This window comes from Megachile rotundata, chromosome 3 (assembly GCF_050947335.1).
Source record: "Megachile rotundata isolate GNS110a chromosome 3, iyMegRotu1, whole genome shotgun sequence".
Lineage (NCBI taxonomy): Eukaryota > Metazoa > Arthropoda > Insecta > Hymenoptera > Megachilidae > Megachile > Megachile rotundata.
Window position 1 is genome coordinate 7,639,575 of NC_134985.1, and position 1,044,366 is coordinate 8,683,940.

Here is a 1,044,366-nt window from a genome sequence, read left to right on the forward strand (position 1 = left end):
AATAAAATTTTGTTATTTATTCCATGATCACGCTCATTTTTAAGTAGACTAACAGCCACACATATTTTTCAATTCATCATAAAGATTAATGTAATAGAATTGAAAGATTATTTTTACAGGAAGTATGAAAAAAACTTCGTTTTCTTATAGTTTAACGGGATATGGGAAGCAAAATTACCATAGTTTCAAATATACTAACATATACAATTACACATATATGGGCAGCTTATATGTAATTTCAGATTTATTATAAAAATACTATTGCGACAAAATTCGGTGACTAGTATAGTTTTTCATTACTGACCATATATAAGAAGCTTTCAATTTCGTAAGAACGGGTTATTTATTGGTAAATTTTTTAAAAAATATCTTGAGCAGCAGTGGTATAAAATTGTAAACAGTTTTAACAAGCATATTGAATATCTACGTATCCTTCCATAATTAATTTATTAAGATATTTCTCACACTCTGTACCTAAATATATATCGTTTAAAAATTTATGATTGATCGTGTTTTAAAAAATTTAAATTAATATTTATACTTTAAAAAAAATAAAATTTTAAACAATGTTTGCACATTTGAGTTAATAACTCTGCTGATTTTTGCTGCAATCTTTACAGCTTGAAAGAATATAATAAATGCGTTAAAGAAATTTAAAATATGTTTTCAAAATAATAAATAAACTTTTATATCAAGTTTTTACATCACAGATAGCAAACGTTCGCTAAAAATTGTTTTGCAGTAACAACTATCTCTCATGAGAAAATTTCGATAATATCCCAATATTGAAGAAATCTTTTAATCCAAAAGTGCCGTAAAAGTCATTATGTGTCAGGTAAAACAAGTTTGGAACTTTACGGCTTGTTTCCTGAAAATGTTCATAAAATTATTAAAATTACTTTGCTACTTTTTTTTAATTTCTTGCAATAGCCTAGTCTCCTTTTACACGTCGCGTATGAAATTAATGCTGCTAGATTGTACGGACAAGAAAACATTCAAAGATGTGTCTCGGAAATGTGTCTGTTCTTTTTCGTTACTGTTCCGCAATCGCGAGACATCGACACGGTTTCTCACTTATTGCGTGCCTCTACCACTGATAGCACTATGTTCCTAGCAGCAAAAAATGGTACTATTGGTTCCAGATGCCTTCCTGTCCAAACTATATTCTGTTTACCAAAGAGCAGGTACAAAAAGAGACGACACTGCGGGCAATATCTTTGATGTCCAGCAAAGATGAATGGGCGGGAAATTCAAATCGAGTGAATTTAATTTCATGTGCGCACCTCTAATAATTAGAAATCTATTTGTCATCAATTTTCTGTATATTACTAATATTGGCTTTCGAATTATTCACACAATTTTAAAACACTGAAAAATTAAAAAAAAAACATACTGATATGATTACTTCACATGTTTTAAGAATATATATTATAGTAGACTTGAAGCTTTCATTCCCGGCGTCAGACAGATATTAATGTTGAGGCTTTCGGGTGTAAGCCGTATCCTAAAGGAAGCGAGTTCCCAACGTTTCGCCAGAATTGCAGCTAGCTTCATAGGGGGATACAGTGATAAAGTATCAGTAATATATTATACTAATATTTATTACAAATAATTTATAAAGAAATGACAAACTATTTATTAGAAATAAATCTCGCGTTTGGACCAGTTTTTGACCGATCTACACAGCACTCTATTACTATTACTAATTAGACGCATATGATTATTCTTAAAGCTGTCCATATTGATCTTTGAAGATAGGATGATTGAAAGTCATGGTGTCACTCATGACAACGTAAAGTGTGTCGCGCGTGAAACAATGACAGAAAATATAGCAACTGATAAAACAGAAAGACCATTTCTTATTAAATGAGAAACCTTTAACATCCCAGCTTCTGAGTGAAACGAGGTTACCCTGCGGTGAACAGAGAGTAAATTGAATCAATCACTCTCAAGGATTCACTCTCAGCTGATTCAGAATCGAATCTGCTCATTCCAGTATCTGATACACGGACATTTATACCCTGCTGAACCAAGATCTTTGCAAGTACGCAAGTGCGCACGCGCATAATCACAGCACTTCACTTTATTGAAAACCCCACGAAATATCCTTACACTCGCAACATGAATTTTATTAACAAATATTTATTTCTTTATTAGTCGCTAATTAATGGAAAGAATTTTTTAATACTATTGCTAATTATACATTTCAATTATTGATTAAATAGTTTAGATTCTCTTTATTACATAATAATTCATCATTTCTTTCCGTCCAGTAAATAATTTTTTGCTCTTGTCTATCGTAACTAACGACATCTCACGTCAGAGACTTGAAACCACATGTCAAATAACGCAAAATCCGTTTGTTTGATATTTAAATAAATAGACTTCAAATTTTAGCGCGATTTGATCTTTCAGATCATTACAGCAAACTGCTCATCAAAAACAAATTCATTACAATCACAACCTAAGACAACTGTAAACCTTTCTTGCAGTTTGAATGTCTTCTCCAATGGTTATAACTATGATATGTCCAACTAGGCTAAAATATAGCGTACCATGTTAGGGGAATCATGAAATTTAGTTGTAAGAACCGTTAAAAGATGGCGTATGTCAAGTGTGCCTGTAGCGACCAGAGTCGTCCAGAAATGTATAGTCGCGCCATCTAGTTTTAATTAGGTTAAGTTTTCCTTATTGTCACTAGTTTGTAAGTTTTGTATATAGTAGTTGGTAAGCTTGGTAAAAGACGATGCGCCCCCAACCTTCTCGAAAGTCGGGAAAAAACAAGAGAATCAAACGAACACGCGTCGTGTACAGAGGTGTCGAATAAAAAGTCTCCGGATAATCGTAAAACAGTCTAATTTATTCTCTCCCACTGAGCAAGTACGCCACATGCCATATCGATAAATTTGACGAGTTTTTCTGATTAAAAACCGTTAGCGGCCAACTAACCTCTTGAAGGAATACTTGCTAATAGCGTTTCTTCAAATCAACTATCAACAAGTATCTTACTTTGTCTCGTTTGTCTATATCAGCGCAAACAATAGAAGTAAAATTTGAAATGCAGATTCCAGCGCGGGAATCGATTGTAATTGGTTTATTTACATTTTCAGCACATCTGTCAGTTAAAGGTTGATGCGACGACTGAAATCCCTTTTTTCTATTTGCAAAAGAAGGTTGTGAAACGGAGAACACTGATTTAAACAATTTTTTATGAATTAAAAGGACATGGTATAAAGTCAAAATAGGACATTTGCCGAAATAAACAACGGCTTTCAAAAAATAACGATTTAAGAATTATTATCGATTCGGTCATTGCTGTCATCACAGGCCAATTGAATAGGCATGGATCTATGGTTATACAGTAAAGTCTCGATATAAGTGACAAAGTTACCCACGACTGAGAAGATCCTCCGATTGTTTACAACTGCGTTGCTAACTTTTTTATTTTCAATCCTTTCTCATAAGATTTTTAGCAACATATTGGTAACATTTTCCTAAATAAAATGAAACCAAACACGACACAATTCGGGACGTGTATACTTATCATAATTTATTATAATACAATTCTCGATATAAGCGAAATGTTTGGAATTACAAATAAGTATGTTTTAAATTGCGTCATATTTGGTCTTGTTTTAATCAGCAAAATGTCAAATATAGAGGAACAAGTTGTATAAAAAATGACTGAAGATAAAAAAAAATGACGACACATTAGTATTGTAAATTATGCAATAGACTTTTGATCTTTGCCGAGTTCGCTAACATCACAATTCGCAATTTTTTTTTCACTTACTACATTTTTTCGAGATCAAAATTTATTGCCGTTAATTAAATCAGTAAGAAAAATGTAAAAAATCTGTTGATAAAAGTTTGATAACAAAAAATCAAAAATAAGAAAGTTTTATATTTGCATTGTTATAGTCTTATAGATATACTAGAATTCGGATCATACATTTGTCGCAGTCTCGCGGGGTCTTTTCAATATTGAAAATAATTTTCTCAATAATATCGAGTATATCATTTCTACTTATATCTAAACTTTTCTGCATATAACAAAATTCATTTAAATATTAAATATTTAAATTATTTAACATTTACATATCAAATATTTCATAGGTATTTCTTATTTCGAATATACTAGTAATAATTGAAATTATTCGTTTACGATAAAGTATTGATATTACAAATTTATATTAACTTATTTATCAGTTACACCAAAAGAATACGCATAAAAATCAATTACAAATTTTTGTACTAAATTCAGCGTGAAAATGAATGATCATATATTACGTATACCGTGCTATATGTACATATTGACGTTTAGTTCCAATATTGGTGAAAGAGGGCGTTGAATTAGATCATTTCTACTCGCTGACACTGTAGGGAGTTACGTAGTTTTTGGCCCATGGTACCGTTCTTCATTCCTTAAATCAATTAAAATAAGATATTTCGTTCTTGTTTTACGATGTCTCAGCCACAAAAATCAGGGGCCGAAGAATCATTTCTTTTTCCGTTAACAAAACATGTTAGGTTCGGTGATTACCCTGCTGAATACAATCCAGATCAACATGGACCATACAACCCTGCCCGATACTACGGAAAACGTAAGTAATATTGTCTGATTTTTGTATTAATGAAACTAGAAATTAATTCATTATAGCAAGTATATGTTTGTAGCTGATACACCATTTGGAGATGTTAAGCTTCGTGAATTACCAGCATGGATTGGACGACGTCAAAAGGGTCCCAGGGAAATAGCAGGATTATTTTCTCGAGGTAAGTACATACGGTATATTATAAAAGACAAGTTATCTAATTATTTTCTGTAATCGCAACAATTTCGCACATGTGGTTTTATGAAATGAATAGCAAAAGATAAATCTTAGAAATTTTTTTCCGTTTCTACTTTTCCATCATTAGTATCTTTTTATATGAATGTATCTTCTTTTAATTATATATTACGACTAATATAAATGATCATTTAAATATGAATAGTACACTTTTAAACTGACTGAACTATAGAATTGTAGACTTTAAACCTTTTATTAAGATTCCAAACTTTTATGCCAGACTTCTTTTTGTAGAAAATGTTAAAAAAAAGAAAATTAAAAATTGTCTTAATATAACATTTTTTTTATATCACAATTACAGAAAATAATTAGATTGCGTGTTTTCTGTAGTATACTTTTTATATTATTTTAAAATGATTATACTATGGCTTAGAAATTATGTAACAGGCTAGATATAACCTTGTTTTTATTAGTGTCATTACACAAGTTAAATATTTGTATATGTTAGTAACGTTTAAGTTATTATTGTCATTAATCATTATAATAAGCATTAAAAAATAATTAAAATTACTCAATGTTACAGCTTTCTGGCGTTGGCAAATGGCATGGGTACAGCCAAAAAGAGCAACGGCAGCTCCATACTACCAAGTGTTAGTTGCCGGTTCCTTATTCTTTTATGCTATTAATTATCTACGTATAAGTAAGTTCATAATTTTTAAATTTATGTTTGGTCAGAATAATTGCGTGTTACAATACTATGTATTTCAATTTTCAGGGGGCCACAGGAGCTACAAATATCATTAATATATATATTATTGGAAATATATTCAGTCAAAATAGAACACCGCTATATTGTATTAGTTCATTAAACTTTGCTGAATAATTTTGAAAGTTAGTAAAATAAATACCTAATATACAAAAAATGCAATTTATTATTGTTAAATAAAATGATTTATTTGCAGGCAAAATTTATTATATTAAAAAAATTTTATTAAGTTGTACAAAGTTTGAGGAAATAATTATATGATTCTGAACAAGAATTTTGTTTTGTTATTCAAAAGAATTATAATTAAAATATTGAACTACATATTTAACAATTAAAACAATACTTTGCAACTTTTAATAAGTAAATATACATTACATTTTTCAACTTAAGAAATAAAACAAATTTGCATAAAACATTGGAAAAAATATAAACGGCAAAATAACATCACAGACATATAAAAGAGCATCAAACTGGAAATTGTGTTATGGAAATTCGTACTTAATACTAAATCATTGAATGATTATATATGCAAATACTTTTCTAGCAATTTAATGTAAGCTATTGTATGTAAATTTATGATCAAGTTTCAAGTAATTTGATTTATCTAATTATATCTAAAACGCTTTAAATATTTTTAACTAATTATTTTTTATATTATTGCAATATATAAAAACTTATAGTCATAAATGAAATACATAAATTGTGTTATATACTTAAAACACAGTGTTAATTGGGAACATAGTCGAATGATAAAATATCAATGAAACACAAATGCATTATAAATATGAAATCTTTTAAACATTGCGCAAAAAATTATAATGGAAGTTATCAAAATTTAATTATATGTACAAATTATTCAAGTGTAAAGTATTTATAAAATAATAGCGAACAAGTAGTAACAAATTATATGTATACATATATATGTTAATGCATTTAAATAATAAAATTCAAATGTATAATACTCAAATAATTAATGCATTTAATAAATATGTGTACGCGGCATAAATGCGTCCTATGTACGAAATATGTGCAACTTGATGCGAGCAATGCACGAAGACAGCGTTGATTGGTCAATCGATTCATAAGCATCACATAACCCGCCAATAAGAATAAAATTGGGGGACAAAACTCAGGTTCCCCTGCAATATGGCTGTCAGTATAAATTTGATGCTTGTAACATGCGTTGCTCTCCGAAAAATTTGACAAATAGTCTGTCTATCTGTCGACTTTTTCAAAATGTACATCGTAATGTGATTTTTAAGGAATCAATACAGTGGGAAACTGCTATGCGGGTTAGCTGAAGTGTAGCAGTTAAATAAATTGTGTATTGCAATCAGGTATGTTTAACTGTTCGCCAATTATTATTTATTTATGTACCCATATTGTGTTTTTTTTAATAATATCTCTGGAAGTATTATATTGTATTCAGTTTTTTTAATTAAAGTTTACACCATTATGCTAAAATTCTACATTACCCAGATACTTGAATTTAAATACCAATGAAAAAAACGCGTCCTCGCAGATGTCAAGTATTATCTCCACCTCATCAATATTACTACAACAAATTTTCATCTTTAGACTTCTTATTTGGCTTTTTCTATTCAAGTCATTTGCATTAATCAAATAATAAATAATAACTTATTTTAGTATTTTTTGTACTCCATCTTATTTTGTACAATTAGATCACTCAAAGCACTTCCTTTCAAACTTTTATGATATTTAAAAATTTATTGAAAATACATTTCCAGTTAATTTATTAGTATTTGAAGAACTTTTGATTGCATTTTTAAAATTTCTATGCCTATTCTTTGCAAATGTAACTATAAATGTATTCTTGTTTATCAACAGTCATTAATCCTTCATATGTGTATATAAAATTAGAGAGATATATGTGTACTTTTATTTTGATTTTAGACATTTACTGTTATTCTACGATCAACGATACTTGCAAATATGACATCCAGGTAAAACATTAATTATTATTTTATGATAATGTAATACTAGTGCATAAAATGTGTAACATTTTAATACTTATGAAATATTGAAACACAAGGTATATGAATTAATAATATATACTTAAAAGTTATTATGTTTTATATGTGTACATGTCAAACTGTTACATTCTATTTAGATATGCTTGAAATGTAAAATTATATAAGGAAAGTTCTTCGAAAAAAAAAATGTAAGAACCAATTCTATAGTATATAGAATTCATATTTTGTGTTTCAAATATTTGCATGTATTCAAATCTGTATCTTATTATAATATTTATATTTATGTAAACATTAAATATTTATTTGTACTGTGATTAAATAGTAATATAACATTAACAAAATAATGTCCTTAAATTCTATTGTAAAAGGTATATAATATGCAATATAAATTAATATCTTCTACAGCCTCAATATTTTTTTATTACTTGTGTGTAATACTGTTATTGTTTAACTTTTTGTAGTTAACAATATCAAATGTTTAAATACACAAAATCTTCCCTTTAATTCCTAATTATTCTCACTTCATTTTTCAAACAATTGTGATTAATAATACACATATATTTGGTTAGTATTAGCAACATAAATTCATAATATAGTAAAAATGCTATTTGAAAGTAAGAAATATTAAGTATTTTGTCAAATATTTCATTATTTGACAAATTGCATACTTCTGTAATATTAAACGTCTAATTTAAACTAGTAGATATAGCGTAGTTAAGAACTGAAAGTTGTAATTACCACTAATTTGTGCTACATAAGTATAAGTATGTATAATGTAATATATGAATTACCACAGGTTGGACAGACTATTTATATTATTGGAAACAGGAACAAATGCTGTCACTAAAAGAGCTGCAGCACAGCAATTAGGAGAAGCGCAAAGATTACATCCTCATGATCTACATCATTTGTTGGCAAGAGTTTCTACTCTGTTAAAGTCTCCGCAATGGGATACCAGAGTATCAGCTGCACAAGCTGTACAGGCTATACTTTCTCAGGTTCCTGCTTGGGATCCACAACCAATTAAAAAAGAAATATGTACAAGTAATTATTTCATACCTTGTATTATTTAAAAATGTAAAACTTTATGCTCAGTTGTTCATGCATAAACTATATTAATTAATAGATGATGGTGAAACGAAAAAACCAAATAATAGATTAAATTTGGGAGACTTTAATATGGAAAAAGTCTTAGCTCGCAGTTCACATCTTACTGGATCAGAAGGTAGTGAATACGATCTGATTGCTGCTGATGGAGAACAAGTATCACTTCCAAATCAGGAAGAAAAACTTATTGCTGCTAAATTGGGTCTCCATCCACGATTAATGGGAGTTGATACATCAGAGCTATTTACTGCTGAAGACTTAACACCAGTAGTATCGCCGCCTACCTCGAATACACAGAATAAAGTATCTGTGAGTGAAACGCTAAAACAACCGAGTGGACTTAGTAGACGTGAAATGAATAGAGCCAGACGTAAAGTAATATATCACTTTTTAATTTGAATATTGTTATTACGTTGATTTATAAATTAAAGAAGTTTTAATATAAAAACACGTACCTAAATAGGCACGACAGTCAGTTTCAAAACAACGTTCACGAGAACCAGATGAACATCGTAGTAATGAAGATTATTATAACAATTCAAATGCTCAATCTCCTATTAACACAGGAGAACCATTCAGTAAAAAAATAAAATTAGAGGAAGTGATCTCATCAGAAATCGGTGTTAATTGCAATGCACAGACTGAATCAACCAGTAGTGTACCAGATAGTACTGGTTGTTGGCCAGATTCTGTAATCGACTGGCCTTTAGAGTCATTTGCAGAAAACCTTTGTCAAGATTTATTTAGTCAAAAATGGGAAGTGCGACATGGAGCTGCAACAGCTTTAAGAGAATTGGTAAAACTTCATGGAAAAGGTATACAAAACTTTAAACAAAATTATTAACAATAAGCAATTAAAAATTTGTATATCAATAAAAATTTGGTGCAGGTGCTGGTAAATCAAGAGATCAGACTATGAATGAAATGGAAGAAAGCCATTATCAATGGGTTATTGATGCTGCTTTACGATTATTATGTGTCTTAGGACTTGATAGATTTGGAGATTTTGTTTCTGATCAAGTAGTTGCACCTGTACGAGAAACATGTGCTCAAGCACTAGGTTCTCTTCTATTACTAGTGCCAAATCAAAAAGATAATGAAAATGAAAATAAGGGTATTTTAGGGATACTTTCAGTTATGCTAAAGCTTTTAGAACACGATGAATGGGAAGCAAGACATGGCGCATTGCTTGCATTGAAATATTTACTTGCTGTACGAGATGATCTACTGGATGACATTTTACCAAGAGTATTTCCAGCTATCATACAAGGTCTTTCTGATCCGGTTGACGATGTAGGTGCTGCTGCAGCTAGTGCACTTATACCCGTGGCATTCGCCCTTCCACGTTTACTGAAACCGGCAGAATTAGAGGCTATTGTAATTCGTCTTTGGGAACTTCTACGTGAACAAGATGATCTAGCAGCAGCATGTAATAGTTTTATGGGATTACTCGCTGCTATACTTTCATTACCTACAGCACACACTTACATTACCCCTCAGCCATTGTCACAGGTAACAATTATATGAATCTAACTTATGATAGTATAAATTGTTCTTTTTTTATTTAAAATGTATACAATTACAGGTTTTACCGCGATTGTGGCCATTTCTTAGTCATTCTAGTTCTAGTGTACGAAAAGCCACTTTGCAAACATTACAGACATTAACTGGAGATGACGGTGCTCATAATAAAAATAGAAAGGAACGATGGGGTGAAGGAGGTGGATTGGTATTACAGGAAGCTCTTCGTCATGTGTTTCAACGTGTATTGATCGAACATGTGACTGCCATACAAGACGTAGCCGAACGTGTTTGGGAAAATCTAGTCGTACAGAGCGATCTCGAACTACTATTGCATGCAGCGTGTCCTCTCGTTAGCACATGGCTTTGTCTTGCTATGCAACCCGAACACGTGCCATTTAATCCGAACTTATTAATGACAATAAGTACTCTTAATAAAGGAATAAAAAGTAATCAAATTATTGGTATTTGCGATGGACAATCAGATACTAGTAACAACGGAGGGAACAATACTATAAGCGGAAATGGAAAATCAATGTCTGAACTGAAAGTTTACATAGGTGGAATCGAGACTGTAGCTCAAAATATAAGAAAATCAAATGTAGTACAGGCTCGTTGTAGAGCTTCACGAATGTTAGGATTGTTATCACATTATGTAGTACAACCGGCACCGGGTGTTACTTATACACCAGACATACCTAGTCCTGCAATTTGCTATGCTAAAGTATTATTGGCACATCTTAATTCACGCTCAGCATTACAACGCACCGTTGTAGGTTTAACTATGTCTCATTGGGCGACCGTAAACAATATGAAACCACCTGCAATACCAGACATTTTAAGGTACAAAGATGAATTGTTTTTTATCTGCTTTTGTGAAACTTAATCTAATAATCGTGTATTTTCTTAAAAGGGACAGACTGTTGGGGTGTTTAAATGAATGCGTATATTATGACGAAATCGCCGCATCTTTCACTCGTCTTTTACATGATAGTCGTGATTACATTGCCACTCTCAAACACTATAAACTACCTGTTCCTATTGAGATAGATGCATCGGGAGTAATGACGCTTGATCAAATTGCAAGCCTTGCTGGAAAACCGATTTCAGAGCTTTGTGCCATGAGCAATGCCACAGGTTCCGGAGGACCGGGTGGAAATATTGGCGGGAATTCTAGTACAATTAAACTAAAACCGAAACTAATAGAAAGTTTGGAAGAAAGACGGAAAGCTTTAGAAACAGGTGCTGCTGACACAGCAGCACAACAACTTTCGTATAATGTCATGTCAATGGCAGCATTAGCTGGTGCTGCCACGATGTTACATTGCCTTCCACCGACCCCACAACCTCTTAATCCATTAGTAAAACCGTTAATGGAAGCTATAAAGCGCGAGGAAAATGAAGAATTACAAAAGTTAGCTGCAAAACATTTGTCATACTTAGTTGATCTTTGTGTAGATAGAAAACCTTCTCCCAATGCAAAGGTATGCATGAAATAATTATAGTTCGTACAGTTAGTTGTTATGTTCTTTTCAAATAATTTGATATACACTTTAAATCATAGATATCGACCAATTTATGTACATTCCTATGCTCGGATATTGAATTTACACCTCGTGTAAATTGCAATACAGACTCAGATCTATTTGATGGAATTCTTACTTTAAGCAATAGACAAAAACATGCTGAAAGAGTAGCTTACAATCGAGGAGCAAGTAGTGGACTTGGTGGAGGAAGAGGACCTGGTCGACCGCCGACAACTGAAATTCCTTTGGAAGAATTACTTGCTTGTGAAGAACCTGAAGCTAAAGCTGCTCGAACACGTCGTCGTGGCGCCACTTTTGCACTTACTGCTATAGGTTTGCGTCAAATATAGTTTTAATATAATAGAATTACATCATATAAACTTTTTATATTTCCATTTGTAGCTACTCTTTTCGGTGCACAATTACCTACACGGTTACCACACCTTTGGGAGCTGATATTACCAAGTATATTACGAGAAGAAGATAAAATCATTGGCCGTGAAAATACTCAAGAAGGAGTAAATCAACTCATTTTCGGTTTACAAGTTTTAGAAATCATGGCTCCAAGTCTTGATAAAGCTTTACTACCTCCTGCTTTGGAATGTCTTTCCTGTTTATGTAAATTATTGGCCCACCCTTATAAGGCTGTTAGACATATGGCATCACGATGTATCGCTGTATTAGCTACATTAGATACAGAAAAGGTGATAATTTATTAAACATGAAATCAATGAATTTCTCTTAACAACTATCCATTTTATTTCATAACGTATAAATATTACAAAAAATCTTTTTACAGACCATAGTACATGTTACACGCAGTGTAATACCACTCTTAGAAGCTACTGGTGGTGAAAAATTATATTCTACAACTGTGACTGCACCAAGTGAAGTGGATTCGATAAGGCAAGGCGCAGCTGAAGCATTAGCATGTCTTGTCGAAAGTTTAGGTGTTAATATAGTTCCATATGCTGTATTGTTCATGGTACCTTTGTTGGGGCGTATGAGTGATCAGAATCAGGCAGTAAGATTAGCTTGCAGTGCAACATTTGCAACACTCGTGCAACTTTTACCTCTGGATCCTGGTGCAATTGCTGACCCGCCAGATCTAGTGTAAGTATCAAAGATTTAAGTAACTCTAGAAGTAAATATATTTAATGTACATCGGTTTCGTCATGTGGCGAATTTTGCTATTACTTTGTACACGGTATGTTCAAAAAGTTTCCAGACCAACTTTTCTTTTTAAATGTACCAATGAGTACCAGAGAGTACTTTTAAGGTAGTTCTATCTACGTTTACAGCAAGTAGTATTAACCTTACACAATTTTATATGATTTATTTGTTGCTATGGATACAGTGGTGTCTGTACAGTACACATTGGAAGATTACTTGCTTTTTGCATAGTTACAATTTCAAGGATGAAGTAGCACAATTTAATTTTATTTTAGAAGTAGAAGAAGTGCCACAAGAATATAAAAATCAATATAAAAGAGTAAACAACATCAAATATTTGAAAAAGTATTAAAGACCGTATGGACGTTGTTATGTTAGTAGTATTTCTTTAATACATATAAACAATTTAAAGGTTATCAGTTGTTTGAAAATGAACAGAGAAAAGGAATCGGCGCATATAAATCGTTAAAACGACTATTGAACGTGTATATTTTCTACTGAAAATCCATTGTTTCAATGAGTTTTATTAAAATGCCGTAAATAGACTTTTTAAATAATTTTAGCGAATTAGCTTGAGCTTCACTGTTCAATGAATGATTTCCTCTTTGTGATAACGCGCACTCGTACTCGTCAGTCGTGGCCTTTAATTTCTGGTGAACAAAAATAGTGACCATTATCTACTCACAGTAACCTTCAGATTTACTGTCTGAGCATATTTTTTTTTTTTTCTCAAAATAAAATTGGTAACGGATATGGCTCGCTATGACGACGCGGAGACAATTTAATGCACCGTGACAAAAAATTTTAATGCGATTTCCCCAAAGAGCTTTCTAAAGACTTCCAATAATTCTATAAGTATTACACTGAGTATATAGCAAGACAAAAAATGCATATTGCAAATTTAATAAGGAAATTCATTTATCTGCAGAATTCGTTTTTTCTTTGTATCAATCTGGACATTTTTTTAACATATTGTGTATGTATATATGTGTTTTCAATGTTTACAGGTACTTAGTAGTATGATGTATATAGTAATGCCTTGAAAATTGCTTACTGCTCCTGGCCACATTCGCTCAAGCGATAAGAAAAATAGCTATTCCAAAAAATCATGAGTATATGCTTTTTCTCTGATGTATATGAATCACAAACAGTTCTCAAGAAGCGGCAGTATAAACAATCACCCATTTGTTTCTTTTAAATACAAAATGCTAGATTTTGACAAAGTGAATTACAACGATCAGTGAGGAATAGTGGCAAGCAATTATCAAGGCATTGCTATGTTTAATGAAAATATATCTTAAGGTGTGAAAATGTCAAAAATTTTATAATTTTCTTCAATTATTTAATTCTTATATAATCAGCATTCTATATATTGTATCGTTGGCACTATTCTTTAAATAGTTATAACATAGTTAGGACACAATCAATTAATGTAATAAAAATTTTAATCATATTTTAGAGAGAAAAAAGCTCAAGAGCGGCGGTTTCTAGAACAACTTTTGAATCCACGCAGTATTCCAGATACTGAATTACCAATTCCTGTAGCTGCAGAACTGCGTTCTTATCAGCGTCAAGGCTTAAATTGGTTAAATTTTTTAAATTGCTATCGACTCCATGGTGTTCTGTGTGATGATATGGGTCTTGGAAAAACGTTGCAAACTCTTTGTATATTAGCGTTAGATCATCATCGTAATCCTCATGCTCCACCAAGTTTGGTAGTGTGTCCACCGACTTTAACTGGTCACTGGGTATACGAAGCTGACAAATTCTTTAAAACCAAAGATCTTTCGGTGTTACAATATGCCGGCACCCCGCCTGAACGAGAAAAATTACGACCAAAAGTCGCTCATCATAGACTCATCGTTGCGAGTTATGATATAGTACGTAAAGATATCGATTATTTTGAAACTCGTCAATGGAATTATTGTGTACTTGATGAAGGTCATGTCATAAAAAATGGAAAAACGAAAAGTGCGAAAGCGACAAAACGATTGCATGCCAATCACAGACTTATACTCTCAGGCACGCCTGTGCAGAATGACGTGCTCGAATTGTGGTCGTTATTTGACTTTTTAATGCCAGGTTTCCTGGGCACTGAAAAGCAATTTGCGGCAAAGTATTCACGTCCTATTTTAGCTTGTAGAGAACCAAAAGCTGGACCAAAAGAACAAGAAGCAGGGGCGTTAGCTATGGAGGCACTTCATAGACAGGTAATCTTTTTTTCTATATGTTTTTCTCTTTTGTTTTTTAACTTTATTAGCAAAAAACAGCCGCTGTTTCAGTTATAAATAAATTCTTACAAATTTAATAATACAGTATATCTTACACTATAATTTATTCTGTCAGGTTTTGCCATTTTTACTTAGGCGAAATAAAGAGGATGTTCTTCAAGACTTACCGCCTAAAATCACACAAGACTACTATTGTGATTTATCACCGTTACAACGAACGTTGTACGAAGATTTTCGTACTCGTCATTCTGCTACTCTATTGTCGACTGTATCGTGTACTTCGGCTTCGAATGATCCGCATGGTGGTCACGTGTTCGAAGCATTGCGTTATCTACGTAATGTTTGTAATCATCCTAAATTAGTACTAAATCCACGACATCCATTGTATCAAAATGTTAGTATCCATAATACAGACACGTATATTATAATTATATACTTGTGATATTAATTTAATGATATTTATTTTTAGATATGCAATACATTAAAACAGCAAAAGAGTACTTTAGCGGACATAGAACATGGAGCTAAATTACCTGCATTGAAACAATTGTTATTAGATTGTGGTATCGGTCAGCCGCAGCAACAACAAAGTCGTAATTCCGTGGCTGCTGGCACTACTCAAGATAATCAACCACCACAACAGCAACAATTAGTGAGCCAACATAGAGCGTTGATCTTTTGTCAATTGAAAGCAATGTTAGATATCGTAGAAAAAGATTTGTTGCGTACACATCTACCAACAGTCACATATCTTCGACTTGATGGAAGTATACCCGCGACACAAAGGCATTCCGTAGTGGCACGTTTCAACGCTGATCCGTCGATAGATGTGTTATTGTTAACAACTCAAGTTGGTGGTCTTGGTTTAAATCTGACTGGTGCAGATACAGTTATATTTGTAGAACATGATTGGAATCCTATGAAAGATCTGCAAGCGATGGACCGAGCACATCGCATTGGACAGAAGAAAGTAGTTAACGTATATCGGTTAATCACAAGATCAACAGTGGAAGAGAAAATTATGGGACTTCAAAAGTTCAAGCTTCTTACTGCAAATACTGTTATTTCGACCGAGAACGCATCTTTGGAAACAATGGCAACTGATCAGGTACGATATCTGAAGAATTGTACAGCGAATAAATGTAAAAAACTGACAGCGTATTTGAGACATAAAATCTCACATGTAAATATAAATAATAATGAAACAACATAATACAAAAGTATTGAAGTTATCGATAAAGTTATTGAAAAAGAATGATATAATCATAACATTCTTTTTCACTAAATTCATTTGTGATATAACGTTTGTACTTATATTTTTTTCTTAATTCTATACGTAATTATGTTAAAATTAAAATTAATGTTTTATGTCTGATGAGACCTTTAAAATAGTCTGCCAATTTTTTACTCGTTCCAAAAATGTACTTAAATTATCAGTAAAATTTATAATAACATTCTGTTCACAATAATTTTTTACAGTTACTAGATTTGTTTTCGTTGGACAACAGTAAAGGAAAAAGGCCAGAATCACAAGAAGATGCCGTATCTAAAATTACCGGTGTTCCAGGTGTTAGTCGTTCTGTTCTAGAAATTCTTCCTGAATTATGGGAACAACAACAATACGACGACGAATATGATTTTGATTCATTTCTGTCCTCTCTAAAGTCTGAAAACCAGTGAGCTTATCATTTTACTCATCAGTATAATCAAATACATAATGATTTAGCAGAATTAATACGTATGTAAAAACTGATTACGTTATTAAATGAACGTACGAAGATCAGAACTGATAAAGGAAATGATTAATTCTTTTAATTTCATGAACTGAAAGTAACGAACATTCTTTTCATTAAAGAAGAACAAAAGATATACGAATTACTTACAAAGAAGAAACTCGGATAAATAAGTTATGGATAATATTAATTAAGTACTATAAGTAAGCGAGTCTTGTTTATTTATAATAACTTATAAAAATGCTGATACAATTACAATTCCGTATTTGTACCAAACGACACCATGGTTCATATTTATTTATACATATTATACTAGTCTCTTCCTTTACCGCTATTTTTATATCATCACAACAAATTAGTAAAATGACAATGTCTATCATTACTGTTATTTACTAACAGTGTTCCCTCAATAGAAGTAATTTTTTCAACTTAAAAGATTCCCGGTGAAATAAGTTCTAAATTATTACAATATTTTGTTGGCATTAAATTTATAATTTTGATACACATTGAGGATCCAAGTTTCCGGCTGCAAATATATTATGTGGATCCAAGTGTGCTTTGGCTGCTCGATAAAGGGACACTCCTATTTCCCCTACGACATCCGGATAAAAACAGGAACGTAACTTGCCTACACCATGATGATGAGACAAAGAACCACCATTAGCAAGAATTTCTTCACGCGCCTTGTGTTCAATACGCTCGTACACTTCAACAGGATCCGACAGGTCCTTATAATTGAACGCCATATAAAAGTACACACAACAACCAGAGTCGTAAGTTTGCGTGATACGACAAGAAATCAAGTACCGTTTCACACCATGCGCGTAACACTCTCTAGCTACGCGTGATTTCACATTTCTACACAATGAAACTGCACGATTCCAAGTGACGGAGGTCTCAAACGATTCAGCCAAAACAGAATAATTTAAACCCAAGTCTCGAATATAGGCTATAACAAATGTTAAAACGTATCCTCGTTCACCGTTTGTTTCTCCTGCTGGAACACCATTGTACTGTTTGGCAATATTATAAACGTTTTTTTCTTGTATCGCTACATCTGCAGTTGTGCTACCTTCGAAAAGAAGTGTAGCAACACATATTTGGTCCCATTTAAAACGTTTTATCCTTGTAATGTAAGCTTGTTTCAATCCTTGTAAAATTAAACCGCCCCAGCCAGGTTCTGGTCGTAACGCTTGGCCAAACTGGAATTGCTCATTGTCCATCAGACGTATGCTAGCAGGCTGACGTCGTTCCTTGGCTATCTATTTGCAATAAAATAAAAATGATACAATTTTTAATAAAAAATATCTGCAATGATTTTTCTCATTTGATTAAAACTCGTGTTTAAAAAATGAAGCAAAAATGAGAAACAGTATTATATAGGATGTCTATAAATTTTTGCTGTAAAACAACTGTTAAATGATAGTTGATAGCAAAAAAATGTAACAGTTCTTTATGATTCAGTGTAGAATATTATTTGTAGTTGCAAATTTTCTGTAAGTAGATGTGTTTCCAAGATTTCAGGAGACACCCTGTATTCTTAAGTAGATTTAAATATAAGTACAAATAAATGAGTTATTTTAATAAAGTTATAAGGTATAAGTTATTTTAGCAAATCACATTTAAAAAATTAGCAAAGTTAATTAAGGAAACTAAGTTTCATCTGTAATAATTCTGTGTACATATAAAATATATTTGATGTTATAACATTTCAATAAGATTTACCTGACGTAACGCCGACACTCCAGTTAGAAAATTTGGGAAAACTATGCTACCGTATTTGACTACTTTTGGTATTGGCCTGATCTTCAACACAACTTCTGTGACGACACCCAATGTACCTTCACTACCGAGTATCATATGATCGAAGTCAGGTCCGCAAGAAGCTCGCGGAACCAGTAAACTTCTCTCCAACGTGATTTCCGGGTCATCTATCCTACCGGTGACCATTCTGACTCGCACAACTAAATCTTCGATGTTTCCATATCGATTTTTTTTCATCCCACTCGCCCTTGTTGCAACCCATCCACCTAAACTGTTCTTTCAACAAATACAAACAATTATGTCACTGGCAATGGATTAACTTGTAACATGAAATATAAAGTAAACTCTGTTTAGTCCGTGATATGTACTATGCGGTGAGAAGTCCCTGCAATGTAGGATGATAATGTAGAGAGAACATACGTATTTTTGGGTTGTAGTGTATTAGAAGCATCACGAAGAAATGCAAAGCACCATATTTGTTAATAAAGTTCGTATGGAATTAAAGAGTGGGGCTGTGTATATTTCTCTAGCTCCCATATCGAGAGACATCTTGTATGGTATACGCAATATTAGTTATTCTGTGACATCTTGCCATAGTGAGTGTCCACGCCTAACTGTGACAAATCGCGATACTTCAAGAATTATTATATGACATGAAAAAGAATATACGAGAGGATACCTAAAAGAATCCGAATTTATTTATTCAAATTTTAAGCACAAACTTTCCATTCCCTTCGAAGTACTTTTCATTTGCATTAATACATTTGTCCAATCTTTTATTCCATTTTTTAAAACATTGTTTAAATTCACCTTTTGTGATGCTTGCCAGCGTCCTCGACGTTTTTTCTTTGCTTCAGCAACATCAGCAAAACGCTTCCCTTTTGTGTCTCTTTTCATTCGAGGAAACAAGAAAAACTTGCACGGGGTAAGGTCGGATAAGAATAGGCGACGTATAGGGGTCATACCATTTTTGGTTAAGAATTGTCAGAGACATGAAAGGAAAGCATTTTACTAATGTTGTTGAGGTGAAGAAAAAACGACGGATTCGCTGTCAAACATGACAAAAGAATAATTTAAACAATGTTTTAAAAAATGGAATAGAAGATTAGACAAGTAAGGTATTTTCAATCTGCTATGTAAATACTTAACGCTGTCGATATCGAACGCTTTGCACAATTACTACTATTTAATTAATATTAACTAGGACCTTAATTTTCCTTGTACATTTTGATTTTGATAGGAAATTGTTTAAAATGTCAACTACTCTGCACTTTCCCCGAAAATGGGGTAAGAGCATAACTTGAAGTTAAATACTTTGAAATTTTGTTTCATGTGCAATGGGCCAAGAGCAGAATTATTAACAAATCTGCTATAAAATGCTTTTTACTGTATTATGCAAGTACTCTATACTGCAAACAAGTACTCTTAGCTGAAACATAAGAGGGAATATAGTGAAACAAAACAAGGAAACAAACATACTAAATGGAGACATTTCGCTCATATTGTAATAAAAGTAGCCTGTATATGCACTTGCCCCGTTTACGAAATTACCTCACTTTACCTTATGTAAAAACTATGCCTTAGAACAATATGTGTATGACTTAGAATAGTCTTATGATTTCGAAAATACTTTGTTACATTTTCTTTACAGCATTTTTATATCGTGAATACTTCTGATTATATTGCTGATTTACTTCACATGCCTCACTTTGTATGCATAAATAAAATTATTCAGGAAACTGACCTTCGTAACATCAAGACCACTGAAATCAGCGAGGACAATTATTTACTTGAGAGATTTCTCACTGATTTCGATTACATTGCAAAATGTTGTCAAGGTTGCTATTCTGAACAACTTTCCTCTCACTGTCGCTCAGCCTTCGTTTTTGAGATGTAACAAATTTTAATTAAGTTTCAAGTTGCAGTTATACTTCATCTATCTAACCTAACTTAATTCAATAATAATTACATTATTCATTTATCGATTAAGTTAGGTCAGATTAGATTAATATTTTATTAAACTAACTTTTCACAGAGTAATGTCTTGTTTGTACAAAATTAAACTAATATAAATACTATGATCCAAGCATTACAGGATACTTTGTAAGCAACTACAGGTAAAGTATTTCACGCATCCTTTAAAGGTACATAAAATGAAGTTATATAAATTTTTGAATACATGTAATGATTATAAAGAATTAATCGATTTCTAATTGCACGAAAAGTGATCTACTGTGACAAATTGTATTAAGTGCGGAAAAGAAATGAAATTGAACCTAGAGAACTTAATATTTCCACGTTGTTCAAAATTATAGTGCATTCGAAAATTCTTAATTTGATCTTAATTTGAATTGCACCGTCGTGTTCAAAGTAGTTGTCGTTTTGTTGAATATCAATGAATTTTTTGAAGAAAATGAATTTAGCCTATCATAAAAGACATTTGGTTACAGAAGTTTTCACCGAGTGTCGTGTTTTATAAATAGAAAAAATCTCACAATCCAAGTTGGAGGAGAAAATATAATAGCTGAAATTGATTACATAAAAATTGAAGAATGTAAATATAATAAAAGATGTCGTGTTAGTGGAGAACGGATTTTTTAGCAAATTCAATTCAGTCAATTGAGCTAAATGAACAAGCAAACGTTTCTTCAGTGAACCAATTTCCAATAGATCCAAGACTTCACTTTGTGTAATTAAAAAACGGATTAAACCAGGTTCTTCAGATATTGGATCAATGGAAGTCTTACGATTGCATCAGAGAAGAAGGATGTAAATATTGAACTGAATCATAGGATGAACTTCATCGATTTAAATAGTGGCACACATACTCGAAGCGTTAAACGTTGTGGCGTAAAACAAGAGTCAATATTCGGTAATAGAAAAAATAATAATATCAAAAATAATGCTTTCTCATGGCTCAGAATCTACAATGAAATTATTAATTACACATAAATCTATTTTTTATCTTCGAGTAATAATATGTTTTCTGGTGTATTAGCATCATGTCGCAAATGTCGTAATGTAATACGATTAGATTACTGTATATTATCATAATATAAATATGATATAAAGTGATGGCTTAACAATAATGTAAACAATACTAAACAAGTCACTGATAACTGTCTCACGAACTAAAAGGAACTACCACGGACTAACCAAATCGTTTCATAAAAACTCGATTTTCATTCGTATTTTTAAAATCAAATATAAAAAAAATATCCTATACTATTAAGATATACTATTAAGTAAAAAAAAATATCCTATTGATTTTATATGTATGGTTCTTAATTTATCTTTACATACTTGACTCACTTTTAAAACATGTAAATATCAAGTCACCCCATAAATAATGCGAATTTTCTAAAAAATAAATTTAAGATAATAATACTTTTAGGTTCACGTTCATACTTATTTGTTTAGTACTCAATGTTACTAAAAATAAAAATGTTCAAATAATATCATATCAAGAGTTGACTAGTGTAGATTGGATGTTGCAGTTACTAGGAATGTCTAACACTAATATAATAAAAAATAATTGTTCAAGGTTAACAAACAAAATTATTTCCTTGTAGCACTTAAAAGGATATTTCAGTTTACATAAAAATTATTAATGTAACGCAGTCTTAAAAATGGTTAATGTGTAAAAAAACTGTAGTCTTAAAAATGAATCTAGTGCAAGCCAGTGTAGAAACGTTTTACACGCTAACATTTAAAAAAATCTTGTGTCAATTGTTTAAGAATCAGCCCAAAAATTGGACTGCATAGTTTAACAGGTTATCTAAAATGCACTAGAAACTAATTGTATTTAATATATGTACATACGAATAAAATTATTTATAGGACTCAATATTAGTATTCCATCGAAAAATTATGAAATTATCACAGACTTACCAGAGTTTACCCTATATAGTTATTATCATTTCTTTATAATGTGTAGAATATGAGTTCTAAAAAGATTAATGTAATTATTTTTAATTTAAAAATTAACGTAATTATTTTGAAAAGATAAATAAATATTACTTGCAAGAAATATAACTAATAATACAACAAATTAATAAATACAAAATGATTTTAAAAACTGCAACGAGAAATCCATTGACAATGATAAAAGCTACTAAATATTGATTCATGAAGTACTTAAAGATTATATTAAAAAAAAGTGTATCATTTACGAAATATCATTTGTTATGTTCCAAAAGAATACTTTTGTATGTCGTGTTTACTGTATTTTGTAGCGTTAATTATCTGTATAGCATCAAAAATGGATTGATGTTCTTTTATATAATGGTTTTTAAAAAGTGTAGTTAATAAATATGTTGATTTGAAATTTGAGTGTTGCACTAACGAGAATAAATTAAGTGGTCACTCTTGATTACAATGAATTTGATATGACGTAGTACTCGAAAAACCATGTGTGTAATATATTTTATTGTCAATCGACATTAATTTTGATAAAATAAAAGTAGCTATTAAAGCAGAGACATTGACTACTACATTAATGCTATTGATAGTTTTTTTTATTATCAATCGAGATTAATATGGATTATACGAAAGTAACTATTGAAGTTAACATGTACAGGGTGCGGCGCCAAAATCCGGACAAATGAAGAACTACTTTCAAACATAATTTTTATTGAGAAAACGGAAATATTTGTAACTTCTTTTTTTACTACATTGTTAATAAGGGTATAAAGAACCATTTTATTCGATATATCCTCCCTCCGCTTGAATGACTGCTTCCAATTTTGGTTTGAAGCGCTTGTAGGCCCGTTTTAGTGCCTCACGATCCATATTGGCGAATGTTGCCTTGATAACGGCTTTCAATGATTCTATGTTTGGATGTCTGGATTTGTTGGTGACCCCTTCAACAACGCTCCATACATAATAATCTAAAGGATTTAAATCTGGGCTATTAGAAGGTCAGAATTCCTGAGCACGTTGAACGATGTCGGGTGTTCTGACAATACGCTCCTTTGAGTAAGTCTTCCTGGATGGTGTTGCAACACCTTCGTTTCATTTTTCCGACTCATATTTCTTGATCACATCGTATACAGTCAATTTCGGGTACCCGAAGTAATGAATGATTACTGTTGCTGTCCGGTCAGCGCGAATGCTTTCGATAACTGCGGCCCTTCGGTTATATCCTGCGCTTGGTTTGGACATTGCGACTATTATGAGGGTTAGACTGTTTAATACATATTTCAAGTTATTTGGATGCCAATCGCGAACTTTGGAATAAGTATATGACGGCGAGAAATTTAAATTAAATTTTGTCCGGATTTTGGCTCCGCACCCTGTATATTGACCGTCATATTAAAGTTATTAATGTGAAAGACGTGATACTAGTTTCTTTGTTAATAGTTTCATTAAACAGTATTTTTAAGTATAGCAAATGCTATCTATTACTTTCACAATGTTTTATTTCTGTCATCCGTAATTTCAAGAACTTAATACGAGTATTACAAAGCAAGTGAAAGAACTTCTAATAATAGATGATGGATTCATATGGAATTTCAAATGATACTTATGCACGAATGAGGTGGCAATCAACGTGTTACAGTAGAAAATGATATTGAATGCTGCAAATATTCGATATCTGCAAATCTCTCAGGTTTGAACTGTTGCACATACCGTACAGGTCCTACATTTATTGATGTTTTGCCGAACGTAAAAAAGGACAGCGAGTGAAGTATACCAAACGTAAAGAAACAATAACATATCGATTGGGCAATCCTAATGTAAGAATAAAATTTGTTTATTTTTCATTTTTCTTAAATAAAACTTTCACCAACATATTTGTGATATTTTTCTGATTAAAATGAGACCAAACACGGCGTAATTCGGGACATATTTATTTGTAATTTCAAATGTCGGGCGTGCATCGATGACTTTACTACAATAAGCTACTGCAAGAAAATATAACTCAAATTACGTCGTGTTTGGTCTCATTTTAATCAGAAAAATGTCACGAATATGATGGAGGAAGTTATATAAAAATGGATGAAAAATAAAAAAGTTGGAAACGCATTAGCATTGTAAATAATTGAACAGACTTTTGATCTTTGCCAACTGCCACGATCGCAGCGTCTCTCTTTTTCATTTGCTATCCTCCTCGGCGTTAGAAACTTTTAGAATCAATTAAACCAGTAAATATAGTTCAAGTTATATCGTGTTTGGTATCATTTTTATCAGGAAAGTGTTACAAATATGTTGGTGAAAGTTTTATGTAAAAAGAAGCAATAATAGGAAAGTTTTACATTTTCATTGGTATTGTCTCATGGATATACACAACCAGACTCACGTTATACTCCTCGACGCTAAAGCTTCGTGGCATCTAGAGGGATCCCCCAGTAGCGGGGATAAATATTTTGCACATATCGTGTAGGTGATTTTTGCAGATATTGAATGTTCACTCTACTGCAAAAATTATTTTTTCTTTCAAAAATAGTTAACAGTTAAATTCATTGATTTTGATGAAGCTTTATACAACTGAACCATAATTTGAAATGAATATTACGAGAAGAAAATTCCTGATTTTATCTAAAGATTAATTTTCTCCTTGGATACTCACATACTTCAGAAACCTATAAACTTTTACGATATTGTACGTAATTACCACTCTGCGTTGCTGAATCGTTTAATATTGCGGTGATAAACTGGAAATTTTCACTTATACACATGAAATGTATTAAATGTACCTTAAATTGTGTCAAACCGTTCACAAGTTGGGTTATTAAGTTTAGAACAGATTTCATTCGTTCGCAAACTAAACATTTAGGCTGTTACGTATTTATGCCGTTGGATTCTCAAATCGCATCATACATATGTATCAATACTATTAAAGATGTTAATTCTGAAACGGTAAAAATTAACATACCTAGTAAAATCGTGCAACAGTAATCCGCTTAAGTAACGTAACTTTTACTCAAGTCATTTACGCTTAAATAATGTTTAACAGATTGGTTCAAAATTTGCTTTAAAGTATCAATAAGCAGAAGTAAATTTTGCATAGTGCTTTCACTATTTTTTATTCAGGATAATTTTGGAAAGTGGGACACGTCACTGCTCTTTTTTGAATAAAAATAGAGAAACAATCCTGTGGTATATGTCTTAACTTTTTATGGATGTACCGGGAGTAATTACACTTTACTCTTTAATGCGATACAATTTATTTATTAAATCAATAATGCATTAAAATTATTGAATTCAATTTCTACGTCTAGGTAGAGTGTAATAAAACACGCTTGCAACTGATAATTGGACGTGTTGCTTCAATTATTTTCTTTCAATTTCTCCAATTATTGACAATATTCTAGTAAAAATTTGAGGATTTACATAAACTACATTACTACACTACAGTAGTCTCTTGAAGCAGGTTTTAATAGTTTTTCATAGTATTTGTAAAATTTGGTTTTTCAACCAAATTGTTTTTTGGAACTTACGTATTATCACCTGCTAGTATCTGTCTGTCAATATTCATTTTCAGCTTTTAACACAAAACAGTTTATTGATTTTAGTCAATAACAACCGACTACCTACCTTTTAAACGACATATAATATTTCAGCAAGATCGTTTACCATTTTCACGGAATAGTTAATCATATTACGAACTCATAAAAACTTTTGTGCTCACTCGCTATGCAGGAATCTGCGAAAAATAGATTCGAGAATTCGTGTCTCCGTATTTATAGTTAGTTACCCTATTACTTCACCGCAATCCACTACAACTCCTCTTTATTATGTCTGGGAATACGGATTTCGCGGGTATATGCTTCATATTGCAGTTACTGTGCTAAGGATTATTTCCACTCTATCACAAACATCCGATAAGAAAAATTTGTCAAGTACTATGTCATATCAATGTTTCATAAATATCAATATAGACCACTTATTTCTCAAAAATGTAAATATACAAAATTATACGTGTAAAATCATTTTTATATAAAATGTATGAAAAATATTTGCATTCTAGGATTAAGGAAACAACTAATATTTTTCTCTCTTAATGCAATATCGTGTACCTAGAAAATTCGTAAGAATCAGGTTCGTGACCAGAAGTCAGACCTTGCAGTCGGAGTTGCCTTTCAAGATCCTGACCGATAATACCACTCTCACAGCAGGCGACTAGATTTTCTCTGTCTATCCATAATATTCTGTTCATCTGTAACGTGTCCAGTAATATTATCGTTCGCCGTTCGTTGGATGGGCAAGAAGCTGCACCGCTGACGCTTGTTCCGCCTCCAAATGGAATACAAACTGCTCCGTAGCGTGCACATAATTTGATTATTTTGACGACGTCGTCGTGGCACTCTAGAAATTAATGAACATATATATTGTTATTAATGTTTCATCAAATATGTCGTATATAAAATATATATTATAGATTCTATATAAAATATAATAATTAAATATACAATATCTTATTGTAATAAATATACAATAAAATAAATTATGATTAGTTCTTATATTTCAGATATAAGTCCTTATAATTATCATTAGAAAATAACACTAGGTATTTAAGTTTAAATTAGAACAAAATTGAAAACACGCTTAAAATAAAAGCTTTTTTGTATTGCAGAAAATATTGTCACGTTTTTAAAAGTTTTTTTTTACTTTTACAAATTGTATAATAATTATTAAGAATACAGGATAAGTGTACAGAGTAGGAAATATCGTAATATTTCAAAAGTCTCCATAGAAATTTTCAGAACAGGCTATAGCAGAAAAATCTCACAGATTTTTATTAGACATCATTTAGACTCTAGTAAAGTGGAAAAGGTCAGGACTCTTTTGACAGCCTATGATTTACCGTTTGCACTGTATTATCAAAAACTGAACAAGTATACACGATACACTTATTATTCAGGAATTTATAAAAGTATTATAAATTAACTCTAGTTAATTTGAGATTATGATCTAGAATTATGGAATTATGGTTCAGATCTATGATTAAGATATACACAGCTATTTTTCTCTATTTATGTTACGTCCGATGCAAACGTTACTGATTCGAATTAGAACATAGTGACCCAAAAATAATTTTAAGAAAAAAAATACGCCGACTTCGAAATGCACTAAAAAGTATAAAATAATTTCTATTTCCTAATGAAGAAATTTCTATTTCATTCAATCATACAATTACGCAACAGATATGAATGAAACCTATTTACTCGTTAGGTAGTATATTAAATACATTTCAACCTTTTCGGAGGCGGCGCAAAATTAAAAGATTTTCTTGAACATGTCAACCTTTGGACAGTCGAACATAGGCAAACCTTGCATAGCTATTTTTTTTTACATATAACTCGACAGCAGTTTGACTAGCTTAAAAAGAGGATCTTCATAATTTAGTAGAAATATTGATTGTTCTTTACGTTTCATTAGTTTTAAATTTAATTCAGATCTCTTGGTATATGAAACCGAAAATAAATATCTTCTATCTTGATATTTATTCCAATATGCAATTTTTTTTGGAATTTTATACTTAATTCTGAAATTCTTACTTGAAAGTAGCTAATTTTAGAGTTTTACTATTCTTTAATTTATCGATTCATTTGCAATCAGAATAAAAAGCCAGAGTTTCTTTTATTTATACGGAAAAAATCTCATGTCACAGTTGTTATTCATATACTCTAAAAAATAATTAATTTTTAAACTTTACATTGTTTTTGCAGTAGGTAAAAATGAGGTATTAAGTAATTACTGATTTAAAATATAAAATGTTCGAATTCCGAATACGTGACACCAATTATTAAAGAAATGAAATACTAATTTTCGACGAATCTTCTTATACAAGTTCCTGAAAAAGTAATGTGTATACCTCAAATAATATATGTTTAAATTATTATTAAATTATAAGTTTCTGTATCATCTACATACTTTCTTAACTTATTGCAAAAATTAATCCCTGCCATACGATTTTTCAGGTGCGTCAGTTAAAACTAGCTTTCACATTTGCAACATTGAAACGAGTAAAGATAGTGAAAATGTTATGCCTATTTTACATTCAGCAGACTATGATTGGACCTAAACTTGAAATTGAAGTGTGAGTACGTCACGAATTAGACTCGCATAGCAAGAAGTTAAAACAAGACTACGATTGTTTGATATTTATATTTAATTTTATGTCAAGGCTGATTTAAATTCGATTTTTTAATACTTCGAAGCTTTTCCTTCAATATAAAATATTCTACGCTGAAACAAGCTGAATCATTCAAATGGCTGATTATGGAAAATATATCGAATAGAATTAAATAACATTTGACGAGGCTTAATGTAGTAGCAATTTTACGGACTTTTTAAGTGGCACTCCATTCCGTAGCACTTGTCGACACAGCCTTTTAAGATTCATACAAGATAGTATGAATGTATAATTACTATTCTACACTTATCAATAATTACGGGAGAAGTTAGAACAAAAGTGTTATATAACGTGAAAAAGTAAGATGGAAAAATGTTTAGAGAGCATTCCAGTGTATTACAACATTTAAGGAAATATACTATTTCAAAGTCAAATCAATAATGTGATCTTGAAAGTCATATTAAAATATTTTAATGCGATGGTACAACTTCTTTTATTAGATTAATGCTTTAGAACGTTTTGCGTAAAAATATGTAATGAAAAAATACATTTGCTGAGTCTTGAATTTAATAAACTTCACACCTTCTCATAAAACTAGATAAATTTTTTTTTTTAATTGAATGTTTAAGTCACATGCACCTCTTTAGGTTATCAGTGATCACATTTGATTTGGAACTGCTTTTTGTATTAATATATAAACAGAAATATTTAAACAGAAATTTCTAAACCTTCAAAAGTAAATTTTTCTCTGATTTAGGAGATATTTGCAATGTATTTAGTTTTGAAATTACTCTTCATTTTGATTACTTTTGATTATTTTTTTTAAGTTTAAAAGTTTTTTTTCTGTAAAATTTGAACGAAATCAAGACCATGTGATCTTATCGTTAATTATTAATTAATAGTAATTAAAATTTCAATAGAACATAATTCTAGGACCTTCAAATAACTGACAATATAATAATTAATTATTTATTATAAATATTACAACAAAATTACAACAAAAAAAGTAAATAAACTATAAAACAAACAGACCTAAAAATAACTGACAACTTCAAATAATTGTGCTCAAAACAAAATCACAGTAACAGAAATTTTAATGCTATCTTATAGATAGCTTTTAGTACTAAAAACTATCTTTAGTATTCAATTTGTTGCTAGACATTGTACTTCATCAGACACATACTAACCATTTTTTATAATTGTGAAAAGAAAACTAGTAAAAGATATCCAATTTTAAATACCAGTAAATGAGGAAAAGGAAATAAAAATTATAATAATAAAATTCGTCTTTATTCATAAACAAAACAAAATGAAAAAACAAATACACTTTCTTTGCTAAAATAATTTACTATCTAAATGTTCACGCGCTATAAATAGAGAAATTCTGCTGTCTCTCTCTACGCTTAACAAGTGAAGATTAGTGTGGGCGTTCGTAGAATCACAACAGATGTTTGCGAGATGTAGTAACGTGCGTACTCACCATAGATGGTATCTAAACCACTAACTACAATACTTATACATATGCTGGTCGTATCGAGACAGTGGTAGAACCCAAAAATGGGTGAATCAACTTGAAAAATTAAGTAAAAAATGTGGAATAAAATTTGTTCGTATATAGCATTATTTTCAAGAAAATTGAATTTGGACATTTTGTAAGTATTTGTAAAAATGTTTGTTCACGGAGTAGAAAATGATAAAATCAATAAATTGTTTCTTAAGCCTATAGTAAACAAATATTTTAGATCGATAGACATACTATTAATATCGCTAAAATAGATTTATTACTTTATATTATTTTATTAGGTTTGTTACTTATGTGCTCTTATCATCGACTAAATTCATCGTACTAAACATCAGCGTTTACGTCAATAATCTTACGAAAAATCACTGATAACGAATTTTAATAGTATTAATAATTAGATTTATTTGTTTAATAACATTCATTAATTCTCAAAGTAATGAAAAGTTGTTGTACCTATCATTTTATGTGCCGTGAACAAATCTTTTTTATTAATGCTTCGAAACTGTTCAATCTCAATTTTGTCGAAAATGAAGTGACATATGAGAAAATTGTATTCTACACTTTGGCCTCATTTTTTCATGTGAATTCACCTTCCTTTCGATTGTACCACCATTTCGAAAACACACTGTACACAATGTATGTGATACATCTAGAATTCCATAAGTGCCTTGAAAATTATAGACGACAAGCAAAAATATGTAAGGTATCAGAGAACACATATGATACCTATACGGATTTGTTTCATTTTTTGTTGACCTTGAAAAATGTATGAAGGTCAAATTAAAATTTTTAAATTGGATATTATATCTTTTTTATACGAACCGATTTTTCAAAATATTTTGCATATAAAAGTATTAAATTATAATACCCAAGAAATCAATAGTACGTAAGATATTTCAAAGTTGAAAATGAGACATTTCTTACAAAAATAAAAAATTTGAAATTGTTGACACAATAATTAATGATGCTTAATATAACGATAATTGTACTGAAATATATTTTTACTAAAAATATTTCAAAGAACCTATGTATAAAAAACAGTGCATAGTTTCGTAAAAATATGCATACTTGGTAAATAAATGTACTTTTTTGATAAGTGAAGTAACATACATGTATTATTTCTTACACTGATCTATTCTTTGAATTATTCCGCGTGAAAAAATATTAAGTCATGTCAAAAAAGATAAAAAATTTGTGAAATACTTCAAACTTTTTTTTATGACATCCATAGCACGTGAGATATTCCAAGAAATCAATAATTCGTAAAATAGTTCAAACTTGTACGAATTATCTTTTTCAATTTAAAATGTTTCACGAACTGTTGACTTTTTAATATTGCGTTAACTTTTTTTTACGTAAAACATTGCGAAGAATCAATATAGACGACGCAAAATATGCTATTTTATTTAAAAATTTAAATATGACATTGACAAGGGGTGTGAAGGTCATCGTAAAGTTAAACAGGCATATGTAAATGTTATATATGATCCTTCACACTCTTCAAATTCTGTCTCAGTAATTTTTTGCTGACATCAGTGATTTTTAATGTATTTAGATAAGCTTAGGTAAGTCGCGTACAGTACATGTACAGTATGCAGTAGCCGATTACCTCGCTCAATGAAAATTGGAATTAAATGAACCAGTTAACTTTTTAATGTATTTAGATAAGCTTAGGTAAATCGCATACAGTATATGTACAGTATGCAGTAGCCGATTACCTCGCTCAATGAAAATTGGAATTAAATTAACCAGTTAACTGTGGCGATCTTTTTGCAAAGCGCGCACCAGTGTGTATCGCGATAATCAAGCGATGGCGAGTTAGCTCTCAAGAATTTATGAATCCATCTCAAATCATTTACACTTTTTATTTGTTTATTTCATTTCGTGTTGGTCTCTAAACATTTTAAACATATTACAATTTACGAATATAATTTAGTTTTCGCCAAAATTACAATTTAAATATCAAATTGTAACAAAATTTTACGCATGACGGATATAGTTGTCATGCTACAAAATTCTGCCACATCTCCATAACGGGTATAGTCGTCAAACACACTTAATTGGTTAAAAAGCTGGTTCGAATCTTTGATGATCAACGAAAGAAAATATAGACTGATAATTGCAGTCTCTTATAATCCATAGTAATTAAATGTTAATATATACGTGTCTCATTTCTTTTGGGTCACACCTCGTATTGGCCTCTTCAATAGAATTGACTTGCTTACTATTAAAGTACCATTACGTGAAAACGCTTTTAGAGCGGCACTAAAAAAATGATGAGGAAAGGTTGATGTCTTTGTTTAATTCTTACTTCTGTAATGAAAACTCATTATTAGTGCATTTATTTGTCTAAACAATAAATGCACTTTTCAGCAGATTTAAAAAAACAATTTTTAAAAATGTTCAATATAATAGATGGATTGAACTGAAAATAATTTTTGTATTACGTATCTCAGTCAGAAATCCTATTTGTTTATGTTACAAGAGTCAAAGTTCGAGTCTCGCTAGAATCATATTTTTCTGGATGTTTAAGATTGTTTGTTATGTATTTAAATACTTATTCATTAAATTTCAGTTATAGTTTCTTAAAGTGAAACAAATAAATAAATATTTTGTGACAATTTGCAATGATCGACTTTTCCGGTTGTATTTTACTAAAATTATTTATTTTAAAATAGTGTTTATATTAAAAAAAATCTAGTAATGTGATACTTCAAATAGAAAAATGAGCTATAAAGAAAGACCTCTTGTAATAGTAGGTATAATAATTTAATTTTACAAAATCTTGTTGAGCTACAATCTACGATCATTAATAATAACGAGATGTTAGAAACAATGTCAATAAAATTCTATTAACCTAATTCATTAATCGAACTTCAATAATTTTATTAATTTATACAATTTCAATAAGTTGTAAACGGAAAGTTAGTAAATATGAATTTACATACATAAAGAAATAATTTTTAAAAAATTCGAAAAGGAGTATAACAAGATGTGAATCCATAATCTTTTATTTGCAACCGCAGAACATTTCTTGCTGTGCTATATTGTAATATAAAAAAATTATTTTACTTTTTGAACAAACAAATTTCGTAATAATGTCCTTTCATTAGAAAAAGCAAGAAACAGAACAAAAATATCAATATATAAATTGCAGTACACATACAATGTTACAGAACTATAATAAGTGTTCGTATGATCACACTCATTGTCAGATTTTATTTTGGTTTAAATTCTGATATATTTGGCTCTACATTTTTGTCGAGTGCCATATTTCTTTCCCACACATTTTGTGTCCATAATGTATTTGAATACAGATAATTTTTGCTTTATCTTGTATCAGTTTTAAGAAGTCGTACGCAGAATTCTGCAAACGTTGCCTGTATATCTTTGCTGATCTTTGCTGTCAGATATGATCTCTATTCTAATTGTTTTTTCAAATTTGTTCAAACGCAGATGTCGATATTGTTGGTATAAAAGATCGAATCAGAGACATATCTTTGATGCATTATGTACTCACAATTATAAGTAGACATGAAAATGTTAATAAAATATGTATCGTGTATGTGTCAAAAATACGCATAGTATTTTTAATAGTGTAATACATATTTTAATATACAGTGTATTTCTAATGCACTAGTGTATTTTTTATACTGTGACTTTTCAGTCTTAAAATAGATATAAAATTAAACAAATTTTGCACAACAGAAATTTTATAAAAGTAAAAAGAAATAGAATTATTACCACCATGGTGGACTCGACATCTTGAAACCCGTGGAATTATAGACAACTACATTCTACACCGATTTACCAGTGATTTCTTCGTATTAATATATTTTATATAATTAAATTTTTAAACATATATATTTTCGCAAACAAATTGTTGCGGCAATGAAGATTCTATGCAAACCTATTAGGATTTTGTGACACTATACGATTTTTCTTTAAGTATCAGAGTACATCATTTGATACGGTATCATTTGGATTATGTTTTGGATTAATTTGTGATGGTCCTAAAATGGGTTAAAAAGACCCTCTTTTTACGGCGATTCTTTCTTTCTTACACAATATTTCTACAGATTATTTAGATCCATAAAGTATACAATTTGACTGTCATTTTATTCTGTAACAATTCTGCAATTACACGAAAGAACATATACATAGTAATGTACTAATTTCACAATAGTTTGACTGCCTTACTCTACCTATTTCACATATATTTTCGAAGCGACAAAAGTATTATTGTTGCTGTTGAATTACACGTATTATATTTCGAATGAGAATTCAGATTATGTAATGTAATAACATTATACGGAATACGAATAAATAGACATTTAGAGAATCCATGTAATAAAATTTGCACATAAAGTGTTTTGTGTAAAACGTACTATCTTCTCCTTTTGTGACATCACAAAAAGTATTTCTAATCTACTTTCATTAATTTCAGAGAACAAATCAGTCGGAAGAAACATTTTTTGAATGATGTTTTATCATTCTTCTATAAATAATAAATATATCTGAGATATAACCTGTTCCATTTTGTGCATATTTTACCCAATTTCAGTAAAATATCCATTTAAATATATTTTGAAATTTTTCACTGCAATGTAAAATAATTATGTGTATATTAGAGTTATTATATGTATATAGACGTATTGGTATCATATTTTGGTCCTTTATATGTTAACTTCATTTCGTAATTATGAGTATATGTTATGGCTTAAAACTGTAACAATACACAAAGAACGTTAATACATTTTGCCGTTATTATTTTATTTCCTGTCTATTATAGTTTCATTATTTTTCACTATTTTATGACAATATTATACACATATATTACTTATTACAACAGCAACTAGTAGACCATGAAAAAATTTCTTAATTAAGTTTACCTAGACCTAATTTAGCAATTTCGCACTGAATTACATAAAAGATGATACTTAAACTGCGGATGTTCATACAACTGTCTACTTTGATAAAAAATAAATAAACAGTAAGATTAAAATCAAAATATTTCACTGTATATTCGAGAATGTAATCATTATTTTGCATATTTTGTACATTTTACATATTACGTATGGATTACCTAACTTCAATTAAAAAAACATGGACGCAATTGTTAAAACCAGTATCCAATCTAAATTAATCATTATAATCACGTTACAACAAAAAATATATTACTGAGAATCATATTGGTGGACATACTGCATCCTAAGTAAAAAATTATGAGGATGCATAAATATTTTATGTAATATAATATTAAAATCTATAAATAATAATTAACTTGTCTTATAATACGATCTTCCACACGTGACGCATTCACGCTTCAACTGTGAGAAATCTTATTTGAATATTTAATACGCTTCAATCTGACGTTTAAGTACAATTATAATTTGCATAGTCAAGAATTTCTGAATGCAAAATTGACATAAGGTTTCAACTTTTGTTCTCTGTTTTAATACTGTATCTATGATTAATTAGTTCCGACTGATGAACCTGATAAATAAATCCATAAGACAAGGGGTTAGTGAAATGCACTGGTAAATTAATAGTTTATTACTTGTTTATTTAAATCAGAGGCACGAAATAAGGATACTAATCAAATTTAATTGGTGTCGTCATTTTTCAACAAAATCTATATTGCAAAATAAGGTGAAGTGGGGTAAGTCCGTAAACGGGGCAAGTGCGTATACAGGCTATTTTTATTAGAATATGAGCGAAATTTCTCCATTTATGTTTGTTTCCTTGTTTTGTTTCACTATATTCCCTTTTATATTTCAGCTAAGAGTACTTGTTTGCAGTATAGAGTATTTGCATAATGCAGTAAAAAGCATTTTATAGCAGATTTGTTAACAATTCTGCTCTTACCCCATTGCACATGAAATAAAGTTTCAAAGTATTTAACTTCAAGTTATGCTCTTACCCCATTTTCGGGAAACGTGCAGAGTAGTTGACATTTTAAACAATCTCCTATCAAAATCAAAATGTACAAGGAAAATTAAGGTCCTAGCTAATATTAATTAAATAGTAGTAATTGTGCCAAGCGTTCGACATCGACAGGGTTAAGTATTTACATAGCAGAGTGAAAATACTTACGTTTAAATACCAACTTTAAAAAAACCAATCTGCTTACTCACCCCACTTCACCTTATATAAGGAATGGCATATTTTAATTAAAAGATACAAAGTATATGAGTAATCGTAATAATGAGATATTATTTTATGTAAACGAAGTAAATATATGATGAATTCTTATGAATGGGACACATACATATTCCGTCAATATAAAAACCAAATATTACCTACAAGTAATACGTCTGTAAATATTAATTAAAAAAACTTTTAATTATTTATATTAAGTGCTTCTTATACATACAATATTTTATACTAATTTGTAATAATTTAAAAATAATAATTTTTATTTTACTGTTTCTAGACGTAAGATTACACTTAACGGTAAAAAGTAAACAGAAATTTATTATTTAAAATACACCATTCTTTGCAAATAAAATTCTGCATCATGTATTATGTTGAAAATTGACGTTATTACGCCAATATTGCTGACTATTTCAAGGCTATGGTTAGAAGATCTCCACATGTAAGTAACATGTGTAAACATACAGCGTTTCTAACAAGAAATAATGTGACGGAGAATAACACATATTGTGGTTACTGTACTTTGTTATTACGATATAATGTGATACTACAATTAATGCAGCATATTAATATATTGCTATATGAAAAATGCAATATATCATGCAAGATATCATTTAATTTGAACCTTCAAAATTCAGAAACAATACCATGCAATTCGATATTTACACTAACTTGACGCGAATACTTGTTACTGTGCTGTGGTTTTAATATTATTGAGAAGTTCTAATGTAAAGTACATAAATGGCACTGTCTTGAATAAAGAAATGGTTGGAGGAACTTACTTCGCTATAGGTAAATAATTCATTCGAACAGAATTGATAAGTCCTTTCTTATTCTAATGTTAATAAGCATAAGTGTGCTAAACCGAGGATAAATACCTTACGCATAAAACATTTCTGATGCATCCAATGTGCAATACACGTGGAAGCCTGTGGATATCTTGAAAAACATAGATGACAAAGAAAATATTTCAGGGAAACTTCAAGCGATATCACGGGACATTTGTGATGCATATATTTATTTAACCTTGCGAGACGCCTTGTGAAGATCATGTCTAAATTTTTAAATAAAATGACATACTATCTGAATTGATACTTTGCAATATGCTTCATAAAGAAGTATTAAAGCATAATACCAGTAAAATCAGCAATTTGGTTTCTTTTATTCGTATAAAAGAAGAGGTACTATTTAAAAATTTCAATTTGATCTTCAAGGTCATTTTAAGGTAAAACAAATATATGTATTACATGTGTCCTTTGATACCCTACATATTTTTTCTTGTCATCTATACTTTATAAGGTATTTACACATGTCTAGATTAACTAGACACACTATATGGATATTTTTCGCCGGTGTAGCCATATTGCATATTTTGCACGTATGAATATTGACAGTAATGGTAACCACTAGCAACATTTCAAGACGTGAATACAAGAACACGCCACTACCTGTACATCAATTAATCTATGAATATTCTTAAATTGTTGAAAGCAACATTACTAAAAGAAACATTAAATAGTGGAAGAACATTTAAGAAAATTAGCAATTAATATAAAACATTAAAAGTTTAATTCAATGCATTTGTTATACTAATATTATAATAATATTATTATACTATATTATTGAGCGAGCGAGCCGAAGGCGAGCGAAGCTCTTATACTTGACTTTGCAACTTCTTTGTCCGCGTTTTTCTTTTGCACCACTCAACCAATTCTCATCAAATTTTGCACGCACATGCGTATATACATCCAGATGGACATAGAAAAAAAAATTTTAAATCGGACGTACCACGGAGGAATAATTACCGAAAAACCAGATCCTCGTAGATTTCAATGCAAAATTGAATTTGCTCGCGCTTATGTACTTGACTTTTCAACTTTTTTGTCCACGTTTTTCTCTTGCACCACTCAACCAATTCAACCGGATGACACGGTTGACTATGTTTGCTTTACAAGTGTGAAATTTACTCGCTCGCTCAACATTGTTAGGTTAGCGGAGCGCCTCAATCAAACAGACCTACTAATATTGATATATAATATTATTAGTAATATGAATATTAATTAATATAAACTTTAATATTATACATGTTAATGTAATAATATTATTATTACAGTACTACTTTGAGCACTTTCTAAAGTTTTATGTCTTTTTGAAACAAAATAATACTAGTCAGCTTAAATTGTAAATGCAGTAAAATATCCAAAAAGCTTGGAAAGAGTGAAATACATAAAAATATTTTTTCACATGAATTATTTATACGCTATAAAAAATGAAGCAATTACAGTACACATGATCAAGTAACTAATATTATTTAAGAGAGAAAACAGAGAAACTATTAAAATCGAATAAACTGAGTAGACTAACGGCAGTTGCTAGTTTTTCATTTAAAAATTAACATTTATCAACGCAAGTACGGAAGTAAATTTACCTTCTGCCACATTACGTCTCATTCAAAAACAACGAAGATGGACACATAATCACAGTGAATAAGCACGGAAGAGAGGTCACGCGTGAACATCAGGTTTCACAATCAGTTAGAAACAACATGGCAATCAAACGTAACTTTATGACTTATTGAAATAAAAAAAATATATTAAACACTTGTCGTATCATCTTCCAACGCATAACAAGTGAGCAAAGCGTAATGAATCAATTTTTTAAGATTTCATGTCTTTTATTTCGAGAGGTCGTATTCCTTCGGGCACATAATTTCATGCTTCTATTTGCGATGTTCATAACAAACTACATTATTCAAACTTACATCCATATTTCGCACATTGATGTCTGAACTATGGTATAAAAAGCAGCAATAAAACTAGAAAGTATGAAAAGTTGTGTAGAAGTTCCTAATAGAAAAAAATAAATGCTTTTAAACAGAAAAAGATTATCAGTTATGCGTAAGGTAAATATGTAATCAGGAAGAAGTATAACTTAATTACACTTATAATTGCAGCATTTAACAATGAGTTGGAACCACTGAATTATCTAATTTAAGTGTTGAATTTTCATTTCAATGAAATTAGCAAAAATAAATGTATGTATTGAGAAGTCGATAATCAAGTTCGTGCGTTGATCGATTACTTGTAAGATACCGCTTGATTTTGATCGGACCTTTGTGTGTTAAAAAAAAAATCTATATATTTTATCGTTGTTGTGTTTCCTGATAATAATTTTTCACACGTATAAAAATATAGTAGGTTATTTAGAATTGCTTTTACAATATTTATAAATCAAGTTTAATTAACAAATTTATAAGAGGTCCTTCCAAGTCGTTTTTCTTAAATAATAAATTCATTTAGTCTTTTTAAAGTTACTGTGTTTTTGTTTTATTAAATATAATAACCTCCCCATATTCCATCATTAAGTTAGCAAATAAATGAATTATTATATAGTTGAAATGCGATGTAATTAACCGCAATGTAATGTAATGTAATGTAGTGTAATGCAACGGACAACTATGAGTCAAATATGGCTCATAAACTATCGCTTATAGTCATACTTGTATCGCACAGTATGAAACAATTATTAGTTTATCGATTTAAAAAATGTCGTGATATGAAAGGTCACTACATTATACCTCTCCCTTAAATAAGACCGATATTTTAGCAAGAGAATCATGGTTTAATAGAAATATTTAAATTGAAATATCATCTAAACTAATCATTTTTCAATATAGGTGGATTAACACTTTTGATAATTATGTTCTACCAAGAAGTTATTTGCAATAACCTTGATCTTGTCATGTTAAGAACATAACTCTGAGTAAGTTTTCCTAATCAGATTATAGGACTCCTACACCTTTGTAAATATTCATGAAAAAAATTGGTTGTGTTTTATAGTTACTATTTTTTGGGTGACTCCCACAATGCGGACACCTATGAACCCGATTGCAATTATTTCTTTATTTCTTATAAATGACATTCCCCTTCAAATTGCTAAATTAGACAAACTATTTCAAGATTGTTAAATTTTATTTGTATATTTATTTTTGTAAGCGACAGTTGATGGAGAAACCAGAATAATGACCATTGATAACGCCTTGCACTATTTTCACGAATCTGACTAGCACGCACTCGTATTTCAGATATAAACAATTTTACTCAAATTTTTAATATGCTTCAATTTGGAGTTACAGTCCAATTACAATTTTCATAGACAACGATTGCATAATACCAAATTGACATGACATTTCAACTTTCTTTGTCTGTTTTAATATTGTAGCAGTGATGAATTAGACCTAACTGACGCATATAAGAAATAAATCATAGTGCAAAAGAATAACGATCGCCCAAATAGATTACCTCCGTATTGCAAACAATGTTTCTTTCTAAATATTTTAAAATTATGGTATTATTTTGATACTTTAATTATATACTTTTTGTGTTCATTAGATTAATCATGTTAAATATACATATATACTATATCCTTTTAGAAATTAAGTATTTGCTTAATTTTCAAATTCAACTCATTTCTATAAATATTACAAAAATTAATAAAATATCAAAATAACGTCTGATTTTCATGTGTCGGTATTTTGAACCGTCGGGATTTTACGTGATTTTAGCTGTCGGAATCATAGACGTCGGTATTTTGGGGTAGATCTTTATTTTTGATATATCGTAACGCTTTCAAATTACTATTTTTGATATACTGAAAGATTACGCCTATAAAATGATAATTTTTACAAAGAAATCAAGTTGCTATTAATGTCTATTAATGTTTATTAATGTGTATTATTTTTTTGTAAAAAAAATAAAGAATCAATGGAATAGAAGCAAGTGGGAAAGTCATACTCGCTCCAAAGATATTTGATCCAATCTTATACCTATCCTACACGAGAACAAAGTGAATAAATAAACTCGGGTCTCCATCGTTCGCTACTCTCATTTACTTGTCAGATTGTTATTGGTTGGGTTTAGATTTTTGCGAGCGAGTAACGTAAATAAAAATTTGTTCACAAATACCTCAAAAATATTAGAGATCGTCAACAAATTTTTTACAAGAATCATATCCTCAGCATCATATATCAAAACCAAGGTCATCAGCGCTGATTCCCATGTAGCTCACGATTACCATACTCTTCTTTAAAGAGAATGTTCAGCTACAGCGTATGATGCATTAACCCTTCGTTGCATCATGTTGCAATTATATTTCACAAAATAATATTCTATGAAATTCTTGTATTTTGTCAAATATAAATGAATAGCAAATTTCATAATGAGCAAATGTTTGGGAAACATTCATTGCGTTTTGTAAATACAATTTGTTGTGTTTAATACAATGTTGCAAATTCACAATTCACAACATATGTTTTTAAATAAATTATTTTAATAGGAAACATTTGTTTGTATTTTTTCAGTAGTATCACTTGTGAGAGTTTAAAAGTACATTTTTTTCAAAATTGGAAATGCAAGGAAGGATTAAAAGACACGATCCCGTTTAAAAAGCACAACTGACCTTCACATAACCTTTAACACTAGATTTACGGAACCCGTCAAAATGACGGATAATAGGTCTATTTTAAATGACAGAATTTGTTAAGAAATTTTTGTAAAAATGTCAACTTTCATCAACTTTCAGCAAAAGAATCAATGTTTTAGGCAGTTCACATATCATCTGCAATTTACTTATTTTTTTACTTTAGGTATTATTTAAATAAATAAACAAAGCTAATAACACTGAGACATGCTGCTGTCTAAACAATTATATTTTTATCCAAAACATATTTTCTTATGGATAATATTGACGCAAATCTAAGTGTCCGTATAAATTAGAATACCTTTCATATCGTTTACATTGTATATGAATATATTTGTTTCATTCAAAATTCAGATATAAGGTGAAGTGGGGCAAGTGCAGACTGGTTTTTGTAAAGTTGTTATTTAAACGTAAGTAATTTCAGTCTGCTACGTACATACTTAGCGCTGTCTATATCGAACGCTTTGCACAATGACTACTATTTAATTAATATTAACTAGAACCTTAATTTTCCTTGTACATTTTGCTTTTGATAGGAAACTGTTTAAAATGTCAACTACTCTGCACTTTCCCCGAAAATGGGGTAACAGCGTAACTTGAAGTTAAATACTTTGAAACTTTATTTCATGTGCAATGGGACAAGAGCAGAATTATTAACAAATCTGCTATGAAATGCTTTTTACTGCATTATGCAAGTACTCTATACTGCAAACAAGTACTCTTAGCTGAAATATAAAAGGGGATATAGTGAAACAAAACAAGGAAACAAACATACTAAATGGAGAAATTTCGCTCATGTTACTTACCCCACTTACCCCACTTCACCTTATTTAGAATTGTTTTTTAAACATTACCGTTGCAAAACAATAATAGTACTAATATCTATATTATTCTATATTCTCCCAAAAAGATAATATTAACTACCTTGATTTTCATCTAAATGATATTTTATAACAATATAAATGATTTACATAATAATACGTATTTTACATAATAACGTAAATTTATGTAAAATATAATATAATAGTGAAAGTACATGAAACACATGTGTACCTATTGAATTTCACACGTGTACATATACTTCGCAACTAAGGTGTAGTGCAAAAGCGCATTCCGAAAATTGCAGTGTATAACTAAGCCAAGGTTTGAGAACTCTCGCTTGACCCACCGTTATGCTAGCTAGCTAGCATCGATTGTGTAAAACTGTGTAAAGAGTTTAAGTGAAAGAGTATGTAAACGAAACCCAACGATAACTAGAAATAACGTTTGTCAAAAAGAGTCATTGTGCAAAATAGGGTAATATGTACATAAAACTAGAATCAAGTTTAGTAAATGAAACTAATCAAAGTATATGCTCCTACCGTTTCAATAATAAATCATTAATGTATATGTTCCAAAATTAAATTGTACATAACACAAAAATAAATATACGTTGTCCGACATTTCCCAATTTAATTAAGAAACAGCAAAATAGAAAATTTATAGAATTAATTTATGTAGTATAATTACAAGAGTATTCCACTGATAAAGTGAAATATAAAATAGTAACATTCTTCAAGAAGACTTGATTTGCTATATTTTTTAGACATATGAAAATATAGGTAATCAAATTTTTAACAAATTTGATCGATTCAAATTTTTAGAAAATATAGTCGCCCCACTTTTATTATGAGTGTCACAAATAATGGACAGTAGATTTTTATAATTGTAATATGAAATACTAAATGGTTGCATGCTTGTTGGTTGAAAATTAGGTGAATGAAGAATGGAATAATACTTACAACAAATAAATTAAAAAATAAAAACCAAATATTATACAAGTTGGCAAATTGTATACCTCTATAGTTTAATTCATACTAATTATAAAATATATACTTTCAGAAATAAAAAACTATGTAAATTAAATATTTATTAATAAACAGTGTAATTTTTAAACTAAGATACTGACTAAATAAAAAAAGCAATGTGTTTTAAATTAAGTAAAAAAAATTATTAGTAATTTATGAACAATTTTAACTTACTCACTTGGCCATACAACAATATCTGGTATTCGCTTGTACGATCCGTGCCTCAAAAGATAAATATCACGAAGTGTATGTCCGTGTGATCTAACCAATCGATCGATACCTTTCGTGGAATATTCGATTTTTAGATCTCGAATTCCCTCCAACAATTCCGGCGAAACAATTGGTTCCGGTAAATTCGTTGGAGGCGGTTGAGCTGGTGCATAGGTGCTCAGATTTACATCAAATACGTCTTTGACCCACTGCGTGAAGTACGGAAGTTCCTTGTTTCCGATAGGATACCTATAAACATTCTCTATTATTATTAGATTTATTACATGATAACGAAAACACATAATAAATATTGTTTCTACAATCTGTATTAAAATTTATACAAAAAATGATATATTTTCTTGAATATATAAAAATAAATATTTTTTAAACGTTTGTTTACGTTGAACAAAAGAAAATTAAATAATTTAACCTTTGAGTGACTCGATTGCGTAATTATGAAATTATTAAATTAATAAATAATTAATATAAATACTAGTCTCAATATTAATATACCGATGATAGATTTAAATGCTTCATACAATCGTTTCCTGCAAATACTTCAACATGAACTACGTATTTTCATAAGACTATGTGCTTTTATAAATGTTCATTTCATTTTGCATTTCAAAATGTACCTGATAATGTTAGAATAAATGTTTTTTAATTTTGTATTTTAGAGATAAACAAACATAAGTAAAGTTTATTTACAATTCTATGGCTAATTTCTTTACGTAACTTTATGAGTACGGTAAAATACGCAAAACCTTCATCATTTTTCGCTGCATAAATATTATAGTACAATGTGAAGAAGCTAACTGCTAAAATCCAACGTCAACTATTAGAAGTAAAAATCTAACTGCTGTTAGATGTGTTTAATTAATATATCTTATTAGTGTCTTCTTGTGAATCTAGCCACGTGTGTTTATAGATCGAATGTCATTACATATTAGAATTTTAAATTCTCTTAGACAATCCTAACATAAGGTTTAAAAAATATCAGATAATATTTTAAAGATATTGTTTCAAGTTCTAATTTTTACACAATTAACTTTTTTACGTATTATTTATTGTTAGTCACACTGGATGAAGATAATGAATAAAAATTTATTATTTATTTTTTGCACTTTTGAGTGAAATTTTATATTAGAAAATGAATATTGTTGATTAGAAAAGTTATATTGTTTATCAGATATTTGATAGCATATGTTGCTAATTATTTGACACATTTAAGTAAAAAGATAGAAATTAAGAGTTATTGAATCTACTTGTATTTATTGAAAGTAAACAAATTTTATATTTAAAAAAAACTATGCTGTATTTTATAATATTTTACTATTATTTTCAGTGTTAATAATATTTTCAACAGTAAAATAATGCTAGCAGTAAGTACCATTTATAAAATTTTAATAATATAAATAAATAAATAATATTGCAAAATGAAAATCATGAGTTAATTTGATTAATCTTACTATAACCTTAATTTGTTCAAGTCAAATTATATTTAAAATAAGATCAAATAATCATGGAGACCAGTATACAGAAAATTAGTCATAGAATCAGTCAATCGTGACTGTAAGTTCAGCTCAAATGTCGATTATATACATGACTATTCGAGAAACACAAGAAATTTATCACAGAGCCAACGTGTATGATTATGCACCTATCATGTATTCGTTTACGTTCATTAGAGTCCATTTGTTGAACAGAAGCAAGTGTACTTAACCGAATTCTTACGACTGACAGAGCAAACATGAAGAAGATGGAATTTCTTGCATGTGGCTTACGACACACGAACGAAACGAGTTTCAAACGAGACATTCACTGCAAAGGTACATAGTAGATAGCAAGACACAGATAAACGAAACAGTCGATTACGAAAACTTGATGAAAAATTATGTGAAATATTGAAACGAAATTTTCTTAATCAGCAAGTAATTTACTGCAATATTTATTACTTACTGTTTCTTATTATTTTTTCGTTTAAATTTTGTACTGATTATTTAAAACAGTGAAAAATTGAAAAATATATATATAAATAATAGTCATATGGTATTATTACTTTAAAAATTAACATGTTCACAAACAATTGGATTGGAACATACGAATCTGTGAAATGTCCAATGAGATGTCCAGATTTATCTCTGCTGGATTTTTTTATGGGTTTCTACCAAAAATGTCGTTTCATATACACTCCAATGTAAATAATTTAAAACGAGAAATAACAGACACCTGTACATCGTTATTGCAAACAATAATGGCAGAAGTCACGAAAAATATATTACATAAAGAACAAAAGTGTATTCTGGCTAATGTACGTCACATTGAGCACGAATTGTAAACATATCAATAAGAAATATCAATAAGTACAGGTAACACGAAATGTTCAAAGTATTATTTTTGTTCTTTACCTTGGTTTGACTTGAAAAAATATGCAGCACTCAATTGAAGATCGCCTACATTTCTCGAGAAATAATGCAAATAAAATTAATATATATGCTATTGCCACTAATATATACAAAAACACTTTCCTCTTCCATTTTTTTAAAACCCTCACTTAAACTCTTAATTAAATTTCGATTAAAGTTAGTATTTACGACTATCAATTTTTCTAAATCGAAAATTACTGTACCATTTTTCAATCAACGACTTCATTTTCAAGATATAATCAAAAATTGAAATGTTTTCTCATGCAGATATGATCGGCAGATAAATGAACAGATAGCCAATGCCATATTTTCCTGGGTCGGTATGTATTGAAAGATACGTGAAAAGACCAAGGATGCACGCATACCTCGTCCTTTAAAAACTTGATGTGAACATCACGACGTGATTTTAATTCGTACTACTCTCACGTAAAACCACATACATCTCGCCAAACGATTATGACCCGGATTGTAAAGTGGACAAAAAATTATAAAATAAACTATATGTAAATGATACTCTTTTTATGCGTCGACTAATTATAAAAACCTTTAGCAGAATTTCATTGTAATAGCACATGATTTCACTTGACACGACATTACTGTGTTTTTTAACAGATCCGTCACATATACGCGTTATGTAAGTGAATTACTGGGTGCATACATGAATTAAAAGTAAACATACCTCAAAAGCAAAGGACAGTTACTGGAAAACGTATTCAAGCTTTGTAATACTACATGAGCAATGTAAGTTAAATTTAATGCTGTTTCAATATTGGTTTCCATACATTGGACATCATTTGTTACTTTAAACAATTGATTTTTAACCTTTCTGAAGATACAAAACACTTTTAGTTATGTACACTATTGATCTTCAATTGTTTATCCGTTCATTTTACAAATTTCCAATCAAGAATTGCTAATTGAAATGAAAAATTTCAAACTTAGAAACTTTGGATTCAATCGATTTATTACTAATGATGCTGGTAACAAAATGTTCGACAGGTTAAAATCACTAAGGTCATGTATAAATGATATACATGATAATAATAATCATGTAAAGTGAAGTGAGGTAATTTCGTAAACGGGGCAAGTGCGTATACAGACTATTTTTATTACAATAACACGTCACTCAATAAGTCTCTGGTCTAACTAAGAAAAACAAATTTTTTTTAGAAATTCCACTTTAATCATCAATATACATTCCTTCCAGTGTGATACATTGATTCCAACGCACCTCTAACTTTTCAATTCCCTTTATATTAATCGATTTGTCTTTGCCCCCAAAATAAGCTTCAGTTTCCGCAATCACTTCTTTATTTGAGCCAAATTTCTTTCCCTGGAGCATTTTTTTCATATCTGCAAAGAGCCAGTAGTCGCTGGGGTCCAAATCTGGGGAGGACGGTGTGTGGGGAAACAATTCAAAATGTAATTCATTCAATTGAACCATCGTGTTCATCGACTTGTGACACGGCGCATTGCCTTCGTGAAACAGCAAACGCGGCACCCATTTTGAAAACAATTTGCACATGCCCAAATTTTCATGCAAAATTGTGAAGACACTACCTTCTGATATCTTCAAGGCATCAGCTATCTCACACAACTTAAGTTTACGGCCCTTTAAAACTATTTTGTGGGCATTTTTTATGTTTTCCGGAACGACTGCTGATTTTGGGCAACCAGAGCGTTCAGCATCATCGGCGCTTGTATGACCGCGTTTAAATTGAGCATACCAGTCAACGAAAGTTGATTTCCCTGGTGCAGAGTCCCTATAATGCTTATGAAGTCACTTTTTGGCTTCAACAGTATTTTTTCCGATTAAAAAACAGTGTTTAATCAACACACGAAATTCCTTTCTATCCATTGTCTTCAAAATTACGAAACTGGGGGTACTAAAATGACTGTAACTTCTAAACTATTGGTCAGAATACCCTGAAATTTTGACACGTACTGTTTGAAGGTTAGTATTAATCGAAAATAACGTGGGTCCGTCACCAGTATTGCCATATATGTGTCAGACCGGAGACTTATTGAGTGACGTGTTATGAGCGAAATTCTCCATTTAGTATGTTTGTTTCCTTGTTTTGTTTCACGATATCCCCTTTTATATTTCAGCTAAGAGTACTTGTTTGCAGTATAGAGTACTTGCATAATGCAGTAAAAAGCATTTCATAGCAGATTTGTTAATAATTCTGCTCTCGCCCCATTGCACATGAAATAAAGTTTCAAAGTATTTAACTTCAAGTTACGCTCTTACATTTTCGGGGAAAGTGCAGAGTAGTTGATATTTTAAACAATTTCCTGTCAAAATCAAAATGTACAAGGAAAATTAAGATCCTAGTTAATATTAATTGAATAGTAGTAATTGTGCAAAGCATTCGATATCGACACTTACCCCACTTCATCTCATATATAAAATAATGAAAATTCACATAAACATTATTGCCTGAAAATTATTACAGATTGTATAACAGTAAAAAGAAATAAAAAGATTGTATTCCCAACAAAATTAAGCACGATAACTATTTAAAAAAGTTGTGAAACTATTTTAACATGTAAACATTGAAGCAATTGAAAATTTTATTGAGTAGTATTTTTATTTTTAACGAAACTTACAAAATATGTTCACCATACTTTAAAATAAAATATTAAGTGAAAGTATGGTGAACATATTTTATTATATTTATTATTCACTGTTCCAGTTGATACGAGTATTATCAAGTAAGTGAACAAATTCTGAATATAGAAGGAAAGTGAAACGAATTTTAATGCAATTCATATATGGAAATTTAAGCAATACCCATATATGGGTGTGACGTGGTAATCACAAGTGTTGAACCAATTTTAATACGATACATGAACAGGCGTCTAATAATTTCGTGGAACACCGGTCAAGAACGACGGGTCTAAACACACCATTTGGTGAACATGATCTAGGTAAAACTGGTCACCTATCAAGGGGGTAAAAGATCTATTTCTATGAAATTCCGAGTGTGCTTTATCCTCGATGTTCGTTTATTTTAGATACGTAACACGGAAGTCTGATTCTATGAGGACAGTTCCAACAACTGATAGGGATAGCGATGATTATTTAGCAAACTAATACTGTGTACAGGGTGTTTTTGAAATAGCGGTATAAAGAGGATGAATTTACATGATAAAAGAAGGCAAAATGTAGAATACAATTTTTTTATATGTCACTTCATTTTCGAAAAAATTGAGATTGAACAGTTTCGAAGTATTAATAAAAAAAATTTGGTCACGGCACATAAAATAATAGATGTAACAACTTTTCATTATTTTAAGAATTAATGAATGTTATTAAACAAATAAATCTAATCATTAATACTATTAAAATTCGTTATCAGTGATTTTTCGTAAGATTATTGACGTAGACACTAATGTTTAGTACGATGAATTTAGTCGATGATAAGAACACATAAGTAACAAACCTAATAAAATAATATAAAGTAATAAATCTATTTTAGCGATATTAATAGTATATTTATCGATCTAAAATGTTTGTTTAATATAGGCTTAAGAAACAATTTATTGATTTTATCATTTTCTACACCGTGAGCAAACATTTTTACAAATACTTAGAAAATGTCCAAATTCAATTTTCTTGATAATAACGCTATATATGAAAAAATATTATTCTATATTTTTTACTTATTTTTCAATATTGATTCATCCATTTTTTGATTATTCCATTTCGAAAATATTATGTATATAAGTTACTCAAAACCGATAAATATTTTAACTAGAAAAGGTATACGTGCAAAACTATTGATTTAGTTGTATCAATAATATAAAATATAATATAAACAATAGCCATGTATACTGTTTTAATCATCAGTAGGGCAATATTAAGATAGTCACCTAATATGGGTCGCATTTCTTTAAGGAATCATAAATCCCAATTAAGAACACTTTTATTAAAATTCGATGCACCTTTCAAAAGTACTATATTGTTATTATAAAATATAATGTTAAATTCGTTTGCACCCCACTGAAAAGCATAACAAAAAAAGATTCGCTTCTTTCATAATCAAATAAAAATGAAAATTATGCAACTACATAGGGAAAAGTATAGATTTTTATTACAAAATTATTACTTCTAAAATTAATTTTTTTAATGTTTCTTTCATGAATTGTATACGCGGGATTTATTTCTTCATCGCTGTAGTTTTTGTGGGCTTACGGATAAGTATAAGAAAATGTTATTGATGACTCCACAAAGATTGCGTTGCTAAGGAAACAGATTTCGTGCAGTCAATTTGTAATAGAATACAAGAAAAATGAGTTTCCGGATTAATTCATTGTTCGGCAAGACCTTATAACAACAATTAACAGAAATCCCATATTCAGAACCAATAATTATTAGCTTCAAGGTTCTATTTACGTTATTTAATGATATGCAACTAGTGAACCATAAACGCCATTACATACACTATAAACGGTATCTATGAAAACGATTCTAAAATTAGCAGTATTAGCATTTTTAAGATATTTTTAATTTATTCGAATCACTCTAAAACTTTCAACATGTTTCACGAGTATGTGATTATTAAGTGTTGTTACTATTAATTTGTGATTATTACTAGAGTGATTATTAAAATGTTAAAATGAGCTAAAAATCAATGTGCGAATAAAATACACAAACATGGTTAATTGCAAAATAAAACAGCTTATTTACGACTTTTAAAGACTTTGTAACGGAGATAAGCTAGGGTTTCATATTAGAAGAGGTATCTTCGTATTAAACACCATATGAACAAATATTCTTTGTATTAGGGGTACCGAAAAGTAATCAAAATTTTGTTTGTTGCCGGAAAACATTTATTTACTAAAGAAATTTTAAATGCTAACCAACAAAATAATTTCCATCATTTTCTAACGCTTGTTGCCAGCGTAAAGGCAATAGTTCAATTCCCTTCTTAACCAGTTAACTGTGGTGATCTTTTTGCAAAGAGCGCACCAGTATGTGTCGCGATAATCAAGCGATGACGAGTTAACTCTCAAGAATTTATGAATCCATCTCAAATCATTTACACTTTTTATTTGTTTATTTCATTTCGTGTTGACCTCTAAACATTTTAAACATATTACAATTTACGAATATAATTTAGTCTTCGCCAAAATTACAATTTAAATATCAAATTGTAACAAAATTTTACGCATGACGGATATAGTCGTCATGACATAAAATTCTGCCACATCTCCATGACAGATATAGTCGTCAAACACACTTAACTGGTTAAAAAAAGTCCTTCGCTTTTTAATTGAAAACCTTTAAAGTCAATGAAGAAATTTTGAATACTTTCTGGTACCCCTAATATATACAAAAAATTATTTTCTGACTTAACAAAATGATTATTTATCTTGATGTGAATAAAAAATATCTGGAAAGAAACCTATACCTAAAAGATACGCAAACAGCCTGAATCAGAACAATAGACGCTACTTGCATGTTATTGGCTTTAATATTTTGCCATGAAAAGGACGAAGGAAATATTTGTAATTTACTTCCACGGCCATTTAATACTATAAATGGATATGTTACTCATGAATATGTTAACTGACCTACACACTCACAGCTGATAATGGTTCATATACTTTTGAAGAAGTCGATATTATGAAAATGACAACTATTTGCATAGTATCCTCGTTCCAAAATAATAGATAAAACGTTAGAGTTTCTATTTTCTCACTTCACATTGTTCGTTGTTGAACTTGTAAGCATGAATATAGGTTCTGAGTATTATTACAATGAATTTGTTTCATGCTAGGGGAAAAATAGAGAAAAGTAAAGAACAGCATAAAAATTATTATTCTTCAAATTATGGTTACATTATAACTGTAATTCTATAATTATAAAATTATAATTACATGTATAATTACATATCTTATTATTATAACATTAAAATAATATATAAATTATATGTAATTATAATTTAGAGTATGTGAATTTTTTACGCAGTTATATATGAAACTTACATGGTATTAATATCTGAAGTTAAAGACATGGTTTTTTCAAAATTACATAATATTTTGGTAAAAGCCTACTACGCAAATCATCCAAAATGATATTTCTACGGAAATATTCAAATATCTGATAAACCAGCATATTTTCTAATTAATACATTGCACTACTTTAAAAAATTTATATATCATGTTTAATATTCTTAAAAATATAATAAAAAATTAAATATTTGTACCAAACAATAAATACAATTAATTCAATAATAGTCATTGTATGCTGTTTGATAGTGATTCTCTGAATTTAAGACTTGTAATCGATTATCAGCGGAAATGGATAAAGTTTCAAATCGAGATTAAAACGATAAAAATTGCCGTTCTTGAAGCAAAATCGTGCAAACCATTTTCTAATTATATTACTTCAATAAAATCTTCTCTATGAACAATTAAACTTGTTACAACGTAAAATACTATAATTGTTTATTTTCATCAACGTAGATCCAATAATTTTTAATTTATAACAAAAAACAATATATATTTCTAGGTTGTCAAATAGAAGAAGTTATACACTAGTGTAAATGTAAATTAATATTCAACTGTTTCTAGCTTCAAATATTCATAGATTAAAAACGATGTGGATTTAATAGATGACATAACATTAAACCAAACGGGTTATTTATTTTCTTTTTAACCCTTAACAGTCACACTTTTCAGAATAACACTCAGACGTTTAAGACTTCAGACGCTAAAAATGTTTTTTACAAAGAAACCACCCCATAATTTAACTTGAAAAAAATTATAAATAACTATTGAAAGTTGTTTTAACATATTTCACAGTTGATTTCAGTAACTGTAAATGTTGAATATGAAAAAAAAATTGAAAGACATAAAATTGAATAAATAGCAGTTTTTACAAAAAATTCAAAATCCGATTTTAATGTAAAGAGTTTTTTAGCTGAACACTCTTGAGATGTAATAGTTTGAGGAACAAAATAGTAAAAATACCGGGGTTTCAAAAGAGTATTTATTCAGATTTTAAAGATATAAAATGATTAAAATTGAAGCTACATTAGCTGGAATTGTTTCATACCCCAGCGATACCGTAAAGTATTAAGTTACAAAATTTATTAAAATTCTTTTCTTGAAATATGCATTGATTTTTATCGAGATAACGAACTAATCTGTACATTAATTTATGTTTCATCGTATTTTTTATTAGTTCTCTATTTTATTTCTAATTTCAAATCATACGCCGATAGGTTTAGTATTGATATTTATAGGTGAATGCATTCTCACGTTTTAGTTCTTACACAAACCATCTACTGATAAAAGAATAAAGTTTGTGATTTTTAATTGTTATTTGATCATGCTAAATACGCGACATTCACCGGTGAATGTCGACATATACCGAATACGTCGGTAAAAGACCGAATAATTTATTACATTCTTGTACATTCGGACCCTCACCGGTGTATGTCGACAATCACGGATAGGCTCTGGTGGAGGTCCAAAAGAGAGGAGCCGACAAAGAAGCGACTGGCTCTCTCCCGCCAAATCCTGTGTTCTGCTGGGAGTCAGTCAGCTTTGTCAATCTTATGCAAGCTTTGATAATGCGAGCAACGTTTTCTTAATTTTTTTTTCCAATACCGTAATTTATACTGAATGGATACTGCAGTAAATCGTGATCTTTTTCTTGAAAAGTTACATGCATTAATTGCGGGTAAACGAGAAGACAACTGTTTTTATTTTTCTCAAGAAAAGTACTCTAAAATACTTTCTGAAGTGGTTTCTACTAAAACTAAGTGCAACACACCTTTGGATTACAGACGATTAAAACGTTTTGACGTTTTAAAAATTAATGATGAAAGGAAATTAATTGTACAATTAAAATCAGGGGAAACGAATATACAGTATTATGTTACCAATGAAAAATTGTTCAGTATACTATATGAAACTCACGCCAGAATAGGCCACGGAGGAAGAACACGTATGCTTAGAATATACTATGTGTTTTAAATTCTTGGTCTCTCCTCTCAGAAAGAAAGGCGAAAAAGTTACGTCACCCTTGTGACGTTTTATAGCGACTGAATTACAGAGAAGAAAATATAAATCTCCGACATATTCAACATTCACCATTAGTGCATGGTGAATGTCGACATTTACCGGTGTAAGTCAGAAATAAGGGTATTTAGCAAATATTTCGGACATACACCAAGCGACTATGTGAATGCCGACATTCACCGGTGAACTAACACCTACTTCGCGGCGTGCTGTCGAGTTATATGTATAGACAAAAAAATAGCTATACAAGCTTTGCCTATGTTCGGCTGTCCAAAGGTTGATATGTTCAAGAAAATCTTTTAATTTTGCGCCGCCTCCGAAAAGGTTGAAATGTATTTAATACATATACTACCTAACGAGTAAATAGGTTTCATTCATATCTATTACGTAATTGTATGATTGAATGAAATAGAAATTACTTCATTAGGAAATAGAAATTATTTTATACTTTTTAGTGCATTTCGAAGTCGGCGTATTTTTTTTCTTAAAATTATTTTATCATTACAATTATTTTCCCCTACATTTTTACTTTTACAAAAGACAACTACAAATACCATTTCAAGTATTATTTATAATATTGTTGTGATATAATTTTTTAACTTTAGCACGTTGAAAGTTAAACAAAAACTAGCTTTCAACTGCTTTACAAAAAACTATTACCATGTAATAGTACTGAGAAAGTAGGAAGAAAAGAGCGATATTTCAGTTCTCGTTACAGTGACGGAGAAAAAGAGCAAATGTAAAAAACATTAAAAAATTATATATCCATTCTCCTGTTAATATTTTATAAACGAAGTGTAAATTCTGTTTTCATTAGATGTCAATATGACAGGTAATGTTTTAACCAGTTAAGTATGTTTGACGACTATATCCGCCATGGAGATGTGGCAGAATTTTGTGTTATGACGACTATATCCGTCATGCGTAAAATTTTGTTACAATTTGATATTTAAATTGTAATTTTGGCGAAAACTAAATTACATTCGTAAATTGTAATATGTTTAAAATGTTTAAAGGTCAACACGAAATGAAATAAACAAATAAAAAGTGTAAATGATTTGAAATGGATTCATAAATTCTTGAGAGCTAACTCGTCATCGCTTGATTATCGCGACACACACTGGTGCGCGCTTTGCAAGAAGATCGCCACAGTTAACTGGTTAAGAAGAAAAGATATCTCATAATGAGAAGAAACTTTAAAAATAGTTGCCTCAAAAAACGTAATAAGTGAAACAATTATTTTATTGCATATTTATTAAACATTTATACTTAAGGAGATACTTAATTTTTGGTCCAAAAAATCTAGACAGCAAAATGAAATTAGAAAACTGTTTAAATTACCATACAATCATCAGACAACTTCATAGTAAATGTAAAATTAAAAATTTAAATATAGTCCGTGCTAAATGACATGTTTAGTTTATATGGTTGCCCCTCTAAATCTTCTGCTATTTTGTCCTTTTCAAGTAGAAAAATAATAGCCGAAGTTTTATTTAATATATCACTAGTTAATATAATATTATGTTTCTTAAATGATATGTATATGTCATATATGATAGAACCGTGCAAAAGTAAATTTTCTTATGAGAAAATAGGACAGAATTGTACTATAATTGTTTGTGGCTTCATTTTCAAAAAAATTGATTTTAAAAATTGTTGTACATATTTGTTTCGGCACATAAGAAATTTTATTTATTCCGAAATTTAATAATACTAATCTATAATCATTTCTTTGTTAATTTAATAGACATTTAGTGTAACAAATTACTAAACATAATTATTGTTATTCCTAAAATGTATTGTCACTAAATAATCTTCATGATATTTTGATTTACGCGTGTATATATTTCTTATCACATCTTCGGCTGAATCTATCATCTACGACATTATATTAGTATTTCAGTAGTGTCATGATCTAGACTGATAATATAATTTCAGTATAATTTATTATCTAGTTCACATTGTCCATTAATGAGTTAACAAAATTTCTGCTGTAAATATTTTTGCTTACAGATGGAACCAAAAACTATAATATTAGAATGTAAAATTAGAATATAGAATTACATTATAATATTAAAATATAAAAAAAGATTCTATATTTTCATCTTATTTCTTATGAAGAATCCATCCATATACGTGGGCTTCCTGTATAGCAAAACTCTGTATAATTTTCATATCTTTTACATCTTTCAAGAAACTGATATCTCTTTTCGAATAATACACAATGTAATGCAATTTATGGATAAATTTATTTACTTTCAACTACAATTTGTAAACTAACATCCAAATGTTTAACATTTCGACTATTTTATCTGCTTTAACATTATAGTAATAAATAAAATTAGTTCTGACAAACGTAAGTGCTGAAGTCTTTTAAGACAAGGAATTAATGTTATCAAATAATACCTTAATGGTACATTACTTAACAAATACCGTGATAAGCAACTTAAAAGAAACTATAATCAAAGAATAAGGTGATATAATTTCGATGAAACAAAATTGATCAATAACGTTGCTCCATGAGTACTCGGGTCGCCTATACAGAAAATAATAAACTCGACAAATTGTTTCTAAATTCTATAATAAACTATAGTAATTGGATATTAAAAATAGTTTCTGGTAAAATTAATGACTGAATTAATAGTTTTTGTAGAAGTGAACTTATATTTTTGTCCAGTCTGCAAATAACATTTTCCATAAAAAATAGTGACAATTTATTGTACACACAAACATTGCAAAACATTTTCTTATAGCACTATCTTCTTTATACTTGTGTAATAGTGTAAAAGGAAATAGCAATTGTGTTATTCGTAATTTTATTTTCTTGTCCTTCGACACCGAAAGGAAAGTTGGCGCACGTGCCAATTAAATGTGTACTTCCATTATTTACGAGGACATATATTACCATTATATTTATCATTACGAACCCTTAAATAATTATTCTATTCTGATTGACAGTTAAAGAATTATTGACAGACTCGATAATTCTTATTAATGCACGCGCATTATAAAAAGCTCCTACCTTACAAAAATTCAATTACTTCATAATTTGCAAAATTGAAAAAATAAAGAGAGTGCCAATTGTATTTTGCGAATATTGTTAATAATAATATTGTTATTCAATTCTTAGACTTAAATACTGCAATTCACAAAAACCACAAATACATTTTTCAATAAAACTAATTTTATAAAATACATAATCTCATTCAGATTTTTATTGTCAATAAGAAATAGAAAAAGTTGTTCATCCAAAAACATTCGATATTAAAAGGATTAATATAATATAATATTCACAAGATAACGTTTATTATCTAAAATTGTCCTACGAAATTTAAAGTGTTAAGAAAAAAGTTCATATGTTTCACCTTAAATACTGGACAAAATGAACTTCATGCCTAGCTACTTTATTTTAATAATACTACTGCTTTTATTGTAGTATTATATAAAAATATAAGAAAATATACTAAAGGAACGATCTTGCAATTTTTACCTACACAGTAAATTACTGCTTTTTCCATGGAAAATTCTATTTTCCGATAGGTTTGACAAAAGTATAAGTTCGCTTTAAAAATCAGTTTATTTAGTAACTAATCAAAACTAAAATAGTTTCGAGTAATTACTGGTTCCTTTAATATGAACAATTAACTATGAAATTCGAATTTTCATGCTCCTAATAACGCCTTCAATTCAATTTTATTCAATTTCCTCTGGCGCTCTAATAATGGTGGCTTTTAATTCTTGAACCATCAAGTACAGAGTGTCCTAAAAAAATATACTCATATAATATTTGCGAACACGTACGCGTGTGTAAACAATTTACGGAAAATGCTAACCTATTCAGTAACTCATTAGCTTCTGCTCGTTTATTCTATTAGATCTATAAATACATTTCGATCAAAGTTAAATGTACAGAGTGTTAGATAAGTCGATAGAAAATTTGCAAGGAATGATAAAAAAAGGTCATTTAGAACATATTTAGCTATACCTTTATGTACAGTATCATGGTTTTTGAGATATTGCCCACTTTGTTAATTTCGCTTATTACCGGACATCTTCGAAGTAAACGATTGTAGAAAGTTTATTATGATTATTATAAACGCCAAATTTATATCAGGACAAAACAAAGTTTTTAAAAACATTTTAATTTGATAGGAACTAGCTGTTTCTAAGAAAAGAGCTATTGAAAATTTACTTTAATTACAAGGCACAGTATGCAAGCAGCTTCATTCGCTTACCAAATATCTAGAATCACATTCAGAAATATTTTCTTGGATGATTTAAATAAAACACATTCTAAAGATCAGAAAATATACAAAGGAGTTTATAATAATCATAATAAACTTTCTGCAATCGTTTACTTCAGAAATATCCGGTAATAAGCAAAATGAACAAAGTAGTCTATATCTCAAAAACCATGATACTTTGCATAAAGGGATAGCTAAGTAACAAATGACCTCTTTCCTCATCCCTTACAAACTTTCTATCGACACATCTAAGATACTGCATAATAAAATTAATTAAAGTTAAATTAATAGTCAGTTAAAGTATGAGTACATTTTATTGAGGCACCTTGCATTTTACGTTTCTATTTATACATATATTTGGGTGACAAAATTTCCCATACATTTTCAATAGTACTTATATTTAGAATTATATTTCAGTCATATTTTTAGATTTCAGCAATGTCATCTGACTTTTTTCCTAATGGAAAAAAAATTCTTTTTACTATCTTTAAGGTTTCCTGTCGAAATTCAAATTATACATTTCATCATGTTGTTGAAAAAAAGGGAGCAAACATAATTCTAAAACTACTTAACCAGTTAAGTGTGTTTGACGACTATATCCGTCATGGAAATGTGGCAGAATTTTGTGTCATGACGACTATATCCGTCATGCGTAAAATTTTTGTTACAATTTGATATTTAAATTGTAATTTTGGCGAAAACTAAATTATATTCATAAATTGTAATATGTTTAAAATGTTTAGAGGTCAATACGAAATGAAATAAACAAATAAAATGTGTAAATGATTTGACATGGATTCATAAATTCTTGAGAGCTAACTCGCCGTCGCTTGATTATCGCGACACACACTGGTGCGCGCTTTGCAAAAAGATCGCCACAGTTAACTGGTTAATTCTTTTAGTGCTGAATGACGATATATCGCTGTGAATGCAATGGCATTTTCCTTTGCATTTTGATAGTAGTAATTTTGTTATAAATAATTGAAAATGTAGTGCTTATGTTTTATATTAAGGTGAAGTCGGGTAAGTTCGTAAACGGGGCAAGTGCGTATACAGGCTATTTTTATTACAATATGAGCGAAATTTCTCCATTTAGTATGATTGTTTCCATGTTTTGTTTCACTATATTCCCTCTTATATTTCAGCTAAGAGTACTTGTTTGCAGTATAGAGTACTTGCATAATGCAGTAAAAAGCATTTTATAGCAGATTTGTTAATAATTCTGCTCTTGCTCCATTGCACATGAAACAAAGTTTCAAAGTATTTAACTTCAAGTTACGCTCTTACATTTTCGGGGAAAGTGCAGAGTAGTTAACATTTTAAACAATTTCCTATCAAAAGCAAAATGTACAAGGAAAACTGAGGTCCTAGTTAATATTAACACTTTGCATGCGGGCATGGTTTTCTAAGTATTTGGATGTGTAGCGGGCAAATCCAGGTTTTTCGCGTGCCACTCAATTTGATAATTTACGAATGTTATTGATATGAAGGAACTTAATTTTATAAATAAAAGATTGACTAATTCATTACATATAATTTTATTCGTGACTTTCGTAAAAATAAAAAATGTACATTTTACTGATAATTAGTATTTAATTATTGTATGGTAGCGTTCAAAGCAAAAATAGGATAAAGTAAAGCGCGTTCCTTCAAAGGAGTTGTAGAAAACAATAAATTGCTAGACATAATACAATTAGTTTTGGAGCCACAGAAAGTATATAGTTTATTGCAGTTTATTGCGCAACTGAGATTACAGTCTCCCGCTTTCAACGTTCGTTCTTTTTCGGACTGTGATCACAGTCTCCCGCTTGCAATGTGTTAATTAAATAATAGTAATTATGCAAAGCATTCAATATCGACAGCATTAAGTATTTACATAGCAGATTGAAAATACTTACGTTTAAATACCAACTTTACAAAAATCAGTCTGCACTTACCCCACTTCACCTTACGTATAAATGGCATCTTCTTTTGCATTTTGATATTAGTAATTTTGTCATAAACAATTTAAAATGTAGTGCTTATGCTTTATATTACGTATAAATGTCATCTTCTTTTGCATTTTGATATTAGTAATTTTGTTATAAGTAATTGAAAATATAGTGCTTGTACGTTATACTTCATATTCTACATCGAAACTATGAAGAGATGATTCTTATTTGCAAATATAAAAGAAAACTGATTTTTTCATTTTTCCTGCTTTCGATCGACACTAAATGGACTAATATTCTTCACTATTCAACTTCGCACTCAAGAGTGTTTCGAATTCACTGAAACAAGTTGCATATATCACAGCATTAACACCACGTAATTCGACGCTACACCGATTAATTGTGGACATCGATAACAAGGATTTTATTCAAACTAAAATATCTTGTAATGCATATGTGCAATTAAGAATATTTTCAATTTAGTAAAAAAATACTACCATATAAAATATGCAATTTTTTACTACTTACATGAAAATGCACTTTAGAATTTTTATCTCCAATTAGATTGCATTTTCTTTTACTTTATGTAACAACAGTTGTTTATTATAATAAAACTATTGTTTTGACTAAAATTAATTTTACAACATTAAAAATTATGAACAAATTGTAGTAATAAGGTAGAGATAATTTTGAAGGTATTTCAAAGTATCACCACATTTTATCTTTAAATTGAATCCTTTATCTAAATGGGGACTAAAAATGATGTTTCGAGATGTTAAAGAAACTGTACTTAACTTTCGCGCGCAACGTTGCCTCACGCTGTTCGATATAATGTTTATAATCTTTACTTCCACTGATAGAACAAAAAATTTTGCAGAAATTCAATAAACTGCAAAAATAAAAATTGTGGGAATATCTATTTTGCTATAAAAAAAGGTCAAGATCACTTCTTCTTGATTAAATACCACCACATAATCTTTCTTACGTAGAGTTGCAAATTAAATTAAGGAAAATTCAATAATGTAGGTACTTTTGTTTAATAATGTATCAACGCGTAAGTCACTCGTTACAGTAAAACTAATTGTTCCGATAAGTTAATGACATTGACGTCAAAAAGTTTTTGATCGATTTCGCTTTTCCTCGAAAGTTATGTGTCGGAAAAAGCACCTTCAATTTGAATTAATGATTTTCTGAAGCTTCCGAAGCGACGAAATATTTTTCAACGTTATGGTAACGTAGTATGAGAAAGTTTCAGTGCGTCCGAAATACTCCCACTTGCAAGGATGAGTAGCAAAGAATATCAAACACTTTATGAATTGCAGTTACTCCCTTATCTTCAAGAACATGGTAATATATCATTCATATCTTGTCTTAACAGAACCATGCCCCTATTCATTGCAATGTAACTGCACGACATGGCTTTGGGGTCATAACATTCAAATTTTAAAATGACTGGCACGTTCCGCGAATATAAATATCATTGAAAATGGACGGGGAATGCTAATGAACCGATCTTATAAAAAGAACAAAAATATTTTGCGGTTCAAGAATTAAAAGCTGTGGAGTGCAGAAATGAATTGATTGAACATCAATTGAATTCATTATTAAGATTATGAAGACGAATTTTTTAATTAATTGATAGCAATGGAGCTGCAATTTTTTCAGTAGTTCATAATGCATATTTACAGAACAGAAAATAATTAATAAGAATAAAATGGTAAAAACAAAACAATAAAAATTAGATAACTGTAAAATAGTATTGTAAATTTTTTTAAAGTTAAGTTATACATATTTAATGTAACCAAAAGCATATTAAAACATTTATTTAACCTTCCGTTATATTATTTTTTAATTTCATAAAACAATACATTTTTAAACTCTCTGCAACGGCAATAATAATAAAATAATAATATATATTGCTTTTTATTACAAAAATTATCTTTAAAAAAAGTTATACAATACTGTCAATTTGCAGAATTATATAAATATAAAAAAAATAATTGGGTAAAAAATATTTTCGATAATTTTAATAACAGTGAAATATGATATTTATTTGCAACCGACAAAACTAAAAAATTGCATAATATATTATTTTAAATAATATATTTGTAATATAATGAAACGGAGAATTAAGAATTATACTACAAAATTGCACTCAAATAATAATAATAATAATAATAATAATAAATAATAAAAATTACATTTAAAAACGAAATTATACATTTTATATTTAATTCGGACAACTGTCACTTTTTACTGAAACTGCCACTAGTATACCAATAACAAGAACCATTATATACTTAAGAAATAGCTAACAATTAAGAATAAAATCAAATATTTTTTCAAAACCTAATATAAACAATTTTGCTACTCAAGTTTAAATTAATAATAATTAATAACTATTATTAATTTGTAATAATTTATTTAATAAAGAACCAGTATTTTATTTCTAAAATATGAATTATAAATAGATAACGATGGTACATAACTTACCTGTTGCCAGTAAATTCGATGATTTCTTTCTCATTTACGCGAAATTCTGAATCCTTGTATCCCCAGCCATCCCACTTTAATAGTTCTTGCCTTTAAAGATTTAGAAAGATACATATGATTATTTATCGCATAGCATCACCACTTTAAAAAATTAGCAATATTAATTGAGAATATCGAAAACGAAAATGTGTACATCTAGATATTTGTAATACATCCCGCGCGCATTTTTCGCGCCACGTGACTGACCAAGTAACCAATCAGTAAAGGCAGCATTTCTTCCTAGATAACAAGTACCCGGTGAATGAATCAATTTCGTGTACGAAATATAAATTGACAGGAAAAAGTATTAAGAGAAATTAATCGTCTCGATGTTCTCATAATTTATTACACAAACAAGTAATACTATTCGTATGAAAAATCATAATTGTCATTCAGAGAAAAAATATTATATCGATCGATTTCTCTTTCTCTTTCACGCTTGAACAACACAAGGGATGCTTTAGATTCGTAACATCTGCCGATGAGTCAGCTAGCACTCGCCTCAAGGCGTGGCTACAAATAATTTAACAAAGGTTCTTGCTCTCGTGGACACTTTTCGCGATATTGTTACTGACATATTAAAGATTCCATAGAAACTGACGTAAACCAGAAATCGCCGGCACAAAACTGACCTTTCTTTTGGTATAACACTCTGGACACAGATGGGTCCATTTAAATTCTCCGCATCCTCATTTGTTCCATTTTTCGGATTAGTCGACATATCCTATTAAGTGCACCGCAAAGGGCCTAACCTTTCGATCCGCACAAAACACGTCCAGTAAAGCGTATATAGATGCTTGAGCGCGCGCTCTTCGCGGCACTGTGTTGACTATTGACACGCGCACCGGCAAACCAAATTTAAATCAATAGAGCCCCCGCTCTACGACTACCCGCCTACCGACGGATTTCCTCGTGAAAGGAACCAATCGCTTATAGCCGATACATTCTCGTTGTAAATAGCGACCCGTTCTTCATCTACTAGCAACTAGCCGGCACACTACGTTTACCGTTCTTCACACATGTTCTATGATATTGTTACTCTGCTTGCCCAAATTGAGGGATTCTTTCCATGAAAGATTTCTTACGCATGCGCAATCAAACATTTCATACGAGGAATCGTAAAATTTATCATATGTTTACTTAAGTATCATTGGATCGATGTGATTATGAAAAGTATAGGTTATTTATTCAAACGTTAACAGAACGTATTTGTAATATTTCAGACTAATTAAATAATAGGTTACGTATCGCATACATTACATATGAATTCCATTTCTCCATGATTAGTAGCATATTATGGTCAGATGCAAAATATGGAAATTAAATACTGAACATATCAGTATCATGTAGTATTCAATGAGAAAATATGACGGTATGTTAGAAATCATTGAAGCACTATTTCAACACAAAAAGTTACAAATGCTAAATTTCATGTATTTTATATATATAATGTATTATTATTCAAATTGTCAATTTATAATGAAAATATCTACAAAATATATACATATGTGAATAGCTTGAAAAAATTTCTTTTTGTAGTATTAATATAAACATAATGTTAGAAAACCTGAATGACTCCTTTGTTACAAATTAACTGCAAGTGAACGATAACAACTGTAAATATCTTTCATATCTAAAATTTTAAATAACTACTTTGGCTGTTATCTAATAACGACCTTTTTGAATTAGTGAAATAACAAACTTTAATTAGCAATAAAGCCAAAAGCAATCAATGTTTCTAAATTTTTATGCACATTAACTACATTATGTTTATTTCCACAGAAAATTTGAACTATTGAAAATTTGGTATAACATAACCTGAATACACATTTGGTGTAACATAACCTGAACGTATACACATGATGTATCAAGTAAAAGCACAACCGAAATTACTCAATGTAAATAGAGTGCCTAGTCAACCAAAAAAACGGAGGAAGATTACACTTGTATTTGATGAAAAAAAAAGAAGGTAATTATATTAAAACTAACAAAACTATGAACATTATAAACAATACATCATTTTGAATATAGAGATTTTCTGAAAGGATTTCGCAAAAGAAAATTAGAACGAAAGCAAAAAGCTCAAGAAAAATTGAAGCAACAATTAAAGGAAGAACGAAAAAAAATTAAACAGGGAGTAAGTGTGCAAAACATTTTCATATTTGCAGTAATAATAGAATATATTGTTTTCGTAGGTACAAGAATATTATAAAAACTTGGTATCGAGTCGTGACATTCCTGAAATTCAACAATTATTATCTCAACATGAGTATGAAACAGAGGGACATACTATTAGTATTCTGGAATTAAATGTTGAAGATTTAACAGAAAATAGTACATTAATTGGTGAAAATAAAGGTAATGTTGTAGAAGAAGATAATGAGAAAGAAGAAAGTGATAATAATTCTGAATACAATGAAGAGATTGTGGGAATGTCTTTAAATGAAAAGAAAAAAGCCACAAAATCAGAGGAACCTATTGAAAATAAGTTAATTACAAGTGGAAAAGACTTAAAAAAAGCAATCAAAAAAGCTACACTGCAACAGGTAAAAAAGAGTAAAGCTTTCAAACGAAAACAACAAGTAGAACGACGGAAAAATAAAAAAGAAAGTATGAGGAAACAGAAACAAAAGGAAAAAGTTCGAAAACATAGTGGGAAACTTAAAAACAAACTAAAGCAATAAACATTTTTTAATTGTGTTTTTCAAATATTGTAAATATAAATAAATACAGTTTGTAATAAACAATTTGCATAAATTACGTGTCTTTTATTTTATTTTTTGTACTAAATGGACATATATTTCTATTCAGACACTCATTACATTTAGGAAATCTTGGTAAGCAAATTTCTTGGCCAAATCCTACAAGTAGATGATTTACCTCGCTCCAAAGATTTTTTGGTAGCCATTCTTCTACTGCAGTTCTTGTTTGTTCTGGTGTCTTTGTTGGTTTTTTAACCCAACCCATTCTATTACAAATACGATGTACGTGTGTATCCACGCCAATGCCAGAAACTTCACCCCATGCTATTTGCATACAAATATGACTCATTTTTGGTCCAACCCCAGGTAACTCACACAATTCCTTTAATGTTCTAGGAATATCACTATCGTATTTATCAATTAAAATACCTGCTGTTTTTTTAATATATATTACTTTTCTCTGAAAAATATAATTTTTTAAATTCAATAATATTCTTTTAACATTGGCCTAATAGAATAGACTATTGTTATTGGTACTTTATTAATAGTTTAAAATATGGTATATACCATGTACAACAATTATATAATAATAATTATTTCTATGATAATTAAATTATACCTTCCAAAATCCAACTGGATATATCAATTTCCCAAGAACATCATCAGGAGTATCTCTTAGCATTTCTGGAGTACAGCCATAAGCATTCAATCTCTGCATGGCTGCATGAGTAACTTGATCTTTGGTTTGGCTACTAAGCATCAGTGCTACTAACGATTGAAATCTAATAACTTTAGCAGAAGCTTTAGGATCAGCGCACTTATGACAACCCATTTCATCTACAGGTGCAGTTCTGTGTTTTCGCATTTCTTTGACATTATTCAAAACAATTTCCCAATTTTGTGGCATCCAAATATTTTCTTCCTGTGTACTTTCCTTTTTAATAATTTCATGTTTTACATCTTCCAGTTTGATGTCATTACTTTGTACGTCAACTTCCTGTGTATTTTCCTTTTTAATAATTTCATGTTTTACATCTTCCAGTTTGATGTCATTACTTTGTATGTCAACATTTTCTGTGTCTTCATATTCTATTTTTATAGGAGACCGCTTTTTCTTCTCTATTTTCTTTGGCAATGTATTTTCATTATCAAAATACTTTGATGATGTAGATGACGAATCTGTAATAGTAGCTTTATTTCCAGATCGTAAAGATCTTGGCGTTTTCAAAAGATCAAGCTTTAATTTTTTACTCATTATTATTATTATTAATTTATTATTATTACGATATATTAACAAAATTCTCTGCAATGAAAAAATTCATATAATTTACACAATCAATAATATGATTTGAAAAAAACGTAACCTCTCCCGCTTTTTCAAAGCAACAATTTAAAAGTTCAGGTTTTGAACGATTCGCGCATGTGCGTATTCGTATATTCATAACTTCATGTCAAAGAGTGTTATACCTATCCTGTCTTCATATTTTGTAGTTTACGAGGGAATACCATAGACTATGGATCACCAAACGAGCTGAATTGAAATTTTTGAAAACATGAGTCCGGACGGAGAATATTTTTATTTGCGGATATTTTCATCATAAAACAATGAAATTATAAAAGTAAAATTATATATTATTAAGTAAAGCTACATATTATCAGCACTTGTAATAATACTGTTAAATATTTTCGATTGTGGTTATTTGGACTTACATTTTACATACACAATTTCCTTAGAATTGCAATAAATGAATAACCTACGACTAAACAAACTTCTGGCTGCCTAAAACAACACATTGAAATTTCTTTCGTTACAAGTCTATAATCTGGAAATCTTATACTAAATCGCAATAGGACAATAAAAAAATCGTTATCGTGAACTCATAACCAAATCATAAAAATTTTATCTTTCTCCGTGTGTAAGTTGAAATGGATGAAGAGTATTAAAAAAAAATACTACAAAACCGTCCATTCACCTTTAATAAACGTTTAAATATATGTGAAAATTCATAATATATTAAAAACTGATATCAGTATTTTTAGAAAAGCATACAAAAGCATTTACTGAGAATAAGAATGTTCAATCTCTTATAGTTAAAATTTGTTCAAAATAATTTTTTTCGAAGTAAAATTTTTTAAACTACTCAGGTAGGAAAAAGCGTACATGTATCTATATATGTAGATAATTAGTCGTGTTCTTAATCGAAAAAGTACAATTTTCATGCGTTTTACTTGTTCATAGCTCTTAAGTGCATTAACCAATTTCGATAAAATCTTTAGCATATATATACCTTATTTAAATCTGTAAAAAGTATATTTCAACATTTCGTTATATGCTTGGGTAAAAAAAAGGTTTGAAATAGACGTTCGCTATTTTTTTAGCGATTTTTAACAATTGCAATTTTTTCAAAATTACTAAAATAACTAAAATACTAAAAAGGTTCGAGTAGTTTGGTCTACTTCTAAAAAAGGTTTTAATTTTAAGTATTTTGAAGCTAGTTAACATATTTTCCGCGGCGAATGCGTATGTATAATTCTATGATCTAATATAGCAATAACATTATTTTTTAAAATAATGCGTTATATCATATCTTACTATACTGTACTATTATTAAGTTGAAGAACACATGTCAGGCTATTTTTAAACGATAAGAAGGTTACTGATAAAGCTTGCATTGACGCCTGCGATACTGTAACATCGTAATACTTTTCATGCAATCTTTTTTCACCACACCTTCAACTGGTTAATTATCTCGAGTGGTCCAAAATTTATGATACAAACGAGACCACAAAGATTCTGTGACTCAAAATATGATAAGAATCAACAATAACAAAATTGTGTAGGAATTGAAAAAAAATGCATTTGAAAATTAGTTGGAGACGTTTGCACGTATAAAATTTCACTATAAACTATATTGATTAAAATCGGTAAAAAAAGGGATAAAAATGATTATTTCTATTTTGATCCTACTGACTTAAAATTTTATACTAGCTGTTTTTCAGAAGTGCTGATATAAAATAAAATTAAATCGATATATAACGATTATTTAACAAGGAAACGGGAAAAGGATATTTGTTACAATGGAATAGGACTAATGCTGCGTGAATGTAAGGTTTTACAAATAAAAGATTTACGTTCTTATAATAGAACCAAGTAGAGCGCAAAATGAATACGAATTAAATTACCCGTTTTTCTTTATTTAACAAAAAGTTCAGAGAAAACATGTAAAATATAACGGTTTAAATATATTATATATTTTATAAATAATGCGAATAATACAGATAGAATATTTATTTATACCTCACTATCATCTATAATTTCACAAAATACTGAGAATGAAAAATACATGCGTTATCTGAAAGCTATAGCGAGGTCTTTATCTACATAGGGAACTGTAATACTGTACTCCATTATGTACTGTGCTCGATAAGAAGTTCTCTGAAAGGTATATGAAGCTGATCGGTTAAGTGGAAGTGGCATACCCTAATTGACACCTACTTTGGAGTTATAGCGTATTATTGATTGAGGTAGTCACATCTACTAATAAGGCTCAAGTAAAAGTAGTGGGCAGGGTTGTATGTGCAGTATGTCTATAACCCTCGTGTTGTCTCGTGAGACTTGTTATAGGGCACGCGCACTGATTGTCAAATCGCAATAGATTGAACATTTTACTTAATAAAATGTCCTACAAATGAAAAAAAAAAAATAAAATTTGCAGATATATAGTGCGAAATCACATAATATGCACATTGACCATGATTTATAGCAGTTTTTATATTCCAGTACGAACTTTTACTGGCGTTTTCCCCACATTTATTTACAACATTTCGATCTGTAAACGGTAGCCAATAACTTTATTTTAGCTTTGATTGTGTTATTTTATAGGAAAAGTGTTCTTTAATTTGATACACAGATTATTAAAATACGGTCAAATCCTATTTGGATTATAACTATGGACATTTGAAAATAAGGAAATCATTTTACTAAGAAAAGTGAACTTTCAAAAAATCAATTTTTGTAATTTTATACCTCTTTACGATGCTTTGGTCGTTTTTGTGGACGAAAAAATATCAGCGCTTATTTACTTCTAAATAAGTTCGTAAGATATACAAGGGATATATTAAATGTAATAAATAAAGTAATAAAGCAGCCATTGTATTCTTAATTAATTTATTATTCATTAGCATGTTAATTTTTAAATAATATATTGTTCAAAATGTTGACTGCTCTTCTTGTATATTATATTATTCCTTATAGAATGTACTTTCTTTAAATGAAACCTTCTTGTTGCTTATGACATTTTTTAAATAAATTAAAACTCAATTAAGAATATAACAACTGCTTTATTATTATTATTTATTACTTCCAGTGTGTTCTTTGGATATTTTAAGAATGCACTAATTGTAAGAGATATTAATAGTAAATATTGCTTACACCACCAGGAGTATTACCTTGACGCTAATAACACTATGTATATTGGTCAGGTTCTCAGAACACCATGAGACCTTCGAAAATACTTGTCAGAATAGAAAAAATCATTAAATGATTGTCAAAATTGTATACAACACATTTGTTAAGCAAATTGAACAAAGCGATTTTAGTAATGAAATCTCCATTTTATATAATTATAAAAATTCCGAAATGAGTACATATATTAATATGAACTTGTTACTACACGTTATATCTTTTATATAAATGGTTTAAAACTTTGAACTATTTTTTATCACAAATGTCGTTCGAGAATTATCAATCTTTGAATTCCATCGATATGTGATAACATAGCGATAATCAAAATGTTGAAATTAACCGTGGGGTTTTCATATATTTCTTGTATAAAATAAAACAATTGGATAAAAAAATTTGTTAAGATTATGCTTTTTTACTTAAAAATGAACGAAATCTATTTTATGTCCTATAGTCTTAAAAAATGTCTAGGATTTTTAAAAATATATTACACTTTAACGAATTATAGTTACCAAATGATTTACCGTTTGGAGTTATTCATAAATCGCAAAGAACGACAATTGACATAGGAGACAAACGAATTTTTTTTTCCGAATTCGGGGTATGTTCTCAATGACTAAAATATTTCAGTATTTTCCTTCTCTCGTTCGAGGTAGGAAATTGAATGTCTTCACCAGCTTATGTTAAAAATTTTAATAATATCATGTATATAAAATTAACAAATAAACTACTATAAACAATTTTCTAAAATCTTATGTGGTTAATTTATGTGATTGATAATCAAATACGCTATAATTATATCAATACTATATTTTATTGAGGCATTAAATCAATAGATAACTCAAATAATTTTCTTAAGATATTTTATACAGTATTTACATTACATAAATCATTGTAAGGAATAAAATTAAATTAGGAAAAGTATTTGCATCCTTTTACAATTGTTTATTTTGCTTACATAATAAGGATACTTACATAAATAAATGAATAAATCATTAATTATTATAGTACGAATTTCATACAAATTATTAAAAAAAATATTAATGTTATGTATACTCATTCTATGATAGCATTGAATCCAGACAAAAATTGTATATTTTTTTATTAAATTCAGTTTGCGTTAAATATTCACATTGTTGCAATTTTATTAAAAAATAAAATAGTTCAGTTCTGTTTACAAAAGTTATAATAAATCTAATAAAAGCTTAAGCTCAAATAACATTATTTATAAATAAACGCATCTTTAACATTAAATAAAATTAAGTCTATATATAAATTAAAATTGCCACTTAAAAATACTCCTATAACATTTGAAATTTGCAGCCAATTATTAAAATATCTTGATCACTCATTATCTTATACATATATATATGTATATATATAATTATCCAGTCTCAATAGATATGCAAAAAGTTAATAAAACAGTCCAAAATTCGCTGATGTGTTTAAATACTTATAAAAATGTATTTGTAATAGACATATATACTAATTAAACTTTGTATAATTAAGAGTAGTAACTATAAATAATGCAAGTATAAAAAACAATAAAACAATGTAACAAAAATTGTATAGTATATTCTCTTCATTGTTTTATATCATATCTATTTCAATGAAATTTGAAAAAAGAAATTGTTTTATGTTATAATTTATGTACGTTATCTTAATATATACATAATCATTTACTTTACTAATATAACTACGTGTTATAGCTCATTTTTCCCATGTACATATAGTTGAGCGAATATTTTATCATAGATATTGTCAGTCACAATGAATGTTGCCATCATATTTAATTTAGATAGAATAATCGTTTATTTATATACGTATTCGTAATTGATCCAATTTCTGACCAATAATATACTTATGTAAAGAAAAAATTACCATTATACTAATAAGAAAAAGATTGGTGTTAGTATTACTACAAAAGATATAATTGATCCACATAATATTGAAAAGTAGAAAAAAAATATTTCAATCCAGTGTTTTAAAAGGCTTCTATTAATAATATCTGGATCCAATGCTTATCTAAAATATTACCAATTATAATGGACGGAGTGGAGGAATGCACAGGTAAAAGCCAGGGATAAAATTTAAAACTCAGACAAGTATAATACATGAAACCTTATGCTAAAACTTGTGCCAATAATCTACAGAAATGAAACTTTTTACATTTTAAAATTACTTAGGTAAAGAATGGAATTGAATTTACAGAACTAATATTGATTAAAATTGCTACTGGAGAAAGCTAAAGAGCGTAATTATCTTGTTTGTAAATAAATCAGGTAAATGATAAATGGCAGAGATTGTGATTCGTATTAATTCACATAAAATTAAAAGAATGTCCATATCATGTGTTTCAACTACACATTGACAGATTTAGCTTTTGTACTCAACCTGGAATCTGATTAGCAATGGTATTAGGGCCAGAAGATACAGCTGAAGGAATTGTGGAATCCTGCATTAAAGTACGTGTTTCCTCCTCTTGATCAGAAAGTGGTATTGCTGAAGCATCATGAGGACTTGTTTGTTTCAGCTTCAGTTGACTCGGCAGCTCTGTGAGTACTGGCCCGTACTGCGAAGTGGAACCCACCAGCAAGTCAGTTGATGGATTCAAACCGCCCAACATCTTTCCTCATAGCAACGCGTATATAAGATAAAGAAACAAACGTACGAACCAGAGCACGGATGGCTTCCAGTAAATAAAACCAAACTCAAAATATACGTTTACTAAAACCATTTTGCCTACCTGACCGCCGCTTCCAACCATTCCACTTCTTGCAGATTTGCCATGATGGAAGAAACGAAGCCATGCCCAGGCAAAGCCCAATATGAGTCCTATTAGCATCATACCAGCACCTAATGCTATAGAACTTTTTGCAGCATCTTCAACATGTTCTTCGATATTTGTTGCAGATGTTGTTGAATGTTCATTCACCTTTATCTATAATCATTTGTTAACTTACTTTTATATATTACATAATAATATTATATAATAGAAAATTAATATCACTAAATATTTCATTTTATATTTCTAAACTGTATTAGACCATAGGCCTGACACATACAAATTCTAAATATAAAATATAAAATAAACAAGATCATAAAATTTGTATTAATCCTTAACTTAAATTTCTAGTTAAACATGGTGAGCAAATTACATTAATAATAAATTAACAAAACATGGATACAGCAATACCTTGCTTAGCACTCAAAATATGTTCTTAGAAATCAAAACACTAAATAAAAAATTGTTAAATAAGGTCATCGTAGTACATAGTAAATAGGAATAGAAAAACATTTAACTGAGAATATAGAAGTTTTACTATAATTTAATTTAAATTTATAAACATATGTAACACATATGTATACAAGAAAATGAAATGTAAATTAAAAATTTATTTGTAGAAAACCATATTACATAAAGTCAGGATTAATTGAGATACCGTTAAACATGGTCTTACTGCATTTATTCAGCATATCCTAATGTTCATTGATAAGACTTCATCAGCATAAATATGATCATAAACATAATTTACAAAAAATTTATAAAAATACTATAACAAAAATATGAAATTCAAAGATAGGTTTGTTGTTGGTATATATAACAATATGTACATATAAATTAACAATGTTTATTGTCTTTTTCTTGTAGCTATCTTTGCTATTTAAATCATAAAACTAAAAGTAATATATCAGAAGAGTTAATTTACATAAAAATTAGTTCACTGTATTATAATACATTCAGTGAACTGAAGCAAAATACTCATTTACTGATACAATGTCATAACTCAAAATTTATAGTACTTGAGCTATTAGTATAAAAAGAATAATTTTCTATTAAAACAAATGGAATAAGTTCTGCTTATAATATTTTGATAGAGTCCTGAAAGTAAGTGGGAAATATTATTCCTGTATATCTGTTCAATGTTATTAAACATGCAAAATATTTTTGAATGTTTTCAAGGTTTTTTCTTTATATAATTATTCCAATGAATGAGCAATATGAAACTCATAGAATGTTAAATTAAGTTTCTTTATAATATTAAGCTTGCATTATAAATGGGAAATAACATTTTGCAATAAAAAATGAACTTTCTCCAATGTAATGAAATGTTTGTAATTATCTTTTTATAATGTTTTGTTTTCATTTCCATGTACAAAACATACTAGAAAAGTTTAATTGTTTAACTGTAGCATGTCTTTAAATTTTCCAAAATTTAGTCCAGAAGTTGTATGAAGACAATGTATAAAACAACTATTTTTCACAGGTCTTAATTATCAAAACATATTGAAAAATAATCTCAAAACACAGGTAAAGTATAGTCTTCTGATTCATGTATAATAAATACAATTAACATAAATAAAAAAGAAATTAAAATATTTTTTGTCTACATTTAAATGAACAGCAAAAGAGTTACTTTCATTCATTCTTTAATATTAATGAAACCACACAAATAAATTTATAAATAAATACACATAAATATAAGTTGATGAAATAGCTATGTATAATAGAAGTATCTTGTAGTTGAGTCTACCAATATAACAAACTTAACTTAATAGTTATTAACAAACTCAAATTTACCAACATTACAAATATAAAAATTTTATAAGTAATATTTTATTTACATTTTAAATATCTCTATATATACAGCAGCAAGAATCATTAATTTATATATTAAAATAATTTAAATTAATTATATATATATATGTATAGAATTAGAAGAATTCATTAATGTTACTGATTTGTTTCTATATAAATACAAAAACTATTTTAATCATTTTCACAACACATGTCAGTTTCAAAAATAAATTAAAATCACACTTGTTGATGTAGTCTCAATGAGTAACCATTATGCAAATTTTATAAAAAAAGGATCAATCAATTTTATTTGAATATACGTCATAATCAATTTTTAAGAATTGAAATATTTATGAACCAGATATACATGTATTAACTACATTGCAAAAGATTATTAAACAGTTTTCAAATTACCTCTACTTTTTTTTCCTGTGATGTGTCATCAGATACAAAACTGACCAACATTGTTGTTAGGCCAGCAATAAAAAACGACAAAGCGACCGAAAGTAATACCCATTCGAACCATTTTCTAGAACTAAGTTTATGTCTGGATATGATTCTCCAGAAACCACTTCTTAAACCTCCACCACCTCCAGTACCATCACCTCCGCTATCATATGTATAACCCACTGTCGTGGGTTGATAAACAGCACCACTATCTGGCATATCTTCTCGCGAAATGTATGCAATTTTTGCGATTTTTTTCCCAACAATGGGCACTTTAATCACTTAAAAATCTTTGCTAAATTTACTAATCAATAAAACAAAAAAATATGTAAAATGTAATACGCAAAATAATAAAGTTTCGATAACGTATCAACGTGTTAGTTTTTGAGCAACGTTTGTAATTGTTTTCAAGTTTATATTTTATTTAGTGCAATATTAATTATCCACAACTTTATTACTATTATTCATTCGCAATGCAGATACAATGTGCACATACGACGTATAGATATGCTCGAAGACGTCACGGACCAAAAACCTACTACGGATTCCATAGATACCATGAGTTAAAGTTATACATACATATTAGTGATATCAAAATAGGATCATATATAACTTTTCTTAGATGGCGGGCACGAAAGACCTGTTAGGTATGTGATTTGACCATTATTATTCGTTCCACAAAAGATCATACTCGTTTTGCACATCTCGACTAAGTTCAGAAGGCTCTCGTCATCAGTATGATGTCTCTCTCCACTTTGCTTCTTGCTTCGTGGTTATATACGGGGTGAACAAAAATATATGAATATCGGAAAAAGTGATGATGTAGGAAAATATGCCAAATGAAAGATCACTGGATATGCATACTCAGCGTTTTGATAGTCGCAAGAGTGTTTGCGCATAATTTTTGGTTGCGGAGTGTACTGAACTAGTTACATTCAATATAAACAACAGGAATGAAAACCTACTGTCCGCGAAATATAATCTTCTGTAGAGTAAATCATATAAATCTGGTTATATATAATATAGAATATAAATATTTTCATTTAATTACGTGTTTTTCATTAAGTCATACGTTCGTGAAATTTTACTAAATTTTCGCCTTTGAAGAATCGCGGATGGGAACGTGAAAGAAGTAGCGCAAATCCAGGAATCGAGATGCAGCTAGCCGAGGCCATTTAAGACGAGGATCAAGAGAGAATTCGGATCCTGCGAGAAGACCAAGAAGAAGAAAACTCAACAGCCAGCTAGACTCTGTTTGCGATCAAGGAACTTACTTTTGTATATGCTTTCTGGATTATTCTTTGTAAATCGAAATCGTAGTATGAATATCACGGAAAATATACACGCTATAACGACAAAATACTTCATCGTTTTGTCATTCCCGCACATTTCGAGCAAAGTACTCGGTGCTCCATTGGCGTCAACTCGTGTTTTCGGAAATCCCTAAAAGTCACACGGGCATGCGCAATACACCAAGCTTTACCTGAAAATCTAGTCTACACTATTTCTCACCAATGCATATGTGTATAATGCATTTGTCATAGATAATAGTGTATGCATGTTCTACAGGTCAATAAGGAACCGCTATATTTACGCTTATCAGCTGTGGAATGACAGATGGAATAAAAAATGGCTGAAAATGGGTCGGGGTCCGATGCTGGATCTCAAGAATATCTTGCAACAGAGATTATTAACTTAGATATTGAAGAGGTAATCAAATTAACTTATTACATAAATGTTTAAACGTATGAACTTTATGCAATTTCTTTAGGTTATGTTCTCCTACTTCATTTAAACAATTATGACTTTTATGTTTATAATGATTATAGTAATAATAAATTATTGAAATGATTATTATAGTCCTTCTCTTATTTCGTATGCCTTTTACAGTCTTTTATTTTTTAAAGTTTTAAACATATTTGTTGCTCAAATACATTTATTCTTTTGTTCCAATTCATAATTACTACTGTTTAAAAACATTGAATTTTATAGTTCAGTGACTTAGTGAATATAGTTTATAAACTTAAATTGTATTTTGCAATTTTAGTTGGACAATACAGAATATGCTATACCTGCTGTGGAGGAATTACCATCATTAGAAAGTATATTAACAGAACCTGATTGTACTTCATTATCTGGAACAGACAATGATTTTGGTTTCACATCAGGTGAAAAACTAGGTAGTAGTGAAACAACAAGTGTTGGAAGTCATTTATCATTAAATTCTTTAAATAAGTCAAACAAAACTTCACAACCAACATCTTCTGGTTCTATTTTGAGACATGTTATATTAAAAGGAATATCATCACAAATTGTGTCAGCTAGTGTAAGAACTAATATCCTACACCTTTAAAAACTAATAATTAAAATTATTAAGCAAATATATTTTATACAGGAAAAAGTAAATGCTGGTTTAGCAAGTGCAGTTGCAGCTGGGGGGAATATGTTGGTAGTTGGCACTAGTCATGGATTGGTGTTAGGTTTTGATTCTTCACAAACATTACGATGGTGTGATCAAGAAGCAAGACATCAAGGATCAGTTTCTGCACTGTGTTTTAATTATGATGGAAGTAGAGTACTAGCTGGGTTTGCTAGAGGCCATATATTAATGATAGATAGTTCTAATGGAAAAGTATTGAGAACACTTACAGATGTTCATCCTCTTGATACAGCTGTGTTACATGTCAAAGTAAGATGGGTTTATAGTATTTTTCTGTTTAGTTTATAATGTTATCTACTTTACTTATTAATAGTAAATAATATTTTTCTTCATAGTTCACAGATTCACCTAAAGTAGCATTATGTAGTGACAGTGGTGGATCCGTTTTTGAATTGAACTTTACAAGAGTTATGGGAGTACGAGGTTGTGATAGTAGGTGCTTATTTAGTGGGTCCAGAGGTGAAGTGTGTACATTAGAACCTTTATTATTAAATCATCTGCCATCACATCCTTTGAAAAATTATACATTAGTAGCAATGGCAACATTATCAAAGGTTTCTTTATATTTTTACAAGAAAAAACTTAAATATATATTACATATACATTATTGTGTAATACTTAAACTGTTTAGGTAATAGTAGTTTGCATAAGGCCACGAATGCGCGTTGTGTTAACTCACCCATTATCTGGTGCTCCTATAGCACCACCACAATTATCTTGGCAGCTTGTTGTTATACAAGCAGCAGATGCTTCTCGTGTAATTGATCCAGTTTTAGCTCTTGCAAGAGATGATGTGGTCCATTTTTACCAAGTATTAACCATACATAATTCTGATTTTTACATAAATACATTAGTAAAAAGTTTACATTGATTGTGAACTGTTTTATTAGGTATGTACTGAAGCTGGATCAAGAGTGAAATTATTTGCCTTAAGAAGAATGACTTTCCCATATACAATAAGTAATTTACGATGGTTAAACCCAAGATCTTTAGCAGTTTTGGATACTCAAGAAAGATTACATTTAGTAGATGTGAGAGCACAGGATAATTTGGAAACTTTAGATATGAGTCGTGTTGGAATTTCGTATGCATCCAGCCATTTTAAAGGTTTATCTACTGGTGGAAATGTTTCAAAGGTATTTGAAAATTGATCATAAAAATAATTAATAAATATTTAATTACTATTTGTTCACGTTATATTCTCTTTATTTTTAAAATTAGGCAATGGCATTGGCCGGTGAACGAGCATGTTATAATACTGTAGTAACATTTGGTACTCAACTTTTATTATTGGGTACCAAAAGTTTACACGTAGTTTGCATTCGAACATGGACAGAGCGATTGAGACATTTGACGATGCAGGTTAGTTTTTTTGTAGTAAATTAAATTTTGTATACTGTATAAATTGTCAAATTTTTTTATTTTCAGAAAAGATTTCCAGAAGCATTAGCATTAGGACTCACTTTTTATCAAGACAAAGGAAAAGCAGTTGTTGGCCTTCGTGGTTCGAAGCAGCGTCGTAAACAAATAGCTCGTGATAAACTATGTCAAGTTTTAATGCAGTACATGGAAGAATTGAATCATTGCTGTTCAGATGAAAATTCAGAGTTTGAAATAGTCACTACTTGTGTAGATTATTGCATACAACTGGAAAATACAGATTTATTGTTTGGGAAATTATGGGACTTAGTCTCGGAATCTGAAGGATTAAAAGCAAGTTACTTGCATGCTCTTGAAAGTCCATTACTAGATGGGAGTTTGCCTCCTCGATTACCACCATTAATTGCTCAACAATTAGTTACTCTTTATGACCAAGAAGAAAAGATAGACTCGCTTCAAGCAATTATAGTATTATTAGATGTTGATTGTTTGGATATTCATCAAGTAAGTAAAATATATAATACTGTAAAAGAAAGATGACTTGAATTACATATAATAAGATGAATTTAAGAAATATTTATTTGATGATATCATAGGTAACAACAGTTTGTCGTCAACGAGGTCTTTGGGAAGCTTTAATACATCTTCAAACTACAGCGTTAGGCGATTTCACCGCTCCAATTCACCAATTAGTACCAATTTTACATCATTCATTAACAAATTCGAAAGATACACTAACTCGAGATAGCATACAGCTTGGTAATGCACTTCTAGTATATGCTAGTTGCTGTCTTGCCGGTCGTGGCTTTCCCAGAGACGAACTTCCCGAGGGCATGTCTCAGAGAGCAAAAACGGATGTTTTAAGAGCATTACTTTCTCAACATTCTAGTTTAGCTAATGATTCTGAGAGGCAATATCCATATCTAAGAACTTTACTTCAATTTGACGCAAAAGGATTTCTTGACGTAATAGCCATTGCCTTTCAAGAACCCGAATTTACGTCTGAAATGGGTCTCAGGCAACGACAAAGACTTATAGATATACTATTAAATATTGTTATGCCTAGCACACCATTAAGTCCAAGGAATCCTGACTATATCAGTGATGAACATAGAAATCTAGTTCTTATATTCATAGCCAACGAAGTCGCGGAGAATACTGTTAATTTAGAACCTACTATGTTAAATAAAATGATAGAAATATTATGTACTGATTCAAGCATACGATCATCGAAAGAACTTAAGGCTGATAAAGAAAATGCAATATTGGGATTAGTACGTTCAAAAAAATTGCGTAATATATCAGATAATACCTTACTTAATCTGGCAGAAAGAGCTAACTTGTAAGTATATATAAAAATATATTATAAAAATGATAGAATATTAAAAATTTATTTGATTTAACTATATATATATATTTAATTCTAATTGTGTATTACTTATATTACAAGAATATATTTATAATAAAAGTGTGCAGTCGTCCTTTTAATAACAAATATTGATAAATTGCGTATTTTTAATAATAATAGCATCATACATAGTAACTTGTATCGCAGTATATAATGTTGCAGTACACGAGTTGCGGAGTTATTATATAGTGCTAGAGAAGATTGGATTGCAGTTTGCAAATGTATGATATTACATCCATCCAGACATCAAGACATTTGGCTCTGGTTAAAACATCTTTCCTTAAACTCGTTGCAACCAGTTATAATGGCCAATGCGGAAGCTCTTGTCGGAATTAATGCAAGTCAATTTGCTATTCTTGTAGCAACACATATGCAAAATAGAATTAATGAAATATTAGAAAAATTGGAAAATATTCCAAACTTACAATATGCTTTATTGGAAGCTTTATATCAAATAGTACAATATAAAGAAGAAGATATCACGTTAGAACTTAAAACTGAACTATTTGAAAAATATTTAGAACTTATGTGCGAATTACAACCAGACCGGGTAAGTAAAAGTTTGGGTTAAATGAAGATTTGAAAATGTACTTTCTTTCTATACATACTTTTTAACATAGGTAATTGAGCATATTCAAGGGTTCCATGGTTGTAGATTGAATGAAGCACTGAAGATAGTTCAGAAAGCAAATCATAAAGATGCTGAAGCAGTAATGTTAGAGAAGCTAGGAAATTATCAAGATGCATTTGATATTCTTTTAAAAGAATTTCAAAACAATCTTGAATTGGTAAATATATTTTATAAAAATAATATGAAAATATAACTATGCTAATAATTTTTAATAAATTTGATATAATTTTGTTTCAGTATTGTCAAAATAAGATATCAGAAAACGCGTCGATTCATACTGTAATACAGCTTGCAGGAATGTGTAGACGATCTGCAGGAAATTTAGATTGGATGCCACTTGTAGAAATTATTCTTCAAACACATTCGAATAGTAATGACGAAAAAGGTATGCTGTATTTTTAATATAAATATTTTTCATCCATTTCTTAATTACATAGTAATCAGTTATTTACGTTATGGTAACTTTCTAATTTTTAATAAAATTCATATTATCATTGTTTACGTAAAAGTATACTTTTTGTAGTATTTATAATTTATAGAATAAATACTAACTATCAGTAAATTGCAGTCGAAAAATTAAGTGGAAAATTGTTGAGAATTACATTAGAATTTCTTAGTGGTACAACAGCATTGTCAACTGTATTAGAACAAATATTAAAACACCCATTAGCAACAAGTGGTACAATAGGTGATATAAGACAATTGTTGTCTGGAGTACTTACACATTCTCGATATGAGCAAACTTTAGTTGAAACTACTGCACGTTTGGTTAGTTTGGAACTTCATAAAGCTTTAAAAAAATCATTGAGGTACTAAACAATTATAGTAATTCATTTTAAGAAATATATTAATGTAAGCTTGTTTATCGGTTTTATAATATTAATATTTTTATCTTTTAGAGATGCGGGTAAAGCGTGTACCAGTACATCAATAATTTGTGCAATATGTAGACATTTGTTATCACAATGTACAGACTATATAATAGTTTTTAGTTGTGGCCATGGATTTCATTCACAATGTTTAGAAGAACCTAAATCTTGTTATAAATGTTTAAATTCAAAAGGATGGTCAACACTTGTTACAAATACTGTATATACTACTAAATCATTCCATGTAAGTGAATATTCTTGATAAAAATTTAATTGATACATATATCGAGATATTTTAATTATTGATGTCTTTAAATTTATGTTATATTTTGCAGGAACATAAACAAATTCTACCCCCAGAATTTATGCGCAATAAAGATCTTTCTTTAAGACTTGCACCACCTACTTCTTTACCAGATCTTGAGGGTATTTTTTAATCTAGTCTTTAAATATCAAAGTACGACACCTCCTTTCTTAATAGTGTGTGACATTTTAGTAGTAAAAATGATATAATGTCATACATATGTACATTACATTAGATCTCGTTTTCATTCCATGAACATTTGACTATTTTCTTATCATATTTCACGCAAAACAGTCTGTATTATTTTTAACCAAGTTCCCTTACTCAGTTTTGTTATTATGTATGTATATATTATATGCACCCATTATTTTATATATTTCCAAATAATTCATGCTCAATCTTTACATCATTTTTCTGCTTAGCAGGATTTAATTTATCAAATGTTTGTACATTAAAAATTAATATCTCTATATTGTGTATAATATCAATAAGGATTTAAATACTTCTATCAATCTAAATTTTATTTGCCCAATGTGCAGTACGTTGCCAAATATCATTTATTAAGTCAATAAAGATATTCATTAATTCAATAAATTAATTTTTATTTGCTGTTAATAATAATGTGTTGTTCTAAATATAATGGTTTATTGTAAAAATTTAAAATGAACAGTATTATAAAATTAGTAACCTGCATATCTGTAGGATAAATACTTTTCATGTTGGAAAATGAGAATAAATTGTTTTACGTTTAATATTTTTGATAATAAAAACTGGTTTTTTCGGAACATTTTCCATTAGAACATAATTAGGATCAACATATTCATGACCTAGCAATTCACCAGTTAATAATTTTGTAACAAATGAAAAAATATTTAAATCAGATATGAACGATTTTTTTGTAGGCAACAATTCAACATTAGTGACATATTTATCTATTGTAGATTCTAATTTAATAAGATATGGAGTAATATTTGTTATCGACAAATATTGTTGTAACTGTAAATTCAAAAACTGAACATTAAACTATTATTTTATTGCACATAACTTATATTCAATATTAGTATTTATGTTAATATGAGGCTTAGTAATTTCTTTACCTTACTATCACACTTTTCTAAACTACATATAAGTTCTTCACTTTCAGCAATTAATTTATATCCTTTTAGAATATATTCTTGACTATGAATAGATTCATTAATGTTTAATGATAGCTTTAATAAAATAATTTCTTTCTTTACTTTATCCAAAATCAGTGATAACGGTACACCATGCAACATTCGACTGGCCATTCGAATTTTAGAATATTTTTCGCAAATCTACGCAAATATTTAATTCAGTTATTTAAAAAATTTTATATTATATTTATTCAATAAAGTATTTAATCTCTTTTCCAATATCATTAAATCTAAGTGTAAATAAAAATTATATTTTGAAAATATATATTGTACCTGTCGATTCATAGAAGTCCATGAATATGAAATTTGATCTGCAAATTGCTTTATTTCATTTCCTGCTGGATGGTGTGCTTCGGATAATTTCCATAAGGAATCAAGTTTATCCGCAAGGCCACGTGATATATTATTGAACCACGTGAGTTTAGTTTCCAATTCATAACTGATTTTTAAATTATACTGATTTTCTATTTTTAAAATTGCTACCTGTATAAATATTAAAGTCATATATTGTGTTATTTGTTTTTAGTTACAATTTCATTAGTATTTTTACAAGTACATGTTTTTAATATCTTTGTCAGTAGGTGTCATATTTTAATTTTATACATTTTTAACTCTTTCACGCTACATAATTACCGAAATATTTTCTAACTCATAGTTTCAATATATGTGCTTTTAAACGTTCTTACGATAATATTTTGAATGCAACTGATAATTAAAAAATATTAATTATGTTTCAAACATGAAAGAGTCGATTTATTTACTCACATTTCTTTCGAGCGTTTTCATCAGTTCATTGCAGGGAAATTCTTCTGTTTTCACTGGAAAATCCATTCGAAGATGATGGAGTATTTCAAAAATGTATAATATTTGTTTTTTTACGAATTATAATGATATTTTAATTATAAGACATAATATAATATTAATGAAGTATCAAGATGGATTACGCTCATCTACTATCCTGTTTACTCAAAACAGCGTTTGTCTTTTGTTTTACAGCATACTAAATTGATTTCTATGGATTTATTATCTGCTTTACTCTGTCCACAAAGATGTTTCAAATATTTGTACAAACGACATTTTCATTTTATTTAAGGTAATTAGTACATAAATTAAATCTGGCATTTATCGCTATTTGTCGCTGTACAGTCGATATCACATACGTTTACAATGCAGACCTTCTGATTTTAAAGTTTCAAATTCTGTTCTTTTACACGGTACTGGATTTAAGTGTCTCAGTATACAGTAAGAACATCGTGCTTAATGTAAGGCTATATTACGGTAATTATATGGTTACCGTAATATTAAGCTAATATGATTATTTATTGATACTAACATTTGCGACTAATATTTAAAATGGAGATACAGGTCTAACGTGCATCTTTCAAATTCATGTATTTTTCAAAATAAGAAACTTAGAAATTATAAAATCAGTATCAATTGTCAGATTGCAACGTATGCTTGTTATTTTTGTTTGGCTGTTATTTAATTTTTAGAATGATATAACGAGATACTATACATATATAACGAGCGGGTAAACAACCAGCTTCTTTTATACTTGGCCTAATATTATCTATAGCTTTGCAACCCTTAATGCTCTATGAAAAATCCGTAATATTAAAATTTTACATTTATCTATATAATTTACAATTTTTTATTTTAATTACTATTTTAATAACTCGGTATTATTAGTCATTATCATTAAACACTCTTCATTCCACATTCGCTCTGGAATTATTTTTATACATATATGTTATATAATAAAAAAAAAATCATAATCACGTATATTCAGGAAATATATCTTCATGTTTAAGAGAAAACCTTCGTTCACTGATTAATAATTGCAATCATAAATTTATTTTTACAGTAAGGAATCATGAATATATTTCTTGATACCCATTGTTTTGATTAATTAGATTCGTTTTACTATAATTTGAAGACAGAGTGTCTTTGCTGATTAAAACAAAGGACGGATTATTATATTACAAAAATGAAAAATGTATTTCAACACATTTTTTTATCTAATTTTAGCTCTGCAATATTAAAAATTAATTTGCTTTTATTTTCAATTTAATCTGATAATGACTGCAGAGTTTTTCTAATTAAAGGTATATGGACACTCATATTAATTTTTATAAATCTATTAAAGAAATTTAAATATATACACGTACAAAGTAAAGACAAATGATAAATATTTAATTTGTAATTTTGATTTAATAAGAATATTAATAACTAATATCAATATCAAGTCATTAAAAATTTCTGTATTATCGTACAATATGAATATTAAATTATTTGATAACTATTTAATGTAAATTAAATAACAAGAACATAATTTTACGACTATAACTAAACGATAAAAAATTTATCTAAAGAGCTGGTAAACTCTAAGTGATATATTGTTTAAAGTTTAAAAGTTATTTACGTAACGTTTAAACATTGCATCCATACATACACTATACGTAGTCTAAATTAATAATACACATATTATAGCACAATTTTATAACAAATTTTGCTTGCTTCACTTTGAACACAAAATTGGCAGAGCCGCTGATACTCTTCTCACGTGCACTGTGTAGTATAATGTCCATAGACATAATGTAAGCTACAAGACAACGATAGAGTACATCAAGACTCTGTCAGGAACATGCAAAGTTGCCGCGATGCAGTTTAGCGATTTATTTATAATGAATGTTGAATAACTTTCAAAATTAATCTAAATCAGTACTACCACATTCGTACTTCAATTTAAATATATTGAAAAATTATAATCTGCTTTAGCAATTCAAAACTAACGATGTCTTTCGACAACAAATTGCTTTCAATATTTCTTTCAATAATTTAGATTGTTTTATTTTATCCTCTTTGCCAATGTCCGCGAGAATGATTATGATATCTATAATGTTGAGGCCTATAATTTCTACCATGCCGTGGTCGAGCATGAGTAGAAGTATCGTAATAATGTTTCCGGTAATAACCACCGGAAGATCGGTTCCATGTTTTGCTATTTTGATACTCTTGAAAAGGATTATACCCAGTATTGATTCTGTCTTCATATATTCGATGATCTTTTACTTTTTTTACTCTACCTCGATCTATTTCTTCGTCATCTGCATTGAAGTGACGTTTACGTTCTTCTCGTCTATCATTGTCAACTTCTCTATCTAAATGTGTCCTGTTACCGTTCCAATTTACAACTGTAAAAGAAATAAGCGTGCGTTTTATATTATATTGTATTCTATAGCAAAATAAAGTTATTGTGAAAATAATCTTCTAAAATAAAAAGGTTTATGCTTGGTTTACAATCAAGACATTACCATTTAATCGGGTTATTTTAATACTTCATATAATTTCCTGACAATTATAAAATATATTTTGTAATAATAGATTTGACAGATGTATAGTAAAATGAAATACTTTCAATTTAATAGACAAATTACAATATTAAAAAGCCACGTTTTGATTTATCTACAATTTGGTATTCAAAAGCACTTAAAATATTATCAAATTATTTATGTTTTTCTAGGACTTTGATTGACGTTTTGGGTTTTAAGATAGTTGAAGGATTAGAAGTTCTCGTTGTTTGTACATCTGTCTTTTTGTTCAGCGTAGAATACTTTGATTTAGAATACATGGATGCACAATGAGCTGCTGAAGATTTTGAAGGAAAAGGAGCTGGACTCAGGTTCTTCGATAGAATTCTTTTGTTGTACTGACCCGAAGAACTGCCGTAACCACGATGGGACATCTTTAATAAATGTGAAAGTGTTTCGGAACGATTTGTTCCATTAAAATCTCTTAACGCTGCAACGCTAGGTGTGGTATTGTTTTGATTAGCCTTGTTTACATCTTCTCTACAAAAATGAAAGAAATTGTTTGTGTATTATGATATTAATTAAATGTAAACAATAATATTTGGTAAGGAAAACATGTCAAAAAAGAAATTAAATAAAAAATTTGTATCTATGACTTACTTATCAGTCACGGACCATCCGTTGGGTACTGCAGTAGACGTAGGAGAAAATGTATCTTTTGAAACTTGCCAACCTTTCATACTACTATTTGTAGCTTTTGTAACTACCTTCTCCTCTTGTGTTACTTTCGTTCTAACAGATTGATGCAATTTACTTTTATTGGTACTACTACTCTCTGTCTTACCATTTGCTTCTGTTTTACCGTTTTGATACGTTATTGGATTGATACTAACACTTGAACCATTTTGAGTTTTCATACATTGTGTTATGGTATTTTGGTTCTGAGTTATATTATTGCCACCATTTGTTTTCGATGTAGATTTCTGTGTTTCTTTTGAACTAAGAATTGTTTTTGGTAAATTATTTTTTATTGCAGAATTTTTGGAAGTACCATTAGTAGTACCAGTAGATGTGTTCGTTTTTGGTGTAGTGCTTGAATTAGTATGATTCTTTAATGGTACAATGGAATTAATATCCTCTTCTTCACTAGATCCATCATAAGGAACTAAACTATTTCCATTTAAAATTTTTCCATTTTTAATATGCATAATTAATCTTGGTTGAGATTTATCTTGCAATTTTTGTGGTAACTGTGGCCCAATAAAATTTGGGCTTTTTTGTGAGGTAAATTGAAGCATAGTACTCTTGTTTAATGATACTTGCGAAGTTGTTTCTGAATGCCCCGTATTGTCCTTATTAAGTAATGTACCATTGATTGACCCATTTAGTGAAATTATTCCAGACGTTGACGGTTTAGGGGTTACAGTTTTATTCTTTGGACTTCCGGGCGAAGATATTGTATTGTTTACAGTCACTGTACCATTTAATTTTACAGTTTGCTGAGTTTGAACCTGAGATGGTGTTTGTTGTTCCATTTCAAAGATCATTATATATGCATTTGTACTCAACATATTACTTAAACTAATTGGACGAACCTGTACAAACATATTAAACACAATCTTTATTGATCTGCAGAAGAAAATAATTTAATAAAATTAGACCATAAATATAAAAGAATAACAATATTATTGATACATACACAAGAATCATCAAATGAATAATATTGGCCTGTTGAAACTTTAGCAACTGCTGTGTAATGCCCGCAATTTACAGATGGACCCATATGTGTAACTATTGACATAAGTTTATATGTAAGTGGTTGTATGGGTTCTCCAGGTTCTCTCCAAAGATAAGGGCCCATATCTATAGACTGCTTAAATCCTATATGTTTTGATATTTTTCCTCCTAGAACGCTGAATCTCTTTAATTGTACACAAAGCACTTTGGGAGGTCGTTCTAAGCTAAACTGTTTTGTAGCAGGAACTCTTTTTTTACAAGCTTCACATTTATAGTCATTGTTATCTAGTTGTTCACGACTAAAGTAACTAGTTAGTGCTTCATCTAAAGTACTTGCTTTACGAATGTCTACTAATAAGTCCTAAAAAAATTTAGAAACATATATAAATTATTGAATATCTAATACAATACTTAAAAATTAATTTTTATATGTACTTGAAAATGTTGAAATGTAGTGGAAACATGCCGACACTGTAGGCATTTTACTTCAGTTCGGATATAGCCACCAAAAATTTGATTAATAGGTGTAGTTTCTTTAGAATAACTGTCTAATTTGCTCGCTTTATGTCTTGTTAAATAAGCTTTTTCCATGCCTTCCAATAAATAACGTAAAAACTCATGTGCATCCTCCTGCTGTCCTGGCACCATGGTTCGACAAATAACTAATAAATAAATTTAAATTACATATGCAATATTTATTAATTCAGTAACAACTCGACAATATTTTGTAACTCTTGATACTCACGCTTTAACTTGTTGTATATGTAAAATGGTTTAATAGCACATCCTGATTTTTGATGACTAAATTGTAAAGTTTTTGCCACTGCGCATGTAAGACACTCTCCACCTCCATCTAAAACTATCCTATTATCAAAATACGATACAAAACTGTGGAATTATAATTTCAATTCGTTTTAATTGATAGAGTATGAATATTAAATTATACATTTTGGAAACTTACCATTTTGTTCACACTTTGATGTATGATGTGAATCTGATAATAACCAGTTAACGAGTGCTGGTATATGAAACAGAGCTTGAAGAGTGCTGTTTAAATAACAAGTATTTCCAACGTTGTACATGCCAGCTCCAACTGGAAATGTGCCTTTCCAACCTAGACTAACTTTCTTGGAAGGATATAAAACAACACTTGGTTCTGGCAAACTGGGTCCCTTACTTGCTTTTTCATTTCTTTTTATACAATTTATTCCATCCTTTGTTTTATCGTCAGAATTGTCAGAATTTGGTAAGCTCAATACAATATATTTAGCTTTAAGTTGATCCAAAATTGTTGTTTGATAATCATCTACTTCTTTGTATTGAATTTCTGACTGAAGAATTCTAGATGCACTGTTGACCAAACATGAAGATAAATCTTCGGATGTTTTGGGCTGACTAGTCTCCAAAGAACGACACAGTGTAGCCGCAACAGGGTCACATATGCTTACAGCAGGCATCTTTGCTTGATTTAATTAGATTTCAAATTATTATTTATTTCGCCTATGACACAAAATATAAAATGTTAATAAATAAGAATAATTTTAAAAATTACTTAGTTTTTATAATAAGTATCCATTTTTTAGAAACATGATTTTTAATAAATTGGTAAACATTTGAACATAAATTACTAGGTAAATGATGACTTTAATATCAACAATTTTTTATACTAATAAAATTAATTTCATTAACAATATTCTGTAATATGTTTAAAATATGCATTATGAAAAGTAAATAAATATTTTGCTACATTTTATTATTAAAAATGCAAAAAATTATATTAATCCTTCTTATAATACAATACAGTTGCTGTACATAATACTGGAGCAATTAAGATAAATAGAATATATTGCAATGGAATCATTTCAGATTTTACTTTTTATTTATGATATATACATACTAAAAATGCACAAATTCCAAAAATGTTGAAATGCAAGGGTTAATTTCACTTCTAATTCATTAATGATCGCATTCCTGATGATGAATTTGATTACTAAATTACGGACTATTTATAATAAGAAACAAAAACATTGAATCGCGTACAATTTTTTCAATAATTACAAGGCATCACTCCGATATGTAACGAAGTACGTTAAAAGCACGCGGCGTGCAATTGATACCGCGCGAACAGATTCATTGTTTACGTTCTTCTTGTGAATATATACGTTATAACTTAGGCAAATAATTCCTATTATAAGTATTATAACACATTTTACATTATAAACGATATTTTCCCACCACAAACACGTAGAATCACAACGCTATCGATTAATTCGAAATTCCACGCGCTTACGGCTCTCGAAACGGTTACCGGATGAGTTTAACTGAGGGCGCGTGTCTCCGGTCACGAGTCATTTTTTCCCGCGTACTTTATTACACTTACCCCACTTGCGTTTATTCACATGAAATACTAACGTTAATTTCAATAAGAAACACTGTTAAAATCAATACATGTCGATACTATCCGACATGTTTTGAAATGTTAGTTTCGAGCATGCGAAATCAAAGGCCATCCTCTATCGTGATGTCAGCCATTTGCAATTATATGGGTGGCCATTAAACTTTTTCCATTGGGTTCTATGATCTGATCGCGGACACCCGAAAAATTAGATCCAGTTTTCATGTTCATAAATGAATTTCTAAAACAGATTAAAAAATAAGTAGAAAAAATATAGAAATAAAAAACAATGTACTGAAAGAAAGCATAAGATAAGGAAATAGAAAGAATTTATATTTTACTCCACTATATTCTAAGGAACTAACTAGGTGATCAGGTTTCGTTTTTTTATGAACTGAGTTTGATTCTACACACATTGTTATCTATGATATCGCGTAAGCGCAATTGAGACGATCATAATACCGAAAGTAGATATACCCAGCAGTCAGAAAGTTTCATGATTTTGAACATGCATCGATCCTAGTATATTTTGCTCATAATGTGAAAAAGTTTCTTCAATAATAACAACTTTTTAAACAAAAATAAAAAACAGTTATGAGTTTAACGAATAATAATTGTCCAAGTGTACGTTGCCCACTGAGCAGACGATAGCAATTTCGGTCAACAAAATACATACACTTGAACTCTTACAACCGGAAAGAGTTACATAATTTTAGTTAAAAGTTCTGATTTAATATAAATTGTTATATAATTAATGTACTATTATATTCTATAAATATATCAACAAAATTTAATAAACATTGCTTTGATCTTGTACGTTCAAGTGCAAATCTGGCTTTCTTGAGGAAAATGAAAATCAAAGGGAACAGGTATCTACCACCTGCAATAACATCGCGCATTAGCACGCACTATACTAAATTAGCAAAAAACATTTTCAAAATCGATAAATAACCAAATTATCACAAGTACATTTTTATTTTTAAAAATAACTTTGTATTACACACTTTACACTCCAGAAAGGTGATTCTAAAAATGACATCACAATCGAACATAACGTTTTTTTATAATTAAATTTTATATTGAAATTTATATTAATAACGGAAATATCGCAGTTACTGAATACATGAAAACGGTGTAAAAGGTAATAGTTTATTGTAAAATAATTAATTTGTAAGGTTGAAGCATTTTAGAAGTCTCATTCTTACATGAATTTAAAAACTTGTATTTTCGCGCGCGTTGTCTGGAAACAACGTAGAAGATATAATGTTGATAAAGTCCAGGAAAAGTAAAGAAGAGGAAGAGAAGTGAGCATTTCATGTGAGATTTGCCTAGTGGACTCGTTTTCAAACATTTTAACAAGCCTGTACCTTAGACACGAGGACATTTAAAATAGGAACTATTATACGAGAAACTACAGATTCGCCGAGCGCTTGTAAGGAAGCCAAAATTGTAGATTGTTGTACGTCGCTAGCGGCGACGAGCTATAGTAAGAACAAATCGCCACAAAAACAATACTGCTAGCACCATCTGATGAGCAAGTGAGAGATTATCGAACCAATTGTACTTTTTCGGAAAATAGTTATTTTTTCGTTTTGTTAACACCTGTACTATAAGTGACTACGTTTCCATCGAGAGTCCAAATCGGGTCAGAGTCGGGTTAGAGTCGGGTTGGGGTCAGCGCTTGTACGGTGGAAACGCCAAAGGTTTAGTTGAACTCTACCCTACAAAATTTTAGGGTAGCGTTCAGTTGAGGTTCGATGGAAACGACAAGAGTCGAGTTCATATTGCCAACATAACAAATCCAAATTGCATTGTGTATCACATGCTGTATTAATCGGTGTAGAAGAGGTTATTATTATTTTTTGTCGGTGATCTTGTAATCTGAGAAATAATTTTTGTATGCTATTTTAATATTGTAAAATTAATATTGCTCAGCTTTACATGTCAGAATATGGTAGTTGATTTTGTGCAGTTGGTAATGTTCAACCCAACTCCAACCCCAACGTAACTCTGATCCGATGGAAACAGGCAAGGCAACTTAACTCTAACCCGACTCTAACCCGACTCTGACCCGATTTGAACCCTCGATGGAAACGTAGTCAGTGTAATGAAATTAGAAAAATGTTTTTACAGTGACATCGAAGCATTGTAGTCAAAACTTTCTTAAATTGCATTTTATAGATCTTGAGTTATTCAGCCATTTACCGATAAAAGGTGAAAACTAATAGAACTTATAAAACTTATAAATGTTATTTAAAAAATTTGGAAGAAAGTTTTTCATGTAATGAGTAGAACGTACTTCGATTAACGTGTATTAAACATTATGGAACTTCATGTTCATTGAGTGTGTATACTTTCGTATACTTTTTATGTTATCAGTATGAAGTAGTTGCGTCATGAAATTAGCTTCATGAACTGAATTACTATGGTGTGAAGATAGCTTAGGTGTAATTATATCGAATGATATTTATAGTATGAGCGGAAATTCAAATAGACTAATATGTACGTCATTAACTAATGCCATTATTGAAAATGTTTAACGTGTGTTATGAACCAGAATGAAAGTCGAAACTCGAATAGGCCATCTAGACTTGAAAATTTTTAGAGTTACTCCTGCAATGACATCAAAGTTTCGTAGTCTTTTCATTTGTTCTAGGAAAGTCATAAATTTGATTGAAAATGAACTTGACTCTTCAAAGCACTTTCTCCCTAGCCCTAAAAACAAATTTTCCCTTTGCACATCTGTGTCACGCACTTAGAATATAATAGAATTTTTTACTTTAATCCCCTTACCCTCCCGACTGCAAAAATGGATCGAGAGCAAGAGAGAGTGACATCGAAACGCGGTCAAAACTTTATACCCCATTGATTAGGGATGATCTGGAAGAAAGATCCTGGCTCAAATAGAGATGGATTGTAAACGAAGGAATCGATTTTTTCCACAGGCAGGAACAACCGATCTTTCGACAAGAATACTTCGAATAATGGTCGAATAAACGATTGATAAAGAAATACAAAGTGTTTCGATTCCCGTGCGTAGTCGACACACAGAGCGGTTTAATGCTTCACGAGCACCAATCCGCGCCAAACGAAAATATCGCAAACTTACATAACAATACATCTACAATTTTTTATTTCTTTTTTCTTTCGCAAGAGGAGGGAAACGCATTACGCACTCCTGAAAGTGCTATCATGAAAATAGAACCCTGCCCGGTCGAAATATTACAACGTATTACAGGTATGTATAGGCATACTTTTTCAGGCGCGCACGGGAATAATTTATTTTATTTTACTTTATTGAGTCTCTTATAAGAGGGGGCATGGGTGCAAACATGGGTACAATTTTTCAGTAGTGAATACTGGAAACGCGCCATTATAACATTGTGTTGACGGATCTACATGATATTATATTCTATGATTACAATCCGTTACTCTGAGAAATTTGAATTCTTCTTATACAGTGGCTCTTCAACTAAATAGAATAACAATTGATTTTTAAACTGTGACATAGGAAATAATTGATATTATATAAAGCTCATTGATTAATTAAGAACAAAAAATAATGATTGTTAGATCTAGTTCTACGGTACGTGTATGTTAAAGAGGTAATGGTGTAAAAAATTAACATTTTTATTATATTATTATATATTTTTATTAGGGCAAAACTAAAGTTAAACGTCCGCAATTAATAACAATAATGGAAGCTTCAAAATCAGCGCAAAAAGATGTCCACACGGATAGAAGAGGTAACTGATGAAATCTTTATTACTCAAATAACTAATAACATTAGATAATTATATATTTTTTCATTTGAATAGAGTATGAAAGGCCACAACCAATTAAAATTGCACAATTACTCGGACTGTCTGAAAATTTAAAAAGTATTCAAAAAGATAGTGGTTAGTATGTATTTACAATTGTTTTTATTACATATATTATTTGTATGTATTAACTTGTATATATTAAGGAATATATGTTTCAGTTCGCAAAAGAATAGAACCAGAAAGACTAGGTGCATACTCAAATACGAAGAGCACAAGAAAGAATGGTAAACAAAATGGTTAGTATAGAAAATTATATTTTCAATGAAATAAAATATTTAATAATTGATGCTAATGGACAAATATTTAATTCTTATTAGGAGCAGGTACGTATATCCAATCTGTGAACGTACAAAAATGTGTACGTAGAAATCTTGATTTTAATGAATATCCAACTAATTCTTTGAAAAACAGTCATGAAAATAACATACAATCAAATAAATTTACATCTAATAAATCAAGTGATAAAAAATGTTCTGATTCACTTAGAAAAAAAAGTTTATTATTGCCTCCAAATACTATAAAAGAGAAACATTTACAAAAATGTACTGATAAGATAAAACGACATTCAAAAATATCTGGAATACCAACCAAAATTGTGCATTCAGATAAAAAAGGCGCTAATCAAAAAGAACATAAAAAAGTTAAGGCTGTCAATAATTTATCACCAAATAATAAATCTTTCAATAATAATTCTACTGTATTGTTTGATGGTGTGAAACCATTTAATGGACAAACTGATTCTACTGAACCTCCCAAACATGTAAAAGCAAAATATACAGATACGAACCATGTACAATGCTTTGAAGCTTCCCCCAATGTATCAGAATGTGATATTTCTTTTCAATGTACATCTAATAAAAAAATTACAAATAATGAGAATCAATCACTTACACAATATAAGCTATCAGAGGAAAGATTTATTTTGAATGAAGCTAATTTAGAAAAAGAATGCTCTGTAAAAGAGAAAAAAGAAGAAGGTGAACGTATACAAAATATATGTGATAACTTACAAAATACAAAACTGGTAGATTCTGAAAATGCTTCGTCTGAAATGATTTACATTAATAAAAATAAGCTTATGAATCTGGAACATGATTTACAAAACTTGTTAAGTACAACTGAAGAAAATGTATTAAAATTAAAATCAATGTTAATGTATATTAAAAATTTGAATGAAAATATTACGCTACCTGATGCTGATGCAGAAAAAAAACATATTGAATTGGACAAAATTAATAATATAATGGTAGACAAAGAAGTTCAAGTAGAAAGTTGTTCGAATTTAATACAGTATTCAGGAGAAATTTTAAGAACACCTATTCTACATACTCCACAAATTACTGTAACAAATATATTGTCTATAAATAGAAATCAGTCAATTCGTAATGTTGAAAATGATAGAGAGAATTATGAATTTATTAATAGAAGAAGAACATCTGATGGAGATGGAAGTTTTCTAGAATTAGAAAACCAACTTAATATTCAACATACAAAATCCACTCAAGATCCTTTCTATTTGCAAAAAACTCCTGTCATTACAAGATATGAACAAAAACAGAAACGATCTCTCAGAGAATATATGGCTCTAAAATCAACTATGAAATTTTTAGAAACTCCAGATGGTAAAAAATTCAATCCTTTGCGTCAAATAGACAACATAGATAATTCTGTTCTTAATGCTACATATATATCTAATAAAATACTTAAAGACCTTCATAATTTGTACTCTGAATCACCAGATTCTTAACAAACAAATTTTTTTGTATATATCTTTACAAATGGAAGAAAATTATTAATATATTCATGTAATTTATAAACTATATGTATAAGTATAAATATTAATTTAATATATTAGTAGTAATAATTTTATAAATATATATATATAATTGTATATGGAAAATAAAATAAGTATTTTACAAAGTAATTACTTTCTAAGATTGAAGTTACAAATTAGTATTCAATTATACAAATTAATGTAAGCTATATTTAACTACGTATATACAGAATCGACCCAATATGAGTTCAGGACGTCCCCGTGAGCAGTTTATTGCACTTTACAGAATTGTAGGCGTATTATATCAATACGAACTGTGCGCTCAAAAATTTGATTTCCATACGAAAAACAATGACTGGGTGGAAGACGCTATATGCTGCTATAAATGAGTATTTGGCATATATTATACATAATTCGCAGCAGACATTTTTGAAACTGATAAATAATAAAATTTCCAAGTAAATGCTTACTTTCAAAAGTAAGCTAGTTCATTTAATAACAAAAAGATTAAGAATAATCTACGATAATATGTTGTAAAGTAAATAATTTAAAAAGTTGAACATTTTTCCAATATTTTACTTTTATGTATGTTTTAGAATTTATATTTACGCTCGTACTTTTTGAAAATATAGCGACTAATATCGCCAATCGAACTTCATAGACGCGTCATCTAGTTATAGTCACTAGTTTATAAGTTGTGTATTTAGTAATTGGTATGATTGTTTTTAAGCGGCCCATTTTTTGCAAGGGTCACTCAGAATAAAGGGATCACGTATCGAAGTCAGTCGCGGGAAACAAAGTATAATTTTTTAAAAATCTTTAATCCAGAATTCCCTGTCGCTTTTCCACTCCGTATAGGTACTTGACACCATAAATTCATGTATCCCATTTATATGAAGTTATCAGTTTATAGCACTCTGAAATCAAAAAGCAAGTAATATATTTGCACAATATATACATTCGCTTTACAAAGCACTATTTCAAAATCGTATCCCCATCCACTTTTATTTTGCAGAGGCATTTATTAAATTTGTTGTATTGTTCCGTTTCTATCGAAAAATAGCTTCTTTACAGAGTGCCGCCTTTTGTTATATTAGGGGTACCGAAAAGTAATCAAAATTTTATTTACTGGCAAAAAACATTTATTTACTAAAGAAATCTTAAATGCTAATTAACAAAATAATTTCCATCATTTTCTAACGCTTTTTGCCAGCATAAAGGCAATTGTTCGATTCCCTTCTTAAAAAAAATCCTTCGATTTTTCACTGAAAAACTTTGAAGTCATTGAAGAAATTTTGAATACTTTTCGGTACCCCTAATATTTACTCTTTAGTAATAATTTATGTATCTTTTTTTATTATTTTATAAACACGGCCACGCTTTATTACTCGATATACATATACCCTCACCGCTGACAGCGCCATAGTGTTAGCAGCCGAAAATTTTGTACCACTGTTTTGATTACTTCCCGCTCTAAAGTCTGCCGGTATCCGTTCTTGTTTTGAATTCTATTGCGTCGTTTGGTGTACTTCTACGCGTGGAGAATTTTTCATTAATCTTGTTTAGCAACTTTCTTCCTCAGTGCATTTAAGGGTTTGCTGTTTCCAAGGATTTTTGTGGTTGGATTTTTTTAGGACTTTCATAGAATCCGTAAGTATTACTGCAGCAACTAAATACTCTGAAATTCAAATAGGTATATTTTATTGTCTTTAACAATATAATCGCCTCTGTTTTAAACATTACTGTTTTGTTACAGATACTGTATGAACATCTTCCGTGAACAGGTTCCGATTTAACTTAAATATCTTAGCGGTTTTTAGTAATCATTTTTGTGGAAACATAGGTACGTATTTTGCGACATATTGTAAATACATTTATGACATATCGTAAATGTATACTTACATATGTACACTAATATCGTTTTTGTGAATATTTTGCGAATTTTCATTTATCATAAATATCAAATATGAAAATTCGATTTTATCAGAATCAATTAAGTGAATTAGCACTTAAAATAGTAACATTTTTTTAGAAGTAGAAAAAATATTTCTTTTACAGATATTAAAAATCTCTCTTTTATGTAATGCCAAAAATGTAATATTAAATGAAAATTGTAAACCATAATTTTCAGTGAACTGTGAGTAAATTTTATCGTTAATATTTGAAATTATTAGGTATACAAATGAATAATCCAATTTTTCTGCTTCATTCAAGGTTTATTTTAAAAGTTACTAAATTGAATTGTTCAATCAAAGTAGTCGCCATTTCTTTCTATAACTTTAAGCCATCTTTCTGGTAGCTGATGAATTCCATCTTGAAAGAATATTACGTCTTTACATGCGATGAAGTCGTCAAGGTATTTTCGGATCTCGTCCACTGATTGGAAGTGCATATCAGATAAGGCGTGCTGCATCGACCGGAATAGGTGATAATCTGACGGAGCAGTGTCCGGTGAATATGCCGGGTGCTGCAAAACATCCCATCCAAGACTCATTATGACATCTTTTGTATTGGAAGCAATGTGTGGCCTCGCATTGTCGTGCAACAGTTTCACTGGTCGTTCTCCTTTGCCGTATATGGTCGTTTTCTTTCCAATGCTTGACTCAAGCAGATTAATTGTCACTGGTAGCAATCTGCAGTAACTGTTTCACCTGGTTCTAACAACTCATAGTAAAGCACGCCCTTGTTATCCCACCAAATGCATTAATTTTATAACAGCTTAAAATAATTTGGATTATTCATTTGTACACCTAATACTTTAAACATTTGTTACTAAATGATTGAATTTTTTTTTCCAAAACTGTACAAAATATTGTGACAGAAATATGAATAATTTTTGCATCCATTAATTAATAATATTTCATCTTGTGGCTCATTTTTTTCATAAAATTAAACAGTTCATTAATATATTATGATTAAAGCCGTAGACCTACCTTATGAAATGGATTGTAGATCCGAATGATATAGATTCCTTATATCTATCCTTTAGGCTATGTGCATTAAATATAATTTATATTAGATGTTAAAGAAGCGTACCTGCTTTACATATTTCAAATAGGCAAGAAATGTGCCTAAGATGTCTGATTTTTTGACTTTATTATTTCATTATGTAGGATTTGTCATTTATTATACATAATGCTATACAAAGCAAAATTAATGCACAATTGTTTCTGACCATTAATAACTGGAAAAATAAATAGACAAATCTGCAAACGGACAAAAATATGAATTTCACTTATAGCTCTACTTGGCATTAAATACAGAATTATGTTAAGCATGCAATAGATCATGCAAACACATTTTGGATTCAGTGTGTTAAGCAAATAAATAGATTTATTTAAGTTGTAGTTTGTAAGTATTTATCTTCTCACATATATTTTACATCATTTTTTTTTATGACAATGGATGGTGATATTAAAGAAAGAATTTTCTTCTATGTAGTCCAAAGAACTACAACAATGCAACAATATGTTTAATAATTGTTGGGGTACTTAAATATAGGTAATTGTTAATATTAATTTAATAGATTTTATAATATTTCAGGTTTTGCTTTACATTTTATCACTTTCATTCTTAGAGGTACTTTTTAATATTACAATTACTTTTTATAATTTTTTAGGATTAATCTCTACCATATACTTATTCTGTAATTCATTCCGTACAAAATAATTACATATTTTATAAGATGTCCTCCTTAAGAGTACTACATGGTACAACGATAACAAAATTTGACCTTGAATTTGAAGGTATAGTTCAATTTTACAGCAATATTTTTTTACAAATCTTTGCCAATTCAGAGATCTAGAATAATATTATAGTAGTCGTGACATATAATTTTCAAATACTCTGTACAGTGAGTCATAACACTTCATACATCACAAGTTGTACTTCAAATTTGGCTAAAGAATACATTATAAACATGATACTTTCATAAAAAATGTAAAAATAACTCGTGTGCAGTATTAATTGCTTGCATATAAAAATGGAACTAAATTTCCTCAAATATCTGGAATAATATTATAGTAATACATATGAGCTCACCGCCAAAATCGTACATCTGTAAAAACCTTTTGATAAATTTGAACTTTCTTCTATTTTGTAATTTGGAATAAACTGTTGTGTGTTAAGTAGAAGGTGGGGAAATGCGCAAATGCGTTAATGCACCGGATATCGCAATACAGTTATACAATACACGATCTTTTTCTCCATATTCCGTGGTAACTGAGCGCGGAAAATGTAAATTTTACGCATTTGACAAGCTAGCAAGGTCAACCATATTTACTAAGAAGTTCCTTTTCTTTGCAATGTAACAATTAGAATGGTATGTATTACATTAAAAAATTCTAAGTAGTTTTCAAGAAATTAAAAATAGCACACATGTGCTATCTTTTTGTCCAAGGGTGTAAATACTACTAGGAACTGCATAAATCATAATCAGATATAAATATATATTTTGTACATTTGTTATTAACTAATACGTAATATTTATATTTCGAAACTGTTGTCTATTTTCGACAACAGTTTGTAAAATAAATTGTTCCTTTTCTCCATTCGTTGATTATAATTTTTAATAATTTTATTACCACGTCACTAATGACGTAAGTTTTAATTTATATTGAAAATCATCTATCCTTGAGTTATGATGCTTTTCTGAAAATTCAATAAATATTTCAAACATTTTCGACAACGATGTATAAATGTTCAATTTACGATTGTTAGGATTTCAAAGACAAAGGTTCGAATACAAATAGAAATAATTTGGAAAGTTCGTAAACTGTTTGTAGGACGAAGCGTTTTTTTTGCAAGTTTCTTCAGCCATTGTTGACGTCTTCGAAACCATCAACTCGGCATCACTTGGTAACCAAACGGGCCAATCGCGTTCGAACATAGATCGAACGCGAGATTGGGCGGGCGATTGTCTGCCAATCGATGCGTACTTCGATAAATAAATACCGCTTCGTCGCAGTTACGATCGAAATCGAACGCTTCGCACAGTTTGAAAGACTTTCGTACGCGCAGCAGACGTTGTTCATCGAAGAGCAAAATTTTGCACGATGAAATCACTGTATTTTTCGCGTGTAACGTTGAATAATTATCAAATTATGTGAAGTATAATTTGCAGAAGTAACACGATAATATCACGATCATTTAGTTTGCATCTAAGTGACGCGACCAATTTCGGCGTTAAGCACTGTTTTCCAGCACGTCGGTTTCTTGGATCCGGATCACTCAAACCAGGTAAATCTAAATTACAAATTTCAACACGAATCGTTATTTTTAAAAGTGTTTTAAGTCCATTTATTCATATATTGAAATATTTAAAGGTTTGCAGTTGAATTGACTTAAAAGTATTGACAGATATTAATCAATTTGAATAATGTTAAAACTATAATCTTGTTAAATTATATTATGCAATAAATTAACAAAAATTTAATTTTATTATATAAATTTGAGGAAATTTAATTTTATGTAAATTAAATAAATTTAATTTAATGAAATTAAATTTTCTTAAATTTAACAAAAATGTTAAAAAGATAAATGATTTTTTTAGATATAAATGGATTTATTCGACTTTCAATGATAACATATTATAAGAAGTATAAACTTTTAAATATTTTAGATCAAGTTCGAATCAACACCGCAAGGAGTATAGGCTTTTATGGTCAATACTGATTTTATACTTTTACAGCTGTAAAGTCTTCAATCTAAATAAAATATTTAGCACTTTTAGAAACATTGAGATTTTTAAGAAAGTAAGAAAATAGAATTAAAGTAAATTATTTTTTAACGATATTGGCCATAAAAGCCTATGTTCCTTGCGGCGTAGATTTGAACCGTGTCACGCTCATACCTGCGATGCTTACAATAATTTTTGAGAAATCAATTAACGACATATAAAGAGGTATAAAATGTTAAGAATATTGCAAAAAATTGTGAAAATTATGATATTTTTAATAAAAATGCTGATTGGCCCTCTTCACAGGAGGTGACTAAATTATATATCTAATAAACATTGCAAAAAACAGCAAATTCCAAAAACACGTATCCTCTATTTTTGTCCATAGTTTACGTACACGAAGTTGCAAAAAAATAGATCAACATTTAGTGCAAAAATTTAAACAAAAATGATAAATTTTTTAAATATTATTTAAACAAATAAAGTTTCTTGAAATTTTTTTTTTGCACAAAAATTTCCTATCTAAAGACGAACAATTTACAAAAAAAAGAATTCAATTATCTTATTTAGTTCCGGAGATATTCCCACAAATATGGTTTCAACCCCCAACTTCGAGGGCTATTTTCACCCTCTTAACATGAATGATAGCAGCTAAAAAAAAATACGTGTCGAATATTTTTTCGAGAACTACATTATATCCAAGTTCCATCAAAATCGGAGATTACCACTTCGGGATGGTCCCTTGTCAGTCTTCTTACCAAAGGCATCCTTGCCTCCCCACACCGTGGCCAGATCCTTAAGGAACAATGTTCCTATTCGTTTAGGCAATGAAATAACAAACTGCCTGCCCTTTTCTACAGTTTTACAAACTAACAAAACATCATCCTGTCCTGTGACATCCGATGATCATGTGACTTCAAGTCAATAGCTATCGTCTATCGCCTCACTTGGACACTCATAAACAACCTTTCGCTTAGACGCTAGCTTTGACGCTAACATACATATATCCCGTGCATCCACTATCAACGCAGCATACAGAACTGCTCCTTGAATAGTCATCGCCTCTTCGGTGCTGATTGTCGAAAAACATGATTTGTTTTGACCCTCTATTTTGTATCCTCGTCCCGATATTCGGCTTATCGCATTGTTTTGACTTCCTATACATCTTACTTTTGCATTCCCTCGCAAAATGGTCCAGTTTGCTGCAACGGTAACATTCCGGTTTATTATTACCCTTCTGAGTTTGATCTTCGTTTTTCTCTTGCATTACAAGGGAAATCCTAGTACATATTCACTGTCGTTTCAACGCTATTGACGGTACTTACTTTCAACACACTAGGTGGAATTTACACTGGCGCATCGCGGTGACGATAACGCACGATCCCGGGACGCGCCATGCCGCCGGGGCGGGAATCACCGAGAGGTTTTAGTGAGTACAAATCCCACACTACCCCCGCTCCTCCCCCGGGGAGTGGGGCTGTCTTTTCGAAGATTTCTCCTCGTTAAAAAAAAAAAAGGTGGAATTTACACACACACGTTTACGTTTGAAGTTAATAAGTAAAAACAGAAAAAACGATCTTGATTGTCAATTTATAGAAAAATGGGGCGTATACAGATGCATGTAGATGTCGTCGTGTGGGGTCGAGGCATTGTTCCTCCGACAAAAGTAAATAAGAATAAGTATTTTATACATCCATGCAATTCTATACTAATGTAAGGTAAATCAGGAAAGGTTATTGATGAGATATCAAATAATTTGTGGGCGATTTTAAAACAAGTAACTGCAATTCTTTACTGACGTTTCACGACGAAAGCCAATATAAGAGTGTCTTCATTGACACGATCCTGTCTTGAGGACACCCCCGTCAGCACGGCTGTTTAGGGCACTTGGGCCCAGCGAAGTTCCCTGAGGAAGGGGAAGTGCAATGACAAAAAGCGGATGGCCTGTGTCGACTGTTCGTTAATTTCTATTTTCTAACACTAATTTATATATATATATAATTATCACAATAATGAAAATTCTCAAAGAAATGTATGAAACATAAATGTCGTCGATATTACGAACATTTCAATACAACAAGTTCCGCACAATGTGAACAATTCATGGATTCGAGTTGATTGAAACAAAAATCTACTGGGTTTTCAATATGTTCTGGCCTGCTAATATCCACATCGAAACCAGGCATATTTAAACAATTCCCTATATTGAAGTGTAGATAACTGATTATGTATTCGTGACTGCATCTTTATAATTATATGAAGTGATAGAATATCTTTGTTGTCGATGAGTTGGTCTCACAACAATATTTCTTTGTGGTCTATATCATATTCAAAGCACATAAAAAGTTGCTTGTATCGATCGGATAATATGCCTTGTTGTATTGCTGGTAATTTTCGTAACTCCGTGATGTGGTACATACAGGTAATATGCCACCTGTTGATCAGCACGAACTACTTTCCAACGTATTCGTTTACTGTACAGATGTTGAATGTTGCACAACGAAACTTTTCCGGACCCGATAATTATCCCCATTAGTATTTGTTATTTGCACAATTTGATAAATTCAACATGAATAGCTAAAATATCGCATTATGACTTTTTATAAATTAAAAATTGCTGCATTATATGACTTAAATCATTGCATAATTAAAAACATGAACAACTATTTATGTATTATCGTATGTTTCAGAATCTGTAAATACTTCAAGCAGTTACTCCAGTAATGTGAAATCAACTACTTTATCTAGAATGCTAGAATTACTGACTGTAATATATTCTAAGTTCGGTGACCATATTAATAATTAGATTTGAGTACTGTGTCAACTGGTCATCATTTTGAACAAGATATGTGATATTGAAACATGTAAGTATTTTAAGATTAAATAAGCGAAATTGTACATGTTGCAAATGGTTGAATTTTTAAATTCATTTTCTGTAGGAATATAACAGAAAATTACCTTAAGGAGAAATCTTTTACATCAACGGATTAACCGAATAGTACAACTTTGTTCTCAGAAATAATTCCATACAATTAATATTTAAATGTTCTTATTCAAATACTTTATTCTGTATAATACATTAAATATACTATTAATTTGCCATCAAAGTTTCTTAATGAAACTAATAGTTAGCTACAAATCATATTAATCGTTTTAAACTCTAAATTAATGTACCACATTTTGTTTAACAATGGTCTGAACACTTTTCGTGTTGACTTGTCAATGTAAAAATAAAACTTGCAATTTTTAAACTGTTACGATTAGACATAATTTTTTAATTTAAATTTACGTTTATTTAGATTTACCCGTGCCCCGTCACTCAGCGATCCGAGTGAAGGCTTATTTCAATGGACAAGGAAAGACAACGATAAAATACGAGACAGATACCTTTCGAAGGGATGTCGTGAGTAAAAGAAATCACTATGCAATCATTTTATTAATTTTTAACTCATCATTATGAAGATAATACTAATCGTTTGTTAAGATACTTATAATTAATGAGTTCACGCATGACGTATGTTGAATTACTTTATTACTAATATATTTAATATAAGCAGTAAAATTAAGACGTACGTATAATTGACACAGTTAATTCTGATTTAAATATTCGGTCATTTAAATAACATGATGGACTGCCAGAAGCAAGTAACTCGAGTACTGCAATTTGAACAAAACATTTGTAACGACTCTGGAACCTAAGTTCAGATGTTATAAGCGCTCGTGAGGTAAAGAGCAGCTTTTACCTACCGAACGTCTCGTTTTTCGCAAATAACTAAATGTAAAGAATGTGGGATTCGTGTGGTGCGCGGTTAAGGAGTGAAATCCACAGGTCAATATCTTTCGATAACAAGATTTATTCAATAAAACGATAAGAAAAATGAAGTTAACAAATAACAATAATAACAAAAATAATGAAAAATATATAGATTATAAATGATTAATTAGAACAAAAGAAACTAAATAGATTTTGATCGATAATAATAGTAATTCAAAACGAATAGTGCATAATTAAAGAATATAAATTGAATTTAACGAAATGTAGTTCGCTAGTTAATACTTTATGTTAAATCGTATCTAAGTCTGATTTTTGGATAAAGTTAACTACGCTCTTACAAAATTAATAATATTAGCCCGTTATAGTCTACCGCAGCGAGGAATCCTACCTAAGTGTGATTCTCTAAATGTATCTAAATACGCTTTCGCAAAGTTGGACAGATTTTATCTATTATCTAACGCGGTGTAGTCGACTACGGAAAAATACGCTAATGGCAGAACAATATTCTTCTATTAATTCAACTTCTAAAATTTGTTTGAATCTAATAAATTTTCAGTATTTGTCAGCGTATATTTTGTAAAAGTGACATGGTTTTAATTTGATTGAAACTAAAGTAAACGGGATTATCAAAATGTTCCAGTCTGCTACTGATGCAATCATACCGTAACCATGCGTACTTAAACAATTTTTTATACCTTTTTATTTTGTCTTTGGACCTATAGTTTATGTATGTGAAATTTGATCAAAATAGTACAAAGTTTTATTAAAAAAAATTGCAAAATGTTAATTCTTAACATATTTTTTAAACAAATAAATTTTTCAAAAATCCACTTATGCCATATTATTGGCCTTCTAAAACAGACAAATTTTCACTTTTAATTTTTTGTCTAGGCCTAATAGTTCCTGAGATATTTGAGGAAATATGTTTTGCAACCCCAACTTTGGGGGCCATTTTCACCCCTTCAACATGGACGATGGTCGATAAAAAAAATACGTGTCAAATATTTTTTTGCATTCTATATCATACTCCAAGCGCATCAAAATCGGCGATTGTCGATTGGGTAATGTCCTTTATTAGTATGACCTTTTTCCCGGCTCTTCGTGGCATCTTAACTGTTATATGTGGAGTTGTCTATTACTACAGAATTTATTATGGCGTCGTTAATTATTATCTGATTTTATTACGGTGCGATTTAGATTTTATTATTTGACGGGGTCAGTAATAATTAATATTAATTGGAACTAAATAATTTTATTGAACTCCTTATAGAACATATACATATACAATATGTATATTATGAAGTGGAAAGTCACAACAGGTCGTAGTACTAGTATTAGGCTTTATTATAATGATAATATAACTTATAATAGAAGATACACAAAAACTATTCTCAACATTTTGATACAGATACGAACACTCGAATCGCACGAGGTAAGACGCGCTATATCGACGCTACGCTGTAGAAACAACGCCAGCGCCACCAGTGGTGGGCATCAGGGAAACGCAAACCCTTTCATATTATAATAAAAAAAAATTTTCTTTTTTTTTCATTTTAAATATATTGGACAGAGATACTTCGTAATTCAATTATTTGTTCCGCTATGGTGTCCATTAACATTCCTCCGTTGAAGGCTTCTTTTTCTTTGCCGTCCATGCAGCGTATGCAACGTATGATCCTCCATACTGCTTCATTGACAATGTAGTGATGGAATCTTATGTGTATGTATAAGTATACATATATGTATGTTAGATTACGCCATTATTTGGAAACAAAAATGCTCAATGAAATTTTCTTTTTCTTGCCTAAACTCCACCAGTCTTTTCTGGCCTCCTGGCAGACGCTCGTGGCGCAAGCTGTGCACAGTCTCCCTACTTCCATATTGAATTTGTAGAAGAAAACGTACTCCCAATCTTGGACGCAGATCCCATTTTGGATGGGTGCGGCCCGGCTGCTGTCCACTTTCTCTATTCACTTTTATTACACACATGTTGATCGTATGGCAATTGATGACTGACTAATGTTCAGTGATTGAGGATTGAATGAATATTGTAATTCGAAATTTTTCGATCACATTAGGGCTCATCTTATTGTCGGTCTCTGATTTATGTTTGGTAAATAGGCTCGCTTAATTCGATCCTTGTGAACGATCCTCCTTTTGTTCCTATTACCTATTTGTAGTTCTATATTATTGTCTCCTACGGTTCTCGTAATCTTGTAAGGGCCTGAGTATTCCTTCTCTAATATGTTCTTCCGTGGTGGATTTAGGAGAAATATGTCTTCGCCTGTTTCGTAATGGATCGGACGAATCGTCTTATCGTAGTAATGCTTTCGTCGGTGTTTTGCCTGTTTGAGATTATTTCGTGCTGTAATTCGAAAATTGTGTAATTTAGTAATAAGACTGTCAACATAATCTAGATATGTGCATATGGTTTCTTCTATTGGAAAGTTCGATGGCTGTCGCGCTTTTCTTCCGAATATCAATTCATGAAGAGTGAATTTAGTGCCTTCGTGTATGCTGGTATTGTAAGAAAACATTGCTTGTGGTAACCATTCATCCCATTGTTTCTCTTGTGTAAGGAAATATTTTAGGTATTCAATTAACCCTTTCACTACGAAAGACGTATATATACGTCCTGAGAAGTCTTTTGATATACACGAAAGACGTATATATACGTCCCTAGATGTTCATCGATATACAGAGACCTAAATATACACCCATTACGTCTTATTGAAAGGCATTTTTCCAGCACATATTTTAATCCGTCTTCTAAAAAAAAAATCCTGCTTGAAAATGTGCAGTATCCATTAAACACAAAATTCGTCGAGAAACTAGGTATGAATGCAAAGAATGTGATGTAGCTTTGCTACATTGTATAAAAGGCTACTTAAAATGAATCAATAATAGATATATTTAATTCATTTGTAATGGAAATGGGAGTACAGATTTATAAGATAATATTGAAAACTATTAAATATAAGACAACGCAATTAACACAATTTGAACACTAAATGAATTTATTTTAAAATGCGAAACAACAAGGAAGGAACTTTAAATGAAACACAAGATCTTTTAATATACGTGTACGATATCGTAATTGCAGAGAGAACAGTAAAGAATAATTATATAGATATTATTTTATTTTAACATTTGAGGATCTAATTGAAACGAGCGGTATCAGATAGTAGATAAATATACATACTGATTACCGACTTATTGGCAAAATACCGACATATTTCTGTATTTATTTTTGCTATTTTCAACAATTTGCAATGATTGTTTTTCAAGTCCTACGAATAGTATCAAACTTCCCGATACTGTTATGGTCACTGATCTGCACGGCGCAGCGACCGACATGCATCTAAAATCTAAGTCGTCGTCCCTCTTGATGGATTATTCCAAAATCGCACCGCAGTGAAAGGGTTAAGGACCGCTCTCCATGCGCCTGCAGCGACCCTTCCTCGACCATGTTGGATATTGCGAACCGGCCTTTTCGCTCTGCGCTTTCCCTCGCGCGGAGATGCCCATGTGTTCGTTCGATACATTGAAGTTTACTCGATCGATCTATGCACCGTCAAATCACAAAAAGAAAAATTCAAAGGCTAACTACCGCGTGCATGCAATATGTCTCATTCGCCCTTTCCCCGCACTCTAATTAACGCGGAGCGACCCCCAAACACGTGCGCTCGCCACGACAGCCTCTCTTAATTATATCATGTTTGGTGGCATTTTAATGAGAAAAATGCGACGAGGAATTGTTATTCAACTTACACGAGCAGGTGGTGCGGCGCGCGGGGGCGTGGGCGGGGGCGGAGGTGGTGGCAGTGCTAGTTGTGGCGGCCCCGGCGGCAGCAACGGCCTCGCCGGAGGCAGTGCTGCTCGCGTCGGTCGCTGCGGTCTCGCCGGCAGCGGTGGCGGCAGTCGCGACGGTCTCGCCGGCGGCGGCGGTGGCATCCACCATGAGCGCATGGGCCATCATGCCCCTTGGGGCCACCATACCGGCGGTGGCCGAATGATTTCTTCGATTTCATCATTGTCATGGAGAAGCTCCATTTCTTTTTTTTTGTTTCTGTTCTTTTTGCTTGCATGTTTTCCGACGTTTCAAGAAGAAAATCGACCTGTACGATATCTGCATCAGTTCAGATCCGAGAATGGTGCACATATCGAATATTTACTGTATTGTGGCTAACGCGGTATCATCCCCCGAGTCAGGTTCAGTAACTGCTAAGAGTTCGGCTTCTAGAAAAATCGAGAAGAGATCTTTCTCGGGTATGAAATACCACGTCACAAGGCTCATGCGATGAATACTCACATCTAAGTTCTGCCGCTGGTCCATTATAAATTATAGATTTCTCTTTTCCTGTGAATTGCTCTGTTTTTCCTTTGATCCATAGAAGAACCTGGACGTAAGTTTTCTCGCCCCGTTTATCCTGTGGAGCACGCTGAAGTTACGACTGTCCATTGGATCACGGATCACTGCAACCCCGGTCCGTGTTATCATCAACCGAACCTTTTTTTTGGGTCATCCGCTGCCCCGGTGTTGACCAGGGAATATCTCTTCCCCCAGTCTTTTCAGTGAACAAAAAGGGTGGCTCAACGTGAGATGACGACGAAACTTTTCGCCGTACAAACACCTTTTTTTTCAATCGGTCCCATCTTAGAGGCGGGACTACTTTTCCACTTGCTCGCTACTGTCGTTACCTCCCGCTGCACCGAAACATATCTCCTCGCGCTTGAGTCTGATAAACTTTACAATCTGAATGTCGAGCTTTTCCATTGTCTCAATTTTGATCTCCGTCTTCCTCTTCCCGATCCCTTGTAGTTCGCTTGAGCCAGGTGCCGTTTAGTATAGTGGTAGCTGCTGCTTACTGACGTGTAAAATACAACATAAATTATTCTAACAATATTCCTTGCTTCACTATAAATTTTTTGTCTATGCTTTTGGCACATACTTAAGTACTTTCCCCGTTTTAAAAATACTATTAATCGACCGGTTTGTTGAATCCTATTCTACTACCCCATTTTTACTACTCCTTTATCTTCCCCTATTTCACCGTGCTGATTACATAACAATAAGTACAACATATGTATCTCCGCGATATAGGATATCCCTACTCCGAGCACACGCCGTGATCATGGTCTCAAGGGGTTACCGGTAGAATATTTATCCCACTTTACACTAATTATGCGTGCGCATCGATTCCCACTCGATAGCGATCGAAGAAGGTCGATGCGAGGATCAATTTCGACTCTCTACGTCTAGAAGCGAATCGAGTTAGTTCTCTTAAAATCACTTCAGCGAAACACGGTACGCGATCGGGAGGTCAAACCGACCTGGTAAATTAGACAAGCCGACTATTTACCCTCGACGCTTACGCGCCTCAAACCGAGGAGTCAATCGTTCAACCCGAATGGCGGCACTGCTAGAATTTGATTTTGTAACGATTATTCAGTCGTGTACAGTGTAGTAGTCAAAACGAAAATAGTAAATTGTACTAAAGCGAATAATTGAAAATAGTAATTTTTAAATTCATTGGGTAAAGGGATGGTAAGTAATTGTTGATTGAAAGTCAATTCTCATTAGTAAATCTCGACGATATTCCCACAGTTACAGATAGCGACTGAGATCATCTAATTGTACATTTTGGCGTGGTACAGCTCCCAGGCTCATACAGGCAATTGAAGTGTCGCTCGGCCCACGTAAAGTGTCCCGCCGTATCTTCTAATTGTACCTGTGTGCCCTTGTGAGAGGTAGTCTCGCTGGTGTGGAATTAGGTGGTTTCTGCCATATTTGATCGGGGCACAGCTCACAGACTCGTTTGAGCAACCAGAGTATCGCCCAGCTCACGAAAGTGCTCTGCCGCTACTCCTTGGTTGTTCTCAAATGCCTTTGTGAAGAGGTGGATACGACCGTGTGGCACTGCTTTCTCACTGTTTGGAGGTGAATTTATTCAAATAGAGTTCATATTCGGATTGGGTAACCGAAGTGTCGCCCAGTTCACATATTGTGCCTGCCGTCATCTTCTGGTTGTTCTCAATAAGTTTATGAACTTCATAGTACAGGCACCGTTTGACTTTTCCCGAATTGCTTGACAAGGTCAATCTGAGTGTTCCTGTACTATTCGCGTACGGGGGGGGGGGGGGTAGGTAGGTAGGTAGGTAGGTAGGTAGAAAAAGCGAGACGGACAAATAAATACGAAAAAAAGAGAAAAAAACGCGCGCAATTTAAGAGAAAAAGAAAAACACTCTTCCTCGTAACGAGGCATAAAAAAAGGCTAGACAACTGGATAAAAATATGCCTCGTTACACATTGTAATACTTCAAGATAATCTTTCACTCTACATGAATTATATTCTAAATATAGTTGTGTCTCACAACTAGTGTAACTTTTGGAATGGTTGTAGTTGAGGTTATTTTGAACAACTTATTCCTTTGCGAAAATGGGATTGGAAGCTTTGTTTTTGAATTATTAACGAAAAACAATCAGTCAATGTGCATGAATAGTACTCGTATGCATTTGGATGTGATAGTGATGAGTTTGCATAAGTCAGCCGACAGTGGTAAAGCACGTTAGTACTGTGCCTTATGGCAATGTTAAATCAGAGTATGAATAAACAAATTAAGAATAATGATCATTTATTCATTCTTTCGCGTCCGCAGGAGCTACAGCTACCCCCTCCTATGCTTGTCGGTAGAAACGAAGGGAACGCAATTCCAATGCGTATTTCCTACGAGTCTCGTTAAATATGTAAACAAAATAAGTCAAATTTACCTAAACCCTCCACGTACTTCTACGTGCACAAATTCACGGACGATTTGTCTTCCGGGTGTCATACTTTCGCACGCGTCCGCGATAGTCGCTCTATAAAAGTTTTCATTCTTTCCTTGTTGGATATAAATCAAATCCCTGAGCAAGCGAACAGGAATTTGTCTGCAAGTCCAGGTTAATCCGTGAAATACGCTGCAAGTTGTGAGTGTATTTCAGCTTCTCTACTGTTTGATTTTCCGAAAAAAATATCCGTGGTTGACACTTCTCTGAACTTTTTGTCATTCTTTCAACTCTTCTATTTTCTTTATATTTTCAGGTTGAGCATACAATCTAACAACCAATGTTTTTGATGCATCTTGCATACCACTAGCCAAGATTTTTGCGCATACTCCCATTTGACTGATTCTCATTCTTACATTTCCCTTAGAAAACGCAAGAATGTTCTTGATCCGCCCTCGTTAGTTGCAAAACTCTCCAGTTCCTCTAAGCACGCAATTGTGAATTTTATTACAGTGCACGTTAATGTCCATGAAAGACACTGCAAGTTGTGAGTGTAGTTCAGTTTCCCTACTGTTTTATTTGACCGAAAGAAAATATTCGTATCTGACAAACCTTTCAGCTTTTCATTGTTATTTTTTTCACCCTTTACCTCTTGTTGGGGCAATATCGCTCTTGACGAAAATCGCGTAGAGTTGGATATTGTTCCCGAGGAAATAAAACGCTAGTTTTTTGCCGGACTTCCGACGGAACAGTAAACTTATATTTTAAACAAAAAGGAACTGTACATTGGTCAAAATATTAAATATAATCGCACGACACACACACAAATCAAATGTCTTTCAACGTAATTAACTAACTTATTAAATACCAAAAGAAAAGGCGCCGAAGCAGTACGTTTTACTGTTCGTGATCGTGAGAATATCTTAATAGAAAGAACGTTTCGTTGGCCGAAGTTGCTGGTAACAATTCGATACGATAAGTAAGTTAACATATATCGTTGGAGGCCCCCCCCCCGGTCACCCTCGCCACGAGGTTCAGCAGTCGCGCAAGTGAGACAGAACGCGCGTACGAAAACAGTTCAACCGTTGCTCGAACACCTCTATTGCAACGTAGTCTAGAATCCATGTTAATCTTACGATTGTTACCATTAATTGTTAATATTGTATACAATAATATCCATGAATGGCACTGGAAGTTGAGATAGTATTTCAGTCTCCGCGTTGTCCGATTTGACCGAAAAAGTTTTCTAAATGCTATAACGCGGTATCAGAGGCATCTCCGCCGATCTTGCCTCGATTGCGAGTATATTACAGGTTCCTTGGAAGTTCGTGTGCAATGTGCAAGCTTGTCCTAGTAATAATTTCGTTGCACTTCAGCGCGCCGTTCATTGCCCGCATCCGATACAGAAACACACGATCTAATACGGTGATGCCATTATTTGACTCATCATTTTTTAGTATCTCGTTGTTAGTGAAAATGGCTCGGTTAGAAACCGTTCGACAGCTTACTTCGCTATCGCAAGTTTGTGTACTGCAGCCGGTTCAATTCGTATTTAGTTTAGGGGAGTCTAGGAAGGCACTAGCGGGTTGTTGAGTCCCTCTCCAAGCCTTGCGTTCTTACAACCCTCCATTAAGGTGATTCGTAATCGATGCTCCGCATTAGGTAATTTCTTCTCTTTAAATATATAGGACATACTTTGGCATCCAGTGCTGAATGTTTGTTTTCAATGAAACCACGTCTATCACGATTTATACACTTATCTTCTGCTTACATTTTTATGAATCATGGTCACTACTGCAATGTCCACACGCGGAAGGTGCTGTGCAATTTTTCGCCAAATGATTGAATTTCATGCATTTAAAGCATTGCGATACGTTGATGTAATCTTCGCCCGGTTATTTTTACATAGCCACTTGTTTTTCGCGCGGCATTAAAATTATCGAAATGTGCCGTAATCATATAGTAAGATGGTATGACGAGGTGAAAAATATCAAAACTGGGCCAACACATGCGATTGCGGTTTCCTTGTTCGAATTTTGCGAATAGTTGAAATAACGAATAACGGATGTGGACATTATCGAAATATGCAAAATGAGGGCTTTCTTTCGGAGCGACCATTTCTAGTTATAATAGTTATATAATTTTAAGTTGTCTAATTTCAATTTTGTACGGTTACTGACCTGCCATTAAAATTTCTTCGGGGATTTAAATGTTTTATGAAGATAACGAAATCCAGAGGTCGAGATGCATATAATCATTGATAAGGCTTTGAAAACATTAGTTAACGAATGATAGGATCTGGTATTAGACGGAATCAGTACGTGAGAGGATTTTGCCAGAAATTTTTTTAACCTAATTTTAAAGCCTTTAGGCGTAAAGGAAAGCTCGACGCAACCTCGAGACGAGTTAATACTATGATAATTCCGAATGAATAAAAATTGCTTATTGCATGCGTTTGGTTGGAAATGTAGAAGATTTATCGACATGTCTGAACGATGAGGATATCGTATACATGACTACCAGATTGCTAGAACGGTGGAAGTATTACCAGTTACAAGCATTAATTACTCTGGCACGAAATTTCAACTATGAAGAATGAAGACATACTATCCTCACAAAATAATAACTGCAACACTCCGTTCAACGCATCGCCATCTACCAAGACTTCTTTATTATCAGTTCACAACAAATAAATCACTAGTGAAATCAAACTAATCATCAGGATTATTCTTTTCCATGTTGCCAAAGTGAAAATACAGAATGTTCCCATGAGAGAAGAAAATTAAAACCATGAGGAGTAATCATATGTCCTGTGGTTAACAAGAAACGAGTAACTAGTATTCGTACAAAAGGAATGAACTCTCCAGTTCCAGTTCACCGAGGAAATATACTTGCTTCTTCAACCCTGCAAAACGAACTGTCCACGAACAGTTTGAATTGTTCCAAAGCTGTATACATCAACAGCAGGAAATTTATATATCTATCAGATATTATCAACGTTTTGGAGTAACACAATAACCTCGATATGAAATTCTCATATCTTCAACATCTCAAACAATTCGAATTTTGTTGCCATTAGCTATTTTATAATTAGCTAAACAAGTTCAAAATTCGCTCAACGAATCGTTGATTACTATATCAAATCTCGTTCTTCCACGTACTGCGAATGTTAAAATCAGAAATTGTCGCAAAAATCTCGTATTTGTAAAGGAAGGACAAACCAGAAAATTTGAAGTTAAATTCCACTGGTGATATTTTCAGTAACAACCAAAGTCAGTTAGTAAATTGTACGAGAGAGGTGAACTCAAATAAGCTGATAAATTATTATATTTGTGAAAAGTTCAGAGCACATAACATAACTAATGAACAACATGAAATACTATCTACAATAATATTAGTAAATGAAGAATTATATTGGTAGATTTCAGTGCATCAAAGTAAGCTCCATGTCGACAAAGATTATTTGTTGAAAGTACATATCCAGTGCTTGCCAAAGGTTGGTGAAGAAATAGGAAACATTATTCAACCATCTGACTTGTATCAAGACGTTAGTTCCGGAAATGAAGAAGAATGTATCTCTGGATGCTAACATATTGCAATGTTTTCTACCCCATCGACGCTGCTTTCCAAACGGTTTTCATTGTAGTATTAATGTTAAGTCTCGATTTAGTTATCAGTTCCTGGTAGATTCTTCTCACGTTTAATTCTTGAAAATACTTACTATCTTCATACCAAGGTTACGAGCATGTCGTTATAATAATTGAATCAAGAGCGACCAGCATTCACTTGGTTCACATACGATTAATCGTAAACTGTATAAATTGTGTCAGTATAACATTATCAACGAATTACTATGTGTCTCTACCTCGTTTGCAGAACATTTTATGCACATTATGAAATTGTTTTGACATTTAATAAACTTCGATCTTACAACTAACATAAGTGTTAATTTATGATTATGGAAATCATGTTTCATCTCGCGAAGGAATTGGGCAGGCCTCGAAAAAGTTCTCGAGTATACATAATCTTTTACTTCAAAGGATATAGTATCGTTTATACTTTTGAGGATTAATTAACTTGTGCAGTAAATTTGCTAAATAAATTTATTGTACTAAGTTAGTAGTATTAACCAAATTAGTACCGTTTGTTAATAATTGTACCACTATTGGGTTTGTTAAAAAGAGAAAGATATTAGAAATGGTCATCCGAAATGGCGGCTGCTTTTAATCGTGATAAAGAACTCTTATGGCACAAATATTTTCATTTTTCCGCAATCGTATGTTATTTTCAACTTGCGCCTCTTTGTTGGTGCTCTTTACGCCATATTAGTTCAAAAATAAGGACAAGGATAATTTCAGCTTTCGGCAGCAAAATATTGAAGGGCCCAGAGTTGATCCATTTTATCATTCAAAAGTTCTTGGGAATTATGTGCACATTGAACGAGTTTTATATATATATATATAATTGTACGGTACTCGATTTATATTAATAACTATTGTGCTATCACATTTTAAATCCGCAGTTCTTGAATCAATGATTAACCAGATATTAACAGTATTGTTTACCTAGAGTTGTTTTATGAGAATCCAGCATTAACCATAGCAAAATAATATAGAACCGAAATTTGGATATCAGCAGTAGTTGTGCGCGAATTGTCCACAGTCTAGAAAAATTTATCAGTATCTCCTGTTTTGCACCTGCAGAGGTAAAATTAACTAAAATTATCCGCGCAATAAACGGAAATCTAGACGAAATCCACGGAAAGATATCGCTTGACTACCAACGCGATGTGTCATCAAAAACAAATATATTTATTTACAGTTTTAACCTAAAATATTTTGGAAGCTGGAAGAATAGTTAGGTTGGAAAATATATAGAAAGGGTAAGTAGAAAGCGTTTGGTTTGAACTTGTTAGCGGATTCGTCGCTTTTTGCTTTCTCATACTCCTCGTGTCGTTCTTTCCACTTAGTTTTCCAGTGTCATCAATATGGATCGTATGCCATGGTGATGCTACCTTAGGTATAGGATGCATCTCTGCTTGTATCTTACCCGAGTGTGATTTTGCAATCTTACATGCCATGTAATTTTCTACAAATCGTTTGACGTACCGCGACATACTCTCAAACCAGTAATAGTCGTACACTTTCTCCAATGTTTTCTCCCATCCAAGATGGACAATCGACTCGTGAACATTGTCGATGACTGACCATTTCAAAGCATAAGGCACCACTGGGAGGCACTTGGTCCTACCCCTCCGTTGGATTTTTCGATGAAGTATACCAGAACGCAGTACATATGTGTTCGCTATATCCTGGTTCATGGTTCTCCCCTTCACCGTGCGAATATACAAGATCAGGTCCTCGCTTATTATGGGCGTCAAGTAGAGATAAACTTTTTTTTTTTGGACCGAAACCACCGCCGAGTTGGGGTTCCTCAGTCCAGGGGGTGGAGCAATCGTCTTTCGGCATCTCTTCCACCCCTGGCGTAGGGTGGCCGGTAGGGGAAATGCAGGTTAGGTACGGTCACCCAAGATGATTGCCAATCGCGGCGAGCGAGGAGATCAATGGCACGGGGAACATCCAAGCTATCAACGAAGGGATCAACATGAAAATAAGCAGTACGAAGGTGAACGAGAAACTCCCAAGGGGTACAACCGGACAGGACGCACAAAACTGAGATAGATACGGTACGATAAGCGCGACAAATTCGAAGGAGGCCGACGCGCTGAGTTGAATGTAGACGAGACAGAATACGTGAAAAATCGACAGCCTCAAACCAAACTGGAGCAGCGTAGAGGACAATTGGCTCGACAAAACGATAGTACAATATACGATCACACCCGCGAAGGTTAGGGAGAAGACAAGACAAACGCTTTGCAACAGCCAAGGCTTTGGTACAAACCTTGTCGATGTGGTGATGATAAAGGCGACTGTTGCCAAAAAGGACGCCGAGATAACGCACGAAAGGTGAGGTACGAATGGCATTCGAGCCATGAACCAGGGATAATCCTTGAGGAACACGGCGACCGGTCAGAAGAATAGCCTCGGTCTTGTGGGTGGCTAAGACTAGGCCCTGAGAAGTATACCAGTTATCTAGGATACGGAGACACTCCTCAGCAAGGGAGCGAAGGCGTGACAAGGAACGAGCAACAAGCACGAGAGCCATGTCATCGGCAAAACCGACAGTAATAGCACCACCCGGGAGAACGAGATCCAACACGCCATCCTAAGCTAAAATCCATAAAAGTGGACCAAGAACAGAGCCCTGGGGAACACCGGCGAAAACTGGTACTTCAATCCAGCTGCCATCAAAAAGGAAGGTTCCAACCTGACGATTCGAAAGATAACTATCAAGAACACGAATGAGGGAAGGTGGGAAATTCCGTGACACTGCGGCGCGGAGTATATTTTCCCATTTCAAGGTGTTGAAGGCATTCTTTACGTCCAACGTCACAAGAAGGCAGTGACAGTTGGAGGAGCGAGCGCGATCCCATTCAGAAGTAACCACGCGCATCGCTTGCATGGTGGAGCGGCCAGATAAAAAACCGAACTGACGAGGGGAAAAACCACCGGAAACGCGAACCGCCTCCAAGAGACGCTCCCGGATACAATATTCGAAACCCTTACTTAAATGAGGCAACATGCAGAGAGGGCGCAAATCGCCAAGAGAAGTATAAGGCTTATTGGCCTTAGGAATCAACACCAAACGACCGCTCTTCCAAGCGGAAGGAAAATAGCCCTGCGAGTAACAAGAATTGAAAAGCTTGGTTAGCCAAGTGAGGGCTACTCTACCAATGACACGTATGACCTCACCCGTCATGCCATCAGGACCCGGGACCTTTTTGGGGCCGATGCGAGCTAGAGAGTAGGCGACGGTAAGAGGACAAATAGGAATATCGGAGCCATCGGGATTTATGAAAGAATTGTGAACCAAAGAAGGAGGTAAAGCAGGCAGAGAAGTTGAGAACCCTGGAAAAGGGACATGAGGGAAAGAAGAAGACGCAGAAGACACAGCAGGAAGAGTAGAGGATGCACCAGGATTGGGAACAAGAGAGGCAGGCTCCTCAGAAATGGGGAGAAAAGAGGAATTGGCAGGCGAGAAATTCCGAACCTGTGCGGGATCCGGCACACAGACGAAGAGAGCCTGCATCGCAAGACGAAATTCCTCGCGGTTGAGAGACACTGGAGGCTGGTCACCGCGCAGTTTTTTCATCATAGTTTTATATGGCCGGCCCCATACGTCAGAACGAACTTCGCCTACCATCTCCTGAAAGCATTCGTTCTTTCGGCGGCACAGGAGCGAGCGAAAGGTACGACGAGGCATAAGATAGGCGGGAAGAGCAAGCTCGGAAGCGAGTGCAGGATCGCGAGAAAGGGTATAACGATACAGATCACTCGTTTTCCGGGTCTCGCGACGCAAAAGGGCCAGCTCTTCACTCCACCAAGGAGCATCGCGACGTCTCTTACGGCGCAAGGGGAGTGAAGGGCGCGACGAGTCAAACAGAGATTGGAGACAAGACAATTCAGAGTCAATCTCAGCTCGCGAGAAGAATTGAGACGAATCGGAGAAATCGCGAGTGCAAAAAGCGGAGGACGAGAGAGACTCAAACCATACGTCAAGGTCGATAGGACCTGAACGAGGCAACCAGGGAAAACCAGATGAAGATGAGGAAGAACTAGGGGAAACAAGAGCAGGGGAGGAGAACGAAAAGTTATGCAACAAAGAGGAATGGTCAGAACCAGTAAAATCTGGAAACACAGTGGAGCGAGTTAAACGAGATAATAAGATGGGGGAACCAACAGCAAAATCTATCCTAGAGGAATAAGCACCGCGGTGAAATGAAGGGCCACCGTCACTGCAGACGGGATCAATACCTAGCTCGGAAAAAAGTAATTCGAGAAGACGACCGCGAGAATCTAGGGATTCGGACCCCCATGCAGGAGAGCGAGCATTAAAATCGCCACAGAGCATGAAAGGCTTGGAAGAGCGGAGAACACAAGAAGATAAAGCGGTCAAAATATGATCGAGAGCGGAGAATGAAAGATTTGGGGAAAGATAGCACGACCCTATACAAAAATCGCGAGTCTCCACGATTACAAACCCATCACCACGACCGGAGCAATGAACAACATCAAAGTCAGAGGAAGAATAAGGACGGAACCATATCGCGCACTTAGAATCCAAACTCACATGCCACTCGCTCCTGATCTCATACGGCTCACAGACACAAACAAAATCTGCACAGCGCTCGCCCGCTGTCTGCCACAGGAGGTCTTGAGCGAGACGGCAGTTGTTGAGATTTAATTGAAGGACAGAAACAGGAGAAGACATACTGCAAAAGCAATGAACACCTGAAAGAGCGGGGGTAGTGTGGGGTTCGTACCCACTAAGACCCCTCGGTGATGCCCACCCTCGGCGGCATGGCGGGCTATGGGGTTGTGCCATATTCGTCGCCACGGCCCGCCAAAATGCCGCCATGCGACAAACGCGTCGCCCTTCTCGTGGGGAGGGGAAGCCTCCCCACAACAGTGGAACGGAGGCCTAGGAAAAGGAAATGAGAGCGATAGATGACTAAACGCAACATAAGAGATAGACAGCGAAAGACTAGATTATTATTATCATTGTGAGAGTGATACTTAGGTGGGAAGTGGTGGAGAGAGGTCGCGGTTTTACCGTATGTTTTCGCCCACCGGCAAGCGGTGCTGAGGGGGCGTGCAAGTTCAGCTGGAGGTAAGTGCAATCTGCACGGGAGCCTCGCCTAGTTCTTGACGTTGCCTCTCGGGCCAAATCTCTTTGGTTGGAAGCATCCTTTACCCACACATGGAACACACACGCCGGGGGGGGATTAGTCTTTCTTCCACAACTGCGAGCGATGGGCTAGACCAGGTACACTATGCCCCATCCGGTAAGGAAGCCTGGCGGGTTGCCGCCAACCCCCGCGTGGCGGGGGCGGGAGACAGTTTTAGTGAGTAGGATGTGGAAACCGCCCCTCTTCTAACACTATCTGGACTACCTTCCCAGATGTCCGTTACTGGATTTCTGTCCTCCTAAAAAAAAAAAAAAAAAAAAAGAAAGAAAAAAAAAAAGGTTAGGTACGGTTAGGCCCCTCTACTTTTGGCAACCCGGCTTGGGACGGGCTATGGCAGTTGCCCCCAAGAAGAAGGGTACACTTACCTGTGGGTACGCAGGCAGCCCCACCTTCCAGAGGGAGTTAGGTCAAGTAAGTTATTAAAGCACCTACCAACAATCCTATAAGGTGCGTCAGATATATATATATATATTAGGTCCACACATACTCAGGTTCGTCTCATGCACACATACACAATTGCATTTCACACACATGGTCCCAATAGTCTTCTAATTTTGATAAACTACTTGTATTACCCCCTCTTGGCGGTATTTAAGTAGAGATAAACTAAGTCACCACTTATGTCTCGCACGATATCTAGTTTTTGCGTCAGGCTCCAGCTAATCATACGCTTGCCTGTCGCCAAATTCGCTCTAGGGTCAGCGTTCAAGGTTGCATGCACTTTCCTCCACCAATCACTGAGCCCAAGATTTTTGGGCAGTATCCATTCTAGCTCTGTCAGGGTGTTGACTAAAGCCCGGTTATGGTGTGATTCGATTGCGTCCCATCGCAACCGCTGGTTTGCCTCTAGATCCAACATTGCGACAGCCGCGATTCTCTCGTCAACCTCATAATCCCTGACAACTGGGACCCCTATTGGGGTCAGATAGTAGCCCCTGTTCGTCCTGCCAGTTCTGCCCTTACGTTGTTTGCTAGTCGCTTTCCCTATGATTCTACGAGTCAGGGAGTATGTGTAAAGCAAACTCTTGCCGACAAATTCCAGTCGAGACAACGGTTTAATCTCCTCCATGAAGTCAACCACTGCAACGCAGCCTGGTATAGTAACAGCTTGCCCCACAACGTCAGTGTAGAAGCACCAACAGTTGGCCGGCATGGAGTCGGTGTCAAGGGTAGTTCCGCCGTGTATTGGGATATAATCCCTAGCCCCTCCCACTTCACGCTTAAAGTAAGCGCACAGTTTCTCGCAATCGGCACGGGAGGCCAAGAAAAATATGACTCTCTCCTCTGAAATTGGTCCTAAAGGGATCTTATATCCTTTTCCAAATCCTTCTAAGTGAGTACCTATAGTCCTGGGCGGCACAATTACGTGATCTCCCGAATTCTTATCACCACTCTTAGCTGGCAATATGTTTAGTTCTGAAATAGGGAAACGTGTTCCTGATATCACCAAGCCATGGACCAAAGATAGGGCACCATCGCGTGTTAAAACAGTGGCGGTCAAGTGTATACATTTGTTTAACCGACTTCGAAAAAGGAGGTTTTGCGCCGCCTCCGAAAAGGTTGAAATGTATTTAATATACTACCTAACGAGTAAATAGGTTTCATTCATATCTGTTACGTAATTGTATGATCGAATGAAATAGAAATTGCTTCATTAGGAAATAGAAATTATTTTATACTTTTTAGTGCATTTCGAAGTCGGCGTATTTTTTTTCTTAAAATTATTTTATAACGGCTCCCTTTAACGGTGAACATGAGATCTCCCGCTACGACCGTTGGGTCGCCACGGCAATGAATCTATTGCATATATAATTTCATTGCATAGATAATTTGAGGGTACCTTGGCCCCTCGTCTCAGTGTGGTAAGTGTTTTGCATCCTGTCGAGTCAATTTCTAGCAGTCTACGTAAGTGGCCAAAAGCGCCCTTAACGGCTGCCTCGGTGGAAACATTTCAAACCAAATGTTATATTCTTCGGTCGTTTGAAATCAGGAACAGACCTAATGTCGTCTACACCAGAAAATTTTCGTTTCAGAAAAGTGAAAGCTTGCAATTCTTTTTGCAGCTGTTGACGTGTAGTAATTTCTGTTGTAAAAGCCAGTCGTTGCAGACGTAGATCAAATCGAGAGAGGTTCGCAAGAACTGTCGATACCGCAATCTGTTCCCTCGAAATATTCTTCCAACTTGACATTAGCGAGGGAATTATCCTGTATAAACCGGATTCAAGCTATAGACGTAGCTATCCGAAACGCACGTGTTCTCGATCAACGACACGTGTCTGTTTATGCGACGCAATATCGGGCTACGTGTTTCCCCCTTTTTTTTGGGATTCGACTCGACATACTCCCCCCGTTGCGAAAGGGTGAGCAAGCCGATATGAATGTGTCGTGATGTGTGATGTACAAATGGCAATATATATTACAGATTCACCAATTAATACATATAGGTACATGTTACATTATCGACAATCAGATATTGTCCAGCAGAGGACATAAAAGGGTGATATTCCGCTTGAATGATCCTTGCGCAGTGCGGACCGTTGCGACGCGTGCAACTCCATCATCACCTGGATGGACCTCAACGACCACTCCCAGCTGCTACCTCATGCATGGTTGGTTTTTGTCCATGATAAGCACGACATTGTCGGACTGCAGTTCGCCTCGTGACGTATGCCATTTTTGCCGTTTCTAGAGCTCGTTGAGATACTCCAAATGCCAGCGTTTCCAAAAGTCCTGGCGAGCCCTGGTGATAAATTGCCAGACCTTGAGACGGTTATCTGGAACGTCAGAAAGATCATTTTCAGGCAGCATGGTGAGCGGACGCCCTATTAAAAGATGAGCAGGCGTTAATGCTAGAGAATCGTTGGGATCACTAGATAATGAACAGAGGGGACGAGAATTGAGGATCGCTTCGATTTGTATCGCGAGCGTGTTCAATTTTTCAAACGTAAGAAGTTGATTTTTTACTACTCGCTTGAAGTGGTGCTTGAACGATTTTACAGCAACCTCCCAAATGCCCCCAAAGTGTGGCGACAGGGGAGGATTGAACTGCCACGTAATGTTTTTGCGCACGGCATATTCGTTAATTAGACCCTGATATTGCTCGGATTCGAGCAGAAGATAAAGTTCCCGCAATTCATTATTTGCGCCCACGAAGTTCGTTCCGTTGTCGGAATAAACATGAGAAGGAATTCCCCTACGGCTAATAAATCGCCCGAAAGCGCCCAGGAAACCATCGGTTGTCAAGTCGCTTACAATTTCGATATGTATAGCCTTGGTGGCCATGCAAATGAAGACGCACCCATATGCCTTGATTCGAGTTCGGTTTCGAAGTTTCTTTTCCTTGATATATAAAGTCCGAAGTAATCTACACCGACGTGAGAAAACGCAGCTGATTCGTTAACGCGTACGTTTGGTAAATCCGCCATTTTACCGTGGATCGTGATGGGACGATGTCGAATGCAATCGACACATCGCCTCGCCATTCGACGTATTTGATTTTTTCCGTCGAGTAACCAGAATCGATGCCGGATATTGTAAAGCGTACTTTGAATTCTAGAATGATAAGTGTTTTTGTGAATTTCGCGAATTATCAGGTCTGTTACGTGATGATTGGAAGGCAATAAGATAGGATGTTTTTTAGTGAATGAAATGGGCGCGTGTTTCAAACGATCACCAACTCGCAGTAGACCTTGTTGGTCAATGAACGGATTGAGACCCCGGAATCGGAGGTTCTTCGTCTCTCCGGTTTCCCTGATTTGCGCGATTTCATAGCTGTATTGCTCGTTTTGTATCAATAGCAAAATTTTGAGTTCCGCTTGCGCATTTTCTATTACGCTTAGACTCTTACCCTTAAAGGGGTTGGATTTGCGTATGCGTAAACAGTACGCAACGGAATGTACGAGTGTGGTATAGGATGAGAAACGTCGGAAAACATCGATGGAAGCCGTTACCAGGCAAATGTTTTTTCTAAGACCGGGAATTTCTGATGGAACCGTTTGAATGGGGATAGGCCAATCGCTATGATTTTATTTGAGCCAAGGAGGACCATTAAACCACAGTTGATTGTTGAGAAACTCCGAGGGGAGTTGTCCCCTAGATAAAGAGTCAGCTGGATTATCCTTGGTTCGGATGTGTCGCCACTCGACCTTGTCTCCTAGAGATTGTATTTCTGTGACCCGGTTGGCTTCAAAAACCTGAGCGATTGTGGCGATCGTTTTAGTTACTGAAGAACGATGGTCGAATCGGACCAAAACACAATGCGAGAAATCGCGAAATCGAATGCGAGAAGGGACTCGCTGTACAACAGTGAGAGCAATTGCGCACCGCAAAATTCTAGCCTCGGAATGGATACTTCCTTGAGGGGGGCTACTCTAGATTTCGCACAAGCTAATCGAACAACTACTCGTCCTTGTAGATCCGTCGATCGTACATACAAACACGCTCCGTAACCGACCTTACTCGCATCACAAAATCCGTGTAACTCGATGCTGATCGCGTCAGGCGTCAAAATGTTTCGTTCTATCGAGAAATCTTTAATGAGGTTTAATTGCTCAGCGAATTTAATCCAGCGCGAATACAATTCTTGCGATACCGACTCGTCCCAATGAACCCTTGACTTCCAGCATTCTTGTATAATAATTTTTGCAGCTAAGACCATGGGGCCTAGTAATCCCAAAGGATCAAAGATTTTTGCAATGTTGGATAAAATATTACTGTTGGGTAATGGGCTGGATTTTTATTCTAGATAGGTTTTTGGACTCGGGAATGGAGGACGGGAATTAACTGTTAACACTTTTACACTGGAAACAATCACTTTCACTTTATTTACGATTTCAGTTTAAAATTTTGAACAAAGAGTACGAAAGGTCACACATCGACCGGTAAACGAAACTACGACGGAAACGCACGGAAATTTTGCCCTTGATCTGGTCGCTGCTCGCGAACGCGACGGAAATCTTAGGCGGAACTCTGCGTTAGCTCCGATCGCGACGGAAATCTTGATGCGACGATATTACCGAATTTTCGCAACGATCAAGGTCCGACCGCGGAAGCACGAGATACCGGTCGAAATAAAGGCTGAGAGTCTTGCCACGTGTTATGGCGACGGCAACGGTGTTTTACACGAATTAACGGCACAATGCAGAAAATATCGCGGGCACGACGTTCCGTTAATTTTATCTATGTTCGGCGTATCTAACTAACAGTAATAGCTCGGCGGATTATCACAATTTCGCGGAAATCGAATTGGAAAATAAGTCGGGTGCGTATGACTTCTCCAAGAGCCGGAACAACAAGAACGATGGGGTGATCTATCGGCATCGATCAGCGAAAACGGGAATGCGCGAAAGATCCTAATCGATATAGAGCGCAGGTACGCAGGAGAACAAGGACCGCGAATAGTAACTACAATTACGCATGAAAATGATCGGTAATGCGCGTTGCCTCGTTCGCGATGAGATTTGTGATTCGCGAATTTTTCTTGATATGGCCGTTAGCGCGATATTTAATGTTTCCACGGAGACTCTTAGCTATATGCGGACATTACGGAACAATTACGTTTGGTTATTTTTACCGACGAGTCCTTTAATCTTACTATATATATGAAATTGTCTACACGCGAGTTTCAGACGATTCCGAGAGTTTTCGAGACCGGATTTTCATCAATGGCACAATCTAAATCTAATGTTTTTTCATCAAGGTTATCAAGCGCGTGCTGGTGATTAGAAGCCCATTGGCGAATGCTAAATCCTCCCTTTCTTAAGAGCGCGATTACTTCATCTCGTAATTGTAAAATTTCAGTTAAAGAATTAGCTCCGGACAAAAGATCGTCAACATAAAGATCTCGTTTCAAAATTCGAGATGCGATTGAAAACTCAAGGTGTTCATCGTCGGCGAGCTGTACTATAGAGCGTATTGCTAAGTACGAAGAAGGGGAAACTCTGAAGGTGACTCTACTGAGCTCGAAGGTACTGATGGTGTTATTGTAGTACCATAGCACTCGTTGGAATCGACGATCGTCAGGATGAACAACAACTTGTCGATACATTTGCGCGATATCCGCGGTCACGACATAAGTGTGAGTTCTAAATCGCAAAAGATGCGTGAAAAGATTGCTTTGAATCGTGGGGCCTGTTAATAAGGTATTGTTAAGAGACATGCCTTTGTCGGTTTTTGCGGAGGCGTCGAATACAACACGAACCTTAGTGGTATTGCTCGAGATCTTGATTACCGGATGATGAGGTAAATAATAGCCGTGTTTCTGTTCATCTGACACGTGAACCATATGTCCGAGATCAATATATTCCTGCATGACCCTCAAATATTCTGTTTTGAGGCGGGAATCTGCATTCAATCTCCTTTGCAGAGATAAGAATCGTTTATGAGCTTGAGTTTTTGAATCTCCGAGCTCGACATTTTTTATGCGAAAGGGTAATCGCACTACGTACCGTCCGCTCGAGTCGCGTGTCGTGTGAAATTGATAATGGTCTTCGCACAACGTTTCCTCGAAAGATCTCGAATCCTTGGGACCCGCGTCATCAATGCCCCAGGAACGTGTTAATTGACTCGATAAGTTAGTTCATCGACAGGATATAAACTTCCCATTGTTCTAAACTTCTTCGGGTTTCCCGCGCGATCGGCATAGTGTCATCTAGACGAATTATTCTTATCATGGGATTCAAACTGTTCCAGTGTGGTGACTCGAAACGCGGCGTCGCTCACGAATTTACAGAATTGATCGAGGGTCGGGAAGGTGTCGTTATCGAGAGTCTCCTCCCATTTTTTCCGAATTTCCGCTGGGAGTGTGTGTTCCAATAGCCCGCACTACGATGCCGTCGGTAGGCTTAGCGTTCAGTGTTTCCAAGATATTTACATGTTGGCGCGCGTCACCTACGATTTTATTCAAATTTTCGGCAGTCGCCCTTGAAACTGTAGGACTGTTGATAAGCGCGTCGTAATGTTTCGCGATAAGAACGCGTTTCTTCTCGTACGTCTGGACTAGAAGATTCCACACCCGGTCATAATCGTAGAAAAATGAATATAATCCGCAAGATCCGACAGATATTTTGGATGCGGTTTTGATGTAACACCAAAGAGTACGTGTACTTTATTGATATATTGGATTAATCGAATATATCGGGTGTCATCGTTTTTATTAAAAATGTAATAAATTTGTCCGACTTTATTTACTATTGCATCGGTGGGAGACATCGCTGTCTCCCGCCAAAATATGGGAATTCAGAATCAATGAATAATCCGCACTCATTGATTTTTTATTCCCAAAATCTCCTCCAATTCTTGTCGTGCTAAAATCTCTTTTTCTTTACCCCACTTAATTGCAAGACCCGTTAATTGAGGAGGGTAAAGAATATTTTTTATAAGATTTTTGCAGGACGTGGTATCTCTTCTGCAACAAACTTTGGAAAAATTTGATGCAGTCAACAGCGTTCGACGTGTATAATGCCACTGCGGATTTGCATGCTGACCCCGCGTTACATATTCTAACACGTCTCTATTACGTTGTTGATTTAATAGCGTTTCATACAAATTGGATTTCAACTGTTATCGGCTCTAAATACTTTGGCCGCATATTTTGATCTACGAACAGGTAGACCCAATTCTAACGCTTTCTTAACACGCTGCGCATATTTTGCGCGCTGTCTTATTTTTCTTTTTTCGAGCTCTATTGCTCGCACTTGGAGGCACTTTACCAATCGTGCAGCAAGCAGTACTCAGCGGTACTCTTTTAGCAAAATTAATACGCTTGCCACCGATCATTTCAAAAATAACAGAATTGCAACTTTCTACAGAATTGCTGGTATAATTGTATAACACGCTTTCTGCGTTATCAACGATGCGTTTCATCGCATATTCTATTTTTGCATAGAATCCTGCCATTTGTAATTGGGGAACAAGATTTTCCTCGCCTTCTTTTATTTTCTTTATGTTCCCCAAAAATGTGGCTAGGAATATTACTTAAATCTTTGATCAAACCAGCAATTTTACTTTCCCAAGTTGCATCGCTGTTGCGGCGAAGTGTTGCAGCTTTTGTAATATTTATACGAAAGGCTTTACTACTTTGCACAACAAGTTTTCTTAATTTTAAAAGACTTCGACCACCACTCTTACTAATTTTTTCTATTTTTTTACAAAGATTGCGTAGAAGATGATTGATGCATTCAATCTTCTCCACTACAACATTTTGGTAAGGTGAGAAATCTCTTAATTTTTTAAGTACATTGCTGTCGCCATCGCCAATATATTTGTAATATATTAACCCGTACATTTCTAAGCTGCAACGAAAGCCTTCGAGGATGATGTCACTTCCAATACTGGTGGAACTGAGTAGTGGTGGAATTGATTAGTCTGATTAGTTCCCCAGTTTTTGTAACATTCGTGTTCGCGGACCGTAACATTTAATTTACTAGCGCGTGCGCAAATACAACAATATTTGTTTCGCACGCTGACAAATAAAACTTTTCTCGTATGATAACCCATGATAATAGCCGCCCCGGATGGAGAATCGTAACCACCACTGCGGTACGATCTTTTCATCCAAGAACCATCTGTTATCACAGATACGTATGGAATACCGTCAGTAACATTACCCCTTGCAATTGCTAATTGTCTTTCCACTTTAGCAGCCTCCTGCATTTCTTTCTCTGCAGCGGCGGCTAAAGCTCCGGACATTTCATCTTGGCATTTGGCAAACGTATATTTATTCATGCATTTTACATCTATAGTAGCTAACGATTCTTCTAATTGCGTATATCTATTGACATCCAATATTTCGTTAGATGTCGGTTCATTCCAAAAGTCACCTTTGAAGTGACACATTCAACATTCAACGAAATATTTCATTTTGAGACCGGAACGCATCGTTTTTGTTATGACGAGATCAATGAACTGGCATGAATTCTGCTAATGGGCTGACAATCTTTGCAATTCCGAAAAAACGTGCCCAAAGTTTACGATGCTTCGTCCACTAATCCCGGCAGAACACAAACGACCTACATCAATGTTACTATCTACATGCAAAACGACATTTTCGACTTCTTCGTCAATATCGTTTTGTATTTTGCATGCATCTACATATTCTTCACTAGATGTATCAGGTGCTGATTGCTATGTCAATATATCGTTATTTCTAACGTCTGTTTCGTCCGGACAAATGTCTTTTGATGAATTTTCAATTTCGTTAATTTCTACTGAATGATTATTATTATTACTATTTATTAAATTAATATTACTAATACACTTGTCGTCGGAGAATTCAGACGACACGTTGCAATCATTATTTGATGCACCTGATACAATTTCTGATTGTGATGTACTTGCTTTGGATTCAGATGCGTTGTCCGCTCGATGCAGCGACCGATTTCTTTTTCGTAGCGATGCCCTTCGACTTAATCGTGCACTCTTCTTATTTCGGTATTTTGTACTGTCCATTGTCACTGTACACTATTTGCACCAATTTGCACTTATGTAATAAAATATTTAAAAATATATAAAATGAATGAAAAAAAAAAATAAATAAATAAAATAAGCGATACATGGTAAAATATCGCTCACAAAGTACAAAAGTGAAAAGTTTGTTAAAGGCTGCGCTCGAGATGTTTCCGATAGCTTCGCCTGTAACAAACTGACGTTGCCATGGAAAGGAACAGCTCATGATCGAAAGCAATGAGCGAAAGCAAACAATGCAAACAAACAAAAAATAGAAAAGTTTTATACTGTAAATACTCAATATCTACACATCTCTTGGATGTGAAGTGTTGCACACATCGTTGTTCGGATCCCGTTTAAAAGGCGACAAGTGTGATAGGTCCGGCGTTTCCTCCACCTCCCAGAATCGTCGGAGTAGCTGTTGAGTAGCATCTTCGCAGCGGCAATGGTACGTCTGAACAGCGGAGCCAATCCCAGCCTGGTGAGTGGAGATTGGACCCAGCAGAACCCAATCAGTGGGTGTTAGTTTTCCTACGGGTGTACCTGACTGGCCGCATCGAGTATTGTCCAGTGAGAGACCCTCACAGACATCAGTCCCGAGAATAAGGTCTACTCTGGAAGGAACCCCGAAGCCTGGATCAGCTAACGTGACGTTTTGTAGATGGGGCCAGATTTTGTGGACTGTCTGCTGGGGTGGTATTAACGGAGTCAGGCGCCCGAGCACCAGGGCTCACACCGACAGTTTGAAGTCCGATTGCAATTATGAGGGAACCGAAAATTGGACTTCGCTCGTAGCTGCTCCGGCTTCCTTGTCCTGCACCCCCGAGATGGATACTTTTTTTTTTGGGGGGGGGGGGGCGTAACCACCACCAAGTTGGGGTTTCTTGGCCCGGGTGCGGAGCAATCGCCTTCCGGCATCTCTTCCGCACCCGGCGTAGGATGGCCAGCAGGGGACAGAAGGTTAAGTTGGGTTAGGCCCATCTACCTTTCTCAACGCGGGCTTGGGACCGGCTATGGCGGTAGCCCCCTGGAAGGGTACGCCCTACATCTGTGGGGACGCAGAAGGGGCCGCCCCCCAGGGGGTGTTAGGCTCGGTTGTATCTGACCTAGGAGATACTAACTACTGGGTGCAACTCCCCTGAACCTCACTGAATCCTGTAAAAGGAGAAAACATCCTACCCTTATAGAAAAAACTATAAACCTGAGAACCGTCACAAAAGCCTAATCAACCATCCTCCTCCATGTGCCATATATCCGCACGAAGTTAGGATTATAATCTTATAACTTACATATTATAAGCATAAAACATATCATTAAAAAGAGAAATAAAAGAAAACTAGAAAAAGTAAGCTCATACATTGAAAACATGCACGTGAGTATACGCAAGCCCTTAATCCTAACCCTTTACTTAATTTAATCTAGATGATTAGCAAACTATTATTTGATTTCCCTCCTTACTAACTCACCCCTTCTCCCTCGTATTTTGAGGAGAGAAAGGGTCTGCTGTCCCGAGAAAGGGTCTGCTGTCCCGAAAGGGTCTGCTGTCCCGACCGAGATGGATACCTGGACTTGGTAACCGTAGGGTTTGCACGACCCATTGACTGACGAGCGACGTATGAGAGCCAGTGTCTAGCAACGCCCGAACTTCGATGGTGTCCCCCGATGGCGACTCCACCTTGACCCTCGCGGTGGCTAAGAGCGCAATCCCTCGGTTCGTTGCTGACGACGTGCATGAGGTGGCCGTGGTGAAATCTCCGTCCTCTGATGGTCGATACGAAGCCAACGCATGAGACACTGTCGAACCAGGGACAATCATCACCTCGTGCAGTAGCGTGTGATGACGCTTGCCGCATGCCAGACAACCTTGCTGCGACGCACTTTTTCTTTTTAACTTCGTTCTTGGGCCGGCACGTAAAGTACCCATCGGTTGGGGCGCCTTCCATCCATTTTCTAACAGTAGACATAGATCCTTCATATCAACTAGGGTTGAGCAACATATACTCACTAAGGTTGTGCTCCTCGTCCAATGCACCATACTCACTAGTCAAGTGGTGTGTAGCTCGTATGCAGCTGTTGCATTTTAAAACAAAAGATGTAGAAAGCTGACGAAACAGCCATGACCAGTTAAAACCTGAGTCAAATGGAAATCCAAAATACGGGGGCCTCCTGACTCGATCCAGAAATGCAGGTCAGGAATGAGACGACGGGTCCACTCGCCCGAAAGACAAGCATCCCACGAAGACTGCCAATCTCGTCTCACAAGAAGATCAACGGCGCGAGGAGCATCTACACCATCGGTTAAAGGGTCGATTTCGAAGCAAACAATATGGAAATGGATAAGGAATTCCCAAGAAATACGAAGGAGACAAACACGTTGGATTGAATGAAGTCGGGAAAGGATACAGGAGTAATTAACGGCTTCAAACCAGACAGGAGCACCGTATAGAATTATGGACTCCATGACGCGGTAATACACCGCGTAATACACCATATGGGTGAAACCACAACCATGTAAATTGGGAAGAAGGCAAGACAAACGCTTGGCAACAGCCAAGGCCTTAGTGCACACCCTGTCGATATGATGACGGTAGAGGCGACTTTTGCCAAAGAGGACACCGAGGTAACGGACAAAAGGAGACATGCGGAGAGAACTGGAACCGTGGATCAAGGATAAACCTTGAGGAATACGACGACCAGTGAGGAGTATTGCTTCGGTCTTATGGGTAGCCAACACTAAACCTTGAGAGGTGTACCAAGCGTCTAAAATGCGGAGGCATTCCTCAGCAAGGGAACGTAGACGAGAGAGAGATCGGGCGACTAGCACAAGGGCCATATCGTCGGCAAAACCGACGGTGATGGCGCCGCCGGGGAGAACAATGTCTAATACGCCATCCTAAGCGAGAATCCACAAAAGGGGACTAAAAACAGAACCTTGAGGAACGCCAGCAAATACTGGTACTTCGACCCAAGAGCCGTCAGAAAGGAATGTACCGACGCGGCGATCCGAAAGATAGCTAGAAAGAATGTGTATGAGAGACTGAGGAAAATCCCGCGACCCGACCACGCGAAGGATATTCTCCCATTTGAGGGTGTTGAAGGCGTTTTTTACGTCCAAGGTCACGAGAAGACAGTGACAATTGGAACTGCGGGCACGATCCCACTCCGAAGTGACAACACGCATCGCTTGCATGGTAGAACGACCCGAAAGAAAACCAAATTGGCGGGGAGAGAACCCACCGGAAACGCGCACCGCTTCAAGAAGACGTTCGCGAATGAAGTATTCGAAACCCTTGCTTAGGTGAGGCAACATGCAGAGGGGACGAAGGTCGCTGAACGAGGAATAGGGCTTACCGGCTTTAGGTATTAGAACCAAACGGCCACTCTTCCAAGCGGGTGGAAAGTAACCGTGGGAAAAACAAGAGTTGAAGAGCTTAGTAAGCCAGGCGAGGGCGGTTTTTCCAACTACACGCACAACCTCGCCTGTCATACCGTCAGGACCGGGAGCTTTCTTGGGACCAATACGGGCCAAGGAATAGGCTACAGTTAAGGGATCGAAAGGAACGTCGGAGCCATCTTTTTTTTTTTTGTGTTAGGAAGACAGAAATCCAGTAACGGACATCTGGGAAGATAGCCCAGATAGTGTGAGACTCTCGTTTCCGGCGCCCCTAGAAGAGGGACGGTTTCCACGACCTACTCACTAAAACTGTCTCCCGCCCCCACCACACGGATGGCGGCAACCTGCCAAAGTTCCCGTACCGGTTACGGCATAGTCCCCTTGATCTAGGCCATCGCTCGCTGTTGTGGAAGAAGACTATCCCCCCCACCCCTCGCATGCGTGTTCCATGCGTGGAGAATGGATGCTTCCAACCAAAGAGATTTGGCCCAAGAGGCAGCGTCGAGAACTAGGGGAGGCTCCCATGCGGATTGCACTGACCTCCAGCTGAACTCGCAAAACGCCCCCTCAGCACCGCCTCTCGGTGGGCGAAAACATACGGCAAGCCGCGACCTCTCCCCACCATTTCCCACCTAAATATCATTCTCATAATCTTATAATCTACTCGTTTCGTTTGCCTATCTCTTATGTTACTCGCCTATCACTCTCATTTCGTTTTCCGAAACCTCTCCCCCCCCGCCGCCGCACGCGTTGTTTCCTATTTGCTGTTTCCCTTCCCTACTTATTTATACTTATGTACTACGCTGTTTCCTGTATGCACCGAAATGTAAATACTGAGAAGTGTGAAATATGAAATATAAGTAGGTAAGTAAATAAATAAAATAAATAAATAACGTAAAGTATAAAACATAGAGGTGTTGTGGAGTTTTCATTTCATTTCTGCCCCTACGCATTTACCGCTGATATTCGCTCGCATCGCTTGTATTTCCGCTCCGCGCCTCGATTAATTCCATTCAACCTTCCCATAAAGTTTATCACTTCCCGCCCGTTCGCCATTGCTATTTGCTCCGCTCCGCGATCGCCTCGTATTTAAATTTCGTATGTCTCTTTTCTCCGCTTTGTTACCCACTTTTCCCCTTTTCCCGCGTTTCCTATTACGTCCCAGTCTTCTTCCACAACGCTACATGAGCCCATTGCTCTCGGTATTTATTTCTTTTCTCTCTTCAAGCACTTTCCCTTAGTTCCCGGTTCGTCCCCTTATGGTACTATGACCAGGCTGACGTCCGAATTCTTCGTTCCCGTACTTTCCGATTAAAAAGTCTGTCCGAACCTTCGGGTCGTTCAGTGTAGCGTTGCCCGCCATTGTTGCTGCTTTCATTTGTTGCCGCCGTTTAGGCGCCAACCGAAAGTTGCCAGCAACGTTCCATTTCCTTCCGGATCGGAACTTAAACCGCTCGCTACCAGAATTCCCTCCGTGCTCGTAATTCTCGCCTTGGTTTCGGATTTAACTCCTACACCTCTTCGAGCAATTTTCCTTGCTTTCTCTCGTCGACTCCGCTCAGTTCTCTAGTACCCCTGTAGTTATGCAACCGCCTTGGCACTCTAGATCCTCGCTTCGCCGTCGTTCGATCGCTCGGTAGTATTCTCCCTCTCGGATAAACGTCGGAGCCATCTGGGTTAATATAGACATTATGGGAAAGGGTAGGAAGTAAGACAATGACCGTAGAAGCGGGCGATTCGGATGAAACAACAGGAAGAGAGGAAGAAGCAAGGGTTAAGCAAGATGGGGAGAGAAGGGAAGGTAAAGGCAAAAGAGAAGTAGGAGCAGGACTAGGGGTACAAACGAATAGGGCCTGCATTGCTAAGCGAAACTCTTCGCGGTTCAGCGATACAGGAGGCTGTGCTCCGCGCAGCTTTCCCATCATAGTTTTGTAAGGACGACCCCATACATCGGTCTGAACTTCGCTTACCAGCTCCTGGAAACACTCGTTTTTACGACGACGCAGCAAGGATTTAAAGGTACGGCGGGCCAAAAGATAAACAGGAAGGGCAACCTCTGAAGCGAGGGCAGAGTCGGGAGAAAGAGTTTGACGATATAAATTGCGAGCATTACGCGTCTCGCGGTCTTGTTTTTTTTTTCCGAATTCTGGGATTCTGTGTATTTTATGATCGTTAGAAGCGATCACGCGGTCTTCCCGCAATTCCGCGGATGCTGCGATCTCGCGTTTTCGCGGTTTATCGCGATCTCGCGGATTCTCACGATCTGTGATTTCCACCAAATGAGGTTTTTCGAATTCTAGGATTTTGTGTATTTTGTGTTTCTACGATTAGATGCGATCACGCGGTCCCCGCAATCCTGCGGATGCCGCGATCTCGCGGTTTCTCGCGATCTCGCGGTTTCTCGCGATCTCGCGGTTTCTCGCGATCTCGCGGTTTCTCGCGATCTCGCGGTTTCTCGCGGTCTCTCGCATTCCCACGGTCTACCACGACCTCGCGGTTCTTTCGCAAATGAGGCTCTCTCGAAATTTGCGGACTTTGTGGATTCGGGATCTCATGGCTCGACGCGATCACGCGGTCTTCCTGCTACCTCGCGGATGCTACGACGTCGCGGTTTTCCGCGATCTTGCGGTTTTTTTTCCGCAATCTTGCGATCTTGCAGTTTTCTCGCGATCTGGCGACCCTTATGCGACTTGCACTTTCGAAGTCGTTCAAACTCCCGAGGGCGATTTCCATTCTGCAGCACCGAAAACGGTTATGAAAACGAAGCCTACAGCTTCCAGACCCCGTGAACCGGAATTAGAATCCGTACTAGACCTTACGGTTTGTGATTGAGGATTAGGACTGGAATCTGCGTTGACCGGATTTCGTGAGAGCGCGTCAGCGTTGACATTAACCCTTCCAAGTTTGTACATCACGGTATAATCATATTCATTTAATCTAATATGCCACCTCATTATTTTAGATGCAGGATTCTTAACACTGTGTAACCACACTAAAGATCTATGATCCGTAATCAACGTAAACTGCCGACCATACAAGTAAGGTCTAAAATGTTCGACACCAAACAGAATTGCCAATAATTCTTTCTCTATAGTTGAATAATTAACCTCTGCATCATTTAGAACCCTCGAAAATCTTTCCCAATTGGTCCTTGACTAAGAATGGCACCTACAGCAAAGTCAGAGGCGTCGGTAGTGACGAGGAACGGTTGCGGAAAGTTCGGAAATTGCAGCAAAGGCTCTGAGCAGATGATATCCCTCAGAGTTTCAAAGGAACTTTGTGCATCAGAAGACCAATGAAATGGAATGTCCTTTTTTAAAAGTCTTGTTAAAGGCTTGGCAATCTTTGCCATATTGGGAATAAATCGCCTATAGTACCCTACTAGTCCTAAAAATTGTTTAACGTTCTTCCTAGTCCTAGGTATAGGAAACTGTTTCACCGCTCGAACTTTCCCTGGATCCAGTTTTACACCCTCGCTAGAAATCTTATGCCCTAGATAAGCTATCTCCTTCTGTAGAAACCGACACTTTTCAGGTTGAAGAGTCAGCCCAGCGCTCTGTAATCGTGCTAAAAAGGTTTTCAACTTCCGCGCGTGCTCCTCGAGCGAGGCTGCATAAATTACGATATCGTCCATATACACTAAAAGCTCGATGCCTTGCAATCCGGATAACACAAGATCCATAACCGTTTGGAAGGTGGCTGGAGCATTTTTCAAGCCAAATGGCATCCTATTAAATTCATAATGGCCATAGGGAGTGGAAAAGGCCGTTTTCGATTTAGACGCGGGATCCATAGGGATCTGATGAAAGCTAGAAGCCAAATCCAACGTGCTAAAGTACCTAGCTCCTCCTAACTGATCTAGTATATCGGTGATATTCGGAAGGGGGTAGGCATCCGCTACAGTCTTTTCATTTAGTTTTCGATAATCAATGACCATCCTCCAGCGCGGTTTGCCGGAGGAATCGGGTTTTTTAGGGACGATCCACAAAGGTGAATTATAAGGGGATGCAGATGGCTGAATAATTCCATCCTTAAGAAGAGAATTTACCTGAGTATTTATTTCATCCTTATGAACCAGTGGGAATCTATATTGTTTTGTATTTATAGGATTGTCTGCTGTAATAATGGCGTGATGAGGGACATTGGCCATTTTCAGCTTATCCGACGGAAGATGAAATTGGTACGGGAACTTGTTAATAATTTCTAAAATACTGGTTTTTTCCTCCTCCTGGAGATGACTGAAATTTAAATATTTGAGTAATTTACTGGATCGTTGAGCCTCATCTGCCGATTTATCCGCCGTGGGATTTGCCGTTCTTGAAGAGCGAAGTGCGGGAGGTTTGGAAATAAATTCCTCTAACTCAATTAGGGGTACAGTAAGTGTAATAAAATCACTTGTAGTGTTAATAACGAACAATTTAACGAAACCATTTTGTTGACTTGCCAGGACTTCCCCCAAGAATACACCAGGACCAGCATCAATCTTCCTGACGTAACCTGACGTATTGCTACCCCTCGTTGGGACCGAAATTAACACCTTGTTTCGCGGAGGCAAATCAAACGAAGAAAAGACAGGAGCACACGGACTCTCCCCGCCTAACTCCACAAGACATGGAAAATTTTCCCTAAATCGGAGGGTAGCTCATTGTCCCTCCAGAAAAGATACTCCTAATATTCCAGCCTCACTAATCGGAAAGTCATCATTAACTACTTGGAAATGGACTGGAATGTTGTATAAAAGAACGAGGATTTCACCTGAAGTTTGAACCGTTCCCGAGCCAATACCGGTAAGATGATAAATCCTATCCACGTTAACGGGTAAGCCAAATTTCAATTCATTTTGTTTAATCAAATTTAATTGAGACCCTGTATCCACTAGGAACCTAGCTGATCCATCCCGAAAGTGTTCATGCACTAGCGAAATTACTGGAGACTGCGTTTTACGACCTAAATCGGTTTCGCGGTAGACGCGGTGGATCCGGCGCGGGAAATCAGGGGTTCCCTCGGTATCGTGCCCGTTACAGAGGCCCCTTCCGAGTTTAAAGAAATTTTCCGGTTTTCGAGAGTCGAAGAACCTGCAGACGGTGGATTTTCCTTTAATGTGCGATAAGTGTTCTTTCTATAACATGATTGCTCACTATGGCCCGTCTTAACACACTTCCTACATCTAAATATCGTATCGTGATTCGAATTTACAAAACGACGGCCCCCTCGCGACCAACAATCTGCCCTAATATGACTGGTCCTACCGCAATTGAAACATTTACATTCGCGCGTCTCCGTGGCGACTAAGACTTTTGAATTGTCTCCAAAAACATTAAGATTCCTGATGACTTAGAAAAATCTAACTGTTCTTCCACTTGCGAAGCTAACTGTGGGATGGTGTGGAAAATAATAATAGTTCTTTTATACATTTAATAACACACACATGTATATATATATATTTCACATTAGTTCGGAGATACAAAAGATACGCGTTACTCTGCTGCTTGAACGGAAGTGATCTATCGATCGCTAATGGTAGTCTATTAACAATAAAGTCAGAAGATGGTGCTTCCTTCTTCAAGCGGGAAGAGCAAACTCCTTCACTAACCTTATAGCTACTTTTAATTCCTTCACTCCATCCTTGGAGATGCTATTCGCGATAACATTATTCCTTAGTCCCCTCAAAAACCCGGTTACCGCGCTCTTCATCAGTAATTTCCTAACCCCTCCAAGCTCTTCCGAACTTAACTCTTCTTTCGCTGCCTGCTCCCCGCGATCTAAAATATCACTAACCCGGAATCCGAACTCCTCAATCGTTTCATGTTCGCGGCGATATACTGCTTTTAATTCGTTATGTATATTATTTACATCAAAGCTTTGAGCAAACGCGGATTTTATTAATGAAATTAATTCTTCGACGGTCCTTAAAATCTTGTCCCCCACTACACTCCTATAAACCCGGTGTTCCATACGATTGCGAATTATCTCTAATAAAAGGGACTTGTCCTCCGTTTTAACTAATGTATCAGCGCGCCTACATTGTGCAATAAAATCATTGACTCGGGATGGTTTCCCATCGAAATGAGGGATAAAACTTTTTACGATATTGTATTCCATCCGAGAAATGGGTCTTTGAAATTCAGGTGTAACCGAGTCCTTAACAACATTATTAGAGGAAGGTTGCAATAAACCTACATCTGAATTAACTACTTGATACCCGTCAGTTTGGGAAGAAATATTCGATAACCTAGAAGGAGGTGGCCCGGGTGGAGTCATGAAGACATTATTAACAGTACTATTTGCAGGGATCGTCGCACCGTCCGAGGCATCCCAACCCTGAATCGCAGGATGAACAGGAATTAAAGATGATTCGTGTACCCGCGTCTCAACGCTTCCGAACGAAGTAGAAGATTCAATACTAGGTGTCTCAGCTACAACGTCCTCCACTAGAACGACACTACTACCACGCAGTCTATTTCTACGACTTCTTTTGGTTCTTACTAATTTCTTTAGGAACGGCGGCAGTTTAAAGGTCTAGCAATTACAACTATGCCCAAAACTTTCGAATCTGATTGCTTACAATCTAAACTTACAGTTTGTTGTCTCAACTGAATAATATTCTGCCCAAAATCGCACGGAGTTCTTTAAGTAGTTCTTGTTTCCACAGATGTACTGCTCCGTCGGTGATTCGTTGAACAGGGATGACCTCAGTTTATGGGACGGTCCACAGGTACTCCGACTCGATGGTCCCCAGCGCAGCAACAGGTACTCCGGTCAGGTCCGACTGCAATCCGCTGCTTTCAGGTGGCCTTGGCTCCGTGGAAAGTCCTCTCAGTGGCCCAATAACGATGTGGACAATGTGCGTGTGATTCCGGTGGATGGCTTGCGCGGCAGCCGAAATCACCTATCTCTGGTATTCACCCTTCGCTCTTGGAAAACCGCGCCAAAACCCAAGAGAGAGAAGTTGCACTTCCTTGATTTATGTCCACTTATATTACACAAAGTTCAATAAAATAGTTTATAAAGTGTTTAGTCAATTTATTTAAAATACACCCGCGAGCCGGTTAAGTTATTTAAATATACGATGAATCTGACACAATCACTTTCTAACTAACACCCTTTAAAGTTTATTCCTTCTACTGAACTGTCCCTTTTAAACTATCCCTTTTTTTTTAAAACAATCCCACTTTTTTAGGATGTGGGTAAGTTAACCCGTGGAGCGCTGAGGCGCTCTGCTCGTGGTGTGTTGAAATAACTCGAACAGATTTGAGATGGAAAAAAAACTAATTGTTTCGGACGCTGGTTAAAGCGGAATTGGATTGGTGCACTTGGACGCAAATGATGCAATCCGATTGTAACGTTCACAAAAACTTAAGTTTATTGGACAAAGCAACAGACAACAAAAAAAGAACGATGAAATAACTTATACGCGGATTATTAAAAGAAACTTTAACGGCGAGATTAGCGGTTTTCGGGTGTTGATATAAATAGTTAATGCGACAGGTAATACGGTAATAAGGATAAGGACACGGTCGGCTGGGCCGTATTTATATTGTTAGAGGTTCGGCAAGGGGGGGGGAACGGGTACGGACGTTCGAATACGAGCAATTTTGAAAAGGTAACCGGCTATTTCTTAGATTCTAAACACTAATAAGTTCAACTATTTATTCGGATAATTGGCAAATTACTTTTTACAAGAGCGAACTAGAGCGTATGAAATACAAAATTAGTCTTTTCGTTCTGCGCTTGGCGGAGGAGATCTTCGGGTGATGCGGATCGATGCCCCTTCCTCGCTGGATCCTGGATCCTCCCTCAGGAACATCCCTCGTCCAATGGTGGAGGAGTCCACCCCCGTCCGATGTGGGCCCCTTCTCCCGGCTGTGGTCCTTCCTCAGCCGCGTAAAACTGAAACGGGTGAACTAAACCTAAAAAATGAGGGTCCGAACACGCATATACGGAAAATAAAAAAATGAATATTTCGGCACTTTGAGGACGTAGTATGATTCCTGAGGCATTTAGAAACAAATTTCTATTAGGGTTTGATGCGCTTTGATGCTTAATAAAGCCAGAAAATCAATTTTTGTCGAATTCGGTCCAAAACGGTACAGGTGGCGCCATCTAGCGGCGAGCGGCGGAACTACGAAAAACTAAAATTTCGATTTTCTCCGAAATAAGGCAATTTTACGTATTTCTGAGGGTCACAAATTGTTCTGTGACCTCTCTAGAACCTATGCATTACCACAAGAACCTCCTCAGAGCGCTAAAAAAGAAAATAAAAAAATAGGGCAAAACATGGACTAAAAAATTGGCGTCCATCTAGCGGTAAAAGTTGGAACTACAAAAATATAAAAGTGCGATTTTCTCGAAAATTAGCGAACGTGGAGTACTTCTGAGGCTCAGAAAGTATTATGTGATCGCATTAGAAGCAAAATAATGCAATAAAAGCTTCCTAAAGGCTTTATTAAAGAAAATAAAGAAAATGTCATTTTATGGGCAAAATTTGTGGTGCCATCTAGCGGCGAAACTGCGAACTAAATTGAAAAACCGTATGTCCGAACACGCGTTAAGGGGTCAAATAAAAAATGATTTTCTGGGCTTAATAGGCAAAAAAATGCATAACTTATTCAACAAAAATTGCTTTAAAAGGTCTAAAGAAGCATACTACGTCGTCAAAGTTGCGAAATATTACTTTTTATATTTTTCCTTAACGGGTATACGAGCATACGTATGTTCAGTTTAGTTCGCAGTTTCGCCGGTAGATGGCACCACAAATTTTGTCCATAAAATGACATTTTTTTAATTTTCTTTAATAAAGCCTTTAGGAAGCTTTTATTGCATTATTTTGCTTCTAATGCGGTCACATAATACTTTCTGAGCCTCAGAAGTACTCAACGTACGCTAATTTTCGAGAAAATCGCATTTTTATATTTTTGTAGTTCCAACTTTAACCGCTAGATGGACGCCAATTTTTTAGTCCATGTTTTGCCCTATTTTTTTATTTTCTTTTTTAGCGCTCTGAGGAGGTTCTTGTGGTAATGCATAGGTTCTAGAGAGGTCACAGAACAATTTGTGACCCTTAGAAATATGTAAAATTGCCTTATTTCGGAGAAAATCGAAATTTTAGTTTTTCGTAGTTCCGCCGCTCGCCGCTAGATGGCGCCACCTGTACCGTTTTGGACCGAATTCGACAAAAATTGATTTTCTGGCTTTATTAAGCATCAAAGCGCATCAAACCCTAATAGAAATTTGTTTCTAAATGCCTCAGGAATCATACTACGTCCTCAAAGTGCCGAAATATTGCGCTTTGCATGCGCAGTAGAATTGACATAGGCGGCTCAATGTACGTATCGCAATGCTGACACAAAATAATTAATTACTCATTACCCGAACATTATTTATTAACTTTTATGATCGAACCATGTAAATAATGCATTGCTGACCATTCTTTAATCATAAAAGTTCATTGAGTGTGCTCAGAAACTGAGTAATTAATGATTTTGCATACTCATTATCGTATATATTCCTCCTACGCGCCGCCCGCACATGCTACGGAGGAATAATTACCGAAAAACCATATCCCCGTAGACTTTAATGCAAAATTGAATTTGCTCGCACTTATGTACTTGACTTTTCAACTTTTTGTCCATGTTTTTCTCTTGCACCACTCAACCAATTCAACCGGATGACACGGTTGACTATATTTGCTTTAGCGTGAAATTTACTCGCTCGCTCAAGATTGTTAAGTTAGGTGCGGAGCGCCTCAATCAAACAGACCTAGTTTTAATAATTCATGTTTGTCTTAATTTCATTCCGACATTTCAGGCTTTTATTTTAATAATTCATGTTTGTCTTAATTTCATTCAGACATTTCAGGCTTTTATTTTAATAATTCATGTTTGTTTTAATTTCATTCAGATGTGTCAAATTTTTATTTTAATTAGGTAATGAAATGTTTCATATGTGTCTTAATTACATTTTTATGTTACAGGTTTTAATTTTAAGTAATTGAATATTTTCCAAGTATATTGTAATTTTATTTACGTATTTTTATAGAGTCAACTCGTGTTTTATTTCACTTTTATTTCGAAAATGTTAATATAAATTTATATGTTAGCATGAATTGTGCATGCCTAAACATTATAATGTTACTAATGTTGCATTTGCTTTTCTGTTTCCTCTTTTTATTATTACATCTAATTATTCTATAGGTAACGAAGAGGTCATCGTTGAAGACTTCCTTCGCGGGATTTCATAAACTAATGCGCTAATTTTAAGTAATTTTAAGTTGCATGTATTGTAATATATTGTAGTATGAATGAGTGAATGTGTGGGTGGGGAGTTAGGGTGGGTCATTCTCGTAGCCACCTCCACGTGGTGTGACCTGGTAATCGACATCGTTCTCTAAACTGAGATATTTAGAAAACGATGTCGGGCTAAGAGCTACGATAATTTAAGTTATAAATTTATTTATTTTCAAACATTTCCTTTTGCGATCTTTTTTATTAAAACAGAATTCATACTTCATTAAGAAGTTCAAGTTCATACTTTACGAACCAAAGCTTGTTTAAAGTATTTGAGAAAATTTTATTGCTTATCGATTTCGAATTAATGCATTTCATGGTCATTTTCACCAGGCTAATCAAATTGCATTCTTGTGTACAAGGAAAAAGAAATTATTTGAATACCATGTATGAAATGAAACGTCATCGACTTATCGATATAAGTCGAAATCGCAAAGTTGACGCAACGTACAGAACGGTGAGCGTATTACATGACGTGTTTGTTTCCAAACTGTCAACACAAAAATACGTACAGAATACGATTCTATACGATTAAAGTGAAATTTTTTAATTGAATAATTTATAAACTAATTGAGTGAATTCACGTACTTAGATACCAGTAAATATGGTTTACATATCAGAAGGTAAGTATCTTAACCTTCAATACGTTCATCATATTTGTATGATTTAACTTTAGTTAACTTTGTTTAAGTAATTGACTTTAATTGAATGATAAACTTGTTGCTCATGTAAAATAATGGTTAATTTATTACATTTTAGATGGAAAAGTTTTGGACACAACTCCGTTACATTTGAAAGTATTTAGATTCTTCAGTGGAATAGTTTTCATGGTTATTATGTTGTAAGTAATCAGAGTTTGTTTATTACTTTGTGAAGGATGCAAAAATGTTTTAACAAATTTAATAGTTTCAGAACATTGATTGATCCGGATATGAATAAACATGGAAGTGAATATACGAGAGATTATAGACCTGGCTCTGGGTAAGATTTACTAATCTAGTTTGATTAAAGTATATAGATTTAATAATAGATACAAACATGAATTAAATTTTTCATAATTTTATATAAATATTTTTAAATGTAGGCCACCACGTCCACCAACACGCAGAATAGGAAGGCCTAACACTGGAGATACTGTGAGCGTTCCATTCGGATGTAGAAGTTGTGCCAGATAAGATAAAATTCGAGTAACGTAAAAATGGGTTTAATATTATAATATTTTTATATATGTACTATGATATTATAGTTAGTAATATATCAAAATCATATTAATGAATAATTGCATTATAAAGAAACATGAAAATTACATAGTAAATAATCAGACATTTATGTTAAATAAATTTATTAAATGTATTGCACTAACTTAATGTTAAAAATGTTACAAATCATTATAAATATATTACACATTATATACTGACTGTGGGCAAAAGTGATTTTGCTATAAGAAATGAATCTGTATTTACATAATGAATTGACAAAAAATAATTAACTTGATGTAATAATTTTCATATATTTTCAGCATTGTAGGTATTATAGCTCCAATTTGATTATAGCACGAATGAATATCTAGCATTTTAACATTAAATATCGCAAATTTTTAATTATTTGATCTTTGTAATTAATCCAGCTGCAATAGTCGTTCCTTCTACGCGTAACGTTATTCTACCCAATTGTTTAATATCTTTGTATAATTCCATACAAACAGGATTTTGTGTTGTAATTTCAATAATAGCACTCGAATTTTTTGGTAAACAACGTGGTTTCTTTTTTATCGTCTCACCAGTAGTTCTATGAATTTGAGATATTAATTTCGTAATTACAGCAGGTTGTACTAAAGATTGCTGGTGCATTACTACGGGAAGACCTCTCAAAATTGGTATTTTAACTGCAAATACAACTACATGCGCTTCGAAACATGTAGTTACAGGAACTGGATTTTGTGGATTACAAATGATATCACCGACTCCAACATTTTGTTGTTCAATTCCAGATATCGTTAAAGAAACATAATCTCCGGCAAATGCGTTTGTTGTAGATATTTCATCCACGTGTAAACCTGAAGTTTAGTTATATAATTTACACTTGAATATTTAACTACGTTTAAGAGGCAAGTAAACTTTAATATGTTGACATACCTTTTACTACAGCAACCTCATTCCTTGGTAATACCAAGACTTTGTCACCCAAAGATACCATACCTGTCTCTACATGTCCAGAAACACAAAATCCAGATCCTGTACCTTTAAATATATCATTAACTGAAAAACGGAAAGGTTTATTTATTGGGCGCTCAGGACATTTAAAATTGTCGATAACATCGACTAGAGTAGGTCCCGTATACCTGCATGATAAAAAGAACACTAATTAATATATTATTCTACTTATTTAAACATTTTTTAATTTTTACACTATTGTTATACCAATTAGATAAAGGTTCTTTCGGTTTCGTTACTATATTTTCACCAGATAACCCACTGCAAGGAACAAAAGTGACATTATCTTTGAATCCAGCTTGTTTTAGGAATACACTCATTTTATCCACTATTTCATTAAATCTTTCTTTTGACCAATCCACAGTATCTAATTTATTTACTACCACTGCTAATTGTAAAACACCTAAAAGACAATACATTTAAGTATAAATAAATGTATTTAAGTATAAATGTATTACATGAACATGATGCATAACCACTTTTAATACCTAATGAACGTAATAACAGGGCATGTTCTCTAGTTTGACCTCCACTATCAAAACCAGTTTCAAATTCTCCTCTAGTTGCATCTACTACTAACAAAGCAACATCTGCTTGAGTAGCACCAGTAATCATATTAGGGATAAAGTCTTTGTGCCCAGGTGCATCTAATAAAGTGATAGATTTTGTTTCTGTTTCAAATTTCGAATGACCAATATCCATAGTTATTCCACGTTCCCTATGAAATAAGTTCAAAAATAGAAATTCATGAAAAAAGATTTTTTATATTAAAGCAATTAATTACCGTTCTTCTCCTGTTTCATCTAAAACCCATGCATAAGCAAATGACTGTTTTCCTATCTTTTTACTTTCTTGCTGATATTTGTGAATTAATCTTGATGGAACTTGTCCTAAATCACACAAAAGTCGACCTAACAAAGTACTTTTACCAGCATCCACATGGCCAACTACAACTAGATGTATCTGTTCTTTGCAATCTCCTCTTTTATCTTTATATATTTTTAAAACATCACGTTTTTCTTCATTGAGCTTTGTTTTAGAATCTAAATCAGGCGTTTCACGTCCTGGTGCTGGAGATTGGCATCGTGGACTGTTTGAACTTGAAGAAACAGTCTTTTTGTCCTTTGGCATAGTACGTTCTTTTCTCTTTACTTCTGGGCTACTATGGTCAGAATATGGACTTCGAGAACGTGGACTTTCGACACGACAATTCAGCATATCTGTATTTTCTATTCCGCTTAGATCAAAACCTTGTACAGCAGGTCGTTTTCCAGCAGGTATAATTTTCACATTGGTTGGTGTTGTAACTTGAAAGGTAGATTTGGACGACAATTTGCTACCTATTATAAAATTGTTTGTAAACTATTGTTATCATGGTGTTAAATACAAAAATAAAAAAAAATATATAAAAGCTTTGATATAAAAACATATTATTATTGGGTATATTAAAATTACATTTATAATCAAAAAGATTCATGATTTTGCTTAAAAATTTTAACAATAATATTCACATAAAAATAAATATTGTACATATTGAATGTATTTATATAATTACATTTAATATTAAGTCATTTTTTAGTAGACCAGTAACTATTAGCATTTTAATTATCTCTTTACACAATGATAATTTCTAGAACAATTTTAATTATCTGGATGTAATAGCACTTACATTGAAAGAAAGAAGAAGAAACACTTCTTCAATTTTGACAATATAAATTTTGGTGATGGATGAGAATTTACATTTGTATAAGGTAATCAAACTAATGAAAGCACTATCATTTTTTAAATACCGATTGACTAATCTGGTAAGTCATAACAAATACTATTTGTTAACTTCACAAGTTTAAATGAGAAGATAAACATGATAAGATTACTATCAGTATCATATATAAGATAAACATAATAAAATTCAACAAACTTCATTTACTTTGAGTGCTAACGGGGCACCCTATAGTCATAAAAAAATTAATAACTAACACATAAAATGATATTGTAACATCTGTGATAAAATATTATCATATTAGTTCACGGCACTTTAATAAAGGAAAAGTGTTAACAATTATTAATCAATAATTAGAAGGTACTTGCACTTTTCACTTTCATAGATATCATCCATATTGTATTACTGTTTCTGTGAAACATATTGTGTTTAACTGGAAAAATCAGATGTAAAAGAAGAATTTATTTGTTGATCTAATTAGTAAGTTTTTGAAATAATTGAATAGCAAATAATTACTAGTCTATTTTTTATATATTAAAATACCCAAAAGTTTAGGGCTTTAAACACAAATAATATTTGCGAAATGAAAAACAAATATCCTACTAAATATAATTTGAAATTAACTTTTCGATTTATATTTATTAGGACGTTTTTTCATTATATGTCCTGCATGTTTTAAATTTCTCTTCTCAAACACCAAATACTTTTTCAATCTTTCCATATATTCATAATTTTATATAAAATAATTCGAAGTTATATTTATAAAAATTATATTTAAGTATCATAACATTTTGTATCGCAAAAAATTTGTACCTAATTTAATCTATTACTTCAACAAGCTTCGTCAAGTACAATTATATGGAACTGAGAAATCAAATCTTTTTATAGTTTGACATTGTTGTGATTGAGATTTAAGAATTGGTCTTTTTACTTTCCATGCTCGACATAATGTTCTGCCAAATAAAGATACATTTTTTTTTGTGTATGGAAGTTGAACATATTTTAAACTACTCAAATTTAGTGTCGTGGGGAGCACTGCATACGGAATATCAATATTTTGGTTAAAAGTCTGGAAACTTGAATTAGGAATGACATTATTAACATTTTTTAATTCTTTTGGTTTTTTATCAGAACACTTATTTGTAACTAAAGATGAAGCTTCTTTCAAAGCAGAACTCAAATCTATTATCCATGGATCTGGTGATGGTGTTCGAGTACCACTCACATTTAATGTTGAACTTCCTTCTGATTCCATATTTTGTGACTTATTCTTAATGTTATGATCACTATAATCTCTTGAAAGAGCAAGTACACTAGATATACGTTTTTCAAGTGAATCCATAGAATCATCTTTTTCTTGATCATTCATTGATTCTATATTTACATCTTTTTTGTTGTCAAATAAATTTAAATGTACATTTCCTAAGTCATTAGACTTATCATTTTTAAATGACAATTTTGGTATCACAAAATTTGTACTACATGAAGATGTTTGTCCATTTAAATTTGTACTACCAAATAAACTAGTAGATTTTTGCAAATGATGAGCCGTTAAATCAGCTAAGGATTTAAATGATACAGTGTCCAAATTATTTTTACAGTGCTCTTTTGCAGAATTTGGTATTACCGAATCATTATGATTAAGCATAAGTCCAGGTAAAGAAGGAAATGTTATGGGAGGACTGCTAATAGTTAAAGTTTTTAAACTTTCTATGTTATGTGTAAAGCATGTATTCATATTGGAATTTTCAATGTTATTGTGTTTGTTAAATGAAAATTTGGGTATAACGAATGAACTAGGTTGTGATTTAATAGATGTAGCATCTTACCTTACCGATGGATTAAAGAACAGCACATGAAACAAAAAAAATCACAGGTCAAGAAATAATCATCAATAAAAAATATAAAATATAATGTAATATTAACTTATTTATTATTTAAAAGAACTGTTTATTATATCTATAAATTACATACCTGAATGAAGATCTAAATTATCCTTGCGGCTTGCAGATGATTCTGAAAATTCAATTACTGTTAATTTTATAAAATTAAATAATAAAAGCCTATTTCTATACATACCAGTAACATTTTTTGGGGGTGATTCCTTTAAAACTAAATCAAGTGCTACTTCTGCATTGAAATTTGATTGAATAATTTTCTTCTTTACTTCAGATTCAGGTACTGTATCTCCTATAATATTCTTAATTGATTCCATGCATGACATAAGTTTAGCCCTTTCCATTTCTGTAAGCACTGTTTCTTCCTCTTTACAAGTTGATAAAAGTTCTTTATTATCTTCATTATCTTCTAGTATGTCTGGCTCCGTAATAAAGGATGCAAAATTTTGTTGCTTACTCCGATCAAACAAAAACTGTTCCGCTATAATTGAAATTATTGAAACAATTATATAAAGGAACGAAAGTCAAATTATTTAAAATATCCAATAACTCTAGTTGTGTAGTAATATGAAAAAGTAGAAAGCCATAGAGGTGTAAGTTAAATTTTATAAGTATAGGTTAAAATCTTTAAGTATTGACTTGCATATACAGATTCAATTGACATATGACTGCTCATTGAAAAAAAAATATAACAGTGGCCATAGATCTACTTTTATGTCAATAGATAGCAGAAATAAAAGAACACACAAATAAAACAGATGTTTATTTAATTTAATCAAACTTGATTTTTCAAAACAAGGATCAAAAAACTTATACCACAATGACATTTACCCCTTCATATAAATCTATTGCATAAAACGTACCACTAGGAGATACACAGTAGTCATCTTCCACAGAATGTCCATAGACATCGTCGTAATTTTCATACTCTTTAAATAACAAATATGTTATCTTAAAAAATTGCAAGTACTAAGAAAAGCGCTAAAAATTTATTTATACCTTCTGAATAATTCATACACCGAACATCACGATGACGAGACATTTTTTAAACTCCTGTAAAATCTTGTAATACAAGTAAATAAGTAAAAAGATAGCCTCCTTTTCGAACTGTTATTTACAACGTTTACAACCTCCCATAATACGCACAAAATAGCTGAAACCAAGTTCTGATATATATTGGCAACTTCATCCAAGATCAGAGTTGTCCAAGTAACACATATTGTGTTATATATTCGAACTTCACTTTTGATTGGTTGATTTTTATTACTATCTCCCTATATCATGAAATAAATCAAATAAAATTTCAATTTTGTCATATTGAAAATATAAGTAAATATATTTATACACGTAATACGAAATATACATACATATTTTTTACTGTTAGTAATTATATATGTTGTATTTTGCAATATTTAGTAATTTTATTTCCAAATATATAACATTAAATTAATAAAACATTTTAACAGTATTCATTTTAGTTATTCAAGGTAAATTGATTTTACTGCTGCAAATATCTTGCTTATCAAACTGAAAAAATGTCTATATATTTACATGAATACATGTATATACTGATAAGATTGTCGTGTTATGACTAATAACCAGTTAGTGATAGGATTCTGCATTTATATAGCGCTTTTATTTCAGAAAGTGTCGTCGATCTGTCGCGGAACTCATTTTAGCATTGATCTAATTAACATTTAATAATAAACAGAAAAATGGCTTCAGAACTTCCATCTACACTAAAAAACTTATTCAGGTAATTTGAAGTTTGTATTTATGTACTTACATTTGTACATAAAAAATGTAAATACATTATATATATTTTTTATTAACATGTATAATATGCATATATATGTGTATATATGTCCATATAAGTATAAATGTATGCAGATATCTGTCATACCCATGATTTAACATTTTTAATTATTATATTTGAACTCAATTTTCAGTTACATTGATGATCATAAAAGAGAGTACATAAATAATTTAAGTGAAGCAGTTGCTATCAAATCGGTCTCAGCATGGCCAGATCATAGGAATGAAATAACTAAAATGGTAAAATGGGTAGAAATCAGATTGAAGAACCTTGGTGCTACTACAGAATTAGCAGATGCAGGAATGCAAACTCTTCCTGATGGAACTCAAATTCCTTTGCCACCTATTTTATTAGGAACACTTGGCTCTGATCCAAAGAAAAAAACTATCCTTATATATGGACATTTAGATGTTCAACCTGCATTAAAATCAGATGGGTGGGACACAGAACCATTTACTCTTGTAGAAAAAGATGGAAAATTATTTGGTCGTGGAAGTACAGACGATAAAGGTCCAGTATTATGTTGGATACATGCATTACAAGCTTATAAAGCTATTGGCGCTGATATTCCTGTTAACCTTAAGGTGATTTAAATTATAGTTATTTTAATAATCTTTTATCTTCTTTTGCTTTACTAAATTGCGTTTGCTTAAAGTTTGTTTTCGAGGGTATGGAAGAAAGTGGCAGTGAAGGTTTAGATGAACTTCTTTGGGCACGTAAAGATACATTTTTACAAGGAGTTGATTATGTGTGCATATCTGACAACTATTGGTTGGGCACCACAAAACCCTGTATTACATATGGTTTAAGAGGTATCTGTTACTTCAATGTGGAAGTAACTTGTGCTGTAAAAGATCTTCATAGTGGTACATTTGGTGGAACTGTACATGAAGCAATGGCAGACTTGGTTTACTTATTAAATACATTGGTTGATGTAAATGGAAAAATTTTAATAGATTCCATTTATGAAAATGTTGCTAAACTTACAGATCAAGAATTAGAAAGTTATAAAAAAATAGACTTTGATGTGACTGAATTTAAACAGTCTATTGGAACTAACAGATTGGCTCATAATGAAGACAAAGTATGCATTTATAAGTTGATTAACGTTATATTTTAACCATATAATAATTGGTATTTATAAATTTTATTATTCTGCTAGATTCAACTTTTAATGCATCGGTGGAGACAGCCTAGTTTATCCATCCATGGAATTGAAGGTGCTTTTAGTGATCCAGGTGCAAAGACTGTTATTCCAAAGAAAGTTATTGGTAAATTTTCAATTAGAATAGTACCAAATATGACGCCTGATGAAACTGTAGAAAAAGTAAAAACATACTTAAACAAGAAGTGGGCTGTTAGAGGAAGTCCAAATACAATGAACGTCATTATGGGTCACAGCGGTAAAAGCTGGACTGAAAACCCTGATCATCCCCATTATTTGGCTGGTCGTAAAGCTACTAAACATGTATATAAAGTAGAACCTGATTTATCACGCGAAGGTGGATCAATTCCAGTTACTTTAACATTTCAAGAAGTGACAGGTAAAAATGTACTGCTTTTACCAGTCGGTGCCGGTGATGACGGAGCACATTCTCAAAATGAGAAATTAAATGTTCGTAACTATATTGAGGGAGTAAGTATTCTTTTGTAAAAATATTATTCGTCATAGTTATGTTACATAGATTCATTGATACTTTTGTTTCAGACCAAATTGCTTGGAGCTTATTTGTACGAGGTAGCTCAACTTTGTTAACAAGTTCATGTGATAAATATCTGTGTAATCAAAATGCTATTGCAAAAAGTTATTTTGCTTCGTATAATATATAATGTTCAAGTATAATTGCAAGGTGTAGGGCCAGGTAATAAAAATGTTATTTTATATTGTAAATGTACTTTTTTTAAGTAAATATAAAACATATTTTTAATAAACGAGTCATTCGAAAATTATTACGTTTCCTGCTGTTAAATGTAGCATTTTATTTCTGCTTTATTTTCAACACCCATGCTGGTTGACCTTTGTTTAATTCTGCTGGTAAAAATACACTTAATTTTTCATTATCTTGTTCCCACTGAAAAGTAGTAATAAGTATGAGATGTATTAGTTATACTAACTTTTATATTTATAATCTACTATGTAATTTACAGTCAGGCTCTCATATCTACAGATGTTTCAAGACCTACGTGGTTATGTAATATTGCATATAATTATATTAGCTATAAGATATTCATATAACATGCAGAAACAAAGTATTACATATCACATTGTGCATTTAAAATGTACTTTATCTTTCTACTTTGTAGGCGTTTTTTAAGCTCAAGAATACATCAGATAAGTCTACAGATAAGGGTGCCTGGACTGTATTCTTAAGATAACATACATACTTTAATAGAATTTTTAGATCCAAGTAAGTAAATTTGCGAGTAAGTAGGTACCACCAGTGACCCTAAATGTAATATACCATCAGTTGGCCATTCAAGAATTAGTGCATAAACATATTCTTTATCTTTACTGGATGTATACCAAACGTTATTATTTAAGGTATCATTTTGTGTTTTCCAAGGTTTGGTATTATAAATGGCTTCTCCATTTATTTCTAGCCAATCACCTATTAACAAAATTATTTATTACAGTTTACAGAGTTACGTTTATCATACTTTTGGATACTAATTCCGAATTTGTAATTATAATATATAATATGATAATATGATAATCATACCCATTCCACGCAGTCTTTCTTCAAATATTGGAGAAATAATGCCATCTTTTGTTGGTCCAACATTCATCAATAAATTTCCTCCGCAGCTTACAGTAATTACTAATTCTTTTACTAATTCTGGTAGGGTAAAATATTCTGATAAGACAGCGTTTCTACGAAATCCCCAAGATTTTCTATCAATTGTCATACAGTTTTCCCACTTATGAGGCAACAGCACTCCTAAATATTTTAAGTAATAAAATTACATATAATTTTAGTTGTACAAGAAATCATAAACGCAATATAAACTTGTACATTTACCAGGATTGTAGCGATCGGAACATGTATAAAAATCGCCGTGATGGCATGGAATATTTGCACCCCATCTATCATTCGCAACAACCGTGTCTTTTACAGGACTTTCATTATACAACCATGCCAAAAATTCCTTTGATTTCCAGTATGTATCTGATGCTTCCCAGTCGCCATCAGACCATATAACTTCTGGCTTATATTTTTCTATTAACTCATGCAATTCAGGAATAATCTTTTGCTGAACAAAAATCTGTGTTGTAAAGTTATTTTCTTTATCAGACAAATAAAGAGGATTATACCACTCATACATAGAATGATAAAGACCAAATCTCAAATTGGTTGAACTTCTTATTGCACTTGACAATTCACCTAATTTTATAAATTTTTTATTAGAAGTATAAAATTATTCAAAAATATTTATGATACAGTTAAACTCAATTCTTACCTACAAGATCTTTTTGTGGTCCTACATCTACAGAATTCCAGCTAAAAGAGTACTTTGAAGGCCAAAGAGTATATCCCTCATGATGTTTGCTTGTTAATACTACGTATTTTGCACCTGAAGCTTGAAACATTTCACTCCACTGAGTAGCATTAAAAAATTCAGCAGTGAATTCATGAGCAAAATCCTGATATGTAAAATTTGGTGGATATCTTTGTTTCATAAAGTCACTATATTTAGTAGTGTCTTTTTCATCTACAAATAATTCAATTATTTTAGGATGAGAGTCATGAGTAACATGATACTTAATACTGTTACATAGAAATTAGTGTCATATAAAGTTCAAAAAATTAATTATTTTACAGGTACTACAGTCAAGTGAAAATGATACATTACCTTTCCAATTATTCCAAAACCATTCTGAACCAAAACTGGGAACACTAAAGACACCCCAATGAATAAAAATGCCTAATTTTGCATCATCGTACCATTGTGGAAGTGGACGGCTATCTAAACTGGCCCATGTTGGAGAATAATTAGTTACGTCTGTTTCTGTAGGCCAAATGCCTTCATCATCTGTGACTATCATATACTGGTTGTTTCCCCATGATGTACTTAATATTGAAGAGCACAATAAAATATAAATTGATAGATTCATTATCACGGCTGAAATAAATTGTACTTGCTGGAAATAAATTGTACCACATATTACACAGGTATTTATACTTCTGTCAAATACTGCATTAAAAACTGGAGCACTCTTGATTGCTTATTCACTTTGACTTATTACATCATTGGTGATTAGATTAATTAGATTAGATTGAACTGAACATCTTACTGTTTACCAATTTAATTAAAACATATCTTTTGTGTATTCGATAATAAACTCATGTGTATGAGAGAATAAATTAAAAAAAAATAACAATCAATTTTTAGATATTAAAATCTGAACTACTCTATGTAGGTATATATATTTAAATAAGATTTTACTTAGAACTAAAAACTATTTAAAATTTTGTAAATATATAAAAAAAATAAGAAAAATATGAATTAATTTTTTACTATTTTTTAAAAAACAAAATTATGTTTTTATAATAAGTGATATGTTAAACAAAATTATCAGAAATAATGATAAACCGTGTCTTACCTTGAAAAAAACTTGTATAATAAAATGTACTATAAAGTTATAGTTTTAAAAAATGAAATTGCAAAAACGGTCCTGTGTAACACTATCCATCATTATACAGAGAATGTTTTAAAAAAGAAAGCATGCTAAAATATTGTTTTTTTCACCCGCAGTTTTCGGAACAACGAAGCCGGATTTTTGAATACCAAAATGTCTACTATTCTTATCTTTCCTGTGCAAAATACCGCAAGATAAAGAAGGATCGACCTGAACTTCTCAGTTTTCGCCGCATGAGGCCTCCGAAGTCAATTCTGAGTTAGTTCGCTGATATACTTAACCCTTAGCTATTGATTACTTTGAAAAATTTTATCAGTAGCCAATAGCATGCTATTGGGTAGGAACAAAGTCGCAGAATTTGAGTAAATTTGCGAGTGCTTGACAGGGTTGATAACAGTGTAAGTATTAATACGGCTCATAATTATTTTTGAGAAATATATTGTACCGAATCTAAAATATTTATTAAACTCATTCTTTCATGTAAAAATTTCTGCTAAAATGTATTTGCAACAAATTTGAAATTACAGGGTTCGGAAGTTGCTGATAATTAATAAAACCTATAAAATTCGTCATGGCATCTTGGATACCATTGGAATCAAATCCAGACGTAAGTATTATGTAGATTTTTCTTAAAAATTTAAATATACGTTGATCTTCAAGAGTTATTTAATCATTTCTATCTTTTGTTTTAGGTTATGACAACGGTAAACCATCATGACTTTTAAATATTGATATTTATCTCTGATCTTATAATGTTGATATATTACATTTTAATATTAAACACTGATGTGTTAATGTTAGTAACATAATATATTTATATTTTTGAAGTAACTTTCTTTTATAATACAATAAATTTGTTACAATTTAATGTGTAATTAAATTTGATAATGTAACACGTATTTTGTAGTTTTTGCACAAATTAGGTGTACCAAAGGAATGGAGTATTGTTGACGTTTATGGATTAGAACCTGATTTACTGGCACTTGTTCCAAAACCAGTCCTTGCTGTCATTTTGCTGTATCCTTTACGTAAAGAGGTTTGCAACTTAAAATTATCCATTATATTTATTTAATAATATTTAACAAAATTTTTATATTTATAGGGTGGCAATGGTTTAGAAAGTGAGGATGACATTAAGGAAAGTGATACGAGTGCTACAAGTCCTAAAGATCCATCAGTTTACCATATGAAACAATATATTCATAACGCTTGTGGCACAATTGCAATAATACACAGTATTGCAAATAATTTAGATCGGTAAGTTTTTATTTAAGAATATAAAAAGTAAACTTGTATTATAAGAAATTTTGTTTCTCATCATTCAATGTTTCCATAGTATAAATCTTCAAGATGGTTTTTTAAAAACTTTTCTGACTGATTCAAAAAACCTTTCCTTTATGGAACGTGGAGAACTTTTAATGAAGTCACAGGAGATTAGTAATACACACGAAGAATTGGCACATGAAGGACAAACAGAGGTATGATTGTTATTGTGTATTATAATTATAAAAAATCTGATGAACAAAATTTTGTAGGTACCAAGTCAAGAAACACCAATTTATCACCATTTTGTAGCATTTATACAAAGAAATGGAGTTTTATATGAATTAGGTAAAAATTTCTATGCTGAGAAGATAGATATAGTATAAGTTAGTATAAGAATGTTTTTATTAACTTGGTAAGCATTAAAATTGTAGATGGACGTAAATCTGGTCCTATTGAGCATGGTGCAACTAGTCCAGAAACATTATTAGAAGATGCAGCACGTGTTTGTCAAGAATATATGGCACGTGATCCAGAAGAAGTATGTTTTACAGTCGTCGCTCTTGTCAATAGTGATTCAGAATCATTTTGACTTAATGTGTAAGGTGTAATGTATACATTTTGAAACAATTTTTTAAATAATTTATTTTCTATATATACATATCCATCTGCCTCTTTAATTTGCATTTATTAACATTTGCTTGTTACTATATTGTAATACGTGTATTCATAAAATAAGCACATGTTTATAAGAATTTGTCTTACTGCTTTGAATAAATATAATCTTCTTTAGATACGAGTTTGAATAACGAAAATATGAAAAGTATTTTAAAGCAAGCACAATGAAGCGATATTCAAATGTGTTTATTTACAAAAGAATTGAGTATGATTCAGGTCACAATTTTTATACATTTTTAAAAATTAAGATTTCGATAATTTAATAAAGAGTAAGGATATTGAGTAAATAAATTTAATCAATATTGTGATATCATATACAGGGCTGTATATTACTTGTTAGGAGTAATTCTTATTTTTTAAGTTTGAAAATCGATCATATGCGGATTGCGATCATACGATTGCTTATATTTTCAGTCTCAATTATGAGTACGTACAATTTTTCGTATTTTTATATGTTATAAATATGTATTAGATATTTTTCATGTGCTCAGAATAGTCGATATGTTTCAAATTAAATTTTGTATAAAATTAACAAAGAGATCTGTCTACGACAATAATCAATAAATGTATACAGACGATATATTTTTAAAATACATATTTTTTCACAGAAGTCCGATAATTCATAGAGGTAAAATACCTTTGTTTCCCCTATCATCGGAGGTTGCAAAACTTGTCGGTCACTGACCAGAAGCTAGCAAAAGCCTTAGTTATTTTAGATCCTCTTCCGAGAGAGAGCATCTTGGCACAACTCTCTAAATAGTCGCTTTAAAACACGAAATAAAATAGAAATGTAGGCCTCTGCAATTACTTGTTTGCTGTATTTCATTATTTCTTACGCAACATAATGCAACGATTATAAATAATATTTAAGCAAAAAATATTATTGCTTGTTGTAATAATTGAATTCAATTTCAAGACACGGTAAAAATTAGATTAAATGAAAATTTTATTCTAGTTAATTCTTTATACCAATCTAAAATAAATTAATATATAAAAATCACTCTTGCTTTTTTTAGATTGATATAAAAAATTATTCAAGACGTTTTTAATACACAAATTATAACTATTTCAATTTAAGACAAACTAGAATTGTGAACTGTCTACAGAAACAAGGAATTAGGTACGAGTTAGTCATTATTTGCTTTTGGTCCGTTTTAACAGAAAAATTTTCCATGGGAACCGTCAACTTATGTCACCACTATTATTTCGTGTTTGAAAATTTTCCACGTTCCCCGTTGCGTGTCTCTTAAATTCCTGCGCAAGAAATTGTAAGTTTCTTTTCATGTACGTAATTAAGATGATGCATTATTCTTTTTTATTGTACTGTATAACTGTTGCATCCTCTTATGTAAAAACTTACATATTTCTAGTTACCAACAAGATATGCAGTTATGCGATAAACTGTAAAGCGCAATTAATTATCTAATGATGTTAATATCTTCAGAGGTCTTTTACACTCTTCGTTATTTATGAAGATGGAAAATTGTTACATCCGTCTTAACGTGTGAAGCTAAAAATGGCTATTATAGTAATTTTAGATGGAAATAAGTATATGATTATTTATTCAATTTTTTATAATCTTTCGTTTATATTTTAATGTTCAAGATTGTATAAATTTTTCTTTTTTAGCAGGAATAGATCAAAATGTCATCTATTAGATAACACAAGTTGGATTGCATTTGGGCAAATACACGGTTCAATAGCCGAAGAATTCTGTTAGGACAACTCAAATTTTCCCGGCAATGCGTCATCGTAGTGGAAAATTTCGAAGCCCTTATACTCTGCGATACAACGCTTGGAGATTCAAAGATAATGTTGATTTTCAAGAAGACCACGCAATAGCGATCTCCTGATTCAACGTCATTTTTAAGTAACATGTCACGCGCTAGCATCGATCACTTATCCGTACGAAAAAATCAGTGACGTTTAGAAAACGGAAAGTTTTAACTCCAAAGAAAACAGATGGAATATTTTAATATCTAATGTTTTGATCATTGTTGATCTATAATGTAGAATGTCATATCTGATGTGATACACGATGGCACTTGTCATAATACAGGATCAATTTGTCAATTATTATGATCAATGTTAGATAATACAGATTGTTAGAGGTATTGCGCATTCATTTTTAAATTCGGTGGTTTGATTTATGATTTATTATTTTGAACATACACTATAAAGTTTTTGAGATGGGTATGCATTGAAGGTGGTAGTTTTTTGTAAAATTGTTGATAAAATATTGCTTTAATTTTAAATAGAAAAGAACAACTAGAGAATCGCTATATTTATGTACATAATTATGTAGATGTAATTTAAGCTTTTATGAATTAAGGATGTAAGATAGAATTATTATTAGAGATAATAGCCGTTTAACCGATATTATTACTAATATCTTAACAGTTATAACGATTATTATATAATCATTGTTCTTCATACGCGACTTTTAATTTTAAAAAATAGCGCGCTTTTACTTGGCGCGATAATCGACACTAATTTTGAAGTAAATTTTTCGCAATAATATTAACGTTGTTGATCAAATTTTCAGTGAGAGTAATTCGTTAATTTTTTACTAAAGTCATTTTTATTGAAATTTGAGTGTCAATCTTGTATTATTCTATTACTTTTATTTTCTGAGGAAAATGTATAAGATGACGCACCCCGTGTGTTATTTACAATTTACATAACAACTGACGCACCGTATGCGTCCTATTAAAAAAACCAGCAGATTCAAATCGCACAAACAAAAAATAAAAAGTACCATCTACATACGATAATAATTGAAAATCGTTGTATACTATTTTACGAGTTTTACACAAAGTAACGATACTCCATTGACCATTGAATACAAATACGTAATTTTATTGTAAGTTTTCAATAAAATAACAAGCTTATTAGATTTCGATAAAAGCACGAAGTAAACACATCGTAAACATTATATATTCATAAATGGCTGCTTTAGTTTAAGGTCGTACCGCACCTATAAAAATGTTACGTACACGTACGACCTCGATTCCATTTATGGCATACACTATACAGGATGTTTCACGATGTAAGTATAATTTTATGGCTGAACGTTTGGAGGATGAGAAATAAATATAAACACACGTGTACCATGTTTCTGCTATACTTCTAAATATTTGTGTTTCAGAAATATTATCACATTTATTACTGTTAATGCCCGTAGGCGTCTGAAGAAGCATTTTTATTAGTTCGCTAGGTATGATTCGGAGTGATTTTTGGAAATTTGGGAATTTGGTGATTTAGATATTGGGGAGTTTAGGAATTTGGGGATGTGAGTGTTTGGAAATTTGAAATGTTGGGGATTTAGGAAGGTGGGGATTTGGGAAATTGGGGATTTAGGAATTTGGGGATTTGGGAAATTGGGAATTTGAGAAATTGGGGGTTTGGCAAATTGGGGATTTGAGAAACTGGGGATTTGAGAAATTGGGGATTTGGGAAATTGGGAATTTGAGAAATTGGGGATTTGGGAAATTGGGGGTCTGAGTATTTGGAAATTTGAGAAATTCGGGATTTAGGAATTTGGGGATTTGGGAAATTGGGAATCTGAGTATTTGGAAAATTGTGAAATTGCATATTTGAGAATTTGGGAATTTGAGAGGATGGAAATTTGAGATGTTGGAAATTTGAAAGATTGGGAATTAGGGATTTTAGGAAATAGTAAACAGAGGTTTTGGAAATTTGCAAACTAGGAAAATAGGGATTTTTGAAAATTCAAACTTCTAGAAATATTTGATTAAGGAACTTGAAAAAGCACTTTGAAATCTTTGAAAACCTTGAAAGCTTGAATTTCAAATCTTCAAATATAAAATATCCAATTACATCCAACTTCCTCACATGCATAATCCAAAAGATCTCTCAGAATTGCAATTTTCCATAAATTGCAAAGCTACTCAGTGAATTTTATCCAGAAATATCCTTATCTCCAACGTCAAACGAACCAACTACTTTTGCACAATCCCATAGCAGGAAACCAGGATTAAATCCAACAGAAAAATGAAATAAAAAAACGAATAAAAGAAATAAATTTGATAAAAACATCGCGATAAAACAGACAGGACGATAATTTATTGCGGCGATTATATCGGTAGATTATAATTCTCCAAGATAGTTTGACGAATGTTTGTCAGCGACTTTGTGGAATTTTAATTGAAACACGTAACATTTCGTTGTCACTAGAATATGCGATAAAAAGGTGACGAAGTACGCAGATTATCAATTAGCAACACGCAATCTCCTGGTCACTTTGTACGATTATTTCGTACGCAATAATAAACGTCCAATCAATGAAAGGAATATTTATGGAGGCTCAAGAGTCATTGATTCTATTGCCTGACGTGTACACACACTTTTATCCTTATCGTTAAAACTATACCGGAAATAACTGCGCGATGTTGATGAAGGTATATATTGGTGTTTGTAGGATGTCTAATTTTAATCTCTTATTTACTGCAAAATATTGATTGTGGTCAAATTTGTTTAGTGTTTGCTTCAAATTTGTTTAATGTGGTTTTTGGTGAGTGGATTGGAAATTTTTGGGATTGGTGGAGTGATGAATTTGGGAATTTGGGGATTTGGGTTTTTAGAATTTTGGGGGATTTGGGATTTTTGGGGGTTTGGGAATTTTCAGGGATTTGGGAATTTAGGAAATGAGAATTTGGGGATTTGGGAATTTAAGAAATGAGAATTTGGGGATTTGAGAATTTTTGGAGATTTGGGAATTTTTGGGAATTTGGGAATTTTTGGGAATTTGAGAAGTTTTTGAGATTTGAGAATTTTGGGGGATTTGGAATTTTCGGGGATTTGAGAATTTTCGGGGATTTGGGAATTTAGGAAATGAGAATTTGGGGATTTGGGAATTTAAGAAATGAGAATTTGGGGATTTGGGAATTTCTGGGGGATTTGAGAATTTTGAGGGATTTGAGAATTTTTTGAAATTTGAGAATTTTGGGGGATTTGAGAATTTTTGGAAATTTGTGAATTTTGGAAATTTGAGAATTTTTGGGAATTTGAGAATTTAGGGATTTGGTAATTTGAGAATGTGGGAATTGGGGAATTTACAATTTGGGGACTTGAGAATGTAGGAAATTACAAATTTCGAAATTTTGAAAATAAAGGAATTGTGTGTTTCGACATTAGGAATTTTCAAATTAAAAATTTGGGGATTATGAAAATATAATGTAGAGACTTGGTAATTTGAGAATTTTATCTTGAGTACTTGAGTACTGAATATAATATTGAATACTTTGAATATGTAGATATTTATTTATTCAAAAATTTAGGTATTTAAGAATGTAGAAATATATGAATCGTTTAGTTTGTAAGTGGTGTAAGCCATTTGCATGAATATACATATTTTACTTAAATCATCTAAAACAAATTTGTATAATCAAATTACATATTGATGAATCAGTAAAAAAAATTACTGAATTGTCAGTCTTGATATAATTAACCCATATTTTTTCATTGACATATTAATCTTTAATTTTCTCAAAATAAATTGTAATGGACATCACTTTCAAAATGAACGATCCATATAAGCTACACAAATCTATGAATTCGAGAAAATAGAAACTTCAGTATCCACAAATCTATGACTTTGAAATTTGAGAAAATACAAACTTTAGAGTCCACAAATCTGTGACTTTAAAATTTGAAATTATGAAATTTTGCAGATATGAATATGAAAATTTGATGATATGAATATGAAAATTTGCTGATACGAATATGAAAATTTGCAGGTATCCTCGCACCATATATCTAAAGGAAATCCACAATAGAGCATAAACGAGAAGAAGTATGACCGTGACATTCTCCGGTAGTTCCGGAAGCCAATTCTCCAGTAGTTGAGAACGTGTTCACGACCCCGGGTAGTACAGTTGGTGGCATAGAGGACGGAAATTCATGTGCTGTTCGCGTTCCACGCCTCGTCAAGGAAGAGAGCCAAGAATGACACGGGTCGGGGCAAGCAGCGGCAAAGTAACAATAAGGAGCAAGAAACGGTCTTTGGTGCTGGGCTCGAGCGTTCTCAGTAGCGCGACTTGCTTTCAGTCGCGCGGAAGCAGCCGACCGGTGCACGTGCTCAATAAAAAGACTACAATCGTGACCATCCATGGGTTACCAGTACCCGCTTGTATATCTGGATACTTTGAATTAACAATAACAAAGTAAGTACTATTTATTATCATTCTTTTCCGTTTAAATGTATAGTGCGTTGAGGTGGTTGCGACAGTTGAGTTCAAAAGATACATTGATAAATACGGGAAATGAGATCGTTGGGTATAGTGTAATTTTGATTTGATATATGTGAACATTGTAGGATTTATTTTTTCTTTCGGTGCACTTAGATTTTAGAATCATGTGAACGATCGAAAATTTTGATTTTTTCTTTTAATAAGTGCACTTAGATTTTAGAAATATGTGAACGATGTAAAATTTGGATTTTTTCTTTTAATAAGTGCACTCAGGGTTTAGAAATTTGTGAACGATGTAAAATTTGTACTTTTTCTATGAGTAAGTGTACTTAGATTTTAGAAATATGTGAACGATTGAAAATTGTTTATTTTTGCTTTTAATAAGTGCATTTAAATTTTAGAAATATGTCATTGATGTTAAATTTGGATTTTTGCTTGTAATAAGTGCACTCAGGGTTTAGAAATTTGTGAACGATGTGAAATTTGTATTTTTTCTTTTAATAAGTGCACTTAGATTTTCGAAATATGTAAATGATGTAAAATTTGCATTTTTTCTATTAATAAGTGCACTCAGATTTTAGAAATTTGTGAACGATGTGAAATTTGAATTTTTTCTATTAATAAGTGCACTTTGATTTTCGAAATATGTAAATGATGTAAAATTTGCATTTTTTCTATTAATAAGTGCACTCAGATTTTAGAAATTTGTGAACGATGTGAAATTTGTATTTTTTCTTTTAATAAGTGCACTTAGATTTTCGAAATATGTAAACGATGTGAAATTCATATTTTTTCTTTCATTGACAAATGCACTATGACCTCGCCTCAGATTTCATTTTCGAAATTTATCTCAACTATTAAGTAATTCTAAATTACTATTATTAATGCCTGTAAATTTGTAAATAAAAACATTGAAACTGTTTCAAATGTTTTTACCAGTTATCTAACTTTTTCCAATACTGTCTTTAAATGTAGTTATCTATAACACATTTTTGTTATCGGTTTCAAAACTTTACTCTTTTTTAACCATCACCTCGTAAGTTATACAAGAATTTTAAAACAAAACGCTTTTATGCGTACACTTTAAATAAAATTATCGTCGAGAGATATAATTTTATGTTTTCTTGGTAAACATGGATTTGAAGCGAAGATTATCTTTGGAATAATCTTTAGGTTTCGTAACTCGTTAACTCATTAATCAATTAATAATATTTAATATATCTTTCTTAATTAAAGATGTGATATTTTGTTAATGAATTTAATTACTGTTATTCAACTTGAGTAATTGTTATCAATGCGTTAAAGAAGCGATCGAAGCGACGAGGTAGCTCATTATTATCAATATTTACAAGATTAATGTACTTAACAAAAGTGTCCTTTGATAATAATCTTCATTCATTTTTAATCAAAGATGTATTGTTACTGAACTTAATTATTGTTACTCAACTTAAGTAATTGTTTTCAATGCGTTGAAGAACCGATCGAAGCGACGAGGTAGTTCAATCATTATTATCAATATTTACTGACTAATGTACTTAACAAAAGTGTCCTTTCATAATCTTCATTCATTTCCTCGAAACTTTTTGAGATCGACAAAGTTTTGAAAGGCTATAACTTTTTGAAACACAAGATTTCTTCAATTTTCAGACCTAAGCTTTTAGACCAAATTAGAGCTGTAAGACTCGAATCTGTTAATTTCATCGAACATCAAATAACTTTACGTATTTCATTTCTTAAAACGTTGATTTAAGAAGCGTTGGTTTAAGAAGTTGGATGTTGATTTAAGAAATTCCAGAAAGATGCAAATCGATCTTGCACGATGCAATTTTACAATTATTTGAACGTGCAGCGTCGGTAATGAGATGTAAGCGAGCCGGACGGTTTGATTTAGAGAAGGTTTTAAATAAACTGTCTTGCAATTGGGACGCCGTGATTACACGGAATAAACCACTCGCTTTTTCGTTGTTTACGCAATACACGTGTTCCCTTGAGATTTATCTTCTTTTAATTCTGGATGTTGCAAGTGGAAGCTTTGTCTTGGTTAACCATGACATTAATGACAGTATATGATAGTAATGTTTAGACAGTAATTGGGAATGATGATGTGGTTGATGGAAATTTTGATGTATAGGAATTTGGGGAATTTGGGTATATAGGGATTTAGGGATTTAGGGATTTAGGGATTTAAGGATTTGGGGATTTGGGGATTTGGGCATTTGGGGATTACCAAGATGGGGATTTAAAAATTAGGAAATAGTGGGATTTAGGGATTTAGGGATATTTGATAGTTTGAGAAATTTGGGAATTTGAGGAGATTTGAATATTCAGAACGCTGAAATTCATAATATAGGGATTTGGAAATTTAAGAATTCTAAAATTTGGGAATTTGGTTATTTGGGTGTTGAGTACATGGGAAGTTGGAGATTTGAGTATTCAGAACGCTGAAATTAATAATATAGGGATTTGGAAATTTACGGATTCTAAAATTTGGGAATTTGGTTATTTGGGTGTTGAGAACATGGGAAGTTGGAGATTTGAGTATGCAGAACGCTGAAATTAATAATATAGGGATTTGGAAATTTAAGAATTCTAAAATTTGGGAATTTGGTTATTTGGGTGTTGAGAACATGGGAAGTCGGAGATTTGAGTATTCAGAACGCTGAAATTAATAATATAGGGATTTGGAAATTTAGGAATTCTAAAATTTGAGAATTTAGTGATATAAAGATTGAGTATGCAGAGATGTAAAGTTGATATTTGAAAATTTTAGAATTTGAATATTTCAAGATGTCAATTCAAGGAGATCCTTAAAACTTGAGAAATTCATTGATTTGGAAATATGAAAGTTTCAGTCTGGAAGTTTTCAAATTCACAATTTCACAAATTCATAAATTTACAAATCTACAAATCAATAAATTTAAAATTGCAGACACTTAAAAATGCATAAACACATGTACATATGTAAATATATACAAATGTACAAGTTTATAAATAAATTCACCAACATAGATCACTGCTATGAAATCATAAAAAATCCAGAAAAGAAACAATTAAAAAATGTATAACTTTCTACAATCAATCATTATAATACCCGTTTCCTACCAGATACAGCTGTTAGATAACAATACTACGATTTTCACGCTATTATTACAATTTCCCGGTTTTCACGACTGCACTCCGGTATATTTTTCTATGCTTCCGTTTCGATACACATTTATCGGGCAAGTGGCTTTTAATTCAATCAATCTCTCAATAGCTGTCACAATCGCGAATTTGAATGACGCCGATAAAGAGTAAATCGACAGTGAAAATCGCATTGTACATATGGATTCTTATCTTCGGCTTAAGAGTACTATGGGCGGATATACGCTTCACGTTATAACGAGCTGTGTTTCAAGCACGCAATATTCGATCAAGCTATTCACTCTCTACATTAAATACGGAATGAATCGAATTCAGCTCAAGTTCCCGAAAATTCTCAAATCTTCAAAAATTCTCAAATTTCCACAAATTTTCAAATTTTCACAAATTCTCAAATTTCAACCTTTCCAAATTTCCAACTTCTCAGATTTCCAACTTCTCAAATTTCCATCTTCTCAAATTCCTAAATTCTCATTCCTTAATTTCCCAAATCCTCAAATTCTCAAATTTTCCAAAATTCTCAAATTTCAACCTTTCCAAGTTTCCAACTTCTCAGATTTCCAACTTCTTAAATTTCCATCTTCTCAAATTCCCAAATTCTCATTCCTTAATTTCCCAAATTCTTAAATTCTCATTTCTTAAATTCCCAAATGCCCAAATTCTCAAATCCTCAAATTCTCATTCCCTAAATTCCCAAATCCTCAAATTCTCAAATTCCCTAAAATTCTCAAATATCCAAATTCCCAAATCCCCAAATTCTCATTCCCTAAATTCCCAAATCCTCAAATTCTCAAATTCCCTAAAATTCTCAAATATCCAAATTCCCAAATCCCCAAATTCTCATTCCCTAAATTCCCAAATCCCCAAATTCTCATTCCCTAAATCCCCAAATCCTCAAATTCTCAAATATCCAAATTTCCAAATCCCCAAATTCTCATTCCCTAAATTCCCAAACGTCTTCTAACACGCCAGTTGCTTATTTCGAGGCAATACTGTATCATTTTTGATAAACTATCTCGAAAATTGCTTAACAAAATTTCAAACCTTCCATGTATCATTTTAACTCAATTTTCATTTAGGCATAAAATGTGCATTTACATAAAACACACATTTGCTTTTACATTTAGAATATTCTTTTACATAAAATATTCTCGTAATAAAATTTGTATATATTTATATTTTGACGTTGGAGGAATGTTGTGAATGTATTTGAGAAGAGTTTTGGCTGCGTGTACGCGAATCAAATGTACGCAAACAGGAATTAAAGGTTAACGTTCTTGATGCTTGTTTTCGTAGTTGATTATCATTCTGGTTTTTGTTAAAGTTATTTAGCATTTCGAATGAGACGATGTTTCCGTTGATGTTTCATTGTGATCTGTGCATCGATGGATCATTCATGGACGCTCGTGTTTACGTTTGAGTTAGTGTGAGGTGTTGTTATGGAGATGAATTGTTATCTACAAATGAACAGTTGAAATTTGTAATAAGTAGAATTAAAGTTGTTTCTAATAAATTTATTGTAGTATTTATTACAGTATTTCTATTACAGTATTTATTATAGTATTTCTTGGATGTATTGTTTAGTGCTTGTTAGAGTATAATATGAACCACCATTTTGATTACTTCGATGGTTAATATTTGATAGTTTAACCATTGTGTTATTTAACTTCTGCTGCATTAAAATTTATTTTATTGCACTTTATTATAGTGGTATTTACTTTTATCTGTATTTGTCAAAGTTTTAAAGTATTACAAATTATAGATATGTATGTAAATGTGAGCTTTAATGGTAAAGTAAGGTGGCGAGTTAACGTGGTAAATTGGCGGGAAAGTAAATGCATTCAAATTAGGGTTATAAATAATTTCAAGGTAGTGAATTAGTTTCTGCAAACTATTATCTTTTTGTAATAAATTTTCAACAACTATCCTACAATCCCCAATCAATGCTAAATTCACAAATCCCTAAAATCTCAAAACCCTAAAATTCCAAATTCTTAAAATTCCTAAATTCCTAAGATTTCTAAAATTTCTAAAATTCCAAAATCTTTACAATCCAAATCCCTAAACTCCCAAATCCCTAAATTCCCAAGTTCCTGCAATCCCAAATCACGACATTCCCTAATTCCAAAATTGTGAAATACCTAAATTCCCAAATCCCTAAAGTCTCAAAACCCTAAAATTCCAAATTCTTAAAATTCTTAAAATTCCAAAATTTCTACAATCCAAATATCCAAATACTCAAATACCTAAACTTCCAAATTCCGGAAATCCCAAACCTTATATTCGGTTATAAATTTTACGTATCTTACATCTAGATTGCTTATCTTTAATTATAACCATAAATCAATATTGTTCATCATATCACCCGTTCCATCGTTAAGATTTCAATCTCATTGTGTCAATAGCTTTTTGATTACTGATATCAATTTTCTTATAAGGCCGATCAGGTTGCATATCAGGAAAAGTGTATTAACGATTGTATAAGGAGTTGACAAAATAGGAATTTTTATCACTTTTGATAATTGAAGAAAGTTTCCCACTTGTGATGGAATAGGAATGTTCACCACTTTTGATAAAATAAGAATGTTAACCTTATCTGATTAAATATGAATCTTCATCGTACTTGATAAAATAGGAATGTTAGCTGTATTTGACAAAATAAAAATGCTGACTGTTTTTGACGAAATAGATCTGTTGATCATTTTTGGCAAAATAGAATGGTTGACCATTTTTGGTAAAATAGGAAGGTTAATCTTTTTTGGTAAAATAGAATTGTTGACCATTTTTGATAAAATAGGAAGGTTGACTATATTTGATAAAATAGAACTGTTGACCATCTTTAATAAAATAAGAATGTGAATCATATTTGACAAAACAAGAATGTTGACTATTTTTGTTAAAATAGAATTGTTCACCATGGTTGACAAAATAAGAATTTTAACTATTTTTGATAAAATAAAATTGTTCATCATACTTGACAAAATAAAATTGTTCATCATATTTGACAAAATAAGAATGTTGACTATTTTTGATAAAATAAAATTGTTCATCATACTTGACAAAATAAAATTGTTCATCATATTTGACAAAGTAAGAATATTGACTATTTTTGATAAAATAAAATTGTTCATCATATTTGACAAAATAAGATTGTTGACTATTTTTGATAAAATAAAATTGTTCATCATATTTGACAAAATAAGATTGTTGACTATTTTTGATAAAATAAAATTGTTCATCATATTTGACAAAATAAGAATGTTTACTATTTTTGGTAAAACTGGAATGTTCAACATATTCAAGAAAATAGAAATAATTAACAAATATGGAATAGCAAATACATAAGCGAGTTACTTGCGCTAGTGAGTGTCTAAACTCCGCCATTTAGATTTAGAGTAAATTAATGTAAACTAGGCCGTAATGCTTTACTAACCACTTGCTCAATCGTTTACGTAAGTACAGTAAACGGATTTTTCTTACCAACTTTAGTTACTTTACCATTTGCTTCATTAATCAAACTAGGCCTTCTGTGTTATACATTCTGTATAGTTTTTGCTGATGTTGAATTTTTTAACACGCGTGATGTTTCAACCTAGCTTCGGCGTTTCTTAAAAAACTTGCGAATTTTTATTTTTGTGAATTTGCAGAATCATTAATTCCCTAGTGTTGGAATTTTTTAATTCCTGTACAAATTTCTCAATTTGTAAATTTTGAATGCGGCACATAATAATATTAAATTCATGAATATGGAATATTTAGCATCATAAGAGACAACACAATGGCAAAATTACTAACAGCTAAAAATTACTTAATAAATTAATTAATAAATGTTAGTAACTATCAATTAATCTACCAATTACTACAACTTAATAAATCAATTATTATACTAATTTACCCTATTCCATTGGTCTCAAAATTACCTTAAAACTGCATTAGTACTTCAAATTGCAATCGCATACAAAAATTACCACACAAAATCACATCCCATATAAAAAAGTACCGCATAAAGCGAGGGTCCAGCAATACGCCATTTATCGCAATGTAAACACAGTCCTACACTCGGTAGTTGCAAATTATAAAGAAACGAGAGAAAGTTTACCGGAAAGCGAGTAGAATTTTTCCGTAGCCATTTTCTACGTCATTTATTAAAATAAATGTACAGAATTCCACCAATGTTTTCATCGCCCCAAGAATTTCATGAATTAAGAAATATCTCTTTCAAATGTTGCAACGATCCATATTTTGTTACATCAAATTTTGTTTGTAAAATACATCTCTTTTAAATGTTGCAGCGATCCATATTTTGTTACATCAAATTTTGTTTGTAAAATTCAGCTCTTTTAAATGTTGCAGCGATCCATATTTTGTTACATCAAATTTTTTTAGAATATCTGTAGAATATCATTTTTACACGTAGCAGCGATATAAAGTTTGCAATATAATATGTATAAACATGCTGCATAACTATGTATATAAATATACTACATGTTACATCCACGTGTGCAATCGCCAAACCTCAGCTATTTTCGAAACACTAAAAATTCCATTTTTAACTACTAATTTATATTTGGGGTATCATAAAAGTTCAGATCGTGTCATATTCCTGAGTAGCTGTTTAGAATAAATATACGACCCTCTAAACGTCACAGTGGCACCTGCTTTACATATTTTCATTAAAAAGAATATATCGGAAACTGGTCCCCGTATACGATGTTACCAGTTGGACCCATTAAGATCATTAACACGTAGAGTATGCGCTTGTGTCGTGTTTATTACAACACTTGACGAGTCGACTGTACTCACAAACGATCGATGTGGTGCAATATATCCGTTGCTTGTCCGTCATCCATTTTTGGCGATCGTCCACATCGAATACCATCGCCATACATCGAACTTAAAAATAAAGCCAACAAAAATTGTATCTAATTTTCCATTCGGTAAGCAATAGGATTGAAGAGTAGGTTAGGAATTGTGAGAAACCTTGATATAGTGAAATGTTTGTTTCTTGTTTTGGGATGTCGTGACGCACTTGTGACGCACAACGTTTCAAATGTGACCAAGAGGTGTATTTTCATTACGAATGAATTTTGAGTATAATTTTAATTAACCCATGCAATCTATGATTGTTCAAATTCATATATATTTAGGTTTCTGAATATTCAAGTTTTCAAATGTTTATAATGTGAAATTATGAATATGAAATTAAACCTATAACTTTTTTTGACCAGTCAGACAATTGATATTGCTAAATATTCTTAATATTTAGACATCATTTGTTCTTTTTTAATATTAAGACAATTTATTCATTGTATCTGACTTGCCAAAGAAATTATAGGTTTAATTTCATATTCATAATTTCATATAATAAACATTTTAAAACTTGAATGTTCAGAAACTTAAAAATATAAGAGTTTGATGTTGATTTATATGAAAGATTATGCTATCATTACAAATGTATGTTATGATATTAATTAATGACATGAAAATAAAAATAAAATTTAAGAGGTCAGGTTAGGTTAATTTTCTTGTTGAGATGTTTGAGATATTTTTGATGGAGTTTATCTGAGAAAGAATAAGTTCTTTTATGCTGTTTTCGTTGTAGGGTTTCTTTTAAAATTCTCTTTGGTCATTCCGCTTGTATTTAATCTTATCGTGAGCAACACACCGTGCAAATATTGACGATCGATTTGGCGATGATCGGTTAACCTGCAAATCTTGGCTGATATATTGTGACATGCGCGAGAAACGTGATGTTACTGCGACGATTTTAGTAACTCTCCGTTTTGCCTGTCTTTGTTGTTTTACCTGTAATTATCATTTTTAAATAGACCTTCATTTTCAATTACCTTTCTGTATTTTTTAGTTCTAGAAGTTGTAGGTTTTTAAATCACTAAATTTTTTAATTTTATAGGAGAGTAAAGTTGGTCGATATTTTAGTCGAGTTATTAAAGAATCGCGTTGTTTACAATTTTCTGTCTGTCGTTTTATGTTCTTTTTAAAAGAAGAAATGAACCCCATTCTTTCTCGGGCCTGGTCAATGTCACCGACGAGAGGGTGGGAACGATTGGGTCTCGTTTGAATTCGACCCTTGGGGAGTCATGTGGACTCCGAATGGCGTTTTGATTTATGACGGCCATTAAACGGTTCTGGCGTCGTAGCTGAAGTATTGTCACATTGCTGCACTATTTCCCACTAGCTCTTAGAATTTCTAATTTTTCAAATCTCTATATACTTAAATTCTTTTCACTTCCAAATTCATAAATTTCGGAAGCTTTAAATTCCCAAATACTTACACTCCCAAATCCCTACTATCCCAAATCCTTACATTCCCAAATCCCTACATTCCCAAATTTCTATATTTCCAAATCTATATACCCCCAAATCCCTACATCCCCAAACTCCCACATCCCCAAATCCCCACGTCCCCAAATCCCCACATCCCCAAATCCCCACATCCCCAAATCTCTACATCCCCAAATCCCTATATTCCTAAATTCCAAAACCCCCAAATCCCCACAGTACAAAATCCCTAAATTTCCAAATACCTAAATTCCCAAATCTTCACAATCTAAAATCTCTAAATTTCCAAATATCTAAATTCCCAAATCCTCACAATCCAAAATTCCCAAATTACCAAATACCTAAACTCCCAAACCTCTAAACACCCAAATCTCAAACCCCCCAAATTCCCAAACCCCCAAAATATGAAATCCCAAAATTCTCAAAATCCAAAAATTCTCAAATTCTCAAATCCTCAAATTCAAAAACGTCCACATCTCCAAATCCATCACAAATATATTAACCACTGTATTTTCCTCGGAAACGTAAAACTATGTTTATATCTCTCGCCATCGCTAACACTTACAAGCGTTCAAGGTTTCCAATACTAAAAACTTCCTGTCACTTATTGTCAATTAAACATTTAATTTGCTTAGTCTATAGGTGAATCGATCGACGTGTAAAATGAACACGGTGCTAGGAATATTCATTGAAAGTATTATAATGAAACTGAGACAATGAGTTAGTTAGATAAAGAGTATCTCATAGTGATATCCTAATTCCTTATCGAGTTCGCAATAGTTTCTCGGAAGTTACGTTGACTGATGTCGATTAAACCATGACAGCAATAATTTCATGCTTTGTCGTTATTATTTTATTTCCGAGAATTTCTGGTATTATTTTACGGTCTTACTTCATGCTTTTTTATTTCCTTAAAGTGTTGACAGAACAATGACAGTTATTTTTTCTTACTTGATAGATATACTACAAATTTTTAGATAATAATATAAATTTTTCATGTACTTTGATAAAATTTATCTATAGATACATTTACATTAATGTATGTTAATTTAGGTTAATGTATGAATCATTTTGAACATTAATTTTATTTATTATAGTATGTAACCATTGTAGACCATGTATTTGCATAAAATTTTGTTATTACAAATTTCTTTCTATTATTTTATATATCTTTAAATATGACGCACCCTGTGCGTCAGTGGTTACATCGTAAAAGATACACTTGTGTCATGAATTGCATGGTATATGGCGTACCTGGTGCGTCATTAATTAAATAGCATAAGACACATCTGGTGCGTCATGTATTGTAATATTACAAAGTAACATAAGACGCACCAGGTGCGTCATTAGGTGCATCGTGACACACCCGGTGCGTCATAAATTACAATATAAACAAGTAACATAAGACGCACACGGTGTGTCATTAACTGCATCATATAAATCACACTTGGTGTGTCATCAATTAAGTACTCTACGACGCACCCGGTGCGTCATTAGTTGCATCCTATAAGACACACCTGGTGTGTCATCACTTAAGTAATGCAAACGCACCCGGTGCGTCAGTTGCATCCTATGACTCACCCGGTGCGTCATCGGTTTCGAACGATGTCTCACTTGAGCAAAGAGGTCGGTCAATGCTGAAATGCCGCAAACCAGTGTTTCTTGTTCTCCGCGTTTTTTTCTTCACCTGAAGCGAAGTTCAACCGCGACTACATTCGCTTTCCTATTACGACGGAAAGAAAGTGTGTCGTGTTTCCTCGAAGGGAAAAACTGTGCGTTGAAAATGAATATAAAGTCAGAATCTAATTCATACAATTCCTTCTCACAAATAACTTTCAAAGAATACTCTTTTGTGAAAATTTATAATTCAGAGGTTACATTACACTAGGTTAGGTTCGCGACAAGTTAAGTTAGGTTACGTAAATAGTTTTAAAGGAACACTCGCACCATGTCGAAATTGTATTTATTGGTTTATATTCAGAACTGAATGAGTTACATAAACACAGGGTATTTATATGTAATTAAAAAAAGAAGCAACAATAAATGCGTGAGTCCATTGGACTCACCTTGACCGACGGGTTAAATTTATCCGATTGTTTCAATAAATGTTGCATTACTTCATTGAATCAATGTGTTTTAATCTCGCCATCGATGTGCAACTTTATTAAGTACTGGCATTAGCCAACAGTTAATGTAAACATACGAGCAATGTGTATAGAGTGTTTCTTAAATGGCGTATTTCGTGCGAGTGGCGCGGATCATGCTCTCAAAATAACATGATTTTCTAAATCAGTAACACTCATTTATACTTCTTTTCGCTCTTATGTTGGTGCTTATTAAAGACACCTCATTTGTAATTTACAAATCGTCGTTCAACAATAGCATTGGTAATTTCGCTGTTATGTTGCTAGTATGGCGGAGTAGAACACAGCAAAGTAACATATGTAAATGTTCATTTTCATATTGTTATTTACTTATAATCATATTGTTATTTACATTTTAACTGCTCAACTTTGAAATTTATTATTTAATAATTCCATGTAGGAAAGCTTTTCTAATCTTATAAAAATTTCAAGATTATAAGGTACATACACATTATGTATACATACAAGTGTACATATAGGTACACATATAGGTATACATATAGGCACATGTCACGTAAATTTTATTGGTACTTAAATTATATTTATAATATAACATTATAGTACATTATGTCATTTCTGTTATATTCATAAGGTTGTACTATAATATATTAAATTATAAACATAATGTGAACTATACTTACATCATAATTATACTTTTATTATGTTACATTATAATGCATCATATTTATTATATTATACTACACTAGAAGTATGTTATAGTTATACTGCATTCATTAGATTAAATAATTCTAATTAAAGAAAAAAAAGAAATATTTTTGATCATTTTTTTATTATACCTGTTTGTAATTATTTTTTAAATATTATCACAATTAATATTTTTGCAATATTGATACAATTAATATTTTTGTAATATTGCTACAGTTAATATTTCTATAATATTGTTGCAATTAATATTTTTATAATACTGATGCAATTAATATTTTTGTAATATTGCTACAGTTAATATTTTTGTAATATTGTTGCAATTAATATTTTATAATATTGTTGCAATTAATATTCTTGTAATACCGATGCAATTAATATTTTTGTAATGATGATGCAATTAATATTTTTGTAATATTGCTACAGTTAATATTTTTGTAATATTGTTGCAATTAATATTTTTATAATATTGTTGCAATTAATATTTTTATAATATTGTTGCAATTAATATTCTTGTAATACTGATGCAATTAATATTTTTGTAATAATGATGCAATTAATATTTTTGAAATGTTGTTGCAAGTAATAATTTTGTAACAATGATGCAATTAATATTTTTGCAATATTGATACAATTAATATTTTTGTAATATTATTACAATTAATATTTTCATAACATTGTATCAATTAACATTTTCAATAATACTTGCAGCATCAAAAAATGACATCTCTTTAAACACATTAAATATAATGATTATAAAAAATGTTAGTCATAATTAAATTAGCAACTTCAAAAAAATTAAATTTTCAGCCAAATCCAGACAGTCGAAATCATCAAATAGATTCAAAATTCCAAATCAAATCGTGCGAACGCAAAATTTAAGCAACAATTCAAAGCAAATACAAGTCGCAAAAGATCCACCGAGCGCCCAGCGAAATGTTAATTAAAAACACGTATTTGGCTTGTATCAAGAGTGCGAATGGATCAAAGTCAGGCCAATAGGAAGGCTAATTCTAGACGAGACGATGTTCTGGCTCAGACCCGTGTGTTTCTTCCTGGTGCGATGCACGTGGTGCGAAAGCAAATTCCTGAAGTTCAACGGGGGCGCCGCGTTATCGAACGCTATCGTTGCAACGACGGAAGTTCGATGCAAAAAATATCTGGCATTGGTTATTTTCGATTGGGCGCCGTTTGTACACGTGCATGCCTCTGTAGAATACATACCGTTTAAAGAAAAGAAAAGAAAAGACGAAGCACGAGTTACTGTACATACTTAGCCGTCACGTCATGAATTATGTCGACAAAGACGTATTGCATCTGTTGAGTTCCTTCTCCGGTATGTTCTTTGTGCTTGTCACTCTCTGCGCCTTTTTTTATTCAAGGAGTCGCACTAGTGAAAATTAGTTAACACTACTATATCTCATTAATAACATTAAATGCAATAATTATTATTATGAAAGTTAATAATTAATAACTTTAAGAAAATTAAATCTTTAGGCAAATCACTAGTGGAAATTGTTTACGTTTTGCATCGAATTGTGCGTTTCATTTTTTGGGGGATTTTGTCATTTTAGGTGTTAGGGGTGAGGTTTTTCTGATTAGTGGAAGTATTTTTGTTATTCTGAGTTTAGATTTCTTATTAGTGTTTTAGTCATTAATTATTCATTTTCGAATTTCAAGTTTTGTTATTTCTGACGGGTAAATTTTTTTATTAATGTGATGCGAGGGTTTCGAAAAATTTTTAGGACAAAAATTTCAAAGTTGCAAAAATCTATAAGTCCCTATGTCCTAAATTCCCTAATTGCTGAAGAGGAAAAATTCCAAAGTTGCAAAAATCCATAAATCCCTAAGTACCAATTTCCCTAGCTTCCATAGTTAAAAAATTCCAAAGATGCAAAATTCCAAAATTGCAAAAATCCCTAGATCCCTAAGTCCCAAATTCCCCAGCTCCCAATGTTGAAAAAATTCCTAAATTCCAAAGTCCCAAATTCCTTAGCTCCCAATGTTGCAAAAATCCCTATATTCCAAAGTCCCAAATTCCCTAGCACCCAAAGTTGAAAAATTCCCAAATTCCCTAGCTTCCAAAGTTGAAAAATTCCAAAGCTGCAAAAATCCCTAGATCCCTAAATTCCCAATTCCCAACTCCCAAAATTGCCAAAATCCCTATATTCCAAAGTTCCAAATTCCCTAGCTCCCAAAGTTGAACAATTCTAAAGTTGCAAAAATCCCCAAATCCCTAAATTTCCAATTCTCCAAATCCCTAAATCTCCAATTCCAAAAATCCCTAAATCTCCAATTCCCCAACTCCCAAAATTGCAAAAATCCTTAAATCCCAAATTCCCTAATTCCCAAAATTCACAAAATTCTCCTCAAAACGTCAAAATCCCAAAATTAAAATATCCAAAGCTCCCAAAGTTATACAACTAAAAAATTGTCAAATGAAAGATTAAAAATAAAGATTAAAAATAAACTTATGATTTCTCTGACTTTTATCTTGTCTTAGTTTCAATAAGTTTAATTTCAACATATCTTTTCTCAGATACCGCTCTTATTCGTTCAATTCAATGCTATTTATATCGACCATAGGAATCATTGAGGGAATTAGATTGACATAAATTTGGGACGAATCGCAATAGCGGTTATCGTAATTGTACCGAGAACAATAATCGCGTCAAGAATCGCATTAAAGGGGTAATTGACTCAGTTAAAAGAATAATTCGTGCCCTTTGCCACCGTAATCATGCGAATGTGCCGTCATGAATCGATGAATGGACCACTAATTTATAATTGGAAACGCGTACTTCAGACTTGTTACGATAATGTGTCCCTTATATTTGCGACTGGTTCTAGGATCAATTCATGTTGAATTTCTTCTCTTGCCGCACATTCTTTCTGTGATATTAAATAATTCTGAGGAGATTTGGTGATTTACGATGTTATTTGTGTGTTTACACTTTTTATTGTAGTATTAGATCATTTGTTGTGGGTTTTATCAGAGTAGAGTATAAATTAGGTTAGGTTATACTACCAAACTTTATATTAGGTTTGGGGTTATGCTAGGTTATGTTCGTTTGAGATTAGGTTTGGTTAGGTTGAACGCTTTTGAGGTTAGGTTTGGTTGAGTTAAGGTTGTTTGAGATTACATTAGATTAAGTTAAACTTATTTGAGATTAGGTTTGGTTGAGTTAAACAAACTTAAGGTTAGGTTCAGTTAAGTTAAACTCATTGAAGATTAGGTTCAGTTAAATTAAATTCATTGTAGGCTAGGTCTAGTTAAGTTAAATTCATTTAAGGTTAGGTTCAATTAGGTTAAACTCATTTAAGGTTAGGTTTAGTTAAATTAAATTCATTGTAGGCTAGGTCTAGTTAAATTAAATTCATGTAAGGTTAGGTTCAGTTAAGTTAAATTCATTTAAGGTTAGGTTCAATTAAGTTAAACTCATTTAAGGTTAGGCTCAGTTAAATTAAATTCATTGTAGGCTAGGTCTAGTTAAGTTAAATTCATGTAAGGTTAGGTTTAGTTAAGTTAAATTCATTTAAGGTTAGGTTCAATTAAGTTAAACTCATTTAAGGTTAGACTCAGTTACATTAAATTCATTTAAGGTTAGGTTCAGTTATCTTAAACTCATGTAAGGTTAAGTTTAGTTAAGTTCAATTCATTCATGGTTATGTTTAGTTAAATTAATCTTGTTTATGAAACTTAAGATTAAGTGATGGTTGGATTAAGCTAATTTTAATGAGATAATATGAAGTCAGGTTAGTTTACGATTACGTTCAGATTCAACAAATCTACTTTATAGTTTGATCAGCGTTAGATTTAGTTGATACTTTAATTCCAGTTTCTTTACGCCTCTCCGTTCATCATGATATCAAATTAACGATTACTCAGTTAATATTTCCATCCAGATTTTCAATCTATTCGAAGGTCAAACATATAGTTTACAAAAGACTATTTTGTAACAGAAATTTAATGTCTACGGTACAGCTAGAACGCACTGGAAACTAGATTTAAAATATACAATCCGTTGTTAGATCAATTTTTATTACCATCGTGTTTTTCACAGCTTGCGTTCGTGTTTTATCTGCGTCGTTCCGCTTGTCTTCTCGCTGAGAGATAACCGCTAATTAGCCTTTGTGATGTAGCCTAATCGCGAATTGTCATCGAAATTCACTTACGAAACAATTTTTTTTTTATTCTTTTTAACAAAACGGAGCAAAATGCCGTTTGACTTTTTACGAGTCAGAACGCTTCTGGAACTCACAATTTTCCGATGTCGAGTGAGTAAAATTTATTTTGTGCATTACTGTAATTGTCTGAAATTGCATATATTTATTTATAGGTTAAATCATGTTATGAAACACAAGTACAATATATTATTTTGCAAATTGTACAATTGCTAAAATTTTACTTAATATTTGTTCAAATTTAACCTAAATTATTTTCAATTATTTAACTTATTTCATTTAAAATAAAATTTTGTTAATTTCAATTATTTTGAAGTAAAGTAGATTTTAAAATATATTATTTTGTAAATTGTATAATTGTTAAAATTTTACATTAATATGTGTTCTATTTAAACTAAAATTATTTTCAATTATTTAAGTTATTTTATTTAAAATAAAATTTTGTTAATTTCAATTATTTTGAAGCAAAGTAGATTTTCTCTCACACTCGCAATTTTTCATAGTTTTTAAAATTGATTAAATTACAAAATGCATTTGAAATGCAGAATAAAACCGTGATAATAGCGACGCATCATCTCGTTGGTACATATCTAAATCCCGGAGGTACTTTTTATTTAATTACCTGCTTCATGAATCTCGTTTATCCTTTAATCGTAAATGTAACTTTCTAATCGTTGATAACACTTATCACTGTTATCTGCGATTTATCCACGAAATACCGATTTCATGGAGATATAACAGGTCCCAATTAACATTAATTCGCAATAGTAGAGAATTTGAATACTTGAAAATATTCCACAATTATTTTACCGGATGTTTATAATATTTATTTCGATTAATATGTTCGATATATTGATAATATGCACAGTTTGTATTCAGTACGACTTTTCAGTCAATATTCAAATACTAAATTGCATTAAATCGATACGTTAATTAAATTGCATTATATTATATTACAACATCATATTACAGTACCAAAAAATGTTTTTATTAATAACAATATATTGAAATAAATCGTAAATAACAATTTTACTTAAATTTAATTTAATGTTTCGACCAATGATTTTGCAAAAAGTAATAAAAATTGTAATTTAGTTTAATTTAATTTAATGTTTCGACCAATGATTTTTCAAAACGTAATCAAAATTTTAATTAAATTTAACTTAATGTTTCGATCAATAATTTTCCAAAACGTATCTCCAATTGTTCATATATTAAATAGATTTAAGCAAAAATCTATATCTTACATTTTTATAGATAAAAGTCAGAAAATTACACAGTTACGTTTTTATTTCCAATTGTTTGCTTCCGTTCAATCATCATCACGCAACATATTATTTGAAACGTTAATCCTACCGATTAGAAAGATTATTTTTATTGAAAGCGTTTATTGTATTAAACTTTGAAGCGTAGGAAGTAATTACTCGTTAAATTAAACACCTAAACTTGCGCCGGCCCTTTTTTATCGCTCGATTCAATGATACCTGGACCATAATTGACTTCTTCCTTGTTACGAAATTTTCGACCTTGCATAAGGAAACGATTAGCGATTGTCAACCCTGTTACTCTTCCTGTCCTTTGTGTTGTTTGAGGTAATACTGCTCGATGGTTGTTCGACGATAGTTATCACGTAACATTTAATCGGGAGAATTTAATGGGGAATTTTGAAAGAGTACAAATTTGCATGGTTGTAAAATTTTAAAAGAATAAATTTTGGGACTTTGGGAAATTTGAGAGATGATGGATTTAGGAAGCGTGGAAGTTTGGGACTTTGGGAATTTTAGTGTTTGAGAGAGTGGTAATTTGGAAATTTGAGGGGTTGGAAATTTGAGAGGGTGGAAATTTGAGAGGATGGACATTTGAGGGGTTGGAAATTTGAGAAGTTGGAAATTTGAGGAGTTGGAAATTTGAGGAGTTGGGAATTTGAGAGGTTGGAAATTTGAGACGTTGAAAATTTGAGGAGTTGGAAATTTGAGAAGTTGAAAATTTGAGAAGTTGGAAATTAGAGAAGGTGGAAATTTGAGAAGATGGAAATTAGAGAAGGTGGAAATTTGAGAAGGTGGAAGTTTGAGAAGGTGGACATTTGAGAAGCTGGAAATTTGAGAAGGTGGAAATTTGAGAAGATGGAAATTTGAGAAGTTGGAAATTAGAGAAGACGGAAATTTGAGAAGTTGGAAATTAGAGAAGACGAAAATTTGAGAATATGGAAATTTGAGAAGTTGGAAATTAGAGAAGATGGAAATTTGAGGAGTTGGAATTTCGAGGAGGTGGAAATTTGAAAAGTTGGAAATTAGAGAAGATGGAAATTTGAGAAGGTGGACATTTGAGAAGCTGGAAATTTGAGAAGGTGGAAATTTGAGAAGATGGAAATTTGAGAAGTTGGAAATTAGAGAAGACGGAAATTTGAGAAGTTGGAAATTAGAGAAGACGAAAATTTGAGAATATGGAAATTTGAGAAGTTGGAAATTAGAGAAGATGGAAATTTGAGAAGATGGAAATTTGAGAAGTTGGAAATTCGAGGAGGTGGAAATTTGAGAAGTTGGAAATTAGAGAAGATGGAAATTTGAGGGATTTGATATTCAAAGGGTTGGATATTTGAGAATTTATAAATTTGAGGAGTAGAAAATTTGAGAATTTGGAAATCGATGAAATCAGTAGATTTGAGTCTTTCTGAATTGAACACTTGACTGACACTGACAATTTGATAATTTAGGAATTTGAGTATTGTGAGAGTTGGATTATTCCTATCAAAGTCAAGATATTTAATACTAATCAGCATTGTAACATATTCCACACGTGTCCACTCTCACGATAATACATACTCTCTCGTTACACATCAGCTATTATAAACACTCCGTGATTACAGTTACAATATCAACTGTTTGCAACCCCTGAACTCACAATCATTACAATAACCCATACTTAAAATATCTACAGATTAAACATAATTTATACATAAGTATTATATATTTCATCTCCATATCAATTGACTTCTCACATTTTTTTCTATGCAATTTTTTTATTTCTCCTAAAATATACAAGTCAACACGTGCTTTACATTTCAATATTTCCATAGTCGTGTCGCAAAAAGATTGTAGAACCGCCTGATAAATGATTCACGTTTTGGGTTCAACGAGTCTGTAGCGGAATTGTCGGATGTTCCTAATCGCGACAGACGTAGTACATGTTGTAATCGTCCGTTTAAAGAAACTCGTGTATTTTTCTGCCGTCTCAATGTGGAGATACCGATATTCGATTTATCGTTCGTCTGTCGTTAAAGTTAGGAATTAAGATTGCCTGTTTTAATGTGATAATATACGGCTATCTCGTCGAAAGTTTTCCTACGTAAAACCAGCGTAGAACCGGTTAAAAGGAGCGCTCGTGTTTGTTCGCTGATAACACGCGTTCACCCTTTCGATCGCTTCATTAGCGCGGAAAATGAGTGGGTGTTAATCAATCAGTCGTGCCACTTTAATTCTGCAGCATGAACATCAATTGACTTTTAATTCTTTCAGTATCGTTTTCAAGTATCAGTGATCGTTCATCAATTTTAAGATAATAAAACATTTGCCTTTTCAAAATTTGTTAAAAAATATATATTGTTAGATTTTAGGATATTCTGTGGACTTTCTAGGGATTTAGGATTAGCGATCTAGAATTTGAGACTTTAGGGGTTTATTGATCTGGGATTTTTCAATTTACAGATTTTTAGCACTAGGGATTTCACGAATTAGAGATTTCTCGATGTAGGGAGTTTTTGCAATGTGGGGATTTTCCGATCTAAAGATTTTCCGAGGTAGGGACTTCTGGAACTAGGGATTTTCCGAACTAGGGATTTCACGAATTAGAGATTTCTCGATCTAGGGAGTTTTTGCAATGTGGGGATTTTCCGATCTAAAGATTTTCCGAGGTAGGGACTTCTGGAACTAGGGATTTTCCGAACTAGGGATTTCCCGAACTAGGGATTTCCCGATCTAGGGATTTTCCGAACTAGGGATTTTCCGAACTAGAAATTTCCCCAACTAGAGATTTTCCGAACTAAGGATTTCTCTAACTAATGATTTTCCTAACTAGCGATTTTCTTATCTAGGGATTTCCCCAACTAAGGATTTTCCAATGTACTGATTTCCCGATCTAGGGATTTTCCCGTATGGAAATTTGCCGATCCACCGATTTACGGATTTACCTATCCATCAATCTAATAATTTACCGATTTGCGAACGTTCCAATCTACCGATTTATCAATTCTCTAATCTAGGGAATTACCGACTTAACAATCTACCGATTTGCCTATCTAGTAACATTGAAATCCATGTATTACGCTAAGCTCAACCAATTATACCCGATCTCGCATTTTATGGTCACGCATCGGGTTATTATTGTATTTCTGAAGGATTGCATTTGTATCGCCACGTGTCGTATTGCCAGTTTCAAGATTTCACCTCTTCGATGGCATTGTACCAACAAGGGACATTACCCAATCGCCAAACGCCGATTTTGATGCGCTTTGAGTATGATATAGAACGCAAAAAAATATTTGACACGTATTTTTTTTTATCGGCCATCGTTCATGCTGAAGGGGTGAAAATGGCCACCAAAGTTGGGGTTGCAAAACATATTTTCTCGAATATCTCAGGAACTATTAGGCCTAGACAAAAAATTAAAAGTGCAAATTTTTCTGTTTTAGAAGGCCAATAATATGGCCTAAGTGGATTTTTGAAAAATTTATTTGTTTAAAAAATATGTTAAAAATTAACATTATTTTGCAAATTTTTTAAATAAAACTTTGTACTATTTTAATCAAATTTTACATATGTAAACTATAGGTCAAAAGACAAAATACGGATAAATTGAAATTTTTAATTTCGCTTGTGGAAAAAATATTATTGTCGTTGAAGTTATACGTACATTTTATACCTTCCGTTCGGTGCACAATTGATTTTTATACGTAATATTCTGGAAATTGTATTATATTACATTTTTTACACTAACATATTTAAAAAAAAGAATTTGAAAAATATGCCGTTTGAGTCAGATATCGCATTTGATCCGCATTATGGGCGCGTACTGGTGGCAGTATTCGACGCACGGAGGATCTTAACGGGTAAATTGTACTTGTGCGAAGTATAATATCTTCATAATGATGTAGAATACGTGCAATTAAAGGAATTACATCTGTTGATCAAGAATTGCTTTATGATTGTAAGATATATAGTAACACTGAAATTATAGTCTTTTTATAATTTTCAAAATTATGTCTTTTATTTTGAAATGAATTTCTAATGTATTATAAACGATAGTAAACGTAAAAGATGTAATGATGTTATGCATTATGAAATCGAAACGGATATTAGTATTTGTTAGCGTATATTTTGTAAAAGTGACAGTTTTAATTTGATTGAAACTAAAGTCAACGGGATTATCAAAATGTTCCAATCTACTACTGATGCAACCATACTGTAACCATGCGTACTTAAACAGTTTTTTATACCTAGGTGCGGACAATTGATTATGAATTAAAGGACACATTTTGATAATTATGTCCCATGCCCGTACGTTAATTTGTAAATCTAACGCAGGCAAAAGATTTAATATTTAATGCGCGAAATTTTTCCATGTTCTATAACCACATACATCAGAAGGTTGTATTAATCCAGTATCGATTTTTTAATACTTAAAACTGTCAAAGTTTTATTTGGATATGATATTTCTTATAAAAATTTAAAAAAATTAAAAAATTATTAAAAAAGTGGTATTTTCAAAGTTACCCAACCTAATAATATATATTTTACAATCGTGAAAAAATTCTTAATCAACAGGTGTAATTCCTTTAATTGCACGTATTCTACATCATTATGAAGATATTATACTTCGCACAAGTACAATTTACGCGTTAAGATCCTCCGTGCGTCGAATACTGCCACCAGTACGCGCCCATAATGCGGATCAAATACGATATCTGACTCAAACGGCATATTTTTATACAGGCACCTTTGGACCTTCAAATTCTTTTTTTTAAATATGTTAGTGTAAAAAATGTAATATAATACAATTTCCAGAATATTACGTATAAAAATCAATTGTGCACCGAACGGAAGGTATAAAATGTACGTATAACTTCAACGACAATAATATTTTTTCCACAAGCGAAATTAAAAATTTCAATTTATCCGTATTTTGTCTTTTGACCTATAGTTTACATGTGTAAAATTTGATCAAAATAGTACAAAGTTTTATTTAAAAAATTTGCAAAATAATGTTAATTTTTAACATATTTTTTAAACAAATAAATTTTTCAAAAATCCACTTAGGCCATATTATTGGCCTTCTAAAACAGAAAAATTTGCACTTTTAATTTTTTGTCTAGGCCTAATAGTTCCTGAGATATTCGAGAAAATATGTTTTGCAACCCCAACTTTGGTGGCCATTTTCACCCCTTCAGCATGAACGATGGCCGATAAAAAAAAATACGTGTCAAATATTTTTTTGCGTTCTATATCATACTCAAAGCGCATCAAAATCGGCGATTGGCGATTGGGTAATGTCCCTTGCAAGACTATGTCCCTAGTTTTCCGAATTAGTTCAATTTTAACGATATCACGAATAAATACTTGTTGCAATTATTTCGGTAAATAGAAGTCATTCCATGAACTCATGATCTATGGACGCGTACTTGAACGGTTCGGAATTGCTGGTTAAATAAGTTTATTATTACTTGATCGAAGCACGCGTACACGTGCTCGTACGTCGAACATGTGCTCGCGATTTCTCGTGGTTCAGCAAGCTTCTTCTCGGTCTCGAAGTTCAATTCGCTCCGCAACCACGCACGGATTACTTAACAAGTCAATCAATGACACATAGCGTCGTCGATGATTACTCGAAACGACTTTGATCGCCGAGGAAAAAAATGATGACCGTTTGCACGTATTCTTGGAACAAAGTTTTGTCGGTAGATGCAAAAGTTTTGTTAAATCAATAACGTATAATTGCACTTACTTTATTTACACGGTTTTGAGAAATATTTATTTTTAGAATTGTTGAATTCTTATGAACTTTGATGCTATTTTTTCTGACGCGTATCAAATTTTCTTAAGAAACTCGTTTTAATTAATTGAAAACTGTTGTTTGGCAGATAGCATTTATTTACACGGTTCTGGAATACTTTAACTCAGAACAGATTATTTATTTACTGGTCGCGTTAATTAATGTGCTCGAGGATAAGATGGATTATTCTGTTGTTTTGTTTGTACTTTCTACTCTTAATTGGGAACAGTTTTATGATGAAAGATATTTTTATATTTTGTTCTGATTTTATCTGTTTTAGGTTATTAATTTTTTCACTTTCTCTAATTCTCAATTTCTCAGATTCCTAATTTTCAAATTTCAAATTGTCCCAATTTTCAACTCTCAAATTTCCACCTTCTCAATTTCTGTCTTCTCAAATTTCCAACTTCTCAAATTTCCACCTTCTCAAATTTCCTACTTCTCAAATTTCCATCTTCTCAAATTTCCAACTTCTCAAATTTCCATCTTCTCAAATGTCCACCTTCTCAAATTCCCAATTTCTCAAATTTCCACCTTCTCAATTTCTGTCTTCTCAAATTTCCACCTTCTCAAATTTGCAATCTCTCAAATTTCCAACTTCTCAAATTTCCACCTTTTCAAATTTCCACCTTTTTAAATTTCCACCTTTTCAAATTTCCAACTTCTCAAATTTCCACCTTCTCAAATTCCCACCTTCTCAAATTTCTACCTTCTCAAATTTCCAAGTTTCCAAACCTCCAATATTTCCAAAACTCCAAATCCCCAAATCTCCAAATCTCTAAATCTCTAAATCTCCAAATCTCCGAAATCCCCCAAATCTCCAAAATCTCCAAAATCCCCCAAATCTCCAAAATTCTCCAAATCTCTAAAATCTCCAACATTCCCCAAATCTCAAAAATGTCCGAACCCCTCAAAGTCTCAAAAACCCCCCAAATCTCAAGAATTTCAGAAATCTCAAAAATCCCCCAAATCTCCCCAAATCTCAAAACTATAAAATTTCTTTCACCTTAAAAATGTCTTCCACCTCACCCTAACAGATACCATCGTCCATCCAACCCATACAACAACTTTTCATTCCCAACTCCCGCATTCACAACATGGAAAATTTCTATTAACATCGGTCAATGTGTTAATAAGCTTTCCGCTAGACAAAGTGTTGAGAAACCGTTTGTTCTTTGAACCGAAAAGGTAGAAATCGTTCTCTGCACGCGACTTCTTTGTTCGATCGGTGGGTGCTCGTTCATGGAGCTGGTTAACAGCGGAATATTACCGGAGAAAATCGAAGGAAGCCGGTTAACAGATGTTCGGTCACGTTTCCGTGAGAAACTGTATCGTCTGATATATCTTCCATTAAACTCTGTACGACCTCGAGTCGATTGTTCGATGAAAAAGCGGTTACGTCGCGGTTCGACAGCTTAATTAGAAAACGCCATATTCCAGCTACTTTCAAACGGAGTTGAGAAGTATCTCCGACAATCTAACACGAATTTCCACTTAAATTAACGTATATTTGAAAATAAGTTCGTGAGTCATTTGTTCTTCGAATGATTTAATTGTTCTTGAAATAGAAATTACAGGTTTTTTAAGGTAATGAGACATTTATAGATGAATGTTTTATTTGGAGACATTTATAGATGAATTTTTTACGAGGAGACATTTTTATTGGGAATATTTTCCGAATAAAATTTCGTGTTTCAAATAAAACAACTTTCATTTGCTAAATTTATTTGATAATTTTATTTGACAAACTGGTTTAGTAAATTTGTTTGAAGAATTTATTTGACAAATTTGTTTGAAAAATTTATTTGACAAGTTTATTTTATAAATTTGTTCTAAAAATTTATTTGATAATTTTATTTGACAAAATTGTTTGGTAAATTTGTTTGGAAAATTTATTTGACAAGCTTATTATACAAATTTGTTCGAAAAATTTATTTAAGAATAAATCCTTATTTCAGATGAAATTTATGTTAAACTTGAAACATATAGTTTATGTATAATTCAAGATAAATAATTATTTGCGTGCTGACAAATGTAGTACTTCTACTAAAATGTTTGTTCATCAAGTTTGAAGAGCCAAGTTGAACAGTCAAGTTTGGTTCAAAAGTATTTGAACCAGTCTTTATTCTATGTTTGCCAAATGTGTTCAATTTTTATTTTGGTAAAGTATCCTTCATTATGATAATCAAACTTGAATTTCATGTTGCAGATGGAAATGCATAAAAGTACCAACGCCAAGAAGAGTTCTATACGTGGCGACGAGATGACGCTCAAAGAACCTCACAGGTAAATAAATATCCATTATTATATATCACAGATATAATACTGTACATATACTCAGGTATACTCAGGTATAATACTAAAAAATAATACAAAAATATCAAGTATAATAATCATACAAAACACGTGTTAAGTCAACAATTAAGTGGTCTATACAGTTGATGTACATGTATGTAGATACATGGATGTACATATATATACATATGTGGATGTACATATATGGATTTGAGGAGTTTTATACTTGAATAACAAAAAATCACGTGCTCGAATTTGAATAAAATGTATTTCTGAAATTTATCCAGTTCATCGATGCCCAAAATAGTCAGTGGAATGGACCAGTGAGATTAAACGAGCAAATTGCGAAATTGGCAAGCCTTATATATACGATGTTCCTGTTTCAATGGCAACATCGAAGCCAAGTGTGACGTAGCTCGTTGGCACCCAACGATATTTCTTCGATCTAGTATCGAACTGTGAAATCTGCGTGGTACTTTATTTCATCCTTGTTATTTTATTGAGAATGAGAATTTGGGCACTTGAGAATTTTTGGTCATTTAAGAATTTTTGGGGATTTGAGAGTTTAGACATATGGGATGCTGGGACTTTGGGCATTTAAGGGGCTGGAGATTTGAGAATTTGGGGATTTGCGAAATTGCACATTTGAGAATTTGGGAATTTGAAAGTTAGGAAATTTGAGAAGTTAGAAATTTGAGAAGTTGGAAATTTGAGGGGTTGGGAATTTGAGAAGATGAAAATTTGGGAAGGTGGAAATTATTTGAGAAGGTAGAAATTTGAGGGGTTGGAAATTTGAGAAAGTGGAAATTTAAGAGTTACAAAATTTGAGGAAGTGGAAATTTGAGAGTTACAAAATTTGAGAATTTGGAAATTTGAAAATTTGAGATTTTGAGAACATTTCAAGTTGGAAAGAAGGAACAAATTTCGGAAGTTGGAACAAATATTTAAAATATTAATTCAAATGTTAAATGAATTAAAAATTAAAAGGTAAATTTCTACCACTTTACATGAAACAAAAATGTGTATACAAAAGAAGAAAAAAGTGAAACTCTTCAAGACGTAAATTAACTTGCAAACACAACAGCGATAAATAAAACATAAAAATGAAATACTAATGAATCGTCGATTATTTATAATAGGGAAAAAAAAATCAATCTTCTCGGACGAACGTGCCGTTGCGCCATTAAGGATAAGCTTCTACAATGTGTGAGAAAAACGATCGCGTGCAATAATTACTAAATTTATTTATGGTCTATTGCGTGTTAATCCCCTGAGATAACACTATCGATTGCATAACGAGATCTCGGACGATTAACGGAAATGGAAAACCTCGAACAGTGCAATCACATTTCCATTTAATTGTAGGCCTGACCTTATCGCCGCGGTGAAAACGGACGTATTTCGCAAGATATATTGCAATTTTGACCCATTAATTTCTGGAGGTCGCAGATTTATAGCGTTTTTTATTGTTACTTAGATATTGTGAATAGAAATGCAAGTAAATGAATAGATAACAATGATTACAAGGATTATTGCACCTTAATGGGAAATGTTTTATGTTTTGGAACTTTTGGGGATGTTTTAGAGAATTTTGGAGGATTTTATTGTTGGGATTTTGGGGTTTTAGAATTTTGGGATTTCTCAAAGTTGTAACCCCTCATTCTAATTCCCCATATTCCCAAAATCTCAAATTTCCCTTTCTCCAATTTCCACCTTCTCAAATTTCTACCTTTTCAAATTTCCACCTTCTCAAATTTCCAACTTTTCAAATTTCTATCTTCTCAAACTTCCAACTTCTCAAATTTCCACCTTCTCAAATTTCCATCTTCTCAAATTTCCACCTTCTCACTCTTCCAACTTCTCAAATTTTCACCTTCTCACTCTTCCAACCTCTCAAATTTGCAATCTCTCAAATTTCCTACTTCTTTATTTTCCATCTTCTCAAATTTCCACCTTCTCAAATTTCCAACTTCTCAAACTTCCAACTTCTCAAATTTTCACCTTCTCACTCTTCCAACCTCTCAAATTTGCAATTTCTCAAATTTCCTACTTCTTTATTTTCCATCTTCTCAAATTTTCACCTTCTCAAATTTCCAACTTCTCAAATTTCCACCTTCTCACTCTTCCAACTTCTCAAATTTTCACCTTCTCACTCTTCCAACCTCTCAAATTTACAAACTCTCAAATTTCCTACTTCTTTAATTTCTACCTTCTCAAATGTTCACCTTCTCAAATCTCCCAACTTCTCAAATCCCTCAAAATTCTCAAATGCCCAAATTTTCATTCCCCAAATTCTTAAATCTTCAACTTCTCAAATCCTCAAAAATTCGCAAATGCCCAAATTCTCATTCCCTACACTTAATATATCCAAAAAATGTAGACATATAAACCTTCCTTGTAGTTCACAACTTCACATTAAATTTTTAACGAATTTTAACGTTTTGCTCATATTTGCTCATATTTTGTTTCTTAGTTTTTACTGAAATTTTGTTCCAATGTTAATATTAAACCATGTATTATTCAAAATTTGTATATTTTTCTTTGTATGAGATTCAGTATTTTTGAAACGGAAAGGAAGAGTAATTATAGGGTTTGTTTCATGAAATGCGAAATGTAGGATGCTGTGTGGGTTACGAAAAGAAAAATACCCGTTACTCGGAGAATTATAAATAAAGTATGATAAATTGAACGTGTTTTATTTCCCCGCTTATAGTCCCACAAGGAACGTTCGAAATATTTGTTCAGTTTAATAAAAAAAAGCGTTTCTGACTGGTCTTACGAGGCTCACCTTGAAATACAAATGTTTGATCAGACCGTGCATGTTGATACAGGGTTTCTCAAGTAAAGTGTCCTTTCGCGAGTCATTTAATTATTTGTTAGACAATTCTACTATTAATTTTGTAAATACTATTCGAAGTGTTATGCTGAAATTGTTTATCAGATAAGAAATCCTATATAAAACTATCATGAGAGTACAATAAATTGCATACAAAATGATTATGAAAGTGAAATGAATTCCACACAAAATCACCACGAAAGTGAAATAAATTTTACATAAAATCATCACGAAAGTGAAATAAGTTGTCTATAAAATGATCACGAAAGTAAAATAAATTGTAGCTGAAACGTGGAAGTATAAGCAACATACGCTTCGTTTTCTAATCTCAAATATTTCACGCCTCGTTAGCTCCTTAAACAGCGATTCAACATTTCGGAAGCTCGTCATACTTGTTCCAAATATGCATTAGAGTTATCGAATGGTTGTAAAACGAAAGTGTCGAACGAAGAAATATTTCGTTCGGTACTTTTTTACTTACTGCAATGGCTGGGTATCTCATTTGGATTACGTTAGTTTCACCGAAGTAATTCTTAAATTGCTCGTTAGCCAACTTGTTCGGGATTCCGAGTGAAAGTAGAACGCGATCGCGTGTTTCAGCGTCGATACCCGTTTACGTAGAACTATGGTAATTGTAAATCTTGCGAGCAACTGGTTTGACGTTCATGGGAAAAGGTTAGACGCAACTTTATACAGAGGTAGACAGACCGCTGCATTCTAACTGCACTTGTTGCCAGTGTTCTCGAGTTTCCTTCATAAACGAAGTCTCTCGATAATTACAAAGTTTGTCGGACTCTGTGCGACAGCCCAAATAGACAGCCGCCAATTATCATTAATCAAGATCCAGTGATTTATTAGATTCCCGCGTATCAAATGGTTTATGTCGAAAGGCCAAACTAGACTGACACTGGTTTATCGTATAAAACTACCTTGAAATACCACTTGTTCTACGTTAATTTACAATTTGAATATTGTGAAAAGTTACTATAAGCATTTTTCAGGAAAACGTCTACTCCCTTGACAGCAAAAATTCCCTAGACTCCTTACAGACTTTAAAGCTTATTACATTCTCAATTTTTCTGCAAAAATTCCCTATATTCTACAATTTCCAGTTACCTAATTCTTCAGATTCAACATTCCTTATATTTTGTTAAATTCCTTAGACACCTTGGACTCCTTAAATTCCCTAGACTTCCCACACTCCCAAGATTCCCCTCATTCCCTAAATTCTCTTGATTCCCTAGATTTCCCAAATTTCCTAAATCTTAGGTTTCAAATTCCCTAGATTCTAGATTGCCTAGGTCTGAAATTTCCTAGGTTATAAATTTCCTAGATTCCAAATTCCCTAGATTCCAGATTCCCCAGATTTAAAATTCCTTAAATTCCAAATTCCGTACATACACAATTCCTTAAATTGAAAATTCCCTAGTTTCAAAATTCTTTAGATACGAAATTCCCTAGATTCCAAATTCCATAAGTTGAAAATTCCTTTGATGCCAAATTTCTTAAATTCCAAATGCCCTACACTCAAAATTCCTTAAATACCAAATTCTCTAGATTCCAAATTCCTTAGATTCAAAATTCCTTAAATTCAAAATCCCTCAATTGCAAATTCCCTATATTGAAAATTCCCTAGATTCAAAATTCCTTAGATTTGAAATTCCCTAGATTAAAAATTCTCTGGATTCCGAATTCTCTAAATTCCCAATTCCCCAGATTCGCGATTCCCTAGATTCTAATTCTCTAGATTACCAATAACCTAGATTCCAAATTTCCTAGTCTTAAGATTTCCTAGATTCCAGAATTTTCAATTTCCTAGGATCCTAGTATCTTTGATTTCCTAAATTTTTTAGATTCAAAGTTTCCTGCATTCCCATGATTCTCCTTTTCCTTTTTCTGAATTCCCCAGTATTAACAATCTTTTTGGCAATCGCATTTATTGTCCAATGTCAAGCTTGTCAAGTACCAAACCTGTTCCATTTCAATAACAGAGTAATTCATCTGAAACGTCCAATCTCTTAATTATTTTTAGCCTAATATATTTTTGTTAATTTTTTTATTTATAGTCTCATCAACCAGCCTAAATATCTCTCTACCAGCCTAAAGAACTCTCTCAAAAGAAGAAATTCTTTCAAGAATATCAAATATTCTTGCCTACCAATTCAATGACCTACAATGTATCGTATTTCAATCTATGTTCTAAGCATATTACTTTATTCAACAGTGTTCTCGTGTCGTAATCATTTGAAATTCTCTATGTTTCAGAAATGGCAGCACGTACGGAGCTTTTCAATCGAAGGACCCGATTTTGGCGGTGGAAAAAGGATCCGACATGGAAAGCGTACACAACGAACATGGAATTTCCGTTCACCATCCGACCTCGTGAGTTCAATTACTTTGCAACACACGATTCTTATTCGCTCGGACTCGTTCTGCGTGTCCTTCTAACCATTTTTGCCGCGACTTTCGTGCGAACCTTCGGATAAAAGAAGTATACGACACTATGAGCTCATTGTCCATTGTGGGATTTTAAAGGAAGAACACGGTGCGCAGGCTTTATTTGTATGCGTCAGTTCGTGTGTACGTGTGAGCTCCGCAATGTTACTCTGCAAGATAAGTTCCGCTTTGCGGTTCTGCCTTACACACTACACTCACTTTCTGTTACCTACTTCATTTTTATCCTTGGATAGGATTCTTGATGAGGACACCGCGTTTAATGCGAGAAACACGATATACAGATTGGATTACAGTACTGTGATTCGGGAATTATAATTTCTCCCGATGGAATTTCGTGGGAATTTTATGATAGGATATTTGAGAAGTCGTGGAGTGGTTTTTTGTAATTGGACATGTTTTTGAATTTGTATGTTTCTTTATTAAATAACTTTTTAGGTAGGGTAAAAATTCATCAAAATACAAGTTTCAAATTTCTAAAGTTTCAAGTACTTGATAAAATTTATAGGTGCTCAAATAACAAGATGGATGGATTGCACAATTGTTAGAAGTTTATATTTCCTAATTTTTGAATTGCAAAGCTAGAGAATGCGAAAATTATCATTTTCCAAATTTGTGAATCAGTGCAAACCTCCAGTCATGAAACCTCCAAATCCCCAATTTCTCCCAAGTCAAATTTTCATCTTCCAAATCCGAAAATAATTAAAATAATGACCCTTAATTAAGGCCAATATCAATCGTAACGAATAAATAACAGTTTGCGTCCTCCTTCATCATCCTATCAGTACAAGTTTTCCACACAGAAGGAAGGAAGTAATTTCGCGTATTACGATGCCGGATAATTGTAGCTTTCCGTGACGCATCTAAACATCATTTTCCGAGAAGATCGACGTAGGTAAATTCGACACCATTCGACTTCCTCTTTTCCTTCAAGCAACGAGATAATTGTGTGATTCCCGCGAAGCAATTACAGAATACCGTAATGTCTACCTTTTTCAGATCCAGATTCCCTTCTTTCCATCGCTTAATTAACTTACGTAATTAGGGCGTTAAAGTCGAGGAGATGCATCGTAAATATTTCGAATAAGTTGGTAACCTTGCATTCATTCACTGATGAATATTTAAGAGGATGACAAATATTGATAAAATAAACGATGCTCCCAGGAATACTATCGTTCAGATAACAAGGGACACTGTACTTTATGAGTCATTTAATTCTGCGAATTTTTATTGTTTGATAACACAATTGACACAGTTGAAGAATATAACTTTTTACGTTCTATCTGTAAGAAATTTTTTGTGAGTCCAAAATAAATCTTTTCCTATAGAATTACCTTTATTTTTGGTCTACGGTTTGAAGATTAGAAAAATGTTTAATCAAACTTATAGAATTAATTAAAAATTTGAAAAGATATTTTTCTAATTTATTTTATATTTTATAATACAAGTGTCTCGCAATTAGTGTAGGTTCCTGAAATAGTAGCTGAAGCGATTTTGAATAGGATTCCCCTTTGCAAAAATGGGGTTTGAACTCAGAGCGCGAGGATTACGCGTGCGCAGACGCGAGAACGGCAGCTTCGGATAACGCGTAGTTTTCTAACGCGTAGTTATCTAACGCGTGGTAATCCAACGCATTGTAATGCAACGCGTGGTAATCCTACGCGTAGTAATCCAATGCGTAGTAATCCACCGCGTACTAATAGAGCGTGTGGATATCCAACGCGTAGTAATCTAGCGCGACCATATTCTACGCGTAGTAATCCAACGCGTAATAATGCAACGCGTGGTAATTCTAAGCGTAGGAATCTAATGCGTGGTAATCTAACACGTAGTAATCCAGCGTGTGGATATCCAACGCATAGTAATTCAGCGCGTGGATATTCGACGCGTAGTAGTCCAACGCGTAATAATCCTTGCGCTCTGATTGGTCCACGTTTTTCCTTAATAATTCAAAAACGAAGCTTCAAACACCATTTTTGCAAAGGGAAATCTTATTCAGAATCCCGTCAGCTACTCCCCATTTCAGGGACCTACACTAATTGCGAGACACCCTGTACTTCAATGCGTTTCTGTTAAGTTTGTCACTAAAAATTTTAAGTATTCTTTGTCTAATTAATTGAAATTATATTTTGAATTATATAAAAATTGTACTCAAAATAAAGTGCTGTAAATACAAAAATAAATTCAAAGTAGATCAAAATTTATAATATAAAATAATATGTAATACCAAATAATATGTAATATGTAATACCATATTACGAATGTTAAGTATGATACGATAAATAATCAGTAACGCGATACAAAGTAGCTCTACATGATCTTAAGAGGTGTTAATAATACAAAATACAGTCTTACAGTCGTAAGTACTTCCTTCATGAAATCATTTCCACCGATTCGAATATATTTAACCTCTGACTCGTCTTTCCTCGAGATCTCAAATTATGGGAACAACTAAATTGTCCACTTTTTTAATTGCAACGGTATTGTTGATATACCGAGACAGGTTCATTCTGACAAAATTATACAGAATCATGTATTATAGTCACGCACGAGGGTAATTTCCTTAATTTTCTAGCAGGCGCAACATTAATGCAAATCACGATATGAAATAATTGGCGTATGTGATTGTGTAAGTTACTTTCATCACAGTATTATATGATTATCGTTGTTATGGTCAACTGAGAAAGTTACTCTCGTTGGAACGTGATGTGATGTTCTACTTAGTCTTAACTCTTTTCATTTCTCTTCCCATGCAATCTTTGATCTCATAGATTATTTTTATTATCTTTCTTTGTAATAATTCATATGTAACACAATTCATATGTGTATAATTTTTAGTATATAGAGTTTTAAATCATATATGCTCAATTTTTGGTCATGTATGTACATATGTAGAATTTTTAATTACATATGAAATAGTTTTGGTTACATATGTATCTAGAATTTTTAATCATATATGAGATAGTTTTGGTCACATATGTATGTAAAGATTTTAAATTACATATGAACCATTGTGTACCAAATTTTAAATTACATATGAGCTATTTTTAGTTACATATGCATATCAAATTTTAAATTACATTTTCACTCACATATGTACATATGTACATATACATTAAATCACACACGAATAATTTTTTCTCACATATGTACCTAAAATATTAAATTACACATGTCTAAAAAATTTTTATACATATGCATATGACCCATTTGTTATCACATACAGGGTGCGGCACCAAAATCCGGACAAATGAAAGATTACTTTCAAACATAATTTTTTTTGTGAAAACGGAAATATTTACAACTTTTTTTTTTACTACATTGTTAATAAGGCTATAAAGAACCCTTTTATTCAATATATCCTTCCTCTGCTTGAATGACTGCTTCCAATCTTGGTCTGAAGCGCTTGTAGGCCCGTTTTAATGCCTCACGGTCCATATCGGCGAATATTGCCTTGATAACGGCTTTCAATGATTCTATGTATGGATGTCTGCATTTGTTGGTGACCCTTTCAACAACGCTCCATACATAATAATCCAAAGGATTTAAACTGGGCTATTAGGAGGTCAGAATTCTTGAGCACGTTGAATGATGTCGGGTGTTCTGACAATATGCTCCTTTGTGTGAGTCTTCCTGGATGGTGTTGCAAAACCTTCGTTTCATTTTTCCGACACATATTTCTTCATGACATCGTATACAGTCGATTTCGGGTACCCGAAGTAACGAATAATTTCTGTTGCTGTACGGCCTGCGCGAATGTTTTCGATAACCGCGGCTCTTCGGTTATATTCTGCGCTTGGTTTGGACATTGCGACTATTATGAAGGTTAGACTGTTTAATACATATTTCAAGTTATTTGGTTGCCAATCGCGAACTTTGCAATAAGTATATGACGGCGAGAAAATTAAATTAAATTTTGTCCGGATTTTGGCGCCGCACCCTGTATATGTATACATATTATAATTTTATGTCACATACGAACAATTATTGTTCACACATTTAAAGTAAAGAATTGCATATTTTGATAGATTTTTCTGAATGATATAAAACTTTGAATTTGGAGCAAGTACTAGTAATATAATAAATAACGTCAATGAGTATGATTAATTACGAACATCGAGGTTAGGCTTTTCTTACAACCGCAAAAGCCGAAGCCGAATCTCGAAATAAATATGTTGGCATAAGTTCTCATTGGTTCGCGTAATTTCTACATTTAACTTGTCATTTAGTGAATCGCTATTTGTCGTGACGTATTAATAGTGTTTTAATAGATTGCATAATTTACGTGATCCATAACATGAATGAGCAAGAATTCCAAAAAATTTGGGCTCCCAAATTTTGCATTTTACAATTCGTTACTTTTAATGTTGATAATGAAGTACAGGGTGGACCTTTTATGGTGTTACTAGCTTTTTGCCAAATTGGAAGTTTTTTAATTTAGGAATTTTGTAAATTTTCAGATTTGGGAAATTTGGAATTTTGGAAATTGGGAATTTGGAAAAATCATAAATTCTGAAATATGGAATTTGGAAAATTTGGTAATTTGGAAATTTGGAAAATTAGAAATTTAGAATTTTGGATTTTTGGAAATTTTGACATTTGGAAAATTAGAAATTTGGAATTTTGGAATATTGGATTTTTGGAAATTTGAAATTTGGAATTTTTGAATTTTGGATTTTTGGATTTTTGGAAATTTGGAAATTGAAAAATTAGAAATTTGGAAATTTGGTAAATTAGCAATTTTGAAATGTAACGAATATATTTTTTTTTAATATTTATCCTCGATACATCTCATCCAATTTAAGAGTGTCTTGTAGAAATATGAATGAAAGAATCATGGAGAATTTACAAAATACAACGGTTGTCTTTCATCGAGTAGTTTATCAACGAAAAGCTGGCCAGAGTTGACAGCAAATTTCCCAAGAATTCCCGTGCGAGCTAATTTAAAATCACCGGCGAATGAACCGACCGAGTTCGAAAACGTTGGCTTATGTCTGTCTCGTCGCAAAATTTACACCTTGCGTAAGCAGGAACGGGCCTAATTCATAAACATCATTAGTTGTATCATTGCTCGTCATTTGTTCGAGAAACAAGGAAAGGTGGAAGCGACGAAAATAAAGTCGGAAGATTCATTTCGATATTTGTGACTCGAAATTCTATAAATAGTCCCGACGAATTTTAAATCTCGTCCTGGACCGTGAAATAGTAAACAGATCTCGGGACAAGAAACAAGATTTTGTTTATACGATAAATATACCTACTGCATGATACAGCAATCAAGGTTTTAATACAGGCTTAGTCATTCGTGTTATAAGATGTTTTTTAAATTGTAAGAATGTTTTGTCATTTTTGAGTAAATTGTTAATCAATTGTGTTAAATTGATCGTGATAGGATGAATTAAATACATTGATTTTATATTTGTTTTAATTCGTTGATTAAGTTTATTGATTGAATTAGGGTGAATTTAATAAAATTGTCTTTTAGAATTAGTTCAATTTATTGATTAAGATTACTGATTGTATTGGGATGAATTCAATAAAACTAACTTTTAGAATTAATTGAATTTATTGATTAAGTTCATTGATCGAATTAGAGTGAAATTAATAAAAGCTACTTTTAAAATTACTTAAATTTATTGATTAAGGTTATTGATTTAATTAGGGTGAATTTAATAAAACCGTCTTTTAGAATTAATTGAATTTATTGATTAAGGTTATTGATTTAATTAGGTTGAATTTAATAAAACTGTCTTTTAAAATTAGTTCAATTTATTGATTAAGATTACTGATTGTATTGGGATGAATTTAATAAAACTAACTTTTAGAATTAATTGAATTTATTGATTAAGTTCATTGATCGAATTAGAGTAAAATTAATAAAAGTTACTTTTAAAATTACTTAAATTTATTGATTAAGGTTATTGATTTAATTAGAGTGAATTTAATAAAACTGTCTTTTAGAATTAATTGAATTTATTGATTAAGGTTATTGATTTAATTAGGGTGAATTTAATAAAACCGACTTTTAAAATTGATTGAATTTATTGATTAAGTTTGTTGATTGAAATAGAATGAATTTAATAAAACTGTCTTTTAAAATTAGTTGAATTTATTGCTTGAGTTTATTGATTGAATTAGGGTGAATTTAATAAAACTGTCTTTTAGAATTAATTGAAATTATACATTAAGTTTATTGATTAAATTAGTTCTATTTATTGCTTGATTGTATTGGTTGAATCACTGTATACACCTTGAAGTATATAACACAATTAATCATTGGATAAGTAAAACGAATAAATCGAGTAAAACGAGAATGAAATATAAATCGTGCGTCATCTAAATATGGCTGACACGCCGGCCAGTGAAATATGTTTGGAACTGCGTTATCTGATGCACTGTAACAGCTGTACAGCTTAATTTTCTCGAATATGTGTAACAGTATATTTATAATGGCTGAATTATTGCAGGTACCTAGAAACAATGATGCACCTGTTCAAAGGTAACGTCGGATCCGGCATATTTGCGTTAGGGGATGCTTTCAAGCATGCCGGACTAGCGCTGGCACCACCGCTTACGATCTTCCTTGGGATTATTTGTGTTCATGCGCAACACATTCTGGTACGTGGATTCAAATTAAAAATTTTTCTCTTTTACCAAAAAAGGAAGAAGGTACTTCAAGATATATACTCTTTCAGTACTTTCTAATCAGAGACCTTTGATAAAAGTTTTAGAAACAAATTTAAACATGAAATGTTTAAAACGATTTTAAGTTTGTAACACAAGGTTTATTTACTCTTTGGTGCATCGCGTTGCAAATATTCTGTTGTAACGAATTTTACAAACATAGTGTACAAACAGATAAATGTAATATATAAATGTTAAAAAAAGAAACAAATATAATTATACAAATGACAAAATTTTTTAAACTATCATATTTTGTCCAACAAAAATTAATTACAAATTTGTTGATTCAAATAATGAATATATTTTCTGTATTCTACAACTGCAATATTTTTGTATACACGTTTTTAAAATAATATATATACGTGACACATTATTTATTGTCATTTTTGTAAAATTATTGTTTGTCAAAATTTAAAAATACGTTTTTTGATAAATGAATGTACATTAATCGCACGACACTCATGGCTAGATAAAACAGTGCGACAGTTTCGAATAACTACACCGACAATTTGTAGCAGAAGATAAAAGACTTATATCACAAATTCGTTAACAGTATGTTGAACTAGATACGCTTGTTTCTAATGTAACGGTTAACCTAGTGTTAACTATTCTGATTTACATCAGATCGATTAGTTAACAACAGCATAGATAACGCTTTCCTTTAACACGCTTGTTAGAACCTCAGAATAAATTCAGGCCAAGGCGCTGATTTTACTTCTACCATTACAAGAAAAGCAAATTAATATAATATTTACTTCTCTATTATCGAGTGTTATGAGTTCACTCAAAATAATTGTGTAACCGCATGTCAAGCTGTCACACAGAAAATAAAACGGATAATGTGTACTTAATGATGGCGGGCTTCTCGTATTTATCATCAGGGGATTAGAAATATCAGCTTGCTGAAGTTATCGAACAAGATCGATTTCTTTGTACGAAATTTCAGCTGGTGTATATCTTCTAATCAGTATCACGTATCACGTACTGCTATGAAAATATCTGATGATTTTATTATAGTGTTATCAAACTAATTTTGCAATTTTTTAATTGCGCGACTTTGCGTATTTGGAAATTTTTGGATTTAGGGATCTAGGGATTTAGGAATCTAGGGATATAGGGAATTTTAGGATCTAAGGATTTTTTGAATCTAGGGAATTTTGAGATGGAGGGAATTTTGGGATCTAAGGATTTTTGGAATTTTGAAATGGAGGAAATTTTGGGATGTAAGGATTTTTGGAATCTAGGGAATTTTGAGATGGAGGGAATTTTGGGATCTAGGGAGTGTTAGGATATATGGAATCTTGGGATCTAGGGAGTATTAGGATATATGGAATTTTGGGATCTAGGGAGTATTGGGATATATGGAATTTTGGGATCTTGGGAATTGTGGAATCTAGGGAATTTTGAAATTGAGGGAATTTTGGGATCTAAGGAATTTTGAGATGGAGGGAATTTTTGGATGTAGGGAGTATTGGGATATATGAAATTTTGGGATCTTGGGAATTGTGGAATCTAGGGAATTTTGAAATTGAGGGAATTTTGGGATCTAAGGAATTTTGAGATGGAGGGAATTTTTGGATCTAGGGAGTATTGGGATATATGGAATTTTGGGATCTTGGGAATTGTGGAATCTAGGTAAAATTGGGATATAGGGGTTTTGGGGGTTTAGGGAATTTTGGGATCTATGGAAAATTGGGATATAGGGAATTTGAGATCTAAGGACTTTGGGGATCTAGGGATGTAGGGATCTAGGAATATAAGGATCTAGGCATATAGGGATCAAGGTACATAGGGAGTTCGGAATGTAGGGATTTTGAGAAATAGAGATTTCGAGATATGGGGACTTGGAAACAAGGCAATTTAGAGATGTAGGGATTTGGTACCAGGGGAATTTTAGGAGATTTGGTAACTGAGAATTTTGAAATATTTATGATTTGGGAACTTTGTAGAAATTTGCAAGTCTACCTATTTCATCTCCCAAACTTTAACCGTAACGACAGAGCATTTCTACTACACCAGTTTTACAAAAATTTACATTGTATCCACATACTCTTAGAATGTAATAAATAGAAGTATCAAAGTCAGAATAAATGTATAATAAATATGTGACCGTATATTTGCAGATAAAGTGTAACGATGAGGTGATGCGTCGTGTTAATGATGGCAGTGCCACCACTGGTTTCGCTGGTACCGTTGAATTGTGCTTTGCTACCGGACCTCTTGCACTCCGAAAATACTCCGTATTTATAAGGTTCGTATACGCGCAAGAAGAAAACAAAATAGGGACACCATCTACCATTTGCCTCCGTTATTTCGAAATTTGTCGGATCTCTTGTTACAAAGACGTAACTTGCTATGAAATAGAGCAGACGGCCACTTGTGATTGAAAGATCTTAACAATAATTTGTTTACAAGGTTTCAAACCTTTTGAAGATGTTGAATTGTTTTTAGGAATAATCATAATCAAAATTATACACAATTAATAATTGTAAAGAAATTGTACATAATTGATTTTCAAAATTTCAAATTTAATTATAATTTTGATTATAAGAAATTATATTTATTACAATTCTTTGTTTTCGATCAGGTTCAATCACAAAATACTTTGTTCAATTTCTAGTATAACCGACTCGCGATTTGTATTACCACCTATCGCTCTGTTACAGAAAAGTGGTTAATGTATTTTTATGTGTCACGCAACTCGGATTTTGCTGCGTTTATTTTGTTTTCATCGCCACCAATATGCAGCAGGTGAGTGGTGATATTTTATCTGATATTTTAGATTGAAATCCTTTTTTTGAATCATTTGGAAATTTGAGTCTTTAGAGATTAAGGAATGTAGATTATAATAATATTTCAATTTTTCAATTTATAAATTTATACATTTTTAAGTTTTTAACTTTGTAAATTTTCATATTTGCAAATTTAGAAATTTCAAATTACATAATTATAAAAATATTAAATTTTCAAATTTATAATTTTCCAAACTTTCATATTTGCAAATTTAGAAATTTCAAATTGCATAATTATAAAAATACTAAATCTTTAAATTTATAATTTTCCAAACTTTCATATTTGCAATTTTAGAAATTTCAAATTGCATAATTATAAAAATACTAAATCTTCAAATTTCCAACTTTAGACTTCCATATTTTAAAATATTAAAAACCTCAAGTTTCAGACTCACATGTACTGATGTTGCATACCTAAAATTAAAATAATAAAAATAATAAATATAATAATTAAAATTAATCCTAAAGTTAATTAACTAATAACAAGTAACCTACTTTCCAAGATTATCATAAAATTGTATAATTCTCTTTGTGTAACAGGTGTTGGACGTGTACGGGATCGAAATGGACGTTCATCAACACATGGCTGTGATCCTGATTCCCATAATGCTCAGCACGTGGATCAGGAACCTAAAGTACCTGGTGCCGATTTCCTCGTTGGCAAATTTTCTGGTCATAGCGGGCTACATCGCCACCATGTATATAATGTGCCACGATTTGCCACCCGTTCACGAAAGACGATACGTAGCGGATTGGCACGATATCCCCCTGTTCTTTGGCACTGTGATATATTCTTTCGAGGGTATTACTTTGGTAAGAGTCTACACGCGCGTCTTCTACGTTTATGTAACGCGTATAATTTTGGCGACCGCTACCTTCGTCGTGGTTCCCTTGTCTACCAAAGAGGAAATCCTTTGACGTCTTGTTTTCATTATGATGAGTTTTCTGGATTTCTAAAAATCCAATTAAAAATCTGTCAAATTGATAATTCATAATTATAAAATGATTTCATAAAGTCACTACATTAAAAGAATTAGTAAAAGAAGAAATAGAATCACTATAGTAAAGCAATCTCTTTTTCCCGCCTTCACTGTCAAAATTTATAACCTACCATAGTTATTTATAATTTATAACTTACCGACTAAAAATGTTATCGACAATCTTGTAATGTTCTAGGTTTTACCTTTGAAGAATGAGATGAAGAAACCGAGTAATTTCAATAAACCCTTTGGAGTCCTCAACGTGGGGATGGTTATTGTGGGTGGAATGTTCGTTGCGATGGGTTTTATATCATATTTAAAATATGGCGACGCTGTGGCGGGATCTGTAACGTTAAATCTTGAATCCTCTGAAGTGTAAGTATAAATATACTTTATTCGTACCACAACATCGTATATGCAATTACTTCTCGGTTGATAAAATCATTTTCTAGTCGGCACACTTCGGTGTACCTGTTAATCACTCGCTAAATTTGTACATGCTATTAGGTAGGAAATTTTTCGAATTGAATAGACTATCGATTGTAGTGATTAAAAAAAAAGAGAAATTATGCAAGTGGTTAACAAATTTATCTTTGCATAAGTTAAAAGTCCAATCTACAATAGACTATTATGCGTCCAGGTGATAAATCACGCTGCATTAAGAATAATCAAAATTCTATCACACAAAATGATAGCGAAAAGTAGCGAGATGCGAACATAGTTAAGAAAAACTGTTTGTAACATAATTTTCTGTTGCATACAAAGGGTGGATGGAAAAATCATCGTCGTGCATTCAAGGTTTCTATCACATATCGGTTTTCTAATCGTGTGTGTTTTTTTACAGTTTTTCGTCCTTATCATTAAAGTAACCATGACAGATTCCCGTTTTTATTGTTGGACTAATCATGCATGCTGTTTCTTTTATCGAATTCAGAGTTGTAGAGGAGTTTGCTGTTTGTTAAAATGAAAAAGGTAAACCTTGAAATATTTATAATGGTATTGTTTTATTTTACAGCTTACCACAGTGCATTAAAGTTGCCATCTCGTTGAGTATATTATTCACGTATGCACTGCAATTTTACGTTCCCGTTGCGATCATTTGGCCGAAGATCGTCAACCAATTTGGCCCTTTCAAGTGGCCAATTGTTGCTGAGACTGTCTTCCGTTCCGCAGTTTGTTTTGTTACATGTAAGTTGGATATTATTTCAGTTGGTCATTATAACTGTGTTGTCCTTTAAAATTGAATTGTCAAGTCAAGGTTAAAATTTTGTATAATCAAATATTATGTTTATGTGATGTTTACAAGATTTCTAAATGTAGATATAATAGATTTAGATGTAATGTAGGTGTTTCTTAGGTGAAAGTAGAGCATAGAACTTTTTATAATTTGATTTTAATCTGTGGGAAAATTTAGAGAAAATGTAGGAGAATTTAGAAATAGCCCAAAGTTAGTTTGTTAGTAAAGCTAAAGCCAGGGAAAGTCTAGAAAGAATTCAGGCAGAACTTAGGGACAACTGAAGGAGTACTAACAAGCGGAAGCTATGGACAACCCAGGAAAAGTGCAGAGAGAAACAAGAAGAAATTGAGGGAGTACGCAGACAACCTAGGGACAACTGAAAAACTATTCAGGCAGAATTTAGGGATAACTGAAGGAGTGCTCACGCTCAACCTGTGGACAGCACAGAGAAAGCGCAGATAAAAGCAAGGAGAAATTGAGGGAGAACTTGAGGTGGACCCAGGAGAGCCTAGAACTCAGGAAGTACCCAGAAAGATTCTAAGAAAATTCTAGATAAAATCTGCATAGAATTCAGAAGAAATCTTAAGAGAATATTGAGAGAATCCAGGAAAAGTTTGTAATAGATTTTCTCAAACATGAGTCAAGCAGCTTTAAAGTTTCAACGTCTGCAAATTTCATAATGCAAAGTTCTAAATGCCTGTAGTCTTGAAGTTTCAAAACTCTAAAGTTCCATAAGAGTAATTTAGTGATTTAGGTAGCCCTGTACAAGTCTTAGAGTATATATACAATATTTTCTACAATGTAGTTGTATGTAATGTAGTGTAATAGCTGTATAATTTTGTAATACTTTTTCAATACAAACTAACATAATAATTATTCTGTTGCAGTTGTCCTAGCAGAAGCAATACCAAAACTGGGTCTGTTCATATCGTTGGTGGGTGCAGTGAGCAGCACCGCCCTCGCGTTGATATTCCCACCGATCATTGAGATGGTTGTGTGCTGGCAGAACGCGTCTCTCAGTATATTCACCATATCAAAAGACATCTTGATAGTATTGATAGGTCTCTTAGGCTTCGTTACGGGAACGTACGAGAGCATCACCTCGATTATCGACGCGTTTAGCACGTAATTAAATTAGTTCGTTTGTATGAATCGTCGTTGTTGTAATTTTGCACACGTGCGCAATTAACGGATCATGACATGAACGCGAACGTATAGGCAATGATTGTTGGAAAAAGAGCCAGAATTTATCGAAATTTTGTACATTATTGTTTACTATTAATACTATTATTATTATCGATGATAATGTTATTTATTCGCCTGGCACCATTTTGAGTTCACGTAAAACGGATCTTGAATCTTGCTATGTAATATTGTGTGTATTATCTAGACGAGGTAACTTGACCATCTGTGATTTGTTTTACTATCGATTATGTGCTTAGGTTTTGTACATATGCAAACAGGGTAAACATATTTCAAGTTTTTTTTTTTAAAAACGAATCACGATTACCAATTCGTATATCCTTCCTATTGTTCACTATTAGCAGCTGGTTAATTAATATTACTGTTAAATTTAGTAACACTTTAACTACTGTATCTATTTACTGTATATATTTATAAATAATTGTACTGAGCATTTGAAAGAATTATCTATCAAAAATTCTGCACAATTATGAAAGACTTAAAAACTTTAATTTCAGGTCCTCAATTTTTAAATTCCTAATTAGCGATAACTGTCTTATTGAATTTGGTAATCGTTGTACGTGATGTATCATCGCCTATATTACAAATTATGCTAATTGTTTGTGTCCCGAATGCGACGTAAAGTTAGACTTCTATCATAGTTTTATAGGCTGTCCGATTAGTTGTATGGATTACATGTAAAAGTGAATATTGACTGTTATTGCAATTACCGTGATATAAGTAGTGATATGAATTAACAAAAGGTTTTAAGGAAAAGGAAACAACAAAAAATAGAAAACAAAAATCGACACGACGAATGAAATATACGTTGATATATACTATTATATTAAATCGTACTCAAATGATCATGTGATATAAAAGACATACGCGTAGATTATACCGGAAACGTACAAATGATTTTTCGTCGAGAACTGTTGATTTAAGACTACGAAATGTTGGTGAACTCTTCTAGAACGTGTCGATTGCAATTTTATGTATTATAGCTGCGAAGATACGATTTTATAGTTGTGCCAAAGGGTGACCATTTTAATCACATTTCTTAAAAATATTTCTTTTCTCAAAACAAATGTTTAAAGTCAATTCTGAATTAATACGTTCGCACATTAAAGATTCATCATTACTTTTTATAAAATTACAATGAACTAATGTATTTTAGAACAATGATGCATATTAGGTTATATTGTTTGTAATATATTATTTAAGCCGATGAACACGTACATATATCAACATACGCTTGTGGGCATTAATGGGTAGTCACTTTCTCAATTTAAAAACTTTAAACTTTCTGTACATATTTTTAAATTCCTCAGTTTGAAAATTTTACGATGTAAATTTTTAAGTTCCTTTGAAATCTTGATTTCACTACCCTTGACTGCCCATAGCTGTCCACGACTGTCCGGTTGGTCTGCCAATAATTTTATATTATATTAAAAACTTTGATACTGAATGTATTAAGCATATATATTGTAACAATAATCTTGGTCACCCAGAGTTGCAATTAATTGTTAGTCGCCACGCGTGTCACCATTTTGTTATATTCTCGAATTCGTTCTTTTTTAAAGCGACTGAAGAACCCTCGTGGGGATGAATTATATTTGTAGGTAACGGATTGTAATGTCGATTCGATGTACATACGTATGTAGTTTATTCACGTTCTTTCTTTCACAGTGACCGATATTTATGAACAAGGGGATGAAGCGACGAGAAATTGCATGAATTTTGTACGCCGTTATAGATGGACAAACTTACTTTAATACTGAACTTTTTATATGTGTACATAGATATAGTGTGAAAAGAAACGTGATAAAAACTTGTTGGAAAAAAGACAGAAAATTCAGTTCGATGTAAAAACTCGATATCCGTTTTCAAAGTTAGATTGGCGTGTGTGTTTAAAATTTATAAATATCAATAGAAAATTACTAACACGTTAGTTAATTCACGTTCACCGACAACGCGAAAATCTGTTCGTACGTTTAAATGTATCGAACGAAAAAAACCAGTATTTCAAAAAAAAAGATGAAAATTTGAAATACAAATGTTATGAAAAAAAAATACAAAATATCTCATTGTCATACGTAGAAATATGTAGTTAAGTGTTACACTTGTAAAATAGTACAAGAATTAGAAACATGGAGTACCGTTGTGGAGATGTAGCGATCATTTTGCGTTCGTCCAGTGGCCGCAACAGAATTATAATTGTGCCTAAAATGGTCTGACGATGGATTCCTAAGATTTCCTGTAGACGCATTGTACCGACATAGTATTAATTAAACGGCTGGATAAACCAGAAAAGAAAAATGGTGCAACTGATGCATCTGGAGTACAAATTCTCTCAGGGATACTTTATACAATGTAGATATTGTTAGGTATCTTTTTTTTATAGCCTTTTTTTTAAACGACGTTTAAGTGATGCCTTTCGTTCGTTGCAGGTTGATGAATGAGAGTCAATTTAAACGTGTGTGATCACGCGTGCTATCTGTTCATGTACCACTGTGCTCAGTGATTCTCGATTTTGATTGATCATTGGCAAAATAAATAATTCGAAATTTATTGACTTTAGTGAATACTCGACACGAGAGAGATTGTGCTTGTAGCCCTTCACTTTGGAAAATCTCTTTGGAAACTTTTTATCACTTTCTTGAGGAGCAATTGAAGAAGAGGGTGTACCTGTATTTTGTTATTCATTCTTATGGTATTTTCATTTATATTAAGTAGTAATTTTGAAAGAAGGTTATCGCAATACTAATGATACCTATAATTACTTTGACCTTGTGTATGTTTCAAGGTTTGAAAACTTTGATAATGTAAAAATTTCTCAACCTTAGTTTCAAACTTGTAAATTTGAACATTTCTAAATATTTATATCTGAAAACTGTTTACTGAATACTTCTGTTACCCACTGTACATGTCTCCTGAAGTTTGAAGCATTAATTTTAACAAGACACTCGAGGGCTAAAAGAAATTATAAACATGGACTGCAAAGAGGAAGAGGTATTTAATTTAAAATTCATAAAATACAACAAATAATTATTCTAATCTTCTTCAGCCGGAGAAGAAGAATGTCTTCCATTTGAACATTTTAATTCCCCTCATTAAAATTTTGGACATTTACATGCCCGTTAAGAAAGACTTAAGTCCAGATGAATTTTGCATCATGCTATTTTCGAAGAAGGTACAGAAAGAACGGTGCGAATTCGACTACGATTTTCTGAAAGAACGTTTTGATAATCTTGAAGATCTTAAGGTTACATTTTAAAGTTTAAAGAAAGTTTTATCGTTTTTGGAGAAATATAATGTAGTTGAATGTTTTAAAGGCGTTGTCAACTTCGGAGCAGGATTTAATCGTCGATTTGTTCATGAACATTGTTCGTTATGATTTGTTCTTGAAAGCTATAAGCAAAGACTTTTTGGATCATGTTCGTTGTCGCAATTGTGAGTTGCATGAATTTATGGGTAGGTTGTTAAATCTAAATTTCTATTCATTTGTTAAGCTTCAAATTATTTTTTTAAATATTACTTTTTCAATATATAAGTCTTGTTAAAAAATAGGAAGTAGTGGAAACATTCTTTATATTTTATAAATCTAAAAATTAACTTCACACTAATATTTCGACATTAATATTTGTTTAAGTATAATTTGATATCACGAAAATTTACCAACACCAAAATTAATTTCAGTGCTCGTGTACATTCTGTCATACAGAATCATCAATCTCTTCTTCGAAGAGTCAATCGACTGCTTCGTTCATTTCAAAGTGAAGAGAATATTGTCCCTAGTCGTTTATCTTCTTCGTTCAGAAACGTCAGATCAGTTCTATGAAAAAGGTTGCCTGTCGTTCGAGGAAGATTTCGTAGAACAAAAACTTGTGCTGCCATTTTTAGACGCCACATCATGCTTAGAGGTTGTTATTCGTATTTGCATTTTTTAAATTCTGTACTATTTCAAGTGAATTTCGTTAGAAACTTCGGGATCAGTTAAGAGAATATATACGAAAGATGAAGAGACCTAAACCGAAATTGACGATTCCGTTGTTTATGAACGTTTTGAATCGACCGAGACCGCCGACGAAGGCGCCTCCTCCCACACCTGAAGTGAGTATTTATTTCACTCACTTTTTGAGATTTTTGAGAATTATTTGTGAACGATTAGCTAACTTTTAAGGATGAAATAAATTGTAATAAAAATTGTTGCATTGACTATGATAATTGTAGGATATTAATTCTTATTGTTAGTGTTATTGTTAATTAATTTTCAGTTTTTAAAGATGACTTCAAAGTTAAATAATGTAATTGATTTTAATTCATGACGATACTTAATTTTTGCTGCATCTCAGACATTTGTATAGTTAGATTGATGCAAAGGTTATACAGAGGTTTTAAATAACAACACTATTTTTCGAGATTAAATATTTTTTATTTAAAATGTATAACTGTATAGAAATTCATAGAAAATCTTGTCACATAGATAATCATTTTTGCTTTCAAAAAATTGATATACAAAATAAAATTCTATTACTTTAATTCCCTTTAGTATATTGTAATCTTCTATAATCAATAAATGTGTAAGATTTTCCAGGTTCAGGAATCAAACAAAAACTTTTGTCTCTGATATTTAAAGGCCCTCAAATCTTTGATTATTTAAACTAACTACATTAAACTTATTTTACATAAAACAAGTTTAATATGTAGAACATGTAGTAAAAGATGATGAAATTGTTAAAATATACTCTAACTATTTAATCGATTTAAAGTCGTTGGATCAACGGAACCTTGAGATTTCCTTTTTTGAAGACTAGTCATATCCTGGATAGGACTTGACGACCGTGAAGTTTGCCCGCGATGTACCAAGATCAAACTACATCAAACCATCGACAGAGATCAAATTAGACGCGTTACGGGTTGCGAACAAATTGCAAGCTATGAGTTTATTGAAGGATGCAAACGAGAATGCGCCTAGTTGTTTGAAACGTCGTAAAGTATCGGTGAAATTGATGGAGAAGGAAAAACCGAAAGCACCTTTTGTGAGAAAAGCTGTTCCGACATTTAAGGTGACAGAGATGAACGCATATTTTTGTTAAATATTTTATTTATTTCTTTTTTCATACAGTAAATAAAACGTAGAGAAATTACATGACAATATATGTAAAAATGTGATTACATATGAAAAACAAAACATTGCATATTACTTGCTTAAATACATGTTATATATTTCATATTTAAATAAATATTAAAGATACATATTAATAATAATTTATATAAAATTAAATATGTTCATATAATTAAAACAGAAGTATGTACATTAATTATATTTAGGTACATCTTGTCTCTGTATAAATTAATAGAATTCTTTTCGATGTTGCAAAATAATCATTTGTTCAACAGCCCATCGAAGTGAAACACACAGCAGCATCGACTTTAAGAGAATGCGCTCGAATAATCAATGATGAAGAGAAGGAGATAAGAAAGTAATTATTGCAAATATGAACATTGCTTTGCTTTGCAAGCTTCTAAAATTAAAGCTTGAAAATTTGTGTCTACAAGTTTTAATTAGAAAGTTGCAATATAACGAGAGTCTATTATATCACCAATAAAATTGTTTCTCATATGAACATTTGCTTTATTTTGCAAGCTCCTTAAACTTATATTTGAAAATGTGTATCTACAAGTTTTAATTAGAAAGTTGCAATATAACGAGAGTCTATTGTATCATCAATAAAATTGTTTCCCATATTTAAAACGAATAATTCAAAATTACTATTTAAAAGATATTAAATTGCCTCTAATAATAAATGTTAGAAAATATATTCTAAATGTTTTCTAATATTAGAAAATCTTTTCTATGTTCTTTGGTAATATTTTAGATTGAAAGGTTTAGCGGAAGGAGGGCTAGATCCATCGGCGATATCGAAGTTCCAGGAAGAAGTACGACAACAAAAAAGAGAAGAAGAACTATTAAAGATACAAGAAAAACATCTATTAGGATTATTAAGCCGTGAAGGCGCTTTCATAGCGAAACAGTCATTACTGAATGATATTAAATTGCACGCTGAAGATGTACGGAAAGAGGTATCTTTTCTATCAATTTTATTGTTCACACTCAGAATTTCTTGCAAATGATACAATTAGATTACTGTTCGAATAATTAAAAATTGATCGAAAGACAAATACAGTGTTTTTATTCCTTTTCAAAGAAACAAGAGTTATATGAAAAATTAGAGAAATGGAGAGAAGACCATGGAAAGCAAATGGTGGAAATCGTCGAAAAGTGTCGTGAAATTGAACAGTCATCACGTGACGCCTTCAACGCTATGATCGATGAGAAACGCCAAAAAGGTGAATCAATTTTAATTTATTAAATTCCATTGATATTGAAACAATATCAATGACGTAGAAATTAGCTTGTGAACTTTACTCGTGACACGGTATAAATGCTTGAAGATTGATCGCGCTAATCTTGTATCAACAGCGTTGACAAACATGTGCCAGTATGGAGATGAACAAACACGATTACGTATTTTCAATTGAAGCCTTTTGTTCTAAATATAAAAAAACTTTTGCGACAAATATAGATTTTTATCAATGCCGGATTTCAGCATACGTGGTACATTTTTACATTATCTTGATTAATTACGGTTTGAAAATTAATACTTCCTTAAATTAACTTTAACAGTAGACTTTTATTATTTTACTATTATAACTATAACTTCAATATTATATATGAAACTATCCTGTATGAAAGAATGACACAATTAACATAGTTGAAGAATTTAACTTATTTATCAATTTTTACGTTCTATCTGTAAGAAATTTTTAGTGGGCCAAAATAAATCTTTTCCTGTAGAATTACCTTTATTTTTGATCTACCGTTTGAAGATTAGAAAAATGTTTAATCAAACTTATAGAATTAGTTAAAAATTTGAAAGGATATTCTTCTCATTTATTTTAAATTGTATTATAATACAGGGTGTCTCACAATTAGTGTAGGTCCCTGAAATGGGGAGTAGCTGACGTGATTCTGAATGAGATTTCCCTTTGCAAAAATGGGATTTAAAGGAATTATTAAGGAAAAATACGGACCAATCAGAGCGCGAGGATTATTACGCGCTGAACTACTACGCGTCGAATATCCACGCGTTGGATTACTACGTGTTGGATATTCCACATGCTGGATTACTACGCGTTAGATTACCACGCATTAGATTCTTACGCTTAGAATTACCACGCGCTGCATTATTACGCGTTGAATTACTACGCGTAGAATATGCACGCGCTAGATTACTACGCGTTAGATATCCACACGCTGTATTAGTACGCGTTGGATTACTACGCATTGGATTACTACGCGTAGGATTACCACGCGTTGCATTACCACACGTTGCATTACTACGCGTTGGATTACCACGCGTTAGATAACTACGCGTTATCCAAAGCTGCCGCTCTCGCGTCTGTGCATGCGTAATCCTCGCGCTCTAATTGATCCGCGTTTTTCCTTAATAATTCAAAAACGAAGCTTCAAATCCCATTTTTGCAAAGGAAAATCTTATTCAGAATCACGTTAGCAACCCTCCATTCCAGGGACCTACTAATTGTGAGACACCCTGCGTAAAATGAACGATTTTCTAAATTAATTTAGTACCTTAAAATACAAGATAAAATTTTTCTTTCCAGCGGCTGAAGTTTCAGAAGAATCACGACAATTAAAAGCTCAAATGATGAAGCAGAGAGAAGAGGAAACTCAGAGAAAGATAAAATTGATTCAAGAAATTAAAACACTTCAATCGTTGCGGGCTTTGCCTTTCAAAGACTTCGACCCCACCGAGTCCAGCGGCCTGGGTCTCCTTTGTGAAATGTCCCTAATGGAGGTCTGAATGGAATCTTTCAAAGTTTGAAATCACACGAAGTTATCGACAAATAGACGATACGCCATTAAGATTATAAAATCAGTAACAATAAGTAATTCCATATCGCATTTCAGCTGAAAGAAAGGTTATTTTGGGTGAAGATAAAGTTGAACGAGGAGATTCAGAACCGGAAGTGCTCTATTCGTCGTCAACGCGATAAACAGAAAAACTTGATCGAAGATACTCGTAGGGCACTTGAAGAATATAAAGCAAACAAGTCAGTAGTTGTAAACAAATATTTTGTAGGAAGATATACTTTCATATATTACATAATTTCGTAGACATTGCATACATATATTGAATTTTATATCATGTATTAAACTTTAAAAATCAAATTGCAAAAGTATAATTATCTGTGTATGCATATCTATATAATTATACACGGAATATTTTTAAAAGAAATCAATCGAAAATATTATCGCCATGGAGTTTTTAGATAAGTCCATCAAAATGGCTGCTATCGTTCTCCCCTACGAAGCAAAATTTAATCTTCATCCAAAATTTTTATCTTAAAAAGAAGAATTTTGGTACTTTAAATAATTTAAATAATAATCCAAAAAAAAACATTATCGTCTCAATATCTAGTTTTAATTTAGTCTATTATTTAGTTAATGTAGTTTGTACATCAAAATGGCTGCTATAGTTCTTCCTCACGAAGCAAAAGTTCAATCTTCATCCAAAAATTTGTATCCTAAAATGAAGATATTTGGTATCTTAAATAATTAATACTTCTGTTATTTTTTAGGCAAGCCTCCTCTATTAAATCGGAACAGCAACCGAAGCACGTGAGTTCACCGGAAATAGAAGCGTTGCGGAAGAAGCTCGAGGAACGAAGAGCTTTAAGATCCCAAAAGACTTACAAGTGTTATTCGAATGTTAACAAGTAAAATTACGACATCGTGCTTATGTGTTTCTTGAGATTAAATAATGACATAATTATGCTGAATCACTGTTATGCACTGATTATGTACGTCTTGTAAATTATCACTGTTTTCAAGCATGACAAATCAATAAATACGTCTATTAAACTATCATTATGAATTGTACAGTCATGATCTTAAAGAATAATTAACGCATTTTGTTACAACTTGTAAGTTTTGTAACAAATTTATTACAGCTTTATGAAGATTTTTACTGTCAAAACTTTTATTCTTCTAGATTTATCTCTTTGTTGTAATTTTTATTATTTTGTAGGGAACGTTAAGAACAATTATTATTTAGAGAATTATGTGGAGAAGAATTTTGTAGAGAATTATGTAGAGAACAGTTATGTAGAAAATGACTTAAATTTGTAATTTGTTGCTTTATGTACTTTAAAATATCAGAGTTAAATTCTCTTATATAATCTCAAACTAAAAGATGTACAACCTTGTTCAGAAATTACATTTTGTAGAAGTGATTTATGATGAGTGTTTAGATATTTAACTGTGTGTCACAAAAGTGACGTATTTCAAAAGTGATTACTTTCAAAATTGTCAACAAAGTTTCTAGTTTTTAAGAAAATTATTCAGTCACAACTTACGACTCTTTAAACTTGTAATACACGTGTCAACAACAAGATTTGATTCCGCATTGTAATTAACCCACAAGCTAATTGTAATGCGATAGTTTCATGTCACCGAGTCTCATGAAATTCGTTATACGAAATAATCCAATAGTACACAGCTAATGTGCTAGTCATCGTTGACGGACAAGCTAAGACTAACAAGAGAAGACTAGCAGCTACCGTAAATAGAGGGGAGAAATAACATCCCAGTGGGGGGTCTACGGAATGTCCTGAATAAAAGACCGTACATCAAACAATTCGTTGCAGTTCGAAAACTATTTTACATTGAAATCGCGTGGACCTCACAAGACTACTTTGCATTCAAACTCGAATGATATCGGTGTAACTCTCTCTCCTCATCATGGTATCCGATAAAGAGAAAAACAATGTAAGATACTTCGTTTGATCAACGTAACTCCAATCAATGGATTTCGCTCGATCGTGCACGATATTTTCGATCTTTCACTCTTTGCGTTGTTGTTGACAGGCCGTGCTGCCGTTTAGGATCGAGAACAACATTATGAAGGGGAAAGTGGTGCCGTTCAAGAGTCAGTATACTAGCGTTGGAAAGTTGATGTACGACTCCATGAAGAATAACTTTAATCTTGTGGGACAGGTATGGTGAATTTTTGTCAAAAATTATTTTTGATATTTTGTATTTCATTTAATATTTTAATTTTTTTGGTGACTTCTGTCGAATGTAATTCTTGGAAAATATTGTCTGATGTATTATAATTTTAGAAAGATGTTAAGGGGCTGGGTAATGATTTTTAGAAAATTAAATTTGAGAACAATTCAACCCTATTGGTTCTTTGTTTGCAAGTAGTATTAGTTAGGTTTATTTTTAACTCTATGCTGAATAATATAATGCAAAAAACAATATATAGTGTTAAACGATCGAGGGTGACATTGTAAAGCAATAGCATAGTAACATGATAAATTAGCGGATTAGAAATATAGTTGTACAATTGATCAAAATAGTAAAGTACAACAGTAGAGTAGTAGTACAACATATTATATAAAAGTATTGTATATAACCATATATTATATAAAAGTTTAAAAAATAATTTTATTAAGTGACCAGGTCATACAATTAAAGAAACTAGATAAATTGTTGATTATTAAAACTAAATTTAATAACTAATAACTATTATACTGTAACACTACTATGTCATTATTTGATCATTTTACCATTTCACTTTTAATATTTTATCATTGAGTCGAATTTTTTCTGTGATTATGTGTATATCTTCACCTAATAAAATCATTTTGTAGATTCTTACATAATATATTTGGCAAATTTCTAAAATGAAATTGAAAACACGCGATAAATGTAAATCAGGATGTCAACAAGATTACTCGTATATTCAAGGTTTAATGAAGATAAATTTTCTCAGGTTTGCACGATTACCGATGTCGAGGACACTTTCGGAGAGATTCTAGATCGCTCAATAAAATGTGCTCTATGGATGAAGAAACAGGGAGTGGGAAACAACGATATTGTTGTTATTTCCTCGCATAATCATCGTGATAGTTTTATTCCTGGTATCGCTGCGTTATTTATTGGTGCCGTTTGCAACCCATGGCCCTCAGATATGAACACACGTAAGTTGTTAAACCTTACTGCGTATCTTATATACATCTTGAAAAGTTTTTAAGTTAAATTTGTTCGTTTAAGTTTGCTACTAAATTTGTGTTGTGAAATTGTAATTAAACAAGTTTATTTTATATTACTGTATTTAGGATATTGGGGATTTTGATTGGGGAAGGAAATTGGGGAACTTTGTAAAGTTTGCAAAGTTCACAAAGTTCATAAGGTTCATAAGGTTCATAAGGTTCATAAAGTTCATAAAGTTCATAAAGTTTATAAAGTTCACAAAGTTCACAAAGTTCACGAAGTTTACAAAGTTTACAAAGTTCACAAAATTCATAAAATCCACAAAGTTTATAAAGTTGACAAAATTCATAAAGTTTCTGAAGTTCATAAAATTCACAAAGTTCACAAAATTCATAAAATCCACAAAGTTCACAAAGTTCATAAAGTTTAGAAAGTTCACAAAGTTCATAAAATTCATAAAGTTCATAAAGGTCATCAGATTCATCAAATTCATCAAATTCATCAAATTCATCAAATTCATCAAATTCTTAAAGCTCATAAAATTCGTACAATTCACAAACTTCATAACATTCATAAATCTCCTAAAATTCATAAAGTACGAAAAATTACAAAATTTATAAATTCGTAAACTCTTGATTCCATCCTTAAAATATAAAAATTAAGAAACCTGAAAATCCGATTCAAAGTCTAAAAATCTTTCACCTCCCCTGTTCCGAACTCCCCTAAATTACCAAAGTCCAACGATACGCATCAAAAATAAAATCCGACTTAATTCCGTGCATTTTACCGTCTTTAAGACACGCACCGAGCACGTATCATTCACTTTACATAATACTCCTCAATTATCTCTGTTACGAAACTGCAATTGTAAAGCGATTAACCTAGCATTACTGCAATGTTACAGAGGTAGCACGTCATTTCATGTCGATGATGCAGCCGAAACTCATCTTCGCCTGCGAGAAATCAGTTCCTGTCATATTAGACGCTGCCAAAATCGAAGGTCACAACCCAAAAGTGGTGACATTCGGTGATTACCTTGGGACGACACCGTTCAGTGAGACCTTGAAGGGTCATACTAAACTTGCGATATCGAATTTTAAATGCAGCGATATAGATGATACTGAACAGAGTGCTGTGATTCTGTTCTCTTCCGGAACGACGGGTTTACCGAAAGGTGTACAGTTACCTCATCGGGCGCTGTTGAACATCATGGAAGTGGACGAAGGTCTTGCTGTCGCTTCACACGTGTTGATGTGGCTGACCTCTTTGTATTGGCTCACTGGTACTTTGCTAAGCATTAAACACATCGTTGGTGGGGCGAAGAAGGTCATTTCGCCAGAATTTGATGAGGAGACGGTTTGCAGGCATTTTGAGAAGTACAAGGTGCTTGTTTGGAGAAATAGGAAGAGTGAATGCTTGTAGAAATACTAATAAGTAGGACAAATTAGGAAGTAGCAAAATTTAGCTGATGTCAGTTTGGATAGATTGAAAATTAAGTCTAGTTATGTAAGAATTGTATCAGTTTTTAAAATGATTATGTTATGAACACTTTTCTCTATGTACACTGCTAGAGTCAGCATTGGTTTTAGAAACACACATATTCAATATAATAATTATTTGCAAAAAGGCAATAGAGTTGTAAGAATAGAGAGATATATAAATTTAAGGATATAGAAATTGAAGAATACAGTAATCTAGGTATAAAGAAATTTGAAAATTCTAAAACCGAAGAATTATTCTATATATCATGTTCCATAGACACATGAAATCTAGAACTATACACAGAGACATATGAGAACTTAAAGAAATGAGAATCTATGTACTCACAAATACACATGCAGTCATATAAACATAATACACATGTTTGACTTTAACAACAATAATGTTACAATTTAACACTGATACAATTTAACACTGATGCAATTTAACACTGTTACAATTTAACAACAATAATGTTATAATTTAACACAGTCACAATTCAACACAAATGCAATTCAGTAAACAGTGTCAGAAACGTGACCTACTGACACAAAGCTAAAAGTCAAAGATGTCAGAGTTCACTGTGAAGAAATGTGTTGATAACTTATCAATTTGGGTCAGTGCAGTACTGACGTACTTATGTATCACTTAGAGAGAATGTTTTTATACTATTTTTATCTAATCGGATTGTAATCCGTTGATTATTATTTTGTAGGTATCATGGACAATGTTGAGTACCAGCATGGCGAATAGACTTGCCCGGTTTAGTCGTTTGCATGAGTATGACCTTTCGTCCTTGAAAATTTTGTGCACGGGTGGTTCCGCTATGGGGAAGGAAGCTGAAATTTTGTTGAGAAAGGCTTTTCCTACTACTAAGGTTATACAGGGATATGGTAAATAAATAGTGGAGATTCTTGCACTCTTTATGGTCTTCCTCTGAGTTCTGATTTCTTTCAGATTTTTTATTGGTTCGGGAAATTTGAGAATTTAAAAGTTTGATTTGGGGATTTGTGAAATGGAGATTTGGAAATTTGAGGAATTAGAAATTTAGGGATTTAGAAATTTGGGGATTTAAAGATTTAAGGCATTAGGAATTTGTAAACTTAGAAATTTGGAGAGTTCGGGATTTAGGAATTTAAAAATTTTGGAAATTATCAAGTTCGGATTTAGACATTTGGAAAATTAGGGATTTGGGAATTTAGAAATTTGGAGAATTAGAAATTTGGGGATTTAGAAATTTGAGTAATTAGAAATTTGGAGATAAAGAAATTTGAGTAGTTAGGAACTTGAGATTTCAGAAATTTGGGATGTAAGAATTTGAGAAATTTGAGAATTTGAGAAGTTTAAGAGTTTGAAAAGTTGAACTTTCAAAACTTGAAAATTCAAAAAGTTTATGTTACCTTTCAGGTATGACAGAACTTGGCAATTTAATTTCTGCACAAGACGTAGATTCTACACCAGGCTCCTGCGGCTTAGCAACCATAAACACCGAAATAAAAATCATCGATCCTGAAACCGGGAAAACGTTAGGTCCGAATCAGAGCGGTGAGGTCTGCATTAAAAATCTATCAATGACGTCGGGGTATTACAAGAATCCAGAAGCTACCAAAAATGCGATAGACGAAGATGGTGAGTGTGAAATGAAGAGATTCTGAGAAATTTTTCAAGAAAATGTGCTAATAAAATTACTACTTTAATTACATAGACTAATGAAAGTAGCAATCATCAACTCTTGTATATCTTTTATACCTTGTTAACAAATATGTAGTTCAAATATACAGGGTGTCCCGTAACTACTGTTACTCCCTGAAAGGGGTGGTAGAGAACGTCATTCTGAACAAGATTTTCCTTTGCGAAAATGGGGTTTGAAGCTTCGTTTTTGAATTGTTAAGGAAAAACACGGACCAATCAGAGCGCGAGGATTACGTATGCGCAGACGCGAGAACGGCAGCTTCGGATAACGCGTAGTTATCCAACGCGTGGTAATCCAACGCGTAGTAATGCAATGCGTAGTAATCCAACGCGTACTAATACAACGTGTGGATATCCAACGCGTAGTAATCTAGCGCGTGCATATTCTACGCGTAGTAATCCAACGCGTAATAATGCAACGCGTGGTAATTCTAAGCGTAGGAATCTAACGCGTGGTAATCCAACGCGTAGTAATGAACGTGTGGTAATGCAACGCGTGGTAATCCTACGCGTAGTAATCTAATGCGTAGTAATCCAACGCGTACTAATACAGCGTGTGGATATCCAACGCGTAGTAATCTAGCGCGTGCATATTCTACGCGTAGTAATCCAACGCGTAATAATGCAACGCGTGGTAATTCTAAGCGTAGGGACCTAATGCGTGGTAATCTAACGCGTAATAATCCAGCATGTGGATATCCAACGCGTAGTAATCCAACGGGTGGATATTCGACGCGTAGTAGTCCAACGTGTAATAATCCTCGCGCTCTGATTGGTCCGTGTTTTTCCTTAACAATTCAAAAACGAAGCTTCAAACCCCATTTTCGCAAAGGGAAATTTCATTCAGAATCACGTCCTCTACCACCCCTTTCAGGGAGTAACAGTAGTTACGAGACACCTTGTATCGGCTAATGAAACTACATGTTTGTTGACGAGATATAGAATGTTTTTGTATAACTTGATAAGTTGATAACTTGATGAGTTAATCATCTTTTTTTAGGATGGTTACACAGCGGAGATTTAGGCTGTTTCAACGAGAAAGGAGAGTTGTTTATCATTGACCGGTTAAAGGAATTGATTAAATTTCAAGGATATCACGTCATACCAACTGAAATTGAGAGTTTGTTGCAGTCACACCCTGCTGTTTTAGAAGTTGCAGTTGTTAGTATACCTCATCCTATTGATTGTGAACACCCTGTTGCTTTTGTCAGTAAAATACCAAACAAAGAGGTATGTTTATATATATTTTGATTAATATTAAAGATTGTTACAAGTTTTCCTGAAAATTATTAAAACTTTTATTATGTAAGCTGAAATTGTTACAATAAATTTCCTGAATAACTGCTAATATGATAATTAATTTGCAGGTGACAGAGGAAGAATTGAAAAAATTAGTAGCTAATAATTTAATGGATTACTGTAAACTACGCGGTGGAGTGAAATTTATGCCGTCTCTGCCGCACACTGCTTCAGGAAAAGTTGCGAGAAAAGAATTGAAAGCGATAGCAAAAACGATGGCAGTTAATTAATTAGATTGTACATTATGCATTATTTTTTATAGAAACGGTAATATTTTTATATGAATGAATATTACAGAATTAATTTCACTATTTACAAGCAATTTACATATTAATTTACATATTTACATATTATTTACAATCCTCACATTTTTCAGATGCCGAATTGCCTGAAGAAGAAGAACAGCATTATTGGCTCAAAAGTTACTTAAGTAGGATAAGAAGTTTATTTTTGTAATAAATTAAAGATAAGAAAAAAAGTATTAATCTGTATAACTTTTTTCGCGACTGCGGGCGAGTAGCGAATTTTATACACATGTAAAGTGTTTTCTGATAAGTATAAAAATATCAATTTCGGAGAGTACATATGTATTGGTTTATAAGAATAATATATTTATTTATTTTAAATTGAAAAACACGACTAGATAAGTTTTAATTCATATACATAAATGTATTTTTGATATTTAAAGGTGCTATATATGCTCTACTACCTGACAGAAATAGTTACTTTCGATGAAAGCATTAAATAATCAATTACTTGTAACAGGTTACACTTGGGAAATAATATAAAATTTTCAATTGTGTGATATTTGAAATAAAATCTATGGAAAATGTAATTGATTATTCAAACAACTCATCCACTTGCCCCATAAAATATGTGAAAATATGAACTTCGTCTTTGAACTGTAATGCGTCGCCAAGAAAGATATCAGAAAGAGGTGGATGAAGTAATTTTAAGAAAATTACCAAAATTGATTGGTAAATCAATTATTAAAATTACTAAAAATGGATTTCGTTACCCAAACAACTAATCCACTATAATATTTACTATAATATTTATATAAACATGTAAATATAAATATAAATGTAAATATTACAAACTTCATTTGTCTTAGAACTACAATGCATCACCAATACAAAGGGTATCAAGAAAAAGAAGATGAAATAGTTTTAATAAAATTACCAAAATTTATTGCAAATATGAGTATAATAATAAACCGGTGTACAATTTGGAAAACATTTGTATTTGAAAAATATTTTTGTTAGTTTATTCGTATCCACGTGCTTTGGATTCTTTGAACATGGCAACCAAAGAATCTAAAGTTTCTTCAGCAGTTGGTTTGATCTGGTTAGCAGGGAGAAGGAAACCGTAACGACCAGTGTCTCTCAGTTCATAAGTGTAGGTGATTGGTTTGTGGAAGGTTCCCTTTACCCAGTCAACTGTGCTTCCACTAGCAATGTCTGGAAAAAATTTAAGTATTACATAAAAATGTAGTAGATACTCTTTGTACTTAATATCAAAATTTTTGTGCAAATATTTAGTATTACTTTAAAGCTACTTTTGTGTAGAAATATGCTATATTATTCTATTATTAAGCAAATTGTACTATATGTTGAACATTTTTCAGGAATATCATGTCTATAGTTTGCAATTTGTATGTTCAATGCTAATATCTTTATAGTATGGCAATTAAACTTTCTTTCAATAAAATTTAATTATACTTTAAATGAGTTAAATATGTACTTACAGATAGTTTCAGCAATATTTCCAGTTTCGTATTTGGTTCCATAACGTTTGGCAAGAGCTTGAATTGTCTTTTGACCGATTGCAAGCTGGAATTGAGAAATAAAGAATTAATGTAGCAATCAGTTTGTTGCACTCCTGATAATAGAAGATATTTCCAATTATGATAAGATAGAACTGTATGCAGTTTATCGATAAGTAGTCTAAAAATCTGTATCTTTATTTAACTAAAAAAAATTGAAATCAGAACTGTTTGTTAATGTATTTCAAGTACTAGTAATACTGCTTTTCATTTATACCTCATCCTTGTAATTATCAAGATGATCTTTGGTGTGACCGTATGGGAACATCAAAAGCTGAGAGTAGCTGTGGAAAGCAACGTAGGCATAGAATTTGCCAGAAATTGATTTGATGTACTCTGACATGGTTTTGGTTTCAACATCGGAGAACGCAGCGCTTCCAGCGTAGGTCTCAGAGCATGGGTTGCTGCTGGAACCACCAGCTAAAAATTTAAAAAAAGATATTACATCAATTTTGAACATTTTAAAATTTAATAGTGGAATATTAAATTTGAGACTTACACATCCATTTGTATCCCCAGTTCCTGTTAGGGTCGGTTCCGTAGCACAGAACACCGTATGGTTTGCGGGTCTTTCTCCACAGGCGGTTCTGAAATTTAAGCAATTAAGATACATTACGTTTGCGCGCCAAGTTAAAGATCTGACGTAGAGGTTGCTGTTTTTAAACTGCTCCTGGTAGCCGGGTAACAGGGAAGTGGAAGAGGTATTCGGATATGTGATTTTTTTGTGCAGCGCCATCTAGCGTTTGGTGGTTTAGGCTACTCCTGGTAGCCGGGTAACAGGAAAGTAGAGGAGATAGCCGAATACTGTGCGACAAGGATAGCATGCTGTGCGACAAGGACAGACATAGTATCTCCATCCCCAAAATGGCGGCACTCCGCAAATTTCAAACAGTATTGAAAATAATTAATTTCTCATTAATTATGAATAATTTGTGAACTTTTATGATCGTTTCTTGTTACTACAGCAATCGATCGTTACTTTCACGTATAATTTTTCATTTTTAATATAGTTTGAAATTTACGTCATGACGTCATTTTGGAGAGGGCGTACCTATATCTGTCCTTGTCATACATCATCCTATCCTTGTCTCACAGTGTTCGAACACCTCCTCACTTTCCTGTTACCCAGCTATCAGGAGTAGTCCAAAAACACCAACCGTTAGATGGCGTTACATAAAAAATCCTATGCTCGTTCTTCAAATACCTCCTTTGATATTTTGTTATCCTGCTACTAGTGTCAGTCGAGAGCACTGTCCATTAGATGACATATTCGATTTTCTAACCTATTTAATTATTTACAATTGTATGAAAGATGAAGTTTCCCTTATTACAGTGCAATGTATGTATTTATATAAGCGCCTTTATGTATTTATGTTCATATGTATAAATACCATACAATTCTTTTTAAAAAATTGATTGAATAAATACATCAAAGACTACCAAAACATTTAGAGTGTAAGAAACTTTGTAGCCTTATATTTCAAAGAAATTAAATGGAAACCTTACATTTTAAATGAATTTACAATTAAAAGTTAGACAATGTCGACACATTTTAAGATCAATTACAGACTCACAGCAGAAATTTTTAATTTTCAAGCTGGCTAATACTGTTTAAATTTTTCATAGTACTTACAGTTGTGTGGGTGTACACGTATCCATCAGGGTTGAAGCTAGGGAAGATGTACCAGTCATGGGATTGAGCGAGTGCTTTGACATCAGCTGAGTTGCTGTGCAACAATTCGTTGATTATGTACAGAATGGTAGCTGGAGTGATCCATTCCCTAGCGTGAATACCACCTTCAATGAAGATACCAGGTTTGTTTGGACCAAAGGACAGTTTCACTCCCTTAATTTGACGACCCTCGTATGTCTTTCCACCAACAATTGTTTGGACCTTGCCAGGGTTGGCTTTAGCCAAGCTGTCTAAGTAAGCATAGATCTCATCAAGAGTGTGGTAGTTGTTCAAATCAAATGTAGCCAGAGGCTGTGCAGGTGGCACTTCACTGTCGATCAAGGTTTGAACATCCTCGATGTAGGTTTCATAGGGGATTTCGTGCTGGTTCATTAATTCTAAGAATTCTGGTTCCCTGTGGGGAGCAACCATTATGTCGGCATAGCTCTGAGCATCTTTGGGCTCTTTCCAGAAAGAGAACTGTAAAATTAAAAGTAATTTAAACAATTAACTCAAAGCTCAGGATATTTAATTTAAAGTTTTTGTTAATTTTAACTGTTTGTAAGCAAAATGTGTCTTCTAGTTAGAAACTCAAACATTACTATATTTAAAACAAGTATTCTGAAATGTTATTTATTTTTAATTTTGTGTTGCTTTTATATTTTAGAATATTTATATAATATTCAGTACATTGACTCATTGTGAATTACATTTATTACTACTGGCATTTTATTAAATATTATTAAGAAAGTACTGTCTATAATGAAATTATTATTATTCCAGAATTTTGCATGTAGTTCAACAGTGAGCAAAAGGTAAAATGAAGAAATTTTCTGAATGAAGAAGGCACAGTGATACAGAAATAACAGAGCAAAGAAGAATTTATTTTTATACACTGTATAACATTGCTATGAAAAAAACTTACAGAGTCAGAAACTTCGGCGAGGTTTCGCAAAAGTGCCAGGTGCTGTTCATCCTGAGGTAAAACACGGTATACCTTGTAGTTGTCGTATTTGACTTTTTCGGCTGTCGCCAAAGCGACCAAAGCGATGAGTACTAACTTCCACATGATGTCTGCCCTAAACAAAAAATAATAAAACTTGAAAACAGAACTTCTAAATAGTTTTTATTTCAGAAATCAGCACAATGAAACAATGTCTAATGAATGAAGAAATGAAGTCTAATAATAAAAGAAATGATTAATTAGAATGTTAAGTAAATTGAAAAATATTACAACACTGAGTCACGACAAATGGAACTAAATCACTGTAAAGTCTATGAATATTGATAAGATGAGCAGAGTACGCGAATGATCTTACCCTCTACGGTCACGAGAGAAGTTTGTAACCGGCCTCACTGTCTGGTTGTATTTAAACAGTTCACCTGCACACGACACCAACAATCAATCAATCAATTAGACTAATCGTTATTCAAAAATCATATCGTTGACCAATTAAGAATCGAACTTATTTGATTTATATCCATCTTATCAGATTTGTCTTAAGAATGTCTTTATCAAACCAATCTTACGCCAGACCACTCGATGTATCGTCGCAATTTCACAATCTTCTTGCACACGATTTGTACAAGAACGTAACTATGAAGCTAAAGTGTTTTTGTATAACTTAATTTTTGTTAATCTTGAAGAATTCGTCTTTGTGTTCTTTTCATCTATCTGCGTTCGATTTCATTACAGTGAAAGTTTTCCTATCTTGATCTATTCTTTAAATTATTTAGTCATGCATCACTGTGACATTGTATGCTAAATTAGAGTGACGCGGTATTTGTACAAAAGAAACTGTGGCTTCGTAGATCACGTAAATACCAATATTGTTATATACAATCGGGAAGATCGTCTTTAATTAATCATAATGGACACTTGATTTGGATAAATCAAACATGATTTATGAGTGATATTATCTATTTTTAGACAGAGTATCTAAAATCAGAAGTTTAAAACATACGTTTGTAATTAAATCTTTGTGGAATGAAGCAAAGTAAATTTTGCTGATTTTCCCATGCAATAACTGATTAAGGTTTTTTTAAATAAAACAAGTGCACTGATATCAAATAGTATGAGTGTTTAATCACTTTAATTAATTGCTTTAAAACACAGTGTAAAAAATACATATAACTTTATTTACTACTTTGTAGTTGATACATTATCTGTATATACAACTAATCAGTAATTACAACTGAATAATAGTTCAGTTGTTATTTAGTACAAATGCAACACACAATAGAGATACAAACAGACATTGATAGTGATTTATATTGTATATTATATAGAACTATGGAGTTTGTTAAAAAATCTGTTCAAAGAATTCTTTGTATGAAAAAATATAGAGCTCCAGTCGCAGGCATTTAGCGAACGGTTACTAGCAATGAAAGGTAAAATAGTCCAAATAGCTTCTATCGTTTTTGGCAAATTGTTTATGATATAAATTATTGTTGACTGCTTGTTGTAGATCCGTAACCACGTTTTGCAGCTTCCTGGAACATCGCGACCAAAGAACTCAGAGTTTCCTCTGCAGTGGGTATAATCTGATTGGCAGGCAAAATGAAACCGTATCTTCCTTTGTCGCGGAGCTCATAAGTGAATGTTACAGGAGTGTTGTAAGTTCCACGTACCCAATCCATGGAACCACCTGCTGCAATATCTACAAGAAGAAGAATTAATAAGAAGATAAATTCTTGAAGTGCTATAGTTGAAGATTATAAATAAGATGCTGTAGACTATCATTATATTGATATCACTGCCTTTTGTAGAAGCATCTTCTTGTAAGATATACAAGATGTACATTATTAGATAAGAACTTGCTCTTTCATCTCTGTTCTTCATGGCAATATATTAAAAGTCTATTATATTGTATTTATTTTTGACAAATAACTATGTAACTTGTATTTAAGTAGCATGTAAACTTATAATTTATTATGTTAATATTGAACATTAATTTTGATCAATATTTACATAATTTTGATAAAGCATCTTTCAATTCTGTAATTTCTGTCAGACACGTTTCAAATGAAAACTCATGTTTTCCAATATCAATGTTGAATAATGCAGCAGCTTTGTTCCTTGTCGCATATCGAATGACACACAGACCTTCGATTATGGTAATTCTTGTACAGACAGCGCGAGTAAACTACTCACATATAACATCCACGATATTTCCGACTTTGTATTTAGTGCCGTACTTCTTTGACAGAGCGTTTATGGAATAGTTGCCGATTTGCAGCAGATCATTATAGTTACTGATCCTCTTGTTTGAATGACCGTATGGAATCAGCAATAATTGACTGTAACTATGAAATGCTATGTAGGAGAATAATTTATCATGAATGCTGTCGATGTATTTTGACATGGTTCTTGTTTCTGTTTCAGAGAAGGGCTTCGGACCAGGGTATATCTCGCTGCAGGGATTCGGGCTGGTTCCACCCTCTGAAACATAACAACAGCGATATAAGAAGAGATAATGATTTAATCAGATTCTTCTTTCTTCAATAAATATTATAATTAACAAGAGTATGGTATTATGATAATTAAAAAAAATTAAATAATGAAATGCAAAGATTCACGGATAAAAGAAAGATATCATATCTTTAAATTATTTTATGTTTCAGGTGTAAGGCTTCATTAGCATCCATATGAATATTTTTAAATAAAGTTAGTAGAGTTATTAAAATTATATTCTGTAATGTACAGATTTGTATTACCGAAGCTGTGGAAAATATATTTTTATTAAATAAGCACCTGCCCAATGGAAGTTCCAGTTTCTATTCGGATCAGCACCATAGCATCCTCTTCCAGATGGTCTCCTAGTTTTTCGCCATAGACGGTTCTAGAAATAACCAAAGAAAAATGTACTTCGCACCTCAATCTTTTTTATCTATCAATTAGCACAGCTGTACAGTGATCAAGTTTGGGTGATATCAATCAAATCGACGTATAATCATTCATTATTTTGATAATAAAAAACTGAACCGCAATCAAAGCTAATTAATTATAGTTAGCAATAATAAGTGGAGTAAATAGAAAATATCTCAATGTAAATAAACTCAGTTAGCTTTGGTTAAAGTCTGGATTTATTACAGAACTATTAACGATAATGATAAGTATTGGTTTGGACAGATTGAATCAACTGAAATTTAAAGAAATATCTGCAATTGTGTTAAGTATTTATCTTTGGAATGTTTTCCTCTAGTATTTGTCTGAATCTTTGTTCTCTTTTCTTTGTTCTCTATTATTTGTCTCAGAAGTTAATTATGCGACTCTTTACACATTAAATTGTATTTCTTACCGTAGTATGTGTATATTCGTACCCATCCGGATTAAACACAGGAAAGATATACCAGTCGTAAGACTCAGCCATATATCTCACGCGGGTGTCATCGCTGACTATTAATTCATTCAGAATGTATGTCACTACTGCAGGTGATATCCATTCTCTGGCATGTATTCCTCCTTCGATAAATATACCAGGATTTCCCTCTTTGTAAGAGAGTTTAACACCTTTGATACTTCTACCTTCGTAGCTACTTCCACCTGTTATGGATGTCACGATTTTGGGGTGCTGGGTCGCTAGAGATTCCATCCACTGATAAATCTGAACGAAAGAGACATAATTGGTGCAATGCATATTTTCTTTAGAAGTAGTTTTGTTTTCTTGTGAATTGTTGTGGCAAAGAATAGAGTAATGTATGACATGTGTAATTGAATATGTATGTATGTATAGTTATGAATGTATAATATGTATTATGTATGTGTATGTATAGTTGTGATTGTTTAATATGTATTATGTATGTGTATGTATAGTTATGAATGTGTAATATGTATATGTATGTGTATGTATAATTATGAATGTATAGTTTTATTAGACTATTTAGATGAAATAGTAACACGTTCACATGTTGTACAATGACATAGTAATGTAATAGCACTGCATACTGTAATATGTACTGTCCTGTTACTATACTGTATTACATATACATTCATGTATGTGTGCTGTACAACATTATATTTTTTATCAAAAATTCTAAATATGTAAATGCAAAATAAACTTGCAACTGCAATTATAACTTATAATTCATAAATTTGAAAATTTGTATAAATCTCAATTAACGATTTACTCTCCACCAACATATAATTATGAAATATTAATTTTCTTACGACATCCAGTCGATGATATCCCAGCCAGTCAAAACCACCCCTCACATTACTGCGAGGATTCTCGTCGTCGATATACCTTTGCACGTCGTCCATCATCAACTCAGCTTCAAATTTAGTGGTATTCGCGATCTCCATGAACTCCTGAAGTTTCGCCGGCGATATCATAACGCTTACACTATCATTGATCTTCGGTGGAATCCAGAAGTTGAAACCATCGCTGCTTTGCATATTCTTCAGCAACTCAAGACCATCGTTATCCGGTGCGAAGACGTTGAACAACTTGTAGCCATCGTATCGTATTTTAGCAGAAGCATGAACGGTCAGAAAAATGCAAAGAAGATGCAGAAGAATCATCATCTTTCTTATGGAGTTTGCTATCGTTAGAACAAAAAAATGGGATCTTAGAAATTATCCATTTTCTTTTCTTAAGATCTTCACTGTTACTCAATGTTTCACTCACGTTTGTTAGAAAAAGTCTTAGAACTTAAGTCTTGTAAATTTGAATAAGTTGAGTGTTTTATTAAAAAGAATTTAGAAGGATTCAACGGTTGTGCCACGAAGACAATTTAGCACTGCGAAAGTCCAGCTTTCACGCGAGATCAAAGCGGGAAAATCGATCGACACCGGTTTTCTGGCTCGCTTAGATCGACTCAGTGTCTTCAAGGTGCAACGCAGGTGTGCACATCTATGGTGAATCTTCCTGCGTCTTTATATACCGTGGAAAGCGACCGCAGGAGGTAAAAATATCCTGGACGTGAGATAAGTGTAAACAAAAAAACATATGGGCAACGCATTTGCATGCAGAATGGGCAATGGGAATTCTCGCGAGGCTGCAGACGAGCTGAGGCCTCTTGATGGTCGAAGACCTCGCAAGTACCGTTTGAAATCATCGATAAACCGAGGTTGTCGACACCCACAAAAAAGAGATGCTTAATCTGGACGATAAACGATTCTGCAATCATTTCCGCCATTTTCTTTAAACGTAATCTCTGTTGACGCAATTTCCACTCGAACTTTTAAGTTTTTCGGGGAAATCTGATCGAACGAGAATATTAGATCGATACCAAACTGAGTATTATTATTATTGAGTATTATTTGGGTGGAATATTTGAAGTATTTATTATTTTATGTTGGTAAATTTTATTTTAGGTATTTGTTCATCAGGGACAAATTAAGGTTTTTGGAAGATCAAATATAATAGTAAATTTATAATATCAAATAATAGTACCTTTTTGTGTTGTACATGTAGTATAATTAGGATTGAATAAAGAATTATTTAGAAATGATGTACTATAATTTTAGTTACAGAAAATTATTTATTTTGAATTTTACAGTATTTGTTCTAGAGATTGAAACACTTACAAATTGATTATGACATTATTTAATAAACTGACACACAAAATTCATAACTCACTTAATACTTAAAATATGAATGACTTTAAAATAATACTACAAAATAATATTTAAAACAATAATATAAATAATAAAATAATCTTCATATCTGAATCTTCATATCTCAAAAGAATAAACTATAACAATTTTTCTGAATAACAAATTCCTCCACATACATACACCTTTTATTTAATATATTTTTCTATAAAAAAACCAAATTGATTGTTTGGATAATTATGGAATTGAACAGTTATTTCAGATGATAATTCTTATTGATTTTCTCCGTGTTTGAATCTGCAAGTCCAACGACCTATAATCGAAGACTTCCTGAACACAGGGTGATGAATCGATGGGATTAGATAAGGTAATTCTTAGCTATTAATTGCTGTAGTAATGAAAAAGCGCAGTGTGCTTGTTAGATCTCGCGTTATTTTGCATATTGCGAATGTATTAAATAGGACAATGAATACTATTGAGCATTGTCCTTCTGTTCCCTGGTGGCATTATCAAGTATGTGATTAAACCGACGTGGAATTAATACTAATTCAGTAGTGGAAAAGTAGTAGACCTTTTTACAAGACACTGTTGTTTTCACTTAGTTAAATCCTCTTATCAGTGTTCTGATACCAGTTTTACGTGCACGGATTTGTTAAAACTTGTTGAATAGACACAACTTGTTCAATTGTAATTTTACCTGAAACATAATTATAAATGTATAATATATTTTTTATTAATACCTCAATTTGTTATTTGTTATTAATTTGTTATTTTATCTCTCATACTTTACTGACATGTTTTTAAAATAATTGTGTTGTCTTTCTTTAAATACAATCTTTTAACCTTAAAATTTAATATTAAGAAGTTATAAGAAAGTTAAATAATTAAATAGAAAAATTTATACAAAATATTTGATAAAATAAAATAACATCACATGGTAATAAGTGTTTTACCATATCAGTTAGAAAAGCCTCTGCTGATAACACCGTTTCAGTAAACTGCCTTACCGTCAGTACATTACATAGATTTAATTGACAATTAGAATTGTTTAAACACAATATTTCAACAGTGACTAACTTTCATATTTCATGAATTCCTTTTCTAAAATGTTACTGAAAATGCATTGCTAACTAATAAATATTTACTTATAATCTTTATTATTCTTATAATAATAATCATATTTTCTATAAAAAAGAGTACCTAAAAAAATGTATCTAATTCTTCAACGCATTATTTTATTTACTCGGGGAAACCCACAACTTTATACTAATCGCTAATGACTGTCGAAATATTTTGCGTATTATGTTAGAATCAGAAAGAATTATCAGTTATTCACTTATTTATAGAAAAGATTTCATTCGTGGCTCGGGTTTTTATTTATCTTCTGCACGCACTCTCCGTAAATATCGTTCAAATATTATTTTGTATCAAATTTTTTATCATCGAAGTTTATCGCGAGGAATCCCAGACAGATTTTACCTAAATAGTTTTTTTTTACTGAGATATATTTTATTCGAAATTGTAGAAACCTTGGTAATAATTTAAAATATTCCATCGTTGTGGTCGCTTTGATTTCATACGCATGAAATTGTGGAACTTTTTTATGCTACGTTTGCGATTGATCCTTGGATCAAGTCCTTGGTGTACCATCGACTGCGAACCATTCACTAATGATCGAGTGCTTGCTAAATGCAAGATTTATATCGAGCATTGTTAAATGTTCACTTGAAAAGACATAAGGAAAATGGGGAAACTCTAGCTGCGTTTTTGTTTATGCAAATTTTAAATACTGTTAGATACAAGGGTCAGTTTCAATAAATATCTGTTTAAACATTACATTAAATATTTTTTTATATGCAGTAAAAATGCTATAAAAATACCATAAATATTTTGATATTTTTCTTTTGCAGTTCCACTAATATAGTAAGAATTACATAATAAATTAAATTAGTAAAATTTATTCTAATTATATATATAATATTTTGTATCATATTATATTATTAAATATAAAATATAGTTATTATACATATTGCTAAATTACAATAAGAATTATATAATAAATTAAATAAAGCAAATTGATTCTAATTACAATTTATAATAATATTTTGTATCATACTATATTACTAAATTTAAAATATAGTTATTATTTTATATTGCTAAATTAATATTACATTAAAAGTATTGTTAAATGCACTTTACAATTACCATATTGTTTCAAATGATTGTGTCCTTGGAATTTGAAATGAGCTTCTAGATCCGGTCTTTGCATTGTCAATAGTAGGAGGTCGTTAAAGGTAAAAGGTAATTGGTAACAAATTCAAAGAACCATTAAATATGTGTATTAGTCAACAGAAGATTTGTATCACAAGTGATTGTACGGGTGCAGCTGCAAAAGAAGGTTAATTGTTAATTATGGTATATAAATAATTACTTAATATTTAACATTTAAATGAATTAAGTTACCTTCGTAAACTCTCCTACGAATTTCAAATCCGTTTGGTTCTTCTTTGCCTAAAACATTTTGTCTTATTTATTTTTGAATATTTAAAATCAAACGATACCGAATAATCACGTGATACACGTGCGATTTCCGGAAGTGAAACCTTCTTAAATATCAAGGACTTCATCTATGTTAAATATAGCAACAGTTCTTTCAAACCCTGCGTGGAAAATTAATTACTGTATGAAAAACTTGTGTTTATATTCTAAATGTTGCAAAATGTTAATAAAAATTTTTTTATACCAATAATTTCGAATATGATCAGTAATTTTTTAAAATAGATTTTTCTATATGATAATATGTTTTGAACTCTTGCATTAAATATTTAATGCTTTTTGCTCTATTACGTTCTCTATTTACGTGTTTTTAAATTACAGTGACGTGATTAAACATGCCATTTACGCAGACACGCTAAAGGGGCAGCGGTCACTTATATTTGCAATACGGTATTCACAGCTTCGTAATAAACTTACCGAACTATAATACCAACAGTGAAATAAAGACCAGACATATTTATATTAATCGAAATTTAAATTTAAGATGGTTCGTAATTGTTTAGTCACTCCGATCACGTGACGAGTAACACAGGTGCATTTCAATCGAAATGCCGTCGATTGTTCGATACAATAGATGGAGTCTAACCTCGCTAGCATTTTATCGCACGAAGTCATTAATTTCGGTAATCTTGTTGCTCAACGACGCTCCTACAGTGATTTCATGAAATTTTACGGGTCTGATGATATTTTACAAAGATGATTGTGAAATTATTTCATGAGTCGACGAACTCGACCATACAACATCGAAATCACGTACATTGATAATTCGATACTGAAAATACTGAAATTTTGCATGATGTCATGTTCTAGTAATCAAAATTAGATTTTGTTTTTTTCATTTTGTTTACATTCTTCTGCTTTATTTATATAATTCACTCTAATAATTTCATTGACAAGGTTACGTTTATCGACGACGTCGATAAGTTGATAGTTTGACTTCTGCGCATCTGCGTCGCGCAGCATGCTGTCACTGCTCAAAACAATTGAGTAAACGCATTTCAAAACAGATTTGTTCTAAACAAATATCATTTACATACATTGCACAATTAATTCGATAATATTTCTAACTGTCAGGTAAAATATACGGCTCACATTTAACAAAAAAAAGAAATTAGTTTTAAAGTTATAGGGAGTTTTATCGGTCGAGCAATAATCAAGTGTAATTATTTTACGCAACGTAGTTAATCGTTGACATGGCACAAATCTATTCTATTTTTACGATGATTTCGTATGCATGAACTGAATTTTAATTTACAAACAAACAACAGGATATAATCTCGTTCGTAGTACGTCCCTGGTGGCGCCTTTCGACTCGACACTACCGACATCACCCATGTTGGTTAGCGCTTTCGCCAACTTGCTATTCAGTCGCGGTTTATCAGCCGTACCGTCACGAGAAAGATAGAACGGAGGTGTACAATTTTAAAAGAATTTTTTTTGACTCCTCCGTTCACGAATTTCCAAGTGTTCCGTCCTTATCCTTCGACAACGTAATCCTTTAAACGAGACACCAGGAAAAACACTACGTGTCAAAGTATCGTGATCGCATTTCGAGCCCGCTCTTTTATCGATTGACCGACCAACCACTCGACACTCTGTTTCAAGGGATTGCAGACTTGTAAAGGGTTAAAGCAAAACTTGTCAAACTGAAATTGCAAAGATGGCGGATAAAATATACTACCCCCATCCGGACATTGCAAAGAACGCGTACTGCAGCAGCATGGAGCAGTACAGAAAAATGCACGAAAAGTGAGTGGTTTTGTTTGAATGGAAAAAGTCTAGGTTTAATCGATTAACGAAAGGATGACAGTCGAGTTGCTGTTTCGCAAATGAAATCTTGTATCATTCTTCTGTCATCTTCTTTGTTTTTACTTTAATTTTACGATGTAAATTAGCCAATTTTTATCGAAGCGTAGAATGCAAAGTATCGTCTCGATATATGGCTCAATCAGTTCCCCTTCGCGTGGACTTCCACGCATACTTAATGCGCATCCTAATTCTGTACTGCGCGAGGGCTCACTTTTAAATTTACAAATGGAAAAAATATAAAATTTTTAAGTTGAGGAAGAATAACAATTATTCACAAATTTTTTAATTCATAAATTAAAGTTTTTTAATTTGGAAATTTTAAATTTGTGAAAGTGTAAATTTTCAAATTTTGGCGGCAAACTGACATATGAGATATATCGAGGCTTCATTGTACTGAAATATTCTAAACTAGACTTGACAAAAACAAAATTTACAATTCTAATCGAATATTGTGTTATTATTAACATTTTTCCGATTCAAGTAAAACTGTTTATGAAATCATTGAACCCACAGTTGATCTTTCGTCTATCTTGCAAATGACAAAATGGCTTCCTTTAAAAATATGAAATAGAACACCAGGGAAATTAATAGTGAATAATTGAAGGGTACGAACGCCGATTAATGGAAACATGACATTAATCATAGGTGAAGTGTCAAGCGTTTATTGAATGAATTCCTTTTGTAGGGGATAGAAATTTATCTAGATAATTTTCAAACGCGTTTCCCGCCAAATTTGCATGTACACTCAAAGTTCGAGTAAAATTTTTTTTCTATAATTTTTAACGAGTTGCTCAAATAATTTAGGCTCGAATGACAAAATAACAGACTAAAGATTTAGAGATAACGTTAAAGAGAAAGTTAAAGAGTTTCTACATAGTTTCAACGCGAAAAAGTTTTGAAAGCAACTCGCGCTAGAGAGTCATTATTTATTTCGGAAAGGAATCTCATAGATAATGTTATATTCGTTGCAGGAAGAAAAGCTACATCCTATCTGTCGTAGATATATGTACATGTACTATGGAAATAGAACGATGATATCGATTTCCCTAACTGTGTGCCATAAGAAACAATTACTATACATTTTGAGGACTTGTATCCAAAATAGCTTCGTAATAAAATTGTCTAATTAAATAAAATATTCTATTAGAGTATGTAGAGTCTGTAAGAAGTATTAAGTGTATTACAATTTTACGATTTTTTTGCAAGTATAATGAAAACCGTTTTACGTAATCGAGTTACGCATTCGAGTAACTTTTGAATTTAAAAATCAAATGAGAATGTTGGAATATTGGATAATTGTTTTTGACGAAAGTTTTAGAAATGGTTACAATTATTTTTTAGATAAAATATTTTGCAAAATTGATGAAATGAATTTTGTCTGAAAATGTCTAAGTAAATTTGGTTATCTAACAGTTTTATATTAACATGAACAAAATGTTGTGTAATCATTATAAGTACCAAACTTTTAATTAATGTTATGTAAGTATTTGGTATTTTTATATCATCAATTTATGTCATACTTTATTCTGAGAGCAATCACTGTTCTCGTAGGCTATCAGCCATTTTGTAGTCAAATATCAAAAATGTATTTATGAGGGAATTGAACTATGAAAATTACATAAGTTAATAACATAAATATTTTATGGTACTTTCATTTTAATAGTACGTGATTTTTTATTTGTCGAAATCCGACATTTTGTGTAGACTCAATATTGATCCACTAATTCTACCCTGCAGTTGCTAAAATGCAACTCAGTTATATCATTTTCCTGCACTATTACAGTTCCAGTACTTTGTTCTACTATTACACTTTAGAGCTTTACTTTATCTTACTATTCTACTATTCTCTTTTTCTACTATTTACAATCACTCATTTGCAATCATAGCAACATCAGTTACTGTCAAGCAATATCAATTAATCACCAAAATTCGTCAGGAATTATCATATCTAATCGTTGCTTTATCATTCTGGTCAAAAGGTGAATAAACTTCTAGGAAAAAAGAGTTTAGCAAAACCCGAATGTGTGTCATTTCTGATAAAAATTAATTATTTGTTAAATATTTAACATCATATTTATGTATATTGTGAAAGTTCAAACTTGTTTGATGTATATTATAAAACTTAAACATGTCTGATGTATATTATAAAAATTCAAACATCTTCGATGTATGTATATTATAAAACTTAAACATGTCTGATGTATATTATAAAAATTCAAACATCTTCGATGTATGTATATTATAAAACTTAAACATGTTTGATGTATATTATAAAATTTAAACATGTTTGATATACATTATAAAATTTCAAACATCCAGTACTCTAACACTCACACACTCTAACACTTACCCCAAACATTATTATATCACAAATATTATCTACAATTAAATATTAATTATATATAATGTTTTACAGGTCCATAAAGAACCCTGCACAGTTCTGGGGAGAAATCGCAAAGCAGTTCTACTGGGAAACACCAGCTTCGGAGAATAATTTCTTCTCTTACAACTTCGACATCACCAAAGGCGACGTTTTCATAAAATGGATGGAGGGTGCATCGACTAACATAAGTTTCAACCTGCTCGACAAAAATGTGAAGAGTGGAAACGGCGACAAGATTGCGTTTTACTGGTGAGAACGCTTGTATTATTTAAAAATTATTTAATTATGGACATTGAAAAATTATGAATATTGAAATTCTTATACAAGTACATTCAGCTGTTGATAACCCACACAGGAATATTGAGGCACTTAAATATTTGAAATGATAACGCTGCTTAGGTGAGAGGCACGTTGTAATTTATGCTTATTTTATGTTATCAATTTTGTGGATTTGAGCTGATGGAAATGCAAAGTTTTGCAGTTTTTAGTTATTTTAGGTAGAAATTTCAAGTCTTTACATTTGAAAATTCAGGAATTCAGAAATTAAAAATTGTTAAGGACAGAAATTTAGAAATTTTTATTTTTTGAGTTTGGGAATTTCTAAATTTTTATTTTTCAAGTTTGGGAATTTAGAAATTTTAATTTCTCAAGTTTGGAAATTTAGAAATTTCAATTCTCCAGTTTGGAAATTTTTAATTTTAATTTCCCAAGTTTGGGAATTTAGAAATTTCAATTTTCCAGTTTGGAAATTTTTAATTTTAATTTCTCAAGTTTGGGAATTTTTAAATTTTAATTTTTCAAGTTTGGAAGTTTTTAAATTTTAATTTTTCAAGTTTGGAAATTTAAAAACTTCAATCTTTCAAGTTTAGGATTTTTTAAATTTGTAAATTTAAGAATTTAGAAATTAAAAATTCTCAGGCACAGAAATTTTTAAATTTTAATTTGGCAAGCTTGGAAATTAAAAAACTTCAATTCTCCATATTTGGAAATTTGGATATTTAAATCTTTCAAGTTTAGAAATTTAAAATATCAAGTTTAGGATTTTCTAAATTTGCAAGTTTATGAATTTAGAAATTTCAAATTCTCAAGCACAAAAATAAAAATTCTCAAGTACAGAAATTTAAGAATTTCAATTTTAGAAATTTAAAAATTTTAATCTTTCAGTTTTACAAATTTAAAAATTCAAGTTTTCATATGTAAAATTTTAAATTGTAAATTTTGTAAGTTTTGTAAGTTTTGTAAATTTTGTTAATTTTGTACATTTTGTACATTTTGTACATTTTGTACATTTTGTTAATTTTGTTAATTTTGTAAACTTTGTAAATTTCGTAAATTTTGTGAAGGTTCAAAAGAAGCAGCGTTCCAAATGTACTAGTACCTCCACTAAAAACTTATATGTCGCCTAGATTTCCCGCAGAGTGCCTCAAAAAACACCCAAGAACAATTGCAAGAACCCCAAGTTTTGAACCATCACTAGAAGTGTAGCCTATCATTATAAAAGCAGCCAACACGTTTATTATTAAGTGATCGTAAAACGTGCAAGGAAGCCAGTTCATCGATTAGAGGTTTCTAAACAACGTGTACTCTCGTCAAACAACCTTTTGATCAAATAAAACGATTCATGGCACTGATTCGAGCGGCACTGTTTTCAGCGTCTCATTATTATGCAAAATACATCACACGTTTATACACGCAAGTCATTCGAGTGTCATATAAGTGATACAGTTTTGACTTTGCTTTCATTATAGTATAACCCATCGCATTTGGACGTGGTTTCGAAAGTTCGAAAGTGAAATTCGTGAATGAGAGAAACATCATTCTTTAAGGTGTATTTAATTCACTATCTCGTACATTATCTTTGCAAATTTTTGTTTTGATCGTGCGTTTTTATTTCTGTGCGTACGTAAGAGTTGTAATAGTGTCATTAAAAATGTATAGAAACGCAAGGACAATAATTTTAAATACATTGGAATATTTATGAAATTACATAATATTTGTATAACTTTGTAGGCGGAAGATAATACAAATTATATTTTTCAGATGAACTGCTCTCGAGTTACGCAAGGAAAAGTTTAAAATAAAAATGAAGAATGAAAAAGCTTTCGAAGAACGTTCTATAATTATCTCATTCCTAGAATTCTACTTTCGGAGTTATTTTTTTCATTAACGCCATATGTGTGCAAATTAAATTCTCTTCATACATCAAATTATATACATCACTACTTTTATTTGTAGTCACCGTGAGATTGTCATGAATTATTCACTGCATATGTAACCATGATGGATGTTCAAATTTTTGGAGCTTCAAATGTACTTTCAAATTTTTAAATTTAATAATTTAAACAAATTTTTACTTCACTTGAGGTTCTGTAAACTATTCTTAAATTTTATATATGTCAACTTATATTTGATAGTTTGATTTTAGTTTTAGAATCTTATAATAACATCGTTATTTTAATTTTAGAATAGTTAGGTTTTAATTTTATATGTCTTAAATGTTACACATATAACACGTGATCCTGCAGTTGTAGTTTTATAGTTTAAAGAGTTAGATACATTTTAATATAAATTTTTTAATATAAACATTTTAATATAACTCTGTATTATTGTATGTATTTGTTCTTTCTGTTAAAAGAATGTGAAACTTCGTAGAAAAATCTTAGCTTCCAACGATCAATGAGACGGACACGCGCTCTCAGACTCTATGCTTTGTTCGCATCGTACGATGTTCTCTGATTCGTCTAAAATTTGGTGTAGCGTCAGCTATCGCGTTTCGATTGGCTCTGTGCACGTGGTACGATCGCGTTGACTCACACAACATACCGTTTCTTTAAATCCCGTTTAGTCTGGCGAAAATCAAAGTTCGCGCGTGGACAATGTCAATGCTCGTGTACCAGATATGCTTATGTAACAAAATGATATTCGCTTCATACTTTATAGTAGTATATAATTTCGATTTTCATAAATCAATCAGAATCTCTTATAAAATTATTACTTAGAATAAAAATAATGAGGTACATTAATTGAAATTACAGAATGAAGACTGAAATGTAAAAAATTGAATAGAATAAGAAAGTCATTATATTATCAAATGAACTTTTGTATTGTAATTTTAATATAGAGATGCACACAGCTATGATAAATCACTAATCTCAAGATCATTGTTGATATGTAAAAAGTGTCATTAGTCAAAATTAAATGACGTTGATCATACGATGCACACGAATGGTTGGTAATGCATCTTTTTCTAAGAATTCAAGGTCCACCTTTTTTTATTCAGCAGCTTTTTATACTTCAACAATGCATCAACTTCAGAACATTCTATGAAGTTTCTAAAATATTAATTGTTTATCAAATTTTAGATCAATGTTAAAAAAAAAATTATTTTAAGAACATGCAGATGATCTTGAAATCTTTGAAATTTTTCTGCTTCGAAATCTTGAAGGTATATATATATATATCATGCGATCTCGAACGGCATTTAATTCAGGTTAATGAAATTTATCTTCCACGTCAGTAATTGTATTTTTGCGTATTCAGTTTATCAGGCAAGTTTGTAAACAGCGAGCATTATCAGCTTTATGTAATTTGCTGTTACGGCTTACTATCGTGACTAGATAATGCGAATGGATTTTCTGCACACGCAATTGTTGTGCATCAGTGCGTATGTTGACATGGTGATCTTGACTCTACAAATGTGTCATTGACCATGAAAATGATCTATGTCATACGTGATATTTCAATAACTTGAATTAAACTTGAATTAACGTGACGAAATTATATATGTATAATTTTGTTTTCAGGGAGGGTAACGATCCGGACGATTATTCGCGGTTGACTTACAGGAAGTTACTCGAGGAAGTATGCAGATTTGCAAACGTTCTGAAATCGAAAGGAGTGACGAAAGGAGACCGTGTTGCAATTTACATGCCGATGATTTTGGAACTTCCCATTGCTATGTTGGCGTGTACCAGAATCGGGGCCGTCCATAGTGTAGTGGTAAATTATTCTTTCAATTATAGAATTGTGTTGTAAAATCAGCTCCGTCAGAATTTAAAGAAAGATACTATTATAAATTATAATTGACGTTGTACATGTATGGGCAGTCCATTCATTCATGCAGTGCCGTTGCTACTCTGTGGCGCTTGGGACAAAGGTTGCTATAATGAGTGATTAATTCTCACATTGTCAAATTTTCTAATTATCAAATATCTAACTCTGTAACTTTCTAAATTTCCAAATTTGAAAATTACAAAATTTATTTTGGAATCCATAAGCCTTTAGTACAATCTCTAAACTTGAGATGTGGACCAAGTGCTCTGTCTAACTTGAACCTCAGTGTAACATATGCAAACATATATACATACATACATACATACATACCTACATACATACATACATACATACATACATACATACATACATACATACATACCTACATACATACATACATACATACATACATACATACATACATACATACATACATACATGCATACATGCATCATACATACATGTATACATACATACATCAGTATACACACATGCATACATACATACATACATCAGTATACACACACATATATATCCAATTAAATTAAATTCTGAGCTACTATTCAGAGTAATCATTAACATTATAAATTCAGTTTGCAGGATACTCATCGGACTCTCTAGCAGAGCGAATTTTGGGATCCAAAGCGAAAGTGCTTATCACGACCGATGGCGTATGGAGAGGCGAGAAACTTCTTCTACTAAAAGCCATCTGCGACGAAGCTTTGAACAAAGTGAAAAAAAACGGTCACGAGGTAGAGCATTGCGTGGTAGTAGCGCATTTGAGGAGGCTTACTAGTCCGCAAGGTGTTAAGTCCGACACGACAGGTAGAAAACCGATAGATTTATATTTTATTAAACAGAATTAAACGCGTGTTAGTTATCATTATGTTAATAAGTTTCGCTACTATCTTATAATATATTTTGAATGATCTGTTAACTGATCAAGACATGGAAATGTTGTAAATAATTCTGCAAATTAAAGGAAAGACGAATGGAGTGAACGGTACCAGTGACGGAAATGGTGTGGACTTTCCCGAAATACCGTGGGATGACGATCGTGATGTGTGGTGGCACGATGAAATGGAAGAGGCCGAAGATAAGTGTTATCCAGTGTGGATGGCTGCTGAAGATCCAGTATTTATTTTGTACACCAGGTAGTTCCCAAAAATTGTACTTAATTATACATAAATTATATCAATTATTCAGTTTGTACAAGGTATATAAATTCATTTGTTATATGTAGTATTTCTTTTTAAAATAGTGGTTCCACGGGAAAACCGAAAGGTGTACTTCATACCACGGCTGGTTACTTAATCTATGCAGCAACGACATTTAAATATGTATTTGATTATCATCCTGGTGATGTGTATTGGTGCACAGCCGATGTTGGCTGGATCACTGGTCATACTTATGTTGTTTATGGCCCATTGGCTAATGGAGCTACATCGGTTCTTGTAAGTTTCGTGATGTGGGTGTAGTACAGTCTCGCTATATGACTCACTAAATAGGTTACACTTTATAGGGCAGAGAGAATTTCCAAATTTAGTCTTTCAAAATTTCTATTCAGAAATTGAGAAATTTAGATATTTTCAAGTTATAAAATTTCAGATATTTAAATTCTAGAAATATAATTTCGATATTTGGAAATTTGAAGCAGTTGTATTGCTGCACATTGTCTCACATGATAATTGACGCGCTGCATTACCACATGTTGTATTACCACACGCTGCATTAGCAAATGTGACATTGCCAAATGTAGCATTACCAAGCGCATTATTTTCAATGATTGTGTAGTAATACTGTGGCTACACATTGTATTAGTTTTACCACGCACTGATATACCAAGCTGATTGAATTGAATCACTGTGTTGCGTTGCCATTTTATTCTAATGCGGTGTATCGCCACACGTTATATCTCAACGCATTATACCTTCGCAATACCGTGACGTGTTCAATCACTCTTATTAATTTGAATACGCGATTCACAGTCACGCGTATACATACACATACATAATATAAGTGCATATTTATTCAATTAGTAGATGGTCACTAATAGCACTTTGACAACCAAGCTTCTCTTCATGAAATTCCATCTATATGAAATTATCTTCTACTTCTTTATATTGATATAAAGATATTTATATTATAATATTATAAAATATTTATATCTTCTACTTCTACAACTTCAGAAGCATTTAACAAGACTGTACTATACCTTTCATTCAAAATTCATTCCTACAAATATTTAATAAATTCAACCATAAATACTAATATGTAAAATATTTTTTTTTTGCTGTGCAGTTTGAAGGAACACCGTTTTACCCAGGTAACGACCGATACTGGTCCGTCATCGACAAGTACAAAGTCAATCAATTTTATACTGCACCCACCGCGATCAGATCGCTGATGAAGTTCGGAGATGAACTAGTAAAGAAACATGATCTCTCTACTTTAAAAGTAAGTCAAACCTCAATAAAGTTAATGTCCATTTATTGGCGAAGATTTTATAATAAAAGAGTATATTATTGTAGGTATTGGGTTCGGTTGGTGAGCCGATAAATTCTGAAGCTTGGCTTTGGTTCTACAATCTCGTCGGTCACGGAAAGTGCAGCATATCGGACACATTTTGGCAAACGGAAACTGGAGGTCACGTGATTACACCTCTTCCTGGTGCCACGCCAATGAAACCGGGCTCTGCAGTAAGTTACAATCTTGTATTTCTTCCTATAATGTTGAAGAATTAGTCGGTTAAATTGTACGTTTCTTGCCAGACGTTCCCATTCTTTGGCGTTTTACCAGAATTGTTGGATGAAGATGGTCGATTGATCGAGGGAGAGGGAGAAGGATATCTTGTTTTCCGTCAACCTTGGCCAGGAATGATGAGATCGCTGTACGGAAACCATCAACGCTTCCAGAATACGTATTTCGATAGATTTCATGGATTTTATTGCACCGGCGATGGTAAGCTCTTATCGTTTATTGAAGTTACGCTCTTGGGAATAGACTCATAGTTTGCTTGTATTAATCTTTCTTGGAATATCGGATTTTTTTAATTTTTCATGTGAGCCTCTATCTTATTGTTAAATATGTTTTGCGTTTGCCTTTCTGATAAATGATAAACTCTACAAGATTATCAATAAAAATGTTAAGGAATTAAGTAAGTTATCTAGCAAAGGGATGTCTAAAGTGGATTCCAGCATATTTCGCGTCTTTCCCAAGTTCCTCCTCGATTCTCAACAACTGATTATACTTCGCGGTCCTCTCGGTTCTGCAGGGTGCTCCAGCCTTAAACTGCCCAGCGGACAAACCAACGGCTAAATCAGCCACGAAATTATCCTCCGTTTCACCTTGACACGCCGCCACGACGTATCCCCAGTTACTGATTCTCGCCAGTCTCGCGCAATTGATCGTCTCCGTTACAGTTCCAATCTGCGACATTTTCAGAGTAATAGCGTTGGCCATCTGCCTCTCAATCGCTTCCTCGATCCTGTCGATGTTCATCGCCGTCAGATCATCCGCAACAATCTGAACTTCTTCTTGATGATCGGCCATCGTGAGCCAACCTTCCCAATCATCTTGATCGAACGGATCCTCGATGGACACGACGGACGGGTACTCTGATAGGTACTCTAAGTACTGATCACGCAGCGCTTCTGCTTCCATGTAGTCGTCGGGGTCAGACTCTTCGGTTTTAAATTGTAAATCGTATCCTCCTGATGGGAAAGTTTGGGTTAATAATTTTGTATGAGTTAGGCATAGTTTCTTTTATAGTTAACCTTCTTTGTAAAAGGCACTGGCGGCCATGTCCAAAGCTATCTTAATTCTTCCCTCATAACCTGCTTCTCTGATGGATTCGTCTAGTAACAATAAGGCTTCTCTATCTTCTTCCAATTCCAAAGGAGTGAATGCGCCTTCGTCGCTAACGGGAAGTGGTAACTGTATTTCCTGTGCGGTTGCAATTTTTCTCTCCAATACTTTGTATACTTCTGTGCCCATCTTCATCGCATCCGCGAAACTTTCCGCTCCTGATTAAAATCGGACACAGATGAAAATCTATATTCTAAGAAAGTATATATCTAAACATACCTATGGGTAAGATCATAAATTTCTCGCATGGTAAAGTGTTGTTGGCGTGTCTGCCTCCGCTGATCATGGTGAAAGACGGAACAGGGAGATAAAGCTCCGAATTCTCAGCTAATTCAGCAATGTATCTAACAGAAGAATAGCAAATGTAATTACTGATACGTGATGGTACTAATGTGATTTTTGTAGATATCACCTGTAAACCGGAAGTCCTTTCTTGGCCGCTCCAGCCTTGCAAGATGCAATGGAAACACCAAGGATCGCATTCGCGCCTAATTTCGATTTATTCTCAGTACCGTCCAATCGGTTCAGCAAACTATCTATCTCCATTTGTTGGCAAGCCTCTAATCTCGATTTCAAAAGTTGCGGTGCAATAATGTTGTTAATTACATCAACGGCCCTGAACACGGAGCGTCCATGATACATAGCTTCATTTCCATCCCTTAGTTCCTGCGCTTGGTTAGCACTCGGCGTTAGAATCGACGGCACACAAGCTCTCAGTAATCCAACATCCGTGATCATATCCACTTCCAATGTCGGTTCACCTCTGGAGTCGAAAATTTGGCGAGCTTTAAGTTTTTGAATTGGCATCTTGTCCTGTTTATGTTTTCTGAATGACTATTTCAATGTTAGATGTGGTCTATTTATGAATGAGGATATGGTTTGTCTATTGTATGAGATACATTTTGTTTGTTATTGAGAATTTTGAAGGGAAAATGGTTTTGTGAACTACGCCATGTTTGTAGACATTTTCAACTGGAAATAGTTGAAGTACACTATACAGGGTGTGTAGTTGTAACTCCATCAATTTTATATTATTTTATTTTCTTGTAAAGTTAACAATTAGGGGTGTATCAGCTTAATGGAACACTTGGTACATATATTTATTTTATGAGTCTGGGGAGATGAATTGAAACAGCCCTGTTTATTAAATATACACTTATTATGTATATACTCTTTTACAGAATACTTGTTCTTATCTGACAACAAATTATTTTATAACATACATATGATTTTAGGCGCCAGACGTGACGCAGATGGCTATCTATGGATAACCGGCCGTGTAGACGACATGTTGAATGTCTCTGGTCACTTGATGTCCACCGCTGAAGTAGAAAGTGTGTTGACTGAACATTCCGCTGTGGCTGAAGCTGCTGTAGTTAGTAAACCACATCCTGTGAAAGGACAATGCCTGTATTGCTTCGTGACACCCAATCAGGAAGCATCATTTGACAAGAAGCTTCAAGATGAACTTAAAAAGAAAGGTATATACAGAAGAACGTATACATCCGTTTTCAAATTAAGATTTTTGCTAAAGAACAGTATTTTAATTTAATGAATTGTTAACAGTGCGTGACAGAATCGGACCTTTTGCTCAACCCGACGTCATTCAATACGCCCCAGGATTACCAAAGACGCGATCCGGCAAAATCATGAGACGTATACTCAGGAAAATAGCAGCGGGCGATAGAAATGTCGGAGACGTGTCGACGTTAGCCGACGAGACTATCGTTGATCTTCTGTTCCAGCTGAGGCCGCAAGTTTAAAAGCGCGTCGTCGACATAGCCTCTATCAAATGAAACGTAGTTAGCTTAGAAACGAAAGCAAAAGAAAGACACACTTCCGATGATCGATAAATATGCAAGGCTACGGAACTATAGTTATTAACAAGAGTAACGCTAAAAATTACTGCTAAATCTCTGAGGAAAGAACTATCGAGGTTGAAATAATCAATAGAATGATCGAGCTCTGAAGTAGTGTCCCTAACTTAAATGAAACTTCCGTTTTATACGTTAGAATTGTTACCTTTTTTTGTTAATAGTTTTTATTTATAGTACTATTTATCAATTATTTGTATAGACAATTACAGCGCGGTAATAGTTACTGCTTTTAGTCGATATATTTTAATTTCATCAATCACCTGTTTGTCAGCTTCAAGATTTATTTAAACCACCATTATAATTTCATTCGATTTGGAAAATGATTTCATGAACGCGCTAAAATTGTTGTGAGAATAATTAAGGATGCGATATGAAACTATATAAAGCTGAAACTAAATCTATTTGTGATTTCTGAAAGATCGATTACTTAGATATACTTCTTGTTGCGCACTGATCATCATCGTAGCAATATTTTGTGAACATATAAAGTTAATATCAAAATCGAAGTATATATAGTCATTGTTCGACATTGTTGAAGAAAACTTTTATAAGATATACGCCCATGACGCACGCGTTCAAACGATTTATGATAAATATGAAAGTATTCCAAAAGCTTTTGAAAAGTTTACAAAACCGTTTAATACGACTATATTTTCGATGATGCGATGTTATGTTGCGATAGCATTTTAAGAACGTTATCATAGAATTTCAGTTGGTTTCGTTCGTATGCGTAGCCAAGTTATAATTTATTTCTAGATCTCTTTTTAATCTTGTTTAACGCGTTTACTCGTTTATAACGACTTCCGGTAACGAAAGCGCTCGTACAGGTTCTAATTCGTTTGTAAAATCTTCGTCCAATGAGAACTAGAATGACAGAAAATTATATATAGATTAAGAACACTTTTCGTTGATAAATTTCCCTTAAGTCATTAAGAATAGTTTTCGAAAGGTTACTTAACTTTAATAAAAATATTTTTATTACAATTATTTTCTTGTTCCTTGAGGGACAAGAGACCTAATTATACGCACGATCGTTAACGCACTGTACAAGGAAGTCGCATTTTCCCATAAGTTTTTTAGAAGGCTGGTTTTACAATGTAACTGTTATACGTACTATGTGTAAGGTGAGCCAAATGAAATGTTGCCTCGTGTCTCTCTGTTCGGGACGTAACATACATATCATTCCTCGCGGAACAAATCAACTATAGGTGTGATAATGATATATACATATATTAAAAGAATTATATATATGTATATTACATGGAATAATGCAAAAGCATCTATATGTAAATATATATATGTTGAAGGACAATTAAAATTGGTCTGTTAAGTCAAATTATGTGATTCATTCATTCTTCCCTTATACAATAACATCTCATCTAATTTGGCTATTTTTAATTATTTTGCTATTTCATAAATACAAATAAATTCAAGTGGTATAAATTTTTGTAACATTTCACATTAAACAAAAATTTTTTAAAATATATTATATACTTCCGCTTTAAAAATGAAAGGTTACTATAAAAAATTACTATTTTATTTAAAATTACTACTTTAATTTAATTAAAAAAAAATAATTAATAATAAATTATTCGTCGTTAATAATAGAAAAAGAAAATTCATTTGAGGTATCGAAGTATCGATTTCATGATCAAGTGGCATAAAAGTGAATTACGATTTCCGCAGAGTGGGTCGCCACTGTCGCTTTCATTCGCGAGAATCAGTGACGGAAGAACCGCATTTTAAAACCAGCTGACGAGATGTTACGTCAGTTAGTCGGTAGCCGTTGCCATTGGACGCATGATGTGATTACCTAGCGCCTGTTACTACAGAATTCTAAACTCGTGTTTTTTCATTCTAAATTTCAAGCGTTTTACTAAAATATGTCTAACGTCAACGAATACTACAGAGCGGTCCTTCAGTTAGTGAAGGAAGCAGGCTCGGTAAGTGATGTTTTCTCTTATAAAAACGACAAGCGGCAACTCTTGTTTTGAGTATAAAGTTATTCTTGGCCGATAGCGGGTTTATCGATTTTGTACGTAGCTTCAGATTTCAATCGAGTTCTCACTATCGTTTTCGTTATATTCGCGCTATGCTGTCCTGTCGAACACGTTATTGTTATTTGTTCGATAATGAATATTGACAATAGTTTTGCAATAGTGTCGGCATGTCTGTTATGATGCAAATTATAATTATGATGCATTGATCGATATTATGTATTAACATTACTGTGTTATTTAATATAATCTATTATACACTTTTTTTGTGACATTTTCGTAGGTAGAAAGATAATTACATTACTTCATAGAGGGGGTTTGTACTTGTTCGGCTTCTTAGAAGCGCGGTTATCGTGCTGAGTGAAATAACACCTCACTGTTATTTTGCGATGATTCAGTTTAGAATTATGATTTATAACCTATCATTACCACTATAGTCATTATGAACAACAGTATATTTTTTATCTCGCGATAGCGCGAGAATTTTAATAACGGAAGATTTGACTACTATTCAAATACGATGACATAAATGTGAAATATCTTTTATCGGGAATAGATCAAATTAAATATTAACTACGAAATTTATAGATCGTAAGGGAAAAGATTAACCAACCTCAGGATCCGATGACGAAATCCTGCGATGTCGATCTTGTCACTGAATGGGATCAAAAGGTCGAAAAATTGTTAATCGACGGAATATCTTCCAAATTTCCTGATCACAAGTATGTTATGTTATTATAATTTATAGTTAATAATTTTGTGTTCACAGGGGCGGATCTACAAGTTGTCTTACTGAAAATATATTTTAAATCTTTTGTTTATATTTTATTTAATATTTTCATAAAAAAAGTTACAGTATATATGATGAAATAATTTATATTAGTAAAGCAAATATAAAAACTAAGATAGCAAATGTAATTTCATTTTTTAATGTAACTGAATTTTTTATGTTTTCATACTTCTTGGAGGAGCCCCCATTGCCCCCTTTCTGGATCCGCCACTGGTTGACATTTTCATTCGAACTTCATCGCCACAACCGAAGATTGCAATATCATAAATGACAATAAACGTTGGGAACAATTTATAAAAAATATTGAAAAGATAAATTATATCTTAAATTATAACATCATGCCAGCAAACTTTCTTGAAAGAAGTTATATTAATACGAAAAGTACTCATTAGGAATTTTTTAAGAATTTAATATTGAAGCACAAAGATCCTATTATACGTCGACTATGAAACGTAGCTTGAACGTCTGCAGCCATTGAAGAAGCGACTATAATCGATCAGCTTTCAATTATATTTTTTCCATCAGTTGCTTTCCTATTATGAAATTGCTTTCTCATGAATCGTTCTACTAAGGGTAATGAATTCAATGGAATACCATTTGACCTTGTCAAGTCGTACATTCGACGCGTTGTATGCTCTTTAAGCTCATTATGTTTGGAACAAACCACGGCTCATAATCTGCTGCTAAGGGCCTCGAGATATGGAGGACGGAATTTTCCATTGGCGAAACTGATCCTAGCCGAAAGAATGTCTCTTGAAATAAATATTTACCACATATGAGATCATACTTGGCTACGCAATTAAAACAGAACAAACATAATGATTTGCTCTATTATTTCACTATCATATCACACATCTCACTGATAAATCAGAAAACAATGTCTTACGCCATACTATGCAATATGGATATGGAATAGGAAAGATGAAATGTTCAATGATAGTAAAACTATATTTTTGCAGATTCATTGGCGAAGAAGGAAGCTCGCTTGGGAATAAAGTCGAATTAACTGACGCACCGACATGGATCATCGATCCCATCGATGGCACGATGAACTTCGTGCACGGTCTGCCGCTCACATGCATATCGATCGCATTGTTAATTAACAAGGTCCCCGAAATTGGAATTGTTTATAATCCTATCTTGGAACAACTCTTCACCGCCTGCAGGGGCCAGGGAGCGTTTCTCAATGGAGCCCCTATTCGTGTTTCTGGAGAGAAGGGTGATTATTTATACTTTTATATTTTTGGGACAATTGATGTGAATAGAGCTGTATATATACGGTGTCCCATCTGAACTTTCACATGCAATTATTGATTGAAACACTGAAACAGTGAAATACATTGAAACACTGAATAATATCATTGATATTAAATATTAATATTATTACCTTTCTTTTCTGTTTATAAATTCAATTCAATTTCTTTCAGAATTGCGGAAGGCTTTAGTAATGATGGAAATGGGCACAAGCAGAGATCCAGAGAAAATGAAGATTGTATTAGAGAACGCTAGTATCCTTACTCCACAAGTTCATGGGTAAAAGATTGTTTCCTTAAGTCCTATGAAAGTTTTGAGTATAAATCAAGTCATTGTACTGTTATATTCTGGCAAAGATAGCCAAGGCTAATTTCATAAGTATTTTAATATAAGTATGTCATATTTGCTTGACCTCTTCAAGGTCATATAGACCTCATTATAATAATTTTGTCTTCAAAGTTCTTACTTTTATTTCTAAAGTAAATATCTCCTGATGTAATTTTTTTAAAGCATATTTGTACATTATATGTTTGTAGAATACGAAGTTTGGGATCTGCAGCTTTGAACATGTGCATGGTAGCTCGTGGTGGAGCAGATATTTCTTTTGAATATGGTATTCATGCTTGGGATATTGCAGCTGGTGATATTATTGTGAGAGAAGCTGGTGGCGTGTGCATAGATCCAGCTGGTAATTCATAAACAACAGAACTTCAATAGAAATTGTGTTTTTCATACGGCACTTGATTTTTATAATCTTAATTTTATACTGTATTTCAGGTGGTCCATTTGATGTGATGAGCAGAAGAGTATTATGTGCGTCAACAATGGAGTTGGCTCAAGAATTAGCTAAAATTCTAGTTCAGTATTATCCTGAGCGCGATTGAAACTCTTGAGATATCAAGAAAATTAATTTCAAATATCTGCGTCAATTGTGTACGTGTTTAATGTACATAAGATTTGTAATTCCTTTTTCTCTCGACTGTACAACGCAGATTCGACATTTTCGTTGATCTTGCAAGCATTTAAGGTTTACAGATTAAAACAAAGGTTCAAAAAAATGTGTCTGTTTATTAGCTTCGTACATTTATGTCATATTTATTTAAATGTAAATTGAATATTACATCCACATTGACGATGAGTTAAATGTTTAACATTACTGTATATTGAAAGAGAGGCATACGAATGCAAATGTAATATGTCCTTTATTGAAATATAATGTGAAATAAATTGAATTATTTCATTATTAGAACACGCCTTTTATCCCAGTAATTATTTCTGATTTACAATTTCCGAATTACAAATTAAAACCATTTTTAATTATCTGAAAACTGAAAGCCATGAATATTAGTATCATGTCATTTTTTAGTGTTACCTATACTTACGTTATGTACATATATAAAAAAATATATCAGAATTGTTCAATACGTTTAATCCTTAGACAACCAATTACAATGATAAAGCCAACATTTTATTTTCAATTCATTAATTTTATACTACTTTTCCAAAATTATCTCTCAGTGTATTTTGTTTAAAAAATGATAAGTTTAATTTTAGTTAAAATACCATTCAATAATTTCGTAAGTTCGTGTAACGATTGACCCAGATCGGCCATCCAAGGATTACAGCCGAATAAAAATATAGATTTTATATACCTCACCTGTGCACATACTTACGGTTCTGTTAATCTTAACGAAAGCTTAAGACAAACCTCCCTGTTGATACAAATTTATATTAAACACTCGGTGATCCACTTTTTGTGACAGGCATCATAATTATGCAGTTGTCAAGCTCCGCTGCCGTGAAGATTTTACTCCATTTTCTTCATCATCATTGTTTTCCATCAACAGCTTTTTTCATCTCTTCCATTGTCTCCCCTCCTCACAGGGAGGGCTACAAGTGAAACATTACCAAATTGCCAATTAGAAAACTATATGCATAATCTGAGATTTTGTGTATTCATTTTATTTCCGTATTGAAATGTGCTCGAAACATTTATTTCCCCCATTTTATTATTTTAAAATTTGATATTCAATGTTTCAGAAAATTGAGAGTTGATATAATTTAAATAGTAATATTTATTTTTTTCTAAATTAGTTTATACTTTTTAATATTCTTAACTTACAAGAGGAATGCATGAACTTTGGAACACAGATTTGGTTCAAACTGAGTACAATCACAGGGAATTTAAAAAGTAATAATTTTGCAAAATGATGACTTTCCTAGAAGCAATTCACATCGAGATTTTTAATTTCTATTTAATAGTAAGATAAGAAAAAATACTCGAAATAAGAATAAAAAGAACTTATTCTAGAAAAGTACACACTGAAAATTATTACACCTTAAAATTGTAATCAGTTTGAACCAAGTGTTACAAAGATCTCGTATTCTAATTGTCAGCAATATATAAAAGAATATAACTATTAAGTACATATAAAAAGAAAATATCTTGTTTTAAGGAAAGCAAGGATGATCATTATAACGACTTGATTCTGTTTTACGATGTAATTGTGCAGCTTTCGATTTTTGCAATATTACGTCGTTTAACGTGAAACGGATATACTAAATATCCCATAAGGCAGTCCCCCATGAATACCTTGCAACGGGATCGCCGTTAAATGCCCATGATAGGTCCAACCGCGCTTAACGATGCTTTGAATCGAAGACTCATCTGAAACATAAGCATCCTCGTACAATATTGCCACACAAGAAATGTATACCATGAACCATTCAAACAGCATTGACGTTCTGTCGCATCTTACAAAAATAAATAACGTAATATTAAAATAAACAGATGAAAAAAAACTTAATTAAGCTACGATACGAAATCGTGAGCTACAGTGATGCGTCTGTTGAAAGCGATTGAATAATCTTTGGTCAATTAATGTAATATTCGTTGGTAATTATTTGAAACTCCTATTTCTCAGTGCAAATATATACATTATTATTTTCTTATATACTCCTGTCTTTACATTAATTGTCTAGATAAATGCAAGTTGCCAGATATGAAAACGATTATTAATACTATAACGATCGACAGAGTGTTAACATAATTATAATAACTTATTTTGCACCACTTCCTAAGATACACTTCGGCTACCTATCTCCTTGTCATTAGATTAAAAACAGATTACAATTCTTTTCTTTAAATAATTATTTGCGGCACGCGATACAGCGCGATTAAGACTGAAAGTATGAAATTACAGGGCTCGTTTCTCATTCTGTTAAGCATGTGTCGTTTTATTTCAATAACCTACTTACTATACAATTTGTTTCTTCTTTGCCGGTACAAGTTCCCTTGTTACCGGGCTTCGTGTCAGCGCGACGACACACAGAAGAACAAGAGAGGAAAAAAAAGAAGAAGAGAATCGTACGATCAAAATTCGTTCAAGTTTTACAATTTCCACGAGATCTCCTTCGTCGCGAACGTAACACACCATTTAATGGATTTATGATATAATAATAATAATAATTAATAATAATAATAATAATAATAATAATTTACACGAGATTTATTAGTCGTGAAAGAAGTCGCGCGTTTGAATTGAAAGATTTAGAGAAAAAGAAAAAATACTATGTACCACCATTCTTTATGCTAAGTATCGATGGCCAGTTCACGCTGAAAGAGGCGGTCACATTTATCCCCAAGTTCATTTTTCATCCACAGAAGTATTTTGATTTACCATTGTAATTGCGGCGAGCCTCCTCCTTCTAGTATTCACCGTTGGTTTATTACTTTATCGCTGCTGTGCACAAAGAAAGAGAAGAAATAAACGAAATCTTTTAAGCGGGTTCAATTTTCGAAAAAGAGATTTTTTACGCCCTGATACACTACATTGTTCCGAGCTGTGTACAAACACCTGTCGTTTTATGATCGTCGATAAATGCATCAGTGAACTCCAACATTATTATTACTTTTTTTTTTTATTATTCATCGCTCGTACTTGGTTATTTTACTTAATATAAAAATATTGCACTCTATTGACCTGCAATAGTTATCGTTCATTAAATAATACGGTTCAGATTGATAGAGTACAATGTGTGATTCAAATCATTTGTTTCCCTTGTACGTATGTATTTATTTATCTGGAGAATGTGTGTTTTTTCTGTTACTTATAGACGGAGCTAGTGACAACGTGAAACTTTTGCACCGCCTCTTTCTGCTAAAACGGATACAAGACATTCAATATAAGGAGACACCGCTTATGTTAGTATGTTTTTATAGTATACAACAAATCGTTAGCGGTGTCGTTTCTTTTTTTTTGCAAATTACGTCAATGAATTCTCCGATGTGGGACCCCGGACAGGGTTACCTAGATCTTTTCTTGTATAAAGGGATGTGCCAGAGCGTGGTTCACTGTGATCCTCTTTCCTGCGTCCAACATTAACGTTCGTTCCAAGAGATCCTTCAATTGTCCAACTTTACGGCTTTGTTCCGGTGGCAATGAGTTTCCGCCTAACTCTGCACCAAGATCACGAGTTGCGGGTATTGTTGACATTACTACAACTTTCGCCTAAAAAATGAAATTTGTGGTTTTACAATTCACAGTCTGTTCGGTAATAAGCATCAGAATGGCTCTTATTTATTTTTGATGACAATTTTCAAATTTTTAAATTGTCATAACCTTAAAGTTCCAAACTCCAATTCTTTAATCTCTTTGTTCTTTTATTTAATTCAACATAAACACACGGAATTCTTATTAGAAGTATATTATACAAATAAGAGCCATCCTAATAAGCATAATCGTTAAGTGACTTACCACACGGCAAAGGGCAAGGTTGGAAAAAAACAGTAGAAAGACAACTTACCCGCTCTGTGACCTTATCAATTTCATGATACAGGAAATTGCAGTTAGAGTCAAAATGCTGATCCTTGAATGTGCCTTTCCTAATCAGCTTATTAGGAATTTTGCCTTTTAGGTCCATGAAGAATTTCAACATTTGGTTGTTGGTTTTGCCGGAGAACATTATTTTTCCCGTGTACAATTCATATATGGTGCATCCCACGGACCACATGTCAATGCCGAAATCATATGGCGTGCCAAGAACTAGAAAATGCCTGTGTTATTTCTACGGTACATGAGAATGTTGATTAAATCACTATGACAGTTGGGGTTCACCCCAAGTTGGGTTTTGATCAATGTATCAAAGCCAGAGTTTCCGTTTACGTATTGAAAAATAATACGACTAACGCAATCAGCCGCTGAAAATTATTTGTTTCTATCGAGTGTGTATACTGTTTCGAATCGTTTTGTACCATGCTTTTCAAGAGACGCGCTCTTGCATGGCTATCAGAAGCTGGTTCAAAGTAGAAGAGTGGTGAGTAAACACAGATTAATCTCTTGAGTTTGTCAGTGATATACATTTTAGATGATTAAAATGTAATTAGAGGAATTAAAAAATAACCCAAGAAATTAGTATTGTTGGTTAGGCTATTGAAGATATATTTGAGCGGCGAGTAAGAATGATTGATACTTACTAATCTCAGGAGCCCGGTAAAATCTTGATACAAGATATGGCGCTATTTCATTCTCATGAGCATGAGAGGCTGAACCGAAATCGCATAATTTCAATACTAGCTTGCTCTCACTGACTAGAATGTTATCCGGTTTGATGTCAGCATGCAGAATATTTGCACGTTTTAATAACTTCAGAGCAAGGAAAAGTTGCTGCGTATACGATCTTACCGCTTTTACGTGTAAACCAACGTCTTTCCCGTACTTTTTTAAAACCTGAACACAATTTTTATATAATGAACTGTAATAAATGACTGACATAAAATAACAAACTTACCTCTCTTAAATTCATAGCTAAAGGTTCAAACACCATACATAAATGATTCTTATGATAGAAATGCCTAAAAAGTCGTAAACAATGAAATCTATCCTCTGGATCAGCGTCATTAAGTTTTCTAAGGATTTCTAACTCTTTAAGGCCAGTCTTATGCCTAAAATAAAAAAAGGAAAGAGTGAATATATTGATTAACTTTGACATTATATAAAAATGTATTATAATTACATTATTTCATTGTTCCTTATTATTTTTACAGCGACATCCAGATTGCCTCTAGCACTGTCTCTAGCTCTCACAACGTTACTAAATACACCTTGGCCTGTATATCCATAAACAACGTATCTAGAATCTAAAGTTTCACCTACACGTACTCTAAAAACAGAGTCAAATACATTCTTCAAATAATAGGATCAAAATACAAAGAACAAAAAGAAGAAAAGTCATACCTATAATATCCTTCTGCATCATCCCAGTTGTCTGTTAAACTAGGATTATCAGGGCCACCTTGTCGCTTCCCTTCGACAGTTGGACTCTGTGTAAAACAATAATATTCGGAATTAGATTAATTTTTTTTTAATATATCAGAAATTTAAAAAATATGTGCAATCTGCAAATATAATAAAAATTGTAGACGTACATTAAAATCACCAATATTATCTGCCTCAGCAAACATGTCCCATTCGTTTGCCTTCTTTGCATTTTGTTTATCATCTTGTTTAACTTTTTCTGTTGGCTTTGTATCCTCAATTTTCTCAGTCTCTTCTGACGGTGCATCTTCAAACCTAGATTTTCTAGCTTTGATTAACGGTGACTTTGGTTTCTCAGGCAGTGGTGGGGTATGACTCTCTGAAGTGGATTCGTTATTGTTTGATGGAATTTCTATGGATTTCTGAGATACGTTTGATTGACTTTCTGAAGGCGGTGTAGCAGGAACAGTGTTTATGTCGGCAGACATATTTGAATCTTCATTTGGTCCACCTAACCTCTGAATTAAGAACACAAATATTTACTCTTAACTCTTCAACATTATTGCACGAAGATAATACTAGTATTGGAATATAAATTAATATTAAACAGTATAATAAAATAAGCATACCTTAAGAAGCGCTTCTCTTTGCTTTCTCCTACGTTCTATAATCGCTTCTTCATCCTCTTCTTCCTCGATATCAATATCCTTGATATCCTCTTCGCTCGAACTTTCTGAATGATCTATTTTCAGTCCTTCAGATAAAGAGTCTTTGTATTTATCACCCCGTTCCCTTTTACCATTTTTCTCTCTGTCTCTGTCATGATCTCTGATGTGTTTGTCTCTATCTCTCCGACTTCGAGACAACGATCTCGAGTGTTTGTACCGATCATTTCGATCTCTGTCTAATCTACTTCTAAGAGGGCTACGTGACCTTCTCACGCTTCTTGACCGGTCCCTGATCCTGTCATGATTTCGGCTGTCCCGTCGATCCCGAACATCATTGCGGTCGCGACTTCCTCTACTATCTCTGTGTCGGTCTCGACTAGCATGGCGTTCCCTACTGTCTCTTTTATCACGGCTATGTTTGTCTCTGCTAGGAGGTCTGTCTCGGCTACGACGGTCTCTACTCGACGGCCGATCTCTGCTGGCGTGACGATCTCTACTAGCATGACGATCTCGACTGACGTGTCTGTCCCGACTAATGTGACGGTCCCGACTGATATGTCGATCCCTACTAACATGTCTGTCTCTGCTAACATGTCGGTCCCGACTGACGTGGCGATCCCGACTACCTTGTCGTTCTCTGCTTTCCAACCTGTCACGACTATCCCGCCTTGACTTGTCAGATTTGTCTAATGATTTGTATTCATTACGGGATCTGGAATTACTGTGATGATCTGAATCTCGTCGGCGATCTTCTTCCCTGTAATTAATGATTATTGAAATGTATTAGATTAGTAATGGGTAAAACAAGCACCTATCCATCAACTGTTGTATAAGAATGTCATATATTCAACGTACCGTCTATCTTGTTCTCTTTTACGCGACTCGTCTCTTTTAATAGAATCTTTACGTTTATCATCTTCCGGCCTTCTCTTATTATCCTCCTTTCGGGAATCGTCTCTGTGCCTATCGCTCGGTTTTCGTACTTGCCTATCATCTTTCCTATTGTCATCTCTCCTTACTTCCTCCTTGGTACGGATTTTATCCTCTCTTCTCCTGTCAGAATCTCTTCGTTTCTCTTTATGTTCTTCTCGACTCCTACGATCTCTGCTCATATCCACTACCACGCGTCTTTCAGGTTTCGCTACTTTTTTGCGTTCTCTACTACCAGATTTACTTCTAGCTCTTTTCTTGGGAGGTATATTGTCATTCTCGCTATCATCTTCAACAAGTATAACATCAGGTGTTTCTGTGACTTTTACTTCATCTTGATCTGGTTCTTTATCTTCTTTTTCAGATTCATCTGAGAGGTACTGTACTAAACATGCTTGTAACCTTTCCTGTAGAAACATTAGGGTACAATTAAAACTTTGTATATTTATATATAAACATTGTTTTGGAAGAAACTTTACCTTCTGTTTCATTAACTCTTCGAGATCAATATCATCCTCAATGATTGTACAATCTACTTCGTCTGAATCTAAATCTACTAATTTTTCATCTTCGCTTTCTTCCGTAGAAACCACTTCTAATAAAGAATTTTTTACTTTGCCATTTACGCCTATGTCTTTCTGAATCACACGGGTTGATTTCTCATCTAGTGATCCATTTTCGACTTCTCTTTCTTTTTTAGGTCGTTTATGTTTCTTGTGTCTCTTTCTACAAAGTATTCAATAACATTCAAAATGATGAATTAAATAATAGTCATTAAAAGACAAATCTTACACACCTTTCTTGTCTGTCTATCCTACCATCTTCTCTTTCAATTAATTTATCTTTTTTATGCTTATGATGCTTATGTTTTCTTTTCTTTTTCTTTCTTTGGTCGATCAACATGTCGGATTCAGAGTCTATACCGACAATGTCTCTCTTAGAGTCTAAACATTCTAAATCCGATGTACTGAAATACAATTTGACGATAAATTACTGTACAAGAAATAATATGCATTGTTAATGCGCTGAATAATATTATAAAAAGTAAATGTAACGTGGTGATTTATATATTAATCTTTAGAATATTTGTACAAATGCAGTTGAGTAGCATTAAACAGAGCAAATTGCGAAATGCTGATGTTACAGAAAAATTAGGTTATTTTTTTAACGTATCTAAATTGAAGATCATTGCAGGAATAAAAGCATTCAGCTGTGAATTCATTAAGCTTCCTTACATTATTCCAAAAATACAAAGGACCTGTTAAAAGTAAACGACATTTATTCCGAAAATAAACAGATGATCACGTAAGTATAAACGATGTAAACAGACAAACAATATACACCTTTTTCCTGTATCAAAATTAAAACCAATCGAATTTCTGTAATGATAAACGTTGAAATTAAAAACTTACCCCATGATTACTATGTGTAAATTATTGTTAAGAAAAAAACTATAGAATTACTGCACAAAACAACTACACGCATATATGAACTCTTTAATGGGCTGCCATCTTATATGTTCGATCGTGTTATTTCGAGATATCTCGTTCCCGTATCGAACTATCGATAAAGAAGGGTTTCTTCCGGTTTCCGTATTCTCAAGTCACACGAAACTTGCTACACTTCTGCTTTTTGTTAATTTATATTATTTCACACTCTCCGTAAGTATTTATTACAATCACATAAGTAATTCTATAATACTGATTTACCAATCTTAATAATTATGCAGCGAAACAGCATAAAAAATACAAGAAACGTATATAATTATCGCGGGTTGGTAGTCACAATGAAAAATAAGTCTTTAATAAGATTTAATACTATAGTCAGAATAATTGCTCAATAACGTTGAAATTTATATTTGCAGTATATTTATTATGGACTCTTTATTGTACAAAATGGTGGATTACGAGTCGTAATAAAAATTGCGCGATTCGAAAGCTCTTAGATACATTTTATAAAAAGACAGATCCAGTGTCGTTGCTCCGTAAAATGATACCGATTGAATGCTATATATAAAAAGTAAAATGACAACATGGCAAGAGAATACAACACCGAAGTGGAACTGTATGCATTGCGTTTATGTGTGAAATTGTATGTTGTGTGTATGGTATTCTTCTACATGTTGTATTATTTATTTGTTATTCATTTGTGCTATACTATGTAACAAAGTTACGTAAGAATTATTTTTATAAACTGTACCATATAAAATGAGTATGTATACTGCATGAGAATGCGTGATACTTTCTAGCACATTTTTGTTTGTCATTTGTTTATGTGAATAGTATACAAGTAGTAAACTATGTAAAAACTACTGCTGTAAATGGCAAATGTTTGCTGTAAATAGCAAAGCGTAGTATAATATCGAAAAATAAGTGTATTTACTGTGTACTGTAATGAAACGGTATAAACTTGAATATTTTATATTTTGAATGTGTAATTTTAGATTCAATAAGTTTAAGTTCAGGTAGATTATATCGTAGTCATAATTGCGAAAATAATATGCGATGCGTTTATAAATTAAATAATTAGTAGCGAAGACTAAATAGTACACAAACAGTGCGCATGCGCGAAGGCGCGCAAAGTACGCGCATGCGCACTAGGTTTAAATTTGATATAGAAACATATTTGAGTATTGTATTATTAATTAGTATTGAAAGTTATTAACTTTTAAATATTCAAGAACCATTAATTTCAAATTGTGATCTATGTAGAATACAATTATTAATTGATTGTAATTATAAAACAAATTGTGGCTTGTTATAATTATATGTAATAATTATAAAACAAATTACAGTTTGTTATAATTATATGTAATAATTATAAAACAAATTGTAGCTTATTATAATTATATGTAATAATTATAAAACAAATTGTGGCTTATTATAATTATATATAATTACAAAACAAAACTTTTCTTCGACCAGAAGGGAAGGGTAAAATTAAAAATACCATCACATAATTTGCAATAATTTAATTCGCAAAATGTCTTACAATATAACGCGAAGTATGCGACGCGTCGTTGGTGAATGTTGCTGTTGTTCTTGCACCTATATTTGTTACGTCTCGCGACACCAACCACGCGTGGCATTTCTTCGTTTCCATTTTTTTCTAATCATTGCTTAACAGTCGCATAAACAGCCGGCCATTACGCCGACGTCTATCATTAATAATTATCATTAATAACGGCAATGGTAACGAGTAACAATTAAATTAAATACATTATACATTACGAATAAATACTAAAAACAGTACTCACTCAACTCGCGTGAGTGACGCTTTCGCGGTATATAAATACAAAGGGATTAAGGTGGGTGTGGGGTGGGGGTAAGGGCGAGGAGTCACGTGCCCTTTCTAAATCATTTCTTTACGCAAATTCGATCATCAACGACCGATTATCACATTCTTCGACGATCCGAGTCTCGGGGTTTCTCTCGTCGAAAATTCAATAATAATTTTTCTTTAAACGTCACGTAGCTGAAAATTGGCGCGAAATACGAAACCCTTCGACAATTTAATTGAGCTTTCATTCGAACACGAAACGAAGAAACGTTACAAGAAATCTTTACAGAAGAAACAATACAGAATTAACAATCGTGAATAGTATGATGTTTAAAATTAAACAAAACGTAAAGATTACATGTAAGGTTTCTTAGCTTCTTTCACAAAGTCGAAGAATTTCTTTTCGAACCAAATTTTCAGTAAAACTATCGAAACACGTTGATACAGAGCAAAGCTCTTTCTATCGATTTCAAGAGTGCACGAGGAAGTCTTGGTCCGTTGTTGAAGAGAAAAAAAAAATATATTAACCTATATGCTGACTAGATTCTACACTCATCCGATCGACTCTTACCATCTAGCCACTACGCGTTGCTTCTAAAGGAACGATAAAACGATTGTTCTCGTTGTTTAACAGTATTCAAGTCAGAGATCAAATATTTGAAAGTTTCACCGTTCGTGGAAGAAGAGATTTGAATTTAAAAAAAAGAAATTCCAGATTATGGTCCTCGATGAGAACGAACTTGAACCTGTTCGTTACTGTTTCGTTAAATCGTACAAATGCTTATTCGAAGAGTTTCTTAGCATAGTGCCAAATGCGGAAGAAGTATTCGTCTTGTCTGAGAAGCCTTGCTCTCGCGTATGAGTGGATGTCTGCGTCCATGTTGTGCTCTCGAAGCCAAGAGCTCGTGTTTTCGGTGCTGAAGCTTATCGAGGCGGTTTCACCCTTCTCGGTGGCTTCTGCGATTGGTTCCACTACTGTCAATTCTGAAAAATAAGTCAATAATTACTTTTCTGTTTAAAATTTCTGGACTTTTACTTGAATATTCAAGGAGGACTTTTCACTTGAATTTTCAAATTATTTTATTTCTACTAAAAATAAAATAAAATATTCTAAATAAAAAATGTACTAAAATTATGTCAAAATGTTTCAGCAAAATTATACCTGAAGCCGGTACGATCTTCAAGGGTTCAGACTCCAAAGGATCGCTGAGTCCAATTTCGTTCCTGGCGAAGATCCTGATGACGTACATGTGGTTCTCCTGTAAATCCCTGATGTTCAGTTTCTGTATATCTGGGGTCACTCGGGCTACTTCCATCCACATCGTCCTCTTTGTGTCTCTGATAGCGATCTTGTAGCCCTCCAATGGTGCACCGCCATCCGAGTCTGGACTTCCCCATGAAATTACTACCGTGTTCGCTGCGATTTGTCTGATCTCCAAAGGTGCCGTTGGTGGGGACGGTACACCTGCAGAAAAGCATCAAAACTTTACTGATCTATCTTTAACTTGTTAATAGCTTGTAACTTGTTGTTAACAGCATAGTAGTAATAGAATTATGCGTTTCTTACTGGCATGAGTCTTTAGGGTAACTGGCTCTGAATTTGCAGGTAAACTGAGGCCCTGACTGTTCTCTGCGAAGATTCTGAAGAGGAATTCGCTTTCTTTCAAGTTCTCGACGCAGTATTGGAGAGTTGTGGCGTCTAGAGTGACTACTTTTGTCCATCTTGCTCCTTTTCCGATTAGTGGCCTCTTCTCGATCACGTATCCTACACGGAAGAACAAAATATGTAATTCAATACTGAAAGCTTACGAGTTCGTTTTGTAAACGTGGGTAATTGTTATGAAGTTCAGGGGTTTGTGTTTTTTAACTTGTTGTAAAATTGATAGGAATGAAGATCTGAACCTTATTGTATGATACTAGAGATACTCCTCTTTACAATTTTATATTTCATTTCTCTGGAAATGAACTTCATGACATTCAGTGTAGAAAGTGATTCCTTTTTAACCCACCAAATGTGAATGTTTTTAAAAGGACAAAGTATGACTGATTTTTTAAAATACGAACTCTGACTGATTTGTTACAATGCAAAATGTGATTGATTTTTTAAAATACAAAATATGACTGATTTGTTATATTGCAAAATGTGATCGATTTTTTAAAATGCAAAATGTGTTTGATTTGTAAAAAGACAAAGTATGAGTGACTTTTTAAAATACAAAGTGTGACTGATTTTTTAAAATGCAAAATGTGATTGATTTTTTAAAATACAAAGTATGACTGAATTATTGAAATACAAATTTTGACTGATTTGTTACAATGCAAAATGTGATTGATTTTTTAAAATACAAAATTTGTTTGATTTTTTAAAATGCAAAGTATGAATGATTTTTTTTAAAGACACAATGTGAGTGATCTTTAAAATATGAACAATAATTCTGGAGATATAAAATGCGATTTATTTAAAAAATTACCTGTAAGTTCTGCGCCTCCAGTGCTAGCAGGTGGTGACCAAGTAAGAGTAGCGCTCTTGCTGGTAACGCTTATAACTTGCACGTGTTGTGGACACGAGGGTGGTGCTAAAAATCAAGCGTGTCATATCATTTATATGGGAAAACGAAAGAACAGACGAACGATAAAAAGCCGGCTTACTTTGGCTGATGACTGTCTTTGTCGACGGGAATATACCCAGCAGAGCGTACATGCTGCTTTCGGTGAGCTTTGTTATTTCTAAGCGACGGCGAGAGCATTAAACAAGCGTAAAGCGCGTTAGTGTGCGAATGAATTAAAGTGTGAAAGCAGTTTTGTGTTTTATATCATTTTACCATTCACATTTGAAGATTTTTCATTTGTACAATTTCCTTTTTTGCATTGCTTTCTTGCATACTATTTTTATTTTGAAATAAAACATTTTTATTTGTTTCGGCAAAGACTTCCAAATTACATAAAATGAAATATGAATTTGTATGGATGTTTGGGGAAATGTAATATAGTATATCATAAGTTGATAACATGTAAAAGTTTTGTGGTTGGTAATTTTTAACGTTGGTAAAATACTGCACTTCAAAATTTAGTTTTTATAATAACAAGAAAGAATTTGAAACATTATATTATTGAAAAATAATTAATATAAGATTCTTTTTTATTATGAAAAGCCCACTATAGAATTGTAGAGTATTGTCATCTAGGAGAAAAGTGGTGAACTGTGACGACAATCGTGTCGGTAATATGGCTACAGCTGGTTGTGCTGTCGGTACTTTATCGACACAACGAAATAATATTGAAGTAAAATTTCGGAAAATTGTTATGTTACGATATTGACCAAATTTGGTAAATAAGCTTTTTTTTTTGCAAAAGAAGGTATCTGGGAGGATGGTTTTTGGTGACTTGAAAGAAAATTTGTTGATATTCTTATGTCATTTCCTATAACATCGACTAACAGTATAGTGTGCGAATTTTTTTGAACACATAATTTGCATATTTAGACCCATAAAATATATTTCAAAGAGCATAAAGTCAATACTAATAAATATATAATAAGTATATAGGATATTAATCAATAAAATGGATATTAATCGAATTTTTTTGGTGGCGCCATCTATCGATTGAACATGGGAACTAACGGAACTACGTGTTTCAAATGCGTGTAGTTCACCCTGTTTGCCGGAGAGATGGCGCCACCAGTTTATATAATTTTTTAATTTAATTAATATTGATTTTATTGATTTATTTACTATAATATGCATTGAATTATATTGGAATGCAAGGTTAATTAATTTTGGAATGTTTTGACTTTACCAAATTAATGTCAATTTGACTTTTTTTTCGAAAATCTGAAGGAGTAAAGAGAAAGAAGAAAAGAAGAAAATCAAGCTCTAAGTCACATCAGATGTTGCAAACTTCTATGTAAACTTCTATGTAGACTTGTATATAAATTTCTATATAAACTTGTCTATAAATTTGTCCATAAACTTGTCTATAAACTTGTCTACAAACTTGTCTATAAACTAGTCTACAAACTTGTCTACAAACTTGTCTATAAACTTGTCTATAAACTTGTCTATAAACTTGTCTGTAAACTAGTCTACAAACGTGTCTACAAACTTGTTTATAAACTTGTCTATAAACTTGTCTATAAACTTGTCTATAAACTAGTCTACAAACGTGTCTACAAACTTGTTTATAAACTTTTCTATAAACTTCTCTATAAACTAGTCTACAAACTTGTCTATAAACTAGTCTACAAACTTGTCTACAAACTTATCTATAAACTAGTCTACAAACGTGTCTACAAACTTGTTTATAAACTTTTCTATAAACTTGTCTATAAACTTGTCTATAAACTTGTCTATAAACTAGTCTACAAACTTGTCTACAAACTTGTCTACAAACTTATCTATAAACTAGTCTACAAACGTGTCTACAAACTTGTTTATAAACTTTTCTATAAACTTGTCTATAAACTTGTCTACAAACTTGTCTGTAAACTTCCAATTAAACTCGTATATAAACTTTTATGTCAACTTGTACCGAAACTCGAATATAAAATTTAATTCCAAAAATTCCTCCAGCAACTTCAAATAGAAATGGTAGATTGATATAGAGTAGTCCTCTATAGACTTGCATAAGAATAAACTTGTATAATATATTAGCTGTAATTATTTTGCCTGTAGCTACCAAAGCACTAAAAGATTAAATAGAGCGAATATTATCAGCCATTAATATCGCAATTATTGGCCGAAATCGTTTGATTGGCTTACTGATTCGTCTGCCTGGTGCAATTGCTTCCTCTGCTTCATATGGAGGTCCAGTTCCAACACTATTCTTAGCCGTTATCCTGAAGTTGTATGGTACATCTGTCTTCAAGTCTGACACGCTGAAGTGTGTCGTTTCTTGTTTGGTAATTCCAATCTGTAATTAACGCAATTTTCAAGGTATAATATTACATCATTTAATCAAAAAATTATGACTTCTTTGTATGTTATAAGATATGTTCTTCTTTTAAACAGGTAAGGTATAGACAGTTTTCTTCCTTTGAAAATTGTGAGTGATTATAATGTTTGATCATCTTTTGAAAGCTTATCAGTATAATACTATAATGCAATACAGCATACTAGACATTATACTAAAAGTTCTTTGTGAACATATAAGAAATTATTAGGGAAATTAAATTAAAAATCACTTGTACTTATGCTTGTGAATATATCAGAAGTTATTAATGAACTTATATGGAAGACTATCAGTTATAAAAGAAAAGAAGTATTTATTAACCTTCTGCCAAGTCTTCTTCGACTCTTCCTTCATTTCGATGATGTATTCCGTGATCGGAGTTCCACCATCGTTTTCCGGAGGCAGCCATTTTATTGTGAACGACGTCTTCGTCATTCCTGATACTTCCAGTGGTCCTCTTGGTGCTCCTGGTGGTTCTGTTAAACGAATTTATTCATTAAACGAATTATAACTATCTAACAAATTAAAACAGTGGCATAAAAAATAACATAACTCTTACATTTTTAAAAACCAAAATAAACTTGCAATTCAATTTGACGAAACCTAACATCTTTAAACTTGATGATCTTTCAATTTAATCTTTAGTAGTAACAAGTTAAGAATTGAGTTTTAACAAAATATTTATATAAAGATTAAGAAGAATAAAGAAGCATGAAGAATGAGGAAGAATGAGGAAGAATGAAGAAGAATAAAGAAGAATGAAGAAGAATGAAGAAGAATGAAGAAGAATGAAGAAGAATGAAGAAGAATGAAGAAGAATGAAGAAGAGTGAAGAAGAATGAAGAAGAATGAAGAAGAATGAAGAAGAATGAAGAAGAATGAAGAAGAATGAAGAGGAATGAAGAAGAATGAAGAAGAATGAAAAAGAATGAAGAAGAATGAAGAAGAATGAAGAAGAATAAAGAAGAATGAAGAGGAATGAAGAGGAATGAAGAAAAATGAAGAGGAAAGAAGAAGAATGAGGAAGAATGAGGAAGAATGAGGAAGAATGAGGAAGAATGAGGAAGAATGAGGAAGAATGAGGAAGAATGAGGAAGAATGAGGAAGAATGAGGAAGAATGAGGAAGAATGAAGAAGAACGAGGAAGAATGAAGAAGAATGAAGAAGAATGAAGAAGAATGAAGAAGAATGAAGAAGAATGAAGAAGAATGAGGAAGAATGAGGAAGAATGAAGAAGAATGAAGAAGAATGAAGAATGAAGAATGAAGAATGAAGAATGAAGAATGAAGAATGAAGAATGAAGAATGAAGAATGAAGAATGAAGAATGAAGAATAAAGAAGAACGAAGAATGAAGAAGAATGAAGAATAATAAAAATATTCATACCGAAAGAGGTTCTCATTCTAACAGTATCAGATTCCAGTGGTTCCGAAGCTCCAACAATATTCCTAGCGATGATTCTGAACTGGTATTCAGCATTTTGCTGTAGTTTATGTACACAGAAGCTTTCCACTTCTTTGTCGATGTCAACAACTTTCACCCAAGCCTTTCCAGGTTCACATTTCTCAATGGTATACTTTTCAAGCTCGATTCCGCCGTCGTCTAATGGTGGTCGCCATTCGATGGTCACACGATCTTGTCTGATTTCTTTAAAAACGACTGGTCCTTGTGGTTTGCTTGGTTTATCTACGCAATTTATATAATTGGTTCAATAATTGTCTTAGATAGAAGCTGTACTTTATATTTTACTTTTTACATGTTAATTTTTCGCAGTAATTTTGAATGTTTATTTCTGTAAAAATAGGAATTTGTATAGTTGTATAGGAATTTGGTACTTTTAGTTATTTAAATTTGCAAATTCGCATGTTATAAGTTATTATATTTGTGTATAATAGAGGGAAAATTGTAAACATTGAAATTTGCAAATTTTTGAGATAGGAAATTAAAAAATTTCCCAAATATTAAATTTTCAAATTGGTTGATTTCTAAATTGTTTAATTTGTACATCACAAATTGAATTTATAAATTTCCAAATCAATAAATTCCCAAATTCTATATTTCCAAATTTTGAAATTCCCCAATTTCCAAATTTCCAAATTCTCAAATCCACAAGTTCTCAAAATTCACCAATTCTCAAATCCCCAAATTCTTAAATTCCCAAATTCTCAAATTCACCAATTCTCAAATCCACCAATTCTCAAATTCCTAAATTCTCAAATTCCCAAATTCTTAAATTCACCAATTCTCAAATTCCCAAATTCTCAAATCCACCAATTCCCGAATTCTCAAATCCACCAATTCTCAAATCCCCAAATTCTCAAATTCCCAAATTCTTAAATTCTTCAATTCTCAAATTCCCAAATTCTCAAATTCCCAAATTCCCAAATTTCCAAATTCCCAAATTCTCAAATTCCCAAATTCTCAAATTCACCAATTCTCAAATTCCCAAATTCTCAAATCCCTAAATTTTCAAATCCCCAAATTTTCAAATTCCCAAATTCTCAAGTCCCCAAATTCTGAAACCCCGAATTACCAAATTCCCAAATTTAACAATTTCCAAGTTCCCAAATCCCCAAATTCTAAAACCCTCAAATTCCCAAAATCCTAATACTCTCAAGTTCCCAAATTTAAAAATTTCCATATTCTCGAATTCCCAAATTCTTAAATCCCCAAATTCTGAAACCTCGAATTACTAAATCCTCGAAATAAAAAATTTCTGAATTCCCAAATTTCCAAATTCTGAAACCCTCAAATTTTCAAAATTTCCAAAAGTTTCCAAAAGTTTCCAAAATTCCCAAAATTCCCAAAATTCCCAAAATTCTCAAAATTCCCAAAATTCCCAAAATTCTCAAAACCCCAAAAATTCTCAACATTCCTGAAATTCCCAAAATTCCTAAAATTCTCCTAATTTCCAAAATTCCCAGAATTCCCAAAATTCCCCAAATTCTCCCAATTCCCTAAATTCCAAAAATTCCTAAAATTCCAAAAATTCTCAAATTACTCACCAATAACTTTAAGATGTAAATCAACCGAGGAACTGCCAGCCTGATTCTCCGCCTTGACCGCATAAGTAGCAGTGTCTTCCCTAACGAGCGAAGAAATCGATATCGTCGAAGTCTTCTCTTCCCTCTGAATAGACACCCGTTTCTCTTCTATCTTCTTGCCGTTCTTCGTCCAAGTCACTTCTGGTCTCGGGAATCCGCTCGTCTCAACCTCGATCTTCCATTGACTATTAACTGGCAGTTTCTGATTCGCCAGGTTCTCGTCGTAGACGATCTTAGGCGCTTCTTGAACCTTCAATTCGCAAGTTGTTTCTGCGGTTCCTACTTTGTTCTTCGCTTTCACTGTGAATTTAGCTGATGAGGTCTCCGTTGTTCTTGTGATGGTGTACTTTGTCATGTGGTTCTCGTAGGTGATGCTGTTGTCTGCGAAAACTTCGCCATTCTTCAACCTAAAATGAAGAATGATTATTAAATGTATGTTTCTATTGTAAATATTGTTTTTGTATTTCATTTTTGAAGTTGTAGTTTGGTACTTAAAAAACATTGACGATTATGTGGTTATATAGTCAATTGTATACATGAAAATTTATAAATGATCAAAGAAAATTAATTAAGGTGTGTATATAGAAATAAAGAACACTTTTTTAAGAAAAATTTCTTTTGTAAATATTGTTACTGTATTTCGTTGTATATACTGTATTGTAAATATTGTTTTTGTGTTTTTTGAGAAAATTTCTTTTGTAAATATTGTTACTGTATTTCATTGTATATACTGTATTGTAAATATTGTTCTTGTGTTTTTTGAGAAAATCTTTATTGTAAATATTGTTACTGTATTTCGTTGTATATACTGTATTGTAAATATTGTTCTTGTGTTTTTTGAGAAAATTCCTATTGTAAATGTTGTTACTGTATTTCATTTCTGAAGTTGTAGTTTGTTATTTAAAAGACGTTGATGATTATGTAGTCAATTGCACATATGAGAATTTATAAATGATTCAACAAATTTTAATAATTTATGTAAATAAATGGAGACTATACATATTTATGAGAATGTGTATAACTGACTGAAGAAATGTAAATCAAATTTTAAGTTATGCATGTGAATAAACAGAGTATGTGAATATTTATGTGACTATGTACAATTGACAAAAGAAGTGTAGTTTGAAGAAATTTAAATAATGCATATAAATAAACTGATTATGTTTATATGAATATATGTACATATATGATTCACTGAAGAAATGTAAATAATTTATGTAGTAATACATTCATTTACATATTTCTATCTAGGTTTATTATTTATATTTCTTCAATCACCTACTGATGAAGATAATTGAAGAAGCTAAAGCTTGAATATAATCTAAATGTGTATGTACTAAGAATTAATATATTGAATTATATGAAAAATATACAATATATTAAGAATGTATATTAAGAATTAGTATATATACTAATTGCCATGTTTTTGAAAAGTGTACTAGTCAGTAAAGTAAACTAAAGTGAATGTGAAGTATAATGTAAAGTAAAATATACCAAGTAATTTCAGGAGTTGGTGTTCCGCCAATCACGCATGATAGCGTGACAGTTTCTCCAAGTCCAATTACAACGCTCTTCAAAGGTTCCAGGATGACTGGTGGTTCCGCAGCCGATGGTTTCGATATCTTCACGTATGGTGATGTTGGTGATGTTTCACCAGGTCCTGCTTCGTTCACAGCAGTCACTCGGAAGGTGTATTCTTTGTTGGTTGTTAATTTTGTTACTTTGTGAGTTGTTTCTGTTATTGTCTCTGTAACCTTGGTCCACCTTTGAAAAGAAGAAAAGCGATTTTTAAATTCGTTGGTTATAACACTTACTTTAGTATCTCTTCTCTAAAAAAATTCAACATGTATATTTTAAGACACTTTTATGTTTATATCTTAAGAAAATTTTGTAATGTATACATTAAAGGAAATATTCTATTATTTATATTTTAAGAAAACATTTTAACATATATGTTCTTGAAGAAATATTTTAACCTTCAAAAATAATAAATTGAATTAAAATATACTTTGAAGGAATAGTGTGAATTATACTCACGTAGTCTCAGTCTTCTCTTGATACTCCAAAATGTATTCAGTGATAGGCGAATTTCCATCTGAGTCTGGTTTCTTCCAGTGAAGAGTCACGCTGTCGTTTGTGATTTCTAATGGCTCTGGAGCTCCAGGTGCACTTGGTACCTCTGCAAGAATAAACAAATTATTAAATTTGTAATTAAAAATTATTAAAACATTGAAAGATTTGTACAAATCTTCTATATTCTCCATTTTGAATTTTCCAAACTATCTTTGATTTTATTTATATATTTTGCTTTATTTTGTTTTATTTTATTTATTTTATAAATCAACTGTATTAACCTTCATTGTAAATAAGATACTCACGGACGATGACGACGTTGATTTCAATACTAGTTTCCCCAGCATTGTTCACCAGTTTCAAAGTGTAGTCACCGACATCTTCTTCTTGCACCTTTCTGATAGTCAAAGTTGCAGATTCCTCATCGATCGTTGGAGTCACGCGTTTCGATTTTGTCACCACGCGACCATTTACGGTCCATTCGTCCTCTGGTTTTGGTGTTCCAGTAAACTTCACTACAATTTCTACATCCTCGTCTTTTCTTACTTTGTACTTCTTCGGCGTGTCTGGGCTGATCTTTGGTGGCGTTTCGACGACTGTAATTGATTGAACATCATTGTTAAATGCAATTTTATACAATGTTTCTAAACTTGCAATATTAAAGATAATTCTAAACTTGCATAACTAAAGACAATTACAAACTTGCAATATTAAAGACTAATTTTAAACTTGCATAACTAAAGATAATTCTAAACTTGCAATATTAAAAACAATTTTAAACTTGCAGTATTGAAGACAATTATAAACTTGCAATATTAAAGACAATTCTAAACTTGCAATATTAAAGATAATTCTAAACTTGCAATATTAAAGACAATTTTAAACTTGCAGTATTGAAGACAATTATAAACTTGCAATATTAAAGACAATTCTAAACTTGCAATATTAAAGATAATTCTAAACTTGCAATATTAAAGACAATTTTAAACTTGCAATATTAAAGACAATTATAAACTTGCAATATTAAAGAATAACTTTAAACTTGCATAACTAAAGACAATTACAAACTTGCAGTATTAAAGACTAATTTTAAACTTGCATAACTAAAGACAATTACAAACTTGCAATATTAAAGACTAATTTTAAACTTGCATAACTAAAGATAATTCTAAACTTGCAATATTAAAGACAATTTTAAATTTGCAGTATTGAAGACAATTATAAACTTCCAATATTAAAGAATAATTTTAAACTTGCATAACTAAAGACAATTACAAACTTGCAGTATTTAAACTTGCATAACTAAAGACAATTACAAACTTGCAATATTAAAGACTAATTTTAAACTTGCATAACTAAAGATAATTCTAAACTTGCAATATTAAAGACAATTTTAAACTTGCAGTATTGAAGACAATTATAAACTTGCAATATTAAAGACAATTCTAAACTTGCAATATTAAAGATAATTCTAAACTTGCAATATTAAAGATAATTTTAAACTTGCAATATTAAAGACAATTATAAACTTGCATAACTAAAGACAATTACAAACTTGCAATATTAAAGACTAATTTTAAACTTGCATAACTAAAGATAATTCTAAACTTGCAATATTAAAGACAATTATAAACTTGCAATATTAAAGACTAATTTTAAACTTGCAATATTAAAGACAATTTTAAACTTGCAATATTAACGATAATTATAGACTTGCAATATGTTATATTGTCTAAAACAATTTGTCATAAAAAAAACAAGAAGTGTTTTCAATAATTTCAACAGTTAGTAAAATGTGTTCATATAAGTCATCATACAATGAAGGATTAATATTAATGCGATTTAAAAATTTGTCATATTTATGTACAAAAAAATTGTTTCTTACTTTCTACTCTCAATCTTGAAGACGTCTTCACGTTGGTAACAGCTGCAGTGTATTCTGCAATGTCGTCAGTTGTACATTTCCTTATAATCATCTTCTTCACTTTGCCCTCGTCGATGATCGTATATTTCGACGACTCCTCGATAACATGAGTTTTTCTGCAACATCATTAAATAAAATTTTACTTCTCTCCAAACTGTTGTAACTTTTCAGGGAGATAATTGTATTTATGGACAGAAAAGTATAATGAAAAGAATGAAAAATTGAATATGTATTATTATAATGTTTTTCATAGACAAATGAAGTGAAGGTCATATAAAGATCAACAATTTTACATTAATAAATGTTTAAAAAAATAACTGTATTCATGGACACCATAGTATAATAAAAAGAATGATATATCTAATATGAATTATTAATCTACCTTTCGTAGACAGATAAGGTGAAAGTCATATGAAAACTAACAATTTTAGATTAATAAATATTTAAAAAGATAATTGTATTTATAGAAACCAAAGTATACTAAACGAATGAAATATCTAATACTTATTATTAGTCCACCTTTCATAGACACATAAAATGAATGTCATATGAAAATAAACAATTTTACATTAATAAATATTTAAAAAGATAATTGTATTTATAGACACCAAAGTATACTAAACGAATGAATAATCTAATATGTATTATTAGTCTACCTTCCATAGACCCATAAAATAAATGTCCCATAAAAATCAACAATATTAAAGTGCTTTAATATTTGCAGCTCACCAAAATAATTGCATTAATAAATACCAAAGTATAAAACAAAAATAATGTAATAACTTACCTATACCAAGTGACTGGAACATCCTGCGATAGTTCAATAACGAAAACAGCGTCAGAATTCATCGTCACCAGAGTAACATCCGGTAATTTGGTGATGAAGTCGACTCCAGGTTCTTCGACCGTAAGTCTAGCAGACGACTTCTGTTTGCCGACTTCGCAAGAGTAAACTCCTGCGTCTTCCGGTTCCGTGTCGTAGATCTTCAATTTCTGCCTCTTTCCGTCGATCGATAGTCGAATGTGCTCTGAGAATTGTAATTCTTGGCCGTCTTTGAACCAGCGCACCAAAGCGTCGCCTTTCGTTAATTCGATGTCGAACGTTGCTCTTTCGCCTCTTGCTATTGTCACGTCTTGCATCTTTGTGATGATCTCGGGTGGTAATTCTAAAAAAAGACATGTTTATTCATTTCTTATAACGTAGTTTCGTTTGTTAATAATTTACAAGGATATTTTAACAATCGTTTTGTAATTCCTAGTTGCAAAATATTTTATTTATTTTTGGACTTAACTTGAGAAACTTCACAAAAATTTTGCTTTTGATTTTAATATAATAATTATTAAACATATTGAACATTTTTGTGAATGTAAATTTCATATAATAATCGTGTTTCTATAAGATAATGTTGTAAGATTAAATATATTTTCTCTTCAAGCTCTGTGCACGTCTAATAAATCACCACGCGTTATATAGCATAGTAAATTATCAAACATAGTTTGGAAACAAGATTTGCATGCTATGCATTTATAAATTTCAACAAATCGAAAGAAATTATGGCAATATTAATTATATAAAACGAAAGGTACATCAATTTTAATCAAAGTTAAATTTAATACTAAACCAGTTAATATGAAGTATTTTGTAACAAGAGTTGTATTTAAAAAATGTCTTTTTTTGATTCAAGATTGGATACTCACCGACGACAGTGACTTCTGCTGTACATTCTTGATCCAACAGTGTACAAGTGTATTCTCCTTCATCATGAACAGACGTGCTCCTAATCAGCAATTTCCTTACTGTACCATCCTTCACAAACTCTAATTTTTCTTTTCCAGGTCCTAGTTGTTCGCCATCCTTGAACCATTTTACGTCCGCCGTCTGTGACGTGATTTCGACTTCCAAAATGGCGACGTCGCGCTCCTTCACCTCGCAATCTTGTAACTTCTTCACGAATTCTGGTTTGGTGGCTGTTGAAGTTGGAGAATTTGGTTAGAAAGATGAAGTTTGAATTTGAATTTGGAGAACATTTGTTTTTGAGTGGAAGTTTGAGAATTTGGGAATTTGAGGATTTAGGGATTGGGAGACTTGGGAGATTTGGGAGATTTGGGAGATTTGGGGATTGGGAGATTTGAGGATGGGGGGATTTGGGAATTAGGGGATTTGGGGATTTCGAGATTTGAGAATTTGGAGATTTGGGGATTTGGGTATTTGAGAAATCGGGGATTTGGGGATTTGGAGATTTGAGGATTTGGGGATTTGGGAATTTGGGAATTTGGGAATTTGGGAATTTGGAAATTTGGGAATATAGGAATATGGGAATTTGGGAATTTGGGAATTTGGGAACTTGGGAACTTGGGAACTTGGGAACTTGGGGAATTTGGTGAATTTGGGGAATTTGGGGAATTTGGGAATATGGGAATTTCGGAATATGGGAATTTGGGAATATGGGAATTTGGGAATATGAGAATTTGGGAATATGGGAATTTGGGAATATGAGAATTTGGGAATATGGGAATTTGGGAATATGGGAATTTGGGAATATGGGAATTTGGGAATATGGGAATTTGGGAATATGGAAATTTGGAAATTTGGAAATTTGGGAATATGGGAATTTGGAAATTTGGAAATTTGGAAATTTGGGAATTTGGGAATATGGGAATATGGAAATTTGGGAGCTTAGGGAATTTGTGAATTTGGGAACTTAGAGAATTTGGAAGTTTGGAAATTTGTAAATTTGAGAAATTTGGGGACTTAAGAATTACAGAATTAAAAAATTAATAAATTTGAAAATCCCAAAATCTAAAATTCCATTCTCTTCTCCCAAAATTCCAAAACCCTCTCCTTCCAAGCTTCCCTCAAACTTCTTACCTTTCACCGTGACTTTGCTGGATGTCATCTGGTTCTTAACAGTACACTTATACGTTCCTTCATCCGTAGGATTGGTCTTCTTGATCACCAACTTATGGACTCGTCCTTCTTCAATGATCTCACGATGATCCATACCACTGATCTCTTTATCATTATGCCACCATTTTGTGGACACCGTGTGCGATGTCTCGCACGTCAACTCGAGGGTCTTATACTCATCCACAACGACTTCCTTTTCAAGGGTCTTCGTGAAAGTCACTTTGTCAACGTCCACTGTGACTCTTGCACCGTGCGAGGCTTTTCCTACAGGATTACTGGCGACGCATTTATAATCTCCGGTGTCCACTTCAGAATTCGCGTTTCTGATCTCGAGTACGATGTTCTCGCCGTCATAGGTCTCTGTTATGTTCGGTGACTTCTCCAAAGGCTTGTTGTTCCTGTAAAAATAATAGTTTTATAGTAAAAATATCATGTAACAAAATATCTTCAAATGTCTTTTTAAAATAGTTCAAAAATTTAGGAAGATATAGGGAATAGGAAGATGAATTTTATAAAATGATTTTATCGAAAGATATAATTTGTTGTGGAGTATTAAGAATCATTGAGACGCCATTTTGTGTAGAGAAATATAAAATGGAGCAATTTTAATGAATCTTATAAACAAATTGTATGGAAACATATAATTTGTTGTGGAGTATTAAGAGTCATCGGGACACTATTTTATGGAACGAAATATAAAATGGACGAATTGTTATGAATCTTATAGAAAGATTTTATGGAAAGATATAATTTGTTGCGAAGTATTAAGAATTATAAAGACACCATTTTGTGAAGAGGAATACAAAATGGACGACTTTTAATGAATTTTATAAAAAGATTTTGTGGAAAGATATAGTTTGTTGTGGAGTATTAAGAATCATCGAGACGCCATTTTGTGTAGAAAAATATAAAATGGAGGAATTTTAATGAATCTTATAAACAAATTTTATGGAAAGATATAATTTGTTATGTAGTATTAAGAGTCATCGAGACACTATTTTGTGGAACGAAATATAAAATGGATGAATTGTTATGAATCTTATAGAAAGATTTTATGGAAAGATATAATTTGTTGCGTGAGACGCCATCTTGTGGAACGAAATGCAAAATGAACGAATTTGGTGATGTAGAAAGTCGAATAAGATTTGATGACATAAAATATTGTAATACGATACTTGTTATATGTAAATTTATAGTTTAAAGTTTATTGTAAAAATGGCAATGTAAATCATATTAATTTTTAATACAAAATGGCTTCCTTGAAAAACACCAACCAACAGTGAACCCATATATGGAGATTTTATTTGTTTTTAAGTATTTAAGTTTCATGTCAAAAGTAGAATTAATAATAATAAATATGCTTTTGAAACTGTTACACATTGTAATAATTAAAAGTAGAAAATCGTACCTTAACCACGTGACTTCCGGTACAGGATTTCCAGTGACTTTGGCGACCAATTTAAACGTGCCTTTCTCCGGAACAGTGAGTTCTTGGAACCGTTCGGTGAACAATGGCGGCTCCGGAGCTCCGCTTGGTATTTCTATAAAAAGTTCCACGTGAAATTAATATTTTGCAACGAAGATAAAAACAATTTAAATCGATCTTTAAAATATGAAATAAAAGAATGAAAGCAGAAGCAGACATATCGTACCCTTCGTTATGGTGAAGTGTTCGTACGTGTGATGTTGAATATTAATGGTCAATGAAGGCTTCAGGTTAACTGAAAAATATATTAGCAAAGCATTTTGAAGCATTAATAAGCAGCATTTTGTTGTAAAATCGCTTAGTATTTGTGCCTGAAATGAGCTTTTATTGAAGTGTAGAATGTAGTCAGAGAGGGTCAAATTTTAACTTAAATTTTATCGCAACTGTAATTGTGTTGTGTTGTAAGTTTCATCACAATACTTTAAGCGGTTTAGGTTTATTTAATAGAAATTCTGGCTTTCTTAATGGAAAATATCAGTAATTACTTAATAAAAATTGCAATGTTACTTGTTTTGAGGAAGCAAGCTTTGATTTCTTCTTTAGGAAGAAGCGATATTTTATTTTTTTATCGAATTGAAGAAAGATGGTATTTTCTTCTCGCAAGTGGTGCACCCTCTTTTCATCCCTCTTTAGCCACATTCATGTTGAAGCACATTAGAAAGAACTAATTTCTACTTATATCATATATTTATAATGTATAATGTTTCTTGTACTATTCGAAAAATATGAAAATAAAAATTAAATTTAAATATGCTTAAAATAGTTTGTACTACTATTAATATTAGTAATTGAAGACTGAGTTTAAATTATTTTAGAAAATCAGCTAAATATACAAAAAGCAAATATACATGAAATAATACAGCACTAATATATTATTATTATTACTTTCTCAGCCATTATAATTTCTCAACTATTATTATGCTCGAAGCTATTATACTCACCATCATAAACTAATTATGCATCATTATAAGCAGTCAAACGTTTAGAGCAATTAATAAAAAGTACTTCAAATCATCAAAATATTTAATGTTCTTACTTTCGACAGTCAACGTAGCCTTAGTTTCGGCTGTACCAAGATCATTGGTAGCCACCACAGAATATTCTCCTGTGTCTGACACTTGTGGCTGAATTAGTGTCAACGTATTCACGTGGCCATCTTGTTTCGGAGACACGCCTTTCAGTGGTTTTCCGTTCTTGTACCAAGTTACTTTTGGAGCTGGATTTCCGACGATCTGAGTAGACAGAACTACGGTTTCTCCTTCTCTTACCACGTAGGACTGCAATGGTTCTAGGATTTCTGGTGGCTCGGATTTGCCGGTCTTCACCTGAAAATGAATAATTATAAATTTATTATGTGGAGGGGAAGAGTAAAGTGGGTATTAGTTTTTGAGGATTTGAGGATGTCGGATTTGGTGATTTGAGGGTTTGGGAATTTGGAAAGTGAGGAATTAAGGGAATAAGGAATTGGAGGATGACTTGGAGGAATGGGAGAGTGGGAGAATGGGGAATTGAGGGAATGAGGAATTAGGGGAATGGGGAATTAAGGGATCGAGGAATTAGGGGAATGAGGAATTGGAGGATGACTTGGAGGAATGGGAGAGTGGGAGAATGGGGAATTGGGGGAATGAGGAATTAGGGGAATGGGGAATTAAGGGATCGAGGAATTAGGGGAATGAGGAATTGGAGAAGTGAGAGAGTGGGGGAATGGGGAATTGAGGGAATGAGGAATTAGGGGAATGGGGAATTAAGGGATCGAGGAATTAGGGGAATGAGGAATTGGAGAAGTGGGAGAGTGGGGGAATGGGGAATTAGAGGAATGAGGAATTGGGGGAATGTAGAATTGTGGCATTGTGGAATTGGAAATGTGAAGAATCGGTAACATAGGAAATTGGGGCTCAGGTAATTGGAAAATAGGGACTTGGTGACGTACAGATTTAGAGACGTAGGTATCTGTGGACGTAGGACATTAGGAACCTTGGTATTTAAGGACGTAAGGACTTGTGAACATAAAAATTTGAGAACTCAACAATTTTGAAATATTACAACTTGAGAATTTTATATTCCCAAGTCTCCAAAGAGACTTAATTTTTAAATTTAGGAAATTGTCTACTTGAGAATTAGTAAATTAGCAAATTTGTAATGTCAGTAATAATGCTAAATACAACAAAGCAATATACAAACCTTCATAGGAATTTCGATAGTAGCTTCACCTTCCCTGTTTCTAGCAACGATAGTATATTTTCCTTCCTGTTTCTTCTGCACCTTCGTGATCTTAATTACACTGCAGTACATATGCATGTCGCTTTCGGTGGCAACCGTGATATTTTCTTTAGTCGTGATCTGTGTGTTCTTGTAGTACCACGTTATTTCCGGTTCGGGTACAGCCACCAGTCGGCATTCAATGATTACGTCTTCACCCTCGTCCACGTATTTTGCTTTGGGTTTCCTGGAGAATGTTGGTGGTATTCCTTCCAAGATGTCGGCGAGGGATGATTCTCTGCAAAATTTTTATTTTGTACATTAAATAAATAAATGTAATTAATATACATACAAAAATAAATTTGTTAAGTCATAATAATTTACTACTGTTTTATTTTTTTTTATTATTCTTTATGTTTCACAGATGAGTACAGTAAAAAAATAATTGCAAGTATTAATTATTATGTTATTAGTATTACTAATTATTTTTTATTCTATACTGATTTTATTGAACAAACTAATTAAATCAATTATTACCTTCATATGTATTCATTATTATTTCCTGATGAATTATTAATCAATTCATTACATACTAAATGTCAACAATTTTAATCAAGTCACTCAATCAAATTAATTCAGTAATAATTGTCTCAATCCAATCATATAACTAAATCAATTGAACAAAAGTTGGGTAACTGTTTTCACAATTAATTAATAATTTTTATAATCATCATATAAATTTTATATTAATGTTCATTAATAATAACGACTGTATGGTTACAATTATTAAAAGTATATCATATGAGTATCAACACCCACATAATTGTACGTCATTGTCTATAAAAATTTATTAAAATATGTTCAAGTACTAATTCACTTTGAAGATATTAATACTTGACTATAGTTATTTAGTATGTTTTACTTTTTTACTTTTTTTAGTATGTCATAAGCTAACATTTTCTTCAGTATTTTATAAAGTAACATTCTTTTTAGTTTGTCATAAGCTAACATTTTTTTCAGTATGTTACAAACTAACATTTTTTTCAGTATGTCATAAGCTAACATTTTTTTTAGTATGTCATAAGCTAACATTTTCCTCAGTATTTTATAAAGTAACATTCTTTTTAGTTTGTCATAAGCTAACATTTTTTTCAGTATGTTACAAACTAACATTTTTTTCAGTATGTCATAAGCTAACATTTTTTTAGTACACCATAAGCTAACATTAAGTACTAAATTAAAATGCAGTAACAACTATATAATAATCTACAACAAAACTATACCTGGACAGACTCTTTCTGGATGGACCAGTCAAATCTGACCCATGATCAGAAAGAGGAGCTTCCACAACCAACTCCGTGGTGCTGGACGCGAATCCTGCTGCATTTTTAGCGACACACGTGAAGGTGCCAGCGTCTTCAGGGAACACTTCTCTGATGATCAGTGTTGCAACGTTGTCGTCATCGTAATACATTTGGAAGTCTGGGGATGGCTTGATAATGGCGGTCTGTCGGAACCACGTGATTTGTGGCCTTGGTACACCTTCCACTTGACACTCGAATTGAACCGTGTAACCATCGGGTGTGTGTATGGGTTGTAACTTTTCGATGAACTTTGGTGCTGATGACTTCTCTCCAGGTGCTGGTTCTGGAAAATTAGAAAGGATTAATTGTTTAATTATGGAGAGGTATATAAATGGTTGTAATTATGAATTACATCAGTGTGAATTGTTTTCAATTATAGTTAATGAGGTACAGATGTGAATATTAAGACGATTTATGAGTTATTTATGATAAAATATTTACTGTTTGTACGTCTTTTTTCAGAATGATTGATGTATATGTTTATGAGATACCAAATAACAATTTGATGATAATTATGTATGTATCTATATACAAATGAAGAATAGTATAAGTGGAGTTTCAGTGAACATTCTAAAAATATGACCACAAATTAAAATGTTAAATTTTCGAATATCAAAAATAAATAATTCTGTAAACTTTCTAGATTTGTGAATGTAAAAAATGAAATCTTTTGTTAAAAACAAATAATAGTGTATTAAATGAGATTGTTAATAAAATTGACACTATTTGTAATATTTAGCAATAATATTAAGGTTCTACATTTTACTCGAATGCTATGTTGCATATGATGATATGTGACTACATTTTTTGTATGTGACGATATGTTCATATGATGATATGTGACTGCATTTTATGTATATTTATTAATAATAACAATAAATGAAGAACGAGTATAAACATATGAATATTTCCTCGTAAAAAATGAATTACAAATAAACTTACTTTCAAACACAGGTAATTTATCAATTTTCTCGTGCAATTTGCGTTGCAGATAAAGAGTGTAGTGAGCTTCGTTCAATAAGTACTGCGCTGGAACCCAACCCTTTTCCTCCGTCAAGTGTTTCTTCACGAACCACCAGTCCTGATTCGTGTGATCTGAAAGGAGACACAACATATCATTCCTTTCTCATCCTTATTTTCTATTAACTTTATTAAAAGAAGAAACTTTAAATTTACCGATAATGTAAACTCTTTCTCCTTCGACGAGGTTGATAGCTTCGTCGGTTTCCGCCACGTATGAGCAGATTGAGAACATTGTGTCGCCATCGCGTACAACGTATTCAATTTCCACTGTAAAATTTATATAATGCATCAATGTATAAAATAATAAAGTACAATATAGAAATAGAAAAATGAGTGATTTTTTATAACTCTTTTTCGGATCGATGAACTTTTGCAGCCATTACATTGTTTAGGTGTTTATTATTTTATGAAAAGAGGTGGCAAATGACAATGAATGGAATTTACAAGTCGTAGAAATTACAATGCGTGGAAATTATAACTCATAGAAATTACAGCGCGTAGAAATTACAACGCGTAGAAATTACAATGCGTGGAATTATATCGCGTGGAATTAGAACGCGTGGGATTATAACGCGTGGAATTACAAAGCGTGGAATCAGAACGTCTAGAAATTACAACACGTAGAATTTAAAGCGCGTGGAATTGCAACGCATGGAATTACAACGCGTGGAATTACAATGCGTAGAAATTATAACGCGTGGAATTACAATGCGTGGAATTACAATACGTAGAAATTATAACGCGTGGAATTACGGCGCGTAGAAATTACAACGCGCAGAAATTCCAATGCGTGGAATTACAGTTCGCAGAATTACAATGCGTAGAAATTACACTGCGTGGAATTAAAACTCGTGGAATTAGAACGCGTGGGATTATAACGCGTGGAATTACAAAGCGTGGAATCAGAACGTCTAGAAATTACAACACGTAGAATTTAAAGCGCGTGGAATTACAACGCGTGGAATTACAATGCGTAGAAATTATAACGCGTGGAATTACAATACGTGGAATTACAATACGTAGAAATTATAACGCGTAGAATTACGGCGCGTAGAAATTACAACGCGTAGAAATTCCAATGCGTGGAATTACAGTTCGTGGAATTAGAATGCGTAGAAATTACAATGCGTGGAATTACAGCTCGTGGAATTAGAACGCGTGGGATTATAACGCGTGGAATTGCAACACGTGGAATTACAGTGCGTGGAATCACCACTCGTGGAATTATAAATCGTGGAATTACAACGCATGGCAATAAATCCGAAAAAGAGTTAATAAAACCCCATCCTAAAAACGCACCTTCCTCTGAAATATCCTCTTCCCTGGTAATGCTAAGCGTCGCCTCTTCTGCAAATCGTCGAACAAAACATTAAAACATTAATAAATCCTACTTAAACCATCACATAAATTAGCCGTTCATTGTCAGCAGATGCATCTCGAAGCAATTTCCTATTGTTAAAACCTCATTTTACCATATTACCTAAAGTACCGATATGCTTTTCATTCGCAGTGATTTAAGAAGCAGGATGGTAAGAGGTGGGTGTCCTTACGGACTAGGATATTAAGGGCAAGCATACTCACTAAACATCGACAGGCTGGCGAGCGCGTTAATTTCTATATTAGCTGAAAGCACGTTAAATTCGATTAGGTATCATCTGATGCAGTTGAGAAATTCTGTCGAACCTTCGTCGTATGTTGAAACGCGTCTCTTGCTCTTCAGCTTCAATGCCAGCGATTCGTCCGCTTCCTCGATCGAGTACTTCCTGTCGCGTTTCAGTTTTAACATCACGTCGCCTTCTTCGACATCTTCCACCTTGTATGGTTTGGGTTCCTTCTTCCTTCTTCTTCTCAACGGCAGCCTCATCTCGTCCGTCTCTAATTCCTCCACGCTGTACTCGTCCCTGCCTTCCTCGTCGGATTCTATGATCTCCTCGATGATAGGTCCAGATTCATCCTCCACTTCCTGCAGGATTCTGATCGTCTCTTCTCCGGTCTCCTCCGAGAAGGTCATCGGACGTTTCTTCGGTTTCAGACGCACCTTACCGGACATTGAGATGTCTTCTTCCTCGTAGGTGTTCAACGAGATCTTGAACTCCTGCTCGACATCCTCCTTGGTCTTCGTGCTGCGTGGACGGAATGTGACGTTCTCGGCTTCGGTCACCTCTTTGATGTCAGGCCTGGGCTTCTTCTTTGGCCGCAGTTTGCGGAGAGTGACGTCCTCGTAGATTTCTTCAATCGGTTTTGGAGGTAGCTTCGGTGGTTTGCGTTTGATCGTAAACTCTTGTATTTCTTCTGCTTCTGGCTCTACTTCTTCAATCTTCTTAATCGTTAACTCATCCGCAGCCGCCTCCTCGACCTTCTTCGGAGCTTTCTTCTTCTTAATTTGGACATCGGTCGTCACTTCTTCTTCTTCTTCCGTCGGCTTCTCAGGAGCGCGAGCTTTCTTTATTGTGACGGCAGTCTCCTCTTCCTCGGTGACATCCGGTTTCTTTTCTGGCTTCTTCTTCTTCTTGATTGTGAATTCTTCGGGCGCTTCGGCTTCGACTGGAACGGGCTTTTTGATAGTCACCTCCGCAGCTTCTTCCTCGACGACCGGTTTCTTCTTGGGCTTCTTCTTTAGAGTGACTTCGGCCTCTTCTGGCTTCTTTTCTTCTTCGACGGGTTTTGGTTTTGAGATTGTTACTTCGGCGACTTCTTCCTCTGTGACGGACTTCTTCTTCTTGGGTTTTGGTTTGATGGTAACCTCTTCTGGAGCTTCTTCTTTTTCGACCACTACGGGTTTCTTGATGGTTACCTCGTCGGCAGCTTCTTCTTCCACTGGCTTCTTCTTTTTGGGTTTCTTTACTTCTACCTTTTCGGTTACTTCTTCTGGAGCCTTCTCTTCTTCTTTGGGTACTGGTTTCTTTAATGTAACTTCTTCAGTAACCTCCTCTGGAATGGGTTTCTCTTCAGGCTTCTTCTTCTTCTTCAAAGTAACCTCCTCAGTGATTTCTTCTTCCTCCTTCTCAACCACAACAGGTTTCTTGATGGTAACCTCATCGGCAGCCTCCTCTTCCACTGGCTTCTTCTTCTTAGGTTTCTTCACTTCTACCTTCTCGGTCACTTCTTCCGGAGCTTTCTCTTCTTCTTTGGGTACCGGTTTCTTCAAAGTAACCTCCTCAGATACCTCTTCCGGAACAGGTTTCTCTTCAGGCTTCTTCTTCTTCTTCAAAGTCACCTCCTCTGTGATTTCTTCTTCCTCTTTCTCAACAACCACAGGTTTCTTTATGGTAACCTCATCAGCAGCTTCCTCTTCAACCGGTTTCTTCTTCTTCGGTTTCTTTACTGCTACTTCTTGAGTGACTTCTTCAGGAGCCTTCTCTTCTTCTTTCGGCACAGGCTTCTTCAGAGTAACCTCCTCAGAAACCTCTTCCGGAACAGGTTTCTCTTCAGGCTTCTTCCTCTTCTTCAAAGTCACCTCCTCTGTGATTTCTTCCTCCTCCTTCTCAACAACCACAGGCTTCTTAAGTGTGACTTCATCAGCAGCCTCCTCTTCAACCGGTTTCTTCTTCTTTGGTTTCTTTACTTCCACCTTTTCACTCACTTCTTCAGGAGCTTTTTCTTCTTCTTTGGGTACCGGCTTCTTCAAGGTGATCTCTTCAGCTACCTCTTCCGGAACAGGTTTCTTCTCCGGCTTCTTCTTCTTCAAAGTCACCTCCTCTGTGATCTCTTCTTCTTCTTTCTCAACCACCACAGGTTTCTTCAGAGTGACTTCATCAGCCGCCTCCTCTTGAACGGGTTTCTTCTTCTTAGGTTTCTTCACTTCTACCTTCTCGGTCACTTCTTCAGGAGTCTTCTCCTCTTCTTTGGGTACCGGTTTCAATGTAACCTCTTCAGTAACCTCTTCCGGAACAGGTTTCTCTTTTGGTTTCTTGGGTTTCAATGTCACCTCTTCTGGAGCCTCCTCTTTCTTTTCTTCCACAACAGGTTTCTTTATTGTAATCTCTTCGGCAGCTTCTTCCTTCACTGGCTTCTTCTTCTTCGGTTTCTTAATTGCTACTTCTTCGGTCACCTCTTCAGGAGCCTTCTCTTCTTCTTTTGGTACGGGCTTCAATGTAACCTCTTCAGTAACCTCTTCCGGAACAGGTTTCTCTTCAGGCTTCTTCTTTTTCTTCACAGTAACCTCCTTTGTGATTTCTTCCTCCTCCTCCTCAACCACAACAGGTTTCTTTATTGTAACTTCTTCGGCAGCTTCTTCCTTCACCGGCTTCTTCTTCTTCGGTTTCTTTATTTCTTCTGTCACCTCTTCCGGCGCTTTTTCCTCCGGTTTCTTCAGAGTAACCTCCTCTGTAACTTCTTCAGTTACCTCTGGAACGGGTTTCTTCTTCGGTTTCTTTATGACAACCTTCTCTTCTTCTTTCTCTTCTTCAGTGACAACCTTCTTGAGCGTTACTTCCTCTACTGTAACCTCTTCTTCTTTAACCGGTTTCTTCTTCGGTTTCTTTACGACCGCTTCTTCGACCTCTTCTTTCGGTTTCTCTGGTTTCTTTTTCAGCGTGACTGCAGTTACCGTCTCTTCCTCTTCCACTTTCTCTTCCTCCACAACGGGCTTCTTAATTGTAACTTCAGCCGGAGCTTCTTCAACCGGTTTTTCTGGTTCCTTCTTCAAGGGTACTTCTTCAGTCACTTCCTCCGGCTTTTCTTCCGGTTTCTTAAGCGTTACCTCTTCTTCCTTCTCTTCTTTAGGCTTCTCTTTAGGCTTCTTGACCTTTGTCTTACGTCTCACCGTCACATCTTCAGGTTCTTCTTTAGGTGCTTTTGGAACTTCCTCTTCCTCTTTCTTCGGTGCTTCTTTCACTTCTTCTTCCTCAGGTTTCTCCTTCTTCCACGGCTTCAGTGTTATCTGCTCAGGCTCCTCTTCCGGTTTCTCTTTCGTAGGTATCCTGAACTTGACTTCCGGTTCTTCTACGGGTTCCGGTGGTTTTGGTTTGCCCTTTATCAACGGAATTTGCTCTATCTCCTGATCTGGTTTCTTCTTTTCTTCCCTCTCGTATGGTTTTGGAACTGGCTCAGGAGCTGGTTCTTCTGGCTTCTCATACTCTTCAGGTTCGTATTTCTCAAGCTCTGGCCTGTCAAAGTCCAAAGGCTTGAGGTCATCATGTTCTAGTTTCACTTTCGGTTTCTTCTTCTTCTCTGGTTTCTCTTCTTCCTCTGGTTCTGGCTTAGGTGGTTTCTTCAGTGGTTCTTCGACTTCTTCCGGCTTCTTCTCTGGTATCTTCTTCAGTTTGACCTTCTCAGGCTCTACCTTCTCTTCTTCTGGCACCTTGCCTTTTCCCATAGGAACCTTCTGTGGTTCTTCTGGTTTCTCTGCCGGTTTCTTCGGTTGGCGTTCGTACACCGATTTGTCTTCCACTTTCTCCAGAGGCACCTTCTTCAGCTCCTCGAATTCGAGATCCAGTTTCTCCAACTGTGTTGTCTCTTTTTCGGATAGTTTCACCTTTTTAATCTTCCTCTTCAGAACTTTGAGAGCTTCTTCCGTGTTCCTGGACAGAATACCCGCTTGAACCGGGTTCTCTTCAAGTTCGGTGATCTTCGGAATCTGTAACTCGGGCGGATAGTCACCGACAAACGTTATCCTGCTACGCAACATGATCTTCGGGAACTTCTTCTCGTCGACCGATTTCTTCTTCGGTACCGTGACCTTCTTCAGCTTGATGGAAGCGAACTGAACGGTCTCCTGGGGCTCCGAAATCTTCAGTTTCGTGGGTTTGATCTCCTTCCTCTCGATCTTCTGTGGTACCAGTTTCTGAAGAGATTCCGGCAAGGGTTTCTTCTCCTTCTTCTTTTTCGGTTCCCATACTATCTTCTCTGGCATGGGTTCCAGTACAGGTCTCTCGTACTCTGGTTCCACCCATTCCTCAATTTCGTCTTTCTTAGCCGGCTTCTTCTTCTTCTTCTTCACAACCTTAGCCTCCTTCGGTTTTTCTGGAGCTTCGGTTGGCTTTTCTTCTGGTACCTCTTCTTTCTTCTCTGGAGCCTTCTCTGTGGGTACCTCAGTGATTTCAACCTTCTCTTCTTCTTCTTCAACTGGTACTGCTTTGCGTTCCTCCGGTTTCTTTGTCGGTATCTCTTCCGGCACAGCCTCTGGAATTACTTCGGTAGTTTCAACAGGTTCCTTTGGAACGACCTCTTTCTTAGCCTTGACTTTCTTCGGCTTCTCTTCAGGTATTTCTTCTGCTTTCTCCTCAGGTCGTTCTTCTTCAGAGATCTTTGGCTTCTTTTCTGCGGGTTTCTTCTTCTTAGGCTTCTCTTCCTTTGGTTTCTCCTCTTCTGGTTTTACTTCTTCCGGTTTCTCTTCAGGTTTCTCTTCCACTGGTTTTTCTTCCTCAGGTTTGGCTTCCTTCGGTTTCTCTTCCTTTGGCTTCTTCTCTTTGGGTTTCGCCTCTTTCGGTTTCTCTTCCTTTGGTTTTTCTTCCTTGGGCTTCACTTCTACCGGTTTCTCTTCTTCTGGTTTTTCCTCTTCAGGTTTCACTTCCTCTGGTTTTTCTTCCTTAGGTTTCTCCACTTTGGGTTTCACCTTCTTTGGCTTCTTCTCTTCTGGTTTTTCTTCTTTAGGTTTCTCTTCTTCCACTTTCTCTTCTTCAGGTTTCACTTCCTCTGGTTTTTCTTCCTTAGGTTTCTCCACTTTGGGTTTCACCTTCTTTGGCTTCTTTTCTTCCGGTTTTTCTTCTTTAGGTTTCTCTTCTTCCACTTTCTCTTCTTTCACTTCCTCAGGTTTCTCCTCTTTGGGCTTCACCTTCTTCGGTTTCTTTTCTTCCGGCTTCTCTTTAAGCACTTCTTCCTCCTTCGGCACCTCTGGAACCTCCTCTTTCGGTTTTTCTTCCGGAATTTCTTTCACCTTCGGTTTCTCTTCAATCACTTCACCATTCGTTACAACCTTTTCCTTCTTCTTCTTCTCCTTCTTCTTAATAGTTACCTCAGTTACCTTCGCCTCTTCTTCCACCTTTTCTTCCTCCTTAGGTTCAGCCTTCTCCTCTTTCGGTTTCTCTTCAGCTATTTCCTCTGTTCTAATTTCGGTAACTACCTCGGTTGTTTGGATTTCTTCCTTGGGAATAACAGCCTTCTTAGCTTTCCTCTTCTTTGGTTCTTCCGGTGTTATTTCTTCCACAACTTCCTCCACTTGTTCCTCTTCAGCTTCAGTTGGCTTTAATTTCTTCTTGGGTGCTTTCTTTACGGTAACCTTCTTCTCTTCCACAGTTGCCTTCTCCTCCTTCTCTTCGACAACTGTAACCTCTTCTTCTTCGGGTTTCTCAACCTCCAACTTCTCTTCCTTTGTTGTAGTAATGACTTCAGTTGTAATTATGCCTTCCTTTGTAGGAATTTCTTTCTTTGCCTTAGTTTTCTTCGGCTTCTCAGGAACAAGTTCCTCGACTTCTTCAACTGGCTGTTCTTCCTCCTCAGGTACCCCTTCTTTCGGTGCCTTCTTCACCTTCACCTTCTTTGTAATTACCTTCTCCTCCGTTTCTTTGACTTCGACCGCTTTCTTTTTCTTGGGTTTCTCCTCTTCAGGAAGTTCTTCCGCACCAACCTCAGAAATTACTTCAGTCACTTCTATACCTTCTTTCTCAGTGACTCCTGGTTTCGCCTTCACCTTCTTAGGTACTTCAGGCTTTATTTCTTCAACAACTTCTTCCTGTTCTTCCGCCTCGACAGCTTTAACTGGCTTCTTCTTCTTCGGCACTTTCTTCACTGATACTTCAGTTATTTCCACTTTTTCTTCTTCCACTTCCGAGGGCTTGGCTTCTTCGGGTTTGACTTTTTCTTCAGGTAACCATTCGACGGAGGTTTCCGTGGTAACTTCAGTGATTTCCACTCCTTCCTTTGGTGTGATTTTCTTTTTAGCCTTTTCTTTAACAGGCTTCTCGATCACAATCTCTTCAACTTCTTCTTCAGGTGCTTTGCCTTCTTTGATAGTTGCTTTCTTCTTCTTAATGACCTTCTTCGTCGGTGTTTCTATTATTTCTACGATTTCTTCTTCCTCCATCGCCTTAGCTTCTTCTATGGTCTTCTGAATGACTTCCTCGATTACTTTATCCTTCTTCTCTTTCGGTTTCTTGCGAATGATCTTCTTCGTCGGTGTTTCGATAGTTTCGATGATCTCTTCTTCTTCTTCTATTACCTCCTCCGGCTTCTCTGGTCCTTCCTTCAAATCTACCTTGGTCACCTTGACCTTCTTCTTCTCTTCTTCCACGATCGGTTTCGCCTTTTTCTTCTGTGGCTTCTCGATGATGATTTCCTCAACAAGCTCTTCAGGAACACCACCATCCTTCACTACCTCTTTCTTCTTCTTCACGATCTTCTTAGTGGGAGTCTCCACAACTTCCACTATCTGTTGTTCCTCCATTTCTATGGTTTCTTCCCTGGGTTTCTGGATGATCTCTTCAACCACGACTTCCTCTTCACCCTTCTTCATCGGGCGTATCTTCTTCCTGATGATCTTATGAGTGGGTGTTTCGATAGTTTCAAAAATCTCTTCCTCCTCCTTAATGACGACTTCCTTCTTCTTCTTCGGAGCTTTCCTGACATCGTGTTCGGTGATTATCACCGTCTCTTCTTCCTCCACGATCGGTTTAGCTTCCCGTTTCTCCGGTTCTTCTATTATTATTTCTTCCACAACTTCTTCGGTGACTTCGTCCTTAGCCTTCACAGGTTTCTCCTTCTTGATCACTTTCTTCTTCGGCTTTATTTCCGTGACTTCTTCGATGATCTCCTGCTGTACAAACAAAATCGATTAGATAACCCGCAATGATTTACTTTAAAATTTGCTTTTCATCCTAAAGCTTTCATCCTACCTGTTCGACCGTCTTCTCCGTGACATCTGCGAAAAGTAGAAAACTGCTTTAGTATCCATCACCGATATTTCTCATCATTAACACTAAGCTATCGTTCAGCAAATCACAAACCATTTACGGCTAAATCACGTACTGATATCAAGCGGATATGGGAGGTTGTTGTCAGCAAGTGCACTGACAACTGTATACGATACAACAAGTAAGTTATGTTTTTGTCGATTCATGTCTTTGTTTCCTGTTCTGTTAAATCGTTTACAGCGAATAAGATACATATATACAGGTAAACCGTGTATACGCGTCGATGATAGTAATAGGGAAGAAATGGGCTTACCTTCGGCCAATTTCTCGACTGCTTTTGGTTTTGTTGGTCTTTTGTGTTTAGCTTGTTCGTGTATTTCTGATATAGTGTCTTCGTGAAGTTCTATTGTTGCTGTTAATGGTTCTTTACCTTCCTCTTCGACAGTCACCTCTTCGGTGACACGTTCTTTACCTTCGCGTTTCCTGGTTACGCGTTTTTTGCGCACAGTTTTCTTTGTTCCTTCCTCGGTGATTATCTCGCTCGTTACGATCTCTTCTTTGATTTCTTCAACAGGCGCGGCTTTCTCGACGGACTCGACCGGTACGGCTTCAAGTTTCTCTAATTCGAATTCCTCGACCGTGACTACAGGTTCGACACCTTCTTCTTCGATTGTGGTTTCTTCAACCACTTTCGGTTTCTCGTCCTTCGGTTTAGTGATCGTTTTCTTCTTTCGAATCTTTCGCTGTTTCTTCTCCGGTGTCTCTTCCACGGTCGTGATTACTTCTACAGTCTCGACAATGTCGTCGTCTCTTGGAACGAACTTGATGATATCTTCAGGTATCTTTTCTTCTTCTTTTGGTTCTTCACCCTTTTTCCAGGGCTTCAGTTTAATTTTCTCCGGTTCTTCAGTTGGAGGTGGCCTCTCAGGAATTCTTCTCTTTATCTCTTCTTCTTCTTCAGGTTCCTTCGGTTTAGGAATACCGGGCACAATCGGAACCTCTTCAGACTCCTGAGCCGGTGTCTTACGTTCCTTCTTCGGTCTTTTGCCTGGAACCTTCTTCTCTTTCGGTTTCTCGGGTTCAGGATACTCCGGTTTCTCTCTCTCCTCCAATTCTACCTCCGGAGCTTCTATGTCGTAAGGTTCGAACGGTTTCAGCTCCGGATATTCTTTCTCTTCTTTCTCTTTCTTCGGTTTATCAACTTCATCTTTCTTCTTTGGCACCTTCTCCTTTTCTTCCGGAACACTTGGAACCTTCTCCGGTATTTTCTTCAGTTTGACAGTCTCCGGTTCTTCTTCCTCCGACGGTCGACGCTTTCCTTTGCCTATCACCAACTTCTTCGGCTCCTCCTCCTCGGGTTTCTTCGGTTTCGGTTTTCTTTCATATGGAGCGAGTTCTTCGGGTTTCTCCAGAGGAACCTTCTTCAGCTCCTCGAACTCCTGATCAAGCTTCTCGAGCTCTGTGATCTCCTTTTCGGGAAGCTTCATCTTTTTATGCTTTATCTTCTTCAGCTTCAGTGCCTCCTCCATCGTACGCGACAGTATTCCACTTTGCACATAATTTGGCTCCAGGGTGGTTATCACCGGGTACTTCATCGATGGTGGCCATTCGTGTGCGGTGATTCGACTGCGTAGCAAAATCTTCGGGAATTTGCCTTCCTCCTTCTCTGCCTTCTTCTTCGGCTTAGTCGGAGCTTTCTTCAACTTGATTTGTGCGAACAGTGGAGTGGCTGGTTCTTCAATCTTCGGTTTAATAGGCTTCTGCTCTTTAATACTAATCCTCATCAGTTGAGGCTTCAGTGCTTCTTTCACCTTGTCTTCGGGTTTCTTCTTCTTCTTCACTTTGCGTTCTGGTTTCTCCTCCGGTACTGGTTCCTCCAGCTTCTCAAGAGGCAATTCTTTCTTCAGTTCAGCGAATTCTTGATCTAATTTCTCCAGTTTCGCAATCTCCTTCTCCAAACGTTTGACCTTCTTCTTCTTCGGTTTCGGTAACGCGGCCGCTTCATCGACGTTGCGAGACAATATTCCATTTTGAATTTCATTTGGTTCGAGTTCCTCGAACTTCAAGTATTTCGGTGACGGTGGCCATTCGATGGAAATGATGCGGCTTCTCAGAAGAATACGAGGGAATTTCTCTTCCTTCTTGCTCGGACGTTTAGCGACTGGAGCTTTGCGTAATTTAATTTGTGCGAATTGAGGTTTGTCCAGAGACATCTCCTGTACGTCCAGTGTTTGGACTTTGATTTTGGACATCTTGAAACGCTGAAGTTTGATAGGCTTCTTGCCTTCCACAGGAGCCTCTTCAGGAGCTTCTTCAGGAGCTTCAGGAGCTTTTTCATCTTCGGTTTTTGGTTTAGGCTTCTTCTTAACGACCTTCTTCTTTTTACCTTCTTTAGTGACAACCTCGACCACTGTAACCTCTTCGGGTACTTCCTCGACTTCAGAAGGCTGGACACGTTCGGGAGCAGGTAGTGCTTTCAGAGTTTCTTGAACGACTTCTTCAACAGGTCCTTCAGTGACGGTGGTAACAGGAGCTTTACCTTGCTCTTCAACGGTAACAACTTCCGTCACCTGTTGTTCAGTGCCTTTGCGTTTCGTAACCTTCTTCTTGGTGATTTTCTTCGGTTTACCTTCCTTAGTGACTTCTTCAGTAACAGTGACTTGTTCACGAACCTCTTCAACCTCAGATGGTTTGGCACCCTTGGGTGCAGGCAGCTTCTTCACTGTCTCTTCAACAACTTCTTCAGTGGGACCTTCCGTGACAGTTGTAACTGGCGCTTTACCTTGTTCTTCGACAGTAACAATCTCTTGAACCTTCTGTTCTTTTCCCTTTCGTTTGATAACTTTCTTCTTGATCACCTTCTTAGGTTTACCTTCTTTGGTCACTTCTTCAGTAACGGTAACCTGTTCTCGGACTTCTTCGACTTCGGATGGTTTGACGAATTCTGGAGCAGGTAGAGGTTTCAGAGTTTCTTCAACAACTTCTTCAATGGGACCTTCAGTAACAGTTGTCACTGGAGCTTTACCTTGCTCCTCCACCGTGACCTCTTCAGTGACCTGCTGTTCTTTACCTTTGCGTTTGATAACCTTCTTCTTGGTGACCTTCTTAGGTCTGCCTTCCTTAGTGATTTCTTCAGTAACAGTGACTTGTTCGCGGACTTCTTCAACTTCTGATGGCTTAGCACCTTTGGGCGCAGGCAATGCCTTTACGGTTTCTTCAACGATTTCTTCAGTTGGACCTTCTGTGACCGTTGTAACCGGAGCTTTACCTTGCTCTTCAACAGTAACAACTTCTTGCACCTGTTGTTCTCTTCCTTTCCGTTTGACTACCTTCTTCTTAGTCACCTTTCTAGGTTTACCTTCCTTAGTTATTTCTTCCGTAACAGTGACTTGTTCTCTCACTTCCTCGACTTCGGATGGTTTGACGAACTCTGGAGCAGGCAATGGTTTCAGAGTTTCCTCAACAACTTCTTCAACGGGGCCCTCAGTGACAGTTGTCACTGGAGCTTTACCTTGCTCTTCAACGGTAACAACCTCTGTCACCTGCTGCTCTGCTCCTTTCCGTTTAGTAACCTTCTTCTTGGTAACCTTCTTCGGTTTTCCTTCTTTAGTTATTTCTTCAGTAACAGTGACCTGTTCACGGACTTCGACAACTTCTGATGGTTTGGCACCTTTGGGTGCAGGCAGTGCCTTCACGGTCTCTTCAACGATTTCTTCAGTAGGACCTTCTGTGACAGTTGTCACTGGAGCCTTTCCTTCCTCTTCAACAGTGACAACTTCCTGTACTTGCTGTTCTCTTCCTTTACGTTTAATAACCTTCTTCTTAATGACTTTCTTAGGCTTACCCTCCTTTGTCACTTCTTCAGTAATAGTTACCTGCTCTCTTACTTCTTCGACTTCAGATGGTTTGACGAATTCTGGAGCAGGCAATGGTTTCAGGGTTTCTTCCACAACTTCTTCAACAGGTCCTTCAGTCACAGTCGTGACAGGTGCTTTACCCTGTTCTTCCACTGTGACCTCTTCGGTGACCTGCTGTTCTTTACCCTTGCGCTTAATAACTTTCTTCTTGGTGATCTTCTTCGGTTTGCCTTCTTTAGTAACAACTTCAGTAACAGTGACTTGTTCTCGCACTTCTTCAACTTCAGACGGTTTGGCACCTTTGGGTGCAGGAAGTGCTTTGATTGTTTCTTCAACAATTTCTTCAGTTGGACCTTCAGTGACAGTTGTAACAGGAGCTTTACCTTCTTCTTCAACAGTAACAACCTCTTGAACCTGCTGTTCTCTTCCTTTACGTTTAATCACCTTCTTTTTGATGACATTCTTAGGTTTACCCTCTCTTGTCACTTCTTCAGTGACAGTTACCTGTTCTCGTACTTCTTCCACTTCAGAGGGTTTGACAACTTCAGGAGCAGGTAATGGTTTTAGTGCTTCTTCAACAACTTCTTCAACAGGTCCTTCAGTCACTGTTGTAACAGGTGCTTTACCTTGTTCTTCTACAGTGACTTCTTCAGTGACCTGCTGTTCTCTACCCTTGCGTTTGATAACCTTCTTTTTGGTGACCTTCTTTGGTTTGCCTTCCTTAGTGATTTCTTCAGTAACAGTGACTTGTTCGCGAACCTCCACCACTTCTGATGGTTTAGCACCTTTGGGTGCAGGCAGAGCTTTCACTGTCTCTTCAACTATTTCTTCAGTTGGACCTTCCGTGACAGTTGTGACAGGCGCTTTACCTTGCTCTTCAACAGTAACAACCTCTTTGACCTTTTGCTCTTTACCTTTTCGTGTTACAACCTTCTTCTTAATGACCTTTCTAGGTTTACCCTCTTTTGTTACTTCTTCAGTAACAGTCACCTGTTCCCGTACCTCTTCGACATCAGATGGTTTCACAAATTCAGGGGCAGGTAAGGGTTTCAGTACTTCTTCAATAACTTCTTCAACAGGTCCTTCAGTGACAGTGGTAACAGGCGCTTTACCTTGTTCTTCCACTGTGACCACTTCAGTGACCTGCTGATCTTTACCTTTGCGTTTAATAACTTTCTTCTTAGTAATCTTCTTCGGTTTACCTTCTTTGGTAACAACTTCAGTGACAGTGACTTGTTCGCGTACCTCCTCAACTTCGGATGGCTTGGCGCCTTTAGGTGCCGGCAGAGCTTTGACTATCTCTTCCACGATTTCTTCAGATGGACCTTCAGTAACTGTTGTAACTGGAGCTTTACCTTGTTCTTCGACAGTGACAACTTCTTGGACCTGCTGTTCTCTTCCTTTCCGTTTGACTACCTTCTTCTTAGTCACCTTTCTAGGTTTGCCTTCTTTGGTTATTTCTTCAGTAACGGTAACCTGTTCTCTCACTTCTTCGACTTCAGATGGTTTTATCGCTTCTGGGGCAGGAAGCGGTTTGATGACTTCTTCGAGGATCTCTTCAGTTGGACCCTCAGTGACGGTGGTAACAGGCGCTTTTCCTTGTTCTTCAACAGTAACGATTTCCGTCACCTGTTGATCTTTGCCCTTCTTCTTAATAATCTTCTTCTTAGTTGTCTTCTTAGGTTTGCCTTCCTTAGTCACTTCTTCGGTTACCGTTACCTGTTCACGTACCTCCTCCACTTCTGATGGTGTAACAAATTCTGATACAGGAAGAGTCTTTATTTCTTCTTCGACAACTTCCTCCACAGGTCCTTCCGTCACAGTTGTCTTGGGAGCCTTTCCTTCTTCCTCAACTGTGACAATCTCTTTAACTTGTTGTTCCTTTCCTTTACGTGTAATGATCTTCTTTTTGGTGGTCTTCTTAGGCTTTCCTAATTTGGTCACTTCTTCAGTCACCGTTACTTGTTCACGTACTTCCTCTACTTCCACCGGTTTGACTTTCTTCGGAGCTGCCAAGGGTTTAATCGTTTCATCAACTATTTCTTCAACAGGTCCTTCAGTCACAGTTGTCTTAGGCGCCTTTCCTTCCTCCTCAACTGTAACGACCTCAGTAACTTGCTGTTCTTTACCTTTACGTTTAATGATCTTCTTTCGGGTAGTCTTCTTTGGTTTGCCAAGTTTAGTTATTTCTTCAGTGACCGTCACTTGTTCTCGCACTTCCTCCACTTCGGATGGTGTGACAAACTCTGATACAGGAAGTGTCTTTATCTCTTCCTCGACAACTTCTTCCACTGGGCCCTCAGTTACAGTTGTTTTTGGCGTTTTACCTTCTTCTTCAACAGTGACAATCTCTTTAACCTGCTGTTCTTTTCCTTTGCGTGTAATAATTTTCCTCTTGGTTGTTTTCTTTGGTTTTCCTTGTTTAGTCACTTCTTGCGTCACTGTTACTTGTTCACGCACTTCTTCCACCTCTGATGGTTTGACAAATTCTGGCGCTGGAAGTGTTGTTACTTCTTCCTCGACAACTTCTTCAACTGGGCCCTCAGTTACGGTTGTCTTCGGAGCTTTACCTTCTTCCTCCACAGTGACAATCTCTTTAACTCGCTGTTCTTTTCCTTTGCGAGTAACAATTTTTCGCTTAGTTGTTTTCTTTGGCTTTCCTTGTTTAGTAACTTCTTGAGTCACTGTCACTTGTTCGCGTACTTCTTCAACTTCAGATGGCTTAGCATATTCTGGGGCAGGTAGTGCTTTCACTGTCTCATCAACAACCTCCTCAACTGGTCCTTCCGTCACAGTAGTGACTGGAGCCTTTCCTTGCTCCTCAACAGTCACAACTTCAGTCACCTGCTGCTCCTTGCCCTTCTTCTTTATAATCTTCTTCTTAATAGTCTTCTTCGGTTTACCTTCTTTGGTTACCTCTTGCGTGACAGTTACCTGTTCACGCACTTCTTCAACTTCAGGTTTGACAAACTCAGGAGCAGGAAGTGCTTTTATTTCTTCCTCAACAACTTCTTCTACAGGTCCTTCTGTCACAGTTGTCTCCGGAGCTTTTCCTTCTTCCTCAACTGTAACAATTTCTTTGACTTGCTGTTGTTTTCCTTTGCGTATTACAATCTTCTTCTTCGTTGTCTTCTTTGGTTTTCCTAATTTAGTTACTTCTTGAGTCACCGTTACTTGTTCACGTACTTCTTCAACTTCTGATGGTTTAGCATATTTGGGTGCAGGTAGTGTCTTCACCGTCTCATCAATAACTTCTTCAAGTGGTCCTTCAGTCACAGTTGTAACCGGAACCTTTCCTTGTTCCTCGACAGTCACAACTTCAGTTACCTGCTGATCTTTTCCTTTCTTCTTTATGATCTTCTTCCTGATTGTCTTCTTTGGTTTACCTTCTTTGGTTACCTCCTCTGTAACCGTCACTTGCTCACGTACTTCCTCAACCTCAGCTGGTCTCAAGAACTCCTCTACTGGAAGCGTTGTTGTTTCTTCCTCGACAACTTCTTCTACTGGTCCTTCAGTCACAGTAGTCTTCGGAGCTTTTCCTTCTTCCTCAACAGTGACAATCTCTTTAACCTGTTGCTGTTTTCCTTTGCGTGTTATTATCTTCTTCTTCGTTGTCTTCTTTGGTTTTCCTGTCTTAGTCACTTCTTGAGTCACTGTTACTTGTTCTCGGACTTCCTCTACTTCTGAAGGTTTGGCGTACTTAGGAGCAGGAAGCGCTTTCACAGTTTCATCAATAACCTCCTCAACTGGTCCTTCAGTCACGGTGACTACTGGTGCCTTTCCTTGTTCTTCAACTGTAACCACCTCAGTCTCTCTCTGTTCTTTACCTTTCTTCTTTATGATCTTCTTTCTGGTTACCTTCTTCGGTTTGCCTTCTTTCGTCACCTCCTCCGTGACAGTTACTTGTTCGCGCACTTCTTCAACTTCAGTTGGTTTAAGGAACTCCAGGACAGGAAGTGTTTTAATTTCTTCTTCTACAACCTCCTCCACAGGTCGTTCGGTTACAGTCGTTTCTGGTGCTTTACCTTCCTCTTCAACAGTGACGATCTCCTTAACTCTCTGTTCTTTGCCTTTGCGTGTTATAATCTTCCTCTTGGTTGTTTTCTTTGGCTTTCCTAATTTGGTCACTTCCTGAGTCACCGTTACTTGTTCTCGCACCTCCTCCACTTCTGATGGCTTTGCATATTTAGGTGCAGGCAATGCTTTTACAGTTTCATCAACAATTTCTTCAACTGGACCTTCTGTTACGGTGACAACAGGTGCCTTACCTTGCTCTTCGACTGTCACCACCTCTGTCTCCTGTTGCTCTTTACCTTTCTTCTTTATGATCTTCTTCCTGACTACCCTCTTTGGTTTTCCTTCCTTGGTCACCTCCTCTGTAACCGTCACTTGTTCACGTACCTCCTCAACTTCAGTGGGTTTCACAAACTCCGGTACTGGAAGTGTCTTTATTTCTTCTTCTACCACTTCTTCCACAGGTCGTTCAGTTACAGTTGTTACCGGAGCCTTTCCTTCCTCCTCAACAGTAACAATCTCTTTGACCCTCTGTTCTTTTCCTTTACGAGTGATAATCTTTCTCTTAGTTGTTTTCTTCGGCTTTCCTAACTTGGTCACTTCTTGTGTCACTGTTACTTGTTCGCGAACTTCTTCTACTTCTGACGGCTTAGCATATTTTGGTGCCGGCAGTTCCTTTATGGTCTCATCAACGATTTCTTCAACTGGTCCTTCGGTGACAGTGGTGACTGGTGCTTTTCCTTGTTCTTCAACTGTAACCACCTCTGTTTCCCTCTGTTCTTTACCTTTCTTCTTAATAATCTTCTTCCTGATTATCTTCTTCGGTTTGCCTTCTTTGGTTACCTCCTCTGTCACTGTCACCTGTTCGCGGACTTCTTCAACTTCAGTTGGTTTAACAAACTCCGGTGCAGGAAGTGATTTTATTTCTTCCTCAACAACTTCTTCAACTGGACCTTCAGTCACAGTTGTTTTCGGAGCCTTTCCTTCTTCTTCCACCGTGACAATCTCCTTAACCTTCTGTTCCTTTCCTTTGCGCGTGATGATCTTTCTCTTAGTTGTTTTCTTTGGTTTGCCCAATTTGGTCACTTCTTGAGTCACTGTTACTTGTTCATGCACTTCCTCTACTTCTGAAGGTTTAGCGTGTTTAGGTGCAGGTAATGTCTTTGTGATCTCATCAACAACTTCCTCAACAGGTCCTTCAGTCACTGTAGTGACAGGTACCTTACCTTGTTCTTCAACTGTCACAACTTCAGTCACCTGTTGTTCTTTACCTCTCTTCTTTACGATCTTCTTCTTAATTGTCTTCTTAGGTTTACCTTCTCTGGTTACTTCTTCTGTAACCGTCACCTGTTCACGCACTTCTTCGACTTCGGTAGGCTTAACAAGTTCTGGTACAGGAAGTGTTTTTACTTCTTCTTCCACAACTTCCTCTACAGGTCCTTCAGTCACTGTCGTCTCTGGAGCTTTTCCTTCCTCCTCGACCGTGACAATTTCTTTAACCGTCTGTTCTTTTCCTTTGCGAGTGATTATCTTCTTCTTGGTTGTCTTCTTTGGTTTTCCTAGTCTGGTCACTTCTTGCGTTACTGTTACCTGTTCGCGTACTTCTTCTATTTCTGAAGGTTTAGCATGTTTAGGTGCAGGTAGTGTCTTTACGATCTCATCGACAACTTCCTCAACAGGTCCTTCGGTCACAGTTGTAACTGGCACTTTACCTTTCTCTTCGACTGTCACAACTTCAGTTACCTGTTGTTCTTTGCCTCTCTTCTTTATGATCTTCTTCTTAGTTGTCTTCTTTGGTTTACCTTCTTTGGTGACTTCTTCTGTGACCGTCACCTGTTCACGCACCTCTTCAATTTCAGTTGGTTTAACAAACTCTGGTAGAGGAAGTTCTTTTATTTCTTCTTCCACAACTTCTTCTACCGGTCCCTCAGTGACAGTTGTTTCTGGAGCTTTTCCTTCTTCTTCAACCGTGACAATTTCTTTAACCTTCTGCTCTTTTCCTTTACGCGTGATAATTTTCCTCTTAATAGTCTTCTTTGGTTTTCCTAGTTTGGTCACTTCTTGCGTCACTGTTACCTGTTCGCGTACTTCTTCAACCTCTGAAGGTTTAGCATGTTTAGGTGCAGGTAGTGTCTTTATGATCTCATCGACAACTTCTTCAACAGGTCCTTCAGTCACAGTAGTAACAGGTACCTTTCCTTGTTCTTCAACCGTGACAACCTCAGTTTCCTGCTGTTCTTTGCCTCTCTTCTTTATGATCTTCTTCTTGATCACCTTCTTCGGTTTACCCTCTTTAGTTACCTCTTCCGTGACAGTCACCTGTTCACGCACCTCTTCAACTTCAGTTGGTTTAACAAACTCTGGTATCGGTAGTTCTTTTATTTCTTCTTCCACAACTTCTTCTACCGGTCCCTCAGTGACAGTTGTTTCCGGAGCTTTACCTTCCTCTTCAACCGTGACAATCTCCTTAACTTTTTGTTCTTTACCTTTACGTGTGATAATCTTTCTCTTAATGGTTTTCTTCGGTTTGCCTAATCTCGTCACTTCTTGTGTCACCGTTACCTGTTCACGTACTTCCTCTACTTCTGAAGGTTTAGCGTGTTTCGGTGCAGGCAATGTCTTTATGATTTCATCAACAACTTCTTCAACAGGTCCTTCAGTCACAGTAGTAACAGGTACCTTTCCTTGTTCTTCAACCGTCACAACTTCAGTTTCCTGTTGTTCTTTGCCTCTCTTCTTTATGATCTTCTTTTTAGTCACCTTCTTTGGCTTACCCTCTTTAGTTACCTCCTCTGTAACCGTCACCTGTTCACGCACCTCTTCAACTTCACTAGGTTTCACAAACTCCGGTACAGGAAGTGTCTTGATTTCTTCCTCTACCACCTCTTCCACAGGTCCCTCAGTCACAGTTGTTTTCGGCGCTTTTCCTTCTTCCTCAACAGTGACGATTTCTTTAACCTTCTGCTCTTTTCCTTTCCGTGTAATAATCTTCTTCCTAGTCGTTTTCTTTGGTTTTCCCAATTTAGTCACTTCTTGAGTCACCGTTACTTGTTCACGAACCTCCTCTTGCTCAGAAGGTTTAGCATACTCCGGTGCAGGCAAAGGTGTGATTGTTTCTTCAACCACTTCCTCTACCGGTCCCTCAGTGACCGTTGTAACTGGCGCCTTTCCTTGTTCTTCAACAGTGACTATTTCCGTCACACGCTGTTCTTTTCCTCTGCGCTTAATAATCTTCTTCTTGGTAGTCGTCTTTGGCTTACCTAGTTTCGTGACTTCTTCAGTGACTGTCACCTGTTCGCGCACTTCTTCAACTTCGGTTGGTTTCACTCGTTCTGGAGCTGGCAGTGGTTTGATTGTCTCTTCCACCACTTCTTCTATCGGTCCTTCGGTCACTGTGGTAACAGGTGCCTTACCCTGCTCTTCAACGGTGACAACCTCTGTTACCTGTTGCTCTTGACCTTTGCGTTTAATGATCTTCCTTCTAGTGGTCTTCTTCGGTTTACCCAGTTGTGTAACCTCTTGCGTTATGGTCACCTGTTCCCTAACTTCCTCAACTTCTGAAGGCTTGGCGTACTGTGGTGCAGGTAGTTTCTTCACTATCTCTTCAACCACTTCTTCAACTGGTCCTTCAGTGACACTGGTGACCGGAGCCTTTCCTTGCTCCTCAACAGTGACCACCTCCGTAACTTGTTGTTCTTTTCCTTTGCGCGTAATTTTCTTCTTTCTGGTTGTCTTCTTTGGTTTACCTTCTTCAGTTACTTCTTCTGTTACGGTCACTTGTTCCTCTACCTGTTGCACAGTAGGTGTCACATATTTCAGTGGTGTCATCGGTTCTGTTTCTTCTTCTGGCACTTCTTCTTCTTCCACCTGTTCGATGTGTTCGACAGGTTTCGTGACAACCGTGGTTACCGGTGCCTTTCCTTCTTCCTCTACCGTGATCTCTTCCGTCACTTGACGGGTCTTTCCTTTCTTTCTCACGATTCGTTTCTTCGTTACTTTCCTCTTGTCTTCCTGAACCTCTGTCACTTTCACTTCTACCTTTTCTTCTTCTTTCTGAGTGGTCTCTTCAACTTCGTCGATTCTCGTCGGAACTATCTCTTCGACGTCCGTCACCGTGGTGACTTCTTCAATCGGCATAAACTGTTTCTTCGGTATCGACGGTATTTTCGGTTTAACATCCTCAAGTTCTTCTTCGATGACGACGACAATGTCTTCTTCAGCCGTTGTTTTCGGCTTTTTCTTTCTTACAATCGTTTTCTTTGTTTTAACAGCCGCGGTCTCGTCCTCGGTGCTACCGCGCCTGAATTTCGTTGTGTACTCCTCAATTGTCTCTGTATCAGACTCAATCGATTGTTGCTGTGGCAAATCGTGTTTTGTTGTGTGTTGTGTGATTGTGATGTGATGTTGTTGCGCTGGTGCTTCTGTGGTTTCTGAAATGTATACAGAACAAAGTGTGATACGATTAACTTGTGTCCACTGGTGGCAAATTCTTGCTCGATTGCTTTCTTTACTTTTGGTTTGACTTCTCACACATTATCGCGACAAACCCCATTTTTCTCACCGGGCCATTGTATGTTGTTTCGTGTACTGGGTACCGTATCGTTATCATAATCATGTATAATGTGAATGTGTCCTGTGTGTCGTATCGTGTGGTGTCCACGATATATACCTACCTTCCATCATTCCTACCATACCTACGCGACCCTACGTTCCGTAAAACCTGCCAGCACGTATTCAACGTTCAGCTTCGACGTCCCCTATATCTCTCAAGAAACGTTAATCTATCGTCCATGCATCTTTGGGTGCCTAACCGTCGTCGTCGCAGTCCGTCCCGTCGAAAGTACTTTTATACCTTGATAGCAATAATACTCACCCACAACGTGTTCCAGGTGGTCAGCCTCGATAGAAACGCTCGCTAACTTAGCGAAAGGAATTACAGACTCGGGCAGTTCTGACTCAAGCTCACCCGCACTCAGGTGTTCGGTTACGATCACACCTTGTTGGATCTCGTCCACACCCTTGGCAGTCTTGCCTTCTGGCTTCTTCACTTTGAACTCCGAAGCCACGTCCTCGGGTTGGACCTCCGTTTTCAACGCGACCTTACGTTCGATCACGTCCGGTTGGGCGGAAGCTTCTTTAGCGACTCCCTTTATCACCTCTTTCGACTCTTTCTCGGTGGCCGTGACTTGAGTCACCTCGAGACTCTCGGAAACGCGGAATGAAACTTCGGCCGTCGCGGACGTTGTCTTCTTCTCGACAACGAACGTACTCTCTTTCTCTTGGGTCATCGTCTGCGACAGTTCTATGCTCTCGAACGGAATCTGTTCGGGTATTATCTGTTTGGTGTCCGGTTTGACGGTTTCTTGTAGCTCTCCGGTGATCGAGGAGAGTATCACTTGAGACTTCTCGGCGACCTGGATACCCAGGAGGCTAGGTTTGGCGGTCTCTTCAGTAGGTTTGTCAGGAGTTGGTAGTCCCTTCTCGGCCTCGCCTAGAGCTACCTCTGACACCGACAGCGACAACAGCTCCTCCAATTGAGGCTTTCCTTTCTGCTCTTCGGGTGCTTTCGGCTTCGCAAGCTCCTCCGTGCTGGTCATCGTCAGCACCATCGATGTCTCAGACACCTCTAAGCCAGTGAACTGTGCAAGAGCTTTGCGTTCCTTGGGAGCCTCAGGCGCAGGCAGCTCCTTCTCCGCTTCCGTGGAGACTACTTCAGAAACAGTAATGAAACTCATCTCCTCCACATCTGGTACACCTTTCTGACCTTCCGGTTTTTCCAGCTTTTGCATTTCTTCGACGTTCGTGACTGTCAGAACTTCTGTCTTCTCAGCGACTTCCCTGCCGATCATCTGCGGCTGAGCGACCTTCTCGCTAGGCTTCTCAGGTGATGGCAAAGTGTCCTCCAGTTCGTTGGACACGACCTGTGAGACTGTTAACGACGTCAGTTCATCCAAACGCGGTTTGCCTTTCTGTTCTTCGGGTAATACTGATTTTTCTAACTCTTCTACGTTCGATACGGTGAGCACCTGACTGGTTTCTGCTACTTCTCTTCCTGTTAGGGCAGCTTTGGCAGTCACCGTGCTGGGTGCTACAGGTTTCTCGAAGGTCTCTTCAGTTTCGTGGTACACTGCTTGCGAGACGGTGAGGGAAGTCAATTCTTCGACATTGGGTATTCCTTTCTGTTTCTCGGGTGCTTGGTCCGTTGTCAGCTCCTTGGCGCTTATCATGGTGAGCACTTGCATGGTTTCTGCCACATCGCGACCGGTTAAACTAGGCTGAGCCAGTTTCTCTGTAGGCACTTCAGGAGATGGCAACACGTCTTCTTTCTCAGTAGATACCGTTTGTGAGATGGAGAGAGATACGAATTCCTCCAGACCCGGCACTCCCTTCTGCTCTTCGGGTTTCTTGGCTTCCGCCATTTCGTCCACGTGCGCCATACTCAGTACGACCGTCGTCTGAGCCACGTCCCTGCCTATCATACTCGGCTGAGCCTCTCTCTCGACAGGTATCTCAGCCGACGGCAGTGTCTCTTCCGTTTCCTGGGAGACCACCTGTGACACCGTCAACGGCGCCAGCTCTTCAATTTGTGGTCTGCCCTTCTGTTCTTCTGGAGCCTTAGGTGACACCAGGTCTTCGGCTCTGGCTATGGTCAGCACCTGCAGGGTCTCAGCGACGTCTCTTCCGATCAGACTGGGTTGCGCTGTCTTCTCTTTCGGAATTTCTGCGGTGGGCATCGCTTCTTCGACCTCTCCGGATACCACGTGAGAAACCGTGAGTGGAGTCAGTTCGTCCAACTTCGGCTGCACCTTCTGTTCCTCAGGCGCTTTGGATTTTAGAAGCTCTTGAGCGCTGATCATCGTCAACACTTCCGTTGTCTCTGCTACTTCGATGCTAGACAATTGAGAAACTGCCGTGCGTTCTTTGGGAACCTCCGCACTTGGTAATTCCGTTTCTTTTTCCGTGGAAATGACTTCGGAGACTGTGATGAAGGTCATCTCCTCCACGTCCGGTTTTCCTGTTTGACCCTCCGGTTTCTCAAGCTTCTTCAGTTCTTCGACATTCGCGACTGTCAGGACCTCCGTCTTCTCGGCTACTTCTCTGCCGATCATTTGTGGCTGGGCGATCTTCTCGCTGGGCTTCTCAGGAGATGGCAGCGTCTCTTCGAGTTCACTGGACACAACCTGGGAGACTGTTATGGATGTCAGCTCGTCCAGACGAGGTTTTCCTTTCTGTTCTTCTGGCAGTACTGATTTCTCGAACTCCTGCACTGTGGATACCGTCAGAACTTGACTGGTTTCGGCTACTTCCCTTCCTGACAGCGCAGGCTTGGCAGTCACCGTGCTTGGTGCTGCAGGTTTCTCCAGTATCTCCTCAGTTTCGTGTGACACGGTTTGGGAAACGGTCAGAGAAGTCAGTTCTTCGACGTTAGGTACACCTTTCTGTCGGTCCGGTGCATGTTCCGCTGTCAGTTCCACGGCGCTGATCATGGTCAAAATCTGCGTGGTCTCCGCCACGTCGCGGCCAGTCAGGCTCGGTTGAGCCATCTTCTCGGTTGGCACTTCAGGACTAGGTAGAACGTCCTCTTTCTCCGTGGACACCATCTGGGAAACGGACAGCGGTATGAACTCCTCCAATCCTGGAGCACCCGTTTGTTCAGCAGGTTTCTTCTCCTCGACTAGAGTATCCAAACTGGCCATCGTCAACACCTCCATCGTTTGAGCCACGTCTCTACCTGTCAGATCGGGTTGAGCCTTTCGTTCTGTCGGCGCTTCTGGCATTGGCAGTGTTCCTTCCGCTTCTTGGGACACCACTTGTGAAACTGTTAGCGGTGCCAGTTCCTCTACCTGCGGTTTGCCCTTCTGTTCTTCAGGGGCTTTAGGTGCCACAAGTTCCTCAGCGCTGGCCATGGTTAGCACCTGGGTGGTCTCGGCAATGTCTCTTCCGAGCATGCTCGACTCGGCTGTCTTCTCCTTCGGGACTTCTGCCTCTGGCAGACGCTCTTCAACCTCTCCCGACACTATCTGAGAGACAGTTAACGGTGTCAGTTCGTCCAGATGTGGCTTGCCTTTCTGTTCTTCGGGTAACATGTCTTTCTGAAGCTCTCCAACGCTTGTGACAGTAAGAACTTGACTGGTCTCGGCCACTTCTCTTCCCAAGAAGGCGGGCTTAGCTGTTGCTTCGGTTGGAGCCACAGGCTTCTCCAGAACGTCTTCAGCTTCGTGCGACACCATTTGGGAAACCGTGAGGGACATTAGTTCTTCTACGTTTGGTTTTCCCTTCTGTTGTTCTGGAGCTAGGGTTGTTAGTTGTTCTTCACTGACCATGGCTAAAACTTGAGTGGTCTCCGCCACATCACGACCTGTGAGGCTCGGTTGCGCTACCTTGGTTGTAGGCACCTCAGGGCTGGGTAGAACGTCTTCCTTTTCTGTGGAGACCGTTTGTGACACGGATAGAGGTACAAATTCCTCCAGTCCAGGAACACCCTTCTGTTGATCCGGTTTCTTGTCTTCGGCCAAGGTGTCTACGCTGGCCATGGTCAAAACCTCCATCATTTCAGCCACGTCTCTTCCCGTCAGATCGGGTTGGGCCTTCCTTTCAGTAGGAGCTTCGGGTGTTGGTAATACTCCTTCTGCTTCTTGCGAGACAACCTGCGACACAGTTAATGGTGCCAGTTCTTCGACTTGTGGCTTTCCTTTCTGTTCTTCAGGGGCTTTGGGTGCTGCAAGCTCTTCGGCACTGGTCATAGTTAACACCTGTGTGGTCTCGGCTATGTCTCTTCCCAGCATGCTCGGTTGTGCAGTCTTTTCCTTCGGAACTTCAGCTGTTGGTAGACCTTCTTCAGCTTCTCCCGACACTATTTGTGAGACCGTAAGTGGAGTCAGTTCTTCCAACTGCGGCTTTCCTTTCTGTTGTTCAGGCAAAACGTGTTTCTCCAGTTCCCCAACATTTGACACAGCCAGAATTTCACTGGTTTGCGCTATTTCTCTTCCCGAAAGCGCTGGTTTAGCGGTTGCTTCGCTGGGAGCTGCAGGTTTTTCTAGAATCTCCTCCATTTCCTGTGTCACAGTTTGGGAAACTGTAAGGGATGTCAGTTCTTCTACATTGGGCCTTCCTTTGTGTGCTTCGGGTACGGGAGCCTTTGTGAACTCCTCCTCACTCGTCATCGTCACAACCTGCATGGTTTCTGCAATGTCGCGACCAGTCAAACTAGGTTGTGCCATCTTCGTGCTGGGTACTTCAGGGCTAGGTAACACGTCCTCCATTTCGGAGGACACAGTTTGCGTCACGGATAGAGGAACAAATTCCTCCAAACCAGGAACACCCTTCTGTGCTTCAGGTTTCTTGTCTTCGATTCTCATATCTGCGTCCGCCATGCTTATCACCACTGTGGTCTGAGCCACATCCATGCCTGTCAGCTCAGGTTGAGCCGTCCTCTCGGTCGGTGCTTCTGGTTTCGGTAATGTTCCTTCTGCCTCTTGTGAAATAACTTGGGAAACTGTGAGTGGTGCCAGTTCTTCGAACTGTGGTTTTCCTTTCTGTCCTTCTGGAGCCTTAGGCGCTGCCAGCTCTTCGGTGCTAGTCATCGTCAACACTTGACTTGTCTCTGCGATGTCTCTTCCCAGCATGCTCGGCTGAGCTGTCTTTTCCTTCGGCACTTCAGCCTCCGGTAAGCGTTCTTCAGCTTCTCCTGACACTATCTGTGATACCGTGAGAGGAGTCAGTTCATCCACTCGTGGCTTGCCTTTCTGTTCCTCAGGCAGTACATGCTTCTCTAACTCTCCAACGTTGGTCACAATCAGCGTCTCACTGGTTTGGGCGACTTCTCTTCCAGTGAACGCAGGCTTGGCAGTTGCTTCACTGGGTGCTGCAGGCTTTTCTAGGACTTCTTCAGTTTCTTGCGATATTGTCTGAGAAACTGTGAGCGATGTCAGCTCTTCAACGTTGGGTTTACCCTTGTGTGTTTCTGGCGCGGGAGCTTTCGTGAACTCCTCTTCAGTCGTCAACGTCACAACCTGCAAGGTCTCAGCTATGTCGCGACCAGTGAGACTCGGCTGTGCCGTCTTCGTGGTGGGTGCTTCAGGGCTGGGTAACACTTCTTCCTTCTCGGTCGACACTGTCTGTGACACGGACAGCGGTACAAACTCCTCTAGGCCTGGAACCCCTTTCTGTTCTGCAGGTTTCTTGTCCTCGGCCAAGGTGTCTAAGCTGGCCATCGCCACAACCTCCATCATTTCAGCTATGTCTCTTCCTGTTAGATCAGGTTGAGCCTTCCTTTCTGTAGGAGCTTCAGGTGCTGGTAATACTCCTTCCGCTTCTTGAGAAACAACCTGCGACACAGTCAACGGTGCCAGTTCTTCAACTTGTGGCTTTCCTTTCTGTTCTTCAGGTGCTCTGGGTGCTGCAAGCTCTTCGGCACTGGTCATGGTTAGCACCTGTGTGGTCTCTGCGATGTCTCTTCCCAGCATGCTCGGTTGAGCCGTCTTCTCTTTAGGAACCTCAGCCTCTGGTAGTCCTTCCTCAACTTCACCTGATACTGTCTGCGATATTATGAGCGGTGTTAGCTCATCCAATTGTGGCTGTCCTTTCTGTTCATCAGGTAGGACCTGTTTCTCTAACTCGCCCACGTTCGTTACGAGCAGTAACTCACTGGTTTGAGCAACCTCTCTTCCTGAGAATGCTGGATGTGCAGACACCTCGCTCGGCGCTGCAGGTTTCTCGAGAATGTCTTCTGCTTCGTGGGACACGGTTTGTGAAACCGTGAGTGGTGTCAGTTCTTCGACGTTCGGTATTCCTTTGTGTTGTTCGGGCGCAACAGCTGTCACCAGCTCTTGCTCGCTGGTCATCATCACCACCTGCATGGTTTCCGCTATGTCGCGACCGGTCAGACTTGGCTGAGCCATCTTGGTCGACGGTGCTTCAGGGCTAGGTAACACGTCCTCCATTTCGGTGGATATGGTTTGTGTCACAGACAGAGGAACGAACTCCTCCAATCCTGGAAGTCCCTTTTGTTCATCAGGTTTTATGTCTTCGGTGAGTTTATCAACGCTCGTCATTGTCAATATCTCCATCGTTTGAGCAATGTCTCTTCCTGTCATGTCAGGTTGGGCCTTCCTTTCAGTGGGTGCTTCAGGTGCAGGTAACACCCCTTCCGCTTCTTGAGAAACAACTTGGGAGACAGTCAACGGTGCTAGCTCTTCCACCTGTGGCTTGCCTTTCTGACCTTCTGGCGCTTTTGGCGCAGCAAGTTCTTCAGCACTGGTCACTGTCAGAACTTGCGAGGTCTCTGCTATCTCTCTTCCTAACATACTCGGCTGAGCCGTCTTCTCCTTAGGCACTTCAGCCTCTGGTAAGCCTTCCTCAACTTCTCCTGACACTGTCTGTGATACTATAAGCGGCGTCAATTCGTCCAATTGTGGCTGTCCTTTCTGTTCATCAGGTAGAACTTGTTTCTCCAACTCGCCCACGTTCGTCACGAGCAGCAGCTCACTGGTTTGAGCGACTTCTCTTCCCGAAAATGCCGGATGGGCTGATGCCTCGGTCGGCGCTGCAGGTTTCTCAAGAATGTCTTCTGCTTCGTGAGACACGGTTTGAGAAACTGTGAGTGGTGTCAATTCCTCAACGTTCGGTCTTCCTTTGTGTGTCTCAGGTGCTGGAGCTTTCGTGAACTCCTCTTCAGTCGACAGCGTCACAACCTGCATGGTCTCTGCTATGTCGCGACCAGTAAGACTCGGCTGTGCTGTCTTCGTGGTAGGTGCTTCAGGGCTGGGTAACACTTCTTCCTTCTCGGTGGACACTGTCTGCGACACAGATAACGGTACAAACTCTTCCAGACCTGGTACACCTTTCTGTTCAGCGGGTTTCTTGTCCTCGGCCAAGGTGTCTAAGCTGGCCATTGCCACCACCTCCATCATCTCAGCTATGTCTCTTCCCGTCATATCTGGCTGAGCTTTCCTCTCGGTTGGAGCTTCAGGTGCTGGTAATACTCCTTCAGCTTCTTGAGAAACAACCTGCGACACAGTTAATGGTGCCAGTTCTTCAACTTGTGGCTTTCCTTTCTGTTCTTCAGGGGCTTTCGGTGCTGCAAGCTCGGCCGCACTGGTCACAGTCAGTACCTGCATCGTCTCAGCCACGTCTCTTCCCAGCATGCTCGGTTGAGCCGTCTTCTCTTTCGGAACTTCAGCTTCCGGTAACTCCTTCTCAGCTTCTCCAGAAACCACAGTTGAAACCATGAGTGGCGTCAACTCGTCCACCTGTGGTTTGCCCTTGTGTTCTTCAGGGCGTTTCACAGTGAGGTCTTCTGTTTCTGTCATAGTTGTAACTTGAGAAGTTTCCGCAGCTTCTCTGCCAGAGACGTTGAAGTCCGCTTTCTGATCTTTAGGTGCAGCCTTGGTGATGAAGACATCTTCCGTTTCGTTGGAAATCACTTCTGAAATGATAGTCGATGACAGTTCCTCTACCTCCACTCTGCCCTTCTCTTCCTTCAAGGTTTCCTTCTTCAGGGTCTCCGTGCTGGTCGCAGTGACCACTTGCATCACTTCAGGAATACTAATTGATGTTAATTCAGTCAGCGCCATGCTGGCTGTCTTTTGATCTGGTCGCACGTCAGTTTTATACAAGTCTTCCTTTTCAGCTAGCTCCTGCATGGCCACAGTGATGCTTTCCAAAGGAACGTGTGATGGTTGCGCCACTCCGGAGGCTGGCTTCTGATCAGGTACGTACTCTTCGGTGGGTGAGTGTGATCTGACTTCCTCTAGCATCGGGGCTACCTGTGTGGTGAACTCCGTGCTAGCGTACGCTCCTTTCACGTCGGTGACCTGAGTGTACTCCGCCTCCTTCTCGCTGGCGATCACCATAGTTGTGTGCAAGCTTTCAATTTCATTCATGGTGACATCAGCAACTCTGGTATCAGGAGCTTTGTCTTTTTCAACAGGTGCCAAATTCTCGGCGACTACCGTCTCTCCAACGACGGTCTCCTGCAAGCTAATGGGTTCTATCTTCGCCACACCGGACGAAGGCACCTCCTTCTTCACTTCGCCCAAATTGTCCTCTGGCTGGGTCATCTCCACCTCCAGCGACACAACAGGGTGTGTGGGTACAGTTTTACCACGATGGGACTCCGGCATCTCGAAGATGCGTAGATCTGCTTCCTTCTCTACGGAGGTTGTCTGGAACACCTCGACGCTTCTGTTCACATCGTAAGTAGTGTCCACCAGACGTTCTTCGGGTTTCACCATTTCCTCCATCTTCGCCTCCCGGTCGTGCGTCAAGGTCTCCTGGATCATTTTAGCTTCCGTCAACTGTACGGACACCGTTCCGCTTTCTTGGACATACTTCAACTCCTCTCTGAAGTCCGACGGATAATCCGCTGTCTGTATTTCTGAGACCATCACGTGTTCCTCAGGTCTGATAGATGTCTCCGCCAGAGCCTTCGTTGGTTTCTGATCAGGTTGATAAACCCCTTCCGATTCTTGGACCACGGTGCTCTGTATGGATCCAATTTCCAACGAAGATATCGTCGTCTCCGCCGTTTTGGTCGCTGGCTTGTCACCCGGCTGATACTCCTTCTCCTTTTCAGATGTTATGGTCTCGACAGTCACGGCAGGGGTCATTTCGATGATGTTTAAATCGGCCACGGCTTTTTTGGTCTCCTCGATGGTCAAGCTGGATTCGGTGTCCTGAGTTTGAACCGTGGACACGGACACTCCTTCGAGCAGGGTGACGTTGGTGACAGCTTCGAAGGTCTCCGTCTTCTTCTCAGAAACGAACACTCCTTCGCTTTCCTGCACAACGTTCTGCTGAACCACAGCCGTCTCATTTCCGTATGATATTCCAACCTGCGCCGTCTGACTGGGAGGCAGTCTTCCAGGCACGTACTCGCCTTCTTTCTCAGGTGCGTGCATCTCTTCGGTAACTCTCTGTCGTTGAGAGATGACGGTCTGCGTGGCAGTCTCTGTTGGAACAATCAACTCGGGATAATACTTCCCTGGTTTATCCTCTGCACGCACCTCTTCGACAACCAGCGGTTCAACGGCTGTCACGTTGACTCTAGGCTTAGTCGGTACAGTCTTCATGGGTTCTAACTTGTCTTCCATCAAACCTTCATGCACTTCATACACAGACAACCCTACCTGAGGTAGTATGCTGTCTTCAGCCTTGACAGTCTGTGGCGACACGAAGTCCTCGGTCGGAACTTCCGTCTGGCTCACCATAGTCTCATACACGGTGGTAGCCTCCTGAACAGTCATGCTAACTTCCGCCGTCCTGCTAATCTCCTGCTTGCTCACGGACAGCGACACGTGGGTGTCGCTGACCAAGGTCTCGCTGACTTGAACACCTTCGGATGGTATAATTCCTGGCGTTGCCTCGTAGGATGTGGGTTTGAAGGTGTCCGCAAACTCGCCGGTGGATGCTTGGACCGTTGTCTCCGTGGTGGAATAAGGCTCCACTGGCGATATGGACAGGGATGCTTTGCGTTCGATGGGTTTGATTTGGCTGATGTCGCTGATCTCTTTTTCTTGAACGGGTACCAGGTGCTCCGTCAACGGGGTTATCGTGTCGACGGTTAATTTCGCTTTTTCTAAGTCGGGTTTACCAGGTGCCTGTTCGGTGGTGCGGTGTAGGGGCACCACTTGGTGACGTTGGCTGGGGACGTTCACCATGATGGACGGCATAGATTTATCTTCTGTCACATCGAACTCCTCGATCTCCTCGAGTTCGACCTCATCTCTGCCGATCTTCGGCCGTTTGGGTCTCAAGCCTTTTCTGATCTCCTCTATGATTATTTCTTCCTCTTCTTCCTCAATGTCTTTGCGTTTCTCTAAATCGTCGCGTTTCTTTTGCTTTTGAGTCAGTCTGCCCTTCGAGTCTGTTTCAACGATCACGGTTTCGATCTCTTCCTCGATTTCTTCGACGTCCTTTCGCTTCTTCTTCTTCCTCTCTTGTTCCGTTTCCTCGATCTCTTCGATCTTTACAACCTGAACCCCCTCGTCCCTATCTTCCTTTGTCTCTTCGATCTGTTCCCTCGGTTTTGTATCTTTTCGTGCGCGCAGTGTTGTGTGTGTCTGCCGTGTGTCCTCGTATTCTGTGGAAATTATGTGAGAATTTTCGTGTCAATCAAACGCGAGTGTCTCACGATGTACAATAAAACCTTTATCGCTCGCTCGCTCGCTCTAGCATTCGTTTCCTTTCTTTGTTAGACGTAAACCATTCTCTTGCAGATATCATGCGACGTACCATTGAGCGGATGCTTTGTTTGCTCAGACAACAGAACGTTCGTGCGTCAACGAAACAAGAGCGGCAAAGAAAAAAATAAAGAAGAAAGAAAATCTACGGTGCACGGCGGACCAGCTGCTGTGGAGTTGGTAAAGAAAGAAAAAGAAACAACGTGCTGGAAAAAAGAACAGTTTAACAACAGCGGACAGATCAGCGGTGTTTTTTTTATTTCGTTCTCAATTCTACGCGGCTTCCAAAGGTATCGTACACTTTTTCGTTTTATTGTGTCATTTAACCCTTTCAGGAGGAAATATTTTTGGCCTTTGCTGGGGAATTTATTTTAGATAGCATTTTGTGTCTGTAAAATACTATAAATTACAGTTTGATTACTATTTTGGAATTTTAAGTGGAGTTTTATTCGACGCGCGATGAGTCGTGCGTCTTCGGGCGTCCTCGTGAAACTCCGGGCGCTAAGATGGCGGCGCCGCCATTTCGTGACTCTAAGTTCGTGCAAACAGAAGATGACTCAAAATGCTGATAATATAATGAAAGTAGATTCCATAATAGTAATACAACGCTGTAGAATTTTGTATAACCTCACTCTTTAAAATTTTAACAATATAAACTATTAAAAAATGTCTCAAATATATTTTTTCGAATATTTTCAAACATAAATTAATGTTTAAAGTATAAATTTTTTAATGAATGCACTGCAAAGTTATGTAGAATTTTCTTAATAATTCTGGAAGTTTTATTGTATTGTATCTAATAATATTATTAATGCAATAGCAAAATTTACCAAAATTTCGTCCTGAAGGAGTGAACCACCGTTTCCAAAGTATGTATTCACTATAAAAAATAATCGTGTTCCTGTGTTCTCATCGTTGAATTACGATGTCTCTGGAATTATCTGTTTATTTTGTAGTAGTGGTGAATCGCAAGATGTGTTGCATGCGTCGTTTAAAGTGTTGAGTGTGTGTGAATATAGTGTAGTGGCAGTAGTAAAAGATAGAACAGGCCGGCTAGAAGTCAAACCAACATGAACACAAAAATAAAAAACAAAAAAAAAGAGAAGAAGAGGAAAAGGAGACGTTCATCTGTTACACATCGTGCTTTGCTACTACAATAAACAACAAAGAGGAACGTAACAATCTTCAATCTCTATATCATCTTGTATGTAGGACAACACTGTTATAATATAAAAGAGAATCATGTGAGTGTGTGGCTTGAATGTGTAACAGTAACAAGTCGCATTCAATAAATACATTTTATCCGAATCAATGTGCAAACTGATCAAATGGTAAACCATACTGTAAACAGAAATCGTGAAATGATGATATGAACGCACATTTTTATTTGAAAATTTCAATTATTGGAAACTTGTAAAATCAGTTTGTTTATACAAAATGAATGTTAGTTTTATTTATTGAAAGATGGCACATTTTTTTTAATCATTTAATATTAATATTTAATACTAGAACAATAAACAAAGTTAAGATGTACAATTTAATAAATTAGTATATAGAATTCTATCCCATTTATGAAATATTCACTATATACATTTTTGCAAATGCATACTCCCTAGATCCCTAAGTCTTAGAATGCCTTAGATCCCAAACTTCTCTAGATCCCAAAATTCCCTAAATCCCAATATTTCTAGATCTCAAAATTCCCAAATCCCAATATTTCTAGATCCCAAACTTCTCTAGATCCCAAAATTCCCTAGATCCTAATATCTCTAGATCTCACAATTCTCAAATCCCAATATCCCTAGATCCCAAAATTCTCTAGATCCCAAAATTCCCTAGATCCCAATATCTCTAGATCCCAAAATTCCCAAATCTCAATATCCCTAGGTCTCAAACTTCTCTAGATCCCAAAATTCCCAAATCCTAATATCCCTAAGTCTCAAACTTCTCTAGATCCCAAAATTCCCAAATCCCAATATCTCTAGATCCCAAAATTCCCTAGATCCCAATATCTCTAGATCTCACAATTCCCAAATCCCAATATCCCTAGATCCCAAACTTCTCTAGATCCAAAAATTCTCTAGATCCCAATATCTCTAGATCCCAAAATTCCCAAATCCCAATATCCCTAGGTCTCAAACTTCTCTAGATCCCAAAATTCCCAATATCCCAATATCCCTAAATCCCAAAATTCCCTAGATCCCAAACTTCTCTAGGTCCTAAAATTCCCTAGATCCCAAAATTCCCTGCATCCAAAAATTCCAAAGATTCCAACATTCCTTAAATCCCAAAATTTTCTAAATCCTAGATAGCTATGTCCCTAAATATCTCTCTAGATCACACAATTCTTCTTTTTTTCAATATCCCTAGATTCCCACATCCATAGATTCACAAATCCGAATATATTTAATTAAAGAAAACTTGTGCAAATTCAGTTACAGAAAACTAGTAATTATTTAGTTATACAAAACTAAAAATATAAATTTAGTTATAGAAAACTGGTGAACAGTGTCTTTCAATCAGCGTGTCCAGTGAAATAAAGAGGAAACTCGAAGTAGTTCTAGCGTTAAATATTATGAAGAACGCCATAAGTCATTTCACGATTCCGTGATAAATAAATCGCAACGCCAAGAACAATGAAACCAAATGGAAAAAGTGTGTCATTAGTGATCGGTGCTGAAATGTACGAATCGTTGCGTGCGAAAGCAAAAGTGATTATCGTACTTACATTTAATCCGCATTAGCAGCACGAAGCTCGGAACGCGAAGCGTTTAATGCCGGATTCGATTGACGTTGGAACAGTGATTAAAATTTGGTGGGTGTTGAATTAAACAATGAGATAGAGAGGATATTATCGTAATTTGAAAGGGCACGGCGCGTGGAAAGCATAGCGGCTTAAGCTGAACAATTTTTACTGCTATTTTTATTCGAGCTAGTTAAGCTTCATGCATCTGAAAGAATAATAAAATACAATCATTACGTAGACAACGTTATCGAGTGATCACGCACGTTACTTTCGATTTTCTCTTTCAATGACCGATTAGTCAGCTCTAGATGATTCTTCATTAGATTATTGATGATCTTCAAGCTTTAATGAAGTTGGTATCCGTTCAGAGTTTACCACATTCTGAAGTAGGGATGTTTAGAATTCTTCTGTCGATTAAAATTTGGGTGATTTTTATGATCATTTTAGTGGAGGTAGACTACCCTTGAGAAAAATATTTTTATTTTAATTTGTTTAGAGAGAATTATTTCGAAGAATCTTACATTGATGTTAAAAACAAATTGAATTTTGATATTTTTCAAAATGATCCTTGCTAATTATACTTCATCCATTACAAAAATATTTATTTGCGTTCCTCCCTTAACAAATAGTAGATTCAACCTTATCTTAGATATTAATACTAAATATTCTAAATTTTATTACAGAAAAATAAAAATATACAGGATGTTTCACAATCAGTGTAGGTCCCTGAAATGGGGGGTAGTTAACGCAATTCTGAATAAGATTTCCCTTTGCAAAAATGGGGTGTGAAGCTTCGTTTTTGAATTATTAAGGAAAAACACGGACCAATCAGAGCGCGAGGATTATTACGCGTTGTACTACTACGCGTCGAATATCCACGCGTTGGATATCTACATGCTGGATTACTACGCTTAGAATTACCACGCGTTGCATTATTACGTGTCAGATTACTACGCGTAGAATATGCACGCGCTAGATTACTACGCGTTGGATATCCACACGCTGCATTAGTACGCGTTGGATTACTACGCGTAGGATTACCACGCATTTGATTCCTACGCTTAGAATTACCACGCGTTGCATTATTACGCGTTGGATTACTACGCGTAGAATATGCACGCGCTAGATTACTACGCGTTGAATATCCACATGCTGGATTACTACGCGTAAGATTACCACGCATTTGATTCCTACGCTTAGAATTACCACGCGTTGCATTATTACGCGTTGGATTACTACGCGTAGAATATGCACGCGCTAGATTACTACGCGTTGGATATCCACATGCTGTATTAGTACGCGTTGGATTACTACGCGTAGGATTACCACGCGTTGCATTACCACACGTTGCATTACCACACGTTGCATTACTACGCGTCGAATATCCACGCGTTGGATATCTACATGCTGGATTACTACGCTTAGAATTACCACGCGTTGCATTATTATGTGTCGGATTACTACGCGTAGAATATGCACGCGCTAGATTACTACGCGTTGGATATCCACATGCTGTATTAGTACGCGTTGGATTACTACGCGTAGGATTACCACGCGTTGCATTACCACACGTTGCATTACTACGCGTCGAATATCCACGCGTTGGATTACTACGCGTTGAATATCCACATGCTGGATTACTACGCGTTAGATTACCACGCATTAGATTCCTACGCTTAGAATTACCGCGCGTTGCATTATTACGCGTTGGATTACTACGCGTAGAATATGCACGCGCTAGATTACTACGCGTTGAATATCCACACGCTGTATTAGTATGCGTTGGATTACTACGCATTGGATTACTGCGCGTAGGATTACCACGCGTTGCATTACTACGCGTTGGATAACCACGCGTTGGATAACTACGCGTTATCCGAAGCTGCCGTTCTCGCGTCTACGCATGCGTAATCCTCGCGCTCTGATTGGTCCGTGCTTTTCCTTAATAATTCAAAAACGAAGCTTCAAATCCCATTTTTGCAAAGGGAAATCTTATTCAGAATCACGTCAGCTACCCCCTATTTCAGGGACCTTAAAATTCTTTTAAGGTTTATTACATATCATTTACTAAAAAGAATTTATCATAAAAATCATCAACTTTTTAATCGAGTGGAAGTTTCCCTTAAATATCTTTTCCTCTTTCAGATATAATTCTGTTTCTTTTTTAAATGTATAAAAATATTAAAATAAATGGAATGTTCTATGCGCAGGGTGTTTTGAACTGTTGATATCACAAAGAAATATTCTATAAAAAAGTTAAAAATACTTTACAAACTACTATCCTATTATTATATCACATCGTAATAATACTGTATAAGAAATATATCTATCAAATAATATAAAAATATAAATAAAAAATTATACAAAAGTATAAATAAAAAATTGTATAAAAATATAATTATTAAGTACAAATATATAATAATATACGAAAAGAGAATATAAAATGCACTTTCAGTTCAGAAACACCCTGCAGAAAGCTTCTCTTCAGGTACTTGAAAAAATAAAATAAAAAACAAGATGTCGATGTGGCGTGAACTGTTCGGACACAATGATCAAGAGAACATGAGAAGAAATATTAATTGTGATCTCCATTCGAATCGAACGGTGAATTATTTGAATGTATATCCCATGCACTGAAACTCGTTGCTTCAAACCTTTAATGTCACGAATATCCTGCGTGCGGACGGCTTTTCTTTCGTCCCTCCTCTCTGCAATCAAAAAATCCAAACTCTTTTTTTCATCTCGAGAGGAAGATTCAGGGACAGGAAAATAAAAGCAAAAACACACAGCTTGTTGTTATGGCACCTTCTTAGAAAAAAAAAACAAACAAAAAATCACTTTTATTCGATACAATCAAAATGTACAATATACAAAATACAAAATGTCGGAAAGCGAAAACTTCGTCGCGATATTTATATACAGGAAAGAAAACTCATGCGTAGTTTAGGTCTAATTTGCGAAGCCTTGAAATTATTTACAAAATAAATGGGATTAAAAAAAAACTGTACAAAGTATTTTTTGCAGCCACGCAAGCACACACCAAAATAACACGATGTTTAGAGTCTAGAGAATCTGCAACGGTCCTGTTATGTTGCCTTGTCCGAGGATTCTGTTTTTTAGGAGCAAACCTCACGCATCAATCTTGACTTACCCAAGAAGTGCACTTCCGTCTTGTGAATGACATCTACTCGTTCTGTAACGCGCTCTTCCGTTTCGACCTGAAGAATATTAGTCTGTTTAGATGTTGTACAATTTTTAATAATAGCGAGTGGTATGATGAATTTTCCTGTTTATACATTATTAAGTTCTCAAATTTACAAGTCATTAAATTGGTAGATTTTAAAATTTACAACTTCTCAAATTTACAAATCATACAAGTTTCGTAGGTCTCCAAATATATAAATTTTGAAAACTACAAATCATCAAATCTTTAAATCCCCTAATTCCTAAATTTTTAAATTCTCAAGCTTTCAAACTTTTAACATCCCCAATTTATAACATTTTTAAATTCTCAAATTTCCAAATTCCCAAATTTGTAAACCTTCACATCTTACAAATCCCAAATTTCCAAATCTGCAAATTCCCAAATTTCTAAATTCTCAAATCCTCAAATCCCCACATTTTCATATTTCCAAACTCCTATATTTCTGTATTTCTATATTTCCAGATTTCCAGATTTCCCAAATTTCCCAAATTTCCCAAATTTCCCAAATTTCCCAAATTTCTCAAATTTCCTAAGTTCTCCTAATTTACCAAATTTCTCAAATTACCTAAATTTTCTAAATTCCTCTAATTTCCCAAATTTCCCAAATTTCCCAAACTTTTCAAGTTTCCCAAATTCCTCTAATTTCCCAAATTTCCTAAGTTCTTCTAATTTCACAAATTTCACAAATTTCCTAAATTCCTCTAATTTCCCAAATTTCCCAAACTTTTCAAGTTTCCCAAATTCCTCTAATTTCCCAAATTTCCTAAGTTCTCCTAATTTCACAAATTTCACAAATTTCCTAAATTCCTCTAATTTCCCAAATTTCCAAATCTTCAAATCTACGACTCTGAAATCCCAAAATCTCTAAGTTTCCAAATACCCAAATACACAAATCTTCAAGTCCCTCAAATTCCTGTAACTCCAAATCCCTATATCCCTAAATCCCTATAACCCCAAGTCCCTATATCCTTAAATTTCTATATCTTCAAATCTCAATATCCCCACATCTTCAGATCCCCAAATCCCTAAAACCCCAACTTCCCAAATATCCCAAATTTGCAAACCTTCAACTTTCCTAAATTCCTAAATTCCCAAGTTCCTAAATTTCTAAATTCCCAGATGCCTAAAACCCCAAATTCCCAAATTTGCAAATTTGCAAACCTTGAAATCTCCCAAATTTCTAAATCCCCAAATTCTTAAATTTCCAAATCCCTAAAACCCCAAATTCCGAAATCCCCAAATTTTCAAACCTACAAATCCTCCAAATCCTTAAATTCTCAAGTTCCCAAATTCTTAAACTTCCAAATCCCTAAAACCCCAAACCCCAAATCCCCAATCCTTCAAACTTTCAAATCCCCCAAATCTCCCAAATCCCAAATTTCCAAGTTCCCAAATTCTTAAATTTCCTATTTCCCAAATTTCCAAATCCCCAAATTCTCTACCTTCCAACTACCAATTGCAATAACCCTCCAAATAAATCACCTTGCCAACTAAACCCTCGAAATATTAAACCCCCAATTATCCCCAAACATTATCTACCAAAAATCGCATCCTTACTTCGGTGGCTTCAGTAACCTCCCAAGCACGTGGCCGGAAGTCCTCCGGAGCAAAGTGCGTGAGCACCTCCTCAACGGTAACATGTTGCAGTTCGATCATCCTCATGAACGCGCGGAAACCAACGGTCGCAGCGACGACGCTTTCATCGGTGGTCGTCTCTTCGGTTAGCACCTGAGTGATAAGAGGTCCATGACCCTCCCTCTCGACCAACTGAACGAGCGCATTCTGCGCCTCCGGCGTTTTCAACGCAGGGAAGTTTTCAGTTCTATAAAGACTCTCGTTGATTTCATTCACGGTGACACCTTGGCGAACCAGGTAACCGATCGTGGCCAGTTCCCGAAGAGGAGCCTCTCCAGGTCCGAATTCCTTGGCGTGCAACATCTCCATAATCTCCTCCACCTCTCTGGCGATGTTCTCTCTCTGTCTCTCCACGATCTCCTCGATGGTGATTTCTTCTCGGACCTTCTTCTCTGCCTTCTTCTTCTTTTTAGGTTTCTCTTCGGTGACCACTTCTCTTGGTCGCTCCTCGAATATTTCTTCTTCGGTCACCACCGTCTTCTTCGCCTTTCTTTGACGTGCTTCCGCTCGTCTTACTTCTTGCACGCTGGTCTCTGTGTGCACTTCGGACACGGAGATTGTTTGTAGGGTCTCTGATGTTACTTGCGCACGGTCTACTATGGATTGCACCGTGAAGTCGGGAGCCATGTCCTCGGTGGTCACTTCGGAGACGACCACTATTCCTTCGCGTTCCTCGATCACGCGCTTGGCACGCTCTTCGGGACGCGGCGCCATTTCGCGCGGTTTTTCGTCGTCGATCTTCTTGAGGGAGGCGGTTGCCTCCGTCATTACTGGTTCTTGGATGGGTACTACCTTCTTTGCCTGCGACACCTGCGTGCAATTTTTGGTTAATTTTTGTTAGAGTATAGTGCATGAGGTTGATAACTGGTAACAGTATGGTCTTGAATAATGGAAGACACGTATGTAGCGGTGTATAGATAGGGGAGGATGTACTATTTCTTCGTGTGTCATGAATGAAGTGGCACATGAATAGGTATTTTGTTTCTAATTCAATAGAAATTTGGTTAGAGCTGCAGATTTTTGTTACTGCATAGTGCATGAGGTTGACAAGTGATGAGCATTGTTTTGAAGAGTGGGAGACACATGTGCAGGGATGTATACATAGATAAGAGAGGAGGTTATGTATGATTTCTTCATAAGAGTCATAAATGAAGTGGCACATGAATAGGTATTTTGTTTCTAATTCAATAGAAATTTGGTTAGAGCTGCAGATTTTTGTTATTGCATAGTGCATGAGGTTGACAAGTGATGAGCATTGTTTTGAAGAGTGGGAGACACATGTGCAGGGATGTATACATAGATAAGAGAGGAGGTTATGTATGATTTCTTCATAAGAGTCATAAATGAAGTGGCGCATGAATAGGTATTTTGTTTCTAATTCAATAGAAATTTGATTAGAGCTGCAGATTTTTGTTACTGCATAGTGCATGAGGTTGACAAGTGATGAGCATTGTTTTGAAGAGTGGGAGACACATGTGCAGGGATGTATACATAGATAAGAGAGGAGGTTATGTATGATTTCTTCATAAGAGTCATAAATGAAGTGGCACATGAATAGGTATTTTGTTTCTAATTCAATAGAAATTTGATTAGAGCTGCAGATTTTTGTTACTGCATAGTGCATGAGGTTGACAAGTGATGAGCATTTTTTTGAAGAGTGGGAGACACATGTGCAGGGGTGAATACATAGGTAGGAGAGGAGGTTATGTATGATTTCTTCATAAGAATCATAAATGAAGTGGCACATGAATAGGTATTTTGTTTCTAATTCAATAGAAATTTGGTTAGAACTACAGATGTTAACTTGATGCATTACTTAATAAAAGTTGTATCGACTGATGTGTATTGTATAATAAGTAAATTTAATTTTGATAAATGAAGTGTTTTATTATAACTATTGAATTTGGATGCATACCTCAGTTGGTTTCTCTTCAATCACTTCCGTCGTTTCCAATATCTGTGTTTCTTCGATGTCAACAATTTTCCTAGATAATCATGATAAATAATTAATAACAATCTTGAGAAACAAAGAATAATCATGACAAATTGTGAAGAATGTGACAGAACAGTATCGTAATTGAATGATCATTAGAATGATGAAGTTAAATGTTATTTTGACTAACTTTTCATCTGGTTGTTCTTTAGGAACCAGCTTCTCTTTGCGCACTTCTTTCTTGTCCACTTTCACGCGTTCGGTTTTAACCTTCTCTTTCACTTCCTTGGCTTTCTTCAATTCGGTCTTCTTCTTCTTGGGTTTCTCTTTAGGCTTCACTTCTACTACCTGTTCTTCGACTTCTTCTTCCTCTATGAACATCTTCTCACCTGTTACGTCTAAATTAAACAAATTCGTGTTTGTTAACATTTTTGTAAACGTTGTTGCACTTTGTTAATTTCAAATTAACTTTTTCCATGTTAAGAGTTACTTAGCATATATTATAGATAACTAGGGTTTATCAGAAATTAATAGTTCAGAAACATTACCAGTCACATGTAATTTGGCTTTAGTTGTTGCTAAACCGATTTCACTGGTAATCTTGCACACGTAAGTGCCGTCATCTTCTCCAGTTGCGTGCTTGATCGTCAACACGGTTTTCTTCTCGTCCTCGAAGATTCGCACCTTCATGTGTTGTGTGTTCAGTATCATCTTGTCATTCTTGTACCATACTACGTCTGAAAATATTTACATATGTTTATTAATTTATATAATGAAAGTGAAGCAGTTCTGTTAAAAACTAGAACATAAAACAATACAAAATAGAATATACAATTGTGGAAATTTCTGTTGATAAAAATAAAAAAAGATCAAGAAGTATATTTCATTTGAGACATGCAATATATTTTTCTAATTGTGGAACAAAAATTTCTCCTTCGTAATAATATGAAGTTCATAAACCTCACTTGTATGATTTTTAAAAATGAAACAGTATCTCATTTAACAAAATAATATTGAATTAGAATAGTAATAGTACCTGGAGTAGGATTGCCTGAATAAGAGCACTCGAACACCGCGCCCTCACCTTCCTTCACATAAATATCTGTTATCTCTTGAATGAATCGTGGTACAGCTTGCGTGGCTGCAATAAAATACAAAAATAAATATTTCATAAAATATTCAATCTACACAAAAATACTTTACTTAGTAAATTTAAAGCAAACCACTTACCTGATTTCTTGGTTGGTGATTGTACGACTCGTGTGACCCCGATGTCAGTAGTCTGATTAGCCAGATAAAAAACGAAAAAATAAAAAGCACTCGTACAAAAACAGATCCATGCAAAATCAATAAAAACATCAAATTTTAGGCTGTTAGTAATAATTTAGATATTGTGGGACAATACTGCCGCTAGTGTCGAGCTACTGAGGCATCGAGGCACGTTTTCAATTTTTCAATTTTTCAAGATTTTAATTTTTCAATTTTTGGATTTTTCAACTTTTCTAGTGTTCAATTTTTCAATTTTTCAATTTTTCAATTTTTCAATTTTTCAATTTTTCAATTTTTCAATTTTTCAATTTTTCAATTTTTCAATTTTTCAATTTTTCAATTTTTCAATTTTTCAATTTTTCAATTTTTCAATTCTTCAATTTTTCAAGATTTTAATTTTTCAGTTTTTCAATTCTTCATTTTTTCAATTTTTCAGTTTTTAGATTTATCGACTTTTCAAATGTTAAATTCTTTAACTTTTCAAATATGAAATCCCTCAATTTTTCAAATATTAAATTCTTCAATTTTTCAAATGTTAAATTCTCAAATATTCAGCTTGCTAAATTAAACAATTGAGAAATTCTCAAATTCCACATATTAAAACTTTCAAATATCTAAATACACAAATTTTTAAACTTTCAACCTTTCCATTTACAAAATTGTTAAATAGTGATATAAATTCAAAACATATGTAAACAACAAAATTTAAGAATCCAAAACATTTGAAGCAGCGAAATTTAGAAAATTACAAATACTCGTATGTTTAAATTAGTCAACTTTCAAACGCTGCGACCAAAAACCTTTTGCTATATTGCCAATTATTTTCCTATAGAGCATCATAATAATGAAGTACCCTCGTCAGAGCCTATCACAGACCCAATTTTATACCTAACATCTCCTAAAATATCATAAATTACCCCTCAAGCTCCGAAGACCCTAACGACAGTGTTATCACCAAAAATACCTGACATGGTGCCTCTCTCGTCCTCGCTGTGATGTTCGCTGCACGACACCTCGGACGTCGACATATTCCCCGCCAATCCCAGATTCCCGCTGCACTGGCTTTCCAGCAACAAAAACTCCTGCAACTCTTCCTGACTATCCGCCGTATGCAGCTGCTGGAACGCCTCCAGATCAATTTCCCTCGGCTCCAAAGGATACATCTTGGGATCCATCATGAAGTTCCCAAACCTCCTCTCCTTCGACCACCGAGCAACCGGTATTCTCGATTTCGGATAAGTATGATACTTTCTACTGTGATCATATTCCAGTCCAGCCTCCATCGACTTCCCAGAGTAAGTCTCAGCAACCACCTTGCTCTGGCCACTTCCGGTGGACGCTTCGCTGTTTTCTTCAATAGGCGACAAGTGACATCCACCTTCCGGTACGTTGAGGCTCTCCGCGTGGCTTCTCTTCTCGGACCTCGGTGGCGGAAATTCGTTGAAATCCAAAATTATTTTCTTCTTCTTCTCAGACTCTTCTGCTGACACACTCTCAGTGTTCTTTATAGTTTCTTCCTTGATTTTGACGCTCCTCGATTTTGTAACTAATTTATCGGTTGACCTGTGCTTCGATTTCTCAGATCTTATTGGAGACTTAGGCTTATCAGCCATCTTCCTTTCACTTGACTCCTTCACACTTTTTTGAACGGGAGACGGAGACCTTTTGGGTGAACGAGAAACCCGCACGGGACTCTTCTGACACTTTACATCACGTTTCGACTTCGAGACATTCGTTGATTTAACTGAACTCTCTGATTTCTTTGTTTTCAATACCTTCTCAGACTTCACCCTCTTCCGGTCGTTTATCGGGGAGTGCTCCGTGATTTCGATCTTCAGGGTGTTTTTGAAGGTCTCTTCTTTGGTTGAGGTACTCATCTCCCAAGAGTACTTGTCCAGTTCGTGCTCCGTGTCCGAGTATCTCCTCGACAGGAAGAACCCTTTCGAAGCTTCCTCCTCTTCGCACCTCTTACCTTCGTCGTCGATGTTCATCAGGGTCCTCGTTGACGAGAACTCGCTAATCATTGTCGAGCTGTCTTTCTGCGAGTTCTCGTCTCGAATCGCACGATCGTCGAGACTGTCGGTGGAAAAGCTGCACTCGGCTTCACTCAGCATGCAATCGATCCCTTGAGAAGGTCTCGAACGACTCTTACCTCGCAGAGCTTCTTGCATCTCCTCCATGTGGGTCACCCATTCTGGCTTCCTGTACTCTTTCGTTCCGAGGATTCCTGATTAAGGGAATTATTATTATTAGAATCTGTTCGGGACTTCGACCCTTTCGGTACCATCTTGAGATTTTTTGGATCTTTCGACTCTTTGTGAGTATGTGAAATGGACTGTATACTTGTTTAAAAAGCGTTTGAAGATTGATGGAGTATCTCGGAAAATTGTACTGATGTGACATTGTTAGGTTGATGTTAACATGAACTGGTTATAACTTGGTTTATAGTAACATGAACTAGTTATAACCTGGTTAATGTTAACATAACCTAAAGATCATCTAATTAATGTGAACGTAATCTAGCTTTCACCTAGTTGATATAAACACTACCTAGTTAACATCTAATTAATGTAAACATAATCTAGCTATCAGTTAGTTAATGTAAACATAACTTAGCCATCATCTAGTTAATGTAAACATAATCTGGTTATCATCTAGTTAACGGGAACATAACCTAATTGTAGCCCAGTTATGTTTACATTCACCTAACCCAACGTTATATCAGATGTTACGAATGATACAATGTTAAAAGCTTAACAATGTTAGTCAATGTTGGCTGACAATTATCAGTACCTAAACATTAATCAAATAGAAATTGAACCATCGAGAGGAATTTTAAATAATGTTATAATTTTAGTACATGTTTGAAGAAGAAAATGATAGCATCAGACTACAAGCATTGAACTTATTCAAGGTTGATTTCAACTTATTATAAGTTGATTAATTTGTTGCAATTTCAAAGACTACTACTAAAATTATTGCCATTAAAATACAGATTAAAATTTCATGGATTATACTGTATAATTATAAGCTACTAAATTAATATCCTAACGCAGCGATGAAATATTATAATAATAAAATTACATATATTAGAAATCAAAAGAGACAGCTCACAATTACAAAAGGTTAGAAGTACAAATTTACAAGATACTCAGTTTCCAAGAAAATAAGCCTAACAAAACCATAAAAATCATATTCTATTATCTATGTATCCTAACTATATAAATCATGACTTCACATAATCTTCCAAGAGTCAACCGATGGAACTGAAAGGGTCCAATAACCCAGCGAAATGTGCAAAAAAATATAAAAAGAAAGTGTAGGTGAAGGATGTGAGTGTTCCGTGTGAGTATGATCGTAAAAAGGGGAGGTGCAAGGATTTATTAGGAAATATCCCGATGATGATTCCGATCGAAGAGCGCAGCTGAAAAGAACTCGTATCAAGCAGATTAGCGAAGCTTCCAATTTTAAGAGACGTTGCATCGTCCAGGAGGAATGGTTACCTTCTACCGACAGATATGTCGTCGTGGTCGATACTCCGAGTGGATTGTGCGCTTCGAACACAATCTCACCCGTGTCGTCGGGATACGTTTCGGCGATCGTCAATACCGATGTGCCATCTTCGAACTCTTCGATCTGGAACTCTTGCGATGGCACGATCTCTACGCCCTGCTTGTACCATTTTCCTTCTGGCTTCGGTTTTCCTTTGACCTTCACTTCCAGTCTGATGGTCAAACAAATTTAGTTACATAGCATAATATAATACAATTATAGTATAATATAGTGAATTGCAGTTTAGAAGATAATGGGGCAAAACTATTTTATAACATATTGATTTTGAGAGACTACCTTGTTCCACAAATACTAATATGCAATATATACCACAAATAATTACAGATGCAAGCAACAAGCAATTAAATACTAATTTTTTCAGTCGCGAAAGAACTGATGCTGTTAAGATTTAAGACGTCTCTATACCTGGTTAATTCTCCATCTTTGCTGGGAACTAACTGAGGAAGCTTCTTGATTATCTCCGGCGGGGATTCTTCTGTGTCCGTATCGAACAGTGGAGTTTCCTAAAAACAGTACAAATGTTTACAAAACCAGAAACATTGCAATCTAATATTTAATATTAACTGTTAACATTATTTAATATTAACAAAGCCTTACCTTGGGAGATAAGAGATCCTCTTCCGAACCACTTTGCCCTGTAGTCAAAGATGTCGCCACAATCGAGGACGCGATTTCCGAGTCCGGTACGTACTCGTATGCTGAAAGTCCCAAAATATTCAAATAAAAAGTTATACCCAACATAACTAACTATACATAACAAACCAATTAAAAGATTAAATAAATTAAACAGTTAAATTAATTAACCTACCTTCCACGATAAGCGACGTCGTGCAAACAGCCTCGCCAACAGGATTCACGGCACGACAAGTGTATTCACCGGCATCTTCGGGGAACACCTCGGTTATGGCTAAGCTGCAGACGCCTTCGGTGTCCTGTACAATAGTGATCTCTTTTCCCTCTTTGATAGGTTTCTTGTCGTGGTACCATTCTACTTTTGGAGTAGGTTTTCCTTGGACCACGCAAGTTAGGTTCGCGCTTTCGCCGTCCATCACTCTGACCGGTGACAAACGTTTGACGAACGTCGGGGAAACTAGCTCGACAGTCTCTTCCCATGGGGTTTCCAGCAGATTTATGGTGGCTGTGCAAGTGACCGATCCGGCGACGTTCTCGGCGCGACAGGTGTAGATGCCGGCGTATTCGGATTTGATTTCTTTGATCATTAGGATCGATCGGTTTTCTTGGGTGACGATCCTCACTTGTGGTGTGGACTGCGGGAGAAGATTGCAGATAAGTGTATTTGTGGAGTTAGTTTAGGTTGTGGAGTTACGATAAGATGTGGAGATAGCTTAGGTTGGGGAGTTAACTTAGGTTGTGGAATCAGGTGAAGCTGTCGAGTTACATTAGCTTGTGGAGTTAGTACAAGATGTGGAGGTAGCTTAGGTAGTGGAGTTAGCTTAGGTTGTGGAGTTGGCTGAGGTTGTGTAATCAGGTGAAGCTACGGAGTTATGTTAGCTTCTGGAGTTAGTACAAGATGTGGAGGTAGCTTAGGTAGTGGAGTTAGCTTAGGTTGTGGAGTTAGCTGAGGTTGTGTAATCAAGTGAAGCTGTGGAGTTATGTTAGCTTGTGGAGTTAGTACAAGATGTGGAGGTAGCTTAGGTAGTGGAGTTAGCTTAGGTTGTGGAGTTAGCTGAGGTTGTGTAATCAGGTGAAGCTACGGAGTTATGTTAGCTTGTGGATTTAGTGTAAGATGTGGAGGTAGCTTAGATACTGGAGTTAGCTTAGGTAGTGGAGTCAGTTGAGGTTGAGTAATCAGGTGAAGATGTGTAGTTAGTTAGTTTATAGAGTTAGATTAAATCATAACATCAGGTGAAGTTGTGCAGTTAGTTTAGGTAGTGAAGTTAAGTTATTTACAAGTTTGAAAATCTATTCTCTAGACCAAGATAAAACATCAAGTACCTCCAAAGGACGAGTCTCATGGAACCACTGGAACGACGCCGTCGGATAGGACTCAACCTTCGTCTCCATAATCACGACCTCTCCCTCTGCAACTATCTGCGGTTGCAAAGGCTCAATGAACCTGGGAGCCTTCACTTCGTCCGTCTTATCCGGCTTATCCTTCACAGTAACCGACCCAGAGCTCCTAGCCTCACCAACAGGATTCTGCACGCGGACCTCATACTTCCCTCCATCCTTCTTCGTCACTTCAGGAATGAACAATTCCGCAGTGTTCTCATAGATCTTGATGACGTTCTTATCAGAAGGAACCAACTCGACGCCATTGCGGAACCACTTCACTTCCGGAGTGGGTTTGCTCTCGAAGTCCGCGGACAGCGTCAGAGGCTTTCCGCGTTCAGCGACCAACGCTGGCAAGGGTCTTGTGATCTTCGGTGCTCTGAGTACTTCTGGTTTGGTGACTTTAACCGCGTCGCTTATCACCAGATTCGCTCTGCACTCGGCTCGACCGAATTTGTTCACTGCCCGCACTCGGTAAATCGTTTCGTCTTCGGGTGTTGGCTCCAGGATGTGTAGCTTCGCTTCTCCGGTTTCTGGGTTGAAGGTGATCTCTCTGCCTTTCTTGGGTTTGAGCTCTTGGTCTCCGCGGTACCACTTCACTTCCGGTACTGGCGTTCCCGTTACCACGCACTCTAGCAGTGCTGGTTTGTGCTCTTCGACCATCAGGGGCTTGATGGGTGTCGAGAAGTGTGGGGCTATGCCTTCTTCTTCTTTTTCTGTGAAGAGAAGAAGAAGATTAAATTCAAGGTATGGATCGTAGTGGTGCAGCTAAGGCTGTTATTGAGACTTGAACATTTGGTGAGACATACAATTCGTATAGTCGAATTACAGCCATAGTTGCAACAATTATAACACAAAACCACAAAGCTTCATGCAAGCATAATCTTGAAGCTTTCACAACACATTTGCACTTAATGCTCCTTCGTATAAATTTCTAGTTTGAACAAAATTTTTGTTCATGACATTATTCACGCCTGAAAATCTCAGTGCTATATGTTATGCAAGACAAACATTTAATCCAAAATCATTGTAACAGCATATAATATAAATATAAGCGTTATTTGCGAAAACATATGTATTTCATTAATATGAGTCTACTTTATCCTGGTACACCTGCAAACATTTTTAAAAAACCTTGATCACACAACAAATCAAACACAGCTGAAAACAAAAATACAAAAGCATTGATTTATTAAAACACGGCAAAAAGACAATCACAGGGACATCACGAGGTAAATTTCTAGTACCGAATATCACGAGATTGACGGTGGACGTAGCGACTCCTGCAGGGTTCGACGCTCTGCAAGAATACATTCCAGCGTCCTCCTCCTTCACTTTAGTGATCTCCAACGAAGCCGTAGTTTCGTACACTGTCATTATATACTTCTCGCTAGCGTGAAGTTCTTGCTCGTTTCTGTACCACGTAATTTCCGGAACCGGATTGCCAAACACGGTGCAAGTGAATTTGGCGGTGGTTTCTGGTTCAGCGATAACGGGCTGAAGTTTTTGGATGAACCTTGGTGCAATTTTCTTATCTTTGTCGATGATCGATATGTCGACCTGAGTACGCTGTTTGCGTTTTCTCTTTCGGTCTTCGATTTGGACTTCTTCTTTCTCGATTACTTCGACTTCCTTGGTTTCTACTTGGATTTCTTCTTTTTCGATTTCTTCTGGTTTCTTCTTTGGTCTTCTTCTTGTTATTTCGACTATTTCTTCTGTTTCTTCTTCTTCGACCTCTGGTTTTTCTAACCTGACGGGTTTCAGTTCTGGTTTTTCTTCTTTTGGTTTCTCTTCGGGTTTCTCTCTCTTCACTGGCTTCAGAGTTACCTTCTCAGGAACCTCTTCTTCTTTAGGTTTCTTTGGAACTGGTTTCAATTTCATTTCGTCCTTTTCAACCTCTTCAGGTACTTTCTCTTTCTTTACAGGCTTGAGGACAACTTCTTCAGATTTTTCAGGTTCTTTCTTCACTTTCTTTAAGGTTATTTCTTCTTCGACCTTTTTGACAACTTCCTCGCGTTTCTCGACCGGTTTCAGTTCGACCACTTCTTTTTCTTCTTCTGGCTTTTTCGGTTTGCGAGGCTTTCTCCACGACACTTCCGATACTTCAGTGACTTCTTCAACTTTCTCTTCTTCTGGCTGTACTTCGATCTTCTTTTCGACAACCTTCTTCGGCCTTCGCCAAGGAAGTTCTGGTTTTTCTTCCTTGACTTCTGTGATCTCTTCTATGACTTCCGTAACTTCTTCCTTTTCAGGCTTCTTGCGCTCTATCTTTGTTACTTCGATTACTGTTTCTTCTTTTTCTACCCTCTCCTCTGGTTTTTCTAACCTGACGGGTTTCAGTTCTGGTTTTTCTTCTTTTGGTTTCTCTTCGGGCTTCTCTCTCTTCACCGGCTTCAGAGTTACCTTCTCAGGAACCTCTTCTTCTTTAGGTTTCTTTGGAACTGGTTTCAATTTCACTTCATCCTTTTCAACCTCTTCGGGAACCTTTTCTTTCTTCACAGGCTTGAGGACTACTTCTTCAGGTTTCTCGGGTACTTTCTCCACTTTCTTCACTGTTATCTCTTCTTCGACTTTCTGTATAACTTCTTCGTGTTTCTCCTCAGCCTTCACTTCAATTACTTCTTCTACCGGTTTCTTCGGTTTTCGTGGCTTTCTCCAGGACACTTCAGACACCTCAGTGACCTCTTCAACCACTTCAGGTTTGATTTCTTCGATTTCAACCTTCTTTTCGACGACTTCCTTCGTTCTTCGCCATGGTACCTCCTTCTTCTCTTCCTTGATTTCTACTTCTTTCCTTTCTTCCCTAATTTCTTGCTGTACAACTTCCTTCGCTTCCACTTTCTGTTCCACGATCGTTTCTTCTTCGTGGACTTTGGTAATGACCTTCTCTTGATCGATGGGTACCACAGTTATTTCTTCTTGGAAGTCGACAACTTTCTTCGTCTTCTTGCCACGGCGCCATGGTAATATCGAGGTTTCTTCCGGCTTTTCTTCTTCAGGTTTCTCTTCAACCTTTTCAACGACCTTTGGAACAGGTTTCAGTGTCACTTCTTCAGGTTTAGCCTCTTCTGGTTTTTCTGGTCGTTTCACAGGCTTCAATTTGACCTCTTCAGGTTTCTGTTCTTCCGGTTTTTCTTTCACGACTGGTTTCAGTTTGATTTCTTCTTTCTCTTCTTCTTCTTTAGGAAGCCTCTTCACAGGTTTCAATGTCACTTCTTCTGGTTTAGCCTCTTCTGGTTTTTCTGGTCGTTTCACAGGCTTCAATTTGACTTCTTCAGGTTTCTGTTCCTCCGGTTTTTCTTTGACGACTGGTTTCAGTTTGATTTCTTCTTTTACTTCTTCCTCTTTAGGAAGCCTCTTCACAGGTTTTAATTTTACCTCTTCAGGTTTTTGTTCTTCCGGTTTTTCTTTGACGACAGGTTTCAGTTTGATTTCTTCTTTCTCTTCTTCTTCTTTGGGAAGTCTCTTCACAGGTTTTAATTGCACTTCCTCCGGTTTTTCTTCTTCCGGTTTCTCAAGCCGTTTGACAGGTTTCAATTTGACTTCCTCAGGTTTCTGTTCTTCTGGTTTTTCTTTCTTAACTGGTTTTAATTTCACTTCTTCTCTTTCTTCTTCCTCCTTAGGAAGCCTCTTCACAGGTTTTAGTGTTACTTCCTCCGGTTTTTCTTCTTCCGGTTTGTCAACTCGCTTAACAGGTTTCAATTTGACTTCCTCAGGTTTCTCTTCTTCAGGCTTTTCTTTCTTAATTGGTTTGAGTTTCACTTCTTCTTTTTCTTCTTCTTCCTTCGGAAGTCGTTTCACCGGTTTCAGTACCACTTCCTCCGGTTTCTCTTCTTCTGGCTTTTCAGGTCGTTTGACAGGTTTCAATTTAATCTCCGGCTTTTCTTCTTCTGGTTTCTCTTTCTTAATAGGTTTGAGTTTCACTTCTTCTTTCTCTTCTTCTTCTTTAGGAAGTCGTTTTACCGGTTTCAGTACCACTTCCTCCGGTTTCTCTTCTTCCGGCTTTTCAGGTCGTTTGAATGGTTTCAATTTAATCTCCGGCTTCTCTTCCTCTGGCTTTTCTTTTGTAATCGGTTTCAACTTTACCTCCTCCTTCTCTTCTTCTTCCTTGGGAAGCCGTTTAACCGGTTTCAACGTAACTTCCTCCGGTTTCTCTTCTTCAGGTTTTTCTAGCCGTTTAACAGGTTTCAACTTAACCTCTGGTTTTTCTTCTTCTGGTTTTTCTTTCGTAATTGGTTTTAATTTAACTTCCTCTTTCTCCTCTTCTTCCTTAGGAAGTCGTTTAACTGGTTTCAATTTTACTTCTTCCGGTTTCTCTTCTTCTGGTTTTTCCTTCTTAAATGGTTTTAATTTAACTTCTTCTTTTTCTTCCTCTTCCTTAGGAAGTCGTTTAACGGGTTTCAATTTTACTTCTTCCGGTTTTTCTTCTTCTGGCTTTTCCTTCCTTATTGGTTTTAGTTTCACTTCTTCTTTCTCTTCTTCTTCCTTAGGAAGTCGTTTAACGGGTTTTAATTTTACTTCTTCCGGTTTTTCTTCCTCTGGCTTTTCCTTCCTTATTGGTTTTAATTTAACTTCTTCTTTCTCTTCTTCTTCCTTAGGAAGTCGTTTAACCGGTTTGAGTGTTACTTCCTCCGGTTTCTCTTCTTCCGGTTTCTCCCATCGTCTAACAGGTTTGAGTTTGACCTCCGGCTTTTCTTCTTCGGGTTTTTCTTTCTTAAACGGCTTCAACTTCACTTCTTCTTTCTCTTCTTCTTCTTTAGGAAGTCGTTTAACCGGCTTCAACGTTACTTCCTCCGGTTTCTCTTCTTCCGGTTTCTCCCAACGTTTCACAGGTTTTAATTTAACCTCCGGCTTTTCTTCTTCTGGCTTTTCTTTTTTAAATGGTTTCAACTTCACTTCTTCTTTCTCTTCTTCTTCCTTTGGAAGTCGTTTAGCCGGTTTCAGTGTTATTTCTTCAGGTTTTGCTTCTTCAGGTTTTTCTCCTCGTTTGAAAGGCTTTAATTTAACCTCCGGTTTCTCTTCCTCCGGTTTCTTCCTGTCTATTGGTTTGAGTTTCACTTCTTCCTTCTCTTCCTCCTCTTTAGGAAGTCGTTTGACAGGTTTCAGGGTTACTTCTTCAGGTTTAGCTTCCTCAGGTTTTTCTCCCCGTTTGAAAGGCTTTAATTTAACCTCTGGTTTCTCTTCCTCCGGCTTTTTTCTGTCTATCGGCTTGAGTTTTATTTCTTCTTTTTCTTCTTCCTCCTTCGGAAGTCGTTTCACAGGTTTCAACGTAACTTCCTCAGGTTTGGCTTCCTCCGGTTTTTCCAGTCGTCTAACAGGCTTTAACTTAATTTCCGCTATTTGTTCTTCAGTCGTCTTCTCTACCTTTGGTTTCTTAGGTTTTTCTTCCTTCACTTCCTGTTCCTCAGGTTTGGGTACCTCCTCAGGTTTTTCTTCTTTAGGAACGATCTTCTTTGCCGGTTTCTTACCACGTCTCCATGGCAGTTCCGTCTTTTCTTCAGGAACTTCTTCCTCAGGTTTGGGTTGCACCTCTTCGGGTTTCAACTCTTCCGGCACAATTTTCTTCTCTTTCTTACCACGTCGCCATGGCAGTTCCGTCTTTTCTTCAGGAACCTCTCCGTTCTCTTCAGGTTTCTTCAGTGGTTTTAGAGTCACTTCTTCCGGTGTTTCCTTTTCTTTCGGTACCTTTTGAACCGGTTTTAGTGTCACTTCTTCTCTCTCTTCCTTCTCTTCCGGTTTCTTGCCTCTTCGCGTGGGTTTCAACACTACAGCAGAGAAGTCTTCAACCTCCTGTTCTTTCTTTACTTCTTGCACTTTTTCTTTTCGTGCCTTTCGCCAGCTTACTTCTTTCTCTTCTTCCTCTACCTTTTTCTCCTCTGTGACTTCTTCTTTCTTCTCTACTACCTTCTTCTGTCCACGTTTCCAAGGCAATTCGGACACTTCCGAAGGCTTCTCTTCTTCAGGAGCCACTTCCGGTTTCAAGGGTTTCTTCTCTTCAACTTTCTTCTCTACCGGTTTCAGCTTAATTTCTTCCTTAGTTTCTTCTTCTTTCGGAAGACGTTTCACGGGTTTTAACGTAATTTCTTCCTTGGTTTCTTCTTCTTTCGGAAGACGTTTCACCGGTTTGAGGGTAACTTCTTCCTTTTCTTCCTTCTCTTCAGGAACTTTTCCTCGTTTAACCGGTTTCAAAGTCATTGATTTGAAGTCCTCGATCGTTTCTTCTTTTTTCTGGATCACTTTATCCTCTACAACCTTAGTTTCTTCTTTTTTCTTGATCACTTTATCCTCTACAATCTTTGTTTCTTCTTGTACCTTTTCAACAACGGTCTCCTTTTGTTTAGGTTTCCTCAGCCAGGGTATCTCTTCGGTGGGCTTCTCTTCCGGTTTCTCAGGAATTTTGCGTTTAACCGGTTTGAAGATCGACTTGGTGTCCTCTATCGTTTCTTCTTCCTTCTTTAATATCGTTTTGTCTTCTACGATCTTTATCTTCTCCTCCACCTTTTCAACGACCTTTTCAGGAACGATGGTCTCTTTCTTCTTCGGTTTTCTTCGCCAGGACACCTCCTCGACTTCCGTTGGCTTCTCTTCTTCCGGTTTTTCAGGAACTCTGACTGGTCTACCCAACTTTCTAGTGTCCTCCACCGTTTCTTCTTTTTTCTTCAGTATTGTCGTGTCCTCAAGCATCTGTATTTCTTCCACTTCCTCACCAGGTTTTTCAGGAACCTTTCGTTTCGGTTTCCTGATCCAAGGTAATTCTTCAGTCTCCGTAGGTTTCTCTTCTTCCGGTTTTTCAGGAACCTTGCCTCGTTTGACCGGTTTCAATGTCAACGACTTGAAGTCCTCGATGGTTTCTTCTTTTCTCTTCAGCAAAGTCGTGTCCTCTACCATCTGTATTTCTTCTTCTACCTTTTCCACCGTCTTCTCAACGGTCTCTTTCTTCCCGGGTTTTCTTCGCCAAAACACCTCTTCAACTTCCGTTGGCTTCTCTTCTTCCGGTTTTTCAGGAACTCTGACTGGTCTACCCAACTTTCTAGTGTCCTCAACCATTTCTTCTTTCTTCTTCAATAACGTGGTGTCTTCCAGTATCTGTATTTCTTCCACTTCTTCACCTGGTTTTCCAGGAACCTTTCGTTTCGGTTTCCTGATCCAAGGTAGCTCTTCAGTCTCTGTAGGCTTCTCTTCTTCCGGTTTTTCAGGGACTTTGCCTCGTCTGACCGGTTTCAAGGCCAACGACTTGAAGTCCTCGATGGTCTCTTCCTTTTTCTTCAGCAAAGTCGTGTCCTCTAAAAACTGTATCTCCTCAACTCCTTCACCAGGCTTTTCAGGAACGATAGTTTCCTTTTTCTTCGGTTTTCTTCTCCAGGACACAGTTTCAACCTGCTGCTCCTCTTCCTCCACCTTTTCGGTAACTCTCTGTGGAACCAAGTCTTCCTTTTCTCGTTTGAACGGTTTCAATTGCACCTTTTCTTGCACCTTGTCTTCCGGTTTCGGTCTTTCGAACGGTTTCAATTCCGGTCTTTCACGCTTTTCTTCTTCGGGTTTCGGTTTCTGGAATGGTTTCAGTGTCACTTCTGTCTGCGGCTTCTCTTCAGGCTTGCGTCTCGGAATGGGTTTCAGTTGAATCTCCTCCTCTTTCTCTTCTTCTTCACGTGGAATGCGTTTGACAGGCTTCAAGGTCACTTCTTCCAGTTTTTCCTTCTCCTCGGGCGCGCGTTCGCGTTTTACGGGTTTCAACGTCACGGACTTAAAGTCCTCGATCGATTCCTCCTTTTTCTCCCATGTTCTTCTCGACACTTTCTTGCCCCCAACACCTAGAATTTTGTCAAAGTTTACCCTTTTATTTTTTGAACTTGTTTACCGAGGTGCCACTTTCTCGGAAAAGGAATGGTTGAAGGAAAGTGTTATTTCTCTGATTTCGTATTTTACTGTATGTGCTATATGACATATGTAAAATACTGTGCACGATTTCTTCTTCTTTGCAGCGTCCTTGAATTCTCTTCCTCTCATATTTAGGAATTTGTGAATTTTTTATTTTTATTTTCTATTATTGTATTTTCTTCTTGCTTCTCATTGATTGCTGTGAATATCTCCTAAATTCTAAAAATTAAAAATGTTAAACTGTGGAATTCAAAAATGAAGAAATTTAAACCCGAAATTCAGAAACGCAAAATATTTAATTCTGTATTGTTAAAATTTAAAATTTCACCTCCTGGATTCTAGGACTAAGAAATTTTTAAGTCCAGAATATAAAAATAGAAAATTTTAAGTCTTAGATCCTAAAGCTGAAAAATTTTAAATTTTGTAAACTTAATTTTGCAACATTCTGAAAATGAAAAATATTAAATTTTCTAACAAATGAGAGTTCAATTGCAAAAGATCTTTCAAAGTCATCGAAAAAGGTTAAGATCATACGCAACGATATCGTTGTTTAGATTTTACAGTGTGTTCCAAGTGATTAAGTGACGAGACCGAAGAAACAGTAGAAATAGTCACGAGTCATTTATTCAAAGAGTTTAATCGGTTGATTCTCGATGTCAAGAACAATGCTCTTTTGTTAGCAATATCTCGGTTCTATGCCAACTGCAACCACTTCCAAGTGAAGATATTTTTGAATGTTAGTCATACAGTAGTAAACAACCCGTTCAACAAATTTCTGCGATTTATCACAGCCCTCAGCTTCTTTCAACGATCATTTCGTTCATATTTAAAAATTACGTGCATACATTAGGAGTTGGTGTAAATCGTTTAGGAGGACGTGAATCTGTCTGCAGGGCTATTTCTTCACTGCGTTGGGTATAATTATTTGTGGGTGACAAGAAGAGCGTTGAATGTTTCAGGGTGTCAGGATTGACGAAATTAAGAGAGTAGGCGAAGAAGAATATTAGAACGTGGGAATACGTGGAGAAGAATAGTAGAACGTTTCAATGTGTGAAGAAGAAAAGAAGAATAGATGAATACTTGAAGAACAATGCAGCATAGAAATGCTTGAAGAAGAAAAGAACAATAGATAAATAATTGAAGAAGAATATAGCAAAAAAAGTTTGAAGAAGAATATAACAAATATTTTTCACTAGAATGCTTGAAGAAGAATGTAACAAATATTCTTCACTAGAATGCTTGCAGAAGAGTATAACAAATATTCTTCACTAAAATGCGTGAAGAAGAATATGAAAACTTAAGCATGTCTGAAGAAGAATATAGGAATATGAGGAAGAATACAAGAATATAGACTAAATCTGTGAGAAGAAGAATATAAGAATACAAAGGACGTAAGGAGAGGAATACAAGAAGACAATAATGCGAGAAGAAGAATATAAGAACAGAAGAATATATGAAGAAGAATACAGGAACCCAAGAAGGTTTGAAGGAGAATAAAAGATCAGTTGAGTGTGAGAAGAAGAAAACAAGAGTATCTGAATGTATGAAGAAGAAAAGAAGAATACCTGAATGCGTGAAGAAGAAAAGAGGAACTCCTCAATACGTAAAGAAGAACATAAGAGTAACTGAACGCGCGAAGAAGGAAACAAGAATACATGAATGCGTGAAGAAGAAAACGAGAACATCTGAATGCGAAAAGAAGAAAAGAGGAATCCATAAATGCTTGAAGAAGAAAAGAAGAATCCATAAATGCTTGAGGAAGAAAACTAGAATCCATAAATGCTAGAAGAAGAAAAGAAGAATCCGTAAATGCTTGAAGAAGAAAAGAAGAATCCATAAATGCTTGAAGAAGAATACAAGAGCACCAAAATACATAAAGAAGAATACAAGAATATTCGATAACAAACAATATAAATGTTGCAACAAGACAAGTTCTCTAGTCAAATCAATCATATTGTCAGGAAAAGAACAATATCCGGGTGTCCTATAAATTTTCTCGTCAGCTCCGTACGCGTGTAAACGCACTTGAAAATTTATGTTTCGTAATTTCGACGAGATAGACGGCCTGTGGATCGTGGCCAGATCAACTTTGCACAAGAGAAAATCAAGGCAAATCGCCAACGGATTGGCCTTCGGTAACCAGAGAGTCACTTGGATTGTTAATATTCTGACGGCGACTAATAATCGTAATGATATATGATTTATTTTAAAAATAAATTACACTTGAATCCTTTTCCTTGATCCAGTAAACAAACGCTTATTACGTGAATAGGTTGGCAACTGACATCACGACCTCCATATTTGTTTTCAGTAAAAATTATTTATTGAAATTCAACGGATATTGAATTTTTAATTTATATTGAAATTCAATAGCAATGTTTTACTATATTTTTTAGTAATTTTTCAATTTTTATAGAATTTACAGGCATTGTGATATATATGAATCTAATTGGCGATATATCATGATGGACTCTAGTTATATTGCCGTTAATGAGGATGCAAAAGTGTGAAGTTGAGGGAGATGGTAATGTACTAGATTGATTATAAAATTTCTGCTTTGAGATCGCCTTGATGATGATTACAAGGGAAATACAACGTGCGTCAAATGCAACGCACGGTAAGTACAGCGTGCAGTAAATTTAACGCGTCATAAGTGCAATACGTGATGAACACAATGCGTCCAAATTATAATGCAAAGAAAATATAACGCTCTGCAAGTGTAATGCGTAGTAATTTGAACGCATTGTAAATACAACGCACTGTAATTCCAACACGCTGAAATTCCAACGCATCGCAAGTATTACGCATTGCAATTCCTACGCGCCGCAAGTACAACGCATTGCAATTCCAACACGTCGCAAATACAACGCATTGCGATTGTAACGCGTCGCAAGTACAACGCGCTGTAATTCCAACACGCTGAAATTTCAACGCATCGCAAGTATAATGCATTGCAATTCCAACACACTGAAATTCCAACGCATCGCAAGTATAACGCATTGCAATTCCAATGCGTTGCAAGTACAACGCATTGCAATTCCAACGTGTCGCAAATACAATGCATTGCAATTCCAACGCGCCGCAAGTACAACGAGCTGTAATTCCAACACGCTGAAATTTCAACGCATCGCAAGTATAACGCATTGCAATTTCAATGCGTTGCAAGTACAACGCATTGCAATTCCAACGTGTCGCAAATACAATGCATTGCAATTCCAACGCGCCGCAAGTACAACGTATTGCAATTCCAACGCGCCGCAAGTACAACGCATTGCAATTCCAACGCGTCGCAAATACAACGCATTGCAATTCCAACGCGGCGCAAGTACAACGCACTGTAATTTCAACGCGCCGCAAATTCCAACGCGCTGAAATTCCAACGCGCCGTAATTTACAACGCACTGCAATTGAAACGCGCTGAAATTCCAACGCGCCGCAAATTACAATACACTGCACTTGTAACGCGCTGCAAATTACAACGCATTGCAAGTTGAACGCGTCGCAAATTATAATACACTGAAATTTCGATTGCGACAAATTCAACGCACCGCAAAATCGACGCGCAGCAAATTCAACGCGTGGCTATATAATATGTGGCAATATAACGCGTGACAATGCAATTTAACTTTGCAATCTAACATTTCAACGTACAATATACAATAACTACTAGTGCATTTTTAATAAAAGTTTTATATAAAAGTTGCAATATAACAAGAGTCAACCACAAAACCTCAAAAACCAATCAAAACAAATTTCATTTTTTAATTTACAATTCACAAGTTTGCAAGGCTCGCAAATTGTTGACTGAGGTTCAAATGAAAACGTCTGTTTATTTAAGTTCAGAATAGTAAGACCATAAGTTGTAAACTGCACGAGGGTAACGAAGAATCAAAGCAATTTCTTGCAGCAGACTCCGAGCTTTGTTTCTTTTTATTCTCGGCAGGAGATTTCAAGCGTAAGATCAACCAAAACGTGGAACACACGCCACGACTTTGCGGAGTTTTATTTTTAAACACGTCGAAAAACAGACGATTCGTCATCTGCAACGCAGAATCCAAACGAGATTTTTCAACATTCGTTTCTTTAGGATTGTATTTTTGAATCGTGGGCATTAATCATTTTTCTTAGTAAGAAAAATGGACGATTTGGCGAATGCAAATATATTTATCTTGTGTCGTGTGCAATGTTAACTCATTTATTATTTTGCTAGGAGCGTTGTTTGATGAAGATGATTCTAATATTTATGTGTTTTTTCATTTTTATGTACATGCTATTGTATTTTTTTATAGTGACAATGGTAATAAGGATGGATATAATAAACAAAATTTAAAATTGTTTTAACTGTTTGTACATCTTGGACCACACTGTATTATCATAATAATGTATGCTATATCTTGAAGTATTTATTAATTCATAATTTCTTAATAATATTTATAATTCATATTAATTCATGATTACTTGAAAATAATTATATATATATATTTTTTTATTAATTTCTATCTTTTCAAGAATAAATAAATTCATAATTCATATGAACTCATAACTTTTCAAGAATAATTTTATTCATCATTCATATGAACTCATAACTTCTCAAGAATAAATAAATTCATAATTTATATGAATTCATATCTTCTCAAAAATGAAGAAATTCATAATTCATATAAATTCATAATTTTTCAAAAATAAATAAATTCATAATTTATACTAATTCGTAACTTTTCAAGAATAAATAAATTCATAATTCATATGAACTCATAACTTCTCAAGAATAAATAAATTCACAATTTATGTGAATTCATATCTTCTCAAAAATGAAGAAATTCATAATTCATATAAATTTATAATTTTTAAAAAATAAATAAATTCATAATTCACATGAATTCACATCTTCTCAAAAATGAAGAAATTCATAATTCACATTAATTCATATTTTTTTAAAAATTAATAAATTCCTAATTCACATGAATTCACATCTTCTAAAAAATGAAGAAATTCCTAATTCACATGAATTCACATCTTCCCAAAAATGAAGAAATTCCTAATTCACATAAATTCATACCTTCCCAAAAATGAATAAATTCCATACCTCCCATTAATTCATAACTTCCAAAAAATAAATAACTTCATAATTCCCATCAATTCCCAATTTCCTAAAAACAAAAACTTCATAAAACTCTTCACTCTCAATCCCACCTATCCTAATTAATTACTACATTACCTGTATTACTACATAAATAATATACATAACACATCAATTTCCAAATAAAATGTCCTCCACCCAAAAATCCCCCCAAAAAAACAAAAAACATCCATAGCGATTAGTTCATCACAGTCTGGCTAGACACCGAGTCGCCTTAGTACAGACCCGGAAGCTCGTCTAGCATTCCAAGCTCGCTAATAACCGCGTCGGGTCATTATTCTAGCTTACGACGTGACGGAGGTGGCCGCACGCAGTTTCCCACTCAAAATGAAAAACCCGAACACGGTCCACCAAGAGGGGGTAGAGTGGTGATGCATGCATCGGGTACTTTCAGTTCGTCGAAAGCGTGGTGGGGAAACTGTGTGTCTGACGCCACTATGCACACCTCTACCCCGAAGAAGCTGGTCTAGCCTTAATAGTCATCCACTGGAAGCCGGAGACGAACGAACCCGTCTACCGTTTCTCAAGTTCAAAACGTATTTCTTCGACATTTTATCGCGAGTGGTGAACAAAAGTGGTGCTTTCAAGTGAAACGTGGTGCTTTGACAGCTGGGCTGCCTTCGATGGAGCCACACGGCTCGATCGAAGTGCAGCCGCTTTTGAACTGGACACGACTGATGCTGTATCGAAATCGAGTGTTAAGAATGGTGCCTCGGAGTGAAAAGTGACACGGTTATTCGAGAGACTCGCCGGTGAAAACGCGCTTAATATGGTTATAATTATAAGGAGATAGAATAGTACAGTACAGAATACAGAATAATCGGAGAGCCGCAGTTTTTTTAGCCGAATGAGTCATTCATTAAACGAGTTGTTCTCAGAGGAGAATTATTCGATGAATCATTGGAGTGGTCATGTACAGAAATAAAAATAAATTCGCCAAAGCTTATTCGTGGTTGTCCCTGACCTTCTTCCCTTAATTTAATAAAACCGTAACACAATTCACGGCTAGCAAATTTATTCCAGTCGAACTTGTACAGTGAGAAAGGTACATGTATTACAATAACAAACAGGATAAAAATAATCCGATGCCCGTGGACCATTCGTCAGGGACGCACCCCGATGGATAGAATCCTCTTCGGTACTCGAGCGTGGCAAAAAGAGGTGCCTGCGGATTTACCAGAAATAATTCCTTCCCGCCTTCCAGAGTGCGCTGACACACGCTCCCCCGTCTTTATTTCTGGCGTGGCTGAATCACCGGCAGCTGGGTCGGCCGAAATAGTCGGCTTCGCTCCCTCCTCGACGAAATCACGAAGGTGGGTGGCCGACGACGAAGAAGGCCTCCCTGCGTGATTCACCGCGTGTTTTTTCCACTACGCTTTGGCAGATGTCTTCTGTTCAGGTGGTCGTTTCTTCAAGGTCGCTGTCACCCCCGATTACACCCTCCGGACTTACAAATATTTTCGCATCTTTTTCTAGTATAGTCATCCCGAAAGTAATGCATGCGGTATTTTTTTTGGGGTATTTCTTTCGTTTGTGAGGTTCATACATGGTACATACATGTGGTACATACATAAATATGTTTTTATTTATTTTTTAAGTGCAGAGATGTCGGTTTTGGAAGTGCAGGAAACATTTTTGATGGAAGGATTTGAAGGATTTTCAGCTTAATTTTTTTTTTGACAAATATATTACTGATATACATTTTTATTGATGGGTTCTTTGGAATTTGGTGGGTTAATTGCTTTTTAAGGAAGAGTGTAGGAGAAGGACTTCTCTTCTAATTTTTTTCTTTTTATCATTACAATAGATTCTTTTTATATTTTACTAAAAACGAAAGAAAATACCCTTAACTTTACTCTGCATTCAAGAGTCTATGGATTGAAATTTATAAACCAAGACATTGAAGGTAAAGTATATTTCTAGCTGGAGAACGATTTAATTTCTGAAGAATTCAATGATTGAGGTACCAGAATATTTTTTTGCAGTGACCTTAAAATCTCAGAAATACAATTTACAATTCTGATGCGTCATAGACTTTTTGGTGTTTATTCATATTCTACTGTCTTGAAGCAGAAATGTTGAATCACCCTGGATACTGTATATGTTTTTCATATAGCTACTTTAATATACACATCTGTATGCCAAAGTGAACATTTTCTTTATTTTTGCATGGAGAGTTGTGTTGCATCGAAATGAAGGAAAAGTACGTTTAAATGTCTGGCTACGGTTGGTATAGTGAGTGATTACTCTACTTGAAGAATATTGGCGGACATTTATTATATGACTTCAACGTAAGAATATGAGTCTTGATTATTTCTAAATCTCAAGGTACCCATATGAGGTGAATTGTTATTTTAACTCGTTCTATATGTTCACTATAATTTTACTTCTTATAAAATAGTCTGTATCTCCAGAATTCTCCAGAATATAAGAGTTTCATGTTAGTAAAATTTAATTACGAATTTGAAAAAAGGAATACTACTTTGATATATGAAAAAATGCATAGTTTAAACTAGCCCTATTTACCATCTATTTAAACTAGTTTTTAATAAATAATTTTTGTTAGAAAACAATGTTAATAATTTTCTTTGTTGAATAAACGTTTTGAGATTGTTATAAATAAATTCTTTTTAATTCATACTTGTGCATTACTTTCAGGATGGTCCCTGTATTTACTTATTTATTGTATGTAGTTTTAAGATACATCATTTATTTCGGCATCTCGAATTCATGTCTAGATGAAAGTTTGTCTACTTTTCTAAATACAATAATAAGAGTTTCGGTCTATGCCTTTTATCTTGTAGAAGTATGTACTTATTTTATAATTTTATTTTCGACAATTCATGTATTAATAGTCTATTAAATGTTTCAGTAGTAATTGTATAAGTTGTAATTAATAATGTACTAATTTTATATTTGTACTGTATGAAACTACCAATGATGTACTATGTACGCTTATACCCATCATTACGATACATTTATAGCTACATATTAACTAAACACATTATTATATTTCACATATGAAGTAAACACGAAGACTTCACATATGAGATAGCATAAAGACAAAGACTTCACATGTGAGATAGTATAAAGACAATGACTTCACATATGAGATAGCATAAAGACAATGACTTCACATGTGAAATAGGCATGAAGATAATGACTTCACACATGAGATAACATAAAGACAAAGACTTCACATGTGAACGCAGACTTCAAACTTGACCAAAAATATATAAATAATTAAAAAAATTCAGCAAGTAGAAAAAATACAAAACAATGTCAAAAATAAAAAAGACCTAATTGCAAACAAAGCCCCACAAAGAACTTAACATAACCTAAAGTGTAAAGTTTCTAGGCAAAGATGGCGGTAAAAGGATAGAGTCTATAAAGATCCACGTTCGTGTAATAAATCGAGCCAAGGGATTATCCCCGTAAAAACCAATGTATAAATTAGTCTTTAGCAACGTCCCTAATCATCTGCCCGTTTAAAGCGACTTAATAGCTGCGATCCTGCTTTCGGATCGCACGCTTGAAATAAATCCGCGCACGGAACACTGATGAATCTTCTTGGTTCCTGCCCAGAGAGGCCGAATCTAACGTGTCTTATTTATGGGTGACGTTTACGTGCCAGGTGTTTCTTGTGCACCCTTTCTCCTCGGATTACGAAGACATTGTATTCTGCCAGAATCTAATTAAAATTTTCGTTAGACTCATTCTTAGATTCGTTACAATATTCGCCATTTTGGAGCACGCAATTATTCAGGTGTGATTACCACACCGCTAACAGTTATATGGGGTTGTGAACGACACTGTTGCCAATATAGATTCTGTAGAGTAATGTGGGGACGTTTTGTGTTTGGGGAATTTTGTAGGTTAGAGTTTAAGATGGTTTTTATCATTTTTAATAGCTTGATAAGCTTGATAGTTTTGTTGGTTTTTATAGTTTTTATAGTTTTTATAGTTTTGCTAGTTTGGTAGGTTTTATAGGTTTCATGGGTTTTGTAGTTTTGACAATTTTTATAGTTTTTATTGATTTTATAGTTTTTACAATTTTTATAATTTTGACTGTTTTTATAGTTTGCCAGATTTAATAGGTTCGATAGTTTCTACTGTTTTTATAGTTTTGACATTTTTTATAATTTTTATACTCTTCATAGTTTTCATAGATTTTGTACAATTTTTCTAGTTTTCCTAATTTTCCAAATTTTCCTAGTTTTTCTAATTTTCCTCATTTTTCTGGTTCTCATAATTTTAACAGATTTCATAACTTCTATGATTCTAACATTTTTAATCATTTTCCCAATTTCTATAGTTACATCAAAATGGCTACTCAGTCTCGACATAACCTCATTCAAAATGGCCGACCATAAGGTTGATACACCATGATATAAACACTCCACAAAATAACACTTATGGTGCACCAGCATACAGTTTAAATTTTGGTGAAAATGACTATGCAAGTTTGTTATTAACATTGTAGCTCATAATAAAATAATCAATTACAAATTATAATATACAATAACCACAGTAAAAATAATGTATATATTTCTTTCTGATATTAAATTATTTTTTAAGCTTACTGGTAGTTAACTATATTTGAAGAAACTTAAATCAAAAACTGTGAAAATATATAATCAGCAAATTTTAATCAGGACATATAGACCTTAGGTAGTTAGGTTAACTACTATCAATATTCATTGCCAAAGATTCCTAACTCTTTCGTTACGGTATAGTTTGCCAAACAGTGTTACTCTTGAATACCATTGTACAATGAGATACAAATCATCCAATCTGTTACAGACAATTTCCAGACATTTGTAATTTAATTTGAGATATTGCACCAAAATTTAATCCGTGATCAAATTACTTTGTGTATATTTTAATAAAAATATTGCAAAACTGTCTACATCTCCATTCCTTAATTTCTACTTAAAATTCTACTAATTCAGTGAATTCGCTAAAAAATAAAAAATTATAAATAATAAAAGCTTTGAGAAATACCAAAATATACAAAGACTCCACTAAAATTTAAAGAAGAAAAAAATAAAAATTCATAACAATGGAATTTAATAGCAAACCGATTACGTGAGGAATGTGTCCCAAAAATAGTTCTGCAAGCGACCGCTATAGCAATATTTCATAACAGAAGTGTTCAATATAAATATCAAGCATCTATATTTACGTAACTCTATAAAAAGAAACGTGAGAATAAAAATCTCTGTCTCGTGACTAACAAAACGTTAGAATTTACTTTTCTGTCAAGATTCTCGGAGGAGCAGATGTCTCAAAGGGTTAACGGTACACGGTAGAACGTAACAGTTTGATGATCTCGTTGAAGAAGAAACATGTCGAAGAATACAGAGTCGTTCCATACGTGGAGCATCCAGCACAGTGCAACGAAACGCGAGAACCCTTTGTTCTTTTGTTCTTTGTTACGGTGATAATTGTGGGAGCTACGTGTTTGTTCTACTTTCTATGACCGAAGTGGAATTCATGCTCTGTGCACCCTGAAGAAATCAGTTGAATAATTTTATTTCACATTTCGATGACTATGTGTGCAACGTGACTCTTGTAATCTTACTCTTCTTATTTTGTTATGGACAAATTAATTTTATTTTATTTTATTCAACTTGTAGTTATCGATTTTGTAAACACACTATTACATATAAAATTTTAGTAAATTTTAAAAACTTTAAAAATTTGAAAATTTAGAAATATTTGAAATTTATTCTTAGATGAAAATTTTAATGCACGTGAAAAATTTATTGGATGATAATTTTATCAAGTTATTATTAAATACCGTGTTCTATTTAGATTATGATTTATATATTATTTCTCATATTAATTTTTAATTTTAATTATAATAATTTTTTAATCCCTATAATCATTGATTACTAAATTTTATTTATCTCATCATTTTTGTGTTAATATTAACCTTCATGAGTGATATTAATTTTTGATGTGCCATTTGATATTAATTGTTAATCTTGATTATAATAATATTTTTAACCCCTGTAAATCTATAATTAATTACTAAATTTTATTTAGGTCCTCATTTTAGTATTAATATTAACCTTCAGTTGATGTAACAATTTTTTTTTTATGAAGGTTCTTATAGTTACATAATAATTTTATCATCAAACTATCATCAGTTATTAAATTCTATTTATATCATATTTCTCATGCGAGTATTCATTTCTGTCATGTAATACAACTGTCTTGTTATAAAAATATCTGTAGATACATAACAATTGTATCATCGACTATCATCAATTATTAAATTCTATTTTTATTGTGTTTGTCATATGAGTATTAATTTTTGTCATGTAGTACAACTGTCTTGTCATAAAACTATCTACAAAAATATAATAATTGTATCATCAAACTATCATGAATTATTAAATTCTATTTATATTATAATTTCCATGTGAGCAGTAATTTAATAATCATCTAATATAAGTCTTTCTATAAAAGTGTCTAGTTACATAAATATGCTATCAGTGACTAAATTTTATTAATACAAAAATTTGCAGAGAAATACTAAATTTTATTGAAACAAAAATTTGCACAAAAATATTAAATTTTATTAACATGAAAATTTGCATAGAAGTATTAAATTTTACTACTACAAAAATTTGCATAAAAATATTAAATTTTATTAATACAAAAATTTGTACAGAAATACTAAATTTTACTAGTACAAAAATTTGCATAGAAATACTAAATTTTACTAACATAAAAATTTGCATAGAAATATTAAATTTTATTAGCACAAAAACTTGCATAGAAATATTCAATTTCATTAACCTAAAATTTGCATAGAAATAATAAAATTTCATTAATACAAAAATTTGCATAAAAATATTAAATTTCATTAACCCAAAATTTGCATAAAAATATTAAATAACATCTAGTGTAACATCCCCACTAAAATTCCCAACAACAACAAAGTAACCTAAAGCCAGCGTCAATAACGAAAGACCAATAAAATGGCGGAATATCAATTTTCGTGTTCGGCAACGATCCCAACATGAAACGGTTATTCCAAGAAAATATTTCACTTCGTCGAAACGGTCGAATGTTACAAGCTGAAAAGCATAAACGTGTTCACACAGGGTCTCGTATTTATGCCTGGCGAACGAAATAAAACGTGAAAGTCCACGAGAGGCGAACAAGAGAGACCCCACGTGAATTTACCGAGTGTTCGTTGAGTTCTGAAACGTCGCCGACCAAATATAGCCGGGTAATGTAATACACGTCACGTGGTCAAAAATAGCCTAAGAAGAGGGCCTAGCCGAGTGTGCACACGGCACTGAGTTTCGTTCCTCGTTTTGAAACGAACTACCAGAAGCGATGGAGGAAAATACGTTTACCTCTTCACGCTCGTTAAACCAGTTACTGGGGAGAAAGGTGATACTTGGAAACAGAAGCGTGCATCGTAAATGACGATAACACGCTTGGCATATGCATAGGAACATCATCAACACTAGATGGAACTGACTGAATTATTCTGAGAAACTTGAGAGTTTTGGGTTGTGTGGTAGGGGTTGAAATCGATTTTGGATACTAGGATACTTTTGAATACTTTTGGATATTTTTGGATATTTGGCTACTTGGACACTTTTGCATTCTTTCAAGTATTTTGGAAATTTTGGTATTTTAAGGAGAAATGGGAGAAGTAAGGATCTTCCATTATTAGGAAACTAGAGTTTCTGTAATTTTTGATACCTGGCTACTTGGATACTTTTGGATACTTTCAAATATTTTTGAAATTTTAGTATTTTAGGGAGAAATGATGAGAGGTATTGCATCTTTCATAATTGGGTAATTAGTGCTTCTGTAATTTTTAGAGGAAATTTTATTTTACGGAAAGAATAGGGTAATTTTTGTAGTGTGAGAAATATTGGGAATTTTATGTAATTTGGGAGAGGTGTGAGATTTTGCAAATTTTAAAGAAAATTCTACTATTATAGACAGAGGAGAGATAGGTCATTTTTGTGTTGTGAGAATGATTGGGAATTTTATGTAATTTAGGAGAGGTGTGAGATTTTGCAAATTTTAGAGAAAATTCTACTATTATAGACAGAGGAGAGTTAGGTCATTTTTGTGTTGTGAGAAATATTGCGAATTTTACATAATTTAGGAGAGGGGTGAGTTTCTGTAATTTTTAGAGAAAATTCTACTATTTTATAGAGAGAACAGTAAAGTAGTTTTTGTTTTGTAAGAAATGTTGGAAATCTTGCATAATTTAGAAGTGGTGTTACTTTCGCAATTTTTAAACAAAACAATTCCACTATTTTTAAAGAGAAAATACATAATTGTTAAGTTGTAAGAAATGGATCTAACATAATTTACAGTTAGTATGTAGAAGTTACAGTTTCTAAAATTTTTAAAGAAAATAATTCCAGTATTTTAAACAGAGTTAGGTAACTTCTATGATATAAGAAATACTAGAGATCTTGCATAATGTAGCTCTGAAGTAATATAATAATTTTTGCAATTTTTAAAGAAAATAATTCCAGTGACTTAAGAAGAGAATAGTTAGGTAACTTTTGTGTTGTAAGAAATATCATAGATCTTGCACAATGGATCTTGTAAAAAATTATTGCTGAGGAATTGTTGAGGAAAATAATTTACATTCTCAAGGGATGTTACACTAGAAAAGTTATATATTTTAATAATAGTCACTGACAGAAAATTATATGCTTTACTCAGTACTCATGCAACCCTTCATTTATAAAAAAAATTCATGAAAAATTACAACACAAAATAATAATTTTGACTTTGCTAAAAATTCTATTGTCAAAAAATCTCAATAACAATAAAAAAATTTGCATATTCCACAAAAAATTCCGAACCTCTAATCAATGTGATTAGAACTAAAACCTCTAATCAACGAAATTTCTCTCTGCAATTTTCCACCCCATTTCTTGCAACAAGCCTTGCAAATTAATTTTAGCAAAATTCTATGTAACTACTAATGCACTCTAATAATCTCTAAATTTGTATAAATATAGTCGATTAAATCCCAGAATAGAATATATAATAATTTCCCAACGAAATATTCTATTTGCGTTTTAAGATTTGGCGCTTTTTAAAGATTGTCAAAGAACATGTCAGATTAGATAAAATGTTGGCACTGTGGACGGTGCATAAGGGAATAGTTATAACTAGCAAAGATTTTTCTCGGGATTTTACTATTTCTGAGCCGCGTTTTGCATTATTTTCGAGCTGGTGATTCGTTGAACGAGTAACCAACCGTGAATCACGACCCCAGCGTTCCGGCGTTCGTTCGTTCGTTTCGCAAGCAAAACGTAGACGAATTTATGGCGTCGAAAACGTGCTGGCAATTACGCTTGCGAATGCACATTTACATTCGCGGTCTATATTCGTTCTGTTAGATGAACGTTCGCAGGGTGAATTCGAGCACTTTCATCTTGAACTTATTTTTTAACTATTTCTCGATTTTTGGTAGACCGTGCATTTCGTGCTTGATATATATTTTTAAGGGATCTTAATATTTTTATAATTTGTATGAAATATTTAAAATTTATTCTCACATGAAATTTTGATTATTATAATTTTTTAACCCCTATTACTCTATCGTTAATTATTAAATTTTATTTGTAAATTTTACGTGTGTTAATATTTTTATACCTTGCATGAAATATTTAGAATTTATTCTGACATGAAATTTTAACCCGTGTGAAAAATTTATTGGGTATTAATTTTTATTAATAAATTCATCATCAAGGTTCTATTAAATACTGTCTTCTATTTACATCATGATTTATATATTATTTTTTATATTGATTTCAAATCTTGATTGTTATAATTTTTCAACCCTTATCAGTCTATCATTAATTATTAAATTTTATTTGTAAATTTTGCTTGTCTTAATATTTTGATAGTTTGCATGAAATTTTGTGGAATATGCATGGATATATAAATAAATTTTATAGTCCGTTAATTTTCATGGCGTGCGAAATGTATCGTGACTGGGTGATTCCTGGACTTAATTAACGGATGTTCTTATGCATATGTCTGCAATTATTTATTCAAATTATTATTCAAATCTTGAGTTAATTACCGGATATTTCTAGTAAAATTTATGTGTCTATTGAAATACTCAGACGCTCCAGATTTGCATTCTTCGGTTATTTTTGCATTTAGGTTATGTTCGTTTTGATAACGGAACCGGTTAAAATATTCATAATTTTTATTTAATGTCTAAGAAAATTTTGTTGAGGAAGTTTTATTCAAATTTGTTATAGAAATTTTATATAACAAAATATGTTAATTTAAACTTTAAATATTCACTACAAAATATGAAAATATTGAATAAATTTTTATTAATTTTATTTAAGTTATTTTTGTTTATATTGTATGCTTTTAATTACGTTTAAAAAATAAATTGTTCTGTGTATGATTTTACCCACCCTAAATTTCCAGATAAAAAAATTATTCATTCAAAATAGTAATCACTTCAATAATAAACAAATATGTATACAGTTTTGTGAATATTATAAAATATTATAGTCATATACTAATCATTGTAAAATTAATCATTGTAGCTACATTACAATTATTCATTATATATAATAAATTATTATAAATCATCATGAATTTCGAGATGCCAAAGATAAACTAATCGCTCAGTCCATTATTTTCAACATAAATGCTACTCCATCCAATTAATTTCTCATCAATTTCAAATTAATCCCTGAAACTCAGTTTCATAACGCATAGATCATCGAATCGGCAACAAACGAGGCTTGTACGTACTTAAAACATTCGTATTTATTGGTTTTTGCATTGTACAATAATAAATAATAGATTAGTAGAATGTTAAAGGGGGAAGAAAATCACTTACTGTGTAATGCATGTGTGGGTGTAACTAATAAAACTTCACGTCGTTATGACTAAATGAGAAATCCTTTCTGACGTGTACAGGTAACGTATACACTTACATGTATGTATATATATTATATATATATATTTTATGATATATATATTTCTTTTAATATTGAACATCGATACTAAATCGAACGAGTAAACGAGTCTCTCATTAAATTATTCCGGACCGAAAATCTTCGTGTGAGCATTCCTAACCTCAAAATCGAGCTTCTTATATACAACACGGAAACAGAGAACTGGAACTTTTCGTTTTTGATTTCTCTATCGAAGCACCATCTCGGAATTGTCCTTTTCCTTCGATTTTTATTGAGAGATACAGTGATGGGCGGGTTAAGGGCTTATTAAAAAGCTCACGGGCACTGGCCGGCAAAATGTACGCAATTGGAAAATCAATCCGTTTTAATTTCAAATTTTGTGACATAGTTTCACTCGTTTGACACGTTTTATTTCGATTTGTTCTAATTTAGTACGTTTCGATCTCAACGCATTTGAAATTGGCGCGCTTGAGCCTGGGGCGTTTGAAATTGGCGCATTTATATTTGAAATATTTCAATTCGACGCGTTTGAAATTGGCGCCCTTCAGTTCGACGCATTGTGGTTCCACAAGTTTTAATTTTCTACGATTTAGTTCGATATGTTCCAATTCGATGCGTTTCAATTCGATATGTTCCAAATCCACACGTGTCAATTTCAACGCATTTGAAATTGGCGCGTTCGAAGCTGTAACGTTTGAAATAGGCGCGCTCGAAGTTGCAACGTTTGAAATTCGCGCGTTTCAATCTCACGCACTCAAACTCGACACGTTTTAGTTTTACAAGTCTCACTTCCATATATTTCAAGTCTACAAATTCCAATTCGTCGCATTTTAATTTAATGTATACGAAATTGACGTATTTTAATTCAAGACATTTGAAATTGGCGCGTTTTGATTCGCAACGTTCGAAATTGGCGCGCTTTAATTCACGACGTTCGGAATTGGCGCATTTAAATCTGACAGCTTTGAAATTATATTTCGAATTGAAACATTTCCCCACAACTTTAATTCGAAACGATTTTGTTCCACAAACGTCCTCTTAATAAAAACCCCATATTTCAGAGCCCCAAGCGTAAGAATTTAGCGAACAGTTACTATATCACAGCGCCACTAAAGCTATTCTATATCGATGTCAACGAGTGTACAGCTTCTACGCCCGCACAAATGCCTTCATGAACACCACAGCCCATCACTGTTTCAATTAAAACAAATTTGCCGCCAAAAGACGTTCGTAGACGCGTCTCGCTCATAAATGCACCTGATGGAAAAATTACATCAACGATCGTCTTTAAGCTCAAATTTCAAATAATACCAGAAAATTATACACTTTTCAGCACCACCTTCGTTCTCGTCTGAATTTCTTACCATTTTACTTTTTTTGTCCTCAAAATACAGATGAATTAAGGATTTTATGTTCCTCGTTTCACTCGCTCGTCTACTTTGAAAACACGACGAGTTAGTACAAACTCCCCGAGCTCGCTTTTGATTCTTTCTTTTTATTAAAAGGGTGTCTGGGGGCTAGGGATTCGTGTGATGGGTTAGGATATCTTTTTTTTCTTTTTTCTTTTAAAGGGAAAACAACAAAAAAGCGGAGAAAAATAGAAATACGCATGGGAGTCCTCGATGGATTCGCTTTTGACAAGGCATCGCATCTTTTTCAGACAATTTCTTATTAATTTGAGATTCTTTTGTGTTTTATTGTTATTTCACCCTGTTTTAGTATAAAAATATATTGTGTTCATCAACCGGTGCTAGTATAGTCATTAACATATTTTTATATCACATATTCTTTTAACACTTTTTCACCCCTATCGATGAATATAAATAATTATATATGTCCATGTATAATTCATAATTGTATGTGTATATTATTTCATATATGCTAAATAATTATTTAGGTAATAATATAAATATACTTATTATGTATTTCGTTCAGTGATTTAAAAAAAAATTTTGTTTAATACAAAAAGGGGGTGCAGTGTCTAAGATGACATTTTAGTCTCATGAGTGCCATATTTGTCTCACACAATTTTTTTTTCATATAAAGAACTTAAGCATACATTATTTGATTTTCAAAATTCTATCAACAAAAACTAATTCATTAAATATCTAATCATTATTACTAGCACGGTTAATACAAACACTTCTCTAAACAAAATTTCAACCCCATCGATATAATTACACTAGATAAGTATCAAAGACCTTGTACATCCACAATTCATGTTTCCATGAACGATTATCAAGGGTTGAACGTTAAGGGTTGTTCATACATGATGATTTTTTCTTCACCAAGACAACATTTGTCTTATTGAGTTTCTCAAGAAGTTTCTTCTCATTTTCTGTACGATTTAAAAATGTGAGAAGATTTAATTCTCATAATTTGAGAATTTATCAGGGTGGTTGTTGTAATATAAATTGTCTTAAGGATGCGTTACCCCGTCACGTAATAGAGGTATATCCCATCGATTCAATCGCGTCTCGTGTTAGCAATTGAATTTGTATCTTTTAGATTCAGTTCTTACTTTTGACGATGAGTTTGGCAGAGGTTTCTACTGTGCCGGCTGATGTGGTAGCTCGGCAGGTGAAGGTGCCAGTGTCCTCTTCGTAAGTGGTCGCGATCAAGAGCACCGCGTTATTGCCTTCGTGAATCATCTATGATACAAAATATGACTTTTTGTTCGATATTTTATGAACAGGTTGATTAATTGATATTATAAAAATGTGTTGTTAAGGGGTATGTACCTTTGATATTGAATGTATGTCTTATTGAGAGAGTGGATTACGTTGAGAATTTATTAAAAAATAAAATTTGTCAAATTTGTTGAAAATTTAGTCAAACTGAATTTTATAGAAATTTAGTCGAATTGAATTTATTAAAAATTTAGTCGCATTGAATTTATTAAAAGTTGAGTCAAATTGAATTTATGAAAAATCCAGTCAAATTGAACTAATTAAAAATTGAGTCAAATTGAATTTATTAAAAGTTTAGTCAAGTTGAATTTATTAAAAGTTTAGTCAAATTGAGTTTATTAAAAATTTAGTCAAATTGAATTTATTAAAAGTTTAGTCAAGTTGAATTTATTAAAAGTTTAGTCAAGTTGAATTTATTAAAAATTTAGTCAAATTGAATTTATTAAAAGTTTAGTCAAGTTGAATTTATTAAAAATTTAGTCAAATTGAATTTATGAAAAGTTTAGTTAAATTGAATTTATTAAGAATTGCTAATTTAATTTGATTCTATTAGAGGATGGATACTGAAATCTACTATTCTGAAGTCAACTATTCTAACTTTTGTCGAATTTTTATATAAAACATTTAATGGTTATATAGACTGATGTAATTTCTTTTTATTGTGATGCTTTTGTATAATGCTTTTATTGATTTAGTTGATTGGTTTAAAAAAGGTAATTCATAGTCAAGTTCATTCATTTCACTCGTTGGAATATTGCAAAAGTGAATACCCCTTTACTCTCCAAAAACTGAGTTGCTGAGACAAGAACAAAATTAAATATTATTTCAAAATGTAACCTTAAAATTTCAAAAATAAACTTGCATTACTTTACTTAACAGGTATTAAGCTATTTGTCATTTTTTAAATAATAATTTTAATACATCAAATATTAAGCTGTATCAGGTATTTTCTGAATAATATAATCATTCTATCAAAGTGAAATTCTTCCATAGATTTAAGTCATTGCCTCAGTTTCTCCTTAGTGTTAAAAAGTAATAAAATGTAATAAAAAGTAGCTGAAGCAACAAAGAGTAATAAAGAGTAGGTCAAGTAATAAAGAATAATAAAGAGTAATAAAATATAATAAAGTAAAATAATAAAGTAATAACCTAAAAAAAGTCAATAACAGAGAAATCAATTTTATAAATTTAATAATAAAATCAATGAATGTACCTGGAAATCAGGTGATTGAGGGATCAAGGCGCCCTCGCGATACCACTGGATCGTAGGCTTCGGCTTCGATGGAGTAACTTGCGTCTTAAATTGAGCCGGTTGTCCTTCGCTCACAATTTGATCCTTCAAGGGAGTCAATTTTGGTAGAACATCAGCTGCGTCAGGAGCTGAACAGAATTAATTAATACATATATAATCTTGTATTATTTGATTAAAAAAAAAAAAAATTAAAAAAGGGTTGATTTTTACCGAGGACTCTGAGGTTCGCCGATGTTGTCACTTCACCTGCTGGATTTTTAGCAATGCATTTGTAGACGCCTTCGTCTTCGGGGAACGCTTCGGAGATCCTCAGGGTACAGTAGTCACCCTCTTTTGACATTTGGAAGTACTTCGATGGCTTGATCACCTGATTCCAAAAATATATACATAATATGTACAATATAAAAGGCAGACACTTGTCAACGAATGAAATTATTCGTGAAAAGATAATTTGACAGTGAGTTGAAAATTTATAAGATACATTTATAAAATACATTTATAAGATACATTTTTATATAAGTCAATATTTCTAACATGTTTGACTCAAGGATTCAAGTTTATATGAAATCAAAAATTGTCTGTAAATTGTCAATGTCCAACTGTGAAATTGCCTATGAACATTCAAAACAAGACTAACTTCTTGTTTATAAGAAACGAAATGAGTTTAAACCAAGTTTCTTCAAATAAAATAAAATAAACACACATAAACAATAAAATAATGCAATGTAAATAATGTGCAATAATATAATTCTTTTCAAAAGACTCCCTTATTTATAACAATTATATTGGCTCCAAAAAGTGCAATTATAATTTCAGTTTCTACAATGTATCATACTCCCTCTTCAATTCACTATTGAATCAAACTTCATTACCAATAAATATTCATATTTCTTAGTTTGCTCCAGAATTTCAATTTGTAACTTGAATTCACAAATCAATCCAAAATATTCATCCTATCACATCATATATTATAATTTAATCATTCATATGCATCTACATGAATTTAATAATTCATATGAATCTACATAAATTTTATAATTTGCCCGAATTCACCTAATTTTGAAGAACTCGTACCTTATCTCCTTTCTTCCACTGCACAGTAGGAACCGGTTTCCCGGTGATCCTACAAGAGAACGCGACAGAGGTTCCCTCCTTGATGGTCTGATCCCTCAAGGGTTCCAACACCGTGGGTGCCTTTTCAACCCCAGGTGTCGTCGGTTTCGCCGACTTAGCTGGTGATTGAGGTCCTCGTACCGTACATTCGGCATCGCAACGGGCTTCTCCGGCACTGTTTATGGCGACACATTCATATTTGCCCGAGTCTTCGGGCACTGTCTCCAGGAGCAACAAGGTGTAAGTGTTGTCCTCTTCGAGAGTCTTGTAACGAATGTCTGCTGTGATCTTCTTGCCGTTCTGTGAAAATTATAAGAACCAGGTATAGTATAGTATTCGAGAGCTATGATATTCTATAATAGAAGCTATAGTATTCAGAAGCTATAATATCATGACCAATAAGGTCATCTATAGAGATGTAGGGATATTCAAAGACATGTCATATGTATTTAATAATTCGGAGATCTTGAGGTACCTTGAGATACCTTGAATATAATGTAAATATACCTCCACATAATTAACCTTCATATCCACATCTCCTAGCACATATACATACGCTTATATACATATACATATATATGTATACATGTTAGCTATAGTATTCAAAGACCTATCATGTGCATTTAGTAATTCAAACACCTTGAGGTGCCTTGAGATACCTTGAATATAATGTAAATACGTCTCTACATAGTTAACCTACATCTCCACATCTCCTAGCACATATACATACACATACATACATACATACATATATATACATATGTATACATGTCACTCATATACATGACACTTGTACATATTCATGTTACTCATATACATGACACATGTGCATATACATGTTACTCATATACACGACACATGTGCATATACATGTCACTCATATACATGACACATGTACATACACATGTTACTCATTATGCATGACATATGTGCATATACATGTCACTCATATACATGACACATGTACATACACATGTTACTCATTATGCATGACACATGTGCATATACATGTTACTCATATATATAACACATGTACATATACATGACACATGTACATACACATGACACATGTACATACACATGACACATGTACATACACATGTTACTCATTATGCATGACACATGTGCATATACATGTTACTGATATACATGACACATATACACATACATGTTACTCATATACATGACACATATCCATCCTCAAAATTTCACCGCTAGATAGGGGATCCACTATTCCATCAAGGTTCCATCTCAACTAATACTACATTCCTAGTAATATTCCAACTATTACTCCATCTCAACTAGTACTACATTCAACTAATACTACATCCCCCTAATCTTCTACTTATAAAGATACATCTAATTTGTCCCCACAATATATATTAATTAAAATAACAATAATAGACATAATAAACATAAAAAATTGAAAGTACCTTCAGCCAGTACACGTCCAAAGGTTTAGTCCCAGTAACCTTAGCATCGAATCTCGCCAGCTGACCAGTGTTCACCGAAGTATTCTGAATAGTCGACAAGAAACTAGGAGGAACTACACCTCCTCTTCCCGGTTGTCTCCTCCGCTCCTCAACCACCAAATTAGCACTGCATTTCGCTTTTCCAGCCCTATTTTCAGCGATCACGGAAAAGACACCAGAGTCCTCCATGAACACCTGTCGAACGATCAGCACCGACTTCGTGCTGAATGTGTAGATCTGAAGATCCGGCGAGTTCTGAATCGGAAAATCTTCGCGATACCATTTGATAGTCGGCAGTGGATCACCGTCGAACTCGACCTCGAATCGAGCTTGTTCTTGCTCGAAAGCTCTGCAGGGTTGAATCTTCTTGGTGAACACCGGGGGTTTTGATGGTTTTACGGGTCCTTGAACCACGCGTTCTTGTGTCTTCGCTTTGTGCTCCACTTCGGTGGTTTCTGTTGCGGTTATCTTTCGGGTGATCTCCAGGTCACCTTTCACTTCTTTTTGGGTCTGTTTTTGTTTGGCGACGTGCACCTCCCGGCCGTGGACCGTGGACTCGGAGGGCTCTGGAGGATACTTGCCGGAAGTTTTCATGCGCTCGACGTCGATGTCCACTTCCGTTGTGAAGGGCTTTCGGACGGGTCTTGTCACTGTTTCCTGGGTCTTTTTATCTTCTTTGTCCTCTCTGTAAATATTAAGCAATTGGTTTATGTTAAGAATTGCATTTTATGTGATCTATTTAATATTTTATTATGGTGTTTTATTTAATACTGGGCATCAAACGAATCTGTTAATATCTATCTTTTAGCCTCTTAACTCACACTTGTTAAAAATTTTTAAAATATGACACTTGCTAATAATTCCTAAAAATGACTTAAACTTAAAAATCTTCAAAATGTGAAATAAAGAAATGTAATATATTAAAAATCTCATACATTAAGAATGTCACATTAAAATTTGACAAATTAAAATTTAAAATGAGAAATTACTACACAACAAATGTATTAAGAACCTAAATTTCAAAGTAATAATAATCTAAGTTTAAAAATTTGCAAAAACCTAAATTTAAAAATAATAATAATCTAAGTTTAAGAATAAGAAAAACCTAAATTTAGAAATACTAATACTCCCAGTTTAAAAATAACAAAAACCTGAATTTAAAAATACTAATAATAATCTGAGTTTAAAAATAACAAAAACCTGAATTTAAAAATCATAGTAATCTCATTGTCAGTTTAAAAATAACAAAAATCTAAATTTAAAAATAATAATAATCTTAGTTTAAAAATAACAAAAACATAAATTTAAAAATAATAATAATCTGATTTTAAGAATAACAAAAACCTAAATTTAAAAATACTAATAATCTAAGTTTTACAAATAATAAAAACCCAAATTTAAAAATAACAATAATCTAAGTCTTAAAAATAATAAAATCCTAAATTTAAAAATAATACCTAACCTAAATACAATAATTCTAATAACAAAATATATTTAAAATAATACTCACAAAGTTTCTTCATATTTCTGAGCCATCCCCTTCGCCACAGAGTGTGCAACAACCTTCTCACCAGGAATAGCAAATTGATGACTAGATTCCCTTAATCTCGATTCCTTTAAGATCTGTTCTTCTTCGAGAGTCATCAATTTATTATAATAGTCTTCGTTCTTTTTGCTCTTCACAGATTTCTGCCACTCCGTCTCAGGCTCCTTGAACACCTTCTGTCCAAGATGTTCCGTAGCGATTTCGATCCCTTGAGACACGTTGTGATGTCGCTCGTCGAAAACTTTCTCGAGTTCTGTATTCTGTCGCTCCGTTTGGTATTGTGTCAGCCCGTAATCATACCACGCTACAGAAAAATCGTGTTAGACTAATCTCTTCACGTTTTTTATTGATGTTTGACAATGCATGCCAGACGAACGTCGAAAACATTCAATTTAGGGGGATGTTTAATGCTGCTCGATGGTGACGACCATTTTAATATTTTTGTTTTACGTTGCGTTTAGGTTGAAGCCTTTCAGAGTGGAAATTCAGATTTTGGAAATGGTTACTCTTGGAAATTTTTTGAGGTTATTCGATTTTTTCGTTCTGGAGGTTTTAAGGTCTTGAGGTTTTGAAGTTCGAAATATTCGAAGATTTAATGTTTCAAGGTTTTAAAGTTTTAAAGTTTCAAAGTTTCAAGGTTTCAAAAATTCAAAGATTCAATATTTCAAAGTTTCAATATTTCAAAGTTTCAGTATTTCCAAGTTTCAATATTTCAAAGTTTCAATACTTCAAAGTTTCAATATTTCAAAGTTTCAATATTTCAATATTTCAATATTTCAATATTTGAAAATTTCAATATTTCAATATTTCAATATTTCAATATTTCAAAGTTTCAATATTTTCAAGTTTCAAAGTTTCAAAGTTTCAAAGTTTCAAAGATACAAAGATTCTAAATTTTAAACTTGAAGACTGTCAATTCTTCAAAGACTCTCAAATCCCCAAGTCCTCAAATTCTCCAATTTCCACATTTCTCAACACAAAAATTTCCAACTTTTCACATTTCCAAATTCTCAAATTTCGAATTTTAAAACTTGATCAAATTTTCTATTAACCAAACATAAACATCTGTAAATATTCCCAGTATAATATTCCCAAATTTTATACTCATCTCATCATCCTATTTTATAACACCTATTTTCTTAGGTGTTTTAATGTGGAATATTAATGAAATGATCAGCTCAGTATCGAGAAAGCATTAAATTTCCCTGAAAAGAGATTCGTCGAGAATCACGGGGAAATACGACACAGTACTTCATTGGCGATGCAACACATAGGCTCCATCTTGCGAGGAGCAGACCGGAAACCAGATTATCGGAGACACAGGTGGACATCCGGACAATCGAGGTTAGAGCACGTGGTTCACTCGATCTCGTGGGTCTTTTCTTTAGCATTCCATTGGATACGTTTCTTGGATTTTTACATTGATTTTAATTAACAATTTCACTCTTATCAATTGGGAGACTCTCTAAATTCAAACAGTTCGTGATTGTGTACACAGAAATTCAGTGCTTTTTATAAAATTTAGATAGAAACTTACATAAATTTAATTTGTCAAAGTTGGGTAGAAATTTGATAAAATTTGACAGAAAGTTAAATCAAGTATTTTGTCAAAATTTTTTACAGAAATTTAACAAAATTTAACTTCAGAAAATATAATAGAAAGTTAAATTAATTTAATAAAATTTGTCCAAAGATTGTATGAATCATTTTTACAAAATTTATTAGTTAGCTAAAAAGATGAATTTGACAAAAATTTAGCAGGGAATAAAATAAAAAAATTTGACAAAATTGGGCAAAGAGTGCAATAACTTACAAATTGACAATTAAATTAATTTTATAAATTAATTTTAACAATTATTCACTATATTGACTAACAAATTTTGGACACTGATTTTCTTTGTACGAAACACGACACAAAAGAGGGAACGGATATAAGGGAACATTATACACTTTTTTAAATTTTTGCTATGATAACGCGACGAGAAATTGGAGTAATTAACGTCGATACTAACATCGTGATAGGAAGCACTCTGAGAAACACGGACCTCTGCTCGACTGGATGATACAATATGGGATCAATCAAATAAAATAATATATTAAATAAAATCCAGTTGAACTCGAAGAAGGGAAGATGCTCTATGAGAAAATGGACATCGATGAGCAATAAACCCGTTTTCTCCAGTGCAACAGAAAATTATCGAACGTGCGAAACAAAATATTTATACAGAAACAATTATTAATTTTTGTTTCGATTTTTATCATTTTTTCAAGGAATGTGTAATGCTAGAAATATTATGAAAATTTTTATAAAATCATTTTTATAATTCTTTTTTTGAAATATGTATAAAATGTATAAAATGTATAAAATGTATAAAATGTATAAAATATACTATTAAAAAGAAATTATTTGTTTCAAGAGGTAATTGATCAAGTTTAGGTCAATTAATAAAACTAAAATTATTTATAATGCAAATTAAATATATCAAAATTGTCTATCATGAAAATTAATAAAATTAAAATTGTTTCTGTTGTGAATTAAATAAATTAATATTGTCTATGATGAAAATCAATTAATATAAAATTGTCTGTCATGAAAATTAATTAAATTAAAATTGTTTCTGATGTGAATTGAATAAATTAATATTGTCCATGATAAAACTAAATTAATATAAAATTGTCTCTGATAAAAATTAATTAGATTAAAATTGTCTCCAATGCACAATTATTTTAAATTTAAATCTTGACATTGTTAAATTATATTATACATTGTTTTTGTAAATTAGGGTATAGTATAAATTACTATATAATAATTGTAACAACTATGTATAATAATTTATATTAATTTATAACATAAACTATGTATTAAATTTTGAAGAGTATCTAATCTACACCCTGAAGAGCACCAAAATAAACCTAGTACCATTATAGTACCACAAAATACTATAAATTTTGTGTTAAATTAAACAATTTAATTTAACACAAAAATTCGATATACCAGAAAAATCTCACCTATCTAATTTAATCAATAAATAAAAAATAAATATAATACAATAAAAATCGTTTCTGTAAGCAATACTTTGCTTCGCGCGTCCAATCACATACGAACAAAAAAATTAATTACAGAAAATAGAAAACAATGATGAACATAATCGAAGAAACGTGTTGCTTCATTCTCGATAACTTGATTCCATACCTGAGTGCCGGTTTGCGAAACGAAGTAGCCGATACCTTTTGCTTTAGGCGACATTGCTCGAATATGCCTGCCGAAATCCCGAAGAGGAGGAAGAAGAAGAAGCTGCTCGAGGTGCTCGAGGATGATCTTTCGATTCCTTCTCGTAATATTTTTTTTTCAAGGGAATCGGGTAATAGTAATAGGGAAAGAGGGTATTTTTGGTGTTTCGAATTGGTTTCGAGTGTTATTTCTTTTTCTGTGCTCGAATGGAATGTACGTGTCGTATCGATATTCTTATGTACTGTGTTGCGGTTGTTTTACCTTACGCTTTATTATTCATCGCTTTTCTTCGTGACGGATTTGTTCTTTGTTACATCGTGCATTCTTTGCGAAAGACTGTTTCATTCCTTTTTAATTAGGGAAATTATTTGGGTGCATTGTTCTCTGTTAGTGAGACTCTCGTTATATGGCCGAAAATTGTGCGAATGGGAAATTGTAGCTGTTGATAATTTATTATTTTAGAAATATATTATGTATAGAAATGTAGACTGAATTAAAAAGATGCATCAAATTATAATTGAAGAAATGCAGTATTAAAGAATAATTGACGAAATGTCATAATAAATAATAATTGAGAGGCTAATAACAATTTAGACGACAGCAAATAACAATTTACTACTGTTGTATTTAAGAACACTATAAACAATAAAATCAATCAGTCTTATTTCTTTAAGAAACTTATTGCATGTTGTTGTGTATTAATTAAAAAAAAATCAATGTTAATTGAATTTGTTTGAAAATGCTGTACCTAGCGCTATCTGAGGCTATTTCAAGATTTACTAAAATAGAAAATTGTATTTTTCTTAAGAATTAGTCATTTGTATACAATTTTGGGATGAGTAAAATATTCTTCGACCTCAATGGAGTTAAAAAAATATCATCAAGATGTTATAAAAACATTAGAAAAGAAAATATATTTTGTGGACGCCAGAATGCTTAGCCATCTAGCGGTGGAAAGTGAGAACTAATTAAGGTACCCGCCAAAATAGCCCCACTGTACTGAGTAACTCTGTAACATACTGTAATTCATAGCAATATAACGCGTGACCATATAACTCGTCATTCACCATCATCAATCCAGTATTCATCAAAGTATATGTCCTCTCACTTATCAAAACAAAATGGCTTCCACTCCAACGAGAATATGGCGCTCTACATAACCTCAAGTGGCCCAAAAATAATAATAGCTTCACACAGTATAAAAATGGCAATATAACGAAAGTCTACTACAACCTGCAGAGATAAACGAACAAATATCTTCTTTCTTTCACAAGAAATGTTTGAAGCTAGTTTTTGGATTTTCAAGACGCAAAGAATGCAACGATACGTTTGTGTAAGGGATCTCTGTTTCAGTGTGGACTTACGTCTTGGTGAGTTCTTCAGCACTCCGCGATAATCGTCGCTTCTTGGTTTCACTGTCAAAGTGGTTTCAGTGCGAGCTTCGCCAACCGAGCTCCTAGCGATCACTTCGACCTTGCCGTGATCGTATTGTCTCGTCTTGGGGATATCCAGATGGTACATGCCGTCGTAGGTTAGCTTATAACGCGATCCCTGCAAAATTAAATACTTCTGTTAAAAACTGTTTAGGTGTTTTTAATCTTATGTTAACAATAGAGAACTGACGAGAAAAATGATAGTGACGAGGAAAATGAAGAGAACTTACGTTAACAACGGTGTGGCCGTTGATGATCCACATAACTCGAGGACGTGGATGGCCGGTGACGCGACAGCAGAATCTGGACCAGTCACCTTCCTCTACGGTGACGGGCTCTGGTTTGCTGACGAACGTTGGAGGTGCCCGCACCTTCTCCTCTTCGCCTTCTTCCTCAGGTACTCTGTTAATTCAATAACAATTCGATCAATGTCGATCGTTTGTAATCAACAGACAATCAAATAGCACAAACAATCAACTAGTACTTTAACAGATGAAGTACTTTACCAGACTATTTAACAGACGTAGACATTGAACTAATCTACCTAATAACATCAAGGTCAACTTCATTCAACACTGAAGAATGAAGTCACCTACCTAATCTCACTACTTATCTAACCTCACAATTTCCTCACAATATAAAACTCAGACAATTTCCAGTACACTCACATTTGCCATGCAGCTTCCATTTCCCTGATCTTCTCAATACTCTTCATGCCCTTAGGCAGTTGCGACTCATAAATAATTCCAGGTTTGCCAGCAGTTCTGATCACCGCCCGAGTTTCGTCCATTCCATAAAGATTCGTTGCTCTGCAAAGGTACTCTCCGCTGTCTTCAGGGTACACCCAGCCGAAGTTCATCGCGACGTAGCCGAAATCGTATATGGGCGTGAATCGGTTCTTCTGGGGCAGAGGTTTGCCGTTGAAAAACCACTCGACCTTCATGTTTGGATCACCGACAGGCGCCAGTTGGCACTCGAATTTCGTGCTGTTCATCTCGACGAGTTCCAGTTGGTCTTGGATCTGGGTGACGAAGCGAGGTGGCTGTTTCTTGTCAGCGTCGTAGAGATCGTCTTCGGTTAGATGCACTTCGGAGGTGTACTTCTTGATTGTGGCTTCCATCTGCATTAAGGCTTCGGATTTCTTCATACCCTTTGGCACTTGGTTCTGTAAGATGATGCTGGGCAACTCTGTTGAATAGATCATTCATAAGAATCATAATAGAGTCATAAGATATGATAGAATCATAAGAATCATAAGATATTTGATCACTTATCAAAGGTGGCCCCGTATGGGCCAGCTGTGACCTAACGTCTTTTATAATTTTTAAATTAAAAAATATTTGATCACATCTGAAGGACTTACTTTTACATGACACCGATGCCCTAGTGGTGTCCTCTCCAAGGTCATTGATGGCCTTGCACACGTACTCGCCCGAGTCTTCAGGGTACACGTACAGTATATCCATGGACACAAAGCCCATGTCGTATGTGGTCCTATATCTGTGCCCAGCAGGGATTAGTTTTCCGTTTCTGTACCACTCGATACGCAAATTTGGATCATCTTTGGGTTCCACGCGACACTCGAACCTGACTGGTTCTGATTCGTCCACGGTCGCTGATTGTATGTGTGTGATGAATCTTGGTGGTTGTCGTGGTGGTTCCTCGACTGGTGGCTCGCTTACTGGACCACGTTCCAGTTCCTTTAGCTTCTCACCGCTCATTCCGGATGGTAGCTGAGATTCGAAGTCTATCGTTTTCTTGGCTAGAGAGGTCATAAATATTAATTGTTAGTTGTTGAAATAAAATGTTGAAGTGTTAGGGAGGAATGCTATGAGTAGGTGGATCTACATCTCCACATTTATATATTCCTAAAACTCCACATCCTTAGATCCACATGTGGGTCCTAATATCTACATATTCAATACATCTACATCTACATATCTATGCCTACATATCTACACCTACATATCTACATCCAAATCCACATTCCCAGATCATTGCATTCTCAAATGCATATTAGACCCCACACAGGGATGTCCACATCCCCAAATTGCTATATCTGCAGACCTACACATTCCAGACCTCTATGTTCCCATATACCCAGCCCTCTAGACCTCCATTAAAACCCCTAACTTAAGTAAATGCAAAGAATCCTTGAAAGTCCCCAAATATCAACCTGTATACCTACATTTGCAAGTGATGGTGGCTTTAGTAGTAGCAGAGCCCCACTTGTTCGTAGCCCTGCAAACGTATTCGCCGCTGTCCCTGGCATAAGTGTACGACATGTCCAACGATATGAATCCAAAGTCATTGATTTGATGAACTCTCGACCCGGTAGCAAAGGATCGTCCATTATGGTACCAGTCGATGCGCATCGTCGGATCGCCCACAGGTTCGACCCTGCAGTCAAAGTGACTGGGTGCTCCCTCTTCCACTTCGATGTCCTTCAGTTCCACGGTGAATTTCGGAGGATTAGGTGTCTCCTCTTCGGTGAGTATCTCATCTCGCTTATACAAAGCCTCCTCAAGTTTCTGGATGCTCTCTGTTCCGGTCTTGAAGTTGGTTGGCAGTTGCGGTTCCAGGATGATACCTTGACGACCACGGACCTGCAGTTTGCAGGATACTGTAGCTTCACCGTGGCGATTCGTTGCCTTGCAGGTGTACAGTCCAGAATCACGTTGGTAACAGTTGGCTACTTCAAGTATGACGAATCCAAAGTCGTGGATCGTCTTGATTCTACTACCGGCGAGCAAAGGCTTTCCGTTGTGGAACCATTCGACTCGCATGCTGGAGTCGTTGATGGGAGTCAGTCTGCACTCGAAGTGCGCTAAGGCGTTCTCGGTTAGGGTCAAATCTGACGGGGTGGTAACGAATTCCGGTGGTTTTCCTGTGTCGTCGTCCGGCGTTACTTGACCTGGCTCGTTTCCAAGACCTTCAAGCTCAGCGATCTTGTCGATGGTGCTCTCCATTCCTTTCGGCAGTTGGGATTCCAAGATTATGCTACGTTTGCCCGTGCACTTCATGGTGCAGGTGGTTACTGCCTCGCCGTACTCGTTCGTTGCTCTACAGCTGTATTCGCCGGAGTCTTCAGGGTAGATCGGCGAGATCTCGAGGATCACGAAGCCGAAATCGCAGAAGGTGCGGAAACGAGAGCCGGTTCGCAATGGTTTTCCGTTCCAGAACCATTCGACCTGCAAAGAGAAACATATTTGTATTATTGTGGCATTCTTTAGGATCTAGTGATTCAACACATTTAACAGGCCAAGGATAAGGATTTAAGAGTGTAACTCTGATGGATTATGAGGATCCAGGATAAAGTATTCACAAAGTAATCATACCTTTAGTTTTGGATCGTCCGTGGGTGTAAGTCTAGCTTCAAAGTGCGCACTCTCGCCCTCTCGAAGTCCATCGATGTTGCTCAAGGGCACCGTGAACACGGGTGCCTTGCCACGTTCTTCGACAACCTTTTCATCTTTGGTACGTATCATTGAATCCTCCAAAGTCTGGATCTTCTCCAGACCACCTTCCATTCCCTTCGGAAGCTGACTCTCCAAAATGAGACTCGCTTTGGAGAAGCACTTCAAGGTTGCCTTGGTAGTATCCTCTCCGTATTTATTAAACGCCCTGCACTCGTACACTCCAGAGTTCTCTTCGTAGCAGTACAAGATGTCCAAGATGACGATACCAAAATCGTGGAAGGTTCTGTACCGGTGTCCATGAGGCAGTTTCTTGCCATTGTAGTACCATTCTACCTTTAGGTCTGGGTCATTCACAGGTGTGAGTCTGGCCTCGAAGTGGGCGGACTGTCCTTCGACCAGTCTGGTGATGTCAGCGATCTGGGTGATGAATTTAGGCGGTTCAGCGACCGGTGTGGTCGGTGTGGCGGGTTGTTCTCCGCCGTAGCTCTCCAACTCTCGGATCCTGGCCAGAGAGTCCGGTTGCAGGGAGTCCAAATAGACTCCGCTCTTTCCGAAGCATTTCAGGGTGGCCTTCGTGTAATCCTCGCCGTACTTGTTGCTGGCTTTGCACACGTACTCGCCAGTGTCGTGGGCCATCACTCCAGCGATGTCCATCACGACGAAGCCGAAGTCGGAGACCATCTTGAATCGAGACGAGTGTCTCAGAGGTTGTCCATTGTGGAACCATTCCACCTTCATGTGAGGATCTCCGACCGGAATCAGAGTACACTCGAAGTGCGCTGATTGGCCATCCTTGAGACCTTCCAGAGACTGAATGTGAGTGGTGAATTTGGGCTTCTGTCCTTTGGACTTATCCACACATTCCAGTTGCACGCTGATCTCAGCCTGGCCCCATTTGTTCGTGGCCCTGCAGGAATAAGTACCCGAATCCTCGATCTTCGTTCCGAGTACTTCAAGAACGACCATGCCGAAGGCGTATACCGTTCTGGTGCGATGACTGGCCTCCAGAGGCTTGCCGTTGTAGAACCATTCGACAACCATCGTCTGATCGCCGGTGGGGGTCAGAGAGGCCTCGAAGTGGGCGATCTCTCCCTCGGACAAGTTGGTTAGATTTTCGAATTGAGAGGTGAATACAGGTGGATGACCTTCCTCGCTCTCTGGAGGAGCACCTTCTTGTCTCTTCAGTGACTCTTCAAGATCCTGGATAGCCTCCAGACCTTCCTTACCCTTCGGATGCTGGGATCTCTCGATAATGTTCTCTTTGGTGGAGCAATAGATGGTTGTTGAAGTAAATGCTTCACCTGCCTTGTTGTAAGCCTTGCAGGTATAAATTCCAGAGTCGCGTTCGTACACGTCAGTCAAGTCCAAGGTGACGAATCCAAAGTCGCTAGTCATCTTGAAGCGAGATCCATGCTCCAAAGCTTTGCCGTTGAAGTACCATTCGATCTTCAGGTTTGGATCGTCCTTGGGCTCCACTTGGCCTTCCAGATGAAGAGGCTCGGACTCTCCCAGCTTGAACTCGGGCTGCAGGGGCACGGTCCATATCGGTTTTGGATACTCATGTTCTGGTCCTTCGTCTGGTCTCCTGTATTTGGACAGATAAGCGTCCTCAGCTTCTTTGACCTTCTCCAAACCGGCCTCTCCTTGCGGATGTTGGGTCTGCAGGTAGATGCTCTGTTTGCTAGTGCACTTCAGGGTGCCTGACGTCTGTGCGGATCCTTTGGAGTTGGTAGCCTTGACGATCACCAGTCCAGAGTCTTCTTCGTAGGCGTGGGTGATGTCCAGGGCGACGTAACCGAAGTCGTAGGTCGATTTAAACCTAGCTCCGGTAGGTAACGGTTTTCCGTTGATGAACCATTCGATCTTCATCGTAGGGTCTTTCGAGGGCTCCACGTTGCACTCGAAGTGCACATTGTCACCTTCCACGCACTCAACGTTGTTCAGATGAGTGATGAACACGGGTTCTTCATAAGTAGGCTCTGGTTGTTCCGTCGTTGTGACGCGAGGTTGTTCCAGGGCGTCAATCTTCGGGATAGCGTCTGGATGAAGGGTGTCGCCCAACAGCCAGTGACGGTCGACGATCTTCAAGCTGCATGTGGACACAGCTTCTCCGAGCAGGTTGGTAGCCTTGCAAGTATAAATGGCAGAATCATCTGCCCTAAGACCGTTGATGGACAACGTCACCAGACCAAAATCAAAGGTACTGCGGAGTCTGGTTCCAGTTTGGAGGGACACTCCGTTCTTGAACCACTCTACGCGAAGGTTCGGGTCAGCTCTGGGTTCCACCTGAGCTTCCAGGTACACATGCTGACCTTCCACGAGCTTGTCGAAACTTTCAAGGTGCTTAGTGAACACTGGAGCTTGCTGGGGCGTTGTGTCAACAAACATCTCGGGCACCTTGTTCATCTCGGCTTCCTTGAGCTGGATCTTCTGCCAGGCATCGGGTTGGATACTTTCAGCATCGATGGCTGAGCGGGCTTTAACCTTGAGGGAAATCGAGGAAACGGCTTCGCCGGCTTTGTTGATTGCTTTGCAAGTGTATACACCGGAATCTTCGGTTATCACTTTGAGGATGTCCAGGGTCACGTAGCCGAAATCGTGACTCACGTGGAAACGAGATCCTGGATAAATAAAAATTGTTGTTATAGTTATGTTAATAGGTGATGTTAACTTAATAGGTTCAAGGACTTCTTACCCATCTTCAGTTCGACTCCGTTGATGTACCATTCGAATCTCAAGCTTGCATCTCCGACAGGTACAACTCTGCACTCGTATCTTGCCATCTGACCTTCCCAGAGTTCCGTGGGCCCAGTCAACAGCTGCGTGAAAATGGGCTTGTCGAATACCTTCTCTGGCTCTTCGGGTCGGCTCGGTTTGTCGGCTTCTAGTTGGGCGATCTTGCGTTGCGCTTCAGGGTGCTGGGTGTCTAACTGGATACTTGCTTTACCTAGGAAAGATTTCAGGATTTTAAAGAGCTATTCTTTGGGAGTAATTTAGTTTAATTTAGCTATAATTACTTCTGATCTTCATGGAAGCGGTGGTGACAGCTTCACCGAGTGGGTTAGACGCACGACACATGTAAACACCCTCGTCTTCTTCACGCACATGGGTGATGTCCAGGGACACATAACCGAAGTCATGGACTTTGGTGATTCTTGAACCTAAACATAGCAAGAAAGAATATAATATGAATTGTTCATATTGCAACATCATCTCAAACAAATTCTACTCACTTGTCTCAAGCGGGATTTCATTTCTGAACCACTCAACCTTCAAAGTGGGATCTCCCACCGGAATCAACCTGCACTCAAAGTGCGCAGTTTGTCCTTCAGGAATAGCATCGATGTTCTGCAAAGGTTGAGTGAAGACGGGTCTCTGTCTCGTCTGCGGTTCGGGTATGTCAGGTCTCTTCCAAGGTTGTTGCGCCTCTAGTTCTCGGATTTTATCCAATCCTTCTGGGCGCTGAGAGTCGAGAATGATGTTGTCTCTCGGTATAACCTTGAGTTCGATGGAAGAGACACATTGACCGAGAGCGTTGATGGCACGGACGGAATATTCTCCGGCGTCTTCAGGAACTGCGTGGCCGATGTCCAGAGCCACGTATCCGAAATCGAATGTCACGTGGAACCTTGAAGCTGATGGTAACGGTTTACCGTTGTGGAAGAACTCGATTCTTAGGTTTGCGTCGTGAAGAGGCTCGACTTGGCACTCGAAGTGGGCTGTTTGTCCTTCGTACACCTCGGTGGTACCCTGAAAAATATTATTTGAAACGTTGTGAAACTTTGTGAGATGGATGTGATGGTGATGGCCTGTACTGTATGTGTGTGGATTGATGTATTTGAATATTTTATGGGGGTATGTGAGAGGAAGTTGGAAGAAGTTTGAAGCAGTGGTGGTATTTAGTGGCAGAAGTTAGAAGGTGTGGAAGGAGTAATTGGAAGAAGTGAGATGATTAGTTGGAAGAAGTTTGAAGGACGGTAATGATTGGTTGGAAGAAGTTTGAAGATGTAAAAGCATAAGTAGGAAAGTGTTTTAAAGAGGGTGATTGTTGTTTGAAATTATAGTTATCTTGAATAATGTTTGAGGAGCCTTATTTACATATGATGGTGTGCATTTATATAAACTAGTAAGTTGCAACATATTTGACTACGTTGATTAATTTACAAGGTCTACTTTATTGCTATTTGAAGTATACCTATACTAAAATTGCAAGACTACTATACAAATGTAAGTGAACACAAAATACTTGTTAATTTTATTGTCAAGTTTAAAGAAGTTTGAAGAAGTGGATTGAGTGAGGTGTGGTTGGACAGCATTCGAAGTAATGTTCTTGAATATTTGAAACTCTGATATAAATCTTGATGGATCCTTAAGGAATAATAATTTTCAAAACTGGTGTTCTAAAAGCAGTTTTCAGAAATTACCCTGAGCTCAGTGACGAATCTCGGTGGAGTCACAGGAGGTTCTTCAACTTCCAATCGAGCTGGGTGTCCTTGAGCCTCCAGTTCACGAATCTTTTCAAGGCCATCAGGATGTTGCGTATCTAACAAAATACTGCGACGAGCTGCAAAGCAAAATTTCACATCACAAATACTCCTCTTAACAAAATTAATTCTACACAGTCTAAATATAAATTACTATCTCATTCTTCTTCATCGCAAACATGAAGAACCTCTATTATTTTTATAACATTTTCGTTCCGTTTTGTAAGGATTTTCTTTTAGACCTTCAAACGTGACGCGTCGAAATTGTGGAGGTTCATAGACATGTTTTAATTCTCTCTTTTGAGTTAAACGTTTGTTATTGAAATTCGATTCAGATTTTCTTCTTGGTTCGAGGTAGAATTCGGGTTTAGGATATTGTGTGCGATACCGATTTTCATTGTAATTATTTTTGTGTGGTTTGGAAGCCATGATTTGTTTATTGCATCTGCAGGTTGTTAAGGAGAAGGAACCGAATCTGGGTTTCGAGATTGGGTTTTCTTGTGGGAAAGATGGCGCTGGTATTCTTCGTTCGCAATTGCAGTTTTTGGTCTTCTCAGGAAAATTCAGGGATCGGAAGTGAGGTGCAGGGTAACGTTTGTATTTTGCTAGTAATAATACGAATTAGGTTATGTTAGGTTAAGCTAAGATAGGTTAGGTTACGTTATGTTAAATTTGGAACAAATTTAAATATCATAGCTTTCATATAAGATAATTCAAAATGACCAAATTTTTAATTTACAAAATTTCTAAATACGATATCCACAAATTCCTAAACATTAAACCTTCCAAATTAAAATTAGAATCTTCTAAATAGAAGTTAAAATATATATCAAAAACAAATGAAAATCTATCGGTACGTAATCCAATATATTAACAAATAAGCTATCTTAACTAATATATTAACAAATAAAGTTACTTACAGCCAACTTTGATGGTACAAGTGTTAACAGCCTCGCCAGCTAAGTTAGTAGCCTTGCACATGTAAGTGCCAGAGTCTTCAGGGTACGTATACAAAATATCAAGAGCCACATATCCAAAATCGTGAGTCTTGCGGAAACGATGTCCCGTTTTTACAGCGACTCCATTGACGAACCTAATCAAACACCAAATACATCATTAACAATCAACATCAATCATTACAGACATTTCCAACAAGTGTCAAACTTACCATTCTATTTTCAAGTTTGGATCGTTGATGGGTTCGACACGACACTCCAAATGAGCATGTTCACCTTCTTTTAAGTGATCCAGGTTGTTTAACGGAGTCAAGAAAACGGGCTTCTGATGTACAACCTCTTTTTCAACCTCTTGTTTTATCTCCACGGTTTCTAGCTCGCGAATCTTCTGCAAGCGCTGAGCGTCCAAGGTGTCCAGGAATAATCCTTGTTTCGCTGTTTAGGAACGAACAAGATTTAATGCTTTCTTTGTATGAAGACATTTATCAACTTATAAATTTGGAGGTTCCGAAATGAACTTCGTTCGAGATTTAAGCTTGTCAGTTGTTTGATTTCGTGTAACTCGATTTGATTGGTTTTATGAATTTTATGGGAAGACATTTCAAATCTCGTTTAATATTTTGTTGATAAATTTGGTAAATTTAATAGAATGCAAAAATAAATAGCTGCCAGATATACAGGGTGGTATACAGCGACCATTAGTTGTGAGACACTCTGTATATTCAGAATTTTTAATTACATTATTGCATTAATATGACGCTAAAAGTTCAAAAGTCTCGTTTAACGTTTTATTATGAATTTGATAAATTTAATAGAATGCAAAAATAAATAGCTCTCAGATATACAGGGTGGTATACAGGGATACAGGGACCACTAGTCGTGAGACACCCTGTATATTTAGAATATTTAATTATATTATTGCATTCATAGGACGTTAAGTTCAAAAGTCTATCACTAAGTACTAAATAATTTTTAAATTTTGCACGTGTCACAAAATTATAAATTCTTGACAGTTATATCTATTATTATAATATATTAGTGTACAAGTTATTGAAGTAACTTACAGTCAACACTGATGACACAAGTAGTAACAGCTTCCCCAACAGCGTTCCTCGCCTTGCACATATAAGTTCCCGAGTCTTCAGGATAAGCATACAAAATATCCAGAGCAACATATCCAAAGTCATAGGTAGTCTTAAACTTGTGTCCCTGAGGAATAGGTCTACCATCCCTGAACCATTCGACCACCATAGTGGGATCGTTCACAGGTGTCAATGTAGCCTCAAGATGAGCGCTCTTGCCTTCAGGCAAGTGTTCTATGTTCTTCAATGGACGACCGAATTTCGGTTTCTCAGCGATGATCAGATCTTCCTGGTCCACGCGTTTGTATCGCGAGTCGTCTTCAAGGTACTGTATCTTCTTTAGGGCACTTTCGTGTTGCGTTTCACGAATTATCGAAGCGCGCGCTGTAATGTGTTTTTATTTTAACAAACGAATTACATTTTATTTTAATAAACGAATTACATATTCACGGTGGACTGTATGAAGATTATTTACACGATACAAATAACATGACAGTGGAGGAACAACGTGAAACAGACGGGAGTACAGAAGCGAAACTAAGTTTCTAAGCGGAAAGCCATTATTTGGGAGTTGGATGAAATAAAATGCTTTTGTCCACCTGATGTCCCCGTGAGTGATTTTTGAATGGTCATGGAAGTATAACTATTTAATAAAGATTTATTTTGTCAGTTTGGAAGAGAATGCAATTTGATAAAACTTGTGTTTGGTTTTATAGAACGAAGCTAATAATTGATTATAAATAGAGAAGTATAAAATGTTCAATTTAATTCTTGTTATTTTACATTTTGTACAACAAAATTTGCGTTGACTATTAAAAAAATGCAAGAAAGATGAACAGACTGTAATATAACATAGTTACACAATTATAAAAAAATGAGGATAATAAACCAAAAAATAGTGATGTTAAAAAATAAGAAACATAAATATATTCATATATAGATGTACAAAAAGCAAAGAAGAAAAAAAAATATGTAAACCAAAAAAAAAAATTAGTCATGTGTGGATTTGAACCTGCGGTGCATCGGTTCATAAACTTCTCCCTTTACCACCTACACTATTAGCACAATTATTGTACATAAGTCATATTCATCACATTTATATTTCTCTAATTGAAAGAATATTAAACATCTCTCCAAATAATAAACATTAAGAGAAAAGATCAAGTATATATTATTTAATATTTCTTCTATAACCAACCCAAAAAGTTTTATCAAAATCGACAAGTCAAGTACTGTAACCAAACAAGTACTTGCCAGTACCATGTCACAAGTAGACATAATGTGACATCTACATCTACATCTGTATGTGACCTACATGACTTGTATATCACAAGTAGATGTAATGTGACATTTACATCTACATCTGTATGTGATCTACATAACCTGTATATCACAAGTACATATATGACATCTACATGACCTGTAGGCAAGTACATCTCTCTACACTTCACACTTGATCCCCAACTGACCTAAACTATACTACACTTCCATATAACCATTCTTAACACCATCCAAACCTGCATCCAGGTAAACTCTACCCGACAGTAATCTACTTACATTTGACATCAAGTTTGATCGAACTCTGCGCCGACCCCAGTTTATTGGTAGCCTGGCAAGTGTACGTGCCCGAGTCCTCAGCGTATACCGTGAGGACATCCAACGAAGCGAATCCAAAGTCGCAGGTGGTTCTGTACCTGTGACCGGTGGACAATGGTTTGCCGTTATGGAACCATTCCACCTTCATGTTCGGGTCTGGGTAAGGTTCGATGCGGCACTCATAGTGTGCGCTTTGACCTTCCACGAGGCTGGTGGGTCCGTTCAGTTGGACCGTGAATGATGGTTTCTCCTTCACTACGATTTCCTCCTCCTCGTGGCGCTGGTACCTGCTGGTGTCCTCCAGGGCTTGGAGCTTCGATAGAGCGCTCTCGTGTTGCGACTCGAATTGCAGGGCCGCCTTGGCTGTGTTTGGGAACAGTTTTTGTCAGTGTATGTGTCGTGAACGGCGATGAGCTTGTCTGAATTTTAGTTTGAGCTTTGTCAGTAATTACTGAAGCAGTGTTAATTTTTGAATTGTTGTTTTATTAGGTTGATTTTGAAATATGAAGTTTGGTATGATTTTCGTGAGAAAAGTATTTAAGAATATTTATATGTTGGATGTGATGAAAGAAATTATGTGAAGGATTCATCAATACTTCTAATATACATGATGCTAGATGTAGTATATGATAATTAATTTTGAGATGGAGTCTAATGAGATTTCATGACAGAAAAGTGTTGCAAACTAGCACTTATGATATGTCAATTTAAAGCTTGAAATCTGCTGAAGAAAACTGTATGGATGCTTCATGGGTACTTTTAATACAAAATGGCTGACAGCTAATTTTACCAAACTGTAATCGATTTTGAAACATATATAGTCCGACGTGTTTTCATGACAGAAAAGTATAATAAAATGGCACTTGTGTTACATCAATTTAAAGCTTGAAATCTGCTGAAGAAAACTGTATGGATGCTTCATGGGTACTTTTAATACAAAATGGCTGACAGCTAATTTTACCAAACTGTAATCGATTTTGAAACATATATAGTCCGACGTGTTTTCATGACAGAAAAGTATAATAAAATGGCACTTGTGTTACATCAATTTAAAGCTTGAAATCTGCTGAAGAAAACTGTATGGATGCTTTATGGATACTTTTAATACTAAATGGCTGACAGCTAATTTTACCAAACTGTAATCGATTTTGAAACATATATAGTCCGACGTGTTTTCATGACAGAAAAGTATAATAAAATGGCACTTGTGTTACATCAATTTAAAGCTTGAAGCTTAATAAAAGTAGCTATGGCAATATTGTAAGAGTATCCTTAACACAAATGAACTGATTCTTTGTTGGAACAAAAGGTTCACCAAATCTTCAAAATTACAGAACTTGATAATAGTTAAAAATATAAAATTGAACTTTTGAGCAAGAAAAAAATTAAAAATACTAACTTTGTCAATTTCCTTCCATCACTAACATAAACCTAACAAAACGTAAAAATCCCAAAATCCTGAATAAAAATAATTATCAGTAATTATCAATAATTATAAGAAATATGTAAAACCTTCATTGTATCAAAAGTAAAACATAGATCATATAAAACACAGTTCATTATAAAAATAAATGCTCATCGCCGGTTGCAGATGTATAATGAAAAGTATAAAAAAAGTTTCTGTTATGCACCGTGTAAATGAAAAATTCTGTCTTCCTGTATTGCGGCCAAAAAAATACTAAAATCGCAAATCGTAAAAAAATAGAAAAAAGACTGTTCAGGTGAAAGCGTACAAAAAAAAATTTCTACGAACACTTCACCAAAAATGATGGAATAAAAAACGGGAGACTATCTGTGCACACAGAATACAAAATCTACGAGTAAGCATCTGCTTTACGCGTTCAAAAAGCTTGTCTGTGGCTTACAAGAAGCGTTGCTGAAAATCGAAGCTTCCCAGATAATTCTCCGGTGTTCTTTTTGGGGGGTTTATACTTACACTGAACGAAAAGCGTGGCTGATGTTACCGCTTCTCCGAGGTCGTTCACTGCACGGCAGGTGTAGGTACCGGAATCTTCAGGGTTCACGTATTTCATGTTCAGAGCGACGTATCCGAAATCGTGCATTGTTGTCACGCGATTCGCTGTTGGAAGATTTATTATTTTTTATGAGAACTTATGTCAAAATTGTTATTTTCAAAATTTGGTATTTTTAGAAAATACCAAAATTGTGATTTTTTATATGTGGTTATAATAATTTAGTTAATATGATTTTTTATAACTACATATAACAAAATTAACTTTAAATTTGTAACTACATATAAAAAATTAACTTTAAATATATAACTACATATAAAAAAATTAACTTTAAATTTATAACCACATATAAAAAAATTAACTTTAAATTTGTAACTACATATAAAAAATTAACTTTAAATATATAACTACATATAAAAAATGAACTTTAAATTTATAACTACATATACAAAATTAAAAATCATAATATATTTTAAACTCGAAATGCAACTCACAAGCTGCAATCGGAACTCCATTCCGTAGCCATTCAACTTTCAGTTTCGAATCGCCAACGGGAATCACACGAGCCTCGAAATGAGCTGCTTGGTTTTCAGCAACTTTCAGGTCTTTAATAGGCATCGTGAAAACTGGTGCTTGAGTGACAGTCTCTTCGGTTGTTGTCTTACGTTGATATCGAGAAGTATCCTCCAGGTAGTGAAGTCGTTGTAGGGTCTCTTCGTTCTGGGTCTCTGTGTAGATCGACTTTTTCGCTGTTTAAAAAAAGAAAAATATAAATAAATTTCAAGTTTATTATTCTGGTGCAGAAATATTTTTACTGTATTAACATATGTGTTCATTAAATTAATATATGAAGAGTATATGAATGAAAAAATGTATTAGATGTATTTAATGAATTAATGTATTCAATATATTCAATTATATATATTGAATGTAGTAGTATTAATATGTTGCTTCATTTGGTTATAAACAAATTATTTGTACTTTATAATATGTACAATTAGCAATATATTACGTGGAGTATCATTTTATCCACAGTTTAGTTTGTTCGCTCAAATTAACACAACCATCATCTTCATTTTTTAATTCAATAAAATTATTGTTATGTATAAAATTAACCACCTCACAAAAAACTTACAGTGAACAACAGCAGTGGCCGAAGTAATAGCTTCCCCAATAATATTCTTCGCTCTGCAAGTATACGTTCCAGAGTCCTCAGGATAAGCGTACATAATGTCCAGAGCGACGAAGCCAAAGCTGTTCGTCTCAACGAACCTAGACCCAGCCTTAACCGGCTTGTTATTATGGAACCATTCCACTTTCATCGTTGCGTCGGACACAGGGATCAGCCTGCACTCGAAATGAGCTCTCTGACCCTCTTTGATCTCCACGTTATTCAAGGACGTGGTGAAAATTGGTGCTTGAGTGGTCGTCTCTTCAACAACTTCCCGTCGTTGATACTTGCTCCTGTCCTCTAAATAGTGGATCTGTTCGAGACCCGATTCGTTCTGGGTGTCCGTTAAAATTTGGGCGGTGGATCGACAAGTTAGGTTGCATGACACTTCGTCGCTGCCGACGAGGTTCACAGCGCGGCAGGTGTAGGTGCCGGAGTCTTCGGCGATTAGGTCGATCACGTCCAGGGCGACGTAGCCGAAATCGTGTATTGGACGGAATCGGTGTCCTGGGTTCAAAAATTTTAGTTAATTGACGTATATTTATTACTGATTATGTCAAGGGTCAACTATTATACTTTTATTAACCTCTATTGTCAACTGTTAAGTTAGGTCAATATACAGCTATTCTAACTAGCCTTTTATTTACAGTAAAAATATTCTACCCACCTACAGTAACCGGACGACCATTTTTGTACCACTCGACCTTCAAGTTCGAGTCCGTCACGGGTTCCAACTTGCACTCAAAGTGAGCGTGTTGTCCTTCGCGAAGATTTTCCTGGTTCTTCGGAGCAGTGATAAATCGTGGTTTAACCTTGACCACCTCATCGACAAGCTCGTGTCTCTTGTACCTCGAGGCATCCTCCAGATACTGGATCCTCTCCAATCCTTCAGGATGCTGGGACTCTAGCAACAAGTCCTTCTTGGCGTGTACTCTAACGGAGCACGAGGTGATTGCTTCACCTAATTGATTTCTGGCTTGACAGGTATACACGCCGGAGTCTTCGGGATAGACACCGAGGATGTCGAGAGCTACGTAGTCGAATTCGTAGGAGGGTCGGAATCGGTGGCCGGTTTTCACTGGTCGGCCGTTTACAAACCACTCGACCTTCATGGTTGCGTCGCCTACTGGCTGCAGACGACATTCAAGATGAACGTTGGTTAGTTCGACTGTTTCGATGTTGTGCAGGGGTCGAGTGAACTGGGGTGCTTGCATCACTGTCACTTCTTCTTGTTGGGTCTTGCGGTATCTGTAATTATTATGAATTATGAGATTTTTTTAATTATGTATCAGGAAGTTGATTGTTGAAGGATTGCTGATGGATGAAGATTAATGTGAAGTTAAAAGTTGCAGAATAGTAACTGGCACATTTGCAGTTAGGTTAGGTTAGGTTTGACAAAAGAAATCACCTATGGATCCAAATGTGTACATTTGGACAAGAGTATCAGGATGAAGTCGTTGATTGTTGAAGGATTGTTGATGGATGAAGATTAATATGAAGTTAAATGTTGTAGAATAGTAACTGGTACATTTGCAGTTAGGTTAGGTTGGGTTTGACAGAATAAATCACCTATGGATCCACATGTGTATATATGGACAAGTTTAACAAACTTAAACAACTATCCTTCAGTCACTAATCTACCAAAAACAATTAAATATCACCAACCTCGCCGCATCTTCAAGCATCTGAATCTGCTCCAAAGACTGTTCATGCTGAGTGTCCGTGACAACATCAGACTTTCCAATAACGCGTACACAGGCTGAAGTATGAGCAGTGCCAAGATGATTAGTGGCTCTAACAGTGTATTCTCCAGAGTCAAGTACTGTCGAATGTACGATATCCAAAGCGACGAAACCGAAATCATAGTAAGTTCTGAATCTTGAGCCAACAGTAACGGGGCGGCCATTTTGGAACCACTCGACTCTCATTGTCGGATCTCCCATCGGTTCTAAACGACATTCAAGGTGAATATTTTTGCCCTCGCTCACGGGTTTCGGGTCGCTTAATGGCTGGACGAATATTGGCTTCGATTTTGATATTTCTTCGATGTGGTATTGAGGCTCGACGAATTTTGATTCTTCTAGGCGCTGAGTCTTCTCGTAGGACGTGCGGTGCATGCTGCTGGTATCCACACTCGAACGTGCTACAAACAATAATTATATAATTAATCAATGTGAACATACAAAATATCTCAAAGTTGAATTTAAAATATCTTCAAACATTTTTTCAAATTTTTTAAATATCTCTAAAATTGTATCATATAACCTATTATCCTCTCGAAGACCAGTACAATATTTTTCATTAAAGAAATTATTTTCCACAATTAAACTATAAAACAATAACATACTTTCTACAACCACATTAACAATTTCACATAACCTACTATCGTCCCGAAGATCACTATTATATTTCTCATTTAAAAAATAATTTTCTACAATTAAACTATAAAACAATCAAGAACGTACTTTCTACAACCATAGTAGCAGACAACTTCGCCTCTCCAAGTGCGTTTCTGGCGACGACAGTGTAGGTACCAGCGTCTTCAGGTCTGACTTGAAGAATATCGATAGCCACATATCCAAAGTCATGATAAGTTTGAATCCTGTTCGCAGCAGTGATGGGTTTCCCATTGTGGTACCATTCGATTTTCATGGTAAGGTCGCTTTGAGGTTCGACGCGAGCCTCGAAGTGGGCACGTTGACCTTCTACAATTTTATTGGTGCCCTTCAAGGTTCCCAGAAATCTTGGAGCCTGAGTGACTTGCGTCTCCTCTTGAACTTGTCGCGAGTATCTGCTGGAATCTTCCAAGGTTTGGATCTTCTGTAGTCCAGTTGGGTGCTGACTGTCGTAGATGACGTCGTTCTTGCTGATCACGCTCAGTTGAGCGGTCGTGTGAGCTTCTCCTGCGCGGTTGTAAGCTCGACAAGTGTATATTCCCACGTCGTGGATGGTCACGTACTTGATGGTCAGTGCGACGTAACCGAAGTTGAAGAATGTCGTGATACGGGAACCTGGTGGAATTTGGAAAAATTGATTTTTTGGAATTTTAGAAATTTTGGGGGTTGGGAGTTTGAGAGGGTGGAACTGTAGAAGTGTGGAGGTTTAGGATCTTGCGATTTTGGGATTTTGGGAATTTGGGGAGGTGGGAATTTTGAGGGATGGGAACTTGGGGAGATGGGAATTTGAAGGGATGGAAATTTGGAGAGATGGGAATTTGGGGAGATGGGAATTTGGGGAGATGGAAATTTGGGGAGATGGGAATTTGGAGAGATGGAAATTTGAGGAGATGGGAATTTTGGGAGATGGGAATTTGGAGGGATGGAAATTTGGCGAGATGGGAATTTGGAGGGTGAGAACTTGGGGAGATGGGAATTTGGGGAGATGGGAATTTGAGGAGATGAGAATTTGGCGGGATGGAAATTTGGGGAGATGGAAATTTGGAGGGCTGGGAATTTGAAGAGATGGGAATTTGGAGGGATGGAAATTTGGGGAGATGGGAATTTGGGGTGATGGAAATTTGAGGAGATGAGAATTTGGCGGGATGGAAATTTGGGGAGATGGAAATTTGGTGGGCTGGGAATTTGAAGAGATGGGAATTTGGAGGGATGGAAATTTGGGGAGATGGGAATTTGGGGTGATGGAAATTTGAGGAGATGGGAATTTGGGGAGATGGGAATTTGTAGAGATGGGAATTTGAAGGGATGGGAATTCGGGGAGATGGAAATTTGGGAATTTGGAACTTTGCAACCTTGGAACATTGGATCTTTAGACCATAGGACCTCTGAACTTTTCAGACTTCACAATTTCCAAAATTAAATACTACAAGCTCAGATCCATAGACCCAACCCATATTGCAATATTATATCTTTATGTCTCCAGAATTTTGCAATGTTTGGAATTCTAAGACTAGGAAACTTACTAGCTTCTACAGGGCGTCCATCTTTAAGCCATTCAACTTTCAAGTCAGGATCGCCGACAGGTTCTAGGCGTGCTTCAAAGTGAGCAAAACCGCCTTCTCGTATGCTGTTCTGATCCTTAATAGGAGATTTGAATTCCGGTGGGCTGGTCGGTTCAGGCTGTTCCTGCACGTATTTCTGGTGCATAGCCTGTTGATATGCTTCCAATTCCTCGGCAGCCTCGATGTACCTCTGTTGCTCGGGGATTCCCAAATCTGTAGTAACGCTTGTGCGTGCTGTACAAACCAAACGCTTATATACAATCTGTTCATTATTTGTGAACAAACTATAAACGACGTTTAAAATCTTATCCTTGTTACTCTTTCAAGGCGAATCAAGATGTCTATATTTATACAGACATTTAGATAGTATATGTATATTAAGATAGTATTCTGTGTGATCAAGTTTTAGTAGTAAATAAGTGATCAAGTTGCTATTTCAACGACATTTACCATAGACACGGAGAGACGCGGAGCTGACAGCCTCTCCCAAGCGGTTCACAGCTCTGACAGTATAAGAACCGGCATCTTCAGCTCGTAGGTGCAATATATTGAGCGAGACGTACCCGAAGTTGAAGATGGTTGTGATTCTTGAGCCTGGAAATCATCATTAGTCATTTAGATCAGAGTCTGATGTTATGAAGCTAACTACTTGTATTTAGGATGAGATGTGGACTAACTACTTCTACCTAGGTTACGGTGTAGGGTAACTACTCGTATTTAGGTTGATATGAAGACTAACTACTTGGATAAGGATTGGACTTAAGGAGCTAACTATTTGTACCTAGGTTTATAGCTAACTACTTATACCTAGGTTATTATGGAGCTAGGTACTTTCATCTAGTTTGTATAATAGGTACATGTACGTGAGTTGACATGTAACTAACTACTTGTACTCAGGTTGAGATGTAACTGGATACTTCTATCTAGTTTTTAAGATATCTAGGTACTTCTATCTAGGACATGTCACAAGCTATTTGTACCTAGATTGATATGTACCTAGCTACTTCTATCCAGATACAGCTACATACTTTTACTTATTGTTAGAATAAACATTATACTGTCTAACATTATACTCACAGTCAAACAACATACATAAGAAAAATTAATATGTGTTAAGTAATAAGTGAGATCATTGAATCCTTGATCAGTAACCTTGATCAAATTAAATTTGAGTAAAAAGTTTTCAAATAAGTGGGTCCACATTTAGGGAAGAATACTTACTAGCTGTGATTGGCCTGCCATCCTTGTACCACTCCACTTTCATCGTCGGATCGCTGACAGGAGTGAGTTGCGCCTCAAAATGGGCGTTTCGTCCTTCCTGCAGTTCTCCTAGATCCTGGAGTGGTCGGATGAAGGCCGGCCGCTGTGAAGAGATCTCCTCCACACTCTCCTGTCTTTGATATTTGCTGTAATCCTCGAGCTGTTGAATGTACTGAAGGCTGTCGGGGTGTTGGCTAGCCTGTTCGATTGTTGCGCGTGCTGAAATAACATTATCAAGTTTACAATGCTGGCAGTTAAACACTCCTTTACCTATCACTTATTACTACATTTCCTGGTCATATTATTTTCGGATCATTTTTTCAATAAGGTTCAATAGCAAATAGTTTCACGGTAGAATGTTCTAAAGTTGACACTGCAAGTAACTTACGTGTCACGCTGAGGGTAGCTCGAGATTCAGCGACTCCAGTCGAACTCACGACACGGCATACGTATTCACCGCTGTCTTGTACAACGATGCTGATCAGGTCGAGAGAGATAAAGCCAAATCGGAAAATGGAAGTCGCACGGGAGCCTGAAATATTCACATCAATCAGCACAGATCTTCATTTCACGGTTCGGTCGAAACCACTTCCCGCCGTAACTGATAGCTTGCGCGCGCAACGCCGCTCAGTTACCGCGACCCTAACTTCACAAGGTACTCACTCGCATCGAGAGCTCTTCCATTGACGTACCACTCTACCCTCATAGTGGGATCGCCCACCGGTTCGATTCTGGCCTCGAAGTGAATCCGTCCACCCTCGATCTGATGGACGTCCCTTAATGGTATGATGAAACGTGGCGGTGGATAAACTCGGTCCTCCTCGGGTGGAGGCAAATACGGCTTGGCGCGTTCCACGTGTCTCAAATAAATCACTTCGGGGCCAGGCGCAGGTCTGCAAAACAATCTCATAGTTATTTTCCTCCTCCACCATTTTTAAGATTAATTCAATTCAAGGTTCCTACCGTTATTTCCCTTCAAGATTGCGTAAAGACAAAATTATTGCGTTAGTATTTATCACTGAACTAATTGTAAAATCTTCAATAATTTTTAGATGACGTGCAGATTCTTGTAGATTATTATAACCTTCTTTTGTAGGGAGATTTAATATGTTTACTCACTCAGGTTCGATGACTTTCGTCGGTCGGGGTAAATTCAGGCGTCTTGGTTCGGGGGGGGCTACTCCTTTCGGTGTTTCTACGAAAAGCCGTGCTCTGGTAGCCGTTGAACCGGCTACATTCTGTGCTGTGCATTGGTACCAAGCTGCATCTGACAATTTTGCGCAGGGTATGTCCAAAGTTGAAGCTCCGCTACCGTCCGTCGATATACGAACTTCCGGTCCAGGTGTTATTGGCACTCCATCCTGCACAAATCAGAAAATGTCTCTAACCATACTTTTCTTCTTTATCATAATTTTACGAAATTATATATATATTTTACGGAAATTTTTAATGTAAAATATAATTTTTTTTAAAAATGTGTAAACTTAAAATTTGGATTATTTTGCGGATGGGACAGAAATTAAACCTTCAATATTCCCAAATTCTCTAAAATCTAAATAATGTCCACATATGAGAGTTTACCTTTTGGAGGTGGGACAAAAATTAAACCTTCAATATTCCGAAATTCTTTAAAATCTGAATAATGTTCACAGATGAGGGTTTACCTTTTGCCAGGTGATTCGAGGGACAGGAGTGCCAACCGCGCGTGCCATGAACACAACAGGTTCTCCTTCCTTCACATTCGTCGTTGTGAATCGTTCGACGAATTTAGGAGCAACGACTTGTTCCTTCTCGATGACGTTCAGGTTACATTGGAAGGAGGTTTCACCGGCTTTGTTTCTTGCGACGCACGTCACGACGCCGGCGTCCGCGCGGCTCACGTTTGTGATCATCAGAGAATTGTTTCCGGATTCGTTCACGAGGATCTTGTGGGTCAGATCGTTGGCCACTTGTTGGCCATTTATGTACCATGTCACTTCCGGATACGGACGGCCAGTTACACGACAGTCAAACCTAAAAATTTTGTAAATGCATCTTACATAAATACAATAAATAATAATGTTAAAAATTATTGTGCAGGGAAGAGATGATTGGCTGAGATGTTCTTACAAGAAAATTATAGATTTGATCAAATTGAATGAAAATTATAAAATTGATAAAAAACGATGTACACAAATTTCAATTAATTTGTACAAACAAAATTAACATCGACATAAAAGTAATATTAATATCAAATAATTAATAGAATAAAAATGAAAAGTGATGTCAAATTCATCGACTAAAATTAGTCCATCAAAATTGATAAACTGATAACAAAATAAAAGTTAAGATCAAAATAAAATTAATATAAAATTATTTGACATTAGAATTAAAATTGTTTAAACAAATTTGAAATATACGTAAAATTGAAATTACTACATTTTCTAAAATAAATGAAGCCATCTTCCAAGATAAATTAAATCTACAGTCCACAATTTTTTAAAATCCACAATTTTTTCTTGAATAAATTATTTTTTTTTTCATAATTTTTTCGACATTTAATTTTATTTATACATAAAATAATTTTAATAAAAATTGTACTGAATTTAGAGAATAGAATGTGTACCTAGTCATTTTTCCTTCGGTAGCATCACGATCGGTGCAGGTGCGAACAAAATTCGGTGGTAAAACCTTGCCAGAGTCGGTTTCGCCGGTAGATTCTACTTGTTGAGTCTTGACGGCTTCTCTCTGTGTCTGATATGCTTGATCTACTTGATCGCTCGACTCGATTGCCAAATATGCAGAGCTAACGGTGCAACCCTGAGGATTTTCCGAGAGCAAAGTGTAATGGCCACTGTCTTCCGGCAAAGCTACTCTGACCCTCAGTGTTGCCTGTTGATTCGAATAGCTCATCTCCACGCGTTGTGATTCGCGGATCCTTTGGCCGTTTTTGAACCAAGTTAACTGTAAAAATTATAAAAAACATTCTCCATAAATTATTTAGATACAAACTGAAATAATACGTGACAAAACTAATGAGTCAATATAAATAAATGTATTATATAAAGCATCAAATAAATTTTGCTCAAAAGATTTTGCATGTCGAACGGTTTCTGTTGAGTTACTTTTTATTGTAACAATTTTTTGAATTTTTATTTTTGTTGTAAAAAAAAAATATAGTGAAGATGAAATTGAGTAAACCTTGAAAATTATGGCAGGGTTGAATTTGATCTTGTTAAACTGAATTAATTATGTATGTATATTATACATGTGTAACATATGCAACGTACTGTACACATACACATATGTATATGTACATGTATAACATATAGAATATACTGTATAAATATACAAATGTATGTGTACATGTAGAACATATAGAACATACTGTATACATATGCATATGTATATGTACATGTATGGCATATAGAACATACTGTATACATATGCATATGTATATGTACATGTATAACATACATATAGAATATACTGTGTACACATATACATATATATATGAACATGTATGATGTAGAAAGTGATATGCACATGCATGTAAATATACAACATATACATAACATATTATAACATAATTTTCATCCATAATTATAATACATATGTTATAACAACTATACATACATTTTCATAATAAATAATAAAAATGAATAGCTTTTTACCAATTATGCACAAGTATATTAAATATATTATAAATTCAAACTACTTCACATTTTAATATGAAAAAAATTGATAAAGAAATTAAATAAGTTATGATGATTGATTGTTAGTCATTCATGATTGAAGGAATGATACTCACTCTTGGTTTCGGATTGCCAGATATCTTCGCAGTGAAAACAGCATCGGATCCTTCAATGAGCTTCGAATTTCTCGGCTTCTGGGTGATTTGCGGAGGTGCAACCGGTCCCAGGTTACGATCTACCACCGTCGAAATTTGTACGTCCGATTCGCCCACGAAACGGCGAGTAATCGATTCTCGAAATTCGGTTTCACGCAGCAGTCTGTATTCGAACGTGTCCACCTGAGAATCATTATATCTCATTAATTCATATGTAGATTTAGAAAAATGTACCTCATGTATCTCATGTAGATAAGAGTTGCGATTATTTTTTATTTCATACAAGAAGAATTATCATTATTATTTATTTAAAATTAATTTAAAAATAAGAAGTAGTTTATATAAAGTATTATTTTGTGATTAGAAGAATGTTTTATAGAGAAATAAACCTTGAAATCTTCAATGCTTGTGCTGGTGCCATTAACATAACGTTTGTCGATCGTTTGCTGATAGCTGCGTTGCTGGAAGGACTGACTTCCGGTTTGACTCTTTTGCTCGGTGGATTGGAAGCTCTGCGAGAACTCCTTCCGGTAACCGCCTAGTTGCTGCTGAGGTGGAGGTCCGAATCCTTCTGGTTGGATATAAACGGAACAGATCGCTTCTCCTGTAAAAGAGAATTATTTTTTTATTTATTAAATAGGTAAAATTACAATATTTACAAATTAAAGTTTCTTTGATGATTGACTCTTCAATGATTCTTAAGACGTTTGAGAAGACGATGAGAATATGGTACGTTGGGAAATTGGGGAATTCGGGAATTTGAGGATTTAAGGGTTTAAGGATTTGGAGAATTTGGGAATTGGGGAATTTGGGAATTGAGGGATTTGGGAATTGGGAGATTTGGGATTTGGGGGATTTGGAAATTGGGGGATTTGGGAATTGGGGGATTTGGAAATTGGGGGATTTGGGAATTTGGAGGATTTGGAAATTTAGGAAATTTAGGAAATTTGGGAATTTGTGAGATTTGGAAATTTGGGGAATTTGGGAATTTGGGAATTTGGAAATTTGGGGAATTTGGGAATTTGGGAATTTGGGAATTGAGGGATTTGGGAATTGGGAGATTTGGGAATTGGGGGATTTGGAAATTGGGGGATTTGGGAATTTGGGAGATTTGGAAATTTGGGAGATTTGAAAATTCGGGGTATTTGGGAATTTGGAGGCCTTGGAAATTTAGGAAATTTGGGAATTTGGAGGCCTTGGAAATTTAGGAAATTTGGGAATTTGTGAGATTTGGAAATTTGGGGGATTTGGGAATTTGGAGGACTTGGAAATTTGGGAGATTTGGAAATATGGGGATTTGGAAATTTGAGAGATTTGGGGATTTAAGTATTTGGAGATTTAGAAATTTGGGGATTTAGAGATTTGAAAATTGGAGAATTTGGGAACTTAACAATTTGGAAATAAGAGAGTTTGGGAATTTAGGGATTTGGAAATTTCAAGATTTGGGGATTAAAGGATTTGGAAATTCGAGAATTCGAGAATTTAAGAATCTACGATCTTAGATCTTTGAAAACAAGATAAATTACTAATATGACAATTTGAGAATGTAAAAAGCTTGAGAAAATCATAATTTTGAATCTAATGGTAGGTTAGGTTAGATTAGGTTAAGTTCCATTAAGGTTAGGTTAGATTAAGTTCAATGAATATTAGGTTAGGATATATTAAGTTCAATGAAGGTTAGGTTAGGTTCATTAAGAGTCAATGAATATTTAACAGTCTTAGAACAATGAATTTCTCCTATTTTAATAGTTAGGCGAATTTATACTATTTGACCAGTGTTATATCAATAAATTTACAAGATTAGATTAATCAGTTACAAATAAATATTTCGATCACCCACCATATTGATTTTTAGCACTGCACGTGTATTCGCCCTCATCACCAGGGCCGATCTGATTAATTTGAAGCGTGACTGCTCCTGTTTTATCATCGTACGACATTCGAATTTTCCATGACTCCAACAACGGTGCACCCTTGTGTGTCCATGACACGGTGGGCTTCGGGTTTCCTCTTACACGACCCTCAAAAATTGCGTTTCCACCCTGCGCGAATCTGGCGTTCTTGAAAATTTGCTCGAAAACCGGCGGTGATGGATCACCGGGTCTGCCGGTAAAACTGTACAAAACATCACATTAACATTATTTATAAAAATAACAATTTTTTATTTGCGATAATTTTCTTTACTGTACAACTTTTCTTCAAAATTTATGAATTCTGTAAAATGTTCATTTGTAAATCAATTTTTTATTATGAACAGATGAGAAATATTTCTTTTTTATGAGCACAAGTAAAACATTTTTTTGTTATGAATGGATATGAAACATTTTGTTGTATAGATAGACATAAAATATTTTTTTTTATATGTAACCATAAAAGATTTTTTTGTGTAAGTAAATATAAAATATAGTTATAAGTAACTGCTAAAGATTTTTTTGTACAAGTAAGTGTAAAAGATTTTTTTTTATAAGTAACTGACAAAGATTTTTTTTTGATAAGTAACTGTCAATGATATTTTTTTATAAGTTACTGTTAAAGATTTTTTCATAAAAGTAAATCTAGAATATTTTTTTTTCAAGTACCTATCAAAAATATTTTTGTATAAATAACTATACAAAATTTGTTTTATAAACAACCACAAAAGATATTTTTGTTTGAGTACATACAAAATATTATTTGAATATTATTTAGTTTATCATATAAACGTTCATTAATGTATAGTTAAAATGATATTCCTATAAGAAATTGTAAAACAAATAAATAACAAAAAATTAATTATTCTGATTTGCGACAAATTTCTATTTCTCTAAAAATAGTACTGCTGAATAAATTCATTTTTTTAGCAGTAAAGATGATGGCACGTGTACCGGTATCAAAGTGGAATCTCAGCTGAGAAGCTAATTACCGCTAATTCACGCCTAATTTACTTCAGAAACTAAATGAATAGCATTTTTTCAGAAATTATTAGTGCAATAATTCTGCATGCAACTGTACAATAATATGATTCAACTTTTTTTTCGTAATTAATCAATTTTTTTATCGAAACTACTTTAATTATCTAATGTAACATTGATTAATTATTAATTCAAGCTACAATTAAAAATTGACAAGGAAATATTTTCAGGCTTACTCCTCGATTTTTATAACGTTGGGACATTTCAAATGTTATTTAGAAGAATGTTCTTTTTTATATTTTTTTAGTGAGGAAATTTGTTTATTAACAAATTTGTTTATTATTTGTTTATTGTTTATTTGTTTATTATTTGGACGTCTTGAAGAAATTAAAGATTTGGGAAAAGAATTTTTTTTTCATATTTTATGATGAGATTAAATATATGAAAATTTGTATTGAGATTAGGATAAAATAATTCATATAAAGATTTATTTAAAAAATCGCCTTAAAATTTATTTGGAAATTGTATAAATTAAAATTGAGGTTCATTTAAAAATTCTAAAAACTCATTTTGTGATTCATTTAAAAATTCTAAAAATTCACATTGAGATCCATTTTGAAAATTCTAAGAGTTCATATTAAAATTTATTTAGAAATTCTAAAAATTCAAATTGTGATTCATTTAAAAATTCCAAAAATACACATTAACATTCCTCTAAAAATTCTAAAAATTTACATTGTGATTCATATAAAAATCCTAAAAATGTCCACTAAAATTTATTTGAAGATCAAAAATTGCCACTAAAATTTATTTAAAAATCCCACAAATCTTCACATTTAAAATGCTTCCAACAAAAACTAAAAAATACTTACGTTGGTACCGTGGGCGTCGTCTGCATCACAATCTCCCCTTGAACTGCAAGCAAAAAGAAAACCGCACATTAATCCACCAGTGTAATTAATATTCATTTTCATACAAGATGCATTTTAATTTCCGTTTCCTGTTCTCCGGTGAACAGGTTCCTTTCAAATGAAAAAGGAAAAGGTTTCTTTTCAATCATTTCCGACTTTGTTACTTTTGTTTCATTAGAAGGCTGTTTCCTTTTCTAAGTGTATTTCCTCTCGTTCTTCTGAACTGGACCAGAACGAATCAAGGAAACGAACCGTTTTCTTTCTGTATTGTCGTCACGCGCCATGGTGACGTTCATTTTTGTTCAGGCTCGTTGCAATTAAGTCAATTCGCTAATTACACACGGTACTATGTTGACGTGAAATGCTGATGACCCAACAGTTAACGCGTTGCCTGTTATGGGGGTCACCGGTACCATCAATTTTAATTAATTTAATTTCACTAATTAGGGAGAGTATTGTTATTACGTCACTGATTATCGGGCTATTAAGAGATAACGTAAACGGAGAGAAAACGTGAAATATGGGAAATTATTCTACTCACTTTAATTGTACATGCAATTTATTTATGTAATAACAATTTTAATTATTTTCTTTTAGTTATACAGGGTGGTTCACAATTAGTAGGTCCCTGAAATGGTAGCTCACGTGATTCTGAATAAGATTTTCCTTTGCAAAAATGGGGTACGAAGCTTCGTTTTTGAATTATTAAAGAAAAATGCGAACCAATCAGAGCGCGAGGATTATTACGCGTTGGACTTCTACGCGTCGGATATCCACGCGCTGGATTACTACGCGTTGGATATCCACATGCTGGATTACTACGCGTTAGATTACCACGCATTAGATTCCTACGCTTAGAATTACCACGCGTTGCATTATTACGCGTTGGATTTCTACACATAGAACATGCACGCGCTAGATTACTACGCGTTGGATATCCACACGCTGTATTAGTACGCTTTGGATTACTACGCATTGGATTACTACGCGTAGGATTACCACGCGTTGCATTACCACACGTTGCATTACTACGCGTTGGATTACCACGCGTTGGATTACTACGCGTTGGATATCCACATGCTGGATTACTACGCGTTAGATTACCACGCATTAGATTCCTACGCTTAGAATTACCACGCGTTGCATTATTACGCGTTGGATTACTACGCGTAGAATATGCACGCGCTAGATTACTACGCGTTGGATATCCACATGCTGTATTAGTATGCGTTGGATTACTACGCATTGGATTACTACGCGTAGGATTACCACGCGTTGCATTACCACACGTTGCATTACTACGCGTTGGATTACCACGCGTTGGATAACTACGCGTTGGATATCCACATGCTGGATTACTACGCGTTAGATCACCACGCATTACATTCCTACGCTTAGAATTACCACGCATTGCATTATTACGCGTTGGATTACTACGCGTAGAATATGCACGCGCTAGATTACTACGCGTTGGATATCCACACGCTGTATTAGTACGCGTTGGATTACTACGCATTGGGTTACTACGCGTAGGATTACCACGCGTTGCATTACCACACGTTGCATTACTACGCGTTGGATTACCACGCGTTGGATAACTACGCGTTATCCGATGCTGCCGTTCTCGCGTCTGCGCACGCGTAATCCTCGCGCTCTGATTGGTCCGTGTTTTTTCTTAATAATTCAAAAGCGATGCTTCGTATCCCATTTTTGCAAAGGGAAATCTTATTCAGAATCACGTCAGGTACCGTCCGTTTCAGGGACCTACGTTAATGAGATATTCTGTATATTGTAATTTTAGTTATTGATGTATAGAAGTTTTAATAGTTTCTGTGGTATATTATTTTTTCTAGCATATAATTACATTATTGCATTATTTTATATTATTTTTACTATAATAATTTACCTTGCTGTCGAAATTACTAAATTATTTTTAACTCGCTCATTTTTAAATTGTTTCTAATTATTTTTAAGAAGAATTGTCCAAATATTCTGTATGCTTTTATTATGTCTCTATTAGTAGCCTCATATGATAATAATTTCTAAACAAATTTTATATTAAATATTCAACAATTATATCAATGAACAGGTACCAATTTTTAGGTGAACCTAACCGTACTTAAGTAATTTTAACCAATTTTATAATTTGTCAAAATTGCTCAATTTTTTAAAATGTTAGTATGTATTCTCTAATGAGAACATAAGTAGTCCGAATTGCTATAATCCTCAATCAATAGATACCTAAAATATTAAACAATTATATCAGTAATCTGATACCAATTTTTAAGTCAATGATTACCGAAATAATTTCTACCAAATTTATTATCATCTTATTATAATAATTTGAAAATAACAAATGTTTCAAATAGTGAGATATTCTGATATGATCTTTTGTATTTCAATTAACGATCCTAACATTGAATAAATATTAGGAAATAAATCTGACAGTCTGGTCTGGTAAAAATTGATTAACAGTAGCAGCCTGAGATTCTCAACGAAAATAAACTTTCCATAGAATCTCGACGATCAGCACTTTCGTTATCACGGTTAAGCAGCTAAGTGGATTGTAGGGTCGGTGACGCGATCGTTCAGAAATTCGAGACACGTTCGCACGCGATGCAGCGTGCGTGCAATAAATTCGGTCCAAGAAAAAGAAACGAGCAAACATGTGAAAGTAATCATACCTGCATCATATGTACACGCACACTTTTTATGTTCCATTATTTTCATCAAATGTTTCGGTACTTTCTCAAAAGATTGTAATCAATCCACATACGCGGTGTAATAAATTGGTAAAAAAGATCTAGTGGTATTATTCAATTAATTGAAAGATAAGTGATATGATATTTGTTTCGAGTGCTTAATATTTATTTCTGCTATTTATCTTTTAGTTACATGGGTACACAATTTAATTATTGTAGTGTGTGTATCGTGATGAGTCATAATTATGAGGTGTAATTATGATTCGCTTTTACATGTTCTTTTATGCATTCGGTTTTCTTAATGATTCATTAGGTTTTTAATTATTTATACATGCACTTGAGTTTTTTTTATGATTTACATAGGTATATACTTAGACGATTGTTTATTATTTAGTAAAAGTTTAAGGTTAATTATTAGGGTGATGTTTTATTGTTTGCGTGGTTTATTTTTTTTTACAGCGAATTGTGTAATACTGTGCAACACATTGTGCGGATGTACAAAGTGAGACAAATATGATATGTGATAAGTACAATACGTGGAATATATCATGTAAGGTAATATAACACGTGACGATATAATGCGTGAAAAATACTACACGTAGCAAATACAACGCGTGACGATATAATGCGTGGCAATATAATGCGTGAGATACACTATGTAAGATATATCAGGAGTGGCGATACAACGCGTGAAAAGTATTACGAGTGGCGATACAACGCGTTGAAAATATTATGAGCGGCGATATAACGAGTGGGGTATATTATGGGTGATGATACAACGCGTGAGTTGTTGAGGTCAATATTATTATATAATACCGATTTCTCCTCAGAATTCATAAACCCCAACCTAATAAAAACCCCATGTCATAAATCACACATAAAAACTAAATATTCTAATTTTCTTTCCCTATAAAAGTCTTAAATCTTAGTACTTTAAATAACCAATAAATCTTAAATCTTGATAATTAAGATTAAATACTTTTTAAACCTTGATAATTAAGGCAATTAAAGTATCTTTCATCTTGATACTTAAGATAACACCCTACTAACAAATCCCCTAAACCTTAATAATTAACGCAATGAAAATACCTAAAATCTTGATAATTAAAATAATCACTACATCTTAAATCCAGATAATTAATCTAGTCAAACGCATCTTAAACCCTGATAGTTACAACGATTTACATATCTAAAATCTTCCTAATTACACCTTATTAATTTATCTCAAATCTCAACGATCAATCAGTATAAAGGTAGTCAAGATATAAATAATTATATTAAGATATAATATAACGCAACTTAACGCGTGGTGATACAGCGCCTGGCGATATAATGCGTGAGAAATACTGCACATAGCAAATATAATGTATGGTACTATAACGCGTGAGAAATACTACACATAGCAAATACAACGCACGGTACTATAACGCGTGGCGATATAACGCGTGAGAAATACTACACGTAGCAAATACAACGCATGGTACTATAACGCGTGGCGATATAACGCGTGAGAAATACTATACGTAGCAAATACAACACGTGGTACTATAACTCGTGGCGATATAACGCGTCAAAAATACTACACATAGCAAATACAACGCGTGGTGATATAGCGCGTGAGAAATACAACGCGTGGTATTATAACTCGTGGCGATATAACGCGTCAGAAATACTACACGTAGTAAATACAACGCATGGTACTATAACGCGTGGCGATATAACGCGTGAGATACATCACGAGTGGCGATATAACGTGTGAAAAATATTACGAGTGGTAATACAACGCGTGGAAAATATTATAAGCGACAATACAACGCCACTCATAATTGTATTAAGATATAATTATATCTTGATATCTATGTAATAATAACAGAGAAAGTGCATCGATAGTCCACCCTCAACGATCTCGCCTTGGAGAAGGTCACAGCGGGTTACACAGCCGGTGACTACCTGGCGCAATGAAAAGAGCGAAATATAGAGGTGTCGAGCGAAAAAGAGAGCGGTACCATTCTCGCTTGGTCAGAGAGTAGGATGTAGAGAGAGAGGAGAGCCGTAACGTGGTCGGATAACCGCGGGATCCTATTTTTGCATCCAGATGGGGATCGCGTTACCGTGGGCCATTTTAGGAGCAACTATCTTTGCGCGGCGCCCAGCGCCGCGACGCGTCTACGCGTTGCCGGACTACATGCACCTCGACCAATCGCCGTACACGTTACGCAAAGCCAGTCACTGACCAAAATAAAACAGCTCCAAACGATGCTTCTATACTCTCTTCTCAACGATTATCTCTCTCTCTTTAACGCACACTTTAGATAATTATACGTAACCCTTTATGACATGGATGCTCTTCGAAGGAATCAACTCGTATATCACAATACCACGAGTTTGGGAGAATGATTGTTTTTATTGGGTTTGCGAGACTCTGTGTTGATGATGGTTGTTTTGGTGAATACATTTTGATGGAGTTTGAGGTGGGTTGATGTTGAAGATTGGGAGTCATTGTGGAGAATGAGTCAGGAGGATGATTGTGGTGGATGATTATGTAGGATGATTATGGAGGATAATTATGGGGGATGATTATGGTGGATGATTGCAGACAATAATTGTAAAGAATAATTATGAAGAATAATAAATAGTAGGAGTGGGATCTTTGTTGTTGGGTTTGCAGTAATTTTGATGTGGTCTTGCATTGCTTGATGAAGAAGCTTAAGAGGATGATCGTGGAGGATGATTTTGATGGATGATTGTGGAGAACAATTATAAAGTACAATTGTGAAGAATAATAAAGAGTACAAGTAGGATTTTTGTTGTTGGGGTTGCAATAATTTTGATGTCGTCTTGGGTTGCTTGATGAAGAAGCTTAAGAGGATGATTTTGATGGATGATTGTAGAGAACAATTATAAAGTACAATTGTGAAGAATAATAAAGAGTACAAGTAGGATTTTTGTTGTTGGGGTTGCAATAATTTTGATGTCGTCTTGGGTTGCTTGATGAAGAAGCTTAAGAGGATGATTGTGGAGGATGATTGTGGAGAACAATTATAAAGTACAATTGTGAAGGATAATAAAGAGTACAAGTAGGATTTTTGTTGTTGGGTTTGCAATAATTTTGATGTCGTCTTGGGTTGCTTGATGAAGAAGCTTAGGAAGGTTGATTGTGGAGGATGATTTAGAAGGATGATTTTTGTGGATGATTTTGAAAATTGATGTAGGAGAATGATTTTGGAGGATGATTTTAGTGGATGATTTAGGAAGATGCTTATGGAGGATGATTGTAGAGAATCATAATGAAGACCAATAGTAAAAAAGATTTTTATAAAGAAAAAAAAGTTCTGAAGAACAAAAGTTAAATGAGCAGTACTCTTCTAATATTCCTGATGATAATAAACGTTCTCAATAATTGTAAACTAGTATAGTAAACAGCAATTAGGTCAAGTAATCGTATACCAAGACACTGACATGTGACTTCCGACACGATCAGCTGTTCCAACAGCTTCAACCATGACGTTTGAATCGAAGGAAATAGTTTGATGGATTCATGGGATGTAAAACGATTTGTATTACCCTAATTCTATCTATTTATTCTTGAGTAAGGTAGTTCGATATTCGAAGTGGATGGATTTAAGAGAGGAAACATGGCGGAATGCCAATTCTCTCGAAGGGCTAATTCTGCAAACGTGATTTACGGACTGACCTCTAGGTCATTTTACTTCTGAATTTTAGTTAAGAACGTACTGTAGTCAACAGTGGTTTAGCATTAGATTTACTACTAGTTAAATTCAGTGTGATTTATGGTTGAATTGATTCATTGATGTCATGTGTTTTGGATATGTATGCTCTATATTTAAATATTTAAGTATTTACATGTTTGAATAAATATATTAAGTACTCAATAAAATTTTGTTTTGCTAAAATTTGATTTTATCAGTAATTTACTATTGTAAAAATAATTAAAAATTATTATTATTCTATTTAGTTATTAATAAGAACAACTTTGTTTTACTGAAATTATTTTTATACAAAATGCAAACTAAAACTAGTAGATACAAGAAATTATGTTTTAATGTTGACAGAGTTGGAAGACATGTTTAAATATAAAAAAAGGTGAAAAATTAATAGTACAAATTTGAATAATTTTAAATCTTTCAACCAGAAAGAGCTAAAAGAATGTCATTCTTCACATTGACATCAATATGTACCAATGTTTGTTTAAATAATGTACCAAAATGAATTGAATTTACCAAAAATTGAATTACCAAAATAAATTAGCAAATAAATTAAATAAATTATATAGTTTAACACAAACAAAAAATCTGATAATAATTCAACTTAAAAATAACCATTGACATCATTTCAAAAGAACGAAAAACATTTGTACCATTTGTGTAAGCTCGAGAATGTTTGAAACAACAAAAGAAAAATACGATATATCAAAGAATCCGAATTTCGATAGTATTAATACTCTCTCATCCATTCATCGACAGATTACCATTCGAGATTAACGATTCGAGCGTGTGTGTATGGTAATCCGAGCCAGCCGGTAGCTTTATTAATAATGATGATTTAGTATCACGAAACAGCTGACTTTGTCTCCGCTTGAATAATCACGGTTTTGTTGCCGGCCGAAACATTTTCAATGCAATTTCGTGCATCCCACACGCGACCTGTATTCTTTTTAGATACGAGAACGATGCCGGTCTTCGAATTCGATCCGAAGCCAACTTTCTCGTTGGCAAACTGCGAGTCAATGTCGAGCAGATTCAAAGAATAAAAAATGCCGGATACTTCTTGATGTTACGTGTATATCTAATGAATTATTACAAAACTTCAATACAAATATTGCTCGAAAATTTTGTTTCAAGAAATTTAGTTTGAAGAATTTTTTTATTCGAACAAATCTGTAACACAAGTCTTGTCTGAATATGTATACATATGTACTATTACTTGTCTTAATATATATACATATGGTTAGGTTAGGTTTGGTTAAGTTATGTTAAGGCTAGGTAAAGTTACAAATATATATATAAAGTTTCAATGTAATTTCAAATTGATTTTCGTTCTCATTTTTTCATATTTTAACTGTCTTCCAAATGTCAATAGGGAAGTCTAATACTCATCAGAAAAGTAAGGTTAACCTAACCTAATTTGTACGAAAGCAAGTAGAACAAAAATTCATATTTATCCTTGAAACTCGAGTTAACACAATTCTTGCAAATTTTCGTGAATTTCATTTAGCATATGCGATAGTAAATGAAGAAGTAAAGTTTAAAAATTAGTTTCTCACACTCCTGATTATTATACTGACACACACTTTGTGTACTTTACAATTTTTTTTTTTTATTAAATTCTCTTCTCTAAAATTCTGAATTTCTTCACTTGAAAAAATTACAAATTTTAATCTAAATAAATACTCAAAAAAATTTCTTGTTAAAAATCTATTATTTGTTATAAACAATTTATTATTGATTGATTTAATAATAAGTAACTTATTAGTAATAATACGTATCTACTTACTGCAATAACGAGTTAAATATATAATAGACAGATAAACTATGAATATTCCAAATAAACATAAAATAAAACACTCCTCAAAATTCAAACCTAGTTTCTCCAAACAAAAAACTAACTGTATCGTAAAAAAAGAAATGAGTATAATGCGAATTCTTCAGGTTCTTATCAAACTTCTCGAAGCAAATATTTGAACGAGTTTTTAAGATCAAGATACTGACATTGTTCGCATTTTTATCATATGCGTCTGATTTGCAAAGCATCGTATTTCAAAACAACGAAAGATTTAGCAAAACTAAATTGCCATATTTAGGCAACGATATTCGAATAGATCGTTCAACGATCACGTAAATCGTGTACCGATTAATTAACCGTCTCGTAATTGCGCTTCAGGATTTGCCAACAAGTAATTGCATTCGAAATTCCTTTCGCAGATGCTCAACATCGTGTTATAATCGTGAATCAAGCGCTGAATACGTGTCTGATATTTTTGGTCCGAATCGAGGTGCTCCTTCGTCGGAGCTGTCGAGATTTTTCGACCTTCTGACAGAATTTAGATCCCCTAAAAATTGCTGGATATTCGAGACAAAGCGAATATGAAATTGATTTATGATATATAAATGAAAATTGACTTTCTGTGGAATTTATGAAGCGCACTTATGACTTCTGGTTGTTTAGTGTTTGGAGATAAATTGTTTTGTGTGGGAGTGAATGATTTAAGAGATTTTTATAGGATTAACTTTTTTGATTTTCGAATGAAGGTTTTTCAATTTAGGAATTTTGGATTTCAAGCTTTCACATTTTGGGTTTTAAGTCTACAGATCGAATTTTCAAGTTTCCAAGTTCTCGATTCATCAATTTTTCAATTTTTCAATTTTTCAATTTTTCAATTTTTCAATTTTTCAATTTTTCAATTTTTCAATTTTTCAATTTTTCAATTTTTCAATTTTTCAATTTTTCAATTTTTCAATTTTTCAATTTCTCAATTTTTCAATTTCTCAAGTTTCCAGATTCTCAATTCATCAATTTTTCAATTCTGTAATTTCTCAATTCTGCAATTTCTCAATTCTTCAATTTTTCAATTTTTCAATTTCTCAATTTCTCAATTTTTCAATTCTTCCATTTTTCAATTTCTCAATTTTTCAATCTCTCAATTCTTCAATTCTTTAATTCTTCAATTATTCCATTCTTCAATTCTTCAATTCTTCCATTTTCCAATTCTTCAGTTCTTCAATTCTTCAATTCTTCAATTCTTCAATTCTTCATTTCTTCCATTTTCCAATTCTTCAGTTCTTCAATTCTTAAGTTTTACATGAAGAAATTTTCAATTTTAAATTCTCAAGATTAATAACTTTCATCTTTCCAAGTTTCTAAATGGACCGAACCAATTTCAGATTCATTTTATACATCCATAAATAAGTTATACAAAACGTTGCATGACTGTCACGAAAAAATAGCTTAGCACTATGTTATGTTTCATATTGGGTACTTGCCAATCTATTTATAAATAAATAAACAAATACATACATAAATTTACATGTGTCTTGAGTTACTGGCGGTGGGTGTACTATTTACTTTCATATTAAGAGTACTTGAAATACGGATAATAAATAAGTATGTCAAATTGTTTTTTATTTTGTCAAATGTCAGAGACGATTCTACGAAAAGATTCTACGTCTTGTGTTTTTACAAAAATAGATTTCTGTTCATTGGGGTTTAAAATAAAAGATTTGTATTTATATTTAAGAGATTGTTTAAAATAAGAGTTATTTTATAATACAATGAAATTAATGTAATTTATAATTAAAATATTTTAAATTGTTGTATAATGATGTAGAATTATAATAAGGTATTTTTTACTTTATATAAAAATGTTTTTATTTTAAGTAAAATTACTGAACATAGAATTAATTGTATTATAAGTAATATTACTGATGAATGTAATTAATTTTGTTATAAGTAAAATTATTGAAAATAGAATTAATTATATTTTGAACAAAATTATTGAGAATTAAATTAACTGTATTTTAAGTAAAATTATTAAAAATGAAATTAATTGTATTTTAAATAAAATTACAGGAAATAAAATTAATTATACTATAAGTAAAGTAATTGAAAGTGAAATTAAGTGCATTCTAAGTAAAATTATTGAAAATGAAATTAATTGCGTTCTAAGCAAAATTACTGAAAATATAATTAATTGTATTTTAAGTAAAATTACTAAAAATATTATCAATTCTATTTTAAGCAAAATTACTGAAAATATAATAATTCTATTATAAGTAAAATTACTGAAAATATAATTAATTGTATTTTAGATAAAATTACTAAAAACAGAATTAATGCAAATTTTTTTAATTATAACTAAACTTCCTAAAAATGACATTAATCTTATTACAAACAAAATTATTTAAAACAAAACTAATTTTTCCCAAAATTCAAATACGAATCAAATTGTGCAACAGACGTTTACCATTGCAGCTGCAACAAAAGAATCGAACCCATCACTAACTGAATTTACAGAATAATATTTGGGTTAACGGAAAGAAACACTTAACAGGAGATTAATGAACACGTAATCAGATATCCGGCAACACGTGTTCGCTCTTACAGCTTTTCTCGTCTACGTAAAATAATTTCCTCCGAAATTTATGCTCGGCATATTGTACGTTAGTTACGCTTTTAGTAAACGCGCGTATATAATAATCTGGACGTTGTCGATAGCTATGGTTTCTATTAAACGACGAAGAACGCAGTTGGCAAAGGCATTGTAGCGGAAGAGCGTATTTAAATTTACAGTCATGACTATAACCGTGACCAGTGAAAAATTGCGATATTTTCTTCACGGTTGTTGCACCCCTGGTGACCGACGAGAAAAAATCTTCATCTCTTTGAAATTCTCGCGTGAAACCGATATGTTTCCTACATTTTGCTGTTCCGAGAAATCCTTGCGAAATACCATCGCAAAATAAGGAACAAGAATTTCAGCTACGTTATAATTATGTGCAATCATGTTAAGTCGATTATCTACATAAATTTTCTCCTCTAGAGTCGTGAGAAATAGAATCGTTGTTACGGGGAATTCTTGTTATACTATTACTTGAGGACTTTCGCTGGTGGCGATATAACGAGAGTTTCGTGTCGTGGGAAAATTTATGTACTTTTGGTTTCGTGTACCTTGTTAATTTCGGTAGAATTTTGTAGTCAAAATATTATTTGAATATTAGTAATATATGGTAATGAAATATTGTAACAAAAGCATACTAAACTGTGAAATAAAGATTTTATAGAAGTAGCAATTTTAGTAACTACAAAATGAAATATAAAACATTTTAAGCATGTCACAGTTGTGTATAAATCATTATTGTAAAACTTTTTATAATATTTGTAAAATAGTAATGAATAATAGAAAATATGTTATAACATTTGAATAGGTTTTGCAAATACTTTTTAACGTTTCAGAAGTTATTTTGAATTAACTACAATTACTAGTTACAATATTACTATATTTCTAGATTCCCAAATTCTAATATTTCTAAATACCTATGTTCTTTCATTTTAATGTCTCTAGGTTACTGTTACCCACGTCCCAGATTTCTATAAACAAAACTCCCTGGACTTCCATATCCATAGATATCCAGTTCTCAAAATCCCTAGATTCCTATATTACCAAATTATTGAATTCTCAAGTTAAAGGGTTCCTAAATTTCGAAATGTAAATTTCTATTTAGTAAATTTCCATTTAGTAATCAAATATTACTAAATTTCTAAATTGCTGAATTTGGATAGTCCTATATTTCAAAACTCCCCAATACCTAAATCCCCTAAATTTCTAAGTTTCTAAATTTCCAAAGATCCAAATTTTTAAACTTCCAACTCCTTAAGTGTCCAAATCACTAAATTCCCAAATTGTTAAATATTTTCTCAGCCCCCAAATTTCTCAATCCCCAAATTTCTAAGTTTCTATATTTCCAAATCCCTCAAAATTCTAAATCCCTCAAATTTCCAAATCCCTTAAATTTCCAAGTCCTCCAAATTCCCAAATCCCCTAAATTTTCAAATCTCCCAAATTCCCAAATTCCCAAATTTCCAAATCCCCTAAATTCCTAAGTCTTTCAAATTCCCAAATTCCCCCACATGTCCAAATCCCCCAAAATTTCCAAATCCCTCCAAATTCCAAATCCCTCAAATATCCAAATCCCCTAAATTTCCAAGTCCTCCAAATTCCCAAATCCCCTAAATTTCCAAGTCCTCCAAATTCCCAAATCCCCTAAATTTTCAAATCTCTCAAATTCCCAAATTCCCAAATTTCCAAATCCCCTAAATTCCTAAGTCCTTCAAATTCCCAAATCCCCCACATGTCCAAATCCCCCAAAATTTCCAAATCCCTCAAAATTCCAAATCCCTCAAATTTCCAAATCCCCTAAATTTCCAAGTCCTCCAAATTCCCAAATCCCCTACATGTCCAAATCCCCCAAATTTCCAAATCCCCCAAAATTTCCTAATCTCCCAAATTCCCAAATTTCCCAAATTCCCAAATTCCCCACACTTCCAAATCCCCCAAAATTTCCTAATCTCCCAAATTCCCAAATTTCCCAAATTCCCAAATCCCCCAATTTCCAAATCCCCCAATTTCAAAATCTCCCAATTCCCAAATCCTCCAATTCCCAAATCCTCCAAATTCCTAAATTCTCCAATTCCTAAATCCCCAAATTCTAAATCTCCAATATTCTAAGCGTCTAATCACTAAACCCCTAAACTCCTAAATCCTTAATTTCCCATCTCTCAAAATCCCTAAAATCCCAAATTCCCTAAGCATCCCTCTCCCCAATCTCCCACATCTCATATACACTCAGATCCAAATCCCCAAATTCTCAAGTCCCCAAATCCCCAAATCCCCAAATCCCCAAATCCCCAAATCCTGAAATCCTCAAACTTCAACCTCATCTTCCAAAATCCTCCAAAAATCAGCGAATACTCTTCCTATCACAACATCTTCTCTAGGGGTCAAACCCACTCTCCCCTCTCTACCAATGATTAAAGCGCCGAAAATATTCCAAGCGCGAGACGAAGCCTTATTTCGGTCAAATGATTCATGGGGAACGACGCGAGACCCTTTTCTGTCTCCTCTCGTTCATTTTGTCACGCGACCAAACAGAATAAAAATCCACCATCTCTCCTTTTACTCTTCCATCTCCATCTCTGCATGGGATCGCGCAATAAACGTAAACAGTCATATTTTCATCCCCATATTGGAACCACTCCAACCCTGTGAATGCCAAAATTCGCGTAAACCGTCGACAAAACGGTGAAATCGGTGACATCAATTTTCCTTGCTGAGAATAACGATTATGTTGTTCTAGTGTTCATCGTTTCGAGAAAGGTTTGAGCACGTCGTACTCTTTGAACGAGGTTCGATGTTTTGTGGCGACCATTTACGAGCTGTCAACTTGCAAAATGGTGCGTTCTTAACGATGAGAGAGGCTCGGGGTATTAAAGGTTTGGGGAGGTTTGAATCAAAGAGAAATACTGAAGTGGGGTGTTTTCGACGATGGGCGATGGAAAGTTAAAATACTTGAAAGGAGACTTGAGGGGAGTTATAAACGGATCGCAGATGGGGATGGCAGATGGGTTTATTAACTATGTTGAGTCAGATGAGGTTGGATGTAGGGGTAGGGTTGTGTTAGGTTAGGTTAAAAGTGAATAGGTGTATCATTTTGTTAGTGGAATGATGGGAGTACTGATGTCATGTTGAGTCAGAGCTGAAGTTGGGCTTTAGGTTAGGGTAGAGTCTTGCTGGGGTTAGGTTAGGTAGCTGATATTAAACAGAGGGTTTTGTTAGGTTATGTCACTGTTAGGTTATGTCAGGTTAGCTGAAATTGCTTAGGTTAAATTGTAAAATTGTTAAATGGTCAAATCTTCAAATTATTAAATTGTCAAATTGTCAAATTGTCAAATTGTCAAATTGTCAAATTGTCAAATTGTTAAATTATCAAACTGTCAAATTTTCAAACCTTCAAATTGTTAAATCTTGAAATTGTCAAATTGTCAAATTTTCAAACCTTCAAATTGTTAAATCTTGAAATTGTCAAATTGTCAAATTTTCAAACCTTTAAATTGTTAAATCTTGAAATTGTCAAATTGTCAAATCTTGAAATTGTCAAATCTTAAAATTGTCAAATCTTCCAATTGTCAAATCTTAAAATTATTAAATCCTCAAATTCCTAACCTCTCTGTGGAGGTTACCCTAACCTAAGGTCTCTCTCGTAACCACTTAGAATTTTCAATAAACATTCTCTAACATTTATCAAACTTTTTAATTCTTCCGATTATGTATATCCATGACAAAGAACGTTCTGTATTAAACGTCAGTGATTATTCTTAATCATAATCGATGCAATCGATCAATGATCAATGAACATTATTCTCAAGGTCGTAGTAATACATCTTATGCCATTTTATGTCTCATTCATTGATAATTGACCCTATTCATAAAAAATGTATTTTATGTATTTTTCATTCTAATCCACATATTTTAAGCTAGAAAAGTAGTGTTATTACTGTGTGAGAAATGATTTAGTTCTTGTTTAGTATCTTTCCAGCAATTTCATCTTATAACTTCGAAAATCTAAAATTACTATATTTCATCAATTTTAAATTCTAAAATTTCAATATTCATGATTTTCCAACTCCCATATCTACAAATTCTAAAACCCTCAAAACTCTTCATGCTTTTAAAAATCTTTCAACCCCTAAAAATGTCAATATTAAAAATATAAAAATTCAATATTAAAGATATTAAAATTGTTCATATTTCCACATTGTCAAAATCCCAAATATTAAACGAAAATTATGTTTCTAAGAGAAAGGAAATATGACACAGTGAAAGTATTAATCATCAATGAACTTCGGTTAATTACACAGCAATCATCAAGGAACATTATTCTCTAGTTAACGAGCGTTGTCCCGAAGGAAATTGTGTCTGTCCCGAATTAGAAGCCGCATTTTCTCTTTCGGTCCCTCCTCGTCTTTCTACAAGGGACGGGATGCAATGAGACACAGGCCAATGACAGATACGCCATTCGTGTTGGCTAGAGACGAAACAGGGGCTGTTGGCTACGATTTTGACAGCTCACTTTTAAATTCTAACTTTTCAGATCTTTCAAGATTCAAATATTTAGGAGTTCTCTATTTTTTAAATTCTTAGGTTTTGACGTTGAAGAGGGAGGCTTTAAGTTCGGAGGTTTCTAAATTTTTCTGGTTTTCAAGTTTTCGAGTTTTCGAGTTTTCAAGTTTTCAAGTTTTCAAGTCTTCAAGATTTCAAGATTTCGAGTTTTCGAGTTTTCAAGTTTTCAAGTTTTCAAGTTTTCAAGTTTTCAAGTTTTCAAGTTTTCAAGTTTTCAAGTTTTCAAGTTTTCAAGTTTTCAAGTTTTCAAGATTTCAAGATTTCGAGTTTTCGAGTTTTCAAGTTTTCAAGTTTTCAAGTTTTCAAGTTTTCAAGATTTCAAAATGTCAAGATGTCAAGATGTCAAGTTTTCAAGTTCTCCAGGTTTCAAGTTTTCAAGTTATCAAATTTTTCATTCTTCAAATTTCAAAATTCCTAGACTTCTAAATATGGAAATTCCTAGATTTCCTAATATTTTCCTAGTATTTCTATAGTTTTAAAATCTTAGATTACTATCTCTCTAAATTACAAATCCTATAGTCTTTAATTACCATGATCCCAAAATACTTAAAATTCCTAGATTCTTAGATTCCTAAATTTCTAGGATTTCTCCAAATCCCTAGATTCTCAAATTCCTTCCCTCCCAAGTACTCAACCCCCAAATCTCTGTACTCTCAAATCTCCAAATTTTCAAATTCCTGGACTCTCAAATTTCAAAATCCCCAAATTCCCAACATTCTATACTCCCAAATACTTAATTCTCTAAACTTCTGTATTCTAAAATTTTTAATTCATTCCAGACCCCCAAATTTCTAAATTAAACTCTGTTAAGTCTAACTCATGACACACCTACTGTTCAAATGACGCACTCAATGCAACTCATTACACTTTTTTAACCCATCCTAGGTCTCCAAATTTCTAAATTCCCAACCTCTTGTGTACCTAAATTCATAATTGCTTATCAAACTTTGTTAAGTCTCTCTCATGACGCACTAACAGTTCAAATGACGCACTTAATGCAACTCAATGTAAATTTTTAAACCATCCTAGATTCCCAAATTTGTAATTCCCCAGCCTCCTATGTCCCTAAATTCATAACTCTTTATCAAACTCTGTTGAGTCTAATTCATGACGCACTTAATACAATAATTATCCTCAAATTTTTAGTATACTTCAACTTGAATTTTAGTCCAACTATAATTACAATATAATAATCAACGACTACTGAATACAGAAAGTACATAATATTCTAAGTTTGTTTATTCTACTTTTTCAATATCATAATGACAAATATGCAGTTCTAACTGACTGACACGTACAAATAAATCATACGACAAGGGGTTAATTCGTCTCCAAATTACTCAAACCTTCACAAATCTCTAGAAATTAGAAGGTGGGTGGGTTTCAGTGACATTCAGTCGTCATATTTTACGCGGCGAAGACAAATTTGCTGTTGACCGTACGAACGCACCCTTCGTTCTTCGAGGAGGGCGACCCTTAACGTCATTCGTTTACGGCGCGTGCAAGAATTTTCGAAAGGCTGGCGACGAACAGCTTGGAGAACTATCTTTAGAGCTGTGCGTAGGGGCGGTGCTCTCGCTCGAAAATAGCATATTCGTCGAGGGGATATAGTCACTGCTGAGAAATCCCGATTTATTTTCTACGCTGTCGCTCCGGAAAAAGGAAACTGGCTGGATCGTCAATGCTCTTTCGAAATTTCTCTGGAAGAATTTTCACGAGGAACAAACTATCTAAACTATGTTCAATCATCCTTTTTTTTAAATGTTTTTCATATAGGAAATTCATCTAGGAATTTCAGTTAGGAAGTTTCATTTAGTAACTTCATGTAGGAATTTCATCGAGCAAGTTCATTTAGCAATTTCATTTAAGAATTTCATCTAGTAGTTTTATTTAAGCAATTTCATATAGGAATTTGATCTAGCAATTTCATCCAGCAATTTCATCTAGGAATTTTATTTAAGCAATTTTATATAGGAATTTGATCTAACAATTTCATCCAGCAAGTTCATTTAGCAATTTCATTTAAGAATTTCATCTAGGAATTTTATTTAAGCAATTTCATATAGGAATTTGATCTAGCAATTTCATCCAGCAAGTTCATTTAGCAATTTCATTTAAGAATTTCATCTAGGAGTTTTATTTAAGCAATTTCATATAGGAATTTCATCTAGCAATTTTATCTAGGAATTTCATCTAGTAATTTCATTCAGTAATTTTATCTAGGAATTTCATCTAGCAATTTCATCTAGCAATTTTATCCAAGATTTTCATCTAACAATTTCATCTAAGATTTCCATCTAACAATTTTATCTAGCAATTTTATCTAAGATCTTCATGTAGGAATTTTATCTAGCAATTTCATTTAACAATTTAATCTAAGAATTTCATCTAGCAATTTTATTTGAGATACTTCAACTAAAAATATCATTCTAGATACTTCATCTAAAAATTTAGGAAATGATCTAACACTTCATGTTTTAATTGCTATTCCTAATTATATATAATAGAATTTCGTTCTTGTTTAAAAGATTTTTTCTAAATGTTCTATGTCTGTTGGCAGTTGGATACAATACGAATTATACTAATTCACAGGCCAACTTGTCAGACGCGCACAATAATTTCTATCATGATCAAAATTTGTGAAAAATTAATAAAATTAAAAATGTTTTAGTTCGAGTGATTTTAGTTGAGTTTAAGAAACTGCATAAATACATACAATTTTAATAAATAAAATAATTTTTATTTTTACTTAAATTCCACTCCAGAAAATAATTCCAACCCTCTCAAATTTCAAGTTTGCCTCCAAATAACTTTCTAACCAAATTGGAACCTAGCCTGTCAGTTACTCAAATTTCCTCATAGAATCCTAACAACGACGATACTATTTTTTATGAAACTGATCAAACACCCCTTCTCGAAGGATCAAATCACAAGCTCTCAAACAGTTACAAAAGCTCTCTCGAAAAATACGTCGTCAAACTGACCTCTCTGCTGACTGGTGATCTGTTGCCGAGTGATCTGTCGTTCTGTTCTCTGCTGAATGTATTGCTGTTGCTGTTGTTGCTGCGTGGTCGTTTGCTGTTGCTGCTGCATCGCCTGCTGCTGCTGAGACGTCTGTCGCTTCATCTTGGATCCTCGTTAAATCCAAGTCGTGTTCGATTATTCGAATGATCGTCTGAACGATCCTCTTCGTAAAACGTCCTCCTTGTTCTCTTCAGCCGACGTACAAACTTCCGGTGTGGTGCTCACTCACTGGGCACTCAACAACAACAATATCTTGCGAAAGGGAACAGGTAGGGCTAAATACAGGAATCCTCGTGTCACTCGCGAATAAATCGATTCGAAAAATAATACGATTCTCTTCGTTTAGATCCTCTTCGCTTTCTATACAAAAAAAAAAAAGAAATATTTTCTGTTCGTATTCTTCTTCGTGGATGCTGCCTGAGGCCGCGGCTCACTCCAGTCGGCAGAAGTCAAGTCATCATCAAAAAGTCTTATCCCCGAGACTCTTTAAACCAAGACGTCGGTCGAATGCGAATTGCCGGCTGATGCCGCCGTGGAAAACGAACACGGCCTTCCACGAGGACGACGGACGTGGTGGGAGACGAGAGAGAAAATAAGGTGGGGAGAACAGCGTCCCGACGCCTGTGGACGCTTCACGAACAGAACGAGGACGGAACGAAATTTTTCACACCCTCGTCACACTGACGGCTGATTAATCACTCATGGAAATAGCCCCCTTTTCACTTTCTTCCTATTTTTTTAGCTTTCACGAAGGAAACTATTCGAGGGGAGAAAATAGATTTTCGTTCATTTTTGTGTTCTAGGTGGGACAATCGTGGTACGACACAGATTCTTGGTATTTGTAAAAATTATACAGAAACTTCTAGCACTCTTGTAACCTTGATATGTGAGTAATCACAATAGATGATCTTATAGATAGGTCCCCTTCTTTACTTTCATTCTACATTTTTATCTTTCACGAAGATTATCAAGGAGAAAACAGATTTCCGTGCATTTTAGGGATATTATACGTGAAACATCACACGACACAAGTTCTTGATAATTGTAGAAATTATATAGAAATTGTTACCATTCTTATAACCTTGATATGTGATTAATCACAATAGGTGGAAATAGCATCCCTTCTTTACTTTCATTGTATTTTTTGTAGCTTTCGCAGAAGAGAGAACTATGAAATTAAGGGGGAGAAAATAGATTTCCATTCATTTTAGAGATGTTCTAGACGAAACAATCATGACACGATACATCTTGGTATTTATAAAAATTATACATATAGAAATTTTTAGCACCCTCGTAACCTTGATATCTGATTAATCATAGTAAGTAGAAATAGCTCCCTCTTTTAACTTTCTCCTCATCTTTTAATATTTTCGTTGGAAAACAGTATGAAGCCAAGGGAGAGAAAATAGACATTCATTCTCATTCATTTTAGAGTTATTCTAGGTGGAACAATCATGGTGCATGACACAGTTTCTGAGAATTTTTTAAAATTTCATGTAAATTTTTAGGACCTCGTCATCTTGATAGCTGGTTAATAATAATAATAATTATTTCTCTCTTCACTTTCTGTTTCTTAGCTTTTTTAGCTTTCAGGAGGAGAAGACTATAAACTACCCCTCGTTCATGAGAGTTAGGATATCTTTAGAGCAGCTACAAAATGAGTACAGTTTATGATACGCTTTCTTGGATTTTAGAGAAACTTTATAGTGAAGTAGGAATTTGACATGGGGAAAATTTAAGGATCTGGTAATTTGGGAATTTGGGAATTTGGGAATTTGGGAATTTGGGAATTTGGGAATTTGGAACTTTAGGGGTTTGGGAATTTAGAGATTTGAGAATTTGGGAATTTGGGAATTTGGGAGTTTAGGAATTTAGAGATTTGAGAATTTGGGGATTTGAGAATTTAGAGATTTGAAAATCTAGGGATTTGGGAATTTAGGGATTTGGGAATTTAGGGATTTGGGAATTTAGGGATTTGGGAATTTAGGGATTTGGGAATTTAGGGATTTGGGAATTTAGGGATTTGGGAATTTAGGGATTTGGGAATTTAGGGATTTGGGAATTTAGGGATTTGGGAATTTAGGGATTTGGGAATTTAGGGATTTGGGAATTTAGGGATTTGGGAATTTAGGGATTTGGGAATTTAGGGATTTGGGAATTTAGGGATTTGGGAATTTAGGGATTTGGGAATTTAGGGATTTGGGAATTTGGAAATTTGGAAATTTGGAAATTTGGAAATTTGGAAATTTGGAAATTTGGAAATTTGGAAGCTTGGGAATTTAGGGATTTGGGAACTTGGGAATTTGGGAATTTGGGAATTTGGAAATTTAGGGGTTTGGGAATTTAGAGATTTGAGAATTTGAGGATTTGGGAATTTAGAGATTTGGAAATTTAGGGATTTGGAAATTTAGGGATTTGGGAATTTAGGGATTTGGAAATTTAGAGATTTGGGAATTTGGAAATTTGGAAATTTGGAAATTTGGAAATTTGGAAATTTAGAAATTTGGAAGCTTGGGAATTTAGGGATTTGGGAACTTGGGAATTTGGGAATTTAGGAATTTAGGAATTTAGGAATTTAGGAATTTAGAAATTTAGAAATTTAGAAATTTAGGAATTTAGAAATTTGAAAGATTGGGAACTTGGGAATTTGGAAATTTGGAAATTTAGACACTTAGAAATTTAGAAATTTGGAAGCTTGGGAATTTGAGAATTTGTGAATTTGGGAATTTGGGAATTTGGGAATTTGGAAATTTAGGGGTTTGGGAATTTGGAAATTTGGAAATTTGAAAATTTGGAAACTTGAAAACTTGAAAACTTGGAAATTTGGAAATCCACAAAATCAAAAACCCGAAAATTCAAGAATCCAAAAACCTAGAAAATTATAAGTTCCCTAACTTAAAAACAATAGATTTCACAAACTTCTAAATGTACCTTTCAATTACCTTTTAGCACTTTGAATTGTACTAGTAACTATATCACCCACAAAAATCATAATGAAAATATGTTACATTCGCTCTGCAAATAGACAATGAGTATCTCTTTATATAATGCATATATTATATAAAGATTCCATTTGAATTGTGATCTGAGGCTGGGTCTCAAATAACTCTGTTCGAAGGTTCTAGGAATGTAGCTGCAACTTTAAACTTATATGTACATACTTTCATTTGGAATGTCAACTATCATTGAAGTCGTAAAATTGTACTTAACATCAAATTGTCAGCAAAATTCTAATTTCAAAAGCTCAATAATTTTAAAAACATATAAATCTCTTTATACAATAAATATTTACATAAAATATAAAAACATCATATAAATCACATTTCAGAATCAAGAAAAATATCAAACATATTCGAGTAACATAAAAATCCCAAAAGATGAAGAGATCAATAATTTTGAAATTATGTCAAAAGATTTAAATAACATAAAAATCCCAAAAATGAAAAGATGAAGAGATCAATAATTTTGAGGTTATGTCAAAAGAAAGGAGGTGAAAAGAGCGTAGAAAAGAACGTAAAGAAAGATCTTTCCTAGAGAAGCTTCGAAACACGTCACAAACGAGAACGTTACTCATATAGTTCGAGATTACATTTCTCGGATTCTGTGTTGCTTTCTGCGTCTATTTCGGGCACCGAATGCTCTTCGTCGTCGATGATGCGTCGTATGTATATATTTTCATTTTTCATTTTCTCTTTTTTTTGGCACGGCCCACCCTTCATACGTTCGGTGTTAAGTGTGCCCACTCGGGGCGAAGTGATCGGAGATGCGAATTTATGATATTGGTTATACATACTGGAATTTTCGGGAATTTCAATGTTTACGGTAGAAAGTGGGCGTTTGAATTTGGCGCTACCAGCGGAAGTGTTGCCAGTACATTACACGCCGTTGAGTAACCTTTCTTCTTCTTTAAGTAAATTCGAGAAGTCTAATGACTCAGATGATTTATTATAAAATTTGATGCACAGTAATGTAGATGTAAGGTAGAGTAAGGTAGATGTACAATGAGGTTGCTGTTTCTAGATGATTTTAACACTGGGTCAGGACGCATTTTGAATTTTTTTAAGAAAACTCGCAAAAACTGTTCGCATTTTTATTTTACTGTACTGACTTTTATCTATTGAACAAGGTAAATATATATTGAAGTCTATTTTCTTCACAAGCTTTGAAATATTGAAATTTGTTATGTGGTATACCTATCTACGGATGCGCGTCAATTTCACGCGATCGTAATGTAAATAAAATTTTTAGTAAATTAGTTTTACCCAGGCAAAAAATACAACAATAATAAATATGAATGCACCGACAATACCTTATAAACGACGGACTTCGCTAGTCCGGAGTCGCACGCGGCCGGCTCAGCCGGTATGCTGGTTTCGGACCCGGCGTGGCAGTACAAATCGCGGTTCGCAGGGTAGAGGGAAGTAAAAATATGAATGTAGAATATTGAAGTAATGTACTAAAATATTATTGAATAATAAAAACTTTCTATAAATATCTCATATTTTCATTTCTTACTTTTAGTGTTTAATTATATTCTAAGGGGTTGTTTTTCTTTAATATGTATTCGTTCGTGTGTCAAATTGACGAGTGTTTGTAGAGATAGGTATAGAAACGCCCGTAAACCTAGTGACTTTTCTTCTTTTTGTTAAAGAGAGTTTGATGAGTCTAATGACACAGATGATTTATTGTAAAATTTTATGAAAAAGAGTAATATTAAGTATTCAATAAAGTTGTTACTGTTTTTAAATTTCTTTAATGTAGACGATGATAAGAATGGTTACAAGGATTATATTTTAGAAGTTGCTTTTTAAAAACCTTGTGGAAAATTATTAATCATTGTTGAATGAAAATGTAGAGAACTTTCAAGGTTGCTAAATTTTGAACTTAAATATTGAATTTTAGTAATTTTGTTATAGTATTGTTATAGTTATTATAATTATAAGATATGAATATTTAAAATTTTGAAAATTTGCAAAATCTTTTCAGAACATGGTTGTTTATAAATTTGAAAAAATACGTATTTTCATTTAATTTGAAAAGATTCGTATTTTGAAAAATTCTCACATTTAATACCTTGAGAACAAATTTATAAATTTGAAGATATAATTGAAAATTTATAAATTTAAAATTTTTCAAAATCAGTAACTTAAGAAATTTACAAGTATGCTTATTTACTAATTTTAGCACTTGAAAATTTGAAAAAATAAGAAAATTTCTAAATCTAAATATTAAAAAGATAAATAAAAACTTACAAATTCATAAATCAGTGAATTTAATAATTTGAAACGTTGTAAACTTGTGAATTAATAATTAGAAACAAAAAATTGAAGATTTCTTACAATCCCTTATAGAAGCATTAAATTTCCCTAACAATCGCATTTTCCTGGAGCTATAACGAATTGCATTACAATAATCGCTTCTTGTAGCAAGCACAACAAAGCGTCTCAATTCACGATCCAGTTCCTACTTATCAGATAACTTAACTCATTAACTCTTCATTCATTTCCCTAATTAACCAGAGTTATTCAGAACCGGAAAGAGACTCCCATAAAGAATTCTCTCACAACTCGGTTGACTGTATTTAAATATAACTTTACTTTCCTCACAACCTAATACATTACAAAATAAATCCAAAACAACAAAAAAAAAAAACAAAATCTAAACTTCAACTCTAAACTCCAAAATATATTAAAAACAAATAAGAACTGCATTACAGTCTCCAAATCTCCATTTTGAATAACACAATCCAAAACGAACAAAACAAGATCCTCCTCGTGAAAGGCCATAAGATCCTTTACAATTAACACTAACCGACCATACACACATAATTTACAATAATAATTTAAAAATAAACAACGAAAATATTTCTACAACTCGATAAAACTGAACACAGTCTCAGAGAATCTCAAGATCTCAAGAAATATTATTTAAAATAAGAAACGTGTATTTGAAACATGAAAAAGATTTCAGGTCTGGCAATTTTGATGTTAATCGGAACCGTTTATCGTGACACGATCAGATTGTTAATTATCGATCGATCAGTTGCTCACCGGTGTATCTGATCGATTATTCGAAGAATCGAAGTGCAAAGAGGAAACTCGTGTTTCGAGCGGAGCCGCAAAGCGACGCGCGGCTCACGCAGCGTTCTCGCGCTCACTGACAGACGCCCACGCATCTACGCACTTCTCTCACCCTCTCTTCCCTCTCTTCGGACCCCTCTACGGCAACCCATTTCTTCGACTCGTTCTACCGTACATTCTGTACACCCATGTGCAACGCGTGCTGCTCTCTAATAAGGGAGCGTTCACATTGTGCATGTGACTGGTGCTAGTAAAATGGTACTAGTAAAGAGAAGTGTATGTGGGTAGGTAGTCGAATTTTTGGGTTTCGTGTTTTTTATATTGGGTGCATTGTTGGAAGAAGGAGGAGGGAAAGGAGAAAAATGATTTTGGGGATTTTAAGGATTTCAGAATTTGGAGGTGTGGAGATTAAAGATTTGGGGATGTAGGTATTTGGGGGTGTAGGGATTTGGGGATATGGGGATTTGGGGATTTGGGGATATAGAGATTTGGAGATGTAGGAATTTGGGGACATGGGGATTGGGGACGGGGGGATTTGGGGACGTGGGGATTTGGGGACGTGGGGATTTGGGGACGTGGGGATTTGGGGACGTGGGGATTTGGGGACGTGGGGATTTGGGGACGTGGGGATTTGGGGACGTGGGGATTTGGGGACGTGGGGATTTGGGGACGTGGGGATTTGGGGACGTGGGGATTTGGGGACGTGGGGATTTGGGGACGTGGGGATTTGGGGACGTGGGGATTTGGGGACGTGGGGATTTGGGGACGTGGGGATTTGGGGACGTGGGGATTTGGGGACATGGGGATTTGGGGGTGTAGGAATTTGGAGATGTAGGGATTTTGGGGATGTGGGAATTTGGGGACGTGGGGATTTGGAAACGTGGAGATCTGGGGATATAGGGATTTGAAGATGTGGGGATTTGGGGACGTGGGGATGTGGGGACGTGGGGATTTGGGGATGTGGGAATTTGGGGAAGTATGGATTTGGGGACGTGGGGATTTGGGGACGTGGGAATTTGGAGAAGTATGGATTTGGGGATGTAGGAATTTGGAAATGTAGGGATTTGGGGATGTGTGGATTTGGGGACGTTGGGATCTGGGGATGTTGGGATTTGAGGGCGTGGGGATTTGGGGACGTGGGGATCTGGGGACGAGGGAATTCGGGGAAGTATGGATTTGACGATGTAGGGATTTGGAATATTGAGAATTTGGGATATTGAGAATTTAGAACATGACAAATTTGGAATATTGAGAATTTGAAATATTGGGAATTTGGTAATCTAAAGATTTAGAGATTTGAGATTTGAGAATGTCGGAATGTGGGGAAGTACAATAGTATACATTGCACGCTGCTATACCTAAACGCATATACTCGTGCGAGCCGTTGTACACAAGCAGCTGGCGCACACTTCGTTTCTCTCTTTTTTTGTTTAATTTTCCTTCCCACGACGATGCTTTATCGTTCTCTTTCCCTCCAACAGGAGAAAGAGTTTCATTGCGTTTTTACCGTGTAACAGGAGAACTAGTTATTCAAAACTGGCCTAATTGTGATTTCAATGACGATTCTTTTTCAGGGTTTTGTTTGCCTTCATTTATCTGCTTCATTGTGTTTTGTTTTGTTGGATGATGATTATCAAATGAAGGACGATAAATCTTTAACAACCACATGTGATAATTTTGTGATAATAAACAAATGTATGTAATCAGTTTATGATGATGAAGGTATAATAATAATGTTATAATAATCAGTTTATAACAATGAAGGTATAATAATAATTTTATCATAATCAATTTGTAATAATGAAGGTAAAATAATAATTTTATCATAATCAATTTGTGATGATGAAGATATAATAATAATTTTATCATAATCAGTTTGTGATGAAGGTATAATAATAATAATGTTATAACAATCAGTTTATAACAATGAAGGTATAATAATAATTTTATCATAATCAGTTTGTGATATTGAAAGTATAATAATAATGTCCTCATAATCAATTTGTGATGAAGGTATAATAATAATGTAATCATAATAAATAAATAAATATGATAATACCATACTAATGAACATGTATGATAAGTATGAGGTAACACATAATTATTTAGAATAATTGTAATTTTAATTTAAAAATCAATTATCTAAAGTTGATTATATTTTTTGTAGTCAGAGTTAGAATTTCAATACATACCTCTGGCTACGAGTATCTATTTTCACTGCAGTGGATGTGTTAATCCATTCAAGGTCAAAGAGACTGATATTTATAATAAAACAGTAGAAGTTTATAAATATTTCTATGTGAGAATAAAAACGTGGTTAAAATACAATGAAGCATAATCAAGTAGGAAGTGTAATTACATTTAAAATTGCAAATTTTTATTTTTGAAAGCAATATTGGATTAAATTATATGTTGCAAAGTTAAAATATCACTTCAAGCAGATTTGGAAAAAAATTTGCATATGAAGTGAATTGTGTAGTGAAACTAATTATCACTGATTTAACATGTTGATTGCTAGGGTGGAAATAAATGTGCGTATTACACATTGTTACAATTAGCAGTTAGGTTAGGCTTTTATCTTCATATTATATCTTGTATTTTCACATTATATCTGTTTATAAGAATTAAGGACTATCTTTAAATTCCTTCAGAAGAATTCATTAAATTATTTAACTACTCATTAAAACACCTACAGCATTTTAAAATAATTTTGAAATAATATTTGAAGAATTTTAATAATATTTTAAATAATTTTTAAATATTCGCTAGAATTTTTTCAACAGAATTTGGAAAAAAATTAGTGGAATTAATTTAATAAATGAAAATTAGTTTCCAAACCATTATTTAAATTCCTAGCTAATATTAAAAATCACTTCATAATCCAAATTCCTCATTTCGTACTTCGAAATATTGAAATTGGAAATTGTTTTTTATCTTTCCTCCAACATTCTCATCTGAATAATTTCTTACATTAGCTACTCGACATCGATCACCAAGTGAACGCATTAATTAATGATCTTACTCCAAAGATTTACAGCTTTCACCTGTATTCAATTACACCATAAACCAAGGTAGCAATTTTTCTGCCACCCACTTTCACCCTCAAGAAATTAACAATTAAATTCATCAACATCATTTCATTCATCTCCGCCATTTTGATATCATTTATCTACAAACGTTACATTAAGATAATATTAAAAGCTTGTTGTAAATCTTCAATTCAATTCTGTTTCCTTCCCAGAAATGAATTACACAAACGAGAAGAGAAATGAACAGACGAAACAAATTCATTGTGTAACCTCTTCAAGGAATTCGTCTGACATCCCCACCCTCTTTTATTCATCCCACGATTGTTCTATACTTGAATCTTCTGCACACCAACTTCTTCCTACGCTGTGAAATTGATACAGTTTCTATTCTTCCTCTGTGGCTACATTATAACACTACGATACGACTTTCTCATTATTCTCTTATTATTTCTTAATTGATTCACGTATATGCTTTAATGAAATTGCTGCGTTTATGAGTGTTTTTGAATGAGGGGTTCATTTTTTAGCAAGACAGTTTTTAGTTGGGTTTATTTATTTGGGATGTGCAAGGATGGGAATTTATTGTTTGGGATTTTTGAGGGTTTGTGGTTAAAGAGTTGGGGATTTGAGAATTTGGGGATTTTAGGAATTGGGGGATTTAGGAATTTGGAGGATTTGGGAATTGGGGGATTTGGGATTTGGGGGATTTGGGATTTGGGGGATTTGGGGGATTTGGGATTTTGGGAAATAGGAATTTTTGAGAATTTGAGAAATTTGGGAATTTGGGAGATTTGGGATTTTGGAAAATAGGAATTTTTTGAGAATTTTTGAAATTTGGGAATTTGGGAGATTTGGAAATTTGGAGGATTTAGGATTTTGGGAAATTGGCATTTTTTGGGAATTTGGGATATTTGGAAATTGGAATTTTTGAAATTTTGGGAGTTTGGGAAATTAGGAAATTTGGAGGATTTGGGATTTTGGGAAATTGGAATTTTTGAAATTTTGAAAATGTGGGAGATTCGGAAATTTGGAAGATTTGGGAATTTGGGGAATTTGGAAATGTGGGAAATTTGGAAATTTGGAGGATTTGGGGAATTTGGGGAATTTGGGAATTTGGAAAATTTGGGGGATTTGGGAATTGGGGAAATTTGGGAATTTGGAAGATTTGGAAATTTGGAGGATTTGGGAACTGGGGAAATTTGGGAACTTGGGAGATTTAGAAATTTGGAGGATTTGAGAATTTGGGGATCTGGAAATTTTTGAAATTTTGGGAATTTGGGGGGTTTTGGGATTTTGGAAATTTGGGAATTTGGGAGATTTGGAAATTTGGAGGATTTGGGAATTGAGAAAATTTGGGAATTTAGGAATTTGGGAATTTGGGGGATTTAGAAATTTGGAGGATTTGGGAATTAGGGAGATTTGGAAATTTGATGTATAAGAATTTGGTAATTTATGAATTTAGTTATTTTGGGGATTTGCCAATTTGGGAATTACAATATATAGGAATTTGGTAATTTAGGAATTTAGAAGTGTAGGAATTTGAAAACACAGAAATTTGAGATTTCAAGAATTTGACAACTTAAAAATTAAAAAATTGTTGAGTACTCAAATGTAGATATCTAAAAATATCTTCATCTATAACCTTAAAATTCGGTGATTTAACGCCTAATTGCTTGAAAATTTAAGAATCCCCAAAGTCCTCCCTTAAACATACATATGAATCTTAAGCATTGCATATGAATACAATATGATCATAAATGTATACAATTTAAAACATAAATCATAAATGTACAAAAGCAATAAAGCATCAAGAAACTCTTATATCCAACATCAACAATAAAAAATGACAAATAATTGAAGTTCACAAGAACAATTTTTCTCGTATCTCATTGTCAGTTACGAAACGACCCACTCGAGGCTCATTCTACGAGTGTTCCACGCTCTCATCGTTCGCTCCGCTCCAGCAAATCTCATGAACAGTGATCACTCTTTCTCTGTTAGTCGCATGGTACTCGGAAGTAATGGTACTCATTCTGGTGTACACAGTCGCCCTCCTTTTCTCGAGTTCTCCGATACAAATCACCTAACCGACTCCTACGTTATACGTGGGCTCGGCCAAGTTTAGCCGTGGACAACCCCACGGTTCTGAGTCTCTTGTGCACGCGTCGACTTCATCACGAATTCGAGCCTTTCAAAATTCTTTGATAGATGCTTTAATTTTTTGCATGGCGACAAGCAATTATTACATTGTACAAAAATTTTAAGTTATTTGAAAATGATGGGGTTTTTGAGAAGGACAAATTGTGATGAAGAAGATAAAATTGCATCATTGATAAATTATAAGATTTGCAATTTATATTTTTATGTAGAGATTTTTTAATTCTTTGTAAATTATGTTTTCTTCGTAAGAAGAAATAATAATTTTCATAAGAAGATAATATTGTAAATTCATAGTGTAATATATTTATTTAGATGATTTTTGTGTAACAAGCTTGTTCTTGTACTTTTCTAATAATTTAGTACTTTTACAAGAAGTAAAAATGATTCTGGGTGAGTTTGCCTGTTAGGTATAGAGAGTTGATTTGTCAATATTGATATAACTCTTTGTAACAAATCTACAGTAAAAATAATACAATTTATATTGGGTTATTTTTCTCAATGTTTATCATGTGAGGAGTTACTTCAACGTTTGGTTGTCTGAAGTCAAGAACTAATGAATTATTTAATTGTTATGTAAATTGTGTAGTAGCAGAGGTGACAGAGTCATGTGTTTTTAAATCTTACTGTTACGAGTTTAAATCTCCTATTGGTCCATTACATATTTTTTTTTTCATTGATATACTTGTATATTTGTATATATTTCTCTTAATATTATTCTATACTTTGTTTGTTAATATTGCTCGTATTTTACTATCTCTATATTTTAATTTTATTATATTGTTCATATGATATAACATTGAATGTACCACATGTACCATGCATACCATATATACCATATGTACCATTTTATATTTTGTAAATGTTATAACAAAATTAAAGTAAATTTCTAGCAGAAAAACAAGAAAGAAACAGCTATGTATTTACACATACAGAAATGAAATAAAAAAGAGAAACATAATAATTACACCTCCAGAAAAATAATTATTCCTGTACATTTCAATTCATATCCACCTCAAAACGTGCAGAAACTCGAAAGTAGAAACAAGCAGAAACTTCATAAAATTTACAAACAACATCTACGCGCCATTGCGAGAAGTCGCAACAAAGTTAGCGCCCTAAAATAATACAAAGCATGCATTCACACTTGAACTATAAATATAACCAAATACGAGTCTTTCCTCGAATTACAAAATTTCGGACAACATCACGAATGTCGAGCACCGAAGGTCAAAGTATCGTAGAAATAATTCGCTCATTGTGCCACATGGTAAATTAAAACGTGACAATGAAACGATTTATCGGCGATCGAGCAACGTGCGTGCCAGACACGCTATTAGACTGTTGAACGTTTACGTTCGCCATGCAAAATTGACGGCCATAAATTCATGCTCCATTAAAACGACCCAACCCCAGTCTTGACGTGTCCTAAGTCTCGAATAACCAATTTGTTTCTAATTGTTCGTTTCGCGCGATATACAGGATGGTACATTTAAGTAGACTTGTAGAGATCAAAATGGCGGTGGTAAAGAGGGATATAAGAGACGGCACTCTGGTAGTTCTGGTGGTTAGAAAATACGGTGCCTTTAAATTAGTTGTACAATGGCGGGAAATTTAAGTCAAGTGAATTTCAGGTCAACCACTAATAATTAGAAATTTGTTGTAAATTTTCTTTGTATCATTAATATTAGCTTTCGAAGTATCTACATACATTAATTTTACTGCATTGAAGAATTGAAAAAGAATGACATATGCTAACATGATTATACAATATATTTTAAGCATATATATTACAGAAATGATTATTTAATTTTAGTTACAGAAATGATTATATCAGTTATTTGTAGAATAACTTATCAAGAAATATCAAAGAATGTATCACAAAAAAATGCAGAGAAATAACAAAATATGTATTGTAAATTGCTAGCGAACGTGTAGGTGTAGACAGTTCTGCGCCGACCGCCATACTTGCTACAGTGCGTATGCGCGTTTCAAAATACCGCGTCGAAATTGTACTCCCACCACTCATTCATTTGGCTTGGGCATTTAAATTTGTTGTGTTCTATGTTTCTTTTTAAGGAGTAGCTTTCTTGTTGCCTCTTGTGTCTCTATTCTTTGACGGTGCTTGAAGAAGTGCAGCTTTGAAGCTTTGCGCGCGAAATTTGAACGCGAAAGAGGGTGTGAAAGACAAAAATGAGAGTTACGTTAGAGTGACTATAATATAATTGCTGTAGTATTTATACAGTATAGTGTAGTACAGTATACAATCTATATAGTACAATATAGTACAATTTTACTATAATTTTACTCTATGAGTGTAATATAGTATATTATCTATGTAATGTAATATGATGTACATGAAGTATAATATAATAACTATGTATAACACTAAGTTAGTGCAATCATAGTGCAGGCAAGATTATCTCCTTATTTAGCGTGTAAAGAATTAAAGATCATGTCCTAACAAATTATGTATTATATTTCCAATTTATGACATATTTTGCATTTAAATTTGACGCCTAAACGATCCAAAATAATTCTACTCCTGATTAAACCATTGTTACTACTAAAATTGCTGCCCCTAGTGCAACTTCCCGATTTAAGTGGATAACACTGTATAATGCAAAAGAGTCCTGTCCAACCGTTAGCGTTTCGTATCCAGGCGAATCGGAGCGAAACACGCGAGTACGCGAGCCTGCACGCACGAGATGCGCTCATTTTTGTGCATACGTAACGTAGATTATGCGATATACGCCGTTTGATGAGCCTGCTTCTGCGTTAACGATGATCATTATAGAATTGTGAATGAATCGAAGTCCCAAAAGTCTGAAATCGCAGTTCTTTTGGGAACTTAAAGTTTTGGAGTTTTGGATATAGGAAATTTTGATATTGAAATATTTTTGGGATAGTTTTGGGAATTTTGGGATTTTGGGAAATTGCAATTTTGGGACATTTTGGAGAAGTTTGGGAAATTGAGATTTTAGGACATTTTTGGCAATTTTGAGAAATTGAGAAATTGGGATTTTGGGAGATTTTTGACTATTTAGAAAAATTGGGATTTTGGGTAATTGGGGTTTTGGAAAATTAGGATTTTGGGAAATTGGAATTTTGCGACATTTTTGGGGATTTTGAGACAATTGGATTTTGGGAAATTGGGCCATTGACATCTTAAAATCTTAAGATGTCTGACTATTGACATCTTGGAATCTTATGATTTAGCAACTTTGGGAATTTGGGATTTTGGAATTCTATGATCTTAAAATTCACGAATCATGTAACTTTGCAATTTGTAGAATTTATTGCATTTTGAAATCTTAAAATTTTTAAATCTTCAAATCTTAAAGTCCTCAAGTCTTGAAATCTCAAAATGTCGAAATCTGCTTATCAAGACATTTCATCTACCCCAAAATTTCATAACCTTGAAACCCAAGTACTTCTGCACCTCCCCACAAAAATTATCCAACCCCACAAATTTAAACTTGAAATCTAAGTATAATTTTATCAACACATCCGCTAAATCCTCCTAAGGAATGGTTATGGGTCGGAGGTAGCCGCGCGACCGTGTAATTCAGACATTACGCCAAGCAAGAATCGTATACACTGTACAATGCGTTTGGTTTCACGTTACGAGGTGAGAGAGAGGCACACGTGTGGACGGGCGTGTGCGAAAACTTCGCCTTTTGCCGCTGATCTTTCGCAATCCCGACGACAGAAACTGCTCCCGTTCGTTTAATTGCACGCGCCTTGTGTCGGGACGCTTTCTCGCGCGTTCCATTCGATAAAATACTCTTAATACTCTTCAAGGTTTACTTCCATACGATATCTCATGTGAAATTTAACACAACTCTTCGGGATATCAGACCACTTACATTCTTGAAGAAATTAATTTGAAAAATGCGATATCGAATGTGAAATTTAATGCAACTTTTTCTGGATATAAGAACACACGTTCTTAGTGAAGTTTGAAAAATATCTGATGTGAAATTCAATGCAACTCTTTGGGATAACAGAACATTTACATTCTTGATGAAATTCGTTTGAAAAATGTCTAATGTGAAATTTAATGCAAGTTGCAATTCGACAGAAATTTAGGTTAAGTGCTTTATCGATGGAGATCGTGTAGATACATTTAGATTTGTTGATAAAACTGTTTTAGAGAAGAATGTTGTAAAGATCACTGTTAAAATATTTCATAAACTTGCACACTTCAAATTCTAATGAAAAAGTGAGTTAGGTTGAAGAATTTCATTTAGGTTCATTGATGGAGACATTTTGGAGAACAACATCCTAGAGCTAACTGTTATAGTATTTCAGAATGACTGCCACAAACTTGTACAATTCAAGTTTGAATTGAAAATCAGCTCACAAGGATGATTACATAAAAAATTTGAACTGAACAGACGTTTAGGGTGAAGGATTTCATTTAGGTTCATTGATGGTGACATTTTGGAGAACAACATCCTAGAGCTAACTGTTATAGTACTTCAGAATGACTGCCACAAACTTGTACACTTCAAGTTTAAATTGAAAATCAGCTCACAAGGATGATTACATAAAAAATTTGAACTGAACAGACGTTTAGGGTGAAGGATTTCATTTAGGTTCATTTTGGAGAACAACATCCTAAGGCTAACTATGAAACTACTTCAGAATGCCAATCAAAAGCTTGTACTCTTCAAATATAAATTTCGAATTAGCTTATAAGGATGGTGGTATTAAAGTTTGTTCTCAACAAAAGTCCAGGTTAAAAGATTTCGTTTAGGTTCATCAACGATGACGTCTCAGAGAACAGCCTCCTAAGGCTAACTGTGAAACTACTTCAGAATGCCTATCAAAAGCTTGTACTCTTCAAATATAAATTTCGAATCAGCTTACAAGGATGATGGTATGAAAAGTTTGATCTCAACAAAAGTCCAGGTTAAAAGATTTCGTTTAGGTTTATCAACGATGACGTTTCAGAGAACAGTCTCCTAAGGCTAACTATGAAACTACTTCAGAATGCCAATCAAATATAGATCACTCAGCTCACATCCTAAATTAGTAACAAAACAGAAGGCTGAAATTGTAATTTATCAATTCCGCAGAACAATGATAACCTTGACTCAACTCCGCTCCGAAACTCCCTTTCTCGAACAAATTCCCTAGATTCTGGCTAGAGCATCGACAACAGAGGTTCGAAAGATGGGTCACTAGTGAATCACCGTGTTTCGTCAAGGTAGCGCATAGCGACTCGTCTATTTCGAGTTTGGAGGGCTGCTGAGGGACTCGGTGACGTCGAGAGGTGACTCGTCTATGATTCAACTCGTCCACCTCGGTCTTACCAGAAACTGTACCATCCATACATATTTACGTGTGTGCGTAAATTGCCGACGTTAATCGAGAATACACACCTGGACTCGTCGAGAGTTATTTTCGCGAAGAACCGAGTAATGGCTCGAAGGACCCTGAATGTGGGTTACCAAACGAGACGAGAACTCTGAGGAGATCCCTTGTTTTTGTTTCGGTCGCGATTAATCGACGTGACAGCTCGATGTGGCTCTGATGTTAACGTTGCAGGATGAGAGTTTCGTGTGGGAGTTTGTTTGACCTCTGATTGTTGAAGCTGATTATCGTAGTTACATTATTTTTGGACTTGGTGGACTCGTTGCGCTATTTTTAGGTCGATGATGAAAAATTACGATGGAATTTGAAGGGGCTTCGATAGAATGAATTTGAAGGATCGGAGCATTTGAAGTAATAGTGTGCATGGTAGTGATGTATCAGGTTTCGTGGTATGTTGAGGTAATGCAATATTTCAATGGGAGTTTTAATTATAATATAAAGATAGTTAGTGATATTTATAGCAGATATTTCAAATTTAGAGCAAATGTATTTCGTTACAATATAAGAAAAAAATAAAGATTCTTCATGTCAAGAATTTTGGTGACTTATTGCAGACATAAGTTCTTCTACAATTTTTAATTGTATTTAATTGTAAATTAGCATTTGTAAATTAATTTAATTTAAATTTAGTAAATGTTAACTTTCCATTTCACTTGTCATAATATAACCTTCCTTTATAGCCGGTCGTAGGTATGCAGTGAAAGAAATGACCGGAAATGATCAGAACAAATTTTCTCATTTGTAACTAAAATTCTTCGTTACACTTTTTAACACATCACAATATCGCGATGTTATATAACACCTTATCAAATAAACTTTTCAACCAAAATTCACTTATCATTATTTCTGTATTATCAATTGGAGAAGTCCAACATAATCTTCTCTTTAGAAATAAAGTTTGAGTCATCACTGTCCAGGTGAAGACAAGAATTATTTAAAAAAATAAATATGTCAAAATTTAAATACAGAGTATAGTGACTTGGGAGAAATAAAAAATGTTGAATGATAAACAGATTGTACTAATTGCAAGACTAAAAAATTTTGCATCGAAAAAGATCTCCAAAAATGATCACATTTTTACTAAACTTGATATTTTTTACAAAGTAAAAAATGTTGGTACACAGTAAAAAAATAATAAAGAGTGGAAAAGACTTACCGTTTCGTGGCCTCGCTACGGACGGAGTGCAGGCGTAATATTCGCGATCGAAGCAAAAATCAGCGACATCGCGAAACGAATCGTTGGCTTCGAAATCGGAATACTCGAGTCGTCGTGCTATCGGATTTCGGTTCGTTATCTCGACGCATTCTTCTGTCGCATTTTGTTTCTCGCGATAACTGCCACCTGCGTAACTAAACGAAACGACAACTCGATCAGTCACGATCCTTATACGGGCTAATTACTTTCTATTTAACGCCACGGTGATCACATGTGACTGACGCTGGAGGTACTGGTAAATTAATTGTTTACGGATGGAGTAAACGAAAGAGCTAATATTGAGACAATGATATATGCTAACGGATCAAAAGATGAGATTGGAGGATTAAGTACTTTTGTTGTTATGTCATGTGTGACATATGTGAACGACGCTGCAAGTTTGGTTAAAGGAATTATTTATAGAAAAAAAAAGAAAAAAGCTTTTAAAAATTATTAGTGTTGAGATAATAATATATACTGATATATTAAAATATGAAATTTGAAAGATTAAGTACCTTCGTTCTTATGTCATGTGTGACATATGTGAACGATGCAGCAAATTTGGTTTATCTAATTATTTATAGGAAAAGAAAAACAAAAAGAACTTCTGAGAATTATTAGTACTGAGATAATGACGTATATTGATATATTGAAACGTAGAATTGAAGGATTCAGTACCCTTGTTCTTATGTCATATGTGACATATGTGAACGGTACTGCAAATTTACTTAAATTAATTATTTACAGACAAAGTTAACGAAAGGAACATTTGAGTACTTCTAATATTATGACAATGATGTTCTAACAAATTATAACATGAAATTGAAAGATTAATAACCCTTGTTATGTCATATGTGACATATGTGAACAGCGTTCTGAATTCAGTTAAATTAATTAATTATAAAAAACAATAAATGGAAGGAATATTTAGGAACTAATATTGAAACAATAATATATACTAACTGATTAAAACATGAAATATTCTTGTCTTTACTAATTTATACATATAGCTGCGTATCTAACCATACGTCAGTTTTCACCATGGCGGTTAATATATTAATTAATCAATGCCTACCTGCGATTCATGGACCAAGCGTACTCAAATGTCGACGAATCCTGTCGTTGTTGACGATTTGTTAAACTTTTAACGTCAGTTTCTTGGGGTAGAAAGAGGTCCCTCAGAGCTACGTATTTAGGAGGACTCTCTGCTGACCTCTCGCTTAGGCTCTGGTCACGATAGGTGCCGTAAAATGGCGACGGTACACCTGCAAGTTTCATTCGTTTAGTTATATTAGTTAGTTAGTTAGTTATATTATTTAGTATAGTGGTTTGTTAATGAATAGTTTGGGTCATTTAAATTATTAATTTTGTTCTTTGATTTGAAGTGGTAAGTTTATTTCTTAATTTGAAGCGTTCATTTTGTTAAATGACTTGTAGTATTCATTCTATTACTAGATTTGAAGTGTTTATTTTGTTATTCAATTTGAAGTCTTCATTTTGTTATTAGATTTGAACCGTCCATTTTCTTATTGAACTCGAAGCGGCTATTTTGTTATTGGACTCGAAGCGGTCATTTTGTTATAGGATTCGAAGCGGCCATTTTGTTGCCTGATTTACAGCGTTAACAATCATCTGTTCTGATAATAAATAAAATTTCAAGATACATTTCTAAAACTTATGTATTTATTCCAATAAAACTATGTAAAAATCGTAAACTGATTCTAAAAAATGAAACTTATTCACAATTATTATCTCTAAGAATATTTATTAAATCTTTCATGCCCCATCAATCTGATCAACCATAAATATAAACTTTTAATATTCCATTAATATTTAATTTCAATAAAATATCAGGCATAAATGTAAACAATTTCTTTTTACAGTTAAGTCTAAGAAAAGTAGTACAAAGTATAGACAGTACAAAACAGTATAAATGACTAAAAAGTAAATAATTTAACGATGGCGTAAAGGAAATGATTACGCAATGCTTCGTCGAAAGAGAAATGTAATAACGCGTAATGTATAAGTGCCAATGACGCGTTTCTCTAAAAAAAAAAGAAGAAGAAGAAGAAGAAAGAGAAATAGTTGCAAGATCTTTAACAATCGCAACTGCTTGTTTTTCTCTCCGTTTATTCTTGGATCGTCGACTCATATTTTCCATCGCATTCCGGGATTACCTTACCGTCTATTTTCATACCGCATCATCCAACAGCCGTTCATTCTGCATGGAACCGTTCGACTACTTGATCCCTCGGACATATTAATCTACTTCCTTCAATATTCAATAATTGCACTTCAAATCTTTTATACTTCAAATTTTATAACTTCAGAATTTGATTTGTGATCTTTGTGAAATTTTAAAATACTTTACTTCAAAATTTAATTAATTTAAATACTATTTAAATACTGTTTAAGTAGAGGGTAAAGTTTAACTTCAAGTAGGTTAGATTAGTGACCTTCGAGAAATTTTAAAATACCTCAATTTTTTATTTTACTAATTTTAATACTATTTCAATCGTAGGTAAATTCTATTGTCATAGAGATAGAGTTAGGTTAGGTTAATGACCTTCATGAGATTTCAAAATACTTCACGTCTTTATTTTAGTAATTTAAATACTCTTTAAACACCAGGTGTGTTTAAACCTCAAGTAGGTTAGGTTAGGTTAGGTATCGTGATGGCGCAACGATCGCTTGTTGATGTTTCGAACATGACAGAGTAACATAATCTCTTCTCCATTCACATACTAGTACTTCACAATTTTCGTGACAAGTTTCTTTAGCTATTTTCATTTTCATTTTTTAGCTGTTTCAATTCTTATTTGTATTATTGCTCTAGCAACTTAATATTTAATATTTTACTTCAAATTGTAAGAATACGTGGAGTTAATTGAAATTGTGTAATAACATTAGAGAACATATGTATACTTTGCATTTAATACTAGTTTTATTTATTGAATTACTTAATTTAGTTTGATAGTATTAATTATATTTATTGAATTATAAACTTCAATTATAAATTACTGATTGAATTTGTTCAATTCTATATTTCAATTATAAATTACTAATTTTATTCAATCAATTACATAAACTACATAATTTAAACAAATTTATTTATTCTTTAAATTATCTGAAAATTCTGTAACTGAAAAATATCGTAGAAATAGTATATTCTATGCAGAGATTAGTTTCGTAGATTTTAAAATTAGCAGATTGAATCACAAGTTTAGATAAATATTTAACTTATGACTAACAAATGAAGAATCTCAGAAGAGAACAACAATGTTCCAATTCTAATTTTAATTCACATATTGTTAACTTTTTAAAAACGACTCATTTCCTCAACTTTAAAATTAGATGATTAAATCAAATGTTTCCTTAAATATCCATTATATTTGTTGGCTAATTTTAGGTTGGTTAGTCATTCAATTAATTTAATGCTACTTCTAATTCTCTCTAATTTAATTTCTGAATTTCCAATTCTTACACATTTAATATTACTTTGCTAAAATAAAAAGATTATAAGTTTACTTTATTTTTATATTTACAGTTCAGTTTTCTCAAAATAACTTTATTAATGCAACTTCTAATTCTTTTAACCTTACAAATTTAATATTACTTTGCTAAAATAACAAAATTACGATTTTTTTTATTTTTACATTTGCACCTTTTCAGTTTTTTCAAAATAATTTTATTATCAATAACAAAATTTATAATTCAATTATAGTTCATGTATAATTCGTATATTCTAAAGAAATTTACTGTAGAAATATTTTATTATTAATTTTATTTCACTTTGAGAAAATAATTGCAAGATCATCAATTACCAAATAAAATTCTAAATACCATAGGAAATAATAATGTAAAATATCATAACAAATATCCAAAAACTAATAAAAAGAATGTACATAAAAATGTAGGATTCACAAAATGTTGCAACTGAATGAAAAAAAAAAGTGCAACAAAGTTTCAGCAAAGTGGATAGTTAAATTAATAATGACAAATATAAAAAATATAACAAATATAAAGAATGATAAAAATATGAAAAAAATTATAATAGAAAGAATCTATATAAAAATATAAAGCATTCATAAAATGTTGCAAGTGACGTAAAAAAAATGCAATAAAGTTACAATAAAGTGGGTCGTTAATTTCTTAAATTTCAACGTCGGATTCATAATACTTCAATTACGTAAAACATTTTCAAGAACCGTCCCGAAGAAACTGCATAAAACTTTCGCCACGGTGTTAAATTTCCTCGTTCCAAATATAAATGATCCATCCACCGACTCGAGTGATTAACGAAAAGCTCAATTAACATCCCCTCTCGATGTATGCAAACGCGTTTTCGTGTTAGTAACCCCGAATGTTAACAGCGATGTTTCGCTCTACATATTTCTTTTACTCTCCCGAAATAAGTGGCTGCCTGAAATACGTACATATGACTAATCTCTTGCAACAAGAGCAAGGTGAAACAATGCGTTTGATACACGTAATTGTGGCATTGAACATTTCGATCTTATTTTTCTGGCTTACCTCATTCTGTACGTTCAAATATTCTCGGATTTTTTTTAAAAGGTTTACGCATATGGAGGATACGGAGATTTTAATATGGAGGATGCAATAAGGCGTGCAATAAGGCGCGAATTTTGAAAATTATATTCGAATATTTTTATGTAATTTACTAAAAAATTAAGTGAGAGATATAAAAGTGAAGAAGTTTGAAAATTTTAATTTTTAATAATTTGATTAATTTAAGTTTTTAGGATTTGTCAAAATTTGCTATGTTTTATGTGTGTGATTTATAATAAAATTTAACTCTGTTACTTTGACTTAGATTAAATTTAGTTAGTGGTATCAGTTACTGGCAACTGAACTGTTAGCCAAAATGTCAATTTAAGTTTTTGGGATGTTATTTTGTATTAGGAGTAAGAAGTAATGTGTGATTATTTTAAATATTGATAGTTTATTGAATTTTCTTTGTGATTAGTTAGATTGAATTTTTAACTTTGATTAACTTTGATTTAAATGTCCTCAATTCTGTAGTCTGTAAATTCTCTAAATTCTGCCAATCCTGTACTTAATTCTATAAATTCTATAAATTTTTTAAAATCCATTAATTCTAGAAAATCTGAGGATTCTAAAAATTCTAAAAATTCTAAAAATTCTAAAAATGCAAAAAATTCTAAAAATTCTAAAAATTCTAAAAATTCTAAAAATTCTAAAAATTCTAAAAATTCTAAAAATTCTAGAAAATCTAAGGATTCTAATAATTCTAAAAATTCTAAAAATTCTAAAAATTCTAAAAATTTCAAATATTCAAAAATTCTCAAAACCCCAAAAATCCCAAAAGTCCTAAAAGTTCAAAAATTCAAAAATTCAAAAATTCTAAAACTTCTAAAAATTCCATAAACAATTAAAATCACATTCGAAATTTGAATATTTCATGTATCACAGCTATAATTCACTAAATAAAAATGCCTAATTTCGCAACTAAAAAATAAAAACAAAAATTTACATATAAATCTTAACTCATAGCGTTCATCTACGTGAAAAAGAAAGTCTACGAAAAATATAATATAACTTTTCCATGCATTCTTGATGCATAAAAGACAAATAAATTAACTGTTAGGATAAATTGCTGTCAGTTCATAATTCGTTATGGTTGGTAATAAATTAAGTATTATGAAAGATGATTTATGACGTTACATATACTGTTACTGTTACATTCATGATTATATGTATAACGAAAATAAGTTTGTAAGCGAATTTCACTTATTAATAGAACTAAATGAATTATTTGTGACATGAAAATAGGAACTTGTCTAGTATGATAGATTCATTGCTTCATTTTAGATTAATTCTCTCAACATTATACATTCATAGTTTATACGAAAGCTTCATAGTTTTATTACAATTTATTCCAACAGTATTAATTTACAAATTATGGATTAAATAATTTTAATAATTTGACGGTTCATTTTGGTACAATAATTTTGACTAAGAAAGTTGTAAATTAATTTTTTTAATTAATATTAATATTTGTAGTAATTTCTTTTAATATTTCTTTGAATCATAACTGCATCTTTTCATTGATTCATTAATTTATATTAGTCATTTTTCTGTGTATATTATTTTTAATTTGAAATCATATTTAATTTTATATTTCAGTAATTAATACTTGCAAATTATTAATTTTTGTTACTCTGATTTAGTTTCACACTCTGGTAATTTGAAAATTAGACATTTCTTTATGTATATTAATTTAGAACAGAAAATATTGTTACAATATATTTTACTAATTGAAATTTGAAGATTGATGATTTTCTAAAATTCTTTTGTGAGATATAAAAATTGCAAAATATTAAATTGACAACTAAACTTGTACTCTTAACATTTCTTTCTCTTTATAAAATTATTATTCAAAATACAATAACTAATGTGTCAATAAAAAGATGATTTTAAAAAATAAATTTACAAAATCAGAAATTTAGCTGCAAATTTTACAAAATTAAATCATACAAAACATCGAACCGTCAAAATATTAACTACAATTAACTATAAACATAACAAATAGTGTTAATTTCACATTTAAAATAACTACGTCATGCTGATACCCAATTACATTAGCACAGGGCGAATCCAGAAGTCTTCAAACCGAGCAAAATATATTTTAATACAATTCATAAAACTTGTTCACAATTAATTTACTAATATTTGCATCCCACAGTAATTGAATCAAACAATTTACATAAATATTCATAAAACAAAGTAAAATATATTAACAAACACAGTACGTACACTTAAATAATTTATTTTACTTAAACTAATATGAAAAATGTTACAAAAATTAATAATATTTATATCAACAAGCTATGATAATTGAAAGATGAAATTTAAGTTAAACTAGGATCTTCACAGCTAAACTAGTATATTTAAAATTAATATTAACAACTGATAAAACCATTAAAATTAACAAAAAATTATCATAAGTAATTTGAAAAAATTGCTATAATACTATAATAATTATAAAACTAAGTAATTTTTTCAGCAACATGAATTGTTTTAAAAATTGCATAAATTTTGAAAAGTTTAATTTTGCTGCCCCTTCTGCATCCGCCACTGCATTAGCAACGACCTACCATTCTGCACCATTACCAGCGATGCTCCAGCAACGTGAAAACCGGCAAAGAGCAATCAGAAGAGGGAAGAAAATAGATCAGGGACAAGGGTATGAAAAATAATTCGTTACACCATGATACCCAAGTTTTTTTTTTATATTGCAGAGGAAGCACACGTTTATTTACACAATTATACCAATCAATTGTTGCTGCAACGAGTGACAAGTATATTCAATAACAATTCGATTTATTCGCCATGTATTGCAATATTATTCAAACGTCCGTGAGGCAATAACATATATTATTTTCGAAAGTGTCAAAAAGGACACCGTTAATCGAATAAATAGCTCTGTGGTTCGCGTGTGACTAGCATTGGAAAGAATCACGGCTCTCGATTTGAAAATTGACGTTCAAGATGGCCGGCTAAAACGCGTTCAAGATGGCCGGACTAAAAACCGCGATTCTATGGCGGAAAAAGAAAGGAGAAAACGGAAAGGAGTTGCGTGCTCAACGAGAAAATGAAGAGGACCCGAGAAAGAAAGAGAAAAGAAAGAATGAAAAAAGATAGAAACGACCTACTAAAAAAAAGCGTTTTCGTTCCACGGCAACAACGACAGAAAAAAAAAAGAAAATGCATTCGAGGAAGCTCACTACGCGCTGATCAAAGGAACAAAAAAGCGTATCCACCAGCTTTCGTGAATTTTCTTCTCACTAATATTCGATCAGTTTTCGTGACTAGGTTCTCCTCGCCCCTTTCGCAAAATGCAGATCGTTAAAAATTTCACGAGTCCGAGTTTGATTGATTTTAGCAATAAAATTGCATTTACGTTTCTTTGGTCTCGGGAAGGATCGAGCGAGTCTCGAACGAAATTAGAGGCTCAGTATTCCACCACCTTCGTATTAGATTTTCACATTGATTGTTGCTCGTTAATTAAATAGGCGCGTATACTGATCGTCTGTTACCTGGCACTAGCAAAGTGGCAGAAGTTACTGTCGAACCTAAGCTATTCGTTGCGGTGCACGCGTATGTGCCAGCGTCCTCTGAAACGGAAAAAATATTCGTGTTTAATTATACACTTCGCTTGAAGAATAAATATTGAATTCGTCTTACTTTGAGAAAAAGTAAATTTCAAGTTTACGATATTAAGGTGTAATTGTTGAGGTAGAACTTCCTCTGTATTCTGACTGTTGCTACATGTAAATACACACATGTATATTATGAAGCAATATGTGCACATATTATATGTTGTTCATACTAAGAAACAATAAGTATATATTTTAAGGCAATTTTTATATATGAATATATATTATAAACAAACATATGTATATTTTAAAGCAATCTTTATACATAAATATACATCGTGAAACAAATATATAGTACACCTTATTAAAGTACAAAATTATACTATTTTTATATATGAATATATATTATAAAGAAATAAATGTATATTTTAAAGCAATCTTTGTACATAAATATACATCGTGAAACAAATATATAGTACACCTTATTAAAGTACAAAATTATACTATTTTTATATATGAATATATATTATAAAGAAATAAATGTATATTTTAAACCAATCTTTGTACATAAATGTACATCGTGAAGTAAATATATAGTACACCTTATTAAAGTAAAAATTTATGGAAAACATTGAAAATATTTAATTTGTTCTTAATTAGTGATGGATATAATAGATACACACCAGGAAAGGCTCGCACAATGGTAAGACGACAAACTCCGTTTCGATAATGGATCTCGTAGCTTATTGAGTTCTCGATTATCCTGCCATCTTTTGACCAAAGGATATTAGGCTGAGGTTCAGCCTGAACGATGCACTCGAATCTCGCTGTTTGTCCGCTGACGACTGCGATGTCTCTCAGAGGCTATAATTTAGAATAGTAATATTTCTGTAAATTAGCTAAATTATATCTTGGTGAAACTATTATGTAATATGTGCTTTGAATTCATCTTGATGTTTGAGTCTACTCTTGATATGTTGGTGAAAGTATCAATGTATAATATGAAGAATTGATACAATACATTGAAGAATGAAAGAATGAAGTGAAGAATAAAATGAAGAATAAAATATTAAAGAATGAAATTAAAAATGAAATTAAGAATACAATTCATTGAAGAATTAAATTAAGAATGAAATTAAGAATACAATTCATTGAAGAATGAAATTAAGAATGAAATGAAGAATACACTTCATTGAAGAATTAAATTAAGAATGAAATGAAGAATACAATTCATTGAAGAATGAAATTAAGAATGATATGAAGAATACAATTCATTGAAGAATGAAATTAAGAATACACTTCATTGAAGAATGAAATTAAGAATGAAATGAAGAACACAATTTATTGAAGAATAAAATTAAGAATGAAATGAAGAACACAATTCATTGAAGAATGAAATTAAGAATGAAATGAAAAATACAATTTATTGAAGAATAAAATTAAGAATGAAATGAAGAATACAATTCATTGAAGAATGAAATTAAGAATACACTTCATTGAAGAATGAAATTAAGAATGAAATGAAGAATACAATTTATTGAAGAATAAAATTAAGAATGAAATGAAGAACACAATTCATTAAAGAATGAAATTAAGAATGAAATGAAGAATACAATTCATTAAAGAATGAAATTAAGAATGAAATTAAGAATACAATTCATTGAAAAATGAAATTAAGAATGAAATGAAGAATGGAATGAAGAACACAATTTATTGAAGAATTAAATTAAGAATGAAATGCAAAATACAATTCATTGAAGAATGAAATTAAGAATAAAAGAATGAAATTAAGATATTTAAACGAAATTAATATATTACCGTGATGAAAAGAGGAGCCTTTTTCGGTAGAATTTCCAGATAAGGCTGAATCACTTCTTTGCTCGATGTAACTCCGTTAGTGGTTGGCCACGGTGATCCTAGAATAACCAGCTCGATTTAACTCACACAAATCTAGGAATACTTGAATAACAGCAGCGCATTCTTCGTTGAAAAATTGATTAAATGTGACAAGGAAATTCGATAGTGTCACAGTTGCAACGAAAAGGCAAAACCGGTGAGAATAAAGCACAAATAGGCAACACTTCAACAGTTACAGCATCTGACATGCTTCTAACTGAAGCAAGAAGGCAAAATTGAATAAGAAGCAAAATTGACCTCAAGGCAAAAAGTACATCAAGCAAGCTTTGAAATTCTCAACAATAAAGAAGCATTTAACACTTGGAGCACGCAGAAAATTCTTTGAAACCCCACTTTTTTTGGAATAAATGCAAGGCTGACAAATGAGCTTGAAAACAAGGCTGACAATGAAAATAAATTTTCTCTAGGAGAATTATTGGATAATTGGATCACAAAAAATTGTTTAATTCAAGTTGTAGAAGAACATAGTGGAGGTATGATGGATTTTGAGCAACTCTCGGAAATTCAAATTGTAAAAATTACCAAAAGACGAAGGCAAACGTGCAGAAGCGAAGATGAGTGCACGAAGCAACTTGCAAGTAGCAATGGAACTCTCAATTTTGTGGAAGACTGCAAAATTATTCTAAAATTTCTTGAGTTTCAAATTTCCCAATTTCCACATTTTCCAATTTCTACATTTCTCAATTTCTACATTTCTCAATTTCTACATTTCTCAATTTCTACATTTCTCAATTTCCACATTTTCCAATTTCCACATTTCCCTATTTCCACATTTCCCAATTTCTACATTTCTCAATTTCCACATTTCCAATTTCCACATTTTCCAATTTCCACATTTTCCAATTTCCATATTTTCCAATTTCCATATTTCCCTATTTCCACATTTCCCAATTTCTACATTTCTCAATTTCCACATTTCCCAATTTCTACATTTCCCAATTTCCACATTTCCCCATTTCCACATTTCCTAATTTCTACATTTCTCAATTTCCACATTTTCCAATTTCCACATTTTCCAATTTCCACATTTCCCAATTTCCACATTTCCCTATTTCCACATTTCCCAATTTCTACATTTCTCAATTTCCACATTTTCCAATTTCCACATTTTCCAATTTCCATATTTCCCTATTTCCACATTTCCCAATTTCTACATTTCTCAATTTCCACATTTCCCAATTTCTACATTTCCCAATTTCCACATTTCCCCATTTCCCCATTTCCCCATTTCCACATTTCCTAATTTCTACATTTCTCAATTTCCACATTTTCCAATTTCCACATTTCCCAATTTCCACATCTCCCAGTTTCCACATTTCCTAATTTCCACATTTCCTAATTTCCACATTTCCCAATTTCTACATTTCCTAATTTCCACATTTCTCAATTACCATATTTTTCAGTTTTCATATTTCCCAAATTCCACATTTTCCATCTTCTAAATTTCCCAACTTCCAAATTTCCCAAATTCCATATTTCCCAATTCCCAAGTTTCCCAAATTCCACAGATTTCCTAATTTCCAAATATCCCATCTTTCAAATCTCCCAAACTACCAAATGACCCAAACATCCAGATCTCCACTTCCAAATTCCCCAAACATCCAACTCTTCACTTCCAAATTTCCCAAACTCCAAATCTCCACTTCCAAATTTCCCACACGTCCACCTCTCCCCAAGCAAATGTCCAACCTTCCCAATACCCAAGATCTCAAATCCCCAAACTCCCACAAACAACCCTACCCCCAAATCCTCCACCTAACCCTACCCTCCACTCACCAATTTCTCCTAACCCCCATAAACCTCAACCTAACACCCCCATACCTAAAGCTCAAATCTGAACTGCAATTCCCACCACCACTTGCAAGTGACACCAAAACCCGTGCACAGGTGACAAACATTCGAAGCAGGTGAATACCTGCGGAATCGACGTTGCTGGGTGGTCCAGTGGCACTACTGTATCTGGGAGAGAGGCTCGGTAAGCTTGGGCTCAAGGAAAGCGGACTGGGCGTCGTGTGATCCCATCTGGACGGCGATGGTGAACAAGGTATAACAAGACTCGGTGGTGTCATCGCGTTCCCCTGCGAGTGCCTTTTTCTAGCGTTCCTGATGTCCTCGGATTCCGAGAACTCGCTCTCCGACGTCGGCTCCCATTTCACCGTTTTCGAGCTTCCAAATTTCCCGGTGGGTTTGCTCTGTCTGCCCGAAGAGGTGCTCCTCTTCGCGAAACCGTTCTCCTTTCTCGTCGTGAACTCGTGGACGATGGGCACCTCGATGTCGCTGGCTCGTCTCTGACCCTGGATCGTCCTGTTCGTGCTGCTCACCGTCTTCTTCCCTTCGCCGGGCAACACGATCCCGAATTCGTAGCCGAAGTCGTACTTGAAGTATATCAGTCCGGTGTCCGGGTCGATTTGCTTCGTTCCTGTGGTTTTAAAAGTTTTCTTGCTGGTCCTTCGCTAAGGCTCTTTTGGGGAATAGCTCTCGCAAGAGATTAAGCTATCGGCTATTTCTATAAAGCTTGCTTGCAGAATTTGCTCTTTAAAATTAGAAATTACCATGTTCCGAGAGGCGGGACTCTTCTCTGTACGTTCTTGGTTCGTCGTCTGCTCGAGTATCCACAGGTTGCTTCAGGATCGGTTTACCCTGCTTCAAGTCCGATTGGATGTCGGTCACGAACTTTTCGGTCTTCGACCTGAAGCTGCTGGTCATGTCGCTCATGTGACGCGACGCGACGTCTGCGGATGTTTCAGATTTGTTCGTGTTACGGGAGACAGCCAGCCGATATATTTTTCAAATTATTCGCTTCGTTTGAGCAAGAGCAAGAGAGGTTAGAATGAAGAGCGATGATGGCGCAGCGATTTTTGTCGAAATGAAACTGATAGATTAGAAGTTGATAAAAATTGTGAAAATTTATATGAGCTGTTTGAGTATGAGCTTTGAAATATTTTAGTGTTCAATTTGCATTTTACTTTTCTAATTTGTAATATTTGATAGAAGTTTGTTTTGAAGAGAAGCAGTGATATTTTAATTTGAAAAGAGAGAGAAATTTTTAGCTCTGAGTGAGTTCTAGGGTTTATATAGTTAAGAGTTATTCAGTTTTATGTAAAATGTTTGTATAAATGTTTATTCTGAATGAAAGAAGTACTTTTATTTACTGAAACTCGTACCTCCCTCCATAACTGATCGCGTGCAGTTAAGACAGTATTCTACTATACTTATCAACAAGCTTCTAATTTACCGAACTAAGATCTATTTACAGTCTCTGTTTTTCTTATATCCGTACAAGTAATTGTATCGACATTCTCGTCAAAATTTTCGTCCAAAAAAAAAAACAGACCGTAACACCATATTGTATAATTTACAGTGAATATGTTAAACATTACTGAACTTCTGTAAATATTTTTCAAAGAAGTATCATCAAGATTTTTCAAAGAAGTATCATCAAGATTTTACAAAGAAGTATCATTAAATTTCAGAGATTATCAGATTCATCGACGGCTCCCAAATCCTGCGCCTTCACGTAAGCAAAGAGACATCAACGTGATCTTACGATTGGCAGCCTTCTTGACGTCGCTCCTCGAGATGTATCCAAACTCAGGCGGCGACCCAGGCTTCAGTGTCTCATCCTGCCTGGAGACCTGCCTTTTGACCTGCGAGTCGAACCTGCTCTCGTCCCTGATCTGCGACATGGAAGTCTGTCTCCTCAGCACCGGTGGTCCCGTGTCGAACTCCATGGGTGACACGACGTGTTCCTGTCTCACCGGAGCGCTGGAGGACCTGACGCTCTTCGTGGTAGGTGGTTGGACCTTTCTGTATCTAGGCTCTTCGGTATCGCTCTCAGGAGGCGCCCATTTTGGTTTGATTCTGGTATCAATATCGCTTTCGTAGTCTGATTCCCTGAATTGACCTTGGACGAACTTCTTCGGTGTCGGCACTTTGTACTTCTGCTTCTCGTAGTCGGACTTCTGATCGCCGAATTTGATGACCCGGCTGGTTTGCTCGACGGTGACGATCCTTCTGCTGTTCTCCGTCGACTCGTCCATGCGGACCGTTTTCTTTGTCTCGGTGCCGATCGCGTTGTGGAACGGTATGCCCGATCGTGCCTCGTAGTACTGCGGCTGAGGAGGAGCGTAAGCGATCTCCGGCGGCGAACCAGGAAGAAGAACGGTCTTCGGCTTCACGGTCTCCTTCTTCTCGAAGGTCTTCGCTTTCTTCGACGCTTCCTCGATCAGCGAGCCTCGCGTCTCCTCCCGCACCTTCGGCTTTCCTATCGGGAGAAAATAGTTCCCGGCCTCGGTCAGAGACTGACATCGACGAAGAAAGCGGACAGAGGGCGTTTTTTTTCTGTTCTCGATTTTTTTGCTGAGCGTCGCCGTGGACTCTTTTCGGTTCGCGAGTTTTTAGAACGGAGGTGAAACAGTGAGCAGAAGATGAGAGGGTTAGACACGAGATACGAAAAGGGAAGATACAAGCGGGGAAACTCAACGTACGTACTTCGAGTGGCTGAGAAGAAAAGAGAGAAGCAAGCGAAGCGGGAAGAGAGGAGAACTTGTCTTGCGAGGTAAAGAACGAGAAGGGAAGAAAGCTTGCCAGTAGGACTACTTGTTGTAAGCTGAAAAAAGTAAACGTGTCAGATACACATCGGTATTGATGTGTCGGTTTTATCGATGCTGGAAAGCGTTTTTGTGTACGAGAAAAGATTTCCCATCACCATGTTTTGAAGAAATTATCAGTGGAATTTTTATTCTATTTTTATTGTAACATGTTGAAGGTTATTTGCTGTGATTTGGTAGAAATTATCATTTGAAAGGGATATTTTATAGGGACTGTCTGTTATGTTTTTTTCAAGATTTATATATGCATAGAATTATATTTTTACAAGTCGAATTTTTCTCTTCATTTAAAATATTTAGGTCGTGTTTTAAAACTATGTTTCCCTGGTACTTGAAATTTTTCTTGAGAATTTTTTCAAGTCTAGTTACTCTTTAGAATCTGTTCTTTAGAATCTTAAATTTGTAGAAATTTAAAAATTTCAATTAAATTTTAAAATTCATCTAAAAATATAAAATTTCAATTAAATTTTAAAATTCATTTAAAAATACAAAATTTGCTAAGTAATAATTTCTGACCAACCACCCCAAATAACTATGTATACACAGAAAATCAATCAATAACGAATTAAATTCTATTAACAATGTATCAGCGAATAAAAATAAAATTTGTATAACATTATCAACGATTATACTCGAAGTTGAGGAACTAGTCGCAAGATAGGGAATCATAAATACCTGGACCAGTGAGATTAGGTTTCACGGGTCTGAAAGTTTGATCGTCACTTTCGTAGCCCCGTGGTTTCCAAAGAGGTGGTATTCTGCCGTCATAGTCGCTCTCGTAGTCGCTTTCTCGAAATTCGCCTTTAACGAATCTGGAAGGACTCAAAGATGGCGGCACTATCTTCTTCGGTGCCTCGAATTTCTTTTGCGATTGATCCGTGGTGTAAACTGTGTCCTGAAAGAAAGAACGAAATTTTAGGAAAAACTCGATTTGAGTATTGACACACTGTAGTGACGAACACGAAAAGGCAAACTTCATGTTGAATTAGTATATGCACTCACAATATTCACATGGTTTAAAGCAATAAATCATACTTTTATCAAATATATTATGAACTTCCTAAGCGAAACCTGTTAAAAATAGAATAAAATATTAATAAACAAACGAAAATCAACACAGAAATCATCAGTGTGTTCCTAAAATGTTGCTCCTTCAAGCGAAGACAAATGAAACGCAACTGTTACAAATACCGTAGCCTCTCATTATATTGCCACCCTGTAGCACAATATTCTTAAAATGGCCTTCATAGCAAACTCAAATAATTTACACAAGTTGAAACTATAATTTACATACCAAAAACTAAGAATTGTTAACAAATCACAAAACACAAAGTCTCCGTCAAAATTTCTCATAATCTCTCTACATAGATTTGCAAATCCCAAAAGTGGCAATATAACGAGTACCAAAAAACGCTCTCACGCAATTAGTGTCACTGCAAGCAACCAAAGAGCACACGCGTCGAACCTTAGCGGACATGAATCTCGGCGAGGAGACGGCAGAGGAAGCGTAACTCTTCTCCACAATGGAGGTGCGTTGAGGAGGTTGTTTCACACTGGTGGGCGCAGAAACGATCGATTCCTTCTTCTGTTGCTGTTGTCGGCTCTCGTAACTTTTGCTCTCAAAGAACTCCGAGCGGCTCTCGGAGTACGAAGTGCGCGACTCCATGTGCGAGGACGTCGAAGACGAGGACTCCTGTTTACCGAAGCTCTTCGACAATGAGGCAACCGAGGACTTCTGCTGTAAGGGTTCGTCGGTGTCCGCCATGTATCCGCTCTCCTGCTGGAACGTCTTCACCTTGAACTTCGGAGACTCTGGTTTCTTGATAGGTGGACTCTTAGGCGTAGGACTCTTGGCGGGCTGCACGTAGATCGGAGGAGAGCCGGGTTTCAGTTCCACGGGTGGAGGCGCCACCTTCGGCGGTTGATACTTCTGCTGTAATTCCTTCACCTCCTTCTCTTGTCTCTTGTACGTGGTGGTCTTCTTGTACGTCTTCTCCTGCTCCTTAGTGAGCACCGGCCGCGGCGGACCCGTGGATGCTGGAGGAACCTCGAACTTGGATGGAGGAAGAGGCTCGGGCTCCGTGGACCTCGGTCTGGGTTGCTTGGGCACTGGTGGCTGCACCCTTCGATAACGGGGCTCCTCGTTGTCGCTCTCATACGGCCGCCATTTTGCTTTCAAATGACCGTCGATGTCAGACTCGTAGTCGCTCTCCGCAGCGAACGATCCCTTCACGAACTTGGAGGGGGTTGGAGGAGGAGCTACCTTGGGGGTTTTGGGTGGCGTAGGGGATGGTTTGAAGGGGAAGGGTTCCAGTGGTTCTATGGGGGTCTTCGCAGGTATCGGCGGTGGGGTCATTCGGACGTCCTTCGGTGGTAACGCAGGGGGTTCCTCCTTCTTAAGTACTGGGGGAATCGTTCTGATAGCTCCCGGCGGGATTTTAGCCGGTTTATGTTCCAGCGACACCTCGAGTGTCTTCTCTATCTGCTCGATCTTCTTCTCTCTGACCACCGGCACTGGTGGGATGTATCCTATTTCAGGTGGAGGACCCGGCTCCAGAATAATCTGATCAGTCACGAGTGGTTCAACAGGTGGAAACGGAGCCATCGGCTTCTTAGGTGTCTCCAAACTCCTAACCAGACCGGGTGCCTTCAAATCCTCGGCACCGGTCCACTTCCTCGAGTAGTCCTCTATCTTCTCGGACTTCTGCGACTTCTTCACGTCGCACTCGCTGGAGTACTTCTGGAACAGAGACTTCTCCTCGAACTTGTTCAACTTGTGGTCCACCTTGATGGTCTCTGCGTTGTAGATAATAGGTCCTTTTGGAGGAGACGGTGCTCGTCTGGATATCTTCTCAGTGGTGTCTTGCTTGCTGCTCCAGGAGCGTCTCTCGACCGTGCTGGCGGTCTCTATGCTGGTCTTCTTGATTCCTCCTTCGGTCTCCTCGACTTCGGTCTTGAATTCCTTGCTCGACGTCTTGTAATCCTCCGCAGGCACCTGCCACTCGGGTTTGAACCTGGTTTCCTCCTGAGGCGGCCACGACTTCCTGCTGGAGTCCGCGCACTTTTTAGCCCAGGACTTCTCCATGGCCAGCGCGTCGGCCGACGGTCTCGGCGAGGAAGCCCTCAGGATCTCCTGGTGACTGGACGCTGCCGAGTGACACCTGTACTCCGATAAGTCGGTGGACACGTGCGACCTCGTCTCCACGTCCGAGGACGAGGACCAAGGCCTGCTGGGGGACACCGGTCTCATAGGCAGGTCCTTCTTCTCGTGGACGTCCTTCTTCACGCAGACCTCTTCGACTACCTCTTTCTTCTCGAGTTCGAATGGCGGAGGTGGCATGGAAAACGATGGAGGTGCGACTTTAGGTGTTTCGGGGATCTTCGGCGAAGGTGTCGGAAAAATCTTCACTCCGCCGATCGGGGCATCGATGGGGGACAGGGTCTTGTCAAAGGACTCTTGCAGCTGTTTAGCTTTGATAGACACGTCAGGGCGTTTTTTTTTAACCTCCTCGGGCTTCGGCATGTAGCCGATTTCCGGAGGAGGCTCTGGGACCAGATTGAAGCCTCCCATCAGTATCTCGCTTTGGGACTTGCTCTCCATCTTGCTCTCCATTTTGGACATCGTCAGGGAACCCTGAAGCGAGGAACCGGAGGTGATGGTCTCCTCCATGACTGTCTTCTTGGTCTCCACGGTGGGCTTGTAAGGTTCGTACGGGAAGTCGAATAATTTATTGTCAACGCCTCGAGAGGGTGTTCCCTGCTCCAGTTTGGTGAAAATTTCATGAACGGCCTTCTTTGTTGTATGCATCTCTGGAGGCTTAGGCTCCGGTTTCTTCACCTCCTGGAACATGGTGGACTTCTCATAGTTCTTCGTGAGTTTTCCAACCTTCACTTCGTGGCCGTCCGCGTCGTCAACCAGTTTGATCATCTCTTTCGGTCCTTTGGGAACAGTTTCCGTTTCCCTCGTCATCGACTCGAAGAAGCTTAACGCGTCCTTCTTGGCTATTCTTGACGTCTCTACGTTCTCGTTCTCAATCTTCTCCTCGAACACCGTGCTTTTAGGCTCGCTTCTCACCTCTTCGCGTATTACTTCTTTGATCGTTGTCTTTGCTTCCGTTTTCGGTTCGACTACCGATGGGGTTTGGTGCTCGAGCTTCATGTGGAACTTTTGCTCAGACTTTGTTTCGGTTTTGTGCGATTCGAGGGTGGAGGAAATGGTCTCTGATCGAGACATTTCGGTCTCGGGCTCTTTGATCTTCTCTACGGTGCGGGTCGTTTGTGATACAGATGTCGATACGAGGGGGGTTGTTTTTATGGTTGCTGATGGTTGGATCTTTGTTGTTGATATCTGATCGCTGAAGAGTTTGCTGGAAGGAACTTCCGCCTTCTTTTCGTCGGACTAAATACGAATATGGTATTTAAAACTATTGTTGTACTTTTTTTGTATAGTGACATCAATTTTGATCATTTTAGTGGTGTCAATACAGGTTCTGTTAAATCCTAGCTTTTAGTAAATTATAATTTGATGTTATTATTTTTGAAGATGTTTAAAAGATGTTTTGAAAATGTTGAGTAGTTTAGAAATTTTATTGTACAGTAATTTTAAAATAAGTTAGGAGATGTAGATAAATAATTTATGTAGAAAAATTAGTTTCATAAAGTTCTAGTTCAAATGAGGATAATATTAGAAAAGGAATAAAAATTATTACCTGAAGTAATTTTTTGTCCTGCATGTTTTCGTAGATGACAGTTTTGTGAACTTCGACCATGGTATCAGGCGTTGGTTCGAAAACAGCGAAATCGGCTATGCTTTGCGCTTCTCCACCGGCGTTTGTTGCACGAACCATGTACTTTCCAGCATGTGATTTCTCAGCTAAATAAATACAGATTCAAAAATTATAGTAATCACATTTTTGTAAAATTATGAGAACTGTTATTTGGAATTATTATTAAGAAGTAACTCTAATTTGTTTAAGTAATAACAAATATACATATATGTTTATGTGTGTACATGACTTGAATTACATCAGAGTGTAAGATCTAACTTCGAATTATTTTGACTTTACCAAACTATTATTAATTTTCAACCCTTCTAGGTTTTCGACACTTAGGCTAATCTTAAATAGCCTAAGCTGCCTTATGCGCCATCTAGTAGAATGTGGGAACTAATGAAACTACAGTTTCAAAACTATATAGTTCATCCTATTCTCCAGAAAGATGGCGACACTTATTCTATTCTCATAGAAATTCAATTAACCCCCAAAGTTTTCCCAAAATTTGTTTCCACCACAGAATTAAATATCGACAAATATAAATTAAGAATGAGCTCAAAACAGAGAATATAAAAAACGGCAAAAAACCAAATACAAAAAGATAATTTTAGAAATACCTTTGTCGATAATTAGCATGTAACAATTTCCCTGTTGCTTGATTCGCAGCTCAGGTGGACGTTCTTTGATAGGAATATCGTCCTTGAACCAGGTAACTGTAGGTTCTGGGGTTCCTGTGATTTCTACCTCCATGTTAACACGTTCTCCTCGTTTCACCACTTGAGCTTGGAGTCTTCTGCCGAACACCGGTGGGAATATCGTTTCTGAAATTCATTAATAAATGTACAAATTAATAATATTTATAATCCTAAGTCTAGGTACCGGTGTACTAAGGTACGAGACTAAGTACCTAGTCTTAGTATTATAAATATTATTAATTTGTGCTGTAATTGTACTTAGTCTCGTACTATGTACCTAGGTGATTTAGAACCACCTAGATGACCCAACTCTCAACTAATTCAAGTTAAAAAACTATTATACATGATATATCATACTTTTGACAACGAGATCTGCAGTACTGCTCGCAGAACCAACTTCGTTACTTGCACTGCAAGTATACCGTCCTGCGTCCTTAACGTTCACGTTCTTCAGCTCCAAACGTACATGATTGTGCGCATATGTGATCGTCATTCCATCCTTCGTTTTTAATTCTTGTCCACTCTTTGACCAGGTGATTACAGGCTGGGGGAAACCTAGGAAAAATTAAAAAATTTGTGGAAGTTACATTTATTGAAGTGATACATACATAACACGTCACTCAATAAGTCCCCGGTCAGACACATATATGGCGATACTGGTGACAGACCCACGTTATTTTCGAATAATACTAACCTTCAAACAGTACGTGTCAAAATTTCAGGGTATTCTGACCAATAGTTTAGAAGTTACAGTCATTTTAGTACCCCCAGTTTCGTAATTTTGAAGACAATGGATAGAAAGGAATTTCGTGTGTTGATTAAACACTGTTTTTTAATCGGAAAAATTACTGTTGAAGCCAAAAAGTGACTTCATAAGCATTATAGGGACTCTGCACCAGGGAAATCAACTATCATTGACTGGTATGCTGAATTTAAACGCGGTCATACAAGCGCCGATGATGCTGAACGCTCTGGTTGCCCAAAATCAGCAGTCGTTCCGGAAAACATAATAAATGTCCACAAAATAGTTTTAAAGGGCCGTAAACTTAAGTTGTGTGAGATAGCTGATGCCTTGAAGATATCAGAAGGTAGTGTCTTCACAATTTTGCATGAAAATTTGGGCATGTGCAAATTGCTTTCAAAGTGGGTGCCGCATTTGCTGTTTCACGAAGGCAATGCGCCATGTCACAAGTCGATGAACACGATGGTTCAATTGAATGAATTACGTTTTGAATTGTTTCCTCACACACCGTACTCCCCAGATTTGGACTTCAGCGACTACTGGCTCTTTGCAGATTTGAAAAAAATGCTCCAGGGAAAGAAATTTGGCTCGAATGAAGAAGTGATTGCGGAAACTGAAGCTTATTTTGGGGGCAAAGACAAATCGTTTAATATAAAGGGAATTGAAAAGTTAGAGGTGCGTTGGAATCAATGTATCACACTGGAAGGAATGTATATTGATGATTAAAGTGGAATTTTTAAAAAAAAATTTGTTTTTCTTAGTTAGACCGGAGACTTATTGAGTGACGTGTTATAATTTGATAGCTTACCATCAATGATTCCTTCAAGAACGATGTCGCTACCCTGATCCACAATCATGCCGGTGATCGGTGAAACGAACCTTGGTGCTGTGGCTTTTCTAACAGGTTTTGGTATCTGTGTTGCTTTGATGTCACGTTTAATTCCTTCTTCATCTTGAGACACTACTACAGTCTTTTCTTGACGGATTTCACCTGGCTGGTCTTGGATTATCTTCTCGTGTTCTTCCACCTTGTATGACTGCATAATATTAATAAAAATTTTATGTTCAACAAATCTGCATTTTTTAGGATTCTTCAAAATCTGTCAAGATTTTTGAAATTTGAAGCTTTTATAAATTATTTACATTTTATTAATTTTATGAAGTTTGTGTATTCTGTAAGGATTTCGAATTTGGGTGATTTGAAAATTGTTTAAATTTTGTATATTGTCAATATATAATTTTTGGAAATTTGTTAAATTTAATAAATATGACAAACTGTAAATTTTACGAATACTATCAATTTCATATATTTGATAAATTTCACTAATTCCATAAATTCTATAAATTCTATAAATTGTAAAAATTGTAAAAATTGTAAAAATTGTAAAAATTGTAAAAATTGTAAAAATTGTAAAAATTGTAAAAATTGTAAAAATTGTAAAAATTGTAGAAATTCTAAAAATTCTAAAAATTCTAAAAATTCTAAAAATCCTAAAAATCCTAAAAATTCAAAAAGTTCTATAAATCCAATAAACTCACAAACACTATACAATCTCTAAACCCTACAAAACATTCAACATCTTTAATTTCCCTCACATTCCATAAATTTTCTAAACTCCACAAATTCTCCAAATAATCAAAATTTCCTTACTTTTCAAAAATTCTACAAATTCCCTAAACACATCAACCCACCACCTTAACATCATCCAACATCCCAACCTGTCGAACACTAAACCCCCAACTACAAACTCCAATCCCCAAAATCAACAATAAAACACAATTCACTAACAAAACACAAAATTCAACTTACCTGAACAACAGGAGGAGCTCCATCCTGCGACGACGACTGTTCCGTGCTCAAAACCGTGGTCTTCACGCAAACACTAGTCGGTTCTTCTCCAGGTTTCGACAAACTCGAAGACATAGACGACGATATATATTCCTTGGTCAACGTTTTATGTGTCGTAGAAGATTCCGTCACAGTCTCCGACATTTTCGTCAACACTTTATTCTCGCTTCCAACTTCGGTCTTCTCCGAGGAGAAGTGTTTATCGCTGCTGCTTGATGCATGCATCTCGTCGCCGGGTCGTTTTACTATCTCGTATAACTTTTCTTCTACTACCTCTTTTTTATCCCTCTGTTCCTCCCAGCCTAATGACATCGATTAATCATACGATTATCAATAGATCGATGACTACTGTTCTTAGTAAGTGGCTTTGGTTACTGAGCTTTGACTAAGTGGTTTTTAATCATAGAGTGTTTTTGGATTGCTATTTTTGGCGGAGTATTCTGGGAATGATAGGAAAAGAAATTTATGGGGCGAAGGTTGTCTCGAGGTTAGACTTTACAAAAATTGTGTAGTAAATTTTGTAAACTGCACTTTCTAATATTTTTGTTTTTAAGTGAATTCATTTTTTGGAATATTAAAATGTGGAAAGTTGTGGTATGATATTAAATATATATATAATTTGAGATAATGTTGTAATATAAGACGTTGCATTTTATATGGGATATTTCTTTTTCCTTTTAAGTATTACAATAATTGATATTTTGAAATAATATTTTGGTGTGGTTAAATTATATGAAATTTTATACACTGTGTAATTCATATAAATTTTAGAAATTCGGAATTTTGAAGTGTTGGATTTTGGAATTTGGAATTTTGAAATTTTGGAATATTGAATTTTGGAATTTTGGAATTTTGGAGTTTTGGAATTTTGGAAATCGAAATTTTGGAATTTGGAATTTTGGATTTTGGATTTTGGAATTTTGGAATTTGGAATTTTAGAAATCGAAATTTTGGAATTTACAATTTTGGAAATTGAAATTTTGGATTTTGGAATTTTTTAATTTTGGAATTTTGGAATTTTGGAATTTTGGAATTTTGGAATTTTGGAATTTTGGAATTTGGAATTTTAGAAATCGTAATTTTGGAATTTGAAATTTTGGAAATCGAAATCTTGGAATTTGGAATTTTAGAAATCGAAATTTTGGAATCTGGAGTTTTGGATTTTGGAATTTTGGAATTTTGGAGTTCGAAATTTTGGAATTTACAATTTTGGATTTTGGAATTTTTGAAATTGGAATTTTAGAAATCAAAATTTTGAAATTTGGAATTTTGGAAATCGAAATTTTAGAATTTGGAATTTTGGAGTTCGAAATTTAGAATTTTGTATTTTGGAATTCTGGAATTTGGAGTTTTGGAATTCTGGAATTTGGAGTTTTGGAATTCGTAATCTTGAAATTTGGAATTTTGGAAATCAAAATCTTGGAACTTGGAATTTTGGAATTTGGAATTTTGGAAATCGAAGTTTTGGAATTTGGAATTTTGGAATTCGAAATCTTGGAATTTTAAATTTTAGAAATCGAAATTTTGGAATCTGGAGTTCTGGATTTTGGAATTTTGGAATTTGGAATTTTGGAGTTCGAAATTTTAGAATTTGGAATTTTGGATTTTGGAATTTTGGAATTTGAAATTTTGGAATTCGAAATCTTGGAATTTGGAATTTTGGAAATCAAAATCTTGGAACTTGGAATTTTGGTAATCGAAATTTTGGAAATCGAAGATTTTGGAATTTGGAATTTTGGAATTCGAAATTGGATATAATATATAATATGAATATAATATATAATATAATAATTTGGAATATGATATGAATAACAAATATATACATATATGATAAATATAGAACAATAAACATGTAACAATTTTGAATATACATAAAAAATGTACATATAATATAATCCTAATTTTCTCATATTTCACAGTTAAATTCCTGTAAATTCTCCTTCACTTTCAATCGAAATAATTTTTACCAAAATAATTGAATCGCACTCTCTGGCCAGAAACCAAGAGGCACATTCGAATCAAGAATTTGTCTTCGAATATCTGGACCGCGAAATTCGTCGTGACTTGTCCTGAATTCGTGAAACGTCCGTCCAGATGCGTATCCAGTGAAATCATGCTTCAACGTTTACGCGAAAATCTGTGCCATCTGGTTTTTTTCTAGGAAACACTCGCGTTGAAAGATCGTAAAAAACTGTTAACCCCCTGCTTTAAAACATCGTGTAACTCTCATTATGGTTCACGTCTTACACATATTTTCATTAAAATCGAATTTCAAGCTTAACCTTCTGAGGGTGTGGTTTACGAAACACGTAGTAAAATTATAGGTACATGTTTCAAAATCACAGTCAGATGTGTTGCGTAAAAATAAGGTAAAAATGAAATAAATACAGAAAAGAGTTCTCTAAAATTGAATTCAGCGAGAGTAGATTGAAATTAGATTAAGGCTACTTCAATTATAGTAAGAGTAAGATACTAGTCTGCAAAAGGTACACGCAGCTAGAAGTTTGACCTAACCTTTTGACCTTAATTTCTGTTTTTTCTACAAACTTCTTAATTTATAAAATGAATCAAGTAGGGGGTTCTCAAAGAATGTATTGTAACTGTGTGGAGAATGTGACAAATAAATTTTTCATTTATTTATTTATATATATTTAGTAGTAATACTATTTAAGATTAGAGAGTAAAGACATAACTGAAATGTACAATTATTAACTAAAATTGAAATTCCATCAAAGGAAAGTATATTCATCTAATCTATTTAACTGATTTAATCAGATCCAAGAGAAATGTGATGTTAATCCACAGTCGAGTGCAAAAGGTCAATTTTAACACTAAAATTACCAAACCTGTTAAATGACCGCTCCACAAGTTTCTTATTATAAACTATCCATTTTGTTAAAATACATTCCTTGAAATCAGAATTGATTTTCATCAAGATGAAGAATAAACGTGTGTACTAATTTATGTTTCGTCGTTTGTTTATTTATTTTTCAATTTCATTTTTAATTTCAAATTAGGTACACATTATATGTCGGTAGGTTTAGTGTTAATTACAACTCGTCCATCACAATATTCAAAAAATCTTCAAAATTTGGATATAAAATTCTTTGACAGTCTTAACATTAGAGTTATAATTAAGTGGCTGTGACCGACGTATTTAGAAAAGCGTGGATTAAGGGTGTAAGAGTGATTGAGAAAGTTGGAGAGTGATTTTGAGATATCGATGAAGCGAAGCGAGACGAGCCCTTCCAACAAAACGGTTTGCCTACAATCGACGACAGAAATAGTATCGTTCACCTAGCACGACGGAAATCGACCACTGGGACGCAATTTATAAAGTCGAACACGAGAGAGATTTCGTCGGGTCCATTTGGATTACCACCACACGGTTTGCTAATATTAATATCGAGGAATTTGTGTCGAACTGTTCGATCATTGGTTTTTGAATGAGATGCAAACGTAATATTTATGGAGATCAAGGCTAGTGTTTAATGTTTGAGAGTTGATTGTGAGTCGATACCTTGATGTATTGATATGGAGAGTTATTGCACTTTTTCCAAAAGTGGCTTTTTTTGGAAAAGAAAATTTTGAATAGTGATTTGGTGGAAGATTTTATTACACACATAATTATATTTGAGTTAATTTAACAGTGTACCTAGATGAAAGACAGAGATTATTTAATTAATCGTCAAAATTGTTAAAATAGTTTATAAACTAAAATTAGATTCAATCAAAATTTAGTCTGGATTTAAATGTAATTTGAAATTAAAAAAGAATTATTCAAATTTATAACTGTTACAATTTGGATGATGACAAAACATTTTTTAATTTATTGTATTATTTTATTATGGAACAGAAGTTGTACTTTATAAAATATTGCAAGATGACACATCAATCAGAAATTGATAAATTTTAATCAAAATTGAAAAATTTTGAAAGAATGATGTACCAGAGGAATTTTATTTACCAATGAAATATTTTTACCCATAATTTTAACCCAATTTGGGAACCCCAAATTAACGCCATTTTTAACCCACAATTTTAATAAATATTTTAACCGTAAATCACTATAACTTTCAGTTACAAGTTATAGTAAAATTATTTAGTAAAATATAAAAGTTTAGTAAAATTATTTAGTAAAATATAAAAGCTTAGCAAAAGTATTTAGTAAAACCATTTAGTAAAAGTATTTAATAAAAGTATTTTGTAAAATTATATTAATTTGTAATTGACACCGATGAACTCGAACAAACTATAATGTATAACTGTTAAAAATGCAACTAAACTCCACCTAACATATAGATAAGAATAATAATGGTATTCCCATTTCTAATTTCCATTACCATTGAGTTCAAGAACTGTTCCACTTTAATTCTTATCAACGCAACAGTTAAACATATCTCGGATATTCAGTGAAACTGAAAACTCTACACGATGTATAAAGATGTACATGAATAATAGCAATATTTTTAGTTGATGTTCTCACTGACTTCATTTAAACAATGAGCTGTTTATGATGTCATAAATAAAGATTAACATAAACTTTAAATTCTGAACTAAACTTGTTAACATAATATTGAATTGTAATCATTGATTATTGATTAAGTTCTCCACTTGTATATACATATAATTTTCAATCAGATACAATACTGATAACAATTAAATTTCATTGAAATTAATAATTAAATTAATTACAAGTTGTAATTAATTACTGAAGATTAATAGTCAAGGAAGTATTAAAATATAAATAAAAATTCAATATTTTATTTGACAAGTTTGAGTCAGAAATTGAAACTCTACTTTTACTTAAAAAAATCATTCAAAAAACAACCCTTACTGTTGTTTGAAATTTACTTGTATAAATTCAAGAGAATGTTAGACAATAATATTAATAATAACAGCAATAGTAATATTAATAATAATATTAATAACAGTAATGAACCATTTCTTAACTTTCACCTGCACAAAGATTCATCACATAATCTCAAAAGTTAAAAAATTCCCAAATATCTCATCAAAATCACCAAATAATATTTACATCATTTAAAAAGACCTCAAAACACTCCATTTACCTCCCAAAACAAAAAATAGCAAACATACTTGTAACAAAAAACAGCAAACATACCTGTATATGCAAAACAGTGTTTACAACAATCCACAGATCAACAATATTCACATCGAAATAAACTTGCAAACTGCTCAATAAATATTTCACAGAACAATATATAAACTTGTAAGGTAAACTTGTTAAGGAACGTAAAGTTCATAGACGATCTTACCAGGAGGATCGATTGATCGAAAATGATTCGGTTCGTGATAAGTCGATTTCGAGTTTCGATTATCCAGTGTAAACTGGTCGCAGCACCCAAAGGAAGGTTTTATGTCACAGTCGATGGTGGCTCGCGTTCGATTCGAGATACGACCCGAACAAGACGCGCTCAAATTCCCTGGCTTAGCGACTCTGGACTAGGCTATTCGTGCCGACAAAAATAACGTGTCTTCTGTGTGTGAGACGGAAAGCGAGACGGAAAGAGGGGCACTCTCAGAACTCTCAGCACTCGATACACCCGCGAGGAATACGGAAACGAATGACACCGAACTCGAGGATCAACGCGATTACCGGCTTAATTTTTTAGGAATAATAATTTACTATCAAAGTAATACTTGAGGATCAACGCGACTACCGTCTTAATTTTAGTAGGAATAATAATTTACTATCAAAGTAATACTTGAGGATCAACGCGACTGGTGACTTCATTTTTGTAGGAATAATAATTTACTATCAAAATAATACTTGAGGATCAACGCGACTACCGTATTAATTTTAGTAGGAATAATAATTTACTATCAAAGTAATACTTGAGGTTCAATACGACTGGCGGCTTCATTTTTGTAGTAATAAAAATTTACTAGCAAAGTACTATAATATGTGGACCACACTCTAATGTAATTTTAATAGGAAAAGCGATTGAAGTACTGTAGAAACCATATACAACCACTCACTCACTTAATTTTCATAGGAATAGTAATTTAATATTGAAGTACTATAAGAACCATATCCAACCACACATTCAGTCAAATTTTAATAAGAATAATTTAATGTCGAAGTGCTACAAAAACCATATTCTAACCACTCACTCACTCAATTTTAATGGAAATAGCAATTTAATATCATAATACCATAAGACGCCATTTTGATTACTCACTGACCTAACCGTACAGGCTGAACCGTGTCAGATACGAATTTTTATAAGGGAATCAAACTTTCTTAAAATGGGACAAAATCCTTTTAAAAAATGGTAAAGAATGCAGAATAATGGTTAATGGGGGATTTGGGGTGCGGAGAGCCTTCTCCCCGGGGAATAAAACCATGTTACGTATGTAGAATTAATTCTTTCTACGTTACTCCTTTAATTGGAATAATTAATACTTGAAGTCACCCATATGTACATATGTGACGTATTAATTTTTAAATACATCAACTAGCAATTTTAGTGGAAATCATTTTATACCGCAAAATGCATATAAACCTTGTTGAATAAACAAGTGTTGAATATTATGAAAATATTATTAGAAAATAATTATATAATAATTGCCTATTATTGTAATTGCATTGAAGATCCCTCAATTGCATTGATAACCCTCTGTCATACATTGACTCGCGACTCAAAGTTAAAATCTGCCAAATCACATTTGAAATTAGAAAACTTGAATATTTGGAAAATACATACGTAAATTTGAAGATATTTGGTTTTATAAATAAACTAAATGGAAATCAAAATAAAAGAACGCTAAAGATAGTACTCGACTACATCACTGTGACGTTATACAATATTTACTTCGTTTCAGTATATTTGTCTTCTAAATATATGACATATATTTTTATATTTTATTTATTTATTTTCTGTCAGGTTTGCAGTTCTGTGTTTCCTAACTTCTTTTCCAAGCAGAACTATGTGTATGTCATTTAAAAAACAAGTATCATTTTATTTTATGTGGATGCATGAATGAAGTGAGTTACAAGTAGTGTGACTCTTATTGTTAGAAAGAGATTGTAGTTGAAATGAACCTAAACAATTTTTTCATTTTCAGAAATGTGGTTCGAAGCTTCATATGTTATCATGTATTCTGTATATGTTATCATACACATATATTAATCAACATGTACAAATTTCATATGTATGAATATTATATATAAACATTATTACATATTGTAAATGTTACATATGCATATAGTATATTACATACAGTGTGTATGAAAAAGGTCGAAACCCTTAAATATTTCGAAAAATATAAGTTTTATCAAAAAATGTTTTAGACAAAAGTTGTAGGGCTTAAAAAGTTCTATTTACTGGCAATATCATTTTGACCTTGAAGAGTCACTGGAAGGTCACGCGAAGGTCACTTCAATTTTTTTAAATGGAACACCCTATATATTTTTGCATATTCTTGTAGCTTACCTCGAGAGCTTTCTAAAACACTATGATAAAGTATTTTTTGATTAAAAACTTTTTGAGTTACTAAGGTTTGAAATTTCCAATAATTTTGACAAATTACAAAATATCTTACAAAATATTCATTTTTCAATAATCTTACCCTAATACTTTTATGCACAGAATAATGAGATAAATTGACTGGCGTAAAGAAAATACACAATTGTTTAAAAAAAAATAAGTAAATAAATTTTCAAACAATTTTTTTTAATAATATACTATACTATATTACTATATTACATATAGTATATTACACATACGTAATGCAACATACGCATATAGTATATGTACATATGTACATACATATATTGATCTCCAACATCCAACAAAAATTCAAAATTTGGAATTCTGATAGAATGACTCTTAACTGAAGTTTTACGAGAACAAGATATAAACATTAATTAACATATAGAAATTTATTGAGAAAGGTAAAGGTTTCATAAAATTTTGTCACAGCGAACATTTCCGACGCGAACATTTAGCTAAATGATATTTCGTGATACATTACGGTGGGGTCGAGTGTAATATAGGAAGGGAGGGTCTTATTTTTAACCAGGGCGACTAAACAAACTCTTTTCTCTTCTTTCACCGACGAAAAGTCACTTTGAGTCACGACTAATATTAGGTCGGTGCACATGCCGTGGCAATTAAATCTGACGTTTCTACGCCCACCTGTACCGTGCCTATGTACCATCAAAATTCGTCTGATCTTTCCTTTCAATCATTATTTCTTATTCAAATGTAATGTAAATTGTGCGATTAAATAACGATGGAGAATCGATTTCGACGAAAGCGATGTAAAAATATACCGCGGATATAGAATAGAAATCTTGGTAACCTTTCTTGAAATAGAATAGCAAATCCGGAGATGTTTGTTTGAGCTTCTATTCTCAGATTTGTCGAATGTTATGTGTATAGTTATTGATTGATAATTTGAGATACTTGGCCGATATGAGATATTTATTACTATTAAATTTTTGTCAAAAGAATTACACCGAAGATTATTAAATTTTTTCAAATTCTTTCAAATGAGGAATTTTAGGTTTGTACATTCTTCTACTTGACACTATGCTCCTATCTATCACTTTATCAAAAGTCCGTCTAAATTATACTGATATAAAATTATGTAATATATACATGCACATATAATACATGTAATATATACATTAATGTAAAAAGAAATATAATTTATTTCCTCAAGATCAACATTTCTTAACTAACTAAGTGAAAAATTCAAACTAAATTATATTAATTACTCCAACCATCAAAATACTTAATTTCATAAACTTCAGTAACTTCAATTAGCTTTCAAAATTTCATTAACCATTTATTAAGGAATTTCAAAAGCTTATCAGATACTTAGCCCCCTAACCTACAATTTCCTAGGCAGCTGCGTTATGCACAAACAACTAATTGCTACAATGTAGAGACCAGTAAAGAAAGCTGACAAGTTAGGCACGTTCCGTTTGCAACGCTCCTTGATTTTGAAGAGTATAATTAGAAATGGAGCTAAAATTCAATTCTGATGAAAATACGAGTGTGAACGAGTAGTTTGTGACGCGTGAACTTAGTGTGCGTCGCAAGTGTGTTACGACTGTGTCATGAGTGCGTTATGAGTGCGTCATAAGTACGTCATGAGTGCGTCATGAGTGTGTCATGAGTACGTCACATGTGCGACATAAATGCGTCACGAGTGCGTCATAAGTGTGTCATGAGTGCGTTAAAAGTGTGTCACGAGTGTGTCACGAGTGCGTCATAAGTACGTCATAAGTGCGTCACGAGTGCGTCATGAGTGCGTCACGAGTGCGTTATGAGTGCGTCACGAGTGCGTCATGAGTGCGTTAAAAGTGTGTCACGAGTGCGTCATAAGTACGTCACGAGTGCGTCATAAGTGCGTCATGAGTGCGGTAAGTGTGTCACGAGTGCGTCATGAGTACGTCACATGTGCGATATAAATGCGTCACGAGTGCATCATAAGTGCGTTAAGTGTGTCACGAGTGCGTCATGAGTGCGTTAAAAGTGTGTCACGAGTGCGTCATAAGTACGTCACGAGTGCGTCATAAGTGCGTCATGAGTGCGGTAAGAGTGTGTCGCGAGTGCGTCATGAGTACGTCATATGTGCGATATAAATGCGTCAGAAGTGCGTCATAAGTGCGTCATGAGTGTGTCATGAGTGCGTCACGTGCGTGTCACGTGTGCGTCAGGAATGCGTCACAGTATAATATTGAAATTTGACATCGATTTGTATAAATCTTGAACAAATTTAATTGGTTAAAAAGTGCGAAAGAGAAACAAATTCCTAAAATAATTGTAACAGATGTAACAGAGCAATCTTTCATAGTCGACATTAACAAATTCCAGAGATATTTGCAAACGGTGTCGATCGCTAGAATACCGAACAATTTTTATTGCATTCGGTGCCCACAGCAACAAATAATTTCGCGCGATGCCAAGATATCGAGGAAACTGGTAACCGTGCCACGAGTATTAATAACTCGTCGATTTAAACCGAATGGCAGCTTCATTCACCGGTGCCTCGATGCACACTTTCGACAGAGAACGAATACAAATCTGTCATTTAGAACGAATACAAATCTGCCTGAGAACGACAGAGGAGAATGTTTATTTTTGAGAACGTTTAAAGATTTTCAAATGAATTCAAACTTTTAAATTACAAAATCGGCAAATCTCTAAAATCTCAAGAATTTGGAAATATTAATATTTCCAGGATTGCAGTTTTCTAAGATAACAAATTATCAAAATTGCAAATTTCTATGGTACCAAATTTGTAAAACACCAAATTTCCAACACCCCAAATTTCCAAGATCCCAAATTTCCATCATTCCAAATTTGTAGAACCTCAAATTTTCTCACAGCCCAAATTTCCAGAACTTCAAATATTTACCCTACCAAATTTCCATCCCCCCAAATTTCTTAAAAACCAAATCTCTAAACCACTAAATTTCCTAAATCATCTCATTTCCTAAATCTCTAAATTGCCCAAATTTTCTGAATCATCAAATCCCTCAATCACCAACTTTTCTAAAGTATCACACTTGCAAAATTCTAGAACTCAAGAACGATTCTAGAATCAGAGAGGAGGAGACCGGAAAAGAGATCTCGATAACCGCACAGGAAGGTGTTGCGAAATCGTCGAGACTCTCGGAAATTCGATACCTCTGCTCCTCTTTGCTTTTCTGCGAGAAAAACTACTGCATTTCTCGACCACCCACTTACAAACCTTCTGAAGTTTTGCTCGTTTCATTGCATCGTACTTCATACGATCATTTTTAGCCGCGTTTAACGTGAAGTGGTCGTTTCTAGGTAGGGACACATATGTACAAGTGTGAAGAGTGTAATAAAAGCTCATATGTTTGAGTATCGTGTTTTGTTTGTTTTAGTGGTTGTTGAGAGAAGATTTGTAATTATGCTGTTTTTATTATCTAGATGTTAATAATATAATATTCTAAATTTACGGAGTGTTGTTTTATATTCAGGAAGCTTTATGGGGAAGTTGCTTGAGGATTTAAGAATTGTGCATTTAGAGAGGTGGAAAATGAAAACTGTTTTGAGGCTTGCAAATTTTTGTAAGTTAAGATTTGACAACTTTGAAATTTTAGAATTTTGGAACTTGAGAATTTGGGACATAGTACATTTGCAAATTTTTAAATTTAGTAATTTGGGGATTTGGGAGATTTAAAAATTTGAGAATTTTAGAATTGAAAAATTTAGGATTTGGGAATTTCGGAATTGAGAAATTTGAGGTCTTATGAGATTAATACAGGCAGTTAATGAAAATGAATTAAATTAAAAGTATGGAGTTACTTACCGATCTCTAGACGAGCACTGCAGATCGCTTTGCCAGCAGCGTTCTCCGCCACACAGGAAATCGTTCCAACATGCGTGTTTCCGGTCTCTGGGATCGTCAGAACCTGTCGATCTCCACTGACCGATACCAAGAAGTCCTTGCCATGAACGGGACGATCGTTAAATAGCCATTGAATCTGAAAATTGATCAACGAAGTTGCTGAATGGCTTTCAATTTCATTAAATCAAATAAATACTATTTTCCTTTATTCTATATTTTATGTTTATTTTGATTAAAATAACGTAAATTATATTTTAATATATTTACTATATACGATGTTGTAATAATGTTTTCAAGATATTAATAGTCACTCATCAATTACTAGATAGCAAGTTAATAATATACCCTTAATATAAATGAAGTTATAAAGTACTTGTTACGAAAATATTATAATGTACTTATAACAAAATCACGTGAAATAAATGAAAATATACGAAACAAGAATAATTTGCAGAAAATTTAAAAAATTTGAAGGTATAATTAATTTGAAGTTAGTATAAAAATATAACACTTAAGATAAATTTAATAGTAACAAAAACATGATACAATTTAAAGTTTATTTTATAATAACTCTTTAGGCTGAAGTGGATGAAGTAAATTTATTATGACGGAAGTGGGGCAGTGCCAATATTCTCCTAATCGATGTCTTCATAAATTTAGAACTGTATCTAAATGTTGAGTATTTAAATGTTGTGGACGTTCAACAATTATAATTTCAATTTACTATTAAAAGAATACAAATTGTCTTGCACTTCGAATTGTCAAAGCTTGATATTGAACTTTAATTATATCGTCCCGATAATAAAGCTGTCTATCTTTGTATTTTAGGAGGTAATATAATTCTGTCAAACATTCAGCACAATGTAAATATGTAGCACAGCTGTTTAATCCTCGAGTCATAAAAATTTCATGAAATACCTGGATTACTGGAACTACTGTTTTGAGATTTTAAAAATGATACAGATGACACAGAAGTGGGAACAGAAATTCACGTTTCAATGAAGAAGGAGAATCTTGTTTGAAGAAAAAGAAATAATTTGTTGTTTCACCCATGAAAAATCATAAAAATTTCACGATGTACCTGAATTACTTCAACTGTTGAATCAACATCTTAAATTCCTACAAACGCCATAAAACTGGAAGAAGAAACTTGTCTGTCATAAAAGAAGAAATAATAACTTACTGTTTCATCCACAAAAATTTCACGATGTACCTAAATTACTTCAACTATCAAATTTTAAATTTACATTAATGTCACAAAGCTAAAAGAAGAAATTTGCTATTTCACGTAGAAGAGGAACAGAAGACAAGAAACTTGCGTATCTTGAAAGAAGAAATAATAACTTACTGTTTCATCCATAAAAACCCACAAACATTTCACAAAGCATTTCAATTATTTCAACCATAATAATATTTTAAATTCCTATAAATGTCACAAAAATAAAAGAAGAAACTTGCTATTTAACGAACAAGAAGAAGAGTGGAGAATAACTTATCTATCTTGCAAGAAGAACTAAAACTTACTGTTTCATCCACAAAAACCCACAAACATTTCACAAAACATCTCAATTATTTCAACCATAATAATATTTTAAATTCCTATAAATGTCACAAAAATAAAAGAAGAAACTTGCTATTTAATGTAGAAGGAGAAGAGTGGAGAAGAAACTTGCCTATCTTGAAAGAAGAAATAATAACTTACTATTTCATCCACAAAAACCCACAAACATTTCACAAAGCATCTCAATTATTTTAACCATAATAATATTTTAAATTCCTATAAATGTCACAAAAATAAAAGAAGAAACTTGCTATTTAATGTAGAAGGAGAAGAGTGGAGAAGAAACTTGCCTATCTTGAAAGAAGAAATAATAACTTACTATTTCATCCACAAAAACCCACAAAAATTTCACAAACCATCAATTACTCCAACAATAAAAATTCTTCAAATTCCTACAATTGTCACAAAACTAAAAGAAGAAACTCGCTATTTAACGAAGAACAATATTGAAAAAGAAACTTGTCCTCCATACAAAAAGAAGAAATAACTTCTTCCTTTCCCACGACAACGTATACACACCTCACCAAATTCAATTAATAAAAATAAACTAAAAAAAAAAGTATTACGCAATGAAAACGTCGATACCTGATTCGCGGTAGTCGAAGAAAATTTCGCGGAGTACCTCGCGGTACGGCAGCATCCGCGAATTTCTACATCAGGTACATTGTTCTCGTTTAAATATAACCCAGAGGCACAAAATTACTCTTGGTCGGCCACCTCTTGACAGGCTGGCCAACTCTGCGTAACGTCTTCAACGTATTCCTTTACACCTTTGTGAGAAATCTCCCTCTGGCATCGAAATTCAAGGTTCATCGATTTTATTACTTATTATATGTACATTTTGTGAATGTACTTTACATTGCTTTTGTAAGTTGTTTAATTCTGTTGCGGTAGGAACTTTAACTGTGGCAGAATGAAGTTAGTGGGGAAGAAGAGAGTTTTGTGCATGTGGGGTATAGTTTGTATTGGAGGATTTTTGGAAGATTTGAAGATTTTTATATTAGTGGATTTTTAGATTTGAAGATTTAAAGATTTGTAGATTTGTAGATTTGAAGATTTTTATATTTGTGGATTTGTGGATTTTTAGATTTTTAGATTTGAAGATTTGTGGACTTGCAGATTCCTAGGTCTTCAGGTTCATGGATTTCAAGATTTCTTGATTTCTAGATTATTAGATTTCTCGACCGTCAAATCTATTGACAGTCTGAATTTTTAGGCTTCTTTTCTAAATACTCACATTTCCAAATTTCTAATATCCCAAATTCTCAGTGTCTTAAATTCCAAATATTCCAAATTCCCAACACCTCAAATTCTCAAGATCCCAAATTCCCAACATCCCAAATTTGTCATATCCCCAATTCCCAATATCCCAAATTTTCAACATCCCACATTTGTCATGCCCCAAATTCCCAATATCCCAAATTTGTCATATTCCAAATTCCCAATATCCCAAATTTGTCATATTCCAAATTTCCAATATCCCAAATTTGTTATGTCCCAAATTTTCAGTGTCTTAAATTCCAAATATTCCAAATTCCCAACACCCCAAATTCCCAATATCCCAAATTTGTCATATTCCAAATTTCCAATATCCCAAATTTGTCATATTCCAAAATTCCAATATCCCAAATTTGTCATGTCCCAAATTCTCCATATTCCAAATTTGTCATGTCCCAAATTTTCAGTGTCTTAAATTCCAAATATTCCAAATTCCCAACACCCCAAATTCTCAAGATCCCAAATTCCCAATATACCAAATTCCCAACATCTCAAATTTGTCATATCCCAAATTCCCAATATCCCAAATTTTCAACATCCCACATTTGTCATGCCCCAAATTCCCAATATCCCAAATTTGTCATATTCCAAATTTCCAATATCCTAAATTTGTCGTATTCCAAATTCCCAATATCTCAAATTTGTCATGTCCCAAATTTTCAGTGTCTTAAATTCCAAATATTCCAAATTCCCAACATTCCAAATTCCCAATATCCCAAATTTGTCATATTCCAAATTTCCAATATTCCAAATTTGTCATGTCCCAAAATTTTAGTATCTTAAATTCCAAATGTTCCAAATTCCCAACACTCCAAATTCTCAAGATCCCAAATTCCCAATATACCAAATTCCCAACATCCCAAATTTGTTATATCCCAAATTTTCAACATCCCACATTTGTCATGCCCCAAATTTCCAATATCCCAAATTTATCATATTCCAAATTTCCAATATCCCAAATTTGTCGTATTCCAAATTCCCAATATCCCAAATTTGTCATGTCCCAAATTCTCAATATTCCAAATTTGCCAAATCCCAAATTTCCAATATCCCAAATTCCTAAAGTCCTCAATTTCTACATATCTCAAATTCCTAAACTCTTCCTTTCCTAAATGTCCCAATTCCCAAAATCCTAAATTTCCAAATTCCAAAATTTCTAAATGACCAACTGACACATAATAACCATATAAAAAGTACATATACATATATCACTCACTTTGGGCGACGGTTTCCCAACCACGATGCACTCAAACTTGGTAGAAACCCCCTCAGAAACTTTCCTATCCTCGAATTTCTCTTTAAACGTCGGAGCAATTAATTTTTCTTCCATCTGCACGAATTCTTCTTTTCTTCTAAAATCACCCAATGATCTGATCACTAATCTTGCGAAGGCTTTAGCTTCTCCGTGTACATTGGATGCCTTGACCACGAAATTTCCTTTGTCTTCAGGAACCACCGATATGATTCTTAGAATACTAGTGCCATCTTCTTTCCGTTGGATCTGAAACAAATAATTCATATTTTATATATAACAGGAGTTATTATAATTTTATTTCATTAATTTTTAAGGTGAGGTATATGAAGGTGAAGGTGAAGGGGTAGTGAAGGTGTATTTGACAATTTTTGTATTTGGGGGAAGGAATCTTTGGAATTTTGAGAACTCGGGGAGCTAGAAATTTGGGGTGCTAGAAATTTGGGGAGCTAGAAATTTGGGGTGTTAGAAATTTGGGGAGCTAGAAATTTGGGGTGCTAGAATTTTGGGGAGCTAGAAATTTGGGGTGTTAGAAATTTGGGGAGCTAGAAATTTGGAGTGTTAGAAATTTAGGATGCTGAAAATTTAGAGGGGTTGGAAATTTGGGATGCGAGAAATTTGGGGTTTTACAAATTTGGAATGTTGAAAATTTGGGGTGTTGAAAATTTGGAGTTCTCAAAATTGAGACCTTGGAAATTTTGGGTGTTGGAAATTTGGAATGCGAGAAATTTGGGGTGTTGGAAATTTGGGGTTTTACAAATTTGGAATGTTGACAATTTGGGGTGTTGAAAATTTGGAGTTCTTAAAATTGAGACCTTGGAAATTTTGAGTGTTGGAAATTTGGGGTGTTGGAAATTTGGAATTCGAGAAATTTGGGGTGTTGAAAATTTGGGATTCCACAAATTTGGAATGTTGGAAATTTGGGGTATTGAAAATTTGGAGCTCTCAAAATTGAGACCTTGGAAATTTTGGGTGTTGGAAATTTGGAATTCGAGAAATTTGGGGTGTTGAAAATTTGGGATTCCACAAATTTGGAATGTTGGAAATTTGGGGTATTGAAAATTTGGAGCTTTCAAAATTGAGACCTTGGAAATTTTGGGTGTTGGAAATTTGGGGTGTTGGAAATTTGGAGTATTAGAAATTTGGGGTGTTGGGAATTTGGGATGTTGGAAATTTGGGGTGCTGGAACTTCGGAATTTAAAAAATTTGGGGTATTAGAAATTTGCTAGCTTAAAAATTTAGCGTTTGAAGTATTTTAGCATAAATTTTTTAATTTAGAAATTAGATAGATAGATTTGGGGATTTGAAAATTAAGGAACATAAAAAGATAACTTTTACATCTGAAAGTTAGTCAATTTGTAAATTCCTAAATTTCTAAATGTATAGTTTCATACATTCGTTAATTTGCAAATACAAAAATCCATAAACTAAAAAATATTACTCTTCTGAATTCCAAAATAATACACAATAAACTACTTCTCCACACAAAATCCGCTCCCTCAGATAATTCATCAACGAACATAAAAATAAATTGCAGCCACAGTTTACAATTCCAAATGTACATTTCACAACACGTGTGCATAGTTTCATATTTTCTCAGAAAATAACAAAAGTTCATAAATAAAGCACATATTTAACGTCGGAGATGAATTCTGCACTTAATAAAGAAAATGTTGATACAACGTTTATTTCAACACTCACTCGGATTCTTTCGCTTTCGTTAATCTCTCCGCTGTCGGAGAACCATTTTAGTTCTGGTTTCGGTTCACCAACTACTGCGCATTCGAAGATTGCGTTCTCTCCTTCGGCTATTAAGGAATCAGTTGGAAGCTTCACGAATTTCGGTGGAGAACCTGTGGCGGTTGTTTCCTTCTCTTCTGGTTTCGTTTTCTCCAAGTCGTGAGAGATAGACACCGCTATAACAGAAATATTTCGAGTTTGGAAGGTTAATTGTTTGATTTGTGGTGAAATATTTGTTCATTGTTTTTAATATTGACTGTATGGGGATGTACAGACACTTTGAAATTGAAGATCAAGTGAAAAGATCAATAAATAAATAATAAAACATGGATGAATATGCACATTCTTTAGTTTCATAGAAAATAATTTAGAGTTCAAGACAAGTATCTTAACAAACTTTGTAATTTAAAATAAAAAAGTGTGTTGAAGTAAGAAACACAGATTTCAAGAGGAACATCTTAAAAAATTTCATAATTTAAAATAAAAAAAATGTGTTGAAGTAAGATCCACAAATTTCAAAAGAAGCATCTTAAACAATTTCATAATTTTAAATAAAAACGTCAAAATTTGTAATAGTAGCAAGCATTAGTGATAGTAGCAAAGAAATTTTAATCTTTGACCAAGAATGTGAAGTTTAAACAAGTTCCACGAAGCTTCAAATATTAGTACCATAATACAAAGTATTCCTACATGTTTCACTGTGTTTTCAAATATATTGCATAATAATTTGTACTATTACATAATTTATTACATACGTGTTACTGTTAAAATGCACTGACTAGAAGCTTCGCCGCCCGAGTTAATGGCGACTACTTTGTAAACACCGGCGTCGTCCAAGAAAGCCTCATGAATGAGCAAAGAGCACTTGTCACCTTGAAACAGCAGCTGAAAATCGGCTGATTCTTTCACTGGTTGATCATCGTGGTACCAAATCACCTGTAAGAACATTGCACGTATTTAATAAAACAAGTAACAAAAATAAACTGAATAAAATAGCTCTATACGAAAACCAAGGTAGAGCATTTCAAGTTAGACGAGTTTGATCTCATTTAAGTGCATAAAGTACTTTTTCCATAGAAAAGGATATAATATTACAGTAAATTGAGTGTCTTTGCACCTTCATTTAATTTTGACTCTAATTGAACAAACGCTCAAACCCATCACTACTTTGCTTTAACTTACAGCTGTACCTGATATATCAGTACATAGTTATCTATATCTTGTGTAGATGTTATTTATATCTTTTGTAGAAGATGTAGACTCATTTTGTGAATCTAAAGGACTCATAAAGACCTGTATAACAATTTTACAATCGTCTCTATGAGTCTAAAAAGCTCACCTTACGAAGGTCCTTACAAGAGTCCTCACCTTACAGGAGACCTTGTGTGCAAGGTTATACCAGTATAAAGTTTATACTAATATCTATACCTAACATAATAATATACTAATACCTAACATAACACAATAATATACACTAATATCTAATATTATAATACAGTACAAAATTAAAAAGAAAATATAGAGAAATTAGAAATAACTTACCTCAGGTTCAGGTTGCCCCACAATAACGCAATCCAACCGCACAGATCGACCCTCCTGCACCTTCAAATCCTTCAAAGGCATCTGAATCTTCGGAACCACGGGCTCCATATCGCTGCCCGCGAATTCAGAATCGCTGGTTTCGTGCGGAAGTCGTCCTTTTACCGAAACGTTGCAAGACACCGTAGCCTCGCCAGCATCATTCTTCGCGACGACCATGTAACATCCCGCATCCTTCGCGAACGCCTCCGAGATGATCAAACTACTCCTTCCGCTGTCCGTTTGTATCTGAAACAATAACGGGTCCCGGCACCCTGAGCTCTATGTTTCAATTCTTCGTTTTCCTCGCCTCGTTGCTTTATTTCGAATTCGGCGCGTGCAAGGCACTAAAAATACACCGGCTGTCCCTTTGCGAGCGAGAGGAAACGTTTTCGTTAAAAGGCACTTTGTTACTTTGTTCGGATGGGCTCGAGTAGGTTTAATAAAGGATGCATGCTTTTTATGGGGATGCTTGTTTATGGGGCGCTTGGGGTTCTGAATTTTATGGGGATGATTTAAAAATGGTGTCGGAGGAAATATTTGATGGAGGCTGAAACTGATAGAAATGTAAATTGTTTTTTTTTGAGAAAGGGATTTTTGGATTTTATTAGTGAGTAGTTTTAGTAGGAAGATTTATGATATTTACAGAATTGGAAAGTTGTAAAATATGCTATGTTAAATTAATTATTAATGAATTTGGTTACTAATTATTTTTATTAAGTTCAGTGTATTGTGAGCAACCTATTGAGAGTTAGAATATGAGTTTCAATTTGAAATTTAATTATTTGTATTTCAACTAAGATTTGTATGAAATAGATATGAAGTGGATATCTTCTAAAAATTTTATAACAAGGTTCAGCACCATGAAATATGTAGATAAATTTTTATTTAATACTTTGACTGTTATTTTGCTACTGAAAGCATTTGAAGAACCAAATAAGTATTAAATATTATAATAAATTTATGACAAAAATCATTAGTCAAGGTTTACCATGAATAGTGACTTAAACTAGAATCTAGTGAGACTTGAATCTAAAGAAACTTATTAAACAACATAACTGCAATTGTAATAATTTTCAATTACTACAATTGAGAATTTTTAGAGTTTTTGAATATTGTACCTTCAAGTTCATGGTTTCTTCAACTGGTCGGCCATCATGGTACCATGTCAATGTGGGCATGGGTTTTCCCCTTACTTCGCATTCGAGTTTCACCCTTTGACCTGCTCTACCCATGGCGTTCGACAGAGGCGTAACGAAATATGGCTTCTCTGTGGAAACCTCTGAACCTGTAATTTTACAAAATCCTATTAACTCAATGCACAATTCAAAAAATTATTTTATTATATAATTAGTCATTTTAAAACTGCAATTTGACAAAGTTCAAATAAATTAAAGTTATCTCTAAATTTGCAATGTATAATAAATTTATTGACGCTATCACTAAAGTCAAGGACAAGTCATTAATCATTTTTCTTTTTAATAAAAATATGAATTCATTTTTAGACGTAAACCAAGTTACACTGAATTCTCAGCTTTTTCATGAAGCATCGATTTAAGTAGACTGCAAATATATCTGCACTTAACAATATTTAAATGTTAATAAATACTCTCATTAACAATATTTAACTACTAATAAATATTGTTAATATTTAAGCAACACCGCAAATATTAACAATATATAAATTAAACAATATATCAAAAATATTGTTAACCCCTAAACAATACCACAAATATTAACAATATTCAACGAACAAAATGTACTCACGTTGCACATTAAGAGAAGCAGAAGTCGAAGCCTGCCCCAGTCGATTAGTCGCCTTACACATGTAAATAGCCTTGTCTTCCGGGAACACTTCTTCGAATTTTAGAACAGCTTCACCATTATTGTACGTAATTATATAATCCGGTGAGTTATCGATGTTAATATCGTTTTTGAACCATTGAACCGTTGGCAAAGGATTACCCTCGACGACGCAATCCATTTGATGGGAGGAACCCTCCATCGCTGTCGATGGCACTAATTCTTTCACGAATACTGGAGGACTTGGTTGCTCTTCGGGTGCTGTTTCTAAACAATTCAATAGAAATATCCAATTAATACTTAGAATTTGTTACAAATGAAAAATATTTCATTTTTAGTGTTTAATATAACTTTCATAATTTACAAATTAGAAAGTTTGAAGAACTTTTGATTAATCAGATTCCTCAACTCATCAACTATATTTCCCACTACACACATTTTACTACAAATATTAAACCTCTAAAACAATAATTACATAACAAAATTGTAATACCTTTAACAGTCAACGTCGCCGACGTCTCAGCCGACCCAGCGATATTAAAAGCTCTGCAAGTGTATTTCGCAGAATCTTCCGCAAAAGTCTCCTCGATGGTCAGAGTGCAGACATTACGAACATAAGTCGTCAAATAATCAGGATTATTCAGAATTGAAATTCCATCCTTGTACCAAACCACTTCTGGCAATGGATGACCAACGAGATTACACTGGAACGAGAATTTCTCACCCTCTTGCACTGTCGCGTCGTTCAAAGGAACCGTAAATTCTGGCGCTAATGGCGGTACGTCTTTTTCTATCTTCTCGAACGTCTTCTCTTGAGATTCTTCCGTCACGATTTTCTTTATGGGACTTGGTTCGCGTTGGACCGATGGTACTGTCTTTTCGATCTCCGTCTGCAATCGATTTAGGAATATTCTTAGTTTATCATGAATGCCTTCTTTAACACTAGGTTTACGGACATTTCTTATATACCTATCTCTACCAACACGCGTCAATTTGACGCACGAACGGATACATATTAAAGAAAAACAACCACTTAGAATATAATTAAACACTACAAGTAAGAAATGAAAATATGAGATATTTATAGAAAGTTTTTATTATTCAATAATATTTTAGCACATTACTTCGATACTCTACATTCATATTTTTACTTCCCTCTACCCTGCGAACTGCGATTTGTACTGCGACGCCGGGTCCGAACCCGACATACCGGCTGAGCCGGCCGCGTGCGACTCCGGACTAGCGAAGTCCGTCGTTTATAAGGTATTGTCGGTGCATTCATATTTATTATTGTTGTAATTTTTGCCTGGGTAAAACTAATTTACTAGAAATTTTATTTACATTACGATCGCGTGAAATTGACGCACATCCGTAGAGATAGGTATATCACATAGCAAATTTCAATATTTCAAAGCTTGTGAAGAAAATAGACTTCAATATATATTTACCTTGTTCAATTGATAAAAGTCAGTACAGTAAAATAAAAATGCAAACGGTTTTTGTAATTTTCCTAAAAAAATTCGAAACGCCTTACCTTTTGCAAAATATGTATCTCCTTCGTAGTAACAGCAGAAGTAACAGTCTCCTGAATATAATTTTCGTCGATCTTCTCAATTTTCTCAGTCTGCGCCGACACAGAGAACGATGGAGGCGCCATAGTTTGAGCCTCCCTCTCTTCCCTCACTTTCTTCGCTTCGCTCGCTGCCTTTTCCATAGTCTCAGCCGCCAACTTCTCAGCAATTTTCCTGGCATTCTCCGCTTCCTGTCTTGCCGCCGCAGCAGCAGCCATCTCCACTTTGGCGGCTTGTAACTTCTCATCAGCCTCCTGTTTCTCGATTCTTAGTTTCTCTTGCAAGTCTTCGGCGTTCTTCAAGTTCTGAACTAACGTACGAAGCTCGGATGAAACGACCGCGAAAGAGTCCAACATTTGACGATTTTCTACTATCACCTCGTTGAACTGGGGCAATCTCTCGGTACCTGATGTAACATTCGAAATTTTCAGGCGATCTTTGAGTTATTGTCTCTACCGAAACTTTGTGTTCTACCAGAAACTATTTTAGTTTGAATACGAGGATGGAGTCGAAAGGTACAAGATTTTAAAATTGAATGGTAATTGATAAAATAGATAAATAAGAAGTGGATAATAATTGATAAAATAAGTTAATAATAAATGAGCAATAATTGACAAGATTCATTAAGGTAATTAACATAAATCAAGAATAAGTGGATAATAATTGATAACATGAATTAACAATAAATGAATGACAACTGATAACGTGAATTAATAATAAGTGAACAATAATTGATAACATATATTAAGGTAATTAACATAAATCAAGAGAAAGTGGATAATAACTGATAACACAAATCAGTAATAAACGAACGGACAAAATAAATGAATAATAAACGAATAATAATAGATAACAAACAACAATTGATAATATGAATCAATAATAAGCGAACTGACAAAATAAATGAATAATAAACGAATAATAACAGATAGAATAAATCAGTACAGAATAATAAATGATATAACAAACGAAAGCAATAATTTAAATTTACCAAAAACGATGGTTGAGAGTTCCTTCAACTTCTCAATTCTCCTTTCCTGCACTTCTTCCCCGGGTTTCAAATAATTCTCAATTTCATGAAGCAAATCGGTTGCATCTTGTGGAGCCTTCACCATAGTAGCTTTCCTCGCAATCACTATTAATAATTTACTACCCTCTTTATTCCATTCTTTAGCCTCCTCCAAAAGCACGAAATAATCGATGCACAGGTTCATTCGCTTCTTTGTGTCTTCCATTTTCTTCTTCAGACTCCGCCATCTTTCTTGCAGCGAGGAGATGTCCTCCGTTATTTGAGGCGTTAGAACCTTGATTGACTCTTCTGTTGTTTTTATGAACTTCTCGATTCTTTCTTCTAGTATCTGTGAACGATGAATATTTATTGTTTGAAAGGATGAGAATTATCTTTGTTGTGTTTTAGGTATAAGAGTAACTACAGTATAAGTTATCAAGCATTTTTAAATTAAATAATCGAATATTGAATATTAGTTATGAAGATTAGTTATACATGTCAAGTTATGCATTTAAGTATAACTAGTTACTATGATAAATATTTAAGTAATAACAATTAATACTTAAAAATTGAAAAGATAAGAAAAATTTGTTATTTCTTCTAAAATTTTTACACTGAAAACATCAATTGCTATTATTAAATTTAATATACTATAAAATGTGCAATACTTCATTGACAATATTTTGTAAATAAAAGTGCAATATTTCAACGAATTTATACAAATTCAAAAACAATTTTCTACAAATAAAAGTGCTTCAACATTCTCACTTACCAACTTGTCTGCACTTTCTACGTTCAGCACAAATATTCAACAAACACATTAAATATCTAACATTCTGCTAATAGTAGAACAAGGGTCTCAAAACAGTTTACTTCTAAAACTACCCTTACCGTGACAGTTTTCTCAAATTGCACAAAAGAAGCAGCAGTGCCCTTCGCAGTCTGAAGATTCTCTCCCATTCTAGCATCCACATTCTTCAAGTGTTCGTTCAAGTCCTTCAATTCAGCATCGATCCTCTCCAAATCCTCAGCAAAGTTACAAGTTCTTCGATACTCCTCAACCTTGGTAGTCGTTTGCGACCAGAATATCTCAAAGTCAGTCGTCAAGGAATCCAAAGCTCGTCTGAGCTTCTCGATATCTTTGACACCAGCCTCCGGTGGTTCCTGTTGTTTGATTCTAGCGATCGCGTCCTGCACTTTCAGTCTGATTTGACCTAATCGATCTGTGATGGACCATTTCATGGCGTCGATCTCGCTGAACGCTGCTTCCACCTCGAAAACTTTCTTCAGGGTCGTCACTCGTTCCACTTGCACTTTCAGTTGTTGGATTTTGTGCTCCACCTTTGGGGAAATTTTTGTTATTGAGTTTCATTTGGAGTTTGAGAGTTTTGAGATTGATTTGGAGTTTGAGAGTTTTGAGTTTGACTTGAAATTTGAGAGGGTTACCTCTTCGATGCTTTGGAAAATGGAGATTAGGGACTCGAGGAGGATCTCGTAATCTCGCGCTGTTTTGCGGAGGTCCTCGTGCATTTGGTGGAGCCTCTTCAGGATCTCTTCGTCGACGTGCACTTCACCTAATTTGAAATTTTATGTATTTTTACTATTTTTATATTAACAGCAAGTTTTGGTAACGTGAGTTCAAAATTAAAATTCAAATCTGATTTAGACAAAACTAATCAATAACTAATAAATTAGCTATTAAATTTAAAAATATATATGAATAATACAGTGAATAAAATGTAAATTAAAATTAACGTAGCCTACAAAAATGACAAAATAGTATAACTATACAAACTATATTTGTATATGAATAATAATGTATATTAACATATTTATGCTTTATCATTTTCAGTTAACATAACAAATTTATACTACATCAAAATTCATTTTCTCGTTTAATAAAAGAGCAAGTAAAATTACTCCAAGTCTAAAATAAATGTACCCCTAATTAAAAAATAATTTAGACATTCAAGTTTCTTCAAATTACAACAAATTACAAATAACAAGTTTTAATATTATTAAACTTGAGAGTTTCAAGCAATATTTTCTTTTGAAAGATATTTGTGTACCTTTTTGAGCAGATGTATTGATTCCTTTGATTCTACTATCCAACTCATTGACAGCTTTATTCAACTCAGGAAGTATGCGTTGTTTCGATCCATTCAAATCTCTCAGAATCATGACTGTTTCAATAGACTCTGACATTATGACAGGATACAGTTGTTCGCTGAATTTCGAAACCCATTCTAAAGTCTGGATAAATATAGTAATAGCAATTAATATAAGTTTGAGATCTCAGAATAATGAAGTTTCGAATAAATTAATGAGAGGAAGTACCCTAGTGCTTTCTTCAATTTTTCGTTCATGCTCGATGCGTCGTTCTCTTAAAATTTCAATCGTGGTCCGCCATTTTTCCCAGGACTCTGTCACGGTTAGTTGTCTGTTGGCGAATTTTTCTAGCAAAGTTTGAACGCAGAGGCAGGCTCTTGGCACGTCTAGATAGGGATCGTCGATCTAAAAAATTATTTACTTTCTTAAAAATTAGTAAGTAGTAGCAAAAAGACGAATATTTTTAATAACTTTTTTGATAATGAAATTTTTTAATAATTATAATTTTAAAAATGTAGAAAGACAATTCTGATGTTTATGTTCATATACAAAATATTCTACAAAATATATATGTAAAGCAATAATTTTTTAACAAATTATGTTAGATAACATGAAATAATAAAAAATATGAAACTTCAAGTTGAAGAAAATTCGAACTAACAGCAAATTATTGAACAAAATATTTAACATAATCAATAATGAAATGTGTTGTAAAAAGAACAATTTATAACTTCCTACCAAATTACGAACACTGTTTTCAAAAACAAAAAATAATAAAAAGTAAGAAGTTTCAAGTTGTAAAAAATGACTCGAACTAATAGCAAATTATTGAACAACAATAACAAGTAATGGTTGTAAAAATAACTATTTACAATTTTCTATCAAATTTCGCTGTTTTCAAAAACAAGAAATAATAAAAAAATAAAAAACTTCAAGTTTCAAAAAATAGCTCAAACAACCAACTTAAACAAACTTTACCAAATACACCTACAGGTAAATATCAATTTAAAAATAAAACAATACCTTCATAGCAGCATCCAAAAATGCTTTCCCACTTCCCGTCAGTTTCACATAAAGCGGCTGTAAGTCCTTCCACCGTCTCCCAAGTTCCTCAACCTTTCCCTCATCCAAAACATCAGCGTTCCTCTTCAACTCGCTCTCTATCGACTCAACCTCTTTCATCAATTCCTCAGCAACCACATGAAATTGCAAATAAATAGATCCAAGCTCGATTCTATTAGCCACAAGCTCCTTCGTCTTCGACCAAGAACGTTCAAGTTCCTCGACCTTTGATCGCAACTCCGCTTTCTGCGACTCCTCCAGTTTCTCTCTGATGGGGAGAATCTCGAATTCCAAATGTTCGACCTCCTCCGTTCTTCGTTCGAGATCGTTCAACAGTTGACGATGCAGTCGACAGAAGTCGTCCGCCATTGCTGCGTTGCTACCCATATCTTGGTGACCTTGAAGAAACGCTTCCGGTATGTTCATCAACCATTTTCTTAGCTCGTCGTGTTTGTCTAGGAACGTGTTTATTGTTCTGGATATTTCGAGGTTCTCTTTTTCGTGAGCGGTGCAGCGTTCCATTAAGCGGATTTTGCGGTTTTCGAGTTCTTCCACGGCGCGTTTGACTCCCTGATGAACAAAATGGCGGATTTCGAATATAGGGAGACTCAACAGCAAGTTTTAGTAGCGTGAGTTTCGAAATTGAAATTCAAATCTGATTTAGGTAAAATTAATCAATAACTGATAAATTAGCTAATAAATTTTAAAAAATATACAAATAATAAAACATTCATTTATAGATTAAATCTACAGGGTGTTTCACAACTAGTAGGTCCCTAAAATGTTGGGTAGCTGAAGCGATTCAGACATTACAAAATTGAGGCACAAAAATATTAACAACTGAGAGTCTCACAGAAATGAAATTTCTTTACGAAGAAAGTCTATGAGAAAGGAATTTAAACCGGCAATATAGCGAGAGCATATTAGAACCACGTCTCTCTTTATACTCTTCAGATCCAAATATTTGTCCAAAAATTTTTTAACACATTCACAATAATTTTTGAGCATCAAACATGTTTTTAGCAATTCATTTTAATTCCTTAACACAATTTTTGTTTTTAAAAATTGCTGTTTATACAGAAATATTATATTGTTTATATAAAATTGTTATTTGAATAAAATATTTTAACGAAGTTGTTTAATGAAGTTATTTTAGAGAATGGGAAGAAACAGGTAAAAATTCAGAGAGAATAAATTGAACTTCGTCGAGCGAACGTGTAGAAGTTCATTAAATATCAATGAGTGGGACGATTAAATGTCAAGAAAGATTTATCGATCGAACCTCAGCACCAGGCGCTCCTCTTCCTGTGATGTCCAAAAGGGCGTATCCTTCCGTCAAAGGTTTCGAAGTGACATCTTCGATGGTTTGAACCGTCTGAGCATGGAAACGAGCTAATCTTGTTGAATATGGTGGATGTTCGGTTGTCACCAACTGAATCTCCAATTGATCCAGTTTCGTGATTGCCTGTGGAACAGTTCTCGATCAATTGTTCGATCGATTGGTACTTTTGAATTATTGCTTTATTATTACTTTCTTCAGACAATTGTTCTATACTTCCACGTTTTCAAATTGTTACATTTATAAATTATTGAAGCTTTAAGTTTGAAGATTTGAAAATTTAAAAATATTAAACCTTGATAATTTTATAGTTTTAAAGCTTGAGAGCTGGAAAACTTGAAAATTTAACAATCTGATTATGGTCTGAATTTGAGAATCTGAGAATTTAAAAATCCAAAAGTCTAAAAATCAAAAGATCTAAAAATGCAAGAACCTTGGAATCTAAAGATCTAAAAATATAAAATCTCAAAAATGTGAAAATGTGAAAATCTGTAAAATCTGTAAAATCTGTAAAATCTGTAAAATCTGTAAAATCTGTAAAATCTGTAAAATCTGTAAAATCTGTAAAATCTGTAAAATCTGTAAAATCTGAAAAATCTGAAAAATCTAAAAAATCTGAAAAATCTAAAAATCTAAAAATGTAAAAGTCTAAAAATCTAAAAATCTGAAAAATCTAAAAATCTAAAAATCTAAAAGTCTAAAAATCTAAAAATCTAAAAGTCTAAAAGTCTAAAAATCTAAAAATCTAAACATCTGAAAATCTAAAAATCTAAAAATCTAAAAATCTAAAAATCTAAAAGTCTAAAAATCTAAAAATCTGAAAAATCTGAAAAATCTAAAAATCTAAAAAGGAGCTAATCACGAGCAATGTTCCTATCACACAAATAACCGATAAGATTAAAAAAAAGAAAGGCCAAGTGCATCGGGTCAACGCTCACCGATCGAGCCGAATCGAAGAAGGCTACGGCTCTGTTCAACAGCGACTCATACTGATCCAAATCGTTGACATAATCAGCAGCGGCGCCGAGAATCGCGTACGCTTGTTCCGTCGCTTGTTCGCCGGCAAAGTGTCCCGATGACACTAATCGTTCGGTTGACTTCGTTATTTTGATCGATCTGTCTTGAAATTCCTGTAAGTTTCAATAAAACCAGTTGATAAACGTTTTAATTATTAAGGTAAAGTAAATCTCTTCATAGAAGTCATGTAGTATATAAATAAAATACATCAATATAAGTCTTGTAAAAATACAAAAGAATATAGTGAATCGCACTGCAGCTGGCACCAGAAGAATGAAGAAAAGATGCAATATAGTATATAAATAAAATACATCGATACAAGTCTTGTAAAAATACAAAAGAATATAGTGAATCGTACTGGAGCTGGCACCAGAAGAATGAAGATATAATTAAAAGATATAATGATATAAAAGATATAAAAGATATAATTCTTGCAAAATCAGAAAAGAATACAGTGAACTGTATTGCAACTTGCATTACCATGAAGAATAAAGAAAGGATCATACATCAAAATAAAATTTTAAAGAAATTACACTTTCAATTAGATCTCTAATTGCACTTTCCATTAAATTTCTATTTGCATTTTCAATTAAATTTCTACCTGGATTACCAACTATACTTATAAGTGCATTATTAATTATATTTCTCATTACATTATAAGTAACATTTTCAAAAAAGAAAGTTCCGTTAAAAAACAGAATACACAGTGTTGAGCAGATGAGAAATCAGCAACACAGAGAAAGACAGAGGCAAGAAAATTAAGATTCCAAAAAGAAGAAGCTACAATGTGGAATACTAACGATTTCCAAGAAATCGATTAACCAAGAAGAAGCAAGAAGTGAAACAGTACTGCGAGAATCATAATTTATAGCGACATTTATCACACAGTATGCCTGTCATGATTCACAGCGACACAATTACAGCTTCGTTTCAAGGTGATTTAAGATTAAGGTTATTCAATTGGAATCAAACGCCATAACACAATTGTGGAATAATTACGGAATCGATTTGTCTAATAATACTGCTTCAGAAGAGAAAATATCCAAAAATATAAAGAGTTAAGATTGTTATATGACAACAATAATCTTTCAGTATTAACCCCTTTCCGTACTTTCACGAGTCTCGACGCACTTACTACTCAAATGTGACAAACGTTACTCAAATTTTGAATACTCTTTAACTTGAAATTTAGGTGCAGCTATAAATTGCATTATCAAAGATCCCTGAATATAAAATACGCACAACATTTTAATTTTCTTTGTTCGTTTTAACCCCTTGCACTATTTTGACGAGTCAGACTCGACGCACTCATACTTCGACCGTGATCAATTTTACTCGAATTTTTAGTACGCTTCAATTTGAAGTTCAAGTCCAATTATAATTTGCATAGTCAACGATTGCATAATAACATATTGACATAACATTTCACATCTTTTTGCCTGTATTAATATTGTAGCTCTAATTAGTCAGTTCTGACTGACGCACCTGACAAATAAGCCATAGCGCAAGAGGTTAATGTTATAGCCCTGATTAGTTAGTTTTGGTTGACACATCTAATAAATAAACGACACGGGAAGGGGTTAAAGAATAAAACATTAGAATACCTTGGCTTCGGCTTGTAATTTCTTCAGCTCGAAAAGGAGCAATTCCGCACTGGACGCGGAATCTCCAAGCTGATCGCAGCTGCTAGATAAAGCAGCGATTCTGTCGTTTAGGATCTCTTCAAGATCGCGTAGATCGGTCGCTAACAGAGCTAGAGCCAGGCATTGTTCCAACTGTGTCTTTCTGCTACGAAATGATGCCTCGATCAAACGTCGTCTGTCGTGCAGTTCTTCTAACCACTTTTCCACTTTCAATACGGCTGTAATTACATAATAAAAATATTTGCTGCAATACTGCTTTTTTTAAATTTAGTTGATGTTCAGAAATTTACAAGTTTAGATATTTTTGATTACTTTCAATGAACAGTTATCATATATATTTGAATTATTTTCAGTAAACAATTTTGTACGACATCTAACCCTGTATTTTATTACATTAGTCTTTTATTACATTACATATATGAAAAATCACATATGTTAAAATATAAATATATTAAAAATTGCATATACAATTCTTTAAAATATTATTGCAATGCTGCTTTTTTTAAATTTAGTTGATGTTCAGAAATTTACAAGTTTATATATTTTGGATTACTTTCAATGAACAGTTATTATACAGTGTTATATTACAATTATTACATATGGATCATTTTCAGTAAACAATTTTGTACGACATCTAATCCTGTATTTTATTATATTAGCCTTTTATTACATTACATATATGAAAAATCACATATGTTAAAATATAAGTATATTAAATATTGCATATACAATTCTTTAAAATATTGTTTCAATCCTGCTTTTTTTAAATTTAGTTGATGTTCAGAAATTTACAAGTTTATATATTTTGGATTACTTTCAATGAACAGTTATTATACATTGTTATATTACGATTATTATATATGGATTATTTTCAGTAAACAATTTTGTATGAGATCTAATCCTGTATTTTATTAGATAGGCCTTCATATATGAGAAATCACATATGTTAAAATATGAGTATATAAAATATTGCATACACAATTTTTTATCATCCCTTTTTTTAGAGAGTAACACAAGTCACGAGAAACCCTGTGTATTTCATAATTAATGGTGTAAAATTTTCAAACCTATAATTCCTCAAAATTGCATTCTCTCAAAAATTGAAATTAAAAAATGTCTATACTCAAAAAATTTGTAAACACAATATTTTCACATTTAACTCCCAATTACCGCCTCCATCTAAAATCTCATACACCCCCTCGCCCCTAAAAAAAATAGAAAAAAGAAGAAAACAGATCACCCATTAACTAAATTGCTAAAAATCACGAAATCTATAAATTCCTCCAACGAACACCAAAAATACCAAAAAGTCAAAGATATAACAAGAATAACCCGTCGCAACTGAAGTAACAAACGTTATTCAATTACTTGCTCTTATCCCCGTACTCGTAATCGCATACCAAACCGGAGCGAAAGGAACACATCAATTATGTCATCGATAAAAAGGAAAGGTAAAGCAACGTGGAAAGAAAACAGTGACATTGGATATAATCGAGCGTTTTTCAAAGGAAATCATTAATTACTGCCGCTCACCGTGATCAGCTTCGAGCTTAATCCTGTCGGGTCTGGAATCCAAAGTGCCTTCGTTCGCGATCTCCTTCAACCTGTCCAATAAATTCTTTCCTTCTTGCAAAGCGCCCATTAACGCCTCTAGCATGTTCTTCCGAAGATCGTGGATCTTTGACAGAAAGTTTTTCACCGCCTCGATTTCGATTGGGAGTAGGGTGTCGTTGCAGGCCATTTCGAGGGCTCTCATGCTTTCTCGACACTCCTCTGCTCGGCTAATTAAATAAATGTGAGGTGGATTATACAGGAATTTATTTAATTTGATATTTAATATGGGTAACTTGTTTTAGTATGATTGCGAGAAGAAGTTGGGAATTATGTTTAAGAGATGTGAGTTGAGGATATGAGTTAAGGATGTGAGTTAAATTTGTAGAATATGGGTGAAAGATATGAGCTGAGGATGTCAGGTAAACTTTAAAGATATAAGTTGAGGATGTGAGTTAAATTTCAAGGATATGGGTGAAGGATACGAGCTGAGGATGTCAGTTAAATTTTAAAAATATGAGTTGAGGATGTGAGGTAAATTTCAAGGATATGGGTGAAGGATATGAGCTGAGGATGTCAGTTAAATGTTAAAGATATGAATTGAGGATGTGAGTTAAATTTCAAGGATATGTGTTAAGAATATGAGCTGAGGATGTCAGTTAAATGTTAAAGATATGAATTGAGGATGTGAGTTAAATTTGAAGAATATGGGTGAAGGATATGAGCTGAGGATGTCAGTTAAATTTTAAAGATATGAGTTGAGGATGTGAGTTAAATTTCAAGGATATAGGTGAAGGATACGAGCTGAGGATGTCAGTTAAATTTTAAAGATATGAGTTGAGGATGTGAGTTAAATTTCAAGGATATGGGTGAAGGATACGAGCTGAGGATGTCAGTTAACTTTTAAAGATATGAATTGAGGGTGTGAGTTAAATTTGAAGAATATGGGTGAAGGATGTATATTCATTCATTTACTTTACTTTCATTATTAGTCCAACATTCTTATCCAATTAGTTCATTATTCTTATGAAAAGATGTTCTTAGAGAAAATTAAGAATTGGGACCCTTGAAATATTCTGTTGTACTCGGGCGCCTTTGACAAAATGGCCGACTCGAGAATCAAAATGGACGCCCACAGTGTGTGGACTCAACCAGTTACAGTTTGCAAACTTTACTCATTAATGTATTAACAAATTAATATTAAATATTAATGAATTAATGTTAAGTATTAATATACTAATACATCTTATCTTATTAATATATCATTAATGTTAAGAATTAATACATTAATACTTAACATTAATACTTAATACTTAATATTAATAAGTTTTAATTAATGTTAAGTATTAATGTATTAATTCTTAACATTAATTAAAACTTATTAATGTTAAGTCGAAATTTCATAAATATTTTAACTATTTAATTTTATCTATTTAATTTTGACTATTTTAACCATTTAACTATTAAATTGAACACAAAAGCAATTCATTTGTACGTTAGTTTGTAGACTATTTTAACGACACGATTCATTCCGGTCTGATGCCTTTACGAACCGCTGAAACAACACGACAATTCATCTCGTTCGCGGTCTGATGATCGTACGAACCATTGAAACAACACGTTACAGTCGAGAATTTGTTTTCGTCGCTCCAAAAGCTCGTTCACGTCCCTCCATGCTTGGCCCAACGTTTCCGCCATCGCGGCGTAGACTTCCGCTCTTGGCCTTTGGTTCGAAATCAACTGATCAGCCTGTCGGAGTAATTCTTCCACCGGGCTCTGTTTGCTCTTTTAATCACAAATTCATTTTTTTTTATTAACAGTTTGGGTAAAAAGTTAACAAATTTTTTGTTGGGTCATTTGAAGATGAATCATACATGTTTGAATAATTTATTTTTGATTGGATTTCATGAGACAAATTTAACAAAATTTCTTTGATGAACTTGAAATTTGATGAAATGACAACGAAGGTATAAAAAAATTGATACAATGACATTGTTGTCGAAGTGTTTTATAAAATACATAAAATATTTTTCAATTTTAGAAAGAAAAGGAAGGTAAGGATGTAGAAATGCAAGAATACAAAAATGCGGAGGTGTAGAAATGAGGAAATATAAAATGTAGAAATGTAGACATACAAAATGGTAGAGATATAAAAATATAGAAGCTTATTATAGATGAAGTATATGGATGAAGAATTGAAGATATGTAGAAATGTAGAACTGTAGAACTGTGGAAGTGTAAAGATGTAGTAACAAAGAAATTGTAGAAGTGCAGAAACAGAAGTAAAATACAAATGACAAAGTGAAGAAATATAGAAATGCATAAATGTAGGAATGTAGAAGTGTCCACATGGAAAAGTGAAAAAAGTGAAGAAATATTGAAACTAACAATATGGGAATATAGAAATGCGGCAATACCCAAATATAGAAATCTAAAAATGTAGAAATGAAGAAATGCAGCAAAATCCAAATATAGAAATCTAAAAATGTAGAAATATAATAATGCACCAATACCCAAATATAGAAATCCAAAAATGTAGAAATATGGAAATGTAGCAATACCCAAATATAGAAATCCAAAAATGTAGAAATATGGAAATGTAGCAATACCCAAATATAGAAATCCAAAACTGTAGAAAGATGGAAATGTAGCAATACCCAAATATAGAAATCCAAAAATGTAGAAATATAATAATGCACCAATACCCAAATATAGAAATCTAAAAATGTAGAAACATAATAATGCACCAATACCCAAATATAGAAATCCAAAAATGTAGAAACATAATAATCCCCCAATACCCAAATATAGAAATCCAAAAATGTAGAAATACAGAAATGCAGCAAAATCCAAATATAGAAATCTAAAAATGTAGAAATATAGAAATGTACCAATACCCAAATATAGAAATCCAAAAATGTAGAAATATGCAAATGTAGCAATACCCAAATATAGAAATCCAAAAATGTAGAAATAAAAGACTGAAAAAATGAAGAAAAGAAAAAATACAAAAAAGTAGAAAGAAAAAAGGAAAAAATGAAGAAATGAAAAAGTACAAAAATGTAAAAATAAAAGAGTGAAGAAATGAAGAAATATCAAAATAGAAATGTCAAGAATATACTAACTAGCTAAATTATCCTGCTACCCAAAACTAGAGTTAAATAAATAATTAAAGCATGTACCTGCAATCGAAGTAAAACTTCGTCGTGTGCAGTCGACAACTCGGTAGCTTCCTCCACAGAAGCCCCGAGCTTCGTTAATTCTGGTTGAACCTCCAGAACCTTCAGTCTCAGCCATTCCCCGCTCTAAATCAGGAACAAACAGAGAAAAATATATGCACGTTAATTATCTTTTCAACGATAAGAAGCACGTATGTCTCGTTCATCCAATAATATTTGCTAGCAATTTGCCGCCGTTTAAAAAAAAAACGTAAAAGGCAACGGTCATACACCATCGAGACCAGTAATGCTAAACTAGTCGTCGATTTCCATTTTAGGAATCGTACGAGACGATCTGAAAACGGACTAGCTGTTGGATCAAGTCGCAAAATGGGAACGAGAATTTTATTCGTCTGTACTAGGCTGACCTAATTCCAGCAAACTTTCCTTTTATGATCTGTTTGTGTCGTAAATATTGCATTCGTTCTGGGCACTTCCTTGATTCGCGATTTACTTGCTTGCAACATGATTAGATAATATGATGGATATATTATGCAAATTTTTTGGTTTTATAAAGTTTCAAGTTATTTAATATTCATCTTGATAAATTATTGATTTCTCAATTTATCTAAGTGTTGGATTGTTGAATTATCAAGTTGGAGAATTGGGGAACTGTGGAATTATGGAATTGTGGAATTGTACTATTGTGGAATTGTGGAATTGTGGAATTGGGGAATTGGGAAATTGGGCAATTGGGAAATTTGGAGAATTGGGAAATTGGGAAATTGGAGAATTGGGGAATGGAGAAATGAAGGAATTGAGGAAGTGGGGAATTGAGGAATTGGAGTATTAGGAAATTGGGGGATTGAGGAATTGGGGAATTGGGGAATTGAAGAATTGGGAAATTGGGAAATTGGGGAATTAGACAATTGTGCAATCGTGCAATCGTCAAATTATGGAATTGTGGAATTGGCGAATTCTGGAATTGCGCAATAGTGGAATTGTGGAATTGCGAAACAATGAAATTGTGAAATTGTAGAATTGCGAAACAGTATAATTGTGGAATTGACGATTGACAATTCTTCAAATTGTCAAATTGCCAAATTGTCATTTCTTCAAATTTCCAACTTGTTAATTCCTCAATTTTTCGATTCTTCAATTCTTCAATTCTTCAATTCTTCAATTCATCAATTCATCAATTCATCAATTCATCAATTCTTCAATTCATCAATTCATCAATTCATCAATTCATCAATTCTTCAATTCTTCAATTCTTCAATTCTTCAAATTTTCAATTCTTCCATTTGTCAATTTTTCAATTCTCTGAGTTTTCAATTCTTCAAATTTTCTACTCGTCACCGAGTCACTTTCTCAACTTGTTAATTTATGCACTTGTCATATTTCTAATTCTACAAATTTCAATTTTTCGAGTTGCCAACTTGTTACATTGTTGACTCGTCCACCACTCCAATTTTCAATTCTTCAGTCATTCATTACTCCATTTTTCCACCTTCTCAATTATTCAGCACTTCAAATACGCAAACTCTCAATTTCCTGAATCCGAGAGTTTATAAATCTTTAATTTACTTAAAATGTTCAAACCGACAGGCAGAAATTTACAAATTCACAAATTCACAGGTTCTATACATTGTCTCAAACATCAAACACTGAAAGCTCCCTATTGTTCTGGATCCATTTTAAATAGCTTTCAAATTGAATAGAGAACAAACCAGCATTGAACAACTATTTCGCCTATGTTTGTTTATCAAACAATCCAAAATACCATCGACCCAGTTTCTTTTTCTCCAACCCAATCCGAAAGCTAGCTCGTATATTTCTGACCGGTGAAAATAATTGCTGTTCGAAACAAATTAATGAGCTAATAAACAGATAACCACCGACGATTCCCATAATTAATTCTACTGAAAACCAGTATAGATTGGGAAATTGTGGAATTGTCAAATTGTGGAATTCTCGAATTGTGGAATTGTGGATTTGTGGAATTGTGGAATTGTCGAGTTGTCGATTTGTCGATTTGTCGAGTTGTCGAGTTGTGGAGTTGTGGAATTGTGGAATTGTGAATTTGTGGAATTGCGGATTTGGGAATTGGGGAACTGGGACATGCAAGAATTGGGGAATTGGGGAATGGATGAATGGAGGAATTGTGGAATCGTGGAAATGTAGAATCGTGGAATTGTGGAATTGTGGGATTGTCGAGTTGTGAAATTGTGAATTTGTGGAATTGTGGATTTGGGAATTGGGGAATTGGGAAATGCAAGAATTGGGGAATTGGGGAATGGGTGAATGGGGGAATTGTAAAATTGTGGAATCGTGGAAATGTGGAATCGTAGAAATGTAGAATCGTGGAATCGTGGAATTGTGGAATCGTGGAATCGTGGAATTGTGGAATTGTGGAATTGTGGAATTGTGGAATTGTGGAATCGTGGAATCGTGGAATCGTGGAATCGTGGAATCGTGGAATTGTGGAATTGTGGAATTGTGGAATTGTGGAATTGTGGAATTGTGGAATTGTGGAATTGTGAAATTGTAGAATTGTGGGAATGTGGAATTGGGGAAGTCCCCAAAATAGTCCCCAATTCCCAAATTCCTCCGATCAATGAGAGACGAACGAGTATAATGAAGTGAATAGCATTTTTGTAATGAAAAGATCTTCCGTTTCGTTTCTGGTTTATGAAACCGTAATGTCCGTTCCTCTTCAGCGTATATCTGTTTCTATGCAAATGAATTTATTTATGGAACTGATGTCGCGTTATGTTTTCTACCTCGGGAAAATGTTTGACGATGTAGCCCAAGTAGACTGTTCAGAACTGTTACTCCGTTTTAAATATTATCTTTATAGCTTCTAGGTGTTGCTATTAATATTATGATCTGGTTTATTGCCCTTGAGTTGCGAATTACTTGCTTTGGATTTTTGTTCAAAATTAAAGTAACGAAGGATGTGAGAAATGGTTATGTGAAGGATATAGTTTTAAGGACTTGTAATTTTTAAATTTTATTTTGTATGACACGTAGAGTTTATTTGTATTGGGATTTTATTATGAGTTACAGCTTCACTTTATTAGTTCTTTTTACTATTTGTATATCTACTGATATTATGAAGTGTTTAAATTTATTTTGTCCACCATTTTTTTATAGACAGTAACCACAGTAGTGAAAAATTTGTTAATATTCATAGTACAGTAAATTTATAATAAAAATCTTCTACTACTACCTTAGTAGTTTTCATTTAGATTTAATCGTTAAATATTTCTGTTCTCAACAAAAATTGCATTAGATGATCTAATAATTTGTTAAATAGGCAACTGACAATTTTCTACTCTTTCACTTGTGAAACTTATCTATTCTCAATAAAAATCAAAGAAAATGTGATGCAAAGTTTGAGTACAATAATTTATTTTTTTTTTACATACAAAATCTTGCAAATATTGAGATTAAGAATTACAAAACGTTTAGAGAGCCATTAACACGTTGACAGGAACAGTTATGCTTGGCACGACACACCATAATGCGTTTTACCAAGGACATTAAACATCGACATCTTAATATAAAGTTTAAATTTGCTATTTTAAGTTGCGAGAATAATATGTCATTCAAGATCTTCCTTCTTGAATATGATAATATGAGTTCCTTATAAGAATCTATTAAACTATCTTTAATCAAACAAGAAAATTTAAGTATGTTATAAGGAAGAGAAAGTTAGATAATATCAATTACTATCTCCACTTTCGATCCGCGTTATAAAGCAATTTTATGTATTTATTTATTTCGTTCATGTGCAAGGTTATAAATTTAATAATGTAATTGGAAGAATAAATTTAAACGTCATTAAACTTGCATTAGAATCACAAAGACATACAAACAATACGAATAATGTTTAATAACGTTAATATTACTCTAGTCTAAAATATCGAAAATTTAAATTGAAGAAATTACATCATGTCCTTGTTAAACATCTTTATTAAACATATCTATAAAAAAATTTTGGTATAATGTAATATTTAATTGCAGGGTGGTGTAGTATATTATTTATAATTATTATAAGAGGTTTTAATATAATGCAACTTAATTTACAAACTTTAGTATACATTTAAATTTGTAAATTCAAATGGTTCAATTTTGCAATGAATCATTAATAATTATTTATAAAGAATCATATTATGGAGATAACTTAATTTGTAAACTTGATTCATTGTATCAGTAATAATTGTTATGAAGAACGGTGTTGTAACATAACCTAAATTGCAAAATTGAATCATCTTGTCAGTAATAATTATTATCACAAAGAGTCATACTATGAGCTAATTTCAATTCCAAAATTGAGTAATTATATCAGTAATTAATATTATTACAAAGAATCGTATTCTAACATAATTTAAATTACAAAATGGAGTAATTGTATCAGTAGTAATTACCATCATAAAAATCCCTACTACAACATAACCTAAATTGCAAAATTGAATCATCTTGTCAGTAATAATTATTATCACAAAGAGTCATACTATAAGCTAATTTCAATTCCAAAATTGAGTAATTATATCAGTAATTAATATTATTACAAAGAGTCGTATTCTAGCATAATTTAAATGGTGTAATTGTATTAGTAGTAATTACCATAATAAAAATCCCTACTACAACATAACCTAAATTGTAAAATTCAATTATTTCATCAGTAATAATTATTATCACAAAGAGTCGTATTCTAACCTAATTTAAATTACAAAATGGAGTAATTGTATCCGTCGTAATTACCATCATAAAAATCCCTGCTACAACCTAACCTATATTGCAAAATTCAATTATGTCATCAGTACTAATTATTACCACAAAGAATCGTACTCTAAGCTAATTTAAATTACAAAATGGAGTAATTGTATCAGTCGCAATTACCATCATAAAAATCCCGGCTACAACCTAACCTATATTGCAAAATTCAATTATGTCATCAGTACTAATTATTACCACAAAGAATCGTACTCTAAGCTAATTTAAATAACAAGTTTGAGTCATTGTATCAGTAATAATTACTGCCATAAAAATCCCTACTACAACCTAACCTAACTTGCAAAATTCAATTATTTCCCCGATAATAACTATCACAAACATTCGTACTACAAAATAATTATCATCATAATCGCCCCATAATACAACTCGCAAAATTGAAACAGCCAATAATTATCCAGACTTCCACAATAATCCGACAACAACTCCGACATTCAATATACTAATAACTCATATTTCTACCCAAACTAAAAATGTCTCTACTACGTCGATCAGCTTCCTAACACAACCCGACGCTACGCCTCATTAGATTAATCATAGTCATTTGGCAAGGAACATGACACAGTATAACCATAGACCAGACACTCGAATGTCAATGATTTCCAATCAAATGGCTCGAACAAAACGGACGACAATTGCCATACTTTCTCGCAACGTGTCCAGCGTGGTTCACCGCGATTGAGATAGTTTCGATCCGATGACAGCACATTGACAACCGGTTCGAATCACCGCCGACATTTTATTGCTCCGACGCGTAACACCGATCGAATGCAAAAAGAAGACAAAATGGTTCCCGCGATATTGTGACGAACGGCGTAGTAAAAATAGACGGCGAAAAATGGACACGCGTGTTTCCGAGGGACCTCCGGTAAAAATACTACTAACATATCGTTTATTTCTGTCACTTTTTGTTCGTTGTTGTTGCGAATGTTTATGCGTTTCATGTTACGTTGTACATTTGTTATTATTTATGTGCGTTTTTATGTACAATGTGAGGTTGATGGAATAAATTCAGATACTTGAGAACGCATTTTAAAATTTTATTTATTAGTAGATAGTTTAAACATTATTTTAAGACCATCGTCTTCTTTTATAGCAAACTTATTAGTAATTTGTAAACTTTAAAAAGAAATTAACAATTTACCTACAAAAAGTAAATTATACTTAACATTAATTTAAATTACACTTCAACATTAAAACACAGTTTAAATATTGGTTTTAACAAAGAAGAGGACAATTTATGGTCTTCATAATTTTATTTCAAGCGTGTTAGTAACAAGTAAACTTTAGAAAAAATTTTTAAATTATACTTTAACATTAATAGACAGTTTAAATATTATTCTTAACAAAAGAAGACGATGGTCTTCTTAATTTTATAGCAAGCTTATTCGTAATTTATAAACTTTAAAAAGAAATTAACAATTTACCTACAAAAAGTAAATTATACTTAACATTAATTTAAATTACACTTCAACATTAAAACACAGTTTAAATATTGGTTTTAACAAACAAAAGGACAATTTATGGTCTTCATAATTTTATTTCAAACTTGTTGGTAATAAGTAAACTTTACAAAAATTTTTAAATTATACTTTAACATTAATAGACAGTTTAAATATTATTCTTAACAAAAGAAGAGGACAATGGTCTTCTTAATTTTATAGCAAGTTTATTAGTAATGAGTAAGCTTTAAAAAAAATGTAACAATCTACCTAAAAATCCTAAGATGAAAGAATTTTGCAAGAGTAATAATTATAATTAATCATTTGTTTTTCCTTGCAAATTCACCTTTTTAAACACTGACTGAATCACAGTTATTCAACGACTTTGATTCATGCTTCCAGTTATTTTAATTTGGAAGATCATTTTCTAAAATTAAACGTTGACTTCGATTGAAATTAGAATAAAATTAATAAACGATAAAACGTGGCGCCAAAAGACCCGAGATTGAAGATGCGATTGCACGAAATTGAATAACGACATAATGGAGGTAAATCTACATGAATCGTGTCTAGCAGTGAAATTTGATTACGCTGAAACGACATTGGTACTTGTTCGGTGGTGACATCACATCTTTGCGTGTGCGCGTGTATATAACGAATAGTGTCATTCTGAAATCCTACGTTTTACGTTTTAGAAGAATTCTAACCACCCACGTAGATATTTTTTTATTATATTTGTGCTTCGGAGTTAGAATTTGAAATAGGAAGGTTTGAGCGAAGGCCAAGACCTTTGTCGTGATGAAAGACAGCTTTGTTTTAACAGATGTTCATTGTAGACCTTTAATAAAGTTTGAATGGACACGTGTGGAGTATATTAAATTTTATTGAACTTGTTTAATGAATCCAGTTTGAGTTTGCACTTGATGAAAATAATAAAATGAAAAAGTAGGGGCAAGTAGTAGAATTGAAGTTCGTAATGAAACAGAATAATCAGACTGTATAATGAAACAGAATGATCAAACTGTATAATGAAACAAAATAATCAGACTGTATAATGAAACAGAATGATCAAACTGTATAATGAAACAAAATAATCAGACTGTATAATGAAACAGAATGATCAAACTGTATAATGAAACAAAATAATCAGACTGTATAATGAAACAGAATAATCAAACTGTATAATCAAGTAGTATCAAATAGTAGCATCAAACAATATAATCAAACAGCAGACTCAATTATTAGAATCAAACAGCAGGATCAATTACTAGGATCAAACAATAGATTGAAACAGTAGAATCAAATATTAGGATCAAACAATAGATTGAAACAGTAGAATCAAATATTAGGATCAAACAATAGATTGAAACAGTAGAATCAAATATTAGGATCAAACAGGATAGAAAAAGCAAAATGAAACAGTAGAATCAAAGAGTATCATCAAACAGTAGGATCAAACAGCAGGATCAATTACTAGGATCCAACAGTAGATTCAAACAGTAGAAGCAAAGACTAGGATCAAAGAGCAGGATCGAACAATAGAAAAGAAAAGGCAAAATCAAGGAGTATCATCAAACAGTAGGATCAAGCAATAGAATCAAAAGGTAAAATCTAACAGTAGAATCAAAGAGTATCATCAAATAATAGGATCGAACAATAGAATCGAAAGGTAAAATCAAACAGTAGAATCAAAGAGTATCATCAAACAGTAGGATCAAACAATAGAATCAAAAGGTTAAATCAAATAGTAGGCTCAAATAATCACACGTATAATCAGACAGTAGGGTCAAGAAATGTAGAACCAAATAGTAGACTTGAACAATAGAATCAAACAGTAGAATTAACCAGTAGAATTAAATATTAAAATTAAAACAGCAAAATTGAATAGTGGAATTAATCATTATAATTGAACAGGAGAATTGAAGATTAACCTCTTGCGTCCGAGAGGTGACTCAGTCGCCATTTTGTTTAACGCAACCATTTGAAGTAAACATTTTTTAACTGATTCTATAATGTGACACGTGTGATGTATAAACACAGTGTAACAAATAGAAGAAATTGTTAGTAAAAAAATTATTAACCTCAAAAGAATTCATCTAACTTTTTAACTAATAAATTTCAAAAGTTGCTACTTGAATTTTGTGCGAGCAGTAAAATTACCCCCGAATGCATAAAATTAAAATCGAAACAACAGAACCGAAAAGTAGATTTAAACTGAAAACTAGGATCAAACAGCAGAGTCAAACAGTATAATAAAATATTAAAATTTCATAAAATATAATTCCACTAAATTATAAAAGACCGACCACAATGAATTGTAGAATAGATTCGAGAGACGCTCGGAACACTCGCATCGACGGATTTCCGAATCGTCCGGGGATGTTTCTAAATCTAAACTCGAGCAAAATCAAGAAGGGAACGAGAAGAGAGGGTTAACCCCTTTTGGAAGAAGGAGAAACGTAGAAAGAGAGAAAGGGAGCGTAGAAACTAGAGAGATCGGTGGCTGGGTTCGTCGACCCGGTAGTTGGGCCACAGAAACACGAGATATGCTTCCATTTTCATCTTTGGCAGACTTCCAAACTTTCGTCTGGACCCGATCTTGTCTGTTCCACTGCCATTCGTCACTAACAATATTCATTTTTTCCCTGTAATCTTCTTCTTTTCCCTCGGCTGTCAACATTTACGAATAATCAAAAGGGAACCTCGGACAAAAATATAAACCTAACCTCTTCTCGAACATATGTTTCACTTCTCTTTGTTGAACACATATGTGCTTTGTTCTTTGGTCACATATGTGCAATCTTTATCTCTTGTATGTTACTGATTCTCTTCAAATTCATTTTACTTAATTGCTGTTAGACAATTTCTTTTTATATTTAGAAGAAAAAAGGACTCTGTATTTTTAAATTAAATATAATTATGAACAAATATATATTTTTTTTTTAAATTTCAAGTCAGCCTACAAGGTTATGAAACATCAAATAATATCAATTTTATTATTATTATTAAAAAGTACTTTCAATATTTTTTTAGCATTTGTGTTATATATTATGTTCATTATTGAGATACTATCTTCTTCTATATTGGTAATTGTAACTAGACATATATTAATAATTATGATTAGACATATATGTAAAATTGGACACATGTCTGTACAATTAGATACATGTATGCACAATTGTGATTCGATATACATATGTACAATTACAATTAGACACACATATGTAAAAATATAACTAGACACATATATGTAAAATTATAATTAGACACACGTATGTACAATTATAATTGAACACACATATGTACAATTATAATTGAACACACATATGTACAATTATAATTACACACACGTATGTACAATTATAACTAGACACACATATGTACAATTATAATTGAACACACATATGTACAATTATAATTAGACACACACATGTACAATTAAAAATGTACTCACACATGTACATTTAAAATTGAACACATATACATATGATAAACCATAATCTTCTTCATCCTTCAATATTCACCCTCATCTTATCCATTTACTTTTACAATAGCAAAATTCTACATACAAGATGACTGCACAAGAATACATGTCATATGTAGAAAGATATGTGACAAACATTTCAACGCTTACGGTACTAATTTTTATTTTCAGCCACATCGATGTGAGCTAGCAACGAGATTGTCCCAAATAGTTCAATTTCAATCAAGCCCGCGTTCTACTGGTATCATCCGCAGTACAAGAAGAGATTTCAACGACAGTCTCCTAGCACGAGCCAACTCTTCAACAAACCACGGCAATTTCTCTTAAAGGCGTTGGCATACCAGCGGACACGACGAGCCGCACGATCGAGATATCCTGCGCAGATACTATCTCGAAACGAGTTTTAATATAACTGCGTTCGAAAAACCGGCTGAAAAAATTCTACGGTGAACCCGCTGGGAAACGCTTAACCCTTTGACGGTCCACATTTAGAAATAAAAATGTGTGCCAGTTGACTATTTAAAACTTCCTCGGCCATTGTCTTGCGGTATTCAAAGCAATCACATGATGGGGAGAACTTGGAACATGACAGGGAAAACTTGGAACAGGATGGGAGAACAGAAATTTTCAGATGATGAAAATGAAACAGTGATGAAGATGAAAATTCCATTCGAGAAGATGAAAGGTATGAAGGCTCGAATCAAGCTCGTCCCAATTTCAGCATCCCCGTATATGGCCGTGCACCCAGTACCGGTTGTTTCATCGTCCTCTGGGGAGACACGCGTAACTTTGCGAGACCGCGTGCAATTCGACTTACACACCTCACTTTCACTTTGGTTAGCATGGAATTTATTTTCATTGTCATCGACACGTGGAAATGTTTGCTTAATTTTACTCGTAAAACGTCTGGGGTCAAGGTTGAATTTAGGGTCTCTGAAGCTTTGGATTACAGAGTTTAGGTATATGGTGAGGTTGTTACAGAAATGATCATTTACTCATTGAGATATTATATACTAAATACTAGATACTAGATACTAAATACTAGGTACTTGGTACTTGGAACTTGGTACTTGGTATTTGGTACTTGGTACTTGGTACTTGGTATTTGGTATTTGGTATTTGGTATTTGGTATTTGGTACTTGGTACTTGATACTTGATACTTGGTACTTGATACTCCACATTTGGTACTTAGTACTTAATACTTGGTATTCCACACTTGGTACTTGGTACTTGGTACTTGGTACTTGGTACTTGGTACTTGGTATTTGGTACTTGGTACTTGGTACTTGGTACTTGATACTTGGTACTTGGTACTCCACATTTGGTACTTAGTACTTAATACTTGGTATTCCACACTTGGTACTTTGTACTTGGTACTTGGTACTTGATACTCCACATTTGGTACTTAGTACTTAATACTTGGTATTCCACACTTGGTATTTGGTACTTGGTACTTGGTATTTGGTACATGGTACTTGGTACTTGGTACTTGATACTTGGTACTTGGTACTCCACATTTGGTACTTAGTACTTAATACTTGGTATTCCACACTTGGTACTTGGTACTTGATACTTGGTACTTGGTACTCCACACTTGGTAGTTAGTACTTAATACTTGGTATCCCACACTTGGTACTTGGTACTTAATACTTGGTATTCCACACTTGATACTTGGTACTTGATACTTGGTACTTGGTATTTAATACTTGGTACTTGGTACGTGATACTTGGTACGTGATACTTGGTACTTAATGATTAGTACTTGGTACTTGATAGTTGGTACTTGCTACTTGGTATCTAGTACTTGTTATTTGCTACTTGCTACTAGATACTAGATACTAGATACTAGATACTAGATAACAAGTATCCCAATTTAAAAATCTTTTAATTGCACACTAAACAAGTGCCGCTTCAAAAATTCAAAAATCAAATAACACCCTATTTAATAATGAACCAACATGTCTTTTCAATCAAAATAATTTTTCCTCAAAATACCCATCACTGAATTCGAACTTCCCTACCCATTTCTGAATATCTGATCAAGATTAATAACAAGGTTCAAGATGAATATCACGATACAAGATAAATACCACGATACAAGATCAACTAATCGAATAACAACCAAAAAAAATAAAAATAACCCATCAACATAAAATGGTACATTCAAACGTTATCAAAGGTTACTTAAAACCTACCCAAGCATAATATATCGTTTCCAAAGGCCATAAAACGTAATCAAATTACGCTTATCCATCCCATAAACCGTGGAGGCAAACAACCTAACCTATGCACGTACATAAGTGGGCGTCGGTATTAGAAGAATGGTATTAACATTGAAAAGAGATAACTAAACGAGAGTCTCGTAGCAACACGAAGTGGGAAGGGTTTTATAGATATCTTGGGACAGGATCGAAGGCGGTACTTGAAGATGACTGTACCACCACGAGGTACCATGGGGTCCCGTCTTTGGGCCGTCCACCTTATTTCCCTTCGTCTTTTTCTTTGGTCCCTTAGGAGGCAGCAGTTAGTGTCGTAAGGTCGTAGGTACGATATAGGCAGAGGCGCGGAGGAACGATCACGCCCGCCGTCTCGTATAATACCGGTTTGTTAGATTACGCGAGGTACACTCGGGTGCAACTTGGGATTCCTTTCGATCGATATAAATATGTATACTTGACAATTTCTTATTACTTTATTTCTGAAAGTTTGGACTAATTTTTTGAACTTTTGAGGTTTCAAGCTTTTGAATTTTTAAGCACGTGAAGTTTCAAATTTTTAGGTCTTCAAACTTCTAACAATAAGTGCCTAAACCACTCTTTGACATTTCTCGATGTTTGAATTCCAAGTTACTTGGACATTTTCCTATAGGGATTCCGCTATCATTAGATTGTCGTACTGGAGAACCAAAATTATGATATGTTCAAAAACCTGTGATCTCATCATCCTAGATGTCTAGATTTGTGTCTTTGAATCTCTCAATCTCCGAATTAGCAAGTCCCAGAATTTCTAAATCCCAGGTTTCCAAATTTCAAGGTTTCCAAATACCTACGTCTCCAAATCTCAAGTCTCCAAATCCCAGGTTTCCAAATTTCAAGGTTTCCAAATACCTACATCACCAAATCTCAAGTCTCCAAATCCCAGGTTTCCAAATTTTAAGCCCCCAAACTTCAAGGTTTCCAAATATCTACGTCCCCAAATCTCAAGTTTTCAAATTCCAAGTTTCCAAATTTCAAAGTTTCCAAATACCTACGTCTCCAAATCTCAAGTCTTCAAATTCCAAGTTTCCAAATTTCAAGCACCCAAATTTCAAGGTTTCCAAATACCCACATCCCCAAATCTCAAGTCTCCAAATCCCAAGTTTCCAAATTTCAAAGTTTCCAAATACCCACATCCCCAAATCTCAAGTCTCCAAATCCCAAGTTTCCAAATTTCAAGCCTCCAAATTTCAAGGTTTCCAAATACCTACGTCTCCAAATCTCAAGTCTCCAAATCCCAAGTTTCCAAATTTCAAGCCCCCAAATTTCAAGGTTTCCAAATACCCACATCCCCAAATCTCAAGTCTCCAAATCCCAAGTTTCCAAATTTCAAAGTTTCCAAATACCCACATCCCCAAATCTCAAGTCTCCAAATCCCAAGTTTCCAAATTTCAAGCCTCCAAATTTCAAGGTTTCCAAATACCTACGTCTCCAAATCTCAAGTCTCCAAATCCCAAGTTTCCAAATTTCAAAGTTTCCAAATACCCACATCCCCAAATCTCAAGTCTCCAAATCCCAAGTTTCCAAATTTCAAGCCCCCAAATTTCAAGGTTTCCAAATACCTACGTCCCCAAATCTCAAGTCTCCAAATCCCAAGTTTCCAAATTTCAAGGTTTCCAAATACCTACGTCCCCAAATCTCAAGTTTCCAAATTTCAAGGTTTCCAAATACCTATAACTCCAAATTTCCACTCTACCAAATTTCAAGGTTTCCAAATACCAATATCTCCAAATTTCCAGTCTACCAAATCTCTACAATATTCCTAAATTATCACACCAGAAATTCCTGCATCCCTAAATTTCTATCTGCTTAAAAGAATTGTATCTTTCCTATCTGCTTGAACCTTCACATTCTTAAATGTCCACATCCATAAATCCACTTCCTCAAATCTCTTAAATCTTCAAATTGCCATATTATCCCAAAGCTTCAAATTTCAAACAACCAACTAAGAATTAAGAAATGGTAAGTGATATCTTCTCTAAGGAAGCCGGATTTGCTTCTGACTGTACAGCAGATTCATACGAAGGTAGATCCTCTTGGATCGAGTACACCAAGCTTTGTGCGTTCGCTTACCTGTCTATCTACTCTATTGCTTGCTTGTGATAGTGGATTATTTGATTTATTTGGATTTTTGTCAGTGTTTTGTTAATATGTTAAATGTTTGCCATGGTGATTAGGGAGATTGAGACTATTGGTAAAAGTGAGATGTTTGGGTAAGGTGCACCTGGTAACAGACTTGGAGTCTGGAGGAGTGGAGTCAGAGATATGTGATAGTGAGTCTAGGTGGCTTTTGGATATTTTGCTATTTGGAAGTTTGGGGATTTAAGGTTAGGAAGATTTGTGGATTTGAGGATTTGAAAAGTTGTGGGTTCGAGAATTTGTGAATTTGGGTATTTGTAGTGTTGTGGCTTTGAAGATTTGAGGATTTGGGAATTGTAGGATTTGTGAGTTTGACGATTTGTGAATTTGAGGATTTGTGAATTTGAGGATTGTTTAACATCAAAATGTGCGAACATATGAATTTATAAACTTGAAGATTTATCTAGAATTTTTAACTTGAAAGTTATTTTGGAGTTTTGTCAAATCGAAGATCCATCATTTTGAGGATGTATGAACTTAAGAAATTAAGAATATGTGAATCTGTGAATTGTAAAATCTGAGGATATGGGAATCCTTGCAATTTCCTGCGTACTCTCATTACCGCAAAATTATTACATCTGAAATTAATTCCGATTCTAATCACCATCCTTCGCTTTTAACTAATTATACATCACGAGGCTACTAAAAATAAAATCCCACACTTACCGAAACAAACAAATCATTGTATCTCGCAGATAGCCGACAATTTGTAAATTAACCGGCGCGCTAATTAATTGGCTGTGAACTTCGCCGCGAGACAATGAATCATTATGTCGATCGCGTGGAAACGTTTTGCAGAGGATGCAAATGAATGTCCGTAGAAACACGGGACTTGTAACCGATAACAGTTTGTGATGTAACTGTAACCGGTAACTTCGTGATGTAATGGAACGAGCCAGTTGAATCGCTATTATCGCGCGTTTCCTCGATAAGATCGCGTGACGACCATAATGCGCGGAGGAGGACGCAATCTTTGCTGAATCGCTGTTACATCGCGTATCGGCGCACCGGGTGCGTCATATACGAAAACTATTATTCTCATTTTAGATATCGCGTGATAAGCGTAATGCTGGAAGAAGTACGCAATCTTTGATAAATCACTTTGTTACACCGCTAGGTCATGACGCACCAGATGCGTCACATCTGGAAACTGTTAGTCTCACATTAGATATCGCGTGATAGGCATAACGTCGGAAGAAGGACGCAATATTTGGTAAATCACAATGTTACACTGCTAGGTCATGACGCACCGGGTGCGTCACATACGAAAACTGTTATCCTTACTTTAGATATCGCGCGACAAGCATAACATTGGAAGAAGGACGCAATCTTTGATAAATCACTGTGTTACATCGCTAGGTGTTGACGCACCGGGTGCGTCATATATAAAAACTGACATTCTCACTTAAAATATCGCACAAATAGCACAATGTGCAAAGGAAGATCCAATTTTTACTGAATAGTGTCGCATCGGGCATTGACGCACCAGGTGCGTCACATATGAAAACCGACCAAGTAACTTTCGCTCGGTCGTTGTTACATTGTATACTGACGCACCGTGTGCGTCACATTCGAAAACTGATCAAGTGACTTTTGCTCGATTTCTGTTATGTCGTACATTGACGCACCAGTGCGTCACACATGAAAACCGACCAAGTAACTTTCGCTTGATCGTTGTTACATTGTATACTGACGCACCGTGTGCGTCACATTCGAAAACTGGTCAAGTAACTTTTGCTCGATTTCTGTTATGTCGTGCATTGACGCACCAGGTGCGTCACACATGAAAACCGACCAAATAACTTTCGCTCGATCGTTGTTACATTGTATACTGACGCACCGTGTGCGTCACATTCGAAAACTGGTCAAGTAACTTTTGTTCGATTTCTGTTATGTCGTACATTGACGCACGAGGTGCGTCACGTACGAAAATCAACATTTTCACTTTAACTACCACGCAACGAGTGTAATGCGTGGAAAAGTAGGTAATCTTTGCTCGATTGCTGTTACATTGCATTTGGACGCACCAGGTGCGTCATGTATGAAAATCATATTCAGGTTAATTATCGCGTGTTTCCTTGATAAGATCGCGTGACAAGCATAATGTGCGGAAGAGGACGCAATCGTTATTGAATTACTGTGTTGCATCGCACATCGACGCATTATGTGCGTCATACATATATGGAAACTGGCATTGTCACTTTAATTATCGTGTATTTTCTCTATAAAATCCCATGACGAGCAAAATGGAAAGTGAAAGAAGTAATAAATTCTGTTTAATTAAAATTTTATGAGGGGAAGCTTTGCTATATCGTACTTTGACGCATGGAGTGCGTCAAACATGAAAAATGGCATTTTCACGTTGATCATTGTATATTTTCTCGATAACATCTCATGATGTGTATAATGCAAAGAGAAGGAGGTAATAAATTTTGTTTAATTAAAATTTTATGAGGAGAAGCTTTGCTAAATGTTATACGACATAATGACGCACCAGATGCGTCACATATGAAAGATGGCATTTTCGGTTTACTTATTGCGGTTTACTTATTTGCTCGGTAAGATCGTGTGAAGAGTATAATTTGTGAAGATGAAGGTATTGCAATGTTATAGAGAACACTGACGCACCGGGTGCGTCACATTAGGGATCTAAAAATTTGCTGGAAAATCGAAAATTTAGAAATTTATTGAAGTTATTAATATGGTAACTTGATAATTTCACAATATGAAAATTTAATTTAGAAAATTAAAGAATTTTGTCATTATAGAATTTATTAAACTTGTGAATTTTGAAGCTGTGGAATTTAAAAAATTTATGAATTTGAAACCCTGAAAATTTATGAATTTGACACCTTGAAAATTTAAGAAATTTATGAATTTGAAACCTAGAAAATTTAAATAATGTACAACCTTCATCACTTTGTATCATTAAAAAATATATGAATAGACATTTGAAGAATTAGAACTCTGGAACAGACACAAATACTAAAATCTGAATAATTGTGCAAATTTGCGAATTTAAAGAACCCGAGTTCCCTGAAAACTCGTAAAGTTAAAAATCTGCAAATAACCCATACGCTCCCACTCTTTCCACAAAAGCTTTAACTCCACCATATCACAAATCATGCCAAGAGTCAACATTGGTACAACCACGTACAAAAAGAAAACACCTGTACCTATAAATAATTTATAAACATCGTACCTACGTCTACACGTGCGTACATGAAGAAGGAGAAGAAGAAGAACAAGAAGAAGAAGAAGTGGCGTGTACAAGATCTTAATCCCCAGGAGAGTTACATAATCATCGAGCAACAAGTGCGTTTTCACCGGAGCGTAACCTCGAATCGTTTCGATCCACGGTATCCGCGAACAACGGAATCACGTACACCCGGTTGCGGTGTACATTTCTTTTGGATGAAGATGATAGTAGAGTAGATCCGTGATACGAATCACGATGGTAATTCACCATTTGTTTCTCATTTTTAAATGACATATTTTCAAATTTCCAAATTGTAGAAGTTGTCACTTCTAAATGTTCAATTTTATAAATTGTGACATTTCTAAATATTCAATTTTATAAATTCCCAAATCTTCATATTTCAAATATACAAATCCAAATGCAATCCCTAAACCGCTAAATAGATATACAAATCCCCAAATCTTCAAATACATAAATCTCTGAATTCTTTAATCTGTTTCTGAATCTTTAAATTTCCAAATGTTGAAATTCTTCGAGTATCAAATTCTTACATTGGCAAATGTTCAAACCTTCATATTGGCAAATTCTCAAATTTTCAAGTCAAATTTCCAACTCATTCAATGTTTCAGACTTCCAAATCTCAAAATTCACAAATTCTCAAAATAGCAAATCCTACAATCCTATAAACACTACAATCACCAAATTCTACAAACAACAAATACTACAATCATCAAATCCTACATTCACCAAATCCTATTATATAATCACCAAATTCTACAATTACCAAGTCCTGCAATCTTCACATCTCTGAATCACACAAATCTATTAATCCAAGAATAACTAAATCCTCATGTCTCCACATTACCAAAACACTCAAGTTTCCAAGTTCCCGCATTTCTACACCTCCGTATCGCCAAATCTTTACATCTGCGAGTGCCCAAGACCCTTTTCCACCTTCTCAAAACTCGCAAACCCTTCACATCCCTAAATCCCCAAATCACTAAATCTCCAAATTCGCAAATCCCCAAATCTTTATATTTCCAAAACTCTAAAATCACCCAATCTCCACATCCCTAAATTCCCAAATCCTGAAATCTCTACATTCCCAAAACTCTCAAATTTCCAAATCTCCACATTCCTAAATTTCTATATCCCCAAATCCCTAATACTCCAAATACAATATTTCGACGTCCCTAAATTCCCAAATCCCCAAATTCCCAAGTCCCCAAATTCCCAAATCTCCAAATTCCCAAATCTCCAAATTCCCAAATCTCCAAATTCCCAAATCTCCAAATTCCTAAATCCCCAAATCTTGATATCCCTAAATCCCTAAATCTCCAAATCTCCAAATCTCCAAATTTCCAAATTACTAAATCTCCCAATCTCCAAATTTCCAAATTACCAAATCTCCCAATCCCCAAATCTCCAAATTTTCAAATCCCAAAGCTTGATACCCCTAAATCCCCAAATCTCCAAATTCCCAAATCCCTAAATCCCCAAATTTCCAAATTGCCAGATCCCCAAATCTTGATATCCCTAAATCCCCAAATCCCCAAATCTCCAAATTCCCAAATCCCTAAATCTTGATATCCCTAAATCCCCAAATTTCCAAACTGCCAGATCCCCAAATCTTGATATCCCTAAATCCCCAAATCCTCAAATCTCCAAATTCCCAAATCCCTAAATCTTGATATCCCTAAATCCCCAAATCTTTAAATTGCCAAATCCCCAAATCTTGATATCCCTAAATCTCCAAATCTTCAAATCTCCAAATTTCCAAATCTTCAAATTTCCAAATCTCCAAATTACCAAATCTCCCAATTCCCAAATCCCCAAATCCCCAAATCCCCAAAACTCTCCAATCGCCAACTCCCCACATCCCCAAAATTCCCAAAACCCCACACTTCCAAATACCCAAATTCCCCATAAATTCTCCAGTGAAATCCCCAACCTTCTCCACAGGAAACCCTGAAAACTTCTCCTATCTCCAGGAAAGTCAGATTTGCCGTTGAGTGTACATACAAGTACGGAATCCGAGCAGTAATTATTTTCGTGGCGTAACGAAGGCGAGACGGTTTCATGGTGGTGCGATCCCGACGGAAGGAACCGTAGCAGCGGTTAAATTTATCCTTCGTGGAGTTTCCGAGAGCTCGTTTTGCCGGACGGATACCTAAAACGCTCACACTTTCGAGAGGACTCTGAAATAGCTATGGACTCGAGCGACCAACGGCTCCCGAAATATCTAACACCATAGATTATGGGCGCGTGTACTCGCGAGTACGCTATTTTACTACCTGACGAATATACACGGTGTTCGCTGGCTACGAGATGAACTTTGGCAGTGTATCAAATACTGCGATTGAAAATTGAAGACATATGGCAAGTTTAATATATTTTTTGATAGGTTACAGTGAACGTTCGTGGTAGATTGAGAAATGGGGAAGTGGAGTTGGTACTTTCAATTTGTAGACTTCTTGTGATGTATAGTGATGGAGGATGAGATGATTTCGCATGATCATTAATTGTGTTTTTGAGAAAGTAAATAGACATTTTGGTCTAAAAATAGTTCTATTAGAACTGGAAATTTTATTAAAACTGAAACTATTTTGTCAGAAATTGAATGTTGTATCTGGACACTTCCTGACTTTCAGTTATAAAAATATTTTAAATTGAATTATTATGAAACTTAATATGAATTAGTAAATTCATTATAATGTGTCGATTTGAAGCTTAAAATTTTTTAGAAAGATTGTATAAATGTTTTAGCAAGATTTTTTATATAAAATGGCTGGTCAATTATAAGTACAGAGTGATCGATTTTGAAATATATGAAATTTGACATAATTTAATGACATAAAGTCACTTAAAAATGATATACATAATAAAACAAAAATAGTTATGAAATCTTACAATGATAAAAACAGTCTTCCACGAATATTGATATCGATCTAGGCAAAGTGGAGGTTCGAGTACGGACACTCGAAAGCAACATTAATCACGATAAGATATATGAAGAACTCTTAACGAGATTACTTAACTACAGCGATTAAATCCTTGAAAATTGATTAAATCAACTCTTGATATTTTATCATTTTAAGAAATCGAGATAAAATCAGTAAATTCACTCTCGATTCACATAACCTAAAAATGCGAGGTGTAACATATACACGTGTATGTTATATTCATTTTTAATTCATAAGTACAATTGTTTTATAATTATTTACATTCAAAATTAGATGTAATCTTTGTAGTGTTATTACACCTTGAAAGTTGTAAGTTGAAGGAAGGAAAATTTATAATTATTTGCATTTTCAATATTTGGGTCTTCACATCATCTATGTGTTATACAATTTCATATAATTTTGCACATAAAGGGTTTTATCAAACACCTCATGAATGTGTAACAAAATTGTCTATATAACATTAATACAATCGTATAAGTTTGTCAAAAATAAAATTACTATTAAATTACTCCTACTTGTTAAGATTGAAATCACTCCTTTCTGAGCTTAAATTCTCAATTACTACAATTTACACCTAGTTCAACATGGCTTCTCAAGGCATCAGAAGCATCTGCTTAAAGAAACAAACTATTCCCAAATTCGTTCCACTAATATTAAAATCTAATACTAAATTCAACAAATACTAAAATCTAATAAATTCCACAAATATAAAATCTAAAACTAAATTCCACTAATATTAAATATAAAAGTCCCAGTAAATAATTTCATGATGAATATCGAATATCTAAGACTACAATACAAGAAGCTACGCCGAATAGAATTAAATTAGTAGTGTAGTATAAGGTACGATGCCCTTACTTGAAGTAGAGCGATCACCAGACGCGTTTCACCGCTCTGCACGGCTATGGTGCTTATGGTGGTCGTCGGGCTGGTGGTTTGTTGCGGTGCATCCTCGTTGCTCTCCACCACCGTTCGTGATTCCTTCTCACGGGGTCCATCGCTATTCTCCGTCGTTTCCATCGAGTCGTGCCCGTCCACCATTCTCGTAATTCTTCTCTTTCGCGGCAAAACAGAACCGTTCTATTCGCGTGGATCGATTCAAGCAATTACCATCATTCTTCATTTACCCTAATCTTTCATCTTTTTTCTTATCGTGTATCTTTCAGATATGTTCTATAGGTGTATTCTTTAAATATATGTGCATTATGAAATACCGTCATATGTGCAATCGCCACGTTCATATAGATGCATTTTTTAAATACATACAGGGACCTACACTAATTGTAAGACACCCTGTAGATGCTACCAAAAAATTGATGAAGCATAGGTGCATTTTTTAAAATACATGTATAGATGCTTTCAATAAATTCATACACTATAGGTGCATTTTTTAAAATACATTGCTTTGAAAAAAATTCATGTCATATGTTCACTTCACAGGTATACATATAAGTATTTTGCAAATGCATATATTATAGGTGCATTTTTTAAATACTTATACTATAAGTAGACTTTTCAAGTACATGTACCACATGTGTACTCTGCAGATGCATATGTTATAGAAATATTTTTTAAAAACATGTACTACAGATACATGTTTTCAATACATGTACCACATGTGTATTCTGCAAATACATATGTTATAGGAGTAATTTTTAAAAACATACACTACAAGTACATTTTTACAATACATGTACCACATGTGTATTCTGCAAATACATATATTATAGGAGTATCTTTTAAAAACATATACTACAGGTACATTTGTATAGGTATATGTATAGCTGTATTTTTCAAATGCATGTATTACATACGTGTTTCTCAAATGCATGTATTACATATGTGTTTTTCAAATGCATGTATTATATATATATTTTTCAAATGCATGTACTATAACAGAATTTTTGAAATACATCTGCTATAGACATATCCTTCAGATACACACATAGAGACAGATCATATGTAGAAGTTTATATTGATCTCAAAAATGAAAGACATGACTAAACCACTAAAGTGATATACATTGACCATCTTGATTTTAGTAATTCATATCAGAAATCTATCAACAATAAACAGTGAGTCATAACATTTAATATTGTCCATTTCTCAAAATCAATTTTCATAAACATTTCTCAGGAGGTTAATATTCGACTCTCTCGAAGGAGGCGGATAGATCAAAGTTGGTTCGAAAAGCTCCGGAATCCGAGCTGGTTTTCGTTGAAATACGGAATTCGATTGGCCTGCCTCCAAAAGCGAAACGCGCGAAGGAAATAAACGAAGGTTTAATAGGTGGCCGTCTATCCACGGCGAATTAGTTTCGACGTTGATCAACGTTCCGCGTTCCTGACCGTTCGCTCGGTGAACGCCACATAACTGGCGGAAGCGTTTCGGTCCGCAGCGAAATTGATGCCCGGCGACGTTCCATCTTCCTTCGAGATACACGTTCGCGTTGTACAGTTACCATTCGCTCTTTGCCGATTAACTAACGTTATTTTTGGCGATTCGCCAAACACTCGGATTCTGACGCGATAAAAAATTCCAGCCGATCGAGCCCGGAAATATGACTGGGTTGCATTTATACTTTGCTGAAAAGTGATGGAGTCTTTCGTATATTTAGAACGGGGCGGAAATTAATGATGGAAGAATGGATTACGTTTACATTTTCAGAGTTGAGATATTTTGTGAATTTTTAGAGTTAGGATGTGATGAATAGATTTCAAGGAGAAATGTGGTTGTACTTTTTTGAGAACTGATTATTTAGTAAATTTAAAAACTAAATTGTAATAATAAACACGTTTTGATAGAATTAGGTTAGGTTAAAATTAAGAAGGTTGGGATCAGTTAGAGTTAGGTTAGACTAAGACTAAGGTTGATGCTGTGGTAAAGGTGGATTAAGATTAAGGTTAGGTTAGATTACAATTGTGGAAGATTAAGGTTAGGTTAGACTACAATTGTGGAAGATTAAAGTTAGGTTAAATTACAATTAATGAAAATTACGATTAAGGTTAGGGCAGATTACTGGATTTAGTTAGGGTTAGGTTAGACTAAGACTAAGATTGATGCTGTGGTAAAGGTAGATTAGGATTAGGACTAGATTAAATTACAATTAAGGGAGATTATACTGAAGTTAGGTTAGATTACAATTAAGGAAAATTATGGTTAAGGTTAGACTAAATTACTGGATTCAGTTAGGGTTAGGTTCGTATAAGACTAAGGTTGATGCTGTGATAAAGGTAGATTAAGATTAAGGTTAGGTTAAATTATAATTAAGGGAGATTAAACTAAATTTAGGTTAGATTACAATTAAGGAAAATTATGGTTAAGGTTAGACTAAATTACTGGATTCAGTTAGGGTTAGGTTAGACTAAGACTAAGATTGATGCTGTGGTAAAGGTAGATTAGGATTAGGACTCGATTAAATTACAATTAAGGGAAAATATACTCAAGTTAAGTTAGATCACAATTAAGGAAAATTATGGTTAAGATTAGACTAAATTAGTGGGTTCATTTAGGATTAGGTTAGACTAAGACTAAAGTGGATGCTGTGGTAAAGGTACATTAAGATTAAGGTTATGTTAGATTACAATTAAGGGAGATTAGGCTAAGGTTAGGTTAGATCAAAATTAAAGATAAATACGATTAAGGTTAAGCCAAATTACTGGATTCAGTTAAGGTTAGGTTAGACTAAGACTAAAGTTGATGCTGTGGTAAAGCTACATTAAGATTAAGGTTAGGTTAGATTATGATTGAGGTTGGTTATGGTTAGGTTAGGTTTTTCAACATGTTATCAGGATCATCTCTGGTGATGTCTATAGTAACCCATGTAAACACGGTCTAACAAACAACTATTAATGAAAAACAATTTCAAATCTTGCTCCAACCTTAAAAATTCTACAATTTCAACTTGCCAACGACCACAAATGATTACTATCAACCCCTTCAATTATCCTCGAAATCTCCTTTCATCAGAGGCCTCAGAAATCTCTCCTACAGAAATCTGCCCCATTCAAAGCTTGACCGGGGGTTCGATTAATCCGTGGAGGCACGGATTAAAAAGCGTCCCGGTGCACCTCTTGATCCGACGTCGGTGTGTTTATACTTTATAGGTATCTTTGTAAGGTGACGTCACCGACACGAACGAATGGGAGGATAAAACCGGACTGACTGGTGGCGTTCTCCGAACGAGAGGTTCACCATACCGCGACCCACGATCGGCGACGATCCCGTGGAAAAAGAACAAACGTGAAATTAAACGAGGCTGCGTGTACAGTCCGAAATCATCGGATTCCCGCCACCCTCCACGAACAATGCATAATATTATCGCGGGTATTATGACAAGCTAATTACGCGTTATCTGACCGAACCGTGTGCGCACGCACCGGCTTTCGATAATTCCACTCGTAATGTCGTATGTACGATTAAATTCGAACGACAGTGAAGTGCACACAGATATTTTGCTCGGTTCGCCTCTTTTTATTATCCTTTCCAAGGTAAGAGAAGAGAGCTCGTGACCGGCATAACCGGGAGAAAGAAATCGAGGTCGAGGGAAAACGTGACAAACGTTTGGTCAAAATTCTTAAATCCAAATTCTTGAATACGCATGATGCAGTACTCATTTGCGGGAAACACGGATAATTTTACCTTTGCGATTTGTGAATTATATTAGCCGTTTGTATTAGCTTGTTACGTTTCTAAATGAGAAATGGACCGTTTTCAAAGTCTTTGATAGAATAATTTTGAGTTAATTAGTATGGTTGAGTAATTATCGGGCAATCACCTAAATCGATCCACGTTCAAGGAGTGACAGCCACAACGTAAACCGCAGCAGCAACAGCACTCGCTTGACACATGTCACAATCGTGTCACATCACCCGACGCTCCGTCGCGAACGCCAGCCAATTCAAGACTGAGCGGCCGACGCGATTCGAATGCCGTCGAACCCGGCGGCTGACGATCGCGCCCGAACGCGACCGAGCGATCGCGAAGCTCCAGGCCGCGAAATTTGAAAGAGCGATAACAGCACACTCGTTCTAATTGACGTTAATTTTCTTTCGTTGAAACTTCGGGGACTTCAAGGTACTCCACAGGATTTTAAATGGTTGGGTAACTTCCGAATATCGTGTATTCGTTTTCGAACAGGAAAATGTAAATTTGTAGTTCAAACATGTAGGTGCTATCAATTGTTTCTTTTTTAATTAGCTTCATTTTTTAGAATTACAACGTTACTTTCAATCGAGAATTATTGTGGTAATATATAAATTCGAATAATTTTTATTTTGATTAAAATGAATGTCAAGTTACATATTATTTTATTCTTTGATGATTTTTATACTAGTTAATATAAATATAGTTCGTTACACTCAGGATATTTTATTATTTAATAGGTTGCGTTATTTATGTTCTCTTTAATTTATAGCTCTAAATTTATAACTCAAGGATAGAATTAAATACGCTCGATGATTCATGAGCAGACGTGATCCCTGACACAATACGCTATTCATAAACTATCACTAGGTATCAGTACATTCATTAACTTAGCAAGTAGTTCAAAAAATTACATGTAACTGGTTCATATACAAATTCGACAAACATGCAGTAATAAAAAGTTAAATATTCTTTAGAATTATTCCGCTTTATTTTACAAACCTAGAAAACTTCATAGAACCATCTTAACATTGAAATAACGTTACATTTTTTTTTTTAATTTAAATATTTAAAAATGTGAGTGAATTTGTTACAATATTTTAACTATTTTTAATTATCGAACAATTCATAATATATTTTTCACAACAAAAATTTGTGAAAAAATTCAACAAAAATTCTATCAAAAATGAGTGCAAGTAATTTACAATTATTTAATCATTTATAAAGTCTAAAATTATAAGTATAAAATTTTAAATATAAAATGTATCTAAAAATGTATCTAAAAATGTATTTAAAAATGTATCTAAAAATCTATATAACTAAGATGGTCCCATAATCTAACTAATTCTAATCCTAATACAAAAATCTAAACATGCAGAAAAGAGAATACATAAACACAGAATAAAAATCACACAGTTAGCTAGCGTTAAACAGCGACAAACGTCGATTTTCATTGGCACTATTAAGCTCGACATTTTGTTGCACGATCGAAAAACGATCGAAACATGCCTCATGGTTGCACTTGCAGCTGCAACAGCATTCGTTCTTTCTGTGGCCATTCATCGAAGAAACCTCGATCGAACTCACCTTCCTCGCTTTTTCGAGGAAATCTTGCCCCTCCAGAGTCTCTTCCTTCTTGGTCGGCGACATCTCGATACCGCTATCCTCGTGATGCCGCGTGTACTCCTTCAAGAATAACGTGATATCCCTCGAAGTATCGGGGACCATGCGTGGCTTCTCCTCCTGGCTCAACTCGCATATCTTCGTGAATTTTATCGAACGTTCTGTATCGTCCGTTTTCGTTGACAACTCGTCTCTGCGGGTGTACGACTCTGCTGTTGTGGAACGGAATTTCTCATTATTATTTGTCGAATTTGTTGTTGATAATGGATGAGTTTCTTGTTGGGAAATTTTTTTGGGATACAGGGTGTTCCAAATTTGAAACACTGTCGGGTTCATATTTGAGGGATAGTAAATTGAAAATTGGGATATAGGAGGTTTCGAATTTGGGATACGGGGAATTTCAAATTTGGGGCAAAGTGAGTTTAAAATTTGAGTTATAGTGAGTTTCAAATTTGCGGCACAGAAAGTTAGAAAATTTGAAAATAGTATGTTTCAAATTTGGGAGATAGTGAGTTCAAAAATTTGGATAGAGAAAATTTTAAATTTGATATGTAGGAATTTCCAAATTTGGGACATAATAAGTTTCAAATTTGAGAAATAGTAAATTTGAAATTTGGGATATAGGAAATTCCAAATTTGGGACACAATAAATTTCAAATTTGAGAGATAGTAAATTTGAAATTTAGGATATAGTAAGTGTCAAATTTGGAATATAGTAAGTTTAAAAATTGGGACAGAGAAAGTTCCAAATTTGAGATATAGTGGGTTTCAAATTTGGGATACAATAAGTTTCAACTTTGAGAGATAGTAAATTTGAAATTTGGGATATAGGAAGTTCCAAATTTGGGAGATAGTGAGTTCAAAAATTGGGATAGAGAAAGTTTCAAATTCGAGATATAGGGGGTTCCAAATTTGAGAGATAGTGAGTTCAGAAATTGGAATAGAGAAAGTTTCAAATTTTAGATACAGGAAGTTCCAAATTTGGGACACAATGAGTTTCAAATTTGAAAGATAGTAAATTTGAAATTTGGGATATAGTAAGTTTCAAATTTAGGATGTAGTAAGTTTAAAAATTGGGACAGAGAAAGTTCCAAATTTGAGATATAGTGGGTTTCAAATTTGGGATACAATAAGTTTCAACTTTGAGAGATAGTAAATTTGAAATTTGGGATATAAGAAGTTCCAAATTTGGGAGATAGTGAGTTCAAAAATTGGGATAGAGAAAGTTTCAAATTCGAGATATAGGGGGTTCCAAATTTGGGAGATAGTAAGTTCAGAAATTGGGATAGAGAAAGTTTCAAATTTGAGGTACAGGAAGTTCCAAATTTGGGACACAATGAGTTTCAAATTTGAAAGATAGTAAATTTGAAATTTGGGATATAGTAAGTTTCAAATTTAGGATGTAGTAGGTTCAAAAATTGGGATAGAAAAAGTTCCAAATTTGAGATATAGTGGAAGAAATTTGGGACACAATAAGTTTCAAACTTGGGATATAATAAATTTCAAATTTGGAACACAATGCTTACAAAAATATAATAACTTCAAAAATTGGGATTCAGTAAGTTCACATTCAGTCAATTGACATTTTGCTCATTTTACTCAGTAAAATGAATTTAATAAATTGAAATATATATAATTAATGAATGAATGAATGAAACTAATTGAAATTGTATATACTAAAATTCTAACTAAAATTCTTATCTCATAATCGCAATAATATTAAACTGATAGGCTGATTATACTCATTATTTCAATAAGACCACACTAGTAAAAAGAAATGCAACATTTATACAAAGAACATGATAATTCTCACTTTTCGAACCAGTTTCTATGTCATGATGTAATCCGTTCGTTTTCTTATGAACGTCCGGTGATATAATGCGCTCGATATCCTTGATTTCCTTGACATCCACGTTTTCATGATGATCTTGAGTGGTATTTGATATCACTTTATAGGACGCGATACCTAACCGAGTGTCGTGGGACACCCGCAGGGTCGTCGTTTCCGTTACTTCCTTCACAATTTTTCCAGACTTTTCCTGTAACAATAGATATACTTTTTAATTAATAAAAATTAAAACATCCAATGTTGCAAAATTTTATTTTATTTTAATGTTATAACAATATATGCAATATTATTACTGAATTCACTGTATGTCAATTTTACGTCAAATTTACTGTATGCGTAGAATTTCCCACAAGTAAAATTCTTCAGCGCTATATAACCACGTGCTAGATCCCCACTCGTTAGATAATTACGCGTGAGTTAACCGCGCGTTAGATAACTACGCGTTAATCGCCACGCATTAAATTCGTTATATGTTAACTTCACTGCGCGTTTAATTCGTCATGCGTTGAATTTTGTACGCGTTGAATTTGCCACGAATAAAATACTTCAGCGCTACATAATCACGTGCTAGACCGCCACTCGTTAGATAATCACGCGTTAGTTAACCGCGCGTTAGATAACCACGCGTTAATCGCCACGCATTAAATTCGTTATATGTTAACTTCACTGCGCGTTTAATTCGTCATGCGTTGAATTTCGTACACGTTGAATTTGCCAGGAATAAAATTCTTCAGCGCTACATAAGCACGTGCTAGATCCCCACTCGTTAGATAATTACGCGTGAGTTAACCGCGCGTTAGATAACTACGCGTTAATAGCCACGCATTAAATTCGTTATATGTTAACTTCACTGCGCGTTTAATTCGTCATGCGTTGAATTTTGTACGCGTTGAATTTGCGACGAATAAAATTCTTCAGCGCTACATAACCACGTGCTAGATCGCCACTCGTTAGATAATCACGCGTTAGTTAACCGTGCGTTAAATAACTACGCGTTAATCGCCATGCGTTAAATTCGTTACACGTTAAATTCACTGCGCGTTTAATTTGCTATACATTGAGTTTTCTACGCGTTATACCGCCACATTAAGAGCGAATCAAACTATTCTCTACCTTATTGCGCTAATTGTCATACAATGTAAATATCATTCACTATCATTATATTAATACTGTATTAATATTAATATGTCACTTTGGAGTAAGAAGAATATCAAGTATTTCAACGTACATCTATTCTCCTCTCCAATGCTACGAGTTTCTCAACCTGTTTCTCCCCATTCATTTCGTAAACTTCAGGTTTGAGAGTTTCCATCGGTACAATATGTTTTTCTACTTTCTGACCCTTGGAAGCTTCCTCTTGTTTAATCACACATGTGGACACCGCTGCGTTTGTGGCAGTAATCTTTGGCTCCTCCATGTTCCAGCTTGGAAAACAAAATGGTGGAACAAGCTTTAGTATTTTTATTACGATTACTATTACTATTACTATTACTATTACTATTACTACTACTACAATACATTTATGACTGTTTATACGAATATTTATTAAAATTATCTGTTCTCTCAGATCTACTTAAAAAGCTATAATCTTACATTTAATTATAACTAAACAAAATAAATAAAAAATTTGAAGTTTCTAAAGAAATATCACTATTGAGTATATTTAAATAATTTACAACTAATGAAGGCTTAACTAGGTATTACAACAATTATTTGTTCCTCACCAATTTTCACATGCAATCGCTACAGTAGTTGCTGCAGCAAAATCTTCACATTCTGGAGATGTCACAAATGACTCACTTCTGGAACGAGCTGTCGGTGTTATGGAACATTCAGTAGCTGTCACATACCCATCTATGTTTGAATCTTCTGCCAAACTCTCGTCACAAGATTTATCGATGGCTTCCTGAAATTAACATATGTATAATAATGTTAACCAATTATTAAGTTACTTTTGAATTATTAATTTTGCATTACTCGTTAAGGTACATGTTGAGGTACATGTTAAGGTACATGTTAAGGTACATGTTAAGGTAGATGTTAAGGTACATATTAAGGTACATGTTAAGATACATGTTAAGGTATATATTAAGGTACATGTTCTGGTACATATTATGGTACATGTTGAAGTACATGTTAAGGTACATGTTGAGGTACATGTTAAGTTACATGTTAAGGTACATGTTAAGATACATGTTAAGGTATATATTAAGGTACATGTTATGGTACATGTTATGGTACATATTATGGTACATGTTGAAGTACATGTTATGGTACATGCTAAGGTACATGTTATAGTATATGTTAAGATACATGTCAAGATACATGTTAAGGTACATGCTAAGGTACATGTTAAGGTACATCAATTTCAATTTTGATTACAAGACTAAAAAATATTCTGTAGTAAATAATCCACATTGGATTCCACTTGGCAATCTCACTATTGGTATCATTACTGTTACTACATATATTCTTGTTATAATTACTACTATTACTATTCAGTTATTATAATTATCAAGGGCAATTTTACAAATATCTTTCCTTCACAACAATTATCCCTCCACAATTCACAATTAATAATCAGACTTCTAAAACAGCCTCAACTAATTTTAAGCACTTTTATTTTTCACAACGATCATTTCTTCACAATTCACAATTAATAATCAGACTTTATAGCCTTATTTCCAGACTAAAATACCTTTATTTTCAAAAGTGAAAATAATGTACGAAAAGTATGAAGTAATATAACTGAAAACGAACCATTTTAAGACTTCAACATTCACTCACCTCAACATCATTTTTCTCTGGACATTCAGCTTCATCCCCAACATCTTGCACATCACCCTCCATCTTCTGATCTTCGCTCTTCTCCACCTTTTCCCCATCCCCACTTCCAACTCCCACGTTCGGTGACACAGGTCTCTCCACAGGTTTCGTGCTCTTCAAAACGGTGCAAACCCCTTTCGTTCCAAACGGCACCATACTCTCCGACGAGCTGATCAACGGCATCGAACTCGCAGCACCAATCGATGATATCGTACTCGAAATCGGTTGACTCTGTACAGTAGACGATGATACGACAGTAGTCGTTGGTTGATTCGAAAAAAGTGAAGAAGTGGAGGACATCGCGGAGGATGACATAGGAACTGGTCGAGTCCTGGCTCCAGCCTCGCAAAGTCTCGCGTCCAGTTTCTCGGCGAGTCGCGTTACTTCCGCCAACCTCGCCGAGATCGATTCCACCGCTGTCAGGTTACTGCCTTTGCCCGAGGCATCCTCGGCTTCAGACATTCTAGAAAAAATAAATTTCCGTCGTTTACGTCGGTCTATTTATAGGGATCCTGGAACGTGTGCGCCGGTGTCCACGTGCGATTTGTCAGTTTTACGCTTGTAGTCGAGGGGAACTGATTTCATTTACTCTGATCGGGAAAGGATTTATAGGGAGTTAGGATTAAGATTAGAAAGGATTTTTTTGTTCTTTTATGCTGTTAGGGGGAATGGTTAGAAGATTTATAGTGTTATGCTTGGATTTATAGGGAGGTTTTTTATGGATTGGATTTATAGGGAGTTGGAAGGTGGAAATCAATGTGGATTGATAATTTACATACAGGGTGAGAAGGTTAGGATATGTCATTTGCATATGTGAAAAATTATAAAATCCTAGATTATTAAATTTATTTTTGAGTAGACGATTAAATCATTACATTTAGTTTAATATAGAAATTAAATCAGCAAATATTTCATACAAAATTTCAATGAAAGTTTCATTAAAGACCTCATCCAGAATTTTATAAAATATTTCATCAAATGTTTCATAGAGAATTTAAAAAAAAAATTCACAATAATTGCATAAAAAATGTCTTCAAGTATTTCATCCGAAATTTCATGAAATATTTCATCAAATGTTTCACAGAAAATTTCATGAAAAAATTCATAAAAATTACATAAAAAATGTCTTCAAGTATTCCATCAAAAATTTGATTAAAAAAATATAAAGGATTTCGCAAAAAATTTAATAAAATATTTCACCAAATGTTTCATAAAAAACTTCATAAAAGAACCTCATCAAAAACGATCCAAAAATTGCATAAAAAATATTTCTTCAAAAATTCCATCAAAAACATAAAAAAAATTCATAAAAACATTTACCAAAAACCTTAAAAAATTCCATCAAAAATCTCATCAAACTCTTCACCAAAAATTTCATAAAAATAAATAAAAATGTCCTAATGAACAAATATGCATAAAACAGTTATTATAATATCCAAAGAATTATCAACATAAATATATAAAGAATTATCTGTATAATCTACATAAAAGAATTCTTTTTTGTTTCTCTTTTTAATCGAAAGTTATCGATCATAAGTATCAGTTTATAGTTGGATATCCTGTGGCAAATTGAGAAAACGTCAAATTTCAAAAGCAAATTACGTAATGAGTAGTGACAGCGTCGCGGACCAGATGGTGCTTGCAATGTGGGGCGAAGTTCTAATTTCGGTGAACTGAAAGCCATCGAATCTTGCGGAGTGTCAAGTTTTACCGGCAATTTTAATCTCTACTTCGAGTTTCAAAATTTCCTTGTGATTTACGTACTTAAATTTCTGTTATCAAAAATAACTTTGATTTCACAACATTATTTGCACAAAAGTGATATATTAGAATTATTGATAATATTGGTACAGAAAATTTAATAATAAATTTTAAACAATTTAAGAATTTTGTCACAATGTCATGTCATAAAATTGTGATTAAATATGTACTACTTATTTTGATATATATTGTACATTATAGACTATAATATTTATTATAGATTTTAATAATAAAGTCCATAACGTATTATATTTATGAAGTAATACAATTTCCTGAGTGTCTAAAAATTATTTCTAAAAATCGAAGATTTATTTTTAAAAAGTCCCACCTACAATCAATTTCATCTACAATCACACAGAATTTATAAATGATAAAACCCTCGAAATTAAAATTGAACAAAAGATGAATACCAGAAGTACCTAATTTTTGCACAAGCTATGGTTCAGACTGCATATTACAAATAATGATAAACTAATTTAATGTGCGTAAATAATGATTATAAATTCCGAAGGAAAAATGATCCTGACCGATCTATAGAACGTTAAGAATGAAGATCAGCTCCTAAAATAACGAGTGGAAATTTTCGAGCATGAATGATCGAAGGCGTTCTGTCGTCGATCAGATTTTGAAGTTTGCTCGAAAGTGGATCGCGGCCAACGGGTTCTCGTTGGAAGCAAAACGACCACGTGTCGACGTTTAAACACCGCGAACAATGGCGAGTCTGAACGATAAGAATTTCAAACAGCTGATGCAGAAACAAGAAGAAAACCGAATCGAAAATTTCGTGTGTTTCACTGGATGGTTGCCAAGAGAGCGCACACTCCAGCCTTTGAATTTTGAATCTCGTGTTGATCTTTGTTGCGGTTTTCAAAGGTGTACCAGAAGCGGATGATCCGTGCGTAACGATTTCGTGGCCCTGACCGTCCACTGCGGGTGAAAATAGGACTCTGAAACGGTGGCGGTCTACGAAGAGGAGACGCAGGTGACCCATATTTATCGCACGTGGGTGAACGATGATGTTGGATTGACTACATAGTTGTGGTTTGTTTTCGGGTGACATTGTAAGCTATTGCAAGATCAGAGACATTAAACATATTCAGAAATGTCAGAAATATTAAACATATTCAAAAACATCAGAAACATTAAAGATATTCCGAAATATCAGAAATATTAAAAATGTTCAAAAACATCAAAAAGATTAAACATATTCAAAAACATCAGAAATATTAAACATATTCAGAAATACCAGACATATTAAACATATTCAAAAACATCAGAAACATTAAACATATTCAGAAATACCAGACATTTTAAAAATATTCAAAAACATCAGAAACATTAAACATATTCAGAAACATCAGAAATATTAAAAATATTATGAATATGAAAATATTCACTGAAGGCAATTGGTCAACAAGTTTAGTATCATTTTATAGTTTGTCAAAGTTAATTGATGTTAATATTAAAATTCTCTGAAAGGTTTTAATAAATTGTTTGCCTTATGTGGTTGAAATATAACTTAATGTAATACATGTGACAAGTTATTAACATTATTCTAAATTGAAATAAACTTTAAAGTAATATAAGATTAATGTAATCATAATGTTCACCTAATATTTTCGCAGATATAACGAACCTTAATTTCAACCTAACCTAACAATAAAAACATTAACCTAACGTAACTGTCACGAAAAGAAGTTAATCTAACCTAACTGTCACCGGAAAAACCTTAATCTAACCTAACTGTAACTGTAAAGAACCTTAATCTAACCTAACTGTAACTGTAAAGAACCTTAATCTAACTCAACTGTAATTGTAAAAACCTTAATCTAACCTAACTGTAATTGTAAAGAACCTTAATCTAACCTAACTGTAATTGTAAAGAACCTTAATCTAACCTAACTGTAACTGTAAAAACCTTAATCTAACCTAACTGTAATTGCAAAGAACCTTAATCTAAAGTAACCATAATTGTAAAGAACCTTAACCTAATCTAACTAAAACCGTAAACAACCTTAACTTAACCTAACTATAATCATATACAACCTTAACCTAACCTAATTATAACTATATACAACCTTAACCTAACCAAACTATAACCATAAACAATCTTAATCTAACCTAACTATAACCGTTAAAATAACCCCACATTTCCGATTGAGAAACAAATTTTTTATTTTGTTGAAAATGTCACACTCAAGATGTACAAGTTGTTTCATAAATTGTAAAGTTATTTGAACAAGAATTTGAGAAAATATGTTAATGTAACGCATGATCTAGACCTACAGTTCTTGACCCTTAATTGGTGACATACTATTTGTGTCACATAACAGGTGATGTTGGATCAATCGTACTACACAACAATAAACACAAAGTCCAAAGTCAATATTAACTTTCAAAGTCCAAATACAATACTAACATAAGAATTCTTATAATGACATATTATTACAAAATATAAATAATCGTAACAATATAAATAATCTCATATTACTGTTAGGGAAGTGTTCACACATGATATAAATATACACACCCTAGATACCATAAACACCCTTCCATATTCCAGAAAACCCTCTTTTCTTATTCCTAAAAAATTTATTATTCCAAATATTCCAAAGAATTACATTTTCCAAAAAATAGAAATAGTTAAAAGAAAATTAATAACTTTTTTCCTAGTCCACAATTTCGAAGAATCTATCTGAACCTCCAATTTCAAGAATTTCCCAGAAACCTTAGCGATATTAACATTTGAAGCTAAAATAGAAACACAATCTAAATAAGTATATCCATAAATATTCCCAGTTGTAAGAGGAAGTTAAAATTGCAATAACAAACGGTAGCGAAACGTGCAGCCGTCAAAGTGTTCGAATAAATCTCATAATGGTGCCATCTTTCACATAAGCGCCTCTGAACATGTGGCCAACTTATCTTAAAATAAGTCTAATTCAGTAGGACCTATATACATCGTAAAAACTACTAAGAACATATGATTTGCGTACAAAAAGTTTGACTATGAGAAATATAGAATACAAGTTTGAATTAAAAATTTGGATTAAAATATGTGGAGTTTTGATAAGTTTGAATTGGAAGCGTTTAGATCGATTCTAGGAACAGCGATCGAGGGCAGAGGCCAATTATCGTATTTCGAAACGATTCGACTTACATGCAGCAATATCAAGGTGTGTATCTGGTCGACGTGCAGCCATGGACTGACACGCAGTGCCTCCGTTAAAAACGGAGGTGCCGTCGACGTACAGCTTGCCCTCCTCGCTTCATATTGCCAGCTCCACCCGCCGTATCTCTCTTTGTTACGTATCCTGCTCTTTTCGATCCGAGCACGTTTTATTGCTTTAACCCGAATGCAACGCGATATAAACGGGGAGAATTCAAGGGTTCAGGAAGCTTGGAAATTCGAGCGACTTGCCAGAAGCTTGATGACTGGATATGAGAGGTTTATGGGTTTTTGAAACTCTCGTTTTGCATAATTGGGATTTGCAAAAGGAATTGTTTGAGCAATTTTTTATTGGAGGTTTTTGGGAGGAAATATTTGGTCTGATTAGTTCTTTTTATAATTCAATATTTTTCTTGTATTTTTTTTTCACTTTTGAATTTTTGCACAGGTCTTTAAGTTAAAAATTAATGGAAGAAAAATTTTATTTTCATGTTTATGTGTGTTTTAATTATCCTGTAATGTTCTTGAAGTATATGAAGTATATGAAGTATATGTTCTTGAAGTGATTTGAACTATGATATAAATTATACAGAAACTGTATATGAAAACTATATAACTGTGTATAAGAGTTATACAACTATGAATAAAAATTATAAGCTAATTATAGCTATCTCATAAAGCTATGATCCCATAAAACGATGAAACTTCAGCACTATAAGACTATATCTTGTCTCATTTACTTCAAAGTTTATCTGCTGTACCATTCACAATTACTTTTCATATTTATACTTGTGCTATATCAAAGGAATAGTGCTATAAATAATTAATATCTGAAATAATGTTACAATTAGTAATTCTATTTAGTTGGAAGTATCAAACGAGTTTTAATTTTGTGCGTTTTTCGAATGTACAGTATGAAGCGTTTGAAAAACGCGCCACTGGCGCCAGGCGGTGGCGGGAAGTTTAAATAACAGAGAGCTGCTTTTATCGAATACCAAATGACTTTAACACTTCTGCGAAGTTTGGTACACTGTTTTACAAGTGAAATTTATTATAATTAATACTATTATACATCACTTAAAAGTATTGAAAATTAAATAATTAAATTAATAGAAAATTAAAAGTATTTACGAGATATGTGCTATTGACATCTACTGTTGACGCGATGGAACTAATTGAACTAAACCTTGTATTACCATCATTATATTACTTGTTTTTATCAGATGCCCATTAATTAGATAAAATATGCAGTTTTAAAGAATTTGTTTTATAGTTTCCATCACCAAAGTTTTTTTTCAAGATACATGTAATCGTACTTGCCGTTGATGGCACAATGGTTCCTTCAATCTGGTTCTCAAGAGGCGACCCAGCCTCACCATCCGTCCAACTTCCAGAAGAAGCTTCTCCCTGTTACCCAATATATCTCTGATTTCCGCTCTGGCTCTGCTTTCGGCAGCCAAATCCTCTATTCTCGAAGATCGGCGTAGCAAACCAACTGCTTCTATCAAATCGCGCAGCTTCGAGCAATGCTTCAGAAAATATATAAACAATTATACAAGAAAATTAATATATCTGGACAAATATTGAAATAGTTATTGTTCTTGAGAGGAAACGTTGAGTTATGATTTTAGAATGTTACTTTTAATGACCATTGTACGTACATCTTCAACGCTTCGATGAAAAACCGCACACACTCTCAGCCTAGTTAATTGTTCCTGACCAACGGAACGAAGCTGTTTCCAGGCTTGTCGCAACCTTGAGAACAGACTTGCGTTACTTTCCAGTGGCAACCTGCAGGACAACCTCAACACTCGCGCTCCGTTCACCAATTGACAACCGTAATCGTATGTTCCCTGGAAATTCGAACACTGAAATGTCATATGTCAGCTTTTGATGCTTCAACTTTATGAATTTGTCATTTTAAGAATATTTAGTGTGCAATCATTGTATGTAGGATTCGATAATATTAGTAATAGTGTTGGTAGACGAAAATTTATTTCATAAATTTATTTCGAGTTACTTTTGTTATTAATTATAAAAATAGAAAAGGTATTGCATTTGCAAGGTGTCTCACAACTGTAGGTCCCTGAAATGGTAGCTGACGTGATTATGAATAAGATTTCCCTTTGCAGAAATGGGGTTTGAAGCTTCGTTTTTGAATTATTAAAGAAAAACACGGACCAATCAGAGCGCGAGGATTACGCATGCGCGGACGCGAGAACGGCAGCTTCGGATAACGCGTAGTTATCTAACGCGTTGTAATCCAACGCGTAGTAATGCTACGTGTGGTAATGCAACGAGTGGTAATCCTATGCGTAGTAATCCAATGCGTAGTAATCCGACGCGTACTAATACAGCGTGTGGATATCCAACGCGTAGTAATCTAGCGCATGCATATTCTACACGTAGTAATTCAACGCGTAATGATGCAACGCGTGGTAATACTAATCGTAGGAATATAATACGTCGTAATAAAACGCGTAGTAATCCAGCATGGGGTATCCAACGCGTAGATATTCGACGCGTAGTAATGTAACGTGTGGTAATGCAACGCGTGGTAATCCTACGCGTAGTAATCCAACACGTACTAATACAGCGTGTGGATATCCAACGCGCAGTAATCTAGCGCGTGCATATTCTACGCGTAGTAATCCAACGCGTAATAATGCAACGCGTAGTAATCCAGCATATGGATATCCAATGCGTAGTAATTCAACGCGTAGATATTCGACGCGTAGTAATGCAACTTGTGGTAATGCAACGCGTGGTAATCCTACGCGTAGTAATCCAACGCGTACTAATACAGCGTGTGGATATACAACGCGTAGTAATCTAGCGCGTGCATATTCTACGCGTAGTAATCCGACGCGTAATAATGCAACGCGTGGTAATTCTAAGCGTAGGAACCTAATGCGTGGTAATCTAACGCGTAGTAATCCAGCATGTGGATATCCAACGCGTAGTAATCCAACGCGTGGATATTCCACGTGTAGTAATGCAACGTGTGGTAATGCAACGCGTGGTAATCCTACGCGTAGTAATCCAACGCGTACTAATACAGCGTGTGGATATCCAACGCGCAGTAATCTAGCGCGTGCATATTCTACGCGTAGTAATCCAACGCGTAATAATGCAACGCGTAGTAATCCAGCATATGGATATCCAATGCGTAGTAATTCAACGCGTAGATATTCGACGCGTAGTAATGCAACTTGTGGTAATGCAACGCGTGGTAATCCTACGCGTAGTAATCCAACGCGTACTAATACAGCGTGTGGATATCCAACGCGTAGTAATCTAGCGCATGCATATTCTACGCGTAGTAATCCGACGCGTAATAATGCAACGCGTGGTAATTCTAAGCGTAGGAACCTAATGCGTGGTAATCTAACGCGTAGTAATCCAGCATGTGGATATCCAACGCATAGTAATCCAACGCGTAGATATTCGACGCGTAGTACTGTAACGTGTGGTAATGCAACGCGTGGTAATCCTACGCGTAGTAATCCAACACGTACTAATACAGCGTGTGGATATCCAACGCGTAGTAATCTAGCGCGTGCATATTCTACGCGTAGTAATCCGACGCGTAATAGTGCAACGCGTGGTAATTCTAAGCGTAGGAACCTAATGCGTGGTAATCTAACGCGTAGTAATCCAGCATGTGGATATCCAACGCGTAGTAATCCAACGCGTGGATATTCGACGCGTAGTAGTTCAACGCGTAATAATCCTCGTGCTCTGATTGGTTCGTGTTTTTGCTTAATAATTCAGAAACGAAGCTTCACACCCCATTTTTGCAAAGAGAAATTTATTCAGAATCACGTCAGCTACGATTTCAGGGACCTACAGTAGTGAAACACGCTGTATAAGGAAAATACTTTCATTACTTTGTAATAGTTTTTTAGGAATTAATATCCTGTTAAAATCAGAGAATGCTATTTCCAAAAATTGCTATAAAATATCGGAAACAACAGTACCTAAATAAAAATTAAATTTGATGATACCTTGGCAGTTTCCTGAAAAGATTGATGCTCCTCTTTCTGCGACTGAATCTCAATCGCATTGCATCCAACCTCCATATGATTTTTCAGTAGAACCTCGTACAAATCGTTCAACCATTTAACCGCCTAAAATTGTCCTAATAAATAAACAAGAATAATAAATTATAAATATTGTGCAATAGTGTTATCACCTGTTCAGCATCGCTCTCGTAAGTGTATATCAAAGCAATCTGTTTCAGAGACAGTTTCTGCAGTTCGACACTGTCGTTAAAAATATTCTTCCTCGCATTTGTTGCGTCTAGAATATCTCTAACGTTCACTATATCTTCACCATAGTCGACTTGCACATCTCTGCCGAGCGCATCCTTCACCGGCATTGAGAGAATGTCCGATAATTTTTCACCTACCTTCACCAACTCACGTTCCAAGGTTTCTGTAATAAATACACCGTGGAGAGTACTTCTTCATTATTTTTAAAGATTTTCTTTGATTCTTTGGTAGAAATGTGAGGAGTGTAGATAAATGGATATCTGTCAGATACAGTAGACTCTCGTTATATTGCCATGGATGGAGAAAGAGGGTCACTTAAAGAGTACCCACTTATGGTTCTTTTTTAGGTCACTACTTTGTACTCAATAAAAATGTACAAGCAATGAAAAATCAATAAAAATATACAAGCAATAAACAATCAATAAAAATGTACAAGCAATAAAAAATTGATAAAAATGTACAAGCAATAAAAAATCAATAAAAATGTACAAGCAATAAACAATCAATAAAAATGTACAAGCAATAAACAATCAATAAAAATGTACAAGCAATTAAAAATTGATAAAAATGTACAAGCAATAAAAAATCAATAAAAATGTACAAGCAATAAAAAATCAATAAAAATGTCCAAGCAATAGTGAAATATTATATTGTAAAATTAAGATATAATAATTAAATTGGAGAAGTATATCGTTGTTGTTAAATTGTAAAATTAAATTGAAGAAGTATATTGTTGTTGTTAAATTGTAAAATTAAATTGTGGTTGATAAATTGTGAATATAAATTCTAGCAATTAAATTGTGATCTATGTTGAAGTAAATAAAACTGTAAAACTATGTTGAGGTAATTTAATTGTGAACTATGTTAAAATAATTAAATTGGAAAATTATAACATAGTAATCAAATTGTAAAACTATGTTACTTTACCTAAGTTACTAAAATTAAATTGTGAAACTATGTTACAGTAACTAAACTACAGAACTTTATTGCAGTATTAAATTGTAACACTAAATTATAGTAATTAAATTATTAAATTGTTGTAATGTGTTGGAGTTTTGAATTTACGCGCTTTTAAAACTCTTAAATGAAGAAATTCGCGGTCCTTCGTTTTCTGTTTTTGGTTGCCGTGCAGCGTTTGTGTGTTTGGAGAATCGTTAGTGACTTCACGTTTTACAATGCCCGGCGTCTTCTTGTAATAATTTATTTTGCGTATTTTTAATAAAAATAAACTGTGTTCACTATTAAAAATCCATCATAATGAAATTGTAAAACCCAGTTCTAGTAAATTATAAAACCATGCAATAATTAATTGCAAAACTATAAAATGAACTAACTTAAAAAATCTAATTATTAAATTTGTTATTAAAAACATTATTTACCAAGAATTGCCTGACTCTGTTCAAGCTTCATAAGATTCACAGCAGCCTGAGAGAAATCATGAGTCCTATTACCCATCACTAATTTGTCGAACACTTCGCTCGTTTTGTCAAAGTACTAAAAAGAGAAACAAAATAAAAAACCAGTATATGTACATACGTATGAAGGTTGTTCCATGTTCTTGAAGAACTACCTCGGAAACTAGTCTGAAGAATCTTTGCGAAGTGATTAACACGTTTCGTCTTCTTTCTAATCTATTTGCGAAACTTCTGCACACAAAGTCCATGAAGTCTCGTTGGGACTTTAAGTCTTCGGATAATCGAGTGCTTGGAAGACTATCTATTTTGTGTAACAGTTCTGCGTATCGTCCATAGGTCTCCTGAAATGAAGATAAAAAAATATTAATAAATTTTTATTCTTTACAAGTTAAATTTGTTGTGCACTATTTTTTAAATACTTCTTCCATTTGTATTATTTTAAAACATTAGCTAATATTTTTCATACAACTCTATCTCAGTTATTGTTAGAAGTTATAACTTCTAAAATTTTTATTTCTCTTCTAAGTCTAGTTTATTGGTTTCTGCTAATTTGCTACTAGTTTGTTTCAATTAATTTGCTAATGAATATGTATATATTAAGATATTCTATAATGTGAAATATAATAAGATATTATGAAGACATTTATAAGTAATGTGAAGACATAAGTAATATGAACACATTTGAATACGTTTTTGCGATATTTTTACCCTGCACTCCAGTTCTAATTCTTCATGTCGCCTCCGCAGTTCCTCCGAGGATGAAACATCGAACCCAACCTGGCAACAGGAATTCAACATTGCATCAGCAGGTCCAAGGATCCAATCAGTGACCCGGGACACACCCTTTTCAAGGTCACCGATCACTCTGGCGGTGTCCAGATTCCTCTCCATTTCAGACCATGAGTTCTCGATATCCACCTGTATAATGATCACCGATGATATCAAAATTTATCATTGATATCAAACTTTAAACGCTAACTATATCTCTTTACGTTTACAACATATCTTACATATGTTACATATAATGTTACATTATATGTAAGTATAATGTAATGTATATGTTACCGTGAAAGACCGAAATCTCGAGAATGTCGAAATTCACCGGTGAATGTCAACATTCACGTAGTCGCTTGGTGTATGTCCGAAATATTTGCTAAATACCCTTATTTCTGACTTACACCGGTAAATGTCGACATTCACCATGTACTAATGGTGAATGTTGAACATGTCGGAGATTTATATTTTCTTCTCCGTAATTCAGTCGCTATAAAACGTCACAAGGGTGACGTAACTTTTTCGCCTCTCTTTCTGAGAGGAGAGACCAAGAATTTAAAACACATAGTACATTCTAAGCATACGTGTTTTTCCTCCGTGGTCTATTCTGGCGTCAGTTTCATATAGTATACTGAACAATTTTTCATTGGTAACATAATACTGTATATTCGTTTCCCCTGATTTTAATGGTACAATTAATTTCCTTTCATCATTAATTTTTAAAACGTCAAAACGTTTTAATCGTCTGTAATCCAAAGGTGTGTTGCAGTTAGTTTTAGCAGAAACCACTTCAGAAAGTATTTTAGAGTACTTTTCTTGAGAAAAATAAAAACAATTGTCTTCTCGTTTACCCGCAATTAATGCATTTAATTTTTCAAGAAAAAGATCACGATTTACTGCAGTATCCATTCAGTATAAATTACGGTATTGGAAAAAAAATAAAGAAAACGTTGCTCGCATTATCAAAGCTTGCATAAGATTGACAAAGCTGACTGACTTCCAGCAGAACACAGGATTTGGCGGGAGAGAGCCAGTCGCTTCTTTGTTGGCTCCTCTCTTTTGGACCTCCACCAGAGCATATCTGTGATTGTCGACATACACCGGTAAAGATCCGAATGTACAAGAATGTAATAAAATATTTAGTCTTTCACCGACGTATTTGGTATATGTCGACATTCACCGGTGAAAGTCGACATTCTCCAATTTCGGTCTTTCACGATAACATATATACATAAGTATAAATATGTTTAAGTGTTTTTATTCAACATGTCTCATCACTGATGAAATTGTTGTCGAATATAAATATTCTGTTAATATATACCTGTTTCAATTCAATGGAATCGATGAGCTCGTGGATCCTCCTTATGGTGTCCAAAATGTCCTTCGCGGTTTCTCTGCTCATTGAACTCACTAGATTTCTACCTGAAACGGTAACAAGGATAATGAAACTTATAATTATTAATATAAAAATTATATTTAGTAGTATTCAATACTTTTAAATAATTGTTTTCATACTCTTACATAATTGCTTTTATACTTTCAAATAATTGTTAACAAATTTACTTTAAACTGTGTTAATAATACGAACGATACGAAAGAATTATATTATACAAGTTTGAATAAATATTCCTACCTTCATAGTTTTCTCCTATGGCGTCAGTTTTATACAAATATATGAAACCTAATTAGTTAACACTAAAACTACCAAACCGGTCAAATGACTGCTCTACAAGTTTCTTATTATAAGGTACACATTTTGTTAGAGTACATTCCCTAAAATCAGCATTGATTTTCATCAAGATAAAAAATAGATGTGTGTACTAATTTATGTTTCGTCGTTTGCTTATTTACTTTTTAACTTCATTTTTAATTTCAAATTAAGTACATATTATATGACGGTAGGTTTAGTGTTAACAAGGTATTTGTGAATTAAAGAAATGTTTATAAGAAACTCAGAAGTATACCTGATTGTAGAACATGTCGTGCGATGGATATCAATTCAGTGCTGATCCCCCAATACGATTCCAAATCGTCATCTGACTCGGACATTCGAAACCCATCTAGACTTGTTAATCTTTGGTGCAAGTCAGTCATTCTGGATACAAGATTAGTCGCTTCTTTGCAGTAATCTTCTATTTTCTACAAAAATAGAACAATCATAATCGCACATTGATTTTTACCCACGCACTATTCATTTATTCAGCTAGTTAACGAATTGCGTTACAAATGATCATAAATTACAGTAAAAGTAATTACAACTTTCTAAGAAAGCGTGCATAATAAAACTGCATTCAATTGCATACATTAATAATATTTCCTGTATATTCAATCAACTCTTCAAGAATACATTAAACTGAAGAAACCTAATAGTTATTCTCGAACAATATATTTATATTCATCAACTACCGTAACAACTACTATTACTATAACTACTACTACTGCCATTATAAATGCATTTATTCTAAATTACCGAGTCATGCAGACGCGTTCAAAAGAAATCTAAAATATTAGGTTTTATGTGGAAAATGATGGATTTCGAAAGTAGAAGACAAATGACATGACTTAGTGACATAAATTTCTTTGGCAATGCAATTTTAAAATGGCTCACAAAAATAGCTACCTATTTTATCTTTAAACCTAAAAATCTGAAAGCAGAAGTGAAGTCACTAGGTTAACAAAGATTTCTATGGCAGTGCAAATCTAAATTTATGATTTCACAAAAACCACCTAAATATTTTATTTTCAAACCTAAAGATCTGAAAGCAGAAGTGGAGTAATCAGGTTAACTAAGATTTCTATGGCAGTGCAATTCTAAAATGGTCTCACAAAAATGGCTACCTATTTTATCTTTAAACCTAAAAGACCTGAAAGTAGAAGTGAAGTAATCAGGTTAACAAAGATTTCTATGGCAGTGCAAATCTAAATTTATTTCACAAAAGCCACCTAAATATTTTATTTTCAAACCTAAAGATCTGAAAGCAGAAGTGAAGTCACTAGGTTAACAAAGATTTCTATGGCAGTGCAAATCTAAATTTATGATTTCACAAAAACTACCTAAATATTTTATCTTCAAACCTAAAGATCTGAAAGTAGGAGTGAAGTAATAACTAACTAAGATCAAGTATGACTATCTAATAATTATCTAAACCTTCATCTAAACCTTCGTGATTTGCCTTGTCATCGACTAAATATTTTATCTTCAAACCTATAGATCTGAAAGTAGAAGTGAAGTAATCGCTAACTAAGATCAAGTATGGCTCTTTAATGATTATCTGAACCTTCATAAACCTAAAGCCTTCATGATTTGCCTTGTCATCGACTTCAGCTTAAAACGATTGCATCGCGCATTGATTACAGATAATTTACCACACGTTTCTGGATCCATTCCGCATGATCGTAAGGTTTATTACCACCCAGCTCGTACGGCAGCTGAGCAAAATCAACATGAAGGTGAAGCCTCGTCAGAATGAGATACGTCGGCTGAAACAACAACGAGGTGAATTAATTCGCGTCACGAACGCTGCAAGAAACTCGCGATTAACTCGTCGTTTTCATGCTTTTTCGAAGAAGACCATTTAGGCGGCTATGTATGATAGTTCCATTAATATCATTCAGAACGGGTATTCTTGACGGGTTTTTAAATAGTATTATTAAACGAGTTTGACTGGTCGAAGGGAAATTAGAAATTATATTGTATCAAGTCTCTTGTATATTGTTTGAAAACAAAATTAAACGTTTGTGATCATTTTTGATGGATTTGGATCTTTGTATCTTGTACGTCTGATAAGTTGGCAGGTGGAAGTAACGAGAAGCGTATTAATTCGAGTGTCTTCTTGTCAGACACGTGAGATGAGCTCAAAGGTTTTTACTATTAATCCAAAAAATATTTCTTTGTGCCCTGTCGCATAAGTTGGCACTTGCAAGTAATGAAGAGCGTATTGATTCATGTGTCTTCTTTTCAGACACGTGAGATGTTTCTTTTTTAGGGTGTTTACTATTAATCTAAAAAATATTGTATCCAATCTAATATCAAGAATTTTACTATTGTGAGTGTTGTATTTTTATGAAAACGCTTGCAGTGTATAAACACCTGTGTCAACTGACTCAAGCGCCAACTAATGGGTTGGCAGCAGTATGTTGATTGTTAGATGTAGAATTATGAACTAACCTCGCCTTCTTTGTGGGATTTCGTACAACTGTCCACCCTTTTGTCCCAAAAACCATCAGGTCTCACCACGATGACCGAAGCTGCAGATGGTCCCAGAAGTACCATAGATAGTCGAATGCACGATCTTGCAACACGCCATGCACCTCTTCTTGCGTCGACGATTAGAACCAAACCAGCTTTTTTGGTTTCTTCACTAATAATAATCGCATGTTTCATAATGAATATTTCAATTTTATAATCAATTTTAATCACTGTTTATTCATAAACAATTTTATAAAAATCATTTTGTCATATCATCCATGAAACGAAATTTGATCATTGTTTATTCATAAACAATTTTATAAAAATCATTTTATCATATCATCCATGAAACAAAATTTGATCATTGTTTATTCATAACCAATTTTATAAAAATCATTTTATCATGTCATCCATGAAACAAAATTTGATAAAATCATTTTGTCACTTATTTTTACCCAGAATCACTTAATAAAATCATTCTATTACACTTTTTAATAAAAAAAAATTCTTAAAGTAAGAAATCTGTCACCCATCCAATAAATCAGAAAATTAAGAATCACATCACAAAGACCTAATTTATAACTATCCTTTGCACGATAAAAGTCTCTTATATAAAAATTGTAAGATATCAAAAAATTACCTAAAAGTCGACAAGAAGTAGGCGATAAGAGCTTCGAGCCATGGTTTAGTGTTCGGTTGCAGTTCCGAAGGAACATTGACCACGATCAAAGGCCTTCCCTCAGGATCTCTTCCTCCTGGAACGTATGCGAGCTTCGATTCGAGGGCTTCCAAAATTTCTACCGCCTCCAGGTTCTTCGTGGGCATGATTGAATATTTCGCTACTTCATCTCTTTGAATGCACAATAGTCTCTCGCAAAACAACTTCACTGAACAAATCTTGCGGCTGCATATTTAATTAATTTTTTCTTTGGGAAAAAATTTTAAGGCATCTGAAAATTGCAGAGTTGTACAAAAATTAGATATATATATTGTTACATCTTCAACCTGTTTCAGTTTGTTGATCAAATATTTGAAGTCGTTTAAAAATTTTAGAATTGAGCAACAAAGAGATACACTATGTATTTGATTTGAGATTACAACTTCAGAAATTTCTTCTTCTATCAAGTAGATGAAATCGTTTTAAAATTGCAAAGTTATGCAAGAAATAAGATACGCTGCATACTGTTACTTTTTCAACTAATTTCTTCTTATTAGATCAAATATTCAAATTCGTATAAAAATTGCAAAGTTCATAAATATAAGATATACTATTACACCTACAACTAATTTCTTCCTAAACCAAATATTCATGCAAAAATTCCAAATGCCCAACAAACATATTATTTAAAGTCACAGGATCATTAGATTATCAAACACCATCCAAAAACAGCAATCTGACCAAAAATTTAGAATTGAAGAATTGAAGAGTTGAAAAGTTGAAGAATTGAAGAGTTGAAGAATTGAAGAGTTGTAGAATTGAAGAATTGAAGAGTTGAAGAATTGAAGAGTTGAAGAATTGAAGAGTTGTAGAATTGAAGAGTTGAAGAGTTGAAGAGTTGAAGAATTGAAGAATTGAAGAATTGAAGAATTGAAGAATTGAAGAATTGAAGAATTGAATAATTGAAGAATTGAAGAATTGAAGAATTGAAGAGTTGAAGAATTGATGAGTTGAAGAGTTGATGAGTTGAAGAGTTGAAGAGTTGAAGAGTTGAAGAGTTGAAGAGTTGAAGAGTTGAAAAATTGAAGAATTGAAGAATGGAAGAATTGAAGAATTGAAGAATTGAAGAATTGAAGAATTGAAGAATTGAAGAATTGAAGAATTGAAGAATTGAAGAATTGAAGAATTGAAGAATTGAAGAATTGAAGAATTGAAGAATTGAAGAATTGAAGAATTGAAGAATTGATGAGTTGAAGAGTTGATGAGTTGAAGAGTTGAAGAGTTGAAGAGTTGAAGAATTGAAGAGTTGAAGAATTGAAGAGTTGAAGAATTGAAAAATTGAAGAATTAAAGAATTGAAGAGTTGAAGAATTGAAGAATTGAAAAAATAAAGAAACATCAGACAATAAATATATGATAACAAAACCAATGCTATAACCAATAATCCCTCGTGCACTGTTTTATGGTGTTTAACGGTTTAAATTATAGGTTCCAGGGAATTCTGGCGATTCATAGAAAGTGGAACGTCCTGGCAGGTAACAGTAGACAGCCAGGTAAACGATCGGTGTCACGAACGATCGACGGAATTGTGTTACACGCGATCAGGTTCGTTGACTGTGAAAAACAGCCTTGTGGTTTCGCATACCATGATAGGTTCGTCTGTGTAACTGATTTTTGTGAAGTGACCGAAAGAATGAATTGTATAGGGTTTCGTAATTTGCATTCGAAGAACGCGGTGAAAGTTAAATGCTCCTGAAGACAAACATCACACCTTTCCTGCTGAACCTTGACCAACTGATACTTCAATGACCTGAACTGTTGAAGGAAGTGTTCAATTAGCGAGCGGGAACTGTTTGAGAAATTAAATATCTAACTCTTGGTTGGAATTACGCTGCTTATTGTTTGAAATTTGATAAAGTTTATATGGACTTTTAAGCGAAGATAATAATTGATAAAAATTGATAAAATTTAGTCAAAAATTTATGTGTATTGATAAAATCATGTTCTGCAAATTTCAAAATGAATTTCATAATTTCTACTAAATGTACTTAATAGTGACTACAGCTTCAACGAAAATTCTTAGCAATTTTATCAGAGAAATATGCTAATCTGATATTTACTGACTCTAAAAATAAACCTATACCTAACGTTTACCATTTGCATATTGATCATTCATGGAATCGTAAAATGAGATTCATCGTGTAAAATTGTTTAAGCTGCAAAACAGAATTGTTCACTCAAATAAAACTAACGAGTCATTGCAATTTATTGGAATCATTAATAAATTTGCAAATTGTTTTAATTAGTTCTAAGTTCTTCCTGTTCAAGATAAACCTTTCGTCAATACACGAATTACTAAAAGAATCACCAAAAATTATAATATAATTAAACGAGTCAACCTTGTCAAACCTGAAGAGTTGGACAGCAAACGTACTCCAACCATTTATGAAGCGTCAATTTATTCACTGTGCAGATAATCCTGTTAAACTTGTCACCAACTCACGAATCACTAATGAGATCACTGAGAAACTGAATTAAATTCGTTGCGTCGGTTCAGTAAACGAGTCCCTGAACCGACTAAGCAAACCTGAAACGTTGAACTGTGAACACTCTCAAATAATTTATAGAACGACAATTCCTTGATCCAATTTCCTGATGTTGAACCTGTCAGCAGCACACGAGTCACTAATGAAATCACTAAAACTGAGGATAAAATTCAGCGCACATAGTTGCTTCAATAAATGAGTTCCCTGAATCAACTCATCAAACTCGAAGCATTCAGCTATGAACGCTCTCAAATAATTTATATAACGAATTTTCTGATCCAATTTCCTGATGAAGTAATTAAACTTGTCACCAGCACAGGAGTCACTAATGAAATCACTAGAACCGGGCATAAAATTCGTTGCGCATAGTCGGTTTAGTAAATGGGTCCCTTGAATCAACTCGTCAAACTTGAAGTATTCAACTATGAACGCTCTCAAATAATTTATAGAACGAATTTCCTGATCCAATTTCCTGATGAAGTAATTGAACCTGTCGCCAGCACACGAATCCCCAACAAAATCACTAAGGAACATAATAAAATTCGTCGCTCATAGTCGGTTCAGTAAACGAGTCCCCTGAATCAACTCGTCAAACCTGAAGCACTCAACTACTAGCGTTATCAAACCATTTGTGGAACGTCGATTGATTTCCTGTTCAACTGATCGTGTTAAACCTGTCACCACCGTACGAATCACCAACAAGATCACCAGAGAGCAGACTGAAATTTTTTTCTCTGCAATCAGTTCGTTAAACGAGTCTGAAACGACTCGTCAAACTGGAAGTGTTTAATTAGGGACTGTCTTAGACTGTTTGGGGAACGATTTCCTGTACATGTGATAGGTATTAAAGTTATCAGCATGTGGAACAACTAATAGAGGAATAATTAACAAAATTAGCAAACGGTACAAAATTGTGCATAGTTGGTTCAGTGAACAAAAATTGTCAAATGTGAAATATTTAACTTGAGATATAATGATCAATTTTTTGTGGAACGTCGATTGATTTCCAGTGGAGTGAACGAATCACCAGAGTAAACTTGTCACCAACACAGGAATAATTAACAAAATCACCGAAAAGAACAAAATTGCGCATAGTCGGTTCAGTGAACAAGTATTCTAAATCGACTCGAACCTGAAATATTTAACTACGAATTATGATAAACCTTTTGTGCAACATCGATTGATTTCCAGTAGAGTGAATGATCACCAAACTTGTCACTAACCCACGAACCACCAATAAAGTCACCAAAAATAACAAAATTGCGCAGAGTCGGTTCAGTGAACAAGTATTCTAAATCGACTCAAACCTGAAATATTTAACTACGAATTATGATGAACCTTTTATGAAACGTCGATTAATTTCCTGTAGAGTGAACGATCACCAGAGTAAGCCTGTCACCAACCCACGAATCACCAGTAAAATCACCAAAAAGAACAAAATTGCGCATAGTCGGTTCAGTGAACAACTATCCTCAAACCTGAAATATTGAGCTACGAATTATCACAAACCATTTGTGGCGCTGATTTCCTGTACATCCTGTACAATTTCCTGTACAAGTGAACGCGTTAAACTTATCACCAACACAACTTGCAAAATCCCGAAAGAAAAAAACAAAATTACGCACAGTCGGTTCACTAAACAAGTTTGAATCGACTCGTCAAACCTGAAGCGTTGAACGGCAAACGAACCGAGAGCACTTTTACGAGGTTGATCGAGTAGAAACGATCGGTTACATCGTGGCGATCGACGCGTTACCCGGGTAACTGCAGCAGCTGTTTAGTGGACGTTCACGGTTGCAGGTGCACGTGGCTCTGGAACGGTGGTCACCATGGCGGAAACGCACGCGGAAATGTTGTTGGCGCGCAAAAAAGGAACGGAACAAGAAAAATGAAAAGTGTCGCGACCGCTTTCACGTGCACACACGAGTGGGACCACGTGCTGTGTACGTGGAAAGACGTGGAGCTGCAGCTGCGACGGAGGCTGCAGGGAAACCGAAAGCCATCTCGTTGCTCCATTCAGGTACAACGGTACTCTGGCACCGATTAACCGTCTTCCCCTTCTCCTTGCCCCTCCATCTGATCTTCCTTCTCTCTTTTCCCGCCTTCTTTCTGCCGGCCGGCCTCTTTTGTATTCCTCGCGAAAACGTGGTACCCGGGGAAAATTGACGGTGACACTCCTCGCATAGGAATTAGAATTTGGTTAGAGAAAATTAGTTATTGCGTGTGCAGCTGTTTTAAGGTGGTTTGAATTTCAGGGTAATTGAATTTTGATACTATGGGGACTTGGAATCTTCAAATTTTCAAATCTTCAAAGTTCCAAATATCCCAAGTTCCAAATCTCTCAAATTCCAAATATCCCATGTTCCAAATCTCCCAAGTTCCAAATCTTTCAAATTCCAAATATTCCATGTTCCAAATCTCCCAAGTTCCTAATCTCTCAAATTCCAAATCTCCCAAGTTCCAAATCTCCCAAATTCTAAATCTCCCAAGTACCAAATCTCTCAAATTCCAAATATCCCATGTTCCAAATCTCCGAAATTCCAAATCTCCCAAGTTCCAAATCTCCAAAGTTCCAAATCTCCAAGGTTCCAAATCTCCCAAGTTCCAAGTCTCCTAAGTTCCAAATCTCCCAAGTTCCAAATCTCCCAAGTTCCAAATCTCCCAAGTTCCAAATCTCCCAAGTTCCAAATCTCCCAAGTTCCAGATCTTCCAAGTTCTAAATCTTCCAAGTTCCAAATCTCCAAATTCCAAATCTCCCAAGTTCCAAATCTCCCAAGTTCCAAATCTCTAAATTCCCAAATCTCCCAAGTTCCAAATCTCCAAAGTTCCAAATCTCCCAAGTTCCAAATCTCCCAAGTTCCAAATCTCCCAAGTTCCAAATCTCCCAAGTTCCAAATCTCCCAAGTTCCAAATCTCCCAAGTTCCAAATCTCCCAAGTTCCAAATCTCCCAAGTTCCAAATCTCCCAAGTTCCAAATCTCCCAAGTTCCAAATCTCCCAAGTTCCAGATCTTCCAAGTTCTAGATCTTCCAAGTTCCAAATCTCCAAATTCCAAATCTCCCAAGTTCCAAATCTCCCAAGTTCCAAATCTCTAAATTCCCAAATCTCCCAAGTTCCAAATCTCCAAAGTTCCAAATCTTCAAGGTTCCAAATCTCCCAAGTTCCAAATCTCCCAAGTTCTAAATCTTCCAAGTTCCAAATCTCCAAATTCCAAATCTCCCAAGTTCCAAATCTCCCAAGTTCCAGATCTTCCAAGTTCTAAATCTTCCAAGTTCCAAATCTCCAAATTCCAAATCTCCCAAGTTCCAAATCTCCCAAGTTCCAAATCTCTAAATTCCCAAATCTCCCAAGTTCCAAATCGCCCAAGTTCCAGATCTTCCAAGTTTCAAATTTCCCAAGTTCCAAATCTCCCAAGTTCCAAATCTCTAAATTCCCAAATCTCCCAAGTTCCAAATTCCCCAAGTTCCAAATCTCCCAAGTTCCAAATCTCTAAATTTCCAAATCTCCAAATTCCCAAATCTCCAAATTCTCAATTCATCAAGTCTCAAATCTCTGAATGCCTATAAGTCCTTATTATATCCCTACACACCCACATCTCCAAATATTCACATCCCTAAATTCTTCCATCTGTAAACGCCTATATCCCCAAATGTCTATATCCTCGCAACTGAATCTCAGAATGGTATGCAGTCAGCTTTAATCGTCATCGTTGACATTTAAAATGAAAAAAGGAACACATACGTGAAATATGTACAGACAGTCTTGGCACACAATGCCTGTAACGGAAGTACAAGAATTCAAAAGAGGACACCGTACCATAGACTTGCAAAAAGACCAGATCGTATGCGATGAAATCATCGTCTGAGGGACGAGATGTTTCTCATAGTCGCGACGTGGAATATTTTGCTTCTGGATGATTTATGAGTGCGATTGACCTCTTCTTCCGGTTATGTCATGTGCGTTTATGAGACATTTTAACTTCTTGAAATGCCTACACAGTGTTAATATGTATATTCATAGTACTATGAAGTACTATGAAGATATTCAGTATGATGTGTCGTTTGTGACAGAGAGCTTAGAAAGGAACATAGAAAGAAAGTACATTGATGTTTCTTAAATTATTAGAAATTACAGTGGCAAGTTTAGAAATAATTTTTGTTGTGGTTCTTTTAGAAATCAATTATTTTCAAACTACACATTCTGAGTAAATTTTAAATTTATTATTTCATGAAATATTTTTTAAAATTATTTTTCTTTGTGATAGTATTCAAGGTTCTCCATTTGCAATCGTCTGAAATCTACTCTTGACAAAACAACATAATATTATATTACAATTTTTCTGTGGATGCAGAAGTTAATTTTTATTTCATACAAGCTTGAAATTTATCATTTCATAAAGTATGTTTGTAATGATCTTCAAGGTTCTCCGTTTGAAATCAATGTGTTCTTGATTTCATAATAATAAATCAAAACAATAACTTTCACATTAACTCCTTTTCTATAATTCTACCAGAAGTTAATTATCAATTCCGACTAAACCCAAAATTATTTGTTCTTAAAACATCTCTATATTCTTCAGGTTAGTCACAGTCATAAACCGAACAAGATTATGTTATAACCCAACACCAGATATTAATCCCCAAGAGATATTCGCGTTTTTTATCGAACACCGTAAGAAACCAGTACCGTCTTTTTGTACCATCTTCGTTTACCGGTACAAGATACCGCATGATCCCACCCTGAGGTATGTGAGATGACCACGAAGGACGGTTCAACCATGTCCAGCACGAAACCTCAAATTCTTTCGTCACTCTTGTAAAACACTCGTGTATGTCTTCGGGTATCTGAATTTCAACACTCTTTGCATAAGTAAACCTTGATCTTGTGAACATTCCTTCGTTCTTTCGCTTTCGCAAGAAAAGCCGTTGAAGAACCTTGTACCAAACCTTCAACGGTTTTATGAAGAAAAAAAAACTCGTCCTGTACTTTGAATTTGCAAGTTGAAGTATATTATTGAAGTATACCATTGAAGTACATTATTCAAATATATTATTGAATTATACTATTGAAGCATATTATTCAAGTATAATATTCAAGTATATTATTCAAGTATATTATTGAAGTATACCATTGAAGTATATTATTCAAATATAAAATTCAAGTATATTATTGAAGTATATTATTGCAGTATATTATTGAAGCATATTATTCAAGTATATTATTGAAGTATACCATTGAAGTATATTATTCAAATATAAAGTTCAAGTATATTATTGCAGTATATTATTGAAGCATATTATTCAAGTATATTATTGAAGTATATTGTTGAAATATATTATTGAAGCCTATTATTCAAGTATAATATTCAATTATATTATTCAAGTATATTATTCAAGTACACCATTGAAGTATATTATTCAAATATAAAATTCAAGTATATTATTGAAGTATATTATTGCAGTATATTATTGAAGCATATTATTCAAGTATATTATTGAAGTATACCATTGAAGTATATTATTCAAATATAAAGTTCAAGTATATTATTGAAGCATATTATTCAAGTATATTATTGAAGTATACCATTGAAGTATATTATTCAAATATAAAGTTCAAGTATATTATTGAAGTATATTATTGAAGTATATTAATGAAGTATATTATTTAAGTATATAATTGAAGCATATCATGGAAGTATATTATTGAAGTATATTATTCAAGTACAATATTCAAGTATATTATTCAACTGTATTATTCAAGTATAATATTGAAGTATATAATTGAAGCATATCATTGAAGTATAACATTGAAGTTTAATATTGAAGTATATTATTGTTGTATATTATTGAAGTACATCATTGAAGTATGTTATTGAAGTATATTATTGAAGTATGTTATTTAAGTATATAATTGAAGCATATCATGGAAGTATATTATTGAAGTATATTATTCCAGTACAATATTCAAGTATATTATTCAACTGTATTATTCAAGTATACCATTCATATCATAAAATGAAAATAACCATTCTTTAATATAAAATAAACTAAAGCAAGCATGTGACCTGTTCACGCAACCATTAAACGTGTCACCCTAATCATCAAGCAATATTTCACCACAGCAATAACGAACGAGGATCTAGAATCGATTATGTTCGTTCTAGCATATCGTCCAGCACAGTTTCTCTCGATCGAAAGCTTTTTAACGATCAACACAATATGTTAAAGGAGTTTATTGGTTGCGTGGCACGCGCGAGCACAAGGTCGGTGACCGGCGTTGACCAAACGCCATGAAAAGTAAGGTGTGCCTCTGTAAATATAAGCATATGATACATTCCAGTGGGAGTATCGAAAGAAACGAGAAACGAGGGTGCAGAGCAGTAAACTGCGAGTTAAATCCGAGCGCAGGAATATCGGACACTGACGTCACGAACGCGTTCACCTCTTTACGTCAGCGGAAATTCAAGTTCGTGAACTGAACAGTCGTGATTCAAGCTGTATATATTTGTTTGAGGTACGGTTCTAAGATGCATTTAGATGGATTTCTGGGGAAAATGTGGGAGGAATGTTTAACAAGTTAAATAGTACGGGGTCTTGTGGTGACCGATATTCTAAATGTGGTACAATATGGAAGAGATGAATAGAGGAAATTATGGTAATTTGAAGGTAATAGTGATATGGAAATAGGAACATATGGAAATGTAGGGATATAGGGATATAGGATAGGGATGTATGGATCTAGGAATATAGGGAAATAGGAATTATATTGGAATATAGGTATCTAGGGATCTAAAGATCTAAAGATCTAGGGATTTATGGATTTAGAGATCTAGGAAAATAGGAATATATAGGGATGTAGGGATATAGGGATCTAGGGATCTAGGGATCTAGGGAAATAGGAATATATAGGGATCTAAGGATCTAGGGATCTAGGGATATAGTGATCCAGGAATCTAGGGATTTATGGATCTAGGGATCTAGGGAAATAGGAATATATAGGGATCTAGGGATCTAGGGACCTAGGGACGTAATAGGCTATAGTAAGCTAAATTATAAAATTTGTAAATTTCCAAATCTCCAAATTCCCAAATTTTCAAATTCCCAAATCTCCAAATCCTCAAATCTTCAAAATCCCAAATTCCCAAATTCCCAAATCTCCAAATCTACAAATCCCCAAATCTCCAAATCCCCAAATTTCCAAATCCCCTACTCTCCAAATCCCTGTATCCCTAAATCCCCAAATCTCCAAATCCCCAAATCTCCAAATCCCCTACTCTCCAAATCCCCTACTCTCCAAATCCCCTACTCTCCAAATCCCCTACTCTCCAAATCCCCTACTCTCCAAATCCCTGTATCCCTAAATCCCCAAATCTCCAAATCCCTGTATCCCTAAATTCCCAAATCTCCAAATTCCCAAATCCTCAAATCCCCAAATCCCCAAATCCCCAAATCTTCAAATCCTCAAATCCTCAAATCCTCAAATCCTCAAATCCTCAAATTTCCAAATTCCCTACTCTCCAAATGCCTATATCCCTAAATTCCCAAATCTCAATCTTCTCAAAAATCCCCGGAAAGAAACCAATTTCCATAAACCAACTAACCATTCCCTATCCAATCTCAAACTTGCAATCCCACAGACCCCTCACTCTCCCATCAATCATCGGTCCCGCCGAGTCACCAGGTGTCAGCAAAGTCCAATCCCGCGGCATCGAAGATTACGTAACTCAAGAAGATGATCGTCGCGTATCTCGGTGAGCTGTGATCAACAACGTACGAGGCACATGCTCGAGAAACGCGGATGATTTCAGAAAGACTGAGGGGCAAGAAAGAAACCACAGGGCGGGACGAAGATAGCCTGAAGAGGAAGCCCGAAGAGGCTGGCGTCGCTACGGTCGTCGGCCACGAAGAGATCCGCCAGTGCAGCACCGACGAGCCTCGTGCTATATCGAGCCGAATTCTCTTTCTCTCTTCATCGTCCTCGTCGCTCTTTGCCGAAGACAGTCCGAGGCGTAGCTTGTTCGCGGTCGATCGATCTCGCAGCGGCGATCGATGACGGTGTTTCGGCTGTTCGTGGTGCAGCAACGAGCGGAAAACTGGCCAGGGACGGTGTGATCGTCGAGCTAGGCTCGACGTGGAAGAGGAAGAGGAGGAACGGCCATGGGCAACGCCACCGCGAAGAGCCACTACTCGAAGAGCCTGCAAGTCGGTGGTACCAACAGGAGACCACGTTGGGAGGGATCAGGTACACCAATACCTTCACCTTAATTCGCATCGTCGTTCATCGCCCTCATCGGGGATGATCTTAGCCATCTTAACCGATCGCCATCTTGATCTACATATGTTTGCATCGATGGTTTTCTACCGTTTTCCCCGTTCTTCAGGATCCTCCGTTAGGTATATGTCCGGCGTGGGATTCGGTGGTTTCCGGTAACTGTTCGGCTCCTCTTTCGATTGGCTTGCTTCGATAGTGGGATGATGGCTAAAATTAGACCGCTTTACGGATCTGTCAAGCTCACGCAACGTTTGACTGATCGGTTATGCACGGGGGACAATTAGTAGAGGGAGGATTATGGTTTGTTGAACTTTTGCTTTGGTGAAAATTTGCAGGATCGTGGGGGTTTATCTGCGGACTTTATTTATTTATCATCGTATCAGTTGGCCAAAATTAACTGGCGGATCGAGGGTGTTTGTTTTAGTTGCTGATTGGGTCTGGCGATGGACGCGGAGTGTGAGGTGGAAACATGTTTATGGTCGAACTTTTCTTTAGACATTCTTTATTCTTTCGGGTAAAGTACATGTTCTCGTTAATTTATAGTTAGACATTTTGGTAATTATAAAAACTTCATAATTTTAATAGTAACAAATATTTAATTAACCAGATACTGAGATGTTGAGACATTCTTCATATTTTCTATCACATGGGACACTTTGCATATTCAATTTTATTAAAATTTTTAATTATGCAGATTGACTATTTTTTGGGGCAAGTTGTTTTCTTCCACATCATAAGCTACTAATGTAATTCTAAGTATGATGAGGAAAAATAAAAATTGGTAAGATTCACCAAATTCTGAAGCAAATTGCATCTCTCCTCACGTCGTAGGCTAGCAATGATTCACTACACTGAAGAAATGAAAAATTAATTTGTGATAACCCTGTATTGAACTCTTCATCACCCTTCATATAATCTATCAATAATGCAACTAATACTAAATATTATAAAAATAAAAAATTGAAGAGTTTCACCACATTTCAGAAAAAATCTCTTCTCATATCGTGAGTTACCATATTGAAGAAATGAAAAATTAATATGTGATAGTCCTATGTTAAATTCTCCATCTTCCTTCACATCATCTACCAATGATGTAGCTAATATTAAATGTCATAAAAATGAAAAATTGAAGAATTTCACCACATTTGAGAACCAATCTCTTCTCATATCGTGAGCTACCATATTGTAGAAATGAAAAATTAATTTGTGATAGTCCTGTATTAAACTCTTCATCTTCCTTCATATAACCTATCAATTATGCAGCTGATGCTAAATATCATAAAAGTGAAAAATTGAAGAGTTTCACCACATTTCAGAACAAATCTCTCCTCATGTGAGAAGAAATCTTCTCTTCTCATATTGAAGAAATGAAGAATTAATTTGCATGTTCACATCAAATCTTTCCTCACATGTAACAATTCTAATACTAAATTTTAACATAAATTTCAGGCATAAAAATTAAAGTTCACTGCATTCCAACTAACTTCTTCATTTCTTCTCAGTTTCCACTGTCTGTCCACTAATCTACCACTGACTCATACAACACGTGATAAAAATGAAAACTATAGAACCAATTTCAAAATGAATCTCTCCTCAAATAATCTCAATGAATCTCCTCATGAATTCATCCTCTCCTTTTTTCATAACAAAGCAACGTATGAAAAAGAAATCGATCTTGAAACGATAGGTATGCTGTACAAGAGTATCGAACCGGTATCCGATGTCGGTTCAGAGTCTCGCATAGTTTTCCTACCCTGAGGACAGCACAGCAATGGCCCCACCGGTTGCCAAACGTTTCAAATTTTATTTTGGGAGCGCCACCTGCGGACCTGTGTTAAACATCTTCGTGTCTTCCACACAAGTTTCTTTCTACACATGTGTGCGTGAGCAACGTTCTGGCACGTGCGAGCTTTCCGTGAACTTATTAACTAGCGTGCTCCTTTATATTCGCCGTCTGAGCGTCGTGACATCGTCGGGCTAAAATACATGTAATATACCGGCCATTGTTTCTCTTCGGAGGCGTTAAAATTGGACTTCGTCGTGCCTTCTTTAATGAAAATCGGGCGGTAGACTTTGACGCTTTTCTTAGGTTTCGTGCGTCTCGTGTGGAATAATTGATGCATTATGATATGTAGTAGTAGTACATTCATATGGATGTAATAATTCATTCAGTTATGTATGATAATAATTCATTCACTTATGTGTAATATTAGTCCACCCTCACATAATAATAATTGCAAGCACAATTGTAATTTGGGCACATATGTATTATGGGAGTGCCATTGGTGCTATTGGTAATGAAAATTAGGGGCGTTCAGATTGGAGGATGTAGGTATGGGTATTTAGGTATTTGGTGAGCTACGAAAATTCGTAGCTCAATCACCAAATGGTGATGTAGGTAGTGGAAGAACTTGAGATTTGGGGACTGTAAGGTTTTGGAATATACTAATAGGGTCATATAGGGATTTGGTGAGCTACGAATTTGGGGATGTAGGTATTGGAAGAACTTTAGATTTGGGGATCGTGAGATTTTGGGATGTATTGATAGGCTTATGTAGGGATTTGGTGAAGTAATAATTAGGGGACATGTGAATTTGAGGATGTGAGTATTTGGGGATCATGGAATTCAGGGACTGTGAGATTTTGGAATATACTGATAGGCTCATGTAGTGATTTGGTCAAGTAATAATTACGGGACATGCAAATTTGGGGACGTAGGTATTGGAAGAACTTCAGATTTGGGGACTGTGAGATTTTGGGATATACTGATAGGCTTATGTAGGAATTTGGTGAAGTAATAATTAGGGGATATGTGAATTTGGGGATGTAAATATTTGGTGATCATAGAATTTGGGGACTTCGAATTTAGAATATGTTGATATGGTCATCTGGCCATTTGATGAAGTAATAACTAAGGAACATATGAATTTGGGGATGTAAGTATTTAGTGATCATAGAATTTGGGGTTTGCTAATCTGGTTATCTAGCCATTTGAACTAATAATTGAGGACATATGAATTAGAGGATAGAAGTGTTTAGTAACCACAGAATTTAAGGCCTTCAATTTAGGACCTTATTTAGGGATTCACCGATATGGACATGTAGGGATTTGGTTGGTTAGTTAATTAGCTAATTAGCTTTTTTAGTTAGTTAGTTAGTTTAACAAAATAATTTGGGAAGAATTTAAGGACATAGACCATATCCTTATTCTATGAAACATCCATATATGAACTCATACATAAAGGTTAGTTAGTTAGTTAGTTAGTTAGTTAGTTAGTTAGCTAGTTAGTTAGTTAATTAGTTAGTTAGTTAGTTAGTTAGTTAATTAGTTAGTTAGTTAGCCAGTTAGCTAGTTAGTTAGTTAGTCAGTTACTTAGTTAGTTTAAACAAATAATTTTTGAAGAATTTAAGAACACAGACTTTGCACATCCTTATTCAAAGAAACCTTCATATATGAACTCACACATAAACACCACAAATTTCAAAATAATCAAGATTATTTTTCAACCTAAAAATTCCAGGACTTCCAGCTCCTCCAGGAAAGCCAATTCTCATACCAGGGGCGGACGAGTCTCAGCCAGATGTGGTCGCCATTCGTTGGGAGAGGTCACCGAGTAACGGTGGCTCGGCCATTGTCGGCTACCTCGTTGAACATCGAAGACTCGGTTCACAACACTGGGTTCGCAGCACACCAACACTATGCACCTTCCCGGAACTGACCTTGAGCGGCCTCGAACCAGGATGGCGCTACCAGTTCAGGGTCAGGGCTCAGAACGTCGTGGGTCTTTCTCGACCCAGTGAGATCTCCGATGCTCTGACGGTGACCTTGCAGAGGTCCGCCTCTTCGGCTCCGTATTTTGACTTGGAACTCAAGGACACGGTTGTTTTGGAAAATGAGCAGGTCTTCTTTTTTTATTTCATTTTTATTTCATTAATATCTCATTCATTTTAACATTATTGTCATTTTTCATTTTTAATTTTTCATTATTTTCACTTTTAATTTTTTATTTTTAATTTTTCATTATTTTCACTTTTAATTTTTAATTTTTCATTATTTTCACTTTTAATTTTTTATTTTTAATTTTTCATTATTTTTACTTTTAATTTTTAACTTTTTATTTTTAATTTTTCATTATTTTCACTTTTAACATCATTGTTTTAACATTATTTAACATTATTGACTGATACTGAATTTTTAACTTTGTTCAAAATTTGATACTAAATTTTTAACTTTGTTGATTGATACTCAATTTCTAACGTCATCGACTGATACTAAAATTATGAAATTTTTCTTCTTCATCATATTGTATATGATGTAGTTTAACATTCTGAAATAATTTTATTATAATTCTGATTGCAGGCAGAATTCGTGGTACGGTTCACTGGGTCGCCATTACCGAAGATCTCGTGGTTCAAAGATGGCTTCGAGATCTTCAGCAGCAGGAGGACAAGAATCATCACAGATAGTGGTAGAAGTGTTCTGTTGATCCATCAAACGGCGCTAAACGACGAGGGCGAAATAAAGTGCACCGCAACTAACAGAGCTGGTCACTCCAGCACCAAAGCCAGACTGGTCTTAGAAGGTTTGTTAAACAAATAAAAATTCTTATATTCCTTGTCAAAAAACTTAACTTTGTAGGTTAAAAATATCTCTTTAAAAATAATTGTTTATTAAGTTAATTGTTAAGAGTAATTGCTATTGAGTTAATTGTTAAGAATAATTCTTAATAAGTCAATTGTTGAGAACAATTCTTAATGAGTCAATTGTTAAGAACAATTCTTAATGAGTCAATCGTTAAGAACAATTCTTAATGAATCAATCGTTAAAAATAATTCTGAATAAGTTAATGGTTAAAAATAATTCTGAATAAGTTAATTGTTAAGAATAATTCTTAATAAGTCAATTGTTAAAAACAATTCTTAAGGAGTCAATTGTTAAAAACAATTCTTAATAAGTCAATCGTTAAGAATAATTCTGAATAAGTTAATGGTTAAAAATAATTCTGAAGAAGTTAATTGTTAAAAATAATTCTTAATAAGTCAATTGTTAAGAATAATTCTTAATAAGTCAATTGTTAAGAACAATTCTTAATAAGTCAATCGTTAAGAATAATTCTGAATAAGTTAATGGTTAAAAATAATTCTGAAGAAGTTAATTGTTAAAAATAATTCTTAATAAGTCAATTGTTAAGAATAATTCTTAATAAGTCAATTGTTAAGAACAATTCTTAATAAGTCAATCGTTAAGAATAATTCTGAATAAGTTAATGGTTAAAAATAATTCTGAATAAGTTAATTGTTAAGAATAATTCTTAATAAGTCAATTGTTAAGAACAATTCTTAATAAGTCAATTGTTAAGAATAATTCTTAATGAGTCTGTTGTTAAGAACAATTCTTAATGAGTCAATCGTTAAGAATAATACTGAATAAGTTAATGGTTAAAAATAATTCTGAAGAAGTTAATTGTTAAAAATAATTCTTAACAAGTTAACTGTTAAGAACAATTCTTAATAAGTCAATTGTTAAGAATAATTCTGAATAAGTTAATGGTTAAAAATAATTCTGAATAAGTTAATTGTTAAGAATAATTCTTAATAACATTCATTTTTAAAAATAGTTAATATATAATAATTATTAATGATTTGAAAAATAGCTCCTCCAAAAATTCGACTTCCACGCCAATACGAAGACGGCCTCCTTTTCGAGCAAGACGAAACAATTAGGCTGAAGGTATCCCTAGCTGGAAGACCACCGCCTTCCGTTATTTGGTACCATGACGGAGAGACGATCTCCCATGACGAGAGGCACATTTTCGAGACGATGGACGGTGAATCGATTCTGAAGATCCCTGATGCCAAACGCGCAGACCGAGGAGAATACACCGTGAAAGCTGTAAATAAACTTGGCGAAGACACTTCCTCGTTTCTGGTCACTGTTACAGGTTATAATCAAATTTAGTTCGTCGATATTTGTTTCACTCTTTCATTGATTTTGGCAGGCGATACTGCTTTGTAGGGGCGGTGGATATTCGCTGTTATATTATAAAAAATTCAGGTTGTCGTGCATATCCGTTACTGTATAGAAATCTAGAAAATCTTTGTTGGAAATTTTAGGTGAATCCTAGGTGAACCATTTAATGTATTAGTTTGAAGTGAATTGTTGCTTAGACAAAATTGGATGAATTTTAATCTACTTATGGATTATATGCATTTGGACCAACTTGTGATTTAATGTGTCTCTCATTGCAAGTAGTTCTTCTAACAATTTTTGAGAAGTCAGTAGTCACTCAAAAACAAAACTGTAAATCCACCTAACGACTCCAAATCGACCTAACAACTCTAAATTCACCTAACGACTCTAAATCCACCTAGCACCTCTAAATCCACCTAAAGACTCTAACTCCACATTTATATCATCCTCCAAAAAATATCTTACAGTATCTAAAAGCGTCATCAGATGAACCCTGTAGATAAACCTTAAATAAACCCTAATTTGCAGATCGACCAGCAGCACCAGGAAAAGCCATGGTCACCATGACCCTAGGCAGAACAGTGTCCCTATCATGGAAGGAGCCCGAAGACGACGGTGGTTGCAAGATTGGCACATATATCGTCGAGTATTACAGGGTAAGTGGTAAAATTGTTATTTTTTCATTCTTCTTCATTCTTGTGATTGACGATCAGAAATTGTGTCGTAGATTGGCTGGGACGTGTGGCTGAAGGCAACCACGAGTAGACAGACCAAAGCGACGCTGTCGGAGTTAATCGAGGGATCAGAATACAAGTTTCGAGTCAAAGCTGAGAATCCGTATGGTGTGAGCGAACCTAGCGAGGAGAGCGACGTAATCTTCATTCCAGATTTAAAGAGGGGGTGTGTTTTATTTTGTAATTAGGTTATAGCTTGATGTTATCTGTGTGAGTAGATACATGAGACATGACAAAATGTGGTCCGAAATAGCTACATGTCCAAAATGTGGTCCAAAATAGCTACATGTCCAAAAGAAAGAATAGAATTCTGTTTTTAGCAAAGTATAACCATTTTGTTATTAAATATGGTTACCTTGCTCATTCATAACTTTCATTTTTTTTACTATATTATTACTGTATGTTATACTTTGTTAGTACAGTAGTTTGGTTTTTTTATTAGTTTTCTACTATGTCATTTGGCTACAAAGATGACAACAAGGTATTTTTGCTCGTTTTTAAGAATAAGTTCTACTCAAGAGTCCAAGTAGGTTTATAACAAAATGGCGGTCAAAGGACCAGAAATGAAATTTAACTTACAACATCCATATTAACCTTGCTTATTCATTAAATGACTAAATATATATCATATGATGATGGCTAAAGCATCAGAAATGTTTAGCTACAGTGTCCACTTAAACCACTGTCCACCTTGCACATTTCATCAACATCCACTCTGACCACAAAATAGTAATAAACGAACAAAATTTATTTAACAAATCCTACTTTAACCTTGCACGTTTTATGAACATCATGAAGACCACAAAATATTAATTGAAATACTAGAAACAGAACTTGAGTACCAAGTGTCCATAACTTAAACCCAGTCTCTCGAATGTGCAGCATAATGACGCCATCATTGAGCGGAAAATCGCAGAGCCACAGAGAAATCAGATCACGGGAGAAGCGTGAAGTGAGTTTCGCCGTTCCCGCTCAGAGGACCAGAAGTTTAACGAGGGAAGAGTCTCGAGTTCGAGACGAGGACGATGACATGCGTTTCGGTCCGAGTCGGTCAGCATCTGCTCAGAGACTCTCGGGAAGACCATCTAGGGCAGATAGTAGAGTCACTTTTGCATTGGACACTATGGACAAGTCAGAACCACCTGTTCCTCCGGCTAGATCGAAGGATCATTCCACTTCGAGGCATGACCGGGTTGAGAATCACTCGGATCGTGCTGTTAATGCACCTGTTAATCAGGTAAATTAGGATAATAGTTAACTGATTTATGACAGTGAAATTTAATGACATTATGACAGTGAAATCTTGGACACACATTTCTAACTGATCGACATGTATTCTTATTTACATTTTGAGATGTGTTTCATATGTAGTCTTTAAGTTTATCCTAAGTCAGATACTGTTGATCCTAAGTCAAAGAGTTGCATTCAAATTGTAATTACTGCTTTTTAAGGTTAATAGACTGCTCCTCAAAGTTAATAGACTGCTCCTCAAAATGAATAAACTGCTCTTCAAAGTTAATAGACTGCTCCCCAAAGCTAATAGACTGCCCTTCAAACTTAAAATCAAACTGATAATACTCTTACAATCATTCTATTAAAACCAGAGTTTGAACCAAAACAAGGAGAGTCCAGCAACCAAACCACCCACAACAGTGACAGTTTCACCACCACAAACGGAGGAGACACGACGTTCAGTCTACAGGGAGTCGCGATCAAGGTCTGTTTCCATACCAAGAGAACGCAGCATGTCTCCGCTGTCGATGCCTCAGATTCAAGAACAGCGAGAAGAGGAGAGTCCTGTAGCGACCTCGCGTCTTAGACCGTCCATGCATTTGGTCCTGAAGAAGCAGCAGACTACCGTTGACGAACCAGAACCACCGCTTATCAAGAATAATTCGTTGGACCTTGATAAACCTGGTTCACCTACCACTCCTAGAGAAGATGACGAGAGTGCGCTTCATGGAAGCTCGGAGTTTATGTTAGTGCTGTATCCGGAGGATCAGGATCAGGAGAAGAAGTTTAGGGACATTGATGGCAGACGGAAGAACTCGGGTAAGATTAGGTCTATTTGATCCTCTTTATTTTTGGTAGTAGGTCACTTCTTAATTTATAGGAAATTATGATTGGGTTAGGCTACGTGGTTAGGTACTACTAGGCTGTGTGCTACAGGTCATGTCCTTGTTTGAAGCTAAAACTACATATCATGTTTAGCATTCATAAATTTGTGATGTCATTTTAGTTTCACTATGACTGATGTGGATCTCATTGGAAGAAATATGAAACTGCTATCTCATGTCTTGTTTTCTAACTTCACTTCAGGTGTCATAGACCTTCAGATGTCATAGTGTATTATACCTACTCTAACAAATGTTAGATACGTTCACGCAAATCTGGAATGAACAATTTGCATTTTCTTTAGTATTCACAAAGCTACCCACAAACCAACTTTTGTTCTCTAACTTCACTTCAAGGTATCATACACTTGGTCACATATTACCTGACATAACATATGAAGGTTAAAATTGATCATACAGTTCTAACTAAAAACCTTGCATGTTACATCTAATCAACATCTAATCAACATTCTCTGATTTCACTTCAAGATGTCATATACTTGATCTCATAATACCTGACATAACAACTGATGCTTAAAAATGATCATACAGTTCTAACTAAAAACCTTGCATGTTACATCTAATCAACATCCTCTGATTTCACTTCAGATGTCATATACTTGATCACATCACACTTAACGTAACAAGTGAAGGTTGAACATGTCCACACAATTATAACTAAAAAATCTTGCATATTCATCAACATCTAATACCAAGGTACACCTATCAAAATAATACACAAATCTTGCAGATGCCAGACCAGCCCCAGAGGAGCCAGAAGACATGGAGGACCTCATACCACCTCCCATGTCCTTATCCCTCCCTGAACTGTTCAGCGCCGAGCACCAAGTGGTGGAGACCCTTCGTGAAGCGGTCAGTTCAACAGAGCTTCTCCACGAACGAGCCATGGAGCGTTTCTACAAGGCCGTAGCCGCCGAAGAGGCCTCAGAGGTAGCCAAAAGGAAAACGCAGATCGAAAGAAAAACAGGAGAGTTGGCAACAACCGTGGAACCAACAGAAGGCGACGAAATCGATAACCAAGACCGACTATCGTCCATCCGAAGAAGACTATCGAACCCTGCAGTGATTCCTCCGAATCTGATCGGTTGGCAGCCGAAGAAGAATCGCAGGAGGTCCAGCGAGAGCCAGGCCGACACTCTGAAAGTACCTCTGAAGCTTCAAAGTCCGTTGACTGATATCGAAGCGAGGTCTGATCCGAACATACCGGGCGATGTGGAGCCAGCGGCTCCTTGGGGGTTGGACAAAGAGGAGGACTCGGCGACGCAGCTGCGCAGATGGCACGACGCCAACGTGCCTTTGGTGGAGGAGCTTAACGACAAATCGATACCCTGGCCGACCAATGAAGAGAAAGAGGTGGTTCCAGAGCCAGCTCAGGATGCGAAACAGGAAGAAGAAGAGGAAGAAGAGAGTGTGGAGACATCTGAGGAGTCATCCGAGGAGGTCAGCAGCGCGGACAGCGAGGATCTGAAGCTGCTGAAGGCCAGGATTCTCGCTAGACAGGTGCTCGAGGAAGAGGACACCTATCACCCTTCCGGAAGACCAATCTTACACATCGAACCGGAACCCCCGCCCATTCCACCACACAGAGTCCCCATTTTAGAGGTGTCGCCACCCACCCCCACCAGAACAGTCCCACCACCGTTGTCCCCTACGAATGTGGTCCCTAAATCGATACTAAAGAAACCCAAGGAAGAACCGATTCCTGTGAACAGTTTTGGGAGACCCATCCCTCCGGAGAAGCCCATCAGAAAGATCCCACCGCAACCTGTGCAGCCACAGCAACATAAGGATGAAGAGGTTCAGCAAGTTGAGACCATTAAGACACCCGTGATGTCGGAGTCTGATACGGACAGCGTGCTGTCCGCAGGAGAGGCGGCGAAGAACCGCAGGATTCAGGCGAAGATGAGGTCCAACGCGTCTGAGGAGGAGGTCGACGAAGAGGACATCGAGGCGCGAATGGCGGTGGTAAATCACTACACGGAGATCGTGAGGGAGCACTCGAGCAAGTATAATTACAGGAGCTCGGAGGAAAGGAAGCTGGGTGACAGCGTAGCTAGCTCCAGAAGGTCTTCCTTCTCGGAGAGTCAGGAACCAGAGAGCCATTTGAAGGATCAAGCTAAGAATAACAAAGGGAGGGAGACCCAGGTTCAGCCGGCGAAGAAGAGCGAACAAAAGGTTAGCCAACAGAGAAGAGCTGGTTCTCGAGGGACCACTCCTGCGCGAGAAACGAAAGCGGAGAAGAGGATCAGTAGACCGCCTTCCAGAAACGAGTCCCCAGCTCCCAGATCCAGAAATGTGTCCACAGAACGAGGGGCTTCTTCGAGGTCCTCGTCGAAAACGAGAGCCCGAGCTCCTTCGCAGGATAGGAGACCTCCGTCGAGGACGGGCTCGGAGGACCATCGATACGTTAGGGAACCGTCTGTGGATGAAGGACGGAGGACGAAGAGGGCCTCCTCGAGAACGCGGTCCAGATCAAGCTCTAAGGACAGAAACAGACCGGAGACACCTATTGAGTTAAAGAAGGAGAGATTGCAGAGGACTTTGGAAAGCAAGAAATATCGTCCTTCCAGACGTGGGTTGTCCACGGAGAGAAGTTATCCTGAAGTCGCCTGGCGGGAGAGTAGATTAAATGAAGAACGTCTGGCGATCGAAGCGAAGTATAATGTTAGGAATACGGTTGGATACGTAACTGACCTTACGCTACTGTTGGCAGCCGTCTACGTTTATCTCTTCAAGAAGGAGACCCTGGCGATTCCTTTCATCGCGCTGCTGCTTTACAGAAGAATCCAACACGAGATTCGGGGGAGGGTGTCCGGCGGGTGGTGGTGGTCCAAACGAAAGCAATGACGTTCCGAAGGTTTTCTGATGAATTTAGAAGTTCTTCCTAGAAGAACGCGAATGAAGTCATCTTGAAGAGATCTTGAAAATGTCGAAGGGATGTTGAAGATGTCGAAGAGATCTTGAAGAATGTTGTACGTGGAAGAGATTCTCGACATTTAGACAAGTCTATAGTCCTCCAAGAAGCTTCGATGGTGAGGATTTTTGACCTCGAATCGATCGTGGCAATTTGTCAAGCAAATTAAAATGCAACCATGTTGCTGAAGCCAATTGTTTCATTCAGCAACAAACGAGTACCAAAGATAGTGTAATGGATATTAAGAGTATATTTAATGGTATATTATTATAAATTATTGTTATTATTATTTATTCTTATTTATTATTATGGATGTTCTTACGCGTAATAAATGTGTACATAACTGTTGAATTTCAAATCGACTTTTTATTGTCCTGCTCCGTTTTGAGATGTGGATTGAGCGATTTGCAAATTTATGTTAATAGCCTTTTACAGTAGACTCTTGTAATATTGCCATTTTGGTATTTTATTTCACACGCTATGATACTGTTTTAATATTGACTATAACTCAGTAATATCGACTCACTTTTTTAATATTTACTCATGGTTTTAATATTTTGGGGAATTACAGTAGACTCTCTTTATATTGCCACTTTTGTACTTTATTTTAGATAACATAGTACTTTTCTAATATTGACTCGTGGGGGTACTGAGATTTATATTGATAGACAGCTTTTTGGGGAATTATACTAGACTCTCGTTATATTGCCGTTTCGATATTTATTTCACATATCATCGTATATTTATAATATTGACTCATGGGGGCATTGAGATTTATATTGATAGACAGCTCTTGGGGAATTACAGTAGACTCTCGTTATATTGCAATTTTCGTATTTTATTTCACATACCATGGTAATGTTCTAATATTGCCTCATAAGAAGACCCTCTTCATATCAGTCAGGAAAAAGATTTATAACCAACTTGATACATCGCCAATTTCAAGGACTTCTGCAATATAGTAAGAGACATTTTAAAATATAGTGCTGATTAAGATAGGTTCTGCTACTAATAATTAAAACTCAAACAAAACTTAAATCATTAAAATATATACTAAATCATTCATACTTATACCAAAAATTAATAAAATTCTATATGAAATTAAAATAATTAAATTATTCTGAATAACTATAACTTGAGAGATGATTAAGAATTATTTAATAATATCAATATAATAATTCCTGTTGATACTCAACATTTATTTACATCGATATAATAATTCCTATTGATAGTTAACATTTAATAATAACAGTATGATAATTCATACTGACAATCATCATTTCACAGTATCAATATGATAATGCACATTGATAATCAACATGTAGCATCAATATTAATAATTCTCATAATTATCATTCAACAATATCATTATGATAAATCATACTAATCGTGTGACATCAACGTGACAATCCACACCGCCAATTCATACCGCCACATAGTTTTCTAAATCAATCAACAAGTTTACCAGTCAACACAATTTCAAGAATCCTCAGACTTCCTCAATCAAAATCGCACAAGAACCTCCCAGAATCACCCTAACCTCGAGAAAAAAAATAACAGTAAACAATAAAGAAAGAAAGTATCGAAATAATAAAGAAGGAAAGCATCGCAGCAAGGGACAAAGTTATTCAAAGATAAAAAACAGCGATGCGCCAAGTTACATCAGGGATAGATAGCGGGCCAAAGAAAGCGGGCGCACGGGGCGAGGAGGCGTTAATATATGCGTGTGGAGAAGAGGAGAAAGAGAGAAAGAAGGAAGGGAGGAAAGGGGAGGCGTGGAACGACGTTAACGGCGCATGTGCGTGTTTCGTTAAAACGACGAAGCCGAGAGTGGCGTGTCGAGACGATTTTAGACCGGAGCAGGGCCTCCTGCCGTCAGATTTCGTGGCGCAGAGTGTGCTGTGCCACGGGTCAACCCTGAAGAGGAGGTCGCCGGAAGCTCGCGCAACCCGCGACCGGAAGGACGTGCAGGTCGCTTCCTGGTCGAACCAGCTCGAACATCGACCAGAGTGATGTCAATGCGAGGAAGGATCGGTCTTCGTATCGTCTGACGAGATGACCTTAACAGGTATGATTTTGTTTCAATCCTGAACCTGAATCTCCTTCTGTTCATTCAAACACCGTGAAGAGTCCACATCCTTCAAACTCTAGAATCTACATCTTCTCCAATCGCAAATTCTCCAACCGAATAATTCAAACACCCTGAAGACCTTCTGCAAATATGGAACTTCCGGTAAATCGAAAGGGGTTAAACGAGGGTGATTCGAGATGATTTTAGTGGAGGCACATGTCGAAAACACGATCGTTCAGCCATGTTTATTTTTTAACGTATTTATTTACCGCTACGCCAGAGGGATACGAGTACGGAATTCGGCGCGGATTTTCGCGGCGCGTTTTTTCGCCGAACGAATACGGTGTCCCGTTTTATTTTCTTAAGCGATTTCCCTTCCCGTTAGCTTTCTTCCCGCACAGGTATCTATATTTACGCCCGCGGTCTTTTGCATCCGTGCTTCTGTGGCCATCTTGGTGAGCACGTGAGCGACGAAATACCAGGTAGCCTTGCAAATAATAAATTTCCGCCTACGGTTTTACCCTGTTGCGACAGAAAGGCGTCTGAACGGAGTCTCCTCTGTCGTTTGTTTTTTTTCTCTCGATTAATTAATGAACTTTCAGAAAGGATTTGAAGATACTCTTGATGAGTATGTGTGAAAGTGGGAAGAGTAATCTGGAATTAAAGTGTGGGGTGTTGAAGTAAAAGGATGTGATTTAGGAGAAATGTGGATGTTGGTGATTGTGGAAAAAGTACATTTAATAGAACTCATTATGATGTCTATAAATAAGTACTTTTTGCAAGTGGTGTAAATTATTGGTTCCTACAATTACAATAATATTATAAGTCATATACAATTATGAAAATATTATGTGTACTTCATATATCATACAATTATAGAGATATTTTATATATAGTTACTTTTATAAATATGATGAAGGTATAATGATAAAAAGAATGACTCTTACAAATATAATATTAATAATCAGAAATGTAATGGTTAAAATACCTATAAATTATGGAGCTGAATATATCTATGGCTGGGTCATTGAGGACCTGACGCTAATAATAAATGTCGATAACGTTTTCACTATGAATAAATAATTCCATTATGTGCACAAATATGAAGAAAATGTGATATTTATTAATTATATGTTTGTAACATTTTTATCATCTTATAAGAAACATCTCATATGAAGAAATGGAGTAGTACATTTACTAAATATATTATTAAAAAAATGTATTAAATATATAAAAATTAAAAATGTGTTATAATATGTTATGTATTATGAAATATTATTGATTGCAGTCATATAAAGATTATTGATTATAGTCATATGAATGATTACAAAAATGTAATACGAAGCAAATGTAATTAAATATATAATTTTTTTGCAAGTAGATCAACCATCAAAAGTCAAGGGACCGCCAAGATGGCTGGACCCGGACCAGGTCCTTTTGGTTCAAGGACGCACAGGAGAAGACATCGTCATTGAACCGAAATTACGATGGTCCGACGTTTTCGACGAACTACGATTCGAATTGTAAGTATAATCTACAATATTTCAGTTATCTATAACGATTTGTAATAACACTTTCATTAATATCTTGACTTTCACTATAAGTCATCGACAATTCATCTTGGATATCACTGCAATTGGTAGCATCGCTACAAATTTACTTAAATTTATAAATTACATTTCACTGAAATTAATTATGAAAAGCAGAAATGAAAGAAATAATGATGTATAACAATTTTAATGAATTAGTTGATAGTGAATAATGTATGGTTTACATTTTTAGTACAGTTGTAGTGTGTCTGACTGTATATGTTAATTTTCACTGCGTTGGGGTGTTGAACACTGCAAGGGAAATTAGTGTACGTAGTAGGACTCGTTATTAATATGGTTAGAGTGAAAATTTGTAATTGATACGTGTTTGCATATATTTGATTGTTCGTATGTGAATGGATGAGTGACTGTTCGTATGTGAAACAATCAGTGATTGTTCATATGTGAATGGATTAGTGATTGTTCATATGTGAATGGATTAGTGATTGTTCATATGTGAATGAATTAGTAATTGTTCATACGTGAAAGGATCAGTGATTGTTCATATGTGAAAGTATGAGTGGTTGTTCATATGTGAAAGTATGAGTGATTGTTCACATGTGAAAGTACGAGTGATTATTCGTATATGAATGGATGGACGATTGCTGATATGTGAGTGTATGAATATTTGCTCATATGTAAGTTAACATAACATTATTCTGATATGAGTTAAAATTGAATTAAGGCAAATAAAAATTGAATATATTTGAAAATATTTATTTCATTTCCTGTTCGTTTAGGAATTCATTTAAATAGCGTTAGGAGCCGGTCACCGGTTACCATATTGACCGCCGCAGTAGAAATAGCCGTATCTAGTCTGGCACGCTATAACATCAAGTACTAAAGATATTAATAATCAATTTTACAATATAATAGTTTGCAATTTAAATTATAAACGCGGTAAAACCGTTTTATTCATACTATTTATTTAAACGAACATCTAACATGTTGATGAGAGTTTAAATTAATTTTGAACTCAAAAATTTTTATTCAATTATTCCTTTATATGAATATTCCTATACTTTTCTCTTAATTACTTTATAATACATTTTCAACTTTCTCATATAATTTAACTAAATGATTTAACTAAATTCTCATATAAATTATACTGTAATGAAATAGGTAGTATATCAAACAGTAAATATTCAAAATTTGCAAAGTCAAATTTTTCGAAACGTCAATTCATAGAAAAAGAATGCATAACTCATTCAGGTGTTATGAGATTAATAAATTGAGAATATTTGTTCACATAAAATTTTGTAATTGATTCACACATGACGTCATAAATTAAATCATATATAATTTCACACATTGATCACACATATCACAATTGATACATGATCTCATACATTGCACTGATATCAACAATACACAAGAATGGTAATATTAACTAATTATTTTCCAAACTATTTAAAAACTGTAAAAACACAATGATGTCACAATTTTCATAAAATTATTTAGAAATTCAAAAAAAGCTATTACACATAATTTTATTGAGATAATTTCAATTAAAAATTGAAATATTATTACCATATGTGTGCATTACAATTTTAGCAAGTTTTATAATACAATTTACTTATAAAAGCTTAATAAAATATAATAAAGTATAACAATTTAATAATGACATAATACAATGAACTACATAACAAATGCATTTACTGCTAAATATTCGATCTTCTTCTTAAATAAAACAACTACACAAAAGTAACCAAAATTACCACCATTGCAATTCATTCTAAATCCTAACCTCACAAACTTGCTTACACAACTCCCATCACATCACACAATTTTAATTATACAATTTTACAATTTTACACATCAGTTTCATATTCATTTCATAAAATTCTGCCCCAAATATATGAACGTTCAATGTTATCTGAGTACCGGCACAATTACATAACACAGTTAATTATATCCTGAAAGAAAATGCATAAAAATTATGAAAGCACAATTTCAAGCACACGCAATCAAAGTAAGAATTCGATGAATGACTCGATCAAAGTTCACGACCTCCATGTCGTTTGTTCTCGTAGTAAAACGTTTGTATGCCATTTAACGAATTTCGTTCATGCGTTATCGTTCATTCTCGACTATTGGCCCTAATTTCGTGTGGAAACCTTGAAACGTGCCAAGGATCAAACGTAGTTTATTTCGAGCTGTCGCGCACTTAATTTTCGCGGAGGACGAAATTACACCGCCGACACGTCTAACTTCGTTTCGCGAGTTTTTCTACGTATTTTATCGCCTGCGAATTTTCTAAAGCCGGTGACTCACGTGATCGTACGTGTCTGTGTGGTAAAGAGACAAAATATTGGGTCGTTGCATACGAGACGATCGAAAGTCAAGTTTCGATCAGTGTTTGTTCAGTTGTTTGATAATCATTTAACTATGATGGAATCAGAAAATATTTGTAACTAATTTGTGAGGTGTTAAGTTTGGATTTTTTGATTGGGGAAAATTTAGATTTTGGAATATGGGAATTTTTGAGGAGTGGTTTGAGAGTTGTGGTATTTGGGAATTTTGGGATTTGGGGTATTTGGGAAATTTGGGAATTTTGGAATTTGGGGAGATGGAAATTTGGGAATTTAGGAATTTGGGGATTTAGGTATTTGAGGAGATGGAAAGTTGGAGAGATGGGAATTTAGAGAGATGGGAATTTGGGGAGATGGGAATTTGGGGAAATGGGAATTTGGGAAGGTGGGAAATTGGAGAGATGAGAATTTGGGGAGATGGGAAATTGGAGAGATGGGAATTTGGAGAGATGGGAATTTGAGGAAATGGGAATTTGGAGAGATGGGAAATTGGGGAGATGGGAATTTGGAGAGATGGGAATTTGGGAATTTAGAAATTTGGGGATTTAAGTATTTGGAGAGATTGGAAATTGGAGAGATGGGAATTTGGAGAGATGGGAATTTGGGGAGATGGGCATTTGGGGAGATGGGAATATGGGAAGGTGGGAAATTCGAGAGATGGGAATTTGGGGAGATGGGAAATTGGAGAGATGGGAATTTGGGAATTTAGAAATTTGGGGATTTAAGTATTTGGAGAGATGGGAAATTGGAGAGATGGGAATTTGAGGAGATGGGAATTTGGGGAAATAGGAATTTGGAGAGATGGGAATTTGGGGAGATGGGAATTTGGAGAGATGGGAATTTGAGGAGATAGGAATTTGGTAAAATGTGAATTTGGGAAGATCTGTATTTGGAGAGATGGAAATTTGGTGGACTTGGGAATTTAGATTATATTAACAATGCTTTATGCACCAACCGGAAAATCCCTAAATAAAATAATAATATAATATTATTACATTATATATATTAAATGAAAGCCCTAATTGTGCATAATATACAGGCATTATAAATCATATAATATAATAATATTACATTTTTATTTGCTTTAAAATCATGTGCATCATAGAGTAATATCAATAATCCTGACCATTGAGACGCTACGTCATCCTGACGCGTCTAGCGTCCCTCTTGTTACGAAAATTCCTACGCCACTTTGACGTTGTTCCCTCGCTCTTCTCAATCTAAATTGAACCGAGCTCGAAATTTTCGCGAAAAGACGAAAGAGGCGCTGCTCCTTGAAAAGCGCTCTAGGATGCTCCACGCTCCTCGTTGCTTATAGTTTCCTTCGAACTATAGCGGAAGGTGGCGGATGTGGAGGTGGAAAATTGAGCGCGGACGACCTGGCGCTGGCAGCTCGCTATCAGTCTTCCGAGGGAGCGTCGCGACGTCCGCTCGTCCAAAAATCTCCCTCTTTCGAACCCGCGTCGCGTCGACCCCGCACGTCCAAAAAAAACGAACAAAATCGACGTCTTTCGACCAAAATCGACGTCCTCAAACAAAATCGACGTCTTTCGAGCAAAACATCTTTTGAAAGAAACCGACGTCCCTCGAAAACCGACGTCTCTCAAAAACCGACGTCTCTCAAAAACCGACGTCTCTCAAAAACCGACGTCTCTCGAAAGAAACCGACGTCTCTCGAAAGCCGACGTCTCTCGAGCAAAATCGACACCTCTCGACGTCTCTTCAAAGGAGCCGACGTCTCTCGAAAGATCTCTAAATCCTTCGATGACAAAATGAAGACCAGTCTCTGTCAAAACGAAGTCCGTATCGTTCAGTGCCCTGCAGGAGTACAGTGTAGATTAATAAAGTGATGATCGAAAATCGAAGTGAAATATAGACTCTTCAGGGTCGAGCTTCGCGGGTTTATTTTTGAGAGTCACCGTGTCGATAAAGAATCCAAACGACGAGTAATATCGATCGAATATATATAGAAGATATAAGGGATCGATGCATCGATTCGGATTCCATCCGCCTCTTCGTCCTTCGCTGCAACCGAGATGAACGCGCGTCCACGTGTGATAGGTGATCGTTGGTTCGCGGGTGGTAGAACTTGAGAGGAATTTATCATGGGGAGCGATTGCTGCAAGTGTGCCAACGGCAATAAACGTGCTATCAAGGGGTCCTTCTCCGACGGATCGGGATATGGGTAGGGATTTGGTTTAGTGTCAATGTGATAGGGTTAGGTTTTTAAATGTTTAATTAGGTTTTAATTACCTTGATATTGGATATTGGGAGTTTTGACAATTTGGTTTTATATATTTTTGTGTTGTTTGTGGATTGATTTTGAGATTCTTTTTGTACTTGTAATTTAGGGTAATTTGTATTAATTTATGGTTGTTTGTATTTTTGGTTTGTTGGTTTGCTATTTTGTCGATTTGTTGTTATGATGCTTGATGGGTACTTTATGAGATCATTTTATTATTTTATTGGTCTATGCTTGTGTTGTACTCTACTTATTATTCTACCATTATTCTACTATTATCCTATTATTATTCTACTATTATTCTACTATTATTCTACTACTATTCTACTACTATTCTACTACTATTCTAATATTAGACTAATTATACTATACATTCAAATTAATTCTAAGAGTAAGAATTTGTTATTTTAATATTCTATTTTGTCATTTTACAATTTCACTGCTTTATAACTCTACTGCTTCACCGTTTTGCTATTTTGTTACTTTACTATTATATTATTTACTGTTCTATTATTCAGTTATTTCACTACACAAATATATGTCTATACTAAGTATTACTGTCCTACTCTATGACTAATTCTACTGCAAATCTAAATTAATTTTACTAATTTATTATTCTGCCATGATATTTTACTATTTTACTAATGCACTGTCTTACTGTTTCACTTTCCCAATACTACTATTATACTTTTATATTTTTCCATTATTTAATTATGCTATGGTATATAAACAACGTGTTCTGGTATTTTATTAATTTTACTGTACTACACAATCATTCCACAGTTTAATTATACTACTATCTTACTACTTTTTGTTATTATTCTTTGTTATTGTCTCCTACTAATATAGTCTTATCTAATATCTCATTCAGTGTCTCATCTTACTACATTTCATTGTTTACTATATCCTCACCTTATTATTTTAATATTTTACCATTCAATAATACTACTGTTACAATATTCTGCAATATTATTGTAAGCTATCAATATTATTTTCTACAATATTCTTTAATTCATCCCCTTATTTTATTAATTCTTCTGCATTGTTGAATTACTGCTATTTTATTATATTGCTGAAATAATTTTTTATTGTTTAATAATTTGTTTTATTCTTCATAAGAAGTTTCATGTGTGTTTCTAATTAAGTAAAGGAAATTTAAGCGTCACATATCAGTCACGTGGCAGCGAACGCGTTAATTTTGAGTCGTGGTTGTGTAGTTTTAATTTTAACTTTGCATTGTTGTAAGGTGATTCAGACGCTGCTCATAGGTGTACAATTAATTAGGTGCAGTTAACACTAAACCTTCTTAATTATTATTGCAAATTTAAATATTCTTCTATGCTTCTAAAATAATTAACATAAATAAGGAATGAACATACATATATATAATTTGAAATTAATATAAACTTAATATAAATGAATTAAAACATGATTGTAAATCAATGCTTTAGTAATTAAATCATTATGATTTCTCGAAAATAAATTTTTAATTAAGAAGGTACACAATTATTTTGTATAATAAATAAAATTAAGATTTGCTAATTTAAATTATAGATTACATGAAACTACTTAACATAATTAAGTTAATTATGTTAACTTACATAAATAAATTAAATTACATAAATTACAATTACGTTAAATTACATAAATTACATTTAAATTATCTAAACTATTGCATACTTTATATTTAAATTAAGGTAATTACATAAATTATACTTAAATTATTTAAACTATTTGCTACTTAAATAAATTATACTTGAATTACCTAAACTACTTACTACTTACATAAATTATTTTTAAATCATCAAAATTAATTAACCTAAACTACCTTAACTAATTAAATTATTATTTCATGACCATGTACATCTCAATCTGCTGAATTTTAAAAATACATTAACAAAATTCATTTATTTTTGCAAATGAAAATTCCTTCAAATTGATTGACAAATTAGCCTCATTATTCTGCGTTTTGGCACAGGAAACGCATGACAAGTGTGACTAGTCACATGCATCCAACATGCTTAAGTGTGTATCGAAATATTAATTTCTGTCACATACAAACCAATAACTATATAAACCAATTTGTTTCTTTATTCTTACAATTCACTCTTTATTAATTTCTTTTTGTGTATGAAGTGCTGAAAGCCTTTTGACATTTGAGTTTGTTAGAAATATTTATTTGTAACACTAGTAATAATTAATTATTATTCAAAATTTATTCATTCATTGTATTTATACATTGTTTATGAAATTTTACGAGGCGATACAGTGATACAATTTTATTGTTATGTTGCTATGTAATAAATATAAAATGGCAGAATATATTTTATACTGTAATAAATAAATAATAGTAATATAAAATATTATAATATGCTTCTCAATGGATATAATATAAAGAAATTTAAAGTACAACAAATGTAATGTAATAAAATTTAAAATACAATAAAAATAATGTAATGAAATTATGAATATAATAAGTGCAATATAGTGAAATTTAAAATACTGTGAATGTAATATAATGAAATTAGAAATGTATTAAATACAATGCAGTGAAATTTAAAATTCAGTAAATATAATATAATAAAATTAGAAATACAATAAATACAATATACTAAAACTTAAAATACAATAAACATAACATAATAAAATTAGAAATACAATAAATGCAATATACTGAAATTTAAAATACAGTAACTATAATAAAGATTAAAACACAGTAAATCTAACACAAAAGAATTGATATACAATGAACGTAACAAAATTGTTAACACAGTAATAATCCACTAATAATCAAGAAGTATAAAATAAAATTTCCAAACCACCTTCAAAAACAAATATCACCAACCTAAAATTACATCACAGACATAATTAAATTTGTACGAGACTATTGATCCAACCTTGTCACGTCAAAACACCAAGAAGATCTATTTTCGCTCTGACTACAGATTTCGACCTCTTCGATCGCTGTTTCCTCGATCAATTCTCGACCTCGTACAATTAGACACGAATTTCATAGGTTTCTAGAGGTTAAACGACGACGAAATAAGAAACGGTTACATGCTTCCAACGTATTTCGGGCAAACAAATGATCTAGAGCACCTCAAACACTTGGCATTGCTCTACTGCCCTATTTTCGTCACCTTTTTACACGACGCACAGCCACGGGAAAAGGAATCGTCGTTCGATACTAAGGGTATCGATCGAATTTTTCACGAGCCGTCTTCACGGGGTTTGAAGCTTTCGAATATCTTGCAACGATCTACGAATACCGTAACGAAAGATCAATGGTGTAATTGTGCGTGTATATGTAACTTAGGGATGTAAGAGATACGAAACGATTCCGCCATCTTTATTTTACTGTTATTCTTCATTTGTCTTTTATGGCATTAGTTTCATATTTTATATATTTTCCGTGATTTTTAATTTTATATTTTATGTGATATTTAATTATATATTTGACATATTTTGCAAGATTCTTAAATTTCTCATATTTTACATATTTTTTCAAATTTTTAATTTTCTCGTAGTTTACATATTTTGCAAGATTTTTAATTTTCTCATGTTTGACATATTTCTCAAGATTTTTAATTTTCTCATGTTTGACATATTTTTCAAGATTTTTAATTTTTTCATATTTGACATATTTTTCAAGATTTCTAATTTTTCATATTTTACATATTTCTCAAGATTTTTAATTTTTTCATGTTTGACATATTTTTCAAGATTTTTAATTTTTTCATATTTGACATATTTTACTATTATTTTACTATTATTTATTATTATTTAATTTAAAGAAAATTAAATTTCTTCAATTTCAACGAACACTAAATTTGTATAATTTCAACAAAAATTAAAGTTGTGTTACTTAAACAAATATTAAATCTCTATGATTTAAACAAGAATTAAATTTATGTACCTTAAACAAATATGAAATCTTTATAATTCAAATAAGAATTAAATTTATATAACTTGAATAAAAATTGAATGTACATAACTTGAACAAAAATTGAATGCATATAACTTGAACAAAAATTGAATGCATATAACTTGAACAAAAATTGAATGCACATAATTTGAACAAAAATTGAATGCATATAACTTGAACAAAAATTAAATGTATATATAATAACTTGAACAAAAATTCAATGTACATATCTTGAACAAAAATTGAATGCACATAATTTGAACAAAAATTGAATGCATATAACTTGAACAAAAATTGAATATACCTATCTTAAACAAAAGTTGAATATATCTATCTTAACCAAAAATTGAATGCATCTATCTTAAACAAAAATTGAATGTACCTACCTTAAAAAAAATTGAATATACCTATCTTAAACAAAAATCAAATGTACCTAATTTGAACAAAAATGAAATGTTAGAAACTCGAACAAAAATTAAAATAATAACACAGACTCTCAAAACAGAAATCCCCAAAATCAAATTTAGACAATACGCAAGCAAAATCACCTAGTACCTCTCGCTCCAAGGTTCCAGTTGCAAGACCAAAGTTCCAAATATTTAACGAAGGCCACATATTCATAAATCAGGAAAACGCGATTTCCCTGAAAACTCGATCGATTCCACAGTATTTATTTCCATTCGAGACTCTCGTTGATTCTCGGAACGTAAACGACGACAAGATCGATCGCGACTTCTGAAAACAGAATTTGTTTCTCTTCTATGCAAAATAGACATTGCGTCACTGCCGAGGATACGCACTCGCGACGAGAAGGCGCCGCGACGTTAAGGGTGCATCTATGGTTACGCAAAAAGAAAAAAAATATTCGAAATTGAATGAGACAGTAATAGATCGATTCGTCTGGCACTGTGAAAAAATAGCAAACGAACGAATGAACGTCGGTCCGATTGGACTTCGGCCATCGCCCCGAGAACAACCACAAACTGACATTTCGGCATTGCAAAACCGGCCTCGTTTCGTTAGAAAGTGTTCCTCTTTGCTTTCTCGTGCGGGAACGACACCGTTTGTGCTTTTTAGATGTTCGTTGTTGGTAGAAACTTTAGTACGTGGCTTTATAATGAGTGGTAATATAATAGGTGATATATCATGTGGCTGTATAACGCATGGTACTATATGGGAAAAATATAATGAGATATGACTAGTGATAAAGTAACGAGTAGCAGTGTGATATGTAATTTAATAGAATGTTCTATATGTGATGATGTAACGAGTGGTAATATACAATGTGGTGATATATGACAATCTAACGAGTAAAAATACGTGTGCTGACGAGCAGGACTGATATGTGGAAATTTATGTAATATAACGTATGGTCTAACGTATAGCAATCCATCAAAGCAATTCATCATATAATACAGAGATATAACGTGCTGTATCTAGTAACAAATATATGAAGATTTAATTAGTGGCGATAAAATGTATGGTGATATGTATGACAGTTCATCGACAAGCTATAACGTATCATAATATAATTGATAGTGATCTAACGAGTGATAGTCTGACAAATGCCAATATAACATATGGTGAATTAACGAATGAGGATTTAACGCATGAAGGTCTAATAGCGAGTATAAACTGAGTAGTGTACTGACATGTGCGAGTATAACGTGTGAGGATATAATGCGTGAAACTGTATCGAATGGAGGTATAATGGGTGGAAGTGGAACACGTGACACTATGACGCGGAGAACTATAACGCGTGGAAGTACTACTCGTGGAATTATGACCCGTGGAGTTACAACGCGTGGAAGTACTACGCGTGGAGTAACAACGCGTGGAATTACAACGCGTGGAATTATAACGCGTGGAGTTCCAACGCGTGGAATTATAACGCGTGGGACTGTAACACGTAACAATTTAATTAATGGAATTACAACGCGAGGAATTATAACTCGTGGAATTATCACGCATGGAATTATATCGCGTGGCAATCTAACGCGTGGCTATCTAACGCGTGGCAATCTAACGCGTAGCAATCTAACGCGTGGCTATCTAACGCGTGGCAATCTAACGCGTGCCATTCTAACGCGTAGTAATCTAACGTATGGTAATCTAACATGTAGTATCTTACCATGTGGCGATCTAACGGTTAGAGCAATAATGCATGGCAATCTAACAAGTGGCGACATATCACCGAAATTACGGAAACATCTTCTGAATTTGAGACACTATTTTCAAATTCTACTGAAAAAGGCACCGTTCTCTGAAGTAGTCATTGGCATTGGAATGGCCGTTCCATTAACAGTTTTAGCGATGACCTTAGGGTCATTATCACCTGTCAATACAAAACTGTTTACTATACAACGTATAAATGAATCACTACATTTACAATATAGGTGATGTAGAATTACTTTGAAATTATATTATGTTCCTCAAGCTTAAACAAAATTATTATACAATTACTTTGCTGTTACAAATTTTATTCTATTATGTAATTAATATTCTACAACTTTGAGCAACGCAGTACACGATTATTTTTACTTTACAAAATTCATTTCGTTATTTAATTACTTAACGTTCCACAACATTGAGCAAAGCTGTATACAATTATTTTTTTGTTACAAAATTCATTACGTTATTTAGTTACTTAAGGTCCCACAACTTTGAGCAAAGCAGTATACTATTATTTTTTTCTTACAAAATTCACTTCGTTATTTCATTAATTATCGTCCCACAACTTTGAACAAAAGAGTACATGGTCTTCAAAAGAGTACATTCTTTTTTTTTGTTACAAAGTTTATTTCCTAATTTAGTTAATTAACGTCTTACAACTTTGGACAAAAATATACATAATCATTTTTAAAATATAACAAATTTTGTTGCGTTGCTTAAGCGCTTACGTTGCTTATATATTGATATTTGATTACAGAATTCGCGAAGATGTACCAATACCGTCCGATCGATACCGCGTACAGATGAGAGGCAATGTCGTCCAGTTGACCTTGAAACAATCGCAAAAGGACGACACCGGACATTACGCACTGGTTGCAACGAGGCTCGGTCAAGGATTCGATAAAGGATCCTCGAAGAAGATACATCTGAGCGTCGACGAACCGATTTCGGAAGAGGGTGACCCACCTGTTTTCCTACGAAGACTGACCGATCTCGCAGTGAAGGTTGGAACTAGGACTAGGTTTCTAGTGGAAATTCGGAGCTCAACCACACCGAAGGTAATCTTGTCATTCTTACACATTTTTTTAATACATCACATTATCATGTTAAAATCAATGCACCTTTTGGTTAAAACAATTATAACTACTTATGATAAAATCATTAAATAATATATATATATATAAGATTATAGAAACGTAAAATTTATATTTGGCTATTAATGTTATTGAACTATAAATAATAAGTTTGATATTTGACTATTAATCTCGTTGAATTATAAATAAGAAGTTTGATATTTGACCATTAAACTTATTGAACCATAAATAAGGAGTTTGATATTTGACCATTAATGAATACAAGCTATTAATAAGTGGCTGTATGTCATAGTTAATCATAGATCAAGGTTAGAGTAACTTTACAAAGTTTGATACAGTAATTTTTTTTTTATGTTCATATGTTAATGTAGGCAGTTTAATATGAAAATTAAGGCAATTTAATATGAAAAGGTTGACATTATGAAAAACGTAGCATTAATCCAAGAATTGAATTATACAGGGTGTGTCACAACTGTAGGTCCCTGAAATGGGGGGTAGCTGACACGATTCTGAATAACATTTCCCTTTGCAAAAATGGGGTTTAAAGCTTCGTTTTTGAATTATTAAAGAAAAACACGGACCAATCAGAGCGCGAAGGTTATTACGCGTTGGATTACTACGCGTTGGTTAACTGCGCGTTAGATTACCACGCGTCAGATTCCTACGCTTAGAATTACCACGCGTTGCATTACTACGCGTTGAATATCCACGCTCTGGATTACTACGCATTAGATTACCTCGCATTAGATTCCTACGCTTATAACTATCACGCGTTGCATTATTACGCGTTGATTACTACGCGTGGGATATACACGCGCTAGATTACTTCGCGTTGGATTACCACGCGTCAGATTCCTACGCTTAGAATTACCACGCGTTGCATTACTACGCGTTGGACTACTACGCGTTGAATATCCACGCTCTGGATTACTACGCGTTGGATATCCACACGCTAGATTACTACGCGTTAGATTACCACGCATTAGATTCCTACGCTTAGAATTATCACGCGTTGCATTATTACGCGTTGATTACTACGCGTGGAATATGCACGCGCTAGATTACTACGCGTTGGATATTCACATGCTGTATTACTATGCGTTGTATTACTACGCGTGGGATTACCACGCGTTGCATTACCACACGTTGCATTACTACGCGTTGGATTACCACGCGTTGGATAACTACGCGTTATCCGAAGCTGCCGCTCTCGCATCTGCGCATGCGTAATCTCGCGCTCTGATTGGTTCGTGTTTTTCCTTAATAATTCAAAAACGAAGCTTCATACCTCATTTTGGCAACGGGAAATCTTATTCAGAATCACGTCAGCTACCCCCCGTTTCAGGAATCTACAGTTGTGAGACATACTGTATACACTGTCATATTATAATATACAATACATTATACATACTTAATAGTATAATGATAGTATAATTAATAGTATAGACGTTTGATAAAATAATAATGACCAATAGCTAGTTATTGATAGTAAATAGGTAGTAGGTAATAAAACACAAATTACTCTCAAACGTAATATCCTATATACAAACAATAATATCCCACTAAATAAAATATTAACCAGTAATAAAAATTTTAAAATATCAAAATACACCTAACCAATAAAATATAATCACTAGACCATCACATAAATAAACGCGCCATCTTGGCCATTTCCATAAAACAGCACTCGTCAACGTCAAACGTAAAAAGGAATTCGAATAGTCAGAAAATTGATAGACCATGCTCGGAAACAAGGAATCGGTGCCAACGTCGGTGATTAACCCGGAAGGGTGAAGTTAGATTATTCAGTGACTTATTGCCCACGAGTTTGAAACTCGGAAACGGTTCGTACGAAAAGGGAAGCCTCGAGGTCCACGACCCGGGCTTTCACAGACGGAAAAGAGAAAAGGAAGATCGTAACGCGGTCTTACGAGTCGTATTACGACTATTATTACGCACGCACGTACACTATGCCAGAAACTATGCTCGCCGATCGGCTAAATCTGCGTGCTTCTTCAGCCTCCGCTCGTAAAGCTCGAAATGGTCGTTTTCCCTGAAGATGGTCTCTGACCGCGTTGCGTAACGCCCAGCGGAAAGGAATCTGCTCTGGGGCTGCTATGAAATCTCTCGGAACCGACAGAACCTTGCGAAATCATCGAATTCTTGGAAATTGAGAATTTCAAATTTTTGTGAATTGTAAAATGGAGAAGGGGAATGTTAGAGGGAGTATAGTAAGCTAGGTTCTCTGAGTGTGGATGAAGTATATATGATGTCACAGATTAATTTCAGAATGAACTATGTTATTCTAAGGTTATTATAGGATGAACTATATTATCATAAACTAATTGTAGGGTAGATTATATTATCATATATTAATTGTAAGATAAACTATACTATCATAAGCTAATTTCAGGATGAATTATATTATCCTAAAGTTATTATAGGATGAACTATATTATCATGAACTAATTGTAGGGTGAATTATATTATCATATACTAATTGTAGAATAAACTCTATTATCATAAACTAATTTCAGGGTGAAATATATTACACGAACGTAATTATAGAATAAGCTATATTAGCCTAAACGAATTATAGACTAAACTGTATTGGTCTAAACTACCTATAAAATAAATTATAAATTTAACACTGTACTAACTGTTACCACGTACAGTTTGAACAAGAACTCATAAAAATGAGACATTGAATATTTTTTTTAAATATTTATTTATTTCTTCAAGTGACATACTCAAATGTTTAAATATAAGTACACCAATAAATTCTTATTCAATTTGAAAAATTGATAAAAATGAGATTACTAGTTTTTTTCAAAATTTCTTGAAGATTTTGTACCTGTCTCGCTTGTCAATTTAGATGAAAAATATGTTCCAATTTCTGGAACATTTCAATCACTATGCCAAGTGTACCAATGACTATATCTTGTGACTAATTTTTGATCATTTTTGTAACATGGACTTGAATTATATTTAATTAAAATTTAGACAAAATATAAAAATAAATTGTTCATTTTATTCTGCAAATTTCGAATGGAAATTTGTGACTTGCGATGTAAAGGAATGTTGACTGATTGTGAGATCCGAAGCAAATATTAAAGCTTCTTAGAAATTCCTTTGCTCCCCGTTTGAAATACTAAACTCTACTAATTTTAGCGCTCAAAGGTAATAATGTGTAAACTGTTGCGTTAAGATTATACCGATTATGTGGAGTAACAAATTTAGAGCTTAAATTAAGTAACTGAGTTGTTGTAAATGAACGTGTATTATGACCAAATGTAGTATTATAATTGATAATTATATTGTCAAATAGTCAAATAGTCAAATAGTCAAATAGTCAAATAGTCAAATAGTCAAATAGTCAAATAGTCAACTAGACAACTAGTCAACTAGTCAACTAGTCAACTAGCCAACTAGTAAAATAGTAAAATAGTAAAATAGTAAAATAGTAAAATAGTAAAATAGTAAAATAGTAAAATAGTAAAATAGTAAAATAGTAAAATAATAAAATAGTAAAATAGTACAATAGTACAATACAATAGTAAAATAGTAAAATAGTAAAATAGTAAAATAGTAAAATAGTAAAATAATAAAATAGTAAAATAGTGAAATAGTAAAATAGTAAAATAGTAAAATAGCAAAACTGTCAACTATTTAACTAGTCAACTAGTAAAATAGTCAAATAATCAACTAGTCAAATAGTCAAATAGTCAAATACTGATATACTGAAATACTGAAATACTGAAATACTGAAATACTGAAATGCTGAAGTACTGAAATACTGAAATGCTGAAGTACTGAAATACTGAAATACTGAAATACTGAAATACTGAAATACTGAAATACTGAAATACTGAAATGCTGAAGTACTGAAATACTGAAATACTGAAATACTGAAATACTGAAATACTGAAATACTGAAATACTGAAATACTGAAATACTGAAATACTGAAATACTGAAATACTGAAATACTGCAATCCCGAAATACTGAAATACTGAAATACTAAAATACTGAAATACTGAAATACTAAAATACGAAAATACTAAAACAACAAAAATAAAGTAATTGAATAACAAAACACCAAAAATCTCAATCACCCAAAAATTCATATCCCCGAACTTACAAGTAACCCTCAAAGCTCCAAAGCAAAAATAATTAAACGACAATATTTCAAATTTAACTCGTTGCACAATTTTAGCAACAATCCGCACGCATCCACTAATACGTTTCAAAAGATTCGAAATTACACGAGGTCCAAAATTAACCACGCTCCCGTGTCAAGTTGTGCAACAACATTCCCGAACTTGAATTCATATCTCAGACGGCCGATTACGTCGTCGAACAATGAAATAGCACAATAATTTCCCGATGCTAACGACACCGACGGTGAAAGAAAGTTTACCTGTCGGCCATTTTTTTCGAAGCCAACTGTTTGACAACCCGTTGACGTCACACCGGCTTAAATCTATCAACGTGTCGTTGTTGTTGTCGAATTCCAGATCACTTGGCACAGAAATGCAGAGCCGGTACACGCGGGTTCAAGATTTTCCTTCGTTCACGAAGGAAATTTCTACTGCGTCGATGTCGCCCCTGTTACTGTCGAGGACGAAGGACACTGGACCTGCATGGCGGAAAATCGAAGTGGCAGATCATCCTGCACGTCTCGTCTTACCGTGATTGGTGAGGACATTTACATGCACTTGTGGGAAAAGAAGATATAAAAATTTTACTTTGAAGTTTGTATATCTTGAATGATGTGGCGACCATCTTTGATTCGGACTCAATAGCATAGCCAAATGATGGTTAACTTATTTAATTTAAATTCTTTTATGGATATTTTAAGCTGAAATTTTTCATTGGTGAAATAGACGTTTTTTGATTGTTTACTTGATTGGGGTTTTTTGTAGTTGAGTTCAAAAGTGATAAATTTTTGAAATTTTGAGGTACTAAGATTTAGAAGGTTCTGTATTATGGTAGAATTATAAGGTTTTAGTGTTTTGACGTTCTGAAATTAAGAAATTTTCTAGTTTGGACATTGTATGACTCCAAAATTCCTAAATACGTAAGTTACAATGGTTAGGTTGTAGCAAGTTCCACGCGTTGGGACTCCACGCGTTATAATTCCACGCGCTGTTACTCCACGCGTTATGATTCCACGCGTTGTACCCCCTCGCGTTATAATTTTCCGCGTTGTTACTCCACGCGTTATGACTCCACGCGTTATAACTCCACGCGTTATGACTCCACGCGTTATAACTCCACGCGTTATGACTCCACGCGTTATAACTCCACGCGTTATAATTCCACGCGTTGTACCCCCTCGCGTTGTTGCTCCATGCGTTATGACTCCACGCGTTGTAACCTCACGCGTTGTAACCTCACGCGTTATAACTCCACGCGTAGTAATTCCACGCGTTATAATTCCACGCGTCGGAACTTCACGCGTTGAAGCTCCACGCGTTGGAACTCCACGCGCTATAATTCCACGCGTTGTTACTCCACGCGTTATGATTCCACGCGTTGTATCCCACGCGTTTGAACTCCACGCGTGATAACTCCACGCGTTATGATTCCACTTGTTGTACCCCCACGCGTTGTTGCTCCATGCGTAACTTCACGTGTTATAACTCCACGCGTGGTAATTCCACGCGTTATAATTCCACGCGTTGTACCCCCACGCGTTATAATTTTACGCGTTGTTACTCCACGCGTTATGACTCCACGCGTGATAACTTCGCGCGTTATAACTCCACGCGTGGTAACTCCACGCGTGGTAATTCCACGCGTTATAATTCTAAGTGTAGTACTTCCACACGTTATAGTTTTACGCGTCATATTTTCACGTGTTCCAGTTCCACCCATTATGCTTCCAAGGTTTCACTCCACAATCCTCATTCGTTAATTCACCGTTCTTTTGACATTCGTCAGATCACTACGCGTTAGAACTCTACCAATTCACCATACGTTATAGCTTGCTACATACTGATGGTCCCAAAATTCGATATTTCTCAAATTTCAAAATTTTGAGGTCTCAAAATTCAAAAACTGGTAGATTCCAATATTCTATGATTCCAAAATTGAAAAATCTTCAAATTCCAACATGTTCTGGTCCCAAAATTGAATATTTCTCAAATTCCAAAATCCTACAGTCTCAAAATTTAAAAATCCAAAGATTGCAATATCCTATGATTCTAAAATTAAAAAGTTCTCAAATTTCAAAAATCCTACAATTAAAAAATTCATAAGATTTTAAATTTGAGTCCAATAAGCTTCCACATTAAGTCTTAATATTAGATTTAAGTCTTAAATTTAATAAGTGTAATAATATCTTTTTATGTTTGTGATTTAGTCCCAAAAGCATATAAAAGGCCAGAGTTCGTGGAGGAGCTTCGTGCTCTTTTAACAGAAACCGGAACCGTATCGTTGGAGTGTAAAGTCATCGGGGTACCAACCCCGGTGTTAAGATGGTTCAAAGATGACAAGGAAATAAAAGCTGGCGATGTTTTTGCTTTAACTGCCAACCCTGATGACCCGACCTCCCTTGGCATTTATACTTGCGAGGCAGTGAATTGCATGGGAATCGCTTATTCCTCTTCAAAAGTAAGTTAAATACTATTTAGATACTGTTTTGGTACTATTTTGATGATATTTGGATATCGTTTATATACTATTAGGATACATTATATATTATAAATATGTTATATAAATATTAGGTCGAGTCATAAGTAACTTCCGATGCAGCTAAATAGATTTTATTGTGTGTATGGTGAGATTATGAAGGTATAAGTCACCATGAGTTGTTGAAGTTAAATTTAACGATTACTGCGGATAAATACATTCAGCAATTGCAAAGAGTGCAAGAGAAACTCCTAGAAAAGCGCCCTGCACTCGTCAATCGTAGAAATGTCATTCTTTTACACGACAACGCGTGACCGCATACAGCAAGGGTGACTCAAGAAAAAATTCTTGAGCTTGGATGGTCTGTTTTACCACATCCACCTTACTCCTCAGATCTTGCCTCGACAGACTACCACCTTTTCTGTTCCTTACAAAACTTTTTAAATGGAAAAACCTTCAATTCTGAGGAGCAAGTCAGGCAGGCTGTTGAAAGCTTCTTCCAGTCCAAACCAACCACATTTTACAAGGAAGGAATTGATAAACTACCAGGAAAATGGGAGAAGGTTATAGAAAATAGTGGTGAATATATAATAAAATAATATAATTTTGTTGTTTAATGAGAACGAAATAAATGTCTGATAAGAAAACGGAAGTTACTTATGACTCGACCTAATATATTAGGATACATTATATAGATATATTAGGATATATTATAGAGTAGTATCTACTTCTATCTATTCTCATTGTCAGAATAGTATCTATCAGAATTTTGATACTTATCTAAATCCAACGAGAATCTACTAGAATGCAAATTTTGTATCTATCAGAAAATTTGAAGTAAGAATGCAATCTTTTCGACGTATTGTCTTTGTAACAACAACTGAATCACTATAGTTAATAAATGAATAAATATGTGGAAATTAAATGCTCAGGTACACGTAGTTGGAAAGGGTAGCAGAGAAGGATCTCTGAAACCTGCGGATTCTTTGACACCCTCTGGTCCTCTTCCTATTTTCACGAGAATCTTGCAGGACGACTGCTGCAGGATTGGAGATACTCTTCGTCTCTCTTGCCAAGGTATTCTATAAACTCTACATATAATATCCTCAAACTTTTTTATCATACATATTTTACAGACAAATTGTGTCATATATGTTCTTCGCCTTCTAAACATTATCCCGAAGAGAGTTATTTATTAGAGAGAGAAATTTATTAGATGATAAATGGAGAAGTTTATCAAGTTTGATAATTATTTGTTGTCATCGAATGTTTCAAGCTTCTTTCGATAGATTAAAGATTCATTAATAATGTTATAATATATTGTATTATAATTGCTCCTTTGATAATGAAAATTGAGTAAAAATTGAATGTTACATCTTTTATTTCTAAATAGTCCAAGTACCACCATGGCCGAAAGCAATCACGTGGTACAACAAGGAAGGCAGAATCGAACCCAGCGAGAAGTACCATGTGATGGAGGACGGCCTCGGTGGATATTCCATAGAGGTGAACCCCGTAGAAGCCATGGACGAAGGCGAATGGAAATGTGTCGCCACGAGTGCCGAAGATATGAAACAATTTACAACTTGCTATGTTGCAATGTCCAGTAAGTAAAATTATATTGACACTTTCAGAAAAATTACATTTAGTACTGCAACTGACAAAATTTAATCCTTAACTTTATCCAACATCACACTGACAAGGCGCTATTAAATTTGTATTAATTATTAAAAGTAAAAATTGCATTACAAATATCACTACCAAATTTCATTATAATTTCAGTGTCACATTGTAATATTTACACTATTCGATTTTCTTTATGGGATCAGTATTAAGTTACAAAAATACAATATTCTTGCGAGACAGCCTTATAAGCCAAAGTTTATTATATTATATGGATTCTAACATAAAAGATAAGTGATGAACTAATTTATATTTTGATTCAAGTTCCAAAGAACTACAGGAAGCCACGCTTCATGGAGAGCTTGAAAGCTGTCCTGACAGAAGAAGGTTTGGTGTCCTTCGAGTGCAAGGTCGTAGGATTTCCCACACCTCTCCTCAGGTGGTTCAAAGATGGCCAGGAATTAAAACCAGGAGACGTTTATCAATTAACTGGGACCAACTCCTTAGGTATCCACACTACACTCCAACATTTATAATATATTTATATGCAATAAAAAAAATCATTCAAATTATATTTTTCATTCTCAACATTTTTTTTTTAATTTTCAAAAAGAAATTACTAATAACTTTTGTAGAAAAATAAAAATGTATTCTTTTATTTTTTAATATCCTATATTTAGTGTCACGTTTAAAACAACCTTATACAGCAGAACACACTATAATTACAGTTACATAGAATGACACACTAAACGATTATATAATGAAACCACTTTAATTACAAACTCAATGTACATTATACAAAATCAATTTTCACTGCGACATTTAAAACTTCAATTATTTAATTGCTATTTTCATTTTGTTGCTATAATTCTGATTTGTCCATGTTGCTAGAATTGTCACTTTCTTGCTATAGTTTTAACTTGATCATATTGCTACAATATTCACAATGTTGCTATAATTTGTATTTATCTATGTTGCTAAAAGTGCCACAATTTTAATATCTTCATGTTCCTACAATATTCATGATGCACACAATTTTTATTTGTCCACATTGCCGCCATTTTGATGCTGCTACACAAATTTCTGTTTGTACATGTTGATACGATTTTCACAATGTTGCAATAATTTATCAGGATCGTACTGTTGCATCGCGAGAAACTGCATGGGTGAAGCGAAAAGCACAGCTGAATTGACAATCGAAGATATTCAGAATCAGTTGAACGAAGAAGAACGCCTGCAACTGCTGACTACGAACCAGCCACCCACGTTCATCAAAGGTCTGAGGAGCTGCGAGGCAAGAATCAACGAAGAGTTTCATTTTACCGTACAAGGTAAAAGCACTGTTTCATACCTAAAAATTTAGAGAACCAGAGATTGCACATTCGAGTCGACTTGTAGTAATAACATGAACCTAACGAAAAAATGTTCAGTGTCTCAATTTTGTTGAGTTATAAAGTTTAGTTCATTTGAGATTGATATCTAAGATCGAGTTTAGCCTAATAATATCTATTCAAGAATACCTATTATTAGCCTGAACTCTGAAGTTTGTACCGTCTCGGTAGGCTTCCCAACATAGAGCTTTTGTCATCGTACCGACACAATCCTAGCATAATTCTAAAAATAATAGTTCATAAAAGCCCAGTTACATTTCCCCAACAAAGTGAAAGGACAAACGACGCAGGCGAAAGACGACGCGTCGCGTTCGTTCCTCATCGATGTAATATTTTAAGCAACGAATAATGTTCGAATCGATAAATTTACAGTCAGTATTTCCCCGGTGCCAAGTCTCGCTTGGTACAGGGACGACGTGCCAGTCGAGGAGAATGAAAAATATCAGATTGCCAAGGAGAATCTTGGCACGTGCCATCTCGACGTAAGAAAGCTCGAATTCGTCGATCAAGTAAGTACCTGCAGGAATAAATTAATCGTTCAACAAATGCGAGGAATAAATTAATCGATTTATAGGCCGAGTGGAAATGCGTGGCTTCCAACGAATTCGGCGAAAGCGTCTCTTCCTGCTTTCTCAAACTAATCATTCCCAAGCACTACAAGAAGCCCAAGTTCCTCGAGAGTCTGCGCGCCATTTTGTCCGAGGAGGGTGCAGTGAACTTAGAGTGCAAAGTGATCGGTGTCCCACAACCGATTCTTAAGTGGTACAAAGATGGTGTCGAGTTGAAACCCGGAGATATTCACAGGATTATCTCGGGACAGGATGGAACGTGTTGTTTGGGGACATACACGTGTGAAGCTACCAACTGTATGGGAACTGTCAGTAGTTCTGCGTCCCTTTTGGGCTTTGAAGGTTAGTTTGATGAGATCAGTTTGTGGTCGCTCGATAAGTAACGGATTTTGGGGCTTTGGGGGCTTTTGGAGACTTAGGTGGCGGTTACTTATCGAGCAGTCAATGTTCCATGGGAACAACTCAACCCAATGTTTATCTATTCCATAATATTGTTCGATAATAACTGATATTTCGTTCAGTTTAATTCAATTTTACCAGATTTTGGGGTTTTGGAGATAGGACTTAGGAGGCGGTCACTTATCGAGCGGTCAATGACACAGCTCTCCCAACGTTTATCTATTCCATAATATTGTTCGATAATAACTGATATTTCGTTCAGCTTAATTCAATTTTACCAGATTTTGGGGTTTTGGAGATAGGACTTAGGAGGCGGTCACTTATCGAGCGGTCAATGACACAGCTCTCCCAACGTTTATCTATTCCATAATATTCTACGATGATAACAACTGGTATTTCGTTCAGTTTAATTAAATTTTACCCGAGTTTGGGGTTTTGGGGCTTAGGACTTACGAAGCGGTCACTTATCGAGCGGTCGACGACCCAACTCGTCCCAACGTTCCAACGTTATCTGTTCCATAATATTCTTTTTACTCTCCATAATATTTCGTTCAGTTTAATCGAATCTTACCCGAGTTTGGAGCTTTGGGTTAAGTCTTAGCAGACGGTCATTTATCGAGAGGTCAACGACCCAACTCGTCCCAACGTTTATCTGTTCCATAATTTTCTTTCTACTCTCCATAATATTTCGTTTAGTTTAATTGAATTTTACACGAGTTTGGGGCTTTGGGTTAAGACTTAGGAGGAGGTCATTTATCGAGCAGTCAATGACACAGCTCTCCCCAACGTTTATCTATTCCACATTATTCTATCTACTCTCCATTCTTCGTTCAGTTTAATTGAATTTCACCTTGTTTTGCAGATAAATTTCCAGTTCGCAAAGAAGCGAAAGAGCCCATGTCACCCAATGGCCATGAACTCGCCCGGAACTTGTCCCTCTCAACGATTCACGAGGAAAGAACATCTCAATTGTACGATACACCGCAAACTGACCATTCCGTCACGTTAGACGATCGAGGAGAAGTGTCCTTCAGCTTCGATGGCAAGGAAGTTTCCGTCAGCCTGTACGAAACGCCTGATCTCACGGAGGAAGAAGCTCTGCAGATCGTGGAGATGTATGCTGATCAGTTATCTGAGCACGTGACAGGTGTGTAAACTTTTCCTTCAGGTCTAAGTCCAAGAAAGTCTCATATCATCTCCAATACTTTAAAATCACAAATATTTATAAAAATTTTAATTATATTTTCCAATGCACATCTCTAACTTACAACAGGCCATAATATTGTCGGGAGACTATTTTTCCTATCTTGGTTTTGAAATCATAATAATTAAAATGATTACATGTTACAGAGCACAACGTGATCGAGCTGCCGCCCATGCGATTCGTCAAGGAGTCCTCCAACTCAGGAAACTTGTTAATGGAGGCGGTGGTGATCGACGTCTCCCCAGACTATTTCGTCAGCGCCGAAGACGGCGACGATCTTCGAACCGAGGCTGATTTCGAGGACGTATCCATATTAGACGACGTGACTCGAGTATTTTCCTCCCCCGAACGCGATTCCCGTAGCTCCCTGAAAAGATCAGCTAGGTACAGCTTAGAGGACGACGACAAGCCACCTTCGAGGCCGCCTCGGAAGAAGTCCTCCTCCTCCTCGAAAAGCGAGAAGAGCGAGAGAAGTCAGAAAATTGAGTCAGAAAGTTTCCACAGTGCTCAGAAAGACGAGCCGTTCTCCCCAGTCTCTCCGATGTCTCCGGTGTCCTCCTTGAAACAGGACGACAGCGACACCTTTGCTGACGCTTTGTCTTCAGCGAGGTTGTCTATTTCTGAGAACCAGCTTCATAAACAGTACGAGGCCGAAGACCTGAAACGCAGTCTCAGTGCAGAGAAAACCGCTGGGTCCAGCATAGACGACGGAATAGGCGGAGACTCTTCCTTTGACTCCGTGACTGGCGTGCCGAAGAAGAAGAAGCACAGGAAGAAGAAGCACAAAAAAGAGAAGGGCAGCTCCGAGGAGTCATCAGTCGGCAGCGAGCTCGATGGCAAAAGACGAAGAAGCGGATCAGCCAGCAAGTCCGAGATGCACCAGCGTATAGAGTCCATAAACAAAACGGAAGAGCCCTACGTGGAGGACGTTGCCGATAGATCCAGCGAGAAGAAACCTTCGAGCGACTCTGACAAGTCCCTGTCGAAGAGTAACAAAGAACGACTGCTTGACAATATGAAGAAGATGAAGGACCCTGTTCTGATCGTGAGAGACACTCTGGTGAGCATCGACCAGTTGGAGACGAAGCTGAACTCCGAAACCGAAGAGCAGTGCAAGATGATCATCACGGAAAATATTATTAAACCCATACAAAACTTGTGTGAAGAGGTGTCCAGCATAGAGTCCAAGGCCCTAAAGAGTGCAGGAGACAGGTCGTTGACACAGACTGTTCGCATTTCGCTGCTGGAGGCGATTGGAGGACCAACCGAGGAGCTGCTTCGGGGTATGGAGTTGATCAACCGTCAGGAGAACGTGAAGAGTCGCAAAACAGACCTGTTAGCTATACTAGAAAGTCTGACGGACCCCGTTGATGAAATTCTTATGGGTATCACGAAAATCGAGCACGAGTTGACGGGTAGAGCCCGGGGTGAGAAACCTGTAGCTCTCATCAGGATGACGTCTGCTGTGTCTAAGTTGGATGAGAATATCAGGAAGGTTCTGACTGTGGATAAAAAAGCTACGAGACTAGTTGCTAGCTTGGAGGATATACTGAGCACCTTAGACTTCTTCCTGAATGATGTATCTGTGGACCCTGCTAAGGGAAGCATAGAAACTGTGGACACTGTGGTGGTGGAGTCGCTGTCGAAGTCCGTGGAGGACATGGCAAAGGCTCTGGGTCGTTTCTCGACCACGAAGACCGAAGTCACCAAGGTGGTAGACGAGCTTCTGACTCCCACACGCGAGCTGAAGGCCAAGCTCGACACCCTGAAGTCAGCGTTGGAGACTTATGAAACCAAAGGCATCTTGTCGGAGCATCGAACAAAATTAATCGAGTCTCTACAGGAGTCCGTGGGGCAAAGCATGCAGGAGATCCAGAGAGTGAAGGAGAAGACAACGGAAGAGAAGGCACCGGTCGATCAAGCTAAACCAGATATTCTGAAGGAAGTTAGGCTGACACTTCGCGAGGCGCTCAAGTCGTACGAGAACATCGCTGGTACTCTCGATCCTCGACTCTCCACGGTGTTCGATCGAGTCGACGAGATGTACCGAAGACTGAGGACGCCGCAGAAGAGGGACATCAGCATCGAGTCGCTGGTGAACCTGGAAGGTCCTCTCTACTCGCTGCAGTGTGCTCTGACCTCGATGGCGCTCGTCGAGAACTCCCAGATGGTGTTCAAACTACTGGAGCCCGCGATATCTCAGCTGAAGTCGACCATGACGAGTTTGGACGAGAGCTCCTTGAAGCCTGCGCTGGAAATGTTGCGCAGCGTCGAGAAGATCGTCAGCGGAACAGCCAACGAGTACGAGGAGACGATTTCTTCGAGGTCCGCACCGGATGAGCCTCAAACTCTGACAGATAGGATACTAGATCCTCTGATCGACGTGCAGTCCGCTCTCAGCGCGGCTCTTCAGAGCATAGAGGATGTGGACTCCGTCACGAACGGAGCGCCCAGTCCTCAGAAGATATTGGCCTCTTCGGAAATCGCGGCTTGTCTCATAGAGCTGAGGCAGTGCGTGTCCGACACGGCGCACACTGCGATGACGCTGAGGGAGGACGAGACGTTGAGCAGTTTGCTCGATCTGAAGGAACCCTTACTGGACCTACAGGTGGCGCTTGCGTCCGAAGAGAGAACCTTTCAAGAACTTCAAGTGATACGCAAGGTAAACTTGCCTATGGAGAAGATGAAGGTCGTGTTATCCTCCGTGCTGCGACATTGTGAATCGAAGGAGACGATTCAAGCGGTAAATGACATCTGGAAAATGTTGGAAGAAATCGAGAAGCAGCTGCCGAAGACCGTGGCGAGGATAATAGAAGTTGAGGAGGCAAAGAGACATAATCTGGAGGGTCTGAATCTGGACCATAACCTGAGCAACATCCACTTTGCCTTGTCTTCAGCTTTGGAGAAACAGGAGAAGAGTTTCCCGAACCGAATAACGAGTCTGACCATCTGTATCGAAGAACTGAGACAGAAAATTGGCTCTTCCGCGGTGGCCATTGCAAACTTGAAGAATCCCGTTGACGAAGAAATAGTGGCACAAGTCTGTCAGGTGAAGGAGACCCTGCTGAGTCTGCAGAGGTCTCTGCTGACCCAGGAACACGACCCTGAAGAGGAACAGTTGTTGAAAGATTTGATAAGTCCGGTCGAGAAGCTGAAGAGTATCGTTCAGAGCATCGTGGACAGCGACGCGAAGTCCGACGCGGTTCTTCCGGTTTTGGAGCTACTGGAAGAGATAGAGAAGGACACGCCTCTGATCGCGAAGGAGGCATCCAAGAAGAAGGCTCAGAAAGAGTCAGAGAAAACTAAGGCTGAGGAGAAGAAGCAGAAGACTCCCACTTTTGAACTAGCTGACAAAATCAGTAGATCTCTGGATCCCATGAAGCACTGGCTCTCGACTACCTCTGAAGACAGCATCAAAGAGGAGGAGGAGTCCGGTCTGAGCTCAACGGTGGGTGAACTGAAGCGGGATATGAACAAAATCGCCATAGAAACATCTTACTCTGAACCACCCACTGATGAAAGCTTGATCGAAGCTCTAATCGACCTTCAGGAACCCCTGACCAGGCTTCGCAACGCCATATCGATGTACCATGAGCCTACAGATTTAAGCACCTTGGAAGGACTCGGTCAACCTATGAAGTATCTCCTTCAGACTATCATGACAGTTCTCCGAGACCACGCTGAAGAGCAGTCCCTTCAGCCGATAGTTGACATCGTCGAAGAAATCGAAAACCAAATCCCTATTTCTATAAAAGAGGCTCTTTACAAGAAGGAGCTGAAGGAGATGGTGAAGTCCATGACGCAAGAGACGCCGGCAACGTCTCAGGAGACCATTCAGGAAGAAACTATTCCGAAGACCGAAGTTGTGGTGCACACTTCTCAGGAAACCACAGCCGAGGGCACCCTGGCGAGTAGCACCATGCTTCAGGAAACACAGCTCACGGAGTCCGTGATCGAGCAGACGTCCATCGAGGAGACCTCTCAGAGAACGGACCAGATCACCATGATCGAAGACGTCCCAAAGAAGGAAACGGAGGCGAAGAAGGAAGAAGCAACTAGACTGATACTTTCTTTGTCCAAAATTTTGGAGAATGTTCAGATGGACGTGACGGGTATCCTGGAGGACTTCGAGCAGCCCACGGCTGGAACCACCACCCTGCCAACTTCGAGTCTGGCTAATACTTTGGAAGAACTTAGGCAAACGATTTCAGCCATGAGGGTGGAGACTGGAGGTTATGGACGATCCGTTCATCCATACGAAGAGACTGTTGAAGAAACGGCTTCCGTGTTGAAGTACCTCGTGCAGCCTCTGATTAATCTTCAGGAAGTTCTTCGGGAGCATCAACACGGCGCTAGAGAGCTACTGATCTTGAATCACCTGATTCAGCCTTTGAACGCTATCGAGGAAGAAGTGATCAATCACGCGGTAGAGAAGTTGGACCGCCATTCCAGTTTGGTGGAATGCAGTCAACCTGTTCTTCGTCTTCTCGAGGAGATACGACAGAGCGTCCCACTTGTGGTGAAGGACATTTACTCGAGGCAGGAGCTACTGGAATCTCTTCGAGACATCTCGAAGCCTCTGGAGAACATTGAAGAACGGATGAAGGTCTTAGAGAACGAAACTGAAGACACTCTTGAGACGGACGTAGCGAAGTTCTTGGTCAATCCGTTGGAGTACCTGCTGAACACCATCAGCGTCACTTCTAGGGAGCTTCAGGTCCTGGATCAGCGAAGGGAAGTGATCATCGAGCTCCGCAACCTTGTGGAGCCTCTGGTTGAGTTCTTGAGTTGTCTCTCCGTCGTTCAGAGCAGTCGCAAGAGTCTGGTTCCTGAAGCGGCCTTACTAGATGAAAGGCGTAACGTGATCCTCAAGGCTGTCGAAGGTCTACAACGTCAAACTTCCAGCATTCTGGAGAGAATTCCCAACCTTGAAGGAGCATCGCTCTTCGAGGGACCACTGATGTCATTAAAGAACGCGACTGCCTCCGTCCAAAAGCAGATTGGCAAAACCGACTACTCCCGGCGACCCAGCAGCGTCGAATTCGCTCTTCAGTATAACCTTGCCTGCTCTTTCGATCATTTGGGTACCACAATCGCTACTTTGGAAGAGAACGCTGATGAACCGATCAGACAGGTAATCTCCAAGTCCCTGGAGGCGCTTCAGAAGCAGATAAGTTTGTCGCAGACGCACTTCCTGCAGAACAGAGAGCAGCCTGTTGACGAAGAAGCTATTGTGGAAGGGTTTCTGTACCCGACCAATCAGCTTCAGTCGGCTTTGACTGTGTTGAAGGAGAAGATCGACGAGAAGACGATACCAGCTGTATCGATTCAGTCGGCGAGACTTCTTCAGGCACTGGCGAGTTCTACGTCGCAGTTGGCTTCTTCTTTGTCGTTGCATAGGGTGCAGCTGATTCGCAATGGAGCGTCTGAAGGATCGTCTTTGGTGGAAACTTTGGCGGCTGTGGTTGATGTTCTGGAGAGTGTGAAGGACTCCATTATAGCGATTGAGAAGACTGTCAAGAAGGATGTTGAGGGGATGGAGGAAGTTGAGGATAGGACTGCTGTAGTGAATGTGCCGATTACTATCACGGAGATTGAGACTGTTGTGGAAGAGGTTATTGAAGTTTCGAAGGAAGAGATAGAGAGTGTGCTGACGATTGAGAAGTTGTCGCCTGAGAGGGATGAGGTGAGGATCGTGGAGATGAAGTCGGAGGAAATGGGTGGGGAAACGATGCTTGCTGTGATGAAAGATGATAGCGTGAAGAAAGAAGAAATGAAAAAACAGGAATCAGGAGAGAAAGATGTTTCTTCAGAGAAGAAAGAAGAGCATGTTGAAAAGAAAGAGGAAATGGTGAAGGGAAGCGAGAAAGTAATATCTGAACAAACAGAAACGAAAGAAGAAATGATAAAAATGAAAGAAGCAGAGAAGCTGACTGAAAAGGTAGAAGAATTGTCAAGGAAAGAAGCAGATGAAAGTACGAAAGTGTCTGAGAAAATAGAAAAAGAAGAAAACATAGAAGAGCAGGTGAAAGAAACAGGAACAGTGGAAACTTCAAGTGAAAAAGTAAAAGAATTGGTAAGGAAAGAAGCTGATGATAAAACAAAACAGTTAGAGCAGATAGAGAAAGTGGAGGAAGAAGTAAAAGAAAAGAAGGAGGTAGAAATGTTGACCGAGGAAGTACAGGTACAGGTGCAGAAAGAGACAGATGATGAAACAAAAACAGTTGAACAAGTAGAAGTACAGAAAAAGGAAGAAACAGTGCAAGTACAAGAAAAGAAGGATGTAGAAGTGAAGAAAGAAGAAGAAGTAAAGAAAGAAACAGATGACAAGGCAAAAATGTCTGAAAAAGTAGAAGAAATAGTGGAAGAACAAGTAAAGGAAAAGAGAGATGAAGAAATGTTAATTAAGAAAGAAGAAAAAGAAGTAAAGAAAGAACCAGATGAGAAGGCAAAGGCGTCTGAAAAAGTGGAAGTAGAGAAGAGAGAAGAAATAGTACAAGAGCAAGTTAAGGAAGATATACAGGCACAAATATCTGACGAAGCTAAGAAATTGCAGGAGAAAGAAGAAAAAGTGGAAGAGCAAGTAAAGAAAGAAGGAAAGGAAACTTCAAGTGAGAAGGTAGAAGAATTAACAAGAAAAGAGAAGACTGACAAAGTAGAAGAGCCAGAGGTTAAAAAAGAAGAGCTAGAAAAACAAGTAAAAGAAGAGCAAGAAGTAAAAATAGTATCTGAAAAGACAGAAGAATTGTCGAAGAAAGAAGTGAGTGAGACAGAAACGTTGGAACAAAAAGAAGAAGTTCAAGAGCAATTAAAAAAAGAAAAAGTAAGTGAAGCTTCAACTGAAAAGACGAAAGAATTGGAACAGAAAGGAACAGATAAGGCTACAAAATTGGAAAAGGAAGAAAAAGTCGAACAAAAAGAAGAACAAAAAGTAGAGATTTTATCTGAGAAAGAAGAGAAGGAAGAAAGGAGTGATCAAACTTCTGAACAGCAAGAACTTGTTAAGAAAGAACAATCATCTGAAAACCTTCAAGAAGTAGTAAAAAAAGAAGAGCATATTACTTCTGAAAAGATAGAAGAAGCGAACAAAGAAGTAACAGAGAAAACAGAACTGGTAACAGAAGAAAAAGTGGCAGAAAAAGTGGAAGAAGCTACTGAAAAGAAAGAAGCTGAAGAATTCTCTTCTGATCAAGAAAAAGTGATCCAAAAAGAAAAAATTGCAGAAGTTTTGTCAGAAAAAGTGGAGGAGCTAACAGTACAAGAGGAAAAGGTTGAAGCGTTACCTGAGGAAATTGAAGAATTAGCGAAAGCAGAAGAAAAAGTGGAAGTAGTGTCTGAAGGAACCGAGAAACCGAAAGAAGAGAAAGTAGAAGTGCGATTAGGAAAAGTGGAAGAAGAACCTGAACCGGAGAAAGGTGAGATGAGTACAACTGAAGGATCGGAATTGATGAAGAAAGACGAGAAGGTGGAAACATTAACAGAGAAGAAAGAAGAAAAAGTAGAGACATCAGCAGAAAAGAAAGAAGACAAGGTAGAGATACCAGCAGAAAAGAAAGAAGACAAGGTAGAGGTACCAGCAGAAAAGAAAGAAGACAAGGTAGAAACATCAGTTGAAAAGAAAGAAGAGAAGCTAGAATTACCAGTAGAAAAGAAAGAAGAAAAAGTAGGAATATCAGCAGAGAAGGAAGAAGAAAAAGTAGAGACACCAGCAGCAAAGAAAGAAGAGAAGGCAGAAAGACTAGCAGAAAAGAAAGAAGAGAAAGTAGAAACATCAGCTGAAAAGAAAGAAGAAAGAGTAGAGACACCAGCAGAGAAGAAAGAAGAAAAAGTAGAAATACCAACTGAAAAGAAAGAAGAAAAACTAGAGACACCAGCTGAGAAGAAAGAAGAGAAGGTAGACACATCAACAGAAAAGAAAGAAGAAATAGGAGAAACAAGTAGACTAGAAAAACCAAAAGAAGAGTCATCTCAACAAGAAGTGTTAGCAGAAAAAAAAGAAGAAATAGTTAAAGTGACATCCGAAGATGCAGAACTAGAGAAGAAACTGAAATCCTCTGAAAAAACTGAAAAAGCGAAACAATCCACCAGCCAAACAACAAGTCAAACAGAGGAAGTAGTAAAAAAAGAAGAAAAAGTAGAAGAAAAAAAAACGATAGAAAAACCTGAAGAAACACCATCAAAATCAGTAGAAAAAGTAGAAGAATCTCTAAAAAAAGAAGAAGCATTACCTTCCAAACCAGAAGAATCAAAAAAAGAGGAAGAAAGATCCAAACAAATACAAAAAACAACAAACTGCATCGTCACCGTAGATCAACCTCTCAAAGACTTACGAGATCTCGTTTCTTCAGCCTTGGAAGAACCTCTCTCCTCCAAATCCGAAGAAGAAAAGCGAAAAATCCGAGAACTGACCGCGCTGATACAAATCCTGTACGACTTACGAGCCACCATCTCCTCGATCCAAAACTCTGCATCGCCTTCTTCGATCCCAGAACTCGAAGAGCGCCTCTTACATCTGCTGACCACTTTCTCATCCCTTGATCAATCTGCAGAAAAGATTCTTCGTTTGACTCAGAAAGACCTGACGCCCGCGTTGAAGGAGAACGTGATGGTGTCTCTTCAAATTTTCCTGGAACCTCTGGACACTCTTCGTCAGGAGTTCACTTCTCTTCAGCAGACGGCAGTAAAATCCCCAGAGTATATTTCGCTGTCTATAAACATTCAGAACGTGACAGAGACGATTAGCCAGTTGATGCAAGCAATACGCAAAACCACAGAGCTGAAGAAGGTGAAGATAGTTGAAGAGATCCGAGTGATGGCGTCGATGAGCAAAGAAGAAGACATTGAAGAAACCACTGCGAAACCGCTGGAGGAGCTCATAGAAGCCATTATGGTGTCTCAAGAGCACATGAAACCTGACGCTTCTCCGTTCGGATCAGTTTCGCCCTCTGTGGAGCCAGCAGAGCAGAAGCTGGAAGAAGAAATGAAGCTGGAAGCAGACCTCGTGGAGAAAATAGTGAGTCCCATACAAAATCTGCGAGAATTGGTAGCAAAAATCGAGAAGGAGGAGCTTGAAGAGACAGAAATGCTGGATCTGGAAACGAAGAAGACAACTACCGCCATTTTGAACACTATTATTCATCCTTTGGAGGAGCTGGAGCGATCTCTGAACATCTCTTCCGAACAAATCGTGCAAACTGAAGAAACGGTCAAGGAAATGACACAAACAGCTCAACCTTTGCAATCTTTGCCTGTTGGGGCGGTGTTGGAGGAACTGAAGAGATCCATCGCCACCATTCAAGAAGAAGTAACGCTGGAGTCTGTCAAAGCAACGAAGACAGAGAATAAGGCGGTTGTGAAGGCGATCGAGAAGTCGCTGGAGAACCTGAAGTTCTCCGTGGCCACCGTGCAGAAGATCGCGATGACTGCCTCTGAGAGCGCAGAAGAGATGTCCAGCCAAAAGACGTTGGCTGTGGAGACTTTCGTGAAATCCGTGACCGAATTAGGTGAAAAATGCCTGGCGATTGTCACTCACCCAAAAACTGTGGTGGAGGACGCAACTCAGAAGCTTGAAGAAGTTTTAGAGATGATGGTGCAACCTATACAAGTTCTGCGCGAGAGCACGGCTGAAATAGAGATGCACAAAGCTGAGGAGATGCAAATGACGGAGATGAACGTGATCGAAGCTCTGAAGCCTCTGGTCCAGCCTCTAGAGCAACTAGAGCAACTACTGTGCACAGCTGTTCACCAGGACAGCGCAATGAAAACAGAGTCCACTGAAGAAATGAAAGAAACTTCATCCGTAGAGAAATTGAAACTCACGCCAGTTTTGGAGGACTTGCAGAAATCCATCGCGGTAGTTGAAGAACACATGACTCTTCAAGCTAAAGAGGTCTCTTCATCAAGTGTAAAAATGGAGGCTTCCGTAGCCGAACTGATAGAAAGTCCTCTGCAGAACCTGAAGTCCGCGATGGCGACCATACAGAACCTCGAAACTGAAGAAACCGAAGAACTCACAAGTGAAGAGAGGACTACGGCCTTGAAGGCGTTCGCCAGGTGCCTGGAAGAGATTGGCCAGGTGTGTTCCATAGCTTCCAGCCAGCAGAAGGTAGAAAGTCTTCTGCCGCAGCCACAGGTAGCCAAATTCGAGCAGCAGGTGCTTGAAGCTATATCAGGTCCTCTTCAAGTGCTGCGAGAAACGGTGAACAAGATTGAAACGCAAGAAGCTGAAGAACTTGTGACTGAGTCCAAGGAAGCGGCCAATGTGTTGCAGACATTGGTGCAGCCTTTGGAGCAGCTAGAGAAGTGCTTATCGGTTGCTGTGGAGCAAGGCACCTCTGAAGAAATGAAGGATATCGCAACGGAAATGAAGGAGGAGGTCTCTAAACTAAATGTGGAGCCAGTTCTTCAAGAACTGCAGAAGTCGATTGCAACGATACAGGAACAGGTGACCTTCGAAAGTGGGAAAGAGTTGGATGGTAAATTGGAAACCTCCGTGGCGAAGGCTATTGAGGAACCGTTGGAGCAACTGAAGGCTTCAGTGGCGGCTGTTGAAGAGATAGTGAGCGAGCAGACGAGAGAACTGTCTGAAACGGAGAAGGCCTCGATCTTGAAGTCCTTCGCGAAGTCTGTTGAAGAGATTGGACAAAGATGTGTTGCTGTGATGTCTCAGCAGCAGGCGCAGTTAGCTCCTAGGAAGCTGGAGCAGTCGCAGGTGGCGATTCTGGAAGAAGCGATCAGTCCGTTGAAAGCGTTGAGGGAGACCATCGACAAGATCGAAGAAGAAAAGCTTCAAGAAGCTCAGAAACTTGATACCGTGGAGACTAAACAGCTTGAAGAGACGTTGAAGGTCCTTGTAGAGCCACTGCAGAAATTGGAAACCTCGTTGTCTTCGACTGTGCAACAGGCAGTTTCGATGGAACCTGAAAAGACTGAAGAAATGAAAGATAGTGTATCCCCTCAGAAGTTGGACATTTCCCCGGTTGTTGAAGAGCTGCAGAAGTGTGTGGCGACTGTTCAAGAGCAGGTCAAGCTGCAAACAACAACAGCAGATTCCGAAGAGAAGGTTTCGTTAATGAAAGCTGCAGAAAAGTCATTGGAAGAATTGAACTCTTCACTGACGATCATCCAAAGTGTCATCGCCACCGAAACTAATGAAGAAGAAAAAATATCAGACATCGATAAAATAGCAGCTGTTCAACAGTTCGCGAAATCAGTTCACGAACTTAAAGAGAAGTGCCTAGTAAGTCAACAGCAAGTTGAAGTGAAGGGAACGACAAAGGAAATGGAAAAAATTGATGCTAAAGCTATGGAGACAGTTGTGGTACCTCTTCACGCGTTGAAGGAGACCATCTTGAGAATCCAGGAAGAAAACTTGGAAGAACTGGGAACACTGGAGTCGGAACTGAAGTTGCAGGTGCTAAATCCTCTGGTGCATCCTCTTGAAGAATTAGAAAGGTGTCTGATCACCACAGTTCAACAAGAAAGTCATCAGAAGCTGGAAACTACGGAAGAAATGAAGAAAGAGCCTCAAATGACAGTTTTGCCGATACTGGAAGAGCTGAAGCAGAACATCGTCGTGGTTCAAGAGCAGCTGGCTATGGAACCCGAATCCAAGTTAGAAGCTGTGAAGAACATAACCGAAGCTATCGAAGAACTGAAGACATCGGCCACAGCTGTTCAGCAAGTGGTGGAACAAACTGAAGAGATGTCAACTTCTGCGTTGGAATCTTTCGCGAAGTCGATGGAGCAGTTAGAAGAAAGGTGTTTGGCAATGATCAAACAACAGAAGGTAGAGAAAATTGAAAAACCTGAGAAACAGCAGGGAAAACTGGACGCACAGGTTCTTCAGAAGATCACCGACACGGTTCACGTCTTGCGCGAATCTCTGTCTCAGATCGAAGAAGAGAAAATGCAAGAAGCTAAGGAGCTGAAGGTAGAAGAAACTGGTATAAAATTGAACGTTCTTATCGAGCCTTTGAACGTGTTAGAGAAAGCTTTGATAACAGCAGTGCAAGAAGAGAAAATGACGGAAGAAACCACTGAAGAGCTGAAGATACCTGTAGAGAAGTTGAATTTACAACCCGTTCTTGAAGAGTTGCAGAAATCGATTAGTATTATCCAACAAGAGACAAGCGAAACTGCAACGTCTATGGAGGAATCGAACATTTTGAAAATGGCGGAGAAGAGTCTTGAAGAAATGAAGTTATCTGTCGCTACTGTTCAGGAGATAGTTCAAGATCAGACGCAGGATATCAAGGCAGAGAAATTGGAAGCTGTTGCTAGATCTGTAGAAGAGGCGGGAGAGAGTCTTCTGGCTGTGGCGAAGCAGCAGGAGATGAAGAAAGTTGCTTTGCGCGGTGTGGAAGAAGAACAGAAGGTCTCTGAAGACTTCGTGAAGATGGTAGTGACACCTATTGCTGAGTTATATACCACCATTGTGAAGGTCGACAAAGAAACCGAATCGAAAAAGAAAGAAGCGATAATATTCCTGAACATGGTGCACCCGTTGCAGAAGCTTGAAGAAACGTTCTTATCAGCAGTGCAGGAAGTGAAACAGGAAAGCGTACAAGAAATTCATGCGACAATGCCAATATTACAAAAACTGCCTGTTCAATCCACCTTGAAGGACCTAAACAAAAACGTGGCCGAGATTCAACAACAACTAGTCCTCGCGAGAGAAACCTTGACCCTAACAGGAGACACCGAAGACCTAGCAGTAATAAAGAAGCTAGAACGATCCTTGAGTAATTTGAGAACCTCTGCAGCGATAGTTGAGCAGCTGACAGCGATAGAAGAACCCGGACAACAAATCCTCGATGTGGAAAACGTGTCTGCGTTGCAAGCATTCGGAAAGGCTGTTGAAGAGTTCAGAAAGAGCTGTGCAGCCATAACTTCTAGGCCTGCAGTCATGGCCAGCGTCATTGGAACAATAAACCTTGAAGAATCAGCGAAGAAGGCAACTGAAGAAATCATTTCGGTTCCCATTAAAATACTGCAGGAATCCATCTGCACTATCGAGGAGTTCAAACTGCAGGAAACAGGGATCCTCAGAGAACCTCAGGAGACAGAGATGAAGAAAGCTACGGTGCTAAGTGAACTGATAGCACCTCTTCAGCAGCTGGAGCAGTCGTTCATGGCTGCTATACAGGGAGAGCACATAATCGAGCAGGCTGCAGAGAGTTTTGATTCTGACAAGGCTTCCTTTGAGAAGACAACCTTGAAGCCCATTCTGGAAGAGTTCCAGAAGTCCCTTGCTCTAGTGCAGGAGCACATGGTCCTCGAAGAGGGCGCGCAGAGTCTGTCAGAAGCGGAGGAAGCATCTTTAAAAATGATGGCGCAGACCGTGACAGACTTGAAGACCTCCGTCGCTGCTATTCAACAGATAACCGAAGCACCTGAAATGGCGAGCGAGATGTCGAAGGCTGAGAGCGTCGCCGCCTTCGAGACCTTCGCGAAGTCTCTTCACAACCTGGTGGAGCGAGTGGCGACCATCGATCATCAGCAGATCATAATTGAACCGGCAGCAGACACCATATCAGAGGACGCTTCTTCCTTGAAGACCTGGGCGGACATCGTAGAGGACTCACCGGTTCAGGCACTGGAGCCCATGGTTGTCGACCAGGGCACCATAGAGTCCCCTTCGGAAATAGCTTTCTCGATATCCGAAGACGACGCTCAGGCCCTGAAAGGCTTGGCCAAACCTCTCAACGAGTTGCGAGAGTGTTTAGCCGTGGTTGTCGAAGAGCGGAAGTCGATGGACGCGAACGAAATCGCGCAGTCCATGTCTGAAAAAGAGGACCTCTCGTTGCTGAAGACGATAGCGCAGCCTTTGTTAGAGCTGAAGAACGCGGCGGTGTCTGTGATACTCGAGCAGACCGCGGTGGAGACGGCTGGAGAGAAGTCGTTCGACGAAAAGCAGGAGACTAGCTTGAATCCTCTGATAGAACCTCTTGAAGAGCTCTGTCACTCGATCGCACTGATCGAGGACCAGATTCTCGTCGAGTCGGCTCAAGATCGCACGATAGACGAGGTGTCCATGCTGACGGCCTTGGCGGAGCCTTTGATGACGCTGCAGAGAAGTATTTGTGTGCTCGAAGAACGAGTACTGTCACCAGATGTGGAGTCGCTGCCTGAGGAGTCCAACTGGATCAGCGAGTGCCTGGCGGTTCCTCTGCAGGAAATAGAAAAGTCGATCGCAGAGATTCGTGAGTGTACGGTCGTTGAACCTGAAGAGGTCACGTCGGACTGGTCCGTGGTTGAGAAACTGGTGCAACCTGTGGAGGTTATCAGGATGACCATCGTTGACATGAAAGCGAACGTCGCGGACGAAGTAAGGGAATGTGACCTAATGAAGAACCTGGTACAACCGTTGTCTGAGGTTCATGAAAGCTTCATGTTGCTGAAGGATAAACCGAACTTGACGATTGCTGAAGAAGAAGCGAGCATAGATGCCATAGTGGAGTCTTTGTCTAACCTTGAGAAGAGTATATCGTTCATAGAAGAACAGACCGCTGAGAAGATTCAGCAGATAGCAAATGAAGAAGAGAGCCGAAAGGTAATTGGAGCTTTAACCGAATCTCTGCTGCAGCTGAAAGAGTCGATCATGACGGTGGAAGATTCACCGACAGTGTACCTTGAAAACCTAGAGAAACCTTTGAAGGAACTGCAGTCGGCTGTGGAGACTGTTTCCAAAGCTCAGAGTGAAAAGGTTCGAAAAGAAGAAATGAAGAAAATCGTTTCGTTGGAGGAAGCTACTAGGATTTCGACGAAGCTAACGAATTCGATTAAGGACATAAGTGACTCTATTGAAACGATAGATAATAAGATAGACAGCTTCAAAGGATTGCTGGGTATTGAAGTTCAAATTGAAAATGAAGCTTTGAAAACATTGGCGAAACCACTGGAAGGACTGAAACAGGGAATTGAAACTATATTGAAGAAAGAAGAAGTTGAACAAGCGGCGATAGATTCTCTTCGGCAACTGCGAAAGGCAATTGAGGTCGTTTATCAGCAGTCTGCTGATAAACCGGTGGCTGAACCATCGCACTCTGAGGTGGCGGATATTGTTGGTATGTTGAGGACACTGACGCCATGTTTGCAGGAACTGGAAACTTGTATTGAAAAGGTTGAAAGGGTGTGGAAAGAAAATTTAGCTGGGGTAGGATTGGTGGAGCTGGAGAAACCTGTTACGAATTTGATGGAGACGATTAATATATTGCGGGAGAAATTATTGGGAACTGATATCGTGTGGGTGACAGATGAAGAGAAGAAGAAAGAGGCGAAGAAGAAGGAGAAGGAAGAGAATGAGAAATTGAAGCAAGAGGAGGAAGAACGTAAGAAGAAAGAGGAAGTTGAACGTAAAAAGAAAGAAGAAGATGAACGTAAAAAGAAAGAAGAAGAAGAACGTAAAAAGAAAGAAGAAGAAGAACGTAAGAAAAAAGAAGAGGCTGATAGATTAAAGCAAGAAGAAGAGAAACGTAGAAAGAAAGAGGAAGAAGAACTCAAGAAAAAAGAGGAAGCAGAAAAATTGAAGCAAGAAGAAGAACGTAAGAAGAACGAAGAAGCTGAAAAAGTGAAACAAGAAGAAGAGCGTAAAAAGAAAGAAGAAACAGAGAAGCTGAAGCAGGAAGAAGAACGTAAGAAGAAAGAGGAAGCTGAGAAATTAAAGCAAGAAGAGGAAGAACGAAAAAAGAAAGAGGAAGCAGACAAACTGAAGCAAGAGGAAGAAGAACGTAAGAAGAAGGAGGAAGCAGAAAAGCTGAAACAAGAAGAGGAACTCAAAAAGAAGGAAGAACAGGAAAGATTGAAGGCAGAAGAGCAAAAGAAGAAAGAAGAAGAAGACAGATTAAAACAAGAAGAGGAGCGTAAAAAGAAGGAAGAAGAAGATAAATTGAAACAGGCTGAAGAGGAACGTTTAAAACAGGAAGAAGCTGAGAGACTAAAACAAGAGGAGGAACGTAAGAGAAAGGAGGAAGAAGAAAAATTGAGACAGGAAGAAGAGGCACGTAAAAAGAAAGAAGAAGAAGAGAGACTGAAACGAGAAGAAGAGGAACATAAGAAAATGGAAGAGGATAAACTGAAAGAAGAGGAGGAGGCACGTAAAAAGAAGGAAGAAGAAGATCGGTTGAAACGAGAAGAAGAGGAACGTAAAAAGAAGGAAGAGGAAGAAAAACTGAAACAAGAAGAAGAGGCGCGTAAAAAGAAGGAGGAAGAAGAAAGATTAAAAATGGAAGAGGAGCGTAAGAAAAAGGAAGAAGAAGAGAAATTAAAACAAGCAGAAGAAGAACGTAAAAAGAAAGAAGAAGAAGAACGGAAACAGAAGGAGGAACAGGAAAAATTAAGACAAGAAGAGGAGAAAAAGAAACAGGAGGAAGAAAAGTTGAAACAAGAAGAGGAAGCACGTAAGAAGAAAGAAGAAGAAGAGAAGCTGAAACAAGAGAAGGAAAAGAAACAAAAGGAGGAAGAAGAAAAATTGAAACGAGAGGAAGAAGAACGTAAGAAGAAAGAAGAGGCTGAAAGACTGAAACAAGAAGAAGAACGAAAATTAAAGGAGGAAGAAGAGAAACGTAAACGCGAGGAAGAAGAACGCAAAAAGAAAGAGGAGCAAGAAAAACTGGAGCAGGAAGAACGCAAAAGAAAAGAGGAAGAGGAAAAACGAAAGCAAGAAGAGCAAGAGCGTAAAGAAAAAGAACAAGCTGAGAAATTAAAACAGGAAGAGGAACGCAAGAAAGCAGAGGAAGAAAGATTAAAACAGGAAGAAGAACGCAAGAAGAAAGAGCAGGAAGAAAAATTAAAACTTGAAAACCGTAAAAAGAAAGAGGAAGAAGAAGAATTGAAACAGGAAGAAGAACTAAAGAAGAAGGAGGAGGCTGAAAAGTTAAAACAGGAAGAGGACAAAAAGAAGAAGGACGAAGAAGAAAGGCTAAGAAAGGAAGAAGAAGAACGTAAAAAGGCTGAAGAAGAAAAGAAATTGAAGCAAGAAGAGGAGCGCAAAAAGAAGGAAGAAGAAGAAAGGAAGAAACAGGAAGAAGCTGAGAAATTGAAGCAGGAAGAGGAACGTAAGAAGAAGGAACAGGAAGAGAAGCAACGTAAAGCGGAGGAGAAAGAGAAGAAGAAAAAGGAGAAGGAAGAACGTAAGAAGAAAGAAGAGGCTGAAAAGTTAAAGGAAGAAGAGGAATGCAAGAAGAAAGAGGAAGCTGAAAAGTTGAAGGAAGAAGAAGAACGCAAGAGGAAAGAAGAGGCTGAAAAGTTAAAAGAAGAAGAAGAACGTAAAAGGAAAGAAGAAGCTGAAAAACTAAAGCAGGAAGAACAAAAGAAGAAAGAAAATGCTGAGAAAAAGAAGGAGAAAGAAGAGAGTAAAAAGAAAGAGGCTGAGAAATTAAAGGAAGAGGAAGAACGTAAGAAAAAAGAAGAAACTGAAAAGTTAAAAGAAGAAGAACGTAAAAAGCAGGAAGAAGCTCAGAAGTTAAAAGAAGAAGAACGCAAAAAGAAAGAAGAAGCTGAAAAACAGAAGCAAGAAGAAGAAAAACGTAAACAAGAGGAAGAAGCAAAGAAGAAAGAAAAAGAACAGGCAGAGAAACAAAAGCAAGAAGAAGAAATTTCCAAGAGAGCCGAATCTGACTCCTTAAGGAAGAAAGAAGAAAAGTTAAAACGCAAGAAAGAGGAGTTAAAACAACAGCGAGAAGAAGACGAAAGAAAAGAAAAAGAAGAAGCGGAGAAACGCAGGAAGGAGCAAGAGCAAAGAAAGAAAGAAAGAGAAGAGCGTGCCAAAAAAGAAGAAGAAGAACGCGCCAAGCGCGAGGAGGAGGAGCGTAAGAAGAAAGAAGAGAAAGCAAAACAGAGGAAAGAAGAAGAAGAACGTCGTCGCGCCGAAGAAGCTGAAAGGTTAAAGAAAGAACAAGAAAAAGAAGAACAAAGAAGAGAAGAAGCAAAGCGTCGACGCGAAGAACAAGAAAGACAAATCAGACAAGAAACGGAGAAGATCAGAAAGGCTGAAGAAGAAAGGCTACGAAAAGAAGACGAGGTTCGTGAGCGAAGAAGAAAAGAGCGAGACATGCGACGCCAAGAGGAAGAATCGAAACTACGCAAAGAAGAAGAGGAGAGGATAAAAAGGGAGGAAGAAAGAAGAAGAAAGAGAAAGGAGGCAGAAAGACAGTGGAAAGAAGACGAAGAAGCAATAAGAAGAAAAGAAACCGAGCGTCTGGAACGCAGGAGAGCAGAGGACCGTCAAAAACGGGAAGAAATGGACCGTCTCCGAAGAGAAGACGAAGAAAGGCGGCGCAGAAGAGACGAAGACAGGCAAACGAGACGGGAAGAAACAGTAAAAGCCTTGAAGGAAGAACACGAACGTCTGAAGAGACGACACGAAGAAGAAACCTCCAGACTTCGGAAGAGAAGACAGGAGCAGCTAAGAGACGACAGTTGGTCCCGAATGAGACAGACCGAATCCGACCAACTACTGAAGAGATCCGACGACAGCTTTAGACTCAAAACCTATTCTTCGGATATCGATTTCTGGAGGGACAAGATGCATCGATACGATTCCGGTTTCGAATCCGCGCTTTCTAGCGCGTCGCGGTCATATAGTTGGAGGGATTCCTTGACTTCGCTGACGAGAAGAAGAGTGGACGATTTTATCGATTATAAGCTGAGGGACACCTCTATGGACAGGTACTACTTCGACACGGACGGGTACTATCGAAGAAGAAGAAAGAGGGACGAACGAATCACTCGAGCTAGGTCGATTAGTTTGTTGAAGTACGACGACTATTCGACCGGGGATAGCGATACGACTATCACACCTGCCAGCCCTAAATTGTCTAGGTACAGCAGAACGAAAACGAGTAGTCGAACCGACCTGGATGACCGAGGGTCGAGTCTATCGCTGTACCTGCCGCATATTAAGAGCGAGGTAGGAATGTTATTTTAGGTACTTTGTTTGTTAGAAAATCCTTCAGTCCCTTGATAGGTAACTCCTTAAATTTGGAGACCCCCAAATACCTATCTTCCTAAATTCCCACCTTTTCAAACTTACACCTTCCCAAATTCCCATCTTCTCAAATTCTCATCTCCCCAAATTCCCATCTCTCCAAATTCCCATCTCTCCAAATTCCCATCTCCCCAAATTCCCATCTCTCCAATTTCCCATCCCTCCAAATTTCCATCTCCCCAAATTCCCATTTCTCGAAATTCCCATCTCTCCAATTTCCCATCTCTTTAAGTTCCCATTTCTCCAAATTCCCATCTCCCCAAATTCCCATCTCTCCAATTTCCCATCTCCTTAAATTCCCATCCCTCCAAATTTCCATCTCCTCAAATTCCCATCTTTCGAAATTCCCATCCCTCCAAATTTCCATTTCCCCAAATTCCCATTTCTCGAAATTCCCATCTCTCCAATTTCCCATCTCCTTAAATTCCCATCCCTGCAAATTTCCATCTCCCCAAATTCCCATCTTTCGAAATTCCCATCTCCCCAAATTCCCATCTCTCCAATTGCCCATCTCTCCAATCTTCCATCTCCTCAAATTCCCATCTCCCCAAATTCCCATCTCTCCAATTTCCCATCTCCTTAAATTCCCATCCCTGCAAATTTCCATCTCCCCAAATTCCCATCTTTCGAAATTCCCATCTCCCCAAATTCCCATTTCTCCAATTTCCGATCTCCCCAAATCCCCAAATCCTCGAATTTTCTAATCTCCAAATCCTCAAGTGTCCAATTCCCCAAATTCTCCAAAATTTCAAATCACCACAATTTTCCCTAAAATATCCCTAGAACGCTCTCATCCACAAATTTCACATCATCCAAAAACTCTACTGCATCAATTCCAAACACTCACAAACTCTCAATAAACAAATCTATTTTCAATACCAATACCCAAATTTCTTTCTCATTTTCACCTCCCAGATCACACCACGTGAAAAAGGAAAGAAACCATCGTTCTGCACGCGACTGACAAACAGAACCGTAGGCGATGGTATGAGAACAAGGTTAACGTGCACCGTACTGGGTCATCCAGAACCACGAGTCTATTGGACGAAGGATGGCGAGAAACTCGACACGACTTCTAACAAATATCGAATTCGATTCGATAACGGTATGGCTTATTTCGAATTGCATGAAGCACACCTCGAAGATTCCGGACTGTATACATGTGTTGCCGAGAATGTTCATGGAGTCGCGAGCACCGAATCCGCGTTAAAAGTTTACCCTGATTTCCAACCAGCTCTGTCACCCCCTACCTTCACCAGATCCATTAAGGGTAAGTTTCTTTGTGTGTTTTATAATTGGGAGGGTAGGTGATTAGTGGAGTAGGTGATTAGTGGTGCAATTGGGAGTTGGGAGAGAAATTTTGGAGGGTGTAAAGTAAGGGTTAGATTAAAGAATTGAAGAAAATGGCGTTGAACTATGTAAAGTTGGGGAAAATGGGAATTAAATGTATGGAATTATACAAAATGGGGTTTGACTATTTAAAATTGTATAAAATGACAGTTGACTATCTAAAATTTTACAAAATGGAGTTGGACTATGTAGAATTGTATATGATGAGGATGGACTATGTAGAATTGGAGGAAATGGAGATTGATTATACAGAATTATACAAAATGGAGGGTGACTATCTAAACTTGCACAAAATGGCGTTGGACTATGTAGAATTGTAGAAAATGGAGATTGACTATGTAAAATTGGAGAAAATGGAGATTGACTGTATAAAATCATATAAAATGGGGGTTGACTATCTAAACTTGTACAAAATGGCGTTGGACTATGTAGAATTGAAGAAAATGAAGTTGGACTGTGTAGAATTGGAGAAAATGAAGATTGACTGTATAAAATCATACAAAATGGAGGGTGACTATCTCAACTTACACAAAATGGCGTTGGACTATGTGAAATTGTACAAAATGGAGATTGACTATGTAAAATTGGAGAAAATGGAGATTGACTGTATAAAATCATACAAAATGGGGGTTGACTATCTAAACTTGTACAAAATGGAGTTGGACTATGTAGAATTGTATATGATGAGGATGGACTATGTAGAATTGGAGGAAATGGAGATTGATTATACAGAATTATACAAAATGGAGGGTGACTATCTCAACTTACACAAAATGGCGTTGGACTATGTGAAATTGTACAAAATGGAGATTGACTACGTAGAATTGGAGAAAATGGAGATTGACTGTATAAAATCATACAAAATGGGGGTTGACTATCTAAACTTGTACAAAATGGCGTTGGACTATGTAGAATTGTACAAAATGGAGATTGACTATGTAGAATTGGAGAAAGTGGAGATTGACTGTATAAAATCATACAAAATGGAGGGTGACTATCTCAACTTACACAAAATGGCGTTGGACTATGTAAAATTGTACAAAATGGAGATTGACTACGTAGAATTGGAGAAAATGGAGATTGACTGTATAAAATCATACAAAATGGGGGTTGACTATCTAAACTTGTACAAAATGGTGTTGGACTATGTAGAATTGAAGAAAATGGCGTTGAACTGGGTAGAATTTTACAAAATGGCGATTACCTGTCTAGACTTCTATAAAATCTATATTAACTATCTAAAGTTCTACAAAAAGTAAATTAACTATCTATGGTTCTATAAAAAGTAAATTAACTATCTATGGTTCTACAAAATGTGAATTAACAATCTAGATTTCTACAAAATGTGAATTAACTATCTAGAATTCTACAGAATGACCATTAACAATCTAGACTTCCAGAAAATATGAATTAACCATCCAAAATTACACAAAACTTAAATAAACCACCTAAAATTGGTCAAATTGTGAATTAACTATTATTTGTATAAGAAACTAGTAATAACTAGTAATAAGAAATTATAATATCAATAGTTTATTGTTAAATAGACATTCATCGACATTTATAAATTGACAATTATCAATGAATTATAATATCAATTTTTTGATATTATACAGACACTTATCGACCTTCTGACAACGAGTTGATTTTGGAATGTCGAGTACGCGGCCATCCTGTGCCACTGATCTCTTGGTTGAAGGACGGTTGCATTTTACAAGGCGATCGTTACAAACAATGTTATTTGGACGATGGAATTTATCGATTAGAAATTGCTGCACCGAATTCGACGGACAGCGGACGATACACCTGCAGAGCGATGAACGACCTACGGACTGAAGAAATATCACACGTGGTTCAATTTAACGGTAATAGACACACATACATATAAGATGCATTTATTAGAGCGGGAAAATTTGAATACATACAATTTCTAAGTTACTATATTTTGCAATTATTACATTTTTAAATTATGGAAGATTTATATTATTAAATTTCTGGATTTATAGATTTTGTCATTTTTATATTTATAAATTTCTGAAGTTCTAAGTTTTGTCATTTTTATGTTTCTGAGTGTTTAAACTTCTAAATTTTGTCATTTTTATGCTTCTAAATTTCTGAAGTTCTAAATTTGGTCATTTTTATGTTTCTGAATATCTGAATTTCTAGATTTTGTACATTTTTATACTTCTGAATTTTTTTAATTTCTACATCTTCCAATTCTTACATTTCTAAATCTCTAAATTTCTACATTTTCGAATTCTATTTTTTCATTCTACTTCTCCCACATTTATTATCAACATTGTTTGTTTTCAAGAACGAGATCGACGAGTTACGAGCAAACACGACAAATATTTAGACGACTACAGCATCGAAGCTTTAAGGAGGCCTCGTTTCTCCAATTATTTGAGCGATTACAGTGTTCCAACTGGTGGCACCATTGCTCTTCAAGTTGAAGTTAAAGGTATCGAATATCCTTAATAACCCACTCTCTATTATCATCTTACTGGTCAAAAATTAATTATGTATCAGCATGTTAAACAAATTAACAATAACTAAGTCCCTAAAGATTCAAAATTAATCTGCAATATTTGATATTTCTATATTCGTGCAATAGTGTGAGTTGTGCAATAATCAATCAAATTTTGTATTGAATAATTTTTACATAGAGATGTGTAATATTTTATATTTTTATATTTTATGTTGTGAAATATTTAATGTTTTTTATATTGAGTTCTCTAATCTTCAATATTTCTATACTCCATCATTTTTGTCAAATATTCAGGATTTTTTAATTTTCATATCAGTAATTATTATTACTATTTCTGCATCAAGTTATACATCATTCAATAATCCTATCTTAAATCATTTTTATATTGAGTTACGCAATACTCAACTACTGTTACAAGAATATTAACCATCTAGCAATACAGCTAACTCAAAATCAATCACAGTATTCTTCACACACCGTACTTAATCTCCCTAACATTGTTTGTTAACCTCCAGGAGTACCAGCACCGGAAGTAAGATGGTTCCGTGGCGAAAAGAAAGAACCCGTTTCAATTCCCAAAGCAAAAACCTTCACAGAATCTGGAGTGCACACATTAGTTCTACCGGAAGTGACTGAATCCGAGAGAGGAACATACATGTGCAGAGCAATCAACGCTTATGGTCACGTGGATAGTATCGCCACCGTGGATGTGATATCACCTAGTGCAATCGATGGTGGAAAGCCAGCCATGTTCGTTTCGAGGCCTTCGGAAAAATCTATCACTGTCACCTCCGGAGAAGATGTCAGCGTGTCCTTCAGATTTTCTGGAGTACCCAAACCCAAAGGTAACAAAACTTGTTCATGAATATTAAATTTGACACACTATAAATTTCATATGTTACTAAAATTCATTTTTATAAGATAAAAATTTGTTCCTTCAAGAAATATATGTACTTAAACACTCTGTTAAAACACTCTGTTTAAGTTGTACTGAAGTTGTACAGGAATTCAGTTTATAAATATTTCATAAGTTACATTTTAATTTAGAAGTATTTTTTGTTTAAGAAATGTATTTAAAGGAAAGTTTTATAATATCTTAATTTGGAACATTTCGAAACTGCAGACGTATAAATATTTTTGATGCTGAACTACATTTTAACAATGATATATGAACAATATGGACTTTAAAGTGATCGATTTCAATTCTGGAATAACTTATTCAAATTGATCAAATCAAGCATACTAATAAATAGTATATATATTATACATATATTTAATAAATTATTTGAACTGTTGATGATTGGAGATTAATTTCAATTTTTCATCATCTTGCAGTGATTTGGATGAAAGGATTGACGGACATCACCGATGGTCTCCGATCTCACAAGGAAGTAATCGATGACTACGTGAGACTGACCTTGAAGAGGGTGACACCTTCCGATGAGGGCACCTACTGTATACTTCTCAAAAATAGATACGGTTGCGACAGAAGTTTCTTCTCCATCAAGGTAAATCTTAATATAAATACTGAAAACCTGCATTGATCGTTTAATGTTAGGTCTACCGACTTCCAGTGGGCGCTTATTTTTAAATTGAAAATTAGAAGTTGGAACATAAAAATCGCAAACATGAAGTAGTAAAATGGAGAACATAAAATATTTATTTTTATAAAAAATTTGCAATGAAAGAATTTTTACTACGCGTTGGATATCCACACGCTGGATTACTGCGCGATAGATTACCACGCGTTGCATTATTACGCGTTGAATTACTATGCGTGGAATATGCACGCACTAGATTACTATGCGTAGGATTACTACGCGTTAGAATTACCACGCGTTGCATTACTACGCGTTAGATTACCACGCATTAGATTTCTACGCTTAGAATTATCGCGCGTTGCATTATAACGCGTTGATTACTACGCGTGGAATATGTACGCGCTAGATTACTACGCGTTCGATTACCACGCGTCAGATTCCTACGCTTAGAATTGTCACGCGTCAGATTCCTACGCTTAGAATTGCCACGCGTTACATTACTACGCGTTGGACTACTACGCGTTGGATATCCACACGCTGCATTACTACGCGTTAGATTACCACGCATTAGATTCCTACGCTTATAATTATCACGCGTTGCATTATTACGCGTTGATTACTACACGTGGAATATGCACGCGCTAGATTACTACGCGTTGGATTACCACGCGTCAGATTCCTACGCTTAGAATTACCACACGTTGCATTATTACGTGTTGGACTACTACGCGTTGAATATCCACGCTCTGGATTACTACGCATTGGATATCCACACGCTGGATTACTACGCGTTAGATTACCACGCATTAGATTCCTACGCGTTGCATTATTACGCGTTGATTACTACGCGTGGAATATGCACGCCCTAGATTACTACGCGTTGGATATCCACATGCTGTATTAGTACGCATTGGATATCCACATGCTGTATTAGTACGCGTTGGATTACTACCCGTTGGATTACTACACGTAAGATTTCCACGCGTTGCATTACTACGCGTTAGATTACCACGCGTTGGATAACTACGCGTTATCCGAAGCTGCCGCTCTCGCGTCTGCGCATGCGTAATCCTCACGCTCTGATTGGTTCGTATTTTTCCTTAATAATTCAAAAACGAAACTTCAAACCCCATTTCTGCAAAGGGAAATCTTATTCAGAATCACGTCAGCTACCCCCCATTTCAAGGACCTACAGTTATGAGACACTTATAATGTATCAATTTCTAATCCACAGGTGAAACAACGTGCAAGGTCACTGACGCCTGATTGGAGTTCTATGAGCAGCCGCACGGAAACCGGAAGTCTTCTTGGTCTCTCGAGCGACAGCCGCGACGATGAAATGTCCTACGTGAAAAGTAAGTGCATCTTCATTTTAGGAAAAGAAATAACAGTCACATTTGCTATTATATTGCAATTTGCAATGTTACGTATGAATGTCTCTTTAATTTTGCAATGAAAGAGATATCACCTTGAAGTATACACCTCAGGTGACAGGTTGCGGTAATTAATTCAATATGCACAATATAAACGATTATTATAATTAGAAACTCACAGACAGTGATTATAGTTCTTACACTTGGCCCAGCTTCTGATGGCCTCGGTCCAAAGAAACTCTGGACTGAGGCTTGTAACGTCAGTATTTAGGCTGATGTGTACAGGAAAATAAAAATGTGTTTAAACAGATACAACAGCTGATATTTTGTTTTGCAAAGATGTTGAGTATACATTTGTTCTATTTAAAAATATTGTCATACATGAGGAAGATATAATCGTTTAGGAGCATGTTCACAGTCATAATGACTTATAAATTGGAGAAATTATGAATGTTAAATATTTGTGGATATTTCGTAAAGTGAGACATGAAAATTGATAGAGTTCAAGTTTTGTATGAGGCAGGTGTTCTTTGTTAAAGAGAAAAATAAAATTGCAAAAATTAAGAGAACGAAATGTTACTATTTTCTTTCTAATTTAGAACAGAAGTAATAAAAATATAAATAACATAAAGTGAATCTGACATTTTAACTTGACAATTGACAATTTAACAATTTATCATCTTTCTCAAAATTAAAATACTTAAAATTAAATAAATTACTTAACTATGTACCCAAAATGAAATGCATTTAATGAAATAGTAAATGAAAAATAAAATATTGAACATCACTAATAAATTCAATAATAAATATCAATCGTGTGACCAGTAATTTTTTACATGAAAAAAAAGAAGGTAAAATAAACAATTTTTTCAAATAATTTTCAACTAATATCAAATTATATGATTGTTTCTCTAGCAATAAAATAAATGTTATTTACACAAAAACGATTCGTTCAAAGAAAATTATAAACACTTCGAATCGAATTCAGGGCTGGAAGAACGCCAAGTGTGACAGTTCCTTGACCAAGCCTATGCAACATTTAAAATATAACAGATACAAACTATTACATCCACAAGGAACTAGAAGAATCTGGTGACATGATTAAACAGGTACATTGAATCCAAGGAAAGAAAATTACCAATGTTGGAAATGTACGATTCCTAAATTAGATTCAAGGAATTCATTCATATACATATAATCCTTGTTTCGATTTAATTATACACAAACAATTTGGATCGTATTGTACTTTATTTGCGTCCAGTAGTTGTGAATGTTTCGATTTTATCGTCGATTAGCATAAATCATTATAATAGTGTTTGCTGCGAAAATAAACGATACGAAACACAAAATTCCTTGAGGCGTTCGATAAATAAACTTTGTGGCTTACAAAACTTTAAAGATATTCGAATTTTAATTTCAAAGAAAAATTGTATAGTAATTATTTGTTATTATGTTCGTTTCTTATATGAGACTATAGATATTTTAATTGGAATTTTGAAAGTTGGGAATTTGGGAATTTGGGATTTTGAGAATTTGGAATTTGGAGAATTGGGAATTTTGAGAATTGGGAATTTTGAGAATTGGGAATTTTGAGAATTTGGAATTTTGAGAATTTGGAATTTGGAGAGTTTGGAATTTGAAGAATTTGAAGAATTTGGAGAATTGGGAATTTTGAGAATTTGGAATTTGGAGAGTTGGGAATTTGGAGAGTTTGAAATTTGGAGATTTTGAAATTTGGAGATTTTGAAATTTTGAGAGTTTGGAAATTGGAGAATTTGGAATTTGAAGAATTTGGAATTTGGAGAATTTGGAATTTGGAGAATTTGGAATTTGGAGAGTTTGGAATTTGAAGAATTTGAAGAATTTGGAGAATTGGGAATTTTGAGAATTTGGAATGTTGAGAATTCGGAATTTGGAGAGTTGGGAATTTGGAGAGTTTGAAATTTGGAGATTTTGAAATTTTGAGAGTTTGGAAATTGGAGAATTTGGAATTTGAAGAATTTGGAATTTGGAGAATTTGGAATTTGGAGAATTTGGAATTTGGAGAATTTGGAGAATTTGGAATTTGGAGAATTCGAAATTTGGAGAATTTGGAATTTGGAGAACTTGGAATTTGGAGAATTCGAAATTTGGAGAATTCGGAATTTGGAGAATTTGGAATTTGGAGAGTTTGAAATTTTTAGAGTTTGAAATTTTTAGAGTTTGAAATTTTTAGAGTTTGGAATTTTGAGAATTTGTAATTTTGAGAATTTGTAATTTTGAGAATTCGGAATTTAGAGAATTCGGAATATGGAGAATTCGGAATTTGGAGAATTCGGAATTTGGAGAATTCGAAATTTGGAGAATTTGGAATTTGGAGAGTTTGAAATTTTTAGAGTTTAAAGTTTTGAGAATTTGGAATTTTGGGAATTCCCAAATTTCCACATTTTCAAATTTCTAAATTTCAGAATTTCAGAAATCCCTAATTTCCGAATTTCAAAATTTCTAAATTTTTAAATTACAAAATTTCCGAATTTTTGAAATTTCCTAATACTAAATCCCAAAATTTTCATAACATTTCTAAATTTTTAATTTTCCCAATTTCCAAAGTTTCAGAATACTAATCCTCTAAACAATCGATTTCACTTCCTACCACCTGTACATAAAACCTACAAAGAGCATTCCTACTGTCCACAAATCAAGCTCCCATAAACCGCGTCATACAATACCCAATTACACCGTCTTCTCGTCTCTATAAATCATTAAGCTAAAGTCATTCTCGCCTGCCAACAATTCCATCTTGTTCGGCACCGTCAAGAGTATCGCTATCCACACCGCAACAAAGTTGACAGTTCTTGACAGATGCTCCATAAAATCATTTCGACGATTGAAGTCGATGATCCAAAGGTAGAAATTATTCGCTGAAATAGATGACACAGTTCCACAAGGTGGTTCTCTCGTAACGACACCACCTACACGACTCGTGGAACCACCTCTAGTCTGGTTATTTTCGTTTGCCTTGATCCGCCTCCCTCCAATGTTCCGTGTGTCCACAAATTCAAAATTCAGTCGGCGTCGGGACGCGAGTTATTTCGCGTGCCCTACTTTTTTCTCATCCATCAGAGAGCAGATAAAGTTCCTTGACATTTACGATTCTCTCTTTCTGTATCTCCGTTGAAAGAAATTCGTCGTTGAATTCTGGTTGAATCGTGGTTTTTGAATTCGCCTGCGTTGAATTCTGATTGAATCGCGGTTTTTTCGCGGGTTTGGAGGTGTAATGGGAAGAGTGACGTGAGATGAAATTTTGAGGATGAAGGCACACGATCATGGTATCGTCGCCAGAAATGATGAACAATTGACTATTTCGCGGTTGAGACGGTCGTGGTCTGAGAAGGACTGCTTGATCGTGGATTTTCTTGAATATTTGTATGGACACAGAGGTTGGATATTATTTTGTTAAAGTGGAAATTCATGTATAGTGGGATCGGAGTTTGTGGAACATTATTGTTGAGGAATTCACCCTTCGACTATTTCAAATTTGAAAGAATTTTTTTAACTTTCCTGTGTGGTACCACACAGAAATTAGTGGAATATTGTTGTTAAATAATTCACCCTTTGCCACCCTTCGAGTATTTCAAATTTGAATGGATTTTTTTAACTTTCCTGTGTGGTACCACACAGAAATTAGTGGAATATTGTTATTGAGGAATTCACGATTTGTTGCGAGTCACCCTTCGACTCTTTCAAATTTGAAAGGATTTTTTTCACTTTCCTGTATGGTGCCACACAAAAATTAGTGGAACATTGTTGTTGAGGAATTCACCCTTTGCCACCCTTCCAGTATTTCAAATTTGAATGGATTTTTTTAACTTTCCTGTGTGGTACCACACAGAAATTAGTGGAACATTATTGTTAAAGAATTCACCCTTTGTCACCCTTTGACTATTTCAAATTTGAAAGGATATTTTTAACACTAAAACTACCAACCAGTCAAAATGACTAGTTTCAGATTTCTCATTTTATATTACAAAATTTTATTGTCGTGATTTTATGGAAATATCTGCCATATTTTGTTGAGGTAAAAACTAGGTCTATATGTTACTTGATGCTTTAATATTTATTTATTTCCCTTTTCATTTTATTTTTCATTCTTCGATAAACGAGCATTTAATGTCGGTAGTTCTAGTGTTAACTTTCCTGTGTGGTACCACATTTTCTTGTGTGATAGTAGTGAGAAAATGATAGATTATCCTTTATTTATAAAATTAATATTCACAATTTGAAATTTTCTTTTAGTACTCATTTTAATAAGTTCTGTCTAATATTCTTATTTTAATATCTTAATGTAATATTAATTAATACTCTCATTTAAGAATATCAATCTTGTCTATTATTTTCTAATGATATTTTTATTTTGATATTCTTGTCTAATATTATTTAATAAAATTTTTGTCTTAATAGCTTAATGTAATGTTGTTTAGTAGCATTTTTACTTTAACGTGTAATATAATATTATCTAATAGTATTCTTGCTTAATAGTGTCTGTATTTTAATATTAATAATATACATTTTTAGGTAAAACATGCAATGTATAGGTTATTATATATCATTTTAAATATGAAATTATAATAAATCATTTTTAATTTGAAATTATTGCACATATGAAGTGATGGGTTTAGTGAGTCAGATCCTACTATACAATATTAAGAATCAGCTTCTGTATTTTGAATGAAAATGAAAATGAATAAATGGTTGTATTTGTACAGATGTTCCAGGACCAATTAGCAGTGAACCAGTCGTTGTTGACGGAGGCAAAAATTGGCTGTCATTGAGTTGGGGAAAAGCTGAAAGAAGAGGACCAGCACCTGTCATTGCTTATAGAGTTGACGCTTGGTTACTGGGGAGTGACGGTGGAGCACGATGGGTCGAGGTATTTTATTTATTTATTCAATTAATTTCACTCACTATTCAATCATTAATTCACTTATTAATCTGTGAACAAACTCGTGAATTTTAAATAACATAAAAATTATAGAGTTCACAAAATTACAGAGATACGAAAATAAAAACTGAATAAAATATTAAAATATCATGATACAACTTCATTTAAATAATAAAGCAAAATAAAATATTTTTAATAGGATTCATAAATTTCATTTTTGACAGTGAATTTATTTCGTTCGTGCATCGATGTCAGATAAAAATACAGAAAATGTAGAGTGTAACACTAATCACTAATATGTATTACTAATATTTTTACAATGCAACAATTTTGAAGGAAGTCGAAATCAAGTAAGAAATATTTGTTCATTAATATAGACAATAGCATAATTTTTATTACGTTGTACATTTCTTTAAAAAAATATTATACAGCTGATATATAGTATGTCCCATCTTGAAAATATTACTTACTATTTTAAAGTTACACTTTTCAAATATTATTCCAGCTATTACATACTAATAAATATTACTATTATCTGCAAGTTTAAAGTCATTAAGTATCATTGTTATTTATTATTCTAAATCGCAGAAGTTGTTCTACAAATATTTTGTGTCTAGTCGTTTCTTCAAGTTTTTATAACATAACCTCAATTTTAAAGACAGCTTTTATCTTTTAAATATTGAAAATCACTAACAGAAAATGGACTGATTTTAAACATTTTATAAAATGAATGTATATCGTTGTTGTTTTATTTCTTTTATTTTATGTGTCCTATTTTATTTCTTTTATTTTGATCCTCTTATTTTGTTTCTTTTATTTTGATCCTCTTATTTTGTTTCTTTTATTTTGTTCCTCTTATTTTGTTTCTTTTATTTTGTTCCTCTTATTTAATTTCTTTTAACCTGCTTCTTTTATTTTGTCTCTCTTATTTTGTTTCTTTTATTTTGTTCCTCTTATTTAATTTCTTTTAACCTGCTTCTTTTATTTTTTCTCTCTTATTTTGTTTCTTTTATTTTGTTCCTCTTATTTAATTTCTTTTAACCTGCTTCTTTTATTTTGTCTCTCTTATTTAGTTTCTTTTATTTTGTCTCTCTTATTTAGTTTCTTTTATTTTGTTCCTCTTATTTAATTTCTTTTAACCTGCTTCTTTTATTTTGTCTCTCATATTTTGTTTCTTTTATTTTGTTCCTCTTATTTAATTTCTTTTAACCTGCTTCTTTTATTTTGTCTCCCTTATTTTGTTTCTTTTATTTTGTTCCTCTTATTTAATTTCTTTTAACCTGTTTCTTTTATTTTGTCTCTCATATTTTGTTTCTTTTATTTTGTTCATCTTATTTAATTTCTTTTAACCTGCTTCTTTTATTTTGTTCCTCTTATTCTACTTCTTTTATTTAATTTCTTTTATTCCGTGTTCTTTATATCCTCCATTTTGTCTGCAATATATTTCTTCCATTACAGCTTGGAATGACACCAATCAACGCGTTCGACGCGTTCAACCTAAAACCCGGCGGGGAATACAAATTCCAAGTGACCCCAAGAAATCGTTATGGCTGGGGAGAGTCTGTTACGATGACGAACTCCGTGAGGGTCAGCGAGGCCCTCGATCTTCCGGAGTTCACCAAGATCTTGCCAGGTCAGCTCAAGGTCCTCGAGGGAACGACAGTCGAATTGGAATGCGAGGTAAAAACTCTATTATTAGACGAGGTTGAGTTTCTTAATTTTATTATTAACCCTTTGCATCGAAATTTCCTAAACAATGCTTAATCGCCAAGTGGATCCTCGATTGTGACTCAGAACTATAACACTTGGACTAAAATCAAACATTCGAGTGTTCTGAAAGAATGTATACTGAAATGTAATATCTTTGATATTTAACTGTTTCAAGTTTGAATTATTGCAGAGAAAGTTACATTATGTTTCAAAGAAATATTTCTATAATCAGTAATTATATTTCTATAATCATTTCCACAATTATATTTTATAAACATTTTTAAAAAGATATTTTTTACAATAAAAATATAAAACAGCATATTGACATAAGCTATTGTACATGAACATTAGTGATATTGTATATGAAAGTTATTTGACAACAATTGTATATGAAAATTGAACGCAATAATTGTTCAAAAAAATTAATAATAATTGATAAGGTATACCTGTAGAATTTTTCAAATTATAATTAGACATTTTAATATAGTAGATATTTTAAAAGGTGTCTTTTCTGAAATTCACATTCTTCAAATTGTTTCAAAAGTCATATTTATAAAAAAGAAGCTCACGTCAAAAAGCCTGACATTTTCCATTACTGTGATTGTGATGCATTAACAGGGAAATAGAAAGAATAGAAATGTTTGTAACAATGATATTAAATTTTGTAGATACGTATGGATTCAAAGGTAGACGTAAAATGGTATCGAGAGTCAACAGAGATTGATCCAAACAGTGATCCAAGATATTCGATCAATTATAACGGATCGAAATGTTCGCTTACTATCGAGAAGGTTCAGGAGATCGATAATGGTAGATATATTTGTGAAGCCAGTAATCTGGCTGGAAAAGCGTCATCGTTCGCTAGGGTGCTCGTTGTTGATGATCCAAAGATCATCGAAGCAGATGCAAAACTTAAATCAAGGTAGTAATCGTGAGAAACATTGAAAAATTAAATTTGGCTGCAAATTCAGTTGCAAATTTATTTACAAATTGATAACAAAGAAAGTTAAATACTAAACAGTTGTGATAGACTTAAAATAATTGGTGATTTACAATTTTTATTGTTCATGCAGGGTGCTAGCTGATGATACTGAAGATCGACCACCAGAATTTACCATGAGAATTCGTGACAGAAGGGTTCAAGCTACATACCCTGTGAGATTAACTTGTCAAGTGACTGGACAGCCAGTTCCTGAAGTCACGTGGTTCAAAAATGGCGCAGAGATTCGTCAAGATGGTAAATCAAGTTTCATAAATATTATAAAAGAATATAAACCTTTATGGTATAAAGATGCTCACAGTAATGTACAGAGTGCCTCACAATTGATGTCATTGTGTTATCACAAGTAAATTCATTGTGACATAACAAGTAAACAAACTTTCAGTACCACTTTAAAATAAAAACGACTAAAAATGAACATTATTCAATTAAAAAGTTACTTGAGATGTTTTTTATGAACTAAGTTATGCTTGATTACATTATTCGTTAAATATAAATTACTTGATTAATTCATTTTTATTGATTAAATGATTGACTGTGCTTAATGTTACACCAATTATGAGTCAGCCTGTAGACAACGTCCATAAATAACTAAATGGAACCCAGTTATATAATCTCTCCTTTACAATAAGAATTATTAAATCTCCTCAACAGAACACCAATTATGAATCCGCCTGTGCACAACGTCCATAGATAAGCAAATGAAACTAGTTACTTAACCTCTCCTTTACAATAAGAATTATTAAATCTCCTCAACATTACACCAACTATGAATCAGCCTATACACAACGTCCATAGATAACCAAATGAAACTAGTTACTTAACCTCTCTATTACAACAAGTATTATTAAATCTCCTCAACATTACACCAACTATGAATCAGCCTATACACAACGTCCATACATAACCAAATGAAACCAGTTACATAATCTCCCTCTTACAACAAGAATTATTAAATCCCAAAAATATGAAAATTATACCCAAGAATAAGGTCATTAACATAAATTCCCCATTATTTCCGTGTATCACTCTCCGGTGACTTTATACCACTCCTTATGAAACACTCCATATATTCATATGTCCGATCTACTATAATATGTCTACTAACACCGAATAATTCCCAAGAGTTTCATACGTGTCACGAGTGTCATAAGTATCACGACATACAAAATTTCACTGACATGTTCCTTTGTCCTTGAAGAACGCCACATATTCTGGGACGACGACTCGAACTTCCACACCCTGGAGATCACTCATTCCACTCTGGAAGATTCCGGCTGTTACATGGTGACAGCGAAGAATGTGAACGGTTCGGTGTCCTGTCGATGTGTCCTGGTCGTCGACAAAGGGATTCGTGCTTACATAGCTCCAGAATTTTTGCGTGATCTTGACGCCGCTTACACGGTGAAATTGGGTGGAGATTTGAGAATGACTGCTCAGATCGAGGCGTATCCTAGCGTCGGTGTCGTCTGGTGAGAATCATAATTCATAGATGGTACCATTTGATATTCAAGGTTGAATAGTATGTTTCTGATCAATCATATGTGTATGAAAGGTTGAGACATATTAACTGTATGAAAGGATATGATATATTAACTGTATGAAAGTATATGACTGTATGAAAGGTTAAGGCATATTAACTGTATTGAGGATTAAGACATATTAACTGTATAAAAGGTTAAGGCATATTAACTGTATCAAAAGTTAAGACATACTAACTGCATCAAAGGATAGTACATGATATGTATTAAGTGTATGCATATAACAGATACATACTATTTATTCAGAAAATTAAGTCTGCATAAGATGAGTTAACCTTCTGTCCGATCAAGCTAATAATAATATAATTAGCAGTATAGTTTTATACAAGTCTTTGCAGTCAAGTGGAATGCTAGAAAGGTGAGGACCTAGAGATGCATTTAGGTACCTAGCTATGTAGGTACCTAGTTGTACAGGTGTCTAGTTATCTAGGTATCTAGCTGTCTAGATATCTAGCTATCTAGGTATCAGGTTGTATAGGTATCTGGTTGTATAGGTATCTAGTTATCTGGGTATCTAGCTGTCTAGATATCTAGCTATCTGGGTATCAAGCTGTATAGGTATGTATCTAGCTACCTATGTATCTACCTATGAAGGTATCTAGTTATATAAGTATCTAGCTATATTGGTATATCTAGCTGTATATGTATCTAGCTATCTTGGTATCTAGCTGTTTAGATATCTAACTATCTTGGTATCTAGCTGTCTAGATATCTAGCTATCTAGGTATCTGGTTGTATAGGTATCTAGTTATCTGGGTATCTAGCTGTCTAGATATCTAGCTATCTGGGTATCAAGCTGTATAGATATGTATCTAGCTACCTATGTATCTACCTATGAAGGTATCTAGTTATATAAGTATCTAGCTATATTGGTATATCTAGCTGTATACGTATCTAGCTATCTTGGTATCTAGCTGTCTAGATATCTAGCTATCCTGGTATCTAGCTGTCTAGATATCTAGCTATCTGGGTATCAAGCTATATAGGTATCTAGCTACCTAGGTATCTACCTATGAAGGTATCTAGCTATATTGGTATATCTAGCTGTATAGGTATCTAGCTATCTGGGTATCTAGTTATCTTGGTATCTAGCTACCTAGGTATCTAGCTATCTAGGTATCTAGCTGTATAGGTATCTAGCTATCTAGGTATCTAGCTATTTAGGTACCTACCCCTCTAAATATCTAACTCTCTACCTCTCTGTCTATCTAGATATCTAGCTATATAGACAACTAAAGATCCAGAAATCTAGACATCTGAAGATCTACAAATCTATTCATGTGAAGATCTAAAAATCTAGAAATCTAAAGCTCTAAGAAAATATAGACCTGCATATAGTCATATCTAAGCTCTCCATACAATAACCTAGAAATCCCAGAATCTAGGAATATAATGAAACATAGATCTACCTAACATGAATACACCTCTAAACCCGATAACAACACAACCAACATACCCCACAAGTGATATCATTCCATATCATCAATCATTTCCATTTCCATTTCCAACCAGGCACCGCGACGGAAATCGTCTCCGTCCAAGCAGAAGAACAGTGATGACCTTGAACCACGACGGCACGATCGAGCTGACCTTGGCAAAGGTCACCCCAAGGGACGTCGGTGTATATTGTTGTACAGCCACCAACGAAGTTGGACACACTGAGACTTCTACGAGGGTATCCATTATTGGCACTGAAACTCAAGGTGAAAACTCGTCCCTCGAAGGTCTGCCAACTGTCACAGTGGCTACGCCAGACATACCGTAAGTTTTATGTAACATTTATACAATCATTTAGGAGGTTCATTAATTATGAAGTTTAACAATTTCGCAATTTATTATTGTTGGATTTATTGGACGGTTATTAATGTTCGCAGATACTCGAAGGAACCATTGTTCGTTAGGAAACCTCTGTCTACCGAAGCTATCGAAGGTGATACTGTCATTATTTCTTGTGAAGTGGTTGGGGACCCCAAACCGGAAGTCATGTGGCTGCGCGACTTTCTCAAGGTTCGTGACTTTTACTTTTGTTGTGATTTATTTGGTTATTTGTAATTTTACGAGGGCAATTTTTTATGTGATAATTGACTGGAGTGAGTAGTTAATTATTACATTATATGTGGTCATAAAGTGGTTAGTATAACTATGGTTAGGTTAGTATCAAATTATCTAAATTACCCAAAATTATCAAATTTCAACTTTTAAACTATTAAACTTGTAAACTCAAAAATTTTCAAATTCCAAGATATATAAATTCCAAAATTTCCAAATTCCAAAATTTCCAAATTCCAAAATTTCCAAATTCCAAAATTCCAAATTTTCCAAATTCCAAAATATCCAAATTCCAAAGCTTCCAAATTCCAAAATTTCCAAATTCGAAGATTTTCAAATTCCAAAATTTCCAAATTCGAAGGCTTCCAAATTCCAAAATTTCCAAATTCCAAAATATCCAAATTCCAAAGCTTCCAAATTCCAAAATTTCCAAGTTCGAAGGTTTCCAAATTCCAAAATTTCCAAATTCGAAGGCTTCCAAATTCCAAAATTTCTAAATTCGAAGGTTTCCAAATTCCAAAATTTCTAAATTCCAAAACTTCCAAATTCAAAAATTTCCAAATTCCGAAGTTTCCAAATTCCAAAACTCCCAAATTCCAAAGCTTCCAAATTCCACAATTTCCAAATTCCAAAGCTTCCAAATTCCACAATTTCCAAATTCCAAAGCTTCCAAATTCCAGAGTTTGCAAATTTCAAAATTTCCTAAATAACCCTAAATCTCCATATCCCCAAATCCCTACATCCCCAAATCCCTATATCCCCAAATCCCTATATCTCCAAATTCCTATATCCCCAAATCCTTATATCCCCTAATCCCTATATCCCCGAATCCCCATATCCCTAAATCCCAAATCTCCACATTTTCCAAATCTCAAAATTCCCTAAACTCCCAAACCCCTAAGTCCCTAAATTTCCATCTCCCCAAATTTCTAACTAAACTCCAAGTACATACAAGTATATCTCGATAATTCCATAATCTCGATAACTGGGATGTCCCTAACCAATACCCCTTACAGCGGCAACACTCGAACATCACCGCAAGTAGTATCAGCGCATCGTCCGTTCATTAGTCAGACCATACGTTCCCTCCTTACATTCCCATTGTCACCATGAACAATCTCCTCCGATTGAGCAATAAATTTCTCTCTTTCTCTCGGGTGTCTAACCTCACGTAACTTACTGTTACCTTTTAAAGAGCCGTCCGATATCAATGCCGTTTCCACCGGCGCATATAATACTTGGCCCATTTATGGGCATAATGCGGTATGTTACGTTGTCATTTCTTTTTCGCAATCACCTTGACCCACATTATCATGGGATCAACGTAGCATTAGGGACACGTCATTTCACCGATTGCTCAACTCCTCGTTCTTTCTTCTTTTTTTCTCTCGATTTCGTGCGATCAACCATCCGTCGAACTCGTCGATTCGTTTGTGCGACCATTCGGCGCCCGTTTGAACGCTCCTTTCATTCCATATCGCCAGGTGCATCGCGACGAATGATTAATCGTCGAATTAATCGCACCCGAGACGTGTTCCGTTGGGTAATTTCGTTTGATCGGAGAGATATGAACATGTTACAATTTGTATGCTCGTAGTTGAATGTTTATATTGTGCCGAAATTGTATGCATCGGATGAAGTCTGCGTGTATGCATGTGCGCGTGTGTCTGTGCGCATGTGTCTCTGCGCATGTGTATGCGTGCGCATGCGTGGGCAGGGGGTGTACCGCGATGTAATTGTTGAGAAATGAAATGTGGGGTACCGTGAACGGAATGCAATTTAAATTATCGGTCGATGAGGTGCAATTAGTCAGAGTGTTGTTAATTCAGTTTAACGATCATTCTTGACCCTTAATATCCTTTTGAGATACTTAAGTGAAGAATTTTTTCATTTATTTTAATATTATCTTTTTTAATGCAGTTATACTTCTTTTTTCGTGTACTTATTCTTTTGATATTTAGTTCTTTTTTTGTTTTAATTATACCTTTTGGTTAGGGTAGATTTGACCAGGTTAGATTAGAACTAAGCTTGTTTTGACTAGGTTAGGTTAAAACTAGGCTTGGTTTGACTAGGTTAGGTTTGATTAGGTTAGTATTATGCCTAGTTTGACTAGGTTAGGTTTGACTAGGTTAAGTTTGATTAGGTTAGGTCAGAATTATGCTTGGTTTGTCTAGGTTAGGTTTGACTAGATTAAGTGTAACTAGGTTAGGTTTGACTAAGTCAGACTTGACTAGGTTAGGTTATATTTTATTATTTTCTCTTGCACACATATTATATTTATTTCCTTTTATTTACATATCGTGTTTATTTTTTTGTGTTCATAAAATTGTTTTGCAATTCTCTAAAGTGGAATATCGTTTACTAATACAAGAAATAAGGAAATTATGGACATCTTTGCTAAGTATGGTGATCCTGCCACCATCTTCCCTATTTAATAGACTTATGTTTCCTGGAAACGTTTCATTCACATTTTCATCGATACTCCATCGCAATGACACTTCCAAGTTTACTCGAAGCGATACCTTATACGAAACTACGATCAACGAATATCAATTGGATGTAATTTTAAACATATTGACGTCATATTATCGCGTTTGATTATAACGATACGTCTGGCATCGGAAAACACCTTTGCTGTAAAATTTTACTGATGTAATTATCCGTAGTCGTTATAAAACAATTAGTATTGATGTGTGTCTATAAATGAGAGACAGTAAACAATCATAAATAAATTTATTTTTGAAAGAAATTTCAAAAGGAAAGTCTAACCTTAACATACAAAAATAGAAAAATATTTGAATGATTTCGGATAAAGTCATTCAACTTTATATAAAAATAGTAGAATAATTTATAATACAAAATCATTCAATCTCTTGTAAAAATAATAAAATAATTTTACATAGAATCGTACAAATTTTTATAAATATAGTCAAATAATTTCAGTCAAGTTTATATAAAAATAGTAGAATAATTTTATACAAAATCATACAATCTCTTATAAAAATAATAAAACAATTTTATATAAAATCGTACAAATTTTTATAAAAGTAATCAAATAATTTCAGTCAAGTTTATATAAAAATAGTAGAATAATTTTATACAAAATCATACAATCTCTTATAAAAATAATAAAACAATTTTACATAAAATCGTACAAATTTTTATAAAAATAATCAAATAATTTCAGTCCGATTTATATAAAAATAGTAGAATAATTTTATACAAAATCATACAATCTCTTGTAAAAATAATAAAACAATTTTATATAAAATCGTACAAAGTTACAATAAAAAACATGGAGTCCTAATGTCACATACGAAAAAGAAAAGTTTGATATAAATTTCTGTAAGTAATTTCAAAAATAGAAATGGTAAATAGAAGTGCGTGGGTGCAATGGTAAATTGAATGAAAAAGGAAACCGGAAGTGATCGGTGACCGGAAAAACAGCGATCGTATATGGCAACCACGTCACTCGAGGATACATGCATTATCGAAAAGAGTCCAGAAATGAGTCTCCCCACTTTTCATGCCGAAGTCGGCTTTCTTCGTGGATGGATCGGTAGTGCAAAAGCACTGGCGGCAAAACAGTCGTTGCGTGTCTTTGGCGAACGAGTAAAGCCAGTCTATCGATCTCTCGTGATCCTCGTTTTACGATCGATTCTAACAAGTGACATGGATAGTTCTTATCCCCGTTGCTCTGAATATTCCTTGCAAACCTCTTGACTAACCCAGTGATTGCTAGTATCGCTAGTACCTCTTGCTAGTATCGTTGATACTCCTCGTCCTATATTGCATTTGGCGTTTCGATGTGGAAACTTCAAACGTAAGCAAAAATTTTTTTTAAATTTTAGGATTTATCATTATTATTGATTATTATAATGCAGTGCTATTGAACACTGTACTTTTTTCATTTGTTTTTTTTTTTTTTATAATAGTGATTTGAAAATTTAGTTATGCGATACACGAGTGTAGTTACAGCCTAGACATCTTAACAATCAATTTTATAGTTAATTATTTCACAATTTTATAGTTAACAATGATGATGCTGTAAGTGTGTTAAAATATGAAAAATATTATTATAGAAGATAATGTGAAATATAAAACAGAATATATCTAGTTGTACAATTATATAGATTCTACATAATTATATTATAGTTAGTTCATACTGAAGTACAATTAGTCCTTCATTTTTACAGTATGAAAAATTATTAGTTTTCATTTATGTAATTTTCTAAAAAATTTATTAAAAATTAAGAAACGTGTAACTTCATATTTTACAATGTTCTACACATTAGGATATAAAGGTTGTCAAGGTTGTCATTTTCTATTTAAAAATCATACTCAGCCTCCAGCTAGTTACAACAGTACTTCAAGGTTAACCATGTTTACCTGTTTAATATTTACAGTGAACTAACTTTAAAAAAATCCATGATATATGATTAAAAATTTATAATAAAAGAAATCAAGGTGATTGTATAATATTAGTATAGACTAGTAGTTGAAGAATTATTTAGAAGAATTAAATTAATATGCACTGTTGATAGAAGAGGTGGTAAAATTTTAAACCAAAGGCTACTATGATATACTAGCTTACTTTTCCACATTTAAAATCTGCAATTGCATTCTAAAATAAATTAAAAATTGTATAATTGAAGAATTATTCAGAAGAATTAAAGGTGCATCCACAGTTAACAGAAGGGGTGGTAAAATATTTTAACCTAAGACTACCATGAAATACTAGCTTATTTCTCCACATTTAATATCTGCAATCACATTTAAAAACGAACTATAATTTGTATAATTGAAGAATTATTAATTCAGAAGAATTAAATGAATATCCACAGTTTGCAAAAGGGGTGGTAAAATATTTTAACCTAAGATTACTATGAAATACTAGCTTATTTCTCCACATTTAATATCTGCAATCACATTTAAAGACGAACTATAATTTGTGTAATTGAAGAATTATTAATTCAGAAGAATTAAATGAATATCCACAGTTTGCAAAAGGGGTGGTAAAATTTTTTAACCTAAGACTACCATGAAACACTACCTCATTTCTCCACATTTAACATCTACAATCACATCCAAAACCAAAATATAAAATCCAATAATCAAAAAACAATATTTAATAATATTCAGTCCTACTTAAAAATGCAGACATTTGATAGAAAGGTCAGTAAAATTTTGAACCAAAGTCTAGCATAAAATCGTAGCTCGTTTCTCCTCATTTAGTACCTGCAGTTGCATTCAAAACCGAAGATGTACGTATTTGGAGGTGTATATTCGTAGTCACGACGCGTTACGTCCCTCTGCTATAGAGGAAACTCGGACTCGGCCAACAGGCGCTGATATTAGCGCTTGAGCTACGACCGGTTCGACGAATGTCCTAACGATCTCCGTAGAGATCGAACAGTGTGACTCATGCTCCGTGGAAATTACGGCTTCGAGATCTCAGAAATCGATTAGATCCACGATGATATTTCAATAAACTGGACCGTGCACCGACAAAAAACAGACCGACATTGTATTGCCATCAGATAATTCTGATCGGTTTACGATAAGGAGACTCGTTTAGAAATTAATTATACCTTGCGAAATTTGTAAATATTACGACGGATAAGTTGTTTATGACAAGGTCTGATCACTGTAAAAATAAGGACTTAAATTACTATTGACATAATGCATAATATAATTTATTCTTATTTAAATAATTTATTTAACAAGTTAGATATATTCTAGATGGATAGTGTTTAAAGAGATAAATTATTTAAAGGTAGAATTCATTTTGATTCCTTTTTGTGGACATTTATTTAAAATTTTATTTTGTTTGTTAATTAAAATTGAATTTAGTTTCCACTCTGTTTACAAACAAATTTAACTACTTACCAGCAGAATTTAGTGTAAAAAAATCCTTCAGAGAGTGCATCGTTACAATCAACCAATAAATACATCAGAGAGTAAATGTCTCTGTCATAAAATTTGAAAGTACACATGTCAAATGCAGTTAACTGGTTAAAAATTTGTTCCCAACATATAATTTTGTTATACCTCGCTTCCTTCATAAGATTCAGTCGATTAAAGCGTTTCTTATGTATGAATTTATCGTTTTTCGACGAGTTCGCGTTCCAAGCCCGCCCCAGAGCCCCAAGCGCAGGAGTTTACCGAGCGCCCCGACCAAAACGCCAGCAATTCTCAGCCAAATCACCGTCCGCCGTGTCCAACTGTTGCCCATCTGTTTTCCAACTGTAAATATAGATCTACAGACGATGACATTGCTTGTAGTCCTTGCTACCGGCTGTGCCTCGATTTATGGCGCCTCCATCCCGTAACGGGAAGTGTCGTCCGCATAAATTTCATCGTAGGCGAACGACAGGTGAAAGACAGATGGGTCTCAGAAGATCCATTATGTCACGATTCTAGATCCTGAAAACTTCATTCGAACCTGTTCATCGTTGCGAAACTCGTGTTCGAAATCAATAAGTGGAGGCTGGCAAATTTACGGGTTACACGGGGCCCGAAACAATTAAAGGCAATTTAAAGGTGGCATCGTACCTCGGGACCGTGTACCTCGTAAATCAAGCAGTAAGAACAATCGAGACTCGCTGTACGACCTTAATCTTTTACAGAGTTTTAAGAAGGGCGTGTCTGGTCGGGAGACGTGCAATTAGTAATGAAAAAAAAACGATAATATACGTTGGCACTTGTGTCATACGAGCAACGAGATCAGTCCGAGCGATCTGTTCAACTTTCGCTCCCTATATGGACTAGAGCCATGCCGAAGACGTTTCCCGTCTCCCTTTTTATCACTGTCCTTCCTTTTCGTTCTCACCTTATTTTTATCTAGTCGGATACGTTTGAGTTCAATACGTTCCATTTTGACGGGGTTAAAGGGAGAGTGGAGGATTGGAGGATTCATGGATCGGAGGGTGTGATGGATTATGAAAGGTGGAGATGGGGTGGATGTTCCAAAATTTCCAAATTCCAAATTTTCCAAATTCCAAAGCTTGCAAATTCCAAAGCTTCCAATTTCCAAAATTTCCAAATTCCAAAGCTTCCAAATTCCAAAACTTCCAAATTCCAAAGCTTCCAAATTCCAAAGCTTCCAAATTCCAAAACTTCCAAATTCCAAAGCTTCCAAATTCTAAAATTTCCAAATTCCTAAGCTTCCAAATTCCAAAACTTCCAAATTCCAAAACTTCCAAATTCCAAAGCTTCCAAATTCCAAAACTTCCAAATTCCAAAGCTTGCAAATTCCAAAGCTTGCAAATTCCAAAACTTCCAAATTCCAAAGCTTGCAAATTCCAAAGCTTCCAAATTCCGAAACTTCCAAATTCCAAAACTTCCAAATTCCAAAACTTCCAAATTTCAAAACTTCCAAATTCCAAAGCTTCCAAATTTCAAAGCTTGCAAATTCCAAAGCTTGCAAATTCCAAAATTTCCAAATTCCAAAGCTTCCAAATTCCAAAGCTTCCAAATTCTAAAATTTCTAAATTCCAAAGCTTCCAAATTCCAAAGCTTCCAAATTCCAAAGCTTCCAAATTCCAAAACTTCCAAATTCCAAAGTTTCCAAATTCCAAAACTTCCAAATTCCAAAACTTCCAAATTCCAAAACTTTCAAATTCCAAAACTTCCAAATTTCAAAGCATCCAAATTTCAAAGTTTGCAAATTCCAAAGCTTGCAAATTCCAAAATTCCAAAATCCCAAAATCCCAAAATCCCAAATTCCCAAATTCCCAAATTCCTAACTTCCCCAATCCCAAAATCCCAAATTCTAAAATTTCCATCCCTCACATCCCCAATATCCAAAAATAACTCGCAAGATCCCCCGTTCCCCAACATACATAAAAATTGTGTTCACCATGTTCGGTGAACATAATTTTTGCATATAAAATAACGCGTTACCCGGTTTATTACCGATCCTGGTACACCCCGTATAATGGCGCCATGAATCATAAAGGATGATCTCAATGTGGGCGTAACAGTCACGGAAATACCGGTATTCGGGTCGAGGCCGTTGTTCGAGATCACCTCCCGTTAACAGGGTAAAAACAATTTAGTCTTCGGACGTTTCTTTTCTGTTTCCATCTGGTGACGTGATTTATGTTGAATGTTTTAATATACGCACTCGTGTTACATGTTATCATTGTCAGCAGCAAGATTGCATTTGGAAACGGTGATGAAACGTGCGTTGACGTGAGAGCGACTAGACACGCACTGTTCGTGGTCATCTTTGATGATTAGGGCGAAATTGAGCTTGCAAGAATGTGTGAACGTTAGTGGTTTATTTTAGATGTGTTATATGTAGTTGTAATTTTATTGTTTTAGGTTGATTATATTTATGTGTTTATTTATTTGGGACACAAGTTATGAGGATACTTATGGGAAACTTACTACAATTCTGGAGTCCTTCAGTTTTATTATAGTCGTTTGTGTGACATTCTCTTACTAGTATCCTCCACGTTCCAAACTCTCTATTAGTCATCTTTAGGCATTTTTTACAATTTTTCTTGTTAGAGTTTTGGCTCATTTTAAGGAAATTTGATTCTCTGACAAAAAGTCGTATCGAACTACATACATATGTGATACATAGTATGTCGGAAAAGCAACGGAACTTGTTAAATTTAAGGAAAACCATCGGCATCTGTTAAAACAATATATTATCTGAAAACAGTATACCTCCCCTACAAAACACGACAATTATTGGAATCGAGCAACGAATTATAAATTTATAGCGTTTAATGCGACAGAACCTTTCGTCACCGTGTCACAAAATCACGGGCAAGCGCAACAAATTGCTCGCGTTGAATATTGCGAGGATCTTATCAAAACAGCCAGACGAAACTGTACATTCCTGGAATCAATTGTAACTAGTGACGAGACTTGGTGCTTCAAGTATGAACCTCGAACAAAACGCCAAAGTGCTACGTGGAAATCTCCAGGCTCTCCAAAATCAAAAAAATTGCGATTCCAGAAGTCCCGAGAGAAGACAATGTTAATTTGCTTTTACGATTCTAAAGGAATCTTCGGGAATTCGTTCTATTGGGACAAAATGTTAATGGCGAATATTATCTGGGTTATGGAACATTTGTGGAAGAGGATCGTTCGTATGAGGCCCGAATATCGAGCGCCGGGAAGTTGGTTTCTGTTGCATGATAACGCGCCATGTGAACTGTCGCTGTTCGTGAATTTTTGACGAAAGAACAAGTCTGTTCCAACATCCTCCAAATTATGACTTATCCCCATGTGATTACTTCCTCCTTTCACAACTGAAATTAGCTATAAAAGGAACGTTTTATGAAACTGTCACATATGTAATACATACGTGAGTGAGTGGTCGAGATGCGTTACAGTATTTCAATAATTAATTGCACTTGAAAGGTGACCATTTGAACTTTTTCAAGATGTGTATTTCCTCAATACGTTCTTTAAATTAAACCTGCAATTATAAAATTATACCTTCTACTAATTTTTTTGTTTTTTATGTTTCAGCCTGATTATTACAGGGACGCAGCCCAGTTTAGGCTGGTGGGCGAAGGACCACAGTACCGCCTCGAAATCCCGTATGCGAAACTCGATTTTACGGGAACCTATTCCGTAATTGCTCGCAACTGCCATGGAGAGGCCAAAGCCGTGATTTCTTTGCAGATCTACGCGAAAGGTATTCGTTTAAGATTCAAGAAAGAAACAAACGCGTTTCACGATTTACTTAGATAAAACGCTCGTGTTTCTAGGCCAAGGTAAAGAGGAGAAGATGAAGAAATCAGGGGTTACACACGGGTATGTTGATTCTTCAGGCGATAAACTTTATTAAAAGATACAGCCTATTTACGAAACAAAATAGCCCATGTAGCAGATTTATCGCGTTGATTAACTGTCATGGATGATTTTTGATGGACAGGAACGTATTGACTTTGCCTGTGATCACGAGAGAACTTCGGGACCTCAGGTGCTGCGATGGCGATGCTGTTACTCTCGAATGCAAAGTTCAAGCTACACCGGAGGCTCCTCTTGTTCGATGGGAACGTGGGGGAAAGGTGAGGATTTTTAATTATTATGGTGGATAAATTTTAGAGTGAAAGCAATTTTTTATATTGGAAATACTTGGAGACTGCAGTAAGTTTTATAGTGGATTAGTAGATATGAGTGTATTCGAACGGTGTCCTGCAAACTATATTGCTATGGATACTTTATTGGAATAGCAAGAGGAGAAGTAGATGTAGAAACAAATTCTAAAATTTTAAAACTTTTATATACTCAATCTCTGAAATTTCCAAATCTCCAAGAACCCAAGTCCTTAAAACCATAAATCCTTAAACTGCTAAGTCCCCAAATTTCCAAATGTCCACATATTCAAGTGTCCAATCCTTAAATTCCAAAATACCAAAATTCCAAATCCCAAAACTCTCAAATTCCCAAATCTCCAAGTTCCAAAACTTTCAAATTCCCAAATCCTCAAATCCCAAAACTCTCAAATTCCCAAATCTCCAAATCCCAAAACTCTCAAATTCCCAAATCCTCAAATCCCAAAACTCTCAAATTCCCAAATCCCCAAATCCCAAAACTCTCAAATTCCCAAATCCCCAAATTCCAAAACTCTCTAATTCCCAAATCCCCAAATGACAAAACTCTCAAATTCCCAAATCCCCAAATTCCAAAACTCTCTAATTCCCAAATCCTCAAATGACAAAACTCTCAAATTCCCAAATCCCCAAATCCCAAAACTCTCAAATTCCCAAATCCCCAAATTCCAAAACTCTCTAATTCCCAAATCCCCAAATGACAAAACTCTCAAATTCCCAAATCCCCAAATTCCAAAACTCTCTAATTCCCAAATCCCCAAATGACAAAACTCTCAAATTCCCAAATCCCCAAATCCGCAAATCCCAAAACTTTCAAATTCCCAAATCCCCAAATTCCAAAACTCTCAAATTCCCAAATCTCCAAATCCCAAAACTCTCAAATTCCCAAATCCTCAAATCCCAACATTCTCAAATTCCCAAATCCCAACATTCCCAAATTCCCAAATCCCCAAATCCCAACATTCTCAAATTCCCAAATCCCCAAATCCCAAAACCCTCAAATTCCCAAATCTCCATACACCGCAAACCCTCAAGTCCCCAAATCTCCAAATTTCCAAAATTCCAAAATTCTAAAATCTCATCACATCAACCTTCAATCCAACAAATCCAAACTACTATGTCCACATTCGCAGATTTTGCAAATGGGTGGCGACTTCTCATCAGAATTCGACGGAGAGACAGCCCGTCTCAGCATCCAGCACGTCTACCCCGAGGACGAGGGCGAATACACCTGCGTGGCTTACAACGACCTCGGCAAAGCATTCACATCAGCATGTTTAATAGTGGACGGTAATTTTACCTACATATCAATCACTCCGATAACCCTACAAAAAAGGAAGAATAATATAAATACCAGTAAACCTTCGATTTCAATGTTTTTCAATTGCTGCGACATTTTTTATTCGCGCAGTCTTGTTTTATTAAAATCTGTGATAAGAAACCTGTGCTTGACGCCTACGCTAATAGCGAGGAAATGAAAAACAGATTTGTAACGTGTGCTCGTAAATTACTGCTAATCGATGAGATTTGTTTTTTTCATTGGACTTATTGAATTTGCAGTACCTGAGGGGAAGGAAAACGTTCTGAGCCAAAGACTCACGAGGCCTGCAGGTTTGTTGTCTGCGGGATCTACGCCGAGATCGACGCCGAGGTCTACGCCGATCAGAAGCTTGTCTCCTGCTGTTTCACGTATGTATTACATGATAAAAATTGAGATCACGTATGCATTTATGTAATATTAATATTAAAGAGTGTTGTATATTTAAGTTGTAGCAAAATTATATTTAACTTATAACAAAATCGATATCTAACAAATAAAGTATCAACTAACATGTTCAACTATTTTTGTTATTCATGCATGTACAATTATTATTATTTGCAACAAACATTTCAACACGTCGAAATATTTCTGACAACAAAATTGTTGGAAAATAATAAATGCGTTGCAGATGGCCGTGAATTAAGATCTCCACAGTTATTGCCACGAAGTAGATCCATGTCAAGACGACAGAAAATTAGTCCACCGAAATTTTACGCGGTGCCGCACAACCGGGTCGTCGAAGAAGGTGAAACCGTACGATTCCAGTGCGCCGTTGTTGGTCATCCAACACCATGGGTGAAATGGGACAAGAATGGTCTAGCTGTAACCCCTACAGCGAGGATCTCCATAAAGGAGAGAGACGATGTGAAGATACTGGAGATCGTAGAGGTCACGCAAGAAGACGCGGGGTTGTACAGGGTGACTGTGGAGAACGATTATGGCCGCATCGAAGCGAGTGCTCGTCTGGAAATAATTAGTACGTACATCTTTTAGTTTTAATTATGGATCAATATTGTATTTTTCAATGTTGTGTTCGATATTCTGTTTTTGGACAATGAGTGATGGGTTCAAGTTGTAACTAATTTTTGAACAATGAGTGATGGGTTTAAGACGCAATCAATTTTTTTAGTATAAGCTATTATCATAATTTAGTATTAAACTACTGCTGGACAACCCTTCAAGTCCTTCAGTACGCAGTAAATTATCAATTATTAATTACAGTTATAACTTAATATTTCTACTCTTGGAATAAATGATATTTCAAACGTTAGTAAATTTTCAAGTGCAAACCAAGTACCAAGTCAGTAAATTTTCAAGTACATAATTTTTGTATTTCTACTGTCATATTCCTCTATATTCTGTTCCTTGAATAGAGTTGATCGATTGTGTCATACTTTGATAACATTGTACATGATTCTGTTTAAAAATAGATCGTCAGCTGCTTGGTCCAGTATCTCGAACCATCAGAACCAGAAGTGCGTCACCCAGAACTTATCCATACTTTGGACGAAGCCTTCTGGACACCACAAGTAGGATAAATGGACGACTATATCTAGACTGCAGCATCCGAGGAACGCCAAGTCCGACGCCCACGTGGTTCAGGTAAAACACATGACATTTGCATTCGATTTAATACTCTGTGGAATTCAAGTGCATTGAGTACCTTGATCAACAACAGCAGACATAATAAAAATTGTTTACTATGGATTTATCGTGAATATCAACTGAGAAAATTTTCTGCAATTTATGACTGGTCAAAGTATTAACTTGTACTATTTTTTCAAACAATACTTCTTGTACATAATCATACTTGTCGTACGTAACCATACTTCTCGTATTAATTAAAGATTTTAACACAGACACTTATAGAAGAATGTCTATCGATTTTACAGAAACGGACGACCATTAGAGCGATCAAGCCGGATAAAAAGATTCTTCGACGGCAGAACCGCGAAAATTGAAATTTCAAAGGTGAAAGCAAGCGACGCTGGAGAATACACCTGCGTGGCAACGAACGTCCTTGGCTCCACGAAAAATACCTGCCAGGTGAATACCTGAACGTATTAAAACTTAGTCATTCAACGCGACAGAGTAGTTCTAATTATTTCATTTTTCCAGGTGACCATCCTTGACCCACATGATCCATCTACCTGTGACAAGAGTCCACCAAAGTTCTTGCAGGTGCTCCCAGATGAGTCTATAGTCATGGAAGGACATTGCTATGAACTGCAAACAAGACTTGCAGGTTTGTGAACGATTATTTGGAATTGAAGGTTTAGAAATTTTGGAAACTCACAGAATTTAGGGACATAAAAATTATAGATTTAGGCTTGTGTCTAATTAGTTGATAGGGAGATCTGAAAATTTGGAGATGTAGAGATTTAGACATTTGTGGAGTTAAGATTTAGAGATTTGAAGGTTTAGAGATTTGAAGATTTAGAGATTTGAGGATTTAAAGATTTGAAGATTTAGAGATTTGAAAATTCAGACATATGAAGGTTTAGAGATTTGAAGATTCAGACATATGAAGATTTAGAGATTTGAAGATTTAGAGATTTGAAGGTTTGGAGATTTGAAGATTCAGACATATGAAGATTTAGAGATTTGAAGATCCAGACATATGAAGGTTTAGAGATTTGAAGATTCAGACATATGAAGGTTTAGAGATTTGAAGATTTAGACATATGAAGATTTAGAGATTTGAAGATTTAGACATATGAAGGTTTAGAGATTTGAAGATTCAGTCATATGAAGGTTTAGAGATTTGAAGATTCAGGCATATGAAGATTTAGAGATTTGAAGATTTAGAGATTTGAAGGTTTGAAGATTTGAAGATTCAGACATATGAAGATTTAGAGATTTGAAGATCCAGACATATGAAGGTTTAGAGATTTGAAGATTCAGACATATGAAGGTTTAGAGATTTGAAGATTTAGACATATGAAGATTTAGAGATTTGAAGATTCAGTCATATGAAAGTTTAGAGATTTGAAGATTCAGTCATATGAAGATTTAGAGATTTGAAGATTCAGACATATGAAGGTTTAAAGATTTGAAAATTCAGACATATGAAGGTTTAGAGATTTGAAGATCCAGACATATAAAGGTTTAGAGATTTGAAGATTCAGACATATGAAGATTTAGAGCTCTGGAAATTTAGGATTATACTCATGCAAAGAGCTAAACACTCAAAACACTTGAGAACTTAAGGATCTAGAAATACCTTTACAGTTACAATAAATAATTTTAATGCAACGTTGAGTATAAAAAGTATATTATGAAATCCTTTCTTTTCAGGAACCCCACCATTTTCAGTCACCTGGTTAAAAGACGACCGCGAGATTCCTGACAACGATTGCTACAAGTACATCATATACAACGATGGAGGTATCGCTCTAAGATTGTCCAATGTCTGCTCACAAGATGCTGGAGAATACACTTGTCTCGTTCGCAACAATTTCGGAGAAGCGTCCTGCAACGGTCTCTTTGCTGTTCAAGGTAAAATACTAATAAAATAACAAAAGTATTTTTAAGATTTTGTAATGTAAATTTGTCAATTTGACAATCGTAAAATATGTTCCATTTTCGAGAGCAGATTACAAAGGTGTTCCGAAATTGGCACCGCAGTTCATCAAGACCCCTCTGTCGGTCATCACATCGAAAGGTGAAACTGCTTGCTTCTGCGCTCGAGTACAGTGTGGAAAACCCATGGAAATCATGTGGGCGATCAATGGAAAAGATGTTAGAGAAAATTCTAGGTGCAAGGTATGCAAATTATTTGAGTTAATAAAAGCAAACAGGTCTTGTCTCTTGCATCACTTTGAATTTGAACATTTGGGGACTTAAGGATTTATGGACTTAGGTAGTTAGGGATTTGGTGATTTAAGGATTTGAGGATTTAGAGATTTGAAAATTAGGAAATTTTAGAGATTTGAGGAATTGGAGATGGAAGGATTCGAGGATGTAGAGATTTGAAAATATTTGGGAATTTATAAATTTGTAAATTTGTAAAATTTGTACAACTTGTAAAATTAGTAAAATTTGTGAAATTAGTAAAATTTGTAAAATTTGATAATTTATAAAAGTTCATTATAATTTGACAACATTATTATAATTATCAGATTGAAAAGGATGAGAACGTGAGCATCCTGAGGATACACGACGTGTCCTCCCGAGACGTAGGTGAGATCCGCTGCACAGCATCCGTGGTTGGAAAAGGACCATCCATCAGCTGCACAGCGCAGCTACAACTGAACCGCCCCGTCCGCAGTTTCGAGAACTCCAACGTAGAAGCTCGAAACGGAAGACCACCCAAACCTACCTGCTCTCGAAACAATTCCCTGCGCAAACCTGGATCAGATATTCCCTCTCCTCGAAATCGACAAGAGTCCCCGATGCGATCAAGGTCATCTTCTTTGCCTTTGAGATCATCCCCGAGTCGATTATCTCCTTTGACAACCCGAAGAACTATTCCGACAAGTCCTTTACTCGACGTCAAAAAAGAAAACAAAACGAAGAAGAAGAAAGAGCTAAATCCCAGAAAAGTGGTACGCACCATAGGTCAAAAATTGAATCTAAACCTCAAAGTTTCCTCCAATGAAGACGCGAAGAATCATGAAATTTCCTCCAATGAAGACACGAAGGATCCCAAAGTTTCCTCTAACGAAGAGAAGAAAAAATATGAAGGTGGTTCGAAGGTGGACGAAGAAGAAAAAGGTTCCGATTCTGGTTTCTGTAAGAATGTCACGAAACCGGTGCAGGATAATAAGCACGATAATATGCCGATAATATGCACGGAATGTTCGCCGGAAGAAATGGAGGCTTCGAGGAAGGACGAAACAGTGACGAAAGAGGAGAAAGTGGATTCCGTGGCGAAGGAATTCGCAGCAGCCAGTATTGTGAAGGTGCCGGATGACGTGACGGTGTTCACCGGAAACAGAGTTGTACTCAGGGTCACGTATCGAGGTCATCCGGAACCGAGCGTCAAGTGGCTCCGAGCGGTAGGTTTGCTTTTTGATTGATTGGTTATTGGGTTGGTTTGCATTGGCGGAACTGGAAATGTACCTGATTACATACATATGTGGGGATACAGAGTATCAGTACATATATGTTCGCACGGAATATACTTATATATGTACGCATGTATATTCCATATACATATGTGGGTTCCATACTACATAGTATGAGGTGATATATCAAACGTAACTGGAAATGTACCTGATTGCATACATATGTGGAGATACAGAGTATCACATATATGTACGCACGGAATATACTTATATATGTACGCATGTATATTCCACATACATATGTGGGTTCTATACTACATGGTATGAGGTGATATATCAAACGTAACTGAAAATGTACCTGATTGCATACATATGTGGAGATACAGAGTATCACATATATGTACGCACGGAGTATACATATATATGTACGCATGTATATTCCACATACGTATGTGGGTTCTATACTACATGGTATGAGGTGATATATCAAACGTAACTGGAAATGTACCTGATTACATACATATGTGGTGATACAGAGTATCAGTACATACATGTACATACAGAATATACTTATATGTGTACGCATGTATATCCATATACATATGTGGGTCCCATACTACATAGTGTGAGGTGATATATCGAATGATTATACATACATACGTGACGATGTAATGTGTCGTACAGTAAGACTTGACTATTGGAGTCAGAAGTGTAGTATACATGATGTAGCTTGTTTTGGTTTTCTTGTAGTATTGTTTGGTTTGAGTAGTATTATATTACCATTTTCATTTTGAAATGTTTATGAAGATCTAATTAGATTACTACATATTGGATTGCATTTAATCTAATTCGTAGAAATTGAACACGTAGTAATTTAATACGTAGTGAACTATGGTTATGCGACTCGTAGTAATCTAACGGGTAGTAATATAGCAGATAGAGAACTAGCAGGTAGAAATCTAGCTTGTAGAAGACTAACATAGTAAAGTAACACATAGTAGTTTAATATGTAATAAACTAACACATAGTAGTCTAATATGTAGTAAATTAACACGTAGGAATCTAACACATAATAATCTAACACGTAGTAACATAACGAGTAGCAATCTGACGTACAGTTATTTAGCGCGCAACAACCTAACGTACAATTATCTAGCGCCCAACTATACAACACTTATTTAAACTGTTCTAAAATATTAATAACATATAGTAATCTAATGAGTGACGATATAACATGTGGTAATTTAATACTGATCATTTCAAACAAAAATTCTAATTACATCAATGATCACACGAGAAAAAGTAAGGAACTCAGTTGGACTGCGATTGAAAGGATTACTGTTTCATATAAGGAACGCTCTGTTTCTGCATTTTGAATTAATGAAATCGGCAGATACTTGAGAAATGGCTTCGCTACTGGAACTATGAATATTTTAATTATGAGATCCTTAACTGTACATACATATGTATAATCGTTATGGTACATCGTCTTCGGAACTCGATATACTTAACCACCGATTTTAAATACATAATGAAAAAATATGAACATTGATGGAATAATTTTGATTGAAGGGTCGAGAGCTGACACCAAATAAAAAGACTGCGATTACCTACGGTGGTGGAGTTTCCTGTTTGATTTCGGATGACGTCACTGCCGACAACGCTGGGAAATACGAAGTATCGGTGGAAAACGAATTTGGAAAAGATCGTCGGTGTTTCAGTGTTGCTGTTGAAGGTATGTTGATTGAAAATTTGTTTTTGAATTTGGAAATTTAGAAATTTGGGGGTTTAGGGATTTAAGGGCTTGAGAATTTGATAATTTGGCAAATTAATAATTTGGAGATTTGGGGATTTTTGAATTCGACAATTCCCTAAATTGAAGATTGAAAATAAATTGAATTTGGTAATTCGTATATTTAAAAATTTACCTACTTAGAAATTTTGTAAATTTAAAAATTTAAAGATTTACCAATCTAAAAATCTTATCTAAATTTTAAAAAATTTAGTACCTCAAAAATTTTTAAATCATCAAATCTAATAATTTGATACTTTAAAATTTTGAAAATTCGCAAACTTAAAAATGTTAGAATGAAATATAATAAAATTCTTCTAAAATTTTCCCAAAAATTATTTCTCATTAATAACAGTCAATGTTATGTTCAGTATATAAAAATTAATGTTCAGTCCACATAAACCTTATTTTGCATTCATTATTACCACGATACAACGCTATAATTAGAAACACTCGTTCAAACGATCTACTATGTACGTAGATAGATAAAAACTAGGAACACTCCGATTAATATTTACACGGTTCCGACACAAGCTGTCTTACATCACTCGTTTAAACTCTCGAGATCGTGCACACTAACGAGTACACAGCATAAATCAACCATCTGTGCTTTAACGAGCGAACTATACGAAAGTGAAGATAGTTGATGATATCAGAAGTAGTTGCTAGTAGCTCGAGTTATCTCGATGAATTAAACACGACACTGGTTACAGGTCAGAATACGAGACATGATCATACTAAATAACGAGACGGAGACTTTTCTTGTCGATATTTATAGAATATCGATCGATGACATTCTCACACTATAATAATTTAATCTAATTTACTTATTAAAAATGATTTAAAAATACAATAATAAAAATGTAAAAATGACCTCAAGATTTTTTTAAAATAATCGTTATAGCAGTTATATATCAAGATGATTTAAAAATACAATAATAAAAATGTAAAAATGACCTGAAGATTTTTTTAAAATAATTGTTATAGCAGTTATATATAAAAATGATTTAAAAATACAATAATAAAAATGTAAAAATGACCTCCAGATTTTTCAAAAATAATTGTTATAGCAGTTCTATATAAAAATGATTTAAAAATACAATAATAAAAATGTAAAAATGACCTCCAGATTTTTCAAAAATAATAGTTATAATAGTTATATATAAAAATGATTTAAAAATACAATAATAAAAATGTAAAAATGACCTCCAGATTTTTCAAAAATAATTGTTATAGTAGTTATATACAAAAATGATTTAAAGTACAATAATAAAAATGTAAAAATGACTTCAAGATTTTTTTTAAATAATTGTTATAGTAGTTATATACAAAAATGATTTAAAGTACAATAATAAAAATGTAAAAATGACTGAGATTTTTCAAAAATAATTATTATATACAATCCTAATTACAAAATTTAAGATGCTGTCCTCAAAGTGTATGATGATATGAAAAATAACTGTGAAACATTTTATGTTTTATTCCTTGCATATTTTCTGTATTTTAGTTTTAACCTGAAAGTAAAAGAACAAATTTAAACAAGAGTAAAATTAATAGAAACTTAAAAATTTTCCAAGAAAAATTGGTATAAAAATATAAAAATGTAAAAATGAACTTCAACAATTTTTCAAAATTAATTGTTTTAATATAAACAGTACTGCAGTTTGTTATTTTACATTGTTAATGCGATTATAATGGTATCTGGAATTGTGAAACTGTTTTCACTTAATCGTTCGAGAAAATTTTATGATAATCGAAATGATTGATAACATTCCTTGAATCAAGTTTCATTCGTCACGGTTTTTATCGCTCCTTGTGTAGATTTCTTAAAGCTGTTTAAGTGCATAGCTTATTAACGGATTGATAAGTGCAAATTGGTTTGGGACATTCAAACTTGATGAGATAATGGACGGACCGCCATTAGCGCTGAGCAAGGGAAATTTCCAGGGATTATGGGTTTTGAGGAAATACTGTTTCAAAATTTATAAATTAGTGATGTCATGAATTATTCAATTTTCAGGATTTTTAAATTATGACCAAAGTTCTAGATCTCTGAATTTTCGAATTTTTAAATTTGCACATATTTAGTTGTTCAAAGTTTTGTTTGCCAATATTGAAATTGTCAAATTTTTTTTTAATTTAGACAAAATTTCTAAATCTTCGAATTTTCGAATATTTTAAATTTTCATATTTTCAATTTTACAAAGTCTTGTTTGCAAATATTGAAATTGTCTAATTTTAGAATTCGCATGTTTTAATTTCAAATTGTCAAGTTCTACAAATTGCAAGTTTTTAAATCTGCAAATTTTCAAATTAGAAAATTTCAAACTAAAAAAATTTTAAAACAAAATTCTCAAACTTCTAAAATTCTCAAATTTTCTCTACATTTAAAAATATACAAATTATTAAATTCTCTCATTGCCAAAGTTTGCAAATACCCAAATTGTCTATATTTTAACCTTCACGTTTTAAATTCTTTAATTCCTAAAATGTTCAAATTTCAAATAAAAAAATGAATTAAAGACCAACCGAAATTGAATTTCAATTTGAGAATTTAAAGAAATTGAAAAGAAGCAAAAAAGAAGTGAAAGAAATGAAACTTAAGAATATAAGAACATTGGAGCACATAAAATCCACCATTTGCTTTCGTCCGCGGTTTCCCGCGCCTCTTTGTGTCAATTTAGAACGAAACACCCATTGTTCCACGTGCGTAAACGCGTGTCACACGGTCCAGTTCCTCTTCTTATGTACAAGGCAGACGACAGTCTCACGTGACGTGTCGCGCAATAATATTCCTCATTCCCTCCTTTCATTCTTTTCCCTCTCCACCATCTGTTTCTGTTCTTCCTCTTTCCTCAGGGTCTCGGCGCCGCGAACCAGTGACGAAGAAGCGCGCCTCCTAACGCGTTCTAAGCTCGATTTTTCGTCTTTCGATAGAATGACTGTTCAATCTTTAAACAGATTTTCGCTGTGCAGTTCTTAATCGTCTTCGACAAGTTTACTGTTCAAAACAAGTGGAATAATGGGTAATTAATTAAAGTGTCTGTTATTTGAGTTAATATCTACGAAATTTACAATGCGGTTTTTAAGAAATAAACCATATGTACAATGAAATTTTGTTTCAAACAAAAAATACAGGATTTGTGTGTTAAAATGAAGGTTTAATGTGTCACAAGTTCTTTTGTATGAAAGTTTCTTTATGTACATGAAGCTCATTTTTATGTAAATAGTGACAAAGTGCTGTAAAATTAATAACAATGTAGAAATTATTATTTAGTAAATGTAAAATGTGGTTGTTAAATTGAATTTTATCTTAATATTCATTTCCTTTGGAGTGGATGTCAAACAGAAAACCAGTCATTTATCATTTTAATATATTTGTAATAATTTTATGTCAAGAAGCATTTATTATGTTTATATACTTAATATGTTTTATTATTTTTAATTGTAGAATATTTTGATACTATGTGGCAGGTTCAAAATTAACACTGTGTATGTGTGGTTTATATACACAGTCATGTATATTTGTTGTGTACATGTACATGTGTGGTATATGTAGGTACATATACGTGTATTATATGTATATGTATAGGGATATGTGTATACGTTCTTTTACATACATGTATATGTACATACACACATGTACATGTATTATGTACGTACATGTATATGCAACACATGTATCATGTATGTATACATATGTACATACTTACACGTGTCTAATGTACCTATACTCACATGTACATGTATGTTCATATATACACATGTATTATGCATACATATGTGCATACACACACATGTATTATGTACGTACACATACATGCATATATACATACCTACACATGTTTAATGTATCTACTCACAAATGAACGTGTATGTTCATACACATGTATCACATATGCACATGTACATACCTATGCACCTCGCCATACATGTACATATGCATATGTACAAATATACAATTCACTTAAAAATATTAATAAAAATCCAGTCTCACAATTAAACATTTCTTGCACATATCATTTACACACATGTGCATACATGTTAAAAAGCTTGAGCAATAAACACCACGTGTTATATGCACATGTAACGTTCATTACTCCACGTGTTGTAGAGCGTGTTAACGATCAAACGGAGTACATATCATGAAAACAGGATGAAGGAGAAAGTAGTATATGTAGTTTAAAAAGTGCTTGTTTATAATTTGAAAACATTCATATAGCACATTGTCCTATAGGGACAGTTTTTGTTGGCGACTTATAAAAAGTGTCGTGAAAAGAAAAATAACGGTAGAACGATTTTGTGCGGAGCAAGGCTTTTGTCGTGTTTACTGCCGCGTGGGTCATTGGTGACGGTCTGTAAGCATTTGATATGGTCGAGTAATTTGTAAGGTTAATTAAGGTTGGACAAGTAGATTCTGGAAGGAGGAATATTTTTAGTAATTTAGTGATTGAGGTATTTGGGGAATTTTAAAGTTGGAATTTAAGAATTTTTGGTGGAAGTTTGCAATTTACGAAATTGAGAATTTGAGGATTTGGGAATTTTGGAATTTGGGAATTTGGGAATTTGGGAATTTGGGAATTTGGGAATTTGGGAATTTGGGTATTTGAGGATTTGAGGATTTGGGAATTTGACGATTTGGAAATTTGAAGACTTGGGAATTTGAGGATTTGGGAATTTGAGGATTTGAGAATTTGAGGATTTGGGAATTTTGGAATTTGGGAATTTGGGAATTTGGGAATTTGAGGATTTGAGGATTTGGGAATTTGACGATTTGGAAATTTGAGGATTTGGGAATTTGAGGATTTGGGAATTTAAGGATTTGGGAATTTGAGGACTTGGAAATTTGAAGACTTGGGAATTTGAGGATTTGGAAATTTGAAGACTTGGGAATTTGAGGATTTGGGAATTTGAGGATTTGGGAATTTGAGGATTTGGGAATTGAGGATTTGGGAATTTGGGAATTTGGGAATTTGAGGATTTGGGAATTTGAGGATTTGGGAATTGAGGATTTGGGAATTTGAGAATTTGGGAATTTGGGAATTTGAGGATTTGGAAATTTGAAGACTTGGGAATTTGAGGATTTGGGAATTTGAGGACTCGGGAATTTGAGGACTTGGGAATTTGAGGGCTGGAGAATATGAAAATTTGGGAATTCGAGAACTGGATTTGAGAATTCGAAGATTTAGGAATTTAGGTATTTGGAGAACTGCCGAATTTAAAATTTTGAAAATTTAAGGATTTGAGAATTTGAAGACTTGGGAATTTGAGGATTTGAGAATTTGAGGATTTAGGAATTTGAGGATTTGGGAATTTGAGGATTTGGGAATTTGATGATTTGGGAATTTGATGATTTGGGAATTTGAGGATTTGGGAATTTGAGAATTTGGGAATTTGAGGATTTGGAAATTTGAGGATTTGGGAATTTGAGGACTCGGGAATTTGAGGACTTGGGAATTTGAGGGCTGGAGAACATGAAAATTTGGGAATTCGAGAACTGGCTTTGAGAATTTGAAGATTTAGGAATTTAGGTATTTGGAGAACTGTCGAATTTAAAATTTTGAAAATTTAAGGATTTGGAAATTTGAGAATTGAAAAATTTTATAATTTAAGAATATAGCAACTTGAGAATTTGAAGATGTAGTAATTTAGGTATTATCCACAAATATTTAATCATTTAAAATTTGAAAGCCAAAAACATAATCCAGCAACAAATGAATTGAAATATGATTTATACCACACTTTCACGCTTAACAATTTATCATGTATTAATTTAATAAATTAATTCCAGGACCACCCGATCCTCCAGCGGGTATTCCCACCGTATGCTGTTCTACAGGAACTGCCACCATAAATTGGCGGTCGTCGCCATACGACGGAGGTTGCACGGTTACCGGTTACACCGTAGAGATGAACCGCGCCGGTGAAAACACGTGGACGAGGATCGCAGAATCTTGTCTCTCCTTGAGTCTCACGGTACCAGATTCCGGAATAAATACACCAACGCCTGGGGAAAGATATCGTTTTCGCGTAAGAGCGGAGAACATACACGGAGTCAGTGAACCTGGTGACGAGTCTGAATTCGTTAGAATCCCTAAGGAAGGAGAGACGTGTTTACAGGATGATGAAGAAGGTAAATTTTTAAGAAAAATACATATTATATAAATTATTAATAATTACATACATGGACATATTGGTATAAACTGTATACCCAAATTCACTCAATTTTAGATTTTTTAATTTTAACTTTATAATTTTGTAAATTAGTTCACTTTCAAGTTTATGAATTTATTTAAATTTTCTTGTAATAATTTGCAAAGTTTTATATTTATGAAATTACTAAGTTCCCAAATGCCTAACACCCAAAGCTACTAAATCCCCAAATTCCTAACTTCTCAAACTCCTAAATGTCAAATCCCCAAAATTCCTAAAATCTCTCAAATATCTAAAATCCCTAAAATTCTTAAAACCCCTAAAATCCCTAAAATCCTTCAAATCCTTGAAACCTGTAAAATCCCTATAATGCTTGAAACCCCTAAAATCCTTAAAATCCTTGAAACACCTAAAATCCTTAAAATCCTCAAATCTTTCACTCCCAAAAAAATCCAAACTTGCAAACTACTTTATCTTTAAAATATCTCTCGTATTAAGGAACTGACGATATTCCATCTTTTTTAATTGTCGAAGAATTCGTGCCACCCTTCGAAGCTCGACTCGTAGAAATGGAGGATGGACAATTATTCAACGACCGTTACGAAGTTCTAGAGGAACTAGGAAAAGGTCGATACGGCGTTGTAAAAAGGATCGTCGAAAAGTCTTCGAGCACGAATTTCGCCGCGAAATTTGTAAGGACGATCAAAAGCAAGGACAGGGAGCAGGTTCGAGAAGAAATTAGGATCATGAATGTGCTACGGCATCCTAAGCTTCTTCTTCTCGCTGCAGCTTTCGAGAGTCCTCGGGAAATTGTTATGGTCACCGAATAGTGAGTTCAAAAACTATTTTCATTCATTTTCTATTTTCTTTCATTTTGTAGTTATTCAGTTTTGTAATAAATATTGCTATAGTTGTGTTATAATGAAGTAAATAATTATGAAGATTTCTTTGCGTACTTCTTTTTTATACAACGTACTTTATTTTTGTGGAATACACTTTTATGTGAACCAGAAGTTTTATGTCAACTTCTTTTTGTGAAATATGCAGGACTAGTTTAAATAAGTAATTCGTCTTGTGAAAGGTATTATATTCAGAGGTGTTACACGTACACATATTAAAGATATACATATAAAAAGAAGCACAAACTCGTCAAGTTTATACACCCTCTACAAATTGTCATAATGTATTCCGTTTTTGTTTATGCTAGCCCTGTTTATTATATCGAGTGTCTTACAACTGTAGGTCCTTGAAATGGGGGGTAGCTGACGTGATTCTGAATAAGATTTCCCTTTGCAGAAATGGGATTTGAAGTTTCGTTTTTGAATTATTAAGGAAGAACACGGACTAATCAGAGCGGGAGGATTACGCATGCGCAGACGCGAGAGCGGGAGCTTCGGATAACGCGTAGTTATCCAACGCGTGGTAATCTAACGCGTAGTAATGCAACGCGTGGTAATGCAACGCGTGGTATTCCTATGCGTAATAATTCAACGCGTAGTAATACAGCATGTGGATATCCAACGCGTAGTAATTTAGCACGTGCATATTCAACGCGTAGTAATTCAAGGTGTAATAATGCAACGCGTAGTAATTCTAAGCGTAGGAATCTAATGCGTGGTAATCTAACACGTAGTAATCCAGCGTGTGGATATCCAACGCGTAGTAATCCAAAGCGTGGATATTCAACGTGTAATAGTCCAACGCGTAGTAATGCAACGCGTGGTAATTCTAAGCGTAGGAATTTGACGCGTGGTAACCCAACGCGAAGTAATGTAACGTGTGATAATGCAACGCGTAGTAATCCTACGCATAGTAATCCAGTGCGTGCATATTCCACGCATAGTAATTCAAGGCGTAATAATGCAACGCGTGGTAATTCTAAGCGTAGGAATCTAATGCGTGGTAATCTAACGCGTAGTAATCCAGCGTGTGGATATCCAACGCGTAGTAATCCAGAGCGTGGATATTCAACGTGTAGTAATCCAGAGTGTGGATATTCAACGTGTAGTAGTCCAACGCGTAGTAATGCAACGCGTGGTAATTCTAAGCGTAGGAATCTGACGCGTGGTAACCCAACGCGAAGTAATGTAACGTGTGATAATGCAACGCGTAGTAATCCTACGCATAGTAATCTAGTGCGTGCATATTCCACGCATAGTAATTCAACGCGTAATAATGCAACGCGTGGTAATTCTAAGCGTAGGAATCTAATGCGTGGTAATCTAACGCGTAGTAATCCAGCGTGTGGATATCCAACGCGTAGTAATCCAGAGCGTGGATATTCAACGTGTAGTAATCCAGAGTGTGGATATTCAACGTGTAGTAGTCCAACGCGTAGTAATGCAACGCGTGGTAATTCTAAGCGTAGGAATTTGACGCGTGGTAACCCAACGCGAAGTAATGTAACGTGTGATAATGCAACGCGTAGTAATCCTACGCATAGTAATCCAGTGCGTGCATATTCCACGCATAGTAATTCAAGGCGTAATAATGCAACGCGTGGTAATTCTAAGCGTAGGAATCTAATGCGTGGTAATCTAACGCGTAGTAATCCAGCGTGTGGATATCCAACGCGTAGTAATCCAGAGCGTGGATATTCAACGTGTAGTAATCCAGAGTGTGGATATTCAACGTGTAGTAGTCCAACGCGTAGTAATGCAACGCGTGGTAATTCTAAGCGTAGGAATCTGACGCGTGGTAACCCAACGCGAAGTAATGTAACGTGTGATAATGCAACGCGTAGTAATCCTACGCATAGTAATCTAGTGCGTGCATATTCCACGCATAGTAATTCAACGCGTAATAATGCAACGCGTGGTAATTCTAAGCGTAGGAATCTAATGCGTGGTAATCTAACGCGTAGTAATCCAGCGTGTGGATATCCAACGCGTAGTAATCCAGAGCGTGGATATTCAACGTGTAGTAGTCCAACGCGTAGTAATGCAACGCGTGGTAATTCTAAGCGTAGGAATCTGACGCGTGGTAACCTAACGCGAAGTAATGTAACGTGTGATAATGCAACGCATAGTAATCCTACGCATAGTAATCTAGTGCGTGCATATTCCACGCATAGTAATTCAACGCGTAATAACGCAACGCGTAGTAATCCTACGCATAGTAATCTAGTGCGTGCATATTCCACGCATAGTAATTCAAGGCGTAATAATGCAACGCGTGGTAATTCTAAGCGTAGGAATCTAATGCGTGGTAATCTAACACGTAGTAATCCAGCGTGTGGATATCCAACGCGTAGTAATCCAGAGCGTGGGTATTCAACGTGTAGTAGTCCAACGCGTAGTAATGCAACGTGCAGTAATTCTAAGCGTAAAAATCTGACGCGTGGTAATCTAACGCGTAGTTAACCAATGCCTAGTAATCCAACGCGTAATAATCCTCGCGCTCTGATTGGTCCGTGTTTTTCCTTAATAATTCAAAAACGAAGCTTCAAACCCCATTTTTGCAAAGGGAAATCTTATTCAGAATCACGTCAGCTATCTCCCATTTAAGGGACCTACATAATTGTGAGACACCCTGTATATGAACATTATATAAATTATATTATTATATGAATTTACAGTATATCTGGGGGTGAGCTGTTCGAGAGGGTTGTAGCTGACGATTTCACCCTCACAGAAAGGGACAGTATACTCTTCATGAGGCAGATCTGCGAGGGTGTTGAATACATGCATCAAAACAATGTGGTGCACCTAGATCTGAAGGTAAACTCACATTTTTCTGATGAGGTTTAAGTAATTTTTTTATATAAACATTTTTGGTAATAATTGTTACATTTGCAGCCGGAGAATATAATGTGTAGAACACGAACCTCTCATCAGATTAAACTTATTGACTTCGGTTTGGCTCAAACTCTGAAACCCGACACCCCAATTAGGGTTCTCTTTGGTACACCAGAATTTATTCCACCGGAAATTATTAATTATGAGCCGATTGGTACGGAATCGGACATGTGGAGCGTTGGTGTGATCTGTTATGTTTTGTAAGTAATCAAATATTCGGTATTCTAAGTAAATAGTTTAGCTAAATAGTTACTAAATACTATAGCTAAATAGTTACTATTCGGTATTCTAGTTAGCTGATGATTAAACTCGTATTATTATATCCAAATCCTATTAATCAACTTATTATATAAAAACAATGAATGTAAGATAAATGGTAGAGTACTTTTATTAAACGTTCGTTAAGTATCAATGAATACAAATGTTCAGATTAACCGGTCTGTCGCCATTTATGGGCGATAACGATGCCGAAACGTTCGCCAACATCACTCGTGCTGATTACGATCTCGAGGACGAGGCTTTCGATGCAATATCGAACGATGCTAAGGACTTCATTAGTGGTTTGCTCGTCAAACGAAAGGAGTACGTATTCAATAATATTCAATAATACATGTATAATTACTCACTCATCACATTCAAACAGACAAGTGCACTATGCAATAACCAAAATGTACATTTGTTATATTATATGATTAGTCTCTGATGATATTTACGTTTTACCTTAATGTATCATCTTTAGATATATACAATAGAAATATTTAGACTTAGGTATAAAGAGTATATCTACCGATGTGAACCCACGAGTTGTCGCTTGAAGAAGCTGATCTATGTGTTTAGAAGAGCTATGTACCGGTTATCCATATTCTTGAGTTTCTATATCTTAAAATTTCCATTTCCTCGAAAACCTGTGTCCCGAGTCCTACACATTCCCGAATCCCAATTTTCTCAAATTCTTACATCCTCAAATCGCTATATCTCCAAATTCCCGAATCCCAATTTTCTCAAATTCTTACATCCTCAAATCGCTATATCTCCAAATTCCCGAATCCCAATTTTCTCAAATTCTTACATCCTCAAATCGCTATATCTCCAAATTCCTAAGTCCCCAAATTGCTACGTCCCCAAATCGCTATATCCCCAAATTCCAACGTCCCCAAATTCCAACGTCCCCAAATTCCAACGTCCCCAAATTCCAACGTCCCCAAATTCCAACGTCCCCAAATCGCTCCCCAAATTTCCTACACATCCTATTATCCTTTATTATTGAATCTTGCAAGCAATATTTATTATAGCATATCTCTATAAGTGGGTCATATCGTTAATTTGAAGTAAGATAAAACATATTTTTCGACCTAACAGATTGCGAATGTCGGCAAGAAAATGTCTAGAACATCCATGGATGGCTCAACACGCTGAAGCAATGAGCAGGATAGCCTTGCCGACAGAGAAACTGAAAAAGTTCATCGTACGAAGAAAGTGGCAGGTAGGAATCGATCATGAAACTTGATTTAATGCGTTTTGCACGGTTTGTTGCTATGTTAGACCGTTCTGCTTCACCGAGCGTGATATAATGTAAGGTAAGTACGGGTGACGTGAGATCCTGAGGAATTTGTAAGTTCTTCGTGTTGTGGTATCAGATCGTAATTACGTAACTTTTTCAGGAAATTAAATTCAGTTTTTATTGTTTCGTTATTTCGAGGAATATACGCTGTAGTAATTCTTATAATTAAACCCAAATATAGAATTGATTTTATCTTGCAATATAGATTCATTTATTCTGTTAAAAATTTTAAAAAATATTTCAGAAATTTCAGTAAAATAATTGTTTAATTTTCTTAAAGAACACTTACAGGATGTTTTTAGACCCTGTAAATAAATTCTTTTTAGCTATTTTTTATTTGTCACAAGCTTGTAGAATTTTAATAATTTCAAATAAGATGGTACAGTTTCAATTTTTTTAATTTTAAGTAAAATTATATTTTTTTATTTTGTAAATTTCAGACAAGGTTATTTTCAACATTGAACATTTCAGATAATGTTAAATAATTTTAATTTTAGAAGATATAATTAATATCATCTACCAAACTAAAAATAAATTTTATTCATTTATTTTTTATTTGTAACAGCTTGTCTAATTTTAAGATGGTAAAATTTCAATTTTGTAAATTTTAAATAAAATTATATTTTTTTATTTTGTAAATTTCAGACACAATTAACATAAGTAATATTTATATAGTCAAATATAATTTATACCATCTTCTACCAAACACGAATAATTTGCAAAGCTATAAAAAAGTAGTAAACATTATTAAATAGTTTTTTTGGTTAACTCTTTCGCTGTGGTTTTATAAATTTTAATTTTGATGTGCTACATTTTTTTAACACTATCATAACCTTTTTTTATTCTTCTCCAAATTTGTAGATCTTCTCATTCTTAAATTTCTACATTTTCTAATTCAAATGCAAAGTTTCAAAATTCCCACATTTTACGCTTATCACATTTCAAGATTCTTAAATCTAAAGATTCCTAAGCTCCATACACAGACTCTTCTTTTCTAACCTCAAACACTGGCTCAATAACAATATCTAGGTTAACTATCCCAGCGAAAGAGTGCAATCGAACCCATAAAAACTAACTTCCGCATGTGTTTGATCGCTGTCGCGTGTCCGTGTGCTCCGCACAGAAAACAGGAAACGCCATTCGTGCACTAGGAAGGATGGCAATCCTCTCAGCGAACAGTAGACGAAGTCCTACGGCCACAGCCGAGTCTTCCCCCACCACCGAGCCTCCAAATCCGATCGATTCTCCGCGCTCGATCGACTTCGACTCATCGCCCGACTCCAAGAAGCCCGATATCAAACCCGACAATGCAGATCCAAACAAGTCCGCTCAAAACGTGTACTTCTGTTATAAGACAGAGGTGAACATCTCTCCGGAAGAAACGTTAGCTTCTGACGAAACACGAGTCCCGTCGGACCTTGACGAGTCGTCCCTGAAAACCGAACCGACCTGGGATCACGCTGGATCGTGTTCCCGTGAAAATGGATCCGAAGAGATCCCTGAAAGCGATACCTGCGCGGACACGATCCGCGAGGCTCACTTGGAGGAGCCAGTTCCTATGGAGAAGATCGAGGAGGAAGAGATAATCACGCGATGCCACTTCGAGGAGAGGATCTTGATCAAGGAAGAGACACTCTTCGTGAAGACCTTGGACCCGGAAAGAACCAACTTCGAAACTTATTCGACGTCCACCTGCAACGAAGATTACTTCGATGAAGTCACACGACCGAAGGAGAATGAGACGTGCAAAATATGGAAGGAGAAGAGAGAGGAGACTTCGAAGGAGAAGGATCCAGATTCTAGCAGTTTGCAGAAGCTTAAAAGGGTCTTCAGGGGTGACTCCAGGGACTCCGGCATTGGGGACTGTGTCTCGAATATGTCCTCCTCGTCGCAGCACGTGAACGAAGTTGGCATTTCGTCGATCAAGGAAGAGGAGGATGGCGAGGGGAATGGTAACGGAAGAAGCGTGTCCAAGAAGGTGGAACAGTTTGAGAACAGGAAGGAACAGAGGGATAAAGGGAACTGTCAACAGGGTTCCGATGCCTGCGAGCCAAAGAAATGTGCCAAAGGAAGAGAGGTAGCTGGTGACGTGACTAAAGCTTCGCGTGAAATTAATCGACAGCATGAAGGTGTGTTTGACGTGTTTTTCTTTTGTAATTTTAAAATTGAAGTTTTTGTAAGATGTGGTAGGTACAGTTTGGTTTTGATAATTTTGGAAACAAGGATTTTTGTGAGATGTGGTCAGTAGAGTTTAGATGTTTGCAGATGAAGGTAAGATTTTTGATGGGATAATTGGGGTGAGTAATTTGGAGGGTTGATGTAGTTTGGAAACTTGGGAATTTTTTAACAAGTAAATTTTATTAAATTTTTGAATTTGGGAATTTGAACTCTTAGAAACTTAGATTTTTATATTTCTACAATTTCTACACTTTTAAATTATTTTTACCATCTTCCATATTCTCAAGTTTCTAAATTAAAAAATTTGATTCGATAGTTCTTTCACCAATCCACCTCATTACTGCACACTCATTAATTATTTAATAAAATTCAATTCATTAATAATTATATAAAGCTTGATACTTGTTACTAAATGAATTATAAATGGTATGTTCTAATTTTCACTAATAAGCTTTCAGTCAACCGGTTAAATAAGGAACATACTTAAACATTCACAAATTGAAGAACGAAGAAAGATCATAATCTTACCTAAATCATAATTGCAGCTATTTCAATAAACTTCCATCATGTAATGAGTTTCTGGTTTCAACTTATTAAATATTGAACAGATATAATTATTAAGAAATTAGAAGAAATAATGTAGAATTTGTAAAATGAGAAAAGAAAAATCATAATCTTACTTAAGTTATAATTGCAACTGCTTCAATGATCAATCATTATCCAATAAGTTCTCACTCTACAAATTGTTAAATAATTACTACACTTAAATATTCACAGACAAAAGTGAACAATGTAACATTGTAATGAAACAAAAGAAAACAAGCATTTTGACTAAATTATAATGATCATTTTAATGATCTGCTTCCAGTCATTTGTCAAATAAATATTCACAGACAAAACTGTGCAATATAAAATTGTATTGGAACAAAAGAAAACAAGCATAAATTTGACTAAATTAAATAACTAGAACACTTAAATATTCACAGATAAAACTATACAGTATAAAATGTAATGAAACAAAAGAAAACAAGCATAATTTTGAACAAATTATGATAGTCATTTCAATGATCTGCTATTACATAAGCTTCCAGTAATCGACTAAATAGCAAATAAAAATAAATATTCCTAAAGAAATATAAATATTAACGAATGTGTTATTGTTTACAGTGGCCACCGAGATTGAGGACCCAAGGTTACTAATCGGACGCGTCCGAAGCAAGTTCGTGCCGACCGGAAACGTGAGTCGAACCGCGAAATTATTCGAAAAAGAGGCGGCACAATCGAAAACACCGACGAACGTTCCCCAAGTGTCTCAGCGAACCTATCCTGCGGTCACCGTGGTGGCTGCGAAGCCTCAAAACGAGAGAATACAGAAAGCCTTCGCTTTCTGGAACAAATAATTCTCGTAAAACACGTTTTTTGTGTTCTCCCGACAGGAAATAATTAGTTTCTAAGAATCGAAATGTATGTACATGTCTTGTCCATTAGAGTATAATTCACGAATTTATATCGAAGATTAAAAAGAAAGAGAACGAAATCGACGAGATAACGAGTTGAACTTTAGAACGTATCGTTATCGTATTTATTAAACGTTTCTAATCAGCCAACTTTGGCCACAAATCCCCGATATTAATCCCTAGTTTCGTTCTCTTTTTTTGTCCTGAGACTTGCAAAATTTTTTGCTACCTTAATTTTTAACACTCACGTGTAGATACATTAATTATGATTTCGTGTAGGATGCTCGTGAATTTTTCTCGCAATGTAAATAGCTGTCACTGACATTTTACAAGCATAGATATAATAACGTATTTATTATTTCACCTCGTACGCACCTTTTTAGTTTTCTTCTGAACATAAGGAAGCGATTACATGTATTTATCGTAAGAAATTACATATGAATTTAAAAAAGTATTTATAAAAGATACGTTTATTTCCAAGCGTTTATCCTACACCCATGTTCTATTTTGTCGCGTTATTTACTTAGAGCTTAATACATGCGGAGGTACTGTTAACAGTTGCAATTCATCGCCAATATCTAAATAATAAGGCTTGTCTGCCGTTGCGGCCTCCCAGGTGGTTTTCACGAACTCATCGTGTGTTGGCGTTGGATTACTGAAAGTTTGACAAATTCTATTATTAGTAATGTTAATCGCAATTTACAAGTTTAATGTAAACGTCATTCTCTTTAATGTAAATTGTATGAAACATGCAAATAGTTGTGCAATCATGTAAAATTAGATACAAATACTTTCTCAATGACAGTGACATGTGTGGATTTGAAGTTGACTTAACAAGCGTAGACTCTAGTTATATTGCAATTGTAAGGTGATTCAGGTATTTATAAGGTTTCAAATTTAAGAATTTAGAAATATAGTATGTTGGTAGAGGAGGTTTGGGGATTCAAGAGTTTGAAGATTTAGGAATTTGGAGATTTGAAGACTTAGGACTTTAGAGATCTAGGAGTTTCTAAAGTTTTTAAATTTGAATATCAGAAAATTCTGTCTGTTAAGAGAACCTATCACGCTACTATTCTATATCACAATCGTATCCAACACAAAAAATATACCTTGTTGCAGCAAAATTGGTCCACATAGAAGTCATTCGCTCCAACGTCACTCTATCTTTCGTGCCAACCGCAGGTGGTTCAGCAGCATCAGTCTTACAAAGCGGCAAATAAAACAGATACGCCACCTCGTCCACGTGTGACGCTCCTGTAACACATTCATTCTTAGACACCTAACTAATGACTCCATCAAAGAATAAATTACAATTACCTTGAACAAGACGTTTAACAAGCAAATCAGTAGCCGTCTTTTCTTTTCCAACATAAGAGTATTTGTAATGATACGTAGGTGCCTTTGTTCTCTTCACTCGATCCTCCACAGCTAATTTCGCTGGGATAGTGAAGTAAACATCCCCGAAAAATTCTATTACTTGGTTAACGTGTTTCTGACTAATTGGTTCTCCATTGAAATACTTTTCTTTGACGGTTTTCAATAATTGCTCGGTTTCCTCGGGACTTAGGTTCCTCGTCGCGGCGAGGTTCTTCACATGTTGTGGTAGGAAACGATTGTAACTATTCATAGCCTCCTCAGTGTTTTCTGAAACACAAATGACAGTAAAAAGTTGAAGTTCAATGTTCGTTGATAATCAAGATTAATGGATATGCTGTATCACTGAGAAACTCTTCTGTTGCAATGAGTTGGTTGTCTAGAGACTGAAGTCTTGATTTTGTTTGGATTTTTGGAAATTTATTTTTAGAATTTTATGTTTTAATGGTTGAATATAAAATGATAGGTTGTATAGAGTTGTGATGGAACTTTATGAATTACAATAGTGCAGTGTCAAGTACATTATTATATTCCTAGATTGGAATAGAGGTATATAAAGATATAGGAATATATATCCCCATGTAACGATCAAGAGATTTAGAGATATAGATATTCAGGTGTATAGAGATTATATAGGAATCTAACTATTATAGAAATTATATAGAATATCTAATTATATATTTATGTATAATGTAGATATCTTAAAACATATAAACTTAAGGATGTAGAGATCTAAAGGTACAAAAATCTTAGTACGTAGGAGTCTAGGGGTATAGAAGTCTACATACACAGAAATTTAGGAATGTGAGAAATTCAAACTAGTAATCTGGAGATATAAAGATTTAGAAATATATAAATTTAGGGATGTAGAGATCTAAGGGTATAGAAATCTAGGTATGTAGGAATCTAGGGGTGTAGAAGTCTACGTATACAGAAATTTAGGAATGCGAGAAACTCAAAATAGTAATCTAGAGACGTAAGAACTTAAAAATATAGAAATATAGGATGTAGAGATCTAAGAATATAAAAATCTATGAATATAGGAATCTAGATATACATAGATCTGAAAATCTAGAAATGTATACATAGCTCTAGAGCCATTAAAACCTCAAAATACAATAATCTACTAATATAGAGATCTAAAAATTTAAAAGTATAGGGACCTTAAAACTTAACACAGAAATCTAATTTAAAAATATAGAATAGTTTTACGAATATAAATACCCTAAAACAGTCACCACAATTACCTTTGAAGAACATAATAAACTCATGAGAGGTATAACCAATCATCACAGGAATATCGACATCCTTCAACAACAACACCTCGATCGGTAACGGTAAAACAGGATCATCGGCAACCTGATCGCTGTTAGGTGCAAACGGTAAATAAAAAGAAGCCGTCTCCTAACGTAAACAAAAAAAGCGTGTTCATAGTTTGATTGAAATTGTGAAACAGATTAAATGAAAAAAACTGTTTGCCTTTTTAGTTAAAATCGAAGCGGTAGCCTTAACGATATCCGCGACAGGAACGGTTCGTAAAAATTTCACCACTTCTTCGGCGTTTGTGGAATCCTTGCCGAGGAGCGACGCTAGCTTGAATCCACGGTCAGGCTGACTTTGGTTGTAGGTCCAAGGACATGTTGCTAATCCACTTTGCATTATTGCTTTGTGGAAAAGACCTAAGAAAATAGATATAGAAACTTGTGATATATAGGGTGTCTATTTTAATTGGAATGAACTTTCTTTATTGTACTGCAATGTTTTAACATTGTCAAAGAAGAAACTTTCATCAAAGATATGAGATTTAAGTAGTAGTAGACATTCTAGTAGTAGACATTTTTTTAACTGTAAAGAAGTATAAGTAATTTGAAAATAATCACAGAAAAAGAACTCATCAAAGATCCGAAATTTAATGAAATCTTGTTTCAAAAAATTTAACTTGATTTTTATTTTGAAAAAAAATATATATCTTAATTTAAAAAATCTTGTTTCAAATTTTGTGGAAAATTTAAAGAATGTTCAAAGAGGAAGATTTTATTAAAAATCTAAGATTTAACAAAGTTTTAAAATTTTCATTCTAAATGCGTTTTTTAAACATTGTTACGTGTAATTAAATAAGCAAATAATTAGTTAAAAAATGATCGAAAGGAAAGATTTGATCAAAGATTTGAGATTTAGTGACGTTTCAAAATTTCCATTGTAATCGCACACGTTTTCTGGAGATTCACATATATACATTGACGTAATCTTATCAAACGTAATTAAACAAAACCATGATAATAAATGATGTTACCTCTGGCGCGTGGTGATAAAATTAAGTAATGAGTTAACGCTCCCCCGGCACTTGGACCGAAAACAGTAACGTTGTTGGGATCTCCTCCGAAATTGGCGATGTTCTCCTTCACCCATTTCAGAGCAAGGATCAAATCCTTCACTCCTTGGTTACCGGGCGCTACTCGGTGGCCCAGATTTAAGAAACCTTTTAAAATTTTAATACATTGATAGATAAATAAGTTCTCTTTTTCTGAGAATTTTGGGATTTGAGAATTTTGGGATCTGAGAATTTTGAAATTTGAAGATTTGGTCATTTGAGAATTTTGGAATTTGAAGATTTGGTCATTTGAGAATTTTGAAATTTGAAAATTTGGGAATTTGAAAATTTGGGAATTTGAAGATTTGGTCATTTGAGAATTTTGGAATTTGAGAATTTGGGAATTTGAGAATTTGGAAATTTGAAGATTTGGTCATTTGAGAATTTTGGAATTTGAAGATTTGGTCATTTGAGAAGTTTGGAATTTGAGAATTTGGAAATTTGAAGATTTGATCATTTGAGAATTTTGGAATTTGAGAATTTGGGAATTTGACGATTTGGTCATTTGAGAATTTTGGGATCTGAAGATTTTGGAATTTGAGAATTTGGGAGTTTGAAGATTTGGTCATTTGAGAATTTTGGAATTTGAGAATTTGGGAATTTGAGAATTTGGAAATTTGAAGATTTGGTCATTTGAGAATTTTGGAATTTGAAGATTTGGTCATTTAAGAAGTTTGGAATTTGAGAATTTGGAAATTTGAAGATTTGATCATTTGAGAATTTTGGAATTTGAGAATTTGGGAATTTGACGATTTGGTCATTTGAGAATTTTGGGATCTGAAGATTTTGGAATTTGAGAATTTGGGAGTTTGAAGATTTGGTCATTTGAGAATTTTGGAATTTGAGAATTTGGGAATTTGAGAATTTGGAAATTTGAAGATTTGGTCATTTGAGAATTTTGGAATTTGAAGATTTGGTCATTTGAGAAGTTTGGAATTTGAGAATTTGGGAATTTGACGATTTGGTCATTTGAGAATTTTGGGATCTGAAGATTTTGGAATTTGAGAATTTGGGAGTTTGAAGATTTGGTCATTTGAGAATTTTGGGATTTGAGAATTTGGGAATTTGAGAATTTGGAAATATGAAGATTTGGTCATTTCAGAATTTTGGAATTTGAAAATTTGGTCATTTGAGAATTTGAAGATTTGGTCATTTGAGAATTTTGGGATTTGAGAATTTGGGAATTTGAAGATTTGGTCATTTGAGAATTTTGGGATTTGAGAATTTGGGAATTTGAAGATTTGGTCATTTGAGAATTTTGGGATCTGAAGATTTGCTCATTTGAGAATTTTGAAATGTGCAGATTTTCTGATTTGAGAATTTTGACATCTGAAAGTTTACTCATTTGGGATCTAAAAATGTTGGAATCTGAAGATTTGCTCATTTGCTCATTTGAGAATATTTAACATTGGGATTTCAGAATTTTTGGATCTGAAAATTTGGAAATATCAGAATTAGAGGATTCAACAAATCAGAAATCAGGTAAACCAAAAATTTTGAATCCAAGAATAAAATTAAATAATTTAAAATAAAGTCCCAAATTTTGAAACCAGTAACTTGTGGTTTTAAAATATCATAATACAAAAATGTGCAAATTTAGTATAATTTAGTTTCTAACATATATCTTATCTGCATTCCGAAGTCTACTTTTATCACGACTAATGTCGACTATGCAATAAAAGCAACTTCAATAAATGAAATATTGCAGTATTTTTCAACCACGCAGATAAATAACGCATTTCCTGTTTATTCCATATTCAACCCGAAAAGTGATAAAACTAACCGAGTGCGCCGAGCCTGTAATTAACCGTAACTAGAACAACACCCTTCGACATTAAATAATCCGGCCTCTTGACTTTGAAGCCGCCGGTGCCTACGACATATGCACCACCATGTATCCAGAACATAACAGGCTTCGATTGATTAAGAGATTTCGTGTAAACATTCAAATAGAGGCAATCTTCTGTCCCGATCACATTGTAAGGTGCCACTTCCTCTAGTTGTGTGCAAGCATAGCTAAGATTATGTGAAGTATCCTTAATTCCGGTCCATGGTTCAACTGGCACAGGGTCCTGTGTCCCACAGAAGAAATAAAAAAGCAATTACAAAAAATAAGATTATGTGAAGTATCCTTAATTCCGGTCCATGGTTCAACTGGCACAGGGTCCTGTGTCCCACAGAAGAAATAAAAAGGCAATTACAAAAAATAACAAACTTATTTTATTTCTAAATGTATTTTCTAAATGTATGTATGTATTTTCTTTGTAATTTCTATGATTGTCTTATGTTAAACTACTTCATAATAATAATAATATTGATATAGGTTAAATAATTCGTGTTATACAATGTAATTGTAGAACATAATTAATGTATGACTTATGCAAATGTCGAGTAATTCCAGGAGTAGTTTACCTTGAACCTCAGTTCTCCAACAGGAGGTTTAGCGAATGGGATTGCCGTGAAAGCGAAGTACGATAGTCCCAAAACACTTTTGTTAACACAACCTCGTAATTTGCCCTGTTTTACGGTTACTATTGGCTCGTTCATCGTTAACGTTTTCACAAATTTGACAACAGTCCAACGTACTCTGCATAGAGCGTGTACATCGAACACTAACCGTTTTCGCACTGCGATCATATGTTTATTTAAGCTTTTCAATTGCTGATATGAGAAGGTTACGTCACGGGATGTATTATCTAAACGACTCGATTTTCCACAGCCTTACGCGATTTGTAACAATGAATATACGTTAATCATTATTCACTGATAAATTTGTTACTTTTTAATTGTTTTATTAGTATTCCAAATAGAAGTTTGTCTTGTTATAACGTCGGGATCAACGGGATTATGAATGTTCTCAGACACCGTGTTGTATAAGTTTATTTATTTTGCTCTGAAAAATACAATAGCATGTCAAATGTTAAAAAAAGTCTAGTACCTAATGTTGACTGGCTACAATTAAAGTAATGCAAAAGTAACAATACGGTTAATATAACATTCGATATATGGCAATGTAAATAAAATTAACAATTAGAAAATAATGTGTGAGTTAGTGTGAGTATAATCGTGACTAATGATGTACATATAAATGATATAAATAATAGGCAACAATAAAATGCGCGTTGTAATAAATACAATATCGTGGAAGAAGTTCTGGAGGCACATTGTTTCGAGATGTATAATTCAGTTCTTGTTTGTAAAGGCACTGCAATATCTGAAACGTTTCAGTAATTATTATTTAATCCGATCCAGTATGTTTCTTCAGGAAATACATACGTATTTCAGGACATACCTTACTGAAGATAAACAAAGATATATAGTACAAAAAATTAGCGCTTCATTTTATCGAGTATCGGAACAACCATATCAAAAGATGGGCGTTTTCCGGGATCTTCGTTCATGCAAATTCTAATCAGTTTCGCAAGGTGCGGTGAGATTCCTGGAGGTATACTAACACGCAAATCCTCCAACGCGATCTACAATTAATTGAACAGATTTAATTAATACAATGGAAATTTGTTACATTCATAATGTGATAATGTTAAACCAACTTTCATGCCGCACTCCATAGGCGAAAGATCTGCAAACGGAACTTCTCTAGTCGCAAGTTCCCATAATAAAACGGCAAAGCTCCACATGTCGCTGGCTTCGAGATTTATATCGGCTGGTCGTTTGCTTAAAGCTTCCGGAGACATCCACGCCGGTTCGTAAATTCGGCCCACTTCTTGGAACGAAAATTTCGAATCTGCCATATTAACGCGAGCCGTCAGATCTTCGTCAATCTGCAAATGTCGAATTGGACCATTACCTTATATAGTTAGGAACGCGGAGACCCAGCGCGTACTAATGATTAAAAGAACTATACCATAATATGTTTGCTATTTAAATGAAATCTACATCTGTTTTGTCTTTCGAGACCATGAAGGAATGCCATAGCTCTAGCAACGTCGAGAGCTAACCTAAGTGCACGAGCTGTATCAACAACGACGCCTGTACCTCCGTGTAAAAGTCGATGCAAACTCCCACGCGCCATATATTGTGACACTGTCGCCAATTGCGGTGGCTGATTAACGCAACCGAGAACCGGCAATACGTTAGGATGTGAAAAGATTCGTAATTTAGGAAATTCTTCGTTGAAATCTCTTGAAATTCGCGCTGTACATTCACGTATGTTCAAAATCTTTGCCACTATATCATTGTTTTGCCAACGACCTCTCCAAGTCTCTCCACTTGGGGTACTGGCTAAGTGGGTGTGTAAAGATAAATCCGCCATGTTTATTCCTTTGTGTCTTGATAGTGTTGCATCTCCTATGCAATTGGATATTAATAAACATTATACAAATTCATCAATATCTACAGCCTCATACAAGATTACTTACTACTTCTTGTCTTCAGACCCAACCAGCTCTGATCTTTAAACTGAATCTTTTTCAAATCTTGCCCATATTCTACAGCCAAATCTAAACAATAACATTTTACAGTATATTGGTCTCTGATGTATGTATGGTTGAATGCAAATTAAATAATAACTTTTTATTCATTATCAAATACCATGTAATCTTTTAGCTAGATGACCTCTAGCTTTATCCAAAGGAGTATCACCATCTTTATTTGCAATGGATACAAGAGCACCAGCAGCCACTAATTCTTCAGCAACTGCTTGATCACCCCAAAAACAGGCATAATGAAGAGCAGTGTTTCCATGTTCATTTGTTACATTGACATCTGCTCGATTTCTAAGCAACTAGAAGTTTTGATTTTATTAAATTTCTTAGGGACAAAGTATAATTAGACCATGACCATATTTGTATTTATGATATACTCAAGTCTACTAAGTACAAAGATCCATGATAAAATTCTCAGACCCTGATATATCTTAAATACATAAATATCTGGTCTATAATAATCTTTTCATAAATTTTGCTGATTTACCAATTGCACAATTTCCTTATGGCCATGAGCAGAAGCTAAATGAAGAGGAGTATCATCTCCTCTGTTAGTAGCATTAATACGTGCTCCTCTGCTAACAAGCAACTCTGCCAATTTTAAATGTCCCTCTTTGCAGCACCAGTGAAGAGGACTGAATCCATGATCATCACTATACATAGAACATGAAATCATACACGAAATAAGAGTAAAGTTAAAATAATTAGTTACAGAGGAATACGATAGTACAATTCAAGATCAATAAGATTAAAAATAGGAGAAAAGTTTAAAAAACATTATCAAAGCTTGAAAATAATATAAAGTTTTTTAAGAGGTGATTTTATATTTACCCTTGATTCATGTCATGTTCAGTGTCATCCAACCAAACACGTACTTGCATAGCATTTCCCTCACGACACCACTGAAAAATATCCTCCATTTTTTTTCAAATTTTTCACTAAAACAATAAGATGTACAGTTGCAGAGGAGTGGCAATCCTCAGCGTTTCAAATACTGTAGTCGTCATATACTAAATATAACCATATTTCCGTAATGGTAAACACAGTCGTAACATCACCGACGGAGAAACTGCATTACTCTGATGTATTTCACTGACTAACAGTGATGTTTCAATTGAGATTAACTAAACATTACAGTATACGTATGAACAAGTTTGCCGACGATATTGTTTAATGTTTAACGTGTTCTGTTGATTCAACTCCTTCACGTACAATTAAAAAGAACAAATGTAACCATATATGACGAGTAGAAACGTGTACTGCCTCAACCATGTGACGGTTACTTGAATTACTAAATACTTCCCACATATTTCACATAAACTGTGGAAGCGTGTAGTGCTACCATCTAACATAATATGTATGAAAACAACTTTTGGGGCTTCGAAAAAAATTTATTACCATTTTTATGTCATTCCTTACCTTATCGACGATGGGGTAAGATTCTACTATTCTAGCTTTTTAAAAACCATTCTCACAAATATTTCCTTTCGCAAAAATGAGTTTATTTACAAAATTTAGTCGATATCGAAGCATGGCGGTTTTTCGAAATTTCACCCATTTATGCTAAAATAGAAATCTGCAATATTTTCAAAATTCACAGAAATACGATCAAAGTGTCCTCTGTCCTCAAACTTAACAAACTTGCACAACACTTCACACACATGTAAACATTTTAATGCAGTCTGCCAAGTAAGGGGAACCGAATCTCAAAACATGTGTTGCAATTTCAACACTGCTCCTTGAGCTCTCTCTAAACGAGAAGAGAAGCGTGTTTTAGTGAATACTTGACAAAAGATGGAGGATATTTTTCAATGGTGTCGCGAGGGAAACGCTATGCAAGTACGCGTTTGGTTGGATGACACTGAACATGACATGAATCAAGGGTAAATACAAGATCATTCCTTTTTGGGAGCACTTCTGAATATTGTTTTTAAGCTTCTGCAACAATGTTCTTAAATCTGTCATCACTGTTATAATCTGGCATTTACATATTAATATTGCATTTCTTTGTAGCTACATTTCTTAATATCAATTTCAATTCATTTGTGATTTCATGTTCTATGTATAGTGATGATCATGGATTCAGTCCTCTTCACTGGTGCTGCAAGGAGGGACATTTAAAATTGGCAGAGTTATTAGTTAGCAGAGGAGCACGTATTAATGCAACCAACAGAGGAGATGATACTCCTCTTCACCTTGCTTCTGCACATGGACATAAAGAAATTGTTCAGCTGGTAATCACATGTAAACAGTTTATGAGAAAAAACTATTATATTTGTATTATGGATGATTATGCACTATATTAGTCTTGGAAATATTCATAAGTGATATATTCTATAGATATCCATAGTTTAATTATAATTTACCTTTAAGAAACTTAATAGAATCTATGATTGTAGTTACTTAGGAATCGGGCAGATGTCAATGTAACAAATGAACATGGAAATACTGCCCTCCATTATGCTTGCTTCTGGGGTGATCAACCAGTGGCTGAGGAATTAGTGGCTGCTGGAGCTCTGGTATCCATTGCAAATAAAGATGGTGATACTCCCTTGGATAAAGCAAAGGGTCACCTGGCCAAGAGATTACACGGTACTTGAAAACAAATAAAAAGTTATTATTTATGTTTGTTCCCCACACTCAAGTATACCATAAGATCATAAGTTAATACATTCAAAAATTGTGTCCTTTAGATCTAGCTGTAGAATATGGGCAAGATTTAAAGAAGATTCAGTTTAAAGATCAGAGCTGGTTGGGCCTGAAGACAAGAAGTAGTAAGTAGTCTTGTATGAGGCTGTAAACATTGATGTTTTGTATAATATCTATTATTATCCAATTGTATAGGAGATGCAACACTATCAAGACACAAAGGAATAAATATGGCAGATTTATCTTTACACACCCACTTAGCCAGTACCCCAAGTGGAGAGACTTGGAGAGGTCGTTGGCAAAACAATGATATAGTGGCAAAGATTTTGAACATACGTGAATGTACAGCGCGAATTTCAAGAGATTTCAACGAAGAATTTCCTAAATTACGAATTTTTTCACATCCTAACGTATTGCCGGTTCTCGGTTGCGTTAATCAGCCACCGCAATTGGCGACGGTGTCACAATATATGGCGCGTGGGAGTTTGCATCGACTTTTACACGGAGGTACAGGCGTCGTTGTTGATACAGCTCGTGCACTTAGGTTAGCTCTCGACGTTGCTAGAGCTATGGCATTCCTTCATGGTCTCGAAAGACAAAACAGATGTAGATTTCATTTAAATAGCAAACATATTATGGTATAGTTCTTTTAATCATTAGTACGCGTTGGGTCTCCGCGTTCCTAACTATATAAGGTAATGGTCCAAATCGACATTTGCAGATTGACGAAGATCTGACGGCTCGCGTTAATATGGCAGATTCGAAATTTTCGTTCCAAGAAGTGGGCCGAATTTACGAACCGGCGTGGATGTCTCCGGAAGCTTTAAGCAAACGACCAGCTGATATAAATCTCGAAGCTAGCGACATGTGGAGCTTTGCCGTTTTATTATGGGAACTTGCGACTAGAGAAGTTCCGTTTGCAGATCTTTCGCCTATGGAGTGCGGCATGAAAGTTGGTTTAAAATTATCACATTATGAATGTAACAAATTTTCATTGTATTAATTACATCTGTTCAATTAATTGTAGATCGCGTTGGAGGATTTGCGTGTTAGTATACCTCCAGGAATCTCACCGCACCTTGCGAAACTCATTAGAATTTGCATGAACGAAGATCCCGGAAAACGCCCATCTTTTGATATGGTTGTTCCGATACTCGATAAAATGAAGCGTTAATCCCTGATACAAGATATATCTTTCTTATCAGGATATCATTACTGACAGAACACGAGTTATTAAAATGTTTCAGACGTTCATCACAGTGCCTCTATAAAAAGAACTGAATTATATTTTTTATAGAATGTTTATCAGAACAATGTGCCTCCAAAAATTTCTTCCACGATACTGTGTTTACATACGATGAACAGTGATTGTTGCTTATGACTCATAAAATGTACATGTATATCATAATAATATTCGTATTAACTTTCATTCGTAAATATGTTACAATCGGCCTAATTGTTTATAACATTGTCTTTTATTGAATTTTATACATATGTATATTGTCATAACTCTTATTTTTTTAATCAATTTAATTTAAATGTGGCCAGTATACTCTGTTTGCTAAAAATAATAATGGTGCACTCTTGTTTAAAAAGTAAAAAGAATTTTCACCTTTTTTATAATGTTACAACTTGCACAAATTTTATTGTATTTATTTTATATACATTATTTATATAATTGTAACATTAAAATATTACATGATTGCATTAATTAAAATTCTATTTTCAAATAAAAATAATTATATGGTCATTAAACAAACACCTCGGTATTGTTTATACGAATAATAAAAGATATAAATTACTGCGGTAATTTCGTGATCTTCGATTGTTTTATAATGAGATCACGTTTATATTACTCTTCATTGCTTACACGGTAGTCTGCAATGAAATATATTATCAAACATTAGAAATAAAATGCAAGTAATCGTAGATCGTTGAGAAATCTACGTGACTGTTGTCCGTCGCAATTTTTATGAACGATTTTTTTCATCAAATATATTGTCCTATCTAACATTTGTTCGTATCCGATTAAGAAATTTGTACCGTAAAAATGCCACATAGGTTAAATGAAAAATGATATTATTTATGAATACTACATTCGAATTTCCTTTTAATACACTCACAACTTGTTTTTTTTAGAATCAATAAATCCAGACGAGAATATTTTGTAAGATACTTACGGTTTTCTCATCCAACTCGGCTGCGCGAACAAAATAATTCAAAAATTGAAAACACGATTTCTGAACTGTATCGTGCATGATTGTCATACGTTATGCTTATTCTTTTTTAAATACAAGATTTCTATTTTCGAATTAATAAATTTAACATCGGTTTTGAGAAATTCACTGCACATGCTTTTAAATTATTCGAGAGTGTAACTAACACTCGTTGTCATAATTCTCGTGTAATTTTCATACAAAATATTCGCAATGAGGTGCTTATGCAACAAACCTGGATAAAATACGTATAAAATTCGTACTTTATGATACCACTATTCGACATTACTAATTATTTCTCTCTTAACTAGTGTCTAGTTTAACGTAATTTAACAAATAATGATATGCTTACACTATGGCATCTTTACAGTATGACACACATTTTTAGCTGTGTGGAATTGGCGTTAGTTTTATTGAATCCTATAATTACAGGCGATAATCATCTCATGTGTAAAGTACTTCAATTCAACTACAGCTATAAATTCATTCACTGATTTGTTATTTGGACACCATATGTATACCATGCTTTGATGCGGCCCTCGCTTAGCTAAAACAAAAATACATTCCGCAAAATCAAGCACTTGTTGATATATGTTTCGCTTCGATCAAGACGATAATTACTTTGTGGTTGGTCTTCTTGAAGGTTCTGAGGCAGTAGGTGGCGGAGGCGGACCCCTACGTGCCAATTCCTCCAAATAACCCATTAATAAACGAGTTCGTTCAGCAGCTGCTGCTTCCAGCACTAGAAATCTTCGATCCTTCCTCAAGATTTCTTCAATTTCTGCTAAGTGTGCACTATTTTCTTGCACTTTTTTGTATGTCTTATCGGTAATAAGTTTTGTTTCCTAAAATTATATTTAAGTTGTTAAGAACAGATGACATTACAAATACAAAATTATAATGCAATATTAACTTACTTGTAAAAGTTCCCTAAAATCAGCCTTTGCCGCAACAAGTTTATCCTTAATGTACTCCTTGAATTCTTTTTCACATTTCTGTGAACAGAGAGATCATAATTTATAATTTATCTTGATATGACACAGATATATAAATATATTACGTACCCGATCGCTAGAAGAAAACTTAAGATATCTAGGGTCATCCTTCAACAACTTTTTGATATCTCTCCACGACGCGGTAAGTTCAGTTGAGGCTCCCACTTCGTCGAGAAGTTCACGGAATTTATCACGTTTTTTACGACTAAGCTGTTCTATGTGTTCGTTAAACAATCTTTCTTTCTCTTCACGGTCTAAACTCTCCGCTAATTCCCACCTATGGTCTTTTCTCAACTGTCGTTTCGCTTCTCGCCACGCTAGGTCGCCATTTCTTACCTGTTCATACGTTCAAGTTAGGTTAGGTACACATTTTAACTATTTTCGTAATGAATCAAGGTAAAACACATACCAGATCTGCAAGCAGAGCACTGAAATGCTGTACTGCTTCTGTGTGACGATGATGTTGCCTCTCTTTGTCCCTATCACGAAGATGTGTAGCTAAAGTCCTTTGAACTTCTCTCTCCCTTTCACGAAGGCTCGCTTCCGCTCTTCTTTCACGTTCTCGTTTCTGTTTCTCACGATCCTCCTCGGAATCTGACTGATCTTCTGCATCCTCCTTCTAGACAAAGGAATGTTATGTAAATTATTATCAAATTAAATATGTGGTATAAGGAAGATTGTATCATACACACTACTAGAGAAAATTTTCTAATGATATTGCTGACGTAAAGACAGCATAGTCAAACTTAATACGTAACAACTTGAATCAATACGTCAAGTAAACTATTATTAAATTAAATTTCTTAATGATATTCCTGACGTAAAGACAGCACAGTCAAACTTAATACGTAACAATTTGTATCAATACGTCAAGTAAACTATTATCAAATTAAATTTCTTAATAATATTTCTGACGTCAAGACAGTTAAACTTAACATGTAACAATATTAATCAACATGTCAAGATATAATCAGGACATACATCATTTTCCTTTTTAGATGGTTTCTCGTCGTTATCTTCGATTTCTCCGCTTTCTTTTTCAGGAACCACCTCCTTCTTTTCTTTGCCATTTTCTTCTGCTGGTGCCTCGCTTCTTCGTTGCTTCTTGTCCTTCGAATTGTCCTTTTCAACTCGATCCTTGGACGATTTCTCCTTGTACTTATCAACATCCTTTCTGTCCCTATCTTTCTTGTCCGATTTGTGATGATCTTTGTCCCTGTGTCGATGATCTTTGTCTTTCTCTTTCTCCTTTTTCCTCTCCTCCTTTAGCATACGAACGTAATCCCTAAACCAATCTTCACGCGTGCTTGCAGATTCTACCACTCTGTACCTCCAATCAGATTCCAATTTTTTCTTACAATCACTCCAATGCGAATGCCTGTCGATGTCTTTGTGTTCACGTAGCATCGCAAAGAATTCCTTTTTCACCTGAAACGCATTTACGTTAAGAGTTTTCATCATTGAAAAATAATCAACTCTTGCTTACACTCTATTTTTATACAATTCTGTCTTAAGATTGAACTTTCTTATCGATATATATTCTTTTATTTTTAATTTCTTTATTCTTTTGCTTGTCTCAGTTTTATCATGCACGCTTAAGAATTTTCAACCAATAATTATTACACGTTCAACCACATTACAATCACTTTTATAACGATAGTATATAGAAATTAATGACTTGTAATGTGGATCAAACTATTTCAACTTGCAAACCTTTTTATTGGTTTTCAAACTACATTTCGTTAGGGGTAGAAGAAATAGTCATTCGTGTCATTCGTTCGTGTCAGGAGATATCACAACGTTAAGGGCTCTACTTGTTGGAATTTTTAATGAAATAAGCTGGTCGGTTTTGCTGGAAAAAAATTACACTCATTATAGCTGCAAAAATAATTATTAAATAACCGAGTCATCATTAAATATTTTGCATACCAAAACAGGGATAAACATTTATGTTTATAAAAATTTATCATACAAATAATAAAAGAAATATGCTCATTTAATGATGAGACGGACTGTAAAATGAGTAAATTTTTATCTGCTGCCCTTGCTGAAAAGAACAAAATCGTTAGTATTATATTTCATCACGAGATTTTGCAAATATTAAAAGCTGTCAGCCGTTCAAATTACGAAACGAGGTTTTATTTTTCCTAAGCATTGCATTATACCTTTTCAAAACGTATAAATCTATGTTATCGTTATTATTTACAAAAGCAGTTTATGATCACAATGCATAATATGAATATGATACAACAAAATTTAAAAACAAAAAAATAATAAAGAAATTTTTTAAATGAATTTAAATGGAACCTTCAAATCTTTTTACTGTCAAAATTTTAAGTTGCTTTATGATTTAAAAATTTAACTATTAAAGCAAATTTTATGTTACAACTAAGATTAAGTATGCTTCTGGTTCCTTTCATTTCTTTTTGTTATAGGTATAAGTATGAAGAAAAATATTTGACGTATTCTTAAATTCCCATTACGTAATTTGTGAACGACCTAGGATTTCAATATAACAAAGATAATAATTTGTTACCATGTTTAAATAAACTTAATACACGTATATTTCGCAATGAAAGATGACTAGAGTTCAGAGTTGCTGGCATATTTCGGTCTTGAATTTCAATTACAGTCATTACTCGGATCCTGATCCTACCACAATTTTAAAGCAGTAACAAACTTGTACCACAGTGGTCTAACTTTCATCTAAACACAATCATTCCAATGTCCACTTCTTATTATTCTTAAGACAAAAGCAGTCAAGGTTCTCTGAAGTATATAGATCAAATTTCACAAAAAGCACGCTCATTCTATTATTTTAATATACTCATCTTGTTGCTTCAAATATATTAATTTCCTTAAAAAATAAAAAAAAAGAAAAAGAAAAATTGCTTGCATTATATTTCAAGTTAAATGTTCATCCTTTTATCGTAATGCAAAAAAAGCAACAGTAAATGAAAAAATTATCTGTACACCAATTGAAATGCATTTTCTGAATAAATAGATATAGGTGGCAATTTTTCATTTACAAATTTTAATTTTAATACACCATGTATGGACATAAGAACAGCTGCTGGAAATCTAGAACTTTTGTTGAAACTTCCCCTTTTACAATTACTAAAGCTTGTGCAAATAGAAGAGAGTACAAGAACAGTTGTATCTTTTTGTTCTTATGTTGATACATTGCATGTAAGAGAGATTGGTAGCTTTGCTTTTTTTAAATAAATAACGGTTCTTTATCTCCACGGAACAGAATAAAAAATTGCAAAATATGTGGAACTGATGCTACCACAGGGTTTGATACCCCTAGTTATACTGACAATAAATTGCATTGAATTCTTTTTGAAATTGGATTTGATTTTTTTGGGGGAAAAGTTAATCTTTTGAAGTAACGAGGATTACGAGTAATATACAAATACCGAGTTCGTTCATTCTCATGACTCTGCTTTGGAGTAAAGAATGCGGCGCGCGAGGGTGTGCCAACTGTGCCACGCAGTGTAGGTGGGGATGGTAGATGACATCATCCATGCCACCAACCAGCTTCAGAACCAAGCCACTCCACATACGGAACCTGTCCTGCCTGCCTCCTGACTGAAGTGGAGAGTTCAGAACACATAAGTATATAAGGAACCGTCACATACTAAGATTTTATTCTCTACATCTCCCATCTTACAGCTACAAAACTTTTGTCTATCGAGAAAATCTACTGGAGTAGAGAATTATTTAGAGAAACTTCTCCTGGTATGTGTTCTTCAGCCGTTAATTTAGGAATTCATATTAGATAAATCTTACAAGTGGAACAAAATAGTTAACATACCTATAGAACCTGAAAGAATGATTAATTATTGCTGAAAATATAAATGTATTAGACAATTATGATCTTCTATTTAAGATTAGAACATTTTTTGTCTACTTATTACTCATCTCTTATATATCATGTCATATTGTAAAATATTATTCATCATTAATCTATAATCATCTTTTTTGAACATTAAAATAATATCAATTTTGTTTCCATGTAAAGAGCGATGCTGGACGAAAACTTATCCAGCTTTTATATTTATCGCGAGTATGCGTTATATCTAGATTTTTATTTGATACTTCTATTACAATTCCCTTAAACAAAATGAAAGGTGTATGAATGAAAACCTTAATGAGGTCTGGTGTGGAAGAAGGAACGGTTTGATGGATGTTATTAAAAAAAGAACTTTTGATTTATATTTTGATATATGTAGAGAATTAAGGTACTAAATAATAGATAAAAAATTAACTATCTTCAAATAATAGAAAAATAATATAGAAGATCAAACTTAACATAAAAATTCAAATTATACTACTAAATATTATAAATCGGTATGAACAAATTTTTTTTGTAATAACTATAGCTAAAAAAATGAAAGAAAATTAAAAGAGTACCTTAATTCTCGAGTATCTATCAAAATTCTATGTTTTTATCGCGCAAATAGAATTAAGACTATAGGGAAACTTTTCTTACTTATGGTATTGAATAAAATAACGAATATTGAAAGTAATATTTCAATTCTGATATTGTCGCACAAATCCTGAAAAATAACGTTTGCATTGCAATAAAATCAGTAGCGGCAATAAAATAAAAATACCTGTTCTCGTTTTGCTGTTTTTTCCTCTTTTTCCTTCTTTCGCACTTCCAGAAGATATTCGTTGAATAGGCTCTCCCGTTCACGCATCTTTTCTACATTCTTAAATCGTTCATCACGCCCATGTTTTTGAGCAAAATCGCTAAATGAAGATCTGAACAAAAGACATTACGTTATTATAACCTAAAAAAAGTATCACTGTTTACAATTTAAATCCTTCGTAAACTTTTACATACTTTCCATGAAGACCAGCTTCTTCCAGCAGTTTCTGAAATTGTTCTTTCCGTTCCTTCATTTTGTTCCTCTTTTCCCGTCTTTCTTCTTCAGCTCTCTCCTTCACATATTTCTCGAAAACTTGTTTCCTCTCCTTTGACGTCAAAAGTAGGTAACGGGGATCAAATACAATTTTATGAAGCTCCTTCTCCCATGTACTAAACGCGGATACCTATTAGAAAACAATATGAATAAATGACATAACGCCATATTGATGTGTCAATTGTATTAATTATTTACATCCTTCTCTGCAAGCATATCCCTAAATGATTTGATTCGTGTCTCCAAAGGAACAATAGCTCTCTCCCTAGCCGCCCGAACTTCCGCCTCGATCGCAGCCTCTTTTCCGATATCGATAGTCTTTTTGCTTTCCTTCTCCTCTTCTTCCTTAGGCGCTACACCCGAAACGGTAGAAGTATTTATTTAAAAATGATCTATTAGAATGTCATCATGAATGCAATATTAGTTACTTTTTGTATCCTCCTGTTTCATCTTTTTCGCTGGCGTAGGCTGATCATCGTCGCTGCTTTCGCTCGTGTCCGATTGTCGAGGGGTTTTTGTAGCTACCACCGCATCCGGTGGAGTAGACACCATTTTGTCGACATCCTGACGGCCAATGAGATCGTCTGGTCTTTCCCAAACCGAAATACGCGAAGAAGGGTTGTAAAAAAATACGCGTCCATCTCCCGTCCAAACGACGCACCTAATTAACAAAGCTCAGATTTATATTTTATATACGAGAGAATTAAATTAGTGGCAGAAGGCATACCAAGGGGTTCCAGGCACTGGAGTACTAGAAATTGGTCTAGATTTATCTTGAGGTTTAGCAGCTTCCTTAGGTGCTGTTTCCTCTTTTTTCGGTTTATTAGTATCTGCTTCCTTCGCACTATCTTTGGTTTCATGATTGCTTTCCTGCGGTTTTTCTTGTTTTACAGGTTCAGCGGCAACGTTATTATTAGTAACAGTACAACTAGTCACAGCAGTGTTAGTAGAATTCACAGCTGCTTCTTCTGCTTTCTGCCGTAACGCTAATTTTGCATCTGATGGAATAATATATTATATAATATTTTATATTACATAATCTACTTGAAAATTTCAAATAACATACTTTCGAGATCTTTTAAAGCTTGCGGTTTCTCCCAAACAGATTCTCCAGCTTTACTATTATAATAATATAACCTGCCATCCGGTGCACGGTGTTCGGTCCATACCATAGCAGATGCTACTAACTCCTGATCAAGTTGTGCTAATATAGCGGGATCTTCTGCTGGGGCTTGCGGGGTCATTACACCATGTGGCATTTGTGGTATACCTAACATACAATTATGTCATTAGAGAATTACACTGATAACTGAAAGATTCATTTTGACATAATACATAGTTCGTATTACCCCAATTCGCTTGTGGTGGACCATAACCTCCAAATGGTTGAAAACCTGGCGGTGGCATACCAAATGGTGCTGCTCCAAATTGTGTTGCAATTGGTCCACCAAACTGATTTGGCATTCTGTGTTGCATAGGTATCATATTGGGAGGGGGTTGCATCATATTTGTATTTACTGCTGGGGTGTTCATAGCTGGAGTGTTAGTAACAGTTGCAGGTGCTGTACCTACATATGAAATATAATGTTATCTAATATTTCTAGTGTATTTTACATGTACTAATTTTAATAGATTAAACAATTTAGATAAGTACCATTTGCTTGTGCTGCGTCAGTTGGCTGTGTGTTGACATTTGGTGTTTCACCAAGTGTAGGAGGTGGACCTGTACCAGGAGGAGCAGTACTAAGTTGATTAATAGCATCTGCATTATTTGTAGGAGGTTGTTCATTACTTTGAGAAATTCTATTTTCACTAATTTGACTGGGAGTAGTAGTTGTAGATGTAGGTGTATTAGATGGAGCTGTTTGTTTAGATGCTCCATGTACCAACTGTTCTAACTGTAACAAAAATTAATATTGTTTTATAGAAACATTCACTGAATTTATATATATAATACAGATTTTCAATGTAAACTATGTTTTAATAACAGAACACACCTGGTCTTGCACCATGACCTTGACATTTGGTCCCTCTGGTTTCGTCCATGTAGTTTCCCTTGTACGAATGTTATAATAATATGACTTGCCATCCGGTGTTTTTGTTTCTACCCACACTTCTCCATTGAGATCTAAGCCTGGAATGTTTGCTTGCTGTTGTGCCTGTTGCTGCTGGGGCTGCTGCTGACCTGGAATCTATAACAAAATTCCTCCCGTTATAAAGTAGTATTTATATAGTCCACTATGTTTCTGTAAATTAAAATTTACGTTATTCATATTTGGTGGTCCCATTCCAGGAGGTGGTCCGTATGGTCCCGGACCTGTCCCAATTGGGCCATTCATCATGTGTGGCGGTGGCTAATCGCACATAAAGTTAAATTATACTTAATTCAATTTACTGGAATAAACTTGAGGAAACTTCAACCTCGAATAATAATTACCATTCCTGGAGGTCCCATAAGATTCGGCGGTCCCATCAGATTTGGTGGCCCCATAGGTCCCCAGCTAGGATCGAATGGCGGTGGTCCTCGAAAGCGTGGGCCTGCAGGACCCGGTGGACAATTCGGCCTAGGAGGTCCCTCAAATGGAAATCCGTTATTCGCGCCACGAAACATTGGTCCTCTAGGTCCAAATCCTCTTCCTCTAAACCTTGGAGGCCCACCTCTCATGGGGAAATCAAACCCACCTCTGCCACGACCCCTTAAATTATTGTTATATATCGTGACTATGTACTTTACGTACCATACGTCTTAATCATTTACCCAAGCGTAGACGTCGTCATTCTTCTGACTCTACTTTTGAATTCGTTAAATAAAATTGAACAACAATGTAATAATTTTACATCCGCATCAAGTATTTCTCATGTGCAAACTAACTTTACTACTACTGAGATAAAAATGTAAATATTTTTTAAAATATCATTACCTTTTTGCATCATATATTTCACAACGTGGAAAACCAATGTACAATCACAAACGGACCTTCGTTATTACAGAAAATTTACAATACAACTGATTAAACACAGCACTGAACAATAATGGGCAAATAATCTCGTCGTATAGGAGCGTAAGTGGAAACAATAGTCGCGTTACCATAGAGTATTTATTAAGGTGTAAGGAGCTCGTAGCAATGCGAAGTTTGATCGTTTTCGTCAAGCATACATTAGGAGGTCAGGCAAAAGTATCATGAGGGGACAACCTAACCTTACTTTTTGCTTTCGTATTTTGGACAACGCGTAAAGTGGGGATGTATGGGGTGTTAAGAGAAACTATAACGCACCTAAAGCCTCCTCGACCCCGTGGTACAAAATGCCTATAATCTTCTCCATCGAAACTGTAATCCTCAGTCTCTTCCATACCCTCCTCATTGTGCTCCTGTTCATTATTAGGAACGGTTTCTGTAGCCACAGGGGCCTGTTCGGCACTCGCTTCCATTTTATTAATAATACAGAAACAAAAGTTTCTTTCCTACACGCCCATTTATTTCTTTGCTCAGCTCGCACAAAAACGCCGCAAACAAATCACTATTTTATTCAATGTAAGCCGTAAACATATTATTACCAACATGACAAGCAAATTCTCCTAGATTCCCGTACAGTGAGCCAACATAACAACGAGTAATTATAAAGCGCGCATTACCGGTCAGTGATTTTACAAATATACGTGTTTCTAGTTCGCGGATTTTTAATAATCTATTATTTTGTGCGCATCTGATTTACAGTGGTAAAAGTTTATTTGTTTCTTCTATCATTAATGGATGAAATCTTGAAGGGGAAACAGGTGCGGAAAGAACAGCACTAAATTTATAGGTAAGTGCAAATATTTTTTCAGCAAACTTCGTCATATTTTAAAATATAATATTTTTAATACATGTGCATTATTGCTCATATTTTTTTTACTGAGATATCATTTGCCTGTACACACTTATTATGGCAAATAACTTTGTTTTTCCGGTTTATGAAAGTATGAATATTTAACCGCCACGCTTCGGTTGTTTAAATATAATACCGCGAATAGGAAGCGGAAACAAATAGCGGTTCGGAGAGTTTCACAGGTAGGTTATTGTTATTTGAATTTTTTAAAATCCCATTACAGTACGCCGAGAGGTTACAGTTTTATTAACAAATGTATACATTTATATGACGCAAAGTTTCTAAATTTGAAAATACAAAAATTTTGAGATTTATTGATATTTGATAAGGTAGATAAAAATAAGGTAAAGAGTGGAACGGTAGGGATGATAAAATCACGAATAGGTATCAATTATCAAGCCATTAATATTTCAAAGGAATGTAATGCTTCACAATTAAGGATCGCCATAAACAGTACAATTACATTACGTTACCGATCGATCCAGTTCATTAAAATGCCATACAGGGTGTACCATCTAAACATCTACATCATTTTCACGATTTCATAAAGAGCTTGGAAGGACATTTACAATAACCTTAAAATGAATAATTTTATTGTTACTATGCTCTGAGATCATATTTGTTTCTGATAATTATTTCTTTCGACGTTTATAGTGAAAATAGAGATGACTTAACTGGAACACACTGTACAGAACGTAGTTGATAACCGATACTATAATCATGTTACATGTTCGATCAACGCGGTTCGTCAATGCGGAAAACAAGAGTATAATTGAAATAGTCGGAACGTGTTACTTTGCACATCTTGGTTATTAACGTTTCCTTAAACAAAAATGGTATCTGATATTTAGAAAATTAAGAGCTTTTAATTTTAATGTAATTTTATGGAATGAGGTAATATACATAGTAGGCAAAAATGAAATATAAAAAAAATGGTGGGTACTCTAGGTTAGAGAGCGATATTGCCAATTTAAAATTGGCGCCTTCGAGATTATCTCTAGAGTGTTACAAAATGAATCTATAATGACAGTTTTTCAATTTTCTTATTGTACGACCTGTCATATTTATTTATGAAGACATTGTAATTCAAATGTTTATAACATTTTTAAAAACTTAATAGGTAAAAGTTACTGTGTATTAAGTAAATAAATAGAATTATGTATTTTATGCAAATTTTATGAAAACTAACTTTGCACTCAGTTATAACCTTTATTATGTAAATGTAGGTTTGAACACAAGGACTATTTAAATTTAATATTATTAAATATATTATTGTAATATGTTACAAGGATCGAATCAAGTAATTTGACAAGTAAGAATCCAATATCTGGTAAACGGAATAAGAGGATATAATCCACTCGATCGATGGACTCCCACAATTTTATTTTTGAATATAATAAAACATAATGTGTCAAGTGACATGAGTCATCTCGGTTTATAATTTGTTGACATAACCGAGCACCTGTTCAGGTATTAACTCTACCACTGATTACATGGTTTCACTACATATGCACTTAATACTGTTTATATAGCCCATATCTATAGTGATATGTCACTTACCTGTCAAAGGCTCATGATAATAGTATCGGCAATGCTTCTGGAATTAGATTTGGCCAGCGTCTTTGTGAATATCAGTACCTAAATTCTTGCATTTTATTTTACTATATTTTACTATATTTTTCTTTTTGCTATATATTTTTAGTATATATTCTTGACAATATATCGAAGAAAAAATTTTTGTAATACAATTCTCTGTGCAACTCTCAAAAATTAAAACGTTACAGTTAAACAGTATAAACTAAAATATTAATAAATAGGGTTAAGTCAGTAATTAAATTAATCAACAAATCATTTACGAAGGATTTGTATCGAAATTAATGGTTATGGAATTCTGACTGCGTTCTAATAACGTTTCGTAATTAAATCGAAGGTGCAACAGAATTCCAGGTATGCTATTAATAATCCACGAATGTTCCGAATTAAGATTGAATCGATTAATTGGATGTATCGTATATTTTTGTTTCAACGGATTTTTTTTGCGGATCGACAGTGCGTTTCATCGAGCATTTCGTGACAATATCTTTGTTATAACCTTAAGCTATGTTAATCGATATTTAATAGAACTGACGCCAGACTGGTGGTCGTGTTAATTAATAAGCATGAATTAACCCTTTCAGAGCATGAACTCGGCTATTCTTGGGCTTCTACGAAATTATTAGGAATTTAGTTCGAGAAAAATCGAATTTATTTCATTAAACGTAGAATTGTGGCAATTTTATATTCGTGAAATTCTGAGGAATATTTAATATTTTATTTTGTTAATTATTAGTAGTATGTTTATTTTTATTATTTTTACATTTAAATAAACTTGATGAATATTATAATACAGTTTGTAAGAATTATATAATAATTATTTCAATAAATTTGTGATCCACCAAATATTTTATTTAAAAAAAAAATATTTTATATCATTTTGAAGAAACACAAAAAAATAATAAACAACAAAGAAGAAAATTAATAGTATTAAAATTATTTAATATAAAAATACAAATTTATGATAATATTGAAAATTGACAAATTAATAATAATATCTCTAATTATCAAAATCTTTAATTAACAGATAATTAACAAGTAATTAAAATAATATTATTTTAACAAATAATGAACAAGTTATTAAAATATTATTATTTTAACAAATAATTAACAAGTAATTAAAATAATATTATTACTAAAATAATTAACAAAATTAATTAAAAAATAATAATCATAAAAATTAGAATAATAAAACCTGCAATTATTTTCCTATGAATCTAATAAATCTTTTGCCCCATAAATATAGGATTATCAAAATTGAAATCTTCATAATATAAACGTAACATAAATTGTTACGGGATTTTCGTTACAACCATTCTTTTTCATTACTCGACTGGTTTCAATCGATAAGAGAAAATTCATGTTCACGCAATCACAGGATGTAATTCGGACACGGTATTCGTAATTAGCACTACCTAACTTCGTGGTAAGCCACAATGCGCGTGTATCGAGTCGTCATACGGAGAACTACCGTAATTCATGATCATTGTTCGATCTTCAGTAACATTCCATATGTCTTCGATTTCTGACACTTCGGTGACATACGTCTGCACGGATTGGGAGTTTATTGTATGAACTATGAACTATGAACATTGTGTAAGGTGTTCGGAGATGTATACGTAGTTTGAATTAATAAGTTGAAATATTCTTGTCTTTTTTATGTATAGTGAAATTTGTTATGGTATTTTATTATTTTGCAAATTTTTGCTTTGGAGATTTGAGTTTTAGAATTTTGGGATTTTAGAATTTTAGTAGTTTGAAGATTGGGATTTGGGGATTTGGGGATTTGGGGATTTAGGGATTTGGGGATTTGGGGATTTGGGGATTTGGGGATTTGGGATTTTAGGGATTTAGAAATTTTGGGATTTGAGAAAATTGGGATTTAGGAAATTTGGAATTTGGGGATTTGGGGATTTGCGGATTTGGCGATTTGGGATTTTAGAGATTTAGAAATTTTGGAATTTGAGAAAATTGGAATTTAGGAAATTTGGAATTTGGGGATTTGGGGATTTGCGGATTTGGCGATTTGGAATTTTAGAGATTTAGAAATTTTGGAATTTGAGAAAATTGGGATTTAGGAAATTTGGAATTTGGGGTTTTGGGGATTTGGGGATTTGGGGATTTGGGATTTTAGGGATTTAGAAATTTTGGGATTTGAGAAAATTGGGATTTAGGAAATTTGGAATTTGGGGTTTTGGGGATTTGGGGATTTGGGGATTTGGGATTTTAGGGATTTAGAAATTTTGGGATTTGAGAAAATTGGGATTTAGGAAATTTGGAATTTAAGAAGTTTGGAATTTGGGAAATTTGGAATTTGGGAAATTTGGAATTTGGGAAATTTGGAATTTGGGAAATTTGGAATTTGGGAAATTTGGAATTTGGAAAATTTGGAATTTGGGAAATTTGGTATTTGGGAAATTTGGAATTTGGGAAATTTGGAATTTGGGAAATTTGGAATTTGAGAAATTTGGAATTTGAGAAATTTGGAATTTAAGAAACTTATAGTCACATGCATTATGAACCCCAAGAAACAATTCCCCAAAACTCCCAAAAATCCAAAAATCTCACCAAAAATTCAAAAAACCCATAAACTACAAAAGCTCCTACATTTTTCCTACAAAATTAAAAACTGTACCATCTCCAAAAACTGTACTATCTCCATTTAATAAACAAAAAATTTGTTCCAGATTAATTCCAGGTCTAGCATATTTAGCTTGCAGAGCGTCTACCGTTTCAGTTCTTTAGTTACAACGAATTCCGCTTTTCGTCGAACAATGCAAGCATAAAGGATTTCTAGAACAAGTCCAAGATTCTTAAAAGCTCAACGGAGGTCGGCGATGAATCAACGTTTTCCTTTGCAAGCGATTTACAAAGAATTCGTCTAAATCGTACACTCTATCTCTAAAGCTGCTGCGAGTTCGTTGCTTCGCGACTCGTCTCTTTGTTCCATGAGCATTTGCAGATTTATTTTCGCTGCCTGGAATTAGTCGAGGGTCAATGACAACCGAGAGAAGGGTAGTTAGCGAGGAATCATCACGGTGAGATCTCCTGGTGCGCTTTTATGTGTCTTACGAAATTCGAGAGAATTTAGTGTGAAGATATGGACGTTTCTGTGTCTTGTGGGATTCATGATTTTTTCTGAGGACTACCTGAGGAATTCATTTACAGAGATATGCAGAAAGACGTTTAAACAATTCGGGGAAGTTTTGTGGAAGGCAAAGATCAATATGTCTTTTTGTGTTAAGAAACTTCAGGGACATTTAGTGTGTAAAAGCTGTTTAGTGAGAATACAAGATTAATATGTCTTCTTGTGCCAGAAAATTGAAGTACATTTTATGGGGTATTAGAAAATTCAGGGACATTTAGTGTAAATGCAAGGTCAATATGTCTTTTTGTATCAGAGAATTCATGTACATTTAGTGTAAATATCAGATCAACATGTCTTTTGTATTAGAAAATTCATGTGCATTTAGTGTAAATGCAAAATGAGTATATCTCTGTATCAGAACATTTATGTGGATGTAGTGTAAGGACAATATGAATATGTCTTTGTATCACATAACTCAGCTAAATTTAATGTAAGGACAAGATGAGTGCGTCTTTGTCTCACAAAATTCATGTAGATATAGTGTATGGACAATATGAGTATATATTTGTATAACATAATTCAGCTAGATTTAATGTAAGGTCCTGATGAGAGTATGCTTTGTCTCCAAAACTTGATGTAGATGTAGTATAAGGACAAGATGAGTATATCTTTCTTTCACAAAATTCAGCCAGATATAATGTAAGGTCCTGATGAGAGTATGCTTTGTCTCCAAAACTTGATGTAGATGTAGTACAAGAACAAGATGGGTATATCTTTGTTTCACATAATTTAGCCAGATATAATGTAAGGTCGTGATGAGAGTATATTTTGTCTCCAAAACTTGATGTAGATGTAGTATAAGGACAAGATGAGTATATCTTTCTTTCACAAAATTCAGCCAGATATAATGTAAGGTCCTGATGAGAGTATGCTTTGTATCCAAAACTTGATGTAGATGTAGTATAAGGACAAGATGAGTATATCTTTCTTTCACAAAATTCAGCCAGATATAATGTAAGGTCCTGATGAGAGTATGCTTTGTCTCCAAAACTTGATGTAGATGTAGTACAAGAACAAGATGAGTATATCTTTCTTTCACAAAATTCAGCCAGATATAATGTAAGGTCCTGATGAGAGTATGCTTTGTCTCCAAAACTTGATGTAGATGTAGTACAAGAACAAGATGAGTATATCTTTCTTTCACAAAATTCAGCCAGATATAATGTAAGGTCCTGATGAGAGTATGCTTTGTCTCCAAAACTTGATGTAGATGTAGTACAAGAACAAGATGGGTATATCTTTGTTTCACATAATTCAGCCAGATATAATGTAAGGTCCTGATGAGAGTATGCTTTGTCTCCAAAACTTGATGTAGATGTAAGGACAAGGTGTATATATCATCCTCCCACACAATGCAGCTAGCTATAATGTAAGATCCAAATGAGTGTATCTTTGTCTCCAAAACTTGATGTGAATGTAGTATAAGATGAGTATATCATCCTTCCACACAATGCAGCTAGATATAATGTGAGGTCCAAGTGAGTGAGTCTTTGTCTCCAAAAATTGATTTGGACAATTTAAGCTAGAATTCAGCTAGAATTTAAATCCAAGATATCTTTGTTCCCAAGATGCCCATCTCTTTGTCCCAAAAAATTAATCCCCAAAGATTACATTTGAAACTACCTTATCTAACTCAATAAAATATTATTCATAGCAAGTATTTTATCTCGTTTGAAAATGTCAAGAAATTTTCTTTGATTCCCCTATAAGTATCTAAAGAAAACTACCTTGGAAAAGAAAAGGAGAAATAAAACGAATAACTACTATAGAGGGCAGGGAAAGAACGAAGGAGTCGAGGTTTTGATACTGAAATAGCTTTAAACCACCACAAGTCAAAAATACTTGTGCCATTCGGCTTAATGTCATGGACCGTAGGGCGAAGAAGAGAAAGCAAGAAGTTGGAGGACAGAGTACAGTTAGGAAACGATGTCTTCATCGTTCCTTTGAAATCTTTTGGTTAACACCTATTTCGTGTTATGTTTGAACTTCTTGCTTTTTGTTTTCTGCTATTCTTTTATGGGAATCTTTAGAAGGTACTGTGGTTTTACTATCTTTTTCTTTGTTACAAGGGTGATGTTCATAGTGCATTTAGTTAATGTAACAAATTTGAAAAATTTGAATGGTTGTATCTAGATTTGTTTTATTCATTGAAGTTTTCTTCACAAGTTAATTGTGAATGTATTTTATTACTTATTCACATAATATTTTGTCACTATCTTATTCCTTACAGAATATATTCTTATTATTTTATTACTTATACAATTTTATATTGCTATATTATTTACAAAAAATTTTTTTAATATTGAAGTTCATACAATATTTTTCATTGTTATTTTGTTATTTACAAAATATTTTACTGTTACAATTTGACTACTAACAGAATATTTTTCTACCACCGCTCTATTAATACAGTAATGACTAAAATCTACTTTGCAACAAAACTGTAGATGATCTTCGCCAAGATAAAGTTTTTACGTTTTCGTAGAAGCTCCACAGTTAACCAGGTGATTAATTGCAACGAGCCAGCAACTTTTAGCTTCTAAGAAAGCATTTGAAAGGAGAGAGCTAAAGTCTCACAATAGTTTTCTGGCGAAATCGCGTAAGCGCCATTTCCTTCGCTTTTGCTAATTTTCCGTTTGAATTTCGTTCGCTGAAAGATCTTTCGACTTCCACAAACTCTCTTTTATTCTAATAACGACCTGTTCGCTGCTTTTCTAAGGAAACAAATTTTATCTACGAAATTGTATGTTCTCGGTCGGTTTGGTTAGAAATACGAAATTGCGACACTGTTAATTACGTATTGAGTAAGTAGTTTTCGTGGTTGACTACGAATTTCACAATTTAGATTGCACAGTCGCGTGTATATTAGGTTTCCCGAGGGAAACTAGTGGAATCGGAGAAAGATAAACGTTGGTTGCTTTTTGGCTGGTAAATTCCTGCGTTTATAAAACTTCTTTAGATATTTAGAAATTGAACAATTTCGAAATTTAGGAGTGAGGTAGTTTACAGATGTAGAAAATTACATTTTAGAAATTAAAAAATTTACGAGAGTAAAAGTTTAGAAATTAAGAAATTTACAAGAGTAAAAACTTAGAAGTTTAAAAATTTACAAGAATAAAAATTTAGAAATTTAGAAATTTACAAGTATAAAAATTTAGGAGAAGCTTCACAAGAGTTCTTCACACATATTGTGCAGATAATTTTCACATATATCGAATCCATAAATTCAATATCGAGAATTAGATAATTTGAAAGTTTGTAGAATATGCAAGATTAGAAATTTGGGAAACTTTACATAAATTCTTCACAAGTGACGTGTGAATAACATTCACATATATCAAATCGTTAAAGTTAATTTCGGAACTTACATAATTTGATAATTTGCAGAATTTAAAATTTAAAAGATTAAAAATTTGGGGAATTTCATATGAATTCTTCACACATATTGTGCAGATAATTCTCACATATATCGAATCGTTTTACACAATTTTTGACTTTAATAATTTGAAAACTTGTAAAATTCAAAATTTGGGAGAATAAAAATTTTGGAAGCTTCACAGGAATTCTCCACACATATCCTGCAGATAATTCTCACATATATCGAATCGTTTTAAACAATTTTTTACTTTGATAATTTGGAAACTTGTAAAATTCCAAATTTGGGAGAATAAAAATTTGGGAAGCTTCACAGGAATTCTCCACACATATCCTGCGGATAATTCTCACATATATCGAATCGTTTTACACAATTTTTGACTTTGATAATTTGAAAACTTATAAAATTAAAAATTTGGGAGAATAAAAATTTGGGAAGCTTCACAGGAATTCTCCACACATATCCTGCAGATAATTCTCACGTATATCGAATCGTTAAACACAATTTTTTGACTTTGATAATTTGAAAACTTGTAAAATTCAAAATTTGGGAGAATAAAAATTTTGGAAGCTTCACAAGTATTCTCCACATATATCGTGCACGTAATTTTCACATATATCGAATCGTTAAAGTCAATTTCGGTACTTAGATAATTTGAAAATTGGTACAATTTAGAATTTGAAAGCTTACAAATTTATGTAGCTTCACATGAATTCTTCACATATATCAAATTATATCATTTTCACATATATCCAGTTAAATTGAATTTCGGAACTTAACCCACGTTTCGGCAATTTCGAAGGGACGCGGTGCAAAAGGACGCCTCGCGTCGTATTGGACGTCGTCCAACGTTCGCACGAGGTTTCCCGAGCGTCGCCGCGAGGCGTGTCGGTCTGCGCGACGCTCGGCGTCACGACGTCGCTGCTCGCCGTCCTCAGTGTGCCGCGTATCGTCGTCAGTGCATTGTGCGTCGCGTTTCTTCGCTTTTCTCCACAGTTATCGCCGCGCGAGAGACATGTGACGACCGCAAAAGAAGCATATTGGAAAATGACGAATATATTCGACGCGATCCCCGGCCACCGGAAGTGGTAAACGCGATCACGTTCCCGCCGGTAATTATTCGCCGGATGGTTTCATCGAGCCGTTCAGGAAATCTCGATCGATCGTATTCGTTTCGGATATCGTTTTCTCTCACTTTTTTTTTTACACATGAAAGGAACATGGAAATCACGGGCTCACGATAAAAGGCTTCACCGCTCTTTTCTGCTCTTTTCTTGTTTTGCCTTTGCAAACTCGTGATGCAGTTTCGAGGATGCTGATAGTGTTAGGAAAGTTCGCAGCACGTTCGCTATGAGCAATTTGTTCAATGGCTTTCGGTATTTTCGGAGTGAACTTCCGGATGTGTATTGTGATTTTTGTTGTTCGGGAAATTTTAGTTGCTACGCATTTTAACGACTTAATTGGAATTCTTGATAATTTTGCGGAGCTTAATTTTTCGTGCAATTTTGTTCATACCTGTGTGGGTGCGTTTGGGTGCAAGGGAGACTTTCTTTTGCTAAATGTTCAAATTTTATAGAAATTTCAGTTCTCTATGTTTTCATATTTTTTAAATATCAATTTCCAAATTTATTTGTTCTCAAATTTATAAATTAACAATTCTTACATTTCTGAATTTCAAAATTTTTCAAAGTTCTTCATTTTCCAAGTTCTCAAATCACTAAATTTCTCAATTATTCAATCCTCTAAATATTCAGATTAAAAAGTGTTTAAATCGTGCAATTTTCAAATCCCAATCTGTCTTAAATTTTGTAAGTTTCCAACTTCCCAAGTTGCTAACTTTTCATATTCCCAAATCATCTAAATTCTCAAACCCACAATTGCTCATATCTAAAAGTATTTAAATTCTAAATTTTTAATGCTAGATCTCCAAATCACTAAATTTCCTAATTTTCAAATTTGTAAATTTAAAAATTTACAAATACCTGAATTTTCATATTCCAAACTTGTCAAATTTTTAAATATTCGTATTAATATCTAAATTTCTATATTTGGAAGTGTTCTTTGTTTGAAGATTCACCAAACAAAAGTGAGGAGGTAGGGTTATTTTCCCTTACGTCGCCATTTCCTCTACAGAGTCCCACCATGCTCTCTACGTAACACACGTTCATTGTAGAACGGTAAAAATATTGCAAAATGATTGCACCCATTACAAATTAGTGTATCAATATGAAACATTCAATCATGCAGTTCCACCATAAAATTATTTAAGCTACTTTATATTACTATAAATTATACTAATATACTCATTTAATTCCTATAAAGCAAAATTTTCTTTCAATCTAAATTTTTTAAAATAAATTTTTTTTTAAATAAAAAGAACGCGTTTAAATACTTGTCCTAATAAAAAATAAGCAGTGCCCTAAGTAACATATAATATGCCAGAGACATATTATATTTTGATAAGTCAAAAGTCTACATTTCGTAAAAGCCTAATATTCAATAATTAAACGAAGAAAGTTACATCAAGTTAAAAGAAGATAGTTATATCAATGAAGCCAGTTATATCTTAATTTATCGTCCGCAGGGTATTCGTAAATTTAATCGTCCCCTTTCGGAAGTTAACTTTGACTTTCGTGTTCCATGTAGGTATATACTATTGAGCCACCTTTTGCGACCAATACAGCCTTAATCCTCCTTAGAGCAGACTCGTATCAAGCACCAAAGTCTTTAGCGAACTTTTGCTCCATTCTTCTCCAACATCTTCAACTTGTCCCAGAGTACTTGTAGATCATTACTTATTTCTCGTTTCACTCTTCAACTTTGATTGGTCCGATTCAGAGACTAAATCTAGTGATTATGATGTTGAAATGGACACTTCTAAAATTGCCTCGCAGCATTCTAAAATTATTGCAACCATTATTTTCGTAGGAAGAAACATTACATTACTACTAAATTATATTCATCGTACATGTACGTTATATCCATCAATTTAATTATCGATTTAAACAGAGTACTCGTATTAATAATCAAACGTTTCTGGAATACTTGAAATGTTTATGGTTAATTTATAACCGGGCTACCTGAGATGTTCATGTTTCTTTCATAACCGTGCGTTCTGCTCGAAGTGAATATAACATGAACGTAAAAGTGTTCAAGGGCTCTGAAACAGTTTTGACATTTTCCTTAATAAATTATTTTATATCGGTATGGAAATGAAAGATCAGTTTTTGGAAATTTAGTGAACCACGAGATCTGGGGGAAACATGTTACATTAGTAACAGTATTTTCGACCTTCATGTTTATTGTAGATTTCTAACAATTCGTGAGTTTACTTTTTATTTTTATATTATTCTGCAAATTATTTTTGTAGAATTTAATTATTTTTGCAAGAATTCTATAATTGCAGAATTCGAATGATCTGTGCTATAATTTTAGTAATATTTCTGCACGTTTATCTATTTAAATGAATTCGAAAGTTTCAAACAAAATTTGTCTTCAGAAATGTTTCTTTCAATATTCATATTCAATCATTATTCCAAGAATGTCACAAAATTCGTGTTCAAACATTTAAATAATGGCTCAAACAAGATTTCCATTATTATTCTCATAAAACTTCATATTTGTCAGTATTAATCCTCCGCACTCATTTTTGCTGTTGTCAGCTCCAAAACATTTCGTTCGAAAGTTCACTGACTGAACTTGTCATTCATTCTTTCACTGTGTTTATACGCACGTGCAACAGAGCAAATTCAGTTAAAAAGTTCAAGTAAATGGTCACCTTTCGAGTGCAATTAACTATCGAAATACTGTAACGCATCTCGACCACTACTCACGTATGTATCACATATGTGACAGTGTTATAAAACGTTCCTCTTATAGCTAATTTCAGTTTTGGAAAAAGAAAGCAATCACATGGAGATAAGTCAGAATTTGGAGGATGTTGGAACAGACTTGGTTTTTCGTCAAAAATTCACGAACAGCGACAGTTCACATGGTGCGTTATCATGCAACAGAAACCAACTTCCCGGCGCTCGATATTCGGGCCTCACACGAACGATCCTCTTCCACAAATGTTCCATAACCCAGATAATATTCGCCATTAACATTTTGTCCCAGTAGAACGAATTCCCGAAGATTCCTTTAGAATCGTAAAAGCAAATTAACATTGTCTTCTCTCGGGACTTCTGGAATCGCAATTTTTTTGATTTTGGAGAGCCTGGAGATTTCCACGTAGCACTTTGGCACTTTGTTCGAGGTTCATACTTGAAGCACCAAGTCTCGTCACTAGTTACAATTGATTCCAGGAATGTACAGTTTCGTCTGGCTGTTTTGATAAGATCCTCGGAATATTCAACGCGAGCAATTTGTTGCGCTTGCCCGTGATTTTGTGACACGGTGACGAAAGGTTCTGTCGCGTTAAACGCTACAAGTTTACAATTCGTTGCTCGATTCCAATAATGATTGTTGTGTTTTGTAGGGGAGGTATACTGTTTTCAGATAAAATATTGTTTTAATAGATGGCGATGGTTTTCCTTAAATTTAACAAGTTCCGTTACTTTTCCGACATACTATGTATCACATATGTATGTAGATCAACATATATCACATATGTATGTATGTATGTAGTTCGATACGACTTTTTGTCAGAGAATCAAATTTCCTTAAAATGGCCAAAACTCTAACAAGAAAAATAGTAAAAAATGCCTAAAGATGACTAATAGAGAGTTTGGAAGGTGGAGGGTGCTAGTAAAAGGAAGTCACACAGGACTATAATTCAAAGTCAATCAATATAAATTTTTTTATCAATACAAATTAATTATTTGATCGAGTCCATCGAAGTTTTGAAACAGACTGTATAACGCAGCATAATGCAAGCAGCGTCGGTAATATTTCATCGAGCCGGAATCAAAGATGCAACGACCCTGTTTCTCTGTCAAAGAGGAAAGGGCAAAATCGCCCTTGCATCTCGTGCACCCCCGCAATCTCGTGAACCTTATCAAGCGGCAAACTCACGTAACTCATTCTCCGATATATTAAATGTCTTGTCACCTTATTACCCACCGCATTGACGCAACACACCGTGGTGCACGATTGAAATGCCATTTTCTCATTCGAATCGTATGCCCTACAGCTCTCGACACCATAGGAATTCTGCTCTAGCGAGACATGTCGCTTTTTTGAAGGAAAACCTTCGTGGTTTTCGTTATGAGAAAACGTGGATTACGTTGCTTTCTTTGGTGCTCTTTATTGTCAGGTTTTTGTGTACAACTTGGATAATTAAATTCTTGTTTAGCGTTGGAGGAAAGGCTGTGAGGAGGATAAATTGTTGATGCATGGATAAATAGATTTATTATAGAATAAAAATAATAACTGGTTTTGGTTAATAAAAGTAATAACTGAAAGGATTGTTTTGTGACTTTAGATACTGAGACTTCTTATGATTTCAAAACTGAACGAAACCATAATTTTTCACTAATGAATTGTTATTAAAAATTGTCTCCCTCATCCAACATGATCGACGAAATATTGCAAAAATAAGAGTCCTCGACAAGAAAATTAATACATCTTCAAACTCAATCTTTTTTATGCTCGTGTGGTTTCCTATTGTTTACTAAAAATAAACTCGAAAATACAACAGCCGTAAAGTTACAGCTATTCTGAGGCACATTTTCCGTCAAGTTTGCAATCTATAAAGCTTGTTATCAGTCTGGAGCTCGTAAATACAATGAAGCGGGAATAAAGGTTGATCTCTTCTACTTAACGTTGCACTTGGAGCGCAATAAACGCGTCGTTCCCTTCGCAAGAGCAGAAAAAAAAGAATCGATAGATAGATTTTCCTAATAAAGGACTTATAAAGCATCACCGGGATAGCTTGTAACGGCCACTTTAATTCCCGGGTAAATATAGGGAGTTATATTTCTCCCTTTGTAGATATTAATCTAACTTTACGCAGATATTTGCTCGTGCAAATGGCGAGATTCTATCATAGGAATGTATTCTTGCAAAGAAACGTGCCATTTAAATATTAACTTTGCGGTAATTTACTGCGATTTCTAGGAAGATTTTTTATTACAATTTTAGGAATACGAAAAATTAAGAAAATTAAGAGATTTCGGGATCTGTGGATTTTGAGATCTAGGGATTTATTCATCTAGAGATTTTGGGATTTAGAGATCTAGGGATTTAGTGATGTGAGGATTTAGGGATCTGGGGATTTATTGATTTAGGGATTTAGGGATCTGGGGATTTAGGGATCTGGGGATTTAGGGATCTGGGGATTTAGGGATCTGGGGATTTAGGGATCTGGGGATTTAGGGATCTGGGGATTTAGGGATCTGGGGATTTAGGGATCTGGGGATTTAGGGATCTGGGGATTTAGGGATCTGGGGATTTAGGGATCTGGGGATTTAGGGATCTGGGGATTTAGGGATCTGGGGATTTAGGGATCTGGGGATTTAGGGATCTGGGGATTTAGGGATCTGGGGATTTAGGGATCTGGGGATTTAGGGATCTGGGGATTTAGGGATCTGGGGATTTAGGGATCTGGGGATTTATTGATTTAGGGATTTAGGGATCTGGGAATTTAGGGATCTGGGGATTTTAGGATCTGGGGATTTAGGGATCTGGGGATTTAAAGGTCTGAGGATTTGGGGATCTGGGGATTTAGGGACCTGAGGATTTAGGGATCTATGGATTTAGGGATCTATGGATTTAGGGATCTATGGATTTAGGGATCTGTGGATTTAGAGACCTGGGGATTTAGGGATCTGGGGATTTAGTGATGTAGGGATTTAGGGATCTGGGGATTTATTGATTTAGGGATTTAGGGACCTGGGGATTTAGGGATCTATGGATTTTGAGATCTAGGGAATTTTGTATCTGCGGATTTTTTTCTCTAGAGATTTTGGTATCTAGAGATCTAGGGATTCTTGCCCCTAGGGATTTAAGGATCTAGAGATTTAGAGATTTAGAGATCGACAAATTTAGGAATCTAGCAATTTAGGGATTTAGGGATCTTAAAATATAAAAATATATAATAAATCTCACCATAACACATGTTTCGTCTTCTACAACACAATGAAACCTAAATTTTTGTCGAAACTTCAGAAAATTGTGAAACATGTCCGATACAGTGAAAATTAACATAAGATCGCGAAATAAGTTAGCGGAGATATTTTTCGCGATGACTACGTTTAAAGACGGAAGCCGACAATGTAAATCGAGCGAAAATAAAAAAGACTTGCAAGTGAAATGTTGCATTCATGCAACATTGGTCCTTAATGGGTTAATGATATTCTGCGTTCAGTAGCCACGCAAAAACGGAACAGCACGGCTTCCACCGGGTTATTCTTACGTAAATAACTAAATTGACGTGCCTGTGTATCGAAGCGGAACAAATTTGTAGTGGCAAAGTGACTTCAAAAGCTAGGAGAACCAATTACAATATTAATTGACGAGAACTGGGAATGCGAATCAGCGGAGAACCCTCATGTTCTGATCGAAAAATAAATTACTCGTTACGTGTACAATTTCTCTGCCTCTTTCTTCTTTTTTCAATTTTTTTTTTTTTTGCATTTTTAATATTCTCGGTTTTGCGGCCGTGAATTCTCCTGGATGTTTCCAATTAAGAACGAATCATTGGAAAGCTTCGATATTATACCTGTTTTTAAAATAGAGAAATATGAATCATTTTGTTTTTTCTATCGTTGAATTTATTGTAGAAGTGGATGTATAAAATATTGCAAAGATTAATGATATTTATTTTATATTTAAAATATTTATATTTGTTGTGTCAGTTTTATGCAACGTTTTTATTTAAAAATATTTGTATTGTTATTATATTGCAAATTCTTTAATTTTGTAAGTAAAACAAGAGGCATTATAAGGAGGGGCTAACAAATTGCAATATAACAAGAGTCTAACGAGTTGCAATATCAGGAGAGTCTTATGAGTTACAATATCAGGAGAGTCTTATGAGTTGCAATATAACGGGAGTCTTATGAGTTGCAATATAACAAGAGTCTCATGTGTTGCAATATAACGAGAGTCTTACGAGTTGCAATATAACAAGAGTCTAACGAGTTGCAATATCAGGAGAGTCTTATGAGTTACAATATCAGGAGAGTCTTATGAGTTGCAATATAACGGGAGTCTTATGAGTTGCAATACAACAAGAGTCTCATGTGTTGCAATATAACGAGAGTCTTACGAGTTGCAATATAACAAGAGTCTAACGAGTTGCAATATCAGGAGAGTCTAACGAGTTGCAATATAACGAGAGTCTTACGAGTTGCAATATAACAAGAGTCTCTTATGTGTTGCAATATAAGGAGAGCCTAACGAGAATCTAACAAATTGCAGTATAACGAGAGTTTAACGAGTTGCAATATGACGAGTGTTTTATGAATTGCAATATAACAAGAGTCTCATGCGTTGCAATATAAGGAGAATCTAACGAGTTGCAATATAACTAGAGCCTGTCAGTACCATCTGGCAATATAACGATAGCCAGCAATATTGACCTGTATCAATTTTTAAATACAGTGTTCCCAATTTAAATACCTTAATAACGTGAATTAATTCACCATAAAAAGCAGGAAGCAAACACTATAAAAAATTACAGTCAAAGGATGCTTTTCCAGTAATTTTATTAATTTTGAAACATGCAATTAAATCTGTTAAATGCAAAGAACGTATGGTATATTACATATAATACGAGGAAGATTAATTAGAATACATTCCATGAAAGGAGTTAATTTTTTAAATGAAAAACAGCTTTACTGCACGCTTTTTTCGAAATTATTTCCAATTGCCTCAATTTCCAATTAACATCGGATCACGTTTACCTTCATTGCAATTTCGAAATTGCAACCCGATCGAGATTTCCTTCGATCACGTAATTTGCAGCACGTTATATCGCCTTACAATTAACGGCGATACCATATGTTGCTTCAGAATTCCAAGATCGAACTCTAATGATCTCTTCGACAGAACTCTACCGTGGAACTTTTAATTGAACATTCAGTGAAAGGTTACGGGTCATATCTGGAACGCGAAATAGCCGGCGTTTGTTTATCTCGGCGAGAATCAAACTCCGGAAACCAGTTTTCATGGAACAGTGCTCTTCCGGGACCTCGTAAATTTGCCCGGGCGAATTCTCGGACCTTCGTTTCACGGGAAGTGGAAGTGCTTCGCGAAGATTTAAAAAAAGATATTCAAAAATTCTGCGAGAGTTAGAATAGTGAACAGGATATTTTGAAATCAAGAGCGTCTGAAGAAAAACGCACAAAATGGCGGAGAATTCGCTGCGGAGGAAGACCAGGTCCGCGTCGATCTGCGCTCCTGGATTCTCCAGTATGGAACAAATGTTGGAGGCGATGCCTCCCTCGGGTGCACGGGAAAGGGATAAAATCGACAGGGAAAAGGATAGCGGAAGTGGTACTCCTGATAGCAGTACACCGACCAGAAGACGTAGACCAGCAACCAGGTCCCAGAGTGCACGTGTTTCTGGCGCGAATAAAAGTATACGTCGGCGAGCCGCTGCACAAGGTAAACGATCATGTTCCTAATTTTTCTTTTCTTTTTAACTATTTAAAGATTACTCACTCGACACTTGCTTTTGTACAATATTCGAAAGGTATTTTTTACATTTATGACGCTACACGCGTGATGTATCATTATTGTGGTGATTAAAAGTAGATTTACAGGATCTTATTTTATCTCAGATTACTTTAAGTTATTGTTTCATTTTAGAGAATTTTTTTTTTTATAAAAATTGTTGAGAGACTTTTTGAAAGTAAAATTGACTTTGGGGTTTTATTTTAAGGTTCTACCTAGAAATTTTTGTAAAATTAATTTAAAACTTTGTGCATATTTTTTGCACTATGGACGATAAGTACTTGTAAGGTTTCACCTAAAAAATTTTGTAAATTTATTAATTTAAAACTTTGTGTATATTTTTTGCACTATGGAAGATACTTTCGAGGTTTCACCTCGAAAATTTTGTAGTTTTATTCATTTAGAACTCTGTGCATATTTTTGTGCTATAGAAGATACTTTTATTAATCATAGTATTTTACATTAAATTAATACAATTGATGTGTCTATTTATATATGAATATTCAATCTTTAATTTGTATAATTTATTACAGCTTGATTAATGCGATTGTATAAATTTTGGACAAATAGAGATAATTAACAGGAAAGATAAAATTAACAGGATTAGAGTTTCAGTTTGCACATAGATATACAGGAAGCTTGGTAATTAAAATTAATTAGAAATGATAAAATATATTTGCTCATTGTTTTAAATGAACGGTACATGACATTATTATACCTATATCATTATTAATAATTATATGGTTATAGTGAATATAATATGTATTCATATTTAATTTATATTTGTTGTGCCAGTTTTATGCAAAATTTTTATTTAAAAATATTTATATTATTAATATATTGCAAATTTTTTAATTTTGTAAGTAAAACAAGAGGCAATATAAAGAGAGGCTAATGAGTTGCAATATAATGAGAGTTTAACGAGTTGCAATATAACATGAGCCTTACAAGTTGCAATATAACGAGAGTTTTATGAGTTGCAATATAACGAGAGTTTAACGAGTTGCAATATAACGAGAGTTTTATGAGTTGCAATATAACGAGAGTTTTATGAGTTGCAATATAACGAGAGTCTTATGAATTGCAATATAACAAGTGTCTTACTATACTATTCATTAATATACTATTCATATTAACAACAATAATCAATACTATTTATATTAACAATAATTAATACTATTTATATTAATAACAATAATTAATATAAATTGTAATAATAATAAAAATGAATGGAATCAGATTTAATACTAACATCATCGAAAGTTCAGTTCAAACGTTCCTCTAATTTCTGACTCCGATTGTTTGCTTTAATCCGCACTGTTTGTCCTAGTTAAACATGAAATATTACTGCTTTTAATAAATACGTAATAAATTTTCATAGTATTTTGACTTCCGCCTTAATTAAAGGCTCCCTAGATTAGATCAGATCCTAAATTGGACCAGATCCTAAATTGAACCGTGGCCCTCATTCACATATAAATTGACTTAAACGACATCCCTTAACGTGGGGTTGTCATAGATTGATTAATAAGAACCAATCACTGCACAAATAATATTAACAAGCTGCCAATAATATTTAAAAGCCGCCAATTTCGTTTCAATTTCGTTCGCAATTTACTGATGAATATTTTAGAAATATTCCCTCAATCAGTCCTTACAGCTATGCGTTAATGAGTATGCTAAAATACCATCTTGGTGAAAATCATAAACACGTTTTCAATTTATGGAAGTATTTTCATAAGGGACGCAATATAGCAATATTCCACTAACGCGTGTATTTGTACAGGGAATTCTCTTACGTACGGATAAACTTCCTGCAACGAATGGTTCGATGGTGGTAATTAATTTTCATTAACGAGGTCTTCGGACGCGTTCAAATTTTCGCGTGATCAGTCACTATGGTGTGGCCGATACCAAGTATCGACGCCACGTGAAAGAGCACGCAGACAACACTGCTCTCCATGGTTCAATGGGTTTGACCCTATACAACTATCCATTTTTAAATTAACTCTCGAAGGGTGGATTGACGCGACATCGACGTCATGTACACGTGCAGCAATTCTCACTGCATGGAATGGGATATTGTGAAAGGTCTTACGACACAAGAATTTTTGATAGCTTTTCGATGGATTCGAATGTTGTATTGTTAGCTTTGTATGGCTTATTTACTCAATTATTTTTTTGTCTATTTTAGGAAATTATTTTCTTAAACGTTTCTTCTTGTTGAATTATTATTTTAACTGTAGTGGAAAATTATTTCACCTATTATATTATTTTTCATGTTAAAAATTATAAAATTAAATTAGGTCTGTAAATTTTGTTATCAAGATCTATTCTTGATGTTTCAATTAATATTTGAGATATTCAGTGAATGTTTCAGATAATTTAGATAGTATTGTTCAGTTTGTTAAAGTTATTACATGTATACATATACACATATGTTCATGTACACATACATATACATGTATATGTACACATATATGTACATGTATACATATTAGATTTACATGTATGCATAAACACAATAGTAAACAATAGTACGTGTACATATACACAGTTAGTAACGATACTCAAAAAGAAAATTCCGAATTTTACAATCTCAATGAACAGAACACAAAATTTTTATTACAATCCTACAATATTATTTTTCAACGACAATCTTTCGAAAGTAAAAATTGAAAACTTAAACATAAGTCGAACTATACTACACAAAGAAATATGATTATTTAATATTTCGTCGCGCCATTTTATTTACAATTCCGAGTACATAAAAATCCAGCACCTACCGAGTACAACGTCGCTTAAATCGAAGGTTTTCGTCCAACCACCAACAGAGTCTCGGAACATAGAGTACTTAGCATAACCTTATATCCACACCCGCCTTTTATTCCAGAAACGAGATTCACGCGTTAACACGTTACTCACAGGTTTATCATATATTGCTTATCGATGCATCGAGTATCAACAACATTGTTAAACCAATTAAAGTCGCGTCTGTCGCATATTTTCAAGAAGAAATCTCCCGAGTATAATAATTTAGCCAGCCACCGTAAGTTGGAGTATTTAATCGCGTGCTGGTTGAAACGATACACGTGGAAATGATAGCAGATGCGGTGCATTAATGGAAACTCGATAAACTTGAAGCATTTCGCGTGGTAGGTGTTGGTGTCCGCGACACGTTTGGAACAACAGGTGCCCTGTTGCTACTAGAAACATTGTCCGATTAAAGTTGTGTCGCATATTTTCAAGGAGAAATGACTATAATTTAGCGATCATGGATAGATCAGAATGATCAGTAATCAAATTGGTTCAGTTCATTGGTTCTAGTAACAGAATGGTTCGCCAGTATTCAAGTAAAACGAATTCTCTCGACCATTTTCCCAGTTAAGGTGCACTGGCATCGCAGCTACGTTTAGTCTGTCAGTGACCTACTAGCCAAACGATGAACGTTGCCAGAATAGAAGCCGAAACGTGATTTCGTCAGGTCTGAAAAGCGTAAAACGTTGTCGAGCGCAACAACGATTTGTAATCGTGCTTTCACGAGCTCGCTTGGTAGCAATGACGAATCCCCGGCATCGCGTTTATTTCACAGCTCCACCATCGGAATCGAAGCCTCGGGCCTCGAAGTTTTATTTATGGCTTAACGAACGTGACTCGAGGACTAAAAAAAATCGAGCAGAGCTCAATCGAGAGCCATTTGCTTTACGGCTCCGATCAACCAGGAATTCTCGGATCGTATACGAAATAGGTGGTCAAATCGAATAAATAATCTGTGAACTGAAGCTTCATTTTATAATTGAAACACTGCGACACGAATTTTGGGAGAACCTGTGTGAAAAATTTGATTATAAATCAGGTCTATTAATTCACTGCACTATGTATCAAATAATTGACAAAGTTATTTATAATTAAACTAAATGTTCATTGCTATTACAACAAGTAATTATATTAAAATAAGTAAAGAATATTAAAATGTCGTATGTGAATAATTTTTTCTGAGGAATCAGATTTGAGTATCTTATTTTATAGGGAACATTCATTTCCATAATTTGAATAAAACGAATAAGAGGAGCGATATTAATTCCTTTAAATTGTGAAATCTGTAGCGTCTCAAAAAAGCTACCATTCATAACGCGGTAATAAAAGTCGAAAAAGATTTGAAAAGGGTCAAGTTACACTCATAATATTCTGGTTTCGCCCTTTCTCGAATCACGTTCTTCGTTTTTTGCTTCCTCAAGCTCGAACCCACCACTTTTCATGCGATGGCTTCTCGCTGTGTGCAGCGTGGGTCCTTTGAAAATTTTCCACTCTTTATCTCGCTGCTGATCGCCTTTTCAAGGCTCCAAAGAGCAATCAAAGAAAACGTGAGCAACACGTGAAACGTCGATCGATCAAATAATTTTGTAACCATCTAGCTGTTGTCGAGACGCTTTATAAATTTCGACAAATTCTATTTCTAAGAGTTCAATTAATAAAAATTAATTTTATAATTTAAAAATTGCAAATTCCTTCAGAAATTTTAAACCAGTAGTTTCTTTTTTAAATTAAAAAGTAAAAAAGTTAAAAGTTTAAAGTTTGAAAGTAAAAGTTTAAAAATTGCAAATCGCATAATTTTAGATGTTAGAAAAATCTTAATCGTGAATGTTCACGTTTGCGAACGTATTAAAACTCCTCAACATTGTCGGTTTCCCTAAGGAAGCATGCATAGTTTCATAAAACTAGAATTTTTACAAAGTTGAAACGTGGATCGTTTCTTCTAAAATTGATTGATCCACGAGTGAGAGTTGTTTTCAAAATGAAAGTGACATACGAACAAATATTGCTTGTCTGGTATATCACTATTTGTATAATGTGTACAATAATATTTTACATTAAATAACATTATAGTTTTATTTTAATTCATATACTATCTATTTTTGACTGACAACAAATTTCAGACCTTTCAAAAATATCAAAACTTTCAAAATGAAACAAGGTTTCATTGATTTTAGTTTATATTTCCATTAAAAGAATAAAACAATTAATAGAAAGAACCCTCTGAAACGTAACTTATTACTACAGTTTGTATAATTGATTACATAATTTGCATATTGATTTCTGGTTTCAGCTGCGCACCACCATCATCATCACCACGAGGGCACAGTTAAATCTGCTCACTGCAGCAGCGAGCCCAGATTAACCGACAATGATATTAGTCCTGGTCTCAGGAGAAGAGGCAGTCGAAGAGGACAAAGCATGCATCATACTCATCACAGAAAGAGTAATGCATTTTTGGATGTTCCTGACACCTCGTCGCAAATGCCTGCTAGGGAAGATGGCGAGGACGAGGACAGCTACAGGCTTAGGAGCTTTAGTCTCACCAGTAAAGGTAAGACCTTTCCAATAAATATTAAAATCAAATTTATTAGTGGTTCTTGATTATTTATTATATAAAAAGATGCAAAGTATCAGTAAGTAATTAGTAAATATTATATATAATATTATTTAAGAAAATATAATAAACAATTTCTAGTCTGGTGCTGCTAACAGAAAATGATTTCAATTATGATATTAACATTTAATATCAACTATTTAATCATAAGTACAATAGTTCATTATTGAATATAATATTCAATAATATTAGTAATATTTCTTGTAAAAATTTCGTTAAACTTGCTAACATTTTATTTAATAGAATTAACTCAAATGAAACATGGCTGTTTTATACGTGATTACATGCGATACGTATACAACCTTGAATTCATTAAAATCCGCCATCTTCATTTAATTAAAAATCACAATTGATCTTCCAACTTCTACCTTCATATCTCCTATAATATAAACAATTTAGAACATCCCATATGCCATAATTTCACTGTATAAAAATACAGTATCCAACCATGAATATCAAACAAATAACCTATATCAATTCACCGTTCGAATCAATTCCTCAAACAAGAAAATTACCATCCAAATAAGAATCTCGATAACTTCACACCGAAGATAAAAGAATCGATTTCTCGGGTCGGCTATTTATTTCGGTAGAAACGTTTTCCACTCCGGACTCTCCAGAGATGATGCTCGAGTGATGGCTATCAGGTTTATCGGGACTCGAACCGGGTTCTGGTTCGAATTTGTCTTCGGAGCTCTGGCCTGTGCCGGTCGAGATGCCGTGCCAGAAATACACGTTTTCGTGGCAAAGAAAGAGAGAAAGAGGAGAACGAGCTTAGGAGAGGAGCCAGTAGAGGCGAGATAAGCGAAAATAGAGTATCTATAGTTGTGACGTCGTACGACTTCCTCGAAACGGTTGCTCGCCACGCGAGTTTTCAGAGCCAACGAACGCGCGTGAAAGTCGTTTACTCGTTAATCCCCTCTGCTCTCGATTCGTACGAGCTTTTCCTATTCGTGTAATTACAACCGGGCATCGAGAAAAGCTACCGCGTACAGTCACGCAAAGCTTTCCTGGAGATGTGGGGACGAAGAAAAAGGTGTCCGATGATTTTCAAAGCTTTTTAGGATGGGGAGGATGGGGATGTTGAGGAGGGGTTCATTTAGGGATCTAAGAATATGGGAATTTGGGGAGATTTACGAGTTTTGGGATTTTGAAGTCTGAGGATTTAGGTGTCTGTGGATTTAGCATTTGGATAATATGGGATTTAACTTAGCTAGTTGATAATATTGAGATTTGTGGAGTTAGGGCTATGAAAGTAAGATTGGTGATGTCGGAGTTTTGGTTCACGGAAATTTGGGAATCTAGGTATCTGTGGATTTAGCAATTGAACAATGTGGGATTTGACTTAGCTAGTTGATAACATTGAGATTTGTGGATTTATGGCTATGAAAGTAACATGTGGTGATGTAGGAGTTTTGGAATATTGAAATTTGGGGATCTAGGTACCTGTGGATTTAGCAATTGAACAATATAGGATTTAACTTAGCTAGTTGATAACACTGAGATTTGTGGATCTAGGACTACTAAAGTAAAATTTGGTGATGTAGGAGTTTTGGGATATTGAAATTTGTGGATCTAGGTGTCTGTGTCTTTAGCAATTGAACAATATAGGATTTAACTTAGCTAGTTGATAATATTGAGATTTGTGGATTTAGGGCTATGAAAGTAAGATTTGGTGATATAGGAGTTTTGGGATATTGAAATATGTGGATCTAGGTATCTGTGGACCTACAAATTTGGAGACGTATTTAATTAATTAGCTGTTTGACATTGAGATTTGTATGTCTAGGGATATGAAAATGTAGTAATTTGGCAATCTAGGAATTTTGTGGTCTAACAAATTAGGTTTGGGATTTATAGACTCAGGAATATGAAAGCATAACAATTTGCATTTTCAATAATAGTTTAACCTTCATTTTATATTTTATAATCATATACAGCGCGAGATTACAGTAGTGTGTATAATTCATTGATCAGACATCATATATGCGTGGATTTCTATCACGTGCATTGTCCTTAATCAATTACATATGCATAAGTTTCTTCGTTAATCTTTCTGACTCGTATCCTTCCATTGCTTTTTGTTTATCTAATCGAACAGTATATTTAGACTATATTCACATATCTTCAGTACATAGTAATGTACTGTATAATTTCTTCAGTACACTACTCATGTTATAAACATTCTATTGCCTCCTCTTCACTTTTATTACTTCGTTATTTCAAAAATTTATTTCACAGACAATACAATTTCTGTTATTCTTACCTAAATTTAATTAATATTGTCAAATTTTATTATAGCCATGTCTGCATTGATATCCACTAATAGATCTACCAAAGTTTCTTTAAAATATTGTAAGCTGTAAATTTTTTCCTATTTTGTCAGTAAATTATTGGTCGATCAAAAAGATCTACTAAAGCTTCTTGAAAATATTTGTTTCCCATAGCTTGTTAGCTGTAAATTTTTGCCCAGTTTGTCAATTAAGTAAATTATTGGTCATCGACAAAGAGTTTTGAAAATATCTTGCCATGAGTCAGATTAACAAAAGGAGGCACTGTTACTGAAGAAAGGGTTTACTTGGACGTTTCTCAAGATGATTCATCTTCGCACCGATATTTCATCTTGCTATTTTATCCCCCGGTCGGCGTAGATTTCTATGAAAACATTCGATCCACGTGATCGCCAATATTTGTTATTTCTTCATTCCTCTCTTTCTGCCTGCATTTCAGATTTCCGCGGCGAATGATTGTTTAACGAACCGTGGTTTCGGGGCTTTACGATTATTTTTATTGCCGTATTCGAATAGCGAATACTTTATAATACCTAATAATAGTTTATAAATTATTTTATAAATTTTATAAATTATAAATTACAAACTGCAATAATAATAATGTAAATTATATACATGAATTGTATACATTACATAAATTTTACAATGAATTTTTTTATATGATATGAAAAATAAAAATATAAAATAGTTTTGTAAATTTTATAAAGTTTTTTAAAATATCAAGCATCAATTTTTATTTTTGGTAAAACGATAAATTTCTGTTACATTAAATAAGCAAATTTTTGTCTTTTGATATTATATATAATGACGTCGTTAATGTCTTTAATTAAAGAATTCTGACGATTAAAACAAAAATTATCAGAAAGTTGAAACATTAATATTTTTATCTTCATCGTACGTCTCCAACTTCTCGACAGGCTAAAATATGAATTTTATTCCAAGAATTAATAGATGCTCGAGGAAATTTGTTAGAAAGTTTGCTCGAAAAAACTTCATGACAAACTCTTAAAGAAATAAAGTAAAACAAGAGCTCTTATACAAGTGCTGCATTATAAGGAAATTTTCCAGCGATCAGAGATGAATGATTATTTCATTGATTCATTAATCAAACTTGCAGTCAACTGGTTTTTGTAATCAGTTAACGTTATCGATCTTTCTTATTAAGAAGTTAATGATCAGGTAATATTCTACGTTTTTAACTACAAAAATTACGTTTGTAATTTTGGAGAAATTTGTAATTTTCTAATTTTAAAGTTTTCAGAACAGTGAGTTTGCAGGTTAGTTTTTGGGATTTAAATTGGTAGTTTGGTAGTTTAATAAATTGCTAGATTTGTGGATTTCTTGAATTTTAGATTTTTGGATTCCTGGATTTTTGTGTCAAAAAGTAAAATTACTTCCCTTTCAAAATTTCATCGATTTTTTTTCCACAAATTCCATCTTCTTTTTATTCCACTATTCTTTCTATAATTACATTTCTGATAAAAAATAACTATAGAAGAAAATTCCTCTTCCATCATAAGGTTTGCAAGTAAATAATAAACACCGACTAGATATTTAATCGATCTCACAGGAAATTGAATGCTCGATCGCGTTTCCCGATTTCTCGTTAAATAATTTCCGGGGTTTAACCGTTTAGAGAGGACATTTGCCTTCTGGGCGTAAGCGATTTTAAATTACAGAATATCGCCATAGCGAGCTTGCTAAGTTCATCCAGTCTCGTGACATTAATATTTCTAGTGGCTCTTCTGTTTTGTCAGTGGAATCCTACTTCCGGTGGATCTCTTTAAGCATAGAGAATCCCGTTATGCAAGCGGCGACGTCTATCTACGTTGCTCGTTATAATCTTAAACTTAATTGCATAATAGGCGTGTAGCTGCAATTGTTTTGTATGTTGCTGTGTTGAGATCATTTTTATAAATGATTCTTTTATAAGTATATGTTAAATTAATTTAACATTATAATTAATTTATAATAAGTATGTAAATCAATTTAAAGTTATACAAGTTATACAATATTAAAATTAGAAGAAATTTAACTCATTGCTTTTATAAACGTTTCTTTAATAATAAGTATATGTTAAATTATAGTTATAATTTAATTCATAATAAGTATGTAAATTAAATCAATTTAAAATATAAATTATGCAATATAAAGTTAGAAGAAAGTAAAACACATTGCTTCTATAAATAATGTTTTTATAAGAAATATGTACATAGTTAATTTAATTTAAAATATAATCCAAATTTTTTTCTAATTTTTACATTGTAAAATTTACCTAATTTTTCTTTACATTTTAAAAAAATTTTTCACCTTGAAAAAATTGAAGAATTTTACTGCAACATTTGATTGCAAATAGAGATAAATTTTTTATGAAATTTATTCTCTATAATTTTCCTTCTCTATATTTTGCAAAATGTATTGTCAGACCTTTATAATTATCATCAAAAGCACTGTGCAAATTATTCAATCAATTAACCTAAAAAGAATCGATAATTGTTAAAATTATTCGGGTAAAATGCATCTTTTTATGGACGATCACGCAAATAATTAAACGCACCACGATATACTTTAGATTCTGTTAATTGAAATGGTCCCTTTCATGTTGCTTCATGTTCACTAATTAAAATCGTCATATTTTCTCCGCGCTTGATGCTCGTTTGCGTAATCCAATGCGTCTTCGTATTTTTAAATGTCACGTAATTTTCATTCCAAAATTTTTGAGAGCCATAGAAAATTTGTGAGAAAGTTCATATTGTATGCGGATACACATTATTTCACGTGTCATTTTCTTACTTATTAAAAATTAGAATCATTGTGGAGGATCATTGCAGAGAATATTCTGGAACTCTTTGAGATAAGGTTATGCACTAAAAATAATAATTATTATTACAGTAAACTAATAAATACTAAATTTTAAATATTAGTTAAACTATTTAATTAATTAAATATTATTTTATATAAATCATTACAAGCACTTATTACATATCTACAAAATTACTACATTATCAATTACTAACATTTAAAACTTTACCGTAACTATAGAACACCAGTTATGTTCATTATTCTAAAACACCTGCGTGACATTTTCCTTCCTCGATAAACTGGCACAAAATCCGCACGAACTCTGCAATAATATCGAAACAAAAAGCGAATTTGGAAAAACGTTAATATGTTCGAAACGCTTTCATACGTGGAAATCAGCTTCCAGGAAATTTACGCGAACAAGAATTCGCACATTGTACGACGCTAGACGGAGCAAAACATTTCTCGTTAATCAAGTTGGCACACCTGCCAGATGGATCGTGTAATATTACCGGCGGTGAGCTGGCCAATAACTTCCGCCAAATCCTCTTTCAATTATTGTCAATGGAATTACCTTTGAATCGTCGTTGAATCATTTAATCACTTAAAATTACCCAATTAATCAGTGTATCGCGAATAATCGAACACGACGTGTATTTCATGAATTTATCAACAATGGCAACTGACGGGGAAGCTGAAGGATTTGACGGATGTAAACCGTCGTGAATTATTCAAACTGATATTTCGCATACATTTAAATATTTTTAATTATTCTTTTTATTCTCTATTGATTTGTAGCTATTATGAGTTCCTGTTTATTGCAGGTTTTGTTAGTAATTGTAGGTGTTGTTTATTAGAAATTATTTGATAGAGTGGATCGATGCAGATCGATACTTTAACTGCCCTCTCCTGGATTAATTATATAATTTGTGAGCATGCGATTACTGCGCTCTCTTACGTTTTAGTTTTTCTTTTTCAAACAACTTCAGTTATGTTATGTTATACACCACGTATCACAGAGTCGAAGTGTTAAAGAATGCAAATATATATTTATTGTGGTTAGAAACTGTGTTCTGTTATTTTTGCTCCTGACACTGTTATTATTGCAGGATTAAGTTTTATCGTTTACTAGTAGCTATAATTATTTTAGTTTTAAATTTTATAGTTTACTAATAACTCTTATTACAGGCTCAAGTTTTATCGTTTACCAGTAGCTATTATTATTGTAGGTTATGTTTTATCGTTTACTTGCAACACTTATGACAGGTTCAAGTTGTATCGTTTACTAGTAGCTATTATTTTGAGGTTATGTTTTATTGTTTACTAGTAACTTTTACAAAAGCTTCAAGTTTTATCGTTCACTAATAACAATTATTTATTTCAATTAAAAATAACATTATAAGCTAGTACTCCAAATTTATCACTCAAAATTAGAAACCTAATCATAAACATCATTTCTATTTTTTTTCTATTACACTTTAAAGACAGCAATTTTATATACTATCTTCACGTTTCGATATAAAATTATTTCATGCAGTTTCATATGTGAAATTTGTCACTTAACCACACAAGTACAATTGTGCATTTTTAATTTGTGATTAAAAATATAAGCAACCATGTATACATGACGGATATTGTTTTTCGTGAGGACACAAATAGCCCCATTCGTGCGTTTTATTCTCGCCATCCAGATACGCAGTTGCGTCATCAAAAACCAGCCTTCGATTGCTCATCTCGAATTCAACTTGTTAAGCAGCCAATTTTTGATAGGTGATCTGCGGTTTCTCGAACCGGAAGTGTTCACAACATGAATCATTATTTTAACAAGAAAATGTAAGAAAAATCAAGAAGCCAATTAATTTCGCCAACAGAAAACAATGACTATGAAAATATCACGTTTTTGTGCAATTTAATCAAACTTCATTGGAAAGCCCGCTTTCAATTTCTTTAGTCTTCTTCCGGTTAGGTGAAATCACACTTTTTCTTCTATTTCCTTGTTAGTTTGTGGTTGGTTAAAGTATTCATTGAAATAATTGAAATGATTTAATTCAGTTTTAATACTTTGCATAACTAATCAGTTTTTTCTCATCGTACGTATTTGAAGTTCTAACAAACGCTGTTATTTCGGATTCTATTCCAAACGATTACTTCAATACTTTTCATCTCCTATTTATCTCAAAGCAATTTGTCTTTTGTGTGGGACAGTTGACGACCAAATAACTGTTATCAGCTTTTAAATCGATCTCGATCACCAACTCGTCCGCAGAGAGTACTTGCAGCTGTTTATCGTGTTTTTATGAAGTCGTTATATTATTAAGGGTTTCGATCGCGAAACTAGCATGTGAGAATAAACGACATATGTTCCTTGGCTGGCAATGTCTAGGCTGAGTATCGAGCGTTTGCATCGTCACGCATGTATAACTATACTCCGCCAGGATATTCGAGGGGTCAACGAACAAGATAGGGTGAGTTTAGACTCGGTGGAGGCAAACATAATGACCCTAACGTTTCGTTAGTTTAAAATAGTAAATAATATTGATTCGAATTGACTCGCGCCAAATGCATACAACACGCTCCCTCGTGTTATGCTATTCTCGGCAAACGGCGTTTAGCTGCTTGTTAAATATTCCGGGATTCGACTCGCAGCGTTTAAACTCTATTAATAAGTTCAATTCCGACGGAAGTTATCGGTAACAGGCACCATTGATTAAATGGGATTAAACGATTGAAAGAAATTAACGCGTTGATTGATGCAGTGATAATTGACGTGTGATCTATCGTGATTTAAATGATAATTGTTATATTATTAATTCTGTATCTATACGTATTGCTTGATGATTTGAAAAATTAAAAATTTGGAAATTGGGAAAGTTGGAAAGTAGGAAAATTAAAAAATTTAAAAATCGAAGAATTGAAAAATTGAAAAATTAAAATATCGAAATATCAAAGAATTAAAGAATTAAATAATTGAAAACTTAAAGAATTGAAGAATTGAAGAACGGAAAAATTAAGAAACTGAAGAATTGAAAAATTGAAAAATTGAAGAATTGAAAAACTGAAGAAATGTAAAATTGACGAATTGAGAAATTGAAAAATTGAAAAACTGAAGAAATGTAAAATTGACGAATTGAGAAATTGAAAAATTGAAAAATGGAAGAATTGAAAAACTGCAGAAATGTAAAATTGACGAATTGAGAAATTGAAAAATTGAAAAACTGAAGAAATGTAAAATTGACGAATTGAGAAATTGAAAAATTGAAAAATGGAAGAATTGAAAAACTGCAGAAATGTAAAATTGATGAATTGAGAAATTGAAAAATTGAAAAATGGAAGAATTGAAAAACTGAAGAAATGTAAAATTAACGAATTGAAAAATTGACAAATTGAAAAATGGAAGAATTGAAAAATTGAAAATTAGGAGTGGAAAATATTGAAACTTGAAAATTTTCTAATTTCAAAATTTGCAAAATTGAGAATTTAGAAGTCCCGAAATTTGTGAAACTACATATCCTAAAATTTGAAAATATGAAGTTTCCTAAATTTTGCAAATCTCGTTACAGACAGAAAATATAATAATGATAAAAGAGGAAAGTGCAAAGTTATTCAAAATTTAGGATATAACTGAGATTCCCACTTTACTCTGCAACGACAAGTTGCAGCCAGAGATTTTCTTCTGAAAGTATCAAAGGAAGTAATTAATGGGTTATTGAGTCCGAGAGATCTTTCAACGGAGTTGTAGAAGTAGCGAATAAATTAACAAGTTTCTAAGATTTTTCAGCAAAGTTAAAGGAGTCAGAAATAAATGATTATGTTCTAATGGAGTTTTAGCAATGTTACATTTATTAGAATCGGACTATATTTGAATAATTTTGGTATTTCTAACAGAAGATATTTGATATTATTTTGACATCACTATACATGTCGAAATTGATACAGTTACGTATTCGATCAATATGGTTTTGACAGTGAGATATAAAAAGTGCAAAATATTGTTCATCTCAAGCGAAATAAACCGCTATTAACAATTGATAAAATACCACAGAAATAATAGATATGCTGTAGAAAAAAAAATTCTAATAAAATAGTCAACAGTTTGACAGAAGTTATAAACGTATTGAAATGAATGATGAAAAAATGAATATAGTTAGAAAAAGAGTATTGTAAAAATTCAAAAAAGCATAAATGCAGCGTTGCTTTTCGAGTGAAATAAATCGTTATCAGCAACAGCTCACCTTTTATTTCGGACCTTCTCTCTTTATTTTCCTCCGGTCGTAACGGACCGGACGTTCGCCCTGGAGAACGATTCGGATGAGCATGCTCGACGATATAGAAGAGGGTGAATCACCCTCATAAAGCGAATGCTGCACGGCTATATAGAGTAGTCATGAAAGATTGTAGATCGATGAAGGGAGTATTTGTATTCTCGTGGTCTGTTCACGTCACATTTTTCTTCACGTTCGTTTATTTCATTTAATCTCCTCGTCGGGTATAGTATTTTCACGAGTGTATGACCTTTGAAATATCGCCACAACTATGTGCAATTAGAAAAGAACCCAGAAGTAATAATTATGCGAAGTTATAATTTGTAGATCGGTGAAATACGGAAGGAGCTCGTTTTCAAAGTTTGTTAATTACCTAGGTGATTATGAAAGTGGAATAAGTTATATATCTTTTCCTTATTTAACCTTTCGGGTTTATTACAAAATAACGCATAAATCTCTATTAAATATTTAATTAGCTAAATGGAGTTCATTAATATGGGGACGTAGCGATCATCTATTTTAATGTTAAATTCAGGGTAGAAGAAATAGGAACTGTCACGCTCTGTATGATCATCCATTATAAAACTAAATAAAATTTCGAACAATTCCCATGCGTTGTATCACCACAAGTAGAGTTCCCACGCATTATATCGGCACGAGTGGAATTCCCACGCGTTATATCGCCACGAGTAGAGTTCCTATGCGTTATATCGCCACGAATAGAATTACCACGCGCTATATAGCCACGAATAGAATTACCACGCATTATATCGCCACGAGTGGAATTCCCACGCGTTATATCGCCACGAGTAGAGTTCCCACGCGTTATATCGCCACGAGTAGAGTTCCTATGCGTTATATTGCCACGAATAGAATTACCACGCATTATATCGCCACGAATAGAATTACCACGCGTTATATCGCCCCATGTAGAATTTCCACGCATTATATCGCCACGAGTAGAATTCCCACGTGTTATATCGCCATGAATAGAATTACCACGCATTATATCGCCACGAGTGGAATTCCCACGCGCTATATTGCCACGAGTAGAGTTCCCACGCGTTATATCGCCACGAGTAGAGTTCCTATGCGTTATATTGCCACGAATAGAATTACCACGCATTATATCGCCACGAATAGAATTACCACGCGTTATATCGCCCCATGTAGAATTTCCACGCATTATATCGCCACGAGTAGAATTCCCACGTGTTATATCGCCATGAATAGAATTACCACGCATTATATCGCCACGAGTGGAATTCCCACGCGTTATATCGCCACGAGTAGAGTTCCCACGCGTTATATCGCCACAAGTAGAGTTCCTATGCGATATATCGCCGCGAATAGAATTACCACGCGTTATATCGCCACGAATAGAATTACCACGCATTATATCGCCACGAGTGGAATTCCCACGCGTTATATCGCCACGAGTAGAGTTTCCACACGTTATATCGCCACATCTGGAATTTCCACGCATTATATCGCCACGAGTAGAATTCCCACGTGCTATATCGCCACGCGTAAAGCCACAAGGCACTATATCGTCACTCATGGAATTACCACGTGTAGTATCATAAAATCTCTAGAAGACAATTTATTTCAGCTAATTTATGTACTCTTTATTTAACCAAAATCGCACCATCGATATCTTGAAATTCGCAGCCACGTCTTACAATGTACACCAATCACCAATAAACAATCTCATAAATAATTTGTTGCACATTCAACGTCACGTTTCGCCGTCAAAATGAAAAACCGCGCGAGTTTTATACAATCCTCAGTAGTACGTCTAAATTCAAGCCAGACCGTGGCGTGTGCAATATCTCACGCGTCGGTAACGTCAAAAATCCGTACGTCCGTGCAATAAAATATAATACAAAGTTCGTCCGTTTCTTTTTTCGCGCTCCGTAAATTCACGGAGTCAAGGTAGATCGTTCGAAGACGATTCCGTTGCAATTTTAACGTTACGCACGCCATTAAACATGCAACAAACACGTTGTACGGGAACAGAACGTGTCAGGCCTGACATAACAAGCCGTGTATACAATACGTAGGCGAAATATCGAGCTACACTTGTCATAGAGTAGAGGTCAAGTTTGTTTTCATTCTTTATTCATCGTTCATCGTATACCCTGTTAAATTTTGCCTCCTCCTCGGGTCGTTGCCCGTGCTGCATGCGCGTCGATGACGTTTCACGTCAAACATCCGACGGGAATTGCCAATCAACTCGACATTTTGTCGTGATGAAATATTTTTTCTATTTATTTTATACAAGCTGACAAGCTGTACATTAGCGACGATACAAATATTTCTTTTCGCAGTTTACGTTTTTTTGGCTTTGTTATTTTGCATCATTTGCATATGCGGTATAACTTATTATTACAACGGTAATTGGATTCGTGATACGCAGTTTTTGTTAATATATAATTGGGGGTGTATAGAATTGATGAGTTTGAAATGTGACAGATTTTAATTTGATATTTTATTAAAAGGAAGGAAGAAGTTAAGCTTCATTGGAAACATTTTTACATTTTGCTTGTATCATAGTTTGTACAGGGTTTCTCATAATTGTAGGTCCCTGAAATGGGGGGTAGCTGACGGGTTTCTGAATAAGATTTCCCTTTGCAGAAATGGGGTTTGAAGCTCCATTTTTGAAGTATTAAGGAAAACACGGAGCAATCAGAGTGCGAGGATTATTACGCGTTGAATTACTACAAGTTGGTTAACTACGCGTTAGATTACCGCGCGTCAGATTCCTGCGTTTAGAATTACCACGCGTCAGATTCCTACGCTTAGAATTACTACGCGTTGCATTATTACGCGTTGAATTACCACGCGTTGCATTATTACGCGTTGAATTACTACGCGTTGAATATGCACGTGCTGGATTACTACGCGTTGGATATCCACATGCTGTATTACTACGCGTTGGATTATTACGCGTAGGATTACTACGCGTTGGTTAACTTCGCGTTAGATTACCACGCGTCAGAATCCTACGCTTAGAATTACCACGCGTCAGATTCCTACGCTTAGAATTACCACGCGTTGCATTATTATGCGTTTAATTACTACGCGTTGAATATGCACGTGTTAGATTACTACGCGTTGGATATCCACACGCTGGATTACTACGCGTTAGATTACTACGCATTAGATTCCTACGCTTAAAATTACCACGTGTTGCATTATTACGCGTTGAATTACTACGAATTGAATATGCACGCGCTAGATTACTACGCGTTGGATATCCACATGCTGTATTACTACGCGTTGTATTACTACGTGTTGGATTACTACGCGTAGGATTACCATGCGTTGCATTACCACACGTTGCATTACTACGCGTTGGATTACCACCCGTTGGATAACTACGCGTTATCCGAAGTTGCCTCTCTCGCGTCTGCGCATGCGTAGTCTCGCGCTCTGATTGGTCCGTGTTTTTCCTTAATAATTCAGAAACGAAGCTTCAAACCCCGTTTCTGCAAAGGGAAAGCTTACTTAGAATCACGTCAGTTACCCCCCATTTCAGGGACCTATTAATTGTGAGACACCCTGTATGTTGTTTCAAATAAATACTCCTGATGGACACAGTTATTATCCATCATACATTTCTGCAAAACAATTTCAGATTTATTTATGACACAGAATACACCTCACAAAGTATATCTTCAACCCCTCAATATCAACAAATCGTTATTTCACCGACCATCCAAGCTTCCTCGCTGAAAAGTAACAGCCGACTGTTTGTCAATTTAATTTTAATTAAGCAACCGTAATTTGATCGCAGTTTCATTGTGTTCAACTAAAAGCTTCGATATTGATTCGAATTTGTGGGGATGAAATTAAGCAGCCAGTATAATTGAAGAATTATGAAGCAAAAGGCAATCGAATAATGCAAGAGTAATCGTTTAGTATATTTAACTAGTAAATAGAATTAAAATCACCGAAAGGTTTATCTCTGTGGTTAATAATGTTCACATTTTCTTATATTTTCTGCAGATTATTTTAAGATTAGTTTTGATAATGAATTTTTAAACTTCAAACTTTAGAGATTAAAGTTATCGGGTAATTACTGCTGAAACTTTTCTTACATTGAATTTTTGCGACCTATTTTTAGGAAAAGTGTAGTTTCTTGAAAAGATGGGAAAGATGTGAATAAATAATTTGGTATATAATGATTTTAATATACATATAAATTTCTTAGTTTCTATATTCCTAGATTACTAGATTTCTAGATTCCTAGATTTCTAGATTTTTGAGTTTTGTAATTTGTAAACTTTCAAACTTCCAAGTTATTAAATTTCTAAAATTCCATCTTACTAAATTTCCAAATTTCCAAGTGATTACATTTCTAAATTCCCATCTTACTAAATTTCCAAATTTTCAAGTTATTAATTTCCCAAAATTCCAAGTTACCAAATTCCCAAATTCCCAAATTTTCCAAGTTACTGAATTTGAGAATTTCAAATTTTTAACTTCATTAATTCCTAAAATCTAAGTTTGAAAAAAGCAAATCTCAATATACAAGTCTTCTAAATAAATCTTCGGTACCCAAAAACGTCTCTCCACAGTAGTATACAAGAAACAATTGCCTACAAATAATTGCATTAATACTACATAATTATCTATATTACTTCATATATTAGTTCAAGGCTTGTACTTGAACAAGAGTAAAACGTCGACAGCAAATCATTTCTCGCGGTAATGAAAGTTAATAAAAGTGAATCGAGGAGGCAGCCAGCCTCGAAAATAGACGTCGTTTTAAAAATAAATGGCGGACCCTGGTTGAGCTGGTTAAAGGGAAGCTCGTGTTTACCAACAACGAAGGGCTGACACCTTGCCGCACGGAAAATGATTAATTACAGGCTTGGGTAGTCGAGTGAAATAAAATGAAAATTTCTTTCACGGTTCACCGAGCATTTTCTCGAACAGGTAGAGCCTTGATACTGGCGTTGGTACATGGAAAATTGTATAGGGTGGTTCAGAACAAGTGTGACACTTGATGGATGCGAAGTATTTGAGAAAATGTAGAGAAAATTGTATGTTGGGGGGATTTTATAAAATTGATAGGTTGTTTCTATAGAAAACATTCATATGGGGTGGGTGGTGGGAGGAAATAAATTAGTTAGAGGTCTTTGAAATTTGGGAATTTTTATTTTAGAGATTAGAAATTTGAAAATGTGAGGATTTGGGGGTTTGGGGATTTGAGAATTTAAGGATTTGAAAATTTGGGGATTTGAGAATTTGGAGATTTGAGGATTTTGATATATGAGGACTTGGGGAGTTGAAGATTTGGGGATTTGAGATTGTGGGGATTTGAGAATTTGGGGGCATGAAAATTTTGGGATATGAGGATTTGGGGATTTGAGAATTTGGGCATTTCGGGATTTGAAGATATGAAGATTTGGGGATGTGAGGATTTGGGGATGTGAGGATTTGGGGATGTGAGGATTTGGGGATGTGAGGATTTGGGGATGTGAGGATTTGGGGATGTGAGGATTTGGGGATGTGAGGATTTGGGGATGTGAGGATTTGGGGATGTGAGGATTTGGGGATGTGAGGATTTGGGGATGTGAGAATTTGGAGATGTGAGGATTTGGGTATATGAGAATTTGGAAAATTAGAGATTTTAAAATGAGAATTTGAAAATATAAAAATTTTCAATGTTACTATTTAAAAATATGGCAATTCAGAAAATTATATATTTGAACCTTACTTGGAAAAATTGTATATTTAAAAATTTGGGAAATTGTGTATCTTCAAAATTGAATGATATGAAAAATTTGAAATTTGCAAACTTGAGAATTTGAAAAATATCAAAAATAAAAAATTTATAAATTGAAAATATTAACTTAAAATTGCAATGAATAATATAAAAAATAAAAAACTTGTATTATTTAAAAAATTGCCCATTCCCTACATATTAATTCCCCAAAACATATATGAAACATAAAAATCTGTGATGCAAAAATGAAAATGATTTATCAGTAAAAAAGTTATTAACGCTAGAGTAACTACGCCCAGTGTTATTAATAGAATAGTTGTTTGACAAACTGTCCCTTTATGGTTTGACACGATTTTTGTCGACTACCGTATATATGGCATGATTTCGTTTAACCAGTACACACAAGGGTACTAGTTGAACGTATGTGTCCACGAGGGTACTGCGTTTTAAAGCAACATTGTAAACTGTTCTAAAAATATGGCTGGTGAAAGATGAGTCGGGGCAGAACCCTTTTTTCCCTGAGAGTCGTTTGGTTCTCCTAAAGGGTGAAACTTAAACCGTTCTCGGGACGATGGGATAAGGTGTTGTTAAAATTAACTGATTTGTGTATAATAATTCTGCGATGCGTTTCAGTTTTATTATAAGAAAAAGAAGATACAAGTTGATGATGAAAGTTGAACTTGTTGTGGTTAAATGTTCTTTGTTCTCTTTTTTTATAATGTGTTAAATCATTTTTTAAATCAAAGATTGTTATAATGTTTTAAATCATTTTTTAACTCAATGGTTTTTTATAATGTTTTAAATTATTTTTTAAATCAATGTTTTTTTTATAATTTTTTAAATCAGTATTTAAATTCAAAATTTGCAAATTGATGTCACTTTATTCATTTATCTTGTGTATTCTGTAATTAACACGATATACTTGTATAACATGTAATAATTTTATTCGTTTGTAGTAATTATTCGTCATATAATCAAAATGATCTGTAATTTATTCACAGTAGATACATAAATTATGCAACTGCATGTAATTAAGAGAATATAAATTATTTCATTCGATTTCAATAATATTACAAGGTTTATACAGCTACATTCCTAAATAATAAATTATTCAAATTATTACTGCATTAAATTTTCACTCCGGCAGATATTTAGATAAATTTTATAAAACACCTAAAACGTTAAATTTCACGATATCGATTTTTATTTTCATTGCTTATGAAGGTGGGGCAACATTCATTCACAACACTCTCATTTTGATGCATTACGATATTTACTTACCTTGAAGTTATTTTTATATGAGGCTAAAGATCAGTACAGACACTATTATTATCACAACAACAACATCATTATTGATTGACAGGATGGTATTAATTTCTTTCTCAATAGTATTCATGAGTGCATCACATCGACAACACTAATGATACTAGTATCAAAATCCGTGCAAAGTCGTCTCAAACTTGAAATTACACTTATTGCATCATGTTAACGTTTTATGTACTATTATTTTGGTAAAAAATTTAAGGATGAATTAGGAATTTTGAGATAGAGGGATTTGGGGATGTGGGGACTTGGGGATGTAGGAATTTGGGGATGTAGGGATATGGAGATGTGGGGATGTGAGGCTGTGTGGATTTGAGGATGTGTGGATTCGGGGATATGTGGATTTGGGGATGTGTGAATTTGGATATATGTGGATTTGGGCTTATGTGGATTTGGGGATATGTGGATTTGGGGATATGTGGATTTGGGCATATGTGGATTTGGGGATATGAAGATTTGGGGATGTGTGGATTCGGGGATGTGAAGATTTGGGGATATGTGGATTTGGGGATATGAAGATTTGGGGACGTGTGGATTTGGGGATGTGAAGATTTGGGGATATGTGGATTTGGGGGTGTGAAAATTTAGAGATATGTGGAATTGGTGATATGTGGATTTCGGGATGTGAAGATTTGGGGACGTGTGGATTTAGGGAAGTGAAGATTAGGGGATATGTGGATTTGGGGAGGTGAAGATTTGGGGATATGTGGATTTGGGGGTGTGAAGACTTAGAGATATGTGGAATTGATGATATGTAGATTTGGGGATATGTGGATTTGGAGGTGTGAAAATTTAGAGATATGTGGAATTGATGATATGTGGATTTCGGGATGTGAAGATTTGGGGTAGTGAAGATTTGGGGATATGTGGATTTGGGGAGGTGAAGATTTGGGGATATTTGGATTTGGGGATGTGAAGATTTAGAGATATGTAGAATTGATGATATGTAGATTTGGGGATATGTGGATTTGGGGATGTGAAGATTTAGAGATATGTGGAATTGGTGATATGTGGATTTCGGGATGTGAAGATTTGGGGATATGTGGATTTGGGGATGTGAAGATTTAGAGATATGTAGAATTGATGATATGTAGATTTGGGGATATGTGGATTTGGGGATGTGAAGATTTAGAGATATGAGGAATTGGTGATATGTGGATTTCGGGATGTGAAGATTTGGGGACGTGTGGATTTCGGGATGTGAAGATTTGAGGATATGTGGATTTGTGAATGTGAAGATTTGGAGATATGTGGATTTGGGGATGTGGGAATTTGAGGACGTAAGAATTTAGACATATAAGGATTTGAGGATGTAACGATTTAGGAATGTTAGGATTTGAGGATGTAGGGATTTGAAAGTGTAGAAATTTGACGATGTATCGATTTGAAATTGTAGGGATTTGGGGATGTAGAGAGTTAGGGATGTAACAATATAAAAATGTAAGAATTTGAGGATGTGGGTATTGAGGATTTGAGGATGTAGGAACTTAGGCAGTTAGCAATTTGAAAATATAGAAATTTGTGGATTTACGGATTTGAAGTTGTATGAACATTAAATCTATGAATTTCCCGATCCACAAACGTCAGAACCCAAAATTTGAACCCAATAAAATTATCAAAATATCTTGAAAGTATCCATTAAAATGCATCATACATCAAAAAATAAAAAATAATGAATAAACGATTCGTGTTTTTTCCTACATCAATACGAATCAAGTAACTTATCAAAAAAAAAGAAAAAAAAGAAATTGATGAACAGCGAGCCTCTTTCCTTTTTCAACCCATCGCCAAAGACGATGATACGATTTGTTATCAAAGAATCCGTGAACAATAAGTCGAAATAAAGTGTCACTCGTTCTATCTGTGAAACAAAAGAATAGCTCGTGGCAGTCAACGATACCTATTTCAATCAGACATCGAACGCTTTTCATAGATATTGTCAGTGAACGACAATGAAAGGCACCCTTGCCCGGGGTTGATCCGTTGGAATTCGATGGGGATTCGTGTGACTCTATTCGCACGCAGCTAGTAAATAACAAAATTTATTTTGTTTTAGTTTGTGTTCACTGTTGGAACAATGAAAATTGTTTTTTATAAATATTGGGGATTCAATGAAAGGTGGTTTAATGTTTGTATTAAGTTGTTAGGGTATTTTTGGGTTTTGAGGTTGTGGGATATTTGGGAATTTGAGAGTTTGAGAGTTTTGGAAATTTTTGAAAGTTAAGGAATTTGAGTGTTTTAAGATTTAGGGGTTGGAAATTTAGGAATTTGAGAAGTTGCGATTTTAGGAATTTGAGAATTTGAGAGTTTAAGAATTTAGGAACATGGGAATTTGCAAATATGGAGATTGGTAAATTTTTAAATTTGAGAAGTTGGAAATTTGAGGGGTTAGAATTTTGAGAGATTGCTTTGAAAAGTTGGAAATTTGAGGGGTTGGAATTTTGAGAAATTGCAAATTTGAGAAGTTGGAAATTTGAGGGGTTGGAACTTTGAGAAATTGCAAATTTGAGAAGTTGGAAACTTGAGAGATTGCAAAACTTGAGAAGTTACAAATTTGAGGGATTGGAAATTTGAGAGATTGCAAATTTGAGAAGTTGGAAACTTGAAGGGTTGGAAATTTGAGAGATTGCAAATTTAAGAAGCTGAAAATTTAGAGATTGAGGAATTTGTGTATTTCAGAAATTTCATAATTTGAACATTTGAGGATTTGTCAATTATGAATTTCCAGATTTATGCACTTGTACATTTGTGAATTTGCGTATTTGAAAGTTTTAAATTATATGAATTTGAGAATTAAACTTGTAAATTTAAAAATCATAATTTTTACAAACCTTATATTTTTTTAATTTAAAAATCACAAAACCCAGTAGTTGTTGTCTAAAGTTTCGTACTTCACCCTTCTAAGTATTTCGCTAAAAAATTTGTGACGCACTTCAAACTTTTCGAAAAAATCTCGCCTTTAAACTTAGAGTAAGAACTATTGATTCTTTTTAACTTTTAACATTATATCTTGAAAACACTTTACGCGAAGTGCTTCGAAGAATTGATCTTTATAAAAAAAGGTAAGCCATTCTGTTTAAAAAAAAAAAGAAAAATAGCAAGGTTGACCTTTATATTTTCTCTGTACTTACAAAAAACTGACCCTTTCGTGAGTAAAGGTTACTATAGTCGTTCAATGTTACGTCCAGTGTATACACAAGATGAATAATGTTAACAGCTAACTTTTTATATTAAATATCAATGGTGGTTCAATTTATTTATTCTAAATGTTGAAAACATTACAAATTAGTATAAATTATTATACAACAAATGCAATGTTTACCATTTTGTTAACAACCATTAGTGCTATTAAGCAAATTATTAATTTTTTAAGCAATTTAATTTTTTTTAACAATTAATGCTTAACATTTTTTTAACTATTTTCCATCATCACCACTTAAGATAAGCTTATTTTATTCCAATCTCTCAAATTCCCAACTTCTCAAATTTGCAATCTCTCAAAATTTCCAACTTCTCAAATTTGCAACTTCTCAAATTTGCAATCTCTCAAAATTTCCAACTTCTCAAATTTGCAATCTCTCAAATTTCCAACCCCTCAAATTTCCAACTTCTCAAATTTGCAATCTCTCAAATTTCCAACCCCTCAAATTTCCAACTTCTCAAATTTGCAATCTCTCAAATTTCCAACCCCTCAAGTTTCCAACTTCTCAAATTTGCAATCTCTCAAATTTCCAACCCCTCAAATTTCCAACTTCTCAAATTTGCAATCTCTCAAATTTCCAACCCCTCTTTCCAACTTCTCAAATTTGCAATCTCTCAAATTTCCAACCCCTCTTTCCAACTTCTCAAATTTTCTATCATTTCAACCACTTAAAATAAGCTTGATATTCAATAACCACATGAAACATCACATAACCCAGAATATTATTTGGCAAATAAACTTCTGTAGCATCATAATTTAAAAAAGGAATTTAAAACCCCCTCCTTGGCAATCTCCCCGCAAAAATTTAGATCCCAACTTCCTCTTTATCGTCACGTTTCACCTATTTTACTGTAAGGAAAATATTAACTCTTCTCAAGGTTCCTAACTGCAGTTGTTGTACCGTCAAGAGGTTTATATACGAGATGTTCATAAACGTTGGAGACAGTTTTATAGAGCGTTTTTCACGCGGCGAAACAGCTACAGTTCAATTTTTCTTGCCACATAAGGTAATTCTCAACGCAACAAACCACCTATAAGCAAATATTCGAGAAGTATTTTGTTCGAAAATCATTTTCTCCGTTGAACTTTTAATAACCGTTCGATCGTGGAAGTTCAAGTTTATGCAGAAGCTAAAACGGGAATCGTAAGACCGATCCGTTATTTGTTTTTCTTTTTTCGCTTTGTTTAACTGGAAAATTGGAGAGAACACGTGGCGCGAAATAGAATTTCGCATCGCGCAGATTAATCGGTTTTCCCTCGTAAAATCGGTCGATCAATACGAGCTTCAGATCGGGCAAAATTGCTTGTGGATTAAATCGTCCATCAAAAGTCACACGCACGCGATTATTATTCGAATGTTTCAACGGGAATAACGATGCTGCTGACCTGTGCCGATCGCTCGGATCCCGTTATTAGCTTATTTAACGTTGTTTTTATGCTCGACTGTTTCGCATAATTGAGAGGAACGTAGCGAGAGATAATTATCCTTTAACAGTTGATGGTTCTTCTTCTGTGTAGAGGTGGTTCTCGGCAGCAGCATGTATGTGGACTCTTTGACACCTGGATTTCATTTGCGAGGGAAATTCTTTACTTCGGAATTTTCGGCTTTTATTTCTTCCTTTGTGAAGTATTCCTATTAATCGACATTTGAAATTCTGATGTTTGGAGATATGAAGGTTTTTGAGTACGCTTCAAATCAAGCTTATTGCCAAATTAATAGTGTTTGAATTTTTTAATATTTCAAATTGCACGTTTCCAGAAATTAAATACTCGACCTTTTGACTTCTGAAATCTTCAAATTGTCAGCTTACCAATTTGTGAATTTATTAGCTTATTGATTTATCGATTTGTCGATGGATTGATTTGTTGGTTTTTCGATTCGTCAATTTGTCAATTTATTACTTTCCCAAGTTATCAATCTATCAATCCATCATTCTATCAATCTATCAATCTATCAATCCATCAATCTATCAATCTATCAATCTATCAATCTATCGGTCTATCGATCCATTAATCCATCAATCCAACAATCCGTCAATTCATCAATCCATCAACCCATCAATCCATCAATCCATCAACCCATCAATTTATCAATCCATCAATCTATCAATCCATCAATCCATCAATCCATTAATCTATTAATCCATCAATCCATCAGTCCATCAACCCATCAATCCATCAATCTATAAGTCTATCAGTCTATCAATCTATCAATCTATCAATCCATCAATCCATCAACCCATCAATCCATCAATCGATAAGCCTATCAATCTATCGTTATATCGGTCTATCGATCCATTAATCCATCAATCCAACAATCCGTCAATTCATCAATCCATCAAAACATCAATCCAGCAACCCATCAATCCATCAATCCAACAATCCGTCAATTCATCAATCCATCAAGACATCAATCCAGCAACCCATCAATCCATCAACCCATCAATCCATCAACCCATCAATCCATCAATCCATCAATCCATCAACCCATCAATTTATCAATTTATCAATCCATCAATCTATCAATCCATCAATCCATCAATCCATCAATCCATCAATCCATCAATCCATTAATCTATTAATCCATCAATCCATCAGTCCATCAACCCATCAATCCATCAATCTATAAGTCTATCAGTCTATCAATCTATCAATCTATCAATCCATCAATCCATCAACCCATCAATCCATCAATCCATCAATCCATCAATCTATCAATCTATCAATCTATCAATCTATCGGTCTATCGATCCATTAATCCATCAATCCAACAATCCGTCAATTCATCAATCCATCAACCCATCAATCCATCAATCCATCAACCCATCAATTTATCAATCCATCAATCTATCAATCCATCAATCCATCAATCCATTAATCTATTAATCCATCAATCCATCAGTCCATCAACCCATCAATCCATCAATCTATAAGTCTATCAGTCTATCAATCTATCAATCTATCAATCCATCAATCCATCAACCCATCAATCCATCAATCGATAAGCCTATCAATCTATCGTTATATCGGTCTATCGATCCATTAATCCATCAATCCAACAATCCGTCAATTCATCAATCCATCAAAACATCAATCCAGCAACCCATCAATCCATCAATCCAACAATCCGTCAATTCATCAATCCATCAAGACATCAATCCAGCAACCCATCAATCCATCAACCCATCAATCCATCAACCCATCAATCCATCAATCCATCAATCCATCAACCCATCAATTTATCAATTTATCAATCCATCAATCTATCAATCCATCAATCCATCAATCCATCAATCCATCAATCCATCAATCCATTAATCTATTAATCCATCAATCCATCAGTCCATCAACCCATCAATCCATCAATCTATAAGTCTATCAGTCTATCAATCTATCAATCTATCAATCCATCAATCCATCAACCCATCAATCCATCAATCCATCAATCCATCAGCCTATCAATCTATCAGTCTATCAGTCTATCAATCTATCAATCCATCAATCCATCAATCTATAAGTCTATCAGTCTATCAATCTATCAATCTATCAATCTATCAATCCATCAATCCATCAACCCATCAATCCATCAATCTATAAGCCTATCAATCTATCGGTCTATCGGTCTATCGATCCATTAATCCATCAATCCAACAATCCGTCAATTCATCAATCCATCAAAACATCAATCCAGCAACCCATCAATCCATCAATCCAACAATCCGTCAATTCATCAATCCATCAAGACATCAATCCAGCAACCCATCAATCCATCAACCCATCAATCCATCAACCCATCAATCCATCAACCCATCAATCCATCAATCCATCAATCCATCAACCCATCAATTTATCAATTTATCAATCCATCAATCCATCAATCCAGCAATCCAGCAATCCATCAATCCATCAATCCATTAATCTATTAATCCATCAATCCATCAGTCCATCAACCCATCAATCCATCAATCTATAAGTCTATCAGTCTATCAATCTATCAATCTATCAATCCATCAATCCATTAATCCATAAATCTATCAATCCATCAATCCATCAATTCATCAGTTCATCAATTCATCAATTCATCAATTAATTGATATGTCAATAATCGTAAAACAAAAATTGAATAGCAATAACATACATCAATAAACGTATGCACATACAACTATTGTAATACAATTTAACCATTACAGTTTTTATTAAAATAATAAATAATTAGAAGTCTATAAAATTAAAAACTGTTCACAATCTTCTAAAGATTAATTGAAATTTCACTGTAATAATTTTTTGTCAGTTAAAAATAAAATCAATAATAGCAATAAAAGGCGATTAAACGTTGTCCAATATTAATAAATATTCACTGAAACGTATTTGATTGAATCCTTCAAAGGTCACTTGACATAATTCCTCAAAATCAAAGGACATCTTTAAACGAACGATATGTAACATATGCACATAAATGAATATATCGCAAAATTATAGACTTTTAATAGCAGGGATCAACGATACGATATGTTTGTTTTTCTAGAAATGTCGTATTCATCAGAAACTCGTGTATTTGTCTCGAACGTCTAAATATCAGTTCTAAAACGAAAATACATTCTAGGAATAGTTAGCGTATAACCAGTCTAGCGCTATGAATAACGCACAACGAAAGCTTAAAATAAGTTTTCTATAGTATTGTTATAGCACGTTCTCGCATCGAAAACTTTACGTGTTATTATTTTAAACGTACACGTTCAAGAATTATGATTTTTGTAGATAGATAGTGCTGTACGTGTAAAATGTTATAAAATGTAGTTGTTTTTGGAGATTTAGGGATTTAGGGATTTAGGGATTTTGGGATACAGGGATTTAGGCGTTTAAGGAGTTAGGGAGTTAGGGAGTTAGGGATTTTAGAATTTTGGGAATTTGGAATTTAGGGATTTAGGGATTTTGGGATTTGGGGATTTTGGGATTTTGGAATTTTGGGATTTTGGGATTTTTGGAGTTTGGGATTTTAGAATGTAGGGATTTTGGAATTTAGGGATTTCAGAATGTAGGGATTTTGGAATTTTGAGATTTTAGAATGTAGGGATTTTGGAATTTAGGGATTTCAGAATATAGGGATTTTGGGATTTTGGGATTTTAGAATGTAGGAATTTTGGAATTTTGAGATTTTAGAATGTAGGGATTTTGGAATTTAGGGATTTCAGAATGTAGGGATTTTGGAATTTTAGAATGTAGGGATTTTGGAATTTTGAGATTTTAGAATGTAGGGATTTTGGAATTTAAGGATTTCAGAATGTAGACATTTTGGGATTTTGGGATTTTGGGATTTTGGGATTTTGGGATGTTAGAATGTAGGAATTTTGGAATTTTGAGATTTTAGAATGTAGGGATTTTGGAATTTTGAGATTTTAGAATGTAGGGATTTTGGAATTTTAGAATGTAGGGATTTTGGAATTTTGAGATTTTAGAATGTAGGGATTTTGGGATTTTGGGATTTTAGAATATAGGAATTTGGAATTTTGAGATTTTAGAATGTAGGGATTTTGGAATTTTGAGATTTTAGAATGTAGGGATTTTGGAATTTGGGGATTTCAGAATGTAGGGATTTTGGAATTTAGGGATTTTGGAATTTAGAAATTCAGAAATTCATCCATCCATCCATTCAGAAATTCAGAAATTCAGAAATTCAGAAATTCAGAAATTCAGAAATTCAGAAATTCAGAAATTCAGAAATTCAGAAATTCAGAAATTCAGAAATTCAGAAATTCAGAAATTCAGAAATTCAGAAATTCAGAAATTCAGAAATTCAGAAATTCAGAAATTCAGAAATTCAGAAATTCAGAAATTCAGAAATTCATCAATCCATCAATCCATCAATCCATCAATTCATCAATCCATCAATTCATCAATCCATCAATTCATCAATCCATCAATCCATCAATTCATCAATCCATCAATTCATCAATCCATCAATTCATCAATTTATCAATTCAGAAATGTTAGAATTTAGAAATTTAAAATTCTTGAAACCATCTTTACTATAACTTTCAACATGCCTGTGTATAATCACTGCACAAGTGATACTGATTCAAACATTGTCCGAACAATGATCAAAATTACGTACGACAACATTACCTAGCATATGCTCCGTGATTCATGAAATACCCATTGAAAATCATCGCAACGAATAAAAATTCGACCAAAAACCATTAGAGTTTTCGAAAGATCATTTAACCACGAAGAAGATATTTTTCGATGACGATTAAATTGCGTAGAATCAACGGGCCACATTGCGAATCAGGTTTCTCGATGATTGGATCCTGAAATTCGCTGTCAAGTGATATGAGTTTACGCATGGGTGGATAACCGCATTGTGTTCACGCTCGTATTCACTAAAGTTCGTGCACGTCCACTGCAAGAACAAATATCAAGCGACACGTGTGCTCCATGCAATGAAATGCAGAGAAAATACTGGAAACCAACGATAGTTTATCAGCGAAAATAATATGGCGGTGCTGGAATGTGTTGAGAGGAATGTGTGAAGTATTCTACATATGTGACTTATATGGAGTTTGATTGTTTGAAATTTTTCAAGTATTTCATTAGTTTCTATAATGACTTTTGCGAAGTTTCAAATTTAAAACTTGGTATTTTGAAGATACTGTTTGTAAATTTTATGGATTGCAAATTTGGAAATTTGTAGATTTATCATTTTACAAAATTTTATCATTCTGAATTTATAGATTTCTAAATTTTCAAAATTACAATTTTACAAATTTCAAAATTTGCAAAATTACAATCTAACAAATCCCTAAACTTCCAAATTTCCAAATTTCCTAAATTGCAATTTTACAAATTCCATAATTTGCAAAATTACAATCTAACAAATCCCTAAATTTCCAGATTTTCAAATTTTTAAAATTATGATCTTACAAATCCCAAAATTTGCAAAATTACAATCTAACAAATCCCTAAACTTCCAAATTTCCAAATTTCCTAAATTGCAATTTTACAAATTCCATAATTTGCAAAATTACAATCTAACAAATCCCTAAATTTCCAGATTTTCAAATTTTTAAAATTATGATCTTACAAATCCCAAAATTTGCAAAATTACAATCTAACAAATCCCTAAACTTCCAAATTTCCAAATTTCCTAAATTGCAATTTTACAAATTCCATAATTTGCAAAATTACAATCTAACAAATCCCTAAATTTCCAGATTTCCAAATTTTTAAAATTATGATCTTACAAATCCCAAAATTTGCAAAATTACAATCTAACAAATCCCTAAACTTCCAAATTTCCAAATTTCCTAAATTGCAATTTTACAAATTCCATAATTTGCAAAATTACAATCTAACAAATCCCTAAATTTCCAGATTTCCAAATTTTTAAAATTATGATCTTACAAATCCCAAAATTTGCAAAATTACAATCTAACAAATCCCTAAACTTCCAAATTTCCAAATTTCCTAAATTGCAATTTTACAAATTCCATAATTTGCAAAATTACAATCTAACAAATCCCTAAATTTCCAGATTTCCAAATTTTTAAAATTATGATCTTACAAATTCCAAAATTTACAAAATTACAATCTCACAAATTCCTAAACTTCCAAATTTCCAAATTTCCTAAATTGCAATTTTACAAATTCCATAATTTGCAAAATTACACTCTAACGAATACCTAAATTTCAGATTTCCAAATTTTTAAAATTATGATCTTACAAATCCCAACATTTACAAAATTACAATCTCACAAATTCCTAAACTTCCAAATTTCTAAATTTCCTAAATTGCAATTTTACAAATCCCTAAATTTCCAAATTTCAAAAATTACAATCTTACTAATCCCAAAATTTCCAAACTCCAAAATCACCAAAATCTCAATTTCCAAGTTTTCAAACTTACCAATTTGAAAATTGCAACGTTCACAAAGTTAAATGAAAGTAAATCATTTGAACGAATGAAAGAATTAAAGATTCATAAACTATCATCGAAAATCAATACATCGATTCCATAAACACAGCTGTGCATCTAACTAGTGGTTCACCATTTCCAGCAGTTTCAATTAATTAAGCAAATTAATTAATTTCCGAATGAATCTGCTGTTGGATGAGAGTTAGCTACCACGTAAACATACGCCGTAACCGTTTCAGAAAATTTTAGGAAATTCCACTGAAGAAATATTCAAAATTATTTTTGTTACGAAGAGAAACTAGTAGAAGAACATTTTACTATACTATTTTAATTTATTATTATATCACACAAATTTAGTATGTGATAATAGAAATTTACATTAATAATTCAATTATAAATAACTTTGTATAGATTAGGTTAAGTTAGGTTAGGTTTAGACTTGTTATTGTATCACACAAATTCAATATGTGATTATAGAAATTTACATTAATAATTCAATTATAAATAATTTTGTATAGGTTTGGTTACGTTAGGTTAGGTTTAGACTTGTTATTTTATCATACTAATTTAATATGTGATTATAGAAATTTACATTAATAATTCAATTATAAATAATTTTGTATAGGTTTGGTTACGTTAGGTTAGGTTTAGACTTGTTATTGTGTCATACAAATTTAATATGTGATAATAGAAATCTACATTAATAATTCAATTATAAATAATTTTGTATAGGTTTGGTTACGTTAGGTTAGGTTTAGACTTGTTATTGTATCATACAAATTTAATATGTGATTATAGAAATTTACATTAATAATTCAATTATAAATAATTTTGTATAGGTTTGGTTACGTTAGGTTAGGTTTAGACTTGTTATTTTATCATACTAATTTAATATGTGATTATAGAAATTTACATTAATAATTCAATTATAAATAATTTTGTATAGGTTTGGTTACGTTAGGTTAGGTTTAGACTTGTTATTGTATCATACAAATTTAATATGTGATAATAGAAATTTACATTAATAATTCAATTATAAATAATTTTGTATAGGTTTGGTTAAGTTAGGTTAGGTTCAGACAAGTTATTGTATCACACAAATTTAATATGTGATTATAGAAATTTACATTAATAATTCAATTACAAATAATTTTGTATAGGTTTGTTGTGGTTAGGTTAGGTTATGTTAGTTTAATAATACATTTTTATATTACTTACATTATATTAAGTATGGTTTGAAATATTCATTTGATAATTTTGTGATTATATTTACATAATTTTTACTGAATGCACTTTTGTACTTTTTATTAATTATTTTTATGTCTCTATTATTTTTTTAATTAATTTAATCAAACTATTTTTCATCTCTCTATTTTCAGTGCATTTTTATGTATTTATTTTTAATTTATTTGTATTTGTTAATATTGCCTACAATTATACTTACGACAATTCACTTAAATATATTTTATAAAATTGCATGTCATAAAAACAGACTCGGGTATCGATTATGATTTAAAAAATTGGAAGAAACATTTTAAAATGTGTATTTGATATTTTAAAAGCCTCCGGAGAGCACAGTTTCCCTTTAGTTTCTGCATTCTCTTCTCATTGAAATTTTAATTGTATTTTTTGCTAGCAAGTGTTTCTCCGGATTGGCCTGTTCAATTCAATTCCAACGTGAGACGATCGCGGGCGAACAAGTTATTCAAATGAACGTAACTTCTATCGACCAACTCTGATTGAATTTGTTTCCGCGACAAGGCGAATTGAAAACAAAATTAATTTCCAAGTAAATCTCATCGGACTCTCTGTTTACGTATAAACGAGTGTCCTCCTTTTTTTCTTTTTCGAGAAATCATCGTGAACGTAACTGTTATTGACATGGAAAGGTTCTGAGATTATTTAATATTAACTGATGGAAAATTTATTAAGGAGATTTTGTTACTTCATTGTTATAATTATGATACTTGTAGCAAATTAATAGTAAATTAATTATAACTTGAGGGAAATAATTTTTAAGTATTTCGTTATAATAATTCATCATTATTATTATTTTGGTTATGATAATTATTGAAGTGTTATTTTGGTTACAATAAATAATAATTTTTCTATTATGATGTGAGTTGAATCAATAATTATTATATTTTATATTTTATAATTATTGTACTATTATTTTGGTTGCAATAATTAACAACTTTTATGTTATTGCATTATTATGTTATGTTATTAACAATTATATGCTTATAATAATCAATATTCTTGCGATATTTAATTTTTTTAGTTAACTTAATCTGTTGAGGTTAATTGAGGTTAAGTCTGAGTGAGGTTAAACCTAACCTAATCCGCTGAGGTTGTCTGAGTGAGGTTAAACCTAACCTAATCCGTTGAGATTAAGTCTGAGTGAGGTTAAACCTAACCTAATCCGTCGAGTACTGTGCTCAATGTAAAAAATAAATTAGGCTGTTTTGTTATAGTAACTTATTAGTACGATTCAGTTGTAATAATTAATATTTTAACGACAATAAGTATGCCTCTTTTATTTTTTTTCATTCATTAAGCATTGTATTAAATTTTGAAAATAAACTGCAATTAATTGTAATAATTATAATCGACCAAATAAGACAACAATAATCAACTGTTGATTATATTATAACCTAATTACGATAGTTCATTATTAACAAATAATTATATCACCTAATCTATCAATACTAATACTATTGCCTTAAAATGAACACTAATATGTACCCTATGAATACTAATTTTTCACTCGATCCACTGAATATTTTCAATAAATTTTTTAAATAAAAATAGAATAAAATTGACTAATTTTCATTTTGTTCATTAATTAAAATTGCAACAATAGAAATTATCAATAACCATCAACTAGTCAACAAGATATATATTTTATATTTAAAAATGCCATAAAGGTGTAATTCATTGATTAATGTACCATAATAATGACTTTTTAATCCAGATCGAAAGTTTCAGCCCTTCCTCTAATTATATTACCGTTCCCCTAATTTTAACGCCCCTTCGTTCATACTATAATTAAATGGATCAAGTTATTTTTCATCGTTGTTCCGTTAACTCATTAACCACTTCTACCCTTTGTTATGATGCTCGCCTAACGATTTCATGTTTATGATAAACGATATTGAATTGCAAATCATTCTCGACTCTTTCGTACAGAATTAATGAATGCTAATTACTCAAATTGTATTATAATGCATGCTTTTCTTCGGTGTTCCTTCTCTCTGCCATTTACCCATCTTCTTCTTTAATTACAATATTCTTAACGTGATTTTAAATTGTGTGTGAAGTTGCTGTTGTAGGATGATCGTAATTGAAGCAGTTATACTCAAAATTAATGTGAGACAATTAATGTTAAAATGTTAATTTTAGTGTTAAAAAAAAATCATTTTTAGTATAATACAAATGTAGGAGTTGCTGAAGGTTAATAATTAGTAGACAGTATGAGTAATATCTTTAATTTATGAATATTATAAAATATTTGGTGGAGGTCAGTCTAAAGGTTAATGGAGAATTAACGAGAGTCAATAGGTAATTAATAAGAATGAATAGGAATGAAAGAAAATTAATAGAAATCAATAACAAATTCAGGAACATGGGAATTTGGAAATATGGAGATTGGTGAATTTTTAAATTTGAGAAGTTGGAAATTTGAGAAGTTGGAAATTTGAGGGGTTGGAAATTTGAGAGATTACAAATTTGAGAAGCTGGAAATTTGAGGGGTTGGAAATTTGAGAGATTACAAATTTAAGAAGTTGGAAATTTGAGGGGTTGGAAATTTGTGAGATTGCAAATTTGAGAAGCTGGAAATTTGAGGGGTTGGAAATTTGCCAGATTGCAAATTTGAGAAGTTGGAAATTTGAGGGGTTGGAAATTTGTGAGATTGCAAATTTGAGAAGCTGGAAATTTGAGGGGTTGGAAATTTGCCAGATTGCAAATTTGAGAAGTTGGAAATTTGAGGGGTTGGAAATTTGTGAGATTGTAAATTTGAGAAGCTGGAAATTTGAGGGGTTGGAAATTTGCGAGATTGCAAATTTGAGAAGTTGGAAATTTGAGGGGTTGGAAATGAATAAAAATAAATAAGAATTAGCAGTACTTTGAAAACCTTGAAAGCCAACTTATTCAATAATTCAATTTGCCATTCAAAACTACAAAAAAAATTTCATTTAATAATAACAAACACATCCTCCTATTTTAACAATTTTACAACTTCCATATCTTACACGTTACTTATTCACACGTTACCTAAAGTCTCAACAGAACATCTAATTTCGATTTTACATTCTCGTATATTCAAGCGTTCCCCATTTTCACCCTTTCACACTCCTTAAGCTATTATTGTCATTGTTTACCTCGCCTTGCTCCTTTTTATTTCTCGGTTAATTCCGCGCTACGTTCGTTCGCGTTTCAACAATTTCGTTGTTTATCACCGGTTTATCGCCCGGGGTTATTCTCCGAAATTCAAATCTTTCAAACTTTTATTTTCAGCTACCCACTCGCGGTATACTGCATCCTGGAAATAAAATCGCTAGGGGCTGTTGCTTCCCGGAACGTTTTTTAATAAATGAAAACCTTGATGATTTTACTTCATCGTTCTGTTCAAACGTTTTTGTACTACGGTGCTATCAATGTTTTTGATATGCTTGAAATTTTTTAAAGCTTTCGAAAAATATCTTTTGCTACGAAAACATTTTTTTTGATACCCACTTTCGCTTTCATTTTGTGACACTTCACAAATGTTATAGTTTTTTCAAGCTTCAAAATTTTTCTATATTTCAACACTATAGTAAGAAATATAAAAATAAAAAAATATATAATTCTGTATTTTAATAACATAGTTAAAAACCATATGTAGTAAGAAATATAAAAAGATGTAAAAATAAAAAAAAAAATGATTCTGTACTTTAATAATGTTGAGTTGAGCATGTAGTGAAATATAAATGGCATAAGCAGTCTTAAAAGAACTATGTACAGAGGGTCTCACAACTGTAGGTCTCTGAAATGGTAGCTGACGTGATTCTGAATAAGATTTCCCTTTGCAAAAATGGGGTGTGAATCTTCGTTTTTGAATTATTAAAGAAAAACACGCACCAATTAAAGCGCGAGGATTATTACACGTTGGATTGTTACGCGTTGGATTACTACGCGCTGGTTAACTGCGCGTTAAATTACCACGCGTCAGATTCCTACGTTTAGAATTACCACGCGTTGCATTACTACGCGTTGCACTACTACGCGTTGAATATCCATGCTCTAGATTACTACGCGTTGGATATCCACACGCTGGATTACTACACGTTAGATTACCACGCATTAGATTCCTACGCTTAGGGTTACCACGCGTTGCATTATTACGCGTTGAATTACTATGCGTGGAATATGCACGCACTAGATTACTATGCGTAGGATTACTACGCGTTGCATTATCACACGTTACATTACTACGCGTTGGGTTACCACGCGTCAGATTCCTACGCTTAGAATTACCATGCGTTGCATTACTACGCGTTGGATATTCACAAGCTGTATTTACTACGCGTTGTATTACTACGCGTTGGATTACTACGCGTTGGATTACTACGCGTTGTATTACTACGCGTTGGATTACTACGCGTAGGATTACTACGCGTTGCATTATTACGCGTTAAATTACTACGCGTTGAATATGCACGTGCTAGATTACTACGCGTTGGATATCCACAAGCTGTATTTACTACGCGTTGTATTACTACGCGTTGGATATGCACGTGCTAGATTACTACGCGTTGGATATCCACATGCTGTATTTACTACGCGTTGTATTACTACGCGTTGGATTACTACGCGTAGGATCACCACGCGTTTCATTACCACACGTTGCATTACTACGCGTTGGATAACTACGCGTTGTCCGAAGCTGCCGCTCTCGCGTCTGCGCATGCGTAACCTAGCGCTCTGATTGGTCCGTGTTTTTCCTTAATAATTCAAAAACGAAGCTTCATACCCCATTTCTGCAAAGGGAAATCTTATTCAGAATCACGTCAGCTACCTCCCCTATCAGGGACCTCTAATTGTGGGACACCCTGCATAACAGAGTACAATATAATATTCTATGTTACTATGTAATATAATGCAATACATTATATGATACATTATATGATAGAAAGCAGTACAGTACAATATATATATATATATATATATGTATATAAAAGAATCTATTTCCGAAACCAGGAAAGAAATGAATGACAAACGAAATCGATTTCTAACCTCAACGTTCCTCGCGGAAGTTAAAATGGTAACTGAACATTGGTCGCGGTAAAAAAGCATTTGCTTGCTTGATCGTCTCGTTGCGTTTGGATAAAACGGGACACGGAAAATCATAAAACTTTACGAGCCACGGTCTGTGCGACACGTGCCGTCCGATTCGCTGGTACAAGCCAAAACGCGTAATCAACGTTCAAAGTATTTCGACCGTGTACGATTTCATCGAACTACTGACACGTAATTTACAGGGGGATCGAAATCACTGACGAGTTTTAATTGAAAACTTGTTTACGTTTACCATTCTATGCAATTATCGGAAACAGGCTTTGATTGGGAAACAAAGCACGGTGTCCTCACATGGAGGTGGATTTTGGGTTTTGGAGTTGCGCTGGGTTTATCAGAGTCTTATTATGCTAATCGTACTTATACACTAATTTACTAGTTGTATTATTGGAGAATATTTTGTTAATTTAATTCTTGGGGAAGAGTTATGTTTATGGAACGAAAATTAATTTACAAAAATTTTATTTTATCAAACTTGAATAAATTGAATTATAGAACAATTTGTTATCGAAAGAATTATTCAAAGAATTACTGAACTACTGTGTTATATGTGAACTACTTGAAATTATTGAAAGTATACTGGTTGTAAATAAATTTTTTATTTTTTTGAGGTGTGCACCCCTTTGGATCTGCCACTGAGTTAATATTACAAAGTAAACCTTGTGATCTTAATCTAAAATTTAAGATTTAGGTCCAGTTTTTGGTCCAAGATTTAATCAAAACCTACAATAAAATACTTCGTCAGTATTTTTAATATAAATTTTTTGTTACAGAAAATAATGATCAATCAACCAACTTAACAGTGATCATTAGTATTATTATAATAAATATCATATTTTCACTTGCTTATTTCTCAAAAATATATCAAAACGTAACTAAAAGAAAATAGTAAATTTCAAGTAGTTTTAGAACACCCTATACATGAACAGAAAGTGTGAGATGTATTGTTCCTCGGCACTTGCTAATGGACTGTTAAAGTATAAAATGATCGATCCATTGTTCATTTCAACAAAGCATCCAGTTTGTGCTATTAAAATTATTTTAAGCATTCAGTTATTTTCGTTAAATTTTACGCCTCAAATTGAAGTTACTATTTCATTTTTTTATGTCAGACTTCATAACTTTAATTTTACTTTGATTTGTAAAATTTGTTTGCTGTTTCTAAATGATAATATTATTAATTTTTCGAAAACGTCATTTTAAAATTTAAAAATTTGCAAAATTCGCAATAATATCAAACTAACAATGACCCAACTACTTTTTCTCTTATTAAAAATGTAAGACCCCAAATAACCCCATCTCTCCATACTAATTACACCGTAACTTTACTCTCAAAAGAGCATTACCACCCTACCCATCTTTTTCCCCACCCTCCTTTCATCCTTATCACCGTATGCTAAGTTAAGTGTGATACACAACTTTTCGATAGACCTTTAAATCATACAATACCGTAATTTACATTTCTATAGGGTGTTCTTACTCTTCGGACTGAAGAGTTGGAACCACAAACACCCGGCTATCGGTTTCGACAGACAGAGACAAATATGTAACACTTTCTGCAACAATAAGATTGTTTCTATAAAGACTTGTTATAAGGTGAATTTCCTAAAATCCCTCATTCCCAAATTCCCAAATCCCCAAATTCTCAAATTTCCTATCTCTCAAATCCCCAAACTCTCAAATTTCCAATTTCACAAATCCCCAAATTCTCAGATTTCCAATTTCACAAATCCCCAAATTCTCAAGTTTCCAATTTCACAAATCCCCAAATTCTCAAATTTCCTATCTCTCAAATCCCCAAACTCTCAAATTTCCTATCTCTCAAATCCCCAAACTCACAAATTTACAATTTCACAAATCCCCAAATTCTCAGATTTCCAATTTCACAAATCCCCAAATTCTCAAGTTTCCAATTTCACAAATCCCCAAATTCTCAAATTTCCTATCTCTCAAATCCCCAAACTCTCAAATTTCCAATTTCACAAATCCCCAAATTCTCAAGTTTCCAATTTCACAAATCCCCAAATTCTCAAATTTCCTATCTCTCAAATTTCCAATTTCACAAATCCCCAAATTCTCAGATTTCCAATTTCACAAATCCCCAAATTCTCAAGTTCCTAACTCTGAATTCCCCAAATTCTCAAATCTCCAAATTTCCAAGTCACCAAAAATTCTCAAATCCCAAAATTCTCAAACTCCCAAATTCCCAAATCCCCAAATTCTCATTCCCTAAATTCCCAAATCCTCAAACTCCCAAATCCCCAAAAATTCTCAACACCCTTTCGTGACATCAATAGTTCACGAAATATCACATTATCGCACTTAGGCGTGCCCTGTATACTTTCGTCTCATTTTTCATCCCTTCGAGGGTATAAACGCACTATCAAGTATCGAGCAGAAAAAAGGTACGATAGAAAAACCGCGTTCGATATCTGGAATCCTGCGCGGCACAAAGGATGCAAAATGCTAAACTACCCTTTCGTGTACAAACGTTCTCTGTTAGCCCGTGAATCCCGTTTACTATAGCTTTAAAATTCCACGCTAGAAATGCTCTGAAGCATTTGATCGAGCCGGTTACTCGCTGCAAAATATCGCGTTCCTCTTCACTGCGAACGCCTTTATTATTAATTTACATATCTCGTCTTTCCACCTCTTGCTTCGTTCGTCACGGTGACGTCATCCATTTAACGGGTTATGGGGTGAGGAAAGTTGAAGCTCCGTTTCGCAGCAACTCGAGCCTGTTGTTCGCAACGAGAGTTTCGCGTGTACAAAGAGGCTGCATAGGGTGTTAAGGAAGTATTAGCCTAAGCTCGGGCTTCTCATTCTGGATAATCGGATGGACATTAAATGGAGTGTATGCGCTAATTGCTGATAGGATACGTGGTTAAATGTGTACTTAATTATGCGGGGGTGTATTGGTTAATTTTAGGTAAATTTGTTGTTGAATTATGTGGGAAATTTTGGGGGTGTAATTTCTGATAATATAAGGGTACATGTGTGGTACTAGTGTATCCACTAATTTCTGATAGTTTAAAGTAGTAAAGTGTATAGTTAATTATGGGGTGTGTTAGTTAATTTCTAGTGTGTTTTTCTGGTGCGTTGGTGGTTTGGAAATTTTCATATTCCCCAATTTTTGTGTGGAATTTTGGAATTGACAGATTTCTCAAGTGTTCAAATTCTCCATTATCCAATGTTTCAATTGTCCAAATTCTCAATTTTTCAATTGTCCAAATTCTAAATTTTCCAATTTTTCAATTGTCCAAATTCTGAATTATCCAACTTTTCAATTGTCCAAATTCTCAATTATCAAAATTCTCAATTTTCCAATTTTTCAGTTGTCCAAATTCTAAATTTTCCAATTTTTCAATTGTCCAAATTCTCAATTTTCCAATTTTTCAATTGTCCAAATTCTGAATTATCCAACTTTTCAATTGTCCAAATTTTCAATTATCTAATGTCTCAATTCTCCAAATTCTCAACTATCCAATGTCTCAATTCTCCAAATTCTCAATTATTTAATTATTCAATTATTCAGTTATTCAATTATTCAATTATTCAATTATTCAATCATTCAATCATTCAATTATTCAATTATTCAATTATTCAATTATTCAATTATTCAATCATTCAATCATTCAATCATTCAATCATTCAATTATTAAATCATTCAATCGTTCAATTATTAAATCATTTAATTATTCATTTATTTAGTTATTCTATTATGCAATTGTTTAAATTCTCAATTACTCAATGTTTCAATTGTCTAAATTACTCAATTATCCAAATTTTTAATTGTTCTATTCAAATTTTCAATTTGTTAAAATTATCCAGATTTTATGTAATTTGAATAAAATAATAAAATAATGAAAAAAACTTGTCGATAAGAGTAATGAAGCAATAAATTTTTACTATTTTGATACAAATATTCACCCTTGCTCACGCCACATTTTTGGCTTCGACTATTTTATCATGATAAAATCATGCTATTCACAATGTTTTTCTATCTCATTTAATTCAGGTGTACTATGACTTAAGAACGATAGCGTACGTATGTTTCGAGCAATTTGGCAGGCTTCTTGGATCGTTCGATGTTTAAACTTTTATTAATAGATGCTGCCTCACCTATTTGATCGCCAAATCTGCACACCTGAATCTTGTTTATGGAAGCGTTGTTATATTATAAAACTTATCGATTTGTTTGTCCCGCGAGTTCTTGAGAAATATTCGTATATCATCGGTTATTTTAGGCGGGAATTGCTACTAGTTGCAATAACAACGTAATTTTAGTGTGTTTAATATGTTAGTGATCAGTGGTAAATGAAGCTATAAATTATTAGTCAGATAAGCTATTAAGGATGGTAGGATAATTCTGTTTATTCACATGTGAGTGTGAATGTTTCTGTAATTGTTCTGTGGTCAGTCATATGTGGATAAATATGTATTCATTATTCACATGTGAATGTGAATGTTTTTCTAATTATTCTATGCTTATTTATATGTGGATAAATATGTATTTATTATTCACATGTGAATGTGAATGTTTTTCTAATTATTCTATGCTTATTCATATGTGGATACATGTGTATTTATTATTCACATGTGATCGTGAATGTTTTTATAAATATTCTCTAATTATTCACAGGTGAATAATGTTCATTGGTAGTGTTCATGAATAATGGTCACATATGAACATTACATGTGTTCACATGTGTGAATAATTTTCATATATGAGCATTATTAATTAATATAATATGAACATTAATATGAACATTTGAACATTAATTTGAACATTAATATGTAGATTAATAATGTTCACATATGAACATTATACATATGTGTTCACATATGTGAATAATTTTCATACATGTGCATTATTAATTAATATAATATGAACATTAATATGAATATTTGAACATTAATTTGAACATTAATATGTATATTAATATGTACATTAATAATGTTCACATATGAACATTATACATATGTGTTCACATATGTGAATAATTTTCATATATGAGCATTATTAATTAATATAATATGAGCATTAATATGAACATTTGAACATTAATTTGAACATTAATATGTACATTAATAATGTTCACATATGAACATTATACATATATGTTCACATATGTGAATAATGTGAGCTGTAAGACTTGAGCTGTGTCTACATTCAAAGTAGTTAAACTTGCAAATAGTCATACTGGTGCAGTGACTACGTGCAAGTAGTTAAACTAGCAAATAGTCAGACTGGTGCAGTATCTACTTTCAAAGTAGTAAAACTTACAAATAGTCAGACAACTTAAATTCAACGTGGCAAAATGTGCAAAGTCAAACTTCACCATAAGTTGAGTTCTAAATAATCCAACTTAAAATTAGCGAAGTTTGATACAAGTAAGACAAATATACTATCAGAATCAAGAATAGCCATGATTTGAACATGACTTTGAAAATAGAAAATAATCTTAGCTACCGTCAAACAATGTTGCAAACAATCAAAATTACGAACAAAGTTAAAAATAATAGAACTTAATATAAAGGAAATATAAAATACTCTCAATATGAGAAGTATCCATTAGACATCAGTAAATCTGACAACCTTGTTGCAACATTGTTGTGAGAACAACGAAAAAAAAGTAGTGCAACCCGAAACAAGTCAGGCTTCTATATCAACATTGAAAGTAGCCAAACATTCGCAGTTAAAAATAGTGAAATTTCGGATAAGTCAGATATAAATACTATCACAGTAGAGAATAGCGAAGGTCAGTACATCTAACACCGAGAATAACCGAATGAAAGTAGCGAAACTCGAAAGCAGTCAGATTTGAGCATAAACTGATAACAAGCGAAAATGATTGAAAATCGCGTCTGAGAATAGCTACAATAGAAACTAATCAGTGCACACGGTGCAATATAGTCAATTAAAACTGAGAATTAAAGCATCAAACAGTGCAGGATGATACTAGGTTCAAAGTAAATCCTCGCTGAATCACACAGAACAAACTTTGGTCATTCAATGCAGTTCCTGCTTCGCTCAACTGAAATATACGTGTATCTACGGAAACTCGAGTGTGTACAAACGTATTGTACAGTCAAGTGCAAATCTGATTTCCCTAGGGGAAATACGGTGGAAGAGGAGATGCGTCACGTTTATTGGATTTTAGAGTTTTGGGGGTTTGAATGGTTGAGGTGAGTTAAGAATTTTGGGAGATCAGCGTTTCGGGATTTGGGACTTTCAGGATTTGGGGATTTTGTGAACTGTGGATTTAGTGATTTGGGGATTTGGTGAATTGTGTATTTAGTGATTTTGGGATTTGGTGAACTGTGGATTTAGTCATTTGTGAATTTGGTGAATTGTGGTTTTAGTGAATTGGGGATTTGATAAATTGTGGATTAAGTCATTTGGGGATTTGGTGAACTGTGGATTTAGTGATTTGGGGATTTGGTGAATTGTGTATTTAGTGATTTCGGGATTTGGTGAACTGTGGATTTAGTGATTTGTGAATTTGGTGAATTGTGAATTTAGTGAATTGGGGATTTGATGAATTGGGGATTTGATGAATTGTGGATTTAGTGAATTGTGAATTTAGTGATTTGAGGATTTGGTGAATTGTGGATTAAGTCATTTAGGAATTTGGTGAATTGTGGATTTAGTGATTTGGGGATTTGGTCAATTGTGAATTTACTGATTTGGGGATTTGGTGAATTGTCAAACTAGTGATTTGGGGATTTGGTGAGTTGTGGATTCAGTGATTTGGGGATTTGATGAATTGTGGATTAAGTCATTTGGGGATTTGGTGAATTGTGGATTTAGTGATTTGGAGATTTGAGGACTTATGAATATATAAATCTGTAGAACTGGTAGTGCAAGCAGTTAGAGATTTAGAAACTTGTAAATTTGGGAATTTACTGAGCTAAGAACTTAGAGATCCAGAAATTTGAGAATCTAGGTATTTATTAACCTGAAAACTTAAAAATCTAGAAATTTGTGCATCTAGAAAGTTGAAGACCTAGCAGAAAAATTAACAAATATCCAAACTCGAAAGTTTGCCAACAATAATACTTGAAAATAAAAAAGTTATATGCATACCCACAGTCAAAGGAAGCCTACGCTTTAGCGGAGTGTACAACGTTCTACTAATTACGTTTCTCTAACGAGGTATCATCGTACTCTAACGAAAACCAGGCCGGAAATCGGATTGTCCTGAAGTATACTCTGTCCAATTGTTCCGCGTGGATCGATCTTGTGAATCACATCGACGATGGCCGTAAGTAGCGCACGTCTGTTTGAGTTTTGCACGAACGAGGCGTGCAGGACAAAGCCGGCGAACAGCTGGACAGACGGACGGATATCGGTGTTTTTAGTAGCTAAACAGGGCACCTGTTGTTTCAAACGTGTCGTGGACACCAACACCTTCCACGTGAAATGCTTCAAGTTTATCGAGTTTCCATTAATGCACCGCATCTGCTATCATTTTCGCGTGTATCGTTTCAACCAGCACGCGATTAAATACTCCAGCTTACGGTGGCTGGCTAAATTATTATACTCGAGAGATTTCTTCTTGAAAATATGCGACAGACGCGACTTTAATTGGTTTAACAATGTTGTTGATACTCGATGCATCAATAAGCAATATATGACAAACCTGTGAGTAACGTGTTAACGCGTGAATCTCGTTTCTGGAATAAACGGCGGGTGTGGATATAAGGTTATGCTAAGTATTCTATGTTCCGAGACTCTGTTGGTGGTTGGACGAAAACCTTGACTTCGATTTAAGTAGACGTTGTACTCGGTTGGTGCTAGATCTTTATGTACTCGGAATTGTAAATAAAAATAGCGGTGTGATGAAATATTAAATAATCGTATTTCTTTGTGTAGTATAGTTCGACTTATGATTAAGTGTTCAAATTTTACTTTCGAAAGATTGTCGTTGAAAAATAATATTGTAGGATAATAATAAAAGTCTTGTGTTCTATTGGTTGAGATTGTAAAATTCGGAATTTTCTTTTTGAGTGAAGTTTGATGAATTGACCATCCAGTGTAGTAGACAGCTTTGTAGATAACTTTAACAAACTGAACAATTAATACTGTCCGAATTAAATTTCCAACCTTTCAATAATCGATGATTTAAAATGTAAAGGCCCTTTTACAAGTAAACAAATCTTTTGACATAACTTAAAAGGTCCGTGCAAAGTATGCTTCTAAAGTATTAAGCTGAAATTGATGTATATAACAAAGTTACATGCTTTCATTCCGCCATGCAGGAAACTGTATTGACTATGGTGACAACATAATTTGCAAGGGTGTAGTAGATTTAAATTTGTATGACGACAAAGCTGCGATTAAAAGAGAGTGCAGTAACTGTGATAAAAATTCATGATCAAGGAATAATGCTATTTTCAACAGAATAAATAATATTTGAGACTTTAATCCTTCCATTATTTTTGAATTATTTCAACTTATATAACTTTATGTGTATTCTTAACTAAATGTCCCTTTAAAGTTTCTATATCATTTTGCTTTTACACTGCTTTTAAAATATTAAATTTAAAAAGCTGGTAAGAGAACTTTTTAACAATACAAAGATTTTTATATGTTTTTATTATGAAACTTTTGCCGACTTCGTCATTTTTTTCATTAAAATGAAATTTTAATTGATAATAATTTCGATTTAGCTTTCTAGAGAAATTCAATGTACATTTGATTGAAAATTACTTTTAAGTGTAATTTAATATAAATGTTACTATAAATTTAATATAAATGTTACCATAACTTTAATATAAATGTTATCATAAATTTAGTATAAATATTACTATAAATTTAATATAAATGTTACAATAAATTTAATATAAACGTAAATCAGTAATAAATTTATACTTAACGTTGAAACGCAGTTAACTGTGCACATGTTCTCCAATTTGATGGAGCAAGGCATAATTTGAAAAGCAGTGTAAACGCATTAGCAAGAGTTAACACAGGAACGACTAAAGCGTTTACTCTTTCACTTTCTGGCGTGGTTATTTCCGCCATGAATTCATGTCTGACTCGATTCATCACTAGATTACACCTGAAGTCGATGGCTTCGCTTTTGAGAATCCATTAACGCTTTACCGGCTGCCATTTAGAAGATGATTCCTCCGTAAACAAATGTCCGAGCACGGAGAAGCCTTGCGAGAAACGGAAGAGAACTGTATTAACCATTAAAAGCAAATTTATGCATTCATGAAATTTCCTGATACATATGTTCTGGAATTCTCAAATTTTTAGCTCGTCAATTTTTCGAATTTTGATTTATGAATTTTTTGAATTTGAGAATTTGAGAATTTAGGGATTTTGGAGTTTGGAAATTGGGGAAGTTGGGTATTTCTAAATTTTGGGGTTGTTTGTCTAAAGTTTGGGAATTATGGCCCATGGGAATTTGGGAATTTTAGAATTTGGGGACATGAGAATTTGGGAAGTTTAGAATTTGGGGACATGGGAATTTGGGAATTTTAGAATTTGGGGATATGGGAATTTGGGCACATAGGAATTTGGGAATTTTAGAATTTGGAGATATGGGAATTTGGGCACATAGGAATTTGGGAATTTTAAAGTTTGGGGACATGGGAATTTGGGAATTTTATATTTGGGGACATGGGAATTTGGGAAGTTTAAAATTTGGGGACATAGGAATTTGGGCACATAGGAATTTGGGAAGTTTAGAATTTGGGGACATGGGAATTTGGGAAATTTAGAATTTGGGGACATGGGAATTTGGGAATTTTATATTTGGGAACATGGGAATTTGGGAAGTTTAAAATTTGGGGACATGGGAATTTGGGCACATAGGAATTTGAGGACATGGGAATTTGGGAAATTTAGAATTTGGGAACATGGGAATTTGGGAATTTTAGAATTTGAAAATTTTGGGTATTTTGGTATTTCAAAATTTAGGGGTTGCAAGTTTGGAAATTTTAGAATTTGAGAATTTGAGAATCTAGGAATTTGAGGAATTTAATATATTCTTAGAAACCTGCTATTCAAACACACCAGCAATAAAAATCTATATACCTAAAAAAATTACAATTAAAGTCAAAACTTAACTACTCAAATCCACCATACTAAAATTAAATTTTAATTCGTACCTCAACATACAAAATTGTTAAGAATATAACAAATTATCGCACGTTCATAAATCGATTAACAAAAAACTATTACATAGTTAATTTATATAAAGCGTGAACTCTGCCATAAAATGTCATTCCTTCTTGTATATTTGCCATCGTTAAATCGTTAAATAGTTTATTTTAATAAATTGATTATATTTGGCTTAACATCCAACAAAGTTGTCGTCGATCACTGCATAATTCTAACAAAAATTTCCCCCCAAAACTTTCTGTTTCACCGTCTCGCACCTTCCTTTGAAAAATTACAAACAGATATAATTTCCGTGACCTGAATCGAGTAAATCTTTAAAAACGAGAATATATAGCATAATTTTATAAAAATATCCTGTGAACTGGTTATCGAGAAATGCTGTTCCAGAGAATACTAATTACGTGGTAGTCTCCCGCAGCAGCAGGTCCAGTTCTCATTAAAGTATACACATTTCACGGGAAAATGGTAGCATTAATCCAAGCCCGATAGTTATACCCTAGTTAGACTAAATTCGCATGCTTGGCTCTGATAACGGCTTATTGAGAACCAGTATGGATACGTACGTACAATTTTCGAGTGCAAACTTTGCGAATACAATGCTGGATTAAATTTCTAAACTGCATTCCGATTCCTTTTGTTTCGATTGTGGTTTTAATTCACTGGGATAACCGAGAGGTAACACAAACTCTCAAGACAATACGATGTGTTTCGAAAGAAGATATTTCTGCAAATAGCGAATGGAAATGTTAGATGAGGAATTGAATTGTTAATTAATACTTAACTGGTTAGTTAAGTGATGAAAAGTTTCATGTAGTATCTTCGATGTATTTCTAAATGTTTATCTCCATAAAATATCCCTCAAAGCATATAAAAGCACATAAAACGTAGTTTAGCGCAGTTCAAACGCGGCGTATCTGTCTGATCTTAACCTATTTTAGGTCATAGTCTTATTATTAGACGATCTACAGAACCCACTTATATCTTGCTTTTTTAGCTGTTTTATATCATTCGAATTTTTGAATGATTGGTTTCTAATTTTCTAAGTTTTCAATTTGCAGGTTTGCAAATTTCTTTGTTTTTATATTTTTTAACTTGGAACTCTTAAATTTAAAAATACTCAAATTCTCACATTACCTATTTCTCAAATTCCCAACTTCTCAAATTTCCTGTCTTTCAAATTTCCAATTTCTCAAATTCCCAACCTCTCAAATTTCCAACTTCTCAAATTCCCAACTTCTCAAATTTCCAATTTCTCAAATTCCCAACTTCTCAAATTCCCAACTTTTCAAATTTCCAACTTCTCAAATTCCCACCTTCTCAAATTTCTAACCTCTCAAAATTCCACCTTCTCAAATTCCCAATCCTCAAATTTCCACCTTCTCAAATTCCCAACCCCTCAAATTTCCAACCTCTCAAATTTCCAACCTCTCAAATTTCCAACCTCCCAAATTTCCAACTTCTCAAATTCCCAACTTTTCAAATTTCCAACTTCTCAAATTCCCACCTTCTCAAATTTCTAACCTCTCAAAATTCCACCTTCTCAAATTCCCAATCCTCAAATTTCCACCTTCTCAAATTCCCAACCCCTCAAATTTCCAACCTCTCAAATTTCCAACCTCTCAAATTTCCAACCTCCCAAATTTCCAACTTCTCAAATTCCCAACTTCTCAAATTTCCAACTTCTCAAATTCCCAACTTCTCAAATTTCCAACTTCTCAAATTCCCACCTTCTCAAATTTCTAACCTCTCAAATTTCCACCTTCTCAAATTCCCAACCCTCAAATTTCCACCTTCTCAAATTCCCAACCCCTCAAATTTCCAACCTCTCAAATTTCCAACCTCCCAAATTTCCAACCTCCCAAATTTCCAACTTCTCAAATTCCCAACACCTCAAATTTCCAACTTCTCAAATTTCTTAACTATCAAATTTCCTATCTCTCAAATCCCCAAACTCTCAAGTTTCCTAACTCTGAAATCTCCAAATTCTTAAATTCCCGAATTCCCAAATTTACAACCCCTAAATTTTGTACTACTCAAATTCCCTAATTTCCAAATTTCCATGCCCTCAAATTTTCAAATTCCCAAATTCTCAATATTTCAAATTCCCAAATTCTCAATATTTCAAATTCCAAACTAATCAAAATTTAAATTATGAAATAAAATTTAAATAAATTTTAATACAAAACTGAATGTATCGAACCATATGTAATATAAATACACATATTTTTCACCTCTTTTTAATACGTTTCTACATTTCCCATATTCGATAAAAATTCTCGCATGTATAATTATTTTTATTTGCAAGTGGAATCGTGCAATCCCAATATTAGCGAATTGTAACGCTGTGAAATTCGACTAACTTTCCAACAATTAAAATCGATACAATATTACCAGTTATACGTGTTTGTATCAGCCGACAGACTTGTTTGAATTCCGGAATGTAGTTATTTAACCGTTATATCGAAAATCAACTTGTTATCGAATGCGTTCGATAAGCAACAGTTTCGAGATTTAAGTGATGAGGGATACAAAAAAACTGAACGATATAAATAACGATAGCATTAAGTATAATTAACTTCTCGACGAATTGTTTGATCATTCAGCAATTAACTTCGACGAGAAAAGATATTTTTTATTTTTATTTATATTTTTATTTTATATTTGTATTTTTTAAATTTACTGAGTAATTAGAATGTTTGAAGATTTCGAACAAATATTTATGCAATTAAATGACATTAATTAGTAGGTTCACTGTAATTATAATATTTATGTCAGAGTGATCGCATTTTCCATTTTATCGTATTAAAATATGAAAGTAGGGCAAATTTATTTTTTTTTACAGATGATAAATTAATTGCAAATCAAAATTTCATAAAATATAATGCAATTTTTGTAAAAATATAATTTTTTTACAAAAAAAACTATTTTTTTATTGAATCATACTAATTGCTGAAAACTTAGGTAATTTATTTATTTACAAAATTAATATTACTTTTCAACGAAAGGAATTATCTTCATTTTAATTACTTTTTAAGTTTAGACTGTCGTGAAATTTTATTTAATTTAATGAAGTTTTATTAAATTAATTAATTAATTAATTATTGAATTTAATTTGATCTAATTAATTTACTAATTTGATCTAACAATAAGTTATTTAATTGTCATTGAAGACTAATCAAACGGCTATTAAGTTCCATCTAATAACCTGAAGGTAAATTTAATTTGATTGTCACCTAAATTTAATTTAATTCGTACGATCTAATTATCTGAAGCTGTAATTGGTCTAATTTAAACCTTATCGAATAATTACTCAATTCTATCTAATTTCTTAAAGGGTAAGTTTTATTCGATTATCATATAAATTTAGTAAAACTACTATTAAGCTTAATTATAGGAAGTTAGGCCTTATTGTCACTTCAATTTAAACAAATTACTGTGAAGTTTTATTTAGTTGTCTAAAGTAAAATTTAGTGTAATTATTTAAATTTAATGTAATTATTGTTGAGTTTTATGTAATTTCCTGAAGTAAATATTAAGTTTAATTATTGCTTAAATTTTAATCTAATTAATGTAGAGTTTTATTTCATTTCCTCAAGTAAAATTTAATCTAACTTTTGTTTAAATTGAATTTAATTAATATAGAGTTTTATTTAATTTCCTCAAATAAAATTTCATCTAATTTTTGTTAAAATTGAATTTAATTAATATAGAATTTTATTTAATTTCCTCAAGTAAAATTTAATCTAACTTTTGTTTAAATTGAATTTAATTAATATAGAGTTTTATGTAATTTCAGTCTAGTTACTATTTAAATTTAATCAAATTACTCTCCTATTATTTTACCAATCTCAGTTTAGACACTCAACATCCAAAATTTTACCCCTAACAATAATTGTACCGCAGTAAAATCAAAACAACAATTTCCTCAAACGAAGCTTAACAAAAAAAGCGCCGATTGGGAATGTAAGTCGAAATAAAACGGACGAAATGAAAATTTCAGATCCAAGAATGTTTGGTACAACAGAAAAGCAGAACACAGCTGGAACGAAACGATAGGTAGAATTGGAATTTATTGAGAAACTCGAAACGACGAACCACGCACATTCAGCAGAAAGAAAATTGAAAGCTCGTGTGCGTGGTATTTCTTTTTTTTTTTTTATTTCACCGGTCGAATTGTGTCTGTTTCCTTGAATTTTCTTCGCAACATCGCGAGCAAATGGCCGTGACCCAAAAAAATTGCGTCGGTTACCATGTATTTTTACCATTCCATTTATTTACAAATAAACGGAAGAACGAATTCCATTGCGCCCGACAGAACCAATAACCTCATGAATATTTAATGGTATTTATAGCTTTGAACGTAAACGAGATACTTTGTATTTATTTATTCCAGTCATCCGTATTTCATTTTTTCCAATTTTTTCGAACGACAATTTCAGTTGTATAATTGATTATGTACGCTCGTAGTGATGGCTTTAGATACTTCTAATTTTGTATTGTTCTCTTCGTGTTGTATACTAACAATTAATATTAACCTTGCATATTAACAATTATTATTCATCTTGCATACTAAAAATTAATATTAATGTTGCATACTGACAATTAATATTAACCTTGAATATCAACAATTATTATTAATCTTGTATATTAACAATTAATATTAACCTTGCATATTAACAATTATTATTCATCTTGCATACTAAAAATTAATATTAATGTTGCATACTGACAATTAATATTAACCTTGAATATCAACAATTATTATTAATCTTGTATACTAACAATTAATATTAACCTTGCATATTAATAATTAATATTAATCTTGCATACTAACAATTAATATTAATCGTTCATACTAATAATTAATACTAATCTAGCACACTAATAATTGATATTAACCTTGCATATTAGTAATTAATACTAATCTTGCACATATAGTAGTGAGCAATATTAATCTTTCGTATTAATAATTAATATTAATCGTTCAAACTAATAATTAATACTAATCTTGCATACTAATAATTGATATTAATCTTGCACACTAATAATTGATATTAACCTTGCATATTAGTAATTAATACTAATCTTGCACATATATTAGTGAGCAATATTAATTTTTCATATTAATAATTAATATTAACATTACATACTAACCATTGATATTAACCTTGCATATTAGTAATTAATACTAATCTTGCACATATATTAGTGAGCAATATTAATTTTTCATATTAATAATTAATATTAACCATGCATACTAACCATTGATATTAATCTTGCATATTAGTAATTAATACTAATCTTGCACATATAGTAGTGAGCAATATTAATCTTTCGTATTAATAATTAATATTAATCGTTCATACCAATAATTAATACTAATCTTGCATACTAATAATTGATATTAATCTTGCACACTAATAATTGATATTAACCTTGCATATTAGTAATTAATACTAATCTTGCACATATATTAGTGAGCAATATTAATTTTTCATATTAATAATTAATATTAACATTGCATACTAACCATTGATATTGACCTTGCATATTAGTAACTAATACTATTCTTGCACATATATTAGTGAGCAATATTAATTTTTCATATTAATAATTAATATTAACATTGCATACTAACCATTGATATTGACCTTGCATATTAGTAATTAATACTAATCTTGCACATATATTAGTGAGCATCATTAATCTTTCATATTAATAATTAATATTAACATTGCATACTAACCATTGATATTGACCTTGCATATTAGTAATTAATACTAATCTTGCACATATAGTAGTGAGCAATATTAATTTTTCATATTAATAATTAATATTAACATTGCATACTAACCATTGATATTAACCTTGCATATTAGTAATTAATACTAATCTTGCACATATATTAGTGAGCATTATTAATCTTTCATAATAATAATTAATATTAACCTTGCATACTAACCATTGATATTAATCTTTCATATGAATAATTAATATTAACCTTGCATACTAACAATTAATATTAACCTTGCACACTAGCAATCAGTATTAACAATTAATCTCAATATTACACAACAGTAACTGAAATATCAATCTCGCAATAGATTCTGCCCAATTAAATCGTTCCATCACAAATATCATCAAAATGCAAATCAGTATCTAGTATGAACAGTAACTACCAACAATAACTACCAGCAGTAACTACCAACAGTAGCTACCAATAGTGACTAAACTATTAATTAATCTCAACAACAGAATTTAACAAATTTGTTCGTTCTGTTACAGGTGTCATCAACAGAGGCGATTCCTTCAGAAGAAGAAGATCAAGGTCGAACTCCTTGGCACCTGCAGATCCAGAAAACGAAGAAAATCGCGCCGCTCCCGAAAAAGAAGTCCCCTCGTACACCGTCGCGATGTTGGGTACAAGGGGTGTTGGAAAGACCGCCCTGATCAGCCAATTTATGACCAGCGAATGTATAAACGCGTACGACAGACAGAGAGGTAAGTAACATCGTGTTCTTTGATAGTTTATAGCTGTCCCATGTGAAATATGCATATCGTGTTCGAGGGAATACTAAAAACTTTGGTGGTAATTCTTGGAAGTGGAAGACCTAAAGTGGCGATATAAGGAGAGAATGAAAAATTACTTGTAATTGTTTGGATCGACTTATAGTTGATTTCAAGCTTAGAGATCTCAAGCTTAGGTATCATTTCATGTATTTTGCTATTGTTATTTAACACGTCACTCAATAAGTCCTCGGTCTGACACATATATGACGACACTGGTGACAGACCCACGTTATTTTCGAATAATACTAACCTTCAAACAGTACGTGTCAAAATTTCATGGTATTCTGACCAATAGTTTAGAAGTTACAGTCATTTTAGTACCCCCAGTTTCGTAATTTTGAAGAGAATGGATAGAAAGGAATTTCGTGTGTTGATTAAACACTGTTTTTTAATCGGAAAAAATACTGTTGAAGCCAAAAAGTGACTTGATAAGCATTATAGGAACTCTGCACCAGGAAAATCAACTATCATTGACTGGTATGCTTAATTTAAACGCGGTCATACAAGCACCGATGATACTGAACGCTTTGGTTGCCCAAAATCAGCAGTCGTTCCGGAAAACATAAAAAATGTCACAAAATAGTTTTGAAGGGCCGTAAACTTAAGTTGTGTGAGATAGCTGATGCCTTGAAGATATCAGAAGGTAGTGTCTTCACAATTTTGCATGAAAATTTGGGCATGTGCAAATTGCTTTCAAAGTGGGTGCAGCGTTTGCTGTTTCACGAAGGCAATGCGCCGTGTCACAAGTCGATGAACACGATGGTTCAATTGAATGAATTACGTTTTGAATTGTTTCCTCACACACCGTACTCCCCAGATTTGGACTCCAGCGACTACTGGCTCTTTGCAGATATGAAAAAAATGCTCCACGGAAAGAAATTTGGCTCAAATGAAGAAGTGATTGCGGAAACTGAAGCTTATTTTGGGGGCAAAGACAAATCGTTTAATATAAAGGGAATTGAAAAGTTAGAGGAGCGTTTGAATCAATGTATCACACTGGAAGGAACGTATATTGATGATTAAAGTGGAATTTCTAAAAAAAATTTGTTTTTCTTAGTTAGACCGGAGACTTATTGAGTGACGCGTTATTTTTATATTAAATCGCAATTTCATATGAAACCACATACCTGCAATTTTCAATACTCTGTACTGAAGAACTTTTAAAATATCAATTTTTGTCATTCACCATTTGCAAGATCATCAAGTCCTTCAACACTAAACCTAACCTATTTCGGTACATTCATACTAATAATATAAATACAACAATATAACAATATGAATACCTATTACAAATAAATGAAGGATAAAATATGAAGCATCTTATCTTTTTACTTTTGTAATTTTATTTCAATAGAAATGAGAAAAGAATCTCGAAAAGTTTGAAAACCTGAAATAAGGAACTCGAGAAATTGATCGGTTTAGTTCAGCGTTAATAGAATGTTTTATATTCTACACAACAGAACACCGTGTGTTGCCTGAATTGTTATCGAGAAAGTTCGGTAAGAAAATTAAATCAGTGAAAATCGTTTGACGAATCGCAGCAGCGTACGTCCTAAAAGAAGAATATACAAAGTAAAATGAATAAACGAAGACCTGAAACACGTCACTGTCCTATTTCACCCGGCTCGTAAACTCAGTGTAGTATAGTACTCCTTCAAAATAGTTGAACCTCTAATCAAATGTTCAACTTCCAAAGAAAAAGCATAAATAACGTTACTCGGGAAATTTGTACTATTACTAACTTTTTTATTCGTTGGTTTAAAAAAGATGGACAAGTTAATTTTTTCATTTTTTGTGTTTTATGGAAAATTGTGGTTTTAAAACATTTGTAATTGCATTTAGAATTTTTCTGTTTGACAAATTTTAATTTGGAGAAAGAAATTATAGTTTGAATTTAAAGAAATTTGATGCTTAATTTTATTTTTTATTAATTATATACTGTACGACGCTTAAAGTTATAACATTTTTATATTATTTTAATTTCTACTTTAATTTCTTTAATTATTATTTTAATTTTTACTTGAATTTCTGCTTTAATTACTACTTCAATTTTAACTTCGATTATTACTTTAATTTCTACTTCAATAAATACTTTAATTTCTACTTTAATTTCTTTAATTATTATTTTAATTTTTACTTGAATTTCTACTTTAATTTCTTTAATTATTATTTTAATTTTTACTTGAATTTCTACTTTAATTTCTTTAATTATTATTTTAATTTTTACTTGAATTTCTGCTTTAATTACTACTTCAATTTTAACTTCGATTATTACTTTAATTTCTACTTCGATTATTACTTTAATTTCTGCTTCAATTAATACTTTAATTTCTATTTTAATAATTATTTTTATTTCGCACCAGCGACGCAAAGTGAGATAAATGTGAAGAAACACCGTTTTACACACCAGGTGGCATACAAAAATAACAAAACGAAATCCTCTAATCAGAGTCCCGAAATAGTCAACAAGGTTAGGTCAATTACGCCGTTTTTCAGCAAAATCAGTAGCGCGAAATTTAATTTATAACTTGACTTCACATTTGATAAATGTATGCCATTTAAAAATATATTTTACATATTAAAAATACATTTCATACAAAAGTTAAATTATTTAGCATTCAGACAAAGAGTAACATATTATTAATAAAATATATCAATCACGTAGCTCACTTCATTTAAACATCACTATTCTCAATTAAATTTCGCGGTAAAAATTTTGCTACAAAATGGCGGACTTGCCGCTATTACTTCCAAACAAAATATCTTTAAATTTACTTCTAAAACTCCACAGCACCTTCTGCCTTCTGCCTTGATTCTGTAAAAATCAACATCAGCAAAGAGTGTTAAACAGCAAAGTACACATCGTCGAAAAAAATAATGTTAACCTACGATTCCACTTTTACGACCTGTAATTCGCACGGACTTAAGTCACCGTTTATTGGCCGAAGATGTTTCACGGAAAAGATTAACTTTCAAATCCGATTCTCTGCGATAAAACGGACAAAGAAATGAAAGAAAAAGGTGTTCGAGACAGTTTGATCTGTATCCGATCTCCCATGAGAAACGGTTGGGTTAACCGTAAGTAGCAGCCATTTTATCGGAAACGTCACGTACCAAAAGCAGACGTCACACGGATATTGGCAAGTCGGATTTCCGGCTAGCCGAAAGAAAGATGTTGGTTAATAAAGTTAAAGGTCACACATAAATCGTCCACCGATACCGGCGAACTCAATCTTGCGGGAATTAAAGAAGCAAAGCTCGCCGGTTTCCGGCTTTCGACCAAATTGTGTCTCATTCTTGGCGAGCTACACCGACCCTCTTTCCACGTTTCCTACAATGCTGCCGGAGATATTCCGGGTACAATGCACGAAATACTTGCTTTCAGAGTCTACTTTTATCTCTGGCTTTCGCTGTGAAACGAGCCTAACGAATGAAGGATCGACATGCTACACGCGACTGGGTCATTACGGTACAATCGTCGAATATTTACTACTAATGGTATACGAAATCATGTTCCTTTTCCGTCGCGACTAAAACGGTGACCCAATTTTTCATTGCCAGATTTTATTAACGTTCTATGAAGAAATATGGGAAGGAATATCGATGCGGGGTTTTGGGGACTTTGCTGAGTTGGAAGAAAAATGGAGTTTTTTGTTTGATATCGGATGTAGGGATTTAGCATTTTTTGGGGGGAATTTGGGGATTTGGAGATTTGGGGATTTGGAGATTTGGGATTTGGAAATTTGGGATTTGGAAATTTGGGATTTGGAGATTTGGGGATTTGGAGGTTTGGGGATTTAGGGATTTGGGGATTCGGGGATTTGGGGATTTGGGAATTTAGAGATTTGGGAATTTGGAGATTTGGAATTTGGAGATTTGGGATTTGGAGGTTTGGGGATTTGGGAATTTGGGAATTTGGGAATTTAGAGATTTGGGAATTCCGAGATTTGGAATTTGGAAATTTGGAATTTGGAGATTTGGAATTTGGAAATTTAGGATTTGGAGATTTGGAAATTTGGGGATTTGGGAATTTGGGAATTTGGGAATTTGGGAATTTGGGAATTTGGGAATTTAGAGATTTGGGATTTCGGAAATTTGGAAATTGGAAATTTGGAAATTGGAAATTTGGAATTTGGAGATTTGGGATTTGGAGATTTGGGGATTTTGGGATTTTGGGATTTGGAGATTTGTGATTTGGGATTTGGAATTTGGAGATTTGGGATTTAGAGATTTGGGATTTGGAGATTTGGGATTTGAAGATTTGGGATTTGGATATTTGGGAATTTAGAGATTTGGGAATTCGGAGATTTGGAATTTGGAAATTTTGGATTTAGAGATTTGGAAATTAAAGAATTTGGGGATATAGAGATCTGGGATTTGGAGATTTGGAGATACGGAAACTTTGAAGTATCAGAATTTTACAAAGCCTCAAATAAATTTCTAAACTTGAGAATTTAAAAAACCCCAGATATGAAAATTTGAATACAAAATTAATGATTTTAGAAATGTGATAATTTAAGACTCACAAACACACTGACACTAATACTTGCATCAGTATCAACGTCTACTCAGTATCAGCAGATGAATAAGACTTCTCATTAGTCCTACTAGGGATTTTCTTTTCAACACCGATTTTGCTGACGCAGAAAAACGAATTCGTGCGTCATTTATCCTCCTCAGTTGTCAAATCCATACCTTGCAAATGTCGACACACACCACGTGGTCGTTTACCACTCTTAAAAAATGAGATAAAGAAATCAATATTCTCGTTGACTAATTATTGAAAGTTAAATTTCGTTTAGAAATAAATTTTCTGACTCAATATTTTCTGATCTATAATTTAAATGTTAGGAATCTCGTGTATTTATATTTAAAACCTGACTTCGTTTGATTAAGTGTACGTGCTGGTTTATCGAAGATTTTGTACAGGTTGATACAAAATTGTAACGAACTTTATAACGAAAGCATATAGAAATTTTAAAAAGTTTCTAAGGTGAAATTGCAAAATCGGACTCCGAAGTATAGTCTAGAGTATCTCTGAAGAAAGTGTGACAAAGTATTGCTTTCTAGCTTCAAACTACTAGAATTACGAAATCACATTTTGCACATTTTTAGAAACGTGTCCTTGTCTCTCCTGACCGAAACAACATAAGATAAAGAAGGACCGTGCGTATCAATTTTCCAGAGATAGCTAAAATCAGCGCTGAGTTTATTTGTCATCAGAGTCCACCCTCTCGAAAAGAGTGAAGTTCTCAAAGATGTCTGAATGGCTCACCCTGTAGAATCGTTGCAATTTTCTATTATTTCTTCAAGTAAATGTTAATTTTTTGGCCCCTGAAACGGTACACCATTAGAACCATTCTTCTCACAGCACTGTTCAATGTTAAATATACGTATGCATGTATTTATATATATGTATACATAATTCGGATATACATAGGCGTAGAGATCGCAGAAAATAGAGAGTGGACAGTATATATGTGTATATATATGTACTGTATGAATATATATTTTTTTATCTTTCATATCTGTTCTCAAAACGTCCCAAATCCCCGACCCCAAAAATCAGTCCTGACTTCGTCACCAGACACTCCTAATTGACTGTTTGAAACCACTCCACTGGACATCGGCCGGAAAATTCGTAATTCCTATTTTCAGACGGGAATGTAATTACCCGAGCTTTCGTTGCGACACGCGGATATTTCCGTAGTAGAAACGTAAAGCTGCAAGTGGCCACTATGAAGTAACGTAGCAGAGAGAGCATATCGTGACGTGCAGCTTCGGCCATCGACGTCGTTGCCAAACTCTCACGCGAAATAAATTTTGGTGATTCACCCAAAGTAACATCGCTCGATGACTCGCCTCTCGACTGACCACAGACGATTTTCCGAAAAAAAACATCAGATTTATCGTTACAGAATCTGAGATTTTTATGTATTCAGCCACGTGTTTCGATGAGACAAGACAAAAATTGTAATGAAAAATTGCTGTATGAAAGGGACATCTTTTTGGGGATAAATGATAACTGTACAGTTTAGGGATCATCAAAAGGGCTCATTAGTGGTCATTGTTTGTTTCATTTTATTAAAAATTGTTTCAAAGGTGCAATGGTGCAGGGTTACAAAATTACAAAATTGCAAAGTTGTGAAAATTCAAAGTTTCAACAATGAACAAATCTTACTCTTCTAAATTATAAAAGTGACAGAATTCTATGATTTCAATGTCACAATATTTCAAAAGTCCCAAACTTCTCCATTCCTACACTCTCAAATTCTCAACCTTCCAAATTTCCAAACTCTCAAGGTCCCAAAACTCTCAAATTCCCAAACTCTCAAAGTCTCAAACTCTCAAATTTCCACACTCCCCAAGTTCCTAAACTTCCAAGTCCCAAAACTCCCAAATTCCCAAACAATCAAAGTCCCAAACTCCCAAATTTCCACACTCCCCAAGTTCCCAAACTTCCGAGTTCCAAAACTCCCAAAGTCCCAAATTCCCAAATTTCCACACTCCCCAAGTTCCCAAACTTCCGAGTCCCAAAACTCCCAAAGTCCCAAATTCCCAAATTTCCACACTCCCCAAGTTCCCAAACTTCCGAGTCCCAAAACTCCCAAATTCCCAAACAATCAAAGTCCCAAACTCCCAAATTTCCACACTCCCCAAGTTCCCAAACTTCCGCGTTCCAAAACTCCCAAAGTCCCAAATTCCCAAATTTCCACACTCCCCAAGTTCCCAAACTTCCGAGTCCCAAAACTACCAAATTCCCAAACTCCCAAAGTCCCAAACTTCCAAATCTCCAAACTCCCAAATCCCCAAACTCCCAAATTTCCAACCTTGCCAACTCCCAATCTCCCAAAATTCCAAAACTAAACCAACCCCTACAATCTACACACCACCTTTGACACGACCTGTACCAAACCCTTTCCAAGACACTGTAGTTCAATTTTAATGAAACCCACTGTACTGGACCTGCAGGTATCTAGGTCGAGGACCTGTCTCGACGTGAAATATCGTCGTGACATTGTCCGTCCTTCTAGCTTTTCACCTGACGAAACGGAGCCTAGCTTTCGTTACAACATCGTACAGCAAGAAATGTCATGGAGTATTTCACGTTACGACGTTATCGTTAGATTGGTTAGTCGTCGTTGTTCCTGGCGTTCCGCTCGTATTCTCGCTGGATATTTATAGTGAACAGTTTCTTAGAATTTTCCGAAAGGATGTAGGTCAAAAACCGTTCTGAATCTTATAAACAGCCTGGGGAGGCTGATCTCTCTTCTTCATATTAATTATCCGGTTTTCAAAACTGTACACTTTGATCGGCGATACTTGGGGATGAACTTTTGACCTTTCTGGTCAAGTCGGTGCTTTTTATCCTGATATCGGATTTTCAGATTTTTCGTATTTTAATCTTGACCCTATGGGAAATTTTCAGGCGTAAGGCGGAAATTGCGATGGATGGTTTTTTAATGGCACTTTGACCTCTTTAGTGGGAAATATGGATGTTCTTTTTAGGAGGTTCTGTGAAATTGTTATTATAATTGAAATTATTGTTATATACTGGGCACTGATGTTTAATACAAGGTTGGATGTGACATTGTCAAAGTTAAATTTATATCTTTGTTATTGAAAATCATTTTAACAAGATTCTATATGTGGTTGAAGTTGTTATTACAGTTGAGTATTGCATTTAAAATTATTATTATAATCGCTGTACTTGAGTGAACATTCATAATTAGTACAAAGTCAGATCTGAGTCTATCAAAGTTAAATTTATATCTTTGTTATTGAAAATCATTTTAACAAGGTTCTATACGTGGTTGAAATTGTTATTACAGTTGAATGTTGCATTTAAAATTATTATTATTATTGCTGTACTTGAGTGAACACTCATAATTAGTACAAAGTCAGATCTGAGTCTGTCAAAGTTAAATTTATATCTTTGTTATTGAAAATCATTTTAACAAGGTTCTATATGTGGTTGAAATTGTTATTAAAGTTGAGTATTGCATTTAAAGTTATTATTATAATCGCTGTACTTGAGTGAACATTCAAAATTAGTACAAAGTCAGATCTGAGTCTGTCAAAGTTAAATTTATATCCTTGTTATTGAAAATCTTTTTAACAACGTTCTATATGTGGTTAAAACTGTTATTACAGTTGAGTATTGCATTTAAAATTATTATTATAATTGCAATTCTTCACTTAACACTTATAATTAGTAGAAAGTCAGAATTGAGGCTATCAAAATTAAATTTATATCTTTTTTATTAAAAAATCTTTTCTAAACTGTTCACAATGATAAAATTTCTCTAAATCATTTCTCAGTTTGTTTCGTTTCAATTTCTTATTAAAAACAAATATTTGTTCCATAAATGTGGAGCTTTGATACGAACGAAACTCATTTCAAATATTTTCGCGTTCCCGCTTTTTTTTAAGTTTTACTGCTTATTTATTTTTAGACCTTCACGCTGATGGACAGTTTTTAAAAAATGTAGGTCAAGATACCTGCGAGCTGTAGTTTCTTCAACGGCGTTTGCAAAAGCTTTTGCTGTTAGGATGCATCCTATGTTTAAAATTATCCAAATCATTTCTGTTCCGAAAATCTTCTGTGTTCCAAACTTGTACATCAAAATTCTATTTATGTCTTATAAACCATAACAAGTGAATTTCTCTAAAATAAAGCTGAATATTGCGAAGAGAAATTTTGCAATTTCCACAGCAGAATCCCATAAAGATTATTTGAATCTGTTACGAACAGCTCAACCATATGATTCGCCATTTCGCTAGCAACAGTGTTTGCAGTATTAACCGCTGAACCGTATAAACATTTCACAAAGATATTGCAAGGTGCGTACGCATCCTGGAATTCAGTTCGAGTGGTCGACAACTGCGATATCTCGCAATAAGAAACATGAAACTTGGACGACTGTTCACGGAGCAACGGAAAAGGATACGCATTGAATGCGGAGCATCATTTCTTTGCCAAGTAAGAAAAACCATCGCGGAGAATAAATCTGTGTCCTAGATCCAGGAAATGGCAACGATTTTGGCTATGGTTTTCTCGGATCTGGCGTCAGCTTGTCGCGGAATATCCTTCAGGATAACGCGGTTTAACTCTTTGAGGCAGGCGATTTTAAAGTAAATAAAAATTCTAGTTACGCAGAATATGTGCACATTATGTATTATATAATATAAAAATATTATATTATGTATAATATAACAATATTATAGAAACCTAACCTAACCTGACTTAACCTAACCAAACCGATCAAAAGACCGTTCTGTAAGATCCTTAGAATGAATTACACAATTGGTTGAAGCGATTCTTCTGATATCATAACAATAACATAACAATATTATATAAACCTAACTTAACTTAACCTAACCTCACCAAAGCGATCAAAAGACCGTTCTATAAGAGCCTTAGTATAAATTACACAATTTGTTTAAGTGATTCTTCTGATATCTGTGTACTGAATTAATGTGTGTAATTTATATTTTGTCGTTTGCTTATTTATTTTTTGACTTCATTTTTCATCTCAGATTAAGTACAAATTATACGTCGATAGGTTTAGTGTTAAAGTTCTTGCGATCTCATTAAAAAATTTACAACTGCATTCCTCACTAATAAAATTCGTAAGGAATTGCTGACAATTTATGACGAATGTGGTTTATCTCTGTGTTTCGCTTTCAAAGTCAATTTTCTTCCTTTCTGTTTTGGGACGAAATATTTGTGACTTTTATTAGTTGGAGATTCTGGCTGAACGTTTGAGAGAATTATGAAAATTGTGGTAGAATATTTGAATGTTCAGAAATCTCTAAATATACCATTTTTAATAAAAAACGTCAAGGATAAATGGAAAAGGAAAATAAAAGTTGAGGTGCAAATAGAAGGTGGAAAGTAAAAGTTAAGTTAAAATTAGGAGTTGGAAATAAAAATTAAATTAAAAATGATAAATAGAAAATGAAAATTGAGTTAAAATTAAGAGCTGAAAGGAAAAATTAAGTCAAAAACAAAAAATTAAAAGTAAAAGTTAAAAATAATAAGTTAGATTAAAATTAAGAGCTGAAAATAAAAATTAAGTTAAAAAGAAAAACTGAAAAGTAAAAGTTAAAAATAGAAATTAACTTAAAATTAAGGACTAGGAAATAAAAATTAAAAATGAAAAGTAGAAAATGAAAGTTGGGTTAAAATTAAGAGCTGAAAGTAAAGATTAAGTCAAAAATAAAAAATTAAAAGTAAAAGTTAAAAATAATAAGTTAGGTTAAAATTAAGAACTAAATAATGAAAAGTAAAATATGAAAGTTGAGTTAAAAGAAAAAGAGCTCGAAATTTCGTTCGATGAAATGTTTCTTTTTCAGCGACGTTTTTGCAAAACTGTATCGAGTTTATCGAACCAGAAAGATTTCGAATTTTCAGCTCGATTTCAAAGCTTTAAAGTTGCATGTTACAAGCATAAAGTTCAGAGTTTATGGCAGTTAAAAAAAAGAATACCTTGTGTTGCAACGTACACAGGATGTTCTTCCGTAAAAATATTCTTGAAAAGTTATATAAATATCAACAGTGCGAGGCATCTAATTCAGTGATGGGAAAAAGATTTTACGGTCACTAACATGAATAGTATGAATAATGGCAAGTAGTAATTGTGCGACTACTATTTATACAAATTAAAATTTTTGAATTTAGAAATTTTGTAAATTTTGTTAATTAGGGAACTGAATTTTTAGAAATATCAAATTTGAAAATTTAATAAATTTAATATGAAAGTTCAGAAATATAGAAGTATGAATATATAAAAATATTAAACTGTGTATATTTGCAAATTTTAAATAAAATTTTTTGGTAAATATTGGTGCAATTGAAAGCATAAGAACTACAAATTATCAAGAATATTAAGATAACTTAATAATATTGTACAAAGAAATAATACAAAACTAAATATAATTTAATTCTAAAACAGAAACCACGAAAATTTGCTAAATTAAATAATAGAATTAAACAATATCTTATTTGAAAATGCCAAAAAAAATCCTGGGTCCATCTAACATAAAAAAAGTGTATAAACTTGCAATCCACACTCAGAAAAAAAAAATGAAAGAATAAGTGTTATTTCATGGAGTGAAGTTGGTATCGTTGGTTATCCATATGGCAATCAACTGATGAGCCATCGTTTCTAAACAAATTATAACGGGATATGGTTTATGTCAGCGATACTCAACCCGTGGTTTCGCTTTAATCTCCTCGTTGCTGCAGCAAATCGTGCATGCTCGTGGATTATGGTATGCAGCATGAGCATAATAGACAGGTAATAGCGCGATGACCCCGTAGGCAATCCTGAACGAGGCAGAATCGATTTAATCCGTGTCTAGTTAAGTTTTTACCTAGTTAAATCGAAACAGAATTGGCTACATCTACCTGTAAGTGCTTTTAACATTGCACTTTTATCCAAATGCACTTTTATCATTAATTTTTGTATTCATTCATTTGTCTATGCTGAAGAGTACTAGCATAGTCACTTTATTGCTTCGGTTCAAAAATAATGAACGATTCTGTAATTGTCCTGGACAAAAAACTATACTAGACTGACATTGTCTTCTATTGCCTTCCATATGTGTACCTCTTCAATCAAGTTATTGTTAAGCAAGCTACTATTGACTTTGTTCATTATGACTATTGTGAGATTGCCTAGGTCACAAAGTAGCAATAGTACTCCTAGGTTCAAAAATAATGAACGACTCTGTAATTGTCCAGAACAAAAAACAATACTAGACTGACATTGTCTTCTATTGCCTTCCACATGTGTACCTCTTCAATCAAGTTATTGTTAAGCAAGCTACTATTGACTTTGTTCATTATGACTATTGTGAGATTGCCTAGGTCAATATATGATAATAGTACTCCACATGTGTATCTCTTCAGTCAAGTTATTGTCAGTGCAGTTACAACTGATTTTTCTCATGATGACTATTGTGAGATTGCCTAGGTCAATATATGATAATAGTACTCCATATTTGTACCTCTTCAGTCAAGTTATTGTTAGTGCAGTTACAACTGATTTTCCTCATTATGACTATTGTGTGATTGCCTAGGTCAATATATGATAATAGTACTCCACATTTGTACCTCTTCAGTGAAGTTATTGTCAGTGCAGTTACTACTGATTTTCCTCATGATGACTATTGTGAGATTGCCTAGGTCGATATATGATAATAGTACTCCACATGTGTACCTCTTCAGTCAAGTTATTGTCAGTGCAGTTACAACTGATTTTTCTCATGATGACTATTGTGAGATTGCCTAGGTCAATATATGATAATAGTACTCCACATGTGTACCTCTTCAGTGAAGTTATTGTCAGTCAAACTCATCAGTCATCATTACTGATTTGTCTCATTATGTGAGATTGCTTAGATCAAGAAATGCTAATAGTGTTCCATCTTCATACCTGTTGAATCTAGTCATTGTCAGTCAAGTTTATCAGTCAGTCAAGAGATTATTTCAGACAAGAACTTGTATATTTACCTGTTGAATCAAGTTATTGTCAGTTAAGTTTATCAGTCAGTTAAGTTTATTAGTCAGTCAAAAGATTATCTCAGACAAGCAAATGTTCATTCATACCTCGTCAATGAATTCTTTACTTATGATTCCTAAGATCATGATCAAATCCCATATTCAATTAGCAAGGAAAGTTTAAAGAATGACTAACGTCGATACCAGAGAATCTCTCATTCTAAGTCCACCGGAGCTCAATTAAAATACCGATCCAACTTTCTGAAAGGTATATTTATCGACCAGCGGTAGGTCTTCAGTCCCAGCTTCAACGCTTCTCCGTTTTCTAACAAACTCGCGTAATTATCAGGCTTTGAGGATAGTTCGACTTGTGTTCAAACACTAATCGAACACCTTATCAGTCGGAACATAAATAAGTTCGAACCGAAGTTCCAATTTACTTGGACGGAGTCTCGGCTCCCTTGCAAAATTGCCACCGATCCATTTCGTCGCTTACAAGTTTCAAGAGCAGCTGGAGTCTTGATCAGAGATTCGTTCGTTTCAATAATACAGATGTCTTAACCAATCGTGCTGCATCGCGAAAAGATCAATGCTTAAATGCGAGCTGCGGAAATTGAGAGGAAACCGAACGTGTCTGCTTTCCAGAAATATGGCTTCTCCTAACGCAATTCGAGGTATAAATATTCCGATATACTTCAAACGTTTTAGTCGGTATGAATATTTTACTTTTATGGCTTTAATATTGTGGCGCGTATGGAAAATTGTGGCACATATGGAAAATTGTCTTGGGTTTAAATTATTATTAAGTATGTTAGTTGCGATGTTTAGGTATCTTGATAAATTATGTGGGGGAGGGACTACGGACCGAGCGTTTAGGTCAGATTCGAGTGTAGCGCGAGAGGTGAAATTTGAATACTATAGAAAATGGAAACCACTCAAAAGACTAGTTTACAACTCTTCAATTATCTGAGTTGAAATTGGTTGATAAAGAATTTAGGAAAATAATGAAGATATAAAGCATTTGATCGACGTATACAGAGCATGTGCGAAAGATGTGACCAAATATGTGAACCAAACATGTGGACCAAGCATATGGGTAAAAATACAAGACATTAATATGTGTTAATATTATATACAGTAACATATCATATTAATAGCTAAATTACATCATTACAATTAAAACAAATCTTCTAATTTTACGAAAAACATGTAAAATCCATAGTACTCCTAATTCCATCAAGTCCAAACTTCGACAACCAAGACCTAAACTTTCCCTACGCAAACATTATCGTTATCTCTCGATTTTCGACCAACCATTTCATTCGATGGTGGACGATCGTCTCTCGAATGAAGATCGGGGCCGATGTCAAGTTTCGTGCAATAATTTTGCCACGAAATCGGGATCGAGGCCAAGAAACGTCAACCACGTCTGGTGGACGAAAACAAAAGGGGGTCGGAGATTTTGCAGACACGATGGAAAATCGCGAGCTCGTGGAAAAGTGCGAGGGGCAAACGAAACGAGCACGCCGATTTCCAGGAAGGTGGAAAAAAGAAAAGTGCAGGAACAGCCCGGACAGAAATAGCCCCGGTTAATTTTGCGTCGGTGCTATAAACGTGCATCATACAAGCTGCGCGTCTGTTCATCGTCCGATCTTTTCTTTTCTCGCCTCTTCTTTCCTCGCCCTTTTTTCGCCCTTTCTTTTGCCGTTTCGCGGCGTAAATCTTTGCTTCTTGTGCGAGTTTTGTTGGTTCTTTTTGTGGTGGTTTTTTTGCGGTGTTAACGCGTTTATTTCTGAAGTACTTGTCAGTTAAACCCTTCATATTCGTTGCGGTACGAATGTGATGGAACTGATTCGTATTTCTGCTATGGTGGAGTTAGGAGTTTAATACTGGTTACAATTATAGATAATGTAATTTGTATTGGTGCAATGTAATTATAATGTTCAGGAGTAAGCATCAGATTGTAATGTAATAATTAATTCTGACTGATGTAAAATGCATTAAGTAATCTTGCCAGCGTATGACAACTTCACTTCACTCTTTGCTTTGAAATTAGAAATTTTGCAGAAATATAAAGAAACAATGAAACGTAATTGGATATATTTCCAATGTCAATGAAATTCGACTACTTCCAATGTTAATGAAATTCGACTACTTCCAACATCAATGAAATTCAACTACTTCCAATATAAATGACATTCGAATATTTCGACACAAAACGTTCCAATGTTCGAATATTTACAGCTGTACTCCACACTCCATTTCCTCAAAAAGGAAGGCATAAATCAGCAAACTTTTTCCTTATTTTTTCACAAGGAATTACGCGATGTCCACTTTTACACGATATTATCCACCCTGTGTTTACAAGTCCGGTGTTCAACAAAGAAACGTAGATTCTTCAGTTCAACATAGAAACGTATAATATAACATAGAAGTACATAGAAACGTACAGACTACATGAAGTACAAAATACGAAGTGATTTGAAAGGGTGTGGTAAAAACGAAAGAGGAAACGGTGTTGATCGTATCCGGAAATCGACGATGCCGTCTGACATCATCGAATTACGGTATCGATAAAAAGCCAGGAAGTCGACGACGTTTCGGAATAGTCGTTGACGAGCGAGCGTCGACGTGGACGCATTTAGACGGCAAGATTACGCGGTGCTCGACGACGTCACGTGGCCGTCACTACAACGAATTCGTCTCCCTTCGTCTGTGCTGTAGTTTATTTACGGCGGACCCGATTCGATTCGATTATTTTCCTTTCTGCCGTGTGTGTTTCATTCTGCTTGCATCCATCGCAAACGTGTCCTTCGTGAGGGGATGAACCGAGGAAAAATAAATGAGCCAGCAAATCAAAGGGGGTTCTTTTCCTTCTTCTTGTACGTCTCCCTGCGCTCATGACCCTTTTCTTTCCTTTTTTTTTCTGTAACCCTCTTTGAATCGCTTTTGTACAACGTTTGTCTCTTTTTGTTTCAGACGTGTCCGGTGAGCAATCCGTTTGCGTCATGTTGAACGACGAGGAAAGCAAGCTGATATTCCTCAACATCGCCAATCCGAAGGTACGTGTAATATTGGGAAAATAAGCTGCGTCCTTTGTAGGCGGTTTAGACTACAAGAAAATATGGCCGTATTGCAGTGGATGGGCAAATTATCTCCGGTTCCCAAATTTCTGGGGCTGCAGATCAATACAATAGTGTACATATAAGAAGCATACATTTACACATACATATACACATACATATACACATACATATACACATACATATATTAGGTCGAGTCATAAGTAACTTCCGATGCAGCTAAATAGATTTTATTGTGTGTATGGTGAGATTATGAAGGTATAAGTCACTACGAGTTGTTGAAGTCAAATTTAACGTTTACTGCAGATAAATACATTCAGCAATTGCAAAAAGTGCAAGAGAAACTCCTAGAAAAGCGCCCTGCACTCGTCAATCGCAGAAATGTCATTCTTTTACACGACAACGCGCGACCGCATACAGCAAGGGTGACTCAAGAAAAAATTCTTGAGCTTGGATGGTCTGTTTTACCATATCCACCTTACTTCTCAGATCTTGCCCCGACAGACTACCACCTTTTCTGTTCCTTACAAAACTTTTTAAATGGAAAAACCTTCAATTCTGAAGAGCAAGTCAGGCAGGCTGTTGAAAGCTTCTTCCAGTCCAAACCAACCACATTTTATAAGGAAGGAATTGATAAACTACCAGAAGGTTATCGAAAATAGTGGTGAATATATAATAAAATAATATAATTTTGTTGTTTAATGAGATCGAAATAAATGTCTGATAAAAAAACGGAAGTTACTTATGACTCGACCTAATACATGTACATATGTATATACATAGCATACATGTATACATATTAGGCTTACATGTATGCATAAACACAATATTATACAATAGTACGTGCACATGTACACAATTGGTAACGATACTAAAAAAGAAAATTCCGAATTTTACAATCTTAACCAACAGAACACAAAATTTTTATAATAATCCTATAATATTATTTTTCAACGACAATCTTTCGAAAGTAAAAATTGAACACTTAAACATAAGTCGAACTATACTACACAAAGAAATACGATTATTTAATATTTCGTCACACCGCCATTTTTATTTACAATTCCGAGTATATAAAAATCCAGCACTTACCGAGTACAACGTCTACTTAAATCGAAGTCAAGGTTTTCGTCCAACCACCAACAGAGTCTCGGAACATAGAGTACTTAACATAACCTTATATCCACACCCGCCTTTTATTCCAGAAACGAGATTCACGCGTTAACACGTTACTCACAGGTTTGTCATATATTGCTTATCGATGCATCGAGTATCAACAACATTGTTAAACCAATTAAAGTCGCGTCCATCGCATATTTTCAAGAAGAAATCTCCCGAGTATAATAATTTAGCCTGCCACCGTAAGTTGGAGTATTTAATCGCGTGCTGGTTGAAACGATACACGTGGAAATGATAGCAGATGCGGTGCATTAATGGAAACTCAATAAACTTGAAGCATTTCGCGTGGTAGGTGTTGGTGTCCACGACACGTTGGTACAACAGGTGCCCTGTTGCTACTAGAAACATTGCATGATTACTTTAAATTAGAGTTTGTTATATATTTTCAAGAAAAGTACTCATTTTCGAGATGAGCATAATTTGCCCAGCCACGAGAAACGATCCGTAGATGAGTGCCTACGGGTTGATTTTAAATGTACCTTTATACCTTTCTGTTTCTGCAAGACGGAACTGGAGAATTTGCACCCGGATGCTTTTGTCATTATGTACTCTGTGATCGATAAGGCATCCTTTCAAAGAGCCGAAGAATACCTGGAACGTCTTCATGATCAGGATTTCCTTCAAGGAAAGCCAGCTATATTAGTTGGTAACAAAGTAGACCTGGTTCGATCCAGGGTGGTCTCTTCTCAAGGTCAGTCCACATTTACTTAATCTTAGGTCTTCTTTGCATCTTTGTATTTTTACATTTTTACTAATTTAGTATAAAAATTATTTCATGGTTAAGAACGTGTAATGTTAATTTTATTTTCAAACTTACTTTTGAGGAAGGTGTGAGAAAACTCCTATATCATATTAATAATTGATATATAATAATTAATATAGTATAGTGACTGATATAATAATTAATATAGTAGCACACACACAATTAATATAGTAGCCAATAACTTACAAGATGATAAGTGGTACAATAATTTCCTTCAAATAACAAATTTATAAAACCCACACATTTCTTTGTTTACACAAGAAAAATTTCTCATATCCTTTTCATGAAAGATGCTAATGAAACGAAAGGTCACTCAACACCGCAGTATACGAGCTATTTTCATGGAATACTTTTCACACCAACACAACCATCCATCCAATTTTCAGTTTCCTCGAACGCAATCATCCTTATCCTTGAACAACCAAGAAAATTTGCAGAATCGTTTCTGCTCCTTTAAGGAAACCACCTACAACATCTACCGCCCTTAAAACCACTTCCGCCAATCACTTTTCGTTACCAGAACCCCTAAGAATAAAATTACCATCTGCTATTCTAATTCTACGTAAACCCCCCGCAAACAAGCTGTTATTAGAGGGTGAACAGCACAGTGGTTTGCAATCATATTATCATAAAACCATCAGTTCTCTCTTTTTTCTTAAAGTTTCAGTATTACTTTTCCGTTACAGCTGTGTTTTATTTGTAGAAGGTGATGAGATTTAGGTTTTAGGAATTTTTGTTTAAAATTAGTGTGGTTAAGCTTGCAAGGCTATTTAGGAATTAGAAGGTTATGCGAAATTAGGACTTCTCAAATTTCCGGAGTATCAAATTACTGAGTTCTCAAGCTTTTTAAGTATTAAATTACTAGGTTCTCAAATTTCATAAGTATCGAATTACTAAATTCTCATGTTTCCTAAGTATCGAATTACTAAGTTCTCAAATTTCCGAAGTATCGAATTACTAAGTTCTCAAATTTCCTAAGTATCGAATTACTAACTTCTCAAATTTCCTAGCTATCAAATTCTCAACTTCTCAAATTTCCAACCTCTCAAATTTCCACTTTTTCAAATTCCCAACCCCTCAAATTTCCACCTTCTCAAATTCCCAACACCTCAAATTTCCACTTTCTCAAATTCCCAACACCTCAAATTTCCACTTTCTCAAATTCCCAAACCCTCAAATTTCCACCTTCTCAAATTCCCAACACCTCAAATTTCCACCTTCTCAAATTCCCAACACCTCAAATTTCCACTTTCTCAAATTCCCAACCTCTCAAATTTCCACTTTCTCAAATTCCTAACACCTCAAATTTCCAACCTCTCAAATTCCCAACCTCTCAAATTTCCACTTTCTCAAATTTCCACCTTCTTAAATTCCCAACACCTCAAATTTCCAACCTCTCAAATTTCCACTTTCTCAAATTCTCAACCTCTCAAATTTCCACCTTCTCAAATTCCCAACCCCTCAAATTTCCAACCTCTCAAATTCCCAACCCCTCAAATTTCCAACCCCTCAAATTTCCATCCTCTCAAATCCCCAAATTCTCAAATTCTCAACCTCTCAAATTTTCTATCTCTCAAATTCTGAAATTTTCTAATTTCACAAATTCCCAAATTCTGAAATTCCCAAATTTTCAAATCCCTAAATTCTCAAATCTACAACTCACTAAAACTTCCATATTCCTCCCCTTCCGAATCATCCACCTTTTTCAAGTCGTCCAGTCCTTAAACCTTTGAACATAAAACAATTCTCTGAATTTCCCACCTCTCTTCCGCAGATGGCAAATGCATGGCGTGCACTTACCGAGTGAAGTTCGTCGAAATCTCCGTAGCCATCAACCACAACGTGGACAACCTCCTAGTCGGCATCCTGAACCAGATTCGTCTGAAAAACGTGCAGGGCAACGCGGAGAATCGCACAGGGAACGGCACCAGCGATGGTGGAGGGCACTGGTACAAATCCAGGGGCGTAGTAAGAGTCAGCATGAAGGCGAGGCAAATGTTGACCTGGCTGTTCGGCAAAGAGGACAGCAAATTCAAGAATTGCGAGAATCTTCACGTACTTTAAACCAAGTGGAAGATCTCGCCACGTACCTGAGGGTAGATTGTAAGGGCGCGATTCTTTCCACGTAGCGGAACTCGAAAATTTCCACACAGAGAACGTAATCCTGGATGACAACTGAACACGATCGTGTAGAGAAATATTTGTGAGAAGAAAAATTGCGGATATTTGTAGCGTTTTGGGAATGGCCAGTTTTGTTAGTAATTTGTTGACAGATAGTTAGATGTGAAATTAACATTTAAATTTTAACTTAAATTTTTAACGAAACTTTGATTTGTAATTTTTTATGATGGAAACTTTGATGTGTAATTTTTTATGATTATTTGTTATTATTTGTTTCTGAAAATTGTGAGTTGATAAGTGAATGCTTGGGGTGATGTGTGAGATTTGAGACTTGGTCTGCAGTTATATAATTTTGAAATTTGGGAAATTGTTGAGAAAGTTTTGTTAGGAAATTTTGGAATTTATAAATTGTTAAATTGTTAAATTACTATATTGCTATATTACCAATTTGCCAAATTATCAAATTATAAAATTACAAAATAACTAAATTACCGAATTACCAAATACTTAATTTCTCAAAATTTCGAATGATCAAACCTCTAATTTTCCAAATTCTCAACTTTCTAATTTAATATTGTCAATTTCTTGAAATGTTACATTAAATACTTACCATATTTATATCTCAAAGAAATACAAGTCTCATTTCATTTGTAAATATTTTATAAATCCTTAATAATTCACAAAACATAGTTCAAGAAAAAATTAGAAATAATTACAAACAAAATTTGTAAAATTAATTATACTGAATCGAAAGCAAAAATATAAGAAATAATTATAAACAGAGTTTGTAAAAATAATTACATTAAATCGAAAGCAAAATTACGAGAAATAATTATAAACAAAATTTGTAAAATTAATTATGTTGAATAGAAAGCAAAATTATAAACAAAATTTGTAAAATTAATTATATTGAATCGAAAGCAAGATTATAAACAAAATTTGTAAAATTAAAGTAAAATTTGTAAAAACAAAAATGGCCATTCTTCACGACAGAACAAATGTTTGAAAAGTGAGGTTAAGAAACAAAGAGAAAGGAAAATCCAAGGTGCGATTAAAAGTGCCAATTAATCAAAACGAACGCGAACACTGTTTCTTTCATGAATTTTCATTAATGTTAGTGTTTAAGAATAATCGATTTCGAGAATTTTTCTCGACGATCAAAGTATATATCGATGAATAAGAATAAGTTTGTCAACATCCTATATGTTGATTCATCCTGCATTCATTTAAAATCGATATCAAGATGTATTTCATAGTAAAACTCATCTGTGTTGCTTGATTAATCCTTTGATGTTTTATTAACATTTTTTTTGTTTTTCATTAAAGTAAGCTCAAGTAATTAGTGTTCTATAAATCTGTAATAAAGAACAATTGCGTTAAATAAACATTTTTATTTTTGTAAAAATCCATTTGATAAATTATATACGTACCTTTTAATTTGCATTGTATTACGTGTTTAATCGAAATTGAATCTGCCATCGACTAAATGTACATCATGATTGTCCCTCGGCTTACTCGAAATTTTGATTTTATATGGTGACTTTTTTGTGTTATGAAAGAATTGAGATGGATTGTATGAAAATTTAGAAGTTTATTAGTTTAGTAATTGAAAAGTTATTTAGTTTATGAATTTGGAAATTTGAAGGTAAATTGGGAAGTTTATTTTTAAGATCAAGATTACTGATCAATGGTCCATGGTTTTGAGTTGGTAGATTCTCAAGTTTTTGAGTTCACAAATTTTCAAATTCTCAAATTTCTTAACTATCAAATTTGCAACTTTTCAAATTTTCTATTTCTCAAATTCCCAACTTCTCAAGTTTCCTATCTCTCAAATTCCCAATTTATCAAATTTCCTAGATATCAAATTCCCAACTTCTCAAGTTTCCTATCTCTCAAATTCCCATCTTCTCAAATTTCCTAACTATCATATTTCCAACTTCTCAAGTTTCCTAACTCTCAAATTTCCACCTTACCAAATTTCCAACTTCTCAAGTTTCCTATCTCTCAAATTCCCAACTTCTCAAATTTCCAAACTATCAAATTTCCACCTTCTCAAATTTCCTAGTTATTAAATTCCCAACTTCTCAAATTTCCTAGCTATCAAATTCTCAACTTCTCAAATTTCCTAACTATCATATTTCCAACTTCTCAAGTTTCTTAACTCTCAAATTCCCACCTTACCAAATTTCCAACTTCTCAAGTTTCCTATCTCTCAAATTCCCAACTTATCAAATTTCCTAGATATCAAATTCCCAACTTCTCAAGTTTCCTATCTCTCAAATTCCCATCTTCTCAAATTTCCTAACTATCAAATTCTCAACTTCTCAAATTTCCTAACTATCATATTTCCAACTTCTCAAGTTTCTTAACTCTCAAATTCCCACCTTACCAAATTTCCAACTTCTCAAGTTTCCTATCTCTCAAATTCCCAACTTATCAAATTTCCTAGATATCAAATTCCCAACTTCTCAAGTTTCCTATCTCTCAAATTCCCATCTTCTCAAATTTCCTAATTATCAAATTCCCAAATTCTCAAATCCCCAAATTCTCAAATTTCCTAACTCTACAAATTTTCCTGGGCTTCCAAACTTCTACATTCCCAAATTCTCAAATTTTCAAGTTCCTGAAACATCCATATTTCTACATTCCCAAATTCTTAAATTCTACAATTGACGCACCCCTATATCCCCTCAGATCTCTATATTTTTCGAGTCTCCAAATTTCTGAATATTGAAATTTTCAATCTCTCAAATTCCCAAATTCTCAAATTTCAAAATTTCACTACATTTCTTCCTTTTCAAATATCCAAATCCCCACATTTGCAACCCCTCCGTCCTCCAAATACCCAAATTTGAAAATTTGGAAATATACTCAATACCCAATACAGTAAATTTTTATGTATATTAAAAATTCAAGTCTATTCATCTCTTTTCTTAAAAAAAAAAAAAAATTCACTAAAACCAGAACACGTATAAAATAAAATTCCGCGTAAAACGAGGGATCTACATCTACCAAGTATGACAAAATTCTGTTAATTCATTAAATAACAGAAATAAAACGTGAAAATATTCATGTTACCGAGAAAGAGAAACCATCTTACAGCAGTCAAAGGGTTAATCGAAAAGAGGAATCAATGAAATCAAATCTAGGACAGGTACGAAGGAATTTAAATTGGACCATGGCATGAATTTAGTGGCCACTAAAGTTACGTCGTTAATGTACAATAAGACCAATTTAATCTTTTTAATCCAACTTGTATATACGATAAATTTGATGATACTTATGGAAAAGATAAGATAAACTGAAAAATGCGAGATATAAATGATACGAAATTCCTGGGGATGTTCTGTCGTTTCTTTGCTTGATGGAACGAAATAATTTAATTACATGATTGCCTTTAATCAGCGAAATGAATTCTATTACGACAATTTTCTGTTATTATTTAGTGCGGAGATAGGGCGCTTTTAATCTGATGACGAGGGTAAATTTAAGATATGATGTACACTGTGAACTTTTTTTGCGAAGTTGCTGAATTTAAACATTTTAAAATCCTGAGATCACTAAATTTCTGGGTATTGTAATTTACGAATTTTCAAATTGTCAATTTTATAAATACTTAAATGATTAATTTTCTGGATCTCAAGTTTCCAAATTACTAAATCCCTAGATTTCCAAATAGCCAAATTCGCAAATTCTCAAATTCCTGAATTTTCAATTTCTAAATTCCCAAGTCTCGACCTTACCAATTTTGTAAATTTCTAAATTTCCTAATTTTCCCCAATTTTTTACATTACCAAATTTCCCAATTCCTAAATTTCCAAATTTCTAAAATCCTAAAGTATCAAATCACCAAATTCTAAGAATTCCGCAATCCACAAACCCTAAAAATGCACAAATTATAAATCCCCCAAAATCCCCAAAATTTGAAATCCCTAAAAACCCTCAAATCATACGGAGTTCATTTTGATATAAAAAAATTACTTCCCAATGAAGTTTTCATATTCATCGACACAATAAACGACAGAATTTCCCCCATGAATTCTCGTACGTTATAAATAAACAAGTGCATACCTACACTAATATATTCCTAATTTACGATCAAAATAAGTCCACGTTAGTTTTTGTGTAGATGTATGTTAACGGATTGACGTGTTACTGTAATTTGCGTGTTTTCCTCAAAAGAACGGGTATTGTGATGATGATAGATACCGATTATCTCATCAGAAGAATATTCATTTTTGGACGTTTTAACAACAAATATGAAAGATAAAAAAAAATATATATATATACATACAACACATATATATACACATATATACTGTCCACTCTCTATTTTCTGCGATCTCTACGCCTATCTATATCCGAATTATGTATACATATATATAAATACATGCATACGTATATTTAACATTGAACAGTGCTGTGAGAAGAGTGGTTCTAATGGTGTACCGTTTCAGGGGCCAAAAAATTAACATTTACTTGAAGAAATAATAAAAAATTGCAACGATTCTACAGGGTGAGCCATTCAGACATCTTTGAGAACTTCACTCTTTTCGAGAGGGTGGACTCTGATGACAAATAAACTCAGGGGTGATTTTAGCCATCTCTGGAAAATTGATACGCACGGTCCTTCTTTATCTTATGTTGTTTCGGTCAGGAGAGACAAGGACACGTTTCTAAAAATGTGCAAAATGTGATTTCGTAATTCTAGTAGTTTGAAGCTAGAAAGCAATATTTTGTCATACTTTCTTCAGAGATACTCTAGACTATACTTCAGAGTCTGATTTTGCAATTTCACCTTAGAAACTTTTTAAAATTTCTATATGCTTTCGTTATAAAGTTCGTTACAATTTTGTATCAACCTGTACAAAATCTTCGATAAACCAGCACGTACACTTAATCAAACGAAGTCAGGTTTTAAATATAAATACACGAGATTCCTAACATTTAAATTATAGATCAGAAAATATTGAGTCAGAAAATTTATTTCTAAACGAAATTTAACTTTCAATAATTAGTCAACGAGAATATTGATTTCATTATCTCATTTTTTAAGAGTGGTAAACGACCACGTGGTGTGTGTCGACATTCGTAAGGTATGGATTTGACAACCGAAGAGGACAAATGACGCACGAATTCGTTTTTCAGCAAAATCGACGTTGAAAATAAAATCCCTGGTAGAGATAATGGCAAAAATCAGTTCTGAGTTTCTTCTAAAATTTCTTTGAAAAAATTAAGTTTCTTAATATTATTAAGTTTCTCTGCGATTACACCCTGTTTGAAGAAAAATTTCGATATCTTTTGCTGCTATTAAAATAGGCAGCTACTTTGTATTCTAATTTTTCTAAAAGATGCTCAACTAGCTTTGATTGTTTCGATCTTAATTTTTTTATGAAGTATAATATAAAAATCAGCGATTAAGACTGATTTTCGGTGAAACTTACGTGCAGCGTTCTGCAAAATGAATAGTTAAAGAAACTGCAAATAGTTTGAAGGAATTGAGTACCCGGTAATTTACAAATGCTATCGAGTTCGCAGAGGTACTAAATCAATGACAATACTAAATCGAAGATTCTATTACATGAACGAGCGATAAATTAAATCAAATGTCAATTTAAGCGGTCTATCGAATCGAGGGAATGTCAAGGGAGGTTGAAACCGAGGAGAGATTTAAACCAGTTGTCTGCCATCAAATTGTAATCGTAATGATAGAAATAAATTGAATAAATTAATTGACTTTTTTGTATGGTTTAGAATAATTGGGTATGTAGAACAATTTGTAAATGAAGAAAACATTTACAAATATTCTAAAAATATTTGTGGGAATTGAAAAAGAAATTTAGTGATAAATCAATGCAATAACAAATCAAAAATATTAAAGATTAAAGTAATTTAAACAAATTTTAACAGTGTATGAAGATCAAAAATCAAAGAACTTTCAAACAATTTTTAAAAATAGAATAATATTAAAAGTGAATGAACTAGACAATTTAAAATTGATTAGATAATTTTAAAAAAATCGTAGCTATTAAATTAAGGAGCATGAAAATCAAAGCAGGGAAGAAAAATAGAAAGCCTAGATAATTTCAATCTTTAACAAATGAAGCAAGAATGAGTCCGCAATAATAAAATCAAAGAAGAAATTAAGGAACCACATAATTCCAAAAAGACACCAAGCTTCCTCTACGTTTCTTATTATCCAATAAGAAATTTCTTCTAACCGCAGACCATGGAACTGCTTTCTCACAGCGCTTTCAACACAAATGAACAGAGAAAACGTAATGGTGTGTAAAATCGACAATGGGATAAAAATGTTACACGTTTCAGTGGGAGTTTCTTTGCGAGAAGGTTTATTCGTTGATCACCGAACAAGTGTCGATGACTTTATTCGTTGTAATTCGTCTCAGTTGTGAGGAAAGGGTGTAACCGAATAAGATAGTTGAAATAAACCTTGCAATATGTTTGATAGGATATTCTAGTCAAGTTACAACCCTCTCTGGTGCGGTGATAATGGAGAAAAATCGAAATTGTTTTTCCTGTTTAATGACGTGGAAAAATTAAAAAAAAACATTGTTAAATATTGACGATCTAGTGGTGGATATTACAGAATTTTTTTACGTTATTAAATAGGAAAAATAAAGCGAAAAATTGCGGAATTGCAATTTTTATCCTATATAGCATTTTACAATTTTTTAAATTTCCTAACTATCAAATTCCCAACCACTGAAATTTCCAACCTCTCAAATGCCCAACCCTTCAAATTTCCACCTTCTCAAATTCCCAACCCCTGAAATTTCCACCTTCTCAAATTCCCAACCCCTGAAATTTCCAACCTCTCAAATTTCCAACCCCTCAAATTTCCACCTTCTCAAATTCCCAACCCCTGAAATTTCCAACCTCTCAAATTCCCAACCCTTCAAATTTCCACCTTCTCAAATTCCCAACCCCTCAAATTTCCAACCTCTCAAATTCCCAACCCTTCAAATTTCCACCTTCTCAAATTCCCAACCCCTGAAATTTCCACCTTCTCAAATTCCCAACCCCTGAAATTTCCAACCTCTCAAATTTCCAACCCTTCAAATTTCCACCTTCTCAAATTCCCAACCCCTGAAATTTCCACCTTCTCAAATTCCCAACCCCTGAAATTTCCAACCTCTCAAATTTCCAACCCCTCAAATTTCCACCTTCTCAAATTCCCAACCCCTGAAATTTCCACCTTCTCAAATTCCCAACCCCTGAAATTTCCAACCTCTCAAATTTCCAACCCCTCAAATTTCCACCTTCTCAAATTCCCAACCCCTGAAATTTCCAACCTCTCAAATTCCCAACCCTTCAAATTTCCACCTTCTCAAATTCCCAACCCCTCAAATTTCCAACCTCTCAAATTCCCAACCCTTCAAATTTCCACCTTCTCAAATTCCCAACCCCTGAAATTTCCACCTTCTCAAATTCCCAACCCCTGAAATTTCCAACCTCTCAAATTTCCAACCCTTCAAATTTCCACCTTCTCAAATTCCCAACCCCTGAAATTTCCACCTCAAATTCCCAACCCCTGAAATTTCCAACCTCTCAAATTTCCAACCCCTCTAATTTCCAACGTCTCAAATTTCCAACCCCTCAAATTTCCAACCTCTCAAATTTCCACCTTCTCAAATCCCCAACCCCTCAAATTTCCTATCTCTCAAATCTCCAAATTCTCAAATCCACAAATTCTGAAATTTCCTATCTCTCAAATCCGCAAATTCTCAAATTTCCTATCTGTGAAGTCCCCAAACTCTCAAATTTCCCATCCCTCAAATCCCCAAACTCAAATTTCCAATTTCACAAATTCTCAAATTTCCAATATCCTAAATTTCCTAATTCCTAAATTTTCCAAAGTCTCAAATTTCCAAATTCTATAATATTTATTTCTTATGTCATCCATCGTTTGTTACAATTTGTCCACGCCATCAAAAATGTTGTTAAAACAGAAATTTGAATTTTTCCTCCTTACCACCCCATCAGTCGACATACAGGGTTGATATGAATTGTTTTTCTTTTTGGTTTAAAATCGAACGTATTGCGAGTTTCATTTTGTTCAAAGACACGTTCGGCCAACTTACTCGGCTACATCTCTTCATGGTTCACCATCGGTTTGCATCTTCGTTGTTGTTGTCGCTGTTCTTCCGTAAAAACTTCGACGAGGACGAGAAAGGGGGATTCTCATCAAGTGCCTTTCTGTATTTTTGTAATTTAAGCTAACTCGATGTAAGTCTTACCGGAAAATACAACAATGTAACGACGAAACGTGTGTGTGTCGATATATTGCGTACCGTGTACCATTTTCAAATGGCATTTCAAACCATTTTTAATGTTCTTCGCTATTCTACTTATGTCACTTTCCTTTCTCAGTTATTTCCTTCTGTTTTACTTTTTATTATTCTTGTAATCGCAATTTTTTTCTTGTTTTTTCAATTGTTACTGCGGGAAATGTGAGGATGATTCAAAGAGTTTCCAATATATATTCATTTTTGTAGATATGTGCATTGTAAAAAGAATTCTTTGTTGAATTTGTTAAAAGAATTGTTTAATGGGTTATTAAAAAAGGACTATTTAAAGAGTTTGTTTAAAATGGATCTCTTTAAACAGTTCTTTAAAAAATTAATTCTTCAGCAGTCTATTAAAAAAGAAATACTTTAAATAGTTTACTAAAAAATTAAATGTTCAACAGTTTATTAAAAATCAAATTTTTAAAAAATTATTTAATGAAAAGGACTCTTTAAAGAATTTATTAAATACAAAGGATTCTTTAAACAGTTCATGTAAAAAAAAATTCTTTAAAGAGTTTATTTAAGAAACAACTGTTCAATAATTTATTAGAAGTAAAATTTTTGTACAGAGTTTGAAGAAAGAGACTCTTTAAAGAATTTATAAAAATCAGTTTATTAAAAATAGAGACTCTAAACAATTTACTAAAAACTATTTATACATATAATTTATTTAAACAGTCGACCTTATATTAATGTTCATCTTTTTGTATAACTTTTGTTGCACAAGTGTTTGGAGAACTTTTTGAATCAACTTGTACGTGCAAAGACATTACAGATTTATGACAACGGATTGCGAAACGATAACCAGAGAACGGATGTTCGTTGTTGTTATCGATACAAAAACAAAAAAGAGTCTTGATCCTTTCGCTGTGGAGACATTTTCTTATTAATTATAACAGCGTTTGTTACCAAGAGAAACAATAGGCAAATTTTGTAATGTGAGCATTTTTCAATCTCTTATCACTTATCAATTTCCTTTTTTTTTTTCAAACATTTGAATTGGGAAATAAACTTAAATAATTTAGTAATCTCAAAGTTGTGTAGCATAGAAACATCAAACTCCTCAAATTATCAAGTTTACAATTATCCAAATCATATTATGATTTTTCATTCTCAAAGTGATCATCAAAATTGTATTGTTGTAATCATCAAATTTATTATTACCAAAATTGTATTGTGATTTTTGATCCTAAAAATGATCATCAAAATTGTATTCTGATTTTTGATCTTCAAAATGATCACCAAAATTGTATTACAACTTGTGATCATCAAATTCATTTCTACCAAAATTGCGATTTGCGATTATCAAATCAATGATCACTAATTGTATCCTGACTTGTAATCACTAAAATGAATTCTATTTACATCGCTCCCAGCGAAAGGTTGAAGACCTCAAAATCGACTTCTTTTTCCTCCCGTTTGATGTCCCCGTACGATTAGCTGTTGTCAAGCTGAATATATCGATGTACTTAATTAAAGGAAAAGAGAAATGATACCGAAATTGTATCGCGTTTCTTCGTTGTAATGTGCGTGACGTGACAATACTGCCATCTCTGCGGGTTGATAGAGATTCCAGACGATTCGATTAGGCATTGATCTATTTAATTGTCGCGACGCTTTTGGGGAAAGCAAGAAATAAGAAGGATCACTCCTTTAGCCGATACGTTTTAATGTAAGATAAGTATATAAACTGTCACTTGTTGGGATACGAATGCTTCTAATCCTTTGGGATTATTGTACATCAGTGATAATAAAGAAAAGAACATTCGAAGGTTGTTGTTTTTTCCACTTTTTTTTCTCTCTACTGTTTTGTTACCTTCTATCTTGGAAATACATCTTGACACTGCTTTTTTGCTTGTCGAGACTGCTTTTTAGGAGAAGTGTGGGTGGAACAGGTAAAAAGGGTGAAAGAAGAAGGGGTGTCATTTTAACGTGTTTCGAATTTTTTTAGAAAAATTACAAAAATTGTTCGCATTTTTATTTTACTGTACCGACTTTTATCCATTGAACGAGGTAAATATATATTGAAGTCTATTTTCTTCAAAAGCTTTGAAATATTGAAATTTGCTATGTGGTATACCTATCTCTATGGATGTGCGTCAATTTCACGCGATCGTAATGTAAATAAAATTTTTAGTAAATTAGTTTTACCCAGGCAAAAATTACAACAATAATAAATATGAATGCACCGACAATACCTTATAAACGACGGACTTCGCTAGTCCGGAGTCGCACGCGGCCGACTCAGCCGGTATGCCGGGTTCGGACCCGGCGTCGCAGTACAAATCGCGGTTCGCAGGGTAGAGGGAAGTAAAAATATGAATGTAGAATATTGAAGTAATGTACTAAAATATTATCAAATAATAAAAACTTTCTATAAATATCTCATGTTTTCATTTCTTACTTTTAGTGTTTAATTATATTCTAAGTGGTTGTTTTTCTTTAATACGTATTCGTTCTTGCGTCAAATTGACGCGTGTTTGTAGTGATAGTAAGAATGTCCGTAAACCCAGTGTTAAATTTCACTTGAAATTTCAATTGCATTTGAAATTTTCTAAAGGAAAACCGATAAAAGAAATTTTCTTCGTCGAAAGCACGCAATCCGGAAAGCTGTAGATTTCAATGTTAATATCCATCGTAAATCCGATCGCGACGTTTGGTTGATAAATAATGCTCGCCAAACGCATGCGTCCATGTGAATCGATTATTTTGATTGGTGCCAGATATTACCAGGCTCCAGTCGTGGCAGTCTGCCACGAAGGAAAACGAATGTCGAATTCTTGTAACCTCGAACGCTTTGGTAAAAGATAACAAACGATAATCCAATGAAATGTGGAATTTTTGAAAAAAGAGAGAGAAGAGAGTATATTGTGATGAAATGCAATTTACATACAATCATCGGATAAAACACCGAAAGGATTCCGTGGGTGAATAATTAATTTCACGGGATCGAAGTAATGTTGATTTTATGGGGTAAATCCTTAGCTGAACGCAATTTAATAGGGATTAAAATTTATTCGTTACAGAATTAATTTAGTAAAATATCTGATCTTTTTTTAGTAATTTATTACTTCTTTTTCGGTAATTTTGGTGTGTATTTTATTTAAGTTTGATTCTATTACAAATTGTCTAATTATTTGATAATTTATTTGATAATTATTTTTGTTAGAAATTGTATTGCAAGAAAAATATATTTACAGCACCTGCACAATATTTGTAAATAAAATGTAAGAAAATGTGTAATACGTAGTATATATTTCTTCAATAAAATGTTGCAGCTTGTTTTCCTTAAAATCACAGTAATAAAAATTCTATTTTGCTGTTGCTTCTTTTAATTAATTAAAAGTTCACATGAATCTGTAACTCAGTAATCAAGTACTCGTCAAAAAATTGTATAAATCCTAAAAAATGACATACCATAACTTTGAACCACCAAAACGAACTGTTCCATAATTTCTTCGCAAGGTAATAAAATTGCAGAATACTCAACGTAATTCCTCAATGTCTAATAATAATTTATCGAGTTATCAGCATCAAAGCTACAAAAAATAAACTTCGTAATTTATAAAGCATATGTAACACTGTATATATCATTCACTATGTACCACATATGGATCCCCCACGCTTGTTTTTGGTCAGAAATCCTTTTTCACAGGAGAAATTTCACGGAGAACCGTAGAAATTCTATTATGAACGGAGAGTATGGCGAATGCGAAACCGACCACCTGTAAAGAAGCGATTCGGCGATGGGAAGAGGAGAATGGACAAGAAGCTTCCACCGCTAAAGAAGTTATCCTGAGCTTTCAGTGGCCCCCCATAGAGAAGATGGACAATGCTTTGGCGACTTTAGTCAATTGTGAGAAGCTTTCACTGTCGACCAATATGATCGAGAAAATTGCAGGTATCTTTGTTTTATAAATTCTCCAGTCTTATTGAAACAAAACACTAACTAGGTTCATTAAAATCAGACACACTCATGTTTTGCACGTAAAATGCACTCAAAATTTTAAGAAAAATATTTGTACAAATATAACGAAATTCAAAATTTTATTTTACTATTTATATTTCGTATTGCGAAATTTTTATTTAACGTCAGACGTGGTTTCAAATTTATTTAAACTCTAAACTTTAAGTCTTTAAAACTAACAAGAGACAAATGAGTTTCTTTACAAATTTCTTGTTTTAAATTGCAGAGTATATTAATTTAGTTCCTTTTAAGTCTGTGTTGATTTTCTTTGGGACAAATTATCAAAGTATTAATTTAAGTTTTGTCTATTTTTCAACTCTAATTTCAAAGTGTATTTCAACTCTAATTTCATAAGTCAATAAGTATAATACTAGTACTCCTTTCAGCCATATTTTTAAAACCCGATAAGAACCGATGACAAGTAAGCAGTTTTCTAAAGAACCTCAAAATTAATACACTTTTATTTGTCGACAGGAATCGGAACCCTGAAAAATCTGACGATCCTCTCGTTGGGTCGCAACCTGATTAAATCATTCTCCGGGTTGGAGGCATTAGGCGATACCCTGAGGGAACTATGGATTTCGTATAATCTGATCGAGAAGATGAAAGGAATCAACTACATGAGGAATCTTCGCGTGCTCTATATGTCGAACAATTTAGTAAGAGAGTGGCACGAATTCAACAGGCTCCAAGAACTGGCTAATCTTCAGGATCTACTCTTTGTTGGAAATCCATTGTACGAGAGTATGGAGGTGGAACAGTGGAGGGCAGAGGTCGCGAGACGTTTACCAACGTTGGAGAAGTTGGATGGTGAACCCGTTATTTGGACGGAACTCAGCGTCACTCAGTTGCAGACTGATAGTCCTTCGCAGTCGCAGAAATCTTTGGAATGAGGTGTTGTTTTGATTGATCGGGACGTTGCAATATTTTTAAATTTTTTTATTGGACATTTTGAAGTGATCGATATGTTTGAACATTTTTGAACGATTGACTTTTTTATATGTTTATAGTGTTTGAACATTTGTGAACATTTAGAATATTTGAACATGTTTTTAATGATCGAAATGTTTGAACATTTTTAAATCATTGACATATTTAGATACTTTTAAATATTTATAGTGTTTGAACATTTGTGAACATTTAGAATATTTGAACATGTTTTTAATGATGGAAATGTTTGAACATTTTTAAATGATTGACGTATTTAAATACTTTTAAATATTTAGAGTGATTGAACATTTGTGAACATTTAGAATATTTGAACATATTTTTAATGATTGAAATATTTGAACATTTTTAAATCGTTAGAATGTATAAACATTTTTAAACGATTGAAATATTTGAATATTTTTAAATCTTTGCAATTTTTAAATAATTTTAAATGTTTAAAATGTTTGAACATTTTTAAATGTTACAATTTTTTTTTATATACATTTGTTTTTCTTTTATGCATAGTCCATGTCTATTTTAAATAATTGAAATATTTAAAAATGCTTGGTTTATTTTATTTATACTGTTGTTTTTTTTAGATACATATTTCATGTCTCTTTTGTGTGGCTGAAATGTTTGAAAATGTTTGAGGTATTTGATTTATACTTCTTTATTTTGATGTATATTTCATGATTTTATTTTACACACATTTTAGATTGAAACAATTTGTTCTATTTAAATCTTTTTGATGTTTTATTTTGTAAAATTTTTATACACAGTTTGAAAGACTATGTAATACATATGACTTTCTATATTAAATAAAAATGATTTTCTATTTTGAAGTGTAATTATATTATAATAATGCATATCTATAATATCTCTGTAAGTGATGGTGTTTAGTAGTGTGGTCCACTATCTTAAAAGTAGATATTTCTAATTCATATTAAAATTAATATTTTTAGAACATTCTGTAGCTAATTATTATTGATTTCTAGAGTAATTTAATGTATATTATAGTTAATTAAACCAACAAAATCAATATTAAATAAATTTTCTATAAAATTGAACATGTGGTGCCATCTCTCCGGCGAACATGGTGAACTACACACTTTTCAAACAGGTCCTTAATTAGTTCCTATAGCGCGCCACCAGATGGCGAAAGTGAAGATATGAATGCGGTGATCATCGGAGTCATCGTCGGAAAAGAAGAATTCTATTTTCAAGCCGTTGATAAAGAAGAATTTTATTTGTATTTGATATTCAATTTTATTTATGTTCAATTGTATTTTTAAAAGAAAAACGTTCGTTATTCATTCCATAATCAAATCTGAATCCAAAACCACATATTTTTAAATCAATTTCAATAAGTCAGTTATTTTTGAAAGTTAATATTAATTGACTATTTTAAATATAGAAAAAAACAAACTCTATATAAAAATTATTTTTGTTAATTTGTTAAAAGAATTTATATTTGTATTCAATAAAGATAAACACATATAGGTCCGTATTGGATCTGAAGTGTATTTCAATAAAAGAAAACAATTGTAAATTGGCATTATCTACAAATGCAAAACAGGAATTAACTTAATCGATAGATCATCTACAAGATACTTTCATTAGCCACGGAATTGTTTAAAATTGATAATGTTTTGATATAGTTAAAACATTCGGTAGTTAATTAGTTTTGTACTCCAATGTAGTTTAATGCCTATTGAAGTTAATTAAACTAATAAAATCAATTATATTAACTGAATTGAACTGAAATGTAGAGTTCTGCTCCAGGAAATAGGGAACTCTACTTTACCGACGTGAGAAGGGGTAAATAATTTTTACTGCGTTTAAACTGGGTAACTATGTTTAACAAATATATTTAGTAACAATTAATCATAACAAAATCAGTGCGGGCTAAATAGTCTGTATACACGTTCCGTGCACTACAAAAATCGCAGAGATTACTAACTATGAATAACTGTAAAACACGTCAACTCGCCTAAGCGTTCCACGAGAGAATGGACCTCCTACGCGCGGAAATGCACTCTCCGTTGCGCTTTCACGCCGGAAATAGGCGTCGCCACAGAAATATAGAGAATGCGTCTCTATATTTAAAATTAGTTAATAGATTAAAACTTCAAAAATAACTGATTTATTGATATTGATTTTGAAATGCGTGTTGCTGAATTTAAATTTGATTAAGGAATGAATAGCGAACGTTTTTCTTTTTAAAATATACAATTGAACAATAAAATTGAATGTCAAATATAAATAGAAATCTTCTTTATCGATGGCTTGAAAAAAAATTCTTCTTGATCGACGATGACTCTGATGATCACCACAGAAACGATACTGGTGGCGCCGTCTAGTGGTAGAATCTGGGAACTAATTAAGGACCTGTTTCACAAGTGTGTAGTTCACCCTGTTCGCCGAGGAGATGGCGCTACTAGTTCTATTTTTTTTTTAATTTAATTAATATTGATTTTATTGAGTGCAAGGCTGTAATAAATACATACATACATACAATAGTGATTTCATTGATTAGTATGCTACACATTTACTATATATTTATTAATTCTGCAAGATTTTGCAAATAAGCGTTTTCCAGAAGGAAACAACTGTGAGAACAGCTTTTGAGGACGTAAACGAAAAATATTTCCTGTTTTACCAAAAAAACTTTTATCACTATAATGTGCGAACTGTTCTGAACACATAACAGTTTCATATTTTTTTAAAAGTTTCATTCTTATATGTTGTTTAAAATTCAAATTTACGCGCGTTTTTTGTTGAAGTGACGTCATGAACGGAAATACAACGTTCAGCGCCATCTCTTCGGAGAACAGGGTGAACTACACGGTTTTGAAACTGCAGTTTCATTAGTTCCCACAAGTGACGCTAGACGGCGCCACGTGTATCATTTTTTATTTAATCTTCACATATAAAACAGGAACTGACAATACCTACAGGCTAGCTATAGTTTTTATGGTTATCAGTGACTGTAGGTATAACTACAGTATAATTTATACTAATGATTGTATAATATGTAGTAAAAGTATTTAATATATATTCAAATTTTAAATATTAGGTTGGGGAATAAGTTCGTAGCGTTTTGACATTTTCTTTTTGTTACAGCGACATTTTGCAATTTGCAAGGGGTTATAATATTCATTCGATAGAGCTCTTTCTGCTCTACAAAACTGTGTTAATCGTTTTTTTCAGTAGTTTCATTCGTTATTACTATTGAGGCTCAGAAATGGAATATGCAGGAGGTAAAAATTAGCACTTTCGACACCTGCTCTTCTTCGCTTTCCATCGCGGCCAAAAATCTGCTTGAAGCAGCCCGGGATATTTGCAATGTATACGGAGAAGGTGTCATAGGTGAGTTGACAGCACGGAAATGGTTTGCAAAATTCAAAAATAGCAATTTTGACGTCGAAAACCCGCCCCACAGCTGAAGACCTTCTGAGTTCGACGAAGAGCGTCTCCGAGCACTTGTGAAGCAGGATGGTCCTCAAAATAGTCGTGAATTGGTCGAAAAAATGAACTGTGACCACAAAACTATTTTCAATCATCTCCATTCAATGGGATTTGTCGAAAAATTGGGAGCCTGGATGCATCACGAAGTGAACGCTACGAACTTATTGCCCAACCTTAGGTTGAATTTTGCAAACCATTTCCGTACTGTCGACTCACCTATGACACCTTCTCCGTATACATTGCAAATATCCTGGCCTGTTTCAGCAACTTTTCACAACTTTTCACAACTTTTTGGCCGCAATAAAAAGCGAAGAAGAGCAGGTGTCGAAAATGCTGCTTTTTACCTTTTTGATATTCCATTTCTGAGCCTCAATAGTAATGACGAATGAATCTACTGAAAAAAACGATTAACACAGTTTTGTAGAGCAGAAAGAGCTCTATCGAATGAATATTATAACCTCTTGCAAATTGCAAAATGTCGCTGTAAAAGAAAAAGAAAATGTCAAAACGCTACGAACTTATTCCCCAACCTAATATATATCGTCAAATTCTCGTTTAGAGTTAAATACGATGTACCATGAAAAAGTTCACAAAATGTTGCAACTAATTATTAAATGCAAATAATTAAAACATTATCCTTAAAACTTGTAATTAATATTCTAAAGATTCCATGCACAAATTCGATATTAAACATTTTACGACTTAACATTTATTAAAAAGTCTAAAAAGAATTAAATGAAATAATTAAACATTTCTTTTTAATTTCAAGAGTATTAATTATACCGCAAAAATTCAAAGACAGTCGATGTTATTAGAAAAAATGTGAGCTGCTTCCGGAAAGGACGTGGTAAGGAAAGAAGGATAAAGAACGCCAAGTTAAATAAACAGCGCGAAGGGCCTTTTGTGTAAACCTGAGACTAAAATAATACATCTTGTTCCATTTACAAATCGACCGAGGTTGAGCATGTCGTTTAAGATCCTCACATGTCAATACAAACCATCTTTCACATTTTATGAATCTCTGTTTTTTCGTCCCTTATTGAATTTTACGAGAGAAATAATTTTTACAGACTCATTTGTGAAACAATGCGTAAAGGGAAATAGTTAATTACATCTACGTACATTATTAAACCTAACATTATTCATTTTTTTTTTTTTAGGATAATTTCACCATACTTTACTCGTTTCAAGAAACAAGTTTTCTTCCGATTGTAATAAAATTCTAAGCGATGTTCGAACAGACCCATAATTTTATTACGGAATTATAGAAATACTTTACTAGACTAGTTTGCTCCGAAAAGACCCATAAATTTAATATGGAATTATAGAAATACTTTATTAGACTAGTTTTTACACTTTGGTTACAAATAATAATAAACATATGCGATATTAATGTTCAAGTCATTAATTATATCAATAAATAGTTGAAGGCACTTCGAAATAAATACAGATTCCGAACCCGCTCGTGGACCGTGATAAAAGGCTTAAATCCTTTCGTTTGAAAGTGGTATTAGAAATAGGAGAGCTGTGGCTCGTGATTGTGACGCATTGACATGCTCTGATGAGCAGGCTGATGGAAATTCTGAATCTCGTGGGCTCCCTGTTGACCACGGTACTGATTAGAACTCGAGGACGTTGAAGATGATACGTTACAACTGTTGTTCATCAACATCGAAGCGTTGCTGCCTTGAAGTGCGAACGGCCACGACTGTAACAGAATTGTTACTTTTTAACATCTTTTTGGACGTTTATTTTTAAAGGAACATTCATTTTTAAAGGAACGTTCACCTATTTACAGAACACTTTAATTTTGTTGATTCTTTTATTTAGGTTTAACACCTTGTCTTACAATATCGTCTCTCGTTCACTTATTTACCAGACCACTTTAATTTTTTTCACTCTTTTATTTAGATTTAACCTTGCCTTAAAATATCGTGACGCACGTAACTAAAATACGAATCTGGCTCACATTTTCACCACGATTCAATTTCGTTTAATTTCAATTCCTACTACCAATGATCGACATATAGAAAACGTCCCTAACATTTAGCACTAGGTTTACGGACATTTCTTATATACCTATCTCTACGAACACGCGTCAATTTGACGTACGAACGAATACGTATTAAAGAAAAACAACGACTTAGAATATAATTAAACACTAAAAGTAAGAAATGAAAATATGAGATATTTATAGAAAGTTTTTATTATTCAATAATATTTTAGTACATTACTTCAATATTCTACATTCATATTTTTACTTCCCTCTACCCTGCGAACCGCGATTTGTACTGCGACCCGGGTCCGAACCCGGCATATCGGCTAAGTCGGCCGCGTGCGACTCCGGACTAGCGAAGTCCGTCGTTTATAAGGTATTGTCGGTGCATTCATATTTATTATTGTTGTAATTTTTGCCTGGGTAAAACTAATTTACTAAAAATTTCATTTACATTACACTCGCGTGAAATTGACGCACATCCGTAGAGATAGGTATACCACATAGCAAATTTCAATATTTCAAAGCTTTTGAAGAAAATAGACCTCTATATATATTTATCGCGTTCAATGGATAAAAGTCGGTACAGTAAAATAAAAATGCGAATGATTTTTATAATTTTCCTAAAACAATTCGTCCCGAAAAGAACAACGTGCCGTTGCCACCGTTTCGATTATATTAAACTGCAATAATTCTCGTCGATGAAAACAACAGAAATATAAACGCGATGCTAAATGAGTGGAGAGGCGTTCTTCAAATAACAGAACTAAGTTAGAATTATAATGGTGGAAAGGGTGGGTGGAAGCTTTAAAAGTGATTTCATCCACCTGGAGAGACGTAAACAGAGATCGCGTCTGCAAAGACGACGCTGCGACGCCGATTGGACCCACCTGGATTCTGTTATTTTACGAAGTAGGGGAAATTGCAATCGAAGAAATAAAAAAAAACTTTTTCGTAGTTACTTTTAAAAGTTATTCAGATACTTATATTCTGATATTAATCTTTCTTGACAGAATTTGTATTATTCAATTTTTTTTTTTTGAACAATGAGTGTATCACGATAGTTTAATAACGCAAATTTATAATTTATTTATTAAACTTTGTTTATCGATCATTTAAATTTTGGTTTAAACTAGAGAATCGTAGAATATAATTTCGTACAAAAATTAAAATGATTTACTATATATTTCTATAAATAGAACCTTAGAAGAAGGACAAATGCTTTTTTCATTACTAACGATTGACTAAATAATTATTTTCTGGTTATTTTATATTGTCGAAATAATTCTGTCTATGCCTTTAAAAGAACGGATTTAGAAAACTAGTAAACGTGAACATTATGACAATCCAAAGATATTTTCTATTTTTTTGTCACTAAACCGACAGATTCTCAACAATTTTTTTTATTCAAATGCATTTTAATTCAGACTATATTTACTAGTTTTTGATAATAATTTCTATGTACAATCCTCTGTGTCCAGAGGAGTCCTTTTCAATGACTTTTTTAATTAATACGAAAACTTACCAAAGCCAAAGATAATGATCTAGTCGTTTCCGAATGCGCATCGCCGTCATCCCTAAGTACAGCGCGAAGATGTGCAATATAAGTCGCAGCAAGTCGAAGGGTGTCCAGCTTGCTAAGTTTCGTATCAGCCGGTACCCAAGGCAAAGTGGTTTTCAATCTGCAAAATGCCTTGCTCAGAACTCTCATCCGAGCGCGTTCTCTCGCATTCGCCGCGTTTCTTGGTGCACGGCTGTCTAATTCGTCCTTGCTGTACTTTTCGTCCGAGCCGAATTCGTCCTCGTCGGCTTCCAACGTCGATGTCGAAGCACGTCGCTTCCTTGGCATTTTCTGCAATTAATCACTCGTCATTCTTACTACTCGTCAGTATATACTAAATTTTAGTTACTGCCCATCAGTCACTTGCAGTGTCACATATTTTCGGTGAAATCAATTTGCAAAAGAAATAATAAATCTCTAAAGAAAGGAAAAAACTTGTCACAAATTATCCTCTAACTTGCTCTCTCCTCACTCTAACTTGCAAGAAAATACGATTTTCTTTTTCAAACTTCAAAGGGTTGAGAACAAAGATCTGACCTTGATCTTTTCCGACGAGCTCGACCTTTTCTGAAATACTTATTATCGAAATACCACGACGGCTCACGCGAAACTAATTGTACGTCAAAACTGTTGACCAAGAGGAGGAAGTTCTGTGAGGAGAGGCAAGAGAGGAACGAAAAAGAGCATTGGTAGAGAAGAGGGAGTTTTGAGACGCCCTGAAAATCGGGCGGAGCTTTCCAAAAGCATCTTCATTTCGTTTGGTCCTCCTCTTTCGTTTTTCCTAGAGGTTCTCGTCCAATAGTTTGGTTCTGCGTCATCTGCAGCCACCTGGTCCATCCTTGCCTGCTATCTCCCTTCGGGATGTCAGTCTACGAATTATGTTTTTTTGCTACGGAATTGACCTTTGCTCTAAATGTTTTTCTTCCGGATATCCGCGACGTTCCACTTTTTATTGCCTGCTATTTAAAAAGACGATTTTAGATTTGACATGAACGTTCTTTTGTCTCGAGGACCTTGACGTTGGACCTACTGTTCCTCAAGAAAAATAATAAATTTTCTAAATAAAAGATATTGCAATGTATAATTTAGATTGTTAGATACTGTTATTAAATGTACTGTAATTAAGTGACTTTAATTTTCAATTTAATTTGAAAAATGATGATGATGACGATTAGTGTTATGGGCATCGACTGCCATGGTCATTAGCCCAAGTTTGAAAAATTATTTTGTAATGAAAAATCACATTCATGAAGACTAAAATAATACTAAATATTTCAATATAGATGAGAATGTAAATACAATGTAAATAAGAATAAATAAAATAATTATTCTTGTTCTAAATATTTTATATATGTGACTAACTTACACATAAATAATGTACATTTAATATATGTAAATAGAATAAAATATATAAAATACTTATATGTCTCATCATGTATAAAGTAATTTGTAGATAAAATAATTTACCAGAATAATTAATTGCAAATTAAAAATTGTTTGCAGTTCGACATCTTTGTTTCCCACGATTTTATCTGCATTTGTGTAAAAAAAGGTTGTTTGATCTATTAATCCGGTTAAAATCCTTGTAAACGAGCTGTCAACCAGTTCGTTGAAAGGAGGATTCGAAATGGATCCTGTAACATAAAGCTCGCGGTGACCCCAGTGATCCTACTTAACATCCTGAAGGAGCTAGTGACTTATTGCTCGACAAATTCGTGAAAATCCTTCGCAATTCGATACCTTTCCATGTAATTGGTCATGTTCGTTTCTCAAGATACTTGTAAATGATTAGTTGGGACGAAATTCTTAAAAACAGAAAAACTAGTGTAACTTTTGAAAAGATATACTGATTTATATCATACATTTTTTGTTCTATTATAGATCTTCATTTTATCATTTTTCTTTCGTAAACAAATTTTTTTTTTTTTTAAATGGAATGTAAATTTTATATAGTAATGTAAAATTTATTTAAATAAATTAATTTATTTTGAATTTTTAATGGAACCGAATATCGAGTGATTTTTAAAAATGTTATAATTATGATTCATTTTTAGCAAACTATTTGGAAGTTTTTTATTGTCATTTAACTTTAAATGTTATTTTTTTAATAATTTACTCTTTACACATATATCTACATGAAATATTTAAATATTCCCCGCGAAATAATAAAAAAGAAAACAAAACATGTTTGACAATTAAATTTAAATGTTTGACAGTCTAATTTTTTTTATATAAATCAAATATTCTTTAAAAAAAATTAACAAGATTTTTTCCTTTAATTTGTTGAAATTTTTATAACGAATAACCTGTATTGAGACAAGTAGGCGAAGCCTTCCTATAAATAAATGTTAAACTAGATTTCCACTTAATATTAAAACAAAATGAGAGCATAGTATGCAATATATAATAATACATCAATTCGCTTTTTACTGATTATCAAATATAAATTTGAATATAATTTTGAATATAATTTTCTTTATAAAGAATTATTAAATTTGTAAAACTATTTCTGTACATTCATCAAGAATATGAGAGCTGTACATAGTTGCACACAGATGTCGGTATCATAATCATCTAAGAAGATGAAAATTGTTTAAACAATTTAAAAACTGTATGTGATATAAATGTCCTACTAAATAATGAATATAGTACATTCTTTTAAATGAAGTCGTAATGTATTTTAGTACTTATGCAATGTAATAAGCATTTCAGTTTACTGTTTCTTCTAAAGATAGCGCTTTATTCGCAATGAAAATGGCTGATGATGTCGGTCGAAAGTATTTGCGAATCAGAAGGCGATTCGTACTGTTCAATTGTTAATTTTTCTGCGATTTTCTTTCATTCGGTGGTGTTTGTTTATACCAGTTTTTAAAACTCCAGCGATTTTTGTTCAGAGTTTGTTATTAGTGAGCTACGGATAAGTGGTGAGCAACGAAAGTAGAAGAACGTTTCAAATATTCTGACGAAAGTTCCGGAAACCAGTTGGCCGTGTCACTGAATTTTTAGTATAAAAGGTCGTGTTTTTGGAGGAAAGTCGTAAGTATTAGAATAACGATGAGAAATTAATATTTGTTAGTTTTCAATTATTAGTATGTGGAATTGTGTGCTTTAAAGAGGTTAGGTAGTATATTTGTATACGGAACCTCGAGTTCGAATGCGTGTCTTATCTAAAATACAGAGCTTAGTTTGTTTAATACAAACTTAAACAATCATTGGATAAAAGTATATTTGATAAATTTTACTTCAAATATCGATATAAGGAAATAAACGCAATGTGTATTTTAATAGAATTAATAAATTTACTCATAAACAAATATTTTTTGATTCTGTTCCATTGATTGGTAAATAAGCTATCACGATGTATTGTTATAGGTATATCACCAATTAAATTATAATTGAATATGACTGAAGAACATCAGTTGCCTTCTGATTCTGATGAAGACGATGAAGACTATGTTCCTGATGGTGTAGACAGTGAACCTGTATCAGAGGTAGAATCTGAAGGTGATGCTGAAAGTGGTCCTGAAGATGAAAACGATGAAAATAAACGGGAAACCACAAAGAAAGCAGGGACAAAGAGAAACAAGGTGACAAAGTCGAAGTCTAAGAAGCATAGACGAGGAAAAAAATTAAAGAAATCTGAGGAGAAGGAAGAAGAGGAAGAAGAAGAAAAGGAAGAGTCGAAAGAGACGAAAAAACTTACTGAAGAAGAAGAAAAGAAAAGAGCTGATTCACTTTGGGCTGATTTTATGAAAGATACGGGTAAGTATAATTTTATAACATGTTAGTTATTACAAAGATATGTTGTTGTAATGCTATATATATGTATATTTTTCTTTGTTAAAGCAATTGTATCTAAATCTAAGCCACAGGAGGCAATAAGTAAATCAAAAGAGAAATCACCACCTTTAGAAAAGCCAAAAGTAGAGGAAAAAGTAAAGATAACTAAAGTTTTTGAATTTGCTGGAGAAGAGGTGAAGATTGAAAAGGAAGTGCCAATAGATTCAGCAGAAGCTAGATTAACACTTTCATCTGCAGAAAATTCGGAAAAGACTGGAAATTCCACCGCTCCAGCAGGAAGAGGATCTGGAAAAGGAAGAGGTTTCAAAAGAGCTGGTTTAGGAGGCATTTCGTCAGTTCTTACTCAAATTGGAAAAAAGGCGAAGATCAGTACACTAGAGAAATCCAAATTAGATTGGGATAATTATAAGAAAGAAGAAAATTTGGAAGAAGAAATTAGTACTCATAATAAAGGCAAAGACGGGTATTTGGAACGTCAAGACTTTTTACAAAGAGCTGATTTACGACAGTTTGAAATTGAAAAACAGTTACGCAATGCAAACAGACGCAGTACGCGGTGAATTTTTGTTTTAACACATGTATGTGTATCTTCCCTAGCAATGAGAGCCAGAGATGATACTAAGAGAATATCTTGTTAGATTAATCAGCTCTGAGCGCTTATATCACATACTTAATCTAATTCCTCAAACTTTCATTAATATCTCACAACATATATAAAAATGTGATAGCCTTGCTTGGCTTGATAATTGGCTGGATTTAGTTATGAAGTGGTTGAAAGCCAATTCTGTGAGAAGAGACTGATCATTCCAGTGTATTGAAAATAATATAGTATGTTATGTAATAGTTTAATTTACCATCCGAGAGCTTTGTCTCGATCCGTTATATCTCAGAACTTCGCATCGAAGCAGGATGTTTGAAGCTTGATGCTTCAGAAGCAGATATATTCTAATCAAGCTCCAGAATAATTTTATTTTGTTTCAGTGAAAAAGGATGATTGACGCAGTATAAATAGTATAGGTATTTAATAAAATCCGTTTGAATGATGACTGAATACTTATGAATATGTGTCTTAGAAACAATCATGACTTTTATTTCGTTGAAAATCACTGTCTTAGGCGAGTCATTTAAAACATATTTACGATATTTCTAGACGAAATGCAAAATGAAGTCGTAGATTATTGACGCAGATGAAGGTTTACAGTAGTTGTTTATTTTTCAGCAGTATGTGAAACTTATTAAAAATATTCAACTTCAAGTTATGTTAACATACCTGCGCAAAAAATTGTAATTTTTTAAATTAAGCTTACATTTTTTTAGATACATGTAAAATATGTTTCACACATACATACGAGATTTCTTTACGTTTATTCGATATCATTGAACAAGAGAAATAATAATATTTAACAACTATTTCATGTTCATCTTTATATATTACATATTGGCTTTATATCATTGTATAATTATGACAAGGTCTACAAACACGTGGCCAAAATTATAGACTAAAATTTTTATTAGTCTTGCTGTTTTATGTTGTGTCCTTTGCTTGATGATATACTTTTTTTACCATGAAACAAATCTTTAGTTGGTTAAGTGTTCTGTAATAAATAATTCTTGGCATTGAACACTTCTTAATTCGTTTATGCTGTATTGATTTATGTTGATATTACTTAATTATTAAGTATGCTGACCGGTAGCTCATAAATCAAAAATATCTTTTAGAATAATTATCATTGATTTTGTAAACAAATACATAAAAAACACTTACTAGAAATATCAGTCTATTATTATCTTTATTTGTAAAATTTCACTTTCCTTCTCTCCTAAAATAAAGGAAGAACATTACTTCAGCTCTGCATTATTTTTCTTCATGTGCTTTAATACTTACAGATGATCTTTTATTTCGATTCTTCAAACAACTTCTGGAAGCACAATTTTCGGCAGGATACGATCTAGCTCGCGGTCGTGGATTTGGTTTTGGACTAAAACAAGCAATTTATAAATGTCTAATATTTTTGTAATCGTAAATGTATACTGACTTGTTAGAAGTACGTTTGAATTTCGGCATCTTTCTACGAAAGAAGGATAATCCTCTTAAAAATATATTTTGCTGGTTCCTAAGTGTTATTCGTGAAAATGTTATTATCTTTATAATATCGATAGATCGTTTACTATTTAAATAATTCTAACCTAGATGTCGGTGGGCGGCAGTGACATTTGCGTTTTGTTCCTAAATCTCTTCGGGGTGTCATCGACGTTTCATTTCTTTTACTTCGCTTTCTCTGTAATAAACACTTCATTTGGCTTTTATACGTATTTAAAGCGATGCGTTGTAAATAACAGTTGAAATATTTGCATACTCGGTGTCTTCTGCAGCAACATTCGCCATATTTAGCAAGAATTGGACAGGTGTCTCTTCTGAAAGTGTCAACGCTGGATGTTCTAACACATATACAAAGTGGCGCCAAAAGCTTCCTCTGTCGACTGTACTGTTTCGACCGCCGTTTCTTTTCTGGCACAGTTTGACGTGGACGACAATTGCAAGTTGTTCTTCTTCCAGGTCGTGGATCCTTGCAGGGTAATTTTGACGTACACAGTCTCACTGAGTCCTTACTGCTTACGCTGCAATCAAAGAATAAAATATTTCAGACTTTAGGTTAAGAGCGTGTTAACAAAAACAAAATTTCTAAAAAGAAGGTTTACAAAAATTATATTTTATAATAATGAAAATTAAAAGATATATAAATTTGCAGTTATGATCTTTCATTAAAACTGAATATTTTCTAATTTGTCTATGTGTTAAGTAGTTTAAAAATATTTTTAATTGTAAACGAAACAAAGTGAACAAAATTTAGAATATTTTATTTCACCTAAAAGTGCATAAAAGCTTAAAGGTTGGTAATTCCAGAGACATCGATAAATACATTTTACACTGTTTTTTGAAACGTAAAACTGAACCATTACGATCATTATACACTTTATCACCTTGTTTAGCATGGTTATTGCATAGTAAATGATATATCAAATGTTCCTTAGTATCGGTAGTTATTTGCTGAATCACTGAAATGGCATGGGAACGAGGATTTAAAGAATGCAAGGTTGAAAAGGATCTGTTGCTTCGAATGACTTCTCGCAAAGTATGTAAGTGGCTGTTCTAAAGACTATAATTTATTTATCACTCACCATATTTTCTCCGGCACATGTACCGACGTTGAACTTTCCACGTACTGCTTCGAAGCTTGACATTTTTTACTGTAAATTAAACGAAGGTCTACCAACGTGAGAAAAATATTTTTAATATATTTACAGTTACTGCTAGGACGTCTCTCTAGAGGCGTCTATTATGGCGTACTATTCGGACGTTAATTAATAGTACGCCATTTTACAAAATTTTTGGATTTACGTTAAGTTAGGTTTTTTATTTATAGAAGTTTGAAATATTTTAATTTGCTGACTATGGAAGTTAAGAAGTTTAAAATTTGCACATTTTAATATATTTACAGTTAGTGCTAGGACATCTTTAGAATTCAGGCGTTAATAGTACGGCATTTTACAAAATTTTTGGATTTAGGTTAAGTTAGGTTTTTTATTTATGGGAGTTTGAAATATTTTAATTTGCTGACTATGGAAGTTTAAAATTTGCGTAGATAAAATATAAAGTACTTTTTGCAATATTTAATTTTCGACGTAGTCGATCGTTCTTTCGATCTCTTCTTGGACCTCGCACATTTAGATCTCTTTCGCGGTTTTATCGAAGTCTTCGAGCTGGTTGGACAATTCTTATGACACAAAGGTCTTCCTTTTTTATGTTTACTCTTCGGTGGTTTGCTAGTACTGCAAGAACAATAACATAATATTCGAATATTTACAATTTACAAAATTTTTCAAGTACCTTGCAATTTGTCTGTTTGCTGGACATTCTGGGTCTAAACAAGTCTTTCGCATTTTTTATTACTTTATGAATCTTTATTTTACCTAAATGGTACAATTTTTAATGACTTATTATATCACGCGATACTTGCTTCTATTGATTTTTCATTAACCTCCTGTAATCACGGAAGAGGAACAAACCTTAACATTTTCTTCTTTTCCTGGTTTTGGATACATGTTCTTCTGGCGATTTATTCATTTTACGCGGTTCAGTTGACGCTGATTTACCAATTGTAATTTATCATCTTGTATTTTTTAGTTTGAACAAAATTTTTGTATAACCTATTAATTTTATAAGGCGTTGTTTTGACAGTTCATGTCGAAAATATTTTTGAACAGTTCGAGGTCAATAATCGAAAAAATCGCATAAAATGCTGCATTCGTTTTTCTCTTCTTTTCACGTTATGTTATTCATGCAAGAAAGACATCGTTCGCTTTAAAATACACAAACTGCGTTAACCAGAAATCTGAATTATTGACATTCCGGTGAGACTTAACGTTTCGTGTCATATTTTGTATTGTCAGAATGTTCACGAAATTGATAACAATTAATGCATTAATGCAATAATTTTAATTAATTAAAAATTCATTCAAATAATTTTAGCTATAAAAAATAATTAATATTAAAAACTAAAATTTAATTAATTTATTAAGTTTATTTTTGTTATATATAAAAATATCATTTATAAATAAAATATTTTTTAAATGGGTTGACAAGTTATTTATCTCCATTATTTGCGATATTTTGGATAACGTCAGTTTAAAGGTATTTCGGTATGTCGAAGTAGTGTTGTAAATATGCTTGCTCTACTTATTTAAGTGTTCTAGTGCTCATATCAGCCCCATCATATGAACAGCTCATATGAGTTCCATAATATGAAATTTCTTTTGGTACTAAATTAATAAATTATTACGTGTTATTTAAAGAGCCAGTCATTTCGACTGCGGTAAAATTTATTTAGTAGAACTAGCTTCGTGTTAATTGTCCTCGTGTTAACCGCTTCCTTAATCGCCCGACCAGCGGGACATTACCCGACCTGTTCACCGTGCGGAATCGCGGTGCTCGAAGGTGTCAAGGGCGCCCCGACGCGGCACCGTGGAATTAGCCGCGATGAAGATAAAAAAGAGGGCGAAAGAGGAAGAGGTGCGTGCATCGTACTCTTCGTATTCGACGTGTGTGCAAAACGGCAGCAGGAATATCGACGCCAGACTGGCGGCCGTTAGTTGTGGCCTTGCCATCGGCAATTTATTCACGAACCGGAATATCTCTGCAGCCGTTCGTTCGGCAACCTCCATTCGTTCAAGAGCACCTCGAGCCAACTTGGAGCTCTCTTCTCGTAGGGAGACAGTACATTCGTTACTTTCCCGACTGCTCGACACACGACATGATCATATACATATGTATATACCTACACGCAGCAAAATTAGCTCGATGATTGGACTAACCACTTATTTCCTTGACATCCAATTACTTTGCCGGTTAAATTCCTCGCGTGTACCTTTGTCGGTTTTCGAGGGTTTCAACGTCTTTTGGAAGGTTTAAGAGCTATACTTTTTTAACGTTTAAATCTTTTTAGGGGGTTGAAAAAAAATTGTTAAGGTAAGGAAGGTAATATTTGGACATTCATAATGGAATACTTATGAAGGAACGATTTTTCAATTGTGTAAATCAAGTTATACCGAACAATTTTTCAATTGTGTAAATAAAAGTTATATTGGACAATTTTTCAATTATACTGAACAATTTGGCAATTGCGTACACCTCAAAAGTACTTCACTAGTGTTATTTAACTACTGCATATTTTTAATAAAATATCCGAGAATCAGCTGTGTGAACTCGAGTCATAAGTATGTATTTTTTGTAGAAACAATTTTTATATCAATCTTGTTTACTAACATGTGCTATGTAGATCATTTTCATAAGAAAAATATAAAACAGTAGTTACACAAAAATTGTCAATATTAAAAGAGCTTATTTTTTAAAGTAGTTCAACTTTAACTACTTGTTGAACTGGTACCACTTCATGAGTTTAAACCAGATAATTGATCACTACAAACAGAGCACCAAAGAATGTGAACAATTCCCCGATATTCCTGAAATAAATACTTGTTAAAAGAACATAAGCAAACAAAGTGAGCGTTAAATCTTCTCCGTTCGCAAACATTGTTTAAACACGTTTGCGGTGTTGCTAAGACTCCGAGTCGTTAAAAGTCTTGGTCGACGTTTAAATTTAAACCTGTTTTATGTTCGTAGCAATTACAGACGTGTTTACGCGAATTAAACCGGTAGACACGCGTGTGCGAACGCATTAGATCGCGGCCATTGTTATAGAGTGTTAATAATTAAAAGGCGCGCGAGCTGCGCGCAAAAGCCATTACCATCTGTTTCGAAAATGTCACGAAACGAGCTTTCAATGCCTGACAATGGAGTCGTTTGAGACGATATCTTTTGTGCCGTTTATTGGATAAACTGTAACGAGCGGATTGTAACGTGGACTTTATCGCGCATTGTGAACGCTATCCGTTTCTTCGACAAGTAGAAACACAACTTCACGAGGGGATTTTACGAAAAGATAATTACGAAAGGAACTTTTCATCGGGTAGACACAAAGAGAAACCGTTTTATTGAATAAATTATGAAAGGAAGCCAATAAAAACGTAAATACGTCTGGAGGAAATTACATGTGGCTGATTATGTGAATAATCCGAGCGAATTTATGGGAACGCGAGGCAACTATTATTTTGTGCTTAAAAAGACTCGTAATTTAGCAAGAAATGTATGTTGCAAATGACTGTTATTTGTTGTGGGCCTTATTAGCGTCGTTTATGTAGCTACTTTCTTTTCCGATGGTAAATTATGTTCTCCGCTTTTTCCCATGAATAAAGAAATGCTGGATTATATGCGATTATTCGATGCGACAGGTAATGAGATTTCATGGCAAAAAGTAATTGAGTACGATAAAAAATAGGGGGATTTCATTTTTAAGGGACTGCAATTTATAATTCATAACTATTAAGATGATAATATTGATTAGAAAGTCTTCAATCATTCGACAATATGTGACTAGTATGGTTCATACACACTATGTTGGAAAAATAACAGAACTTTTTAAATAAAAAGAAAAGAATTAACAACAGTGTAACAGTGTTATAAAACGTTCCTTTTATAGCTAATTTCAGTTTTGGAAAAAGAAAGTGTTTACATAGGGATAAGTCAGAATTTGGAGGATGTTGGAACAAACTTGTTTTTTCGCCAAAAATTTATGAACAGCGACAGTTCACATGGTGCGTTATCATGCAACAGAAACCAACTTTCCAGCGCTCGATATTCGGGCCTCACACGAATGATCCTCTTCCACAAATGTTCCATAACACCCAGATAATATTCGCCATTAACATTTTGTCCCAGTAGAACGAATTACCGAAGATTCCTTTAGAATCGTAAAAGCAAATTAACATTGTCTTCTCTCGGGACTTCTGGAATCGCAATTTTTTTGATTTTGGAGAGCCTGGAGATTTCCACGTAGCACTTTGGCGCTTTGTTCGAGGTTTATACTTGAAGCACCAAGTCTCATCACTAGTTACAATTGATTCCAGGAATGTGCAGTTTCGTCTGGCTGTTTTGATAAGATCCTCGCAATATTCAACGCAAGCAATTTGTTGCGCTTCCCCGTGATTTTGTGACACGGTGACGAAAGGTTCTGTCGCATTAAACGCTACAAGTTTACAATTCGTTGGTCGATTCCAATAATGATTGTTGTGTTTTATAGAGGAGGTATATAATGTTTTCAGATAAAATATTGTTTTAATAGATGGCGCTAGTTTCCCTTAAATTTAAAAAGTTCTGTTACTTTTCCAACATACTGTGTATTTGTCGAGAAAGAATGATACATTGCTTTTTGTGAAAACGCGAAAAATGCTGAAATAGCGGTCCTAATGGAGGACTCCTAATTCGATGGCCCGTTTAGTATTTTTTGCAAGTTAAAATGTTTGGAAAAATGTATGAAAAATATACCATGCGTAAAAATTGTCAATTTAAATGAGTGACGTAATAAGCTTCTCGAGTCCCGTTTTTCTATCTCTCACAAAAATATTTGCATAAATATCCACGGTCTAATTGGTCAGGTATTGCCATTTGTCTCGTACCTCTCTAAAGCTATATACATGCAAAAGATGACTTCATTATACGCCCGTTGCTAATTTGCATAATTGAAGGTACGTTTTTTTTGGACTAAACAAGGTCTGACAGAAGTGCGACAAACGGTAGATAATCAATTCTACATCCATTAGAGGCGCCTCTCTCAGTAAACGTAATTTCGGTTGCACCTGAAGGAATTTGCAAGGCAAATCTGGAAGATCTATTTTTATTCCGTTCCCTTCCTTCGCGTTGAAGAATTCACTATAGTTTCGAAGATTTTTTCTGCGTGATCGGGAATAAAATACGTAGGCTGCTTTTAATCCACTTAATGTATTTTTATTTTAATAGTTTTATGAAGTTTATAATAGTTTTGATGCTATGACATTTTTCTTATCGTGTGGTTAATTTTCATGATTTTTTGAGAAACGTGCATTTTTAAACTGTTGTAACGTTACAATTAATAAACAAATATTTTTAAGAAAAAATATTGTAACAAATTTTGTAATAAATAAATTTATTTAAAGAGAAATATATGATGTTGCTTTGCTACATTTTAAAGCATAATTATAATAGGTAAAATATAATATTAACATGAAACGGGTTTCCGCCATTTTGCGTTACACTTTCCGAGTACATTTCCTTACACTTTTGTCTCCGTTCAAATTAGAACCGATATGAACTTTTACGAGTGCATACAAACGACAGAATAGCGTAAGAACAAACAAGATTCTGTTATTGCAAATTGCATATGGAGCTATTTCACGAAAGTACAGCCCTTGAACACGCCAATGATAAAATTCCAAGAATTCCTTTTGCTAGAAGCAGACTAGACGAGACTAGCAACAAGATTGATTCGCACTAACCAAGATTCCACCGTCTGGTTTTACCTTGCGTGCCAACCAGGCAGCCCGGAATTAAAGCTTATCTCTCTTTTTTTCGCCACTACGTGTATAAAATTACACCAACAGCTACTTCATTTTCCGCGAAATTGAATAAAATTGCAAGAAGATTTTATCGTTATAAGCGATGACTGTAATTTTCAGCATTTTACACGTTTTCTGTAAAATTGAAGATTATCAATGGTTAGTATGCAAGGTTGATATTAATTATTAATATGTAAGATTAATATTGCTCTACGAATATATGTGCGAGATCAGTATTAATTATTAATATACAAGATTAATATCAATTATTAGTGTGCAAGGTTAATATGAATTGTTAGTATGCAACATTAATATTAACTATAAATATGTAACGTTAATATTGCTGACTAATATACAGGGTGTCTCACAACTAGTGTAGGTCCCTGAAATGGGGAGTAGCTGACGTGCTTCTGAATAAGATTTCCCTTTGCAAAAATGGGGTTCGAAACTTCGTTTTTGAATTATTAAGGAAAAACACGGAACAATCAGAGCGCGAGGATTATTACGCGTTGGTTAACTACGCGTTAGATTACCACGCATCAGATTCCTTCGCTTAGAATTACCGCGAGTTGCATTACTACGCGTTGGACTACTACACGTTGATTATTCACGCTCTGGATTACTACGCGTTGGATATCCACACGCTGGATTACTACGCGTTAGATTACCACGCATTAGATTCCTACGCTTAGAATTACCACGCGCTGCATTATTACGCGTTGAATTACTACGCGTTAAATATGCACGTGCTAGATTACTGCGCGTTGGATATCCACACGCTGTATTAGTACGCGTTGGATTACTACGCGTCAGATTCCTTCGCTTAGAATTACCACGTATTGCATTACTACGCGTTGGACTACTAAGTACGTGTTGAATATCCATGCTCTGAAGTACTACGCGTTGGATATCTACACGCTGGATTACTACGCATTAGATTCCTACGCTTAGAATTACCACGCGTTGCATTATTACGCGTTGAATTACTACGCGTTAAATATGCACGTGCTAGATTACTGCGCGTTGGGTATCCACACGCTGTATTAGTACGCGTTGAATTACAACGCATTGGATTACTACGCGTCAGATTCCTTCGCTTAGAATTACCACGTATTGCATTACTACGCGTTGGACTACTAAGTACGTGTTGAATATCCATGCTCTGAAGTACTACGCGTTGGATATCTACACGCTGGATTACTACGCATTAGATTCCTACGCTTAGAATTACCACGCGTTGCATTATTACGCGTTGAATTACTACGGATTGAATATGCACGTGCTAGATTACTGCGCGTTGGATATCCACACGCTGTATTAGTACGCGTTGTATTACTACGCGTTGGATTACTACGCGCTGTCCGAAGCTGCCGCTCTCACGTCTGCGCATGCGTAATCTCTCTGATTAATATACATGCGCTCTGATTGGTCCGTATTTTTCCTTGATAATTCAAAAACGAAACTTCATATCCCATTTTTGCAAAGGGAAATCTTATTCAGAATCACGTCAGCTACCCTCCATTTCAGGGACCTCTAGTTCTGAGACATCCTGCATAATTTATTAGGTAACATGATACACTACTACTGTACATAACCTTATTAATACATGTTAATATATTCTTTTTGAAGATCATATATTCTTGAAATATAAAATATATTTCATATATGATATCAAAATAAAATATATTTCATACAAAATAACAAAATAAAATATATTTTATATTATATGCATTACATTTCTCCCCTTCAGCGTTCCTCTTTTACTCAAATTTTAATTTGCGTCATTTGTCCTAAGTCCTAAGCGATCGCAAATTGTATCTCCATCCTCACGTTACAGTCCTCTCCGAATAAATGTATTCTGACAAATAAAAAATGTAAAAGCATCTCCCAAATTTCTATATGGAATTCCACATAGAATACCCCGCAAAGACTCGGCCGTGAAACTCGCCATCTTTCCATTAGATTTTCTACAATGCTTGCGTCAACAGTAGTTGCTGTGCGGGAACATTTCAACATCAGAACGTGAAATCAGAACCAGCTCGGCTGTCTAGTTCATTTATCAAAGCGTTACGTTTCAATCCGATGAAAATCATAATGCTAAAAGCGTCCCTGAACAGTGCTCCCGTTTATCTCGAAAGCAACTTTTTGTCGTGCGAATAGCGTAGAATCGAAGGTTCAAATAAAAAGAAGTCCACTCGAAAATCGAAAGAACGTCTAAAAGCACTTGCATATGGATCAATTATACGAAAGATGCCACGAACGGTAAAAAAGAAAAAGCATTTTTTGTTTCGAGGCGCAAAGTGAACACACTGTGTTTACTTCTCGGGTCATTGAAACGAAATAATTGCATCGATTAATGACCTCCGACACTGGACTTCAATCGAAGTTTCACGCTTCCAACGCTCAATTATCCACCGGAAGGCAAGACGTTTTTCAATATCCTTCTTAGCTTCTCTCGCGTTTCCTTTACAGTAAAATTAATCTCTTGCCTTGAATTTCTCGATTTCCGCGTTAAACGAATGCCTTGCAAATTCTGCTATCCCTCTTCCGCTTATCGCGCGAACGTATATATCTCCCTTTCTTGCTACCTCGGCTTTTCTTTTCCACTGTTTTGCCTGCGACTTTTTCTCGTTTCACTGTCACCGCTGCTCAACCTTCGTTAACGCTTAAGGGACCATGTTTTATGGACATTCGAGAAAACGAAGATCGCCACTTCGTGAATCTATTTCGCGGCGCGGAACATCGACAAAAACCCGTGGAGCATTGACTTTAAAGGAAACGAGTTTAAATTACCGTACTTCGTCTACCATCGTGCTATTTATTTCTATTTCAAGCGTAATCTTTTTTCCTTTTCACGTCTGTTCGATTTTCTTGATTTAATGAAGCCGCGTTACTGCCGCGCGTTTTGCTCGTGCTTTCTTTTGGAATTACGCATCGGTACTTTTTCGTGTTACCTTCATGTCTCATAAATACTCGGACCTGTAATCAGTTTTCTGAAAGCTTATTTCTTACTTACTTGCAGATTTTCTGCGTGGTTTTAATTAGATTTTGTGATTTTTGAACTTGGAGAATTATTTGATTTATAATTATGTTTATTATGTATTATACATATATTACACAAATATTATTATATATTATATTATATTATATAATTATGTATAAATTATAGACAGAAAATTACGTATGAAAATATTTGTCTTTTATAGGTTATAATGAACTGACGTTTTAAGTTTCACGATCAAATGTGCCATTTTTCTTTAAAAATATTTGATCACGTTACTTGCATTGTTAAATTAAGATTTCAAGTTGTCTTTTAATTATCTTCTGGTATTTAAACTCTGGAACAGCAGCTGTTAGTTTTACTCCTGCTTTCTTTTGAAATTGCGTCTCAGTCCTTTGTCATGGTACCTTCATTATCCATGCTGTAATACTTTGTGTTTAATATTTTTCAGAGATATAATACTATTTTTGCAAGTTAATTCCTTACTTGTTTATAGATTATTTTATGTATAATAATTGTAATTATTGAGAAAATTTTAAATTATTTATAAAACAGCCCTTAAGCTGAGGTTGCGAATTGTATTTTATTGTAATTTTTGAAAGTCGTCAAAGTAGCTGCGACGCCAATGCTAGGCTCAGGTATTTAAAAAAATGCAAATTAGAGTTGTGGGTGGTCAGGTAAGGAAATACACGACGTGGGTCCTTAAAATTATACCGAAACGACTACAACGGACATTTAAGTTGTAAACACTTTCTGGAAGAACGTCACAACTTTTTCGAAAAATTGTCAGTATCAAGGCCGAAAACAACGTGTAGGTACAAGGCCAAAAACAACGTACAAGTAAAAGGAAGAAACTAACGTGCAAGGACTGCAAATATTTGTAGAATTTGTTTTCGCAGAGGACTCACTGAGCTGTAAGCGATATAATTTACATTTACAAAGAAAAAATTTCCCCCCTTCGAAGTGTACATACGTTTCTGAAAAAGGAAGAAAGTGTTGATTCGACAAGGTCAACAAGCAAGAATTTCTCATGTCGTCAATGTGTCAAGAATATCTCAAAACCGCTCGGCTGAAAGATGTTCTTGTTTGATCGATCAGTCTTTCGAAGATTTGTCGTCGTTCCTGAGCAACATCGTTGCCCATCCTTCTTCCTTCCTTATGTTCCTGTGTTGCACCCTTCGTGTAAACGAGCTCCCTTTGCTTAAACGTTTCTTGGTGGTTAGGAGGATGGAAGACAAGTGGCGGGAAGACGTTTGGTCTCTTTTCTCTCATCAGAGCTACCCTTTCCATCTCGCTCGCTCGTCCTTTCTCCTTTTCTGGCGCATTTGGACGAACATGTTTTATGGATAGCCATTCTAGAGTCTTCATGGCGCCAGTTCTTCCGTAGATGCGTTCACTTACTGCTATTATATAGGAGCGGGCTGAATAACGTGTAAAAGACACCGCGTTATAGAAAAATAGGAAACAATTTGTTTGAATTTCGGTTTTCAGATAACATTGGAAATTCTTTTGGCAGTGTTTTATCATAGCGTTCCACACTTTATTTAACACTAAATCTATCGACATATAATGTATACTTAATTTGAAATTAAAAATGAAGTTAAGAAATAAATAAACAAACGATGACACACAAATTAGTACATACATCTATTCTTTATCTTGATGAAAATTAATGCTGATTTTAAGGAATGTACTTTAACAAAATGTGTACCTTATAATAAGAAACTTGTGGTGCGGTCATTTGACCGGCTTAGTAGTTTTACTGTTAACAGTAGGTTTACGAGTCGTGTCATTTTGACGCATTTTTTTTAGGAAAATTACACAAACCGTACGCATTTTTATTTTACTGTACTGACTTTTATCCATTGAACGCGGTAAATATATATTGAGGTCTATTTTCTTCAAAGGCTTTGAAATATTGCAATTTGCTATGTGGTATACCTATCTCTACGGATGTGCGTCAATTTCACGCGATCGTAATGTAAATAAAATTTTTAGTAAATTAGTTTTACCCAGGCAAAAATTACAACAGTAATAAATATGAATGCACCGACAATACCTTATAAACGACGGACTTCGCTAGTTCGGAGTCGCACGCGGCCGACTCAGCCGGTATGCCGGGTTCGGACCCGGCGTCGCAGTACAAATCGCAGTTCGCAGGGTAGAGGGAAGTAAAAATATGAATGTAGAATATTGAAGTAATGTACTAAAATATTATTGAATAATAAAAACTTTCTATAAATATCTCATATTTTCATTTCTTACTTTTAGTGTTTAATTATATTCTAAGTCGTTGTTTTTCTTTAATATGTATTTGTTCGTGCGTCAAATTGACGCGTGTTCGTAGAGATAGGTATATAAAAAATGTCCGTAAACCTGGTGTTAACCAGATTTACGATTATTCAATAGAGGAATAAAAGTCTGGCCTTCAAGGTCTACATGGACTTCTATTTACGGGACATCAAAGAAACGGTAAAGATATCGAGGACCAATTAGTGCAAGCAATTAATTACGCATTTAAGGACTTGAAAAGTCAAAACACGTTATCGAGAATACATGCTTCGCTAATTAGACTATGCTTTAACAGAGAATTTCAGTGATTTTACGATTGAAGAAGTAAAATTTCATAAAAATATTTGTCGTGCTTTTCTTTCAAGATAATGCTTGTGTAGACAAATATGTGTTATGTAGATAAATTATTTACAAATGCGATGCTTGTATTTATAGACAGAAGATAACATTGCCTTAACAATAAAGGAAGTGCATTCTTTGAAATCAGTATTGATTTTTATCAAGATAAAGGATAAATGTGTGTACTAATTTATGTTTGTTTATTTTTTAAGTTCATTTTTAATATCAAATTAAGTACACATTATGTGGTAGGTTCAAGAAAATCAATTTTTTAAGTTCAGGGAATTAAGTCTTGTACTTTTTATTGGACAGAAGTTTGTATACGAAGAAGGAGGGTAAATTAAATATTTGAAATTAAAGAACAGCTTTCGCGGAAAATGACGGTGAATTATTCCGGAAGTCGTTGAATCGGTGATGCGGATAAAACGGTTTTCGATCAGGGATAAAATGTAGGTCATAGAAAGTCGCGGAAGTGAACTCGGATCGATTCAGATTCTGCAATTAATTTACCTTTTGTCTCGATCGTGTATTGCATTATTTGTTCGCAGTAAAAAAGATACGAGAAAGTATACTGATCTTTCATAATTTCAAGAAAATGAACGGAAGAAAGTATTAAAAAAGTAATAAATATTAAAATGAAAACTTAGCTTGAAAATGAAAAATACTTAGTTCGAAATAAAAAATAAAGTTAAAAAATAAAGGGACAAATGATAAAACATAAATTAGTACATAAATCTTTATCTTGATGAAAACCAATGTGGATTTCAAGAAAAGTACTTTAAATCATGTAACTTATAATAGTAAACTTGTGGAGGAGTCATCTGGTTTGGTAGTTTTATTATTAAAGTGCAGAAACAACAAAAGTTATCAAGTTTCCCGTTTACAACAATTTGTATACAATCGTCTATTTGTTCCATTTTATCGATGTTTGGAACAGAGTTGCATTGTGACAGTCATAACAATAACACTCGACATTTTTCCGAATATGTTTTGGTAAAACATCGATACAATATTTCACAATATTCAAAAAAATCAGTTGACGTAACCGATATTTTTAACTAAATTTCAGTTTCATCGATCGGTCTTGGTTGTCCTTTCATCTCCGCTTTCGCGTAGACTCGTGATGTTAGTGTTTGTTCTTTCCACGAGGTTCCTGTCAATTTCAAAAGTTCATCTCGCGAAGATGGCGTTTAAATTCCAAGTATGGTAGAATCGGTCAGAGAAAGGAATTTGTCGTTTGCAAAGCGACTCGTTACGTCCGACTATTATGCGTCTTGCGAGGCAACCATTACAGAGTGAATACAAATGAGCTTCTGATGGCAGAGCAGTCTCCTACAGAAATGAAGTCGTATTTCGTCGACCGAAGTGTTTTACATACATTTGTGATCGTATATCGATGTATACGAGTTTTCGTTTGCAAATGTTTCCGTGCCAGAGAAAACGGATTGCGAGAATATCTTCTGGATACAGAAAATACTTTAAATAAGGTCAAATGAGCAAAACTGTGCGTTCCTGTTAAATTTTAAATCATGGCGATTGATAATCAAGTTTATATAGTAATTGTTAGTACTATATTATATATAGTAAAATATATTTTAATAAATTTTAATTGTAAAAATAATATCGTGTAACTTTTATTTAAAACCGATGATGTGTATCTACAAATATTCACGAGAAGATTATGATAGAAATTTGTAAATCATAGTTAATTTAAAATGTATAAATCATTAATGTTATTAAATGTTATTTATGATGGTAAACAATCCGGATGGTAAACAGTCCATTTATGTGTATAATTTAATCGATAATGAAATGGGTTATGAATTGTGAATATGCAATGTTGATGATCTTTAAATTGAAAATAAAGTCGTACATATTGATGTTGTATAACTTGTAGAACTGTTGTGCTAGATTTTGTAATTTTTAATTAAAATTATAGATAGCTAATTGCCTATGTTTTAATTGATGAAGTGTAGGTATTAATTGAGTTGGCTTTAATTAAAAATTCTTTCATTCTATGAATAACTTTTACTCTTAATTGAAGCATCCCTAATTAAGAATAAAAATTCGTCAATACTAAATCTTATCTCTTCATCAAATCTCAAGCACTACATTAATGTGCTATGACACTATAAATAAAAATTATGGTTGTTCAAAATGACCAACATAATGTTTACAAGATCTCTAAATAAAAATTAAATTTTGATCATCAATGTATGGACATTTTCAGTAAGAATTCAAATTCGTCTTCACTCGCGGGAGATTTAATTAAAAAATATATTTGTAACTTTGAAGAGACGTGGTTGAACAAAAAATTAAATTTTTACCGTCAATTAAAAGTTTCAATTAACGGCACAAAGTTAAGAGGTAATTAAAAAAGTCCATAATTGAAATTAATCTTTAATTAACGAGTTTGAATTAGAAACTAATCTTCAAGTTTTAATTATAAAATTATTCATTAAAATGTACACTTCATTATCGCATAATTTAATAAATAGAAGAGGTTAAACAGATGTTATCTTAAAGTTACGAATGTTGATAATAACCGCCATTAACATGGACGCCATTTTGTATTCTTATACGCGATAATATTCTTGCCCGCCATGTTTTGACATTAACATTAAAAGTACGTATACATTTCGAGATACCTGTGTTACCATCGAGACACCCTGTATCTATATTTTCGACCCATTTGTTTCGTCTTTACACTATAATCGATATTTTATTTCAGTAAATTCAATGTAAAACGTATAAATGCAGGTATGGTTCAAAGGTCGCGTCTTTCTCTTTTTAACCGAATCTTCAAGGGTTAATTACTCTTGAATCACGAAAGACTACAATCCTCAACCTGAAAACAAAGCTAATTAACAATCAGTTGTAGAAATTGACTCGATAATTAGTAGAGCAATTCTTCATTGATAGTCGATAGCGATTAAATTTTAGAAACACCATGACGTGCGCGTATTCGGGGGATGATAGGTATTCGGCCATTTTCGTCAGCGCTCGGTTACGCTCGGTCTTAGCTCCACCGCCCGGATCCGTCAGTCTCGCGCATAACTTCGGAGTGAGAAGGTGTGTTCGTTCGTCTTGCCGCTTCGTTTTCGACACGGAAAAAATCAATCGTATTTTTGTAAACGACGATCATTGAAACGATCGGCGATCGCGTCGTTAGTAAAGTCAGCGGGACTGTCGGGTAATAAGCGAGTAGTGTGTCGAAACGATTTGTCAGTGATAAACAGTTTGGTGGCGAGTCCTTCGTGATCGATTCCTGTGTGCATTCTGTCAAGGTGTTTTCTACTATTCCCCCGTCAGGATATTATGCTACCGATCGTGTGTGTCGCAAGATCGTTTTGATTCGAGGGGCACTCGACAACAGATCGCCGGTAAAATGTTACCACAGACCCCTGACATCATTCCTACAACTTTGAATCAGGTAAGTGACACAATTTGTACTCGCGGCTCATTTTACTCGTCTTGCGTTGTGACCTTCAACTAGAAAGTCTGCTTCTTTCGCTACGGTCAGTGTTTTTTCCTTACTATGACAGCAAAAAGCGGACGGTTCCGTTTGTGACACACGCGAGCGTTTTGTTTATGCCTTCCACGAAATTTCTTGCCACTCGTACGCTCCATTTAATACGGTCTCCTTTTCGCTTAGTCTGCAAAAAAATTTTGTGGAACACCACAACGTGACTTGTCAACTTTTATCGAGACGTTCGCATGGATGTGCATTAATACTGTGGAAGCGACGTGACCGTTTGATTTTATCGATTCGCTAACGTGACATGTTCACGATGGTAATCGTCGAATACCGATTGCGAGATTTAACGTTTGCATAACTTTGGTTCTTAGGTTTCACGAAACACGAACGTGTAAATTTCAGGATTGCGATCGTTTCAAATGTAGGATTTACTTGAGGATAAGTAGTCGGAACAAAACCGCTGAAAATCATTAGCGTTACCGATGCTCATTATAACAGCACTATAAGGGTGTCGAAGCAGCGCGCCACTCCTGTCAAGATGGCGTGGAAAAGACAAATATTTGCGGTTCCGTAGTTGCTCGTTCAAGAACATCGTCTTGTGGGAACAGAAAGTTCTTTATGTCACATCACATTGTGTCAATATCATATCCTTTTCAGCTTCATAATCGTCATTGATAATTAGCATCGAATGACAAGTTGGTTGATCGATAACGTTACACGAATCGATTAATCAAATTCTATTGTGTTATTTTGAATATCCCGCCAAGTTGCTCGTGTCTTATATAGGTCTATGGTCTCTTGACTTATCTTGGGTGTTCGATAAAACAATATAATTGTTATTGTCTTTAATTTCGATTGATTATTTTTAAAATTATGCAAGAATAAAGTAGAGTGAAATTATATCGAAATGATAATGCAATCGAAATGTTTTTTATTCGTAGAGAATTTGTCAGTTATTGTTGCGCGGGAATTATGAAATTCACAGGCTTTTTATTTTTCGGTATTATTGAGGGAATTTTTTTATCACAGTGGCAATATTTATTTACTTCCTTAATTTTTTACTCGGTTTATTTTTTTATTACGTTCTGTCACTTATATTAATAAATGGAGTTGTTTTTGATATTACTAAGATTTCTGTCTGCACGTATAGAAGTGCCCTACTAATTAAATTTACTACAATTTTTATTAATGCTAAAAATCAATATACGCGCATTATTGTATTATTTATTGACATTTACTAATTTTTTATAGAAAAAATTTTTACAAGCCAACTGAATAAAATAGATTTTTATAAATGCGAATATTTGTATTTCTATTACACATATTCATTCGACTTGCACAATTTTTCGTAACACTATTTGCTTGTGTTATTCGTGTGCAATAACTACACGAGCATTAAGCACAACGTAACTATCAATGTTATCGATATAATCAACATGATTGCCGTTCTTGAGGTACACTTCCAACTCCCTCGGTAATTTTCTGCTACGAAGAATGAGATAAACATGCAATGTTTATTGTGCTTTGATCGTTAATCACTTGTGAACTCAATTACCGCGAACTTTTGATCAGTTTTGCAATTGCATTCTTACTATTTTTCGTTACGTTGCTTCGCGTTATCTTGTGGCATTCTTTCCGTGGCGCCTGTTCTTTAAGATAATTGATTAGACTCGATCACGTTAACGGGTATAACCGTATACGTATTTCAAGCATAACGTAATCATCCGTATTCCATCAATAGTCTACGCCTTAGAACATTTATCTCTCTATAATTTCCTTTGATGGTAAAAAGAGAATTGTCGGCGATCAGTTTATATTTACGAGTCGATTTTCTTGTAAAAATGATACGAGTGTAGATCAAATTTCATATTCTCTTATTTACCAGAACACTTTAATTTTTTCTTTTAACCTTGCCTTACAATATCGTGACGCACGCGACGCACGTAACAAAAATGCGACGAATCTGGCTCACATTTTTACCACGATTCAATTTCATTTAACTTCAATTCCTACTACCAATGATCGCCATATAGAAAACGTCCCTAACATTTAACACTAGGTTTACGGACATTTCTTATATACCTATCTCTACGAACACGCGTCAATTTGACGCAAGAACGAATATTAAAGAAAAACAACGACTTAAAATATAATTAAACACTAAAAGTAAGAAATGAAAATATGAGATAGTTATAGAAAGTTTTTATTATTCAATAATATTTTAGTTCTTTACTTCAATATTCTACATTCATATTTTTACTTCCCTCTACTCTGCGAACCGCGATTTGTACTGCGACGCCGGGTCCGAACTCGGCATACCGGCTGAGCCGACCGCGTGCGACTCCGGACTAGCGAAGTCCGTCGTTTATAAGGTATTGTCGGTGCATTCATATTTATTATTGTTGTAATTTTTGCCTGGGTAAAACTAATTTACTAAAAATTTTATTTACATTACGATCGCGTGAAATTGACGCACATCCGTAGAGATAGGTACACCACATAGCAAATTTCAATATTTCAAGGCCTTTGAAGAAAATAGACCTCAATATATATTTACCGCGTTCAATGGATAAAAGTCAGTACAGTAAAATAAAAATGCGAACGATTTTTATAATTTTCCTAAAACAATTCGTCTCGAAAAGAACAACGTGCCGTTGCCACCGTTTCGATTGTATTAAACTGCAATAATTCTCGTCAATGAAAACAACAGAAATATAAACGCGAAGCTAAATATTCAAATTTACTTTTTAATCCAATCGTAAAGAAACAATAAATTAATTTGGTTAATTTAAATATAAGTATAATTGACAACTACAATTTGTATACACGCTACGAAGCATTTTAATGCCGCAGTTCGCTTTTGAATGCTTATTAATCTTCTTGCTCCATTTTTCATCTTCTTGAAGCCTCATTCAAAACTGTCTTTATACTTACTCATTTTACATTCGTGCCAGGGGATACATTCATACTTTGCTACATTCATTCTTCTAATTAGCATAGTCACTTGCTGAGTTTTCTGTTAACCACGTAAATACTAGTATAATTCGAAGAAGAAATCTGCTAAGATGATCTTCATTCTGGTTTCTTGTGCTTGGGGATTTAATTCAGTAAAATGTTAATATTCTCAAATTCCCAAATCCCCATATTTCAAATTTCAACATCTTCAAATCTTTTAAATTTCCAAGTCTTAAAATTTCAATATGATCTCCCAAATACTCAAACGCATAAATTTTAATATTTCTAGAAACTACAAAAATTCGAAATCAATTATGACTAACAGCACGAGTAAACACATGAGTGCTACCGTCTCCAAAAATAGCGCATTGATTAATTTCGCAGTGTCATTCAATTTTCCCGGTACTTTCGATGACTTACGTATCTCCAAGTGCAAAGTCTGTTCATTCGCGGATTTCGTCGAAACTTCCGAAACACTCGGTTCAGGTTTATCGTTCGTGGAAGGTGCGTGACGTAGTCGGTCAGAGAATTCTTAAGGTGCGTCTTATCGATTGTTTCGAAAGCCGACGACAAACGCTCGCAACGTGTCCATAAACTGACTTTATTTTCGAAAGGAAATAAATGACACAATCTTGGTGGAGTGTAACACCGAATGCACTGGTACACGCGGTGAACGTCCTCGAGCTTCTTATTTGATGATTATGAACTATTATCTATTCTGAAACGATTCTTCGTCATTTTATTTTACTTATCAATTTTATGACACAAAGGTTTTCGTTTCTTATGTTTACTTTTTGGTGATTTGCTAGTACTGTATAAACAATAATATAAAATTTCGCGAATGCCGTGGGTTAACAAGTTATTTATCCCCATTATCTGCGATATTATTGGATAACAGTAGGTTTAAAGGTGTTTTGGTATCTCGAATAGTGTTGCACATATGCTGTTGCTCTATTTATTTCATGTAAATGTCCTAGCGTCCATATGAGCCCCAACAATATGTACCCCAACAAGAGCATGAATAATTAACAATTCAGAGGAAATATTGTTAATAACAGCATTTCAGCTCATTTTCAAAGTTTGAACTAATCAAAATGAAGATAAAACATTCATTACATTCCTTTGACATTATGACACTCTATTTTAAAATAACGTACATCTTGATTTGAAAAGCAATAAACGCTCCGAATTCGATAATAACTAAAATATTTAAGATTAATCACCGCGTTCGTCAGCGAAATCGCATGCATTCATTCTAGGGTCAACATCGTGAAGATTCCATGCATTATTCTGATTATATCTGACATAGCTCTGTCGTATAAATGCGGGACTAAAATTCTAACTGTAATAGTACTATAAATTATCAAATAAAATTAAGGAATAACATTGATAAATTAAAACACCTAATTCATTTTGTACACCTCACAGAATGATATAAGCAAATGAAAAATATTATTTCGTTTCAATATGAATTAGTTAATATTTCTTGAATTTGCGGGAATTATTACCTAATATCATTGCAAAAGAAGAAATGTAATAAACGTTCACAAATGATATCATCGTGTTAATTCCGTCGGAGAATGGCGAAGTCTTTTTTTAGCGAGTTGTACACCGCATACGTATAAGTGAGATCGGAATCTGCAAAGAACACAATCGTAATTTGCATAACAAAAAGTTGCGAAGGAAATGCGATGAATTAATACAGTAATTGTAGTGTGGTTCGATCTCGTATACCTGTTATTTCAGCTGTAATTATTAGCCGTTTGACTATGGTTCAGTAGTTTTGACCTTGAAACCATGAATAACATCAGGCAATAAAAAGTTCAGGTAATCAAATTTTATTAGCAAAAGTGGATATAATATTTCTTGGATTGCCAAATTTAACTGATATCAAAATACCTAAAAATGATGAAATTGAAAAAGGTGTACCGACACAGGTAGTGAAATAGATTACATTTCGAGGCTTAACTGAGGAAATTGGTGACGCAGTCAGAAAATATTCGTCACCTGAACGTGGAATTAGTAAAATTGTAAAAAGAGCAGAGAGACTTTCTCTGGATATTGAAAAGGTGGAAATTCCTGTGCTCGTCACAGCTGACGCATAGAAACTATAACTAAAAGTTTGTAATGGAAAGTGATTCATTTTACTCATGGTTAAAGGTTAGACGGAACTGCTGATTCATGGCGGAAGGAAATTATTCGGTGTTGCGCATCAGATTGTATGATTAGAGAATGTTGGACATTTGGGGATGTGAGAAATTTGGAAATTTGGAGAATTGGGAGATGGGGGATTTAGGAAGTTAGGGATTTAAGAGGTTGGGGATTTAGGAAGTTGGGAATTAGGAAGTTGGGGAGTTAAGAAGTTTGGAATTTAAGAAGTTGAGGAATTACGAAGTTGAGATTTAGGAAATTGGGAGTTTTGGAAGCTGGGGATTTTGGAAATTGAGAGTTTTGGAAATTGAGGAATTAGGAAGTTGGGATTTAGGAAATTGGGTGTTTTGGAAGTTGGGGAGTTAGGAAGTTGGGGATTTTGGAATTTGGGAGTTTTGGAAGTTGGGGAGTTAGGAAGTTGGGGATTTAGGAAATTAGGAGTTTTGGAAATTGGGGAGTTAGGAAGTTGGGAATTCAAGAAGTTGGGGAATTAGGAAGTTGGGATTTAGGAAATTGGGTGTTTTGGAAGTTGGAGATTTTGGAAGTTGGGGAATTAGGAAGTTGGGATTTAGGAAATTGGGTGTTTTGGAAGTTGGAGATTTTGGAAGTTGGGGACTTAGGAAGTTGGGGATTTAGGAAATTAGGAGTTTTGGAAATTGGGGAGTTAGGAAGTTGGGAATTTAAGAAGTTAGGGAATTAGGAAGTTAGGATTTAGGAAGTTGGGAATTCAAGAAGTTGGGGAATTAGAAAGTTGGGATTTAGGAAATTGGGTGTTTTGGAAGTTGGAGATTTTGGAATTTGGGAGTTTTGGAAGTTGGGGAGTTAGGAAGTTGGGGATTTAGGAAATTAGGAATTTTGGAAATTGGGGAGTTAGGAAGTTGGGAATTTAAGAAGTTAGGGAATTAGGAAGTTAGGATTTAGGAAGTTGGGAATTCAAGAAGTTGGGGAATTAGGAAGTTGGGATTTAGGAAATTGGGTGTTTTGGAAGTTGGAGATTTTGGAATTTGGGAGTTTTGGAAGTTGGGGAGTTAGGAAGTTGGGGATTTAGGAAATTGGGAGTTTTGAAAATTGGGGAGTTAGGAAGTTGGGGAGTTAGGAAGTTGGGGATTTAGGAAATTCGAAGTTTTAAAAGTTGGAAATTAAGGAAATTAGGAATTTAGAAAGTTGGATATTTAGGAGGTTGAGTGGTTTGGAAACTGGTGAGTTAAGAAGTTTGGGATTTAAGGTGGGGATTTAGCAAATTGGGAGTTTTGGAAGTTGAGGATTTAAGGAGTTAGGAATTTAGGTAGCTGGAAGTTCAGAAACTCGGAGGTTATGGAAATTATGAATTTGGGAAATTATAGATTTAGGAAGTTGAGAGGTTTGAAAATTGCGGATTTATGAAGTTGCCGAGTTAGGAAGTTACGGATATAAGAAGTTGAGGAAATTAAGAGTTTTGAATGTTGGGAATTTAGGAACCTGAAAATTTTGAAACTTAAGAATGCTTTTGCCTAAAAATTTTCGTTTTTAAAAATGAATACTAACTTCATTTTCAATAACTTCATTTCCAATTCAAAAATGAATACTCAATGATACTAACTTCAAATACATAACACTAATTAATTATTGAACTTTTCTAAAATGAAGGACCAACTTCAAAGAGATTTTTATCATGCATGTTCCATGCAAACTTCAGTCGCTCCGACTCGTTACAGAAGATTCCAGCAATTTGAAGCGCACATGGTGATATCGCAAAATAAAAAAGGATTGTGGTTACCTCGATACCGTAATAAACGAGTTTCCACAGGGGAATCCAGAACGAGAGACAAAAATTGTCACCTCAAAGTGAATTAACCTTAAGCGAGCAACAGGGCATAAATGTAGCCAGTTACGTGGTTCAACTAGGCCTGTAAACCAGATTCGAACATTTGAATATTAATGTAATTCGGCTTCTAGAATTGAATGCTTGGAATATTTGAATGTTAATGAAATCCGGGATTGAAATTCGGATACTTTGAATATTTGAGCGTTAATGAAATTTGGATTTGAAATTCGAATTAGAGGTTGGCGATTTAGGAAGTTGGGAATTAGGGAAGTTGGGGATTTAGGAAGTTGGGAATTTTGGAGGTTGGGAATTTAAGAAATTGGGGAGGTAGGAAGTTGGGGAGTTAAGAAGTTGGAATTTAAGAAATTAGGAGTTTTGGAAATTGGGAATTTAAGAAGGTAGGGAATTAGGAAGTTGAGGATTTAAGAAGTAACATATGCATGTATGTATGAATGTACACTACCGTCCATAAGTATCCGGACACAAGCGAAATATGCATTCGCGTTGCATGAAAGTTATTCAAGTATCTGCAACAGTAACTAAAATCGATTTTTTTTCTGCGAAGGTCAGAATACTGGAACGTTTTTCGATTGATAATTCTCGTTTGGAACTCATATCTCGATGGAAAAGAAGCTACAGACGAACTAAACCGAAACTGTCGAGTGCATAGCGTTACCTCCATTCGTATCTCCATTGAGGGAACCTAAACATCTACCAACAGTTTACAAACACTTGAAACATATCGAAGAACCCTCTGAATACATTCTGCCCCATAAAAATGAAACACAGTAGAAAATAAAATTTTGTTTAGAATCGAGAGCGTTTCATTAGATTCACAAATTTGGACTTTGTACTGCTGGACATGAATTTTACTTTCACACTTTCATTGTATAATTTGTACTTAAAAATTAATTCTATTACGTTATGACACCTCAAAAAAGATAATAATAATTATTACAAATGATATGATAACCCTAAATACCTTTCGTACAAAGTTCAACTATGTTTTATGTAACGAAACCAAGTGACCGGATACTTATGGACGGTAGTGTCTATATTTAAGAAGTTCGATTATTCGGTGGAAATCGATCGCGAATGATATTTCACTACAGATATCACTGTAAAGATTTTCGAATAAAATTTTGGTAACTACACAAAATTTTGTGTATATCCGTAGTGAAATATCATTCGCGATCGATTTCCACCGAATAATCGACAGATCCGATACACGTAACGGTGAATAAACATCGACTCTTGACCCACTTTCGTATTGTGTCAATATTTCATTCATTCGTCTCGCACGTCCGACAATGAGTAATTTTGTGAAGGATCCGGTGCTCGAGGATTTTTACGACGTAATCCAAAAAAATCGAAAATTCTCACGTGTCGGAGATTTTTTACGGTTCTCATTTTCTCGCTTTCTCTGTGGGACGAAATTATAAACGTCAGCGTTGCGGGAAAATATGAGAAGTAAATCCATGGAAATAGGCGTTGCTCACGTTCTGGTTTCTCGAATTCTCTGCGCGTAAATTACTTTTGCCGATATCGATTGCATTAATCATGTGAAAGTGGAGTAGCATTTATCGAAAATTAACTCGGTATGTTACAATTGCATATTCACGAATTCTAAATAATTTATTTTTCGTCGCTGCTCACTGCGCGAAATATCACCTATAAATACAGGGTGGCCCAATTCTGTGCCTTTATGCTGTTACATATTTTATTTCCGAAAATAAAATAGAAATGTTAGAATGTCACAGCTATGTCATAACACAGGTTTCAAACACTTTACTAAAAAATTTATGACAAAAATATGAAATGATTGTCTGCTTTATATACAGTAAACATTCGATATAACAGAATTTCTCGAGTTTGATCTTTTATTTCTTATGTTGATAGCCGAATGTAGAAAAGAACGAACGATAGAAATGTCCGAACGCCGAACGTAAACGGAAACGTACGAACGACCGACGTAAACAGGAACATATCTGCGAGACAATTCTAATGCAAGAATAAAACTTTTTCTTATCGATTTTTTATTATGGAACTTTTGTCAACATACCTGTAACATGTTCCTGATTAAAATCTGACCAAACAGAATATAATTTGAAACATATTTGTCAATTCAAGCGTTCAGTTTATATCGAAGCTTTATTGTAATAATATTCGCGGGAAATAGACGAGTAATGACAGATCGGGTAACGTCGTTTCCCTTCGGCGGTATTCGGATAATCACGTGACACGAGAGTCGAAATACTTACATGGCTAAAATGTCTAAATACGGCTAAAAAATGTAATACAGGTATAATAACAGTATTTCAGTTATAATAATTCGTCTTTAAAGGTCCGTTTTTGATTAAACACCCTATAGATGTCAAGATGCGGCGAACGTTTTCGTCATCAAAGAACGTAAAAGCCCGACACAAAGCCGTGATAGCAGAGAAGTCACGGTATTCGTGACGAGAGGTCGAGAGCGGCATCGTTAATACATAACGTGATCGTTAACACAAAACACGCGTCCGAAGAATACTAAATCTCTATCATTAAAGTTCCTCACTCTTTTCACGACGCGAATAATAACGACGAGTCTCTTTGCATGTGACTTTTTTATGGTAATCGTTGATTATTGAAAATGGAAATATTTCACTTAATTTCTCGCGGTATATTGTACACCTCGATTATTACTATTCTAATAATAATATAGTAAAACGTTTAAAAATTTATACTATAATTAAATAATAACTTACTATATCTAAATGATATATGATATTATTATCTCATTATTATATAATGATAATAATAATAATTTATTTCACACAATGGGTATTTACTCACTATACAAAACATAGTTATGTACAGGATACTCAACGCTGGCAGCAATTTTTGCTTGTACATTTCTAACAGTTACCGCTATCCTTTCATCGAAAGAATCGTACCCATTTAGTTAATTACAAAGAGATCGTCGGAGATTATAATGTCACATTACAAAAGAGATTGTCCGAGATTTCGAGCGCTTGCATCGGTTGATCTAACTTCCGAAAGGTGAGACCCATTGCTTAATGAGATTTTGCGAGCAGCAGTAACGCAATTAGGGGTGGTCGTGTCCTGTGATTTCCAGGATAAACGCTGCCCCCGTAGCTTTTCAACCCGTGTTTCACCTCTTAATCGTGTTGTCTTAATGTGTTTTCATTTATTTGCACTCGTGCTTAAGTGTCAATTAGCTACGTTGGACCTTGAGTGATAAGGAAAAGTAGATTAAATACATTTTTCCTTGTCTTATGAGGTTATTGTGACAAAGTCTACTTGTCTAATTGCTATTTATTCTTAAATCCGTTCTTTCAGATTGTACGCAGCAATAATTAACAATGATTATACGATAAGAACTTTGATGTCCTAATATTTCTAAGTGGCCTGTAGGTTCAATAATTGAACAACACCGATATGTTCTTACTTATCAACGTCGAAAATATTTAGCGATAATTAAACACCGCAGTACTTCAATCGAAGTCCTAATATTTTTAAGTGGCCGTAGGTTGAATAATAGTGTAACACCGATATGTTTCTAATTATTTTTAACGATGTTCAACGACTTCGTGTCTACATGTATCCGATGTTCCAAAGCGAACAACGTGTCTATGTATCCGATGTTCCGAAGTGAACAACTTCGTGTCCATTTCGTATCTATCTTTCCGATTGCTTATTTCGCAAGATGAAGGCTCGGTGTGGTCGCACAGTTTTTACGAACAGGGCTGAGGAAAACAGTTCTAATTTCTATCGGGTACACAAATTCGGGTGGATATGGAAAACCTAGCGACATATGCGGTCTGGGCATTGCCCAAAAGTGACCCAAGTAATAAAACCAAGCAACCTCGACACGAATAGGAAGCAGCAAATAAAGGACTCTACTACTAAGATTAAGGGTTCTGACAACCAAATACGGATGATAATAAATTGAAAATATTAGGTAGGATGTAATGATTCTTTGGGTGTTGCTACTATGGGTAAAGCTAGTTGAACCTAAGCTAAGTGTACGGAGAAACAGAAAACCAATTTATTTGAATTATTTGTAAGATCCAAATAAAATGTAATGTGAAGGCATACTCGACGTGGAAATGCAAAGGTTTAACATATTTGCTCTGTACTTTGTTAAAATCCTACATCATACCAGAGTAACATCACTTATTATAATTAGCATCACCTCTAAATCTTACTAATTAACATCATAAAACATCGTCCAATACCCACGTGAGTCACAGTACGTTTTCATTTTCTTTCTGAATCATCATAATTAAGAGCTCGTAGCTGGCAGCGAAACCGAATAAAAACTGACGAAATAGGTTAATTGCGTCTCAGCAATTAGTCCGCTATTCGGTTGAAGAAAATTTCCTCGATATATATTCATAAAGTTCTATGTAAAATGTATTCGATTCATCGAGTCCCGTATAAATTCGCATAAACCATCGATTTAAAGTTGGAAACTGTCGAACCACTTAGAAGTTCGTCCCAGTTTTGAAGAATTGGCTGAAACTTACAATTCTATCTGGTTGTGATTTGATTCGAAAACGTTTCTCCGTTTAATCTACGTCGGATGTATTCGTCATAAGTTTCTTGAAACAGACTTGAAAGTTTTCTTCAAATGCAAACATAGTGTACTTACACAAGAATGCACCTTGTGAAGTTCAAACATTTGCTTGTTTCAGCCGTTCTTGGAAGATCTCTTGTACTTTCTTTATTTCACAATTTTTCAATTAACACAATTTGGGTGGTGTGCTGATTTATTTATTCTTCGAAGCTTATTTTGTTGGATTGGCAATTTTTGAAAATTAAAATTAGTGGTTAGTGATGTTCGTTTCTGGTAGAAGTGAAAAGACGTATCAAAGAATTTTGTGGAGAAGGTAATTCCGCAGCATTGGAGCGAAACGTGGGTGGATTTCTAATCTATCGTGACATTGACCAGGGTAGAAAGGACCCAGTTGGGGTAGCTGGAAAAGCCTGGAATCGATCGGTCTCGGGGCAAGCAACCCGTATACTCCACCACCGTAGACGTCTTTTCAACGCACCCTTCTCCTTTTTTTTTATTTACAATCCGGAAATTCGCAAACATTTGAGGTAAATGCACTCGTTAGTGACCGATTATTTTAATTCCGTTATGTACAGTAATTAAAATAAACCTTGAAACATCAGTTAGAAATATTTTATTTATCCCTTTGCTTTCTTAATTTATTTCACCTACCAACTTTTTAATTTACTTTAATCTATGAGTAACCTTAAAATCTCAACAGGTCTAAAATTTCTAAATTTTCTTCTGTTGTTCTCGGTTTTTCCATAACATTGCATCGAACATTTTGCAATAATTTCCTTACACCTGACACTTACATTTGAAAATATAAGACGCGTATTTCACTTCGAATTGGTTTTCACACGCTGAAGATAAGACATACCGGTATCCCTATCTCCGATCAGCTTATAAATCCACAAACCGAAGTGGCTTATCCCTTGTAAGGAATAGAGAAAGAAAGCTGATAAATCAATATCAGATAGCAATAATTAACAAGCGGTTGCGGAACCGAGCTGTGGCAATCGTATTAGAAATTTCGCGATTAATTGGGCATGGAGGTATACTGAAAGGCGCGGTACAATTAAAATGAAGGAGCTCTCGGTGCAGATACGATTTAAGCTTGTTTTATTTATTACCGGCATGCATTACCGTGTCACGGCGATAAGAGAACAAAGGTAACGTTACTATCGTGCGTGCACCTTGAACAGAGAAGCTTGTTGCGCCATTGCTAGCGAGAAATCTTTATAACACCGCGATTGTTCTCGCTCTCTCGGCGAATGTTTCGCCGTTTAGTTAGCAACAAGTAGTCAGGCCGCCTTGCTCCGTTTTGCGATTATACGTGAGCGTGCACGACAATAGGAGGTTCGTGAAAGTGAGCGAACACGGGATCGATTTTCCCTCCCGAAATTAGCGAACTTTCGGTCTGTATCTCCGGTCGGGGTCGGTGGAACTCATTTTTCGATGGAGTATGGAGTTTGGAACGAAACTTGCGAATACAATGTGAATGTTGAAATATACAAATATAGAAATATGGGAAGATGGGTGTATACTCACATATCCTCATATGTATGGGGATATCCTCATATGTATGACCACATATACATATGATTCACATATGCTTATATGTATGAGGATATGGGAATGTGAGAATGTCTACAAGGTGTTAAAATCAATGTAAAAATATGAGAATGTGGGTATATGCCCACGTATCTTCATATATTTGAGGATATCCACATATGTATGATCACATATCCATATGATCCATATGATCCACATATGCTTATATGTATGAGGATATAGGAATGTGAGAATGTCTACAAGGTGTTGAAATCAATGTAGAAATATGAGAATGTGGGTATATGCCCACGTATCTTCATATGTTTCAGGATATCCACATATGTATGATCACATATCCATATATCCATATGATCCACATATCCTCATATGTATAAGAGTATGGGAATGTGAAAATGTCTACATGTGGGTGTTGAAATAAATGTAGAAATATGTGAATGTGGGTATATAACCACACATCCTCATATGTATGAGGATATCCCTATATGTATGATCACATATCCACATATCCACATGATTCACATATCCACATGATCCACATATCCACATATTCACATACCCACATATCCTCATATATGTGCGAATTTCGTTGAATAAATCAATAATTCAACGTCAACAAACTTGAAACTACAAATTCCCCAATTTAGAAATGTATAAAACCCAGTTTGAAACTCGAAAGTCCAAGAATTTGAAAATGAAACTCGACAAATTCCCAAGTATAAATTCCATACACAGTAAGGTTCCATACGCGAAATGCTTGGTACATTCCATATACATCCGGGTTCTATCTCTATCTTATCTGCCAGAATTCCTTCTAAAAAAGTCCAAATCGACTTCTTTTCCGGCAACCCCCGCAAAGTTAAGAAACGCACTCGTCCGAAACTTATTTTTTCGCGAACTGCGAAACGCAGAGAAAAGTTTTAATAAAATTCTCTGCCAAGATTCTTCCTTTCTAGCAGGAACTTTCCTGTATTTGAATGTATTCAGAGGAGCCGCGTTTGTCCGAACTTCTGCGCTGTAAAACTTCCATTATGCATTTCTTCCAGTTGATTTGATGCTTTATTTAAGGCATTAAGGGGTCATTTCGGTAATACCAAAAATTTTGGAACTTGCTTTTGTAGTAATAAGTTAATCTACTTTAACTCTTTGAGGCACAGGATTTCAGATCAAAAATAGACCCATGTTGCACAGGAATTTTATCAGGTTTTAAATAAAACAGAATTGGTATATTTTTATTAATAAAGGTATAACATTATGTAAAAATATAACAAAATAGTAACAATTAATTAAATTTTTAAGAATATACAACATAAACAATAGAGAAAAATTGTTTTTTGTATTACTCCACAAGTTGTATGGTGGGACAAATGAAATCCCACTATACTTTCATCATTTGCAAACAAATTTAACCATTGATTTATATTATAAAAATCGTTACTCGCTTATGAAGAACTAATTTTTATAGAAATTAACTTACCTTTGCGATTTTTAACATGAAACTAAGAAGAAAATGTGAGTGCAATATACTTTTCGTTTATAACATTTGCTCAGCCGGTAATTGCATGTTGAATGTTGCCAACACAATGAATACATTTGTAACATTATTTGAAAACATTACCAACTGCTTTACGTAAATAAGGCGAAATATAAACCTATGAACATGCAGCTACTGCAAGATTTCTTGCAATAGGGACTAAAAATGGTGGGACCAAAAATGTCCCACCATGCCGTGAAATACGTCAAAAGGGCGGGACATTTTTAATCCCACTGTGCCCCAAAGAGTATGGGATGATTATATCATGGCAAGATTAATGTAATCTTTAAATAGTTTTTATGTTATATTGGAAGATATAAATATGGATATGTGATCATAAATATAAATAGCTCAATAACAATATAACTACATCAGTATAGAATATGAAAACACAATAATTTTAAAGGAACTCAGCAAACATTATTTTCTTTATGAGAAATGAATGTTTATTTTAACAAAAAGAAGCAGATGAACAAATGCATTCTACAGTTTTAAAATTTAGTTTCTGTGATGTAGTCTTTCGTACTCCGCATGTTGAGCTCACGTATTCCTATGTGGATACATTGGGCTCATTATTCCACATTATTATCTCTGTAAAATTGTAAATTATAATACCACGTTGCACTAACGAGAAACATGTAACCAACGTGAAACATGTTTCATATTACGTACAGTCAAGAGCATATCTAGCTTTTTCATAGAAAATATGGCAATGAAGGGTAGAAAACCCACATTCGTTGCTTTTCAGGAATTTTGAGAGAATTTCAAAAATTGTACATAGGAATTTGGGGATTTAAGAGTAGCAAAATTTTTCATATAATATTTTGTGTTATATTTTCATAGAATATTTAGAAACTAAAATATACAACCACTCATTCTAACGATATAATATCGATAAAAGCGATATAATAATGTATCAACACAACGTAATATAAGATATGAAATCTGAAACCAGTAATTTTCGATTGGTTCTAGAGTAAATATTCCATGTTTGCGATAACAATCTGTTTTTCTAATTAGTACAAAGTGTGTCAGTGGAAGCTGTTATCGAAACGTCTATTCTTGAATACCGTATAATATATTTAATATTACACTTTCACTAGAAAACCAATATTATCAGTTTAAAAAGCGCAACTTTGTGTTCGCAGAAACCGATACGCTGGCGGTAGGTGTCAACACGCAAGAGAGAGTTTAGAAAGTACGTTTGATTAACGAATGATCTATATTAGTCTATCAATATACGCAGGCTGAAATTAATTTCTCGTCCATGTTGAACGAGTATACATACGGGCCGGAAATTCGAGATCCTTGAAAATTATTAACTCGATTCTGCGGGTGCCCACTTGAAGTCAAAATAAAAGCACGTGTCTCGATTCAATGCTCATGTTCCTTTAACCTTGTATTGTACTTCAATATTACTTCCTTACAGAACGTTTGTCGTTCTGAATTGAACTTTAAAAGTAAAGCGTAAACCCAAACCTTTCAGTGTCGACCAAAAGACTTATCTTGGAACACCGAAATTAAGAAATTTAGCAATGTCTGACAAAAAGATCATGTTTAAATATTCACTTGCTATTGGGACAGAGAAAGGAGCAATTTACAGCAAACTATTTATATTTGCAACTAATTGTTCTATTACTTGTTCACAAATTAATTATCCTACCATATTTAAAAAAATTGTGTTTCTTCTTTCTGAAGCATAACGTATCTATTTATTTATACGTATCGTATCTATTGGTATTGAAATATCGGTGGTGTGTTGGAATGTCCATCAGTGCGATACAAAGACTGTAATTTTATCTGTACTGCATAATTGAAATTGTTGGAGGTCTCATGCTTGAGTACAGGTTTATACTGCGAAACGTAATACGAGCAACGATACTCTAAAGACGATTGATCGAACAAGTAACCCTATACTTCACCAGGTAGTAACACTCTGCCCCAACAGATCATATGATCCCGTCCCTTGAAAGCGTAATCGTAATTGATTGCTCTTAAATAACATGATTATTTGAATGCTTGTACTCTACGAGCGCTTCGTTTCAAAATTTAGTAATAAAATTAGAAGTAGAGGACAGATCTTTGACTTGTTCGCTTCTCTTCATTTTTTTATGGGGAATAGTGAAAGATATAAACTACACCAAAGAACGCTCAAGGAAAAATATTAGATCTTATGCATTAATTTCAAAGGGAACAATAAAAAGGACTATTGCATATTTAACAATAGGACATTTTTTATATACTTATCTCTACGAACACGCGTCAATTTGACGCAAGAACGAATACATATTAAAGAAAAACAACCACTTAGAATATAATTAAACACTAAAAGTAAGAATTGAAAATATGAGATATTTATAGAAAGTTTTTATAATTCGATAATATTTTAGTACATTACTTCAATATTCTACATTCATATTTTTATTTCCCTCTACCCTGCGAACCGCGATTTGTACTGCGACTCCGGGTCCGAACCCGGCATACCGGCTGAGTCGGCCGCGTGCGACTCCGAACTAGCGAAGTCCGTCGTTTATAAGGTATTGTCGGTGCATTCATATTTATTATTGTTGTAATTTTTGCCTGGGTAAAACTAATTTACTAAAAATTTTATTTACATTATGATCGCGTGAAATTGACGCACATCCGTAGAGATAGGTACACCACATAGCAAATTTCAATATTTCGAAGCTTTTGAAGAAAATAGACTTCAATATACCTCGTTCAATGGATAAAAGTCAGTACAGTAAAATGCGAAACTCGAATATTCAACGATTCAGAAGCTGAAAGGAATTCCGCTCGGAGTTATCAAACGTTTATCGTTTCAATTGATTTCGGCATCTAGAAAGACAAATGCTATCAAGAAGAATAGAACATAAAGTTTAGCCTGATTGCCTCGTGACGAGTCGCTTTATTTATTGACACTTAACCTCTGCGACAATTTCCTGCGTGCTTTCAGAGTTACGATCTATACTTATGCAAGCATAGTCTTCTTGATGCGAGCATTGGCGTAGGTTACCGGTCGTAAATCTTGCGAAACTGCGACGTTCGGCTATTAATTTTCTAACTGGAACATTATGATGATTTTAAACTCTGCTGATATAAGAATGTTTAATGGCTCCTTCGAAATAATTCATATTTAGGGGATACCGGAGTCTATAATTTATGTAATTTTTATTCGAGTTACATTATTGTTGTTATATCATTTTTAATGAAATGACGAAAAGTTATCTTGGTCTTATTGATGCATTTAATTTCATTGTCAGATATTTTTTTTTCTTTTTAAGTATATAAGCTTGTAACTTACGTGTCGTTCCTTGTTTTCCTTATCTATAATTATATTTAAAGTTTAAAGTAATTCAACATGGTTACTCGCTCCCTCGTCGACAGATAAGTGGCAGAATTGACAAACACACTTATCCACTTTGTGAGCTGCTCATTTACATTTAGCAATTTCTAACAATCAATCATTTTAAATCATATTTCACCCAATTTTTTCGCGTATTATTTCTTCAACGGTTTTAATAACAATTTCGCAACATAAATGCGATAAATCGAAAAATGTGAACCTCACGCAATATTTATACGTTTAACGTAAATTATTGCGAAAATAAAAACCGTTCCCAGAGTGAAATTTCAAACAATCCATACACAAGCACCAGTGCATATATTTTTGCTTGCGTGCAGATGTATTGTGACGCAAAGAGTCATTGTGTGGTTTGATCGATATTGAACACGTTGAAAGAGAATTGGAAAAGTGAATAAACATTCCAATTAATAGCGAATCACAATGAAACTCGAGCGTTTATTGATTTATATCGTTCTGTTTACATATGTGTGATTCAATAAGAGCGTTCAGTTATTTCCTTTGATATTGTGTCATTAAAAAACATGAATGACTGTGAGGCAAGAGGAACGAAATATTATGTATGCAGTTTTATTAATGTTTTGTTTAATTAATATAATATTTCGTGTGTTGTGTTATGAATATGATGAAACAATATACTGTGCAATTTTTGTCTTTTGTTAAATTTTATAATTTTAAATATGAATGAATTTTTAGTTTTATTATTATCTAATAATTATGTGCATAATATTTCAATATTACACAATTTCAAAATTTCAAAATTTCAATATTACACAATTTCAAAATTACAAAATTGCAAAATTACACAATTTCCAAATTTCCAAATTTCCAAATTTCCAAATTTCCAAATTTCCAAATTTCCAAATTACAAAATTTCCAAATTTCCAAATTTCCAAATTTCCAAATTTCCAAATTTCCAAATTACAAAATTTCCAAATTTTCAAATTTCCAAATTACAAAATTTCCAAATTTTCAAATTTCCAAATTACAAAATTTCCAAATTTCCAAATTTCCAAATTACAAAATTTCCAAATTCCCAAATTTCCAAATTTCCAAATTTCCAAATTTCCAAATTACAAAATTTCCAAATTTCCAAATTACAAAATTTCCAAATTTCCAAATTTCCAAATTTCCAAATTTCCAAATTACAAAATTTCCAAATTTCCAAATTTCCAAATTTCTAAACTTCCAAAATTCCAAATTTCCAAATTACAAAATTACAAAATTACAAAATTACAAAATTACAAAATTACAAAATTACAAAATTACAAAATTGCAAAATTACACAATTTCCAAATTTCCAAATTTCAAAATTACAAAATTTCCAAATTTCCAAATTATAAAATTTCCAAATTTCCAAATTACAAAATTTCCAAATTTTCAAATTTCCAAATTACAAAATTTCCAAATTTCCAAATTTCCAAATTACAAAATTTCCAAATTTCCAAATTTCCAAATTTCCAAATTTCCAAATTACAAAATTTCCAAATTTTCAAATTTCCAAATTACAAAATTTCCAAATTTCCAAATTTCCAAATTACAAAATTTCCAAATTTCCAAATTTCCAAATTTCTAAACTTCCAAAATTCCAAATTTCCAAATTACAAAATTACAAAATTACAAAATTACAAAATTACAAAATTACAAAATTACAAAATTACAAAATTACAAAATTACAAAATTACAAAATTTCCAAATTTCCAAATTACAAAATTTCCAAATTTCCAAATTTCCAAACTACAAAATTTCCAAATTTCCAAATTTCCAAACTACAAAATTTCCAAATTTCCAAATTACAAAATTTCCAAACTTCCAAATTTCCAAATTTCCAAATTACAAAATTTCCACATTTCCAAAATTCCAAATTTCCAAAATTCCAAATTTCCAAAATTCCAAATTTCCAAAATTACAAAATTACAAATTACAAAATTTCCAAATTTCCAAATTTCCAAATTACAAAATTACAAAATTACAAAATTTCCAAATTTCCAAATTACGAAATTTCCAAATTTCCAAATTACAAAATTACAAAATTATAAAACTACAAAATTACAAAAATTCAAAAATTCAAAAATTACAAAATTACAAAATTTCAAAAATTCAGAACTTCTGAATGCGAACGGTTTTTGTAATTTTCCCCAAGAAATTCAAAATGACGCGTAAACCTAGATAATTAATTATCGCTCGTTCGAGCACCTTATCCCAGTTAATCTTTCAAAAATCTTAACATCAGTATCTTTGTTCTCCGCGTAATGCGTCATTAATCACAATTAACCAGAATCCTTTGCTCACACAACAAAGCAACCGTGTCGGATTAAAAATGGATATCGCGGTAATTACCGAGAATCTCATAAAAGTTACGTAACAGCTATCATCATCGTAATCACCATTACTCTTCCCTTTGTCATTCGACGAGCGGTAATATCGTCGAGTGCGGATGAACGAATTAACGATGCACCAACGGACATCAGCGCAGTCACAAAGAAACAAGAAAAAAAAAGAGAATAAAGCTGTGACGCGAATTTTACGTGATCGTGAATGAAACTCGAATACAGTCACGTATACTTCACGATTCTGGTAATTCGTTCGGGTTCCTGTTATTACAGCTGTGATATTCTGTACACGGCTCGTCGACGATAAGCAATTTCTTGTACTCCAAAATGCAGAATATTTTTTCACGAGTCTTGACTCGTGATTGTGCCTCATAATTCGAGTTTAAATCTTTGTTTGTCGTAACGCTTCGATTATGATTTGCATTTTCGAAATTTCAGGTATAATTTATTATAACTATTGCCAATTACAGAATATTTTCTGTTTTGCAAAATATTTAAAAATGGCAGAATTATGACAATCCTTTCTGGAAGTGTTTTGGCGCGTCTCGTGAATCGGCGTGGGTTCTAGCTTTAGATAGATTGGTCTGAAGCAAGTTTGCAGACAACGTTTCGAAAACTAACATTCACAGTTAGTAGATGAACCTCAGAAATGTGCAAAATATGTAAAATTGAAGAAATAGCGCGTTTTTAAAGAAAAACTTTGAATTTTATTGAAAATTTTTGCAATGTTTTGCAATAAAAAGGACTCTAATGTTCAATTTGTTTCATACATTTAGGTTCATATGTTAGACAGTATTGTCATGGATATGTGCAAAAAATTTGAACGCGATTGATAAACTAGTTTTTGAGTTATCAGCCTTGCCAATTTTAAGAACGTAGTTTTGAGAAAAACGCGTTTAAAGTTTCAGTCCTCCGCAATGAACGCGTGTATACCCGCGGCGCTGATCGGCCATAACTTCAAAAGGGCTTCGTATTTCACTTTAAAATTTTGAGACAATATTTTTAAGATGTTACACTAATATTTTATAGAAAAAAAAATTTTGTAATTTTTTAAGATTGTAAAGGTATTGACACCCTTAAGTAATAGAACTAGTTGCAAATATATTTTGCTATAAATTGATACTTTTTCTCATATTAAGCAAGTGTATATTAAATATGATCTTTGTCAGACATTACTAAATTTCTTTAATTTCTCTTAACCTCTTCCCGTACTTTGACGAGTCTGACCTGTGACGTACTTACAGCTCAAATGTGACAAACCTTATTCACATTTTGAATACTCTTCAACTTGAAATTTAGGTCCAGCTATAAGTTGCATTATCAAGGATCCCTGAATATAAAATAGTTACAAAATTTTAATTTTCTTTGTTCGTTTTAATGTTATATCAATAGTTAGTCTTGACTGATGCATCTGTTAAATAAATGCCACGGGAAGAGGTTAAAAATTGTTTTATTGTATGTATTTATGGTATTATAAGAAATGGAAGTACCATAGTACCTGGATCTATATTTTTATTTGTAAAAATTGTGAAAATTGAAGATTTCAAGATTTGGAACTTTGAGGTGTTGAAATTTGGGAAATTAGGGATTTGAACATTTGGGAATTTGGGGATTTGTTAAATTAGTGATTTGAGGATTTGAAAGATTGGAAATTTGAGGTTTTGAAATTTCTGAAATTTTGGTTGTAAAATTTTGAAATTTGGACGCGTGTTTGTAGAGATAAGTGTAAAATTAAAAATTAAATAATTGAAATATAACTTGAAAGAAATGGAGATAAATGTGACATATAGCATTAGATACTAATTTCGAGTGGGAGTGAGTAACGATAGATGAGATTCTTAGAAAATAGATATCGTGTTTATGACTTTCGAAATGACCTACGTTGAATGATTATTTTAGAAGATAATAGAATATCACAATTATCGTATTTTTTTCTTTGTCTTTTATATTTTTACCATCTTGTCACGATTATACGGTTAACTTACGTATAACATATGTCAGTTTTGTAATTCTTTAACATATACATATATATTTGTAAAGTTTTAGAGTTTTTGTGTAGACATTACGCAACTGCGAAAAACTTAGTTTTGTTAATTTCGTGCTATTTTAAATGTGTTAACAAAATCCTTTTATTACTTAACAGCTCTTCTCGGTTCATTTAATAAATCTTTTTCACATTTACGGTTACGTTTTATCAAGCACCTAACCTACAAACAAAACACCGACAACAAAGTCGTATCGCATAGTTATAAAACGAGATGCCTCGAACTATTAAGTCATGGATATAAAATATCGAAAAATAATGTGTGTTACGTTGACTGAGCCAGTAAAGCAGGAAAGCGATATTTCTTCGTTGGGAAGAGGATATCAGAGCAAGGTATAAAAGATGTAGCGAACGGAAAAGGGTCTATAGCTGCATCTATCAATTTTATTGCACCATTATCGATAAGAACCCCTTATTCATTTGTGTCCAACGGAAACTTTAAGCCGTGTCACATGAAACGCGTGAAACGAACGATTACCGACACTGAAAGATACATTATCTGTCATCGACGAAGGATATATTGATCGCGTACCGCTGTTGACAGACAGTCTCACTGCGTAGTTAAAGGTTTTTATTTTGAATTTTATAGGTTTATCGTTGCATGGATACTGCATGGCACTCGTTTTCATCTTCGTTACAGGATAATGAGATGAAACGGTTAATCATTTGATGTGGAGCATTGGGAAATGGTTAGGTTAGATTAGGTTATTCAAATTCTGTTTTAGGTTATTTTTCTGTTCTATTTTCAAGAGTTGGCTCTTTAGAATGATTTTTAGATTATGAAGTTTCTTGTTTATAAATTTGCTGAAGTATAATCGGTTACTATGCGTAGTAATCCAACGCGTACTAATACAGCGTGTGGATATCCAACGCGTAGTAATCCAGCGCCTGCATATTTTACGCGTAGTAATCCAACGTGTGGTAATGTAACGCGTGGTAATCCAACGCGTGGATATCCAACGCGTAGTAATCCAGAGCGTGGATATTCAACGCGTAGTAATGCAACGTGTGGTAATGCAACGTGTGGTAATGCAACGCGTGGTAATGCAACGTGTGGTAATCCAACGCGTAGTAATCCAAAGCGTGGATATTCAACGCGTAATAATGCAACGTGTGGTAATCCAACGTGTGGTAATGCAACGCGTCGTAATTCAACGCGTGGTAATGCAACGTGTGGTAATCCAACGCGTAGTAATCCAGAGCGTGGATATTCAACGCGTAATAATGCAACGTGTGGTAATGCAACGCGTGGTAATCCAACGCGTAGTAATCCAAAGCGTGGATATTCAACGCGTAATAATGCAACGTGTGGTAATCCAACGTGTGGTAATGCAACGCGTGGTAATTCAACGCGTGGTAATCCAACGCGTAGTAATCCAGAGCGTGGATATTCAACGCGTAATAATGCAACGTGTGGTAATCCAACGTGTGGTAATGCAACGCGTCGTAATTCAACGCGTGGTAATGCAACGTGTGGTAATCCAACGCGTCGTAATCCAGCATGTGGATATCCAACGCGTAGTAATATTTGAAGGTAATTAATTATTCCAGGAACGTATAACTTTCTCTTCTTCGTGTAACTTTTGTAAAGCAGCATTTGTGCTCTTACCAGTTTTTGCTTTCTTTTGATACTTTGTGTATTTTTCATCAAGCTTTATTCTTCGGCCATCGGGATTATCGATAAACTATAACCCCTACCGCTTACAAGTTTTTAGAGCAATAAGCTTCATTAATCCTTAAACGACCGATCATAAAACTTCGGCGACAGTCGATAGGGGGTCAATTTCTACCCGTTCTTTGTTATACCAACTTCAAAATGAATTTCTTGGTAGAGCAATTTTCACGAGAGGTTTCAGTTTTTTATAAATTTTAATAATGTTAACTTTATAAAATTTTTAAATTTTAGCTTTTTAATATTTTAACCCTTTGCGCTCAAGGGGTGAATCTCAGTCACCATTTTACTTAATACAATAATTTGAAATAAGCATTTTTTAACTGATTCTATAATATGACACGTGTGATGTATAAATATAGAGAAACAAACAATAGTGGAAATTATTAGTAGAAATAATAACCTCAAGAGAATTCATTTAATTTTTTAATTAAATTTTAAAGTTGCTGTTTGCAAACAGTTCGAGCGCAAAGGGTTAATATTCCAGATTTCTAAATTTCTAAATTTCTGAATATTTCTTTTCACTTTGAAACGTATGGTATCACAAGTACAAATGCAGAAATATTGTGGAGTGAAGTATATTTATGTCTGGTTTGATGTAGAATGTGTATATAGTTTGGCAACCACTGTGAAATTGTGTGTATGACTGCAAGTGTGAATGATGATTATTGAAAGGAACGGTGTGAAATGTTGTGCGAAAGTGGTTGCTAGCGTCTTGAAAAAGTAATGTTAGTCTGTCAGTTTAGAAACGGAAGTTGAACGGTCTTGACATAATAAAACGCCGCGAAATACAAATTATAAGATTCTACGTTTCACGATTTTACTACGTTTAATAGTTTAATACGTTAATTTGTTCTTATTGTGAGTTTAATTGTTATGTTCTCCTAATAAAAGGATAGTTATTAAAACTCTATTCCTACAATATATTTCATATTCGAATCTTGAATATTGATTCACGTACAGTCAAATACTATCCAGCTTATCGTTGTACGCATGAGTTCGCCAGCATCGCAAACAATAATCCAAGAAAATGGGCGTTATTCCGTAAAGAAAGTTAACCGTGAATCCCCGTTTCTGGTTTGACAAAAGGAGGTTGTTTCCTTTGTGAGAACATCCTGCGACAGAATCTTCTTAAAGGAAGGCCACTGACCTGTCCATTGTGCCACCCGTGTCGCCTTCATATAAAATATTTGGACAGAACTTCCGGTCCACGATATACCGTTGCCAGAACGATCTTCTGTCTTTGTTGCTCAATTTCGATCTCGATTTCTCGAGATGCTTTCGTGTTCTTCTTCATCCAGGCTCTTGTATCTTCTTTTCTTAAAGTTTCTCGGGATCGAGGAAAGTTTCTCTCGATAGTTGTGAATCGACATGAAACTAGCTCGATTTCGAAGTTGAAGCTGTGGAACGAGCGGGAGTGTGGATGGGTACATGTGTCTTGTAACGTGACTTCACATAAATTGTAAAATCATGTATGAAAATAAGTTTTCAATTTTTTATTTTTAAATTTAGAAGGTTTGTATTTATGATATTTGATGAATTTGATGAATTTGATGAATTTGATGAATTTGATGAATTTGATGAATTTGATGAATTTGATGAATTTGATGAATTTGATGAATTTGATGAATTTGATGAATTTGATGAATTTGATGAATTTGATGAATTTTATGAATTTTATGAATTTTATGAATTTTATGAATTTTATGAATTTTATGAATTTTATGAATTTTATGAATTTTATGAATTTTATGAATTTTATGAATTTTATGAATTTTATGAATTTTATGAATTTTATGAATTTTATGAATTTTATGAATTTTATGAATTTTATGAATTTTATTACATTTGTGATTTTTATAACGTGTGTGACATGTATGACATTTGTGACATTTATGATATCTGTGACATTTCTAACATTTATAAATTCATGACATTTATGGCGTTTGTAAGATTCATGACATTTGTGATATTTGTGGTATTTGTGACATGCATATCATTCATGACATTAATGACATTTATGCTATATGTGACATTAATGACACTTGTGATATTTGTGGCATTAATGACACTTGTAATATTTGTAACATTACTGACATTTGTGATATTTGTAACTTTAATGACATTACTTAGTGATATTTGTATTATTTGTGACATTTATAAATTTTGTGCATTTGCAACGTTCATGACATTTATCATTTTTGTGACATCTATTACAAAAGAAATGCAGAAACTTCACGTGTAACCATTATAGCAAATGTACAAATTTACAACATCAAACTTCCTCTATTACTTAAATAATAATAGTCTACATAATTTATCCTTATCACTAAGTCTGTCTCTCCTTATCACCAAATCTCTTTCATTTCCAAAATTAGTCATTTTGCAGTAATCCAATAAAAGAGACAAGTATTCGAGTATTCCAATCTAAAAAGTGGGATATACGTTTCAAACGATATTCGACTATTTTCGCGAGTTATACTATACACTCCGTGCGACGTGCTTCGGAAACGTAGATCCCTGGACGTCCCCGATAACAAAAGTTCGTGTTATTGCCCACCATATCGACGCGTCCAAGATTATGCAGTTTCATCGAGAAGAATTTGGAATAGCGTTGGCTCGCTTGCCAAGAATCGAACAGTAGAAATGTCATGAAAATTGAGAACGATCCGAAGTGTCGTAAAGACATTTCTGAAGTTGTAAAAAGTTTTATCAAACCTTGGTTTCATCGGTTTTGCGTGAAGCGGTTGGTTCTCCCATTTAATCAGATTTAAGCGAATTGCGGGCTCCGATTTCATCAGATTTCGTTTTTGACGATAGCATTTTCGAAGTTAATCAAATTTAGCACAGGTTTTTATTATCCAATCATGGAACTTTGCAATTATTTTTTCTTTGAATGCGTTCATGATAAAGTCGAAGGAAAATATTGAGCTCTGGATGTCTCACTGTAGGTCCTTGAACTGGAGGGTAGCTGACGTGATCCTGAATAAGATTTCCCTTTGCAAAAATGGGGTGTGAAGCTTCGTTTTTGAATTATTAAGGGAAACCGCGGACCAATCAGAGCGCGAGGATTACGCATGCGCAGACGCGAGAACGGCAGCTTCAGATAACGCGTGGTAATCCAACGCGTAGTAATGCAACGTGTGGTAATGCAACGCGTGGTAATCCTACGCGTAGTAATCTAATGCGTAGTAATCCAACGCGTACTAATACAGCGTGTGGATATCCAACGCGTAGTAATCTAGCGCGTGCATATTCTACGCGTGGTAGTCCAACGCGTAGTAATGCAACGCGTGGTAATGCAACGCGTGGTAATCCTACGCGTAGTAATCTAATGCGTGGTAATCCAACGCGTACTAATACAGCGTGTGGATATCCAACGCGTAGTAATCTAGCGCGTACATATTCTACGCGTAGTAATGCAACGTGTGGTAATGCAACGCGTGGTAATCCTACGCGTAATAATCTAATGCGTAGTAATCCAACGCGTACTAATACAGCGTGTGGATATCCAACGCGTAGTAATCTAGCGCGTGCATATTCTACGCGTGGTAGTCCAACGCGTAGTAATGCAACGCGTGGTAATGCAACGCGTGGTAATCCTACGCGTAGTAATCTAATGCGTGGTAATCCAACGCGTACTAATACAGCGTGTGGATATCCAACGCGTAGTAATCTAGCGCGTACATATTCTACGCGTAGTAATGCAACGTGTGGTAATGCAACGCGTGGTAATCCTACGCGTAATAATCTAATGCGTAGTAATCCAACGCGTACTAATACAGCGTGTGGATATCCAACGCGTAGTAATCTAGCGCGTGCATATTCTACGCGTGGTAGTCCAACGCGTAGTAATGCAACGCGTGGTAATGCAACGCGTGGTAATTCTACGCGTAGTAATCTAATGCGTGGTAATCCAACGCGTACTAATACAGCGTGTGGATATCCAACGCGTAGTAATCTAGCGCGTACATATTCTACGCGTAGTAATACAACGTGTGGTAATGCAACGCGTGGTAATGCAACGCGTGGTAATCCTACGCGTAATAATCTAATGCGTAGTAATCCAACGCGTACTAATATAGCGTGTGGATATCCGACGCGTACTAATCTAGCGCGTGCATATTCTACGCGTAGTAATCCAACGCGTAATAATGCAACGCGTGGAAATTCAAAGCGTAGGAATCTTATGCGTGGTAATCTAACGTGTCGTAATCCAGCATGTGGATTTCCAACGCGTAGTAATCCAACACGTGGATATTCGACGTGTAGTAGTCCAACGCGTAATGATCCTCGTTCTCTGATTGGTCCGCGTTTTTCCTTAATAATTCAAAAACGAAGCTTCAAACCCCATTTTTGCAAAGGGAAATTTTATTCAGAATCACGTCAGCTACTCCCCATTTTAGGGACCTCTAGTTGTGAGACATCGTGTATATCTAAAAGCCACCCTATTGCTTTATATTATCACGAATATGTATTTTTATTTGAAGGAAATGTAGGTTACGTAACAGTTAATATATTGAAGTCAAAACAAGTCATATAGGCGATATATAGGTTTGAGAGCTAGGGGATATCGTAAGTTAGAAGATCGGGGACATAGGATACCACGTAATCCCTGGCGATGTTCCCACGGTCTTCAAGATTCCTTGTGCACGCGAGCATTTCTGTGTACACTCGAGTGCAGCATAGGCTTCTTTTAGATGACGGTGCATCTCTAAATCTGACAAATTTTTAATTCATCAAATTTTCTTTTTTTTTGAAATTTCTAAACTTTCGAAACTTCGAATTCTTACATTTTCAAATATGAAAATTGTCAAACTTTACTGTTCTTGTATTTCTAAATTCCCAAATCACGATATTGTAAAACCTATGGTAAACCTAGACCAAACAATCCTGGATGCAAAAGTCTTTGAATTGAAATTTTGCTCTTCAATTCTAAGTTCGAACTCGAAATCGAAACTTTAATAGAATAGATTCGAAAATTCTTAGGTCCTCTTTGTAGATTTTCACATTTCGAAATTATAGAATCTCGAAAAGTCCTTAAAATAAACGTCCCTAGTAGTAGACTTCTTCTATTCTTTGGTTGCCAGATATTTTTTCGTGAAGAAGCCAGATTTGCTTTCGACTGTACCCTTCGCTGACACACTACCATTTCAAGGTGTTCGGGACTTGTCAGAGAATACAGGGTGCGTCAGCGATCCTTAAAAAGGATCTCGAAGGACGCCCGTACCTGATCTCCACCTTCATAAAACGGCGATTTTAATTTTATTCCTGCGATACCGAATTCCTCGATTTTTACGACACTTTTCGCAATATGTTTTTGCACGACACAACAGTTACCTTCGACTATACAGTCAATTTCAATTACAATCAAATATTTAATCAATCGATGTTAGATAAAATTTCATCGATGCGACAGAGTTATTTGACGAGTTGCTGCTGACGGTAAAAATTATTTTATATCGAATGAGGTCGATTAGATATCGATATTGTTTGCAAACTGATTGAAAATTTCAATGTTGCAAGAGACTTTTTCTTTCGCGTTTATCTTATCCCTTTAAACTTGGATCTAAAGATATCTTAATACCAGTATGTTTTATTTATTTTTATTCGTTTTATTAAATAGAAATATCTTTCTATTTTTTGTACATTGATCTGGCGATTAGTTTCTGTTTTTCTTTCATTTTTAAATGTATTTTATTAAAAATTATTTATTTTAAATAAGTATGAAGGTTGTAAGTGTGAAAGTTTACGTTCTTGAAACATAAAATTTGTCCTACTAATTTATTCTACTAATTTGTTAATTTGTTATACTTATTCTTGTCCATTTTCATGAACTATCATGGCAAAATACAAGAAAAAATATATAGAAATATAATTTAAAAATAAATATATATTTACTCAAATTTTAAACGTTAACATACACATAATTTCCATCTTTCTCATAATTTATATTATAATATTTTTTTTACCTTGTAAACAGCGCTTCCATTTTTTTATTCAGAGTTGCACGTCGCATCAACCCCACTGGTCGCTTTCATATTTTGTTTTATTCATAAAAGCGAAATTCCACTCACTGCTTGACAATGAGTTATGCTTTATTTTTCTTGTCCTCTGTTCGTATTTCCGTATACTCCATGTTTATGCACATCACGTTTCCGATATTTTCAAAGTGTACTTGAAAATGTCTTATTTCATACATTTTATATGGTTTTCATATTTCAGACCTTGCAGATAAAAATTTGTAAAAGAACTTGTAAACTTGTTGTTAAAAAAAAAACAACTTAATCCTAGTATTAACAATAAAACTATTAAACAAGTCAAATAACCATCTTACTTCTTATTTTTTCTTGAAATAATCCTTTCAAGATCAAGAATTAATATTAATTTATGTTTTATCGTTTGTCTATTTTTTAACTTCATTAATTTCAAAGTAAGTGTACATTGCAGGCCAATATTCAGTGCTAACTCTAATAAAAAATACCATATGTACATCCAGTATAATTATTTTAATAACTATTGTTAATATAAATTTACACGCACAATTAGATCAATAACTAGTGTTAAATAAGTTAATCAATAAATGTTAGTGCATCGTAACATTCAAATTAATGCTGAACCTCCTTAACCCCGGATGTACATTTCATAACTAATCTAAACTGAAACTAAATTCTACGAATAAATATTGTACAACACGTAAAGTAGCTTATATCTTGATGAGATTGTGACAAAAAATCTTAATAATTGTCATAATTTAAAATAAATCTAAAATCCATCTTGGGTTCCGTAAATCCAGCGTTAAGGTCTAGAGTGCAAGATAAGTTGATAAGTTTAATATCAGGTGTAGATGCAATCTGGTTCACACGGTCAGCTCAAAAAGGTAGAGATTACATTTGGAAGATGATGCACCCTGCGTATATGGAGCAGGTGCACCTCTACCTGCCGTAGGCGGTCCTACTTTTTCATTTCTCTTCGCTTTGCTACCTCCGTTGGTCTGCCATCATTTTATCTCTCCTCTCTGTTCGTGTTCTCCTCCTGCTTCTCTCGTGAATACTTCGCCGATGTTTGCTGCGAATTAGTGGCGCATATAAATAGAACGTTTACACGCAATGTCGTGAAGTCTCGTGATTATTATGCATAAATGTCGCTTCAGGTAATGCGGACGGGATATGCCTTATCTGCTATGCGGGGATAGTTGAATTTCTGGATTCTGAAATTGATACCAAGTATTGACCTCTTCTTTTTCTTTGGATATCATTTTTATGGTAAAATGGGCGTGTTGTAATGTTCGATTATGTTGGTCGCTGGGGACCTTATCTGGGCAGGTAGGTGTTTGCGAGCATTGCTACAGGATTATACGAAAGTGGCTGCCTAAGTTATATTCAAAGAAATATTAATTTTGTTTACTAAGAGATAGGTACTTTTGCAAGGTTATCATTTTATAACATAAACCTGTACTTAAAAGTAAATTGAATAGTTTGCAAGTATTGTTGAGACTTACACGGCTATGTAAAAGTGGCTACCTAAGTTATGTTCAAAGAAATTCCATATTTTATTAACTGAGTGTATAATTACTTTCATTGCAATGTTATTATCTTTTAACATAAATGTGTATTTAAAAGTAAATTAAATAGTTTGCAAGTATTGTTGAGACTTACACGGCTATGTAAAAGTGGCTACCTAAGTTATGTTCAAAGAAATTCCATATTTTATTAACTGGGAGTATAGTTACTTTCATTGCAATGTTATTATCTTTTAACATAAATGTGTATTTAAAAGTAAATTAAATAGTTTGCAAGTATTGTTGAGACTTACAGGGCTATGCAAAAGTGGCTACCTAAGTTATGTTCAAAGAAATTCCATATTTTATTAACTGAGTGTATAATTACTTTCATTGCAATGTTATTATCTTTTAACATAAATGTGTATTTAAAAGTAAATTAAATAGTTTGCAAGTATTGTTGAGACTTACAGGGCTATGCAAAAATGGCTACCTAAGTTATGTTCAAAGAAATTCCATATTTTGTTAACTGATAGAATATGTACTATTATTGCAATGTTATTATTTCTTAATATAAATTATATTGTATTTAATACAAGTATTTGACGTTTCGTTACCACTAAAGTCTTACTAAATATTAGCAAATATAATGTCTGAGGAATTTGAAAATATTAAACTTTCCAACCAAGATGCAGAAGTACCAACTTACAAATTTACATACATAAATATTCACAAACTTTGTCGTTGTCTAAAGTACATTTTTAATTTTTTTCTTAATATCCATTTATCTAAAAATGTTTACTTCTTAAATGCTTAAATATCCAACAATCCAAATATTCAAATTTCCAACCTGAAAAAAATAAAAAATATATTACAGTAAATAGCTGTAACTTTTTTAATACTCATATATCATATACCTTTTAGTAATTTCGCATTCTATTAGTAACTTTAAATTGAACTGTCTTAGCATTGAATTTATTTTTGATTCTGAACCAACGGCTCATCCCTCTTGTGGACCATGTTAGGATAAAATAAATTATGGACGCTTCGTATGCGTATATAACTCATATCTCTATCTTAGCCACGGGTAGTCCTTTCTGTTGTTCTTGGGTCGATGATCCTGACTCTGAAAAACCGATCCAATTTTTTTCCCAGCTTGACACATTTAAGTTGTGTGATTCAACAAATATCCTCCGGATGCAGATTTTTCTCACATGCCATGTTCTTTGGTAGTATACGGTCATGCTAATAAAAGCAGTCTCAGATAAGGGGCACCTGAAAATATTGTTTGATTAAGATTATTGTGTAACTTGTGGACTTACATAATTTTTCATTTTTGAGTATTGAATGAGTAGATAATAATACATGTACTCAAATAATATTTTTTTTAATTTAATTCAATGTAATTTAATCTAAAATTTACTTTAATTCAAATTTAGTTTAATTTTAATTCTCATTTAATTTAATTTGTAATTTACTTTAATCAAAATTTAGTTTAAATTTAATTTTAATTTGCTTTAATTTAATTTAGGAGGAAATCTTGATAATTTTTAATTGATAAATTTTGAAATTTACATTTAAGCTGCGTATGAAGTTAAATATGAAATTTGCTGATTTACAAATTTGGAAATTATAATATTTAAAAATTGGGGAATTTTGGAACCTGAACATTCCATTAAATTTGTAAATTGAAATTTGCTGTTCAAAAATTTGAAAATGATAAAATTTAAAAATTGTTAATTTAATAACATAAAAATTTGCAATTTTATGATTTTAACATTTGGAATTTAGAAATTAAAAAGTTTGAGAATCTGTGAATTTAATAAAAGCTTGACATGTTAACAATATCAGTTAATTTTCATCAGCGTAATAAAAAGCAGATAGGAACTTCCCACAGAGTTGTATGGCTCGAGATCTTTCCGATAGTGACAGATCAAAATATTCGATCGACTAATTGATCTTGAGAGAGGGGACTTTCAATAACACCGCATTTTCGATGGCAAGATAAATCGTCGAGTGTAATCGCGATTGCCCGCAGCTTTCCATGTGCTTCAAAGGACACTCTCGACCATGAACTTTGAAACGAGTTAAAACCAGTTTATCGGCCGAAGGATGAAAACGATCAGAAAGTTCACCTTCCCAAAAAAGCCACGGGGCGAGGCACATATGGACGGCTTGGTTCAGCTTTAACGAGAGCAGCCTCTTTGTAGCCTCAAACAGTTGAATTCTTTTTGCTTCCTTTTTTCTTTTCCTTTCTGCGAACGATTACCTGGTTCCACGTTGTGGCCCTATCTCGGAGACATTTCAATTTCTCGTCCCTTTAAGTTGTCCCGCGATTCGATACGCTGCGCTGTCCAAGCAGGTCAGGCAACTAGCCAACAGTTTCTTTTGCCTTTTTTATCCACTTGCTAGAGCATCAGACCGAAAATGTTACGCGAAAATTTCTCTCTTTTCCCGTGCTTCTACTCCGCACTTTTCTCTGCTTTTTAAATTGTAGGAATGGGTTTGAACCGAATTTTTCAATTCTCGAAACTCGAATCATAAACTTCAAAAAATTTTGATACGAAACTTGAAGCAGTATTTTGTTTTGCAGATCTTGTTTTAAGAATCAACACATCGATTTGACATAAAGTGTTAAATTATCTAACCTTAGTGTTAAATTAGTATATTGACAGTATATATATTGATTAGTATATTGTGTCAATATGTACTTTTCAATTAACAATATCGTGTTAATATTCGCTTCTTCAACCAGACATATCGGCCATAGTCTACGATTTCGACTGTCGTATCACGTGGTTATCCGAATAGCACCGAAGGGCAACGAAGTTTGCCGACTTGTCATTACTCGTTCGTTTACCGCGAATCTTATTACAAGAAAGTGTCGATATAAACTAAACATTTAAAATTACAAGTAAATACATTTCGAATTACGTCGTGTTTGGTCTCATTTTAATCAGGAAAATGTCTCAAGTATGATGGTAAGTCCCATAATAACAAAAATCGATAATAAAAAGTTTTATTCTTGCATTAGAATTGTGACATATTACTGTTTGTTTACGCTCGTCTCTTCGGACGTTTCCGCTTACGTTCGGCGTTCGGACGTTTCTATCGTCGATGAAATATTCTTGAAGCATCTTTCAAACGATTCTTTATTAAATAACTTTATACAGTTTATAATTTACGTTTCGAGTGTTTCAAATCACAAAAAAGTTTCGAAATCTCAAAGCTCAAATTAGTTTTGTTTCACAGTAAACGTGTATTTAAAAGAATTTAGCGAATCGAACGAGGAATTAGCTTGCGTATATTTGTTCGTATCGAAGATGAAAAATATTGAAACGGTTTTGAATTTTACGAACTCTGACATATGGAGAGACTATTTTGAATTGATGAACGGTCGTTTGCGATCATATGTGCAAGCGTCATAAAAATGTTTCAACTCACTCGAAATACTGTTGGTGAAGTCAATATGCCAGTTGATTTATTTGGTGCCTCAACAATATTGCACAGTTGTCTTTATTCACTTCTGGCAGTACAGTTTGTACTAAAAATTGATTCATACCAGTGACGAATAGTATATTTCTATATTTTTAAATTTGCGAATTTGGAAATTTTTTAATTTGAACATTTCAGTTTTATATATTAGAACCTTCATAATTTTCAATTTCAATATATAAAACTGTTTTACAAATTGACCTAAATTTTTGCAAAGGAGTTTCAAATTTGCTTTCGGTTTCTTTTTTAATATGTGCAGAGTATAGTCAGCGTTAAAGCTGTTACAATAAATTTGATACTGTTGCGGGATACGCATATCGACGATAAGATTAGATAATCGGAAAAGAAACATTTATTTAGCCTCGAATCGATACTACGAAAGGTTTATAAATTCGATACGAACAACGATCACGAGTATGGTCGATATCGCCATGACATGGAACCGTCTTGATATAACGTATATTTTTAATAAGAGTAAGCAAATTTCTTTCAACGATAAGCGATTCGAAGTACCATTATCATTATTCTTATCTCCACACCTTTTTAATCAACGTATGAAGATTATCGCAAGCAGAAAATCTATTATCCCGTTTTATCAAATGAACAAAAGATTTTATAATAATTTTTAGTAAGTTAGTTGAAATATTTGCTACCATGATATTCATGACTTAAAAATTTAAGAGACAAAGGTGCTAGTTTGAAACTTTAAAGACATAAAAATTTGGATATTTTAATGTAGGAGTTTAGGAATTTCATAATTTAATAGTTTAATCATTTGAAATGGAAGTATAAAAAATTTGTAAATTTCGAGATTTGGAAGAAAATAATTTTGGCAGTTTAAAAATTTGATGGTTGAAGAATTGATCATTTGGTAATTGGAAAATTAGGAAATTGGAAAATTGGAAAACTTGGAATATGGAAAATTTGGGAATTGGAAAATTTGAAAACTACAAAATTTGGAAATTGGAAAATTTGAAAACTACAAAATTTGGAAATTGGAAAATTTGGAAAATGAGAAATTGGAAAATTGCAAAACTTGGAAAATGAAAATTTGGAAATTGAAAAATGTGATAATTGGGAAATTTGGAAATTGGAAAATTTGAAATTGGAAAGTTTGAAAATTGAAAAATTGGGAACTTGGACAATTGGAAAATTGGGAAATTGATATCATTCTTGAACTGGAGTGTACACAAACTTTTCCTTTAAACACTGACAACAGACGTTAATTATGTCAACAGAACTTTAATGAGAATGGCTGGGAGTTTTGTAATAATATTTTAAGCGTTACAAGTACTTCACAAAAGTTTTCATTGCTATTACTGTATTTAGCTCAACTAGCGACCCATATTACTACCTTCTCTTCGCTACTGTCGCAAATATCTGCATTATTTAATTATTTAATTTTCGCTAGTTTTAGTAGTCTACTGAGTACTTGCTGAAATAATTAATAAACTGATTTTTTTTCAGGTACGTGGAAAAGCTTTAAATACACATGAAACTAAAAGTGAGACACCGACTAACGACATATGCAGTCATTGCAAGGTATTTCAATAAAAAAATAATATATCTTGGTATTTTTATTTTTATAACACCATGTTTGCAATATAGTATACAGTATTTATTAATATATATAAAATAAAATATATAAATTAATATATTAAATATACAAAATATATAACATAAAATAAATATATACTAAAATACATAATATTTAAAATAAAGAAAAATATAAAATATAATATTAATTGTAATACAAAAATCGAATTTAACAAACGAATGTTCTGATTTCAAATTCATTAGAGCTTCTAGAATCAGTCAGAAATTATTAGTCAGAAAAAGGTTGAAGAAATGCAGTTTTCCAGCATTTCCTGAGTCATGTTTCACAGTCATGGTCCAAGAGGGGTCAATCGTAGCATTTTCACAGGCAGCCTCTGAAACTATTTAACCCCGTGGTCCGCGTTTAGCCCCTCGTATCCTTTCGTTTTATTTTTCTTTCGTTACCTCTGTATGCCATGTTCTCGTTCTTTTGATGTTTACCTCCGTCCCGGTCTCGCGAGCGTCACCCCTTTTCGGCGCGCGTGCACAGCGTAAAGAACAAACAGACAGACACAGGGGGAGACGAGAGGACGATAATGCGGGGTATCCACAAAAGTTATCCGCACGTGGAAAAGCCGAGTCGAGGGAAAAACGATGCTACCCTGAAGAAGTTGTGCGACGCACACGTCCGTGATAAACTGGCTTCCTCGACGGTCCTCGGTGACTCGAAAGCGTAACAAAAGGGTACACAGAAATAGAAAGAGTGTTAAGTCTTAGAATACAATACCTATAGGCATAGACCGCGATTCAAGTTTATATCGATATAATAATATATAGTTTTTAATTTCTACGTACATTTTTCACCAAATAATAAGTGAAAGATCGAAAGGTTATTTTGAAACTTTAGTATAATCTGTACCGCTTTTTTCAACTGTAGAAATTCCAACCATAGAAGACTGTCGTATCACGTGATTCTCCGAATAGCGCCGAACGAAAACGAAATTATCCGAAGTGTCATTGCTCGTTCGTTTACCGCGAATATTACATTAAATCTTGATCCAGCTGAATACTAAGAATTACAAGTAAAAATGTTCCGAATTACATCACGTGTGGTGTTATTTTAATCAGGAAAATGCCACAACTATTTTGGTAAAAGTTTCATTTCAAAAAAATTGGAAAGAAATAGTTTTATTGTTGCATTAAGATTGTTTCACCGATGTGTTGATCTGCGTTCGTTCGATTGGACGTTTACGTTCGGCGTTCGGACGTCTTCGTTTACATTCGGCGTTTCTATCGTTCGTTGTCCTTTTTAACCGACTTCGAAAAAGGAGGAGGTTACTCAATTCGATCAGTATATTTTTTTTTTTTTTTTTTTTTTTTTTTTATTATTTTTATTTTCTATGTGTGCCCGCCTATTACGCCTAGCTGGATGCACCGATCGGAACGAAACCTTTTGCATCTGGTAGGTTCTGACTCCCCATTGGTACCATTATCAAAAAATTTTTCATTTTTCAATTGCAAAGTGTTGTTATTGCAAAAAAACCGGCAACTTTTGAAATAAACTTTTCTCGATTTTAGTGCGCTTTTAATATCTTATCACGGACATGATTCTGAACAATTTTGTTCATATAAAAATTTCGCGGAAAGCTTTAGTTTTCGAGATATTAGCGAAAAATTGTTGAAAAGTTTTGAAATCAACTTTGGACGATTTTAATGTCCTTTTAATATGTTATCAGGGGCACGATTCTGAACAACTTTTTCCTTATCCGCAATTAAGGGGAAGCTTTAGTTTCCGAGTTATTAGCGAAAAACTATTGTTACTAATACAGTATTCACTCCGTAAATGTTACTTTTGCCGGTCTCGATTGTACATTTACGGTAGAGGTCCTACATTCTTTGTGGTGTGCCGAACGTAGAAAGAGACAGCCATGCAAAAGACAAAGAGGGATAGAGTTTCGAGCGTTCGGCAAACATGAAGGACTCGTGCGTGTTCTGTCTTAAATTTAAAAATTAAAATTCTTTATTTTTGGTTTTTCGTCAATGAAACTTTTACCATCGTATTTGTCTCGTTTTTCTGATTAAAATGACACCAAACACGATACGATTACGATCGTAATTACTTATGTAACAAGCCATAAAAGTTTGGGATGTAACATTTACGGTAGAGGTGCGAATTCCTTCTAAAGGCTTGCTATACAAGTAATTATGATTTTAATTATACCGTGTTTGGTACCATTTTAATCAGAAAAACGAGACGAATACGATAATCAAAGCTTCATTGATGAAACTCCAAAAATAAAGAATTTTGATTTTTGAATTTAAAAGGCAGAAGACGCACGAGTGTTTCATATTTGCCGAACGCGTCAATCTTCTGCTTTTCTTTCTTTTCCATTCGCCGTCCTCTTTTACGTTAAAAACTTTAATCACTCGTTACACACACATATGTTAACGTAATTATATCATGTTTGGTGTCATTTTAATCAGGAAATCTAGACAAATACAACGGTAATAGTTTCATGAAAATAGTAAGAAATAAGAAAGTTACAATCTTTTCCTTTGCTTGCATTAGTATGTGTCTCACCGATATTCGATTCTCGTCGTTTCGGCGACCGATCGTGTTTCATTCTTGACTGATTTCGAGGGGGATCCCCCAGTAGTGGGGATACAATTTTAACATTTACGGTAGAGATCTTTTTAACATTTACGGAGTGAATACTGTATATTGAATTCTACGTATGCCTCCGTGCCTCTGGTGGTGTATGAGTCAACATGCAATCGCCGATTTTATTTACCAATTTTACAACAATTAATAAAAAAAAAAAATTGAAAAACGAATATCCATGTTGTCTTTTACTTAATTATGTTCATGGCATTTACGCGGACAAAAAAAAAGCCCGGAAGAACTGTCTCACAGTATTCTATAAAATTCTCCCCATTCCACTAAAAAGCGTGAAATAAAATAATTTTAAGAAAAAAAATACACCGACTTCGAAATGCACTAAAAAGTATAAAATAATTTCTATTTCATTCAATCATACAATTACGTCACAGATATGAATGAAACCTATTTACTCGTTAGGTAGTGTATTAAATACATTTCAACCTTTTCGGAGGCGGCGCAAAATTAAAAATACCTCAGTAAACGTTGTTGCCAATAATCAGTTGATTGTGGTATGGCGTATTGGAAATTAATAAATCCTGAGAAAGAATATGATTCATTATAGATATATCTGGGACTATACGTAAATGTAACGACTGCATCTTCATTTCGTAACGTTTCTGATATAAATGAAATTGAATCGACTTCTTTCGCGTGTGGAAGCCATGGATCTAAGAACCTATAAACGGAGCCCACGACGCGGGAATTACCAAATTTGCGGCAGATCGGCTCTATCTTTATAGAATATGCGGCGATCGAGTCTTTCCGTCGCATACTCTATGAATCTAGATAGACCATAGTTCCATTCTATACGCACTAACACCTACTTCGCGGCGTGCTGTCGAGTTATATATATAGAAAAAAAATAGCTATACAAGCTTTGCCTATGTTCGGCTGTCCAAAGGTTGACATGTTCAAGAAAATCTTTTAATTTTGCGCCGCCTCCGAAAAGGTTGAAATGTATTTAATACACTACCTAACGAGTAAATAGGTTTCATTCATATCTGTGACGTAATTGTATGATTGAATGAAATAGAAATTATTTTATACTTTTTAGTGCATTTCGAAGTCGGTGTATTTTTTTTCTTAAAATTATTTTATCTACGTTCAAACTTGAATGAATACAGGAAATAAGTGATACAAGTGAAAGATGAAACCGGAGAGATTCTCTCATATCGAGACCTTACACGATCAGTGTCCACTTATAAACATGAAGACTTGAAACGATATGAAGTTCCCATTAATCGTCGCTAAATATTGCCGACGCTGCGACGCATATACATTAGGGAAGAGGGAAGAAAGGGGGACATTCGCGGGCAAGGAAGATCGAGGAAGGAATGAGGCCGCGGCAAACACTCCGGTGCTCGAAACACGTCACTTCAAGTCCTCGTGGTAAAGTGCAGTTAGCCTCGATGGACTTGCCGGATCGCTGAAACACTTGGACCACCTTCGGGCTACGATTCCGGGCCGAGTGGCGTGCTTGAAAACGTTCCTAGTGTCCTCGTTTTGGAATTAGCTACACTGCCATGGTCAGCGCAGAAAGAAAATTAACCTAGCTCAGAATTCAGCTGGGTCGAGGGCCGAATGAATTGAGAAGCCGAGGAAAGTTTGCCCAATTTACATTCGCTAATTTGATTCCGCGCGTACTTTTTAAACCGACGAGGTTAAACGATGTATCGCGATGAGTGCGGTAGAGCTATTATGCGCGGACCGGTCGAATAACGTGCGAAAGCAGACACCGCGTAATTCGTTATGGGGAAATAAGAAAATATAGAATTTATCGAATTTTATTTGTGCCGAAAATTTGTAACTTTTTAAATTATTATGGAAATTTTGGATTTTATTAATGTAAAAAATTGAAGGTTTTAAAATTACAAAATTTGAAAATTTAAAAATTACAAAATGACAAAATTAAAGAATTTGAGAATTCGGTATTTAGAAATCTAAAAATTCAGAAATTTCAAAATTTGTAAAATCTCGAGAAGAGAATAAAATCTTGTAACATAAAATACAAAACCTGAAAGCAGCCATTTTAGGTAGTTGCAGTATTAGCTCGACGCAATATATCGCATAAATATTGAAAATATTAAGAGGCGTCACGTTCGCGTCAAAGGAGATTTCTACGTAGATACTTCGGAATACAAATGCAATTGTATCACTACGAGGCTTCACAGGAATTTTTGAATAACTCCACTTGCATATTTACCTTGAACGTCAGGCACGAGAGAAACCCTGTATGTACCACGAGAGAGGATAAGCACGTTCCAATTTGAAATTCGTATCTCCTTAAAGCGGTAGTTTGGACGAAACGTGAAAGCAACGTATTTGTTTATCCGGGATTATTTCAGTATTTCAGGAGATTTTTCCTATTCAAATCTTTTACTTATTCAAATCCCTCCTGTTAATCCATCTCTCAGGTAAACGAAAACAGCCCCATATATCTGTTGGCACATTTTGAGTGCAGTAAAAGTTTAATTTAACTTCGGATTTTCCTTGGGATTAACACTAGGGTTTACGGACGTTATATACCTATCTCTACGAACACGCGTCAATTTGACGCACGAACGAATACGTATTAAAGAAAAAACAACCACTTAGAATATGATTAAACACTAAAAGTAAGAAATGAAAATATGAGATATTTATAGATAGTTTTTATTATTCGATAATATTTTAGTACATTACTTCAATAGTCTACATTCATATTTTTACTTCCCTCTACCCTGCGAACCGCGATTTGTACTGCGACCCCGGGTCCGAACCCGGCACACCGGCTAAGTCGGCCGCGTATGACTTCGGACTTGCGAAGTCCGTCGTTTATAAGGTATTGTCGGTGCATTCATATTTATTATTGTTGTAATTTTTGCGTGGGTAAAACTAATTTACTAAAAATTTTATTTACATTACGATCGCGTGAAATTGACGCACATCCGTAGAGATAGGTATTCCACATAGCAAATTTCAATATTTCAAAGCTATTGAAGAAAATAGACTTCAATATATATTTACCTCATTCAACGGATAAAAGTTAGTGCAGTAATATAAAAATGCGAATGGTTTTTGTAATTTTCCTAAAAAAATATGGCTTATGTTGAGAAAATATGACAATTAAGTGAAAAGAGACTTGTTATTCATTGATCTTTAGGGCATTTCAGGAATATGAACATTAGGGGTTGAGTTAACAATTTTAACACTAAACCTACCGGCATATAAAGTGTATTTAATTTGAAATTAAAAATGAAGTTAAAAAATAAATAAATAAACGACGAAATATAAATTAGTACACACATTTTTTATTTATCTTGATGAAAATCTATTCTGATTTCAAGGAATGTATTTTAACAAAATGTGTACCTTATAATATGAAACTTGTGGAGCTGTCATTTGACCGGTTTGGAAGTTTTAGCGTTAAGATGTAAGTTGTATGTATATAAAATCCTTTGATACAACATAATTTATATAATCGAAAAATTGCTCAATATAGTTTGATATAATTGAAATCTAATATAATTTTTATAATCAAAAAATTATCTACAGTTCCTTTCATACGTAAATATCCAAATGTCGAATCTTCACGTAGGAAGAATCCTCTCAGAAAAATTCTCGTCCCGACCCAACATTTTCAGGTTCCCGCACAATTCCGTTCTCCCATTGTTTACGCCGTTGTTCATTTCACGCGCATTTCACGTACGCTTTAAAAATTGGTGAAATCGTGGTAACCCCATGGAATTCGATAAGAGAAGCAACCGTACGAACAGGCACCGTTTACACGCGAATTCCTCGAGCTTCTGCGTTCCCTTTTACGAACTTTTCAAATCTGCAGGGTGGTTTCAACCCTCTGCCCCTTGGCGTGACTGTCCCTCGTCTACGAAAGATTAGGTTCTTTCGAGGGTGAGGAGACTCGTACGGTTTGCTGATGGGTTCCATGGTGGCCCCTTCTGCACCGGGAAATATTGCCTCCCTTATCCCCCATCGACTCCACGGGAAAATATCATTTCCCTTCGATGCAATCTTGTGTGCCTTCAAAATATCCGACATGCTGTCATCGTTTAGTCTCCATTCGCATTAGCGAAACGTGTATCCGAGGGAAAATGTGTTTCCACCGTTCAAAAAGCGGTTAGATGTCTTCGATATTGTCTGCCTACAGTGTGCGTTGCATAAATCTAACAACCCCTCGTTTTTTCCATGATCTGGTAGGAAATTTGGCTAGTATTCCTGGAATACTAATTTGTAGTGTGGAGAATAAATTATGCTAAGATGATGGACGCATTAACTTAAATATTAAGCTGGGTTATGTGATTCCTGTTACAATTTAATAATAGGCTAATTTATTTAGTATAAGATATAATTTCAATGAAGAACATTTTGTTTATAGCTGTTTAAAAAAATTCATTTATGAGTGATAGCATAATCAAGATTTTTAGAAATTTATTTAATACTCGTGATTAATAGTTTCATTATCAGTGACTAATTCTCATTTACCGAGTAATCCATTTATGTCATTTATCTATATAGCAAATGTTATATGAAATTCTTTAAGTCAAAGACAATAGGTATTTCTAATCACAATTATTTGTTAGACAAGACTAATCGTAAAAGGTCATCATTTATGACGTATCACTTTCTACGAAATGTTTGTGTTATTCTTAAGTACTTGCTCGGTTCTGTGTCAGCTAGATTATGTTACACGTGGTATGTGGTCATCGAGTGATATTATTTTCCCACGTGTATGTAATCTTTATACTTTTATATGGACTTTTAAATATTATTGTGCAAGAAATTTTATTACGTGTATATGTTACGGGTGAGTGTATATATTGTTGTGTTGCCATATCTTTAAATTTTTATATTTTGAAGGAGCTATATTCTGAGTTTGTCATTTCTAAATTCTTACGTCCCCGAATCGGTGCATTCTGAAATCGCTACGTTTCCAAATTCCTATGTTCCCAAATCAGTACATCCCCAAATTGGTACGTTTCCAAATCGGTACGTCCCTCAATTCCTACGTCCCCAAATTGGTACATCCCCAAATTCCTACGTCTCCAAATCGGTGCATTCCCATATCGCCACGTCCCCAAACTCCTACGTCCCCAAATTCCTACGTCCCCAATTTCCCACGTCCCTAAATCGGTATTTTCCCAAATCGGTGCATTCCCAAATCGCCACGTCCCCAAATTCCTACATCCCCAAATTCCTACGTCCCCAAATACCCATGTCCCCAAATCGGTGCATTCCCAAATCGCCACGTCCCCAAATTCCTACGTCCCCAAATTCCCACGCCCCCAATTTCCCACGTCCCCAAATCGGTATTTTCCCAAATTGGTGCATTCCCATATCGCCACGTCCCCAAACTCCTACGTCCCCAAATTCCTACGTTCCCAAATTCCTACGTCCCCAAATTCCCATGTCCCCAAATCGGTGCATTTCCAAATCGCCACGTCCCCAAATTCCTACGTCCCCAAATTCCCACGCCCCCAATTTCCCACGTCCCCCAATCGGTATTTTCCCAAATTGGTGCATTCCCATATCGCCACGTCCCCAAACTCCTACGTCCCCAAATTCCTACGTTCCCAAATTCCTACGTCCCCAAATTCCCATGTCCCCAAATCGGTGCATTTCCAAATCGCCACGTCTGCAAATTCCTACGTCCCCAAATTCCCATGCCCCCAAATCGCTACGTCCCTAAATCGCCACGTCCCCAAATTCCCACGCCCCCAATTTCCTACGTCCCCAAATCGGTGCATTCCCAAATCGGTGCATTCCCAAATCGCCACGTCCTCAAACTCCTACGTCCCCAAATTCCTACGTCCCCAAATTCCCATGTCCCCAAATCGGTGCATTCCCAAATCGCCACGTCCCGAAATTCCTATGTCCCCAAATTCCCACGCCCCCAAATCGCTACGTCCCCAAATCGCAGCGTCCCTAAATTCCTACGTCCCCAAATCGCTACGCCCCCAAATTGGTACATCCTCAAATCGATACGTCCCCAAATTGGTACATTCCCAAATCGCTACGCCCTAAATCGCTACGTCCCTAAATCGCTACGTCCCTAAATTGTCACGTCTCCAAATAACTACCCCTCCAAATCTCCATATCCCCAAATTCTCCACATCTCCAAATCGACAGCTCGGCTCCACGCGCCAACTCCGCACTCCAACCTTAACATCTGTAGCTCAGCGTGTGAATATTTTGGTTGTCTGTGTAGTAGAATCTCATTAACTAATAACCGAAACGAACGATCCATTGGAAGACAGGAATTTCATGGGATTTTCATGGTGATGGTCACGGGTTACGTTGCATTTAACTTTCTTGATGGACAGTAAAGGTCAAACTCGTTTCACCCACACTTCCCAACGAATATTTAGGCAGCTGACTTTACGACCTATTACTATTACGGAGATTTCGTGGGTGGGAGGATGATTCATTACGAAATTTCATTGAGTAATATCTAAGGCGTATCTCTGTTTGTTTCATTGGTGATGACAAATTAAACTACGAAAATACATAGATTATGTTCATGTTCAAGTACAGAGGATTAATATACCGAGTGTTTGTGATAATATGAATCAATGTTTTTTTTTTGTGTATAGTTGGGATTTAAAAAAAAAATGTGATACTGAATGGAAACATAGTGGAGTTTTACTGATATGATTATGTATATTAACTTTTTATGTATTGTGTTATTTTTTATTGTATTGTATGTACTTTTATTGTATTATTTTTTTAAAAGCAAGGGTACCTTCAGATTTTTAAATGCAGTATTTATTTTACATCTGTGTTTCAAGTGTGTTTAAATATTTAAACCATAGAAGATTTCGACTGTCGTATCATGTGGTTATTCGAAAAGCACCGAAGGGAAACGAAGTTACCCGAAGTAACTCGAACGAGTCATTACTCCTCCGTTTAATATACAACAATAATATTACGAATAAAAAGTTCGTTAAAATAAATTTTTTATGATATAATATCATATCAAGTTTCAAATTTTTAAACGGCAACGTGATATTTGAATAAAATAATATAAAATATCAGCTTGTGACTATTTCATAGAAGTGTACATTTCGTTTTAACTCCTCCATTGCATCAACGTCTATAAGCGATCAACTATTTATATTAATCGTACGCAATTGATATTTATGGATTCGAGGCAGAAATCGTTTAATATGCATTATTGCTACCTCATAAATTTTTCTTGTAAGTGACATTGAACAATTGACACTCGCTTAGTATTGACACACGGTTCAAATAAATATTGTGCATTGTTTTTAGCGATAATCAGATTGAGATATTTTATTAAAAATCTCATTTACTAAGTATCGCTGTCCTTTTGTACATTCGACCACTTCAGTTAATTAACAAACAACACAATATACGAAAGAGGTTCACTTATATCGAGACTTTATTGTATTAATAAAAGTAAGAATGAAAGAATTAAATGAAATCGGATAATATTTCAATTTTATGATACTCCACTTCATTTCTGTAATCATATTCATTACAGAGTAATTAAGATTTACGAATAGAATAAATCGTGTCTTTAAATGAATGAATAGCTCTGATTGAAGACGTTTGGATGAATTATCGGACGTTTCTTTTCTCCGTTCTAGGCGGTGTTCGAAATAATTTGTTTAATTGAAAGGCCGTTTCGATGTAACACTTTGCAATACCATTTGCAGAAGCTCATGATTCCACGAATGCTCGTCAGCAATGGGATGCGATTCAATTTGGAATGAGAAGCAAGCACACATTTATCGTCCGTCATTAGGTCGATAGGCAGTCTCGACCTTTGATTTTGCTGGACGAGCTCATTGCTCGTTCAATTAAGCCTCGACAGGAAGGAGAATAAATTACGAACGGTATTCCTGGCAATTGCTGCAAGATACCGATAAATAATTCGCTTTATCGAAGGCTGAATGCCATTCGGTTAAATTGCAGAGGGTGGATAATTTATTATATTCAAACAAAAAATGTTATAAGGTTAACTGATGAAATAGAACAAGCATTTTTCTCACAATGGTACAATACTACAAATATTTTCAGATTTTTAAGTTTCTACTTTGAAATTTGGAAATATTAAAATTTCGAAACTTTCTAGTTTTTAAATTTCTAAATGTCTAATTCTAGTTTTCGTAATTTCTAAATGTCTACTTCAAGTTTTCGTAATTTTTAAATTCCCTAATATCAAACCCCTGAATCCAAAATTACTTCCAAAATTTTCGACGTTGCAAATTTTAAATTTGGGTTACATGATAAAGTTCCAATAATCCTTACTTTGATTTGGATGCAAAATTTTCTGCAAACAGCCCAATATGTATTTCCCGTTCGATTCACCAATCGCTTATGAATCCCCTCGAATTTGCTTTCCATCTACTCCTCATACATTTTGCTGTTCACCTCAATTTGAGCCTTCATGTGCTCGCATTTTCGCAATGGCTTTAATCGATACTGTTGTCTTCAATTAACGATGCGATCGCTATCTTGTTGTAACTACAAATCGAAATGTCAAGCCCTGACAGAGCGAATATCGAAAGAAGGATTTGCACCGTGTTCACCGATCGTGTACGACCAGCACGATCAGTGGGCCGAGTGTTTGTTTAACAGGAAGTCATTGCTCATCGAAATGAACAGCAAAGTGGATGGAAATAAATCTTTCCGTTTGATCACTGAGTTCCATGCAAAATGGAAAATTTAAAGTCGACTATTAAACCATTTATTTTCAAATGTAATCTAATGTTAACACCAGGTATATGGGATCATTTTGACGCATTTCGGATTTAAAAAAAAAATTACAAAAACCGTTCGCATTTTTATTTTACTGTACAGACTTTGAACGAGGTATATTGAAGTCTATTTTCTTCAAAAGCTTCGAAATATTGAAATTTGCTATGTGGTGTACCTATCTCTACGAATGTGCGTCAATTTCACGCGATCGTAATGTAAATAAAATTTTTAGTAAATTAGTTTTACCCAGGCAAAAATGACAACAATAATAAATATGAATGCACCGACAATACCTTATAAACGACGGACTTCGCTAGTCCGGAGTCGCACGCGGCCGACTCAGCCGGTATGCCGGGTTCGGACCCGGGGTCGCGGTACAAATCGCAGTTCGCAGGGTAGAGGGAAGTAAAAATATGAATGTAGAATATCGAAGTAATGTACTAAAATATTATTGAATAATAAAAACTATCTATAAATATCTCATATTTTCATTTCTTACTTGTAGTGTTTAATTATATTCTAAGTGGTTGTTTTTCTTTAATATGTATTTGTTCGTGCGTCAAATTGACGCGTGTTCGTAGAGATAGGTATATAAGAAATGTCCTAGCGTTAAATATACAATTGTCCTTTTTATTGTTCCCTTTGAAATTGATGCATAAGATCTAATATTTTTTCTTGATTGTCCTCTAGTGTAGTTCATATCTTTCACTATTCCCCATAAAAAATGAAGAGAAGCGAACAAGTCAAAGAACTGATATCTGTCCTCTACTTCTAATTTTATTATTAAAGTTTGAAACGTCAACCACCATGTAGACAAAGGTTTGCAGTACTCCGTACAGCATGAGAAATCTTAAAACTTGAAAGATGATAAAAAGAAATCTTGTCATATAAAGTCACGCAACATCTTCGCGAGCATAAAGCAGAGTTATGAAATGTCGGCTAAAGTTTAGGGGAATGTCGGAATAAATATATTCCGGGATATTGCGGATTTTTTAACTCAAACGTAACTGCATGAGATTTTCGCTAAACTTCCGAACCCTCTTTTAATGTTTGATCAATTATTAATTTAAAGTTCGGAGACGGAGTTACCCGTCTCAAGGGTGTTCATTATAGAAATGAAAAATTCCTGCTAATTTGCTCTTGTGAAAGGGATGAAAAACGACAGGGTCATTTTGACGAATAATTGAAACACAGAAATGTTTATTATATTTACTGTCTTCAAAAAAATTACTTCGTAATGTTATTTTAACATCTCTGAATTCATATCTTAGGGATTTGATCAAATCTCTATTTTCATCATTTTCCTGCGACATATACACTTTATACACACGAACTTCCATATGCAAACATTTATCTATTATACATTGTACACAAACAAAAATTTATAAATAAATATTTTGAAATAAATCAAAATAAATATTTTAAACAAAAAATCATAACTCACTCAGTATTAAACAATTAAATTTTAAGTTGATTAAATTTTAAGACGTTTCTGTTTTAACACAAAATAATTTACAGTCCCGCAAATCTAGTGTTAAACAGCGTCGTTAGGAAGAAACTTATCGATCCCTGCGTGTCTGAGCCTTGAATCTGCGTGTAGCAGACCCTTCGCTTCAAAAAGCTTTTCGCGTCTGCAGCAAAAGATATTTTTGCCACGTGCGCCGAAGTTCTCGCGTGAAAAGGAAAGTTTCACGGACAGGGACGAGGGAAACTGTCGTAGGTGAATGACACTGAACGGTGTTATTTTTAAGAACGTTGAAAAAGTTCCTTCGTTACGGGAAGGGGATGTCTGCCGTTCATTAATTTAATACATCGATAGCTACGTTCATGAAGAACAAGTTCACTTTCGAACGGTGCAAGTTTCCTGGAGTTTAAGTATAAATGCACTAACTTGAACAACTCGAGGATTTCTGGAACGTAGAAAGTTTTATGAACTTGCACAGAGTCTATTTAGTAATTCAGAGACTTGGATATTCTAGTAAGTTTGGAAAAATTAGAAATGCTTTCGTTGAAATGTTAACCATCAAGATAAAAAATCATTGGACAATCATAAACTAGTAAACAAACTAGTTTACGTATAATCCCTTATAAATAATCCTTCATCTATTTTTATAGTTGAGCTTCAGTTTAAATACAAGCCATCATCAAGCGTCCGTAGGGTCAAAACACCGTCTGCCTCTTTTTCTTCCTCTCTCAGCTAATCTCTGCTTAGAAACGGGACGCTTCTTCCCCGATTTCTGCTACCTCTTTAACCGCGGTCACAATGGAACAAGCTAACGACACAGGGACGAAAAATAGGGGGAAAAGTGGAGGAACTAATCCGTCAGTCGTAAAATCGATACCAGAGTCATTTCGTGTTCGCTTTTCTACGACATGATATGGCTGTTCCGTGCGCTGCGAGTCAACAGACACGAACGGGCGTGGGCGAACACGCGCGAGCTAATCCACCCCATCGATTTTCTCGACGCTATGGTTTTCCCATTATCGTAAGAGAAGAACCTATACTTTGATATTTAAGATACGGTTAAGATAGTTTTTCAATTACACGGAAACGGGGCGAAGATCAACGAAGAAGGATGCTAATAAGATTTTGTTGGCTTAGTTTTTGGAACCTAACCAATTTGAGATTTTCTTTTATGTCACTTGGCATAAGTAGTAGTATATGTTTTACTATATTATTAATCTCTTAAGCATGACGACTATAGTGACTTTCATGACCATCTCTTTGTACTATGATCCACTATGGTCCACTATAGTGGGTTTAATGACCATCTCTCTCTGCTACGGTCCACTATAGTGGTTTTAAGATCATCTCTTTGTACTATGGTCCACTACAATGGATTTTGTGAATTTCATCGTAGATTGCGTGAAGCTAATATAGTGGCCCGTTATTGTTTCTTAAGAGTGATCGAATGCTTTGAATATTATTGTTGAGGATTTTTGAGACCTCCAGTAGAAAATTGATAAGCTCCGGCGATCTTCGTTTATCATATGGCGTTGTGGTTAGTAGAGACAAGGACAGTAGATGGTTTCCAAAAATGTGCAAAAATGCGACTTCGTTTCGCCAGGATTAAAATTTTTAAACTTCAAATTTCTTAATTTTTAAATCACCGAATCTTAGATTTTTTAATTTCCGAATCCCTAAATTTCTAAACTTGCAGATCTTCGAATCTTCATGTTACTAAGTTTTTAAATTTTCAAATTTTCGATTCTTCGATCTCCCAAGATGACGAATGTCCAAACTTATAAATCTACTAATCAAGATGGACGTGACCCTCGACACATAACCTCTTAGGTACAATGCGCCACTATAGTGGCTTTCGCGGATACCGTCTCTCTGTAAGACGGTCCACTATAGTGGCTTTCGCGAACGTCATCGTAGATTACATAGCGCCTTGGCTCACTCCACTGACTCGCTCACCGTTTCAATTGAATGATCGTTTTTATATGTTTTGATTCGCACTTTTTTTGCCTTCACCACGTTTTATGAGTATTAACAAATCCCACAAACGTACATTACATGTAAATAAAGTGTAACGCCAAGTTTAGACACCATGGGGCACCTCTTTGCACTAATACAATATTGGAAACATTTAGAAATTACATATTTTGTGAATTTTCTAAATTTTCCACTGTAGTGTTTTTGCGAATATCGTAGATTATGTAGGATAACAATTAATAAATAAATCCATTAAATACAGATTTTTGAAGATTATAATCTTTCCTTTCGTTTAGCATGAAAATTAACCAAGGAAGACAAAATTGGAGTGAAACTTCAAAGACTTCGTCTGATTAATAGGAAACGTATTTTCAGGGCACTTTATAATGCACCACCCTCATAAATGAAATAGCAGTGAATAATAAATCGTTCTCTGAACAATGAATCGTAGATGATCCATTCAGGAAATACCCTTAATATTACGTGAATTTCAGGCACGCGTTCTTCCTTATGCAATATATCCTGAAAATTATCGCTTTCATCCCCTTGTACCTCTGAAACCGAGTAAATCTTGAAACTTCACTGGGATTAATGTTTCGTGTAATGGTACTATTATGCAGAAGAAAAGTTTGAAATTTTAGTTCCGAAAAATGAGTCCAAATTTTTACCTAATTTTTTTCTCAGTTAAGAGATGTATTATCTTTTATTGAGATAATGCCGTATAATATACATTCTTCATCGTGTAACACTCTTTTGAGTCGATAAATCGATTGGACGATTGCGAAATGACTAATCAAAGAAGAGGGTACGTCGAAGTAAACACTCCAGATACCGTTACTAAAACACACAAGTACTTTGCTACATTTAATTAAATTAATATCAGTAAACTTTCAGTCAAACCTTCACGTATCTTCTTAAAATTGTTAACTAATAATTTTTTACCACGGTACCCCATTAGAGTAATCCAACTGTATAAAAAAATTATTTGGTTTTAAAAGAATAGTTGAACTGGTACATGCACCAGTGCAATGTAACAAAAAATTTTGTTACGCGAATATTACTCTTCGAACCATTCATCTTCCATTGACATTTTTTCGTATCGGCCGGTAACTGAGTTATAACCTGGTTCAGACACATAAACCACCCTGTACATACAGCTATATGTATATACAACTGCAGTAATTTATTTAAAACAAATACTCCTCCATTTCGTTTGTTAAAGAATCGATAAAAAGGGTGACAGATAAAACGTTTGAAAAATGAATAAATGTAACTTTAATTGTGACAAAAATGTAGGGGGATGGTAAGAAAAAGTAGGAGCAGATACACAGGACAGAAGGAATGATAACGAGAATATTTATATGCATGAGAAGAAAAAGTGGAAAAAGTTTGATGGAGAAAGGTTGAGAACGTTATAGAATGTAATATTGTAATTTTCTCAGCATGTGTTCATTTATATTATAATGTCTAATTTATCATTTTGAACACTGAACGGTTTCAATTAAAATCCTTTCAAAATTTTAATAAAACCAAACTTACAATTTTAATTTTCCTCCCCTTCTTTTATATATTCACAAAATTGTACTCTAGTTAAAATCCCCTCACAAAATTTACACTACTCGCTTACTAGCCTTAATTTATTATTTTATTTGAAAATTCGTTCCCTCGCAAAATAGCTTGTTCATCGATGTCCCCCGATGCACTCTCCCATTTTCACCAACCAGTCGATGTCGTGTCCTCGGTATGGTATCGCGGGATTACACGGTCGATTCTCAGCGTAATGTTCTCGGTTGTTGATACAAATCTCATTGATATTCGACGAGGTATCCAAAGGAAAAGAATTCGATCGATTGGATCGCACGCGAGTACGCCGCGAGTGATATGCATATTAATGAGCGAGTCGTGGGAGGAAAGGTTGTCTAGACGGGATAACATTTTTTCAGAATCGATTTTTCTATAGATGGAAACCAAGTACATACAAGTTCTTTATACACATTGTAGATAGAACGTGCAACAGCAGGTCTGTCTTCCCTGAGGAAAATGTGATAACGAAAGGGGAACAGGTTGCCAGGTCGTCGATTTCTAATTATAATGTTTTTATTAACTCGCTTTCTTTTGCTATTTCTTTTGAACTTTTTGATGAGCTAGGGAGTTAGAAGTTTAACCTTGCACTATTTTGACGAGTGTTACTTGTGGCGCACTTGTGACGCACTCATGACACTATTGTGACACACTCGTTACTCTTGTGACGCACCCGTGACGCACTTATGATATAGTTGTGACGCACCCATGACACACTTGTAACATACTCGTGACTTTCATGACGCACCCACGACACACTTATGATATTCTCGTGACTCTTGTGACGCACTCAGGACGCACTTGTGATACTCGTGACGCATCCATGACGCACTTGTGACATACCCGTGACGCACACATGACGCACTTGTGACATACCCGTGACGCACTCATGACGCACTTTCGATACTCGTGACACACCCATGACGCACTTGTGACAACCGTGGCGCACACATGACGCACTTGTGATATACTCGTGACTCTTGTGACGCACTCATGACGCACTTTCGATACTCGTGACACACCCATGACGCACTTGTGATATACTCGTGACTCTTGTGACGCACTCATGACGCACTTGTGATACTCGTGACGCACCCATGACGCATTTGTGACACCCGTGGCGCACACATGACGCACTTGTGATACACTCGTGACTCTTGTGACGCACTCATGACGCATTTTCGATACTCGTGACACACCCATGACGCACTTATGATATACTCGTGACTCTTGTGACGCACTCATGACGCACTTGTGACATACTCATGACGCACCCACGACGCAATTGTGACATACCCGTGACGCACCCACGACGCACTTGTGACATACTCGTGACTTTCGTGACGCATCCATGACGCACTTATGATATACTCGTGACTCCTGTGACGCACCCATAACGCATTTGCGGCATACTCGCGACGCACCCACGACGCACTTGTGGCTTTCTTGACGCACTTGTAATATTCCTGACGCACTCATGACGCACTTATGACACATTCGTGAAAAAATATGAAATTTTAGAAATTTAAAAGTTAAAAAATATAAAAATTTGTAACTTGCAAGTTCGGAAACTTGCCAATTCAAAAATATAAAAATGTGCAAACTTGAAAATAAAAGATGAAAATTTGAGAACACAAAAATTTGGAAATATGCAAATTGAAAATACGAAAGTTTGAGGATTTAGAAATTATAAAATGATCGCTGAATTAACATTTGATTGTTGAAAGTTATCTAAAGGTAGCTAACATTTCTCTAGAGCGGTACAACGTTGCATTTATATTTGACCGCGATCGTTTCCGACGAGAAAGTTACGCAACGAAGAAAAAAACCAACGCGGAAATTAAGATTCCCAGGTACATCTCGGACGCATGACTCATTTAGTCGTGCTTTACATTTGAAATCGCTTTCTGTTTCAAGAAAGTTGCTTGTAAACGTGGTACTTTATTTAATACGCTTAAAACTGTGCAGTTATTTAACCCTCCCTTGCATTATGTCGGGAATGAGCTACGTAACGTAATTTGCTAAGGAATTCTTTGATCTTTTTAAACGCAAGCGAATCGTAAACTTTATTATCAATAAAAGTACCAAAGACATTTTATAATTAGGATTTTTATTCTATTTTTGAAAAATATTGCAAACTTGTAATAAATTATATAAAGATTCTTTTAATACATTTTTTAAATAATATTTTTAAAAATTACACCCTCGATTACAGTATTAGTCTAGAACATAAATATTTTATTTAGATATAAAATTTGAACAGGTTAAGAAATATTATTATACTACACAATAAAATATTTATTTTTGTAAAGAACGCAAAATTTCAGCCAAATTATCCTTGCACGTGAAATTCCATCCAAAACATTTATTCTCCTAAAGAATGCAAAATTCCAGCCTACGTTTCAAATTATATTCGACTAACCTTCGTGCCGACGCAGATATACTCTGCCAATGTAAACTAGACTCAAGTTCCCAGCGTGTGTTCGCTGAAACTAAAACACAGCTCCGGGTTCTACGTTACACGTGTTCACGTATCGATTCTAATGTTCAATCGACTCGAGAAGAAGGATCTACGCGATGAACCGAAGAAATTACGAGCTTGACTGCGGTAACCGACGGCCTTACAAGATGCTTTCAAAGTTCGAGCAGCCAGTTCGAACAAGTCGTAAAATCTTAAAAAGTCTTTCACCGACTTACGAGCTACCTCCACTGCTGGACGTTAAACCAGCAATCTCTTTTCCTTCGCTGAAGCACGAAAGCAGTATTTATTGCCTTTCGCATAAGCAATGTGTTTGCTACTTTTCAAGGTGTAACCTGAATACTGGATCTTGATCTCACCGGTGTACATACTTGGCTACTTTTGTTTATGACCGAACGAAATCTCTGGGAACGTAACGTTCTTTACGGCGATAACGTTTGGAAAAGTAAACGTTTCTGTCAGACATGACATTTATATCGTTTTTGAGGTGATTCGTTCCTTTTCGACTGAAGAGGGATTGAGAACTTTATTGGGAGTTTAGGAATTTGGGGATGGACAGATTTGGGGAGATGGAGGTTTGGAGGTATAGGAATTTGGGGATGTGAAGATTTGGGAATGCAAAGATTTGGGAATATGGAGATTTGGGGATTTGGGGATGTGGAGGTTTGAGGGTGTGGAAATTTGGGGATGTAGGAATTTTGGGATGTGGGGATTTGGGGATGTGAGGATTTGGGAATGCAAAAATTTGGGATTGTGGGTATTTGGGGATGTAGGAATTTGGAGATGTGGAGATTTGGAGATGTGGGAATTTGGGGATGTGAGGATTTGGGAATGCAAAAATTTGGGTGTGTGGGAATTTGGGGATGTAGGAATTTGGAGATGTGGAGATTTGGAGATGTGGGAATTTGGGGATGTGAGTATTCGGGGATGTGAGGATTGGGGAATGCAAGAATTTGGGGATGTGAGGATTTGCGAATGCAAGAATTTGGGGATGTGGAGGTTTGGGGGTGTGGGAATTTGGGGATGTAGGAATTTCGAGATGTGGGGATTTGGAGATGTGGAAATTAGGGGATTTAGGAATTTGGGGATTTAAGGATTTGGAAATGCAAGAATTTGGGGATGTGGAGGCTTGGGGGTGTGGAGATTTGGGGGTGTGGGGATGTGAAAGTGTAGGAATTTGGGAATTCTAAAATTTCTCTATTTAGGAATTTGGGAATCTAGAAATTTGGAGATGAAGGATTCCAAAATTCGTACATTCCCAAATTCTCAAATCCTGAAATCCGTCCATCCCCAAATCTCCATATTCCCAAATTTCTGGAACCCCCAAATTCCCAAATTTCCAAGTCCCCAAATTGTTAAACCCTAAAATCCCCACATCCCCAAACCTACACACCCCCTAAATTCCCAACTTCCCACTTCATAAATCCCCAGATCCTTAGACTTCACCACCCCCCAAAAAATTCTCAAAAATCTCTAAAAAAAAATTATTTCCTCTTCACCTTTTTGCAACTTAACTTGTGGCTACTGGAGCCACACTACTACTACTGGAACCATCACTAGCGTCATATGTACACCTCCTAAGAGAAGCTACGTCTGTTACTAAATATACGTCACCTTTACCCAGAACGTGTTAGTGCGAAAAAGTAGTCGAGTCCCGAATTATTCCCACTTTTAGGGTAGACGGATTTTATCGAATTACCAGTCGGTACCTTTCGATTTCACGAGTCATCGGTCTCCTCGCCGGAAGCAAGAGGGTTCGGTTAACCGGAAGTCCTATACGGGGAGATCCGGTTCGTCGCGCGGCAGATACCTGTTTCTCTGTTACCAGAAATGCCTGTGGTTTACTTCATTTTAGCCCCGGTGACACCGCGAAATTCCCAATAATGGTATTAATTTCATACCGGCCGCAATCAAAAACCACTGGGCTTCTCATGCGAGAGAAGCTTATTTACGCTTTGTTACATAGTCGAGGTTATAATTATGCAACCGTTACGTCCGACGCGTGAAACGTGTAATAAGCGATAAATTATACGATGGCTAATTTGTGTTTAGATACCTGTGCGTCGCTCGTTTGCTTTGTGCATAGAGAAACTACGAGTGTAATGTACTTTGTATTGGTTGGTTAATATTTCGTTGTAAAGAATAGTTCAAGTCGTTTATTTTGAAAGTAATCATTTACGAAGATAATCTTTATACTTTTGTAAGAGTAATCTTTGTACTTTTGTGAGAATAACCTTCATGCTTTAACGAGAATAATTTTGATAGTTTAACAAGAATAATTTTCATAGTTTATTGTATAAAAATGTTAAAAAGAAAACTTTAAAATAGTACAACGCGAGTGTTCCGTAGACGGTGTCCGAATCGGAATGATTCGGCAATCTTCGGTAATTTACGCCGCGCACTGCTTGGCGGTCTACGACGGTTGACACATGGCGAACGTAATAGATCGAAAGACAAATAGTAAAGATGTGTAGTGATTAATAAATTGTTATTGTTGAAGGCATATGTGAAATCAACATATCTAAAAACTAATTATAAGTAAATTATATTTAAAAGTGGTGTGAGAACTATTGAGAGAAACTCGGTGAATACAAGATGGACGCTCAAAGTAAATTGGAAGATTATACATCGATACCTGGAAAACTCGATAATTTAATAGTGTAGTGAAAGAGTAAATCATGGTGTTTTTCGAAATCCCACTAGAAACTTTACCCTATTTCATAAATTTGATACAATATATAACCTTCAAATTGAACCACTGGTCCACGCATGAAGAAAAAATTCGACCTTTTTTTCGAGTTATCTGTAACACCCTGTGTATGTTAAATTAGGGAGAAAAAAGCATGTAACCCCCGGTTCGATTCCCACGAGCACTTGGCTGTGAAAAAAGAGAAAAAAGGAAAAGGGGAGTCACGGCAAGTGCATGAATGAAAAGCAGTGGCAGCCCCTTGTGTTTACACACGATTATGGTCCTTCCTGAAAATCCGAAAGACATAGCTAGAAGTGAAACTGTCGGTCGGTAGGTCCGCTTTGAAATCGGAGATGTCTAGACTTAGAGACACATTAGCCCGATTGTACGTAACGTTACCGAAAACCATGACGCGCTCCACTTTACGTTGCTACACACGAGAAGGGTCGAGAGAGTCAAAAGGGCCGTGACAGAAATCTGAACAAACTGCTCGTTTATTTTCGAGCATCTAGGGAAAAAATTTATTTTTTACATGGGTTCGTTGTGCAACCGCGAGACTTGTTCGAGGAATACTCGTACAGTCGGGATCTATCTATCTTCGTTATCAAATCTATCTTCGTTAGAGAAGTATGGGGAAGAGATTCTGTAGTGATTTTTATTGGAAGATTTGTGGATTTGAAAATTGCAGGCATTTGAAGGTTTGGAAATTGGAAAATTGAAATTTGGGGAATTTGGGGAATTTAGGGAATTTAAAGAGTTTTAGAAGTTTAGAAGTTTGGAATTTTAGAGTTTTTGAATTTTAGAATTTTTGAATTTTAGAGTTTTGGAATTTTAGAGTTTTGGAATTTTAGTTATTGAATTTTAGAATTTTGGAATTTTTAAATTTTGGAATTTTAGAGTTTTGAAATTTTTGAGTTATGGAATTTTAGTATTTTAGAATTTGGGCGCTAGGAAATTTGAGAGCTTAGAGATATGGAAATTTGGGAATTTGCGCATTTGGAAATTTGAGAGCTTGGAAATTTGGAAATTTGGGAATTCGGGCGATTGGAGATTTGGAAATTTGAGAACTTGGGCGCTTGGAAATTTGGAAATTTGGGAATTTGAGCGCTTGGAAATTTGAGAGCTTGGAATTTTGGAAATTTAGGCGCTTGGAGATTTGGAAATTTGGGAATTTGGGAATTTTGGAATTTAGTTAAGAAAGTGTAAAATCCACATATTTGCTCTTATCAATAAAAAGCTAACATTGCACCCGAGTGTATATACATACAATAACGACCTATTCTCCAGAAAATCTTCAAGAGTCCACTTCTGAGTATTCTTTTTTCTCCACGTGTATTTAGAATATACATCCTACGTTTTTATTACGGTCACTCGTGCTGAACGCAAGATAAATAAATGTCTTAAGAGCTACAAAAGTCTTTATTACGTACCACTTTCATCTTGGATTAAACGTTACAGTTAGATGTTAACTCTAGGACTGTTGTAAGCGTTAGAGCATCAATTATGCGATAATCTTTCTCAACATATAATCTTTCATTCAAAATTTAACTTTGAATATTTTCTTACCGCAATACTAATTTTTGAATAAATATTTTTCTAGTTTATTTTATAAATATTTTGTAAAGTAATCATTTTCATTTCTTTCTTTTTCAAATTTTCAATATTGTAAAATTGATGTAAATACTTCAAAAATTAATAGTAGCAATATAGTGATAATTTAAATTAGAGGTTGACATGAAATTAGATTTACTTGATTTAAATTTCCCGCCTGGTTGCGCAACCAATTTAAGGGGATAGCCTTTTCCAAACATCGAAGGGGCGGAGTGTCATCTCTTATATTTCTACTCTTTGCTGTTAATCTATTTGAAATAAGTACTCAGTGTTTTGTAACATAATTCATTTTTACATTGAGAATTAATGTATTAGTTTCAAATGAACCACCGTTAATTCACATAATTACCATAATGGAAGTAGATGAGTAAATACAATTGAATCTAACCTAATTCATTTTTACATCAAGAATTAATGTATTAGTTTCAAATGAACCACCATTAATTCACATAAGTACCATAATGGAAGTAGATGAGTAAATATAACTGAACCTAACCTAATTCATTCTTACATCAAGAATTAATGTATTAGTTTCAAATGAACCACCATTAATTCACATAAGCAACATAATGGCAGTAGATGAGTAAATATAACTGAACCTAACCTAATTCATTTTTAAATCAAGAGTTAATGTGTTAGTTTCAAATGAACCACCATTAATTCACATAAGCACCATAATGGCAGTAGATGAGTAAATACAATTGAATCTAACCTAATTCATTTTTACATCAAGAATTAATGTATTAGTTTCAAATGAACCACCATTAATTCACATAAGTACCATAATGGAAGTAGATGAGTAAATATAACTGAACCTAACTTAATTCATTTTTACATCAAGAATTAATGTATTAGTTTCAAATGAACCACCATTAATTCACATAAGTACCATTATATAAGTAGACGAATAAATATAAATGAATAGAAAATTAGATTTGAAAATTAACATATTAATAAAATTAACAAATCAACGATACACACAGATACGTAATGGTAAAGTATCTTCGATTCCACGCTGCTACCATTGACTTTTTATTTCGCTGCGCATCTTCTTTCATTTCATCGCCGTTTTTCTCTTGTTCCCTTCTGATACATTCCTTGTAACGTAATACGCTGCTACGTGTATCAGCGTATGCTGTCAGAATGCAATCTTTTAGCGCTGCGCAAGTGCTCGACGCTCGTTGAGGATCTTTTGAAAACAGGAAAACGTCAATACGCACACTTGTTTCCATTTAGACGTCTTGATTCGCGATGTATCTGGTTTCATCGTGATTTAACACTCTCATTATATACGTCGTATCGGGAATGTACAGTCATTCACTGTTCCGCGATATTGCATCTGTAATTAATTACCGAAACGAAAGGACATTGGAAATTGTGGTAATTATCATTAATAGATTCAAATTTTTGGTGATACTTCACTTTTGTAATCAGTAATTTTTAGTCCAAAATTAAAAATAACATTTTGGAATTAAAATAGGTCAAATTGCTTAGTTTCTAAATTGCTAAAATATGAAATCCACAAGTGTAGTAATTACCACAAGTAGTAATTTCAAATTACTAAATTTCCAAACTTGTAAATTTCCTAATAAAAATATATTAAATTACTAAATCTTCAAATTTCCTCACTAAAATATTCAATAGCTTAATTGCTAAAATTACAAACATCATAATCGAAATATATGAAATAGCTTAATTGCTAAAATTTCAATCTTCCTAACCAAAATATATTAAACCACCACATCTCCAAATCAAAATACATCAAATTACATAATCACCAATTTTTTAATTTCCAACTTAAATTGCTACACCATCAAATCTCCAAATCCAAAACCATCTAAATTCATTCTCTCTCAACTCCGTCCATCTCAAAACAAATGACCTGAATCTTCGAGGAAACAAGATGTTCCTTAAAAGAGGCGTTGACCAGCAAACAGTAGCCTTCGCACAGGCCCTAACAAGACTCGAAAGCAATTTCCCAGTGATTGTGTTCAATTCGTTGTCATTCTCCGCAGAAGGTTTCCGTATGTTTAAGGAACCGCCCTAAGGAGTTTTACAGGACCACATCCAAGGCCACCTACGTGCGTCTCGTGTTACGTGCATTGTTGTGGACGAAGACGAACAGAAAGAGGACGATTCTCTTCGGTGACCTATGCCGGACTCTGCTGGGCGTGAGAAGACGATGACTCGAACGAAAGGAAAAAGAATGCTAAGATATAATACCTGCGAGGACCAAGGACAATAGGCCTGCGAATTTTTCTAAGGCCTCGCCTTAGTCACGCGATGAAACTGGACACTTTCGTCAACGACAAGTCGCTCATGGTTCAACAATCACTGCAGGCGTAGGTGGTAATTGTTGTGAGGCACTGACTTTGTGAAAATCGGATGGTGTCTGTTGACTTTACTTGCTTGATAAACGAGAGGGTTTATGTTATTAAACCTTTAGAGATATTCGATTTCGTGTTTTATGTGGTACTCGTACTTTGGAGTTATATGAAATTTGTTGAAATACCTGTTATATTTGTTATTGAAGAAAGCAAAATAAAAATTGTCCGAAAATAGGCATCATTCTCTTATTTCTGATCCAGAGGAAATGTCAGTTTTTGTCATACATACCCATAATGTCATACGTACCCATATACTGTCCCCGAACATGGAATTAGGACCACAAAATTTCACTTGTACACTTCTACACTTGCAATGTACAACCAAACAAACAAATGCAGATCGAGTCCTAGAAGCTTCACTACGTCCAGCAAAAATAGGATTAGCAATCTTCTAAAACGTGAAACTCACTGATCAGAAGTGCTGCACAAGGGTGTCTAAGCAAGATCCAACAGCCACTGAAACTCTAAACAAAAGTACTGTCCCTGGCCATCGAATTAGGACCACGTATGAAAATTTCACTTTCATGACTATAACATTATATCACATACGGAAAATCTTAGGTCAAAATTATTACTAAATACGATGATAACGATGTATACATAGCAATTTACTATGGTGATAATAAATTGTGTGATGAGCGATTAAGGGCCGTGCGTTTACGTTAGGATCATCGATAGCGCTAGAGGTGAAATTTGAATGGCACAGAAAATATCTGCCTACTCAAAAGACTAGTTTACAACTCTCCACAGTATCTGAGTTGAAAAGAATTACAGATATTTGGGAAAATAACGAAGAAAAGCATATGATCAATGTATGAGCCACAAGCTGTGACCCTAGCGAAGGAAATACAAGATATGTGTTAATGTTACAGTAGTTATGTTTAATAGTTAATAAATATTACAATTTGAACAGACCTTTAATTTTACAAAATACGTGAAAAATGCTGGGAAATCCAACTTTCCATTTAGAAATGCATTAGTGGTCCTAATTCGACGACTAGGGACTGCATAATTCTTCATCCGTAAACCGAAATGCCAAAGCAGTACTCAGTAACGCGTTCAGGGCTTTATTTGTTCGCGCAACACTCCCTTGGTGCCCCCACAAATTATCCAGGCAAACATTCGTCTGCATAAACATTGCGTCAGTCGTTAAAATGCATATGAATCCTTTGCGAGTACCGTAATGCGCGGGTAGAATCGAAACTGCAACGAATTGCGACAATGGTCTCGCCGTAGGAGCACCGTCATTTCGAAAATCACAGACCATTATCAAATATCAACGGATCGCGCGTGATTTGAATAATATCAATTTGCAAAGCGTTGCCGGAGCTGCACGATCGATAGTTTATAAAACTAATCGTGGTCGACGGTTGAACCTCTCATTTACTCAGGAGAGCTGTACATACAAGTCTGTATTATATTTCTTTAAGTTTGCGTGTTTTGTGCGATGGAATCTTGTGACCTGATTTTAACGTTCTTCTACACACTGTACATAATATGTATTATATGTATACTGCATATATTATATGTCTACGGTAGTTCAAATGTACTTTGTAATGTTTGTAACAGTCTCAACCCATCACTACCAAATTTTGACTTCAATTTTGCATAGTTTGTAAAGTATGTTAAATACTGTTATAAGTTATTGAAACAAAAAATAATTTTGAAGATCAATGTGTTTACCGAATACACTATTTAATATGATTCAGTTTCAAGTGACAGATTTGAGAATCGCGGTAACAAATGGTTTAACATTGTGTCCAAAAGCCAGAAACAGGAACGGCAACAGATAGAAAGTAAAACGTAGTGAAGGCAACATTTGGGCTGCACGTGGCACCGGTTGCAAAAACTCCACAGAACTTTGTCCATTCACGTTGGCCATATATAGGGTGTTAAAAAAACATTCAATACTTGTATGAATCTTCTACAATTCCCAAAATACGATTTTCCTTAGTCGATACAAATCTGGTTTGTCAGCATTTCGATGGCAAGTTTTAAATAATTGATGCACAGAGACATTGATGTTATTGACACAGCGTATGAGAGGGAACTCCTTGCTCAAGAATCTTTTCTGCATAAAGACGGTGTGCTAAAGCATTTGCATTAGTATGGAAGCATTTTCATATCTTCTTCGTTAGAGTAATACATTAACATTTTGAGGTCGATTGTAGCTATGTAATAGTAAGATCTACAATCGGTAATATTCAACTGACAATGAGTGATTCTCAATGAAATCTATTGTTGGCACTTGAATGTCCTCATATTTAGAATACTGAAGTAAAGAAATGAAGTAAACACCGCATGTGATGGGAGCAAGTCATGATAGCAGACAAAAATGTTTACATCCCAGAAACTGACCTTTCCACTTACATTCACTAATTGTAAGTCTTTCTTACTCGGTACAGTGTGTTTTATATACTACATGAACGTAGTATAAAAGTCATGATACTAGCAGACAAAAATGTTTACATCCCAGAAACTGACCTTTCCACTTACATTCATTAAAACTTTCTTATTCGGTACAGTGTATTCTATATATTACATGAATAGATTTTTGTTTTAACACCCTGTGTACGAGATGTATATTAAATGCAGCAGAAACAGCTTTCTCCGCATTATTCTTCGTCCACCTCTCCAAAATTCGTTGCTACACGACGACCGTCCGGAATCTTCCTGCGACTCGCATTTTCCTTTTTCCGGTTCCCCGGGATGCAATACGGGTAACATCTGGAATCAATTTAGAGAAAAACTCGTTGCAGAAGTGCTTCAAGCAGAACGAGGACAAAGTCACGATTTCAGCATTCCGGAGATCTTCACTTTTATGAATGGCTTAGATGGAACACTTTCCTTGGATCTTTTATTTATGTACTATTTTTGGAATAATTATAAGTGTTCATGACTTGGCATTCAAGCTGTGCTGCAATATTTTTTTTTCTTTGGAAAATAATTTTTAATGTCTTATGAGTTTTACTGAAAACTTTTGTTGATAATAAATTTTATAATTGTTGGGTTCCTAAATTTTCTAATTTTACCTACCCTAACCTTACGCATTCTTATATAGACCTAATCTTAGCCAGACGTCACCTGATAAAACCTAAACTTTGGCCTAACCTAAATTTTTAATTTTTAAATTAAGATTTCAAATTTAAGAAACTTCCAATCTCCAAATTATTAAATTTACAAATTTTCATATTCACAAATTATTAAATTTTAAAATTGTCAAATTTACAAATTTAAAAAACTTCTAATTTTCAAATTTTTTAATTTCTAATTTGCATGTTAAATATAGAAATATAATTGCACTTTTCAAATTTGTACATTTGCTACAATTAGAAATTCTATTTTCAAATTTCCAATTTCAAACTTTCAATTTTTCACAGTCCAAAAGTTTGGATTGTTAAAAATTTTAATTCTGTAGCTGCGTCGAGTTTATACGATCACATTTCGACGAAGTAAAACGATAGAACAGCAGTTTGCCGAAAGAAACCCGATTTGTAATTCTACTCACAGTTTCGCTTTATTTTGCTGCTTAATTTTGTCCGAGAGAGGCGTAGAATATAAAAAAGGTAGAAGTAATGTAGAATTACACTTCTATTGGTCGACTTACAAAGTTTTGAGATTTCGAGGAATTTTATTAGAATTTAAATCTTCCAGATATTATGGAAGATTTCTTTTATTTAATTACATTTAGTTATAGTGTAAATCACTTTACACAAGAAAGAAATTTTGAAAATTTCGAAATTGAGTGTTTTCAAAATTTGGAACTTAAGATAGAAAAAATTTCGAAATCTGACAATCTAGAAATTTGGAAACTTGAGAATTTGAAATTTTGAGTACTGGGAGTCTGGTTATCTAATTTGGAAATTTGGTAGTCAATGATTTTGAAAATTTGACGATTTGCCAATTTGAAGATTTGGTAATTTAGAGATCCAGTAATTTACGTATTCAAAATTTAATGAACTTGTAAATTGAGACATTTAGAAATATGAGACAGTCACAAAAATGTGGGAATTTGCCAGTTTAACAAATTTCACAATTTGAGAGTTTGAAAATGTGTGAATTTAATCATTTGAAAATTAGAAGTTTGTAAATTCATAAATTTGTAAATTTGAAATTCAAAAATTTAATAATATAAAAAAATAAAAAGATTTTCTCAACTTGGAAAATTCTAACAATTGTAACAAATTCTTGAACAATTCTAAAAGTCTAAAATCGCAAATATTGAAAAATTAAAAATTCTCGAACCGTAAAGTCGTGAAGTTTGAAAATATAGAAACTGTCTTTCAAAGATTATACACATACACTACCGTCCATAAGTATCCGGACACTTGGTTTCGTTACATAAAACACAGTTGAACTTTGTACGAAAGGTATTTAGGGTTATCATATCATTTGTAATAATTATTATTATCTTTTGTGAGGTGTCATAACGTAATAGAATTAATTTCTAAGTACAAATTATACAATGAAAATGTGAAAGTAAAATTCATGTCCAGAAGTACAAAGTCCAAATTTGTGAATCCAATGAAACGCTTTCGATTCTAAAAAAAATTTTAATTTCTACTGTGTTTCATTTCTATGGTGCAGAATGTATTCAGAGGGTTTTTCGATATGTTTCAAGTGTTTGTAAACTGTTGGTAGATGTTTAGGTTCCCTCAATGGAGATACGAATGGAGGTAACGCTATGTACTCGACAGTTTCGGTTTAGTTCGTCTGTAGCTTCTTTTCCATCGAGATATGAGTTCCAAACGAGAATTATTAATCGAAAAACGTTCCAGTATTCTGACCTTCGCAGAAAAAAAAATCGATTTTAGTTACTGTTGCAGATACTTGAATAACTTTCATGCAACGCGAATGCATATTTCGCTTGTGTCCGGATACGTATGGACGGTAGTGTATGTGTGTGAGGATCTACGGCAGAGTAAACCAAAAGAGACAAAATGAATCTGTTAGTGTTTCGATCGTCTCAGTTCTTCGAAACGTAAATCCAATTGAACCTCCGCGGCAAAATGCAGAGGATGAAAATAATTTTAGTGGAGTGTCATTTGTTGCTATTTGTCGGCGGATGCTCGGTATCTCTTTCTGTTGGTGTCGATCGCGAGGAAAAGGCTTCTGCAAATTGATTCGGGCCGCAGAAACTGGTCTCGTAAACTGGAGTCAACGTTTCAGCGACCGGATGCTCTTAATGATCGGCAATTTCAGTATGCGTTACTTGAGAGCAAGTTTCGTGCGACGCGTGTGCCTTCTCTCCTCCTGTCGGTGTCTTAAAGCCCCTCGAGATCGTGCTGAATATTTTTGTTCCCTCGATTAAATCCCACGAATTTGTATGGTAATTAGGCGACACGGTTCGTAATTAAGAGGAAAAATTAATGGTCCGCTAGATTGAATAAGAGAGCGAAACGTAACGTTTGACGTTAATTAATAGTTTTGTAAGAGCTCTTAATGACTGCGTAAAAGGACGTCATAATTTCGGTATAATTTCCAAATTTTTCATAATTATGCACTTTCTATGTATTGCTCTTTCCTTAAGCTTTTCATACTCTGTCGCTTTGAAGGGTAGTTAAACCACCTTTCAGTTTATTCGTTATAAGGTAATCACTCTAAATACTTTATTTACTTCATACAAATTTTAAAAAGGTTATCATTACCTCATAAAGATTTTATTAAGGTTTCATACAGATTTTGTGAAGGTTTATTCTACAAACATTTTATATGGGTTATTGTTTTTGTTTTATGAATAATCACACTAAATACTTTGTTTACTTCATAGAGATTTTAGAAAGGTTATCTTTACCTCATAAAGATTTTATTAAGGTTTCATACAGATTTTGTGAAGGTTTATTCTACAAACATTTTATACAGGTTATTGTTTTTGTTTTATGAATAATCACACTAAATACTTTGTTTACTTCATGCAGATTTTAGAAAGGTTATCTTTACCTCATAAAGATTTTATTGAGGTTTCATACAGACTTTGTGAAGGTTTATTCTACAAACATTTTATACGGGTTATTGTTTTTATTTTATGAAGAGTTTACACAGGTTATTTGTATTCTATAGAGATTTTATATAGGTCTTCATTTTATGAAGATTTTATTCCTGTTATTATTTGTATTCTATAAAGATTCCATAGAGAATATCATCCATATACTATGAAGGTGTTAAGAAGGCTATTTTCTCTATCTTTTAAAAATTTTATGCAGAATATTAACCCTTTGGGCTCGAGGAGTGACTCTCATTCACCATTTTATTTAATATAATAATTTGTAATAAGCATTTTTAATTGATTCTATAATATGACATGTGTGATGTATAAACACAGTGAAACAAACAATAGTGGAAATTATTAGTAGAGAAATAATAACCTCAAATGAATTCATTTAACTTTTTAACTAATTTTTGAAGTTGCTGTTTGCAAACAATCAAATTACCTTCGAGTGCAAAGGGTTAATTTTATTATACATAGATTGTATACAAAACATTAACTCAATACTATAAAGATTTCATACAGGTATCTTTATTTTAAGAAAATTTTATCAGAAATATTATCTCTTGTAATGAGTTCAGAAAATTGTCTTTATTTTACAAAAATTTTGCGACGATATAAAATATTTTCCTTCACAAATACTAGGAAGCTAAATACATTTCAAGTAAAGCCGAATATGGTGGTCTCTTGACCTTGTAAGGATGTTCACCGGTTTTACAAAAATTTATCAGATGACCAAAATCCTCAGTTACAATACAGCTATTGAAACTATTACATATTTCATTGCACATGGTGGCGAAATATCGGCGTTTTCCCTTTTCTTGTTCCTTGTTCTGCTGCACCCTCGTTTAAAAAGTGAGCACGAAAAGGCACTCTTGGCCGTGAGGATCTCAGTCCTTTTATTACTCGGAAGCGAGGGGACAGGACGCGAAAGGACTCCCGATTATCCATTCGTCCTGAAAGCCTTCACGTCCTCGACAACCCCTTTCTGTTTCACAAGGGTCCTTACAAGATACGCATATGAGCCTGCATCGAGATGCATCTTTATGGGATATCGTTGGTCGATTCGAACAAACTCATCGATATCGATTAGTCAAACTAAACTCGAAGTGATCCTTGATTCATTCTTCTTGGATTTACATAATAACTTTTAGTGGATGAATAAAAAAAATTTAATTTGCCGTACTTTGATGAGACGCACTCACAACTCAAGTGTGAAATTACTTAAATTTTTTCTTCAACCTGAGATTTAGGTTCAATTGTAATTTTTATAGTCAAGGATCGCTGAATATAAATACTCCTGCACCGTAAGTGTGCGAGTTCTTCAAAATAACAGATTTAAAAAGTACAAAGAACATTCTTTATACATACATAAATTCTATATAATATATACATAATACTACGTAATAGAAAATGCTACAATTTTATTAATATTTCTTTGTAACATGTCCACCTACTGTGAGTGTATTTATGTCATAATTTTATGTACCTCTCAAACAGGTGGACAAGTGTCAGTTGATGCTTAAAGATCTTTCTGCGCATGCGTAGATACTCCCGCGCATGCGCAGTTCATACCCTGCGCAGTTAATACTCATTCTGTATACGCTAAAAAATTCCCGCGCATGCGTTACAAAATTTTTCGCAATTCAGAAATTTCTATACAAGTTATCAGTCTTTAATAAATTTGATTTTCATGGGATATGCTTTTAGATCGTTCTAATTTAGATTTAAAACCCTATGTTGCCTTAATAATGTAATACTAATGCTAAACTCCATCATGTATTAGATTGTACAACATAATTATTACTGTTAAAAGTTAATACATTGTGACGAGATATTCAATGTATCATCTCGTAAAAATAATGTAATTATAACACAATATACAATATATTACACTATAAAAATAATACAATCACACTATAAAATAATATAATTTTAACAAAATAGAATACATCGCAAAAATAATATATTCAAAATTCAAAATTACAATAAGAATATCTATTCTATCAGTTGCAAGTCATAAAAAATGAAACTTTTTCTTCGAGTAAAATATTAATCTAACCAATGCAGGTCACAATGCAGAATGACGCATACAAAACACAAAACTTCCTAATCAAAAAACGTGACTATTTAACGTATGAAAGGAAGTAAAGTGTATCTTGAAATCTTGAAAGCTCAAAGGGTGCAACGTTCTCTTGAAATCGGTTAGACATATTTACAAATTCTTACTAGTCGTTTTACAAACTGTTAGGAACGTGTTGGCGTTGATTGGACGGACATGAAGGGTTTTCACCCTCGCACAGAAAGTGACATTGCATTCTTGGGTTTTTCTCGGGGTCGAGGATTCTCGGAATCAACTTAGCATTGCTTCGTCTAACAATGAGGGTCATGGTTTATGACATGACCTGAGTTCAGTACCTGCGGTACGTAGCATAATTTTAGCACAGTTTACGTGACAATTTCTTAGTGCTGCGGCTCATGAAAGTATGCATTGTACCGAAAGTTTAGACAATTAAATTTTTGATATTTTTTATTGTTTAAACAATTTTTTGCAATTTGTAAATTTTTTAATTTAAAAATTTTCGAGTTTTCCAATTTTCAAATTCTTAAATTGTAAAATTGTAGAATTCAGAAAATTAAAAATTCTCAAATTGTAAAATTGTAAAATTCAGAAAATTAAAAATTCTCAAATTACTGAATTGTCAAAGTTTCAAAACCTAAAATAAAAAAGTCTCAAAGTCTCAAATTCTCAAAGTCTCAAAGTCTCAAAGTCTCAATCTCTCAAAGTATCAAAGTCTCAAAGTCTTAATGTCTCATAGTCTCAAAGTCTCAAATTCACAAAGTCTCAGTGTCTCAATCTCTCAAAGTCTCAAAGTTTGAAAGTCTCAAAGTCTCAATGTTTCAACCTCTCAAAATCTCTCAAAGTCTGCATGTCTCATAGTCTCAAAGCCTCAAAATCTCAAAGTCTCAATGTCTCAATCTCTCAAAGTTTCAAAGTCTGAATGTCTCAAAGTCTCAAAGTCTGAAAGTCTGAAAGTCTCAAAGTTTGAAAGTCTCAATGTCTCAACCTCTCAAAGTCTCTCAAAGTCTGAATGTCTCATAGTCTCAAAGTCTCAAAGTTTGAAAGTCTCAATGTCTCAACCTCTCAAAGTCTCTCAAAGTCTGAATGTCTCATAGTTTCAAAGCCTCAAAATCTCAAAGTCTCAAGTTATCAAAGTCTCAATGTCTCAATCTCTCAAAGTCTCAAAGTCTGAATGTCTCATAGTCTCAGTCTCACAGTCTCATAATCTGAAAGTCTGAAAGTCTGAAAATATCAAAGTCTGAGTGTCTCAAATTCTCAAACCTATAAATATATATAGCTCCACTTACTACCTCCTCAGTGACCTCTCAAAAAACTCTCCAACCCTCAAATTCTTCTTAACAAATCTCCAAACACAATAACTCTCAAACACCCAAATTTTAAACTTTCCCAAAAATCTTAAAATATTAAAAATCTATTTCCACTATAATAATTAGCCCACAATATTCGTTCACAACACAAAAGAAATTTTCACAAAGGAAATTAAAGGGCAGAATTGCAAATTTCGTACGAACGAATCGATTGAAACCTTTAACTGCCTTTCGATCGAAAACTACCACTTGCGAAAGAGTCTTTGAAACAGATAGGAGAGTGTCGGGTAAAAGGGGCCAATTTATGCAGGTTCGTCGACGTTACGAGCAACCCAGTTCTGAATTGACTTCATAAGTGGTTCAACACGGGATATTCCACTTTTTACAGAGTATCTCCATATGATCCCGTTGCACCGAGTGTTAATACACCGTCATTAACCGTAATTATGGCGCTGCACTATCTCATCGGTGTCATAAACGAGAATTTATACGCTAGAGAACGAGGATAGGTGGCAGTTCCTTTTACGCGGATAATAACGTTCCACTTTCGTTTCGAACGCATCGTACTACAAAGTCAGAACTGAAGGCATGTGCTTTATTAAGTCTATTGCGTGAATGAACTCGAAGCTTGTGCAACAATATAATAGAGGGACTTTTAAGAGAGAGGAATGGGTCTGCGTATGGATGTGGTAATTCATTGCGATATTCTACAATAGAGAGTGCTAGTTTAGTATGCTTGATGATACGAGGAAAGAGAATCATCTTTTATTGGTTTTTGATGGAAGTATTTTTTAATATATTAAGTTTCAGATATAGAAACTTGGAAATTAGAAGATGTGGAAAACTGAATTCGGGTGTGAGAATATATGAATATGAATGTTAGGAAAATGTAGGAGTTTGGTAATTTCATAAATTAAAAATTGGAATGATTGAGAATTTGTGATATTGTAAATTTGAGAATTTATGAAATTGTGAATTTGAGAATTGTCAAACATGAAATCTAACAATTTGAGAATTGTCGAACATGAAATCTAACAATTTGAGAATTTTCAAACATGAAATTTAAAAATTGAAAACAGAAAAATTGAAAAATTGAAAATAGAAAATTGAAAATTGAAAATTTGAAAACTGAAAACTGAAAAATTGAAAATTTGAAAATTGAAAAATTGAAAATGTGAAATTTGAAAATTAGAAAACTTGAAAATCTAAAAATTTTAAAATTTTAGAATTTGAAAATTGGAAAACTTGAAAATTTGTAAAATTGTGAACTTGATGATTAAATACCTATACTTGTAAATTAAAAAATTGAAATGTAATATTTTCAAATTCTATTTCGATTAAATGACTCAGCTTTTCTAAAACACCGCATCTAACGGGCAAAGTAAAATCGGTAGATTGTAGCTTTTTCCGTGATATATGATTCCCGTTAGATAAGAAACGAATTGTCGCCTCTGGAGACTTGAAGTTGTTCGTTTCTTTAGACGGTGAAGGAAATTACATTGAAATTCAGCCAGTGCTTTTAAGAAAATGCCGTTTTCTTTATTCTAATCTTGTATCGTTTTCGATTAATTATTTTGTAGCGGTATTTAATTAGTTGTCACTAGATTTATAGCCCTTCGATGAATTCACTTATTTTCTTTTTTTAAGTAATGTAGAAATATAAATAAAGGATGATAAATTTAATATATTCAGACAATTTAATTTCATTTAAATCTAGCTAAGTTATAAAGCAAAAGAATCATAGTAAAAACTAAATATGTATAATGTAAACTCTACATGAATATTTTGTGGAATATTTTACGTAAAAAAGGACAAGGAACGGTCGAAACGTCCTGTCGACCGAGCGTTTACGGAAACGTCCGAACGCCCGAACGTAAACAAACAGCAACACACCTGCGGAACAATCCTAATGCAAGAATAACACTGTTTACTTTCGACTTTTTTATTATAGGACTTACCAACGTACTTGTGACATTTTCCCGATTAAAATGAGACCAAACACAGCGTAATTACAAGCATATTTACTTCTAATTTCAAGCGATTAATTTATAAGGAAGCTTTATTGTAATAAGGTCGCGGTAAACGAAGTAATGACACTTCGGGTAACTTCGTTTCCCTTCGATGGTATTCGTATAACCACGTGATACAACACTCCGCTTCAATCGTATAACCATTGAATTTATCTTACAATATTTTGACAAGTTTTAATTTCAAATGAGAAAAAGAAAAAGAATTTAAGAAGTAATTTAAAATGAGAAAAAGATCCATCATCCTACTATTAAAGGAACTATATATAATTTAAAACGTTTTGACATAGAATTCACGGTTTTGACGTTAAGTTATCGGTTTCAATAATAACGGAACGCAAACTGATGATTAATTATAACGCCTATCAATTTGTCACGGTTTGATGCGTTATTAGCCACGGTTGTTTGTCGATGATCGTAAAATGACCGTAATTATTGTAGTGGTGACGAACGAAACCGTAAAGTCACTGTTGCGAATTCCGCCACGGTTCTGGTAGCAGCAATAATTTAATGTCGCGATATCGTTGCGGTCGTGTGACGAGGGTGATAATTTCAATATCGATGCACCCTGAACTCTGTAAACCGTATTTAGAAACGTAACACCTCGATCTAATCGCAGCATATTCAATTACAGAGCCCTGGCTCGTTCTCGCTACCTTGTACGTCGACTTAATCAATTTATCCTGAGAAATTGCCGCAGACGAGTATTCATGTAGCTTCTTTGACGTGCAATCCAAATTTCAATGAAATTAGATCAAACTTGAAAGTAATACTCGCACTGCTTTGAGGTGTAAGGTGAACAGAAACAAAACTTCAAATAGATGTAAATAACTTAAATTTAAGTGACGTTATGGGTTGTTTAGTCGTTCATATAAATTCCAAGATGGCGTCGCTGGGCTACTTTTATTAGTACTGAGGTAACCCAAAATAATTAATCTTCCATTTTTATTTTATTTTTACTAATATTTATTTCTTCAACAAATATTCTCGTCCCGTTAATGAGTTAATATTTTAATATTAATGAGTTCATATTTTTTAAAATTAATTTGCTACTTTTTTCTTCATTTTTCAGATATCAAATTTTCATACACTTTATGTACAGTTTATATTTTAATATAATTTAATTAATTATAATTACAATTAGTTTCTGCAATGATTTTTTTTGCTATCCAAAAGTTCATTTTTGTTTTTAATTACAAATTTTCATAAAACTTGCCTGTTAATTAAAATAACACTTATATAAATTACTCTTAATAATTAAAGCTAATTATTAAGTAAAGCTAAATATGAATTCACTGTCTATTCACCCCAACGCTTTTTCTTTGTCAAAGAAACATATAAAGTTAAATTATAAAAAAAATGTGAAGCACAGTAATTAGACCAAGACCTATATTTTAAGGTATTCAGAACGTCTCTCTTCGAGCTTGTACCAGAAACTTTTTACGGAGAAGTTTTTCTGCTCATCTCATTTCACGGAAACTGGAAGTCATAAGGAAGGTTCGCGTTTTGTTATATCCTAAATTTGAATATTCAACGTGCACGGTATCCTTCTTATACAAGATAAAATAAAATTAAACAAATAGTGTTTTTAATAAACAATTTGAATACACTTACAAAATTGTAAATAATATTTTCAGTTGTTGTTCAAATTTTAATAATGTTAGCATGCTTAGCACCTCCACTTTTAATTATAGTAATCTACCACAATTTAAATTACAATTTTGAATTACAATAATAGTATTTTATTAAAATTTGTAAATTTACCAAGAATTTACAAAATTTGTAAACTTACCAAGAATTTGTAAATTTACCAAAATTTCTACGTCCCAAATTGGAAACTCTATAAGTATTTATCTAATGGCAGTCTCCGTACCCGACTGCACGAGCTTTTCTTGAAAACATATTATGACTCGTTCCACGATCGTATCAAGAAAATGTATTTTCTTAATAAGCTCGTTCAGAAAAGCTGCTGATACATCCGTAAAGCGTGAAGGTATTATTATGAGGTCGCTGGTTCACCCTCGCGATGTCATAAATTCAAATTAAGCGACGATTTATGCGTGGCGTAGTCAAGCCATGAGAGTATTGATTTCAGCTTGAACAGACTATGGCGTAGCTTTAATTATTCCCTATTATTTACGATAATGGTACCATTCTCTCATTATTGGTCGAAATTGATTGAATACGTTTTTGCCATGGACAGAAAATTTCATTTTGTTGACGGTGTACTGAATTTCAACCTGTAATATTTATTAATATGTTGAGTAATTTGTAATTGCAATAAGCTCTGTCTGACATTTTCAATATTGCAAAAGGATGCATTTTTAAACGCGCTGGTAATATTAATAACGAGATAGCAATAAACTTGAGTTATCACAGATATAATATAGAAGGTGTTCCAGCTTTTTATGTTCCAGAATGTATTTCATATTTGAAATAAACTTTGACAAGTAAATAAATACAAATTCGTTAAATACAAAGTTTTCAGGCATAAAATTAATTCAATCTGATGCAGCTTCATCTTTTATTCAAAACGTTATAATGCGTCATCCATTATCATTATAATTCGTCTGGAACGTGGCTTAAAATTGAAAATCCTTGTCAGATTCCATTACTGATTGCGCAACGAAAATCTAAATGGATATTGTAATTAGTAGTTGATCGATGCAGCTCTCGTGCATTCGATGCGATAATAGCAGATATTATATGCATTTGCGATTCCCAGTTGACTCCTCTTACGGAAGATGACCGACCGGAAGTGTCAATTAAACTGATCTCTTTCGTTCTGTTCTTTTTGCTTGATTCTCCCATGCATCGTTTGCTGCGTCCCGGCGTGTGTTATACAGGCTCATTCTAGAAATGAAGCATGTTACTGCACTTTTTAACTTCTTAAAGTGGTGTTTTGGTCAGTAAAGGCAAGGTAGATGGTTTCCAAAAATGTGCAAAAATGCGACTTCGTTTCGCCAGGATTAAAATTTTTAAACTTCAAATTTCTTAATTTTTAAATCACCGAATCTTAGATTTTTCAATTTCTGAATCCCTAAATTTCTAAACTTGCAGATCTTCGAATCTTCATGTTACTAAGTTTTTAAATTTTCAAATTTTCGATTCTTCGATCTCCCAAGATGACGAATGTCCAAACTTATAAATCTACTAATCAAGATGGACGTGACCCTCGACACTTAACCTCTTAGGCACAATGCGCCACTATAGTGGCTTTCGCGGATACCGTCTCTCTGTACGACGGTCCACTATAGTGGCTTTCGCGAACGTCATCGTAGATTACATAGCGCCTTGGCTCACTCTACTGACTCGCTCACCGTTTCAATCGAATGATCGTTTTCATATGTTTTGATTCGCACTTTTTTTGCCTTCACCACGTTTTATGAGTATTAACAAATCCCACAAACGTACATTACATGTAAATAAAAGGTAACGCCAAGTTTAGACACCATGGGGCACCTCTTTGCACTAATACGATATTGGAAACATTTGAAAATTACATATTTTGTGAATTTTCGAAACAGTAAATTATCAAAGTTAAAGCATATCTTTGGCAAAAATTTAATCGTCTAAAACCAGTTCCTAGAATCACCCTGTATAACATTCTTAACATCCACCATGACTCATCGGCGACGCTTTTTTATTTTCTGACGGGCTAGGAGCTCGCCTAATTGTAATTTGCATACGATTAGGGATCCAAACGAAATTAATTTCGGGGGAACAGGATATTAAAGTGTGCACTCGTGGTGCTGCTCGTCGTAATTGAAGTTCTTTGATTAATTTATTTGATATGAAAATTATATAGAGATTTGATTGAAATTTGATGAGATATTGTAGAAATGAATGTGAAGAAAAAATCGTATACATATTATAAATTATAAAGTATAAATCGAAGTTAATTTTTTTATTGATTCATTGTCATAATGAAATTTTTGTTATTTTTTTAGGTATGTATTAGCAGTATGGTCATTTATGGTTTTCCCGAATGAAGTTTTACAAGTGTTGTCCTGGCATCTGGGTCCGCTGTTTTACACAACGGTATAGTAAAATTAATTTCCATACGTTTAAACTTTTTTTTACTTTACTTAATAATGTTTAATCATTTTTATGCATGATGTCCCAGACTTTTTAAAAAGTTTCAAGTATAGTATATGAATATAAATAATAGACAAATTTCATGTACATACATATGTTCGTAAATATTTCATAATCAATATCTCAAATACATAATACATATTTTGGAGCCGAATTAATGAACTATAAATCGTTGTTCATTTATCAATGGAGAATGGATACGAGGAAATAATAATACTATAAAATATGCCCTTTCCAGATAAGGAAGTTCTACAGTATTATATAAAATCACATATATCAAAAGCAAAGGGTAAATGAACTATTGACAAGGAGCATATCTGAATAGCATAGCCTCTGTGAGAAATGGGTGCAGAGGTTAAAGGGTTATTAATCTGTTTCTGTATTACAAGTCGATTTTTAGTATGTAGTACAGAAAGGCATATTTATAGACGTTGAATTTTATACTAATAAAAATAATTCGTAAATTCTTAAATTTCTAAATTTCTAACTTAAAAAATTCTCAAATTTCCAAATTTCTATATTCCCAAATTTCTAAATTTCTAACTTAAAAAATTCTCAAATTTCCAAATTTCTATATTCCCAAATTTCTACATTTCTAACTTAAAAAATTCTCAAATTTCCAAATTTCTATATTCCCAAATTTCTAAATTTCTAACTTCAAAAATTTCCAAATTTCTATATTCCCAAATTTTCAAATTTCTAACTTCAAAAATTCTCAAATTTCCAAATTTCTATATTCCCAAATTTTCAAATTTCTAACTTAAAAAATTCTCAAATTTCCAAATTTCTATATTCCCAAATTTTCAAATTTCTAACTTCAAAAATTCTCAAATTTCCAAATTTCTATATTCCCAAATTTCTAAATTTCTAACTTCAAAAATTTCCAAATTTCTATATTCCCAAATTTTCAAATTTCTAACTTCAAAAATTCTCAAATTTCCAAATTTCTATATTCCCAAATTTCTAAATTTCTATCTTCAAAAATTTCCAAATTTCTATATTCCCAAATTTTCAAATTTCTAACTTCAAAAATTCTCAAATTTCCAAATTTCTATATTCCCAAATTTCTAAATTTCTAACTTCAAAAATTTCCAAATTTCTATATTCCCAAATTTTCAAATTTCTAACTTCAAAAATTCTCAAATTTCCAAATTTCTAAATATCTAGCTTCAAAAATTCTCAAATTTGCAAATTTCTATATTCCCAAATTTTCAAATTTCTAAATTTCCATATTCCCAAATTTTCAAATTTCTAAAATTAAAAATCTGATCGGCAAAATATCGAGACTCCACCAATATTCACCTTACGCAAATACGAACGTATAACACACAATAGGCATAGAGTAACGTCTAGTGAGCGCATTTCTATAGTTGTAGAATTTGAACTTTAAACGTAATGTGAGTGTTATTTACCCTGTAATGTATGAATGAAGTCTAAAGAAGATAAACGGTACTATGTGTATTACTCACCGGTACACATTTTCTACCAGCGTGAATGCGTATCTGTTACAAAGTACGAGTACGAGAAAGAAACTCGAGATACACTGTAGTCAACTTCATAGCCTGACAACTTACAAAGGAAAGTATTTTGCTTTGTACATTCAGGTGCAATATAATAAGCTTCATTTTATGTGAGAGCAAATATGTATTTTTTAATAATAATATTTATGTTTGTGCATTTTTGAAGGTTCTAGTTTATGAAGTCTCAATTTTTCAAATTAAATTTTGTTGACTTTTAAATCCCACATTTACTAATTTTTTAATTTTTCAATTTTTTAATCTGTAATTTATAAAGTTTCTAATCTTTCAAATTTTTAATTTTTCAATTTTTCAATTTGTAATTTTATCATTTTTCAATTTGCAATTTCTCAATATGTCAATTTTTTAAATTCTCAATTTTTCAATTTTTCAATTTGTAATTTTATCGTTTTTCAGTTTGCAATTTCTCAATTTTTCAATCTTTCAGTATGTCAATTCTTTTAATTCTCAATTTTTCAATTTGTAATTTTATCGTTTTTCAGTTTGCAATTTCTCAATTTTTCAATCTTTCAGTATGTCAATTTTTTAAATTCCTAATTTTTCAATTTTGCATCTTCTAATTTGCAATTTTTCAATATCTCAATTTTCCATTGTTCAAATTTTCTAATTTTCAATTTTTTAAATTCACAAATTCTAAATCTGAAGTAGGTCAAATCTAAGATCTCTTCTCTCTTGACTATATCATTCCTAAAGAGCTTTACTCTTGACTGTACAAGACAGCCAGTATTTTTCATGTTTATATACAGCTATTTTAATTCTGCCGTGACTCTTTCTATTTCATTGTTTCTGCTTTCCATTTTCCGTTGTGTTCTTCCCTTTTGTGGAGTCCAACACCTGACTCCGCGTACAACGGCCGCAGAAGTTTATACATACTTTCCTTCTATATTTCCCGCAGTTTAATTTTCCTGTTGCTGTTTTCTTTTGTGCTGTCGCTTTGTCATATCCTCGCGAAACTGTTAAATCAGTTTGTTTTCTGGATACTCGAGTTCTCAGGTGCTTCTGAAGAACGTATGGCGGGGTGTTATGGTTTTAAAAGTTTTCCAATATGGCGGACTTATTGGTGGCTGATTTCAATCATCTTTACAATAATTATCATACAAATTTTTTCTTTTATTGATATAATTAACTTATTTTTTACTTATCTTAAATTAGAGCAAAATAATTAACTTATTTTTTACTTATTTTAAATTTTAACTTATTTTATTTTTAATTCATGTTTTATCATGTGATTGTTTATATCCCTATTTTATTTTTAAATTTACTGAGACAAGTTTCGAACGTGTAATTTCACAACTAATTTCATTTAACATATTGTAACATATTGTAAATTAATATGAAAATTAATATTAATTTATTAGTGAAATTCTCATTGTCGCACAAGGATACCATTTTCTTTCACTGCAAATTATCGTTTTTCCTCGAATTTCCTCTAATAGAATGATTTAATCATTGCCAAGAAATTTAGTTGTTTCGTTTGATTGAAAATTATGGCACAGAGTTTCTGGAATAATTTCTTCCAAGCGATAACATCTGCGAAAGTTTAGAGTAGGGGCATTACAGTGGCGGTATACCGTGCAAGTATGCACTTTATCTTATGTGAGATATATTACCCACGATATGCTGACAACACCTTGTCCGTAACGTTTTCATTTTGCGTTCCATTATGAAAATCACGTATGATCTAATGCAGTTTATGTTACCTATGATTATCATTTTGTTTTACTTTATCTTTACTTTAGTCCCTCGTCTTTTGAATTCGTTTACTGCTTCAAATGTACAGCGTGTAATTTACGTATGTATGTAATTTACAGCGTTGCGTAACAAATTACACTGAAAGGCGTGGTTAACTTTCTTGGAAAAAATGGCGATTGCAGTGGACAAAATTTTGAAAATAACTGTGCAGTTATTCAAAAGTAATTTCTACAGTATTAAGACAAATAAAATACAATTAAAAAGCACAGAGTAGGCGACAGTCTCAGAAACGACACTCTCTGTCGGCACCTTTGATCTCTCGAAAACTGTCCCTTTAAATTGGTCGTACAAACAAGCGGGAAATTTAAATCGAGCAAATCTACTTTCATGTCAATCTCCAATAATTTGGAATACATTTGTAATAAATTTTCTGTATATTACTAATATTGTCTTTCGAGGTATTTTTATCAATTTTACGGCGTTGAAAAGTTGAAAAGAAAAGAATATACCAAAATGATTGCTCTACAAAATATATTTGAAGAATATGTATTACGGAAATGATTATTACAAATAACTTGTAAGAAAATGAAAAACTATATATCACAAGAAATTACAGATGAATGTGTTACAGAGATATGACAAAATATTTATTAGAAATAAATTACTGGTGAATATGCAGGTTTAAACTATTCTTTTTCGACCGCCATACTTCTGCGCTGTGCACATGCGCACCCCCGATTCTTTTGATTTGGGCATTTAAATTGATCTTCTGTCTCTAGGAGGAAGGTTTCCTTGTCTAATGTCGTCTCATATATCTACTCTTTGATGTAAGTCTAGTTTGTTGCATTCGAACAGTAATGTGCGTCACAAGTGTATGAATGTGCGTCACGAGGCATGGGGTAAGGAGGAGGAATTTGTAGGCTAAGGAGTTAAATCAATTTCGCGTGCGTAAACTTGTTTCATGTAGTTAATATGTAAAAGTATATTTTCTAAATAAACCACCTTTTCATCGTAATTGTCTTTCATCACGTGTACGCACAGATTACCTATTATGTAAACACCAACGGTGTAACCCCGTAAGAACTACCGGTTCCCGTCAGATCACCGAAGTGAAGCACGGTGGGCGCGGTTTGCGAATAAGGATGGGTGACCGAAAGGACTCATATTGCGAGTATGATGTCTCACCCCTCCTTATTCAAATTGGCCGCGTACTGTTGGTGTTTGTGGTTCCTAACACCTCTGTTGTTGGAAGAGTGGCGTCTTCGGAAGGTCGGCAACAGAGAGTGCTGCCCCCAAACCAATATTCGAACCAAAGAGAAAAATCCCGGGTAGCTTATCCGAGGCGGCTACTCGGGGACAGCACAAAATTTTAATAAAAACCCCCCCTTCCTTCTTAATTCAGTGGTAACAAACAAATGGAAGGGGTATGTTATAAATAGTAATTCAAAAACATATTTTGAACCTGTGTTAAAATGATGCTCTCACGATGAGTTTGACTTTCAAATATTTTAATACTTTTCAATTTGAAGAAATTTTAATTCAAAGTTTGAGTCCAATTTACAAAGTCAAGGATTCCTGTCGAGTGTGGCACGACATCGCACTTCTCTTGAATCTTATAAATAAATTGGTCCAACATATTTTCATTAATTTACTACTTATAATAAATGAAAAATGTATTTGTCACATACTCGCGCTATTACAACTCACTTAACGAAGAAACCCTTTCTTGATCTATTTTATAAATGAAAGACTTGATAGGTAAAAGAAACTAAGAAGTGAAAAGGATTATAGTTCCGTTATTTTAATATTGTAGATACGAATATTGACAGACGCACCCGCAAATAAAAAAACCATCTTAGTTACGCTATTTTCCTTAGGGAAAGCAGATCGACTATACCTCAGAGAGGAATAGATAATACTTAACCAGCCGGTTTAAGAGGAGCTCCGGTCGAGAACTACTCGATAAGATCGTTAATTCGAGCTTCCGTCGGATGGGAATTGAATTATGTAAATTCTCGTAGGCTGCGTCCATTCCAGACGACCGAAATTCTCGATGATAGCATCCCTCTATTCCGTATAATCTCGGATTCTCCTACTTCCGTGAACAGAAGGTGTAGCTAGTTTCGAATCCCGGCTGAATACCCCTCCTTCACGTATTTAAATTATTCCTTGTCTGGTATTACACCAAACGCGACGCTGTCATGCTTATGCAACTTCCACTCCTGTGAATTACGAGGATGCTTCAAATACCTTTTGAACTTGATACTTTTTGTACGTTGCACTGGCAATTTATTCTTCATGAATAATCCGTTTGTTACTGCAATGTACAATTTGACAAATTATATGTACTTAGTTTCATATTTTCTGAGATTAAACAATGAAACAGATATTATATTTTATTTTTTGTTGCTGTACATTTTATTTGTTAACATATAATTTTGTTACCATAATATGTTAACAAATTTTGTTAGTTCAATTTGTTACAAATTTTATTAGTTTAATTTGTTTCAAATTTTGTTAGTTTAATTTGTTACAAATTTTATTTGTTTTTTTTATTTGTTACACATTTTGTTAGTTTAATTTGTTTTTTTATTTGTTACAAATTTTATTAGTTTAATTTTTTTCAAATTTTACTAGTTTAATTTGTTACAAATTTTATTTGTTTTTTTATTTGTTACACATTTTGTTAGTTTAATTTGTTTTTTTATTTGTTACAATGTTTATATGTTACAAATTTTGTTAGTTTAATTTGTTACAAATTTTATTAGTTTAATTTGTTTCAAATTTTGCTAGTTTAATTTGTTACAAATTTTATTTGTTTTTTTATTTGTTACACATTTTGTTAGTTTAATTTCTTTTTTTATTTGTTACAAAGTTTGTTAGTTTAATAATTGAAATTAGCAATTAAAAATTAAATTGAATCCCTTTAACACTTAAGCTAAACACTTAAACTAAACATTATAGAAAATACAATTGTTTAACAATTATTTCGAATTTGAAAAAAAGTGAAAAAAGAATTATTCACAAACGCAAAGCTTTAGAATTGAAACGAGAATAGGACGCGTCGATGCGGAAAGGCTTTATGAGTCGTGAAGATGGCGGCCATGTTTGGTCACGCATGATTTTGAATTACGAGTGGTAGAGTCTCACGATTATTTTCTCCGGGAAAAATAACACGCAGCTCCATTGACAAGCAGACAACTCGTGGACAGTGCGTGACTCCGCGTTGTATAATTGTCGTCGTTCTGTGCACGCGCGCCTTTCATTAATCAGTCCTCTCCGATGGCTTCTGCTTTGTTTTACGGTACTGCGAATGAAAAGCACCCCCATGGTCGCTTTAACATCCTGCCTCAGTCAGAAATTCCACTTTTTTCATCCTTCTTTCCTGTTCTTTTTTTGCACGCAGCATGGGGCGCACTAATTAATTCTGTTAGGAACGCATCGTTACGGGAAACGTAGATGTGTGCACAGAATCATTTTGACGAATGACCCTTCAGCCGTGGGAGACCCATAACCGTTTAGCGTACTCTTTTGTTACTTTTATCCGTGGAGCGATAAGGACGCTATGGATTTAATTATGGTAATAAAAGGAAAATTTTAGAGAACGTTCTTAGAACTGAGATACTTCTCAAAAGATATCTCTTAGGCAAGTATCGTTAGAGTATCGTTTATCGCAAGTATCGTTTAGTCCTAGTATAATTACACACTTGAGCCGTTTATTTTCGAAACGGGACAAATTCACTTTTTAGAAAATTAAGGTAACTGTTGATGAAAACTTCATGACTCTCTAATTTAATAATTCATTGGTTATTTATACTCTACTTCGCCTTTAACACTAGATTGCCTAAGGCAGTCATTTTGACTGCTTTTCAATTTCAATTAGAAAAACAATTGTGTATAGAATGACACAGCTTCTTAGCATTTTGTGACTTTTTGTACAACATATAAATGCGTTTATTAATAATTGTAGTTACCTCCCCCCTCCTTCATTTCCGGTATATATATATGTGTTATACCTATATTGCCCAAAGCAATCATTTTGACTGTTTCAGTTTCAGTCTTTCTAGTGTTAAAGTTTATTGTATTCGAAACGTGCCGACCGCCGCGGCAAACGGCTGGCGCGCCGTAAATTGTCGAAGATTGCCGAATCGTTCCGATTCGCTCGAACGCGTCCTGTCGAAGAACTGCATTATCTTTTTTAATAAAAATAATAATTAAAACTATGATACTCTGATCTGTAAACAATCTACATTGAAAATAATACAAAATCTCTAATATTTGGTGTAAATATTAAATATAGAAAGTAAATTCTTAGGTTAAAATTAGGTTCAGCCGAATGTATTGTAGTAGCTCCTGTTTTTAATACTACCCGATACATATAGAAGTTCATATCTGATAACATGATCGAATCCTCAATAATTGTTATAACAATCAACGTGTTAATAATTCGTATTATAATGCACCGCATTATTCATGATTATTTCTCTGTAATCAACCTGTCAGTTCTGTGAAACCATGTATTATCTGGTATGCTACAAAAGCTACTATTATACATGATTATTGCATGCATGACAAAGCACCATGATACAAAGTCAAGAGTATTATCGAGTTTTTGGTCGACTAGCGAACTTTCGCTTGACTGGTTAATTACACTGACATGAACCCCATTAAAAACTTATAGACTATAGTAGAAAAAATAAAACGATGCTAAACCATAATGACCAAGCACGTGCAAATAAAACAACCTTCTGAGCGTGATACGATAAAGAAATAATGGCTATTTTGTAATAGTGTTTGGCAGTATATTAGAGAGAATAAGAAACAAAAATATGTGCTGAAGACATTAATTATGGTAGTCCTTTTTCTTTAGTATTACAGTTGTTTAATTTAATATTGTTAATACCTTTCATTTTTAACTGAACTCGAGGTTAACACAAAACAGAAATTTCGCAAATACAAACGTAGATAAATTTCATAATTTGGGTGAAGAAAAAAGTTCAAAACTTTGAGGAAATATTTCAAAGTTATAGAAATTATGAGGATTCGTTAAAGCAAATAATGTAAGGTAAATAACTACCATATTAACCACCATTTTTTGGTAAAAATCCCAACGAGCCAAGGAAACAAAAATGGTTAGACTGGTTCTCGAGTACAGTTTTATCATAAAGCTTCCCAATAACAAAGCACACATCGTAGCGTGGCATCCGATTAATTGGTTTTAGATGTCATCGACACATTCGATTGGTGTTCATTCCGGGCGTGTTGCGGGCTTACCAACGTGCTCAATCGCGAAAAAAATCGGCAAATCCTCTTTCGGAGACTTTGCGAGTGATTAGTTGAATCCTATTATTCGTGGCTCGCTGTGCCGACGCGTTAACCCCGATATTACGTACGAAATAACATTTACACGGTACTCAGTGCAGAGAGGTGAGTTACAAGCCCACTTATAATTGGATTACCGACTTACGGACACTCGTTCGTACTCTTCGTATACTCTTCTGCAGAAGTTCGTGAGAGAGTCCACTTGAAGCTATCGTCGTAACGGGACTCTGCTCGAGGATGAGGAAACGGAGAAGAAAATGTACGAACGAAATCTAGTACGAATATAAAAGTATCAGTGATATATGCTTTGTGCGTGAAGCTTTTACATCTGTTATATTTACCGAAACTTCGAATGTGTCGCAGGTGATAAAAATAGGAATTACACTAGGTTTACGGGACGCATCATTTTGACGCAATTTTTTTAGAAAAATTACAAAAATTGTTCGCATTTTATTTTACTGTACCGACTTTTATCCATTGAACGAGGGAAATATATATTGAAATCTATTTTCTTCAAAAGCTTTGAAATATTGAAATTTGCTATGTGGTATACCTATCTCTACGGATGTGCGTCAATTTCACGCAATCGTAATGTAAATAAAATTTTTAGTAAATTAGTTTTATCCAGGCAAAAATTACAACAATAATAAATATGAATGCACCGACAATACCTTATAAACGACGGACTTCGCTAGTCCGGAGTCGCACGCGGCCGGCTCAGCCGGTATGCCGGGTTCGGACCCGGGGTCGCAGTACAAATCGCAGTTCGCAGGGTAGAGGGAAGTAAAAATATGAATGTAGACTATTGAAGTAATGTACTAAAATATTATTGAATAATAAAAACTTTCTATAAATATCTCATATTTTCATTTCTTACTTTTAGTGTTTAATTATATTCTAAGTGGTTGTTTTTCTTTAATATGTATTCGTTCGTGCGTCAAATTGACGCGTGTTCGTAGAGATAGGTATATAAGAAATATCCGTAGTGTTAGTCGTGTGAGTCGCTAAAGGATAGAAAAGTATTTTAACACTATTTCTACCAAGGTATCAAAAGACACTTTTTATTCCACAAAATCGTGTTAAAAATAGTATTAACATTTTCCATGAATTGATCATATATCTTAAGAATTTGATCCAATCCCTATTTCCATAATTTCCCTGTGACGCACGAAGAATTTGGAGAGGCGTTCACTTTTTACCCGGAGTGTACTGTGAGACAGGGTTTCGGAATTTTTTATTACCCGATTAATAACTAACCGTAAGTTATAATCGAATAATTAAATATTCCTTTACCGAGGAACGGAATGTAATTGGTAATTGAATCGGTTTTCGATTGAAAATTAAAGCGTAATTTTTAATTAAAATTCGGTGGGTCGAGGATTAAACGTTATCCGACTTTATTGAAGGCTTTTGGAATAATCAATTTTTAACTGTTAATATACAATAATTATTTGTGTGCATAATTGTTATTGGAATGCCGTAATAGGTAAATAAATGGGTAATTTAATAATTGAAGTATAATAACTTTCTTCTCTTAAACTCTATCTTCCAATACTTGAATACAAATCCTGATTTATAAATAATTATTATATTTGTATGTATACATTTATATATTTAGTTACATAATAAAACATATATTTAATTATAAGATGAAATTAAAATAGTGTTTAATAATTAAATGTTAATATACTAATATACTTGAAACTTAATATACTTACAATTTACATCAACGAAGGGTTAATCATTGCTATATTGTATATTGCTATAAAAAAAATATTGTAAGCAAAATTTTACAAAAATTAATATTATTTCCATAATTTACGACTACCATATTTATTAAAATCATGAACTTAGCATTATAAATTTTTCTCCGCTTCAAAGCTATTACCCCCAGGCTAACCCTTCAAAGCGTGAACCGCAAATAAATGTCTAAAAATGATTTCACAAAAGTGCTGGTCTAATTGGGGAAAGCTCTCCAGGCTCAATTTCTAATCAGACTTCTATCCGAGGCTCTCATCGGCGAAGAGTGTAATTAGAGGGCGCCGACGGGGGGCGTTAATTATGGAGGAGGTTGATCGCTCAGAGGACTCACGATGACAACGAAAGTGGTGTCAGTAAAGACGATGATGAAGGGTGCTTTGCCTTCTAAAAAGGCACGTGTCGCAAAGCGATTTGAACCCTCCGCAGTTTAAACACGCCTCGGCGAACCTGTATCGATATAAGGCTACTTATTACGAGCTGGTTACGTAGGTTTTGTGGTTGCACGACACATTGTGGACTGCTTTGTTAGTACTACGCCGGTATTCAGTCCACCTTTGTGGACGCGTGCGTGATCCAGAAGAAGATTAAAAGCGAAGACTTTTACGAGCTCACGCTTGGCTAACACCGAAACCGCGTATCGCTTCCCCATGGATTCCATGGGACGAGAAAGCGTTTGAGAGACCCTCAAATTAGATGGATGGGGATCGATTAAAGGGACTCTCGCCTTCTTTTCATATGGATATACAGTGGATACCTAAATATCCGAGATTTCTTTTTTATGTGCAGATTTGTAGAATTTCCAAACTTGAAAATTTGAAAATCTGAAAATTCGAAGTTACACAAATGTTGAATAAGTCATGTGAAGGTTTATGATCTGAAAGTCTATACAAGGTCTTATAAAGGTCTTTACATCTCTAGCTCACAAGCGTTCAGAACTATTGAGATTTAAGGAAAAAGAAAACTGCAATTGTTACTGATCATGAATAAAGAATAGCTCAGTTTTCCAAAGCGTTCTCAAGAGTGTCCAAAGAGAAAATTGTTGAACCGAAAACCTACGCCTTGTCTAGCGGAAGCCTATGTTGTCGTCTCGTGAACAGGCGAAAATTATGGCTATTATACGAAGAAGAGAGGGTGCAAATAACGCGTGTTCGGTTCAGCCCGTTGAATGAGTTTCTTCGTCAACATGCCGAACGACACGGCATTGTGCATCCAGCAGCAACCCTAAATCCGGCACGTGTGCCCTCTCGATCAAACACGATGGCTTCGAAAACTGACTCACGGGGCTTTGCCGCTATAACAGCCGGCTTGAGCAGCGGGGGGCAGCAAGCGTTTTGCATACGAAATAAACCGGGAAGAGCCGCCGCGGTAAAATATTCGTCGCGTAATATCCGACGTGTAATCCGTTTGCTTATCGCGCAACACCCTCCTGCGAGTCTGCCTTATCGCCAGAGAGTCTCACACGAGAACCGCGCCGACGATGCGCTTTTCGGCGACCGTGCGAAATAATTAGCTTAAGCTGCTGCTTGCTGTTGTGCGTCGGACGTCTCTGCTATTATTCTTGCTCGCGATGCGGCAAATGGTAGGCGGAGTATGCTAATTCTCCGATATACGGACCGTTTAATTTGTAATGGGCATTGTTTATACGAAATACCAAGTAATTTAGGCTTGATTGTGAAGTAGTATTAATTGTAAAGGGTAAACTAGTTAATATTTCATGTTATAAACAGGGAAAGTTTGTTTAGTAAAAAGAAACAAAGTTTTGCTTTTAGGCCACTATAATGGCTTTCGCGATCATCTTTCTGTACTACGGTTCACTATAGTGGCTTTAAGACCATCTTTTTGTACTATGGTCCACTATAGTGGCTTTCACGAATGTCATCGTAGATTACATGGCGTTACTATAGTAACCCGTTATTGTTTCCTAAACCTGGTCAAATGCTCTGAATATTATTTTTGGAGATTTTTGAAGCCTCCAATAGAAAATTGGTAACCTCCGGCGATCTTCGTATATCGTATGGTGTTTTGGTTAGGAGAGACAAGGACAGATGGTTTCCAAAAATGTGCAAAAATGCGACTTCGTTTCGCCAGGATTAAAATTTTTAAACTTCAAATTTCTTAATTTTTAAATCACCGAATCTCAGATTTTTTAATTTCCGAATCCCTAAATTTCTAAACTTGCAGATCTTCGAATCTTCATGTTACTAAGTTTTTAAATTTTCAAATTTTCGATTCTTCAATCTCCCAAGATGACGAATGTCCAAACTTATAAATCTACTAATCAAGATGGACGTGACCCTCGACACTTAACCTCTTAGGCACAATGCGCCACTATAGTGGCTTTCGCGGATACCATCTCTCTGTACGACGATCCAGTATAGTGGCTTTCGCAAACGTCATCGTAGATTACATAGCGCCTTGGCTCACTCTACTGACTCGCTCACCGTTTCAATTGAATGATCGTTTTCATATATTTTGATTCGCACTTTTTTTGCCTTCACCACGTTTTAATGAGTATTAACAAATCCCACAAAAGTACATTACATGCAAATAAAAGGTAACGCCAAGTTTAGGCACCGTGCAGCTCTTTGCACTAATACGATATTGGAAACATTTGGAAATTACATATTTTGTGAATTTTCGAAAAAGTAAATTATCAAAGTTAAAGCATATCTTTGGGAAAAATTTAATCATCAAAAATCAGTTCCTAGAATCACCCTGTATAACATTCTTGACATCCACCACAATCATCATTATGGTAAATCAACATCATTAACGACGCCTTTTTATTTTCTGACTAGGAGCATCTTCTTGTTGTAAACAAATTTTTGAATATAATCATATTAAATTCTCTCAAAAGTAGAACGAGCAAATTTTTTCCAGGCACAATTTTCCAAACAGCCTTAATTTCATAAACGAAAACAAATTCTCTCCGAATGAAAAGTCGTTAACAGTCATTGAAACGATGAAACATGTTTCAGGTAGTAAATAGCACAAAAGGCGAAGTATCTCATGATTTACCATATAAAGCTCACCGAACAAATAACTCGAGGCAAGCTTGTTTGGTCTGCTTTTAGCCCAGTTTCCGTCCCGTATTTATAGTTCACGATGCTCGTAAAATCGCGGGATTTATTTATCCGCGGAAAAGAAATCACAACTGCTCCCTGCGAAACGTACGAGACGCGTTTGCATACAGGAAGTACTGCTAAATAACTTAGCTTATGAAATGTGCGAAAGCAAGATGGTATCGGGTAGCAAAAGTTGCTCCGACGACTAGGTAAGTTTGCAGCAAACGACGCGATTACTATGCTTCGTAACCAGCATGTTTCCGTGTGCTTTTATCGGCAATCGTTCGAAACACCAGGCTAACGTCGTAAAACGTCACTGGATCTAGCTGGTGTATTTGTTTGTAACAAAGATGTTGCCTTCGTGTCAAAATATTGGTTTAATGTCTAAGTATACTTATTTACGGGGACATATTGTATACTGGGTGTCCTACGTACTTTCCACGATTCTCAGTTGTCTAGTTTCTAAAATCCACAAGTTTCTATCTCGAATTTCTCGGTGTTCCACTTTCTCAAATGTCTGTAGTTTCCAAAATCCTCAAGTTTCTAATATCTTCATTTCCCAAATTTCTCGGTAACCCTGTTTCTTAAATTTCCCAGTTCCTCAGAAAAATTCTGAAAAATAGTGGTAGTTCAATGGTAGGAACTGTAACGAGTAACGATTAAATTGTTACGCTTTGTCCAGATCAGTGATTTATGTTCAACTGGAAAATATCGTAACAATATTTTCAATAAATCTGTTTCAGTGAAGTATCGAGATTCGATAGTCTCTTATTCTTCTTTCAGTACAAAGTATTCTTTTCTCTCATAAAAGCAATTCCCTCAACATGTTTCCTTCTTGGTACACAACTCTCGAACAATATCAAAAACTACACCACTAAAACTATTATTTGATACTTCTGTGTTTGAAATAAATACATGAAAAATAATAGAGCTGCAACTGAACGAACACCGAGTGTATTTCAGGTCGCCTTGGGACTTAGCAAAATACCTTTTGCTTCGCACCTATCTCTCGCACGTATCCACCTCACATAAATATTTGTTTAGAACGCGATCAGAATGTAGATCGATTCGAAAATATAGTCCCTTTGCTCGAGTTGGAATTTCAGTGGGTGCCTCTTGGCAGATATTAAATTCCACTAGCAACGAGAAACGTAGCTTACGACACCTCGATCGGATATAATAGGTTATACAGGGTGTCTCATTACTGGCACCATTTATTTTACTCGTAGATAAAGTACGAGATAAACTCTGCAAGATAGTTACGAATATTTGTCGTTGATTTACTTCATTTTTGTGGAGGTCCTCAAGGTTTCTTAATTCTTTAACTTATATCATGCTACACTTGTGACGCACATTATTGTTCAGATACAATAAATTGTGTTTTGTGATTAAGTTTAGAGTTTAATATTAATTGTAATGTGCATGATGAAGGATTTTTCGTCAGACAATAAAACTTTCTTAATATCTTTAACTTACGAAGTTTTCTAGTACAGCTATAATTTATGAAGTGTCTATCAGCAACAGTGGAACACCCTGTGCATTAGGAGATTAATGCTGTACTTTAAAGATAATGGTGTCTACTTATCAGTAGCTAGCTACCTTATTCCCGTAACTAATGTACTGACTAACATTTATCAGTTGCCTATTAACATAGAAGTCCTGCAGCTTCATTCTACTCATTTCTTACTTCTTGTATATGCAACGTCGGCAGTATTTAGCGACGATTAAACACCGCGGTACTTCAATCGAAGTCCTAATATTTTTAAGTGGCCGTAGGTTGAATAATTGTGTAACACCGATATGTTTCTACTTATTTTTAACGATGTTCAAAACAACGACTTCGTGTCTACATGTATCCGCTGTTCCAAAGCGAACAACGTGTCTATGTATCCGATGTTCCGAAGTGAACAACTTCGTGTCCATTTCGTGTCTATCTTTCCGATTGCTTATTCCGCAAGATGAAGGCTCGGTGTGGGCGCACAATTTTTACGAACAGGGCTGAGGGAAACAGTTCTAATTTCTATCGAGTACACAAATTCGGGTGGATATGGAAAACCTAGCGACGTATGCGGTCTGAACATTGCCCAAAAGTGACCCAAGTAATAAAACCAAGCAACCTCGACACGAATAGGAAGCTGCAAATAAAGGACTTTATTGGTAAGATCAAGGGTTTCGACAACCAGATGCGAATAATAATAAATTGAAAATACTAGGTGGGATGCAACGACTCCTTGAGTGTTGCTGCTATGGGTAAATCCATTTGAACCTATGCTAAGGTTATTCTAACACATGCTGCTTCTTATTGAAGAGGTATATTTTATATACTCCGAATGAAACAGGTATATTTTACGTACGTTTACCACTATAGTTGAAAATTTATTTGTATTCGTGTTTTATATTGTTTGTTTACTATCGAAGCAATTTGCACAATCTCTATCGACAGACAAATTGTTTTTACAACGTAGAAAATTGATATCTCCGTTCTAAAACAAAACTGTATTTCTCTGGCTTTTCATTTCGTTCTTCCACCTTTAGTTCAACGTTTAATTAAATTGCCTCGGGCTGCGCTCGCAGTTTAAACATTCTTCGTTACAGTCAAATGCAGTTCAAAAATTGAAGTCTATGTTTAAGTTTCAACAAATAAAAGAAAAATTGTGCTACGGACAACGCGCACAGTCGGTGTTTATTAATAACACTTCTAGTATAATCTACAAACGAATTAAAGTTAATTCATTCTTTCATTTAGGAAAGATGGATAAATTATATTCTGTGAAAAGTAAAGAATTTTGTGCTGAAATTAAGAACAAATGTATTTAAAATAATTTTAAAAATAAACTTTTGTAGAGTTGCAAAGATGTTAATTTTAAATTTTCAAGTTTTTAAAACTGCAGAGTTATAAATTTAGAAGTTTACAAGTTTTCACATTTGGAGATTTTTAAAATTCCTAGTTTCCCAAATTACTAAATCCGTAGAGTAGCATATGTCTGGACAATGAAATCCCTAGGTCCCCAAATCCTCAGATCTCCAAATCTCTGAATTCCCAAATCCGTAGTGTCCCAAATCTTCAGGTGCCCACATATTCCCTACATCTACTAGTTCCCAGATCCCCAGATACCCAAATTAGATCACCAAACGGGCTAATGACCACGGCAGTCGACGCTCTCAATAATAAACAACAACAGATCACCAAACTTGTTTACGTTCCAGCACCATTTTATTTTTTGGAATAAACACTTTTAAAAGTATCGACAAAGAGTTGTGTTCAGCGATAGATTTCCGGTGGCAGCGTGCCACCCGCGTAGTTGGAAATAATTTGATTGTCAACCATGTACAATGCCGAATGCCCGTGGGGCCCTCTAATGGGAATGTTAGAGAAGACGGTCTCGTGTTTGGAATAACACGCCGCGACGCATAAGCTTGTAGATAATACAAGCAAACGGGCCGGCGTAGCTTGCATGCGTGTACGTACAATGAAATACGAGGGCCACGAATGGATGCTGCCGCAAACTCGTATCAAAATGTTTGTGCAGGTGCATCCGCGCTTGCACAGGTATGCAGTCGGCCCTGCACCCTCGCGTATACGCAACAAAGGATACATTATGAAGACACAATGATCCTGCATGGAAGTATGCCCGGGTGTGTTATACACCGCGACGAGCAATGCGAATTTTAATCGAATTACGTCGACCGATCACCGCCGCTTCATGAATTGCCAAAATTATTTTCGGTTAATGCTTAACGACTTCGAAACACGCGTTGCTAATGGAATCCGCGAACCGCAGCACCCTCGGCTTCAACTGTATTTTCAAGTTCACCCTACACTCGGATGAGGAGTCACAGGAAATTGTATTTTGCCACCGGTGTTTGTGGCAGGTATAATTTTAAATTGCTAATAATCTTTGTTTTGTCATTTTAAATTCTGAATTTGATGAAATATAAAATATTATGTTAGTTATTTTTTTTGTTGCTTTCCTCCTTGTTAGTACTTTCTAAAACATCATTAATATTATTATTATATGTACTGTTAAATATTTGTTAACATCTCAGTACAGTAGATTGTGGACAAAATACAAGTACTTCTAAATAAAACTTGATACTCACCTAAATCAACTTTCCCGCCATTTTGCGTCCGAAAACTGACACTTGATTTCTTTCATTAGCGTATCGGTTTAACAGCATAATAAAATTTAGTATAGCACCTGTTCAAGTAAATTTCGTTTGAATAAACCAAAGTAATTAACTCGAAGGTAATAACTCAACTTAATTCCTTACAGAGGTTATTCATTACCTGCCACTTGTGCCGTAAAGATCTTAAATAAGATTACATCAAACTATTGCCGCTTTCATTCAAGCTATCCACTATATCAACACCTTTCTTCTCATGTTTCCATTCTACCGGCTTAAAGGTAACAGACGCAAAGGTGATCTCCATTAACCTTCGACTTTATTTCGTTCTCGCTTTACGATTCGCTCGTCCGCGTTATTAAAAGCTCGCGTGCCGTTAATTAGCATAATTTAATCCGTGCCACTGCAATTTCGTACTCGAGCCGCAATGTAGGTCGTCGCCTAATTGCGAACGCTAGTCGCATAATTATTCGTATCGTGGATAGACAAGGTGCGAGCGCCACGACGACGCCGCACGATTTCTGATGGAATCTGAAACGAGATGAACGTGTAACGTATGTTTCAGAATAAATTCGAACCGCTGCAAGCATGATCCGAAGTTTAAAACACTTGGCATGAAATTTATAGTCCGTTGTTGAACAGAAACGTGAGATTATTTGATCAAACTGTTCTCCACTTAAGTAACAATTATATTCACTTGAAATTCCAAGCGTTTACCGATGTTCTATTGTAATAAGACGCGGTAAACAGACTAATGACACGTCGGGTAACTTCGTTTCTCTTCGGTGCTACTCGGATAATCACGTGGTGCGTCCAACTGTCGAAATTGTAATGACAGAAATGTCTAAATACGATTGAAGAACTTGAGGTTATAATAAAGTTTTGAAAGAAGTATCTTTCGAATGTGAACTTTATGCTTATATCGTGCAAATCATTTACTGTGTGGTCGTTATATCAATCAATTTAAAAGCAAAATATACGTGAGGGTTGTAACGAAGATTGATCGTGTGTGTTTCATTTCATTTAAGCATAATCGACAACGACATTGTCGCTATTAAACGAATTGGTGGACGCAACTTTAAAAATTGAATTAAAAAAGAGAATTCACTGTGTAAACGCGACAGAAAATTGCTACAGTGGTAAATTTAACGCAAACCTCTCGCAGTTTGCTTTAAATTATTTCATATCGTTAATAACTAGATTGGATAAAAAAACAATACTTTTTAATAGTGTAATAATCAGCGAGTGACGCAAATTAATCAATATAATTAAAAATACCACTAAACTCCGTTATTATTATTCACTATATTGTTAATATACTAATGTAAACTATAATAAATTTATCCGAAGGTACGATTTATCTTTTTTTATAAACAAATATCTTCAAAAATGTTGTACATTTTTTACCAGCTTCTGCATAGAGAATTATTTCTCTCTTGTTTGTCCCATCAATACAGGGACATATTTCTCCCGTTTCAGTAAATCACTAGTCTACCGCGGGACAGTAGTTTCAGGAAATGGTGGGGGTTTCCCGCGGTGATATAAGCGGACAGATTCGCGGTCATATATCCGGACATCACTGTAATTCGAAACGTTCGAAATCCGATCAGTATACACGATGACCCGTTTCGAATGTAAGCATAGAATCGTATCTTTGAAAGCTGTCAGTTCGAAAGGTCGTCAGTACGTGTACCTGCCAGACTGGCCTGACGTTCGTGCCTTTTATGGGGTTAAACTGCATTCTTCGACGACTTACCATCCAATTCACGACGACCGGCTCGATGCTTCTCAAAATATTAAAGGTTCAGTTCATGTTCGCGTATTTTGTACTCAGGTACAATGAACTTGAAATGGACGTTGCCAGACAGTGCAGTGGGCAAGATACATAATACACCCCGTATATTAAATATTTCAGAGTCTAGACATAAACCTCGTTGAAATTTATGGATCGGTAAAAGATTAAATAAATTTGGAGTGCCTTTAAAGTAGATACTTAAAGAGATGGTAAAAATATGAAATTCTGTGGATGTTAATTTGATGAAGTAACGTCGACTGAGACAAATTATGTCACTGCAAAAATATTTTCTAGCTAAAATTATTTCTGCAACAGTACGTGTTTATTGTAAATAAATTATAATTATTCCATAAGTGAATCATGTTTAAAGTTCAACGACATAATCTTGATTACTATACACCGCACGTTGTCACGAACAAATTTGATCAATATACATATTTAGTTCATTAAAACTTGCAAATGTAAGCTTGCCAATTAAAATATTTGCCTGGCAACCGTTGGATAAACACAGATAATTTAATGGTTCATGAAAATTTCGACACTCGGTGTAGATCGTTAGTTATAATATTTCGTAATTGAATGTTGAAATTGACAACCAAAGGTATTTAAGCGGTAATTACGATGGGAATTAATTTCGGTAATTCGAGACTAATTTCAATCACGTTTGATCAGTGAGTCGTAGTAATCGGTCACGTTCTACTACCATGTGCTAATTACTTCTTGATTTAAACCTCCGGTCACCCTTACGATCGTCTTCCTGCGTTGTATGATTAATGAAACAGAAGTGTCGTTAATTCGTAATTACTTCGACGACTGAATGCAATTAATAATTTCTTTGGGATTATAGGGTTGGGAATGTGAACTTGAAATTTTAAAAACTGAATGTATTTTTAGGTTTTTAGATTTTTTTAAATTTGGAATTTTAGAAATTTGGAAATTTGGGATTTTGGAAATTTGGTGATTTGATATATTGGAAATTTGGAATTTTAGAAATTTGGAAATTTGGGATTTTGGAAATTTGGTGATTTGAGATATTGGAAATTTGGAATTTTAAAATTTTGGAAATTTGGAATTTTGGAAATTTGGAATTTTGGAAATTTGGAATTTTGGAAATTTGGAATTTTGGAAATTTGGAATTTTGGAAATTTGGAATTTTGGAAATTTGGAATTTTGGAAATTTGGAATTTTGGAAATTTGGAATTTTGGAAATTTGGAATTTTGGAATTTTGGAAATTTGGAAATTTGGAATTTTGGAAATTTGGAAATTTGGTGATTTGAGATATTGGAAATTTGGAATTTTAGAATTTTAGAATTTTGGAATTTTGCAAGTTTGGAAATTTGGAATTTTAGAAATTTGGAAATTTGGGATTTTGGAAATTTGGAAATTTGGGATTTTGGAAATTTGGTGATTTGAGATATTGGAAATTTGAAATTTTAGAAATTTGGAAATTTGGGATTTTGGAATTTTGGAAATTTGGAAATTTGGAAATTTGGTGATTTGAGATATTGGAAATTTGGAATTTTAGAATTTTAGAATTTTGGAATTTTGCAAGTTTGGAAATTTGGAATTTTGGAAATTTGGAAATTTGGAATTTTGGAAATTTAGAATTTTGGAAATTTGGAATTTTGGAAATTTGGAATTTTGGAATTTTGGAAATTTGGAAATTTGGAAATTTGGAATTTTGGAAATTTGGAAATTTGGAAATTTGGTGATTTGAGATATTGGAAATTTGGAATTTTAGAATTTTAGAATTTTGGAATTTTGCAAGTTTGGAAATTTGGAATTTTAGAAATTTGGAAATTTGGGATTTTGGAAATTTGGAAATTTGGGATTTTGGAAATTTGGTGATTTGAGATATTGGAAATTTGAAATTTTAGAAATTTGGAAATTTGGGATTTTGGAATTTTGGAAATTTGGAAATTTGGAAATTTGGTGATTTGAGATATTGGAAATTTGGAATTTTAGAATTTTAGAATTTTGGAATTTTGCAAGTTTGGAAATTTGGAATTTTGGAAATTTGGAAATTTGGAATTTTGGAAATTTAGAATTTTGGAAATTTGGAATTTTGGAAATTTGGAATTTTGGAATTTTGGAAATTTGGAAATTTGGAAATTTGGAATTTTGGAAATTTGGAAATTTGGAAATTTGGTGATTTGAGATATTGGAAATTTGGAATTTTAGAATTTTAGAATTTTGGAATTTTGCAAGTTTGGAAATTTGGAATTTTAGAAATTTGGAAATTTGGGATTTTGGAAATTTGGAAATTTGGGATTTTGGAAATTTGGTGATTTGAGATATTGGAAATTTGAAATTTTAGAAATTTGGAAATTTGGGATTTTGAAAATTTGGTGATTTGAGATATTGGAAATTTGGAATTTTGGAAATTTGGAATTTTAAAATTTTGGAAATTTGGAATTTTGGGAATTTGGAAATTTGGAATTTTGGAAATTTGGAATTTTGGAAATTTGGAAATTTGGAAATTTGGAATTTTGGAAATTTGGAATTTTGGAAATTTGGAAATTTGGTGATTTGAGATATTGGAAATTTGGAATTTTAGAATTTTGGAATTTTGGAAGTTTGGAAATTTGGAATTTTGGAAATTTTGGAATTTGGGGAATTTTTTAATTCTAGAATTTTGCAAATTGGGGAATTTGGGGAATGTTGGAAATTTGAAATTTTGGAATTTGGGGAATTTTTGAATTCTGGAACTTTGAAATTTAGGGAATTTTTGAAAATTTGGAAATTTTGGAATATACAATTTTGGAATTTTCTACCATTAATTGAATAATAATAATATTTAATATTATATTAATATTTATTAACAATAATAATATTTCCATCTAAATAATCCATTATAACAAATTTAATTTCCCCAACAAATAATACTAAATACTTTACCGCTCAAGCAAAAGTATGAAGGTAATAATTTCATAAGTTCAATAATCTGCTTTTAAAAGTTGAAATAAAAACACATTAAGGAAATTGTGAAGTAAGTTTTAAAAACGTTTCAACAGCACTGCTCATTCACTTGAAAAGAACTTTAGTCGTTTTGGAAACTTCTGCCGAGTTTTAATTACGCAGATACTTCGGAAAACTTGTCAAAGAGTCGATAAACAGAGAACATTTAAGAAGCATGCATTTAAATTTAATTACTTACCAATGTTCGATAATGCTCAGACGTTAATAATTATTACTACGTTGTTCATTTATGATTTAATAATGTTAAGAATTTACGATGTCAATAATTTATGAACATTTATTATACTGCGATGTTTTCCGGTAAGTAATTAATGATATATTAAATTATTCATTAGACCGTGTTAATAAGATAATAAATCATTCGTACTAAAACAGTATAATACTGAAATGAGAGAATAAATATCGTCCTTCCATTTATTTTTCATTGCATCGACGCTGATAAATTTTCATTTAAATTTATTATCAGTAGTGAAATTAATAAACATGGAAAATCGTTTCGGGAATTACAGTTGGTAATTAAGGATTTTAAATTGCGCGCCGTATATATATTTCAGTAAGGTTTCAATAATTTATGAATTTAACTTTTATGTATTATTGATTTGAATGTACTATACTTTATTAATTTTATTGAATCAATAAATTTTACAATGATTTCATTTAATAATCTTGTGACTGAGTTTAAATTACATCTGAGGAATTTATTGAATTTTTAAATTTGGCCTTTTAAATTTTTTAATTTCAAAAGTTGGAAATTTGGGAATTTAAAATCATGGAAAACTGGAAAGTGGAGAATTACAAAATTTCAGTTTTTGAAACTTTGTAAATTTGTTTTGGAAACAGCAAAGTGAAATAAGTCACGTGCTCATGCTAACTTAATATAATAAATTCTATCGTTTTTATTTTTTTACAAAGTTTACCTATATAAATCACCTCATTTAGTTTAATAAAATTTTTTATATTTTCCAAGACCAATAATTCGCAAAAGATTTCTTATTTGCCAAGAGCAAAAAAGAAGATGTCGGCCATTTTTTCCATACGAACTCGTTAAATTCAGGCTAAGATGGCGGCGCGTTTCTTTGCCGACATTTGTCAAAGTCAGGAGATGACATCATTGTTTGCCCCGAAAAAATAGATGGCGAGAAAAGTGTTGTCATCCCGGCGAGGCACTTTAATTGAAATCACTTGAAAGCGAGTGAAACAAAACGCGGTTTCTCGGTAAACGAGTCACGTCCATTGTGACCTGTACTTCGTCTGAAATGTCGTTATATCTCTTAAGAACAGTTTGCTTCCCGAAATAGCAACGCGAGCCGCTGAAACGGCTAGGGATTTTATGGGATTCAATTGATTGGAAGGACACGTCCATTTATGCGGACTCGTGAGAGGAAAAGAAACTGGATTGATATTGCAGTGGGTGGTGAAATTATTCTACTTGAACAAACTGTTACTTCAACCCATTTGCTAGAACATTTTACATTACAGATTTTATTAAAAAAAAAACAGATTTTCACAAAATATATTTATTTACAGATATAGTAAAATGGATCTACAGTAAATATAGAAGACATGTATTGTATAAAAAGAAATACTAATGCATTGTTTCGACTTTTTGTTACAGCAAAAATGTGTAAAAGCGCGTGCCCTCTACGATAACATCGCAGAAGCTCCCGACGAATTGGCATTTCGGAAGGGTGATGTTCTTACGGTACTAGAGCAAAATACCGCTGGCCTGGAGGGTTGGTGGTTGTGTGCTCTCCGTGGTAGACAGGTAATTACCTTCTTCAATGGAACTTTCTAACACACTTTTCGACAAGAAGTTAATTATTTTACTTAACCGAGGTATTTCGCTCGAAAAACAGTTGGAAAAATGTCTTTCAATTACGTCTCGTTACAAACTTACTTGGCGTCTTAATAAATCACCCCCGAATATTCTTTTACTCCTTATTATCTGGAAACTTTCTCATTTTCTCGCAATAAGTTTAAATTCTTCACGCAATAGAAATCACACCTACGCCTCTTTAATAGAAAATATATTATTTAATTTTTTTTTTGGGGTTTAGAGAATTAATATATAAGAACGCGGGATATAAGAAATTGGGCATCTAGGGATTTGGCAGTCTAGAGATTTAGGAATCTATGGATTTTGAAATCTAGGAATGGGGTTCTAGGGATTTTCGAATCTAGGGATTTGAGAATCTAGGGATTTGGGGGTCTAGGGATTTGAGGATCTAGCGATTTGGGGATCTAGAGTTTTTGAGGATCTAAGGTTTTTGGGGATCTAGGGATTTGGGGGTCTAAGGATTTGGGGATCTAGCGATTTGGGGATCTAGAGTTTTTGGGGATTTAGGGATTTTGGAGATCTAGAGATTTTGGGGATCTAGGGATTTGGGGATCTAGGGTTTTTGGGGATCTAGAAATTTTGGGGATCTAGGGATTTGGAAATCTAGAAATTTTGGGGATCTAGAAATTTTGGGGATCTAGGGATTTTGGGAATCTAGGGATTTGGAGATCTAGAAATTTTGGGGATCTAGGGATTTTGGGGATCTAAGAACTTGGGGATCTAGGGATTTGGGGATCTTAGGATCTAGGAATTTTGAAATCTAGGAATTTGGGGTTCTAAGGATTTGGGAATCTGGGGGTTTGGGGATCTAGGGAATTAGGAAGCTAGAAATTCGGAAATGTAGGAACTTGGAGAACTAGGAATTTGGGGATTTAGGGACTCAAGATCTAGACGGGATCAACTAGAGATCAAGGGATTCAGGATCTAATAGTTTTGTAATTTAAGAATTTTTAATCTAGAAATTTTGTAACCTAGGAACCTGTAACTTACACATTTGGTATTTTTTATTATTTTATATTTTTGTGATTTTTTTAAGAAATCTAGATATTTTGTAATCTAGGAATTTAGGAATGTGAACATTTATAAATCCAGAAATTGAAGATTTAGAAATGTGGAAATATGAAAATCAGTTCCCAATCTCATTACGCCACGAACGGTTGTGCGACACCCTACAATAAACCTTATACTCAATAGCTACCGAAACCTTTCGCTATTATCCCCCTACCCCCGAAAGTTTTCGTAATTGCCCTAGTTGCAGATCGAACAGCCACTTACATAAACGTTCACGTTCATCGAGATCCCATATGTTCCTCTCCGCCAACGGTGCCGCAGTTCTATTAACGTTTGATGGAGTTTATCAAGCATGCTGTACGAGAAACATACGAACTGACGTATAGCTGTAGTCGGTGCATTATGCATGCAGCTCGATTTAGCGTGCTAAGCTCGTAGTTGGACTTTCTTCGGCTGTAAAGACATTACGCGATATTGTTATCGGGAAAATCAAGTATACGGTTGCACCGTTACTGTATTTGATCGGAGATCTTCATCTGGGAACTCTTGGAACGTGTATATAGTGGGTGGTCAAATATTCGAATAAATAAAATTATTTTCGGAAAACAAGATGTGTAGCTTGTAAATTTAATTGATAGAACATTGGTAGTAGAAAGAAATGTATGTACCGTTAAAATAAAAATTCTATTGTAAAACCAAATCTTTCGGGTTTGAACTTTCGCTTATATCGTGTAATTATTATATTGTTTCAAGTTTGTTGAACATAGAGAAACGAGCGTAGAAAACATACGAAAGGAACGTAAGCAAAGAACATATTGGGAGGATAATCTTAATGCAAGAATGAAACTATTTATTTTCGATATTTTTGTTCTGAAACTTATATGAAAATATTTGTGACATTCTTCTGATTAAAATGAGACCAAACACGATATATTTCACAACATATTTATTTGTAATTCCAAGAGTTTATTTTGTATAAAGAATTCGCTTTAATAAGATTCGCGGTAAGCAGACGAATGACAGATCGGGTCACTTCGTTTCCCTTCGGCGTTATTCGGATGACCACGTGACAGTCGAAATCGTAGATCTCCATGGTTTACGCTACTGACGCGTTCTTACAGTAAAATAATCCTACAATAAAAAGCAAAAAATAGGCAAAAGCAAAAATTAATTTAATTGTGCATAAATACATAAAGCAGTAACTGATAGGATACTATAGTGTCCGAATATTAATGATCACTGTATACAGCGTTGGAACGAGTTTGAAAGTGCGACCTGAGGATCGTTTCCGCGTTCGACATCTGTTCGAAAGATTTCTGTGTAGGTCCACGACCTATGGCAATCTCGTTACTAGCTTATCTGTGATTTTCATGAACGGTCCCCTGTCTAGGGATTCTTCTGTGGAATGTAAGCATGGTTTTAGATGTGTCGATGCGTCTGGAATGCGAAGAAAATGCTGGTTAAGTGGGGTCAGTTGCTAATGGCCGTAACTTTGTTATTATTTGGTTTATCCGTATACCGGTACCAAGAATCAGTGAGAATAGTATTCAAGTAATTTTGACACTGAAATTTTTAGAATTTTCTTTTAAGCTGTTATTTTATTTTACAGAATATATGAGGACTGATAAGAAATGTTGGACTAAAGATTGTGGATAGTTTATACGTATACGAACAAATTCAATGGCAGTGTACATGTTTTTTATGTTAGTATAAAACAGTGACGGATAACTGCACTCACGAGAGCATAGTGCATGGTCATGCAAGTGCTTGTACTGGAGGATGCTATGATGGATGCACAGTTTTTCAATTTTTAAATTTGAGAATTTAAAAGTCTTTATTTTCTATATTTCTAATTTAACAATTTTTATTTCCTATATTTCTCATTCAACAATTTTTATTTTCTATATCCCTAATTTACAGTTTTGTGAATTAAAAAATTTGAAATTTCTGCTCTTCTAAATTTTTGTACATTTAAGATCCCAAATTATAAAATTTGTAGAAAGAAAAATTTGACTATCTAAATATTTAAAAATATAAAAATTTGAAAATTTGAAAGTATGAAATCTTGAAAATTAAGAACTTAAAAACTTTGTAACTTTGAGAATGGACTTGTCCCACTTTCGACATTGACGCGTATCAGACATTCGTGATGCGTCCCATTTTTCTATTTCAGGGACTATTTGTGGTTTTAGAATTTTATCTTCCTTCGCTTCGGAAGCTCAATTTCACGATCCTGTTTGTAAGAGCCTGTCGTTCAACATATCGATCCCTGTAGCGTAGACAGAAGGCATGATATAACGCATATGGTGTACGTTGAAAAGGAACCATGGGGGAGGTTTAAATTGGAAATTGGAAAACAAGGATATACGGTTGTAATACAACTTTACGAGGAAATTACTTGTGTTCTTGTTACGGGTTCTTGCAGCTGAGCCAGATGCATGTTTGCCTCATCTTTTATTTATACAATTCCAGTATTACGCGAAAAATGTATAAGAGATAATTAAGTTCCTCCTGCAATTTGTGCGGCTTTAGCTTTTCCTGCTTTAAGACACTAATCCCTTTTATTTATATCTTGATAAATGGAGTCATATTTTCGTTGCGTGTGTTAGGGATTTATTGTATATAGTAATAAAACAACGGTAATGCAATCATAAACATTCGTCAAGTGTATTTGCTTTTATTTTCTTATTAAATAAACGTTATTTTTTGTATATTCCGGAATAATTTTATAAATTGAGGAAGATGATTGTTATTATACAGCCTTGAGTATTTATAATAAAGTACTTTATGTACGACAGATCAGTGCCTTTCAACGGAACGAATCTTCAAACTTTTCTCAAAAACGAACCCGAATCTACAAATTTTATTCTACATTTTCTTATTTTTCCTTAAGGACGCGTGTTCGCTTTTACATGTCCGGAACCTGTATGTCAAAGTCAAGATCGTCGAAGCTGACATCACCGCAGTACCTAATTACCACACTTTTCAATCGTCGTATCGTGCGGTACTCGTCGAAAGGATAAAAAGTCCGAATGGAACCATATGCGGCAAATCGACCGTTGCCATAAAAAATTGCGAGTGTCTGCATCGGTAAAAATCAGCGTTATCGGTCAGTTCTCAAACTGCAATTAACACATTGCTGACCGACAATTTCACGCAGAAGCTACCATGCGTCACCGACTATTATCCCGTAATTGACTGTGAAATAGAAATAGTCTAAACGAACTTCGATATACTTCATTTATACATAATAAATTGAAATGAAAGTGTACGTATCTTTTATATAGTCAACACTGAAACTACCAAACGGGTTATTTGGCCTATTCACAATCTTCTTTAAATCACTAAATTTATGCTTTTCTTGAAATCTGTTGATTTTTATTGAGATTAATATGTATATTAATTTATTACGTTTATTTTTTCTATTTTATTTCTTGTTTCAAACTGTGCGCGCACGTCGATGTTAATAATTTTTGTTGGTGCAATAAACTGTATGGAAGTCACATCTGCGTGTAATTCACCGTTACATGAAATTTCAAAATAAAAATTAGAACTGGAGCAAAGTAACTGATTTCGGTTGCTTTGGACACGTCATTGACGTCCAATCGATTTGTCTCACACGTCCGCACGAAAATTAACGGCAGATGCTCTCGTGCAACGTAACGGGTGTACGAGCGGACCTGATCGAACGAGCCTGTTCTCCTTTCTTCGTTCGCGATTGAATAGAATTTGTAATGGAGCACAGTTTGTCCCGGTACATTGCCGTTTTCGAGCTTCTATGCTACGGCAAATGAACAGTTCTGTAGAGCTAGGTACACAGTGCAGTCTGCCGGTGTTTCGAAAATGAACGCCGGTTTTCCGTTGTCGCGTATGCATATAGGCACACGCTTTGGTCTGAAAGTATCGGGACTGTGTTCATCGAAATCTTTCTGTTCTGCAGTCGTGAACATCCTGACGATCGATGATAAAGCATTCGAGACAATTTTCTTGAGAAATTGTATCTGAGACATTTTGCTACTCTTTCAAGAATTTTTTTTCATATTACTTATATTGTTTAATTTCTTAAATTTGTTAAATTGTTAAATTTACTTAACACATCACTATTTATGCGAAGTAAACTGCAAGTTAAAAACAGAAAAAGTATATTGTTGGTCCTCTGCTTAGCCCGTACTTGCTTGTGAAGATAAGCACCGAATGTCACTGACTGATAAGAGGACACCTAAGTTATATACTGATAACTTCTAAAAATGAAATATTTTAATAATAAGACAAGAAGAAAATTATAATCCAAATGAACATGAAATGAACTCCACTGTAACTCTACTATAACTATAAATTATTCATTCCAAGATTATTTATCAAAATAACGAATTCAAAAAACAAGGTTTCAATTGTTAAAAATTATTGGCCAAGAATAAAATTTTAAATACCCATTTTGAAGCTCAAGTTTCAAGAAAATCCAATAAAAAGAAAATGATATCTCCACCCTTCACAATGTGAATACCGACGTAATTCGTAGGTGTTCCTCTTTTTTTCTTTTTATTCCTTGTAATCCTTCGATCTCGAATGTCAGGATTCTAGACCCTAATATCGAAAGCTCATGATCACATTACTCCACCTTTCGAAGGTATTCGAACCGCAACCTCAGGTAGAGATATTCGACAGCTGCGACTGTCAAACCATCAGGGGTGCGCGACCACGAAAACGTGTCACACACGCGGAGAACTCGATACATGTGGACACATAAGCCTTCAGAATTTAAGCACCGAATGTGTGAGCTATCTGACACCGTTATTCGAACGAAGAAAGATTTTTCCACAAGATGCAAGCGGAGGGCGAGTTTATTTTCGTTCCGGTTTCACCAAATCCTCCCTTCCGTGAAAGTTATAAATACTTAATCAGCTATAAATAGTTATACCTTTATAAATAGTCAGATTGTAAAATTTTATAAGTAATATTTATAAGGAATATAAGTAATTATTTATAAGGAATTATAAATAACAAGTTGAAAGTGTTTTGCTCTCTTAGCGAGTGCATTGCAATGAAGTTCTTCATGATTAAACTATAATTTTTCTCAAAGATATGGTTCATATACTTTAACTTCTATAATTTAGTTTTTTAGTAAATTAAAACTGTTAATTAAAACAATATGGAGGATATATTTATATATCTACAAAATATTTTGGAATCCACAAAATTTGTTTCTATGAAAACAAAACATATCCATATTTTATGAAAACATGAAACATGTCATATTTATATATCGTATTTTATGGAAGTATAAAATAGATACGTCATCGTATGACAAATTGTAACACCCCTTATAGAAACTCTTCCGTTATAAATCTTTTGTTTTCTACATACTACCTTTCATTTAAATTATTCGCAATCCATGATTTACGATTATCCTCGCTTCGATTGCTCCGCCACAAGTGCAACGTTTTCATTGTTCCAACTTTCAGTAGCCAGTGTTCGAATGCTTTCATAGCCTACTATATATTTAACATCCAAGGAGTCGTAACATTCTACATAGTATTTTCAATTTATTATCATTAGTATCTGTTTGTCAGAACCCTTAATCTTACTAGTAGAGTCCTTTATTTGCAGCTTCCTATTCGTGTCGAGGTTGCTTGGTTTTATTACTTGGGTCACTTTTGGGCAATGCCCAGACCGCATACGTAGCTAGGTTTTCCATATCCACCCGAATTTGTGTACCCGATAGAAATTAGAACTGTTTCCCTCAGCCCTGTTCGTAAAAATTGTGCGCCCACACCGAGCCTTCATCTTGCGGAATAAGCAATCGGAAAGATGGACACGAAATGGACACGAAGTTGTTCACTTCGGAACATCGGATACATAGACACGTTGTTCGCTTTGGAACATCATCGGATACATGTAGACACGAAGTCGTTCAGTTTTGAACATCGTTAAAAATAAGTAGAAACATATCGGTGTTATACAATTATTCAACCTACGACACTTAGAAATATTAGGACTTCGATTGAAGTACCGCGGTGTTTAATCGTCGCTAAATATTGCCGACGCGTCGACGCACATAATTCTTCTTTTTTCTGCCCAGGGCATCTGTCCAGGAAATCGATTGAGACTTCTGGTTGGCCAATACGATACAGGGGGTTGTTTGGTTGGCAGCAGGGCTGACCTTACCACTTCTGAAGACGGTATACAGAGGCATGGCAAACGACGTAGCTGGCACGTTCAACCAAATAGGGTGAGTTATTTGAAAAATGATATTATTATTAAATTCATGGAGCACAGAACATTTCTGTAATATGTTGGTTCGTTCACGAAGATCGCATGTATTTTAATAAAAGGGTAGCACTGTGAACAAATTATTACGCTTGAATACATTCCGTATTTTATACGTTTGACCAATGTAACAGGATTAATAGAAGATAATAGAATAATTTGGTGATGTGGAAACTTCTGCATTGTAAAATTTGGAAATATGCCAATGTACAAGTTTGGGAATTCAAAAATTAACTTTCTGTGTTATGAATTTATTAAGAATTGCTTAAAACTACAATAATCATATTAAAATTATTTTGTTGCTTGATATTTAAATAAATATTATTTTAATTGCACAACATTATAAGGGAAATCAATTTCATTCAAAGAAACACCATAATTTTAATCAAATAAATTGACGATCTTAGAGTCCATCAGTTTTATTAGTTTAGTTATTTGGGGTTTAAAATTGCAATCATTATATTAAAAATATTGTTTTTATTGATTTATGAATAACCACTGTTTAATTTGTATATTTAATATATTAGTTTTTGTTATATTAACATGTACTAATGTAGTGTATCAGTACATTTCTACAATATTGTAACAGAAGTCATAATATATCACAACAAGCCCTAATAAATCATAATACATCATAATCTATCATAACATACAATAAATCATAATGTCATAATCCATTTCCGAAAACAAAATAATAATTTTACCAAAGTAAACCAAGAAACTTGAGATCCATCAATTTATTTCTTCCCGATTAGATCAAACTTTGTTGATGTAGTGACTCTATCCAAAGTCCACCGAGTCCATATTTTATTAAAGAGCCGGTATTAATTTATTCCCGATTTAAAAAGACGTAGAAATTCATGAAGTCCACCCCTACTCGCACGCCGCCCCATCGATCGACTTTATATGTGAAATGCGGCACAAACTCACAATGGCGTCGGCAGTGGGCTCCATTGTGTTAGACCCCCATTGCACCCCCTTATGTCGGCCCTGATTCGCACAGAGTAGAGACAGGATCTGTCAAAATCAGCTGACTACCAATTCGTTTTCTCTGCTCTTCTGGCCACTGCCGCGTGTCTGCCATTGGCATCGCTTAGCATCTGTCAACCACGACAATTTAGTGAAATGCATGCCGTGTGGCGATCGATTAACCATGCTTTGTTTAAGGGAGTCTACGAAGGGTCGAAAAGTCGATACCTTTTATTATATCTTCTTTTAGGGGGATTTTTATATTCAACCCTTAAGGTGTGACATGCATTTTTATGTTATAACATGAATTTTTATATTGTACTATTATAATTTTATGTCGAATTCCTTTAGTGTAACACGAATTTTTATACTGTTGTATAACTTGAAATTTTATGTTGAACTCACATGAATTTTTATGTTTCCACAGTTTGAGTCGAAGTTTTATATCGAACTTTTGTAGTGTAATATGAATTTTTATGTTGAGCTCTTGTAGTCTAAGTTGGTACGTTTTTTTATCTTGATAACTAATAATTTTTTTAGTATTACTAGCTTTTTATTTATATTTTACTATTTAAAGACTTATAACTTATATTACCAATACTATTTTATTATTACTCTTTACTATTACTCTTTACTGTTACTCATTATTATTACTTTTTATTATTACTCTTTACTATTACTCTTTGCTATTACTTTTTACTATTACTCTTTACTGTTACTCTTTACTGTTACTCTTCGCTATTACTTTTTACTATTACTCTTTACTGTTACTCTTTACTGTTACTCTTTACTGTTACTCTTTACTGTTATTCTTTACTATTACTTTTTACTATTACTCTTTACTATTACTTTTTACTATTACTCTTTACTATTACTCTTTACTATTACTCTTCACTATTACTCTTTACTATTACTCTTTACTATTACTTTTTACTATTACTCTTTACTATTACTCTTTACTGTTACTCTTTGTTATTACTTTTTACTATTACTCTTTACTATTACTCTTTACTATTACTCTTTACTGTTACTCTTTACTATTACTTTTTACTATTACTTTTTACTATTACTCTTTACTATTACTCTTTACTGTTACTCTTTGTTATTACTTTTTACTATTACTCTTTACTATTACTCTTTACTATTACTCTTTGCTATTACTTTTTACTATTACTCTTTACTATTACTCTTTACTATTACTCTTTACTGTTACTCTTTGCTATTACTTTTTACTATTACTCTTTACTATTACTCTTTACTATTACTCTTTACTGTTACTCTTTGCTATTACTCTTTACTATTACTTTTTACTATTACTCTTTACTATTACCATTTTTACAACAATATAAAAATTATAGCTTTGAAAACTTCATGCAATTGTTATAACCTCCACAAAAAACTCCCACCTTCTTAAAACCACCATTTTGTCTAAGTTATAACCCAACACAGTTGCGTGAACCACCCTATATGAATATTTATATGGAACTCTACAAAAGCTACATATATTATAATATTCATCGTTCTTTATCTCCTTGCTATCGTTTTAAAAATTTTTATGAAACACTTCATTTGAATTTATAACACGTAAATCATTCGATAAAGGTAAGCTTCAAGTTAAATCTTTAAATACGTTTTTTCTTCATTTTGCATAATGGACACCAACTGCCATCGTTGTTTTTCTGCCCACTTTCTGGTATCCATCATATTAGCCGTAATTCACTTTACTCCGAGCGTATTCAGAGGGTCTTCTAATATTTCGCTAGACTTAACTTTCTTAATCATTCATTATGTCTTAGGTTGCATTTGTCATACATTGATACGAGAGTTATCGTGACAAGTTTATAGTGTTTATGATCAGTATTATAATACACACAGTTTTTTAAGTGAATTGCTTAATATTGCATGAAGTAGCACTTCGTCTGAACACTGACTGCCATGTCACCCATATGTGGGTGGAACTTCAATTAGCATACAGATCTACCATTATTAAAAATATGTCTTCTTAGTTCATTGAAAATACTTGTATTAACTGCTTGTGACTATGAAAAATAAATATAGCATACTGTAAAAATATTTGGCAAGATTTGTTAAAAACGAAAATGCTACCTAATGCAATTTTCAGCTGTTTCAGTGTGGCAGTTCCATAAATTGTTGACTTAGAAACTAAATCTAAATTTTAGATTTAGCAAAGCAACCCGAAAACATGGGAACCGTGTATTTTTTCGTTGAGCTTCGACGCGGTCGACTTTAGACTGTTTACACCGGAAAACATCTATTTTCCGGTTTGAAAATCACCGAATCTCATTCCGTTAAATCTGAAACGGTCCCGAATAAAGCATTGTTAAAATTTCATCCGTTGAAGAGCGCTTTTTACGGTGGTTACGTCATCCGCCAACATTTGTACGCGTTTTTCAACCAGCTGAATTTCCGATTGTAATCCTTGAAGGCTCTATCCGCGGGCCCGACAGCCATAACTCAGCCCCGTTCTTTTATGCGCCGTACATTTCGGTAGAAAAAAATGAGAGAGGTAGGAAAGGAGAACGAAACAAAAGAGACGCCTTCACGAGCAAACATTTGTTATTCAAATACCGATACAAATAGCTACACGGCGAATGTCAAAAGTTTCATGCAACGCCGGTGAAGAATAAAATGTTCTCGCGGTTCCTCATTTCGAGAATTCATTTTAAATTAGGTAAACGGGTAATTAACTGTTCTATACAGATTTTGTTAATATCATTTCCGTTTATTTTTTACGTTTAATCAATTTTTGTAGCAAAATTAGCTTTGTTAGTATAAATTTTCAAAATTAATATGATTCTATTTTAATATCTCATTTAAACAGCTATTTTACTGCTATGTTCTTTTGTAAATTAATTTGCAATTAATAGCTTTTTTATGTGTACTTGAATAGCAATTAAATTATTATGGAACATCCACTAAAATTTTTAAGTAATTTTATTATTAAGGGACATAAACAAATTTCATAATCAATTGACACAAACACATCAAATAATTTACTTAATGTTGTCATTCTTATACTTAACTGTTATTATTATTATATAATTGTTTATTTAATAACTTCAAACTTATACATTAATAATTTTTTCACTTATCTGGCAATTTTTCTCATTGCTTTAATTTTTCATTTATGTGCTAAAGTATTCTTACTTTATGACGTTGCTGAATTATTTTCCTGATAAGCAATATTATTAACATAACAGGTATTTATTAAATACCAAATGAAGTGGATTCTAGTTCGTTCAATTTCTGTTGATACGCGTGTTGTATGGAGAAATACAGTTCCCTTTTTATTCGCGAATGCTGCATGTTTTTCTTTGATTTCTTCTCGAAGTCTGCTCAGTTGATCGCAATATTTCTCGGCTATAATTGCGTCGCCAGATTGCAGCAACAAGAAATGTATTTATGCATCAGTAAAGAAACTCAGCACTTGCATATGTCAGATACAAAAAGAACATCAAACTAGTTTTTAATTTTTGTAAATCAAATTATGTTGAACAATTTTTATGCTACATGAAGAGAGTGCTTACCCTGTAAATAAATATAAAGAGAACATAATTCAGATGTGCATATAATAATTATTGGAAAAAACTCAGAGTATATTTGATGATCATATATTATATGTGTTGTAATTTCTTTCATATGTGTATTTTATAATATCTCTCATATGCATATTTTATGATATCTTTCATATGTATGTTTTATGATGTCTTTCATATGTATGTTTTATTATGTCTTTCTTGTATATATTTTATAATGTCTTTCATATGTGTGTTTCATATGTATCATGTGTATATTTTATAATATCTCTCATATGCATATGTCATGATATCTTTCATATGTATGTTTCATATGTATCATGTGTATATTTTATATCTCTCATATGCATATGTCATGATATATTTCATATGTCTGTTTTATAATGTTTTTCATATGTATGTTTTATTATGTCTTTCATATATGTATATTTTATAATGTCTTTCATATGTATGTTTCATATGTATCATATGTATATTTTATAATATCTCTCATATACATATGTCATGATATATTTCATATGAATGTTTTATAATGTTCTTCATATGTATGTTTCATATATGTCATATGTATATTTTATAATATCTTTCATGCATATATTTTACATATATATTTAACAAATACCTCCACATAAATTTAAACACAAAACATAACAATAAACAAAGCAATAGAAAGAAACTACCATGGCGAACAAAAAGACGTCTATGCACGAATTCATTCCGATACAGTAAAAGTTTGTTGCCAGAGTTGGTCTTTCTTCGAGTTCTTGTTTCCTTGTCTGTTCCGAGTGTGCTTTTTGTCCGGCACGTTCTTCGCGACAGCGAAGATCCGGAGAACGTCGCCATACCCGCATGTTCGTCGTCGCTCGACAGAAATACGACCTAAAGGTCAACGTTACGCGAACAAGCTTCCTCAAAATTGCCTCGTCACGAGGGAATTACTCAGGTTCAGGTACTCACAGGTGCCCGGGGTCATGCCGCGAAACGAACATAGCGGTATTTTTCTTACTTTTATCCAGTGTACGTGTTGCGATTTTTTTCGCGCTTCTCGAAACGCTTTCGCGTGCGGTTCCGACTGGCATCTGCCGAGAAATCTGTCCCGCGAGATTGAAACGTACGGAATGGGCGAAAGTTATTTTATCTTTTAACACTTGGAACTATCAGCTAAAATTTCAAGTTTTTCCTTGGAACGATGACGTTTCTCATGACGTGACCATAAATTATACGCAGATGTGACTTCCATACAGCTTATTACACCAACAAAAATTATTAACATCGGCGTGCGCGCACAGTTTGAAACAAGAAATAAAATAGAAAAAATAAATTTAATAAATTAATATACATATTAATCTCAATAAAAATCAACAGATTTCAAGAAAAGCATAAATTTAGTGATTTAAAGAAGATTGTGAGTAGGCCAAATAACCCGATTGGTAGTTTCAGTATTGATTATATAAAAGATACGTACACTTTCATTTCAATTTATTATGTATAAATAAAGTATATCGAAGTTCGTTTAGACTATTTCTATTTCGCATTCAATTACGGGATAATAGTCGGTGACACATGGTAGCTTCTGCGTGAAATTGTCGGTCAGCAATGTGTTAATTGCAGTTTGAGAACTGACCGATATCGCTGATTTTTACCGATGCAGACACTCGCAATTTTTTATGGCAACGGTCGATTTGCCGCATATGGTTCCATTCGGACTTTTTATCCTTTCGTCGAGTACCGCACGATACGACGATTAAAAAGTGTGGTAATTAGGTACCGCGGTGATGTCAGCTTCGACGATCTTGACTTTGACATACAGGTTCCGGACATGTAAAAGCGAACACGCGTCCTTATGGAAAAATAAGAAAATGTAGAATAAAATTTGTTGATTCGGGTTCGTTTTTGAGAAAAGTTTGAAGATTCGTTCCGTTGAAAGGCACTGATCTGTCGTACGTAAAGTACTTTATTATAAATACTCAAGGCTGTATAATAACAATCATCTTCCTCAATTTATAAAATTATTCCGGAATATAAAAAAATTACGTTTATTCAATAAGAAAATAAAAGCATTTGACGAATGTTTCCAACGCATACCAAGTTCCACGCGAAAATAGAATCTACGAATTTTTCTGATGGTCTTTTTTCTCAGTAACATACCGTTGCACCCTCGGAACGATTTACGAGAAACCTATCCTACAGGATACCCTACATGGAGCTTCCCTTGTCTCGTTCACCGTGCAAAGATCACCGGTGCCCTTATATGTCCGTAAGTCCAGACAATATCCACTCTCCGTCGCCATTTCTATCTTCTCTTTCTTTCATTTCTCTTTCCCTCTCGTTTAGCTCCGTTCGAAAACAAAGGTTCTGTGCTGATCACGACGCTCGATTAGGAGTAAACAATTTAACACGGATAATATTGATTTACACATTTATTCTTATCAACATATTCAGCGGTTACATTAATATTGCAATTATGTTTCATTATGTAATAATTCTGCATTACGTAGCATCACGTTTCACATTTTATATTATCAAATTTGTTAAAATAGAAAATGATTGATAAAAAATCTTTGCACTTTTTATCATTAAATGTATAGGAAACTTATAATTATTTAATAGTTACATTATCATTAAATGTATAGGAAAGTTGTAACTATTTAATAGTATTTAATTTAATGTTGCTTTTAAATTAAAAAAGTTATTAAAGAAAGAAATGCTATTTAATCTGTTGTCTAACCGTCACAAGTTACAACCCCCTAATTGGACAATTAATTCATCTCTTGATTCCGTCTAATTAAAGCACTTTAAGCTCTAAACATTGTCCTTTTATTTTACCTCGTGGTATAAGAGGGGAGAGGAAACGCAAGAGAATCAACAGGCAGAATGGAAAGCAAAAAGTGAAGAGGGAAATATAAGGGAGAAAAAAATCGAGCAAAAGTGAAGAGGAAAGTGTGGGGTTGAAAGGAATGGGAGACCATGAGACAGGAGAAAAAGAATGTGGAAGACGACCAGACAGATATATTCCTGTATCTATTTTTACGGAAATATGAATGGAAAAAGATGTTGCGAAAATATATTCAATCACTAAGTAAAACGTTGAGAGCGAAGATTATTTTAAAAAATTATTATTGGAAAAATAATTTCAAAGATTTAAAATTTCTAATAGAAAAGTGTGTACTAAATTACTTTAAGCAAAATATGAAATATAATAATATTAATCATTAAAATAATAAAATTTTTGATTATTCACAGTTAAGCTACTTTTAAGTTTACCAAATTTTGTGTCGTCAGAATTATTTATTTATAACTTTATGAATATTTTATATTTTGAAACTATAATGTATAAAATATTATAAATTTTACAAAAAATATTTTAAATATTATAAAATATAAGATAACTATGTATTATTTCCTGAAAGTAATTAAAAATCACTGAATAAATTTCTGTATCAACGTAAACCACAAGAAGCATTACGTTTGACATGCGAAAAAAGACGAAATGCAACGGAAGAGAAATAAAGAGAGTGTATTTGAAGACGTTGAAAAGAAAACAAGAAAAGCGAAGAAACCTCGGGCATAGCAAAGGAGAAAGGGGGAAAAAGCGAGCAAGATTTTCAGATGGCGATAAAGAAGAGACATCAAGATTTTCCTAGAAGGAAGGAAGTCAATAAAGACAGATATAGGGAACGGTAGAAAAAGCAGAAGATAAAGACAGAGCGAGTCTGACTGTGGATGTGTACACGTGATGAAACGCGTCCGCCCTTCTTTGAGCTAAACCGCCCTGCACATTCCATCGAGATGACTCCAGGGACCCCACTTTGTGTTCTCCGCGATGGAACGTGTGCGGGTGTTTCTCTACGCGATTATCAAGCGACACCAAAGTGAATCGAGAGGACGGAGAATGCAGTGTGGATAAACACTGATCAAATTTTCGAATTCTCTAATTTTTTAACTCTGACACTTTGTAATTCCTGATTCTGGATTCACTAATTTTCGAATTATCAAATTTTCAGAGTTTCAAATTTGAAGGTTTAAATTTTTGTGTTTTCAGATTTTTATTTTTTGGGATTTCTGAATTTTCAAATTTTTAGGTCTGTAAATATCGAAATTTACAAATTTCTGAGTTAAATTTTCAAGTTTGCAATTTTTCAGATTATCAAATTTCCCAATTACCAAATTTCTAAATTTCCCCATTCCCAAATTTCCCAATTTCCAAATATCTAAATTTCCAAATTTCATAATTTCCCAATCTCTAAATTTCCAAATTTTCAAATATCTAAATTTCCCAGTTTCAAAATTTCCCAATTTCCTAATTTCCCAATTTCCAAATATCTAAATTTCCCAATTTCTAAATTTCCAAATTTCCAAATTTCCAAATATCTAGATTTCCCAATTTCTAAATATCTAAATTTCCCAATTTCTAAATTTCCAAATTTCCCAATGTCCCAATTTCCAAATATCTAAATTTCCCAGTTTCAAAATTTCCCAATTTCTAAATTTCCAAATTTCCAAATTTCCAAATATCTAAATTTCCCAGTTTCAAAATTTCCCAATTTCCTAATTTCCTAATTTCCCAATTTCCAAATATCTAAATTTCCCAATTACCAAATTTCCCAATTTCTAAATTTCCAAATTTCCAAATATCTAAATTTCCCAATTTCTAAATATCTAAATTTCCCAATTTCCCAATTACCAAATTTCCCAATTTCTAAATTTCCAAATTTCCCAATGTCCCAATTTCCAAATATCTAAATTTCCCAATTTCAAAATTTCCATATTTCCTAATTTCCCAATTTCCAAATATCTAAAAATCTAAATTTCCCAATTACAAAATTTTCCAATTTCCCAATTACCAAACTTCCAAATTTTCCAATTTCCAAATTTCCCAATTTCCAAATTTCTAAAAATCTAAATTTCCAAATTTCTAAATTCCTAAACTCCTAAATTCATCAAGAATAAACATCCGCAAATATAACGCTAATGTTCCTATATTCTCCCACAATCAATTAAAACTTCAACAAAAGTACTCCTCCCTTATGAGAGTCCTTAAACAAGTATAAAAATGTTGAACCTTGCATTATTGTACATTAATCTGGTCGAAGCTCTGAACTATAAAAATTTATAATTATATCTATGTAAAACTATTACATTTCAATTAAAATAAATCTTAAAAATAAACAAAAATATTATTAACAACCACCTACCTAAAAATATTATTAACAACCTAACCTTAATTATCAATTACCGGTACTTGAGAAGCAGGACATGTGTACACAGCGCACGATATTAACGAGTGCAAGTCAGAAAGAAACGGGGTTTTGTTATGTCGCACGGATATTGTGCCCCGTCGAGTACAAGTATGGGAAGCAAGAGGAGAAACAGGAGTATTCACGACGTAGGCGAAAGTGGCTTCGTGCTCCGACGACGTTAAATAGAATAACCAGATCGTGGCTGGTTCGGCTCCCTCGGTCAGTAACGACCAGTAACGTACGCTAACTTCGTGCATTAAATTTACTTTCGAACACAAGCCGTTGACGTCCTTTCATTGGGCTGTTTCCATCGCGAGCTGCAGCTTCTGTTGCGAAGGGGGACCGACGGTACGCGAAACTGTTTAATTACACGGTTCAGCAGACAATCTGTTCCGATATGCATTTTTTACAGAGTTACATCATAGATATTTATAATAGAAATTTTATATATTTCTAATTTTTTCTGTGGAATTTTTTATATTTTATTGTAGGTTAGAATAGAAATTTTATTGTATTTCTATACTTCTGTGAATTTTTTATTATACCGCATGTCGGTAACCGAAATTAGTACATGTCAAAGGATGCGTGTCGAGAGGGCGCGAAATGTGACAGTTGCTATAGAAACTTTGCGAAGTTCGCGCGTTCGTCTTATTTACTATAACCTTAAAATCCTTAGTGCAGTTACTACACTATGTCTCTGTGTATTCTATATACCTTATATTTCTGTGAATTTTATCTGTTCTATATTTCTGTGAATTTTATATATTATTTACCTGTGTGAATTGTATTGTGTGTCTATGAGTTACCTATGTTCTCCCGAATCTGCCCACCAGTTCTTCTTAATTATTTTCACGTAAAAATAAAAGTAATCATGAAAAAGTATTTAAGTGTAGAAAGTGTATTTAGTAACCAGTGTGTTTAACTTATGGGTGTAAAATATACATAAATTCCACATATAAATTTACGTCACACATCAAATTAATGTACTAATGTACCAAATCTAACCTAGCATAACCAATCAAATTAATTTATACACCTTAAGATTTTCAACATCATACACAGAAATAAATTTTTAAAATTCTTTAAATAACAAGTATTTGTACAACTTAGAGATTTTACCAGAACATTTTTCTCGCTACCTAATCTCTTGCGTAATAATCCCGTCGCACCTCTCTCTACTAACATCAAGTCTTTAAACGTGCGTGGGACACGTCTCGCCAGAATCCACCCTCTGAATCTTCACCCTTAACTTCGTAATTATTCCGTCACACCCCCTGATTCTTCCCCGGAGAATTGGAAGAAGAAATTCATCGGTAAAATTCCGTTTTCCCGATGGGAGAGAAACTGTTCTGATCACCGGATGAACTGCCGTGTTCCGGACACGTTTGACAGCCTCTCGCCGGTGACAAAGTACACTCGGGTGCAACATACATTTTCTTTATACAAGGACACATATGATTTGAAAATCTTGTTATTTCTAATAGTTACTTATTTTCAAATTAATTTTCATCAAAATTCCAGTCAAATTTTTGACTCTTTTTATGATTGAATTTTTCAATTTTTTAATTTTTGCAGTTTTGATTTTTCAAATTTCTAAATGCACAAATATTAAGATTTGTAAATTTTTTAAATTCAAGATTTTCATATTATTAAATTCTCAAATTAATAAAATCTCCAATTTCTAAATTATGAAATTCTCAGTATTTAATTTCCTAAATTACGAAATTCTCAAAATTTAATTTCCTAAATTTCTAAGTTCTGAAATTTTACAAATTCTACAAAAATTACAAATTTTACTAGTATCAAAAAGTTTACAAATTCCCAGCTTCCCAAATTTTTCTCAAATTTTCCATATTTTCATCTTCTCAAATTTCTCACATTTTACAAAGCCACAAATTCTTAGCTTCCAATATCCACAAATACCTAACCTAAAATTGAAACCCAACCTAAAAATATTATCAAATATCCAAACTCCTAAATTTTTCACTCTGCAAACCCGAAAATTCCAAAATCCCCCAAATATCTAAACATCCCCATCACCAAATTGTCAAACCCAAAGTCCCAAAAATCCCCGAACAACTTGTCACATTTCCCCAGAAAAGCAGATTTACTCCGGACTGTACCAGTAGAGTCTTCCGTTCGTTAACGAAGGATTCGTCGCCCGGGGTGACGAGATCTCGAAACCGTCACTGGCGTCGGTCGAGCGTGCAAACTGCCGTTGCATCGGCTGAAAATGGCATGGAAAAAAGAACAGAGAGAGGAAAATCCGTAGACAGGCGAAAGAGAAGGAGGAAAATAAGGGGCGAGCAAGAGAGAGGAGCCTGGGCGTGGGCCGAGGTCTTTAACGGCTAGTATCAATGAACTGCGAAACTTGTTCGCGTGGGATTATCCACTCGCTTGGTAGTAGCACGATATTCGACCGTGGTGGATTGATCGGAACGGATCGGTTCGTAGAGGTGGAAGATGCTTGTCGAGAGAAACCGACTTATTCAGGGGATCGAACGTCACGTGTAATTATTATTGCTTTGTTTTTTTTCTTCTAATTAGACCTTGCTCTTTATTGCACCGATAAGGTTATAAGGAATTTGATTGCGTAGTATTAAACCTTCACTATCACACTTCATCACAATAACACACTTTATATGCACATGCTTTAAAAATGTATAATAATTCAATAATAACAGTGTTTGATGACTGGTGCTTTTTTATGTGTCGATAATATCGACGAAAAACATGACATGTCAAAATACAAAGATGGCGTAACACATGTTCAAGCAGATGCAATAAAATGGTACCACTAACTTGTATGCTAAAATAGACGTTTCGAGATTTAAAATATATAAAATTTATTCTTTTATATTCAAAGAACTTCAAGGGTGAAATTAAAGTATAGTATCAATACTTGACTGTCATTTATTATAAATACCTCTCGGTAAATCGTTAATAAATAAAATAGAAAAGAGCTCGTAAATGTCAAATAGTTTACAGGTTAACTTACGTGCGCGGGAGGATGTGCTCAGAGCAACTTTTTTCCGTTGACGCAGGAAAAATGAAAACGTGATTCCAAACGCTGAATTTTCTTTGCAGCCCATATTTATTATCACTACTCATTTATTATCACTAATTTAGATAATCACACTTTACTTTTCATACTTTATTTGTAGCTCTCGCGTCATCTTACCGATCGCGACGATCTCGAAAAACAGTGCTGGTAACCTTAAAAACATTTTTTGTCGTGCCCAGTGCCGGCAACTTTATTGTTACAAGTACCTTGTGAAACTGAGGTGTCAGAATATAACAAAGAAAAATTGTTTGAATTTATTATTGATAAAAATTCTTGAAACATTTTAAAAATCTATAGTTTAGTCTTCATACTATAAAATTAATAATTGTAATTGAAAGTGATCTAGCGAGTTATCGTAGTATTAAAAGGTAGCACGTCTTATATTTTCTCCGGACGTTTACTGTCTCGACACTTGCGAGTGCACGTGTTCGCGTGAGTTCCAGAGATATTCGCACGTGGGTGACTTCATTATGGAAACGCGTAGGATCACAGGTAAAGTTCGTCGAACGTGCACCGATCGTATATCGTGTTATCTCCAGTCATTACGTCACTTGACACATAAAAAATGCTGACCAGACGTAGATTAACGGGGACGATTGTAACGTAACAGGTAGCTTTATGAGGGACACAACTTTCCCCTTCGATATAACGATACGTCCGCTATAAATCCACGATTGGCGATACATCATTCGGCAAAAAATGTCAGATCACGGTTTTTTAACATCTTCAATCTCTTGTAACGGGAGGTTGCAATACGTAGATTATAAGCAGATATTTATTGGCAAGAGTTTTAGAATGCGAGTGATAGATAACAATTGTTGCAAGGAAATATGGGGAATAACGAACGCGCCATCTGCAAATCTGGAAACAAGATGGCGGCAATAATCTTGCATACAGCTGTTTGAATATAACCATTTATTTTGAAAGCTGGACTATTTTTGAAAAATACGAATAACAATAAATATAATATTTTTACCTGTAAGTAAAATCTTGTAAAAATTTTTTTACCTGTAAAAATACTTTAAGTTCCTTTATATATGATTATAATATAACATTTATTTAATTGCAGACTATAATATTTGATCATTCCAACATATAACACTTGGATGAATAATTGAATGAATTCTTCTGTAATTCATTATGTATAGGAATTCGAAAAGCGTGTTACGAAAACAATAAACACCCCACTCATCTATTCACTATTTCCATGCTTATGCATAATGCTAATTGTAACCTACGTGATATTAAAAGAGTTAAAGAAGAAATATCGGCCAGATGCAGAACATGTAAATGACATTTTTTTGTTTTTAATATATTTTCTTTTTTTACATACCTATTTGTGTTTATATATTTAGAGCTACTTTCTATTACAAAATCAACATATATTACTTTCTTACAGATAAATTATTTGCAACCAGCACTTGTCTGAGGACTGAGAAATTTTTTGATTATTATTAATATGAATATTTATAAAAAATGCTTGATGATTACTAATATAACACAAGTAATATTAATTGATGAGTATTAATATAAATCATTATGATGATTATTAATATAAATCTTTATGATGATTATTAATATAAAAAGTTATATAATTAGAAATATATATTATTACTTATACCAACTAAAAATGTACCTTACATGTGCTAAAAGGTACCAAAATAATTAAATGTCTTATCTTAGAAAATATGGTAGCTCAGCCACTTTTTATTGCTCGAATCTTTTTCCCACGATTAGAACAGATGAACTATATCAGTCAGAGTCACTTTCTCTACCCTAATTTTTCCCGATTCCAATTTCCTGATTCTTGGCACGAGCTCACACCAACACGTGACAATTTGAAGGCAATGACCCGTGTTTTCCGTTGAGAGAGGAAATCGGGCGGAACTCGTAATGAGTTGTGACCGTTGATAAATAACACATCACTCACCTTACTATAACTTACAAATTCAACCCTATGACAACTTATAGCCTAACTTAAACATTTATATAAATTGAGTCGCTTGTTAATTGTAGTAACATATTAATTTATAGGAATTATATGAATTTTAAATACAACTGAATAGAATTTAAATTTAAATACAAAAATAATAGAATTTTAAATTGCTATTATTTTAATAGAAATTGTTTGAACTCTTTCAGATATACTTAAAGAGTGTGAAACATATATTTTTAATTTTATAGAAAATCATTTTCAAAATGAATTTTAATTATCCACAAATATTCGTGTGGTTTGGCTGACAGTTGATAAATACGTATACCGCACCATGAAAATATGGAGTTCCCTGTTTATAATGAACCACGCTTCCTTTCTATCGATCGCCGGGGAAAATGATTACATGTGGGGATGGAAAATTTTTCACATAGGCGAGACAGTGCAGAAATGGGCGTGTAACGATGCAAAGAATCGCTCGCAAAGAGTTGAAATATTTAACGAGACTTGTGAAATGATTGAAATGCTTTGCACAGTATGACTGCTTGTAAAAGCCCCTACTTTCAAATGCAAAATAATTTTCACAGAGATTAAAGATTGAATGAATTTTATAGGAATTTTAAATCGGGATTTAGGAATTTTCTTTTGTATAATTTATTCGAATCAATTGGGTTTCTTTTAGTTTTGTAAATAAACGGTATTTTGATAAATTGTGATTGGATATGAACTTAACAATTTAGTAACAATACATTACAAGTTCTGGTGAAAATTTAATATTCACAAAAATGGCGAACCAAATGTTTACCTTGGAGCTTTAGATGAAATTGAATAAAAATGTGAATGAGTTCAACGGAGAAAGAAAAAAAATAAATACCTAAATACCGTAAAAGCGTACTTGGCGAAGAAGTTAAATTTTAAAGCTTTTTCAGTGAGTTCTCAAGTTCAACAGCTTTACAAAAGCAGTGATATTTATTCCTTTTGTACATTCAAGAGCAGCGCTGGTTTCCTTTGGAGGAATATAATAACTGACTGAGAAAAGATTTTTCATTCATTTATTTTTACGCACTTTTTGGAAGTGACGATTTGGGAACTTTGGAATTCGCGAATTTTAGGGTTTGAGATTCGCAATCTTTGTGATTTAGGATTTTTATGATTTGAAAACTTTGGGATTTGAAGATTTTTCAATTTGGAGACAGACATTTTAGCAATTTGTGGTATAAAAATGGAGAACTGATGTAAAGTTCCAACATTGCAAATCTTCAATCTCCAAGGTTTTTTAGGAAGACCTTACTAAATTTTCTTGTTTCACTAAACCTTATCCGCGTCGTATCTTAAAACAAGTTTTTACCACCGGAATTAATGCTCGAAACTGTTCGTAATTCCTTTGTCGTCAAGTGAAGAAAATCCCAGCTGATTTACATTTCACGAGAGCTAAATTAGTAAAGTGAGCAACGAGGAGAAAACCGTGTTTTAACGGATAGACATACTTAAGAAGACCTACGTTTTTAAGTCTTTTGTCAGAAGTTCTTGAAAGGTCTTTTTAGTGCTACCACGTTTGTTTAAGTTTGAATCTAAAAGTGTAATTTCTTGAATAAATGTGTTGTTTTTTCAAGTAGAGCCACATTCAGTAGAGCCCAAAAAGTAAATTCTTATAATGTAAATTTTTACAATTTTTAATAAAATTTTATAATAAATTTTGTTACAATTTTCACAATTATTTAATTGCGAATTTGACAATACATCTGAATATCTACAACTATAAATGATTCAGTTGTGAAAATAATAAAAAATAACAGTGTTTAAAGTGCTAAGTGGTCAAACTTAGGGTGACTAATTCGTCCTCAAAATTTCTAGTTGAAAATTCTAAAATTGTCTGTAATGTACATACAAACAAACAAATGCAGATCGAGTCCCAGAAGCATCACTACGTCCTACAAAAATAGAATTAGCAATCTTCTAAAACATGAAATTCACTGATCAGAAGTGCTGCACAAGGGTGTCTAAGCAAGATCCATCAGCCACTGAAACTGTAAACAAAAGTACAGTCCCTGGCCATCGAATTAGGACCATGTACGAAAATTTCACTTTCATGACTATAACATTATATCACATACAGAAAATCTTAGGTCAAAATTATTACTAAATACGATGATAACGATATATACATAGCAATTTACTATCGTGATAATAAATTGTGTGATGAGCGATTAAGGGCCGTGCGTTTACGTTAGGAGTATCGATAGCGCTAGAGGTGAAATTTGAATGGCACAGAAAATGTCTGCCTACTCAAAAGACTAGTTTACAACTCTCCACAGTATCTGAGTTGAAAAGAATTACAGATATTTGGGAAAATAACGAAGAAAAGCATATGATCAATGTATGAGCAAGTTGTGACTCTAGCAAAGGAAATACAAGATACGTGTTAATAATGTTACAGTAATGTTAGTAGCTAATAAATATTACAATTTGAACAGACGTTTAAAACGTGAAAAATGCTGAAAATTTATAGTTGTAGATGTTCAGATGCATTGTCAAATTCAGCACGCTATCGACAGTAACCCTTACGCTTAACAGGGTGAAATAGAAAAATCCTTATCACTCCCTGAGACAGCCCGAAGGTCCTGATGGTGTTCGAGGTAGGGTGCCTCCTTTCACGTTTCCATGGAGACCGTCTTCCTATCTCCTCTGTTTCTCTTACCCTATTTCCCTCTTCTTCCTTCGTATTCTCCCTCTGCCTCTCTCTCTACGTCCTCTCTGTGTTCCTCTTCTTCTTCTCCCCGCTTTCTCCGTTTACCTTTTCCTCGTCGCTCTTCCGGTGTTCCTCCGATTCCATCTTTCCTCTCCCTTCATCCACCCTCATTTTTCCTCCCCCTCTCCCTCTCGCGCATCCATGGGGTAATACGGGCTTTCACAGTTAGCGCCGCGACGCTGATATCGACCGACGCTCTCCCACCGTACTTGTGCCAGGGCAAACGTCCACCCCCTTTTTCACGTCGAAACCCACCCCGTACCCTGACCACCACCCACCACCCTACTACGAGCCCACTACTATAGTACTATTCGATTCATGCCGCGAAAGAACGTAATAGTGGAATCGCGTGTTGCTTTAATTCATCAAAACGACCGGTTGTTTTACTGGATTGTGACTGGGGGTAAACTTTGTCTTAGGCGCCATTTTCTTTCCTTTTTTTTGTGTTATTGTATTCAGGGAATATAGACGAGAACCGTTTATTTTGACATTTTTTGACGTGTACATTTTTTGTTATGTCGTACGTTATGAAAGTACATTGAGAAATAGGGTAATTTTTAGTGAGATTTGTATTATTGCAAGTTGTGAATTATAATTTCAGTAATGGTGGTTGGTATGTTGGGAATTTGGAGATTTGAGAATTTAGGGATTCGAGGGAATTTGGGGATTTGAGAATTTGGGGATTTGAGAATTTGAGGATTTGAGAATATGGAAACTTGAGAAGTTGGAAATTTGAGAGTTGGGAAATTTGGGAGTTTGGAAGTTTGAGAGTTTGAAAATTTGTGAGTTGGGAAATTTGAGAATTTGGAAAATTTGAGTGTGTGGAAATTTGAGAGTTTGGAAGTTTGAGAGTTTTAAAATTTGTGAGTTGGGAAATTTGAGAATTTGGAAAATTTAAGTGTGTGGAAATTTGAAAGTTTGAAAAATTTGGGTGTTTAGAAGTTTGAGAGTTTGAAAATTTGAGAGATTGAAAATTTGAGAGTTGGGAAATTTGAGAATTTGGAAAATTTGAGTGTGATTTGAGAGTTTGAAAAATTGGGGAGTTTGGAAGTTTGAGAGTTTGAAAATTTGAGTTAGGACATTTGAGAATTTGGAAAATTTGAGTGTGTGGAAATTTGAGTTTAGAAATTTGAGAGTTGGGAAATTTGGAAATTTGAGAATTTAGCATATTAAATTTGCAAATGTAATAATATCGAAAAATCTGAAAATTGACTATTTTTTAAACTTCTTCACTATAGAAGTCAACGTGTTAATCGATTTTTCTTCTCTCCACTACGAACATCCATCGAGTCAGCTGAGAGCTATTATTTTTCGAATATTGGACTTGGAGAAAGAATTTGACGACCTATATAGTCTGATCGATAGAATATTTGCCTTGTAAATTAAATTTCATTGAAATTCCAATTCTGGTTTAACAATCACAGTTTAATCAATCAATTTTCCTTCAGAACCAATTTTTTTTTCGCTTTCATAGTTTTTCTTAAATGACTTGTTTTAAATGTTTTTATTAAAATGTATACGATAGTAGCACGAAAAATGTAGAAGATGCTTTAAACTTGGTTTAAAAAGAATATTTGTTTAAACTTGACATTCTTTACGAGTAGCTCGGGGAACTAATTACTTGGAGTAGAAGTTCAAGATGGGGAGTAATTCATGAGTCCTGTGACAGTAATGAATGTCCTACGAACGGAACTCCTGGTCGATGTGTTTCTCAAGGATTAAAAATTGTTTTTTTTTAAATGTTTAGGGAAGTTGGGATTTGGTAACTGAAAATTAGAAAATTTAGAAATTTGGGGTTTTAGGATTTTGGGGATTTGAGAATTTGAGAATTTAGGGATTTGGAAATTTGGTGATTTGAGAATTTGAGAATTTGGAAATTTGAGAAGTTGGAGATTTGAGAATTTGGAAATTTGAGAAGTTAGAAATTTGAGAAGTTAGAAATTTGAGAATATCGGGAATGGAGAATCTGGGGATTTGAGAATATGGAATCTTGAGAATTTGGAATTTTGAGAGTTTGGAAATTTGAGAGTTTGGAAATTTGAGAGTTTGGAAATTTGAGAATTTGGAAATTTGAGAAGTTGGGGTTTTGAGAATTTGGAAATTTGAGAAGTTAGAAATTTGAGAATATCGGGAATTGAAAATCTGGGGATTTGAGAATATGGAAACTTGAGAATTTGGAATTTTGAGAGTTTGGAAATTTGAGAGTTTGGAAATTTGAGAATTTGGAAATTTGAGAATTGGGAAATTTGAGAAGTTTGATATTTGAGAATATGGGGAATTGAGAATTTGGAAATTTGAGAATTTTGGAATTTGGAAATTTGAACATTATAAAATCTAATTTCTCATTTACTACAATATCTTACGTGAATATCAGTTTCCCTGAAATATATGATCATTATTTTCATACAATAATGGTATAAACCAAACCACATCATCTTACAGATCCTATTTCCACTGTTTTCTGAATTCCTCCACTGTAATCCAATTCCAATCTATCGGTTTAAACGATTCTATGAAACGGATCGTGAAGTATTATCTCTTTAAACGATGGCACAAAGACGTTCAAAGTTCTTAAACTCTAAAGGAAATCGAGTGTTCTGTTATTGTTTCTTAAGGGTCTGGTGATAGAATGCTCCGAATGTTATTGTTGAGGATTTTTGAGGCCTCTGATGGAAAATTGATAAGCTCCGATAAACTTCGTTCATCTCATGGTGTTAAGAGAGACAAGGACAGATGGTTTCCAAAAATGTGGAAAAATGTGACTTCGTTTCGCCAGGATTTAAATTTTTAAACTTCAAATTTCTTAATTTTTAAATCACCGAATCTTAGATTTTTCAATTTCTGAATCCCTAAATTTCTAAACTTGCAGATCTTCGAATCTTCATGTTACTAAGTTTTTAAATTTTCAAATTTTTGATTCTTCGATCTCCCAAGATGACGAATGTCCAAATTTATAAATCTACTAATCAAGATGGACGTGACCCTCGACACTTAATCTCTTAAGCACAATGCGCCACTATAGTGGTTTTCGCGGATACTGTCTTTCTGTGCGACGGTCCACTAAAGTGGCTTTCGCGAACGTCATCGTAGATTACATAGCGCCTTGGCTCACTCTACTGACTCGCTCACAGTTTCAATTGAATGATCGTTTTCATATGTTTTGATTCGCACTTTTTTTGCCTTCACCGCGTTTTATGAGTATTAACAAATCCCACAAAAGTACATTACATGTAAATAAAAGGTAACGCCAAATTTAGGCACCGTGCACCTCTTTGCACTAATACGATATTGGAAACATTTGGAAATTACATATTTTGTGAATTTTCGAAAAAGTAAATTATCAAAATTAAAGCATATCATATCTTTGGGAAAAATTGTAATTTAATCATCAAAAACTTGATTTCAATGTCCCACTCAGAACTTGCCCTCTAATCACAATATTTGTCGAAACAATACTCGTAACACCTCCGTCGAGTGCAGTATCAAAGAACGAAATTGAACATGCAAATGGATAAAGTGGTACTCGAGTCCCGATTTGCTTGGTGTGTCGGGAACGTGTGTACAATGAAACCTTGAAAAGCCTGGTGTCTTTCGTGTTTCTGTGGTTGTCGACTCTTGTATACGTCACCAGGGAGTTACTAATCCAACGATGTAGTTGATCCTCCCCGATAAATGACGGGCAATGCTCAGGAGACACGGTCCTACCCCAACCAGAATTTATGATCTGTATGCGTGTGCGTACATGCACTGTATACTCCACGACAAAATGCACTTCTAGTAACAGACACCAATTTAAATCGTATTTCATTGTAGTAATACTTGTTATAGTAATGGCTACAATTTCATTGTAGTAAAAGTAGAAATAGTTTTTAATGTGTCTAATGTGTTTTTAATGTGCTATTATCCTTGTAATAGCTTCTTGTAGTTTAACTATAAACATCTCTTAAGTAGTATTGTATATTGCTATTAAGGGATGTTTTTCAAAATTGTACTTCCTAATAGTATGACTGGAATTGTGGCATCCCCAAAAATAGTACATTCTTCATAAGAGATATTTTTTTAAATCATATTTCTTTGTAGTACCACTGTGATAGCAGCATCCTCTAAAATAATATTGTACATTTCTAATAAGAGATACTTTTTAAACTTGTATTATAATGTTATTGTAATCGTGGCACTCCTAAAATAATTCTTAATAAGAGATATCTGAGATAAATGAAATTTGCATTTCCTTTTGTAGTAGCCATTGTGGCATCCCTTAAAGTAAGATTACACACCTTAATAAGAGATACCCTTTCAAATAATATTTTCTTGTAGTATAACTATAATAGCAACATCCCCTAAAATAATATTATACATTCCTATTAAAAGATGCATTTTAAACTTATATTATCTTCTACTATAACTGGAATTGTAGCAGCGAATGTACCCCAAAAGTGCATGGTATAATAGTATTGTACATTCTTAATAAGAGTTGCTCCTTAAAATTGTATTTCTTGGTGGTATAATTAAAACTGTTGCGTCTCTGAAATGGCACTGTACATTCCTAATAAAAGACGATCTTTAAACTTGTATTTCCTTGTAGAACAGCTGGAATTGCAGCACTTCTACAGTAAGGAATGTTAATAGAAATAACTCGAGCGACCAAAGTAAACTGCACAGTACAAAATATTGATAAAATTTACTGAATTAATATTAACATTTTCTGTCAAGAAATATAGTATACGTAAATAAATTGAAGAATGTGCTTTAATTTCACTTTGGATGCGGTCTAATTTAATAACAGTTCCATTGTCACATTTATGTATCATGTTTTATAGAGTATCCTTTTGACTGGGAGTGTATACGCGTGTCACACGAGAACTAGTGGTACAGTTGTTGGAAACGATGTAATACGGTCATAAATTACACGGTCGAGTCTAAGCGGTCTAAGCAGTGGTGCATAATCGAGTTGATCAACGAGATTTAGAATTGTATATAGTATTTTGAATCTCCGTATCCCTGCACATAGAGTCCTTGGCCATCCAATTAGGACCACGTACGAAAATTTCACTTTTATATTTGTACACTTGTAGTGCACAGACAAACAAATACCTACAGATCGAGTCCTAGAAGCTTCACTACGTCCTACAAAAATAGGATTAGCAATCTTCTAAAACATGAAATTCATTGATCAGAAGTGCTGCACAAGGGTGTCTAAGCAAGATCCAACAGCCACTGAAACTGTAAACAAAAGTAGTGTCCCTGGCCATCGAATTAGGACCACGTACGAAAATTTCACTTTCATGACTATAACATTATATCACATACGGAAAATCTTAGGTCAAAATTATTACTAAATACGATGATAACGATATATACATAGCAATTTACTATCGTGATAATAAATTGTGTGATGAGCGATTAAGGGCCGTGCGTTTACGTTAGGAGTATCGATAGCGCTAGAGGTGAAATTTGAATGGCACAGAAAATGTCTGCCTACTCAAAAGACTAGTTTGCAACTCTCCACAGTATCTGAGTTGAAAAGAATTACAGATATTTGGGAAAATAACGAAGAAAAGCATATGATCAATGTATGAGCCACAAACTGTGACCCTAACAAAGGAAATACAAGATATGTGTTGATAATGTTAGAGTAGTTATGTTAGTAGCTTATAAATATTACAATTTGTACAGGCCTTTAATACGTAATTTAAGATTTAATATTTTCACAAAGTTTGAATCACCAATTCATAAAACGTTGTAATAATATTTGTTACTCGTGATTGATCGGCGTTCAATTAATTTATGTCAGTTTAGTCGTTATCGATAATTCAGTCTTGAATCTGAGGCGATTAGGTGAAGTACAATGCAGTGAGACAATGGGGATTGAATCGGAGGTGAGATATAGTAGTATCCGTTTAATTGTCGCAAGGTTATCTCTACAGAGTCCTGAAACTGCACTTCAAATGGATGATCACTCTATTAATTAAACTTTAGACGAGGACCATTCACATGGTGACAGTTTAAATTTAATCTAACTCATTGTTATATAATTTGTTAGAATACTTATTCAACCTATTTAAGTTGACTTATTTAACGGCTTCCTTGTATAAACATTGATAGTTACTTATCTCATGTACTGATAAATAATTAAATCAGTATTATTTCATTCATTGATCAGTATTATTATTTTAACTCGAAAAAATTACTAATAATCTTTGAAAGTTCCAACATATTTCACAGCTGATTTCATTCAATTTAAACAATATGAAACAATTTTGTTTCATATTCAACAAAATTCAGAAACGTGAAAAATTAAAAAGATGACGGATTTCAAAATTTACTATTTTGTTTTTATTTTAATATAAAGAGAATTTGATCACTCGAGATATGAAAGTTCAAGGGAAAAAATAGATATTTCAAAGAAGGTATTTTGTTCAGATTTTCAGAACATAAAGCGGCTAAAATGAAAGCCAAATTGGCTGAGGTCGTTTGATACCCCAATATGACCGCCAAGGGTTAATATTACCACGAAACGTACACGATCGTATTTCAACAACTGTAAATTAAATATTTTGTCACGTGTTATCCTCGTTTCTAGTGTAATTATCATTTGCTATTTATGACATGTTACACGCGTGACGGTGATTACACTTCAGATGCGTAAAACATATGCTTTATTCATAGCACAGTGAAATTTCCATTTTGCCTTTAATTATGACTGTGGAATAACGGTGGAAAGTGGCGGAAGGAAAAGTTTGTGTAGAGAAACAATTTATTGTGAAACAAAAACTTGATGGACATTTAATTATACTAGGAAAGAAATATTTGTGCAACATAATTATGAGATAGTCGATGCTCACTTTCTCAGCTTTTTATTTTCTCCATTGAATGTTTTGTGGTTCTTGAAAGAGAGCAAGGTTAATAACAGTCAAGGTTAATAATAGTCAAAGTTAATAACTTCAAGTAAAAAGTTAATCTTGCACTTCTTGAGGTAATGTAGTGAAACTGGGAAGAATTGTAGGTTAACTCGAAGTTCTTATATTTCTACATTTCATTAAAATAATCATTTCAGTATTTGATTATCTTCATGTTTGTTATTAGTAAGAATTCCTACATTGACATTATGAACATCACAATATTGCCATCATTGGTTAACTATGATCCACGTCGTTAAATTTCTAGACGTCCAAATTCTAAACCCATTAAAATTCTTGAATTTACAAAAATTCTTAAAAATTGCAAGGCTTATCGAGTAAGGTTTTTTCCTCTCTAAAAATCAACTAGGGAAACAATTTTTCCATTAATCATATTCTTCGTAGGGAATACGGAATAGTAATAGATTCACTGTATGTAAAACGCGACAGAAGTACAACCGAAGGTCGATTGCAAATTTGATCATGTCTCTGCTCCATACGGTGAGTCAGAGCCTCGATCAATCTGATTACACAGGGCTAAAATGGGTCTCGAGACGCAGTGAATTGAGTGCTTTCTACCGGGGTGCGTGCGAATAAAGCGAATGCGAACTAAATAGGATTATCATTGATTTTCGACTGCATCCGGAGGCAGCAACAGTAGGGCTAATTTTCCGAACGAAATTAGGTGACGGGGCCGAAGAACGCGTTGTATAGGAAAATCAATGGCGGGAGATTTGGAGCGGAGGGTCCTTTTATTTTGAAGGTGGACTAAGTCTGTTTATGTTTAAATTCAGATATTTAAGTTTGCGTTTCAAATTAAAAATATGTAGGATACCAATGTATCTAAGAGAGTTAAATTTACAATTTCTGTTAAGATAATGGTAATTATTAAGTGAATATTTCTTACCAATAATGGACATCAGCCACTGCCTTCAGACATTTAAAAATCTTAAATTCCCAGATTCTTAAATCCCCAAATTCTCAAATCCTTAAATGCTGAAATCCCCAAATTCTCAAATTCCCAGATTCTCAAATCCTCAGATGCTCAAATCCCCAAATTCTTAAATCCTCAGATGCTCAAATCCCCAAATTCTCAAATTCCCAGATTCTCAAATCCCCAAATTCTCAAATTCCCAGATTCTCAAATCCTCAGATGCTCAAATCCCCAAATTCTCAAATTCCCAAATTCTCAAATCCTCAGATGCTCAAATCCCCAAATTCTCAAATTCCCAGATGCTCAAATCCCCAAATTCTCAAATCCCCAAATTCTCAAATCCCCAAATTCTCAAATTCCCAGATTCTCAAATCCTCAGATGCTCAAATCCCCAAATTCTTAAATCCTCAGATGCTCAAATCCCCAAATTCTCAAATTCCCAGATTCTCAAATCCCCAAATTCTCAAATTCCCAGATTCTCAAATCCTCAGATGCTCAAATCCCCAAATTCTCAAATTCCCAAATTCTCAAATCCTCAGATGCTCAAATCCCCAAATTCTCAAATTCCCAGATGCTCAAATCCCCAAATTCTCAAATCCCCAAATTCTCAAATCCCCAAATTCTCAAATTCCCAGATTCTCAAATCCCCAAATTCTCAAATTCCCAGATTCTCAAATCCTCAGATGCTCAAATCCCCAAATTCTCAAATTCCCAGATGCTCAAATCCCCAAATTCTCAAATCCCCAAATTCTCAAATCCCCAAATTCTCAAATTCCCAGATTCTCAAATCCTCAGATGCTCAAATCCCCAAATTCTTAAATCCTCAGATGCTCAAATCCCCAAATTCTCAAATTCCCAGATTCTCAAATCCCCAAATTCTCAAATTCCCAGATTCTCAAATCCTCAGATGCTCAAATCCCCAAATTCTCAAATTCCCAAATTCTCAAATCCTCAGATGCTCAAATCCCCAAATTCTCAAATTCCCAGATGCTCAAATCCCCAAATTCTCAAATCCCCAAATTCTCAAATCCCCAAATTCTCAAATTCCCAGATTCTCAAATCCCCAAATTCTCAAATTCCCAGATTCTCAAATCCTCAGATGCTCAAATCCCCAAATTCTCAAATTCCCAAATTCTCAAATCCTCAGATGCTCAAATCCCCAAATTCTCAAATTCCCAGATGCTCAAATCCCCAAATTTTCAAATCCCCAAATTCTCAAATCCCCAAATTCTCAAATTCCCAGATTCTCAAATCCCCAAATTCTCAAATTCCCAGATTCTCAAATCCTCAGATGCTCAAATCCCTAAATTTTCAAATCCCCAAATTCTCAAATCCTCAGATGCTCAAATCCTCAAATTCTCAAATCCTCAGATGGTCAAATCCCCAAATTCTCAAATCCCCAGATTCTCAAAATCTCGAATTGTCAAATCCCCAAATTCCTTCAAATCCCCAGATTCTCAATATCTTGAATTGTCAAATCCCCAAGCTCCCTGAAATCCCCAGATTTTCAAAATCCCAAATTGTCAAAACCCCATTGTCTTCAGACATTTAAAAATCCGCAATTTCTGACATCAACAGTAAAAGATTGTATTAAGATGGCACACTACTTTCAAAGTGAATTTTTCAACTATTAAAATAACTGCGAAAATTTATATGAAGATCATATACTCTGAATGTACCTAAAATGTTTTTCATTCAAAATGAAATTTAAAATGTTCGAACAGTTAACATCAAGTGCACTGGAGTTGGCTTTGTGATATTTAACATACTTGTTTGCAAAATGTATAGGTCTGTTAATATTCTGGCAGACGGGATTAAATGTATTTAAAATATAATTCCGAAGAATTTATTTGCAAATTCGGAAAAATCGTATGAACAGCATTATGAGATGGTTAATTAAATATCGAACCGTGGATTTAATACGAAATTTATCGAGAGTACACGCAACCAAACTTTCATTAATTTCCAATTAAAATTTCTGTCGAGAATATCAAACATTTTCCACGTTGTTTAATACCAACAGCGTATCCACTCGATGAAATTATCGAGTCGAGAACCACTCACAATTCGTTCAAAGTTTAAAAGCACCGTATAAAAACATACGATTCTTAAAAAGGGAAAACCGTTGAGGGTCATTTATGCATCGAAGAACAAATATGTATATTTCTTTCTTTGAATCACGCCATCGATTGCTGAAAATTATTTACAGTTCAGTATGAAATCGAGTATGGTATTTTGTATTTGTTTATTAATGGGATGTGTTTTGACTTACATTGAAATATGTACTTCGATTATAGTTATGATTAAAAGATCATTAAAATCTGTATCTTTTTTAATAGCTCCTGCATTTACAAAAAATTGGGGTCGTAGAAAGATAAGTCTTATACCGCTCAACTTTTTCCTGTACAACTTTTTCCTATCTCTAACCGTTTTGAAGATATAGCTTGGCCTAGTTACCAGTATCGTTTATGTTCTCATATACTCAATGCACACATAAAACATAGAACATAAATGTCTATGATTTGACAGTTCATTTTTATGTTCGTGACTACTCGCCATTTTTGAATTGCTTTATAATGGAGGCTGCAATTTATTGATTTCCTCTGCAGGATTATGATTTCATTTTTTCAGTTATAACAACACCACAATATTTATTTTTTTATTATCTTAATAATCTTAAAATATAAAAAATATATAATTGTTTCCAATATTTTAACATCTCTTTCATAATATAATTTTCATTGTAGTTCACAAAATTCTTATTATGGTGTCATTCCTTTAAAAGTTTCATTTCTACAGATTTTTATACAATTTTTCATTTTTATACAAATAGTATTTTTAAATAGATGTTTCAACAAAAAGCTATGCTTACCAAACTAGTACGTATTATTTAAAGAAAGCAAGGTTAATTTCTGTTTAATTAATTTTAAAGCCAATTAAAGCATGCTCGTTTTATCGTGGAATAAAACAGACTCTTTACGACTTTCCTCTACAACGAAGATAAGTCCATATCTTATATTACTTTTCATACTTTATTATGATTACTATAACTTTATTATGATCGCCGTTCGATCAGCGTCTTCATGCGAAAAGAAAAACAAGGAGGCACCCATTGGGTATTTAATATCCTGTGGAAAGTAGCTATGGGAATATGGGTCAATCCTTATCGTTTGCGAACGGCGTGCCCACCCTCGAAATAACGGAGTGCCACACCCCTTTGCCGGAAACATCCCCCGACCAAACCCTGCGCAAGAACTCGTCATCGATAAACCGTGATCAAACTCCGACCGCAAATCATTTCGGCCCCATTTCATTCACCGATCATGCCTGATGGTTGCCATGGCGACTCGATAGGATGTTTCTCGAAACGGACTGGAAAAAAAGTCCATGAGGAATAAGAGGGGTTTATGTTTACTAACTGGTGGTGGGTATATTTGCGAAGTCTGATGAGAGCAGGAGCTCTGAACGGGATAGGGTGAAGCTTCGATGTAAGCGAAAATGATCTGTATACGAGCGAATATCAGCGATATAAGCGAACATGATCTAATCGATATAAACGATAATTTACACGATGTAAACGAACGATATCAGTGCAGAATCATGTATACGATACAAGTGAAAATGATCTACACGATATAAGTGAAAAAGAGGTAGACGGAAATAATCTAGACAGTGTAGACAAAAATGAATTATACGATATAAATGAAGACGATCTGCACGATATAAGTGAAGATTATCTACACGATATAAGTGAAGATTATCTACACGATACAAGTAAAAATTATTTACACGCGGTAAGCAAAAATAATTTATACAATGTAGACAAAAATGATGTATACGATATAAGTGAAGATGATCTACACGATACCAGTGAAAATGATTTACACGAAATAAACGAAAATAATCTATACAATGTAGACAAAAATGATCAACGCGATATAAGTGGAAATGATCTGCACGATACAAGTGAAAATCAAGGAAATATCACAATGTTGCTAAAAGTTTCATAACGAAAAAGCGAAAAATACAAAATTGTTATCCTTGCATTAGGATTATCCGGTACGTTACTGTTCGGTTCAAACGTTTTCTTAGCTCGTTCTAACCAATATCAAAACTAAGACGACACAAGTAAAAGACCCGAAAGGTTTGCTCATATCGAGTCTTCAGTGGTAACAGAACTAATAACGAAACACGGCATGCGCACATATGGATATCGTAATAAGAGGATCTATAGCTATCGCGGTTCATGAATCGAGATAGAAGAAAGAATAAAAGTGTAGCACGCTTATGTATAACGCAAGGGTTGAAGAGCCTCTATTATTGTAAAGCAGTGGGCGATGAGCCCAGAGATTGCGTTCTAGAGGGATGCATTCCTCTTCGTTCCCTTCCGTCACTCTCCACGATTCTCCCTCCTCTTTCCTCGTATTTGTGCGTTACCATCCTCTCTTTCACTCGCGTTTTGTCGACGAAATTGCATTTTCCCTTGGTACAGCATCGCGGTTCACCGACCGAAACGAAGGCAAACGTCAGCTCGCAGGGATGGCTTAGCATTTTGAAACACCTGCAACTTTGCACGCACAAACATTTGGGTACAATAGGCTGACCTTTATACAGCTCCACATTTTTTTTCCACATTTTCACCCCCTAAAATTTTTGCATTTTGTGGAGAAATGATGATTGCGAAGTTTCAGAATTCAGTTCTCAATTTTTTGTAAAATGTATTATTTTGTTTGCTCACTTTTGATCAACAGATATTCAGGTGTACATAAATCTAACACCACGTTCAGCGGTATTACTTTGGAAGTTGAAAAATGGCCACCCTAATGTCCAAACATGTTATATATATGTATGTGAAGGGGGGCAATACCTTTAGAATCTTAAAAAGTTACAACATTTTTTTTCTATAAAATGTTAGTGTAACATCTTAAAAATATTGTCTCAGAATTTTAAAGTGAAATACTAACCCTTTTAAAGTTATGGCCGATTAGCGCCGCGGGTATTCACGCGTTCAGTGCGGAGGACTGAAACTTTAAACGCGTTTTTCTCAAAACTACATTCTTAAAATTGGCGTGGCTGATAACTCTAAAACTAGTTTATCAATCGCGTTCAAATTTTTTGCACATATCCATGACAATACTGTCTAACATATGAACCTAAATGTATGAAATAAATTGAACATTAAAGTCCTTTTTATTGCAAAGCATTGCAAAAATTTTCAATAAAATTCAAAGTTTTTCTTTAAAAGCGCGCTATTTCTTCAATTTTACATATTTTGCACATTTCTGAGGTTCATCTACTAACTGTGAATGTTAGTTTTCGAAACATTGTCTGCAAACTTGCTTCAGACCAATATATCTAAAGCTAGAACCCACGCTGATTCACGAGACACGCCGAAACACTTCCAGAAAGGATTGTCATAATTCCGACATTTTTAAATATTTTGCAAAAGAGAAAATATTCTGTAATAGGCAATAGTTATAATAAATTATACCTGAAATTTCAAAAATGCAAAACAAAGGTGTCCTATACAAAAAAAATTCACAAATATCAGCTTATTTTCATCTGTCTAAAGGTATTACCCCCCTTAACCTCCTTTGAGACAGAGAATCATTGTATAAGCTCACATAATATGCAACTGTATTTAATTTCAAATCTGAGTGGTCATTAAACATCTGTAAATAATTTAATCTCTTCATTAAAATCTCTTAAAATTATGTCTAACTCAGCCATTTGAAATCCCGTGCAACATGGCGTGCACACAAGTGTATTTCACTGTTCTCAAACTTCGAGTACCTGTTTTCAATAAAGTATTCAATTAAGGATCCGCAATAAGCGAACAAAATGCCTGAAGCCTGTCGCGTGTACATCGACAGGATTGCGTGGATGCGAAAGCACGAACAAGCTTTCAGTATATGGCTGGCGGCGAACTAGAATATCGCTAATGAGAGTCCTTTGCGCATATATTCGTAATGTTTGCAGTATCGTGTGAAGTGAGTCGGCTGCTCTTCGCAGATCAAAGATTCGCGTGATTTCTGATTTTGAGCAAACCTTGTGGAAGCGTTTAACGAGCTGCTTTCGTGTTGTTGCTGCACCTCCGAACTATTATTGATCGAGTAATGATGATGTTTGGTGAACAAGGATTATGTACAGTCAGATCTGCCTTCTCCAGCGAATACAGGAACTATCGCATTGATTTGGAGGAATTTTGAAGTTGATATTGTATGAATTTTGGGGAATTTTTGGTGATGGGTGAAGAATTTGAGGACCGCGATTTCGTAGTTTATAGATGTGGGAATATAGAAATTTGGGGTTTGAAAATTTAAGTATGGAGGAAGTTGTGGACTTACGGGTTTGGTGACCTACGAGTTTGGGAATTTAGGGTTTCAACGATTTAGGAATTTGGAAAATTAGAAATTTGGAAATTTGAGAATTTGGACGCTTGGAAATTTGGAAATTGAGGAATTTAGGCACTTGGAAATTAGGAAATTTGAGAATTTGAGCGCTTGGAAATTTGGGCGTTTGGAAATTTGAGAGCTTGAAAATTTGCAAATTTAGGAATTTGGGCGCTTGGAAATTTTAGAACTTGGAAATTTGGGAATTTGGGAATTTGAGCGCTTGGAAATTTGGAAATTTAGGAATTTAGGCGCTTGGAAATTAGGAAATTTGGGAATTTGGGCGCTTGGAAATTTGCAAATTTAGGAATTTGGGCGCTTGGAAATTTGGGAATTTGGGAATTTGAGCGCTTGGAAATTTGGAAATTTAGGAATTTAGGCGCTTGGAAATTAGGAAATTTGAGAATTTGGACGCCTGGAAATTTGAGAGCTTGGAAATTTGGGCGCTTGGAAATTAGGAAATTTGGGAATTTGGATGCTTGGAAATTTGAGAGCTTGGAAATTTGCAAATTTAGGAATTTGGGCGCTTGGAAATTTTAGAACTTGGAAATTTGGGAATTTGGAAATCTATAATTTGGAAATTTAGAAATCTAGAAATCCAAAAATCCAAAAATCCAAAAATCCAAAAATCCAAAAATTACAAAAATTACAAATTCAAAAATTAAAAGACCCTAAAATTTGAAAGCTCGACAATGTGCAAACACCAGAATACAAAAATTCATAAACTTAAAAATGTTCAAATTCGAATATATGTATTAGCTGAACATACACTTCACATTTTACAATTTCAACAACTTTTAATTACTGATTTCACTCATGTAAGGAATTGTATATTAATGTTGCGAGAGGATGCTTGACGTATCTCTGGTGAAAATCAAATTTCGAACAAAAATCGAACCAGTGCTTAATTGTACACTACAGACCGTTTCAATTAACGTTTTATTCTGCCCCCGTTCATTTAAAAGGATTTCACAGTTCACGCGTTTATAGGCGGCACAGATTAATGTCGACAATTTTACGAGCGTACCTTTATGGATTGCTGACCTGTGAAAATTCAGGATTACGAATAAACTTACCTTTCTATTTTACCGTAAAATCTTATTAAATTAAAAAAATAAAAAAAATAAAACAGTTTTATGTGTGCATATATGTTGGTACAGTTTCTTGTTGCATTCCTTTTACAACTTTTTATATGTTGATAATATTTTTATTACATTCTTTCTACAACGTTCTATATGTTTTTTGTTGCATTCTTTTTATAAACTGTTACGTAAACACTGAACCTACCAGCTCAGAATGCAAACTTATTTTGTAATTTAGAATAAAGTTAAAAAATTTTTATTTCTTTAGCTAGTACTACAGTCACCCGCCATCGAATTACCATTATAAATTTTCAGAATTTTTCACGTTTCCGTAAAATTAGGGGCCTGTTCAAATTGTAATATTTATAAGCCACTAACATAACTACTCTAACATTATCAACACATATCTTGTATTTCCTTTGCTAGGGTCACAGTTTGTGACTCATACATTGATCATATGCTTTTCTTCGTTATTTTCCCAAATATCTGTAATTCTTTTCAACTCAGATACTGTGGAGAATTGTAAACTAGTCTTTTGAGTAGGCAGACATTTTCTGTGCCATTCAAATTTCACCTCTAGCGCTATCGATACTCCTAACGTAAACGCACGGCCCTTAATCGCTCATCACACAATTTATTATCACGATAGTAAATTGCTATGTATATATCGTTATCATCGTATTTAGTAATAATTTTGACCTAAGATTTTCCGTATGTGATATAATGTTATAGTCGTGAAAGTGAAATTTTCGTACGTGGTCCTAATTCGATGGCCAGGGACAGTACTTTTGTTTACAGTTTCAGTGGCTGTTGGATCTTGCTTAGACACCCTTGTGCAGCACTTCTGATCAGTGAATTTCATGTTTTAGAAGATTGCTGATCCTATTTTTGTAGGACGTAGTGAAGCTTCTAGGACTCGATCTGCATTTGTTTGTTTGTCTGCACACTACAGACAGCAATTTTATGATTTTCATCTTGAAATTTTGAAGGTGGATTAGTCAGACACTAAGTTTAACTACTCAACGCATTAAACTCTGTTATTTTTTATTATTTTTACAATTGAATACAACTAAATAATTTCTAAACCTTCCCTATATTATATTTCATTTTGTACAAATTCACCATAAAAATGTGGAAATATCGAAGTACTTAAAACTGATTAAACCGAGACTTCGGCTTGTTACGAGGGATGCGCGAGTGATTTTTCGATAATTCAGCAATAATTAACCAGTCTTTGATCTTTTTGCGCAGGTGGTAACTCCGCAGAAGTGCGGCGACGTATACCTTTACGATCTTCCAGCGAGTCGGGCAAGTCCTGCACCACCCTCGAGGCACGATTCACCCTTGAACTCGAATAACGAGCATTTGCACAACTCAGGTATGTAACAACCCTTCGTTCTACTCTCCTGCGACTCGTTTGCACCGTTGTTACGAATGTTTCACGGTGACTTCAATAAAATTTCGCAAGAGTTAGGCAGCGTTCACATTTTGTCAGTGGCTGGCGGCAGTCGAATTTTTACGTTTCGTGCTTTGCCTGTACCAGGTTTATCGCTGAAGGCAACAATTTTCTTACGAATATTTCCAAATCTCTGGATTTGAATCTCTACAAATTTCTTGTGTCTCGTATTTACTTTGAAATTTCGAATTTTGAATAACAGACAGCATTTTGAATAACAGGTAACACTTTTGTAATAACAGAAAGATTGACGGCAACATTCCGATAGCAGATGTCATACAAAATTCATTGAATTTTCAGCAACACGATCTCATATATTACTTTCGTTTCATACAAAATCACATTTCACATCCATCCATATTTTATTAATTATACGAATGCTGTTTCAGCACACGTGCGCCAAAGAAAATAACGATTTTAACGCAGACAGAATAATTAATACTTTTTTGTACGCATCGATATGCATTCGTAATCTTCATTCAGTTTTTCATGTTACAAAAGCACAAAGTTCACTGACAGATCGATTTTTAATTCATTAATGCCTTGCTCTGTGATGTCACATTCGTTTTGCAACCTATAGTTAGAATGTGATAAAACAAATTCGTATTTTGATTGCAGTTGAATTTTTAGTTCAATTCAAATCATAATTTGTATAATCAAGCATCAATATTTTAACTTCCTTCATTTCTTTTGATATTAATAATTAGTTAACTATGACGCAACTGTATAACAAACTTTGAGTTAAAAAATTGATCAGTTAACTTTTTTTGACGAATACAGTCACAAAGGCAACAGAAATAAAACAGCTAAAATGATGTTAATCAAAAGAATTTTACGTTTAACAAAAAAATTTGTAGTACAAGAAGACAGACGTCTGTGAAATTATATCGTGAGACGAAAATGCTTTACCAGATGGTTTTAAGCTCATTAAGTTACCTTGCATCCGATCGTTTCTTTAATTCGCTTTAATCGACTATTAAACTTCTGTTCATTGATGTTCAATTGAAAACGGGCTTTCCATAGAAAGCATTTATTGAGAATCGATAGAATGCTGATGCTCCTACCGGAATTCTTTTTTATGAAACGACGGTATCGCGGATACCATTTCCATACTGAAACAAACCGTTAATGGCTACTTCGTAAAAGTACATACATAAGGTAAATCCTTTGGTACTCAAACGAGATCCGGTGATTAGCATTCGTTTATGATGTTTTGGTTAGGAGAGACAAGGACAGATGGTTTCCAAAAATGTGGAAAAATGCGACTTCGTTTCGCCAGGATTAAAATTTTTAAACTTCAAATTTCTTAATTTTTAAATCACCGAATCTTAGATTTTTCAATTTCTGAATCCCTAAATTTCTAAACTTGCAGATCTTCGAATCTTCATGTTACTAAGTTTTTAAATTTTCAAATTTTTGATTCTTCGATCTCCCAAGATGACGAATGTCCAAACTTATAAATCTACTAATCAAGATATACGTGAGCCTCGACACTTAACCTCTTAGGCACAATGCGCCACTATAGTGGCTTTTGCGGATACCGTCTCTCTGTACGACGGTTCACTATAGTGACTTTCGCGAACGTCATCGTAGATTACATAGCGCCTTGGCTCACTCTACTGACTCGCTCACCGTTTCAATTGAATGATCGTTTTCATATGTTTTGATTCGCACTTTTTTTGCCTTCACCACGTTTTATGAGTATTATCAAATCCCACAAAAGTACATTACATGTAAATGAAAGGTAACGCCAAGTTTAGGCACCGTGCACCTCTTTGCACTAATACGATATTGGAAACATTTGGAAATTACAGATTTTGTGAATTTTCGAAAAAGTAAATTATCAAAGTTAAAGCATATCTTTAGGAAAAATTTAATCGTCAAAAACCAGTTCCTAGAATCATCCTGTATATTTGAAAAAAATTATAATTTAACTTGATTTCAATGTATTCTATAAAAGAACACCCTTGTCACACACTGTAGTGCAGTTTTGATTTCGTTTAAAAATTCCTTCACAAAATTCCTGTTACTTCTTCTGAAAATAAAAATCTTAACCTTTCGAATATACGTATTCAATTATAATTTTATATTTTCTGAATACGAATGTAATTGAAATTATCTTAACTACTTTTTTAGTTCGACCACTGGGACATTTACATTAATTACGTTAAGATGTTTACCTTGATGACTGTTTCATAAATATTGTCAGCAACTATCTGTGTGCTAATTATTTTGCATTTAAAAAATCGATAGGTCACTCAAGGCCACTTGCCTGATCGAAAACCACGTCATCAGGGATTCTTCCTTTCACCACCATACTATACAACGTGTCCCAGATCTTTTATAACAAAATGTTTATATATGAGTTTATTTTGAAAGTGGCCTAAGTCCATACAATTTATAAATAAGTTTTTATATATTGTTTTATAAAAACCTTATATTTTCCGTTGACAACAAATTGTCCTCACAAAAGCCACTTTCAAACTTACAATAAAAAACTATCGATTTAAGTTTCGAACGATATCTTTTCACGATACAAATGACATATAAAATCAATTTTAGCTCGATAAAAGGAAGGGACGATGTGTAATTCCGCTTGAAAACCGAGGAGAATTGCAACTGTCGTACGAATAAGTTGAAGTCGCAGTATCAAAAAATTGATATAAGAATCGTTCAGGAGCTTTCGAACCACCAGTCTAAAGAACAAAATTGTACTGCTTTCTATTTTTATTATTAAATTCTTTAGATTGTATCTATCACTGACAGCCATGTTGTAATTGAATGGCTAACAATAACACAAGAACGTAATTTAAGTTTGCTGGAATTTCTTGAAGATTTATTTTCTTTTAGATATTGGTTTAATGGGAGGAGAGTCAAATAAATGATTGTGCATTTAGATTACAAAATTTTCAGATTCTCAAGTTTTCCAATTTTTCAATTTTCCCATTTTTCAATTTTTCAATTTTTCAAATTACCAAATTCTCAAGGTTCCAATTTTTCAAATTACCAAATTCTCAAGGTTCCAATTTCTCAAATTTCCAAATTCTCAAGGTTCCAATTTCTCAAATTTCCAAATTCTCAAGGTTCCAATTTCTCAAATTTCCAAATTCTCAAGGTTTCAACTTCTCAAATTTCCAAATTCTCAAAGTTCCAATTTCTCAAATTTCCAAATTCTCAAGGTTCCAACTTCTCAAATTTCCAAATTCTCAAGGTTCCAGTTTCTCAAATTTCCAAATTCTCAAGGTTCCAATTTCTCAAATTTCCAAATTCTCAAGGTTCCAATTTCTCAAATTTCCAAATTCTCAAGGTTCCAATTTCTCAAATTTCCAAATTTTCAATACTCCAAACTCTCAAATTTCCAAATTCTCAATTTCCCAACTTCTCAAATTTCCAAATTCTCAAATTTCCAACTTCTCAAATTCCCAAACCCTCAAATTTCCAAATCCCCAAATTCTGAAATCTCCAAATCCCCAAATTCTCAAATCTCCAAATCCCCAAATTCTCAAATCTCCAAATTTCCAAGTTCTCAAATCTTCAAAATCCCAAATAATACATAGCCTTCCATCAATAACCCTAAATACCATTTCTAACTAACTAAGAAAAACCCAAACCGAACTAATCTCACAGTAATCAATAATCGCATGTACAACCGTTAAACACGAACCAACCTCTAGAACCCACGTAGTATCCGCATTATTAACTAATATCAAAGTTTCGTACAACAATTTTCCCTTCAGATCAAGCCCTGCACCATGAATATTGCAATAAATCCTACAACCTGTCATTGGTTGTTGGCAAGTTAAACCCTGAAGCGTAAACGGAAGCTTCCTCTCAATCAGGTACTCTCGATCAGCTTACCAAGTTGAATACCGACACAACTCGTGTAACTTGTGTCGAATTTCTGTCCAGGACGGTACACGACGAGCAGCAGGAGTTCGGTGGACAACGGTGGCGACGTGAGCGAATGTTACGATGTGCCACCACGTGCGGTACCCGTGATTCCATCTCCAGCCAGCAGTCCGAGTCCTGCACCCTCGTGCTATGATATACCAAGGCCACCCACATCTTGCACTCCGAACTCAAACTGCTCTGGAGGATCGGGAGTCACGCCTTTAGACTGCTACGACGTGCCTAGGTCGTTGCAACCCCTCACACCGAGCAGCTCTGCGTCCAGTCTTACGAATGATGGATCTCTCAGTGGGTCGAACCGGTACGTAACCTTTATTTCATTCTGGTGGAAATTTCATGTCTTGGAATAAAATTCTTAGCTTGATGACTTTGAAACTTGTTGTTCACTGTGAGGTAAAATTATAAATCTAAAAAGTATTAGGAACGTAAGAGAAAATGTTATTGGAACTGTCCTTGAAAATAATGAACAAGGGTAAATAATGTACAAGAAAATGAATTAGTTGAAAATGAATTGATTTTTATTTGCAAACTTACTGTTTAATATAATAGAAGAATATATTTAAAAATGAGTTGATGTTGAAAATGAATTGATTTTTATTTTCAAACTTACTGTTTAATGTAATAGAAGAATATATTTAAAAATGAATTGATGTTGAAAATGAATTGATTTTTATTTGCAAACTTACTGTTTAATATAATAGAAGAATATATTTAAAAATGAGTTGATGTTGAAAATGAATTGATTTTTATTTGCAAACTTACTATTTAATATAATAGAAGAATATATTTAAAAATGAGTTGATGTTGAAAATGAATTGATTTTTATTTGCAAACTTACTGTTTAATATAATAGAAGAATATATTCAAAAATGAATTGATGTTGAAAATGAATTGATTTTTATCTGCAAACTTACTGTTTAATATAATAGAAGAATATATTTAAAAATGAATTGATTTTTATTTGCAAACTTACTATTTAATACAAAAGAAAAATATATTTCACATTCTGCACCCTTGTACTTCATCGACACTTTATTTTTGTCATTTATTTTGTAAATTAATTTAAAGTAGTTAAATGAAAAGTAAACTTCATTCTCAATTTATTATTAAATTGGAAAAATGCCACAGCATCGAAGAATGTATTGTATAGGAATCATACTTCTGTCGAAACAAAAATTCAGCAACGTAACCAATATAACGCTCTCCAGGTTCCATATCGTCGAATATTGGCTCTTGTTTCACGCTAACAGCGTTCGATGTTTCGAGTATGTGCACCACTATCTGGATCGATGAAATTCATTCTGTTCGCAGTTAAATGTTTATATCCTTCACTCACGCGGTTACGAGATTACCATCGATTCGATGTAACTGAATCTGGTTTAATCAATTTTTTAATTACATAAAATGAAGCCTCAGATCTGTCAGCTGGTTTAATAAATGAATTCGTTGTCGCCAAAAATTGTCCTTTGACATCTGATTTTGTTTCGTCAATTTCGATTATTACGTTTTTACCTCCGGTTTGAGATTTTTTCTAGATCTCTGAGCTTATTTCTTTTTGCATAAAACGCACAATTCTCGGCAAAATCTTCTATAGAAACTTTGTAATTGTCAATTAAATTCGTTTTGTATAGAAACTTGCAAACAGTAAGTGTATACAGTAAAATGGCGGACATTGATGGCCACCGATGTAGGACCACTTTTCAAGTTAGAAAGGTCAAGTTTGATTCAAATAGGAAGGACATCCTGTATAGAGTCTCTATAAACTAACAAATAAATGAAAAATGAATTATAAATTTATTATACGTCGAATATGTGTGATAAATGTGTTAAACTAGTAATATCAGCTTCCTGACCAAGCAGTATGCAATGAATACGTGCCGTATAAGGTCCTGACGATATTAACCACATATTTATTGCATTAATACGCATGCGTAGACAAGGATGCAAGTCTCTATGCAACACTCTCTTTTCATTCCACTCTCACATCCACTTATAGCACATTCACGCATTCTATTAATATACAAATGTTATATGATCATAGCGAGTGAATGACTGGAAGACATATAAATAACAATTAAACATAACGTACATTATTTCTAATATTTAAGAGAATACTTATATAATATTGCATATTCAGGCAAGCTGATCGAGTGACAAGAACAAATGTTTATAAGTTTTCAATTTTATTGTACAATATATAAAATAAGATAAATTAAAGCGTCTACTCGTAATATTCGAAACAGTGATCTCATTTTATTCTGATAATCTAGCAGATCATTCGAAGCATCAACATCGAGAACGTTGAACTTTGCTGCATTTGCTAAGGTAACGAGGCATACAGCTGCTAGGAAGTGATTTATTTCTAGAAACTCGAGTTTAAATACCGAACCGGTGCCAACAGCGGTCATTCCTACTGTACTTTCGGATTGGTTCCATTTACGGTTCAGAAAACAACAGAAAAATGCATTCGTAATTTTGGGTCAGAAACTGGCTCGAGAGAACTTCACTCTCTTCCGTAAATCCGTTCGAAAGCAACGTAACGATTTTTACAAATTAACTGTAACCTAATTCTCTTTCCACGATTCGGGGAAAATAGTGTTCCAGTTTTTCACTGTCGAAGTAACATATTCCACATACAAATCTTGATATTCCACATACAAAGTCAGACCTTATATCAATTGAGGGTCTTAAACGCTTTAACACTAGGTTCACTAAGTCATTTTGACGCACTTCAAATTTTTTAGGAAAATTACAAAAACCGTTCGCATTTTTATTTTACTGTACTGATTTTTATCCACTGAACAAGGTAAATATATATAGAAGTCTATTTTCTTCAAAAGCTTTGAACAATTGAAATTTGCTATGTGGTATACCTATCTCTACGGATGTGCGTCAGTTTCATGCGATCGTAATGTAAATAAAATTTTTAGTAAATTAGTTTTACCCATGCAAAGTTACAAGAATAATAAATATGAATGCACCGACAATACCTTATAAACGACGGACTTCGCTAGTCCGGAGTCGCACCCGGCCGATTCAGCCGGTATGCCGGGTTCGGACCCGGGGTCGCGGTACAAATCGCAGTTCGCAGGGTAGAGGGAAGTAGAAATATGAATGTAGAATATTGAAGTAATGTACTAAAATATTATCGAATAATAAAAACTTTCTATAAATATCTCATATTTTCATTTCTTACTTATAGTGTTTAATTATATTCTAAGTGGTTGTTTTTCTTTAATATGTATTCGTTCGTGCGTCAAATTGACGTGCGTTCGTAGAGATAGGTATACAAGAAATGTCCTGGTGTTAAACATGCAATTCTCCTTTTTATTGTTCCCATTGAAATTGATGTATAAGATCTGATGTTTTTCCTTGATTGTCCTCTAGTGTAGTTTATATCTTTCACTATTTCCCGTAAAAAATGAAGAGAAACGAATATTTATATAAGTATAATTATTGTTAATGCAAATATAATGAAATGTAATTATAACATAATTATAATGTAATTACAAATATAAAATGCAGTATTTTACAAATATAATTAAATACAATAAAACACTGTCAAACATATTCCAGACGCAAAAAGAGTGAACGTGATTATCTTATTTCACGAAATATTCTCATTGTGTCTCATTTACCTGTTGTCATTCAACGCGAATTCGTGCGGGTTGAATGATAATGCCATTTCATTTTTAATTACCTAATTATACGAGGTGCTTAAAGAAATACAGTTCGCTTTCAAAGTTCCCCCCTCGGGATTGCCGTTGCTATTTTAGTTCCCTTTCGCTGGCACTGATTAATAGTACCCGATGGTAGTATAAGCGTTAATGGTTGAATGAATGGAAAACTTTGGAACGGGTTGAAACCAAATGGAAATTTGCTTTGGATGGCTCTTGGAATGACCAAGTTTTCAACAATTAAATTCCGACTTCTTTGTCTCTCTTTCGTGAGAAATTAACGCAGTAGTAGTAACATTTATACCCAGGTATACTGATGCAAATCTGTTAAAATGTATATTACATTTCTAACAGTCAAATGATTTTGTTCACAAAAATAAGTGGAATAACATCAATAAGTGCACAATATGCACAGTATCAATAAATCGATATTTGACTTCATTTTCGAATATCTCACCTCCTACAAGATAAAAGACTGTGTCTCTAAATCGTAATGTCCTTTTGAAAGAAATCAGAAATATCATTTTTGGGCGATTTCTGGTTTCCTTGCGTTTCTAACTCATCTACAAATTATCTTCAATACGACCGTATTTAAACTCATTTGCCCAAACTTCAAATGTGTCATTCAAACTTCAAAGAACAATAGACTTGAAACTTTCCCTTCACAAAACGAAACTTGTACGATTCTGCCAATATCAACCTAAGTCAATAGATAAACTTTTCGTCTATAAATTCTACAGTACTCCACTAAATTCTGCCCTAGAGAAAATTATCTTGAAGATGTCTCGATTAACGTAACAGGGAGGATTGATATTTCCGACAAGTAAGAGAATGGTATTTCTGTTTCAGATCGAGCCTGGCAGCACCCGATTACGATGTACCTCGATCGCGTCTTCCAGCTTCCTCGTTACCGTCCCGGCACAACACACCCGTGCCAAAGACACCGACACCTCCACCCCCACCGCAAACGCAGCAAATCTACGACGTTCCAGTTAGCAAGGAGCTTCCTCTGGAGCTGGACTCCGCTTTGGAAGGTCTGCAAAGGCTGCAGAGCGAGGCATCTGCGGCGATAGCCAGGTTACTCGGCTTCGTTAGCTCTGGATGGAGAACGCCTCAACGATTAGATGCTACACTGATGGATCTTAGGCTCGCTGCTCTTAGGCTTAGAACGTCCTTGCATGATTTGGCTGAATTTGCTGAAGGTAACTTCTTATGTAACTACTCATTAACTATCAGTTACTTTTAACCCACAACTTATTTAGTACTGCAACTTTAATCTACTTGTATAATATTTCATCCATATGGTTACTTCAGCTTGTTATGCAACATTTGACCTACAGTTACTTTATTACTTAAGTTTCTTGTACAACAGTTAATCCACATCATTACTTTAACTAGTTATGCAACACTTGACCTACAGTTACTTTATTCCTTCAGCTACTTGTTCAACAGTTAATCCACATCATTACTTTAACTAGTTATTGCAACATTTGACCCACAGTTACTATTTTTTACTTCAGCTACTTATTCAACAGTTAATTCATATAATTACTTTAACTACTTATACAATATTTGACCTACAATTACTATTTATTACTTCAGCTACTTATTCAACAGTTAATTCATATAATTACTTTAACTACTTATACAATATTTGACCTACAGTTACTATTTATTACTTCAGCTACTTATACAACATTTAATCCACATTATTACTTAAGCTACTTATACAATACTTGACCCACTTATCTCATGTCATTCAAAAGAATATTAAAAATGTATCAGTAAAAGTTTGATAATAAAAGTTCTATACTTACATTGCTATCGTCTCATAAATACACTCGAATTTGGATCACATTTCTCAGCAAGTAATCATACTATTCGAACGATCTCCCCAATGGTGAAAACAATTTTTTTCATCTATATCATGATTTTCACTTATATCGTGTACATGACTTTCACTTATATCGTGTAGCGGTGATTTTCGCTTATATCGAGACTATACCATAAATTGTCTGAACAGTCCACAGGCAAAAGATTTACCTTTAATAAGACCAATTAAAGACAATCCATCGCTCCTAATTCTCCATCGACCGCCGTATACGCACCGAAACGCAAAGAACCTCTTCGAACACTCGAATTATTTGCACGAGGGTGAAGTGGCCCATATGCGAAGTGCCCCTCGACGAAGAATAACTAGTCGGCTTCGAATTAACGAAGCAGCGCTAGAAAGGATGCGGTTGAAGGAACCTTCGATGATTTTTATGTTGCACAGGAACATTGGGGAACGCGGGCAAGGCACCGGACAAGGGTCTAGCCACGAAATTACGACCCCTGGTTAAAGCTCTACGCGATTCCGACAAACTCGTGCAGGAAGCCGCCACCGAATTGGACGCGATGGAATGGGACGCAGAGAAACTCTGTCGCGGTGGTGGCGACACTCTGACACCTACTAACGGGCCACCTTCCACCATTTTATCGACGGTACAACCGGATCCACTAGATCAGCTGATTGCGTGCGCACGAGCACTCACGGAAGACGTTCGCCAAGTTGCTAGTTTTATTCAGGTAAACTGAATGAGGACTTAATAGCTGGTTGCGGACAAAATAAAAACTACATGTACAGGGTGTCTCATTTGACCCAATCTCCTCATATCTTGCTTATTTTTTATGATAGAATGACCTTGAAATCTTACGAAAAATGACTTTGAAAAAATTTCTTGACTACCATAATATTTGCTTGTTTGAACAAAATAATGTTTTCCTCTGACATTTTCTTTTATAATGACGTACAATGATTATATAAATTATTATATAAAAATAAACAAAATGATGGTCGAATTAGGTGAAACACCCTGTATATTCTTAAATCGTTTCAAATACAGTAAAGTTGAAAGAAAGGTTGAGAAACAGTGATGTATAACTAATTTATAAAACTTGACTGTACAGGGTAACTCGACGCTGCTCTTCAAACGATCGTCGATCATCTCGACCGGTAGCAGCAATAACAGCGGTGCCGGCGAGGATTACGATTACGTAAATTTAGACTCAAGGGAAGTGGTCGCGAAACAACGGGAAGAAGTGAGAGCATCATTGCCACAGGAACTCCGTAGTAATTACGATCTCCTTGTATCCGAGTCGGACAATGCAACGATTCAAATGCCACCTACAACACCGACACCCATGGATCCTAACGACAAACAATTGCTGGCTTTCTATGCCGCCCAGGTGATCACGCATGGCAACCACCTGACTCATGCCATTGACGCCTTCATGCAAACGGTCGAACACAACCAACCACCCAAGGCGAGTACCGCAAACTTGGAATCTAACTGCCTATTATACTACGGTTAAACGGGTACAGTGTACTGCAAAATGATAAGGCTGTTCTTGAGACGATGTTCTCACACATCATGTGTCATAGGATAATACACTTGTGGTATACTGTGGAGTAGAATTGCCAACTGGAGTGTCAGCGAAATTTCTGTAGTTCTACTGTAGATTTATTGGAAATTTAGTACTGGTATATTTAATGAAAATTTAGTACTAATAGATTTATTGGAAATTTAATGTTAGTAGATTTTACTGGAAGTGCTGCTAAATTTTATTGAAAATTTAGATAATTTGTAAAAGACAGACAAATTGTATTTATTGTAATATTAAGTAGGTTGTAACACAGAGTAGCTTTTAAGTTAAGTATGTATTTCAACTCATTTGAAAAATATGTAATTTATCAGGATTTAAATAACTAAATCACATGAAAACGTTTATTGTACATATTAGAAAACAAAATTGTGTAGAATTGTAATTATGACACTTTCAGAAGCATATGTTTATGACAATGAGACATAGTGTGAACTATTACAAGATACGTAATGAAAGAAAATAACAGATGCGCACTCTAGCGGCCAATTAGGGTAACATGTACATTGCCTTACCACAAAAGAAAGCATTATGCTAAATTTATTTAACTGTACACAATTAAAATCTCTTACTACATCTTTACACACTGATAGCTTGTACTTGCATCATTTTTAATCACTTAAAAATTTCTGTTGTTTATATTTTTAATTAAAATTTGTACGGTTGTCACGTGACTATTCCAAGCTAGTCAAAAATTCATTATAATATCCACTGCACGATTACTACATTAATTACCAAACAATTAACAAAAATATTTTCTGTAAACAGGTGTTTCTGGCTCACGGAAAATTCGTGGTGTTAAGCGCTCACAGGCTGGTGCACATCGGTGACACGGTACACAGAAACGTGACTAGGAACGACGTGAGAACACGCGTGTTGCAATGTGCGAACGCATTGAACGAAGCTTTAGCACAAACCGTGTCGAAGACAAAACAGGCAGCTCAATTCTTTCCCAGCGTATCCGCGGTTCAAGAGATGGTCGACAGCGTGGTGGACGTCTCACATCTGGCCAAGGATCTGAAGGTCGCAATGATTCACGCCGCGCAACAACCATGAGCGCTCAAACATCAGATCCTCATCTTAAATACGGAAGAAGCTCGGCGATGCGTTAGCTGAGAACAATTTGCCATTATTCTTGGGAGAGACTATGTGCGCACGAAACCCGCCGCTCCTTCAAGTTCCTTGGATTGGTTGGCAATCCTAATAATGATCAAACAGTTTCTGCCTATAGAAGCATTGCGAAAATTATCAAAAGAATCACGAGTAAAATGCTACAGTCTATATCGTAGATGTGTATTTACTGCCGATTTGATAGAAACGAGCAGCTAACTGTTAATGTTCGACATCTTTAATCGTCGAGTCCAAAATGTTTAAAGACGAGAAAGGATCAATGAGAATTGTCGTTCATTTGTAGATCAATTTGGGTGTATGGGCTAGGTGACTCAGATTCGAATAGAACGTAGAAATTTAAACTTCTGATCATGTAATCGATGAAAAAGCGAAATTGGATCACGGGAATTGTTCTGACTTCCTTTTTCGTTCGACCAAAACTAGACCCTTCCCTCTTTATCACAATAAAGAGCTCTCGAGGCCTATCGTTACTTAGAGATACACAACTGCCAAAGCCACAGGTACATAGAACGTAAGGGAACCTCTTTCGAGACAAGCATTTTTGTAATGTACTCGAGAATATAGAGAACGTAGACTTTTATAGAGAATATGTAATCGTGTCGTTCGTTAGCTGAAGATGTGGAGCAAATTAAACGACTAAGATAATAGCGCGTATAGAACGTGTTCGAAACGATTCTCGGGATCGTCGATTAACAGGAGACTCGTTTCGAACGTGATGCGGCATTGTCGTTACCAGCGTGTTAATTATTATCATAGATGTGTACTGCGGGAAAACGTTTTCGTTTAGAAACATGTTCACGCGTTACTGTGAAATGAGGATATTGGTTGAACGTTATATCGTTAAAAAAGACGCAAACAAGTAGAAAAAAGTACGAAAGACCACAACAATTACCAGAAAAGAGCCACAAATGCAATATGGAATTTTCTACAATTAAGCAGCGAGGTTTATTATATTTATACAAAAAAATTTCATTGTGAACAACGCAAAATCTGTCTTTTCGAAGGCCAATTTTAAGCGAATTTTGTACAACTTTATTAACGAGGCACGACTTTTTCGTGCTCGAGGCCATTTTACGGCTCTTCCATGATTATTCAAACGATCGTAAACGCACAGCGAAGACTTACAAAAAGAACCATTAAATTTGTAGATGTTTACAATCATTTGGATCATACGATTCGATTGCAATCGAACTCCCCTTACAGGAGTAACGAAAACAATAACTTGAAAACGATACGCCTTATACACGGTCACTTTATCAATTAACATTGGATCAAGGCTCCTGCTGGTTATAAAACTTTCATCGAATCGTTCTTTATCGTAGAAGCTAGTTATTGGCTTAAAATATACTTTTATAATTGGCAGGACTTTATTGAGGAAAAATGTTCGCAGAAAATATAGTGAAATTCTTTTCGTTTCACTGTATCTTCCAAACCGCTTAATTAGGCAAATGATTTTCTTCGACTGTGAAACTAATCTACCTTAACATTTGAGAGATAATCGACGTACATTTTTAACGCAATTTCGAAGTCGATATATCTTTCAAAGTATTTACTTTTCGCCTTCAAAGACTTTTGTCTCGTTCTTTTTCTTTGAATCGGCGAAAATCATTGAAATGAAGAGGTACAATATCGAGGAATGTTTCAGCCGATCGTTCGCATTTTAGAGCATTTGCTACGATATAGCTACGTGTAGTTTATTTTTTAGAAACCATATAACCGAGCATATCGCGTGAACACTCGTTTATGGAACTTGTATTATAATTTATTGGCGAAGTATATTTGTAAGATAAAATACATTTTTCAGGCAGTTAGAGTTACTGTATATTTAGAATTTATACATAGTCGATACCAATAGGTGCTTATCACATTCTCGTTGAATCTTATTCCGATAATCGTGGTGTGCTATTAGATGAACTATTTCTTTTAATATATATAAACATATATATTTTTAAAGAACGCATAAATTATGCATTATCTTTATTACTTTGAGTAATTTCAATTGATTGTACTTGGTACCTGGAATTTCTTCTTACTGAATTACCTTAGAATCAAATAACCGTGAAAAGATTTTGTTATTAGCGAAGACTTCCAGTCGGACTTTTAGTTCAACGATTTATTGTTAATTATTATTGTGTTAAATTTTAAATACCTATCATTGTAATTAGTAATCTTAAATTGTATCGAGAAATCAATTAATTGACGTCTAAGTTTTGATCGGTGTATCCTACGAACTGAATCAATTATGTTATTTTAAAGACATTTAATGTGTACATAAGTATATTTATATATATATACATACATATGTATATTACAATTATTCCTATTATGATGTATACACAATACAATAATGTACCAACGCAGCAGTTACACAAAAATGTTTGAAATTGTGCAATTGTCAAGTTTTAATTTTTAAGCATCGAATTATACTCAAGGAAATATACAAAGTATTTAGAGCTAGAAGAAATTAGAATTGTTTTACATAAAGTAGATGCAGACGTTTTTCAAAAAGGTGACATTTGATTCGCTTGGTAAAATCTGGATAATAATTTTGTATACTGGCGCGTTACTTGTATATTATAATTTCAATGGTTCAATAAAGATTAATTGAATATGCATACAGGTAAACAATTAAAACATATCCTTTCTTCAGTTTAGTTTCTTTATTATATTAAGATTCATGGGTCATAAATAACATGATATATCAATTAACTACACGCAAATACATTCATTAGAAACATTTTAACTCAATTTATGATGAAGTACATACAATAGTTTAGACGTCTGTTGTCTACTCCTTTCATAATTATTAACAAATACACCTCTTCGTAGTAGTACATATAAAACATTTCATATGTCTTAAGTAAGGCTCGAATGAACACAAATACTGTAGTATAGAGTAATCCAAAATTAGTTAACACAGGTTGTGGTTTGCTAATCATGTCAAGACTGTCAGTAAAGTATTTTTCTAAATACAATCATAAAAGAACAATTTTTTCTATATTTAATGAATAAATCCAAATAAATGGGCTACATTATATTTATATACTTAAGATATTCTTAACTTAAATCACTTAACTGTCTTCTTAAAAAATTGTATTTACTGACATTCTTGACTAGTAGACCACAATTTGCATAAGAAGAATGGATATGCAGTGAAGGAACCCTCATAACAGGCCAGAGCCAATTTTGGATCACACTGTTTAAGTATTTGCGAAGTTGTTGCAATAGTAAAATGTACACATCAAATATACAAGCTGTAATGCTTGATTTACAATATTTCCGTTCTTTTCATACAGATTCATTTATGAAAAATACCCATGTGTGACAAATTTAGTTCTAAGAAGTATGAAACTAATAATGCAAGAAATCAATTGGAACCTAATTATAAATAAATGTTCAAAGCTGACTATGAACGATCGCAGCATCTGCCAGTATGTGTGTGCGTATTGCCATCCTTGTTAGCTTTCTCTTTTGCTGCATTTTTTTCCATATGAAAACTGCTAAGATCCCGTTTCATAGCATATGCATCTTCTCCATCGGCATAATATTTAGGTTCAACTTCTGACACTTCAAATTGTAAGCTGCTTGTATATAGATTTAAAGCTGCTCGGTTACTTCTACGAACATGTAGGGAAACATATTTTGCTCCAAAACATTCAACCATTGCTCTAGAGGCCTGATTCATCAGTTTTTGTGCAATACCAAGTCTTCTATGAGATCTTTTTACTGCCAAACTGGTAATGTGTCCATGTGGATTATCCTCACAGTCCTCTTCCATTTTAGCAAGGACATATCCTACTATCCTGCCTTTTTCATCCTCGGCTACATAACTTAATTGTGGCCAAGAAAGTGCATGATACAAATAATATTTCATTTGATAATTTTCAGGTAAACATTGTAAGTTACAATGTTGTATATTTAACAAATCATCTGTTGTTGCACAGCGTATATTTATAGACATTTTCGCAAGTTAAAATATTATAGATATACAAATGAAAGACAAATTTACTTTGGTCGGTTCTTTCCTTAGAAGACTCCTTGAATATTGCCTAGTAAGTTATCGGTTCGAATTAACTGGGCCTTAGTCCCTGCGAATTTTTTTGATACGTGATCTACCGTTCTTTAAATCATTGACAGACGAGGATTCACTCATTCCACCCAATAATTCTCGAACGAATCTGAACCGTGAAAGGAAAAATTTCCAAACTAAATACCAACCTGCGAAAAAACACAAACATGTCTATGAAGATAAACGATTATATGTTAAATAAACAACTTAAATTAGAAAAATTATAGCGACCACAAAAATTATTTCTATGTGGTTCTAAAATATTCTTGTATTTTTAACAAAACTACTCAATCGAAATACACTATACAGTATTCCTACCACGGTATAGACAAAATACAATGGAGTACAAACAGCGAATTTTTCGTTGACAGTATACAATATCAAAAAAATAGAAAACAAGAAACGTCATAAATATTTACAGCCGAGAATAGTCGTCGATAATGCGCATACACGTGATGATGGAGGTTAAGTATTATAGTCAAGCTCTCCTACTATACCTTCGACTTCGAAACTATATGACTATTCGACAGCTCGGGTAACAAGGTTTCGAAACTCTCTGCATACCGCGCAGCAATAACGGAACGTTACTATCTGTCGTTCTTACCCAGCAGCACCAGGCCAAATACTATGAGTAGACTCGATATCACGGAGAAGGCTGCTAGGACGATTTCCTGCATTATTAAATCCGTACCTCGACTATGAATATATAACGAACTTCCTAGAATGACACACACGGGAATAGTGTCATAACCTCTTTCTGTTTCTTACTTTCCTGGCAAGACAATTAAATTCACCAAATATAGAAACACAAACGACGAATTTAGCACAACGTCGAAACGTAAATTCGCCTACGTTTTTTCTGTCATCGATAATACGCCATTTTGAATTCGTAACGGAGTTGTGCGCGTATAGGTTATAAATTTTCCCCCCTCCAATCAAATAAATGAATATCTTGTCATCGCTTAGCGAAATATAATCTTTCAAGGATATATTCCGTAACTTACCGAAGTCCAATGATTCGTACTTCGTTCACTCATCTGCATTATTGACACGGAAACTAAGAAACTTTCGAAACAGAGTCAGAACTTTTGAATACCAATAATTAAAGCCGACAGGAAATAGTCACAAGTTGCGATACATGTGCGCAATCGCATCATTTCCGGAAGAACCTACTGTAGCGCTTTTATTCAAAATTTACAAAAAATTCATAACACCTAAACTTTTTACAACTTAAAAACAGGATAAGGTATAAGCTATTTAAAATATTAAATGTTTTGTGCTTAAAGTAATACTTTATTATTATTATGTTGAAAGTACATTAATCAATAAAATATATCAAATGTTCGTGTTACACAATTTAATAGGTACAATTACATTTGCTGCAGTAACGTGAGATGTATATGTACATTTAATCCTCCTCTTCATCGAGTTCTTCTAAGTGATCCAATTTGAGCTGTATCGATCGATCCAGTTTTATTTGAGGTTTTTCTTTTTTGCTTTTCTTCTTTTGCTTCTGACCAACAACATATTCTGGCATAATAATTTTGCTACTCCTAAATATTGGTTTATCTTCGCTATCAACTATGACTGTTGCATTATTTATATCTTCTGCTTCATTTTCAGGTTTTTTGAATTGAATATCTGAAGCTGTTTTAGTCTTTCTGGACTTAAATATTATTTTAGATTCATTATTTTCAACTGAATTAGATTCTTCTACATCCATTTCCTCCTCACTTTTGTTTGTCAGTCTTCTAGTTTTTAATTCCTTCAAGAAGGATAATGCAGCTCTCGTGTTGCTTTGTTCTGTCATATCGTCATTAGACACATCATCTAAACTGTATTTCTTCCATTTATGAGGATTTTTATGATAATCCGGTACATTTCTGTTACTGGCACGTGGTGCTGGACCCTCTGGCCGCTTGAAAATACTTTCCTTACCACGAAACCTCTTCATTTCACTTTTACGTTTTTGACCAGCTCTTGGTGCTTGAGATTTCTTATATTCATCAATATCTATATTCACCTTTGATGCCTCCACTATCATTTTATTCTTATTACATTCTTGTTCTGCATCTGACAGTTTGTCAAACAACAATTTCTGTCTGTTTGCAAACGCAGTATTACCACCATGTAAAACAAAGTCTCCAGACATATGCATCTTTCTCATCATTAACAATACTTTCTTTCTATTATTTAGAAATTATTTGAAATATTTTTACAAGTAGAAATGTTAAAACATGCAGAACATTATTAGCATCAACACAACATATAACTTGAATATTATAGGTTAGATAATTTAACAACTCTTGAACAAATTATCAAAATTTCGCAAATTTTGATGTTATTTATTGTCACTTTATTCAATTTCAACGTTTAAACATTTAACAAGTATGAAGTTGTTATTTGTGTTATATTACGTTTTATATAAGTCGCCATTTTCTCTCGAAAATGGCTATCGAGTGTTATCGAACTTGAGATTGTTTGATGTAGGGTCATAGACTTATGTATAAGAGACTGCGCGATCTTAGAACTTTAGTGGTAACTTTTTTTGAATTGTTACTAACTTCGCGTTTTTTAATACGTTATAAGATAAATAATTTTTGTATTAATTTAATTCATATTCATGTTAATTAAGGCAATAAAAACAATATTAATTGGCATTTAAAAAAAAAATTGGAACAGGTGGCGCCATCTTTCCGGCGAACAGGGTGAACCAGTGTCGGGCAGTCGTGGTGAACTACACACTTTTGAAACAGGTGTTTCATTAGTTCGGTTATTGGACCGCAAGATGGCGTCGCGAGTGACATTTCCGGTTCAAATCAATTAATATTGATTTTATTAGTTTAAGTGACTATAATATGAATCGAATTACATTTCAGCGCAAAAGTAATTAACGTTCAAATTACTTTACTAATTTAATACTAATTTTTTATTATTATTGGGCTAATTTTAATTACCATACGGTTTTAGGTTTTATGTGTCGCCACCTAGCGGTAGAAGGCGGGAACTAATGAAACTGCTGTTTCAAAAGTGTGTAGTTCAGCGTGTTTGTTGGAGAGATGGCGCTGGGTGTTCAATTTTATAAAAAAATCAATTTTTTATGGATTTTATTGATTATTATGTGTTATGTATTATTACTACATATTTATTATACATTAATAATATTGATTTTAATTTTACAAACATTAAAAAAATGAAAAAGTGCTTTTTTTACAAAAAAATGTATAATTTGTTTCTATTGATAGTTCGACCACTGACCACTAGATTGCGATAGCAGTATTTTTGCATAATTTGTGTCTGCATTTTAAAATACTTTCAAGCGTTCAAATTAATTACTCCACAATAAATTACTGTATTATATATCGCTATTATAAATTAAATGACTATAACATTTTTATTAAAAACGTAAATTTGTACAGCAGAACTTGAACGTTTAAGTACAGTAAAGTGTCAATTCATACAAAAATGTACAAATAAAATAATTAACGTTTCCAAAATAATTTTTCCGATTAATAAATTGATAAACTTAAGGACTCACGAAATATTTAATAATTTCACAAAATAGCAAAGCTGTAAACCTCACAGGTTTCTTTTTTAGTAATTGCAAAAGGTTACCTCATTTTTCGATTATCACAGCAGGAAATCCTCTTAATCTATTAAATTAGTTAGTTAGTTTATTCACAAAGGCGCAACGTTTTCTCTCTTTATTACATAATTCAAATAGTCATGTTATGTTACAATTAGTTAAAAATAGAAACTCCAGGAGAAGTATTCATGTTATTGTAGGAGCAGTTCAATTATAAAAAACCGGTAATGTACACTTATTTAATGGACGAATAAATTAACAGAACGTATAATATTCAGACAAATACCTCCTTGAACATAGCAATGCTATAAGTATTTTCCGTAGAATATTTAAGTCTTCATCACCAAACACGTGTTCATCACAATTTTATTTAATTTAATTTTATTCTGTATTTAAAATAATAATTACATAAATTATGTAGGTAATATTTTTTCTTTGCAAAACAATATTTTGAAATTGCTATTTTATTCAGAACATGTAAGATTGTCAACTAACTCTAAATGAAAATTGTTGCAGTTTTGCGTTTTGTATTTTCTTCAAAAAATAATTGTAGTAAGCACTCAATAAATTATAACTTGTAAAACGAATATCTATCTTTACCACACATATCCAATAAATACCAAATGCATTCCGAGAACTCAATTACATAAAGACAGGACAAAAGTAAATCCGCAAGAAAATCCTCTTACCCTTTCCTCATTCCACTTCCGTTTTCAGGGGCGGATAGAGTCAACATAACCGTTCACCCTCCATGAACTATAAAATTACAAAACTAATTTGTATTTTGTTAAATAAAACCTCTTTGAAACTTCTCTAAATTTTATAAAAATATACTTATATGATATATTTGCAATTATTGTATGATATCAATATATATATACATTTACTTTTGTTGTACAATATTGACATGTGCACTTGCTATATCACATATCACATATACACTTGACATATCACATGCACTTATATAATATACTTGCTTTTGTCATATAATATCAACATATATACATTTACTTTTGTTATACAATAATGACATGGACACTTACCATATTACATATCACATATACTTATATAATATACTTGCTTTTATCATATAATATAAAAAAATATACATTTACTTTTATTATACAATATTGACGTATATACATTTGCTTTTATCAAACAATATTGTATAAATTTTAATACATTAAAATAAATTTAAATAGAACTTAACACTAATCTGATGCTCTATCTTTTGTAATAAAACACCGTAATTGTTCCAATCTTCTAACATGAATAAATAATTCATGTTCACTTACTGCTACATGTGAAGCACACAAAGTAGACGTATTTTACAATTCAAATTGATGTACGACGTTAAACTATTAAATCACGTGCACATACAATTAATTATTGGAGTTGTAAACGTCAGAGGAATGTAAAAATACAAATTCCAGATAAAAATATATAAATCCAAAATGGAGATGTTTAAATGGCGTATAAATTCAAGGTAAAAATATATAAATTCAAAATAAAAATGCATAAATTCAAGATAAAAATGTATAAATTCAAGATAAAAATGCATAAATTCAAGATAAAAATGTATAGATTCAACGTAGAGATACATGAATGATGTACAAATTCAAGATAAAAGTATACAAATTTAAAATAGAGATATACGTATAAATGATGTATAAATTCAACATAAAGATTGACTTATAACTTCAAGATAAAAGCAAAGAGTAGATGTAACAAGAGAAACTAGACAAGGAAACCTTCCTCCAAGAGACGGAGGACGCAATTTAAATGCCCAAATCAAAGGAATCGGGGGTGCGCATGTGCACAGTGTAGAAGTATGGCGGTCGAAAAAGAATAGTTTAAACCTGCATATTCACCAGTAAGTTATTTCTAATAAATATTTTGTCATATCTCTGTAACACATTCATCCGTAATTTCTTCTGATATATAGTTTTTCATTTTCTTACAAGTTATTTGTAATAATCATTTCCGTAATACATATTCTTCAAATATATTTTGTAGAGCAATCATTTTGGTATATTCTTTTCTTTCCAACTTTTCAACGCCGTAAAATCGATAAAAATACGTCGAAAGACAATATTAGTAATATACAGAAAATTTATTACAAATATATTCCAAATTATTAGATTGACATGAAAGTAGTTTTGCTCGATTTAAATTTCACGCTCGTTTGTACGACCAATTTAAAGGGACCGTGTTCGACAGATCAAAGGTGCCGACAGAGAGTGCCTAGTTTACTCTGTGAGAAAAAAAAATAAATTGAATATAGAAATATACATATAAATAATATATAAATCCAAGATAAAAATGTATAAATTTAAGATAGAAATTTAATAACTGCTGTAGTATTACATAATCCGATCAGAAAAGTATCTTTGAAAAATAGCAAAACACCCCTAATTGAAGTGTTTCATCCACCCCTGTTTCAATATCACTCCAGAGATATTGTGGGGGCAGCCACCCCAGGATTACATTTCGTACAACGGTAATTACTCGAATCGATATTCCGAAAGGAACGGTGTATAATCCCGTACAGATATTTCCCTCAGAATCGGTTCGTGATCGTGATATGCATTTATTAACGAACGTCATCCGAACACCATAATTCCTTCGAAGTGGACAGTTAACACGCATTCAATGTGCGATTTTTTCTAACAGTCGATGATCTTATTGGTCAGCAGCCAGGCAGGCCTCCGGTACGTGATATTGTGGCAATCTTATTTGAATTGTTAATACGCGATGAAAAAATCGAGACACGCCAATGGGTGTGCACAATTCACGTGATACTGAACCGATAATTATTGCCGGAGTACGATCTCCACCTGTTCCTTATTATGCACTGTTTACAAGTATTTTTCATATCGTTAATTCGCATTTTTTCATCGTCGTCTTCCGTATATTAACACCGGAGCAAAAAAACCCGTTAAAATCGCGGAATTTTACGCCATTGTCGGGTATCGGTGTGTGGGAAATCGGTAATTTTGCGGTTAGGTTCGCAATTTTAAAATTAGAAGGAATTGGGGTTTTGGGTTATTCGATCTGGGGAAGTTCTAGGATTTAGGGAGTTTGAGTTTTGGAATTTTAGGAGTACGGGAGTTTGGAATTTCTTGAGAGCTGCGGATTTGGGTTTTGGTATTTAGAGAGTTTGGGGTTTTGCAAATTAGGGGGCGTGGAATTCTGGAATTTAGGGAATTTGGGGGATGTGGAATTTTGGAATTTAGGGAATTAGGGGTTTTGGAATTTTGGAATGTAGGGAGTTTGGGTTTTTGGAATTTTGGGAGTGTGGAATTTTGGAATTTAGGGAATTTGGAACTTTGGAATTTAGAGGGTGTGGAATTTTGGAATTTAGGAAATTTGGGGTTTTGGAATTTAGGGGGTATGGAATTTAGGGAATTTGGGGGATGTGGAATTTTGGAATTTAGGAAATTTGAGGTTTTGGAATTTAGGGGGTGTGGAATTTTGGAATTTAGGGAATTCGGGGTTTTGGAATTTTGGAATTTAGGGAATTAGGGGCTTTGGAATTTTTGAATGTAGGGAGTTTGGGGTTTTGGAATTTTGAGAGTGTGGAATTTTGGAATTTAGGGAATTTGGGGTTTTGGAACTTACGGTGTGTGGAATTTTGGAATTTAGGGAATTTAGAATTCTGAACTGTGGGAACTTTTTGACTTCAGAATTTTTGAATATCTATATTTAGATATTTTGATTATCAATATTTTGAATATTTGAATTCGGGAACTTGAGAATTGGTGAATTTCAAAACATTAAAATTTGAGTCCTACAATCTAAAAATTGTGAATATACAACTAAACCTTACAAGAACTAATAAAAAAACTAGTACATAAGCATTAGAATAAATCGATTTGCAAACATCACCAGAATGTGATCTAGAAAATTGACCAGACACACCTACTATTCAAATTAATAATCTTTACGTCAGCAAATGTATGATAAGGGGGCGTTACTCATACGTAAATCTCGATTGAATGTTGCTAAGCGAGTGAATTCCACTCTTATAGTAATTAATTTTGTTTATGCACTATCGATGTTAATATGTAACAAAACGAATAAATCTCTGATGTTTAATGACAAAGTGATAACGTGATGGAATATTAACGTTCTGAAATAATCACACTTTTTGTTATCACATAAAAGTTGTCAAGGACAAACAACATTTATTATACATGTTTTGTCGCAGTTGAAAAACATTGAATTATATCGAGATCTCATATTCATTAGTTTAAAATTAATGGTCATACTTTACCGTTATACCATTGATATTTATATGAATAAGATGTTATTTGAAAGATGATTTAGAAATTTCTTTTAAGGAGAATTCATAAGAATTTCTGATGGAATATTATTATTTGAATTATGAATGTTAGTGTAGGTATATGCAGTGTTTATGAACATTAGTGTTAATAATTATCATAGTATATTCAAAAATTTCAAAACATTAAACTCCCTAGATTCCAAATTTCTAAATTTCCAAATTTCCAAAATTTTTGAATTCCATACTTTCAAATTTCCAAATTTCCGAAATGTCAAAATTCCAAAATTCCAAAATTCTACAATTCCAAAAATCCAAAATTTCAAATTTTCAAATTTTCAAATTTTCAAAATTTCTAAATTTTCAAAATTTCTAAATTTTCAAAATTTCTAAATTTTCAAAATTCCAAAATTCCAAAATTGTAAACTTCCACAAATCCAAATTTCCACAATTCCAAAATTCCAAATTTCCAAAATTCCAAAATTCCAAAATTCCAAAATTCCAAAATTCCAAAATTCCAAAATTCCAAAATTCCAAAATTCCAAATTTCCAAATTTCCAAAATTCCACAATTCCAAAATTTCAAAATTCCAAAATTCCAAAATTCTAAAATTCTAAAATTCCAAAAATCCACAATTCCAAAATTCCAAAATTCCAAATTTCCAAATTTCCAAATTTCCAAAATTCCAAAATTCCAAAATTCCAAAATTTCAAAACTCCAAAATTCTAAAATTCCAAAATTGCGAAATTCCAAAGTCCAAAATTGCGAAATTCCAAAATTCTCAATTTGTAAATTTGCAAATTTCCGAAATTCCAAAATTTCAAAATTCCGAAATTCCAAAATTCCGAAATTCCAAAATTCCAAATTTTCAAATTTCCAAAATTCCAAAATTCTAAATCTCCAAACCCTCCAAATTCCGCACTCCCTAAATTCCAAAATCCCGAATTCCCTAAATCCCAAATTTCCACACCCCCTAAGTTGCAACTCAAAACTCCCTAAATTCAAAAATTCCGAAACCCCAAACTCCCTAAGTTTAAAATACCATATGCACCTTTAACATTTCCATTATGCAGTATAATCATAAAAATAATCACCAGTTATCCAATCACGCGCAAAATAGAAACAGAACTCACAATAACAAACTTTAGCTTCGATAAAAATCACGCTTCTAAAATATCCATTAAACAAGTTGAACGTTCGATAGCGATCTCCTCTCATTATTTAAAGATAATTACATATAATGAATCAATGATTTTCCGGCGTATAATAGGAATGCATATCGCGAATGTGTGCGCTCGTCATGCGTCTAAACATAGAGCGAAAATCAGGGATAATAAATTACTAGCACGTGAGAGAACTTCACACGGAAGAACGACGGCTTTATGATGGATATCGTTAAAACCATACTCTTGTTGTATGTAGAATTACGAGGATATATCTATACATTATGTGAGAGCAAGAGAGAAAATAGAGTCACATATGTGCTCTTAACAATTCACGATCGATACACGTAACAACCTTTCACGATGATTCAGCAAATCGATAATTAAAATTATGAACCGTATCATGTTGAGTCGAATGAACTTAAAATCGATCATCATCGTCGCAAAACCATAGGTAAAGTATCGGGTTACCGGGTATCGGGTGGACGATTTCGAAACGTGAGTACCATACCACGATTTGATAACGTTAAGGTGGAGTGACTTAGGGAACCTCAATTTTGTAGGTTCGGGTTTCGTTGAGTTGGAGGATAGGTTTTCGAGGAATTTCTATATTTAGATGTTTTGGGGGTTTAGTTGTTATTAGGGTTATTGTTAGGGTGTTTGTTAGGGATTTGTTAGGGATTTATTAGGGATTTTTCGAATTTTTGGGGATGTACATTTTTAGATTTCTAGGGGCTTGAATTTCTAAATTTTGTAATTTTTAAATATTCAAATTTTCAAATTTTTAAACACAGATTTGCAGATTTTTAAACTTCTAAATTTTCAAAATTCCAAATTTCTATATTCCTAAATTTTTTAATTTCCAATTTTCACTTTTCCAAACTTTGAAACTTCCCAATTTCCCAATTTCCCAATTTCCCAATATCCAAATTTCCCAATTTCCAAACTTTCCAATTTCCCAATTTCCAAACTTCCAAATTTCCAAATTTCCAAATTTCCAAGTTTCCAAGTTTCCAAGTTTCCAAGTTTCCAAGTTTCCAAGTTTCCAAGTTTCCAAGTTTCCAAGTTTCCAATTTCCAAGTTTCCCACTTTCCAAGTTTCCTAATTGCCAAGTTTCCCAAGTTCCCAATTTTCCAATTTCCCAATTTCCCAATTTTCTAATTTCCCAATTTCCCAATTTCCAAATTTTCCAATTTTCTAATTTCCCAATATCCAAATTTTCCAATTTCTCAATTTCCAAACTTCCAAATTTCCAAATTTCCAAGTTTCCAAGTTTCCAAGTTTCCAAGTTTCCAAGTTTCCAAGTTTCCAAGTTTCCAAGTTTCCAAGTTTCCAAGTTTCCAAGTTTCCAATTTCCAAGTTTCCCACTTTCCAAGTTTCCTAATTGCCAAGTTTCCCAAGTTCCCAATTTTCCAATTTCCCAATTTCCCAATTTTCTAATTTCCCAATTTCCAAATTTTCCAATTTTCTAATTTCCCAATATCCAAATTTTCCAATTTCCAAACTTTCCAATTTCTCAATTTCCAAATTTCCAAGTTTCCAATTTTCTAATTTCCCAATATCCACATTTTCCAATTTCCAAACTTTCCAATTTCCCAATTCCCAAATTTCCAAGTTTCCAAATTTCCAAGTTTTCAAGTTTCCAAGTTTCCAAATTTTCAAGTTTCCAATTTTCGAATTTCCTAATTCCCTAATTTCCCAATTTCCAAGTTTGCAAAATGAACAAAACTACCAAATGTTCACAATTGACAAAATTAAAAAAACTAACAAATTTTCACAGAAGAAAAAAAATTAACAGAAGCATCAAATTTTCACAACTGTCCAAATTAACAAAACTACCAAATTTTCACAATTAACAAAACTACTAAATTTTCACAATTAACAAAACTACTAAATTTTCACAATTAACAAAACTACTAAATTTTCACAATTAACGAAACTACTAAATTTTCACAATTAACAAAACTACCAAATTTTCACAACTGTCAAAATTAACAAAACTATCACATTTTCACAACTGTCAAAATTAACAAAACTACCACATTTTCACAATTGTCAAAATTAACAAAACTAACAAATTTTTACAATTGTCAAAATTAACAAAACTAACGTTAGATATTTAAAATAATTAACGAAATACCTCAAAATAAGAGGAAATAATCAGAATCGACTGACTTAAGCATCATAGCAATTAAGTTTTAAAAAGTGTGCGCATAAATCGATTTCAGTGGGTTCCTAAAACAAACGTATTAGGAAACGCATGAAAACGTAGTAATACGTGACGAAATATAAGTGGTAGGTAATAGTGTAAACGCGACGAGATAAAAATCTAGCCTTGTATCGCAGGTGTGGTCTAGTATAGTATAATTTTTACGCTGGTTTCGCGTCACTGTAATATGAGTAATAACGACTTTACCGCTTGGCTCCTGCTCATTATCACCAATAATTCTGAAACGCGCACGGTGCCGTTCAACTCGACCACATCGCACACAAAACATATACATTTTACTTCTTTCCATTTACTAAATGATTTTACTATTGATAACGATCGATACGAGCTGATCAATTGAATGGTAAACTAATTCGTACATGGCTGTAAACAGGTGATTGGGTTTGTACTCCGTCAAAATTAATTAGTTTTTTTTTGAATGTTCAACTTAAACGTTTTTTAAATATTAAACTCTATTAACATTAAAGTTAAGATAATATTCTAATAGAACATGAAATTTTTGTATTTTGTGAAACATAAAATAAAAGATTGTATCGTTAAATCGTTATATTTATTATATTTGTTATATTGCATGAAATTCTTGTATTTTGTGAAATATGAACAATGAAAAGTAGTGTCATTAAATCATTGTATTTCTTATACTTCCTATATTGCATGAAATTCTTGTATTTTGAGAAACATAATAAAATAGAAAGTTGTATCATTAAATCATTATACATATTTCTTATATTCCTTATATTGCATGAAATTCTTGTATTTTGTGAAACATGAAAAAATAAAAAGTAGTATTATTAAATTATTATATTTCTTATATTTCTTATATTGCATGAAACTCTTATATTTTGAGAAAAATAAAAAAATAAAAAGTTGTATCATTAAATCATTATATTTCTTATACTTCTTATATTGCATTAAATTCTTACATTTAGTAAAGCAAAATCTAAAATTAAAAATTGCAGTGTATTAATAATAAAAATAGTACTACAAATAAATCTAAAGAAATACAATGAAATATTTTGAAGTAGCACAATGAAATTTAATTTAATATAAAAATTACTACCCTAATTTTAGTGATATACACAATTTAACATTAATGAATTAGGCTAAGAATGTGAAAATGATTCAATGGAGATTGTGTTTAAATTTCAATGAAAAATGTTTTTTTTTTCATGTTTTCAAAATAGATCAAAAATATTTGGAAGAATGAAAGAAACTATGTGGCGCAATAATATTGCCCTTGTTCTATATTGTTTCTTTGAATAGTCTGCACTCAACCTCGGATAAAAGTGGAGGCCAAACATCGATAGAGGGGGGGAAAGCATTGTCTACAATGTAGAAACTCTGTGCAGTTGTAGATCAGTCATTTGAATAAATACTGGGTGTCCAAAATTCTCGAATTTCAAATTTCAAATTTCATAACTTTCTAATTTCTCAAATTTCCAAATTCTCAAGTTTCCAAATTCTCGAATTTCTAAATTATCAAGTTTCCAAATTCTCAAATTTCCAAATTCTCAACTTTCCAAATTCTCAAGTTTCCAAATTCTCAAGTTTCCAAATTCTCAAATTTCTAAATTATCATGTTTCCAAATTCTCAAATTTCCAAATTCTCAACTTTCCAAATTCTCAAGTTTCCAAATTCTCAAATTTCCAAATTCTCGAATTTCTAAATTCTCAAATTTCCAAATTCTCGAATTTCTAAATTATCAAGTTTCCAAATTCTCAAATTTCCAAATTCTCGAATTTCTAAATTATCAAATTCTTGAGCTTCTATATTGTCAAATTTCCAAATTCCCTACTCTCCAAATTCCCTATTCCCCAAATTTCCTACATTTTCAAATCTGTCAAATTTCCAAATCTCCACATCCCCAAATCCCCCAATCCCCAAATCCCCAAATCCCCAAAACCCCAAATCCCCAAATCCACAAATCCCCAAATCCCCAAATCCCCAAATCCCCAAATCCCTAAATCCCCAAATCCCCAAATCCCCAAATTCCCAAATCTCCAAATCCCCAAAATATCCCAAATCTCCAAAATTCCTCAAATCCCCAAATCCCCAAATCCCCAAATCCCTAAATCTCCACAACCCCAAATCCCCCAATCCCCAAAATTCCCAAATCCCCAAATCCCTAAATCCCCAAATCCCCAAATCCCCAAATCTCCAAATCCCCAAATCCCGAAAATTCCCCAAATCCCCAAATCCCCAAAATTCCTCAAATCCCCAAATCCCCAAATCACCAAATCCCCAAATCCACAAATCCACAAATCCCCAAATCCCCAAATCCCTAAATCCCCAAATCCCCAAATCCCCAAATTCCCAAATCTCCAAATCCCCAAAATTCCCCAAATCCCCAAAATTCCTCAAATCCCCAAATCCCCAAATCCCTAAATCTCCACAACCCCAAATCCCCCAATCCCCAAAATTCCCAAATCCCCAAATCCCTAAATCCCCAAATCCCCAAATCCCCAAATCTCCAAATCCCCAAATCCCGAAAATTCCCCAAATCCCCAAATCCCCAAAATTCCTCAAATCCCCAAATCCCCAAATCCCCAAATCCCCAAATCCCCAAATCCCCAAATCCCCAAATCCCCAAATCCCTAAATCCTCAAATCCCCAAATCCCCAAATCCCCAAATCCCTAAATCCTCAAATCCCGAATTCCCCAAATCCCGAAATCCCCAAATCCCCAAATTCCCAAATCTCCAAATCCCCAAATCCCCAAATCCCCAAACCCCCAAATTCTCATATCCCCAAATCCCTAAATCCAATAATCTAAAAATCTCCAACTCCCCAACTAACTAACTTTTCTATTAACAAACTTCCAAATTTCCAAAAGCCCCAGTTATTTCAAAACCTGCACATTTACTTATTACCATTTAATCACCACTGAAATCTCTATTTAATATAATACAAGTAATGGTATCATTGAACAACCATTTTTAAATACCGTTCAAATTGCATATACACAACTTACGAGTTGTTATGAAGTATCGAAACATGGGGCCAATCCGTGCATGAAGATCCTTGATATAATAATAAATAATTAATTAAGCTGTTTATTTACCATAGGAATTTAGGTATATAGATCCTCCCACACGAGACTGTACGGGGATAGTTGGAATACACGCTGTATACGTCGAGGTCGTTGATTATGTAAAGCACAGGATAAAAACGATCATTCAGTATCAAGGAACGGGTATTTAAATGATATCGATTAATCATTCGAACTTGTGAATAACAAATAATAGGTGTTCATTTAATTGGCGATTTAGGAAAATTAATGTTATTATTATCGATAACATTCGATTCTCAGTTACAAAATTTACACCCTTATAATACTAAAGTATATTATTCTGTATGTACAACGCATTTATTTTATTTCTGTTCGCACTCTTTTTATTGTTAAAAAACATTTTCACTGAAGTGTATTTACAAAATTCTTTATTTAGTCTCTGTATTGAAATTTTTAATAAAATATGATTTTAAGAAATTTTGTGTTTTGATGAATTTAACTTTTTCCTTCATTAAATTCAAATAAATATTTAAATATCTGTAAAGAAATTACTTTATACCCATCGACAAGTTTGATTTGTTAAACAAGATGGTTAATTTTGTGCAATTATTAAGAAAATAATTACAGTGAATTTCAAAATGGTTTTGCGTCTCAAACAAATTATTACAGAGCGATGATGAAAAAGAAAAATTGTAAGAGTGATTCAAGATTTTCACGAAACCGAATCTTATGCAATATAAATAAAATTAGACAATAAAGTGCGTATGTTTTTATCGTACCGCGATTAATTACTGAAATCGTAATCGCTGATTAAATTCCAGCAAAATGGTTGTATACCCACATCCATATAAAGCTTGCTCTGTTAATTTCCGTTTTGCAATTACAGAACCTTTTGCAATTATTTTCACAGCCTGTTATGTGCAAACACGCAACCCTTTATTAAGAGAAATCAGAATGTATCCATGACGATTCATCAAAAATGTTGATGAATCATTTAAAAATCTTCAAATCAGATATTCCACAATGTTTCGCACCAAACGAAACTACGTTCTAATCCTTGCATAATCAGACATAAACACGTAATTAATTTTCAGAGATAATAATCAAGTTTAAGGACAATCGGTTTGTCGTTGAATCGAAAAATTCTGAATTTTCTCAGGGTTTCTGTTGTATTAATCGCTGACACCGTTCGCGGGGATTTCAACGATCGTAGAAATAAAATGGCACAGGCGTTGAACAGGTGTTGCAAACGGAAGTGGAATCTGCAGAGAATTATGCTAATTTCAAATGAATTTGCTATTCAAATAACGTGGAGGTTTTCAGTACACTTTTTGTAGCTAACTTAGTGTTAATTTGAAGTGGGGATTAAGAACGTATTATAGGTTAGGCCAATGTTACCATCATAGGTTAGGTTGTTTGTCACTGGTTTAAAGCAGGGACATTTTTGCAAGAAAAATTTGTGGTGCATAATATGGTCAAAAAGTAGATATAACAAGAGAAACTAGACAAGGAAACCTTCCTCCTAGAGACGGAGGACGCAATTTAAATGCCCAAATCAAAAGAATCGGGGGTGCGCATGTGCACAGTGTAGAAGTATGGCGGTCGAAAAAGAATAGTTTAAACCTGCATATTCACCAGTAATTTATTTCTAATAAATATTTTGTCATATCTCTGTAACACATTCATCCGTAATTTCTTCTGATATATAGTTTTTCATTTTCTTACAAGTTATTTGTAATAACCATTTCCGTAATACATATTCTTCAAATATATTTTGTAGAGCAATCATTTTGGTATATTCTTTTCTTTTCAACTTTTCAACGCCGTAAAATTGATAAAAATACCTCGAAAGACAATATTAGTAATATACAGAAAATTTATTACAAATATATTCCAAATTATTGGAGATTGACATGAAAGTAGTTTTGCTCGATTTAAATTTCCCGCTCGTTTGTACAACCAATTTAAAGGGACAGATAGAGATCAAAGGTGCCGACAGAACGTCGCAAAAATTTGTCGTTTCGAATGAACAGGTGTCCAGGATAAACGAGCAGGATACGTATTCCTTGTTGATACTTCTGGTACGGATGTAGGCGTGGAGAGTATAAGTCAAGGACGTCTTACTCTAGAAAGCCTGTATCTTTGTTCCTTGTGCAGTAGCCATCATCCAGCAATTAACGTTCATACACTTTCCTTCTAAAGAATTAACCGCAAGAACAATAAGTTAATCTCCAATGAAAAAAGTATATATCATAAATTCTTTGCAATGAAATTCATAGAATACAGCTTTGATTAACGGGTTTTCATTAAACGATTGCGAAGCAACGAGTGAACTAATTGAAAATACGAATGGATGTCAGTACTTTGTTCAGACAATGATTATTAGCGACGATGTAAAAATAGTCGTGTGTAGCGAGGCATATCGTCAGAGGTATCAATTAGTGAATTATTTTGCGCTGATATATAATTTAACTATCTTGCACCATGAATTATGTATTTACGTGGTCTGCTGGGGAGATAATTTCGTGTTACATTGTTACGGTCTTTATTTCGATATTAAACATTTCTTATTTGTATTTTAAGCGTTTGGTCATTACGTGGTAATCATTCGTTAATTTTATATGGTATTTTTCATTGTTATATTATAATTCGAATTGTAATTATTTTTTTTTTATATTAGTGTTTATAGTCGCACCGCTGTTGTAATTATTACAGGGCAATAGGTTAGAAGTTATGACTATAATAATTGTAGTCATAACTGACTATAGAATTATACGTGTTAATTTCCCATTAGAATAGTAATAATGATAAACGAGGCCAAAGTGGAAATCTTTCGTGAATTTTTCGACGGAGAAACTCGTCGTTGTTCAGCTTTAACCTCGACATCAAGTACTACGGAACAGCAACTGTTATTTTCACCTGATTTCGTTTCATCAAGGCAAAGGCAAATTTTCAGATTTCTCTTGTTTTGCACTCATGAATATGTAACTCTTTTTTTCGTACGGTGAATAATTTTTTTGTGAAGTATGTAATAACGTTTTATTTTTAAGATATTGCTTCCTGAGTTTTCCAATTTTATTATAAACAAAAATTTGTGTTCATTTATTTACTTAGATATTTGCTCTGTTAATTTTGCAAAATATAGTTGAAATTTTAAATGAATTGTATTAAATATTTTTAATTATCAATATTATAATTCAGGTCTTACAACAGAATTTTTTAAAAAGTTTAAATTAAATATTTATAATTACTAAACTTGAAAAATTCAAGTCCCTGAATATTCAAATAATTTAAATTAAATATTTGTAATCATCAAGATTACAATATAAGTATTACTAATTTTCTAAGCCACTAAAATTAAAATAAATTTCGAAAATATTTAAAATTAAATATCTGCAATTCCCCAAATAAAAATTTTAAATATATTAAACTTTAAAAGCGACTGTCTTGATATTTAAGTTCCAAACAAATGTCTTAATATTTAAAAAAGTAGTAACTAGTTCAGAAAAACCCGACGAAGAATTTTCATAAGCTTGAAGAAGAATGTAAATAACGTTTTTTAAAATTAATTTATAAAGTCCATAACAATTAATAAATCGCGTTACAAGTGAAAATATTCTACCATTATTGTTCCTCGAATTCATTCCTCGAATTTATTGCAGTAAAATTTGAGTTATACGAGCAATTTATCTCTTTTATAGTTTTACATTAGCATTCTTCGAACGAATGCAACCATTACGACAGGATAAAGCTGCAATCGGGAAATGCGATATTTTTTGCACTCTAAATTCCATTCATGTTACTCTGCTGAAGTATCATAGATTAGTCGGTTACGTAATCACGTGATTATCGTAATTGGTAACCGATATTTTTTGCAAATGGTCATCATTCGATTGCTCATTACGATACGCATGCTTTAATAATACTTACACAATCACAATTTACGGGCAATCTTATTTTTTTACAGATTGATGTATCGTGCACTTCAAATATTGTTTCTTATCTTAAGTCTTTTTTTTAATGTTAATGAAACACTGTCATTAGCTACTGTTAATGTTGGAGATTAGGTATTGCATTTGGTAAATGTAGTCAGGGAAATAGTTGACTACAGTAAAATTTTTGTTAGTCAATCTTCTAATTTCAACATCTTAGAGTTATTAAACTCCCAAATTAGAAATACTCAATTTGCAAATTTTCATGTGAGTGAAATTTTTCAATTTTACGTTGACGTGCATATACAATCAACGCTAAAGAGACACACAGTGAGATCGCACGATTAAAAGAGTCAGATAACCGAAATAAAAATGTCAGTTTCAATTTGCGAAATTTTATATCAGAAGAATTCCTCTGAATGATTCACAAGCGCTATGAAAGAGTATACCGATGACAACGCACGGTTGGCGCGTGAAGGCTGACCCAGGTCAGAAGAGCACGTATCGAAATCTATTCCTAAATTCCTGCATTCTCGAATTCCTATATCCCGTTTTCATATTCTTGAGTTCTCGTATCTTCAAATTTCTGTATCCTTGAGTACCTATGTTCCGAGTCATATTCCCGAATCGTTACATTAGTGAATACCTACATTTCAGATCCTACATTCAAGGATTGATATATGGACAAAGTGTTGTGTATCGCTGCGTCTACAAATCGGTACATCGACGAATTTCTGTGTTTCAAATTAGTGCGTTTGGAAATTGGAAGGTGGTTGAATTGGTATATTAAGGAATTGCTATGTTCTGAAATTGGGGCGTGCCTAAATTAGTGTGGGTGCAAATCGGTATATGGCTAAATCGCTGTGTCCTCAAATTGTTATGTCCACAAGTTGGTACATCCCCAAATTCCTACGTCTCCGAATTGCTACGTTCCCAGATTGGCACATCCCCAAATTCCGGCGTTTCCAAATTGGTACACCCCTAAATTTCTACGTCCCCAAATCGGTACGTCCCCAAAGTGGTACACCCCCAAATTCCTACGTCCCCAAATCGACACATCCCCAAATTCCGGCGTTTCCAAATTGGTACACCCCTAAATTCCTACGTCCTCAAATCGGTACGTCCCCAAATTGTTACGTTCCCAAAGTGGTACACCCCCAAATTCCTACGTCCCCAAATCGGCACATCCCCAAATTGCTACGTTCTCAAATTCCCACGTCTCCAAATCTCTACGTCCCCAAATCGCTACGTTCCGAAATTGCTACGTCCCCAAATTCCCACATCCCCAAATCTCTACGTCCCCAAATCGCTACGTCCCCAAATTCCCACGTCCCCAAATCTCTACGTCCTGAAATCGCTACGTCCCCAAATTCCCACGTCCCCGAATCTCTACGTCTCCAAATAGCTACGTCTCCCAATTGCTACGTCTCCAAATTCCCACGTCCCCAAATTCCTACATCCCCAAATCCCTATTTCTAGCAGTGCAAGTCACCACATTGGAAATAGAGCTCCTTTAACTTTGAGTCAATCACGCTCTCTTAGGTCAACATCTGCACCCACGTTTCATACTCTACGTGGAAACTCTTCTGTAGAAAATCTTTTCGAAACGTTTCTATGATTCGAGGATAATTCTAGCGGTGGCTGGGTTGAGCTGCTGGAAAGTCGCCACATTTTACGCTGAATATGGTCCGGTAAGACTCGACATATTTCATAGGGTTTCTCCGGGACCACTTATGGCGGATAAGCAACGATTGCCGAGATTTTCAAGCTACTCTGACATCCTGACGGAAACCGACGTTCTTCGTCACTGTCGTATTACGAAATCAACTGATTATTCGCGAGGTGAAACGTAACGACGGATCGAAATGGCGATCTGGAACGGCTACCTGTAGAACGTTAACCTAGACACGGTTGCATCATTTTGAGAAAAGTCAATGGATAGGTTTGCTTAAAAAGGAAAGGGAATAAATTGAAATTGCAAATAATAGGAGAAAAATGGGATAGTGCTTTGTGCGTTTTGAATAATAGCTATTGTGCTGTTGTTCTCGTGCATGAAATTAGAGATACAATGGACAATATTGTAATTACTTTGTATAATTATATTTGGCGAATAATTTAATAATTGTGGAAATTATGTGTATTGTTTAGTATGTCGTATAAAGTAGTGCTGTCATGTTTTTTTTTAAATTATAGTACTGTTATGTTAAATTAGACAATTATTCATATGTGCGTACATGTTAGTAACATACATATGAGTAACAATTATTAATACGTGTATACATATACATGCATACATGTTAATAATACGTGTATACATATTAATAATTGTATTAATAAATATAGACAACAAATTTATTTATTTAATATATAAATTGCACTATTATTTTTTTATGTTTTTTTCATAATAATTTAGACAAAATGAAAAATTGCAATTACAAAAAATAGGAGAGAATTAAATAAGAATAATAATTTGTTACATACTTTGAATAACGCTTATTCATTGAATATACTCCTATAAAAGATAGTCAATGAAAATAAAATAATGGTTGCAATAATAACATGTTATATTATTTAACAACATGGTCGAATAAAATAAAATAATAAATACTATAGTGAACATTATAAATAACAGTTAATTCATGTAAAGAATAAAAAAAGAATCTTTGCAATGGTAAGTAATAAACAATAACACAACAAATAATTTGAATAACAAAAAATAAAATTATGTGCAAATTATATATTATATATTATAAAGTGACAAGTCCGAAAATATTTAAAAATGTTCTATTATAGATAGTATTATAGAGAAAGTAAATAATTATCGATCGAACGTTGTTGATTTCGTGTTTTTCGTGTTATTTCAAGATCGAACGATTCAGTCAATGTTTTCTCGTTCAAGTATATTATTACACATCAATCTGCGCAGATTTTGCTTAAAAGTACCTAAAAAACATTGCACCGTGAAACTGTTACGAAACGGGGAATATATTAGTCGGAACGATGTTAAAATCAGTAAGTTCTATGTTGATCAATATTGCGATATGTTTTTGTTAGCAGCGAAAACCTAGCGGTAAAAGGCGTACAAATATCGCATTTCGATATACTTTAATCCTTGATTCAAGCACAAAGAATTTTATTTCCAGTTTAAGTTTCTTTTAGCGTGATGCGATTTGTTGCGTTTTTGTTTATTATTGGGCAAGTTTTTAATCATTTTGTTTGACATTTATAAAGAGAAATTTGAGAATTTGAGAATTTGGAAATTTGAGAAGTTGCGGAATTGAGAACTTGAGAATTTGGCGATTTGAAAATTTGAGGAATTTTGGGATTTGAAGGTTTGACAAATTTCAGGATTTGAGAATTTGAGAAATTTGGGGATTTGAAAATTTGAGGAATTTTGGGATTTGAAGGTTTGACAAATTTCAGGATTTGAGAATTTGAGAAATTTGGGGATTTGAAAATTTGAGGAATTTTGGGATTTGAAGGTTTGACAAATTTCAGGATTTAAGAATTTGAGGAATTTTGGGATTTGAAGGTTTGACAAATTTCAGGATTTAAGAATTTGAGGAATTTTGGGATTTGAAGGTTTGACAAACTTCAGGATTTGAGAATTTGAGAAATTTGGAGATTTCAAGGTTGGAAAAATTCTGAGATTGGAATATTTGAGAAATTTGGAGATTTCAAGGTTGGAAAAATTCTGGGATTGGAATATCTGAGAAATTTGGAGATTTCAAGGTTGGAAAAATTCTGAGATTGAAGTATTTGAGAAATTTGGGGATTTTAAGGTTGGAAAAATTATGGGATTTGAAAATTTAAGAAATTTGGGGGTTTCAAGGTTGAAAAAATTGTGAGATTTGAGTATTTAAGATATTCGGGGATTTGAAGGTTTACAAAATATCGTAATTTGAGAATTTGAGTTTCAAGATTTAAAGATTTAAGAAATTTCTAGATTCAAACACTTGATAAACTTAGAATTATCCTAATGGATCTAGAAGCTCAATTTATCCAATTAGATTCTTGCAAATATATTCTGCACATATATTTGCATAGATTCTACAGCTGCACACGTGGCGGCCATAACACAACTGAAAGAGGAAGTAAATAAAAACAAAAGAAAAAGAATCATTTGAACACATAAGGAACTATATGGTGTTTTATACTTATATATAAGCTTTACATTATTTATTCAACATACTCTATTGTAATCTACGAATTTTACACACTCCAAGATATTAAACTAGTAGTGTTAGTAGTAGTAGTAGTAAAGACTAGTACCTAACCTATAAATCGCTATACAATAAATGGCGTCCACTTTAGTCCAAACGATTAACCAAAAAAAGAGCATTAAGAGTAACAATAAATATATCAACTATAACACCTTTCAATGGCCAATTAAATTTTTTTTTAATGAAAGCAAATTCTGTGGACAGAAATATTTTTATTTATTCTATTTCATGATGTGTATCTAAATTGCGTTGAAATATGGTTAGGTAAGGTTTCAATGACTGATTCATCCCTTTTTCTAATGAAAGTAAATTCTGTGGACAAAAATATTTTTATTTATTCTATTTTGTGATGTATACCTAAATTACGTTGAAATAGGGTTAGGTTAGGTAAGGTTTCAATGACCGATTCAACCCTTTTTGTAATGAAAGCAAATTCTATGAACAAAAATATATTTATTTGATCTATTTTACGATGTATACCTAGATTGCGTTGAAATATGGTTAGGTTAGGTAAGGTTTCAATGACCGATTCAACCCTTTTTGTAATGAAAGCAAATTCTATGAACAAAAATATATTTATTTGATCTATTTTACGATGTATACCTAGATTGCGTTGAAATATGGTTAGGTTAGGTTAGCCTTCAATGACAAATTCAACCCTTTTTGTAATGAAAGCAAATTCTATGAACAAAAATATATTTATTTGATCTATTTTACGACGTATACCTAAATTGCGTTGAAATATGGTTAGGTTCGATTAGTCTTCAACAACAAATTCAACCCTTTCTCTAATAAAAACAAATTCAATAGACAAAAATATTTTTATTTATCCTATTTCACGATATTCACCTAGATTGCGTTGAAATATGGTTCGATTAGTCTTCAATAACCGATTCAACCTTTTCTCTAATAAAAACAAATTCTACGCACAGAAATATTTCTATTTTACGATGTTTACCTAGATCGCGTTGAAATATGGTTGCAACTATGTTCGAAACCTTCAATTAATAATCAGGGAGCATTACCCGATAAAAAGCGCACTTAATGAAGTAAGATTGACACTTAAGGACAAACATGGCAGAAAATACGACAAAGTTCCATGCTGTTCCTACGGTGTACCGGGATTGTGATATAACGAGACACGCGTGCTACGTGTGCTTGGCGACCTTGTGTGGATCTCGAGTGAAACCTAAGACAGTGAGAGATGCAAATTGATCGTTAATTATTGCAATTATTTAGAATGTATGTAATCGGCGAGCGTTGCGGCATAACCGACTGAACGCGATCGACTACCAGTTAAAATGGCTTGTCAATGCCGCTGTACCAAAACGATTCGTTCGATAACTTGAAATTTCTGTGGACGATGTTTTCTTCGATAACGTTGAAAAAATTGTAAAATACTGCTGAAGTACAGGGAAAATACTGTGTAGTAATTACTGAGCGAGTTCTCTGCAGTTGGAACGAGTATTTTCTGATTCATACTTGTTATTTGATATTCTTGTTGATAACTTTTATTTCATATTTTAATGGTAATTTTCCTTGGATATTTTTATTTTATATTTTCATTGATATTATTAATTTCATATTTTTATTTAATATTTTCATTGATATTATTAATTTCATATTTTTATTTAATATTTTCATTGATATTATTAATTTCATATTTTTATTTTATATTTTCAGTGATGATTTTCGTTTAATATTTCAATTTTGTACATTTATTAATAATTTTCATTTGATATTTTTATTTTATATTTTCATTGACAATTTTTATTTGATATTTTTATTTTATATTTTCATTGAAAATATCCACTTCATATTTTTATTTTATATTTTCAGTGATGATTTTCACTTGATATTTTAGTTCTGTTTTTTCATTGACAATTTTTATTTGATATTTGTATTTTATATTTTCATTGAAAATATCCACTTCATATTTTTATTTTATATTTTCAGTGATGATTTTCACTTGATATTTTAGTTCTGTTTTTTCATTGACAATTTTTATTTGATATTTGTATTTTATATTTTCATTGAAAATATCCACTTCATATTTTTATTTTATATTTTCAGTGATGATTTTCATTTAATATTTCAATTTTGTATTTTTATTGATAATTTTCATTTGATATTTTTACTTTGAATTTTCATTGATAATTTTCATTTGATATTTTTACATTTGACAAATTATCAAAGATTTGTCACCTAATTATTTTATTTTTAGAACGTGAAAAGTGCAAGAGGAATGTAATGCTACATTGGTGACCACGAATGCGTTAATAACAGATAGGTAATAGCTTCAGTGCGACTTGTCGATTGAAATTAATTTCATTATGGGTAATTAAACATTGATGACTTACTTTGAATAAAGCAGCTGATATATTTCTTCTAAATAGATCAATGACTTGATGTGACATTACTTGATTTGTGAAATGTAAATTTACATTTGTAAATTAATATTTATAATAATTGAGAAATTATTTTAAAATTTCAGAGAAGTTATAAAATTTAATTAATTAATGTATTCGTTACCTATCGTTTATTATATTTTATTAAAAATGATAGCATAACATGACACTTACAAGTAGTTTATTTATTAACCTGAGGATTACCATTTACTTTCTTAACCATTGTATTTAATTTTCCATTTATCTTCTCCAACTCACCTGTGAATTTATTTCCTTTTACTGTTGGCTCACCAATTACCGACCATCTCACGTCATTTTTGAAGGTACTAATTAATTTACAAGCAAATAAAATATACAAGTAAATATACAAGCTATTATTGTCAACGGTTCACAACATTGAACACGTAAGTATCCATTAATTAATCCTTCGTAGGTGGATATATTTTTTTACACTTCGTAGGCGAACTGGGTTGTGCTTCAAAAAAATGTCAGAAAATTATATGGTACTTATGAAAGTATCTACTGCATGCAATCGTTCGTTACGCATTGTATAAAAGTTCCATAAAAATAAATGTAAAATGAAAAATAGAAATTTCATTCGTTTTGCTTAAGATGGGAAGAAACCTTTAAATTTAATAGATTAAACAATTTAGAAATTTAGACATTTGGACAATTCGGAAATTTAGATATTCGGACAATTCAGAAATTTAGATATTCGGAAATTTGGAAATTCGATAATATAGAAATACAAGAATTTACAAATTCAAAATTCCTGGAGCCTGAAAATTTAGTCAAGAATTTACAAATTCAAAATTCTTGGAATTTGAAAATTTAGAAATTCTGAATTTTAGAAGATCAGAGCTTTGGAATCTCGGTAACATAGAATTTCGAAATTATAGAAATTCGAAAATGTAGAAATTCAAAATTCTAGCAATAGAAAATTTAGAAGTTCTGAATTTTAGAAGATCGGAAACTCAGTAATTCGAAAATGTAGACATTCAAAATTCTAGCAATAAAAGATTTAGCAATTCGAAAATTTATAAATACAAAATTTTAAAAACTCAGAAATTAAAAAATTTATAATTCCAGAAATACAAAAATGTAGCCATTGAGAAATTTGAAAGTGTACAAAGTTATCATTACAACTTTAAGCATCCGCTAACCCTACCAGACGGTTTAACCCTCGTAACGTGTGATGACGTTCAACGCGTTTCTGATTCAGAACCTGTTCTCGTATTCGAGTTCTTGCGTCTTCCTGAGAGCAACTTTTTTCTTTCCACTCTTCTGTGGTTGTTTTCTCATCTCAATGGGTCATTACCTTCCCGTTGGGGAATCCCATAGCAGTTCACCGTACGTTCAAACCACGCACTTCTCCTGAGAACACTTTTACGTTTGTTTTTAGCGAGACACACGTCAGAGGTTATATTTTTACGTCGAAACCGAGAGATCTTTCTTTAGAACGAAACCGCAAGAAATATCAGAACGATTTCGCGAAATTTGATTGATAAAAAACATTCCTCGAACTATTAATAATTTTTATTCGTCCAAAAGACATTTCTTGTATTGGTTTTTCTTGAATCGAAACACTTATTAGTTGCTGTTAGTGTTGGAGATTAGGTATTGCATTTGGTAAATGTAGTCAGGGAAATAGTTGACTACAGTAAAATTTTTGTTAGTCAATTTTCTAATTTCAACATGTTAGAATTATTAAACTCCCAAAATTAGAAATACAAAATTTGCAAATTTTCATGTGTGTGAAATTTTTCAATTTTACGTTGACGTGCATATACAATCAACGCTAAAGAGACACACAGTGAGATCGCACGATTAAAAGAGTCAGATAACCGAAATAAAAATGTCAGTTTCAATTTGCGAAATTTTATATCAGAAGAATTCCTCTGAATGATTCACAAGCGCTATGAAAGAGTATACCGATGACAACGCACGGTTGGCGCGTGAAGGCTGACCCAGGTCAGAAGAGCACGTATCGAAATCTATTCCTAAATTCCTGCATTCTCGAATTCCTATATCCCGTTTTCATATTCTTGAGTTCTCGTATCTTCAAATTTCTGTATCCTTGAGTACCTATGTTCCGAGTCATATTCCCGAATCGTTACATTAGTGAATACCTACATTTCAGATCCTATATTCAAGGATTGATATATGGACAAAGTGTTGTGTATCGCTGCGTCTACAAATCGGTACATCGACGAATTTCTGTGTTTCAAATTAGTGCGTTTGGAAATTGGAAGGTGGTTGAATTGGTATATTAAGGAATTGCTATGTTCTGGAATTGGGGCGTGCCTAAATTAGTGTGGGTGCAAATCGGTATATGGCTAAATCGCTGTGTCCTCAAATTGTTATGTCCACAAGTTGTTGCATCCCCAAATTCCTACGTCTCCGAATTGCTACGTTCTCAAATTGGCACATCCCCAAATTCCGGCGTTTCCAAATTGGTACACCTCCAAATTCCTACGTCCCCAAATCGGCACATCCCCAAATTCCTACGTCTCCCAAATTGGCACACCCCCAAATTCCTACGTCCCCAAATTGCTACGTCCTCAAATTCCCACGTCTCCAAATCTCTATGTCCCCAAATCGCTACGTTCTCAAATTGCTACGTTCCCAAATTCCCACATCCCCAAATCTCTACGTCCTGAAATCGCTACATCCCCGAATTCCTACGTCTCCAAATTGGCACACCCCCAAATTCCTACGTCCCCAAATTGCTACGTCCTCAAATTCCCACGTCTCCAAATCTCTATGTCCCCAAATCGCTACGTTCTCAAATTGCTACGTTCCCAAATTCCCACATCCCCAAATCTCTACGTCCTGAAATCGCTACATCCCCGAATTCCTACGTCTCCAAATTGGTACACCCCCAAATTTCTACGTCCTCAAATCTCCACATCCCCAAATCTCCACATCCCCAAATCTCCACATCCCCAAATCTTCACATCCCCAAATCTTCACATCCCCACATCTCCACATCCTCAAATCCCCACATCTTTAAATTCATACGTCCCCATTTCAATACCTATCTACAATCCAAGAAAGAAAAGTTATCGACCAAGTCAGTGCTTGTCTCATACACTCGTATAAAGTATCTCAACATAATTAGATATGAAAACAGATAGAAATGCAAGAACGATATCAAAATATGCCACCAGTCAAATTAGAATGTGCGAGTTTTATTTTCCTTAACTGACGTATTGACATTGCATACGTTTTGCATAATGCATATAGTTTGCATATTATATTTAAGTGACATAGCTATGTTATATGGTGCGTATCTGTTTCGATATCGATAAATTTCATAATTCATTGATAATTTATCGAACTGTCGGATTACAAGAGATATTAAAACACACTTACTGTGTTTATGGTCTGAAATGTTTCTAAAACTTGAAAGTATAAAGCGACATTAGAATTTACCGGTGATCGCGAAAGATTTTATTCTAATTCCAAAATCAATTATGTGGTTCTATGCACGTTTGTGTAAAATGTTTTTGTAAGTGGACATGTAATTAGACATGTTTATTGTTGCTTATGTATAATTTTAAATTCTAGTTGTTGAGCAATGGTAATTGTATGAAATAGAGGATGTTATTCAAATTAATGTAATAAATGAAAGTTTAATATTGTGAATGAGAGTGAATCTGGAAATGTGTAGACTTTTGCTAGTTTCTTAAATTCCCGAATTTCCAAATTTCCAAGCTCTCAAATTTCGAAGCGCCCAAATTCCTAAATTTCCAAATTTCCAAGCCCTCAAATTTCCAAGTGCCCAAATATCCAAATTTCTAAATTTCCAAGCTCTCTAATTTCCAAGCGCCCAAATTTCTAAATTTCCAAATTTCCAAGCTCTCAAATTTTCAAGCGCTCAAATTTCTAAATTTCCAAACTTCCAGGCGCCCAAATTCCCAAACTTCCAAATTTCCACGCTCTCAAATTTCCAGACGCCCAAATTCCCAAACTTCCAAATTTTCAAGCGCCCAAATTCCCAAATTTCCAAATTTCCAAGCTCTCAAATTTCCAAGCGTTCAAATTTCCAAGCTCTCAAATTTCCAGGCGCCCAAATTCCCAAATTTCCAAATTTCCACGCTCTCAAATTTCCAGGCGCCCAAATTCCCAAACTTCCAAATTTCCAAGCGCCCAAATTCCCAAATTTCCAAATTTCCAAGCGTTCAAATTTCCAAGCTCTCAAATTTCCAGGCGCCCAATTCCCAAATTTCCAAATTTCCAAGCGTTCAAATTTCCAAGCTCTCAAATTTCCAAGCGCCCAAATTTCTAAATTTCCAAATTTCCAAGTGCCCGAATTCCCGAATTTTCAAATTTCTAAGCGCCCAAATTCTAAAAATCCCAAATTCCAAAAACCCCAAATCCCCAAATCCCTAAAACCCTAAATTCCAAAATTCTCAAATAAAAAACTTACAGTCAATAAAGCAAATTAACCGTTTCAAACTCTCATAAATAACTATATGCCCTTTGCATAAGATTCGCGCATGTTCTGATCGCACTTTAATTGTTCAAACAATCAACGATCCGGTCACATATGATCGGACAGGTGAATCCAATAGATTTAATTGCGTTTTCCGCGTATTCCCTTAGTTTCAAGGTGACTGCCATTACGGTGCATGAAGATGTATTTCGAGGAATCAAGCGTGTGGAACGTTTAACGGATTGCATGCTATTCACCACGAGTAAAAAAGTCGCGTTCACGAAGCTGTCAAGGTTAATTGTTACAACCCTCGAGGATTTTATTTTTTTGTCGACTAGGAATACCCCTGGCGAGCCAACGAACTCTTCAAGGATCGAGATTCATAATTCATGCATCTTGTGAAAGAGTGATTTTAAGAAACGATAATGTAGATAAATCTTGACATTAGTACAGGTGTACCTGAAAGTGTACAAGTAGGCGTATTTTTAAGGGATAATTATTTTAGGCTCGAAAACAAGGAAGATTTGATCTGAGAATTTTATTCTTATTTTCATATTATTTATATTTTATAAGATGCAGAAAATTTTACTACTTTTGTTTTATTAATTGTAGATTTATTTTTATAGAATTCTTGTGTACTATATTTATTCGTAGAATGATTGTATCGATATTTTTGTGTTGAATGTAATATTTAATGAATTCTACATTGAATTAAAGAATATTGAAAATTGTACTAATGGATAATTTTACAGGTACCACCTTGAAATATAAGAAGAGTGAAAAGTATTGAAATTTTAAATAACGTCAAACTAAGAAGGTGTGGCGTTGAATTATATTAAATCAATAATTTAATGATTGAACATTAACTCAACAAATATTAAATCAATATTAAATAAATTATTTAGAAATATTAACATACAGATATTTGAGAATTTTACTTAAAGTATGCTATAAAATTATTAATTATAACATTTATATGTAATATGCGAAGTAGACAATAATAATACAAGACTGTAATATATGATATCAAGTATTTTTAACAAATAATATAAAAGATACCTAAAGCACAAAATAAACCTATTGCACAAACCGATTGCAATACATGTTTACGAGGAAAGATACCCAGGAGAATCATTCGAATTGTCCCACAATTAAAATGCAGAGGAAGTGGTCATATAAAACCTTGATATTGTAAATATTTTTCCAAGTAACCAGAATAAAAATAAAAATGATCTTGCGTATATATATAATTATCGCGACGTTTCCTTGTGTCTAAGAAACAATTATTCGAATGCAAAAATTTCCTGCGGGTTGAGGATTTTTCTACGTTTCTTCTGTGCAAATTACACGTTTCATACATATTATAGTATTTTATATTTAGTTGAATTTTACATAGAACTCATTATTAGGCTGTGAAGAATCATATTACTCTTTTGTTAAATATTATGTTTCTCAACAAATTTTCTTCTAATTTAGATTTCTAATCAGAAAAATTATTATCAGTAAAATTATCTGATATAAATAAATATTTCACGTATTTCAAAAAATTGATTTTGAAAATTATATAATCTAGCTTGTCCATTATCTTATCTTTTTTATCTGGAAATTATATATTATCTATTATCTTATCTATTACCATATCCATTATCTTATTTTATCTAGAAATTATCTATTATCTAAAAAATTGTCTATTATCTATTGCATCTGACTTCACAAATTTTTTCTTGCAACAATTTAATAATAAACTCGTATGTGACTTATTGTGACTCATGTGACTTTTACTGAATTTTCGATATATTTAAAATTGCATTAAATTGAATAATCCACAATCGTGCAATCCAGAACTTGAGGCACTATATCACTTTGAGGAGCTCTAAAATCCTGTTCTCATGTGCGTCATCTCAGCAAACGAAGGAAAGGGATAATGTCGTGATAATGGATCGTGGTGTTATATCCTTATCGATCGTCGGAGACAAATAAATCAGTTACGTAACGACAGTGCCGATTGCTACCGTAATTGCACTTCGTAATTGACACCCTTTGCAAGATTGTTGCATGCAATTGCTTCAATGACAGATTCAATTCCTTTTTGCCTTTAATGAACTTAATGAATATTTCAAGGTACTGTCAATGAGGCTTGAATAACTGGTGAGATAGCAGATGAACGTGATTCATACACGGTCTGTGGAGTTACTAGATAACTTCTGTCTGATAGAAGTCAATCTTGTCAATCTGTTCAGATAGTAATACTGTTAAGATGGTTAAGATAGATTGTTGAATTTAAACGAACTGCACAATGAAAAATTATGAGTATGAAACAATGAGATTTATATGCAACTGCGACTGTAAATTATTCGTTTCTGTTTATTCATTTATCTAGATATCAGTATTAGATCATCTGGCTTAAATCAATTAATTTGCTTCAATAAATAATTATAGTATTGCAATTATTATATAAATACTATATAATAGTATAACTCAGATTTATTAAATTATTAATTATTTAAGTATTGAATACATGTAATAATAAGCATGTAAAATTACAAGAAACAAATTCAAAGATTAAATTTGAATACAAAGTGTGTTACAAGTATAGTACTATAATATTACATAAGGAATTATTTATTTAAATTATTAATTACTTAAATATTATATGCTTGTGAATACATAAACGAAAAGTATAAGAAACAAATTAGAACGAAAAATGTATGAATTTCTATAACGCTGAGTACCAATATGGCTGATATAATCACGTGACGTATAACCTGAGTACCAATATGGCTGACGCTTACTCCATACAGATCCCATATGAATATTATTAAAAACTTCGCTTTTCTAACTGAAAATAGTCGAATTAAATACTTGGTACTGTGAAAAGTAAATGAAAGAAGATATTCTGAAAATATTTGGTAAATACTAAATTAAAAATGAAAGTACTACTTAATTGCTTCAATATGGCAGTCATAAAAATAATACAGTGTACGTATTGAGTAAGTATGGTATTACTGAAATGTATGTATTAAATATATTATTATTACAATACTCTAATTCCTTAAAAATGTAGAAATTAAATACAACAAAATATTGTGAAAATATTTGATAAAATTAATTAAAAATGAAACTACTAAAAATAATACAGTCTATCGAACAATTATACCATGCAATAAATAAACAGAATAATAAAGTATAATTCTAACATACATCAATATACTTGTACTCAATCAAAGTTTTCGTGACAGCATGATTCGAAACCATTACAATTATCGAGAAGCCATTAGCTGATATTCTCCGAAGACAAAAACATCAATGACGTTTAGTAACCTTATTTGTAACCTACAATGACGAGGATAGTATTGATCATAGTGTACCGAAATCAATTTTTAATAGGTTATATCGGCGATCGATTAAGCGAATTGACGTTCGATCGTGAACCGGAACAGGAAGTATCAGTGGAGCGTGCAACCACATAGGCAAGGGCAAAAAAATAACAAATAACGAGGTTCATTAACTGCTGTCCTTCGGACCATAGCGGAGATACAGCAGGGATTGTACGATCGTTAGATATCCTTTTATTCTGCGTTCAATGAAATTCGTTGTTTGATGTGTTGATGCTGGAATTGGAACTGTGATAGTTGGTGCGTTGAGGGCTCTTTATTCGTTATTGGGATTTGGAACTCTTTGGTGCGTTTTGGGGGATTTTGAATTTTGGGATTTGGAATTTTTGGAATTTGGAATTTTTGGAATTTGGAATTTTTGGAATTTGGGATTGTGGGAATTTGGGATTTTTGGAATTTGGGATTTTGGGATTGTGGGAATTTGGGATTTTTGGAATTTGGGATTTTGGGATTTGGGATTTTGGGAATTTGGGAATTTGGAATTTTGGGATTTGGAATTTTTGGAATTTGGGATTTTGGGAATTTGGGATTTTTGGAATTTGGGATTTTTGGAATTTGGGATTTTGGGATTGTGGGAATTTGGGATTTTTGGAATTTGGGATTTTGGGATTTGGGATTTTGGGAATTTGGGAATTTGGGAATTTGGAATTTTGGGATTTGGAATTTTTGGAATTTGGGATTTTGGGAATTTGGGATTTTTGGAATTTGGGATTTTTGGAATTTGGGATTTTTGGAATTTGGGATTTTTGGAATTTGGGATTTTTGGAATTTGGGATTTTTGGAATTTGGGATTTTTGGAATTTGGGATTTTTGGAATTTGGGATTTTTGGAATTTGGGATTTTTGGAATTTGGGATTTTGGAATTTGGGATTTTTGGAATTTGGGATTTTGGGAATTTGGGATTTTGGGAATTTTGGGATTTGGGATTTGGGATTTTGGGATTTTGGGAATTTGGGAATTTGGGAATTTGGGAATTTGGAATTTTTGGATTTGGAATTTTTGGAATTTGGGATTTTGGGAATTTGGAATTTTTGGAATTTGGGATTTTGGGAATTTGGAAATTTTGGAATTTGGGCGCTTGGAAATTTGGAAATTTTGGAATTTGGGTGGTTCAAAATTTGAGAGCTTGGAAATTTGGAAATTTGGGAATTTTGGCGCTTGGAAATTTGGGAATTTGCGCGCTTGCAAATTTGAGAGCTTGGAAATTTGGGAATTTTGGCGCTTGGAAATTTAGGATTTGAAGAATTTGAAATTCAGGGAATTTGAGATTTGGAGAATTTAGAATTCTCAAATTTTAGAATTAAGACTCAATAAATAACCTTCCCATCAAACAATTACCTTAATACCAAATTTAGAAGTAAGCTAAATAAGAATTAAATACAATATTAATCTTTAAATTGACCATACACGCCATCGCACTGTTAAGGAAACAATTTCAAACATCCAACAATGTGGGTATCTAGAAAATAGTCGCTCGATTAGTTAATCGAGTATCTATAAACAATTAAACATCATTGCATAATTAACGACTTCTTCTACAACTACTGAAATTAAGATTTTAGACTTCAATTAAACCTCAGGTGATCAGCGTTCATTAAAATTAAAAATAACGTGGTTTATATAATATTCATCAATTCAGGGTACAGTCTCAATATAACAAAAAATGGAATTTGTTTTAATGGATCGTTTTATAATTGCGGCCAATGGCGATTAAAAATTAAGTGAAAGAAGTTATGAAAAAACAAAATGAAGGAGCGAAACGGTCAATAAAGATTCTCTGGACGTTTGAAATAGATGTAACTGTTACCGTGAAAGACCGAAATCTGGAGAATGTCGACTTTCACCGGTGAATGTCAACATTCACATAGTGCTTGGTGTATGTCCGAAATATTTGCTAAATACCCTTATTTCTGACTTACACCGGTAAATGTCGACATTCACCATGCACTAATGGTGAATGTTGAACATGTCGGAGATTTATATTTTCTTCTCGTAATTCAGTCGCTATAAAACGTCACAAGGGTGACGTAAGTTTTTCGCCTTTCTTTCTGAGAGGAGAGACCAAGAATTTAAAACACAGTACATTCTAAGCATACGTGTTCTTCCTCCGTGGCCTATTCTGGCGTGAGTTTCATATAGTATACTGAACAATTCTTCATTGGTAACATAATACTGTATATTCATTTCCCCTGATTTTAATGGTACAATTAATTTCCTTTCATCATTAATTTTGAAAACATTAAAACGTTTTAATCGTCTGTAATCCAAAGGTGTGTTGCACTTAGTTTTAGCAGAAACCACTTCAGAAAGTATTTTAGAGTACTTTTTTTGAGAAAAATAAAAATAATTGTCTTCTCGTTTACCCGCAATTAATGCATTTAACTTTTCAAGAAAAAGATCACGATTTACTGCAGTATCCATTCAGTATAAATTACGGTATTGCAAAAAAAAAATTAAGAAAACGTTGCTCGCATCATCAAAGCTTGCATAAGATTGACAAAGCTGACTGACTCCCAGCAGAACACAGGATTTGGCGGGAGAGAGCCAGTCGTTTCTTTGTCGGCTCCTCTCTTTTGAACCTCCACCAGAGCATATCTGTGATTGTCGACATACACCGGTGAAGGTCCGAATGTACAAGAATGTAATAAAATATTCGATTTTTCACCGACGTATTTGGTATGTGTTGACATTCACCGGTGAAAGTCGACATTCTCCAATTTCGGTCTTTCATGGTAACATAGCTACTTTAATAATGTGTGGAATTAGTCGCTGAAATTAAAATCGAAGGTTTTTAAATAAAAAAGGTTGCAATTAGAACAGTCATTAACTTGACTTACAACTGTCATTTCTCCTGGCACGTTTGATATTTTGAGTGATTGTAATTGATGCAACATTTCATCAATCGATGACATTATTGATATTTGACCTTAGTTTATGAATTTAGATTTATTAATAATTGATGGATTTATTCGGTACTTTCATAACATAATTAATATAACAAAATTTATAAAATTATAGGAACATAAAATTTTTAATTTTTACAACATAAAATTTGATAATTGAAATGCTTTTGATAGCTATAAATTATTCTAGTCATATATTTACAAGGAATTACGTCATTTTTAACATTTATTTCATTGTCAGTTACAAATTAATAATTCTCTTGTCTTTAACTAATGATAGTCTATGTAATGTCAGGAATTTAACAAGTTTTAAAATAATAGGTCTGTCACACATGAAAACTACATCAAATGACTACAAAACTACATAAAACTAAACCTAAAATTAAAGTCGATAAAAAAGCGATCTTTTTCATGAATTAAACAGTCAAAATTGATAAATTAGAACACTAAGTCAATCTCAAATCAAAAAAGCACGTAAAATCCCCGATAATTCCTGATATTACATTGTTACCATTAATTCAAATAACAATTAATCAATTAAGTGTAAGATCCATGATCAGTGTAATTAATACCTAGTCCAAGTCATAAGAGACTCACTTAATTATATATTACAGTAATTCTTAGTAAGAATTTCTGCAAAGAGAACTAGGAATCTTGACAGGGATTCCTGTTCACCTTCTCAGAATCAATAAAAAAATCACTTCGTCGAACAGAATCTTATATATTCTATTTTTGTTTAATCAAATTCTTACGGTTACTCGACATTCGACATTCAACTCATGGCAATACGTCACGTGAAAATACATTGCGTGGCAATATGGCACGTGAAAATACATTGCGTGACAATACGACGCGAGACACTATGACGCGTGACAATACAGTGCGTGAGAGTACGATGTGTGACGACACGACGCGTGATAATATGACGTGTGAGCGTACGATGTGTGACAATACAACGCGTGAGAGTACGACGTTTGACAATACGACGCGTGGCGATACGACGCGTGGCGATACGACGCGTGAAAGTACGACGCGTGGCGATACGACGCGTGAAAGTACGACGTGTAATAATACAACGCGTGACAATACGACGCGTGAGAGTAAGAGACGTGACAATACAGTGCGTGACAATACAACGCGTGAGAGTACGACGTGTGACGACACGACGCGTGACAGTGCGACGCGTGAGAGTACGACGCGTGACAATACGACGCGTGATAATACATTGCGTGAGAATACGACGCGAGACAATACAGTACGTGAGAGTACGATGTGTGACGACACGACGCGTGACAATACGACGTGTGAGAGTACGACGCGTGACAATACGACGCGTGATAATATGGCGCGTGGCAATACGGCGCGTAACAATAGGGCCGCGTGACAATACAACGCGTGACACTACAAAGCGTAGTAATTTAGCAAGTGGCGATTCAACGCTTGATAGTCTACCCCCCAACATTAGATAATCCCATACACTAACATAACACGTCGAAACTACCCAAATTTCCCCTACATTACAAACTTTACAAATTCCCACTAAGAAATTCAAACGTCATGATTGTAAAATTGCAATAAAAAGCCAATAAATACTACAATACTACAATACCAAATAATTTCGACAAAATCAAGAATCGATCCATTAGTTCACCTTCCATTAAACCGCCTCGAAGTCCTCCGTCTAGTAAACACCTCTTCCGCCATCAAACCATTCCTCAACTTCGGCAAATCGATATAACTCGTCTCGTTCCTCGAGTCGTTCATTCTGTCCGAATATTCGGACACCTGTATAGCAGGAGTAGCACGATGGGACTTTTCGACCTCTTCTGACTTCAACAACTCAGAAAAGGACAGATCCTCGAATAATTCCGGGAGTTTCCTATAAATTTTTCTCAGAGGACACTCGTAGTACGAGGTGTTCTTCGAGCTGCTTCCGCGATGGAACTTGATGGAGATGATAGAAGCTTCTTCCGTGGCGATAATTGACGGTGTACCGCTCTGATTGGTCGCCTGGAAGAGATTCATCAGGTCAGTTTGGTTCATCGTCAATCCTTTGATCTTCACGTCGCAGATCGATGTGCCGTTGATCGATTGACTCTGGATGAGGGATGCTATTTCTTGCAGGGCTTCCGCGCTCGAACATCGACGGACTTTTTGAGATTCGTTTGAGTTTTCGAGGTTGTTCTTCGTCATCGGTTCATTTTGCACGTTGGCACTCAGCCTGGTCGAGGTTGACACGTCAACTAGGCGACTCTTTTGGAGAGGCGAGTATCTTGATGGGGAATTGTGCGTGGGGACAGTTAGTCCTTCCTTGCCTGCTTCTTTTTGCACCGTCGACTTTTCGGACCTGAAATCGAATTTTATGAGCTGGATGAGCTGATGAAACGTTATATATTATTATATAGAATGTGATGAAAAAGCTATCATGAATTTTGTGAGTCATTGAACAGGTCTGCAGGGACAAAGACTGTAAGTCAAAGAGTAGATATAAGAGGCGACACTAGACAAGGAAACCTTAATCCTAGAGACAGAGGATCAATTTAAATGCCCAAATCAAAAGAATCGGGGGTGCGCATGTGCACAGTGTAGAAGTATGGCGGTCGAAAAAGAATAGTTTAAACCTGCATATTCACCAGTAATTTATTTCTAATAAATATTTTGTCATATCTCTGTAACACATTCATCCGTAATTTCTTGTGATATATAGTTTTTCATTTTCTTACAAGTTATTTGTAATAATCATTTCCGTAATACATATTCTTCAAATATATTTTGTAGAGCAATCATTTTGGTATATTCTTTTTTTTCCAACTTTTCAACGTCGTAAAATTGATAAAATACCTCGAAAGACAATATTAGTAATATACAAAAAATTTATTACAAATATATTCCAAATTATTGGAGATTGACATGAAAGTAGTTTTGCTCGATTTAAATTTCCCGCTCGTTTGTACAACCAATTTAAAAGGACAGTGTCGGCCATTTTAACTTGACTGTTGCCATATTTATGTTCGATTATAAGTCTCATAGTATTTCGGACTATTTTAATGCAACGAACCTAGATTAATACAAAGGCCTCAGAAAAATAATTGTCCTCCAGCTGAAAAGAAAATGAGGATTGTTGATAAGTTTGCGTGCGAACCTCGAGCAAATTAGCGTCCTCTTTAAGTTCTTCCATTTTTTGACGGCGACCGATGACAGCTTCCTGACTTTTTCATCGGCCAAATTGCTTTGACTGGAAGTTAATCGCGAAGAATTGCTGTGAATATGTCCGTGAATATCAGAAGCCTCATTCGACGACGATGATGAAGGATTCACTTCGACCTGTGCCCGCACCACTTTTGAGCTTCCACATAATTCTGTCGAGGAACTCTTAATTCTGTTTAGTTTACCTCTCATCGCAGATGACCATATCTTTGTTGATGTTCTGAAATATTTTTTATTTGGTGTAACTGGTATGGAGAAATATAGGTATCTGAAGAAATATACTATTTCGATAAAAATATATTGATTTGACAAAATAGATGAGGTTGAGGAAGTATATAAATTTGAAGAAAAAGTTTGATGAAATATATAAACTTGAAGAAATATACAAGTTTGAGAAAATATATTAATTTGAAAAAATATAAGAAATTGAAAGAATATACAAACTTGAAGAGCAAGTTTGTAGAAATATATAAATTTAAAGAACAAGTTCGAATAAAAATATAAAGTTGAAGAACAAGGTTGAAGAAATATATAAACTTGAAAGAATATACAAGCTGGATAAAAATATATTAATTTGAAAAAATATGCAAACTTGAGGAGCAAGTTTGCAGAAATATATATAAATTTGAAGAACAAGTTTGAATAAAAATATAAAGTTGAAGAAATATATGTATAAATTTGAAGAAGTATACAAGTTTGATAAAATATATAAATTTGAAGGAATAAAGAAGCTTGATAAAAATATATTAATTTGAAAAACTGAATGAAGTTGAAGAAGTATGCAAACTTGAAGAACATATTTGAAGAAATGTATAATATTCTTATGAATAACAAATGAATACCTCTTTTGATTAAGAGATGTCTTATACGGAACAATCCGTGATTCCTCCGTGGAAACTTGTCCTACATCTCGCACAACTTGTTTCGTTTCCTTGCTTTCTTTCGGATCGGCAGAATTTCGTGTATCATCGCATGCATCAGATGTTGTCTTGTTCGTGAACTCGTTTCGACAAGGATGCGTTATTTTGATGTGAATCAAAGGAGATTCACTTTCGAATGATTCACTCTTATCGAAACACTTGTTGCTTGTTCCTTGAAATATTAATGCATTCGTTGTTGAAAGCATAAGATTATAGTTTGAAAATTTTCTAATTTGGAAATTTAGGAAATTGGAGAGTCAAAGAAGTAGAAAATTGAGGAATTTGAAAATTTGAGTGATTAGAAAATTGAGAAATTTAGAAATTTAAAAATCGAGAGATTGTAGAATTTGGAAATTTAAGAACTGGAGAAATGAGGAATTTGGAAATTCAAAAATTGGTGAATAAAAAAATTTTTAAATTTAGGAATTGGAGATCAGAGAAATTTGAAATATTTATGAACTAAAAAATTTAAGAATTTGGAAATTAAGGAATTTTGAATTCCAAGAATTGAATTCCAAGGATTTGAGAAAATAAAAATTTCAAGACTTGACAATTTAAGAAAAATTTGTAATTTTGATTTCTAATAAAAACACGAAAATTTGGAATATAACTATCCAAAAAAGCATAATCATTACTCACCACCATCCTCCGCAGTAATCAATAAAATACTTAATCCATACCCAATAAAATATCGATCACGTTAACCAATAATTTAACAACACACTCACCACACTTTTCTCTAAACTTCTTGCAGTAATAAAATGGTCCAACACATGCCGTAATCGTACCAACTATCAACGCTGCCACAAATTTCACTAGCATTCTGATCGTTCCTATCAATTGCAATTACCGAAGAAATACTATACGTTCAAGAAGAAATGCCAGGGAGTACTACACGAGCGATACAAACTGTTTCACATTCTTAATGGATTCCACTGCCATGAAAAACTCAATGTCAAGTTGACAAACATTGCAGACTTTCTGTGTATAGTGAGAACAGAGAGTGAGTGTAAACCTTGCAGTCATGGTATTTGTATATTTAAGAGGAAGACAGAAGAGGAAGAGGTATAATAGTATAACATTTCTCAATTAACTCTCTTACTGCCATTTCACACATGTTTCTGTTCACATGAAAATCATTTGTATTTGTAAATCATTCATATTACTCTTTTATATTAGGAATTTGTAGAGTAGTTGGAAATATGTATATTCACAATTTTAAATTGAATAATAGATATAATAAAATATTGTGAAAATATTTAGAAAGATTAGAATTAGAAATTTTATGTAATTTTGAACTGTTGGTAGTGTGTTAAGGTACAGATTAAGAATGTAGAGATGTCAACCCAGGAGTTAGCGCATGTTCGACTCAAAGGAGAAACTCTATTCCTACTATGAACACTTCATGTGTCAACTGCGTGTGATAATATGGTGCGTGACAATACGACATGTGAGAATACGACGCATGAGAGTACGACGTCTGAGAGTACGACGTGTAAGAGTACGACGTGTGACAATACGACGCGTGGCGATACGAAGCGTGAGAGTATGACGTGTGACAATACGACGCGTGGCGATACGATGCGTGGTGTTACGACGCGTGACAATACGACATATGAGAGTACGACGCGTGAGAGTACGACGTGTGAGAGTACGACGTGTGAGAATACGACGCGTGACAATACGATGCGTGAGAGTACGACGTGTGAGAGTACAACGCATGAGAGTACAACGTGTGAGAGTACGACGTGTGACAATACGACGCGTGGCGATACGAAGCGTGAGAGTACGACGTGTGACAATACGATGCGTGGCGATACGAAGCGTGAGAGTACGACGTATGACAATACGACGCGTGGCGATATGAAGCGCGAGAGTACGACGTGTAAGAATACGACGCGTGGCGATACGATGCGTGGTGTTACGACGAGTGAGAATACGATGCGTGGCGATACAACGCGTGAAAGTACGACGTGTGAAAGTACGACGTATGACAATACGACGCGTGAGAGTGCGACGTGTGTAACAATACGATGCGTGGCGATACGACGCGTGACAATACGGCGCGTGGCAATACAACATGTGACAATACAACGCGTGACAATACAACACATAGTAATTTAGCGAGTGGGTCCACTGAAAATATATTTCCGCATTGTCCTTCTAAAAATGCACCTAAATTTGTTTCAAACAACTACTATTTCAAATTTCTAAGTGTCCAATCTTACAAATATTTTAGTTTCCATATTTTTATCCAGTTGATTCAAGTTTCAAAGCTTCAAGCTTTCTGACCAGGTTATGTCCACCATTCGCCCCAGTTAAATAAAAAAAATCAGGGAATTAATGCTCCGCATAATTTATGGGACCTCATCTTGTGAAAATTTAAGAAAGAAATTAGAAGTAAAAATTTTACAAATTTAATCTTGACCCAGTGGGTGCCTGTCAATACAGAAAGGCGCGGATTTCCGAGGGCTGCCTTAGCTTAAAAAGCGATCAATGACATTGGAGCGGACGCGAGTGAAAGACACTTCCTCGTGGGCCTACGTGTCCTTTCAGAGAGTCACGAATTGATCGGTTAAACATGAAATCAAGGACAAACATTGGAAACGGAACGGCGCAAGTGTGACCACGGGTCACATCGATGAAGTGTGTTCTGCATATACAGGGTGTTTCACAAACTTTGTTATAAGGTCTGAGTTACTTTGACATTTAATGATAAGGTGTTGGGAAGATTAAATGATTATTTGGTACAAATATTAAAGTTATCAAGGTTATATTTTTCAAGGTTTGAAATACTTGTATTTAATAATAATTGTACTTTATTGTTATACTTGTATTATACAATGACAATAAACACTTGTATTATAATACATTTTATAACAAATTCACAAAGTTAACAAAAATATTTTTAAATAGCCCAAACCTTCATGAATAAAACAAAAAAAAAATTTAGCTAAATCGGTTAAGTAGTTTCTGAGAAAAAAAATTCCTAAGTGGACCCTATTTTCGCCAAAATGGGTAAAAATTGCAAACTTTGACGGCTTGTCATTCATTAACAAATTCGAAACCAACAAAATAGTGACTTAAACTCCCCTTATTTCACATGGACTACAACATATTTCGATTAGAACAAAATCGGAGATGATGACTTCCAAAAGTGATCAATTTGGCGTGGAATGACCCTTATACAATGATCACATCACATCACTACCACATTTTCTTGTAATTTTCGTTTATATACATACTTTGTGTTAATATTTATTTTTCTATTGTTTTATCGAAACGAAGAAATCGCTTTGTAAGAGTTTGAAACGCCCTGTACATGTCAGGTGTTAAACAGTGAGGCAAACGATTTCATCGGAATATTTGTAATACATTGAACGCTACTAAACGATAACATCAAACAAAACGCGGCGCAATGGAAATAATTAAGATTTTAAATATACGAACTAATTTGCTGTTCTTTATTCAAGATGTTAGATAAATTGACTTTCGTTTAAGCAATAGCACCTGTTTCCATTGAGGTAATATCAGGTTCATAACTGAAAAGCGTACTATTGATTAACTTTACAGCGAATAATTTGCGAAATATTTCCAGATTTTCACTTCAGATATAAATTTGTGTTGCTAAGAATTTGCTTATAATTTGTTTAAATATTCCTATGAAATACTCTCAAAACAAGATAAACAATAAAACTGAGAATTTACTATTGATTAATTTTACACGGAATAATTTGCAAAATATTTTCTGATTCTTATTTCAGAATTTTAGATATAAATTTGCACCGCTAAAATAAATTTGCTTATAACTTGTTTAAATAATTAAGTACAATGAAACTCTGAGAACACTAAACATTTCCTGTGAAATACTCTAAAAACAAGATAAACAATAAAACTGAGAATTTACTATTAATTAATTTTACACTGAATAATTTGCAAAATATTTTCTGATTCTTATTTCAGAATTTTAGATATAAATTTGCACCGCTAAAATAAATTTGCTTACAACTTGTTTAAATAATTAAGTACAATGAAACTCCGAGAACACTAAACATTTCCTGTGAAATTCTCTAAAAACAAGATAAAAGATAACACAGTAATTTGATGTCTCGACAAAAGACCCAGCCGTCGAACAAAAACAAAGACAGAATAAAAATAAAGTTCACAAATAACACATCTATGATGAATCAGCCTAGCAGCTCACACATTTCGATCTTACCGTACCGGTTGATCAAGTTCCTAAAAATAACACGAATTTCAATCGAACTATAATTGGCATCCTAATTACCATACGCTACTATGCCGTAACAATAAACAGGTCCGTATAATGGATACCTAAATATAACGTAGACCAAAATGAACACCCACTATTTTTAACCCAGCATGATATGATTTTTTGAATGTGGACTATTGGCTGTTGCAAGCATTGTGACGTGAAAAAAGAAAGTTGAAATATATGTCTTCACTATGCAAATTATGTGTACTTCACACTGGACTGCATTTTACTCAGTGATAAGGTTTGTCACGTTTGAACTTTAAGACAGAAGTTACGAGCGCGTTTGACATTATAGGGATTTTTAGAGGGGCTTTGGAGACAATCACATTCTAACTTTGAAATTTTCTAATCAATCTGATAACACTTTATAATATAATTATAGTGTATTATTATAGGGATAAAATGGTATGAGGATTTGGGGAGATAGAGATTCTGAAGTAAAGGTAATTTTACATAGGGAATTTGGGGACGTAGGAATTTCGGGACACAACAAATTTCGTACGTAGGGATTTCGGGATATAGAAATTTGGGGATGTAGGAATTTCAAGATCTAGGGATTTTGAGATATAGGAATTTCGGAACATTGGAGATTTTGGAATATAGAAATTTAGTCTAGTAATTTAATAATCTAGTAATCTAGTAATCTAGTAATCTAGTAATCTAGTAATCTAGTAATCTAGTAATCTAGTAATCTAGTAGTTCAGTAATCTAGTAATTCAGTAATCTAGTAATCTAGCAATATAGTAATTCAGTAATCTAGTAATCTAGCAATCTAGTAATCTAGTAATCTAGTAATCTAGTGATCTAGAAATCTAGTAATTCAGTAATTCAGTAATCTAGTAATCTAGCAATCTAGTAATCTAGTAACTCAGTAATCTAGTAATCTAGTAATCTAGTAATCTAGTAATCTAGTAATCTAGTAATCTAGTGATCTAGAAATCTAGTAATTCAGTAATTCAGTAATCTAGTAATCTAGCAATCTAGTAATCTAGTAACTCAGTAATCTAGTAATCTAGTAATCTAGTAATCTAGTAATCTAGTAATCTAGTAATCTAGTAATCTAGTAATCTAGTGATCTAGAAATCTAGTAATCTAGTAATCTAGCAATCTAGTAATCTAGTAATCTAGTAATCTAGTAATCTAGTAATCTAGTAATCTAGTAATCTAGTAATCTAGTAATTCAGTAATCTAGTAATTCAGTAATCTAGTAATCTAGCAATCTAGTAATCTAGTAATCTAGTAATCTAGCAATCTACTAATCTAGTAATCTAGTAGTTCAGTAATCTAGTAATTCAGTAATCTAGTAATCTAGCAATATAGTAATTCAGTAATCTAGCAATCTAGTAATCTAGTAATCTAGTAATCTAGTGATCTAGAAATCTAGTAATTCAGTAATCTAGTAATCTAGCAATCTAGTAATCTAGTAACTCAGTAATCTAGTAATCTAGTAATCTAGTAATCTAGTAATCTATTAATCTATTAATCTAGTGATCTAGTAATCTAGTAATATAGCAATCTAGTAATCTAGTAATCTAGTGATCTAGTGATCTAGTAATCTAGTAATCTAGTAATCTAGAAATCTATTAATGTTATAATCCACTAATCTAGATGTGTAATCCAGTAAATGTAGTATTCGCCTTATATTATCTAGTAAGCCTAATAACCCAATGACCGAAATCATGCTATCATGTCCCCTATAAGGTTACAATGATATCACAGTTCCGTTAAATTGCATAAAAATATCTTCTTCACGATTTTGTTTTTTTTTTATCGTTGTTCGAAACATCTTCACGGTCGATACTGCGTGTACAATCGAAGTCGAGCCCGCAGCAACGATTCCAGGGAAATTGCCCTGAGATTGACGGGCCAACAATGAGCGTGCCAATGGCACGAGGACCACTCTGTCACACCACCGAGAGTGGATTTTAATAATTACGAGGGCTCGCGATCGCGACGTTTGTGCGCCAACACCGGCTCAATATTCGTGAACGAACGATTCGTGAGCTCTGCCCGCGATTCTACCATTCTATAGCCTTCATTATATTGACAGAACGCTGTGTTTTCGTCTACCGAACGGAATTAACCTCTTTGCCACGGATTCGGGGAAATGGCGATATAGGGCGATGGCAATTTACCGTGAATTTATATTTTGCTTACTATGAAACACATTTGTGCAATCTTCTTCGTCTGCTAATACTCCTAGACCGATGATAGCAGTTACTTCTTACTATATCGCCGTTTTCGTTACGGGAAAAACAGTTCACATATGTAGATTACTAGATTATTAAGTTATAGAATACTAGACTTACTATATTACATATAAAAATGACTGAAATACTAAATTTGTTAGAAAGCGCCGTATGCATGAAAAACGGCAATATAACGAGGGTCTTAATCTCTCTTACCATTTAATAATCTAACTGTTGTCATTACGTGAAAAAGTATAACATACATTTGAAGAATTATCTCTCAATATCTGACTTAATTATTTATATGGGTTAATATTTAACATTTTACAATTAAGAGTAGTACGTTTAAGGTGAGAGAACGCATTTGAACGCCTACCAGGTGATTTTGCTTAGCGGAAGGTCGTTCTGTCGGATTCTTTGTAATTCTTGCGTAAAGGAAAATGCTTGTCGCAAGTCAACAACCGGGTAAATGTCGTAAGTAAATCTTTATGCTTCGAGCGATCGTAAACGATATTTGCATCGGTTCTTCCATCGATAGCTATATTTAAACATCTCGCGAATCTCTGTCGTGACTCATGCTGGGCATCTCATGTCATTTTCAGTAGGAAATATAATTGACAGATCGAAAAATATTAATTTACGTATCCTTGTACAAATTTATGATTCAAAGTAGCAGAAATGTTTGAGGAACTATTTCGTGGAACCAGATTGAGTAGTTTCGTAATCAGTGGTTTTAGTTCTTAAATTTTTTGATTTTCTAATTTTCTAATTTTACAATTTCTGGAATTTCTGATTTTCCCACTTACTCGATTTCTCAATTTACTAATTTCTCAGTTTTCCAATTTTCCCATTTTCCAATATCTCAATTTCCAATTTTACAATTTTCCAATTTTCCCATTTTCCAATTTCTCAATTTCCTATTTTCCCAATGTCTCAATATCTCAATTTCCCATTTTTCTATTTTTCCAATTTTCCTACTTTCTAATTCTCGAATTACCCAATTTTCCAATGTCCCAATTTTCCAATTTCCCAACTTCTCAACTTCCCAACTTCCCAATTTCCCAATTTCCCAATTTCCCAATTTCCCAATTTCCTATTTTCCCAATTTCCCATTGTCCCAATTTCCCAATTTCCCAATTTCTCAATTTCTCAATTTCCCATTTTCCAAAGTTCCCAATTTCCCAATTTTCCAAATTCCCCAATTTTCACATCTCAACGTTTTTAATTTTCCAATTGCACCCCAAAGTCCACCTGTTCCACTTCCAAAATCCTTAGATCTCTAGATCCATATATTGTGTTGCTATGTAACAATATCTCTAGATCTTTGTATACCTAGATCCCCATATTCACAAATGTCTATTACTCCAAATCATGATATCCATCAACCCTATATCTCTATATCATCACATCACAATATCTCCATATCTCCTCATCCTTGTATTCCTAAATCTCCATATCCCTAACTGCCCACATCCCTACGTCCTTATATCCCTACCTACATTCTCACTCTCTACATTCTCAGATCCCTACACTCTTAAACATCTACATCCCTAGAATTTTATACCTCCAGATGCCTACATCCCTAGATCCCTCTATCTCCACATGTTTATATCCCTAGATCCCTCTATCTCCACATGCCTACATCTCTAGATCCCTCTATCTCCAGATGCCTACATCCCTAAAAACTTCCATCTCCACATGTCTATGTCCCTAGATCCCTCTATCTCCACATGCCTACATCCCCAGATCCCTCCATCTCCACATGCCTACATCCCTAGATCCCTCTATCTCCACATGCCTACATCCCTAAATCCCTCTATCTCCACATGCCTATATCCCTAGATCTCTATCTCTCTTGATGCCTCCACATCCCCTATCTCCTTTGTCTCCACATCTCCACACCTCAAAATCTCTCCACAATAAGAACACCGACTAAACACCAGCCTATAAACCCCAGCCTCTCTCACACGTCCGTTCAAATCCGTTCTCCAATTCGTCAGTAGTTGAAAGTCGAACGCAAATCGATCAGACGTCGTAGAAAAACGCACAGACGGATCGCTGTCAGAAATTAGGACAGGACAAATTGGATCAGTGTCGAAGCAACAGGCGAAGCTGTAAAGCGGAACCGATGCCCCAACGGCAAAACGAATCCTTCGTTAGTTCGGTATCCTATGAGATCACAAAACGATCAGCCAGTCGCTGGGATAATTGGTCCTTGAGTTTGGTTCGAACCGAGGTCGAATTGCTTTCTGTTTCGCGTTAATCGCCCCGCCCGGACGTGAGTAATCGTCCAGCAATCGGGTGCATGTGTTGTTAGACGGCAGTCGAGCAGCTCTCACACAAACCAACGGCCGTCTGTTTTATAGCCACGGATGAAAAGAGAGAGGGAGGAGGCATTGAACTCACCCAGACCTCATTCGATGAAAAAGTTTCGTTTCTTTTGATGGAAAAGTCCAACAGGCGGGTTGACGCTCATTTCGCTGTAAATACGAACTCTTTCAGGGAATCGGGTTGTTTGCCGATCGCTTTTTGCATTCTTACAAATTAATTCACGTTGGCCAGTTTTTGCCTCGACCACACGGTAACTGCACGATCCATGTCACAAATTCGCGACCTTGCGACTGCAACCTAGTAGAATTCCACATGGAATGTCGTCCGAATGAAGTTTCTGGATCACTGCCGCCTTTTTGCAATTCCGTCTCGACGTGTACCTTTTTGTGGTCGAGATGTGATTTTCCGTAATTTGATATTTGGTGCTTTAATTGTTATTACGAGATTGATGCTCCTCGAGATTTCTTAGCAAGATGTGCTAGATGTGGAGGTGTAGGGAAGTATCTGGAGACTTAAGTATGTAGGGAATTGAGGATATAGGAATTTAAAAATTTTGGAAGTTCGAAATTTGGGGATTCTGAAGTTTGGTAGTCTAGGAAATTGGTTGTGGAGTTGAGAGATTTGAGTTTTTGAGGATTTGTGGATTTGTTGGTCTGAGGACCTGATGATCTTGGGATGTGTATCAGATCTCAAATCTGATAATATGATGATCCGAGGATTATGGTTAGGTTAGGTGGGATTTGAGGATTCTGAAATTTGATAGTCTAGGAAATTGGTTGTGGAGTTGAGAGATTTGAATTCTTGTGGATTTATGGATTTATGGGTCTGAGGATCTGATGCTCTTGGGATGTGTATCAGATCCCAAATCTAATAATTTGATGATCCGATGATTATGGTTAGGTTAGGTTAAGTTAGGTTAGTGGGATTTGGGGATTCTGAAATTTGATAGTCTAGGAAATTAGTTTTGGAGTTGAGAGATTTGAATTCTTGTGGATTTATGGATTTATGGGTCTGAGGATCTGATGCTCTTGGGATGTGTATCAGATCCCAAATCTGATAATCTGATGATCCGAGGATTATGTTTAGGTTAGGTTAAGTTAGGTTAGGTGGGATTTAGGGATTCTGAAATTTGATAGTCTAGGAAATTATTTCTGGAGTCGAGAGATTTGGATCCTTGAAGATTTGTGGATTTGTCGGTCTGAGAATCTTATAATCTTGGTATATGTATCAAATCCCAAATCTAATAATCTGATGATCCGAGGATTATGTTTAGGTTAAGTTAAGTTAGGTTAGGTGGGATTTGGGGGTTCTGAAATTTGATAGTCTAGAAAATTAGTTTTGGAATTGAGAGATTTGAATTCTTGTGGATTTATGGATTTATGAGTCTGAGGATCTGATGATCTTCAGATGTGTATCAGATCCCAAATCTAATAATCTGATGATCCGAGGATTATGTCTAGGTTAGGTTAAGTTAGGTTAGGTGGGATTTGGGTATTCTGAATTTGATAGTCTAGGAAATTAGTTTTGGAGTTGAGAGATTTGAATTCTTGGTAATCTGATGATCCAAAATAATAATCTGATTTGTCCATCTAGATATCTTCAAATTTATAAATTTGGAAAAATAACTGATGACTGCAATATTTAACTAAACCTAACCAAAAATATTGAATTCCTAAAAACCCTAACAAATTCCCGAAATATCTAGCTATGCGCAAAAACCGCTGAAACAACGTTTCGTGCCTCGATTAATCGCGTTTGCAGAATTAAATCTCATTACACCTCTGTACGTATCCGTTAGGCATACTTAGTGCCGGTAGTTAACGCCTGTCCGGTTAATATTCATTATCGAGGGTATGTAAACCGGCGAGACTCATAAGTGGCTGATTAAACATTTATTCGTGGCTCGGCCGCACGTAAGTGATGCGAGATTAAATATCAGTTCATACTTAATCGATCAATATTCATCGTCATTCATTTTCATAAATCATTCATTTAATTCATATCGCGATCAGCCAACGTTAGAACTGGATTATCCGGATTGTATTGTGATTATCGGTAAACAAATAGAGTGATCGTAATACTTGTTATGTTTAATGTTAGACGTAAGAATGTTTAATACATTCATACATGTTTAATACATGATGACGTCTAACGTAATCTTAAACCGTTAATAGGATAATTCGTAAATTCCTGTATTCGTAAATTCCTGTATTCGTAAATTCCTGTATTCCTAAATTTCTGTATTCGTAAATTCCTGTATTCGTAAATTCCTGTATTCGTAAATTCCTGTATTCGTAAATTCCTGTATTCCTAAATTCCTGTATTCGTAAATACCCATATTCGTAAATTCCCGTATTCATAATTTTCTGTATTCCTAAATTCTTAAATTACTAAATCCCTAAATATCCAAATTTCCAAATTCCTAAGTTGCTAAAATCCTAAATCCCTAAACTCCTAAGTCCCTAATTTTCTAAATCCTTAAATTCCTACATCTCTCAATCTCTAAATCCCCAAAACTCCCAAAACCCCCAAAACCCCTAAAAGCCTCAAAACTTCCAAAACTCAAAATCCCTAAATCCCTAAATCTTCCAACCTCAATCCCCAAAATTCTTAAATCTCTAACCTCAACTTCCCAAATCTCCAAATCCCCAATTTCTTAACTCCCGAAATTTCCAACTTTAAAAATCGTCATCTTTCAATATCCGCATTAGTCCTAAACGCAGCCAATAAAGTTCAATTATCAAAGCATGTTTAGGTGGTTTCGATCATTTTGTTACGCTTGGTCGTGTAATGGCCGCCTGTCGTAATGGAGTCTTATCGACGTAACTAATTCCTCTTAAACGACTACCGCTGTTCATATCACCTAATTACAGAAAACATGTTCACGCATATTATAGGTCTCTGTTTCCCTGAAACTCAACTTTTCCATTCCTCTTAGAATCGAGTGAAAAAACTTTGATAAATGCTCGCGAAAGGTAATTCCTATCAGGTGCAATTCTTGAAAATATTCATAGAACTTTATTATTATAATTATTGGAGTACTACTGTGGGTAATGTATCGTGTATAGGTATTTTATTATACGTATCTATTTATCGTCATTAATTCTTTTAAAATAATTTTGATGTCTTTCAAAATCTGAATGTTAGCAGGAACAAATTAAGGTTGTTTAAAAATGTTATTATTGAAGTCCTTAGTATTCATGGGTCAAATACGACTTACAGTCAAGGATGAGGTGTCGAAAGAATTTTTATAAAATTTTGATTGAAACATCAACATTCGAAACTTTTATTAAAATAATCAACATTCGAAATTTTGATTAAAATCGTAAAAATTCTAAATTTCTATTAAAATTGTAAAGATTCGAAATTTTTATTAAAATCATCAAGATTCGAAATTTTTATTAAAACTGTTGAAATTTGAAATTTTTATTAAAATCCTTAAGAACAAAACTTTGACCAAAATCATCAAGAACGAAGTTTTGACTAAAACCAAAGACAAAGTCGAAAACGAAGACATCAACGAACAGTTTTAGTAAACTGTTTACATCTTCCTAAATACCGTACTAAGTAGGTAATTGCATCTCGACATGCAATTATCCGTACATCTCAGCGACCAATTATCTTTGATGAATTATCCCTCCATCCCGCTATATGATTATCTCCTATGAATTATTCGTATTTCTTACTAAATGATTACTCTCTATGAATTATACCTGCATCTCGGTAAATAATAATTTTTTTTATTTGTTATCTGTTCATCTCATTAAATAATTATATCTTATGAATTACCTCTAATATCGTACTTAATAATTATTTTTGTATCACCATTGTATCACCATAAAGATTACTCTTGTAATTCAAGAAGGTGGAAAAACACCATTCATAAGAATTAAATCATAAGAATTAAAGGAAAGGAATAAAAAGTAGAAAAAATTGTTGTTGTGAAGTTTAATATTACAGACAATTCAAAATGGCGGAAGAACGTCATTCTTTTCAAGAATTAAGGGAAATGAATAAGGAAATAAAAGAACGTGTACAATTTATATTTGTAAGGTGTAATATTGCAGTCCTTTCTACATCTTCCTGAAGATTATTCTGATAATTCAAAATGGTGAAACACCATTCTTTGCAAGAATTAATGAAAACGAATAAAGAAATAAAGTTTGAAGTTATTACATTTTGCAAGTCAGTAGTTTTCAAATTCCTCAATTTCCCAATTCTCTAATTTCCCAGTTCCATAAATTACTAATTCCTTAATTTCCGAATTCCATAAATTCCTAATTCCTTAATTTCCCAATTCTCTAATTTCCCAGTTCCATAAATTCCTAATTTCTTAATTTCCCAATTCCACAAATTCCTAATTCCTTAATTTTCCAATTCCACAATTTCCCAATTCCATAATTTCTAAATTCCATAATTTCCTAATTCTTTAATTTTCCAATTCCTTAATTTTCTAATTCCCTAATTTTCCTGTTCCATAGTTTCCCATTTGCCTCATTTTCCAATTTCTTTACTTCCTAATTCCTTAATTTCCCAATCTCCAAATTTCCCAATTCCATAATTTCCCAATTCCATAATTTCCCAATTCCATAATTCCCAATTCTATAATTTCCCAATTTTATAATTTCTCAATTCTATAATTTCCCAATTTCTTAATTTCCCAATTCCATAATTTCTAAATTCCATAATTTCCTAATTCTTTAATTTTCCAATTCCTTAATTTTCTAATTCCCTAATTTTCCTGTTCCATAGTTTCCCATTTGCCTCATTTTCCAATTTCTTTACTTCCTAATTCCTTAATTTCCCAATCCCCAAATTTCCCAATTCCATAATTTCCCAATTCCATAATTCCCAATTCTATAATTTCCCAATTTTATAATTTCTCAATTCCATAATGTCCCATTTGCCTCATTTTCCAATTTCTTTACTGCCTAATTCTTTAATTTCCCAATTCCATAATTTCCCAATTCTATAATTTCCCAATTTCTTAATTTTCCAATTCCATAATTTCTAAATTCCATAATTTCCTAATTCTTTAATTTTCCAATTCCTTAATTTCCTAATTCCCTAATTTTCCTGTCCCATAGTTTCCCAATTCCATAATTTCCTAATTCCATAATTTTCCAATTCCATAATTTCCTAATTCCTCAATTTTCCAATTCCCTTATTTTCCAATTCCGTAATTTCCTAATTCCTCAATTTCCCAATTCCCCTATTTTCCAATTCCACAATTTCCTAATTCCTTAATTGCCTAATTCCTTAATTTCCCAATTCCCTAATTTCCCAATTCTTTAATTTCCCATAAAAATTATATTTGTCAAAGCATAATATTAAAATTATTCCTACATCTTCTTATGATATTGATTTACTCTCGTAAATCAAAATGGTGGAAAAACACCACTCTGCAAGAATTAACGCAAAGGAATAAAAAGTAGTAAAATTATATTTGTAACGTGTGATATTATAGCCATTCCTACATCTCCCTATATGTAGATTACTCTCGTAATTCAAAATGGCGAAGAAACACCATCTTTCACCATCTTTCCAACACAAACGAATAAAGAATAGAAAAATTATATACGTAATGTGTAATATCATAGCCATTCCTACATCTCCCGAAAGATTACTCTCATAACTCAAAATGGCGGAAAAGCACTATCCTTTACAAGAATCAACACAAGCAAATAAAAAATAGAAAAATTATATTCGTAACGTGACTCACAATCTGCAATACTAAAAATTATTAAGAAATATATTAAAAATTATTTGTTAAACTTTAGTTTAAATTTCCCTAAAATATTCGACAACCCCCAATACTAATAAAAATAGTAAAAAACAGTTCGAAGGAAAGAAACTGCGACGATAGGCTCGACAAACGGGACTCTGACTAATCACGTAACGAAGCATAGCAATTAAAAGAAGGATGCCGAATGGACGAGTTTATTACTAGTGCAATTAGCATAATCGAGCCCCCGCGTTAGCAAAACAGCTACGTCGTTCAAGGCTCGGCCGGCAGTCAGTCGATCGATTTGCATTAGGGAACTAATTATCCGGCTATTGTATAAGTTATTGTCTGCGTAACGGTGTAAACGAGAAACAAAGACGGAGAATTATTCCGAATGCACGATATCGGTTGCATTGGGCAAGGTGTTCAGAGATTGCCGGTGTTTTGTATCCACCATAACGAACAGCTGGCTAACGTGAGAGGGAACGTAAAGGCGAGCCTCGTTAACGATCAGCGAATAAATTGCGAATACCGGGAGCGCTATCTCGCGTTAAATCTCACCAACTCCTGTATTGCTCTTGTTCACGACGATGAAAGAGAATTAATCGGCGATTTAGCCGAGCAACTGGTTGTACAGTCAGAGGCAAATATACGGTGGCGGTACAGGGAGAGGGATGCTTGAGAATTTTTGATGGATTTTGTGACACTGTTGGGGTTGGGATGTATTGGGAGCATTTGTAAACCTAGTCTACAATTTATATTGGGGTGGGGGAGTTTGGGGAGTATTGGGGTGTGTTGGTTCGGGAATTGAAGAACTTACAATTTGGAATTTCGGAAATTAGGGAATTTTGGGAGATTTGGGAAATTTGGGAGATTTGGGAGATTTGGGAGATTCGAGAGATTTGGGAAATTTGGGAAATTGGAGAAATTTGGGATATTTGGGAGATTTGGGAAATTTTGAAACTAGTAATTTTAGGAGTTGGAAAATTTGAAATTTGTGAAATTTGGGAATTGGGAAACTAGGGAAGTGGGAAAATGAGGAATTGGGAAATTAGGGCATTGAGAAATGGGGGAATTGGAAAATAAGGGAATTAGGAAATTATGGAATTGGGAAATTAGAGAATTAGGAAATTATGGAATTAGGACATTATGGAATTGGGAAATTAAGTAATTAGGCAATTATGGAATTGGAAAATTATGGAACTGGGAAACGAAGGAATTAGGAAATTATGGAATTGGGAAATTAGAGAATTGGGTAACTAAGGAATTAGGAAATTATGGAATTGGGAAATTAGGGAATTGGGTAATTAAGGAATTAGGACATTATGGAATTGGGAAATTAAGTAATTAGGCAATTATGGAATTGGAAAATTATGGAACTGGGTAACTAAGGAATTAGGAAATTATGGAATTGGGAAATTAAGGAATTAGGAAAGTATGGAACTGGGAAATTAAGTAATTAGGCAATTATGGAATTGGGAAATTATGGAACTGGGAAATTAAGGAATTAGGAAAGTATGGAATTGGGAAATTAAGTAATTAGGAAATTATGGAATTGGGAAATTAATCAATTGTAAAATGGGGAAATTTGAAAATTTAGGAATTTGAAAACTACTGACTTACAAAACATAATACCTTCAAACTTTAAAAGTTGTAATTTCTTCACCTTAAAAAATACAAAAATTTAAGAAATAAAAATTTCCCCGAATTCAAAAAATCTAAGAATACTCTAAATACAAAAATTCCACCCACCAAGTTATTACAAACTTATGACATTAACCTGCGTCACGACACGTAACAAAACTTTATTTTCATTTATACAGGAACGGCAATTTGAAATACATTTCCGCAAGCTTGCGATAGTAATTAAACGTTTAACAGCATTCTTCTACTTCTAGACCGTAATGGTCAACTTCGATTTAATCCAGAAATGCGCAATAAACGTCTTTGTGTTTCCCTAACGTATCAATTACAACTTCATTCCTCATTTTCCTTTTTCAACGCGTTATTACGATATAGAAAATTGTTGAAAAGTTTTCGAAGCGAAGGAAGATTTTCTGAAAACTGTCCCTTTAAATTGGTCGTACAAACAAGCGGGAAATTTAAATCGAGCAAAACTACTTTCATGTCAATCTCCAATAATTTGGAATATATTTGTAATAAATTTTCTGTATATTACTAATATTGTCTTTCGAGGTATTTTTATCAATTTTACGGCGTTGAAAAGTTGAAAAGAAAAGAATATACCAAAATGATTGCTCTACAAAATATATTTGAAGAATATGTATTACGGAAATGGTTATTACAAATAACATATAAGAAAATGAAAAACTGTATATCACAAGAAATTACGGATGAATGTGTTACAGAGATATGACAAAATATTTATTAGAAATAAATTACTGGTGAATATGCAGGTTTAAACTATTCTTTTTCGACCGCCATACTTCTACACTGTGCACATGCGCACCCCCGATTCTTTTTATTCGGGCATTTAAATTGGTCCTCTGTCTCTAGGAGGAAGGTTTCCTTGTCTAGTATCGCCTCTTATATCTACTCTTTGATTATGTATAATTCAATTCATGAGAATTCCAATAATTTTGCATCGTCCAACTCAAATAACCCAAAAACCCCAGTTTAGTTTTTCCATCTGTGGTTACAGTAGTGGTTTCCTAATGAATAACTATTTCAATATTTTCAGAGTGACATAACCACTTTCAAGGAATTGCAACGTATTTACAAGAATGTATATTTATCCGGAAACTTTTGCAACCGCAAACAAATTCAATTGCACACATGCAAATAACGAGTCAAGCTTCATATGTTGGGCACACATCAATCACCGGTAATCCCAAACGTCACAATGAATCATAACATAGAAAAAAATGTAATCAAAGGAAGAAACAGAATGCGAAACATCTCTGGGAAGTATCGAGTTCACGAGAAACACGTTACAAGTCGTTAATTGGTTTCAATTTTCTTCCAAGGAAAATAAAGCTGAGACCAACATGTATTTTTATAACAAGTATTCCACGATATCATTTCTCCTAGCAGGAAAATTTCGAGGAAAATAATGAACGAAGAGAACAGCGAGAAATCATGGACGTCATTGATAGACGTGTTTGGCGGAGAGAAAAAATGGAAAAGTAGACAGGAAAACAGGATCATTGCGACAGTAACGCGTTCCTGCGTCAACAACTATGAAAACCGGCACAGAGTAATATACTTGGACGATGAGGAACGAGAAGGGATACGCTGAACTTTTCGAGACGATTTTTATTTAATCGTGATTAAGTGGCCACGACTGATTGGAAATTGTTGAAATCGCTTCGAGACGGGATAAGCTAATACTATTCGTAACTGCGTTTCTGGGATTATTGCGTTATTACGGATGATTGCATTTGACGGCGTAATTGTGCGCGAGGAATAATTGTGTCGATTATTTAGGGTTATTAGAAGGATGCAAATTTTGAAATTCTTGGGTTGTCAAATTATGGAGGTTACTAGGAAATTTTCAAATTTCAAAATTTCAAAATTTGTTAAGTTCCAGACTTTCAAAATTCCAAATTTCCAAATTCCACAATTTTCAATTTCCAAATTCCAAAATTTCCAAATTCCAAATTCCACAATTTCCAATTTCCAAAGTTTCCAAACTCTAAAATTTCGAAATTCCAAAGATTCCAAATTCCAAAATTTCGAAATTCAAGTTTCAAATTTCCAAATTTCCAAATTCCAAAATTTCGAAATTCCACAATTTCCAATTTCCAAAGTTTCCAAATTCCAAAATTTCGAAATTCCAAAGTTATCAAATTCCAAAATTTCCAAATTCCAAAGTTTCCAAATTCTAAAACTTTCAAATTCCAAAGTTTCTCAATTCCAAAATTTCCAAATTCCAAAATCTCCAAATTCCAAAATTCCCAAATTCCAAAATTTCCAAATACCACAATTTCCAAATTCCACAATTTCCAATTTCCAAAGTTTCTAAATTCCAAAGTTTCCAAATTCCAAAATTTCGAAATTCCAGTTTCCAAATTCCAAAATTTCGAAATTCCAAAATTTCCAATTTCCAAATTCCAGTTTCCAAATTTCAAAATTTCCAAATTCCATAATTTCCAATTTCCAAAGTTTCCAAATTCCAAAGTTTGTCAATTCCAAAATTTCCAAATTCCAAAATTTCCAAATTCCAAAATTTCCAAATTCCACAATTTCCAATTTCCAAAGTTTCCAAATTCCAAAGTTTCGAAATTCCAAAGTTTCCAAATTCCAAAATTTCGAAATTCCAAAATTCAAAAATTTCCAATTTCCAAATTCCAAAGTTTCCAAATTCCAAAGTTTCCAAATTCCAAAATTTCCAAATTCCACAATTTCCAATTTCCAAAGTTTCCAAATTCCAAAGTTTCTCAATTCCAAAATTTCCAAATTCCAAAATTTTCAAATTCCACAATTTCCAATTTCCAAAGTTTCCAAATTCCAAAGTTTCGAAATTCCAAAATCTAATAATTTCCAATTTCCAAATTCCAAAGTTTCCAAATTCAAAAATTTTCAAATTCCACAATTTCCAATTTCCAAAGTTTCCAAATTCCAAAGTTTCGAAATTCCAGTTTCCAAATTCCAAAATTTCGAAATTCCAAAATTCCAAAATTTCCAATTTCCAAATTCCAAAGTTTCCAAATTCCAAAATCTCCAAATTCCAAAATTCCAAATTTCAAAAATTCCAAATAACGAAACCATCAACCTACATACAACAAAACCAAAATAATTACCCAATAAAACAAAACAGCCTATCTAATAATTAAAACATCTTGAACTACTAATAACATCAATATTAACACATCACTTGCGACACTAATTAAGATCAATTTTAAAATATTATAATATTATGCACACAAAGTGTTAAATCACTGACCAATAAAAAATAGTGGTTGTCAAATTGTAATTAAATCAATTAATAGCTAATAACCGAATAACTTAATAGACATATAGAAATGAATTATTACATTTGCAAACAGGAATTATTGAAATAGATTCATATTTAAATGTACTAAACTATATTGAACTTGATCCGGTCATTAATATCGAATAATCGTAGGTTTCGAGATTCATTGGCTATGCACCGGGTTTTTTCAAACGCCGAACAGGTTTCGACAACGCAACACGAATCGAGTTATGTCAAATTCGTTGAATATCAGGATCAAGGGCGAATATTTTCATTTGATCGCTAATAAATTCTCGCCTCGAAGTTCGATAACGAAATATGTAGTGGTACAATTTAATTAAGTGGTACGTTTTACTAGATATTCGTGCCATCGATCGATGTTTAAGGCATGTCGATGTGATACATGATTTAATGTCAATTATTGAACCATGAAATCTAAACGGTAACTCTTCAATTATTATTTTTATGGTTTTACTATTTAAGGGGGTATTCCAGCATGACGCGACTATTTTTAGCGGTTAGTCAAGAATTTTTTTCAATAACTGATTAACACATTTCAGTCCTGAAACTTTTCTCGTTTATTTGTCTATGTTTAAATATATAAAAAATAATTTTTTCGAAGTGAAGTTATGTACAGTTAGACGGCTGAGATCTTCTACAATGTTAGCCCCTCGAGAAAAGCTACTCAACTAGTCACCATGATTTCTCAAAAATAATTTAACCAATAGGGTTCAGCTTATACATACCTGTTTAGCAGATGCGTGGATGTTGTCCCTACCACAGGTATACGTAAATATTAGATTGTTTAAACTTTTCAGCATAGAAAGTCACGAAAAAATGTGCCAAAATAACACATTCAATATTAAAATTTGCACCACTTTGAAAGCTGTTAATATCTATTCAAACCTGAGGTAGGGGCGATAGCCATATTCATATATTTTAACAATCCTTTCGATTTTGTATCTGCGGACCAATTGGAGGGCAGTAAACATGGTGACTAGTTGAGTAGCTTTTCTCGAGGAGCTAACATTGTAGAAGATCTCGCCGTAACTGCACATAACTTCACTTCGAAAAAATTATTTTTTATATATTTAAACATAGACAAATAAACGAGAAAAGTTTCAAGACCGAAATGTGTTAATCAGTTATTGAAAAATACTTGACTAACCGCTAAAAATAGTCGCGTCATACTGGAATTCCCCCTTAAATAAATAGAATATTATATATTTAAGTAACAGTCAGAACAATATTTTTTAACAATTTTATACGACACAATCAACAATCTCCATGTAAAAATAAATACAATGTAAGATCAAGTTCATAAATATTTGTACTTTAACATCAAGTTAAATAAACAAATATTTATAATATAATATTAAGCTAGATATGCAAATACTCATAATAGAACACTGTTTAATATACTAAACATATTAAAATAATGATAAATAACCTTCATATTAAATTCAACACTAATTCATACAATTTTCATATTAAAAAGAAATATTTCACTAACCCTTTATCATTCTATGTACTACAATAAAAACAAGAAATGACAAGATCGAAAATTCAAATGTTGCAATTTGATACGTGCAATTTGAGATTTCTCGAATCAAAATTTCGGTCGTGGGGATAATATGGGATTGAAATTATAAGAGTTCACATTTGGAACGTGAATATTCCAAGGATTGAAATCGGGGACGTGGAAATTCCTAGAGTAGCATATTTGGGAAGTGAAAATTTCTAGATCCGAATATTCGGGACGTAAAAATCTCTAAGGTGGAAATTCGGGTCGTGGAAATTCCTAGCGTGGTAATTCGGATCGTGGAAATTCCTAAAGTGGAAAATCGGGTCGTGGAAATTCCTAGCGTGGTAATTTGGGTTGTGCAAGTACATAGAGTGGAAATTCGGGTCGTGGAATTCTCTAAGGTGGAAATTCGGTTCGTGGAAAATTCCTAAAATGGAAATTTGGGACGAGCAAATTCGAGTCGCGGAAATTCAGGTATTGGAAAATGCCTGAAGTGGAAATTTGGGACGTGGAAATTCGATTCGTAGAAATTCCTAGCGTGGTAATTCGGATCGTGGAAATTCCTAGCGTGGTAATTCGGGCCGTGGAAATTCCTAAAGTGGAAAATCGGGTCGTGCAAATACATAGAGTGGAAATTCGGGTCGTGGAATTCCCTAAGATGGAAATTCGGGTCGTGGAAAATTCCTAAAATGGAAATTTGGGACGTGGAAATTCCTAGCGTGGTAATTAGGATCGTGGAAATTCCTAAAGTGGAAATTCGGGTCGTAGAAATTCCTAGCGTGGTAATTCGGATCGTGGAAATTCCTAAAGTGGAAATTCGGGATGTAGAAATTCTTAAATTCAACACTAATTCATACAATTTTAACCTTAAATAAGAAATATTTCACCATCCTTCATCATTCCATATACTATTGTACATAAAAAATAAAATACGTCCAGATTTAATCTAAAAACCCCATAACCCTAAAAATGTCCAAAACATCGCACCAGAAATATCTCACAACAGCCACTCATAGATCAAAGACAAGGAATACGGCCACATCGTTAAAAACAAAATAAATCCACTTAAATACTTGAAAGAACGTTGGATGTTAATTGATTTTATGACGGTAATTTTCACGTGATCAGCTGGCACCATTTTTGCGTCCAGCAACGAAGGTGCATGTGACGTATTGGTGTTACGCGCGCCATAAACATTTTTCCTCGACCGAAGAAAGAGTGGTGTATCCTCATCCACGGTTATTATCAGTCCCGGTTTCCTAATCTTGAAATATCTCGGATAAAATACGTGTGTACGTTTCGTAAGTGCGTGCATTAAACGAACGCGGCCAATTAACATTTCTCGTGATGTACCGTTGATGAGGTTTTTTCCTTACTTTGGTATCAGCAGCTTGATACTATCTAGATTTTGATTTAGAAGCGTAGGTAGGTGTTTTGTAAGTAGGGCTGAATATGGAGTGTGATAAATGGGAATGGAGGAAATGATGGGTTGATAAGTTGAATGAGAAGGGACAGTTTATGGGTTTGTGTAAGGAGATCAAAGTAAATGCTTGATATAAATAAAGTTTCTTTAATTTTTGTATATTCAAATTTCCCAGTTACCAAATTTCTCAATTTTCCATTTTCCCAAATTCCCAATTCTATCATTTTTCACTTTCCTCACTTTCTAATACCCTAATTTCCGAATTCCTAAATTTCCAAATTCTCAAATTTTCCAATTTTCCAATTTCCCAACTTCCCAATTCCATAATTTCCCAATTCCCTCACTTTCTAGTTTCCAAATTTCCCAATTGTATATTTTTCCAATTCTATAATTCACAATTTCCTAATATCCCAATTCCATAATTTCCCAATTCCATAATGTCCCAATTCTATAATTTCCCAATTCCATAATGTCCCAATTCTATAATTTCCCAATTCCATAATTTCCCAATTCTATAATTTCCCAATTCCATAATTTCCCAATTCTATAATTTCCCAATTCCATAATGTGCCATTTGCCTCATTTTCCAATTTCTTTACTTCCTAATTCCTTAATTTTCCAATTCTATAATTTCCCAATTTCATAATTTCCCAATTCCATAATTTTCAAATTTCATAATTTCCCAATTCCATAATGAACCATTTGTCTCATTTTCCAATTTCTTTACTGCCTAATTCCTTAATTTCCCAATTCCATAGTTTCCCAATTCTATAATTTCCCAATTCCATAGTTTCCCAATTCTATAATTTCCCAATTCCATAGTTTCCCAATTCTATAATTTCCCAATTCCATAATTTCCCAATTCCATAATTTCCCAATTCTATAATTTCCTAATTCCATAGTTTCCCAATTCTATAATTTCACAATTCCATAGTTTCCCAATTCTATAATTTCCCAATTCCATAATTTCCTATTTGCCTCATTTTCCAATTCCCTTACTTCCTAATTCCTAATTCTAAATTTTTCCCCTTGCGAATTTTCGACTTTCTAAATTCCAAAATCTATTCTTGCAATGTTCCCTTTCCTGAAAACAACCCTTTATCTATCTAAATGTATCAAAATCCCAATTAACCTATCAAGCCTTAACTATAGCCCAATTAGCCTATTATAACTTAAGTATATTCCAATTAACCTACCAATAGCCCAATTAACTTATTTCAACTTAACTATAACCAGATTGAACCATTCGCGTGGAAGGATCATTAGCGTATAATGATTAATGGTGATCATTATGTACATACTCTACATGTAATTGACACCTTTCCGTGACGCCATGATTATTTTCTGGAGTACAATCACGCTTCCGAAACAGGTGTATGTATACAAAATCGTTGAAATGACCATGATTTCGATACTTTGGGAAAAATCGAAAGTAACGGTACGTGAATGTTGTTAAAGATTGTGTGAGTCACCAAATGAAATGGAACTCGTTATCTTTACAAAAAAGTCTTATCCAAGGTTCATTATAACAATTAGGTTCAGGAACTAATCGCTATGGTGTATCTATTCGACTATGGAACCTTTCACTGGCAGATACAAATTTTTGTACGCTACTTAACCTCGGTTTGTTATATTGTTTGGGGGCTTGAAATAAGACACTTAGTTTGTGAAGTTTAGTAATCAATTTTATTGTGAAATAAAGTAGGGTATTTGAACAATTGTGGCATTTGAACATTTCATTAAAAATTAAAAATTATACAGTTTTAAAATTGTACATTATATATTTTCGAGGTTCCAAGGTTGTAAAAAGTACAAAATGGAAAAATCTAAAAATTTCAAAGATTTTTCATTTTCAGGTCTGTAAATTGAAGAGTCAAACTTCCAATAACTAGAAATTTAAGAAAAATGTAAAATTTTGAACTTTTAAATTTCTTGTGGTTCAAAATTCAAGAGCCTCCAACTTCTAATAAACAGGAATCCTGATGAAAATGACAAATTTGAAATTTATTAAGATCTAACATCAAAGGATCACAAACTTCCAATAATCAAAATTCTTAAAAACTGATCAAATTTTGAACATCCGAAATTCTCAAGTCCCAAGTTCCAACAATTGTAATCACTCAATACCTCAAAATCCCCAAAATCCACAACTCACAACTTTCAAAATATCCCAAAATCCCTCAATTCTCATCATCCTGACGTTCAAAATTCTACTCTTTAAATTCCCCAAATTCCAAAATTTCAAAATCCCAATTCCCTCATTTTCCAAATTCCTAATTTCCCAATTCTATAATTTCCCAATTTCATAATTTCTCAATTCCCTAATTTCCCCATTCTCTCATTTCCCAAATCCCAAATTTCCCAATTTCCTAATTTTCCAATTCCCTCATTTTCCAAATTCCTATTTTTCCAATTCCCTAATTTCCCAGTTGCATAAATTCCCAAATCCCCAATTTTCCAATTACATAACTTCCCAATTCCCTCATTTTTCAAATCCCTATTTTCCCAATTCCCTAATTTCCCAGTTCCATAAATTCCTAATTCCCTAATTTCTCAAATCTCAAATCTTCCAACTCCTTAATTTCCCAATTCCCTAATTTTCCAACTCCTTAATTTCCCAATTCCCTAATTTTCCAACTCCAAAATTTCCCAATTCCCTAATTTTCCAAATCCCTAATTTCCTAATTCCCTAATTCCTCAAATCTCAAATTTTTCAACTCCCTAATTTCCCAGTTCTCTAATTTCACTGTTCCATAATTTGCCAATTCCCTAACTTCCCAAATAATCAAATTTTCCAATTCCCTAATTTTCCACTTCTCTAATTTCCCAGTTCTCTAATTTCCCAATTACCTAACTCCGCAATTCCCTAATTTCCCAATTCACTAATTTTCCTATTCCTTAATTTCCCCATTCCCTCATTTTCCACATCCCTACTTTTCCAGTTCCTTAAATTCCCAATTCCTTAATTTCTCAAATCTTGC

The 1,044,366-nt window shown here is 34.1% G+C and overlaps 40 protein-coding genes, 9 long non-coding RNA genes and 1 other non-coding gene across 197 annotated transcripts; 23 read left to right on the forward strand and 27 right to left on the reverse strand.

Moving 5' to 3' along the window:
* The first annotated feature begins 4,334 nt into the window (after positions 1 to 4,334).
* On the forward strand, positions 4,335 to 5,713 carry ATPsynF (ATP synthase, subunit F). Its single transcript, XM_003704745.3, has 4 exons — positions 4,335 to 4,604; positions 4,678 to 4,776; positions 5,374 to 5,490; positions 5,566 to 5,713. The coding sequence occupies exons 1-4, from the start codon at positions 4,466 to 4,468 to the stop codon at positions 5,592 to 5,594; spliced, it is 384 nt and encodes a 127-aa protein (XP_003704793.1). The 5' UTR covers positions 4,335 to 4,465; the 3' UTR covers positions 5,595 to 5,713.
* Positions 5,714 to 5,972: 259 nt separating this feature from the next.
* Hel89B (histone acetyltransferase 1) lies at positions 5,973 to 17,120 on the forward strand. 2 transcript variants are annotated; one of them, XM_012288617.2, is made up of 15 exons: positions 5,973 to 6,893; positions 7,471 to 7,520; positions 8,347 to 8,594; positions 8,677 to 9,032; positions 9,121 to 9,472; positions 9,547 to 10,169; positions 10,243 to 11,021; positions 11,092 to 11,662; positions 11,743 to 12,037; positions 12,107 to 12,408; positions 12,504 to 12,817; positions 14,337 to 15,087; positions 15,224 to 15,502; positions 15,578 to 16,216; positions 16,588 to 17,120. In XM_012288617.2, the coding sequence occupies exons 2-15, from the start codon at positions 7,510 to 7,512 to the stop codon at positions 16,786 to 16,788; spliced, it is 5,721 nt and encodes a 1,906-aa protein (XP_012144007.1). In that variant the 5' UTR covers positions 5,973 to 6,893; positions 7,471 to 7,509; the 3' UTR covers positions 16,789 to 17,120. The 2 variants fall into 2 exon arrangements, with proteins under 2 accessions (XP_012144007.1, XP_076385897.1); XM_076529782.1 differs by lacking the exons at positions 5,973 to 6,893; positions 7,471 to 7,520 and having other exon boundaries at positions 8,318 to 8,594.
* Positions 17,046 to 64,088, reverse strand: Agps (alkyldihydroxyacetonephosphate synthase). 2 transcript variants are annotated; one of them, XM_076529788.1, is made up of 6 exons: positions 63,702 to 64,088; positions 63,031 to 63,120; positions 43,868 to 44,161; positions 26,627 to 26,915; positions 18,567 to 18,876; positions 17,046 to 18,103 (listed from the first exon to the last, which is right to left on the reverse strand). In XM_076529788.1, the coding sequence occupies exons 2-6, from the start codon at positions 63,062 to 63,064 to the stop codon at positions 17,330 to 17,332; spliced, it is 1,701 nt and encodes a 566-aa protein (XP_076385903.1). In that variant the 5' UTR covers positions 63,065 to 63,120; positions 63,702 to 64,088; the 3' UTR covers positions 17,046 to 17,329. The 2 variants fall into 2 exon arrangements, with proteins under 2 accessions (XP_076385903.1, XP_003704801.1); XM_003704753.3 differs by having other exon boundaries at positions 43,868 to 44,148; positions 63,702 to 64,086.
* A 149-nt stretch (positions 64,089 to 64,237) lies between these two features.
* On the forward strand, positions 64,238 to 65,826 carry vito (nucleolar protein viriato). 2 transcript variants are annotated; one of them, XM_003704757.3, is made up of 4 exons: positions 64,238 to 64,441; positions 64,852 to 65,038; positions 65,101 to 65,206; positions 65,265 to 65,826. In XM_003704757.3, the coding sequence occupies exons 2-4, from the start codon at positions 64,929 to 64,931 to the stop codon at positions 65,751 to 65,753; spliced, it is 705 nt and encodes a 234-aa protein (XP_003704805.2). In that variant the 5' UTR covers positions 64,238 to 64,441; positions 64,852 to 64,928; the 3' UTR covers positions 65,754 to 65,826. The 2 variants fall into 2 exon arrangements, with proteins under 2 accessions (XP_003704805.2, XP_012144001.1); XM_012288611.2 differs by lacking the exon at positions 64,238 to 64,441 and adding an exon at positions 64,556 to 64,685.
* Nthl1 (Nth-like DNA glycosylase 1) lies at positions 65,743 to 67,676 on the reverse strand. Of its 3 annotated transcripts, none has more exons than XM_012288608.2 (3): positions 67,482 to 67,676; positions 66,391 to 67,302; positions 65,743 to 66,231 (listed from the first exon to the last, which is right to left on the reverse strand). In XM_012288608.2, the coding sequence occupies exons 2-3, from the start codon at positions 67,024 to 67,026 to the stop codon at positions 65,827 to 65,829; spliced, it is 1,041 nt and encodes a 346-aa protein (XP_012143998.1). In that variant the 5' UTR covers positions 67,027 to 67,302; positions 67,482 to 67,676; the 3' UTR covers positions 65,743 to 65,826. The 3 variants fall into 3 exon arrangements, with proteins under 3 accessions (XP_012143998.1, XP_012143999.1, XP_076385937.1); XM_012288609.2 differs by lacking the exon at positions 67,482 to 67,676 and having other exon boundaries at positions 66,391 to 67,074; positions 67,239 to 67,425; XM_076529822.1 differs by lacking the exon at positions 67,482 to 67,676 and having other exon boundaries at positions 66,391 to 67,425.
* A 3,403-nt stretch (positions 67,677 to 71,079) lies between these two features.
* LOC100881649 (uncharacterized) lies at positions 71,080 to 75,478 on the reverse strand. Of its 2 annotated transcripts, none has more exons than XM_012288629.2 (3): positions 75,227 to 75,478; positions 72,980 to 73,174; positions 71,080 to 72,805 (listed from the first exon to the last, which is right to left on the reverse strand). In XM_012288629.2, exons 1-3 carry the CDS (start codon positions 75,476 to 75,478, stop codon positions 72,623 to 72,625), a joined length of 630 nt encoding a protein of 209 aa, XP_012144019.1. In that variant the 3' UTR covers positions 71,080 to 72,622. The 2 variants fall into 2 exon arrangements, with proteins under 2 accessions (XP_012144019.1, XP_012144017.1); XM_012288627.2 differs by having other exon boundaries at positions 71,080 to 72,859.
* A 291-nt stretch (positions 75,479 to 75,769) lies between these two features.
* Vps8 (vacuolar protein sorting 8) lies at positions 75,770 to 82,547 on the forward strand. Of its 6 annotated transcripts, none has more exons than XM_012288620.2 (16): positions 75,770 to 75,906; positions 76,367 to 76,969; positions 77,307 to 77,585; positions 77,655 to 77,948; positions 78,035 to 78,253; positions 78,331 to 78,510; positions 78,590 to 78,835; positions 78,921 to 79,061; positions 79,128 to 79,583; positions 79,676 to 80,421; positions 80,650 to 81,037; positions 81,108 to 81,275; positions 81,356 to 81,503; positions 81,687 to 81,927; positions 82,018 to 82,231; positions 82,323 to 82,547. In XM_012288620.2, the coding sequence occupies exons 2-16, from the start codon at positions 76,889 to 76,891 to the stop codon at positions 82,422 to 82,424; spliced, it is 3,903 nt and encodes a 1,300-aa protein (XP_012144010.1). In that variant the 5' UTR covers positions 75,770 to 75,906; positions 76,367 to 76,888; the 3' UTR covers positions 82,425 to 82,547. The 6 variants fall into 6 exon arrangements, with proteins under 6 accessions (XP_012144010.1, XP_012144011.1, XP_076385899.1 ...); XM_012288621.2 differs by lacking the exon at positions 75,770 to 75,906 and adding an exon at positions 76,090 to 76,251; XM_076529784.1 differs by lacking the exon at positions 75,770 to 75,906 and adding an exon at positions 76,090 to 76,246.
* On the reverse strand, positions 80,545 to 84,360 carry LOC105662889 (uncharacterized). The gene is made up of 4 exons (XM_012288619.2): positions 84,232 to 84,360; positions 83,740 to 83,949; positions 83,389 to 83,607; positions 80,545 to 83,287 (listed from the first exon to the last, which is right to left on the reverse strand). Exons 1-4 carry the CDS (start codon positions 84,295 to 84,297, stop codon positions 83,006 to 83,008), a joined length of 777 nt encoding a protein of 258 aa, XP_012144009.1. The 5' UTR covers positions 84,298 to 84,360; the 3' UTR covers positions 80,545 to 83,005.
* Positions 84,361 to 84,525: 165 nt separating this feature from the next.
* Positions 84,526 to 91,082, reverse strand: scny (ubiquitin specific peptidase 36). 4 transcript variants are annotated; one of them, XM_012288630.2, is made up of 8 exons: positions 90,895 to 91,082; positions 89,476 to 90,014; positions 89,260 to 89,373; positions 88,950 to 89,176; positions 88,477 to 88,875; positions 87,438 to 88,372; positions 87,181 to 87,317; positions 84,526 to 86,660 (listed from the first exon to the last, which is right to left on the reverse strand). In XM_012288630.2, exons 2-8 carry the CDS (start codon positions 89,969 to 89,971, stop codon positions 86,320 to 86,322), a joined length of 2,649 nt encoding a protein of 882 aa, XP_012144020.1. In that variant the 5' UTR covers positions 89,972 to 90,014; positions 90,895 to 91,082; the 3' UTR covers positions 84,526 to 86,319. The 4 variants fall into 4 exon arrangements, with proteins under 4 accessions (XP_012144020.1, XP_003704791.1, XP_012144021.1 ...); XM_003704743.3 differs by having other exon boundaries at positions 89,260 to 89,367; positions 90,895 to 91,080; XM_012288631.2 differs by lacking the exon at positions 90,895 to 91,082 and adding an exon at positions 90,555 to 90,867.
* A 2,483-nt stretch (positions 91,083 to 93,565) lies between these two features.
* On the forward strand, positions 93,566 to 141,388 carry LOC100875383 (uncharacterized). Of its 33 annotated transcripts, none has more exons than XM_076529814.1 (14): positions 94,258 to 94,495; positions 94,568 to 94,655; positions 94,728 to 94,808; positions 94,892 to 94,969; positions 95,051 to 98,157; positions 98,264 to 98,350; positions 98,566 to 101,745; positions 104,875 to 105,048; positions 105,484 to 105,587; positions 138,483 to 138,751; positions 138,823 to 139,162; positions 139,255 to 140,892; positions 141,028 to 141,090; positions 141,165 to 141,388. In XM_076529814.1, exons 1-5 carry the CDS (start codon positions 94,472 to 94,474, stop codon positions 96,478 to 96,480), a joined length of 1,701 nt encoding a protein of 566 aa, XP_076385929.1. In that variant the 5' UTR covers positions 94,258 to 94,471; the 3' UTR covers positions 96,481 to 98,157; positions 98,264 to 98,350; positions 98,566 to 101,745; positions 104,875 to 105,048; positions 105,484 to 105,587; positions 138,483 to 138,751; positions 138,823 to 139,162; positions 139,255 to 140,892; positions 141,028 to 141,090; positions 141,165 to 141,388. The 33 variants fall into 33 exon arrangements, with proteins under 33 accessions (XP_076385936.1, XP_076385929.1, XP_076385908.1 ...); XM_076529793.1 differs by having other exon boundaries at positions 98,566 to 99,858; positions 99,949 to 100,008; positions 100,127 to 101,745; positions 139,255 to 141,388; XM_076529808.1 differs by adding an exon at positions 103,524 to 103,613 and having other exon boundaries at positions 139,255 to 141,388.
* On the reverse strand, positions 127,161 to 127,847 carry LOC143264169 (uncharacterized). Its single transcript, XM_076530035.1, has one exon. It carries the CDS (start codon positions 127,845 to 127,847, stop codon positions 127,161 to 127,163), a length of 687 nt encoding a protein of 228 aa, XP_076386150.1.
* Positions 141,389 to 145,074: 3,686 nt separating the features above from the next.
* Positions 145,075 to 146,023, forward strand: LOC100875606 (selenoprotein K). The gene is made up of 4 exons (XM_012288633.2): positions 145,075 to 145,284; positions 145,421 to 145,502; positions 145,568 to 145,642; positions 145,746 to 146,023. The coding sequence occupies exons 1-4, from the start codon at positions 145,266 to 145,268 to the stop codon at positions 145,834 to 145,836; spliced, it is 267 nt and encodes an 88-aa protein (XP_012144023.1). The 5' UTR covers positions 145,075 to 145,265; the 3' UTR covers positions 145,837 to 146,023.
* Positions 146,024 to 146,146: 123 nt separating this feature from the next.
* HBS1 (translation elongation factor EF-1alpha (GTPase) HBS1) lies at positions 146,147 to 151,766 on the reverse strand. 4 transcript variants are annotated; one of them, XM_076529990.1, is made up of 10 exons: positions 151,492 to 151,766; positions 151,356 to 151,421; positions 150,674 to 150,973; positions 150,569 to 150,610; positions 150,343 to 150,418; positions 147,659 to 148,216; positions 147,363 to 147,592; positions 147,082 to 147,277; positions 146,797 to 147,002; positions 146,147 to 146,717 (listed from the first exon to the last, which is right to left on the reverse strand). In XM_076529990.1, exons 1-10 carry the CDS (start codon positions 151,532 to 151,534, stop codon positions 146,263 to 146,265), a joined length of 2,172 nt encoding a protein of 723 aa, XP_076386105.1. In that variant the 5' UTR covers positions 151,535 to 151,766; the 3' UTR covers positions 146,147 to 146,262. The 4 variants fall into 4 exon arrangements, with proteins under 4 accessions (XP_076386105.1, XP_012144025.1, XP_012144024.1 ...); XM_012288635.2 differs by lacking the exon at positions 150,343 to 150,418 and having other exon boundaries at positions 147,659 to 148,214; XM_012288634.2 differs by lacking the exon at positions 150,343 to 150,418 and having other exon boundaries at positions 147,659 to 148,214; positions 150,569 to 150,625.
* Positions 151,767 to 151,959: 193 nt separating this feature from the next.
* Positions 151,960 to 154,258, forward strand: Cndp2 (Cytosolic non-specific dipeptidase 2). Its single transcript, XM_012288643.2, has 6 exons — positions 151,960 to 151,979; positions 152,137 to 152,248; positions 152,442 to 152,892; positions 152,964 to 153,392; positions 153,471 to 153,944; positions 154,017 to 154,258. The coding sequence occupies exons 2-6, from the start codon at positions 152,208 to 152,210 to the stop codon at positions 154,062 to 154,064; spliced, it is 1,443 nt and encodes a 480-aa protein (XP_012144033.1). The 5' UTR covers positions 151,960 to 151,979; positions 152,137 to 152,207; the 3' UTR covers positions 154,065 to 154,258.
* On the reverse strand, positions 154,168 to 157,118 carry Fuca (alpha-L-fucosidase). Of its 4 annotated transcripts, none has more exons than XM_076529993.1 (7): positions 156,912 to 157,118; positions 156,161 to 156,430; positions 155,768 to 156,019; positions 155,329 to 155,691; positions 155,029 to 155,247; positions 154,694 to 154,917; positions 154,168 to 154,380 (listed from the first exon to the last, which is right to left on the reverse strand). In XM_076529993.1, the coding sequence occupies exons 2-7, from the start codon at positions 156,420 to 156,422 to the stop codon at positions 154,288 to 154,290; spliced, it is 1,413 nt and encodes a 470-aa protein (XP_076386108.1). In that variant the 5' UTR covers positions 156,423 to 156,430; positions 156,912 to 157,118; the 3' UTR covers positions 154,168 to 154,287. The 4 variants fall into 4 exon arrangements, with proteins under 4 accessions (XP_076386108.1, XP_012144030.1, XP_012144032.1 ...); XM_012288640.2 differs by having other exon boundaries at positions 156,161 to 156,449; XM_012288642.2 differs by having other exon boundaries at positions 156,161 to 156,378; positions 156,912 to 157,117.
* A 77-nt stretch (positions 157,119 to 157,195) lies between these two features.
* Positions 157,196 to 159,002, forward strand: Uch (Ubiquitin carboxyl-terminal hydrolase). 2 transcript variants are annotated; one of them, XM_003704736.3, is made up of 8 exons: positions 157,196 to 157,345; positions 157,475 to 157,554; positions 157,640 to 157,651; positions 157,855 to 157,983; positions 158,050 to 158,204; positions 158,284 to 158,425; positions 158,483 to 158,558; positions 158,645 to 159,002. In XM_003704736.3, exons 2-8 carry the CDS (start codon positions 157,519 to 157,521, stop codon positions 158,800 to 158,802), a joined length of 708 nt encoding a protein of 235 aa, XP_003704784.1. In that variant the 5' UTR covers positions 157,196 to 157,345; positions 157,475 to 157,518; the 3' UTR covers positions 158,803 to 159,002. The 2 variants fall into 2 exon arrangements, with proteins under 2 accessions (XP_003704784.1, XP_012144028.1); XM_012288638.2 differs by lacking the exon at positions 157,640 to 157,651.
* A 5,683-nt stretch (positions 159,003 to 164,685) lies between these two features.
* Positions 164,686 to 211,608, forward strand: LOC100882042 (proton-coupled amino acid transporter 2). 3 transcript variants are annotated; one of them, XM_076529991.1, is made up of 11 exons: positions 164,686 to 165,073; positions 190,787 to 190,863; positions 195,974 to 196,090; positions 202,630 to 202,780; positions 204,970 to 205,097; positions 205,513 to 205,597; positions 206,179 to 206,451; positions 206,815 to 206,993; positions 207,384 to 207,416; positions 207,634 to 207,806; positions 208,743 to 211,608. In XM_076529991.1, exons 2-11 carry the CDS (start codon positions 190,787 to 190,789, stop codon positions 208,982 to 208,984), a joined length of 1,458 nt encoding a protein of 485 aa, XP_076386106.1. In that variant the 5' UTR covers positions 164,686 to 165,073; the 3' UTR covers positions 208,985 to 211,608. The 3 variants fall into 3 exon arrangements, with proteins under 3 accessions (XP_076386106.1, XP_003704785.1, XP_076386107.1); XM_003704737.3 differs by lacking the exon at positions 207,384 to 207,416 and having other exon boundaries at positions 164,693 to 165,073; XM_076529992.1 differs by lacking the exons at positions 164,686 to 165,073; positions 190,787 to 190,863 and adding an exon at positions 195,779 to 195,885.
* Positions 205,915 to 208,823, reverse strand: LOC143264152 (uncharacterized). The gene is made up of 3 exons (XR_013037670.1): positions 208,722 to 208,823; positions 206,134 to 207,850; positions 205,915 to 206,052 (listed from the first exon to the last, which is right to left on the reverse strand). It is a non-coding gene; the product is annotated as an uncharacterized LOC143264152 (long non-coding RNA).
* Positions 211,609 to 211,964: 356 nt separating the features above from the next.
* Positions 211,965 to 217,993, forward strand: LOC105662892 (cilia- and flagella-associated protein 99). Of its 2 annotated transcripts, XM_012288645.2 has the most exons (12): positions 211,965 to 212,049; positions 212,105 to 212,302; positions 212,373 to 212,511; positions 212,737 to 212,960; positions 213,019 to 213,150; positions 213,870 to 214,106; positions 214,441 to 214,523; positions 214,920 to 215,124; positions 215,250 to 215,391; positions 216,727 to 216,920; positions 217,034 to 217,176; positions 217,705 to 217,993. In XM_012288645.2, the coding sequence occupies exons 1-12, from the start codon at positions 212,029 to 212,031 to the stop codon at positions 217,844 to 217,846; spliced, it is 1,860 nt and encodes a 619-aa protein (XP_012144035.2). In that variant the 5' UTR covers positions 211,965 to 212,028; the 3' UTR covers positions 217,847 to 217,993. The 2 variants fall into 2 exon arrangements, with proteins under 2 accessions (XP_012144035.2, XP_012144036.2); XM_012288646.2 differs by lacking the exon at positions 217,034 to 217,176.
* Positions 217,994 to 218,732: 739 nt separating this feature from the next.
* On the forward strand, positions 218,733 to 225,428 carry LOC100882151 (luciferin 4-monooxygenase). Its single transcript, XM_003704738.3, has 9 exons — positions 218,733 to 218,893; positions 218,993 to 219,121; positions 219,903 to 220,110; positions 221,028 to 221,506; positions 222,318 to 222,495; positions 223,010 to 223,231; positions 224,295 to 224,524; positions 224,662 to 224,860; positions 224,970 to 225,428. Exons 1-8 carry the CDS (start codon positions 218,867 to 218,869, stop codon positions 224,821 to 224,823), a joined length of 1,635 nt encoding a protein of 544 aa, XP_003704786.1. The 5' UTR covers positions 218,733 to 218,866; the 3' UTR covers positions 224,824 to 224,860; positions 224,970 to 225,428.
* Positions 225,429 to 225,757: 329 nt separating this feature from the next.
* LOC100883365 (uncharacterized) lies at positions 225,758 to 233,958 on the reverse strand. Its single transcript, XM_076530036.1, has 13 exons — positions 233,721 to 233,958; positions 233,261 to 233,634; positions 232,392 to 232,697; positions 231,845 to 231,932; positions 231,245 to 231,532; positions 230,538 to 230,750; positions 229,410 to 229,473; positions 229,016 to 229,169; positions 228,052 to 228,570; positions 226,918 to 227,005; positions 226,636 to 226,838; positions 226,341 to 226,425; positions 225,758 to 226,053 (listed from the first exon to the last, which is right to left on the reverse strand). The coding sequence occupies exons 2-13, from the start codon at positions 233,615 to 233,617 to the stop codon at positions 225,860 to 225,862; spliced, it is 2,559 nt and encodes an 852-aa protein (XP_076386151.1). The 5' UTR covers positions 233,618 to 233,634; positions 233,721 to 233,958; the 3' UTR covers positions 225,758 to 225,859.
* A 705-nt stretch (positions 233,959 to 234,663) lies between these two features.
* LOC105662894 (uncharacterized) lies at positions 234,664 to 238,388 on the reverse strand. Of its 2 annotated transcripts, XR_013037502.1 has the most exons (4): positions 237,623 to 238,388; positions 237,113 to 237,160; positions 236,855 to 237,035; positions 234,664 to 235,346 (listed from the first exon to the last, which is right to left on the reverse strand). It is a non-coding gene; the product is annotated as an uncharacterized LOC105662894 (long non-coding RNA). The 2 variants fall into 2 exon arrangements; XR_013037501.1 differs by lacking the exon at positions 234,664 to 235,346 and having other exon boundaries at positions 236,687 to 237,035.
* Positions 238,389 to 238,579: 191 nt separating this feature from the next.
* On the forward strand, positions 238,580 to 252,530 carry AcCoAS (acetyl coenzyme A synthase). Of its 3 annotated transcripts, XM_012288656.2 has the most exons (11): positions 238,584 to 238,954; positions 241,431 to 241,646; positions 245,201 to 245,396; positions 246,044 to 246,275; positions 246,433 to 246,604; positions 246,712 to 246,904; positions 247,752 to 247,907; positions 247,982 to 248,149; positions 248,222 to 248,411; positions 250,553 to 250,798; positions 250,884 to 252,530. In XM_012288656.2, the coding sequence occupies exons 1-11, from the start codon at positions 238,866 to 238,868 to the stop codon at positions 251,078 to 251,080; spliced, it is 2,055 nt and encodes a 684-aa protein (XP_012144046.1). In that variant the 5' UTR covers positions 238,584 to 238,865; the 3' UTR covers positions 251,081 to 252,530. The 3 variants fall into 3 exon arrangements, with proteins under 3 accessions (XP_076385579.1, XP_012144046.1, XP_076385580.1); XM_076529464.1 differs by lacking the exons at positions 250,553 to 250,798; positions 250,884 to 252,530 and adding an exon at positions 248,725 to 248,865 and having other exon boundaries at positions 238,580 to 238,954; XM_076529465.1 differs by lacking the exons at positions 238,584 to 238,954; positions 241,431 to 241,646 and adding an exon at positions 244,528 to 244,842.
* On the reverse strand, positions 247,924 to 250,412 carry LOC100883477 (enolase). The gene is made up of 5 exons (XM_003704748.3): positions 249,730 to 250,412; positions 249,537 to 249,661; positions 249,227 to 249,475; positions 248,247 to 249,163; positions 247,924 to 248,174 (listed from the first exon to the last, which is right to left on the reverse strand). The coding sequence occupies exons 1-4, from the start codon at positions 250,122 to 250,124 to the stop codon at positions 248,613 to 248,615; spliced, it is 1,320 nt and encodes a 439-aa protein (XP_003704796.1). The 5' UTR covers positions 250,125 to 250,412; the 3' UTR covers positions 247,924 to 248,174; positions 248,247 to 248,612.
* A 415-nt stretch (positions 252,531 to 252,945) lies between the features above and the next one.
* On the forward strand, positions 252,946 to 256,467 carry LOC100883592 (inositol monophosphatase 1). The gene is made up of 6 exons (XM_003704749.3): positions 252,946 to 253,137; positions 253,780 to 253,913; positions 254,941 to 255,200; positions 255,409 to 255,514; positions 255,772 to 255,923; positions 256,013 to 256,467. The coding sequence occupies exons 1-6, from the start codon at positions 253,078 to 253,080 to the stop codon at positions 256,117 to 256,119; spliced, it is 819 nt and encodes a 272-aa protein (XP_003704797.1). The 5' UTR covers positions 252,946 to 253,077; the 3' UTR covers positions 256,120 to 256,467.
* Positions 256,284 to 264,632, reverse strand: LOC100883812 (Pre-mRNA processing factor 4 kinase). Of its 17 annotated transcripts, none has more exons than XR_013037497.1 (16): positions 264,503 to 264,632; positions 263,887 to 264,057; positions 263,570 to 263,816; positions 263,016 to 263,497; positions 262,122 to 262,917; positions 261,663 to 262,010; positions 261,472 to 261,557; positions 261,251 to 261,397; positions 261,026 to 261,179; positions 260,712 to 260,964; positions 260,042 to 260,280; positions 259,068 to 259,746; positions 258,916 to 258,975; positions 258,814 to 258,851; positions 257,829 to 257,903; positions 256,284 to 257,125 (listed from the first exon to the last, which is right to left on the reverse strand). It is a non-coding gene; the product is annotated as a Pre-mRNA processing factor 4 kinase (long non-coding RNA). The 17 variants fall into 17 exon arrangements; XR_013037498.1 differs by having other exon boundaries at positions 258,916 to 258,978; XR_013037495.1 differs by having other exon boundaries at positions 258,814 to 259,218; positions 259,546 to 259,746.
* A 34-nt stretch (positions 264,633 to 264,666) lies between these two features.
* On the forward strand, positions 264,667 to 265,504 carry LOC143264060 (uncharacterized). Its single transcript, XR_013037503.1, has 2 exons — positions 264,667 to 264,751; positions 264,955 to 265,504. It is a non-coding gene; the product is annotated as an uncharacterized LOC143264060 (long non-coding RNA).
* Positions 265,505 to 266,046: 542 nt separating this feature from the next.
* Positions 266,047 to 437,409, reverse strand: sls (sallimus). Of its 17 annotated transcripts, none has more exons than XM_076529438.1 (82): positions 437,192 to 437,409; positions 436,078 to 436,271; positions 399,815 to 399,857; positions 397,892 to 398,166; positions 396,441 to 396,655; positions 396,013 to 396,234; positions 394,828 to 395,165; positions 393,887 to 394,235; positions 393,342 to 393,583; positions 392,886 to 393,115; positions 392,611 to 392,754; positions 392,184 to 392,441; positions 391,413 to 391,556; positions 390,924 to 391,196; positions 389,470 to 390,015; positions 388,670 to 389,147; positions 387,672 to 388,252; positions 386,969 to 387,511; positions 386,328 to 386,582; positions 385,797 to 385,940; positions 383,822 to 384,223; positions 382,247 to 382,648; positions 381,395 to 381,617; positions 381,147 to 381,319; positions 380,167 to 380,306; positions 378,976 to 379,492; positions 378,760 to 378,903; positions 378,438 to 378,689; positions 375,662 to 378,363; positions 374,512 to 375,514; positions 373,687 to 374,085; positions 372,992 to 373,511; positions 372,554 to 372,725; positions 372,255 to 372,441; positions 367,623 to 367,962; positions 366,074 to 366,797; positions 364,602 to 364,940; positions 363,738 to 363,894; positions 363,489 to 363,655; positions 362,107 to 362,236; positions 336,860 to 343,423; positions 335,556 to 336,328; positions 334,408 to 334,867; positions 334,197 to 334,297; positions 334,005 to 334,102; positions 333,530 to 333,750; positions 332,179 to 332,253; positions 329,794 to 329,898; positions 329,306 to 329,494; positions 328,948 to 329,155; positions 328,740 to 328,809; positions 326,747 to 327,634; positions 325,136 to 325,202; positions 324,639 to 324,692; positions 308,930 to 319,138; positions 296,499 to 308,486; positions 296,168 to 296,193; positions 289,020 to 296,085; positions 288,636 to 288,683; positions 287,490 to 287,603; positions 287,256 to 287,408; positions 286,233 to 286,596; positions 284,932 to 285,247; positions 283,787 to 284,075; positions 282,917 to 282,985; positions 282,673 to 282,805; positions 281,226 to 281,662; positions 280,055 to 280,324; positions 279,144 to 279,522; positions 278,318 to 278,472; positions 276,738 to 277,028; positions 276,397 to 276,538; positions 275,854 to 276,123; positions 274,321 to 274,766; positions 272,702 to 273,001; positions 271,638 to 271,792; positions 271,127 to 271,277; positions 269,019 to 269,096; positions 268,841 to 268,945; positions 267,937 to 268,134; positions 267,532 to 267,834; positions 266,047 to 267,353 (listed from the first exon to the last, which is right to left on the reverse strand). In XM_076529438.1, the coding sequence occupies exons 1-82, from the start codon at positions 437,392 to 437,394 to the stop codon at positions 267,151 to 267,153; spliced, it is 59,301 nt and encodes a 19,766-aa protein (XP_076385553.1). In that variant the 5' UTR covers positions 437,395 to 437,409; the 3' UTR covers positions 266,047 to 267,150. The 17 variants fall into 17 exon arrangements, with proteins under 17 accessions (XP_076385553.1, XP_076385552.1, XP_076385558.1 ...); XM_076529437.1 differs by having other exon boundaries at positions 289,020 to 296,088; XM_076529443.1 differs by lacking the exons at positions 436,078 to 436,271; positions 437,192 to 437,409 and adding exons at positions 418,234 to 418,633; positions 424,324 to 424,419 and having other exon boundaries at positions 289,020 to 296,088.
* Positions 347,757 to 349,576, forward strand: LOC143264061 (uncharacterized). The gene is made up of 2 exons (XR_013037504.1): positions 347,757 to 347,872; positions 348,914 to 349,576. It is a non-coding gene; the product is annotated as an uncharacterized LOC143264061 (long non-coding RNA).
* Positions 437,410 to 443,372: 5,963 nt separating the features above from the next.
* Positions 443,373 to 545,855, reverse strand: LOC105662897 (uncharacterized). 13 transcript variants are annotated; one of them, XM_076529454.1, is made up of 52 exons: positions 545,641 to 545,841; positions 541,322 to 541,631; positions 540,661 to 540,853; positions 539,859 to 539,972; positions 538,457 to 538,631; positions 537,814 to 537,914; positions 536,427 to 536,636; positions 535,874 to 536,059; positions 535,683 to 535,797; positions 534,225 to 534,466; positions 534,037 to 534,159; positions 531,691 to 531,897; positions 531,350 to 531,558; positions 525,061 to 525,562; positions 523,998 to 524,179; positions 523,502 to 523,697; positions 522,238 to 522,463; positions 520,389 to 520,636; positions 493,899 to 494,021; positions 492,323 to 492,501; positions 490,699 to 490,946; positions 489,127 to 489,383; positions 487,444 to 487,635; positions 486,449 to 486,631; positions 485,128 to 485,736; positions 484,333 to 484,509; positions 484,065 to 484,248; positions 483,442 to 483,569; positions 482,887 to 483,336; positions 481,978 to 482,344; positions 480,950 to 481,392; positions 479,909 to 480,305; positions 479,380 to 479,682; positions 478,734 to 478,900; positions 477,577 to 477,861; positions 476,790 to 476,970; positions 475,996 to 476,210; positions 474,259 to 474,543; positions 470,165 to 470,339; positions 458,804 to 459,144; positions 457,802 to 458,030; positions 456,609 to 456,806; positions 456,174 to 456,377; positions 455,494 to 455,657; positions 452,250 to 455,183; positions 451,460 to 451,679; positions 449,722 to 450,438; positions 448,727 to 448,906; positions 448,090 to 448,593; positions 446,076 to 446,173; positions 444,941 to 445,121; positions 443,373 to 444,275 (listed from the first exon to the last, which is right to left on the reverse strand). In XM_076529454.1, the coding sequence occupies exons 2-52, from the start codon at positions 541,504 to 541,506 to the stop codon at positions 444,166 to 444,168; spliced, it is 15,042 nt and encodes a 5,013-aa protein (XP_076385569.1). In that variant the 5' UTR covers positions 541,507 to 541,631; positions 545,641 to 545,841; the 3' UTR covers positions 443,373 to 444,165. The 13 variants fall into 13 exon arrangements, 11 of the variants coding, with proteins under 11 accessions (XP_076385569.1, XP_076385571.1, XP_076385570.1 ...); XM_076529456.1 differs by having other exon boundaries at positions 531,691 to 531,882; positions 545,394 to 545,841; XM_076529455.1 differs by having other exon boundaries at positions 520,389 to 520,633; positions 545,394 to 545,841.
* Positions 545,856 to 551,309: 5,454 nt separating this feature from the next.
* Positions 551,310 to 564,259, forward strand: LOC105662898 (myomesin and myosin binding protein). 2 transcript variants are annotated; one of them, XM_012288677.2, is made up of 10 exons: positions 551,310 to 551,633; positions 551,691 to 552,124; positions 555,676 to 556,055; positions 556,515 to 556,737; positions 557,809 to 558,096; positions 558,654 to 558,781; positions 558,853 to 559,025; positions 559,742 to 560,096; positions 560,464 to 560,911; positions 561,725 to 564,259. In XM_012288677.2, the coding sequence occupies exons 2-10, from the start codon at positions 552,040 to 552,042 to the stop codon at positions 563,839 to 563,841; spliced, it is 4,197 nt and encodes a 1,398-aa protein (XP_012144067.2). In that variant the 5' UTR covers positions 551,310 to 551,633; positions 551,691 to 552,039; the 3' UTR covers positions 563,842 to 564,259. The 2 variants fall into 2 exon arrangements, with proteins under 2 accessions (XP_012144067.2, XP_012144066.2); XM_012288676.2 differs by having other exon boundaries at positions 551,310 to 552,124.
* Positions 564,260 to 565,774: 1,515 nt separating this feature from the next.
* Positions 565,775 to 661,900, forward strand: LOC100882703 (uncharacterized). Of its 4 annotated transcripts, none has more exons than XM_076529764.1 (47): positions 565,777 to 565,976; positions 567,361 to 567,502; positions 578,977 to 579,277; positions 583,831 to 584,011; positions 585,681 to 585,931; positions 586,882 to 587,026; positions 587,343 to 587,555; positions 587,897 to 588,079; positions 588,706 to 588,903; positions 589,336 to 589,472; positions 589,538 to 589,874; positions 590,794 to 591,078; positions 591,282 to 610,045; positions 611,039 to 611,393; positions 613,090 to 613,338; positions 613,788 to 613,934; positions 614,477 to 614,806; positions 615,297 to 615,469; positions 616,737 to 616,857; positions 621,621 to 621,784; positions 623,255 to 623,476; positions 624,175 to 624,428; positions 624,580 to 624,743; positions 625,708 to 625,978; positions 627,560 to 627,808; positions 627,922 to 628,054; positions 637,589 to 637,757; positions 637,831 to 637,876; positions 637,998 to 638,133; positions 639,312 to 639,468; positions 639,739 to 639,867; positions 640,128 to 640,475; positions 640,930 to 641,101; positions 641,392 to 641,545; positions 641,618 to 641,744; positions 642,797 to 642,997; positions 643,095 to 643,264; positions 643,621 to 644,499; positions 646,081 to 646,243; positions 652,092 to 652,433; positions 652,988 to 653,282; positions 656,031 to 656,172; positions 656,251 to 656,450; positions 656,680 to 656,832; positions 657,610 to 657,733; positions 658,935 to 659,940; positions 661,157 to 661,900. In XM_076529764.1, exons 1-47 carry the CDS (start codon positions 565,964 to 565,966, stop codon positions 661,387 to 661,389), a joined length of 29,328 nt encoding a protein of 9,775 aa, XP_076385879.1. In that variant the 5' UTR covers positions 565,777 to 565,963; the 3' UTR covers positions 661,390 to 661,900. The 4 variants fall into 4 exon arrangements, with proteins under 4 accessions (XP_076385882.1, XP_076385879.1, XP_076385881.1 ...); XM_076529766.1 differs by having other exon boundaries at positions 611,039 to 611,228; XM_076529767.1 differs by lacking the exon at positions 658,935 to 659,940 and having other exon boundaries at positions 565,775 to 565,976; positions 661,157 to 661,333.
* LOC100884004 (esterase FE4) lies at positions 661,899 to 668,008 on the reverse strand. The gene is made up of 8 exons (XM_003704751.3): positions 667,604 to 668,008; positions 666,975 to 667,263; positions 665,114 to 665,299; positions 664,300 to 664,499; positions 664,068 to 664,224; positions 662,764 to 663,090; positions 662,556 to 662,700; positions 661,899 to 662,101 (listed from the first exon to the last, which is right to left on the reverse strand). The coding sequence occupies exons 1-8, from the start codon at positions 667,826 to 667,828 to the stop codon at positions 661,966 to 661,968; spliced, it is 1,665 nt and encodes a 554-aa protein (XP_003704799.3). The 5' UTR covers positions 667,829 to 668,008; the 3' UTR covers positions 661,899 to 661,965.
* Positions 668,009 to 668,058: 50 nt separating this feature from the next.
* LOC100884118 (integrin-linked protein kinase homolog pat-4-like) lies at positions 668,059 to 671,073 on the reverse strand. The gene is made up of 8 exons (XM_003704752.3): positions 670,468 to 671,073; positions 670,124 to 670,289; positions 669,743 to 669,935; positions 669,571 to 669,651; positions 669,057 to 669,499; positions 668,743 to 668,973; positions 668,484 to 668,667; positions 668,059 to 668,405 (listed from the first exon to the last, which is right to left on the reverse strand). Exons 1-7 carry the CDS (start codon positions 670,554 to 670,556, stop codon positions 668,521 to 668,523), a joined length of 1,350 nt encoding a protein of 449 aa, XP_003704800.1. The 5' UTR covers positions 670,557 to 671,073; the 3' UTR covers positions 668,059 to 668,405; positions 668,484 to 668,520.
* A 204-nt stretch (positions 671,074 to 671,277) lies between these two features.
* Positions 671,278 to 674,589, forward strand: LOC100874824 (integrin-linked protein kinase homolog pat-4-like). The gene is made up of 7 exons (XM_076529770.1): positions 671,278 to 671,519; positions 671,705 to 671,870; positions 672,036 to 672,228; positions 672,330 to 672,410; positions 672,481 to 672,923; positions 673,007 to 673,237; positions 673,313 to 674,589. Exons 1-7 carry the CDS (start codon positions 671,431 to 671,433, stop codon positions 673,457 to 673,459), a joined length of 1,350 nt encoding a protein of 449 aa, XP_076385885.1. The 5' UTR covers positions 671,278 to 671,430; the 3' UTR covers positions 673,460 to 674,589.
* Positions 674,590 to 674,882: 293 nt separating this feature from the next.
* Positions 674,883 to 683,857, reverse strand: LOC100874938 (transcription elongation regulator 1). 8 transcript variants are annotated; one of them, XM_012288680.2, is made up of 18 exons: positions 683,703 to 683,857; positions 682,865 to 683,111; positions 682,692 to 682,781; positions 682,425 to 682,619; positions 682,082 to 682,325; positions 681,777 to 681,995; positions 681,494 to 681,697; positions 681,155 to 681,425; positions 680,856 to 681,088; positions 680,626 to 680,780; positions 680,349 to 680,557; positions 680,116 to 680,266; positions 676,478 to 676,924; positions 675,906 to 676,115; positions 675,566 to 675,832; positions 675,419 to 675,496; positions 675,123 to 675,346; positions 674,883 to 675,048 (listed from the first exon to the last, which is right to left on the reverse strand). In XM_012288680.2, exons 1-18 carry the CDS (start codon positions 683,855 to 683,857, stop codon positions 675,045 to 675,047), a joined length of 3,603 nt encoding a protein of 1,200 aa, XP_012144070.1. In that variant the 3' UTR covers positions 674,883 to 675,044. The 8 variants fall into 8 exon arrangements, with proteins under 8 accessions (XP_012144070.1, XP_076385883.1, XP_003704803.2 ...); XM_076529768.1 differs by having other exon boundaries at positions 675,906 to 676,112; positions 682,865 to 683,123; XM_003704755.3 differs by having other exon boundaries at positions 682,865 to 683,123.
* Positions 677,209 to 678,350, reverse strand: LOC143264116 (uncharacterized). The gene is made up of 3 exons (XR_013037625.1): positions 678,033 to 678,350; positions 677,426 to 677,543; positions 677,209 to 677,348 (listed from the first exon to the last, which is right to left on the reverse strand). It is a non-coding gene; the product is annotated as an uncharacterized LOC143264116 (long non-coding RNA).
* An 81-nt stretch (positions 683,858 to 683,938) lies between the features above and the next one.
* Positions 683,939 to 787,767, forward strand: Rgk3 (Rad, Gem/Kir family member 3). 5 transcript variants are annotated; one of them, XM_076529774.1, is made up of 8 exons: positions 683,939 to 684,063; positions 684,144 to 684,231; positions 701,367 to 701,960; positions 707,137 to 707,397; positions 757,749 to 757,964; positions 773,521 to 773,603; positions 775,308 to 775,494; positions 777,341 to 787,767. In XM_076529774.1, the coding sequence occupies exons 3-8, from the start codon at positions 701,702 to 701,704 to the stop codon at positions 777,628 to 777,630; spliced, it is 1,296 nt and encodes a 431-aa protein (XP_076385889.1). In that variant the 5' UTR covers positions 683,939 to 684,063; positions 684,144 to 684,231; positions 701,367 to 701,701; the 3' UTR covers positions 777,631 to 787,767. The 5 variants fall into 5 exon arrangements, with proteins under 5 accessions (XP_076385889.1, XP_076385891.1, XP_076385888.1 ...); XM_076529776.1 differs by having other exon boundaries at positions 684,057 to 684,231; positions 701,403 to 701,960; XM_076529773.1 differs by lacking the exons at positions 683,939 to 684,063; positions 684,144 to 684,231 and adding an exon at positions 693,326 to 693,523 and having other exon boundaries at positions 701,319 to 701,960.
* On the reverse strand, positions 709,352 to 713,292 carry LOC105662900 (uncharacterized). 7 transcript variants are annotated; one of them, XR_013037627.1, is made up of 4 exons: positions 713,128 to 713,292; positions 712,783 to 712,997; positions 712,309 to 712,618; positions 709,352 to 712,227 (listed from the first exon to the last, which is right to left on the reverse strand). It is a non-coding gene; the product is annotated as an uncharacterized LOC105662900 (long non-coding RNA). The 7 variants fall into 7 exon arrangements; XR_013037631.1 differs by lacking the exon at positions 713,128 to 713,292 and having other exon boundaries at positions 709,352 to 710,284; positions 712,062 to 712,227; positions 712,783 to 713,094; XR_013037629.1 differs by lacking the exon at positions 713,128 to 713,292 and having other exon boundaries at positions 709,352 to 711,624; positions 712,062 to 712,227; positions 712,783 to 713,094.
* Positions 787,768 to 787,909: 142 nt separating the features above from the next.
* Positions 787,910 to 791,123, forward strand: LOC100875412 (dynein axonemal light chain 1). Of its 3 annotated transcripts, none has more exons than XM_076529777.1 (3): positions 787,910 to 788,969; positions 789,652 to 789,897; positions 790,438 to 791,123. In XM_076529777.1, exons 2-3 carry the CDS (start codon positions 789,699 to 789,701, stop codon positions 790,854 to 790,856), a joined length of 618 nt encoding a protein of 205 aa, XP_076385892.1. In that variant the 5' UTR covers positions 787,910 to 788,969; positions 789,652 to 789,698; the 3' UTR covers positions 790,857 to 791,123. The 3 variants fall into 3 exon arrangements, with proteins under 3 accessions (XP_076385892.1, XP_076385893.1, XP_076385894.1); XM_076529778.1 differs by having other exon boundaries at positions 787,910 to 788,950; XM_076529779.1 differs by having other exon boundaries at positions 787,910 to 788,923.
* A 4,548-nt stretch (positions 791,124 to 795,671) lies between these two features.
* HLH54F (basic helix-loop-helix domain-containing transcription factor HLH54F) lies at positions 795,672 to 798,947 on the reverse strand. 2 transcript variants are annotated; one of them, XM_076529781.1, is made up of 3 exons: positions 798,376 to 798,947; positions 797,883 to 798,209; positions 795,672 to 796,069 (listed from the first exon to the last, which is right to left on the reverse strand). In XM_076529781.1, exons 2-3 carry the CDS (start codon positions 798,204 to 798,206, stop codon positions 795,872 to 795,874), a joined length of 522 nt encoding a protein of 173 aa, XP_076385896.1. In that variant the 5' UTR covers positions 798,207 to 798,209; positions 798,376 to 798,947; the 3' UTR covers positions 795,672 to 795,871. The 2 variants fall into 2 exon arrangements, with proteins under 2 accessions (XP_076385896.1, XP_003704634.1); XM_003704586.3 differs by having other exon boundaries at positions 798,456 to 798,938.
* A 1,701-nt stretch (positions 798,948 to 800,648) lies between these two features.
* Yeti (yeti) lies at positions 800,649 to 802,772 on the forward strand. The gene is made up of 3 exons (XM_003704594.3): positions 800,649 to 800,954; positions 801,291 to 801,680; positions 801,765 to 802,772. The coding sequence occupies exons 2-3, from the start codon at positions 801,320 to 801,322 to the stop codon at positions 802,277 to 802,279; spliced, it is 876 nt and encodes a 291-aa protein (XP_003704642.2). The 5' UTR covers positions 800,649 to 800,954; positions 801,291 to 801,319; the 3' UTR covers positions 802,280 to 802,772.
* A 357-nt stretch (positions 802,773 to 803,129) lies between these two features.
* LOC105662823 (uncharacterized) lies at positions 803,130 to 806,106 on the reverse strand. Of its 9 annotated transcripts, none has more exons than XM_076529329.1 (10): positions 805,788 to 806,101; positions 805,609 to 805,691; positions 805,380 to 805,550; positions 804,900 to 804,968; positions 804,077 to 804,338; positions 803,907 to 803,998; positions 803,756 to 803,788; positions 803,605 to 803,698; positions 803,485 to 803,539; positions 803,130 to 803,314 (listed from the first exon to the last, which is right to left on the reverse strand). In XM_076529329.1, exons 2-9 carry the CDS (start codon positions 805,659 to 805,661, stop codon positions 803,510 to 803,512), a joined length of 804 nt encoding a protein of 267 aa, XP_076385444.1. In that variant the 5' UTR covers positions 805,662 to 805,691; positions 805,788 to 806,101; the 3' UTR covers positions 803,130 to 803,314; positions 803,485 to 803,509. The 9 variants fall into 9 exon arrangements, with proteins under 9 accessions (XP_076385444.1, XP_076385441.1, XP_076385440.1 ...); XM_076529326.1 differs by having other exon boundaries at positions 803,756 to 803,833; positions 805,788 to 806,080; XM_076529325.1 differs by having other exon boundaries at positions 803,907 to 804,338; positions 805,788 to 806,105.
* Positions 806,107 to 819,363: 13,257 nt separating this feature from the next.
* Positions 819,364 to 981,732, forward strand: p130CAS (Serine_rich_CAS and FAT-like_CAS_C domain-containing protein p130CAS). Of its 7 annotated transcripts, none has more exons than XM_012288249.2 (11): positions 819,364 to 819,772; positions 856,271 to 856,345; positions 897,259 to 897,349; positions 921,300 to 921,449; positions 928,612 to 928,761; positions 962,870 to 962,996; positions 966,984 to 967,284; positions 971,510 to 971,862; positions 972,936 to 973,228; positions 973,610 to 973,966; positions 974,852 to 981,732. In XM_012288249.2, the coding sequence occupies exons 2-11, from the start codon at positions 856,296 to 856,298 to the stop codon at positions 975,137 to 975,139; spliced, it is 2,160 nt and encodes a 719-aa protein (XP_012143639.1). In that variant the 5' UTR covers positions 819,364 to 819,772; positions 856,271 to 856,295; the 3' UTR covers positions 975,140 to 981,732. The 7 variants fall into 7 exon arrangements, with proteins under 7 accessions (XP_012143639.1, XP_012143640.1, XP_012143641.1 ...); XM_076530122.1 differs by lacking the exon at positions 819,364 to 819,772 and adding an exon at positions 854,165 to 854,289; XM_012288250.2 differs by lacking the exon at positions 897,259 to 897,349.
* Positions 882,822 to 915,728, reverse strand: LOC143264187 (uncharacterized). 3 transcript variants are annotated; one of them, XR_013037728.1, is made up of 3 exons: positions 915,073 to 915,728; positions 914,886 to 914,983; positions 882,822 to 884,632 (listed from the first exon to the last, which is right to left on the reverse strand). It is a non-coding gene; the product is annotated as an uncharacterized LOC143264187 (long non-coding RNA). The 3 variants fall into 3 exon arrangements; XR_013037726.1 differs by lacking the exon at positions 882,822 to 884,632 and adding an exon at positions 902,161 to 902,953 and having other exon boundaries at positions 915,073 to 915,726; XR_013037727.1 differs by lacking the exon at positions 882,822 to 884,632 and adding an exon at positions 913,640 to 914,773.
* Positions 923,464 to 941,702, reverse strand: LOC100882259 (uncharacterized). Its single transcript, XR_013037725.1, has 3 exons — positions 941,564 to 941,702; positions 923,747 to 923,969; positions 923,464 to 923,663 (listed from the first exon to the last, which is right to left on the reverse strand). It is a non-coding gene; the product is annotated as an uncharacterized LOC100882259 (transcript).
* On the forward strand, positions 942,156 to 943,224 carry LOC143264188 (uncharacterized). The gene is made up of 3 exons (XR_013037729.1): positions 942,156 to 942,607; positions 942,699 to 942,915; positions 943,029 to 943,224. It is a non-coding gene; the product is annotated as an uncharacterized LOC143264188 (long non-coding RNA).
* vnc (GNAT family N-acetyltransferase vnc) lies at positions 977,856 to 980,440 on the reverse strand. Of its 5 annotated transcripts, none has more exons than XM_076530125.1 (2): positions 980,288 to 980,440; positions 977,856 to 979,432 (listed from the first exon to the last, which is right to left on the reverse strand). In XM_076530125.1, exon 2 carries the CDS (start codon positions 979,173 to 979,175, stop codon positions 978,621 to 978,623), a length of 555 nt encoding a protein of 184 aa, XP_076386240.1. In that variant the 5' UTR covers positions 979,176 to 979,432; positions 980,288 to 980,440; the 3' UTR covers positions 977,856 to 978,620. The 5 variants fall into 5 exon arrangements, with proteins under 5 accessions (XP_076386240.1, XP_012143636.1, XP_012143634.1 ...); XM_012288246.2 differs by lacking the exon at positions 980,288 to 980,440 and adding an exon at positions 979,975 to 980,185; XM_012288244.2 differs by lacking the exon at positions 980,288 to 980,440 and adding an exon at positions 979,781 to 979,919.
* Positions 980,556 to 981,780, reverse strand: LOC143263905 (uncharacterized). Its single transcript, XM_076530124.1, has one exon. It carries the CDS (start codon positions 981,451 to 981,453, stop codon positions 980,692 to 980,694), a length of 762 nt encoding a protein of 253 aa, XP_076386239.1. The 5' UTR covers positions 981,454 to 981,780; the 3' UTR covers positions 980,556 to 980,691.
* Positions 981,781 to 1,015,558: 33,778 nt separating this feature from the next.
* On the reverse strand, positions 1,015,559 to 1,019,940 carry LOC105662824 (uncharacterized). Its single transcript, XM_012288265.2, has 4 exons — positions 1,019,709 to 1,019,940; positions 1,018,903 to 1,019,152; positions 1,017,996 to 1,018,280; positions 1,015,559 to 1,017,200 (listed from the first exon to the last, which is right to left on the reverse strand). The coding sequence occupies exons 1-4, from the start codon at positions 1,019,800 to 1,019,802 to the stop codon at positions 1,016,501 to 1,016,503; spliced, it is 1,329 nt and encodes a 442-aa protein (XP_012143655.2). The 5' UTR covers positions 1,019,803 to 1,019,940; the 3' UTR covers positions 1,015,559 to 1,016,500.
* Positions 1,019,941 to 1,044,366: the final 24,426 nt, after the last annotated feature.

What these genes read in the sequence shown, in the direction of transcription:
- ATPsynF (XM_003704745.3), top strand. Translation starts at nt 4,466, where the DNA reads ATGTCTCAGCCACAAAAATCAGGGGCCGAAGAATCATTTCTTTTTCCG. An exon ending in TGCCCGATACTACGGAAAAC is followed by an intron (nt 4,605 to 4,677) that starts GTAAGTAATATT and finishes ATATGTTTGTAG; the next exon opens with CTGATACACCATTTGGAGAT. An exon ending in AGCAGGATTATTTTCTCGAG is followed by an intron (nt 4,777 to 5,373) that starts GTAAGTACATAC and finishes TCAATGTTACAG; the next exon opens with CTTTCTGGCGTTGGCAAATG.
- HLH54F (XM_076529781.1), bottom strand. Translation starts at nt 798,206, where the DNA reads ATGCCAAGGAAGCGACGTGCTTCGACATCGACGTTGGAAGCCGACGAG. An exon ending in GATCATTATCTTTGGCTTTG is followed by an intron (nt 796,070 to 797,882) that starts GTAAGTTTTCGT and finishes ATTCTGTTACAG; the next exon opens with TCGTGGCCGTTCGCACTTCA.
- Nthl1 (XM_012288608.2), bottom strand. Translation starts at nt 67,026, where the DNA reads ATGAGTAAAAAATTAAAGCTTGATCTTTTGAAAACGCCAAGATCTTTA. An exon ending in ATCCAGTTGGATTTTGGAAG is followed by an intron (nt 66,232 to 66,390) that starts GTATAATTTAAT and finishes TATATTTTTCAG; the next exon opens with AGAAAAGTAATATATATTAA.
- vnc (XM_076530125.1), bottom strand. Translation starts at nt 979,175, where the DNA reads ATGTCTATAAATATACGCTGTGCAACAACAGATGATTTGTTAAATATA.
- LOC100883365 (XM_076530036.1), bottom strand. Translation starts at nt 233,617, where the DNA reads ATGATGATTCTTCTGCATCTTCTTTGCATTTTTCTGACCGTTCATGCT. An exon ending in AAATATCGTGGATGTTATAT is followed by an intron (nt 230,751 to 231,244) that starts GTGAGTAGTTTA and finishes TTCTTCTTGTAG; the next exon opens with ATATTGCAGCAGGTGGTTCC. An exon ending in TTGATAATTACAAGGATGAG is followed by an intron (nt 226,426 to 226,635) that starts GTATAAATGAAA and finishes TCTCAATTCCAG; the next exon opens with CTTGCAATCGGTCAAAAGAC.
- LOC105662824 (XM_012288265.2), bottom strand. Translation starts at nt 1,019,802, where the DNA reads ATGCTAGTGAAATTTGTGGCAGCGTTGATAGTTGGTACGATTACGGCA. An exon ending in ACATCTCTTAATCAAAAGAG is followed by an intron (nt 1,018,281 to 1,018,902) that starts GTATTCATTTGT and finishes AAAATATTTCAG; the next exon opens with AACATCAACAAAGATATGGT. An exon ending in AGGACGCTAATTTGCTCGAG is followed by an intron (nt 1,017,201 to 1,017,995) that starts GTTCGCACGCAA and finishes ATTCGATTTCAG; the next exon opens with GTCCGAAAAGTCGACGGTGC.
- p130CAS (XM_012288249.2), top strand. Translation starts at nt 856,296, where the DNA reads ATGAAACTAAAAGTGAGACACCGACTAACGACATATGCAGTCATTGCA. An exon ending in CGAGCATTTGCACAACTCAG is followed by an intron (nt 962,997 to 966,983) that starts GTATGTAACAAC and finishes ATTTCTGTCCAG; the next exon opens with GACGGTACACGACGAGCAGC. An exon ending in AAGTTGCTAGTTTTATTCAG is followed by an intron (nt 973,229 to 973,609) that starts GTAAACTGAATG and finishes TTGACTGTACAG; the next exon opens with GGTAACTCGACGCTGCTCTT.
- LOC100884004 (XM_003704751.3), bottom strand. Translation starts at nt 667,828, where the DNA reads ATGATCGCAGTGCGAAAACGGTTAGTGTTCGATGTACACGCTCTATGC. An exon ending in TTACAGGCTCGGCGCACTCG is followed by an intron (nt 665,300 to 666,974) that starts GTTAGTTTTATC and finishes AAATTTTAAAAG; the next exon opens with GTTTCTTAAATCTGGGCCAC. An exon ending in TGTTAAACGTCTTGTTCAAG is followed by an intron (nt 662,701 to 662,763) that starts GTAATTGTAATT and finishes AATGTGTTACAG; the next exon opens with GAGCGTCACACGTGGACGAG.
- LOC105662889 (XM_012288619.2), bottom strand. Translation starts at nt 84,297, where the DNA reads ATGGATTTTCCAGTGAAAACAGAAGAATTTCCCTGCAATGAACTGATG. An exon ending in GGACTTCTATGAATCGACAG is followed by an intron (nt 83,608 to 83,739) that starts GTACAATATATA and finishes ATATTTGCGTAG; the next exon opens with ATTTGCGAAAAATATTCTAA. An exon ending in TAGAAAAGTGTGATAGTAAG is followed by an intron (nt 83,288 to 83,388) that starts GTAAAGAAATTA and finishes TTGAATTTACAG; the next exon opens with TTACAACAATATTTGTCGAT.
- HBS1 (XM_076529990.1), bottom strand. Translation starts at nt 151,534, where the DNA reads ATGTCTCGTCATCGTGATGTTCGGTGTATGAATTATTCAGAAG. An exon ending in CTACTGTGTATCTCCTAGTG is followed by an intron (nt 150,974 to 151,355) that starts GTACGTTTTATG and finishes TTTCAATTATAG; the next exon opens with CGGAACAGTTTTTGTTTGAT. An exon ending in TAATTTAGATCTTCATTCAG is followed by an intron (nt 150,419 to 150,568) that starts GTATGTAATTTA and finishes CGGTAAGGTAAG; the next exon opens with ATGCTACATCTATTAAATCA.
- LOC100874938 (XM_003704755.3), bottom strand. Translation starts at nt 683,857, where the DNA reads ATGGAAGCGAGTGCCGAACAGGCCCCTGTGGCTACAGAAACCGTTCCT. An exon ending in TGACGCAGCACAAGCAAATG is followed by an intron (nt 681,996 to 682,081) that starts GTACTTATCTAA and finishes TTTCATATGTAG; the next exon opens with GTACAGCACCTGCAACTGTT. An exon ending in AAACAGCAAAACGAGAACAG is followed by an intron (nt 676,925 to 680,115) that starts GTATTTTTATTT and finishes AATGCGTTTCAG; the next exon opens with GTGAAAAAGGAATTCTTTGC.
- LOC105662892 (XM_012288645.2), top strand. Translation starts at nt 212,029, where the DNA reads ATGGACTGCAAAGAGGAAGAG. An exon ending in TGGACTGCAAAGAGGAAGAG is followed by an intron (nt 212,050 to 212,104) that starts GTATTTAATTTA and finishes AATCTTCTTCAG; the next exon opens with CCGGAGAAGAAGAATGTCTT. An exon ending in CTGAAGATGTACGGAAAGAG is followed by an intron (nt 215,125 to 215,249) that starts GTATCTTTTCTA and finishes TCCTTTTCAAAG; the next exon opens with AAACAAGAGTTATATGAAAA.
- Hel89B (XM_076529782.1), top strand. Translation starts at nt 8,333, where the DNA reads ATGAATTACCACAGGTTGGACAGACTATTTATATTATTGGAAACAGGA. An exon ending in AACCTTCTCCCAATGCAAAG is followed by an intron (nt 11,663 to 11,742) that starts GTATGCATGAAA and finishes TTTAAATCATAG; the next exon opens with ATATCGACCAATTTATGTAC. An exon ending in TGGAGGCACTTCATAGACAG is followed by an intron (nt 15,088 to 15,223) that starts GTAATCTTTTTT and finishes TTATTCTGTCAG; the next exon opens with GTTTTGCCATTTTTACTTAG.
- LOC100874824 (XM_076529770.1), top strand. Translation starts at nt 671,431, where the DNA reads ATGGAGGATATTTTTCAATGGTGTCGCGAGGGAAACGCTATGCAAGTA. An exon ending in CCTGGCCAAGAGATTACACG is followed by an intron (nt 672,229 to 672,329) that starts GTACTTGAAAAC and finishes TGTGTCCTTTAG; the next exon opens with ATCTAGCTGTAGAATATGGG. An exon ending in CTATGGAGTGCGGCATGAAA is followed by an intron (nt 673,238 to 673,312) that starts GTTGGTTTAAAA and finishes AATTAATTGTAG; the next exon opens with ATCGCGTTGGAGGATTTGCG.
- LOC100881649 (XM_012288627.2), bottom strand. Translation starts at nt 75,478, where the DNA reads ATGCCAGATAGTGGTGCTGTTTATCAACCCACGACAGTGGGTTATACA. An exon ending in CACAGGAAAAAAAAGTAGAG is followed by an intron (nt 73,175 to 75,226) that starts GTAATTTGAAAA and finishes AAATGATTATAG; the next exon opens with ATAAAGGTGAATGAACATTC. An exon ending in TGGTTGGAAGCGGCGGTCAG is followed by an intron (nt 72,860 to 72,979) that starts GTAGGCAAAATG and finishes CTATGAGGAAAG; the next exon opens with ATGTTGGGCGGTTTGAATCC.
- vito (XM_003704757.3), top strand. Translation starts at nt 64,929, where the DNA reads ATGATGTATCAAGTAAAAGCACAACCGAAATTACTCAATGTAAATAGA. An exon ending in TTTGATGAAAAAAAAAGAAG is followed by an intron (nt 65,039 to 65,100) that starts GTAATTATATTA and finishes TTTTGAATATAG; the next exon opens with AGATTTTCTGAAAGGATTTC. An exon ending in GAAAAAAAATTAAACAGGGA is followed by an intron (nt 65,207 to 65,264) that starts GTAAGTGTGCAA and finishes TTGTTTTCGTAG; the next exon opens with GTACAAGAATATTATAAAAA.
- Cndp2 (XM_012288643.2), top strand. Translation starts at nt 152,208, where the DNA reads ATGGCTTCAGAACTTCCATCTACACTAAAAAACTTATTCAG. An exon ending in ACACTAAAAAACTTATTCAG is followed by an intron (nt 152,249 to 152,441) that starts GTAATTTGAAGT and finishes CTCAATTTTCAG; the next exon opens with TTACATTGATGATCATAAAA. An exon ending in ATATTCCTGTTAACCTTAAG is followed by an intron (nt 152,893 to 152,963) that starts GTGATTTAAATT and finishes GTTTGCTTAAAG; the next exon opens with TTTGTTTTCGAGGGTATGGA.
- Agps (XM_003704753.3), bottom strand. Translation starts at nt 63,790, where the DNA reads ATGTCGACTAATCCGAAAAATGGAACAAATGAGGATGCGGAGAATTTA. An exon ending in AGTGTTATACCAAAAGAAAG is followed by an intron (nt 63,121 to 63,701) that starts GTCAGTTTTGTG and finishes AAATCTTTAAAG; the next exon opens with GCAAGAACTATTAAAGTGGG. An exon ending in AGATATTGTTGTATGGCCAA is followed by an intron (nt 26,916 to 43,867) that starts GTGAGTAAGTTA and finishes ATTAATTTCTAG; the next exon opens with AGTGCCACGACGACGTCGTC.
- LOC100883477 (XM_003704748.3), bottom strand. Translation starts at nt 250,124, where the DNA reads ATGCCAATTCAAAAACTTAAAGCTCGCCAAATTTTCGACTCCAGAGGT. An exon ending in ATTTATGATCTTACCCATAG is followed by an intron (nt 249,476 to 249,536) that starts GTATGTTTAGAT and finishes GATTTTAATCAG; the next exon opens with GAGCGGAAAGTTTCGCGGAT. An exon ending in CAGTGCCTTTTACAAAGAAG is followed by an intron (nt 249,164 to 249,226) that starts GTTAACTATAAA and finishes CTTTCCCATCAG; the next exon opens with GAGGATACGATTTACAATTT.
- AcCoAS (XM_012288656.2), top strand. Translation starts at nt 238,866, where the DNA reads ATGGCGGATAAAATATACTACCCCCATCCGGACATTGCAAAGAACGCG. An exon ending in CAATGAAACCGGGCTCTGCA is followed by an intron (nt 248,150 to 248,221) that starts GTAAGTTACAAT and finishes GTTTCTTGCCAG; the next exon opens with ACGTTCCCATTCTTTGGCGT. An exon ending in ATTTTATTGCACCGGCGATG is followed by an intron (nt 248,412 to 250,552) that starts GTAAGCTCTTAT and finishes ATATGATTTTAG; the next exon opens with GCGCCAGACGTGACGCAGAT.
- LOC100882151 (XM_003704738.3), top strand. Translation starts at nt 218,867, where the DNA reads ATGGTATCCGATAAAGAGAAAAACAAT. An exon ending in TAAGGTTATACAGGGATATG is followed by an intron (nt 222,496 to 223,009) that starts GTAAATAAATAG and finishes GTTACCTTTCAG; the next exon opens with GTATGACAGAACTTGGCAAT. An exon ending in GTAAAATACCAAACAAAGAG is followed by an intron (nt 224,525 to 224,661) that starts GTATGTTTATAT and finishes ATTAATTTGCAG; the next exon opens with GTGACAGAGGAAGAATTGAA.
- LOC100882042 (XM_076529991.1), top strand. Translation starts at nt 190,787, where the DNA reads ATGGAAATGCATAAAAGTACCAACGCCAAGAAGAGTTCTATACGTGGC. An exon ending in AATCTTGAATCCTCTGAAGT is followed by an intron (nt 206,994 to 207,383) that starts GTAAGTATAAAT and finishes TTGCATACAAAG; the next exon opens with GGTGGATGGAAAAATCATCG. An exon ending in CGCAGTTTGTTTTGTTACAT is followed by an intron (nt 207,807 to 208,742) that starts GTAAGTTGGATA and finishes ATTCTGTTGCAG; the next exon opens with TTGTCCTAGCAGAAGCAATA.
- LOC100882703 (XM_076529764.1), top strand. An exon ending in TGGAGTACCCAAACCCAAAG is followed by an intron (nt 614,807 to 615,296) that starts GTAACAAAACTT and finishes ATCATCTTGCAG; the next exon opens with TGATTTGGATGAAAGGATTG. An exon ending in GATGGGAACGTGGGGGAAAG is followed by an intron (nt 638,134 to 639,311) that starts GTGAGGATTTTT and finishes CCACATTCGCAG; the next exon opens with ATTTTGCAAATGGGTGGCGA.
- LOC100884118 (XM_003704752.3), bottom strand. Translation starts at nt 670,556, where the DNA reads ATGGAGGATATTTTTCAGTGGTGTCGTGAGGGAAATGCTATGCAAGTA. An exon ending in GAACATGACATGAATCAAGG is followed by an intron (nt 670,290 to 670,467) that starts GTAAATATAAAA and finishes TTCTATGTATAG; the next exon opens with TGATGATCATGGATTCAGTC. An exon ending in GGGTCTGAAGACAAGAAGTA is followed by an intron (nt 669,500 to 669,570) that starts GTAAGTAATCTT and finishes CCAATTGCATAG; the next exon opens with GAGATGCAACACTATCAAGA.
- sls (XM_076529437.1), bottom strand. Translation starts at nt 437,394, where the DNA reads ATGAAACTTGCAGGTGTACCGTCGCCATTTTACGGCACCTATCGTGAC. An exon ending in GATTCGTCACTGAGCTCAGG is followed by an intron (nt 379,493 to 380,166) that starts GTAATTTCTGAA and finishes AATATTTTTCAG; the next exon opens with GGTACCACCGAGGTGTACGA. An exon ending in CCACCTGGAACACGTTGTGG is followed by an intron (nt 308,487 to 308,929) that starts GTGAGTATTATT and finishes TATACATTTCAG; the next exon opens with AAACCACAGAAGCACCAGCG.
- LOC105662823 (XM_076529324.1), bottom strand. Translation starts at nt 805,661, where the DNA reads ATGCGAAAGACTTGTTTAGACCCAGAATGTCCAGCAAACAGACAAATT. An exon ending in TTCAAACGTACTTCTAACAA is followed by an intron (nt 803,699 to 803,755) that starts GTCAGTATACAT and finishes TGCTTGTTTTAG; the next exon opens with TCCAAAACCAAATCCACGAC. An exon ending in ATCGAAATAAAAGATCATCT is followed by an intron (nt 803,540 to 803,604) that starts GTAAGTATTAAA and finishes CCTTTATTTTAG; the next exon opens with GAGAGAAGGAAAGTGAAATT.
- LOC143264169 (XM_076530035.1), bottom strand. Translation starts at nt 127,847, where the DNA reads ATGCAGGAATATATTGATCTCGGACATATGGTTCACGTGTCAGATGAA.
- LOC105662897 (XM_076529454.1), bottom strand. Translation starts at nt 541,506, where the DNA reads ATGCCCACGAAGAACCTGGAGGCGGTAGAAATTTTGGAAGCCCTCGAA. An exon ending in AATTACAAGCCGAAGCCAAG is followed by an intron (nt 487,636 to 489,126) that starts GTATTCTAATGT and finishes TGAAACTTACAG; the next exon opens with GAATTTCAAGACAGATCGAT. An exon ending in CAGCAACGTCGATTCCGCAG is followed by an intron (nt 446,174 to 448,089) that starts GTATTCACCTGC and finishes TGGTTATTCTAG; the next exon opens with GATCACCGTGGCCAACCACT.
- scny (XM_012288630.2), bottom strand. Translation starts at nt 89,971, where the DNA reads ATGCCTGCTGTAAGCATATGTGACCCTGTTGCGGCTACACTGTGTCGT. An exon ending in ATCAAAGTGTGAACAAAATG is followed by an intron (nt 89,374 to 89,475) that starts GTAAGTTTCCAA and finishes ATAATAGGATAG; the next exon opens with TTTTAGATGGAGGTGGAGAG. An exon ending in TGGTTACGGCAGTTCTTCGG is followed by an intron (nt 86,661 to 87,180) that starts GTCAGTACAACA and finishes TTTCTTTTACAG; the next exon opens with TTGTAAATTGGAACGGTAAC.
- Vps8 (XM_012288620.2), top strand. Translation starts at nt 76,889, where the DNA reads ATGGCTGAAAATGGGTCGGGGTCCGATGCTGGATCTCAAGAATATCTT. An exon ending in GCGAATTACAACCAGACCGG is followed by an intron (nt 81,038 to 81,107) that starts GTAAGTAAAAGT and finishes TTTTTAACATAG; the next exon opens with GTAATTGAGCATATTCAAGG. An exon ending in TTCAAAACAATCTTGAATTG is followed by an intron (nt 81,276 to 81,355) that starts GTAAATATATTT and finishes ATTTTGTTTCAG; the next exon opens with TATTGTCAAAATAAGATATC.
- LOC100875383 (XM_076529808.1), top strand. Translation starts at nt 94,472, where the DNA reads ATGATTGTTAGATCTAGTTCTACG. An exon ending in AAGTATTCAAAAAGATAGTG is followed by an intron (nt 94,809 to 94,891) that starts GTTAGTATGTAT and finishes TATATGTTTCAG; the next exon opens with TTCGCAAAAGAATAGAACCA. An exon ending in AAAGAATGGTAAACAAAATG is followed by an intron (nt 94,970 to 95,050) that starts GTTAGTATAGAA and finishes AATTCTTATTAG; the next exon opens with GAGCAGGTACGTATATCCAA.
- Uch (XM_003704736.3), top strand. Translation starts at nt 157,519, where the DNA reads ATGGCATCTTGGATACCATTGGAATCAAATCCAGAC. An exon ending in TGTATCCTTTACGTAAAGAG is followed by an intron (nt 157,984 to 158,049) that starts GTTTGCAACTTA and finishes TTATATTTATAG; the next exon opens with GGTGGCAATGGTTTAGAAAG. An exon ending in ATTGCAAATAATTTAGATCG is followed by an intron (nt 158,205 to 158,283) that starts GTAAGTTTTTAT and finishes ATGTTTCCATAG; the next exon opens with TATAAATCTTCAAGATGGTT.
- LOC100875412 (XM_076529777.1), top strand. Translation starts at nt 789,699, where the DNA reads ATGGCGAATGCGAAACCGACCACCTGTAAAGAAGCGATTCGGCGATGG. An exon ending in TATGATCGAGAAAATTGCAG is followed by an intron (nt 789,898 to 790,437) that starts GTATCTTTGTTT and finishes ATTTGTCGACAG; the next exon opens with GAATCGGAACCCTGAAAAAT.
- LOC105662898 (XM_012288676.2), top strand. Translation starts at nt 552,040, where the DNA reads ATGGGCAACGCCACCGCGAAGAGCCACTACTCGAAGAGCCTGCAAGTC. An exon ending in ACCACGTTGGGAGGGATCAG is followed by an intron (nt 552,125 to 555,675) that starts GTACACCAATAC and finishes TAAAAATTCCAG; the next exon opens with GACTTCCAGCTCCTCCAGGA. An exon ending in ATTCCAGATTTAAAGAGGGG is followed by an intron (nt 559,026 to 559,741) that starts GTGTGTTTTATT and finishes TCGAATGTGCAG; the next exon opens with CATAATGACGCCATCATTGA.
- Rgk3 (XM_076529774.1), top strand. Translation starts at nt 701,702, where the DNA reads ATGGCGGAGAATTCGCTGCGGAGGAAGACCAGGTCCGCGTCGATCTGC. An exon ending in CTTTAGTCTCACCAGTAAAG is followed by an intron (nt 707,398 to 757,748) that starts GTAAGACCTTTC and finishes GTTCTGTTACAG; the next exon opens with GTGTCATCAACAGAGGCGAT. An exon ending in CAGGGTGGTCTCTTCTCAAG is followed by an intron (nt 775,495 to 777,340) that starts GTCAGTCCACAT and finishes TCTCTTCCGCAG; the next exon opens with ATGGCAAATGCATGGCGTGC.
- LOC100883592 (XM_003704749.3), top strand. Translation starts at nt 253,078, where the DNA reads ATGTCTAACGTCAACGAATACTACAGAGCGGTCCTTCAGTTAGTGAAG. An exon ending in TAGTGAAGGAAGCAGGCTCG is followed by an intron (nt 253,138 to 253,779) that starts GTAAGTGATGTT and finishes CGAAATTTATAG; the next exon opens with ATCGTAAGGGAAAAGATTAA. An exon ending in CTTACTCCACAAGTTCATGG is followed by an intron (nt 255,515 to 255,771) that starts GTAAAAGATTGT and finishes ATATGTTTGTAG; the next exon opens with AATACGAAGTTTGGGATCTG.
- LOC143263905 (XM_076530124.1), bottom strand. Translation starts at nt 981,453, where the DNA reads ATGATGAGAAAGATGCATATGTCTGGAGACTTTGTTTTACATGGTGGT.
- LOC100875606 (XM_012288633.2), top strand. An exon ending in GTTTTCATGGTTATTATGTT is followed by an intron (nt 145,503 to 145,567) that starts GTAAGTAATCAG and finishes CAAATTTAATAG; the next exon opens with TTTCAGAACATTGATTGATC. An exon ending in GATTATAGACCTGGCTCTGG is followed by an intron (nt 145,643 to 145,745) that starts GTAAGATTTACT and finishes TTTTAAATGTAG; the next exon opens with GCCACCACGTCCACCAACAC.
- Yeti (XM_003704594.3), top strand. Translation starts at nt 801,320, where the DNA reads ATGACTGAAGAACATCAGTTGCCTTCTGATTCTGATGAAGACGATGAA. An exon ending in TGATTTTATGAAAGATACGG is followed by an intron (nt 801,681 to 801,764) that starts GTAAGTATAATT and finishes TCTTTGTTAAAG; the next exon opens with CAATTGTATCTAAATCTAAG.
- Fuca (XM_076529993.1), bottom strand. Translation starts at nt 156,422, where the DNA reads ATGAATCTATCAATTTATATTTTATTGTGCTCTTCAATATTAAGTACA. An exon ending in AGAAAGACTGCGTGGAATGG is followed by an intron (nt 154,918 to 155,028) that starts GTATGATTATCA and finishes TTTTGTTAATAG; the next exon opens with GTGATTGGCTAGAAATAAAT. An exon ending in GATCTAAAAATTCTATTAAA is followed by an intron (nt 154,381 to 154,693) that starts GTATGTATGTTA and finishes ACTACTTTTCAG; the next exon opens with TGGGAACAAGATAATGAAAA.